The 1,058,772-nt window shown below is 46.5% G+C and overlaps 1 protein-coding gene across 3 annotated transcripts; it reads left to right on the top strand.

Annotated features, from left to right (window-relative positions):
* Window positions 1-244,176: 244,176 nt before the first annotated feature.
* Window positions 244,177-1,034,245, top strand: PAQR5 (progestin and adipoQ receptor family member 5). 3 transcript variants are annotated; one of them, XM_069624226.1, is made up of 10 exons: window positions 244,177-244,491; window positions 333,617-333,660; window positions 676,043-676,170; window positions 676,876-677,081; window positions 743,463-743,589; window positions 862,966-863,010; window positions 919,535-919,631; window positions 979,245-979,389; window positions 980,761-981,024; window positions 1,033,105-1,034,245. In XM_069624226.1, exons 2-9 carry the CDS (start codon window positions 333,625-333,627, stop codon window positions 981,000-981,002), a joined length of 1,026 nt encoding a protein of 341 aa, XP_069480327.1. In that variant the 5' UTR covers window positions 244,177-244,491; window positions 333,617-333,624; the 3' UTR covers window positions 981,003-981,024; window positions 1,033,105-1,034,245. The 3 variants fall into 3 exon arrangements, with proteins under 3 accessions (XP_069480327.1, XP_069480326.1, XP_069480328.1); XM_069624225.1 differs by lacking the exons at window positions 244,177-244,491; window positions 333,617-333,660 and adding an exon at window positions 648,670-649,468; XM_069624227.1 differs by lacking the exons at window positions 244,177-244,491; window positions 333,617-333,660; window positions 862,966-863,010 and adding an exon at window positions 648,671-649,468.
* The last annotated feature ends 24,527 nt before the right edge of the window (window positions 1,034,246-1,058,772 follow it).

The following is a 1,058,772-nucleotide window of genomic DNA, read 5'->3' as shown; positions in this document are numbered from 1 at the left end:
CAGATCACTGGAGCCTCCCTTTGACATTGTAAAGACAATATGTAAACAATTTAAACTATACAAATTAGTTTTGGGCAAATATCAGTGTAAAATACAAAAACAATATCTGACAGAATAAAGTTTAGCAGGAATATTCATTTTTGTATCAATAAAATGTGATGTTCCCGCTGTCACTAGGCGTTTTTGGGGGATGTGGTCTCCCCGTCTTCAGGTGAAAAATATCCTCTTTTTCTAAGAAAAATAGCAATATTTTAATACTCTGAATGAATATACTAATGGGAACTCATATGAACATCTATGGAATGTCTCATCATTATGCACCAACCTTATTCAGGATATATGCTTCATGGGAAATCTCTTTGAAGAAAGAAAACTGCCAGAAATAACCCTCATGTGTGATTGATGAAGAAAACTGACAAGAAATAAGGAAACTAATCTGTGTTACGATATATGTCATGTAGAACATAAGTCTTATCCATAATGTGTAATTGAACTGTGTATAGTGGGACGAATACTCACTGATGTATAACCACAAGGACATGAAGATGGGTCAGTAGTCTGCCTAAAAGTTAAACCATATCATGGCTTGAATTAGACTCCTAGAAAACCAAGGTGTATTGGTAATTACTCCATGGCTCCTTTAAAACCTTCTGTGTGCAGGATGAAATGGCTCATCCTCATCACTACTGCTCTCTGGAGGGGGCGGCAGATTGCCCTCTCCAACCCCAGGCTGTGTAGGCGAAGACCTCATCTTCCGTGCCTGGGGGCCAGGGTGCAGCTGTGATGACGTTGTGTGTGCAGACTTCATCAAGAAATGAAATTGGCATGCTGAAGCCAAAAAGCTTGAGCATGTTAATTTCACAGACCCGGTTTTGTGTGCTGCAAGGGCATTTTTCTTGCCCCATTTCCTTGAGTGACGGCTCGTTGGAAAGTGGAGACTCTCTTTCCAACGAGTCCTCACTCAAGGAGATTGCTGGTCATCGATCATTCGATCTTCGACCAGCAACGACCACTAGATCACCTTGGCATTCATTTTGGTGTCCCCCTCAACCCCCCCCCCCACCCACCAGGCCAACCAGCCCCCACAAAATAAATGTCATCATGTTTTGCCTTCTATGGGGGCAAATGGGTGCAAAAACAGCACCCAAGGAAGGCAAAACAACATTACACTCCACATATAGTGGAACGCTTAGGGGTATCGGAGGGCTGGCCCTGTGCCTGTGGACCAGCCCCCTTAGTATTCCCCTCCCCCGTCCCCCAAGGATTGGCAGACCCTTGCTGCTTCCCTGGGGCTGGGGGGGGGCAACATTGGGCTTCTGGACCCATTTTAACCATCCCTGGGATGCAGCAAGGATCACTAGGCCACCAGCGATATGATCTTGCCCCCCCCCCCAGCCAATCCGCCCCTCACCCTCAGAAAATGCCAACTAGATGTCATAATGATGTTTTGACATCTATGGGGGCAGATTAGTGCTGTTTTGCACCCATTTGCCCCCAAGGAAGGCAAAAAACCAGAAGGCAATTTTGCAGACAGAGGCATACTTGGGGCATTAGGGGGCTGGCCCTATGTCTGTTGGGGCCGGCCCCTCAGGAATCGCCCCATGGAGGGGCAGATGCTTTCTGCTTCCGTGAGGGGGGCAAAATTGAGGGTCCGGTCCCATTTTGCCACCCCTGGGAAGCAGTAAGGAGCACTAAGCCACCAGGGAAAAGATTTTGGGGTTGGAGCTGTTTTGTCTGTCACAGTACCCCGACCATCCTGGCTCTCTGGCGGGCCACGTTCAAGCTTTTCCCCCTGGTGGCTCCCTAGGACTGCCGCTGGGCTGTGGGTCGGTCGACCCACATGCAAAGTAAATGCCCAAGACCGGGGGCAGCACCCCTGGCCGTCCTGGAGCTATGGTTATGCTGTGTTGCAGCTTTTCCCTCCGGGGAGGGATGGTGACCCTACCAGGGCTCCCTGGAATTGCCGCTGGACTGTGGACAGTCGACCACATAGGGGGACAGGTGCCCAAGGCCAGGGGCCAGCACCTCCGGCCGTCCTGGAGCTCTGGCTGGGCTGCATTACAGCGTTTCCCTCCAGTGAGGACACTGCCGGGATCCCTGGGACTGCCGCTGGACTTGTGGAAGGTCGACCCACATGGGAGACATGTGCCCAAGGCCAGGGGCATAACCAATGGCCTTCCTGGCAGACCGGACCTCGAGAGTCTCAATTGGTAAAGAATCTGCCGACCCCATACCAGTTCCCCTTGGCGTCCCGCAAGGTGCATGCCTATCCCCAACACTATACAATGCCTATACCAAGTTGCTCTTCGCTCTGGATGCCATGGGTGTCATCTACACAAACTTTGCTGACGACACCCAGATCCTCATCCCACTATCAGGCAACCACGAGCAAGACTCACCGCTCATCAACCAAATGTATTAATTAATCCAAAACTGGATGGGCCATAATAGCCTATGCCTCAATGATGATAAAATAGAGCTACTCCTAATAGGGTCCTCCTCCAAACTTGGCTCACTACAGCCCGTCTATACATCATTCATCACTGATGGCACTATGATCCCAGTACTTAAACAAGTAAAAACACTTGGTGTCTACTTAGATGCCACCTTAACCATGTCTAAACAAGTAAACACCCTGTCCTCATCCACCTCCAAACTCATATCCCTAAGTCGCAAATTCCTCACACCCAACAATTGCATCACATTAGCAAGAGCACTAATAGTCTCAAAGCTCGACTACTGCAATGTTCTCTTCCTAGGAACCTCCAACACTAATATATCCAAACTCCAACTTATGCAGAACAAAGCCCTCCGAGCTGCACTAGGCATAAAAAAAAGTCTGAACACATCTCCAATATCTGGAGAAACAACCACTAGCTCCCTATCAAAGCAAGGATCCTATTCTAAACCCCAAGCATCACACACAAATGCATTGCCAACAAAGCCCCTAAATAGCTTAACACAGTCATGAAGAAATCCTCCACTAGACTCCTTAGATCCAACAACCACTCGCACCTCGAAATCCTACGCTACAAAAGAGAAGGCGGGAGGCAGTAGTTTCAAAGTCCTTGCCCCTAGACACTGGAATGCCCTACCAACAGACATTAAGAACTAAATATCCTACCTACAATTCAAAAAATCACTAAAAACCTGGTTATTCAACCAATTCTAACTTGAGCCAAGAACTCCTAGCCCATCCTGATCAGGTCTTTCCCTTTACCTGCCGCTGTATCTGTATATATAATGTATGTAATTTTATTTTATGTTTCTTATTTGTGTCCTCACTTATAAGTAAAGATTGTACTTACCCAAATGTCTGTAACTACGCCGTGATACCTCTGGGTCTGGGGGTATAACACATGTAATAAATAAATAAACATATATAAAAATCCTGGAGCCTGTAACTGTACTGTCACAGCTTTTCCTTCCAGTGAGGGGTGGGGACTCTGCTGGGGCTCCCAAGGACCGCTGCTTTGCTTTGAGTGGGCGGGGGGTCGACCCACATGAGGATCGACCCACATGGGGACACAGATGCCCAAGGCCGGGGCAGCACTCCCAGCCGCCCTGGAGCTCTGGCCATGCCTTGTTAAAGCTTTTCCCTCCAGAGAGGGATGGTGACCCTGCCGGGGCTCCCTGGGACTGGCGCTGGACTTTCATGACGGATGACCCTTTCTTTTCCACCCAGGTAAGCGCACCCACGCATGTGAGGTACCGTTTCCATCGGGACACCTGTGGGAAGGTAGGACATGTATTGTTGCTGGTGTGTTTCGGTGGTTTCTTGGTGGCAAATGTCTGAAAATTGTGGGGATTTTTTCCCCCTTGCATTTTGTCCTTTGCTGGGCCTTGTGGGTAATACATTCTAGAACGATTCGTGCAAGTCAGACCTCTTTGGATTGCCACGCCTGTCTTTTCAGAAATGAATGGTGTTCCCTGTTTTCCTTGTTGGCTGCGACACCCCAGGCCCAAATCTGTGGGTTGTCCACAAAGCCAACCCCAGTCTTCCCCAGGGCATTTGATGTACCATTGGTTTAGTCTTTTCCCTTTGCGCCCACGTCAGTGCACCCACATATGAGGTACTATTGTATCGGGACACCTGTGGGAAGGTAGGACATTTGTTGTTTTCTTAGTTTTGATACATTTACTACTGCACTTTTTTACACAACCCTTTCATGTCCCAAATGTGACCTACATGTAGTTGCTGCTTTAGGCACTGTATGCATTTGTAACCTATCCCCCAAAATTTCTGCCTGTTCTCTTTCAGGAAATGCATGCTTATTTTGAAATGCTAAGTACGTCTGTTTAGGCAGTCAGCATAAACATCCTGTGTACCATGGCTACATTTTTGGCTTGTGGTCTTGGTTGTTTTGTGAAACATTAGAAAAATGTGGGATTTCCTAACTAGAAGAGTCAGGGGAATGTAGCGCTGCATTGGTTTTCACAATATTCACAGCATCCATTGCCTTAAAAGTGCAAACCTGTCCAGTACATACTTTTATTTCTGTCACTTTCCCAATTATTTTCCCAAACTATACAAATTTTTAGGTACATAGTTGTTGCCTGACCTGCGTAAAGGACCCGTTCCTGAACTTGGAATTGTCTACTTTTCAGAAATGTATACCTTTTTGTGTTCCTATTGAGCTTTCCTACCCTCCACTTCCATTCCGTCCAAGTATGTCCTATAAAAAAAGAGAAAAATCGCCTACTTCTCACAAGACTGATCGTAAAATTCTGAAAATTGTTTTTGTTTCAACTCAGCCTGTTCTTGGAAAATGGCGAATTCAGAACTGCAAACCATTTGTTCCTAGGTCTTCCTTTGCTGGCTCGCATTTTTGTTTCTTGCTCTCATCCACCTACCACCTACAGCAAACGAACGCCAACATGTTGGAACAAAGGGGTGCTAATTTTGGCTGGGATATCACTTGTAACAAAAGGTTTTGAATGCGACATACCAAAATGTTCAAAAAAGGGCTTGGCACTTGAGCGATAACCGTCAGCAGTTAAGGTGTTAAACGAAAAGTGTTAATTTAATACTATCCAGTTAATTCTTCCCTGTTCAGTGATACTTCATATCTCATTCAGGTCTTAAAAAAGACCAAAGTTTTCACTAAATTCACCAAATTACGAACGCTTAGAAGATTAGACTAATTCTTGTTTGATTTGAAAATGCTGGGTGCTGGCACGGAGAGCAGCTGCAAAGCAGCCTACCTTCCAACACTCAGCTTATTACTGCAAGGTTCACTCACATGAGCCGGTGGGCACCAGTGAGTGCCATAACATGGCACGGGCTTGAATCAAGCAAGTAACCCACTGTTGTAACAGTAAAAACAATTTTGATCCCGGATACCTTTCGCTAGTTCATTAGATAGATGCATATCTACACAGAGGTTTTTCAAAACCGATTGTGGTTTTTATTGTTGTTTTTAAACAAATAGTGGTCAGCCGACACATGTTTCGACCACAACGGTCCTTTTCAAGGCTAGAGTATAAAAGGATGTGGTGTCCGTCTATTAGATCCTGAGTTGGAATTTATCCTGCTCTCCTGGTTAGGCTGGGTGCTGCTTCAGCCGTTGGTGTATGCGTATCCCTCTGTCGGTGTGTTCTCCATGACAGTGTTTGTAATGCAAATGCAAGTGTCAACATGTAGCATCTAATGCTCATTCGACCTGTGTGATTCGGGTAGTGCTTCCCTTCCCTCCTCCCACCCCCATATGTGTTATGTTGAGCCACATTAATTGTCATTACCTTTATTTAATTCATGTGTAGACTTAAATAAAAATAATTGAACATTTGTATGATTCTATATTTGCACAAGGATCTGTGAGTATCACTTGAAACTAAATTATTATTAAAATTAAGACACAAACTTAATGGGCCCCTGCACCTAAGCCTGGCTGTCTTTGTCAGTGGTGCAATGTGGTGGGGAAGGTTGGTCTCACTAGAGTATCTATCACCCTAAAGTGCTTTGATGTGCCAATGCGGTTGCTATCCTGGTGAGCACTGAACAGGGTGTCTCCTTTCTTTTTCTCACACCACTTGCTCACCATGACCACGTGATGAGTAACCTCTAGAAATCACTAAGAAATCTTTGGGCATTTGACAATGCATAAATGCCATAATGCATTGGAGCACCTGTTATTAACTATGGTGAACTAACGATTAAGAACCCCCCTGGACCATATTAAATGGAATGGCAGAAGGATCCTCTATCCCAGATTTTGTGAGAAAAAATCAATAGTGCAGGAATTTCATGGAGCGGTAAAGCTCTCGCCCTGAATAACAAACGGAGGAACCACTTGAAAATCGTAGTGTTTAGGGGGTCTGGAACCCTCGGAAAGCTTAATAAAACAGGGGGAATGCTTTAAGGGCTTTGAAACTGACTCCCGCTGAGAGGACAGAATTAGGAGTGAATGCTTGGAGAGCTGTGAAACACTTGTAGTTAGGCAGATTTAAAGTCGAACTCCACTACTTCTGGGTCACTTTTTGGCTTAAGAACACTGCGTTTAACCCAGTACTGGTCTATTGTCCTACCAGTCAGTAATTCCAGTTATCACTCCCAGCTGTCTGGCACAAAAACGCAACTCGGCTGATGCCTACATAATTTTCTTCTGAGGCTGAATGCCATACGTTCCAGAATGTCTTTATTGTATGTTCGGGGTGAGGGGTTCACTCACTCCCTGGGGGAGGAAGCTCCAGGAGCTTCCATGAGGTAGAATCCCTTAGTCGTGGGACATAAATCATTTCTCCAGCATTGGGTCTTTCATGGATTCACATGCTGTGAATATTCCCCGTCGTCAGGCTGGGAAACCCTGGTTACTTTGACTTAATACCTTGAGTGTCCCATCAATGTCGTTGTGGATGCTTTTTGTACCCAACAATGGGACGTCGAGTGTATAGCTCCGCCCCAGCAGCTTTCCCTCAGCTTTCAACCGTCTTCCGAGCTGTTGGGATTCCTTGTGTTTCTCTCCTGAGAGAAGATTGCATTTCTTCAAAAATGTACTTTCCCCTTTCCTCCATACTGTATGGGCGTCCTACGCGAGGGACGGGAGATGGAACCTTTTTCACATCAAAAACCTTCTTGTGCTTTAAATTTAGAGGCATACGGGGGCGCGGCCCAGGGAGCATGTGCTCGTCTGACTCCGCCCACCGATGCCACTCCTCGGGCCCCCTTTTCCGCATCGACGGAAACTGGCCGATTTCACCAGCGCCTCTGGGTTTGGCTTTGGCCATGTAATACCACGCGCTATTCCCTGGATATTCTTCTAGCTTGTCTTTTCTTTTTCTCCTAGATACTTGGTCCTCAGACGCCACACTCCTCCCCGGCGCATGTCGACTTCAACAGGCCTCAGCAGGTGTCCAGCCTGCGAGGGGCTATTCCCCACACGGACCCGACACAACCTTTGCCTCCGCTGCCTTGCCCCTGACCACGGCTGTGAAGGTTGCTCAGCGTGCAACGCCTTGACACCTTGGCATTGAAGAACAGGCTAGCTAGGCGGAGAGAGCTCTTCCAGACGTCACCTCTTAAGGTCCTGAAGGACTTTGTCAAACTTTGTTCAATGCCTAAGGTAAGGCCTCTATTCACCATCACACCCCGCAAGGGTGACTCTTTTCCGAAGAAGCGCCCAACCATGAGAGGCCTGTCACGCTCTAGTACCAGCACACGTACCGAGGCTAGTCGAGCTACCGGCCGTTCGGCCGAGGGGTCTCTGGAACCTCCTGCTATCATTGCTGAGGGACCGCAAGGTTCTTGTACCAGGGTTACTCCTGAGAGGCAACGCCCTAGTAACAGCATCATGTCCGAGGGGGCTCCTTCACACAACACTACCGGCCGTTCTGCCGAGGGCTCTACGCCTTCCAGGCCTCGGCCTGAGGTGTGTGATAGGCCTTACAATCCAACACCAGGCGTCTTGGACGGGGCTGGTTCCAGCAAGCAAAGGCACGACGGCTTCGGCACGTGGCAAGCAGCTCCACAAAATAGCCACCACGCCAGACAAAATGGCCACTCGTCCGATGCCTCCTCTAGCAGAGCGGATCGAGGAACGAGTCACAAGGTGGGACTGTGGTCAACCCGGAATGTGGCCTACAGCATATCCATTAGCTGCGCAGGGCAGGTTCACCATGCATCAGAGTGTGCCCTGGCACCAGCGCAGCCCGTGGCCACTCCATCAATATTTTCTGCCACCTCCTCAGCCTCTGAAGACGGGTTCTTCGAAAGGTTTCTGGCGCTGATGAGAACACCCCAGATGGGGTCTATCCTTCTGGATGCTATCAGGGACAAGTTCCCTCGGGTCACCCCACCAGTACCTTTAGTCATTCCTCCAATGGTTCTGGTGCCTCAGACCCCAATGCTTCCCATGCTGGCTCCTGCTCTGGCCCCCGCACCACCGGCAGTACAGGTGGTTCCACAGGCTCTGGTTCCCACACCACAGCCCATGGCACCCAGTACCCCTCCGGTTCTGGATCATCCGAGCACACAGGTGGACACAGACGAGGAGGCGATCCCAATGCAGAAGGATGTTGTTGCCCTGGCCAAGAAGGGGTGGCTCAAGTTGCACTCGGCCCAACCTGTCAATCAGTGCCTCGCCGCCAAGTACAGGCAGCTAGAGGGGGGGGATACACTCTTGCTTTCGGCTCATCCTCAGCCGCACTCCTCGGTGATTGCTGCAGCATCACCCTATTCTAAGCCTCCGTCATCCTCGGCCACCTCGTCCTCGGCGCTGCTAGGCAAGGAGATGATCTTGGAGGCGTACGAGAAAAAGCAGTACTCCCAACGCCACCCTGCACCTGCGTCAAGCCAAACATTGATGCCAGGCTGGCAGCTACTAACCAAAATCTCTGCCGGGAAATCGCAGACTTCTTCACCGAGACCTACTGCCCCAAAGCCAGGTTTGCTTCGAAGCAGGACTAGGAGAAGCCAGGCTGGTAGCATCCGACATCATGGAGTCCTCAGTGGCCCATATCGATACCTCTGGCCGGGCCATCTGCATCGCCACGGACATGAGAAAGATAGCCTGGCTCCGGGCTACGAAGTTCAACCCGGACGTCCAGGAACACATATTGGACCTTCCATTCGAGGATAGTGACCTCTTGCACTGCTCCACGGATGAAGAATTAGATAAAAAACAACAGCTCACAGACCGCTAAGTCTTTATTCTTACGAAGGCCACGGCCAAGGCGTACACCCAGTCCAACCCACGCTCCAACAAGGGGCGGGTGCCTGGAGGGTTCAGAGGCTTCCAGGAGCGGAGGTCCAGGCAACCTTACCATTCCCCGAGTCTGCATCAGAGGAAACAAGAAAAGGGGGGGGGCAAGGTTTTTTTCCAATCCCCCTCCTCCTCAGCAGCCTCAGAGAGAAAAAAGGCATGACACGCCCCTTTGTGGTCCCGCTGGGGGGGCAGGCTTTCCCTTCACGTGCAATTTTGGCGCCAACATTTTTCAGACCCCTGGATCATATCTATAATATCCACGGGGTACCCCCTACCGATCCCTCCCTCTCCTCCCACCTTCCCTCCTCTCCCACAGATTGGGACAGCAACTCTGTTGGCGGAAGTCAGGTCGCTCTTCGAGAGCCAGGCAGTGGAAGAAGTCCCAGCCTCCCAGAGAGGATTTGGGTTCTATTCCTGGATTTTTGCCGTACGGAAGAAGAAACAGGCTGGCCTGAGAGTTGTTGGACCTTTCCACCCTCAACCTCTCCCTATCTCTACAAAAATTCAAGATGGTTATGCCAGCTCCCATTGCGGAGACACTGAACAGGGGAGAGTGGATGTGCTCCCTGGATCTGAAGGACACTTATCTACATGTCCCGGTCTGGCAGCTTCATAGTTTCCTCCTGCGCTTCAGGATCATTGGCTGCCATTTCCAGGACAAGGTTCTACCCTTTGGCCTCCAGTCAGCCCCCAGGGTATTCACCAGGCTGATGAATATGGTGGTGGCTCTCCTCAGGGCCCAGGGCCACCACCTCTACCCATACCTCGATGACTGGCTCGTCAGGGCCTCATCTCCGGAGGCGGTTCTTCACACCTCTGCGCTTATGCGCACACTCCACGACCTGGGGTTTACTATCAATCTCAAGAAGTCTCGGCTGCAACCCACGCAGAAACTGACCTTCCTGGGCCTCATCTTGGACACTGCCTCTGAGATGGTGTTTGCCTCAGAGGACAAGATCACGGCCATCAAGAGAGCTACTACTCACTTCCTCTCCAGGACTGTGACTTCGGCCTGGTGGTACCAACACCTACTGGGCATTATGGTGGCAGTCCTTCTGGCCATCCCCCACACAAGAATCAGGATGAGGAGGCTACAGCTGTACTTCCTGGAATCAGGAGGGGAGCTCACAATTGGAGCCTGTGGACATTCCCATGTCTCTCCACCCAGACGGCCTCTAGTGGTCCGCGGACTTCATCATACGGTGGAGCAAGCCCTTCCGGCAGCCTCTTCCTCAGGTCACTGTCACGATGGACTCCTTCCTCGAGGGCTGGGGAGCCACTCTGGACAACCACAGCTTCCATCGAGTCCGGACACATCTGGAACAGGAGTCCCACATCAACTGGCTAGAATTGAAGGCCATATGGCTGGCGCTCAAAGCCTTCCTCCCTCTCATAGAGGGCAATACAGTACTTATCCAGACAGACAACTCCACCAGCATGTACTATGTGAACAAGCAGGGTGGTACCAGATCCCCTCCACTTTGCAACCTCGCGATCAGCATGTGGGTGTGAGCCCTGGAGAACATCTTCCTCATGGCTGTCCACCTCCCGGAGGAAGCCAACCTGGAGGCCGACAGACTCAGCAGACTGGGGGCGGACAATTACGAGTGGCAATTGAACAACCTGGTGCTGGAGGTAATCTTCTGCACATGGGGGCACCCCCAAGGGGATCTGTTTGCCTCCCATGTCAGCAAGAAATGCCAGCAGTTCTCCTCCTGGCAGGGGCAGGGCCCCGGGTCCCTGGGCGATGCCTTCCAGCTACAGTGGAACTACATGAAGGCTTGCGCCTTTTCCCCCACCCCACTGGTCCACAGGGTGAACTGCAGGATGAAGAAATTGTCACCTCAGCATCATTTTGATAGCTCCCTGGTGGCCGGCTAGACCATGGTTCGCTGAGTTGCTCAGCCCATCAGACAGGCCTCCCATTCACCTACTGCTGGGCCCAGCACTGCCCCTGACCCAGTGGGGTGGGGGAGGTAGGGTCCTCCACCCTGCTCCTCAACGCTAGCCCTGACAGCGTGGTTCCTGAACAGGTCACTCTGAAACGCTTGAACCTATCACAGGTTAACCTGGAGATCATACAGGGTGCCAGAAGCAAAGCTGCCTGGAGCCAATACAAAAGCGAATGCTCTAGATTCTGTCATTGGGCCAGCTCGAAGGATATTGACCCTCTCAAGTGCTCTTTGGGTTATGTCCTCTCCTTTTCGGCACACCTCGCACACTCTGGAGTAAAAGTCGACACATGCCACACTTACCTGGCAGCCATAGGTGCCTACAGGAATTCAGAGGAGGGTCTATTTCTCCTGCATTTTATCTTTCATAGATTCGGATGCTTGAATATTCCCCGTCATCAGAGTGGGAATCCTCTGTGATTTAAATAATTATTAAAAAATCAAATATACATTATTTCCATAGAAAAATAATGTAAATTGCCCCTATTGGCCTATGAGCCACTCAATTGTCTAGTCCCTCCACCTCACTTTGGTCCTTTATGGCCTCAACCAATGAGGTGGCAGGGTTTAAGCTCTGCCCCAGACAGCCATCTTCAGATTTTTCACTGCATTGTAACAGACAAGAGGGAATCCTCAGCTCTAACCTTTTCATTTTTTCTTAACTGTTAGATACAATATTTTTTCTCAAAAACAGCTTTATATTAATCTCCTGATCTAATACTAACTACACGGTGTTTCTGGGCTCAGAAAACAACTGTGTTCAGATTGGAGAAAGATTTGAAACACTTTCACTGCAGCTGAACGAAACGAACAACCAGATTTGCACAATACCTTAAAACGGAGAGGAAGCTGTAGCTGGCGCGGATGTTCCTGGTAGTTCCAGCAGGCTCACGGTTCCTGAAGCGACTGTAGGACTGACACGAAGGACTGGAGGGTCCTGCACCACCCAGGGAAGAAACCAGCAGCAGAACAAAGCAACAAATAAAAGATGTGCTCCTTAAAACCCAAGCAGGGTCCGACCTTCCTGGCTATCCGGCCCACTGTAGCTCTGTACAGCGAATTCGACCAGAGGAGGGGTCTTGGCTTGAAGTTTGGCCAAAGTTGTTGGTCCCACAAGCTCAAGGGAAGAGGTTTCCTGGAGGATCTTCTCTGTCGTTGGAGTTCGAGGATTCAGACTTGCAGCAGGGCTTCACCGGGCGGTTCAGTCGTGGTAGGAGTCCTCTTCCGGCAGCTCCTCGTCGCTTCTTTCGTTCCAGTGGCGACTCTGCCTTTCCAGTTCCAGAGACCTGCTTTTTATACAGTTTTCCCCCATTCACACAGCCTGGCTGTCAATCACACAGCAGGGTGGCTGTCCTGGCCATGACAAACAGGAGTGCGACTTGGGTTACCAAGGGAACCCATGGCAGGGGTCCTAAGACATCCTGCCTACCCAGACTTTCAGGCGCCTTAAAGAGGGTTTCTGTGCAGAAGCCCTCGAAAAGACGGTGAACAAAGGAACCAAACATGGTTTGGCGCGCAGAGTAAAACATGTAACTAAAGACTTGTAACAAAAAGAAATGGCGAATAAACCCAGCTGGAACCAAAATAAAATATATTTGGTCAAGCGGGTTTATGTTCGAGGCTACTAAAATAGCCTAAAACAATACCAGGGTTATATAAGATAACCGCGGTAAAAAAATTAGGGTAGTTACCACTGCCACCAGCCAAGTCTTGATGAAAAGGAAGCGAAACAGTGCTCCAAGAGAAACGGACAAAAAGGGATAAGAATTAACCCTTTCCAGTACTCCATGTAACATGGGGTGTACTGGGTCTGTAGTTTAAAGAGACTACATAAAGTTAATGGCAACTTTTACATGTTTCTGGGAGACAGTAGTCAGTCCCAGAAAAATGGAGTCAGTGGGAAGTCTAAAAGAGGTTCCATGTAATGTCGCCACAAAAATCTCACCATGCAAAAATATTGCAGAAAAATTGCCGTTTTTTGTGGCGACATTATTGCATGGAACATGCGGGGCACACCCCCGCAACCCCCAAACTTTTTTAAATTTTTGTTTTTAAAATTTTGTTTTTAAATACATTTTTTTTTTTTTTACCCCTGTCCCCTTATATATGGTCACCCATATAATATTGCCGCAACCTTTTCCCGGCGATATTATTTACGGCGACCATATATATTGGGATAATATTACCTGATTCCCTAAAAGACAACCCTGTGTCACAGCACTGAAGGTGCTATGTAACAAACACAAAAAAAATGATGCTCATGGAGTAGGTGAGGCTCCAGAGCCTGAGATCACACAAATGGTAAAACCACACACAGCAAAACACATGTAAGAGTGGAAAAAAGGCTTACACTCTTACCAGGTGAAAAAAGAAACCCTAGAAAACCAGCAAAGCTGCTGAGGGACTCCGTAGGTAAGGGTAATTAGCCATTCATGAGAATCCTCCTAACAATCGTCATCCATGAAATCTTTGTCCACTGCATCCTAGTCAACAAAGACACCCATACCACCGTCGACGAAAGCACCGTCGACGACAGTTGACTCCCCGTCGACTGAGAAGAATAAGTCCAAGGCACCGTCCATGGATGTTTTCAGCACGCCTTCCAAGAAAAGTGAATTGTTTAAACCAATGGAGGCTGACCTCCACACCCCGGAAGCCCTCAGTCTACCAATAGGGACCCCAATGTCTCCCTTAGGAGAGATTGCAGAACTGCCTGACATCATCCTTCAATACGATTTTTCGGATTCCGAACTCCTTTCTGAACAGCCCATCCTCACTTCCAAGGAAAACCGTCCTCCCTGGCACCCCACCTCGGAGGAACCTGCAGACCCATATGATCCAGAGCTCATGCTTTCAATGTAGAGGATCATTGAGGAATTTAATAGGCATCAAAGGCAAAGGCATCGTTCTTCTACACTGATGGAAATGTCTCCTACAAGGCGGGTGTCACTGCCTCATTATTCTCCAAGAAACTCTCTTAACGGGAGCAGACCTCGTAAGAGCACGCTCACCGGAACCTCCCTGCAGGTCCAGGAGCAGGACTCTGTGATTCGCAGACAAGAATCTCCCCTTCTAGATCATCGCCTACACTAAGACGACCTAAAATGGACTGCATAAAACCAGCCACAAGGGACCCCACAATAGTTCCATCCACTGTATCCGTTTCCGACTTGCAGGAAGATCCTTTCAGGGATTTTTCGGATCCTGAAGAAGGAGCGATTACCCAGGAACCTGATGCGCAGAGTGAGTGGGATGATTAAATTGTGGAAAAGCCTAAGGACTCCCCAGGAGACGCTTCACCACCCGACGATCTAGTGTCTTTCCATACCATAATTGGTAAAGCAGCGGACCTAGAAGGACAGTCACTAGGATTCCCCTTTTGGACACAATATGGGACACTGGAGTGAAGATTTTGGCCACACCATTGTCCACACCGGCACTCTTCTCAAGACCGGAGAAAAAGTATAAGGCCCCGGACACGGCACCATTATGTCTAAGGGGACTTACTAAACCAGATTCTGTCATAACGGTTGCAGCCAGAAAAAGGCTGGCTAACCCATCATCGTCCCTTTCAGCTCCACCTGACAAAGAAGGGTGTAAATTGGAAGCCATGGGGAGGAAGGTATCATCGTCAGCATCTCTCACCATTAGGGCTGGAAATGCTCTTGCCATGACTGCACGTGTGGACCGTGAGCTATGGCTTCGTATGTCCAAGCTGGCTAAGCACTTGCCTGCAGAACTGCAAGAAGAGTCCAAAGAAATCATATTGGATGACGAGGCTACCTCCGACCATATGATCTTCACAGCTGTGGACATAGCGGAGTTGGGTTTCAGACAGGTGGCCCACGGTACAGTCTTGAGGAGACAAGCCAGATGAATGCTACAAACCTTAGACCCGAGGTTCAGGCCCAGATACTGGATATGCCCTTTGATGGGCAAGACCTCTTTGGAGAAGAAGGTAGACGACCATCTCAAGGGTATAAAGTTAGACACTGATACGGCGTGAGCCATCAGTTCCCTTAAGGACAAGGACAAAGATCGCAGATCCTTTCGAAGTGCATCTGCAAAATATAGAGGATTCAGCCGGCCCTCCTACAATAAAAAAAATGCAAAGTACCTTTCATGACAGATAATATCAGTCGTCAAGCAGATATACCCAGAGGGGTAAATGTGGGTCGAACCACGCCAAGACCCAGAGCAAGCAAAATTGACAGTCCTCCCCTCTCACGATGCACCCCTGTGGGAGGGAGAGTGAGCAGTTTTTACCAACGTTGGCTAAAAAGAACATCAGACAAGTGGGTGCTACATGTGGTTTGCGAAGGGCACCCCATCGAATTTCTGGATCAACCTCTGTTTCTTGCCCCCGTTACACGCAAGGTATATCATTTGAAGCAGGTTATGCTGGAAGTTCACAAGCTACTCCTGAAAGCAGCAATAGAACCTGTACCAAACCAGCAAATGGGAAGAGGCTTCTACTCCCGTTTTGTCTGGTGAAGATGGAAAAATGGCCATTGGAGACCGATTCTGGATTTGAGAGCTCGCAACAAATTTATCAAGCACATCAAATTAAAGATGACATCCCTTCAGAACGTTCTCTCGTGGCTCAACCAACACAACTTCCTCGCCACCCTTGACTTGGAAGACGCCTATTTCCACATTCCCATTCATCCTGCCCACAGGCAATTCCTCAGATTCGCCATAGGGGAGTCAAATTTTCTATTCTGTGTCCTCCCATTTGGTCTAAAATCAGCACCAAGAGTGTTTACCAAGTGCCTTGCGCTGCTGGCAGCATACCACAGAATATCAAAAACAGAAGTCTTCCCGTATTTAGACGACTGGCTCATAAGGGCAAGCTCATTCCAACTGGCGAACTTCGCAGTGGAGAGAACAGTAAAATTCTTGAAAGAGTTAGGTTTCTCGATAAACGAGGAAAGGTCCTGCCATGTTCCCAGCAAGACAGTGCTTTTTCTGGGAGCAGAACTCAACACCAACATAATACTAATAATAATAATTTTAAAAGAAAGTCTTCCAAAAGCACATGAGTAATTTGTTGGCTTTACCCAGGGAAAGACTGTCAGCAGACACAATCTGCTTTAACTCAGCGGGCTTCATGGTTTCAAAGCAACGGGACAGATGGTCCGTTCCCTGAAATCTCTTTTGGGCATGATGACCTCATGCATATTCCTCATACCAAATTGCAGGCATCACATGAGGCCGATCGAAGAGACGCTGGCCGCCAATGGAAGTAGGCAGTCTAGTCATGGGAGGATATCGTACAACTACCAGCAGCCTTTCACAAGGCCCTCATATGGTGGGGCATATCTCAAAACCTGCTACAGGGAATGCATTTCCAGGCTCCAACTTCAACTCTTCTCCTCAGGATGGATGCTTCACTATCGGGCTGGGGAGCGCACTTGGCAGATCTACAAACAACAGCACTTGGTCCTCCCAAGAATCCCAACTGCACATCAATGTCCTGCAGCTCGGGGGCGATAGTGTGCACTGAAGGCTTTTCTACCAGTACTTGCAGGGCAGGCAGTGACCGTCCAAACGGACAACACGACATCAATGCACTACACAAACCAACAAGGGAGAGCAAGGTCAGAGTTGTTGTCTCAAGAGGCTCAAGAACTATGGATCTGGGCTTTACCTCACAAGATCCACATCAAGGCAGAACACCTACCGGGAATGGACAATGTTCTGGTAGACCGGTTAAGCAGAGAATATTCAGCATCTCACCAATGGGAGCTAAATGAAGCAGAAGTCCGAATTTTCCACAAGTGGCGGCATCCACAGATCGATCCTTTTGCCACCAAAACCAACAAAAAATGCTGCAGGTTCGCCTCCAGGTATCCAGAGCATCTCTTGATGGGGGACTCCTCTGTGGACTGGACAGGCAAGTTCCTTTATGCCTTCCCTCGGACCCTGCTCATACCGAGAGTGCTACGCAGACTGAAAAAACAGGCCTGCTCGATGATCCTGAGAGCACCGGATTGGGCTTGGCAGGTTTGGTACCCAACCCTGCATCACCTGTCTCTATGGCCTCCTATTCGCCTCAAAGTTCATCAGAGTCTCTTAATGCAACAGGTTTGGAAAGTGCTCCACTACGACCCAGCAATCTTGTCATTCCATGCGTGGTTCCTGAGCAGCGAAAATGTATTAACCTGAATCTTCCTGCAGAATGCTGGGACATAATCAAGGCCTCTAAGGCTCTTTCAACATGAACTTACATTCGGAAATGCACTAATTTTACCAAGTGTTGTGAAACAACCTCAGTGAACCCGCTCTCTGCTTCCATCGAACAGATGCTGCCATATCTGTTGCACCTAGCTAAGGCAGGACTCTCCCTTTCATCCATCAAGGTGCATTTGTCCGCCATATCAGCATACACAACTAACCCATTGCTCACCAAACCGGCTGTCAAAATATTTTTGAAATGTTTTATGCATACTTTCCTGCCAACTCCTACACCGGTTCCTGCATGGAGCCTGAACACGGTCCTGGCAGCGCTCATGGAGCCGCCATATGAACCGAGTCACAAGTGTGACATAAAGTTATTATCTTGGAAAGCAGCCTTTTTAGTGGCTATCACGTCGGCCAGGAGGATTAGCGAGCTGCAAGCTGTGTCTTCAGAACCTCCCTTCACCTTATTTCTTAAAGACTGCCTCATACTTATTATTATACTGAGGACGCATCTGAAATTCTTACCCGAAATACTGTTAGAAATGACGCTCACTGAGCACATCGTACTTCCAACCTTCATGAATCACTCATCAGATGCAGAGCGATCCTTATACTCCCTGGATGTGGCAAGGGTTCTAAAGTTCTACATTCAGAGGACTAAGGAATTCCGTTCCTCGAATAGACTTCATCGCATTTGCTGGCCGGACTAAAGGGCAGCACATTTCGAAGCACAGTTTGGCGCATTGGGTTTCCCAATGCATCAGTCACTGCTACCAGTCTAAAGGCGGGAGGGCAGCTTCGGTTGTTTTTTTACGCTAGAGTACCATTAAAAGACATCTGCAGAGCCGCAACCTGGAGCACCCTGCATACGTTCGCCAAACATTACTGCCTGGCAGAAGATACCAGCAAAGAGTCAGCAGTGGGTCAAGCGGTCCTCCACCATATCTTTGCTTAAGGTAGGAGCCGCCTTCTCTGGCAATGTAATATATTCAGTTGCTGTATAGTAAGCCGATCAGAAGGATCTGCAGAATGTACATAATGATAGGCATGCCTAACTGCTTGGTATTCTATTCAAGCATCTGAATCTATGAAAGATCCAATGCTGGAGAAGTTTGTTACTTACCCGTAACTGTATTTCTCCAGCATTGGTATCCTTCATAGATTCACATGAGCCCACCCGCCTCCCCTAAGAGGCTGCTCCCTCTCCCAGCAACCACCTATTCATGTCTTCTACGGCTCAAAATCTGAAGATGGCTGCCTGGGGCGGAGCTTTTGGTTGAGGCCATAAAGGACCAAAGTGAGGTGCAGGGACTACACAATTGAATGGCTCATTATGGGGGGGGGGGGTGTGTGTGTGTGTGTGTGTGTGTGTGTGTGTGTGTGTGATTTTTTTTATAATTATTTAAATCATCGAGGATTCATAGTCTGACGACGGGGAATATTCAAGCATCTGAATCTATGAAAGATACCAATGCTTGAGAAATGCAATTCCAGGTAAGTAACTAAAACTTTCCTCCTCTAACCTTGGTGGTCAAGCGGCTGCTGGCGGGCCTCCACAGACTCTACCTGCCCATAAAGAGGCCTCACCCAGCCTGGGGCCTCAACGTGGTATTGGGCGCTTTGGCCCACAAACCGTTTGAGCCAATGGCGTCAGTGAACATCAAGTGGGTAACCCTAAAGACAGCTTTGCTCGTGGGCGTCACCTCCACTCGCAGGGTCAGCGAGATCCAGGCCCTCGTGGCCTCAGAGCTCTACACCACTTTTCACAAGGACATGGTGGTCCTCTGGATGCACCCTTCCTTCCTACCCAAGCTCTCATTCGCCTTCCACCTTAACAAGGAGATTGTTCTACATACTTTCTTCTCCGATCCCAAGGATGAACCTCAGTGTTGCATTGCCTCAATGTCAGACACGCTCTGAAGTATTACGGACAGGACCAAGGATTTCGGCAAGTCAGTCGTCCTTTTTGTCACATTTGGAGGTGCAAAGCCAGGGTATCGGGCTTCCAAGGCCTCCATCTCTAGGTTGATGGTCACGGCCATCAAGGAGGCCTATGAGGGGCAGCACAAGCCAGTTCCGGCTAATGTGCATGCTCATGCTATCAGGGCCAAGAGCACGGCTTTTGCGTTCCAACGCCATGTTCCGTGGCAGGTCATCAGTAGGGCGGTCACCTGGGCCACCCCCTCAGCTTTTTGTAAGCACTACTGTCTGGACGTAGCCTCTAGGTCAGAAGCAGCTTTCGGTCAGGCATTTTTGAGAAACCGGTTTGCTTAAGGAGGGTCTCCTCTTTACCATAGGGCTACACTCCGTTGTAATCACCCATACAGTATGTAGGAAAGGGGATGGGACATAAGAGTAATTAATAGTTACTCACCGTAGTGACTAACGTACTCTTAGTCCATAGTCCCCTTTCCTCCATACGTCCCATGTTGTATGGTCTTACCTCTAATTCTCTCACACTGCATTCCAGTAGCACATTTATCAATGCACTACCTTAAAGGGCAACATTTGTTCGCTCTTCTCCAGCCTAGACCAATCTGGTATGGCTTAAGGTACGGCGTGACACTTTTGTCAAACTGTCCTTTTGCATTCCCTAGCACTCATTCTGCACACAGCCGATTCCTGGCTCTGACACCTCAGTCGCTGGGTTCTGCTTTAGCAGGAGGAATCCAAAATTGTCTGGTTAGTAGCCCTACCAGCTTCTAGGGATTCTTTCTGACACCACTAGGCCATCATGCATCCACAACACGACTTAACATAATAACACACTACACTAGTAAGGCCCTCCTGGCCAGTGGAGCAAGCTCTTGTCCCTACATTTTCTTCTAGTCAGAACCCTGAAAACTGAACATTCCTTACTCAATCACTAAACAAAGCCTGTTTTGTACAGCTCACTTCTCGAGCAGAAGGGATGTGTCTAAACAGTTTGAACTGGACTGCCCCTTTTTGCGGTGGGACCAAGCCTGATTTGCATATGGTCTTTCCCCTTTTGTAATGGCTTGGCAGGTGAAGAACGATGGCATGGAGGGTTGCCCAGAGCAATTCCAGAGGTTTAGATTCACTCTAAACCATCCAGCCTTCACCTTCTTTTGTTTTTCTTGGACATATCTGACAAATATGCATGTCCTTTGTGTGTTTATGCATTGTACACGTGTACTGCATGTTAAGTATAGCTGAGCCATCAAATTTAGACCGCTGCTTGTGGGAGCCTCGAATGTTTTGTTCATGTGGTAAGAGTAGCTCACTAGGCAGTATACGCCACGCCCGAACACTTGGCATACTACATACACTATTGCAATGTCACTGTACTAGTTCTCTGATAATTGAACAGTTGCCAGGAATTCTAATGATTAATGCATGCAATATAATGTTCTTTTACTTTCATGTCTGTTCAGAATAGTCTGCTGAAGGGGCAGTCGCCCCACTCTCCCTTGAACCCATAACCACGAAAGCTACAGTAGGCGCTGTGCAAATCCTAGCATATCATAACATGTTGGTGACTGTGTTTGCTGGCATAGGGATCTGATTTAGTATGAGCTCATGCAACTAAAATACATGGTGATGCTGCACTAAAATGTGGAATGTGCAGTGTATATACATCACTCCCACTCGTGCAACTAATTGCTCATTAAGGCTCACCAATTCATTAAATGCACAACACCTACACGTTTTTTATACATATGTTAAATATAACATTGCATGCATGTTTGATAGACCAAAATTTAGTCATACGTTGGAAGGAAAAGTATTTGTTAAACTAAGAAGACCTGCCAAACTGTACTGTTGCTTTGCTTGTATATTCGATAGACCAACCGGCAGGGCCAGAGGTAGAAGACCGTGTTCTGACCACACCTGACCCAACTGCACAATGCATTGCAGGAAAAGTACATTTTGTGAATTCAGGGTCCTTGCAGTCAATGCACATTTGGTGAACATTACATTATAAACACTAGGCGTACATGCATAAGCGTGCACTAAGTACTTACGAGGTTGAACACTTGAGGCTGTGTGATTTGTGTATATAATATGAGATAAAGAAGTACTCCTCTCTGGGTCTACTCTATTCGATAGTGATAAAGACCATGCCTTTGGTTGCAGGTGGAAGTGGTGTAATCACGCATAAAATGTGGATCCTTTTGTAGTACACCCTACAGCACTGATTTAGATTCCTTCAAAGTAATCCTAAAATTACTTCTGATAATTCTACCAACGTGCTTTCATTCGGGACCCTGCTATGCTTGGTGAATACCCTTAATCCTAAACCCTTGCAGAGGGCTCTGTTAATAGACCTCTATCCTAGGCCCAACAATGCAGTATACAGGCATCGCAATCGCGCACTGCTCCAGACGGATCTTCCTTTGCGTCTGTATTGGGAGTTCAATCAGAGCCCAGCCAATTCAGACGCACCCTAATCCCTTGTGGACAGGCTTACAAAGTCACCCACATTCCAACCCAGTAAAGCATTGCCATCCCAGAACTGCAGTAGAATAGGAGAAACCACACCATATCTGGGCCAAATTATAGGAAGTTTGCAGAACAACTGGAAGGGGGAACCTGCTGCTATCCAAAGGCAACTTACTGCCTGGCTATGCACACTCCAGACCTCCCTCCAAACCCAGAGATGCATAGTGGTGCTCCATTCCCTTGACTCAGCAGACGGAGCCGAGTAACTCGCCTCCACAACACCAGGCTCCAGGGAATCGAACTTGCAAGCCGCTTAACTGACTTATATTGGCCCAACAGTGAATAGAGTCTGACCTACTGCTGCATAAAAACGTTATCTTGGCCTGCTTGAACCACTGATCCAACGCCTGCAATGCTTTGCCCATCAAGGGTGCATTCTTGGCTACTAAAGTCGATGCACCGCTCCCCAGAATCAGGATCTTCATTCTTTAGTCAAGCAACATCGCTTGGGGTCATCGCGCTCTTGTACTCGGCCAAAGGGGTCACCACCTGCACCGTCACAGGTCGACAGCAAATTGTCACAGCACCTTTCACTTCATCCGAAGGTTTGCTGCTGCTCTTTGCTGCCATGAACATCGTTGGTCTGTGCCCTTATGAAAACATTTGGCAGGAGTTGAGCAGGACCGTAACTTGTGCTGATTCTTGCTATGAGTTTGACAGCAGTGCTTTACCATAACCAATAGATTTTAGACCACAGGAAACATTGGCTTTGATTCATTTTACAAAATCCTATACCCTGTTTTCATGAACTCAAAACGGAACCTTTGAACGCTCCAGTAAGTCAACATGCTGGTTTACTCATTCACTTGCACGTTCCCTTATTGCGTGTTAGTCTGCGTTACCTTGTACCTTTTCTCTATATTGCTCTCCAGTACACAGCCTTGACAGCATTCTAATATTTTCCTCTTGTAGAGTTAGGCAGCAGATCAAGAAGACCTGCCATTGATGTGTCCATTAATGCTCTGGAAATCTAAACCCAAGGTTTAGGAAAATCCTGCATGTGGTAGCAGCTGTGGGACATTGGAACGAGCACTTGGGTATTATCCGTAGTGGAGTTATGCACCCACCCGTAGGCAGGAAACAGCAAGTAGGTATCAATGCTGGAGGCTGATCAGAAAGTCCCCTGGCTGCCATGATGGTCAAAGAGATCAGACTTGTTCAAAGACTGTTTTGGTGAAAGGTGGACACAGAGGAAGATAATGGAGACTGAGAATGGCAGCATCCTCCCTCCCACTACCATCTCTAGTCCCACGTGTAATGTCTCAGAGGTCCTGTGACGAAGGGAAGTGGAAATGCATCAACAAAAAGCTGCGCTGTAAAAGACGTAGCTGGCTTGCTAACTAGAGGGAGTCTGTTTAGCCCTTAAAAAAAGTAATCTAGACATTGGCTGGGCAGAGAAGGAGAAAGAAAGAGTGCCCATGAGTTGGAGATTAGAAAACTTGAGTTGGAAGCTGACAAGAGGACGACTCCCAGCCCACCAAGTAAAAGTAACTGTGCACATACTCATTCCCAGTAATTCCTTCCGAAGGAGTTATTTCGTGTGTATGTGACTACGACAGATGTCTTGGCTTATTCCTTTGAGCTAGCATGCAAGATACACAAAGGGAGTCCCAAGTCTTTCAGTTTACTCATTTGTCTGCCTCATAGCGAAAGAAATGCAATACTTGAATTGAATGAGACAGATCACGGTGGCTTTAGTCACAGGGATGAGGCTCTTGTGAGAAGGTTTTGGAGGACTCTGACTCAGTATCTGAGAAGTGTCAAAGAACCCTGAAAGGAAGAGTCTACGTTGGGAGATCTATGGGAATGGTTTCACTAGGACTTGGAATGTCTGCATTAAGGGTAACACTGTGGATTCATATGAGAGGTCTTACAACCTAATATTGTTGGAAAACGTTTGGGTCAGCGTCGCTCTGATTCAAAGGTGTCCGACCCTAACCTGTGGGTATTGGCTGCTGCCACACCACTATCTCATTTGGTGGACTTCAAGGGTTGGGAGGGATTCATAGCCTGATATTCTTGCAATAACAGTGTCACTGCACCAATTTGTGATGCATCTATCTATAGCAGGAAAGGTTATCGGAAGTCCAACATAAGCATTGGTGTCAAGGTGTTCATATGGTGGTTTTTCAAGTGTTTAAATCCCCCCCCCCCCCCCCGTCTCCCCTACCAGCTCCCTCTGCTTGATTCCAAGTTGGGCGGAAAGGTTGATTCATCTTCAGTTTGTCCACTAGGGGCTGAGCTACTTTAGAGAAGTAGGCGAGGAATATCCAGTAATCTTCAACCAACTTAGAAATTATCATAGCTGCTTCTTTGAGAAGGGGAGAAGGATCTTTTAAATGGCTTCTACCTTCCCTACATGAGGTTGTCTAGTCCGTTCCCCCCCATAGAGAAGCCTAGGTATTTGACTTTTGCCTCTGCATGACCAGGTCGTTGTAAGGTCTGGCCGAGTAAGTAGAAGTGATGCATGTACTCCTATGATCTACTCTGGATCACAATGTTGCTGTAAGCCTTTGAGAGCTCCAGATGTGTTCTAAAAAAAAGTCAATGAGTCACTGAAATGTGGCCGAAGACCATGGAAATAAAATTGGAGAACCGAAATCTAAATAATCTTTCAGGGGTATAAAAGCCAGTCTTCTCATTATCTTCAAAGTACCACAGGGGCCTGCCAATACCCCTTTAGAAGGTCAAAGGTTGAGCTCTTGGTGGAGAATCTTATTTTTTCTATCGACTCATCAACCCTGGGCCTTGGATAAGCATCAAATTTTATAAGAGTGCTTTCCCTTTTCTTACAGAATCTCCAAATTCTATACAGGGTCCTCACAGACAATTGGCGATAACCACTAACTATCCTCTCTGGATAAACTTCCAATCCAGTATTTTATTTAGATCATCACTTACAATTTGGTGGTGGGACTAAGTGAGTCTATAGGGCCTGAGACGGAGACACGGTGGGGTGTTTGATTACAGAAACCCCGTATACAACAAGGAACCTCTGAAAGGATATCCATGAAGTGGATCAGGAAAACCTGTAATTCCATTTTCTGACCAGGGTCAAGTCTTCAAGTATTTAAGAGGTAACAGGGTTGCATGGTGGGTGGCTCAAGTCCATAGTTTCCTTTTCATTTGTTTAGTAGTCATGGGAGTGCGTTTGCTCATCTGGTTATCAGGTTTTTTTAACCTTCCATTGGAGATTACCAAGAACCTCTGTTACATTATAGGGGCCCTGCCATTGTGTTTGGGGTTTGTCTGTGGTAGGATGTAGGACTAATAACTGATTCCAAAGTCGAGACCTTCAGCCTGGTGTTTGGTTCAAATAATGCTTTTGCTAATCTTGGGCCTCGTATGTAGATGTGCCCTGACCAGAGTCCTCTTAACTCTTATTCTTTGTACGAACTGGGCAGCATTAAAGGCCTGGTCCTGGGAATTCTAGGATCTGATAATACACCAGCTCAAAGGGGTCTAGCATGTGGAAGCAATGTTTTCCAGATAGCACATCCTCAATAAGAATATTTTCAGGGTGTGGTTATGCTAACAGTAGGTCTTACCTGGACGCACTTGATTCTGGCCTTGACAAAATGTGTTAATCCCTCTATGGTCTATGGAAGCCACCTAGGTGGTAGAGATGAGACTGCCAGTCAGGTAACCCCTAACGAGAGGTGCCTTTAGGGGAAAAAGTTTCTCTCTGGTAACTAGTTCCTCTTGGCCACTCAATCATAAATGAGGTAAGGATTAAAACCAGTCAAACCGGTGAATTTGGGGGTCAAAGGTGAAGGGGTTTCCAAGAGAATCTTCTGGTTATATATTAATTGTAGTTGCCACTCCTGCAGTTCTATTTCGGCAGCTTTTTTCTTCATATCCACCCATTCCTTAATTTTCAGACACTTCATTAGATCCCTTTCTCTGATCTCCTCATCTTCCTCAGCTGTGTAATCCTCCAGTCTAGGGAGTCGAATTCGCGGCTTGTACCGGATCATTAATTCCACAGGAGTGTATCCCGTCATTTCATGGGGAGTGTTTCTGTAGCTCCTGAGCATTTGTGAAACCACTTGATTAAATGGTACATTATCCACAACCGCTCTTTGTCAGGCTCTCTTTAAATTACTCATAAACCTTTCCACCATTTCGTTTGCTTGGGGCCACAGTGGCGTAATCTTTTGATGACGGAATCCCATATGAGCGGCAAACTTGCCAAAATCATGTCCTTGAAATGGTGCTCCATTATCTGTTTTGATGAGTTGTGGGATTCCCCACTCACTGAACAACTCATCAAGTATGACCACTACATGATGGAATGCCGTGGATTGAACTTGTCTCACTAGCGGAAATCTCGAATATTCATCAATAGCCACTAGTAGATATCCACCTTCTTCTAGCGGACCAAAAAAATCTAATGCCACTCGTACCCAAGGCCCTTGAGGTAAAGGTACGATGTTCAGAGGTTCTGACTGATTCACAGGGGATGTCACTTGACAGGCGAAACAGTTCCGTATTACATCCTCCACAATCAAATCCATGTAAGGAAACCACACCTGATTCCTTAAAATTTTCTTAGTGTTCACTATGCCCCTATGTCCTTCGTGAGCAATCATCACCAACGTTTTCCTCAGGCTCTTGGGGGCTACTAGTCTACTACCTCTAAGAAGCATGCCATCACTGGTTGCGGATAACTCACTGCTTATCTTCTCCAACTTTTTTAAGTCCTTCATATCACTTTCCTCCAGACCTCTTATCTGAGCAGTGGATCGCCATTTTCCAGCCTTTGTGAGTTTCACTGCTGCCTTAATCATTGGATCATCTTGGCATCTATTTATGAACATTTCCTTTGTTATTGCTACCGGCAAAGCATTCAATGATAGATATGAAATATAATCTTCAGCTTCATTTTGCATCATTACATCTGTCCTCTCCATCGGGTGCCTTGATAAATAATCGGCTGGATTTGCATCCTTCCCTGGTCGGTGGACAATCTTATAGTCTTATTCTTGTAATCTCATGCCCCAACATTCAATTCTTGGGGGCATCTTTATTCGGGGATTTCCGAATAATGAGATTAAAGCTTGATGATCAGTCACCAACACAAACGATTTTCCTATTATGAAGTGATTACATTTTTCACAAGCCCAGACAGCGGCAAGGCTCTCCTTTTCTGCCTGCGCGAGTATGCCCGCTCGATATCATTTAAGGCTTTGCTTGCATAGGCAATGATTCTCATTCTCTTGTCTTCCACCTTCCCATCGGGATCTGTCTGTGCAAGGATTGCACCCAACCCCACTGGTCTGGCATCAGCAATCACTTCAGTGTTCCATTCCGGATTGAAATATGATAGCTGTCTGTCACTTGCCAATTCATCTTTTATCCTCCTGAAGCTCTCTTCACACTTTTCCGTCCACGCATACTCCACATCCTTCTTCAATAAACTCCTCAAAGGTTCCGTCAGCGTAGCATACTCTGGCATGTATCTTGCGCAGTATCCAGCCATTCCGAGAAAGGACCTCAGCTCAGTCACATTTCTTGGAGCTTGTATTTTCATTATTATTCCCACTTTCTCTGGATCTGCCTTTATGCCTCCCTCTGAGAATATATGTCCAAAAAATGTTAGGCTTCGCTTGTTTATTTCACATTTCTGTGCATTCAATGTCAGACCGCTATCTTGCAGCAGTGCACACACTTGTCTCAGGGCCTTGTCATGTTGACTTTGATCATTGCCATACACCAGAATGTCATCACTGTAATTGAACGCATTAGGTACTGGAGCTATTACTTTCCTGATGGCCTCCTGAAAAAATTCAGCTGCTGAAGAGATTCCAAAACTGAGTCTTTTGTACCTGAATAACCCTTCATGAGTGCTAAAAGTGGTTATTGTACGCGATTCCTGGTCAATTGCTAACTGATGGTACCCCTGATTCAAGTCCAACTTGCTGAATCTTTTATCCATGTTTAAACGGATGATCATGTCTTCTATGTTTGGTCCAGGATGCCTCTCTCTCAAGATTGCTGTATTTGGTATTGTCATATCGACACAGAGCCTAAGCCGTCCATCAGCTTTAGGAACTACTACAAGAGGAGAAACCCATGGCGTCGGCCCATGTTCTACTCTTTCTATGATGTCAGTATTTCTTAATTGTTCAAGTTCTTGTGAGACTCGCTTTTGCAAATGAAAACCCACACGCCTAGGGTGCTGTGGGACAGGCTGAATTGCATTATCAATATGCAAGTGTATGTTATTTGATTTCAATTTGCCCAGCCCTTGGAATAACTTAGGAAATTCCATCTTCAACCTCTCCAAATTCACTTCTTCATTTATCATGACTCCTATCAACTGAGATTCAGGTGGAGTTCCTCGTATTTTCTCAGATTGACTACAACGCACATCTATGAGACCAAGGTTCATTGCAGTTCTGCAGCTGATGAGGCATCGTCCAACTGCGGGGCTTTTAATGACATGTATCTTAGATGGAATACACCTTTCCATGTGGATTAGGTTGCAGTGAAACAGCCCTATGTTTAATAATGGTTCTTCCGCACCCCAGTGATATATAGTAGCCTTTGAGATTTTTAAGGGGTATTGTTTAGCTACTCTGCCATAAGCTTCCTCACTCATGACATTAACGGTGGCTCCGGTATCCACTAGAAATGGTATGTCTTCTCCATTTAGATTTATTATTGCATTCTTATTATCCTCATGGTCGCATATTAGCCTCACATATTCTTTACTGTATCGATCATATTCATAGTCTCTCAAATAATTAATTGAATCCACTTCTTCCTCATGGGACATTTCTTGTAGCGACGGATTTTCATACAGGTCGCCATACCCCATTATTTCCTGAGATTGTGAGTCATTAACTGTTCTTAATGTTAGTCCCGGATTCTGGATCATGTGTTGATTAACTCTCCCAATCTGCAATTCATCCATGGCACGTACAAATCCAGTTTGAGAAGGGTGTGAATTCACTCTGGTCCCTAGGTATGATTTAATGTCTCTCTCTCCCAAGTTACGTCCATCAATGCCTTTCTGTATATTATATCTTCTGTTTGACATGTTTTGCGAGTTGTTATTCATGCTAGGCACATTTGTCCTCTCTCTGCACATCGTTTGGAAGTGGTTTTCTTGCCCACACTTCAAACATAGTTGACCCATCGCAGGACATTGCCTCTTATGTGGAAATTCGAACCCACAACAATAGCATACCCTCTCATTGCTGCCTCTGCGCATCAGGTCAGGAGATCCCATACTCGGATATCTTCTCTGCCATTGTGCCTTTTTGTTCATGACCGCCACAGTCTCTATATTCTTGGGATTTTCCATGTTTGCTGCTTGCATATCTACTCTCTCATATACTCTGGCCAGTTCTAATACTTCTTTCATTGGGAGTGGTTTCTTTAATAGGTGTTTTCTGAATTGTGACGACAGGCACCCTTCTGTCACTCTAAGCCTTATTGCTTCATCATCATTAAAATTAGTGAACTCACAAAATGTACCTTTCTCTGCAGTCGCAACACAAACTGGGCTATTGTTTTGTGTGGACTTTGTTTGCATAAGTTAAGTGTATCTCTCATAATCTCTGTTTAGCGGCACCAGTATTTGTGTGTTGATTGCAGTCACCAGTTGTGGATGCGTGATTCTCTCTTGTATTGGAATTGTTTTGATGATACTTTTTATTTCCTTTCCAGCCAGGTTCATGAAAATGTCCATTTTATTTGGGGCATTTTGATCCCCCACAGCTCTTAAAAATTCTTCGAACTCCTCAACCCACTCTTGCCACCTATGACCTTGTGTTTCTTGTGGCTCCAACATGAATGGATTCGGTCTCCTGAGATAATTTAATGGATTTGTTGAAATTAATGTATTTGGTATTACTTGGGTTATATTATGTTGGCCATTTGCATCCCCTCCTGATTGTGCTTCTTCTAACGACATTGTTTTATTTGATTGTTATGTTGCAGTTTTACTACAATCCAATCATTCAAGTTTTCCTTTTAATGACGATTTTCTTATTGTGTTATAATATAACTCCAGTAGGTGGCGGTAGAGCCTCACATACCTTCCATCAAATATGGGCCTAAGTCAGAATGTCCATTCCATCAGTGTAATGAATTTCCTTGTGTTTTATAGTGGCGTCTTTTTTTTTTTTTTAACGATGCCACTTTATTTGTGTTCACGTTGTTTGCAAAATTGCTGTTATGTTTTTCCTCTTAGAAATACTGTCACTTTTCTTTTCCTCCATAACACGGTTCGCTCCACTGACCTCTGTTGCTATGCGACCTCTCGTTTGTTTGCTTTAAATATGGCTCCCACACGTCCTCTCACGCAGGATGGTTCCTTTTTCTAATGTTTATTGAGGCTTCCGCATTCATCACACAGTCTCGAGCTTTCCACCTCACATTAAGTGCCTGTGAGTACCGTTGCTCTCGTATTTAAACAATGCTTTTTTTTTTTTTTTTATAATAAATGCGCTTTCTATTTTCTTCCGGCCACACTATTCACTCCCAGTCTCTGTAAACGCTACCGATTGTTTGCATCTTACCGTCCTTTTTGTTTCCTTTTCGTTGTTTTTCTTTATGCCTTTGTATTGTATTTCACACCGCTTCTTCTTTGATCCTTCCTTTCAATTGCTGTCTTCAAATCTTCATCCTCATTCGTTTCGGTTTGTCTTCTTTTCTTTTATGATCCGTATATCCTCGTCGCCAATGTTATGTATTGTTTACATTATTAGATTAAGAATTAGCCAAAAATGCGGAATGTCTTGTCTATGCTTTATTCATCACCATACCGCCCAAAAACATCCCCCAATATTCTAGAGCCCCACATCAACATTCTTTATTCTTCAATCCATCTAATTAATAACATGTGACACACAACACACATCTTTTCCCGTTTTGGTCTACCTCAAAGGATTGAGTCAGACAGGAGTAGCCACTTCACCAGTGAAGTAATGACAAAGATGTGGGAGATACTGAGGGTCAAAAGGAAGTTACATATTGCTTACAGGCCAGCTTCTTCTGGAGTAGTAGAGAGATACAACCGAACCATTGTGAGCATATTAAAAAAGTTTGTGGCAGATTCTGGCCCAAGTTGGGATATCTGACTACCTCTGGTCCTAATGGCCATCAGATCTACCCCTTCATCTGCAACCAAAATGTCACCATTTGAGTTGATGACCGGGCGCAAGATGGTGCTTCCCCAGCATTTGCTCTACAGGACCCAAGAGCAGACACTGATTAATGCCTCCACAACTCATGAGTATGTGGAGAATTTAAGGAAACACCTTCAACATGCTTTTGCCTATGCTCAGCAGAATCTAGAAAGATCAGCCGAGAGCATGAAGACCCACTATGATTTGAAAAATACCCGAAAGGAATATAAGGTGAGTGATCGGGTCTATCTATACAATTTCCAAAGGAACCAGGCCAAACAGTGAAAATTCTTCCCCACATGGAAGGGACCGTTTGAAATTATAGACAAGATCTCCCCTATTGCCTATAAGATCTGCATCCCCAAAGGCAGTTTGGCAGAGGGGGAAGATAAGTGGGTCCATATAAATCAGCTAAAGTGTTGCCATCCCAGGCACACTCTGCAACAACTGGAGGAGTCCTCTGCAATACCAGAGGGGACCGCCCCAGAGTAATTCAATTCCAACCCTAAAATATCCCACATATAGTCTCTAAAATATTATGATTCGGGAAAAAAGAAATGTCTTATGATTGTATCTTGTTTTTTGTTAAAATAACAATGCAAATGTGTTGAATCAAAGCGCAGTCGGGCGGGGGGATTTGTCAAGGGTTTTGACCCATGTTGAATCAATAGACTGGGTAGATGTGGGGATGAGCTGTCGCCGCCCATTATTCTATCCGAGAACAAACTAAATCAATAGACTGGATGGATGTGGGGATGCGCTATCACCGCCCACATTCACGCCAGAATAGGAGAACTGCGCAGTTGGCACGAGACCACTCCGAAGATACAACCTTCTTGTGGAGGGTTCCACATCACCACTCTACTGTAAGGATGCCATCAAAACAATGTTAAGCAAGGGTCCTATACTATCAAGCAAAAGACCACTCTATTGAAATGCAGTAATTCAAGACAACTCAAAAATGGATGCAGTACCGACAAATTCCCCAAGGTGGCGGTGCGGTCTAAACTCTGACAGGGAAACTGTATTTAGGAGGTGCAAGAGGGGCAGGGACTTCAAAGCTTGTTGGTTAATTGGAAACCTTAGCCACCTGCTGTTCCCAGAGGCCAAGAGGCTGGGAAACCTTAACACCTCAGAGATTCCCACCCCAGGAGGCAGGATATCACATAACCCTGTTGATTGATTGAGGAGAGACTTCCAGGCAGCCTGCTGGAGCCCACACAAAAGGCTCTTTCTGTTGAAAGGGGTATGTTAATTTTGAGTGTTTCCTGTCAACAGCCCTCTGCCAGCAAGGAGAGACATATGATCACTGACCCACCCAGACTCCTGGAGGCGGACCCAAACACTTTGGGGAGTTGAATTGCAACAAATATATAGTTTATAGAAACAGTGATAATTTATTGTAACCAAATGACAGGAATGTACAACTTTGAGAGTCTTTGTTTGAAAAATGCCCTCACGATTTGAGTCCAAACTCCAATTTGTACCATGTTCTGGGGCAAAAGCCCGCTAATTATGATTATTGTAGACAGTGTGTTTAAGCTAGAGACATGGAAAGTTACTGGGATATATGTGGAAGGGAAATGTACCGTTGTATAATTTTTGATGAAAAACCAATGTTGCAAAACCCACTAAAATTGAAAATAAGTTGCCATTTTTGAATGCAAGCTCCTAGAAACGCCAGAGTCGGGACAGGGACTATCCTTAGTAATATATGATGTGTGTATGTGGTGTCAAACAAATGTGTACTTGGGAAATATGTATTTGGATCAGGAATAGATTTGTGTGCACATTGACCAGGGGAGTGTCATTTCTGCAGGTCATAAAAATGACATCACTCTGACACACTATCCCTTCCCAAATCAGGGACCAAAGAATCTATTGACCTATCAAATCAAAAGAGGGGCAGGCTTAGGGATGCTAGCCTCTCCACCCACTTCTTAAAACACATAAAAAGAGACTGCTGGGACAGGTAGAGACATTCAATTCCATTTTCTGCGTGACGCTGTGCCGGGAGACTCCAGACTTCACATCCATCAATCTTCAGAGACCAGAAATTTACTTCAGAACCTAAAGCAAGGGCCTAAACCCACAAACTGAGAACTCTTCTCAGCAGGCCTCAGCATCCTTAAAATCATTTGCAAACTATTCCACAGCCTGGCGAGCTGCTTGAATTCTTTGCCAAGAACTGTTGCCGGAACCGCAGACTAGACCCAGACCACGGTGAGCAGAACCGGTGCCTGATTGACCTGCTGTATCCAGAGAGCTGATCCAGACGCTGTGAGCAGAACCGCCCAGTCCAGTCCAGTTGACCAGATCCGTGACGAGGCCCATTCATTTCAAAATTAGGAGTGAGTATCCGCCAGAACTGTGCAGAACCCAATCTCTTAGTTAAAATAATCTAATCCAAACTATTTTAACCTAGTTAGAACAGCCTCCTAGAAATCGTGTCATCTGTCATATGTAAAGCTGCACAACTGTCACCTGTCAATTCTGCAGCTGCAAGCTGTCACCTGTCATTTTGAGTTTTACTTTAATTCCAAAAATCTACCTTTATTAAATCATCCGTATCTCCGGAACCGTTTGTGCTAGGAACTTTCACCTGAAAGCTTAGAATCCTCGCTTACCAACGAACCTAGAACCTACTCCCTATAGTTTTTCCGTAATCGCGAGACACGCACTCGCGAACTTTACAGCGATTTGGCCCGATTTCTTCATCTGTAGAAATCAGCAGCTTTTTGCTTCTCTTTGCTAAAATTCGCTTGCAATCTGCTAATCATTCATAGAGTATTGTTAAAGTGAGCCTGAACTAATATAAAGTAGCCATCACCTATCCTGAACCTCTAGAGGGAATTAAAAGCAATTTTAGCACCTTTTCACTTCTTGCAAACCACATTAAAGTAATTCGCCTGTGTTTAAAACTCATCCCTGCTTTCCCTAAGCTTGCTGGGAGAACTGGAACTGTGTATTGCATTATAAAGTGTGATTTGTTGGGATTCTTGAAGACTGTGTGCTCTCCTTCGTCCTTCCATTTCTTGTATTGCATAGGGGGGGGAGTGAATTGTCAAAAGAAAAAGTGATCATATTACCTCTTACTAAAATCTTAACAAGTTAATTCTGTACTGCATTTTATTCCACCTTGCGTTTCCTTGAACCATATAAAGCATTCTTTCCCACCTTATTCTTCTGTTCCTATTCATAAGTTACCTCTTGCTGACTACTGCTCATATTCACAAGTGTAATATCCATTATCAATTTATTTATAGAAGTGTGATATATATATTGTTTAAATTTTCAAATAAACCTTTTAATTTGCAAAACAACCCTACTTCTTGGCTCAGTGGGATCAGGGGGATTCTAAGAGGGGGGTGTTATACAAGGGTTGTCATCCAGAGTACTGAACTGGATATAAAAATACATCAATAAGGGTTTTCCTCAGCATCCCAGACTAGGCATTGACTTAGCTGTAGTGTTGATTTAATATCGCTTACACGGCCAATTAGTCCTTCACCAGTGAGACTGTCCACATTTTGGTGGGCCTCCCTCGACTCAAGATGACTTCTCTCCTTGGCTCTCCTCCACCTTTCTGATAACATTCCCTCAATTACGATTTCCATGGCCATGTCTTTTTCTGTCTCATGCGTGAAGTTCACTGGATCCATCCATTGTGGTATTGCTTGCTGTGCAATTTATCAGATATATCGATCAACCACAGAGCTCCGGCAAGTCAGCTTTTGTCAAATGGCGTGATAGAAAGTCAGCCAGATTCTCCTCTTTCCCTGGCCGGGGAATGATGTTGAATGCATAGTCCTGTAGCTGCAGGCCCCACCGAGCTATGCAGGGTGGCATTTTCCCTTGTGGATTGCCTTAAAGAAATAATAATGCTTGGTGATCTGTAACGATTGTAAACGGCTTCCCATAAAAGAACAAAAGAAAATGTTCACAGGCCCAGACAACGGCAAAAGGTTCTTTCTCCGCCGGCGAGTATGCTTGTTTCGTCTTCAACAGGCTACTGCTGGCATATGATATGATGGGTCTCTGTTGTGAATTGTCTTGTGCCTTTTGCACCAAGATGGCACCAAGGCCCATGGGGCTTGCATCAACTGTCAGTTCTGTATCTCTTGAGACATCAAAGTATGCCATATTTTCAGCCTCTGCAATGAGATCACGAATGCTGTCTGGCACGCTGTCGACCAGTGAAATGGTGCCTGTTGCTTTGTGAGTGCTCTCAGTGGTTCACTAATGGTGGCAAAGTCTTTGATGTACCTTGAGCAATAACTTTCCAATCCCAAGAATGATGGAAGCTCTGAGACACCCGTCGGAGGGGACATTTGTTGAGTGACGGCACCTTCTTGGGATCTGGTGTCATTCCCTTTTTGGAAAAGAAGTGCCTTAAAAAAATAAGGTGCCCTTCCTGAATTCACACTTCTCCCTATTTAAGGTGAGGATTGCTGCCTCTGGTAACCTGCATACCCTTGAGAGCGTGTCCCCATGCGTCTCCATGCTCGTGCTAAACACCAAAATGTCATCACTGTAGTTGATGCAATTGGGAATGTGGTTTATCTTGTTATGTGTCTCTGCCTGGAATATCTCCGCCACCGAAAAAAAGACAAAAGCACTCAACCATTTGTTTGTACCTATATATGTCATGCTATGTCACGAAGGTTGTGATGTAGTGGCTCTTGGGGCTTAGGATTAGCTACTGATAGCCCTTGTTGAGATCCAGCTTAGAAAAGACCATGGCACTGTTTAGAAGAAGTATCATGTCAGTGATACGGGGGGCAGATGACGTTCTCTCTTGATGGCTTTATTTGGCCGCCTGAGGTCCACACATAGCCTGATGGCATCTGAGCCCTTTTTTAGTTACTAGCACGTTGTGTGACACCCACGCAGTGAGTCCCATGGCTGGCACTATGATGTCCTGCTCTAACAGTTTGTGAAGCTCTTCCACCTGTCTTTGTATGTTGACAGGGATGCCTCTGTAATGTTGCGCCACCGGTGGGATGACTTCATCAATGTGGAGCTTGATCTGTTTGTTCTTTAATTTCCCAATTCCTTTGAATCGCATTGGGAACAGTTGGTTTATCTTGTCCACCATGTCTATGTATTTGTTGACCATCAATATGTATAGCACATGTATCAGACCCATGATGATGGCTGTTATAAAACTCGTTTTAAAAAAAATCAAAAGTCTTCAATTCAGTAGAACAGAAAGTCATGGGTTAAATCCCCCTCCGGCTTGTACTCAATCTCCTTTCGTCTGGGTTGGGAATTGAAGACTATATTTGGAATATAGACTTTTGATTTGGAATATAGTTTTTATCACCAGCCCTGATTTGAAAAAGACACTGGTGTGTCGAAACACGTGTTATAGACTTTTGATTTGAAATATAGTTTTTATCACCAGCCCTGATTTGAAAAAGTCACTGGTGTGTCGAAACACGTGTTCAAAAGGGCATTATAATCAATAAATTTCAGTTTCCACAAATATACGCTGTGGCGCACTTCTTCGAGTGTGGAGCATTTTTTCTTCAACTTTTTCCTCAAGGGTTAGGGGTCAAATGCCCCTTTGTTGCCCCACATCAACTGCGACATCTTTTTGAATTGTAATACTTAACCAGGCGCATGGAAACGTTTGCGTAGCTGGTACAAAGTAAAACCCCACCAGTGTGGCATAATCTGTCTCATTATGAGTATGCCGGTCCGGTAACAATGGTGCCGGTAAGCTACCGGCACCGTTGTTACCGGACCGGCATACTCCGAGTTCCGTGGGCGGGTGGCGTCCCTCCCACCAGGTCTGACCTGGCGGGCGGAACGGCACCCGCTCGCAGGGTTTGACGGAAGCACCGGTACCGTTATGAACGGTGCCATTGCTTTTGTCCTCCCCATTCCCATTGAGTCCTATGGGACTCGAATGGGAAGGGGGGAGTCATTTTTTCTGGCGCCTGGCTGTGGGGAATTACTGGGACCACCGGGGCTGAAATGCCCCAGTAACTCCCCATTGCCAGGTACCGGAATAAAACGACTCCAGCGGTAGCCGTGCCATTGTTACTGGCACGGCTACTGCCAGGGTCATAATGAGGCCCATTGTACCTTCTGACGTGTCCTCTGGTTATATGGCCTAATGATTAAGTGCTTGAATATATTAGTAGAACTAGCGTGGACATGTTTTCTTATAGTATCATTACTGGCATTATGCGCAAAGCAAACACTAGTCTGGCCAGTGGTGGAGGCGGAGAAGGCAAGGGACCACCTGAAGCTGCAGAGCCCTCCAGCATCCAACCATCTAGTGTTCGCAACAAGACCATCCGTGCCATCACTACGTTAAGCTTAACCACTTCAAGCCGTGTTTGTGCAGATAATGGCAAAGGGATTGCTGACAATGGCACCCACTTTGAATGGTTAAGAGAAAAGACGCCAACCCGGATGACCCTGAGGCAGTCACATGTGGATGGAGAGAGAGGACATGTTCTACATCTCTCTTGTAGACAAACACAATCCAGGCCACCATGCTCCTCCCAAATTCTGAATCTTCATCTGTCATCTAAGAATCTCCACCATCATGGACATTTGTGCATCTGTCTAGGTACTGCTAGAGAAGATGTTCGAATTGCTGACTTTTATCCCATTACTTCAACCCACCAAGGTCAAGATTTTGACTCCCGAAGGTGTCAACCCACCAATAGGTATGTATTGTCACCCCTCAACTATGCTACAAAGACCTCTAGAACAGGAAAAAGGCATTCATTACAAAGATGCTATAGGACACCCTGCTCATCTGCACAGTGGCAAAACACCTGGACCGCCTCATATTCACCTGTAGCGTCCACCCCCGGCCCCTTTATATGAACTGCTTGAAGAATTTCCAAGCACCTTCAAATGGATCTGTTGCATGCAATGCACGCTCTTCAAGAGTCACGTGACCAAGATGGTCCATCCCTGAGCTGTGAGGTATAGGCAAGAACGCTTTCATATGAGGGCCAAAGAACGTAAACCCTTAGAAGAAGTTGTTATTGCATACAAAGTGCAAAGCCCCACTGGATGAGGTTTGCCCATCGTGGTAACAAAGGCGGCCAAACAACCTGGACAACTCAGCAACTGTATTGATGAGCTCCTATCCATACAGGCTACCCATGCTCACACTCAATGACTTGATCACATTCCTCAAAAGTGTCACTGTCTTCTTGAAACTGGTTCTGAAAGCAGGCTACCACCAAATGAAACTGAGCAAGCAATCACGCGACATAACGGCTGTCACCACAAAGGTGTAGGGTTCAGAAGATGACGCCTGAATTTTGGCATCTCATCTGCCACAGACATAAAAAGCCACACACAGTGGCCTTGACGTGTCTTCAACATGAGTGATGACATCCTGGTGCACTCCCAAATGAGGTAGGAACTTTTGCCAAGACTGTGAGTACTATTATAGAGACTGAAGGACTCTGGCCTAACCATGCCCAGAGGGATTGCAAACTCACTAAAGACTTCATGAATGTATTTGGCTATATCTTCAGCCGTGAAAGCACCAGAGCTTATCCAAAGTAAATGAAAGACATTAAGGATATACCACCCTTTTAGTATACCCCAGAAGTGGGCAGCTGTGGCGGCATGGCTAACTACTGTGGACGATTCATCCCAGAGTTGGCAGTTCTCAATGAACTGACTTAACTAAGGCTTCCACTAAGTGAGATCGGTGTGAGCATTACCAATAGGCCTGTCAGTAGGCCGACGCTGCTAACACCACGATTGCTTCGTCATTCCTGGGATTGAAGAAGGCAATTGTATATGCATTTCTTTCAACCTCCCTGCTGCACTCACATAGGCAACCGACTTGGCAATGTAGCACAATAACATTAGTCATGGGTATTCACAGAGCCAGAAAGAGACCCCCGTTGGGAATCGAGCACGTCCACTTCCTGCTCATTTACAGAGGTTCAAGGCTGCAGTGGATTATGAACCATTAGTCCCCTTTGTTCATGTTGTGGCTCCCATCCAGGATCAAGAAGTGGATGCTTCAGCTACAAGGCTAGCAATTCGACCTAGAACACCAACAGGGTGCAGACGCCCTTGCGGACTTCCTATCCTGAAACCCGAGCCTGGCTACCCCGCTAGAAGTACAAGCAACTGGGGTACTCGTGCACATGGTGAAGGAAATCATGCTTTCCAAAGCATGACATAATGAGGAAATGTAAGCTGAAACTGACCAAGATAACTACATTCCAATTCCCGCCTGCAGACAGGAGAGACGAAGATGCTCTTGAACCAGCAACACCAGTAGACCTGGACATTAAAGCAGCACCCACTGCCATGATTGCTGCTCAAGAAGAACTGTCCATCTGAGGAAGGCTTGCAGGCCCAGATGCATAAGAACAGTAATCCCTGTATTGCTCTCTACATGGGCTGTGCTGATCAACTAAAGCGCACCAAGGAATCGTTAAGACCAAAGCTTGCCTGTGAGAAAAGGTATGGTTATTCTCAGAATACCCAGATAGATATACATTAGGCATAATGAAGTGTAATTTTAGGTTAGGTACATAGCTTTGGCAATGCTTGTGCTCTTATGGAATACCCAGGTCTTATTTTTCTTTTCTTGATCTGAGGTGCTTTTCAGTCCACACCCTGTTCTGTCTGCAAGAACATCATTGGCTTTTCTCCAGGACTGGTGTGGAATGCCCTCCCTCAGCACCTTGTGTGGGCAGCAGTCACCATAAGAGTTATATTGAAAAGGAGTGTGGGATCCCCTTGACTGAGAACGAACATGGGTCAAATACCCTGTTCTATGGAATTTCTTCCACTCAGGATTGTCTACAACCATGTTGTAGCTCACTTCACCCTTCACACAGAAGAAATACCCATTTGCATATCAGTCTTTTTCCCACACACAAGGGCAGTCCAGCAATGAAATGCTATGGCAATTCTCCTCTGAACAAGAGTTCCAACAGCAACCCCAGACACGTGTGTCAGCCTTGTAGGTCCTCTTCATGAGGTGGAGCTGAGCCCCTCTAAGGCACAGTGAGCAAGCAAGGGGTTTACGTCTGGATTTCTCTTGGTAACTTAGGGTGAAACTCCAAGTTTTACAAATTTAAAAAAGAGCGTGGCAGCCCCTATATTGAGAACGAACATGGGTCAAATACCCTGCTCTATGAAATGTCTTCCACTCAGGAGGGTCTACAACCATGTTTTAGCTCACTGCACCCTTCACAGAGGAAACATATCCATTTTCATATCAGTCTTTGTCCCACACACAAGAGCAGTCCATCACCGACCGAAATGTTAGGAAATTCTCCTCTGAACAATAGCACCATCAGCAACCCCAGCCTTGTTGGGCCTCATCAGTGAGGTGAAGCTGAGCCTCTCTAAGGCACAGTGAGCAAGGTGGTACATCTGGATTACTCCTGGTAACTTAGGTTTAAAGTGTATGTAAAGTAAAGTATAAGAAGTATATGTCTAACTTTGAGACATCAGCCTTGGGCAAAACTGAGAAGTGACTAGAGTCAGACAGAATCTTTTGTTCAGCCTATGAACACAAAGCCTGGGTTGGAGCTCTGCACTCACTAGGAGTGTCTATAATTCTATTGTTATGATTGTCTGAGCATGGAATTGATTTGTATCTGTGATGCTGGAAATGCATTGGAGGGACAGAGCCTCCATATCCTTGTCCTGTAGTCTGTTATTATGTGTGTTCTGTATGTTTTCTGCGCAGGAGTCCATGTAGGACCGCTGGCAGTGCAGATCTTCCTCTTTTTGGTTTGGTGGACAGACCCTTGGGACACCCTTATGGCACCCATGGATGGAGGTATAACCCTGTACCCCTAGTGTATGTTTTTGGGCACCTGTGTGTGGCCCACAGAGCAGGGTGCGGGCTAGTGGCAGCTCTGTATTGAATTGACAGGTACCCTGAGTATCCTCCATTTTGGGATACCCAGGCCCTGCCATTGGAATCAGTGGATTCCTGATAGGGGAAGATAGGATGGCCCCCGTGGCCTCTTCTTTCTATTGCCTGTTACCTTGTTTCCCGAAGTCCCAGGAAGCCCTGACTCTGTCCCTTCTCCTGACTGGCTGTTGGGTGGAAGTTCCATATATGGTATTGTGGGGAAGTCCAGGCCAGACTGCCTGGAGTCTTCCCAATGACTGTATGTTGTGGATACGTCTGTGGGGTGGGGCATGGGTGAATGGAGTGTGTGACGAATTCTCATTTCATGTTATGGATGTCTGGTTTCTGGTGTATGACACAATGACTGAGACAGCCCTGCCCGAAACTGGTATGAATGCAGTGGGGAGTGCTGAATGGCTGGGTGCTTGTCTGAATCCACATTCTGTGTTGTGAGTGTCTGGATGGAGAAGAATGGCCTGAATGCACTGTGAGCCTGATTGGCTGAATGCCCTTCTGAATGATTGTATATCTGGGGACCTCTCACTGATGGAAATTGTTCAGAAGCTGAAGTCGAAACTTGATGCTTACCTTAAAGCCCAGCTAGAAGAAGAAGGTCTTGCTGCTGTGTTCCTTCGACGCAATCCTAAAGCTGTCGTATCTCCAAGAACTGATCCAAGAGAGGACCTGGCTAGGAGACCTCTTCCTGAGCTACGAGGGACCATCGTGCACCAGCTAATCTTCACCAAGGCTCCCTGGAAGTCAGACCCTCGAAAGGCTGCCGAACAGAGAAGGGTACTGCCGAGGAATCTGAAGTGAAGCACCCAGACATTGAAGTCCATCGCCGTCGACCGAGGTAACGCTGTAACCTCGTTGACCGGAGCTGCAACACTCCATTGCCTAAGACACTTTGAATCAAGAACTTCCTTGCTCATCATCGTCGACTGCTTTCGTCCTGCCGGAGAAAAGTCAAGATCGTCGATGACCAAGGAGAAACCGCCGGTGGGTTTCCCGCCACAGAAGACCTCAAAGACGCAGACAAAGATCCAGAAGCCAGCATGGTTGAGTCCCGATCGCCGACGCCAGACGCTGATGACCCAACTCCCTTGCTGTACCTACAGTTCTTCATTGTCATCTCTTGGCACCAACGAACACTCATCAGCGAGCGAGCAAGGCCTTAGAAACGTAGTAACGGTGTAAGAGGACAAGAGGCCTGTGAAACATAGTAATGGTGGGAGAAGGCAGAAGGCCTGGAACACCTAGTTATGGTGTAAGACGCCAGAAGGCCTGGGAAACCTAGTAATGATGTAAAAGGACCGGAGGCCTGGGAAACCTAATGTTGGTGTGAGAGGTCAGCAGGCCTGGGAAACCTAGTTACGGTGTAAGAGGACAGGAGCCTGGGAGAACTGGTTATGAGGTAAGAGGACAGAGTCTGGGAAACCAAGTAATGTTATGACAGGATGGAAGGCCTGCAACCTAGTTATGGTGTAAGTGGTCAGGAACCCTAGGAAACCAAGTAACGGTGTGAGAGGAAAGGAGGCCTGAGAAACCTAGTAACAGTGTAAATGGTCAGGAAGCCAAGTAACAGTGTGAGAGGGTAGAAGGCCTTCCTGTGAAACCTAGTAATGGTGTGAGAGGTCAGGAGGCCTGGGAAACCTATTAATGGTGTGAGAGGTCAAGAGGCCTGGGAAACCTAGTAATGGTGTAAGTGGTCAGGAAGCCAAGTGTCAGTGTGAGAGGGTAGGAGGCGTTAGAAACCTAGTAACAGTGTTAGAGTACAGGAGGCCGGGGACACCTAGTTATGGTGTGAGAGGCCAGAAGGCCTAGGAAACCTAGTAATGGTGTAAAAGGACTGGAGGCCTGGGAAATCTAATGTTGGTGTGAGAGGTCAGCAGGCCTGGGAAACCTAGTTGCGGTGTAAGAGGACAGGAGCCTGGGAAAACTGGTTATGATGTAAGAGGACAGAAAGTCTGGGAAACCAAGTAACGTTATGACAGGATGGAAGGCTTGGGAAGCCTAGTAATAGTGTAAGTGGTCAGGAAACGTAGTAATGGTGTGAGAGTACAGGATGCTTGAGAAACCTAGAAAATGGTGTAAGAGAACAGCAGGCCTGGGAAGCCTAGTAATGTGTGAGAGAAAGGAGGCTCGAGAAACGTAGTAACTTTGAAAGAGGACAGAAGGCCTGGGAAACCTAGTAATGGTGTGAGAGGTCATGAGGCCTGGGAAAGCTAATAATTGGGTAAGAGGACAGAAGTTGCGGGAAACCTAGTAATGGTATAAGTCATCAGGAAGCCTGGAAAACCTAGAAATGGTGTAAGAGGACAGCAGGCCTTGGAAACCTAGTAATGGTGTAAGAGGACAGCAGGCCTAGGAAACCTAGTAATGGTGTAAGAGGACAGCAGGCCTAGTAAACCTAGTAATGGTGTAAGAGGATAGAAGGCCTGAGAAACCTAGTAATGGTGTGAGAGGACAGAAGGCGCGGGAAACCAATAATGGTGTAAGTGGTCAGGAGGCCTGGGAAACCTAGTAAATTTGTATGAGGACAGAAGGACTGCGAAACCTAGTAATGGTGTAACCCATGTCGAAAGAGTAAGGTATACTAGGGGTGGGGACCCAATATGTGTAAGGACGCCAGCTTAGTGTAGAACCCTGAGCCTATGTGGTCAAAACAGAACTCTTGTAAGTTATCTCCTGCCTAATAAAGCAGCTGCAGCCTTTTACTACCCACAAAATGTGTTCTGTTTGTTGATTAATAGTTGGATCACAGGAAGGGGGTGGCAGGCCGGGAATTGCTGGGGCGGGAGTTCAGATTTATGTTGTCTGGGGATCTTGGATAATCGATGGGGCTGCAGGGGCCAAGTGTGGGCTGTTGCTGCTATGTCGGGATAATTTCCTGGAAAGTACACAGCCATGTTTCTTTTGTTCGTGGGCAAATGAAGATGACGTAGAGATCCACAGAAGATCCGGGGTAGCAGGCTGCTGTCTACTACAGTGATGTTTGGGTAAACCAAACGTCGCGTGCATGTCTTGCCTAGGTGGCAATCCTACCCTCTGGGTTGGACTGAGAGGTACAATTGGCTCAGGCACTAAAGAAAAAGTGACCCACAGTTGGAAATTGCAATTTATTTATTTTGAGACTTTTTGACCAGTTTTCCACTGAAAGTAGTTGCTAATTGTGCATTTTAAAGATTATTTGTTCAGTAGACTGTTATGTTATCTTGCATTTGTAGATGTTCTGTTTCATTTGTATAGCACTTCCTGCCACAGTTTATGGCGTTGAAGCGCTTTTGCCTGCCAGAGAGGCAAAGGAGAATTATGATAGAACATTCAGTAGTGGTAGGGCACAGCAAAGTCAAGTAGATAGTTGGGATGAGGCTGAGGAGTAGATAAGATGCGCTGGAAGGCGAAACTACTCATTGTACAGTAAAGTAATTCAGTGTGGCCCATTTTGGCTAAAAACGGGCCCTCTTTGGACAAAACAACGGACTCAATTTTTGCCCAAAAATGGGCCCACACTTGAATGTAGGGGCTGCACTTCTGGCACTGCCCTATTGCCCTTAGCCAGGGCTTTATGTGGGCCAGGGCTCAAATATTGCCCTTGAGCCAGGTCTCTACCAGGGCCCTTTTAGTCCTCAGTGAAAATGGGTTTTTAATGGTATTTGTTGAGCAGGTGAAATTATGATGAATGGGGTTCAAAAGTGGGGGTCTCATGAAGATCAGGCTCAAAATGTGAACATGTATGAATATCAGCAAGAGATGCCGGGAACTCAATGCTTCTAGCCTGCCCTTACATTGTGTTGTGCTACACTGCCCTTGCTTAATTGCATCTGCATTGTGTTGTGCTACACTGCGTTTTGCCTAGTAGCACCTACATTCTAATGTTATGCTATGCTGTGCCCCATATATCTCGCTTCTAGCCTGCCCTTACATTGTGTTGTGCTACACTGCCCTTGCTTAGTTGCATCTGCATTGTGTTGTGCTACACTGCATTTTGCCTAGTAGCACCTACATTCTAATGTTATGCTATGTTGTGCCCCATATATCTCGCTTCTAGTCTGCCCTTACATTGTGTTGTGCTACACTGCCCTTGCTTAGTTGCATCTGCATCGTGTTGTGATACACTGCGTTTTGCCTAGTAGCACCTGCTTTCTAATGTTATGCCATGCTGTGCCTTTGATAATACATGCAGAGACTCTTGCCAGCTAAACACAGCCCCGTTCTCCCACTCCCATTAACTAACATTATACTCAACATAGTTATGCTAGGCGGAATACTCTTCACCATGTTCCCTATTTGCTTAGTTCTAGACAGCATCCCCTGCACAGGAAACCACTACCAGGTCTTCAAAAATGGACTGTCCAAACAGGCATTTCCAAGACACTACCCCACATCCTGTCCTACACCCTTCCTCCCACATACCGCTCCCTTTCCAACCAACACAGAACAAACCCTCAAAGTTAGCCTTTCTACTATGATTCCAGAGCAAGCCTTCACACACACTCATATCCCACCGCTATTATCAGGCTATCCTCTAACCCCTAAGGCCGCCTTAGTCCCCAAAACATATTCTATCACTGGAGACCATAGAGCTCATCGACTAAGATCACGCACTAAACCTAACCAATACAGCCACACTACTACACCTTTATCTACCAAATCAAGAAAATACGACTCCTGCCAAAAGAAAGAGCACAAGTCACTTACTAGTGCGTCTTCAATACCTACCCTTCCTACACCGTACCCCACTATGCCTAAGACCACTATCGTAGTTAAACCCAAGACACCTTCAAATATCAAATATGCCCTCATTAATGCCCGCTCACTTGGAGCACATGTCATCGAAATCCAGGATCTCATTATTGAACAGAACCTTGACTTACTGGTAGTCACAGAATCCTGTCAGGACCTCTACTATCTTTGGCCATCCCACCTCATTATTCTATCCTCGGAGTAGATAGAATCCACTCCATAGGAGGTGGTGTCGCCATCATAGCCAAGAATAATTTGAAATTCAGAACTATTACCACTGAAGAAGTCCTAGGATATGAAATACTGCTAGCTAAACTAGCCTGGAATGACAAAACGACAATTAACTTTCTGGTGATATATAGAACTCCTAGTACCAATAGTCACCCGGAAATGGACATCCCACTCCTCCTTGCCCCCTTCATTAAACCAAATACGAAATGTATAATACTTGGAGACTTAAATGTAGGCTTCAACGATGAACTAGACCCCAAAGCCACAGCGCTACACTTAGCACTCAAAGATCTTAACTTCACCCAATTGGTGAATTATCCTACTCATATCAAGGGCAGAACCCTCGACTGGATCCTCTCACTTAATACCAGAGTAACCATTGATTCCATTTCTCCGCTGAGCTGGTTTGACCACCACTGCATTAACTTCACTCTCCTTAGCGACGAACCCCAATCTCTCAAGGCAATAGTAAAGGAAACATTTGAAGCTAGAAATCCTAGAAAGCTCACCGCAGAGAATTTTGTTCCTACACTAAATAAAACTTTAGCAACCAACCCAGTTATCAGCAATGATCCTAGCACTATCGCTGACTATTAACATAAATGCCTAACCTGCACCATCAACGAAGTAGCACCCATTACAACCAAAACCTGACGTGGTGACAAAAAATGCAATTTCTGGTTTAATCAAGAACTAGCCACCCTAAACGTGCCCTGGAACACGCCCATAACAAACACCCCTCGCACGACTCAGCAAAAGCTTTTAAGGATGCCAACACATGCTATAAAAAAGCCACTATCTCCCATGAAGCCAATTCCTACAACGCACGCATCAGTAATGCTGCATCAGACTCCAAGGAATTGTTCTTAATCCTCAGAGAATTAGAAAATCCTATTCCCACTGCGCCTCCAAATAATGTAAGCAAAGATTGGTGCACCACTATTCAAGATGCCCTTGCTGCTAAAATTGCTGTGTTACAAAATAAAATAAGAAACAAAAGAATGATACTAGCAGGCAAAAATACCTTGACCTCCGACACCACTCACCCAGCCAATGACAATACCAACTCCCGATTCCACTTCTCACCGGTCTCCCAAGAACTAGTGCTGGACACCATTTCCAAATTAAAAGCATCCAACTAGAAAGGAGATGACGTCCCAGCCAAATTAGTCAAAGCTTTCGCACCCTCCCTCACCCCCACCATCACCAACTTTGTCAACTCCTCTTTCCGCACGAATACAGTCCCAACCAGCATTAAGGAAGCCTGGGTCACCCCACTTCTGAAAAAACCCTCGTTGGACCCCACTGTACCCACTAACTACCGACCAATAACAACAATCCCTTTCCTACTCAAACTTATAGACAAAATAGCCTACACACAAATACAAGCCCATCTCGAACAGAACCACTTACTTGGAACTAGACAATCCGGCTTCAGACCCAATCATAGCACGGAAACGGCCCTTCTGAACCTAAAAATCCAAATGGATACCATCAGAGACTCAGGGAAACTCTGCATCCTCATGCTGTTAGACTTATCTGCCGCCTTCGATCTTGTGGACCGTAACAAATTGTGTAAAACATCAGCCAAAGACTTCCACTTCTCCAATGATGCCACTATGTGGGTCAAATCATTTCTTGCTGATCGCACTTCTAGAGTGGCCATAGGTAAAGAAGCTGCCGATCCTATCCCAGTCCCCATTGGAGTGCCACAAGGATCATGCCTCTCTCCCACTCTTTATAATGCCTACACCAAACTACTATTCTCGGCACTAGATGACATGGGTATCATCTACACTAACTTCGCGGATGACACCTAGATTCTCATACCCATCTCAGGAAACTATGACCAAGATATCATGACTATTAACAAAATCTACACCATTATACAAAACTGGATGGCGTTAAATAGTCTTTGTCTCAACGATGAGAAGATGGAAATCCTCATCGTGGGCCCTCCGTCCAAGTTAGCGGCCCTCCACCCTGACTATTCCTCGATCAATATCGATGGCACTTCTATTCCAATACTCAGGCAAGTAAAAACATTAGGCGTATACCTCGACTCCAACCTCACCATGTCTAAACATATTAGTACGCTCTCTTCCACCTCAGCGTACACGTCTAAACTCATAGCTTCTAGTAGACAATTTCTGACTCCCACTAATTGCCTCACTTTTGCCAGGGCCCTAGTACTATCCAAGTTAGATTACTGCAATATCCTACTGCTAGGAATATCTAACAATAACCTCAACAAATTACAACTGATTCAAAACAGGGCCTTAAGAGCAGCACTTGGAATAAAAAAGTTCGAGCATATTTCCAAGATAAGGAAGGAAGCCCACTGGCTCCCCATCAAAGCTAGAATTATCTTTAAATCTCTCTGCATCACACACAAATGTCTGGCTAAAAAAGCCCTGATCTACCTCAACAATGCCCTTCAGAAAAAAGAAAACACCAGAACTTTAAGATCTAACGATAACTTACTCTTAATGACCCCACAATACAAAAATACTAGAGCGGGTGGTAGTAGCTTCCAGGTTTTAGCACCTAATCATTGGAACTCCCTCCCTATCAACATAAAAAAAGAGACTTCCTTCCCAGGTTTTAAAAAACTGTTAAAAACCTGGCTATTCAACCAATATTAGAATTAAGTACACCTACTCGCTTATGTAATTGGGTGGAGACAACTGTATATTCTGCCTTCTGTAATAATGTCTTGTAACTGTACAAATGTATAACTAAGTTGCCTCAAGCTGTCTGTAACCACGCCGTGATACCCCAGGGTCTGGGCGTGTAACAAATGAAAAAATAAATAAAAATAAAATAAAAAAAATTGGGACAAAACATTTTTTAATGACAGGTGTGAGAATTTGCAACGGCATCTTTTGAATTGGTTAACTTGCGGTCCATGGCGATCACCATCAGAGGTTTCAGAAGGATTAGATTGTGGACAGGGATCACGCACCGGCAGTCAGAATATGTGGGCGACAAAGTAGGAAAAGTCCATTGACTGACAGGAAGAGTTATGCGGAGCGCAATGTGTCTTACCATGTACTAGGACCGAACATTGTTCTTTGATAAGGTATCATTATACGTCATGTTAGTTTTGGTGGATGAGTAGGGGATCAATCAGAGACATTGGTCTCAATGAAAACAATATCTTCACAATCACGCTTCCTTTGCCATGCAATGGTTCAGCCTCGTACTGACTGTTGTGATGACAGCGGCCTCAACAAGTAATGGACGCGGGGCACCCGACCGGTTTTACCATAGTCCATGTTAGGAACTTGGAAATACAGCAGTAAGTGCTGTGTGGATGTTGTCTCTCTCGCTCATAAGCAGTCATCGTAGTAACACCACCAAGCAAACTGCTGGGATTGTTTGTCCCCTCAGGTTCGCCCACAGAGGGTGATCCAGTACCTTGGGGACCATGTAAAGATACAGCTTCAACCTACAAGAAGGTGGGTGAGAATGACGCGAAAATGACTAGTATATTATTCAACTCAATATATAGTAAATGCGTAGTCTTATTAGGGCTTTTTTTCTCCTTGGTTTGTATAGGCATACAAATACAGAGGGACAATGAGCAGGACTGGAGGTTAGTGCCTGAGTGATGTGTAAGTTTGAATATGCATTTCGACCTAGATTGATTATTAAATGACAAAAGGAATTGATGTTTTCCTGTTTCCTTTGTAGGCAACGATGTCAGTTGACATTGAGTTTGAAAGCAACATTTTAGCCTTTGAAGAAGGATACGACATGATATCCGAAACGCGTCAGCAAGAACACAGAGTCAGGGCGAATCGACTATGTGTGCTACAAATAATGTTGTCAGATGAATTATTGGAAATACTAGGGTGTTGGAAGAATTCGGGTGTATGAAAAAATACACAGTAAATGTATACCATACGTTTTGGTCAAGAGCGGCATTGACTTGAAATGTATTCATTGTAAAATAAACGAGTGCGGTTTTATTTGCATGAACTTTGTTTTCCTTGCATGAACTTTGCATTGCATGAACACTTATTTTCATAAGTATTGCTCTCTATGAATATATCATTTATTTTGGTAGCCTTTAGTTTAAATAGTAAGTAGCAGGGATCCCCTTTAGGAGTGCTCCAGGATTACCTGTTGGCACCAACAGGCTTTGGAGAGTACTCTACCAGGGCTCTCCAAACGGACATCCCTCACCAAATTTCTTTCAAAAGATGAGTGGCAATTGTGCTCCTTGCCAGTAGATGCCACCTTCAGTAATGTTTAGAATCAGACCACCAGTTAAAGATTTGTGAAATGAGTAACTTTTCAAACAGGAAAGGGACATTATAACAGAACACATTGTTTGAATTTTGCCAAACATTCAAATATTATGATTATAATGCCTTTAATTAGTATGGACGAATAATGTATTTCTTTCAGAAGAACTGTGGCACTGCATGGGGTACTGGCCCCTTTTATTTGATGTTCTGTTTCATATTTGAATATATTTATTTTGGTTAACATTTTCACACACCGTAGTTAAATACATCTTTTAAATCAGCATGTTTGCTCTTTCATTGCATATAGACAAAATCGATTGGGTCTGTTGGGTCACTGATTTAATTATAAAAAGCCACTCCACTACTTAGGATTTGAGGCTGGCTCCCAAATATTGCATCACAAGTCATTAGAGCCCACCCCCTCGATTTCCTATCCCACTTCAAGCAATGCATCGTGCCACCACTGGGGCCGGCAGGCACAGCGTGTATTCTGTGAGGGGATTCGTCTCGCTGCCCCGCGAGCTTCTAAGCTGAACTTATTGATTTCCTGTGCCGGGGGATTCGTTTATCCCGTCAAATGGAAACAGAAGTGAATTTAAAGATGTAGTCGTGCTGATGGATCGGGGTGCTAGCTGCTCGATTTGTGCTGAGGGGGCCTGCGTCTGTCGTCTGCGCGAGCTGATTGATCACCCCCAACAAGTCTCTATGGTCTCTGACTGCTAATGAGCGGCCGCTGTTAGCCATAGAGGGCTCCCAAAGCCCAGCGACCAAAACGTCACTCATTGCTTACCTTCTAAAGTCTACCGAGGGGGCAGTGGCCATGTAAAATGGCCCCTTTCAAAGTCGAACAAGCTGATCCCTTTGGTTAACAGAGTCATTTGGGTCACACGCGGATCACCATTGCTCGAGGAGTCCTTCCAAATGCTGCAATCCAAGTCCGAGGGTAAAATGGCTCCAGGTGGTAGAATTGGGGCAGAAGGTTGTCATTTTGGAGGGCAGGAAAGTCGAGACAATAAGTCATGAAAGGAGTTGTGAAATTGTCTCCCCTCTGTTGGAAACATTTGCAAAACTTTTGTCATCCAAAAGTAAAGGAGTTTCCAGTCTCAAAGACTTTTGCTGAGGGCTTTAGACGTGGACGGCCTGTAGCATACGTAAATGTTTCCTGACTGGCCAGTGGCTTTCAAAAGGGAAAGGGCTGAGTCACAGGCATGATTGACTCGTGACCGACTCTCCAGCCATTCTGTTTATATTGCCTTCTCTCAGTAGGTCTCCCCCAACCCCCTGTGATGTGTGACCCTCCCCTGTGTATTACCCTTTTAAGGGGATGTGTCCCTCCCACGTGTATTGGCCTTTTAAGTTGGGTCATGGCCCAAGCTAATAAAAGGAGCCCCTGCAGGCACGTGTAGGAGAATGGCTGCAGACTCAACTATGGGAACTCTTGTCTGTTTCTCATTCTGGGCATGCAGCCTACACTGTGTGATCACAGTCCTGAGGCCCTGGCCTGCAGGCCCTAGAGGTGCCTGCTGGTCTGCACCCCCCAGACCAGCCTGGTGCCCTGTGTTCAGCCCAGACACCCACCATCATCCAAGGTGCTCCGGCACCCAGGATGTGTTCCACAGCCTCACAGGGCCCAGCCCTGCAACTACCTATAAGTCCGGGTGACCCCGGCACACCAGCATGGTGCTGGGCCCCCCAGCATCAGTGAGGCCAGCTGCATGACCGCTGCCGGCCCCACAATACCCCCCAGTTTTACTTGCTTTGCATACTGTACTGCCTCAATCTTCCTGTCCTTTCAGAAGCAGCTAGCTGTCTGTTGGAAAAAACTTTATTTTTCACAGAGACAAGCCCACCTCCATCGCTTGGCTTTTCACTGAGTAACCAGCACGTACCTAGGCAGGAATTGCGGGAAATACAGTCGTTAGTCCTGAACTAAGCAAGTAGTTTAACTCAATTTACAGAACTTTGGTAAAACGTATTAAAACGTTACATCCAAACCTTTATCACCCAGACGCCCAAACCTGCAGGGGAATAGAGATGGGGGCAGCGGGGGTTACTCAGGCCATTTATTTCGATGTATTTTGTTCTTAACCTACACATGCACGTCCTGGTTGGATGGGCCTACTGCCTAGGCTTGACCTGCTTGTGATCGTATACATGGGCTACTGTCTTGTAATGTCTCCTGTCCCCTGTTCCACGAGGTTATTGGTATGTAGGCATGACATATGTGTAGTGTGAGGAGAGGATCTCTCAAGGTTCCCTTGCATAGAAGTGTTCATATAGTAATAATGTGGTGTGAAAATCGCCCTTGACAGAGGCGCTCTACAGCTTTGGCGTAATGATGGGCTACGTCAGGATGATGGAAGAAGTGTGTCTTTGCAAGGGAGCACTGGTACCTCAGAGCTACATTCTTTGTTACGCCGGTGAGGCAAAGGTCATCTTGGGATGACAGTTTGAAGGCCAGTCGTTACTGGCCTAGTGAAGGACAGTGTTAAGGCCAGTGGTTTTTATTTATTTTGTTTATTTATTTTGACATTTGTAAAGCGCACCTAACCCCGAAGGCAACTGGGCACTGGTTACCTAAGAGTGGTGGTTACAGTAGTTACATATTGCATTTGGTTACAGTAGTTACATGTTGCATCGGGTTGAAAAATCTGGAGGCAGATTTATAGTAAAATACATTACATTTAGCACATAGTAGATACAGTTCGTTACAGGTACAAGTAGATTGCTAATACATGGTTATGAGAGTAGCTGTAAGGTTGTAGTTTTTCTAGATAGTTTGGGGGAAGAGCCAGGTTTTGAGGCCTTTGCGGAAGGACCAAAGGAAGGGGTCTGATCTCAGTGCTAGGGGTAGGGAATTCCGTTGTTTAACCGCAATCACAGGGAAGCTGCACCATCCAGCTTTTTGGCGTCTGTATCTAGGTATAGCAAGGCGGCATTAGTATGCAGATTGGGTCGGTTTATTAGACTGGGCATTAGAGATCTGTCTAGCTAGGTAGATCGGGGCACTGTTTAACAGAAATTTGTGTGTCAGAGATAAGATTTTGAATGTGATGCGTTCCTGGACCGGGAGCCAGTGGGCGTTTTGTCTAGCTGAAGAGACAGGATCTTTTTTGGGGATGTCGAGTGCAGCTCTTACAGCATTTTTCTGGCTGATTTGTAGTTTGTTAATGTTTCGGGAGTTAGATCCTGAAAAGAGGGAGTTTTAGTAATCAATCCTAGACAGTATGAGGGCTCTAGCAAAGGTGGTGCAGTTGTCGGTGGTTAGGTCTACTGGCATTGATCAGTTTGGCAGTGTAGGCCGCTGCCGACGGAATTGCGTTAACGTGCCATGTTAGGGATAGCAAAGAGTCAAGGCATACTCCTAAAGTTTTTACCTCTTTTGCTACAGTGATAATGTTTCTGTCAATGGCAAAGGATTTATAGGAATCAGATAGGTTATTTAGCCAAGATTGACTGCCAACGAGGAGTAATTACATTTTTTCGTCATTAAGGCATAGCTCGTGTTGCGCCATCCAGGCTTGAATGGTTAGGTATATTTTGCTCAGTATGTTGGAATCTGTGTCATAGTTGCCAATGATGGGTAGGAGTATTTGGGTATCATCCGTGTAGTTAGTGTACGTGGCCCCCAGTTTGTCTGGAGGTCTAAAAGTGGCTTAGTGAATATATTTTACAGTGTTGGTGAGACACAGGTGCCTTGGGCACGCCACACGTTACTGTGGAGGGGGGGCTGCTGCAGTGGTTGAGAATACTCTCATAGTGCTGTTAGATAAGAAGAATTCAATCCATTTTATGGCATTGGCCGAGAAGTGGGCAGCTAGGGCAAGGTGTTGGCAGAGTATATTGTGATTTACCAAGTCAAAGGCTGCTGAAAGGTCAAGTAGGAGGAGGATGGCAAGATTGCCCTTGTCTTTAATCTCATCCATTTGGATATTGACCTCCAAGAGGGCGGTGTCCATCCGTGACCCGGGCGGAAGCCAGATTCACGGAGACAAAGGAGGTTGTGAGTTTCCAAATATTTTTGAATTTGCACATAAGCCACTCTGTCAATTATTTTCAGGAGGAAGGGTACCATTGTGATGGGGCAGTAGTTTCTGGGGACATTGGGGTCAACTGTAGGTTTTTTGAGCAGTGATATTACCCAGGCTTCTTTAAGATGTTCTGGTACATTGCTAGAGGAGAAGGAGTTGTTGATCAGGGCTGTGATGAAGGGGCAAGCTCTTCGGCGCAGTCCTTAATGAGAGAGGCTGGGCAGATGTCTCCGTGACATCTGGAGGGTTTCAGGCCATTGATGATTTTGGTGGTTTTGGTGATGGTTACGGGGTGAATTCAAACCTGGGCGTGGGTCTAGAAGGTGTAGGTCACAGGTCAAGGGTCTGGACGGCCGGGGCAAGTTTGGATTTCTTAGTATTGATTTTGTTATGGAGTTGGGAGATTTGGCTGAGGAGGGCTTTCTGAATGTTCGTGCACCAGGGTATATCTTTGTTCCAGTGGTCAGGCGAGGGAGCTGGTGATTCGGGTTTGCGTGGTATGGTAAACAGCACTCTCATGCCTGAGTTTGCTTTTGTGATTCCCTTGTTGTAGGAGTTGCCTTTTGATTGTAGAATGGCTTGTTTGTACTTTACGGTCAGGGTGTTGAAATGCAGTTTGTTCACTTGAGAGGGTGTTTTTTTTACAGACGCTCTCAGCAATCCTTTTTGCAGTGCATAAGGCTTTAAGGCTAGGGGTGTACCAGAAGTTTAGGTGGGCTTTTGGTTTGGATTTGCGGTTGCCCAGAGGAGCAACTTTGTTAATGGCATCAAGGAGCATTTGGTTGTAGAGCATAGTGTCCTACAACCAAACCAACCAGTTTGGTGGTAGAGCTTACTGTCCGAGTGATGTGACAGTGCTAAGGCCAGTCGTTACTGGCCTAGTGAAGGACTGAGTGTAGGGCTATGATGTGGATGTGCAATAGGGCTTAACAGGTTCTCTTCCTTGTTCCCTCATCAGTCTAAAAGCCTTTGTAGAAGCGCGCCTGTGTACGTACTTTTCATAAGATGCAATGGTGTAACCCGGGTTTCTTCCCAGGGTAGCCTTCATATTATACATGCGGGCCCAGGGCGTTGACTTGTCCCAGAGCTAAAGGAGATATATTTGTTAACAGGGTTTTTTCTTAAGCATGTCCCAATGGGTCAGGACATCGTTTGAACTATTCTGTATATTAGTATTGTGAAATCAGAATGTGAACTCCCTTGGAGACAGATATCTATCTCAATTATTGAAATGGGATGACCTGTTTGTATCAAATATGTTGCCAACTGGTCCACATTGTAACTGAGTAATCATTGGAAGTATGTGGCACTTTCATTCTCTAATAACTTGATATTAGTTGCCAATAACTGTTGAAATGTATGTCCATCTCATGATAGATAGATACCCAATTTTATTCTGAAAAGAGTGACCATTTGCTCTACTCACGTTGTTGTGGGTCTCTTAAATATGTCTTCCTTCACACACACATCCGGGCACACTCTGTCGCCTGACACCCCCCTCTTTCTATAGGGATGATCCACTCTTATACATCTTGTAGTTTAAGACCGTTTTTTACCTATTTGAAAACCATATTGAGGATTTGTACTTTGTTTCTACATATTTCTCATACTATCTAAGAAAACTTATGAATACCGTCCTATTTTCAAATGCGGCATCTTTTCATAACGACGCGCAAGCGCACAGTGCCGTCATAGTGTATACACTGTGACGTTGCACGCCTGATAACGGTTGTTATCTAATTTCTTTACTATTCGGACTGAGAATCAGATTCAAGACCTGTACACAGTGCAAGTACATGGCTCCTACATATCTACATTTAACCAACTTGTTCTTTTATTTATAATACGGCATCTTTTCATGTAACATTGCGCATGCGCGCAGTGATATCACAGTGTTTACATTGTGACGTTGTATGCCTTTTTACATCACATTTGCAGTATTTAAGGCAGTTGATGGCGCAGTACTACTATGACCAAACTTGTCTGAACCAAGTACGTTTAACAAGGCGTTATTTTTTATTACAAAGAGCTTATCTAGCTTTTTTCTTTTAAACTGACTATAGGAATTTCATTCTTGTTTAGGATCCTGATCTTATTTGCTGATATTGCTGTGACTACGGACATTCTAAGCCTTGAATACCCAGTTTAAGGATCTATTTTCTCCTACTCAAACCGTTCCTAAGCATTGGCAAACTACGATCTTATCAACAATTGTTGGTAAGTTCTCATCAACCTTCCATTTTATTTTTCTCTAATTCTATTTTTATCTACAAACAGATGTCATATCTTCCATTTTCTTAGGGATTGGCAGCCTTATTTGGTAAGAAATCACCCACTGAGGGTTCTACTCTTTTCTCTGAATTAAGAATATTTATCAGATGCCACATAAGAGTCAGAGATTATTCTTTAGGTAACCCTAAATTGTCAACTCATCGTGGTTCAATAGTACTAGTTCGAATTTGGCAAAAACAATGTGTTATACATGAATGTGAATATTTGTTTGTCTCAGTATACAAGATGCACCCAATCCTTGTGGTAATGATTAACAAAGTATTTTTTGTTGAACAAAACTGTAAATAGCGTCTTCTAAACATGTACTAATGTGTATTATTTAAAAAAAATCCTAGAAATTGTTATTGAAATATGCTCACTTGCCCCTGAAGAAGTGAATTCTCACGTAATGTGTTGGGCCACAAATAAAACTACCAAGTATGATAAAGAGATTCTAGTGTTTTAATTCTTTGGATATGCACTGAACTTTATAGATCCAATTGATGTTCTTAATATAAATGTGATTTTATATAAGAAAGCTAAACATAATACATCATTTTCAAATTACTAGGACTCATTTTTGAGCCATTTATAGTGTGCAGAGGATGGGAGTTCCCACACTTGGGAACTTTATTGTTTGTTTCAAAGTCACAACCCATATGCCAGGGTTGTTTATTATCTCCTCTGCACCTGAAGTCAATTAATTATTTGTTTAAAGGTCATATAATTCAATACTAATATAATTACTAAGGAGTGCAGGTCGATTTCCTTCTTTTCTGTTTTTATTCGACATTAGCCACAACATACAATTAATAATACACATGGTACATAGTCAATTTATAGGTGTTCATACAAGAAATTTGGTTAAAAAACAGTGTGAATTTAAGACTTCTTAGAAGTGATTGGTCAGTGAACGCATTGAAATCCAGTACATGTTGACAACAGAGCAGTACATCCAGCAGTATAAAAAAACGTTTTTCTTAATGAGTTCTATACATTTTAGCTTATACACAAACCTTGGTACGAAATAATTTTTACAGGGACATTTTGCCCAAATCAGCATAAAAGTGATTGTGTGCATTTCGGGGGTATGTGTTGAGCTCTCTGTTGATCAAGGTCAGTGTATTACTACCAGAGTACAAAGGGCCTGTTTTTTTGGCTGCGTCATAATATGTGCACGGCCAGTTGAGCCATCCATGTACTTGAAACCAGTTCATTATCTGGCCCCAGCACTGTTTAAAGCCTTTGACCTCACACGCCATCCCTGGGAAAGGTGGGACGCCACAAAGTATACAATATTGATAATCTGGGAGTGTCAAAATAATGATAAAGCATCCCTTGTTCTATGTATGCCATATTTATTGCAAAGTATTTTTAGGTATTTGTTCCTCATATCAGCATACTTCTTGCAGAAAAACAAGAAATGGCCTAGGGTCTCTTTAGCCTTAACCCAAGTCTGGCATGTGTCATTCCTCCCCACTTCCCATTTACCTGTGCGGTAAGCCAAATTAAGTTGGACCAGTCTGAACTGAGTATACTTCGTTCTTCGATTGCGAAAACAATGCAAAAGGGGAAAGACCATATGCAAATCAGACTTAGTCCCAACCCAGAAGGGGCAGTCCAGCCCGAACTGCTTGGTCACATCCCTTCTGCACGAGACCACAAGCATCCCCAAACAGGTTTATCTTGTTGGGCCTCATCAGTGAGGAGTAGCCTGGGTCTCTAGATCCAGCAGGCAATGGACCAACGTTTGGGCATACCCGTGCCACTCAGGGTGACTTATGCAAAACAAAAGAGGTGATGGCTGGAATAGATGCTAGGACATTGTAACCACCTGGGCTGCAAATTGAATTTAGGGGAAGGTCTCCCTCTAGAATACAAGTAAGTGGAGAGGTAGTAAATGCATCATCCACCCCTCCTTTATCTCTGGGGCAGCTCTCCTGCCACCATCTAATTCTCTTTGATATACTCTGCCCTCCCCACACTGTGATTTGAATATATGCAACAATGGAGGCGGGTAAGCACCCACCTTTAAAACAAGGTCAAAATGGCATCTTGGCATGTCACAGGTCTTTTGAAACATATGTTAGACCAGGGGTGGGTAAAATGCTTAAGAGACTATGGTGTCCTTTGCCTCCACTGGGCTATAGAAAGTACACGTTGGAGAGGTACTCCATACTTATCATTCCAGAAGTCAAACACAAGAGTGGGGCTGGGTGTCCACGTGGGGGACAGAGTTTCGATCAACACCGCTCTCTGCGTTCGGGTTTCGGTAATGGAAACTCAAACGTTGGAAATCCAGAGATTAATTGTTGCAGTCAGCCCAGGTTTGAGATTTTGTATCTTTGACATCATCCATATCAGGCCTTATGGTACACATAGCATGGATACTTTGAATGAACTAGAGGGGTTGAAGTTAGACCGAGACAAAAACTTGGAAGCGATCTGAAAACCATAGTATTGGGTGAACTAAATTTGCGATATGAACCCCGGGTAGAATTAGTAGAATTTATGTTGGAGGAGGAGGATGCCATCTGGGACATTCCAGATATCATTGCCCCTGTGAAACAAGTAGGTTATAAATATGCCTCCCAAATCGCAGAGCTATTTTTGTTAGACATGTCCTGCGTGTCTGTAATGGCAGGGTTTCTCCTGACGTGCCACCTTCTGTAACATTTAAGAATGGAGACAGGAGTAGCCCTATTGACTATGCTTTGGTAGATCTAGGCACCTGGGGTGTAGATAAATCCTTCGAGGTTCTAGCGAGAATGGACATCAACCATCATTTCCTGGTTTTAACTTTATCAACGTACCACATGGGTAGGGCAAAACCCAGTGTCACTCAGAAAATGTGTTTACGAAATAATAGATGCAGACTTAAATGGGATGACTCTGCTCTTTCAGATAATCTAGCTGAGGCATAATAAATTGGTGATGCCTGAACTGTCTAAAATATGTGACAATGCCTATGAGAGCGATAATGATATCATTGGATCCTTCTCTAGGCTTGCGTCCATCTTTAGTAAGTATTTGACAATCGCAGCGAGTGAAATAATGATTCGTCAATTACGGGAAGAGGGTTGGGGTAATTGTGAGTGTAGAGCAATGAAATCCTGAATTTTAAGTCTAGTGAAAAATAGAGACCTCAAGACCAGGAAGGAATTGTGCACCATACAAAAGGAATATAAGAGGACGATGATTAAGAAGGAGCTATTCAACCTGGGTATGTGGGACTCTAAACAATTCTCCAGAAAACAAAGATGCAAAGGAATTTTGAAGGATTGTGACAGTGGGTGGCAGCGATCACTTGAATACAGAGGAAGTAGCAATTACAGGAGGGGCATGGATCGAGCATTTCTCAAACCTTTACCAAGAAACCAGATCCGCTTTTGCCACAGAGCTGGATATACGGCACTGGAGTGGACACAGGTGTTTGGTAGTGCCCCCCACTTGTACTGAGCTTGAGTGAAGTGGCTTTGGCTTTGGCTGTGGAAAACCAAGTTCCTGGGAAAGCCCCAGGTCCTGATTATGTACCGGCAGATCTTTACAAGAGTGTGCTAGATATTTGGGTTCTCTATTTACATTAATTATTTTATACAATTTTGTGGAAACGGCTTGAAACCCCCCCCATCTCCATTTGGAACCTAGAGGAGGTGGTCCCTATATTCAAAAAGAGAGATCGTGGAAACCCCAGCAATTATAGGTCGATGCCCTTTTTGTGTGTCTGTAGTAAAACCTTTGGGAAAAGCCTCCAAACTAAGTTCAAAGATTGGGTGGTGGAACAGGAGCCCCTTAGTCACCTTCAGGTGGGCTTCATAAAGGAAACTGAGCATGATTGACCAGGTCCTAAGATTCAGTTTACTCATTGGCAAGTATGTGGAGCTAGACAGAGGCAGCCTGTATCTATTATTTTTCGACTTGAGGGCTGCCTTCGATAGCATTCCTAGGGCACCATTGTGGGAGGTACCTCTGGCCAATGGGGTCCCGCTGGAATTGCTGAAAGCATTCATTAAATTGTATGCTGATCCTTCAGCAAGAGTAAGATGGGGTCTCTGGGGCGAGACTAGTAATTTTCTGGGGGTGAAGAAGGGGTAAAACAAGGTTGTACAATTGCTCCCCTACTCTTTAATTTGTTTTATTGATGGAGTACGAGAGCATTTCCCAATGGGAACATCGGATGACCATTTGTTAGCTGGAGAGAAGATTGGAATTGTGTTCTTCGCTGGCGGCAATGTACTTTTCTTCCATACCCCAATGTGCCTAAAGAAGCAACTTGGCCATTTTTTAATTTCTGTGATGTAAGAGGCATGGAGGTGAGCATCACTAAGACAAAGTTTATGAGATGTACCAAACAGAGGGGCATCCGCATGGGCGTAGGACATGGGCAGATAGGGGGGACAAATCCCCCCCACAATTTTAAGTGGGGGGATATAATAGCATATATCCACCACAGAATCATTTGTTGTGCACGGATAGTGCACTGCCACTGTCTGCTGCTGCACATAATTCCTGGCTCAGCCAGGAATGGCTACCAGTGCCGGGCACAGGGCCGTGACGAGGGGGGGGTGCAGGAGGGGCAAACTGCCCCAGGCCTCGCACTTGGGGGGAGGGCTTGCGGCACATTCTAGGACTGACCTTCCTTCCACACCTATGGAATCCCAGGGAACACTGTCTCATGATATGATATGGCATTTATAACGCGCCTATACACAAGTGTTTCAAGGCGGGACGAGGCAGGGGAGGGGGAACAGAGGGAACACAGACAATGATCTTACTAGGCCCAGTGTCATTCGGATCGTGCAAGTGCATATGACGGGGGGAGGGGAAATGAGCAAGGGGGAATGGAGAGGGAACAGTGCAGTACATGGGATAAAAGAATAAATAGAGAAATACAAATACGGCCAACTGGGGCAAGTGCAAGATAAGTACAGACATAAGTGCTGGTAGGGGGACTGTAGGGATACAGAAACAGTCACCAAGTGCGGTGGATGCTAGGGAGGCAGTGCAGGTGTGCAACTGGCGGGGCCTGTGCCCGAGATCAGAAGGGTGGCCAGGTAACCAGTGCAATCTCAGTATCAACCAGGAATTCAGCAGGGGAGAGGGGGAGAGAAAGCAGAAGCAAAGAGCAAGGTTTTAAGGTGCTTCCGGAACCGGAGATGGTTCTCAAGTTTCAGGGAGGCGGGGAGGCTGTTCCAGAGGGAGGCTCAGGCTGAAGAGAGAGATCTACCACCAACTCGTTGCTTGGAGAAGCAGCAATGGAGCTCTGGCAAAGCTGAGAGAGCTTAGCCGCTATTGGACAGTGGCCCATCTTTTGGCTTGACAGCTTTAGATCCCTGATCACTAGGGCAGGAGCAAGTCAAAGACTCAGAGAGCTCGTATACTGTGAATGAGGGGGCACACAATGCACACAATCAGCTGTGGGAATTAGACCCATAGATTTTACAAACCGATTACGGAACGTCATTTTCAGAAGGAACAGTGACTCCTATTAAGCTAAAGAACCAGAAAAAAATGTACCTGCGGCTGGCCTCACACACCACACTCAGAATGAGTGTTGCCGACCTTTCAAAACTCTAATAGGGTGTGATGTACTCTTGCCAACCTTCCAAACCACAATCGGGTTTAAGGCGCATTTCTCCTCTTGTAAAGCACACTTGAAATGGGTAAAATATAAACTTTCCATCTTTGAATGCACTATAACATGGAAAAATTATATGTTCTGCATGAACCCACAATAACACGGAAGAGTGGTATGTACTGCATGAAACCACTACAAATGAGCATTGATAAATCCAACAGATTTAGCTTTTGTGTAGCCATGCGATAGGCATTTGGCATGCACTGCCTGAATAGTGATACTTGACCATGATACGACAGCGACTGCAAAATGGTTTGAACACCTGGGCAAATGATACCAGTACTTGGCAAACGCCTATCCTACATATACACAATCCAAAACTGTTGACTTTGAGAATGCTTGTTTTTCTTATGACTTCAAGAGAAGAGATGCAAGGACACACACACTACTTATAAATCAAGTGGCTGAAGCCACACTTGGTTAAGACACGTTCTATTACACCAGTAGCGCAATTACAGCTGCAATTATTATTTGTATTTCTATTATTATTATTAGGGTATTTATTGAGCACAGACCATGCTCCAGCAAGCAACAAAGCGCTTTACAAGTCTTAGGAGAAAGTACACACTGAGGAAATCAGAGATTCAACGGATTGGGGAGCGAAGAATGGGGGTGGAGGAGGTTAGGCAGTTTGGCAGCAATGGATATGCAAGCAAACACGGGAGGAAAGAGGAGGGAGCAGATCCCCCAATCTCAGGGTAGGTGGGGAGTTGAGCCAATAACTCTCAGAAGACTGCTTAGAAATAACACTGTAAGGCCCTCTACTGCACACACTTTGGTGTTACTGTTTGATAGAGATTGCTCAAAGAGTTCTAATGAGGATATGTTTTGGTTGGGAAGATGCAGGTAGTGGGTTGGTATGGCAATAGGGAATATTAGCATGTGGTAGTCAATGGATGAGTCAATAACCAAACAACACCCACAAGCTGTGTGCCTCTCCTGATATGCTATATCCCTCCTATATGTAATCCAGTGTAATAGTTTTGGCTCATAGGTGGCGCTTAGGCACCACCTAATAACCACAACTAATAAGGGGTGCCTCCTACCACTCTGAAACACTCTGAAACAGAGGGAAGAATCAACATATTGCATTAAGAACATTGATATTGAAATTAGCTATAGCCTTCCACCTTTGCAGCAAATCTGAAAATGTAAAATGTGCCTACTTCAAACCTCCTCGGCATCTCACCCTGTGATCCACACTGCAAACAATCAAACATGTACTGACCTAAGAATAACTATATTCACAGCCCAATATCTCTGAGATACGTATAGGGCTATTGCAGAGTCTGCCAGTGGTTAATCAGAACCTGATGTGAGACTGTGTCTATCCCAACCCTGCTGCCCTCTGAGAGGCATAGAACCTTTGAGAAATACCCTAATGTGTCCAGAGGTGGGAGAGCCAGCTTGCCCCCACACTGGGCACCACGGTGCAGAAAACCTCCCATGGCCATGCTAATCCATATGGCAATTCCCACCCAGTTCCTGCCTACCCCCACCCAAAACCCCTCCTCATTGGAACTCTTTGAGCTAGCTTCATTCAAGCCTTACTATCAAACTTTGCCCTCAAAGTGTCTGCGAGTGGTTTCTCAAATGAGTCTTGTGAGAGTTCATGTCTAATTGAAGTTGTAAACACGCTGCTGCTGCAATTAAAATGTCTTGACCAGGTCTGCCTTCAGCCACCTGATTTTAAATCACCAGATGTCTTTCACTGAAGACCTGTTAAAAACAAGCGTTGGCAAAGCCAACAGTTTTGGCTTGTGCATAAGTATTAGGCATTTGCCAGGCTCTGCTATTAGATGCTCAGGTACTCGAACCATTTTGCACCTGCTACCATCAACGGCCAGTTAATACCAATACAGCAGTGCCTTTCCCATGCCCACACAAAAGCCCAAACTGTTAGCATTGACAATGCTTGTTTTACTTTGCCCTTGATTTACAGGACCACCCATCAAGGGTAAAGCAAATATATAGGTAGGTTCTCATGCTGTGTAACATTCACTCTCTGTGGATTACCCTGCATTCCTTTTGAGGCTCTCCCTTTGTCTTCCTATATTACCTCTCACAGTTTTTGGGTGTTTATGCAGACTGGACTAAACAAGGCAGGACAGATCTGCCCTCCCACCCCCAAACCCCTGCCAAATGTGCTCTGGCTCTCTCTTCCAGATCCTCTGCCACCATTTGAATTTGCTTGTAAATATTAAAGCAGATAGTGGGGTGACCACGCATTTTAAGCGGTTGTTACTCTGCTATGAGACACAAAAGTATAGTATAGTGTATGTTTCTTGACCTTGATTCGAGCTTCAGCTTCGTTCCTGTATGTATGAGAAGTATGCTTGTGCCCGCACTCTACTGCGCCAAGATAGATAAGTAACAAAATGAAAAAGCCGTTGTATCTCAAATATAATTTTAATTTGTTTAGTTTCTTCTGTTTCTTAGCCCCTTTCGGATGACACGTGTTTCGGCGTATATGCGGCGCCTTTTTCAAATCCGGGCTATTCTTGTTAAAAAAAGAAAACAAATGGAGAAAAGAAAACACATTGCAAGAAATAAAAATCATATATATAAACCTATTCGGTTATTAAGCATGTATTGCTGAAAGTGACTTCTTTTGTGCGTAAAGCACTTCCCCCGTATTAAAAAGCATTTTTCAATCATATCTTAACATCTTAACACCTCATGCATTTTTCTGGTGAGTTTTATGTAGGGCTAAACTAGGACAGTTACAGGTTATGGTTCTTGGTATTAAATATTCTGTTATTTATGCACATTCATCCATAATTAAGTCACTTCTTACCCTTTATATGATGTTGTGGTTTCCCCTTACAGGGTACAATGTTTATCTTGTCCATTGGTTAAACAATTCCTGGGTTCAAACAGAACACACTAAACAAGGAACAAGTTACTTACCTGTAACTGTTGTTCTCCAGCATGGGTCTGGCATGGATTCACATGCTCATGAATATTCCCCGTCGTCAGGCTGGGAATCCTCGGTAAAGAAAAAACCAGTATCAGTTTCGTTTCTGATCTGTCTTTCGTAGTAATAACCAATCACTGGTCTCTGCGTCATACTGACCACAGCCAATGACTGCCCTCTACCTAAGCACCGCCTCTGGCAGCCATCTTCAGATTTGGAAGCACGTGAAGTGGCAGTATGACCAAGTGAAGAGCCGCAGAGGGGTAGGCGGGAGGGTTCGCATGTGAATCCATGCCAGACCCATGCTGGAGAACAACAGTTACAGGTAAGTAACTTGTTCCTTCTCCAGCATGGGGTCTGGCATGGATTCACATGCTCATGAATAAAGAATACATAGCAGTACACACATGCACAACCACGGGAGGTGGCAAAGGCTCAACATTAAGCATCACATCAACTCAACATTAAGCATCTTACCTCCTCACCAGGCTCACCTCAGGCGAACAGGTTGCGCAGCACTGCTTGGCCGACCCTGGACTCCTCCCTGGAATCCCGGTCGACGCAGTAGAATTTCGTGAAGGTGTGCGTCGACCTCCACGTAGCAGCCCTGCATATGTCCAGCAGGGGCACACCAGATAGGAACGCCGTGGTAGCTGCGATCGCTCTGGTGGAATGGGCTCTCGGACGGCCAGGCAGCGGTCGGTTTGCCAACCGGTGACAGTACATGATACAGCCGGAGAGCCATCTGGAGATGGAAGCCTTCGAGAGAGCCTTCCCCTGATTGACAGGTCCAAAGTTCACAAAGAGTTGTGACGTCTTCCGAAAACCTTTCGTGCGGTCCACGTAGAACTTCAGCGCTCTAGCTACATCCAGCGAGTGCAAAGTCCTCTCAGCCGGCGACGAAGGCGACGGGAAGAACACAGGTAACACCAAGGGTTCGTTGAGATGAAAGTCCGACGGTACCTTGGGCATGAAGGAGGGGTGCGTCCTGAGCACTACCCTCGTGTCGTGGAAAGTCAAGTACGGGGCCTTGCAGGAAAGGGCCTGGATCTCTCCCACTCGTCGTGCGGAGGTGATGGCCACGAGAAAAGCTGTTTTCCACGATAGAAACTTCAACGGGGCCGAGTGCAGAGGCTCGAACGGAGGTCCCATGAGCTTGGTCAGCACCACGTTGAGCTCCCACGCCGGGGCCGGAGCCTTCACCGGCGGGAACGATCTGAACAGTCCCTTCATGAACTCTTTCACCAGACGATGAGACCACAAGGACGTCCGGCCCGTGGTTCTGGTGTATCGGGAGATCGCAGCAAGATGAATCTTGATGGACGCGTGTGCCAGACCAGCTTTGGCCAGCGTCAGCAGGTACGGCAGTACTTGGGGAGCCGTAATCCGTAGAGGGTTAATCTTCTGTGCGTGGCACCAGACAGAGAACCTCTTCCATTTGTGTCCGTAGCATTTAAGAGTCGAGGACGCCCTGGCCTTTGCAAGAACCTCTCTGCAATCGGCCGGTATGTCGTATCCTCCAAACTCTAGCGCTGCAGGAGCCAGGCCTGCAAGTTCAGCGACTTCGGGTCGTGGTGGAGGATGGCGCCTCCTTCCCTGGAGAGTAGATCCACGTCCGCCGGCAGCTTGATTGGCGGGGACGCCGACAAGTCCAGAAGGTCCGGGAACCATATCTGCCTCAGCCACGCAGGTGCGACGAGGATCATCCTGCACCGTGACCTCTTGAGCTGGTTGACGAGCCGGATTAGCAGAGGCAAGGGAGGGAACGCGTAGAGGAACAGGCCCTCCCAGGGGAACGAGAAAGCATCGCCCATGCTCCTCGTCTGGGGAAACCTGCTGGCGAACCTCCGGCACTTGGTGTTCGTCGCCGTCGCGAACAGGTCGATCTGGGGTGTGCCCCACCGTCGGAAGAGGCGATCCACCAGATCCTGCCGTAGTTCCCACTCGTGGCACGAGCGCAGCTCCCTGCTGAGTGAGTCGGCGATGGTGTTTTTTATCCCTGCCAGATGAAACGGCACCAGAAGAATCCCTTGGGCGACGGCCCAATGCCACAGGTCCTGCGCCTCCTTGGACAGCGCTGGGGACCTGGTTCCGCCCTGTTTCCTGATGTAAAACATGGTGGTGGTGTTGTCGGTGAAGATCCTCACCACCTTGCCCTTGAGGGACGGAAGGAAGGACCTGAGGGCCCAAAACACTGCACGGAGCTCCAGGACGTTGATATGCAGGGACTTCTCCGTCGGGAGCCAGAGTCCCCTTGCGTGCAGATTTTCGGTGTGCGCTCCCCACCCTTCTAGGGAGGCATCCGTGGTCACAGTCACCTGGTGGGCTGGGGTCTGGAAGTCCATGCCCGCCGTCAGATGCGCGCGGGTGCCCCACCACCGTATCGCTCGTCGGAAACTCTCGTCGAGCTTGATCCTTTCCTCGAAGCTGCCCGTCGTCTGGATCCAGCGCGCATCCAGGAATTCTTGCAACGGGCGCATCCGGAGCCTGCACATGGGAATGAGGTAGATGCAGGAAGACATCATCCCGAGGAGGGACTTGATGGACCTCACCTTGGCCGCGTCGGCCACCAACATCCGTTGCACCTTGCCCAAGATGGTCCTGGTCCTCTCCTCCGACGGGGAGGCCAGAAGGGACACTGTGTAGAGCCTCGCTCCCAGAAACAGTGCGACTTGCGCGGGCACCAGGTGGGATTTGGCGTAGTTCACGGAGAATCCCAGGTCCGTGAGGAGTTGGACGGTCCTTGCCGTGTGGACCACGGCGAGCTCCCTCGTCTTGGCGCGGATGAGCCAGTCGTCCAGGTAGGGGTAGACGTGAATCCCCTCGCGGCGCAGCTGCGCCGCCACCGGTGCGAGGCACTTGGTGAAAACCCTGGGTGCCGACCGTAGTCCGAAGGGAAGGGCTTTGAACTGGTAATGACGCCATTGGACCACGAATCTGAGGAATTTTCGGTGCCCCTTTAGGATGGGAATGTGGAAGTAGGCATCCTCCAAATCCAACGACGATAGGAAGTCTCCTTCCTCCAGCTGACCCAGGACGTGCTGGAGGGTGACCATCCGGAACTTCTGCGCCTTGATGAACTTGTTCAGGCGTCGCAGGTCCAGGATGGGGCGCCATCCTCCCGTCTTCTTCTTCACGAGGAAGTATCGCGAGTAGACTCCGGAGCCCCGAAGCCTCTTTGGGACGAGTTCGATGGCGCCCTTTCTGAGCATCGCCTTTACCTCCAGGAGAAGTTGAGGGACGTGAAGTTCTTTCCTGGCCACGGGGGGGACGCGCGGGCACCTTCTTTGAAACTCGAGCGCGTGGCCCCGGGCCAGGGCGTCCAGCACCCAACGGTCGGTGGAGATGGACTCCCACACGCTGACGAAGCCCGCCAGCCGGCCTCCCACCGGGGTGCTTCGGTGGGGGCCCGACCCCACGGCCGGTTCAATCCTGCTTGGACGCGGCCTTGCCGCCTTGGCCTCCTTGGCGACGACGGCGGGGTCCGCCAGACTTGCCTCGTCCTCTGTAGGCCTCTTGCGACGACGAGCGGGCCGCTTGACGGTAGGAAGCGAAACCGCCGCCGGAACCTTTGGAGGCGCCCTTGCCTCCGCCGCTCCGAAAGGGCGTCCGCCGTTGCTGCAGTACTCCAAGGGCCCGGGCCGTCTCAGTATCCGCCTTGATGGCCTGAAGGGAATCGTCCACTGTCTTCCCAAACAGGTTGTTCCCGTCGAAGGGCATGTCCAGGACCCTGGTCTGGACGTCCTGCCGAAAGTCCGTAGCCTTGAGCCATCCACGACGTCGAAGGCAAACGCCGTTGCCCATCTGGCGGAACCCAGTGTCGGCGATGTCCGTCGCCACGGTGATGGCGTGGTCCGAGGCCACCTCACCTTCCTGCAGGATCTCAAGGGCCTCCGCCCTCTTGTCGTCCGGCAGAAAATCCAGCAAGGGAGCTATCTTGTACCAGAGTTCCCTGTCGTAGCGGGCCACGATAGCCAAGGCGTTGGCCGCTTTAATCGTCGTCGCCGCCGACGAGATGACTCTACGTCCCATGGCATCCAATTTCTTTCCCTCGCCGTCCGGCGGGGAAGTCGACGTGGAGGCCGCACCCCCCCCCGCTTTCTTCCTGGCTGCCGCGGAGACGACGGAGTCCGGGGTAGGCTGCGCCCGGAGGCATAGGGGGGCCGAGTCCGGGACCCGGTACTTTTTCTCGTACCGGTCTCTTTTCGCTGGCGTCGTGGAAGGGTTCTTGAGGAGGGAAAGGCCCTCATCCCAAATGTCGTCCAACAGAGGCACTGCGAGGACCGTCTTCCTCTTGGCCTCGCGCCGTTGGTAAAGGAAGCCTTCCTTTTTCTTCTCCTCAGGGCAGAGTTGGAAAAGCTCGGATGCCCTGGCGATCATTGAGTGGAACGATCCAATCTCGTCGGGCGGAGAAGCCCTGGTGGGAGGCGACGACGGAAAATCCTCGTCGTATGCCTCGTCGTCCGTACCCGTCGCTGCCGTGTCAGTCCCCGTATCATCCCCTCGGGTGGACGGGGAGGAGGGCTGGACGGGGCGCGACGGTTGAAAAGGAGGCGGTGGATGGATCCTTCTTTTCTTGGTAGGGGGAACACCAGAAGGTCCCGGTTCTGGATCCCCCGACGGGAGAGGTTCCTCCGTCGGTAACGGTAGTCTCGTCCTTATCTCGGAGCATAAGGACTGTATAGCCAACAAAATGGCCGCTGAGTTGTCTTGCGGCGCTGGCAGAGGGGAATCCGACGGGCGAGCAGGGGCCCCGTCGGTATCCTCGACGATGTCGTCGTCGTCACCTGCGTCGGGGCCCATTCCGACGGGCTGGTCTTGTTCCACGCCTAGGCCGTGGCTTAAGACCTCGATCAGCTCCTCTTCTGAGGTTGAGGCCGAATCTACGACGACGCCCTGCCCCCCCTTCTTCCCCACGGAGGGTTTCACGGGGGTCCTATCGATGGGCACAAAAGAAGACTCCCTCCGAGGAGGCAGGGAGATTCTGGGCCCCGAGGCCGCCACCACTGGTGCAGCCTCCACAGGCTGGGCCAGGGCCGCCGCGACCGTTTCGATAGAGGGCTTGGTCGAATGGATCAAGGCCTTCACCACCTTAGGTGCGCTCACCGCCTTATCCTTGAGGGAGGGGGCACTGCCACGCTCCTCCTCTGCCTTAGAGCTCGACCGGGGCCTCTCCAGGAGCTTCGCCGGGTGCTCGGCCTTCCTCTTACCCGACCCAGAGCGTTGGCTCGTGGTTGATGGTGCCGGGGAGGGTGCGCCCTGCCTGGCGCCCGTAGAGCCCGACCGTTCGGCGCTCCCGGTGCCAGCGGACTCGCGGTGCTTGGCCTTATGTTGGGCCCCCGTCGCCGGGGCGCCCTCAAAGGTCTTAGAAGACCGCTCAGATTTCTTCTTCTTCTCGCCAGACGGGCTCTTACCCTCCAGCCAGCTGGCGAGACGTTGATGGCGGTCCTTCATGGTCCGTTCCGACATGTTGCCGCAAAACGCACAGTCCTTCTCCACGTGCGTCTTGTCCCCATGAAGGCAGTAAAGGCAGAAAGAGTGTTCGTCCTCCTTGAAGACGTTCTGCAGCTGGCATCCAGGGCAGGCCCTGAACAGCTTTCCGGGCGTCGAGCTTCCCTTCTCCTGGGCCATCTCCGAGACCGGGCCTGAGAAGCTTCTGGAGTCCTCCGAAGTGTAGCTCGACGAAATCTTCACCCTTGAGGGGCACAGATGAATCCGACACGGGTCCCCGTTGATCGGATGTAGGATCGGTGGAGCTTGAGGCTCTTTTGACCGAAAGAATCGAAGTTTTTGTGAAAAAGCGCGAAAAAATAGCACTAACGCTAGAGAGCAATAGCACGAGGATCCCAACACATGAACGTGCGGTAAAAATCTGAAGATGGCTGCCAGAGGCGGTGCTTAGGTAGAGGGCAGTCATTGGCTGTGGTCAGTATGACGCAGAGACCAGTGATTGGTTATTACTACGAAAGACAGATCAGAAACGAAACTGATACTGGTTTTTTCTTTACCGAGGATTCCCAGCCTGACGACGGGGAATATTCATGAGCATGTGAATCCATGCCAGACCCCATGCTGGAGAAATGAAACTTCTATTTGAGATACAACGGCTTCTTCATTGTGTTACTTACCTATCTTGGCACAGTAGAGTGCGGGCACAAGCATACTTCTCATACTATTTACACACAGAGTTGAGGGACTCATTGTCTCCATCGTGGCCTTCACCCATGCGACAAACAACTGCCTAAAGTACTACAAATACATAAAGAAAGTACGATATTCACAAGGAATAAAACAATATAAGTCACGCAGGTACAAACACAAGATATCTTCACAAGAAAAATTCCTCAAGGTCTAAAAAAAAAAAAAACGTTCCTGTATGTGGTCATGGCTCTCCTTGGTCGGTGACAGAATATACTTTATCCATTGTGCAATTCGCATGTGCTCTGATTAAAAACACACCGCTGTTGCAAACGTGATTAACCTTTGGCACTCAAACCACCTGTGTTTCTGCATGTGGGTATTATCATGTTAAAACTCTCATTGGTCTGTCTTTCGTATTGCTATCATCCAAAGTTGCCAATGAGCTGGGTGTCTGTCTTGAGCCACCTTGCCAATATTCACATTACACATTAGACTCAATCATTTGTGTGTGTACAATATACACAAAGATATAATGGATCTGGTTGACATACAAACAATAGCAACCGAATGTATCATGCGTACAGAGCGTGCAAAAATGTTTTGTTTTTTTAACAAATGTGCGTGATCACTCACTACAAATAAATTGACAGATCATTTTACTCTGTGGTTTGTGTCTGTAGCAAAGACCCCAAGGTCCCCCCCCACCCCAGATTTTATGTGTCTCCTACGCCCCTGAGCAACCAATTCAATCTGGCTTTTGATATCAAGGGGGAGAGTATTTAAGAAGTGAATAGCTTTGAATATTTGGGCATAAGATGTGGCAATGATGGGAAATGGGTGGAACATCTGGACAGAGTCCATGCTAATATGGGGAGAAAATGGACTGATATCATACAACTGGCAAATAAAGCATAGTGTACCTCAGTGGCGCCAGCTGTGGACATGGCTAGAGCTCTGGTTTTAGCTGGGGCTCTGTATGGAGTAGAGTTGTGGTGCTGCTGTTACTGTAACATTCTTGCAATAACAGAAAATAACTCCTTGAAAAGGTTGCTACGTTTGCCGGGTAGCTCCCTGATATGCCTGTCCACATTGGAACTTGGTTTGCTTCGCATTCAAGATCTGATTGCCCTTAAACCATTGTTGCTATGGGTGTGTATATGGCCAGGTGTACGTCTCATAAATTCTGCTAAGCACTGCAGGACTTGGTATTGCACACAAATGTGTGTGTTCATTTGGACGGTTCTGCCATGTAAAGGGTCTTGCCTCCAAGCTCGTGCTGGAGGCCCTTTGGTCTGGTCCTGGGTGTATCAATGAATCAGGCAAAGTGATTATTACGGCTACTTAAGCCGAATTGGTTTGAGGCGATTATGTTCCAAAGTGCTTAAAATCGGTCATGGGCTATGAATACCTGATGTGCAAAGATACGTATATGTTGGAAGAGTACTTAACTCTAATAGTTGATATCGTAAAACGTTCCTTGTATGCAAAAATGCATTTTGGCAGTTTACCGCTAGCAAATGTGGTACAATGTTCTTTCCCCTATGTGCCCTACGGACCCATTCGCTAAGGAGACTCTGCCACCCTTCCTCTTTATCTGCCCTTTGGATGATTCTAGAAGCAAAGGAAATCTGAAATTCTGTATCAATAATTGGTGCGTGAGGTCGACGATCACTGCCGAATATCTTTGTAAACAGACAAAATCTGTTGATGTTATATTCACTGGCTCAACTTATTTGGCTGATGCTTGGAAGAAAAGGGACTTTTTCCTGAGATATTTATTTATTTATGCATGTATAAAGCGCACCTAGCCCATAGGCATCTGGGCGCTAACTTGGTACATTTTCATGGAGCTTACTAATATGGTTACAGGTTTACAAGGCTTCGGTACATAATATACATTGAACATTATATTTACATGGCAGTTAATCGCACAGTTTTATGTTCAATAATTGTTTGTATGTTGTTTATTATATTTCTGTGGGATTGTATTTCATTTTACTACGGTTCCAACTTGTTCTCGTTTACCTTTTTAAATGCAAATGCTGTTGTGTAACTTCTATGAAATAGTGCTTCCGAAATAAAGTTGGATTCATTGATTGAATCTGCTAATACTGGGAGTTACACCATGAAAATCCACCGGGTGCTGCGGGGACTGAGGGTGCTCTGGCTCAAGGATGGTTTTTGAAAACTGCCAGAGCTCCTCCCCAGATAGGCCGGCACACCTAAAGCCCTGGGTGGTGGGCGGCAACCTGCAGACCTCCAGGTGTTTTGCCCTATCGCTCCCATGAGTCTTCACCTTTGACTATACTGGGTATGGCCAGTATGGCCAACGGGGAATATATTGAATTCTGGCAGGGGGCTGGAGGCACATCTATAGTATTAAATCCATGGGTATTGTATTAACTCCATGGGTCATTAGTGGAACTAATTCATCGTCGCTCCCCCCTGAACTAAAACCAGATTACTGGGTCCTTCCTGTCCTCCACTCCACCTCTCAACCAAACTTTATTTTACAACAGTTGTAGCAAAACTGAAGAAAACAGTTAAAGGAAATGAATTTAAATGACCCCCATTAGTGTGTTATTGCCCCCCCCCCCCATAGAATGCAGCTTTATGCAGCCTCCTCTTCCAATCACCCACCATTCTCACCAGTGCCCCGGGCAGAAAAAGAACAATTTGGCGCCCTCCCATCGCACCCCTGGTCAATTGGCTGGAGGCGCCAAATGTCTCTTTTTGTGGTGGGAGAAATGTTATTTTAAAATTAAATGCGCTCGCGGGAGCCGGCGCATTTATCAACAATAGGGTTCTGCGGCACCCTATTTAGCTGATTATCGCCCCACTCCTGCGCCGGATCAAGGTGGTAATTATCTCAATAGGGTGTCCCAGCACCCTATTGTTGTTAAATGCGCCAGCTCCCGCAAGCACATTTAATTTCAAAATGACACTTCTCCAAGGACGCCAGCTCGGGGTAGCCCTTGAAAGGCTCCCTCAGCTGGCGGCCTAGGGCCTAATGGCGCCCTGCGCGGTCGCCTGGCCTGCCCTGCCCTAAGGCCAGCTCTGATTCTCAGCTCTTAAGGGACATGCCCAGGACTATAGCCACACACACACAACAAACACACACCTCCCATTACCTGCAAACACTGCTGGGCCCACAACAATTCATATGCAGATGCTGAGCTTTGCTTTTTGGCTGTTTGGGAATGGGTTTCATGTACCAAGCAGGCTATTGAGATAAACAGGAGATATCCCGCTCCTGCAAGATAGCACAATAAAACGTTACACTGGCTTTTGAAGGGCACTGCTCAGCTTCGAATCCCCAGTAGGGGAGAAGTTTAAAATACAACAAAAAAACAAAAGTTGCGTCCTTATTCTGCAACATTTAAGGTAAGAAAATGAAGACATATGGCTCTGAAAAGTAAGGAAACAGTCAACCCTTTAGTTCCCGCCCACTTTGACCTCTGGTTAAATCGGGCTCTGGAGGCTCGCCTTGGAGCAGTGTTTCCAGTCTGAATCCAAGTTAACAAAAAGAGGAAGGCGTTAAAATCTTAGAAGCAATACGGGCAGCCTTAGTTTGGGGACTAATATAGTGACGTGCTGCAGCGATGATACAGAGCCATCGCTGACAGAACAGAACCCCGGCATGTTAAAAGATGCAGCCCATCTGTGTCCCTCACGTAGGTAGGATGATGGCTTAAAACATGTCTTGTTTTATTTATTTTTTAAAAAGATGTTTCCTTTTTGGAGGGTGGTGGGTCTGTCTAATTTGGAAAAAAGGCCCAAACTGCATGTACCCGTTTCGTGGCTAACGTGCGTATCTCCGGATCCAGGACCTGGCGAGTCACATAAATGAGCAGTCCTAGGTTGCCACCTGCCGACCACGGAAAGAACTGCACTGAGACACATGCGTTGAATGTTGGCACTATCGTTAGTCCTTAATCAGGCCTGCATAGACATTGAGGGTGGTCTTCAGACCCAGCAAGGTTTCCAAGCGGGACTGAGGACCCAGAGCAAGGACAGGACCTACCAGTACCAGGGGCCTACAATATGGCACCGAGTGCACCGCTCTAGCCTTAAACAGGGCGTCTCGGAATAGGGCACACAGTGAGCTGCTCCGACTAGGTTCCCTCTGTGTTAAGAGAGGTTTTGTGACAGTAGAGGGCATGGGGTGTATTACTCTTGGCCACCGGATACCAGGCATACTTGTCAACATTCTGTGCCCAAAAAGATGTAGGATTTTTCAAGTTTCAAAAATAACACTTCGAATAACAATTACATCACAGGAAAATACAAAACATACATTGTTGGCACTACTCGAGCATTGTAAAATACACAACCCATCAAACAGCACAACATGGAAAGATGTTCAAATGTATAATTCTGAGTGGTAAGTTAACACCGAATTCAATTACCTAACTTCACAGAAGGTAATCACACAGAGCTGGTAGGCAACGTTTGCCACACCTCTGTAGCAGCAGCATGATAAATACATATGTAGTCCTGCAGTACAAGATGAATAACTGAACAACATGGAGACTGATACCCTCCTCAGTCTGATATGCAGATGCTGTGTGATGGTGCTACTCTCTGCCACTTGTCTTCACTGGTGGTTCACCTAAGGCCTGTCCCGGCCAGAGTGCAGGGCAGAGTCATGTAACTGTCAGCTCACTGGATTGGCTTGAGCCCATCACTCAAAGTAATCACTTACCCGCCCACTGCACAGACAGACTAACTAATGTTTTGAACGCTTTGTCCTGGGCCGGTCTCAAGCAGCCTGCCTTAGTCACATAAATCACCTGCCCCTGTAAAAAAAACGGTAGGATCTGTCACCCAAATCTGTCACCCAAATCTGTAGGCGGTAGTAGCCTACTGCCTAAATCAGTAGGGTTGGCAAGTATGATACCAGGGCCTTGAAGATGGGGCTGCACAATCTGTCACCCAAATCTGTAGGCGGTAGTAGCCTACTGCCTAAATCAGTAGGGTTGGCAAGTATGATACCAGGGCCTTGGAGATGGGGCTGCACAATAGGGCATCGAGTGTTCTACTGTTGGGAAAGAGGGGACACATATTGCAAGGAGGATTCTGAGCGCCAGAGCCATCCTCCAGGGACTAATTTTAATGAAAACCCCAGGGGATTTAAAGGAGGGCGGGGGGCATCGTCGGGCCAGTAACATGATCTCTGTAGAAAAGGGGCGAAGGTAGATGAAGAAGGCCGCGAGCAAAGGAGGGAGCATACCACACAGGGCATTTTGGAATAACCTGTTTAAGTACTGCATTTACAGGTCAAGGCCTTGAAGCTTTCTGCTGCCAGCTTGTGTTAGATCTACAATTATCTTTATTGTAATAAGACATCTCAATGGGTTGAGCAACTCCTGCACAAATCGGTATTAAATGCAGTTACAGTAATCAGTGGTGGACTGACCTGCAGAGAACTTTGGAGAGTTCCCTATGAGCCTCTGCCCCATGGGCCCCTTTTGTGCAGTTAACCTTTTGTTCTGCTCCTCTTTAGCGGTGTACCGAATAGTAAATTTAAGTAATCAGCCGGATACTGAAAAGTTGGACGAGTATTCGCCCGGAATCGACTACGGAGCCAAATAGTTGCCTTTTTAATAAATAAAGTTATGTAGACAAGAAAAACAATGTGTACATTTAAAACACACTTTAAAATGTGTATTGTATGTGAGTGCGGCTGACTGTTGATAAGAACACGGAACTGATGTGTGATTTTACCTTATTGCAGCTTGCACTATTGTTAAGTGATATCTTGTGGTACCTATCTCATTCCAAGAAGTAAGGATTGCTACTCACTTTTGTTGCTTAGTTGGTGTGCCATGCGGATTAGTATCTGCTTTATTAAATGTTACCTCCACATCCATTCTTCCTCGTCACAGTACTTACCTCATGAGGCCCCTGCCTCCGACACAGGACCTTCTTCTATGTCTTTAAATCCCCATAACTCCTCCCCCACATCCACGTCACTCAGTTTAATTTTTCCTGCCTCCGGCAGCTTGGACTTTTTCTTCCTGGTGCGGGGCACCAGGGAGCACCGATTGCTGGCCCACTGGGGGGGGGCTGTGTGGCGGGGCCTTCGGCTCCCTCGGGTGTGGCGCTGCTCCCGGGCCCCTTGCGGGGCTTGGGGTCGTGGTTGAGCGGGATTGCCTCGCTCGGTTCTTTGCTGGGCTCCGGACCGCAGCGTGGGCATTGTGTCCCGGGCCCAGATCCTGCTGGGCCTGGGGGAAGGTAAGGAGAGGGGAGGGGGCTCAGTGCTTGCTGTTTATCACCCTCTCCTGCTGGTATGGCCATCTTGGTGTCCCATTCATGCCAGCTCCTTGGTGTGCCTTACGGAGGCAGGTGCCTCGCCCGGTTGTGTTTTGCAAGTTTGTAGGCCGGCGCGAGGACATCGCAGCCGGGGTCCTGCAGGGCCCGGGATGCGGTAAAGAGTTGGGGGCTTTGTGAATGTTTGTGCCCTGATTCTCCTGCCGTTGGGGCCGTGCAACGACATGCCTCCTGTTTGATGCAGCGTTTCCTAGGGGATTGCTTTGTTTGGTTTTTCCCTCTTGGTTGGTGCCTTCTGGAGGGTTACCCATTGGCTCGACAGGTAGAGAATGGGGCTACCAGCTACATGATGCAGGGCTCAAGCCACCGCTCAGTCCTGTGCTGTGTATACAGGTGGCGAGTTAGTGGAGTGTTTGTGTCTGTGCTAGCCATGGACGCAGGCACCTTGTCCTGTCCTCTTCCTCTGAACTGTGCGGGGGACGGACGAAGGAGATGGATTTATGTTCCTTTGTCTGGCATGGAATTATGGAAACTGCTAATTCATCATGGAAGTAACGGCCATGGAAGGGGTTCCCAGTGTCTCTTCTTTTAGGGCCTAGGGGCTAGGTCCTCCAGTGCCGACGTGTTGCTTTCATGCCTCCACTCAGAAATGTGGAAGTAATATGGCAGATTGTGGAACATGTCTGTGCTTAAAGGGGTTCTCGGAGCCCATGGTGCCGGCGGAGCGGGCTGTCCCTTCTTTGTGTTTTCCGGTATAGGCATACCCCAGGTATGGGGTTGCCTTTGGTGTCTGCTAGCTGGAATGGCTTGCATTGCCCCGCTTGGTGACAGTACTCTGCCCATTGAGGACAGCCTGGTGGCTCCTCTGTCGGCTGAGGGGGCCATGATCTGCTGCACTACCGGTATCTCCTGTATCTTCCTATTGATAGGTCCGATCTTTATGTGGGCTGACAAGCATGCTGTTATATTGCAGTGCAGGCCTGCTTCAACGTCCTGTGATTTTCCTCTGGTGCAAATGCAGTGAGTGGCGGTTTTCTCTGGCTCCTCGTCTCTTATCTTCTCAGAGGTTTATAGGACCGGTGGGGTTCGGCTTCCTGGGTACTGGGCTCCTTCCGGAGGGGGTTATCGGTTGCCGTTCCTGTCTCCTCCTGTCCATGTTTGCATGGTTAGGACTTTGGTACCCAGCTCAGGGACCAAGTAGTTGGCCATGGGATCCGTTCTCTCCGAATTGTTGTTCTGGGTTACCGTCTTGCCTGTTCCTCTCCCTGTTCGAGGTCAAGTTTTCTACTCGTGGGAGTTCTTGGTTCCTATGCCTTCTAGGATGTGTCACCTGCTTATGTGTCTTGAGGCCCTGTACTGCTTCATCCGGACGGAACGCTTCAACATGGAGGCTTTGCAGAACGTACTCTGGATGTTGTGCAGGGGGGATTGGATGAGATCACAATGTTTTCGGTTCAGAGCTCTCCCGCCCGGGGTGTGATCGGCTCCCGGAGTGTTCTCCATGCTGGTGACTCCTCTGGTGGTGCATTTTGGTGGTGCATTTGCATCTGCAGGGAGTGCAGACTTTTTCCCAACCTGGACGATTGGTTGGTCGAGGAGTCCTGTCAGCAGGCTGTACTGCCTCATCTCCTTTAGTATGCCAGGCATTGCGGGACTGGGGTTTGATAGTGAACTGGCAGAAGTCTCAGCTGGATCCTTCTCAAGATCTAGTTTTCATTGGGGCACTGGATTGCCCCGGGATGGAGAGGGTGTTCCTGTCCCTAGAGAGGGTCCGTCGCTTGCTGGCTGTTCTGGGCAGGGTTCTCAGAAGGCAGTATGTCTCGGCTCGCCTGTTGCTGAAGTTTTGGGGCAAGTGGCATCTTACATGTTTTCTAGTTCCCTGGGCCCATCTTCAGTTACGTCCCCTGGTGTTTTATGGACGTAAAACACCAGGGGACTGAAGAATGGACGTGAAGGTAATGCTCTGATTACTCACTGGTAATCTTCATTACTCCTAGTCATATTCTTCTTCAGTACTGACGACCCTCTTCACCCTCCCTGGGCCGGAAGGTCCCATGCTCCGGGTTGGTAATATGAAACCGAGTGACGTGGATGTGGGGGAGGAGTTATAGGGATTTAAAGAAATAGAAAAAGGTCCTGTTTCAGAGGCAGGGGCCTCATGAGGTAAGTACTGTGAGAGGAAGAATAGGACTAGGAGTAATGAAGATTACCGGTAAGTAATCAGAGCAATTTCACTCCATCTAGATTCGACTCAGACGGCATTGCCGACTTTTGTATTTCTGTATTCTAAACAGCGCGCATTAATTCACGCGTCAGCTGCAAGCTCTCGACAGTCCTGTGCCTTCAGTAGTTCTTCTGAACTACATTTCCCAGGATAACTACACCTCAAAATGATATCGGCGGCGTGTTAGAGCTGGTGCGTTTGTAAGGCCAGTTATCCTCGGTTTGCTAAAGGTGTGCGCATTGTGCCAGACCCCTCTCCATCTTACATCGGTCACGGTACTGTGCTTGTGTTCTTTTTACTTTTCATCATGAGCACCATTACTGACCCTATTCAAAGATTGCGTGCCACAACTTCACTCCCTTCTGTCCACAATCTAGCTTCTTATCAGGCCACAAAAGCCAGCATTCTGCAACATTATCTAAACCTCTCAGAACACCATGATCCATCTTCTTCTATGACGGACTTGAGTATCTCTCAAACGCATCCGATCACATACCCATCTGCCTGCCCGCATGCTTGTGATGTCTGGATCTGTTCCAACCCTGTGTCTGTGCTTGAGGCAACCACCTTAAAGGCTCCTTCTCGGCCTCTTTGCCCCAGGATAAAGTGGCTTCTGTTCCCACGAGTCGGGAAGCAACACTGTTCCTTTTAGAGGATTCATCTCAGGAAAATACCAACCAAGTGACCTCTATCGACGAGTCATCGACTCACCTCTCATTTCCAACGAATGTCATACCACTCACAGGTTTGCATGGGGCTATGATGGACACATATCAGATAAACTATTACACGGCTTTGAGCACACCTGCTACCATTAATACTGAGGCACCACACACCTCGCGGACCCAGTTGCCTTAGGTAATATTAACCCTCTCGGGCCCACGCTGTCCCTCTCCCTCCTGAGCACACGTTCCTGCTAAAACATGGAGTGGGTATTGCCGACCACCTCTCTGAGTCCCTCCCCCGATTTGATGGCACTTACAGAAATGTGGCTCAACTGCTCCATCCCCATTGATACCACTGTATCTCTTCCACCGGACTACTCAATCTTTCGGGCTGATCGTGCAGGCCCATTGTTCAGACCTGGCAGCTCAATGGATTTCTTCGTTTCTCGGGCCACGCACTGTTAGAGTGCCATTTGGTGAGGCAAGCGTGTTACCTACTACAATAAAATGCGGTATCCCGCAGTGGTCATGTATTTCTCTGACACTTTTCAATATCTATATCAGGCCCCTGTTCAGTCCCTTGGACCACCTGGGTGTGCAATATACCAACTATGCAGGTGACGCCCAGGTCGTCCTCGAGTTTACAGGAGATCATGCACAGGACTCTGAGGCAATCAACATAGGTCATGATGCAGTACAGCTGTGGATGGCTGATAATTAACTAGCCTTAAATAGAGACAAAACTGAGCTCCTGATCATGGCATCAGGTCCGCAACTGAAGAAACTGGATTCAGCCTATGGCTGTTTCAGCATCGCTGGCACTTGCATCAGTGTCTCGAAGAGTGTGAAGACCCTTGGCGTATTTTTAGACGCCGACCTCACCATGAAAACCCAGGTCTCACACACATGCGCATCATGTGGCTACACAACAAAGCTTCTCAGTCATATCCATCCCTTGATCTCAGCCAGCAACTGCTCTCTACTAGCCACTGCGCTACTGAACTCAAAGTTAGACTATTGTAACAGTCTGTTGTGTGGTACAAGCTAATCTACACTCGCTCTAGGTCTCTCAAAACGGTGCAGTTCATGCCATCCACAGTCTGTCTACACGGAATCATGTCTCTGACGCTAGAAGGGAACTTCACTGGCTTCCCATAGGACACCGAATCACCCATAAGATCCTAACTTTGTCCTATAAATGTTGGACCGACCCTAGCCCTAAATACCTCAAGGATCGGTTAAAGGTGAACAAATCGGTACGCCATTTGTGTTCCCAGGACAATCTCAAATAGTTTCAACTCGGATACAAGCTTGTGTAGTTTGGCGGCCCAACCTTTGATGTCCAGGATCCCCTGGCATGGAATGCTCTACCAGGCTCTATAAGATCAGCAGGCACTCTAAGTCTCTTTAAAAAACTGGTTAAGCATCACCTTTTCAATCTGAAAACTGGCCAAATAGGCAGCCTTTTTTAGCACCTCCTTCCCCCAGCTATAACTCTCGTCTGTCATGTCATTGTTTCTCTGTTTTTTGTGCGCCCTGAGGCCCATGGGCATGTGACGCTCTATACAAATTAAATAATAATAATAATAATAATAATGTACATTCTTTATTGCATTTCTTTTCTTTATTGTCTACAGAAGATGTTTGTATAAACCCTGAAAGGAATACATTATTGGAAAATAAATTGTTCAATAAGAGCACAGTTTGTATGTTTGCGCCCTCATAGGTGTCGCTTGTTGGGCAGTGCCCAAGTAACTAAGACTAGCCCAGAAATATAATATGCATGTATGCAATCACTGTGAGGGGAGACTGGGATGTGACTACTTGTACTTTTAAATGTTCCTTTTGGCCCTGCCCATCTTTAGCTTTCTGGCTCCAGCAAGGCACTGAAACACAAAAGGATTGATTACATCAAGTAGCACCCTGCGGACTGCTGATGTGCTACTGAATACCTTTGAATAACCTTTGGGATACTAAAGACATGCTTTCTACCTGTTGTACTGAGTGGGGAGGAGGCATGTGAAAAATGTATTTTAAGTAATAGTTAGTATCTTTCTTTTTCTGGCGGGGTATGTTTGCAGTGTTTTGGGGCATAGTAAAAGACACCAGACAAAAATACATAGGGAATGCTGAGTCCTCCATGCCTCTTATCTGAGCTTATAGGGGAGGGGCTGTGCTGATTTTCAGAACTTTAATTGGCATGTTCATGTTTATTTTACTTATTTGTTTCACTTGTACATCCGTTTGGGCCAATGTTTCTAAATTGTAAACGTGTATCTCCTTGGGCCTCATTACAAGTATGCCGGTAAGTATTCCCAGTTACAATCATGCCGGCGCTACTGTTTCCGGAAACCCGTGATTCCGGAATCACCGGATGATTACGTGTTGTCGGGCACAGTGGTTAGCGGCATCACGGAAACACCATAAAAATACCCAAAAACTGACAACACTAGCACTGGTAACAGCGGTCCCACAATTACTGTGATCGCCGGAACAGGAAACTGCCCGGCGGCCATTACAAAAACACAATCCATTGCAATCCTCAAAGCACAGGCGACATCCACCCTTCCTAACCAGACAAACTCCACTGTCAGCATGTCATCTAGAGTCTGTGAGACCCGCAAGCGGAAGCCTTGCGTCTCTGAGCCTGAGCTCAACTTGCTAGAGGACACCATTGTCCGCCATGCATCAGAGCTCTTCCGCAATGACCAGGGCAGGCAAACCCAGCTGCGCAAGAAGAGCATCAGGGATGGGGTTGCCCAGAAGGGGTTGGCAGTCGGCACAACACCCCACACAGTGCAAAACTGCCACAAGCAATGGGACAACCTGCGCCTGAGGATACCCAACCTCCTCTCGGCCCAGCAGAGACAGGGCATGGCTACAGGTGGCAGGAGCGCATCCCCAATACACCTGATGCCCTGGGAGGAGACGTGCAGCACACTGCTGCACCTAGAGTCCATTGAACAGGTCAGTGCTGTGGAGGCTGGAGCCGGACACCCGTAGAGGCCGGTGAGTACACGTAACCCCAATGTAATATCAACCTCCCTGGCCACCCTGTCCACAACCACAAAAACACCCTGCATGCCCCCCCTAAGAGAACAATATCCTGGGTGCATACCTAGGCATACACCCTGGCGACCAAACTATGACCCATCCCAGTAATACACATAGAACACAGCACTGGCACCCTGTACTGCCAACTGAACATGCATCTGCTCCCACACAGACACACATCACCCTGCCACAGAGTACTGCATATGTGCCTGCCATGCTTCTCTGGCACCAAATCACAGCAGTGCTAAGCCCCATCTCCAGCCACAAATGACCACTGTTGCACACAAAGTCAACATCTGACCCTCTTGTCCCAGCCAGCCTGACCCAGGAGCATAAATGCAAAACTGTCCCCATAACTGGTACAGGAAGCAAGCCCATCCATACTACACCCCTCCACACCCCAACATCCCACATCGTGAACGTCTCCCCCTAACACCGTACCCAGCAAGTGGCAGTACACCACAGCAGTATCCCCAGCGCACTACTCTACCATGTACAAACACCACACATCCTGTAGCTCAGTACGCATAACACAAGCATGTGTGCACCATGCCATGTACCACGCCATGTGCCCGACACAGCACAGCCATGAGTAACATAATGCATGTATCTCTGCTTCATTAATCCACTGTTCACTGACAATGTGCCTTTCTGACTCCCTCAGGCACATCATCTGACAATTAAGTGGCCCATGCAAGCACCTCAAGGGGCACCAGCCAACGCTGCAGGTGGACACCACAGACCACCACCACCACCAGAAAGGACACCACAGCCTCCACTGGCACAACTGCCACAGTCACCACAGCTGCGGCCATCCCGCCTGCCCCAACCATCACTGTGAGCAAAGCTGCAGCCATCCCGCCAGCCCCAACCATCACTGTGCATACAGCTGCAGCTATCCCACCAGCCCCAGCTGCTGTAGTACCACCACCAGCAGTGCAGCCACAAGTAAGTGCCCATCTATCAAGTGCACAGGACATAGCTGACAATGGTGGAGTCAACACAGGGGAGCCCAGCGACCATAGAAGCTATGAGCCTTTAGTATACAGCCCGATGGACCCAATGAGCCCACAACGCCCAGATGGTAGACTCTGGTGCATCGAGGAACGTCAGGATGCCTTAACTGCCCCAGTGCAGCAGCACCTCCAGGAGGCGCAGTTGATGCGGGAGAGTGTACATCCCAGTGGGTGGCAAAATGCACGTGCCCTTGGATTTTGCACAACTGCCATCGTCCAGGTAGCCAGAAGAGTATGCAAGGGCAATAGTGTCCTGTCCTCCATTGCCGAGACAATGGCAATGTGCCTTCAGGCCTTCCTCGACAGATGGCCCACTGAGTAGGCCCACAGACCCTCCATAAGTTCCATGGCTGCAAGTTCTGTGCCCAGCAGCCCAAGGCGACGTTCGATGCGCCTGTCCTCCTCTTCACACAGTGGCACGCCAGATAGCAAGCAGGGATGCAAATAGGCCCACAATAGACATATGCCCTGTATATGTCTTCTGCAAGGACTACTTGGACAACTTGACAGGAGTTGTAGAGAGATAGTTGGGGAGGGCTGGTTGGGGAGGGATAGTTGTGAATGGAGAGTGGGGAGGGATAGTTTGGGTAGTTGGCTGCGTCCCTTCGGCTGTCTGTCTCGAGGCTTTACTTCAGGGTTCTCTCAGTTCATACGCGGTAGTGGCCATGTAGTTATGGTTAAGTTGCTAAACCCATAGGAAGAGCACTTTTTGGGCGGCTTATAACTTCGCTCCCCCTGGACGAATCCTCACCAAGCTTTGCAAAAATAGTATATGGCCCACTCTGCAAAGTTTGGAGAGGTTTGGTCAAGCAAGGGGGGGGTCCCAAAATTTTATTTTTTTCCATACACTGAATGGAGAAAAAACTTGCGTCTACAGCCCAAACCGCTGGACGGATTTTCACCAAATATGCGCAGGAGCAGCAGCTTGGTTGTAAATTTGGTGGAAATCCATCCAGTATTTTTTTTTAAAGAAATGACCAAAATGTAGGTGTCAAAAAAATGAGTGATATCTATGTCCACTCCACGGACACACTTCCCAAATCGCTCCGCGGACAGGACACCGATTGGCCAATTGGTTTATGTCATGTCCGCGGACAGACGACGTGTTCGCTGATTGGTTGGAGTGAAGCGTGAGGTGCGTCACATTCTCTCGATGCACCCGCCATTTTGGATCTGCGGACATCCGCAGACAGCGCAGCGTGGAACTAAGCATAAATCTAATTTTGGGGAGTGTTTGGTGTGTAGGAGTGGCTGGAGAGGGTAGGGGAGTGAGAGATGGGTCAAATGCTGTATTTGTTCAGGTGGGAGAAGGCCATGATGTGTTTGCAGTGTCCGCGGTCACCGCAGTTGTCTGCGGACATACCAAACACTGGGCGCACTACTGGGTATTTTACTATACTCTGATGTTGGTTTTGGGTAGTTAGTAGAGCATTGGGTGAAAAGGGTATGTATTGAAGAGTTTGTGCATCGGCTGTAATTATTTGTGAAGTGGATAGGTTTTGAGGTGGTTGTGTTTTGTTTTTGGGTTGTGGTCATTTAGCAGGTGTTTGCTTGCATGGGTGTGTTATGCTGTGGTGGTTGTGGCCAGGACCTAGCGTCTTGGGTGCATGGCCAAAGGCCACCCTTAGACCCTTAGACACCATGTGTGCTGCTTAGAGGATATGTTTTCAAAAGTTTGTGTACTGATTGGCAGTATTGTAATAGTGTTTATGGGATAGTGACATGATGTGTGGTAGTTGGTTTGTTGGATTGTGTTCAGAATGTTGGTACTCAAGAGTCTAGGCATTTTGGGTTGTATTTATTGGTCAGGTGTTCGTTTGCATGGGTGTGTTGTGTTGCAGTGTTTGTGAGTCCAATAATTATATACTTACTGGGCCTCATTTAGACCCTGGCGGAATGGGTTAACGGGTGCCGCAAATGGATGCGGACCCGTTAAACCCATTCTGCCTGATTACGAGGTCCCCTCGAGGGACCCGGTAAGGACGCCTGGTGAAACCAGGCATCGTTACTGGGTCCCGTGAGGGGACCAGGGAGCTAACAACGGGCTGGTCGTAATTGGCCCGTTGTTAGCTCCCTGCACCCATTCCCATTGAGCCCTATAGGGGCTCGAATGGGAATGGGGAAGGTCCAGTCCGGGTTCCCTGAGGGAGGAATTACCGGGCCCTCCAAACTCGGAATGGCCCGGTAATTCCCCATTCAGGGAACCCGGACCCAGACCCGGTTTTGGAGGCAGCCATGCCGCCAATAGCGGCATGGCTACCGCCAAAGCCGTAATGAGGCCCACTGTTTGCTTTGTTGAGGCTGTATGTAGAGTTTTGGCCAGACCATGCAGTCAAGAATGTAGGGTTTGGTTACAATCACTGCAGCATAAGATACCCATGCAATGAAACATTTTGGATTGTGGTCTATGGTCAGGTGTTTGCTTGAATGGGTGTGTTATGCTGCAATGTTTGTGAGTCCAATTATCAATATACTTACTGTTTGATTTGTTGTGGATGTATGTACCTTTTTCATGACATGGGTAATTGGAGCAGACATTGTTTCTTCAATCTTTGTGATAAAAGAAAACAACACATGTTAGTGTAGGTAGTTTGTAATGAGTTATTGCATTGCATAGTAGACATTTCTGTACTTTTCCAACCCTCATAGTTAGTACTTTACAAGTAATATGGTTCAAACCAGTGTACTGTGCAATTTGCTCAGTTCCTGTGTTTGTTCATGAAATCATTGGGTCTGTGGGAAAATAAATACATGCCGGATTAAAAAAAACGTTTCTACGTTATGGTACAATATCTTTCTGTGGTTGATTTCAATAGGAGGAATTGAATAGGTGTATGGTTTTTGGTTTGGAAGTGGTGGTAGTATTGTTGCAATTAGATACCTGTTGGCGTATTCTAACTGTTTATTTTTTGTTGCATTTTAGCAGTATTCATTGAGGGGAGGCACTGTTTTTTATTACAAATGAAGTGTAGCATAGCAATGAAGTGATGATGGAAATATCTTGATACATTTACAGGATCTAGAGAGCAGAGTTCTCCTGGTGTTTTCATATCTATATTTGTTTTATTTTTGTTGGCTGTGCGTAGGAAATCATGCAAATCTTCCCATGCACATTCTGCACAACTTCATGTCACAAACCAAGTGGTTGGACCAAGGTTTCTTATCATACAGCGTACATCTGCATGACGTCGGAACTAGTATTCTTTTGTACGACGCATATTTGCTAAAAGATTTGTAATGTTTGATTGTAAAACTTCGTCTTTTTCTTGCACTTTTTGTAGTAATTGCTGAGCTGACATATTTAGAAAATTGGTACCTGATTTCAATGTGTGTGCAACTGCCGTAGCATAGAGTTGCTAGTTCACTCTCAAAGAGAAGGTGGAATATGTATTCCACGTTTTGTATGAATCTGGGGTCTTCAGAATACATTCGTAACGAGTGGTATTCTGATGCTGTTATTTGTGTAGGTATTTCATCGTACCTTCCTCCTTTTCCAGTTGGAAAGAGTAGAGAAAAGGCTTGTGCTTCTACACTTCTTTCCCATATGCTGATTGGAGATCCTTTGGCTTGTCGCATTTGGTAAGTTTGCAGTGCATCATCTATGGTGTCTTTACAGTGTAATGGGTGAATTGTAATGGTCTAAAATATTGGATTCTGTAGTAGGATCTAGAAGTTGAAATTGGCCAGTTCCTGATGAGTCTTGAATTATTTTGGTGGTATCCCTCAGGTTTTCTTGGATGTTTATTTCTTTGTAGTAGTCATTGTTGTCTTTTAGATATTGCAGGGCTTCTCTAACTTTATGTAATTCCACTGGTTGCTGGCAAATTCTTTTGTCTTTTGTTGGTACGCCATTTACTAGGCTAATCAAAGATTTATCTATTGGACGTTGCACTCCCTGAGTGTGTACATTTTCTTTGATAACTAATGGCAAATAAACTACTTTGCCACAAATGCCTTTCAGTAATTCAGAGGGAGGTAGTTTTGCTGTTTTTGGTTCAAGGGATATTATTGCTTGAAATGTGTGCATTGTTTGAATTATGATGCTCTCATAGAAGTTAAGTTGTTGCAGTGGTGTTGGTAGTGGGAATAATTCCAAGTTATTAGTGATAGAACATCAAGGTATTTGGTTGTTGTCAAGTTTTGCAGTGCAGTAACTGCAAAGTATTAAGGGGTTAGTAATTTCATATTTGTTTTCTGCTATAAGATAGAGAGCTAATTGTAACCACTTGGAATCTCCATTGTCTTCTATTTTGTACATTATGTCTACAGTTTTTATGCTATTCTTAAAATAAGTCCTGCGGCAACACACACACACACACACACAGTTTGGTACTTCAGCAGATGTGCTTTTAAACTTTAGTATTTCTTTTTTGTATGTGTGTAGTAGAAGGTTGACATCTGTAAAGTTGTTGCTAGTTTGTTCTAAAGATATTGAATTTTGTAAGTGGCTTTCAATTTCAAAATATTTTTGCTGGATGTGGTCTATTTTTCTTTAGTAATTCTTTGGCTGTACCATGTAGAAGAATGTTATTTAAATTGGACTGTGCTAAAGAAGGACTTTTGGCATAGTAGAGTTTATGAACGAGATTTCTTACAGTTGAAGGCTGTGTTCCTATCATTTGGATTTTGTGGAAGGTGATTTTGCAAATAGGTCCAGAAATGCAGGCTAATGAATGTCCTTGTAGTCCTGTGTATTTTCGCACTGGACAGGAGTCCATAGTTTGTAATCGTTTTATTTTCATTTTGTCTTTGCCTTTCAAATGCTGATTGAGGAAGTGGCGTAAAGATGTGAAAGACTTTTTGCCTATGTTACACATTGATGTGCACGGCCATTTGTAGACTGGACGTATTGGTTCAGTGGAATGGAGAGTTTATACTAAGTTTCCTGGGGATATTTTTGTGAGCAGCATTTCTTGTTCCCTAATAGTATTATTACGTTTTTCATACCCTTGTCCACTGCTATGTATGGCAATTGGGTATCTTTGCTTTTGTTTGTATGCTTCTTCATTGAAATATGGTTCTGTGCTGGTGGTGTGACTCCACTCACCTCCACAGATGTTTGCAAAGCTATCTTTGTTGATATTCCATTTATTGAGAAGTCTTTTTGTAGTTTAGTAGTTAGTTTTGTTAGTGGTTTCATTCTGTTTAAAACTAAAATAAATAATTTCCTTTTGAGAAGGATTGTACTGTCTATGAAAGCTTCCAGTATTAATTTTCTACGGTAGGTTTTAAGGGTTGTGCATGATTTCTCTCGTTTTTATAAGGTTCTTAAGGACTCTGTGGGGGAACATTTTTTGTCAAATAATTCTTTTGGTATGCTTACTTGTGGCTACATCGAGATTTATAGGTGCAGTGTTTGCACTAGTGGCAGCTGCAGTCTTTTTAATAACTTTCTGTTTAGTTTTACATTTTGAAAGAGGAGGCAAAGTTTCTTTACTGGAAGCTGCTTTTGTTTTGCTTAGTGACTGTATTAGCTGTTTTGTTTGAACTTTTTATATACATTCTGTTAGAGGTGGATGCTTATTTTGTACACTTTTATTTTGATTTGCTCTATTTCTGCGTTGCTTTCTACGGAGTTGCTTTTTGGAGTCTGTTGGAGAAAAAAAGAAAGTGTGGGTTGGGACGTTGTGCAATGTATGTGTGCATTATGCATGAGTGTCTGAGTATGAGGGTAGGCATGTATGTAGAGGTGTGTGATTGTGGAATGAGCTGTTACTTCAGGTTGGGAAGGCTGTTCTCGTATTTGTCTTAATATACTGGTGTTCAGATCACAATACAAAGTGTGCACCTGCTAAGGTGTAATCAGCAATACCGAATCTAATGCTGCAGGGTTAATACAATTGTTTGTTTTACAATACTAGAATTCTACAGTGTTTGAGTAACAGTTACAACATTATGGCAGTATTGCACATACTTTTTTGGATGCAAACAGTAGGTTTCTTCTGAGTTCTGTTTTGTACTTCAGACGCTGTTGGTTTTCAGGAGAATGGTCTTCACTGCAATTGTGAAAGAAAGAAGTTAGTAAATATGTGTGTTAATAGCACTGTTGTTAATGTAGACATGTATTTGTTTTTGTAGTAATACTGCTTTCTGTTAATTGTGCATAGCATGTACATTCAGTTTCCTTTGTCTACGTGCATTCTGGATATTTTACTTAGAATCTGTCAGTTGAACTTGCCTTAGAAATGATTACAATAGTAAGCACACAGAGCACACTTGGCTTTTTAAGGCAGTAATTTGATGTTAGGAGATAGGAGAAATAACAGTATGTGAGTCTTGCTACTTATACAGGGTAAATGGCAGGAACTCTGGTGAAAAGCATGCAATGTATGTGTTTACAATGCAGGGTACCTGCTACTTACCTGGGTAAGTAGTACAAATGTCATGCTGTCATTTCTCTCATCTGCTATGATCAAGTGTCACTTTAATGGTGTGTGTTTTACAAGTTTTCATTTACCTATATCACAACACAGAATAAGAAACCTTATATTGCATGCATTTGCATATGGTTCTTGCCATTTACAATCATACTGTTATTTCTCACATCTTTTGAAATGAAATGACACTTTGTTAGATAGCTGTGTGTGTTGTGTCTGATTACTATTATAATAATTTTTAAAGGAAGTTCAAATGATAGATTCTATGTAAAATGTCCAGAATGTACACAAAGGAAATTGTATGTACATCCTACGCACTATAATGCATGAAATGCTACTATGATTGAAATGTGGATAAATAGGTGGCAGTGGTTACAAAAATGACAGGATCAATGAAGAGAATAACAGTTTACACATTACAATTAGTAATATGGGTAAATTAAAATATGGAAAGCACACAGCTTTGCAAGTGACACTTGATCATAGCAGATGGGAGAAATTACAGTAAGCTTTTCTGCAGGTTATACAGGGTAAGTGGTAGTTACCCTGTTCATATGCATTTATACAAGAGTTGTACATGTATTGTGCACAAAATATTCATACTTGTAGTTTGTGTTCAATCATGTGGATGTGCATGAATCTGCAAGCAGAAATCTTGGAGAGTTTTCGAGTAGTTATTGCTGTAGGTTCTTTGCAATCACAGCAGAATTGTACTCAGAGTGATCAACAGTGCATCTAAAGTGCTGAACTGTGATGATAGAGTTAGATGTAGAGTTCTTGGATGTGATTGGTGGATGGCTGTGTGACTGCTTAACAGTAGCCAATAAGGGAATGGTGCAGAGAGTGAAGTGGAAAGGGTAGAAGGGCTGCACCAGTGTTACATGTTCTGCGGACACTGCGGCTGTTCGCGGACAGGGCGTGACACATCCGGGGCTTCTCAGCATACTTGGCATGGAAATAGGACTAGGGAAATTAGCCAATCAGGTGCTGAGAGTGTCATTCATAGGGAGAGAGGGTAATCATTTTTTTCATTGCTGTATGCTGTGAAGATGGCTGTGGTTGCTGAGATGGACAGAGTTAAAGTGTGGATAGTGGGAGATAGTTATATCACTAATCTGCAGTGGTATGCAAACATGTGTGGCATTTCTGACAATCGTGGAATGCAGGGAGTGGAGGCTATGTGGTGTGATGTGCCAGGGAGAAATTTGCATGGTGTTTTTACACTTTGTAGAAATATGGCTTATTTTAACACTCCTGATATCCTGGTGGTAAATTGTGGCGGAATGTATTTGGGCTATCTGAGTGCAATAAGTTTGTAGGGTGCACTGAAGAAGTTGCTAAAGGAACTGATGCACCTATTTCCATCTGCAAATATATTTTTTTCCCATATATCACCTAGGACTGCATGGATGCTTTCTCATGTATTTAATCCTCAACAAGATATAGCAAGATGTCTTGTTAATAAAGGAATATCTTGTTTTATGTATTCTCTGGGCATGTCATCATTCCAAAATGAGAACCTTTTGGAAGATGTTGCAATTTTTTTTTTGGGATGGAATGACTTTCACAGATTTTGGTCATGCAATATTTCTTAGTAATATGCAGAACTCAATCAGGAAGTTGTTGTGAAGTCATGTAACAGACACAATCTGAAAATAGACTCAAAAAAGCTTTAAAATAAATAAATAAATAAATGCCCTTTTCAGAGCCAACCTCAAAGGGGAAGTGGGGTACACAAATTCTATTTTCATTCCCCACCCTCAGATTTTACGATTTGTCTGCGGACATTGCGGTGGTTCACGGACAGCGCGTATTACATACGGGGAATTTGAGGCTGAGAGGCATGCAAATGAGACTGTGCAGGGCGAGGGATTGGTCAATAAGGTTTACTGGGTTTGATGTGTAAGGAGAGACTTTGGCAGAAAGTCTGTTTCTGAGAGCAGAGCAGATAGCTGTGGCTGTGTCTTTCAGAAGGCAGATTGTCTGGATTTTGGGTGACTCGTGGATACATTGTTTGGAGGTGCATGCAGATCGCTGTGGAGTGGCTGCACATCTTGGATTGCCTCATGTGGATGTGCACTGGCATGAAGTGCGTGGAATGAAGTGACTGGATTTGGTTCCTCTTTGTGCTACTTAGGTGACACATTGTCATCCAGACATTATTATTATTCATTGTGGAGGGAACAGTTTAGGACATGTCTCTGGAATCTCTTTGCAATTTGCAGTGAAAGAAGGACTTGGGAAAGTCATGGACATGTTTCCAAACTCCCGAGTAATTCTTTCTCGTATTGCACAGAGATAAATGTGGCTGTGTTCTTCTTCATTCGGTCCACAAATGGAGAAAGCGAGGCGCAATGTCAACAAGGCTATTTGTGCCGATTTGAGAGATGTTGGCATGTCCTCTTTCCACAATGAAAATATTATGTTTCGTAGTACACACATTCTTCGCGGAGATGGAGTACATCTTACTTGTGCTGGCAATCAGATTTTTCTGTGAAATATACAAAATGCATTGCAACCCTTTTTGGAATTATAGCAATCCTTTTTCCAGTAGGTGTTGACCATTTAAAGTTTTTGAAACACAAAAAAACACCACAAAAAGGCTCTTTTCAGAGCCGCCCTTCCTCCCGGAGAAGAGTGCAATGGTTTTTATAGCACAGCACCCCAAAAATGTACATGTCCGCGGACTGTCCGCGGACATTTAAAAATGCACAGCGCCCTGCAGCTTTTCATTGGCACTTCTATTTTTAAACTGTGAAAGGCAGCTCTGAAAAGAGCCTTTTTTTTAAGTTTTTTTGTTTTGTATTTATTTTGATTTTTTTAACAAGACGCAAAAGGAAAGTAAAGGAAGGGAAGGGAGGGTAGGGAAGGGGCACCAACCACGGGGATAAGAAAGGGCAGGTGGAGAGAGGAAGATGTAGGGTGGGCCTTAATCAGGTAGTGAGCAGTCCTTCTCATGCTCCCAGACCACAGCCTCGAAAGCAATTCGAAGTGTCTCCCCCCTGCAGAGTACTGCGTCGCAGTACATACACAATACTGTGACCCTCGAAAGGTAAGGGTCTACTGTGTCGCGTATGGCCTGCGAGACAGCTTGAGGGATGCGCTACACCCACAGGAGTGCCTCTTGTGGTGGCAGGAGCAGAAACGGAGGATGCTGCAGAGGAACTCAACCTACTACGTCTATCGCAGGGGACAACCCTATGAATTACCCCAGTGTGGAACGCCCTTAGGTGTCGCTTCACAGAGGTAGTACCGTAACTGTACAAACCTGGTTTGCCACGATTGAGCACCATCTGACACTCAGTGCAGCACACCTTGTTTGCACAAGCCTTGGGTTCCTCTTCAGGAGTGGCAAACAACCTCCACACCCAAGATTCACTGGGGCTATGAGTAGTAGGGACTTCCACCACCTCAACCTCGTCATCCTCTACATCTGCCTCTGTATCCTCATGCCTGCTGCCCTCTCCAGGACCTTGGGAAGGTGGTAGCGGTGATGGAGGGGGTGGGGGTGGTACTGAAGTCGAGGCAGCCATGGTTGCAATCTGGAGGTCAGCAGCCAATGCAGTCAATGCAGGTTAGATAGCACAGCACACCAGTATTAAGCAATGCTCTCTCTGGTAGCCAGAAACAAAATGAGGAGCAGTTCTGGGGTGTGGCCTTTTATAGGGGTACTGGTGCGCTGTCTGCGAACACTTCGAAAACACCAAAAAGGGTTCAAAAAGTTCCCAAAAGTATCCAGATCACCAGGTGCCTGGTCTGGAACATGTGCAAGGGTGAAGTTTCACAGTTAAATAGTTTGAATTGCTCATAAAAGCACTTTTTCTGTGTCCGGGGGCCCGGATGTGTTCGCAAACAAGGACCCACGCTTAGCCTGGTTCTCAGTGTCTTTTTTATCAGCTCCTGTAGCTCCTGCCAACTACACATAGGTATGGTCTTCTAGCTGGCGGAATGCTTATTAGTATTCTCAGTACTTTCCTTAATGGTTTTCTTAAGATAGTCTCTTACAGTCCTTCCTCTGAGTTTGAGTATTTCACTCTATTTCCACTAGGCCCTTCTGGGGGTTGTATATCTTTATCATGGGTGAGGCACCACCACTCCTGGGGCCTCTCTATTAGACTCTTTCTATCAGCCCACGGCGCAATATGTAATCTTGACTCGCAGTACTTTTCAAAGTCTCTCATTAAGGGATTCCCCCCTCTTCAACAGCTAATTTTAGTAACTTCCTCCATCCTTCATAGGATACTCTTTTCCAACTTTCTCAAATGCATCATACTTGATATATCTGCACTGGCTTTCCTTGGTTTCTCTTGATATATGCGATGATGCTTTTTCAATGTCCCAACATCAATATCGTAGTTTTCACAACTTCCTTCACTTAAGGTATGCTCCTCAGGTGGCCTCCCCCTTTGCCATTCCACCCCTGTACCTTCATTCATCGTGGGCGGTGTTTCAGGGTTTGGTGCTCGCACAGGTATGCTTCTTCAGTACCTTGCCTCCTGCTCCGGGCTTCATAACGGCCCCGATCTGGGCATCTCCGTACGTTGCCACGCTTGGCGAATGCCTGCTGATGGGAGGTTTCAGGTCTCCCACTTTAACTGGTGCTGGCGTTGTTAGACAGGCCCCAGGCCCACCACGGTGCTTCCACGGCGATACCACGACGTTGGATGGTCCTCCCAGATCTGTCCTCTCAACAGCAAAGGAATACGAGCAGTGAAGATAAAGTTAAAAGAAGGGGCATTATTACCTTGCGCGAAACAATATCCACTGTACCGAGAAGCAGATGAGGGAATATACACAACCTTACATGCATTATGGCTACAGAGCATCATCCAGACATTCACATCACCAGGAAACATGATGTCTTGCTTTTCTAGTGTGGATTACCTTAGACACAACTTACCTTACCACACCTATTGAAAAGTTCACAGACTCAGAGGCAATGACTCACACAAACAACCAATAAATGGAATTTAATCGGCTCTTTACCAGCCCTTTATTTTATATTTGTCTAATAAAACATGCATATCCACACTATAAATGTATACAGTTAGAATATATATATATATATATATATATATATATATATATATATATATGAACATATGTAAAAAAGAATAGAAAAAATACAACCGTTAGTATTGATGAGGAAGAGAGCTTCATCTCGGCCACCACGACACTACCCATTCCCAAGGCAGGTAAGCAAAGAGTACACACACTAACGGGGTCTGGAGTGGAGAGTCCTCCCTCTCAGCGAGACTTCTTCACCCAGGTTTTCCAATCTGAATCTACTACCTGAATGCCCTCTGTCATATGGGGAGACAGGTCCCCGTCTCCCCTTGGTTGCTAACCCTCCCCGGCCAAAGGACGGACAACAAGCATGGGGGCATAGAGTGGAAAAATCCAGTTAATAGTGGAAAAACTCTGATCGCCTCTTCCGTGCTCGTTCCTAGCACCCCTTATCACTGCACCTGCATAGCTTCAACTCCCTTCTCGGTGTGTCCTTGGTCACACAATGCACCACCTATCCTCTATGGTGTGAATCTCAGCTTCCAAATATAAACATTACAACCATAGCAGAACTCGGATCTGCTAACTAAATTAGAAGGAGCACAGACCTCCATTGTGTACGAGAGAATGAATGTCCAACATGGCTGCCCGCCAGCGCCATGTTTTTTCTTAGCTCATTTTTCGCACACGCATAACACACGGCCTTATACCCGATAAAGAAATCTGAGGGTGGGTCGCACAGATTCATACAAGATGTACGTCCTCTCAACGACATAGTGGAGACAGAGGTCCCTCTAGTACCGAACCTCGCTACAGTACTATGCAATATTCCAACGAAGGCAAAGTACTTCACAGTCATCGATCTGAAGAATGCCTTCTTCTCCATCCCACTGCACCCAGACTCCGGGTATTTCATTGGATTTACGTATCGGGGAACCTGATTTGAACACAGTAGGCTGCCCCAAGGGTACTGTGATTCAACCAGCATTTTCAACAGACTGATCTAAGAAATGTACAGGTGACAAGCCCAGTCGTACAGTACGTTGATGCTGTCGGGTTGCCGGGTCTCCAGCATCGCGTTCTGGTATTTTCTGCTTTTCGAATTGCCATGGGCTCTGCGGCTTCACTCTGCCATGCCCCTCCAATGCATAGCTACGTCAGCGGGCTTCCCCTGCGTATCGCTCTCTGCTGTTCTCTGATCCACTCGTCCCTCTAACATACAGGTTCGCTCATAAAGGCATATTACGTTATCCTTCTGCCATCGCGGTTGATCATGCATTGCCTACAGCCAAACAAAACTAGAGCACACTCTTCATTACTGTAGGCAGTCCCATACATTCAGATAAGGTGTCTTGCATAGGGAGTTCCTTGTAGGAATGATAGTCCTTGTTCCCTAAGGGGGAGTTACTGCCAGTGAGGTCCCACTTGCCCAGACCCCTAGGGAGGTCCTTCGGGACCAGTCTCACCTCCCTACCCTGAAAGGGGGTGGCCCTCCTGGGGAGAAGGAGTTAATACTCTTGATTCGTCACAACAGATACAGGGGGGGTGGGGGCAAGAAAATGTTAGCACTCTCAGCAAGCCACCGTCCATCTCAGAGATACAACTGACTCTGGATTTCTCCTTGGTAGGTCTCCCACCCCCGGCTGAGAGAGGATACCACCCCCTCTTTAAAAGGCCATTGCAGTGGCCTGATCTCAAGTACTTTGGTTATCATGTTGGGGAAGGAGTCATTAAACTACAGGTCACCAAGGTTCGGGCCATACAAAGTGTCACATGATGTAATTTCTGGGATTAATAATCGATTTTAACACGTCAAAAAGAGACCAAAACGAACACAGTGATTACTCAAATATGTTTGTCTGTTACTAGCGGTTTATTGCTCATTCTATTACTAATTTCTCCACCTTTGCTCATCTTTTCACCGACATACACCCTGATTCATGGATTATTTGCGCCAAAAAAATGGGATTTGTGCGCCATTCTGCCCGCAAATCCCCATTTGTTAAACAGGGATTTGCGAGCAGAATGGCACACAAATCCTATTTGTTTCGGCGCAAATAATCCATGAATCAGGGCCATACTCTCTAACAACAGGTCAAACATTTTGAGATGAAGTGAGCACACCGTACAAACATTTCCAAATATACAAAGTGTGTTATGTCGTCCACCGGTAGTCCTCACTCCTGATTTGAGAGGGTAGGTCTAGGAGCTGTCTAGAGCCAGTAAAGAGAATCCTGTATGATACATCATCCGCAAACATTTTCAGAGAGTAATTCAATAATGTATGACTGAACAGGATGTCTAGCTATTAAGTAGGCAGCTGAGGCCCTTCAGTAGGGTCTTTCTGGAGGAGCCTTAGGCTTAACTATAATTATGCCATCTTGCTGTGGCTCTACCATAATAAGGATATAATGCTCATATACTAAAATGGCTACTAGTAATTCAGAACTTTTATTGTTTAGTTCAACATTTAACCCCTGAATGCAGACTTTCCCGGCTTGGAACAAAAGAGGAAATGCTGAAGTTAAGGGTGGATGTATGTGGTGAAGTGACCTCTGAGTCTGGAAACCACTGAAGACAAGGGTAGTATTTTTCCATCCCTGTCATTTTGTGGACCCACCCAAGGCCCTGCGAACGATTGAAAGAGGAGAAGAGACTGGCGAGAGGAGGTCTTCAACTGGAGGCAGTGGAGCGGAGAATGTGCCGACCAGAAGGAGAATGGAGGCAAAGAGTGGAGTTCCTGTTAAGAAGCACAATATGCGCAACAGCAGGAATGCCTGAATCTTCAAGGTCGTGCCCGGGCTGTGGTTCCCACTGCTCAGTAGTTAAGTTGGGACCTGTATCCACGTTTCTAGTCTGTGGTGATCTAGGGCGGCGACCGCTAGTTGCGTTGTGTTTTTGACAGCTCCGTAAGTGCAACAGCTGCTCATCGAATCAGGCAATGTTCTTGTTCATCAACTGGTCACCTCAATTGCATTTTCCCTTTAATTTCATTGCAAGGCTCCTTTTGAGGTGCATTACTTGAAACATTTGTTTCTGCAATGGATGTATTGATGGAAATAGTATAACGCTGATTCTATCTCCTTGATAGAATTCATGAATTCACCTTTCACATTGTTTCTAGAGCTTTCTTCTGATTTTAAGATTGGTTATATATTTACTTGATGTTACATCATTCTGCCTTGTTTGTTTGTCTTTAAATATCCAAAGAGAGAAAACCAAGTTTGGGCCAAAAGGTATAACGCTGACAAATCGAGGACATACTCATTTAAAATAGTCCTATTGTTGCATATCCACCATGCATATAGTGTATTGTTGCATATCCACCACGGAGGCAGCTGTAGCCCAACACGGCATTCCAAACGATTGAGCATCCTGCTATACAGGGCAATGAAGGACAAGGCCGTGCATTAGGTGTGCCATGGGCAAGCCTGTGTGTGTCTGTCCACACAAGATCAGTGCCTATGGCCAGAAACTCTTAAATCCTCTTCTCAGAGGAAGCTCATAAATCACCCAGAGCAGGCGATCGCTCCCCAAAAGTTTGCAAAATATTTTTTCAGCGACCTATAGGCTATCAGAAGAGGTGATTATCAAAAATAAAAAATTCAAATCTATACTACTCTAATGCACTATTAAAACATCTTATTTTTGGCACTGGCATTACTTTATTAAGGCCTTTAAATCTAAAAGAGAACTTGCTGGAGATCCCACCTTAAAAGGGACTTCAATGTAACGCTAGATCCTCTGTAAATAAACTGATCCGTCTGCACAATTTGACCTTGGATAAAGACTTAGATCTTTTTTCTTGGCTGAAACATGGTTTGCAATCCAAAATCCCTCCTCAAAATCCTGTTTCAAAATCAGACTGAGAAAATTGGAAGAGGAGTTGCAGTAATACGTGGGCATCTTCTTGCTATTACTAAGCTAAAATTGCCTTCCATCGCCCATTTTCGTATTCTGTTGTTAAAAACTTGCTCTATCCCATAATACAAATTTTGCAATGCTACTAATCTACAGACCAGCTGTCTCTAAATCCTGCTTCACTGATGCTACTGTGGAGGCTGTGGCTAAAGTTAGTTTAACAAACTCAAATGTTTTCACTGTAGGGTATTTTCACTTTTGGTTAGAGGACAAGCCAAATTCACACACGCCAAAACTAGACTGCTCATTACTAGAGCTGGGCCTAATGTTGGTAATCTCTTGTTCTGCACATAATACTGACCATGCTTGACATCAGATTTTTTGTCAGACCCAATGCTTACATTTGCCCCACCTCTGTCATGCACATAACATATCTGGGTATCCCTTTGTGGATTGTGAACACCCCCCACCCCATAGTGGTGGTTTGTGCGACCTTCATTCTAGAGGTTTGACAAATTCTGCACCCTTGAACCTTCTAAATCCAGTCACTATCTGGCAGACAATACATCGTATGGCCATGCCTAACTACAATATTTTTGACCCTGGAGATGTGGCTCCAAAGCTATCCAATAGCAAAACAAAAGAGTTGATGGCTGGAAGGTTTAGAATAAATCTTGACCTCTGGCATTGCTCTGGGCAACCCTCCAGACCATCATTCTTCGCCTGCCAAGCCATTACAAAAGGGGAAAGACCATATGCAAATCAGGCTTGGTCCCACCCCCAAAGGAGTAGTCCAGCCCGAACTGCTAGGTCACATCCCTTTTGCATGAGACCACAAGCATCCCCAGACATGTTTCAGCCTTGTTGGGCGTCATCAGTGAGGAGTAGCTTGGGTCTCTAGGCCCAGCAGGCAAGGGACCCACGTCTGGGCATACCCTTCCCACTCGGGGTGACAATAGCAAAACAAAAGAGTTGATGGCTGGAAGGTTTAGAATAAATCTTGACCTCTGGCATTGCTCTGGGCAACCCTCCAGACCATCATTCTTCGCCTGCCAAGCCATTACAAAAGGGGAAAGACCATATGCAAATCAGGCTTGGTCCCACCCCCAAAGGGGTAGTCCAGCCCGAACTGCTAGGTCACATCCCTTTTGCACGAGACCACAAGCATCCCCAGACATGTTTCAGCCAAAGCTATCCAGCCATTTAGTCATTTCAGAGATGCCATTGACAATGCAGCGCTCATAAAACAGGCCAGGCACACATCTAAGCTTCCCCGGAGATAGCTGAACTTTGAAAACTGGTAGGAAACTGGAGCATTTGTCGTGCTTTTCATATGACTCCGCTGATAAAAGTGCCCTCAACAATATGGTAAGACTATGTAAAACAATGCTACTTGGAGTGGAAATACAGTTCTAGAGGAATATCATTGATTCATCAACTAATATGCCAAAATAACTATTTCAAAGGCTCAGAGAAGTTGCACGCCCACTGGCTATATTTTCTGTCTTTCCCTCACAGAAACAAGAAAATTAAGCAAACTGCTCCACCCTACAGGGCAGATCTGAATACCCAGCTCCTCTCTTCACTGCTCCGCCCCGGGCAGAGGGGTACTTACACCTCCAGGCCACCTGGCATATGCGGCCAGGGAGGACCTTGCTTCAGGGCCTCCTCACCGGCCATGAGGCGGACCAACAAGGGGGCAGTTTGGGCTGGCCCCCACATGTGGCCCAGGGTGGGTGGCTCTTGATTCTTTGCCTGGGGCAGCATCATGCATGCTTCCCGGGGCCTTCAACAATGCCCATCCAGCCTGACCCCCAGGTGGGCTGATAACATCCAGGTTCCGAGGTAGTCTGTGTTGCTCTGTGCACACAGGTAAACCAGGTCACCCACATGTGCGGCCTGGCTCAGGATTTTCTTCAGGCCCTGGGGTGAGGGGGAACAGCTTGAGGTCGTGGCCCCCACCAGCGAGTTGTCTTTTATTTTTCTCTCTCCTGCTCTTCTTCTTTCTTTTTCTCTCCCGCATTTCTTATTTTTAACCTTTCTCCAGTGGTTCTTCTTTTGAATTCCTTAGAGTATTTTCTCCCCTGCCCAGCCCTTTCATGGGCAGAGGAATTATATTTTCTCTTTCTTTCTTTTTTCTCAACATTCCATCCATCCCCATAGTGGCTGGATGGATCAATCCACACGCACAACCAACACTAATAAACACATGCACACTAAATAAAGTATGTTATTTACAAACCCTGGTCTCAGTGTCTACATTTCTAAGTTTCCCTTAGGGGACAAGTAGGTAGCCCTATCTAGGTGGGCCATATTTGGGCCACAGGCTGCAAAGAGATTAGCGCTGGTGTGATGTGATAGCTGGGTTTGACGTCTAGGTTGAGCATAGCAGCTTTATTCTGGACAACAATTAGCTGTTGAAGGAGTTTAATAAGGAGAACTAACAGAAGACTATTGCGGTAGTCCAGGGGAGCGAGAACCATGACTGAGGTCACCTGATCTCTCTGGGACATGTTCAGGAGAGGGAGGATGCACCCTAGGACATGTAGCAGGACGTTGTGAGCTCCCGTGTCTGTAGGACAAAGGATAATAGAATGGCAACAAAGACTCCAGGGTTTTTAGAAAAGGAGACCAGTGTAGGAAAGCTCCCAAGGGATGGAGACCAAGCAAAGGAAGAGTTGGAGGGATGGAGTTATCAAAATAGATAATTTGTCCTTGTGGCAGTCGGGCAAAGAGAGTTATCTATCATCCAGTCCTAAATCTGAAGTAGGATTTCAAAATTGCGATGACGTGCCAGTGAAGATTCCTGTAGCCTAATGGCGGGCTGGTGCCACCTGCCTAGGTTTGAAAGATTATGGCCTGCAATGAGATGAGGTCATCAAGAGTTTCCAGTTAGGCAATTAGTAGTTATGGGCATACAATGGAGACTATCACACTCCCAATGTTGAATAGATGCCTCTGAAAGAAAAGGGCCAGGCTTTCCCTGAATTTCCCTGTCTTTAAGGAAGGAAGAGATCAGATTAAAGATAATACCAGAAATGCACAGGAAGGTATTCTGGTTCACAGTGGCAAATGCCATCGGGAGGTCAAGAAGAAAGAGAAGGGGAGGAAGTATGCATCCAGAGATTTTCATATTTCATCTCTTGCTTGTTTGTCTGTTTGTTTGTTTATTACTTGTATTGAGCTCCAGACCCGTGGGTATTCGGGCGCATGGCATAAGGATACACGCAGCTTGGTTACAACATGTAAAGTACAGGTAGGTGCAGGTGCCAGTTGGTTAAATGCAGGCACATTGAAATCAGGATATATACAAGCAGGTGCATTGAAATCAGAAGATATATACAAACATAATTTTGCATTATAGGTCAGTAGCCGTCCTAGTTCATGCAGTGTAAAATAGGTGCCGGGCACAGTCAATGCGGTGACTAGTGGATGACTATATACAGAAGAGTCAGTAGGTTTGACGAAAGTTTGGCTTAGAGTCAGTCCTAGATGTCGGCATTTTTGAGCCAACTAGTAATGGTCTGACTTAACTTTTGGTAGGTTTGATCTGTTCTTAAAGGGCATGGTAGCGAGTTCCACAAGAGGGCTGCCTTGCCCTGGAAGCTGCTGCCTCCGATTTTGGCTAGCTTATATATAGGGACCCAAAGGTAGTTAGTATTGGAAAGTCTAGTTATTCTTGTTGCAGGCTTCAGAGTGAATCTATCAGACAGGTAGCAGGGTGCTGCATTATCCAGGCATGTATGGGTAAAGGAGGCGACTTTTAGTTTTATTTTGTCATATGTGGAGAGCCAATTGTTGGCTCTTCTTGAATTAGAGATATGTTCTCTCTTAGCAATTCGTAGGGCTGCTCTCAGAGCATTATTTTGTAAGAGTTGGATTTTTTTGATAGTTGGTTTGTTGGCTCCTATATACAACGCATTGCAGTAGTCAAGCCTGGATAAGATGAGAGCTCTGGCCAGGGTAATGCAGCTAGAGTGTGACAGGAAAGCTTTGCCTGCTCTAATCAGCTTGCATGTATATGCCGTGGCCGAGGCCAAGGCATTGACCTGTTTGTTGAAGGGGAGAGTAGAATTTAAATAGAAACCCAGAGTTTTGACCTCCTTGGTGACAGTAATGATATTATGGTCTATGTTGAAGGCCGAGTATTCGGGGCTGAGTCGAGGGTGTGCCGAGGATGATGATCTCTGTTTTGTCATCATTCAGGCATAGACCATGGGTGGCCATCCATGCCTGCATGATGAGATATATCCTGTTTACCAAGGCAAATCCTTGTCGTAATCACCAGTAAGCGGTAGGAGAATCTGTGTGTCATCTACATAGTTAGTGTAGGTGACACCCAGAAGATCCAGATCATCGAAAAGGGGCTTGGTAAAGATTTTATAGAGGGTAGGTGAGACACAAGAACCCTGGGGCACTCCACATGTGATGGGGATGGGGTTAGCCACTGCCGTAGGCGAGAAAACTCTCATGGTCCTATTATTTAAGAAAGATTGTATTCACGCTATGGCTTCTGTTGAGAAGTGTGCTGCCGAGTCCAGGTGGCTACATAGGACCCTGTGGTCGACCAGGTCAAAGGCAGCTGATAAATCCAGGATTAAAAGGAGGGCTGATTTCCCTTTATCCCTAAGTTCGTCTATCTGTGACTTGAGGTCTATTAGAGCTGTTTCGGTCCCATGTTGGGGTCGAAAGCCTGATTGGCTAGTTCCTAGTAGGGAGTTTGTTTCCAAGTGTTTTTGAATTTGGGAATATGCCATTTTGTCTAGGATCTTCAAGAGAAAAGGCACTGTAGGAATTGGGCGGTAGTTAGTAGGTATCAGTGGGTCTAGAGTCTGCTTCTTCAATAAGAGGGAGCACCCATAATTCCTTGAGGTTGGATGGGATGGTATTGGTGGAAAAAGACGAGTTGATGAGTTTTGTGATAAAGGGGGACAGGTCTCTGGCTGCCTCCTTTATAAGTTGAGCGGGGCATAGATCACCTTGACAATTGGAAGGTTTAAGTGATAGTATAGTTTTTTCTGTTTCTTTTATGGTGACTTTAGAGAACTTAAATCTGGGGTGATTGGCAGAGTTACTTGGTTGCTCCAGGTTAGTGCTAGTAGGCTTATTGCCGGAAAGTGTAGCTTTTTTCCTGGCAATTTTTGCGTTCAGGGTTGTGACTTTGTTAACTAGCGCTTGCTGTATGTTGGAGCACCAAAGTTTGTCCTTGATACAGTTGTCTGGCACTGGGATGGGGGCTTCTAACTCTTTGAGGATGACAGAGTTCTTTCATGCTAGAATTGGCTTGAGATATTCTAGCATTATAGGTTACGCGTTTAGCTAGGAGGATTTCTTTTTTGTATAAGGCTGTGATGGCACTGAGATTGGATTTGTTTTCCTCGGACGGTTGTGCTTGCCAGGATGTCTCACATTGCCTTTTTTTGTTACGTAATGATTTTAGTTCTGGAGTGTTCCAGGAATTGAGATGGGCTTTGGGTTTGCTTTGTCTTAGTTTGAGTGGTGCGATAGAATCTAATGCGATGGTCATGATGTGGTTAAATTCCTTAACCAAAGCTTCAGGACCCAGGTTTTCAGGGATAGCGTTGAGTGTAGGGAGGATGAGGGGGAGTAGATTGTCCCAAGTGATATTCTTTTTATTCCGAGTAGGAATGGCCGGAGCTAGAGGTACAGGTGCCAAGGTGGGTTTGGCAGTAGTTAGGGTATGCGTACTGCGGCAGAACCCGGAAGAAATAACGTGTAAAGAAGATACTGGAGTCTGGAGCCTAGGTTCACCACTCGTCAACTGTGGCTTTCCATGCTTCTTCATCCCTGTCTACGTTTGCTCCCATTCATTAATGTGGTATTGCCTAAACTCCCGCTCACCACGAGGGCGGGGAGGATATTACAGGCCTCGTTAATACTGCCATTAAGAACCACGCTCACACTCATGTTGGGTATCTCACTGGCACCTCTCCGTTTACGGCGCGCATGCCTTCTTTATTCACCTTCACCCCTTCCCTTCCTCTCATCATGTGGGGTGTGCTCCCCCTCCCATCACGTGAAACAATAATGTAGTCACTCAGCAACTCAGGGGCGTAAGGCCTGATGCCTCAGTCATGTCCCTGGTGCTTCCTCTCTGTGGTTCACCCGATGGAATACGTAACCTCGCAGTCGGGATGAGGGTTGAAGTTGTTCTCTCAGCTCATTGCTAGATCCCCTCTTTCCTTCCGAGGGCTGCCATGTGTATGTCCCTCTCAGCCATTTCCTTTCTTCCCATGTCTTCCTCCCGATGGGGAGGCACCTCCTTGCCTCCTGATGTGTCTGTTGCTTGCCCCTTCCATAGTGTCAGGGGTACTTTGCAGAAGTGGGATATGTTTTGGGTGACCACCTCACGTCCCCTGGCCGCCGTCACCATGCTATGATCAGTCTCTATCACGGTCCAGGGTTGTGAATCGTATGATATTGTCATCTTCTTGGGTGGGGATTGATTCTTTACCAGTACGGTGTCTCCTGTCTGGAGTTCTCGGTGTTGTGCCTGACAGAACCGGCTTTCCTTCCCATTGTGCTGTATCCGTGTTTTCTCTACGTGTTCCATGTCCATATCTGACACCACCCAATTCAGGTGGAGGGGAAGTTCTACTTGAAATGGTACTCCAAACATCAGTGGTGCAGTGCTTATTCTGGTGGCTCTGTGGGGGGTCTGTCGGTAAGACCACAGGAACCCGATATACTACTGGCAGCCATGGCTTTTGTTGGTCCCTTGCGATTTGTATGATCTTGTTTATGGATCCCATGAACCTTTCCGCATCACTGTTGGCTTGTGGCCAGCATGGGGGGATTTTATGGTGAATGTTGAGGTTCTGCAGCTCTCGTCCGTTGTCGCTTTTCATTTTGCTCTGTAAGCCATGAACTGCAAACATCTTCTCCATGGCGGTTATGACCGACAAAGTGTCGGTGGACTTGATGGGTTCAACCTCAGAACCGGCTGAATTTGTCGCCTGGCACTAGTAGATAGCTCTTGTTCGCTACTGTGCAAAAATCCATGCTGATCGACTCCCATCGATTTTGGCTTCTGGAGGCACTAGCTATGGGTTCCGGTGCCATCTACTGTTGAGAGGATTGACACGATACACAGGCCTAAACAAGGTTCAGGACCCTATGTTGAATCTTGGGCATCCAGATGCAGGACCTTAGGTATGCCTGAGTCTTCACTATCTGTTTGTGCCCTTTGTGTACCAATCACAGTGTCTGTTCCTCCAGCACCTTGGCTAACACAATGTGGTGCCCTTTTAGGATGACTCCTTCTGTGGAGACGGTAAGTTCATTTCTGATCCTGAATAGGGCCTGCAGCTTTTCTTTTGCTGCCATATTGCGGTGTGTCATGGCTGACAGAAAGTTCTCCCAGTCCCCTGACTGTATCGTCTGCTTCGCTCATTGCAGACACGAGTCCTTCTCTGTTTCTTCCACTATCTCTGGTATAGTCATTGCTTTCAGGCAGGTGCACGCTACTACATGGCACATATGTTCTTCATTTTCTTGTGCGTGTCTTGCTCCTGTTGTGTTGCCGGTCATGGGTGCCAGGACAAGTAGTATGCATGGTTATCTTCACCCGCTCGGTGTCAAAAGGCTGCAGAAGATATACCTGGTAATGCTGGCAACCCCATAATATCGCAAGAGCTTCCTTCTCTATGTGAGCATAATTGTGTTCTGTTTTGGTGAACGCTCAGCTTCTGAACATGATGGGCAATATGGTGCCTTCTTTGTCTACTTGGGCCACGATCAGTTCATCAATGGTTGGTGTTTTGTGCCCTTTTGCCATGTTTGGTAGTCGCATATCTAAACATATGTGAACAGCATTGGGTTGTTTGGGCTTCTGTGTTACCACCATGGGGAATACTCAGGGGTTGGGACCCAACGTTTTCTCAATGATCCCTAAGCCTTCCAGCTTTTCTAGTTCAGCTTCAACAGCTTCTCATAGGTGGAAGGAGACACAGCAGTGCCTTACTGCTCTGTGTTCGATGGTCGGGTCAATGTTCAACTTGACTGTCCGCCCCTTCAGGTACCCGATTCCTTGGAACAATTTAGTGTGCTTCTCCAGCAGTCGTCAATGTACGGCTGGTTAATGCTGAATGTGAAATGGATCAGTTTGAGCTTTTCATCTTTCCTGCAGCTAATGAGGGTCTCCATTCCCACATCAAGTACATATATGCAGGTCCTGCAGGTGGTTCCATTGTGGGTTACGTCTGACCGGAAGGATCCTACTAGCGGCAGAGGCTTTTTGCAGCAATATGCAAATAGTTGTACTTTTTTGTTCTGGAGCTGGGACACTGGCATGACATTGACTGTGTCTATCACTACCTTCGCAGGCATTCCGTCAGCTAGGACCAGACAGGTTAGCTCAGTTTTCCTCTTATTTTGACTTCTCTTGCCTGGCTTAATGGGCAAGATCATATGAACCTGTTTGGTGCGCTTCTTGGGATGGTTTCTTGACCTTCCAAGGGATGACTCTTCCTCAGATGCATTGTCCTCCTCACTATCGCTCAATTGCCCTTGGTCCACTGCTACGGCTCTCAATTTCCCTTTTTCTCATCTTCGAGATGTGTTGGTGCTTAACTGCTCCGCTACGTTCCGGGAGCGGGGTTCAAGCAGACCGCTGCATGCAAAATGGTTAAGTCGTTTGCAAATGCAGCAGGTGGCGCCTGGCGCTGGACAGGGTTCTCCTCTGTGCCATGGGCCCCCATACCATTTACAGGATTCTTGTTGTCTGTTAGGCCGGCGTGGTGGGGATTTCGCAGATCTTCTCCCTTAAGGCCTCAACTTGATGGCTTCTATGTTCTCTTCATCCTTGAGGTGTTGATTGGGATTCTGCTCATGGCCACTTCCATCACTGCGACTTGCTCATCAGTGCGTTCTCTTTGTCAACCCATTGCCAGGATCCAGTCCAACAGAATGTTCTTTTCTGATAGGATGGCTCTCTGCAGTTTCTCAGAGGATATCCCATGGATGATCTGCTGACGTACCGCAAAGTCCTCATCTGGGAACTCACACCCCAGAGCCATCTCTCTGATGCGGGCGTGAAAATCATTGATCTTCTCATCTGGTCTTTGCCGGGCCATGCTCAACTGCAAACATTCATAGTCTGGGTTTATTTCAGGTTTGAATTTCCCATTCAGAGCCGTCTTCGCCGCTTCGTAATCATCAGCTGACCCTCTGTTAGGTAAGGCATAGAAGAGTCTCAGTGCTAGTGTGCCGAGGTTGAGCATTAGAAGCATTCTCAGTTCTTCGGTGTCTGTAATTTTTGTTAGGTAAGGCATAGAACAGTCTCAGTGCTAGTGTGCCGAGGTTCAGCATTAGAAGCGTTCTCAGTTCTTTGGCATCTGTAATTTTCTTGCCTTTACGTGGAGCTTGAAGTGTTGGAGATACAGTTCCCTCCGCAGTGCCGCTCCAGTGGTGTAGAGGTTAAACTGTCTCATGAAGGCGCCATGAGTAGCATCTAGTCCTGGAATGGGCCCTTCCTGTCCTGCTGCGTCCCTTCTCGTGTTTCTGGGGAATCCCCCTCCGGCTGAACTTCCTTGTGGGCTGTCCATCCTTCTGCCGTGACTTCAGCGCATCTACTTTTCTTTTGGGCGGTAGCGGTGCCTTGCAGGTGTTCTCTGCTCAGCACTCAGGGTGGGTGGAGGCTGCTTGTGTGTCTGACTAGTATTCCTTCTCCAGCCTGCACAGACCTTGCTATGATGGTCCTTGTCTGGGGCTCGAATCTGCACACCTTCAGTGGCATGCGGTGATGAGCTACAGGCCTGCCCGCTCTCCTTGTAGTAGCTCTCGTGCGTGTGCTGCCACGTACACCTCACACACCCCAACCCTCAGTGCTTGCAGTGCGGTTAATTATTAATGTTCTGCTGAGGCCACCTTGCTTGATTAAATGAATCACCGGCTGGCATCAACCCTTCTCTGGTGGGTGTGGGCGAGGCTCAACTCCAATCAGTGTGACATACTCCTCGCTCGCTGACCACTGTGCAGCATCTCCCTGATTCTGACGATGTTCAATTCACTGCCAGAGTCTCCTCCGCTCTGCTGTCTAGCGCAGTGACTGCAAGCACCGCCTGGAGCACACTAGCGGTCACGGCCAAACACTGCCATGCTACCGGGGTCTTGCTGGCACTCAACATGAATGAGTGGCTCAGCGGGCCGGAGCTGGGGCTGGAGTCATCGTGTGGGGACGTTTCTGGTCTTGTCACCATCAGATCTGCTTGCTTTATTGGATTGTCCCTCGAATAGCATATTTCGATTGGTCTCCTTCCGGTTTGACCTGTATTTGGTTTGGACTGTCTGGCCTTCTCCTGGTTTGGGCATTGGAACTTAGAACTGTCCTATTGAGGCTGTTGTGGAACGAATCATAGTACCTAAAAACAGTAAGCCTATCCTGGAGTGGTACAGTTCTGTCCACTCTATTTAGCTTTTATCCAAAACCCCCTAGTTGTGCCCTTGTGCTGCCAGGGTAGGTCCCTGCGGTTTCTTTCCTTTTTGTTGTTTTCTTTTTGGCCTGGTGCCGTTGGGCAGATATCCTTCTTCCACTTCACTGCCCAATCAACGAGCTCTTCTATAGTATGTACATTTGACTCCTCTTGTTTGTCTCTCTACGGCTGCTTATTTGCAATTTGCAATTTGCTTAGGATGGGGCGAGGGGGTTCTCTGCAGACATTCGGGTAGCCAGTGCTCCATCACAGAATCTCCTTGGTTATCTGACTGTGCCGCTAGTGTATGTTGGCAGTCCTCCCCCAGATCTCAAGTTTATACTGGAGTCTGATGGTGGATTGTGTAGTTGTTGTCAGGCTGGAGCTGGCCTACACTAAGGCTTGGAACCAAAGGTAGACAGGAGACCATCTACATTCTTTATAGGGTCCTCTCTAGGCTTTTTACCACCTCCCTCCTGGTTCTACGTCCTCCACCCAACCTTTTTTTCCCTCCTCCATGTGCTACCACCAGTGCGTAACTGGGATGCCTTCTTTAGTTTCTTCTTTCTGTCTGTATTTATCCACAGCACCTTCACATGGGCATGCCTGCCTCAGTCCTTCTCAGCATGGCCGTGATGGTTCTCTTTGGACTGTGCCAACCCAAGGGCCAGCATCTTCACCCGGGCCGCTCTTGTGGCTTTGGGCTTTGATCTTCTCTGGCCAACACTCACATAGCCCAGTCTGGGTGGCCCTGTCTTTCCCTGGACAGCCATCCCCATGCGACTTGGGGCTTCAATCTCTTCCAGCCCACCCTGGCTGGCCACAGGGCGAGCCACAACATCTCACAGGTCTTTCCCATTCCTGAGCCACCGTTCACGTGTGACCGGACATTGATGTTCTTAGCCTGCCTGCTCTGTTCCCTGAAGAGCCGACTTCCTCGTAGGCTGTGTTGGTGCCTGGACTGCTGGTGCCTGGGCTGCATTGGGCATGCAGCCCAGTACTGGCTCTTCACAACAGGTCTCTCTTGGCATGTACAGTCCAGCTCATTGAGTCCAAGGAGCCCAAGGGGCCACTCAAAGCCACCCAGGCAACTTTGTGCTGCCCCGGTTGCTCCTTTGCACTCTTCCTGACTGTTGCTTGTAATATTTTTTAGACATTCTGCCCAATTCACCTCAGGCCACACAGTGGCCCACCTCTTGCTATTGTCCTCAAACATTCCAAGCAGCCTCAAGGAGGGGATGGTTGATGCGGTCCCTGGCCCTTGATGGTAAACCAGGTACGTTTTTAAGGACTAAAACATTCATTTACACATTTTTAAAAAGTATTTTCTGTTTGCCTGGTGTCTGTGTCTTTATTGAGCAACATAGCTCTCCTAGTCGGGCCCTAATTGGGCTAGTGGTGACATGAGGAATTGGGGACATTGATGGGGACCTATTCACATTGGCTTGGCTCATTGGGGATATTTTGCCATTTACTATAAAAAGTTAATTGTGGTACAAAGGGAAAGCTCTGATGAGTAGTTTCTAGCCATCATGTTGGACCTACCTATGAAACTGCTTCCATTGGAGCGGCAGGAACTCACAAAGGAGTGACTGAAACAGAAACTGAGGTCATCATAGACCAAATGAAAGGTAAAAGAACCCCCAAGCCAAACAGGTTGTCAGTGGAATTATGGAAATAGCTGAGGAATTTAGGAGGATTGATGTGGGATATGTTTACTGAAAATAAAGGAAAGGTGATGCCCTGCCAAACTGAGGGAATCCATTACATCTCTGCAGATCATACAGGCTGATATACCGAATAAATTGGGATTCCAAGGCATTGGAATGGACCTGGGCTAGCAGATTGCTTAAAATCATCCAAAGTCTGATACACCAAGATCAGGTTGGTTTTATTCCAGGACATTCAATGAGTTTCAGTTTGGGGAGGCTACTTGTAGCACTTGGTCTGGCGGAAAGAATAGACGGCCAGCTCTATATTTTATCTTTCACATAAAGCCTTTGAATTCATGGGCTGAAATAACATTTTTGAATTTCTGGAACGGAATATCTTGGATTATGCAGCTTCTCTACAAGTGACCAGTAGCAAGGATAACATTCAACAGTGCAGTATCTGACAAATGTAAGCTAACAAGAGGTACTAGACAAGAGTTTCGATTGCAATGGAGTATCTTCGTGCAGATGCTCTTTTGCTGTACTAGGGAAACCCACGCATCTTGGCCGCAAAGGCTGTGGATATAATTGGGAAGTTTGGATGTAATGCAGGTCTAAGAGTGAATTGGGGGAAATTGATTACATTTCTAGTGCATGGTAGAACAAAGACGCAATGAGGGGGAGACCACTTAAAGTAGCGAGTCACTGTTTCAAATATCGGGGACTTGCAGATAGGATTAGACGAGAAGACATTCTGAGATACTGGCTGGCTCCTGGTGATAAAAAGATTCACTTCACTAGTAGCCCACTGGTGAAAGCCCCCCCCCCCTTTACACTGATCGGGAGAGTGCCTCGCTGCCAACATTCCTTACATTGTAGAAAACCCAACTGAGATACTGAGGAGGGAGCACTTTTGAAAGGTAGAGACCGACCTCGGAACATTCTTATGGCAGGATCAGACAGTGCATGTGTCCATCTGCACACCTTACGGCTCAGTTCGGGGGGGGGGGGAGAATTGGGCTTCCTTGCTGGCAGTGGTGATTGAATGGAAGTCTCAATGGGAGAGGAAACAAGTGATGAAACTTTAAATTAAGGGTCTAGGGCAGGGGGTGATGGACTGCCTACCGTATAGGACTATGGTCAAAAGTTACATCTCACAGGTAACGAAAGCAGTGGCTAAGGCATGGAACCACATGGTGAAGAGACTTGGGTGGGAAAAACAAAATAACTAGGGTCCGCGTTATAGGGAAATAGTGTGTTGAAGGAGGCATCTAAATTGACTGGGTTTAAAAGATGGCAGTGTAAAGGATTTATGAAACTGGGAGATGTTATAGTAATGTGGGACTAATAACATTTCAGACCTTAAAGCAGTAGTCTTCAAACTGTTTGGCTGCGCCCGCCCCCCAGGGGCTCCTGACGGACGTGCAGGCGGGGCACGAGTCTCTTGAAGAAATCAATACGTTGATTGCTTTTAATAGAAAATGTAAGTAGAAATAGTATCTAGGGGGTCAGGCAACAATGTTTTTACTCTGGGACGGCGGGCTGGACAACAATACCTTTACTAACCAGGGGGGCAGGGGGCAAAAAGTTTCAATACCACTTCCATAAAAGAAGTCTTCACCCTAAGTAAAGATTACCTTTTTTGATAAATAACAATTGCGACATGATATGATATGATAGTTTATTTATATAGCGCCTATAATCATCAGGGGGCGTGGCCAGCACGCATGCTGTAAAGACAGGTTCCCGTGGAGCTCCGTCCGAGATCCTGCTGAAAAGACCTATAAATGCTTAAATAGCCCTGCTACACCCGATCTAACTGCATAATCCAGCAGGGGAACCAACCCCCATCACTCGACCAGACTCCTGATCCAAGTCGCAAAGGAGAACTCGAAAAACGCGGAGCCTAAAGCCGAGCCCCAGGGGAAAGCAAGATGGCGCCGCCCGCAGCGAGATGAGACTGACGCGGCAGCCGACTCGAGGCCCCGTGGAGCCCACAGCAACAACCGACAGACTGGACCAGCTGAGCCGCGGCTCATCTCGGCGCCAAAGGCCGAAAGAGCAGAACGCTGCGAACCGCGGACCCTAAAAGGCGAGAGCGGACACGACTATCCGGGGCTCGCCACGCGGGGAGACCTTCGGCCCCGCGAGCAGCGTACACCTGCGTATTATTGCATGCCGCTGGGGGCGCCGGGCCTGCAACCCGAAGTATCACCCGGGCTCCAACCCAGGAGCACGTAGCGGAGGCCGAGAGTGAGCACTGAGCCACCCGGATGCACCCCCCGGCGAAAGCGACGGTGTGCAGACCTTCTGATTTGGGCCCACGGTGAGACACTGGGCCGCGCTGCAATCTGCGGAATCCGAAGACCATCAACGGAACGGCACCTGCGGAGCTGGCACGATTCAACGCGACCACATCTGAGGGACACACAGCGAGAGGGGAGAGACCCCCTAACACACGGTAGGCCACCCAGCCGAGGCAGGACAACAGACGGGCCGCGGAGCATCGCTCGAAGACCCCAACAAGTAACACCGAGACCGTGGTATTAACCGCAGGAGATATCCCAGCACCACATAACCTGCGAGTCAAGAGCAGGAACCGGAGGGACCCAGGGAAGGGGATGTCACCCCCCAAGAGCAAACCGAAACTGGTCACAATGGACTCATTTACGACGGCTAAACCCCAGAGACAACCCCAACAAGACCAGGAACCTGCGGGGGAACCCCCACAGAAGGAAGAAGACCTCAAACACGCACAGGTACTCCAGGCAATATCAGCCCTTCGCACATCGGTGGAGGGGAAGATAGAAGAGGTGAAATCGGACATACAGCTCATGTGACAAGATGCACGGAATCTCACGGAAAGGGTCAAGACGGCGGAAAGCACACTAAAAGACACGTTGGAGGACACCCAAGAACTGCAGTCGAAAGTACTGGAGCTTGAGCAGAGGGCGGTGAGGCTGGAGGCACGGTCAGAGGAAGCGGAGGGCCGAGCCCGCCGAAATAATGTTCGCATATTAGGGGTTCCTGAAGACATGGAAGGCCCGGACCCGACCGACTTCGTCGAGACGCTACTACTGCAAGAGGTAGGCCCAGGGAAGCTCACCCAAGGGTTCACAGTGGAAAGAGCCCACAGATCACTCCAAAAGCGCCCACCGCCAGGCTCGCACCCACGACCAATCATAGCTAAAATCCTGAATTTTCGAGACCGTGAAACCATACTACGATACTCAAGAGAAGGAGGAGAAATCAAACGAAACGGCTCAACGATAGTCATTTATCCAGACTACACGCCCACTGTGCAACGAGCAAGGAACTCTTTTATCCCAATAAAGGCGCAATTACGAAAACACAATTTAAAGTATATGCTGCTCTATCCGTCACGCCTCAAGGTCCTCTACAAAGGAAGAGCAACATTCCTGGAGACACCTGCTGCAGCAGGCCTATGGCTGGAACATAACAACCTGGCCGACGGCAAGGAAGATCCAGCGAAATCGGACAAGGGATAACATCACACCCACCAACACAATAAGCAAGGGGAGACCCCCCCGCACAGAGCCAACAAAGCAGTCACTGAGACCCCAGAGACATATCATTAAGCAGATAGCTGTACCGGACGGAAACTCGAAGGACCACACGAACACTGAAAAACGACCCACCCCTACGGAAACTGTGTGGGTAACCCACCTACACACACCCTGATCCGGAAGGCCAGGAACGGCCTCGAAGGCTCGGGACCCCCCGAGCGTTGCAAGTTGGAAGCAACTGCTGGGGACAGTTCAAAGTTACATGGTTTACTGTTCCCATTCAGAAGAATGGAAGTTACTACTTTTGGTAAGTCTCCGAGATCGATCAGAAGGGGTAGAGGAGCAGGATGGAGGGAAAAGGAAAATCGCCTCTTGTCACACACAGGGGAGGGGCCACCTACGCCTGCATTTAGCACGCGAATACCGGGGAAAAGGGAATTGAACGGACACTATGCCCACTCCAAACCACCATGACTACAACAGCAGTTAAAATAATGACTTGGAATGTGCGAGGTTTGGGGACATACATTCGCAGAAACAGAATTAAGACTTACCTGAATAGAAAAGGGGTGAAGATAGCACTACTACAGGAAACTCACTGCACGGCAGACTCACTAACCAAACTTCAAACGCACTGGGGGGGGCAGGGTTTTGGTACTACATACTCCAAATACGCCAGCGGAGTATATACCTGGATACACCCACAGCTCCCTTTCCGCCTGAGAAAATCAGTAGTTGACCCAGAGGGTAGATTTGTTATATTATGGGGACATATAGAGCAGACAGAAATATGCATAATCAACTCTTACTTCCCCAACAGCAACATACCGGCTCACCTGGACTCACTATACCCCAAAATTGTGCAACACAGAGATAGCTTACTCCTGTGGGGAGGCGACCTCAACTGTGTATGCGACCCGACAATTGACAGATCCATCCCCCACCCAAAGGGCCCATCGGCAGCGACAACGGCACTGACTACAATGATAGAGAGACTGGACCTAGCAGATGTGTGGCGTGAAATGCACCCATTGCAGAGAGGCTACTCATACTATTCATCCCCCCACAAAATATACACGAGAATAGACCACATCCTCATAGGTAGAGAACACCTGCCACGGATGGAAGGAGCGCAGTATTTGGGAAGAACCATATATGATCACTCCCCACTAATGGTGACATGGAACCACAGTGGCCCCAGGCCCCCAATCCCCATGTGGAAAATGCCAACAGAAGCACTCAAAGACCCAGGCTTTAGGGAGGAGCTACAAGAATCCATAGATAACTACATAGACAAAAATGTGGGAAGTGTGAAACACAGCAGCACGATATGGGATGCCCTGAAAACAGTAATAAGGGGAGAAATTATTGCTAAGGCCGGGGGAATGAGGAGACAGCTCAGGAAAGAACTGGACCAGTTGGAAAAAGAGATAGAAAGACTAGAGGCAGCCCAGGCAGGCAACCAGAACAGGGAAACGGAACTTCGAAAACTCAGGGGAGAAAATGATTTGGCGTGGAATAGGCTGGAGAAGCTCGACCACGTGACAAAAACAAATAGGGCACACACAGAGGCGGACAGACCGGGAAGGCTGCTGGCCTGGTTATGCAGAAGAGAGCACCCTAGACACTCCACCACGGCATTACAAGACGAGGAAGGGAACACACATCATACACAACAGGGCATAAATGATACCTTCAAACAATACTACACAAAACTCTACTCGCATGCAGAACAGGTCCCTCCAGAACAGATCTCAGACACACTTGAAGAGATAGGACTCCATAGGATATCACCCGAGCAGGCCCAAATGCTAGATGCTGAAATCACACTCGACGATATAACAGAATCTATCCGGTCTCTGGCAACGTGCAAAACACCCGGCACTGACGGCCTGCCCCCAGAATTCTATAAAGCATATGAACCCTCCCTCACACCCCTACTACATGAGGTATTCCAGGAAGCCTATGAAAGGGGAGAGCTGCCCGAAAGCATGAGGGAAACATTGGTGGTTCCGGTCCTTAAACCGGACAAACCTGCGGACCTGTGTGATTCTTACCGCCCACTAGCGATGCTAAATTACGACGCGAAAATACTAACATCAATACTGGCAAAGAGGCTATCCAGAATCATAGAGGACATAATACACATCGATCAATGTGGCTTCATACCGGGCAGGAACACATCAATGAACCTGCGTAGACTACAACACATTATGACTCAAACCAATGAGGACAGAAGCCCATATGCGCTGATGTCCTTAGACGCCATAAAGGCGTTCGACTCCATCTACTGGGAATGGCTGGTGGCGGTACTTAGAGAATTTGGATTCGGGCCCAGGTTCATCAGATGGGTACAGATATTGTACACCGGACCAAGGGCTAGAGTGAAATCTGGGAAACACATATCAGAAGCATGGGACATACAGAGAGGGACCAGGCAGGGCTGCCCCCTATCCCCAATGCTATACATACTTGGGCTAGAACCTATAGCGATCTATTTTCGGAAACAGTTTTTCGATGCCGGCATAAGACTGGGGGGGGGTAGATCACATCATTTCACTCTATGCGGACGATGTCCTCATATATGTTAGAGACCCACACCTCAACGTACCAGTTATGCTGGAGGTCTTGGACAACTACTCCAAGGTGTCCGGGATCCAATTCAGCAAGTCTAAATCCTGTCTGTTCCCCCTGGCGGCCTTGCAACATGTTGAGATAGAGACACTCCCAAAGGTAGGGATAAAATGGCAAACCACCAAATTTAGATATCTAGGGATCCAGATACTGCACACCCCCACACTGATGCACGAACATAACATGATGATGACGCTACGGGCCCTACGCAAATCCACAATCTTCTGGTCGCGGCTCCCCCTGTCAATGATGGGAAGGGCCTCCATAGTTAAGATGGTTGTCCTACCGCGCTTCCTGTATGGGTTCCAAAATATACAATGCTATATTAAAAAACCCTTCTTCAGACTGCTGGAGACACTGATAAAGGAATTCCTATGGGGAAAGCACAGACATAAAATAGCACTGTCAACATTAACCCTGCCATACACAAGGGGTGGCATTCAGCTCCCTAACTTAGAAAAATACTACCTAGCAGCACAGCTAAGCTTCACGACTAAATGGTTATCAGACGAACCGACTGAGGAAAACCCCCTATTACAGGCCATGAGCCTGCCACACCGCCTGAAAGAATTGGTATGGATACCACCGAAACTGATGGGAGAAACACCGCACATAGTCAACTTGGGGAGGGAGATCTGGCGCAGGGCGAGGACACTCACCAATACACAGAGGGCCTACTCACCGGAGATCCCACTGCTCGCAGACTTATACACAGTAGCCACAGACCTGAAACAAATCAGATTATGGGAAAGAGAAGGGGTCTACACCTGGGGAGACCTATACGAAGAAGGCACATTCAAGGACTTCGACACGCTGCGAGATAGAGAGGGCATACAATCGGGTCAGTTTCTCTGGTACCAGAGGACCCGTGCCACTGCGCGAAGCAAATGGGAGACATGGCCCGAAGAACCGGACACAGACCCACTACTAACACTGCTATATAACCTGGGGGAGGGTAGTAGACCAATATCCCAAATATATAGGCAACTGAACGACACACCTAATCCCCGAAGCGCAGACATGAAAAGGAAATGGGAAGTGGATATAGGCAGGGAGATGACAGAGGAGGAGTGGAACCGGGCGCTCACGTTCCCCAAGGAGGTGTCGAGAAATCACAGGTTTAGGCAAATACAGATGAACACGCTATACCGAACCTACCTAACACCGCAGCGGATAGCCAAATTTAACAAACAGACACAATCGAACTGCACTTGGTGCAAAAAGGAGGAAGCAGACCTAATACACATGATGTGGGAATGCACCAAAACAAAGACACTCTGGGGAAAGGTGAAACAAGCATGTGAGAAAGCAGGCATGACCAAGTATAAATGGACGCCAGAGGAGTGCTTACTGGGAACCTACCCTAGATTGGCCAAGATAAAACACTTAACCAGACTTATGGACATAACATGCATTTTAACCAAACGGTCCATAGCCATGTCCTGGAAAAAAACAGCCGGACCGCAATACAAAGCATGGCATGGAGAAATGATAAGATGGCTCCCGGCTGAGACCAAGGCCTGGGAAGAAAGCGTGGCCAGATCAACTGAAGAGTCCAGCGGAGCCTTGGAAGCATGGAAGGAACTCATTGGACATATGCTTCTCCCGTCGGATGACAAGCCCCCCTGAAACAGCGGCTAGCACGGATATGCCTGAGAGATATAAAGGATGGCTAGAGGAAAGCCACCAAGAGACACCACAGACCTCTGGGAAGCTTCCCCCTCACACCCTGTTAACAAAATGAATGCTTCCCCACAACACCCCTACCCCTCAGTGAAGTGATGAACCACACAAGAGGACACCATAAGGAGACGGTTGTTATCGTTAGTTAAAGTTGAAATTAAATCAAATATATCTTGGTTTGCATGAGAATAAGGCACAATATGGAAATATGTAAAAGACTTTATTAAAAATGCCAATAAACAAATTTTTAAACAAACATAGCATGCATACTGGCCAAAAGAACTATCGCAATGGCCTGGAAGAAACCTGCGGGTCCTCAATATAGACTATGGCAAAAAGAGACTGAGAGATGGGTTCTAGCTGAGACCAAGGCATGGGAGGACTGTGTGGCTGGGTCCACAGATGACTCCAGCATGACACTTGAGGCATGGAAGGAACTCACTAGAAATATGTTCCACCCTTCGGATGATATGCCCCCCTGAACTAAGCCCACTTTCGGCTACTACAAGAACTAGATGAGATGGAGGATTGATGGTCGAGATAATCACATGGGAACCGCTCCCCACTGAAGTTACCGAGCAGATCCCCCTCCCCCCACACCCACCTCCCCTTGAGACTGGCGACACCACAGGAAGAGAACTAAAGTAGGAGACAGTTATTGTTGTTTGAACAATGTTAATGTTATGTTAAACACATTGCTATCGCAAGAATTGTAAGGCAAATGATTCATGTGTATGAAAACTAAAGAAAATGCCAATAAACAAATTTAAAAATAAAATAGCGCCTATACACAATGGACCTCATTACGAGGTATGCCGGTAAGGGAAAAATGATGCCGGTATGTAAATACCGGCATCATTTAACGTTCCATAGCATTCTGACCCACAAACCCGGTATTAACGGCACCGTTATTTACTGTGCCGCAAATAGCGGCATAGGCGCGTACACGCGCCTCTTCAAGCAGGAAATACCGGCATGCCGGTAATAGGTGCCAATTACAACCCACGCAAACATGCAAATACCGGCATCGCGAACCCGGTAATAACGGGCTGCATGATGCCGGCAAAACAGGCATCGCGGACCACCCGCAAACAGCAACCAAGATACAAGGCAGCTGCCACAGGTGCACACAATCCCCACTGGTGGAGTCAAAGGAGGCTGTGCCAGTATGAACTGAGCACACCCGCACACCACAACCCCTCCCCACAGGTGTAGGCAATGTAGAGTGGCCCAGTACAAAAGGAGCACACCTACACACCACACCCCTTCCTACACCAAAATGCTACCACTAGCATTTGCAATCATGGCGCAGGAGGACATGCCTATTCTGTTACAACTACAGCAACAACAGCAACGACAGCAACAACAACAACAACTACAGCAGCAAGAACAGGCAGCACAGAGGAGACGCAGGAGGAGAAGGAGGGTGAGACAGGCCCAGCAATTACCACCAGCGCATCCACCAGCGCCTCGTAGGCAGCCACCAATCCCTCGCACCAGACCCAGCCCATTCAACCTAACCCCTGAGCAGATCCACACCCTGTACCGGTTGGACCGTGACACCATCACCACTATAGTGGACATGATACAGAACGACATTGCCAGCCACATACAAATACGCACTGCCATCCCCCCACTACTAAAGGTGGTGTCTGTGCTACACTTCCTGGCCACAGGCACCTACCAACACACAGTGGGCCAGCTGCATGGCATTTCACAACCACTATTCTCACGCATGCTGAACCAAGTGCTGGATGCCCTCCTGAAGCACGCAAGCACCCACATATCCCTACCACGGACTGCCCAGGAGATAGCCGAAACCAAAGTAGGCTTCCATGCACTGGCAGGCATGCCCAATTGTGTTGGTGCCATCGACTGCACCCATGTGGAATTGGTAGTCCCCCATGCCATAGAGGCGGTGTACCGCAATCGCAAGCAATACCACTCCATCAATGTGCAAATGGTATGTGACTCCAGCAAGATCATCACCCATTGCTGCGCCCGATTTCCTGGATCCACACATGATGCCATGGTACTGCGCAACTCCACGCTACCCCATCACATGGAGCGACATGCTGGACCACGTGCCTGGCTGCTCGGTGAGTTGAACAACAGGCCCATGGCCATGCTGTGGGGTACTCATGTGTGCGGATGCAGAAGGGGGGGCTACTGCACCCGGGTGGGAAAGGGGGGGATACTTCACCAGGGTGGGAAAGGGGGGGTAAATAGTACACCTGGGTGGCAATAGCCAGTGAGTGGAGAATGAATGCAGAGCTAAACACTCCTCACCTGACCCAGCTAAACGGAAAATGACACATCACTGGGCCACATATCACAAATAATGCATATGGATGACAACAAGTAAGAGGCACAACTGGGGCACCATGGTGATGGCAAGCAATGCATGACTGAATAGGATGTCAACTGTGGCAATGCGGCTAGTGTGACCATGCATAGTGAAGAGTATACAGCATGAATTGGAGGCTAAACATTGTCGCACTGCCACAGCACATCTGCCTCAGCATGCATGATTAAACCCTGCATCATCTATTCAACCCCATCCAGTGTTCCACACCTCTTTACAGTATACATTCCATATAGGTGACTATTTGGTACACGTACAGGGACATGTGCATGCCCACACCAAATAGCTGCTGCCATGACCGTGCTCCCTGAAGGTGGCAGTTCAGAGTGACACACACCTATTTGTATCTGCTTGCAGGTGATGGAGGATATCCCTTGAGGCCGTGGCTACTTACCCCTGTGCGGAACCCGCAGAACAGCCATGAAGAGGAGTACAATTGTGTGCACACTCGTACCCGTGTTGTGATTGAGCAGACCTTTGGCCTGTTGAAGGCGCGGTTCCGCTGCCTAAGCAGGTCTGGTGGGGCACTCCTATATAGGCCTGAGAAGGTGGCAAAGATCACCATGGCCTGTGTCATGTTGCACAACATGTGCGTCCGAAGGAATGTACCACTGCCACCTGACATTGACATGCATGGGCCGGGTGAGGATGAAGGGGATGGAGACGGAGGCAAAGGAGCCCCCCTGCCAGTACGTGATGCACGGGACGGCCATGCTGTACGTCAAGCACTAATTGACGAATACTTTTGAAACACAGGGACGATGAATGACTTGTGTCAGTCAGACACTGGGCCAATGTGAACATGCACAAAGGGAATGTTGGTAGTTGGGCACTGAACACCATAACACATTAAATGGATGAACACGAAAAATAACAATGTCCAGCCATGGATTTTTCTCATCACAACTTGTGTATTATTTGTAACAGCAAAACTGTGCCCACTCCCCCCTCCCAGAACGCCCCAACAAACTCCCTCACCCACCCCACATACACCAATGAATAGGCCAACAAACTCCCTCACCCACCCCACACATCCCAAATGTCCCCATGTGTGCAACAAACAGTGTTGCCTTCACCATTGTAGTTCCTCACATTTTGTCATTTCCCATAATGTCATTTCTTTGCGACTTTTGGGTGTGGGGGTGCCATGGCCGAGCGCTGTGCGCTCCTGCGCGTTAAGCGCACAGGGCTTGATTGCACCGAGGTGGAAGGGGTTGACGTGGTGGAGGTGTCTATTGTCAGTCCCCTGGCTGGGCCATGGTGTGGCTGCTGCACTTGCGTGATGTTCGCAAGAAGGGCCTGTGTCAGTGACCCCATGCACTCCCTGAATGCACACGTAGACGCCTCCACGGCAGCTGTATTGGCAGCAATGGCCGTGGCTATGGCCTTCATGGCCTCATCACCAGCGACGACCTGTTGTCGCATTATCTGGAGCATTTCTTCTTGGCGGGCTTCTACCCTTGCCAGACGGACCTCGAAGGGGGTTTCAGCCGCAGGTGTACTGGTGGCTGGCAGGGTGGTGGCTGGCGGGGTGGTGGAAGGCAGGGTGGTGGCTGGCGGGGTGGTGGAAGGCAGGGTGGTGGCTGGCGCGGTGGTGGAAGGCAGGGTGGTGGCTGGCGGGGTGGTGGAAGGCTGGGTGGTGGCTGGCGGGGTGGTGGAAGGCAGGGTGGTGGCTGGCGGGGTGGTGGAAGGCACCTGCGTGGGTTCCGCGTCCTGGGCACTGTCCTCCTCGAAGATGTCAATGTCCGAATCTCCAAGGTCGGAGTCATGCAGACATGGGTCATCCTGGCTCTCAGTCTCCGCAGGTGGGGGGGTGCTGGCAATGGGCGTTGGGCTGGGCGTTCCGGACATTACCTCTGCCTCTTCAGCCACCTCTGTGGACACGACGTCCGTGGTGGCCGGCGGAACAGCTACCACTGTCGCAGCAGGTGCCCCCTGCAGGGTTGATGCCTTGCGTGGCACACTGGGTGTGGCTGCAGGCAATTTCTTGGATGAGGGGGTGGCGGTGGCCCTGATCCCCTTGCGTGCACTGGATGTGCTCACACCCCTGTCCTGTGTTCCACCTTCCTCATCAGTGCCTGGGAGATAGAAGAGATGCAGGTCATCAGTGATGTTGCCAAATGGCAGCTGTGATGTTTTGCGGTGTGATATTTTCATACATTCAGGCACAATTTAATTTCTGTTGTGTGGCATTTGGTGTACTGAGGGGACATGTTGGCAATCATTGCATGGCTGGTGGCATTGGATTGTTTTGGTGTCTGTGGGGGGGCCATGGGCATGGTTGGGTCATGTTGCACCTCTGTTGGGATTGGAATTTTCACTCATCATGCATGTGGTGCAGGGGGTGGCACTCATTATTCTATTGATGTGTTGATGTCGTCTTGGGACATGCATTGGCGTGCCTAATCTGACTTCAACATCACTTGTGTCACATCATGTTTTGTTATACGTGGATGTGATGGTTCACTCACCTTCCTCTGTTGTAGTTGCTGCGCCAAACTCCTGGTCTCCTATCCCCTCTATGGATTCCGGGTCAATAAATCCACTTGCGGTCTCCTCCCATGCGGCGAGCTTTACAGGGGAGTGTGTGCCACCGCCTGTCGCCATTGCGGCCCTCCGGTTCTCTGCCAGGATCTTTTCCGGACCCGGAGGCGAAAGGTCGTCCCAGCGCTTTCGGCAATCCCGTACGCTCCTTGGGGTGCTCCCCACTGCCGACACCCTCGTAGCAACCTCCTGCCACACCTCTTTTTTTCGGGTTTGGGCCGCATGCTTAAGGTCTGTGCTTCTGATGATGTCAGCATGCTGTTCGAGGGTGTTTGCCAGCATTGTCAGTTCAGCATCACAAAAACGCTGCTTCCTCTTCCTTTGGGTGCTTTTTCTGGTGGCCTTCGACATCCTGATTGAGTTGTGGCACTCAATAACACGGGTGTAGTGGTGGTTATGGAGGATGGCAATGGATTGTGTTTTTAAAGATGGCCGGCGGCCCATTTCCCGTTCCTGCGCGATGACGTAATTTCCGGATCCGGTTTTTACGTACACGGTGATACCGTGCCGGTATCACCGTGCCGGTATTCAGGTGTTGGTATGAAGCGATAATGCTATGGGCGGGCCGCGCGATGCCGGTATAAGGGGGTTCGTGGCACTTTACCGGCATGGCGGGATTGCCACTACCGGCATGGGGGAATGCGCATGCTCGCGCACTCGTAATCACCCGCTGTTAGCGGGTTCATACGTGCACGGACACGCTCATTCCGGCATGCCGGAAATGGACCCGCTATTACCGGGTAACTCGTAATGAGGCCCAATGTGTTTCAAAGCGCTTCAAGGCAAGTGAGGGAACAAGGGAAAATACAATGCCATTCTTACAGGCCATGAACAGTAAGGATGTGAAATTAACTATTGTACTCGGCCTGGCGACATTTCAGATAGTGCAAGAGCTAAGACATAGAAAGGAAGGGAAGAGGAGAGTGGGAAGGAAATGGAAACAGACAGGCGACTATTGTACTAGGCCTGACAACATTTCTGGTAGAGCCGGAGAAAAACAAAAGGTGAGGGAGAGGGGTGCAGAAAGGGAGGGGAGGAACAAAACAAGCGACAATCTTACTAGGCATGATGACATTTGAGATATTGCTGGGGGGGGGCATCTAAGGGGAGGGGGAAGAGACAGACAAGGTTGCCATCATACTAGGTCCAGGGACAATTCTGATAGAGTAAGTGCATAGAAAAAAGTAAGGGGATGAGATAGGAAAAGGGAGAAAGGGACAGGAGGAGAGAACCGACAGTAAGCAGTCAAAAACAGTGGAGAAGAAAAAGTGGAGAGCGAATACAATTGCAGAAGTCAATAGTAACACATAATGTTGCAAGCCAGGATACAAGATGAAGATGGGAACAGCATGATTCAGGGCCACCATGAGTACAAGATGCAAAAGTCCAGCATGAGAGTTGAGAAAGGGTGACGCACCATGAATCAATTAAGTCCATAAAAGTCAAATCCAACATTGGCCACAAGACTGTGATGGTGAAACCAGAATGTATCAGGACAGACTCCTGCAGAAGTAGCCTGGAGGAGTGGGGAGGGGGAGCAGGGTAGAAGAATTAAGCAAAAAAGGCAACACATGTGTGCAAGAAGGGTGGGGGGCACAAGGGAACATCACGGGGGACCAGAGGGGGTGGAGATGGCCTGTGGGGACCTAGGGGGACCTAGGGGGTAAACACATGTTGGTGCATGCTTACCTACTGTCTGAGCAGGGGGTCGTTCCCTGGGTCCGAACAGGTCCAAATAGGAATTGCCCTTTTGTTTGTCTGCCCTTCACTTCAGACGCCCGGACGAGAGACGCCCTTGAACTAAGAGTTAAGAGCAGAAAGGAAGAGGCAGGGCTAAGAAGGTAGGCGGGGCTTAGGCCAGGTGACCTAGATCCACTTGCACCTGCTCCCCATCTGCAAAGGAAAAAAGGCTAGAGGGCTCCTTAAGTAGGGAAAAGAGCAGCAACCGGGAAGGCACCAGGTGGGCGGGGCTTGCTAAGTGGTGAAAAAGAGTGGCAACCAGAAAGGCACCAGGTGGGCGGGGCTTGCTAAGTGGTGAAAAAGAGCGGCAAACAGGAAGGCACCAGGTGGGCGGGACTTGCTAAGTGGTGAAAAAGAGCTGCAACCAGGAAGGCACCAGGTGGGCGGGGCTTAGGCCAGGTGACCTAGATCCACTTGCACCTGCTCCCCAGCTGCAAGGGAAAAGAGGCTAGAGGGTTCCTTAAGTAGGGAAAAGAGCGGCAAGCAGGAAGGCACCAGGTGGGCGGGGCTTGCTAAGTGGAGAAAAAGAGCGGCAAGCAGGAAGGCCCTAGGTGGGTGGGGCTTGCTAAGTGGTCAAAAAGAGCAGCAAGCAGGAAGGCACCAAGTGGGCGGGGCTTGCTAAGTGGTGAAAAAGAACGACAAGCAGGAAGGCACCAGGTGGGCGGGGCTTGCTAAGAGGTGAAAAAGAACGGCAAGCAGGAAGGCACCAGGTGGGCGGGACTTTCTAAGTGGTGAAAAAGAGCTGCAACCAGGAAGGCACCAGGTGGGCGGGGCTTAAGCCAGGTGACCTAGATCCACTTGCACCTGCTCCCCAGCTGCAAAGGAAAAGAGGCTGGAGGGCTCCTTAAGTAGGGAAAAGAGCGGCAAGCAGGAAGGCACCAGGTGGGCGGGGCTTGCTAAGTGGTGAAAAAGAACGGCAAGCAGGAAGGCACCAGGTGGGCGGGGCTTGCTAAGAGGTGAAAAAGAACGGCAAGCAGGAAGGCACCAGGTGGGCGGGGCTTGCTAAGTGGTGAAAAAGAGCTGCAACCAGGAAGGCACGAGGTGGGCAGGGCTTGCTAAGAGGTGAAAAAGAACGGCAAGCAGTAAGGCACCAGGTGGTCGGGACTTTCTAAGTGGTGAAAAAGAGCTGCAACCAGGAAGGCACCAGGTGGGCGGGGCTTAAGCCAGGTGACCTAGATCCACTTGCACCTGCTCCCCAGCTGCAAAGGAAAAGAGGCTAGATGGTTGCGTAAGTAGGGAAAAGAGCGGCAAGCAGGAAGGCACCAGGTAAGCGGGGCTTGCTAAGTGGAGAAAAAGAGCGGCAAGCAGGAAGGTCCTAGGTGGGTGGGGCTTGCTAAGTGGTGAAAAAGAGCGGCAACCAGGAAGGCACCAGGTGGGCGGGGCTTGTAAGTGGTGAAAAAGAGCGGCAACCAGGAAGGCACCAGGTGGGCGGGGCTTGCTAAGTGGTGAAAAAGAGCAGCAAGCAGGAAGGCACCAGGTGGGCGGGGCTTGTAAGTGATGAAAAAGAGCAGCAACCAGGAAGGTATCAGGTGGGCGGGGCTTAGAAGACCATGTGACCTAGATCCACTTGCACCTGCTCCCCAGCTGCAAAGGAAAAGAGGCTGGACGGCTCCTTAAGTAGGGAAAAGAGCGGCAAGCAGGAAGGCACCAGGTGGACAGGACTTACTAAGTGGTGAAAAAGAGCGGCAAGCAGGAAGGCACCAGGTGGGTGGGGCTTAGGCCATGTGACCTAGATCCACTTGCACCTGCTCCCCAGCTGCAAAGGAAAAGAGGCTGGAGGGCTCCTTAAGTATGGAAAAGAGCGGCAACCAGGAAGGCACCAGGTGGGCGGGGCTTGATAAGTGGTGAAAAAGAGCGGCAACCAGGAAGGAACCAGGTGGACGGGGCTTAGGCCAGGGGACCTAGATCCACTTGCACCTGCTCGAGAATGCTGGCTGAGCAGGCAGCAGGCTGAATCAAGAGCTCCTGCCCCCTGCTATGGATAATTCATTGATAATGAATTCAAAAAAGAAAATTCTCCAAGAAAACTAAAGCAGATATGGAAGACAGCCCCAGTGTCCAGAACGTTTACAAACTATTGTTCAAGGTCTCCTAGGATGTGGGGGTTTTGAAGACCTCCTTTGCTGATCTTTCTGGTAAGGTGACTAACCTGGATGGTAGAGTGTAACAGCTGGAAAAGGACTCAGCTGGGTTCGCCTCTGAGATTTCTGGAAGTTACAGAGCTTATAATGATTTGAAGAAAGAAATGGAAAATCTTAAGGTTAAAAATCAGATGTTGGATTTGAAATCTAGGAGTCACAACTTCAGACTAGTGTAAATTCCCGAAGATCTAACTACTGAAGGTCTGCTGGGTAGCAGTGTAACTAAGATCATTTCTGAAATTTATGGTCAAAATATTATCCTACCAAAAGATTTGGACTTTGCTTATAGGGTGGGAAAGTTGGAAAATACAAAGCCAAGACAGATGTTGATGGTGTTTAATAATATTTCTGCAAAGGAGAGAGTGATTAAAGCAGCCAGGGAAAAAGTGCAAGTAACCTACAACAAATCTAAAGTAGCAGTGTTCCCTGACTTCCCAAAGGATCTAGTAGAGAAAACAAAACTTTTCTTGGAGGTGAATAAACTGGCAAATGAAAAAGAAATGAAAGCAATTCTGGTTACCCCATCCATTTTTAAAATGTTCTTCCCAAGTGGTATTAGGTCGATTGAAGATCCAGAAGAGGCTAGGAGCTGGATCCTTAATTATAAATGCAGCCTAGGTACACTAAATCTGAATTTAGGTATGAATGTTGTAGAGGGTATGGTTGATTAGATTTTAAGATGCTGTTTTCCATTTTTAATTTGAATTTGCAAGTTTTCGTTTTTATAATTGCATTGGGCCTCATTCCGGGTTTGGAGCTAACCATGGAGTAATTAGCTCCATGGTTGCCTCCGAAACCGTCCCAAATTCGGCATGGTGAATGGAGTAATTACCGGTCCATTCCAGGGTTGGAGGGACCGGTAATTCCCCATTCACCTTTTGCCCTTCCCCATTCCCATTTCTGCCCCATAGGGCTCAATAGGAATGGGGAAGGAGGTAATTATGGCACCGTAAATTACGGTACCGTAATTACCTCCGAAGTACCTTTGCGGGTCCCGTACTTAACTCCTGCTAAAAGCAGGAGGTAAGGAAGGACCCGCAAAGGGACCTCGGAATACGGAGGTAAAGGATTACCGGCATCAGCACCCTTACCGGTGCCGGTAATTCCTTACCTCCAACCTCGGAATGACCCCCATTGACTTTAATGTACACAAAATAGTGGTCTATAACGTCTGCCTTTGAATGTGAGTTGTTTGAATTTATTGTTCAGAGCGTCCTTTCATTCATTCAAGGCTTGTTAGGTGCCTTTTTCTAATATTACAGTAGCCTCGTCTAGGGTGACGTCTTCCAGGACGTGCATCGGACTTGGAGGAAGGAGCGATAATGGAGTGGGGGTATGGCGCTTGTGCCAGGATGAGTGCCGGTATGGTAGGCCCGGATGCACGGGATGCGGCGGGGCGGGTGGTTATGGGATCTAGCCACTGCGCTACCGTCCCTTTCTTTTGCGTCTTTGGGCTTCCAAAAGGACAGAAAAGCTACATACGGAGAGGATGGGGAGATTACACAAGAATAATTATGAGGTAAGGAAAGGGGGTCAAGGACGAGTGTGCATGGAGTGTTACGTATTAATTTTGGACATCATATTACAGTGTGAATTTGAGACACTTGCACTTGGAAATGCTGATTCATGCTTCTCGATGCTGTGGGCTTTATGAGTTTTTTTGCCCAATGTTACGTTCCGCCCTGCGTCCCGCTGCGCGGTGACGCAGGGCGTCCTAATAAAAGCCCCGCCCCCGCGTTCGGGAGGCAGTTCCGGGGCAGACCCAACATCAGCGTGGGTGTGCATTCTTTCCAGCTCCTGCTGGAGCTGCGCCACAGGCCGCGCGGCCTCTTTGATCAACGCCAGCCCCCGCGCGTAGGCCGCGGCCCGCGAACATAACAATGGCGACGAGGAGAGACGAACCTCACGAAAGGCTCGGTGCTCGGAGAGCACAATAACGCCACACAGCCATCGGCTAAATTTTTGGACACCCGGTGGGGGTGCCATCACACACGTGACCCCCCCACCCAAAAAAAAAAAAAAAAAAAATTTTTTTTTTTTTTGTCTACCTCATCCATTCTTGCTCTCTGCCACCAAGTCCACTTTTCTTCACTCCAGAATCGAGAAAACCAGGTGGCATCGAACTTCCAACACAAGGGAGCAGCATCACGGCGGGTAGGGAAGGCCAGGCCCTGAGTCGTAACACGGTGCCTGGATACGGCGGCACCTCCAAGGTAGGCCCAACGTCGCTGCATGGGTGGCCGTCAGAGACAACTACGACAACACGGATCAGGTCCACGCCAACATGGCGGCCGGCGCATCCACGCCTGGGCCCTCCACGCCGTCCAGAATTGCAGCAAACCTGTCCATGACGCCACCTCCACCTCGAACACAAGGCACTTCGTCGACACTGGTCCAGCCGTTTGACCCTTTCACGGATCCGTCGTCATGCGGTCCCAGATGGCAGCTGTGGATCCAGAAGTTCGAGATGGCGATGGAGTGCAAAGAGATCACTGCGCCCAGGAAACTGAAGGCACACCTTCTACTCAGCGTGGGTGACGAGGTACTGCGCATTTTCAATTCCCTCAACGTTGATGATGGCCTGGATGGGTACCGAAGCGCGAAAGACGCCCTCACCGATCACTTCCTCCCTCAACTAAACCCAGACTATGAGACGTTTCTCTTCTGCACCACCTTACAGGCAGCGGAGGAAACCCTTGATGCATACCACACCCGCCTGAGAAAGTTAGCCATGTCCTGTGAATTCACGAACGTGGAGAAGGAAATCAGGAGGCAGATCATCAACGGGATTCATTCGGAAAAATTGAGGCGCCTGATACTTAGTGAGAAGGGTATTCCCCTACAGCGGATCCTTGAACTAGGACGTCAGAGGGAACTGGCACACACCAGAGCGGCCAACATGGAGGCCACACTACACAGGCTGCAACCTGCTCTGAACACAGCTATGGTGGCCCGCGTCACCAACAAACAACCCTCGAGAGATGACAACAGTGGTGGATACGGCCAAAACAGGTGGCAACCGCGCGGTCCGGGATCCACAGAGTGTGGCTGGTGCGGTGGCCCACGACATGGCCGTCGCAACTGTCCTGCTCAAGGCACCACATGTGGAGCATGTGGCCGGAAGGACCATTACGCGAAGGTATGCCGATCGACGGACACCCCCATACAGCCCCCGCAGAACCAGCCGGAGAAGGCTGCGACTAAGAAAAAGAAGCAAGCCAGTGCCAGAAGGGTCGCAGTGGCCAGCTCTTCCACGGAGGATGAAGGGGATGATATCTCGGCGATGCTGCAGGCCCCCTCCAAGGACACAGACAGGAAAGGAAGGAAGGTATACATGGTGTCTGCACTATGCCAAGACCGAGGACCTCGCAGAAAAGCCGCCCGAAGGCGCAAATGCATGGTATCCATCCAAAACCAGTGCATTCTGATGACCATCGACACAGGCGCTTCGGTGAACGTCATGCCTGAAAGCATTTTCCTGACCCTAAGTCCTACACCAGAGCTGAAAAGCACCGACACTCTGTTGTATGCATACGGCTGTCGAAAGCCCCTGCCGGTCATTGGCAGGTTCCGCACCACGCTGGAACACGGAAAAAACAGACTATGGTCCAAAGTCTATGTGGTGAAGGCAGGTGTTGAGAGCCTCCTGAGCGGGGACGCAGCGGAGGATCTGGGGGTGGTCCAATTCATCGGCCATGTCAACGATGAAAAGGAAGTGGAGCAGATGCTGAACCAGTACCCTGACCTGCAAGAAGGCATAGGCTGTCTGAAAGGCAAAACCATCAAACTTCATATTGATGAGACAGTGCAGCCGAAAGCCGTCCGGCACCGGAGAACGCCTTTCCACATGAGAGAACAAGTGGAGCAGGAACTCAAGGCCCTGGAAGAAGCAGGTATCATTGAGGAAGTCACAGGGCCCACACCCTGGGTCTCTCCCATGGTGGTAACACGGAAGCCCAAGCAGCCTGGAAAGGTACGGATCTGCATAGACATGCGCCTCCCCAACACCGCCATCAAAAGGGAACGCCACATAACCCCAACAATCGACGAGATTGTGGCTGACCTCACAGGGTCGAGCATATTTTCAAAGATTGATCTAAAGGCGGGGTATCACCAACTCAGACTCCACAGAGACTCTCGATACATAACAACGTTCTCTACACATTTGGGGCTACGGAGATACAAACGCCTGAGTTTTGGAATATCGTCTGCCGCGGAGGTGTTCCAGCAGACCATCCAAGAGGTCATCAGGGGCATCCCCGGTGTCCTCAACGTGAGCGATGATATTCTAATTCACGCCCCCGACAAAGAAACACACGTCAAGAGGCTTCACGCCCTACTGGGCCGACTACAAGAGGTTGGGCTCACAATACACCGGGAAAAGTGCGAGTTCCTCAAATCCGAGATCACTTTCTTCGGCTACAAGTTTGGCAGCACAGGCATCTCACCTGACCCGCAGAAGGTCGCAGACATCCAGGCGGCAAGCCCACCGATGACCCCCACGGAAGTGCGCAGTTTCTTAGGCATGGCCACCTACTGCGGGAGGTTCATCCGAAACCTGGCCACACTATCTGAGCCGCTGCGGGAACTCACGAAGGCCAACGTCAAGTGGGAATGGGGGCCAACATGCCAGGACGCGTTCGAGAGCATCAAGGACTCCCTCTCAGCTGACACCAAGATGGCCTACTACAACACTGAACTGCCCACAGAGCTATTCGTAGATGCCAGCCCCGTAGGGCTCGGAGCCATCTTAATGCAAGTCACGAGAGAAGGGGAGAAGAGACCGATTGCGTATGCGTCGAGAGCCCTCACAGAGACCGAACAAAGGTACTCACACATCGAAAAAGAGGCCATTGCCGTGCTGTGGGGGTGCCGACACTTTCACCTCTACCTCTATGGGCGTCATTTCACAACAATCACGGACCACAAGCCCCTGCTACCAATCTTCATGGGAACATCTGCACACCCTCCGGCCCGAATCACCAAGTGGTTACTGCACCTCCAGCAATATGACTTTAATCTCGTCTATCAACCAGGCAGTGGAAACCCAGCGGACTATCTCTCCAGGCATCCGCGAGAGGCCACTCAACAAGAGATCCAAGTGGCGGCAGAAACAGAGGAACACATATGCCAAGTAGTGCGCGCAATGAGACCCAAGGCGGTGAGCATCGAGGAGATCGAGGCGGAAACGCACCAGGACCCGTGTTGTGACTTAGTGAAAAATGCCATCCTTTCCGGTGATTGGAAGACTTTCATGAGACACACACACAACAGAACAGCGGAAGCAAAAGGGTTTCTGTCCGGCATATTCACAGTGCGGCAAGACTTGTCAGTCACGGAAGGTGGACTGTTGCTACGGGGAAACCGCATAGTGATACCTCTCAAACTACAGGACAGGATAGTGGCCCTAGCACATGAAGGACACCAAGGACTGGTGAGGACGAAAGCCCGCATTCGGCACCGAGTATGGTTTCCCCAGATCGAGGAGCGGGTCGAGACACTCGTTGCCACATGCCTACCCTGTCAGATCACGGGGGCCCCGCCAGACCCGGAACCTATCATATCAGCAGAACGGGGCCGCTCTCGCTGGGAGGCCATCAGCATTGACTTCTGCAAGCTCCGAGAAGGCCTCCACCTGTTGGTGGCAGTCGATGATCACTCTCGATACCCGGAAGTCGAGGTAGTTGAGTCCACAGCAGCGGAAGTGGTAATTCCGGCACTAGAGAAAATGTTCGCGACTCACGGACTACCTATCTCAATCAAAAGCGACAATGGGCCGCCGTTTACAGGGGAGGATTTCAAAAAGTATCTACAGGAACTCAATGTGAAGTATCATCACATCACTCCAAGACACCCCCAGGCAAACGGGGATGTAGAGCGATTTATGAGGACTATCAATAAGGTGCTCAGAGTATCTAAGGCCAACGCCAGCCCCTGGAAGGTTGACCTCTTCCGATTCCTCCGAAATTACCGGGTCACGCCTCACAGCACAACCGGCATTCCGCCAGCGGACCTCATGTTCGGCACCGTCATCAGATCCTCAATCCCGCATCACCCAAGCAGAACCCCGGACACGGTGAACGAGGAACGCACAGAGAGAAGGAGAAGGGATGCCAACGAACACATGAGTGGCAAGCGGAGAGCGAGGCCGTCCCATCATCAAGTGGGTGACCAGGTCATCATGCTACGAAACCCCTCCAAGTCTAAACTGGACACCAGGTACGAGGAACTTCCATGGACCGTCAGCAACCGGCATGGAACCATGGTGACGGTAACACGGGGAAGCCGCCAAGTGACGAGGAATGCGTCATGGTTCAAGGCCGTACCACGTACACTGTGGACCGACAAGGAGGGCCACTGTGAAGGCGAGGACACTCCTCCCAGTGAAGAAGAGCCGGAGGCCATCCCTGAGGACAACGGAGCGAGGGATGGAGACTGGGAGCCGGTGAATGAACCCGGCCTCGAGGACCCAAACCGCGAAGATGGAACAGAGCCGGAAGCAAGGGGGGGTGACCCCCGCGAAGGACGATACAGACTGAGAACAACAACAAGACCGCCAGCTAAGCTAAGTGACTATGTGTGGTAGATGGTACACTGGTGCCCTGAACCCTACTAGCGGGGCGGCTGAGTGTTGAAGACGGACAGTTGTTGTTGGACCTCGCAGTTGTTTGGCAGTTATAGTTATGTGTGTTGTTTTGTTTTATAATAAAGGAGGAATGTTACGTTCCGCCCTGCGTCCCGCTGCGCGGTGACGCAGGGCGTCCTAATAAAAGCCCCGCCCCCGCGTTCGGGAGGCAGTTCCGGGGCAGACCCAACATCAGCGTGGGTGTGCATTCTTTCCAGCTCCTGCTGGAGCTGCGCCACAGGCCGCGCGGCCTCTTTGATCAACGCCAGCCCCCGCGCGTAGGCCGCGGCCCGCGAACATAACACCCACTATGTACGCGCCCAGTTAAAGAGATAGGAAGGTGCACTTGTGGGTCACTAGTATAAACACATAGGTTGGATTTGGACAAATGCTCGATGATGGCAGAAATGGAGTACTACGTTGGTACTAAATGGTCTCTTTGGCAAAGGTATTAGCAGACGTTTGTTTTGTTTTGGTGTGCCATTTGCTACCATTCGTCATTTTCTATGCCAGGAGGGACATAACTACAAACGGGTACTGGGAAATGGAGCCTACATTTTTGAATAATAAATAATATTAATTGGGCTGCCAATCTGACAACAATATTATTTCAAGACGAACATTGCTGGGGTTAATTTGCAATGTGATAGATTATCCTGCAGGCACTGCCCGCATTGTCCTGATATAGAGGCTACATTTGGGACTTGCAGCATGTGTATATCCAAGGTGATGGAACCTTATCCTTGGTTGGCACTTAACTTAGCCACAGCACAGAGCATGGTACTCTTTCATGGACCCGACCATAATTATGTTTGAACATGCGGTTTTGTCAGGTTGGTTGGGAAGGGTGGAGTACCTATCTGGAAATCGCCTAAATATTGGTTAGTTGGTGTGTAAATTTGGATAGACCTGTCTTTACATTAAACCAGACTATGTGCAAGCTGTTTTGAACATTAATCGCTACTTAATTCATTTCAACTTATAGGTGGTTTGTAAATAATATTGGGCACAAAGTTCTTTAAAAAGGAATTCAGTCAGGGGTGTTGGGCAAATAGGAAATTACAGAGCTATTGGTTTTAGTTCCATAACTTCGGATATGTCTTATATAATTGAGTTAAGGACTCTGGGAACTTGGAGGAGGGTTTCCTTTTTTGAGAATTTAGATGGATACATTTAGTAAATATATGGGGGGGGCAAGCTCTGTCAGGGGTAGGTCAGTAAGGTTCTATTTCTTTCTACCTCTCAGTGTGGCTCTGTGTGGTGTTATGGTTTGTTTTGGGGTTTCTTTTTTGAGTAATTTGTTTTGTTTCGATTTTTCTAGATTACTTGTTATTTATGTATTATCATTTTTTTTGTTGAGATAAGTTATTGTGGATGGAGAATTGATCAAAGATTTTGCAATGGATAGAATGAACTCGAGTAGTCCTGTTAGAGATTCTCCGCGAGTGGTCTCATGGAATGTAAATGAGTTGAAGGACAACATTAAGAGGAAAAAAGTTATGGCACATCTAAAACATTACAAGGCTGATGTTATTTTCTTACAGGAGACTCATTTTACAGAGATTGAAGCAGTTGCATTTGAGAAAAGTTGTCTGGGTTTTGCATTGCATTCCTCGTACACATTGAGCTCTGGAGGGGCCTTGATTCTGTTTAAGAAAGATTTTCAAGGTAGTGTATTGGATTACAAGGCAGACAAGCTGGGACGGTGGTTATTTGTTAAGGTTCAGATACAGGAACAGGAGATGACTTTGTGTAGTATCTATGTGCCAAACGTCAATGGGGATGCATTCTTTAATGATTTAGGATGACAACTTTTGGATTTAGGAAATGGGAACATATTGTTGGGTGGTGATTTTAACCTGGCGGTGGACACCTATCTGGATAGGAATAGTCATATTGTCAGAGATGGTAGGAAAAAGGATAGAGAAGCTTTGAGATTGTTGATGGATGATTTTGCACCGTCTGACATATGGAGGTTGGAGAACCCCACAGGGAGGGAGTACACATTTTATTCAAATGCACACAATATATACTCTTGAATTGACAATGTTTTAACATCTGGGCTGATCACAAGAAGTGTTCAGAGTTGTGAAATAGGGAGTATAATTATGTGTGACCACGTTTCACTGAGTATGGTAGTTTCATTGGAGTATTCATCAGAAAAGGCCAAAGTATGGAGGTTTAACACAGGAATTATGAATGATGATGAGTCAAAGAAAAAGTTAGTGGATGAAACATCAGAGTATTTGATAACCAACTTAAATTGGGAGGTTGAGGTGGAGACCAGCCGGGAAGCGTTCAAGTGTGTGATGCGTGGAGTGGCTATGAATGTGTCAGGGATCAAGAAAAAGAAAAGAGATGCAGAGCTTAAAGAATTGGGTTCCACACTGACAGCTTTAGAAAAGAGCTCATGAGACATTTTGATAATGAGAAACATATTGAATGAACGAAAATGAAGTATAAGCTTAATAAGATCCTTAGTGAGAAGGCAGAATTTGCATTATTTAGATTGAAATGCAAGTACTATGAGGGTGGGGAAAATTGTGGTAGACTGCTAGCCCATAGATTAAGAAAGAGGGAATCTAATAGGGCAATAGGAGCGATAAGGTAAAACGGTGGGGTGACCAGGAATCCAGTTGAAATAAACAAAAGGTTTACAAACTTTTACAAGGAGCTATACAGTGAGAAGCACACATTGGATGTAGAAAAGACTTCAGAATTATTTGAGAGAATTATTTTAAAGAAAGTGAATGAAGAAGAAAAATTGTTTCTGGATGCAGATATCTCATTTGAGGAAGTTCAGAAAGCTGTATGGTCTCTGAATGTTGGGAGATGTCCTGGGCCAGACGGCTTACCATCGGAATTTTGTTGTGTGATGCCTGATGGGGTCCTGGAGTTAATGAGGGATATGTTCCTTGGAAGCAAAGCAAAAGATATTCTGCCTCCCACTCTACACCATGTATCAATTTAATTATTGCTCAAACCTGACCGTCCAGAGTTGGACCCAGGGAGTTACAGACCCATCAGCCTGATGGATACAGATAGTAAAGTCTTGTCTAAAATTCTGGCAGCCCGACTCGAGAAAATCCTCCCTAGGCTGATCCATCCGGACCAAGCCGGCTTTGTTAAAGGGAGAGTGTCAGCTATGAACATGAGGAGGTTGATGCTAACCATGGAGGAATGTCAAAAGTCACACATTGAGTCAGTTGCTATCTTCCTCGATGCCAAAAAGGCTTTTTGATAGGGTGAGCTGGAGGTTCTTGCAGTATACAATGGAGAGAATTAATTTTGGTATGGAGTTTTTGAGCTGGGTGAAAGTCTTATAAAATAGCACATCAACAGCGATCAACACCAACGGCAGGCTGTCTGGAGAATTTGAATTACAGCAGGGGACTCGTCAAGGATGTCCGCTGTCTCCATTGTTGTTTGTGATTTCGATTGAACCGTTGGCAGAGGCAATCAGATCCGCTCCAAGAATCAAAGGGGTTTGCTATGGTAAAACTTGCCAAAAGCTCTGGTTGTATGCAGATGATTTATTGGTGGTGTTGCAAGATCTATCTACCTCAATTGCAGAGCTGATGAGGGTCTTGGATGATTTTGGCGTAATTTCAAACTACAAGATCAATTGGCAGAAATCAGAGACTTTACCATGCTCAAACAACACAACTTGTGAGGTGATCAAAAGTTTTGGGTTCAGATGGTGTGCTAATAAAATGAAATATTGAGGTATCTGGATAACTAAGGATTTAATTGGCCTTATGAAAACTAACATTGACTTATGAATGCAGAAGATAAAACAGGAGATTGATCGCTGGTCTGCACATCAGCTGTCCTTAGGGGTCAGGGTTAATGCAATAATAATGACTTTAGCGCCGAAAAGTACCTACATTTTAGGAATGGTCCCAATGCAAGTACGAAAATCGGATTGGAAAAAAATAGATTGCATGCTGCAGACATTTGTTTGGAATGGGAAAATTCTGAGGTTAAAACTCTGGAAACTACAGCTCAAAAAAGAGAAAGGGGGCTTGAACATTCAGAATTTTGAGAGATACCACCAGGCGTTCACCTTGAGGCACATCCTTCCGTGCCTGACATCAGATGATGACTGGGCTCGTGCAGAGGTGGAGAGGGCAGAGCCGTGGATGTGTGGGCCATTCCATCAACCACCAATTACAAGAGTGTCCATAGCTCAGCTTTGACAGATTTCTTGAGGACAACTTGGTGGGCCTATGAACAAGCGGCCGGAATAGACTCTGCTACAAATGCAGATTCATCGATATGGCTGAATCCCAAAATTAAAGTTTGAAAAAAGTGATTTTCTGGAGAAATTGGTTCACAGCATGGGTTAAGAAAATTGGAGACTTGTTCAAGGGTCAGAGCTGGAAAACATTCAGGGAGCTGAAGGCAGAATACAACCTGGCGGACAATTTTTATGGTGATTACAGGAAATAGGAGAGCTGTGAGTCTGCAATCTGCAAAGGACTTTCAATGGATTTCTAGTATTAAGTGTTTATCCAGAAAGGCACACTGACAGGCCGATTCATGGAATTAATGTGCGCCGAAAATTTCGGCGAAAACGTGCGATTCGCAGTGAAAGAGCGAAAATCGCAGTACAAGTGCGAAAATCGCAGGGAAACCAGCGCACATCGATTCATGGAAGTCCGTGCGCGAGAAAAATATTGGATGTGTGCTGAAAAAGTGCGCGGCGCACGCCGGCGCACAGGTCATCTAACGGCATGCGCCACGGCCACAGCGAAATCGCACATAGCGCGGCGCACATAACAAAAGTAGGCGGAACACGGGGCGTAACACTCGGAATGGGGAACAACGCGTGAAAATATGGGCGTCACGGGGGAAGTACAGGAGGCAAGTGCGCGGAAAGCCCACACGCTCGCCTACAACACGTATTCATGGAATCGAATAGGGCAAACCAGCGCACAGACAAAGACGCTCACAGGCCCAAACACGTCCGCCAGAAGAATGCAGGCGGTAGCGTCCCTGCGCCTGAAATAAATGTGCGCCAAAATGTGCTCTAACAAAAATCACCTATATACAGCTATGATGAATGTCCCATACAGTGGGCCTCTAGGACAAATGACGTGCAAAGGGGTACGCGACAAACACGGACACCCGAAGCGTGAAAAATCGCGTGTGCGTGCATTTCGGGGTGCGCGGGAAGTACCACACGCGATTGGCCTGGGTACGTGTATTTCGGGGTGCGCGTGAAGTGTCACACGCAAATGCAGCAGGGTACGTGTATCTCAAGGTGCGCGTGAAGTGTCACACACGAATGCAGCAGGGTACGTGTATTTCAAGGTGCGCGGGAAGTTCCACACGCGAATTCAGCAGGGTACGTGTATTTCGTGGTGCGCGGGAAGTTCCACACGCGAATACAGCAGGCTACGTGTATTCCGGGGTGCGCGGGAAGTTCCACACGCGATTTCAGCAGGGTACTTGTATTCCGGGGTGCGCGGGAAGTTCCACACGCGATTTCAGCAGGGTACGTGTATTTCGGGGGTGCCGGGGAGTACTACATGTGAATTGGCCGTGTGGGTCCTCCCAGGTGTTCCCTCTACACCCTCCACGGCCCCTGAAGGCAGCCCACACCACAGGGGACTACCCTGCACCCCTGGTCATGTCCCACAGGCATCAAATCCACCATGGCCATGCCCCCCAGCCAAACCACATGTCACCTTGCACTACTGATCACCAACGCATGTCTCCCAGCACCCCCACCCCCCAGCATCCAGGGGCACCCTCCACCAGGCCCCCACTCATATCCCACACATGTCCCCCTGCACCCCCACCCCCCAGCAGTGCAGGGCACCCTCCACCAGGCCCCCACTCATGTCCCACACGTCTCCCAGCACTCCCACCCCCCAGCAGTGCAGGGCACCTGCCAGCAGGCCCCCACTCATGTCCCCCTGCACCCCCACCCCCCAGCAGTCAGGGGCACCCTCCACCAGGCCCCCACTCATGTCCCCCTACACCCCACCCCCCAGCAGTCAGGGGCACCCTCCACCAGGCCCCCACTCATCTCCCCCTGCACCCCCACCCCCTAGCAGTCAGGGGTACCCTCCACCAGGCCCCCACTCATGTCCCACACATGTTCCCCTGCACCCCCACCCCCCAGCAGTGCAGAGCACCTGCCAGCAGGCCCCCACTCATGTCCCACACATGTCCCCTTGCACCCCCACCCCCCAGCAGTGCAGGGCACCCTCCACCAGGCTCCCACCCATGTCTCCCAGCACCCCAAACCCCCAGCAGTCAGGGACACCTGCCAGCAGGCCCGCACTCATGTCCCCCTGCACCCCCACCCCCCAGCAGTCAGGGGCACCCTCCACTAGGCCCCCACTCATGTCCCACACACGTCCCCCTGCACCCCCACCCCCCAGCATCCAGGGGCACCCTCCACCAGACCCCCACTCATGTCTCCCAGCACCCCAACCCCCCAGCAGTCAGGGACACCTGCCAGCAGGCCCCCACTCATGTCCCCCTGCACCCCCACCCCCCAGCAGTCAGGGGCACCCTCCACCAGGCCCCACTCATGTCCCACACATGTCCCCCTGCACCCCCACGCCCCAGCAGTGCAGGGCACCTGCCACCAGGCCCTCACTCATGTCCCACACATGTCCCCCTGCACCCCCACACCCCAGCAGTGCAGGGCACCTGCCAGCAGGCCCCCACTCATGTCCCACACATGTCCCCCTGCACCCCCACCCCCCAGCAGTGCAGGGCACCTGCCAGCAGGCCCCCACTCATGTCCCACACATGTCCCCCTGCACCCCCACCCCCCAGCAGTGCAGAGCACCTGCCAGCAGGCCCCCACTCATGTCCCCCTGCACCCCACCCCCCAGCAGTGCAGGGCACCTGCCAGCAGGCCCCCACACATGTCCCCCCAACACCTCATGACGATCCACAATCATGGTCCCCATGCCCCCTCAATACACCCCCCACGCCACCCCAGTCCGAACACACTACCAGGTATGACATCCAACCCACCAAGAAATCACCACCACATGATGCATCCCAAATGGCTAGTCTGCACATCCACATATATCCGTCAAACCCACACAATGAGAGTATGTGAATGATAAAACACACATTGTGACATGCATGAAACCAAAGAGAGAATACCACACATTGAAGTACCAAATGATAATGTATTAAACAGAAAAACAAGGGAATGAAATGGAACAGAAGAAAATGGAAATAAGAAATTAAATCCTGCATGTCCAATAAATGAAAAAGACGCATGAAATCCAAATGAAAAGCAATCCAAAAGCAAGTCTCCATAGTGTTAGTCTGAGAAAATAAATCCAAGGTGCAAAAATAATAAAAAACCATTGATCCATGGACAAAAAAAAATTAATAATCCAAATCCATTGTCAAACTATTTACAAAGTGAACATCCAGGGTCCAGGTGCCCAATCCATAAAATGAAACCTATGAAATAAAACCCTACCTAATGAAGAACTATATACAAGAAGTTTGGGCATTCTCCAACCGCCCCAAAAAAAAAAACCAAAAGGAAACTTAACCCTAAAGAACTATTTACAAGGGCAGCGGGCTAGTCCGACGGCTCACTTCTGGATGTTCCGGGCCAGGGCATCATCGAACTCCTGCTCAATGTCCCGGAGGCGGTCCTCTTCCATGGCCCGAGGGTCCGCAGTGACGACGACATGTTCTCCTCCAACTCCCTGCAGATTGCCTCGAGGCACTCGGCCCGCCTCAGGGCCCTCCGCATGGAGTTCTCCGCCCTGACCATCGTGAGCTGTGCCTCTTCCGCCCGCTGCCGCTCTGCATCTATGGCGTGGCCCAACCGCTGCCACAAGGAAGACACTTCCCGTCATGGGTCCTCCTGCCCTCCGGCCGATGCCTGCCCCTCCGATGTCGAAGGCCCCGAGCCATCATGGCTCCCACCTCGTTGCTGCTGCTGCTGTGCCTGTGCCCGTGCCCGTGCTCCTGCTGCCTGCACATCCTCCTCCGGCTGGGGTGCAGTCAATGATGTGGCCACCCCTGCTGGACGTCCGATCTCCCGACTGCGGCAGGGATGTGTCCTCCACCAGCCTGGCCGCACGGTCAGAGGCAGCTCCACAGGGCACCCAGGTGACAAATGGGTGGAAATATGGCACGGAGGACGACTGGCGCATAGGGTGTTCAGTTGAGGAGGGGGTCGGAACAAGCTCCAGCAAACGGAGGAATCCGTCCTGGGTGACCCGTCCCAGTAGGCCAACGCGGTCAATGAGCCATTCGAGATGACGTGCAGTCTCCTCACGAAAAGACCGCAGGTCACCTCGCATGGCCCGTTGACGCAATGCCACACCAGTCAGGACAGGCTCAACCCGTACCTGGATAGCCACCTCCACAGGCAGAGGAAGGCCAGTTGTTGTAAGCTCATCCCCTGCCTGAAAACGGGTCTGAACGTAGGCATCCCTGCTGGTGCAAGATGATGCAGTGACAGGATCAGGGACAGGATTGCACACAGGCACCTCCGCCGCGGCCTGTGCTGCCTCCTGTCCCTGGTCCTGCACTGCACCACTAGCACCAGTGGAATCCCCACCTCCAGACCCCGTCTCTGTCGCTTGCACGGCCTCCTCCTCCACCAAACCCCCCACCAACCTGGATGACTCCGTGCCATCTTCCCCCGTCGGGCCCTGTGGGGTCCCAGCTGCCTCTTCTGCTGCTGAGGAGTCCAACTCCGACCTCCGCCTCTTGGACCTCCCCTCGGCAGCTATGGCCTGGGACGCGGCACCGGACTCCTCACTCCCCGACGAGATGACAACCTGGGAGGGGAGCCGGGCCTTGCGTCTCCGGCTGGCGGTGCGATCCCTGCCGCTGTGCTCCACAGCACCTTCTCCGCCCTCTTCATCAGTTGACGCTGCAGACAGGGAGAAATAAAACACAGGCATCAGGGCACTGTACAATGGACTCATACACACATGACAGTGGTACATGAGTGGCATTGGCAGACCTCAGACATGGCATCACAATCACCAACACACATGTCATTTCAACTCGCACACATGAGCTATACCACAGCCATATCGCAACAGCCAGCACCATCCATACACATACAACAGCATGAGCAGGCAAAGGTGAGCCAGACATCACATGCAACACAGGGAGTGGACTACACATGCACACACACCACCACACTTGCATGCATGTGTACACCTCCGCCAACTGTCGCAGTGTTGCGATCGGCATCCGTGTCACATCTGCCAATCAGTCTTCCACATCCCGGTGTCACATGCATCCATGTTGCATCACTGTTGCACCCTTGTCAAATACACACACATGCACATGTACACGGTGCAGATACATGCAGCTGAAACCAACATCCATGTGTGACATCATGACCATGCCTACTTACATACACATTCATTCAAACATGTGTGCACACACATCTGCATTTGGCATGCAAGCCTACACACACAAGCACCATCCATGTCTCACAAAAGAGAGCCCTCGCATGTGTTAGCCTCACGGCCCTGTACACACACCCCCATACTCGGCCCCATAAAACCACATGTGCAACCTGCACACTACTGGCACACCACCACACGCACAGCTTACAATCAGTATGCATGTACACTTACCACTCGACTCCAGACGGGTCTGCCTCTCAAGGACCTGGACGTGGAGCGCTGGGGATATGCGTTCGAGGACCCTCATCTGATCTTCCGACAAGTGGCCCCGGCGCCCCTTAGCATCCGCTGCCTTCAAGAGGCGCCGGGCCTTGTTCAGGGTCCTTGACCTGAAGTCCTCCCAGCGCTTCTTGGCATGATGGAATTGTCGGACTGCCACCCCCTCCGCGTTGATGGCAGTCACGATGTCCGTCCAGATCCGAGTCCGTCCTTCCTTGTCGGCGCGCAAACTTCCGAAGAGGGCACCATACTGCCCCAGGACTAGCTCCACCAGGACACCAACTTCGGTGGCAGTGAAGCTGATGCCCCTCTGCCTCTCTGGCTGGGGGTTGCCAGTGGTGCCAGATGGTGTAGTGCCCGACATGGCAACCCCAGAGGCAGGAGTGGGTGGGCAACTGGGTCCTGGGGCTGGGCTGTGGAGCGATGGAATCCCAGTCGTGAGTCTTTGGTTCCAGCAGGGGTGGTCACAGCAACAGCACCCCTGGCTGATGTGCAGGCAGCAAATGGCAGGGCACGTGGGCAGCAGGCAGTCAGGCAGCAGCAGATGGCAGGTGGGAGCGTGCTCGGGGCTCTGGGTGGCAGTGATTCGGCCTTCTGGGCAGGAGCGTGGTCTTCCGTGTGCTTACGCGTGGCCAGCTTGATACGGAGTGATTTGGCACGTGAAAATCTAGCACGTCTGCGTGTAATTCGAGGAAAGGCACTTAGCGCGTAAGCGCGTCAGCACACGTACGCGAATTCATTGGCCCAAAGGCCCCCAGCGTGTAGGCGCATCTATGACGTTACGCGCACGGGCGTTTTCCATGGCGTGTGAAAAAAATAAGCACGTCCGAGTGTCAAAGCGTGTAATTGGTAGAAAGGGCCTCAGCGCATATGCGCGTCTGTGACGTGCGTGCGCGGGCGTTACCCTGTACACGGGTGCATGTTACACGTCCAATGACTGCACGTCAGAGTGTCAGCTCGTGTAATTGGAGGATAGGGCCTTAGCGCGTACACGCGGAAGTGACGCTGGACGTGTGGGAATGTTTAAAAGGCACGTGTAGGACGCCATTTCCTTGTACGTGCTTTTCGTGGAGAGCGAGTGGGTGAAATCTGTACTTCTTGTCGGTTCACACGCGATTTACTTCACGGCGTTTCAAGTTCGTACTCCCTGTTACCTCTGACAGCTTTTTCTATTTTTGTCTTTTTTCTGGGCCTGTTTCCTCAAACAGCGTACACTTCTTCTGTTGTCCTGTCTCCTCAGACAGCGTACAATTCTTCTTTTGGCGGGGGTGTTGCCAGCACGCACACACGCGTCTTTTTCACGCTATCTTTCCAGGCAGACGGTGAGTCGCGCACGTATTTAACATATGTGCTTGCCCCGTGTGTCACGTACCCCTTCAGAGGTTATTCTATGCTGTGTGTGACACGCATACGTTCATTTTTGTGTTTCTGGGTGCCACAGCGTAGTGCAGGTTTATTTTTCCATGCACGTGGTCTAGGAGGGTTTGCGTGCACGTTATCTCCCTTTTTTGGGGTGCCTGTGCGTTGCGTGACCCGTCATCTTTCCCCAGGGGTCACATACAGCCTTGCTAGAGCACTGGGGTACGAATTCCATCTAGTACCCTACTCCTTTGACCCCCAATTGCCCAGGACAATAGTTTACTGCAACTCCCATACGCACAACAACATCAGTGTCATGGTTGGGAGGCGAGCACGTGGTAAGGGTGGCAAAGGTGGCCGAGCCTCAAGAGGTGGACGTGGTGGATACGGTAGGGGACGTGGCCGGGACTTGCAGGGTGCCCCTAGCCCCCCATGTGTGGAGGACCAGTCAGGGACACTCATGCCCCCATCCCCCGGTTGAGGGTAACGTGGCTGACACCATCCCTGATCAGCCCTTGGTGGACCAGCCCATTGTGGCACCAGACCTGGCACAGGGTGACTTCCAGGCTGACTTCCAGGTCAGCAGGTCTAGGCCACGTGTGGCGGTGCACGTTGGTGTCACCAGGCCACGTGGATCAGGGGCAGCTATGTCATCTGCTGCCCCAAGTAGGCAGGGTGTGGAGGCTGCAGGGGCAGCTGCGGCTCCATCCACCCCAGCTCTCACTCACCCAGCCAGGACAGTGTCGGTCCCAGTCCATCCTGCTGACGTTCCCCCTGACTACATCACACTCCAGCTAATGCCTGCACCAAGTCCCATGCTCAGTGTTCATTCCCACACTCCTAGTACACAGCCCACCGGGGCTCCTGCCCCTAGTGTCCAGAGCGGCGTAGGACACTCAGGATCCCCACCACCTTCCAAGCGGAAGAGGAAGAGTGCTTGTCCAGTACAGGCTGATGCCCCAGACACGGCTACACAGTCCGGCACCTCGAGGAAGCCTAGCTTCAGTGAGGCCGAACGTGATGCACTTGTGGATTATGTGTCCGCACATGACCGGGAAATGTTGATTACTGCAGAGTGCAAGACGACACCTGCTCAACGTCAGGCACACTGGCAGACGATCGCGGACATCATAAGTGCCCTTGGAATCGTGAGGCGCACAGCTAATGATTGCTACAAGCGCTGGAATGACCCGAAGCGCAGGGCAAAGAAAAAGCTGGCCTCAAGTCATGCCGCTACTCTAGTGACTGGAGGTGGGTCTCCAGGAGAGGACATTGAACTCACTCCACATGAGTATATTGCTGGGACCTACATCACGGAGGAACAGATCCAAGGCGTGGGAGACCTGCCAGATTACGAGGCATTGTCCGGTGAGTGCACATGCATGTGTGTGTCATCCATGTGCATGGTGTGTGTGTGAGGGCTTCTGATTGAGTGCCAGGTGAGGGTGTGTGTGCCTGACTGGTTTGGGTCACCCATGTGCTTCATCCAATACATTCTGCGCACCAGGATGTGGGGTATTGCAGTATCCCTTCTGGCAACAGTAGACATTTAGCCCAACATCACGCCAGTTGCCCTTGAAGTGTCATCTTGCCACAACATTGTTGCATATTTTTCTGTGTTCATTCAGGCTGATTGTTTGCATTCCACCACTTTCACTAGGCATTTCTCAGGCCTATTGTCACATGTGTGACATGGCTATGGTACATGCCATCTGTGTGATGGCATGTGTCATGTATGTGTATTGAACATGCCAATCACAGGCCAATGTGTGATGGCACTGCTAGCCAGCATGCAGCAAATGTGTTGATCTTCCATCTTGGTGTCATCAATGTGTGCCATTTGCCTCCCCTTCATACGCAGTGACGGTGCATGCATGGGAGGGTTATAGTCATGTGGGACATGTGTCAATGAAGTACTGGTTCTGTTGCTTCTCAGCCCTAATTGTGTGCCATGGTGCTAATGCCTGTTCCCATTTCTTTTCTTTCATGTCTTTGCAGGGGATGACGCACTTGATACTGCTGGGGTTGTGGAAATGGTGCAGACCCAGGAGGGGTCTCAGGGCTGACTGGGCACCAGTGAGGGACGTGGTGTGGTGGTGGGTGAGAACCCACACTTGCTGCAGACCATTCTCTCAAGGGGTGACTCTGGGTGCACCTCCCCCGAGCTCTATTCTGGTGTCGATTCAGATGATGAGACCTATGTGCGGTTGCAGGTAAGTGTTTCTGTGAGGGATTCTGTTCTGTCTGACCCACCTGCACCAGGGGTAGAACCCTCAATGGGGATGTCAGTGTTGGTAGGTCCGCCTTTGGTGGTTACGGATGCAGGGTCACACTCCGCAACATCTGATCCTGTTCCTGGGCCAGCAGATCAGAGGGGGAATGCAGTCCTGCAGTCTCAGGCAGTGCCGGCACAGCAAGGCGCAGTTCGCCTTGCCCCAGACAGGTGTGGTGCCCGCCGACGAGGTGACGGTACGCCACCTGGCAATACCGCATGGGAGCAATCCATATACGGTATGGCAAACCAACAGGCAGCATCAGCTGAGATGATGGCTCAGGCCATGGATAGGGTGGCCCCTTCCATTGTCCCCCAAGAAAGGCTGATGGAGCAACTACAGCAGGCAACAGACTCCATTTGCCAGTCACACAGGGAGGACATGTTGGCGTCCAACAGGGACAGACGGGCGGCACTGGAGACTCTGCGGGAAGCCATTTCTATAGAGTCCCAGGGCCACAGGGAAGCCCTGAGGGTGGCACTCCGTCACCTCAGGGTGACTCTTGTTGAGCTTGAGGCTTCAACTGACACGAGGACAGAACAGCAGCTGGGGTGTCCCACACGTACACTCTCAGCTGAGATGCAGGCAACTCGGGAGGAGGTCTGGGCATCCCGTGAGTTGTTGCATGGGGACCTCCGCACGATTATACTCCAGAACCAGACCTTCCACACCCGCATGCTTGCTGCCATGGAGGACCAGACTAGGGCTTTGCGTGGGCTGCCTCCCATAGTGCCACCACCTCCTGATGCAGCTGCAGAGGGTGGGGAGAGCGACAGCAGCGATTCTCCCACAATAGGGTAGCCGTGCAGGCCATGAGCCCATGGAGGTGTTTTTTTCCGCAGAATCCACACAGGTGGGTTTTGGTGTGCACCCTGTCCTCGGACCTCCTGGGTGCCCCCCCCTGGCCCATACATGGCCATTTTTGATTTTTGATTTTTGAATTTTGATTTTTGATTTTTGAATTTTGATTTTTTTTTTCAGTCTGTTGCCTTGTGTGGCTCCCATGGGCATCCGCTGTATTGTGGCTGGGCACATGCAGGCTTGTCCTGAATTTGGGTTAGATGCTTGGGTTTGTGAGACACACACCCCTCCTGCTTCCCGTTTCCATGGGCTTGCAAAGGGTGTGCCCAAGTGACATTGACTTACACAGTGACGTTGGACTCCCATGTGCTGTGTGGTCAGTCTGTAGTCAATACTGTGTATACATTCCTAGTGCATATTGTTGTTGTATTGTACACTGCATGGTGTATTGATATGTGCCTCTGCATCCATCTCATTCTCCTGATTTGCAGGTCCATTCCTCATTTCTTCACAAGGCCGTCTACTTTGGAGATGGAGTCCATGTTGTAAGCAGGCACCTACACTTTTGCGTGGCGCCAACACTGTACAGTTGGAAGTGGTCGAAGTGCTGGCATTATCAGGTAGTGAGACTACACATTTTTTGAAATTCATACTGTCATGTTTATGGTAGGCTTGAAGTTGTGTAGCTGATTTGTATTATTGCTAAATATTTGCTCATGTGTGACGTTGGTCCTGCATTACTGTGAGCCTTTCATGTGTGGCCAGTTTCCATTAGGGACACTGAACTTTCTGACACTTGTGTCATGTTGTGGGGATTACTTTGTTTGATCTCACATTGCATGACATGCCATGGTGTGTTGTGTGGCGGTGCCGGGTAGGGGTTGGGTGACATGGCACTGTTCTCATGTTGTATTTTGCAAGTGGGTATTCATTTTTGCTGCATAGAAGTGTGTCGTTTGATGACACTGCATTGGTGGTGTTTGTGTAGGTAGGGATGCACACATTGTAACACTTCCAGGTGAACAATCTCAGGCTGCTATGGTTGTGACAGTTGACTGTCCCTTCATTTATCATCATTGTCTGATTGAGGCATCATTGATTGTCAGATGGTATGTGCCAGGGCTGTGTGTACTCCACAGGGGGGTGATTTCTATGTGAAGTAATTAGCCACCAGCTGCGTACAGGCTGCCTCAACCCATGCCCTTTCCCCTCCCATGCGCATCGGGCGTGCATGTGGTTGGGGATGTGGGGGCACCACCATGTCCACAGCCAGGCCCCGGCATGTTGCAACATTGTGCAGGACACATGCTGCCACTATGATCCTGCACACTACTGGGGGAGCGTATAACAGCTGCCCACCAGAACGGTCAAGGGAGCGAAAGCGTGACTTGAGCACTCCGAATGTGCGCTCCACTATGCCCCGGGTTGCAATATGGGCTGTGTTGTATCTTACCTCGGGAGGCGTGATGGGGTACCGAATTGGCATCATCATGTGGGTGCTCAGAGGGTAGGCACTGTCCCCTGGGGAGGTGGTGATGGGTATCATTAGTGGGGTAGTGACATTACTCTGTATCTGACATGCATGCATGTGCAGTGGCATTTATACTCACCAAGCAGCCATGCATCACCATGCCACCCAGCTTCCATGTCCCGGTTTAGGGTTGACATTCTGTAAATTAAGCTGTCGTGGGTGGACCCTGGATAGTTGGCATATACTGAGGTGATGATTCCCTTGGCATCACATACTACCTGGACGTTGATGGAATGCCAGTGCTTGCGGTTTCTATAGATGTGCTCAGATGCCCTGGGGGGACGTAGAGCCACATGAGTGCAATCAATGGCACCTAGCACTTTGGGGAATTGTGCCACCCCATAGAAATCCTGGGCGGCAGCCTGCCTTTCTGCAGGTGTTCTGGGCAGGTATATGTGCCTGCGGACTGATGGGCGTGCAGTGATGATGGCCAACACCTGGTGTAGGCACCGTAACTGCATGGCCTGTGACACCCCCCCCCACTATGGCACTTGTCCGCTGAAATGATCCGGTAGCCAAGAAGTGCAGTACATTGAGGACCTTCTCCGGGGGGGTGAGGGCTTGGGAGCAGAGGGTGGGTGATGTGAGGTCATCCTCCCACTCACTGACCAGGTCGAGTATTATGTGAGGTGGAAACCTGTACCTCCCATACACCTGGTCATCAGGCATCCCAAAAAGGCTGGTTCTGGGTGTGAAGATTCTGGCTCTGACTATCCTCCTCCTCCTCCTGCGGTATCCCACGGCCACTGCTGCTAGGAACGGTATATTCATCCTGGCGTATGAGCTTGTTTGTTGTTTGCGTGCACTTTTATGCTGTGCGTGTCGACGTACGCCTGCTTCCTGCAAGTCGACGTACGCCGGCTTCATGCTGGCGTACGTGTTTCCGGATTGGATCGTCTTTTTTGGCGCGTTGTAGGCGACCGTGTAAATCTTCCCGCCCACCACAGGAATACACGTAGCCCGCTCTCTCAGGCCCAGTCGCGTGTGAAACTTCCCACGCACCCCTGAAATACACGTACCCAGCCCAATCGCGTGTGAAACTTCCCGCGCACCCCGAAATACACTTACCCTGCTGGAATCGCGTGTGAAACTTCCCGCGCACCCCGAAATACACTTACCCTGCTGGAATTGCGTGTGGCACTTCCCGCGCACCCCTGAAATACATGTACCCAGCACAATCGCATGTGAAACTTCCCGCGCACCCCGAAATACACTTACCCAGCTGGAATCGCGTGTGAAACTTCCCGCGCATCCCTGAAATACACGTACCCAGCACAATCGTGTGTGAAACTTCCCGTGCACCCCTGAAATACACGTACCCAGCCCAATCGCGTGTGGAACTTCCCGCGCACCCCGAAATGCACGTACCCTGCTGAAATTGCATGTGGCACTTCCCGCGCACCCCTGAAATACACGTACCCAGCATAATCGCATGTGAAACTTACCGCGCACCCCTGAAATACACGTACCCGGCACAATCGCGTGTGAAACTTCCCGCACACCCCTGAAATACACGTACCCAGCACAATCGCGTGTCAAACTTCCCGCGCACCCACTGAAATACACGTACCCAGCCCAATCACGTGTGGAACTTCCCGCGCACCCCGAAATGCACATACCCTGCTGAAATCGCGTGTGGCACTTCCCGCGCACCCCTGAAATACACGCACCCAGCACAATCGCATGTGAAACTTCCCGCGCACCCCTGAAATACACGTACCCAGCCAAATCTCATGTGGAACTTCCCGCGCACCACGAAATGCATGTACCCTGCGGAAATCGCGTGTGCCACTTCCCGCGCACCCCTGAAATACACGTACCCAGCACATTCGTGTGTGAAACTTCCCGCGCACCCATGAAATACACGTACCCGGCACATTCGCGTGTGAAACTTCCTGCGCACCCCTGAAATACATATACCCAGCACAATCGCGTGTGGAACTTCCCGCGCACCCCTGAAATACACGTTCCCCGCTTGGCGTTTGCTGTTTGGCAGCCCTGTAAACTCGTCCAGGGTTAGCGCAGCCCTTTGCGCTGAATTGGGACTTTTGATGGATTTTCCTTGCGCGAGGGCGTTCTTCGGGGCATAACTGGCGCTGCTGCAGGTTCGCTGCACCACTCTGCGCCACGGCTGGTTTTGGAGGCTAAAATCCATGAATACGCTGTGCGATGAAATGGATTTTATCGCACGCGGCTGGCGCAGTCTATCGCACGGGAACACTGTGCGCCAGCCGCGTGCGCCACTTTTGTGCGAAATTCCATGAATTACCCCCTTAGCCTCTAAAATGTACACTACGTTAAGTGACTTCTCAGAGCCAGACCACGGAATCCTGTTGACATGGGCAACAATTCTGAAAGAGGACATTAACTTCAGAAAGATGACTAATATCTGTGCAAACATTAATGGAGTTTCCCTGAACATTGGGGATCACGATCTCAAGATCGCAAAGTGTAGATACTCAGCAGAACATTCTGGACTCCAGTCCGTCTTTTCAAACATGGTCTTTTGAACTCAGACACTTGCTGGCTTTGTGCTCTGGGACAAGGTACTTTAGAGCATATGTTATGGGATTGTATTCAATTGAAGGCTTTCTGGACCGGGATCGTGGAGGTAATGAATGCTGTCCTAGGTGAAAAGCTGGAATACAACTTTGCAACACTCATCCTAGGTGAAATGGTCCTGTTGGAAGACTTGAATAATAACCAAATCACCTGGATTATAAGAGGAGCAGCAGTGGCAAAGAGATTGATTTTAAGTGCATGGAAGTCAGCTGACTATCTGAACTGGCGCAAATGGCTAGAAGAAATGTACAAAGTTTGCAATATTGAACGAGTCAATTATATGCTGCATAAGAAGGTTTCAAGTTTCCAGAAGATCTGGGGACCATTTTTGGACTTTAATCTGTCATAGATGGTGTTTGATTTGAGGGCTGCAAACAGATAAGTAATATTTGCAATTACCTTATGTTGTTGGGATGATGTGTATAAATACCCCCTCCCCTTTAATTTCCCCTACACTTTTCTTCTTCACATTCCAGTTTGATAACTCTTTCTTTTCACTGTAGTCAGTTAATATTATGTTTTGTTCATAAATTGAGATGTGATTAATATGCGGGATCCATTGTTTTGGATGCATTGTTTCTTATTTTAAGAAAATAATACATTTGTTCCAAAAAAAAAGAGAATGTCAGCAGGTGCCATAAGGGCCACCCATTTGAAAAGAATAAACATAAAATACAAAAAAAAAGAGAAGCAACGAGACACCAAGGTTGGCCTTCCCTGGGGCTCCTCGATAGAAGTGAATGTTCCAGAGACTGAAACATGTTCCGGCCAGATGTCCTACCTGTGCAGGGCGTTGCAGCCTTTGCAACATTCCTGCTGGGCAGGTTTAGGCAACACTGGGTCAAAGGCATAGATGGGCAAGCTTTCTGAAGATGATTAGAGGTAGTGCCTACAGCCTCCAAAGGAGGCTGCCATCAGCTCATGATCGCCCCTCATTCAAAATAAATACCTACTACTCCAAGGGCAGACTCCTTAAAATGGGCCGAAGCAGGGACGGCCGATGCCCCAGCTGTAGTAGGGAGAAAGGAGCATTTCTTCACAAGGTGTGGGATTCAAAACATATTAGGAGACGCTGGGGGAAGATCCTTGCTGTATTGTCACTAGTAACGGGATGGGCAGTGGAGGTACACCCCAGTTTTGCTCCGATAGGGGATATGAGGATATATGGAAGCTAACAGATATCTTCAATCATTTCTGAACACAGATTTTGTACTGGCCAAGACACACATCACCGTACAATGAAGCAAGTATATTGCTTTAAGAGGTCCACCTGAAAGAAGGCTATGGACAGTGGGGGAGCGATGGGACAAAGTGGAATAAAAATAGGGTGTGCACGGTCAGATAAGACAATGTGCAGGGTTTATGGGAAAACTAACTTTAATAAAAGGAATAGATTGGAAGGGTGTAAACAACAGAGGTGTATGAAAGCAGTTTGAAGATGTGTTCCCTATTTGTACATGGATGGAACTATTGATGTGCTGATTTATGTCAATTTTGAGAAGGCCTTCAGTCCGTTAACCTGGAGGGCAGAGGGTTGCTGGTGTAATTTAAGACAGTATAAGATTTTGCCGTGTTCTTGTTCTTTGTATGTTTACATTAATGAAATCTAAATAAGAAGGTGTTTTAAAAAAGAACGTTGTCTCGACGAAAAACCAAAAAGTGGAACTTATCCAACCCTCAAATAGTTGAATAAGTTCAACTTATGAAATAAAGCAAAATATTTCTGGAAAAATGGCAAAATATCGCAAAGTGTGGGCTCCACTGAAGAGAATGAGCGTACACTGAGCCAATGATGCCTAAATGTTGATAACAACATCAACGGCAGAGTCAAAGTTCTTAGGAGTGTGCGAAAGGTTTGGCTCCATTGATATTAGGATTGCATAATTTTGCACTTCACGGCACTGTGAAATGCTACATTTCTTTTTCAAGAAAACGTCAGGTGACATTGCTGAAATGTTTTGCAAAAAGACAATTTCTGAGCTTCGTCCCCACCGCCGCAAAATAAGTGGAAAAACCTACTAAAGGTTTCCACTTATATTTGGAGATCTTCTTCTTCATGGTCTTCAGCAGTGCTCTACTGTTGGCGAAAAAACACATTCACACATTTTCAGAAAATAGCAAAATTTTCACGATAAAGCAGGTCTTTGAAGTGCTTCAGCATCTCTGAAAACATGAGTTCACAAACAAAATATTGCCATAAATGCAGGTTGACAAAACATGTCAACTGGAGGCTTCAAGCCCTTCAAGATGAGTAGCAATACCGTGGAGATGGATGGGGATGCAGATTTTAATCAAACATCAATAATTCAGATGACACAAACAGCTTGGCAAAAGTTTGTCTGTTTTAATGCAAGTCATTAAAACAGGGAGTTCAACGAACATCAGCAATCGCTCGATACTCAACTCTCTCCACATTTCATAAATAAAAGCTGGGTTCTTAAACCCAAAATTGGTCATAGCTGACGGGCTGACCTGCGTCATTACCAACGTCATCCTACGTGGCAAACTACTAAAAACCTATCAGGAAGCGGGATTGGTTCTAAGGGAAGTATAGGTGTTATATCTGTATGGAGTAACGGAGAGAAATAATTGGATATTTAACATCAGGTGGGGTAACTAAGCCCTCCCTTCAAAATTTCCACTATGAACGTCACTAAATATATGACGTCCCATTGGCTACACAAACTATAGGACCCCCAACTACGTGGTCCCCTACAATTGGTTCACTTCTAACCCCCATCAGTAACTTTCCACCTACATGAGCAGCACGCAGACCTAACAACCAGGTGCGCGTAAGCTTGTCTTGATACCAGCTTCCCATAAATTAAAAATACACTCCATCATCACCTCAATGGTTCAGTGTCAATTAGTGTTTTGAAGTTGGCCTTGAGTCTGTACTGTTCTCTGGGAATTTTTAAGGAGTATGGGGACTGTCTGGCTTACGTGCGTAGGTGTGATGTTCTCATGCGTCAAACTTTCTTCCATCACGTGACTGGACACCACAAATTGAGCCTTTGTGTGTATTTGATTTTATTCTCCAATAGTCCTCTGATGTCTTTTGTTTTCACTTGACCTTCTTGAACAAGAGCTTCTGTTCTTTCACGTTAATTGTATCCAATGTCAGCAATTCCAGTTCTGATAAGACCTTGGCTATCTTGGCTCAGCCAACTCTTTAGCTGAAATATATTCTGTTTAATTCAATTGCTTTTCTAACTGCGACACTGAATTGAGGCTTTCCTCGTTGCTCGACTGCTTTATACGTAGTGGAACATTCATTGTTTTTTTAATCCATATGCACCTATGAGATATATATGTATATCTTGGAGCTTGCCGCACTCTATTCACTATAAGCATGTGGCTAGCTTCATGATTGCTTTTCTGCTTATACACGTTTAAACTAAGTATCTTCATCCGGTTTATGGCATAAGTCTCTTCATCTTGATCTCAAGATGTCACTTATCCTTGGTACTTCTTTGTTCCATGTAAATCGTCTGCCTCTCTGGTCTGGTTATCTTCTATATGGAGTCGATCCAGCTTTGTATGATGTCACCATTCATCCTGGTCATTCAGTTTCTTTGTTTCATCAGGAATCATGTTCAAATGGCCATCATATTGTCTTGGATGTAGGTATAGTTTCCTCAATGCGTACTTCATTTCCCATATTCTCTTAGGTATAGGTATTCTTATGGGTACTGCACAGAGCCGTTGCTCTTCTTCTTGCTTTCTTATTGGTGCAATATACGTCACATACTTTGGTTCATACTTTTCAGGTAACTTAGGCGGGGCTGGTGGAGTGGGGTACTTGGCTCCTCCTCTACACTGCCCCCTCTGGGTGATTTTTCGACCACTCTCATATCGTTTTCTATTCCTAGACATCCTGGTCTGAAGAAGTGCCTCTCAGGGACCCATATTTTTATGACTCCCTTCAGGCATCCGGCTGATTTCACATGCTCATCCTTGTTCCATGTCATGAGCACGCACTGTCCACTTGGACTGCAGTAGATCCATCTTCCCACACATTTCTTGCGGTCCTTTGGATTCAGGAACTTCGTTCCCTCGGGTGCATGGACACTAGACTTCACAAAGTCTCTGATTTCTTCATCAGTCAAGTCTTTAGGCTTCCATCCTTGTTCAACATAGATCATGATCTTCATCCCTATGGCTTTCTTTGCTGTCTTCTTGCATTGTGAGATTGTTATCTTTATCACACAGAATCCAAGCATCACTAATAATAGCAAAGCTCCAAGAATTTTGAACATATCTGCCATCCGTTGTGGAACCCATGAGAAGAATGATCCAATCCACCTGTCATCAGCAATATCTTTTACTTCCTCTATCATCTGGCCATGGAGTTTCATCAGCATGTCTATGGCCTCTGTCAAAGATCCATTCTCGTCATTGTGAGAAGGTATAAATGTGCAAAATGATTCTCCAATTTTGGCACAAACACCTTCATCCATAGCTGTAATCATGTCCAGGAAGTATCTGTTTTGGAGAGCCATTAGTCTTACAGTTCCCAGTTCTTCTCTGATTGCATTGAATCCTTTTATAGTTGTGTTAATTGTCTGCACCAAATCCCATCTGGTGATCTGTAACCACTTGGTATTTGCTCCAACCTGGATTCTTTGCATAAAGATCATTGTGAACACTGATGAGGTCTGGCTGAACAGCCTGTGTTCATACAGGTTATCATCAAAGGCTTCTATTGATTTAGCAGAGAAGTAGTTCTCTCTCTTTTTTCAATTTATCAGTTCTACAGATCTCTTCTTTCTTAGATGAGCATCTGCTTTTGGAAAACTATCAATGTCCAGGTCACCTTTAGGAATCAACAATGCAGGAACATGGACATTAACCAATGTGCAAAAATACTCCCCAATCTTTAGGCAGTCTGATGTAGGCTTTTGATTCACATGTCCACTAGTGATCCATTATTACTGCTGTTCCAATCTTCATTCCTGGTGCATCGAATATTCGTCCACAGTTCTGATTTTCCCCCATTTTTCTTGTACCAATGTTCCTGAAGCATAACTTAGAACTTTCTAATGGTACTATCTGCAAGGGTCCTCCTCTGTCTTCAACCCATGTCAGTAGTTTAGCAAGTCTTGGCCACAATGGCTTGCAGCCATTCTGCACTATGTCAATAGTAGGTTGATAACAGCCAATAACTACCCATGCTCTGCAAATCACCACTCCTTTCTCCCATCCATCTGGTGACAGTACTATTCCCCAAATTTGCATTTGTCCTCTATTCTTCCATCTTCGAGTGCCTTCTGCAGATTTTCCTTTGACATCAAGTTTTTTGTTCACTTCCTATGTAATGCCAGCTCCTTTCACTCCTGGTTTCTCACATCTGATCACATGATTTCTCGTATGGGCTCTGTTTCTTGTCTTTATATCTTGTATGTAGTCATCTTCATATGGATCTTTCTTTTCAGTTGCCCATTTAAGAGAAGCATCACTTCCCATAAATGGACCTCTTGTTTTTGAAAGTGTTGTGGGCGAAAGCCAATGAGCTGTCTGGACATCAATTTCAATTGCTATGAAGATCTTTGACTTCTCCATCCTGTATGGCAGCAGTTCACATACGAAGCATTCTTCATCTGACGTCCTTCTTCCAACTTCTTTCATGTGTTGGTACCATATCTTGTTTCCCAAGTGTGCTGGTTGTCTAGATAATCATTCAGTTCATAATTGTCTTCTTTGGTGCTTCTTTTAATTCTAAAAGTCTTCATGTAGTTTTCTATAAGCACATCTCTGAACACATTGGTCTAACTTCTGGCTGGTCGATTTGCAGGAACATCCATCCGGGTTCCCTGAGTAGAAGAAAGTTTGGCATGTCCTTCTTTATTTCTCTGTTTTTTCCTGGCAATAGCTAAAATCGGCCATATAGATTCTGCTATCATCTCTGCATGTGATTTCTCTGTGGGGCTTGTGCTTGGGCTTTGTGTCACTGGACCAGGTGTGTCTGCATGCATTATCTGTATGGGCCCAACCTTTGTCAACCCCTTATTTTGCCTGTTCTGCCGATCCTGTCTCCAGCATTCAAAAGTAGTGTTTGAAACAAGTGCTGGGTGTGATGTATTACTAATAACATCCATTCTGATCTCAGGTATCTGTCCATTTTTTCTAGGGACGGGAATGACTATGAATGGCCTGGGTTGCCTTGTAGTTGCCACGTTTACCTTTTTCTTTTGCTCAGAAACATATACAGGAATCTTTGCATCATATGCTCCTATATAAAAAGATGTTCTAACTGTCAGTGAAAGCAAAATGAGTATGAATACAATACATGTGTAAACAATGCAGTGGTAGGTGATCCTACAGCCTCTGCTTCTGGGACAATTTGCTCATCTGTCCTCTTGGGGCAACACAAAGTTGCTGCTTTGATTCCCCATGTCGATCATTTGATGCTAAGGAAGGAAAACACTTTTTAATGAGACTGCATTTTTAGATTGCTTCTGGAAACTTGTATTCTTCAGCATTCGTCCTCGATCAACTAGCTGCTTTCCGGAACCAATTCCTTCACCAGTCGTGTTACAAATGTTCCTTTATCGTGAAAAAAGTTAATTTCTGCAAGCTTCTATAAATTCTGCTTCATTAACCAGTTCCCAATTGATGCCTCGAATTTGCTTCAGTCCAGATGACATTGTAGCTTCCCTGTCAGCATGAACAACATTTTAGGTTTTATCACTTCCTCGATCTGTCCGTCGGAGGAAAGTTTCTACACAGCTCTGTGATTTCTTTCTGAAGAGATTAACACCTGGATGATGATTCCTTCCAGGATCACTTTCAAATTTGCAGTAGTTCTTGGTTCTCTAAGAAAGATTACCATAACAGTGTGTCTTCCAACGAGATGCGGGTAGTCTTCAATTAAATGAAAGAACACCACACTGACCAGTCTATGAGCTGCGTCGGGTGATAGGGGCATTTGTGTTTTCCTCACGGAACTCAGGCAACTTCAAAAACACTTCAGTGATGATTATGAGCAATCTTCTAGTGAGCTTTTCGTTATCAGAATTACCAATAAAATCTGGAATGCAGCAAGTTCTCCCCACCAGTGACGCATACAAACCTAACACCAACTCGAAATACGTAAGTACATGCCTAGAAAGGTTATCACAGGGTAACACCATGAGTAACACTGAACAAGAGCTCTGCATGGAAGGAATCAGGGTACTGTATCCTTTTCAAATTGCTGTGTCCACGATAAAAATAGGGCATATCCTTATTCTTATCAAGGCTTAAGTGTGCCTCAGTCCAAAGTTAATAACCCTTTCTCACTGTTCTTGTTATCGAGGCTTAAGCATGCCTTAGTCCAAAGTCAATAACCTACTGTGGCTTTCAAGAATGCAGATCTTCTGTTACTCTGCAACTAGGATGCACCGAGTGTTCGAATGTGTCCTTTTACCCTTGTATTTAGAGCTGAAAAAGGAGTGTCCAAATTAAGCCACAGTGCAACAAAAAAGTTCTTCACACTTTCCACTTGTCCGGTTATGCGTCCTTCTTCCTCGTCATGGATCTTGTCTGCACATGCTGTGGTTCTTCCCCAATGTTTGTAGCTTCTTCGCGGTGGGGTGTAAGCAGAGGAGTCTCTCCGGCATAGATTTTAGTGTCTCCCAGAAAGATCCAAGCTCGTCTACCCTGCACTTTGACAGCAGATGGTGTCACATCCTCTGCAACGAAAGGATTGTGGAATCTGGGCTCGTCCCAATTTTCCTTGTGTGATTACGAATCAGGACTTTATCTCCTGGGTAGATTCTTGGATGTAGAAATTCGGGAGTTTGGATTGTTGAAGCATCTCCTTCTGTGTTCTGTACTGCCTTACACCCTCGACTCTGCAACTGTCCTGAAATTACAGAAAAACTAGATGTTAAACCGTTCAAATAGTTTTGCAATTCAAGTCCTAATATTTCTGATGTTGGCTGAGCATCACTTCTAACTCAGATGGAGGCATTAAATGAGTCCTCTTTCGTCTGCCTGTCACAATTTCTTGTGGCGTAAAATGGTGGTCAGAACCTGGTTGGTTCCTTAATGCATACAATGCCAGTGTTAATGCATACAATGCCAGTGGTAGGCAGTGCAACCACCCTTTTTTCAAAGTATGCTTTAACTAAGCTATTCTTTCTTTCAACAGGCCGTTGAGCTTTTCACAGATCCGTTTCCTTGAGGATGATAAGCCGAAGAAAACTTGTGTTTTATACCAAGCAGCAGGGTGATCTGCTTGAAAACTGTATAAACAAAGTGAGGTCCATTGTCCGATCTCATTACTTCACACACTCCCCATCTAGGAAACACTTCACGCACCAAGAACGTGGCTGCACAGGTAGAGTCTGGGTACGTATATGGACCCGCCTCTATCCATCTGGAGAAAGGACATACTACAACTAATAAGCATCTATCACCATTACAAACTTGTATCATGTCAACATAGTCGATATGCAAGTGCTGAAAAGGGCCATTGGGTCTTGGGATGACTCCCCTCACTATGAGCAGTGTATGCCCACCTGTGAATTGCTGGCAAATAATACAATTTAACATAAAAAATGCAACATGCTCCTTTAGGTTCGATACAAACCAATCCTCAGCAATGGTTACAGAAAGATTCTCCCTAGTTGTATGCGCTGGGTAGTGTAACTGTTCTAGCGCTACCCTTAGTAAGGCTGTAGGCATCACTGGTTTATAAGTGCTGTCTTGTCACCACAATGCTTCAGAGGGGTTTAAAGAACACCCTCTTCGCTTCTATAAGCTCTTTTTCCCTTGCAGTGCCTCCCCTTGGAGCTCCACTTTTTGTGTTTTAAGCATATGATTATATCCCTCGTCCACACTTGTCATCACAGTTATTCGTTCATTCACATCAATGGTTTGAATATTCATCATTCCTATATCGGTATGTGCTATGCGCTTGGCTTCAGCGTCTGCTGCTTGATTTCTGCGCAAGATAAAATCTGTCCCTTTCGTGTGAGCTGCACATTTAACGACTGCTATGCCCACTGGGAGTTGTAGTGCCTTAATGAGCCTGTCCAATAAGGCTGCGTGCTGCACGGGCGTGCCGTCTGCTCAGAGGTAGCCCCTCCTTTTCCAACATGATAATCCTGCATGCACTGTCGACGTCACATAGGTGGAGTCGCTGTACACTGTCACTTCCTGGTCTGTGTGATTCTCGACTGCGAGTATCAATGGCAATAATTCTGCAGCTTGCGCTGATGGCATTCGAGTACTAACAAGCACTCGAAATTCTCCATTTGCCAGATGTTTCACTACCGTGGCGCCTGTATAGCTTTGCCTGTCATTTTGATCGATTCTTGAAGAACCGTCAATAAAGACAATCTCTCAAAGTTTGCACAATCAACTATGGGTTCTCCCTCGGTAATAGGCTCAGTTATAAACATAGCTGGATTCACTATTTTACACCGGACTAATTTAATCGCTGGAGTCAATATGATTACCTCATAGGCAGAAGCCCTTTGAGTAGTCAACGTGCCTTTTGGTTTTTCTAAAATTGTAAATAATGCATTTTCAACAAATAACGTCATGGAGCATCCCATCACTATGTTTATAGACTTTTCTAAAGGGAACGCGGCGGCTGCTAAACTTTGTTCGCATGGAAAGTTACCTCTCGTTACTGGGTCCAAAATTCCACTGTAATATGCAAGGGGTTTGTACCCCAATGTAGTTCTCTGTGTGAGTACTGCTGTCATAAAAGTACCATCTGTGTGTGAGAATAAAAAGAATTCCTCTGCATAATTGGGAATCCCTAAAACTGGAGTCGTGCAAATGACTTTTTTCAATTCATCAAACCCTTCTTCCATTGCCTCAGTCCACACGACTTTCTCTTGCGTTGCCTGTGCTTTCTTCAAGGCCTGTAAAAGTGGCCTAGTATACGATGTGTAGTCAAAGACCCATGCTCTGACATAATTACATAGACCTAGAAAACTCTGCATCTGTTTTATTGTGTGTGGCTTAGTTGTTTTCAAAATGGTCTCTGCTCTTTCAGGAGTAACTTTCTTTCCCTCATGTGAAATCAACTGGCCTATGTACAACACTTCTTGTTGACAATATTGTAACTTTTCCTTGTCAACCGTATATCCTTTGCCAGCAAGTATAATCATTAGCTGAACAGAATCACGTCTGCACTCTTCCTCTGTAGTGCTGCAAACTAAAATGTCATCTACGTATTGCAACACACCGCTTTCTAAAGCAATATTGCTCAAGTCCTTCTGGAGGACTTCATTGAATATTGATGGGGACTCACAGTACCCATGGGGCAGCCTCGTGCTTTTTAATCTCACTTGTCTGAAAGTGAAGATGTCAAATCTTGTGAGTCTTTCAATGGGATTGAGAAAAATGCATTTTTCAAGTAAATCACTGTGAAATATCGTGCATCAACAGGTATATTAAATAGAATTATAGACGAGTTCGGGACTAGAGGGAGCTCGGCCTCTACAATCTTGTTTATTGGGCAAAGGTCTTGGATTAGCCTCCACTTCCCCCTTTCCCTTTTTTCACTGGGTAAATGGAAGTATTACATGGTGGCTCTGACGTCACTAAGATACCTTGGTCTATCATGGTGGGAATCGTCTTGAAAATTCCTTCATCTGCCTCTCAAGACATGGGATATTGCCGTGCTCGAGGCAAAATTGCTCCTGGTTTCAATTTAATCTTCACTTCCCCAACTCCTTTCTGTAAGCATACGTCATAGGGGCCAGTGGTCCATAGTGAAATTGGCACTTTTGCCATATCTTCATCGAAATATTCAGGAGGTTTCTTTGCTAACATCATTCTCTGCTGGACCACTCTCTTAATCGCTTTGACCCAATAAGTAATGCACATTTCAAATATCACAAAATCGCCAGGTCTGTCATCTCCAAACAAATCTTCATCAGTAACATCAGTCACTCTGCAGCCTTCCTCAATGGAATTATTGTGCTCCATCGTCTACCCTTATCATCAGTTGCATCAAGCAAAGCCATATTTCCTTGGACTATAGCTGCTTCTAAGGTGAAGGGGAAAATGCGCCCCTCTTCTTCATCCATAGGTATCTGTGGTCTAAATTGAAACTCATCTGGTACTCTAATGGCTCTGCCTACTAGACCTGGCAGCCATGTTTGATTGATTGATTGATTGATATTTTATTTCTATCGCGCTCGTACACAAGTGTTTCAGAGCGCGACAAGGCAAGGGAGGGGAACAGGGGAGAACAAAACAGCGATCTTACTAGGCCCAGTGACATTGAGAACGCGCAAGTGTATGGGAGAGGGGGGAGGGGGGGAAAGTGCATGGAAGGGGGGGAGAGGTGGAAAGTGCGAAGCAGAGGAGAAACAGATAAATAACAATAAATAAATAATAAAGGCAACAAACAGTGGTAATGCAGCCAGCAATTTGCAAGTACTAGGTTTAAGGCAGCAGACAGGGTAGGTCTGATAAAGAAAAGGGGGGGCTGTATGGGTACAGATACAGACCCCAGTGCAAGGGGTGGCCCAGAGGCAGTGCAGGAGGATGGCAGGATGAGCAGGTACCTGGGCTCAAAAGACAGAGGGTGGCCAGGTGCATGGTGCCAAGAGAGAACAGATCATCAGGGGAGAGGGGGAGCGAAGGCAGAAGAAAAGAGGAAGGTCTTGAGGTGCTTCCGGAATGGGAGATGGTTCTCCTCAAGTTTTAGAGTGGCAGGGAGGCTGTTCCAGAGGGAGGCCTCAGCCGAAGACAGAGATCTACTCCCGGCTCGTTTCTTAGAAAAACGACTGCCCCTGAGTGAGTTGGAGGTAGAAGAGCGAAGAGCTCGAGAGGGGAGGTATTTGCGGAGGGATAGCTGAAGGTATTTTGTTAACAGAATGTTAACAGAATGCGTAACCCATAATGGAACACTTTGGGTTCCAATGGTATTGCTCTAGGCGTTATTTGTCCTGCGTATGCCCTGATTATTTCGCACACGTTTAAATAGTGCATTCCCGGTGTTGAGCATACTATACCATCGTCTGTAAACAAAATGGTCATATTCATTTTTGTCATTAAATCTCATCCTAATATATTGACAGGTGTTTGCCTGGAATAAAGCAGTGGCACCTTCATAACACATTCTCCGATAGAGACTGGTAATTCTTCTGTAAAAGGAACATGACTTATTGCTCCTGTAAAGCCCTGAGTATTCATTGCATCGCCAGACATTGAAAATGTGTCCATGCGTATACACAAGCATGTTGCACCCGTGTCCACTAAGAAGGAAAAAGCTTTGCCACCTACAATTACGTCTACCCTTGTCTCCTCATGAGGATTCGGCGTAATAGATAGGACTGAACACATCAGTTCTCCCAGTGAGCTGTCCTATTGCGGGTACAGCCTCACGCCATCACTCGTGAATGGATTTTCTCCATCAACAGTAACACCTCCTATTCTACGCGTCATAGGTTGCTCTGTGTTTGTGTTCTGCTGAAGTTGCATAGGAGATTGCTGCGATTGACCTTGTGGTTGATTACCTGTCACTTACTGTGGTTGCAAGCCTTGTTGCACTCTCGGCGCTTGCTGTTGCACTGTTTGATCTTGCACAACTCAATTTCCGTTCTGCTGTGAATATGCAGGTGGATTTGGCATTCCCTGTCTTGAAAACTGAGCATTCTGTACCATCCCTTGGCTTCTACACATACGAGATATGTGCCCTGTCATTCCACATGTCCAACATACAAGAGGTTGTCTTCCCATCTGCCCATATTGCATGTTTTGATTACCATTTTGCATATTCTGAAACCCTTGCTGATTATTCTGCCAATACCCTTGATTACCTTGCCAACCTCTTCCTCGATATCCCCTTCCTCTTAGAGCATATGCATTATTTGTCTGATGAAACTGTCTTTGGTCATTTACTTGTGGCATGTTCACTGCCTGCTGCAAGTTTGATCCACCCACGTTAGTTAACATTGCCCCTTCAATGGCATACGTGGATAATTTATTCTGAACTTACTTTGTTTCTTCACCTTTTCGTGCATCGTCTTTTTGCGATTCTTTTCCTGCAGGAGTCTGCAATAATGTGCAATGGTTAACTGAATTTCCGACCATGGTTTTGCTTCTATCGCCAATAATTTCTTGAGCTGTTTCTGCACCTGCTCTGGCAGCACTTGGGATAATATATGATAAAATACAGGTATAGACTTCCCCCAAGCCTCACATATTTCAAGCGCCCATGCGTCTTAAAATTTTTTAATATAAAGCAACGGGTCCTCTCCCTTTTTCATCTTTCTTGTCATTATAGCTCCCATATCGGAAGTATCTGGATATGGTACTAGAAGCGCTTTCCAAATCACTGCTCTACAATTGTTAAACTGTACTCCTACATGTGCGGTGTTGACTGTAGTCACACCAGGGTATCTTGCCCGTGTCCATATGTCATCAGCTCTTTCACCAAGTATGGTGATTAGAAGACATTTAATATCCCCTATAGCTAATGTATTCCCTCCCTTTATTTTTTCTACCTCATGTATCCATTTTCCAGCGTCGGAAGTTAAATTCGGGAGTTTACATTTTAAGTTTTCCCTGTCCATCTGGGGCCATGGTATATACTGTGGCCTGGCCCCTCCCTTTTCTAACAAGGGGAACTGTGATACTCCAAACCCATTCTCATCATTTGTCTATCTACTTCTGGAGTAATATTCCCACTTCGCCGTCTACCTGGCAATGACCGTAGCCTGCTTACATAGGGCGGGGACTCCCCCATATGACCATGGAGTTGCCCCTTATGTCGATCTGACTGTGTCAGTGGCTCTGATGCCTTGGACATAGGTATCTTTAAATCTGACCATCTTACTTCCTTATCCAAAGGCGGATGTTCTTCTAGATCACATATATCGCTCCTAACGTCCCTCGAGTAGGTTTCACTTTCTCCATCTGATACTTCTCATGCCCAACTCGTGCAACTCCTCTCATCATCATCTCTATTTAAGGTTAATCTGTCTAAAGACAGCTCCTTCTGTCTCATACTACCTGAGGCTTCCAACTGAGTACTCTCGAGACAATAATTGTTTTCCTTCCTTTGTTCTTCTTTCTGGGCTTGCATTTCGTGGTATACTTTATCTATCGTTTCCCCAACGCTTTGCAAGTCAAACTCGTCTTCTAGATTTATTCTAGACGTACCTGGTAATGGCTCGGACTCGGGAAAGAATTCTTCTATGTCTTCCCAGTCTACCCCTGGATTGGGATCTCTTACTTCCCTTTCCAGATACTCAAGATTGCATGCTCTCTGTCTCCTTTTGCGTTCCATTTCGTCATCAACTTCTCAGCGCTTTCTCGCCTCTTCTCTTATTCTATCTTCCTCTTTCTTTTTCATATCCCTTAATTCATATGCCCTTCATATTTCCTCATCTCTTCGCCTCTGTATTCTTTTCTCTCTTATCTTTTCTTGTTCATCAGCTTCTATTCTTCTCTCTTTCAGCCTTTCTTTTTCATCGGCTGTTCTTGTTTCATTATCACGCTTTCTTTGCTCTCTCTTGTTTTTTAGCTTGCTCATCTTGATATAACCGTTCTTGTTTTTGTCTATGTCTTCTTTTCGCTCCTTCATCTCTCAATTGTTCCTCCCTTTCTTTGTCTTTTCTATCTTGTTCGTCTTGATCTCCCCTTTGTCTTACATCTTCGATGCTTTTACCATCAAGTTTAAGTAAAATCTGACCTCCCAACCACTCGTTCTGTACGAACGCTGTCTCATCAGTTGTATCCTTATCTTCCTGCCATCTCTTTATTTCTCTCCTTATGTCTAGAGATGTGCTTGGTTGATCACTTCTCTCCTTGTCGCGTCTCTCCTTGTCCCTAGGGACTTTGGAGGTCATATCTTTCTCGGCATCTTTCTCTGGGCCCTCATCACTACTTTGTGTGGGTGACTCGTATGACAGATTGTTATATCCCGTTGCTGCATTAAGTTCTCTTAATGGGTATAACCGATCGTCTTTCTTAATCTTGTCTTTTGGGGGGCGTGGCCAGCAGGCTCAACATGGAGACATAATCTCTTTGAGCTCCCGGGCCGCCAGCAGAATCCTACAAAATCCTGAAGAAAACCGTGAGTAAGCAGGCGTAAAACTACATCAACCAAGAGCATACATCTACTGCTACAAACTGCTGGAGTTCGGAGGTGAACCAGTGGCCGGAGCTCGGCAAAGAATGTGACACACTATCCTTCCCGCGGCGCTTCACTTCGTCTCCGCTGAAGTGGCCGCCGGGCTCCAGGGGAGGGAACTTCCACACACTCTGACACTACTGAGGCAGACGAAGCGAGGGACAGGCGCCGGTGCCCGACCGGGGACCCATCAACCCCGAGGCGAAAGAAGACGCGTGCACACCGGTTCCCTGCTCTGCGCCTGGGGAGTGACGGCGGAGATTGAGCAGTGCTGCCCCGGAAGGCGAGCTGGGTTGCGACCTCCCAGCCCCCCACTCCAGACAAAGAACGAGCATTCGCTGGCGCTCCGTATAACGTCGAGCGCCCGCTGACATTCAACAAACTACTGCAGCAGGGAAGCACCCGACGCGGTATTAATAAGCCGGTAAGGAGAGAGTGAAGCGGGGTACAAACACCAGACATTGAACTAAGGGGATAAAATCACAAACAGGGAAGAAAGAGTCCCCCCCCACTGCCTGCCTCACTGACTATGCCGGCCTTACATACGAGCTGAACCATCAAGCAAACAAGACCTGTTGCAGTGGGGAGGGGAGATAAGGGTAAACCCATAACCAGATAGGCTGCAGCCAACAGACAACCTTTACAAAAACACTCCAATACTAATTGCCAGGAAAGCAAGAGGCAGCCTAGGTGAATGGACTATAACTGAGACACAGGAAGTGCAAAGTGGGACAAAGTGGGCCATACATGCCCTAGAGCCAGAAGGACAAGAAAAGGAGAAGTTTACATCCAACCCTAACGACTGGATAAGACGCCCCCAATTAACACCCACAATCAGTACACAGATTGAAGCAATCCCTATAAACAAGAAGGAGAGGAAAGCAAGGTCCTGTTAGTAGCCCAACAGACGGAGGCACCCACTCGGCGCGTAGTACACCAAACAAGACTAGCTGAGTACAACAAGGGGAGAACCCCACATAGATAGAAAAGCAGTTACACAGACGGACGACACGACTGGGATACCAATCTCTCCACAAAATACAAGCAACACAAAGTGAACCACCCTCACACTCTGAACCCTGACATTAAGCCCTGTACTCTACCAAACAGCAACGGGCCAACAGACATTTGCTGTAATGGGCCAAGAAAAGGCTAAAAAAGTAGCCAATCAAAGCACAATGGAACAATATACAACCACCACCCTGCCTCCGCCAATAGAACCAAACAGGTCTGATGACACACAAAATCCTGAAGAAAATCTTTCCCTAACAGATGTGATGAACGCCATCTCCAACTCGTGAATCTCCTTGGAAGTCAAAATGGACGGAGGTCTCCCTGCTGCGCCATGATCTTCAGAAGCTCTCGTCCCATACCGGAGAGGCTGAGACCCGTATATCTGTTGCAGAAGACAAACTGAGAGGTATGGGCCAGCAAATGAACCGGGCACTGGAACGCATCAAGGTACTGGAGGACAGGGTGGAAGAGGGAGAAAGCAGGTCAAGAAGAAATAACATCCGAATTCTTGGCCTGCCCGAAAAAAAGGCTGAAGGGGAGAGCATGGAACTTTTCCTGGAGCAATGGCTTGCCGACTTATTTGCTCCCAAAACCTTATCGAAACTTTTCTCAGTAGAACGGGCACATCGAGTCCCAACTGGCAAGCCGATACCTGGAGGACAACCGCGAAATGTGATAGCAAAGATCCTTAATTATACCCACTCCCTCCTTCCCTGCAGCTCTATGGACGGACTCTCTTGGCCCTCTTCCTGCTCCTACCTGCAAGGCAAAAAACCTCAGGGTCATCTTCGACTCCACACTCTCCTTCTCTCATCACATATCTGACGTCTCTAAGAAGTCACACTACCAGCTGCACCTCCTCAGAGGTATTCTTCCTTTCCTCTCCTTCCCCCAGAAGCTCACTGTCTCCAGAGCCCTGGTTCTCTCTAAGCTGGACTACTGTAACAGCCTCTATCTAAATCTGCCTGCCTCTACGCTCCGCCCTCTGCAACTCACCCAGAACAGGACTGCGAGACTTGTCCTTGGCCTCAAGCCCAGGGACCGTATCTCTACAGGACTGAAATCTCTACACTGGCTCCCAGTGGCTGCGAGGATTAAGTTCAAAACCCTCTGCATTGTACACAAGGCCTTCTGGGGCCTGGTGCCAAAATACCTTCAACTCTCTCTTCCTAAATATCTTCCTTCTCAAGCTCTTCGCTCATCCTCCTCCAACTCCCTCAGGGTCAGCCGCTTCTCCAAGCAACGAGTTGGGGGTAGATCTCTCTCCGCGGCAGGGGCCTCCCTCTGGAACAGCCTTCCTGCCGTCTCTGAAACTTGAGGAGAACTATCTCCGGTTCCGGAAGCACCTCAAAACCTTCCTCTTTGCTTCTGCTTTCTCTCCCCCTCTCCCCTGCTAAATTCCTGACTGAAATTTCACTGAATCTGCAACTGGGCCACTCTCACCAATCTCGGTCCTTGGCCCAGCCACTCTCCCCTTGCACTGCCTACCTGGCAACCCCTGCACTGCGGGACTGTCTCTGTATCCCTACAGCCCCCCTTCCCAGCACTTGTCTGCACTTACCTTGCACTTGCCACCAGCTGGCCCTTATTATTTATCTTGTTATTCTACTACCCCTGTACTGCACTTTCCCCTCTCCCTTTCTCCCTGCACTTTTCCCTTCCCCTCTACCCATGCACTTGCGCGATCTGAATGACACCTGGCCTAGTAGGATCATTGTCTGTCTTCCCTTTGTTCCCCCTCCCTTCCTCGTCGCGCCTTGAAACACTTGTGTATAGGCGCGCTACAAATATCATATCATATCATATAGAGATCGATATGCAGTGCTACAAATGGCCAGGACAAAGGGAGAGATAACATATAACGGCTCTAAGATAGGCTTCTTCCCAGACTTCACCAGAGAAGTGCAGAAAATGAGACAATCCTTCGACCCCCTCAAGAGGCGCCTCCAGACACTGAACGTGAAATATGGTCTACTGTTCCCAGCACAGCTAAAAATATACCATAATGGCACGATGATACACTTCACCGACCCTAAAGAAGCATGGACCTGGGAAGAGAGAACTCTGAAGGGAGACTAGGGTCCACGCAAACGGCAAGAAGCAAGAAGAAACAGGCCGCGACCAAATGGACCACCAGAAGAGCCACCCCGCCAAGAAATGGAAGCAATACCACAGAGAGAAGACGAATAGACGCAAAAGCGGATGAATGAAGAAATTACTCATGGTGCAGGATCAAGTGAAAACCACCTGGAACCTATAGCAACCGGAAAATGAATGCTGGCGGCCCACGGCTTAACACAGCACAACCCCCCACAGCACCAATTGCATACTGCAGTATTCCTAATACCAAAGGGACAAAAAGCAATTAACATTAGTTTGATTGGTTAAACGTTTTGTTCAATGGGTGACATATGCTTCAGTTGGGGATGGAGTAGAGGAGGGGGAGTTGGGTGTTACACAGGTATTCAGTTGGCACTTGGATCAGCACGGCTCGATCAAACACAGAATATATGAGGGGCAATAAGCGACGGCCACCGGCACATAGAACCTACCCAAAGATCAATGAGCACAACTGGAAATAATACTAAGAAACTCACCTTCATGACATGCAATGTGAACGGCCTAGGAAACAGCATAAAGCGAAGGCTAGTAATACAGTATATAAACCGACACGATCCAGATATAGTGTTACTCACCAAAACTCACCTGGCAGGCACAAACTGCTAATTTTTCAAGAGAACCAAATATAGGACGCCAATTCATGCAGGCTTCTCCATGGGCTCGAGGGGGGTGCTAATATTGATAAACAAAAGAACCCCGATCAACATATCTAATGTAACCCAAGACCCTGGAGGCAGATTTGTTTTCATACAAGGCACACTGTGGAACCAAACCATTGCCATATTGGCGGTCTACTCGCCCCCAGCACTCATGACAGCCTTAATTGAAGATATTACATCGATCATAGTTAACAACTCAGCAGATACTCTGGTAATGGGCGGAGGCTTCAACGAGGTGATGAACATTATTGAGGATCACACACATATAAGGGGAAGAAACCCAGCACTACCAACCAAACTCGCTACCTTTACGACAGCATTGGGCCTGAAGGATGCATGGAGAGATCTTCATCCAGCGGAGAGACAATACTCATTTCATTCAGGCGCACACGCGTCACTGTCTAGATTAGACTACTTCTTTCTCCCCGGCGAAAAAACATACACAAGGTAATGGATGCAACTTTACACCCCCGAGGGATATCAGACCACTCTCCACTCACGATGCTGCTTGAGACAGAGAGACCCCAGCCTCTGTCGAATTAGCGATTAAACGCAAACTACCTAGGATTTCCTGAACTGACAGAGAAGATCCAGGAAGCGACCGCAACATACTTAATTGAATCAAGACTCAGTTAGTGACGTAGGGATAGTATGGGAAGCATATAAGGCAACTCTGAGAGGCGAAATATTGAGCTGGACAGCTGCACATAAAAAAGCACATAGGCAAGAGGTTGAAGATGCGGAAGCAGAGGTGAAACGTGCCGAGGCGAAATACACAAGCACTGGAGTAGATGAAGACAACACATCCTTACAAGTGGCGCAAAACTACATAATGTTGCGCTGACCTGTGCGAAACAGGCGCACAGAACCATGCGCGCTAGACTTACGAGACAGGAGACAAGGCTAGCAAGATGCTAGCATGGTTGGAAAGGAGAGAGGAGGGTCACCTCCAAGTGCGTCTTATAGGCATCACAAACACAGAATGGGCCTCAACTGACTCAGGCATTGCGGAGGCCTTTCCAACATATTATGAGGTGCTATATGCCCCTCCGACGTCCCCGACGGATCCTAGTATACTGGATACGCTAAACATCCCATCACTAAATGAAACACAGAGAATAAATCTGGAAGCAGAAATAACAGAGGAAGAACTGACAACAGCCATTTCTCAGCCCCAAAATGGGAAGACCCCGCGACCCAACGGTTTCCCGGCGGAAACATGGAAGAAAGTTGGCACCGGAGAAATAGCGCCTCACATGCTAAAAATGTTGCTGCACTCAAAAGAGAAAGGAATTCTCCCGCCAGACCTGAGAAAGGCCAGTATAGTGGTAATACACAAGGAAGGCAAACCACCAGATGCATGCACTCCTACCAGCCGATCTCTCTCATAAATACAAAGGCCAAAGTACTGGCAAAAATACTGGCCAACAGGCTACAAACAGTGATAACCTCTCTCGTCCATCCGTACCAATGCGGCTTCATGCCACAGAGATCCACGCGAATGAACATTCACAGACTTCATGCCGCCATTGAAAGAGCACCATCCCTACAAGACCCACTGGCACTCCTCACTATTGACTTTGAGAAAGCCTTTGACTCGGTCCACTGGGAGGCCCTATGGCTCATAATGGGTAAAATGGGATTCGGGGACCATTTCACAAGCTGGGTCAAACTTCTATATAATGCCCCGACAGCAGAAATCAGAGTAAATGGCTGGTACTCACACAGCATTAAGCTGGGTAAAGGAACCAGATATGGTTGTCCCCTCTCTGCGATGCTATTCGCACTAGCAATTGAACCACTAGCGATAATGCTGAGAGAGTCACAGGCTTGGAGGGGGTTTCACTGGGTGCAGGACTGGGAGGATAGAGTGTTCCTGTACGCGGACAATCTACTGACCCAGCAGTCTCATGTCCCATCGTCACAAATATATTAAAGAACTATGGGATCTTTGGTGGGCTAAGGGTTAATTACAACAAATCCTTGTTATTCCCGATCAAGGGCCTTGACGTAGCGGCTCTAGACAATTGCCCATATAAAACCGAAAAAGAGCAGTTCCGGTATCTTGGGATACAGATCACGACAGACCTCACACAATATGTAGAAAAAAACCTGTATCCAATAAGAGATAGATTTGCGAATGATGTGAAGCACTGGATGACCCTTCCGCTCACCCTGCTGGGGCGGGCTGCCCTGTTCAAGATGCTGGCCCTACCCCGGTTTCTATACATCCTGCAGAACTTACCATTATATATACCAAAAATAGAATTCCGCAAATTAGACGAGACACTTAGGAAACTGTTATGGGCAGGAGGGCACCCTTGAATCGCACTTAAAACCCTACAGCGCTCAGTATGGGAGGGAGGAATTGGACTTCCCCACCTACAAACATACTATTGGGCAGCCCAAATGTCAGTAGTAAACAATATCCTACACAACGACCCAACACTACCGCACAACAGAGCAGATACTCAGGTAGAGCAGGGGATTACTCCAATAGAAAGTCTCTACCAAATGAAACAACACGCCCAGTCCCAAACACAATAACTGATCAAAGAACACAGATCTGGATAGACACACACAGACACCTAGGATGGGAAGGGAAGGTTACACTGAAAGAACCCCTGTGGCGTAACAGGCACCTTCCAGAACTTAGAGAACTCCCCAAATGGGCAGCCTGGGAAACAGCTGGGATAGAAAGACTAGAAGACATGATACGGGACGGAGAAATAGTAACATTCCAAACCCTAAGTGACAAATACAATCTGCCCGCACACAGAACACTTTCACTACAGGCAAATGAGACATGCACTCGCCACAAGTGAGGTAGACTTCCCTAGCGTACCAGAGTGCACTCCGATCGAGAGGAACATAGTGATGGAGCGTATTGACAACAAAATAACCTCTACGATGTATAATGCAATTGCTTCATTTGCTACAACAGAACTCACAGAGCTTAAAGAGAAATGGGAAAGGGACGTGGGCCCAATACAAACAGAGGACTGGACCACAGCCCTCATGTACCCCAGAGAGACCGCAATCTCGGCTAGAATCAGGCTGATCCAACTAAAAATCTTGCATGGGATATTTTATCCAAGAGAAGCCTTACACCAGTGGGGGAGAGCGACAGACCACAACTGCTTACAATAACACCAAACAAAAGGGACTTTCTTCCACATCCTATGGGAATGCCCACAAACCCAGGACTTGTGGCAGAAATGTTGCGACAGACTCTCAACAGTGATTGGCCGAGAGATACCAATGGACCCCAAACTTCTAATATTGGGGATAGTTGCAGATATAGAGATATCCCGATTTGAAAAACTCATGCTGGCAACATCCACAGGCCTTGCAAAAAGGAATCTTGCTCAACAGTGGGGCTCAGCTTCACCCCCACAATACGAGAAATGGGTAACAGATGTAGACATGTGCGTGCCAATGGAAACAAGAGTATATACCACCAAGGGATGCCCAGGGAAAGTGAGCAAGATATGGCAAAGGTGGGAGGACAACTGAAGGCATGAAGAAATGAGCCGGAAGCCTGATGAACTGCTGAAATCTAATTAATCCTGGCGACAGATAGGAGCCCAAAGACTTATTATGCGTAACAGTTTTTTACAGCATATCCGAGAGAGCCAAGCACCAAGAATAAGTGTATACCTGTGTGTTTGAAAGTGTTGATTAAGTATTAGTGTGTTTTTGTTTTGTTTGTACCTATAAAATAATAAAATATGTTATAAAAAAAATCTTGTCTTTCATTTCAAATGGGGTGGGGGGAGCAAAAGGCTCTTCACCCCCCTCTTTGCATATATTGAGTATCTAATCTAACAGAGGCTCCTCCTCCTTCTCATGCAGCATGCAAATATGTCGTCATATGCTGTAAAACTGCTCTCGATAACAATCCTCTTTGTGGCCAGGGCATGAACATTTTGTCTGCGGTCCCTTTAACCCATTAAGCACTGTATTGTTTAGGTTTAAGCGCGTGCTTTGATAACTGTTTGCAAAGATGCACTAATGGCGTAACTTCTTCCATTTCTAACTTTTACTTCTCTTTTTACAACCACTTCGCTTATGCTTTAGTTACAGTTTTCAATTTTATGTTTCAATCAACATACACTTATGAGCGAGCACCAATCATCGCAAGCTCCAATCCCAGAATGCCACTAAGTGGATCAAGTCATTTCTGTCGGACAGGTCGACTAGAGTCTTCGCCCCCACTGCAGTTGCGGACCCTATCCCAATCACATGTGGAGTGCCGCAAGGCTCTTGCATTTCTCCCACTCTTTACAACATTTTCACGAAGCCCCTATTTGACCGTCTTGACGATCTGGGTGTCAGCTACACCAATTATGCAGACGACACCCAGGTCCTCATCACGCTCACTGGTAGCTATGAAGAAGATGTGGCAAAGCTTAATGATATCTATTCAGAAATCCAAGCCTGGATGGCCACACACAGTCTGTGCCTCAACGACGATAAGACAGAATTACTTATCGTAGGCTCCCAGGCTCGCCACAAGAAACTAGACCAAAAATACCAATCCTTTACCATTGATGGCAACATCATAAAAGTCTCCAAGGAGGTTAAAACATTAGGTGTATACCTCGACTCTACCTTATCACTAAAGAAACAAATAAACTCGACCATTTCAGCTACCTCATACACCAATAAATTGATCAATGCCTGTAGGCCTTTCCTCTCCACCCCCAGCTGCCTCACCCTATCGAGAGCGCTGATATTGTCTAAATTAGACTATTGCAACACACTCTACCTAGGCACGACCTCTAACAACCTGAACAAACTCCAGATCCTGCAAAATAATGCATTAAGATGTGCCCTCAACCTCCCGTGCAAGGCACACATATCCACGGTTAGAAAAGAAGTCCACTGGCTCCCGATCCGTGATAGAATCAAGCTAAGAACACTGGTCACCCACAAGTGCCTATCACGTACTGCCCCACGCTATCTTTCTGACAAATTCTCTAGAAACTGCCCCATTAGACCCACTAGAACTCCTTACCTGCACCAACTAAAGATCCCCAAGTATAACCTAAAAACTGCAGGAGGCTCCAGCTTTCCAGTGCTCGCAGCACAATGTTGGAACACCCTCCCCACTACAATTAGATCAGGAACCGCATTCTGGCCATTCAGAACCATGGGAAAATCATGGCTACTAGCCTAAACACCCAGAATTTCACCGACATGACTGGCTAGCTGCCGCGCTCGACTTATAGCAATGTTTACTCTAGCCATAGCATTTTAGGACCAACCTGTAACCCGGTCCGCACCTGCCACTGTAACTTGCCCTCTGTACATTCTGTTCTCAGTATATTCTACTCCTGTATGTAAACTTTCAGAGCCTGAACTAATGTACGCTCTGTCTGTTGTATTTATGATGTTCGTGTAACGATATGTAACTCTGCTGTACACATGATTATGCGCCCAGTTACCTGAGGGTTTGGTTGCGCTTTACAAATAAACAAACTAAACTAAACTAAACTAAACTCTCCATTATTTACTATGCATGCATCCCTTTTGCCACACTCTTTGGTCTTATTCACTCACAGTTTGCATGTTTTTCATCTTTGGACTCTCGGGATTACCGCCTTCGTTACCGCCTCTTCGAGCCGCTTTCCGATCTGCTTCTTGTTGATGTGGGAGGGGTTTCTATTGAAACTAGGGGTCCCGTCACACCCTCCTTGCAAGGATTTTGTCCTGGTGTAACCACGATCTACGGGGAGCTTCACGTCCTGTCAGCCAAATGGCAAAGGTCGTGTGATATTGCTGAGACTCTAAAGTTACTTATGTCGACGGCCGATGGTATCTTATCTAACCATCAATCTCTGCTACCAAGTGAACTGGAGGCTTCCAGTCCTTCAAGATGAGTAGCAATACCCTGGAGATGGATGGGGATGCAGATTTAAATCAAACATCAATAATTCAGATGACACAAACAGCTTGGCAAAAGTTTGTCTGTTTTAATGCAAGTAATTAAAACAGGGAGTACAACGAACATCAGCAATCGCTCAATACTCAGCTCTCTCCACATTTCATGAAAAATCTGGGATTTTAAATTCAAAATTGGTCATAGCTGACGTGCTGACCTGCGTCATTACCAATGTCATCCTACATGGCAAACTACTAAAAACCTATCGGGAAGCGGGATTGGTTGTAAGTAAATAACTAAGTATAGGTGTTATATCTGTATGGAGTAACGGAGAGAAATAATTGGATATTTAACATCAGGTGGAGCAACTAAGCCCTCCCTTCAAAATGGCCACTATGAACGTCACTAAATGTACGACATCCCATTGGCTATACAAACACTTATCCTTGGTACTTCTTCGTTCCATGTAAATCGTCTGCCTCTCTGGTCTGGTTATCTTCTATATGGAGTCGATTCAGCTTTGTATGACGTCACCATTCAGCCTGGTCATTCAATTTCTTTGTTTCATCAGGAATCGCGTTCAAATGGCCATCATATTGGGGGTCATTACAAGGTTGGAGGTAACCATGGCGCTATTAGCGGCATGGCTGCCTCCAAATCCTTACCGACTCCGCCCTGGTGAATGGAGCTATTACCGCCCCATTCCAAGGTTGGCGGGGCGGTAATTCCCCATTCACCAGGGCCCTTCCCCAATCCCATTTGAGCCCCTTTAGGGCTCAATGGGAATGGGGAAGGCGCTAATAACGGTACCGCAAATTGCGGTAACGTTATTAGCACCAAAGTCCCTTTGCGGGTCCCGTCCTTAACGCCTGCTAAAAGCAGGCGTTAAGGAAGGACCCACAAAGGGAATTCGTAGTATGGCGGTAAGGGATTACGGGCACCGGTGCCCTTACCAGTGCCGGTAATCCCTTACCGCCCACCTCTTAATGAGGCCCATTGTCTTGGATGTAGGTATGGTTTCCTCAATGGGTACTTCACTAACTATATTCTCTTAGGTATAGGTATTCTTATGGGTACTGCACAGAGTCGTTGCTCTTCTTCTTGCTTTCTTATTGGTGCAGTATACGTCACATACTTTGGTTCATACTTTTCAGGTAATGTAGACAGGGCTGGTGGAGTGGGGGTACTTGGCTCCTCCTCTACACATGTACCCCAATACTATTACTATTAGGGGAAAGCGGGACTTGTATCTCACTGATTTTCGAGACAGACACACCCTGGACTTAAAATACCACAAAAACAACAAAAAGGCTGTCTCACAGAGTGTGGGTCTTAAGAAAAACACCAGCTGTGAATCTAAATTGTATTGCAAACACATATTTTGTAATTTACAGACACAATCCATCATACATACATCAAACCCACATGTTAAAACCCTTCAGGTGCTTATCTAAAGGAACGCCAGAAAAAAAATATTTGCCCAACAGAAATTCAACTAAAAATGTGCCTATCAGCTATATAAACATACCACACTTTCTTCTAAATTGCAGAAATATTCCACCCATAACCGATACAGCTCTGCCATCTTGTATGTCCGTTAGCCTATGATTACCCAATACGATCATGTTTCTCCCCCATCTTCCATAACAGGGGATGCATCAGGGGGCACGATCTATCTTAAATTGCAATTAAGGTCTCACCATCTAAGACATTTTCCTGTAACACTTTGCCAATGTGAGGACCTGCTCAATCATCAAACTAGAAAAATTTCTTTATTAACTGCCACCCAATGTTGTTAGCGCAAGAATCCACAGCCCTCACCCTTCCTCACTGGCAAAGAAGTAGTTCAGCTCACATCCACAAAGATTTGGGAAGCTGTAATGTGACGGTTCACAAAATAAGCACCACGTTGAAGGAAAAAACACAGCAAAAAACATGGGTTAGGTCTGTTTGACCTAAAACATTTGACCTAATCACATTTGAGCAAATTTATTTGACCTTTTATTGGTCTAAAATGCAGGGGAGACCCCTGCAGGCCCTCCCCCCCACTTTCCCTCAACATAATTGCACCCCCCTGATATATATTTAATTCAATTTGACCGAAAAAAAAGTCTAGAAAATTCAATCGAATGTTTTAGGTCAAATGTTTTAGGTCAATTATGCTAATACCAAAACCACAGGGGCTTGTTGCAGCAGCCACAGGTAAGGCGTATGGCCAGTGATGTAATGTAAATTGCACTTGTATATGGCACGTCTGCTTTTGGTAACTTTGTTGCGTGTGGCCAGTGGAGTAACTTTGCTGAAAATGTTGGGGGGTGGGGGAGCATGACACCTAAATGAAAGGGGCCCCAGCCAAATAAGTGGTACAAAATGGTGTGCCACAAAGGTTGGAGGGGACAAACACCCTTGTCCCCCTCCCCCTAAAATGAGGCCCATGCCTGTGGCCCTGCCAAAAAAGAGTTAAGGGGGATGTTAGTGGGGTAAAGGGAAAGGCACATGTGAATCCTATGGTGTTCTATGCTTATAGGCTGCAAGTCCCTGAGCACAGGTGTGATTCTAGTTAGATTGCGACCGAGTAAACTTGGGTGTGTGTTTCATCCAGAAGAGGAGCCCAAGGTTGATCAGTGGAAGTCAGTGCAGCAAGGATGTACTTAGCTGCAGGTGTATGGGCGTGGGGTGATAGGGCTGGAGAAGTGAGCAGTGGTGTTGTCCCATTAATGCAGAGTGTTTAAAGGAAGCTTGCTTCTGTTGCCAAGCGTTAATTGTGTATGATGGAGAGATGATGAACCGGGGCAAGGGGCGTGGTTAATAGAAGAGGGGATATTTGTTCCATATCTATTGAGTATTTGCTGTTATCTCTGTTGACAGGGGTTCTTGCTGATCCGATTTAGTTTAAAGGGCATGGTGCGATTGTACTGCGTGAGTCTAATTTCCTTGCCTGAGAAGTTGTACACATTTCTTTAACTAGGCAGAGGGGGTTCCGTCTGGTCGATGTTACAGAGAGTGGGTGTCTCTGCTGATCTCCTGTTGGTGTCAGTTGACTGGCCAGGCTCTAAAGGATTTTGTGACGGTCAAGTGGCTTTCCTCTCTGGGCAAATGTCTGAAGGAGAAGAAAAATCCTCTGAGGCATTTCTGATTGACTCTTGGAACTGTTAATAAGGCTGTTCATGAGGAGGACAGGGGTACATTTAATGGCTAAGTTGGTGTGACAGTGACCCACAGTATTCACTGCTTCGCCACCTGTGCCTCATGAAGAGGATGAAGGCTGGTGGAGTCACCAGGATGATGATGAAGGGGATGAAAAAGGCATTCTGCCTTTAGCTGTTCCAAAAATTTGTGGCAAAGGACAAATAGAATCAGCAGTCCCAGCCAAAATAGGCCTTCTCCTAGCTTCCACTCGACGTAGAAAACCCAAAATTGTGTCGATGCACTATTTGGGCATAACTCCGTGTAGATGTAGCTGTCAGCTACTAGAATATCCAAAAATTAGGCCTGGGGTCGCTTCAGGGCCCAAACCAGAGCCTCCTGAAGTCCCACAGCCCATTGTACAAAATGGCCGCCAGCCGCGTGGGCAACGCACTACCCGCGGCGTGAAACGAAGTCTGTCATCCGACCTCGTTTCGGTGAAAAATTGTTCCGATGATCACCGCCGGGCCCGGGCATCGTTTCCCCCACTCGTCGCCACTGTTGAGGGTGACTTGCGCCCCCCGCGTGCATCGCCGCAAGCCCCGGCACCAAGGACTGAGACGCACACGTCCGTCTTGGTTCGGGCTTCCCGGTCGCTCTCCTGCGGCCGGGAAACGCCCCGTTTATTTGTACTGCACGCGACAGCGTGCAACGTCACGCCGCCGGGTGCGCGCCCGTCATCGGGCGGCGCCACATGTTTTAAGGGTTTATTTACAATTAGGCTACAAATATACAGTGTCAGCTTGCTTCTCAAATTGAATACCAAAACTTGTTAGGATAATGGTGGTCTTACTGAATACTAAGAGTGTCATACAGTGACTCTCAGTTACGGGATGAACAATGCTTCAAAAGTCTTTCCTGGCATTGAGGATTTAGACCACAGGGTTTCCTCACCAAAAATCCTCTTACACCAAAGGGGTTTCTTCACATCAATGACCAAGGTACCAATAGTCCAACAAATGTTCCAAAATATAATAACCGAAATTCCCAACGTTCAACAGGTTTGACCAGTGTCCAAGTCAAAGTATGTTACATAAAATCTCTCATTGAGGCCATCTCCTCTCCTCTACTTGTAACCTGATGGTGGCTTTCTTTTCTGGCACTCTCCTAGTCCTGTGACTAGTTCTTTGCTGTGGTCCTCTGGCTCTCAGGCAGACAGGTGCTTCAATGGTTTTTCAGAACTATGCCTCCGAGGTCTCTTTGCCATCTCTCAGGCTCTCAATCATTGGGAGGTCTTGCTGGCCCCTGTGGGTTTGATGGAGAAACAGGGCCTTGTTCCTAACCGCTCCCATTTCCTCCTATTTTGCCTTTCTGAACTGCCTGTTTTCCTTTTTCTAGTCTGTCTTTCCTGTCCCCTGGTGTGGTATTACAGCCTCAAACCTACAGACTCTCTCGTGGGTCAATGTGGTCCTCTGGAACTTCCCTGTCCTGGTCTCTAGCTGTCTCTCCTGTTCCTCATTGGTATGACGCTATCCCCCTCTAAAGATGTTCCACTTCCTTCTTGCTATGGCAGCAACTGGCCTTACCTTCCTGGTCCCGAGTTCCCCTTCTTTCTAGGGGATCTCTCCCAGTTTGCTTGTACCACCACACCTTTCCCACTGACTGGATTCTCTTGATAGAATTCTCTCCTGGAATCTCCTATGTTTGTATCACCTTCTTAAACTCCACTCTGTCTTCATTAGTTGTTGCTCTTCTTCTCTCCCTGTTTGGAGTGAGCTTATTCTCTTCAATATTTCTTTATTCTTCTTCCCAGCTGGTAACCTTTGCTTCCTTCTCCAATGTGGTATCCTTCCCTCTCTCTTTATAAACAATGCCTTTCCTTCTCTCACCAAAAGCAATCACTTCCACTTTTTCAGAAAGGTTCAGACTCCCTTTATGTTTCATTCACTTTTCTACTTCCCAAATGGTATCCCTTAAGTCACTCTCCAAATTGGTATCCTTCTCCCTCTGCTCCAAAGTAATGTAACCACCTTTGTTTCCCCTGTGTGTTTCAGGCCTTCCTTCTGTTATGCCCTCTCCCTCATGTCCTGGGCAGTAGCCATTGTTTCCCTCACCAAGCTGGTACCCTGCTCCTCTAGTAACTCTCTTTCTAGTAAAGCCCCCTTCTAGACACTTTAATGCTTCTCAGGTCTTACCACTCACCAGGTCTTCACCGTTGCACTTTCAGGTGGTCCAGGCTCAGTGGTCCTCTCTTGTCCAGGCTTTCCAGAGTTTGCTGATCTTCAGTTGCCAGTTGATCTACCAGTTCACTTCCAAGTCCCCTAACTTGGGGTCTCCTAGGATCTGCCTTCCTCCAGGTGCTACCCATGACTAATAGTCAGCTGCCAAGTCCCCTATCTTGGGGTCTCCCATGATATGCCTTCCTCCAGGTTCTTCCTGTAAATGAGTTCTTGTGGCCAAGCCTCTCTGCTTGGAATCCCTCTAGCACTCCTGCTGGTTGTTCTTCCAGTGACTGACACAGTGTGCTTGGGCTGGCTGCCTTTTACCTAGTGACTGATCCTCACTTGGGTTGGCTATCTATGGAATACCTTGTAGTTGTGGGAAGGGTTGGTGCTGTTCCCTGATTGGGCCATTTGCTCCTGGTCAGTTGGTCTTCCAGGGGGCGGTCATAAACCTACATAAGGGCCAGCCACTATTTTGGATTTCATACTGGCATCTGTTGGCTGCATGTTTGATTTCACCCCAACCCCTATTATCACCTCTAGGCTGCCTGCTGCTTCTTGTGCACTCTGCTAAGCCCTGCATATGTTTACATGACATATAAGCCCTTCTATAAGCCTGGGGAAATGCATGTTACATATGTGTACTTTAGCAAGAGTTTGTGATGTGGAAATAGAAATATCTTATCTCCTGCAATATTTACTAAGGTGGGAGAACCAATGGTGATACATTCTAACTTCATGCAGGTTTCAAGCAGGAGATGCTCCTTTGTTCCCTTTCTCCCACCAGCGGGTTAAACTGATACAATGTATTAATTCAGGCTTTTAGATTGTTTTTGCTCTGCACAACTGTCTGTTATTGTTTTCCTTCCCTCTTTAGCTTTCAAATAGCTTTTCCTCAGCTGAGCTGTTGGTAAATACAAAATAGCAGAGCCACTGTTCAGGTTGCAGGAATGCTCCCTGATCTTGAGTTTATGGTGGCCCGTCTCTTTTCTGTGGTAAGAGGCTGAGTCTTTTTTGTTTTTTGGTTGAACTTTAACCTTTTACAGTCCACAAAACTTTTCCATTTTACAAAAACAATATTTCCAATTCATATTAAATATAAATAATTAACCTATACAATTCATAAAAAGCAACACTCATATCATAAAACTAACTACCAATTAGACATGAAATAAAAGAAAAAATATAAAAGGTAGATAGGTTAGGAATTGAGAGAAGGGTAGATTAGAAGCCAAAAAAAGGAAAGATTGCAGGATCAGATCAAATTTCACCAAACACTTGGAGGGGTACAGCAAAATGTCTTCTCAAGCTTAACAGACACTTTACTCTTTTAGAATACTATATTAAATATGTCCAACACCTGTAGTACTGCAATTGTGAGGGCCTGATTCTGCCCTGAGATTAACCAATCCCAAAACATGTTCGACCCATGCCCCTCAGAATTCACTCCAAATCTGGTGACTAACTGTCACGCCGCGGGGAAACTGGCGGCTTTGGAGGAGGTGGAAGCTGCGACCGCCATAGCGGATTCCATTACGTTGTGTGTTTTGAGCTTGCGGTGCAGGTCTAGTCGTCGTTGCGACGTACCTGAACCGGTATTTAATCCTTTCCACTTCCGGGTTCAGGTGCGTTGCAACGTACAGTGTTTCGTCCTGTTCCTGCGCCGCTGCTACTTTTCGAAGTTAATTCCTTTTCCCTTCCGCTTCGTTAGTTCTTTCCCTCTTCCAGTCCTTTCGCTCCTTACCTGCTTCGGTAAATTCTTCTCGCCTTCTTTCTCTCTCTCCCTTGTTCTATTCCGTTCCAATCTATTTCCTTCCCCCCCTTCCGCCTTGATCTTTTCCGTCTATTCTGTTCCCGTCTTTTCTTGTTTTCCTCCTGTGTTCTTTCTCCTCGCTGTTCCTCCAGTTACCCCCCTCTGGCCTCTCTGTGAATTCCCGGATTCCGACCTCTGTCTGTTTTCAAGGTTTGCCTCGTCCAGCCCTTTTCTGCTAGTCTGCTGATGATTACTGTGTACCGACCTCTGTCTGCCAATTGGATTGCCTCGCCTCATCCTCTACAGTCTACTATTTAAGAACTTCATCGTTCTGGTTCGTTCCCGATTCCTCTTTCTACTGCATCCTCAGGAGAGTCCATTACATCACTACGCTTGAAGATCTTTATCCTCCGGGGTTTTTTGTGCCTTTGGCTTTTTCCCCTTTGTACAGCGACTGAGGAGGGCTGCCACAGATCACCCAAAGGGTGTCACTGTGGCGTCCTACCTTGGTCGCCCCTCTCTTCAAAAAAAACAAGGAGGGAAGGCTCGAACTAAGGACAATCCAACGCTAACTCAACGTCGGAGACTTCAAGGTGAGGAGGAAGGGGAGGAAGGGGAGTCTCAGGAGGAAGAGGAGATTACCGACCTTCCTGACAGTTTGCAACGCCAAATCTAGACATGGCCACTCCACAGCAAGTTCAGGAACTTGTAGCAGCCGTCCAAAACTTGAGCCTAGAAGTCCAGAATTTAAAGGGCACTAATGCAGTTCTACAACAGAGGATGGCAGAGCGAGAACTACCGACAACCGATTTGCCTCCATTACCGTTAGTCTCTGGGAAGTTTGATGGGACGCCCAAAAGGCTAAAAGAGTTCTTAGATGCTTGTCACCTACATTTTTCATTTCGTCCACATGCCTTTACTTCTGGCCATACCAAGGTTGGGTTTATGATAACCCATATGTCTGGCAATGCCTTGGCTTGGGCCACCCCTCTGGTCAATAGAACAGATCCAGTGCTTCTGGATTATGAGGCTTTCAAGACCATGATGAAACAAACTTTCCTTCGAACAGAGAGCACTTTTTTAGCCTCCGAGGATCTATTGGACATCCGACAAGGGAATGCAGACTTAATGTCCTATATCACCTCCTTTAAACAGATCGCTGCGGAGGCTGGATGGCAAGAACAAGCTCAGTACGCCATCTTTCGGAGGGGTCTACGAGAAGAGCTAAAAGATGAACTAGCACGTATCGAACGCCCCTTAAATTTTGCCGATCTTATCACTGCAACACTTCGGATCGATTTCAGGCTGTCTGAACGGCGAGCTGAGCGACGTAAGATTAAGAGTGGTCTTCCGATGCCCCCAGCTACTTCTTCTTCAACACCCCTTCCTCCTACTCGTCTCTCGCGTGAAGAGCCTATGCAGATCGGCACTACCCGTTCTCCTCTCTCTGCAGAAGAACGAAAGAGGAGGCGTGAAGGAAACCTATGCATGTACTGCGGATCTTCTAATCACCTGCTTCGAGAATGTCCTGATGTGCCTCCTAGACGCTCGGGAAACGAGTACCCTCGGTAAATTTGGGGACATATTACCGAGGGAAGGTGTCCAGTCCCTTTGTTACCCTCTCAGTCACCTCTTTGGAATGCTCTGACGATGATCGTCTTATGGTAATGACAGTCACTCTTCTGTATGGCCAGACCTCAATCCAGACTCAGGCTCTTCTGGATTGTGGAGCCGCAGGAAATTTCATCGATACCCACTGGGCAGAGAGTCAAGGACTGACTCGGATAGCTAAGACCGAGGATCAGACGGTGGAGGGAGTTGATGGCGAACCTTTGAGCTCAGGCCTTATTACCCATTCTACAGAAGTCCTCACCATGCGTATCATGCAACATACTGAACGCCTTTCTTTTGATATCATCAGAGCTGCTCATTTCCCCTTGATTCTAGGCATTGGATGGTTGCGTCGTCATAACCCTACCATTGATTGGTCTAGGAACCTGTTGAGTTTTCATTCAACCTTCTGTAAAGCAAGCTGTTTGCCGAAACCAGATTTTACTACGATACAGACTTCCTGTGGGATGGAATCGAAGTCCATACATTGCTTACCATCCTATTTGAGCAGTTACGCTGAAGTGGTGGCAGAGAAGATTCCATTAGAGCTTCCTCCTCACAGACCTGAGGATTGTTGCATTGATTTGCACCCTGAGGCTTTAGTCCCTTTTGGTCGCATGTATCCCTTGACTTTGCAAGAAAGACATTATTTGAGAGATTACCTAGACAAGAACTTAGCCAATGAGTTAATCAGACCTTCTAAATCTCCTGCTGGTGCCTCCCTATTCTTCATTCCCAAGAAAGACACGCAAGAACTACGACCCTGTATCGATTACAGAGGATTAAACAAGGTAACCATCAAGGACAGATATCCTATGCCTCTCATCTCTGAAATTGTTCATGCCGTCCAGTCGGCCACAGTGTTTACTAAACTAGACTTACGCAATGCATACCATTTACTTAGGATCCAAACCGGAGATGAGTGGAAGACTGCCTTTAGGACACCTTTTGGCTTATATGAGTATCAAGTGATGCCCTTTGGCCTGGTAAATGCTCCATCTATCTTCCAACGTTTCATGGACAGACTTTTTTCAGATATTCTGGGACACTCTGTCATCATTTATCTTGATGACATATTAGTCTTTTCCCACTCTCCAGCAGAACATAACACTCATGTCAAGGAGGTATTTCACAGACTCAAAGAAAATCATCTCTCTGTCAAATTGGAAAAGTGTGTGTTTTCGGCCACGTCCATATCATATTTGGGATACATACTCTCCTCTGAGGGTATTGCCATGGACCCTCAGAAGGTCAATGCCATCCTAGATTGGCCGTCTCCTAAGTCCGTGAAAGACATCCAAAGATTCCTGGGATTATCGAATTTTTACCGGAAGTTTATACCCAACTTCTCTCAACAAGTACTCCCGATGACCTCACTCCTTAAAAAGTCTTCCTCTCCCTTCCGGTGGTCTTCGCATGCCGAAGAGAATTTTCAACAACTCAAGCAAGCCTTCTGTTCAGCTCCCATATTAAGACAACCTGACCAGCTCCATCCTTTTATCGTGGAAACTGATGCATCCTCTGCTGCAATCGGAGCAGTGTTACTACAAGAGCATGAAGGGAAGGAACATCCAGTGTCCTATTATTCCAAGACACTTAACCCCAGCCAACGTAACTACTCTGTGATAGAGAGAGAATTGCTGGCTATGAAATTAGCTTGCACAGAGTGGCGACACCTCCTCCAAGGTGGAGAACACCCTTTTACACTTCGAACGGATCACAAGAATTTGCAGGTATTGCGTCAATTCGAATGTTACAACACACGACAGGCAAGGTGGGCACATTTTTTTGCCCAATTTGATTTCAACATTACTTATATCCCGGGTGAACAAAACTTAGTGGCAGATGCCCTGTCTCGACGAGGTGATTACCTGTCAGAACAAGAAACTACTACTGAATTGATGTTTGCAAGATCTCGGATAATCGGAGCGGTGTCCACATTCCTGCAACAAGTTAAGGACGATTCTGGAGGGAGGTTTGAAGCAGAAAAGGACAACGTCAAGACCGATTATGTAATCAAGGAAGGTTTATATATGGTTAAGGACAAGTTGTATCTGCCAACTACGTCTTTAAGGAAGACAGCATTATCCTGGTGCCATGATACCAAGATTGCGGGCCACCGTGGAATTCGGAATACGCAAGAACTTTTATTGAGATATTTTTTCTGGCCTCGGATGAAGGAAGAGACTAGACAATACGTTCAGTCTTGTGTTACCTGTCTTCGTAACAAATATTCCACACAAAAGCCTTTGGGCTTGTTAGAATCCGACGCCATACCCACAGGTCCGTGGACCACAATCTCGACCGACTTCATTGTAGAGTTGCCAGTGTCTCAGGGTTGTACCTGTATAATGGTGGTAATCGATTCTTTCACCAAAATGGCACATTTTTCGCCTCTACCGGGTGTACCTTCAGCATCTCGCATGGCAGAAGTCTTCTTGAGCGACATATTTAAGCTACATGGAATGCCTACTAAGATCATCTCAGACCGTGGCAGCCAGTACACTTCTCATTTCTGGTCTGCTTTATGCAAGCGATTAGGCATTGAAAGGGCCTTGACCTCGGGATTTCATCCACAATCAAATGGACAAACTGAACGTCTTAATGGTACATTAGAGCAGTATCTCCGGTGTTTTGTCAACCAACAACAGGATGATTGGGTCCAATTGCTTCCTACGGCCGAATTTTCATATAACAACACCTGCCACTCTGCCTTGGGTTCTAGCCCTTTTTTCTGTATGTACGGGTATAATCCCCGTACCTTTCTTCCCTTGGTCAACATTGAGTCCTCGGTGCCCTCTGTGGAAGCTTCCCTATCTAATATTCGAGAAGCCCAAACCAAAGCTAGACAAGGACTCTTAGAGGCAAATGAAAGGAACCGATCCCAAGCAAATAGACACAGAAGACCAGTACCGAATTGGGAAGTTGGATCTAAGGTACTTCTGTCCACTAAATTTCTACCACGTTGGGTACACCCATCTAAACTGTCCCCTAGATTTATTGGACCTTACAAGATAACACAAATGATCAACCCTGTAGCATTTCGCTTACAGTTACCTGCACAACTAAGTCGAGTACATCCGGTGTTTCATGCCTCTCAATTGAAGACCTTCATAGAAGATAAGTGGTTCCGAAGAAGGAAGAACACTCAGATCCCCTCAGACCCCACTGGAGACGTTTATGAGGTATCCCAAATTTGTGACTCTAGATTTCATAAGGGTCGTCTAGAATACCTAGTACACTGGAAAGGTTACCCTAAGTCTGAAGATACCTGGGAACCCAAAGCCCATTTAAATACACCTCTCCTGTTGCGCAAGTTCCATTCCAGACATCCCAATAAACCCGGTGGGGAGACCCTTAGGAGGGGGCATACTGTCACGCCGCGGGGAAACTGGAGGCTTTGGAGGAGGTGGAAGCTGCGACCGCCATAGCGGATTCCATTACGTTGTGTGTTTTGAGCTTGCGGTGCAGGTCTAGTCGTCGTTGCGACGTACCTGAACCGGTATTTAATCCTTTCCACTTCCGGGTTCAGGTGCGTTGCAACGTACAGTGTTTCGTCCTGTTCCTGCGCCGCTGCTACTTTTCGAAGTTAATTCCTTTTCCCTTCCGCTTCGTTAGTTCTTTCCCTCTTCCAGTCCTTTCGCTCCTTACCTGCTTCGGTAAATTCTTCTCGCCTTCTTTCTCTCTCTCCCTTGTTCTATTCCGTTCCAATCTATTTCCTTCCCCCCCTTCCACCTTGATCTTTTCCGTCTATTCTGTTCCCGTCTTTTCTTGTTTTCCTCCTGTGTTCTTTCTCCTCGCTGTTCCTCCAGTTACCCCCCTCTGGCCTCTCTGTGAATTCCCGGATTCCGACCTCTGTCTGTTTTCAAGGTTTGCCTCGTCCAGCCCTTTTCTGCTAGTCTGCTGATGATTACTGTGTACCGACCTCTGTCTGCCAATTGGATTGCCTCGCCTCATCCTCTACAGTCTACTATTTAAGAACTTCATCGTTCTGGTTCGTTCCCGATTCCTCTTTCTACTGCATCCTCAGGAGAGTCCATTACATCACTACGCTTGAAGATCTTTATCCTCCGGGGTTTTTTGTGCCTTTGGCTTTTTCCCCTTTGTACAGCGACTGAGGAGGGCTGCCACAGATCACCCAAAGGGTGTCACTGTGGCGTCCTACCTTGGTCGCCCCTCTCTTCAAAAAAAACAAGGAGGGAAGGCTCGAACTAAGGACAATCCAACGCTAACTCAACGTCGGAGACTTCAAGGTGAGGAGGAAGGGGAGGAAGGGGAGTCTCAGGAGGAAGAGGAGATTACCGACCTTCCTGACACTAACACAGATCTCAACTGCCATGCTCCCTCACAATCCATTAACAGGTGCTGAAGTGTTTGTTCCTCAGGGGAATTACACCCATTACCGCAGTACTTAGTTCCCTCATTCCTCTTTTTGAAAGCACTACCCCCGTTTGGGCAATATTCATCCGCAGTCCCAGGAACATTTTCCTTATTTTCGAATCAGGAAACTTCTCAAGGTAATTTGCAATATACCCTAATTTTGTGTCCACTGTCAGAAATGAATTTGCACCATTCTTAGATCGCATATTCTCTATTGTGAGGATCCAGTCCATTGTATCCATGGCCTTTTTTGCTTTCACTGGGTTCAGGATGAATGTTTGGGTGTCTGTATCTGCTTTGATTAATGCCTCCACTACATAGGCCTCCAGGTTTGATAGCATTGTGGATGTCTTGTTCTGCATATGCAGTCTAATATCTTCATAGAGTGTCCCCTCATGGGCTGTCATAATCAACCGATAAAGAGAGGTTAGCTACCAATCTGCTTGCACCTTTAATGATGAACGCAGGCCCAATTGAAACCTGATACAGGAAACTGGACTTGCTGCAAGGCTGAGGGCCTTCTTCCAAATGAGACCTTCCCATCTTTGCCAGTCGACAAACCACAAATTGGCCCTTGCCTCTAGTCCATACAGCAATAATCTTAATTTGTACATCATGCTCTACCTTACAGTTGGCTGTGAGGCATATATTTTGTAGTCCAAATAGACCAAGTCTTCCACCCTTGTTATACGCTTCCCTCCTATCTCCCAATTGGAATAGTCAACCTTCTTTTGCCTCTGTCTGAAGACCATTATCCTAGATTTGATAGGATTTAGGGCGGGACCGTTTTCTCTAGCATAGCAGTCAAGTTTGTTCAAAAGGCGCTGTAACCCTACTGCTGTACAGTCTAACACAACCACATCATCAGCATAGGCCAGCCAATGCACCTTAGAGCCATAAAAAAATAAAATGGACCTAATATATCATCGTAAAAAACACATTCATGGTGTGATTTTCGAGAAAATGCTTCAATGGACGAGCAGATTTGGAGAATCCATATACATCCACCGACCTGCGAAAAGGGCCCTAAATCAGTTTACTACCATTTACCTTTAAAATGCTGGAATCAGACTTAGCAAGGCAAGAATCTCAACCCAGTAAACCATGCTACTTTTTTTTTCAAGAATGAGAATGTGTTTAATATCTGGAATTTGAGAGTCTGGGGAGCGGACACCTTAGTGCTGTGTAACAAGTTCATCAGTTTGTCACTACCTTGAGGGAGGCTGGCGACCTCTGTGAGCTAAGGTAAGTCACTCAATCCATGATGTGACCGCTGGAGAAGGTACATGGAGGATTCCTCAGAGACTCCCAAGCCTTCGCTTCAATTCCCCAAGAATGCAGATAACACCCAATAACCACCATACTGGCAAGAGAGAAACATGTCATGACAACTGAAGAAGGTGGTTTAGTGTGGGATAAAGAAGAAATGAAGTTTGTCTGAGGGTAAAAACACAAGGGAACCTATCACTTCACAGAGTTAGTACATGTGAGGTGTTTGCAAATGTTTTGACTTCTAGCTTAGTCTCATTTGTAATTCCATGCTCTGAGAACTGGATTGAACATTCTAGTCGTCAGACCTCAAGCAGCTTAAAGATGGAAGAAGGACAAACATAATGGTCAGTCCCTCCCCGAAGGTACCGCGGGTGAAGTCTCAACACCGCAGATGGCGAGGTTGGCAGAGAAACAGCTGACCGGGACATGGACGGTGGTAACCCGACGTCCCTGCCTGCTCTGCTGAGGACAGGCAGACCGACACAAGCAGGAGAAGGAAGTCCACGCGCAGGAGAACGTTGCGTGATGCTGACGAGCAGTGATGTGCATCCCGGCTCCGCGAAAGTGCGGCAGAGCGACCAGTGGCAGCACGATCACCGAAGGAGGCTGAGAAAATCCATTGGGAGACTCTGTGAAGCCTGACCTTGATAACATGGACCAGGAGACTGACAACAAGGTACAGGGACTCCCTTTGTTCGTCAAAGGGTCTGGGACCCGAGCACGAGAAACCATATAAACCGGGTCTGGGACACAAGCAAGAGAAACCATATTAACGGGGTCTGGGACCCAAGCAAGAGAAACGATATTGAAGGGGTCTGGGGCCCAAACATGAGAGACCAAATTGAAGGGGCCAGGGACCCAAATAACAGAAACCAAGTTGAAAGGGTCTAGGACCAAAGGCAGTACCTGGCAGGTGAGTATACCAGGACTGCCCATCGAGCCACGGAAAGGGCTCTGAAGAAAAGCCAAAGAAAGGCCACAGCAAGGGAGACATTCCCCCCACCTTTTTTGAACTGACAAGAATTGCCAAGAAAAGCCTGAGAAAGGGCAAGGGAAGGGAGACATTCCCCCACCTTTGTTGAACTGCTAAGAAAAGCCTGAGAAATGGCAGGGGAAGGGAGACATTCCCCCACCTTTGTTGAACTGCCAAGGAAAGCCTTAGAAAGGCCAGGGGAAGGGAGACATTCCCCCAGGTATAAGGAGCTGTGCCTGTGCAGAAAAAGAGGGTCATTCTTCTGGACACAGAGGACAGCAAACCATTTTAGTTTCCTTTCGAGTGTAAGGGATAGAAGTAGGATTTTGACACTGCACAGTTGTCGTGATTCGTAATCCCAGATGAACTTCTACCTGTGTTGCCAAGTACCAGCCAGGGAGATTACCAAAGCACTCCCTCGCCAATCATTGGGGCCAAAGGTGGACTGGTATGCAGAAGCGTTTGTCTCCAGCAGCTGTGAAAAGACAATATAGTGTTAGAACAATATCATCTTGTAAACCTTAGAAATAGTGTACTAAAAGAATATCTGTCCTACCTATTTCACAGAGGGCAATCGCAGCACGATGAAACCCAGTGAGAACAGTAAGAACCAGTCTCAAACAGGAGCTCATCCAGTAGGATGCTGAACAGGTGAGTAATTGTCCACCAGGAAAGTCCAAAATCCAAGAAAAAGCAAAGTTGCATTCAATAATCCAGGCGCAGTTCAAAACCAACCCAAAATCCAAGAAAACAGCAAAAGTTCCAGTTCACCAAATCCAAAGGGTATCCAGAAGGCAATCCAACAGGGAAACAAGACCAAGTTCAGCAAAACAGTTCAACTAATCCTTAGGGGAATCCAGTAGCAATCCAAAGGCAAAAAGCAGGGAGGTCAGAATTCCAGGAAACAGCAGTCCAAAAAACGAAGCAGATACCAGAACGAAATGCAGCAGCAGAGACGTTGAGAAGCACTGCTGTGTGTTGTCAGGATTCCATGGCATTTTTCCAGATTTTCAATGAGAAAATCTTCATTAAGAAGATTTAAGTAAACTTTTATTTTTAATCTTCCTTATTATATTTTTTATTAGGAGAACTGGTTGAGTGATGTTGGGTTTTAATTCAGTATTTCTCTTGCCAATATCTTAATAAGTTTCCTTAATGTTATATATATACAGGAAGTACCAAATTCCCCAAACCAAGATGGAGGTTCAATTCAACACTAATGATTGGAGGAGAAGTATTGTGATGTAGTTTGGAATGTTTACCAACATTCTAAACTGCCTTTCATTCCAGTTTCCTTAGAGGAAGGTTGCAGTTATATTAGCTCTGAAGAACATTAAACTTTAGTGAATTATAGAAAACTATATTTTAAAGAAATAACTACTGAGAAGAAACTTCAAGAAGAACTCATTCAGTGTTCAAAGAACAATTTCTTTACAGATGAAGCAAGCTAAGTCTTTCTGAGAAATCGTTATCAAGATATTAATATCTACTAATTGTGCCAAGAAGTTATTTTTGAAAAGAACTTTGAAAACTGTAATTTTATTAAGCTATGAACTTTCATGCGCTCATTTTCTCGTGTTGTTTACCGGCTGGTAAAAGTAACGTTCGTTTTGCTGAAATTGCGGTTGTATAAACTTTTAACAATACTAACCTTTCTGGATCTAGATTAATATAATTCGCGTGCGCGTGTATTCGTTATAGTTTACTTTAGAGTAAAGGATCTGTTGGCGTGTATCGTGCGTCCTTCAGTGTATTCCTTCTTCGTGGTTGTGACGAATTCACATCTCGTTTGGTGTGTATTTACCAAGGAAGTAATATGAGCGATTGAGTTTAGAGTTTTCAGTGGCATCGTGTAATCTTTAGTAGTGCGCAGTGTTTGTTTAGAGAGCGCGGTTCATCTGAAAGCAAGCGCGGTTCATCTATTGCGCGGTTCATCTTCTGTGTGCACGGATCTTCTGAGAGCGCGGTTCATCTAGTGCGCGGTTCATCAGAGTGAGATTCTTCAAGCACGCGGTTCATCTTAAAGTGAGTGCTGATCATCTGTAAGCGCGTTTTTTTTCTTTGTGCGCTGTTCTTCGTTTAGTGCGCGTATTTTTACTTCAGAGCCCGGCTCCGTTGGTGTCAAGTTTTGCTTTAATTCTTTTGAGCACATTTTAATTTAAGGATTTTTCGTATCATCTTTGGAGAAAAAAGTTGTGAATACGCTATTTTCTGAAAACATAAATAGCGTGTATCTTCAACTTCAGATTTTTCAACTATTAAACATAAAGAGTCATTCAAGAATTCAAGAACTCATTTTTGAAGTATTTTTGGACAATTAATTCTTTACAATAACTAAGATTCTTGTGGCAATAAGTTTAGTAAAAGAATTCCAAAAAGCAACTTAAAATTTCAGTAAGAAAGATACTTAGCAATAATTATTTTAGCCTATCAGCTATCAAGCATAGGCTGCAGGTATTTACCTTTCTTCAATTGAAAACATATAAAGAATTAGAAGTTTAATATTGTGTAGAGTTATAATTAAAGTATATATTATTTGTGTTTAGATTTTCACAGACAAGACACTGATGAATAACCATTCCAGTGATCCAGTTCCAGATGGAAACCAGTAGTCGAGAGGTCTACATAGACACCAGTGAAAATCTGCTTTTGTTTTGTTCTCCATTCCCCTTTCCCCTTGGGTTTGCCAATTTAGTAATTATATCTTTTGAGAGATTGTTGAGTTGGCACACTTGGGGGGTCTGGTGGGCCAGCATCACTCCTGCAGGAAGCTTTCAAGACTGGACCTTGACATGTGTGCAGCCACGGCTTCAATGGAGGCAGTTTCCTGATTTGCGGATCATGTCACTTTCCCAGGTCGCGTGAGCCTTGTGTCACGGGAAGTTAGCGGCCTGCACGCCAACGTGTCTCTGTGTTCTCCAATCGCCATGGCAACTTCCATGTGTGTTACAGGACCCTGCGCCAATGTGCAGGCGGCCTTGTTCTTTGATGTGCGAATCGCCGCCCGGGACCAGAAATGGAACGCTGCTGCCCGGCAGTAGGTGAGTCCATGACAACAGTGGACTCTTTCATTTCAGACATTCTAACATTTTCCTTAGTGTTTAGTTGAGGCAGAGAAACCCCTCTTAGAGTTAGGGAAATATAAGGATTCCTCTTGATTTCTTTGAGAATAAAAGTCTTTGCCCAAAACCATGCCACCTGTGTGTCCGTCTCTTCCTTCCGTCCCCATTACAGTGGACAGGCACTTTATCAGTTCGGACTGCTGGGACCAGGCCAATTTCAATTATTGACACATACGCTTTACCTCCTCCCATGTGAGCATAGAGCTGGGGAGAAGGTAGTATCAATAAGCCAGGACCAGGCATGAAACTAACGCAGTATGGGTTAGCTGCGTAAAAGCATACTTTGGAACAGATTGTCTTAGAGTACGCCCAGTAAGAGGTACACACCACCGGAACTTCATGGTGTTAGGGGGCATTCCAGAGAAAGGAATGAGAAGAGACTGAGATAGTGTGTTACAGAGTTTGAACCTGGGTTGGAAAAGAAGCATAGGCCAACTAGTTAGTAGATTGATGCATAGGGAGCCAAGTCAAGTGGGCCACAAACTAAACCAGGGAGAGGGTATATTCTAGATCATGCAGAGAACCTGGCCCCAAAGGCATGTTGGAGACAGGCCTTAACAGCAAAACTAGAGAAATGCCAGCTGAGGAGCTTAACTGAACCATCAGCACAACTAAAACACGTATATCTTGTTGTGAACCCAGGTGGTGTGGACACAATCCTACCCAGAAGTATCCAGATTGTGGTGGTGGGGATCCAATCCACAGCCAGTTGCCCCTTGAGCAAGAGGGGTCCTATATAGTGCTGGGCCCAGTAGTAGTGTCCAGTCTCTCCTTCCATCCAGGAGACACCTTGTGGAGAGGTTCAATTGGTCAAGGCAAAGACCACAACAAGGACAAAAGAAGTGTGCTGGCTGGTGCACTTTACACTCCCTCCTCGGGACTCGGTTAGGTCACTCATGGTGACAGAATACCAGAGCCGGGATTAGACTCAGTATAATAGGTCCTTTTAGAGTAAATCCATCCCTAAATTTCCGTTTTTACCATTAACATTCTTCTCTCACTGTGACCTTGGAGCTCACTTTAGTTTTCGTTCCCAACCCCAATAGGCCTTCTTGCACCCCAACATACTGATATTGAACACTCAGGGTCATACCAGGTTCAGGAAGGTCCACAACACTAAATCAAAAGTGCGGCTGACCCAAAGGTATCTATCCACACAGCCCAGTCGCTAATTCAGACGCCTGATAACTAGGGTTACCCCTCTTTAAATTACTCGGGGGCATATTTCATGTTGTCTATCCCAGTGACCAGGAGGCATGCCTGATCTGTCATGATTTCCTTATGCCTTCCACCCTTAACTGGTGCCCATGTTTTCTGAATAAACCTGGTTATTAATCCATTCTTGTGTGTTTTCTGGACTGCTTTCTTTTCCCCTCCTGGTGACAGCTATCTTGGCTAAAAGCAATATTGAAGATATATGTATAAGGTGCAGACTGGGGTATTTCACGTTTTTAAAACAATCATGAACATTTGTTTTACATCCTTTTTACAGATTTTGCAACATGCGGACAAACTGCAACTCGGCCGAGTGTTTCTGCGTTGCACAACTGCAGTATTTGGTGTTGTTTTAAATACATTTGGTGGGTCAAGGGGAACGCCCCTAAGCTTCCCCTCATCCTCCCCAGAATGTCAAGCTTTCCTTCGCCCCTGGTTGATTATTGGTTAAACAGTAAAACCTAACAGAAAAGTAAACAGATAACTGCGTAGCTGGCTCCCGTGAGATTATTCCAGCCACGCCAAAGCCCAAAGCGGAGCTGTCGCGGGCACTTGGCACAGAGAGGAGTTCACGCTCTTGGGTCCTGCCGCTGCGGGAGGAACCTGTCGTCTAACTCTTCAAGGGTAAACCAAGGCGACATTCTTGGCAGTATTAGTGTTTATATAACTTCATACGGCAAAAACACAACACTGCTCTTAAAGCACAAATGCTACCGAAAAAGACCTTCTGACTGAAGGTACACCAACTGGTTGCTTGTCTTGAGGTCATTTAAAAAAATCATCTTTCCTGGCCCTCTCTCTCCCTTTTCATTATTTGCTTAAGCTCGGCGGGTCCTTTTTTTACTTATTTTTTTTTTACATGATTTCCTGTTTCATTTAATATATGCATAATCTGTTTTGAATGAAAGAACATTTTATTGAAGTCGCATCTGCATTTAAAGCTGCCTCTTTCACAGTCTCTCCTGAGTTGGGAATGCTTTGAAAGTATCAAGCGGGTGTTGTCATCCAAGTGGGGGCACTCTCTCAATCTAAAGAGGTGCCTGTGCTCATCCCAAATTTCAGTTTTGACTGTTAGGTGGTGCTAAACTCCACCTACAAGCCGAAACTATTGCATTAAGTGTACAGCTAGGGAGAAATAGCCATGGGCGTAATTTTAGGGGGGACAGGGATGTTTGTCCCCCCCAATTTTCATGGCACACCATTTTTTTCCCAATTCATTTGGCTGGGGCACCTTTTCTTCAGATGTCATGTCCCCCCCAATATTTTCAGCAAACTTACTCCACTGGAAATAGCATACAACAAGGAGGAAAACACAGCTTGTAGGTGTTGGTTGGTTATTCCCCTCCCTCACCCCCCCATTGACTGCCCATGCTAATCCCTATGGCCATTCCCACCCACTTCATGCCACTCCCACCCACATCACATCCTCCACACTTCAAAGCAGTCTTCGGAGAGTTGACTTAATTGGGGCTATAAACACACTACTGATATCCTAAACATTTCTTAACCAGGGCTACCTTCAGCAACTCGATTTATAAGCCCTATGCATGACCTACACTGAAGTCCTGTTAAAAATAAGCATTGGTAAAGCCAACAGTTGTGTCTATGTATAAGTAGTAGGCATTTGACAGGCACTGCCATCATACGCTCAGACACTCGCACCATTTTGCTGCTGCCATTGATGGCCAGTTAATACTACCACGGCAGTGCCTGGCAAATATATTTCCCGTGCCTATTAAGAAGCCAAAAACGTTGGCATTGCCAATGCTTGTTTTGAAAGCACTCTGCTACCTTGCTTTTTTTTTATTACTACATTTGTTTTTTGAAAAGCTAACCACAGAAGCCGACAGTAAAAATACATTTTGCGCTGGGCCTCATTACGAGTTCAGCACCGCAGTAAAGAAGTGGTGGTAATTCCATTACTGCCACCTTCTTCGACAGTAAGGGAATTACCGCCATTTTTACCACACCAGCAAATTCAGAGTTAGATCTTGACTTTATGGCTTAAAATCAGCAGATTTACCACACGGAATTCCCACTGGAAGTAAATCAGATACAAATCTCCATGGAGTCCTATGGCGCCCAAAAATGGGAATTTACACTACCATACCACCACTTGTAATCCTGTGGTTATCCCAGTGGACTGAGTGGCGGTAATGGTCAATGATTTTGACAGGACGGTTTGTCGGAAAACTGGTAGTAAGGCCCATTGTACCCAACAACCCTGAGTTACTGCACAGGTCCATCAGAATATTTTTACTTTTAAGTCCCACAAACCCCTCGCCACATAAAATAGACAACTCAGTGACCCATCAAAGGTTTTGAGGTGGAGAGGGGCAAAAGACAGAAAGGGGGCAGATAGAAAGCTCTTCAGAAGGCTCCAAACAACTGTTAGAAAGTGCCCTTTTTGCTGTTTAAAACCTTAGAACCATTGGGGGGACGCTCGAGAGCCCGAACACGATGGCCACCGGGTGATTGAGCTCCTCACAAGACGTGCTTTCAAATGTAAAACTATCCCGGCCAGCGATACCAGATCAAAATACAGAGGGTCCCATGCAGTAGCGGAAGGAGAGGAGGATCGATGGCTGAAATCGGGGAGCTCCCGGTTTGTGGAGGCACTGGATCACTGAAATATTAACAAGGCGAGGCCGCAGAATTCTACGCCAAGGCAGGCCCCGCTTCCCGGATACCGGTCCCTGCAGTTAGACGGTACTGTGCCACTGTTGGTTCCAGGTCTGCCGGGGAGGAGATCAACAAACCAGCGCCGTACGACCAGCAAGACTGGGAAATGGTGACAAGCTGTCATGCTCATCGTCTGGATGGAGCAGTGGGCATGCAATGATCAGGCTCTGATGGAGGCTCATATGGGCTGCGACAGAGAGGCACTGCTCTGAGCTGAGAAGGAAGCAAGGAGGTGACCGCAGACCACACTACGCAGCTACGCTCCCACAATCCATGAATGTGACCCAGCCACAGACCAGAACCTCACGGGATCTGGCTTGAATTTCATAGGCTATATGCCGGGAGGCCCCACAATAGTGCACCAGCTCCTGCTCTTCATCGCACAGTGCCAAGGCTACACACGGATGCAAATCGCTGGAGGGCATTACCAAGCTGGTATATGTGCGGGTTATAGGTTAAAGGTGTGAATTAAAAGTTTCGAAATACAAAAGGTTCGAAACAAAAGGACCGAAAACAAAAGGTTCGAAAAAAAAGAATCTTTTTTTTGACAATTTTTTTTTTTTTTTGGAGGGGACCCCTCCCCCCAAACCCTGTTTTTGTGGTAAAAACCAAAAATAAATATATAATTGAAAAAAATCGAACCTTTTGTTTTCGGTCCTATGTACCCAAACCAATTGCATTCAAACCTTTTGTAATCTCACCTTTAACCGGACACCATGTGTGCGCTCCCATATACAGATAACTTGGAAGGTCAGTGATGGGCATGAAACTGGAGGCACATTTACGAAATGCAAATGAACATTGCTGCCACACGCAGTGTGGAGTGCCCTTCCAGGTACGATGCTGTCTCACTGGTAGTTGCAGAGGATAACATGCTAATGGGCGCTGTGCAAATTGCAGAATCTGCACCCTGTGCCACAGACAACAGACCGCGGCTGACTGGAGAGCAGAAGGCCACTGCCACCGGGATCCTAAGGGTGAGACTGCCGAGATTTCAATGCTCCACACGTGCTGAACATAGCAATGGAATACCACACCACGGACTGCGAGCTTGGGCCTTACCCTACTCCATGCTCTGAGGACACAGGGACATGCAACGCGCGCTAGGGAAGACAGCAGGCGTCCTCCAAAAATGGATATCCAGACACAACTGCAAGCGATCCTGAGTGAGATTAAACTTATCGACCAATGAACACAAGAGACCAACCAATGTACAGGACAGGACATTAAAAGGGAAATATAAGACATGAACACAGAGATGAAGGCACAAGAGGACAGAATCACTGACAAAAAGCATTGTATCAGTACCCTAGAGGACAACTACGAGAGAGCTCATACAGACCTGGATGGGCTCATCAGAGAAGTGCAGCACTTGGGGGCTAAGCTAGATGATCTAGAAAATAGATCCAGATCCAACAACCTCCGCCTAGTGGGTCTCCCAGAAAACATTAAGGGGACCGACCTAGAGGGCTACGTCTATGGCCTCCTACAGGACAATCTGTGTGTAGACAACCCTCACTGTTATGTTATTGAATGGGTTCACAGAGCCCACATCCCCAAGCTTGCTCCTGCCAACCACCCACACTCCAGAATGATGCGCTTACTAAATTTCCAGCACAAGCTTGCCATACTCAAGGTCTACCGGGCGGCGGGGGTCACCTGACTGGACAATAATACTATGTGCATCTTCAGTCATTACTCTCTAGAGGTGTCCAAACACAGGTGGGCCTTCATTCCGCTGTTCGAAGCACCAAAACGATCAGAACACAGACATTATCATAAATTTCCGGTAGTATGGTGCATCAAACTGAATCACCAATGGCACTCCTTTGAAGAACGCAAGGAGGCATGGTGCTTTTGTAAAGCTTTGGGATGTGGTCACCATGGAGTATACCACAGAGGAGGAAAAAATAGGTACTCGGACAGAACGCACCCATTGCCCAGCCCACAATGACAGGCCAGGTCTCGATACGGCTAGAAGAAGGCGGGGAGGAAACCACGGAGTCTGGAACACTGAGCAGAAAGCTCTTCGAAATGATGTACGTAAGGAGATCCAGCTGGGGGCATAGCCCCTTACTAAAATGCTATTGACCTCTTGCACGTACATGCCGGGCTCACAGATCTCTTGAGCTCTCGTACACAGCATTGGTGCATCGGTAGTGCCTTACTGCCTTGCTGATGCTTGAAACCAGAAATTCATATTGACATGCCCTCTCGATCAATGAAGACCCTGGGGGCTGGACTACAGGGATGGACTGCTATGCAGAGCTCGCCACCCGGGGATCATCACTGGTCCCTAGATACTTGCTCCTGTGCTTATGCGTTACCCAGGTAACATGGCTGGTATTTCCAGTTGGGGAGTATCGGAATGCGAGGATGGGGGCATTGGATATAAGGCCTCACCTGCGCACAACCTCGCATTGGCTCTAACTTTTCTCAAAGGTTGTATTGGAGTCAGGGTTATGGGCTCCAATGTTTTGATGTGTGGTTGGGTAGTAGGGAAAGATCAGTTAATAAATAGGTGGGAATCACTTGTCGAGACTTGTCAAAACACTTTCATACCTACCCGAACCTCCTGATGGGATACTAAAATGGTGGGGCTGCCTACTTCCCGTAGGTGACTCCGGTATTTGGCCCACTTTCCGCCATTAGATGATTGCACTTAATTGCATTACCCTCAATGTTCAGGGACTGGGGCATCCCATTAGGCGGCGCCACCTACTGAATATGATGCAAGACCTCCGCGGGGGACATCGTATTTTTACAGGAAACACATCTAGGTGCAGAAGAATCAGTGAAATTGTGCGGGGGATGGGTGGGAGTGGCTGCTCATGCTCCATCACATGGGAAGAGAGGAATGTCAATCCTTGTTCACTAGCAGGTTCCCCTCACGATACTGGCACGGGAGTGCACCAAACAAGGCCGTTTTGTTCTTGTACATGGTCTCATATACCACCATTGCATCACCCTCATTAATATCTATGGCCCCATTGCCGACACTCCTGGGTTCTTCATACATTTAATCACTACATGCGCTCCATTTATGGGCCACCTAACACTGATGGGATGGGATCTAAACGTAGCTCTTGAGCCCAATATGGATAGATTCAACCTTGCACAATCACAGAGTAGAACTACCCCGAAAAAGAGGCGAGCACTTCAATCCCATTGCATTTTCTATTCTTTTGCCCAATTTTTGTAATTCTATGGACATTCCTATTACAGATGTTAAGGATACACAGAGTAGACATGTTCAAAAAGCCCTCAGACTTCTTTTATCAGTCCCTGAAAATGCCCTAACGCTACGTAGACAATTATCATGAACTTGTTTTTGTGTTTGCTCATTTTATACACCACGCATGTTGATTTTAACTACTCTAATTCGTTTCCTTTTTTTTTTAGATTGTTTTGGTATTGAATTTTATTAACTTGTATAGTCTTTGATGGAAATGTATATTTTCCGAATAAAGATTTTATCTCTCTCTCTGGGCTTACTGGGCAGCTTCGGTGTTCCTCGTGTCTTCCCTTCTCAATCTTCACCAGTTTGCTGACTCAGTGTGCTTCCCATGAGCCAGTAAGCTTTTGCTTTGTCCTCCTCAGCTGCGCATGTCTCTCGCTGCTTTGAGCTCTCAAGCTGTAATCTTCCTTCGGTTCGCTTCTGATGGTCTGCTTGTTGGGTGTTGCATAGTGTGTGCAGTTTGTGGGGGTTTTAGGTTTTTAATGCAGTAGAGGTACAAGTGTTTTGTTCTGTGTTTGAGGTTATGCAGCATATTGGAACGTTTTGCTAAATTCATTACCGTGGATGTACTCAAAGATTCAGCAAAATTCACTACACTACAGTGGCTATTCGCAAATGTTCAACTAAATGCAGTATAGTGGCTATTCTCGAAATGGGGCTAAAATCAATACAGAGGCAGTACTAAAAAATCAGCTAATTCAATACAGTGGCTGTACTCAAAGATGCAGCTAAATTCACTATACTACAGTGGATATACTCAAATGTTAAGATAAATGCAGTATAGTGCCTATACTCGAAATTCAGCTAAATTCAATACAGTGGTTATACCAAAACAAATCAGCAAAATTCAATACAGTGGCAATACTGAAGAAATCAGCTAAATTCAGTACAGTAGATGTACTCAAAGATGCTGCTAAATTCACTACACTACAGTGGATATACTCAAAGGTTCCTCTAAAAGCAGTACTGTGGCTATGCTCAAAATTCAGCTAAATTCAATACAGGGACTATACTCAAGAAATCAGCTAAATTCAGTACAGTGGTTATACTAAAAAAAACAGCTAAATGAAATACACTGGCTACACTCAAAAATTCAGCTAAAATCAATACACTATTGTGGCTATACTCAAATTAAGTACCTAAAACGAACCCACTGGCTACACTTAACATGCACCTAATTCAATGCCATGGCTAACATTTGATAAAATATGGGCACAGCTAGATTCAACTCAATACTAAGAATCGAATGGTAGTAATAATGTAGTGGCAGGATTTCAGAAACACAGAATTGGCCATGCTCCCAGTTCCTACCACCTTACCTGGTTGTTTCAGTATATGGCATTTTAGGGCGCAAAACAGGCAATGGGCAGTGCCTAAGGGAGGTGCCCTTTGCCTATGGCCCTTGGCCGGATGCTAAAACAAGGCTGCCCTGGCACTCACTCTAAAGGTTGCTTCCTGGAGGTGGACTGTCCAATCAGGGAAGGGGTGGGTGGGAGTGGGGCAGGGAGAGGGCAGGGGAATGAAAATGGAAGGTTGAGGAAGCACAGATGGCGAGGGATAGCAGGAAGGAAACCAACACCCACATGTAGAGCTCCACAGAGCTGCTAGCCCCATGAAGTGAGCTCCGTGAAGGCACAGGAGCAGAGAGAGCAGCTCCCGAGCAGCGTTGTGATACAGCTCCTTCCTGGAGGTCGACTGTCCAATCAGGGAAGGGGTGGGTGGGAGTGGGACAGGGAGAGGGCAGGGGAAGGAAAATAGAGGATGCAGGAGGCCGAGGGAGCATGGATGACAAGGGTTAGCAGGAAAGAAACCAAAAAACTGCTTACCCACGTGTAGAGCTACACTGAGCTGTTATCCCGGTGAAGTGAGCTCTGTGTTTATCATGAAAAGATTATCCGGACCAAGATCCCTGAGTAAATGGGACATTTACCACCCACATTCAAGAGGATATTCTTCATAAATATATATTTAAATTCCAGCAGGCCTGAATTCATGGTGTTTGCAAAGATAAAGATCAGTAATGCACTTAGTGTCACCTTTTGACATCCGTCAAGGCAATAAAGCTGACCAGATGTGCACTAATAGCCAATAGAGAAAGGGGCCTTTGAGAGATATTCACATGACTCATGATGTGACCATGAGGGTTACACAATCCAAAGAAAAGAAAATGAAGGATGCTTTGGAAATATAATGAGACATTTGAATTAACACTATATGTTTTTACCCATAAAACCATGACCTAGAATACAAAGGGAAAGTGCATTACGACTATGAGTTCCTCCTCTATCATGAGTCCAAATGATAACTGCTTACATTTTTAAAATAATTGATCACATTTTGAATATTATTAACTTCATGAAATATTATTGCTGATATTTATTCTGTATGTCCCTACTGCTACCAGGGCCTGTAGATGCTAGAAATCCATATTTCATCAATGTGGCATATTAGTATGCAAAGATATGTAATAAACATTGGTTTGTATAATGTGAGAGCAGGTAACCCCACCTTTTTCACATGTATCAAAAATATGATCAACCCGGGGGCGCTGTTGTGTGCCGACAAAGATGGCCACTTAGGTGCAGAGCTGCGCTATTTCATAGATCCTTAAACTAATATCCTGCAGATTGAAACATCTCTCCAGTCAGACGTGAGCAGATTATGGTGTCTGAATATCTGAGGCATCAGGGGTGTCCATCCTGAAAGAAAACACTGAATGGAACGTTGGGTAATTCCAGCAGAAGCACATCCCGCCTCTAACGGCCCACATAATGTACACGAATACTCCCTGCAGCCCGCCTACCTCCAGCAGTAACACAGCCTGGTGTCTGCCATAACACGGCCAGACAATGAGCTGGGGTTCCCCATGCGCCGAGGGCTATGTGGGCGCTAAACCCGAACGAACATATCCCTACAGTAACACTGGTCGATGGCGAGGAGAGAAGGCGGAACCTGCCATCAGGCAAAACGAGAAGGTATGGGCTCAGCGAACCACGCAGAGGCGCGAAGCCGGCCGCCGAGGAAAGGTAACACACCACTAATGTAAAGGAGCAGTGAGAGACACACATCGGGTCATATGAGGCACATCGCGGAACGGAGGTGAGAGAGGGGGAGCAGCTACAGTGGAGGATCTCTGGGACAAGGCTCAGCCAACCCCCAAGGCAAAGGTAATTACAGGTCACAGATCATAACATTACAACATGACACAAATCAGGGCTGCAAGCCGAGGAATCAGCGGACCAAGCTGCTTCTCCCTCCCACCTTCCCCCCAGTAACGAACGGTGCGGCAGGGAAGGCCCCCTCACACACACCGAGCAAATACAAAGTAGACCCGGCAGCAGAGTGCAATCCTCACGATATTCAGGGTAAAGAAACCCGGACCTCAGAACTGAAGGTGAGGTGCTTCCCGCTACAAACTGGGGTTCGAACCGGGGTACCCGCCCCCCAGAGTTGTGGGCCAAATGTGCACACCCATATAAATTCCCCTAGGCACAGCATAGCCAAATCCCTTCTTACCCCTCAGACAATACTTGAAACTAACTGCGGACACAATGGAGCAAACCCCGACAGGGGCCCAAACCCCCCACAAGCAACATTAATGAGTAATCCGACCAATGCTGGGGTAGAAGAGTGGGCCACCATAGGAAACTACAGGCACGGCGTGCCAGAGAGAGAGCCTCACCTCTACAACACCATATATTACGGCAAAACCCCTCTCTCTACCTCGTACAAGACCCCGGACACAGCGAGAACAGTTACCTCACACGTGCTGCAAGAAGGTGCTATCACACGCGCCAGGCTGCATCACGAACAACCATTTTCACCAAGGGAAGCCATGACACATGGAGCTAAAGGACACAAAAATGTCCAATGGACGCCTACACAAGCACAAACATAGGGGAGGATGGAGCGAGGTCCTCATTATCAAGTCCATAACCCAGCCAAACACAGGTCGAGAACCAGGCAGATCCGTACATGACGGCACTACAGGCCGGCTTTGCGGAAGTCAACAGCAGATTAGACGACATTGGCAACAACATCTCTTCCATCAGAGCAGACCTGTAGAAAGTGAACACTAGAGTTACTGAGGCAGTGACAAGAGTGAGCTCACTAGAAGATACTCCCATAGCCCACGGCATAGTCATAGAGAGCATTAAGAAGAGCCTTAAAGATCCACCAGGGGGCGCCGAGATGCACTGACGCATCCGCACTGGTCTCCTCCAAAGGGCGCCGTAAGAGGGACTTGAGCCCCCCCCAGACCCCCAGGAGTACAGTGCCGACCCCCCCACGGATTGCTGTCGCAGCGGAGCCCCCGCGGACCCCAACTCCGATCTTCCGACGTGGAGAACTCGTCGAGTTCGGGCCCTTGGAGAGAGGAGGGAGAGGGAGCTCCGCCTCCCCCCGCGCCGCGGCTCCGCAGGAACTAACGGAGAGCCGCGTAGGGGTTGAGGCCTGCGGCTTCCTGGAATCCCGGAATTCCGACGGCTGCTAGGGGCCCAAAGAAGAGCCGGAGGAGTGAAACGACCGGGGCCTGTACCCTACCACATCTCCAGCCAGGAAGGCGGCCTGCGCAGTTGACTCCGTCGAGCGTGCAAATCTCATTGCCTGCACCTCGGCCTGGAGATCGCAGGGGAAGCAGAGTCTGTGGAGAGACGTGGGAACCCCCGACACAGCGAGAGCCCGGGCAAGACAGGCTGCGACCCCGGCGGCGTACGCGACCCGACAGGAAGAGCATTTTTACCAGGGCTGCGCTGGCAAAGAGGGCCGAAAATACCTGAGAAGTTTCAGCCGTCCACGGATAGTAACCCTCAATCCGCAGGTCTCCATCTTCCTCGGCACAGTAATTTGCAGCTGAAAACAACGGAAAGTGTAACAGAACAATTTCCTGGGCAACTTATATCGAATAAAGCAAGAGGGGCCCGCAGCGGTCCCTTAGTCCTCTCCGCGTTTGGCCTTCCACGGACTCTGCTTTTCACAGGTGGGGTGAGACGAAAGCTCGGTGAGTTCCACGTGGCACGAGAGCGCCCCAAGTCAACCTTCATGTTTTGCTTCGAGTAACCCCCCGCCTCAACGGAGAGTGTGAGGCTAAGGCCGTATACAGAGATATCCCCCCGGTGCGCGCACCCCAGTCCGGTGGGGGGGCCCAAAGGCGCAGCCCGCCTGGTCTGTGAAGCCCGGGGGGAGCCCTTGTGGAGATGATCGGGGAGAGCCTATGACCTGGAAAGAGGACCTACAGAAATTTCGGCGCCTGCCCCCAAGATCAACAACCTGCCCTGAGATGGCGGCCCCGGCACACCTGGATATGTTTGACACTAGCACAGTCACCAAAGGTATGGCTGCCCTCCTGGAGGAAATAAGAGGCTTCAGAGCAGACATAACGCTACGGCTGGATACCCTGGATAAAAAAGTGGACAATATAGACGACAGGGTCCAAGCGCTTGAAAACAACACAGCCTCGAATGACATATTCGAGACGCAATTCGACATGCGCCTATCGGAACTCGAGAGGAGAGAAGAGAAATGCTCCCTAAAGCTTGATGATTTAGAGAATAGGGAACGACGCTGTAATCTTTGCTTTTTGGATTTCCCGGAGCGGGAAGGTGAAACGCAAATGGACATAATCAAAGCTGTGAACGCGGTGGTGGGATCACTCTTTGAGGCGGCGAACACGAATGAACCCACTATTTATAGAGCTCACAGGGCGGGAGCGGTCAACAGAGGCCCCAGGTCCATTCTCGTACGTTTCCACTACTTCGCGCAGAAGAACAAAATACTGGAACTGGCACGTAAGAAGGGCCCGGTGGACTGGGAGGGGGCCCGGATTTCGGTGTACCAGGATCTGTCCGCCTTCACCCTGGCAAGACGTCGACTCTGCTCCCAGCTGACGAAAATGCTCCAAACCAAGGGGGTCCGATACAGGTGGGGATACCCTTTTTCACTTTCCTTTGAACTGGAAGGGTACAAATATGCCCTGGTCACGGAGGATGACATTCGTAGGGTGTCGGGCGAACTTCTCGGAGAACCAAACATGGAAGGGGTAGAGCAAGAGCGTGGAAGAGAGCCTGTTGGACCCGGGAGAATTAAGACTTCACAGGAGAGACGTAATGTCCGACGCCACAGGAAGTTCAGAAGAGTGGCTCCGACATCCCCTGGTCAACCTGACACTTGAGGAACCCCAAGAAGCTTCACGGTCTAGTTTGATTTTCATGCCATTGGGGGAAGCACTGTAATTATTTGTAAATTGAATATGACAGGGGGGAGGGGGGCCTCAAGTTGTGGTTATTGAAGAGCTCAAGAGCCCGGAGGAGGGAGACAATGGTGGCCTGGCTCAGCAACAGGATGAACCCGCTGGTCCACCAGACGTTCAGGAGGGAGGAGGGAGGGGGGAGGGAAAAGTTGGGGTTTGTTCAAGAGGATTTTAGTTGGGTCAAGCCAAGTTTTCTGGTCTGTTTTGTAACTGCAGGTTTGTTATTTGACTATAGCGGGGGGCGGAAGTACTGCGGGAGCACTGGAATTAGCTGTCCCGAGAAGGGAGACATAAGCTTTTACCATCGCTATGATGGATGATTCCTTGCAATATTTGACAGTGGGTTCGTTAAATGTGCGGGGGCTCAACTCTCCCACTAAAAGGTCGTTGCTGGTGAGGGAATTTTCAAGGCTCCGGCTCCAATTCTTATATGTACAAGAAACACATTGGGTTAGGGACAAGGAACCAAAGCTGAGAGCTAAAGCTATTGAACAAGTGTATGCAGCGTCCTTCCAAGCCAAGAAACGAGGAGTTGCCCTATTGGTTTCTCCTGGGGCACACTTCGTTCTCAAAGCCCAGAGGTCAGACCCGGAAGGACGATATATCATGGTTAAAGGGGAGGTGAGGGGTCGGTTGTTCTCCCTGGTCTGTATTTATGCTCCAAATGAGGCGCAAGATGGCTTCTGGATGGGGATGAGAGAGAAAATTGTAGCATTTTCTGAGGGTACTTTACTGGTCGGGGGGATTTTAACATGGTTCTTTGCCCTGACAGAGACAGGAGCTCGCCCAACCCATGCCCTAATCAACGCCTCCAAAAAAACTGTCTGAGGCATTTCAAACAGTAAACGAAGATCTGGGCTTGAGCGAACCACACCACACAAAACAAGATCGAGACCCCGACTTCACATTTTTCTCGAAACCCCATGCTACTTTTTCCCGTATCGATTATATCTTGGTTGACGCCACGCTCCAGGGCGAGGTCACAGAATCAGGGGTAGAGGTGGTTCCCTGGACAGACCATGACATGGTTAGAATAAAAATGGGTGTGCCCCCGGCCCCGCCACCTGGGTCCTTATGGAGGTGTAACAACCTCCTTCTGCACGACAAAGAGGTACGGCAATCCCTCCTTACAGCTATCACAGAATACTTCTCTATCAACGACAATGGGGAGGTCGGAGTTATGGGTGTCTAGGAGGCATTCAAGGCGACCATTAGAGGCATTCTCATCGAGACAGGTTCAAGAAAAAAGAGGGAGAGGGGCCAAGAGGAGAAATTATTGAGGAAAAAGATAGAGGCTATCCAACCGGGTGGGAAACTAAAAACACAAATGTTGTAACGCTCACCTGATTCCTGCAGAGGTGCCGGTCTTGACTGAGTGAATGCCGTATCTTCAAAGGTGATGTGTAACACACGGTTGGCTCTTTGGGCTGGACCTCTGTGCACTGTATGTCTGACTCGAAGAGTAAGATGTCTGCAGATAGAAAATATGGGATTAATGAACTGGGGTTATTGGGTGCCTCTCTCCTCTTCCCTTTCTCTTCTCCTGTAGAACCCCAAAGGTTAACGCCCTCACCTTAGGTAAGTGAACGCCGAGCTCTCCATCTGCCTCGGGGCAGGGCGCCGTAACCAGTTTCTTCACCGGATAAGGGTGCAGGCCTCTTGACCTCAGAGGACTGCTGTCCGTCGTTAACTGCACGAACGGTAAGTTCTGGGCACTTCAAATGTCTTAAAAGTCTTTTGTAATGATATCTCTTGTTTTGCAGGGTTCCGGCGATGGCGGATGGCGGGCTGATGAGAGTTGAGGATCGAACCCGCGTGAGGAATAGAAGCGCCTGGAAGCACGTAAGTAAGCACTTGTAGCCTGCTTCACGATGCGCACTAACTGTCCCTTTTATCTTGCAGGTACAAGTTCGGAGCTTTAGAGAAGCTGAAGGGTGCTGGAATACCCACTGGATTCGGCGTGGGCAGGAGTAATGGCACGTGAGTAATAAAGTAGCCCAATGTCTTTAAACGCACCTTCTTTTGTCTTTCAGATGCGGGATGCAGCGCCGAAGGCCTCCGGAGCGTGCGAAGAGCTGGTAAGCTTTTGTCTTTCAGATGCCGGAATGCAGTGCGAAGACCTCCGGAGCTGCTGAAGACTGGATTCCAGGATGGTAAGCCTTTTTTCCCTTAGGCCCAGGATCAGAAGCAGAAGACACGATGAGCGTTCTGCTGCAGAGAATGCAGAATAACGCAAAGCAAGATTCATCCATTGGGTGTGGTTTAAATAGCCTCCTGTAGTGCTTAGGTGTCTCCTTCCACAGCCACGCCTAGGTAAGAAAAGAGTTCCTGCTTTCCAGAAGAGTTCCAGTGTTCTGAACCTAGGGAGTGGCTCCTGCCCCACCCAACAGGAAAAGTAGTCCCAAACAGAAGAGGATCAGGGGTTCAACTGGCAGGTAAGTAAGCAGCATGGTCTGCTGCAGGTAAGTCCACCCAAGCATTATGAGCCCGGCGCTTCCAGCGCTGGGACTGGGCATCTTTATGAGCCTGGTGCCACTGGCGCCAGGACAGGGTCCAAAAGGTCCCAATTGGGACTGGCTGGCACTCGGAACCGGGGTTATGGGTCTGCTTCCAAGGGAGTCGGGCAAGTCCTGATCTTTTGGAAGCAGAGATCATGACAGCACCCCCCCTCAAGACCCCTCCCAAACCGGGCTTCTCCGGGGGTTTGGGCTTGTTAGGAAATGTTCGATGAAATCTTTTGATTAGACGAGGCGCGTGGACATATTCTGCAGGTTCCCAGGATCTTTCTTGGGGACCGTAGCCTTTCCAGTCAATCAGGTAAAATAGTTTAGATTTGGAGATCTTGGAATCCAGGATGCTTTTGACTTCAAACTCGAGTTCTCCATCAACTAGAATAGGTTTTGGAGATGTAGTTAGTCGGGTTTGAGGTTGCACGGGTTTTAATAGAGAGACGTGGAAGACCGGATGTATCTTCATGTGAGGGGGCAAGTCCAACTTGACCGCTACTGGATTTACTATGGTAGTGATGGAATAGGGACCAAGGTATCTTGGGTTGAATGTGCGTGGTCCTTTTAGAGGTGGATATTTGGTGGATAACCAGACTTGATCTCCTACTTGATATTGGGGGGCTTCCTTTCGATGTTGGTCTGCTCCTTTCTTGTATTGTTCTTTAGCCCTTTGAAGGTGAGAAACGGCTTCCTTAAAGGCTTGGGTGATTGTAGAATGCAGGTGGTCTACTGCTGGTGTTCCAAGATCTTGGAGTGGATCCAACTCCGAGGTTCGAGGGTGACTACCGTATAAAAGAAAAAACGGGGTCTTCCCAGTTCCCGAGTGGACAGAGTTATTGTAGGCATATTCGGCTATCCAAAGGATATCTTTCCAAGTTTTTTCAGTTTGTTGTAGCATGCAGCGCAAATACTGTTCCAGAGTTTGATTGGTCCTCTCAGTTTGTCCGTCGGTTTGAGGGTGGTGGCTGGTCGAAAGTCTCACATCAATTTGAGCCGACCGACAGCAACTTCGCCAAAAATGAGAAATAAATTGACTACCTCGATCCGAAATTAGAACTGAAGGAAAACCGTGCAGTCGGACGATGTTTTCGAGAAATTCTCGGGCCAGAGTTGCTGCTGTTGGTAAGCCTTTCAGTGGAATGAAATGCGCCATCTTGGAGAATGGGTCCACGATTACTAGGATCGTATTGTATCCGGAGCATGGAGGTAGATCGGTGATGAAGTCCATAGAAAGCGTATGCCAAGGGCGAGGCGGGATGTCAATAGGGCGTAAGAGGCCGGCTGGTTTTTCCTTTTGACTCTTGTTTTGGGCGCATACTCCACAGGACATTATTAAGTCTCTGATATATTTTTTCCAAGACGGCCACCAGAAGTAGCGCTTGATCTTTTCCGAGGTCTTGGTCATACCGAGATGTCCTTCCATTAAAGAATCGTGATAACAAGAGATTACCTTTTTCTGTAAATCTGTGCTGGGCAGGTATAACCGTTCTTGGAAATATAATAGGTTGTCCTTCACTCTAGAATTCTTTGTTCGGGAATGATAGGTACAGGTTTAGGATTGATCAAATGTTCTTCCACTCCCATCCGAGAAAGGGCATCAGCTTTACCGTTTTTTGTACCAGGTCGATAGGTAATTATGAAGTCAAACTCGGCAAAGAATAGTGCCCAACGGAGTTGCCTAGAGGATTGAGCTTTTGCGGTTTTCAAATATTGCAGGTTTCGGTGATCTGTAATCACAGTAACGGTGTGTCGGGCCCCCAGAAGATAATGCCGCCAAGCCTTAAAGGCGGACTTGATAGCTAGAAGTTCCTTATCAGTAATAGTGTAATTGATTTCAGGAGGCGAGAATTTGCGGGACCAAAATGCCACGGGATGCAACTGATTGGTTACTGGGTCCTTTTGTGATAGAACTGCCCCCATGGCAAGGCTCGAAGCATCAGTTTCAACGATGTAGGGGAGTTCTGGGCGAGGATGTTTTAGGATCGGTGCAGAGATAAATCTAGTCTTCAAATCCTGGAAAGCTTGTTCCGCCTCGGTAGACCATTCAAAACGTTTGTTTTTCTTTAACAAGGCGGTGATGGGCTGGACTATTCGAGAGAATTCGGGGATAAACCTGCGGTAAAAGTTAGCAAAGCCTAACATGCTTTGAACACCTTTTACGGAGGATGGCGATGGCCATTTGAGAATTGCATCGACCTTCTTTGAATCCATACGCACTCCGCTAGGTGATAATATGAATCCCAAGAATTCAACTTCAGTCATGTTGAAAACACATTTTTCCAACTTAGCGAAAAGTTTGTGTTGCCGCAATCTCTCGAGGACCATTTTCACGTGTTTCCGATGTTCAGTTTCCGATGAAGAATAAACGAGGATGTCGTCAATGTAAACAACAACACACACATCTATGAGCTCTCTGAGGACATCGTTCATAAAATATTGAAAGGCGGCCGGGGCATTGCAAAGTCCGAAGGGCATGACCTGATATTCAAATAGCCCATACTTGGTGCGGAAGGCCGTCTTCCATTCATCGCCCTCTTTTACTCGTACCAAGTGGTAGGCTCCTCTAAGATCCAGATTTGTATATATGCATGCTTTTCTGACTTGGTCCAGGAGTTCAGGGATCAAAGGTAACGGATATCTATTCTTAACGGTGATCTGGTTCAGGGCGCGATAATCTATACAAGTTCTAAGGTCCCCTTCTTTTTTTGGAACGAAGAACAAAGCTGAGGAAGCAGGGGACTTGGAAGGACGAATAAACCCATTCGCTAGGTATTGATCCAGGTATTGTCGGAGGTGAAGATTCTCAGGCTCGGTGAGGGCATAAATTCTACTACAAGCAGGAGTAGATCCAGGTATCAGGTCTATCTGGCAGTCATAAGACCTATGAGGAGGTAGAGAGTTAGCCTGATCCTTCCGGAAAACATCTTGGAATTCTAGGTATTCAGGAGGTAACTGGGGAGCCTCCGAGGAAATTGCTGCCAGTGCAACACCAGGTCGAGGGTGACAAGTAGAGACACATTCTGGAAACTGAACCGTTCTTGCTCGCCAATCGATCTGAGGATTGTGCTTCTCTAACCAAGGAATTCCTAGAATAATCTGGAACTGAGGGGCCTTGATCACATCGAACACGATCTTCTCATGGTGTCCATCTTGACTTACTAGCGTCACTTCTTGGGTGGTATGCGTTACTGGTCCGGAGGCTATCCCCGTACCATCCACCGTAGTAATGACGTCCTTTACAGCCTTTGAACAAAGAGTCAGATTCATCCTCAAAACCATTTCATGATCCACATAATTGCCGATGGCACCGCTGTCGACGTAAGCTTCAATCGCATGTAATCGATCCGGATGTTCAGGGCTAATGAGGACCCTAGGTATCACGAAATGCGAGGTCACGGAACTGGTTTTAACGCTCGGCAAGAGGACCTCTATTCTTGTCGGGCGAGGTCGTTTCTCTGCTCAGAGTTTGTGACCCTGGTAACTGCAGCTCCTACTGCCTTCTTGGCTGGTTTCACCGGACAGTCTCGAAGAAAGTGCCCCGAGTTTCCGCAATAGAGGCATAATTGCAGCTGTTTTCTCCTTTCCCGCTCCTTTTGTGTTAGTTAGTTAGTTAGTTAGGCCCCCTATTTGCATGGGTTCCCCGGAGTCTACTCCTTTGGTAGGAGTTGGTGGTTTGGAAAATATTCGAGCATCAAACTTGGAACGATCGGCCTTCCTGTTCTGCAGTCTGTGGTCAATTTGAACGACTAAGTCAATATAGTCCGAACAGTCTTGCGGGGGATTCACTACTTGGGCTAACACATCTTTGAGCTCTCCACGTAGACCTCTATAAAAAAGCGTAATCCTTTTGTCCTCAGGCCATCGAGTTTCCACTATCAGTCTGTTGAAAGACGCAATATAAGCCAAAAGGTCTTGATTACCCTGTCGCAATGAAAGGAGCTCATTGTCCAAGGCCTGCCCCTGTGAATGTCTTGCAAACAGTTTTTCCATACTGAGCTGAAAAGCTTGAAAATCATGGAGAACCGGATCATCTTGATTAACTAGAGGGATCGACCAGTCTGCCGCATTGCCACTAAGGTACGAAAGCACGAAAGCTACCTTAGCTTGATCAGTTGGAAAGGCTGCTGGCCGGCATAAGAAGTGCAACCGGCACTGATTAATAAATACTGCAAACCTCTTTGGGTCACCAGAAAATCGTTCGGGCGGAGCCAGAGGTACATTCCCAGGTAGGTTGATCTGCACTGGGTTCGTAGAGGATGTTGAAGGAAGATTTGCCCCTGATGCGGGTAACGGAGTTTGTCCGGCTTGTGACTGTAGCAATTGTCTAGCGAGATCGTCTGTTCGCTCCTTGGAAATAATCAGTTCCTTCTTAGAGCATTCGTTTCCTGACGGGCTGCATGCACTTCTGCTCTTAGTTCCCCAAGTAACTGGGCTAGCTGGTCGGTATCCGAGGTTTCCATAGCGCCTGGGTGGGAGTTTTGCGGTAGGCTTTGCGTTCTGTAACGCTCACCTGATTCCCGCAGAGGCGCTGGTCTTGACTGGGTGAATGCCGTATCTTCAAAGGTGATGTGTAACACACGGTTGGCTCTTTGGGCTGGACCTCTGTGCACTGTATGTCTGACTCGAAGAGTAAGATGTCTGCAGATAGAAAATATGGGATTAATGAACTGGGGTTATTGGGTGCCTCTCTCCTCTTCCCTTTCTCTTCTCCTGTAGAACCCCAAAGGTTAACGCCCTCACCTTAGGTAAGTGAACGCCGAGCTCTCCATCTGCCTCGGGGCAGGGTGCCGTAACCAGTTTCTTCACCCGATAAGGGTGTAGGCCTCTTGACCTCAGAGGACTGCTGTCCGTCGTTAACTGCACGAACGGTATGTTCTGGGCACTTCAAATGTCTTAAAAGTCTTTTGTAATGATATCTCTTGTTTTGCAGGGTTCCGGCGATGGCGGATGGCGGGCTGATGAGAGTTGAGGATCGAACCCGCGTGAGGAATAGAAGCGCCTGGAAGCACGTAAGTAAGCGCTTGTAGCCTGCTTCACGATGCGCACTAACTGTCCCTTTTATCTTGCAGGTACAAGTTCGGAGCTTTAGAGAAGCTGAAGGGTGCTGGAATAACCACTGGATTCGGCGTGGGAAGGAGTAATGGCACGTGAGTAATAAAGTTGCCCAATGTCTTTAAACGCACCTTCTTTTGTCTTTCAGATGCGGGATGCAGCGCCGAAGGCCTCCGGAGCGTGCGAAGAGCTGGTAAGCTTTTGTCTTTCAGATGCAGGAATGCAGTGCGAAGACCTCCGGAGCATGCGAAGAGTAGGTAAGCCTTTGCCTTTCAGATGCCGAAATGCAGCGCGAGGCGTTGGTGACAGCCGATGGACCAGGTAAGAGATGCGCTGCCACTGAAGACCGTAGTGCTTACCTGTTCTTTCTTTGTCTTTACAGGTGCTGCTGAAGACTGGATTCCAGGATGGTAAGACTTTGTTCCCTTAGGCCCAGGATCAGAAGCAGAAGACACGATGAGCGTTCTGCTGCAGAGAATGCAGAATAACGCAAAGCAAGATTCATCCATTGGGTGTGGTTTAAATAGCCTCCTGTAGTGCTTAGGTGTCTCCTTCCACAGCCACGCCTAGGTAAGAAAAGAGTTCCTGCTTTCCAGAAGAGTTCCAGTGTTCTGAACCTAGGGAGTGGCTCCTGCCCCACCCAACAGGAAAAGTAGTCCCAAACAGAAGAGGATCAGGGGTTCAACTGGCAGGTAAGTAAGCAGCATGGTCTGCTGCAGGTAGGTCCACCCAAGCATTATGAGCCCGGCGCTTCCAGCGCTGGGACTGGGCATCTTTATGAGCCTGGTGCCACTGGCGCCAGGACAGGGTCCAAAAGGTCCCAATTGGGACTGGCTGGCACTCGGAACCGGGGTTATGGGTCTGCTTCCAAGGGAGTCGGGCAAGTCCTGATCTTTTGGAAGCAGAGATCATGGCAAATGTTCCCCGGAAAGTGGGAGGAACTCCAAAGGCTGCGCTCAAGCCTGGCAGACCTCCAGGTGGGACAAACAGAAAAAAAGCTGTCCTTCCTGAAACAGAAGTACATGGAAAAAGGGGAAAAGGCAGATAAAATATTAGCTTGGAGGCTCTGGGAGCTCAGAAATAGAAGGAGGGTTAACTCCATCCGGCCACCGGGAGGGGAGTCAACTGTAAGAGATAATAAAATAGCTGAACACTTTCGGCACTATTATGAACGCCTGTACTGCTCGGAATACGCAGGGGACGGAACTAAGATCGACAACTTTTTGGACTCCCTCCCGATTCCCGGCCTCTCACCCGAAAAGGCAGATATACTGGATCTCCCCGTATCCCCAGAGGAGATAATAGATACCATATCCTCCCTGAAGAGTGGAACAGCCCCAGGCGACGATGGGTTCACAGTCAAGTTTTATAAGACCTATCGGTCAACGCTAGCCCCGTTTATGGCCAAAATGTTTAACTCAGCACTTGATCAGGGCACCCTCCCACCCTCGATGATGTCAGCACTGATAGTAGTAATCCCCGAAGAGGGGAAGGACCCTTCCCAGTGTCAATCATATCGCCCCATTTCCCTTCTTAACGTGGATGTTAAGATCCTGGCCAAACTTCTGGCGAACAGACTGGCGAAGCTCCTCCCCTCACTAATACATGGAGACCAGGTAGGGTTCATTCCAGGACGCCAGGGTTCCGATAACATACGGAAGACCCTAGGCCTCATGTGTGAGGCCTCGAGGCAGGGGGTAGAGGGCTACTTGCTTGCTTTAGACTCTGAAAAGGCCTTCGACCGAGTCGAGTGGCCTTATATGGGCAGAGTTCTCCAGAAAATGGGCCTCGGGGACAATTTTTGTGGGTGGGTCTCGACACTATATAATAGCCCCACGGCAAGAGTCTTGGTCAATGGTGGCACGTCGGAACCCCTGGCCCTATCTAGAGGAACCCGGCAAGGCTGCCCTCTTTCCCCCCTTCTATACGCTCTGGCAATGGAGCCCCTGGCCATAGCGATCAGAGCGGACCAGGAAATTACAGGGATACGTTGTGGCGACTGCGACTTTAAACGCTCTCTATTTGCCGACGATATTTTGGGGTATCTAGCCAACCTCCAGGTCTCACTAACTAGATTATTCGATCTTATAAACCTCTATGGGGCCTTCTCGGGGCTAAAGATAAACGCCTCCAAGTCTAGTATTATGCCTATGGGTCCCGGGGACCAAGACATTGGGGATCGCTCGGAATTATTGGGAGTGAGAATAGAACGAGTGTCCACTAGGTATTTAGGCACCTGCGTTCCTAGGAACCTTTCGCTACTATATCAGTGTAACTTCCCGGAGATTTTGGCCAAGATTAGCAGCGATCTCAAACGCTGGGCGCCTCTTACACTCTCTTGGTTTGGGCGTATGGTAACGGTTAAAATGAATATCTTACCTCGCTTATTGTATCTTTTTGCAGCCCTCCCTGTGGTCATTCCTGAATCCTTCTTCGAGGTTTTACATGCCCGAGTCCTCCAGTTTATATGGGACGGGAGGAGAGCAAGAGTCAAATTCTCCACCTTGACCCTTCCGAAGTCTCACGGTGGATTCGCCCTTCCCGACTTCAGACTATACTATAAAGCAGCTCAGCTCCGCGTGATGATGGAGCACATGAGAGAGGATATGAGGACATATTGGACATACATAGAGGATATCCATACCCACCCGAAAAAACTTAGAGATCTACTATGGGCCTCCCCTAAAACCATCCCCTCCCATCTTAGAGAGCACCCCACACTAGCAGTCTTATGGGCAGTCTGGAAACCGAATAAAGATAACAAAATGTTGTCATCCTGGCCGTCCCCTTTAACATCGTTATGGGGTCCTCCTATCAATCTAGACACCAGAGGCTTCCGCGACACTCAAGCTTGGTCAGACATGGGTTGGGAGAGGGTTTCCCAACTCTCCCGCGAGGAGGGCTTCATAGATTACGAACAATTGACCGAAGCACTGGGTGACAAACCACCCTCGTTCTTTGAGTATTTGCGTTTGAAGGGAATTCTGACTCACCCTCGGTGGGCTGACAACCTAAATCGCCTTCTCACCCCCTTTGAAGAAGTAATAGCTAAAAGTGTCTCTCGAAAGGGCTCTCTGTCCAAGTTTTATAGTACTCTGATAACGGCTAATTTGGAAGGTAGGCAACCTTTCAAACGAATATGGGAAGAAAGGCTGGGCATGACGTTGGATGACCACACATGGAGGGCAATTTTCAAAACTATATTTACCGGTACTCTGTACACCGCAGCCATGGAGCACAGCTTCAAGATTCTCCACTCCTGGCATCGCCCCACAGCCACCCTCTCCAAAAATGTTCGCAGAAGTATCCCCCTACTGTTCTAGGTTATGTCACCAAAGGGGCACATGGTTCCATATGTGGTGGGGATGTCCGGTTATTCAGGTGTACTGGTCGGAGCTTCTCAGCTGGATTAAGGATATAGAGGGGTTCAGTCCATCGCTACTCCCCTTAGAAATCCTCCTGGGTACTCCCATGCCGGAAACGGAACAGAGTGCATTCCCGAGGGTCATCGGGCCATGCTGAGGGCGGGGAGGCTAGCATTGGCCCAAAAATGGAAAAGCGCCTTAGCACCAACCAAGGAGGAATGGCTTTGTAAACTAAGGGTGATTTTTACATATGAAAAACTTACAGCAGTGAAAAATGACAAAGTCTCGGATTTCACACAGGAATGGACCGCAGTTCTCCTCCATGACGAATGTGTCTCAATGCGACTGTAAAGATATGTCTTATTATGTATCCTCTGGGCTTATCCCAGCACCGGCCCTAGAAATGGAGATTGACCCTCATTTTGCTCTGAACCGCGCTGTTCCCACGATGTCAAATTGTATAACAAATGCATACAACGATGTTCGAAAGTTCTCTCTGCAGCTTCTATAACCTCAAAACTTGGTATGTTGCAAAGTTGGGGGGGTGGGGGAATGGGATTAAAAGATAAAAACGTTGACATCCTTGTCTGTAAGCCTATTGTATGGTCGGTGAGGATTGCCGTTGCACCCTACCTTGTATGTACTATGTCAATAAAAATATAGTTAAAAAAAAAAGAAGAGCCTGAAAGCAGTACAAACCAAATGTGAGCTCACTAGAAGATACTCCCATAGCCCACGGCAAAGACATAGAGAGCATTAAGTAGAGCCTGAAAGCAGTACAAACCAAATGCGACGAGTTGGAATCCAGGTTGCGCCGTACTACCATCCGGGTTGCGGGATTGGCAGAAAAACCTCTAAACTCTACAATGGAAGTCTTCCTGGAGGAGGTAATCCGCACAATAATGCCAGATGCCCAATTTTCACAACAATTCCTCATCAAGCGAGCCCACAGATCCCTGGCACGCCACCTAAGACTGACGCCCCACCACGTACCGTCATAGCGCGCCTACTCAATTACCGGGAAAGAAACCTGATTCTCCGACTCTCCCGAGAGAAAGGCACATTAACTTATGACTCTGCAAGGATTCACATTTACCCAGATTTCTCTAACGGAGTACAGGCGGCTAGACTCACCTTTGACCAGGCAAAGGAGGCACTCAGAGCAAGGTCCATCCCATATGCCATGTCGTTCTCAGCAGAATTCACCTGCAACATGCCTGAAGAGCTCATTTCTTCGAGTTACCCAAAGAGGCCATGTCATACATACAACGCAACATCCCGGCTCCATCAAACCAAAATGGCCTCACTCCCGAAGATGACATTTGAACGGGGCCTGGTGGCCCGTGGCGCAAACACAGCTTAAAAAGTTTGTCCAATCCACAAAAAGCAAGCACAGTGACTCCTAAAGAGCAGCCCGAAGTGAAACTAAAAGTTCTGGTCACACAGTGCCACCCGAAGAGGCAGTTTTTGCGCATAAGTTATGGAATACACTGTCCAGTTGGGGGGATGGTGAGGGTGGGATGCTTGGGGAGGGGGAGGCCTGTTGCCTAATAAGAGAACAGATAGGGTTAAGGGGGGCTTTTGTTTAACAGAAAAAACTGACGGTTTCATAAGTCTCAAGACATGCGGAATGGATTATAGAATAGGAATGGAATTACACACAGACACGAAATGGCAACACATAGGCAGAACCAAGGGATCAGACTCCTAACATGGAACATTAGAGGTTTGGCAAATCCTATAAAAGCTAGAAAACTGCTGGCCTATGCCAAAAGACACAGGATCGGCATCCTACTATTGCAAGAGACGCACGCCATCACAAAGGTAACAGAGTAATTTGCTCGGGACTGGCAACCGATCCAAATTGGCACTGACTATTCATCTCAATCTAGAGGGGCCCTGACCATAAAACACTGTTGCACCGGTTTCCAGCTCACTAAATCGTTGGTGGATACTGAGGGTAGGCACGTAATTGTATGAGGGATAATGAATAACCAAGATCTGGTCCTGATCAACACTTACGGCCCAAACTTAGACACCCCAGAGTTCTATTTGCAGATTGTCTTACAGATCGCACCGCTAGGGGAGGCCAAGATAATCTGAAGGGGGGATCTAAACACAATCCTAGATCCACTAAAATATAGAACATCCAGGGGCCAAAGGACCCACACCAAAGCAGCGCTGACCATACTGCAAATCATGTCCACATTGCCCATAGCTGATGCATGGAGAGAGATACACCGCACCCACGAGGAATACACGTTTCATTCACATGAATACAACTCCAGCTCTCAAATAGATTACTTGCTATGCTCCGCTGAATATATCCCTTGGGTGAAGGAATGTGTCATACTCCTGTGCACAATGTCAGACCACTCACCACTCCTTTTAGAGATAACGACAGCAGAAATGGATCAAACCTCATGATATTGGCGTATGCCGCCAGCACTACTAAAAGACGACTAAGTGATCGAGCCACTAGGGGTAGATATAACTAACTTTGTTGACCGTAATGTGGGCACGGTGGGGTCGATGGCCTTGGTTTGGGAATCCTTTAAAGTCTGGCTGCAAGGACATCTGATGGCACTCTCGCTGGGGACATTGCGGGAAATAAGGAGGAATTTAAATCAAACTGAAGACATACTGAAGGCCCTAGAAAACGCATACTCACGGACACTGGGGATCAAAACGCTAAAGCCTTTGCAAGCCCAACTCACAAGGTTTAGAACCCTAGCATCCCGGGAAATACTGTACATAACACAGCAGACTTGTGCCAGGAGATATGGGTAGGGTAACAAAGCGAGTAGATCCCTGTCCAATCTCATCAAATCAGAACAAGGGGTAAGACCAATCACGGTGGTGATAGGAACAGATGGCATAGTATACACGGATGCCCATAAGGTAAACAAAGTGTTCACAAATTTCTACACAGCGTTATACGCAAACACTGTCCAGGTGTTTGGGGACAAACTCGATTAGTACTTGACTTCGTTCCTGCTGCCCCTTCTGGAAAGGGATGAGAGAGAGTTGCTGGATGCCTCCCTTACCCTGGAAGAGATCGGCCAGGCCATCAAAGAGCTAACATCTGGTAAAGCCCCCTGCCCGGATGGGATCCCGGCTGACCTATATAAATGCTTCCATACGGAACTGGCCCCCAAAATGCTGGAAGTATGGAAAGGGGCTATGGGGTCCGGAAAGCTCCCAGGGTCCATGAGGGAGGCCATCATTATGGTCCTGCTCATGCCACATAAACCCAAGCATGAGCCCACGTCATACCGCCCCCTGTCCTTGATAAACTCAGACACCAAAATCTTTGCTAAGGCTATCACCAACCGTCTCCTGCCATACATGAACAAACTGATACACCTGGACCAATCAGGTTTTGTCCCCTCACGGTCTATAGCCCTGAATCTCTGTAGATATTTTGCCATAACATCGCAACTAGATCCAAAAGCAAAAACGGTGGCGATTGCGCTCGATGCTGAGAAAGCATTTGACTCTGTCTCCTGGAGATACATGATTGCCATACTACGTAAGATGGGGTTTGGTCCCGGATTTATGCGTTTCATCCAAGTGTTATATAATAACCCGAAGGCCAGAATCAGAACGAATAAAACCCTGTCACCTGAATTCTCATTACACAGAGGTACACGGCAGGGATGCCCATTGTCACCCCTCATCTTCGCCCTTACCATAGAAGGCACGGCAGCAGGATTGCGATACAAACACTTGTGGCGAGGAATTCACATCAGAAGTCCCCCGCAGTTCATTTCACTCTATGCCGATGATACTATGTTATATATAAGGGATCCCAAAACCAACCTCCCCCCTGTGTTGCAAGAGATTTACGAATTCGCAAAATTCTCAGGCTACAAAATGAACCAAACCAGAACAGAGATTATCCCCCTAACACAGGGCACAGAAAGGTTGTCAGTCACAGCGCAATTTCGCTGGTCCCCAAACACAGCCTGCTACCTAGGCATTATAATGGGCATGGACAAACAACCCTATACTCCACAAATTACAAACCCTACATAACGTTACTGGAGACTAAATTGAGCATCTGGAACAAACTCCCGATATCCCTATGTGGCCGGGTTGCCCTGCTAAAAATGGATGTGGTGCCCAAATTACTGTACTTATTTGGCAATATCCCTATATGGCCAGGCCGCCAATTCTTTGATAAACTACAGAAACTGGCCTCTAACTTTGTGTGGGGCGGGGAGTAGCACAGTGAGGATTAACTGGCTCAAACGTTGTGAACAATATGACACAAGCGGGCTGGCCTCCCCAGACTTCCTGCTGTACTACCTTGCTGCACAAGCACACTTTGCAAAATACTGGACCGACAATACAGAACAATATGCCCATATACAAGCAGAAAAATGTGCAGCCACTCCTTTAACCTGCAATCTATGATCTATGCGAAGGCAAACCAAAATACCAAGGAGGTTGACCCCATATCCTGCGCAACGCGAGCTTTGTCGACACTCTTGCTTGCAGTAGGATGTACAGAACCATATTTGCCACACTCCCCCATACGGCACTACCCCGATATGGTGCCCACGTTGGACACGGCGCTACAGAAAACCGGGGACCCAGGTAAGGAAATGCACCTGGGAGATCTCTTCCCTGAGGGGAGGTTTGTCGGCTTGAAGGAGGCACAGGAGAGGGTAGGATCTGGGCTTATCACAACGCTACAATATCGCCGCCTGAGGGCGGTATGCAGAAACAAATGATCATCATACCCAGCAGCTCCTACCCAACACCCATTCCAGACCAGCATCATGATGCAGGAGGGGTTCAAGGGCAGTATCTCCACGTTATATATTCGGTGGCTCAAACATACACCCCCTCCAAGAACAAAATGAAGAATATGTGGGAAAGGGACCTGGACATAACAATAGAAGAAACACAATGGGCGAAATACTGCCACTACACCAAGTCTATCTATCTCTCTCTGTGCCAACTTTAGACTAATACAGTTCAAATGTTGAAACATTTGCACATAACCCCAGCAAGATAAACAAATTTGACAGATCCATGCGGGCAGTCTGTCCCAAATGCAACGCCCCTGAAGCTAACTAGATACATATGTACTGGGAATGCCCCCCGGTCAGGCAGTTCTGGGAGGAGGTGGCCACCATGCTCATCAACATATTGGACAAAGAAGTCCCTGCTACTTCATTGAAATACCTGCTGGGAGACATAGGTAAAGCATCAGTTAAAACTCACAGACTCTTCTCAGTAGCAGGGGCTGTTGCTAAGCGGAGTATACTTAAATGCTGGAAGTCAATGGGGGTCCCCACAATCCAGGCATGGCTCAGGGACCTCATCAACGTATACAAATGTGAGGAGAGCTATGTTAAAGGAGTGGCATCCACATGCAGGGCGAAAGACATTTGGGCACCGCTTCATCATTACCTATTCGACACCCAAGACAGGGCAGAGAATGGGTCGGCACTACCTAGCCCCAAGTGATATGATCTACTTAACCGCAGTTCTGCTTTGATGTCCTGTATTAATACACTTTGCTGAAACTAAACGTGTACAAAGCCATTGTAATGTAACCGTCAGTTGGAAAAATAAAGGTTTAAAAAAATATATATAATCAACCCCAGAAGATTGGATTGGAGGGTCTATTCTCTCAGAGTGTCTGACTATTAAGAAAGTAAATGGAAAGGTACGAGCAATCAAAAAGTGTGATATTATCATGACAAAATGTGGAACAAATTGCAAAAGCAGAGAAACCAGCAAATATTTAAAAAAAAAACTCTCTCTGAAATCAGAAGCTGCAGAGAAGGAGAACACCTATTCCAAATGGATTAGTGCAGATCTTGGATAATATCTGGGGATGAAAAACATTTTCCATGAGGGGGCCTGTAGCAGATTTACAAAAAGGGAGAGAGGGACCAGGCGAGGCCAGCTGACTCTGAGTTCCTTTGAAATCTCATGAGTGTCCATCCTGGCTCAGTGCCTTAAAGAATATTTCAGTGAGTGTAAAATAAATCCTCTATGCATTTAGATAGATCCCCTATAATCATTGTCCTGCTAGGTTCCTTGAGTAGGAGGGAACTGGGAAAAGGATGCACTAGGGGGAGCCCATTTCAAATATAATACTTTAATATTGCAATGGGAAATGCATTTTGCTTTCACTCTGTATTTGCCAAGCAAGATTTAATCGCAATAAGACACAATAGCATTTTTTGGTGCTGTGTGCGCATTGTAGAACTGATAGTATAGCTGTGCAGCTAAAGGGCATTACTTTGTAAGTTAAAACCAATCTAATTATTCCAAGAATGTTTCATAGGTGTATTCAACCATTTAGGCTGTGATTCGAATGGCCACGCGCAAAGCCTAACAGAGAATTGCTTGATAATTTGTGAAATGTGAAAGCCATAAATACTTAAAAAGACACATTGGGAGATGAAGGGTGTTTACCTGTGTCACTTCCATTCCTGTATAACAGGATGCAAATGTAAATCGCATTCTCTCTTCTCTCTTGACATTGCACATTAGCAGAAGAGCTTTGCACCTGTAGGACTCAATCTGCGAAGTGGAGTCAGAGGAATATTTATCCCTGTATTAGGAATCATAAAACCATTCTCTTATGTTAGGATGTGAACTTATACCTTGTGCATTCTAAATTGCTAGCACTCTTTCCCTATCCCACACCTGCATAATTAAATGCCACTCATTACAGCCTGCATTCCAAATGCATAAACATACTAGCCACCCACAGTACCTTATTTGCATAGGGTATTAATTTCCATTGAATCATAATAGTGTTGATATCTATGTACACTTTCTCTGGATCCAGTACATATTACTGATACTAGAGATATAAAATATTCTTGATTATAAGGAAATGCACGTGATGTATAAACTGATAAACTTATTTTAATACACAGGTCTGCAAGCGGGACGTAAGGAAATGGTATACAATTGTGTTATTTCGGAATAAATGTTTAGAGAAATATGTAGCTAATTTAAGGAGTCATTGTGTGTGTGCCACCTTTTAGTGGGATATCACAGGAAGGACAATTTTAATTGTGTAAACCAGCTAGCAACGTTCATGTATCTTATTGTGATCACTTCCCCGGCATAAAATAATGAGGCCACTTTTGATTTCCTGTTATTTAAATAAATATGAGTTTTAAATATAAATGTAGCCTGTTTGTTGTCCCAGAATTGTGGGGCGGGAGTGTTATATCAGGGATTACCACTTAGTGAAAAGAGCGACATATCAATAGATATCTCAACAACCTACAACCTCACCCAGACACAACTCATTGCAGATTGACTCTGCTGGCCTTGGATATCCGTCCCCTTCCTGTATGTAAACTTCTCTCCGCTTCCATTGACTGCTCGAGTCAGCTGCTTCCCATGGCCAACCTCTAGTTAAGCTACTCCCAACTCCTTCCTCCTCCTTCCCTTTTAGTTTAGTTTAGTTTCTTTATTTGTACCGCGCACCAAACCCTCGGGTAACTGGGTGCTTGAAGCTTAAACAATAGTTACAGACAATTTAGAGAAAAGCAGTACAGGAAAAATAGTAGGAAATAAGTGCTGGTCGACCGTGGTTACATAAGGGTCGAGAGGTGAGAAAGACAGTTACAATACCAATCAGTTAATGTTACAATAGGCAGAAGAGAGAATAAGCATGCAGGTGTGTAACGGGTAAGGTAGCTGATCACTACTGTTTCTTACTGAAGAGCCAGCCCTTTACTTTGGCTCTAAAGGTCCAGAACGATTGCTCCAGTCTGAGGCTAAGGGGTAGGGCATTCCACTGTTTGGCCGCTAACACTGGGAAACTTGCTCCCCTGCTCTTTTTAGAAGAAATTGGCAGGCTGAAAACCCATGGTCTGGAGGGTTGCCCAGAGCAGTGCCAGAGGTTAGGATCAATTCTGATGAACACAAATAAATTAGATACCAAGCACATTCTGGCCAGCCTCACCGACACATGCAACACTGAAATCAAGGACAACTAAGACTCAGTTTGGCCAACACTTTCTCCGAATCAAACATAAGACCCACTTACTATGACAGAATGCCATCTCTGATAGTAGAATAGCCTGAGCTTTTATGATTTTCAATATACAATTATACAGGTAGATCAATCTTTGAAAGTGAGGTCTGCTGATCAGAACCTACTTTCATAATGCTCTATACTGAAATGTATTGAAACCTCTCAGTGGCTGCCTTGTAGTTTGGCAACATGACAGTTACAAAGTGACATGAATTCCTGTCAACAGCCTGATGGAACCCAAAGTTCCAGCAGCCACAGTCTGCCTTTAACCGTGGTCGGACCTGCTCCAGAATTCTTTAATTGTGTTCTCCCAGAGCCTGCTGGCAGATTAAAATCTAAATATAATCCATGCCTGGTTTTGACATGCTGGCTTCTGGAAATCTGCAATCATACTTGCCAACATCTTTTGGTATTATTTTATTGGCAGCTGTGTTGCTAGTGACTCACCTCACAAGGCCTTATCTTATTAGGGTCTGGGACTAAGCTTCTTGAAAAACAAGTATTTAGGATCAGCCCAGGGAATTCACTTTTGATCTCTCTTTGAAGGTTTTGTATTTTCACCAGAGGACAGAATGTCATCCCCAAAGGATTAGCTGGGAAACACTGCTTCAATGTTGAAGCTCAACTGCCAGCACAATAGGAAGCTCAATACAAGAGTGGCAATTACAAGAGACTCTTGGTTGCAGTGCAGACAGGAGAGGGTGCAGAGTGAGAGCATTCTGGTGAGGTGTAGTAGTCCACAGACGCGTGGCACCATCTTGGGTTCCCCCAGGGCACCCACTCTTCATGTGCCCCTTCCCACCTTCTGCAGAGAAAGCACTCTGGGACTGGCATAATCTGGCAGAAGACTCAGAACACAGCAGTGCAGATTAGAACCCTTGCAGAAGGCTAGAAGGGGACCGATCCTCTGTATCAGATTGCTTATACATGGGGGGGGTGAGACCCCCCTTCTGTTGATTCATCTTTGGACTACGTAAGAAGGAGAAGGATTTGACCTCGAATTGTATTGGGAGTACAGTCTGCTCCTGAAGTCCTCTGCCATAGAGGTGAAGATAAAGGCTTCAAGAAAGGAGAAAGACACTTTACTCAGCGATCCCAGAGCAACATTTGTGTTGATCTGCTGGCTGGACAATGCCTACTCCAAACTGAGATCACTGGTCTCCGGAGAGCTGCTCACTGTCTGTGACAACACCTGCAAGCGCTCTCTGGAAACCTCCATGGCTGGAAAGTGAAGAACAAGAATCCACATTGCCATGGAATCCTCCCTGTGGAGAGAAGAGGAAGCCAATGGAACAGAAGGCAGCGAGACAGACAAGTGGCAGCCAATGAGGCAAGGAATCTGGTAACAGGGGAGGAGGAGGGCAGACAGTAGCAAGACAGGCAAGGGTAGGAGCCAGCAGGAGTGTGGAAACACAAACCGAACAGAACGTGATTTGTTCGTGTTGCGAGGGGTTTAAATCCCCTGCCGCAATGTGAAGGAGGCATGATCCTCCTACTGGCATTGGCATAGGCATGGCGACAGAGGACACTCTCCTCAAGACGCATGCACAAAACTCAACACCGTCCTCCTTTCCTGCGTACTAGGTCCAAGATCTGGAGACTTCTGTGGCTCCCTTGCCTCGGCACAGTTCCTGTAACCATCATATTGTCAGGACGAATTGCTGGTGCCCCCAAAGAGGAAGACATCCGGCCTATATTTTCCAAGAGGGTAAGTGCTTGCGGTAGTGGAGGGCACCACATGGGACAGCCCTCATGACCGCAACACCAATGACAAACTAGCATCGCACAAGTAGAGGAAATCCTTTAATAAAACTCCCCTTTTGTGTCCCCAAGCACTGTTTCTGCACAAATCCAATTCCTGGCTCTGACACTTCGGTGAGTGGGCATGGTTTTACCAGAACCTGTTTTGGCTATCAGACGGAGGGAATCCAGTATGATTCTCTGGTTAGTAGCTTTCACAACTCCTAGGCACTCTTGAACAAACCGCAAGGTCATCACGCCCCGACAGCATGACTTAACATAACGCCATCACCACACTAGTATTTCTTGTATGAAAGTTCTGCTGCCCAAGAAGCCAAGCTCTTGCCCCTTCTTTTGATGACATTTTCTTCTAGTCAAACCACTGAGATCTTTACATTCATCTTAATGATGACTATTTTGGAGTAAAACTGAGAATTTAAATTTGTCCAACTCCTCAGATACCCTGTAGCTCTGCGAGTTCTGATATGTACTTGCTAACTGTCATGTTTAACAGTGCCTTATTTCCATAACAGTGTTTGTCCTATGTTATAATGCACATGTCTTACACATTGAGGCGCTTTGCCTTCCACTACATAACTATGCCTGCTTCCATAGTTCTCGCTTCTGACGTATTTCCCGTTTGGCACATTGAAGTGTATTTTAGAGAATCACCTCACTAGGCAAGGCGGCTTTAGCAGGCAGAAGTAGCCATAGTAAGCGAAGCATCTCACCCTGAACCGTGTGAGAATCATGGAAGTAGCATGCACATCAGGAATTGTAATGTATCTTAAAATGTCTTCCACTAATATGTCACAATTCTGCCACTAGAGCACTAATTGGCACCCAGTGAGGACTGTTTGGGACATATTCGTCACCATAATCCTCTCCGGACAATACCTATTCATATTTCTGTCTTTACGTTCCGTTTGCAAGACTTTGGTACTTCATTATCTAATTTTACAAACTACATATCCCATAATGCTCCTTGTGGCAGTTCTCATTCCCTGGCTATTCCTATGCAGCAGTCTTAGAACCAATCCCCAGAAGCCTTAGAGATCAGTGCCGCTTCCCCTTTCCCAGGTCCAGAGAGGCAGGAGGCAGATTACCTTCAGGTGTAATACTCCACGTGCTGCGAATGAGTCTGCTTCAGCACAGGGCAGGATAGTATTTAAGCAGCTGCCTGCAGGACCACAGGGCTCTTGCATTGACTTCGCTGCCAGCTCCTCATGCTTTGATCCTTGGATTTCTGCTGTTTCTAGAACCTGCTCCTGTTCCAGTGCCATGTACTCCCTGCCTTGCAGCCCTGCTAATCTGCCTGCACTCACCTGACTTCTGCCCTGCACCTCTGTGCTTCCTGCACTGCAACCCTGCTCCCCTGCTTGCAGTACTCTGATCCCTGTCTGTGGCCCCTTGCTCTCTACCACCAATTATTTTGTTCCCTGCCTGCAATTCCTTATTCTGTGCCCATAGTCCTTGTTACCTGGCTTTAGCTCCCTGGATTCCAGTTCTGAGCTTCCTTGTTATTTGTCTGCAGTCCTGCCCTTGTTATTCCAGTCCGCAGTTACAGTTCTTTGTTACCAGTCAGCAGTACAGTCCTTGTTACCCTGGTCCAGAGTTTCGGTCCTGAATTATTTTGTTCCTGGTTTATAGTTCAGTTTGCTTTTCCTTGATTCTGGTCCTTAATTTCTAGTCTGCAGTTCCAGTCTCCTGTACCCTTGCACTTAGATTCTTGTCTTCTTGTTTTTCCTTTCTTCCCGTTCTCTGCCCTGAACCTTGCTCACATTGACTTCCTGGTCTTTCCTTGGATATTTATGTTACTGTTTTTGTCCTCACTTGTACTTCCTTTGTTCAGAATGTGGCTGCTGGGTTTCCAAGTGGGCAATCTCTGTCCCTTTCCTTTCTCACGTTTCAGTATTGTACCTCGTGCCATATTGTTAACAGTGTGCTTGTTCCTGATTCAGGAGGCAGTAAATGTTCAGTTCCTGCTGGACCTTTACAGGCTTCAGTCTTGTGAGTATGTCTCCTTGTTCGTGCCTGAGAGTCCAGACACAGACACCCACAACTGCTGCTACTTTCCATGAGCATTCCGAGTGGGGCCCGGTAATAGTAGCCATCTCAGAAGGCTCGCATTTCCCCAGACCCAGTCTGTGTGCACCATAATTGGGAACCTAATCTGTTTGTCTTGCTTGTACTCCCTGCCCCTTTCTAATCATTGCCGTTGTTGCCTGTTTTTATTTATTGCCTATCATTTCTTGACTGCAGGATTCCTTGCACTCCTGCCTCTTGTATCTTGTGCACTTTTCTCTACCTGGCTTTCTGGACAAGTCTCTGCCCTCAAGCCCCACACATAATATCAAGATTGTGCCTTCCCAGGTGTGAGAACGTAACATGTGTGTATGACTTGTATGCTGAGAAACTGTAAACAGCCTCCCGAAACACATAGTTGCTGGTCGATCTCATGCAATGCGTGAACTACTCCTTCCTTTGAAATGCATGTGTACTCTTCTGTATAAAAGCACTGTGCGCCGAGGGAGGGGGGATTGCTGCACTGAGTCTTGTTCTGCCATTGCGTTGCTGTTTGTCCTGTATATGCTGACTTTGCTGACTGCTATTAAAGACATTCACCAATCCACCTGAAGAGCTGCGGTTGTTTTTCCATGACAAGATTGGTGCCTGCAGTGTCGGATTCCCGCTGCCCTGTGGCATAAACCCAGGAGTCGCCAGACGTAACTCCATGTGATCCCCAAGGGCCCAGCTAAAACAACTTTGTCTGCAAAGTGGGGACTGCTTGCAGGTGCGACCAGGGATTTGCGGCAAGTAGACAAAGCAGATGTGGAAGAATAGCCAACCGAAAACCGTCGGTTGGTGAGCGAGTTAATTGCATTGCTATTTGTCATGTCTTGTTCACTGTTGTTGGAAATGGGTCAGGGTAATGTTTCTCTGGTAAATCAGTAATCTGGAATCAGGAAAATGTCTGGTTATAATAGGAGGGAAGGTACATTTCTACAATTGTACTGGTCTGATCAGAGAAAGAAAAAGTGGCTGGCCACCTCAGTAACAGTGAATGTGAAGCAGCGCAACCCTGCATCATACTGTCCTAGATGGTATGAGACCGAAAAACATTGCCAGTCATGGTGAAGTAGAATCGATCAGGATCATGGAGTGCATGTATCTTGTGCGAATGTGAAGAAAATATTTTTGGATGAGAGCCCTATACTTGTACTATCTGATCCCTGCCCAGTACCTGAAACCATACATGTGCAATGCAGTTGCAATCCACAGCTTTCATTACACTCTCTCACCTGTCCTAGAATGGGAGCTGTAACAGATTTTATTTCCTCTGTATATGTGTCTTGTCTGCAACAACTGCAACTTTGAAAAGATCACTGTGACCGCACATCCTAAATGCAAAGGCCATCCTTGGCCTTGAAGCTCACTATCCAGCAGAACAATTTCCATAAGCCCCAAACCGGGCACACTGGACATCATTTTTAGCTAATATACACATTGCCTTGATAAAGACTCTTGTTGGGTTGAAGCACATTTCGCCACCTTGAATGCTAATAAAATTAGCACTACAAACCCTTCTAAAACAAGACTGATAATTTCTCTCATTCCACATAAGTGAACCAACCAGGTTTAACTAGGAAACAAAACACCAAGCGCCTACGTATAATTGGTTCTCACAAACCTTTTTCCTCTTGTCTGCAACACTTCCGTATCCTGTGATGAATCCTATGCAGTCATCACTGATTCCGTGGCAGAGACCTGCTCCCACGTGGCCAGGAAACAGCAGCTGCTGCCTGATCCTGACCCTGGGGGTGGTACCATGAGGGAGGATCATGTGGGAGGGGAGATGCCTGTCGGGTAAGGTGGTGACTCCATCAAGAGAGGTGCAGTATTGTTTCCTTCCCAGAGAAGAAGACCTGAAAATTTCCAAATTCTTGATGGCTTATTGTCGCCATACGAATCCCTCCCCCTGTAAAATACAGAAACCCCTTCCTGCAAATCACTCTAGACAAAATATCATTTATACCTCATGCCCACATAAAAACACCTAACATCTCCTGATTCTCATGTTTTTCTAAGTGGAAGTCCTAAACAATATCACTTTAGAAAACCTGGGAATTCTATGGACTCCAATTCCCATAACGCCTCAAGTGCTGAGATGAGGAAGAAGAAGTTAATGCAGATGGAAAGGAACACAAAGTTGAATGTGCGGACATGTGGTTTTGCTGAAGCACCAGTGCATGGGACATTTAAAAATGATGTCCGCACTCAAGAAAGCAGCAGAGTGGGCGAACGAAGCAATAGGGGAACGCGCCTGTGTCAGAGAGAGCAGACACTTCCAGGCAGAGGCTCGCAGCTACCTGCCGGCGTTGCGTGAAACCAGGAGTTACTTAGCAGGCACAATGGGAGGACCGACAGTGAACCAGCAGCAAAAGCAGAGCTACCGGAAATGCAATCGTGCCAGGGAGTAGCAGTCTTACCGGTGGGTGAGCGCAGAGCTGCTGGGAGCGTTGGAGGAGCATCTTGAGTGCGATAAAGGATGCCCCAGAGAAGAAGCTTCACTGCAGCAATGGGCCACGGGTCAGGAACGCTACAAGACAACGGTGAGTCCACCTAGAGCCTTTGGGCAGCCCGGGGCATGCCGATAGGCATGTAAGCAGATAAGAATATCTGAATACCGACCAAATTAAATATCGAGCAAAAACTTGAACAAGTCCCAATGTATGAGATGGCAATGTGGGGAAATTTGGAACAAGTAGCACCTCAAGCCAATAAAGAGGAAACACAGTGAAGTAATACAACTGTGCTATTTTAAAGGACAGTGAAACAAAGAAGACGTCTTGGTGAAAGGAGCACATCAGGCAGTTAATATTTGAATATTTGTGGGAAGATACCTGGCAGAGAAGTATACCGGGGGATCTGCAAGACCCCAGATGGGGATTCCTGGCAAGGGAGTGTACCAAGTAATCCACTCAAAGTACATGGAAGTATAAGACATTGTAATAAGATACCTGGCAGGGGAGTATACCAGGGGATCTAAGAAGTTGATGAAAGGAAGCCCTGGCAATAAAAACACCAGGCACTTGGAAGTAAAATAAGAACTTTAAAATGCTGGGAAGATACCTGATAGAAGAGAATACCAGGGGATCTGAACAACCTACTAAAGGGTTCCTGGCAGGAGAGTATACCAGGAGGTCCACTAAACTCACAGAAAGAAACCTACTTACTTTGTAAAACACATGGTAGAAAGGTATACCAGAGCCTTTAGGAAAACAAACCTTTGAAGCCTGTGAAATTGAATGTAGACCTTTGCATGTTAAGTTAAGACCTAGCCAAGGGGTGTACCCGGGTACCCGGGTGTTAATACCTGGCCAAGGGGTGTACCCGGAGACCTGAAGAGCTCACAGTAGGATTCCTGACAGCAAGCGCCTTAGGTGATCTGCCACGATACCAAAGATGTTAAAGAGAACCTTATTTTAAATAGCTCATCTGAGCAAGATCCTTTTTTGTGAACTCAGTGCAAAGAAATCTAAGAAGAGCTAAATGATATGAGACATATTTTTTGCACCGGACCTTTCTGCTTGTATAAAAAACCAAACAAACTGTTGTTTGAAAGATATACTTTGCCATCAATAAGCAACTGTTGTTTGAAAGAGACACTTTTACCATGCATAAGAAACTGTTGTTTTGAAAGAGACATTTTTGACATCCTACCTAAATATCCAGGGGAAGGGAACCACCTTCTGTTTCCAAGGGGTTCTAGCCTGGAAGAGTCTGCTTCTGTTGGATTTATCTACTTGCTTTGATTGCGAACACTTTTTGCCAAATATAAACATTTCCTTACACCCTTAGAGGTTCATTTCCAGTGTGAGGATCAGATTAGTATGTTTTGGGCACAATGACAGTTTATACATTTGACGACTTGACAACTACTGATCTTTAGCTTTAGTTTCCTCAGTAGGGATCCTCTCTTTAGGATAGGGACAGAGAGACCTTTATCGAACTGGTTTATTTTAATAAAGATGTCTGACAATGAAAATATTACAACTTTGTATCCGCCTCTCATTTCTGACTCCTCATAAACACCATCTCTGGAAAAGCTGAACCACTCTGTATTTGGGTAGCGTAACAGGGGGCCATAGGCTGTGATGTAGCACAGTCATGTGAATATAGATTTGGCCAACACTAACAAGTGTTTCTGAAATTAATTGCTGTAACAGGGGAGGAACAGAGCTTGTGTGGCTGCACTCAAACCTCTGAATAGATGCTACAAAGCTGTCAGCTATGAGCCAAACCAACCCCACTAGCCTCTGAGCCCAGGAGTGCTATGTGCCAATGCATTGAGGCACAGACCTGGTTCCGCAATAAGCCATACCTTGTCTAACCCCTGCAAGAATGAGTTCAGGTCAGTGTAAAGAGGTGCCACTTCCTCCTTAAGGAGATTCTGCTCACTTTATCTGTATACACTACTCGCCCAAAGCGTGTAAATCCTGGATAAATAGCACAATTATACTCAGTACGATTCACCAAGACACTTTCATCAGGAAGGCACATTTGACCTAGATAGGATCACAGCATTACGAAACAAGCAAGCGCTGGAGAATCAAAGGTGCACACAAGCAAGAATGGAATAGCTATCTAGACTGGTTCCCGTGGGCAGCAAACACAGGAGCAAGTTAATATGTTAATAACGGAGTACTCCAACCTGCAGACACCCAAGCATAAACATGGTTATATCTGTCTATACCAGGTCACACCAGGGGCGCACAACCAAAGGAATCCCCTGAGGATATTCTTCACACTTACAATCCCACTATATGGAATCTCGCTGCCACTCTGCCACAGATTAGTCTGGATCTGGTAGCAAGCCCTGACTCCACCCAACATAAACCACGTTCCTTCAACCAGTCCACCCCAATATGCTCACAGATCAGCCTGACCCAGCTGCCCTCAGTCTCAAACGCACTACAAGCTCAGATGTCTTACCTCTTTAGATCTCCATCTTCAACCACTTCTCACACCTTCAAAGGGTTCCCAGGCTTCTCCACACATGGCAATGTCAGTGCGGTCCCTCTCAGGCAGCTCCCCGGAAGAGGACATACCATGGTCCCAGTGCATGCTCCATGGAGTGCCACAAATCCTTTTACTATTTTCCAAAAGTTCCCCTTAGTTTCGAGAGGAACCTGTTAAATTCCAAGAGGAGTTGCTGGTCATTACTGACTGTTACAGACCCACATGTGCTGATCTAAACCAACTGGTGAGAGCTGCTGCCCCTACTTGGAACTTTGAATTACTTTGGCAGCATTGTAACTGGCCAGAGGAAGATGCCCCCATCAATGGTTTAAAAGCATTTACTGATAGATTTGTAAAGACGACCATTGAGATATGCCCCCCAAAACATTATTGGGCCAATATTAGCGCTTGCTAAATCTGATAAGGTATGATGGGCCTCATTACGACCGAGGCGGTAAGTTACCGCCTGGGTCGTACCTTTACCACCATGGCGTAAACTACGTTTACGCCATGGTGGTTGGCGGACTTACCGCCCCATTCCGAGGTGAGTGGGGCGGTAAGTCCCCAATCCCCATTTACCCTTCCCCATTCCCATTTTTGCCCCATAGGGCATAATGGGAGTGGGGAAGGCGTTAATTACGCCACCGTAAATTACGGTGGCGTAATTAACAACAAGGTCCCTTAGCGCCATGGATTTTAACACCTGCTAAAAGCAGGTGTTAAAACCTCCATGGCGCTAAGGGACCTCGGAATCAGGCGGTAAGGGTCGGCGCTGTTTACGCCGCCGTAAACCCCTTACCGCCTGGGTCCTAATGAGGCCCGATGTAATTTACAAAGTCACCAACTTTAATACTTTGCATAAATTAGCAGCATGTGAGGGATAGTGCTTGCCGTGTCTTGGTTATATGTGATCTTATCGACCACAATTCCAGAGTGGTAAATTTAATCGTGGACAAAATATCGAAAACCCAAATGTGATTTTTTTTTAATTTGAGGGGTCCCTCCAATCCTCCTGTTTTTTTGTACCCTTCTAACGCTACCCGAACCCCATCCCGACCCATTTTAACCCCTTTACTGCACTACCCTTTATTTTAATTAATGTTTGTGGTGTTTTTCAGTGTTATGATCCACTCTGCAATTTACCACTCTGTAATGTTTTAGACAGAGTGGGGTCTGGGAAACTATCTACCAGCACGACTTGGTTGAGACTCTCCCAGGGGCCATTCACCCAAGAACAAGTCAATGGGCTGTGTTCGTGCTGGTAGAGAGTTTCCCAGATACCCTCCCTCCCCCCTCAGTTTTGCATACCAAGTAACTTTGGGTCTCACCCTAAGTTACCAGGGGAATCTAGACGTGGACCCCTTGCTCACTGCTCTTAGAGAGGCATAGCTTCACCTCACTGATGATGCCCAACTAGCCTACAACATGTGTATGGGGTTGCTGTGGTACTCTTGTTCAAAGGAGAATTGCCTAGCATTTTGGTGCTGGACTGCCCCTGGGCAGGACAAAGACTTATATGCGTCGAAATGTCTTCTCTGTGAAAAGAACAGTGAGCTAAAGACTTGGTTGAGACTCTCCCAGGGGCCACCCACCCAAGAACAAGTCAATGGGCTATGTTCGTGCTGGTAGAGAGTTTCCCAGATCCCCCCTCTGTTTTGCATACCAAGTAACTTTGGGTCTCACCCTAAGTTACCAGGGGAATCCAGACATGGCTTAAACACGTGTTCGGGTTGCTGCGGTACTCTTGTTCAAAGGAGAATTGCCTAGCATTTCAGTGCTGGACTGCCCCTGGGCAGGACAAAGACTGATATGCGGGGACATTTCTTCTCTGTGAAAAGAAAAGCGAGCTAAATACTTGGTTGAGATTCTCGCAGGAGCCATCCACCCAAGAACAAGTCAATGGGCTGTGTTTGTGCTGGTAGAGAGTTTCCCAGACCCCCCTCTGTTTTGCATAGAGAGTTTCCCAGACCCCCCTCTGTTTTGCATACTGATGAAAGCCAAAACGCAGAGGTAAGAAGAAATACACTTTATTGTGTGGACCCCCTAGGCAAACCGCCGCCTCCGGGAACTGCAAGACCAACTGACCTGTGTGGAATGTTGATGCATGAAGGCCATCAACATTCCACACGCGCCACACGAATACATTACAACATTACAACATATCCTCTTCCCTTACATAACAAAATCTAACCCTTAACAACAGAAAATGCAACATTCATGCAAAGACATGTCCATAAATATACGATACAGGGTTCAAGTGAACCGCAACATTTCTGCAAAGACATGTCCACAAAGATAAGATAATGGGTAATGAACTGTTAACTGTTAAAGAAATACCAAACCCAAAGTAAACTGTCAACGCACATAATGCCTGAGTTTCACAGGCGGCCCACAACACCTCATAGGGCGCCTCACACCAACCTCATGTGAAAAGAACAGTGTTCTTTTCTCTCATAAAGTGGGAGGATAAAATGTTCCCAATCAATTGCATTGGGGTTGGAATTATTTTAGGAGGGAGAAAGTCAAAATAGTCATATTTTTTATTTGAAAAATGAGGAGTCTCTCGCCTAAATCGGGAGGGTTGGCATGTATGAACTATAATGAAAATATGTGAAGAGTGGATGGTTTTAAATTAATCTTAACCACTAGCCAGGCTCTGACTGGCCTTTAGGGCAATAAGGCAATGTCATCCCAAACATGATATTGTGGGAAAGTTTTTGGGGAGAAAGTGGGCAAGGTTTTTGTTATGTTATGTTATTTCACATTTAAATAGTGCTCTATATATCATTGGTATGACTTCAAAGTGCTGTTTGGTTGAACGCCCTCGGGAACCGTAGTTCTGGTCAGTAGAGAGAGATATTGTCGTAGGGTGCTGGGTGCACCAGATAAGTGTACAGCTGGTGTAATTGCCGAGTGGTAGCTGTGTGCTAGCGTTTAGGCATGGTACTGGAGAAGTCAGTTGAATGTGTGCAGTCTGGTGGGGAGACATCCAGACTGGGGGTGTCTAGTCAAAGGATCGAATATAAAGGGTCGACAGGTCAAAGGATCGACACCAAAGGGTCGATAGGTCAAAGGATCGAGAAAAAAAAATTCGATCCTTTGACCTGTTGACCCTTTTACTGTCGATCCTTTGACCTAGAACCCAGACTGGGCTTTGGCTGCGTTAGGCCTGAAGGACTTGCATGTGAGCAACTATGACGGAATGTTCTCAGCTAGCTGCGTTTTATTAGGGTGATGAGGTGTTGATGAGGTCATATTCGGATGTGGACAGCTAGGCCAAATTACTCAGGGGTATAGCTGTGTTCTATTTGAGTGATGGTGTATAGTAGAGAGTAAGAGTACTGATTTGATATGGTGGTTATCTTTAGAACGCCTGTGACCAGGCACATGAGTAGGATGGGGGGAACGGTGGTCGGTCAAAATATCGAAAAAATAATCTCGAATGACGAAAAGGTCGAATAAAAAACGTCATAAAAAAAATTTGACTTTTTTTTTCGGCCTTTTTTTTCGAGATTTTTTTTTTCGAGATTTGTAAATTCGGTATTATGACCATAAACCGGTGGGAACATAGCAACAGACAGAGATTTAGAGGCAGTGGATAGGGTATAATGGGGATACAGATAACTAGCAACAGGATGAGGAACAGGGGGCAGGGTGCACAGCGATACACGTGTGGGTGATTTCCATTGAATTCTGTTAATTCCATCTGCCCCCTTCGTTCTGTCCGCACCGTCCATTTCATCTACTCCATACACTCTATCTATTCCATCCACTATATTGATACCATCGGTTCTACTTATTTCAGGCACTCTAACCATTCCGTCAACTCTGTCTATTCCATCCATTCTGACTATTCCATCCACTCTATCCATTCATCCATTCGACCTATTACATCCACTCCATCCATTCCTCTATTCCGTCTAATCTCTCCAATTAATCTGTTTCCTCTACTCTGTCCATTCCATCTGTTCCATCTACTCTATCCCTTCCGTCCATTCCATTCACTCTATCCATTCCATTTATTTCATCCACCTTATCTAATACATCCACCCTATCTAATTCGTCCACCCTATCTAATTCATCCACCCAGGCCAAAGTGGGCCAGTTTGGTGTGTTCATTTGCTGTGCAGCTAGCAGTTTTGACCATTTGTTACTGAACAAATGTTTTTTTAAATGCACAAATTGCAACACATTTTACAAAACACTCCCCCTCGAGTACTATTCAAGTATTCGGTCAAAAAAGGAAGAACTTGATATTTGAGATGGCGGCCACTTTTTTCATTGGTGCCCGAGCCAATTTTATGCAACAGTCTGACCCTGCCACTAACCATTCTGTTATGGCACAGACATGCTAAAAACATTGGTGTGGAAGGTTGCCCAGAGCTATGCCAGTGGTTAAGATGAATTAAAAACTTTCCACCATCAAATTTTATTTAGCTAAATAATTTTGTATAACGCAATTAGTGACCGTTAGCTACCTGCCACGGATGCATGAACTGTTTTGTGCTTCAGAACCTGCAATGCCTGAGTAGAGCTGGGCGAGTCTGGCGGGGCTCGGGCTGGACCGAGCCTCACCTTTGGCTCTGGCCTGACCCCCCCCTCTCGGGCCAGTGGCTGCCGAAAGCACGGGCCGGCCACGAGCCCCATCCATTGCTCGCCTGCTCCTTCTGAATACCAAGAAGAAGAAAAAAGACGCACTTGTGTCTGCCTGCCTTCCAGCCTAACAGCCAGCATCATGAGGGTCAAGGCGCGATGTAGAGCAGAGCAGGGCGTGCCTTGCCTCCAGCTTAGTGTCATGTAATTAAGTTTACATAACACTGAGCTGGAGGCAAGGTCTGGCACAGCGCCTTTTAAATACTCACACCGGGCGCAGCGCTTAAAAACTGCTTAAAAAACAGGAGGGTGCTCAGTTCTGTTGTTCGGCAGCCCCCTGCTGTTCTGCATTTCACACAGGGCTCTGGCAGACCTACCACGGAGTAAAACCCTTAAGAGGAAAGAAACATGTTGGGCTTGTTTTAAATTAATGTTGAAATTTATGATTTTTTCTGTGTGGATGAATGAACAACGTTTTCATGAGTGTGTATGACTGGTATGAAGAGTGGGTGAACAGTGAAAGAAACATTTTAGATTGTATGATTACTTATGTATAGGTCCTTAATTCTCTAGACCTTTTTTGTTGTGCTAATACTCCTTCTCGGCTCTGCACGGTGTGGTTTTTTCTATATTGTTGGTGTTTTAACAATTTTTTTTAATTAAAATCTTGTATAATGCTCCCTCTCTTTTGATCAAATTTAAGAGGGGTTATATGAACTGTCTATGTATCAAACTGATATAATGCACATGCGTTTGAAATAAATCTTGCTTCTTATGAAAAAGACATAGATTTCGGGTTCCGATTTACTGAGTTGCTTCCTCTTGCTGATGTGGTATCGGTGATCTGAGAATGAAGGTTGGTTCATAACTACCCTGTCAAGTTAGCAGTACTTGTTTGGAGTCACAAGCCTGTTGTCTTTTCGACAAGGGTTCTGCCCTTTATGTGAGGGTTTGCTTGTGACTTTCCCTATTCCCCTCAATCTCCTAGTGTTTTTTGTTTAGACCTAGTGCCAGCACTGGAGCAGAGTCACTGATTAGCTGAGAAGGGGTTTGATAATGGAAAATCATGTCTTAATATATGTAAACCAAGATGTCTGTGGCATTTACTTTAGAGACAGGTGTGGCAATATCGTTATAAGGTGACTGCACATTACCTCATTCAGGATTGTTTTGCACTGTGAGTTCAGGGTGGAAGAAGGAGGGCTCTTCCCAGTGCTGTTGTGTACGTTTTTTGTGTGTTGTGTTTGTTTTGGAGCACACCAACAACAAATGGTATGAATACAAAAAAGGTAGCAGACGCCCCTCTCTAGAAAGAACATGGCATGATAACCTGTTCTGTGTTTTTTCCCTCTCTTAGAGTTCGCAGCCATCGCTTTTTGCTCACTGTACTTTTCACAAAGGAGGAATATCCATTTGCATATCAGTCTTTGGTGCTGTGTGGTGGCTGATCATTTCTGTATGAGGAATGTTAGTAATATGTCAAATACGTACAAAATGCGTTTGTGCGCTTTATGTCCGAATGTCATCTGCACAAACACTGTGCATTTTTGAAGCCCTGATGAAAGGGTGTGTGTTAAGATGCGCAGTGCTTTCATGAAAGCAAATCTGAAAGCAATTTCCAATAAAAGGGAATTTGAGTGAAGGCAGCAGCTTCGTTCCCGGGCAGGTTAGGTGCTATCACCTGTTGGCACTGCTGCATGTTTGCCTCTCAGCACCCGTCACCACCAGTACATGTTTTGTGGGCTTTCATTGAGATTTTTACTTGGCTGTGATGATGCCAGGAGTGGATGTTGGGGAGGGCGGGGGCTTCCCAGCACCCTTCTCAGAGCCTTACATACGAGAAGTGTAACTCCGACTCTCGGTGTAATCAAATACATTACTCTGGCATGATCTTCTGGTGTTCACATGGCGAAAGCGTTTTGTGCAGCCATTGCCTGGGCTCGCAGTGGTGGGCTCCTAGCTCGAGCTATACATCTGATCCCCAGACTCGGCTCTACTCAGGAAATCTCTGCCTCTCCCCCCTCTATGCCTAAGCATGCAGCAGGTAATGAGTCAAACTCCAACAAACCTAAAGTTCCAACTAAGATTTCCAAGTATCAGTGGGAACATTCTGGAACCGCAGACAGAACGTCCTACGGTCACGTGGAAGCAAAAGACCGGAGCGAACGTGTACTCAACCAATAGCTCAAGACCTACCCGCGCACACGCAGGTGACGCCTTCCCACCTGCTGGTGTGTGATCTTTACTTTACGTCTCAATATATCCCTCGCAAAATGGTCTTGATTTCCCTGCAGTCCAAGTTTACTGTTTAACTCCGTGTTGTTCACATCGCGGCTAATCATTAACCCTCAACATAATTATTGGGCGCTTAAATTCTAGTCTGGATGGTACATCCAGGCAGCGAGGCATGTGAAGAAGTGCGTTACGTGACCATAATAAACACATGCACCACAGTCCGGGCGGCGAGGTGACGGAGGTCGAGGTATATTGTGTACGTTATCGCCCCGGAACAGCAGCGACGACAACAGGTAACACAAGAAACAAAAACAAAAAAAAAACAGACGTGAAATGACCACGTAGGCCGCCAGAGGGGTACCTCCAAAAAGACACCATAGGCCAGAGTCGGTGGCATGTCGGGCTGACTGACGCCCTGGCCGTGTCAGTCTTTGAAGGTAGGCAGCGGTGACACGCGCCGGTCCTGACACTGGCCCGGTTCTGCCTTTTTGAGGCAGAGTTCACCGAGGGTGGGGTGTGGTTCGAAGTTACTGGGACATCACATTTCGATGCCCGTGCTTCGTAAACACACCAATGCTGCCAGGGAGCAACAGCAACCCCCGATACCAATGATTTGCAAAAAGGAAAACTCTGGGCTGGAAGATTGTCATGCTGGTGGTATGCAGCTGCAGTCTTGAAGAAGGCCATCACCCTGCCCCGTCTCCTGTCTGTGTTATTACGTCTGCATTAAATTCATTTTTCATTTGCTGCCACTCCACTGCGCAATTCAAAGACATTAAACAGCCTTCCACTAGACGCACTAGCCTTTCAGAGATAGGCGCGAGTCTGACCTGTGTCTGCTTCTCCCCTAGCCACGACTGGTTTTTCACAGTTAAACATGAGAGGTGGGTGTCTTTGTCCCAGTCCTGCTGATTGTTAAGGAGACATGCCTGTAAAGTGCCATAATTCCTTCAGCTGGACCAACCTTCAGAGCTGGAATTCCTGACATCTGATTGTCTGTTCCACTTCCCAGTCCAGCTTGTGATGTGCCATACTTGCCAACCCCGCTGATTTAGGCCGTGGGGTACTGCTTTCTAAGCAGTTCTACCGTCTACAGAATTTGGTGTCGGAGGCTACTGCTTATTACAGGGGCAGGTAATTTATGTGACTCTAAGACATGCTGCTTCAGACCAGCCCAGGACAAAGCATTCAACACATTAGTCTGTCTGTGCAGTGGGCGGGTAAGTGATTACTTTGAGTGATGGGCTCAAACCAATCCACTGACCTCGCAGCTACATGACTCTGCCCTGCACTCTGGCCGGGACAGGCCTTAGGTGAACCACCAGTGGCAAGTGGTAGAGTTTAGCATCATCACAGCATCTGCCTATCAGACTGAGGGGGGTATCAGTCTCCATGTTGTTCAGTTATTTATCTTGCACTGTAGGAATAACTATGTACTGCCCGGTTGCTGATACAGAGCAGGGGCAATCGTTGCCTACCAGCTCTGTGTGATTGCCTTCTGTGAAGTTAGGTAATTGAATTCGGTGTTAACTTACCATTAAGAATTATACATTTTAAACATTTTAACATCTATCCAGGTTGTGCTTTTTGACGGGTTGTGTATTTTAGAATGCTCCAGTGGTGGCAACAATGTATGCTTTGTATTTCCCTGTGATGTAATTGTTATGCAAAGTATTATTTTTGAAACTTGAAAAATCCTACATCTTTTTGATCAAAGAATGTTGGCAAGTATGCCCAGCTCTACCAACATTGGTAGGTGTCAAACAGTTTAATAATTGGGAGATATTCTTGTATGTCTCCCAAAATCCTCCTCATAGTTTTTCTAGACCACAGTTTGTTTGTGAATAAATAACTGCTGGTTTATATTTTGACTGTTATGATATGCTAATATGCTTTTATACTATGCCAAGCTAGCAATAACATAAAAGACACATGCTAACTTCAAGCTTCGTCCCCTGTTTCAAAACATGTTGCCACTCTCAATGAGCTTCCTATGTTGCCTGTGTTTTGAGGAATAAGTGTGCTGCGGTAAGGGAAATTGAACCCCAAATGTATTCTCAGAAATGTACTTTAAAAAGTAAGACCAAAACTCTCGTAACCTGTATTTTAGAGTTTGTACAACTGTTCTTCCCTCCTGAACATAACATGCCATGTCAGTCACGAAATGTCATGGACAAGCATGGATAGGTCTGTTTTCTATTTTTTATTGTGATATGGTTTAAGTTTATCAAACTTTTCACAAATAGAATAAAAGCACAGGGATACACATAACATACAATTACATCAGTACATGGAAAAGTGCAAAAGTCTCACACAAAATCTATGTAATGCTAAAATTAAAGAATGCCATTTCTTTACATTAGGCAACACCACAACATTTCTGTTATCTGAACAGACAGCAAGGACAAATATAAATGAAAATGTAACATTCTTAAGTTGTTAGTTGCTGGACAGTAAGCAGACGTTTACACACTACAAGAAAGGGATAAATCCGTCTAAAAGTTCCATAAGCGTATATATACTCAAGAGTTGGCAGTTGATTAAGCCTAAAACGTAAATAAACATTTCATACCTTGTTACTTGGATAGAGATGGATATATTTGGGTAAAATCTCCCTTTTCCTGGGACATTGAGAATATACTGAATATGTTTTGTATACATTTAATTGGTCCACTGTTTCCCACCAGTCCAATGCATATCATTTGTACTTGACCTTACCAGGATTACCAAGAAGTTCCTCTTCACAAGATTGAATTCTTTAGAGCAGCATGGACATATGGCCTTTGTAAGAGTTAATCGAAGGTAAGGACTGGCTATGCAGAATTTCACCCAAATCGACGTACGCAGAATTTCCAGGGGGACAGATCATTTTAGCATAAGTTGTCAGCTGCCTCCATAAAACTTTACAGTGCTGAGAGGTCAACCCAAATGAACTGCATTGGGAATTGATAATGACAGTCGCAAAGTTTCTTTCCAAATAACTCCTTTCAAAGTATCTAAATTGGGGCCTATGTCGAGCAAAATCACAGCCAAACCATACAAAATCACTGGTTCAATTTTAGCCAAATAAAAAGGATGTATAGGAAGGAGAGAGTATTTGTTGAATCCTTTTCAGTTGAGCAATTAGCAGTTTAGATTTAGCTCTCAAATCCTCCTTTAAAGCAGATGTAGACAAGGTGTTCGATAGGTTAAATCCCAGATATTTAATAGAGGAAACTTTACCTAGTCTTTGATCCCCTACCGTCCACACCGTAGTGTTTGGCTTTGTTTTAGTGGTATAGATCATGATTTTTGATTTGGCGCCAGTAACCAGAAGATTATTTCTAATGGCGTAATTTGAAAACATATTTAGTTTCCTCTGAAGCCCAAAGGGCGTTTATCCAAGAAAACCAAATCATCAGCAAAGACTAACGAATTCAATTTAAGATGGCCTAACTTGATAAATAGACCACTAGTTGTCAATATCTGTCATGTACATATTGAAAAGGGTTGGGGAAAAGACACACAACCCTGCTTCAAACCGATAAAGGTCTCAATGGAATTCGACAGCATACCCTCCTTATGTGAGCCTAATCCTAATTGTGGCACCACTATGCAAAATAGCTAGTATTCTGACCAAGGAAGAAGGAATTCGCCATCCAAGTAATTTGTTCAACAGGATATTCCAGTTTACTCTATCAAAAGCACTATGAATGTCCATTGAAGCCATAAATGTTGTTCCGATGCTCCCTTTTTTAACTGCAGCCAAGATGTAGGCCATGATGGTGCCATTTAATAAAGTGCCCATAAGCAGCCTAAAGCACACCTGGTATCGAGAGAAAATACCTAGGCAAGTTGGCCAACTATATAGATCCCTGATAATTAAGGATGCCAAAATCATACTGGAAGCATCAAGGGGGGCTATGGATTAGTTGTGTCTCCTTTTTTATGGATGAGAATGATGATAGATTCAAGCCACGAAGGCAGAACTCAATAGGTATTCATAATCTCTCTAAATATACCCCCCCCCCCAGGAGGCTCAACCACAATAGTGGATCATCTTTAATGGTAACTAGAGAAAAACCACCCGGGGCCAGGAGCCCTACAGGGCCTAGTCTTGGATATTGCCCATAAAACGTCCTCAACAAGTTCACCATTGCCCTTGAGACTGCCGTCCTGGTAAGTAACTGAAGCATTTGTAATAGGTTCAGCGTACAAAGCAGAGTAATGTTCTATCCAAGTCAACTCTTGTATCAGGCACACCACAAGTGGCTCAAGTTTATCAATCGTAGAATTCATACGGGTCCAACATTTTCGAGAAATGTGCACTCTAAGGTTTCAAGAGTATGTTGATTGTTCTTATTGTACAGTTGGATTTAAACATTTTTAGTATAGTTTTATACCCATGAAGAATTTTCTTTTTATTCTTGAAAACCCCTAAAGTAGTCACATTTCAAAAAAGGTAGCAGGCGCTCCTCTCCAGAAAGAACATGGCACAGCTTCTCCTCAATGATGAGGCCCAACAAGGCTGAAACACGTGTATGGGGTTGCTGTTGGTACTCTTGTTCAGAAGGGAATTGTCATAGCATTTTGGTGCTGGACTGCCAATGTGGGCGGGACAAAGACTGATATGCAAATTAATATTTCCCATCTGTGAAAGGTACAGTGAGCGAAAAGCAGATGGCTGCGAACTCTCAAAGTGGTTAAAAACCACTGAACAGGTTATCATGCCGTGTTCTGTCGAGAGAGGGGTGCCTGCTACCTTTTTTGTATTTTTGGAAGGAACTTGGGGTTGGTTACACTAAGTTACCTGGGGGCAACCAGACATGGACTCCCTGCTAATTGTGCTCAGAGAGGCACAGCTTCACCTCACTGATGAGGCCCAACAAGGCTGAAACACGTGTATGGGTTTGCTGTCTTGTTCAGAAGGAAGTTGTCATATCATTTTGGTGCTGGACTGCCCATGTGGGCGGGACAAAGACTGATATGCAAATGAATATTTCCCATCTGTGAAAGGGACAGTGAGCAAAAAGCAGATGGCTGCAAACTCTCAAAGTGGTTAAAAACCACTGAACAGGTTATCATGCTGTGTTCTTTCGAGAGAGGGGCGCCTGTTGCCTTTTTTGTATCTTTTGAAGGAACTTGGGGTTGGTCACCCTAAGTTACGTGGGGGTAACCAGACGTGGACTCCACTGCTCAGAGAGGCACAGCTTCACCTCACTGATGAGGCCCAGCAAGGCTGAAACATGTGTATGGGGTTGCTGTTGGTACTTTTGTTCAGAAGGGAATTGTCATAGCATTTCGATGTGTGCGGGACAAAGACTGATATGCAAATTAATATTTTTCATCTGTGAAAGGTACAGTGAGCAAAAAGCAGATGGCTGCGAACTCTCAAAGCGGTTAAAAACCACTGAATAGGTTATCATGCCGTGTTCTTTCGAGAGAGGGGCGCCTGCTACCTTTTTTGTAAAGTAGTGACATGTTTGTGTGACAATTCTCTAAGTAATCTCCTTTAATTCGTTAGCACAAGCTATCCTAACATCATAGCAATGATTACACTCTTTTGGCACAGTCGGCTGTCCCTTCTCTGTGAGCTTCCTCAAACAAGACAGAATAGTTAAATTAAAATGGTCAACAGAAAAGGTGTAATCAAAATCATCCCATTTAGGAGTCGTCTAATCATGTCCGTACATTTGCGACAGGCGTGCACATTTCATCTCACCGTGTGACCACCTCTAGCAGGGGAGACCAAAGCTGCCATAGGTTGAAAATCGTGAAGAGCAACAGGAAAATATTAACAAAAAGACAGAATGAAATGGTCACTTAAGCCTATGACCCTCAAACTTAGTGGTGAGCAAAACTATTTAATTTCTGAGGACACATACACATGATTGATCCAAGAAGCGACAGTACCTCGGTGCTAGCTATACAAATTCCGAAAGCACCTCCTCCAGAGTACACAAAACCAAATCCCAACTGTGCATAAAGGAGTCCCAAATAAGGGCTCTATTTATAATACTCTAGAAAGCCCACTGCATGTCTGAAGAAAAATCCTTTAAGCTGGCCCTTTCAGCACATTCCACATTAAAATCCCCCTGATGATAATGTTGTTGCAGTGCCCTTGATCCAGCCAATCGTCAATGATCACATCTATAGCTGACTGCAAGGTACTGTGAGTCACATTGGCGGGATTCCAATACAGATTTATAATGAGTAGTTCAATTGCCAATCTTTCCAGGGACAGGCCCAGAGCTAAGAGACCCCCATTAGTGAAACAAATTTCATAGGAACGTGCTCTTACATTGAAATGAATTTCAACCGCCAGACCCCCGAAGGCCGACTGGAAGGCCCCCTGGTAGCTGCTTTAGAAAATCTTCTAAAACCATCAAGATCAAAATGATCTACTGCCATTGCTTCTTGCATTAGCAAGATATGATGATCTTGAAAGGTTTTGTATTTTATTGTATTGAAGTAATTATTTATATAGCGCCTTTTCCATTTGTATAGCTTCAAAGTTTTTTTTGGTAGGAACTCCCTCGGGGACCAAAGTCCAGGTATGGGAAAGTTCTCAGAGGAGGCTTAAGATGCGTATGAGCATTTGGCCAAGATTAGGATTTAGGAGGGCTGGCTAAGCTCTAGTAAGCAACACAAGGGGTCAAGCATGTGGACGGGTGCTGAGGGACATCACGACAGAGCGCTAGTGCAGGAAAACACTACATGCACCCAGCCAGACCGAAATTTGTCGTAGGTTGTCGCTGTATTCTAATGGCAGAGGTGTTGAGGCAAGTCTGGTGTTTCAGTGCGAAGCGTTTATGCAACCAGCTCAACTGAATCTGTTGTAGTCGTAGCTGCATTCTAAAGTGCGTGGATTGACAGCCTTGCCTGCGGCAGATGTCCACCGAAGTGGTGCGTTTATACATACCTTAAGCTCAGATGGAGATTATCTTTGATGTCGCTGTGTCATCCGATCTTCTTTGGGAAGAATATGCCAGCTACCTTCGTAGACTTTTCTAGGCACTATGGACAGGCCACCCTGACAGTGCAATAGACTGGTTGTCCTAGAACAGTTCACAAGGTCAACTCAAAGTGCCACCACAGACCACACGTTCTCCACACCTCTGCCTGTTTTATAAATAAGCAAACAAATAGGCAGATGGTATGGGCATGAACCTTCTCAAACCTACACTGCAATCCCTCCCCAACATCATTACATTATTGGGATTTAAAGTTGTATTCTACAGAGAGAGAGAAAGAAGATACGTGTACACTAAAACCCAGGATCTGCAAGTAGAGCATGATAAGTATGCAAATATATAAAAACAGATGTTGGGTAAGCACTTAGAAGCTCCTTATGATTACAAAGTAAGTTGGCGAGCTCCTCACCCACAATTGCTATTACAGGTACTGTCAGAGCTAAGCCCACATACAGGACAAGCAACGGCAGGATCTGTGAGCCAACACCCTTGATGGTATTGTATGAGGTATCTTAAAGACAATACTCACAAGGACAAGTAACACCACCTGGAATGTAAGTGAATCCCCCAAACCCTGATGATCAAACAGGGACTCAGAAAGGCTGTAACACCAAAGGGAGGATAACTGAATACATACGACTCCTGACAAGGGACACCTAGGTGTAGTGCTTACAGAGTAGTGAGGAAAGCATAGGCATTCACACAGGAGCTGGATACAACAGCACACCACACCTAACAATCAATTAGGATCAAAGAGAGAAGTGCAAGGGAAAACCAGGAACAGACTCCAAGACAAAGTAAAGAATCAGGAGCAGGGAAACAATATTACAAAGGCAAATCTCACCCACCAAGCCCCCCACAGGGAAGAAAGGCAACAAAGGACAAAATAGTAAATCTATACATGAGAGGTGTATAAAGGATCAAGGTTACACTGCAGAATAGGGCAAAGTCAAAGGACTAAAGAACACAGACAGACAGGGCTGCACAGGAAAAGGTAGGCACTGGAAAGTGCCGACTTCAAAACAGATGAAGACAGAAAGGGAATCCAGGAAGCAGAAAATCCTAGTAAGCACGCTAAATTCGAAATCCAGGAAAAAGAAATAAGGTAATAGGAACTAGACACTAAGCAAAGAACCAGGATCAAGGGCCGGTTAGGAACACTGCATAAATGACGAGCTCTGGACTGAAGCAAACAGACGCATTTAAGGCTGGCGCTCGCCTCAGGTGTGCTGTTTGCTAACACCTGCAGTCACAGGTGCTGCTTATCCTCCACCCAACCTTGTCCTGCACGGGTGGAGATAAAGCAGTGGGTCAGGCATTCTGGGAAGCGTAGTCTTTTGATCAAAGCATCATACTGGCTGCCAGAATCCTGGTATGTATCCGGAAGGGAAGTAACATGGAAAATAAGGATTTAGTACTCCCAAATCACCACAGAACTGTCGCGTAAGGTTTGGGAGGAAATTTCAATAGGTAATAAACCCCAAGTCAGGCCACCAAGTAGTGTGAATGAGAGCAAAGGCAGCAAACCATTACAGAGGGTGTATATTGGTCATTCACCATTAATTTGTGATGCAAAGATCTTGAATATTGTATTATCATTGTGGAATTCTTACATGTAATAAATAGAGCATATTGCTTCAATTCATTATGGGTCCATAGCAGTGTTTTCATAGTCCTTTGCCATAGAGCAATCTTCATCTTGGTGTTAATTTCACTTGCAGCAGATGTCAATTGTCAAAATGAAGGGAATTCGCACAGATTTGGCTGCTGCAAAAGCAGCTGTTGGGGCTGCGTTATCAATTTTTCCAAATCCATTTTTCTCACCACTCTCCCCATCTGTTGTACTCCCAACTTCTCCCAAACTTCATTATGATTTTCACTATTCTCTCTTCATCTCTGGCCTTACCACTACTTTCAACTCCATGTCCATTTAACTATGCATATTTTCTTCCCTTCACCTCTCCACTGCTTTGTCTACTGTATCCTTTTCCCTAGTCCCCTTCTCCTGCTCTTGGTTACATTCTAATAGTTGTATTTCTCTTTCTCCCTCTGGTATTTTTCTCCTCCCCATCTTTTCTTTTTAGTTTTTTGTTCTTTTTGCTTTCCCTCTGTTCTTCTTTTAACTTCTTACCTTTATCACCTTTTCTGTTCCATTTTCTTCTTTGTCCGTTTTTTTCACACTTTACATTTTCCTTCATTCAGCCTTTCTTTCGCTCTTCCCTTTCCCTGGCCATATTATGTTCCCCTGCTCTGTTGCCATTATGCCTTTCTTTCTTGCTTTCTGTTGCTAACCTCCCAACCCATGCCCTCTGTTTCCTTATTTCACATTTTTATTTCTCTTTCATTCTCACTGTCTGGCTCCTGTTCACCCAATCCTCGTCCGTGCACTTACTTGTGAGGTACCCACCTCAATCCTCAGGAACCCTTCTTGAATGTCTACCTCTTTTCTCCTCCTGCCCCTCCCACCGGGAGTACAGTACCCCCAGTGTCCCAGCTTGCCAAAGTTAGAATATTTCCTGTCTCAGGCATGGTGTAGTGAAGGCAACACAAGAAAAGGGTGTTTATTTTATTTATTCTTATCTGTATTGTTCAAATAAATTCAAAGTAACATGAGTAATTCACCTAAAACAAAACTTTACAATCATTATTAGCAATGCAAATTTGATACTGCTGGCCTACCATTTGTGAAACACACCTGCTGCTTTCACCACACACAAGCATGACATAACCAATCATAAGTAAAATGAACACACATTAAAATCATATAAAGTTGTACGTTACTAAACAAACTGGATACATAAAACTATTACGTTTTTCATGCAAATCCCTTACATTTTTTCAATGTTTTGGTGTTACTATATACGAGTTGTATATTATTTTTGCTTTCCCTCTGGTCTTCTTTTAACTTCTTACCTTTATCACCTTTTCTGTTCCATTTTCTTCTTTGTCCGTTTTTTACCACTTTACATTTTCCTTCATTCAGCCTTTCCTTCGCTCTTCCCTTTCCCTGGCCATATTTTGTTCCCTTACTCTGTTTCCATTATGCCTTTCTTTCTTGCTTTCTGTTGCTAACCTCCCAACCCATCCCCTCTGTTTCCTTATTTCACATTTTTATTTCTCTTTCATTCTCACTGTCTGGCTCCTGTTCACGCAATCCTCGGCATTATATGCATTTCCCCCTTCCTCGTCCGTGCACTTACTTGTGAGGTACCCACCTCAATCCTCAGGAACCCTTCTTGAATGTCTACCTCTTTTCTCCTCCTGCCCCTCCCACCGGGACTACAGTACCCCCAGTGTCCCAGCTTGCCAAAGTTAGAATATTTCCTGCCTCAGGCATGGTGTAGTGAAGGCAACACAAGAAAAGGGTGCAAGCGAAAAGCTTAACAGAGGCTAGGGCACTTAACAACCTAAACTAGGTCAATAATACACACAAAAGAAGTACACTGCCCTGTGGCCATGTGTATAACAAAGTTTTTTTATAAAACCAATCTTTCATTGGATATAAAACAAACCATTATTTATTCTTATCTGTATTGTTGTTCAAATAAATTCAAAGTAACATGAGTAATTCACCTAAAACAAAACTTTACAATCATGATTAGCAATGCAAATTTGACACTGCTGGCCTACCATTTGTCAAACACACCTGCTGCTTTCACCACACACAAGCATGACATAACCAATCATAAGTAAAATGAACACACATTAAAACCATATAAAGTTGTACGTTACTAAACAAACTGTATACATAAAACTATTACGTTTTTCATGCAAATCTACATTTTTTCAATGTTTTGGTGTTACTATATACGAGTTGTATATTATTTACAAACTCTCTACTTCTTAGAGATAGATATGTATCCAGGGTCTTTGTCGACTCAAGTTTCGGCTTTACCAAGGGTTGTCAAGATGATTTACGGACCAGCCTCATAAGGACGAAGTGTATGGAAGGTGGTGAAATTGGCTGAACTGTGCTGTGATGGAAAATTAACAAAATTTGAATTATTCGTACAAAGACAACTGCAAGGCGGGCTACTGTACACCCATCACATGCATGATGATTTCAAAGAAGGGAGAAGGGAGTGGAAATGGAAAAGGAGGAAGGGAAAAATCACTTCAAGGCCAAGATTACTAAATGAACAATTAACCAATAAAAATGATCCAACAGTCTGCCCTTACAGAACCCAAATGAAGCGGACTGCCTCGAGAAGGGCGTTTCGAGAGGCGGAGCAAAGAGCAAACCGGCCAATAGAATTACTGGCTTTTAGATAGACTATCCACCCCAACCAGATTAGAAGTAGGTGGCTGCATAATGGCTCAATCTGAATATCACTGGTGATCACCCAAGGTTAAAGGTGAAAGATTCCAGGAAGAGAGGAAAGCAGCCATGCATGAGTAGTGACAACTCGAGGGCCCGTGGGGCCATTAGTTTACCTGGAAGCAGATGCTGTAAGTATTGGATTGCTTTTGGCAATTCTTGCTAGATGACACTGTTGCAAAAAAAAAAATGGTCACATTAGTGTACACGGTTGTCCATGTTATAAAATACAGGAAAGTTGAATACTGTACATTGGAATTGCACCTGTTTCTAAGCTGTTAATTGGACAGACTGTGTCAACCACTGTGGAAACAAATGATCGGACACAGCACTAATAAATGCTACTATGGCTGTGATTGTGTTTGCTGAATGCTGTGACAAACTGAGCTTTCAATTAATCAAAATCTGCCCTTTAATTGTGAAAGATCAACTCAAACAGCTTGTCAATCGGTTAGATGACAACCCTGGGGGTGCATAGATCCTCTAATTCCGAAGGAGAGCATAGAAAAACATAGGCAGGGCAAACTTACCTATCGTCTTTTTCGCAAAACATGGATGTAGTTCTATCCCATTGGGCTGTGTGCAATGAATCACAGCAACGCCTGCTGAGTTGAAGTAAACTGTGTTACTGTAAAGGAACAAACACGGTTTAAACAACCAGTTGAAACTGTACCCACAGGAATGCGTTGTTTCTTAAAGGAAACCGCGAAGAAAAACATTGGGGAGCTGGAGCGAAGCACAAGAGGCTGATCCTTTACTTTGTGTTATTTCCGTTGCGTGTATATGTGTCAACTCAATTTGTATTCACAGAGACTCCAGTGGAATGTTCAAAATGTCCCATTCAGCTGTAGGCAATGATTCACAGCAGTTGAGGGAGAGTTAAAGTTTATTGCGTTGCTGTGAAAGAAGCAACACTGTTTGTTATTACCAATTGAAACAATATACCCATGGGACTACATCATTCTTCCAGGGGATATGCCCATGAGGGACAGCACTAAAGGAGACAGAACAGAGCACAAAAAAGGTTGAACCTTTACCTTATGGTATTGTCGCTGTCACGCTTGTATATGAAACGCCAATTTGTTTCTCCCAGGCTCCAGTTGAAAAGTTCAAACGTACTTTCAGCTGCCTCGTACTTGCAGTTAGTAGAATCTTAACGCTATATGGGGAAGATATATAATATATGCAACATGGGCATAGAAAGAGGGCTGGTGCATGAATGCAGTTGGATGCATGAATCATAGGTATAGAAAGGGAACTGGCACCATTTAGAGTCAGAATCACAACATACCTGATATGATTGAGATAGTGGATTCTGGATCTCGGTGTTTGTGGATTCAACAGATAAGACAACCAAACGCCATTACAGTGAAGGTTTTCTTTATGTTGCAATCGACATTTAGTTCAGAAGTAAAGACCACTGTAGTTCTTCATTAAGACCATTGGTATGGGTCTGTAACAAATATATCCATTTCTGCTCTAATTTTACTAGTCTATTGGCATTAGAAACATTTTATTTATCCTGTTTAATCTGATCTATTACGATCCAGATCATGTCGCCAGTCGAGTGTTGTGCTGTTAAGAAATGTGCCACTAAGGGTGCAGATTCAATTTTCATACGAATCCGGGATCGATGTTCATTAATTCTGATAAAAATGTTCCTGGGTGTCATGACTACATACGGTAAGTTGCATGGACATTTGATGCCATACACCATGTTGTGGCTCTGGCAGTTGGTAAATTTGCATAATTCCCATACAACGTTACCATGTGTAAAAGTCTTAGTTTGTGAGCTAAATTGACACACACTACAATTACTGCAAGGGTAATGAACCACTACAGGGGTTCATGTATGGTGCCAAGACGCCTCCCATGTCTTTTGCTGGAGGTGTGAAGTGGGAGACATGAATCTAGAATGAACTAGATTGTCACAGACATTTTGGTTGCGCTTTAAAGCAAACAACGGTAGACCTGTTGTGCATCCGGTGCTTGTCACCAAATTCCAATATTTTTTTATGAGACTTTTGATTTTATTGGTTTGTCTGGTAAAAGTAGTGACACAAACATTGTGTTGCTGCTCTACATCTTTGTTCTTAGGAATCAATAGAGTCTGTTAGCAAAGCGTGCTCTTTTAGCAGCTTGCTTAATGGCTTTCCGGGGATATCCTCGTTCTAGTAGCCTATCGGACAGGATTTGTGCCTGTTGTGTGTAATCATCAGTGAAAGTGCAATTCTGCTGCATTCTCAAAAATTGCCCATAAGGCAAATTGTCCCTCAGAGACACAGGGTGTTAACTAGAATACATCAGCAGTGTATTTCTTTCCATTTCCTTCCGATACCGGCTGGTGTATATTTTGCCTTGAGAGTGACTGATGTTCAAATCTAGGAATAGAAGAGATGTTGTGTCAGATTGACTAGTCAAGACTAAATTTGAATCTTGTATGTTTAGCCATTCAATAAAAGTATTATAGCTGTTAGTTCCCCTCGCCAGATAAAGAAAACGTCATCAATGTAGCGACGCCATGTCCTGATTTGCTGTGAAAAGGGATTGTTTTGCCAAATACATTGAGCCTCAAAGTCTGCCACATAGATGTTAGCCACTGAGGGAGCAAAGGAAGCACCCATGGTGACTCCATGTTTTTGCACATATAGTTCCTGGTTGAATTCAAAAAGTTATTGCAAAGTGCCATATGTAGCAATTCAAGGATGAAGCCAGTTGGTATCAAGTGTGGTGCTGGAAGAGTCTCTAACCGGGCTTGAATTATACTCATGGCTTTGTCCTAAGGGATATTTGTGTATAAGGCTGCAATATTTAATGAGACCAAAAGATCCTGGGTAATATCAAAGTCATGGCCCTCAAAGGCATTAATTGCAGATGTGGTATCCTTGAGAAACGATGGGGCATCTTCTGCTAAATCATGTAGAAAAAATTCTATATATTGCCCCATGGGTTCAAGAATTGATCCATCCACATAAGGATACTATGGGTCTTCCTGGTCGATTTTCCACATTTTTGTGGATTTTTGGTAGTGCATATATGGCCGGAATCCGACAGTCGTCTGGTGTCAAAAAGGCAACCTCCTCCGTAGTGAGGAAAACACATTCTAATCCCCTGTTGCAAAAGCTCTGAATTTCCAATCGCAGTTCTGTAGTGGGGTCAGATCTGATTTTCTCATAATGATTGGTATTTTCAATAAGACTTAGAACCATGTTGGTATAAAGTTCTTTGGCCATAATCACTATGCCTCCACCCTTATCGGCAGATTTGATGACAATGCGTTTGTTGGTGGACAGACTTGTCGGGCCTTTCTTTCCTCTTGAGTCAAATTATGATGCAATTTGAAATTTGGTTTTTCTTTCATCATGGTGGAAAGGTCCCGAAGTACCATTCGTTCAAATGTCTCGATTTTGGGCAGTTATATAAAGTATTGGGTAGGTATACTTTGTCCATGATAAAGGCTTTTAGGCGAATTAGACGAAAGAACTTTCCTAGCTCAATTTCTAGATTGCCCAATGAGTTAGCTTGAGTGAGTTAGTTTGTGTGGGTAGAAGCCCTTTGGTTAGAATTTGTTTTTCAGCGTGAGTCAAGACATGGTCTGATAAATTAAACACAGGAGATGTTATCGTGGGTAACCCCGTTGCCGGGTATGGAACGTCTGCAGGCGGCCTACATAGCGGTTGTTCATGTTGCGACCCGGTCGGCGGTTGCGACCTTGTCGCCGGCCTAAAAATCCACTCTGTCCAGTAGATAAGGAAGAACTAAATTATTTAAAGCACCTAACACTCGTGGGCTGTATAAAGGCAACACAAGAAAAAGGTGCAAGCGAAAAGTTTAACAGAGGCTAGGGCACTAAACAACTTAAACTAGGTCAATAATACACACAAAAGAATTACAATGCCCCTGGCCATGTATAAAAAAGTTTTAAAAAAAAAACAATCTTTCAATGGATATAAAACAAAAAATTATTCTTATATGTATTGTTGTTCAAAATAATTAAAAGGAACATGAGTAATTCACCTAAAACAACATTTTTACAATACTGATTAGCAATGCAAATTTGACACTGCTAGCCTACCATTTGTCAAACACACCTGCTGCTTTCACACCACTTTTACATACCACACACAAACATGACAATCATAAGTAAAAAAGAACATACATCAAAATCATATAAAGTTGTACGTTACTAAACAAACTGGATACATAGAACTTTTACGTTTTTCATGCAAATGTCCTAAATTTGATCAATGTTTTGATGTTACTATATACGAGTTGTATATTATTTACAAACTCTATACTTCTTAGAGATATATATGTATCCAGGGTCTTCGTCAACTCGAGTTTCGGCCGGCTTTACCAAGATGATTTACGGACCTTATAAGATCAAGTTTAGCACAATACACATTCCTTCAGGGATCACCTGTACCCCTTTGCCCAGATGATGGGACAGGAGGAATGCAATGCTACAGGCAGTCGAAGAACTGATATAGAAAAGGGCAATCCGGAAAGTTCACAAACAGGGGAAAGGGTGGGGCTCTATTCCACTGTGTTTCTTGTCCCAAAACCTATTTGAAAGTTCAGACTTATTTTGCACTTGAAGAGACTGTGACCACAAAGCATTTCATAATGAAATGCTTGCAGAGTGTGATTCCATTGATTGATGACAGGATTTTCTAGCATCCTTGGATTTTAGGGAAACTTATTTTCACATCCCAATTCGGAAGGGTCACCTACAGTACCTACGATTTACTGTGGACAAGGGTCACTTCCATTTCAGAGCACTTTCATTGGTCTCCAGTGGGCCCCTCCGATCTTCACCAATATCCTTGGCCTGGGAGTAAGTAGCTTGGCTTCACCAAAAGGATCCAAGTTTTTCCTTATGCTTTTAGTGCAGCATGTAAAGGTGACATGCTGGAGCAGTCACGTCAACTTCCCTCTCAAGCTCTCCAGTTCATCGGAGCAAGATTTTGAAAGTCAGCAGTGTAGGTGATTCTTACATAGGAAAGAACAGCCAACCTGCAAGCAGCCCTCCACTTTCTTCTATCTCAATCTGCAGTCGGCAGCCAGGACATTTCTACCAGAACTGGAGCACACAGCATGATGTGTCTATCCAGTTCCATGGTCACCCCTACACATAAGGCTACTTTTTTTATTCCATCTCCACAGGAGGGAACACGTTCAAGATTTCGAGTCTCTCATTCCAGTAGTATCTGGGTTGAAGTTCAGTCTACACTGGTCGGAAGGTCCGACTGTTGAGGGGATAAGAAGCCCTTGACGATCATTCCTACAACAGATGCCAGCGATATGGGATGGTGGGAATTGATCTAAGGACAGAAGGCATCCAGAAAAATGGTTGGCTCACATTCACCCAATTGGAGTGAGTTGGTGGCAACCCTCTGGGCCCTGAGTTATTCTCCCAGATTTTCGGAGGTAGACCAGTGAGTCTTCAAACTACACAATGACATTCAAATACATCAACGGGCAAGGACAAACTAGTTCTAGACTTCAGCAGCAGCTGGCTAGCGAACTTGAGAGAATGGGCATGGACGAATCGGCTGCCTGTCAAGGTAGTTTATACCAGGGGCAAGGACAATCTGGAGGTGGACAAACAAAACACAGTATTCCCGTCAGCAGTGTGGGAACTGCGTCAGGAGACATTCCTCAGCATTAAATTGCTTGGATCTCTAATTCCCCTGCTGTTCTCATTCTCCTCGATCTCTTCTCTGTCTTTGATAGGTCAACAATTCTATCCTCACTGAACGTCTGTGTTACCCTCGGCATCACGGACCGGGCATTGGACTGGCTGACCTCTTTCCTCACTAACCGCCCTTCCCAGCTTCAACTGAGCCCTTTCTCCTCCACCACCTCACTCTCTACCTGTGGCGTTCCCCAGGGTTCTATGCTTACGCTGGGGCTCTTCATTATCTATCTCGCCCCTCTGGCGCACCTGATCTCCACCTGCTCTCCTAATTTCCAGTGTTATGCTGATGACACTTATCTTTCCTTCAAACTTCCCTCTACTACTTCCTCCTCCCCTCTCTCATCCCTGATTGTCTGACCGCCATCCAAGCATGGTGTGCGACTAATGATCTCCGCCTCAATGCCAGTAAGACGGAGATCCTTCTTATTGGGACACCAGAGCCCTTGTTTCTCTCCTACCCTCTAGCCATCCTCCTTGGGCCCTCTACCCTCACCATCCTGTGAAGCCAAAAACCTTGGGGTCATCTTCGACTCCTTTCTCTCTCCTTCACTCATCACATTTTGGACCTTTCCAAGAAGGCCCACTTTAAGCTTCACCTCCTTGGAGGCATTCTTCTCTTCTTCACCTTCCCCCAGAAGCTCAACATCTCCAGAGCCCTGGTCCTCTCTACGCTGGACTCCTGCAACAACCTCTTCCTCAACCTCACCCTTTTTTCCATATGCCCCCCTTCAGCTAATCCAGAATTGGGTTGCAAGACTTATCCTTGGCTCAAGCCCAGGGACCGTATCTCTCCGGCCCTAAAAGCTCTACACTGGCTCCTAGTGGTCGCAAGGATCAAATTCAAGACCCTCTGCATCATCCACAAGTCCTTCCTGGTCCTGGGACCTCGCTATCTCCAACTTTCTATTTTATGATGGCAAAATTTGCATTTCGAATATCAGCCTTGGAGTTAAGCAAATTGTGACAATTAAAAGTTTCGGAAATCCAGGCCATACACCTATGACTTGAGCGTTTGGGGAAACAATCTAGAAAGCATAGGTGAGTCAATGCTATTGAATATGTCAACCCAACATATTATAAAAGGTTTTTGAAGTAGACAGAAGATTCCTAAACTCTAATAAATCGCTTTCTTTCCAGTTTGGTTTCCTTAGACAGGAAGATTTAAGCAGTAATCATTCGATTTAGTCAGGTAGGCGTCTAAAAATGTACTAGTGATACAACTGCTTGGGGTGGTCACCAAAGGTTATAGCCACGACACATGTAAAACTCATTTGGGTGACTCCTGGCCGGTGTAAGGAACTCATGGTGGCAACAGTAAAGACAGACACAAGTGATCACAATTCAGTGGTGTTTATTGAACTTTATAATGGGTGAGATAAAGGCCTAATCTAAACCTAAATCTAAGATGAGAGCAAGGTACGACGATTAAAAAATAATAAGGCAGTCCTAATGATTTGATTTGATTTAAAATGTGTATCGCGCATATACCCAGTGGAAAAAAATGGCGAGCCACATTTAGGCACATATCTTAAGTACAGTTTTTTTTTGTAAAATTTATTTTAATGATTTTATGCAAACAAAACGACAAAAACCAAACAAGCAGCATAATCATAATAGTTCCATTACACATCAAATTATCTTAATCACTGCTTCAACTACCCCTCCCTCCCCCCGTGAGCCTATTTGTCAATCTCGTTCAATGTTTGGCACATGCTGCTGGGTTTAGTTCTCTTCGGAGTCAGTTGGATCTGATATTACTCCAAACAATTCTGCTATTAGCGTTTTCCAAGCCAACAGGGTGCCCGCCTCCCCCTCATCAGCCCGGCCACTCGCTTCTTGCCATGCCACCGTTTCAGCCTCTGCCCATTTCTGCAAGTCCTTCCACCATACATCCACCCTGGGTTTGTGGCATTTCTTCCACCCCATGGCGATCCGACGTTTCGCCAGATTTCTCAGTTTCTCAATGTGCTTAAGTTTCCGTGGCCTAGGAAACCCGCCCAGTAAGCAGGCCCAGGCCGTATCTGTGACAAGAGTAACCCCTTTATCAGCCAGTTTCTGCGCCACTTCTCCCCAAAAACACCTAATGATCGGGCACGACCAAAGCCTATGTGTCATGTCAGCGTTCTCCAGGTTGCATTTAGGACACACTTGTCTTCCAGCGTTTCGGAACTTAGATATCCTCAAGGGGGTCATGTATGCCCTATGTGTAACATACAGCTGTATTTGTTTTAATCTGGCATTTCTAGACACTTTCTTGTGGTAGCCCAGGGCACGCTCCCACACCCCATCCTCTATCGCGGCCCCCACTTCCGCCTCCCAGTCAAGTCTCAGATGTGTCAAATCTTTCCCCGCCTTAGCCATCACCATCTCATACAGTCTCGAGATCTCATGACCCCCTTCGGATATGTCATATATTGCTCCCAAAACTGCATCTGGTTCTTCTATAAAAACTGTCTCTGGCCAGGTGTTCTTAATCATCCACCCGCTTCTTCGTTGAGTTCTATGAACTCCTTTATGGATCCCTCTTGCCAAACATCGCCTAGCGTTGCCAGCCCCACCGATTCCCAGTAGGTTCTAACAATCACCCTCAGTTGATTATCCCCTCCTGTCAAAGCAGCCAGCGGTATCTGCGGGAGGCACGCGCACGGGACTTCCATCAAACGACAAGCCCTACGCCAAATTTTCCATCCAAGCCTCAACATCGTAGGACGCCCCCTCATTTCGGTTTCAGACAGCCAAATCATCTCTTTCAAATAAAACGGGGCGCAGTCCTGTCCAAGCACCCTGTGCTCAGGGGTCACTTCATCAGAAAGCCACTTAGCCACATATTGTAACTGTCCCGCTAAATAATAAACCTCAAAATGAGGCAGTCTAATACCTCCTTTTTTATAAAAGTTCTGCAGTTTCCAAAACGCCACTCTATTTCGGGTACCATGCCACAGGAAATCCCTACACATGCTGTTCAATTTACTGAAAAACTTCTTGGGTATTATGTATGGGATATTACTAAAGTAATGCAGGAGCCTGGGCAGAACTACCATCTTGAGCATAGCCCCCCGCCCCATCATCGCCAAGGGCAATCTTGCCCAGAACTGCATGCTGTTCCTAATTTTCTCGACGGCTACTTCCGTATTATGTCTGTGTTCATCCTCCACCGTGTGATATACCTCTACACCCAAGTAACGAAAAGAGCTAGTTGCCCATGGCACCTGTAGCACTGGTAGTCTATCTACGGGGGTCCCCTTATAGCTACCTAGCGGGAATATGACAGACTTTTGGGGATTCACTGATATGCCCGACAACTCTGCATACCTTTCCATCACTTCAAGTATGTATAAAAGATTTTCTTCTGGGTATTGCAAGTACAGTAACAAATCATCTGCGTACAAGGATATCAAGTGTCGTTCCCCTCCTACCTCAATGCCTATCGCATCATACTGTGCCCTAAGGCATATTGCCAGAGGCTCCAGGGCTAGGATGTAAAGCATCGGGGACCAGGGGCATCCTTGTCTGGTGCCTCTACCAAGCTGCCATCTCTCGGATATCACCGCTCCAGTTCGGACCCTGGCAAGTGGCTCACTATATAACATCCTAGCCCACCTGATATAGCCCGGCCCCACTCCATACCCTTCCAGAGCAGCCAATAGCCATAACCACTTGACCGAATCAAAAGCTTTAACTGCATCTGGAGATACTATCGCCATCTCACCCTCGTTCTTATTACCCCATTCGATCACCCGGTGAAGTCGCCTATGGTTGTGTGTTATGTTCCTGTTCGGGACATAACCCGTTTGATCTGGATGTATGAGTCTACCAATCACTTTCTGCAATCGATTTGCTAGGACAGCCGTGAGAATCTTGCTGTCCTGATTTAGCATCGACAAAGGCCTGTAGGAACCACATCTATGTTCCGGCTTATTGGGCTTGAGCAGCGGTATTATGATCGCCTCTCTGAGTGACTCAGGCAACCGTCCTATCTCGAACGCTTCATTAAGCATGTCTAGCATTGGGGGAAGGATTTCCTCTCTGTATACTTTATAGAATTAGCTGGGGAACCCATCTGCTCCCGGGGTCTTACAGGTAGGCAACTGCTTCACAACCTCCTCTAACTCCTCCAACGTGACTGGCTCATCTAACTCCTCCCTCTCTTCTTCACTTACCTTGGGCAGCCCTATGTCTTCTAACGTTTCAATTATCTTGCGTTGGTCACCCATCTCATCATCTCCATACAGCACTCTGTAATATTCCACAAATTCTTTGTTAACCCCCTCTTGCGTGGCCACCTCCTCTCCGTCCTCCCTAATGATGGTCCTAATCGGAGGCCTAGGTGTCTCGCTTTTGTATAGCCAGGCCAAAAGGCGGCCTGTCTTATCTCCCCCCGCGTGTTGCCTCTCAACATATTTCCTATAATTGAGGTTGCAGAGTCTTTCCCAATGCCCTGCACATTGTTGCTGTAGTTGGAGTACCAGCTCCGTGTCTACGTCAACGCTCTTCAATGCTGTTTCTAGCTCAGTTTCCGTCCTCTGCAGGTCAGCCAAGACCCCACCCTGTAACCCTCTTGACTTAGCAATGGCTGCCCCCGCATCACCACTTTAAAAGCTTCCCATAACGTACCCGCGGAATCAACACTCCCAGTATTCTCCTCAAAGAAATTATTAATCTCTTCCCTTATATCTTCTCTAAAGACCGGATCTTTAAGCACCTCCGCTTGGAGGCGCCATGTAGGGATCTTTGCCCTCGGGGGGCAATATTGCCATCCGAGGATCAGGGACGAGTGAGCCGAGAGGACTCTAGCCTTATATTCGATTTGGGTAATCTCAGACATCACACCTGCTGTAGCAAAGATGTAATTGAGCCTAGTGTGCAGTTGATGCGGGGCTGAATAGTGCGAATATTGCCTCTCAATGGGATGTTTCATCCTCCACGCATCTGTAAAGCCAAAATCAGTTAGCAGTGTCTGCAACGCTCTCGCCGCTGGGCTAGGCTTACCCACCCCGCCATCAGATCTATCTACCACAGGATCCAACACACAATTAAAGTCCCCACCCCAGATCACTGCGCTCCCTATACACGTACTGAGATTGGTACACAGGGCTCTGAAGTATGCTGCTGTGTTTTGTTGGGGGCATATGTATTTACTATACATACTTACGTGCTCTCCACCAGCCCTCGCAATGTAGCCATCCTTCCATCAGTTTCAACTACCTCTTGTGTCTTTTTGAACGGGACATGCGGTGCCACCCAGATTAACACACCCCGGGTGTATGCCGAGTATGGCGAGCCCACTACAGTCCCTTTCCACTTTCTCTTAACCAGGTCCAACTCCTCTCGCGTCAAGTACGTCTCCTGTAGTAGTGCGATATCAATTTTCTGCCTTTTCAGATACATCATGATTTTGTTTCTTTTCAGATGACTGTTAAGGCCCCTGACGTTCCACGTTATTATCCTGAGGTCCACCATAGGTCGTTAGTAAGCACTCTCCCGATCCTCCGCCAATTCCGCCCCTTCATGCACCGCAAGTACAACATGCTGATTCCTTCAAATAGGCTCGAAACAAAACTCAAACTCCCCAAAACCACACACACACACCCAACTTCCCGTCCCTCCACCTTCTTCCCATCCACCCCTCCCCAACCGTTGCCCAGCTCCATTCCTGGATCTCAGGCACCCCCACATCTAGCCCTGCCTAGCACAAGCTTCTACTCAGGGCCCAGTAGGGTTAAGCCACCCTAATGGCCGCTGAAACTAATAATCTATTGGGGTAGGTCATCCACGTTTTGTTGCTCCTTTCAAAAAACATTACGCATACAGATGCCAAACAGTTACCAATTACAGTTACACTCACTATATTCCAGCCCAAGTCGAGCACCAGGCTCAGATTATGTTCAAAGTTCAGCCAGTTACAGTTTCTCTGTACAGTCAGGGTCCATCTCCCGCTCACCCTCACAATGTCTGTATAACAAAATCTTCATTCGGTATGATCCTGCCGATCACGATCCGCTTCTTGTTCCGGGCAGCCCTGCAGGTCCAGCCATGTGACAACATCCTCCGGGGTATCAAAAAACAGTGCTTTGTTCTTGTGTAGCACCTTCAATCGTGCCGGATACAGCAGCATATATTTGACTCCCGCCGCCCTCAGCCTTCTTTTGACGGCGACGTAACTATACCTCTGCCTTTGCACCAGTATCGTATAGTCCGGGTATGCTGTGATGTTGGTGGATGCTCTCTCTATCGTACCGCCCTTACGAAAATATTCGAGGATCTTCTCTCTGTCCCTGTAATTCAGGATCCTCGCGATGATCGGTCTTGGCGGGGCCCCCGGCCGGGGTTTCCTCATTAGGGCGTGGTGCGCTCTCTCCACCGTAAATCCCTGCAAAAGATTCCCTGCTCCGATCCCTTGCAGGATCATGTTTTCCACATAGTTTGTGGGGCTTGGCCTTCTTCGCCCTCCGGAAGGCCAACCACGCGAATGTTGTTCCTCCTCGCCCTTTCTTCAGCCTCTTCCACACGATTTTCCAGGTTGGCGACCTGTTGTTTTAAGACATGAATCTCTTTCGCATTGCTCGTGCTAACATCAGTGTTTATCTTCACCCCACTTTCCAGACCACTGGTCCTTTCTGCAAGCGCCCTGACATCTTGACGTAGCAGGGTGAGTTCCGTACCCACAGCATCAATCTTATTCTCTAGAGCTGTGCGTAGGTCCGCCATTGCCAAGTCCCATTTAGCACTCAGTCCCGTTATAGCCTCCAGGATCTGGTGCTTGTCCCCTTCGGGGGCGTCTTCCGCAGGGGTCACCACCATGCTCTGCGCCGATGTTGAGGGGGTCCGCTGCGTTTTCGCGAAAGCCTCCATCGTGGGTTGCTTAGTCTTGACTCTCAACCCTTTCGCCGACATGGTGCTGCCCTCTACTCCTGTACGACTCCACCTTAGTGCAACTTTTGCACTCTCCCTGGCCCGACAATGGTCTGGCTCTCAGGTCTCCTGACTCTCATTCGGGACGGCACTTCGGATTGTCTTACGGGTGGGCTATGGCCTCGCACTCCTCGTTCAACTTCCGTAGGCCTTGTCGCCCAAGCATCCAATGTTATCTCTTCCTGCAGTCAGATCGCCGGGGTTCCATTAGCGTTTGCCAGGTCGGGCGCTCTCATGGTGCTAGTTCGAACACTCCGCCATATTTCCTATCGTACTATTCCTCCAGGCAGTTTTCACAGCCAGATCCTGCAGTTCCAGGGAATCAGTTTCGTTTCTCCTCGGAGGCCTCTCCTTTGTTAGCCGCCATCTTGGTGGCGAAGCGGCCACACAGCCGTACCAACCAAAACATGTATATCTCGCGATTCCCCGGGACTATGAACTTCTCCAACGAACTTCACTTGGCGTGCGGCTTCCGACGCCTGATCCCCGAAGTTCTAGGCGCTCGTTGCAGTTTCAACGGGTAACTTTGGCAAAATTAAAGTCGGATCATCAGGAGCTCCTCACGCAGCACGTCCTATTCCATGGCCAGATAGCCACGCCCCCTATCTTAAGTACAGTTAATGAACACTCGTAACATTTGCAAGGCATTATTCAAACAGATATGTTTTCAGATGTTTTCTGAAGGCTGTCAGAGATTCTATCTTCCTTAGATGGTGTGGTAAACCATTCCATGTCCTGGCACAGCCACTGAAAACCTTCTGTCCCCCAAGTGGACAAATCTAGAGGTGCGAACTACCAATTGATTTGGAGCCATAGATCTCAAGGATCTGCTGGGGGTAAAGATTTGAATTTTTCACCCTAAGTAAGAAGGTTCAAGGTTGTGTAGGCACTTAAAGATCAAGCACAGTCATTTAAATTGGATTTGTCAGTGGACCGGAAGCCAATGTAGTTTCCTCCTGGATTCCGAAACTGATTTTTCCAGGGTAGTGCCAACACTACACGTACAGCAGCACTCTGTGCATCCAGCCAGGAGGCCATTACAATAGTGCAACCTGGCATTAACCAGTGAGCCCACCACCTTTGCTTGATCGCCTTCTGAAATGAGGGGCAGGAGTGGTTTCAGTAGTTTCAGCTGAAAATAAACTGATTTAACCAGTTGGCTCACCTGCCGATTGTAACTCATGTATGTCTGCCAAATGCACCCGAGATTCTTTACAAAATCTCTGTACACTTGGGTTTTGCCAAATATATGTGGGCAGGGTACCATCTGGACAGTGGTTCCGAAATTCTTTTTAGATTCAAAGATAATTATTTCGGTTTTATTGGGGTTTAGCTGGAGATTGTTGTTTATCATCCACCCTCGGACTGCCTATGCACATTTCAGAATATTGTCCACTACCTCCATTGGCAGTTTAAGGCTCAAATAGATCTGCGTATCATCCACATAGGAATGATGCTGCAGGTTAAACTGCGCCAAAATTAATAGGAGGGGGCGAATATAAAGATTTAAAAGAAACTGACATATAGAGGAGCCCTGAGGCACTCCACAGATTGTGGTCAGCATTTCAGATAAAAATGAGCCCATCTTAACCTGCTCTGTGCGATCGCTCAAAAAGGAGCCAAACCATCTCAGTGCCTCCTTAGAGACATGTGGTAGTTCACTCAGTCTATCAGTCAGGATTTTTGAGTCAACAGTGTTGAACGCTGCCGACAAGTCCAACATAATGAGCATGCTGACATTACCGCGGTCTACATTTTCCAGTATGCCATCCCATACTTTAATCAGAGCTGTCTCTGTTCCATGTCCAGGCCTAAACCCGGACTGGAATGGGTCAAGAATGTTGCTTGCTTCCATATGGTTTTGTAGTTGCAGAGTCACAACCCTTTCAAGAATTTTCATTGGCCACAACAACCAAGCAATTGGGCTATAGTTAGCCAATTCACGTGGATCAAGCTGAACTTCTTTAGAAGTGGCATCAGGTAAGACGTTTTAAAGTCCTGTGGCACCCATCCCTGTGCCAACAAGGCATTAACAAAGCTTTGCATAGGTTCACTCAGGGCTTCAGCATGTTTCTCCGCTAAGTACGCCGGAATTGGGTCGTAACTATGAATTGGCGTCAATATCCAGTTAGCCTGAATCATAAAATGATCAGACCAGCTGACTTGTTTGTTAGCCACCATACCTAACCTGAATCCTCTGGATATAATATTGTCTAAACAATGCCCATTTACATGGTTAGGTTGTTTTGACAAAGACTAAGATCATGCGAGTCCAAGATGCTCATTAAATGTGAGCAGTCCCCGTTTTCTGACTCATTACACAAAACATTAAGGTCTCCAACAATCGCTTTGTTTGGCTGGTTACTTGCCTCCACCCCTAGGTACGTATCCATCCCATTAAGAAACTTAGCAGCAGGGGCTGGGGGTCTGTAGCATAAAATGAGTCTAAAAGACTCATTGGATGAGCATTGAAAAGAGCATAGTAACACCGGTGAATTGTCATTCCAATTCAAGGTCTCAGTACTCCCAGTACTCAGTACTCCTAGTGGCGTCTTATCAATTAGTACCCGGCGAGGGTCAACCAGAATGCAACAAGCATTCTGATTGGCCCTCGCCGGGGAATTATCAGGCTGGGAATCCCTTGCACGCACTACGTGCCTTTTTGTTCCCGGCGGGGGGCGTGGCGAGCCCTTAGCCAATGAGGAGGTTTGAAACAGGACAATCCCCGCTCTGAGCCTCCCCATGGCTGGAAGCTGCCTTCGTCCCCCGCTGGGGACTCGGGTACGTTTTTTTTTTCCTCCATCCCCCTCCCCCGCAAACTATCCCCTCCCTGCACTCCCAAACCCACTTACCTTCTTTTTTCTTCTTTTCTTGAGAGCAAACGCGCTGGAAACACTTCTGTTCCCAGCGCATCCGCTCCCGATGGCCGCTATGGAAAAGGAAAACAGACTACGTTTTACCTTTCCTGGTGGCCATTGTTTTCACTTTTATTTCTTTTTCGCAACACAGCAGTGTTTCAAAGCAGAAACAAAATGCCATTATTACCCCGGTCTAACGGGCCTGGGTACTAATGGCTATAAGGCCTGCGGCAACGGGCCAATACCGCCCACAGTAATGCCCCTGGGGCTTCATCAAATAAATATGGAGGACACCAACATTGAATCTCTTTGCCTCGCATCAGAATGTGAAAACCCTCAGATAATACTTATGGTGCTCATGCCCGCGAGCTTGGTGGTGGATGGCATTGTCATTTAGTGAGCGGAGGGTCTATTATACTCCTTTCCCATTATTCTGCTGCTCCTGAAAGTTGAAATAAGGATTTGGGACTTGGCAGCAGAGGTCATCCTATTAGCTCCATTTTGGCTCCACAGGTCCTGGTTACCCTGAATTTTGGAGGTGACAGCTTCTCCAGAGTATCTCCTTCCGAACCATCCGTATCCTATCAACGGGTTCCAGGGAAGGGGCAGACTAACAAGAATCGTTGGGGCTGGAGGGCGGGGCTGGAAATTGAGAGGCAGAAGTTGCAGCTCCACGGGTTGTGTGCAGGATTAGCACAAGCAGTCGAGAACAAAAAACATTCTTTTCCATGCTCAGAAATTAAGATAGGCACTCCTAGCCATTTTCAAAAATGGTGCGAAAGGAAGGAGGCCTTGGCACCAGAATGTGGGATTTCAGATTTGCTCCAATTCCTTCAAAAAGTGTTTGACATGGGGCTAGCAGTTCCTGCTCTAGAAGCTCAGAGGGCAGTTCCAAAGGAATGGTTCGGTCAGAAAATATTATTGGCCAAAAAGATGGCCAATAATAAAACAAATATCTAAAATATATATTTTTTTAAGTCCCTATCGAAAGTTTCGAGCAAAAGAAGCTCAAAATTTAAAATTGCAAGCACTAGGGGGCATCCATTTTGTGAAATGGATGCCGCCTGTGCTTGTGTTTGCAGCACTAATGAAGCAAAAGCCTGTCAGCTGTAGTAAACAAAAGCTACCACTGGGTGCCTTTTGTTTCATTCTTGCCGGACTTGGAGGATGGGGACCAGAGACTACAGGCAGGAAAGCTGCAGCTGCATCTCGGTAAGTGCAATTCTTTTTTTAAATAAGCACTAGCTGCGTTTTTTTTCTACGTTTTCTGGGCTGGGGGAGCCCGGAAAACTTAGAAATAAAACCGCACCTTTTAAAATGTTGTATTTAGGGCTCCAAGCTGAAGCTTCCGCAAACATAAATACAACGTTGTTGTGTTTCAAAAACGCAGCGGTTTTTCTTTCTAAGTTTCTCGCGCTCCTCCAAGCCGGAGGAGCCTGAGAAACTTAGAAAGAAAAACCGCAGCGTTTTTGAAACACAACCGTGTCGTGTTTCTGCCTGCCGTGGCTATCACTTTGGGTCTCCGGTGCTCCCACGTGGGAGCACCGGAGACACAAAGTGAAAGCCAAGGCAGACAAACACAAAACGTGGTTGTGTTTCCATGCCGTGGTGTTTCTGCCTGCAGCGGCTTTCACTTTGGAGCTCTCGGGCTCCCCGTGGGGAGCCCGAGAGCTCCAAAGTGAAAGCCGCTGCAGGCAGAAACACAACGTGGGTGTTTAGAAATGCTGCAGTGTTTCTGCTTACAGCAGCTTTCACTTTGGGGCTCTCGGGCTCCCCCGGGGGAGCCCGAGAGCCCCAAAGTGAAAGCTACTGTAGGCAGAAACACAACGCGGGTGTTTGAAATTCCGCAGTGTTTCTGCCTAGAGCAGCTTTCACTTTGGGGCTCTCGGGCTCCTAGGGAGCCCGAGAGCTCCAAAGTGAAAGCTGCTCTAGGCAGAAACACAACGGAGTTGTGTTTCCATGCCGCAGTGTTTAGGAATACAACCTGTTTGATTTGTAAATGCTGCAGTATTTACAAATCCAAAAACGTTGTTATTCTGAATGCGGCAGCTTTCGCTGGGAGTCTCCTGGACTCCCTCGGTGTTGGGGGAGCCCAGGAGACTCCACGCGAAAGCTGCCGCTGTCAGAATAACAACGTTGTTGTATTTGTGATTGCCGTGGTTTTCCAACCACGGCAATCACAAATACAACAACGTTATATTTTTAATTGGTGCGCCTCGGCTTTTTGCGTTCATTTTACGCTTTCTGTGCTTCCCTGGGCTTGGGAAGCACAGAAAACGTAAAATGAAAGTGAAGGCATCCTCCTCAGCTCTGCTCAGGCTGCAGTAAGCAAAAGCTCCCAGTAGGGGACTTTTGCTGCTTGTTTAGGGCCGCAAAGGCAGAGCCGAGGAGGCTGCCTGAAATCACAAAATGGATACCCCCTAGTGCTTCCAATTTTAAATTTTGAGCTTCATTTGCTCGAAACTTTCCATAGGGACTTAAAAAATATATATATTTTAGATATTTGTTTTATTATTGTCCATTTTTTTGGCCAATAATATTTTCTGACCGAACCATTCCTTTAATACTGTCGGGATCCTTGGAGGAGTCTGGGAATATTAAGTTGGTGAACTGACTCATGAAAAGATTTTCTCTCTCTCTCGAGGCATATTTCTGGTGTTTGAGGTTTTTTCCTGGGATCTGCCATTGCTACTTAGAATCTTGCACAAAAGCCCATTTGAGCTACTCAGGGAGATTTCATTGTGTTCTTGGTAGCTATCACTTCTGCTAGGAGGTTGGTGGAAATTGGGGCTTTAACATACAAGGCTCCTTATCTAGTTGTCCAAGAGGATGCTTTGTTTTTTCAGCCTTTCTGTCTAAAGTGATATAAAAATTTCATCTATACCAGTTGATGGCTGTTCCTTCTTTCTTCCCGAAACCATCCACACATGAAGAAGTGGAGTGGAGTCTGTTGAATGTGAAAAGGGCAGTCCTTGCGTATCTGAAGACGTCAGTGTTCGAAATTGAGATTCGATGAGCAGGAGATAAAAGCCAGCTTCAGGGGGTTTGGCATCACCTTGTAGGCATGAGCCACCGCAGAGGAACCAGGAGCTATCAGAGATGCACCTTTCACTTTTTGTCCATTTTGAATGAACCATTGTGTTTAAATGTATTTTAGATGTGTTCTAATTTTTCTTTATTAACATTCTCAAATACTCAAAGTTAATGTCACATTTACATGTTTGGAAGGCACCAGTTGGCCCCAGGAGCAAACAATAGCTCCTGGTAACTGTTGGTTTCAAGCTAACTAGGCTCAACTATGCTAGAAGGAGGAGCTAAATAGCTCCCAGCTCCCCTCAATTTCATACCCTGCAGGGTCCTCGGAACAGCTTGTAACATTTGGAGGTCCAAGTCCGGGCAGAAAAGCCACAGTACATACAATATGTAGGTAGATTAGAGAAACAATTTCCATAGCTTGTATGGTTGCTGGAGCCCCTCGCCCACACAAGATTCAAGCAAGATTAATTACAGCGATGGTGGCCCCTTGGGCAGAGGTCCAAGGGGTACTTATCCAGGGCATTTGCTGAGCTACCACCTTGGTAGACCCAAGCACTTTCATTAGGCAGTATCGATTGAATCTGCACAATCAGAACTCTAGTGTCTTTGGTGTTGGGGTTTTAAGTGCCGGGGTGCACTGAGTTCACATTAGTCGGTGATTTACCAAGAAACTGGTAGTTGTAGGTGCGCATGGCACCTGGTGACCTAAGTGTTTCTTTAGGCCCATCCATCTCTGAAGTTTGTATTTCTCACAAGTAAGTATTGGGGCTAGGTAGGGGGATGTGAAGGTAATGCCAAGTTTATTTGCTGGTACTCTTTATAACTCCTAGTCCTAATCTTCCTCATCAAAGTACTTGCGTCCCGCCTTATCCTCATGGCATGGATAGTGGACCCAAGGAGTGGTCATTAGCTGAAGCATGCTGGGACACTGACGGTATTGTACTTCTGGTGGGAGGGGCAGGGCCAGGCATGAGGAGAAAAGAAGTAGAAATTTAAGTGTCCTGAGGATTTAGGTGGGTATCTCACAAGTAAGTACTGTGATGAGAAAAATCAGGAGCAGGAGCAATAAATATTACCAGTAAATAATCCAGGCAAGACACTCTTTCTTTGTTTTGTACCCACCCCCTCGGGCATTGGAGCCATTTATTTTGAATAAGTGCTATATTATGGGAGCTCTTAATCCCTCCCAAAACAATGAAATGGTAAAGATTTAACTGCAGGAAATGGCATTGACACGTGTACAGTCAGTATAAGGATGTCAGGCTTTTGTACTTTTTGAATCTGCATCGAGGAGTACTCAGTCATTCTTGCTAGCAGCTATGGACTAATTTCTCCTGTTGTGCCCCTTCCGGGGTTGTGCCATTGCATTGCCCCTTTGCCTACACCTAGAAACAACTCGGATTTCAGGATATCTGTTTTGGCTGTTGGAGTCCGCACTTATATGAATACATAGGATCCCAGAGCAAAAGCCCACTATGGCCAATCTTGGCATCGCTCTCATGCACCCATACATGGTAATAATATCGTGTTCTTGTCCTAGATTCCTGACACCCTAAAAAACAGAAAGCACCTGCTTCATTAATTACCAACTCTATGTAGGGGTTTTGATCAACAAAAGCAGCATGACGATGGATAAAGGAGGGGTTGATCTGTTGTGAAATCTCATGATTCATTGATGGGGTGGGACCTTGAAAAGAATAGTAAGTCTTCAGGATAATCCTACATGCTCAAGGCAGTTCTAAACCAGATTTACTGGGCTTTTGGTGTCTGACTCATTTAACGCATTACTGACTTTGCCCCCGCATTACAATTTAAGGTTGACATATTACTGTCACTGCCACATATATGCATGCAAGTGTTTTAGAGGCAACGGCCTATCAGCAAATGTCCCAGAAAATTAATACTCCCGGACCGGACAACATTTTTTGATGTCCTGTATACGGAAATGCTAGAGACAAAAAGGACAGCGTTTAAAGAATGGGCAGAGAAAAATAAGAGAAAAGCTGACAAAATAACATCAACAGAAGAAGAACTTAAAAACAATCCGAACAAAGTACAAATGAAACTGGAACGATGGGATTGGATAACAACACTAGACAAAGCAGCAGGAAACAAACTGACATCTCATCTTCCCCCGGAAACCAGAGGACTGAATGAAATAAGGACGTATATAGAAGAATTTCCCAACAAAGAGCTATGTAGAACATTCATGAGGGCCCGTCTCAATCTTCTAATGACTAATGAAATAAGGGCTGCTAGGGGAATTTCATCAAATAATCTTTGTGATTTACCAGAACAAATCGAAACTTTCAGACATTTACTTTTGTCGTGTAATGGTTTGACTAAAGAAAGAACTATCCACATGGCCCACCTGTATAAAGATCTTTCTCATTATAACGAAAAGGATTGGTGGACCCGCTTGATTAAAGGAGAGAGGACAAGAGATGTGTTCACAGTGACTCAGTTTCTGCAAAAAATCGACCTTCATAAGCAGGAAAAGATCGAAAAATAATGGACCCAGGGCACAAGCCCACACATGACAAATTGTAAGACAATGAATCAGACTGTCCTTAAATTGTAAGGATTTCCTTTGGTTTCTTTTGGAATCAGGATTTAAATGTATTTTAAGGATGTAAAAATTGCTTATGCGATGAAATCAATTAAAACTTTTTTTTTCCTATTTCCCAAATATACAAATGAATCTCTGCTATACTCAATGTAGAGTTATTTGTCCAATAAAAAGTATTATAACCCACACGTTATTAGAATCTGCACTACGTCCACCAATCTTTGGAACACCACAGTGTGTAGTCATTACAAGAAATGGACTGGTGCTGGTAAGCATACTTAGACAGTTAAGATAATTCCGTCCGTCTACAGGTTAAACCAAAATTAGAACTTCCGTTTTGCAATTCCACTGTAGAAAAGGTATCAATTGTCTACTCCTTCCAATTGTATGCCATTTACACCCATCACGTTTATAGCCGGGATGAGCAGGGGGCTCAACTCTGACTAAATCTCTATATGCCTGCCAGTATCCAGGACTGGATGATTGGCAATGACCTATGTCTTAACTCATGCAAGTCAATCCTTTTGGGCATCATGCTCGCAGTTTACTTATTATTCGTGTGGCCACAAACCTTTGACCCATTCCTGCGACGCACCGCAGTAACATGAGGATCAACTTTGAAGGCAATCTCTCCATCCACATGCACATTTGGGGCCCTACTAAAATCTCTCACTGCCAGCTGCATCTCTTAAGACTTGTACCCCCTGCTGAATATATGTTTCCCACAGTAGAAGTTATCAGATATGTAGTAGTTGCTATGTCAGACTATTGCAACAGCTACTACATGGGCCTCTGAAAATCATGCATAGATTATCCAACTCTAGAATAAGTCAGAACATTTTTCAAAACCTTCTGCCTTATCCATCAAACTGTAAGGAAAGCCTAATTTGTCTGCATTCAATCAGAGAAAAAACTCTTACACCCCACCAGCCACCTGTGCTCCTCTTGTTAATTTGGGTGTAAATCACCCAAAGTCGTTTCAGGAAGAAAAGGATAGAGGGCGGTTCACTGGTGCAGGCAGATTTATCCTCTTGGGGTCATCTCACTGTCTTTTTGATATCTGAGGAAAACCATCTGAGGTTCCATAGTTCTGTCAAGTCCTTGTTCAAACAAGCATTTGACTTCTAAGAAGACTCTTCCTCTTAAGCACCCACTTATGGCTACATGCAGACCCCTGCAGCTCTATTGGTGACTGTTGCCTACTTCTCATTGGACCTCGCCGGCTTAGTCACCTGTTGGAAACACACATACTGTTTGAACCTTGGCTGCTTTCCATTGCTACACTCGCTACCTGAAATCTAGTCCAGCCTCCACCAGTCTCACCAATATCGAATTGACAGCCGGGCTTCCATTCTTCTACTAATGACTGCATCCTCTGTTCAAATTGCTTTATATGGTCTGTACGCGTGGGTAAGAACTTCCACTTGCGAGGCATACATAATTACCTACCCCCCCAATTGTCCACATTCACAAAGCACATAATGTCTTACTCGCCTAGAATCGATTATCACTAGCCAATGGCTAATGACAAGTGCACATTTTATGTCCCGTGTATGCACTTTCTTATAGCCTTACTTGAGTCTTAACTATTTTTGTTGGACCTTGAGCTCCGCCTGTGTAATTATGCACCTCACACTTCTCCTATGCCCCCCACTTACCACATCTCAAGTATCAAGGAATGCCTTCCCTCTCACCCCTCCCCACCACCCGTTTACTTGGGTTGACAAAAAGTGAGCATGTTTGCAGTAGGCATAATAAAAATCAAATATAAAGAAATCCATTAGAACATATCCCCACAATCTCATTCTCAGGTGAAGATTTTCTTCAACTCTAGAACCATGGTAGGTCAAAATGGCTATATCCCACCCCTTTTCATGTTATGGATAATAGTGGTTCTGCATATGGTATATAACGATCAGCACTATTATTAATTTCTGTGGTTAAGAGATTTATATTTGTTACCTAGTAGGGCATAAAGCCGAAAACGAATAAACATTTTGAAATTGGAAGGGGAGTCATTTGTCAGCTTTCCTCACATTTCTTCTCCATAAAATCAGTCTCCTAGTCAAAATAAACACATGTTATGTAAACTGCTGGTGCCGTTTAACTTGACCAGCAAATAAATCAGTTTCTTTGTATCTAATTAAGAGGACATATCTTTTACGTTGGTTAGATAAATGTTTGTTACCAAGATACAAGGTAGACTTTTCATTCAATTTTCAACACCTCCTCTCCATTGCTCATTTGTCATTAGGATGGTAACGATAAATTGACAAAATAGTATTTGGTCATTTGGGTTTGCTTCTTGTATGCATGCTTTGACGAATCAGGCTATGGAGGTGAGTCTGCTCCGCAATATCCTCCCTAGGGGTAGAGGCCGGCATGACCTCACCGGGAGAGACTCCCCCCGTGGGGACATGGACTCTCGTTCCTGTGAAGAACTCCCTAAGGGATCTACTAAAATCACCTCTTCTACCAGTCCCCACAAGGACTTATATGAAGAGGGAACCATTGTGTGTTGTTGTGACACTGAAATTGAAAATATCCCTTTAAGGGAAGAACTTTATTTTACTCAGACGAAGAAGATGAATAACAAAGAATAAGAGCTTAAAGAGCTCACAAGAGAGAGGAAGTTGAGACAGGGAAGGACCACAGCTACATCAACTCTGTAAGGGGAGGAGACTGGAAACTCTGGAGAGCCCTCGAGTTTCAAACAGGATGTCGAGCCGGAATCAAGTAAGCAGACGCAATGTTTCCTAACGACTGGAGAGTAAGCTGAGCAGTAAGCAGTGGCATGGCCACAGAGAGCCAGTGGTTGACCGGAGGTCCGTACAAAGACACTGACACCGCTACCGGGATGAGACCAAGTAACAGAGCAGTACAAAAGATACTGAGAAGCCATTGGGAGGGAAACGACCGAGAATCGGAATAGAGAAAGGTTAAGCTTAGGAGAGGCGATCCCAAATGAAAACCGGCCAGCTTTTTTAACGAAAGAAGCAGGTAACGGGGGAAGCGGGAGACCAGGAGAAGTGAATCAAAATCGTTATATGAATATTCATATTTGTCTGTCACTGTAATGACACTATACCATTGAGAAGAAAAGAAGTGAATGAAAAATGTTATGAAGGTGTTCTTACTCGTCACAGTCAAGACAATGAGAACATTGTGGTAAGAACAGAAGTGATTCAGATTCATTATAAAAGTGTACTTATCACAGTCAATGAGAACATTACAGTAAGTAGAGGAGAAGTAAATGTGAATCATTATAAAAGTATTCCTACTCATCTCAGTAAAGACATTGACAGTATAATCAAAAGGAGAAAGAATTGAAAGATAATCCCTACAAGAGTGATCATACTTGTCCCAGTCAAAATAACAAAATATTATTCAAGGGAAGGAACCTGTAAGAGGACGAAAAGTCTAAAGAGAATCAGAGAGAACTTGGATAAAGCTACCCTGGGAAAACGGAAGATTAATCTTCGGAAACAAAATAAAGGAAGGAAGTAACCAAGAATTAATAGTCTCTAACAAGAGAAGAGATAGCAGTACAGAGCTAAGGATACCATTTGTTGAGAGGAATCAAAAGATTAAAGAAGTACTAAAAGAACTGTGTGAGCTAATCAAAGAAGTTACAAATAACTATTTGAAGATATGTTATTGAACATAACGTTGCCAAGAGCAAGAATCCAGGAGAAAGGGAGCCATTCTCCTGTCCTTAGTTGTTCATATAGTGGCAGGGGCAGTTAGGATTAGTTTGAGTGAGAGGATACAATCTTTTAGAGACATTCACTGACAAGCACCTTAGTTTGTTAGGTAGGAAAACCTCATAGCGGTAGGGTAAGGTAGGCGTTACAAACATCTATACAAAATGTCTTATAAGAGTCTGTGTACTTCTGACCCGCCACAATGCACAACAGCAAAGGGGGAGAATCAGTGGCCGGCATTGTGAAAAGCATACACTAGGAAAGGGGGTGAATGGCTGTGTACTCTTAAAGTCTGTAGAAATAAACATTGTTTTGCAAGATACAGTGGGAGGGGCCACCAAGGAGTGAAGACTCAGATGAGGTAACCATGAGCGGCAACCCTGCAAAGGAATTAATTTGACAGAGGCTGCAGGACCTTACTTTTACATGTTCACAGAATCTGGGGAAAAATCCAAAGACCACAGAAAAACTAAAGACCTGTCATAATGTACTTGTAGGGCAGAAAAAGACTGAATGTGCTTTTTCGGTTTAGATGTGATGATTGTTCCGGATTTCTTAAACAAGGACTTTAACACTTCATGAAAGTTAAGACAACTAAAAACCAACTGAACTGAAGCAGAATATCTTCTCCCAATGGTCGGTTTTCTCTTCCATTCCTAGACAAGTGTCCTCAAGTGACCACATCCCTCTTTTCCTCTTCGACTGGATTGTGTGTATGTTAAACACAGAAAATGTTCAAACACAAGAGCCCTAAATATCTTGGGCCAATGAAAAAAGGAATGCCTTTCATAATCCCTCTCCGGGTCACTCACCAGTCTCACTTTAGGCTGAAATCTAGTGTTCCAAATCTCAGTTTACTGTAGCTGTGGGGAACTGGGTCAGGTTGTCTTCTGAGTCGCTTCTCCCAGGGTTGTCGATAATGCAGAAAGTTCATGAAAATCTTAATTCAGTTGGTCATGCGGTTGCAAGATTTATTTCTAGCCAATATGTCTGCCTTTGGTTTTTCTTGACAGAGTAGCTGAGTCTGCACAAACGTAGTAGGGGCCGAGGGTTTAGAGGATGCTTGCTGCGGCCATGACCTTTCCTTGGCACCAGGAACCTCAACTTTAGGGACCTCTTTGTAGCTCTGACATCAGTTTGTACCCAAAAGGCCATCCTCACTCTGTTCTAGCTCCTGGCATACCTCGTCAATGCTTTGACATGTGCTTGTTCCTCCTCCCTACTCACTTACACAGAGCAGGCTGTGTGCTTCCCTCTGCACTCTCCTTGAGTCTCTTCTGGTCTTCCCCCATGCCACTTTCTTTCTAGCTCCACCTTTCGTTACCATATTTGTTGATCTAAGTTTGTCTTCATTCCCCTTTGGCTCTTCTCATTACCAGAAAGCTCTCTGAACTTCTCTTTCCCCATCACTTCCTCTATATTTATCTTCACCTCTACCTTGTCTCCTACTCTCGGTCTACTGCCTCCCCGGTTCCTCCTCTCACGTCTCCTCCTTCTTTGTTCCTAAACCTTCCACCACCTACGTTACTTCTCCCGTCATCTCGTTGTCCTTGGCTCTCACTCTCTCCGCTTCCTCCTTTTGGTCTTCCTTTCAGCTCATCTGTCTCATCTCTTACCTTTGCTTCTCCTGTCAGTAGGTGCTCAATCTGTGTTTCAATGTCAAACAACACAGTAATTGTAAAGTGTAGCAATTAAAGGTACCCAAAAGGAACTTCAAATCTAGGTGTCACAGATTACAGTGTTACAATTTAGAATTCTGCAAAAAAAAATCAAGATGGTAGGCGAAGCGACCAATCTCAGATAATAAACTAGGTCCTAATGTTGATTTCAAGGTAACGTGCTAACTTGCTCACAAATTTATAATTTGCCCCAATTTACCAGCAATTTCAGTCCTGACAACGTCCAAGAGCTAAAGTCATACAGTTAACAAAAGCCAACTTTGAATACTAGAAATTTCTATAAAACAAGCCATTGTTAATCAACATATAAAATTGAAAAAATAAAAAAAAGAATAGAAATAAAACAGACAAACTTAAAAGAAAACAGTCTTAATCCTGCAAGCAAAAGCTCACTAAAATTCTTCAGTTCTGCTGGCCAATTTTACAAGAAGCAACAACATGGTCAGCCAATCATCATGTCAGTATTGTCAAGTTGTTTACAATCTTTTTCCATAAAGAGGTAAGATATACAATGCACACATCATGACAGCCACCCAAAAAAATTATCCAAAGTTCTTCAGCAGTGATATGCCCCTCCGGACCTGCTTACCTGAAGGCCAGAAATCAGAGCTTCAGGAGTGATGGACAATTGGTCAAAAGATGTTTAGCGGACTCCAGTTGTAACTCGCTGCATAATCGGCAATTTCTAGCATTCCTTGGAATATTTTGCCATGCTCCAATTATTTCCAATGACTTTACAACGTTAAATTTAAAATAATTCCAGACTGAGGAATTTCCCAGAAATTGATTAATGTAACTCGGAAATTCTTCCCGGGTGCCTTAATATATTAGTTTTAGTAGCCAAGTTAACAGTCAGTCGTTCCCTGCCCTGCAAATGTATGGCCTTCATAGTGTTCCTATACTTGCTGAGTGACATTGCAAGAGCATATTCTGGAGCCAAACTAAGCCACCTACCAGCAATCGGCCTAATGTTCACTATACAACTAGAGGACATGTAACTGGCGCTAGATAGTAACACACCAGCCGTCAACCTGTTTAACGAATCTTCAGGAGCATTTACAAGCTTCTAGTACGTAATTAAGGCACACAAATGAAATCTAACATAGATAGTTACAATGTTGAATTCCAGGTTAATCGTGGCTGTGTGGGGAAGTAATCTCAGTAGTCACTTTAAAATATCCAGTTTAATCAGCTCTGTCATAATCCCAAAAACCCAAGTCTCTGCAAGAGAATTGGTAATATTTTGGCTTGGTACAATTTAGACAGAACTCCGACAGAATTCCGACAGAATAACCCCTGCACCTATGGGAGAAAGAGCTGATGGTTCCAGCTGTCTGATAAATCTTGGTCTTAGTGCATTGTAGGTTTATAACACCTCGCAACCTAAAGTCCAAGTTGTCCCAGGTATTTGCAATCAGAAACCTCCCCATCCATGTGCTAATTCATTCTTTTCACCTTCTTATTCGAGGAGCTAAAGATCATGATTTTAGTTTTGGCAATGTTCACTTTTAGGGAGTTTAGCTCTGAATATAATTTGAGAGAGCTTAATGAAGATTGCAACCCACCAGGAGTTAGATCAAAGAGAACAAGATCGTCCACGTAACCCATGCATTGTATTGGATTATCTCCTAGTTTCAGTGGTATAGTGGAGGGGTTAGCAATGGTCTAACCTAGATCTAACAAAAAGAGGTTGAACAGCATTGGTGCCAAGATGCACCCATGCCTAAGCCCCTTCTGGGTTGGTAGCCAGCTGGTCAGGCCACCAAGTTGGTCAAGGTGAACTTTAACCCTGGTTCGCTCATGTAGGGAGATTATCATTTTTACCCGGCCTAGAGGGATGTTGCTACTGCGCAGCTTCCTCCATAGCCTGCGCCTATCCACAATATCGAAAGCTGCGCTGAAGTCAATGTAAATCACGAACACAGGAGTGTTATGAATTGACCAAGCCTGCTGAGCTATGGTGGCCAGGGCTAAACCATTTCTGGTAGTGTCAAGGCCCTTCCGAAACACTGTTTGATTGAACGGAATGTTATTTCTCTCTGCCCAGGCTCCTAACTCTTCTAGCAAGACTGGCAAAGATCTTGGCCGGATCATCTAACATGGCCAGCAAGCGATAGTTGCCAGATTCCATAGAACTCCCTTTTTCGTGAACTAGAACAATAATACTGTCCCGCCATGAAGACTGGATGGTCTGTGTCACACTGATCCAACGAAAAAGCCAGTATAAAGCAATTGCCCATACTTACGAATCTGTCTTAATTAATACATTGCAAATGCGAGTCCTGGGAGCTCGGGACGATTTACTGGATCTATGTGAAAATTACGCTGCTGAAATGTTTGTGTTATAAAAAAAACAAAGCTTAAAAAAATTGAAAATAGAAAAAAACGCATTCTATACCATACGCAGTGCTTTCATGGAGCAACCGGTCCCGCCTTAAACCTACCCGCTACCCCTGGTACCCCACTTACCTGTTACTCTGCGTCTGCACTCCCAGTCCTCGATGCTCCCGTCTCCCTGCGGTGGAAGTTTCCCAAAGTCTAAAGTGGGTCGGGACTTCCGTCGAAGGGTTCTTTTTTTTTTCTTTCTTTTTTTGGGGGGTTTTGTTTTCTTTTGTAGTAACGGTGCCACACTCCTTCCGTCTGGAGTGGGGGGACACCTCCACAGCCCCCGAATCCCATTATACCAAACATGGGGAGCGGGGACACCCCTGCAGCTCCTGTTCGGTATAATGGGATTCAGCATTTTCTTGCATGCCGAAAACGGTTCCATGTGATTTCATCGTGGGATGAAATTTCGCGTTTTATTTTCTGCGGATATTATAACAAAAAAACCCATCCCCCCCAAGCCCCACATCCCCTTTAATTTTGTATCTATTTCCGAACACCCACACCCCATATATATATTTTTCATACCCCCTAAACATTTTGATGAGTTTTTTCATTATAAAAACCGCTGCAAAAAAAACAGCAACATTTTATCCCACGATGAAAGGACTTTGTACCGCCGAAAAAGTACAAAATGTGTATTCAGCATTTTAATTCAACATTTTGGGGCTTTTCCGATTTACTGGCCATGATCAGCCTATGTATGTCATTAGGGCTTTTAAAAAATGCCAATCGGAAGAGATGGTAACAGCCATGATGTTTTCAGTTACCCACCCACCAAGAGTTAATTCCACATAGGTATTCCACTCCTGTTCCGAAAAACCATTAATATCTCTAACAAAAGATTTATTTCCATTCATGATTTTCCAGTAAATAATATTGTTGGTAGTAAGTGATGCATGGACCAAGGCCCACCATTGAGTGCACTGCACTTGAAACCTATGCCGTTTAAGCCATCTACAATAGCTGTTTTTTTTAATATCTTTGGCCCTAGTAGCATACCTGGCCGGATGGGTTCCAAGTGTGCCAATCCACATAATTCTTTATGTACATCTCTTTTATTGTTCTTAATGTGTTTGTCAAAAGTGTGCCGATGAACTTTTTAAGGTTCAATCTCTACTCTCTAGTGAGTCACTAATTTAGCAGACGTGCTTAACATAACATTCTCAACACAAATTTCATATTTAGTCATTGCAAGGTGTGCTGCCTCTGATAATAAATTAGAATCAATAAGTATGCTAGCCAATGTATGGGGCCTCATTACGGGTCTGGCCGTAACCCTGACGGTACTACCGGCAGGTTGCCGCCGGACCCTAATAATTAACCAGCTAATTTACAAGTCTGGCACCCGGAAAGTCAGGTGCTGGTACATTTGTTAATCTGCATTACCATAGAGTCCTATGGAGCTCTATGGTAGTGGGGACACAGGAGAACCGGCACCGTTAGCAGCGGTGCCGGTGCTCCCGTGACAAGTCTGCCTACCGTGGGTGCTGCGCCCGGCAGGGTCGGACCGGTTGGGCACAGCAGCTCCGGCAGGCAGACTTGTAGTTTGCCGGTCTGGAAACAAGGTTGCCGGTGAGCTTACCGGCACTCTTGTTTCCATACCGGCAAACATGTAATGAGGCCCATAGTCCCAAGAAAATAGGCTGGGCTAAAAGAGAAGCAGCCACAATGTTACAATCGCTCCAAGAGAGGCAATTTAATGACTGGTTAACTCGTAACGACCCAGTTGGAACAATACTCTGAGGGTAACTCTGCAAATCGAGACTAGCAATTATGGGAAAATGATCACTTTCCTGTCATTGAAAGACACACATATCTGTAATCAAGGAAGAGGCATTAGCAACACAGATGACATCTATAATACTATAACTGTTATGCCCAATTCTAGTAAATTGGCAGGGGGCTGAGTCAGAAGGACGGACACCATTAGCCATGCTAAACCAAGCCAGATATAACAGATTTGCCCAGTAAGTCCCACGTTTTCAAACTTTGTCTAGCCTATCACCCAGTGTGGGGGAGGATGAGCAGTCCAGCTCTTGCTCCCATACACTAACATCTCGCAAGACCCTGGAATTGATGTCCCTGCAGATAATGGCAGGTGCCATGCCAATCTTAGTATTAATACGTTCTTCCACTTCCTTAATTATTGCCTCATGACAGCCCACACAAGGCAGATCATATATATTGATGATTATAGTTTCCCTCATTCTGGCCTCAGAGGACTCCCGCAAATGGAACAGTCTGCAAATTAAAACATTCTCGGATACACTAGGGATTTCTACCAACCCTAAAGGTTTCTTAACTACTGGAGCCAGGCAGCCTTTAAGGTGACCCCTAGGTCTCTGAGTTGCTAAAGAAGAACGTGTGTTCCACCCATTGATGATTAAAAGTTCGGTGAGCCAAGTATCTTGAAGTGCAATAACGTTAAAATTATCAATTTGTTTCAGTAATCCTTCATGTTCAAAAAGATGCAGGTGTTCCAGATTAAGAATAGGAAAGGGGAGCTAGAAGTGCTGCAACCTATGTTGTTTGACCAAATTGGCCAACCATTCTCAATGACACTCATCACCCTTGCCCCCGTCACCAGCCAACAACCCTCCTAAGTTGTGTAACTCACCAAAGGTAGAACATGTACCCATGGCATTCCTCCGTGGTGGGTTAAGCGGTACAGGCCCCCCCTACTTTCCTTGGACAGAGTGTTTTGACTACTAATCAACGGTAGGTCAGGAAGACGTGGGACACCAGCCTCTCCCCATGTAGTAGATTGCCTGCCAACTATTCGTCAACCTCCAAGACCATACATTCGTAACCGATAATGAAGAATAGTAAGCCATAGCATACTTAATGGTGTTTTCTAGCTGCAAATGCACAATCGAAGTGGCTTGTCTAACATTTTCACAAATGTCCACAATTCTTATATCATTGCTTCCAATGAAGCGTAGCAGTAAGATGGAGTGAAGCAATTCCAATAGCCTTGTTCGATTCAGATAAAAGTACTGCGATCACAAAAGAGGCTTTCAATTTGTAAAACCTTGACTTTGCCTGGACGCTCCTGTTTTGTGACTAGCTGATGCGATTCTGATGTAATTCTAGATAGAGCCATTTGAACCAAAGCATTATTTACTGAGCAACCTGTGTTAACAGCCATAGCCAGAGGAGTGGTGAAACTCCCTTCCAAATCGTAAACCGGCTCCTCCGCCACATTCTCTGCAAATATTTTTTTATTTTGTTTCCGCCGGGTAAGAACTTTATTGCTTTGTTTGACCTTAGACTGATCTGGCATCATAGTACTATCCTTTAGAGATTAGAGCAATCTGCCGATTAGGAATTCCTTTGAGAGAAAGTGAGGGGTTAGCTATTTTAGTCGCCAGCTCACAGTCCTCCTCCACTAATAATGGTGTCTCAGACACACATTTGTTTGAGTTACAACCCTCCTTCTGTTGACCCTTAGATTTAGTGGCAAACATAACATTGCTGTGACAAGTAATGGCACAATTCTTAGATACTCCTGTACAACAATTGGATATTGGCAATGTGTCCAAAAGTGCCTTTCTTTTCCTTTTGGTCGAAAGATCATCATACATGATAACTTGGTTGTAGACTCTTCTTGCGTTTGTACCATGCAGAGGAATTTGAGTCTGCCCCATCAGTAACAGGTGTCAAGGAACACTTTTGAATGAAGGCACTGCGACCGCGAACGAAGACTGCTGTGAGGAAGATGCTGCGGCTGCGACGGAACTTCTGACAGAAGATGCATAGACTACGAAATAAACTGCTGACTGAGGAAACGCTTCGGAAATACTTCAGTTCGGTAAGTCTTTACAACTACAACAATGCAATTCTGTTGATTTTCTGTGGAAACTAATATCTCTTAACTTCGTTTTTCCTTTCACAGGTTCTGTCAGGAGATTGCTGGTAGCGTTACCCGCTGTCAGCGGAGAAGACGCAAAGCGAACGCTCCCTTAAGTAGCTCCCTCTGCAACAGGTGTATGTGCTGTGAGTTAACAATGGACTTGGCAGTAACCATGTTGACTGTAGGAAAAAACAAATGTAAGCGCTATGTGAGCCTATGGGTGCAATGCTATGAATGAGACAAGTGCAGTTTGTGCCAGGCTTGAAGCCACTGTTGACCCACTGACTGATATGAAGTTCTTTGCTTCCCTGGTATTTCTGAATAAGAACTGTGCTCCTTTGCTGGGATCATGACAGTGTCGTTGAGCAGCTGGTTGAGTTCCCTCGACACGGCCTCCTGCAGGTGGAATTCCACCCTTCTGGGGTGTTGTGGGACAGGCTGGACATTCTCGTCGATATGTAGTTTGATGGGTGGTCCTTTGAGTTTCCCCAGTCCTTTGCATAAGCAGGGGAACTCTGCCAGGATTGTCTCCTGCGTGATGAGGTCCGGCCTGGCGATCATTGTGTTTACTCCTTCCTTCCGGTCCTCCGGTAGTGTGGTCGACTGGATCACGTCTCCCTCCTGAAAATGGATGTTGATGACGCCCAGACAGGATGCGGTATGATAACTAAGGAGGCATCGCCCTTTCGTCGAGCTTCGAATGACATGGATGATTACCGTCACCATTAGGCCTTTGTGCATGAGCCGTCTTTTGAACAAACCAATGGAGTGAAGGGGCAGTGTCGCCCCCATTGGAAAATTCTTGCGTTTGTCTTGGTTAGCGTGAGCTTCTCTGGAATCTGCAGGAACTCTTATTCGCGCATGATGGTGATGGTGGCGCCGGAATCAACTAGAAAACAGAATTGTTTGTTGCCAATGTTGACCACTATACTGGGTGCCTCTTTCGCCTCTCAGTCATCCAGGATGAGGGTGACGTATTCATCCTGGTATGCCTGGTCATAATCGTCTCTTCTGTATGAATGTGCAACCTGATACTGGTCACTGTAGTCCTGATGCGATTCGGTGGTCCGTCATATTCATCTTCGAGTTGTGGAGGCAGGTTGTAGTAGTTATAGGGTTCAGTATGGTCCAGCGGGTGATTTTCTTCCACAGCTCTAACATATCGTCATACCACCGTCTGGAAGGATCTGTTTTGATATGTCGGGCCTTGTGGGGCCTGCCCGTATATCCTGTTTTGTGGCTGTGGCGTCATACTCGGGGTAGGGAATGGTCTCCCCTCTCTGCAGAAAGACTTAAAATGTCACCCTCTCCCGCAGTTGGCGCATCATTGGGAGAGTGCAAGGCTCAGAAGTCCCAAGTAGTATTATATGGACAACAGACAGTAGATCCACAGAGGCTTCTGAAGAAGAGGTATCACCTCGAAACGCGTCAAGCCATTGAGAGTGGAATTTCCATCAACTTTTGATTATGTTGACATTATAATGTTGTTATGCAATTTCTCCTGTCTTCACTACATTTTTATGTATAAATAAATAGGTGCTCACTTCATCCCTGTACACCTAAAATACAGAAACCATTGTTCCTCTGTTTGATGTTATAAATTTTGTCAAATCAATTCTCTAAAGAGTGCTTAAAAACGAATATTGCTAACTATATCCTTAAGAATCTAAGCCCTTGTTGCGTAGTCCAAGAGTGTGCAGGGGACGGGAGGACTCGAACTTTGGGTCCTCTTCCCTTGCTCTTATTTGCTATAGGGTTTTTGTGCCAAAACCCTCTTTTCCTCCTCTGCACCTCATAAAAGTATCGACACCACTCCTTGTGGTTTTCAAAATAATATTTTCAAACATCTCCTCTATTTGGGTGTGCACTCACTCCACCACTATACCAGAGTGCAAGGCAGGTCCCTGAGTATGGGAATGCCATTCCACACCGATATCATTATCTTTGCGGTTTGGGTCCAGTTTGGTTGGGTCCTCTATAGTGTGCATAGCCTCTGTCTCCTGGTCGCTGGGGTGCTAGTTGGATTGCTGTGACAAGTTCGGACTTATCTTGCTTAGCGCTGGAAGTGCCTGTCATGGAGGCTGCCTGAGCATCTACTCTCTCAAAGATCCTCGCCAGTTCACTCACTTCATTAATCGAGAGTGGCTTTTTCAAGAGCAGTTTTTTGAGGGCAGGGGACAGGCTCCCCTACTGGTGCCAATGCAGGAGATTTTTTTTTTCTTCTGCCCTACTGGGGTAAGCCAGCTGTGGATGAGGCAGTTTATGGAGAAAAACAGGCCGTGGCGCTATCCCGCCAGGTAAAACAGAAGAGGATGAAGCAGCTTTGGGACACCAACCTGTCCGATGTGCGTGCGCACAGGTGTGCTGGTTCCAGAGCCTCTGAAGGTCGCTGGCGGACACATTTCTTTAATCAGTGGCAAGAGCTTGCAAAGCACCAGTTACCTTGCAAATCTGTGATAGTTAAAGTGAGCAATACAAAACGCCCATTTAAAAATGTGTTTATATCCATGATGACTTTCTTGACAAGTAAAAAAAGAAAGTTGCTTTAAGTCACTAATCAAATGTTTTCAACATTATGAATAACAACGTGTTGGAAGGTTGTGACAAAGAATCTGTATATCTATTTCATTTATTTTGTCATTTGTAAAGCGCACCTAACTCTGAGGCATCTGTAAAGACAGTACAGCATAAGGTATATGCATAGTAAAGTATACGGTTAACAGTTCTGGTGAGAATTGCATACGGTTAACAGTACTGGACATAGATATTTCAGACAGGGTGTGTTTTTTATTTTATTTATATTTATTTATTTTATTTTTTTATTATATTAGATGTCTTAAATCACTGAAAACACATGGGATCAACTAGATTTTCAGGTTGGCATTTTCTTGCGTTCTGGGACTTACAGTTTACCATTTAGGATGTGAAAATGTAAAGCCACAATGATATTCTTTTGGCTTAACAAGTTTGTGATCCTGGTCCCTCCCCCCATACCCACTGCCAGCCATCTGTCCGACCATCCCACTCCCTCCTTTTTGGATACAGCCAGAGTACCACTAGTTCCTTTTTTCCACTTGCACCCCTGTTTCTACCCAACAGTCACAGTGATCATTGCCCAAATGATTGCACACAGTCCACACGACCAATTCCTGTCCAGCATCTCTGCAGAGGCGCTTGCCTGGACTTCCTGAGTCTTCTAAAGTGGGTGATCTCCTTTAGTGCTCTGAAGTACCCTTAAGGTGATAACATGCTGGCAGAGTGCAAATCTTATTACTAAATAAATACCTTCCTTAGCGATTGACGGACAAGTGACGCATTTACAAACCGTTCCTTTGGCGCACTCCGCGATAAGGGAATTTGTCGTGCCTTTATTTATCGCTTTGGAAGAAGCAAATATATACTCATAGAAGCACATGCCAGCAGTGAAAGGAAAAAAACACAGCTGGCTGCACCCGCCGCATGGAGGTTTCCTGGCAACACTACAAAGCTGATTTGTTTGATTGCGCTCTCAAACTGCGCTACAGTTTTGTTTGGTCCCATCGCCACACAAAATACAGCAGTGATTGTCTGCTCCAAGCCGTATGCTTTGTCTATATCTGAAAACGTTAGTAGTACAGCCCCACCTTTGGCTGCATTTCACACAAAATGTATCGAGATCATGCGTGATACAGGTTTGTTGTGCTTAGTTAAAACTTTCAGCGCTTTTATCTTCAAACGACCTCCACTTTTATTTTTTAGTTTCCTTTTTTGTGGAAGAATTTTGAACCTACATAGTAAATAAATAACATTTATTTTATTTGTTAACATAATTAAATTAGAGTTAGTAATAACAATGAGAGGACTAACTTAATGTAGCCAACTGGCACGTGTGAACATTTTTACTACAGGCAAGCCTCTGCACAAAGACCACTATGGTGTTATGTGGTCAGTATAAAAGACTACCCACTTTTACCATACCTTACAGGACATGATGGCTAGAAGAACAATCCATGACCAGACAATATTGTTTTATGGCTGCTTCAGGGCTCCTTATGGACCGCAGTAACCTATTAGCATGACTTCTTTATATTTTTGCAAGTTCTTTTTGGATTTAAATTTTTATTAATACGACTTCAAGATTTGGTATTAAATTACTATTATTAATGTGGAGGACACTCGTAGTTTTTGGCAAATAGTTACAAAAGAGGAAGTAGGAGTGGAAGGGAAATTAGTGGACCACATCCCTGAGGAGGCATGGTGTGCGCATTTTCAAAATCTCTGCAATTAGAGCCCCAGTCTTACTTTACAATTAAAGAAAAGAGTTCAAAGTGTGAGCTCAAGAGTAAGACCACTTCATTGAAAAAATGGTACATTTAGCGATATTAAGTCAATACGGTGATAGCACTTATTTAACTTCAGGGGATCTGTTTATAAGTGAGACAGTTATTTGGGTATCTTTCCCCACAACATTTTTCAACAGTATTCATTTGTTTTCATTTTTGTCATTTGGATAGCGCTTTTCCCCATAATTATCGTTCCAACATGCTGGTTTTTGAACGCCCTCGGAGGGACCAACGTCCAAAGTGTGGGAAAATAGGGAGGTGCTATAATGTGTGTGCTCATTTCGGCCATTACATTTATGAGAGGGAGGCCAAGAACCTTCTAATCACCCATGTCTGAATGGCATGTGCCTGGGTGGAAGGAGGTATGCTTAGGAGCTAAGCATCACAGGGTGTGTAAGAGGATAGAACAGTTGTGTGTAGCTACATTTCTAATTTTTTCTCATGAACGGTAGCTTCATTCTATTGGCAGGAGTGTTGTGCAACAATGGTTGAGTTATATGTTAGAGCAGATATGTGTGGGAGTTAGGCCGTGCCTTTGGCTAAGTTCCCAAAGGTGCGGAGTGAAAAGGCATAAATAGTTGGCTATACATTCAGCATTACCCCTCTGGATTCCATCTAGGTACTGCGAGGGTTCAGAAAGGAAAGCAGGAAACCAAAGTTGTCATGTAGTTGGTTAAAGACATTTAATTTAAATGAATAAGGGTTGGGAAAATGCCTCTCTGGCTATATTCTAAAGAGGAATTTCCCTACCGAAAAGCCAAACACTAAAGCTCTGTCTGTGTCAGCATGGCAATAACTGAAAAGCCGTGCTTGTGTTCAAAATGACCTATCCTGACCCTCACACTACAAACAAAACAATAAAGTGAGCATGGAAATGTCTTCAACCTAATATTGGCAATAAAGTGTTCATAAATGAAATTAGAATAGCTCCAACAAAAATGTTCCCCAAGGTAAAAAGACCTTGGCTCCAGAGGGTGATTCCCTTCCTATGGTCTCTTAAGTGGGATGGTAGTGTCTTTTTACCAACAGTTCCTTTGTGTCTCTCCTCGATTCACAATCCTCCTGTTAGGCAACCCACCCTGTTAACAGTCTTTCTTTAACACAGGTTTCTCCTTTGTCTAGAAAGCACTGTCCATCTTTACCATTTCTTGTAGCTTTGCAAATCACCTGGTATACTCTCCTGCCAGGACTCTTTATGTATTTCCAACTGCCTGGGGTACTATCCTGCCAGGACTTCTCTTGTGGTTTCACTTGCCTGATATCCCTCCCTCACCAGGACTTCTCTTGTGTTTCAATTGCCTGGTATCCTTCACTTGCCAGGACTTCTCTTGTGTTTCTACAATTCCTCTGACTCACCAAAATTGCATATACCATTCTTGACTCTGTATATTTGTCTGCTTTAATGTCTGTTCAAACTTTGCCCCACACTTGCATCTCATGCACTTGAATCTCATTGGGGTCTGAATCTGTACTTTGTCTTTTCTGCTTTCAAACAATCTTCTTGTAGTTTCTGTATTAGCAATCTCATAACATTCAAATTGTCATCGGTGCAGTCGTCGGAACGCCCTGGGGTCCCCACCTGCTTTGGTTGGACTCACTGGTTCCCTCCAGCATCTTCGGTCTTGTTTGTGCTTCTGCAGCGTGGCTCTGCCGCTTGCTTCACTTTTTGGATTGTGTAGACATCCTTCTGGCTTCAATCACGGCTCTGCGGTCAAACGCCTGCTTCCCTTCAGGTCCCGGCTTGGAGAATGCTGTCTCTTCGAGCTGCCGTGTACCTAGGAACTTTGTTGTGTCTCCTGGTGTCTGCCCGGCACGTCCTGCTGACGCACTGTATCTCTCCTTCTGTCTCGGCGGACTCCACTGCTTCGCCACACCGGTACTTGTGTCTCAAGTTCATGAGCCTCTGCAGAGGAACTGACATTTTCTCCTGCACTGCCACACTTCCTAGTGCGGTTTAACTGTCCCGCGCACATGTGGTTTTGTAAAACAACTAGCGTGCACCTTAGGCTCGAGACTCTTGTTACTCGGTACCGTCTCCTTCATCCTCCTCGTCTCAGTACTCATGAGATTGTTGGAGTTGGAGTCCTTGGTTGTCATTGGACATACAGTATTTGAATAGTCACTTCTGACATGGTTGCAGTGGTAGGATTCCTGAGGGCTATGAATTTGTCAGAAGTGGGGCTTGAATTGTAATTGACTTGTATCTTGGCGAAAGAAAACATCTTGGTTTGCTTGCAATTTGGGGAGATTGTGTCTTTTGTAATAGGGAAAATATGTTTTTGAAAGTGTTTTAAGCCTATGTGGATTTGATGACTAACATATCTTTCTGAGGGATTTTTATTGAATGTGTTTGTATTCCAGAAAATTCTAATGTTTGTTACTAATTTTAATTGTTAAAGGTTAATTGTTTTAACCAAATGACAATACAAAAAAAGTATTTCTCAATGGTTTTACATGAAAGAACAGTCTCAGATAAAGGTGAACCAAAAGAAAAGAGGGTGTTGTTGGAGCTTATATGGCAATGGGCTATCATAAAGTGGCCGGCAGCTACCGGCTCTTTTCGGTTTAGCGGCACTTCACGGTTTCAGCACTTAGCAAACAGCACTGATGCGGAACAACAGGCAACAGTTGGACTTTCTTTGCTCCCTTGGTCCTGCACTCTGGTGAGGGGACTCTGGATCTGGAGGTCTTGCTTCTGCAGAGTCCCTTGGAGGCACCTGGAGCTTTTAGTCGGATTCGTTCTGCGTCAGACATTGCACTCAACTATGGGACACTCAACCTCTTGCCTTGGGCTTCTGCAGTAATGGAAAGGCACAGCAAGTCAGGGATGGCGTTCCAGTGGAGTTCGTCTCAGGGTTAGTTGGTCCCACTAATCCAATGGGAGAAGTCGTTCCATCTGAGCTTCTCTGTCGAGGTGAAAAAGGAGGTGAGCACAGCAGCAGGGCTTCTCCGGGCAATTCAAAGGTCCTGGAGTTTGCAGCAAGCTTTTTTCATGGTTTCTTTGTTGGATGTTTCTCCCAGTGGTCGACTCTGGATGTAGTACCAAAACCCTTGCCTTTTAAGCAGGATTCCCCCATTCATGCACAGCCTAGCCTGTCAATCACACAGCAAGGTGGCATTTCTCCCAGGACAGCCAGCCGGCCAATCAGGACTAGTTTCATTCAGGCATTCCTAGAGACAAAGGACAGGGGAGTTTCGGGACCCTCCCTCACACCCTGTCCTTCCAGACATACTGGAGCCAGTGGCGGGCTTTAGGGCTGAAACCTGCCAAAGGCAGAACAAACAAAGGGCTCAAACCTATCTCAACACACAGAGTAACACCCAAGAAAGACCTCACAAACAGAAAATGTCGAAAAGAGAAGACAGGGGCCATTTTGATAAAATGCTCACCAATGGGTGCTGTTCTGCAGCTGAGGGTTCAGCCTGTGGTAGAAAGGCACAAAGGTAGGAAAAAGTAAACCACTGCCAGCAGCAATTTGAAGTAGTGAGGGTAACAAATAATGTTACATGAGAAAGTAGGATAAGGGGCTATTAAGTAACCCCCAGCACTCCACATAAGATGGTGTGTGCTGGGCCTACATCGGCCTACAAAGAGAAAAGGTAAGTAAAGTCAATTTCACTTTACCATTCTTGGGAACTGTAGTTCACCCAAGAAAAGGTATTTAAACCTTAAGAGAAATCTAAAGGATTTCTCAGTGACACTGCACTGAAGGTGCTGTGTGTCACCACACAAAAAGCAGATGCCTATGGAGTTTGTCAGACTCCAAAAACAGTGAAAACACAAATTCCAAATAAGGTAAAAACACATGAGAGAGTGAGAAAAAGGTCTCACTCACTCCCGGGTTAAAATTAAAAAGTCCTAAATCCAGCAAAAAAGCTGGTGGTCTCTAAGGTGGGAGGAATTAAGCACTGAAATGAAAATTCTCCCTAACAGTGCTTTATCTCGCATATGATCTAAGTGCAATAAAATACCCACTCTGTGTGTGGATCTTAGAGTGATACGTTGCCCATCCCTAGGCCCTTCAAGTGCCAGAAGAAACCACATTAAATGTCTAGTTGCAGCGGCAATGCACATCCTCATATGCGTTAGATGTACGTCACGTTCCCAAAGCCAAATGATGGATCAAATGCAACTAATTATCCTCCTCCAAATTGATCCAATTGCTTGACGTAAAGGTGTGTTTAAGTGCAATATATTGCCCACCCTCAGGACCGGTTTGAGTGCAATACCCGGCGGTTGCTCAGAAGGGAGAGGGAGTGTTTGGGGGCAGAGCCCAGAAGATAAATGAGAAACGAGGCAAGGTAGCTGAATGGCATACAGGTGGGAGCAAACCATTACTTTGTTGCCAAACACCCATTGCCCCCTGCCCAGTAGATGCTGGCACTGCAGATGTTAAACCTTTTTTCCTTACCCCTGCAATAATTTCACAGTAATCATTTCTAGTAACAGAAATTCTTGAGGTAGAATAGCGGTTCACCGATTCCCACGATAACGGGAAAAATTGCTCAGAATTAAAATATCTTCCACATCCTCAAAGGCCCTCAACACGTGTCCCCCTTAATTTTTCCCGGTCCCTTCACTCCACTCAATTGATTTTTCCCCCTCCCGAACCCTCGCCCATTACTCCCTATCACTCATAGTTTTGTGTGGCACATATTGTTTTCTGCGTGCCGTTGCCGCTGCAATCTCATGAGATTCTTGCAATCTTCCCATGTAAACCAAAAATGTTCTATCCGTAACTGGCTCCCCAACCCACCCACAACTTCAAATGGTGTCTTCTTTCCCACTCCCAACCTCTAGCCTGATGCGATTGATATTGGTATTCGGCTAGGCCATCTAAGCGCTTTGGTTGAAAACAATCAGTGTTCCCATAGGAGTGACTACATAAACAGAAGAGTTTTTAACCTATTTCTGAAGTCAAGAACGTAATTAGACACTGTTCATTCCAAAGTTTGATGGCATCCCTTTTCCTCCTCCAAATAGCGTTTGTTCTTACATTTGCAGATTCTCCCGGTAATATTGCGGGAATAACTCGCATCGAGCAAAAAAAAATGATTTGTTTTTTATTTTTGAAAAGCCTCTCTGCTGCAAACCACCAAGGCACATTATAAATGTTTCAAGGAACTGGGGCACCCCCATGTCTGTTGAATATGTTAAAAACTACTGGATGGATTTACGCCAAACCAGTCAAGGAAATTAAGTCAATGGTTTGCGCCCACATTTTTCTTTATTTGGTCTAAATCTGCCCAGCAGTTTTCACACTGCGGATGTTCAAAAACTGCACTTTTTCTGTATCGGAAAATGTATGCGAGTAGGCTGAAAACAGTGTTTATATGTTTTCTTGATACATTTTTCATTTTCTAACAAATTGTCCCAATATATACAGCTTTGTGGGGCTCTTGGCAAATGTTTTCTTTGGAAAATGTCATCCAAATCCATCCAGAAAGTCATAAGTTATTAGCCTCGCTCAGCCTCTCACCTGTAAAAAACACCAAGGGCCTCATTACGAGAATGGAGGTAGCCATGGAGCTACTAGCTCCATGGCTGCCTCCGTTCCGGGCCCCATTACCGGGTTCCTGCAATGGGGACTTACCGGGTTACTCCGACATAGGAGGACCCGCTAATTCCTCCTTGAAGGAACCCATCCCCATTCCCATTTGAGCCCCCATAGGGCTCAATGGGAATGGGGAGGGAGGTAATAACGGGCAGATTACATCTGGCCCGTTATTGCCTCCCTCTTCCCCCTCACAGGACCCAGAAAGCACGCCTGGTTTTACCAGGCATGCAATCCGGGTCCCGCGATGGGAAGCTTGTAATCGGCGCTCCCGGAATCCTTCATTACTGGAGCGCCAGCCTTATAATGAGGCCCCTAGACTGATGAAAAGCGTTTAAGGAGCAGAGGGCCCTCCTTTCTCTGTCCAATATTTTGAAAACTACTGGATGGATTTACCCCAAACCAGTGAAGAAATAAGTTCACGCTTTGTGCCCAAGTTGTTTCTTATTTGGTCCAAATTGATGCGGACTGTGATGTTTCGAGCAGCTAGCATATGGCATAACTTATAGCTATTTTTAAAGAGAGTGATTGAGCCAACTATTGCCCGATATCCTTAATTGACAGTGGTTTGTGGCATGGGTTTTAGAGAATAATATCCCTTTGACGGCCCATGCTGGATTCAGAAAGGGAATTGGCACATTGAACCAGTTTTCTGTTCAGAAAGAAACATGTGATCCTAAAAGGACTTAACTGTATATTTTTTTTAATCAATTTATCAAGTTTGGGAAAGAAATAATGCATTTATAGAGCTAAAAAGGGTTGTTGTTTTGCAGGTGTGACCTGTATAAATCCAGCTCAGCCAGAGTAACTTTCCCAGTTCTCCAAGGTGTAATACAAGGGTGCGTTTTAGAACCACTTCTATTTTCACTTTACATAAATGGCATGGCTAGGGGGTTGAACAGATAAGAAGTAGATCTCCCTACACTTACAGGAGAGCAGCTAGGTATCCTCCTCTTCCCTGTAATGCACATTTCTGAAGCACCATCTAGTCTCCAAAAACAAATGGACTTATTTAATCTGATGTCTATCAGCAAAATATTACAAAATAATACTTAATAATTCACAGGTTGCTGTGCCAAAACAAGAAACAGAATTTGTAGATCATGCTTAATGGTGAAATATTAGATGATGTGTAATCCTTTGATTACCTGGGAACAGGCATAACCCAGAATGGGGTTGGATGGCTCATTTAGATGGACCCTCTGGCTCTTCCTAAACCAGGGAGAGCACCGCCATGGAGGTCTATTGGTCACAAGCAATGGCTGCCTTCTGTGGGACATGTTATAGTTACAATCGCTGAAACTGGAGGAAATATTATATTGAAATTGCTATTATGACTCTTGAATAACGCCCCTAATATTCCATAGATTGGCATTGGGACTTGTATGTTTAGGCGGACGCTAGACTTGAACTTCTAATGTACGGAAAGAAATTGTGGATCTTGTAAGAATTGCATCAGTATCGGTTATCCGTAAAAGATCCAATGGCTATTCCACGTCCAAGATCCCTGCCATCGTTCGCACATATCAGAGACCTGGCAATGTTAAATGTGGAACTAATCTCGACAAACCTGGACAATATTACACACCAAAGAACAAATGTTGTGAAGAGTGATTGACATCTGAGCAGTATGGTAAGAACAGGAACAAGCACATGGACTCTTCGCTTGAGTGCAGAAGCTCTTTAGGGCTTGAAAGGTATTTATTGAGAATGAGTGTTTCTCAGGTTGTTTTGTTCCTGAAGATAAGGATGGACATATTTCCCTTAGCAGCTTTTACTACAGAATGGTATGATAGTCACATGGCGGACAACTATTGTATGCTTTACCCCGGAACCATTGAGAATGAGGTTTATTTTTTTTATTTTGTGCCAAATACCTGGCCCTTTGGAGATTTTGGTTTGTTCCCATATTTAACGAATTTAACATTAGAAATGCTCAGGAAGCTTTATACATCTGTCATGATGGAAAATTAAGCTTGCTCATTTCCAGTGTTGCTAAATATTGTGTAGGGCCTGGTGGATAAAACACAAAACGCGTTCTTAACACTCATCATATAGCGAACAATGAATTGTTTACAGTGATATTAAAGTAGTGCAACAGTTACTGTGTAAAGGTAAAATATTGCAGACTTGATTTTACTTCTGGCTTTTATACTTCCAGCCTCTATTGAAGACAGAACTTGACGTATAGGAAATAGTTTACAATGGATTTTAAGTCATACCAAAATTAGGTGATTTTCCCCTATATCCTTTATTTTTGTGTGATAACCATGGAAGATTACTGGAACTGTGCAGTATGATTTCCAGATGTTACTTAAGTAAGGCACTGCATTAAGCACTAGCAATTTATAATGAAATGAAATAATTGAAATATAAGGCAGGAATGTAACTTTTAAATTGCTTGCTGTCTGGGAGCCCCTTGATTGAAGTCCCTTTTAAAGACGATGTGTGGCAAGGCCAAAGATTTGACCATGTCAGAAACGTGTATACCACTTTCCTTGGGGGGAGGGTGGTGATGTTGATCCTGAGCCAACATTAGGGCTGAGAACATCTTCACTAGAGCAGGCACCATCCCTATTTTCCCATGTGCCTATATGTTTGTATGGGGAACCATGTTGTTGTAATTGTTGTCATGTTATCTGTGTTTGTCATGCGCGTTTCTAAGTGGTTGGAATGTTGGTGTGGGGGGATGACGTGTGTGTGTTCGCCAGTTGACGGCTGGGGACTATGCCTGCCGGGTGCTGCCAGTATCTCTTCCACATAACATGCTTGACTTAAGAGACAATAAACCTACTTGAAGAACCATGTGAACTTACCTATTACGATTAGACATCGTTACACTGGCGACGAGGATCGAGCTACTGCGGAGGGGGTAGTGGAGAGGAAGGTGACATTGCCCTCCAAAGTTGTCATCCCACTCGGTGGGGCGCTGAGCCAGTGAGAAGGATTGCCAGTGAGAATGACTGCTGGTGGTCCGTGTCGCATCCCATGGTGACGTTGAGGACTCCGACACAAGCCCGGTGTGTGGGCTAATATCCAGTTTTTTTTTTGCCCCTGTGTTCGGACTGCAGGTTTACAGTGAGCAGTCCTGATCGGAGTGGCCTACTGACGGACTCCGGTGGTCCGCAGCGGGGGAGGTCCAGTGCCCCCGGGTCCGGAGCCGGAGAGTCCAGGGCCGGTGAGTGCAGGGCCGGAGAGCTCAGGCTCCATGTTCCGACTTTGGTTCTAGTGCGGCGGGAGGCTGGTGAGTTTCTGAGCCGTTGTCAGTGTTCCGTGACAGGGGTTCGGAGCAGCCTCCTACTGGGCTGGGTTGGCCTGGTCCTGGGTTCGCAGGCGTTGTTGCGGGCAGTATCAGCTTGTGCTCTGCGCTGGCGACAAGAGCGGGAGCATTTCGCCATAGGGCTGGCTGCCCAGAAGTCCAGTAGGTGGCACTGTGGTACGCGGCCGTTGGGAGGAGATTGGGATATCGTCGGAGTCGCATACGGATGTTGATGTGCACTTCCTGGTTCGTTTTAAGGAAGAGTTAACTTCCTGGTGCCTGGTGCTTCGCGTACTTGGGAATTGTTCATGGCAAGGCAGATGATGAAAGCGGAGGACGGTACAGGCTTGTCAAAGGAGCACAGCGATGTGAGTGCTCTGGCTTCCTCGGGGGTTTCCATGTGCGGCGAGGAACCTACGTCCCCAAGGTTGTTGGATAAGAGCTGCAGGGGCAATGACGTTGAGCATCTAGGGAACCTGAATGAACAAAATTATCATCAGCTTGGTGTCGTCATGGAGGGGACTGTCGGTGTCCATCACGCCTCACGGAAGAGGTGTTCAGAGGTGGACAGTGGCGGCAAGTACTTTGTGCGTCCTAAAAGGATATGTGAGCGTGGATGTGTGTCGTGTGGATCGGAAGGATGCAGCCATGGAGAATACTGCGACAGATGCTGTCCTTTCGAGCCATCCTGAAGGGATTTAATCCAGACTTACACGATTTCTATGTGGTAATGAATGCTCTCACATTGTGAGAAGATTAATTCAATAGGTGGTGTTCGAGGCCAGTGTGAGTGCGTATGAGTGGGTGACGTTGGTGGCCTCTGTTGTGTTTCCCTGTATGGGCCACATGGTGTGTATGGTGTGAATGTTGGTACGTGTTATGGCCCTGTCATGTGTGCATTTTGTTGCAAAGCGACCAATGTTTTATTTCCTGTCTTCCTTTGCAGGGGGATGGGGGGGTTCCTTTGAACTTTTGGAATTGTGAACTTTTGGAACTGTGAACATTCCCTTGCACTTCGTTTAGTTTTTCACAGAGGTTTTGGACTTCCTACGGTTGGGGGGTGTTATGGTCTTCCATATAATTTTTGGGTCATGTGTTATTGAACAATTATATGTGGTTTCCTCGTGTGTGGGAGAGAGGTTTTTGTTCAACCTGCAATTTGGGTTGTGCAAAGTTAGGGCCTTCAATGGAATATGCATAATACGTGTACATGAAATATTATAGTGTGTGTTCATTATGCGTATGGGTTTTGAACTGCGATCGTACCGCCTGGGTGAGTGGTATGTTTCCTTAGCTTTGTTTATTCTAGGACCTGGTCAGTTTGTTCCTCAGGTGGTTAAATGGGAACCTATGTATGGGTCTGTGTAGTGGTGGGCATTGTTGGCATTACTGGCGTTCAATATCAGGAAGCTCCAGGTTTTTACTGGCTGGATTTTCGTCACAGTGTGCTAAGATGTCGGTGGCAGTGGTCTAGAGCCATGGCGAGGTGAGCAGTAGGTGGCAGTGGCTTGGGGCCACAGTTGTGTTGGTGGCAGTGGCCTCGGGCCACAGAGAGCAGTAGGTGGCAGTGGCTTGGGGCCACAGTTGTATTGGTGGCAGTGGCCTGGGGCCACGGAGAGGTGTAGGTGACAGTGGTTTGGGGCCACAGTTGTGTTGGTGGCAGTGGCTTGGGGCCACATTTGTGTTGGTGGCAGTGGCCTGGGGCCACAATGAGTGGAGGTGTACCACAGTTAGTGGTGGTTCTGGTGGTGGTGGCCTGGGGCCACATTGGTGAGGATGAGTGAGTGTTAGCGTGTGTTGGTAAATTTCCAGTGGTTTGTATTCTGTTTTGTGGGTAATCTCGGGTGGTGTTGTGCTTGTTGTGGGTCGTGGACGGCTGGTTGGGTCCATTGGCCGGTTTGGTTAGTGCTCCAGCGTGGCAGGCTGGTGGCTGCGGGGGGCAGCCTGGGGCGGAAGGTGTTGGATGCACGGAGGGCTCTGGTTGGTTAGAGTGCATATTTAGGATTAGTCAGGTGTGGCAGGCCTGAGCCCCGAGGGGCAGCTCGGGGTCTGGTGGTAGAGCTTTCTTTTTGTTGTTTTTGTCCTCGAGGGTAGTTAGGTCCCGGATAGGTTGGTAGGGATTAGTTGGACTGGAATTCTGGTTTGGCGGGTTTTCAACTTTGTTGGGTTTTGGCATTGTGGGTGTTTGGTGATCAGACAATCAGTCTAGAATGTCTGATCACTGACAGAATGCCCATTGATGTTTCAAGCGCCAGAGGCGGCTGTGTTAGGCGGTACAGCCAGAAGCTGGGAAGTGCGTAGGGAGAGTAGGGTTCATTTCTCTAAGCAGTGACGCGTAGGGAATCAGGAAGTGTGGCAGAGGTTTGTGGAGCTTGTGGAGCTTGTCGGCGTGTCAACACAGTGCGCTGGTCCAAGGATGGTGTCCGCCTGGAAGTACGCGGATGTGGCCTCACCTGAGGTCCGTCTGGGCTGCATCGACTCCTGGCTCCCTCTGGCTTTCTCCACGCTACCGGCGGCTCCGGTCATCTGCAGGCTATCGGCTTGACTGCTGCACTCCGAGGGAGTCCTTGATAGCTGGCACCTCGTTCGGGGTTGAAGTCACGTCGGCCCAGCACCTATTAGGCAGTTAATTGTGCCTCTCTCCTTTCATTTCCTGTTACACTTTCGTATTGCTATTAATGTTTCGGCCATCTAGCCATGCCTAATACAAGGTCATATCCTAAGCTATGTATGGACAGGAATATATTCCGCTCTCTAGAAGCAGACTTAGTATCCACTTCCTCTCCTTTCCATAGCCAGTTGACTACAGGGCGAACCGAGAACCCCTCACTAACCCCTGTATTATGTCTACCCTGTACACCACAGGAATATCCGGGGAAAAGCAGTCGCTTTTCAGAGGTCTTAGCGCTTAGCGCCAAAAGGAGGCAGATGCTTCAGAAGGAACAGCATCTTCTTTCTGAACTCCTCTGTAACAATGTAAAACTCAACACTGACAACAAGAATGGAGCAGATGGGTTATGCTCCACCGTCACCATCTCGACGCATAACCAGTCCCCTATAGTAGAGTTTCTGCAAAAACATGGTGAGAGAAAAGGGATTTCCACTGAGAAGCCTGGGGTCTTGCTCAAGCTTCGAGGAGTTCCGATGCTGGGGGTTATCAGTGGGTCCCGAGGTTTTCAAGTTCCCCCCGCCTTTACTACAAGACTCAGTCATACCTAATTGAAAATAAATTATAAATCCTCTCAAACCCCACATGGCCAGTATGAGATTCACAAAGCCTGCCAAACTACTCCGACACCATCTACCAACCCTCTCCCAGCAGTACAAGATAAAATAGTGGCGCCTGTTGTTTGGCCTGAGGTTGAGGCTCCACAAGGGAGGTCCTCATCTTCTGCAAATGTCTTAATCCAATGTGGAGAAACCGGATCACTTTGAATCTAAGGAGACTCTAAAAAACAAAATTCTTGCTTGGTTAAATTTAAAAGTAGCCCCCAATTGTATTAGACCACAGGATTTTAGAGTGCTCCAAAAAACTCAAATTGTGAACTGGTGCACTTTATAAAACACTGATTGCATTGTGGTGGGATGTGGCTCTAGCAGTCTCCCCCAGTTCCTGCATCGATTAACCAACCTGAATCTAACATCAATGCATTCAAAGTTGAACATTGTCCTGAACCAATAGGACTTTCTTGTTTCTGATCTCCTTTTCTCTTCTGTTCCCAGTTCTAGAATTCTTATGTTTCCCCTTCCCCTTCCGATGCCCATTTTATGTCTTTGAACAGATTTCTACATGCAAATGTCTCTGCCACTAAGCTCAGCATTGCCCCGAACTAATGTACGTCTCCCCTCGGAAGAGAGCAATATAATGTATTGCATTACTGTACTCCCTTCTTTTTAGATGTCTCAATGTTTTTTTGTTTTTTTGTTGCATTATTGATGGTGTGCTCAGTTTTGAGCTATTGACTGCTGTGCATTTGTTTGTATGTCGGCGCCCTTAAGCCTTCGGGTCAGTGGAGCGCGATATAAATAAATGTCTTTCTTTCTTTCTTTCTTGGTTGTTCCGTATTTATGGGTGGCTGCTTTGTGACAGGTGGTGGTTTGTCTTTTGCATCTGTTGATGGTTAGTAGTCAGGAGGTTGTACCACCTGGGTTTGTGGATACACGGCAGGGGCGATTAAGCGCTCTGTTTTTCTTCTAAAAGTGGTGTTCAGTGCAGCGTTCTTTCTTGTGGGCCATTATTGGTGTAGGGGTTTTGAGTTTCTCTGCTAAAGGTTGAGTGTATGGCATGATGGCCACATGTTGTGCATTTTGGAATGTATGTCTCAAAGAAATTATCGGGTGGAGAAGTGTTGTAATTAGTGTCATGTTATCTCGGTGGGGAGTGCACGCGCGTTTCTAAGTGATTGGAATGTTGGTGTGGGGGATGACATGTGTGTGTTCGCTAGTTGACGGTTGGGGAATATGCCTGCCGGGTGGGGTGCTGCCAGTGTCTCTTCCACGTAACATGCTTGACTTAAGAGACAATAAACCTACTTGAAGAACCACGTTGTGAACTTACCTTATTACGATTAGACATCGTTACACATGTCTCCTACCATTCCTCTTACATGGGATGCTTGCCAGTGTTTCTTTTTTTTTTCCCGCAGATCCACTGAGACACCTGAGTATCAGAGTGGTAAAGCAGCCGCAACAACACCCGCGTCCAAAAAGAACCTTGAGTCCTGCTGAGCGACTCACGCAAACCCGAACAAGCCCAGAGCCACCCGGAGAATGGGCAAGAGAGAGCAAGCCGCAAGCAAGGACACAGTCCCAGTTGGGTGCCCCGGTGGGGGCTTATGCAAAACACCATTGAATTACCAATGACAAAAGCAGAGACTCATCAACATTGCGGACAGGTCCCCCCAATATGAACATTTACCAGAGACTCAATGTGCCTCCATTCGCATCGAGGGCCCACAGAACCAACAGGCAGGTATTGAGTACCTTTTGAAAGATTCCTTTTTTACACACGTCCCTGGGTGGGGAGAGCGAATTAGATTGGATAGGGAAAGCAAACCAATCCCTGAGGAGGGACAGATACTTATGGGGAGAAAGGAAACCAGAAGTTGCGTATGGCTCTGTATGAGGTCAGCAGTGGAGGTGGCGGACGATTAAGAAACTAGAAGGAGGAAGCAGTGGATCGTGGCATCGATTGCCGGAAAAGGTAATGTATTGGTTGAGGAGTGTTGGTGGTTCTGCAGTGTGTGTGTATGTTTGTGTTACATATGTGTAGTGAGGATAGAGTAAGAAGTGACTGTGAGAAGGCTGGAACTGGGTGAGAGGAGGGGCTGGGAGTAGTGGCGGTTGGAATGGGTGTAGTGCTGGGAAGGAAGAGGAGTAAGGAGCGAGGTAACATCAAATGATGAAGGAAGGAGACAGGAATAAAACATCAGAGGGAAACTAGACTTTTGGGGAGGAGTGAAGCGGGAAGGAGCACATAGAGTAGAAGGGAAGGTGAGGGTGGGTGTGAGTGGTAGAGAAGATTCTTAGAGAGCAATTTCAGGCACTGCTCCAATTTCCCTTTCGAAAAGGAATGCTTGGCGAGAGTAGGGAAAGTTATGAAGTCGGTAAACTCCCATTTAGGGGAACTATTATGGATCTAAGTAGTAGGGGTTACCATTCAATAGCACTAACTCAGAGTTAAGGATGTCTGGGCTAGCGTGGAAATCCCAGGGGTGGCAAGAGAAAGAAAGGGGCGGCCCTATGCCCCACAAATAAAACCATAAAAACCCTTGAACTGTACTGGAGACTTGGAGTAGTTTCTGTGCTGTATGTGAGAAATCCAGGGAAGGGGAATGGTTCTCTTTCTTACGTAAGTACGGGGGGGTATCGTTCTATCACAATAGCAGTGAGGATGTCGGGGTGATGGTTCAGGACACTTTTATTGAAAGGGAGTAGGGTAGGAGAGGTTTACTTCACCTCTGGGGACAGGTAAGTGAGCCCCTAGGGGGTTGCAATTGTGGAGGAGTTCACCACCTGGTTGGACAGGAAACTAACTAACTAACAGATTTTTTATATAGCGCAATCACTCACCCAAAGGTCTCAGGGTGCTCACGGAGACATATACAAAACAAATAACAAATAGACTCAGGTATGGAAAAAAGAGATAGACGTCATTTGTCATGGCGACTAGCAAGATCCTGAGGAATAGCCAGTTGTCCTAAGCTGGTGTGTAGGGTTAGACATCAAAGAGACAGAACAGCCCTACTGCATGAGATTAGGGATAAGAGGTAATCTCTACATACCACGCTAATAGGAGAAGTGATCGGGAAAACGAGATAGACTAAACAACAATACTACAGGAAGGGGGACCGGGTGTGGTTGATGCTGGCAAATAGGATCCAGGGATGTAGAGGGTATAGGCAGGTGGTGAAGATCAGAGACAGGGAAGGGAAACTGGTGGACGCTTTGCAGAGTACTACGAGGAGCTGTATAGAGAGGCACCAGGACCTGGGAAACAATGCGGTTAAAGCATATTTGGAAGGCCTGGCCATCCTGAAGCTTTCCACTGATGCATTAGAGGTCCTGGAAGCCAAAGTTATGCAGAAGAGATAGTGACAGCCATAGGGAAATTAAAGAGTGGGAAAGCCCCTGTGCACGATGGCTACACTGCAGATTGATACAAACAATTTCAAGAACTATTGGCTGGCCCACTGGCAAAGGTGTTCAACGCCATTAGCGGCAGTGGTAAGGCTCCCCCCTCCTTTCTGGAAGTGAAGATAGTAGTACTTCCAAAACCTGGTAAGAACCCCACCTATTGCCAGGCGTACAGACCCATATCACTCCTTAGCTTCGATGCTAACCTCTTCACATGGGTACTGGTGACGAGGTTGGAAAGGTATCTCCCGAGGCAGACCCACCCAGACCAGACGGGCATTATCAGAAACATGCAAAGGGCAGATAACCTTTGTAAAGCCCTTCTTGTACTTCACTCACCAGAGGCCAGAGAACAAGGAGCGCTAATATTATGGCTCCACGCCGAAAAAGCTTTCGACCAGTGAGCTGGTCACTTTTGCGGGGGGTCTTGGCAGAGGTGGGAATGGGAAAGAGATGGGCGAGCTGGGTATCGGCCCTATGAGACACCAGGCGAAGGTGGTGGTAAATGGGGAAGAGTCACAGCCTTTAAGGTTTGGAAGGGGAACAAGGCAGGCTTGCCCCCTGTCGCCTCTCCTATACGCCCTGCTAATGGAACCATGGGCGATAGATGTGAGGGCACAGAACCACATCCGAGGGGTCAGGGTGGGGGAGGTGGAATATAAACTCAGCCTTTTTGCGGACTTTGCTCTTTTATACATCACCCAACCCCAAGTCTCCCTCCCGATACTGCTGGAAAGGTTGGTAGTGTATGGACAACTATTTGAGTTCAAGGTAAATGGTAGCAAATCAGTGTTACACCCGATTGGGCCAGGCGGGGACTAGAGCCTAAATGAGTTAGCTGGGTTTCAATGTTGGGGAGATGGATTCTGCTACCTAGGAGTTGAGATCCCGAGGGACCTTAGCAACCTGTTTGACAAAAACTATCCTCCCTGTGGGAAAAGGTTAAGACAGACCTAAAACGCTGGACCAGGCTTAACTTTTCATGGATGTCCAGACTTAACTGTTTGAAGATGACAGTCCTCCCCAAATTTCTATTTTTGTTCCAGATGCTCCCGGTTATAGTCGCCACACACTTTATAGATACGGTCAAACGAAGATTCCTGAAATTTCTGTGTGCTGGGAAAAGACCCAGAATAGAGTTTAGAGCACTCACAGTTGTGAAGGAAGGGGGGGTCGGGCTCCCAGAACAAGAGGCCTATTATAAAGCAGCCCAGCTAAGTATACTTAAAGATCATCTAGAGCCGCAATCGGAGAAGCAATGGGTAGCCATGGACAATTCGATCTTCGACCCGGTCTCCCTGCGGGAATGGCTATGGGTACCCCAAAGAGAGATGTTAATGTTAAAGGATATTTGTACCGCACACTATCACCACCGGAGTGGTCCCCTGGTGCTCTGGTGGCTTTGCAAAAAAGGGAGGGGGGTGAGTTAGTGGGAATAAGCTGGAAAAGTGCAAAAGAGCAGTGATGTAGTGTTGGCAGCCTCAACCCGGTAACTCCTTTGGCTGGGCTTGGGGTGTTTTCCAGTCGGTAGTCAACATGTGCTGTTGTGCAAGTCTATGTGTGGTTTGTTTTGTTGTTGCAGTGTAGTGAAGTTTGTGCAAATTGTTGTGTTATAGGTTTGTGGTTGTGGTTGTGTTTGGTTAGAGTTTGAGAGGTGTATGCAGAGGGGTGAAATTGTTAGTGGGTTGGTTCATTGGGCAAATGCTAACTATCACAATTCTATCTAAGTCTGGCATATGCTGACATTTACGATCCATCTAGATGCAATGCCGGTCAATGTTCACGATTACGTCTAGGTGTGACATATGTTAATAATCACAGTTCCATCTGAGTGTGGCATATGCTAACAATCAGAATTATATTTAAGTGTGGTACATGCTGGCATTTGCAAATTCCATCTGAGTGTGGCATATGGTAACAATCACAATTCTATCTGAGTGTGTCACATGCTGACCTTCACGATCCCATCTAGATGCGGCACCGGCTACTGTTCACGATTACGTCTAGATGTGACGCATGCTAATATCTAAGATTCCATCTAGGTGTGGTGCTAGCATTCCAAAGTGGCATTGGTAATGTTCCTAATGCAGTCTACATGTGGCAATGGCTAGTATTCACTATTCTATCTAGATGTGGCATTGGCCGCCGTTCATACTCCTGTCTAGATGTAACGCAGGCTAACATTGATTATTCTATTTAAGTGTGGCACTTGCTATCATTCACAATTCTGTCTGGATCCAGTGCAGGCTAATGTTCATAATTCTATCTTAATGTGTTACTTGCTAATATGCACAATTCTATCTAGAAGCAATGCTGGCTAATGTTCACAATTTAACTAAATGTGGTATTTGCTATCATTCACAATTCTTTATGGGTCCGGCGCAGGCTAATTTCCACAAATCTATCTAAATGTGCTTTTGCCAACATGCAGAATCCTATCTAGAAGCAGTGCAGGCTAATGTTCAGAATTACATCTAGGTGTGGTGCATGCTGACATTTACAATTCCGTCTAAGTGTGGCATATGCTAGCATTCATAGTTCAGAGGTAGGTTAATGCAGAGTGGCAGGGCTTTCTGGAGTAGAGTAATTTCTCTACTCCCCACCCATGCCACACTTACTTTTGTGGTTGGTGATGGTTGACGGCTGGCTACTGGCTTCCCCTGCTGACACCTGCAGACACTTTCTGGAGCCGCCTCAGTTGGAGCTGCCCTTTGCCTCGGGGCCCTTAGCCGCAGGGGCTGCCGGGCAGTGGGCTGCCCTGGGGTGTCTTTTTGAGGCGTAGTGGGCCAATCAGGTCGGCAGGGACGTGCAGGAGGCGGGATGAGGGAACCAGGAAGCAGGGGCAGCCTTGAGGGAGAGCCGAGGGCCACTTTGTTTTTATTAAGCTTTTCAGCAAGCAACGTTTCCGCCAGACAACAACTGGCATAAACCAAAAACAATTACAACCATAAAGAACGAATCATATCCATTTTGCAACCACCCACCACCCCCACCCAACCGGCCCCCCACCACCACAGCAACCCCGGCTTCAGAGAACAATAGGCACACAAGGCTAAATGTTAGGGCTGAACACACAATAAAGCTTTTCAGAAGAACATCAATGTCAGTGAGGTCCCAGGTGACATTACAGGACATGGCGACAGAACCATTTACTGGCTATCCTCCCCGAGCTTCGAACAAAGCAACCCACCCTGGTCATTCACAGCTTCAAGGCTTCACAGTCCATACTTAACAGAACAACAGTCCAATCCTGTAGTAAAGAAGGCATGGTGTCATTAGCAATGGCAGACAATTTCTCATACGTAAAAATAGTAAATAACTTATTAAGCCACTCCGCCTTCGTGGGGGCGGCGGCTCCCCTCCATTTTTGGGCCAGTGCCAGTCTCCCCGCTCTCAACATGGCCCCGTCACCTTTGAGAAGGATAAAGACTCATCATCAGCAGGGGCGAACCCAGAAGGACCTCCAGGGGGTGAAGGGAGGGGCTCTTTCACATTATGTCTTTTATCCAACTAAGCAATTCTGACCAGTAAACCTGGATTACCGGACACCCCCACCACATGTGGAACCAGGTACCGCGGGAGGAACACCCCCTCGGGCACATTGGAGACACCCTGGAAAACATTCTAGAAAGGGAGACGGGAGATCGATGCCAGGAATGGAGAATCTTGAAATTGTGCTCCATGGCTGCCGTATACAACCCCCCAGAAAAGATTGACAAAGACAGACTGCCATGCACGATCTTCAAGTGTAAGGCCCAGCCTCACTTCCCAGATGCGCTTGAACGTCTGTCTGCCTTCTAAATTGGCTGTGATCAGGGCGTGGTAAATCTTGGACAGGGCCCCCTTCCCAGACCTGGCTTCCACAAAGATTCTTTCAAAGGGGATCAGGGGACGGGTAAGGTCAGATAGCCAAGCTGCCTGAGTGTGGATTCCCTTTAGCCGCAAGTATTCGAAAACAGAAAGCGCTTTGTCACACAGAGCCTCTAACAACTGGCCGTAGTCGACAAAAGCACCCTGGCGAAAGAGTTGGGCAGCCCTTTCCACCCCCTGATCCGACCATGACTGTGTCCCTCGAAACCCTCTAGATCCTAAGTTGATCGGAGGGCCCCAAAGAGAAGATAGGGGAGAGGGCCAGGATGAGAGGAGCTTGTTATCTTTATTAGGCTTCCAGGACGCCCACAAGGCCGCCAGGGTTGGGTGCGATCTGACCGCCACTGGGATGGAACTTGGTGGAGCCCAAAGTAGGTCCCTAACTTTTTTCGGGTGAACATGCACATCTTTCACATAGGTCCAATACGTTCTAAGATCGTCACTCAGATGTTCTAACATCACACGCAGCTGGGCTGCTTTATAGTACAATTTAAAATCCGGAAGACCAAAGCCCCCATAAGACTTAGGAAGGGTCAGGGTGGAATACTTCACTCTAGCCCTCTTGCCATCCCAAATGAAGCAGAGAAGACGAGATTGCAATAGCTCAAAAAAAGAATCCGGAACAATGCAGGGAAGTGCCGAAAAAAGATAGAGGAGCCTGGGGAGAATGTTCATCCTTACTGTGACCATACGCCCAAACCAGGAGAGAGTAAGGGGAGCCCATTTTGCCAGATCACTAAAGATCTTAACCTGTAGGGGGGGAGTTTAACTCAAACACTTTACCCAAGTCTCTGGGAATATTAGTACCAAGGTATCGAGATGACTCCCTCTCAACCCTCATACCCAGCAACTCAGTTCTGCCTCTGATCTCCTGGTCTGATCTACCCATCGGCATTATGCACGATTTGGAAACGTTGACCTTTAGCCCAGAGAACACCCCAAAGCACTTGATTAGGCCTAACTAATGCGGGAGGGACTCATGGAGATTCATCAAATACGCCAAAATATCGTCCGCAAATAAGGATAACTTGAACTCCCAATGCCCACACTGCACCCCGGGGACACCACCGTCTGCCCTAACCGCAATGGCAAAGGGCTCCATCGCCAGAGCATACAAAAGGGGGGCACCCCTGCCGAGTGCCTCTGGAAAGCGCAAAGCCCGCCGAGGTACAGCCGTTCACTAGTACCTTCACTGAGGGACCATTGTACAGGGCCGAGACCCACCCACAGAAACTGTCCCCCAGACCCATCATTCAGAGCACCTTCCCCAGAAAAGGCCATTCGACACAGTCAAAGGCCTTTTCCGAATCTAAAGAGAGGAGATAGGCCTCCGAATCCTGCCTGGACACCTCATGCATAAGGCCCAAAGTTTTCCTCACATTGTCAGACCCTTGGCGGCTGGGAATGAAACCCACTTGGTCTCCGTGAACCAGGCAAGGTAGAAATTTCGACAGCCTATTCACCAAGATTTTGGCTAAAATTTTAACATCAATGTTAAGAAGAAAAATAGGCCTATAGGACTGGCAAAGCGAGGGGTCTTTCCCTTCTTTCGGGAGAACCACAATAAGAGCAGACACCATGGAAACCGGGAGGTACCCTGTTTCTAGAGCAGAATTATACACCTTCGCCAGGAAAGGAGCTAACGTGGAGCGGAAGGTTTTATAGATGCGGACCGAAAAGCTGTCGTCCCCTGGCGCTGTACCGCTCCTCAGAGAAGCAATGGCATCAATTATCTCCTGGGGCGAAATTGGAAGCTCAAGAAGGTCCGAGTTCTCTCGGGTTAAGCGAGGAATAGGAAGGGGATCCAAGAACCGGTCCACATCTGCTCCGTCTCCCGAATACTCCGACGGATATAAACCTTCATAATACTGCCTGAACTGCTCCGCTATCTGATCATCCTGCAGAAATGTTTCACCCTCTCGGCCAGCGACACAGCTCACCCTTTTACTATTACAGAGCTCCCTCAGCCTCCAAGCTAGGATCCTATCTGCCTTTTCCCCCTTTCCATGTACCGTTGCTTTAAAAAGGCCAGCTTTCTTTCCGTCTGCCCCACTAGAAGAGCGGACAATTTTGCCCTTAGGTTCTGAAGCTTCTCCCACTTGCCAGGATACAACTGTGATTTCAGCTTCCCTGCCCACTGAATAGCTGCAATTTTCTCTCTCAGCTTCAACTTTTCCCGATTCCTTTCCCTCTTCTTCCTAGAACCCATTTCCATCAAAGAACCTTTGATCGTGGCCTTGAATGCATCCCAGACACCCCTGACGTCCACTTCCCCGGTATCATTAAAAGCAAAGAATTCCTTCATGGTGACTAACAGCGACTGCCTCAACTCCTTATCCTGCAGCAAGGAATCATTACAAATCCATTGAGACCTCGATGGACTAGGAGGAGGGACCTCCAACTTGACATTAACTGGCTCTCTGCATGCTTTTTAAAGCACCAAATGGGGTATTGTGGAGCAGCCTGTACAGGTGGGGGTCAGGAAACTCTCACCTCGCCTGGGTAATGTGCAGAAATGGTGCGGGTTCAGCGTCTGCAGCAACACCTTTGGGCCTGTGTTGTTTGTGAAGTCGAGGTCCAATCAGGTCGGCAGGCAGGTCCAAGAGGCGGGATGAGGGAACCAGGATGCGGGGGCAGCCTTGAGGCAGAGCCGAGCGCCGAGTGCACACTGCGTGCTTTTTAAAGCACCAAATGGGGTATTGTGGAGCAAGCTGTACAGGTGGGGGTCAGGGGACTCTCACCTCGCCTGGGGAATGCGCATAAATGGCGCAGGTTCAGCGTCTGCAGCACGTAGGATCCAGCGTAGGATCCTGCAACATCCCATCCTAGAAGTGTTATGGACGATCTAGAAAGAAGGGAACAGCATGAGGTGAATCGCGACATGGCCCTCCTCACTGAGTTGCATCTGGGCCCCCTCTGTGAGAAACTTGATAGCGGAACCCCTGCAGTTCCAAAAATGGTATGAGGTGGGCCTTAGCACAGCGGGGCAGCTGTGGGACAAGGGGGAATTTTTAATCTATGGGGAAATTGGAAGACCTTTTGCAGATTGGCCGACTCTCTCCATTCCGCTATTTGCAGTTGAAGGTAGCTCTCAATGACACACGATGGGGAAACAACTTGCGTAGGGATCACACCCCTTTTGAATCAGCACTCATAGAACACAGAGACACAAAGGGCCATTAGTGGGCCTGTATAAGGTGCTGCTGAGGACGGGACCTCTCCAAGGTCTGGTGACTAGGGAACGATGGGCAAAAGACCTGCAAAGGGAAATAACAGACGACTTATGGCTAACCATTTGCGGGGAGGAGGGGGCGTGGCTACAGGCCATGTAGGAAGACGTGATCACTGAAGTGCTCCTGCTGATCCTTATATGAGCCGGATTGTAAATATGCTAACTGTTACCTAAACTGGTTAAAACCTTAGGCATGGATGCTTGAATAGACACTGCCCAACTGGAGCCTTTCGTTGCGATCAGGAGACACAGGAATCCGAGCATACACAGCTCTGAGGAAAACACTGCGGCCAGAAGGAGGAGGAAATAAGATGGCGGCCCGAGCAGAACAAAGGACCGGGATGCAACACTACGTTCTCGGATGCGGGCAGCCGATTGCGAGTATGCCAGGAGCGGAACGTAGCAATCGGGAGGTCCGATTCAAAGAGGTGCGTTTCCCCACCATCGCACTGCAGCACACACCTGGGAAGAGCAGACGTGAGGCTGACCGAGGAGACGGCCGCTGCGAAATGCAGAGGTGGAGACAAAGGGCATTGATCAGGGTGGCGAGCGGAGCACGAGAAGTGCATCGGCGCACCTCTGTGGAGGTTGGCTGGTGACACCAACGGGCTGATAAGAAGCAGAATGCGGCCCGAGCAGACTATGCACTGCTAATAGCGCTTGAGCGCATCCAGACCACAAAACCCACACACACGGACAGACAAGCACCCATCTCCCTGCTGAAGCCTCTACACCCATTAAGCGTGAGGACCCGCGTTCGAGACAGGCAACGCTGCCCGGAGAGGAGTTCCAGGATGGGGGCATGCACACAATGAAAAGCGGGGACACGGAGCTAAGGACCCTGGTATAAGCGGCCTCACTCCACAGAACTAAAACCGGAGAGCGGAGATCGAGATTCCCAGCTTCTAGAAGGACAATCCTTGGCCAGCATGCAGAGTCACTGAAAGACATACCCGGGAACCAAGCGGAAAGTTGGGCTGCAGACACAGACTGCAGGGACAAGCAGCGGTTTACCGGAGGACACTGGCCATGGTGCCAAGCGAACCGCAAGAAAAGTAACAACATAGTGCCATGGAACCGGCGCGGGGCAACGGGAGACTGATGAGAATAGAACAACCCACGGAAGCAACGTACTGCCGGCTGAGCGCAGTGCATCCGGACAGGCGATGGAGCGAGAGGCTGGAAGGCGCGCTGAACCATCTGTAATCCTGCATTTCACAGTGGTAAGCAATAACAGCCACTGCTAGTGCAAGGTAGAGCTAAGCTGTGCAAGCAGCACAACAACTGACCCAGCCTACTTGGTCTCTTACACAAGTACAGGCAAAGTAAACATACATGTGGGGACCCATGAGAAATACTGCAGTCAGTGTTTATGAACCAGAGGCAGCCAAAGGCAATTGAGCGGCTGCTGCAGAATAAAACCGGAGCACAGCAACATACGGGCTAGATGACAGACATTGACAGAGGGCTACAGACGCAATGGGGAAAGGATAAACACCGGACCTTAACCAACTGCAAATAGGCCACCACTGGTGCAGCTCCCGCTGAGAACGCAGAAGGGCTCTGAGCTGCAAGATAGAAGCTGAGGAATTGCAACCACCCGAGGCCAAGCCACTATGTAACAACAAGAAGATACTAAGCAAGCAATACTAGGAACCCACATGTGGACCTAAGCACCAACCTCCCACCGCATTCAATTGCCAGAAAGCTGAACCTCAGGCATCCCAAAACAGAACACTCAGCTACACTGAAATGGCATCCAAGCTACCCAAGACGAAAGGGAAGCAACCCTCAATGGAGGAATGCACTAAGACACCACAGTTGGCGGAAGGGGCAAGGAACAGGGAAAGGAACCCACAAACGGACACAACCCCGACACGTAACGATCAGCAGATCTTGGACGCGATTGCTGATCTGAAAGTATCACGGGAAACCAAACTAGAGGCAGCCATGGCCGAACTCAAGACAACGCTGGAACTTAAAGTGGGTGCAGTGCAAGAGGATGTCAACCTACTTAGACAAGATGTATGGAAAATAGCTGATCGCACAGACGATCTGGAGAAGGAAATGGCCACAAACACAGTAGAAGGCGCATCACACGCCTCGGAAATCCATATACTGAAGCAACAAATAAGCAACTTGGAAACTAGAGCAGAAGAAGCCGAAGGGCACACCCGGAGAAATAATATACGCAGAGTGGGGCTTCCGGGGGGGGAGGAAGGACCCAACCCAAGGGACTACGTCGAGACCATGTTGCTGCAAGAAATAGGAGGTGGGGCGCTTAACCAGGGGTTTGCGGTGGAGAGAGCACACAGGGCCCTGACAAGGAAGCCTTTGAGGATGCGATGGAATGGCTGGATGCCCAGAATTGTCAGTTGGAAACAGATAGCCTCAAGGAGGGCAGAACAGATAAATGAGGCGGCGACTCCAGAAACCGAGGTGCTATATGAACTATGACATTGGGACTTCATTATAAGATAGGGCAATGATGACCTGGGAAATTACAGTTATAAGTTAAACATGTGTATTTGCGCATGTATAGCATAATGGTGCGCAATTGCAGGAAGCATAAAGGACTCACTCTTGCACCCCTAGAGTTAGTTTAGTCAGGTTACCTGTAGTGTGGCAACCCCCCGCTGTGTTCCTAGCCCCAGCGTTGCTGAGTAGGGACTAAATGCGGGAGGGCCTGAGATCCAGGGATGGAGCAGGGCAACAGTTGGATATGGGAAGGGAGGGGGGCGGGAGGGGAGTTGGGGAGGGTGTAGTGTTTTTGGGGGAGAAGGGAGTTTGAGGGTGTGCAGTGATTTTAGTTAGGGAACAAGCCTATGCCCACCCGCCGCGGCGCAAGCTACAGAAGACAAAAGAGGATAGCGGCGGGTCTGGGTACGGATGAATGATGGGAGATCTCAAAATAGTTACCTGGAATGTCAGGGGACTAAACAGTTACCTGAAGAGAAACAAGATCATGATGTACCTGAGAAGGCAGAAAGTAGACATTGCACTATTACAAGAAACCCACCTCACCAAGCAAAAGCTAGACCACAAATGGGGACCACAGTGGGGCCAACATATTCGGCATACGCCAGGGGGGTAATTACTTGGGTAGCACTGCATGTCACCTTTCAGTTATTAGAATCAGTGGTAGAGTTGGATGGGAGGATGGTAGCTGTACGGGGCTTGATTGAAAATAGGGAAGTGTGTATCATTAATACATATGCCCCAAACCAAGACACTGTCACCTACTTTAAGGCATTATATAGTAAGATAAACCCATATCTGGGGTGTGCGGTTATATGGGGAGGTGACTTCAACTGTACATTGCACCCCAAGGTAAATAGGTCATACAGGAAACTAGATAAACCCACCCCGGCAGCCAAAACCTTGAAAACACTGCTGAGAGACTTTAAATTAGAGGACATATGGAGACTACAACACCCATATGATAGACACTATTCATATTATTCAGCCCCACACAATCTGTATACACAGTTGGACTACCTGTTTGCCTCCCTGGTGATAATTAAAGAAATAGTGCAGCAGACGGTATATAGAGCGAGAGTCCTCTCAGACCACTCACCGTTAATCTTAATTTGGCAATACCAATCCCCCAGAGCTAGAATTCCAACAAGGCGGCTGCGAGCCGAAGCACTAAAAGATACAGTGTTTCGAGAGGGCCTGAGGGAAGAAATAATAGAATATTTTGAAAATAATACTGGGAGTGTAAAATCGTCCGGCACCCTATGGGAGGAGTTTAAAGTGGTGGTAGGGGGTGCAGCAATAGCAAAATCTAGAGGACTGCAGGGAGGTATAGTACAAGGGCTGCGGAAAGCAGAGTCTGAAATCGAGGCGGTCATGCAGAGAGGGGATAACACCTTGGAAGGGGCTGACACCATTAACAGACTACAACAGGTATGTGAGGAGCACTGGGTGAGGCTATGTAACGTAAATTACAGGAAATACATGGAGAAACAGCATGCTGGCGGGGACGAACCGGGAAGGTTGCTGGCATGGTTATACAAAAGCTAGACTCCAAGACCAGCGATTAGAGCAATACACGGGGTGAACGGACAGATACGAGACACCCAGGAGGGAGTTAATGAAGGGTTCCTTGAGTTTTACAAACAACTGTATGGGGATACAGAGGAGGGCAATTGGGACGAGAACGTGGAAACATTAGGGGACATTGGTCTGCCCAAATTAAACACAGAGGAGATAGAGAATCTAGACGCCCCAATCACACTCGCAGAACTAGAAGCAGCGATCTAGGCATTGCCCACTTGCAAAGCCCCGGGGGCAGATGGACTCCCTAGCAAATTCTACACAACATATAAGACAGAGGTGCTGCCCTCATTGCCAACTATGCTCAACGAAACCCTTGAAACAGGGACATTGCATGAATCCTTGTAACAGGCACACCTACACCATTACGTTGTTCATCCCACTCCTAACCTAATAAGCAATTGGGGCCTGAGAGACTGATCTGGGTTCATCCAGGAGATTGAGCCTTCACCCTGGTAGGGCTGTGCAAAAACCAAACAAACTGGTGAACCACACACTTTGTTTAATCGTGACTAAGTATTATCTTGCTTTGTTTGCAACGCCACTGACCTTAAAAGGTGTTCATCCAACCCCAACCAAAAGTGTTTGCCAAACAAAGGTGTTGAATTATGATTTGTTGTCTTGAGTCTTTTGTTAGTCTCACTTTGTCACAATGTTTACTAGTTAATTTGGTCATACTCTGCATTTGACATGCTTTGGCGATTTAATTTTTTCTAATTTACTTTTTTTGTTGTATATGTTTTATGATGGTGTTTTATTTAATGAGCTCTGTGAAGCTGGTCTAATTGTCATTCATTGCGAAATATATAAATAAAATAAACAGTGAGACTGCCGAGTTGTGTTGGACATGCAAAATGGTCAGTAATCCATGTCCTAATGTAAATTTAACATGGCTAAGTCTCAAGTCTTCCCTTCAAAGTGTAGATTGTTGAAGTTTGATTGATGGACAATAAGTGGCAGGATAAGCATTTGATATAGCTGGCTGATAGCGTTTGCCGCGTAGTTAGAAACTCAAGTAAGTTTAGCTAGGAATAGTATTCTCAGATGGATAACTTAGTTAATGGCCAATAGTTAATAATGAAGTGGAAGCTGGTGGGCTCTGAAAATGTATGAGGAGGATTTCCCCAATACTATATTGGTTGGCAATGCTTTTTCTACAATCCCCAGATAAGTTTTGTAAATGCCTCAATAAAGAAAAATCTTATTTTTTTCATCCATTATTACAAAGGTGAAGATTTCTTTATTCAGGTTGCAAAAGAGGGAAGGTTTGAGGGGCTTCTTACTAGGATTGTAGATCATGATGCCATATTATCTAGCAAACCTATTAAAAAGTGCATCAATAATATGCTTTATAGGCTAAGGTGGCTGTTAATCGAAGAAGGTATTTTATGCATCTGTTCTTGGTAATTGTAAAGTGCTAAACTGCCAGAGGTGTGGCTCATATCGCCGAATGACCATTGGAAGTGTCTGTCTGCACCTAACAGTGTTTCCTATAGACAGTTGTCTGAAACATACTGCATACATTACATTCACAGTGACAGAGTTGTTACAATATTAATGAACAGTCTTTTTGTAATGGTACTAGGAATGGGGTTTTTGTGGGAAAAAATATCACTTTCTGACATGTCTCTTATTAGAAAATACACTCCTGTATTTCCAGGACCTGTCCTGGGAAATGCATATGGCTCAATCCGAAGGTCATCTACAGGGAGAAAGTACTTAATTGGTTGTCCAAAATATGTAGGAGCTAACTGATGTCTACTTTTGTTCATGAGAATTCAAAAGCTGCTGAAGGTGAATAAAGAGTAGGTTATGGGACAAGGAGTTGCAGAGAAAACACATTCTGATAATCGACCTCATTCATATATTATAGAAGCAAAAGCCTGGAGATCCAGTAAGGTATGCAAAGAATGGATTGGAAAATAATACGAGTTTCCATTGTTCTCCACCTTCGCCCCTAACATCTACTTTAGAATGTATTGCTGATGAAATGAAAGATGCCAACGTAACTGTTAGAAAACACTAACCCCATTTAAGCAGAAAAATACATTACTGACTTGAGTAAGATGCAGCCCAAGGAAAGGCAAGACACTAAATGATTTGAGCAGAGAACCATGTCAGTCGCACCCAGTGAAGCACAAGTGTAACATATTGCATATAATGATAAACAAGAAATAGATCAAATGTATTGGAATGGGGACAGCAGGAAGGCAAACCATGGCTTGATAACTGTATTGGTTCTCTTGTTTGAAAATAAACAATTTCACCTCCACCATTCTCCTCCTTACCCTAAGGATCTCCTTATTTCACAGATGGAGGACAAAAATGATCTAGGAAAAGATGTAATGGGGAGTGTATGTAGGAAGTAGCAGAAGTATTCAGTAATGCAAAGAAAAGAGACTAGATCAAGTAATCTAAGAGCAAACTAGCACAAAGAGGAAGAGGTGAGGGGGAACAAGTGGATCCTGAAAGTTTCAGTAGGAAGGAAGATACCCAAAAAGAAGTTGAAGCAGAGTGTGAAGTGGAAGAGAAATGTGAAAAAAAGAAAGATGAAGAGGGAATAGAAGATGTTACAAAATAGTGAAATAAGCAAGTCCTACTGCAGTGCTGAAGAAAACATTGAAACAGTGATATACAAAAAGATACAGTGCCAAGGAAATGCTCTGTCCTAGAAATAACACAGGTCGGATCCAAATACTTAAGAGTAAAGCAAAAGATAGAAATAAAAGCATTATAAAAACATTATTGAACTGCATCCTCCATGCTCAAGGAGCTGCATATATACAAAGGGTGATGCAATATGGCAGAAGGAAACTGCAGAACATATTGGTGTCCTCCTACTCTTTAAAATAAGAAACACTAAAGATGGAAGAAGCTAAACAATAAAATGCAGAAGCAGAAAACTTTCAAGATATGACAAGACGACAGATATGTGATGCTACAGACCAAAAGAGGTGGGAGCTTAAACCCAGGAGCAACAGATGATGACTTACCTTGTTTCAAGTCTAGATTAAGAATGACCCAAACATCAAGAAGGCAGAATTGGTGGACTATGAAGCTGCAGAGTTTTTTTTCAGAGAAAGAGTTTGACAAGGGAGAACGAAAAACATCCTAAAAGGAGGAGGTGGGAAACATGGGAAAGAGGCTAAAAAGACGAACTGGAAAAAATTATTTAGCTGTTATAGAATATCACTGAGACCTGTATCGCACCCCTGAGAGAGGGCTGCTCAAATTGTAACTAACACCAAGATCACCGCAAGGCAAGGGGGCACCTCTAAGAGGGGTTTTCAGTAGAGCATCTGAAGTCAACCAAGATTAAAACTAAAAGGAAGTTATGGGACACACTTTGAATAAGAAATGGAAACCAAGACAGTTCGCAAATTTAATGGCTATGCTTCACCAACCTCACAATAGTAGGTCTGAATACTAATTGTGACGAATCCTGTGATGTTGCCCCTTCTCCCCGATGGGTAAGCCCTTTCAACGGGGCGAGGGTGGTGAGGCCACTACCCGATAGCGCCCTTGGTACTCAGCGGATTTATCTCATGGGGAGGGGTTCCCTCTTTTTGGATGCAGGGAGGACATCATGGTAAAATGCGGTAAAATGCACCATCACCCACCTTTCTTCCCTCACATTCATTTCCTTCCTCTAGTCACACAAGTTACCCCCATGTCTTTTTGCTACAGCAATAGTACCACTAGTACTGGGATGAGGAATTTCAGGACTGACTCCACTGAACTATTCCCTCAGTATGCTGAGACGAGGAAGAAGCTCTGCACTAGAAAGAGCTCACAAAACCATTGCATCAAGCAGTCTAGCTTTTGTGTTCCATGGAACTTAAAAAGAGAAGAGGGATTAATAACATTTTGTCAGTCCCTCCACGGAGGCACTGTGAGCATGGCAAGCGCCAAGCAGATGGAAGAGCTGGACCTACAGCTACTGACCGGGACATGGCGCGGGGAGAAACATCGCCCCTACCTGCTTGGAAGAGGACTGAACACTGAAGGCTGGTGGCGGCTCAGGCTCCCGATGCAGAAGAGTGCAGAGGAAGATGGTCCAGCAGGTATGTGCAGCCAGGCTCCCAGGAAGTGCTGGGGAGCGATTCCGGCAACGCGTGAACAAGAGGCAGCACAGAAGAACCGTTGGAAGACGCGAGGAGGCCTGAGACTGAGGTGAGAGACCGGGAGCCCATACAAAAGGTACGGGGGTGGGCCGGAGACCACGAGGGCACTGCAGAAACTAATACAAAGGGGTCTAGGACCAGAGAGAGAGAAAAACATAGAAACAGGGGTCTGGAGGAGAGAGAGTATTCCTTGCAGGGGAGTGTGCCAGGGATATTGTGAAGAATCAATCAAGTACACACAGAGAGACGGTATTCCTGGCAGGGGGGTGTACATGGGGTACTGTAGCAGTCAAGCACACCCATCCGTGCATGAGGACAAGGTCCTCCAACAAGCCCTCTTCTTCGGTGCAGTACCTGGTAAGGTTGAATACCTGGTCTGATCAACTGAGTCACTTGTGGGGCTCAGCAGGGGCGTGAGAAAGGCCAGCGGAAGGGGGATATTCCCCTACCTTGTGGAACTGTGTAAATATTATCCTGAGAAAGGCCAGGGGATGGAAGCCATTCCCCCTACTTTGTGGAACTATAAATATAAGCCTGAGAAAGGCCTGGGGAAGGGTGACATTCCCTCCTACATGTGAACAGTCTTCATCCAGAAGAAAGGGGGTCATTCTTCTGGACTCAGAAGAGACTGATTCAGTTTAGTTCATTTAAAGGTGTATGGGATAGAAGTAGGATTTGGGCACATGACTGTGGCTTTTTAGTTACAGACTTTCTGACAGCTCCATAGTTTTTGGTGAGGCAGGAAATCCTTCTTAGAGTTAGGGATTGTTAGGTTGCCTGCTTTCTTTTGGTATAAATCGAAGTCTTTGCCCAAAAGCATGCCACCTGGGTGTCAGTCTCCTCCTTCCACAGCCTTACATAATCCAAACACAAACCAACTTCAGAGTGGAATGATATGTAATAGACCTAGCAGAGAGATAGGCCATAAGGAAAATGAACCACTTAGGGAATGAGGGCACATGCCTAGTTATAGTTCAATATAGGCACAAGGTGAAAAAAAGCAACATTACGGAAGAAAAAACCCCATTTGGAAGGCCAATCATAAGGGGAGATTTTAACTAGGCACTGCTAGCTCACCATGACACCGCATCAAAAAAAGCCACCAACATGCAAAATTGTTGTTGTACTGCCCCTTTTGGGGTGGGGCCAAGCCTGATTTGCATATGGTCTTTCCCATTTTGTAATGGCTTGGCAGGTGAAGAACACTGGTCTGGAGGGTTGCCCAGAGCAATGCCAGAGGTTCCGATTAATTCAAAACCTTCCAGCCATCACCTCTTTTGTTTTGCAGTGATATATGGTGAACCAGTATCTGATAAGATGAAATGATAATTTACAAGGCTTTTATACTGTGCCAAATCACCACTGTAGTGGTCACGGAGTGCCTGGCATATCGGGCGAATTGGTGTTTTGTGCCCCTTTATTGGGGTATCAAGACCATCGTTTGCATAGTAGAAGAAGTTGGGAGAAGGAAAGAGGATGGGAAAAGTGTTTCACAAAACAAGGGGGGATGTTGTAAAATCGTACAAAGGAATGGTATGATGGCTTGGGACAGAGATACAATTTTCCAAGCTACCAGTCTGGGATTAAAAGGCACTTGGCCCCTCTTTTCTCCACATACACACAATGGGCCTCATTACGAGGTTGGAGGTAGCCTTGCCGGTTTTACTGAGACGAGGAAGAGGGACTCAGAGTTAATGAAGATTAAAAGTACCATGAAGCTTAATGAGCAGTCTAGTTGTTGTATGAAACACCTGAGCGGGGCACTTAAATGCCGGGATGAGTTTCAGGTGGTGGGAGAAGGAGTAGGAGATGCTGGTGGTGTCGCAAAGGCGGCAGTAGGACTGCATGCGGGAGACGCTGTGGAGGCAGAGAAAGCACCAGCTGAGGCCAACGCAGGAAAAGACGCTTGGCCATGCAGAGAAGGCGCAGCTCGAAGCGGTAAAGGGGCAAACTGCACTGTGTGGGAGATGCGCAGTGAATCGCTCCATTAGAGAAGCAGAACTGGTGATCTCCAGAGCTGTCAGAACTCCCTTGAAGAAGTCTACTTACTGCAGCAGTCCTCCTGGAGCTGGCAGCCGTGCAGACAGACCCAAAGTGATCCGTAGCAGTACCTGTGAGTCAAACGGAGATGCAAAAGCAAACCAGTGAGTTGGCCTGAGATGCCAGGTGACTATGGGGGGCTCTGAAAAAGTCTTATAATTTAAATGTTTTAATACTGACCCAATTAAATAAGGCATCCAGGGTGCAACTTCCATGATAAGGGATACGTCTGCTTAGAAATATGAATTGAACCGAGGACTAGTATGTTTGCTAATCGAATGCGATGAACATTTGGAGGGTGTAATTTGTACTGTATTTGAATATGTTTTGTATTTTGTACTGTTTTATTGAATGTTTTGTACATTTCCAAAAATAAACATGATGATGATGATGAGGGATACCAGTTGGGGGATAATTGTAACCCGCATTGCCAGCAGCCAAGAGGTTGCAGGAGAGTGCTACAGAGGCTGGAGGAGTATAAACCTCCTTGTATGAGACGCCAATGGAGAGGAACCTGTAACCTGTATAGTCAACAGCTAAGGGGCACATCAAGCGATGGTTTTTATAGAAGTGGTGAGATTCTTGACAGTTTCAGTTGAGATGGAGCTGAGCATTGCTCTAGGGAAAGGTTATCGAAACTTTTGATGAACTGGGCAAGGAAGGTGGCATTTACTTGTACCACACTTCCTGGGAGAACATAAACGAGATGGTTAGTTGGTTTCAAGGTTTTTAGAAGTGAGATAATAATTTCAGGGTTATGTAATGGTGCAGAAGTAAGACTCTGACAAAGAGGGGTCATGGTGATTTTTAGAAACCTTTATTCAGGTACAAAAAGGAAAAGAAAACCCTATCTTGACCTAACTCTAAGAGGGGTTTCCCTGCCTCAAATGGAATAACTAGTGTCAGAATGTCTGAAGCAAGAGTCCCAATGTCCAATGCCAGAATCCGAACTCTGTGCCTCTACGGTACCCAAAGGGAGTGGCACACTTCCTCAGAGTAAAAGTCAGTTCTGGAATCTTCAGACCTTGAAGTATTGGGGAATATCTCCCTTACCCAGCCTTGTTCAGGCTTCTTGTAAAGTTCAACAATTGTTGGGGAGAACTCCACTTCTTTTCTGTCTCTAGGTCCCCGACTCTGATTGGCAGACCTGGTTCCCCTTTACCAGGCACTGCAACGAGGAAGAACAGCCTGGATGCACTCCGAAGCTGCGGTTGGTCCCTGGCCCTGATTGGCAGACCTGGTTCCTCCTCACCAGGCACAGTTGCAAAAACAAAGGTGAAGTTCAATAATTGTTGGGGAGAACTCTGTTCCATAGTTGGCCCTTCTTTGGCTTCTTTTCTGTCTCTGGGTCCCTGACCCTGGTTGACAGACCTGATTTCCTCCCACCAGGCACTGCGACAAAGAACAACAGCCTGGATGCACTCCAAGCTGTGGTGGGTCCCTGACCCTGGTTGGCAGACCTGTGTCCTCCCACCAGGTACTGCGACGATTAACAGCCTGTTTGAACTCCCAAGCTGTGATATCGCATACAGACATGGATTACTCGCCTGCCATGTATTGTTTTTCACTCTTACAGTTATCTTTATATGGGTGCGGGTCCCAGACTTGCACTGCAGGCATCCGCTAGTACCCTGCTGAACTTAGTTCACAGTTCTGACAATTATTATCCTCTTTAGATGGGTGCGGGTCCCAGACTCGCACTGCGGGTTTCCACCAGTACCCTGCTAAACTTGGTCCAATGTTCTACCAGGGGTTCTTCACTTGATTAGGCTTTCTGAATGTCTTGTGATAGGGTTCCAAATCCATTTGTGTGGCTCCATGGGCTTATCTGCCCCCTAGGATGGACTCTGCCACTTTACAGGGCCTCAGGCGCCTCGCAGCTCATCAGCGTACCTGCTTATGTGGCCATGATGTTCTTGGGACGTGCCGTGCACCGGCCGTCGGCTGTGGGGCTTTCTCTGCTTCCTTCTCTCGTCTATGGAGGCCGGCGTCTCCTTCTTGTCTGCTTCTTCTTTGTCAGTGTAGGACTGTTCCTCCATAGCTGCCGACCTTCGGTGATGTCGGGAGAATCTTCCTTTCTACTCATCGCGCTGTCCCTGCACACTGGATCAGCTTGACAGCGACCTTCTCCTTGATCGGTTATCCGGTCTGCCTTTCTTCTTCCCTGAGCCTATACCATCTCTGGCTCTTCAAGGGTGGGCTTGACCCTGACCCTTTGTCAAGCCCTTCTTTGCTTTTAACCCTGCTCCTTCCAATTGGCTGTCGAGAACCACTAGAATGGCCAAAGTGGTTCTGGCAGGGACTCTGTACTTCTGCGCGCCTTCTCCTTATCCCAGTACTGATTGAGTTATGGTGTTGCAACTCACTAGAGATCTTCTCCATCCCAGTACTCTCTACTTCTGTTTTACTACAGAAAAACATGGCCCAGGAGGGTAGGGGTGGAGAGAGTGGAGGTGGGGGTGGTATAGGGATACTGTGTTCTCTCGATAAGGTTGACACTGGTCCCACAGGGGGATTTCCCCTCTCATGAGATCCACCTGCTGAGTACCATCCCAGGGGGACTATTGGGTAGCGGCTTCACCACCCTGGCCTCATGGGACGGGGCTCTCCCTTCAGAAGCAGTGACGACATCCAAGGATTCGTCACAGGTAACTGCAACTGTACATCAGTCTGTGGGGTTTACCCTGTTGTAGATTGAGGCTGGGCAGAAAACTGGCATTTTTTTCTTGAATGGATTTAATCTTTTTCAGGAAAAATGTGTTCAACGTTGGCTTATTGTGTTGAGGGTGTTATGTCCAAAGAGGTGCTTGTAGGATTTGAAATTTTGAGATGGTGGAGAAGGGTTCTGTAGGTTTATTCAGTGGTTAAAATCTTATTATGAAGAAATGTTGCTTTAGCCTCAAATATCGCTATCTTGTACTTTTCTATGGCACTTTTTGCACTTTCTCCTTGTGCTTGTGTTTTTGTATTACATCCATGCTCTTCCTGCTTTATGATACTGTTGATTCAACGTGGTAGAAGAATACCATGGGTTCTCTTGTTCTCTTGGTTGACACTGTATATTTTCCTAGTATTACTAAAGGAGAAAATAAAATCAAATGATCCGACCAGGAAATAGCTAGGGTACCTAGCATCAAAATTCCATAACCACTTACTAACACAAGATCAAGACAGTGGGCCTCATTACGACCCTGGCGCTAATGGGTTAATGGCGCCGTAAAGCTGTAAAAGGCTTCAGCGCCGTTAACCCATTAGCGCCTGATTACGAGGTCCCTTTCCGGGTCCCGACCTTAACGGCTGGTCTACACCAGCCGTTAAAGTAGGGACCCGCAAAGGGACCTTGGTGCTTAGTACGGTACCGCAATTTGCGATACCGTACTTAGCGCCTTCCCAATTCCCATAGAGCCCTATGGGGCGAAAATGGGGAAGGGCCATGGTTCAATGGGGAATTACCGCCCCGCCAACCTTGGAATGGGGTGGTAATTCTCCATTGAACCATGGCGGACCCGTTACAACTACCGGCACCAACCATGGTGCTAATAGCGCCATGGTTTAGCGCTGGTGTTGTAATGAGGGCCAGTGTTCCATGTTGTTCGAATGAAGAGGTAGTTGAAGGGTGGGGGTTCTCAGATCGTGACTATTTATAATCTCCCACTAGTCAGCTGAATCAGGAATCAATGGATTGTCTAGCCAAATGTTAAAATCCCCCAATCCTCATTAGATGGGTATATCTGAGCCCTGTAGTTATCAGAAATGGATTTAAATTGTCTAAAAAGGTATTTGCCCGGGCCTGCAGGTCTATAGCATAGAACAGTACTAAAGGATACTGACGAGCAAAGCGTTAAATTCAACAATGCAATTTGAGATGCCTCGTCCCACTTTAACGTATCAAAGTGCAAGATTTTCTAGATGTTCTTATGGATCACCGCAATGTCCCCTCCTCTATGCGTGGAGTGATTTATACATTTGATGGAATAGTCATGGGAGAACCAAAGATGAAACATAGCAGAAGAAGCGTCATTAAACCATGTTTCTGTTATAAACAGAAGATCAAAATTATGTTGTTCCACCAAATCATATAGTTCTGATGCGTGGGTTACTGCCGATCTGGCATCGATGAGGGCCACTTTTTATCTTGATTTATCATGTTATCAATGGCGGTGTATGTTTGTTTGGATACATAAACATATATATTATGGTCCCGGATCTTATTTAATGTCCATAGCAAAATAAAACTGTGTCTATGGAATAACTGAACATGATGTCTCGGCTAATGAACCCAGGCTGTGATAACGTGATGGGAAAGTTTCTTACCAGTAAAGAATGCAACAATTATGGAATTAGGGTGCCGTTGGTAGTCATCTATCGGAGGGGGGCATTGTAAGAAAGGGGTATCCTTCTAAAGAAAGGCAGCGTCGCACGCTGAGAACCGACCAGCGCGCTGATGCGAGTCATTTAAGGCCTGTGGTCGTGGAACAGTGATGTTGCCCGAATGTGCAGGGGTAATGGGAGATGTGGTTTCAAGCCCCAAGTGTAGGGGGAACCAAGAAGAGGGGTGCTGGAGTGAACCACTAGAAATAGGCAAAAAATATATCCGGTATCAAAATCAACACAGAGTTGTACCCACAGTATAATCAATTATAAAGTATAAAAAAGGATCAAAAGCTCGTAAAATCAATCGGAGCCTAGTCAACTCGTGTTATAATACATTCTAAAAAACATTTCAAAACATCAGTATTTAGGAGAGATAAGCCAATTGGCATAGACCATTAGTGTGCTAAAAACGGCAAAACCAGCAAAGCGCCCTACAAGGGTACAACTCTGCGAGGTCTATCTGTTTTGTTCTGTATTTTTGTTTGTTATTCTGATCTGTTCTGGTAGAGCGTGCTCGAAAACACATGTAAGATTGAATCCGTTAACAGTACTCAAAGCAGTGCATGCAGACACTACATAAAATAGTTTTTTTAGTGTAGGAAATTAGTTTTCTTTTCGCATGTCTTTTCGCATGTCTGGTTCACTGATTGAATGAGCTTGTTATTTGAAATATTTATTGTAATTAAATGTTTTTTTTAAACTTATGGTTCCTGCACAATGAAAAACTGGAAACTGTCGCACCTACCCTGCAAACCCCAAAAGGCGTTACAACTGGGGATACATTTTTGCATAGGATGGACAGCAGGAGTGCCAGAAAGTGACCAATACGAGTGCACACATTTATGTTGTTTATGTCCTTGATTCAGTATGTCTGTGGAGCCATAGCTCCGATGCTTAATGCATATGTGACCTTGGCGAAGTCTTTGCCACTCTTAATTTCCTAGTCTCCCTCGTACCAATTTCCTTTGCTGGGACACTGGTGACTTGACACTCTCCTGCTGCTCAACCATTATTTTCCTACAAACGTGTTCCCTTCTACCGGTTTCTATGTCTTTTTATCCTAGCAATAAGACTGCCTGTCGAAGACCCCCGGTGTGTGTGTGTGTGTGTGTGTGTGTGTACCCATATCTCTTTCCCTTATTCCCGTCTCTGGACCGCTCTTTGCGTATAAACTGCCATCATGCTGCTCACTATTTTGTCTAGAGACAAAGAGGTAAACCTTGAACCGTTGTCGGGTCTGAAATGCTGTCTTGGTGTGGTAGCTTGGGGCATTGTGGAGTAGTTGCACAGGCTCTTGTATAAGTAATTCCTTGTTTTGCATTTGTGAGAATAGGAAAAGGTCAATGAACGCAAGTATTATTTCCTCTTAAAGGGAGCACAGCTTATTTGTATGCACAAAATTTCCTTGCACAAAATGTGTATTGCACTTTTTTACGAGAGATTCCTAAGAGCTTTCCTGAAGCAGGGCATTTGATCTAGATAACATTCTCCATTTAAAGGGAGCTTTAGAGTCCTGTAGAGCATAAATCCATTAAACACAGTGTGGTAATTGTTTGATTGGTATACCTAAGCTACAAAATGACACGCCAAATCTAAAATTAGAGTCCTTCAAGATGCCATGAGGAAACTGCAAGATCAGCTAAGGAATTCAGATTATAGTGAATTGACTTTTCCAAGAAATAAAAAAAAGGCTAAAGCCTGCTCTTTCCAACACTTCAAGTCGTACCCCCATCTAAAGAATCTCCCAAATACATTCTTGAGTCCTTTAGTCTAGCTATACTGCACCCCCCTGCCTTCCATGACTGCAGGCGGTACAAAAGGGTACTTCTAGGCTGGGAAGGAAAGAATTTTTGACTGATATTCTGCTGGCCACCCAGCACTTTTTGCCAAATGAAAAAAAGAAGCAACCAAGATTAAATTAACAGCATTACCAATACAGCAACTGTAAAGCACTTAAGGGAAGAGTGGGTCACAGGCCAGGACCAGCACACATAATTACAGGGAGTTCTAGTGGAAAGGGTACATTTTGTTAACTTGACAGAGCCCAAAACCGCCAACCGACTACCTATGTGATGATGAAGGAGCTTGGCTGCTGGAAATGAGACTGCCAGAACTGACCAGCTCAGTCCTTTTTCTCCACTGCCACCCCCTGGTTGTTTCATTTCCCAATAGGACAGCCAAAGGGTAAGCAACATCTTTGCAATGCTAATTTACCTTGATCCCTATGCCCTATACTTTGTTAATGAAAACATTGTCTTGTAGACATTGGGACTTCTCGCTCCACACTGAAAGCATCTGAATTTCCACATGCTCAGTGTTCAGATGAAGTCATACATGTCGTGGGTATTGGCTGTCAGCCTGTGCCCACCCTGTTTCAAGACCTTTAACTGTTACACTGGGGAGAACCATGATTTTCTGGCAAGCCCATGGACGACTGAACGTTTTGTAATTAGATGCTATGCAAAATGGGTTGTATGGTTTACTGTTCATTTGATGGTATTTATTTGAATTTCCCCATACATAGGGAACTGAACATTTTGGCTGTGTTAAAGAACCAGGCTGACCTGACTGACGAACTGTGGACACAAAACTCCCTCGTTGCAACAGGGATTTTTTAACCAAGTTCCCCCACAGTTCTGGTCCTCTCATGCAAAGTAGGTCGAACACATACTGATCCCAGCCAAACCCCTTCCCTTCACCCCCTAATATTGCATTTGGAAAGCAGCAGAAGAAGGCATAACACCAGTCACAGAGTCTCTGCTTCAGCAAGGGATCACTGTACTCACTTATAGTCCGTGCAATACCCATATTCTGCCCATTAAGAAACCTGGTAAGTAGACCTATCAATGTGTTGTGACAGTACCTGCCCTGCCCATTATTCCATTGTTGCAAATCCCACAACCATTTTGTCTTGAATACCTACTGACGTGAATCATTTCAGAGTAGTAGTAAGGTTGTCCATTATGATCACCTACATTTTGCATTAGCTCCTGAACAGTTACTTCAAATTATCAGAGTAAATGAAAATATTTCTGGTATTCAAAAAGGGAAATCATTAGTTAAATTAAATCTATGCAGATGATCAATTAGTGTATTGTTCTAACCCTTCAACTTCTAAATCTATTCGATTAAATACAATGAATGATTTTTCTATAGTTTTGGGCTGTAAACCCTGCCATGATAAATCTGACTTTCTTTCTGCAACTAGTGTCTGTTTATCTGCAAATATCAAGACTCATGGCATGATGAAAATTGAAAATATATCAAATACTTGTATCTTGATTGCTAAGGATGTGGAATCGACTATTCACTCCAATGCTTCCTCCATTTTAGAGAGTGTGTGAGATCTCACTACGAAATGGTCTCTTATACTTATCCTGGTGTGGTTGTCTTGACTCCATGAAAATGACTTTAACTCTCATTGTTTTATACATTTTATTTATGATTCCTGCAACTTTTTCCATTTCTTTTTTTGAGAAGTTTGATAGTTTACTTCAATTTGTACGGAATAATAAGACCGCCTAAACTAGCTTTAAATAAACTTCCGAAGGTTTGTGGGGGATACTCCCGGCAAAGCATATTTAGCCTTTTCTCTCTCTGAGGTTGAGTACATACGTTTTGGTTATAGTAACACCTACTGTACTACAAAACGTTGCCTGCACTGGAAAATGCTAGTTGTAAAAACGAACATAGTGTCCGTATGGTGTAGGTCTAGAGCTTTGGCCCCTCCAAATGAGGTGTGTAAAAAGGGAAGAGAATAATGCGTTAGTCAGGTGAGGCGATTTGTTAGCCATATTAGAGACAGTGGAGCCGAAGATTTGATGCCCATATCCTGATTTTGCCAATGGACAATACTGTGATCATTGACAGATGAACATAACTTACTGAACAGAACTGTGCTGTCTTCAGTGAAAGGTTTTGCCTTCTTACATTCTGGTGCATTATTAACCCATTACCTCTTCTTTTTTTCATGTAGCCCCTTGAATGGACAGACGGAAGAGAGTAGACCAAATCTCACAGGTCTGTAGAAAGCTTATTTTAAGGTCTGCATACTTGATACAAAAAAGGTTGATTTTTCTACAATTTCAAATGTTCTTCACATCATGACCAGCAATCCGCAAGTCTATGTCAACCAATGTCTATGAGCAGGTGAACCTATTGCAAACATTCTTTTGCTTTGTGTATGTAAATACTTCAAACAAAGTAAACCGCATGGCTGACATCCTTTAACTTGACATCATTTAGTGTTCTGATACTTGCAGTCTTCTATTCATGATAGAAAAAAAGAAGCTACCACCATTCTCCTTTTGCACAGCCTACTTCTACAAAGATTTTGTAAAAAAACATTGTCATGTTGGTTGATCATGTGAATTCTGTACTGTCCAAGTCATTCTACAAAACAGAGCGGTATTTCTATTTCATGAAAGTCAAACTTTCAATATATCAATTGCTCCCAGCCTGTGGTGCAGAGTTGGGATTCTATTTATGTCACAAAGGCGATTATTAATTTCAAGCTTTATTCTCTGCTCCACAGATGTAAGAGTTTTAAATAACAAAAAAACCTTCTATAACCACAACCCATTCAATAATCTCATCATTCCTTCTTGTATAAAATCCCCTCATGTGAAGCAGTCCACTCTCTGTCCAGATGCGGCACAATCAACAGTCCATTTGTGGTCCTTAAGGGAGGCCATTAATAGAACCCCACTCTCCGTCACAAGCTATGGGAAATCCACATTCTGTGGCACGGTGTGTATGTTTCCACTTATGCACGTTTAAAGCCCTGCCAAAACAGCACAGGAAGCGTGAACAATAGGATCTGCAATAAAATCTGGGAAAAGTTCCCACAATAGACAAATCCACCTGCCTGATAATGTCCACAAACGTAGCCCCCGCACAAAACACCTTAGTTGCTTTAGCCCCCCCTACCAGGATAGGCACCAAAGAGTGAGACATCCACCCCAGCTTGTGCCACCCCCGCCATACCATAAAGCCAGAGGCCAGAGTTGGAGAAGATACAGTCAGAAACAGCATGTGATATGAAACGAAAAAGTGATCCGCCAGGCCCCTGGGATCCACGGTCCCGGACTCCTATTCTCAGAGGTCTAGAAACACACAAGGCTGCGAAAAATCAGAGAAAGAAGTAAAGTTGGTGACTGAAGAATCAGACCTAGTTCTATGATGAATGTGGAACCTGGCTTCCTCAGAGAAGGAAAAACCTCCCTGAGAGACCCAAAGCCCTGACGCCCACCACCCTACTGAAGGACACCTACCACATCAGCATCACCAGTTTGGCGGACAGAGTCTGCAAAGAAAGAACAGCTTTAGAAGGCTAGTTCCTGAACAAAGATAACACTAGGTGTACATCCCAAAGACAAGAATACTCGGGCATGGACGGAAGGCAAGATGCCCTAATCCCCTTCAGAAGCCTTCAGCCCAGTGTATGTTGCCTCAACGGAATCCCCCCAATCCTGACCAAATCATGTTTAGAAGAGATAGCAGAACAATACAAAGCAGCAGTTCCGAGATGGCAGTTTAACAAAAGGAGAAAGGTGGTGTGACCAGAAAGGGTTGCAAGAAGGGAATTGCCCTTGGCCTTTTCTGAGGATGAAAACCGCTACTTCCACAAGCCCTCGAGAATAAGAAACATAAGACCGGGAATTAAAGCTGAAGAAAGGTGTATTGTGTGTTGAAGGTACCCTGGGTTCTCCCGCATCGAGGCGGGGAGGAACAATTTCTGTATTAGTACTGTCCTTTGCTCCTGCAACAAAGCTGTTCCAGCAAAGTCAGCACAGCCGGTGATGCGGGGAGACTGATAGTAGACCGGTCTGTGTTAGAACCAAGGTTGCAAGCAGCAACATTGTATGGAGAAATCTGCAAAGAATAGAGTGTAAGGCGTATGTGATGAGCGGCGGGAATATAATTGAATATCCAATTAGTGACTCAACTTTTGAAACCAATGTAGATGCCCTATACAAAGTGGTCCAGCGCTACGTGGGTGCTCATTCGAAGGCCTCTGTTAGGCATCTGACTGAGAGTGTACAATACTGAACTGTGAAATTGAAGTGGTCCTGCAACGGGTCAAGCTAAACCCTTGCAAGTATTCGATAGCCTATACAAACTTTAATTGGTCCGAGCCCGGCTGAGGGAGGTTAATTGTGTAAAAGGGATCTGAGCCCGGCTGAGGGGGTTCCAGGGTGAAGAGTGAATCATCCGACTTGAATGTTTGCAAAGCAACTTTTCATTGTTTTGGTACATCAAGAGACTTTGATAACTTAAGCGACTTGGGCACAGAAGGCCCTGATGTTGGTGATGGAACTTTGTCCTCGTGCCGAAGAAGACCAAGAGTTTGATATACTCGAGTGAACCGCCTTGTCCCGTGCTGAAAACGTGGGGAAGGGAGGCCAACGGCCTGAACATCCTGATTTATCATTTTGTGAACACTTCTTTCTTTTTCATGAGCATTTCCCCACACTATTTGTAAATTAGCTGTAAGGATTGGCAATAGAATTTTTAGTATAGGCCCTTTTATTTTGATGAGACTCCACTAGGACTACGTTATTATTATTTGAGGGTCGTAGGTTGCTCCTATCTTTAAATTTAGGTTTAGATAGGCGTTTATCAAACCCTTGATAAAGTTCAATAAACACCCATGAATTGGGGTCACTTGTGTCTGTTTTACTCTGATACCATGCCTTCCATACACTTTCCCACCAAAGAAAATCCTCTTTTGCATTGGTGGAGGACAGGACCCAACCGATATAGCTGATGCTTTTGCGAAGGGCCTTCATTTTCACTCTTTGAAGAGCTCTGTAATGGAGGACTCCAGGAAAGAGCCTAATTGGGATTGGTCGGAAGGCCACTTAAATGTGCCAAATGTAGGAGCAAAAGGATGTATACCCCCCCGAGTTCCCTCTTGAGGAGTCAATGTCTGTGTAGACAGCCTAATGGCTGCTGCCTTTGAATCTGTTAAAAACCCTCGAAACTGCATCCTCTGGAACCAGATCTGATTTCTGAAAGGTGATAACAAATGCCAAGGCCTGACGTTTACTGTAAGGCAGGCCTGGTAACAGACATTATCCCTCAAATTGCTCGTAATACGAATATTGTCCAAAAATATCAACTGTACACCCCTAGCTCAGAGCTATTCTACTAAAGGTCTGAGTTCCTTTTGTAAAGCACCAAGGTGCGGATGAGAGCCCAAAGAGGAGGACAGAAAACTGATAGCACCTCCCTTCCTAGAGAAACTGCAAAAATCGCCTTTGAGATCTGTAGATGCGAACCGTGAGGTATGTATCCTTGCGATCCCGCCTCATGAACCAATCTCTTGGCCACAACACGTCTTTTTTTTAATATGGGCAGTTGTCGGTGTTGAAATGATGATATACCACCTACTGGTTTATTTCTGAGATTAATAACTGGTCAGAACCCCTTCCTAACCAACATAATATTGCAGAGGAAACCCCTGGCATAAATGGTCGACCTTTCCACCGCCCCTCTTGGCCAGCAAGTCCTGTATCTCCCAATGAATCGGACCCTGAGCCACTCCTGCTAGAAAAGCACTCGCCATGGACAACTCTGAATCGGGGACTGGTGAAATCCAAATTAAACCCCTCATTGGTCTGTAGGACCCACAGGTCTTGCGAAAACAAGAATCTCAACTGACCACCCCCTCCCCGCCCCTATACCTACACTATGGAAAGCCAGTTCTTCCTTGACCCCCTCTGTATCCACAACCTTTTCTTCCTTGGGACCTCTGTGGGAAGAAAGGCTGTCTGGCTCTCTATGGGCATTAAGATTCTGCCGATCTGGGGACCGCGGGGGCTGAGAAACAGGACCCTCGGCCGGCCACATGGCACCTGTGGAGGCCTGCTTGGAGAGAGACCCAGGTGTGGGGGTAGGGATATTTTCTTTAACGAGGATTGTGTTCTCTCCAGAGACATGAAGCTGCCCACATAGTGACCCACAAACTTGACCCCAAATAGTGACGGCCAGAGGGCTCAGTCTTTTTAGTATCTGCCAGCCTGCTGTGACGAATCCTACGGCTCCCTCACTGAAACCCTACGTAAAGTCTCCACGCAGGTGGCCAGGGAAAGGCAGACGCTTCCTGATCCTGACCTTTGGGGTGGTGTACTGTAGGGGGATCACCTGGCAATAGACCAGGCCTGGGGTAGTGAGGAGATCCGTGGGATGAGACACAGTATTTATCCTCTGAAAGGAAATGCCTTTCTGGGTTGCCAAAACAGGTGATGGCATATTGCCATTATAATGTCCCTAACCCACATATAATATCTATGACTTTGGGTACAAGTTCTGCTGAATCTGAGCAAGCCTTCTTTCTTCTTTACAGATCTTTTAAGGCATTTCAGGATGAGCACCCTCTTTACTTCCAAAGGTATAATTTAAAAGGATCTGGCAAAAGTGTCTTGAGTCAAATGCCTTCCTCTGTAACAACCAATTCTAACAGTCCATCTTTTAATGAGTTTAAGGGAAGTAAATCAACCCTTATAATGAACTCAATTGTTAAAAGAGCTAACTTTGCTGAAGGGGGCTACATGTCCCATAATCCCATAAGTACAGGGATGAGGAAGAGGGCTGAAGAGGCATGTTGTAGCAGTAGTCAGGTAATTAAGCTTAACAGCCCACACCTGAAGGAACCTGGGAGACATAAAAGGTCCCTTCGGGTGCAGGCAATTGGAAGGAGCTGGAACTGTGACTAGAGTGCGAGTTGTAGCAGTAGTAGCAGAAGGTAGAAGGCACGAAGCTGGCAAACCAAGCAGAGGTGGGCGAAGAAGAGGGATGCCGGAACATGGAGGCAGCATATTTCACCTGCTTGTTCTGAGAGGGTCCTGTTCCCCAAACTCTGAAGTGCGGAGGCTGTGCAGCGGAAGGCATGCAGGAGAGCTGTGTTTCCCCATGTGAGCCTATTGCTGTGGTGCTGTGCTGCAAACGTGTTGAGACCAAGGCGAGGAGCAGTTATCAAGCCGTGGCTCTCAAAAGAGAGAGGGGCTCCATAAATGTGTGGCCTGCCTGACCGGAGACACCTTCAGAGAGGAAGGGTGTGGGTCCGTAAGAAGCCAGAAGCAGTAGAAGTTGTGGAAGCAGTGCAACCCGCAGAGCAAGTGTTAAAGAAGCCAGTGAGTGAAGCCTGGCATTCTAATACCTAGCGCGAGAATCGCCAGCAACAGTATCCAGTTCCCTTTTCACTTGCGTGTGATTTAAAGCGAGCTGAAGTTGTTTGTTGAAGTTATAATACATGAATAATGGAAAAGTGGCACTCGCGTATGTTGGGAAAGTCCTTTTATTCGCGTGAAGAGCAAACGCTACTTAAACACATTGTTAAACCCTTAACAGGCTGTATCTACCGAAAGAAGTGCTTGCATGTCACTAATTAAGAAGAGTAAACGATGCAAAGGCCATTACCGAATACCTAGCCTTGATATAAAATTGTCGAAGTCTTTAACTTGTGAAAACTATATCAAAGAGTGGTCGCTTGTGCCTAATTGCGATTCCCAAAGGAAGACCGATCTCTATCCTTTACACAGGAATACAATCAACGTCTTTAACCTTTGAAAACTACCTTAACAAGTGGTCGCGTGTACTTAATTGTGATTCCTAAAGAAAGACTGAAATGTATTCTTTACTTAATGCGGCATACCTTTCATAAATAAGAAGTTAAAGTGCATCTACTATTGACGAAGAGAACAAGCATTACCCAAGCTAAGAGTGTCCCCATATTAGAAGTGAAACCGGCCTGTAGGAACTTGTAACTTGTAGAACTCCCCGCGTTCCAGTTTCACGAGCTATGTGATTCTTCTTGCGCGGCTTGTGGAACTGGAATACGGGGTTCAAATAGAGACTGTTGGCTGAGCCTTGCAGAGGTGGGCCCGCTTTGAATAAAGTTAATTACATTTTTTACCATAGTACGATCGTCTTTACAGTGGCGACAAGGATTTCAGCGGGCCCGCCGCACGCTACCTTTTACTAGAGGACCGGGGTGAGGAGCAGCAGTGAGCGGCACCACGCTGTGTGAGGAGGCACGCGTGCGCATTGCATGGGGCTTGCCAAAGGGCCGTTAACAGCCGTGACTGCTGTCACTGCATAAGCCGCTCCACCCTCCCCCTGGGCGTGGAAGCGGCCAACGAGGATTGCAGGAAGAACAGCTGGTATTGCTGTTCCTACTAAAGCTGCTCCACTCGTTCCCAAGTGTCGATGCGGCCAACGTAACACGGAAATGTTGCTCGCCTTGCCACTCCCAATTGTTTATTAGTCACTTTCCCAGTTACTGTATTGATTGTGAGAGGACCGCAGCTGTTGGACACCATGGTGAAAGCACGTTAGAGCTTTCCATTTACAGTTTACACTGTAAAAGAGGGGCAAGAACAAATGGGAACAGGTCACTGTAATGGATGTGACTGTGCAACAGGCACAATTGGACTTCCCAGATGCCATATGTACTGTAAGAGACTAGCAAGCAGAATTGGCTACCAGCACTGTGTGGCAGTGAACTCTTTTGGGGTGCACTTGGTGTACCTGAAGTGCTTGAATTGTCTTTCCTTACATTGAACAGTTGCCTTGCAAGTGGGTATACCATTTAGGAAAGAAAAGCATTGTGCATATACACAAAGCATTGTGGATTGACATAAAGGAATAGGAACTTGTCCTTATAGTGAACATGGTTGCTGCCAGTATGGCTCCTCCCCCACCTTTTCTGTCTGAAACAGGCACACCTCACATCAGATGGGACAGATGGAAGAAGTTGTTCGAGATTCACTTGATTGCCATTGGAGGGGACAAGTTTGCTCCGGCTAGGAAGGAGGTAGTGTTGCTGCACAATTTGGGGACAGAAGGACGCAGTGTCTTTGATGGTCTGGCAGAGCCTACAGAAATTGGACAAGGAGAGGAGGATCAGTTCTCTGTGGCAATCAGGAAACTGCAACTACATTTCGAACCAAGGAAAAATGTGACTTTCGAGAGACACAAGTTTTTTTCGTGGAACCAAGAACTTCATGAACCTGTAGAAACCTTTATTGCTGCACTTCGAACTCTTAGTCATTCCTGTGATTTTGGACATTTGACAGTCTCTCATTCGTGACCAACTGGTGCGCTGCACTAACAATAGCAGAGTGCAAGAAAAGCTGTTGTCAAAGGACCTACCTCTTGAGCAGGCAGTGGAAGTGGCCAGAGGTATGGAGGAGACGTCCAAATACATGGCTAGTATGAGGACGGACAAACAGACTAATGATGTGGCAGCGATTAGAAAGAACAAGAAGCCCAACAATCCGAGAAATATAAAGTGTTTCAAATGTGGCAGCAATAGACATGTTTCATCTAATCCATTCTGTCCGGCACGGAATGTGAATTGCCTCAAGTGTAAAAAGAAAGGGCACTTTGCCAGAGTCTGCAGAGAGAATTCTTTTGTGGAGAATATAGAGGCCAATGTCAGTACCAGATGTCCGGAACAAGAAGAGAATGATGGAGAGTATCAACAAGTTAACCATGTGTTGGAAATTGGAGAAATGTCCAATGAGGACAAGGGGCCGATTGATGTTTTCATGGTCAATGGCAGGATAGTCACCATGAAGGTGGACAGCTGTTCTAAATGGAGAATAATGTCCAGACAATCTTTTGAGAAGTGCGCTAATAGGGACATTAAGCAATTGAAGCAACCAGGTATAGAACCCTGCGCGTATGGAAATGTTAAAATAGAATTGCTAGGGAAGTTTCCAGCCACCATCAAATTCAAAGGGAGGAGCTGTGAGGCTGAGGTGTTTGTCACCAAGGAAGGATCCTCATTATTAGGCTGGAGTGAACAGAAAAAACTTGGGATAAGGATTCAAGCCAATGCTGAGAGTCCAGTCACAATTGCAGAGGTGAAAGACCAGTGGGAAAGGGAGTTTCCGAAGGTGTTCACTGAAGATCTAGGAAAACTAGAAGGTTTTGAACATCAAATTAGACTAAAGAAAGAAGCTGTTCCTAAAATACAGAAAGTTAGGCTGGTTCCACAGAATGTCAAACATAAGGTGAAGGAGGAGATTGAAGTACTACTTCAAAGTGGCATTATAGAGAGAATAGAAGGATCATCAGATCCCACTCTCAGAGGATTGCCAGCACCTAACTTCTTTCATCACCACTGAAGGAACATTCAAGTAATGCAGGATGCCATTCGGATTGGCTTCAGCAGCCACTGTCTTTCAGAGGGTTATGGAGATGGTGATGGAGGGTGTTCAGAATGTGATAATTTTTCAGGATGACATATTAGTCTATGCAGAGTCGAGTGAAGAGCATGACAGACTTTTGAGAGTTGTGTTGACAAAGTTGGGGGAAGCTGGTCTCACAGTGAAAAGGAGTAAATGTAGACTATCGGTGGATAGTGTTGAATAATTAGGTCATGTGGTGTCAAACCAAAGTATTAAACCAAAGTCGAGTCTAGTGGATGCCATCCGGAAAGCACCATGCCCCAGTGATAAAGATCAAGCCAGGTCTTTCTTGGGGTTAGCGGAATATTACCACAAGTTTGTGAGGGATTTTGCCTGTATTTCCACACCATTAAGGGCTTTATTGAAGAAAGGAGTAAGGTTCCAGTGGTCCACACAATGTGAGGAGGCTTTTAAGTTAATCAAACAGGAATTGTGCAAGCTCCTTCCATAGGAAAATTTGATGCTAATGACAATACAGTGCTTGTGGTTGATGCTAGTACATTAGGTTTGGGAGCTACACTTCTACAGTATGATGTTAGCAGAGTGGAGAGGGTGATAGTGTTTGCCTCCAGACCTCTCAGAGGGGCTGAAGGGAGGTATTCTGTAATAGAGCGGGAGGCATTGGCCATGTTCTGGGCAGTCAACCATTTAAAAAATGTTCTATGGTGTAGGAGGTTTACACTACGGTCAGATCACAAATCTTTAGTGCAATTATTTAATAGTGGCAGGTGGGCTACAGGATCACCAAGAATAAGCAGATGGGGTCTTGCTCTGCATCTGTACAATTTTGAAGTTTACTATTTGCCAGGGCAAAAGAATTTGGTTGCAGATTGTCTATTGAGATTGCCAGTGGATCAAGGTCAAACGGTCCAGGTACAGGATGAGGAGGAAGAGTATGTTGTATCTGAATTAGTGAGTGTAGACCGAGAGGAGTGGCAACAAGCAGAGCTGGCGGATCAGGATTTTAGTCTTATTAAGCAGTGGACGATTGAAGGGTGGCCTGATAAGGAGTTCCTTGAAAACAAATGTGAGATATGGTGGGAGATACAAGATGAGTTGAGCATATTGGGTGACAGGTTAAGGAGGGGGAGCTGCATAGTACCGCCTGAAGGTGTGAGAAGAAGTTTGTTGGAGTTAGCACACCAAGGTCACCTGGGTGAGGGGGCCACTAAAAGGAGAGTAAGACATTGTTACTGGTGGCCCAGAATAGACAGGATGGCGGAGGATCTAGTGAAAGAGTGCAATGCGTGTCAACTGAGTGACAAAAACAAGGCAGTGCGAGAAGTACCCTTGATACCCAATTGTGTGCCAAATCAACCCTGGCAAAAACTAGCAGTTGATATATTAGGACCTGTGGCAGGTTTAAAGGATGAGTTTAAATACATTTTTGTTCTGGTAGATTTCCATTCTAAATGGGTGGAGTGGGAAGTGGTAAGAGAAGTGTCGGCAACTGAATTAGTTTCCTTCTTGGAAAAAGTGTTCCTCAGGGAAGGTTGCCCTGCTGAATTAGTGTCAGACAATGTGTACAATTTGTCTCTCATTTCATGAGGAAGTTTTTGGAGGACTATGGCATCAAACATATCAGGACAGCTCTGTATCACCCGAGAGCTAATGGTTTGGTTGAAAGGGTAAATAGATACATCAATGGGGGGATTCAACTTGTGATGCGCAATGAACAACCTTGGAGGGAGGTAATGAACCATATGATGTGGAGTTATCGAACAACCCCTCATTCCACTACCAATATATCTCCTTTTGTTTCACTTAAGGGAAGGGAGCCTGGAACCAAGTTATGTCCTGGTTGGTTAGGCTTGGCAGGGACAGTGGCAGTGGATAGGGATGAGGTTGATTGCCAGAAGTCAAACCAAGAACAAAGAGTTTTTCGACAGGGGGGAGTGTGCCAAGAGTAGAGAGTGGAAAGTTGGGGATTGGGTGTGGGTAAAAGATCCCAGGTCTACACAAAAGTGTGTGAACAGTAAATGCTTGGGTCCTAAAATAATTGCCTCAGTGCGTGATAGTGTTGTCATTATGGATGGGGGAGAGGTCTGGTCGCAGGGCAGGTTGGCTAAAGCTGGAAATCTTGGAGATGCAATGGGTGAGGAAATGCAGAGTGAGAGTGAGGAGCGAATGACAAGAGAGAAAGGGGAAAATGATGATCATGCAACAATGCGTGTCCAATCCGGTAACGATTGTGATGGTAATAAGAGACCCACACATAGACCTAATTGGATGAAGGATTTTGTTCAGTGAAAGTATTCTGATTGCCTACATTAGAATTTTCTTTCATTGTATCCTGCGTGAATATCTATTTTTCTTAGTATAGTTGTTATGTTTTAGTTATTGCTATTTATAGCTTTTCTAGTTTGTCCTTGGCTACTATTAGGGTTTTATTGCATCGTTGTATTTTTTAAAATTTTTGTTTTATTGTAAGGGGGAAGATATGTAGGACCATGTAACTTGTAGAATGTGGGGTTCAAATAGAGACTGTTGGCTGAGCCTTGCGGAGGTGGGCCCGCTTTGAATAAAGTTAATTACATTTTTTACCGTAGTACGATCATCTTTACACAGCCTTTCTCAAAGTTAAAAAGCAATCTGTTACTGTGGAGTTAATAACAGTTCAACTGGCCTAGGATACATGTGTGCAAGCATTACCTGAAGCTAAGAGAGTGCCACCAAGGCTCCTGGGTAATTAGTTGGGATGTTATCTGGCAGAAAGGTAAAGGTAAAGTTGAGAAAGGGAAACTGGCTGCTTGTAAAGACTATTTTGAAGTTGACATAACCTGTAGTGCCAAAGACTGTGGAAGCCAGAGAGAAGTAAGTCTTAAAGAAAACCCCAGGTTGTTATTGTGGCAGACAGACAATAGAGGCAAAGAGGCTGCCCCTTTTGGAAGAGAGATATTCAGAGGAAGAGTGCCTTGCCTACTTGAAGGTGTTGAAGTAGTTTAAAGTGTATCTTGTCGAAGCCTGTCAAGAAGTACAAATCACTGAAGCTGTGGTAGTAGTATCCAAAGTACTGAAGCTGTGGTGGTATATCTGGTTGTCAGTGGATGCAAAATTGTAGTAGCCTAAACAAAGCGGAGTACTGTGAGACACAGGTGGATATTCAGAAACTGTGAATGCTGTTCATGTTATGTTATATTGCCATATATTTTCTTTGTCTATTTGTTGCTTAGTGTGAGGGCCAGATATCATGTGCTATAGTGTTTTCCCTTAGTTTTGGTTAGGCAGTGAAATCCTCAGCAGAGTAGGGATAGTGATGCATTTTTTCATATTTCTTTTGAGAATTAAATGGCATGTTTTGATAAAAACAGTTGTCCGACTCGCATTACTGACTCCTCACACTGCCTAGCTTAGTGCTGATTTTTCTCAAAATACTCTTCCACTTCTCCTATAGGATCAAAGCATTCCCTAAAAAGCAGTTAGCCCTCTGGCCCTAGTTGCTAACCTCCACAGGGTCCAGTCCCCCCATCCCCTCATCCGCCAGAGGCTTTTGCCTCTTCTACCAGATCTAGAATTCCAACAAATGGGCCTGAGATGTTCAACAGTCAGTCCTAGCAAGACTGCCAGGCCCTTTCTACCCCTTTTGAGATATCCTTGCCATATCTTGAGAATAGAGTTCATTTTAGGGTCAATAATTTGAGTGGCGCCCGCACTCTGTGGAAGGGATGGATAACCACATTCCATTTCTAACCGCAGGCTCCTTTTTCATCTCAGGAAAGCCCCAGCATAGTCCCCAGCTGATAGAGAAAGGAACCACTTCTGAGAATTGGGATAAGATAATAGTTCTTGGCAAAACATGGGTCTACCCACAGCATCTTGGGGACCAGATAGACCCTCCCCAGAGTCCTGTGGATAAATACCTCCACTGGGATTATCTGCTGTCATAATCTAGGGAGGAGCCAAGCCTGAGTTCCCTAGCAACGGGTCTAGAGCCATAACATTAGCTCTCTTGGCCTAATTCTGGACTTCCTTCAGGCCAAAGGGTCTTGTCCATGTTTGGAGCAACTCCACGATAGACTATTCTGCCTCTGTCCCAGCCCTGGGGTTGCCAGACTGAGGAAAATCACCACATGTTTCCTTTTTCAAGGGGCTTTAGACGGCCTTAACTCTATGCCGCCCTGCCCAGCCGCTGATGCCTGACTAAACTGAAAAGAACTTGAATTCCCCCAGCGTTTCTTAAACTGAAGCCTGAATGATCTGGGTTAGGGAGGAAGGTTTTTGCTCAAACGCTTTGTCAACAGCCTGAGGTAGGGAAGTGTTTACAGGAGAAACAAAATAGTCCTGTCATATATTTATCTGTAGGGACCTCCTCTTCTGAGAGTAAACCTGAGACATACCTACACCTCCTAGGACATTACTACACATTAAACCAAAGACGAAACACAAAACCACCCTCACACTTCACCACAAGTACCCACCTCAACTGCAAACTCAAAACTAATTAGCTGGTGAATATGGGCCGCACTCCCAGGTGCTTTACTCTAATCGCCAGTGCATTACACCTGCTTTACTCTCTCTCCCGCTGGGCAACAAGCTGTGCAATTAATTCTAATGCTGGAGCAAGCATCCTGCTTCTCACCAAGATGCATGCTGTGCTAGCCCTAGCACATTCAACCTCCCACATATTGGGAACATTGGAATCAAGCTCAAATGAAGCAGAGTAGACTCTCCCTGCCCCCTTGACACGGGAGAAGCATGTAGATACTTGGCTTGTGGAACAGAGGGAAAGATGATGACTGCTTAACATGAGGGGTTTTATACCAGGACTAATGGGTTTGGTGAAGAGGTTGTGGTTATGGTTGTTCCTTTTTGTTATGTAAAATCTACTTCTGTAGCGCAGAACAAAGATAATGATGCACAGAGATGGGAAGCCTACATGCCAGAGATTTTGTTGCACCTTGCTGTCTGACATTAATTTTGTAACAATGTGGTCAAGTTCCAAAACTGTAAACTGGCCCAAAGCTTGTGCTCCTGGGCAAGTCATTTAAACGTATAGTGCCTATCCTGTTAAAATTGCTAGTCTCCTATATTTCACAATTTTCATCCCCTAAAAGTAATTTAGTTCTCAGGGTGTACCCTTGAAAATATCCACACTCCAAGTTCAAGTGGCTATAGTCATATATAATAGCAACCATTGGTATACTCCACACCAGTTTGTTTCTTGGCACATTCGTGGCAACACCACTTAAAAAACCATGGCATCTTCTAATCTCATGTTCAGGTATGCACACCTTCCTGGTAACTTCTTATCTTTGTCTTCTATATATGATGTAGTATGTGTGCATTATTATTGTGGTATTTACTGAGGGCAGACCTAGCTTCGGGAAGCAACAGAGCTTTACAAGTCCTAGGGGGAAGGACACGGTGATGGACGCAGAGATAACAGCAGGGGAGGGGCAGGCAATTTCGCTGCATGGTATCTGCAAGCAACCAGGGAGGGGAGGGAAACTGGGGCGGAGATCAGAGTGTCATGTTAGGTGGGGAGCGTGAGGGTGTGTGGACCTAGGTGCTAGGGAGGAGATCTAGCTTCTAGGTCCACACCATTACTCGTTGTGTATGATCGGTCTCCTACATCTGTGCTTAAGCAGCTGTACGCAGGGCCGGTGCTATCACTAGGCAAGGTTAGGCGCTTGCCTATATGTTGGAAATATTAAGGCGGCAAAATGCTGCGTTAACACCTCCACACTAATTACTGCCTTGCCTGTAGTGATAGCATTGGCCCTGCTGTTGTTACACTTTCTGCTGGCTGGCTACAGGCCTGCAGCAGCAGCAGCCCAGGTGGCGCCCACGGTGAAGGTTGGGACTTGGGGTTGGGTCAGGGTCATGAGTGGCATGGGTGGGGCAGCAGCGACGCAGGACAGGTGGACCGAGGAATGTGCCGTGCCGACCACTTCTGAGTGCCGATCAAAGTAATGGTACCAGTGGTTCCAGACCAGTGGTTGCTGAAGATGCCAGTGATGAGTAGTGCCAGTCGCCAGTGACACCAGGCTCAACCCAGCGCCAGGCTCAGCGTCATCACCCATCCCCAGGGCTCCGTGGACGGGGCTGTGAGGGCTTCACAAGGGCCCTGGGGCTGAGCAGGGGTGGGGCTACTCTGTGTGGTGTGGCGGCAGCTAGTGTGGAGCCTGCGCCCCGGGAGCGTGGGGGGGTAAAGAGAACAATTGGGGTTATGGTTTAATAGCTCTGTTGCACTCATTAGAACAGAGTAGAAGAGGGGCGCTCTGCACAAGGGGCTGCACTCCCTGGAAGAGCAGGGTCCTGTGAGCTGGCTGCACTATGTGGCACTGATGCGAAGGGCAGACCGCAGTGTGTATCAAGAGTGTGTTAGGTGGCTAGTGCAGTCGTGGGGGCCGGCTGAACTCTGTGGTGCAGATGTATAGGACGGTCTGCACGCACAGTATATCACAGGTGTGAGAGGCACTGCCGACTGCACTTGTGAATGCCCACTGCGCCCTGTAGCAGAAGAGTGAGAAAGTGCACTGCAATCTGTGTGGGTGAGGTGTGGGGGTCAGACTGCACTCTATACTGTAGTTGCTAGAAAAAAACTGTACTCTCTAGAGCAGGTGTGAGGGCAGAGCAGAGTGCATGCTGCACAGTGGTATAAGGGGCAATCTGCATTCCGAGGAGCAGTTGTGAGGGGCAGAGTGTCACATTTAGCGCAGGGTTGAGGGGCAGATTACACTTTGTAGAGCAGTTGTAAGCACAACGGGTTTAGGGGATAGACTGCACTTGTAGTGCAGGTGTAGGTGTAGACTGCACCCTGCACAATGGGTTTTGGGCTAGACTGCACATTGTAGCAGGTGTGAGCCCCAGACCACACCACACAGCATTTGTAAGGGCAGGCTGCACTCAAGAGCAGAGGAGCAGATTTCGCCCCGTAGAATGGGCATACTGCACTCCGTAGAATAGGCGTGAGTGCAGATGGCTCAAAGAGCGAGTGCGAGAGGTACATGTACTCTGAAGAGCAGATGTGATTGGTAGACTACTCTGTAGAGCAGGTTTGGGGACATGCTGCACTCTAGAGTAGATGTGAGGGCAGATGCACTCTGAAGAGCAGGTGTGAGTAGTAGGCTGCACTCTGTAGAGCAGGGGACTGTGACACTTTGGACTGTAGAGCAGATGCAAGGTCTGTCTGCACTCTTTAGAGCAGGTGCAAGGGTGGACTGCAACCTGCAGAGTATGAGGGAGGATAGACCTTACTTTGTAGAGCAGGTTTGGGAACACATTGCACTCTGTAGAGCAAGTGCGGAGGCAGACTGCACGCTATAGAATATGTCTGAGAGATAAACTGCAATTTGTACTGCATATGTGAGGGGCAAGCTGACTTTTGTGTAGAAGCGTTGGATGACACACTACACTATATTGCGTGGGTGTGAGGGGCTGACCACACTGCAGAGCAAGAGAGAGAGAAAGAACGCATCAAATTCAGTGGAATGGGGGGAGAGCAGACAGCAATCTATAGGGTAAAAGATTGGGGTATACTGCACTATGTAAAGCCACTGTGAGAAGAGAAGAGAAAACTGCACTCACGAGAACATGTTTAAGAAGCACACTAGGCTGCAGAGTATTTGTGAGGGCAGACTGCACTGTGTGAAGCAGGTGTTTGGGAACACTGCACTCTGAAGGGAAAGTGTGTTGTTTGTTTATTTGTTTCAATAGCGCCTTACACCAAGGCACTTTATAAAATGAATGGGTTGGTACACTATAAAAGCTGATAGCACTAAACGAGATAGAGAGAGAGAGAGAGAGAGAGAGAGAGAGAGAGAGAGAGAGAGAGAGAGAGAGAGAGAGAGAAGAAAGAAATACCAACAAAGAATGACAAAATAATAATAAAAAGAAGCAACATGACGAGGAGTTGCAATTGTCGGGGACTGACTGCTCTGTGTACAACATGTGTAGGGGATAGACTGCACTGCAGTCCACACCCCATAGAGCACATTTGGGGTCTAGCCTGCCCTTTGTATTGCAGATGTGAGGGGGGAGACAGCTTCTGGGGATCAGGCGTGGGGGCAGGCTGAGCTCTGTAGAGCAGGTATGATGACAGACTGCACTGTGTAGAGTAGAGCGGGTATGAAGGGCTGATTATGCTCTGTAGAGCAGTTATGAGGGTAGGATGCACGTCATACAGCAGGTTTGAGTAACAGACTGGACTCTAAGCAGGCTTGGGGCAGACTGCACTATGTAGTGTAGGGTGGAGGATAGACTGCACTCTGTAGAACAGGTCTGCGGGATAGACTGCACTCAGCATCACTTTGTAGGTCAGAGGCGGGCCGCCGTAGTATGTAGAGCAGGTGTGAGGGTAGGCTGAACTAAGTAGTCTAGGCTGGGGGCAGGCTGGAATCTGTAGAAGAGTTCTGCTGGATAGACTGCACTTTGTAGAGCAGTTTGACTGACAGAGCCTACTCTGATGAGTATAAATTAACCCCTCATGGGCACGAGCATTTTGATCTTCACCTCAGCAGAAAGAGCAGGGCGGTTCGGAGTGGGTCTGCCCAAGTAGGGTTATTGGTCAAAGTTTCGACTCAAAAGGGTCGAATGACAAAAGGGTCGAGCCAATTTGACCGAAAAAAAGGATCACATTTTTGTTTTTTTGTTTTTTTTGGGAGGGGGGGGTTTGGGGGGGGTCCCCCCACCCAAACCCAAACCCCGGTTTTTGGTGTAAAAACACCTTTTTTTACCTATACTAAAGCAAAAAAAATATATACATTTAAAAAACAAATGTGATCCTTTTGTTTTCGGTCGAATTGACTCGACCCTTTTGTCATTCGACCCTTTTGATTCGAAACTTTGACCTATAACCCTACTCGGGCAGACCCACTCCTAACCGCCCTAATCTATCTGCTGAGGTGAAGGTCAAAATGCTTGTGCCCATGAGGGGTTAATTTATACTCATTTGACCGGACACCTCTGAGTAGCACTGGTGTGTTTGGGTAGCAACGCCTGGGAGATGAGGCAGACTGGGGGGGAGGGGGTGCGGAGGCTGTCACACCGGCTGGGCTGGATGTTCCTGTCCTCCAGGCTGCTGGGAGAAGGTCATCTGTGACTGCCGTTTCCTGAACTCCAGGCGGGGCCTCTCGTTACAGCATGGCAGGGGCAGGTACCGCTATGCTGCAGCCTGATACGTTTTTGGCATGTTCATGAGGCATCATTTATAATCAGGAGCAGGTGATGGCACGGTAGCGGCCAGGTTTATTGCTCTGAGTAGACAGGCCCCTGAGAAGCCATGACACCAGCATCTCCACCTGGGGTAACGTGTGTCATCAGATGTGGCTGGTGCCAGGGGCTGTGCAGGCAGGCTTGCCTCTCGCTCAACATGATCTGCATTTTTGTTGCACACTAAAGTGTTTGAAAAGTTGTGTTTCAGATTTCCAAACTAGCCCCTCCTTGTTTCCTCATTCTGGTGCAATGGAGGTAATGGGTTTAAGGCAATCGGTAAAAAAATGAGGACAGTTGGTTGACAACGGTTAGGATCTGGAGTGAGGGGGGGCACCAATCTGACAGTTTGCCTAGGGTGGCAAAATTCCTTGCATCGGCCCTGGCTGTACGTGATGTGAGGCTGCTAATCTGAGTTCTATACCTATTCTACCTGTGTTATGCGGCTACTGATCTGTGTCTTGCATATGTACTGCAAAGGTCACACCTTCCTTGTGGCTTCTATTGTTAAAATGGGTTCTGTATCTTTGCTAGATTAAAAGAACCCTTGTCATGGACAGCTAATGGTGCCCTTGAAATGCCACTTTATTATTCTCAGTCTGGCACGGAAGAAGGAGCTGACGGCATCTGAGGGAGGTTTCATGCTTATTTTATTTGCCACCAGGGCAATATCACGCTCTAGGTTGTGAATGTGAGACAGGGGTGAGACAGAAGTGGGAGAGGTTGGGGGATATGGGGGATGACCATAGTCATGGGTGTCAGTTCTTTTTTTGGGGTTAGGATTTCCCAAAGTTGTCTGTGCGCGTGCCCTAAAATATGTATAGAGGTCCCTGACATGTAGGGCTCAGGCACAATCTCACAGGGAACAGAACTCCACAGTAGAGAAATAAATGACGACTCTGTCTCCATTGTCTCCATTTCGGTTTACCCCATTAGAGAAAATAAAATAAATAGAGCTTGGGCACAGAAGTAAACACAATTCTTGCTGTGAAGTATTTCAGTTCACTTTCTGTAGGATGTTGAATGTTCATACTACAATGTTTAAGTGTGCATAGGAGCTGCACATCCATAATAAGAGCTATTTCCCACAGAGTCCTCAGCCACAGAGGAAAGCCCTGTTGCTAAATAAAGCCCAGAAATGTCTGAGGTTCGCAACCCCAGCCCAAGCAAGAGGCTTTGGTTACCTAGTGCAAGGGATTTAACACCTACTGCAGACTGACAAATAATATGCATATTGCACATGGCATCAAGATACTTACATGTCTTAAACAATGGCTACAAGGAGGTGGTGGCAACTCCATAGATGACTCCTGGGTCGTGTGTACTTCAGCATATATAGAGAAATGTCCAGAGATCAAAAGTTGTGCCAGATCAGGCGTGACTTAATCGAGTTCTGGCTTTTTATTTTTATTCATTTTGTTTTTTTATTGGCTTTATATGGTTAAACAATGCAATCAACCTTTTGCAATTTTCTCATCAAAATAAAAAATGAAAAGACTTTTCTTTACAGTTCCGTAATAAAAAGTGTTACTTTGTTCATTTCAATTTAGTTCTGGCTTTCAGGTTTCCCTCATATTACATTCTTTCTGGTGCATGTAGTCCTGCATTTCGAATATGTACATTAATAAAATAAATGGCACGTGTGATGACAAGGCCAGGACTTGTAGAACGTGATTTGAGAACTCTGTTCAAGCATATTTTTGAAAAACCACAGGGTGCATGAAGGAGTGATGTTAGGTGAGACAAGAGGATCCTGTTCTTTCTGTATTTCAACCTTTAGCAGTCTTATAACTTTTCGTATTCAGCAATTACTTTGCGTGCATTTTACTGTTCTGTGTTACAAGTGAAAACAAGCATATTCTTTGCTTTGCATATGCAAAGCTTCATTTTATCTTAACACGGATAGGATAAATACTGTTAATTTGGGTAAGCAGAACATGTATTTAAAATGTGCTGGAGCTACTGGTTCACACTGGCATGCAGTGAATTTTACTCATTTGCCTGTTAATCATATTATTATTATTTTTTTTTAAATCTTCAGTTACTTTATTCAGGTACTTCAGTTCATGAGGTCTCATCAGGTCCATTAGGAGATTAGGAAGTACAGACATAGGAACCTACCGGCACCCACCAGCCAGGCTCACATCTTTCAACAGCCTTGGGTGGCACTCCATTCACACACAAACATTCCAATCCTTCAGCTGACATTCCACACGTGACATCACACCTTGCATACACCTCATGCAAGCAGGATACAGGCAAAAGAAGTAAAGTCAATCACAACCCCTCCTTCTGCTACCACAACAAGCACACCTCACCACCAAAGAACATCTCATCACACTCCCAATGAAAGAATGCATCAACAACTCCTCCCTCTGTTACTGCAAAACAAACACACATCACAATCAGATGACACCACACTCACCTCTGGCACCAAAACTAGTTAAACCATGGGAATGGCTGACCAAACAGGCGTAACTAACCTCCTTGTAACGACAACACACCAACATTGCTACCAAACACTAACCTCACAACAAACCTTAGACAACTTCCACCTGTCACTGCCACTGGCGGGTCACCAGGCTGCCATGCCGGAGAACTAAACCTGCCCTTCTGGGCTACTAAACTACAAAACCCAAACCATCCTAGTAGACTAAACACCTCCCGTCCACCACTGGCGATCCTCAGGGCTGCCACACCCGAGCACACACAGCCTTCTATATGGGCTGGCACGTGAAACGTATTTCTGATAAGTGTGAATACTTGATTTATTCACACTGTAATGTGTGCAGCTGGTCTCAAAGTCCCCACACACCCCATTTGCCATTATAATCTTCCAAAACAGCAAATTAAAACACAGATCAAACCCCTTTTCCTTTTTTTTTATAGCACTTCACATTTTTCATAACATCACACACAACCTCCATGCCCTTGTCAAACAATGACTACAAGCCAGTACCTTTTATCGCACATTTTCTTTAGTTGTATGTCTTGAAAGCACAATCTTAAAACTCTGAGGAAATTATATTTTGAGCTCACAATACTTTGTTCTAGGACAATGAAACTGGGACTTTCTTTGAAATGTCTTTTTAAGTAGTTAAAAGTATTCAATGGCCTAGAGTAGTTGAAACTTTGACATGGTCTGCGGAAGCATTCGAATGAAAGTACAATATATCTCCTTTAGTTATGGTTACATCTATCTGGGTGCAAGTAATCCTGGCTACACCACCATTTGTAGGCCTCCTTTGAAAATATTTAGCGGGAAGTATGCATACTCCACCAAACACAATGAACTCCTATGCAATGACCATACAATCCTGACCCTTTCTCCCGCCATCCGACATATATATATATATATATTTCTGAGGCTTGTGGAATCTGCTTAGATCACATGCTGTGCATAGGCCGACATCTAGTGGAAGCTGCGGAGTATTACAGTTTGTTTTTCGAAACTCGAAAATGGGCGTCGACACAGGCGTGCCAGTAATACTATCCCTAGTGTGACGTCCACTGTACCCAAGATCCCTCACGCGTCTAGGATCCTCAGATTGTTTTTTTCCGCCATACTGGTCGGAAGCATCTTGCGGAGTCCCCTGGCCTTAGCCATACTTTTGCTAATTATTGAAGTTAAAATTATTTATTGACATCCTTCCCCACCCCAACGTCGACCCTCGACACTCGACGACGGCTGGAGAAGACATCGACCGTCGGCTGCTGCACGACGGATCTGGGCCTCGGAAGGCCGCTGGCCTCGGCCCGGGCCTAGTAGGCCGCTGGCCTCGGCCCTGCAAGTAGGGAGAGTGGGGGGTGGTACATACTCTTCACTCTTGGTATATAGGTACACCTTATATATTTCCTACACTTACCAGCCCGCTGCCTCAAGGTGCGTATGGAGGGTACCCCTTTCCAATTCTGCCCCAAGTGCAACCGCAAATACCCTTGGGTCGACAGGCACGCCACGTGCAATCTCTGCTTGCCGAGGGACCACCCCGAAGCGAACTGCAGAGCGTGTAGTAGGTTTAAGCCTAAGACACTTAAGGACCGTTCGACAAAGCGTTGGGCCCACCACGCCAGGCAGGCGGCCATGGCAGCGGAGGGCGCATTCAGCGATGGCAGCGACGCCGTACTTTCGGACGGCGAGGGCATTACGGCGTCGAAAGACTGCCGAGCGCAGGTCCCCGACCTCGGAAGGTTGTCCGGCAGGGCGGCTATGGGGAAGACCCCCGGCGACGCAAGCGCTACACACCCTACACACACTAAGCACACTAAGTCCAACCGAACCTCGACGACGTCGACTTCTCGGAAAGAGGCACAGATAGAACGGTCCGACTCGGTGTCCTCTGGGCGCTCTCGATCGAGATCGCCTCATGACGCAAGGCAATCATCCACTCTTGCCAAGAGTGCCTCGCTCCCTAGATTAACGGAAGTTCGATCGTCGGAAGACGAAGACGACTTCCACCCCCAGGCCGCGCTCCAGGAGACCGAGGCCGCAGTTAACACCAGCGAGGCCCCACGCTCGAAACACACAGATACCTCTCCCGACCCTCGACGCCAGGCGTCTAAAGTCTCTGGGGCCTCCAAGGGGCAGGGAAAACATTTTTCCACGCACGGGGAGGGGGGGAAACAGCGGAAAGCACAGCCTTCCACTCCTGTAAGACCATCCTTCCACCCTAAGCAGACAGACAAACACAAATCTACTGGGACATCAACATCCAGCAAGGGTACCCTTGATAAGTCCTCTAAGTTGCCTACTAAAGTCATACCCTGTTCCAAAGAATGGTCCAGTGAAGACATAGACAGGGTCATGTCAAGGATGTCTTCCTTAGCTGATTTTTATGACAAAAACCCAGAACATTTCCTTTCGTATGACCCTCAAGGGCCCACACCCTCAGGCTCCTCTGATCCTATCCCCCTAAGTAAAAAGGCCCGGTTCGAAAGACCTGAACCCTTCGAGGTGCAGCCTTACTCTACTCCATACTCTACTCCACACCCCAGATACCAAGGACAGCCTTTCCCTGAAGGGGACCAGGAGTTTAAAATTATGGAGGAACAAACCGGGACTGAATACTATGCGGATGATGAGGACCTGGAGGAGGTAGAAGATGAGCAGGAAATTTACAGAGTAGATTCCCCGGTAGAGAGCGAAGCCCCAGTTACCAACTCGCCAGTTGATAACCAGCCCCTCCTTAATGAAGTTCTCGCTCGCGCAGCAGAACATTTTCACATCGACACCCACGGTGTACAGGAGGAAAGGGACTTTGCAGAAGAGTTGGTGGGAGAGAGGAGGCCGGTCGCTCAGACCATCCCTATCCTTAAATCCATCCAACGTAGAATAGATCCATCCCTGGTGAATCCTAACCTCACCAGAGCCGTCAACCCCAGAGTCGAAAAACTTTTTCGGGCAGCCCAGTCTGACCCTCTTTATATAAGAGGACATCTTAAACCAGACTCCCTAGTGGTTACCAACACTCGGAAGAGGGCTGGGACACCCTTTTCGTCGTCAGAAGCTCCTCCCGACAAGGAGAGCAAAAAACTGTACGGGTTTGGCAGGAAGGTAGCCTCAACGTCCGCCTACCAAGCAAGGATTGCAAACTCCACCACCCTGTTGGCAAGTTACAACTGCCATCAATGGGAAGAGGTCGCGGCGCTCATAGCCTCTGCTCCTGAACCGTTAAAGGGCCAGTTGGCTCGGATCTCGGCAGAAGGGAGAGCCGTGTCTGGTTGCATATTAAAAGCAACTTTCGACGCCGCTGACAACGCAGGAAGATTGATAGCAGAAGGTACTGTTATCAAGAGACATGCGTGGTTACGGCAGTCGGGGTTCAAAACAGAAACCCAGGCTTCATTAATAGACAAGCCGGTGGAACCCGATCTATTGTTTGGGAAAGCGGTCGAAGACGCACTTAAGAATGCCAAGGACGAATACGAGACTCTCAAATCCCTTGGCCAGCTTACCAACAAACCCCCTAACCAGAGGGGGAACAGTAATTTTCGTCGCCCACGCGGCCAAAATTCACAAAGAGGCAACTATGCCCAAGGACAGGGTACACAATGGAACAACAACCAGCAGTCTACCCAAAGTTACGGCAGGGGTAACAAGAGAGGTCGTGGAAGAGGCAGAGGCAGCCCCAACAAGGGAGGTGGCACGCCTCCACCAAAGCAGTGACGCTCAGTTCAGGGTCCCTTCTCACGCAACCCCAGTAGGGGGACGCATTTCCAACTTCACCCAGGCTTGGGAAGGGATCACCTCAGACAGATGGGTGCTGTCAACAGTGTCCACAGGATATTGTATAGAATTACTGCAGCGTCCCCGGAACCACCCTCCACGACAAAAAATACACTCCTTAGAACATCAGAAGATCCTTCTCGAGGAGATCGCCATTCTGCTAGAAAAGGACGCGATAGAACTCGTCCCAGGACACCAGGTAAACAAGGGTATCTATTCAACTTACTTCCTTGTGCCAAAGAAAGATTTGACAATGCGCCCAGTATTGGACTTACGGCCTGCCAACAAGTATGTCAAGCCCCAAAAATTCCGTATGACCACGCTACAAGAGGTAATCCCCCTACTAAAAAAGGGGGATTACATGGCAACCTTGGATATGAAAGATGCTTATTTTCATATTTCCATGCTCCCAGCGCACAGAAAATACTTGCGCTTCAAGGTGGACAGTCGCCACTACCAATTCAAGGTACTGCCCTCCGGGATAGCTTCAGCACCAAGGGTATTCACCAAGGTACTGGCGGTGGCAGCTGCACACCTACGCAGGGAGGCAATCCCAGTGTACCCTTATCTGGACGACTGGCTCATAACGGGGGAAACCCCAGGAATTTGCAGGTCAAACATTCAGAGGACTATCGACCTCCTCCACAAATTAGGCTTCTCTATCAACGAGAAGAAGTCAAGTCTGGTGCCAAGCACCTCAAAACAGTTCCTAGGAGCAATCCTAGATACTCAGAAAGGGTTGACCTTCCCTTCGGAAGAGAGAATTCGGAATATACTACTGCAAATTCCACATTATCAGTCAGGTCAACAAATAACGGTATGCAAAGCAATGCGGTTACTGGGCATGATGGCGTCATGCATTTACCTGGTCCCCCACGCGCGTCTGAGCATGCGTCCCATGCAGGAATGGTTGGCGAAACAGTGGTCTCAGGCAAGTGGTCAGTGGGACGATCTAGTGGTCGTTTCGCCAACACTCGTACAGAGCTTACACTGGTGGACAAGAGAGAATCTCGCAAGGGGAAAACCCTTTTACGATCCCGAAGTACAGGCAGTGGTGACTACAGATGCATGCCTGACTGGGTGGGGAGCTCACCATCTCCACCACACAGCTCAGGGTCTCCGGTCTCACTCAGTAGCCAAGAACCACATCAACTTGCTAGAGCTTCTGGCAATATTCCGAGCGCTTCGGGCGTTCGAGCCCCATCTGCTAAACTTGTCGGTGCAAATCCGGACGGACAGCACGACAGCCATGTTCTATCTGAACAAACAAGGAGGGACTCGTTCGCCAAATCTGTCCAAGCTTGCCCAGAAAATCTGGATATGGGCACTCAGACGGAACATCTTCCTCTCATCACAACATGTTCCAGGGGAGCTCAATTCCCTAGCGGATGCCCTAAGCAGAGACTCCCTCCCAAAAGAACACGAATGGGTCCTTCACAGAGATATCGTAGAAGATCTCTTCTCTCAGTGGAGTTTCCCCACTATAGACCTATTCGCCACAAGCGAAAACAAACAATGCCCAGGATTTGCATCCAGGTTCCCCCAGCCAGACTCCCAAGGGAACGCCCTGTGGATGAACTGGTCAGGGATGTTTGCGTACACTTTTCCACCAACTCCTCTCATCAGGAAGGTGGTGTACAAGATGAACAAGGAATCGATGACGCTCATCCTAGTTGCTCCCATGTGGGCGAGACAACCATGGTTTCCACACCTACGCAGGATGGCGGTGTGCGAGCCCATCAAACTCCCAGCCTGGTACAACCTACTGTCCCAGCAACAAGGTCAAACAGTGCACCAGGAACCCAACTCAATGAACCTGGCAGCATGGCTCCTGAGGTCATAGAGTTTGGGCATCTCAATTTACCACAGAGGTGTATGGACATCCTAAAAGAATCCAGGAAACCAAACACAAGGCACTGTTACTTTGACAAGTGGAAGAGATTCGTTATTTGGTGCCAGAATAAACTAATCAACCCAGTTGATTGCACTCCTTCCAACGTTGTAACATACATGCTCCACCTGCTGGACGCAGGTTTGGTTTTTAACTCTCTGAAAGTACACCTGGCAGCCCTCTCGGCTTACACCACATCCCATAACAAAGTATCGTGGTGGAAAGTACCAGTAGTTAAAGCTTTCATGGAAGGAGTAAAGAGACTTCACCCTCCTATTTCGAACCCACCGCCAGGATGGGACCTCAATGTGGTGCTAGCTAAGCTCATGGGCCCCCCTTTCGAACCCATGCATAAAAGTAGTCTCAAACACCTGACTTATAAAACGGCCTTCTTAGTAGCCATTACCTCTATAAGAAGGGTCAGTGAAATTCAGGCTCTGTCAGTGCAGGATCCTTTCTTTACTATCCACAAAGACAAACTGGTTTTACGCACACACCCTAGGTTCTCACCTAAATTTATATCTAAGTTCCATGTAAACCAGTCCATCGAGCTTCCGGCTTTCTTCCAGAACCCGCAAAGCTCAGCTGAGGTGAAACTACACACCCTTGATGTGCGTAGGGCGGTCCTCTACTATGTAAATAAAACCAGACCGCTAAGGAAAACAGATCAACTGTTTGTCTCCATAGCTACAGGCAGAGAGGGGGATCGCGTCTCTAAAGGCGCGATCTCGAAGTGGATTATCAACTGTATACAGCTGTGTTACTATCTTTCTGAAAAAACTCTGCCTTTTACGCCAAGGGCCCATTCTACTAGAGGCATTGGGGCCACTCTGGCTTTCATTGCAAATGTTCCCCTCGACACCATTTGCAAAGCAGCTACTTGGAGCTCTATTCACACTTTTACTCAGCATTACTGCATTGACACTCATTCCAAGACAGATACACAAGTGGGACAAGCGGTTCTAAGACACCTGTTTGCTCATGACCCTTCTCACATCCCACCTCCTTCTTCTGGTACTGCTCGCTAATATATGCACAGCATGTGATCTAAGCAGATTCCACAAGCCTCAGAAGGGATACATTACTCACCGTAATCGTATTTCTGATGCTTGTATCTGCTTAGATTCACATGCGACCCACCCTTCCTCCCCTCCGAGAGAAGGCGCATGATTGCTTGTAGTCTTACCTTTCTGTCTATCTGCTTGGATTATCTGTACTCACGCTACTCCTCATGCTTCCTCATGTCAGAAAAAATACAATCTGAGGATCCTAGACGCGTGAGGGATCTTGGGTACAGTGGACGTCACACTAGGGATAGTATTACTGGCACGCATGTGTCGACGCCCATTTTCGAGTTTCGAAAAACAAACTGTAATACTCCGCAGCTTCCACTAGATGTCGGCCTATGCACAGCATGTGAATCTAAGCAGATACAAGCATCAGAAATACGATTACGGTGAGTAATGTATCCCATATATATATATCTATATCTGCAACCCTAAACAATACCAATATCTGCCTAGTTTTCTGTCTGCTAAAGTGGTTCTATTTGGGTTTCCAATGGTTTATCTGTTTTTGTATCGCTTTTGTCCAACAACTTTACTTAAAGACCTGACAGCCTGCAGAACAATCTCTACTCCTATACAAGAGCTCTGTGCCCAGATTACTGCATGCTTCAAACAAAACATACTTGACATCTAGGATGACATTGACAATAAAGGACGCTTCCACCTACATGCCACCAGGACCCTTCCAACACCTCACACTAACGCCTCTCTAGTGTTTATCTGCCTTCTCTCTGCAGAGGATCTACAAGCTACCATCATGCAACCCATCAGGATCTCTTGAGGATCCACGCCCCCAATCTTTACAAATCCATTGTGAAATCTCCAGACTTTGCACCCATCTTCCTATTCTTCCTCAACGACTCAATTGGCAAGTGTGCCAGTTTAGTTGAAATATGCATACATCAGACCTGTGCTTAAAAAGTCCAGTACTGACCCAAATGATCCAGCCAAATATCACCCCATGTCAAACACCCCTTTCATTCACTTCTGGAAAAATGTTTATATGGTTAACTCTAGATTTCATTGCAAGCAAACCAACACTTGGATGAGGCACATCATGAATTTAGACCTTTCCGTGGTACAGAATCGGCTCTGCTCCATCTGGGATGCACTTACGCAGTGCTGATGAAAAATTGAGTGCGCCCATCCTGCTGGACATCTCAACCGCTTTTGACACAATCATTCAAGAGATCCTCTTAAAAAAGACTGGAAGATATTGGTATTAAAAAAAACACTCTGCCCTGGATCACCACCTTCCTCACGGGTAGAACAGAAACCACTATCAAGTGCCTCTACAATTCCCAACCTTGTCCACCTGGGAGTACCCAAAGGATCCACATGTGCCTCTACTTTTCAACATCTGCATGATACCCCTAGACAATCTCAACGGATCTGGTATCTCCTGCAACTATGCAGATGGCACACAAATGATCTACAAATGTGTGACCCATAAGTCACCAAATGCGCCAGACATTTAAAATGGCATTGCACAGGTGGACGAATGGAAGGCGCAAACAGACTAAAACTCAATCCTAACAAAACAGAACTGATGCCAACTCTATGACAATCCCTTGCCCTAACGAGATGGTCCTTTGCCCAATTCCGTTGACCACGGCAAGAATTCTTGCATCCACAATGGACAATACCCTCACTCTTGATACACAGATCAGAGCCATTTCTTCCAGCTGTGCATGCTACGTTGCATCTTCCTTTATTTAACATTCACCCACAAGGCCATGGCCATAATTTCTCTAATAATATTCAAACTAGCCTCCGTCTCGGACTCCCAGATTACCTAAAGAGCTCAAAAAGCAGTAGAAACACTATTTCTCAGAATGAAGTGATTATAATATTGCATGTGGGCAGCATTACATATTCTCCACTGGCTGCCCATGAAAAAGGCCCCTTTCAAAACCTTTTGCATCGCTGATGGTTCTTACCCTGGAAGGAACCCTTCCCCTTAAGAAGTACGTTTCAACACTACACTCCATCCAGAACACACGAGTCCAGCAATGCTGCACTAGTACTGGTATCTAACTGCAACAATAAATGACAAGGAGGATCCTCTTTCTCAGTTCTAGCCAGTAACACCCTATCCAAACCTCTCCAACTGGATTGGAACCGCCCGACTTTCAGGAAACTGATCAAGATTTGTCTTTTCAAACAACCACTTGTAATTCATTATTTTGGCAACCGACTAAAAACTGTGCAGCAGAACTGGGGCTACTTTACGACAACCACTTAAACGCTTTGCACTATCATCTGTGAGAAATCAATGTTTTTTATGGACACGCTGTTCCGTGATGCTGGTCCATACCTGAATCTCAGTGAAATCTATAACCAGGCGTGGGGAAGCAATAACAGCCTTATCTCCTCCCCCTCTCCATCTTTCCCACTCGTCCCTGTGCAAACGCCTCACTACTAAAATCTTGCACTTCCTTGAGACCATGGACCAGGTCTACTGCACTTAACAGACTGGGACCCTATCCATCTTCTATGGACGCCCTTTCTGTCAATGTATGCTCTCCACAACCTGGATACTGCCATGCGAATAGCCTGCCTCTGTCCATATCAATCACAAATAGCATAGGGATTTTCATATTGGCGCACAGGTAACAGTACTTCTGACATGCATCCATCAACATCACAGGTTTCTGCCTTCCAGAAATCTGACTTACACACTCTGCCCCCCTTCTCTACAGAGCCACGCCAGTCAGATAGCACAGCGAGTAGAGCACTCACTTTAACATCTGTGCAGAATCTGCCAACGCAGGTTCGAATCCCGGCAGGGCTAAACTCAACCTTTCATCCTTCTGAGGTCATAAACGAACACCACACACCTTGGGTAAGCAGCGCTCAGATACCTGAGGGTTTATAGCTATAAAATGCAAAAAAATGCATGCTCAGCGAGGCCAACATGATTGGCAGAAGACGGGCTCTGCATGTGACCACAGTACATTACAATCTGCGTGGTTTGGTTCCACCTGCTTCAGACTGACATATTTTTCCTAGACAAGAGGAGGCCGGCAAGGGTAAAGTGTCAAACCTTAACGGTTCTCCCAAATTGTATATTGTGAGCGATTTCTTTGACTGTGCCATTGTTTTTTCGCAGCCTTTTCACGTCTCTGGTGTTTGTTTTACCATTGGTTGCCGGCCAACGCAAAGGGTTCTGGTATGTCTCACAGCAGTTAAACACGGCTAGCAAGAATGAGACCTGCCTCGGCGGGAAAGACTGGCCTAACCGGTATTACGTTGGGCAGGCCTCAAATGGCTCAAGCAAGCGGAGCACAATTTTACATTTTTGCCTCACGTGCTCAGTCAAACCCATCATGAAACCAGAATCGCAGGCGTGAAGCGGTTCTAGAAGGTATGTATGATATAAGCCTCGTGGGAGTGAGGTCTGCTTATGAGAAGGTAAGTGCGAGGTATAAGGAATGGGGCTGGTCTCACTGGTATGAGCACGATAGGGCGTGTAGTGGTTATCTCTAGCATGCAGTGGTGAAGCAGCCTTTGTTTTGGTTGAGGGTGTTTGTGTTGGGTGGTGCTGCCTCAGGGGTCGTTGCACTTTTATCCCTGTCCAGGGTTCACGTGCACGCCCCTAAACGCAAAGGGGAAGGAAGGTGCACGCGATTTCTGTTTGTAGAAGGCAGCGGGTATTTATAGAAATGGAAACATGCCGGGCGTGGGAGCGGCGAGCAATGCCGGGCGTGGAATCACGCCTCCCATTTATGTAATTTAGCAGGATTACTGTTAAACTGCACATGTTCCTGCAAGATTATGAATCAGTTATAGCGAAGGAGTTTGTTGGAGTTCTTACCGAAAGTAACGTACACAAAGTATGTTTTTCAAAGTTATGTAGATGAAAGGAACTCCCCTAAGTCTTCACGCCTGTGGTAGTGCTCAAACCAGCAAATTCCAAATTACACTAAAGGTAGACTGAGGATGTGTGTGTTGAACCCAGTGGTGCTGGAAAGGAGGAATCTCTATTCTAATGTATTGGAGTCCCCTGGATCAATGAGCCCAACTCCTTTTGGTTGTATGGATGCCTTCACGGTACTAATGCACCAATACCCGTGGAATCATTCTGCCCAGTTCCGAAAGTTCCAACTCAATGAGTTCAAAAGTATTTGCCCACATGTTTTTAAAAGGGACGCAGTGGGGGCTTGGAGCCATCATCCCTTAATGGCCCACCGACCTACCCAGGTTTTAAATTGAGTTGGCAATTTACTTTCTGTCTCTTTGTTGACTGATCATTTATTGAGAACTGCTCAGACTCCAAGCATGGCCAACAGTTTGGGCTCTTGTGTAGGCGTGATAAAAGGCACTTGCCAGGCACTGCCACAGTGGTATTAACTGGCCATTGATGGCAGCTGGGGCAAAATGGTGCGTGTACATGGGCATCTAATAGCAGTGCTTGGTAAATGTCTAATACTTATACACAAGCCAAACCTGTTGGCTTTGCCAATGCTTGTGTTTAACGACTTCAGTGAAGGGCACACATATAGAGCTCATAAATAGAGTGACTGGAGACAGGCCTGATTAAGACATTTTTAATACACCGATAGCGGGTTCACAGCTCCAAATAAGTCATAAACACTGGGAAGACTGCTTAGAAAAAACATTGGAAGGCACTTCGAGTGCATATTTTGATGGTAAGGATTGATTAAAGCTAACTGAAAGAGATACCACGAGGATTTTTCTGGGCAGTCAATGGGTGGGCAAATAGCCAAACAACATCTGTAAGCTGTGTGTCCCTCCTCCTATGCTACTTCTCCCTATTTGTAATTTAATGCAATCGTTTCATTTTATAGGTGGCACAGCCACCTAACAGCCCAAACTAAAAATGTCACTTTCATTTGAAGGAGCAGGTACTCTTTTTAAACTGATAATCCCTTTGTGACGCCCCAGCCATTTGCTCAATCGAAAAAAAAGTTTGAAAGGAATCGATTATATTGTCTGACTTAAATAGATGGTTTCATTATTATTTATTTATGCATTTATATAGCGCACTTAACCCTGAGGTATCTGGGTGCAATTCTTAACAGGTACTTAACGGGTTACAGCAGCATAGATTAGAAAGTACAGTTGCATCATAGATAAATGCAGATACAGCAGCAGAGATTATAAAGTACAGTTACATCATAGATAAGTGCAGTTACCTAATAGGTGCCGTATACGAATACAGGTGTGGTTGATGAAAGATAATTTTGCAGAGCAGTCTAACTATGCAAAAGAGGTTTTACCCGGTCATGTGTTCAGGGATTACCGTTCGTGTGCAAAGAGCCATGTTTTCAGCCTTATCTAAAGTGTATTAATTGAGTATCCATAAATTTAAATTTAATTTAATTGAGTTTCCATTTTTTTAAATTAACTTTGTGTGTATTAGGTACTGGTCATTATGGGGGAAATGTTCAACTCGTTCCCAATGTACCTTGAGCTCTAGAAAACGCACTGTCTCGGTCTGGTTATGTTTGGTGAAACACTACTGCGAGGAAACTGCTTTAACTAGCACAGGGCTCTGCAGTTTTTCTTCTGACTCTGAATCTACACGCAAGCTACAAGAAAGGGCTACCCACGCCCTGAACTCTAACCTAGACCTGCAAGGTCTTGCCTCTGCACGCGAGGGAGAGGGAGGCACGCAGGGTTTAGTAGGGAGCTTGTCTTAATTGCTCAATCGATAACTACTGCCAAATAAACAATTACAAAATAAAACCTTTTTTTTAAGTAACCAAAACTATGTAGTCTGTTTTTGTGGGGGGGGGGGGGGGGGTAGACTGCACATGTACTTAATGCATACCTGATTAAAACAGGTGGCTATCACACATGTCACAATTAGAGGAGAGTGTACTGTGATATGGTTTGACCTGATCTTATGCCTTGCCACTTGTTGATATGCTCCGTTAATCCCACAGTAGCGGCTGGTGATTTATTTTAATTGGAGGAGTGTACACATATCCCATAAATATGCAGGAGCACATGAGCATACTAAGGAGACCGAAATCAAGCAATGGGCAGCACCATGCGGGGTAGGGGTTCTCCCTGTGGTAACATGTTTAAGCGGTTAAAATGGTACATTTTACAGCACTCACTCATTCGAATAAATGAGTAAAAAAAACACACCGTTTACAATCAGTCTTGTAAGGTAAGCATGAAAAAATCCAACAAATGTCAATTCACCATTGGTGCACAGGAATATTTTAGAAGTTAATGTTCATTAATATATATATATGTATATAGTTCAGTTAGCTTGTACCGTGTTAGCCAAGGGTTGAATAGAATGTTGATCCAGAAGAAAATACCTTAATTAGGCTAAGGGCCTCATCACGAGTTGGGTGGTATCCCAGTGGTAAAACTATTAGCGTTACTGCCAATCCCCCCTGGCGCTATTAGCGCCGGATCAGGGGTTTGGTGGAACGGTAATTCACCATCGAGCCCATTCGGGAAGTCACCATTCCCCGTTGGGTCCAATGGGGAATTTTCGGCGCTACTACCGTCGGGGGTCTTAACGCAGGGTAATAGCGCCAAAAATCAGCAAAATTGTGGCAGATTTACCCCCAGCTCATAGCTGGGGGTAAATCCTGTCAAACCTGTGATTTGGCGGACCCTTACATGCAGCGGTATTAGCGTTACTGCCGCATTTAAGGGTTACCACCAAACTCGTGATGAGGCAGTAAGTCATTTATTTTGCATATTTGCGAGCTTTCGTGGAATGTCTCCACTTCCTCAGGCAGAGATGAAATGAGCATTCGAAAAACATCACAGCATTACAGCTTTTTTTTTTTTTTTATTTTTTTTTTATTGTTGTTTTTGATAATAAATCTTTACAACATCCAATTTACTTCAAACATAAAATTCAAGTTTCCAAATACATATGAAACCATGTTTCTTCAATGTGTAACACAGTTATTCTTAAAATATAAAATATTTCTACCAGTATAATAAAACAGCATTTATAAGTCTAATTCGAGCACTACAAGTCCAAACAGTATCCGATGAGGCTGTCAATATACTTGGGCGTACTTAAATAAAACATTTACAGATTTCACATCTTTTTCTATTCTTTGCTATAATTCTCAACCCAATCGAGTTTTTTTTCAATAATTTGTAGGACTTTTACTAGTGCAAGTATAAGTGATATCCTGTTTCCCCACATGCATTCTACCCATAGCGTTTCTGGGGGAATTCCCATGGTGCCAAATAGGAATTTGCCCAAATATTTTTGTCTATCTTCCTCAAAAGAAATACAGTATAATACTAGATGTTTCAAGGATTCGTTTACATCACTCATACAAAATCTACAATTCAAGTTATACCCCTCGTTTTTGTTATGTTTCCAACATTTCATACGGTCTTTCGTTAACAGTAAATTAAACTTGAATCGCATGTACGTTGCTCTTATCAGATTACTAGGTGCCTGCCTAATATATAGTAATATTGGTTTTTGGTTATGCCTAAATTTAGAATATTCTTCATACATTTTATATTGTCCAATTAAATCAGATGTATTTGCCCAATCATAAATATATAGTTTTTTTTTTACTATTTGAGGCAAGGTAGCTAGGTCTGTTGTACTTTGCGCAATCAAATCCAATACCTGTTGTATCTCTTTGTAAGACTTCTGTATAGAATCAGGTTTGCCCCTCTTAATCATAACTGCTAAATCTTCATATAGCGAGTTTTCCATTGGTTGGAGAACTTTAGCAAAGTTTGCCAGCCTGCGCCATATCATTTTTGACGCCAGAGATGTAAGCCCCAATTCATGGATTATTATGGGATTTGGCAACGAAAGGGGCAGAAGTAATACCTTTTTCCAAATCATTCCCTGTACGGAATTTAGAATATGCCCCATCGCCAATGTACATAAATCCAGTCCATATAATATAATTGCCTCTACTTTAAGCAGGTAAAACTCTATTAGTGGGATAAGAGAGAATCTACAGAGCTTACGATGGATAATCTTCATTTGTGCTACAAGTGGCAATGCTTTAATTGATATTGCTTTTTGCCATTTTTTCAATGAATCCAAGTTCGTTAAGTTATATCCCAAATAAATCACCCCTAGTGAGCGAGAAATTATGTTTCCATTGATTAGCCATTTAAATGATGTTATTTTCCTTTTGTTAGAGAAAATCATTATATTCGATTTTCCAGGGTTGACAGTCAAGTTGTGTTCTTCACAGTAGCCATAGAACAGATGTATTTTGTTTTGTAGTCCAAATGGCGTGCGATCTAAAAGGATGATATCATCGGCAAAAGCTAGCCAATTTATGCTTAGATGTCCCAATTTTACAGCAAAGCTGTTCGATTGTTCCCACAACTTATCTATATCTGCTAGATACAAATTAAACAGAGTGGCCGCGAGGTTACAGCCTTGTTTCACCCCAATAAACGTATTTATTGGGTCAGTTAGCCGACCCGTACCATCAATTCTTACACTATAACTGGTGTTAGTATGGAGCATGGCTATCATTGTTATTAAATGGGCTGGGATCTGCCATTTGTGCATTTTTGCCCACAATATTTCTCTAATCACACAGTCAAACGCTGAGGACAGGTCCACCAATGCCATATAAATTGGACCATTGAGTTCTCTTCTTGAGCTCTTTAATAAGTGCGCAAGAATAGTTGCATTCAATTGTGTTCCCATGCATTTTCTAAAGCCTGTTTGAAAGCGTGAGAGGATACGTAGAGACATTATACATGCATTCAGTTCTCTAAGAAGTAAACTGGCAAAATTTTTTGCAGGAGTATCTATCAAAGCTATGGGTCTAAAGTTTTTTGGGTCAGCTGTTCCTCCTTTTTTATGAAGGGGAATAATTAGAGCAGATGTCCAGGAAGCTGGTAGTTTCTTTGTTTTAAAAATGATATCAAAGCTACGCATTAAGTGAGCTGCCCAAAATTTTGGATCATCCTTCAACAGGCATGGAGGAATTCCATCCGGGCCCGCTGCTTTTGAAAACTTTGAATTCGTAATCACTGACTCAATTGTTTCGATGTCCCATGGACAAGTTTGGGGCAGTAGTGATACCTTTGCATCGTACTTAATTGAGCTGAACTTATCTGGTAATATATATTTGTTACTATAAAATTCAGTCCATAGGTCGCCACTCACTGTAGAGCATTTCTCTGCCTGGCTTCTTTCCATAGGATCTCTTAGTATAGCCCAGATTTCGCGTGTTTTCCTACCTATCATGAGATTAATCATGTTTTGATTTTTTCTCAGATATGCATTGAATTTAATAGTTTTGATATCCTGTTTATATTTAGTCATGATTAATTTTTTCCTATACGTTACTTGATCAAAATGAAGGGTATAGTCCCTAGCCAAATTTCTAATTTCAACATTTTTCTCTCTTTTTCTTTTCATTATCTCAAAATTATGACGTCCAACTAGATCAGTAGATGTATCTTGCTTGTTTCCAGTGACTATCTGACTGAGGTGGTAGTGAATCATATTCTCATTCATGAGATCTAATGATCTACATTCTTCCGTGGACAACTGCTTGGGATTATATTTTAATATATCACGACTGACTAGGCTGTTCAATGACCTGCACGTTTTCAAATTCCACTTTATTGATAGCATCTGTCTGTCGGATTCAGGTAACACCAATGGTTTGTAGATAGAATAAGTACCAAATTTACAACTCATTGTGCATGTCACAATCGAGTGATCACTCAGGGCAGATACTTCTATTGTACAGGGCAAAGCCATCGTGGCTAATGTTTTTGAGGTGACAATATAGTCAATCGAGGAATTATATATTCCCCTAGTCCAGGTGACTTTTGACCCATAACATGCAAAAGGAATAACTTGCATATCCCATTCTTTAAAAAAATCTGACCATAACTGGCCCCTCTCGCACGACAACTTTGCATACTGAACATTTTGACCTTCATCTTCCCGATTTTTTTGTATGAGAGTTGAATTGAAATCCCCACCCACAATAATTTCGATGTTGGGCATTTCATCCACCACCTCCAACAATAAAGCATTCAGTCTTTCAAGAATACCATCAATGTGTGTTCCATTTGGGTTCCAGTATAAGCCTATTATTAACAATGGAACATTCTGATTACTCCTTGACATAACAATAATTGCTAGTATCTCCTCGGAGGAATATAACTTCCTTATTTCCACATTATATACCAAGGAGACATAAATGGCAAGGCCGCCCTTTGGACGTCCAAATTGACCCTTTTGAGCATGACTAAAAAAACTTGTAAATCCCTCCATAGGAATATCTATGGTGGTCATGGTTTCTTGTAGGATAATGATTGCTGGGCGATTCTCGCAATCTAGCATCCGAAACCACGACTTTAAGTTTTTAAAGCCACAACAATTCCATGATTTTACTAAAAAGGAATTGTTTTATGATTTTTCATCTCCTGGGGTCTCTTTACGGATTGATTTCATCAAGGCTTCTAGCCATGCTAGACTTTTTATAATTTGTTCCACAGACTCTGCATGTGAATTTACCTTTGCCTGCAACATTGTCAACTGATTGTCATTATATTCACTTTTTATATTTTGCTGGCTTTCTATTTCTTGAAAGTCTAGGAACTCGGTTGCATCATTCATTGAGTAGAAGTCAAATAACTTATAACCCAGAAACTCCAAGTCCCCATAATGAGCCCGAATCAGCGAGGCAATTATAGGTGATTTGAACTTGCATATCATCCGGTAGTTACATGAGGAAGGTAATCTTATCCAGTCGATGTCATTTGATACCAAATTACGTAGAGCCGGGATTTGGCAAAAAATCTTCATTACTGCACCACGATTTAAACTAGGATTGTCAAGCACTACTTTATCAGCCCTCCAGCCTAGCACAGTTTTCATTTCCACAGGAAGATCTTTTGGGGAAACTACCTTTCCCAGCTTTTCTATCTCATTAAATTTTTCCTTTTCTGATAGTGCTGGAAGGGGTGCCTCTTGGGCCCCTTTCATGAGATAGGCGTCTTTCTCCAAGGTCGGCGAGGCGTTGCCATCGTCGTTTTTATCTTGAGCACACATCTCTATATTCTTTGTACAAAAAGCCTCCTTCTCTACTATGCCCTTTGATTCTTTAGAAACCTGGACAGACATGGTGGTAAGTTTTTTATCAATTTTTTCGAAGAAGCTTTGTAATTGTGTTTGAATTAACAGAGGCGAGTGATCCTGCAACCCACTCATATTAGATATCTTTAAGCCTGGTCTCACAGCATGTGGCGCTTCAGGTGCCTGGATCAAAGAGGGTAATATAGAATCTACTTCAACATCCTGTGAATTTTTCTCTTCCAAATATAGAATTTTTTCTTTGCCCAATTCCTTTATCTCAATGCCCATGTCATCTAGGTGCTTTTGACCAAGACATAAGTCAGAGGAATTAGGACTGCATAATATTATATTTTTTGTTTTTTTAGAATTTTTTTTTGTTTGTTTTCCTGTCGGCACTAGTGGGATGTTAGACGAACCCTTTCTTTTCTGAGCTCTTGCAAATGCTTTTTTTGCTTTCCTGGACATAAAAAATGTGGATTGTTGAAAATCACCTTTTTCCTCGTCCCTGATAGACTTATCCACGGTTGATACTTGATTCGCTATGTCAAGGTCAATCAAGTCTGTCAGAGCCGTGGGACTATCAGGTCGTTCCGGCAGTTCTTCTGCTGTTGTCAATTGAAATCCACCATCATTTCTCATTGACTCTGATGGTATTAGGTTTGCTGCTACTATGATATTTTCAAGTACTAGAATGCGGTCATGTTGAAGTTTTGCAATTTCAAGGTACTCGGGAGGAATAAGTGAAGTTTGTCTGGCACCTAATGAGTTCTGCAGATTTTTATCGTTCACCATTAAATCTATATTCACATCTGTTTGAGAGGATTGGTCATGCTGTATGGGATGGTTCTTCTCAATTCCCTTACCCCCCAGCTGATTTACAATCAGCAATTGAGATGCCCAGAAGTTGTTACACTTTTCTTGGGATATCATGAATCCTTCAATTCTACATAGTGTGTTCATAATTTCTGCATTAGAAGTACTCAACGCATGAATTGCGCCATGAGTGTACTCGTGACCCTTATCAAGCAGGTTCAGAATTCTTGTTAGAACAGGAAAATTCTGAAGCTCTGGATTGTTGAGATCCACAAGAGTATCCTCAAGTGGATAAAGAGGAAGAGATGAGTTTGGACGACGTGTGGGATTATCTCTTCCCTTTTGCTGATCAATGTCCCCACCCAAAACCGGAGAATGGATATAACTGATGTCCTCATGATTGTTTCCAGACTCATAAGCAGGGGAACTAGCCTTAGGTGTTGTATTTTTTGTTAGTATCTTCTCATCCTTTTTTCGATTCTCTTTTAACTCTTTCAGGTTTACTTCTATTGCAGCATGAAAGTGAACCTGATCCCTAAGGCCATGAGAGCTTGCCGCGGGTGTAGACGGCCCATTAGACAGTCTCATACGGCTGTGTAATTCGGCGAGTACTGCAGGGGCTACCAATGATGTATCAGATGCCGGCATCATAGCTATGTCTCCAACCGCACCCAAAATCGAATTATCATTAATGGGTATGTTACAGATCAAGTTCTTTGGGTGTGTGGTGACATCAGACACCTCAGGGCAGATGCTCTTTGAAGAAACCGGTATAACTAATGCTTCATCTGTCATCACTGTACCTCTATACGCCACAGAAACACCCAGGGGAATCCCAACTTGTGATTTCACATACCCAGGTTGTGACGTATCCACATTAGTGATTCCTATATTGGGCCCTTTTTTTTTTATTTGATTCACAGAGTCTTCATAATAATCATCCTCTGAAACTTTTCCCTCATTTGGGGCCGCTGAGGCGTTATTTAAGCACCGTTTCCCACTCCGTAGATTTTTTACCATAGTTGACTTTTTGTCCAAGTCGTAGTACACAATTAGTTCGACTTTACGGGAGTTCTCGTACAATCCTGCACCAGGTGTATAGCCACACAACACTGGAGATAGAACAGTCAAGACACAGAAATTAATAATATTTACAACTTTCCTCTAGTTCTGTGTTTGTTGCAAACTAAATTTTGCAATGTTGTAATTCCACACACTAGATGTCATATGAAAAGCAACTTTTTACCTGCAGATGTTCACAAGTATTCACACTTCCACACCTCCACGCATCCGAACAGCCCAACAGTCACTTGTAAAGCCCACTTCAAGTGCGCTTGGTCACCGGAACGGGATCAAAGAGGGAATACCTCCGCAGTCTCCCGTTCACGCCGTTAGCGCCAAACAGCCGCTCAACAGCCAACGCCCTCTACCCCTGCCGGGCTCAACGCCGCGAGGGTGATTGCAGGTGGGTTTTGCAGTCTGGTCAGGTCACGTGGTGCTTCTCCAAGCTCCGCCCCCTCCTGGGAACGAAGCTACGGGCAGTAAGAGTCCTGGGTGACTCGAGGTGCTGGGACTCACTGTTGATCCAGCTCTGGCAAAAACGAAGTGTCCCCGACTGCAAACGCAGCACTCGCCTGATTGCAGGTGGGTTTTGCAGTCTGGTCAGGTCACGTGGTGCTTCTCCAAGCTCCGCCCCCTCCTGGGAACGAAGCTACGGGCAGTAAGAGTCCTGGGTGACTCGAGGTGCTGGGACTCACTGTTGATCCAGCTCTGGCAAAAACGAAGTGTCCCCAACTGCAAACGCAGTGCTCGCCTGATTGCAGGTGGGTTTTGCAGTCTGGTCAGGTCACGTGGTGCTTCTCCAAGCTCCGCCCCCTCCTGGGAACGAAGCTACGGGCAGTAAGAGTCCTGGGTGACTCGAGGTGCTGGGACTCACTGTTGATCCAGCTCTGGCAAAAACGAAGTGTCCCCGACTGCAAACGCAGCGCTCGCCTGATTGCAGGTGGGTTTTGCAGTCTGGTCAGGTCACGTGGTGCTTCTCCAAGCTCCGCCCCCTCCTGGGAACGAAGCTACGGGCAGTAAGAGTCCTGGGTGACTCGAGGTGCTGGGACTCACTGTTGATCCAGCTCTGGCAAAAACGAAGTGTCCCCGACTGCAAACGCAGCGCTCGCCTGATTGCAGGTGGGTTTTGCAGTCTGGTCAGGTCACGTGGTGCTTCTCCAAGCTCCGCCCCCTCCTGGGAACGAAGCTACGGGCAGTAAGAGTCCTGGGTGACTCGAGGTGCTGGGACTCACTGTTGATCCAGCTCTGGCAAAAACGAAGTGTCCCCAACTGCAAACGCAGTGCTCGCCTGATTGCAGGTGGGTTTTGCAGTCTGGTCAGGTCACGTGGTGCTTCTCCAAGCTCCGCCCCCTCCTGGGAACGAAGCTACGGGCAGTAAGAGTCCTGGGTGACTCGAGGTGCTGGGACTCACTGTTGATCCAGCTCTGGCAAAAACGAAGTGTCCCCGACTGCAAACGCAGCGCTCGCCTGATTGCAGGTGGGTTTTGCAGTCTGGTCAGGTCACGTGGTGCTTCTCCAAGCTCCGCCCCCTCCTGGGAACGAAGCTACGGGCAGTAAGAGTCCTGGGTGACTCGAGGTGCTGGGACTCACTGTTGATCCAGCTCTGGCAAAAACGAAGTGTCCCCGACTGCAAACGCAGCGCTCGCCTGATTGCAGGTGGGTTTTGCAGTCTGGTCAGGTCACGTGGTGCTTCTCCAAGCTCCGCCCCCTCCTGGGAACGAAGCTACGGGCAGTAAGAGTCCTGGGTGACTCGAGGTGCTGGGACTCACTGTTGATCCAGCTCTGGCAAAAACGAAGTGTCCCCGACTGCATTACAGCTTTCATAGCCCATCCTGCAAATACCCCGTTATCTGTGCCTGTCTGTACCTGATTCGTAGTTTTGCTAAGAAAGACATGTGGATGTTCAACTCCTTCACTGTGTTAAATAGGGCAAAACGGAGAGCAGGGAAAAGAAATGAAAAAACAGCCCACCCTGTTAGTGTGCTTGCAGGCAGGAGGGGTTGGTTAGGTGTCAGTCATTGTATGTGCAGTCCAGTTGAAGCACGGTATGTCAGGCCAGTCCCTTTGTGGTAGCAAAATCATCAACATATTAGGCTTGGGCCTCTAGAGATCCAAAAGAGGGGAGATACAGCCCGTTTGTGTTAGGCCTGTGACCTGTGGAGCCCAGTCTGGTAACTTTGTGTCAAATACCGTATTGGGATTGTGTTACATCCCAATCAAGAGGAAAGGGTGGGGTTTGACTAGGGACAATGGCCATAGATAGCTTTTGGCATATGGGGCTGGGTTGGAGGGAGTTTGACAACAATGTATTGCCTTAGAGAGGCTGGTGGGGCTGGTGCAGTGCCAGATGAATGTCTGTGAATGGCTTTGGAAAAAATGATGGAAAGTGTCAGGTCTGGATGTTGTGATCGCTATATCGCTATGAGTGAAAAAGGTGAAAGTCTGTTAGTTGGAATAGTGACTCGTGAAACAGCGATGTCTGTTCAAGCCCCCCTGCCAGTGAAAATGTGCATGCATTTGAATTCATAGGTCTTTCTGGCTTTGTCAGTCCTGAAATTACCCCAGAGTACAGCAATCTTGATATCATCAAGGGTGTGATTAGCTTCTGAAAGATGCTCACCCACTGGACTCTCTTTAGTACATCGCTTCACACTTTGACGATGGAGGTTCACATAGAGGTTGACTAGTTTCCCCAAAATAGTAGCCACGTTCAGGACATTTCATGCACATAGTCAAGTAAACAATATTGCTGGATGCACAAGTAAACCCTCCCATCATTTTGTAGTCCTACCCCGTGTGGGGTATTTTGATTGTGTTTGAAATTTCTATATGTAGGCAGGTTAGGCATAATTTGTTTCTGCAAGGTACAGCTCCATAATCTCAGCTATTTGTCTGTGGTTTGCTTCTGACCATCATTCCCTTCAGATATAGCTCCTTTCTGCCAATAATGTTAGCTTTGTTGCGCATGGCTCTGTACGAAAGGAGGTTAGGTTGTGTTAGTTGGAAAGTAGGAAGGAAGGTGCAGAAAACTTGGGTGTTGATGGATGCAGATCGGAAGTACCTCTTACCTGTGTGCCGATATGAAAATATCTGTTTGTGGTTGCTATCGACTGGGCATGTTAGCCATATGGGAAGCCCTGTGATTGTAGAGTGCAACAATTGACAGCATGGTTGTTGATAGAAGATCGATAGATATATATCAGTATTCTGCCAGCGTAAAAAAACAATTTAATTCTGGCTGTACCCCACATGCCCATGCTGGCTTCACCATTATATACCAATACGCCCTCATAAGAACATACTCATGTGTTATTTGCCCATAAAGCCAGTAATGACACTATTAATACGTATCCATCCTAGGTCTGCCAATATATTTCAGTAGCCCCATGTAAGAACCTACTCCTTTTGGCTTTGCCCATAAATCCAGTAAAAAATGCCACACCAAAACATGCTCTTTCTGTCTGCCCCAATGTAGTTCATTATTGGCTTTGCCTCTAATGCCAGTACAAAACTTCATGCCACTGTAAGCAAACATGCCCGTTCCAGCTGCACCCATGTATGCCAAAATGAACACCTTATCGTATGTGGCCCACATACGAACACCTGTGCTGGCTTTGCTAAGATTGGCAGTAAAAATCCAGGTTATGTAGAAAGAGGCAGGCACACCTTAAAACTATTAAAAAGTCCTTAGTCTAAATGTAATATTAGGCGATAACCAAAAACCTGAATTGCACTATTCAGGGAACAATGTGCACATGAAACTGCGGGAACCACCACCCGTATTGGTTGCACCGTAGTAGTAAATACTACAGAAAATTCACATAAAGGTTAAAAAAATTCTTTCAGTCTTCATGTCTGCATACACCTGTTAGGGATAGTTTTTCTGAAGTCCAACTAAGGGCTTCATAAAACAATATCTGAGGCAGTACAGAAACTCCACTCTTAGTACAAGGCTGGGCCACCTGAGAATGTGTGTAGCATGGACACAGCAGCCAGCCTTATCTTAGGAGGGAGAGAGGGCTGCAGCTTGGTACAACGAAATTGTAGCGTACATATGCTCCAAAGAAACACAAACACTATGTATTGTAAAAATAAAGAGTTTATTTAAATACAAGTAGGCTAAGATAAATCTTGGGTTACCAACTCAGTACTTGTGGGATACAACCCAAAATATAACCTTATTGTGAATACAATCAGTAGTCAAGGTGAGTCAAACCTATAACACAGCAGAATGGCAGTCAGCTATTATTTGGGAGTAAAACCAGGTTAGATATACTTTTAGACTTTTAGAATACAGTCAGTAGGCATGGCTTGGAGCCGACGCGATGCAGTCGCTCCTCCAAAGCTGCCCGTGGACGGCCCGCTGCTTCAGCTAAAATTGCCAATGGGGCACTAGCGGCTCAAAGATGAAAGCTGGGAGAGGGAGCACTATGTCCGTACTCGTCGCCTGAATCCTGGCCCCCCCCTCTGCGGCTCGGAGAATCCAAGATGGCGGGCGCACGTATGATGGCGGCCACAGTCAGGAGCCGGAGGCGATCCTCCCCGTAGCACTCGAGCCAGAGGGGACGGACGGACATCCGGATATCCAGACAAACGGGGACTATTTCCATCGGCCAGCGAGGGCCCCCCCCCCCCTGGAACCGGCAAGGAGCCCCGCATACATCGGCCCTGTTTTGTGCACCCTCTCCCTTTTCTTCCTGGGGCGCCCCGGACCACGCTGCCCTACAGCTACACATCCAGCGAACGGAGATCTACGCAGCTGCGTTAGTGGCCCACCTGGATGCTCGGTGGGGCCTACCTTCCGGCTCATGGCCACAAGTAACGGCCCTAGAGGCGATTAAATTCCTGGAGCGAAGATGAGAGACCCTCCCCCCAAAGGTTGGCAACGGGAGCCTTCAGCGGGAGCCCCTTGAGAGATTTAAGGTAGGCCTAGCTTGCATACGCTTCTCCCTGAGCTCTTCCTGGGGCGTCCCGGCCCACGGTCCTGCTCCTCTTCACCACTACATTGCTCCCGGCGGCCTTTATCCTGCCTCTAACAACTAGAGCGATGTCCAAGCAACAAAAGACCACCAAGTCTTCGGACATAGCAACTCTGCTGACCACTTCCGACAAAGCTAAAAAACAAGATTCCTGCTCCTCTATCTCACGGGAATCCCTAGATAACAAGGGACCTTTGGCGACCAAAGAAGATATCAAATCGGAATTCCGCTCTTGTATGGCGGAACTCACAACTAAACTGGAAAGCACAGACAAAAAGGTCTGGGAGGTTGAACAAAGAGTAGGAGTTGTTGAGGATCATATACAAGACCATGCCTCCGCGCTAACGGAGGTCCAACGCTCAATCGGACTATTGCAGGACAGGTGCGACATCCTGGAATACAAGCAAGAAGACCTCGAAAATAGGGCCCGGCGCAACAACCTCTGCATTCGGGGGGTTCCCACCTCAATCCCAGACAAGGGGTTAGCTGAATATGTGGGCCTCTTTTTCCAATCTCTTCTCCCCGACCTCGAAGATTCACTACTTCTCCTAGATCGCACCCACTGGCTGAACCCCCGACGCGGAGTGGAATCGGATGGCCCCCCCGACGTCATTACTAGGGTGCACTTCTTTACTACGAAGGAAGCCATCTCGTCTATAAGCCGCTCCAGAGACGAAATTACTTTCCAAGGGACTTCTCTCCAGATATTCCAGGACCTTTCTCTGCTTACTATTCAAAAGAGGCGAGCCCTTCGTTCTTTTTTTTTTTTAAATTTAATTTTTATTGTTTTTAACAGTGAATATGAACATACAGGTGGTTATACAGTGTGCATATCGAACTACTGCATTAAAGACTCCGTGTCCACCTTAACAACAGTTATCAACCTTAACCCTCCATATTCCAGGAGAAGGCAGAAAGAAGAACGAAAAAGAGAATAAAGAAGAGAAAAGAAAAAGCCCCCCTTCCCTCCCTCCTTCCCACCCCCCTCCCTATCCCCATGTTCCATGTCCGCTTCCTTCGGGGCTTTGGCATTCTGAGTCGTAGTGGGCTATGTGACGCGCATTTTGGCACTTCCAACGATCATTGTTTTCCTGTGTAGTCTATGACATGCCAGGGTTGTCAGCATGGGGGCTTTTCAGTTTTCAGTGATTGGTGGCACGGATCGAGGGCAGTTTTCCTGCTGCGTCGAGTCTTCCTTGGTCGGGCGCGAAATGTATTCGGTTATGAAGTCGGACCAGAGTTCTTCTTGCCGCGCAGCTCTGTCATGTAATATTGCTGTCACTTTCTCCATGGTGTAGATATTTGTCGCAATCTGTATCCAGTCCCTCTTATCAGGCAGGCGAGGAGCTTTCCATTTTATCACAAGGGCAGCTCTCGCCGCAAGCAAGAGGGGGATATCAGACCTTTCACTCTTGTCATTTCGTCATCCTCTTCTTCGAGGCCAAACAGGATCAGGAGGGGTGACAGTTCTCTATTTATGCCTTCCAGCTGTTTGATCCATCCCAGGACCTCTTGCCAGTAGATGCGGACCTTGGGGCAGTTCCACCACATGTGCCAGTAGTCGGCGATCATCCCACAATGTCGCCAGCATCTCGGGCTGGAGGTCTGGAACATTTTGGACAGTCTTTGCGGGTCATATTGCCATCTGTGTAGTAATTTTATGGCGTGCAATTTGTACTGGGCCGCAATCGATATTTTGGCTGGTGTTTCGCATATTTTGTTCCAGGCTTGCTGATCGAACTCTCTGGCAAAGTCTCGTTCCCATTTTGCTTTTAGACGATGGTTGGGTGCATTGTCTTTGGTGATTAGGGCTCTGTACATTTTCGCTATGAGGCCTTTGGAGGTAGTATTTGTGTCCAGGATCGTCTCAAAGGGTGTCAATTCTCTCTGCGTGGTTTCCTTCCATTCTTTTCTAGATATGACGCCTTTCAGCCGTAGGTACAGGAGGACTGGTATCGGGCGGATTTGGAGGGCCTCCTCGAGTTCCGTTATCGAAATGAATTTCCCCTTTCTCCACAGCTGTCCGACCCTCTCAAGGCCGGCATCGAACCAAGATTGGTACCTGGCATGTTCCGGGATTTCCTCTCTGATTCCCGGGGACCAAAGATGGCTCAGTGGCGAAGGCCATGTGGTAACCCCTGACATTGCTCTTCCCTTTCTCCATATGTTCCACAGCGTGCTTAGTATCGGATGGTTGCGGAGCTTCCTCGATAATTTCGACCTGGGGACCCATAACCACTCTGCCAGCGTCACGTTGTATAGAACGTTGTTGTCAAGGTGGACCCATTGGAGGTCTTTTCTTTCTCGGAGGTGTGGGATTAAGATCCTGAGCTGTGTCGCTTGGTAGTAGCGTTCTATGTCTGGTAAGCCAACCCCGCCTAGCTCTTTTGGTAGTGTTAAGACTTCGTAGGAGATTCTGGGTTTTTTCCCGTTCCACAAGAAGTGTAGGATGGCCTTTTTGACTTGCTTGAAAAAGTGTTCCGGGATTGTGATAGGCAGGACCTGAAAGGGGTAGAGAAATCGTGGAAGGGACACCATTTTAATCGCGTTCAGGCGTCCCATCCAGGATATCGTGAGCGGTTTCCATTTCCTGAGATCATTCTTGAGAGCCTCGAGGAGGTGGGGAAAATTGGCTTCGTAGAGGTCATCTAGATGTCGCGTCAGGTTAATTCCCAAGTATCTCAATGTCGGGCCTCCGACGATCAGCCCGAGTTGTGCAAGGGTGTTCCGGTATTCCGATGATGGTTCGTGGAGTGGGAAAAGAGTAGATTTGGATTTGTTGATTTTAAATCCCGAGAGTGCACCGTACTCTTCTATTAGCTGGATCGCTCTCGGAACGGAGGACATTGGGTTCGACAGGTGAAGCAGAATGTCATCTGCATACAAGGCTAGCTTATATTCTTTACCGCTCACTTGGATTCCCTCCACTGCGGGGTCAGCTCGTAGCATTACGGCGAGAGGTTCCAAGGACAGTGCAAACAGTATCGCCGATAGGGGGCAACCCTGTCTTGTACCCCTGTTGAGGGGGAACCATCGGGAGAATTGAGCGTTTGCCGAGACCGATGCTCTTGGAGACTTATAGATTGCTTTGATTCCTCGTCGGAGTGTAGGGCCTATGCCTATCTTTTGTAGTGTGGCCTCAAGGAATTGCCAGTCGACTCTATCGAATGCCTTCTCAGCATCAATTGAGAGTAGCGTAGGATTGTTCTGTGAAGTTTGGGCCTCGTGAATTAAGTGTAGGGTTTTCCGGGTGGAGTCTGCTCCTTGCCTGCCCAAAATGAAGCCGACCTGGTCATTGTGGATTATTTTCGGCATATATGACTCCAGCCTTGCAGCCAGGATTCTCGTATAGATTTTGGCGTCAATGTTTAATAGAGATATAGGGCGGTAGGAAGCGCACAACTTAGGGTCTTTACCCTCCTTGGGGATGACTGTTATCAGCGCCTCGGAGAAGGAGTCGGGTGCCTCTCCGGAGTATAGGATGTTGTTGAATAGGAGAACCATGAATGGGAGAAGGGCGTCTTTAAAAGTTTTATAAAACCCTGCCGTGTATCCGTCGTTTCCGGGGGCTTTCCCTGCTGGGAGTCTTTTGATAGCTTCCTCAATTTCCTCTCCTGTTATGGGGGCTTCTAATGTGAGTGCACTATCCGTTGGGAGGGTGGGCAAGTGCGCTCGCTCAAGGTATTCATTTATGGCTCCTGTATGCAAGGGGGGGCGCGCTGAGTATAATTTTTCGTAAAATTCGGCAAAAGCCTCAGGAACACTGGGTGAAGTTGCCTCGTCAGAAGTCCTTTCTGTTTGATTCGTGGGGACCCATCTCTCTTGGCGTTGGCCTCGTAGCCTTGCGGCAAGGAGGGTGCCCGCTTTGTCCCCGTGTTCATAATGCTTCTGCTTCAGGTGTTGTAGCTTACGCGCTACGCTTCCCGCCTCTAGTTGTCTTAATTCCTCTCTCTTGTCGTTGGCTTCTTTAATCTTTTGTAGTCTATCCTGATCAGCCGTTTGTGCCATGTGGTCCAGTTGTGTGATTTCATTCCGGATCCTGTTCTCAATGAGTTGTCTTTCCCTTTTTTTGGCTGCTCCTTCTCGGATAAGTAGTCCTCTCCAGGTCACCTTGCCTGCCTCCCAAACTGTGTTCATAGAGACTTCCCCTGTGTTGTTGATCTCAAAGTATCGGGTAATGTCCTGTTCCAATTCCTCGCGAAAAGTGGGATCCTTAAAGAGGGTTTCATTACAGCGCCATTTAGAGGATCTTCGGGGCAGGGCTATTTGGTCGAGGGTGACCGTGACCATATCATGGTCCGACCAGGAGACTGGGTTTATGACAGCTTCAGTCATCGCCGCGATGAGGTCTGTGGTCAGATACACATAGTCTATTCTGGAGAAGGTTGCGTGTGGCGCCGAGAAAAAGGTAAAGCCAGTGCGGTTGGGATTGGCATGCCTCCATGCGTCGGTGAGGTTATAGGCGGTCATCATGTCTGCGGCCAGTGGGCGTCTGGGATCAACGAGTGGAGATGTAGAGGGGCGACCTGATTGCCTATCTTGGTCCGGGTTCATCCACATGTTCAGATCACCTCCGATAATTACTTCGCCTTCTGCTTCGCACATGATTTTAGGTATTATCCTCTGGAGGAATTGGTCTTGGCCAGTGTTAGGGGCGTATATTGCCACAAGGGTAACAACCGTGCCCTGTATGTTGCCCACCAGGGCTATTGCTCTACCACTGACGTCCATCCATGACTTTAAGAGTTCGAATTGGATCTTTCTGTTGATCAGTATGCCAACTCCAGCTTTTTTCAGCGGGCCAGAGCCCCAATATTCCGATCCCAGCTTGGCATAGAGAATCTTCCTCTCTTCCCCTCTGCTATATCGAGTTTCTTGTAAGAAAAGAATGTCCAGTTCAGCCCTCCTGAATTCTCTCAGCGCCAGTGACCTTTTGGTGGGAGAATTAAGGCCCTTAACATTGAGCGTGCCAATTTTGAGCTTACCCTGCATGTCATTTGGTTTATCATGTCTGTGTGTCATCAGTGCATCCGTGGAGTTTCTTCACCTTGTCGTGGAGCCCATTGTACGAAATTGCTATGATGGAAGTAGCTTTGTGTGTGGCACTATCTGACAGAGGCTTTGTCTGAGACTGTGCCATTCCCCGTTTCCCTCCCCCCTCCCGTTCCCGTAGGGTATCGGACTGCATACCCATCACCCTCTGGATTATCGTGTCGATTTTAAATTTTTCGATGAGGGTTTGTGTCTGTCCGTGGTGGCGTCCGAGTTGGACCGGATTGGGACAACCGGTCTTCAGTCGGACCACCAGTGAGAGTCGAAACCGTACGACCCCGTAAACTAATAGTATCAAGCTAATATTTTTGAGCCCCCACCCCCCTGCTCATGAAATCACTTATCAAACAACAGTGTGTCAAACACCAAGGATTCCCACTTCGCGGTAGCATATTGTATGATACATGTGGTCATTGGTTGTGATCAGGTGTGTCATTGGGTCTCCTGTATTTTCTGGAGCCTTTCACTCGTTTTCTTCTCGGGCCCTGCAGCTCCCAGCGTGATCCGTCCTGCGTTAGTGTTCCCTGGGTGCCGCCCTCCGGGGTCCGTTCGAGGAGGTCGGCTATACATTCTCTAATTTCCTCTTCAGAGCGTAGTAGGAACTTTCTGGTTCCGTGTTCAAACGCGAGGGAGAAGGGGTATCCCCACCTGTATCTCGTTCCCTGTTCTTTTAGCCATCTCGTGAGGGGGCCGCATAAGCGACGCAATGCCAGTGTCAGTGATGAGAGGTCCTGGAAGATAGTAATCTGGGCCCCTCCTAGGGTAAGAGTGCATCCAGATCTGGCCTTGGCGAGTATCTTCGTTTTGTCCTGGTACCTATGGAATCTGGCAAGGACCGATCTCGGGCCTCCTGGGGGGCCACCGGCTCTGTGAATTCTCTCGGTCCTGAGTTCATCGATGTCATCGTCCGCGGTCAGGATTTTGATGATGTCGTGTATAGTCTGCTTGAGGTCTTCCTCTGTCTCCCCTTCTTTTTCCGGGATTCCAAAAAACCGTAGGTTATTTCTCCTTTCTCTGTTTTCCAAATCGTCTATCTTCAGGCGAATCTCATCCTCCTTCTTTTCTATGTTTCGTATTCTGAGCTCCATTTGGGCCTCTAGAGTGTCTATAGAGGTTTGGTTCATCTCGACCCCTTCTAGTCTCTCCTCGATGTTGTCTATCCTTTGGGTCATCTTATCCATTTTGCCACCGAGGTTGGCGCCCATGTTTCGGATTTCGGCTAAAAGAGCGGCAATATCACCCTTGGTGGCAGCTGCACTCGTTTCGGTGGTTTCTACCGACATTGTTGATCCAGGGTCGGGAGCCTGAGCTGCTGGCTTGTAGGCGTATTTGGCAAGCTTGTTCGATATGTTCATGGATGGGTGTTCAACGAGGAGGCACACGCCCCTGGGTCGGGGGCCTTACCCTCGGAACCAGCGTGTTTAGGCGCTCGTGGGGGGTATCAAGGAGTGTCCGGGTGGTTGTCCTCGTGGCGTGTGTTCCTTTGGCGACGGTGGGAGGAGGCACTCGCCCTGTCTCCAGGGGCTCTACCCTCCACACTGGTTATGTCCTTCGTCGGCTTCAACGTCTTTTCGGAGGGTCTTTGGTGTCGATAGCGTCCCGTGGCTAGGCCCTGATGGAGTTGTGTGGGCGCAGGTCTCAGGGCAGGGATTTAAGGCGCAGATGCTTGGGGGGGGGCCTCGGGTCTCCGTGTAATGCAGTGTTGTCCAATTGCAGGGCCTTTTGTCCTGCCTCCGTTCTGTCGGTGGCCTTTTCGGAAGAGGGCACACGCCCCAAGAGTGGGGGCCCAACCTTCCGCCTCCTCTTTCGTGTGCTTGATTAGCTGGTTGCTTGGGGGGAGACCGTAGATAGCTGTTGTGGGCACCAAGAGCACCCGTTGGTTCCTTTCTCGCCTGGTGGTGTGTGGGTCCCCGCGTTGCAATCGGCGGGAGCGATGTTGGGGCTGCGGCACCCCTACCAAGCCAGAGCCTTCGGGCGATTTGCGCGCTTCAATTAGAGTGGGGCGCCGTGTGGGGGCAGGCTCTTGGCAGGTCTCCTGGAGTCCTGGTGGCGCGGTTATTCTAGGCCGGGGGGGTAGCGCGGTTATTCTGGGCCGCGGGGGCAGAGCAAGCTCCCGCCGAAGTGGCGTGGAGCCGGGCACCTACCTCCGCGGGAGCGATCCCTTGTGGCGTGGAGCCGGTCGCACGAGGAGTCCGCTCTTCGGGAGCTCGGGGGGGGGGCGACCCTCCACTTGATCCGGAGCGGGCAGTTGCCTCTCTCCCCGAAGCCCTATTTCCGCGCTGGCGTTTCCGCGCCGGCGTTCCTCGATGAAGGCAGAGGGCGGAGTCGCGGGCCGCGGCCTTCTCCCGTGTCTGTGTCTCCGCCGGCGGGGGGAGGTCGATTCCTTCCGTGGTTTTCTCGTGGACCCCGGGTCCGATTTTGGCCGGGTTTTCGCTCGGGGGGTGGGGGGGTGCTTCTTGCAAATCAGGCTGTCGTTGTTGGGTTCGGGGGGGGCCAAAGTGGGGGCTCAATTCACTTTTGGGGGCCCGTGGGTTAGGAGCTCACACGGAGGATGACATCGTCCGTGCGCCCCCTGGTGGCCTTTTGAGCCCTTCGTTCTTTAACCGCCCTTCTTCAAGCTCAAAAAAAATCCACTACAGATGGCTCTTTCCCACAGCTTTGCAATTTTCCTATAAGGGCTCGCTCAGGAAAATTAGCCACATGGAAGATGCTACCGATATCCTACGTCCAGATGCTTCCAAACCCTCGTCTCACCCGCCCTCCGAAGCAGCGGCTGATTCAAACCTGGTGGCCTCCTCTAATCCCACACAAGACTCTTGGTCGAGGGTTCCCAGATTCCGAAAGAGGAAATAGCCAGATGCGACCCCATGATGGAGCTTCCACCTCGATTCCGGTTCGCAGCCCGGCACCATGATCCGATCTGCACCCTCAGGAACACAGATAAGCTTTACTCTTTAAGCAGCGGGCATTATTCCACGGCCCATGCCCGGTTCCAAGGCACAATCCATCTACGAGTCCTTCGAACAAACCACTAAGATTCTTCATAAGGTTATCCATGTTGGCTACACACTGTTCGATGGCCCTGTTGGCCAAGGGAGGCATTAGACCCGCAAAAGGTCAGCCACCCTCAGTTAAAACTCGGTCCTCCCGTTGGCGGCCCGAGAAAAAACCCCACAGGCAGGTTGGGGAATGGCTACACACTCCGCGACATGATGGCTGATTCCTCTACATCTCCCCCTCTCCCCCAGGACTTGTCAACCTCCCCGGACCTGGCCCCGGAACATCGAACTCTAAGGTTCGTCTCCCTGAATGTCAAGGGACTAAATTCACCCGCCAAACGCAAGTCTATCCTACAGAAGCTTCAGATCGACGGTGCAGCTGTGGCTATGCTACAAAAAACCCATCTGCTGCTGGCAGACCACAGCCGCCTGCGCTCCCGAGACTTTCCGAAGAAACTTTTCGTGTCTGGGAACTCCAAGAGGGGTGGCACAGCTATGCTATTCTGGAGGGGCCTGAACCCTCAGATTCTGGACTCTATAAGCTGCCCGGAGGGGCGGTACATAGCGGTGAAATGCCTATTACTAGGACAACTCTATTCTATAATCTCTGTATACGCACCCAACTCAGGCCAGGCGATGTTCTATGAATCCCTGAGTACAACCTTCTCCCTGTTTTTGGAAGGCCAGATAGTGATTGGAGGGGACTTCAATGGGGTCCCGGACCCCTCGAAAGACAAGTCACACCCACCCAGTGCTGGAGACCTCACCATAGCCCTGGCTCTCCTACAACTATTTAGAACCTTGGGGGTGGTGGATTCATGGAGAGTACTTCACCCAATCGAAAGAGACTTTTCCTTCTATTCTTATGTCCACCGAACCTTCTCCAGGATGGATCTTCTCCTAGTGTCCCCTCAAATCTTTACGTTTACTAACAATGTGACAATTGGCTCCAGAATCTTGTCTGACCATGCTCCGGTGACCCTGGAAATCCGAGTGCAGGAACCAGCTAACCCCCAACAGCGTAGATGGACTCTATATGATCTGATTCTCAACGAGATGCCACTCAGGGACGCAATCGCAACCACGATCACCAACTTCTTCAAGGAGAACCCCAGTGAGGACACCTCTACCGCCAACACTTGGGACACAATGAAGGCAGTGGTGCGGGGTGAACTGATTGCGCAAGGAGCGGCCTATCATAGACACAAGCGTCAAACATGCCAGGGCCTTAAGGAAGACCTTAAAAATGCAGAAAGGACCCATAAGGAGAAGGGCTGGACCCCTAAAACCCAGCGGGCCATCCGGATAGCGCAGAAAAAGATTGAGGCCCACTATGCTGAACACACTGCCCACCAAATGGCAAAAGCAAAACAGTTTTTTTATGCTAAAAACAACAAAGCAAATAAGCTACTAGTGGCCAAACTTGCCAAGGCGAAGAGGAACAATACAATTGTGGGCCTGCGGGACCAACGAGGCAAGGTCCATTACGCTGACCAGGACAAACTGCAGCTCGCTGCGGCCCACCTGACTCAGGTGATGACCGCTCTGGCGCGGGACATGGAGGAACAGAAGGAATACTTACAGGGTGCAGCGCTTCCCCGGCTAAAAAGAACAGCCCGTGACTCTCTGGAGGCGCCGATTACTGACGAAGAAGTGGACGAGGCAATAAAAGCTCTTAAATCCCGAGCCCCTGGCCCTGATGGCTATACAACCAGGTTCTACAAGATTTTCAAACCCCAACTATTAGCACCTTTGGTACAGTTGTTTAACTCGTTCAGGACCACGGGCACTGTAACCCCGTCCATGCAGGAGTCAATTACGGTCCTACTACCTAAACCTGGGGGCGATCCGAAGAACCCTGCCTCATATAGACCCATTGCCCTGCTCAATATAGATGCCAATATTTACTCTAAAATCCTGGCGTCTCGTCTGTCTCAATTCTTGCCGGAGATAATCAGTGCGGATCAGAGTGGCTTCCTCAGACACCGCTCCACTGCCGACAACATTCGAAGAGCCTTGGATCTGGTGGAACTCGCCTCCCGGGATTCCCGGGAGTTGGTGCTCTTGGCCCTGGACGCGACTAAGGCGTTTGACAAAGTGGATTGGACTTTCATGAGGCTCACCCTGGAGGCTTTTGGATTTGGCCCGGAGTTCTGCGCCATGACGCTGGCAAATTACAAAGCCCCCAAAATCCTTCTTAGAGTTAACGGCACCCTCTCCTCCCCCATCAACCTAACTTGCGGAACCCGACAAGGATGCCCGCTGTCGCCACTTCTCTTCGCTTTAATTATGGAACTGTTTGCCCAGCGGATCAGGTTGAATCCTGCAGTCGAAGGCTTTCAATCAGGCCCGGCGCACCACAAGCTGGCCCTCTATGCAGATGATGTCCTCCTGACTATCACGAAACCCCGCTCCTCCCTCCCTCAAGCCTTGGCTGAGATAACGAACTATGGCAGGGTCACAGGCTTCACAGTCAACTACTGGAAATCAGTCGCCATGGGAGTGGGCTTGACCGGAGAAGCCCTGGTTCTGCTGTGCCCAATACAATGGTCGACCAAAGGAATTAGCTACTTGGGAGTTCAGATCCCGGCCAGTCCAAGCAAGACTTATCGGGCTAATTTTCCCCCATTATTTACAAACTTGGAGGCAGATTTGAGACGCTGGGCGACACAGGAGATATCGCTGATGGGCCTTATTACAGCCTGTAAGATGAACTTACTACCAAGATTTCTGTATGCATGCTCCACACTCCCGGTGCCGGTCCCGGCGCCAGCCCTTCAACGCTTACAGAAGAAAATGCTGCAGTTTATTTGGAGGGGGAAAAAGCCCAGGATCCCTAAATCCACGATGCTGGGCAACGCAAAATTGGGTGGGCTCGGGGTCCCTGACTTGGAGAAATACCAAATGGCGGCTCACCTGTCTTGTACCCAATCATGGCAAGTCCTCACCAACCGCCCTAGATGGGTAGACCTCGAACTAGCGCAGTTGCCCCTCCTGCTACGCTTTTTCCCACATGTCCCCCCTCCGGAACGGCGACAGTGGCGGAATCTCCTGGCATCCACCAAACACACCATTTCGGTGTGGGACAAGGCGTTGAAACAGAAGAGGATCCCGACGGGGCTCAGCCCCCTCTCCCCAGTGTTCATGAACCCGACCTTCTCTCCTGGTCTGTCTCCCCGGAATTTTAAGGCTTGGATTGCAGGAGGCCTAGAGACCCTGGGTCAACTTTTTGAAGGGGGGCAACCCTGCACCTTTGAGCGATGCAAAGAACTCTTTGGGATCCAGGAACGAGATAGGTTCACATACACCCAGCTACGCCACTGGTGCACTCATCCACAGACTCGCCAGGCGGCTACTCGTCCCCCCACGCAATCGAATTGACCCTTAAGGAGCTCCCGCCCCGAGGAAGAATCTCCACTCTATACAAGCGCCTCCAAACGGACTTCCTAACCTCCAAGACCCAGTACATGGCCCTATGGGAGGCGGACCTGGGCCATCCGATTGAAGACCAACAGTGGGTTGGCATCTGGTCCCGGGCTCGCACCTCCTCATCATGCATCGCGAATAGAGAGTGCGCCTATAAGATCCTCCTCCGGTGGTACTACCCTCCCCTAAGACTCCACCACATGAACTCCACGATCAACCCTCAATGCTGGAGGCAATGCGGCCAAATAGGCTCCTTCTTCCACATGTGGTGGTCCTGCCCCAAGGCCCAAGCCTTTTGGAAACAATGCCTGGCGACGATAGCGGACATCACTCAGGTGCGACTGCCCTTGGCCTCCGAACCTATCTTCCTTGGAGCACCGATCCCCGGGATCTACCCCAGGTCTGGCCCCAAGGCCAAACTATTGTCACAATGCCTACTTGCGGGTAGGAACGTGATAGCCCGCACCTGGAAAACGACGGAAGGCCCTCTCATGCCTTTCTGGTGGATGAAAGTCTGGGGCAACCTGATCGCCGAGAAGGTGACGGCTGCGGGAGCAGGCACCTTGCATCGCTTTCGCAACATCTGGGGTCTGGTATTGGAGTTTGACCAAAGGTTCCCAGCCCTGACTTTTAAGCCCCAACTGACCAGGAGAACTATTCAGGATGGAGACCCCCTACATGGAAGTGAAGAAGGAACTTGAGACCGAAGGGTGGGGTGGGAGGAGCGTCAAATGGTATTACTGTATGCTACATGTCACAAGTGATTAAGCTTTGTATTGCCATAACCTGCCTGTTTAAAATAAACACGTTTAAAAAAAAAAAAGAATACAGTCAGTAATTCAAGGGTAGTTGACCCTAGCGGTCATGCAGTGACATTCAGTTGTAGAAATCATTTAATAGACCAGCTCGGTTACAAGGATACACCTTGCAACAGCACTTCCTAGAACACAGTACAGAGCTAGTAAAGCAACCCATATACTTTCTGGAGGGGCCTTAAGCTACTCACTGATAAGTATGAAAGACACAATGGGCCTCATTCTAAGTTTGCCGGCCCGGAAACAACACTGCCAGTAAGCTTACTGGCACCGTTGTTTCAGGACCAGCAAAGTACGGGTTTGTCTGCTGGAGCCGCTGTGCCCGGCAGGTCTGACCCTGCCACACACAGGGGTCATGGCAGGCAAAGCCACCACGTAAGCACCAGCACCATTAACAATAGTGCCAGTGCTTTTATGTACCCTCTCCCAATTAGGACAGCCAGCTATTTATTTCCAGTGGGAACTGGTTCCTTACAGGCAAGGTGAAAGACAAAGGGCTGCAGAGATTTGGACGCCTCCCACACTTTCTGCCTTCTCAGATGCTCTGCAGGAATACAAAGAATTTCCACTAAAGACAAAACTTCAGCCGAGATCGTTCCCATCTAGAATGGCAGAATACGACCTAGGAAATAATAAGCAAATGAGAAATGGCGAAAGAAGGATCCCACCATTCTAGCAGAACGGTAACCCTCCTGTGCATTACCCTGGCTGATTTGACAGCCTGCAAGTAATAATTACTAAAAGTCATGAAAGTAGTTTCACTGCCACCAGCCATTCAAGTGAACCTGCAATTGTAACACTAAAGTTATCAGGTAAGTAAGAAAGGGGATGCATTGTATCCCCCAGCACTCCACATAGGGTGGGGTGTGCTGGCTCACTATATAAAATGTAAAGGGGATGTGAATCCAACTTTACCTCTTGGGAACAGTAGTTCAACCAAGATATTATAAGAGGAAATACAAAGGGAATCCCAGAGGTTCCACCTAGCCTAAGCTGAAAAGTTATAGTATACTCTAAGGCCAAGCACACACTATGGAGACACATAAAAAGGTCACCCATAACAAGAGTAAAAGACTAGGTGAGAGGGGAAAAAGATTCCCACTCGCCTAGGAATAAGGGAAAAATAACCACACAGTCCAGCAAAGGTCCTGGGGTTGACACAGTTCAGGGAGATGTATCACTGAAATACAAATCTTAACTAACACCATCTTTATTAATGTAGCTCCTTAGTAATAAGGTTTTGAATGGTAGAAACAATGGGCAATGCATTTCAGACTGTCCTTCTTCGGGACAATCGCTACAAACATAAAATATGCTCACTGTTAAAAACATGTTTTACAATCAATATATACAGGATTTTTAAAGGAATTGCACAAACAGGATTCATACTTGGCATCAGGTGCAGCTTATATTGTGTCAGTGTTTCCTATGAACATAAAAACGTATGTTGCATAATTTTATTGCAGTGTTCTGCTTTGCTTGTAGGATATGTAATCAGTTGCTTCACAAATTACATTAATTGTAAAAAATAAAATCGAATGAGAATGTTACTTGTAAGTAAAAAGGAAAATCGGTACTTTTTTTCCCAAAATGTACAATTGGGGCAACTTGTTGCAGGAAAAAAAAGCTTAATTGAATATATTGAGAAATTAAACCAAGTTTGTAACCATTGAAACTTATAATGCAAGTTGCTAGGCTTGCAAAGTGTATACATTCTGTCTTTTACACTTACCATCATGTTAAAACGAATTCCCAACATTGTGGATACTGTAAGGAAGGCATGGTAACAAAGTAAGACATACACAAGTGATTACAGTTCAAGGGTGTTTATTAAACTGTATAAATGGGTGAGATAAAGACTAATCTAAATCTAAGATGGGAGCAAGCTACGACCATTAAATAATAATAATACAGTCCTAGTACAGTCTAGTCAAATAAAAAGGCCTATACTAAAAAAAAAATGATTGCCAATCTTTACCACTATGCTACAAAATAGTGTGGGATAATGCTCACAAGAAACGAAAAAAATGTTCACAAAATGATAAGTGCGGATGTTATGGCCAGAGTCTCCCTTCGCCACGTTTTTAGCACGGGACAAGGCGGAACTTTTGAGCACAGCACAATTCTGGGCTTCACCAGCACAAGTTTACAGTGCCTTTCCAATATCAGAGCCTTCTCTGCCCAAGTCTCTATCATGCAAATGTCTCTTGCTTCAGAGGGTCTGATGTATCGTAAACAACAAACAAAAGTTCCTTTGGTTATTGTTCATGTTGGGCGTTTGCTCTTCGCCCTTGGATCCCCCTCAGCCGGGCTCCAATCCTTCTCTCAATAATAGCCTCACTCAGTCGGGCTCAGACCAACCATTCACTGTGGACATCCGTTAGTCAGGTTCACACTTGTCGACACAATGTTTACAGGTGTATTACTGTCCGCCCCAATTTGCAGGCATCCCTCAGTCGGGTTAACACTTGCTTAAAGGATACAGTTCACTATTTACCATTCTCATCAGAAAGCAGGGGTTCCCTTACCATGGCTTTCTCTCAGCATCCCTCCATCGGGTTCACCTTTGCCACAGTTCACAGTTCAACAGAAAGTCATTCTAGACCCCTTTGGTTCTTCCCTTTACCTAAGTTTGGGTCTCAGTCCCCAGTCAGGCTTTCTTTTAAGCCCCCAGTCACGCTCTCTCGTAAGCCCCAGTCAGGCTCTCTCTAAAGCCCCAGCCAGTCAGGCTTCGCACAATTCATTCATCCCAGTAACATAGTTCACTTTACTTCCACAACGTGTCAAAGACTTTCGACTGTGCAAGGGGTTTGGCTTGACCCTTGTATGACCACTTTCACACCTTACACCGGCCTCCCCTATGGCCTCTTGGTACTTGTAGTTTTTTCAGTTCAATACATTCTCCTTGTTCAGGAGCGGGGCATTCGTTAGAGTCTTTCTGTTGAGCGCCCATGTGGCGCCGGACCACTCAAACTCTGATACCCCGTTTGTTCACAAAAGATCTTTGCCTATTATCTTCTTTTCTTTACACAGATGTTGCCAATGCAACATTGAGCCTAACACAGTCCAGTCCACTATCAGTTTCCTTCGACTCACCAGCAGTGCTGAACTCATTGGCTTTTCTTCTGCTGGAGTCAAGCACAGTACCACAGCGGCAATCGCTTCTCCCTGCCCTGGCTATCAGTGCGGGAGGGCCCTGTGTACCGTTCACCCTTGCCACACCACTCGCCAGCTGCGATTCCCAGTCTTACATTTCTTTTATCAAAGGTTTTGCGGGTCCCGGCTGAAAAGGGCAATTCTCTCCCCGTTGTCCTTGTCCAGTTTCCACTGCTTTTCTCCTTGGTTTGAAATGCCGTCCTGGAATAGCTGCTTCCTCGTGCGTTCAGCCTTGCTCAAAGTGTGCTCCCGTGCTCTGCCTTTTATCCCTGTGGGGAAGAAAAAAGGTAGTCAGGTGTGTGTAGTTATCGGCAATTGCCTCACTCTGCCTGACCCTTGTGTTGGGACATGTCAGGTAAACGGCTCTGGTGTTAGTCCGTTATCTTTCACGGTATGAGAAAGTGTTCATGTTGGAAAAGGGGGGGAGGGTAGAGTTTCTAAATATCCTACGGGGTAGGATGGAGAAAAGTTGCCATAAGGAAGGGGATACCACATCTCACACTTCAGTGTCCCACTTCCACTCCCCGAAGACCCACCATCCAGGTGATCCTTCCGCACTGGTCCACCCCCATGAACTGGATCCACTAGCGATGGCCGTGTCCTGGCCACCGGGATGACAGATCCCTGGGGACTAGGGGGTGAGACACCTTCAGGTTTCTTACACTTCCTACCTTTTACCCACCACTGCATCCCTCAAAGGAGGAGAAACTGCATCGTCTTGATACTAAGAGAGCCTTGAGCTTTTACATCTGTAGGTTGGAGAAGCTTAGGCAAGACCACTATCAAACTTAAAGAGGACTGGGGTTTTTTGATATTGGATGTTAGGATTATGCCCCAAACAACACGCACTGTTTACAAAGAAATCCTAACACCTCTTGGACTGGCTCCCTAAAGGATCAGGGCTTGGATGCCCAAAAAACCTTTTAAACTGCCCTCCTCATTTGCAACAAATGGCACTCACAATTGTTTTTCATGAAAAACAGTGCTTAGACAAGACCACCAACATTTTGTGGGTTACACGGGTCATAAGCTAGGACTGGCATTAACCGAGCAAATCTTGCACCCGCTGGATTATACTTTGCATATCGTAATGCTATAGTGTAGCGGGGTAAAGACGTTCCAGTTGGCTTATCGGTGCATTCAACTAGGGGTGTGGTCACTTTAATAGCTTTACATAGGGGAGTAACAGTGCAGGACATCTGTGCTGCTGCTACTTTGTCCTCTCTGCATACATTTTCAAAATATTATTGCCTAGACTCTGCATCGGGACAGAAGACAAAATTTGGAAAAGCTGCTTTACATGACGTTACTGATAATAATTCCTGTTCCCACCACCTACATCAAAATGCTTTGGGAGTGTATCAAAAATGAGAAATATGTAGGAGGACACAATCCATTCAAAGAACAAATAACCTACTCCTGGTAATGTTCTTTCGATTACATGTTTCTCTCATGCATTCCTCATCACCCCACCTATCGTTCCCGTCAGAAGAATTTCTCTGTATTATACTTGACTCTCTTTTACCGTCTGGTCATTTTGACCGCGCAAATGTGTGTGCTTTTGAAGAGAGGAAAAACTAGAACTGAAGTAACAGGCGCAGTGCGTGTTATATATACAGTCACTGACGCCATGCTTGAGAGTGGACGGAGTCCGTCGGGGGGCATCAAGTCGACACACGGTGCCCTCTGCTGAGAAAAAATGTTTTCGAAGCAGCCGGCACTGGATGAACTATATCAAAGATGAGGCATACATGGGAGGAACATCCAATCGAAAGAACATTAACAGGGGTAAGAAATTTGTTCTTCTCTTTCATTTTTATTACACTGTATACTAAAATAATGCTCCCTTTTTCCATCTTTTGGCATTTCTTCCTTTTTATCTCAGTATATTGTACCTAATGTGAAGGAATTCATTTTATTTGCTACCAACTTATGCATAAACTATTACCAAGCTAAAATCTTTTTAATTTTCACATTGAGATGTTAAGCATGCCAGATTACATTTTATTCTGATTTTATCCATTTCAATTTTATGACCTAAGACAAACTATTTTTCTATTATTTTCCAGTTCAATTGAATGACTATAGCAAATTATGTTCATGCCTTCATTAATATTCTTTTTTTGTCTTTTTTCCTTTCCTTTTCACAATATGTTTTGGAGGGTGGATTCTACTTGCTCTTCCATATTTTGTTTCATCCACATGCCATCATTAATATTCTTTTTTCTTTTTTCCTTTCCTTTTCACAATATGGTTCATGTCAATTTGCCAACCACACAGAGAACTGAAGAAGCACATCATAGAATGGAGAATAGAACAGCAGGGTTCTAAATTGAGGGGAGCTGGGAGCTACTTAGCTCCTGCTTGTAGCCTAGAAGCGCCTGGTTAGCGCAACACCAACAGCTACCAGGAGCTACCTTTGGCTCCCCAGGCCAACTGATGCAGAGAAAACACAAATATGTACATTTTGGACAATCTCAATCTATAAATAAACATTAGGACACATACATATGCCATTTAAAGCACAAGGGATAATAAATAATGGATACAATTATATGTTTGCATTTTATGTAGAAGTTAGATTTGCGTAACACTATGTACTAGCTCCTCGTTCCCCAGTGGTACCTCCTGTTCACTGGTTAATTCTGGATATCCAGGAGCTGCTTTTTGCTCCTGTTTATCCAATCCCAATTTCGAGCCCTGGAACAGTGTATATAATTGGATCTTTTGTATGAATCCAATATGAGCTCAAATGACTAATGCAGACCCTAACCGGGAGCACAGCCTATCCCTGTCAGGGGGTGCTATCCCTAGGTCCACTATGCTGTGCCTCCTATCTAAAAGGGAAGTTAAGCTGTCCCTCCACTAAACAATGAATTCTGTCTGCTGTTAACAACACTGGCAAGCCCACAGTCAAAGATCAATAGTTCACTTGCTCACCAAGATCAGAACATTCCAAAGGGGAATGTATGTAATATAAATTCTTTTATTCACCTGCAATGTAGTGTGTTCGAAATAAGGTGAAGGCCAGGTGTGTCTACAGAGTAGAATACAAAGTATTATGAGCCCAGAGAGATAATGCTCTCCCTAAATAAATATAAGTAGGATTGTTCTGACGGCTGTCCCATTATGGGTGACACTGCATTAGAGGATAATGCAGGATTGCTAATACATAGAGAAATATACCCGCCCTACACAATCTGAGCCTTCACATATGTGCATGCCCTCAGCTAGGGTCACGACTGGTTGTGGTGCCCTGATTGGGTCCATATGTGATGCAGGTAAGCAGAGAGCACCCAGACATTAATGGAACACCGTTGTGGCTGAACACTTTGAAATATGGTGCCACCCATGTTTTTAGGACATCTGCATGGACCTGCTACCCAGACCCACAGCACATAGGACCACACTATACAGCATCCATAGTGCACTATCCACCACTGCTAGTATGCTTTGCCATCAACAGACAATGTAACTACAGGCACTCTATCGGGCCTCAATATCGGCCTGCAAGACGGGATCCCCAAACGAAAAATAAAATAAATAAAAAATAAAAATATAAGCAGAAGGGGCCGCTGACTTTTATGCCTGCATATGAACATGGAAATATCTTCATAGAAAGCCAATTGGATGGCAACATGTGAAGAGCCCACAAATGGAAAGGGCACAAGTTTGGCAATATGACACATTATGCACACCGTCATTATTAACCAGTCTGAAATGGCTGCCCCCGTAACCACTGTACCTGCCAAGTTACACAGGAGGAGCTTGGTGGTTCCATAAATACTGTGAGAAACCCGAAGGTACTCTCACATCTACTCCCCATGGATCTTCTGTTCAGGTGGCCAGCGAAGGGCCATTGCTTTTGGATCCCGAACCTAGGGGTGGACTAGCGAGTGAGGATCACATGGGCAAAGGGTCTGTGGGAACGGGAGAAAGGGTGCCAGATGACGAGACATAGTGTCCCCCGTTTCCTGACAGTGATTCACCTTACCCTCCCTCGGCCTTTGTAGGATATTGCTACCCAGGTCCTACTTTTCCCCCTGAAGTCAGACCAAGTACTGAGAAGATGAAACTAAGGTTCCATGTAATGATGTCCCCTCAAAAATATTGCTATGCGAAAAAATCGCTGACAATTGGCCATCTTTTGAGGGGACATTGTTACATGCAACATGCGGGAGACACCCTTGCAACCCCCAAACCTTTTCTTTTTTTTTTAAAGTGGAGGGGCGGACACTCCCGCAACCCCCATTCCCCTTGTCCTGTCCCTATATATATATATATATATATATATATATATATATATATGGTGCCCTATATTATGTTGCCACAACCTTTTCCCAGCGACATTATATTGTCACGACTCGCTCCCTTCGCTCCCGTTCCCGCCACTTGGGGGCATGTTTTGGGGCTTATTCCTTGCTGGACATTTCCTCCGAACCTAATGCCACAGTGCTGTAATGAATTGGGAGCGCTAAATCCCTATTTTCCAAACTACTTCCCTTCCGGATCCATTCCAGGTTTTTGGCAGCCAGCATGCTTCTTTAACCAAATGACTGTGCTTCCCAGAATGCCTGGCCCACTGCTCCACCTCCACCCTTGCAGGACAAGGTTGGGTGGAGGATAGGCAACACCTGTGGCTGCAGGTGCAGCAGTCAGCACACCTGAGGCGTGTGCTCGTTAAACAGCTTTAAAAGCCTCAGTCTCACTTCAGTCCAGCGCTGGTCATCGTTTGCAGTGTTCCTGTTTTTGACTAGTCCCTGGTCCCTTGCCTTTGTACCTACTTCCTTGTTCCTGTTTTCTTGTTTCCTCCGCCCTGAATTTCGGATTCATGCGCTAATTGATTTCTGCTCCCTTTATTTCCCTTTTTGTCTTCCCCTGTTTGCAGGCAGCAATTCTCAGTGCTTTCCCCTTTTAGATGCAGCCCAGTTTGTCTGTGTTCTATATTTCTTTGACTCTGTCCTTTGCTGCTGTTACCCATTTGCCTTAGCCTTCCTCTTAGTTTAGTTTTCCTGTCTTTTCCTTGGAGGGGTAGGGAGAAGTTTGCATAGGTTATTTCGTTTTTCCCTGCTCCTGATCCTTACTTTCTAGAGGATCCATTCCATGTTTTCCATTTCACTTCTGCATCCATTTCCCATTTGATCATTAGGTGTGGTGTGCGGTGGTAGCTAGCTCCTGTGTGAATGCTTATGTTTTCCCCACTAATTTGTAATCCCTATTCCAACTTAGGTATTTAGTTTTCTGCAGCGGATCACGCTCTGCTGCCTTCCAGTCTCCGCCCTTGCCCTGCCGGGCTCTCCACATTGCAGCGGGTCTCACTCTGCTGCCTTCCAGCCTCCGCCCTTGCCCTGCGGGCTCTCCACATAGCAGCGGATCACGCTCTGCTGCCTTCCAGTCTCCGCCCTTGCCCTGCGGGCTCTCCACATTGCAGCGGATCTCACTCTGCTGCCTTCCAGCCTCCGCCCTTGCCCTGCGGGCTCTCCACATAGCAGCGGATCACGCTCTGCTGCCTTCCAGTCTCCGCCCTTGCCCTGCGGGCTCTCCACATTGCAGCGGATCTCGCTCTGCTGATTCCAGCCTCAGCCCTTGTCCTCTGGGCTCCCTGCCCGGCAGCCTGCCTCATTCCGGCTGCCTTCAGCCCTTGTCCTCTGGACCTCCCTACTTCTCCCATTGCTGTTATAGCCTTTTCTGGGTCCCAGATTCATCAACAGGATTCGTGGGCTAGCTGACATTCAAGAGGTGTATCTCGTCCTCGTGAGTACAGTTCTTAAATTCCCTTATGTAATACCATCAAGAGTGTTAGTACACAGATCCTGTCATTGCTGGCCCTCCACGTGGGTTTAGCGCTGTCAGTACCTGTAACAGCAATTGGGGGTAAGGTGCTTGCCGACTTTCCTCGCGGTCAGGTGCTTACCCCACATCCCTTTTCATATATTGGTTTTGATGTCACACTCTATTTGCACTCCTGGGTTCTAGCATACCTGAGTCGGTGTTCCTGGGTGCACATTTCCCTTGCCATATTTGCTGCCTTTGTACTCGCCTGACTAATCCTGACATATATACAGCTACCATATATATAGGGATATTATTACCTGATACCGAAACTAACCCCAAGAATAATGAACATTACCTATAGGAGACACCACTATATTAATGAGACGAAGAAGATGGAACCTGAAGGCTAGAGAGCTGAAGGTCAGGCATGTCCTGTTTATTGGACTAATTGTTGTCAGGCAATTGAGCCTGGGACTTTGCACCTGCAGCCTGTTAGAGACTCACAGGTGTATCAAAAGTTGAGTCCACAAAGACAGAGGAACAGGAAGGCCAGCACAGCCAATGAGAACCCAGAGGAGAATGGAACGCTGAAATTCTATACCGGAGTCTCACTGCCTGGCGAATGAGCCGTGTCTCCAAGGAGCCAGGGAGCGCGAGTGAAGGGAGCTGTGGAAGCAGGCAGTGGCTGAGAATTGCATGTTCCCTGACTGGAAGCAACATTTGAAGGGTGTCTGCGGAGCAGGCAGTGAAATCCTGATCGTGAGAACCAAGAAACTGAGAAAGGACTGGTACATGACCGGTGAGTGCCATTGAATGACAGAAACCCGGTGCGTGTTTGAAAGTTAGCCAAGCTACACTGTATCAGAGTGGTCGCGTGTAGGCAGCACGTTCTCGAAAACCTCTGATGAAAACCAAATGATGAAATAGACGGATGCAAGACCAACAATGCGCTAATGAAAAACAATGTTTCCGAGAGGTCATGTTTAAGGAAGTATAAATGTTCAAAAGACTCTGAACAGTTAAAGGACAATTCTGAAGCAACGAGAGCTAGTGGAATCATGAGGGAGATTTGTCTGCAAGTAAACAGCCAAGGGGTGCAGCAAAGTGCGAGCAAAATGCCAAATTGAAAGTTTCAGTTTGATTTGAATCTTCCAAGTGTGAATTACCCAACAGTCCTAAGTTACGGGGATAATGTGTGTGGGAGGGTAACTGGTTGTGTGACCTGTAGTAGGTGGACAGTGTGATCTGTCAACTGCGCCTAGACCAGGGAGCTCCAACAAAATGAAAAGGAACTGTACAAGCAACCGAGAAACTAGAAAGAGTGAAATATTGATTTTGAATCAGTGCAACAAGCTTGGGGAAAGAGACATATGCTCCTACTGAACACTGTGATATTATTGGTGAAGCAAGACTGTAAGCTTGGGGAAGGAAGACCTAACCTTCTTAGGAGCATTATCTTTTTGGAACTTTGTTGTGTACCAAAACCTGGGGCTTAGGGAAAGTGTCCTGAGCTTTTTGTAGAACATTGTGTTGTGAACCAATGTTTGAAGCTTGGGAGAGGGAATCCTGAGCTTCTTGGGAACACTACCTTTTGAATATTGTGTGGTGAATCCATGTTTAAGCTTGGGGCAGTGACCCATGGCTTTTGGAACTTTGTTTGGTGAGCCAGTACCTGCAGCTTGGGGAAAGATTCCTGAGCTCCTTTTGAGAACATTGTCTTTGGAACTGTATCCTGAATGTGGGGAAGGGAGCGAGAGATTGCTCCAGTGTTTAATGTGGACACAATTTTGAGTTAGAATATCCCCACACTACATGTAGCTATAAGACGTGAGGGCAAGCATAGGGTTCAACATAGATTTTTGTTTTGGACTTCTCGACATAGACGTTCCTTACTTTCGTTAGGTAGGGCAATCCCCACCATAGCTTTAGGGCAAGTTAGGCGTTACACCCATCCTGACATTTTAATATAGGTTTTCAAAACTGTTACATATCTAGATACCATGTCTGTCTCACACTACCCTCTTGCAGACGTGGGCCGCCTAGAAGCCATTCCATCAACGAATAGACGCCTCTCAACAATACGGCCGCTACACAGATTCCCGTTGCGAGTACCTTTAAATAAGTCTGTAAGGTAAGCGCACGGCCCGCTTTCAGAGCGCTCTTGGAGAAATGTTATTTCTATCCCTGAGCTAGTCCACCTATAAAAACCAGGCGTGTTTGATACCACCCTGTAGCAACACTATGACCTTTTGTCCTCTCTTAGTGAGGCGAACCCTTAAACAAGAAATCTCTGACTGCTATCTCAGGTCCTTACTCCAATTCTGAAACAATTCTGTAACAGCAACCACTCAAGCCGGAAGGTATGTGGGGGGTTTCCGTGTGTTTTTTTGGAGGGGGGACTGCGGCCCCTAGGTTGTGTTTTGCCTACCATTATGGTGCCACTGAATCATTCACCTTTGCATTCATGCAAGTATTGCTGACCAATATTGCAATCCCTTGAAAACATGTTCCCCTTTTTCTACAGGTCACGGGATGGCTTCCAGATCCTTACCCAATTGAGAAATGGATCTTCCTGTAATAACACATTCATGAAATCCTCAGTCCTGAAGAAGAGGACACAGTTATTAGAGTCATCAAAACCGGTCGACCCCTTTTTTCTTGATTATTGGTAGAGGTTATTACATTTTAAAATTGCACTTCCCGCCTTTGGTTTGTGCACTGAGCATTGGAGTGACCCCATACCGCTCTTTTTTATTTTTTTGTTCTACTCTGTAGACACACCTGGCCCGCACCTTGTTTCGATCATACTACATTGCAGGTGAATAAAAGAATGTTCATTACATAAATTTCCCTTTGGAGTGTTCTGACCTTGGTGAACAAGTGAACTATTGATCTTAGACTGTGGGCTTGCCAGTGTTTTTAACAGCAGACAAAATTCATGGTTTAGTGGAGGAACAGCTCTTCCCTTTTCTTTTAGATAGGTGGCACAGCACTGTGTACGTAGGGATAGCACCCGTGGTCAGGGATAGGGTGTGCTTCTGTTTATATTGGATTAATACAAAAGATCCAATTATATGCACTGTTCTCTTCTCCATACATTTTGTGTGTGTTATCTGTTGATACTGTTTATAATGGTGGAGAACCTAGTTGTTCTAGAAATTGCTTTTCCCAGTCTGTTGTTTTTAAGCACATCATAGGTCACCGTATAACGTTGGTCCTAGCTTTGCATTACAATCTTGGTATTTGTTGGCAATCAACTTCTATTTGATATCCTTGGGGATCCAATATCTTGTAGCTATGTAACTATAGATGAGTGTTTCTGACCTGAAATAATATAAACCTTTCTCAAGTGGTGCACATTTCTCACCAATCTTCTTAGCTTATAATCTATCATTGTTTTACTATATTGTGCTCTGTTTCCATATGGCCCTCCAGGGTTCCAAATTAGAATTCGATGAGCAGGAACTAAAACCAGCTCCTGGTTGTCAGGCATCACCCAGTAGATAGGAGCTACTGCTGGGGATCCAAGAGTAAGTACCCAGCGCACCGCAAACCTAACTTCCACATGAATCCTAATTCTTCTTTATTAGCATTCTCAAATACTCAAAGTTAAGGTCACATATGCACGTTTTTAAGGCACCAATTGGCCTGCGGAGCCAAACGTAGCTCCTGGTAGCTGTCGTTTTCAAGCTAACTGGGCTCTTCTAGTTCCCAGTTCCCCCCAGGATTCGAACCCTGCCCTCTTACAATGACTCACTCCTAGATTCTGTCACATTCTTTTGCTCTGCAACTCATCTCGTTTCCATTTTCTTTCTAACTTTGAGTTTGCGACTGGGTAGTGCATATCTGTTTTCGTCTAGGGTACATCACACCACCGAGTGTGATTCAGTCTGTAAGTAGTGATCAACGTTTATTGCTCCCATGGGATTTTCTGCTAAATTCCTGGATCCACTTTATCCCATTCTCCTTTTGACGTCTCCTGTACTGTGGTTACTATTACTGATCTCTGATATAAGATTTGTCAGTTCACTCGATGTTGCAGTTATGCCAGTGACCTCACAAATATCTGCTTTTCAAATAGATACATCAAAATGACAGGCCATTCTCCCACATGCTCCTCATGTTGGCCCTCCCACATCTTGCATACGCCCTCTTGGAGCAGCCATGCACTTGTTCTTCCGTATTTTGTTTCACCCACTAGGGTGGGCTTCATTCAACTTTTTACACTGCCAATTATTGGCTCTTTCACTTCTGACAGTTGGCTTGGCAGTCCACAATTATTTCACCTGGGTGTGTAGGGCGTGCATAAAAATAATTAATATATCTTTCTAATCTGGCCTCCATATTACAAGGTTCACTCACCCAAGCACATCTAAGGTCCATCACATAACCATGCTTTCCCTAATTCTCGTAATTCCCACCAAGGTACCATAAACTGCCATGACTGGATAATGCTTGTTATAATGAGATGTCTTACTTTCCCTATTTTTATATCCGCTTTCTGTTGTTCTACTGCCTACCATTACACGCATACCTCTACTTGCACAATGACATTCCCTCTACCTCAATCCACCGTATCTTCCCAGTTTGTTAATCTGGATGTCCCTTTCTTGTTCCCGCTTCTCCTCCCACTCCCACTTTTGCCATTTTCTTTTTGTTCCTCCAGACTTTGGTCTGGTTACCCTGGGAGGGTGTGCAGTGCGCCAATTTCTCAATCACAGCTATATTTTTGAAATATGCCCTCTTTAGTCTCCAGTAAATGCTGCTATGTTGACCTACGAGCTCATAGATAGCAAACCTCTAATTTAAGGCTTGCAAATATCATTTTGAAAGTTGGAAGTCTTTTGCTTGTTTGAAAAATGGTAGATTGTAGGTTCTTAAAACTTAAAGGTAAGTCTAGTTTTATAAGCCTCTGGGGTGGATGCACATTTGAAGTGCTGATGTGCATGTCACTTGTCTTGCTGCTGAGGTGTGATGAACTCTGACCTTGGTTTGGAGAGGTCCTTTCTCCTTATCAATATCGCCACATACTTCCAGTACTTGGCTGTCCTCATTGGTTCTTCTTCCATGCTGGCTCTGCACTTGAGTCCAACATTTATCAATTTCTAACTCTGCAAGTAGCTATGAAGTTACTAACCATTTTATGACAATGGCCAAATGCCCCTCTAGTCCTCTTTGACATTTCTGCTTTCGCCAAATGCCCCTCTAGTCCGCCTTGATATCTCTGCTTTCGACACTAAGCATCCTGGGCCACAGAGTGAAACATTCTGGCGCTATACCCGAATGGTTTACCTCCTTCGTCACTGGCAGGACACACTTTGTTTCCATGCTCCCTTATCGACCAAATCCCACCCAGTCAATTACAGAATGCCTCAAGGATATTCCTTATCTCCCCTCCTGTTCACGCTATATGTTGAATCCCTTAGACAGACCATTAGAACCCACAACATACACAGACACACAAATTTACTTCCAAAGCACCTCTGCTTCAGAACTCTATGGTCCCTGTCTCTCCACCATCACCACCTGGAAGACTTGCCACTTCATAAAACTTAACCCATCCAAAAATGAATACCTTCTTATCTGGCCCCCAGACACAAACCCAACCTCACCCCATGGATTAAAGAACTCACTACGAACAAAGCACCCATATCCCTATCCACACCAGTCATGTCCGTATGTTTCACAATAAACCCCCCCCCCACTTGCCTGCGACACCACATTGCTGCCATCACCAAAACATTCAACCTACAGATACACCTCCTACATAAGATAAGGCACATCCTTCCCCTTGACGACTTTGGTACCGCAGTCCAGGCACTAATTCTCTCCCAGCTGGACTGCGAACATACAATCCTCACTGGATTCTCCAACAACTCGCTAGCCCCCTGCAAACCATACAGAGCACAGGAGCAAGAGCAAGATTCATTCCACACATCCTCAAACACTTGCACACCACCCCAGTTGTCTTCCAGCTCCATTGGCTACACATAGCCCTGCATCTCAGCTTGTATTCCCTGATGAGGGTGAGGGCATTAAACAATGTATTCTGCCTGAAGCACAAAAAGTGCTTTGAATGGGGGAGGCCATGGGTAGCAGAAGATGATTTACTTATTTCTAATTATTTCGGCCGTGGGATGGGGTCAGGTGAAGATACTGGAAGCATTGTGATTTCTGCAAGCCGAACAAGTAAAGGGTATTGGACAAGGCAGCAGGAGCCCTGGGCCTTGGTGAGGGGGCAAATAAGTAGGTGGGTATGGAGCAATTCTACCTCACACAGCTGCCATTTCAATGGTCCCTCGACACTCTGGAGGATCTGAAACAGAGGTGGGGTGGTTAGGGTATAGGAAGGAGAGGAAAATGCTAGAAGGCTTTGCTGTTTTGGTGATGCATGAATACCGGAAATATTCTAGGCTCTTTGTGCAGGTCACATGTTGGCTGTTATTTGTCCGTTGTCAAGTTTCGAGAGGGGAACCTTGTTTGTCCATGATGTAGGTTTATTGGCTTGGGCATGGTGCGTTATTTGGTTGTAGAGGTGTAGTATTGATGTCTAAAGTCTGATGTTGAGGGGGTATATGGCATGCCATGTGCAGGGGGCATAGTTGGTATGCATTCAGTATGTTGGGGGCAGAAGGGATTAGTGACCCAGCAGGTGGTTTGAGGGTTTGTCTAGTGTGTCAGTGGCCGCTTACTGAGGTGGTTCCATGGCTAGGTTAAGGTATTGAAAAGCCAGGTCTTCGAGGTCTCCTAAAAGTCAAGTTGTTCCTCTGTTGGCGGTTGCCCTTTGGAAGGGCGTTGTAGAGAGTTGTCACCATGTTAAAGAAAGCCAGCCTCCATATCTCTTATGTTTATTGAATGGTTTGTAAAACCATGTAGTTCCCTGATCTCAGTGTTCTCTGTGGTTAATAAGGGATGATCTTTCCATTTAGGAATAATGCTCAATGGCCCTGAAGAGCTCTAAAGGCGATGCAGAGTGCTTTGAAATAAATAGTTTTCGCCACCAGTCATTTTTAGCACAGACACAATTTGTTTCTTCCTGTCGACTCTAAAATGATGATAAACTGGTCCGTCATACCTAGGTTTGCCCCACACCAGCGAACCTGTGTACTTTAGCAAGCTTCTGAGATTGCCATGTCCCCCTGTGTACAAACACAAGGTAGCACACATGCATAAATTAGTTGGATCTTGATTCCCTAGGAATGGTGAGCAAGGGACCAACCTATTTGGGTACCTGTGCTGCAACATGTCTTTGTTGTTTGCTCGCTGCACATAAGATAATGTTGCTTGTCTTCATGTGCAGATGGGACGCGGCCTACCATTTTTAGCTGGGCTGCTGCTTTTGAGGTCAGGGTCCAGACTTGTTTGCCAGTGGTTGGTCACCTTCTCTAATGGCACAAAAGACAATTGAATATAAACCTGCCCTGTGGAATCGCCATTGATTGTGATAAACTAAAAAGGTTCCATCCAAAAACACAGGCCTCAACATAAGTAGGATAGCAGTCAATCAAGGCACCTGCTGCGGCACCCTTAAAGCAATTTTGTGTCACAGTTTCCAAATCCAGCTTTATATGCCTGTCCCAGGAACGTTTGCTGAGCCTACAGGTCATAGTTCATTTTTCACCCCTGTTTGACTTGAACAATCATCTAAAATCATGTGTTATATGGAAAGCTATTGTCTTTGGTCAAATAGTGTGATGTGTGCAAATCGCTCCCGCTCAATACCTCGGTTCCCTTTGCTCCCAAGATTGTAACAACCATTAGAAACTGGTCTTATGTTCAGAATAAGAGCTATCGGAAAGCTGAAGAGGATCACCAAAAGCTTGGCATTCGGTCTGGGTGGGAAGACCCAGGACCACTGTCCACCTCTCCGACTCCCAACCTTCCCCACTCCCAGATTTGATCTTCTGGGTACATTGGAAGATTCCCCATTTGTTCAAATTGTGTGATCTTGTCAGACTACATCGAAGAACAGCTAGAAGAGAAAGTATGCTAAGTAAAGGTTGTTTCAGATACTTTGGAAGCTGTGGTCCAAATGGAAGTGGAGGCAAGTATTTTGGAAAAGAGGAGGGAGCATTGGTATGAATTGGCAAACCATTCCATGTCATCCTGGTCAGACAGTGACGCAAGGGACTTTAATTTGAGACTTTTGATACGGAATGATTGTAAGGATAAGAACATAAGTCTTTGCTTGAAATGACTTTGTGGTGATCCTCTGTGCTGTGAGCTTCACTTGGGCTCCATTCCAAGCAGCCTCCTCCTCCATGTTTGGGTCTAGTTACTGTGACATAATGCCATCAGGGGAGGGTGGGATAACCTGAACCTTTTTTGATGTTTAGCAATAAATAGATGTGGTTAATTCTGTTTAGGAAAGGGAATCCTTCTAGTCCCTTTTCATAAGGCTCCATGCCAAAAACAAAGTGCACCCATGTGCACCTCCGGATTCAAATGTGTATAATTGTGTACCCAAGCAGCCTGGTGCTTTTGACATGGTGGCTACTGAGATTACACAATTTTAAACCCACAAGCATCTGGATGTCATCATTTTCAGCTTCATGAGGTGACTCATTCACAGGGCCGGGTGCACCCCCAACAACCATGTGAGACCCTGCCCAGGAAGCTTCTCTTTTATTCTGCTGAAGAGGGTCGACACCTTCCAGGAGTCTGGAACCCCCCACAGGAGGTCCCCTGGGAACCAATGCTTCAAAGACTGGACATGGCAAAGGCACTCTCACACTAGGGTGCTGATTACTGGAGTCCTTTTTTAAATTAGCAGACAGAGGAAATATATGTAGTTAGCATAGCCCAAAGGAGAGGTGTAGCCCAGAGAGGTGTTCCACCCTCTTGGATCCTGCTAGGGCTTCCAAACCTTCCTGCCCACTTCCTGCTGACCGAGCATTCTGGGTATGACAGCAGAAGCAAATGACACTTCTTACAGCAGCCTGGATTGAACACTTGACAACAGATCTGCTTTGGATCAATCCACTGCAGTGTTATGCCTTTATAATGGGAGGGCAACTCTACCCTTAGTTGATTCATCTTTGGACTTCAAGACAAAATATTCATCTGCAACTCTGTTGGGGATATAGTCTGTGCTATATACTGGAGATAAAGACCCTTGGAGTGGAAGTGTGTAACAAAAGACTCGCCTTGTCCCTGGAGATCCCAGCAACTCAGAAGTCCAGAAGCAGTTTGGAATGCTGTTTACCACCTCAAGACACTTTCAAGCAGGCTCAACTGCGCTAGACTCACTTCAAGTAGCTACTGGATCAGTGGTGCTGCTTTTAGCACTCTTATGTACTTTGAACCGCTTACCTGCTTCTTCAAGCTGTCTCTAAGCTGACTTAACCCAGTGATATGCATCGCCACTGCGACTCAACTGCTGGATCACGGCTGCGTAAGACCCTGACTCGCTGTATCCCGATAGGCAACTCGACCCATCAGAAACATTGGGCCTCGTTACGAGTCCGGCGGTAACCTGCCGGGTTTTCCGGCTCGGTTACCGCCGGACTCGTATTACCATTCCGCCTCCGTGATTCCCGAAATTACCGGGGCATTACAACCCCGGTGACCGGGGAATTCTGGAGGCGGAATTCGGTATATCCCCATTCCCATTGAGTCCCATAGGACTCAATGGGAATGCAGCCCCGGAAACACTGGCACCGTCTCGTGATGGTGCCGGTGTTTCCACCTCGGCCTGCAGGACTCGAGATCAGGCGATCCGGAAACAACGGTGGCGGCGGGTTTACCCCCACCGTTATTTCTGGACCGCCTGACTCGTAATGAGGCCCATTGTCTTGACCCGCTGGAAGTCATCAACTGACCATAATAACTTGTTATAATAACAATAACTTGTTATTTATATAGCGCTTTTATCCAAAGCACTTTACATATATTTATACAATTATTACCCAATCGGAATTGCGACAAATTTTATCGATCTCAGAAGGTTGATAGAGTGAGTGAGCAGAACGTGCGGCCTCAGATCACCCACAGATCACAGCAGTGAGAAATGAACCCACTGAGCTATCTTACCACCAGTCTTGAACACTGACTTGACCCAGCTGTAACATAGTCTCGACCCGATTTGACTTGTTGTGCGCCATCAACTAGACCATTCTCGAATTCTGGCACGATCCACAGCAAGCCTTGTTTCACCTCATTGTCGATTTTCCACCGAATCAGCACGGCTAGATTGCGTCTACACCGGTTTGACTGCAGGAAGGTGCCAAGAACCCAGTTTGACAGTGTTGAGCTCCCAAAACAAGCAATACAGGTATCTGAAATGTTTCTGACACCCGGGTCCGCCTTAACGGGTCCTAATGACTGATAAAACCACACTCTTTTTATTTTTAAGACTCTTACAAGTACTTTTGACATGTGCTGCTCATACCAATTGCATACACCCCTGTCTTTACCCAGAATGCCCCCTTTGCTCTCAATCTGCATTCTTTTTCTCCATTTCAGGGGTGGTTCCATCGTTTAAAAAAAAAAATTGTCTGCATTGTTACTTTTTATTCAGGTTCCTATTGTTATCGGACCATGGTTGGATATTCCGTTACTTTGATACCACCATGCTATTTTTGTTTGTGTGGCACCTGTATCAACTCACAGCCCTCCTGAAGAATATAGCCTGCCTTCTGCACACGTTATCAAAACAGGTGAAGGTGTTATAACTGTTGGGATGTGCCTGTTTCACCTTTATGATTGGGATAACTTCTGGTTTAGTAGTAGTGTGTAGCTGAATAAGGGTTTTAGACGCTGCTGTTACCTGTACTGCTGCACAGTGGCAGAGTCAGGGGGGTAGCCTCCCCCTCTGTTTTCCCCATGGTACCCAGTGCAATCCCCAGCCTCCTGCTGGCTCCCTATTAGCCTTCGCCCCCTGGCACCAAAAGCTGTCTCTGCTACTGCTCCTGCAGAACAGTAGTCATTTCGTCAGTTACCCTTTTGCTTCCTCCCTCATTCCAATGTCCGACCCTTATCCATGGCCATCCCCGTTCCCCCTTCCCGACATAGGTCCCTCACCTCACTTCCTCCTTCAAATGACCTCTTCGGTCCCCTACCTCTGTGGTCCTCTGTCTCCTGGACTAAGACTGTTGGGCATGACAGGACCTGGCTTTTTTTCCCCTTTCTCCGTCAGTTTTTTTTTGGTGCTTTGCCAGCCTAGTCATGCCCGCCCACTCTCTCGTTCCGTCAGTCCCACGTCAACATTGACTCACGGCCCCACCGTCTGGTGGCGCTCAGTGAAGGCCATTACTGCTGGTAGCCTTCTTTTTCCCTGTGAAGTTGGTTGTTGGAGATATTTTCCACAGTTCTGGAATTCCTGAGAGAGCAGAAGTTGATGTCTGGGCTGAATATAATTGTTCTAAATTGTGACAGATCCCCTTGGCCAAATCATTATCTTCCATCTTTTTCACATAAGCGAATTGCATGATCTTGGACAAATCTCTTCAAGTTAGAAGCTCTTACAAAGCAGCTAAATACAGGTGAACAAAGTGAAACGAGAGACGCTGCGATGGACAGACCATTTGCACCACCACGCCTCACCAGATAAGTCACACTTTTAACAAAGGTTTTACCTACTTTTCCATGCACAACCTTACAAAACAGAGTACAAAACCGATCATCATGTTTAGCAAACAAACACTTTTAAGTATATGAAACCCAAGCCCAGTTGCTTTGCGACTGATGGCTTTCGGTGGTGCCGTCTCTATCAACTCCAGTTAAAATATCTGCCAAGTTTACTTTCTGATTCTGAAAGACTATTGTGCAGTCAATGGGCCTCATCACGACTTGGGCGGTAAATGTGGCGGATTATCCGCTGGACCTAAATAGCGCTAACGCCAAGGTACCCGGCGAATAATCCGCCAGATCACGAGTCATCGTGCACGCGCCATGGTCCAAGGCGTTAGTGCGATAAGCGTGAACCCTTAAATCCGGCGTACCGTGCGCTACCGCCACCTCGCGCTTATAGCGCGCAGGAAACGCGTCACCGCCGGAACGGGAAATAAAGCGGCGGCCATCTTGGAAATCACAATCCGTCGGATATCACAGCCACTGGAAGCCATCCACGCGATCTGAACCCTGAAAATGAGTCAAGAGCGCACTAGAGGCAAGTCTGCACTGGACAGTGACCAGGAGCTTGAGGTACTTGTGGAGGAGGCACTGACGTACCATAATGAGCTGCAGCAGCGTAAAACCAGCACCCAGCGCAGAGGCCAAATATGGAGATCCGTTGCACAAAGGGTTAGTGCAGTGGGGGGCATGCCCCGGGATGGGGAGGACTGCCGCAAGCGGCTGAATGACCTGCGAGTGTGAGGCATCCTGTCCCAGCACAGGAGTGCAAACAGGGGCACAGGAGGAGGGCCACCACCCCCCACCCGACCTCAAACCATGGGAGGAGAAATTGACGGGCCTCATCGATGTCAGAACCATTGAGGGCATTGGTGGAGCGGAGGCAGGGAGCGGAGGCAGGGACTGGCATAAATCCAACGGCAGGTGAGTCCCATCCCCAAATACATGCATCTGAATAAGAGTGAAGACATGTGTCTGAGGCACTGCATACACCCGTAAGTGAGGGCCACATCCCTAGAACGGTAGTGCTGCCTAGACGACCCTGTACGTGCAGTGCATGAATGACAGGGGCAGGGGATAGACTCCCATACCCATAGGACAGCTACGTAGAGTGGTACTGTGCATCAACACACCCACAAAAGCCTGAGCGCAGTCCACCCCAACCACGCGTTCCCATGCAGTGTACCTCCATGCACATCCACAACAAGCACCACATGGTGGCTGAACGGAATGCAAGTTGACTGCGTCATTGTCACTGTCTTCATTCACACTTGTTTGCATGACCTGCATCACACAAATGTATGTAGCATTGTACTCAAACCACCCCCTATGTACCTCACAGGCACATGTCGATCCCAACAGCCTGGTGATGATGGAGATGAGGCCACACCGACAATGCGCCCACAACACCGTGCCTCCACCAGCACCCCCCAAAGACGCCGCACCCATGGGAGACAACACAGGGGAACACCCACCTCACCCCAACGCAGCCCCGCCAGACAGCAGCGGCAGCCACATGGCCGCAGGGAGGCGACCGGCAGCTCACCAGAAGCCACCATCCACAGCCCCGATGCCGAGGGAGAGAGGCCTGAACTGGAGCCCGACGTGGGAGCAACACCTCCACGTGGGCATCATGCCGCCGCACAACACTCGCAAAGCAGTAGTGATGGAGAAGGGGTGTCAACACCCCATGGAAGCCCAAGCCCAGGCAGACACCAGGCAGGGAGTCGGCATGTGCCTGTGCGTCGCTGCAGCACACCGCAGCCCGATGTGGACACTCCGTCCTATGGGAGTCCAGAGGGCCAGCGATCTGAGCCAGGCAGCCCAGTCCAGTCTGGTGGCATGTCGCCATGCAGCCCCCCCCACAGCACCCAATTCGCGGCCCACCACCTGACGCACCAGGAGAGGCCTTTGTCACTGGGGCAGCAGTCATGGGCCGACTGGATATCATTGAGGCAAAACAGGCCCGGGTAGAAGGAATGGCAAGGGTCCAGAGCCTGCACATAAAGGCCGTGAGTAAATCCATCCGGCATGGGTGCAGGTACATTGCGCGGGACAATGCGCGCACACGGCAAGTTGTGCAACAATGCACCGCTGCCCTGACAGGCTTTGGGCAACGAGTCCGCGAATTCACAGAGGCAGTGTCAGCACTGGCAGAACAGCTACGCGAGGCCAATAACCTCATGCGCCAGCACGTGGTGGCCAGCGCTTCCATACCCTCTACTTCCACAACACCCACAGAGGGTTCACTAGACCCATCTCTGAGGCGCCGGTCCATGCGCCACCTGAGGGTACGCACACCGGAGGGTCCTGGGAGAGGGAAGCGCCCGCGCCCATCCTAGTGGTGCATGGCAACATTGTTGTTGGCCTGATGAGGCAACTGCACAGTTGGGGGTTGTACACTGGGGGGAGGGGGGATTGTTGGGTGTACACTGGGGGGAGGGAAAACACAATGCATGGACAGTAGTGATTGTAACAAATGCAATTTGATGTTGAAGTGACATGTTCACAATTTACCTATTACCCATTTTTAATGGAATCCATCAATCAATCCCTGTCTGGCCAACCTCCCTTCCCTCTGCCCAACCCTTTGTGCATTTGCAACACCTTCTGGCACTTCATCGCCCTCACTACCATCATCAGGTGGCTGCACATGTGCATCAGGGGACAGTGGCACATTTCTGCGACAACAGATGTTGTGCAGCATGGCACATGTCAGTACAATTTTTCCAGCTTTTTCTGGTGCATACATCATTGCCCCTCACGTGCGGTCGAGGCACCGAAAGCGTGCCTTCAGCAGTCCAAATGCCCTCTCCACGCAGATCCGTGTACGGGCATGGCCAAGGTTGCATGCCCACTCCGCCGCCGTGTGTGGTGACGCACAGGGGTCATGAGCCACGTGTACTGGGGATATCCAGAATCACCTGCAGGGGAGAGGAAGCCGGTATGGGGACAAGGTAAGTCCAGTGGGTGTACAGAGCCCTGTCATCAGTGTGATTTTGCCATATTTGGCATTTGGCCTATAACATTGTGGAGTGTGCTGTCCTACGGGCACGATTGAATCAATGGGGTACTCTCCACTTGGTATGCCTATGTTTCTGTATGTAACAGTACTCATTCACTTGTCGCAGGATGAGGGGGCCCTTCCATCTACTTCTGCTTGACAGAAGTGGCTGCCTCATGTGTCATTGCAAATCCATTTGGCTGCAGTTGCATTTGCTGCTCTTCACTATTCTGTACTGTTCTCCATGCATTTCCATGGCCATTTTGGGGACAGTGTCTGTGGGATGTGCATTGTCATTACTCGGCCTACTTATGTGTGGAGCATTCGTGGATGTGCCAGCTCATGGTTTGGAATGACATTACTGTCGGGTGGCCAGGGTGGGATATCTGGACTGTGTCAGTGTTGTGAGCCATGGTGCTACTCACACAGGAGGCTTTGTTGTGGTGGGGATTCCATATGTCACTGTGCCGCCACATGTCTTACATCCTGCATGGGTGTGTTCTGCTGTGTAGGACATGTCCAAGGTTCATCGTGCAAGGTGCTTGAATGTGTATGCTGCTGTGATGCTGCTGACTATTGGGAATGATGGATTCTGTGACAGGCACCATCAGTTGTGGATTGACATGCTTTGTGGGATACATTTGTACTCACCCAGTGGCCATGTGTTTTGGCCTTGGTGCCTTTCCATGTACGCTGGCAGGGTACTGTTGTGTAGGACCATGGAGTCGTGGGTGGACCTGGGTAGCGGGCACAGCAGTGGCTGAAGGTGAGGTCAGGGCCACATGTCATCTGCACGTTGAGGGAATGGTACTGTTTACGGTTTCTGTAGGCAGCCTCATGTGCCTGGGGTGGTACAAGTGCCACATGTGTGCAGTCCAGGGCTGCTATTACATTCGGGACTTGGGCAATGGCATAGAATTGACCTTTAAGCTGGTGCACCTGCGCCTGTGTGGCTGGCAATGCAATGTGTTCGTTCACATGATTCAACAGTGCATCAGGCACCTGTCCCAGCATGGCACTGAATGTGGACTGGGCCATTCCATGCATCATGGCAACGGTATGTTGGTAGCTGCCAGTCCCAAGTAATTGAAGCACAGACACGAGCTTCACTAGAGGAGGCACTGCCGTGCTGGTGGCTATGCGGCTGCATATGTCAGCCTGGATTATGTCCAGCAACTGGGTGATGGTTGCCCTGTCCAGCCGATATTCTGTCACCATCTGATCATCAGTTAGGGCCCAGGGTGTTGGCCTGACCCTGGGGATGGCTGGCCACCTTGCTGGTGCTGCTCTCCTTCTTCTTCTCCACATCCCCACTGCCCCTGCACTCCCAGGCACCTGGCCTGGTTGACTGGCCTCTGTAGCTCCAGACGCAGCTGGTGGAAGTCGAAATCAAGGCTCCCAGCTCCAAATGGCATCATGTTGTTGGGGAGGGTGTGTTGTGCATGGGTGGGTCCTTTGTAGGCCTCTGATTTGCATTGCTTCCACCTGGGCCCTCATTGCTGTCTCCTCCCTGCTCCTGCTGGTGTAATGGGGTTGGGGAGGGTGTGTTGTGCATGGGTGGTTCCTTTGTAGGCCTCTAATTTGCATTGCTTCCACCTGGGCCCTCATTGCTGTCTCCTCCCTGCTCCTGCTGGTGTAATGGGGTTGGGGAGGGTGTGTTGTGCATGGGTGGGTCCTTTGTAGGCCTCTGATTTGCATTGCTTCCACCTGGGCCATTATTGCTGTGGCCTGTGTTCTGTTATTTTCGGCGGATTATCCGCCGCTTTTCTGGCACTAATAGCACTTACGCCGGACTCGTGATTGATGATGTTTTAGCGCGAATGGTTCCTGGTGCTGTTATGGCCGGCGCTTGTACAGCCGGCTGTCCTTGCGCCGGCTGTTATTGCGCCGGCGGTATTTGGAGTCGTGATCTGACGGACCCTTAAAATCGGCGCTAAGAGCGTTACCGCCGATTTTAGGGGTTACTGCCCAAGTCGTGATGAGGCCCAATATCTGAACCCACCCGAGTGATAGATTTTGGTAACAACAAGGATGATGCAAAGGCACTGCTGATAACAGTGGGCCTGATCACGAATTCGGCGGTAACCCTTAAATCCGGCGGTAGCGCTAATACCGCCGCATCTAAGGGTTCGCCGAATCAGGGCTTTGGCGGATTTCGCCCCAGCTCTGAGCTGGGGGGAAATCCGCCGAAAATTCGCGCTATTACCGCCGGCGGGAAATCCGCCGTCGGTAAGAGCGCGAAAATTCCCCATTGAGCCCAATGGGGAATGGGGCATTCCCAAATGGGCTCAATGGGGAATTACTTTACCGCCAAACTCGTGATCCGGCGCTATTAGCGCCGGGGAGTTCAGCGGTAGGGCTATTACCACCGACGGTAATACCGCCGGCGGTAACGGCCAAGTCGTGATCAGGCCCAGTATCTGGTAACTTTTCTACCACTCATATTAAACATTTGATGAGTAATGGAAATAGTATTGGTCTCTTTAAAACTATGATTCATCATATGATTTAGTGGTGTTTAAAAAGTAAAACATTTGCCACTTTAACTTTAGAAATTGCAGTTTATTTGCAGCAAGTTGGCTGCAGTTGCCACTTATTGTACCACATTTGAGGCCTGTTAGATGAAATACAGCGTTCTTTCAAGAGGGGGGGGGGAGCCAATAACAACCCGTCTCACTTTTAGGTGCGTATGCCAAGTATATGGCTATAGCTACAAGTTGGTAACAATGTGCCGCCGACGCAGGAGGGGCATCCCATAAAGACCTCCTCTCTCCTTTTGAAATTCAAGGCCTGAATAACCATTGATTTTATCTCCCATGCAAACTCAATATGCCGCTCTGAATAGCCATAACTGAACTCCACTGACTGTGCCAGTCTGATCCCAAAAAGGTCCACGCACTAAAGTTTGGCTACAAATCAAGGAATCTGGTTTCTGTCTTCTCCCCACTGTACGAGGCGGGCCCACTAATCTCACTGGACTGAGCATCACATTGCGCCTGTTAGCAGGGAACTCAAAATTACCTAGCACTGAGAATACAGCAGTTTTGTGCCTGGGGACCACTTGCTTCCGTGCCAAACTGGTAAACTTGATGAGTGTGTTTGTAATTGAAATCACAAGCAGGGACGTCATTTGGGGGTTGCCAGTGGTCGCACCCGCTGAGGTATCCCTTGCTACCCCTGTGGTCTCCCTTGCTACCCCTAAAAAAAGTTTACAAAAATTTAAATTGAAGCTCTTGGGCTGTTGCCAGCCCAATGTGGCTCTTTGTTTCTGGACTTGCTGGCTAGCTTGTTCAGGCCTCCTAAGAAAACAAGGGGTTCCACAAGTGTAACACTTTGAGCAGTGACCCTAAATAAGAAAGAATAGGAATAACAAATAATTTGTCGTTCTGGAATTCTATACAATAATTGCTAGACTCATTAAAGGTTTATTTCAGGCACACTTCAGGGCGGTGAGTCACTGATTTAGTCTGTTCTTAAACCCCTCTGTGAGTTGGGCGGAGTTGTACCCCAGTATCGAGAGGAGATACTGCTGTGTCCCTTTAACGCTACAAGACCACCTCAATCATAAAAACACTGCTGGGTGCATAGCGCTGGCGCATGAATTGGGCAGAGTTGAACCGGAGTGCCAAGGAGAGAGACTGCTGCTGCTGCTGCTCACGCTATGAGACCACATTGATCATAAAAAACACTGCCGGGCATGTAGGGCCGGCGCGTGAGTAGGGCGGAGCTGAACCAGAGTGTCGAGGAGAGAGAGAGAGACTGCTGCTGCTGTGTCCCTTTAATGCAGCGAGAATGCCTTGACCATAAAAACACTGCCGGGCTTATAGCGCCAGTGCATGAATTTGGCGGAGTTGAACCGGAGTAAGACCGGTGGGAGAGCGGTGCAAGACAGACGTATCCCTACACAATGTCAGCAGAGGGGAAAGGTCAAAGGACGAGACGCCAAACGAAGCAGACAGAGCCCCAGGAGATGAGTGAGCGGCCGGCAAGAGACATTACAGAGGTGAGTGAATCGGTCACCTCTAATACAACGGCCTTTGATAAGTCTATTTCGGCAAACACTACCGACTCGCAAAGTGAACTGCTCGCTTTTAAAACAATGGTCCCGGATAAGTCTACCCGGGCTAACATCGCTGACACGCTAAGTGACCAGCAGATAGAATTGGTGGCTATGAAAGTACAAGCTTTGTATGAGATCTTTAATGGAGGTTGGCCAGGCACTATCTGCCGAGGCGGATAGAGAGATGCTAAATAGGGAGACACTAAAAGAAAGCAGGGTGCAGGAAGCATCAGAATGCCTAGAAGAGAGAGAGCGAGCTGTAGATATTGAACAGCCCTGCACGGTTAATACACTTCTATGCCCAGCAACACTACAAAAAGGAGAACTAGAAGGTATGGAAACTTCAATCTCTCAAAGGGCAGGAAAGCCGCTAGCACACAAGGACCATAAAGCGGAATTAACTAAAGAATGTGGGGAGAAGAGGGTCCTTGTGAGCAGTGGCTTCAATAACAAAAGACTTGGAGGGGAAGGTGAGCGACAATACCTGGTGGGGATATCTGGAGAAGTAGATCCCCCATCATAGTAAACCAGAAGAAATTGTGGCTCGCCTAGCTAACAACATTATAGAAATACAGTGACTAATGGAGTGCAAAAAGAGAAGAAGTGAAGTTTTCCAAATAAATCAAAAAAGCAACAAACTATAGTTGTAGAAGAAAAAGAAAATTGTGAACGAGAACAAGAATATATAGACAAAGACCCAATAACAATCGACGATAATGGAACCCCCAAAAAAGCGAAGTAGCAGGCAGTGAAGACACTACAATGCGAGCAGGAAAAAGAACATGGAAAGCAAATGCTAGACAAACCCTATATTACACCAGAAAGGCGATCAATTGCACAGCATCTAAGAGAAAGACAGACATATACAACAGCCTCAAAGCTCTGAAAGTTCGGCAGTGGACCAAAGCCCATATTATGGAGGGAGCGAGAGGACATCTGCAAGAAGATCTTCAAAAGAGGAGATTTTGCCAAAACAGATGGTGTTACTCTAAAATACCATCATGTCATCACTGTCAATAGCTCTTGTCCCATTCATAAAACTATATGAGGCACTAAATGATACCTTGAGAGACCAAGCTACTCTTCTAGTGATGGCTCACTCCAAATTAATCTTTTTGGAGTCCTTCTCAAGTATGATACATGCAAGATTGGATGTAGGAGCGAAACAATCAGCGCAATGGCACGCACAACTGTGATTTGGCAAGAGGGGAAGATTTGGATAGAAAGATGATGATTGCTGGCATAATAGACACAATGAAATGGCTGCGGACAACAAATCCACCTAAGAAAATGATACCAAGAGAAGAATTGCCTAACATAGGACTAGTCTCGGAGTAGCCCCATTTGATAGAAACAGGCAGTATGGATATGAATCATAAGAGTACTAAAAGAACAGAGGCTGAAAGGCTAAAATAACAACCCATAGACATGGAAGATTGTGTAGAAGTAAAAGGGAAGAGGCTTTCGACATCACAGGTTAAAGAACCACAAATATTGCAAAGAATGGAGCTAGAGATAGAAATAGAAACTGAAAAAAGTAATTGCCCCATGGAAAAGTAAGATGTGGTAGTGGGGGAGACAATGGATAAAGATCAGACAAAAACCTTTGCAATGTATGGTAAAAAACAAAGGAACGCCACGAAACCATTTGGGAAATCAGATTAAAAAAACAAAAAATATAACTCATCAACAGAAGCGAAAACAAATGGTTCACAAGCTTTTATTCGTAATTTCAAAAAACCATCAGCTAAAATACAATCAGAAACTGAGGGTAAAAATAAGCATCAGGGCAAAATGAGAGAAATTAACAAAAAGAAAATATAAGAAATGAGGGAAGGAGAATATGATATAGACAAAAAACCTAAAATAGAGGGGGTGTAAGAAGACAGCTTTGTGGATACGTCACTGGTTAATCTCTCAACCTACACGATAGAAGATGATCAGGAGGAAGTTTTCGAGGAAAGGTTAACATGTGAGGGGCAGGAACCCACAGATGGGGAAAGTGAAGGGATGAAAAATAAAATTGGAGCGAGAGAGCAGAATTGGATCCATCCGAATGAAGAGTTAAGGGAAAGAGGAAAATTGAAGGAGAAGGAGGCAAAATTGCCAGAGAATACAGGGAAAGAGATGAAAAATGGGGAGCTGGCTAACAAAAAAAGTTAGGAGAACAATTTAGAAGCACACAAGAAACTGCAGAGTGGTCCTCGAGAGAATCTTGGGAGCCATGGATGAGTTTATTCAAAATCGGCTAATTTTTTGATTTTGCTGCATAACATACCCAAACTTAGAAACATCGTAACAGATGACTTAGGAATTGTCCGATTCATGGAAGAATCAAGAATGGATTGGGTAGTTTTGCACCTGAACTGAAATGATATGCTTCCCTTGGGATATGAGCTAACAGAGAGGTCACTAACAATGTTTCTGCAACAAATAAACAGGAGGGATGGAGAAAAAGGAGGAAGTAGGTGGCTGAACAACACACAAAGAAAAGATAAGGCGAGTAAAGAACAAATGAGCAATCCAAATATGGAAGAAATAAGTGGGAAGTTCTTAAAACCCAGCCTCCACGATGCAATTGGATCTTTGCTAAAATCAGCTTTTAATTCCCAAAAGCAGGAGTCAAGCGAGACAGAAGAGGCTTGTTTAAATCCTAGGAGGAAAGAAGGGAGAGAAGAATGGCAATGGCTCCTAAATACTCTACCAAACATTGACAGCAATGAACAGCCAACCCAAACGAACTGGAAAACCATGTGGTTTGGCTCTTGGAATACAAGAGGATTCATACATTTATTTTTAGGTGAAAAATAGAGATTGAAAGAGTATAACATCTTATGCCTACAGGAAACATGGATGAGGAAGACCCTGTTGTGTGAGGGATACACCGTACATCTAAATCCAGCAGAGAGGCAAGATGTGGCGGCCTCGATCGGGACTGATGATCCTGATCAAGAATGACTGTGGTCTCAAAGTGGTGAAAGAAGTGAACCTTAACCCTTATACCCAAGCACTAACAATAGAGTGGTGGGACACACAAAAACAAGCTAGGAAGCTAATGAAAATCATATATCTATATTGGAACCTGAGCAGAATCAAAGAAAATTCCTTTATAGATCAGATGTTACCAATAATAGATCAGATGGATGAACAAAGGTTAGCTACGCAAATAATAATATGCAGGTACCTCAGTCTTACTTTTGTAATACAAGGGGAGAACCCCTGACCAAGCTGGATCTTTCCAGAAGAGCAACAGCATGGCGGAAAGAATTATCCGACCAGAGTTTACTAATGCTCAACGGGGAAATAAAAGGTGATATGCCGGCGGGGGTGACTTGGTCAAGAGGGACACAAAAATCTTGTCTGGACTATATATTTGTGTCAGATAATATGCTCGACCAAGTAAGAGATTTCAGAGTGAGGCAAAGCGACAAAAGTGACCATCACTTGGTCTCGATTACATATGAGACTGACTTAAGTCGCGTGGCAATCTCAAAGGAGACGATATACATCTTGCAAGGAAGAAATCGGCTAAAGGTAGCCCCTAAAAGCAAGGGGACTAGCAAAAAGGCTAAATGACTGGGTGGAGGACTCTCCTCAGAGTTTGGATTGCTAATTGGCCCTAGTGGATTTCTTGGGGGGTGGAAGAAGGGTATTTCAAAAAATGAAATAAGGCCAAGACATGCCTGTAACCCAGAAGTTGAGGAATTGAAAAAAAAAATATCGAGCAGACATCAGGAAATTAGATAAATTACCTATGATGGAACTGTTAAAATGGAAGAAAAAAGGAAACAAAGGTACACAAATGATCTAATGGAAATGAGAGCGCAAAGATACCATATGGACGCTGAAAATATGCTGAGAGCAATTAGTGGACAGAACTGTTAGGCAAAGTTTGTATGCAGTACCCTCTGGGAACACTACAAACAACTCTGACTACAGGTATAGGAAATCCAACCTTTGGTATAAGCCTGTACTACAGTTTTGGTAGCGTGTTGAGCAGCCAGGCTTATCTCAAGAGATGTCAATGTGAGCTGTAGGGGAGTTACAGAGAGATTCACAGTGACAAGTATTCAAATAAAGTCTTACACCCAAGGTTTCTTGAATAAACAATTATTAATGTATTTATCAGTCAGTTAGAATAAGCCTTCTTCAGAAGGGAGCAATATAAAAGTAACACACAAATACACTTCAATACTGTACACTCTTAGTTTCTAAATCAGTAAAGACCCTTTTGGGATGGCCCCCGGCACAACCTACACTCTCAGGTGACTTCAATAGCTAGGGTGCTGGGGACATTAATATCTTACTGTTTGTATTTTGAATACTTTTAGAAGTTGGTAAAGGGAAAAGGTTATTAGAATAACAAGAGACCACAAATACTCTTAAGCAGGCAAATACTTTTGGATCCCCTAAGAAGAGTCACTCAGTACAATAGGCTAAGCCAAAGTCAATGGGCAAAAGTCTTATATAGGATGAACCACTTCTGGTAGGTAAGTAGAAAAGTCTTTGCACAATGTTTTAGAAGTATTTGAAGAAAAGAAGAATCAAATGTAGGGCCACAAGCTGATTAGACTTGTGAGCAGTAGAAGATGCAAGAAACTCTACAATGAGAGGTAAGTTCTCTCAGACTTTACATTACCTTTGTATTGAAGAAAAAGTGCAGCGGATGACTTCTGTTCCTGCGCAGCTCTGCAGATTTCACTGTTCCTGGGCCTCAGTCATGGGGACAAGAGGGAGGACTTCTGGGGACTCCTGCTCTGCAATGGGAAGGTCACCGCTCGCCAGTGGAGAAACTTTGCTGAAAATGTTGGGGGGGGGGCATGACCTCGGAAGAAAAGGTGCCCCACTCAAATGAATGGGGACAAAATAGTGTGCCATGAAAGTTGGGGGGGGACAAACATCCCCGGCCACCCTAAAATTACGCCCATGCCGCTCACAACCAGCAATCTTTCCAACAAGTGGCACTTCGGTGTTTCAGCTCCTCAGGACGACCGCAAACAGCAACACTGCAGTTTCTGGCTTTCGAAATGGACTTTCCTCACTTTTGGGGTCCTTCACTCTGTTGAGGGGGTTCAGGCTCGGTCAGTCCTGCTTCCTGGGAGTCCGCAGGATCTTCCTAGAGCTCTTGGCCAACTTAAAAGCAACACACACAATCTGATGTTCCTCACCCTGGCTATACGGTTTCCAGCAGCAACTCTGTGGAAATTCAACCAGCTCAGAGAAGGATATCCAGGTGGCTTACTTTGGAGTAGATTGGTCCCACCAACTCAAGGGGAGAAGTCGTCCTTGCAGGGGCTTCTCTGTCGATACGAATTTGGAGTTTCAGAACAGCAGCAGGGCTTCACCGGGCAAACCAACGGTCCAGGAGTTGCAGCAGGTGTCTTCTTCAAGTTCTTGTTCGGCTCCTTCATCCAGTGGTCGACTCTGGATAAAGTCAAGCCAAAAGCCTTGCCTTTTATTCAGTTCTCTCCCATTCATTACAGCATAGCTGTCAGTCACCCAGCAGGGTGGCTGTCCTTGCCGGACAGTCAGCCGGCCAATCACTACAGAGTGCATTTGGGTCTCCTGGGAGACTAAGCACAGGGAGTTTCGGGCATCACTTCCTGCCTACCCCAGACACCCTGGAACCAGAGGTGGCCTTCACTTGTGAATCCTGCCAAAGGCAAAGCAAACAATGGGACCAAACCTGGTTTGGTGCACAGAGTAAATCTCAAGAAGGACCTTTCCACAAAGAAATGGCTAAAAAAGAAGAACGGGCCATTTTGACAAAATGGCACCCTTGGGTGCTGTACTGCCGCTGCGAACGCAGCCCGCGATAAATGCACACCACAGTACTTCAAATGAAACCACTGCCACCAGCCATTCAGTGAGAAAAGGGTAACATAAAAAATGTTACATGAGAAGCTAGAAAAAGGGGATACTAGGTAACCCCTCCAGCACCCTATTGTAAGATAGTATGTGCTGGGTCTAGAAAGTTACAAATGTAAAGTCAATTTCACTTTGCTGCTCTTGGAAACAGTAGTTTATCCAACAGAAGGTATTTAAACCTTTGGGAAATCTGAAAGACTTCCCTGTGCCTCTGCACTGAAGGTGCTGTGTGACACCATGTAAAAGATGATGCCCGTGGAGTTTGTCAGACTCCACAACCAAAAGAAACACAGAGTTCAAAATCACATTAAAATACATGAGAGAGTTGGAAAAAGGGTCTCACTCTCTCCAGGTTAAAAAAAATCAAGTCCTCAAAATCCTGCAAAGTTGCTGGAGGTCTCTAAGGTGGAGGGAATTAGCACATTTTCGAGAATTCTCCCTAACACTGCCCTTTGCTGCTTGCTGTCTACTTTCCCTCTGTTGTACCTCCAAGTGTTATTGCTTGCAGTTCGCATGTCACATGGTATTTTACTTGTTGCATTGGACCTTGCTCTTACTTAAGTACTTGCTATTCGCATTCAGCTGGTCTCCTCTTTGCCCCCTCCCCTTACAGATCGGAATGCTTCCAAGTCCTGGGGGGGGGGGCTGGCGCTATTCTCCATGCCTCCTACTCTTCTTACCTTGGAGGTGCAACTAAGCAGCTGGGTCCATAATTTAGCGCCGCAGAAATCAATAAATCGATCACTTCAAATAAATAAATGTACTTCTTACGCCATCATTCCCCACAGGCGCTGAGGTGTGGAGGTAAGCTTAGCCAAACGTCCAGTGCACGTCTCCCATCATAGATGCCAGTTGCTTAATGAGCCATGTATCCTGCCGTCATGCAAACGCATACAAATACTAGAGTGTTGCAGTACAAGGAGACCCTTGAGGGCATAGTTTGGGTGGGTGTGGGCTTTGAGCGGCTTGGAATGCTCATAGCCTTAGCAGGGCCATTTGCTGAGTGGCTGCATAGCCAGCCATTGGGCACAGGCAGGCTGTGCGCCCTCCTCGCACACTGCGTTCTAGCTAGCACCGAAGTGCTCTGCAGTGGCCAGCTTACTTCCACTTGTGGTCGCTCACTGACTAAATCATATACACAGACCAAGTAGGGCTGGGTTACGTTATTCGGCTTGGTATTTAATGTTCCATATACCCCACAAACTCTGCTTGTGAGCAGATGTACTCCAGTGACTGAATTGTTGACTGTTGTCAGATGTTTCCTGAGGACTGTGTTGTTGGCCGTGGTGCCGCCAGGTAGCCTGGCTCTGTCTCCACCTGACAATGTGCAAACCTCCACCTTCCTGTCCTCTGTTCCTCCATCTGATAGAATTGGTAACATAGAAAGAGGCTAAATACATGCATAGAAGTATTACAAATTAACACAACCCACCAGAACAAACTGCTCTGTTGAATGCCATTTCTGTATGAATGTTGTGCATTGAGTATGTATGGGGCCAAGTGCAGAGCACTGGCATGACACTTGTATTTCAGGTGTTCCTTTGGCCCTGGTGTGTTTACGCAGAGATCGACTCAATGGTGTGGAAAGACTAGTAGAACTGGGGTAAGTCCAGCTACCTGGCAGGCGCAGGTGATTGACTCAGCCCCATATCTACCAACCTTCCAGAAGTAAAGGCCTGTTTGGACCTCCCTTCTATCTTTAGGAGCCTTGGGAGAAGGCACGGTTTAGTGTCCAAGTTAGTTACTATGACCATCTAAGCAAACTTACGAAGTATCAGTTTATACAATACAGACTTTACATCTATCTGAAACCACAGCTGTACTTCAATCTGAGTCCCTCTGATAAATTAAGACGCTTCCTTCTTCTGCTGCGTCTCGACTGCTTACCATTACTGGCAAATAAATGTATAGACAGTCATCTACCCTCGCAGGAAAGACACTGTTTAATCTGCAAGAAAGCCTCCATTAATGAAACAGCTATACACCTCTTAACAGCTTGCCCGGCCATGCTTAACACCTATGAACTATGCTATGGGGAAGTGGTCCATAATTTGGAGCACATAAAAGAACCATGGTTCTGGTATCACAGCCTGAACTCGACTTCCATAAAAACCCACATAGCTATATATAGCATATGGCTGAATATTGAGAAGTCTCTTGCTATTACCATCTAGCGTATCCAACACCTCTATCTTCTCACAGAACACTGGGTTAGCAGATTATGTCCTCCTTCCTATGATCGGAAGAGTTCATTATCATCCTTTAGGGCTTTTGGGCATGATACTGAACCTATGAAAACAACATAATTTATCTGCGGACATTTTGATTTGGGGAAGGGAAGGACTCAGATCCCAGAGGGAATAAACACATTGAATTGCATGTATGTGATCGTATAGGATTATCAAGGTCTCCTAATGCTTTTCTTTTGTTCTGTTTTTTCCTTTTGGATAATCTACTATTTTTGGAAATCACATATTAAGAACTGCAAGCTTTTAAGAGAGGTCTTTACCTTCCCAACCTAGTCTGATTCTTTTTGATTTTGTTTTTTAAATTTCTTCCTAATTGTATTGTTTTTTTATTGCTTGTTTAATATTTTTCTTTTATCCTTCTCTCTCATTTTATTGTATATATGTGTAAAGTTTAAATATAAACTGTCTCACATTATTAAATAAATCATAAATCACCAAGTTAGTTACCATGGCTTGTTGTTATTAAGGCCCGGCTCAAGATGTGTGGTGTCCCATTTCTTTTTGTTTTAATCTTTATTGTTTATGCTTAAATGGGTAGTGCACACTTGCCTTATGGCATACTTCATACTTGCGTCTCGACCAACAATAAGTCTCCAACCCACCAACTGAGATTACCTATTTGGTGACTCCCGTGAATACGTGCCGATTGCATTCATACATGGTGCACTGTATTACTGCCTATGTACTAGTGTGTTTTATACACGCATACCTTTCTCTATCTGCAGAAAGTAGGTATCTGAGGAACGAGCTACAACATAGTTCTTAACTACAACCACAAGCTCATGTTAGAGAACTTTAGACAACTTTACACTGCAGATAGGCCATCTCACAAAGTAATTTGAGGGATGTGGGGCCCATTTCAACATGATGGTTTGGGGCCACCCTTGCTTAGTGTGGAAAAGAGTCTGAGACACCTGTGTGGTGCATACATTATAATAGAGATAAATAAATACAGCCCGGGGCTAGTAGCTGCTGATTATCACGAGCCTGCCAGCTAGCAGGGAGCTAAAACACTAAATTCCCCCTGAAAAGCTACATACCCTTCTTTGTCAGCAAGTGGCTGATGTGGAGGTACCAGTGTTAAAAGGCAACGAGGTGAAACCACTTCTGTATACCCGAGGCAAGTGTTGGTGAGAAGGGCTCCAGCAAACACAGCTTGCAAGGCGAGCGCTGCAAAGCGCATAATAAACCCAAAGAACAAAATTAATATATTGCTATGTTATAAGACTGCTGACTGGCAACATGGGTGCAGTTGCTGGGGCCCTGTGGGCTCGTGCCTCTTTCAACTGAAAAGCTTGAAAGGCCCTTCCGTCCCTGCTGTTATTGGAATCATAGCTACTTAAGGCGTTTCATTGAGGTGCGCATATAGCATAAGATTATAACCTATATTTAACAGTCGGATTCTACATTTGGCAATGGCGCCATGTCAGACAAATAAGATTTGCCCACATAATGGTCCCGTCTTTCTAACTTGACTACAGTGTTATCGGAGGGCAAATCGGATTGCCTTATTGTGCCCCAGTTCATGGTTGCCTAACTAAACGTGAGTGGCTAAATCCTAGCTAAATGCCAGAATTAAAGAAATCTTTGAACTTCACACTCTACATCTCAGTTTTCACATCTTTTATCAAGAGTGGTCTTTTTATTGGCGCATTGTGAAGTAAGTGTGAACTGTTTGATCTCGGCATAGGCAATGGAAACATTGATGAAAATAAGTTGTCAGTCCCATGCGTGCTCTTACATTACATTCTACCCTTCATGAACATCTGCATCAGCTTTCCCTTAAGCATTAAATAAGGAATGCCCTTCCTACTGGAAACACTGCCTGTACTGCAGCAAATCTGTCTACTTGTTTGTGTCTTTTAATTTCGCACTGAACTCTTGACAATAGCAGTGATGGATTGCCTCTTCTCTTTTTGTCACATGCTGTGCTAAATTTGTGATTTCTTGAATCCATAGACCAGGAACTGGCAAATATATAGCTTCCTCTTTGCTAGCGATGCTAAACTGACACATGGTTTAGCCATACATAAATGTCTTGAGTTTTTAGCGAGGTGGCAACAGGTTATCGGTAGTACCTTAGTATCCTGTCGCGTTTTCATTTTTGTTTCTCAGTAGCTGGTACTAAAGCACATCTTTGAGCCAAAAAGAAATACCTTGAGCAATGCAACACTGGATTCTCAACTCTCACTCGGCAAACTCTGTTTAACCTTTCTGGAAAAGAAACCCACAACTAACCCATCACTACAAAACAGCTAAGACAAGGGAAGTTTTAGTATCTGAGGTGCTCGCTCCTTTAACAACAAAGCTCAATCTGTTTTGGAATTATTTTCTCGTTTTCACTTAGTTTTTCTGCTTCACCGAAAGTTGGGTTTCATCTTCTAACTTCTATCACAACTTCTCTACGGCTTAGTGAATTAGAACTCACTTATTCCTCCTTTCCAATCCAGCTTTTGCTCACGACGCTCAAATAATCTGCTCTACTCGCCATCTTTGATTCTATTCTATCCTCTTGTTACTCTAAATTATCCCTATTCTTAGTCTTGCTCGAACTGTCGGCCGCGTTTATCGCAGTCAACCACTCTATTCTTCTTTCCTCTCTTTCATCTTGGTTTTCTTGATTGTGTTCTTGACTGGTTCAGCTCTTATCTATCCAATCGTACTTTCTGTTTCTTGGGGCAGTCATTTTTCTCCCGTTCTGACTCTTCCACACAGTGTTCCCCCAAGGAACTGTCCTAGGCCCTCTATTGTTCTCTCTGTATACTACCCCTATTGCTCCTTTAATTTCTCACTTTGGTTTCACATATGTGAGGAGCCATCTGCCACAAAACCATACTGATAACGCCTGTCAGTCCAAGGGTGTTTTTACAGATGGAATTGGTTCAGGGATTCAAGGAATGTTTGGGTCTACTGGGGGTTGGGGAATTTGGTGCTAGGGCCGTCCCTCTCTCACTGGACTTCCCTGGCATTTCCCTGCCTCTCTAACCCAGGCATCCCTAATCACGGTTATTGCTACAAATCAGTGCCACCCGTTTGGTTCTTCCTTTTGCTACTGGTGGTTTCCCTGAGACAGTGGCATACTAACTCCCTAGGCATTTAGTGGTCATGGGGCATTCGGGAAGGTGCCTGCTTCCACAATGTGTCAATTATTCAGCACGCTCAGTCTTACCTCTACTCTGGTAACCCAAGATGTTCTCCTCTTCTCCACGCTACTATCCCGCTGGTCTCAGTCTGCCTTCGTGCCTCCACTCATTGTTGTTACTTCCCTTCCTGCTTCTCAGTTCCTCCACTCTTTACTACCACCACCTCCTTATTACTACCACCAATGTTGTTTTCTACTTCTGCCTTCCTACTACTCTGTCTCCTGTGAGAAACCTGACAGTGTCTCACCCACTAGTCCCCAGGGATCTATCATACAGGTGGCCAGGCCATCGCTTTTGGATCCAGTTCCTGGAGGTGGACCAGTGCGGGCGGATAACCTGGATGAGGGTCTTCTGGGAGTGGGACACCGGATGGTGCGATGCAGTATCTCCTTCCCTGTAACACAATTTCCCCATCCTACCAGGTAGGATACTTAGGAACTCAACCCCCACCCCCTTTCCCGACACGAACACTTTCTCATGGACAGCTCACCGTGACAAAAACAGACTAACACCAGAGCCGTATACCTGACATGCCCAATATAATGGTCAGGCAAGGTCAGGCAATTACAGATCATTACACACACCTTGCTTCTATCACACTTCCTCACACGGATAAAAGGTGGAGCATGAAAGCACACTCTGAGCAAGGCATATCAGACGAGGAAGCAGCAGTTCCAAGATGGCAGTTTATTACGAGGAGAAACATGGCAAGACCAGAAAGGGTTGCAAGGGGGAAGTACCCTTGACCTTTTCAGACCGTTACTTTCGTGAACCTTGGAAAGTAAGAAGCCTAAAACCTGGGATAAAAGCTGAAGAAACCTGCATTTTGTGTTGGAGGTAAGCAGGACGTTGTGTCGATAACCAAGGCAGGGAGGAGTGTTTGCTGCCTGGGTACTGTCCTTGGCTCCTACAACAAAGCAGCAGAGCCGGTGAGTAGGAGAGACTGATACCAGAGCAGCCTGTGTAAGAACCAAGGTTGCAAGTGGCAATATTGTATGAAGGAATCTAAAGAGAACAGTGTGTGAAACGTATGTGATGAGTGACGCAAATATAATTGAAACCCAGAGGAGTGATTGAACTTTGGAGAACAAGAAAGATACCATAGACAGAGTGGTCTAGCGCCACTTGGGTGCTCTTTCGAAGGTCGCTGTTAGGTATCCAAATGGTTGGCAACTGTGAGAAGAGAATTTGAGATCGAAGTGGTCCTACAACGGGTCAAGCTAAACCCTGTGCACATTTGAAAGTATTTGATAGTTTGATAAGAACTGAAATTGGTTCGAGCCTGGCTGAGGGAGACCAATTGTATAAGAGGAAGGATCTGAGCCCGGCTGAGGGGCATCCGGGGTGAACCGTGAGTCACCTGAGAAAGAATATTCTCTGAACATTGTAAAAAGGGGAAAAGGGATCTGAGCCCGGAGGAGGGGGATCCACAGTAACAATTGTGATATAAAAGGGATCTGAGCCCGGCTGAGGGGGATCCAGGGTGAATCACAAGAATTGAGTACTTATAAGAGGAAAGGAACTTTGTGTTTTGTTTTGATACATCAGGCCCTCTAAATCAAGAGACTTTGTTAAGTAAAGAGACTTGGGCACAGAAGGCCCTGGTGCTGGTAATGGAACTGTATCCTCGTGCCGAAGAAACCAGAGTGTGTGCTTTGCTCGAGTGAACTGCCTTGTCCCATACTGAAAACGTGGGGAAGGGAGGCCAACGGACAGAACATCCTGACATATCATTTTGTGAACACTTCTTTCTTTTTCATGAACACTACCCCACACTATTTGTATTTAGCGGTGAGGATTGGACTTCGTTTTTTTAGATTAGGCCCTTTTATTTTGATGAGACTCCACTAGGACTACATTACTATTATTTTGTGGTTGTAGCTTGCTCGCATCTGTAGATTTAGGAATTGATAGGCATTTACCACACCCTTGTTGATGTTCAATAAACTCTCTTGAACTGTGGTCACATGTGTCTGTCTAACTGTTGATACCATGCCTTCCTTACATTCCTTACCACCACTACCTCTCTGCTATCTCCCCCCTCTCTGCCTCACCATTACTCTTACTCCACTATCGCTTTCCACTACTCCCACCTCTCTACTACACTGCCTCCATACTATGATCTCTCACTACTACTGCTCCCCCTCTACTACTACTACCATGTCTCTATTACCTCTTCTCTCTCTAGTTTCTCGCTTTATGGCTGCTACAAATAATATTTTGTACCACTATAACTACCCCTCCCTCCTACTTCTTGTCCGCTACTCCTACTACCTTTAACTCCAATTACAACTACTACTACCTAATTCTCCTATTCTACTCCTACTACACCCACTCCTTACTACCACACACAAACACTTCAGAGAACCCTCTCACCATTGACCTCCACAGTCCTTCCATGCTTCCCCACCTCTGGTATCTTGAACGTCGTCCTCCACCTCCTGCCCCCACCAAACTACAATCTACACCAGACTGTTCCCACACTACCATTTAAATATCCCACCCCTCCAAGGATTGGCCAACTTACTCTAGTGAATCACTTACCTTGCTCCAGGGCAGGGAAGGGCTTGGTGGAGGGCTTGTAAGCCCCAACCCTTCTCCACTGCTGTGTTTCTAACATGGCCAATGAACAGGCCCATAGGGAACTACTGCTCCCTTTTTGCAGGCTCATCTTTATTTTAGATGTTCCAGGTGGGCTAGTGGGGTCCGGGGTATGGCCTTCCTGGAGGCCTTTGTTTATAAATACATTTCCGTTGTAGTGTAGTGGATCTACGTTACTACGACCTACATGGAGACCTTCCATTAATGAAAGTCCCTGGTGGCTTAGTGGGTTGGTCGGCTGCCTTCTTGGCGGCCTTCTATTAAATACATTCCCTGGTGTGTTAGTGACTGGTCCCCCTTCGCAGACTCTAGTAGACGGTCTGCTGGAACCGCACTCTGCTCATGAACTCCGGGCTGGCTTACGGTTCCCAGGCAGCGGCTCTTCCTCTTCTGGCTCTGCCCCATCCTTCCTGCCACTGAGTTTGCTTGTCTCTGTTGTGGTGTCCGCTGCATCCCACAGGTGGCCGTTGTGCTGGGTCGGTGTGTGCGGCCTGGCCTCTCTTCTCAGGCTTCTCCTTGCAGCACCTCCTTGCTCTTCTCCCGGCGGTCTGGGTACACTGCCATGCCTGCTACTCTTGCGGAGCTGCCGGCATCGCCCCTATGGGTAAGGATGAGTGGCAGAGGGTTCGGCCACCGGCACTCTGGGACCTTGAGGATGTTTGAACTCCCTCCCACCCCTGACAAGGCTGAAACCACAATCCTGTCACAACTTTACGCTGATGACTCTTTCTGATTCTCTTGCCTTTTTCGTCTTTATCTGGCTCTTAATTCTTTAGTTACACCTCAATCCATCCAGGACCAATGTCCTCTTCTTCCGTGCTTCTGCTAGTCCTTCTCCTCTTTCCCCTCCCTCTATTTCTTTTCCTCCTGCTTCGCTTCCCATCTTTACTTCTGCCTGCAATATGGATGTCACCTTCGAGTTCTCTCTCCTTTACTACTTATATTTCTTTCATTTTTCTGTCTTGCCATTTTTAACTTTTCAATATCTGCAAGGCCTGTTGGTTTCTAACTTTTAATGCCTCTGAGCTTCTCATCCCTTTCTTTTCACGTTCTGTTATACTGCGCTAATCTACTTCTTGGTCTCTCTGCCTACCAGCTTGCCCACTTTGGCCTATCTATCACTCTTCAATCCATGTCCTCTGTACTTCTGCCCTCATGACTCCATCTCAGCAACTTTACATTCACTTCCGTGGCTATCCTTCAAAGCTAATCCTCTCTTTAACTTTCTTTGTATCATTTTTAAATGCATTCATGGTTTAGCATTTCCTTACTTGTCTCCCCTTGTTTCGTTCTATTCTCCACCTCGTACTCTCTGCTCTCAATTCCTTTTTCTCCTAGTTGTTCCTCGCCCTCCTTGTGCTCTTCTCGTTTCCGTTCTTTTGCCCTATTTGCTCCCAACCACTGGAATGCTCTCCCTCTTTCTCTGCAGTCTTTCCTCTTTTCCTCACTTTAAATCTGGTCTGAAAGATCATCTTTTTTTTCTCCCTGGTTTGTTCATATGATGTTCACATATTGATTGTCACGCATTGATTTCTTTTTAAAGCGCTAAGGCGTTGGGCGCTATATAAGTACAATAAAATACAAATGTCCCCTTCCTCCTCAACCCTAATCACAGAGTGACAGACTTCGTAGAATGTCACGTACTTCATTGCTCTCCGTATCTATATACATTTTTAGGATCGAGCTTAAATCAAGAGCAGGTTCGAGGTTTCAAATAATACAAAACATTAAACAGTACTCCTCAAAGCAGGAACAATACAGCACAAGATATGAGAGACACCAATTACCATAGCACTTGAAAAATAAACGGGTGTTGATTAGATACTGTGGGCCAAGTAGGAGTGTGGAACATAGCGTTTCCATGCAGCTCCTTCTATATAGATCATTGAATGAGTACCACATGTCCAGGTCCATATCACTCACCTGCTGCTTCTCATACATAACCTTCTAATGGGTTTGTGTTGTAGTAATGCGGTTTCAAGAGTACCGCCACATAAAGCTGTCACCATATGGTCACCTCCCCCATTTTCCCACCTCGTCCCTCTCTCTATTTCACCCCCAGTTACCCTTATTTTACGCTTTGTACCCACTTACTTGCTCTCTGCCTCCCACAAACTCATCGTAGGTTCAGAGACAGCCCTGCGAGGAGCCTTGTGGCGCCCGCCAGGGACGTTATATGTGATGACGTGGCGGCCTTTGTGCGTGTCTCACCAATGCAGGCGGTTTCTACACCTATAAGGTATCAGGTAATATTATCCCCATATATATGGGCGCCGTAAATAATATTGCCGGGAAAAGGTTGTGGCGATATTATATGGGTGACCATAAATATGGGGACAGGGGCAAACAAAAAAAAAAATAATAAATTTGGCGGTTGCGGGGGTCCCCCCCGCATGTTCCATGCAATAATGTCGCCACAAAAAACGGCCATTTTTCGGCGATATTTTTGCATGGCGAGATTTTTGTGGCGACATTATTACATGGAACCACCTGTAATACCTCCTCATATCAGCATAATAATTGGAGGCCTTACAATCCAGTCCTCTACCGTGGATATCTTCCTAGTTTCCCACACCCTCAGAATCCGTCTCTTTACTACAATCAGCCCCCTTTAAATCTATCCCTTCATACCGTCATACAAAGGATGGTTTTTCACATCATGACAAAAATGGCCAACCCAGAATCCATCAATTTGCAACCACTCACAAAATCTATCCTGCTGATCACGGCTGAACAGAAACCACTTCACCTTTCACAGTCCCACACTTCCAAATTGTATGGTCTTTTAAAGGCAAGTAGGACTGTCAGTTGGGAGTCATTCACATGTCGGGTGCATCTAGCTCGTAACTGACTCACCTTGGCTCTTCTTTGAGAGAAGCAGCACTACTGGAAATCATTCTATTTCTCTATAAGCCAGTTTGTCATTGTCGTGCCTGCCGTGTGCAGCTCTTGTGGAGAAGGTGCACTTTATTTTTAATACCTACTCTCTGTTACGTTGGCATGCAACCAAGTGACTTTTCTACACTGAGTCAATCTGTTGGGCATCAAAGGCCGGGCTTGTCCACATCCTTTTTCCTTTATTAGTTCAATTGCAGGCTCCCTAAGTAATCTTACGACCATTGTGAGTAGCAGAAAAAGGCTTGTGAAATAGTAACTGTGTTCAAGACAGCCTGCATCATCTACAAAGCAATAGCAATCAAAATATCACTTTACCTGACTGAGACTCGCCATCTTTGGGAGTCAATACACCACCAAAAGCCATGGCATCGTCAGAATGGAAATTAAGCACTGCAGGAGGGAAACAAAACTAGGACATTGACCTGTTCATGCTAGTCATCCGATCTCCAGAGCAATTTACTAACACAGATCAGATTAGCCCCCCTCCATCATACACTTGAGATAGGACCTGAGGGCACTAATCTTCAAAGAATATCCTGCTGATCACTCCACTAAACCATATTCTCCATCATTCACTACATATCCTTTCCAGCTACCCCTCCATACTCTCTGTAACTCCTGTACAGCGCTCATTTGCTTTGCATCTAGGTTCACACTTTCTAAATATTAGGCACATACATATGTGGAGATGTGCAATGTGTAATATACATAATCTGTTGATGTGCAGGATGTGGGAAAGATTTGGTAGATGGATGAAAGAATAAACCCATATCACAGCTCTGTGAAAATGTGCCTTAAGGTGTGCCAGGAATTATTTCTACTAGTTAAGACAATTGCTATCAAAACGCGGTATACTTCTCTGAGATTATCCCCATACAACCCTAATAACGAACAAATCATATGCAACACATTTGTCATTAAATCAGTCAAATGTACAATAGAACCTTGCTTTTATATATGTACTAGCTGACATATTGCCCAGGCTTTCATTCCCTCATAAGCACAGGTAACTCTGCAAAATGTGGTGCAGACTGGTGAAATGGTTTGGAAACCACAAACAAAGGCTGACTTTTGCTGAAATCCAGAGAAAGGGGTGGGGTATCCAAATGTCATGTAGCCAGTAATGTCTGCAGGGTCCTAACAGGTGACTGTGCAATATTTGGTGCAGACTAGTGAAACAGTGTGGAATTGTATCAGGCGCATACACAAAGTCACAAACCCACAACACCAGAGACTTTTGCTGAAATACAGGGAAAGGGGTGGGGTGTCCAAATGTCATGTCACCAGTAATGTCTGGAGGGTCCTAACAGGTGACTGTGCAAAATATGGTGCAGATTGGTTAAACGATGTGCAATTGTATAGGGGGCATACGCGAAGCCACAGACCCACACCCACATTATTACTTTTGCTGAAATTCAGGGAAAGGGATGGGATGTCCAGATGTCATGTAGCCAGTAATGTCTGGAGGGTCCTAAAAGGTGACTGTACCCAATTTGGTGCAGATTGGTGAAACGGTGTGGAATTGTAATGGGAACATGCACTTTGCCACAAACCAACACATTTTCACTTTTATATAAATCGGTTGTCTCCTGTGTAAATCAAAATCAACACAATTTATGTAATATATTATGATTGGTACATAAGAACTTTTCACATTTAAATTTACACAAATATACTAAACATATTTACAAACACATACACTTAACACTCAAAATGACTAAAATCCCTAAAACCATACTCTTTTTCAATTCTTTTACTTAGAAAAAACATAATTAATACATTATCATCATACCTTACCATCATGAGTTTTCACTCATGATGGTAAGGTATCATGTTCATCGTTCCGATATTTTGTTTTTCTAATTCATTAATTCTTTTGACTTCCTCCAAATATTATAAAGTGCTATGTCCGTAGATTTACTTTCAGTATTAAAACAATAACACCAAAAAGCGTCTCTTTATCCCTTCTTAATGTGAACTAAGCAACCCAGCATGTTCCTATACAAAGGGCCACATTCGCAACACTCAGTCAGAACATGTCGATCACTTTCCTCTATCCCCTTCACTTTGCATATACAACATGTTTGTTCGTCTGGCCCCACCTCAAGTTCAGGGCCAAAATTCGTTTGTTAATTCTCAATAACAAAATGTACTGCGGCAGGGTGGTTGCCGGGCACAATGTCAGATAGCTCTGTGGAGTTCTATATTTATGGGTTAGCTTTACTATTTCTGGATACCATTCTAATTTCATCAGGTGTATAGAATTTGTAGCCTAGTGCCATCTTTCTATGTTTGGTCACAAATTTGTTTTGGTGTGTTTGATAGTCAAGTTTCCAGTCCGGATTCCAGTCCACCATGTCTAACGTTTGATTCGCCAGCTGTGCAAATTTGTTAGTTGTTCTTATATCGGCTCCCTCTCCCAGGAGATTCAATAGAGGGCACTTAAGTTTTGTTTGTGATTTAATGCATATCAAACACATTCTTTTTAATGTCAGAGGGGAGTGAGGTGAGGCCTAATTCCAGTCCTAGCAATTCTATTGGTACACTGGGACCCAAACCTAATATTTGCCTCCAGAACTTTCCCTCCAAGACCTTCAGCCATTTCAGATCTTTTGTACACAATGCGTCCAGTCCATATAGCACATTTGAGCAGAAACATTGCTTATACAGCATCAAGATTCAAATCATGCTGTACCCTGCAGATTTATTCAGAAGTCTTGCTTTCATGGCTGTTGGTGCTACCGCCTTTCTTCTCGTGTCATCAATGAGCCCCTGGTGATCACCCTTGGTCGTGAGCTCAATGTTGAGCTAATGACCACACCTGCAGGGCTTATTGGTTGGTTTATTAGCATGAATCAAGACACACATTTAAGACCCCCAACTCTTACAGCAGCTCCAGTCAACTGATATACTTTGAGCAACAACAACATAGAGGTTCTAATGTAAGAATGCTCTGACCTCATAGACACAGCAACCTAGCCCATAACATTCTACAGTGAATAACAAGTAGCACAGTACATACATTAAGCATTCAAATAACACACCCCCTCCCTTACAAAAAAAAAGAATACATACTACATAAACTTTTAAACCTTTTCAATATCATTTCTAGATAAGCTGCAAAATAACGTCACATTATATATACACTTTTTACTTCTTCAATTTTGCTACTCTGGACATGTTCCACACTTGCCCACTCTCCAATCTTACAGCATTTTCCAAAACCTGAGTGACCCTTACCGGATCTGAATATAACGGATCCCCCTTTTTGGGTATCACAGCTCTCCTTATCCTAACAAGATCTCCCACCTCAACTATTGTTCTTTTTCTTGGCAATTTTTCGTTCACTCTTCTCACCCACTTATCCTTTCGGTCATTCATCCTCTTTCTTACATCATCCACAACAATATCAGATTCTCTCGCCCTCCCTAACCAGGCGGGTGACAACAATTTATTGCCTTTGCTACCTCTCATAAGTTCAAAGGGGCTAGCGCCAGTTTCAGCACACGGCGCCATTCACAACACATATAGTCACTCCTTCACTGCCACTTTCTTATCAAGGCCACAAGCATTTGCCCCTCTGATAGCCTCCATTATGGATCGGTTTACTCTTTCAATCATACCATTACCCTGTGGATAATATAGACAGACCTTTTGTGTTTTATACCACACTTGCCAAATATTCTTCAAACAATTTCCCAGCAAATTGTGGGCCATTATCCGTGAGTACACTCCTGGGCAATCCCTCTCTCTCTAATATCCCAGACAAAAACTCCACAACATGCTGACAAGTAACATCTCTCAATATTTTGAATTCCGTCCATCTAGAGAATGTGTCTACTAAAGCCAGGATAAATCTTCCTCGCCCCGCTCCCATATGGACCGGTCCCAAAACATCAATGGCAACATCTTGCCACACTCCCATGGGTGCTTGAACCTTTCTCATCGGCTGTGACACAGCCATCAAATTCTTCCCCGATTTGATACAATCAGCACAGCCTCCCACCATTTTCTCAATATCACGCTCCAAACCTGGCCACCAGCAATCAGCTTTGATTATTTCTTTAGTTTTGTACATACCTATATGTCCCTGATGTGCAGTTTTTACAAGTCTTTCCCTCAGACATTGTGGAACCACTAATTTATCCCACCGATAGACCTAACCCTCCTTCACCGACAACTCATGCCTTACCTCCCATAAGGCTCTTTCCTCACCAGACAACAGTCTTTTTTCCGGCCACTCCTCTGTGACAAAACTCACAATCCTGTTCCACATCTCGTCTGACTCTAATATCCGTGTCCATTCTTCCTTTTGTATGATTCCCTCTACAGTCGCAAAAACAATATTTCCCATCTCAACACATTTCACTCTATCCTCTTCATTGCTCTCTTCAGTTCTTACTCTCGATACATGATCAGCCTGTACATTGTTTTTACCTGAAACAGCTTCTATCACAAACTTGTGACATTGAAACCTAGTCGCCCAACAGGCAACTCGCCTTGACACTTTATCAAGGCCCTTTGTTTCAAATATGGCTTTCAATGGTTTATGGTCAGTTCTTAGAGTAAACTCTTGTCCCCACACAACATTTTTGAGTTTTTCTATACTCCAATGACATGCCAGTGCTTCTTTCTCCAAGACAGAGTAATTAAGTTCTGCACCTTTCAACATGCGGGAAGCATGTAAAATAATTTCTTCACTTCCATCTGCCACCAATTGTGACATCACCACACCTATGCCAGTATCACTGGCGTCTACAGCTAAAATTGTTCTCCTTCTAATGTCATACATGCCCAATGGCTTTGCCATGTCAATCTTTTGTTTAATAACATTGAATTCCCGCTCACATTCCTTACTCCACAAGAACTCCGCTCCCTTCTTCAAAATAGCCCTCAATGTGGTCACACTATCAGCATAATTTTCCACAAACCTATGGTAAAATTCAGTTGTTCCCAGGAACGATCTCAATTCCGCTTTATTTTTGGGTGGTTGCATCCTCACGATACCATCTACTAGATTTCTTTTGAGCTTCAAACCTTCCTCTGAAATCTCATGGCCTAGATACTCTACCACACGAGTAGAGAAAACACATTTTTCTCCTCTCAATGTTACACCTCTCACTCTAAGGATCTCCAAAACTATTTCCATTCTCTTTTTCAACTCTTCCTCGCTTTGTCCACAAATCAAAACATCATCCTGGAAACACCACACACCATTTACGTCCTTTAACAATTTATCCATTACCTTTTGGAACACCGAGGACGCAGAAATTAATCCAAAGGGCATGCGGCGAAACTGGTGTACTCCCTCATAAGTAATGAAAGCAGTACGTTTTCTAGACTCCACATCCAAATGTGTACTTTCCATATCTAATTTGGCGAAAAATTTTGCATTCACTATGCGACTCAAGAGTTCTCCCATATTGGGAAGTGGATGTCGGTCAGCGACCACACAACGATTAAGTTCTCTTAAGTCCACACAAACCCTCAAATCTCCATTGGCTTTTTTCACTACCTCCACTGGAGATATCCATTCAACAGCTTTGGCAGGTTCTATTATTCCCTCTTCTAATTTCTTCAGTTCTTCATGCACAGCAGCACGCATAGATAATGGCAAAGGCCTAAGCTTAGCAGCTACCGGTATGCTACCCTCTTTCACCACTATCTTATCTATCATCCCTTTGAGACAACCTACTCCCTTGCCAAAGACGTCAGGGTATTTGGCAATGATATCTTGCCCGTTGTTGGCAATTTTGTCAATGTTGGATACATTTAAGACTTGTTCCTTGCTGTTGGGATCGAGTTTGATACTAAACCCCCTCTGCTCCCTCCACCCGAGCAGAGTCTCACCCTTTTCAGTAACATATATCTTTCCATAGGTCATTCTACCCTTGAATTTAAATTGTGCTTTACAACAACCTAGTATATCAATTCTACTTCCATTATATCCCCCAGGACTTTTATCTGAGGGACTCAAATCCTCCATAGATCCTCCAACTATATTTTCCTAGACCATCCTGGACATTAGGGTAATTTTCGAGCAAGAATCAGCTAACATTTTCACCTGATGACCATTTACTTCAACCCATGCAGATGGATGTTCACAATCATCATGCTCCAAACAATGAACCATATTCACTGTAACAATCTCATTTTCTGAGATATCACCTTCTTCCAACAAATTCACATAATTTTCATCAATCAACATTATGCCTTTCCCACCACCTATGCGATAGTTTTTGCAGCAGTTTTCAAAAGGCGCCCACCTCTTGCAAATGCTACAATTGTTCCTTCTCCCAGAGCATATGGGGGAAGTGGACAAAGGGCACGCACTCCCGCACCGGTAACACAATCTGTCATCTCTCTTAATTCCTCCTTGCATGCCTCCTTGCATATTATCTTTTTGAGACCATTTATTGCCCAGATCACTCGCACCCCCTTTGTTTTGCCCATACTGCTTAGATGATTTGACTTTATTTTTCTTTTTCTCCCTCATCACATCCTTCTTCTTATCACTCACTCTCAGAACTTCTACACCTTGAGCTACCTTAGGTACATTTACAGATAACTTAGCTACACACTGCAAAGTATGTTCAATTCTTTTGGCCATCCCAATTACTTCCTCTAAACTGGGATCATCTTTGAGCCACACTTCTTCACGAATTTTGTCATTTGAACAATGCAGCATAAATTGATCTCTTATGTGTTCGTCCAACGCTGCACCAAATTTACAGTTTAAAGACAAGTGTCTCAGGGCGGTAACATAATCTTCCACCGACTCTCCTTCATGCTGGTATCTCATACCAAAATGATACCTCTCTAGAACAGTGCTTATTCTGGCTTCAAAGTGCTTATCTAATTTGGCCAGTGCCACATCAAATTCTGTCGCTCCGTCTTCCAATTCTAACTCTGAAGCATTAGGAAGGGTATCATAGATCCTTTGCCCTTCATATCCAAGAAAGTGCATCAGCATGGCAACTCTGCGTTCCACCGACATACCATTTCCACATGTAGCCTTAACATAATGTAAAAATCCCTTTTTCCAGGGAGCCCACTTGATCCTAGGTGCTCCCGGTGTGGGCATGAACACTTGTGGGCCAGGTACTCCTGACAAGGCCATCTCACTAGCTTTCAGGTGTTATATAGTTTATGCTTGTCCCCTGAGTACCTGGGTGCAATATCCAAAGATGCAAACAATATCAGACCACACCAAAACTTCTCCTTTCACACCAAATGAGATGGGCACTTCTCTCACCTGTGGATTGTCCAACGTTTCACACCAAACGTTAATTAAATATATTAGGCTGAGGTCCAGACTTCCTTCCCATTAGGGCCCTGGGCAGCTGTGAGACTCCGTTGCCTCATGGAGCTTGGAATCAGTAAACTGCGATCCCGCAGCATCGCGTATTGTCTGCAGGGGCGCTGCTCTCAGCGCAGGAGCGATCACGCGACCTTTCGCATGACATCCAGGAAGGGGGGCGGGGAGAAGTGAGGCTTTCGCCTGATCCTGATTCTCCCTCCCTTCTCTGCGCGTACAGCAGGCTACGCCCCTACAAGAGTGTAGTGCACTCACCCGCAGGGACTTCAATCCGCTTCCTCTCCTGCACGCGCAGCGGCCTCAGTCCACGTCCTCTACTGGACACCCGGCTGCCTCAATCCGCGTCCTCTCCCGGACACTCGGCGGCCTCCGCTCCGCCGGTCGTCGCAACCACCAGCGAAAACGAGGAACTCTGCTCCGCCTCTCTCAGGCTCCTGGGGAGTCCAGCAGTCTCCCGGGTCTCCCGTCGCCAGCTCCACACGGGATCCTCCGTCTATCAGGAGCACCGCCTTTCTGTCGAGGAAAACTTTCCCCCTGCTAGGGCCGTCTCCCAGCCTTCCAAAGCGCCTGGGAATCGCGGGTTGATCCGCGGGACACCTGGCAGCCCACGGCAGCTTCACCAAGAGGACAGCAGGTCCGCTCCTTACTCCGGCGAGGTGTCAACACGGGAGGAATCTGCTGGGAAGGTAGGAGCCACCCTGCTGTAGTATGCTGGTTGGGGGTCTTGTCTTTGCCCTGCAGGGCTTATTGGTTGGTTTATTAGCATGAATCAAGACACACATTTAAGACCCCCAACTCTTACAGCAGCTCCAGTCAACTGATATACTTTGAGCAACAACAACATAGAGGTTCTAATGTAAGAATGCTCTGACCTCATAGACACAGCAACCTAGCCCATAACAAGTAGCACAGTACATACATTAAGCATTCATATAACACTCAAGGCCCAGATATTTAAATGTAACCACCCTTTCGATTACATTTCCGGAGATTATCACCTTAGCTATGGTCATTTCTCTATATAAGAAATGCATCCCCTTTGTTTTTTCGTAGTTAATTACCAAGGCATTTTTCTTGGCATACCTATGTAATCCCACTAGGGACCTCTTGGTTGCAGAGAAGGTGCGATCGCATAGCACCAAGTCCTCTGCGTATGATACGCACAGCACCCTTTCTCTGTTCAGTCTGGGCGGGGAGTTGTGCACTAGTGCTATTTCAGCTGGTCTGAAATGTAGATATTGAACAGCAGGAGCGTCAGCATGCGGCCCTGTTTTACTCCCCTGTTTGTTAATATGGCGGCGTGATGGCGCCCCTGCTATTCAATATGACCTGTTCCGTGGTGTTCTCATAAAACCCCTTCAACTGCACACAGTAGTTGGTCCGGACAACTAAGTCCTTGGATTTTAGACCATAGCCTGTCACTAGCCACAGTGTCAAAGGCGGCTTTAATGCCCAGCAAGGCAGCATATAAATATGAATTTCCTTTAATCTTTGTTTCCAGTTTCAGGGAGTCCATTACAGAGGAAGGCAATTTAATGTCCCCGAACCAGGTCGAAACCCCTTTTGGGATTGGTTTAGTATCTTATACGAAGTCGCCCAATTTGTCAGTTCTCCCAATACCAAGCATGCAAAAACAAAATCCAGTGACATCCAGCATTGCAAGCTATCTGAAATTTGCTGCGTCACTTCGAACTCCTTTCTTAAAAATAGGGACAAGCAAGGGCTTTTCCCAGGAAGCTGGTATTTTACCCTCAGCGCAGACTTTAGAAAAAAGCACAAACAGAATCTCTGACCAGGATTCTGGGTCCTTTTTTAGGACCACGTTAGCAAGGCCGTTTGGTCCCGGCGCTGTGGAGTATTAAAGTTTTTGGATCTGCTTTAGGATTACGTCTGTCGATATCAATACCACTATGCTTATTGATGGAACCCTTGTGGGGAACGCTGTGAGGGTTATTGAAGGAACGTCCATTATAATTAGCCCATTCTTGGGCCCCAATGGTATTCGTAACCTGTGTTACTTTAGCTCTTTTCTGTGCTGCGTAAGATTTGCCACATCTTTCCAGTATCTTTAGCTGGCATAGCAGATAGTACATTTTGTGGGAATTGTGCCACCATCTAACCCACCTTCGATAATTATTTTTAAGGGCCCTTACTTCTCTGCAATAACTCTGGGGATCCGGAGTTGTACCCTGAATCCTCGTCATAGTCCCCTTCGCATTTCTCTTTTTTCATTTCTTATTTCTCCATCATAGTGGTGTTTGTGATTGCTGTCTGCCCTAAGAAAATAATAGCCTGTTTGGAATGATAGGTCTGTTGTAAGATTTCTCAGCCATAGCTCAATTTCGTCTGCAGGCATAGCCTGCAGTTGGTTCAATGGACAGACTTTATTCAATAGTATGTACCTTCCAACCTTGTGTATGTTCTTCTGCGTCCATTGGATCCTGTTCCCACTTAGATTAACCTCTAGGTCACCTACTGCCCTCGGTTCATCCCAGGCCTCAAGATCTCCCATCTTTAATGTCAAAGCAGCGTGGTCGCTAAATGCTATGTCTAAAACTCCAAGTTCTCTGACATTTGCAATGGATGAAGTGCTTAAAAAAAACAATTGAGAGTAGCAGTCTTGGGGCCACTTTTGCAAGTTTATTTACCTGGGCATACACCCATTCATCATTACACAGCCCCAGTTCAACCAAAAATCGCATCATTGCATTCCTTTCTCATTTATTTTCAATCTTCAGCTCCATGCTACAGGTACTGCTAACGTAATCTGTCACCAAACATTCATCCTGACACCTACATCTCGCATTAAAATCTCACCGATAAGAATATGGTTGATGGGCTCAACCGCACGTATCTTACCAAGTGTGTTGGATACATTTTCTATTATATTAATAATAATAATTAAGCGTTTGCTTGTTCCCCAGGGCATCATACACGTGAATAACAACCCATGTCAAATTACGTATAGGAAAGCTGACTTTTAATACTATGAAGTGCAGGGATGCATTACTATTATCAATTCTGGTTGCCTTTATTCTACATTTTGCGCCTATCATCAGGCCCCCCAGATCTTACCTGGCGGGCTGTGCAGCACCCACGAGCAGAACTCGTGATTGCACCGGCACCGTTATCAACTGTGGCAGTGCAACCATGCTCCCCACCCCCATTCTGCCCTGTGGGGCAGAATGGGGATCGGGAGCCCGGCAATACCGCCACCCGCGAATGGGCAATTAGTGGCTCATTCATCTCGTAATGGGCGGTTATTGCCCAATCACGGGTGGTGAAGCCAGTAGCGAGCATGGCAGGCACGGCTACCGCCTTGCTCGTAATGAGGCCCTTTGTCATTTTGTAATAGAGCTTTAAGTGAACCCTCCTCGCTTAGTAAGTGTGAGAACCCCTGGGTATTCCACATAAGAATGAACCATTTTCAATTCTTTCTTTTGTTGCTCGTTGCAGTGGAGCCTATCAGCCATTTTAAGATATAAACCGCCTTCTCTTGCATTGACCCCATACCATCTTTATTTATTGGTATTGCTCTGGCTGTTTAAGCTAAGTCCAGAAAATTGTCCAGGGTCGCTGTTGAACTAGAAGTTGGTACCTCTAGCTGTTCAATTGGGTCTTATTAGAACCCCAGGATTAGAAACCTACTACATTGTCCTTGAATCATATCAGCCACCTTACTTATACCACAATGCACTCTGCTCATTTGAAAGTTTGTTTGTGTAACTGGCTCAATGTATTCCAAGTCTCTAGAAACAAGAATACGCAAGGGGTATATTCTTTGCAGAATTCCCATAGAATCAGATCTATTAATATGGGTATGTCTCTTTGTAATCCCCTGTGCCAAACATTTTACGTTAAAGGATAGTTCCGGGACTTTTTTTTTATTGTCCCTACGGTTCGGCCATGTGTTTTTAAGCATAACTCGGTAGATCGTAGAAAACTTTCCTATGGACCTTACCCGACTTTTCGTCCATTAACGCACTCGAAATCAGCCGCCATTTTCTGATAATCCTATCATTTCCCCCCATCGACCTGGCTCACCTGCTTTTGCGGCACTAAATCAAATCCCCCGCCCCTGAGCCTGACATCAGCAGACGCGTACCGCCCATTTCCCAACGCCAAAGCACGTTTCGTGTCAACAATCACTGCGCCTCAGCTAATGAAGTGTCGCCATGGAAATGGCAGGACGCCTCTTTCCTCAATAAGTATAAACACACCGTTTCACAACACACAGCAGCAGATTTTCGATTCCATTACTCTCTCTGTGTTACTTTGAGTATTCTGTGACTCGTTTCTGTGCTCTGGTCAGCTACATTCGCTGCTTCTAGGCCTTGTGAACACCTGTACCATCTCTGTAAATTATTTTACTTTCTTTACCACACAATGGCTACAATAATGCCGTATATGTGCGAGCCCGAGTACACCGAGGAAGAACTACTGGAAAGGCAAGCACGCGAAAACGATGGGGATTCAGACGGCAGTTGGGAGGACCAGTCAACGGATGAAGAGCCTGGACCATGTCGCATGGACGGCGTCTCCACCTGGTGCACGTGCAATCGGTGCGAGCTAATGCCAACTGAGGAGGAGAACTGCTGCTGCCGTGAAAATTCCGGGTGCTTGGCCTACATTTCGGAAGGCGAGCCAAGTCCGCAATGCATCACCGAGCTGCCAGAGTTCAGGGAAGCCTGCCTATCACGGACCGTGTTGAGGATGATGATGGTGCTTATGCACGAACTTCGCGGCACTGTTCGTCCGCGAAATCCGAGTAAGTATACTCTGGTTGTGATGTCAGTGATGCCACTACTATTTCATGGTCGTCTCCCACATATAAAATTACATCTACATATCATTCGAATGCATGTAAATTGGTTCCATATTGTGCATTTTCTAGATAGAATTTTTTTCAAAGCAGAATGACATTTTTTACCTGAATCGACAGTGATAAGAAAGTTTTGTCATTTTAATACAGTTTGCATCTTTCATTTTCACAGGTGGTACAGGCTGGTGGCCTATCGTTGCTTCACTTGGTGGCTTCACGGGAGGCTCGGACACCGCGTTCGGAGAGTAATACCTGCCTGTGCGGTACTTGCCATTAGACAACATTTCCCCAGCGACAGTGGACAATACCGCGGATTTTCCCTGGATGTGCTGCAACCGGAACTTTACAATGTGTAATGTTTATTATTTATGTTCAATTGAAATTAAGATCTAAAATAAAACCCAACATATATTTTAACAATGGTTGTTTTGATTTTTTAAATGAATCTAGTGTGTCTCCATTGAATAGTCTTCCTGTGCCTTGTCTTGTCACACCACATGTCTCCGGCCAGCATCCTCCCTCATGCTGGCCGCCCACCTTCAATTCACATAACCGTTGAACCCATATGCAGCAGACATACATATGTTATTTTGCGGGTTGGCATCAAGCCTCCCGGCCTTGCCTCCGACCCCAAAAATACTTACCACACCACTTTGTTCAAGCGTTGGCAATAAAAGGCCGTTGGATTTTATTGATACAAAACATGGTTATAGGTAAATAATCAATATGGTTGATCATAATAAATCATCCTTTTGGGCACCGGGTACAGAGATGACCCCCTCTGGCCCGTGCCGCCTTGCCACCACAGGCCAGCCTGCTGCTGACTAACTGCCTAGGCATCCAGGGTCTCCAGGGTGAACTGCACCCATATATTCTCCTGGGAGGGTGAGGTATTTATAAACTCACCCCCCTGCCTTCCATGTACTAGATCCTGCAGCTTGCCTCTTACATGCAGTTAGATGGCCTCTCCTTGGTGAGGCCCTGCGGCAAACGAGTCTTGTCTGCACGACCACTGCCCTAATCCACCCCCCCGCCCTATCAAAGGCAGTTCGCACCGGGGTACTTGTGCTGCCAAGTGGAGCTGTCAGGGAGCGATAAAGGCCAAGAGGTGCCAAAAACCATGTACACTTCAAAGTGGTCTATAGAGCATGAGTTGTTGTTCCCATGTCTACCTCCAGACCCCGTGTCTCCTGCCAAGCATCCCCCTCACGCTAGACGGCCCCCTGCAATCCACATAAGTGTGTCTCCATTCACGAGTCTTCCTGTGTCTTGTCTGCACGACCACCGCCCCAATCCACCCCCCGCCCTATCAAAGGCAGTTCGCACCGGGGTACTTGTGCTGCCAAGTGGAGCTGTCAGGGAGCGATAAAGGCCAAGAGGTGCCAAAGACCATGTACACTTCAAAGTGGTCTATAGAGCATGGGTTGTTGTTCCCATGTCTACCTCCAGACCCCGTGTCTCCTGCCAAGCATCCCCCCTCACGCTGGACGGCCCCCTGCAAACCGCATAATGCCACGACATATACACGTCATTCATTCACAAACACACCCCTGTTTCGAATTCTTTATAACCCACTTCATATTTCTAATGAGAACTTCTTCGCGCTTTGCTAGTCAACCCGTGAAGGTGCTGGTTATCTGCTCTTCGTCTCTGTGAACTTCCGTGACCACTTCGAGGAAACTCGTCAGTTTGCAACCTGTGAACTGCTCCCTGTTCTACGACAAGAAACTACTCTGATCCCTGCATCTAACTGTTTGTTCGTCAAGGTAAGGCCATGTACCATAATCATTTTGCGTCCAATTTCTTTTAGTTCAAGACAGTACATGCAAGGAACTAGTCACATGTTCTGAGTTTAGTCAAATTATTTTTCTATTTTTTTAAAGTTATTCAAATACTTATCCGCATGTGAATAACGTGTATAGTTCCAAGAACCAAAGCGAACCTTGCATTGAACCTTTTATGTGTCATTTAATTTTTTAACACATTGGTATTCATAGAGAATTGTTGATCTTTACTTTTCAGAACTTTCCACAATGCCTGCCTGTTCCATTGGCGGTTGCCCTTCGAAGACCCATAATAAATCTGAAGGTACTATAATGCATGTTTTCCCTAAGACAATAGATCAGATAAGAGAATGGGTCCGATATTGCGGATATCCACTGTCTGAGCTTGAAAGTAGAGTCCTAGAAGTCTTTGCGGACAAGAGGGGTGATCGATACCGCATCTGCAGCAGGCACTTTAGCTCAGACATGTACTCCACATCATTGCTAATAAAGAAGAACACACCGCGAGCGAGGCGAAAATTGCTCTCAACCGCTATTCCCACTCTATTCGTCCACATCCCTCCACTGGTGAGTCAAGTTTACGTATTTATCTCTCGGCCTTGCGGTAGTGTGTAGCATTAGCTAACAATAATTTCCCCATTATGTATCCACTCAATATGAAGGCGGAAGATTCTCCATCCGTGTCGTTATTGCAGTCATCAGCCACTTCAAGCGCCTATCGGGTAATCTTACTTGGCTATTCTGCAACTGACTTGTTTTAGGCATGTAAATCAATAGTTTTAATTTATCGTGTAATTATTTTACCTAATGGTACACCCTTGTACTCGTCCTCTAGTCTTTGTTTTCAGTTATAATTATTGTTATCCAAAATAATGCAAGTACTGTCTTTCAGGGAGATGCTGAGGAGTCCAACGCATTGACGACAACCGTTGATGTCACTCAGATGCTCGAGGTACGTTTCCGGACAGTTCCATCGATGGAGATCATCAGATCTTGCATTCTTGTAGCGTGATTGTTACACACAATGTTTCTTTCGTTTTTAGCCATTGATATGTCCTTCTGTCGTCGCCCTCCTAGGTGTCTTCTTTTTTCAATATTGTGTTCATTACTAATGAAAGTCCTATGTTTCAGGGAGTCGATGGAGCATTAGTCCAAGAAGAAGGGGGAGCATGCAGTTACGGGTCGGCGCAACAGCTTGCAGAAGTGTGCACCGCAGTTACATCGTCCCTTGATGTTCTTATGCATTTCGAGGTATGGATACTGACAGTTCGATCAAGCGAAATCATATGACGTGATTACATCCGCTATACTTCCTTCTTTATTAACGCAAGTACTATGTTTCAGGGAGATGACGGAGCTTCTTCTACAAGAACATCACCCCTAGTAGTTGATGCAGATTTCTGGGTGGTGACACTTCCAACGATCGAGCAAATCGAATCATATTTAGATATCCATTATTTATTTTAGACAACTGATCATTTGTGCAGGTCTATTTAGATGAGCCGTTGACGCCTGCACAAAGTGTATGTTCTTTTTAACAAAATAGAAAACCATACTAATGCAATTACTGTGTTTCAGGGAGTTACTGAAGCATCATCTTCAATAATATCATCAATGGAAGTCTATGATGAGCCCGAGGTATTGATCTTGACAGTTCCATCTAACTAGATCAACAATGCGTGAATAATTGTCGTTTGAATGTTCTACACAAAGCGTTCATTCGTGTTTTGCTATTGAGATGTACTTGGGTATTGGTCCCCAAGTACATTTTGTGTTTTCAATATTATTATACATACTAATGAAAGTTCTATGTTTCAGAGAGTCGATGGAGCGTCAGTGCGTGATGGATGTGCTTATCATGAAAATATAGTCGTTGCAGCGCAAGAGGAAGTGGAGACATGCACACACGAGTCGGAGCAACAGCGTCCTGATGTTGAAGTTCGAGGCAAGAAAGTTTCAAAGAAAAGAAAGCAAAAGAAGGTTAGTGTCCTGGTCACTATATTATGTTGTTTTTCACTGTTAATAGTTCAATACTGTAAGTTGTGTTTAAACTGAACATCCCTTTTCCAATCTGTCCTCTAGTTGCGAGTGGGTGTACGAACTAGATCTACACAGACAGTGAAGCGAACGAGAGATGTTGCTTGTCAAACCTTTTGGCAGGGACTTGAGACTGGAGATGCATCGTGCCAATGGGAAGAATATGAAGTGATTGACAACGGAGCTATACCACATCCAGCCATCGATAGTGAATGTCCTCCTGGTAGTTAGGATGCAGTCGGAGATCAATTCACAGAATCCACACCCGCAAAAACTAAGACCGCGAGAAAGTTAAAGAAATTGTTTTATTCACCCATCACCGGAGAAGGAACAGATGTTGCAATGGAAGAGAATGAAGTGGACGACAATGAAACACCATCAATATCACTGAACATAGCGGAAGACGATATCAGAGATTCTACCTTTCATGTGAGTGACATGTCCTCAACGTTACAGGCCGAACCAGCTGGGATGCAGAGTGACAGTATAAGGAAAGAGGCCAAATTCATTGTATTCGATAGTTGTTTGATTGATATTATTATTCGGATGAAATGTGGGCATTCGGTTGGTGGGGAAGTATGTGGGGAGCCATTGATTAATGTGACTCGTGCAATTCGAGGCACTAACCTTAAAATACATGCCACCTGTACAAAATATCCTTTCTCATGGTCTGCACAACCCATGCTGGGGCAACTGCCAGCAGGCAATCTACTTTGTGCAGCGGCTGCACTTTTTAGTGGTTCAAGTTTTAAAAAGTTAGAGTCTTTCTTTCAGTTTGTGGGAATCCATTTCATTGCGAAAACTCAGTTCTACAAATAGCAAACCGATTATCTATTTCCAGCCATTAGCGACGCTTGGAGAATGGAAAAAATGTCTATTGATAGTACATTCGCGGGCAAACGGTTCAGGCTAGCCGGTGATGGACAGTGCGACAGCCCAGGATTTTCAGCCAAGTACTGCACCTACCACTTTCAGGACATGGAAAGTAAGAAAATTGTGAGTTCGGTGGTCGTGCAGGTGTCACAAAGCACATCCTCAGTGGCCATGGAGAAAGTTGGCTTTGTAGCATCATTGCAAGAACTACAATCGCGGGGAATGGTGATCGACCTGATAGCCACGGACAGACACGTTTCAATTGCCAAGACAATGAGAGAAGAGTACAAAAATATAAATCACCAATTTGACGTTTGGCATCTTGCAAAAACAATCAATAAAAAAATGTCGGCTGCAGGTAAAAAAAAAGATATGCAAGGTATTTCACAGTGGTCCAAGTCAATCAGCAACCATCTTTGGTGGAGCTCAAAAACATGTGGAGGGTCGTTGGAAATTCTACTGGAAAAATGGCGGTCAGTAATGCTACACTGTAGCAACGTTCACCGCTGGACCACAAACCAACATTTCCACAATTCTGAACATGGCCATTTGTCCACAGAGGAGGCACGGAAGAAGAAGTGGTTGATTCCTTCATCACCCACTCACAAAGCCATTGAAAAGATTGTATTTGATAAAACTATAACAAGAGATTTGAGGGGACTCACGGAATTCTGCCACACAGGAGATTTGGAGGTGTTCCACAATATGTGCCTAAAGTACAGGCCAAAACGATTGCATTTTGGCATGGAGGGCATGATAAATCGGACTCTTCTAGCGGTCTTGGCACATAACCATAATGTTGGCCGTCAACAAAGTAGGACGACCGGAACTTTAGGGACGCTTTGCTACAATAAGGCCTTCACTAAAAGAAGTAAACAATGGGTGATCAAACCAGTGTTTGAGGATATGCAATATGAGTTTATTGAGAGACTTATTGTTGATGTCCTAGATAGGCACATACATGGAGTTGTGAACGAACCTGTGCAGGGGACAACTGCATTGCCACCCAACATTGCCTCTGTTCCATGTCCACCTAAAGCAGAGCTCATTGAGAAATACACATCACGGTTTAAATGATTGTAATTTGATTGTCTGTTCTCTCGAGTCTCCTCATGTTGCAGGCCCATTGAATATGTGTATCTATGTAATGTGTAAATAAAAGTGATTGCTCAGTGTACATGCAATGTGTCTCTCCACCCTTGCCCCTCCCTTCACCGTGCAGTAGTGCGAACCACCCGGGTGTCACCTGTGACTTTGCTCTCAAGTCTCCTCATGTCGCAGGCCCATTGAATATGTGTAGCTATGTATTGTGTAAATAAAAGTGATTGCTCAGTGTACATGCAATGTGTCTATCCAACCTTGTTCATTTGCGCATTAAATTAAACCAAGCAGTAATATAAATCATTTTTCAAAAAATATAGAATGTCTCCGTATTTATGGTTCTCTGGGGCTGCAAAGCACGCAGACAAAATGCAAAGATGGAGTGTAAATTTCAAGTCCTGTGAGATGGCCTTACACTGAATGTAGCTAACTAGGAAGGTGTGCTCGTTCAAAGTGAAGGTCAGCTGCTTTGATTTTTTGCTCGGGTGCCGGAATGGCCCACGACTCAGTATAAGGTTCTATTGTTATTTGACCTTGACAGGCCGGGACCATCCCGAAAGACGTCTTTTTGGGGGTGTGGTGCAATAACGTAAGAAACGATAAAGAATAAAATTTCAGAAACGATAGCCATTTAATGTTCGTTCATTAGAAGAAATAACGTCGGCATAGAAGGAGTGGTATTTCGGGGCTGCCCTACGCACAGACACAATGGAAAATGCAAATATAATGTAAGTAACTCTTTAGATGAGTTTATACCGCAATTTTATTACTATACAGTAGCTTTAAAGACGGGTTAAGTTGTACTTGTTCGTTCTATGTGGCATATTGTTTTGTACCGCGCACTATCTTGAGGAGAACCATCTCCTTTTACGGAAGCACCTCAAAACCTTCCTCTTTGCTTCTGCTTTCTCTCTCCCTCTCCCCTGCTACAACTGGTCCACTGTCTGCGACCTCGGTCCTGGGCCCTTCCACTCTCCACCTGCACTGCCTCCCTGTCAACCCCTGCACTGGGGGACTGTCTCAGTATCCTACAGCCCCCCCTTCCCAGCACTTGTTCTGCACTTACCTTGCACTCGCCACCAGCTGGCCCTATGTATTTATTATTTTATGCTACTTACCTTGTACTCCACTTCCCCCCTCCCCTTCCCCTTGCACTTTTACCTTCCCCCTACCCCTGCACTTGCGCGATCTGAATGACACCTGGCCTAGTAGGATCGTTGTCTGTCTTCTCCTTGTTCCCCCCCCTCCCTGCCTCGCCACGCCTTGAAACACTTGTGTATAGGCGCGTTGCAAATGCCATATTATATCATATCAGTGATGAAGTGGTCCACTGGCGCTCAGGCGGCTCTGAAAAAGGCAGAGGAGAGGGGGTGGGTTACTGGAAATGACGTATAATACCCAGTTGCACTGTCCTAGCTATGAAATAATTTCCCGACCTAATATATAAAATGAATAATTTTAATAAAGATCTGATGGTGAGACTAATTTCATTTTTTATGTTTTTAAAACAGATACATCCTTCATTATTGTATGTGTCACGAGTACCAGACACCGGCGGATGGCTTTTTCAACCGCCAGCTGCTTCTCCGCGTGAACAACGTTACCACCCTGACCATTTTATGGGACGATCGCTAAGTACAAGTATGCCCTTACGCGGTACTAACGGCTAGATGCAACATACAGACCGTTGTGGTGGCCTAGTGCCTCGTTGTTGGAACAGCCATGCGATTATCGGTGCGACCGAAGAGCTTATTTTATCGTAAACCAACACCCTGTGTACTGCACACGAACATCGCTTGCCTCAAGACGAACTATTTTGGATCGAGAGCAAAGAAAAATGCAAATCGCTGAATATTCTCTAAACATTTGATGTCCAATAAATGTACTTTGCCAAATGTACAATCTTGCCGTTTGCTTTTAAACCACAGTTTCATATTCCGAATTGTGGCGCTGTATTGTGAGATGATCTAAGACCCTGTGTACAGCAAAGGAACATCGCGTGCCTCAAAACGAACTTTTTGGAACGTGAGCAAATAAAAATGAAAATCGCTGAATATTCTCAAAACATTTGATGTCAAATAAATGTACTTTACCAAATTTACAATCTTGCGGTTTGATTTAAAAGTACAGTTTCATATTCCCAATTGTGGCGCGCTGTGTTGTGAGCTGATCTGTGTTGATTTCCGGGTTCTGTGTGGAGTCGCGTAGAAGACGCCTGGGCGCGTTTGCCTACGCAGCACAGTCACGTCACGGATAGAGGCGGGGAATATGAATGTTTTGATAAAGTCTGTTTCAAGGGCGGGGGATTTGATTTAGTGCCGCAAAAGCAGGTGAGCCAGGTCGATGGGGGGAAATGATAGGATTATCAGAAAATGGCGGCTGATTTCGAGTGCGTTAATGGACGAAAAGTCGGGTAAGGTCCATAGGAAAGTTTTCTACGATCTACCGAGTTATACTTAAAAACACATGGCCGAACCGTAGGGACAATAAAAAAAAAGTCCCGGAACTATCCTTTAATAACCAGTTGGCTGGGCTTTGTTTCCTCTTTCGTTGTGATGACTGGCTCAGCTTTATTGTTACCAGGCTCTCGCTGGGTGTTACTCTCTATTTGCACTACTGCTGGATTGCCAGTTGTTACTTCGTCAATGGATGAGCATCCTGAAGAGTCATGGGGGCCTCATTATGACCCAGGCGTTAACCATGGCACTATTAGCGCCATGGTTGACGCCGGATTCCGCCATGGTGAATGGCGGAATTACCCATCCATTACAAGGTTGGCGGGGCGGTAATTCCCCATTCACCATTGGCCCGTCCCCATTCGCATTCTTGCCCCCATAGGGCTCAATGGGAATGGGGAAGGCGGTAATTACAGCACCACAAATTGCGGTACCGTAATTACCTCCACGGTCCCTTTGCGGGTCTCTTCCTTAACAGCTGGTAAAACCCGCAAAGGGACCTCGTAATTGGGCGGTCAGGGATTACCGGCAACAGTGCCCTTACCGCTACTGGTAATCCCTTACTGCCCGGGTCATAATGAGGCCCATGGTCGTGTTGCTTACCACTACTCAATGTAGAATCGTCAAGGGCGGCTTTGTTCGCATTTTCATGTATTAGCCAGCTTGTTAACACAAACCCCTGCCTGCCTCTCTTTTTTCCCTTTTTCCTTGCGTTTTTGCTGGGCTTCCTAATGTCAGTGCTCACTACTACAGCTTTATTAATTTAAGATTTGATTAGGCTTCCTCTCTTTTACTTAGGGGGGGCTTTTTGGCATTTTTTTTTATTATTTAACCGCTTCATTTGTCGTCTTTGCTTTCTGGTAAGGAATATCAAAGAAGTATCATTCATATCCACATTGTAGACACTAACATTCAACTCTTCTCCCACTAGGTTACCTTCAGGGGACTTGGGTGCCTCCTTCTTACCTTTAGTTGACTGCAGCTTCCAAATTGACTTGTTCGACTTTTAGACAAGTAACTTCTTCCAAAATCTTCCCACTCATTTTAAGCAGTACTTTCATTGCAAACTGCATAGCAGTGAGTTGGACATATACCTCATTATGGGAGATTGTGGTGTCTGCCGCGGCACTAGCTTCTTCTTTACCTTCGTCCTCTTTATACAGCATTGGGGATACAGATAACCTTTGGGTGCTAGTGGGAGGGTTGCAATTTTCGTACTGTATTTTCCATTTCCATTACAATACTTTCTTTACTTCTGTCTCCTCCACCTCGATTACTGCTCAATCCCATTTCATTAGCTATTGATTTCTGTATGGAATAACATAACTCTAACCAAGAGTTATTGTTATCAATCATAATCAGTGGGGGGCCTGAGTGTTCCTCAGTATTTTTATTTTCTGGCTCGTACTGTTGAGGTTGAGGCTTCTCTTATACTATTGGCAATTCTGCTTCTATTGTCTAAATTGCCACCCCCCGTCAACAAAATGCGGTGATTTTCGGAGGCACTTTGCTGTGTACAACTTCGTTACGTGGAGAGCTTGTCACTGGGTAATCTTTGTTTGGTACTTTCCCCTTTCTATCACTCCCAGTCTTAGTCTTTTTGTATGGAGCATTATTGCATAGCTTATAGTCGGAACTTCTGGTTCTGAGCTTGCCAGGCCTTTTTATTTGAATTGAGCACCACCCACTTGCCGCCCTCACTGTTTTGATGAGGACTATGTAGCGGGCTGATCACACATACACAGATGGTTTATTGCAAGCCTATATTCTACAAAAGACGCAGGCTTTCACTCCAGGAAGGCTATAAAATAGTATTGTAGTTTAGCATTTCTCGCTAAGATGGCAGGCGCTTAAGCTCTCAGACTGCGATACTCTTGCAATGCTCTTACGCGCCCACTGTTTTGTTAAAGCGATTGCTAGATCAGCTGTATCCCAACAGCAACGGAACTATGTTTCTCAAGTGTTCGCACAAGGAGAAACACCTTATTCTCTATATAGTAGCATCGCTTACCGTCCTAATACTGAAGTTTCTCACTTTATGCCTCGAGTATCGCAGCCAGCCACAGTCTACCGTGGGCTGCCGCAGACTAAACTCTGACAGAACTTTGCGCCAGTGCTTGGCGACCTAGGCGTTTTTTATATGCTTCTCCTCTTCAACGATCTCGTTGAAATCTTTAAAGTGACCACTTCCAAATTGCTGCAATGTCGATATAATGCGGCTGCACACACCAGCAGCCTGCCGCAGACTGAACTGTGCAAGAACTTTGCACCAGCTCTTTTAATAGACTCCTCCTCTTCAACAATCTCATTGAAATCTTTAAAGTGACCGCTTCCAAATTGCTGCAATGTTGAAATAGGTCGACTCCACACACCAGCAGCTGGGCTGCAGACTGAACTTTGCCAGAATTTCGCACCACAACACAATAATGCCATCACAAAAATGTACAGACTTGTGCAAAGAAGGATACATTAATGTATACTAAGCTAAACAATGGAATGCACATCAAAAAAGGGGTGTGGTGTGCTAGCTAAAACACAGGTAATAAAAAGAAACAAAGCAGCCAAAATGTGTAGTAGTCGTACATATGAAAAGCGGGACAACCAATAGGTTGTTCCCTGTAATAAATAACAGAGACCAACTAATCCTATTCTAAAGGAGCCCCTACAAACAGGGTCTACATATGTCTAAATACTATGATTAGTGCATAGTGACAAGAAATAGGTCCACAGATGGTTAGACCAATCATATATTTCGGCAGATATATTTGAGGTCTCCACCTACTTCAGGACCAAGAAAGGATAACTCTGCATGACAGAAAGTGAAATGACACATGCAAGACATATCTACAAATAAAATAAGAGCTGCAAGGAAAAATAGTGTATATCTTAAAAAGCTGCTCAACTAAAGTTAAAAACATAACCTACCAAGGAGTGGACAAAACTTGTGCCTACAATGACGTGAAAATTGAACATGGAATTTAAAAAGAGCTAAATCAAGTAAGGTCCCCCCCTGTGGGGGAAATCATCAAACTAGAGAGAGAAAGAGAAACAAAATGTATTCGGTACACAACCATTACAAACTAAATATAGAACCACACTACATTAAACTAATAAAACAGTAAGTAGACCTAATTTACCCTAACCCCTGGCTAGCAGAGAGGGGAAGTTGTTGCACAAAATGTCTCCAACCAAGAGGTAAATGACTGACATATCCAGAGAAACAAGTGACACTGAAACATAGAGCACGGAGGATCACAGTTATATTTCTACTAAACAGACCAAAGCCAGATAAAGATGTATAGTATATTAAGAATAACATGTCTACCTCACCTAAGCGGTTGGAAAAAGGGGCTGAATGATATAATATGATACGATACGGCATTTATAACGGGCCAGTACACAATGCCCTTAGATGTACCGCTCAAATCTACGATGAAGGTGTGCTTCATTACCAAATGACCTCATGCTGTCTAGAGGCAAAATCAGATTAGCATTAAGAATCTGAAAACGTGCCATTAAATAAAAATGAAATAGAAGTACTATAGTTGCATGGCACTTGACTAAGGTGTACCTGAGCTAAACTGGAGTTGTTGATCACGCTGGCTCAGAGGCAATTACAGCAACAAAGGCTGCTACTCTGTGCGGGTAGTCTCGCGCTGCCGAGCCTTGCTATCCAAACTCCTAATGCCCCATGGGAACGTGGCCAGGTTCACATGACTACGTGCAACTAGAATGTGCAGATATCAAGGACCGAGCACCATTATAAGCTGGACCGTCAGGTGGAGACCTGCTCATCGTAATGCAGTACCTGTGGCCGCAACAGAAACACTGATGTGGTAAATAGAACAATACAAAGGGTGTGCAGTCAAAACCTCAGAAAGAAAAGAAAAAAGCAGTTAGAAGCAAACCGCTGGGACAGTATGAAAGAAACTAGACCCCGAGTACACTATTGCATAGGTGGAATTAAAGAATCGTTGAGGCCCCTGATATGTGTATTCATACAGTGTATCCAGCGTGCTTCCTTAATCAGTAGAGCACGCTGCACATTGGGCACATTTTTCACTCCATGTGAAATTATCTTCTGAGTGTTGGAACTCTAGGAAATGGGACGCCAATAGGGCTGTGCTGTTTTTACAGTGAATTCTCGATGTGTGGTCTGATATGCGGACATGAACTGCCTTCATTGTCTGTCCCATATATCATGGCTTACAAGGGCAATCGATACAGTCGATCACCTTTGTAGTCTTAAGATTTGTTAGAGTTCTCCACTCTCATTGTCTCTCTCCCACCAGAAAGGACTTTGTTTTTTTTAATGAGTTTGAACACAGTGCAATTCTCACACAGTGCAGACTTGTTTCTCTGCCCCCCCCCTCCTACCACTTTCACAGCCTAGCGAACCTGTGTGCACTCCGCAGCCATCTCTCCCCTGCTGCCTGGAACCAGAACCTTGGTGTGAATCTTTTCTCTCCGGGTCCATTGGCCTCTCCTGCCGAGTGATTGCTCCTCTTGCTTCGCCTGTGGGTAAGAAGGAATATTTATAACGTTTCCCTTTAACTTTGGCAGGCCTATTGGGTTTATGTCGTTGATCACTGTGGGAGAAACATTTGGAAACTGTATAAACTCATCGAAAGTGCCTCAAAACAGGTACTTCCCTGGACTTTGTGACATTTTCCCCTGATTTATACCCCCTCTCCCTCCGTCCCTTGGAGAACTGGACTTTCCTGAACAATTAATATAATTTTAGAAGGGATCGGTGATTTTATGCTTTTAGCATAGTAAATCACTGCAGTTCACTCTTTGTACAATGCCTATAATAGTGTTATGGTAACAAACTGGTTACATGCTTTCTATGATTTTGTTAGGTGATCTGGGCCGCCTTGCTATTTGTTGCCCCTTCTGGGCCTTTTTTAAACTATAGGTCAAGTACTCCCCCCTTCAGTGTTTAGTCATCTGTTTTGGGTTTCAGTGAGTACGGACCAACGTTGGTCCATTATTGTTTTTCCTATACACGTATGTGATTGTATTTCTTTCCCAAAGTACTTATTTGCTTATGTTTTTAGATTTCATGCAACACTAAAAGATTGGTACATATATCACTACTTTATATTGTGTGGTGTTGTGACAGACTGCTATCTGATAGGGTACAATCTTGATTCGTTTTTTTTTTCATACAAAGTGAAGGTGGACTCTTTGCAGGTAAGTGATACTGCTGAACAGTCAACATGTCCACATATGCTCTACTACTAAAAAGGTACTGTCAGCGATTATGCCTCTGCTGGTTTCATGCATTGTGTGTAACATGATCAATGCCAGTCATATAGTGGACACATGTATACTTATGCTGTGCACAGTTTCCAAACATCCCAGCAGCTGAAAGGTGAATTGGCCACCTTTCAGAGAAAGTATCATGTACATCAGATGTGCACATGCAGGAGCTGAGTAGCAGACCCTCATGTGGGTTTTCTTTTAAAAGCTCAATCGGTGCAAAGGAAACACTTTTCTATCATGTAGTTGTCTATTGATGCAATTTACCCTTTTAAACAAATATTAGAAGATAAGAGAAAGTATTCTATGGAATTACAAACAGATGACTAAAGTTAAATTCATCTTTAGCAGCGTTTTGGTGACGCTTCAAAAAGTACCCCACTCAATTTTTTTATGTTCATTTCATGAATATTGTGGCAAAGCAACTGTCCCGTTTAAACCTAGGGATAGAGCTAAAGTAAAGATACACCTATATCTTATTAAAATATAATTATTTTGATTATTGAAGGGATTACATTAAACGGGTAAACTCAAAGTTACTGAGATGCCCTATCTGGCTTTACAGTTTCCCTACAGATGAGACATCTGCTGCATGCTAATGCCTTCTCAAACTGCTCCGATGATACACAAGGGGGTTGTCCTGATCACTGTGTTTTCCGGTCTACTTTCTAATTACTGTAAACCTATTCTGTCATATAACACACATTTGAATTTCTTCAGTATGTAATAGTACTTCAACCAATCAATTGATAGTGCAGACAAAATTAGAAACTTGGTACAGCTTTTATTTAATTAGCTGTTCATGCATTCTATAGTCATGCATTTGAATTTTTTAGCATGTTTTTTTTTTTTATAAAAAAGGGTTCAGTTACCCAAATACAGTTAGTTTCTTTGAAAACAATTACAAAGTCTTTTTGGCAACTGAAAAGGTAATACAATTTTGTTTATACATCACTAGAGCGGATTTGTGCTTAAAACTGCTCCGACAGCAGATGGGCCAAGGAAACCTTTTGTACTCTTGGTCAGAATTCTGTCACCGCCCCCAGGTGGGAGACTGTCTTCCTGGAGGAGAACATTGGAATACTTAAAGGGGGATAATTTGCATAGAAAACCATTTGATGTAGGACAGACCAGTGTGAGGGGAGGTCCAGCACAGCTGAAAAGCTAGACGGCTGCAGGAAGACTACTTTGGCTTTCTTGGTTCTTACAGTACATCACTTCCTTCCTCATTGCACTGACTGAAAATCAAGGACTTTGGGTATGACCTTACGTAGGAGGTCAAATCTGTAACAGAGACACAAATAGGCTTTTAACAGAAGGCCTGGTACATGACAAATCCCCTGCTAAAATTGGACTAAGTTGAAACCCCCACCATTTTGTGAATCATTTGGATTCCTCTTGGAACAAAAGAAGAATTAAGCAGAATTCTTGTTGGAGCTACAGCTGCTCAAAGTCCCTTGCATAGGGTGAGGACATATTTTTTTTAGGAGAGCTTGCAGCTTTCTTCCTAATCTCTTCTGGAGGAAAATAAAGGTTATTTGCTGGAAGGAAACCCTGGCTGCCACTAAAGGTTGCTGGTATGCAGGGAGCATTGTCCAAGACCCTGCAAACATCTCTGAATATTTTCCAGGAAATCAAGGAAGGCATCATTTACCAACCGGGTGCCATGTTAAAGGACCCACAGCATTCTGGAACCCCAAAGGTGCCGCCTTTGGCATTGTTGATTGAAGAACCCACCATTTGCATTGAAGCTACATTGAGCCGATTCTGCCAAAATAGAACATCTGACGAGCTGCTGATGCAAATAGACAACTCTGTTGCTTGTGATTCGAGCTACGCTTTGCCACATCAGCTACCTGAAGTATCTAGTTGAGCCGTGAAGTGGACTCCACTCACCATTGATCCTGTACGTGTACAACTGACTCGCTGCATCAAACCATCAACAAATTGCCTGCTTTTTCAACTTTGAGTCTTCTTCTGAGTACTAACTGTGGAACTCCTGCTGCCTCAAACTCATCACTGTCTAGCCCTTTAAGCCACCTGTGGTGTGCCTACGTGCAAGGGTGCTCGAATCCAGTGGAAGTACTCACCAAACTGAAACACAACTCATGCCATTGAAAAAGGTCCAATAAGGCTAGCTCGATGCAGTCAAAATGCTACAAAAGGTAGTGTTTGAATGAACTAGAGGCCCCTGTGACGAATCTGAGGTTGTCGTCCCTTCTCCCCTAGGGGTAATCTTTCCCATGTGGCCAGGGCGGTGTGTCCTCAGTACAATAATCCCACCGGGGGAGGATTGCATGGGAGAGGGACCCCCTTATGGGATTAGGGACGGCCCTCCCCAGAGAACAAAGTATCCCTGCTAATCACTTGACCTTAGACCCCCTTTCTACAACCCTAAGAACAACCCCTTCCCTAATAAGTTCATGAGTTGTCATCTTCCCCTTCCCCTAGAAAGTACTGGGATGAGGAAGTATAGGAGTTACCTAAGTGAAGATCCCTTTTCCAGTACTGTGACGAAGAAGATTCCCAGTGACTCACAAGGGAGTCAGAAGATCAGTAATGTGATGAGGGAGAAGTGCAGAGGCATGATGGTTACCTGATTGAGCAGTTTAACGTTTCCTAAAATCCTATTGGCCAGAGTGAGTATAAAAGGGAAGAAAGACTCAAGAAGTGTGAGAGGAGCCCTCCGTGGGTAAACCATGTGGAAGGAGTGAAGCCAGTCCAGAGAAGCCAGGAACGGGAAGACCGGAACGCTAACCTAGAGGCAGCGGGTTCTCTGGAAAATACATGGAGGAGAGACTGGCCCAGCAGAGGGAGAGAGAGCAATCCAGCTGAGAAGGAAAGCTGGGGCTCACAGTCTGCTGAGTTCAGCTGTGACTGAGACCAGAGAGAGTGGTCGTCTGAGAATGAAGGTGCCCGAATGCTACCAGAGCCTTGAGAAGGGATGCAGCTGCCCAGGAACTGCTGGTACCTACGAGAAAGTCTCAGACAGATACACTGGTTGCCTGGGAGGTGCTAGAGGTCCCGGGAAACAGCTGGATGAACCCATAAACTGGGGAAGAGGGTGTGAGACCCTGAAGCAAATAATAAGTAGAGAATAATAGGGCCTGGGGCCCTACTTTTTGAAAGTCAGAGGGAGACAAAAGAGAGACAGTTGTACACGTAGCAAGAAAGTGAACCAAGCACATACAACGCAACAGTGCAAGTCTGGGACCCGCACCCATATGAGAAACCAAAGATCAAAGCAAAGAGAGTCTGCTGTGAGGAGAAAAGAGTCAGTCCATGCAAATACATTGGCTTGGCGGGAGAGTGCACCAAGCCACTTGCGAGTCTGGGACCCGCACCCACATGAGAGGTTGAAAATAAAGAGGGCAAAAACCCTAAGACTGATAAGAGGAATCCTATGCTTGGTAGCGGAGCATGCCAAGTTGGTAGGATACAAGATCTGTGAAGCCAAGAAACACAGTTCCTTGTGAATTATCAAGGGACTTAAAACTGAGAAGTCTAATGAAAAGGAGAACAACCTTAGCATGGGAAACCTGCATTCATGAACACTGTTTATTTCATCACCTTTTATTACCAGAGACTGGGAACCTTTCTGTTTCAAAGCACAAGAAACACTTTTTGCTTTAAGAAGAGACCATCCTTGCACAGTTTTCTTAGATCTTTAGTGTTAGGGACAGAAGTAGGTTTTGGGACACAACAGTGACAGACGTTTCAGTTTGAGACTTCCTGACCGTTTCAGGTAGGGTAACCCCTCTTAGCTTTAGAGATAGAGAGGCATTTTCCCAACCTTTTCTTATTTAATAAAGATTTATACCCAGAAACATGCCACCATTGTATCTGAGCATTACTTCTGCTTCCTTACACCCTAAAAAAGAATTTGATGGATCTGGCCCGCATCACCTACTGCCTTTTATACATTGCGCCTTAGAGACAGTTAGGAGCATTCCCTACCTTTAAAAGGAATTCTTAAAGTAATTATTTTGCAGAAACGTGCAGAAACGTTGACCCAAACACAACACTCCTATCCACCAATACCCCACAGATACTAGCAGCATTCGCAGAGGCAGACCGTAAAAAACTATCATCCTCCCCTCAACAACTGCCCTGTCCCTCTGGGCCCTCTGCCACTGCTCAGGCCATTGTTCCAGAAAGAACAAGAATAGCAAGACCAGCCATGTGCATTGGACCAAGAAAAGAAATACTACAGTCGAACTCCATCGAAGCATACAGTACGTATACTTTACACCACGTCTGTGGATACAGGCCAAAGACACGGCCACCCATCCATTCAGCCTTGAATGCAGCTATGGCCATGCTATTCCGGTCTAGCAGCACACATAGCGGTCCACACTGAAACCCCTGACGTACCTCAACACCTCGGCTACTAGTATACAGAAACAACCAACGAAAATAAATTGGGTCAAGCTGGACACACATCACATCTTCAGCACTAGCATTCTATCCCAAACCAACAACAGCACCCACCCAAGTGCCTGACCTACAGGCTGCTTACTGGAGCCTAGCCAGCCCTCCCAAGTCCTAACCTGGCAAAAATGTATTTATTTAAACTCTTAGAACGTCCTACAGATGGACTGCAGTCACTGAGGGCATTCCAACCACAAAACACATTGAGGCCATAAAAATGGGACAGGGCGCTATATAAATGATGATTACAATACAATACATTTCACTTGGTTTTTCTGCATTTCTGCTTTCTTTTCCGCCCTCCTGTCATTTATATCTAGTCATCACCTCATATGTTTGCTTTATATGTGTCTGGGCCCAATTGTATTTGGATGCTAGCCCCTCCCAAGAGTAAGCCTTACTGCTCAGTTATGTTTATCAGTGGGAGTTTTGTCTGTCTTTTGCAGAAATCCTGCATGTCCTCTAAAAGTTGATCTCTCTAAACCCCACACCAGTGTTGGCTTATAAAAACCCTTTTAACAAGGTGCTTCCTGGTATATCATGAAGTACTTTAATTCAGCTCTGGCTTTATAGCTAACTACACTTCACATGTTGGGATTTGTGGGATCATACCTATAACCTATTAAAAGCAATTCACTCTTAACCAGGGACTCCAGCAGGCTATCAGAGTCTAAAGATAATGATTACATGCTTCAACACATTACTTATTGTTTAGTAAAGGCATTCATCTCCAAGACCTCTGTGATGTTAAAAAGGAGCTCTTACTCCAGTCCTAAGAGAAAAAACAAGCTTGTTTTTATTTATTTGTATGATCAGATTGTTGTAGCATCTCACACCTTGCGGTCATTGTGACTGGTTGTCTTTGCTGTGTCTGATTGATGGGGTGGACAGTAATAGAAGAGGAAGAGTAGATATTGATGAGGTATTTTTCTGCTCTGGGGACTGGAGGAAGGAGTGCATCCACTCTATTGTCCAGTATGCCAGGTAAATGCCTGGAGCATTTTTTGTATATGTGTGTTTCTTAGACTGGAACAGGCACACACACACACCACCCTCCTTATTTTTGTGTATACTTCCTATCGTCTCTCTTTGAACGCGTTTGTTCACATTTTCATACGCTAAATTGACACATTTCTAACTAATTTACTTCTTTATCCCCCCAAAATATATTATGCATGATGCTTTTTAATTAGGAGTTTAAACAGCCCGGTTTCTTCAACTTTGCTAATGAACCTATTTTCCTGCTTCGTGCTGTTGGATAGTTGAGTAAAGCTGAGGATAAAAATACATAAGCTCTGGACTTCCAGTTGCAGTTGAAAAGCTGTTTTGGGTAAAAAATAATAGCTTTGGCTTTTGCAAATCACGCAAACCATGGGTATCCACATTCTAAGTCACAGTTATTGCTCATTACCAATTAGGAACTCCTTTTGATGAAATTAGACATTAGTGTAGTTTTAACATCTGATATGTAGGTTTGTTTCTATTACAGCGACCCTGGAAAGCTAGAGCGACAAGTACCTGCAGCAGGACCTTTCCTTGAATCCTTTTTAATTTTGGGGATTTTTGTTGACCTCTACTGCTTCCTCACCAACCAAACTTCCCCAACATCCTACCGAGGCCCTGATAGGAGTGGAGGGTCATGTGACCCAGACATCCTTATACTTATCCAACTTCTCCTTGGCAGCCTTTCCTGGGCAACCGGCAAAGGGTGATGCCTGTTTGCCTGGTGCCCATGCCATGTCCCTGCGAATCCCCTGTCCCAGCGGAAGAAACATGGCAGGTAAGAGACAAATACCCATTGTTCTTGTTTTTTCTGCAGAGCTGGATCACAAGATTATTTTGTACAGATAGATTATTGCTGTAGATAGATTCATTTTTGTGGCTGGCTTACTTGTGTATGCCTGGTGTATTTGTTTCAGCTAGAATTGTCTTGCATCTAGATTAGCTCTGCAGATAGATTGATTTTGTAGGTAGATTATCACATCTCGAAAATCCCTCTGGAACAAACGTCCTCCCCACCTAAAAACAGAACCAAGTTGTAAAACACTAAAAAAAATCATTGAACACTTGGCTCTCAGAGTAGACATTAGCCTAACAGTATTTTTCTGCTTCCCTACTGTTTCTGCTCAGACCTCTAGACCCCTGAAGATAGCACCTGTATCCTTTAAAGCACTCCTATCAGAGTCGCCATTAGCTTTGAATCAGTCTCCACTGGTTGTGCTATAGTTTACCTGAAATGTCCCTGGTCCTTCTCATTTACTATAAAGTTACTTCTGATCGCCAGGCGCCTCTGTAAAGCCTATAACAATCACACCTGTAACCCTACCACAACCTGTTCTTCATATACTTGGCGCTCACTTTTCAATAAAGCTGCATAATGTCTTGTGATACCTACTGCTAGTTTACCCTGTAATCAAACAATTGCTCCCCACTAACCTCGTGGACCATTCTATCTTTGTGTATTGTTAACTAATCGTTGCACAGCTTGTTTAATTGTTGAACATCTAGATCAATTGTGTTCTTGCTGCTAGATTAAGTTGTACACAGCTAGGTAAACTGTTGCACATCTAGATTAATGTTCGATCTAGATTCATTTTGCACAACTAATTTATATGTAGCAGCTACATTAAATTTCTCCAGCTGTTTATTGTTGCAACTAAATAATTCTCAGGTGGATTCAATTTACAGTTAGATTATTTTTGCAAACGCAGACTATTCGTTGCAGCTACATTGTTACACCTAGATTAATCAGGGCACACCTAGACACATTGTTGCAGCTACATTAATTGCCACATCTAGACTGAGTGTGGCAGCTAGATGTATTTCGGACAGCTAGGTTATTGCTGCAGTCATAACACTGTTGTAACCAGTGTAATCTGTGCATAGATAAATAGCTGAAACTAGATTACTTCTGCCCTTAAACTGCTGAATCATCTGTTGCCCAACATCAGTTGATGCTTTAGGTATGAGTCCTTGGCATTCTAGAATCTCTGTATTTTTTACATCAACAGGTCCCTAAAAATTATGATTACGGTTATATAGTTGTTTGCTCATAGGCACCCTAATCTGATATCACTACGGTGGGTCATTCCAAAAACATTATGGCAATAACTGATACAAATGGGCACTGAAAAAAAATTGTCCTGGTGCACCTGTAAAGCGCCAGCAATCACACTGCCTTTGTTCAGAACATTTCATTGTCACAAGGACCAGGCTGCACCACAACCAGAGTTCCCATGTGAGACAATTCTGACGTCTTCACTTGCGCAGGGTGCAGACGTCCATTCCCCCACACTCCAGCTGGGTCATTAAACCTTTCACACGTAGTGACTGAATTAACAGTACTGCCTGGTTCTGGTGACCACCCACGCACTACCTAGTTCTGATGGGAGGTGAGGATGTATGGCCCAGGCGATTTCCTCGAACGAAACCTGGATAGTATTGCAGCACGTGGCTTGCCCAACTGTAGTGGGTTCCAGCGCAGTACAGGGTTGAAATTGAGTGGATGTGGGTGCTTTTTCACTCCTCCTTGTAGAGCTTGGTTAGCTTCACACCAACCACTACCAGAAGGTACTTTTCTTCTCCCAAGCCAACTGATGCCAAAAACAAACACTATAAGAACACATCTATATGCCATTCGAAGCATACAGGATCATAAATAATGGAATAAAAATAAAATATAAGTTTGCATGTTATGTGGAAGTTAGATTTGCAGAACACTATCTACTAGCCCCTTGTTCTCCAGTCACAGCTCTTGGTCACTGGTCAATGATGTATACTGAGAAGCTGCTTTTAGCTCCTGCGTTTCCAAACTTAATTTCGATCCCTGCAGTATATGCAGCTCGCAGAACTGTCTGCCTTTGTACTTCCCCAACTGTTGGGCAATAGGAACCCAGTGAATGTCACCCTTCATCTCTGCAAGCCGCCATCTTCCTCTTCCTGGTGGCTCAGCTGTATGCTGCGCTGCACTGATGCACCTGACGTCAAAGAGGAGAACTCTGGTGAATGCTACCTCACTTGCAAATTCCGAATGAGTTCCATTATAATAGAAACAATGGGGCTGTTACAAATCAAGCCTCTCAAAATTGTATGTCACCAACCTAAAGCTGCCATTTTATCATTTCCAAGGCCTCGTCCCCACACAATCCCTGCACCCAAATCCACCCGTAGCATTCTCACATTGTTAACTGAATATTGGGCAAAAGGGCCAACAGAGAAAAACACTACATACAATACACAAGAAATACAAGATTTGACAAAATAAGAAAGTTGTGTAATCAACATTTACAATCTATATCCTCACTGGCTAATGCTGCTTTGGGTTCAGGTAATCTGCCCAACGCCTTTAATAAACTGTTCTGCCTTTACGTGGTCCATGAAGATGTAAGGCTGACCAACAACTACCAGCTTACATAAGGCTGAATTAACCCTACAGTATTTATGGCCCTGTTCCCTGGACGATATTGTGGATGCTACAAAGGGTTCCTTGAATCCATCTTGGCTTTACTAAAGTCATTGGAGAACATTACTTAAACATCTCCCCATCTGACCTCCTTTAACTCTTACTTTCTTGAGCACCATCCCTTCACAGGGAACCTAATAGAAGGCCCAATAAAGGATCTTGAGTGCTGCCCAGCTAAAGGCTTACCCCCAGGGTGTGCTGTGGATTCTCTCAATGTCCAGTGTTTCACCTAAGATTCAGCTAAACATTTTCATCTACAGAAACTCTTTCAGGCCCCCTTTTCGAATTCAGGAAAGCCAGGTATGCAACGGTTACTGCGCCTGAAGTAGCTCTCCTGCTTTGTTATCTTATTAGCTGCCTCAAGCTACAGAGATGGGGACTCTGCAGCCCACTCTAGAGAAGACACCCTAACCTCCTCTGAGAAGGATCTGGACTCCAAGGCCAGGATTTATTTGATCATCTACTGCTACTCAGTCTTCATTTGCACGATAGTCACTCTGAAATCATTAATAGAGCCTTGAACAACACTATCCATGATCTTTATTAGCCTGTCTTCTGAGGCAAGGGACTTCTCTTTATCCACCTTTGCTCTGGATCTTTTGGCTGGATCAGTCTGGGTCGCCCCATAGGTAATTCCTTCTCTGCTATATCCCTAAGCAAGCCAATATCTACTTACAGGATATGTTCAGGATAGAAGGAGCTGGAGCTAGGTAGGTAAGCTGCTGCCTCCACTACTGCCAGTTCCGGAATTCGTTAAAGTACTCTTAACAACCATTGGGGCTGGCATGGTAAAGTGACACGTGTGGGTGCGTTGTACCATTCCCTGTTGTCAATTACCCTCCTTTATGCCCAGCACGCTGTCCACTGGACCCACTGGCCAGCTGTTCATTTTAAACCCTTCAACTATCCAGTATGTGGCAACTTTATAATAATATAACCATTCTGCTTTTTGGATACAGCCTAATATGGGGAATTCCTCTTAGATCAACTCTGGACTCTCACCCAGGTCTATTTTGCCCTCAACCAGTGTGCAGGACTGGATGTCTGCTTTTATAGTTAGCTTCCCTATCACATGTTCTACTGAACATTCCAATCTCTGTAGAAATGATACCTATATGACTATGCAGAGCAAAATGCTATTTATTCCCTTGCCGACACTAATGGTTTGTGATCCGTCTTGACCGTGAACTCTTCAACAGAAAACACCACAGTACTTTGAGAGTGTCTTTCTCATTGACAGAATAGTGTGTGCCTGTTGCTGCTTAGTGTCTGGACATGTTTATTTTCTGCACTACAGAACCAACAGCTAGACTGGTCTCGCTTGTATCAGTGAACACCACCGTCTGGCTACTGTGTTGCGCTCCAGCGTATATCCAGCTCAGTGATAGAAACTTGATTTTCATTAGACTTTTTGGCCATTATGCTCAGAAGGCACATCTTCAGCTCAGACTGAAGCCCCCACCCTTTATTTGTTCCCAGATATCCTACCACTTTTTCCCAAAATGCCACGCTAACTGCGTATCACCACCACACATGGATGAATTCTGCCTCCACTCCACATCTCAGCAGTCTGCACAGCTCTCTGGGCTGAACGTGTGAATATTATGCAGTGTCAAATAGACCTTGTATCAATATTACACCATGTTCAGTATCCTCAATATTCTTCAACACACATAGTGTAGATTATAATGGATGAGTCTAATAAGACCAGAAGAATGGGTGTGCTAGTATCACACTCTGTTTTAATGACAAAGCTCCTACTTATTGTTATAGTCATAGTATAAGGTTGTCATATAATAATCACTATTTCAAATGGTTCCCTATTAATCATATATACAATCAGATATTGTGGAATGTGTAGAATTACAACTAACCTAGAGTCTGCCAGACACGTCCTTACGAAGGTCCTCGTATGGGTCCATTATATATGGTTATGTTAGGGCACCTGGTCCATGAGCTTGACTCAATAAAATCTGTAGAGTTCTGGACCGTTTGCCTAAACACTGATTTGAATATGACCCACTTGGCATTATGTAGGATGTGGAGAAGGTTTGTTATATATCTCAATGACTAAAGAAAGAAAATGAGTATTGCAGCATCAAGGAGATGGTATGGGGAAATGTTATGTGTGTATATGTTATGTGCCGAGGAAATGAATGTATTGTTTGATTTGAATCATGATTGGGATAGATGTTAAAACTGTTAAATTGTATGAATTGTGCAATTGTAATGGTAAAATTGTGTATTTATATGTATGATATATCTGAATGAAGAAATAATGATTGTAAAAGTTTGTGTTAGGACTAAATACAATTACATTAAATTATATGCAATTCTAGGATGCCCTTTGTTTGAGTCACAAGGTTCCCATTGTTTTGTTATAGTCTCAGCAGGGCACACAATACTCATATCAGATTTACCATCAAAAACAATGTACATTCTTGGTTACTCCTTGTTCTAATCACAAAATATCTAATGATCACAATAGCAGGCACAGGTTCATATCATATTGTGCATCAACATAATATACATTCTTTGTTACACTTTGTTCTGGTCACAACATATGTGAAATGTCTCATAAGAAATCCTTTAGGCAATTCATTTGGCTTCAGTTCATGCCTTAAACCATATTGTTCCGTTTAACTTTTTGTCCCAACATTAATTTGACTTAATTGTTGGACCCCAGAATCGCCCTTACCCCAACAAGTGTTTCGATCTTTTTTTGGTCTTTTCAATGCAATTTAAAATGGAAAGATTGCCTAGTTAACTTTGCTATTAATTAGCAAGATTCTGTACCCCTCACAGAAAAGAAGCACAACGCATACACCTGCCATCACCAATGGCATGCAAGCTTTATGTTTTTGCCTTTAATTAAATGTGTTTCTTGGTTAAAAGCAATTTTGACATTATTTTTCCAAAAGTATGAGAATGTCTCCACTACACTGTATGTTCGCCGGACATTCCAGGTTAACGCCTCACAGACAGCTATAATCTGTTCCAAACCAAATTATTGGCATGGGTAGTGTAGGTCAGTGGCAACAGGCTCATCTCGGAAGCAAAATGACGCAGAGCAACACAGATTCAAATCTCGGGTCCGTGCGTAGAAACCTTTTGTATTAAGTGCGTTATAAAAAAACAATTATGTTATGAACTCGAGAATTTCATCCTTAACTTAAAACCCCCTTCACCGTTCCCCTTCTGAGCCTTCTTAACCTTACCACTGGAAGGCTAATGATAGTGCCCATTGAATTTCTGCTGACACCCACAACACTACTCCAAAACTCGCAATCACCAAAATCACAATAAATGAAGGTGCCAAAAATAATTAGGCAGAAAATTGGCCAGACAACAGCTACCTCTTTTTGCACTCAAGTTGAGAGTTTGGGCATGGCAAACCCTCATGTAGATGAACAGGAAACTTAGCCTTTCCCAATTGCTCTCCTCAATAGACTCCACATCATATCTTACCTTCCCTCCTGCTTATCTAAAGCAAGGGCTAAGTGTGTTCTTAAAAATAAGCCAAAGATATAATCGCCCTGTTCTGCCTGCCATCAATAGCCTATTCCAGGAACATAAAGCTTTTGTCAGGTCGAAGTCTTGATATAAGGCATTGGAGCCTTGAGGTCAGTGAAGAAATGTCTGTTCCCATTAACATCAATTCTGAAACTAGGAGACAGAAGAAGGGCGTATTTAATTATGCTTTTCTCAGGCAACCTTCTCTTCAATTCATTTATTAATTGTCTTGTCTTTCTGTGATGTACTCTGAATGGAAGAAACGTCTAGTCTCTTGGAAGTGAATGTCTCCTGTGTTAGTGAAGGAGTCTGATCATCACCATCCACTGAAGGGCCCCCAGGACTGGCTTCTGTGCTGTGGTCCTGGGGGCTCGATCCACCGCTATAGAGCAGTGAGTGCCTTCCTCCTCCAGCAATACTGCATTTCATTTTTCCAAGTAGACTTCCCTGGGGCAAGCCTCCACTCCCTCTGGCAGGCGCAGTAGGCAGATGTTGTTCCACTGTGTGCAGTCCTCGGAATCCTTGTATTTGGACGCAAAACTCCTACAGTCTGACTTTAATTGGTTGACCGATTGGGATTGTTTAACCGCAGCCTCCAATGAGGATACTGTTTTGCACTTCACTTGTCCTACACCTGAACTTGTCCATATACTGCTGAATAATATTCATGCTGTGTGCAATTGAGTCTTTCTTATCGCTTAGTTGTTTCCATAGCAAAATTAGCATTAATTGAAGGGGCAGCATCCATTGAGCTTGACCTTTTCCCTCTGGGGCCGGTTACAAACGAAACCTGAACAATGGCCCTCATTACGGGTCCAGTGGTAACCCTGCCGGTGATACCGGCTGGTTGCCGCCTGACCCGTAAAAAATGACCAGTGCCTGACTTTCCAGTGCCACCGGGCTAGTCCAAGTCCAGCGGCCCGGAAGTCCAGCCCCGGCAATTTCGTTAATCCCCATTCCCATAGAGTTCTATGGGACTTCGTTGACAACAGTGCCGGTGCTCCCGTGACAAGTCTGCCTAGCGTGGCTGCTGCGCCCTGCAGGGTCAGACCTATCGGGCACAGCGGCTCTGGCAGCCAGACTTGTAGTTTGACAGTCTGGAAACAACGGTGCTGGTACACTTACCGGCACCATTGTTTCCGGACCAGCAAATTTATAATGAGGCCCAATGTCTTAAAATCATTCCTGATTAGGCAGCTTTTAAAAGGGTGATGCTTCCTTTTCACTGGGCCTTTTAACGAAAGGGATAGCCCCTACTGTGAAAGGAAAAAGGGCTGTAGTACAATGGGGAACAGAAAAGGCTCCATCCACAGATACACTTACAGACACTGTCCTAATGCCGGGGTGTCTAAATAATTCTATTATAAAAACTTTCAGGGTAGTGCTTCAAAATAGTAAGCCAAATATCCTTTACATGCATTAATAGGTCATCAAGCGTGATAGAAGAAGGCACAAATCCCTCGTTCTTACTTGTAATTGAATTCAATTTATTGATTTTTTATATTAACGAAGAAATCATAAGCCATAGCTGGCTAGTTACTAAACAGAAAAAGAAACATAAGTCCAATAGTTGGAAAAACAATTACACAATGGATACTCTCACTGTTCAGAAATCACACAGTGAGCGAGTTAGTATAATTTAGTGGTGCAAAAAAACATATTTGTGCAGAGTGAACAGGAAAAAAACAGGGTTTTTTTCAGTTGTATCAACAAGTTGTACAATTGTTCTGTAGCACAAAATAGCCCAATTTGTTAGTCCACTAGTATGGCCAGGTACTCAGGTTACCCAGCTGTATTTGGGGGGACAGAACAAACAATCAAATCAGGGTGTCAATTGAATTGCAAGAGCAGAGGACCAAAACCATCGGTCTTTTCACCGGGATGCACCTACTTGCTAGGTTTGCACTTTTTTTCCGGTACTGGTAGCACACCTAAGGACTAGCTGCCATTACCAGCAGTGCTCTAGTAAGCTCACCAGGCGAGCCCTCCAATATCTGGACACTTTTTCAGTGTCTTTTTTTTTGTGGTAGCGAAATTATTTGTAATTTTCATAGCTGTACTTCTTTTCATTTGCCATTCTGAGTAAGATGAAATTTCTGTCTAAAAGTGTACTCCGCCACAAGATTTAAATACAATATTTACACACCTAAGATGTCCCCAGCCAGAGACAGACTGTCATAATCTTGCTTTTGTTTCAGTGACTCTCTTGTTCAACCAGTCACTGACTGAGGAGATGACAGGTGCTATACCGGGTGTCCTACAGCAGTTGCCACCTCAGTGGTAGTTAATGGGAGTAGGAGATACTCCCCACTCTGGGGCCCTCTCTGATACTTAACGGGTGAAGTAGGCTGAAGGCCACTTCTGCACGAGGCCAGGAGAGGTCACTGCCGGGCTTCTGCCCCCGCTTCCTGGTGAACTCCTGTACAGCCTTCAGGGCATCAAGGGTGGTGTCCACTCGCTCCCCTGCAAGCGCCACTATCCAACCCCCTGTCTCAGCATGATCTTTCCCGGGTCCCACTGTACACCATCACAGCACCTGCCTGATTCAGCTGAATCACTCCTCTGGAACCACTCATAAGAAAAGGGACGAGCACAAATGGGACTCCGTGGTGGCTACAGCACCCCAAGATCCTTGCTCTGCAATTTTACATGGTAAGTGGTGACATGGGTTTGTTGAAAGGATTTAGGCAGGATGTAGCTCAGGAGGATCCATGCAACTAGATTGCTGCATAAACAGGACCTACACCTCAGGAGATCATAAAAACTCTGGAGTATGTTGCCAATCCCATATCTGGGCCTTTTTCTTAATTTCTTTTTCTAATGTGGTAGAGCTTGCGACCACTCGACTTTAATACCGATCACATAGAAAAATTCCATGCAGTGGTTCTCAAGTTGGTTCGTTATAGGACAACCCATGGCCAAAGCTTCTTTAGGAATAGCAAGGGGCATACCATGTTCATCCTGACAGATTTTTATGTAAAGGCTTCCTTTTCTCAATGACATGTGTAGGTAAAGAGACCCCATTTAGTTCTGAGGGTAGAGTGTCGTAGATCTGGATAAACCCAGACTCCATATGCATACCGCTCTCTAGCTTTTAGAGCCAGCATATGAAAGATTCAGTTCAGCGTTCTAGCCCACACAATAGCAGAGGGACTTCTTCTTGTGTATATGCTTTTATTATAGGATTTGAAGAAAAGCCCCCATGCTCAAGACCATAGAGCCTAGGCAAGGCCACTACTGGCAAAATTGTATTTAATATTGTGTTTGTTTCTTCTGTCAAAGTATTTGTAACATGAAACCCTAAGTAGGAACATTCTTCTACTTCCTCCAGTTTATGCTGACCCAAATACCCTTTGAAGCATTCGTACTTTCTTCTATTAGTAAAACACATAGGGCCTCATTCTAACCTTGCCGGTCCGTAAACAATGGTGCCGGTAAGCTTACCGGCACCGTTGTTTCTGGACCGGCAAAGTACAACTCTGCCGGGTGGGTGCCCTCCTGCCCAGCAGGTCTCACCTGCCGGGCGGACCGGCACCCGCCCACAGAGTTTCACGGAAGCACCGGCACCGTTATTACCGGTGCCAGTGTTTCTGTGGTCCCCATTCCCATAGAGACCTATGGAACTCTATTGGAATGGGGAACAACATTTTACTGGCACCTGACTTTCCGCCCGCCGGGGTTGTAATCCCCCGGTGTTCCTGGCAAGTCAGGCGGCCGTAACAGTTTACGGGTCCGGCGGGTACCTCCCGGTTTTACCGGCACGGTTACCGCCAGACCCGTAATGAGGCCCACAATCTTAGTTTCTGTGTTCATTTTGAGAGCATATTTATAGAATATTCAACTAGCACATTTAGGCTTTGTTGTAATCTCTGTTGCATTTCAGTACATCAAGCTAAATCGTTGGTGAACTATCCTACCATAGTTCCACCAACCTTGGGTGGATCTTTTTTTGCCAATCTCAATGAATCAGCCTTCTCGGCGTTACATAGGATAAGGCGCGAGTATGGAGTCTTGCTTGAGTTTTCTGTCTGTTAACATATCTTTTAAAAAAGACCCCTAATTATAACTACTGTGTTTGTGTGAAATAGGATAATTGGAATCTATGTGATCAATGCGTCGCCAGTAATTCTGCTGACAAAAATGTCGACTGCAATGACAGCGCAGCACAGTGATTAGATAGATCACTTCTGCCCGCCTGCCCCGGCCTGCAGTCCCGACAACTGCAAACCACCCCCCACTTACCTTCACTGTGGCACACTCCTGTGTGCGCCACCGACATCCTTGTACCCCTGTGGCATCAGCTCCTCCCACCACTCCTTTTTTTTTTTCTTTTCCCCGCTTACCCCTGAACCCCATTGCTGCCTACAAGGAGCAACCCCTGTTCTGCTTGGGCACAACAATGGGGTCAGGATTTTTGTACAGCACTCGGGCACAATTTTAGTAATGTCGCAGTGGCAACATTATGGTACGATTCCGGATAATGTATCTTATATTAACCCTTTACCAGGTCCCCAGCTATGTAATTTGCCCTGAAAGCAACCCCTATCAACCCAAATGCTATATCGTACATTTTTCGGGGCAGGGCTCGGGCTAGAATTTAAAAACATTTGCTATCCGGTCGGATCTTGGATCTCTTGAGTTTTTCAAAGTTTTCAATGCCCCTGGTGAGAAATTACCTCCTGCAATTCGGCAGAAAAGCCAATGAGTTTATCTCCTCAGTATATTTTAAAGCCATATTTCTTTCTATGTGCATTTTCCAGGACATCTCTGAAATCTGCTTAATTTGTTTTTGATCTAGTTGTTCCTTTGAATTCATCAATTGCCAAACTGTTTTAAAGGTTTTTTTTGCCAGGACATATAACATGTATTTCCATTTGGTATTGATTCATATTTTTTAGTGCTTTTCTTCTAAACCCATTTTTCTTAATGTTCAGTAATCCTTTTATGTTTCCGACGTGTAAACTTTTTTCTTGAACAATTTTCTTTAATTAATGTTGATTTTATCATTTTTTTTTACCACTCAACACTGGATCATAACCCTTAACTCTGAGTTAAGGCTCCCCTCCTCTGCATTGTTATCCTCCCACCCCCCATGATTGTATTATCACAGTAAATGCACTAGAAACTTGTTATATCCCGTAGCTGTCACGATACATGCCCCTGACCCCCTCAGGTATAACAGCCCCCTGGCAGCAGTGGGGTTAAAGCCCTTCACAGTGACCCCAAGGGCCTTAAAACTCCATCAGAAACATACATGGAGTAAGTCCTGGCTCATTATCAGGAATAAGGCAATACCAGTTTTGGACCTTAATCCAACATGGAGGCCTGTTACATAGCTCAGTTCATAGAACTGAGCTATGCAGACTAGTGTTTTGGATGTCGTCGGGCCTTCAGGTGTGGCTGGCTATATAAGCCACGCCCAAACTGGAATACACGCTTCGCATTATTCTGCACTCGTGCAGCGTAACGCTCACCGTGTCCAGCTCCTGCTCATCTGCTTCTCCGACGGCCCGATCTTGAAGCCCTTGATCCGGATTCCGTTTCTAAGCTGGAAGAACAAGAACAGCATTAGCAAGCAAGAAAACTTACCTGTGAGTAACCGGTCCTGAAACCAGCCTGCGCTCCGCTTACCTGGCCCATCTCCGGATTTCACCACAATCTGCAAAGGTAAAGAAACAAGGATAGCATTAATTACAATTCTTACCTGGGCAAGCAGCGAGTCCTGGCAGCACCCTGTGCTTCTCTTACCTCGTCCACCTCTGGGTTTCACCGCAACCTGCAAGGGTGAAGGAACAAGGACAGCATTAACAAAGCACTTACCTGGGCAAGCAACACTTCGATCGCTCATCACTTCGGAACATCGCTGCAACCTGTACAAAGAAGGGAAGAGAACACAGGTTAGCAATTAACACTAATCAACAGCGCAGCACTCTGCGCATCAATAACTCACTGTGGTCTTCACCATCCAGCGCAGCAACTCCGAAATCGCAACCATCCCTGTGAAAACAAAAAGAGACATTGCTAGGGAACAGCGTAGTGAAGCAAAGACGTCAAGAAGACAGAGAAAACAAAGGGAGAGAAAGAGACAGAATTAAGACTGAAAAGACATTATAACTCACCTGGAACACAGCAAGCAGAGTCGGAGTCGCAGCCGGTCTGGTCCCGACATAAGGGCATACAGACCAGTGAAGCAACTGGGTCCACAGAATGCCCGAGTCGACCACGCGCCCCTGCACAGAGACGCAAGACAGAGTTCAACACACAAAAACCTGAAGTGAGCAATAACCCCAAGGAAGGGGATTTGGACCAGAGGGAGGTGGGAGTCCACCCATCACAGAACCAGTAACTTAACCCTCCATTCTCCTGTTGTAGGCGAAACCCAACGTCTGACATATAACCAAGCAGAGAGAGGTCCGGGATATCGCTTAGTCTTCCATCCAGTGTGTGGCGCCCCCGTGGATACCAGGTGAGCGTAACAGAACATGAAGCTTCAATTAAACATCCACCTGCGTGTTATGGAAACATCTGAGACTGACCAACTAGCCCAGTTACTGGGCGAATTACAGGCCGAGGTACACTCCACTCGGTAAGAAACCAACGCCCTTAGGAGGGAGTTGATTGTCACCAAGGACGGCACCAATGAATTAGCCAGACAATTACTCCAAACACAAGCTGGGCAGGCTCCGTTGCCAGGAAGTATTCTCTCTGTTTCAGCCACATCCGTCAATCCAATGCATATGGTCCTCCCTGGGGCAGTTCCTTTGGCCCCACCGGAACGTTTTACGGGGGACCCAAGAAGATATGAAGTGTTCATGAACCAGTGCCGCCTCCATTTTCTTTGCAGACCCGGAGCCTTTCCTAACGATCAATCGCGGGTTGGCTTCGTTCTGTCATATTTGAGTGGCAGTGCTGCAGATCGGTCCATAACGTTAGTTAGCCAAGATGACCCACTCCTACGGGATTTCGGGTGGTTTCAACAGGAGATGGAGAAGCTGTTCGCCCGACACACCCTGGACCAAGCTCTGGATAACAAACTTCTGTCCCTCCGCCAAGGCAGCCAAGATTTGTTAACATATATCGCCACTTTTAACAGACTTGTCGTTGAAACTGGGTGGTCTTAGGAGAAACAAACAATGTTATTCCATCACGGATTATGGGGGGAATTGAAAGACACCTTAGCCCAGGTGGTAAACCCACCAAAAGATTGTGCAGAGTTCATCAACCTAGTGGTGCAGTTGACCACAGGCTGCAAGATCGAAGGACAGATCGAGCCAGAACAGATAATCGGACTGTGTATGTACGCTCAAAGGAGAATATTCCACGTTCATCGGAAAACACTTCGGAACCCATGCAAATTGGGGGGGTACGGAGCCCATTAACCAAGGTCGAAAGAGACAAAAGGAGACAGCAGCAATTATCCTGTACTGCGGGAAATCAGGTCACTTTCTAAAAGAATGTCCAGTAAAGCCCCCTAGGAGAACAGTTGGAGCTACAGAGAAAGAAGGAGGAGAACATGAGTCGGAAAACTTCCAGGCCCGGCAAGCGTAGAGGTCCGTTTGTCGAGTGAAGGAAAAGAGCCACAGACCTTGCCCTGCCTGTGATTTTGATTAGTCACCAACAACCGTCTCGGAAGCATGCTGTGGAGGCATACATAGACAGCGGAGCCGTTGGTAACTACATAGACCAAGGCCTGGCAACAAGGATGGGGCTTCCCCTCTGTCAGAAAACGACAACTGAGAAGGTCACCACTGTCGACGGTACAGAGATAGCTTCTGGTCCTGTAACTCAACGCACAGCAGAATTGACCCTTCTGTGCCAAGACGGACATCGGGAAGCCATTGCCTTTGACCTTTTCAAGGCCCCTCAGTTCCGGGTGATTCGAGTGATGCTATGGTTGGTGGCTCACAATCCTAACATCGACTGGCGAGCAAATAAATTGGCCTTCTCCAATAAGTGTGCTCAGGCGTGCTACCAAGTGGAAATGCCATTGTTTGACCCAAAGACACCTGTCCAAGATAAAGAGGCGTTGGTACTAGGTGGAACAAGTACACTACCAAGCGAATACCACAATTTCCAAGACGTTTTCTAAAAAGAACAGGCTAATACCTTACGCCCTCACAGGCCATATGACTGTCAGATCGACCTTGTACCTGGTGCACAAATCTCATGTAGTCGAATTTACTCACTCGCCGAACCTGAAAATCTCCATTTGAAATCATATCTGGACCAATACCTGGCAAACGGCTTTATCCGCCCGTCCAAATCCCCAGCAGCCTCGCCCCTATTATTCGTATCCAAGAAGGAGGGGGACTTTAGAACGTGCATCGACTAACGCGCACTAAACCAGGTAACAGTTAAAAACCGTTATCCTCTACCCCTTATCCCAGAACTGCTGGACCAAGTCAAGGATGCCCAAATTTACACCAAATTGGACCTCAGGGGGGGCATACCATCTCATGCTTGTAAAGAAAGGAGACGAATGGAAGACCGCCTTCGTACTAAGTATGGGCTCTACAAATATCAGGTGAAGCCCTTTGGGCTTTGCAATGCTCCCGCCGTGTTCCAGTACTTCATGAACAACGTACTACGGGAATTGACCGACTTATGTGCCCTAGTTTACATCAACATCATCTTGGTGTACTCCGCTTCTAAACAGGACCTTGTCAGGCACGTTTGCTCCGTCCTTGCAAAACTCTGACAGCACCAACTATACGCCAAACTTGAAAAATGTTCCTTCCATGTCACCGAAGTCGAGTTCCTTGGCTTTGTCCTCACTCCCAGAGGCATCTGGGTGGATATGCACAAAGTAGATACCATCCTTAACTGGCCATCACTGTCTTCGGTCAAAGGTGTCCAAAGTATGCTCGGCTTTGCAAACTTTTATCGCCGATTCATCCCGGGTTTTTCTCAGATTGTGCACCCAATCACTTCTTTATTATGAAAAAACAACAAACATTTCCAATGGACAGAAGAGGCGGAAAAGGCCTTCCAGGAACTCAAGAAAAGGTTTACCTCAGCCCCGGTGCTGTTACACCCCTGCCCAGATCGCCCATATGTAGTGGAAACAGACGCCTCCAGCATGGCAATGGGGGCTGTTGTTTCCCAAAGCGATCCCGAAACCGGCCAGTTACATCCTGTGGCCTTTTGGTCGCGTACATTTTCTACACCTGAATTTAACTATGCAATAACATACAAGGAACTCCTAGTGATCAAGGCATCCTTTAAGGCTTGGCGGCATTACCTCCTAGCCGCCAGACATACCATCACAGTAATCACCGACCATCGCAACCTACAGTACCTCAAGACGGCAAAGGCTCAATCATCCCGTCAACTCTGATGGGCCTTATTCTTCGCAGAATATGATTACGTAATCACATACCGACCTGGAGTCCAGAACAGAAAAGCAGACGCCCTATCCCGCATTGGTATTGATGAGAATGCATATTCAACCCCAGACCCGGTAGCCATTAATCCAGGTGACAAACTACTAGGGCTTACAACAACGTTATCTCTGGACGAACTCTAAAAGGAAATTCAGATCCTAATGAACACCGAGGCACAAAAAAGACAGTACCACTCAAGGTGAACATTACACAACAAAGAACCAACTCTCATATTTCAGAGGGCGTTTATATCTACTGAATAAGGCGCTACAAGAACAAGTTATTTCTGGTTATCACGACCCCCTGATAGAAGGACATCCAGGAATTGCCAAGACCCTAGCCAAGGTGAAAAGAAATTATTGGTGGCCGACCTGGCGAAAGGACATTACGCAGTGTACTCTGGAGACCCCCAGCTGGCCCATAGAACCGAGGTTTGCCCCGAAGTACTTTAAGACAAGATAGCTGCACCCTTGAGATGGATGAGGGTGCAGATGTATAACTCCAACACCAATAAATAGGGACAGCTCAATGGTTTGGCAAAGGGAGTCCGTTTAATGACAAGTACAAAAAACGGGGAGTCGTAGAAATCAGCAGTGATGCGATAGTCCGTCTCGCTTCAACTCCAGTGAACTTCATAAAAATCATAGTATTTATACTGAAAACTCGTCATAATTGACGTATAACACTCAAAAGCTAATATGCAATTCTATTGGTCGGAAAAGGTAACTTTAATATAGGTACCATATCTGTATATGGTAACGGAGTGAGGGGATTGGATAAACACTGTCAGGTGGGCGTCCAAGCCCTTCCTTCAAAATGACTACTGTAGACATCACTAAAAGTACAACATCCCATTGGTTCTAACTATAGGACCCTATATTATTTGATCCAATGTGATTGGGTTGGCACCAACCCCATGCATACATTTCCACTTTGCTTAGCAGCACGCAGAATGGTCAGCCAGGTGCAGGGTGCCTCCTAATTACCCAGCCTTCCTCCAATTAAGGATACAATCAATCATCACTTCAGCAACTATGTGTCAATTATTTTACTGTGGTTGGCCTCGAAACTGCATCTTCTGTCTGGAAAAGTTCTGCTATCTCTTCCTGGGCGGATGCAAAGTGTTTCAATTCAGCCGTCTCTTCTCGTTTGGTAGAATATGAATCTCTGCTCATGCGGCCTTTAGTAACCTGGGTTGATTCTGCTTTTTGTGCAAAGTGGAATCACACTTATAATACTGTGCTTCGTTTTGAGGTAGATTATGTATAATGGCCCTTGCCGCACTATTCTTCTACTTAGCATAGCAAGCCGTACTATTTTCTTAGCCTTCTTCTGGTTCCAAGCGTATGTACAGGTGTTAGCTGGTTGAATATTTTCATCCTTTTTACAGCTTAAGCTTCTTGGTATTTCAACATTGTTCTCCCTTTTAGGTTCACGATATCCTTATTCATGGAGTTTCGTCTCGTTGTTTCCTTTTTGGGTCGTTATTTCTTCTATCTGTATGCCTGTCCGGGTCCCCGTGACGTCACACTTCGTCTTCCATTAAGACCTTTTTGGTTTCTTCCGTTACTGCACTTAGGCGATCTTCATTTCGTCTCATTTGCTGGTACGGTTTTCTTAATGTATACCTTACTGTCCATGGTTTTCTGGGTATCGATACTTCACTAGGTGTTGCTTTTCTGATAGGTACTGGGCAGAGCCCTACTGCGGCTCTCTGCTGATTTATTTACTCATCATACGTCACATATCTTGCAGTTGGAAATCATCAGGGATACCCTCAACATGCCCAAGGCATTGTAAAAACCACCGACCGGCAGTGGAAAGAAACATTCTTCTCAGAGGAGCTTATCATGCTGACCCAGACCCTAGCTGACAATGCCGCCGTGGTCTTTGCGTGCGACATGTGGTGGGAGACCCTCATGAAAAGAAAAGGCAATCTGGGCTGAGGTTGCATCAAAAGTCAGTGCTGTGGGCACCACCACCCGCAATGTGCGTGAGTGCCGAAAGAGGTGGGATGACCTGAGACTCGGGTGAGAAGCATCCTTGCCGAAAACCACCAAATTGCCACAGCAGGTGGATCTGGGTCGCCCATAAAACTTAAAGGATGGGAGGAGACATGCGCCAACCTCATTGACGTGGAATGCATAGAGGGAGTCGGCACGATGGAGCATGGCGTGGCAACCACTTCAGATGGAGGTATGCAATGTGAATCTACTGGTCCCCTCAAATGTGAGCCCAGAATCACCTCATGGATGGGCAAACATCCACACATGCATGCCCATGTCAGTGTCAGACCCGAACACACACACATGCACACATCACCAGAGACAAGTGCCACTCACAACCATGCATGGATGAGCCACTGCACTGACACATCACCTGTATCCTTTACAATGTAGTCCAAATGCCCACAACTGCATCATTGATGTATACTGCATTAAGTACATTGAACCGTAACCAGTAACATCCCCCTTCTTGTCCCCTACAGGCTCACATACAGACAGTGAGGATGCTGGCAATGCATCACTAAGCACCCCCTGCGCATAAGAAGCAAAGGCCTTTGGACACAGAGGACACCCCCACAACCTCAAGTGGCAAAGGCAGAAGGGTCCAGAAACTGAGTGCGAAACATCGTTGGAGCGCCACTTCCAAGCCACAAGTTGCCACACCACCAACAACTGCCCCACCTCCGGTGGTTAACCCACCACCACCGATCCCGGCCACAGAGGGCCCACCCTCAGCTCCAGCTAGTTCAGCAGGAGAGGCTGCAGCCACTGCCCCACTATCAGATGTGGAGGACCCCACCAACTTCCACATGGAGATGCACACCCCAACCCCCCCTGGATCCCCCGAGCCATCACCTGAGCACACACCTGGGTCCAATGTCACTGGCGATGAGAACATGGGAGCTTTTAGTAGCCCCCCCGGTGGCTTCATCTGTTGACCTGGTCCCATCACAGGCCACAGCAGCCACACCACCAGGACCCAACACTGCCCTCGACCTGGCCAGCATAAGTTAGCAGCAACAAGAAATAACTGTGCTGGTTGGGCAGCATGTTGAGGAGGCTGCCTGTCTCAGGGCAGACATCACGGAGACAGCAAGGCACTCCAGGGAGGGGATGGAGGCATGTACAGACAGGCTCTGTGGGGAGATCATCCGAGTCAGGGAGGTCCTCACACGGATAGCGGAAGCATTGGACCGCCAATTCCCACCACCACCACCACCAGGACAGTCTGCCACATCCTCATCTGCCGCTCCTCACGCACTACCAGGCGCACCTCTAGTCAGCCTCCCAATGCTGGTGTTAGCAATGGCCAATTCGGAGTGCATGTTGAAGCCTCCGCGTGCATGGCTGGAGGGAAACATTGTGCAAGACACATGTGGAACTGTTTTGGGGGGTGGGGGAAGGGTGTTATGGGACTGTTGTGGGGGGTGCGGGGAAGGGTGTTATGGGACTGTTGTGGGGGGTGGGGGCAAGGGTGTTATGGGACTGTTGTGGGGGAGGGGAAGGGTGGTGGGATGTTTGGGGACATGCACATTTTCTGCTTTACGTTCCTTAATACACTGGTGTTTGAACAAAACACAGGCTTGTACTTCTTCATTGTGTATGTGTACTTTATTGACACCATGGTCCATTGTGCGCTTCCAAACAGACACCAGTGCACTACTACCCATATCCATGTGACAGCACGAAACCATGTTACTCAGAATATTTGGTTGATCAGATGCTGTCTCACAGCACGTCCCTCCTGGTCATCCCCCCTTGCATGACCTGCATCCCCTTCACCTCCGTCCTCATCAACACCATCATCCTCATCAGGTGCTTCTATTTCAACGTCAGGGGGCAGTGGCGCATTCCGTCTGATATTGTGCAGCATGACACATGCCATGGTGATCTTGGCCACCTTCTCATGGCCATACAACAGAGCGCCACCAGACCTGCTAATGCACCTAAACCGTGTCTTCAAAAAGGCCAAAAGTCTGCTCGATCACGATGCGGGTACGGGTATGTGCACAATTGTATTCCTCTTTGTGCCTGTTCTGTGGGTTCCGTACAGGGGTGAGGAGCCACCTCTTCAGGGGATAGCCGGCATCACCTGTATGGGGGGACGAATGGAGTCCTGTTACTGTTCAACTCAAGAGCGGCCTGTTCATATCACACAAATGGACTTTGCATTGTGATTGAAGTACACAATTAACAGCATACATACAGATGGTCTGTGTGACTGCAATGTGCAAAGGTGAGCTCGACCATGCAAGTAGACATGCCCCATGAATGCCTCCAACAGTAATTGACATGTCCTGGGTGAGGCCAGGTCTCAGGTGTCCCTGGGCCCAGGCAGATTTGGTACCACACTGCTGGTGTGATGCCATTCCAACATTGATGTTCTCATTCTGAGAGGCATCACTTCAGTGGTGCTATAGGTGTGTGGTGCTATGCTATGGCTAAGGGTGATCCCTTTGCATGCTTTCAAGGGCACATTGCATTATTGTTGTTGTGCTGGACTAATTCTGTATGACTATCTTGACGGCATGTATGACATTTGTGTATTTTGTGGCATGGAATGTTGTGCAATGTGGATGGATGTATAAGGTTTGTAGACCTGGATTGTCATCTATGTTGTGTAGCTTATACTTGCATGTCCGTTCATCTGAAGTACGTTGCGGGCTTCCCAGATGGACATTGGCGTACATCTGTATGTGCATTTGTCCGACGGACGACAAGCTACACCCATTTCGAGTATGTATCTACCCCCCCAATCACACCCAGTTGGAGTATGTATCTCCCCCCCCCCCATCACACTGACATGTGCTTGTCCTGCAACTCACCAAGTAGCCACAAACGTTGTCCGGCTTGTCACTCCATGTAGCGTGGGATGGTTGAGTTCCGCAGGACCATGGAATCATCAATGTGTGATTACCTTGTTGGCATCACTACCATTTGGACATTGATGGAGTGAAATTGCTTCCTATTTCGGTAGACTACTTCATTGTGATGTGGTACAACCAATTCCACATGGGTACAGTCGATGGCCCCGATGCAACTTGGGATGCCTGCCACTGAATAGAAGCCAACTTTGGTGTTTGCAATCTCCTGGGCAGTCCGTGGCATGAATATGTGTTCAGGTGCATGCTTCAGGAGGGCATCGAGTACCTGGTTCAGCGTGCGCGAGAATACTGGTTGTGAGATGCCATGCATCTGGCCCACTGTATGCTGGTAGGTGCCTGTGGCCAGGAAGTGGAGCACAGTCACCACCTTCAGTAGAGGGGGGAAGGCAGTTCTGATGTCTATGAGGCTCACAATGTCGTTGTGTATCATGTCCACGATGCTGGTGAAGGTATCCCGGTCCAGACGGTACAGGGTGTGTATCTGCTCTGGGGTTAGATTGAATGGACTGGCTCTGATCCTGGGGATTGGTGGGTGCCTCTGTGGTATGATTAGGTGCAGTGGTGGTGCTTGCTGTGGCTGTCTTGCCCTCATCCTCCTCCTCCTCCTGCGTCTCCTCTGTGCTGCCTGTTATTGTTGCTGCTGCGCTGCAATCATGTCCTCCAGCCCATGTAATGCTGCAAGTATTGGAACCATCTTGGTGTGGGAAGGGGTGTGGTGTGCTCCTTTTGGGCTGCCACAGTCTCCATTGCCTCCACCTGTGCTGATTGTGTCCACCTGTGGCAGGTGGGAACACTGCTCAGTTCTCTTAACGGGTGGTTCGCCATGGCGGTATTAGCGCCATGGCGGTAAGTGGTTTTGGGGGCTTTACCATGCCGCTATTGGCATGTCCGCTCGCCTTGTGATGCAGTGCTATTAGCGGCATGGCATTATTTACGGGATGGAGGGTCGCGCGCACGCGGACTGCCCGCTATTAGTGGCACCGTACTTAGCGGTCAAGCTAATAGCGGTGAGCCGGGTCGTAATTAGCATGGGGATTTAACGTTACCGGTATTCCATTACCGGTAACGTTAAATCCCTACCGCCTACCGTGTAAGGAGGCCCAGTGTCTAATCGCACTTACATTCTCCTTTGCTACATTTTCAACTATGATCCTTGATTTCATTGAGGATTCTAATTCCATCTGCATATCTGTTATAAGATAATAATCAACACTATCCACACCCTCGTAATTATCTTTTTTTGTGTTGGCTATATCCGTATTTCCATGCATAATGCACTGCTTCTTGACAGTTTTAGCCCAACAGGCTCGAATGTTGTGAGATTTTAAGCCTGCTCTGGATTGCTTTTTGCCCTGAAGGCCAAGGGGCCCTGGAACCAGTTCACACAAGTCTTCATCATTCTAAGTTACTGAGTAGCTTTCTTAGCCGCTGATAATTAGCTCCTTGCTCTTCCCCTTGCAGTGACGTATATTTAACCATCCTTGGGCCTCATTCCGAGTTGGGGTGATAGGGGATACCGGGCACCGGTAAGGAAACCAGTGCCGGTAATCCCCTACCGCCCAATTCCGAGGTCCCTTAGCGGGAACCGTAAGGGACCAGCGCGCAAATAACGGGCTTGCCATTCGCGAGCCCGTTATTTGCGCCCTCCCCATTCCCATTGAGCCCTATGGGGGCTCAATGGGAATGGGGAATGGTTTGTTCAATGGGGACTTACCGGTCCCTCCCGGGTCGGAATGGACTGGTAAGTCCCCATTGAACAACACTGGAGGCGGTACCGGTATGGGAGGCAGCCATGGAGCTAATTGCTCCATGGCTACCACCATACTCGGAATGTGGGCCCTTGTCTGTTTTTCTTGTTGTACTTGTGAATACGCCCAAACAGATTCTCAGAGTTGGCCGCCTGGGATTTAAGCAGTGATGTTTAAGCAGTGATGTTTGTTACAGGAGTGTGGCTAAAGTCACCTGTTCTTCATACCCCATATGTGCAACCTTGTCGGAAGATTATTGGCTTCCATTGCTATTTGTCAGGACTAATAAAACGTTTACATTGTCACTCTGGTCAACTTGCACACTTAACTCTCTGTGTAATGAGAGGATAACATTTTCTCGAGTGCATGTTATATGTTCCATTTTGTTGTACTTCTAGGCATGAGCAGTTTGACACGCTTGATAACATGCTCTAAACCTAATTTGTGTCAGGGGTGCAACGTTAATGGAAAGCGTAAAAAAGCCTTGTGCAAGGCTTTTACACCTTCCATTAACATTACACCCCATTGTTCGTCCCTTTTTATGGCGGGGATGAGAGGCGGAACGCAACCCTGGTATTCTTCTCCGCCATCAAATGCCCCAGCATTTGCGGCGGCATTCATTTTCTTGCCTAAAGCCGGCAGTCTCCATAGGAATCCCTTGTACACGCTGCCTGCCATGCTCACGTTATTAGGCAACGTGTCCAATTAAACTCTGCCTACTGTGCACGCATGGTAAGCAGAGTTTAATTGCAATTGTGTACGCTGTCTGGCATGGGAGCATGGTAGGCAGCTTTTATTCTTCTGCACAGGGGAGTACAAATGTGCAGGGCAAAAGGCAGTGTACACATGAGTACGCTGTCTTTTGCCCATTCACATTTGCGCACTGCTGTGCAAATGACCAAAATTTGACGGCCGGGAGATACCAACGTGTATGTCTGTGTAACGGCTCCCCACCACTTAATTAGGTGCAGGAGCAAAATTAGCTTCTCTGGGTTTTAACTTATCCCACTATATTTCTGTAGAGCTGAACACAGTATTGCAATACCAGGTGAAGTGCTTACAATGATGCTTGAGCATTTGTCCTGTTGCAGGAGGATTCTTGTTCAGACTTTGTACGTCTTCCATGCTTTCAAAAAATAACCTAGGCTCCTAATTAAAGAGAATACTTCAGAGGTGTTGTGGTGTTGAAATTCTCGTCAACCCTATCAAAAGTTTGTACTGAAAGCATTGTGATCACCATTGTGTTCAATCATTAAGGACTCATTCTACAAACTAATGTATGCATGCAAAAATAAGCCATCACCTGTAGTATCAAGTGCAGCTTTTGGGAGACTTAGGGGGTCATGCCCATCCTGGCGGTAGGGGGTTAACGGCACAGGTAAGGATGCCAGTGCCGTTAACCCCCTACCGTCCTATTACGAGGTCCCTTAGCGGGTGCCACCAGGGCCGGCTGGTTTTACAAGCTGGCCTTAGCGGGACCCGTTAAGGGACCATGGCTCCTTCCCCATTCCCATTCAGCCCTATGGGGGCTCAAATGGGAATGGGGAATGGTTTTCGAAATGGGGACTTACCGGGTCCGCATAGGTCAGAATGTCCCGGTAAATCCCCATTCCGACACCACGGACCCGGACCCGAGTTTGGAGGCAGCCATGTTGCTATTAGCACCATGGCTGCCTCCAAACTCGGAATGACCCCCTTAGTTTCACTCGGAGATCCACAGCAGGAAGTGACAGTGTTGGATCTGTACTTACTCACTGTGGTAAGTGTAGTGAAATTCAAATTCTTGCCTTGGAAGAAAACAAGGCTTAAAATTATATTTTATTTTCCTAGTGGGTGTCAAAACCAAGCAGTCTGCCTCCTGTAAAGTCAAGTCTCTGGTATTTTTGGGCACTACAGTAAGGGGACCTGTGTTAACGCTCTATACCATAAGCCACTAAAGAACATCCCTCTTGGATCAACACTTTGCAGCGTAAGGCATAGTGCATTATGTACCTTCAAGTTCAAAGCAGCAAGGCAGGCATACTAATTAAAATAGAAAGAAAATGCCCATGCCCACTCACTTCATTTATTCGATTCATTGCCCCTGCGCCTACAGCACCACTGTACACTTCGAGTGTCACTTTGCGCACCTGCTTCTCTCAAACAATAGCATTTTGTAGTCGAGAGCTGGCAACATTCCTTTACTTCCACTCAGGTAGACTCCAGTGCGTCCTGATATCTGCCGGCAGGGCACTCACTGGATGTTGTAATAATCAGCATCGCACTTGGCATCAACTTTACATTACATTTAGTGTGTTGCCTTAAATGAAAGTGCATTTAGCAGCGTGGCAAGGTGGCAGATGGCCACCTGTTGCCTTACTCAATGACTGTCACCTAACTTTTGCCTTTCGTGTTTGAGTCAGCTCCCTGCATCCCTGATCCTAACCACGACCCCCCAAAACCTAGCAGTTGTCGGGTGTCCAGTGTGAATTGCTCATTCATTCAGTCCTGTGTTTTGTTGGTGTTCTGGTACCTGAATTTACCATTTAAAAACATTGACTACCAGTAGCAGAATTCAAAGAACAAGCAAGACCTGTATTTGTTTTCAGACCAGACACGAGAACTTGTGACCTCATTCACCATACATAGAAATGCACGGATGTTTTATAATTCTAATGTCCAACTGTGTAAAGTTTTTAAAAACTTCTTCATTGTTATCCCTTTTGTTATGCCAAAATGACATGTACATCATCTTCACAAATAACGTCAACGACAGGTTGAGTTAAAAAGAATTTGAAAGAGAGCTACTGTAGCATGATCATCTATATATGCATTATGGAATCCCTACCCACCAGCAACCAAATGATCTTGTTGTGTTTCCCAGTCTTGTGTATTTGGCTTTTGCTAGCTTGTCACATCTCAGAGAAGTGGGCAAAAAACTCCCTTGAGTTTACTCTGTTTCTAGACTTCGTCCTGTTTGGGATGTTGGTTGTAGTTTGCAGGCCATTAGCTAGGCTTAAGCCATTCCCTGCTTGGCATAAAGGCCAGTTCGCCACATGCATACAGCACACTATTTCTTACTCCCCAAGAGTAAATTATACTCACCAATGGCTAGTGGCTAGTGCACCGTTTGTGGCCTCTCCGCTGTATAGGTTCTTGGCTTGGGGCCAGTCACCTGGCCTACGGGAAAACCAAGGAACTAGTTCCATTTGTGAACCAACGCCAGAAAGAAACCAATAACAACTGCCCCTAAAGTGATTGTTCCTCTTCCTATTAAATGAAGCTACATAATTAGATATAGATTCTGACTCAAGTAAAGACATTGGCAACAGTGGTACTTTTCATAAAGGGAACACTCCTATAAGTGCTCACGAGCAGAGGTACATTTCAGGCAAGATGGAGTCAGTACCTGATGTGAAGGCATCATGAAGTAAGACACAGGCAAAAGACTTAGGCCCTCATTACAAGTTATGCCGGTAGCCATGCCGCAATTTGCGGCATGGCTGCCGGCAAAACCGTGTACTTGTCCTCCGAATGAGGACTTACCGGACCATTCCGAGTTCGGATGGCCCGGTAATTCCTCACTCGAGGACACGGACACGGTTCATTCCCATTTCAGCCCCCATAGGGCTGAAATGGGAATGGGAGAGGGAGGAAACAATGGGCCATTATGAGATGGCCCGTTGTTTGCTCCCTCTTCCCCTAGCGGGACCCGGTATGCACGCCTGGTTTTCCCAGGCGTGCTTAACGTGTCCCGCGAGGGGACCTCGTAATGTGGCAGAACGGGTTGAACGGCGCCGCAGCCTTTTACAGCGCCGTTTAACCCGTTCTGCCAGGGTCGTAATGAGGCCCTTAAAGTTCAAAGAATAGATACGTATTAACTTAAATGTCAGGATGGTTGAAGGCCTACCTTGCCCTATGCTAAGGTGGGATTTCCCTACCTGAACAAAACTCAGGAAAGCCTGAGTCAAAGACCTCACCTTAAAAATCTGCCTGTGTCCAAAACCTATACTTGCTCTCACAACTAAAGCTAAACAGTGTGTAGGGATGTCAATAATTAAAGAAATGGTGATCAACATATTGTTCAGCTCTTAGCTTCCCTTTCAGCTCCCCTTTTCCAAGTGCAAGAAAGTTCCACAAAAGTCTCAAGATTACCTTTTCCACATTCAAGACAATACAGTTCCAAACAATCCTCAGGGTTCCCTTCCCCAAGTTCCAAGCAACACAGTTCAAAAGCAAAGAGGTCTTGAGGCTTCGTTATCAAGACAGCACATGCAGTTCCTCAAGTCAGGGTTCCCTTCCCTAAGACTTTAACTCTGCCACTTCTACTTGTTTCTTTCTTTTCAAAGGTTTAACATAACTCAAAGTCAACTTGACCCTCTTTCTGGCTTGCCTCACCACTTCACTTACAGTGCTCCTCCTTGGTTGGTTTCACAATGTCTTTGATTTTCCTCATTCAGGACTCACAGGTCTAGGCGCAGGTGTCGGACCACATGATCCACCCATCACAGGTCGAGCAACCAGGATCGCTAGGCTCTCCAGCCCACACAGGTTCTTCAGCACTTGCCCCTGTGTACCAAGTCACCTTCACTTAGTTCCTCTTTGTCGGCCTCTTGACTTTATGTGCAGTTTTACACTTCTCTGGCTTCTCCTTGGCTAGCCTCTTGGTTCTACTATCACGTGTCACACACCTCTTGCCAGTCTTTGTCCACGCTGCCCTGCATTCACTCATAAAAGTTCACTTTGTGGGGGCTTTGCTCATTACCCCCCCTTTCTATGACACTCTTTCACACTTGCACCCTTTTCCATTGTTTGCTTTGACATGGCTACTTTGGAAGTCCTGTGATATTTGCTTTGCCCATAAGGTTTTATTCCATTCCGAATATAATGTTTAACTTCAAAATGTCATTCAATTCAGTGTTCAATATGCATTCAACGTGTTTAGTTTCAAGTTTCGATTCATTTCAGTATTCAACATGCATCCGTTATGCTTAATTTTAAATTTCCCTTCAGTTCAGTATTTAAGATGCATTTGTTATGCTTACTTTCAAGTTTCTATTCAGTTCAGTATTCAATATGCATTTGTTGTGCTTACTTTCAAGTACCGCTACTTATCTGCGGTTTGGTAAGAGTGCCCCAGTGCTTAAGTGCTCCCCTGACACTCACTGGCTCTCTGCGTCTCCTTCCGCGGGCTCCTGTTGCTTCCTCTCTGCTCGCGAGGCTGGTGGGCCAAACTTTGCGAACCCAGCTCGCATGCCCAGTGTTTCCTTCTGCACACCAGCAATTCAAAATGCTTCTCCCCGGACCGGACGGCATCCTCTTTTCCTAGCTTGATCGCAGCTCCTGCTGCTTGTTCTCTGTCGCAGAGGCTCCCATACATGCGGCAATGGCACGACCCATTTGTCTTGGGCCCCACAAGTTCTCTGGGATGTCTGCCAGCATCCTGGCTCCTTCTCTGGTCCCACCACGGCCGCCCCCACATAAAAAGGGTCCCCTGCTGGTCTCTCCCACAGAGGCCTCCCTGTTGCGCTCTCCCTTGTGGTTCTCTGGCCCGCTTTTTATAAACCTGCAACCACTTGACAGGTTGCAAGTGTAGATCTGAATTGGGCTTGCCTGACTACAATTAAAGGGACATGCCAGACCCTCACAGCACTTTGCAGGCCTCGTCCTCATCCCAGTATTAGAGTGGGGAAATGGTAGTGTTCATCACTCTTAGTCACCTCTTCCTCGTCCCAGTACTGTCAGGTTTCACTTGTGGGGACATGATGGGAGCTGGCTTACAATAGTCTATAAAGGTTGGGGAAGGATGAGGTTGGTCTTCAATAGGGAAAGGGGTTACCATGTCTCACCTGTTTTATCCTTAACCACTCTCTTCTTCACCCTTTCTGGTGCTTCTAGAGTGGTAACATCTTTGGGCATTTTCTGGGTCAGTGGGACAGGGATGGCAATACCCCATATCTGTCTCTGGGATATAGGGTTCTATCTGAAAGGAAAATGTGGAATACCGCATCTCACCTGAGGACATCTCATCCCCAAGCACCCTCCTCCCAGGTGATCCTCCCTCGCTTCTCCACCCCCAGGGTCAGGATCCAAGAGCGATGGATTTTCACTGGCCACTTGAGAGGAGGACCCAAGCGGAGTAGACTTGAGGAGGCCCTCAGGGTTCTTACACTGAACACCAAAAAATAAGCTAAGAAATGTCAATCATAAGGGGCAATAGCAAGCCACCCTTGAATAAATACGATCACTCTTTTAACTTTGAACATATTTATTTCACTTAAAACAATACGTTTTCTTGCATTTTCTAAACTTGGGGTTTTAAAGTAATATGTGTGGATTGACCATTTAACTTTAACATTAACGATTTCTCAAATACAGAAAACAAAAACAAGCAGTTCAACTCCCCAATCTTGGCATGGCTTTACTGGCCTTTCTATTACTAGAGTCTCTCTCGCTGTCCCAAAAAACAGTTATGTCTTCCGATTGGATGCTCCTCCATGGTTGCAGGTGTACAGGATCCTAAACCCTCTTGCTGATGGAGCCAGTTGTGATTTTACAGGGATCCCACACAACAACGAAATATCAGTCTGCTTGGAGCAAACTCAAAATAGGGAGGGAGAGCCCATGTCTTCTGGTTATAATAGGTTGTCTTTGATATTTGGCCCTCCCCCACTGCTGCAATCTTTGTCCCACTCTTGTTCCTCTTCCCACTGTCTGTGCCTCCATAGCCCTAACCTGGCCCTCTTGTACCTTCCTGTGTGGACTAATACGTACTTCAATCTTCCTTCTGTTAAGTCTGCATTCTTTTCCTCCTCACCTTTTCCTTCCCTTTATGCTGTTACAACCCCTGCCTTATCTTCACTTCTACTTCTGCTGTTAACACATTTCACCTGTGTGCTTCTTTTAGAACCTTTTGTTAACATCACCACTTCCTTAAAATGTCCATTGCAACCTGTTGTCACCAACTCCTCCGCACCATGCATAGCCACTGCTGCCACCTTCTCCAGCCCGCTACCACTCTTCCTTCCTCCTGCCTCCTTCACAGTAGACTCCTTCACAATAGTATACTCCACTGCTGAACTTTTGCACCTCCTTCTAAATCACTTTTGCCACATGATATTACCACCTCTTGCTTTTACTACCTCTTCCTCTTTCCAAACCTATACACATATCTGCTATTACCTCCTCTTTCCTCACAATGCCATATTCTCTCCCCCAACTCTTTCACTTTTCTGATATGAATAGCGTCTTCCTCAGAATACCACCCTCACTATCCAAACACTTCCCCTTTAAGGCTTCACTCACCAGCCTCCTTCTCCCCAACTTCAGCTTCTCTCTCCGAACAGCTCCAACTCCTTCCCCTTCCACCATGAGCACCTGGGGAGATGCACGTTTATGCTGCTCTCTTCTCCCTCCGGGTGGGAGTTCCAGGCAGTGTCTACACTGGTAGCTTGTAACTGGACTTTGGGGTGGGGCCAAGTCTATTACAGGCCTGCCCACCATCTTAAAAGCTAGTATTCTCTTCTGTGATGTTACCCTTTACTGCTGGTACTTTGCTGAGCTCTCTGGCTATTCCAGAATGTGAATTTATTACTGTAAACTTTGAGGAATCTGGGAAATTCGTCCCTTCTCCCCAAGGGGGAGCCACCCCTATTGAGGCTAGGGAGGTGAGCCTGCTCCGCAAGACCCTCCCTAGGTGTTTGGGCAAGCAGGACCTCACTGGGAGTGACTCCCCCTTTGGGGACGAGGACTCCCAGGGTAGACTAGGAAGCCCTATGACTCTGTACTCTCTGCCTATATAGGGACCACAGAAGTTGTAAAGGTGATAAAGCCTTTCTATTTGTCTAATTCCCATGCTGAACCCTCCATCGACTCAACACAAAATAATCAGAAGCACGTTACCTATCGGGACCGAGACTCCCATAAGAACACCAAAGTCCTTGGTTAGTGGAGATTCTCAGATGCAAGGCCAAACAGCAGGGAGCCTGGAGGCGAAACCTTGCAGAAGACGTGATGAGCTCAGCGCCCGCAGAACTTCGCTTAGTCCAGGAACTCCAGGGGTGAAAGCTTCTGAGCCCCTTTGCATAGAATCCGTGAAGGAGAGAGAGCCAGGAGCACCAATGAGGCCCGAGAAGGCCGCCACAATGAGAGACAACCGAACAACAGGTCGTAGATGAACGCCGCAGACAGAGGCATCACTGACCCTCCCTGGCCGAAGTGCCTTGATGAACCAGGTATGTGGACAGCGCAGGAAGAAGGGCAACAGGCGGTTGATTACTACGAGGGGGAATCCAAACCCCAAATCCTTTACAGGTTAAGAAACCGAGGAGTCCTGAGTGATACAGAACAAGCCAAGAGTAGAGCAAGTCAAGAGAATCATATTGCCAAGTCCTGAGAGGAGAAACGGGAGCAAATGCAGCTGAAAGCTACAAGGAGAGTCCTGGGTCTAGAGAGCCACACAAATAGCCTAAGGCAGAGCCGAGGGATCCCGAGAGACATATGATTTGCTAATACTAAGAGTCAAGAGAACATTGCATTGAAAAGTGTAATGTGCACGCTACCCAGGAGTGGGAAGGCTCGAGGGAGCGAGGTGGGCCACAGAATATGACAGTCTTGGAGAGAGATAAGTCAAATAAACCACTGGGTGCAAGCAATGAAAGCTTTGGTGAATTGAATGAACAAGAACTCCATAGAGGAACATTTATTTGATCTGGATTTTCTTTGTGAGAACTGCTGTGTAAACCATAGCCAGAAACCATGTACTGGGAGGAACATTTTTGTTGAAGATGATCTGAAGCAAGGGGATCAGCCAAGTGTTCACCAACCCCATTGTTATAACCTGTTTCTTTGTTTTGTTTCCTTTTATCTGGTGGTAGGGCCAGGTAGTTGTGGTATTTCTGACATTCTGACGAGCACCTTTGTTTCAGTTTCTTAGAGTCAAGGGCGGCGTGCAGCTGAAGCTGCCTACCTGGTCTTGCCAGTTTGTCTGTTCTGACTGGGCTGCACGAGATACGACGTAATTCAGTGCGAGGAACCAGCTTGACACCCCAGGAAAGTGAAGACCTGGTGTTGTCGCCCCGACTCCCCACATCAAGTAAGCGCCTCCCCTGTATTTTTGTGGCATGGGAACAGTGCGAACACTGACAGGGGAGGCGATGCTTTGGTTTGGCCATATGGTCCAGAGGCGTCCTGTAGCTAACAAGCAGGAGCATGCCGGTAGAGGCATCAGAAGGATGTCAGATAAGGCAAGCAGAAGCAGGCTGACAAGATGACAGAGATGACATAGGAGGACCAAACAGACAGGAAGTTCAGGCAGGGCAACATCAAGGAGGAAGGAACAGCAAAACAGACCAGTGCAGGGTAAGGGCATCAGACAAGGGACACAGGACAAGAGGAAGGACATGCTATGCTGCAGGTCAAGGCAAAAAGAGACTGAGACAGGAAAGCAGCAAACTAAGTTGCAGCTGGAGTGCTATAAGATGCGCCAGGGATTAGCATTAGGGAGTTTAAATACTCTTGTGGTGCAAGAGCGAGGCTCCCGAGTAGTTGGTTGGCGTTCTCCCACCTCTCAGCATATATTCTGCCTTACTGTGCATGCCCGGAACCGGTAGCTAGGCCACCGCGCATGCGTGGTGAGGGCAACATGGCGGCGCCCACCAGACGATAGCCTCCCAAGCCAGGATGTGTTCTCCATCATCCGGTGTGCAGACTCCACAGAGGATACAGGTGCCAGGTGTTGGTAAGTGTTGTAGTGTGTGAAGGCGCCGTATGAGAGGATGGGTGTATGGAGCAAGGGTGTGTGGCACGGAACGTGGGGCTCGCGTGGGCGCTTGACCCTTGGGAAGGGAATCTCCTTTTAGCAGTAGGGCAAGTGAGTAATTTTCTTTTTATTTAAATAAATTAGTTGAATCATGGCCTCTGGTCCGAGTCTTATGTCTGGTTCGCGACAAAACACTAGAAGTATAAGCTTTATACACTCCTCTGTTATCTGAATAAAGTGGATGTTTAGGGGAAATTGCAACATTGTTCTCTCTGCAGAGAAATTCTCACCTGAGAGGCAATGCTTCTGTAACTTCATTTTTTTTAAAATTATTTTTATTTGCATTTCTTAAACATTAACATTGGGACTTCCAATTCGTCCCTTATCCCTGCCCTCCCTTCCCTCCCCCTTCCCCATCGGCCAGTTCTCAATAGTGCATATAGATTCCCACCGAGTTCATCTTGTCCTAAGTAAACATATCTAGTATTCTTATTTTATGCTGACACCTTTGTAGCATAAAGTCACTTTGTAAGTATTCCAGCGTCATCCCCCAGTCTGTTATGAAGCCCTGGCGTGCACCTTGGATGTTATATGTTATACGTTCCATTGCAATATACTGCCATACCCTCTGTAGCCATTCTAGGTTGGATGGAGGTATTTTCTGTTTCCATTTTTGGGCTATGGCTACCCATGCAGCCACCAATAGTCCCATAAAGTTTCTTTTTTGGGTCTTTGACAATATTATGTCCCTGTGGTCCCAGATCCCACCCATCCACACCTCTTCTCCTAGGTTTTCTGTATTCTTAAACATTTTCTGCATATGTACTCTTACCTCTGACCAGAAGCCTTGTAGTTTTGGGCAGTCCCATCAAATGTGTCTCCAATTACCTTCCGCATCGCAGCCTCTCCAGCATTTATTTTGCGTGGTGTTGTGCATTCTATGCAGTCTTTCCGGTGTATAATGCCATTGTAGCATTATTTTTGTCCATGCTTCCCTTGTCTGGATCGCCCGTGTCCATCTAGGGATTATTTGCCATACATATATCCATTGTTCTCTTGAGATTTCCCTTCCCAATGTTTTCTCCCATTTCTTCATATATTGCCATGTCGTTTCTTCCGGCTGGGTATTTCGAAATCTGTACATTGTAGAGACAAACTTTCTATCCCATGGTTGTGTCATGATATATGTTTCGAATGGGGTTAGTGCTCTTGTTGCTGCATGTATTATTCTTGGGGAAGATAGCCAGTGATGAAGTTGTTCATACTTATATGTATACGTTTCCGTGAGGCCTAGGATATCCCTGCATTCTGCGAACTTTCTGATTTGTTGGTTTTCAAACATGCCCCCCACCTTTGTACACTCTGCGTTTATCCATTTCTTATATGCTCCTTTTTCTGTGCCCGGGTGGAATTCGGGATTCTCAAATAACGGTATAAAGGGGGCCGGATCTATAGTTAATGTTCCTTTTTTTGTTGCCCTATTCCAAATTTCTAGAGTTGTGTTCATGACCTCGCATATGCAGACATTTGGATGTCTATATTCCGGTCTTAGCCATAGCAGATGCTGCATGTTTGTCTTTGCCACTGCCCTATCTTGTGCGACCCATAGCTTCTCGGATCGGTTTGGGATCCATTCTCTCAGGACCCACAGCTGCGCCGCCTCGTAGTAGTTTCTGAAATGTGGTAATACCATTCCTCCCATTAGCTTTGGAGCTGTGAGTGCGATATTGGAAAGTCTCAGAGTTTTGTTTTTTGCCAGATGTATTTGGATATTATTTTGGATAGTAAATTAAAAAAGGAAGGTGCGATTCGTATGGGATGTGCCTGAAAATAATATAGCAGTCTGGGTGAGATCGTAATTTTTATGACTGTTATCCTTCCCCACCATGTTATTGAGAGTGGATTGCATCTTTCCAAGTCTCTTTTCACTTGGTCTAGGAGAGTCGGGAAGATCCTTCCATATAGGCCTTTTGATGGTATCTGTCAGAGTAACCCCCAGGTACTTTACCCCTTCTTTCGCTACTTGCAGGTGGAGTTCTCTTGCTATCTTGTGTATTTCTTGTTTGTCTCCGTATAAAGCCATCACCTCCGATTTTTGTTTGTTGATCATTAATCCGGAAATCGTTCCATATTCATCTATTGTTTGTATGATGAGAGGCAGTGTATCCTCTGGGTCCGCCAGTGCCACCATCATGTCATCTGTGTATGCCACTGTTTTGTGGGCTATGCCGCCCATTGTTATGCCTCTGATTTCGGGTGGTTCTCTTATTTTTTCCAGCAGTGGCTCAAAAAAAACTGCATACAGTAGTGGGGAGAGTGGACATCCCTGTTTTGTGCCCCTTTCTATCTTGATAGTATCTGAAAGTTCTCTGTTCACTGCGATTCTGGCTGAGGGTGTTTTGTAGTTGGCCCGTATAATTTTTAAGTATATGTCGCCCATGCCCATTTTCTCCATGATACGAAACAACAGGGACCACTCTACTCGGTCAAACGCTTTTTCCGCGTCTAGTGCTAACACTGCTGCTGGAGTTTTGGTCATTCCCACTTTCTATATCAGATGAACGATCCATCTAATATTATCGTGAGTTGTTCTGTCAGTAACGAATCCTGATTGGTCCTGATGTATCAGTTTAGGGAGTAGCGGTGTGAGTCTTTTAGCCAGAATTTTCGTGTATAGTTTGGCGTCCACATTTATTAGGGCTATGGGGCGATACGAGCTCGGATTCTCCGGGTCTTTCCCTTTTTTATGCAACACTAGGATTTTGGCTTCATTCGTGGTGTTTCGAGCAGCTGTTTCTCCTCTGTTGATATGGTTGTAAGCGTTAGATTCTTCAGATATCTCTCCTAGTCCTCCTCGTTCGGTGTGTCTGTTGTGTATAGATTTTGATAGTATTCTCTAAATATTTATTTTATGTCTTTCGATTGCGTTTTCCTCTGATCGTTGTCATCCCTCAGTGCCTTCACCATCTGGTTTTGTTGTTTGCCTTTTAGTTGTCTTGCCAGGAGTTTATCCGCCTTGTTTGCTTTCATTGCGTACCAGTGCTTCAGGTGTATTAGTTGGTTCTCTGTTCTTTTTGTTCGAATGGCGTCTAACTGGCCCTGTGTGTGTCTATAGACTCTCTTCAGTTTCGGGGGGTGGTTGTTTGACATTTCCTGTCTGATTTTCGCTAAGTTGTCTTCCAATTCTTCTTCCCATTTCCAGGATTGTTTGTCCTTCTGCGCCTTAAGTGCGATCATCTGTCCTCGCATCACTGCTTTGAATGCTTCCCATATTGTAGATTTTGTCACTTCTGGCGTGTCGTTTTGTTCGAAGTATTCTGTTATTTGTTGTCTGATCGTCTCTCGCATTACCGGATCTTGTATGACTTCCCGTGGAAGTGTCCATCGCCATAAGCCTGATTGTTTGCGGCATGTGGGTAGTGTTATGCTGAGCGGTCCTTGGTCAGATAATGAAATTGGTCCTTTCTCTACCTCCTTTATCTCTCCTACCAGACTCGCCGAAGCCCACACGTAGTCGATCCTTGAGCTTGTGCCATGTACATAGGAGTGCCATGTGAAACCCGGGATCGTGCCCCTGATTCACTGCCATACATCTTTTAGCGCCAGTTTCCTCATGGTGTCCTTCAGCGCTTGCTTTGAGGTTCCCTGATATGACTGTTTTGGGTTTGATCAATCTACTTTGGGGTCCCATGCTAGGTTGAAATCTCCTGTTAGGATAATCTCCCCCTTTGCGAAGTTCTCCAGTTTGTTCAGTGTCTTTTATGAATCCATCCTGGCCCATGTTTGGAGCATATAGCCAGCAAATGTCAGCTTGCGGGTCTCAATCTGGATGTTTACGAACAGGTATCTTCCTTGTTTATCCGCTTGTGTTTCTTGGATTTGCAGATTGAGAGAGTTGGCAAATGCTATCAGGACCCCCTTCTTTTTCTCCCCATCGTTTGCTTGTATTATTTGTGTTTAATTTTTCAAGTGGATTTTACTTTTGTCTTTCTTCCTTACATGCGTTTCTTGAGACATTATAACGTAGTACTTCTTTGTGTAGGTAGTGTTCCACTTTTCTCCTCTTCACTGGGGAGTTAATTCCTCTAATGTTATATGTTAAGATTTTCAGTCCCATCGTGTTATTCGTGGCTCCTTGCTCTCTTGGCTCCGTTGGGTGGTTTCTGTGTGGTTGCTGTCTGTGTCGATGGTTTCCCTTCATCCCCTTTGTCGCTGTCCCCTTTCTAAGCCCCCAACTGGCCCTCCCTCCCAGGTTCCCTTTTCCCCGTTGTGTCTCTGGGGCGGGCTCCGGATTCTCCAGTGCAGCGTGGGCCCACTCTGTGTATCCCATCGATCTGGATTACTGTTTCTTCTTCCTCTTCTAAAATATCTCGGAATACCTGTTGTACTGCTTGTTTGAGGTCCTTGTCTTCTACTGTCTTTGCCATATTTTTGATTCGTATATTGGATCTGCGGGAGCGATTTTCCAAGTCCTCGCATTGGGTTTCCAGCTCTTGGGACAGTCTTGCCAGTCTCTCCTGCACTTCCGCATACTGTTGTGTTTCTTCGTCTAAATTCTGTACCGTCTTTTCCAGGATATCTGTGCGTTCCTCTCGATTCCCCATTTCTGTTTTCAGTTCCTGGACCGCCTGTTTCAGTTCTCCTTTCATAGTCTCAAATTGGGTGTGCCTGGACGTCATGAATTGTTATTGAAATTCTTTGAACCATTCTTTCATGTCTTCTTTAGTGGTCATGTCTGCGTTGTCCTCTTCCCCTCGGTCTCCTTCCCCTTTCTCGTTTTGCACTGATATCTCTGGCTTGCCAACGTATTTGTACCCCAGAAGCGCTCCAAATTATGGTCTTGTTTCTGCTTGGTGGACGTGGCTTGTGCTCGTTTTTCCTGGATTTGGACATGTGTACTTTCCTGGTGTGTTCTTGCCTATTAGTTTGTTGTTTCTCGTCGTGTAGGTGCGGGGCTCTTTCTGTTTTATGGTGGGTATGCCGTGCTCCTGGCCCCCCTGTGTTACTACTAGGGTGCAGTTCTTGTTGCTCCTTTACTGGGAAGCTTGGATCTGTTGCTGGCTTAATGGTTCTGGAGGTGTTGTGCCTTCTGTCTCTTGTCCGCCCTTTTCTTTTTGGTCCGTGTGGGGGGTTTTATGCGTCTGGTGGTGGCTTCTTGTCCCTGGTGAGGGTTTGTTTGTTTGCTTTAGCGTACCTCCCTGAGTTCTTCCTGAGGTCTATGCTGTGTTGGGGGGGCGGACCCTCACCCCTTGTCTGTTAGGTTCCGATCTGTTAGTTGGTGGGGGTCATATTGCACCTTTTGAATGGCCCGTACCTCTCTGCGTGTCCCCCTTGCAAGTTCTTACTGTCTCTGGGGGGCAGGGAGTCCGAGGCAGGCAGGCCCTTTTTCCTGCCGCTGGCGGGGCTTTTATATTGTCCTTTTTGTTTCCTGTGGGTCTCGCTCATTTATCCCTCTATCCCGTGTCTCGGGCCCCGCTGAGTTTTGTTTTTCTTTTTTTTTTTGCTGGGGGGCGGGCCCTCCGTGGATGGCTCTGAGGGTGTTGACTTTTTATTATTTATTTAAATTTTATTTTTTGTTTTAAAAATCGCCCTTCTGGTCCCTTCCTGTGCCTTCTCCTCACCTCTCCTGCCTTGGTGTGGTTTCTTGTGGGATCCGGCGAAGGCTTTGGCCGGCGCTTTCTCTCGCTATCTCCCTGGTACTCCGATTGCGGGCCAGCCCCCAATCCCCTCCTCCGTTTGCACACTGCCTCTTTCGTATCCCTCGTAGTTTCTCCCTCTGGGGCCTGCAGCCACTTCGCGTGTTGCGTAGTCCGATGGGGTCCCCCCTTCTTCTCCGGTATTGCGCGCTTCTCCTGGGGGGCACACTTCGGTCCGGAGGTCCAATCCTTCTCTGCGCTTGCCCTCTTATTGGGGTCCACGGGTGCTCTGCTGGGTTTCTCTTCGCCGTGGTCGCTCTCTGTCTTCTCGTGCGCAGCTGATGAGATGCTGGCTTTCCCTGGATGGAGCGTGACACGTATCTCTCCTTTTCTGGAGGGGTCCGTCCTCTTTCCGCTCCTCTGTCCGGGCAGTCCGTTCGCGGGGCCATACGTAGGGGATTTCTCCTCAGTCGCAGTGTGAACGGGGTCCGCGATGTGATTGCGACAGCTCCCGGTCTCCTCGACTACTCCGGCTGAAGTCCTCCAGGTTCTGCTCCCCTTTCTTGACCACGGCAGTGCTTTATTGTTTCGCCTATGTTGCGGCCTCGGGCTGGCAGACGGAGCTCCGCTCACGCACGTCTGCTCAGCACTGCCACCATTTTGGAATCCCCTGTAACTTTATTTTACCTCTGATACAATCCGACTTGGAAAGACACAGATTTTCAACATTGTATCAGCTGGACTGCCTTGTTCATTTGAAATGATTTCTCTGATGTTCTGGACAGAGTTTAACCATGTTGAAACATATGCTACTGATTATTGATCAAGGAAAATGTTTTCCCCTCAAAACTGCTCCTTTTCCTACACTGAAGTGGACATTCTTTATTGGTTTTTATATTAAGAAACATAAACATTAAAACGTCACCACCCCAACCACACCCGCCACCCCCCACCTATGTTTACTCATGCATTGTATTCCTAAAGCGGTCACATAATATCCAAAATGTGTATTTTGTGTGGGCACCATTGTAACATAAAACTGAGTTGAGGAGTGCCGTATATAGGAGGCGCTGGGAATTAAGGTTGGTTGAAAAAGAAAATGCTAATTTTAAAGTCAAAAGCCAAGAGAGAAACTAGGGTTGTGCATGTGCGAGGGACTAGCAGTTACCTCAAAACTGCTAATTTGAGACAATGGCAAACACAAGACTGTAACCTCTATTTCGTTGCGCAGCCCAAACAGAAGTACGTGGATACAAAGATAGATCAATGTCAAAATCAGAGAACATTGTAACGAATCATGCTGTACAAGAAAAACATCATCATCCAGCGGACTTTATGAAAAAGATTTTTTATGGTCCAATATGACACAGAACTGCCAACATGTGTTTCGACCCTAAACAACGGGTCCTTTACAAGGCAAAACGTGTTATTGAGGCAAAGCAAATGGTCAAGGATGCAAATTGCTCCATTGGGTGGTTTCTGTGTGGTCGCTGGAAACTTCAGATTCTGAAATATCGGGAGAAACATGGAAGGGGATGTAGATAATGTGCCTCTTTTGATGACAGTGTCCCACACGTCTGTCACTAGGCCCACAACTTTGCTTATTTTAACATTGGGGGGGTCTATGATCCCAACCTAGCCACAATAATCCAGAGAGAGGGTGCCTACAAGCAGACCCATATCTTCCAACCCTCGCCTTCAAACCACTCCTTAATGACCTGCAGCTGTGCCACTTCGTAATATTGATGGAAATGAGGGAGGCCCATACCGCCCCAATCTCTTGGCGCTGTCAGAATGGTCATAGCTATTTTAGCTGGTTTGTTTTGCCATATGTAGGCCGATATTAGCTTTGTGAGTGAGCTAAAGAATAACTTACACACATGAATTGGAAGGGCTTGGAAATAGTACAGTATTCAGGGAAAAAGCACCATCCTAATAACCTTCATTCCCCCCAAACGGGATATTTCAGGTGGATTCTTTTTAAGCAGGTCCTTTTTTTACCTTTGCTAATAATTGCAGATAGTTTGCCCCGTACAATTGTTCCGGCGTTTTTGTGAGCACAACTCCCAAATACTTTATGCCCTTCTCCGCCAATGATAATTGGGATGGAGCCGTATAATTATCACTACTTCAGGGTTAACCAAAAAATTCTGAATTTCCGACTTTGACCTGTTGATTTTTAAGCCAGAGACTGCACCGAATTCATCCAACTCATCCATCATTGCTGGCATAGAGGTTTCCGGATCATTAGTCGCTATAAGCATGTTGTCTGCAAATGTCTTGTGTTCTAGCCTAGCCATGTCGATGCCACGAATCTGTTCAGAGTCGCAAAGTCTAGCTAAAAGGGGTTCAAAATATATGGCATAAAGTAATGGGGATAAGGGACACCCTTTTATAGTTCCCTGTTTTATTAGTATACTGCCCGAGAGGGTCCCATTTACCGATATTCTCATCTTCGCAGAGTGATAATTAGCCTACACCATAAGAAGGAATCGCCCCAAACTCCATATGTTCCATGGTTCTAAAGAGGAAGGGCCATTCAACCCTGTCAAATTCCTTCTCAGCATCTAACAATAACAAAAGCGCTGGTATAAGAGTTATTGATATCTTCTCCAATTGAAGGAATACCCTATGAGTGTTGTCGTGTGTCTGACTTTGTGAGATGAATCCGGGCTGATCTAACCCTATCAATTTCAGTAAGAGGTCCACCATTTTAGCCACCAAGATTTTGGTGTATATTTTGGCATCAGTGTTGATCAACGCTATGGGTCTATAGGAGCTCGGGATGACGGATCTTTACCTGTTTTAAGGAACACCACCAATTTTGCTTCATTCATTGTGTCCATTATCGTATCTTTTGTTCTAAATTAATTGAACAATCTAGTGAGACGTGGTGCGATGGTGGCCCGATACCTTTTACAGAAGCTCGCAGGGTATCCATCTGGACCCAGAGCTTTATTGCGTGGTAGAGATTGTAACACCTTAATCACCTCTTCCTCTTGTATTTCCTCCTCCAACCTATCTCTCCCTTCTTGTGTGATAGTCGATAAGGAAGCCCTGTGCAAATATGCCTCCACTTTACCCCCGATCTGTATCATTAGTGGTATATAGTGCTGTGTAGTAATCACTAAGAACCCCCAAGATAGCTTCATTTGTTGTTGCATAGCCCCCACAATTGTTTTTTTTGTTTCAATATTGTATGGGATCTTAATTTGTCTTTTAATTGCTTTACAAGCAATTTATCAGCTGTTTGCTTTTACGTGATCGAGTTGTTTTTGTGAAAAGTAGCGCTTTTTCCGCTTATTTAGTGTAATGCGTTTCGAGCTGGCCCGGCGTATGTTACAATGCCCTTTGTAAACTCTGTGAGGAAACTTTTGTTACTTCTACCAAAATATCTCGTATTTTAGCTTCTAGCTCCTCTTCCCAACATCTCCGTTGCCTAGCTCTATTCGCCTTCATGCCTATTAATTCTCCCCTTAACACTGCTTTGAAGGCATCCAACACCAATTCGGGTGCCATATCTTGGGTGTAAAATAGGTGTTTATTTTATCCTGAATGTTAATGGCCATTATCGGGTCTTGCATCTGTGTTTCCGGAAATTGCCACTTCCAATCTCCCTCAGGTATACCCCCCACCTCTATCTGCATTGTTAATGGGGCATGATCCAAAAGGGAGATCATTCCCAATTCTACATCCTTCACCTTTCCCACTAAACGAGTCGAGACCCATATACAATCTATCCTTGACATAGATAGGAGTACATGAGAGTAATGTGTGAAGCCTTTGTTCTGAACCTTTATCGCTCGTCAAACATCGTGGAAGGCCAGCATGGTGATGTTTTGTTTGAGTCGTTTGGAAGGCGCCAGTGTGTGTTGCATTGACCGTGAGCTCCTATCTATTTGGGGAAACCATTAATATTGATCGAGCCTGATGTTCTTGCTGCTCTTAATATAGTCTCCTTCTGGGTGTAGGAAGTAATTGCCACCAGAACATCCCTTGGTCGCGCTGCCAGTTTTACGTGCTTCAGATCCACTCTGTGAATACAATCTATATCGACCATTTCCTCTTCCTCCCCCCGGGAGGATATCTGCAAACATGTGTAGTACTGTGGTTTTCAAGTCCTTGCCCTCCACAGACTCTACCACATTTTTGATCCGTATATTGGATCTGCGGGAGTGATTCTCGAGGTCCATGCATTGAATTTCTAAATTATGTGATAGTCTGGAGAGATGTTCTAGCGCCTCATTGTTCTTCCTTGTATGATATGATATGGCAATTATAAGGCGTCTATACACAAGTGTTTCAAGGCGCGACGAGGCAGATCGCGCAAGTGCAGGGGAGGTGGGGAAGGGGAAAAGTGTGAGTGGGAAGGGGAAGGCAAAGTGCAGTACATAGGATAACAGTAATAATTAGAAAGATAAACAGGAACAATAAATAAGAAGTGCGGCCAGCTGGTGGCAGGTGCAAGGATAATTGCAGACATCAGGTGTCAAGTGTTGGTAGGGGGCTGTGGGATACAGACACAGCCCCAGAGTGCAAGGGTTACCAGGGGGAGCAGTTCAGGTGGGTGTGCAACTGGCAGGGAAGGGACCTGGGCCTGAGAACAGAGGGTAGCCAGGTGACCAGTGCCGTTTTAGTTTCAGCCAGGAGTTCAGCAGGGAGAGGAGGAGAGAAAGCAGAGGCAAAGAGGAAGGTCTTGAGGTGCTTCTGGAACTGGAGGTGTCACTCCTCAAGTTTCAGGGAGGCAGGGAGGCTGTTCCAGATGGAGGCCCCAGCCAAAGAAAGATCTACCACCAACTCGTTGCTTAGAGTAGCGACTGACCCTGAGGGAGTTGGAGGAGGATGAGCGAAGAGCTCGAGAGGGAAGATATTTAGGAAGAGAGAGTTGAAGGTATTGATGCCACAGAAGGCTTGTGGACAATGCAGAGGGTTTTGGACTTAATCCCTGCAGCCACTAGGAGCCTGTACAGAGATTTCAGTCCTGGAGAGATACGGTCCCTGGGCTTGAGGCCAAGGACAAGTCTCGCAGCCCTGTTCTGGATGAGTTGTAGAGGTCCGAGAGTAGAGGCAGGCAGATTTAGAAAGAGGCTGTTGCAGTAGTCCCGCCTAGAGAGAACCAGAGTTCTGGAGACAGTGAGCTTCTGGGGGAAGGAGAGGAAAAGAAGAATACCTCTGATGAGGTGCAGCTGATACTGTGACTTCTTAGAGACTTCAGAGATGTGAGAAGAGAAGGAGAGTGTGGAGTTGAAGATGACCCCAAGGTTTTTAGGAGCAGGAAGAGGGCCAAGAGAGGCCGGCCAAAGAGAAACAGGAAAGGAGGGAGCGGGTGTACCGATGAGGAGAATCTCAGTCTTACTGGCATTAAGGCAGAGATCATTGGTGGCACACCACTCATGGATAGCAAACAGACAGTCAGAGATGAGAGAAGGAGAAGAGGTGGCTGAAGTGAGCCTGAAAATTAGCTGAGTGTCATCCGCATAGCACTGAACGTTGGGGCAGAGAGCGGCAATGCAGTGGGCAAGAAGTGCCAGGTATTGGTTGAACAGCAAGGTAGATAGGTTACACCCCTGGGGAACACCACAGGTAGAGATTGACATAGAGGAGAGGAAGAACCCAAGTTGGATCTGGGAGGGTCGATCGGAGAGGAAAGAATTCAAACAAGTCAGGGCTTGATCGGTTATACCCAGGTTATCACTGAGACGGGTGAGCAAGATGGTGTCATGATCTCTGCTTCCAAAAGGTCAGGGTTTTCCCAACTCCCTTGGAAGCAGATCCATAACCCAGGTTCCGAGGGCCAACCAGTCCCAATTGGGACCTTTTGGACCCAGTCCTGGCGCCAGTGGCACCAGGCTCATAAATGTGCCCAGTCCCAGCGCTGGAAGCGCCGGGCTCATGATGCTTGGGTGGACTTACCTGCAGCAGACCATGCTGCTTACTTGCCTGCCAGCTGAGCCTCTGATCCTCTTCTGTTTGGAACTACTTTTCCTGTTGGGTGGGGCAGGAGCCACTCCCTAGATTCAGAACACTGGAACTCTTCTGGAAAGCAGGAACTCTTTTCTTACCTAGGCGTGGCTGTGGAAGGAGACACCTAAGCACTACAGGAGGCTATTTAAACCACACCCGGTGGATGAATCTTGCTTTGCGTTATTCTGCATCCTCTGCAGCAGAACGCTCATCGTGTCTTCTGCATCGGATCCTGGGCCTAAGGAAAAAGGCTTACCATCCTGAATCCAGTCTTCAGCAACACCTATAAAGACAAGAAAGAACAGGTTAGCATTCCGGCATCTGAAAGACAAAGGCTTACCTACTCTTCGTGCGCTCCGGAGGTCTTCACACTGCATTCCGGCATCTGAAAGACAAAAGCTTACCGACTCTTCGCACGCTCCGGAGGCCTTCGGCGCTGCATCCTGCATCTGAAAGACAAAACAAGGTGCGTTTAAAGACATTGGGGAACTTTGATACTCACGTGCCATTACTCCTTTCCACATCAACCCCAGTGGGTATTCCGGCACCCTGCAGCCGCTCCGAACTCGTACCTGCAAAATAAAAGACAGTTAGAGCGCATCGTGAAGCAGGCAACAAGCGCTTACTTACGTGCTTCCAAGCGCTTCTATTCATCATACGGACTCCATCTTCAACTCACTTCAGCCCGTAATCCGCCATCGCCGGAACCTGCAAAACAAGAGACATCATTGCTAAAGACTTTAAAGACAATAGAATTACTCGAAACTTACCGTTCGTGCAGTAAACGACGGACAGCAGTCCTCTGAAGTCAAGAGGCCTGCGCTACCGATCCAGTGAAGAAACTGGTTACAGCACCCTGCCCCGAGGCAGATGGAGAGCTCGGCATTCACTTACCTAAGGTGAGAGCGTTAACCTTTGGGGGTCTACAGGAGAGCAAAAAAGGGAAGAGATAGGGACACCCCAATAACCCCAGTTCATTAATCCCATATTTTCTGTCTGCAGACATCTTACTCTTGAAGTCAGGCATACAGTGCACAGAGGTCCAGCCCAAAGAGCCAACCGGGTGCTACACATCACCTTTGAAGATACGGTAGTCGCCCAGTCAAGACCGGCGCCTCTGCGAGAATCAGGTGAGCGTTACAGATGGAATGGTTGACTCTGTCAAAGGCAGAAGAGAGATCAAGTAATAGGACACAGGGGGTGTTGGAATCGAGGTTGGAGAGCAAGTCTTCATGGATGTTCAGGAGAGCAGTATCCGTGCTTCTGGCAGCTCTGAAGCCAGACTGATGGTCTTGGAGACAACCAACAGATTCAGTCTGAAGATTAAGCTGGGAGATGGCCAGCTTTTCCAGGAGTTTGCCCAGGTAAGGAGTGATGGAGATTGGGCGATAGTTTGCCGGGCAGGTATCTTCCGACATGTCCTGTATTGCTCTTTCCCCGGTATCCACCCTCTCTTCTAGTTTAGCTACATCAAGCTTCACTTCTTTTAATGACTGTTTCAGTTCCAGTTTTAATAGAGAGAATTGTGCCTGGAATGTTTCCATAAATTGTTCCTTGAACTCTTTGAAGCAGGATTGAAAGTCCTCCTTCTGCATTGCCATTTTCAGAGTGTCCCCGCTAACATGCCGGTGCATGTTAGAGGCGTTCTCACCTTCCGCCGCCTGTGGTGGCCTACCAGGGGCCCACAATTTCTTAATACTATTATCTGTATTTTTTTTCTTCGGGTTCCTCTCACCCACTGTTCGTGCCTTCCCTTTGCTTTTGGACATGGGGGTGATGTGTTTAGATTCTTGCCATAGTCTGATTGGCAGGCCACTTCCTTTCTCGTATGGACCAAAAGTTAGTTCCTGGATGGAGTGGTTGTAAATTAGGTTGTAGCAGCTTTCTTATGTCCCCACTCCCCACAAGGCTTTATGTGACAGTCCCTTTTAGAACGTCTTATCGTGGGTTCTGATGTTCCGTGCTCCTGCTATGTATGTGTTCACCTCCCTGGGGTTCACTGTATTTGGAGGCCGTCTCTCGGCGTCACTCTACAAGCCCTTTGTGGCCACCTATCCACTCCACTTAAGCGTGTTCCCAGTAATGCTAAGTCCGAGTTGCAGTCTTTCTTTTCTTGTAGGGCAGTATTGGTTCCCCTCCCAGGGGCTCTCATACACATTCTCCTGCCTTCTCATCAACAATACAACAACCGCCTTACCCCTCCCCGACTGAGTAAGGGGGATGGGGTTCTACCTGGCCACTTCTACCTTGGGGGGGGTCTCTCTCCGGACACTGGGTCCTCTTCCTGTCTCTTGCCACTGAGCCACCACTCCTTACCACCTCGCTGTTGCTAATGTTGGTCGAGTGACCCCACCTTCACTCTGACTGTGGGGGGTGTAGGCCACGGTTCGTCTTTCAGGTCTGGATGTCGTCCTGCTTCATGGAATCGGCAATGTGTTGTCCAAGGTAGTTGTTTTCCCCCTGCAGTGGCTCTGCGGGAGTGTTCTTCCAGCCGCTGCCCCCTTCCTTCAGGGGGACGGTCGCTCAAAACAACATTCTCCTCCTCCTCGGGCATGAGATCTGCCCACCGCTTCCAGGAACTGTCCCACTCTGTTCCGCAGCACGCCCAGATGGGTGGATGGCCGACTAACAGCACTGAAGTCCCCTGCAGTCTTCGGCTAACTCTGAACGTCTCCCTACAGCAACGTGTCTGGGGTTGCTGTTGGTACTCTTGTTCAGAGGAGAATTGCCTAGCATTTCGGTGCTGGACTGCCCCAGGTCAGGACAAAGACTGATATGTTTGGGATATTTCTTCTCTGTGAAAGATAGTGAGCTAAAGACTCTGGGTAAGTCTCTCATAACCAGGACTAATGTCTGGCAGAGGGACTCCCAGGACCCCCCTTGTTAATTTGCATGGCTTTTTGGTTACCATTAATAAGTGTAAAGGACAATGAAGAAGTAAGAAAAGTGACATTATTTTATAGGTTTCTTCATATAATGTCTAAAATATAGTTATTTACAATCTATGTTAATGCAAATCACATAAGAGATGGCTTTGTTTTTTCTAAAAAAGTCAGCAGGATAAAACGGTTATGCAATTTTGAGATATTCTGACCAGACAACTTTGTTTGACTGTACTTGTGTCATCAGGATATCAATGTGAATGTAGATAACCATCCGGAAGGGCTCTACTACTTTAAATACCAGACAGTTCAAATTTTTGTAGTGAGCGATCCAATGTGGCCCACCAAATGGCAGAAATTATTGGAGGAAGGTGCCTAGAAGCAAAGGCAGTGAGGTGACCAAAAGGCAAATCTACAGTGGAGCAGACATCACTGGGCAAACTTCTGAGCAGAAATAGGGGTGGAATTACGATTGTGAACACCTAGGTGCATGAATCCTGGTATAGCCGTGATACCGTAGGCAATAATTATGGTGAACAGCGGGGAACACAATCACAGTGGACCTCTATCGAGCTAGGTTGTGGTGTGGACATCTTGAAGCCGAATTTCAGGGAATCAGGTGGAGGAGAGGGGGGCCGAAAGCAAAACCCTAATAAGGCAAGAATGACAGTGGGACACCAAAGAGCAAAGTCACCAAAGGGTAAGTATTATAATGGGGCACCTAGAAGTAAGGTCACCGTGGGACAACTGGGAGCAAGATAACAGTAGGGTGTGATTTACCGTTGGAAATCGCGGAGTAAAATCAGTGGGACAGCTAGCAGCAAAACCACAGTAGAGCAAGGGATACATTTGGGCACCTGGGAGTGAATTCACTGTAAGGAAATGATTGTGGTAGTCACCACGTGGAACAAAATCACAGTAGGTTAAGGATTAGTGTGCACCTGGCTGTCAAATCAGAGTGGGGCACCTGAAAGCAAAATCATTATGACATCTGGGAACACATTTCTAGACCAAAATCATAGTTGGGGTAAGGATCACAGTGTGGCACCTGGGAGTAAAATCACAGTGGGGCCCATAGGAACAAAATTGCAGTAGAGCAGGTATTAAATTGGGGCACCTGGGAGTAAAATCAGTGTGGTGGAGTTCCTTAGCTGGTCAATGAGTGGTCTGCGGCAGGACATGGAAGGCGTCATGGAAAACGGATGACATCTTTTGTCCTCCACCAGCTGCATGGGAAAGGCTGCTCGCTGATTTCAGACTGCAGAGCCAGGCACATCTCATGTGACCCGCTGAGGCAATGAGTAATGTGAGGCAGGCCAAAGGGATGTTGCGAAAGGGTAAGGGGGAGTAAGGTGCAAAAGGATATGATCATCACAAAGCAAGGCCCAAAACTGCTGAAAAGCTGCTGCTAGCCCAGAGTCTAACCGGGGGCTAGCCTTCCCGTTCCTCTTGTTCACACTCAGAGTAATGCCTGTTGAACATGTGCACATTCTTCAAAGCAAACCTCTGGAGTGGAGGGACAATCCTGGCAAACAAGTTGCAGGTCGTTGTGTTGCCTTTCATTTAATGCATGTCCCCTTCATGGCAACGGCTTGATGTGCCCTATGATCAGCTGGGAAATGCCCTATTTTGATACAGCATGCCCTTTGTTCTGAATAGAATAGGATATTAACAACTCTGATTGCCAGAATTACTGACAAGAGAGCCCTGAAGTTGTATTTGTACAGATTAGTGTGTGCACTGGCCTATCCACTAGACTGTATTGTCAATGATTTTGAAGAACATTGACTGGGAAATACCTTAATGTACATGGAAACCTGGCATGATCCTTGGCACAGAATTACAGTTCATTCTCAAAACTACCTTCCCCCTTAAGAAATTCAAGAAAGGTAACTGTGATAAGAAGGAAACACCTTACACTAACATGATGGACAGAATAAATGCTACTTTCTACAAAAGTAACTTCAGGTCGGAAGAGTAGATTGCATGAATGGTTCATTCATCACTGTGGAGAGAGCCACTTTGGGCCCCCACAGAAGAGATGATCAGTGCACCAGCAGACAATTGCAAAGAGGCCCTCTCAGGCACTACTTTACCAAAGGAATAGAGACTTGTGTACTGACCTCTTCCCGTATGTATTGATGGCTAAAAGGTGAATCATGACAATTATTGTTGCAATTCAAAGTGATGTATTCTTACCCAGTAGGGCAGAATCGCATGAGGCTAACACAGAATCTGATGCAGGTATAAACATGCACAACAGCCACAGAACCCCTTCCACTTCTCTGAATAGGTGTCCCTGTTAGACACTGCTCTTGGCTCTGCATTGCCCTCCATCCACATCTCTTGTTCAGATGGCCAAACCCAAAGTCTTGAAGATGAGGAAAAGGATGAAAACAAATGTCTCAGAGTTCAATCAAAAATGCTTCTCATCAAACTTTCAGACGATGGAAATGGATGGCAAAGTCTCTTCTTTTCTGAGGCAGATGGAGCCATCTCTGGCTGACCCCTCGCCCCGACCAACCAAAGGCCCTTTCCAGCTAAATGGAAGCATGTTACCCTTGTTGCATTCTTTTAGTTTTCTGCATAGGATGTCTGGTGTGATATTCTCTTTTTTCATCCAAATGAACTGTCAATAACTGGATCTACTGATTGTGGGCCCACCACCACAAGATTGCACATCCTAGGAAAACAGCAGGGATCTGGTGCCCGCTGCTTGCTGCTATGGAATATTGCAATTGTGTTCTATCTGAATCCGGCCACCCTTTTCCCCACACCAGGGGGAGCAGGGATACAAGCTCTGAGTGACAATTTGATCGCTCTTAACGGCAACATATTGATATGAGGCTTCACTTCCTTTTGTAACCATCAGCCTTGGAATCAATCCAGGTGGGGTCCGCTGTCTGATATTGACATGCCTGACATCAGTGACCTGGTGCAACCGCCTTCGAAACAAGCCGCTGATCAAACTGGGTATGAGGGTCTTCCAAGCCAGACTCTGTTTCATTGCAGTAACTAGTAACATCCTGTCTTCCCATTTTATGTCGAACTGCTGCTACCATCGATCATAGTACCCGTTTTTATGCAAGAGGATATGAGGCCCATCATTCTCTTGTGCACCCTGACCGAAATGTTGCACTCCTGATGTCAGAGGTGTGCCTAATCTAGTAGTGCCTACACCCTGAACTTTGCCAGTCTGACCAACCTTTCTCTGAGTTGAGCTCTCTGGAACTCTGTGTGCTTGCTTGAAGGGCTTCTACATGTTGATCGGGGATCTCAGACAATGCTGCAAATTTATCATAACCTGCACAGACTCACTTGCCCCTTCTCTGGTCACCAAGTGAGTCAGCCATCCATCCAGACAGGGCTAGACAGCAACCCTACTTCTCAGTAAGCGAACCACCAGCAGAGTGAGGCACTTTGTGGACACCCTTGAAAAACCTTGAAACCCCTTGAAATCTGGGAATCCTTAGGGTTTATTAGGCATTGAAAGATGGAATTAGGTGTCCTTCAGGTCCAAAGCACATAGGAAATACCCTCTTGAATTCAAGGCAGGATGTTTTGTTGAGTCACCATTTTGAAATTGTTTTTTGACCATGAACCTCTTTAGAAGTTATATTTCTGTTTTGAGTCAATGTCGCTTGCCTCTTCCATTTATCAGACAGTACACTATTTGGCCCCTATGTTTTCTGGGGGTCACCTCATTGGCACTATTCTGTTGCATATGCTCAATCTGCTTCAACCATCGAGATGGTATTCTGCGGCAAGGCCTACTCTGAAATTCCAGGGATCATGGCAATCATTCTATTTGAGAAGGCACCCTGACTGGCAGAATGTTTTTAACAGTTTTAACTGTCAGATAAAAAGTTGTATGATAGGCGTAAAGAGGATGGATGGGTGTGCTTCGACTACCAGCAATTGGGGTTAATTATACCCTTGTACAAACTAGATATAGTGAATAACCTCATGTACAGGTTTTACACTTGTCATTCTACCAGACTTTTCGAGTTGGCCATTGACCTGAGGGGTGGAGATTAAGGTCCAAAACAAAAGTAACAGTCTAGCACTGCAAGACCTGAAATATATTAATCTACATAATCCAAATGTGGAGAAGGATGGAACGCTCATTTAGAACACAACCACATTTTTTCAAAAAGTTTCATCATTAAAACATCATCAAATGCAAAACACTTTTTTTATTCAACTGATATTTTTTTTAAGAACTTTATTTAAAGTCAGTTGCAAACAGAGAACAAAAACTCACAATAGGACTCAGATAAGTGACATTGTATGAAATGCTGCCATCTCTGTCCAATTCCCCCCCTACCCTCACCCCACAATGATCGCGCAAGAATAATCTTGCTAGGGCTGGTTTGTATGTCTGCTCTGGAAAGTTTTGATCATACTCCAGGATCGGGTACCAAATGTCTGCGAACCAGTGCATCACCCCTCGTTGGTTGCTGTGACCTTTTCTGTCACTAGGATGTCCCAGACCTTGATCCACCATAGGGACAGCAGCGGGGCCCTGGGGGATTTCCAAGTCCGGGCGATCATAATCATTGCTGCTAGAAGAAGTTGAGTTATTAGCTTGGCCTTTATTCCTGACCTCCGGTACACCCCTGGGACTGAGACCCCCAACAAGGCCACATTGGCCTCAACCGGGAGATGAACCCCGACAACCGCCTCAATGGAGTCTATCTCTTTTTCCCAAAATGTTCGGGCCAGTAGGCACTCCCACCACATATGCATATATGTATGTTTGTTTATACATTTGTAATTCACGCCAAACCCAGAGGTATCAGGACGCGGAATGCAGGAGGATACAAGAATACTTTCAATTTAGGGTTACAAGAGTTACAAAGTAAATGTACAATGTTGAATATACAACAGTTCCCCGGTGAGATGCCACTAGAGAGCTGGAAACAAATCATGCATACATTAAGATCATGGCGGTCAGTGATTACAAAATTTACATTGTTAATGTACAACATATTGAAATGATTGCAGATGTTTCATACAGTTAGAGCTATATAGGAACATGGTATAGGTTCATGCTGAGATACATGTTAATGAGGGACCATCAAATGGATTGGTTAGTTGTCATTTTCCCTGATCCATTTAATGGTGTTAAATATGAAGTTGAGAAAGGTTTGATGCGCTCTCAAGGTGGAGGGGAAGGAGTTCCATAACTGCCCTGCTTTGACTGGGAAGCTGTAATGCTCACCTGGTTCCCACGGAGGCGCGGCGTCGAAGGCGCAGAACTCTGAAGATGGACAGGAAGGGCCCCTCTATTCTGGCTTCCCTGGCTCGTTGGATACCCTCCTGTGCATGAAAAGGGAGTATTACCAACTGTGGAACAATGCTCAAGCCTCCCACTCCCTTCCAACCCTCCACGATACCTCCTCCACGATTCGCCGTGAAGCCTCACCTTAGGGTTTGGAAGGAAGAGCTCTCCATCCTGCTTCTGATGCAGGGGCGCGTTGAAACCCAGTTACTTCACTGGATTGAGGATTGATGGGAGTTCAGGTAAGCTTGACTGTTCAGGTAAGGCGCTGTAAAAGTTCTGTTCAAAAGTTCAAGCTTAATAATAATGTTCGTTGTCTAATTGCAGCAAGCGCTAATGCTTATGTCTTTTTCCCCTTAGGGGCCGGGGTTCGGAGTGCCGGAGATATGGCGCCGACCCGAAGTGAAACAGTTCTGGATGAGCGCTCAGGTAATGTCTTTGCATTCGCTCATTCAATGTCTTTGTCTTTTTTCCCCATAGGGGCCGGGGTCCGGAGATGCCAGGAAGCGGCAGGACCCGAAATGCAGTGGGAATAATCCAACAGGTAAGACTTAAAAGGAAACTGAGCTTTCCTTATTCCTTTTCTCCCTCTCACCTTTGTTCTTGTCTTTTTTCCTCTAGGCGCCGAGGCGTAGCTGAATCCGGAAGATCGCTGAAGATGGAAGCGCCTTGCAAAGGTGAGTAAAATGCAGCGCTGCAGCGATCGAAACGAAATGCCTTTAAAATGATGTCTTCCTTTTCAGGGCCGTTGGAGAAATGACTCTGGGATGCAGATTTAGCAGGTAAGGGCTTTTCTTCTCCTATTCTCTTCCTTTCTCCCCTTGCAGGTGTTCCAGGGTGCTGGCAGGCGTGGCTGAAGTCAGGATGCAGGAGCTGACACGGTGAGCGTCCAGCTGCTAGGTGCAGAACAACGGGAAGCATGTGTGGCTGTTCGGGTGGGGTTTAAATAGCCTTGGAAGAAGTTCCTGGTATGTATCCTTCCACCAATCAGGTATGTATCCTTTCCCGACCACACCGGGGTGGTGAAGTAGTCCTACAGGTTAAGTAGTCCCATTCAGGCCTCAAGAGGGCCTGGATGAAGCAGCAAGGTCTGCATCAGGTAAGTGTGCACCCAAGCACTTAAACAAACACATATCCTCTTCTATGAGCCTGGCGCCTAAGGCGCCAGGACTGGGGTCCGCTATAAGCCTGGCGCCTAAGGCGCCAGGACTGAGTCCAAAGGGCCCCGACTTGGGGCCGCTGAGACTTCCCTGGGGAAAATGATGTCTGCCTCTGGGGTTGCTGGGCCCGGCCTGGCTCCTTAGAGGTAGGCATCATGACAGTACCCCCCCCTCAAGGCCCCTCCCAAGGTCTTTTCCTCCGGGGGTTTTGGTTTGTGCGGGAATCTTCGATGGAATCTTTGAATTAATCGTGGTGCGTGAACATAGTTACTGGGTTCCCAAGATCTTTCCTGAGGTCCATATCCTTTCCAATCAACAAGATAGAAGAGTTTCAACTTAACTATCTTGGAATCTAAAATGTCTTTCACTTCGAATTCTAATTCTCCATCAATTTGGACAGGGCCTGGGGGCTCAGACAGTCTGGTTCCAGGTTGTACTGGTTTTAGAAGAGATGCGTGAAAAACGGGATGAATCCGCATGTTGGATGGTAAATCGAGTTTAAAGGCCACTGGGTTGATAATAGCTTTGATGGGGTAAGGCCCAATGAATCTGGGATTAAAAGTTCGCTGACCCTTGAGGGGTAGATGTTTAGTTGCTAGCCATACCTGATCTCCTACTTGGTAAGGAGGAGTTTTACTTCGGTGCAAATCAGCGTTTTCTTTATACTTTTTCTTGGCTTGCTGTAAGTGGGTTGTAGCTTCTTTGAAGGCTTGGGTTATTGTGGAATGTAGGTGATTTACTGCAGGCATCTCCAGGGTCAGAGGTGGATCTAGGTCAGAGGTCCGAGGATGGTGACCATACAGGGTATAGAAAGGAGTCTGTCCGGTTCCAGAATGCACTGAATTGTTGTATGCATATTCTGCAATCCAAAGGATGTCCTTCCAATTCAACTCGGATTGGTGTAACATGCACCGCAGATATTGCTCGAGAGTCTGATTCGTTCTCTCGGTTTGTCCGTCGGTCTGGGGGTGGTGGCTGGTGGATAACCGCACGTCTATTTGTGCTAGTTGGCAACATTTCTTCCAAAAGTGGGAGATAAATTGACTTCCACGGTCTGAGACTAATATGGAAGGGAAACCATGTAACCGCACTATATTTTCCATAAATTCCTTGGCCAAGGTGGAAGCTGACGGCAATCCTTTTAAAGGGATAAAATGGGCCATTTTGGAGAATAGATCCACTATTACGAGAATCGTGTTGTAACCAGGAGGCAGGTCAGTTATAAAGTCCATTGACAAGGTGTGCCAAGGTGCTGGTGGAATGTCCAAAAGGTTGAAGTAGGCCGGCTGGCCTTTTCTTTTGACTCTTATTTTGGGCACAGATTCCGCAAGACAACACAAATGACTTTGTCTTTTCTCCAAGAAGGCCACCAGAAGTGGCGTTTGATCTTTTCTTCTGTTTTCGCGATACCGGGGTGTCCTTCCATTAATGATTCATGATGACGGGTAATGACAAGTTCCTGCAATTCTTTACTTGGCAGAAATAACCGCTCTTGGAAGTAGGGTAAATCATCCTTAACGGTGTAGTGAGGACCCTTTTGACTCCATTCCAGTAAGGCAGAAGAGTCAAAAAGCTGTTTTACTTGAGCTTGGATGTCCTCAATGGTTTGCAATGAAGTCAAGCCCAGAATTCTTTGTTCCTGTATGATTGGCACAGGTTCTAAACTCGAATTGGGTTCTTCCATGCCTATCCGGGATAAGGCATCTGCCTTACCATTCTTGCAGCCAGGGCGATAGGTAATTACAAAATCAAATTCCGATGGGCTTTATTCTTTGCGGAGTTGTCACGAAGATTGAGCTTTGGCCGTCTTTAAATACTGCAAATTTCTGTGGTCCGTAATTACGGTGATGGTGTGTCTTGCACCGAGAAGATAGTGTCGGCAAGCCTTGAGAGCTGATTTAATAGCCAGTAGTTCTTTGTCGGTAATTGCGTAATTGAGTTCAGGTGGAGAGAATTTTCTGGACCAAAAGGCTACAGGGTGTAGTTGGTTAGTTTCTGGGTCTCTTTGCGACAGGACAGCTCCAATGGCCGAACTGGATGCATCGGTTTCCACAATGTAAGGGAGATCTGGGCGCGGGTGCTTCAATACAGGTGCAGAGGTGAATTTGGTTTTCAGGTCCTGAAAGGCTTGTTCAGCCTCAAGAGTCCATTCAAAGCGTTTATTTTTCTTTAGGAGAGCTGTGATGGGTTGAACAGTTCGAGAAAATTCCGAGATGAACCTTCGATAGAAATTGGCAAAGCCAAGCATGCTTTGCACTCCCTTCACAGAGCTAGGAGATGGCCATTTGAGAATGGCATCCACTTTCCGCGAGTCCATTCGGATTCCTTGAGGTGTCAGGATGAATCCGAGAAACTCCACTTCTGTGGTATGAAAAACGCATTTTTCGAGCTTGGCAAATAATTTGTGCTGGCGCAATTTCTCAAGAACTGCCCTAACATGGTTTCTGTGATCAGATTCTGAGGAGGAATACACCAGGATGTCGTCAATATAAACGATGACACAAACATCGATAAGTTCCCAAAGAACATCATTCATGAAGTACTGAAAGGCGGCAGGTGCGTTGCACAAACCGAAGGGCATTACTTGATATTCGAAGAGCCCAAATTTGGTGCGGAATGCAGTCTTCCACTCGTCGCCCTCTTTTATACGTACCAGGTGGTAAGCTCCTCAGAGATCTAGCTTGGTGTACACACAAGCATCTTTTACTTGGTCGATAAGCTCAGGTATCAGGGGCAAAGGGTAACGATTCTTAATCGTTATCTGATTTAGGGCGCGGTAGTCAATACAGGCCCTAAGGTCTCCTTCCTTTTTAGGTACGAAGAACAAAGCGGAAGAGACTGGTGACTTTGATGGGCGAATGAAACCATTGGCCAGGTATTGATCCAAATACTGTCGCAAATGCAGGTTCTCAGGTTCAGTAAGAGCATAAATCCTACTACAAGGTAGTTGTGCATTGGGTACCAAGTCGATTTGGCAAATGATGTCTGCCTCTGGGGTTGCTGGACCCGGCCTGGCTCCTTAGAGGTAGGCATCATGACAGAAGCTGATCCCCCCCCCAGCTTTTGTCAGTTTAAACCTGGGTACTACAAAGCTGTCTGAGTTAGCAATCTTACTGGGTCGGCTGGTAGTTCTTCTGTTAATTCTCTCCACAAGATAGTGGGGGTCAGCATTGTTAAGGCATTTGTGAGACAACTAAGCAGTTTTAAGCAAGATTTTGTCGTTGATAGACAACCATTTGTTCTGCCTCCTTACCTCAGAGATTTGATCTCTTCTAGCAATGCCCTGCGCAGTTCTCAGGGCATTGTTTTGTAGAATTTGGATCTTATTAATAGTGTATTTACTGGCACCCAAATGCATTGAGTTACAGTCGTCCAACTTGGATAGAATAAGGGCTCTGGCAACTATGGTGCAGCTGTCTTTGGATAGAAAATGTTTACCGGCTCTGATCAGTTTACAGGTGTATGCTGAGGCTGAAGCCATAGCATTGACCTGTTTAGCAAAAGTAAGGGTGGAGTCGAGGTAAAAACCAATAGTTTTTACCTCTTTAACAATTTTGATAAGGTTGCCAGCGATGTTAAGGGAAGCATATTTTGGGCCGAGTTTGTTGAGGTTGAGAGCTGTCTCTAGAATGAGGAGCTCAGTTTTGTCATCATTCAAGCATAGACCGTGGGCGGCCATTTATGCTTGGATGAGGAGGTATATTTTATATACTAAGACAACCTCCTTGTCAAAATCCCCAGAAAGTGGTAAGAGGATCTGGGTGTCATATACATAATTAGTGTAGGTGACACCCAGACGGTCCAGATCGTCAAATAGGGACTTAGTAAACATATTGTACATTGTAGGTGAGACACAGGAGCAGTGCCGGCTGGTGATTTTGAAAGGTGGTGGGGCGTAAATTTCTCCGGGTGAATTTGGGAGCGAGCGCAACGCGCAAGACCAACCCACATTAAGGTGGATGTGGGGGGTTATCGCCACGCAAACATTTATGAAAAAAGGCTTCCAAAATGTGCAAAAAAGCATTAGGTTTTACATACTAAAGGCGGTACATTATTCTTATGTTTGCAAGTGTGATGCTGTATTTTACAGCAGCTTGTGTTGAGAATAGCTGATACTATGGTGTATGCATAACGAAATGGTTCCAGATATAAAAGAGAGCATTAACTTTAACTGCTTGTAACATTGAAACTGCACCAGAAGGGTCTCATTAGAATGTGTTAAGAAGTTAGATGCCCCCACACAAGTAAGTTTGCCCTTCCCCCGAAGTCTCTGTAGTTACCTCACCTCCCGACATTTACAGTAAGACATGTTCAAAGCATTTTCTAGCAGTACTCGGCAATCAAGCTTTGGCTCAAATACGGCATTTTATGGGGTGAGCAGTGAGTCCTAACACATCAGCCAGACAAGTGAGGCGTAAGGAGGCCCTGCTCAGCCAGCAGAAAGGCTATGCTAAATGCATACTCCCTAGCAGGCGATGTTTACTAGAGAGAGCGACAAGCAATATCAGGTGCTAAACCATCTTCCCAAACTCTGCGATAAATACCGAATCATGTATACAGCTTCGACATTATTTTAATGTTGCCCCAAACCAAAGGCCAGGCATAATTGATTTTGATGATGATTGCCTACAAGGGACAGTCGTTTAACAGTGACAAATTGTGATGGCAGTGGGACTCCGCTAATTTATGGGCAGTAGCTTAGAGTATAGGAGTGAACAGAACAGTTGGATCTAGAACTTCAGCGTGCGGGAAAGATATAGCTTCAAAAATGGAAGCAGTCTGCTGAAACATTTGACATTGTCACACCCTTGCACCTATTAATAAAGGTTTTATGAGCTGGATCTAAAAGTAGCCACCAAGTATCAAGCTGCACCCTGTGAACAGAAGGAGCTACTTAGGAGCAACACAGGACGTGGAGACTCAAAAATACAGTTGACTAATTTAATTATGAAAACAATGAATGCTGAACTCTGGTCCAAGAGCAGCGTTCAGCATTTTCCCTCGGAGATAGTGTTTTGTGATGTCTTAAATTCATGTAATTGCTGGCAATCTTATTTCCATTCCACCTACTGCCCGGTCGCCATTTAGATGTAGGCAGTTTCCCAGGAAAGGGTTTGTCACTGTGTACACATTCTTCCAAAATATTGGGGGGTGAGGGGATAAGAAAGCTACAGCGCACTACGCAAAGGCTTTTGTATCTAGCAATCTGTGGTCACTGTTAGGGATGGCCCCTTTGATAATTGGATGGGGTGTGTTCGCCAAAAGAACTGCGTGCGTATTTGTTATCAGAAGCGTTTGGAAGCTGGGAATCGGACACCACTGGATTTGCAAACTTGAATAGCATCTCACACACATTTGGGAGTTACCATATGTCATTCATAGTAAATATTTCGCCGTCCTTAAGGAAGAACACTGCACAGACCTGGCAAATAAAACGCTACTCTCCAGGTAGCAAAACGCCATCAAAACACTTGCCAGTAAAAATGCATGACATCTTGAACATTTCAAAACGCGAGGGAGCATGATGCTCTAAATTTGACAGTGGTCTCAGGCACAATTTAGTGAGGCGAAAATCAGTACAGCTGCAGTACAGGCATTTGCGAATGCAGCCCAGAGGGAGGAGGTAAATTGGGATACTGGTTGCATCTATGCATGCACAGTGTATAGATTTGTGCCGGTCCACTAGCTAAAATAAAGATATATGTAAACCTCAAAGCAGCCGACCCCAGGCCCAGTTTTGCCCTGGAAGACTCAGTGCTGGGAAGACTCAGCGCTGTGAAGACTCAGCGCTGGGTGACCTGGGTGCCACACTGGCAGTCTGACTGCACCGACTCATTGCTCTAGGGCCGCCTATGGCTGCTTAAAGTAGCTGATATTCCACTTTACAACTTGAAAAGTGGAATATCAGCTACTTTAAGCAGCTAAGGCCCTAGAAAAGCCGCGAGACTAGCTCGATTTATTTTCAGGCCAAGGGAAGGCCAAATACTATAGTTGGGTGGCACTGGTCACATCCACCCAACTATTTGGACTTCCCTTGATATAAAAATAATTGAGTTAGTGGTTCGGACGTTCCAAACGGATGGCTAGCACTTGGGTGCGGCTCATGAGAGCCGCCCAAGAGTTGCATTCCCCAAAGCATGGCTCCAGGAGGACGGTCCTGCCTGCAGCACTGTCCTAGGGAATGAAGGGACAGGCAGGCATAAAGATTAACTTAATTAACGTTCGTTACTTACCTAGTTGCTGGCAACACACCGTGGACGTGGTAGGCCTGTGTTCTCTCGGCTGCTCTTCCCAGTCCACACAACCAAACCCAGCCAGCAGTAATGTTTACTGAGAAGGAGGGGGCACGCAGGCACTGTAGCCACACGTGGGTCCAATGCCCATTACCACACCCACACTCAGTGTAATTGGCTGGAAAACAACCAATGACATTGAATATTCTGTTGTTCCTAGGGGCCTAACTGTGTTCAGATATCATCAGATTTCTGGTGCGCTGTCTGCGCACAGATTATATACTGGTGGGGCCACCCCTCTAGTGCCCCGCCAGCAATCCAAATTGTGAGGATTTACGTAGAATGCAGTGGAGCTACGAGCTCCATTTATTCTACAATAGAACAAAAGCTCTGTAAAATGGGAAGCGCCCCTCTGTTGCAGATGGCCCGAGCCCAGCCATTATACGTAGAGTGGCACATAATTTTTTATTTATAGTGATATTATATTCATAGGTATTGCCGCCACGCCACGCTCCTGCATGCAAATTCAAAACTTCAGAACCTGTTCTTCTGCAGTCGTTCACAGCTTGCACACTCCATGAGGCACACTGGCTGGGGGGGCGGCGCCCCCCCCCGCCCTTTGAAAGCAGCCGCCACTGCGCAGGAGCCCTGCGGCACACCACATGTAATAAGAATAGGATCTGCAGCCGCGGATGGCGAGAAGACTATCATAGCCCTGGTGCTCAAGAATGATTGAATCCATAGTATGGCATCCTGAGCGAAGTGAGCCGCTGAATCAAGGTGATTGCATAGTACTTTATGGTCCACCAGATTGAAGGTGGCCAAAAGGTCAAGGAGGAGTAGCAGGGCTGTTTTCCCCTTGTCCTTGAGTTCGTCGATCTGGGTTTTAAGATCTGTCAGTGCCGTTTCAGTGCTGTGTTGGGGCCTGAAACCAGATTGTCGGATTCCCAGGAGCAGATTAGACTCCAAGTACTGCTGTATCTGCAGCTTTGCCACCCAGTCTAATATTTTAAGTAGGAATGGCACTGTTGTGATGGGTCTGTAGTTGGTGGGTATGGATGGGTCCAGTGATTGTTTTTTAAGGAGTGGAAGGACCCAGGACTATTTTAAGTTACTGGGGATAGTGCCTGATAGAAAAGCGACATTAATTAGTTTGGTTATGAAAGATGAGAGGTCTCTTGTCGCATCTTTGATGATTTGGGCTGGGCGTTTGTCTCCCTGACAGTTTGAAGGTGTTAGTGAAAGGATGATTTTTTCAACCTCGAGGATTGAAACTCTAAAGAAAAGAAAACATTGAAACGGTTTAGTGGTATGCGTAGGGGTATTGGCAAGTGTGTCTGAGTTAGGAATATTTGCTTTTTTTTTAGCATTCTTATTCTGAAGGAGGGTGAATTTATTAGTTAAGGCGTTCTGTATGTTGGAACACCAAAGTTTGTCCTTCGAGCAGTTGTCTGTGGGGGGAATGAGGGCTTCCATCTCTTTTAAAATTGCAAAAAGTTCCTTAGTGCTTGAGTTTGCTTGGAGAATCCTGTTATACGTGTCTTGTTTGGTATGTATTATTTCTTTCTTATATAAGGCTGAGATCTTAAGGATGTTAGTTTTATTTTCCTCGTTAGGTAAGTGTCTCCAGGTGACTTTGCATTTTCTTTTTTCAGCTCTCAAGGTTTTGAGGTGCAGAGAAAAGCAGGAGTTCAAGTGAGCTCTGGGTTTGCTTCTCCTCATTTTTAATGGGGCGATCATGTCTAAAGCTTTGGTCATCGTGTTATTGTATTAATCTACTAACGTTGCAGTGTCATTAGTGTCAGGAAGTGAGTTAGGGATAGGTATAAGTTTATCTACCATAATGTTCTTTTTGTTCCTGGTAAGGGTGGATGAAGCTACTAAATTGTTTTTAGGGGTGCAATTCTTGACAGCAAGAGTGAAGGATAGGAGGTAATGGTCTGCCCAAAGTTTGGGAGTTATGGAGGTGATTGAGGCATTGCAATTAAGTTCTGCCAACCAATCTAGCGTTCTACCTTTATTGTGAGTGGGCATAGTTGCCTTTTGGGTGAAGCCAAGTTCGGTAAGCACATTGGAGATTGCTGTGGCTTGCGGGTCACCAGGGTCATTGAAGCCTAGGTCGAGATGTCCCAGTAATAGTTTTCATGTTATCTGATAATATTAGAGATGTCCCCCTCAAATGCACCGATGTGGCCCAGAGTTCTATAGATAAGATGGATAGTAAGCGTTTGGGAGTCACAGATGGGAAGTTTAGCAGTATGTAATTCACATGATTCACATGATTTGATGTCTAATGCAGGGGCTAGTCTTATAGCTAGGTTAGATTTAGCTATAAGAGCTATTACTCCTCCTCTGGAGTCAATCATATCTGCTCCAAGTATAGTGTAGTTGTCTGGGACTGCCAGCATGAGGGCAGGGCCAGCAGCTGCATGAAGCCAAGACTCTGTTATGGCTAGAAAGTCATAGGGCCTCATTACGAGGTTGGATGTAGCCATGGCGCTAGTAGCGCCATGGCTGCCTCCAAACTCGTTCCGACTCCACCCTGGTGAATGGAGCAATTACTGGTCCATTCCAAGGTTGGCGGGACCGGTAATTCCTCATTCACCAGGGCCATTCCCCATTCCCATTTGAGCCCCCATAGGGTACCGTTATTAGCTCTAGAAGAAAGCAGGCGTTAAGGATGGACCCGCAAAGGGAACTCATAGTAGGGTGGTAAGGGATTACCTGCACCGGTGCCCTTACCGGTGCCGGTAATCCCTTACCGCCCACCTCGTAATGAGGCCCATAATCTTCGGCTCTTATTAAGTCGGCTATCTCAATAGCATGAGCTACAAGAGATCTAGCATCAATTAATGCGTCTTTGATGTCTGAGATGTTGTTGCTAGGCATGGGTTCAAAGGTTTGCACTGGCTTGCCACTTTGGCAGGTAGCAAAGTAGAGGGTTCACTCAATGGTTGTTTTTTATATGAGCGCCCATCGGTCTTTGGCGATAGTGGGGTAGTAGAATTATTATTTGTTGCCCTAGTGTTTTGTTTATTAGATAGGTGTTCTCTCAGGGGGTTTAATTTAATGGTAATTCTCATGGAGTCTGGTCAGTCTTGAGCCGAGCCTGATATTTCTTAGATGCATATGGCATGGAAGAAAGGTTTTGCTTAAGCCCGGGTTCTGTTATGATGTATGTAGGTGGAGAATGGTCAGGAATGGGCAAGTAATGTTGGACAGGTCGAGATTTAATACCTATCGTGGTCCCTATGGGATGTTCGATAGGTGTGCTGTATTGACTGTTGATGTTCATCTGGGTTGAGGCCGTAGTGGGTATGGACCCCATTGTGGGTATACTAGTGCTTCTCCTGGTTGAGAGAGGTAATGTAGTGTCCTTGTAACCTACTACACTGGTCAATTGTCCCTGTGCCAGTAGGGCGGGCAATAGGAGTAGGTGTAGACAAGTGGTATAGTACATAGTGCTCTTAGATGTAATTTATGGCACAATCAAGCCGGTGAGCACTGTGGTAGGCTAATTCAGATAAAGGCAGTAGACTGAGTACAGCAGTAGGCTAGAGTACAACACTGAGTGAATACAGCAGTGGGCTAGAGCAGGGTACAATTAGGCTGGTAAGGCTAATAGATATAGCAATAGGCTATAACAGAGTACAATTAAGCAGGTGAAATCAGCAGTAGGAGCACAACAGTGGGCTAGTTCAGGTGCAAGTCGTAAGGCTAGTAGGTACAGCAATAGGCTAGAACAAGATGCAGCTGGGCCGATGAAGCCACACAATAGGCTGGTTCAGTTCAAACAATAGGGCTGGTGAGTACAGTAATAGGCTAGAGCCTGGTGCAATTATGTCCCTTGAGCCCCGCATTTCCTCCAGCAAGTCGGGTCCAGCAAGCTCTTGAAGCAGTGCAGGTGGACCGGGGGAGTAATACCACCGGTAAGTAAGCTTCAAAGCATGTTCCCTGTTCATTATACATGTGGAGGCAGAGTAATTTCTAGTCCATATGTCACCCAAGTGCGGTCCTCTAAGGGATGGCCCAAGTCTGCCTCCCACCGGCCCGTATACGGGGGTCAGAGCTCCCACATGTCCCTCTACAAAAGCTTGTATAATCTGGAAATATTCCCTACACAAGTGCCCTCTAGTAAAGTCAGCTCTATGGGGATTGGGGCGCGTGTGGCCCCCTGCCTTATCAGATGGGTGGACAATCCAATGCCGGATGTGACCATAAGTGTACCTTCCTGCCTTGGTCAGGGGGAACCGTATCTCACAACTTTCAAAGGACCGGAGGGATCCGTTCTCAGATTGTTGCGAGAGAGACTGTAGCCCCCGTCGCGTCCATTGCCTGAATTAGTCAGGCCGCAGACCAGGAGCAAAGTCTGGGTTGTGGAAAATAGGGGTGCTAGGACCCACCCACTTTGGAATTCCTGCTCTTCCCAACGCCCAATCCCAAACCTTTGCCGTTGTTTTTGTGGAGGATAATAGGGCAGGCCAGAACCTCAGTGCTGAGGGGGAGATATATGGTAAGGAGGCTAGAGGTAGGAGTACCCTGGATTGTTCAATGTCAACCCATGTTGGGGGGTCACTGGGCATATTCCAAGCAAGGAAGTGTGTTAGATGTACCGCTGCATGATAATGGTTCAAATCTGGGACCCCCATCCCACCTTATCAGGCGTTCCCCACCATCACTTTCCACTGGATCCGAGGCTTTATTCAACTGATAACTTAATGCTCAACAAAGTTTTGAAAAGAGAATTTTCCTCAGCAAACCAAATTAAGAAAATCCCATATGTTCCGGTTAAAAGTCCAGTAGAAACCATCTTGTACCAAAAATATGAATTTGTTTGAAGGCAACAAGGTATTCTTAAAGAATGCCATTTTGCAATCGACCAACAAAGGAAAACAAATGAAGGAGAAACCTTATTTCCAAAATTAAAAATGAGTTGCGCAATGCTTTTTTGGGATCGATCAATCCCTTTTTGAGGGCCATAGTACCAATTCCAGATAATAAAAGATTTCCCATGGAGTGTGCAGGGTTTGAAAACAAGTTCATAGAAAGAAAGGGTCTCAGAGGGAGGACTTTTCCCTCTGTTGCAGTTCCCATTTCAATCTAACAAACAGTCCTGTGTCACTGCAATGTTGATCCTTGTAGATTACAAAGTGTTGTAGGTATTTATACGTTTGCGTAGGCTCAGTAAACCAACATGTTGGCTGATGCTGCCCCAATTCTGATTGGGAATCATTCTTGGTATGTATCCTTAATTAGCTGGCTAGGATGTCACCAAATTATTTATTTTTCATTGATCATTGAACGATCTGCTTTCATATTGCAATCTGTAAGTATTGGTGTAGTCTTTCAGTTATTGCTGCGTGTGATGTGTCGTTCCCAATCTAGACATCTGATGTACTGTGAGGTTCTACTAATTCTTAAGTGATCTTCTGTTTGTCATCTATATGTACTAGTCAATTGTATAGACCGTCCTATGCTTTTTGTTGTAATGCCCATGGTCATATAGTAAAACATAGAAATCACCATTCAGAGTTTACAGCGGCTTAATCTAGGAAGACATATTCAATTAGTTATTTTCCTCTCTTTATAGAGCAGCAATGAAGATTATCCTGGTAACTCTTCTCTATGGTAATGCAGGATTTCAAGTCTTTCTATAAGTATCGGTTAGTAACTCTTAAAATCTAAGCAATAATGTATATAAATTAAAGACTATGTTCCAACTATTGTGCATGTGGCTCCTTTCTTTTCCCCTTTTTGTATACACTCATAAAGTACCAGCATGCACATTTGTACATATATCTTTTTTTTTAAGTCTGGTGAGTCATCCGTAATTTGACACTATTTTGGCTCTAATGGACCTGTAATACTTGTCATAAGCGTAAGAAGCCTGTCAAGATGCTGTTTATCATTTAACCACTAGCAACTTCATGCGCTGGTCTGCCCAGCGACATGCAATGTAGGCATCTTGTCAAGCACATATGAATTCAGCCAGCCCTTCACTCTCACAAGCATTGCTTGCCACCAGCTTAAACGCCTGTCTGGTGCACCCCTAATAGATTTGCGACCGAAATGTGAGATTCATCAACTGGGTGGTATTTAACCAACTTCGACTCAGGAATAGATCTGCACATCTGTTCTATTTTTTTTATATTCTCAGTAAATCGATACGTTTACACCTGTTGCATTTAGTTAGTAGTATTGTTTAACCCACTGTGTTTAATTTACCCTGATTTTGAGGTGCAAGAAATAAGCACTGGCAAATGTGTGCAGTGTTCTTGTTACCTGTTAATATATGTATACCTTCTGCTTTTCCAGTACTTATTGAATATATAGGGTATATTTGGATGCACTACATTCAGCACAAACATAAACAGTTTACTGTGCAGTGTACTTCTCAATGACATCCCCAATCTACCACCTTGTTCAAAGGCTGTCCTCCCCTCACTCTCATTACCTCCCCATTCCCTTTGTTCAATCACAGATATCAATCCTAAAAAAGTGACAAGCACTTCATGTAAACATTAAGAAATACTCTGAGGCACTCACATATTGTGTCCTGGGGCTTCAATTTACTTCTCTGAATCCTGCGTTGTAAATCCTCCCCACAGTCTATACTGCTGACTCAGCAAAAAACAAATCTCTAGCTATCCCTTATCACACTATATTAATTCCCACAACATCTAGAGCGAGGGTGCGGGGGAGAATGAATCCTCTGTTTGCAATGAAGGAGCTGAGGAGCAGATAGCGGAGGGGGAAATATATATATGTATATATGAATAAGGGTTACGGGAGCGCAAGAAACACGAAGATTGTGATCAGCCAAACGGCTCACAGAAACTACCAAGAGAGGCATATGTACAGGCTCAGACAGGTCTATAGGGCAATGCCCGGACCAAAAATGCTAGTGTAGTCCAGTTTTTTGGTTCAAAGTGGGACCGTTTTTTTGGCCACTGTGGGCAAGTTTGGTAAGTTACTTCACCATGCGGCTAGTAGTTTTGACCAGTGTAACTGAATAAATATTCTTTAAAATGCACAATTTTCATCACATTTTATCAAAAACCTCCCCCTTGGGTACTACTCAAACAGTCTGTCACAAAAGGAATGACTTTGCAACTGCAGGCCACATTTTAATTGGTACACAAGACCATTTTATGCCCCAGTCCGAACCAGCATATGTAAAGATGGGGTTACCAATACCCCTGGAACATAAGTGAGACATTGGGAGAGAGAAACCCAAGGGAGACAGGTGGGCCCAATGAAACAAGTGAAAAACATATTCAAGGGGAACACAGAAACAACCAAGATGGCAACCTAATGGGGAGAAAATCACCCACGTGGTTGAGGTCATTCACGAGATATCCCTCCACCGACAACAACTTGTACATTGGTTCTTTTCAGGAACTTGAGACTTTATTTTGTAAACTTGAGAAACTTTTGGAACTTTGACAAGATGGAAATGACATGTTAAACCAGGGACAATTGTTTTCTACGGATAAGCATTGGATCTGAAACCAGGTGATTTTCTGGAAGCCCTGAGAGAGATCGAGGTGAACTCTGAAGGCAGACACTGTACCTAAGTGGTGGAGCCAGTTTAGAGGATAGGTTTGGACAGAGAACCATTTTTGGTATTTTTACTTTTGACAAGCACTTAGTATAAGTTGTTAGGAAGGGAACACCCCTTTTAGCAATTGGGCTATAAAGTAATTTTCTTTTCAGTTAAATAAAACCCTTTGATAACTTGTCTTGTGGTCCAAGTCCTTGTTCTGGCTTGCCTCATATGGTGTCAGAAGTGGCAATCTGGTGACACGACACAGAGTCAGACCCTCGTCCCAGCTCGCATTGCAAAACCCATCTACCAACTTCCATCAATAGGATACTGGGGGATAAAACCATCTTTGGGAGCAATCCCTAAGAATCTAAAGTTAGAAATACCAGCAATCACTTTCTGCAAAACTCCCAATTGATTCAGAGGACAAGGAAGAGTGTGAGTCCCCTCTTTCAGAAAAATAAATGTGTACTGAAATCCTGGATCAAGGTGATAACATCCAAATGACCTTGCTCGAGAAGCTCCTAGAAAAGATAATTGAAAACCAAGCCTGTGCCGATCATCAGCAGCATAAGAGCCTTGACCGACCAGGAATCGGACAAAACCATCAGGTCCTCCCACATGGGTTCTTACAACCATACTAAGAGGGAGAAGACCTAGGTGCCTCCTTTACTAATTTAGAAAAGTAAGTCACCCAATTCCAATGGGACAAGACCCTAAAGGCTTGCTATTTGGGCCCTCTACTGAGGGAGGAATTGCAATTATCTCCAGGAACCACCTTCTTTCAAGGAATAAAAACTACTCTATTAGAAATGGTGGGGCAGACCAAACGTTTTCGGCCAAAGGTTTGAAATACCCAACTTCTCCTGAATGAAAGCCCATTGGAGTTGGCCAACCAAATTCAAAACGCCCTTAATCAATGGTTGGTGAAGAAAGCCCTACTGGAAATATTAACGGCTATAGCCCTAGAGCAATTAATCAATGCTCTATCTCCCTCCAGGGGGCAGTGCTCCAGAAAACTCAACCTACCCTAGATGCAGCTTTTCAAATAGCCCAGGACCATTCCAAGGCATTTAAACATTTGAAAAATGTAGGGAAGTCAGTGGAACTAAGGAGAGAAGTTAAACCATCCCCAGTCTCTTCTGGGGCAGCATATAAAAGGCCTGGGGGAAAAAAACTTTTCTATCAGGAGCATGAAGGAAGAGACTACCTGGAGACCCTTGTCTCTCACAGTCATAAAACCAAAGGGGACTCCAGGCGAAGACATTGGGAGGACGAAATCTTTTCTACATTGTACCCACTGGTTTCTCCTGCAGAGAAAAGGGACAGGTCCCAATAACCTAATTGAATAACCCATGATGGATAGGGGCAGAAGAATGGACAGAAGAAGAAACGGAGGATGTAGAAGTTTGCTATTGCAACCCCAGCCCTTCCAAACTCAAGAGACCATCCGGGTTAAAATATATCTGGGCTAAAGCTCTGACTGAATCTGGAAACAAACAGACCACTATATGGTCAGGCCTAATCTACGCGGAAGATATAAAGAATGTGGGAGCTGTAAAAAATCACTTGCATTCATGAGGATGTCGAGACATATCTAAAAATTCCTCTCACCCTAAAAGTTAGGGATCACTCCACCAGGGTAAGAGCAGCAGTGGTGCCAGCCCTACCGGAGGAAGTCATAATAGGTACAGACTTTCGTACCTTTTTCCTCTCTACCAATTTCTCCCCTCCTACTAGAGAACTTTCAAAGAAATATTCCCCTTTTCCCTCTGGGAAACCTTTGCCGAAAACGACAATCCATCTATATGGATCTGAACAAATTGCAATATTAAGGGCACCACAGCCTCGTAACAGGGAAGCTCCACTTTAACAGGAGGGTTATGTGACAAATCCGAAGGATTCATCAATTCTTTCCCTGGGAGGAGCCACCCCCTTTGAGGCTAGGAAGGTGAGCCTGCCAAGAAAACCTACCCTAGGGGGTTGGGAAAGTGGGACCTCACTGGGAGTATGGGAGTAACTCCCCTCAAGGGGACAAGAACTTCCATTCCCATGGGGAACTCCCTGTAACGAAAGCATTATCTGCATGCATAGGAATCCAAGAAACTGATGTTACATTCAGCTGTGGGACTCAAAATAATACTGAAAGTGTCTTTGGATGTTTGGCTCGAGACAATTCTGGTCTCTCCATGAGCCTGATAGCGGAACATAAACAACATGCCGTCACATAGCAAGATTAAAAGCGTGATCACCCTTGAATGGAGAGCAAGCTATATGCAGAGCCCAGCCTCCGATGTGAGCATGTCATTGAGGGGCAGAGCCATGATGAAGTAGGTTAAGGAGAGAGACACCTCCGACCATGCACACAGCCCTGCAGGCTCAGCAATGCCAAGATCGAGCAGAGCCGGCTCTATCTGGAGGCGCAACCACATGGAGGATGTGGTGGACCCAGGGCCTGAGAAACTATGCCGAACCTGGAACGCGAGGAAGGAATGAATCCTCTGTTCTCAACAAAGGAGCAGAGGAGCAGCAAAATGCTGAGATGAGTGGAACACAAAACTCACTTGTGTCCAGACTGGAGCACCAGAAAGCTGTGGAGAATTCCACTGCTACTGAGTAGGTGCCTCCACACTGGAGCAAATCCTGTGACATAGAAGGTACCTGGGATGCTCTTAGTGGAGGGGGATAGAGAGACCAGAGTGTGAAAGGGGAAGAAGGAAGGATTACCCTAATGCCATACCAGAGAGCGAGAGAGAGAAAAAAAACTTGAACCAAGTAACAAGGGTTACTGGAGCTCAAGAAACCTGAATATTGTGATCAGGCAAACGGCTCACAGAAACTACTGAGAACCAAGAGGGGTTACCAATACCCTTGGGAGATAAGTGAGACATTGGGACAGAGAAACACAAGGGAGCCAGAGGGGCCCAATAAGACAAGTAAAGTACCTATTCTAGGGGAACACAGACGACCAAGACGTGAACCTATTCGGGGAAAAGGAGAGTGAGGAGTCAGGAATGAAACTCAGACACAAGTGAGTCATGGTTTTGGTCAAAGACCTTTATTAAAATAAAAGGGGGTGGGGAAATGCCTGTCTCTGCTCTAGAGGTGTTTCCATGCCTAAAACCAAAACTAAGGGTCTGTTGATGTCAGAATGTCTAAAGCAGAACTGTCCTGTGTCCAAAGTTCTATTATGACCCTCACATTCGAATAAATTAACTCTTGAATTGGAAAGGGTCTTTGGCCTCGAGCTGCGTATAAGTGGCCAAAAGAAAATATGGAACTCCAAAGCAAACGGTCCATAAAGTCAGAGTTCCTTGTTTCAGAGTGTGGCTCCTATAGTAAAGCTAATGACTAAACACGTTGAAGATGATACAAAAAAGGTAAGCTTATTCTTAAGTAAGCATCATAAGACTGCAGCCAGTCCTTCCAGCTCTCCTTGCTAACTGATTCTATCAACATTCTTCCAAGTCAAATCACAATAATTCCAAACCGTGGAAAGTAGTGAGCTCAACACATTCTAAACCAGGCAGGAATGCAGCAAGGTGACAGAATTATGTACAAGAACATTATGTACACTGTAATGCAGATATGAAGATAACATTACAACACACCGCTTTTCCTCAGTAATGTCATTTCAATTAAAATTAACAACCCTGAATTGGATGAATAAACAGTAGCAAAGCAATTAAAGTAAATAACAATCATTTAAACGATGCCACTCTTTCCTTATTCCAGACCTCTGCAACAAACAGAATTACTGTAATCTTTCTCCACCACTTTCTCCATAGAAAATCTTGCATCACACTTCCTTCCATTTCTCAGCAACAACACTTTCACTTTGTCACCCCTCGCAAATCTCATGCGTGAACAACCATGTCTCTTGTCATACCTCTCCTTCGCCAACTCCCCACACCTGACAATGCAAATGCAATCTCTTACCAGACTCGACCTCTCAAGGCCAACCAGGGGCTTACGGCATGTGCAGAGGAGAGTGTTTACTGGTGCCAGAAGGCATGAGGGGTGCCGTGGTAGAGTTGGAGCACAGAATTCACATGGGTATTTCGAAAACTAAATCGGTCATTAGGAGGTGATTTTTGGTGGTTGCAGATGGATGTTGACATTGAACGGCAAGTCAGAGACTGTGGGAGTTTTAAGAACATAGTGACAAGGTGTTGAAACCGAGGGTGCTCCTATGGTGGCGTCAACTGTACCACGTGTTCCTTGGGAAGCCATTGCCGTAGACTTGTTAGGTCCCTTGAATCAAGAGTGAGACTCAGTTATGCTATTGTGGTTGATGACATGCTATCCTTATGGCCCAAAGTAGGTGTTTTAAAGCAGAGCGCCAATGTGATTACATTTTTGGAGGGTGCATTCTTGAAGGAAGGGTTTCCCTCTACTATTGTTGGTGACAGTGGGACTCAATTCACGTCTTGGAGTTTGAAAAGTGGTTGAAGACTTTGGGGATTGAGCATAGGAGAACCGCTTTGTATCGTCCCCAAAGCAATGGATGTGTTGAGAGGTTCAACAGAACCATCATGGATGGGGTCAGGATTGCTGTTGCCAATAATGAGATGGAAGGATGCTTTGTCCCAGCGGGTGTTCCAGTATCGGGTCACCCTAAATGGTGGAGAAAGATTACAGTAATGCTGTTAGTGTTCGAAACCCAACACACTGTAAACCGCCGGTTGACTTTGGAGGTCGAGTCTGGTGCAGTTGGACTCTGTGAAAATCGCATTGTCAAGTGTGAGGAGTTGGCGAAAGAGAGGTATGACAGGAAACGTGGAGAAAGTGGTGGAAAACAATTACGGTAATGTTATTAGTGTTCAGTGGGGAGGTCTGGAATAAGAAAAGAGTGGCATAGTTTAAATTGTTATTTAGTTTAATTGCTTTGCTACTGTTTATTCATCCAATTCATTGTTTTTCTTCTTTTGTTTTTCTCTACTGGCACTCAAGTGCTCCTAAACGAGCACATCCTTAAATATTGGAGTAAAAGAGAGCAGGAGCGCCTCACCGTACTCTCACAATGCTCCTGTAACAGCGCTGAGTGCCAGTGTTGTTTATAGGTTGCCACAGCAACCAAACTGCATCTCCAAAATAGCTGCACGTATTGCGATATAGCAGGTCCCATTCCTCTGCAGGCCCGAAGGCAACAAGTGCTTGCATGGTCTTACGGCCACTCCCCTGAAGGCAATGAGTGTTGCGCGGTCTTGCGCATAAATCGCTTGCCTTTTGCTGCTTCTACTGGCCTTCCTCCAGTCCACATGGGTGGGATTCACGTGCACCCCACCCCTTCCATCCTCACCAGGGGTGCATAAAGCCCTGCAGGCGTGCTCCTCACTTGCCGCAGCAGGAAAAAGGATCACGGCCCGCCAGATCCGCCAATGCCACAGCAGCATGCGGCTCTTCTCAGATGTGCCAGCAGCATCTGAAGTCCTTAAAAAATAGACTGCCCCTCCATGGACTGTCACGGACTGTGCCCTTCCAGCTGACCACCAGCTGAACATGGACAGCACTCTGGGGAAAGCAGGAATATCAAAGGACAGCTGCCACACTGGATTTGCTCCTCCGTCCTACTCCACTGCAGCCGGTAGAGCTCATCGCCAGTATAGTAAAGCTGAGGACTGAACCCTTTGAAGATAATGCATGAAAATGTAAGCTTTATTCTTAGGTAAGCATCAAGGTAAGGCTTCAGCCACTCCGTCCAGCTCTTCCTGCTAACATCAACATTCTTCCAAGCCAAATCACAAAAGCTTCCAGCAATGCAAAGTAGTGGGGTCAACACATTCTAAGCCGGCAGGAATGAATAATGCAGCAAGGATAACAGAACTATGTACAAGAACATTATATGCACTGTGAAGCTGAAATGAAGATCACATTACAACAGCTCCCTTATCCTGGATTTCTCTGCACTCTGCTTTATGTTCAAGGATATCATTTCCTTAGGTTTCTCTTGTCTAACAACACAACTGTTACAAACAATGCTTTGTCAGCTGTTCTTTGTCTTGTCTGAATACCTGTTGTACTCTCCTTCCAGGTTTTCTTTCTCTCTCACTATAGTTGCACAGTCTTGATAATCCTGATATATATCCTTCTTAGGAACTCCTTGGTTTCTTGTATAATATACACTGTTTAACTTAACAGTACCTGGTATGCTTTCCTGCTAGGGTTTTCTGGTAATCTTCTAGTAATTTGCATTCACCTGGTATACTCTACTGCCAAGGTTTTTCTCATGTGTACTTCTGTCTCTCAATCTGTCTGGTATATTCTCCTGCAAGGGCTTTTCCCATGTGTGCTCAGCACACACCCTCAAACTTGTCAGTCTTTTATACTGGTGTCAGTATCCTTAACTTGCCTGGTGCACTATCCTGCCAGGGCATCTCTCACAAATGCAAGACATACATTCACAAACTTGGTAGCTTCTTTTGCATACTTCGTTATGTTTTCTCACAAATGTTTCCCTTGATCGTCCTTTCTCATTTGCTTTAATTATGTTGGTTGTACTTTGACAGGCTTACCACCACGCCTGGGGGTTCTGTGTCACTTAGTTGGACTTGCTGGCTTTGGTTGGCTTGTGTCGGTTCTCCTGTTGCCAGCCTGTGGGGGTGATGTGGCGATTTGCCTTCTCTAGTCACCTCTGTGCTGTTTCACAGCTTCTCGTGGCTCCCGCCTTTCGGTTACACGTTTCTCCGGGCTTCAGTGTAGTGGAGGCTGCTTTGCAGGACCATCTGCTTCTGGCATCATTGCCGCGTAATTTCACCTGCAACCTGCTTTCCGTTGCTTTTTTCGGAAAGCCTTTTTTCGATCCACAGATGCTGTTTCGGCGGTCTCTCGCTCCGCATCAGGTCAAGTCACGTTCTCCAGCCAGCGAAGTTGACTCCTTCTCCGCTGTTTCACCGGTTTAAATCTCCCGGCTTCGGGTTGACTTTCCCAAACACTAGAGGGCAGCGTGTGCTTTGGTTTCTCAGTAATTCTCATTACTCGATCATCTACGTCCCAGTATTTTGGGGTTTATGGTACTGGTTGTTTGGATTTGACAATTTGGATTCACAGTCTGGCACAGTTTTTCTAATGGTGGTAAAAGGCCCATCCACATTTGATAAATGCACAGAAAGAGAATGCTCTCAGTGTCTTTCCTAGGTGGGTGGGCGGAGATATGACAACAAGCCATCAATACATGGGGAGTGGCTAGGGTATTCTCAAAAGAGACAGGGGATACCATGTATCATCCGATGAAGTCATGATACCCTCCCGAGGGCTGACTTCCCCCATATGATCCTCCCTCATATAGCAACCACCATGGTCAGAATCAGGTAGTGGCTGCCGTCCCTGGCCACATCACAGAAGTGATGAACCCATCAGATTAATCACAGGAGGTATCCCTTCATCTACAACAACTTGGACATTTGATCCTATAAGGAACTTGAGACTTTATTTTGTAAACTTGGAGATTTTTGAATCTTTGACAGATGAACAAGGTTAAACCAAATTGTTTTCTACGGATAAGCATTGGATCCAAAACCAGGAGGGATTCCTGGAAGCCCTGAGAAAGATTGGGTGAGACAGGACACTGCCTAATTGTCTTTCATATTTGTTCTAAGTGTTAGGGCCAGTTTAGAGGATATGTTTGGACAGAGGACCATTTGTGTTATTTTGACTAGTGACACACACCTTAGTATAGTTTGTTAGGAAGGGAACTTCCCTTTTAGCACTAGGGCTAGAATGGTGTTTTCTTTTCAGTTAAATATGAACCTTTGATAAGATGTCTTCTGATTCAAGTCCTCCTACTGGCTTGCCACAGCTCTCTGACTGCTACGCATCAGTCAATTCATCTTCGTTTTTGTCACAGTCCCTTTGCCAACTTCAACTGAGGACAAATCATTTGTATATCCTTATCTTCCTTTCCTGCTCTGAAAACATGTTAACTTCTTGACTTCCTCCCTTTTGAATATTGTAAGGCACTCCGGGACCCTCCACGTATGGTCTGTGCTATATAACAGTTAAAATTAACAGTGAATACAATGAATACATAATCTCTCATGGTCGTCTGTGTGTGGTCTAAAGTCAGTATTTCATATGTGTATACCATCTTCAGGCTTGGCCCCCAGATCCTAGTTATCCGGTTCAAGATCATGCTATGGACTGATAAGGACATTTTGATTTGTGGCAGAAAGATTGGGCATGCCACATGCAGTCAGAAAATGTGAGGGGACTGTCTTTTTTTCAGTATTTGTTGGCAACCCAACCTGTGGGTATCATTGTACTTTCTCAAATTATGCATAATTTGTTCCATTGTCCTTTCTCAATTGGTGCATTTCTTCTAGTGCCATGTTTCCAGTGGCAAAGGTTGAAACATCCTGTGCAATAGCTGAATCCTATCTTTTTTTTTAATTTTAATGATTTTTATTGTTAAAATATTGATTTTGATACAGATATCAACAGGTTACAGACTTTGAATAAAACAAGAACAACAGAGAAATGACATAGTAATTGATTTTGATCCTTTGTAATAGTATTTCTATAAGGCTAAATCATTTGTTAAATTCACTTGCGAATGTAATATGAACTATAATAGATATAAACCGCATTAATATAACATGTAGTTTAGAATTAATTATATCACAGGTCTGCAACGAGTGATTTATATATAGTGAAAATAGAGATTTGGGGGGAGACGTACAGGGAGACAGACTAGAGACATATAAGGATAAGGAGGGAAGAGGATAGGGGGGGGAATGGGTATATTGGATTATTTCATCAAAATAATCTAATCATTTCAAACATTATCAAGTTCTAGCATTTTTGAATAAGTATGGCAATATGAATAATGATGCTAATATAAGAATGTAAATTTATGTACCATGAGCAGTTGCATTAAAACAGTTAAGATACCTGGTGAAAAAATACCATTTAGCATTATATTTAGGAATTGTGTTGTGATTATTGGCCATGCACATCTCTAGTTTATGAGTGTTACAAATGGTGTTCCACCAGATTTTGGTGGAAAGTGAACTAGAGTCTTTCCAGTTAGCCGTAATACATTTTAAAGCTACACAGATGAATAAGTCATAAAGTCTTGCAGAGTCAGATGGGAAATAAGTTGTAATGGCTATACTTCCTAAAAATATGTTAACAAAGGAAAAGGGCACATCAACACAGAAGATACATTTAAGAAGCTTCCAGATTTCCTGCCAAAATTTAACAGTAAATGAACATTCAAAAAACATATGCATATACGTGGCGGGAGATATGCCACATGACCAACATTTAGCATTATAATTCGGATTAGACTTAGCCAATTTGGTTGGAGTAATAAATGCTCTGTGCATGAAGAAATAATAGTGTTGTGATATATTTGCTGATACCGATATTTGTTTAATTTTAGCAAACAGACGATGCCATATTTCATCTTCAAACATGAAGCCCAAATCAAGTTCCCATTTCAGACGTATAGGGCAAATCTTAAAATTTGAGGTGAGCATATTGTAAATTTTTGAGGCTCGAACTTCACCACCTGTGGTAAGGTGCATTAGTCTAAGGGCATCAGGAGTAAGAATTTCATTGGAAAATTGGGCAAGTGCATCAAGGCAGGAATTAATTAAGTTGTTATAAAATTGAAAGTCTTTCTTAGTAATGTTAAAAGTGGTGGAGAATTGCTGAAAGGAAAGGACATACGTGTCATCTATAATATGTTGGATGAATCTGATACCCTTTTGAATCCATGTTTTGCGGTTAAGGATCTTGTTATTAATTACTATGTTCTTATTATGCCATAATAGTGGGGAAAGATGCTTACTAGGAGTTATAGTGTGAGGAAAAAGAAAGGTTAGTAGAGCAGATATTGAAGCTTTAATAGGGTCTGAAATCTTTTTAGTTGAATGTTTGAAAATGTATATGTAGTCCGTGATTTTGTGTGGTAAAACTACTTGTTTTTCTAATATACACCAGGTTGGGATATCAGCGGATATAGGATCAATGAACCATTGACGAGATTGTTTTATAAGAAATGCATGATGATATGATTTAAAGTCAGGAAATCTAACTCCCCCCATATCATAGGGGGCTTTCAGTTTTGTCAGGGCAATTCTCTTACTTTTTCCTTTTCCCCATAGAAAATTAAGTAGTATAGAGTAAATGGATTTGAAAAAGGAAAGGGATAATGGGACGGAGAGAAGTTGCAGATAGTATAGTATTATGGGAGTAAGCATCATCTTGATAGTATCTAAGCGCCCCCACCAGGAGAGGTATAGTGGAGACCATTTGGATGTTAGATCCTTGAGGGTGCCCAGTAGTGTTTCAGTGTTGAGTTTGATCGTATTTGGGATAGTTGGGGCAAAACGAAGACCTAAGTATTTGACTGAGCTATTGCACCATTTGAGGCCAAAAGTGACGATATCATGTTTAAGGCAGTATGGATTTAAGGGCATAATTTCTGATTTCTGTGTATTTAATTTATATCCTGATACTTGACCGAATTGTGATAAAATACTCAAGAGGTTGGGAATGTGAAGTTTGGGGTTTTTAATTAATATAAGAATATCATCTGCATATGCAGCTATTTTATTTATTGAAGCACCGACTTGAATTCCTGTCATTACTTCCTTCTCCCTTACAGATATGAAAAAGGGTTCTCCTAGATGGAAACTTAACAATTTTCTTTTAAATGATCCTAAATCTATTCAATCCATCAACGCTTTCATTCAACAATACTTTAACGAAAACCAAGATCAAGATACCTCCACTGTCAATAATTGGGATGCTTTCAAAGCGGCCCTTCGTGGCCACATAATGGCCCTATCAGGCAAGAATAAAAAAATCAGGAAAAAACATCTCGACGATCTTTACTCTAAACTCACTATTGCAGAACAACATTATTATACTGACACTAACTCAGCCAATCTACGACAAGTCATTAAGATACGCTTTGAAATCAATAAAGAAATTACCGAGTTGGCGGCAGGAACCATTCTTAAGTATAAAACTAAGATCTATCATACTTCTAATAAAGCAGGTCAAATGTTAGCCTCTTATCTAAAAACCAAAAAAGAAAAAGTTCAAGTCTCTCACATTCAAGATAAGCTGGGCAAGATGCATCATAGGCCTGATGAAATATTGGAATGCTTTAGAAGATTTTATACGGAACTATATACTCCAGAATGCGCTATTCCCAGAGAAAACATTGATTCCTTTTTGAACAACATCAGTAGAACCACCTACCCTGACATTGATCTATCTCATCTAGAAAAAGACATCACGTCTATCGAGATTACCAAAGCCATCCATGGCCTCGGAAAAGGAAAAGCACCAGGCCCTGATGGACTATCCACAGAATTCTATAACACATTCTCTCAATCCTTAACACCTAAGCTCAAAAACCTTTTTTCATATTTTATCTCGCAAAAATGTTCGTCGGGATCATTTTCTGAAGCTTTACTTATCATTTTTCCAAAACCTAACAAGGACCCTACTCTTCCTAGTAACTATCGACCCATTTCCCTTATCAATATTGAAAGCAAAATGTTTGCCAAAATACTTGCCAATAGAATCGAATCCTCACTCCCAAGTCTAGTTAAACCAGACCAAACAGGATATGTAAAGGGACGTAATATATCCTCTAATGCAAGACTCCTATTAAACGCCATCAACCTTGCTGCCAATGACAAAAAAGACACACAAGGCTATGCGGCCATTGCATTAGATGCGGAAAAAGCTTTCGATCGTGTCGACTGGAATTTTATGTTTCAAACTCTACGGTGGCATGGTTGTGGTGAAAAATTTATTTCACTGGTCAAACTGCTTTACTCTGCCCCCAATTCGGCTATTTACTTAAATGGTCAAACTTCCTCCTCCTTTCACTTACTAAGAGGAACGCGTCAAGGTTGCCCCTTCTCACCATTACTATATATCCTCTCTCTTGAACCACTTCTAGAATCAATAAGATCTACCACAAACATCCCATGAATCCTATCTTTTAAGTGAACAGTTTCTACTGGTGCAACCAAAATCACTCCTTGGATAGCATAGCTTCACTATGAGGTTGATTCAACAGGGAATGTATGCTCCTAAAGTGACTGATCAGATCTGCAATTGGACTTACACACACACACGCATCGTTTTACCAAACTAAACATAAAGGTCAAGCCGAATCTGAGACTAGAGAGTGTGTTTGGGAATAATTTAGTGGATGATCTATGTTGATAGGACTTCCCGAGTAGTGAGGCTTCAGAGCTCTTTGCAGACATTTCTAGTAGTTTAGGCTTTGAGGGCATTTTGGGAAAATGCTGTCTTGGGGAAGAGTGGTAGATTGGCTAGAAGGCGAGTGCCTTTAGAGAAGAACTTTCTCAGTGTTGTTTTAAAACTATTAGTATTGAAGATTTGGGAAGGCCAATTGACAAATAGGTTTGAATCAGACAGCTACTCCAGGAGCTCAACAATAACGCCCTGATGTTTGATTGTACTGATTTTGAAGTATAGGAGTATTTTAAATGGAACATTTCTTCTAGTCCCAAGTTTGTTCAGGGTTGGAAAATTAAATAGTGGGCACCCTTTTCATTCCAAATGGTATGTGTTCAGCAGACAAGTAGCTAACGCAGAAGGCAAGACAATATTTTTCCCAGGAAACCTTTGAGACATTGGGCTGCCCAGCAGCTGAATGTGCTAGTGTTAAGTTCCATCATAAAGACCACTGTGTGTAAGTTTGAAGTTGATATTGTAACAGAGTCAGGGATGTGATTTTATGGTGGACATCGTAGGGAACCTAATCCCTAACCCCTCTCTCTCCCCCAAACCTCCCCTCACCCAAATGCTTGAACCTGTGCAGGGATCTTGTTACCACTGTAATTGCTTCAATGTCTATCTGCCTCTGTCCTGGGCAGTTTGATTTTTTTGTCTTTTCCAGAACATAACTCCCATAATGCATCTGGGCAAAACCAGGAAACACTTATTTCTTTTCTGACGAAACAGTATTCCACACTTTTTGTAACTAGTGGTAATGATTGGCAATAGTTTTTTTTAGTATAGGCCCTTTTTATTTGACAAGACGCTACTAGGACTGCCTTATTATTATTTGATGGTCGTAGATTGCTCCCATCTTAGATTTAGGTGTTTTTCTCACCCATTATACAGTTTAATAAACACCCTCGAACTGTGATCACTTGTGTCTGTCTTTACTGTTGCCACCATATGTTCCTTACAGTGGTGACAGATATCCCATGGTGGACCAGGGTCACCCAAACTGCGCCAAGACCACTAAGCAAATCCATCCGCCTAGTATCCGGTTACCAGCATAGTTGGCAATCCATACCGAGAGAGAATATGGTGCTCGGGACGCCAGAGTGAACCAGAAGGCGAGAAAGCGAGGAAAGCAAGGAACTTAGACAAAATGAAGGCCCCTGTGACGTTATTCCAGACGAGCCCAGGTAACAGGGAAAATGGGGGACCTGGTAGGCCTAAGGGTAATCATTATAGGACTTTTCATACGCGTCCCATTGATATACACAAGAATAATGCTGACAAGAGGAACTTGAATGCAATTAGAATTGTGAGAAACATTGAGAGTGAGAGAACAAAGCCTGAGGAGAAGGGCAATGTGGAATATCTGTCAAAAGCCAGAGAAACTAAAAATAGTAAGAAACAAACAAAAAAGCATAGTGTTTGATGAGAGAAATACAAATGTATTAAGTATTGTGAGAAACGTTAAGAGTAAGGGAGCATCGCCTGATGAGAAGGGCAAAGTGAAAGATCTGTCAAAAGACAGAAACCCTAAAGAGAAAGAGTGTTATGAGCTGAGAAGGGGAGAGGAGAATTTAAAGAGAGAATTGCACAGACTGTGTATCGCTACCCTGGGAAAAGGGGAAAACACCATACATGATCCACGTTTTTGTTCAAGGATCCAACCTCTGAGGAGTAGGCACAAAAGTATCAAAGTTTTGAAGGGACTACATGGACCGATTTAAAGAAGTCACAAGAAACTATTTAAAAATATCATATGAAGCAGAGGAAACTTGCAAACGGCAAGCTCCAGGAGAAGAGAGCCATTCTTCTGTCTTTAGTTACATCAGTGGTAGGGTCAGTTAGGGTTAGTTTGGACTGTGGGCACTTCTTTTGAACTTTCACAGACTACTGGCGAGCACCTCAGTTTGTTTGATATTATAGGAAACACACCATAGAGAGAGGGAAGGTCAGACATTACATGTATTCTTTAATGAAACCATTCTTGAAATGTATTTATTTATTGGTCACTTATTAGGCGCTTGTACAATTAGAAAATCAGTTTCAAAGCGCCCACGGGGCATACAGGGTGGGGACAGGGGAGGTAGACAATGAATTAAAGCAAGGATAAATAATTGCATTAATGTACAAACAAATATTGAGAATTGAGGGAAGGGGAGAAGAACCTACTATGCCTTGTGAGTGTTCAGAACGTGCATGTGCAGAGGGGGATAGGGGTAAGGGATAAGGTGCTTTGATGTTCATGGAGAAGTGATCAGGGTAAGTGCTGAGAGGAGGAGAACGTAAGCAAGGACGTCATTTCACCAAAATGCCATGGGTAGCAGAAGTGACATCACAATGTCACGCCCCCATGTGACATCACAGGAAGTTGTCATTTGACCACGCCCCCAGGTATCATCACAGGAAATGGCATCATAAAGCATTATCCCTCGGTACACTAAGAAAAATATGGTTATGATATCGCGGTATTGTGACATTTCATACAAGAATGGATCATTATACGTAGCAGTGTGTCAAGGCCCATGTTCCAAAATCCCCTCTTTATGTGGATCCGCCCTGTTATTTCAACAGGACTACAGAGCGAAATCACATTCTGGGGGGACAGAGGCGGTTAGGCGGGTATAGGGATAGGGGAAAACCAGGATAAAAGGGGAGAGGGAGAATATTTCACCAGAGAACATGTATTCTTCTATTAGATGGCATCCACGGTCTTCAAAGATTTTGGCACTTACCCCGTTTTCTTCTGATTCGACAAGTTACCTTCAGTGTTGTGTTGTACTGTTTGCAGTTGTTTCATGGACTCAATTACTCCTGCACAAAACAGCCAGACGTCGCCGATTTTCATCTGCTTCAGAACCAAGAGCTAAGTTTAAAATGGGTTTGCTTAGTGCTTTGGTAAATACTGCCACCTGATCATCTTCCTGTATCGCTTCAAAGTGCTTGCATAACTCAAGAGGAAAAAACGTTTTTTCAACCACGACAAATCTACCAACCACGAATCTACAACCACGTTTTAACTCACTGTACCTTTCACAGAGGAGAAATATGCATTTGCACATCAGTATGGTCCCACCCACTCCGGTAGTCCAGCCCCGAAATGTTAGGCTATTCTCCTCTGAACTAAAGTACTAAAGTACCAACAGCAAACCCAGACACATGTTTTGGCCTAGTTAGTATTCATCAATGAGAGGAAGCTGTGTCTCTCTTAGCACAGTGAGCATGGGGGTCCCCGTCTGCATTTACCTGGGTAACTTAGGGTGAAACTCCAAGTCCCTAAACATATATGCAAATGTCTGGGAGTCTCTGAAACGTGCAGTGAGCTGAAAGGTGGTTGTAGACTCTCCTGAGTGTGAGAAATTCCATAGAGCAGGGTATTTGACCAATGTTTGTTCTCAGTAGAGGGGCTCCCACACCCTTGTTTAACACACCATGATACCTTGCAAATATGTACTTTGGCATTGTCTTAGATGGTATATTTGGCATCCATTATGCATTGAAAATGTTATTCTCTGAGGTTTCGATGATATGATAGTTTTATAAATGTTGGTGGAGTGAGGAAAAGTGTCAGCAGTACAATCTGAAGTCTGCTGTAGGCTGATGCTGGAAGAGGAGATTGCAAAACAATTAACGCTGGTGAAGGACCTGTGGGAATCTGCCTATCCTTACATTGTAATGAGAGCTCTAGAAAGCAACTAAGCTAGCTCATGTAATGTATGATTTGTACAGCAATAGAATAATGCATTCTGCAGTGCAAAAGAAGGTGGTCGAATGGTTTGAAAAAGCCTGAGCACTCCCAATCCCTGTGTCCCCTCCTACGTGCTTAGCTCTATTTGACAGTCCTTATGTAGGCATTGGGTTCTGTGAAATCCCTGGTGACTTTGAAGGCAGAGTAATAGACGATGGGATCCCCTCAATAAGTGGCCTAACCAGGGGTCAAGCCCTAAAAATTAAAGTGGGGGACTCATCAACAAATGCAATGTTGACGGAAATTAGCATATTGAGGTGAAATATGCACATTTCATTAAATTGGCACCCCCTTTCTCAAGATTATGTAGGTCTTCATAGCTGGCAGGCAGGAATGCACAATTTCGCATAGAAGAAATGCTGCATTTTACAACTGAAGATAGTGTTAGTTTGCGGGCCCACTGCTCCTCGAGGTAAGGTTCCAAACACACCTGAATGTGACCGTCCATCCTACCAAACTATCTGACCCGGATACCACTGCGAGTCCTGGTGTTAATAATGGGTTGCAGCACAGTTAAGATAAACAAGCAGAGGCCATATAAATCAATAAACAATACGTGGGGAGCCAGCTCTTTTTGCAGTTAACTGCCTGCGCCCACCTACTCCATCCCCAGCCGAGATCACACTCCCAATGCTTTTTTTGGTGCACTTGTACCACTGGTCACACAGTCATTATTAATGAAGTAAGCCAATGTCCGAGAATTCACGGTGTGAATATCCCTCCACCGACAACAACTTGTACATTGGTTCTTTTCAGGAACTTGAGACTTTATTTTGTAAACTTGAGAAACTTTTGGAACTTTGACAAGATGGAAATGACATGTTAAACCAGGGACAATTGTTTTCTACGGATAAGCATTGGATCTGAAACCAGGTGATTTTCTGGAAGCCCTGAGAGAGATCGAGGTGAACTCTGAAGGCAGGACACTGTACCTAATTTTCTAAGTGGTGGGGCCAGTTTAGAGGATAGGTTTGGACAGAGAACCATTTTTGGTATTTTTACTTTTGACAAGCACTTAGTATAAGTTGTTAGGAAGGGAACACCCCTTTTAGCAAAATACAGCCTGTGACTAAGAAGCTGGCTGTTTCAATAACAAAGTTCCTCCACTAAGCAAGAAGCTGTTGAGTTGTAATTTTCCTGACACTTTAATAGCTAATGAACATCTTTATATCTTTCGGGCTTCTTTTGCTTGGTGGTTGATGCTGTTTTTCACAGCCACACCCGATTGTGCTGGTCATGACGTTTTAAATCTGGAATGGGAAAAGCCACGAAATAGAAGTGCTATAGCTCGGACTGTAGTACTAACTAAGGATATCCGTCTGCACAACGGAAGCAAAGGCCTGTACACGCACCATTTCACGGAAAGCATGTTATGTTATGTTATGTTACTTTGCATTTATATAGCGCCTTATATACCATTGGTATGGTCTGAAGGCGCTGGTAGGTTGAACGCCCTTGGGAACCGAAGTTCAGGTCAGTAGAGAGTCAAATGTGCGTGTGAGCACCAGATATGTGTGCAGCTGGTGCAGTATTCGTGTAATAGCTGCTCCTTAGCGGTAGGTGCGGTGGTTGAGAGGTCGAGTATGTGTTAGTTCTGGCAGGATTTATCCAGACCGATTGTGGCTGCATTTAGGCCTGAAGAGAACGCCTGGCTGGGGGGTGGGTAACCAGCAGTGTTTAGTTAGAGTGATGGGGAGTATGAGGCAGATGTTGGTATGAGAACAGTTATACCGAATGGTGTCATAGTATCTCTGTGTTCTAGTTGAATGGTGGTGTAAAGAAGAGAGTAAGCGTGGTGATGTGAGATGGTGGGTTACATGCTCATCAAACGTTCCATCCATTCCAAACCATTCCATGTAAGTCGTGCAATTCTATGCACTCCAGTTAGCTCCATGCCCTCAAGTCCACTCCACGCACTCCAGTCCGTTCCACGCACTCCAGTCCGCTCCACTCCAGTTGTTTCATGCACTCGATCCTTGTTTGTCATCTGTACCATCCACATACTCACGGTTCCTTTTAGATTTTACACCAGTACCTTCCACCTACTTAATTTGTTCTATCCACATATTTCACCCTTCCATACACATATTTCACCCTTCCATACACATATTTCACCCGTTTCACCCGCATACGCTACTTGTATCTTCCACATACGTCACCCATTCCATCCACATACGTCACCCATTCCATCAACTTACATCACTCGTTCTGTCTACATACGTCACCCATTTCTTCTACAAACTTCATCCGTTCCGTCGTTCTAGGCATTCAGCGGCCCTAAGTAGTCATCCGCTCTACGCACTCATCCGCTCTATGCACTCATCCGCTCTTCGCACTCACCCGCTCTACGCACTCATCCGCTGTCATATACCCCTCCGCTCTCAGGCACCCCTCCGCTCTCACGCATTTATTCGCTCTTACGCACTTGTCTGCTCCATACATTCGTCTGCTCTACCCACTAGTCTGTTCAATGCATTCATCCACTCTACACACTCCTCTGTTCTTACTCACTACTTCGTTCTACACACTCCTTTTCTCTGCGCACTCTTCTGCTCTGCGCACCTATCATTCTCTGCGCACCTATCATTCTCTGCGCACCTATCACGTTCTGCGCATACATCCGTTCTCCAGCATTGGATCTTTCATGGATTCACATGCTTCGAATATTCCCCGTCGACAGACTGGGAACCCTCGGTAAGCTTATATAGCCTTTTCCTATAGGAAAACTTTCGACACTTTAGTGTCCTATCTACGTCGTTTTGGGCCACGCACGCCCTACCAAGACGTAGCGGTATAAATGCCCCGCCCCCGCGGCTCCTTCCAGATTTCGACCGTCTCCAAAGTGGGAACACCTCGTGTTTTTTCTACTTGGTTAGGTTACACTCTTCTCCTGATGTCAGGAAAAGCTCTTTTCCGCCCGTGCGCTACGTGCGGCCTAAAGAAGGTCTACGAGGGGGATGCGCATATGGACTGCATTTACTGCCACTCACCACTCGGCTGACGACTGCGACATTTGTAAGGGCTTCTCCCAGAAAATCCTTAAGGATCGGAGTCGCAGACTTGTCGCATGGTTGAACGATGGAGCAGGGGCATACCCGCCTTCAGAGGTGGGCTCAACACGCAGCGTGGCCTCGAAATCTTCAGGGGCCCCGCGCCGCTCGTCGTCATCGGAGCCCCCGGTGAAGAAGCCTAGACCGGTGGTCAAGGAGTCGTCGGAAGGCCGCTCCAAGGACTCGGCGTCGAAAGGTGCCTCTTCGTCCTTATCTTTGACGAGAAAAGATAAAGACAAATCCAAATCCTCCTCAGGCGATCGTCATGGATCGACCTTGAGTCGAGAAAAGGAAAAACGCAGGTCGAGTTCAGAGAAGGCGGGAGCAACGCATAAACCTGCACGACCACCACCGTCGTCGACGGTTGGGCGGTCGGCGGCGATTTCTCTGCCATTGACGAAGTTAACATCTACTGCACCTGCTTTGCAGACATCAACAACGACGCCGACAGGAACAACTATGGCTTCGTCGACGGATATCCCTCAAAAGGCCTGGTGCCCAGAGGTCTACGACCCAGTTTTACCGGACACACTCCTACAGCAAGAGGCCTTGTCGGTGTCTTCGGGGGACGAGGTCGAAAGGGTAGCTCTCCCGGCAGACCTGGGGTTGCAACTTACCAAGCCGGTCTCCGAAAGCTGTCCGGGTTCTGCCCCCCTGCTGGATCCACAATCGATTCTATCGTTGGAAGTCTTAGCCACGCTGCAATCTCTGCTGCGGACACTGGACGATAGACTGCCTCGAACAGCCCTGGCCGGGTTGGTCGTTGACGACCCTGGCCCGTCTCCCCGTCCTCCTCCTGCAACCCCCACCGCAGAACCTCCGGAAGCAAGCCTCTCGGTTCCACGCCGCAAGGAAGGGGAGCTGTTGGATTCGGAATCAGGCAGCAGGGCGTTGTCAATAGTCTCACTTTCCCCCTCCAGGGATCCGACCTGGGAGTCCGATATGGAGTTGGAAACGCTGAGGAGCCCGGCCCAGCCGTCTCCTCCAGACGATATCGGGTCATTCCATGACATGATGGCTAAAGCCTGCAAGGAATTTGGGCTGGCACAAGAAGAGGAACAGAAAGATTGCTTTCTTTTCGACCACATGGGTCAAAGGAGAAAGTCAGTGTTTTCAATGCCCATCCTAGAACACGTGTGGAAGGAAGGTCTGCAGACCATGAGTCACCCTTTCTCAGAGCCAGCGGTTAAAGGTCGTCTGGAAAAGAAATTCAAGGCCGCGGACTCTACTCCCAAGTGCCTTTCCTCACAACCGACACCTGACTCTGTGGTATCGGCGGCGGCGAGAAAGGCGAGAAAGGCGAGGGCTCAACACAAGTGTACGACCCCCCCCGGAAAGTGATGCTAGATGCCAAGATGCGTTCGGCAAGAAGATCCTGAAGGTAGGTGTTACCACGATTAAGGCGGCCAATTCTCTTGCCATAGTCGCTAGATACGACAGGGAAATGTGGCACTGGCTGGCACCCATACTCGAACACCTTCCGGATGAACATCGAAAAGCGGCTATGCTACTAGTCAGGGAAGGTGAGGAAGCTTCAAATCATGCAATTAACATCGCAGTAGATCTTGCAGAGTCGGGTTTCAAGCAGGTGAACAACGGTGTGGTCCTCCGACGGCAGGCGTGGCTGAAATGCACCAACTTCCGACCCAAAGTGCAGTACAAGGTATTGGATATGCCTTTCGAAGGGGACCTCCTCTCTGGTGAGAAGGTCGACGAAGCCCTGAAGGGCATGAAGGAGGACTCGGACACTGCGTGTTCTTTGGGAGCTCTCCAGAGTGGTCGGGGTTCCCGGTCTTTTCGTCCCTTCAGAGGAGCTTCGGGGGAACTCCAGGTTCTCTTCCAGGGACCGTTCCTTCTGTAGATCAACATATTCCTCTCAAGGATACAGCAGAACTTCACAGGCAGCTAGACAGCGCCGGGACTACCAAGCCCCTAAGAAAAGGGCAGGTTTCTCGTCGTCGACGAGGGATAAGCGAGCTAAGAGTCAGCAATGACGGGCATCAGAACGTTCTGGGGGGCAGAGTATCACGTTACATCAAGGAATGGAAGCTGATAATCACAGATCAATGGGTGTTGGACACTGTAGAATATGGACATTCCCTGCAGTTCAAAAGCAACCCTCCGCATATTCCACCGGTGCGTGTAGCTCATTCCCATCTGAGCGTGTTGCTGCAGGAAGTAGCACTTATGCTACAAAAAGGGGCTATAGAACACGTCCCGTCGTCGCAAAGGGGTCAAGGGGTTTACTCCCGGTACTTTGTGGTGAAAAAGCCAAATGGAAAATGGCGTCCCATCCTAGATCTGCGAGAACTGAACAAGTCGTTGAAGGACATAAAGTTCAAGATGTTCACGCTCCAAGAGGTAATAAGGTCAGTTCAAAAAGGGGATTTTCTAGCGTCTCTGGACCTGCAGGACGCGTACTTTCACATACCGGTGTGTCCGCGACACAAGAAATACCTCAGGTTTGTGGTGGAACACAATCACTACCAGTTCACAGTTCTCCCTTTTGGGCTAAAATCTTCCCCCAGAATGTTCACCAAATGCTTGGCTCCGGTGGCAGCCTGGCTGAGGAGGCAGGGCCACCATGTATACCCGTATCTCAACGACTGGTTGGTGAGGGGTTCTTCCCCGTCGTCGACGCACGACAGTCTACAGGACACATTTAACCTATTGGAACGATTGGGTTTGCGATAAACTTCGACAACTCCTCATTAACGCCGTCCAGAAGCTTACTGTTTCTGGGTGCCCAGTTCGACACCCAGCTGGGATTAGTCAAACCATCCCTCGACAGGATCACCAGGCTCAGTCGTTTGGCAGGCCAGCTGAAGATCAATTCCAGGTTGTCGGTGAGAAAATATATGTCAATCCTGGGAGCTATGGCGTCCTGCATTCATCTAGTGCCCAACTGTCGCCTTTTCATGAGGCCAGTTCAACAGTTTTTGGCAGATCGTTGGACGCAGTCTCAGGGCCTTTGGTCAGACAAGTTGACCATCGACGACGTCAAGCTCATGTCAACCCTACGGTGGTGGAGGAATCGTCTGAATATTTCCAAGGGAGTGCCTCTACAGGAACCGGAATTCCAGTTCACAGTGGTAACGGACGCGTCCCTAACCGGCTGGGGAGCGCATATGGGCACTCTGCAGACACAAGGCCGCTGGTCTCAGGAAGAATCTCTCCTACACATCAACATTCTGGAATTGAGAGCAGTCCGCTGGGCCCTGAGAGCGTTCCTGCCTCACATCAGGGAATACACAGTGAGAGTTCTGACGGACAACACCACGACAATGTTTTATTTACGAAAGTAAGGCGGTACGCAGGCCAGGACCCTCTCCATCAAAGCTCAGAAGGTGTGGCACTGGGCGCTGAAGCACGATGTATCCATCATAGCCCATCATCTGCCAGGAGTGAAAAACGAGCAGGCGGACTTGCTCAGCAGACAGATGGACCAGATTCACGAGTGGGAAATAAACGACGATCATTTGGCGAAGGTCTTCCAGAAATGGGGGCAACCGACGCTGGACCTCTTTGCCACGAAGGCAAACAAGAAGTGCAAAATGTACACCAGCAGATGACCAGAGGAAAATTCAGTGGGAGAGGCTTTTTCCTTACCGTGGACGGACAAGTTCCTCTATGCCTTACCTCTGTTTCCCCTGATACGGAGGACTCTGCAGTGGATACGCAAGTACAGGTGCCAAGTCATCCTGTTAGCGCCGTGTTGGCCGAGACAACCATGGTTTTGCAACCTCCTTCATCTGTCAGCGGACCACCCGATAACGTTCCCAAAAAAGCCCAACCTCTTGTCTCGGAACGAAGGAACGGTGTGGCATCACAACCCGAACAGTCTCAACCTCACGGCTTGGCTCCTGACTTTTCGGAGTTTGGGGCCTTGACCATTCCATCGGACTGTCGATAAATATTACAGGCTGCGCGGGCCCCGTCCACCAACAAGTCTTACAGGTATAAGTGGAAAAGATTCTGTGTGTGGTGCCAAGGGCAGGCGGAAGTGGAGCCCCTGAGAGTTACTCCGGAACAGATCCTCCCGTATCTGTTGCATTTGGCGAGGAGTGGCTTTTCTTTTTCATCTCTAAAGGTTCACCTGGCGGCCATCTCTAGGTTCACAAGAAGGAGGAACTCTACGCCTTTGTTTAGTGACAGATTGGTTAAACATTTCATGAGAGGTTTGTTTCGGACGTGTCCCCCGGTTAAGCGTTTTCCACCAACGTGGAGCCTTAACTTGGTACTTGCAGGTTTGATGAAATCACCTTTTGAGCCAATGGCTACAGCGTCCATGAAGTTACTATCTTGGAAAGTGGCTTTTCTAATAGCCATAACGTCGGCAAGACGAATCTCAGAGTTACAAGCATTGGTCATAGACCCTCCGTATCTCAGATTCTTCAAGGACAAGGTGATTCTGTCGACGAGCCCTCGTTTCATCCCGAAAGTTCCTACGATTTTTCATAAAACACTCTACCATGGTCCTACCCACCTTCTTTGCAACGCCATCGTCGGCAGCGGAAAAGGTTCTGCATACTCTCGATGTCAAGAGGGCTCTAAAATTCTACCTGCATCGTACCCAGCAACTTCGATCGACACAGCAGCTCTTCGTTGAGTATGGCCCTTCAGCAAAGGGGAAAGCAATTTCGAAACAAGGTCTGGCTCGATGGGTCTCGTCGACGATTGCTTTCTGTCACTCGAAAGCGGGAAAGCCGCTACAAGGACGTCCGAGAGCCCATTTGACCAGAGCGACCTCGTCGTCGACGGCATTATGGGCGGGGATCCCGCTGGCAGACATTTGCAGAGCAGCAGCATGGTCAGTGCCCCATACATTCACCCGCCACTACTGCTTAGAACGACAGCATGCAGACGAGGTTCAAATGGGCCGAGCATTCTTACGGCATCTCTTTCAATAAGGTAAGCCCTCTCTCTTCGAGTGGGTTCTATGCTGATTGGATATGTGTATATATATATATATATATATATATATATATATATATATATATATATACGCTTTTAATTATATGCACGAACATGCGTATGTGGTTCCAATGCGTGCTTTATGTATCCTGTTTTTTAACTTATGTATATTGCGGTATGCAGTACGGTGACAGGTGGTTGATTTCGAATCTTATGTGATCATGGTTCGTTTTCTTTGGCAGAATGGGGTGATTGCTCGATTGCACTTACACCTCCTTCATTGTTTTTTTACGTTCACTGCTGTGCATTCTATTCTACGCATGTGAATCCATGAAAGATCCAATGCTGGAGAAGGGAATAGTTTCTTACCTGTAACTCCATTTCTCCGGCATTGGTATCTTTCATGGATTCAGAAGCGCCCTTCGGCCTCCCCGAAATGCAATCTTCGCATTTTTTCTGGTTTCACCCCGTTCCACTTGGAGGGGTCGAAATCTGGAAGGAGCCGCGGGGGCGGGGCATTTATACCGCTACGTCTTGGTAGGGCGTGCGTGCGTGGCCCAAAATGACGTAGATAGGACACTAAAGTGTTGAAAGTTTTCCTATAGGAAAAGGCTATATAAGCTTACCGAGGGTTCCCAGTCTGTCGACGGGGAATATTCTAAGCATGTGAATCCATGAAAGATACCAATGCTGGAGAAATGGAGTTACAGGTAAGAAACTATTCCCTTCTGCGCACCCATCCGCTCCACACACTCATACGTTCCTGGCACTCATTCGCTCTATGCACTCATTCTTTTCACGCTCTCATCCGCTCTATACACTCGTCCGCTCTATACACTCGTCCGCTCTATACACTCGTCCACTCTGCACATTCATCTGTTCTATGCACGCCTGCGTTCTCCACACTCCTCCGCACTTACGCACTCATCCGCCCTACACACTCGTCTGCTCTACACACTCATCCGCTCTATACTCGTCCCCTCTGCACATTCATCTGCTCTATGCACTCCTGCGTTCTGCACACTCCTCCGCACTTAAGCACTCATCCGCTCGACACACTCGTCCGCTCTACACATTCATCTGTTCTACACCCTATCCGCTCAACACACTCATCCACACAACATACTCATGCGTTCTACACTCTCATCTGGTCAACACACTCATCTGCTCAATGGATTCATCTGCTCAGCGCACTCATCTCTTCCACACGCTTCATTCATTCTAACGATTTCATCCGCTCCATTAACTTCAGTCATGCATCCGTGCATTATTGATTTCAGGCCATGTCACTCGTCATACGCACCGGATCTGTTCCGTGCTCTCTATCTTTTTCATGCACCACACTTGTCTCATGTACTTGAATCGTCTATTCTGTATTTTCCATTTATGCCATGCATTCATACAGTCGGTGTCATCTGTCTGTGTACTCATTAGTCTCTTGTATTCATCTGTCCATCTTCTTCTCTTTATTCGTTTCTCCCATTTTGTTCATTGCACTCATTACAGTCACTTGTATTCATTTTTCCATCCTCTTCTCTTTATTCATTTCGCCCATTTTGTTCATTTTGCACTCATTACATCCATTTCATTAATGTAAACCTCATTACTGTTTTCGTACGATTTATTCTTTTTATCCACTTTGCTGCTTTGATCTACTTCCCTCGTTCTATTCTGTTTGTCCTTTTAGTTTACATTAGCGGTTATTAGTTGTCACTTTCCCGCATGGATCTTGATGTTGTATTGTTATTTGGCTAACTATTGTTCAAGATCTAGTAGTTTGTTGGGTTGGTGTCATTGAGATGCTGTTCAGTTTGGGTTAGTTTGCGTACGGGTTGGTTTTAGGAGAAGAGCCAAGTTTCCAGTAGTTTGCAGAAAGACATTAGATCTTCAGTTAGGCGGATGTGGGGTGGGAGTGCGTTCCACAGCGTGGGGCTAAGGCTGAGAATGATGATCCGCCTAACATGACTAAGTTTGTTTTAGGTATGACTAGGAGGCCGGCTGAGCTTGATCTAAGAGTATGTGGAGGGTGGTAGGGTTTAAGCTTGTCTTGAAGATATTGAGGTCCGGTTTTATGCACTGCTCGATGAGAAACGCATAAGGTTTAGAAAATCACCCTTACGGGACTCTGGAAGCCAGTGCAGAGTTTTAAGGGCTGGGGAAATGTGGTCTCTTGGGCCGAGCACTAGTAGCAGTTTGGCTGCAGCATTTTGTGCTCTTTGAAGTTTATTCAGTTGGTAAGCGTGGACTCCGAGGTAGAGGGGGTTAGCGTAGTCCATTCTTGATATAACAATTGATAGGACCGTGGAGAGTCTGTTGGGAAAGAAGAGATATCGAAAGATGCGCCTAAGAGTTTTAAGGTGGTAGTGGCAGGACTTTGAGACGTTGTTGACTTGACGCAAGAGTGTTAGGTCAGAGTCAAGGGTGCATCCAAGGTTTTTTACTGAGTTAGAGGGAGTCGGTGAGTTGCCCATGGCAGATGGCCAGGGTAGTGGGTGTGGAAGAAGTTCGGAGTTGCCACATACCATGATTTCGGTTTTGGAGGGGTTTAACAAGAGGTGGCTTTGGGTTATCCAGAGCTCTATGTCCAGGAGGCGAGGTCAGGTCGGTGGTTGGGTTTTGAGTTCAGGAGTTTTAGAATCAGTTGAGTGTCATCAGCGTAGTTGTAACACAGGATGTTGTGAGAACGAATTATTGGTGGGAGGGTGATCAAGTACAGATTGAACAGGAGGGCAGATAGGCATGCTCCTTGTGGAACTCCCGTGTCGACTGGTCGGGCTTGGGAGGAATAGGTGGAGAGTATCGTTATTTGGTACCTATCTTTGAGGAATGAGGCTATCCATTTGAGAGCGGTTCCACGAATTCCTATGGAGTGGAGGCGGTCAAGGAGGATTGAGTGATTGATTGTGTCTAAGGCAGCGGATAGGTCAAGGACGATTAATGCGGCGCATCCCGCGGAGTCTGCCGTGATTTTAAGGTCATCCCAGATTGAGGTTAGGGTGGTTTCAGTTCCGTGCCGGGCTCTGAAACCTGATTTGCGGGGTCAAGGAGATTGTTGGCTTTGACAAAGGTATTTAGTTGGGTGTAGGCGGTTCGGTCGATGAGTTTGGCAAGGAACCTGGTGTTTGAGATGGGGCGGTAGTTTTTGGGCTCTAGGGGGTCGAGGGAAGGTTTTTTTATTAGAGGTTTGACATGAACCGTTTTGAATGCATTGGGAAAAATACCCGAGGAAAGGGAGTCATTTATGATGGATCTTCTTTGTTCTCCTGTGCAGGTAGAAGCAAATATTTCTTTGAGGGTTGTGGCCGGGCAAGGGTCTAGCGGAGAGCCGGATGGTTTGCGGGCAGAGAGAAACTTGAGAAATTGGTCGGGTGATACTGGACTAAAGGAGTTGAACATTGGTTGGGTAGTGGTTGCAGGCGGTGGATTTGCCGGTATGGGGGGGGAGGGTTGCCTGGTGGATGTAAGAGAGCCTGTTTGGTGGTTAGCGCATTTGTTCTTTCGAGAGCTGTGGCGTAAAAGTGGAGAGAGAATGAGTCGCACAGTGATTGTGAGGGGGTCGGGATGGTGGTAGTGCATGCTGGTTTGGTGAATTCGTTGACGATTTTGTGGAGTTCTTTGCTGGGGTTTTTGCAGTTTAGGATTCGTGAGTTGTAGTGGGCTTTTTTTGCTTTCCGGATTTCGGCCTTGTACTGATGAAGGTGTCGGGCTAAGGTGGCTCTGCTCTCTTGGGTTTTGTCTTTCTGCCATTTGCGTTATAGGTATTTATATAGTTGTTTAGTGGTTTTCAAATCAGGTGTGCACCATCTAGGGAAGAGGCCACGGCGGGCAGATGGTTTACAAGAGGGTGTGAGTCGCATTAGTGAGGCGTTGAGCCACGAGTTGAAGGCGTCGGGGTTAGTTGTTTATTGAGTTGGCAGATAGGTGGAGGAGACTGGAGGAGTGCGTCAGCTAGGTCAGGAACGATTATTCATTTTTTTCCTGCATTTGCGTAGATTCGGAGGTCTGGTTTGGGTAAGGGGAGCGGGTTGGGTGAGCGGATGGCGAAAGAGACAACAAAGTGATCCGACCAGATGATGGAGGTTGGGGGGTTTAGATGCATCTGGTTGTGAGAGCTAAAGATGGCATAAAGAGTTTGTCCTTTATAGCATTTGTATTTGTATTTTGTTCATTTGTATTGCGCACCCTGCCCAGGGGCATCAGGGCGCATGTTTGAAAAGGCAGTTACAGATAAGTGTTACATAGATAGGTACATGTTAAATTATATATACATATTTACAGCATGAACAAGAACAAGGATAAGAAAATTACATGAAAATTACTACATATACAGTATATACAATGAGTAGCCTGTTGGCGGGTAACAGCTGCATGAATTACAGTGAAGTGGCCAGGGCATCCTGATCGTGAATCCATCGTTTGGTTTTATTTTTGAAGAATTGGATGGATGGAACATTGGGAGCATTGGGTAGGGAGTTCCAGAGCTTCGCTGGGTGGACTGGGAAGGTCGAGCCTCTGGCTGTCTGAAGCTTGAAGCTTGGAATGGTTAGTGTGTGCGCCTGTGCAGATCTCAGGGGTCTGGAAGCTGTATGCTTTGTGAAGCGCGTGGACAAGTAGACATGTGCGGCATTGTTCTGTGACTTGTGGGTTAGAACAAGTGCTTTGAGGGAGATGCGAAGTGTAATGGGTAGCCAATGTAGGTTGCGCCTGGTAGAGGAGATGTGGGAGCGCCTAGGAACTTTGAGAGCAGCCCTAATGGCATTGTTCTGGGAGACCTGAAGTTTATCAAGGTTTCTTTGACTAGTCCCTAAGTAAAGGGCGTTGCAATAGTCAATTTTGGACATGATGAGGGTTCCGGCAAGGATCAGGCAATTGTCTGATGTCAAGAAGGGGCGGCAAGCTGTGATAAGTTTACACGTATATGATGAAGCTGAAACTACTGAATTGGTTTGTCTATTGAGGGAGAGAGTGGAATCTAGTTAAATTCCAAGTGTTTTGGTGACGTTAGTGACTTTGATAACGTTTCCATCAATAATGAAGGAACTGTATTTGGGGTCATGGTTCGTGAGTTTGGACTGAGTGCCTAGGATGAGTAACTCTGTTTTCTCATCATTAAGGCAGAGCCCATGGTGTGCCATCCAGGCCTGGATGACAGTGTAGACTGCATTGAGAGTTTGATATCGGTTACATAGTCGCCAGTGATAGGGATGAGTATCTGGGTGTCGTCCGCATAATTAGTGTAGGAGACACCCAGTTAGTCAAGAATATCAAAGAGCGGTTTAGTAAACACGTTGTAAAGCGTGGGTGATACACAGGAGCCTTGAGGGACTCCGCAGGGGACATGAGCTGGGTCAGCAGCGGCTAAGGGAGAGAAAACCCTCATGGATCTATTTGCCAAGAAAGAGCTGATCCAGGAAGTAGCTGCGTCAGAGAAGTGAGCGGCAATCTTAAGGTGATGGCAGAGGATTTGATGATCGACCAAATTGAATGCAGCTTAAAGGTCGAGGAGGAGCAGGGGTGCTTGTTTGCCCTTATCTTTCAGGTCCTCGATTTGGGTTTTCAGATCGATCAGGGCTGTCTCCGTGCCGTGTCTTGGGCGGAAGCCGGATTGTCTGAGCCCTAATAGGTTGTTAGTATCAAGGTAATCCTGTATTTGGAGATAAGCTGCACGATCCAGAATTTTTAGTAGGTAAGGCACCGTGGTGATGGGCCTGTAGTTAGTGGGATTGCTGGGGTTGAGATTAGGTTTTTTAATTAGAGGGATGACCCACGCGTCATTAAGGTTGTCGGGTATTGTGCCCGATTTGAATGAGGAATTGATAAAGAAGGTAATGAATGGGGCGAGATCATATGCTGCTTCCTTTACGACTGGCGCCGGACAGGCGTCACCTTGGCAATTGGAAGGCTGAAGCATCATGATGATGTTTTCAACTTCCTTAATGGTAAGGGGTGAGAAGCTGAAAGGTTTGAAGGAGTGCTTAGGAGAGGGGGTATTGTAGGACTGGAGGTTACCCGCTGAGTCCGAGAGATTACTTTTTTTGATATTGATTTTGGCTTGGAGCAAGGCAATTTTGTCTAATAGTGCTTTTTGTATATTGGAACACCATTCAGCATCAGGGGTGCACGTATCAAGTGGGGCGACTGGAGACTCTAGTTCCTTAAGGATCCTAAAGAGTTCCTTGGTGTTTGATTGTGCTTGCGTGATCCTTTTGTTGTACACTTCTTTTTTGGCCGCTAGGATAGCTTCTTTGTAAGTAAGGGAAGCGGTTGTAAGGTTATTTCTGTTGACTATTGTCGGTGAGCTTTTCCAGTGGGACTCAGCTTTTCTTTTTTCGTTACGAAGTTCACGTAAGTGTGGGGTGAACCAAGAATTAAGGTGGTTGCAAGGTTTGTGTTTGCGCAGTTTGAGCGGGGCAATGGTGTTGAGAGCTTTTAACATGGCACGGTTGTAAGTATCAACTAAGACAGTAGGGTCTGGCCAAGTGGGGGAGGCCGTGTTCAGTAAAGGGAGGATAAGTGGGAGTAGTTTCTCAGCCATAATATCCTTCTTGTTGCGTGTATAAGTGGGCGGGGCAAGGTTGGGTTTGTCTGTGGGTGGACTAGAGTTAATGGAGAATATTATTTTATGATGATCAGACCTTGCACATGGGGACACAGAGGTTACATTTAGTTCACAATTCATGTCTGAGACCCAGTCAAGGGTACGACCCTTGATATGGGTAGGTTCTCTAACATGTTGGGTGAGGCCGAAAGTCAGCCAGAACACTGGCTAAGTCACTAGCTTTGGTATCATTCGTGTCCTGGTATCCCAGGTTGAGGTCGCCAAGTACGATGATTTGAGATTTGGGCTTGGTGCTGGAGGTTAGGATGGATGAGATATCCTGCACAAATGAAGAGGTAGGGCCAGGTGGTCTGTAGATGAGATGCACTGAGGCGGTGTGATTGGGTGAGATTGGCAGTTTAATAGAAAGTAATTCAGCTGATGGCAGCTTTAGGGTGTTGGCAGCTCTAAGATTAAGCAAGCTCTTAAATATGAAGGCTAATCCACCCCCCTTGGTTTGATTAGTGTCCCTGTCGCACCTGATGATGGAATAGTTGTCGGAGATGGCTAGAGTCAGGGCAGGACCCGAGGACGCATATAGCCAACTTTCCGTGATTGCAAGAAAGTCAAGGTTTTCTGTAGCGATGAAATCTGCAATGTCTAAAGCATGTGCGGGGACAAAGCGTGCATTAATAAGTCCACCTTTGAGTTTGGTAACAATGTTGGAGTTATTAACTGTGGGGGCTTCGTCAGTTATCAGAACCGCAGGGGCAATGGTGTTTTTCTTATTAGGGTTGGTGATTTTCTCCATACTGGAGTTGTTCATGTGATAGGACCAGTGGAGACATCTAGATTATAATCTTTGGTTTCTGACTGATGTGACACATGGGTGACTGGGTAGGTTAGGAGATGTCAATCTAGTCAGGAGAGACAGTGGGGATTTATTCGCAGCGGGATTCAGTGTGCCTATGTCATACATAGTGTGGCAACAGGAGGGTGAAGTTATGATGTTGAGTGATGTAGTTTGGAGGCCTGGTGGGTGGTACAAGCGAGAGCCGAGCCTAGCATTCCTGATGCGAGTAGGGCATGGTTGGTTAGGGGTCGGTTTGGTGGTGAAGTGTTGTAACCAGAGGGCTGGCGCATTTAGATATGGATTGAGAGCTGTAATGTCTTTGCATTCGCTCATTCAATGTCTTTGTCTTTTTTCCCCATAGGGGCCGGGGTCCGGAGATGCCAGGAAGCGGCAGGACCCGAAATGCAGTGGGAATAATCCAACAGATAAGACTTAAAAGGAAACTGAGCTTTCCTTATTCCTTTTCTCCCTCTCACCTTTGTTCTTGTCTTTTTTCCTCTAGGCGCCGGGGCGTAGCTGAATCCGGAAGATCGCTGCTGAAGATGGAAGCGCCTTGCAAAGGTGAGTAAAATGCAGCGCTGCAGCGATCGAAACAAAATGCCTTTAAAATGATGTCTTCCTTTTCAGGGCCGTTGGAGAAATGACTCCGGGATGCAGATTTAGCAGGTAAGGGCTTTTCTTCTCCTATTCTCTTCCTTTCTCCCCTTGCAGGTGTTCCAGGGTGCTGGCAGGCGTGGCTGAAGTCAGGATGCAGGAGCTGACACGGTGAGCGTCCAGCTGCTAGGTGCAGAACAACGCGAAGCACGTGTGGCTGTTCGGGTGGGGTTTAAATAGCCTTGGAAGAAGTTCCTGGTATGTATCCTTCCACCAATCAGGTATGTATCCTTCCCCGACCACACCCGGGTGGTGAAGTAGTCCTACAGGTAAAGTAGTCCCATTCAGGCCTCAAGAGGGCCTGGATGAAGCAGCAAGGTCTGCATCAGGTAAGTGTGCACCCAAGCACTTAAACACATATCCTCTTCTATGAGCCTGGCGCCTAAGGCGCCAGGACTGGGGTCCGCTATGAGCCTGGCGCCTAAGGCGCCAGGACTGAGTCCAAAGGGCCCCGACTTGGGCCCGCTGAGACTTCCCTGGGGAAAATGATGTCTGCCTCTGGGGTTGCTGGGCCCGGCCTGGCTCCTTGGAGGTAGGCATCATGACATCACCCAGATATGGCCAAAAAGGTGAGCAATACATAGGGGGCGAGATGTAAGGTAGGCAGATGTGCGTGCATTAAGGTACTTGCATACAAGGCTAAGTAGTGCGGGTGTCTACTAGAGGCACAATACATTTTAGTAGATAAGGTGGGCTATGTACTTCAATAGGCTAGCAGCGAAGAAATTCAACAGGCATCGACTGCCAGCCTGCAGTGGCACAATGAGTGGGCAGAGCGCTACAAATGACTAGCACGTGAACATATGCAGCATACCAGGAAGGCAGCAGCCGTAGCATGGCAGGCAACCTGTGGTGGAACCGTGTGTGGGCAGTGCACTGTGAATCTGCAGCATACATAATAGGGCAACCTGAAGAGGCACAATGAGAGTGCAATGCAATACAGATGACTAGCCGGAACCATGTGTGGCATTCATAAAAAGGGTGACCTAAGGAGGCACAAGGAGGGGGCAATGCAATACAGATGACTAGCCGGGACCATGTGTGGCAGTCATATGGTGATGGCCTGAGGAGGCACAATGAGCGAGCAGTACAGTAAACATGCCTAGCAATGACCATATGTATCAGACATATAGTGACATAAGGAGGCACAAGGAATACACATGCCTAGCAATGACCAGTGAGTCGGGCCGTTTATGTGGGGTTGGAGGTTAATCGTGTCTAGACTGTCAACCAGAGAGTGAGTCATAGGGTTGGTGGGGATGTCGAGCCATATGTTGAAGTCTCCAAGAAGGGTGAGGTTGGGATGGTTTAGTTGAATGGTGGCAATAGAGTCGCAGAGGTTGTTTGAGAATTGTCCATCGTAGCCAGGGAGTCTGTAGATTATTAGGAAACTGTGCGAACGACGGGGAGAGGGATAGTTTAACGAGGAGTGATTTGCAGGAAGGAATGGAAGGTTGATTGTCGATGATTGAGGCGTGGAAATAAGACTTGAAGACGAATGCTATTCCCCCTCCTCTAGAGGGTCAGTTCAGTGGGATGAGGGAGTAGTCAGGGGGAAAGGCTTCATTGGCGCTTGGTGCAAAGTCGTCGGAGAGCCAGATTTCGGTGATGAAAACCAGGTCTGGTTTGTCAGAGGCGAGGAGGTGAAAGATGCTGTGTCTGTTTTTTGCTACGGAGCGGGCATTGAATAGGATGCAAGTCACTTCGGTAGATGAGGTTGGTGTCGGAGCTGCAGCCGAGGTGGGTTGGGGGGGCGATGGTGGAAACTGGAGAGGGAGAGGGATGGGGTGGTTGATGATCGGTGGGAAAAATGGGCGAGCAGCAAGGTTGGCAGGTTTCGGGTGGGAGTGGATGGATGCGTGTGTTAGGGAGATTGGGTTTGGCCCGGGGGACTTGAAGTTGGGGTGTGGGCGGTTAGGAGTTTCAGTTGCAGATGGTGACAAGTCGAGGGAGAGGGGTTTCAGGAAGGGTGAGGCGGGGGGATGGTGGTGATTGGGGGAAAGAGGTGGTGGGTCGAGACAGGGGAGGCGATGAGTGCTGAGAGATTGAGGGAGACCAGATACGTTTCCTCTTTAGTGTCTTTGATGCGATTGGTATGTGCGAGACAGTCGGGGGTCAGCGGGGGTGAGGGATGAGGCTTCTGTTCTTGCTAGTGCAAGCCGTGCGGTTTTTAGAGAGGGGAAGGGGTGTGGTCGGAAGGGGATGATGGCAGGGGTTATTGGGAGAGGAGGGAGGTGCATGATTGCAGAGCCGGTTGTGCCTGGTATGATAGTGAGGGGAGCAGGCATGATCAGCGTAGGCTGGTCGTTGGCGGGGTTCAGGGGAGAGGCAGTCTTAGGGTGGTTGGCTCACCATCTTGCCCCTCTGGCTTGGTGTTTGGACAGGGGATTGGTAGAGGATGTGAAGGACGGTGGAGTGATTTGGGAAGGGTGGAGCGGGAGTTAAGGCAGACCGGAGAGTGGAGGCAGTTCTCTGTGGACGTTTCCGGCCAATCCTGGTGGATTGGGTGCACTCATGGTTAGTATGTGCTATTAGGCGAAGTTTCAGGTGCAACTTAAACTTTATGTTGGACTTTATAAATTTGGCAATATCACTGGGTGAGATTAGTCTTGGTTTCTGGGATCCACTAAGCAGGGTGATTTTAGTTAGGACTTTCTAATTGTAGTTCTAGATTCAATCAGGGCATGCTATTGGGCAAGCTTCTAGATTCGAGCAGGGGCCATTCTAGGCTATTAGGGATACCTTCTGAATTCAACTAAGGTGCATTATTAGGCGTACTTCTAAATTAGGGTAAGCTGCGCTATTATGTCTACTTCTAAGTTTAGCTTTGCACAGAGAGGAAATTAGGGGCACTTCTAAATTCAAGTTTGGACGGCGGGGATATTTAGGTACACTTCTAAATTTAATTTTGCATAGAGGGGATATTGGGCACACTTCTAAATTAAACTTTGCACAGAAGGGATATTTGGACACGCTTGAGACTTCAAGTTTTGCACAAAAGAGGCTGTTAGGTGTACTTTTAAATTCAACTTTACACAGAGCGGAAATTAGGCCCGGTTCTAGATTAGGCGCACTTCTAGATTCAGCTTTACACAGAGGCTATTAGGCACAATTCAAAAGTCAACTTTGCACAGAGAGGTTATTAGGTACACTAGTCAGTTCAGCCAGGATACACTATTGGGTACACTTCTAAATTCAACTCTGCACAGAGAGGCTATTGGGGACACTAGTCAGTTCGATCCGGGCACGCTACCAGGCACAATTCTAAAATAATTTTTAAATTTTTTTTACACAGAGAGGATATTAGGTACAGTTCTAAGTTCAGGTCTTGCACAGAGAGGCCATTAGGCACAGTTCCACTTCAACTTTGCACGGAGAGGAAATTAGGCACAGTTCTAAATTCAACCGGGCATGCTATTAGGCGCACTTCTATATGCAATTAAACTAAAGATGGACAAGATAATTCAACTTTGCACAGCGAGGGAGTTTGACACAATTCTAAATTCGACTTTGCACTGAGATGTTACAGGGCACACTTCTAAATTCAGCTTTGCACGGAGAGCCTACTGGGCACACTTCTAAATTCGACTTTGCACAGAGATGTTACAGGGCACACTTCTAAATTCAGCTTTGCATAGAGCGGCTACTGGGCACACTTCTAAATTCAACTTTGCAATGAAAGGTAGAGAAAGCAACACCAAAGAGGCCCTTAACAGAGGGTCTAGCAGTAAGTGAAATCACCCAATGTCTCTATTCTGCAATTACAAATTAATAGTTTGTGGGGAATACAATTGAGGAAAACGCCAGTCAAATCATCCTGTTTAACAGAAAGTGAGTGTGTGACATCGAGGTCCCATAAGTAGTTAGGAATGATTACTATTTGTGTACATTCATCAGCCTTTTTATGTGGGCGTTGGTGTCCTTTGACCGTATTTTAGATATCTGTTATTTTAGATTGATCCTGGGTAATTTGGCTGCAAAGACCCACATTATATGTGGTGCTAGACTTTATTAAAACCTTCTACCCCGCCACAGCCTTTAAATGAGACAATCCCTTAGTCCAGACTTTCGGCCGCGGCCAGCGCCACAGTCCTTCAGGCCGCAGGCAGGCGCAGTGGCTCATGACCAGTAGCACGCCACACGAGTCGACGGGGAGAGGAGGACCCACCCCACCCAGCAGAGCACACTACTCCCTGCTAGTCTGCTCTCACTTACCTTCTTTGCTTCTTATGGAGATAGCAGTAGCAACCTGGCTTGCAGCGCTCATCAGCACAAGAGAGAACCAGCAGTGAAGCACGTGACACACGCTGCTGCTGTGCGAGGCGAGCCACAAAATGGAGGAACCCACACTCGGCACCGTGCTTGGCCACTTCCCCTCAGAGGTCGCAAGAGATTGGCAGAGGTAGCTAGCCAATCGGCAGAGGTCAATCTAGCGACCTCTGGCCACCCCTAAATGACATCCCTGCATATAACCCACTAACCCAAAACACACATACTTAACTCACACAAAAACCCACACAACCATTTCTCGCACAGCAAATCGCACGCACTTCACTCCACCGCAACAACAAACAATCAACACATAAATCGCACCAACAGCACAGGAGGACTTGCATCGATATTCACACCCAAGCTCAGTGCACACTGAAGACCGAACTGAAGCTGCCAACAGGACACTACCTTCTCACGTTCCTACGCCCTCTTCACCCCACTAACCCACCACCATCTCCTTATTTGCAGATCGGCCTGAGTGCCTGGGGACCAATTCGGTTGGTGACGGTGCGCTATATAAATACCTTTAACATTAACATTCTGCCCAGAGTTTTGTGATGGGGTGAAAAGTCTGCTCTGCTTCCAAAGGCTCCAAACCATCCTCTGTGCAGAAAATATACATGCATATCCACCCATGTTTAATTTTCATTTGGGTTGATATGCTTGGATCCCTGTGGACTATAAAAACATGCACAATCCATAGTGATTGATTGTAATGTCCGTCACCATACACTTACATGAAGCCAGCATTACTGCTTGATGTTTGTTAAAAGTGATCAGAAGACCCAAGGATCCAGGGGATCAGTTTTCCATGGCTTTATTGTACACCCTAAATGTAAAACAATCAAAATTGCACAGAGAGGGCATTGGGCAAGCAAATCCTAGGAGCTGCAGTCCTCTCCATGCAGTTTACCCAGTGAACTGTGTTGCCCCAGCCCTTTAAGATGAGTAGCAATACCCTGGAGATGGATGGGGATTTTATTCTAATCAAGACAACTCAGGTAGTTTGGCAAAAGGGAATCCGTTTTAATATCAAAGGTTTAAAACAGGGAGTACAACGAACATCAGCATTCACTCGATCCTCTTACTTAACAAAACGTACAAAAAAACAGAGGTTTTATTAGGCAAATTGGCCATCAATGACGTGTCGACCTGCGTCACTACCTACGTGGCAAACTACAAAACCTATCGGAGGGAGTGATTGGCTTTAAGTGAGTAGCTAAGTATAAGTTCCATATCAGTATAGAACCATGAAGGAAAGTGATAGGGTACTTAACATGAGGTGGGGCAACTAAGCCCTTCACTTAAAATGGGCACTATGAACATCACTAAATACACGACGTTCCATTGACTGCTCAAACTATAGGACCCCTGATTACACGGTCTTCTACAATTGGTTGGCTTCTAACCACGTCACTACTTTTCCAGCTCCATCTAACAGCATGCAGACTGAACGTCCAGGTGCTAGCGGACTCATCTTAACACTAGCTTCCCACCAATTTAGTATATCAATCCATCATCACCTCAATGGTCCAGTGTCAATTAGTGCTTTGAAGTTTGGCCTTGAGTTTTTACTGTGCTCTGAGAATTTTTAAGGAGTGTAGGCACAGCCTGCCTTCGTGCATTTGTGTGACCACCTCGATCGGCCAACTTCCTCCTTCCATGTGACTGGACACCATGAAATCAAGCCTTTTCGTGTATTGAATATTATTTTTTAATATTCCTCTGACGTCTTTTGTTTTGCTCAAGCCTTCTGAACGGGAGTCTCTGTTCTTTCACATAATTTGTATCCAATGTCAGCCAATTCTTGGTTGATAAGACCTTGGTTTCTTGGCTCATTCAACTCCTTCTGCTGAGATTCACTTGTAAATTCAATTAGCTTTTTAACTGCGACACCTTGAAATGAGGCCTTCTTGTTTAACGTTCAGCACTGCTTTATAATGTGTAGTGGAAACGACCATCTTTTACTTGTCCATATACATCTATATATATTAGCGCTTGCTGCAAACTATTTTCTATAAAGCTTGAAGCTAGCTTTTAAGATTACTTTGCTGCTTGCGTATCTGTTGCATCTGTACATGTTTAAACTAACTTAATATCTTCATCTGTTTCTGTGGCATACGTTTCTTCACCTTGATCCCAAGATGTCAGTTATCCTTGGTACCTTCTTGATGCCTTATAGAATATCTGCATTCTCTGGTCTCTGCATCTCTTCTACGTGCGTCATCTCTCTCTGTGTGACGTCACCATTCATCTTTGCCCTTCATCTGCTCTGCTTCTTCAGCAATCTCATTTAAATGGCCATCATATTGTCTTGCATGCAGGTACGTTTGTCTCAATGGGTATGTTGCCTCCCAGATGATCTTCGGTATAGGTACTCTCACTGGTACTGCACAGAGTCCATGCTGTGCTCTTTGCTGGTTCAATTGTTCTGTGCATGTCACATACTTTGGTCTCCACTCTATAAGTAATAAGGGAGGGGCAGTTAGAGGGGGGTACTTGGCTCCTCCTCTACACTTCCTCCTCTGGGCGATTCATCAACCACTTTCTCATCCTTCTTCACATTTAGACATCCTTGTGTGAAGAAATGTTTCTTGGGGATCCAAAGCTTTATGACTCCTTTCAGACAACCTGCTGATTTCATATGATCATCCTTGTTCCATGTCATGAGCATGCACTGTCCACTTGGACTACAATAGATCCATCTTCCCACATATTTTTTATGATTCTTTGGGTACAGTAACTTCGTTCCTTCAGGTGCATGGATACTGGCCTTCACAAAGTCTCTGATTTCTTCATCCGTCAGATCTCTGGGCTTCCATCCTGGTTCAACATCAATCATAATCTTCATCCATATGGCTTTCTTTGCTGTCTTTCTGCGCTGCAAGATTATTATCTTGATTACACAAAATCCAAGCAATACCAACACGATCAGGGCTCCAAGAAACTTGAACATGTCTGCCATCCATTGTGGAACCCAAGAGAAGAACGATCCAAACCAGCTGTCATCAGCAATGTCTTCTAATTCGTCTATCATCTGGCCATGGAGGTTCGTCAGCATGTCTATGGCCTCTGTCAAGGTTCCATTCTCGTCATCATGAGAAGGTATGAATGTGCAACATGATTCTCCAATTTTTGCACAAACACCTCCATCCATAGCTGTGATCATGTCCAAGACGTATCTGTTCCGGAGAGTCATCAGTCTTATGGCTCTAATCTCTTCTCTGATTTCATTGAATCCCTTTATAGTAGTGTTGATTGTCTGCAGCAATTCCCATCTCGTTATATGAAGCCACTTGGTATTTGCTCCAACTTGGATTCTTGGCATGAAGATCAACGTGAACACTGAAGAAGTCTGGCTGAACAGTCTGTGCTCATATGGGATAGAGTCAAAAGCTTGTACTGATTTGGCTGAAAAGTAGTTCTCTCTCTTCATCCTCTTTATCGGCTCCACAGATCTTTTCTTCCTCAGGTGAGCATCTGCTTCTGGAAAACTGTCGAGATTCAGATAACGTTTTGGAATCACTAATGCTGGAACATGGACATTCACCAATGTGCATATTCCTCCCCAGTCTTAGGTAGCCTTATGTAGGCCTTGGATCCACAAGCCCAATAATGATCCATGATTACTGCCTGTTCCATGCACCATTCCTAATGTATCAAAGATACGATCGCATTTCTGATTCTCGCCAACTTTTCTTGTACCATTATTTCTGAAGCACAGCTTTGAGCTCTCCAAAGGCACTATTTGCAGGGGTCCTCCTCTGTCTTCGATCCATGTCAGTAGTTTAGAAAGTTTTGGCCACAACGGTTTGCACACCTCTTGTGCATTCAAAATAGTTGATTCAGGACGATTGGTCACCATCCAGGCTCTTCAGATCATCCCCCTTTTTCCCATCCGTCTGATGATAACACTGATCCCCAGATCTGCATTTGACCTCTGTTCTTCCAAATTCGAATATCATCTGCAGATGTTCCTGTGACTTCAAGTTTCTTCACTTCCCTTCTGATTTCAGCTCCTTTTACTCTAGGTTTTTCATATCTGATCACAAGACTCCTTGTCTTTGCATTGTTTCTTTTATTTTATTTTTAATTTGTTTATTAGTTCATTACAAACTTTTAAAAGGAAACGCAAAGATTCCAGAATCCTCTGAGAGGCGAAAAAACGAGAGTATGCCATCAGACTACAGTGTCGTTATCCTCAGGTTTTTTTGACAATTCTCTCAAATATGCAGTTAGAGTAAATAACAACTGTTTGTCGGATTCTTCGTGCATCAAACTCCACACGTCCTCCATGTTTTGGCATGTCTTTATAATGTTCACTTTTTCCAGGTGAATTCTTCGTAGTTACTGTAAATTTGTGTAAATCAGGACCAGATGTTTTAAAGTTTTGTCTTCTTTTGTACAAAAACGACAACTTATCATTTCCATCCGTCTTCTTCCAGAAATGTAGGACTTCTTTGGTGGGAAACAAATTTAGGCGGAACATAATGAAGCTTTTTCTTCTTATGGAGCAGGGAAATCTCTCTCGGTATTTCAGGAGCTTATTAAGCGCCCTTGCTTCCGGTGGAGCATTTATCATCCGCCTGTAGTTCACCCTCTGATCTACAGTTTTGCACCAATCTAGTTCCCATAGTTTTTCTTCTCTACTTTATTTGTATTTTGAAGGAGTGTCTTGGCATTCGTTTAGAGTTGTGGAGCAGATTTTCGATGTTTGCCTTCCACTGAGTAAATATAGTGTCCGTTGGTATTTGGACTAAAGTGCTTAGAATTTTAAATTGGGGTAGCTCATCTGCCCCCAGATTTTTTCTGTATAGTGTTAGAGTGTTCCACTGCACTCTGGCAGTAAATGATAATAAGTCCAACTTATAGCGCAGACAGACCACTGGCGCTCCTCTAGGGAGTTCAAGTGCCTTTGACCAGAAGAAGTTCTCGCACCATGTCCAAGTATTGAGAGAGCATCCCAGCATTGTTTCCACGCCAAAAATCAGAGCCGGGATTGCCTTCGCTCTGTAAAATTCTACTACTGGCTTTAGGCTGAATTTACCATACTTTCGATTTACTGTCACGGCTTGAGCTCCCAGCATCTTACATTTTCTCTTTATTTTTAGTACCATCGGTCCATCGGTTATGTTCGTATTTATAGGTATTTTACTTGATTCACACATGCAATCGGTGTGCCTCCGATTGACCGTTTTATTTATGTTTTTAAACCCCTAAGATTTTGTAACGCCAAAATCTCGTTTTTTTTTTGCGTTTATCACTAAACCGTTTCTGTCCGTGTAACCTTTCAGCGCAGTCATTTTTCTTTGCAGCCCGATTGGTGTTTGATCTAAAATGACCATATCATCAGCCTATGTCATGTGTCCCAGTTCTTGCCCATTTATCCTAGGAGGAAAGGATCTGACTCCATTCAGGTCGTTTCTGGCATCTGCTGTAAATAGGTTAAATAAGGTAGCTCCTAAGGGGCAGCCCTGCTTTACCCCCCTTTCAGTTTTTATTGGGGCAGATAGGGTACCTGCATCGTTCAGCCTGATTTTTATGGTTGTTTCAGAATATAATTCCTGTATTGCCTTCAACAAATGGTGAGGGCAATTAATGTCCATCATCTTAGCCCAGAGCAGCTCCCGGTCCACGCTATCAAAGGCGTAAGCCAAGTCTACAAACGCCACATACACTTTTGTCCTGTTCTTAATCGCATCCATCTTTATCAGTTTGAGCAGTAATAGATTTAGAGAGCAGCCAGCTCCTTTGACAAAACCTGTTTGCCGAATGTCAAATTGTTCAGTTGACATAATCCAAATTCCTAGCTGTTTGAGTAATTGGGTAGCAAAAAGCTTTCCAATAACGTCGAGCAGTGCGATAGGTCTAACGTTTTTTGGTTCAGCTCGATCGCCTTTTTTAAACACCGGCACAACCACTGCTGTCTTCCAGGACTTAGGCACTCTCATGTCTGATTGGATGTTCGTAAAAAGGTTGTAGCAAAAATCTGCACAAGCTTCTGGGTTCTGTTTTAGAAGTATGTTTGTAAGGCAGTCCGGGCCAGGTGCTGTTGAGGAACTCAGCGTTTTGATGTTACTCAGAATGTCCTCTTTAGTGATGTTAAGAGTCCATTCGGCCAATTCAGGTACTTTCTCTTTTGGTGTTTAGATCTGTTTTTTGAAGAGTTCCGTAAAATGGTCTATCCACTTTTGTTCAGTAACAAAGCTTGTCAGGAGCGCTCTTTGGGGTGCTTCCATATTGTTTATTATAGCCCAGAATCTGCTCACTTCCCTTGAAGTTATCAAGCTCATAATTTTTTCACCATCTTGTTGCCAAATTTCATGTTTATGTGAAGCTAGCCAGGCTGTATAGTATTTCTTGCTTTTTTTTTTTTATTTCCGCCCCAACATCAGCATTTTTGTTTTTCTTTAGACCCCTGATCTTTTTATGTAGCTCTCGTTTTTTTGGGACTATTTTCGCATCATAAATGTGCTGATGTTTTAATGACGGCTTCTTATTTGTAGTTTGATGTTCAATGTACTCCTCAAGCAAGGCGCCATACTCAATCTGCTCATGGATCACGCAAGATCCGACTTTGCCGAGTACGTTTGTAATTTTATAGATTTTTCTCTCTTCCATTTCTCCCTGGTCCGATTTTTATTCGGTTTCTCCAAGAGTTGAGGATCTCTATATGGGCCATCTTCAGGGCCAGTGTAACCAATTTATGGTCACGTTGTTTCATCTATGTTACCTTTAGTGAAGTCACTGCACTCCGTATGTTTGCGGAGATGTAAAAGTAATCCAAAATCAATCTACTGTTGCCTCTTTCCCAGGTGTAATTTGCAGGGATATCTCTAGACACGTTTACATTCAATAGCATCATATTCCGTGTTTCAATCTCTTCTGACCAAGCAGTGTTTATTTGGTAATGGGTATTATTTTTTTGCCTTGCTATTTTATTCTTGGCCATTTGATCATTTACGAGGCAGTCCATGTTCAGATCGCCACATACAATGATTGCTGCGTTTTCTTCCTCCTCATTGATTTGATCAAATATTTCGCATATCATGTCAAGGAAATCAGATTCGTCCAAGGGTCTGTGCTGCCAGTAGATGTTGATTATGTGCAGATTGTTAGGTGGATTGTCACCATTGGGTTTTACAGTTATCTGTGTCACCTGAACATAAGGGTTCGGGTTTCTCGAGGTGACTAACTTTATGTTTCTCCTGGTATTTATTAACGTTAATAGTGCCGCCTTTGGTCTTCCTTTGCGTTGTTTTATTGCCGGATTATGGGCTATCTCATAATTTACTGCACTGGTTTGGTGAATACCCATGTCTCTTGTAGACAAATTATGTCTACATATATGAGTACTTTTGGTTGTGCATTGCACAAATGAAAAAATCCTCGTATGTTCCATGATCCCAGTGTTAGAACTTCAATCTTTGATCCTTTCTGGCGTTAACTTTTAACATTACACTTTAATGTCTCAGCTAGCGAATTCCAGCTTGCCCTTTCGCCTTTACATGTTCCTCGATCTCGCACAGAGTCCTCCTCGCCTGGTTTTTCTGATTGGATAATTGTTATTTCAATATCCTCTTTTCTGGCACTATTGGATGTATTTTCTTCCAGTGCTTGATCACTTGTTTTGTTCGGTCTTGTATCAGATGATTCTCTCCTTCGTCTAACGTCAGTCCATTCCTCTTTGGGAATGTGAGCTCGGACTATGGAGTTCGGTTGTCCTTGGCAGATGTTTCTTCTCATTTTCCTTTTGTGGTGACTTTTCGTCTGTTGCTTCCCAGACATCAAAACCTAAGGAGTTTAGGTCAGATTTGTTATTCAAAATCAAGTCTCTCACTATCCTTGAGTGTATATGTAATATCACATGATCCATTATTCCTTCTTTTAAAAACTCAACTGTTTTGATGTCTTCGGTATCAATTGAGCGAAGTTGGGGTATATGTTTAAACAACTGTAAGACATTTCGCCTGTTTAGTATCCTTTCCACAAAGAACTCTTTCTAACGTCAAACTATAATTTGCACTTGCTTTTGTTCTATTAAGCGACATCCTCATTGTTGACGTTGACGGTTGTATTTGATCACGTCTTTTTTCTCTCTCAGACCTCCATTTAATGGGGTCCAGTTTAGAATTGTTTGCCCCTTCTGCGCTGTTAGTTTGTCTGCATTCTCTCCCTGTCCAGTCTTTTTCTCCCTTGTTCTTCGTAACGAGCAATTCTTTACTTGCAGTTAACTGTTGTTTTGATTTTTCCAGGTGAGGCCAACGTTCGCCTATCGTAGTAAATCGTCTCAGGGGCAATTGTAAAGGCACAACACTTGGGACCTGAAGTGAGGCCTTTTTCTCTTGCTCGATTATCTTACAAATACTTCCAACTGATGGACCGGTATGGATTTCAACCTTTTCACCTATTGCCAGTTGGATTGTATTTTTTGCTTGTACATCTTCAACCTCTTCTTCTTCAATAAAATCATGATCAGAGCCATCTTCACTCGCAATGGGCTCTTCGTGTGTGGATAGATTCATCAACAGTTCGATCACGGCTGCGTCTTCTCGTTTCTTTTCTGTATATCTTGAATATAGTCGTCTTCATCTGGATCTGTCCATTCAGTTGCCCATTTGAGAGACGCATCACTACCCATGAACTGCCCTCTGGTCTTACAAAATGCTACGTGTGAAAGACAATGTGCTGTTTGGACATCTATTTCAACAGCTATGAAGATCTTCGAGTTCCCCATGCTGTATGGCAGGAGTGCACATACAAAGCATTCCTCCTTTGAAGTTCGTCTCCCAACTTCCTTCATGTGTTGGTAGCATATGTTATTTCCCAAGTGTGCAGTGCTGTCCAGGTAATCATTTAATTCATAATTATCTTCCTGTGTGCTTCTTTTAGGTTTCATTCTTTTCATTTGAGCTTCCATAATCATATCACGAAGTGTACCAACAAAGCTTCTTCTAACTGAATTAATCACAGGAACGTCTATCCGTGGACGGGCTACACCTTCATGTGTTCCTTGAGTTGGAGAAAGTTCAGAACGTCTCATCTGCCCAGCAGCCCATTTAGGCATGAAAATGTATCTCATAATCTCCATCTGGGATCTTCCTTTTGAAACTGCTTTTGGGTCAATTGCCACTGGACCAGGTGTATTTGCAAGTGTTACTTGTGTAGGCTCACCTTTTATCAACCCTTTCCCTTGCCTGAGAGACGTTTTGCATGTGTATTATTGCTAATGACATCCATCTCAAGCGTAGGCAATTTGCCATCTTTCTTTGGAACAGGAATGACTACATAGGGTCAAGGCTGCCTAGTAGTTGCCACGCGTACATTTTCCCTCTGCTCAGAAACATGCACAGGAGTATTAGCTTCATTTGCACTAATATAGAACGCTGTTCTCACAGTCAATTAAAGCAGTACAATTATGGTATGAACACAATGCAAGTATAGATAACACAATGGTATGTCATCTTACAACATTTACTTCTTGTACAACGTCAGCGTCTCTCTTCATGTGGTAATACAATGTTGCTGCTGAGATTCCCCATCTTGATTACATAAGGAAGGAAAAACTCAACTTTAATACATCAGCATTGTGAAATGCTTCTGGAAACTGCTGTCTTGACTCAGCAACTCATCCTCGATCGGTTGTCTGCTCACTGGATGATGAAAACAACTTTCTCTGTATCTCTGGAATCAGGCTTTCATCATTTGCTGCAGGCACGGCCAAGCATCCATGCACGATAGAACACACCTACGGCTAAGCACATCCGGTCTAGTGCACACATAGCCGTCCAGACTGAAACATCTGACGTACCTCAACACCTCAGCCACTAGCATACAGCGACCACCACCCTAAAGGAACTTGGTATAGCTGGCCTCACATAGACTCTCTCAACAATAGCAAGCTATCTCTAACCCTCACCAGCACCCACCCAAGTGTTTGACCTCTCTTGGGCTGCTTAGTCACGTCTTGCCAGCCACCCAAGTCCTAGAACGGCAACATGCACACACGCATCTCGTAAACTAAAGCCCCTAGAACTTTACAACCACATCGACTTCGGTCACCAAAGGCGTTCAACCAAGGAAAAAGCGCGGTATATAAATATACAATACAATACAATTTGAAATGTAGATGCCTCTCGAGTATGAAGAAAAACAAACTCAGTAGGTCTAAACTATCTCAATGACATAGATTATCTCCAAATATATGCCTTGAATCTGCCTCAGCCCAGACTAGATGTCGAATTTCTTTCAGCACGAATCAAGAGTTATTTTTATCCGCAACCTTTCGATCTGTCCCTCGAAGGAAAGTTTCTACACTGACCTGTGATTTCGCGCAGAATATATGCTCAATTGGATTATAATGCCTTCCAAGATCACATTCAGATTTGCAGTGTTTCTCGCATCCCTTAGAAAGGTGAGCACATCAGTGTGCCTCCCAACAAGGTGCGGATACTCTTCAATCAGACGAAAGAACACCACACTGACTAGTCTATGAGCTGCTTCGTTTGATAGGAGCATTTGTACTCTCCTCACTGTACTCAGGTAGCTGCAAGAATAGTTTAGTGATGACTATGAGTAATCTTCTTATAACTTCTTCATTCTTAGGATTTTGTAAGAAAATTGGAATGCGAGTGGTTCTCCCCACCAGCGAAGGGTAAACGTGCAACACCAACTCGAAATAAGTAAGAATGTGCCTAGAAAGGTCATCACTGGGTAACACCATAGGTAGATCCAAACAGGAACTCAGTGTCAAATGAATCTGGGTATTGTACCCTTTTCCAATTGCTTTGTCCACAATCAAAATCTGGCATAATCCTCTTCTTATCAAGGCTTAATCATGCCTCAGTCCAAAGTTTATAACCTCTGATAACATTCTTCTTATCAAGGCTTTAAGCATGCCTCAGTCCAAAGTCAAATAAGCTACTGTGGCTTTATGAGCAAAAGATCTTCTTTCACCCTGAAATGACAGCACAGGGTGTTTGAACTAGTTTTCCTTAACCCTTTTATAAATGGCTTAAAAGGAGTGTCCCGAACCAAGCCACAGTCCAATGAACTCTTTGTCTTTCCACTTGTCAGCTTCTGCCACCTTCTTCCTCGTCATAGATCTCGTCTGCACGTGCTGTGGTTCTTCCCCGATGCTTGTACTTGCATTGTCGTGTAGGGGTGCAGGCAGAGGAGTTTCTCCAGCAAAGATTTTAACATCCCCCAGGAAGATCCAAGCACGCCTGCCCTGCGCTTTGACAGCAGACGGCGTGATGTCTTCCACAATGAACGGACCGCAAAAACAGGGTTCGTCCCACTTTTTCCTAACGTGGTTGCGGATCAAGACCGCATCCCCAGAGAATAGTTGGGGAACACGAAATTCTTGAGATTGGTTTGTTGCAGCATCTCCTTCTGTGTTCTGTACTGCTCTACACCCTTGTCTCTACAACTGTCCTGAAATATCAGAAATACTGGAAGTCATATAGTTCAAATAATCACATAATTCCAATCCTAATAGTTCTGCAGTTGGCTGAGCATCACTTCTAACTCTGGATGGAGACATTAGGGGAGTTCTCATTCGTCTCCCTGTCACTATTTTGTGAGGTGTGAGGTGGTGGTCAGAACCCAGTTGGTTCCTTAAAGCATATAATGCCAGTGGTAGGCAATGCAACCACTCTTTCTTCAAGGTAAGCTTCAACTTGCCTATTCTTTATTTTAGCAGGCCGTTGAGCCTCTCAAAGTTCCCATTTCCTTGCGGATGATAAGCCGAAGAAAACTTGTGTTTTATACCAAGCAACAAGCTGATCTGTTCAAATACCTGATTTACAAAATGCGGGCCATTATATCTGGCATCATAACTTCATATACTCACCATCTAGGAAATACTTCCCACACCAGAAATGTCGCTGCACAAGTGGAATCTGGGTGTGTAGATGGACCTGCCTCTAACCATCTATCTCGAAAAAGGACACACCACTACGATCAGGTATCTATATCCATTACATACTTGTATCATGTCGACATAGTTAATATGCAAGTGCTGAAAAGGGTCATTACGTCTCGGAATGACTCCCCTAACTGTGTGCAGTGTATGCCCAGCCCTGAATTATTGACACACAATACAGTTCACCATAAAAAATGCAACAAGCTCCATTAAATTTGGCACAACCATTCCTCAGCAGTAGTTACAGCGAGATTCTCCCTGGTTGTATGTGCATTGTAGTGTAGCTGTTCTAGCGCCACCCTTAATAAGTCTATAGGCATCACCGGTTTACCAGTGCTGTCCTGTCGCCACAATGCTTCAGAGTGGTTTAAAGAACACCTTCTTCGCGTCCACACATAGTCATCATAATAATCATTTTTTCATTCACATCACAAGTTTCAACATTCATCATCTCTTTATCTGTAATTGCTATGTGCTTGGCCTCAGCGTCTGCTGCTTGATTTCCATGTGAGATCAAATCTGCCCCTTTAGTATGGGCTGCGCATTTAACGACTGCAATGCCTACTGGGAGTTGTAGTGCCTTAATGAGCATATCCAATAAGGCGGCATGCTGCACTGGCATGCCGTCCACTCTGAGGTAGCCCCTCCTTTTCCAACATGCTAACCCTGTGTGCACCGTTGACGTCACATAAGCGGAGTCGCTGTACACTGTTACTTATTGGTCTGCATGATTCTCAATCGCGAGTATCAAAGCCAATAATTCTGCAGCCTGTGCTGAATAATGAGACGGCAATCGAGTACTGATAAGAACCCAAAATTCAATTAGCTGTGTGCTTCACCACAGCGGCACTTGTATATCTCTGTCCATCATTTTGATCGTTCCTTGAAGAACCATCAATAAAAACAATCTCTCCTCCTGCTAATGCATTCTCCTTTATTCTGGAGAGCTCATCACAGAACTCTCCATAGTTTGCGCAATCATGTACAGGCTCTCCCTCTGTCATTGGCTCAGCTATAAACATGGCAGGATTCACTATTTTACATCAACTATTTTGATTGCTGGATTTGATATGACTACCTCATAGGCAGATGCCCTTTGAGAAGTCAACGTGCCTTTTGGTTTTTCTAAAATGGCAAATAGTGCGTGCTCAACAAATAATGTCATGGAACATCCCATTACTATGCTTGCAGCCTTCTCTATGGCGACCACAGCAGCTGCTAAACTTTGTTCGCACAGAAAATGACCGCTCATCACTGGGTCTAAGATTCCACTGTAATATGCAAGGGGCTTGTACCCCAACGTGGTTCTCTTTGTAAGGACTGCTGTTATGACAGTGCCGTCTGTATGTGAAAACAAAATAAATTCCTCTGCATAATTGGGAATCCCTGAAACTGGAGCTCTGCAAATTGCTTTTTTCAATTCATCAAACCCTTCTTCCATTTCCTCAGTCCAAACGATTTTTTCCTGTGTTGCCTGTGCCTTCTTTAGGGCCTGCAATAGGGGCCTTATATATGAGCTGTAGTCAAAGACCCATGCTCTGACATAATTACATAATCCCAAAAACCTCTGCATGTGTTTTATTGTGTGTGACTTTGCTGTTTTTAAAATAGCCTCAGCTCTTTCAGGGGTAACCTTTTTTCCTTCATGTGAAATCAATTGGCCTATGTACAACACTTCTTGTTGACAATATTGTAACTTTTCTTTGTCAACTGTATATCCTTCGTCAGCGAATATAATCATCAGCTGGACAGAATCGCGTCTGCACTCTTCCTCTGAGGTGCTGCAAACTAAAATGGAGTCTACGTATTGCAACACAACACTTTCTAAAGCGATATTGCTTAAGTCCATCTGAAGGACTCTATTGAAAATCGATGGGGACTCACAGGACCCCTAGGGTGAACGAGTGATTTTCAGGCGAGTCTGTCGAACAGTAAATGACGTCAGATCCTGCAAGTCTGTATGCATTGGGATTGATAAAAATGCATTTTTCAAGTCAATCACCGTGAAATATCGAGCGTCGGGGCGTGGCTAAGAGGCCATGGGATAAGCTGTGTCTCACCAGAGCTCCTGCTGATCCAACACTATCCTTTGCTGCAAGTTTGCTGAAACTGACACACTTGGGATGGAAAACGCACATCTGCTGTATGAAGGCGCGAGGCACATGATGACGGTCCTGGCAGGGAAGATCGTGAAGCAAGTGTTGAAATATCAAGGATCGAAAATGTAAGAGAACCCTTGGACGCGGAAACAAGATGGCACCTGTTAATGAACAATAGGAGAGGGCAAGGAGCTGGAGCGAAGAACAACGAAACTATACTCCCTGTGGTTTATGGTGGACCGGAGATACGGCAAAACAGAAAAACACATATCATTGCAGAGCAGGCGCCTTCCCCTTTGGTCCGTAGACGAGGAGGCTGCCGGAACTTAATACCCGTCAACGCAAACTGCGCTTAGTTGGGAACGCGGTCGCGGTTCCAGGAATGGTGCCCAATGCTGCAAAGTAGCGAAGACTGAGATCCAAAAGCAGCTGCTGGAACAGTGAGCTTGGTAGGAACGTGCGGTCCTCCCACAGTACAAGTGAAGGGGGATGACAACATGGGAAGCTGTGACCGGCACGAAAGAAGACATGTTAATAGAGCTAAACAAAATAAAGAGGAAGGAGGCGTCCGACACAGTGCACGAGTGATGAGAAGCGGCGCCGTACTGCATGGGATTGAGGGCACACAGCCGATGGAATGGACCCAAACGGCACGCGTGGCACAGTATACACAGTAATGGCTGAGGTACCGGTGCAGGTACGGCAGCGGATATGGTCGGCTGCGGTGTCTGCAAATAACTAAGCGCTGCTTGTGCCCTAAGCCACGTTTGCCGTGACGGAACGATGCTCCCCCCTGGGGCAGGGTGAGCCAGCACACCGACATAACGCAGTGGGGAGGGGCTGCACAGACGCGAGAATCCCCGGCCGCAGGACATGTAGGAGCACACATAGGAGAAGGCTGACAATTGTTAGGACATCCATTAGGGAGACCACACCGGACAGATTGGGTGAACAAAGAGGGCACGCCCACGGTGCGGGACGAGCAGAGGAATCTGCTCATAAAAACGTGCTCGGAAGCAACTAACAACCAATACAGACTGTCAGAGCCTGTCAGTACCTCTGACAGTGGAAAGGGGCACAAACCTAGCACGACAGCCCGGGCACAAACAAGCAGCACAGTCCAGACACAGCAGGTGGAGGAGAGGGCATAAATAATCAATGCACAGCAAGTGACTGGAGCACATACACAGGGCACGGACCGGAAGGAGGCCCATCTGATGCTTGAATTGTGGAAATTGAGCTGGATTGCGGCTGCTACGGTGTGCCACATCAGAGATGTGCATTGGAACTGCTGTGTTGCGGTAGTCTGAGCCCGGGGGAGGGTTTAACAGATGGGAAATACTGAAGTAATAACACTGAGGGAACAGTGGCCTCATACAAAGCATATGCCTTAACCATTGACTCTGCGGGCACGGACATTGAGCTGATACGGAACATTGTTACTGAGGCCGCCACTGACATAGCGCTGGTCACTGGCGGCAGAGGGGAGCCATACTGACACTGAGGCAAACAACTCAACTGGAACTATAACTGTGGCGTTGCGCCAGTAAGCCACACTAAAGAATTGTCGCAGAAGGAGATGTGGCCACCGGAAGACCTCACGCCCCTAGTCCACAGCAAGCTAAAGTCTGGTGCGCAATAACGAACGGGACACGGCCCGAACGATACCTCCTTTAGGCGAGATCCCCCGCCCCAACAGACAAGCAGACACTGGGGAGGCTGAAGCGAGAGTAACACCAACAGGAGCAAAGGCGAGCCCCACATCAGAGAGCCACGGGACGGAAACAACAGGGATTGCCGCATGAGACCGGACTGTGGGTCAAAGAGACCTGAGCAAGATGTTGCTGGTTAAGATGATTGATCAGGGCCAAGCAACTAAAGGAACGGCAGACAGGGCGCTGCACCACCACAGTACTGGTCACGAGGCCGGACTGGGACGCAGCCCCAGAGACAGGACACCTAACCTGTGAATCGACAGTATAAACGAGCTGCGGTACACCATCCAAAGTGGAAGAAACGCCTCCTGTAATCGAAAGGGCCTCAAAGTTGCCCAAAGCCAAAGGGAAGCAGCCAACAATTGAGGAGTTTGCTAAATCACCACAAACCACGGAGGTTAGAACGAAGGGACAAAGCATGCAGGGGGAAGTAACCCCGACACGGAATGACCAACAGATCCTGGAAGCTATTGCGGAATTGAAGGCATCCTAGGAGAGCAAGATTGACACCGCTATCGCCGAACTGAAGACCTGGCTTGAATTTAAGATAGACGCTGTAAGTGTAGACGTTAATTTGCTGCGGCAAGATGTGAGAGCGCTAGCTGAACGCACAGGCGGACTGGAAAAAGAGGTGAAACCTAACACAACCACCTGCGCGGCTAACACCAAAGACGTTTATACACTGCAACAGCAAGTGTGCAACCTGGAGTTCAGGGCAGAAGAAGCAGAAGGGCGCGCGCGCAAGAATAATGTATGAATTGTGCGAGCTTCCGGCGGGAGAAGAAGGATCGGACCCGAATAACTATGTCAAGAATATTTTACTACAGGAGATAAAAGGAGGAGCACTCACCCAGGGGTTTGCAGTGGAGAGAGCGCACAGGGATCTGGTCAGGAGGCCACTACCGGGAGCCCCCCCAAGGCCGATCATTGACAAGATATTAAACTATAAAGACAGAGAGAAGACCAGGAGCATTTTCGGAAGGGGGGAATGATGAGTAGAGCGTCAGAGACCATCACTGCGTACCCGGATTACACCTTCCTGGTACAGAAGCAGCGACTATGTTATGTATCGATCAAGAGGAGGCTGAGAGAAGCGAGCTACACATATATGCTGATATACCCGGTGAAACTGAAGGTGTTTCATAAGAACAAAGCCCTGTTTTTTGAGACTCCAGAGGATGTGACAGCATGGTTAGATGGACGGACCAGACGGAGAGCGGAACGGATAAGTGAATCTGGGGTTTCCCTGGCCGTACTGTTGCATAAGTAGATGTTATGAAGCAATGAACAATACACAGAGGTGGACTGTGGGACTACACTATAATGCAGACTGTGTCGTGATTGATAGGAAAGGTTGTATGGGGGATTAAGTATATGAACACGGGGATAAGGGAATCAACGATCTTTTCTGAGCAATAACGCTAGCCAAGTGGACGACGTGGTAATGAGCACTGCAGAGACATTGGGCCTCATTACGAGTCCGGCGGTAACCGTGGCGGTAAAACCGCCTGGTTACCGCCGGACTCGTATTACCATTCCGCCTCTGTGATTCCCGGAATTACCGGGGCATTACAACCCCGGTTTTCCAGGAATCACGGAGGCGGAATGGTGTTAATCCCCATTCCCATTGAGTCCTGTGGGACTCGATGGGAATGGGGATCATGGAAACACCGGCAGCATCTCATAATGCTGCCGGTGTTTCCTCGTCCGCCTGCAGTCGGGCGGTGTTAAACCCGCCATGTCAGACCTGGCGGGAACATCACCTCCCGCCTGCAGGAGTTGTGATCGCCCAGCATGGAAACAATGGTGGCGGCGGGTTTACCGCCACCGTTGTTTCCATACCGGGCGATTTGTAATGAGGCCCATTGACTTTGGGACCCGAATATAACGCAGTGGCTCAGGTATGTGTAAATAGTGCAGCATATTGATCGTCTAATGCAGGAGACACAGGTGCCGCTTTAGATCAGCAGCACCAGGAGACACACCATCACCCCAATAGGTAGTTTAGTTGGGATACAGTTAGTACGGTATCCCCCTTCTGAGCTCCGAGTATTGGTATTACCGGGAAAGGGACTAGATGCGGGGTAGCCTGAGATCCAGGGATGGAGCTGGGCATCAGTTGGGGAGGAGGGTGGGGTGGGAGTTGAGGTAGTTACTGGTGTCGGGGTGATTTCCTGGGGTCGGCAGGGCTGTCCGCGGACCTCCGGGGTTTGGGAGGCCCCAACTCCTCCCGCAATCCCCAATGAGTATGAGATACATGCAAGAGCAAGGCGTTACTGCTGTTTTATTAGAAAACGGCAGGGACAGGTTCTGGGGTCATAGCTCATCCGGGAACACATCTCACAAGAGTGGGCTTGAATGCCCTTTTTCATCATGTGACGCCTCATCACGCGTCACCTGGGAAACTTCCCCCAAAACCTAACGCCACCTCGGGTTGGCTCCCCGAGTAATAGTGTTAGTATAGAAACATATAGGTGAGTTAGTGGTTGGCGGAGAAGAGGTCAGGTGGTACGCTTGGGTCGTCCCTAGAAATGCTAACACCAAAAATGATACATGAGAAAGGTTAGTGATTGGCTAGGTTATGATGCCATCAGTAGTTAGCCCCCTGTGCCCTGAATGGTTCATCCGCAAGCCCCCAAGCCTAGGACCATCGTCGTTCCCAGCTCGCAGTGTACCTGATGTTAGAAACAATGTATGACTATGTGTCAGTGGAGGACAATGGACAGGTCTGCCATTTGCTGTAGGAGCACTTCTTTCTCACCGCAGCCAGTGTCCAGTTTGTCACTTCATTGTTGCAGGCTGTGTCCCAAGCGTGAGACACCAGAGCTTCCCTGGTCCGTGGTACTTGGCACCGCCTCAAGTCGGCTTGGTCACGTTTGGTGAGACCATGGCTGGAGCAGAATTATGAGCATTTCATTTGTATTTCGGCTCTGAGGGGCGGTTAGCCGTAGCAGGTGTAATCTTGGTTCCAAGCGCGCGGCGTGTAAGTTGCAACGTCGTGGCCTTGGCGGTGGGGCTCTCGTCAGGGTTTGTTTTGCATGATCAGCACCTTGCATCTCCGTCCGAGCTGCTCGGGGCCTGCCGCTTGAGTTTGCGGCCTACTCTGGTTCTGAGGCCTACGTGCCCTGATCCATGACAGGCGGCATATGGTTCGCATCACAGGGGTCGCGGTGAGCAGCAGGGGTCCTTGTACATAAGTGCCTTATTTTCTCGTAGTAGCTATAGTAGCGATGAAGCATTTGCAAGCATGTACACAAGCTCGTCTTGCGTCTTGCGTTTCTGCAGTGCTGTAGTTTAGCCCATATGAAAAATAAAAATGCATCGGTGTATGTAAACAGTCCATTACGTCATGGCAGTAAGTATGTTCTTTGTGTGGAATTTGTGTGGGTCTGACCAGCTGTGCATGGTGGCACGTTTGTTACTGTCCGTTGGCTATGTCGTCATGGCATCTCTAACGATAGTGGCTTTGATTGCTGCTGTGTTACTCGAGTTGATCCATATGGTCTATGTCAGTTTCGCCAGAGGTCCCAGCATGTGGCTTGACTGACGGGCAGTTTCCCTGGCTGTGTGCGGTGTGGGCATAGTAGATGTTGATGTCTGCGGCATCTGGGAGCGGATCAAATTCCTCTCGTGGTGGGTGCTTAGGCCGTGATGATCTAGGCCATGGTCTGGCTGAGAATCGGGGGAAGGGAGCTTCCCATTTTCCCTCTTCACTGGTTTGGGAAGCGCGGGTGGGAGGTGATAAGACACAGGGTCTGATTCATGGAAGTATTGTATAATGGCCCAATCCCATAAGAAAACGTTCCATGAATCAGGCCCACAGTGTTTACAGAAGACCTGAGGAAGGAAATACAAGAGTACTTTGAACACAACATTCGTAGTGTAGGATCGGCTGGTACACTGTGGGAGGCATTCAAGGTGGTGGTGAGGGGGGCGGCAATATCAAAATCAAAAGGGTTTCAAGGTGGCATAATACAGGAATTGCATGACGCAGAAAGTAAAGTGGAAACCAAAATGCGGAAGGGTGGGTGTTCCCCAGAGGAGGCTGAGACCATATGCCAACTACAACTAGATTGCAAGGATCAATGGGAAAGACTATGCAACCTCAACTACAAAAAATACGTAGAAAGGCAGCACGCAGAAGGAGATAAGCTGGGCAGATTACTAGCCTGGTTATATAAAAGCGAGACACCCAGACAAACAATCAGAGCAACGCAGGGGATGGATGGGCAGACACAAGATACCCAAGAAGGTGTGAACAAATGTTTTTTTTAGTACTATCAGAGATTGTACACAGACAGAACAGAGAGGGAGGAAATTGATGTACTGGAAGCATTGACAGAGATTAATCTTCCCAAATTTGAGGCAGTGGAAAGAGAGAACTTGGAGGCTCCAATTACGTTAGAAGAATTAGAACGAGTGATTAAGCTACTACCACTAATAAAGCCCCAGGGGCGGATGGACTCCCAAGTGAATTTTACAAAACATACAGGTCAGAATTGCTCCCCTCGATGCTATTAATGTTAAACGTGGCTTTGACAGGCACACGTTGCCAGAGTCCCTTAGGGAAGCGATCATCATTCCGCTCCTTAAGCCCAATAAACCGAGCACGGTCTGCGGATCATACAGACCACTATCAATGCTCAACCAGGACAGTAAGATACTCACAGCAGTGATGGCCAATAGGTTGAGACAAGTTATAAATAAACTCATACATCCTGACCAGACGTGGTATGTCCTGCGCAGGAGTATATCCTACAACCTTAAGAGGCTCCATCACGTTATAAAGCAAACGGAGGGGGGCTCCCAAGAGGTGGCAATAATCTCATTGGATGCAGTGAAAGCCTTCGACTCAGTCAAATGGCCCTGGTAAATGGCTGTTTTAAAGGAATATGGTATTGGGCCTGCATATTTGAAGTGGGTCCAATTGCTATACAGCAAACCATTGGCTTGAGTCAGAACGGGAGCGACCATATCAGAACAGTGGCAACTTAGCAGAGGTACCAGACAGGAATGCCCGTAGTCCCTGATGCTTTTTATTTTAGCACTTGAACCCCTAGCGATATACATGAGGCAGCAATATGGAGAAGTAGGGATCAGCACGAAGGGAGGGAAACATCCGATATCGATGTACACGGATGATATGCTGCTGTACTTGAAGTATCCTGAGGAAAACCTACAGTATACTTTGGAGGTTATGGAGCGATACGCGATGCTGTCTGGCATAAAAATTAACCCCAAAAAGTCTAGCATATTACCCGTAGGTAGATATGTAGGAATACCACGACATAAACTGCCGCTATTACAGTTAAGGTGGGAAACTGAGAGGTTCAGATACCTGGGAATAGATGTATACCACAATCTTGAAGTTGAATACAAGCAAAACACAGAGAAGGCAGTGTCTAAGATTGAAAATAGCATGACATTTTGGGCCAAGCTACCTTTGACCATGTTGGGAGAGTGGCACTGTTAAAAATGGTGGTACTGCCCAGGCGATTACACTACTTTGCGAACATTCCATATATGGTACCCAAACGATTCTTCGCTAAAGTTCAGAGTATACGTAGGGGGTTCATATGGCACAACTCCAGGAATAGAATAGCTTTGTGGAAGCTACAAAACCCATATGAACAAGGGGGCATTCGATTGCCCAATTTTGAAGTATACTATTTGGCTAGCCAACTTCAGTATGTGGCAAGGTGGCTATCGGAGGTTCCTAAACTAGAGTCCAAACTGTTGAGAGCCGAGTGCACTCCCTATTTTCTGAATGAATGGAAGTGGCTGCCAAAATTGCAGCGGGAAAAGGGGACAAGACTGTTGGATCTGGGTGGGAAGATGTGGCGGAGAGCCTGCCAGGTAATGGAGAACCCGTTCCCGTGCTCCCCACAGATGCCGCTAATGGCACTGGATGGGATGGATGGGCAAATGAGGAGGATTATCAGAAGGCAATGGGAACCGACGGGTATAGCGACCCTCGGGATGTGTGGAAAGACGAGAAGGCGATAGAGTTTGATGCTGTGGTGGAAGACACAGGATTACATCGAGGACAATACATCACAATACATCATCATCACAGCTAGGCTGGTGAAGATGATAAAAGGTCCATGGTCAGAGGCAGTGATGACCCGAAAGCCTGACACCACCATAGAAACATTTTATGATGTGTCAGAGGGAGGCCATGAAGTCTCCCGAATATACGAACTGTTGATGTCTAAGGTGGGGAAGGTAGTGATCCACCCGAGACGAAATTGGGAGGAGGAGGCTGGGGAATCAATGGGAGACGGGTTGTGGGCCAAGGTGCAGGGATACCACAAGAAAGTATCAAGGAACGTGAGGTTGCAACAGATTCAGTTATATGTCACCCACAGAGCATACAAGACCTCTAAGAAGATAGCCAAGTTTAAAAACGCGGGAACACAGACATGTTCAAAATGTGGGGAGGTGAACGCAGGAATGGTACATATGTTCTGGGCATGCCCTGAAATAAGGAGATTCTGGAGGGATGTGGCCCACCACATGGCGGGGAAAGAGATACATTTGGATGTGAACTCCCTGTGGGCATGCATGTTTGGGGGTTCCCCATGCCGCGTAAACTTAAACACGTGAGTAAACTCAAAGACCTGGTGTACATACTTGCCAAACGTAGGATTGCAATGAGTTGGAAAGCAAGTAGAAGACCCAAAGTAGAAGCCTGGTGGCACAATCTCCAGAAATGGGTCAAATGCTGAAACAGTGGTGTGGAATGAAGCAGCAAACAGAGGTGGGGAGGAAGAAGCGGACACGTTGATAGCATGGAAGCAAATAGTAGCTACACTGTCTGGGTCTGACCGGGCAAGCCCAGAGGAAGACAGCCCTTCAGAGGGAGAGGAGGGGGGTATGCCCATAGAAGGGGTTGTGGAAGGCTGAGCGTGTGGTAGGCTTGGGATGGGGGAGGAGAGGGGGGAAAAACAACAGGAAACTGTACATGAGAATTGAAATGCATACTTGCTGCTTCACTGTATGGTTACTGAGTTGGAATCAATAAAAATTGTTTAAAAAATAAAAATAAATAAATTATATATTGTGTGTCAACAGGTATATAACATAGGATCGTAGACGGGTTAGGAACTAGAGGGAACTCAGCCTCTACAATTTGGTTTATTGGGCGAAGGTCCTGCACTAAACGCGCTGACCCCCCCCTTACTTTTTTTCACAGGGTACACTGACTTATTACACTGCAAATCTGACGTCACTAAGATACCCTAATCCATCATGATGGAAATCATCTTAAAAATACCTTCATCTGCCTCTCTGGACATAGGATATTGTCGTGCTCGAGGTAAAATTGCTCCTGGTTTCAATTTAATCTTTACTTCTCCAGCCCGCTTTAGTAGGCCTACTTCATAGGGGCTTGTGGTTCATAATGAAACTGGCACTTTCGCCAAGTCTTCATCAAAATACTCAGGATGTTTTTGTGCCATCATCATTTTCTGAGGAACGTCTCTTTCAGTTACTCTTACACAATAAGTAATGCACATCTCGAATATTACTTCGTCATCAGATGGATGATCTCCAAACACATCTTCATCAGTGATGTCAGTCAATCTGTAACCCTCCCCGATGGAGATTAATGCGCGCCATTGTTTTCCTTCATCATCATGTCCATCAAGCAAAGTAATTTCCCCTCGTACTATAGCTGCTTGTATCTCTAAGGGAAAAACTTGTCCCCTTTCTTCTAGCATAGGTATTCTTGGTCTGAACAAAAAATCATCTGGAGTTCTCATTGGTCTGCCTGCTAGGCCTAGTAACCATGACAACAGAATGCATACTTCATACTGAAAAACCTCTGGTTCTAATGGAATTGCTCTCATAGCTGGTTGTCCTGCATATGCCATAATCATTTCGCACACGTTTACATAATGCATTCCTGGTGTTGAACACACTGTACCTTCATCAGTGAACAAGATTATCATATTCAAATTAGTCATTAAATCTTGTCCCAATATATTGACAGGTGTTTGCCTTGAATATATCAGTGGCATCTTCATGTCACATTCTCCTATAGAAACTGGTAATTCTTCAGTGAAAGGAACTCTGCATGTAGCTCCTGTGAACCCCTGAGTATTCATGGCATTGCCAGACATTGAAAACTTTTCCTCTCGTATACATGAGCGCATTGCACCCGTGTCTACTAAAAATGAAAAACGTTTGGCCCCTATACTGATGTCCATCCTTTCTTCCTCATGAGGGTTTGGCGTCACGGATAGTATCGAACACATCAGGTCTCCCAGTGAGCTGTCCTGTTGCGGGTACAGCCTCATCCCATTACTTGTGAAAGTATTCCCTCCATTGGTTGTGACATCCCCATTAACTGACCTGTGTTTGTGGTTTGCTGAAGCTGCATAGGTGATTACTGCGATTGTCCTTGTGGCAGAATAACTGCTACCTGCTGTGGTTGCAAGCCTTGCTGCACTCTCAGCGCTGGCTGCTGCACTGTTTGATGCTGCGCAAATCCATCTCTATTCTGCTGCGAATATGCAGGTGGATTTGACATCCCCCCTCTTGAAAACTGGCCATTTTGCACCATCCCTTGACTTCTACACGTCCGAAAAGGTGCTCTGTCATTTTACACGTCCAACATATAGGCGGTGGTATCCTAACCTGCCCATTTTGCATACTCTGATTATCATTCTGCATATTTTGAAACCCACCTTGGTTATTCTGAAAGCTTCCCTGATTATTCGGCCAATTCTCTTGATAACCTCGCCAACCTCGTCCTCGAAATCCCCTTGCTCGTGGACCATATCCACTATTATTTTGATCAAATTGTCTTTGATTATTTCCCTGCGACATGTTCACTGTTTGCTGTGACTTTGATCGGTCTACGCTGGTCAACATTGCCCCCTCAATAGCGTATTTGGATAGTTTTTTCTGCACTAACTTTGCCTCCTCGCCTTTGCGAGCATCGTCCTTTTTGCGATTCTTTTCTTGCAAGAGTCTGCAGTAATGTGCAATTGAAATCTGAATTTCTGACCACGGTTTAGCATCTATCCCCACTAACATCTTGAGATACTTCTGTACTGGATCTGGCAGCCCTTGCCATAATATATGATAGAATCCTGGTATAGATTTTCTGCAAGATTCGCACGTTTCCAAAGCCCAAGATTCCTGAAAATGTTGAATATAAACCAACGGATTATCTCCTTCCTTCATCTTTTTCGTCATTATAGATCCCATATCGGACATGTCCAGATATAGTACTCGAAGCGCTTTCCAGACTGCCGCCCTACAGTTATTGAATGGTGCTCCGTCGTGAGCAGTGCTGACTGTAGTCACACCAGGGTACTCTGCCCTTGTCCACACTTCATCAGCTCTGTCACCAAGTATGGCGATTAAAAGACCCTTAATGTCCCCTATGGCCAACGTGTTTCCTCCCGTTATTTTCTCTAATTCATGTATCCATTTCCCAGCGCCAGAAGTTAAAATTGGGTGTTTACACCTAAAGTTATCCTTGTCCATCTGGGGCCACAGCATATACTGTGGTCTGGCCCCTCCTTTTTCTAACAAAGGAAACTCTGACGCCCCAAACTCATTCTCATCTCTCATCATTTGTCTGTCCACTGCAGGGACAATATTGCCACATCGCCGTCTACCTGGCAATGATCTTAACCTGCTTACATAGGGCGGCGATTCCCCCCTCTGACCATGGAGTTGCCCTCTAGGACGGTCTGACTGTGTCAATGGCTCCATCACCTTAGATACAGGCACGTTTAAATCTGACCATCTTACTTCCTTATCCATAGAAAAGCATCCCTCAGAACCACATGCGTTATCTCTCTCTTCCCTATGGAAGGCTTCCCTTTCTTCGTCTGACATTTCTTGTGCCCAACTCGTGCAATTTCTCTCTTTGTCATCTCCATTTAGAGTCAGTCGGTCTAAAGACAGCTCCTTATGTCTCACACTACATGAGGCTTCCTCTGTGTCATACAATAGAGTGCTTACGAGACGGTCATTTTTTCCCTTCCCCCTTGGCTCTTTCTGAGCTCTCATTTCATGGTATACTTTAAAAATCGCTTCCCCAATGCTCCTTGAATCAAACTTGTTGTCTAGAATTGCTCTAGATGGGCCTGGTAATGACTTGTATTCTGGAAAAAATTCCTCTATATCCTCCCATGCTACTTTTGGATTAGGATCCCTTACTTCTTTCTATTTTTACGTTCCATATCATCAAATTCTTCTCTCACTCTGTCTTCCTTTTTCTTTTTCATATCCCTTCTTTCATTTGCCCTTCGTATCTCTCATCCCTCTTTGCATTTTTTCATCCCTTAATTTCTGTTTCTCTTCTTCTATTCTTTTTCTTTCTAGCCTCTCTTGCTCATCAACTGTTCTTTGTTTATTCTCGCGTTTTCTTCACTCTTCTGCTCTCGCTTGTGTTTTTCAGCTTGCTCGTCTTGATAGAACTTCTCTCGTCTCTGCCTATCTTTTATTTTCGCTCCTTCGTCTTTCAATCGTTCTTCCCTTTGTCTTTTTTATCTTGCTCGTCTTGATCTTCTCTTTGTTTTACGTCCTCAATGCCTTTACCATCGAGTTTAAGCAGAATCTGACTTCCCATCCATTAGTTCTGTAAGAGCGCTATGTCATCAGTTTTATCTTTCTCCCTGCCATCTCTATTTCTCTTCCCATAGCTAGAGATGTACTTGGTCGATCGATTCTTTCCTGATCGCGTCTCCTTGTCTCTCTGGACTTTAGAGATTACATCTTTCTCAGTATTTTTCTCTGGGCCCTCGTCACTACTTTGCATAGGTGACTCATATGCCGGGTTGCTATACCCTGTTGCTGCTTTAAGCTCCCTTAGTGGGTATAACCCATCGTCTTTCTTATTCTCATCTTCTATTTCAGACAGGGCGGGTGGAGCAGAGGGCTCTTCACCCACCTCTTTGCATATATTAAGTATCCAATCTAAAGGAGGCTCCTCATCTTTCTCTTGTTGGTACATTTTCCAAAGCTCTAAGCTCGCTAGTCGCTTTTCTAGCTTCTTCCCAGTATATGCTGCATGCATGTATGTTGTGATCTGCTGCAGGACTGCCTTCTATAGTTACCCGCCTTGTGGCCACGGCATAAACATTTGGCTGCGGTTCCTTTAACCCATTCTGCACTGTACTGTCTAAGTTTAGGTGCATGTTTTGGCAATTGCTTGCAGAGATGCACTAACGTAGTAACATCCTCCATTCTTGCTTCGTCTACCATTAGCTTGTTAACGCTAGCTTGCTTTAATCACAGATTTAAAAACACGTTAAAAAAAACTATACAGTATCCAAGCTGCAATCCCGTCAATCACAGTTTTACTTTAATCTTGCTAAAAAACAACCATCAAATACAATTTAAAAAAAATTCAATTTCTTTTTCAACTTCACGCTTCTCTATTGATCATACATTTTTTCTTTAACTATCAAAACCACCCAACATATTACCTATTCCAGAATCAGACAGGTGCTAGAAAGGTGGCCTGCGGTAGTGCTAGCGGAACAACCTGAGGCTACCATCGAGACGATGTATGACATCTCGGAGGGTGGGCATGAAATATCCTGCATATATGAGCTACTGGGAACCAGGATGGGGAAGGAGTTGTTCCAACTGAGGCGAGATTGGGAAGAGGAGGTGGGGAACCCATGTCAGATGGGCAATGGGACAGAGCCCAAAAGTATCATAAGAAGGTGTCCCGAAACGCGAGGCTCCAGCAGATCCAATTATATATCACTCATAGAGCATATTTGACCCCCAGCAAAATTGCCAGGTTTGGTGGCCCGGTGATTCAGCAATGCCCTAAGTGTGGGGAGGAGGAGGCGGGGATGCTACATATGTTTTGGGCTTGCCCAGAGGTGGGAACGTTTTGGACAGAACTGAAAATGCGCTTGGCAGAGGAAGGGATCATGCTGAAGGTGGAGTCAGCTTGGGCATGCATGCTTGGGGGCTTTCCCAGACCACGCAACCTGAGGCCCATTAGCAAGGTGAAGGACCTGGCCTACATCCTGGCCAAAAGGAGGATTGCAATGGGCTGGAAAGCAGCCTACAGGCCTAGAATCGAGATGTGGTGGGCTGACCTTATGAAGTGGGCAGAGGCAGAAACGTCCGCCTGGTACGAGGCGGTCAGCAGAGGGGGGGGAGGAGGTGGGACCCCTGATAGCATGGAGACAATTGGTGGCCTTGGTGGCGGGTCCCTCCCAGGCTGACCATAGTGATGATGACATGGAAGAGACAAAGGCAGCGGATACGTCTGAAGATGAACAGGCTGATGATATGGACACAGGGGCTCGAGTTAATGGGGTGGGAGGCGGAAGGACAGAAGAGTGTACTCTGTAATGTAATGTTGTCAAACTTAAACATTGAAGTCCTAATTGTTTGTAATGTTTGGTGAGTTGTTTAAAATAATTAACATTTTTTTTTTAAAACTAGCAAAACCACATAAAACAAACAGACAAACTTGACCGGTCAAATAAATCTCCGACAATCTTTTCTCTAAGGCTCATCTTGCCCTCTAAAAAATACTTCATGCGAAGTGTAAATTAACCTTTAATGAGATCCGTTTTTATACGTTGTTCCACTATGAGACTCTGGTTAAAATGTCTTCTAACAGTCTTTAAACTTAGGTATAGGGCGTATCCTCTTTATCGTGGCCTCTAACACAATATTACTTATTATATTGCTCAGCCACACTCAAGTCAATATCTCATTCCCCATATATATCAAGAAAAGGTTTTGAGCCCAACCGCATATTTCAATTACGTTCAAACCTGCATCGACTTTGACCACTTTGTACGCAAGTTACGCTTAAAAAAGTTTTTTGCAACCACTGAGTGCATCAATAGGCGCATACCAAAAGAAAAACAGAAATAACCATCAAGGATATGGAAGCTCTAACAGACCTAGCTGATTTAGAGAGAGAAGCACATTTAGATGTTACAAAGGTGACAAGTGCAATGGATCTTGGAGATGACATCAGAACTGATTGGACAACCAAAAGTAAACTTAAATTCAAGTCTAAATTCAATCCTGTCAGCAATCTAGGGAACAATATTGAAGCCTTCCAGACATTGGTCATCGAGGACCTCAAGCAGTATCGAAAGAAAAAGAAATCCAGATACATATATAACTTGACAGTTATGGAAAGAATGGCAGTAAAAGAATTACAGACCCTCAGCAATTGCATAATTAAGCCTTCGGATAAGGGGCTTGAAATATTGTCTTGATGAATAGAGAAGACTACATCAAGGGTCCTTACAAACAATTGCATGACAAAAAATACTATGAGAAAATTGTGGGTAATCCAACCAAAACCCTAGAAAGCAAAGTGAGGGACTTCCTTGCAATATGGGAAGAAAGAGGTATTCTAACTGACGATAACTGCAAGTTTCTGAAAACAACAAATTCTGTGATTCCGACAATATACTTTCTTCCAAAAATTCATAAGGATATCAAGAAACCTCCAGGTAGACCAATAGTCTCTTTGATGGGCTCAGCCCTTGAAAATATGTCAAGTACATAGATGAAACACTTTTTCCCTTTGTGTCTTCTCTCCCATCTTATATTAAAGACACAACGGATTTCCTGACACACATTGAAAGTATGCCCTGGCAAACTAATTACATCATGGCCACTATGGATGTTGTTTCTTTGTACACATCCATAGGGCACGAATACGGGAAAAAGGCATGTGAAAGTTTTCTGAACACAAGATCTCTAAACTTCTTAGAACACACAAAGATGATTCTTGAGATGATCGATTTGTGTCCGACGAATAATGTTTTCATTTTTAACAATGAATATTTTAGACAAGTGCAAGGCACAGCGATGGGCACAACTTTTGCCCCATCCTATGCTAATCTCACCATGGGAGCATGGGAAGCTTCGGTTGTCTGGACAGAACAAAATCATGCAGCTACTGAAAACATCGTATTGTGGCTCAGGTACATTGACAACCTGTTTATAATATGGAAAGCATCGGAAAAAGAATGGATAATGTGTGTTAAGCTTTTGAATGACAATGACCACAATCTGAGATTCACGGAAACACAAGGTAAAACTTTTTTAACTTTTTTAGATGTGAATCTTCGAATTGTGGATGAGACATTGACTACGGAATTACACAGGAAACCAACTGGTACCAATACACCTTTGCATGCAACAAGTAGCCATTCAAAAAATCTGATATGGAGCATCCCGTATGGCGAGTTCATAAGAATCAGGAGGAATTGCTCAACTCTGAAGGCCTATGACTCTCACAGCAAAATTGCAGCAAAAGGATTTCTGAATCAATGCTACCCAAAGAAGGTCATTGCAAAAGCATACATCAAAGCGAGGAAAAAAGAAAGATCTTGCCTTTTGATAGGACCTTGCCTGTCAAATGAATTCACCAATGATAACGATGCAACCAGATTAATTCTGACCTACAACAATGAAACATCCGAAATCAAACATATACTACAGAGAAACTGGAAGATTTTGCAAGCCGACAAAGACCTTGCACCCATTCTGAAAACGTACCCAGAAATCGGCCTCAATCGCAACTGTTCTCTCAAAGACACTCTGGTTCAAAGCTTTCTAGCACAAGATCTAATGCCTGGACAAGAAACATGGCTGATGAAACAGAGGCCAGGCTTTCGGAAGTGCACAAGATGCAACATTTGTAAATATGCCAAGAATTGTTTAAACTATATACACCCGATTTTAGGTGATTAAATTATGATCACAGACAAAATCACATGTGAGACTGAATACGTGGTGAATGTACTGTCATGTACATGCCAGAAATGGTATATAGGCAGCACCAAATGGAAACTGAAAATAAGAATTCAGCAACATGTGAGGGCCATTCTAAATCAGGATCCGAACTATCCAATGGCTAAACACTTTCATGACTGTCATCAATGCAACCTGGAGGGTTTTCAATTCTTTGGCATTCACAAAATTGAACAAAATCCCAGAGGCGGAGATAGAGAAAAGAAACTCTGCCAGAAAGAGAAATGTTGCATCTTGGACTTCGAGAGCAAGTACCCAAAAGTCCATAATATAGACGAAGAGATGTATACCTTTCTGGGCTAACATTTCAAAGGAATCCATGTGTTGAGAATGTTCCCAATTTATCTTAATTTTTAATCGCCTTTTTTCTGTGTTTTTTTCTTTCTCTTTCTGCCCCTTTTCCCCCCCCCTCGACCTCTTTTTCTTGGGGCTTTTTCTGTTTATAAGAATTTTTGTTCTCCCCTCTTTGTTTGGGAGTTTATTGAACAATATTATTATTGCATATGGATAATTTGATTGTGGTACCTATAACCCATCTGATCCTCTAAGGCCAGTTCCTCTAGAGTGTATTTCGGTCAGAGCTTGTCAAGTCTTCGTAAGGGTAAAAAAATATGGTGCTGATTTTGATGTTTGTAGGACCCTGGTTGGGGGGTTCATCTTTTATAGTGTTACACTTATGGTGATTTTTAACTATTTCTGGTGAATTTTATATGTGTATGGTGAGAGTAGGCAGCAACGATGAAGTGTAGATACAAACTATTCCTTTTTTCTTATGTATTTTAACAAGCAAATCAAATATGGCCACAGAGACTTTTAATTGTGGATCCTCCGTTTTAAACCCATTGTTGCAGGCTGTTATCATCATGTATATTACTTTGTGTAAATGGTGCATATATTGGGTAGCTATAACCCAGTGTCTACCAACCAGTATATGATTGTGTGCCTTATGGCTGCTAGCACTAGGCACTTTAATGTATGGACATAGGAATATCTGGAGCACTATGCACTTTAATGTATGGACATAGGAATGTCTGGAAGCAGAAGAGTATGTTGCACTTTTAATGCACTATGCACTTTATTGGAATTGCACTATGCACTTTATTTTGCAAATTAAGTTATAGGCATGATAATGACAACGACATAAAATGATATATACGATATCGTCAATAGATATAAGTATGAAACAACATTGTAAGTTACATATTGTTGCTCACTTATTCCTGCACAACCTTATCAGCAAAATGCGTAAGCACTTAGCAATTTTGTAATTGGCTTACGACAATAATTAAAGATCACTACTATATTTTAAAACAGAGGTTTCACAGTGAACGATGGTGGTCATTTGGTCAAATAGATGCAATTGCAAGTAATTAGTCCCTCTTTCAGGTTTGGTTTTGCCCATTTTGAGATGGCCGACAGCTAACCACACACAAGAATTAGTCCTCTTTCTATGCCTAAAACCATGCCACATGAGGTATTTTTAAATGTTTGGAAGCATGGATCACCTGTTGTGATCAAGCGGTGAGGAAACCGCGAAACGCGTAAACTCTGCTATGCGAGGGCCGTATGTTTTGGGAGAACCACGATGCTAGTGGATTTCATGAGCCATATGTTGCACGCTTTTATTTAATAAAGACTACTTTTTGACTTTTTGGTTTCCTGAGTTAACATTTATTGACTGGGGGAGTGCTTTTCAACGGACTGCAGAAGAAACAGTCATTTGGACATATATATATGTATATATATATATATATATATATATATATATATATATATATATATATTACACTCTTACTCTTAATTTTATCACGCCTCCCTTCCATTACCCTCCTTTATTTTACTATGCATGCATCAATTTGCCACACTCCTTAGTTTCTACTCACCATTTGCATATTTTCATCTTCGGAACCTCGGGATTGTACGCCTCAGTTTACCGACTCTTCAAACTGTTTTCCGTTCTGCTCTTGGTAGACATGGGAGGGGATTTTTATGGAAACTAAGGGGACCCGTCACACCCTCCTTGCAAGGATTTTTTCAATTTACACTAACCACTATCTCCGGGGAGCTTCACGTCCTGTCAGCCCAATGGCAAAGGTTGTGCGATATTGCAGAGACTGTAAAGTTTACTTATGTCGACAGTTGATGAATTTTTTAAAGAACCATCCTCTCTCTGCTACCAAGTGAACTGGGTCGCCCTAGCCCTTTAAGATGAGTAGCAATACCCTGGAGTTGGATGGGGATGCAGATTTTATTCCTACATCAATAATCAAGACGACTCAGTAGTTTGGCAAAAGGCAGTCAGTTTTAATATCAAAGGTCTAAAACAGGGAGTAAAACGAACATCAGCATTTGCTCAATCCTCTTACTCAACAAACCTTACAAAAAACAGAGGTTTTTTTAGGCAAATTGCTCATCGGTGACGTGGCGACCTGCATCACTACCTACGTGGCAAACTACAAAACCTATCGGAGGGAGTGATTGGCTCTAAGTGAGTAGCTAAGTATAAGTTCCATATCTGTATAGAATCTTGAAGGAAAGTGATAGGGTACTTATCAGGTGGGGCAACTAAGCCGTCGCCTTAAAATGGCCATTATGAACGTCACTAATTGCACAACTTTCCATTGGCTACACAAACTACAGAACCCCCGATTACACGGTCCTCTACAATTGGTTGGCTTCTAACCCCTGTCAGTACTTTTCCACCTACGTCTAGCAGCATGCAGACTGAACGTCCAGGTACTAGTGGGCTCATCTGAACACTAGCTTCCCACCAATTAATATATCAATCCATCATCACCTCAATGGTCCAGTGTCAATTAGTGCTTTGAAGTTTGGCCTTGAGTTTGTACTGTGCTCTGAGAATTTTTAAGGATTGTAGGCGCAGCCTGCCCTCGTGCGTAGGTGTGACCACCTTGATCGCCAACTTCCTCCTTCCACGTGACTGCACACCATGTAATCGAGCCTTTTTCGTGTATTTAATATTATTTTTTCATATTCCTCTGACGTCTTTTGTTTTGCTCAAACCTTCTGAACAGGAGTCTCTGTTCTTTCACATAATTTATATCCAATGTCAGCAAATTCCTGTTTGATAAGACCTTGGCTTCTTGGCTCATTCAACTCCTGCGAAGATTCACTTGTAAATTCAATTAGCTTTTTAACTGCGACATCTTGAAATGCGGCATTCTTATGTAACGTTCAGCATTGCTTTATAATGTGTAGTTGAAACGTCCATCTGTTACTTGTCCATATGCTTCTATATGTATTGGCGCTTACCGTAATCTATTTGCTATAAAGCTTGAAGCTAGCTTTTAAGATTACTTTGCTGCTTCCATTTCTGTTGCATCTGTACACGTTTAAACTAACTTAATATCTTCGTCTGTTTCTGTGGCATAAGTTTCTTCACCGTGATCCCAAGATGTCACTTATTCTTGATACCTTCTTGATGCCTTATAGAATATCTGCATTCTCTGGTCTCTGCATCTCTTCTATGTGCGTCATCTCTCTCTGTGTGACGTCACCATTCATCTTTGCCCTTCATCTGCTCTGCTTCTTCAGGAATCTCATTTAAATGGCCATCATATTGTCTCGCATGCAGGTATGTTTTTCTCAATGGCTATCTTGCCTCCCAGATCGTCTTAGCTATAGGTACTCTCACTGGTACTGCAGAGTCCACACTCTGCTTTTTGCTGGTTCAATTGTTCTGTGTACGTCACATACTTTGGTTCACACTCTATAGGTAATAAGGGCGGGCCAGCTGGAGGGGGGTACTTGGCTCCTCCTCTACACCATCATTCAGAATGAGGGAGTTATCCAGGGTTATCCCTCTCCCAATATAACCTTGCCTGCAACATTTATTGAATTCTGGGTATCCGGTAAAAGCCCTTTGTGTTCAGTCTAGATGTTAAGATGCTTCAATATTATTTTACCAGAGATAGAATTCATTGCTTTCTGTTCACATGTCAACATTTCCTTTAAATACTGGTTCTAGGATATCACCATGCCCTATACGTTTGCATGCAATCCCTGAGGTGCGTCCCCTATGTACTTCACTCCATTTCTTGCCACCTTGATTCCCGCTTTACAAGTACCATACTTTTATACCTACATGCCAATACCTAGGTGCCAATGCTTTTTAAAGTTAATAGTTCTAGTGAATACTGGAGATAGTATCTACCCTGTTTTCTGAAGGTCCATCGGTACAACATCCATACCTCCTGCCCTTGAGTTTTTAACCTCCACAATCAACCTTTACTTCTGTATATGTGAACTATTTAGCTCCTGAAGAATTCAGCACAACTAATTGAACCATCAGATTATTCATTTATTTATTAGTGACTTCAACCTGCATTGAAATGATCCTTTAGACCCCCTTACATCTAGCCTTTAAACCTTTCAATATTGCACTGATCTAACCACGCTCTATACCAAAACCACATTTTCTAAACGGCCCATACAGGACCATAGAATTTCTAGGCCAGACCTCTTCTTGATCCAGGACCTTATAAAAAGATATTGGCCTTCACCATCAAGTACTGTTCACGTTCAAAAGACGAGACCACAAGTCAACCCTGAAAATGTTAGAAATTTGGTGCTGTGAATGCATCATGCAATAGACACAGACAACTGAAATCAAGTTTGAGCTAATAACTTTTATTAAACCAAAAAGAGGGCTGGAAAAAGGCCTATCTTGTCCTAGACTAAAGTGGGATTTCCCAACCTAAATAAAACTAAGAATAGTCTGTCAGGAAGTTCAAGATAAATGTCTGAAAAAGGGTTTCTGCGCCCATCTATTACTGCGCCACAGTGAAGTTCAGGTATCAACCAAAAGCAGTTTTTCTTAATTCATCTTATATTTATTGATAGCCCATAAGGATGACACGTGTTTTGGCACCCTAAGTGTGCCTTTTTCAAATCTGGGAATTAAGGGTCGCTTGATATACTATATACACGATAGCAGAATTTAAATAACATTTAAAGTTAAAAGGCACATTTTTGTGATGTATAGATAAAACAGATTCCCAGGGGTTCCCAAAAGACCAAATGCATATCAATCATATTATCCAGCATATGACCCGAACAGATCAGCATTTTTGTCCTTTCAATATTGCAATGATCTAACCTCACTCTATGCCAAAACCACATTTTCTAAACGGCCCATACAGGACCATAGAATTTCTAGGCCAGACCTCTTCTTGATTCAGGACCATATAAAATTATATTGGCCTTACCACCATCAGGTACCCTTCACGGTTCACGTTCAAAAGACAAAACCACAAGTCAACCCCGAATATGTTAGAAATTGGGTCCTGCGAAGGCATCATGAAGTAAACACAGACAACTGAACTCAAGTTTGAGCTATTAACTTTTATTTAAACCAAAATGAGGGCTAGAAAAAGGCCTAATTTGTCCTAGGCTGAGGTGGGATTTCCCTATCTAAATAAAACTAAGGATAGTCTGTCAGCAAGTCCAAAATAAATGTCTGTCTGTTTCCAAAACCTATGCTTGCCCTCACATCTATTTGTATACAATGTGTAGGGATGTGAGCATCAAAATAATAATTGTTCAAATAACAGTTCAGAGCTTCTTCCAGCTCTTGGTTGTAAAGGGTTTCCCTTCAGCAAGGTTTGCAAAAGCAACTTCTTCATCAGTTCTTCAATTTGCAATCCTAGGCTTGTCCTTTTTGAGGTTACAGGATTAATTCTTAACGCAGGCCGTCGTCCCTTTTCTTCCAATGGCCGTCCTAAACATTGCATGTATACCTCTTTTTAGCAAACTTCTATGTATCTTTTCTACCTTGTGTTACAGTGTATTTACAGTTATTGGTCAGCATGTTTTTTCATCTTCTTCCATTCACGATTACTTTGTCTTTAGGTACATGTTTCTCTTTGTGCTTCGTTACATTGCTCATTATCAGTATTTTCATATCATTTCAGCATATGTTCATAAATCTCCTTTATGACAGCATTCTGTCATCTTCATTTCGAGTTCATTCATATTACTCATAATCACATCCTGACATTTTGGTAGTGGGGACCTTTCCTGGTAGCATCCTTCAACTGTCTCAGCTTGAGGGTATGTTCTGAATGGCTGTCTGAGTGCATATCATCTTTCATAAAATAGACGTGTTATGGGACATGTCGCATAAACTCGTGCACAGGTTCTCAATTGTAGCTTCTCTACAAGATCAAGGAGTTTTTTCCCCCTCAATTCAGGTACTGTAGAAAGCGCTAGGACCCTGTGGGAATCCTTCAAGGTCGTGATAAGAGGAGAGGTGATTGGAAAAATGGTGGGCATACGGAGGGAACTGCTGCATAGTATTTCTAGGAGGGAGTCTGAAATTGAGGAGATGGAGAATGGGGCGCGGCTTGGACTGGGGAATACGAGGGGAAACTCACAGAGCTTTGACAGGCCTGCATAGCGGACTGGGAGAAGTTGGGCAAGCATGACTATGCTAAGTATGTCGGGAAATTACACAAAAGTGATGACAAGCTAGGGAGGGTGCTGCCCTGGTTGTGCAAAGCTGAGGAGAGGCAGAAAATGATAACCTACATCAAAGATGACTGTGTGGAGAAATGGTGGATCCAGAGCGAGATTAACTCAGTCTTCAGCAGGTTTTAACAACAGTTGTATGGCACTGATACAGAGGGCTGAAGCAGGGATATAGAGGAAGCCCTGTCACAGATTACACTGCCCCGTTTGAAACCGGAGCAGGTCAAAATGCTTGACGCCCTGCTTGATATAGGGCGAACTAAAGGCTGTTATGTTTTTGCTGCCCTCAGGGAAGACGCTGTGGGCTGACGGCTTCCCTGTGGAATTTTACAAAGAGTACACCTGCGAGCTCATGCCTAAAATGCTGCCAATGCTGGATGAGGCATTGAAGCGTGGGCGGCTGCCTGCCAGCCTTAAGAAATCCATCAAAGTGCCTATACTCAAGCCCGACAAACCACCACAAGAGTGTGGTTCCTATAGACCACTCTCGATGGTCAATCAAGACTGCAAGCTTCTCACTGCACTCCTGACGAACAGATTGAGGAATGAGATAGGGGACCTCATGCACCCGGACCAAATGGGATATGTCCCGGGCAAGAACACATCCTTGAATCTGCGAAGATTGCTCCACGTGATAGATAAGACCAGTAGTACTGAATCTGAGTCTGCTGCAGAGTCTTTTGGATACTGATAATGCAGGACTCTATTTTGCTTTGTTCCAGGAATCAGAAGGAATTCAGAAGACTTTTTTAGTCCTCTTTCTATCTGCCAATTCCATTCATAATCCCCAGGAAGCCGCGCAGTCTGCTGCAGAGTCTTTTGGATACTGATACTGCAGGACTCTATTTTGCTTTGTTCCAGGAACTCAGAAGAAATTCAGAAGACTTTTTTAGTCCTCTTTCTATCTCTGCCAATTCCATTCATAATCCCCAGGAAGCCGCGGAGCGGCCGCAGAGTCTTCTGGATACTGATACTGCAAGACTCTATTTTGCTTTGTTCCAGGAACTCAGAAGGAATTCAGAAGACTTTTTTAGTCCTCTTTCTATCTCTGCCAATTCCATTCATAATCCCCAGGAAGCCACGGAACATGCAGAGCCTAGAGTCTGCTGCAGAGTCTTTTGGTCTTTAGGCTCTGCAGGCTCCGCAGCGCCGCTCCGCTCCTAACAAAGAACAAGAGACTTCCATCAAGAGAAATCCCTGAGCCTGGCTTCAATAACTGACGAAACCTCTGATCCGCGGTGAGTGCCAACACCTCCCCCTCCCACCTGCCTGCCTTCTTCCTTGTCTCCCCCTCATCTCCCCCCCTTACAGAAACACACGTATTGAACTACAAAATCTGTCCTGCCTGCCCCCCCGCTGCCTCCCTTCGACTGATTCCATACCCCGACGTAAACAAGGTCAAACTTCACCGCAAGTCTTTGTCTCTCCCTGCTTGAATTCTCCCGCTTCCACAACAAACGAACGGGAAACCCGCGCTCGCCCACCAACTCTCACCTGTGTCTCTTCTTCGGAGCCCGGCCTTCTGCCCTCTGCCCACACACGCCGACTCCTCCGATTTAGCTGCGCGCAGACCAGCGACGAGCCTGTTCGCTCGCTGCTGCCTGATCCGTGCTGGTGGACACTGCACTCCGACAATCCAATTGCGGGCAAACGAGCCGTGGGCCTGTCGGCTTGCCGCTGCGCGCTTGATACCAGCAAGCCCTGCACACCCGTATGCCTACTCCCCGGGATCCCCGCATAGCCTGCAGCGTCTGATCTCCTGCGAGCTGCACAGGACGCGTAACTGATTGCATCTCAGCTCCTTACTGAGGCACCCCGTGAGCTGCTCTCCGCCATCCTGCATTCACGAGAAAGGCTCCATCTAGTGGCAATTCCTTGCCACTGACCAGCTGAAAGACCTCAATCCGATACACTGCTTAGTGTCCACCCAAGCACCGCTGCATTCTGCCTCAAGATATTTCCACACAAGCAGAGAGAAAAAAAAAAAGAAAAAATAGAAAAGAAATAGAAAAAAAAGCTAGAATCTTGTGCAATAAAGATCCTTCCAGGACATCTCATTTAAAAATCCACCTCCTTCAAAAATCAAAGTGCCACACAAAGAGCCTCGCCTCATAATCAAAGAAGCAGCCTTTTTTTTTTTTTTACATTTTTTTAGAACCTAAGAGACTGCCTGGACTTTTTTACCCCCTTTGTGCCACAATAAGAATATCCTAAGCTCTCACAAGACAAGAGAATACAGGGAGCAACCTCCTCTCTGCCTTGCATCACGCGCTTCCCTCGCCGCAAGAACATCATAAATATTAACAGCTCAGGAGATCTCCTTGCCTCAACAACACCATAAACATCAGCAGCACAAGTGATCTCCTCAGGGTGCCGAACTAAGAACAACTAATACAAGGCAGGAGACTGCAGGGGCTTTCTCCCCTTTGATCCTGCCCACTCTACCCCGTACTAACGGACAGACGACCATCGAAAGTACACTACAATAACAACGATACTAACAAAAACAGGAGACTGCAGGGGCTCTCCCCCCTTTGATCCTGACCAGACCTCTGTGCTGCAACAGACACCCTCCAGCGACCACCTGAACTAACCGCAACACAGGAGAGTGCAGGGGCTTGCTCCCCTTTGATCCTGTCCTAGGCGCTACATCAAAGCAACTCCGACGACCCAGCTCATCACCCTGATCTGCACTGTTTTCATCTAAAGTGCTCACTCGCTCTTGAACCTACCGGAGCACAGGAGACTGCGGGGGCCCACACCCCTTTGATCCTGTCCCTTGTGCTGTAACAAGGAAACCTCGACCATCAACAAACCTTCTAGCATCGCATTAAGAGACTCACTCACCTTGAAATGCAAACTGGGACATTTCCAACATCAAAACTTGCAAAAGCACTGGAGACGACAGGAAACCACCTGTCTCCCTCAATGCAAAAAAACCAGACCATGCAGCCTAATACAAGGCTTAGAGGAAAGCTGCACGCGGACCCCTCACAAACAACAATGGAACAGGCATTCCAAAAGAAGAACTCTAACAAACCTCTCACCGAAAATCGACCAATCCAAAACACCTCAGAACCACAAACCCTGGAGAACGAAATACACAAACAGTCTGAAGATATGGAACAGACCCTCTCAGAAAGTCTAAGCGAACCTTCACCACAACCAGAATGTGGACAAACCAAAGACCTGATTCAAACAAATCAAGGAAACCAAAGCATTCAAGACCATCAAATCCCAACTACCTGGGACCAAATTGAAAATCAGCAATAACAGAACAAAACAACCAATCCAACCAACCAACTTGCAAAACCCACACAGAGGATAACGGGACTGTCCGAGCTAATAAACAAACAGACATGCAATTTGAAATAAAAGACCCAAACAAACGGAGCGAGATAACTGCAGAACCAATCCTCGAAAAAATCCAGCCCAATCCGCCAATGATCCAAATAGAGACACATGCCCAAACAAAATGCCAAATCTCCCATCAGCTGAAATATCAACGACTACCCAGAACCAAACTGACAATGAAGAATCATCTAAACAACATAGCCAAATGAAAACCCCGGGAGTGCCAATGGCAGGGATGACAAAAAAAGAAAAAGCAAAACAGGTAAAACTACAGTGGCTACAACCCCACACTGCTCAAAAACTAGTAAATGAACATGTCAAACACCCCCTGAATCCAGCGACAGGAAAAGCAGCTTGTCTATCCTTAGACATCACTGAAATAGAATCTATCATAAACAGTGCAGAAAGAAGGAAAGAAATCTTTGGCGAGCCAACTCATTTGACAACTCCATCCTGCACTTCGACGCCGCTACCAAAACATTCTAACCAACAGAATTGCGAATCCAATGGAAAACAAAGCCCACGCAGAGAACTACATCCTCTACATCTCAAAATAAAAAAGGAACAAAAAACAACCCAATTTGAGTACGACGTTGAGGAATCCTTTCACACGCCAGCGCAAGGAAACGCCACAAACTACCCAACCCCAATATCAGGCGGCACAGGAAACCACTTTTCTCCAAATGACGGCAATCAAAACCAGAGACTTCCGACATCAATGTTAGTACTACAAAACATGCTGCTGGCAGTGGTATCCCAATCCATGGTACCCTTCCTCAAACTTCATGAAGCAATAAAAGATAATATATGAGACCTAGCCACTCTCCTGGCAATGATCCACACCAAGCAAATACACACAGAAGACCTCATAAACACAATTAGAATATGTCTGGACTCTGAAGCAGAACGATCTCGCACCTGGCAACAAAGACTCTTTGAGATAGCACGATGCGACAAGGAAGAAAAGATTCAACTTGCAAAAGAACTTATGATTTTACTCAAAAACCAACAACAGCAAGTGCCATTACCGCAGAACACACCAAAAGAAAACACACCATCTTGCATGATACCAGAAAAACTGAACCTTGATCAAGCTAGATCTACACCAAACAAACCCTCAACGTCTTCATTGACCCAAATAACAAACCCATCAAATGCGTGTAAAGAGAAAATAAAACCGACAAATGACTCACAAACCATGATCGGCAATGACATTTTCGGAATCTTTGGTCCAGCAAAGAAAACCGACAAAGAACCAGCAAAGAAACCCACCAAACACACTCAAAAGAAAACTGGGTCACGAGCATTCCTCCGAAACCTGTCAATACCAAAGCTGGTCCCAGAAAAAACATAAAAAAATGTAACCATAGAAAAAACACCCAAAAATCGACCAAAGAAGTCCATAATGAAACATCCGGACCCACCAGCACAAAATCTAAATAAAAAATCACTAGCTGCGCCTAAGCAAACACACAAGGACCAAAGCTCGGAATCAGATGATCTACTCAACCTAACAACGCATGAGGACCTACCTACACAAGAAAAAATGAAAACAAAAAGTCAATTAAATTACTCAAGTCTAACAGTCATCGACGAATACCAACCAAATCACTCTGTTAGCTACACAATTTCGTGCGAAGAAATTTCAGACAGATCAATGACCAATTTAATCGACGCTCCAAGTAAACAGTCAACCTATGATGAAATCTCCTCAACCTCACTTCTCAACGAAACAAGCAGTAGCACCAGCTCATTTTTTTGGGAGGTGGGGGGGTTACCCCCTCAAACCCCCCTTTATTTTTAAAAATGATTCCCTTTCACCCATAAATATTTATTTAATTTTTAACCCCCCCCCCCAAAAAAAAAAGATTTTTTTTTCGATAAAAACGTCAGTATGCATCGGAAGACAGCCTAATCTACTCAGACACTACAGAGCTGAGCAACATCTCATAACCATCAACCGACACATCAAACAGTTGGACCCTGTGCTCATGGAATACACGGGGGAACTCCCACTTGTTTAATGACCCATCCCCCGAATTTGACTCATACCAGATCATTTGTTTTCAAGAAACCTGGCTCTCCAACACTCCATGCTGTGACGGCTTTCTAGCCTTCCTCAACCCAGCCCTGACAAGAACCAAAGGAAGACCCTCATCAGGTCTACTAACGTTAATCAAGATTGACCCTGCATGGTCTATACTGTACACAACAAACATCAACCCGTGGGTACAAAACACAGTCATAAAAATAACCACAAAGGAAGGCCTAGATCCTGCTACATCGACACCAAAGCACGAAAGAATAATTGCAATCATGAATCTGTACTGGAATCAACAACGGAGCATTCTTGGACGCTGTCTTTCTAACAGTCGACAACCTCATTCTCAAACACACAAGAATCGAATTCATATTATGCGGAGACTTAAATCTACACTTATGGCAAAAAGACGGTTATTCAACTCCTAACGAAAAACTAACAATCCGTGCAAAAAAATGGATCAAAGAAACCATCATCCGTAACCTCCTATCTATTGATTATCCTAAAGACGAAACAGGCAAGCCCCTTTCTACCTAGTCCCGAGGCAAATCATCTGCCATAATTGACTATATTTATCTTTCCAAAGAACTAAGAGCGGCAGTAGAAATAACAAGCATAATTGCAACAACAAAGAGCGACCATAATCAACTTGTCGTACATGGACAAGGCATACCGTGTCAATCTCTGCCTAATCGTCCTTCCCCGCTAGAAGTCTGTACAGCTGGGAAAAACTTTGCATAACCCAACAAGCGACAAGCTCACTCACAAGACAATTTATGCAAACTACTCTACCTGACGATCAGAAATTAAACTATCAATGGTTACTTCAACCTCACTACAAACCAGCCAAACAGCAAACTTTACAGACTCACCGACACTCCTATAACAAGGAGCTTGCTGAAAGGAAAAGGGCACTGAGAAACACAGTGCAGCAACTGACAAAAAAAAAGATAAGGAATCGTTCGCCATAATAAAAGCGGTTAAACAAACCTACAAAAACTGGATCAAAACGCACAACATGATGCTACTACAAGCAGACGCAGAAGCAATCTTAGGAACTTACAAAACACACAATCTCAGAGACTTATGGAATCTTCTGAACAACAACGCAGCGCATCAACAAAAACTCACAGGAAACGTGACTGATCAGCGATGGATTGAACACTACACAAAAATATACAAAGCCGGCCATCAGAAACTGGAAAAAATTCACAAAGACAGAACATTAAGTGGACAGTAAACTGCAGCTATCAAGAAATCAGATGATTCAAAAACTCTATATATCTCGTGTTCCAGGCCCTGACGGGACATCGAACGCAATGATAAAGAAAGATCTGCACTCTTGGGCCAATCTCATGAGAAACATCATGACACTCATAAACAAACTCAATCAGATACCTACATCATCGGAAAACTGCGACCATTGTACCTATTCACAAACAAGGCACGAGGGACGACCCGACAAATTTCCGCCCAATTGCATTACTGGATCCGTTAGGAAAGCTGTTCGCATCGATTCTTTTGAAAAAACTCAATCAGTGGGCAACGGAAACAAAGCAATTGGCAACAAGACAAATTGGCTTCACCCCAAATGTCGGGACAAATGTCAACTTACTATTGCTAAATCTGATAAAACACGAAGCAATCCATAGACCTTCACATGGCCTTTGATGGGATATCCCGGCAAAAACTCTGGAATAAACTTGAAAAATGGGAATGCCCTAACGACATACTAGGCCCAATCAAACAACTTTATTCAAACACCTCCATAGCAATAAGACTTACAAGAGAAGGTCACACAACACCAAAAATTAAAGCTGAAAACGGACTAAAACAAGGATGCCCTATAGCAGCTACATTGTACAATCTTTTTACTGCAGACATCGAGACTCATCTACAGTCCGACACCCTCAACCCTCCAAAGATCAACTCAACACCCGTAAAAATCATGACATATGCGGACGAGCTCATCCTCCTGGACAAAACACCATCAGGCCTACAATATAGCCTCAGTCAACTAAGCCTCTGCATGAACCACAACGAACTCACCATCAATACAAAAAAGACAAAAATCATGCAATTGTCCAGACCGACCAATAACAACGGAAAACAACTAAAAATCTATCTAAATGACAACCAGCTTGAAGAAGTAACAACTTTCAAAAACTTGGGCATCCATATCAACCAATCCAAATCTGAAAAAGAGTGGACTCTGAAACTGGAACAACGGATCCAATCTTTGCCAAGACAAGGATGTGATCCAGTGCAAATTTGGCAAATACTCTTTCAAATCAATAAAAACATATTACAAGCAAAAGGTGATTTCGACAATAGTCTCTGGAACAGAAGCCATAATACACGCAACGGACTATGGCTGGACAAAGCTAGAAGCCTTCTTCTGGCGTAAGATCCTGCAGCTGCCACCTTCCTTCCCAATGCCTAGGATCAGACACGAAATAGCAGTACAGTCCATCAGCTCAATTGTCTTATGGAAACAACTAGACCTATATCGCAAGCTCCTCAACGATGACAAAACACCAGCAATTCAAATCTTGAAGGCAATGAACAACACAATCCTCGCCAAGTGGAAAGACAATTTGGACCAACTCATGCAAATAGAAGAAATCTCACATGAAATGCTTACGCTGCGCCCTCAACATGCAAAAATAAAAATAATGGAAAATGACTGGATAAAAACCCTTGAGGAAAAAACAAAATACACCCTCAACAATGTGAGACAGACATCAGATCCAATAACGAACAACCAGCCTACTTGACCATCTTTCCTGATGCCAAAATGCGTGCAATATATCTGAAAGTCTGAACAAACACTATACCAACACGCTTCTACCTAGCCAAAACCAGACAAAATCGCTCCAACAGAACATTTTTGTCGCTTCTGCTCAGACACTCAAAAATCTGAATCACTGTTCCACCTGCTAATGGAATGCAACGATCTCTCAGAACAAAGATCTAGATTTGGCAGCTACTATAAGATCGGAGAACAAACGATCGAGACTGAAGAAAGATGGATGGAGATGCTTAACGGCAGATCGCAAAAACTCATCTTGACAATATGCCAATTTCTACAGGAAATTCTAAGTCTTGGCAAACCTGTAATAAGTTAAAAAGAAACCTTGGAAAACTGGAGACAAATGAAAAGTTACAAAAATTAAACTATAATATTTAAAAAAAGAAAGAATCTGATAGTGCACTGGCTTTGCTTGATGTGATTAAAGCATTTAACTCAGTGCAGTTGGACTGGCAATAACCCATCTTGCAATTTTTTTAAGTTTGCCAGCGATCCTTAAAATGGGTCAAACTGATATAGACAAAGCCAACAGCTAAAGTTAGAACTGTAAAGCATATCTCGGAAGGGTGGCACCTGCACAAGGGAACCAAACAGGGGTTTCTCCTCTCCCTCATGCTGTTCATTCTGACTCTGGAGCCCCTTGCAGCTTTTTTTCAAGCTGAATCCGCTGATGCAGGTATACGGGTTTGTATTGCTCTCCCCCAAAAGTGCACGGAACAACCATAAATCATCAATGCAATTATAGAGCAAATACTTTGAACGTAGACAGACACAATAACTCACAGCCACGCACTCTTAGAAGATAATCAGCTCTTATACGGCTATTTATTCAAATCTTAGGAATACATAGAAATAACTCACAAGAATAATATGGACATAGATCACAGAAGAAGTAAAGAAGTCAAAAGGAAATACATCAGCGTGAGCGTAACAGGATTCCTTATCTCGTCCAGAAGCGGCTGGAAGACCCCGGGAACAGCCAGGCCAAGAGCACCACATCTCACAGGAGGGCCGGACGTAAGCGTCCTTCTCTGGCTGAAGTCTCACCTGACCACCTCCAGGCTTCCGCATATATACACACTCCACAAAGGGGAGTTAATTCTCTAACCTTCTGGAAATTGCACTTTGCAGTTGAGGAACAGCCGTCGGTTGCCAGCTGGGTCAATCGAGAGCTGCCCCCAAGAAGCGCAGGGCCTCCCTTCTCTAAAAACACGCTCCACAGAGAACAGTAGCAAACCATAACAAAGTTAGCTTTCCCAGCAGAAATGTCCTTGACCGCATACCAGGTTTGGAAAGCATGTTTTTCTCAGCACCGTGAATCTAACACTCTGCAAAATGTGTGCAGCGTTTCACTGCGGTATGAAGTAAATATCCATCATGGCTCCGAGCGCTCCCAGAATGCATTGCGCACCAGCGCCATTTTAGATCAAGCATAACAGGGTTGGGGCCAACTTGCATGTGGTTTCGCTGCACGCGGACAACATGATGCTTTATTTGAATATCTCTGAGGTCAATTTGCTGCCCATACTTTTATTTATTTATGTATTGGTCAATTGTATAGAGCCTATACACTTAGAACAAGCCTTTCAAAGCACGCCAATGCCGGGAGGGTGTAAGCAAGATGAATAAACATTCTTAATAAGCATCTGTAAATTCAGAATGGGCAAGTGTTGTGTGTATAGTGGTAAAACATAGGACAGGAGAAAATACAGACTGTTACAGAAAACATGACAGAAATATAGCATGTGCCTGATGGTCGTTACAATAATGCAAGAGCTTTACATGGAGTGAGGAGAGAGGGGAGGGAGGGGGCTAAGGGATAAGACGAACTGATCAATAAGTGCAAGAACACAGAAGGAGGGAAGGGGAAAGGAGGGGGGAGGAGAGTAACACTATCCAAGTCCTGCCCTATGGCCGCAAAGGAAAGACGCTTAAGTGCAATTAAGGGGTATGACATCACAAGTGTCCAGTTGCTCACATATCTTCTAGTGATTAGGATACTGAAGGCCAGGGATGGGGGAGGGCGGATGGGGACCTGGTATTGGACACTCTACATGATGTATCAGAGGAAGGAAATGCTCAGTCCGCCAGATAAGGCTCGTACCAGGCTTTTTTACGCATGAAAATCTTTTAAATATGACAGCTTTATTTTTTTCCTGTGTACATTAACGCACAAGTTTAGAGCAGAGGGCAGTGCAAATGTCAGGTTACTTGACGCAAACTACAATGCTTCTTTTGACTTTTATCTGCCCGGATGTAATTGCAAGCCATGGAAAAAAGCTTTTGAGGCAGAATATATTTCTCTGAAGCCTTTCCAAAAAAGAAACTGCACACTGTGATAAAAGGAATGGTTTCTTTCCATTCAGCTTCTGCTGTGTTGTGTGTAGATGCTCATGGAGCAAACAGAATCACTGTACATATTTATTTTCCTAGCATATTAGGATTGTATAATTTATAATATTTTGTTACTTACTGCTAATATCTTGTATGAACCCTGTGTACCTGAGCCTACTGCTGATATTCTGTATGAGCCCTGTCTACTTGAGCCTACTGCTAATATCTTGTATGAGCACGGTCTACCTGAGCCTATTGCTAATATTTTGTATGAACCCTGTCTACCTGAGCCTACTGCTGATATTCTGTATGAGATATCTCTACTTGAACCTACTGCTAATATCTTGTATGAGCCCTGTCTACCTGAGCCTGCTGCTAATATCTTGTATGAGCCCTGTCTACCTGAGCCTGCTGCTGATATTCTGTATGAGACAGGTCTACCTGAGCCTACTGGTGATATTCTGTATGAGCCAGGTCTACTTGAGCCTACTGCTAATATCTTGTATGAGCCCTGTCTACCTGAGCCTACTGCTAATATTCTGTATGAGCCTGATCTACCTGAGCCTACTGCTGGTATTCTGTATGACCCCTGTCTACCTGAGCCTACTGCTAATATCTTGTATGAGCCCTGTCTACCTGAGCCTACTGCCGATATTCTGTATGAGCCATGTCTACCTGAGTCTACTGATAAGATCTTGTAGGAGCCCTGTCTACCTGAGCCTACTGCTGATATTCTGTATCAGCCATGTCTACCTGAGCCTACTGATAAGATCTTGTATGGGCCCTGTCTACTTGAGCTTATGTCTGATATTCTGTAAGAGCCCTGTCTACCCGAGCCTGCTACCATTACTTGTATTACCCCTGTACCTCAGAACCTGCCACTTGATATAATATATGATAGGTTAGGTGTTACGCGCTTAATACCCAGAGGTTTCTAAGCGCGGACCCGGGATTCGAACCTGTGTTGCTCCGTGTCGTCTCGCTTCCATGACGAGCACGTTGCCATGGAGCTATCCTCCCTCTAGGACACATACCTCCTGTATCGAAGCCTGATTCCACAAGCACCTCAGAGCCTGTTGCCACTGCCATGCATGTCCTAGGCACCTCAAAACCCACTGTTGCCTTAGGTATTCCAGAGCCTGCTTCTGCACTCCATCAGGAACCTACTCCTGGCGCCACCCATACCACGACCACCAGAGGCACAGATCTAATACCTCTCCACACTTTCACCGCCCCTCCTCCAACATGTCTGACTCCCAAGACTTACCCTTTAACCCACTAACCCCTGGACCTACCAACTGCACCACCAGCCGCGCAACCGATAATAGTCCCACAGTAGAAAACATCCAAGGAGCACTGATCAGTGCTAGGTCCCTTTCAGCTCATGCCCTCGACATCTCTGATCTCATCACCTATAACCAACTGGATATACTAGCTATCACGGAAACGTGGCTGCACGCTGCCGCTGGCCCATCCCTCTCCCTAGCCATCCATGATGGCTATACCATCTACAGGAGAGAAAGACCACTTGCCAAAGGAGGAGGTGTGGCCCTTATCGTCAAAATGCACCTGTCTGTTTGAGAACTTCCCAGCCAAACTCTCCACTTGGGAGAACTGCTCTTGATCAAACTTTCTTTTTCAAATACTGCCTCACTAACCATCCATATCATCTACAGGCCACCGGGCCCATTACTATCCTTCGATGAGGACATCGCTCTTCTCCTTGCTAACAACGCCAAACCCTCCTCCAGAATCATCCTTATGGGTGACTTTAATCTAGGCTTCAATGAGTCCTGTCTACCTGAGCCCACTGCTGATATTCTGTATGAGCCAGGTCTACCTGAGCCTACTGGTGATATTCTGTATGAACCCTGTCTACCTGAGCCTACTGCTGATATCCTGTATGAGCCAGGTCTACTTGAGCCTACTGCTAATATCTTGTATGAGCCCTGTCTACCTGAGCCTACTGCTAATATCTTTTATGAACCCTGTCTACCTGAGCTTACTGCTGATATTCTGTATGAGCCCTGTCTACTTGAGCCTACTGCTAGTATCTTGTATGAGCTTGGTCTACCTGAGCCTGCTGCTAATATCTTCTATGGGCCCTGTCTGCCTGAGCCTACTGCTGATTTTCTGTATGAACCAGGTCTACCTGAGCCTACTGCTGATATTCTGTATGAGCCAGGTCTACTTGAGCCTACTGCTAACATCTTGTATGAGCCCTGTCTGCCTGAGCCTACTGCTGATATTCCATATGAGCCCTTTCTACCCGAGCCTACTGCCAATGTCTTGTATGAGCTCTGTCTACCTAAGCCTGCTGCAAATATTCTGTATGAGCCCAATCTACCTGAGCCTACTTCTGATATTCTGTATAAGCCCTGTCTACCTGCGCCTACTGCTGATAGTCTGTATGAGCCCTGTCTACTTGAGCCTACTGCTAATATCTTGTATGAGCCCTGTCTACCTGAGCCTGCTGCTAATATCTTGTATGAGCCCTGTCTACCTGAGCCTACCAGTGATATTCTGTATGAACCCTGTCTAACTGAGCCTACTGCTGATATTTTGTATGAGCCAGGTCTACCTGAGGCTACTGCTAATATCTTGTATGAGTGTCATGACTCGCTCCCATTCCCGCCACTTGGGGGGCATGATTTGGGGTTTATTCCCTACTGGACCTTTCCTCTGAACCATATGCTACAGTGCTGTGATGAATTGGAAGCGCTAAATCCTTATTTTCCAAGCTACTTCCTTTCCGGATCCATTCCAGGTTTTTGGCAGCCAGCATGCGTCTTTAATCAAATGACTATGCTTCCCGAATGCCTGGCCCACTGCCTCATCTCCACCCTTACAGGACAAAGTTGGGTGGAGGATAGGCAACACCTGTGGCTGCAGGTGCAGCAAGCAGCACACCTGAGGCGTGTGCTCGTTAAGCAGCTTCAAAAGCCTCAGTTTGCTTCTGTCCAGCGCTGGTCATTGATGCAGTGTTCCCGTTTGTGACTGGTCCCTTGTTCTTGGTTCTTAGCTTTGTGCCTAGTTCTGAGTTTCTATTCCTTGTTCCTTATCCCTGGATTTCGAATTTATGTGCTTAATTGATTTCTGCTTCCTAGATTCCCTTTCTGTATTCCTATGTTTACAGGCAGCATTTCTCAGTGCTTTTCCTTTTGGTTCAGCCCAGTTTGCCTGTGTTCTATTTTTCATTGACTTTGTCCTTTGCTGCTGTAAACCTTGATGATTTAGTCTTCCCTCTTTATAGATTTAGTTCCTGTCTTTTTCTTTGGATGGGTGGGGGAAGTTTGCCTTTGTAATTTTGATTTCCTTGCTCCTGCTACCTTACTTTCTCTTGGAATCCATTCCATGTTTTCCCTTGCACTTCTTCATTTATTTCCCATTGATTATAATGTGTGCTCTGCTGTTGTAGCTAGCTCCTGTGTAAATGCCTATTTTTCCTCACTATTCTGTAATCACTATTCCTACTTGCCCCTTGTCTCGAGTCTTATGTATTTAGTTATCCTCCCATTGCTGTTATAGCCTTTCTGGGTCCGTTTGATCAACAGGGTTCGTGGGCTTGCTGATATTCAAGTGGTATTTCTCGTCCTCGTGAGTACTGTTTTTAAGTTCCCTTATTCAATACCATCAAGAGTGTTAGCTCACAGATCCTGTTGTTGCTTGCCCTCTACGTGGGTTTAGCGCTGTCAGTACCTATAACAGCAATAGTGGGTAAGGAGCTTGCCAACTTTCCTTGCAGTCATAAGGAGTTTCTAAGTGCTTACCCCAAATCCCTTTTCATATATTTGTGTTGTTGTCACACTCTATTGCACTCCTGGGTTTTAGTATACATGAGTCTTAGTTCCTGTGTGCACGTTGTTTGATTCAAAGCTATTCACTGTGTGATTTTGTGCACATTTCCCTTGCTATATTCACTGCCTTTGTCCTCATCTGACAATGAGCCCTGTCTACCTGAGCCTACTGCTGATATTCTGTATGAGCCCTGCCTACCCGAGCCTACTGCCAATATCTTGTATGAGCCCTGTCTACCTGAGCCCGCTGCTAATATTCTGTATGACCCCTGTCTACCATAGCCTACTGCTAATATCTTGTATGAGCCTGGTCTACCTGAGCCTACTGCCGATATTCTGTATGAGCCCTGTCTACCTGAGCCTGCTACCATTACTTGTATTACCCCTGCACCTCAGAACCTGCCACTTGATATGATATGATAGGTTATTTATTACGCGCTTAATACCCAGAGGTTTCTAAGCGCCGACCCGGGATTCAAACCTGTGTTGCTCCGTGTCGTCTTGCTTCCAATGCGAGCACGTTGCCACTGAGCTATCCTCCCTCTACGACACATACCTCCTGTATCGAAGCCTGATTCCACAAGCACCTCAGAGCCTGTTGGCACTGCCATGCATGTCCTAGGCACCTCAAAACCCACTGTCGCTTTAGGTATCCCAGAGCCCGCTGCTGCACTCCATCAGGAGCCTACTCCTGGCGCCACCCATACCACGACCACCAGAGGCGCAGATCTAATACCTCTCCTCACTTTCACTGCCCCCTTCTCCAACGTGTCTGACTCCCAAGACTTACCCTACAACCCACTAACCCCTGGACCTACCAACTGCACCACCAGCCGCGCAACCGATAATAGTCCCACAATAGCAAACATCCAAGGAGCAGTGATCAGGGCTAGATCCCTTCCAGCTCATGCCCTCGACATCCCTGATCTCATCACCTATTACCAACTGGATCTACTAGCTATCACGGAAACGTGGCTGCACGCAGCCGCTGCCCCATCCCTCTCCCTAGCCATCCATGATGGATATACAATCTACAGGAGAGAAAGACCACTTGCCAAAGGAGGAGGTGTGGCTCTTATTGCCAAAATGCACCTGTCTGTTTGAGAACTTCCCAACCAAACTCTCCACTCGGGAGAACTGCTCTTGATCAAACTTTCTTTTTCAAATACTACCTCACTAACCATCCATATCATCTACAGGCCACCAGGCCCATTACTATCCTTCGATGAAAACATTGCCCTTCTCCTCGCTAACAACGCCAAACCCTCCTCCAGAATCATACTTATGGGTGACTTTAATCTAGGCTCCAATAACCCCACAGATGTTGATGCCCAGGCCATAACCAACATGATCCAATTGGTAGGATTAACACAGCACATCACCTGCCCCACGCACAACAAAGGTTGCACATTAGACTGCTTTGCAGATATGAATGTCAAGACCAAAATCATCTCCAATACCCCTTACCCCTTGCCCCTGGTCCCAACACAATGTCATCACCTTTTCCATCCCTACATGCATTCCATCCAAAGCCTTACTGCAACTGGCCTCAGCCTCACAGTCAAGAACTACTTGCAACATCACACCAGAGAATATGCTCCCATTTCTACACCCTATCATAGACCATCAACCCTCAGTCTTCGATCCCAACCACATGTTAGAGCTCTACAACCAAACGCTCTTCCTAGCCATAGACAAAGTAGCTCTGCTGAGCATACGCAAACCTAAACCAATACTCACCTGAATTCCTGGTACACACTGAATCTCAAAGCTCTATGGTCCACCAAGCGAGCTGCAGAGGTCATGTGGAAAATGACGCTGTCAAAGGCCAATAAAGACCAATTCGCCTCAGCGGCTAAAAACGTATAAACAAGCCATTGTTCAAGCAAAGAGTCTTACCTACATCGAGCGAATAGCTAAAGCAAAAACAGGCATCTTACGAGAACTCAAATCCCTGTCACTCCCCCAGATAGTTGCCTCAAGGATACCACATGGTGCACTAATATCCAAAAGGCACTCCTGGACAAAATCATCCAACTCCAAAACAAAACTATCTCCAAAAAAAAAAAAAAACATTCTTATCAGATACTCCAGCTGCCACCAACCCACCGCCCAAACCTATCAAACTATTTGAATTCAGAAAAGCCTTGAAACTAGAAGTCATTAAAATCATCAAAGGCCTGAAGCCTTTGAGATGCCAAGTAGACATCTGCCCTGCTTTCTTTATCAAAGACTGTGTGGCAGAACTCGCCCCTTTCATCACATCGCTCATTAACAACTCCTTTGCACGGGGTACCGTCCCTAACAGCCTGGGTCCTCCTGCTCCTAAAAAACCCACACTAGACCCAAATATCCCCACCAACTACCGTCTCATCTCCACCGTCCCATTCCTTCTCAAAATTCTAGACAGAGCAGCATACCTGCAAATACAGAAAGATCTTGAATCCAATAACTTCCTCGGCCTACGCCAATCCAGCTTCCGCCCAGGACACATTACTGAGTCAGCGCTCTTAACTTTGAAAATCCAAAGGGACGAGATAATAGATAATGTGAACCTAGCCATCCCACTCCTGCTTGACCTCTCCACTCCGTTCAACCTAGTGAACAACAAAATCCTATGCCAAAACCTCTTAATTGCTGCTCACTTCTCCACAAAAGCCATAGCGTGGATTGATTCCTTCCTATCCAATCGCACAATGAGGGTCTTCTCCAACCTAGCCGCTGCCACTCCAGCCCCAGTCCTATGTGGTGTGCCTCAAGGCTCCTGTGTTTCACTGACACTTTATAAAATGTTTACAAAGCCCCTGTTTGACCTCTTGGATGAGCACAGCATCTCCTACGCCAATTATGTGGCCGATACGCAGATCCTTTTGCCAATCTCCGGTAACTATAACAATGACACCAATGCCCTCAACAAAATATATCAAATCATCCACGCATGGATGGCGCAACACGAACTCTGCTTTAAGGAACTCATGGTGGAAACAGTAAGGACAGACACAAGTGATCACAGTTCAAGGGTGTTTATTAATCTGTATATGCTGGTTGAAAAGACACCTAATCAAAACCTAAATCTAACATGGGAGCAAGCTACGACCATCAAATTATTATAAGGCAGTCCTAGTGGCGTCTTGTCAAATGAAAGGGCCTATACTAAGAAAAACCTATTGCCAATCCTTAAGCTAAATACAAACAAAGAGTGTGGCATAGGGTCCACAGAAAAGAAAGAAGTGTTCACAATAAAAGGTCTGGATGCAGTAGTCAGGCTCACCCTTCCCCGTGTTTTGAGCACAGAACAAGGTAGGACCCCAGAGCACAGCACACGCTTGAGCTTTCCCAGCATGAGCTAACAGTCCCTCTCTCAACTATCAGAGCCTTAAGTGGTTAAGTCTCTTTCTACAAAAAGTCTCTTGCCTCCGAGGATGTGATGCGTTTCAAAATAACAAAGTTCCTTTCTACTTGCACGTTGGGTGATGCCTTTTCACCGCTGGATCCCCCCATTCCGGGCTCAGATCCCTCTCGAATGTAAGCCTCCTTCCGTAAGGTTCACCATGGCTTTTTTTCAACTTTATTTAACTTGCACAGGAATACTGCAATACCGTATACATTTGCTCATTGGGCACAAGAAATATATAAATTGAAGGTATGCTGTGATGTACCAGCGCATCTTTGACATATACATTCATTTACATGGTAGTAGTCATGGTACAGTTTCATTTCCCTCCACCTCTGCACTTTGCCATGCCAGGTATTGCCGAAAGCCGCCCCATATATCTCTTGTGTGGTTTGTCAGTGGCATCAAGCCTGCATACACTTCCTCCTTATCATTCGCCCATATCATGTCACCAAGCCAGGTGCCATATGTGGGTGCTTCCCTACTCTTCCCTCACATTAAAATAGCTCTCTTCGCCAATAGCAGACTGAAATTCACCAATTTGCGCTTCAGTGGATTCAGCCTATTCACATACCCTAGTAAGCATGTTGAGGGTTCCCATGTTATGGGTTGATCCACATTCTCCTCTAATGCTTGACATACACTCTCCCAGTACTCCAGTAAAGCTCGGCATGACCTCAAAATATGTGTTATATTGGCATCTGACATTCCACATCTAGGACACTTCTCTTCCGCTGTTGGGTGCATTTTCTTGAGGCGAGCCGGGGTGAGGTGCATTCTATTCAAAATCTTTAAATGGATTAATCTGTATGGCACAAATGACCCCTCAAAGAACAGTTCTCCCAGGGTCAATATACCAGCCCAGCGCCAGTGCGTTGCCAGAAATGTGTCCCTTGCCGGACTTTAAAAGGGCGTACCCTAGATTGGCATAGCTCGATTATACTACAGTGTTTTTGGGGAGTTTAGTTAATGTAGTCCATACCTCTTACGTTACTGCCACTGGGTCTAGAAGTTTAGTGGTACTTCGTATTCCCCCAGCCAGATTATGTATCAATGCCGACAGTGCCACCCCCTGTTTTTCCAATTCTATATAAGATGTGTGCTGTCCTCCCTCCACCCAATACACTGCATAATATGCCTGGACAGCGAGGTAATACAGCTCAAAGTCAGGTGCTGACAATCCTCCTACTTCGTACGGCAGCATAAGGCGTCTCCAGCTAATCCGTATCTGACCCTTCTACAAAAATGAAGAGCAAGCTCTAGCCACTGTGGTAAAAAAAGGATCTGCCCGGCCATAGCAAAACATTGCTAAATAAATAAAACAGCTTGTGCAGAATAATCATTTTTATCAGTGCGACCCGTCCCATCAATGAAATAGTGAGATGATTCCACCGTTCCAATTTGGTACACATCTTGGTAACAAGGGTGTCATAGTTATGGGATTTAACAAGCGCGGATGATCGGGCAATTACAACACCCAGATATTTTATGTGTGATTGCACCTATTTTAGCCCAAACATGTTTCCCGGCTCCAAGGTTGCATCCGTTAATGGGAAGACCTCATTGGTATTGAAGTGTAAGCCAGAGTATTTCCCGAACTCATGGACATCCACCAATACCCTTTGCAGGTATTTCCAAGGGTCTCTAATATACATCAATATATCGTCTGTATATAGTGTTAGAAGTTCCACCCGCCCGGCGATGGTAATGCCTGCTCGAGTATGTTGTGCCCGCATGAGGTCCGCCAAGGGTTCTATAACTAATGCAAACAGCAAGGTTGACAATGGGCAACCCTGTCTGGTGCCACCTGCTAGTGTTATTATCAGAGAGAGGGTCCCGTTTACACTTACCCTGACGTATAGCTACATGTATAGAATGTTTACTCACTTAACAAAGTTCGGCCCAAACCCATAATGGTGTAAAACCCAGAATAAAAAAGGACAATACACTGTATCAAATGTTTTCTGCATGTCCAGTGACACCGCAACCCTGTCAACGTCCCGCGGCATCCGTGCCATTACATCATACATCTGGCGGATATTGGATGCCGTTGATCTCCCCAATACAAACCCGGCCTGATGCTAATGTACCATGTGGGGCATTAATGGGTTAAGCCTAGTTGCCAACATTTTTGGAAATACTTTTGCATCAGTGATAATTAGGGATAATGGACGCTACGACTCACAATCATCCGAAGGTTTACCAGGCTTTAACAGTGAAATAATGACCGCTTTGTGCAATCACTGTGGTAGGGTCCCAAGCTCTAGCGCCTCCGACCATACCACTAATAATCTGAGCGCAAGCACATTTATTAATGATTTATAATACTCTGCCCTCAGCCCATCCGACCCTGGGGGCCTTCCCACTTGGAAGATCCCTAATCGCTTTTTTAATTTCACTCATCAGTATCGGTTCTTCAAGTGCGCTGCACGTTTCTGTCGACTTTTGCTAGATAGTCATCTATTTCGGCAGTTGTGGCTACACTCTGGGAGAATACAGGTTTCTGTAGAAATCATAAAATACCTTGCTGAGCTCCTCCACTTTATTGGCCACCGCATCATCTGCCCTTATTATACTTGGGATGTTAGCACTCCCCCGCTCGCCGTGCACCATCCGTGCCAGTAGTTTCCCGGGTCTAGCCTGCTCCCCATATCGGCACGCTGCTGCTGGCCTATCGAAATAGCGCAACTCTGTCTGCTGCTTCCTGGTACTTATCTAGGTGTGTCTCTATGTCTTTGCTAATCTGCAGTGACGGGTGCTTGGCACTCTCCTCCTGTAAACTTCCCAGAGCTTCCTCACCTCTCCTTAGCTCCCTCCTAAAATCTCTCAGTACCCCAAATTCAGTTGACATTGCTATACCGCCAAGGTAAACTTTAAACGCCTGCCAAAGGATGGGGTGCGTATTGACCGATCTCTCATTATTTTCAAAGTAAATGTGTATGTGCTGTGCCATACTAGCGCGGAAAACCGGATCTCCCAAGGCTGCAGCCTTGAAGCGCCACTGTGGCAGTGGGGACATGCTCCCAGGAATATCTAGCGAAAGCAGCACCAGGGAATGGTCAGACAGGTTTCTGGGCAATATACAAAACTCTGCCACCCAATTTAGAAGTGAGTAAAACGTAAAAGCATGCTGAGTATTGTTAAGCATGCGCCACACATCTCTCAACCCCAGGTCTTCAATATGTTTGTGTATAGTGCTTGCCGCATTTGTCACAGGCCTGGGTGCAGTAATTGTGCGGTCTAGGTGTACATCTAATATTGTATTAAAATCTCCTCCGCAGATGACAGACGCTGTAGGATACCTAGCACATCTCTGAAACAGGGTGTCATAAAATTCAAGGTCGTCAATATTGGGTCCATAAACATTTATCAAAAGTACTTCAGCACTCCCCAATTTCCCAAGGGCCAGCACAAACCTGCTGCAATCACCCCATTCAGTTGTAAAGTGGATGAATGGTAGTGAACGATGCACTAAATCATGACCCCTCATGCCCTCCTGGAGAAAGTCGTATAATTCCGTTGAGCTCCCCACCCCCGGGCCACCTTGCGTGCCTGATATTCAAGCAGGTGCGTTTCTTGCAGAAATAGGAGCTTGACCCCTAATCTATTGACATAAGCCATTCTCTTCTGCATCTTCATCGGTACACCTAGGCCCCGAACATTCCAATTTAGGAACTTTACATTAGTTGGGTCATCGCCCGCCATATTCCCTTGTATGCATCAGATCGCTCCACTCTACCTTGCCCTTTTCCATGTCCAAACCATTAATGTTACTTGCATTTCCTGTGCAGTTTTTTAACATTTTCAACCCAACATTCCCTCAGCCCCCCGCCCCCACCCTCATAGCACCTCGAACTTCGGCTATGCCTGTCCCCTCCCCCTTAACCTCACCCCATCTACCCTGCCCAACAGTAACATACACTCGCATTGGGGCCGACTGCAGTCGTGGCGAACAGAGTTCCCCGCTTAGTATTGTTGCATCGACACATGAATGAAACAAACCAAAATTTAAAAAATCGTTGCCATCAACACTTCTATGCTGCCTAGTCACGGGTGTAACACTCTAATGTTGGCACACTTTACTTCGCCCCTGGGGTTTGCCCTGTCAGAAGCAGGATGTTGGCCTCTGCAAATGACACGGCTTCCTAGGGAAATGTGAAGAAATAGGTCTTGTTATTTTATTGAAGTCTCAGTCGGGCGGGATAGAGCATAGCATAGGGTATTCCCCCTTCCCTTGGTAGCTTCTTCACACCAACAAAAGTATGCCTCTCCTGTTGCACTGCCAGCGTATAGTGAGGGAAAATATGGACCACATTGGAACCCATCCTCAATTCCTGTTTCTCTCGCGGAGCCCTCAAAGCCAAATCTCTATCCCTGTAGTTCATTAGGCGTGCAATTATTGGTCTGGGGCGTGTGGGCACAAACACTTGCTGCCTTGCACGCGGATGCCTATAGGAGTGGGATGCCAGGACAGATGAACGCCTGGAGGCAGAGGTGAGCGCATATGCTCGAGACCCGCACCTAAATGCAGGAACTGCAGCAAATACACGAAGGCAAGATTGGCCCTGCACGCATTCTTAGAACAGTGTTGGTCGTGTGCTGGACATAGAACCAACAGTGATGAGCTCAGAAGAAACAGATTGTTGTAGATGCATGTAAAGCTGCTGGGACGGGGCTCCAGGTTTGGGGGCCCAGAATAGCCCGTATTACCACGTGGGATGACAAAGCCTGCTTCAAGGACTGGTCGGGGGGCTCGCTGGCACTTACAACACGGCTGGTCGGTGAAACGTGACCACCATTGGACTAGAGGCTGCAGTACCTTTGGGGTCCTGGGAGGACGCATGCTGGACTGGTAAAATGCTGAGTGGGCTCCACAGGCCCTGGAGGGAAGCCTGAAGGCCCGGACCAACTGCGGCTGGAGCTTAAGGTTTGAGAGGTTTAAATAAACGTACATTATTACGTGGGAGGACATGACCCACTCCTGTAGCAAATAAGTAGCTTCAAGACACCCCTTGCATAGCCTGTCTGGGCCCAGACGCCAATAGCAGTTTAACCCCGCTGGGGCTGGTAGCCACAAGTGGTGGGGCTCGCCTACATGTTTCCGGCACAACGCCATGTCCAACAAACCACTAAGAACGAAGGGCAAGCAACCCACGCTGGACGAATATGCCAGAACATCACCGGGCCCGGAAGGAGCCAAGAGTAAAGACAAAACCCCCATTGGGAGCGCAGTCGCCATGGGCACAAACCAGGAGATCTTTGCTGCGATAGCTGACCTGAAAGTGGCCTGGGAGACCAAACTGGGACTGGCTATGGCCGAATTGAAAGCAGCACTAGAGCTCAAAGTTGGGGCAGTACAAGAGGAAGTGAATCTTCTCCGGCAAGATGTCAGGTCGCTGGCAGAACGCATAGAGAACTTAGAGAAAGAGGTGGACTGAACACAGCGGACTGTGCAACACATAAATCGGAATGTCACGCCCTAGTGCAACGCGTGGGTAACCTAGAAAGCAGGGCGGAGGGACGTGCCCGGAGGAATAACATTTGCATTGTTGGTTTGCTGGAGGGAGCTGAGGGACCCAACTCTACGGAGTTCATTGAATCTATGCTGCTGCAGGAGATAACCGGAGGGGTGTTGTCCCAGGGGTTTGCGGTGGAAAGAGCGCATAGGGCCCTAATGAGGAGGCCGCCGCCAGGAACCCCCTAAGCCGGTGATCGCCAAGATCCTGAACTATTGAGATTGTGAAAGAATCCTTGAACACTTCCGGAAGGGTGGAACAATACAAAGGGGGACAGCAAACATAACCACATACCCAGATTACACCCCGTTGGTACAACGTAGTCGTATGAACTTTGGGACCGTGAAGAGAAGATTGCGTGTAGCAGGCCACAAGTATATGCTGCTCTACCTGGCGAAGCTGAAGGTATTCCACAAAAACAGAACCTTGTTTTTCGAAACCCCGGAAGAAGCTATGGGGTGGCTCGACACGCAGAGCTGCCCCCAGGTGTCGGGCATCCAGACGGGAGAAGGAGAAGGAGGAGATAAGTAATCTGTGTCTGTGGCACCAAGGGGTGTCGCAGCCTAAGACAATGGGACTTGACTATTGTATAAGATGTGGCCTATGGGCATGCATGGTCAGGGATATAAGTGGGCATGATCCGTGAGCATTGAAACCTTTGATACGAGCACGGGCGCCTTGCAGAGCTAGTCCTCATACCCCCATTAGGAGAAGAGTTAGGTCACCGGTTATCCGGTGACACCCTGCCGGGTCCCTGTCCATGGCATTTCGAGGCAGGACCAAACGCGGGGTCGCCTGAGATCCAGGGATGGAGCTGGACACTTGTTGGGGTTCGGAGGGGTGGGGGGAGGGAAGGGGCAGTATGTTGGGATTTGTTGTTGGGAAAGGGGGGGGGGGGAGTTTGTTGGGAGAGGCTGGGGAACGAGCCAAACTGAGAATTATGGCGTCGGGTTGCCTTAGAGTGGTTACCCGGAATGTCAGGGGCCTCAATAGTTACTTGAAGCGTAATAAAGTAATGATGTACCTGAGAAGGATGAGGATCGACATATCATTATTGCAGGAGACACACCTTACCAGGGAGAAATTGGAGGTGGTCAAGAGAAAGTGGAGGGGGGAGGATTGCGGGAGCCACATATTCGGCCTACGCAAGAGGAGTTATCACATGGGTAGCACCTCATGTACCATTTCAATTGCTTCAGTCTACGGAAGACCCAGAAGGCAGAATGATAGTAGTGCAGGGGATGTTGGAAAACCGGGAAGTGAGTATTATAAACGTATACGCCCCTAACCAGGATACAGCACCCTACGTTCAGACCCTGTATGGCCTATTAGGTGGTATGATCCTATGGGGCGGGGACTTTAATTGTGTACTGAATCCTAAGATGGAAAGATCAGATGGTAAACTAGATAAACCCACCCCGGCCGCAAAGGTGCTACAGGCCCTCCTGAGAGATTTTGGACTCGTAGATGTCTGGAGGCAGTTGCACCCAGCAGACAGGCAGTACTCACACTATGCGGCACCACGTGACCTGCACACGAGGCTGGACTACGTGTTTGCCGCTGTCGAGTTGGTAGGCGAGATGAGAGACGCGGAATATAAGGCCAGAGTGCTCTCAGATCACTCCCCCCTGGTCCTAGAGTGGCGACACCAACCCCCTAGAGCGCGGATTCTGACGTGGAAACTCAGAGCTGAGGCTCTGCAGGACTCGGGATTCCGGGAAGATCTGAGGGAAGTGATCATGGAGTACTTTGAGATGAACACCGGTAGTGTTCGAACTATGGGAACTGTGTGGGAGGCGTTTAGGGTGGTGGCTATATCAAAATCCAGAGGGCTCTAGAGGGGCATTGAACGTGAGCTGCAGGAAACTGAGAAGGAGTTGGAAGACATTATGCGTAGGGGAGGCACCTTGTTAGGCAGAAACCTGTGCAGTTCCCTTAGGGACCACTGCAAAAGATTTAAGACTACAGGTGTTTGGCAGTAAACCCACTTGGTAGCAGTCTGTACCACACAGATTCACTTGGTAGCTGTGGCTGAGCAGTCAGACAGAGTTAGGCAGTATACAGAGCATACAAAATAGGTAAAGAAATACAGTAGTACAAGCAAACACTGACCAGAGCTTGGGTGTAAAAGTATATAATAATTTATTTAACACTTATAAAACACACTAGCACTAAATTGGTAAGATAAGTTCAAAACACAATCACTATTATCATATGTACATCCCTGATTACTTGTTGGACAAGTCTTAGTTAACACCACTTATTTCCAGACAGAGGTGAGCGCTTAACGTTCGATGGCACTCCAACAAGTTAAATAAAAAGGGAGGGAAAAGCAGAATTATGGAAGCCTACACACTAAACACTTTTTAAAGAACCACAACAAGTTAGGAAGGCACAGACTACTGGTGAGTAAGGAAGTTTAGGTGCCAGGCCCACTTTCAAGGGAGCCAGGCGGAAGATGCCCAAGATCAGACAGTTACACAGAGTCTTCAAAGTTTGTGGAGGTAGTTCGAAAAAGGTTTAGTTCAGTGCAGGAAAGTTAGCTAAGGTGTTCCAGGCTAACCCAGGTTCGAGAGACGAGGATTTAATACACCCCGTTCAAACGGTTGCAAGGGAAGCCAGGCGGAACACGGTACCTTAAATGGAGAGGAACCTCCAGCGGGGGCAGTTGTTCCTGGCAGCGGTTGCAAGTCGCAGCGTTGTCCAGAGGAAGAGAAGATCTCGTTGTGGAGGAAGGATGAAGGTCGTTGCACTGCCAGGGAAGAAACCAGCCGCGGAGTTCTCCGGTACAAAGGTACTACCCTTTCGGTTCGCGGTAGTGGTGAAAACGTGGTATCCCGGTTGCCGGGGTGCTTCGCACAGGCAAGGCGGCCACGAGATGCTCCAGGAAGGCGAAAAGAAGGTAGACTGGTTATCCACACCAGTCGAAGGACGAAGACTCTCCGGGCTGGAGATCTCCTCCGTCGTTGGGAAAAGTGGTGAGACGGTTCAGCAGGGCTCCACCGGTGGTGTCGTCGTTGCAGGCCGGCTCAGCTTCTCCCTCCTCGGATTCTTAGGTCCTGTGGCGACTTCTGCAGTTCCAGTCCCCAAAGCCCTGCTTTTATGCAGCATACCCCCATTCACTCAGCCTAGCCTCAATCAAACATGCTACGTGGTGAGCCGGCTGGCTCACCACTTGGGCCAATCACACAAGAGTGCGTCCAGGGTGCCTAAACCCCCTCTCACACCCCCTGTGGTACCCAGACAGAGTGGCACCACTTTTGGAGGCTTCTGTGGAGAAGCCCGCCAAAAAGTGGAATAAAGGGTTCGACTTGGGTTGGAGTCACAGAAGAGAACACCAATGCCATTTTAGAATAGAGTGCTTGCGAAAAATACCAACCGGCGAATTAATATTAAATAAATAAACCGGCAGTATGTTCGAGGCTATAAGAATTAAATAATTAAAGTTGGTAGCCTCGAACAATGGGAAAATCCCATAGAGATATATTCGCGGTCGAATATAAAAATTAGTATCCACTGCCACCAGCCAAAACTCGATCAGGGGGGACGGAGCGTGCCCCCTCGAACAACAGACCGCGGGGCAATCGAATTGCCCCGACCAGTGTGTCCACAATATGATGGTTTGTACTGGTTTCTGTTCATAATTTGGGACTAGCAAAGCCAATGGTGACTTTACATGCCCTGGGAGACAGTAGTCAGTCCCAGGGTATGGAGTCTATGTTGGGGGGTCGCTACGACACCCCTGGGTTAGGGCACGGAGGGTGCTGTGTAACCCACATAAAAAAAAACACATGAGACCCTATGGAGTAAAAGACCCCGTAGCCCATAAAACACATGGAAAGTTAAAGGAACACCTCAAATCATGTCTAAGAGTGGGAGCAAAAGAATCTCACTCTTAGCAGGAGAGAAAAAAATAACCCCAAGAAATCCAGCAAATCTGCTGGGGGACTCACTAGGTTTGGGAAATTAGCCTTACAGAGAATTCTCCCTAACACACCTCTCGGGAAGATGGGGTCAGGCTGAGACTGCTACAACAAGCTAGCGGTGAGCACTGGGACAGGTTATGTAAATTAAGCTATAAGAAATATGTGGAGAGACAGCTTGCGGGGGGGTGGAGGGACAAGCCGGGCAGATTGCAGGCCTGGCTATATAAGAGCGAAGTATCACAGCCGATGATTAGGGAAATCAGAGGGGAGGGAGGCCAGATCCTGGATACCCAAGAGGGAGTGAATGAAGAGTTCCTTAGATATTACAAACGTCTCTATGAGGACCCAGGCAAAGAGAGGGACCAAGAAATCCAGGAAATGCTAGAAGATATAGGTCTGCCCACCTTAGACCATTTAGAACGGGCAGACCTGGATGCCCCAATCACATTAGAAGAACTAGAGTTAGTGATTCAGTACCTGCCCACTTGTAAAACTCTGGGGTCAGATGGGCTACCAAGCGAATTCTACAAAACCTACAAACAAGAGCTGCTTCCCCCGTTGCTGGCTATGCTTAATGAGGTGTTTGAGCATGGCAGGTTGCCAGAGTCCCTACGTGAGGCGGTGATCATCCCGCTTTTAAAGCCGGGTAAGCCTAGCACAGACTGCGGGTCATATAGACCATTATCGATGCTTAATCAGGACAGCAAAATCCTTTCGGCAGTGCTAGCAAACAGGCTTAAGCGAGTCATCTGCAAACTGATACACTCCACCCAAACAGGCTACGTCCCTGGCAGGAATATAACTGATAACCATAGAAGACTGCACCATATTATTGATCAGGCAGAGGAGGACCCGGGTGAACTGGCGATCGTCTCGCTTGATGCGGTTAAGGCTTTCGACTCAGTAAGATGGCCCTGGCTGTTAGCGACTTTAAGAGAATACGGAATGGGGCCGGGGTACCTTAGGTGGGTCAAAATGTTAGACAGCTCCCCAATTGCAAGGGTTAAAAAGGGTGCCATTATCTCAGACAAATAACAACTTAGCAGGGGCACTAGACAGGGCTGCCCCTGGTCGCCCATGTTGTATATACTAGCGTTGGAACCATTGGCAGTCTGTCTTAGATAACAATATGGGGAGATAGGGATCCGCATGCGAGTGGTCCGCATCTTATTTCATTATATGCGGACGATTTACTCTTGTTTCTGCGCTTCCCAGAGGAGAACATACAATACATCCTCGAGGTGATGGAACGATACGCTACCCTCTCCGGCATAGGGGTAAACCCCAAGAAATCTAGCATGTTCCCCCTGGGGACATATAGACGTGCTTTACCAAGGAGCTTACCGGTATTGCCAATACCCTGGCGAAACGAGACGTTCCGATATCTTGGAATTGACATATACCACACGACAGGAGAAGAACACAAACACAACAAGGAAAAGGCAGTGGAAAGCATTAAAAATAGCATGGGATTCTAGTCCAGACTACCCCTGCTGGATCACATTCAGGGAGACGATGAATTTTACTTCATAGTTTGATCCGAAGTGTTATTTAAAGGAATGTTTTTAACACACATGAACACTTCTTGGGGTCCACTTTTTCAGTATGGAGACTGATTGTTGTTCTGGTACCATTTAATGGGTGACCTCAAAGAACTTTTCACAAAAGGCTCCTCATAATATATGTGAGCTTCTGTCCTTAGGCGTGGGGTGTATGGATCTGCCACCTATTTAGGGGTTTTGTGTTTCAGAGGAGCTTGAGGCCACATTTCAGAGAGGAACTGTTTGCATGGGTCGTTGGACCTTTTTTTTCTTTTATTGACCTTGGTAAGAAGTGGTGTGTGGTCCCCGAGACATAAGACACTTGATGATTGTTAAAAAAGCAGAAATTTTTAAAAACAAGGAACTTCTTTCACAACACAATGTTGTATGGTCTCGTTCACGGGGTATCCCTGGTTGGTTTCTTGGGATATCCATGTTAAAAGGTGGTCGACGGTTTCGATGATTGCTTGTTTATCATCTTCTTCAGGATCATGATTTTTGTGCTTGTCTCAGTGAGATCAAGGGATGAGGTGGATCAGGGAGGCCATCATCCCATCTACCTAAGAGAAAGAAAACCATAATAGGTTTTAAATCTGGAGGTCGCTGTAAGTCATTTTCTCTATCTCATTCGAAAGTGGTTTCTGATTATTTACAGAACAGACTAAGTTAGTTAACATTAAGAATATCTGAACAGTCTAATTATGGCCGCTAGAGACTATTTTGGCATTCACTGCTTGTTATTACCTTATTACAGCTCTGACATTTGGATGCTGTCAGTCGAGTTTCTGATATTGTGGGTGTGGTAGTGCGTCTCTAAGATCCTGTAAGACACCAAAGGGGAATGCGTCAGGACATGTCCGCTTAGAGCTCTGTTATATAGTATTCAAATGCCGCTCGGAATATTTCTGCTATATGGCCTGCGCGTGCCGAGGAGAATCTAGGTTTGACACCATACTCGGTCTTGCACACTCTCTTTTGTTAAGAGTAGCAGCCCTGCAGCGGGTCGCCGACAGTCAGAGCACTGGTGTGTGCCCGACTGCCCGCCCCATAACTGATTGGTGACTACGAGATGGCCCGATAAGACATGTGGCAGTCGCGATCGCGTGAGCCGCAGCTGGAGTGGCTTGCCGCAGCTCACGATCTTGCGCGGGGTTGGGGAGATAAGGTGCATCGTTACGGGCGCATAATTGTTTGTAAAAGCAGGGACACCACTCACCATGTATCTTGAGCGGCCTCTGCTTGCATCTAGCAGTGGGACGCCAAGGCTGTTGCTCTGTGTTTAGCAACGGTTGCCCAGCAACGAGGACGCTTTTAAGTGGTCCGTCGCTGCTGTTGGTGATCATCTTTTTTGGCGGCCATTTTGAAGTGTCTAGAGTCACATACAATTGATATGGGCGCTACATAGTATGGTGTTATTTTGGGGTTACTGAATTCAATGCACGAGAATTGCTAAAGAGATAAATATGCATGGGTCCTGGTCTAGTCATTCTGTTCGTTCCAGTTATTCAGTATGCCGAAAGTTCATACGTGCAGTTTGGTATTCTTTTAACACGGTATACAGGCCTTGTTGCCGTATCATAGAATCATATCAATAAGTTAATTATATATAATATACTTGTATGCGCCTTCTTCCGTCGTAATTGGTGCTCTGCTGATTTCCATAAATTCTAAATTGTTTAAATTTCAGATAATTTTGATGGAGACGAAGGCGCCAGATTGTGTCTATGTGGGGGTGGTGTTTCACAGCACTTGCACCAATTAACTTCGGGGAGGAGGTTCCACATGTGTAGGACATACACATTGTCCTGCGTAAGAGGTTCCAACACGCTTCATCTCTGGTGAACAGTGTTGTGGCGTATTGAATGTTCTTCATGCACTGACTTTTAGCATCATGGTTATGTGTCCATTTCATTAGGGCCAGGTTATTCCATTGAATTTCTTCATTCTGTCCATTTTTTACTGTCTTGAGTCTAAAAATCCACAGTTGTTCTCGTTTGAGAAGCATTTGTCCAAAATCCCCGGCTCTTCTTGGTGGAGTTAGTTTTTCAAGAATAGTCCACGTAAAGTCGTCCTGTGTATGTCCTTTTTTAACAAAATGATTCAAAAGAGGGCTCGTCAATTTTCTAGTGCGGATGCATGATTTATGTTCAATTTGTCTTTTTTTCACCTCCCTCGTTGTCATGCCCACATACCGGAGGGTACATGGGCATGTGATGAGGTAGACTAACCCTTTGGATTTGCAATTGGTGAAGCTTCTTTATTGCCACGTTGTGTGGCATCCTATCTCGATGGTCTTACTTCTGGAGGTTTGTGCACACATGGAGCATCCCCCACACCGAGTATGTCCCATTGGTTTATTTGCTCCCCAAATGGTGTTCTCCGCCTCATTGTCAACTTGTTCTTTCATGGTATGTACCAAGCCGTCTCTTAAGTTTCTGCGTCTTTTGATGGCAAAGGATGGGAAGGCCAAGGAGCTGGAGCCTGTGTTCAGGATAGGCCAACGTTTTTTTATTTCTCTTTTGATGGCTTTGAACATGGGAGAGTAGCTCATTACTGCCGTCATTTCTTCTCTTTTTTGGTATTTTGCATGTTGTTGGAGCGTGATTTCCCTTGGTATATTTCTTGCCCGTTTACATGTATCGTTGATAATTCTTTTTGGGTAAACTATTTTTTTCAGTTGTTTCTTGAGTGCCCCGGATTGTTCTTTAAATTCTTCTAATCTCGTGCATGTTCTGCGGTACCGGAGAAATTGGCCGAAAGGAAGGTTGTCCCTCAGGGCTTTTGGGTGATAACTATTGTATTGCAATAGTGAGTTTCTGTCAGTGTCCTTTTTTATAGACCTGCGCCAGTAGTTCATTTCCTTGATTGGTAATCTGGAGGTCTAGGAAGTGTTTCTCTGTCCTATTGGCCTCAATGGTGAATTTAAGATGGCCATTTCAGTTGTTCAGCCACTGATGGAATAATGTTAGTTCTTCTTTTGTCCCTTGATATATCATGAGAACATCGTCGATATATCTTTTCCACACCTTTATTTTATCCCGATGGGGGTTTATGATTACATATACAAATTCCTTTTTAAAATGTTCAACATACAGATTTTCTAGACTGGCCGCAAAGGTTGCGCCCATTGCTGTTCCGGAGATCTGCTGGAAATGTGTTGTCAAGAATGAAGAAGTTTCTGGTTAGAGCTATTTCAGCAAGTTCAGTGATGAAACCTGCATGTCCTGGTTTTATGCTTGGGTTGTTAATCAAGGTTCTTCTTATCATTTCTACTGTCTCCCGCTGGGGGATAATGGTATAGAGAGCCTCAGACTGCCCCTGGCCATGATGGGGAGAGCTGCTCTGGTCAAAATGGTAGTCCTGCCCAGACTGTTAGATTTCTTTGTAAATATCCTGTATGTGATCCCTAGGCGCTTCTTCGCTAGTCTCCACAGTTTGTGCAGGGGCTTTATATGGCATAACTCCAGGAACAGGGTGGCTCTCTGTAAATTACAGAATTTGTGTGACAGGGGGGGAATAAACCTGCCGAATTTTGAGTTATATTACTTTGCGGGACAACTGCAATATGTGGCCAGGTGGCTGCCTGAAGAAGAAATGGCTGAAACCAGGCTGTTGTGCATTGATCCTGCTCCCTACTTCCTTAGAGAGATAGAGCCTCATCACGAGTTGGGCTGTAGCCCTTAAATGCGGTGGTAACGGTATTACCGCCGCATTTAAGGGCTGGCCCTATCACAAGTTAGGCGCTAAATCGGCTTTTTTACCTCCACCTTTTTTCTGGAGGTGAAAATCCCTGTTTTCGGCGGTATTACAGCCAGCTGTTTTAGCCCGCAGTATTAGCACCGAATATTCCCCATTGAATCCAATGGACCCAATCAGGAATGGGGATTTACCGTTAAGGCTTAACCCATGATCCGGTGGTAATACCACCGGGCCGGTCGGTGCTAGGGCTATTACACTCGGCGGTATTACAGCCGGGAATACAGCCCAACTCGTGATGAGGCCCATAGCCTGGTTATCAACAGGTACTAGAGATGGCGAGGCTGTTGGTGCTTGGATGGGAGGTGTGGCACAGGACATGGCAGATTGTGGGATACCCGGCTCCATTTTCCATGCAGGTGCCGCTGGTGGCGCTATGCAGAGAAGACCCCCAACTGATAAAAGGGGTCCATAGATACTGGGAACCGATGGGTCTGGCTACCCTGGGAGACATGGCAGGAGGGGAAGGCACTGGAATTCCAGAAACTAATAGAGGACACCGGGGTGCATAAAGGGCAACACATTACCTACTCCAGAATCGTTAAACAAGTACAAGAAAAGTGGCTGGCGGCAGTCCTTGCAGAACAACCTGATGCCACCATAGAGATGATATATGACATCTCGGAGGGTGGGCATGTGATATCCCGCATATATGAGCTACTGGGGTCCAGAGGGGGGAGGAATTGCTCCAACTGAGGCAAGTCTGGGAAGAAGAGGTGGGAGAACCCATGTCGGATGGGCTATGGGACAGAGCCCAAAGATATCATAAGAAAGTGTCCCGGAACGCAAGGCTCCAACAGATCCAACTCTATGTCACACATAGAGCATATCTGACCCCCAGTAAGATTGCCAGGTTTGGTGGCCAGTTGACTCAGAGATGCCCCGGGTGCGGGGAGGCGGAAGCTGGGATGTTACACATGTTCTGGGCTTGCCCAGAGGTGGGAAAGTTTTGGACAGAACTGAAGATACGCTTGGCAGGAAAAGGCATTACGCTGGAGGTGGAGTCGGCTTGGGCATGCATGCTTGGGAGCTTTCCTAGACCACGAAATCTGAGGCACATTAGTAAGATGAAAGACCTGGCCTACATCCTGGCCAAACGGAGGATTGTAATGTGCTGGAAGGCAGCCCATAGGCCTAGGATAGAGTTGTGGTGGGCTGACCTCATGAAGTGGGCAGAGGCAGAAACGGCTGCTTGGTTCGAAGCGGTCAGCAGGGGAGGGGAGGAGGAGGTGGGACCCCTAATCGAATGGAGGAAACTGGTGGCCACAATGGCGGGCCCCTCCCAGACTGATTACAGTGATGATGATACGGAAAAGATAATGACAACAGACCCGCCTGAAGAAGAATAGGCTGCTGACACGGATACAGGGGCTCGAGTTAATGGGGCAGGAAGCAGGTAGGACAGAAGAGTGTATTCTGTAATCTTATGTTGTTAAACTTAAACATGGAAGTCCTAATTATTTGTAATGTTTGGTGTGTTGTTATAAAATAATTTTAAAAAATTCTAAAAAAATAAAAAATAAAACCCTCTGTCGTGTTCACTCTTGTCAACATTGTACAATGGGACTTCAGTCTTTGCCCCCTGTTCATCGGCATCCCTCCATCGGGTTAACTCTTGCCAGCTTTTGTAATTCACACAGCTCTTATGATGCGGGATTCACTTCCCTTAGCTTTACCTTCATTTGTCGGTCAAAGTCTTTCGACTGTACGGCAGATTTACTAGACCCCAGTATGACCACTTTGAGCTTCTTCTCGCGCCGTTCCCAAGGCCTTCTGGTAACGGTAGTTTTAACCTTAGGGTAATCGCCCAGAGTATCTCAAGTGAACACCCACGTGGTGTCTGACTCCCCTGTTGCTGGTTTTGCCCTCTCGTATTTAACAAACATTTCTTTGTACTTGCTTCAATTAGCCGTATTGTTACTTTTGTTCAAACACAGTTTGTTTCTTATCGGCTTTCTCCTCGACTCACCAGCTGTGATGAACTGCTTGGCTTTTTCTTGTCTCGGGATTCAAGGCTGGTACCACGGTGGCAAGCGCCTCCCCTTGGCTTGGTTATCGGCAGTGGAGGGCCTTGTGTACTGTTGACATCTGCTGCAACACACGCTGGCTATTGTTCGCAGTTTTACGATTCCTTCTGTGGAGGTTTCATGGGCCTGGCTCGGAAAGGGCAAGGTCGCTTCTCTTCTTGTCACCCTCTCGGTTCGCGCCTTCTTTCTCCTCCTCTTGAACTGCCGTGCTGAGATAGCTCTCTGGTCGTGCGGTCTGCCTTGTTCGGATTGTGCTTTCGTGCTCCACCTTTTATCCCTGTAGGGAAGGGAAAGGGCCGTCAAGGTGTGTGCGATTCTGGTCAATTGCCTGACTTTGCCTGACCCTGGCGTTGGGACATGTCAGGTAAATGGCTTTGGTATTTGTCCGTCGTCTTTCGAGGTGAGGGAAAGTGTTTGTGTTGGAAAGGGGGGAAGGGTAGAGTGTTTGAGTATCCTATGGTGTAGGATAAGGAAAATGTATAAGAAGGGGGATACCGCATCTCACCCGTCGTTGTCCCACTTCCACTCCCTGAGGACCCACCATCCAGGTGGTCCACCCCTAGGAACTGGATCCAATAGCGATGGCCGTGTCCTGGCCACCTGGATGACAGATCCCGGGGAGTAGTCATGGAGACACCTTCAGGTTTCTCTCACTGCCTAAATGATGATAAACTGAACTACTCTTAGTAGGAACCCAACCCCTACTAAATAAACTGGATGGCGACTACAAGTCTTTCACCATAGACGGGAACCCCATCATCGTCCTGAGGGAATTAAAAACCGTAGGGGTCTATCTGGACTCCTCGATCTCTCTAACCAGACAAGTTAATGGAACAGCTTCAGCGGCAGCCTACACAGCTAAACTCATTATAGCCTGCTGACCTTTCTTAACTCCAGAAAGCTGCATCAGACTAGCTAGAGCCCTTATATTGTCTAGACTAGATTACTGCAACGCCCTCTTTGCAGGCTCTGCCACTGGCAATATCAAAACATGACAAGTCATCCAAAATAATGCACTAAGAGCAGCACTGAATATCCCAAGAAAGAGCACATCGCGTCAGCCAGACGAAATGCCCACTGGCTGCCTGCCAAGACTGCATCATGTTCAAAACTCTCTCCATCACTCAGAAGTGCTTAGCAAACACTGCCCCTAAATATCTCTCTAACAAATTTGCCAAACCTCAATCCAACAGACCCACCCAGGCCACCACCTTGCACCTACTCAACTTTCCTAGATTCAAACGAGCAAAGGCAGGGGGGCGCAGCTTCCCAGGCGTGGCTGCCAAACAGTGGAATGCCCCCTCTGTCCCTTAGATCAGAATCCTCCCTCTGGTCCTTCTGCAAAAGATTCAAAACTTGGCTCTTTACGCTAAACTTATAGATCACACCGCACTACACTCAGGCTAGCCCTGCCACCTGGACTACCTCTGCCATTATTGTATTCTCTGCTTCATGTATGTACTGTAACCAGCGCCCAGATGCCCCCGGGTTCGGCAAGCTCTACAAATGTCAAATAAATAAATAAAAAGGAAAACTAAGTTGCAATTGATAATTAATCTTTTGTAACAAATTAGACTTTTTTTCCAGTGAAAGCAAATCAGTATTGCACAATTGTATATTTCAGAGTTCCTGTGCTGTGTCAATAATCATGCAGAGGCAGATCATTTTTACACTTATATTTAATGTACACTCTAATTATAAAAACAGTGTGAAAAATGATGAGTATGCACAATCTAATTTACATCCATTCAACCTTGCAGTCAATGGGGTACATTACTATAAATCGTCAGTTGCAGCAGAGTCTTTGCTCATGGGTGAGTGATTGTCGTTACACCATTCACAGGTGGTATAGCCTCTCAAATCTTCAAGACTACAATTAAAACATCCAAAACCTGACTCTCCAGGTAGTGCAAGCGCTGTTCAAAAACAAACAAATGAAAATTACATTTGTAATGGAAATAGAAACTCAGCAAAACATGTCATTGTGATAATCCACATAGGTGGTTCGTCCAACATCTAGGCACTGTGATTATTAAACATCAGTCGATACTCAGTTTACCGACCTCCGAAGGATGCTGCCCAATAAGATAACTCAGCCGGTTGAGCGCTCATTGCTGCGATTTGTGCATGATCTGTAGGTTGCAGGTTCGAATCATGACAAGGCCAACTCAGTCTTTCATCCTTTCGAGGTCGATAAAGGAGTACTAACTTTAGTTTGGTGATAATTGTGATAAATATGTTCTATGTACAGCGCTTTGCCAAAAGCGCTATATAAATAACCATTTGACCATGAGATTAGGAATAGAAATTAGCATGGAGCCCCTGCCTCTCTGCACTGTTGTATCATAACATTGGCATACTATTAGGTAGTAATAGCTCCAGGAAATGAGGACTTATTAAACATCAAAAGACAATTCTTCTATCGAACCTCAAAACACACAATACAATTCATGGTTGCTTTACTATGCATTTGGCTAGGTTTGTGTGTCTTCATCATTTAATTATATACAGGAGAGATCAAATGGCCAGATCTTAGAGAAATAATGAAAGGTGTATTCTGTCACAATGCAGAAAGCTACCGCATAGAAATGATTTCCATACAGTTTTTGCGCACGTCGGCTGGATGTCACATACATTTTACTCTCTTGTAAAAGAGAAAAGTCATTTTTACTCTCTTGAAATGACATTTACTATCAAAGTTTAAAAATAGGCAGTAAAATACTCCCACCTCAAAATCTTATCTGGATGCTGGCATGTTACACATATTTTGGTCCTGCCCAGTGATTAAGGCCTTCTGGTATGACATTTCTGGGGGGCGGCGAGGCAGGGGCAGGGTATCTCCATGCCCGATTGGCCACCACCTCAGGTATGCTTGTTAGGAATGTTCCCGCACAGACACGCTGAGGCGCACCTCAATAAGATGAAGGATCTCGTATGCATATTGGTTAAACGCAGGATTGCATTAGCGTGGAAGTCCCAGGGAGGCCTGCCAAAATGGGCGGTAGCTGAAACAGTAGTATGGCATCCGTGGTATATAAGGGACAGAGGGAGGCCAGTAATAATGTAATGGCCTGGAACGCACTACTTCAAACAATGTTTGCCACCTCAGATGACATGCCGCCTTGAAGGCCTGTACGGTTGCTTGGCAGTGTGAACACTAAGGGATGGCGTGGGACCAGGTGGTGGGATAGGGTAAACAGGGCGGGAGAGGGTCCCAGTGGGAGATAGGGTAGGCGGTCAAGCGCATGCACTGGTTTGGTTTGTATGTTGTTTATAAGTAGGTTCTTACGGTCAGGATTTGCCATATATCTGCGGGTTCACAGGAACAGAGGCAGACCCAGATTTACACTCTAGATGTGTGACGTGTGAAATTGATTACAAGCTGGAAATGATGCAATTGCTGGTGTGACACTGCGCGGGACGTATTGCTTGTTATGATTCGCTTGATTAAATAAAAAGAAATGCTCTTCGCTCTCTCTCTGGACTTCGCCTCTCCGTGGCCTGTGTTCTGTCTACAGTATACTCGTCTAAGTTATATGGAGGTCTCTCCTTAAAGAGCCAGATCTTTCTTGTTCGCAAATGTATATTTTATGTATATTTTTGTTCTGTCTTCTGCCAAGTCCCTGGCTATAGTGTTCTTCATATCTGACCATCCCATATATGCCAATATGGGAAATGTCTTAGGGTGTACTTCCCGGAACGGGAGTCCTTGTCCCGTAAGGAGGAGTCTTTGTGTGGTTGCACTTGCCAAGACCCGTAGAAGGGTCTTGTGAAGCGGGCTCACCTCCCTAGCCTCAAAGGGGGATGCTCCCCTTTGGGAAGAAGAGGCGAATCCCCTCGATTAGTCACACTTATTATTGCTTAAACCATCTTTATTTCATAGCCCACGGAAAATTAGACAATAGTGATCCCGTATGTGACCAATAGCCCTATAAAAAGTCGAAATGGTGAAGGGGGAGGAGTTTTTCCAGGGCGAGTTGTTTTATTGTATGCAAACAAAGGACCATACAAAGGCTGTAACAAGCCCAGGGTTTTGTATACGCGATAACAGACTGACCAGAAAGAAAAGTGCAATGTTGCCAAACTCAGTGCACAACAATAAGAAAGACCCAATTAAACACAACTTTCGAAGAATCCGAAGACTAAGAAAATTTGAAACACAATAGCGGTGCCCACCCCTATCTTGCATTTTTGTTTTTTTCCCTGAACTCCTGAGGCGTTGCGCTATATTCTTGTTTGCGTTTTTGCAGTTATTTTTGTTTTGGTTGTCTGCTATTGTTGCATTTCTTGTATTCCCAATTTGGTGAGGATGTTTCATAAATTTCAGAAACCATCTTTTGTTTCATTTGGGTATGGCAGTTGATTGTCCAAAGGGTGGAGAGTAATGCGTGTGCGAAAGTGAGCTAAAATATGGTGCTAGTTCCCGGCCATTTTGGACATTCATTTCCAAACCGCAATGAAAGTCTACGTTTCTGTGAGCTCAGTTAGAAGGCAGACATGAATTATGCAATGGTTGCAAAATTATATAATGAAACAGAGGAGGTCACTGTAAATGAGATAGTTGTATTGTTCGCTCAGGAACGAACCGAGAAGGCAGTTGGAGATGTGCAGGTGCATTGATAAGGGGTGCTGGGAACGAGTGTGCGGCAGAAAAGCTGGGTTTTACTACTACTATCTGGATTTTTCTGCTCTTTGCCTCCCATGCTTGCTGTCTGTCCTTCGGCCGAGGACGGTTGGCAACCTAGGAGGGGCGGGATTTTTCCCCATAAGAGGAGAGGTATCCTGATGGTAGACAGAGAAGTGGAACCCTGGGCGATGAAGTCTTGCTGAGAGGGAGGATGCTCCGCTCCAGACCCTGTTAGTATGTGTGATCTCCCTGCTACCTGCCTCAGGACTGGGTAGTGTTGTCGTGGCTGAGATGAAGTCTTCTCCTGCAACTGCACCAACGTTGATGTAGACCTTTTAATAACCATCCTTGCTTGTGTGTTTATGTATAACCGATTGCATTTATTCCAGTAGTTATCTGTATGCTTATTGAGTGTGAATAAAGGGCCTGTAAAGAGCCAATTATATTCCAATTGTTGGTCTAAGTGTGTATTATTGAGACCAAGAACTTTTGGTCCGTGTAATAGGGCGAGTAGTTCTGAAGTCATTACACGGGTCAGAAAGACAAAACAGGCACTACTAACATTTCTGAAAAGAGCTATGCACCGAAGAAAGGGGCTGCTTATGTAAATGCATTGAGAATAGGCTATTCTTTGAAGAATTTGAAAGTACTGCCCAAACTGCACTGGGAGCATCCTGTGGGTTTTTCTCTCCTTTTCATTAATTATTCACTACTGATATATGCGACAACTTGTTAAATTGTATGGATCAAATCTGCACTGGTTTTGTGTCTTTTATGTTTTTTGTATGCTATGTGATTTTATCTCTTTACAGAGCGCCGTGTTTTGATTGGTCTCCATCTTTGGGAAATAGGCATTATAGGTAATTATGAGCAGTCATTTTCAGTCACCATGTATTGTATTATTGTATGTTGATGGATCCTTTTTTTGATCCGAATAAACATGTTGACTGACTGTATTATATTTTTAAGAAATGTGTTGTAATTTTATATTGGGGAACCAGGAATGCACTATAAAATAAATAAAATGTTGCCTGTAAACAGTGTATAAAATCACCAATTGAAGACAGTTAATTTTGTTTTTTGTCAAATATGTTTATTAAAAGGTTTCCAATAATTCAGATCATGAAAACATTCAAATCCACCCCCACAGACCGTTCATTATAGTGTCCAATGCCTGTGCATTATGGGATTTGCACAGGGATCATGCCCATATTGCCAAATTAAAAACTTTGCCAGAATATTCTAAAAACCTTGGTACATGCGTCCACAGAAATATCTGATGACACCTTCTCTGCTGCTCAGGGGGTTTATACTCTTGATGAGACCGAATCAGCTGCTGACTTTATTGGTTTATGAACCTAGAATGGGTATTATACGGTCGAAAAGGACGTGCAGATTATGTAAATTCACCCACAAATTAGAAACGAATAGACATGTCTTGACAAGCTGTCCCACTTAAGGGAACGCGTATATTTGCTATCTGCAAAAATGTGTGCAAGATTCTGAGTAAAGAAGGAAAACCTTTGGCAACAATGCATTGGTGAGAGGACTACTTCACTAAATATTACACTGTTTAAAGTTGAACCTAAATTGACAGCTTCCTCTTAAGGTAGTGGTGGAATTTTGACAACAGGTGCAATAATCTTAAAAGCTTATTTAACAGTGTAAATTGGTATTATAAACAAGTGTTTGACACAAAACTGATGAGACATTTGGATTACCGACAAATATTGTGAGACATGATAATGAACGGTAGCACGATCCATGACTAGGTTTAGGTAAATATGAAATATATTGTCATATATGATTAATTGGAGGGTATCAAATGAAGGAGTACGAGTGCATTTTAATGTAAAGGATAAAGAGATGTGTAAAGTACACATTAAAGATAAATAAAATAAATTTTCCTGATTAACCGGGGACAAAGATATTTGAAGATAATTATGAAAATCTGTTTTGATACCAATAATGAAAGATAAATGTATTCTATTTTTAAGAAATGTGTTGTAATTGTATACTCTGCAAGATTGTACTACATTTAAGTGTATAAGGGTTCGTTTGTACACCAAGAATACTGTATACAAAAAATAAAATGTCAGTCTCCTGTAAACAGTGAACCACATTTTTTTTTTTAAAGACCAAATGGAGACAGTTAATTTTGATTTTTCTGTCAAATAAGTTTATTAAAGGGTTTCCAAGAATTCCGATCATGACAACATTCAAACCAATTCCTACAGACAGGTCATTATAGTCTTACTGTGATCCAGCCTAGTACTGCACGATAGTGTTTCTGGAAGCGGTCACAGAAAATGTCCGGTAGAAACGCTGGTGCCCAGATAAAGCGCAGCAAGTAATGTTGCTGAATAGGTGACGTACGGCGAGGAATGCTGCCACACAGGTGTGACGCATCAAAAAATAAACTGCCGCAACAAGTCACGCGACCATTGCGTGGGATGGGGGGGTATGCCAGGTTAAATTCAGTTCATCGCTGTGCTTGCCGTTTGAGTGAATGGAGGGCCGTGATTTTAGAAACATGTTACACAGATATACAATGTGCTGACAAATAAGGCTGCGCCAGGCCACACCTGCTTAATTCCCGCCTGCTGTTAACTCGCAGAACATACATGGTCTCACCACCTAGACCAGTTTTTCATTAATTGCTCCACTGTTTGTCTCAGGACTTTTTCATGGATTCGCTGTCTTTTCTTATCGTGGAGTGTTTGCCGTGCATTCCTCTGTTAACCATAATTTTGTAATGTTACTCCTGAACTCGGCATTCACAAACTCATGTTAAGTCAGTTATAAACATTTTTTCGCTGAACAATGCTTGCTCTTCTACTGTTTTCTTTCTCTGTAGGAATTCCAAAGTATATCCCGCGTCCTCCTGCCCTCCGCTGTGAAAATACAATGTACACACACGCCTGCTGGACAGCCCTTTTGATAACCTTAGTCTGGAGAGTTTGGTCGTTGACGAATTTAAAATACGGCTGAACCGGTTTCCTGAAGCCCTTCCCTTGATTGGGGCGGTCGCTATAGCAACGACGCCAGAGTGTCACTCCTGTTGAGCCCTGCACAGTATGCACTTGGTCCGGAGCCAGTCGCTGTTCTGGGCTCCCGCGTCCCGCTGTATGTCGGTATGGGACAGGCTGCTCTAAGGAAAGTCAGGAAGTTGTGTAAGTCTGAAAAGAAGCCGTGAAGCTTAGGCGCAGTAGTGCGCCCAACAGCGTGCGCGAGTCAGCGAGGGCCCCCATAAAGGAACCTATTGGTATAAAGACTAGTGCAACTCATATGATCGCCGATAGGAGCGCGGTATCGCCAACTGAAAAGGCTATGCAGAAGAGTGATCGAGCCGTGAGAATCCAGCAGGATTGACACATTTCATAGAAGAGCCACGTGTGGAATAACAAATTCAATTTAGAAGTCTTCTTGTGCGTAACAAGTCAAAGGAACCAACCGGATGAGTCTTGGGGGATCCGACGTACAACATCTACCAGCGGAGGAAGGATCGCCAAGCTGTGCCATTCTTGGGAGAAGTGTGTCCAGTGGTGTAGAAACTCCACTGGGCGTGGACCCCGGAGGTGAGCATGGCGCACCCACGTGACACTGCGGAACCATGTGCAGTTTAGTGCAGCCTGTCAGCAGCGACACGCCCTACATTGGAGCGATACACGCAGGGGAGGAGCCTGTCATTGGCACGTGCAGCAAAAGATCTCAGAAAGATAAGCACAGCTCATTAAACTTTTGACACCCCACAGGAGGAGTGGAGCGACCAAGGTGAATTTATGAAAGAGTGTGGCGTCTGTGATTTTTGTGAACAATGCTGACCTGGAAGTTACCCAAGTTGCTCACTATCCAACAGGTGCCTAAGGTAAGTGCGATGTGGGTCTGGCCTTTGTACATCCTAGGTCACTCTTGGGATCAGCCGCCATGCATCTAGTCTTCATCACTATTCCATTTATTTCGACCGTGGGTTTAATCTTGGTTCGCTAGTTGCCTGCTATGATCACTAGATCACCTACGGCACCAGCGCTTCAGTTCTCGAGCTTCAATGCGGTCTTTGCTTCCAGCCCGTTTGAGCTGCCCTCTTTGTAGCTTTCTTTGTCATGTTCTTTACCCTAGTTTACCCCTCGGTCACTCTCTAGACCTGCTCTCTTGTTTTCGGTTTGTTTCTTGATGTTTTCATGCCTTTTGTGCTGATCTATTCCAAAATCGCCTGCACATTCTTTGAGCACCGAAAACTGCTCTCTACCACTCTTCTCTGAACTTGCTGCTAGATTGGGTGTTCAGATTGACTCCTTTCTACTGAGCGGTTCTCTGCACTAACTAGTGATTTCTCTACTGGCCTTTGTTTTTTCCACCATGGGCACGAAACCACGCTCTCTGCACTTAATATAGCAGCCCACACTGACCACTGCACTTTGTAATGACCACTACTTTAGTCACAGGCACAGAACTCTGCACTGATCCGTGTGCACTGCACTATTTATGCCAAGTAGTGTCCTTTTAGTTTAGTTTATTGATTTGTAAAGTGCACCTAACCCTCGGGTAACTGGGCGCATAGACTTGATACATGGTTACAAAAGCAATCAGTAATGACATAGAGGAGAGGTACAAGGACAAGCTGACTCAGAGTTACAGACTGGGTGGCGTATATGGTTACAGAGGCAATCAGGAATGACATACAGGTAGAGTACAAAGACAAGCCGACTCAGAGTTACAGATTAGGCTGCGTACATGTGAGTTGCAGGTAAGTGCTGGAAGTTGCTGGCAACTGTTAATGAGCCTTGTCTGTAAGCCAGTTTTTTACTTTAGTTTTGAAAGGCCAGAAAGATTGTTCGCGTCTGATCGAGAGAGGGAGCAAGCTCCAGCATTTGGCAGCTTGAACTGGGAAGCTGGCTCCTCCAGCGGTTTTGAGGTTAAACCTTGGGATGCTGAGGCAATGTGAATAGAAGGATCTGGTAGGTCTGGCTGGTTGTTTTCTGTTGAATTTGTCTGAGCGATATTTCGGTGCAGTATTTGCAAGACATTTGTGCGTGATAACAAGCGTGCGGAAGAGGATCCTATTGCGAATCAGGAGACAGTGGGTGTCCCGTCTGAGGCTTGATATGTGTTTGAGATCTGGGAGTGTTTAACGCTGCCCTCAAAGCGTTATTCTGAAGGACCTGCAGTCTATTAAGGTTGCGTTCTGAGGAACCTAGGAATAGAGAGTTGCAGTAATCCAATTTACATAGGACTAGTGCCCTGGCTAGCGTGATGCAGCTGTTAGGAGACAAATAGGATTTGCATGCATTGATGAGCTTATTAGTGTAAGCAGTTGTGGAGGCAGTAGCACTCACTTGTCTCTTGAGTAAAAGAGTGGAGTCTAGATAGACTTCCAGGGTCTTGACCTCTTTGGCTACCTTAATAATGTTGCCGTCAATGTTGAAAGACGAGTAGCAGGGGTCAAGTTTGTTTAGGCAGACTTGAGTCCCAATTATCAAGAGATCTGACTTGTCATCATTGAGACAGAAGCTGTGGGAGGCCATCCTGGCATGTATTTCCTGGAAGATTTCATTTATCAAGTAGGAATAATTCTCGTAGCAACCAGTGAGCATAATGAGAACCTGGGTGTCATCGGCATAATTCGTATAGGTGACACCCAGGTTGTCAAGGCGGTCAAAGAGAAGCTTAGTGACTATGTTATAGAACGTGAGGGAGACGCAGGAACCCTGGGGTACAATTGATGGGGACTGGCTCAGCTGAGGCCGAAGGTGCGAAGACTCTGGTGGTTCGGTTTGATAAGAAGGATTGGATCCAATTCGATGCTTTTGGGGAGAAGGCAGCAACTGTAGTAAGATGTTCTGTTAGGATCTTGTGATCAACAAGATCAAATTCTGCAGAAAGATCCAGCAACAGGAGTATAGCCAGCTTGCCTTTATCTTTGGACTCATCCATTTGGATTTTGAAATCCAAGAGGGCCGTTTCTGTGCCGTGTCTTGGTCTGAAGCCGGATTGACGGAGGACGAGAAGGTTGTTATCCTCCAGGTGTTTTTGAATTTGTATATAGGCCACTCTGTCCAGTAGTTTTAGGAGGAACGGGACAGTAGTGATGGGCCTACTTAAGGTATTCACTTAACACTTTGCATCACTGCTACACTAAAAATCTAACTATGCAGGGACCCCCTACATCTACACTGACCCCACTCTCATAGATTTGAGGTATTATCAGTGTTGCCACTACTTTACCTCCCACTATGTTCTGTAAAACCCTATTCCTTGACCAATATGTAATGGACTGGTTCTGGCTTTCTGCAAAGTTTGCTGACTTCATGAAATAATCAATAAGATCTCACTCAAGCACTCTGCTGATTCTAACACTTGCAACTGCTAGCCTCTCCACATGGAATTCTGTGATCTACACCTACACTATGGACTGAAAACGCTGCTCTGCAGCGACCACTGCATTTTGCTGTGCTAATTTTCACATTAACTAGTCCCATATAAACGGTCTCGACTCATGTTAGTATGTCAGTTTCAACAGTACCATCATCGATTTGTACCAGTTGAACTTCCACATCTTTAAAACATGATTACTCAGGTGGTTTAATACAGTGTGCAAAATTGTAGTCTTCCTTGTTAAGAACCTTGAAGAACCCCTTGTCTGCAAAGCTTATATTATGGCTCGAGCTGGCTATATGAGCTATACTTTTGATAATAGTTACTCCTTCAACTTTTAGAGTTGGTACAGTTATTAGAAGAGAAAATGTAATTCTCTGGTACAGCTATCTCCGTAATGGGGGCGCAAGGATCTTGCAGCCAGGTTTCTGTAAGGAAAATCATGTCAAGTTCATGTTCCAGAACAAGATCATGTATATCTATTGAATGAGCTTTGAGATCTTGTATTAAGTAGTGCGGCTTTAAGCAAGCACAAGTTTTGATTCTTATTGGTCTCCGCCAAGGTCTCAGGCTTTGCTAATCACTTGTTCCAAATTACTTTGTGTTATCATACATGTCCAAATTAATAAAGGGGAGGGTTGTTGTCAGCATAATACATGGTATTAAGGAACTGCTGCACAGTTACTGTATTTTCCATTGCCTATGTAGAGGGCATACACATTTAGCACATCAGTATTTGACCTATGTGTATCAATTTCATAGGCGGGAACATCAAGTGTTGGCGATATATCGCTCGACCGAAATTCCTGTAGGTGCTTTAGCACAATGGCCTCCCGTGCTATTTCTCGAGCTGCCAGGGCTGAAAAAGTTGAAGGGTTGGCCATGGTGATAATTCCCTCTACTAAATGAGAGAAGATCTAAGAAAGCAGGGGGGAAGTCCTGGGAGAAAAGGTACAGCAGGAAAATCACTCACCTAGAGAGAAGAGCATCCAACACCCCAACGCGTCTCCAACCGGCACTAACCAGCTTCTTGCAGTCGCACCAGTGCTGTCACGCTTGCCGGCAAGAAAAACAGAACTACAGTAAAGGCTGGGAACTGTAGTTGTTAAGCCAATCGAAGTGCGCAGAGTTTTAAAAGTAAAACCCTGCTGGCAATGTGCCAAGCAAATGAAAAATATTCAATTTAGGAACAAGTATAGAAGTTGCTGGGTGCAAAGAGCAAATTTAAAAGCAAACTTTTGTAATTTACCTAAAACAATACATTTTACTAAACTACAAGTAAAATGAATACAAGAACACGCTGGTGCAAAATAAAGCATCTGTTAAACCTGGGGACAAGGTAGATCAAGGCATCTGAAAAAAGGCCCAGTTCCCCAGAATAGTAGAGAAAGGGAACAAAGAGAAACTGAAAGAGGAACCAAAGGTTTTGGGGAGGCTGACATAGAACCAGCAGTTGACCATGGGTTGAAAAAGACCCATTAGCCTTTGCCCAGCGTAATGACTCAGTACTAGCGGAGGCCCCTCCCCCTGAGGAAGAGGGAAGAACCAGAGAGGGATAGTTTTTTTTCCTTAGGCATGGATTACCCTGTCGGACGGGATGGGATCCCTTGCTCCCAAATTGTAGTACCATGCAGCCATAGGAGAATGCTTCTAGAAATTGTCCTGGCCTAACTTACAGCTGGACATTTAGGGGACACCAAGACACAGGCTCAAATATTGAATCATTTAGATTGGCCAGGGCTGTATGCAGAGATCAAAAACCTTATTCTCACTTGTCCACTATGTCAAAAAACCACCACTCCTACTGCCATGCTAGTTCCTTTACAACCACTTCCCGTTATTGATGTCACTTTTTCAAGAATAGGAATGTTCATTGTTAGTCCTTTGGAACCTTCCAAACTAGGGAACCGATATATCTTAGTGATAGTAGATTATGCCACCAGACACCCAGTGGCTTTCCCTATGAGGTCCAAAACTACACAGCAAATCCTAAAACACCTCCTTCCCTTCTTGTCCCGAGTAGGTTTTCTTAAAGAAATCCTGACTGACCAGGGAACCACTTTCATGAGTCGGCTTATGGCTGAGGTGAAATGTTCTACAGATCAAGACCATAAAAACGTTGGTCTATCACCCACAAACTGATGGGCCGTAGAACGATTTATTAAAACCTTGAAAAGGGGTCCTTAAAAAGTTGATTGAAGCAGATGGAAGAAATTGGGACACTATGGTGCCCTGGGCCTTGTTTGATATTCGAAAGACCTTGCCAGCCTCCATAGACCTTTCCTTATTCAAGCTTCTATATGGGCGAAACCCCAGGAATGTTCTCGATATGCTTAGAGAAACACGGGGAGAGGTCATATCTCAGATCGCCCAACGTCTAAAAGAACATAGGGCTGTAGTTATATCTACATAGTTCACACACTTCTGAATAGATTCCAAGAACAACAAAAGGCCAACTATGACAGGAACACCATTGCCCGTTCCTTTTTTATTTATAAAATGCTCTTCCGTTGGCATGTTCCCTATGAAGTTCTGGAACAAACGGGACCCTGTACTTATTGGGTGTCACAACCAGATAGACGGACCAACACACACATTTATCACATCAATCTGTTAAAGGACTCGAAGGATGACCCAGTTGGAACCACAGCCATGCCTCTAACCAAGTTCACCATGTTAAGTAAATTCTCTTGTAACAGCGCCACGAGGCCCGAGGGCAGCTGCTGCGCTTTAAAAATGCAAATAAATAAATAAAAATTTCTGTAGTGACGGCCAGTCTCCTGGCTGATGAAGTAGATGGAATTAGTCTAGTCCCTATTAATCTACTACCCAGTAGGAAACAGGACATACAAACCCTATTAGACCAGTTCCCAGAGGTTTTTGACAGCGAACTAGGAAGAGTAGAAGGTTTCTTTCATTACCTGCGTACTTCTGATAAAGTTGTCAATCTAAAACCCTATCGAATCCTGGGTGCCCCTACAGAAATAGTCGGACAGGAAATGGAAAAAATGCTGGCTTACGATATTATAGAACCATGACAAAGTCCCTGTTGCTCGCCAATAGTCTTAGTAGCAAAACCAGATCAGTCTTGGAGATTTTGTTTTCACTTTAGAAAGTTAAATGCATCCCAGTTTGACAGCTATCCTATGCCTAGGATAGACTAACTTTATTCATCGACTGGGATCTGCAAATTTCCTCTCCACAATTGATCTAATTAAGGGCTATTGGCAAGTACCAATGAATCCATCTGACACGAAAAAGACAGCCTTGCCTTCTCCACTCCTGTGGGACTGTTCCAGTTTAAAGTTCTGCCATTTGATCTCCACGGCACACCCGCAGGCTTTCAGAGATTAATGGATCAAGTTCTATGACCATTCTCTGGGTTTTGTGGGGCCTACTTGGACGACATAGTTATTTGCAGTAACGCTGGGAAGGAACACTTGAGGCATCTCTATGAGATTACCAGAGCTCTGAGGAAACGTGGTTTTACTACCAACCCCAAAAAGGGCCATTTGGCGCATCTGCTGTTAAGTATTTGTTTCTTTTTATCAGCAATGGACTTCTGTAACCCCAAACCGAGAAAGTAAGAGCAGTACAGGAGATAGCAGTACCCAAAACCAAACAATATCTAAGAGCCTATCTTGGCTTGGTGGGATATTACAGACGTTTCATTCCGAACTATTCTTCCATCACTGCTTGTCCTACAGACAAATTAGGAAATGCAGAACCCCAAAACCTTAAATGGGATAAAACCGACCAGGCCTGTTTCAACACTTTAAAATGTTTCCTTTGTAGTGCCCCGATATTGAAAGTACCCAACTTTACCAAATAATGTATCCTTCAAACAGGCACCTGAAAGTAGGAGCCGTTTTGTCCCACGAATATGAGGGAATGGAGCATCTAATACTGTACATCAGCAGGAAGCTCTTCCCTAGGGAAAACAATTATGCAACAATTGAACTGGAGGCTCTGGGCATAAAATGGGCAGTGGGGTATTTGATGTACCATCTCACCGGTAGGAATTTCCAGTTAGTAACAGATCACTCACCCCTCATTTGGTTGAGTCTCCATAAAGACACAAACCCCAGAATTATGCGCTGGTTTCTTGATCTCCAACTTATTGCTTTGTGTAAACACCAAGAAACTGGGCAATGTAGACATTTTGTCCCTGTTCCCGCTTGGAGATGAGGAAACCAGTGGCATAAGGGGTAAGGTGTGTGACGAATCTGAGGATGTCCTCATTTCTCCCCTAGGGGGAGACATTTTACATGTAGCCAGGGTGGTGCATCGAACACACATTGGGTGTTGCCAACCGATAGCCCTATGCTGCTCTCCTAATGGGATTCAATCCCCAATATGTTTTAGTAGCCAGTTGTGAAATGGAGTCTCCAAACAAACGGAATACACCTTTCGCAGTGGTGTATGTGAGACTCTTAGAGAAAAGGGGTAATACAATGTTAATTTGCGTTCATTATGTACACTAGCCATGTCCTTAAATAAAGGGATGTCCACCTGGTACAGTATAATCCAGAGCCACCAAGATCAATTACAATACAGGTGCACAACATATATTCTTTATATAGCAAAAGATGTTCAAACAACTTACAAAAATAGATGAATGGTAAATCAATTCAAATCCAAGTCTCATAAATACAGTTGGATAAGGTATCGTAATCAAAGCTATAGAATCACATCAAAAAACAACTTAAGGATCACTTAGATTCATATATTCAGCAAAACCCTTAGTTCGATGCAAATGTACAAAACATACAACAATTCAGATACAGAATTCACACACAATGTGTATGTGCTACAGCAGTATGGGTAGTCGAATCCCTTCTGCTCTGTCTTTTATCCTAAACACTCCTAGATGTAATAAAGTGCCAACGCGTTTCGGATTCCGATGAATCCATCTTCAGGGCAGGATATGTAAAGTTCCTTCAGGCGAATAAGGATTTTCCTAGGGAAATGTAAATAGACTAATTAGCTCTTGGAGGATTGTAGATAATTTGGGATGGTTTGGGATGGTGCTTAACAATCAAAGGCACTAACCTTGGAGTTGAAGTTATGGGTCAATCGCTTCAACCTGTATAGCAAGCGAGAAAAGGACATTTCAGCTAAAATGAATCATCCCAAATTATCTACAATCCTCCAAGAGCTAATGTGTTCTGTGTTCTTCTATTTTGGATCTCGAGTGGCCTCGAGGTTTACCCTGCTGCACCCGAAATTTAATTAATTAATTACCGAATTGAATCTGTTCGAGCGAGAATCCAATTTTGTATTTACCACATGAAGTATTACTTTCATTACCTTTTGTTGTGCCTCCCACACCATGCTTTCTTGCCTTTCTAACAGGGTGGTGCATCCACAGTACAAGAGTTCTCCTGGGAGTGGGGACGACCATCGCCAGAGAACGCAGTATCACCCCGCTTTAATACCGCAACCCCTTCTCCAACTCTAAATTCCCCCCACCCCCTTCCTGGGTACAGCTGATATGTTTTGTTGTCAACCCAGTCCACCTAACTTACATGACAACACTGAAAAGCCACGAAGTACAAAGTATCAAGTAAATACCTTTAAGGCTGGCACTGGGATGAAGAAGATGTTATGTCCATTAGGTTTATATAGCACTTTAATCCAAAGCTCTTTACAATATAGCAACAAGGTACAATAATGAAAGAAGCATATTTACAATAATGAAACAACCAGTGAAACAATATGTAGAACAATTTACTTAGGTGGAGGAGGTGAGGAGAAGGGAGAGGAGGTAGTCAAGGGAAGGGGAACAATAATTCAGTTATCGGGTTCAAATTCAAGTAGGTGTGAGAAGGGAGGGGAAGGTATGAAGGGGATAGGAGGGGGACAGGATCCCAAGAATCACCTGTGAGAAGCAGAGCGAGCAGTCTAGCTTCATAATGCTAGTGACTGGCCCAAAGCAGTACGTCAATCCGATGCAGTAGTTTCGAAGGAGAAGCTCAAGCTCCAACTTGAGCACAGCCGAGACGCGAGAAAGAGCCGTCCACCCGAAGAGGAATTGCGGGAGCAATGAACGGGAGCAGCCAACGCAAGCCGCAAGGGAAGCTCGAATCGGAGGAAAAAGCAAACCCGAGCGCGGTCCGTTTCTAGAGGACTACTCTGATTGTTGAAAAGGGAATCCTCTCTGCCTCCCAGTACCCAGCGAAGCACCGAAGAGACAGAGCGTTCAGCTGGGAAAAGGCATTAGACTGCAGAGCCTCTGCAGACCCTGCCGGAGGCCCGAATGCTACCGGAGCCTCCAGAAGGGACAGAGCTGCCTGGGAACCGCCGGTACCTCAGAGAAGGAATCAAACGGGTATGCAAGTTGCCTGTGAGATGGAGAGGTCCAGAGGAGCAACAGAGTCAGCTCAGGAACTGGAAAGAGAGGGTCTAGGACCCTGAACCAAGTGAAAGAGAGTTGTATACTTGGCAGGAGAGTGAACCAAGCCGATACAATTCAACACAGCGAGTCAAGGGCCCGCAACCTTATGAGAAACCAAAATTTAAAGCAAACAGGTTCTGGGACCCTGTGAGAGAAAATCCATGAGAATCCACTGGCATGGCACGAGAGAGAACCAAGCCACTTTTGCGAGTGTGAGTCCTGCACCAATATGGTGGACTGGAAACAAGAGGGACAATAACCCTGGAACTGATAAATGGAATCCTACGCTTGGTAGTGGAGCATGCCAAGCCGGTAGGACATAAGAGCTGTGAAATCAATAAACAGTTCTTCGTGAACTATCCAATAACTTAAAAAGTCTAGGGGAAAGGAGCACAACCCTAGCATTGGAATGCTGTATTTTGGAACATTATTTTGCATCACTTTATTACCAGCAAAACTAGGAATTTTTGTGTTGATTGAAAAGATGTTTTTGACAAGAGATCATCCTTTCCTTGCCCAGTTACCTTAGATTATTAGTGTTGGGGACAGAAGCAGGTTTTTGGGACACGACAGGGACAGACTTTTTAGTTTCGGACTTCCTGACAATTTCACTAGTTTCCTTTGAGTTGAGAAACCCCTCTTTGCTTTAGGGCTAGCGATGCCTTTTCCAACGCTTTTTTTAATTGAATAATTCTTTACCCAAAACATGCCACCATTGTGTCCAAGCCTAACCTCTGCACCTTTACAATTCCTATTGTTAGAGCAGTTGTGATCTTATTTTGTAAGGTGTACTGTGACATGGTTGATATAACCTGTCGGGGGCATAGGGATACCTCAATGCCTGGGGTAAGTAGCCTATCCAGGCATAGCCAGAGCCAGTCCTGGCTCATGGGTGGCATGGTGAGTTGAGAGGGACTCCCAGTTTATGGCTCCCCAAAGTGCTTGGAAATGCACTGGGCCATTGGTACTACTTACTATCCCTGCCGCTATACCATATCAGCCTCAGTCCAGGCCAGGTTTCTTTTCACCTTCTTTTTCAGAGCATGCAAGGGCCTGTAACCACTTAGCCTCAAATCCCAGAGCCAGTGAAAGAAGACCAAGTAGCGGGAGACCAGATCTACAATTCACCGAATGCACCTAGGTGCAACCTGGAAAACCTGACTCGGCCAGGTGAATGGAGTCTTTAGCAAAAGTGGAATGGACTGGAATTTTCCCTTTCCAAAAGGAATGACATCCACTCCATAAACCGTAGATGGACCCAGGGAAACAGGGGGGTGGAGGGATAACCGTAGGAGGACTGGAAATGGAAAGCGACTGCAGGGGAGACCTTTGAATCCTCCCAACCCCAGTTGGAAGCAAAACTCGCCAAAGCTTGCAGAGAATCACCGGAAAAATTAGATGTTTGAGCAGATAGCTGCCTGCACAAGAATGAAAACTGACAAGGAGACAGGGCCAGAAACCTTCTTAAAGATAGGGGAATAGCTCAGCTAGTAGTTGGCCAAGGGGAATGGCTGACATGAAGGGGCAAAGCAAGCCAGGAGGAATTTCACAACCAGGTCGGCTGGGCTACAAAAAGCCAGTAAGTGCAGAAGAGGGAGAGAGGAGTTCAGTTGAGGTCCGGAGCAGCGGAGGTGGACCAAGGTACCAGGTGTTTTCGTATGAGAGGCTGGTAACAATTGAATTGTTTGCGAGGGAAGGAGAGATTGGGTGGAGGAAAGATAGAGAGAAGTGTGGGAGTTAAGAGTAGGTGTGAGCTAGGCTGTGCCTGTGTGTGTATGGAAAAGAGAGGAAGTTGGGGGCAGGAGGGCCACAGTGAATAGAGGCCAGGTGTAAGGGTGGACGTGAGGAATGTTGCAAAGACCCGAAGGTAGTTGGCAGGCAGAGACAGAAGAGTGGGGAAAGCGAGAGTGAGACCTGCAAGAACAGAAGACTGCGGCTGAGGGGCCCGGGGGAAGAGGTAAAAGATCAGGAAGAAGAGCATAGGGAAAGGGGATAGACCAGTTGAGAGTGTAGAGATGTAGGCAAGAAAACTACCAGGGAAGTAGGGCGTCCCAATGAAAAAGCTGGTAGGTACTCTGACAATGTGTTCCAAGAAGCTGACAGCAATTACTACTTGTTTACTTTCAAACTTACGGAAAGTAACGAGACCCCACTATAAATAGCTTATTTGAAGGCATAGCAATGTGACAAATATCTAGATCGGACTAGAATGTGGATTAACAAACACATTGTCTATTCACTACAAAACTCCACCCACAGAGCCAAAATCGAAAGCACCAGCTTGACACACTTTTTCAGAGGTGACAACAACTGGACAGCAATACCAGAGAGCCACAATCCTGGGAAGGAAAAAAGAAAGCAAACGACAAAGGAAAAGAAACATAAAACCATCAAATTTCACAATCGCAAACCATTTTCTAAACTAACAAATTATGTCTACCCTAAAAAAAGACTTGCCGCTAAATCATGATAAGTGAATTTCATAAGTAGAAAATGTTTACTGTCTTAACAGAAAACTTTACCAGTGAATGTGAGCGTCCCCCAAAAACGCACCCCCCTTAGTGAGAGGCAATAAAGGACACACCCCAGGAGGGGAATGAGACCAGGACCAAGTGCGGGTGAGATCAAAAAGGTTTTATCTAAATCAATATAGGGCATGCAAAGGACTCTGAAAACTCTGAGAGCGCTCTGTCTGACAATAGTAAAGACAGTCCTACTTATTACAAAACTAACGTCACGCATGACACAAGCTATAGGGGGCACATAGTCTTAGGGTGGTGAAGGCTAGGTGGTATACATTGTATACAGTTGCTGTTCCAGGATTGGCGGATGTCCGTGCGGTGCCACGCGGGGTAGACGGGTCAGCTGGGCTCGTCAGGTGGATCTGCCGGCCGGACATAACTTGTATTGATGATTGGTGGCTGCTCTAACGCTTGCCCTTGTGGCCACGCACTCGCAATCAATCCTGCAATACATTCACCTTAGCTCAAGGAGAAGACAGGGACATGGATATGTGATAGGGGGTATCCCTATCCATCTGTTGTAGTGACATTTGGGTTCAAGTATGGTAGTCCCATGAGTCCATGTGCAGGGCCAGGGGTACAGGGGGGGGGGTTATTTGATCGCCCTGTCATGGTGGCTATAATGAAGGACGGTATTACGATCTGTTAGTACAAGGGTGGGCGCCTCCCTTGAGGGCCATTAACCTGGGGTGAACGGGGATACCAATGGGCCGTGGGGGGCATGTAACCAGTGCCCTGAAGATGGTGGGATTTAGGACCAGGTAGTTCGTAATTCATAGAGTCAGGCGTTGGCGGCCTCTTGACATGATGGTGGATGCTTGAAGCGGGTCCAGCAAGATTGGGAAGAGAGGCGAGGCTGTGCTGTTCGAACACCAGCTATCCCTGGCGGGCCTTGTGGGAGGAGGGGGGAGACGACCTTGCAGCTCTGGGCCTGTTTCCCTGCACAGGGCAGCTCCCCGTACTTTTGGCAATGGTGGGTGGCAACACTTGGAGCTTCTGGTATTATACACATATGTTTACATTAATATGGGAACACAGGCTGGAGAGGGTTTTGCCATTTAACACAGTATTTCACATCAGTAGTTGACATACGAACATGAGGTCGCGTTGGGTTGTGTGTAAGAGGGAGCACTGCATATTACATCACAGTACAATCTGGCTCCACTGCCTCGGCTGATCATCGTGCATTACAAATGCGCTTTGTTACATCATGTACAGGAGCGATCACATATTACTCTTAAATCACACGTCTCCAGAATAGCAGCAAACGTTAGTCAACACGACATATATTACACAAGTGCTTATTTTGTTATGCAAGGTGCCTCGGGGGGGGTTGGTGGGGGTGTGGGGCGCCACACCGTCCAACTTAGAGGGCTTGGTACAGGGTCAGGGCATGCAGGATTGGGCTGGTTTCAGTTACCTTCTAACAAGCCTGGTCACGGCTGGGGCAAATGATGTACTGCGGAAGGCCAAGTGATACAGTGTTTATTTTGTTGTTTGTTCGTGTCTGGTTGCTCGTGAGAACAGGCCTTCAGCGGATCTACCATGAGGTGGAGGCTGGGGGGAGTGTATACTCCTGTGTGCGCAGTCAAGCAGGGGTCAGGCTGCATCTTTCTGTGTGTGCGAGTGTGCGAGCAACTTTGCATGGACTGGATTTTAGCGCCTTTTTACACAAAATGGAGTTGTCTTACTACAAAATGGGGTCTATGCTATGTCTTATACTGTAGTCATGCAGCCTCACGTGTCGATCCGCAGCCCCCCCGCCTCTTGGGCCCTTAGGGCGAGGGGGCCGCCGACGAGTCATGAGTCTCCACCTGGGTCGGAGATGTATGTGAGGGGGCTCCTAATGACCTATCCTCCCCTACACAAGTTAGCAATAAACCATAACAAAGCACTAGCTACCTCTCTGAAATAGATTAACTGCACTATAATAGTCCTCTCCACCACACTAAAAATGTACTATACATGTTATAGCTGTTTACAGAAGCATCAAAGTACTTGCCAAAGTACTTTGTTAATTTATGTTCTAGTCCTATCCTGATGTTTGTCACATTGTTTTTCCTTCACATTAGCAAGTTCTAGTGGGCTCTAGTTATTTTCCGTCCACGGCCTGTGTCATAGATCATTAATTCACTGGAAACTCCTTGTCTTGATAGTAGGCTGAATATTTTTTCAGCATTTGTTACAACAAAGGGCCAACATAATAAACCAGGGTGAAGAATGCAAATGCATAGAACAATCGGGATAGATGCTTCTTTAACGCGAAAGTTCTTCTTATTGCTGGTCATTCAGGTATACCAAAGAAAGTTTCTGGATGTCAACAGTCCCAAAGCTCGGTCCACCTTCCTGGCAATTATCCTGAATATAAGTCACGGTATGGAAAGACTTAAGTGTCTCCTGCATTTAAATCCCACAGGTGTTATCTTCTCTTTGTTCACCTCTTTAATAGGATGTGGTTCCAGGGGTTGTAGGATGTCATTGCCAAAATATGTTAAAAAAAAGCATAGCCCCCAAGGTCTCTGACTTGTCTTTGGCTGGTTAGCTTGGGACTTGAGGGTGAGACTATATGCATGGCCTCCGCAATGTTTTGTTTCCTTGGATTCGTTGTCTCTTGCTTTCTCCTAGATGTTATTCTTGTTATGAACTCCTATCTTGGCCTTGCCACATACTCCTACTTCCTCCACTACACATTTGATGGGCAAGAGTGAAGTGGATCTGTATTGCATTCCCTCTCTGGCTCAGCCAGGTTTTTCTCCTCTCTATTCTTTTCTCCAATGATTCCACCACCGTACATCAGCTCTTGTAGAACCCTCTCCTTCTTACTATATCCCTCTTCTTGGGTACTTCACTATGTACCCCATTCTCTTTTCTCCCTCATTCTTTCTGATCTCCTACTGCCTCCTGATATCTCTCCTTCTGCTCTTGAAATGTTTCTAGTCATCTTTCTTCTTTTCTTCTTGTAGGTGTTTTACCACATCTTTCCATTCTCTCCCCACGTGTTCCTGCCATTTCACCACCCCGCCTTCTGTTCTCTCACCCTTTCCTCCTGTTTTCTCATCGCCTCCTTCTGTTCTGTCACAAACACCTCATGTTTCTGATCTCTTTCTATCTCACCACATCCACTGGGTCTTTCACTATCACCCCCCTCTATTGCATCTCGTCCTTAGCTTGTGGTTTCCCCCTTCTCTGCTCTCTTCCATAGACAACTTCTCTGCCCTCCTCCAAATCGCCTCTTCCTGCACGTTGTCACCTCTCCACCCACTCCATAATATTCTCCTCATTTCCTCTCCTTCTCTCCATCTCTGCTCTCTAGTCACCAGCACCTTACTATCAAAACCAGCCACCTCTTTCTTTGGGGCCCTCCGCTTCAGCCTCAATAGTTTGTTTTATTGGGTTGGTGGATTTGAACTTGTGCCCTGCAAATGACTCGCCCTGTAGGCCCTCACCTTCCTTTGTAGCTGTGTGATGCAAGCCTGTATATGGGGTGGCCGCTATCCTGCCTGTGGTATTCACATATGTGTCCTTTGGGTTTAGCAGTGCAGCATGCTTTGCTGGGTTTCATTGTGAGCCCCTGCGCCCACTTACAACTTGTCTGAGCAAGGGCCCGCAAACTATACCATAATGTGATCTGATCCCCTCAGGGCCTGTCTACCCATGGTAGTGGTTCTAGGGACTCTTGGATTCTTTAAATTTTGGGCATGACTGGTTGTTGAGAAAATCTAACAAAACCCTCCCAAGCTCTTGAGAGAGTATAGGGAGCTTCCCCACACCACCACCGGGGATATGCATCACATAGCCTGTGCCGTTACCGGCTCCTGTGGTTGGTTACCCCATCTTTAACTGTTAGCGCAAGGTAGGGCACTGCAGACCAGGCTATCCATTTTTGTCACATTATAATTTGATTAACCAAACTCCCCAAGGTATAGGAGCTTTCATTATCAAAAATGTCTGCAAGAACGAAAATATTGCGGCACAAATATGTAAATTGATCAGCATTTATGCTCCATTCAAATAGATGTAGTTCGCTACTAAGCTTAAAGAATTGTATTTGCAATGTCCTTATTGTGCGTCTGTGTTGAAAGTAATCTCACACAAAGGAAGTTCCTTCATACAAATGATTTCTGGTGCTTTAAGCCACTGGTGCTATGAGCAGCAGATATCAGAAATGGACATGGATTTGTGAATCTGAATAATTATAATCACTGATATATTGGCGAAATACTGCTTTGGCGCCTTTAGCTGCAATTCAAATATTTTGTGGCATATTTAAAAATGTCAAATTGTGTGCTTTGTGCCAATCACAAAATCGTTATAACCGGGATGTTCTGATTAACAGATTGCTGCGTTCGAAATTGATGTGAGCTGGGAGCGATTTAGCTCCTGCTTTTAACCTAGAGGAGCCTGGTTAGCTTGACACCAACCTCTACCAGCAGCTACGTTTGTGTTCCCGGGCCAACTAATACTGGATGACCAAGAGCTTCTTTTACCTCCTGCTTATCCAATCTTAATTTCGATCGCTGCATTGCATGTGGGTGTACTTGGCACACATCTCAGCTTGTGTTTACCTTTGATAACAGTGGTAGTGCTTTGAAAGTGTCCTGGGGAAGTGGGTTTGGGATGATCTGGCCACTGGTGCGGTGGCAGGGCATCTCTGTTCGTTGTGTGTGTGGCAGCCTTTCTGTAATGAATAGAGAATGTATTGTTTGTTTAACTGCGTTTTAGTTGTGTGGCTATTTGTCACATTTTCATGCCTTCAACTAAGCAAGTTCTGGTTACATCTAGTAGTTTAAGGTCAGTAGCTCGGCTTCACTTGTGACATTGTCAATGGGGTTCACTTACCGCAAATCACAGCTTGTGTTTTCTTTATTTCTGGTGCTAGTGCTAGAGTCTTGCATGGATATGGGTCTGCGATGGTGTAGGCAAGTTGTTTTGTATTTTCTGCCATGGAATAACACCTTTCTCCATTTCTGCTGCGATGAGTAGAGGCTATGAATGCATTATATTAACATTATTAGGGCATTTATTGTGTGCAGCCTAGCTTCAGGAAGCAACAGAGTGCTTTATAAGTCATTGGGAGACGTTCACAGCGATGGAAGCAGATCACAGGGGATCAATACAAGGGAGCGGGAGCCCCGGTGGGCGGGCAATTTGGCAGCAAGGGGTCTACAAGCAACTAGGGAAGGGTGTGGGGGGAGGAGCAGATTTCCAAGTCTCAGGTTAGATGGGGAGAAGAGATGATGGAGACCTAGGTGTTAAGGAGGAGCCATTAATTAGAAGAGGTTCTTGGGCTCCTTCTTGAATTATAGAAGTGAGGGGGCGTGTCTGGTGTTGACGGAGAGGTTTCAAAGTCTTGGTGCATCAAACATATAATTGATTTTCTAGTTGAATATTGCATTTTTCTTGCTTGTATTAATGCCAGTTTTTCCTTGTACTAATGTAATGAGATGGAATTACTAACCTGGTGCTACTGTTTGCTTTGGGATTTATTTGTAAACATTTTTATTTACACTGTTTATTACAGGGCTCGGCAACCGTTTGCATGATGATCTCCCCTTGAGTAAAGAGAATGTTGAAGTACCAACAAATGCTGGGCAAATTATTTTCCCTCGCAAAAGCAGTCCTCACTTTTTAAAGGGCCTCATGCCCACCCTCTCGGCATCATTCGTGCCCCTTTAGCGCGGTAATGTCACCGTTTACAATCCACTATTTTAGTGAAAGCAAGCACCCACCCTTTTTAAAAGAGCCTTCTGGGCACCCACTGGAACTTTTGTGTCCCTTAAAGTATCTTGTTCCAGGAATCATTCATTAGCTTTTGTAAACGTGAAGTGTTTGGGTGAAGTTGTGCTGTTGTACAGTCCGTACATTGTTCCTTGTGTGTTGGGGATGGCTGTATGCGTTGCACAGTTTACTCTGAATTCATTATGCCCTGTACAAACTTTATGGGGGCTGGTGGCGGGTGGTTTGAGCTGTGTTATACTTTGTTCCATGTGTGGTGGCCTATGGATGATTCTGCGTTGCGCAATTTAGTCTGGACTTACTGACAAACTAACTGCACACCTGTTACATGTTAGCTGTTCTGTTTGTGGATGTGTGCATGGTATGCAGTGTAACCCTCATTTCATTCATTCCTCCTCACGTACGTATGTTTAGGCATTATACATTTTCATGCTTGACCCAACAGTCCTATTGCGTACCCTCAAGAACACAGAAGTACTGTTTACTGTTGCTGAGTGCTGCTGAAGCCCTTTGGAGCGCCATGGACTCCAGCATAATTGCCACGCGCCGACAACTTCCAACGACGCGTGTCTGAACGCACGCTGTCAGGGCGTCTTAGTGTGTTACACAATCTTGCCTGGACTTGACAAAGAAGGTGTGTCTTCAAAACGGTACCTCCGCCTTCTTGGGTTGTTTCAAATACCCAGGACCCAGCGCACCCTCAAGTACACAGAAGTACTGTTTACTGTTGCTGAGTGCCGCTGAAGCACTTTGGAGCGCCGTGGACTCCAGCATAATTGCAGCACCCCGACAACTTCCAACGCCGCGTGTCTGAATGCACGCTGTCAGGACGTCTTAGTGTGTTACACCATCTTGCCTGGACTTGACAAAGAAGGTGACTGTTTATACACTTTGTGCTACCTTGCCTCTACACGTTGTGCTCTCCTTGATTGTACACATTGGACCACTTGAAAACAGTGTGATTAAATATGCACTTTATCTTGATTTAAAGGTGTGTCTTCAAAACGGTGGCTCCGCTCCCCTGTGTGGTGACGCCCTCCTGGGTTGTTTCAAATACCCAGAACCCAGCGCACCCGAGCGCGCACCCTCAAGTACACAGAAGTACTGTTTACTGTTCACGGTGCGCGGCGCGGGGTGCAGGGCCAACATTTAATGGAAAATTGAAACTTTCCTTGCTTTAAAAAGCCTCTGACCAGATTGCCCCTTTGTGAATGTGTTTACTACCAATAGGTATTTCCTAGCGTACCACTGTCTGAGGGTGACTGTGGGCATTAGGCCTTTGAACCCGTGGGGGCTGGTCTGTTTATGCGCACTTGAGCACACATATTATTGCTTGCGGGTTAGTTGTCGCATTGTGACAGGTGACTGGGTGATTTGAAGTCCCTGACCTCATTGCGGACCATTGTTCCAGAAAAATGAGATGGTCGATGAATGTTTTCTAAGCACGGTGACAATTGCCTAAGCATCGCTATAAATGGTGTCAAGAGGTGAACTGGAGGTCAACAAGTTACTTACAATTTATAACTTATACAGACTTATTCTGTGGTAGTGACTGCCACATGTCGTGTTGTTCCCTTGCTTGTGCCTAGTCCTCATAAATTTGAGAGTGGGAACGTTGAGGTTGTGCACCATTCTTAATAGCTACCCTGTGACATTATGTGCTGACGGGCGGTATCCTTAATCCACATAGCATTAATGTGCTGACTCAACCACGTTGGATATTGCAGGTAACGCTTTATTGGACACTGCTTACTGTAACACTATAAGGGCGAGGTTGCAGGGATACATATGCTTCTAGTAACAAATGGTTTATTCTTTACGCAGTGGTCGACCGCCCCGCAAACCAGCGGCCAAGAGCATTCACTCTAAAAAACTAAACAAAGGCGCAAGTACTACCTTATCTCCCATCGTGGAAATCGCAAATATGGAGCAATCACAGGGGGAGCGAAGTGTTGTGCCTAGCTCAAATATAGCTTCCGCAAATGAAACAATTTGCCACAAAGTAGCTTTTGCTTATGCACGAGCACAAGCTGAACTAGCGTTGTCAACTTTGGCTGTGTTCGACTGTGCTCCCTCTTATAGAGTGCCTGGCTCGCACGTCCTCTTTTTTTCTGAGTATGAGGATGGACGAGCCATGCTCATCTGGGGAGAGCAACAGTGATGCACTGCATACTTCTCCCTCTGATAACTCTATGCTAGCCCCGGCAGTTCTTGCTGCCTTAGAGAAACGAGTACATCTTTCTGATGGCCCCTCGACTCTGGTAACTGTTCCCAGCGGTAGAAGGGTGGATGTGCACTTACACTGCAAAGAAAGTGTCACATTAGACATATCTCATTTATCCTTAAATTCTATGATTCACAAAAATCTATCTCCAAACACGGCACCTGCCAAAATCAATCTGGATGCATCTCTTCCGGCAAAGATAGATCTTAATGCCCCGACTTCAGGAGCTGCCTCCTCACCTACTCCAAGCGCTCCCGCCCTTCCCCTGGGCTTTGATCTACTGGATCCATCGGATGACATGCGGACTCTAGAGGCATTTTATCCGGTATTGTCTTGGATACTAAATCTATTGGACAGAGGACACGACTTGTACTCACTACGAACTAAGAGATTGTAAGTCTTCCTTGAACCAAATCATCTTTAAAATAAATAAACTAGAAGGATTTATCTTTGCTGACTCCCTTCGATCTGAGGGTGTAGTGCCTCTATCCGGGAAGGGTGCACCTGCTGACCCTGGGAGATCTGCACTTGTTGGTTCAATGAGCGAAGCCACACAAACTGACTACACAGAACAGGAGGTGCCCATCGACCTGACGCGTCCAGCACCAACAACTGCCTATTCTTTTGTACAATCTTTCGCACAAACTGTTGCCGCCCCATCGGTCGCCCCCCAACATCAGATACTCACTCATGTCCAATTGGGCCAAAAGGTCATCATCAATCCCGAAAAGATATAACAACTACTCTTTTTTTTTGTTCAGGAGAAGCCTATTGAGGTACCGACGGACCATGTAGATCCAGATGAAGACATGGAGGTGGGTGAAACCTTCCATCCTGATAGCCCAGTCAGCTCTTACGAACCTCGTTTTGGAGTCCCATAGCGAGATCGCTTCTCCAGTAGGCAAAGGCAAAGCCAAAAAGGGATATTCAGCCAGCGCTGGCCAACTTTTTGCCTCTTGTAAGGAGAAGCGCCTTTTCTTTAGAGCACTAAAAAGAAAGGCTGACAGAAAACCCCCTCAGGTATCTGCAAAAACAATGGAATCAAAACCTAACAAAAAAAACAAAAATGAAAATCAAAAAAATCCCACAACCGGAATACCTGTTAACTTGGATCAGGCAGAACAGATGGGTGTAGAGTCTGAGCAAGGCTTCTCCCTCGGGGAATTATCGACTGAAAGCAAAAAAGCATTGCAGCTAGTCCCTAAAGTTGAGGGTTCGGGCATTGCACGAACGAACAGGAAAGGGAAGAATAATTCGGCGCAGGCAAAAGGCACCGTAGCACTCCTGCCTGGCGCTCCGCCTTCCTCACTTGATAAAACTCCAACCATCGTGCAAACTCAGCTGTCAGCTTTCTATAAGCCCATAGCTACTAAAGCTGTTCATGCGGGGAAAGCGGCACGCCAAGTCCCTAATTCTTGCGAAGCTCCACAAGCCTCTAACCTACCTTTGAATGACCAACCAATAGGCCGTTCCCAGCTAAATCTACCCTCTGGACAGACCTCCAGCCCAAACTGTGAAAAGTATGAAAATTCTTGTGAATCGCCATACATGGTAGATTCTTTAGCTGTCGAGCATACACAAGAGCACTCAATATCCACCAGATGCAATGAAAAAGGTGTAATACCATCCTCCACTATATTGGGGTGGGAGTCTGATCCTGGCATTTACGGCAACAAACGCCTCAATCGCTCTGCTCTGTTGAAGGCTTTCAAGCAAATTCCGGCACTACGAACTTTGCACTCGGACGATATAGAATGGATCACTCTTCCCCAAACTCATAATCATCGGATGGTGTGTAAAGTTCAAACTAACATCATTACTGACTTAGTGTGGCAGTATAAGCGCGAACTGCAATTGATTGGACTTTCTCCTGTACCTTTTGAATCCCTAGATGACGCAATCTCTTTCAATGAAACTCCACTGGCCCAGCCTTCCCAAACCGCACCGCCTGTTGCTGCTCCAAATGTTCAGGGTGGGCTCAAATTGGAAATAATAGCACTGTTGGTTTCCCTCTCCAACGGCAGCAAGGATTGGTCATGGTTGACATCACTGGCTTCCACATTGAATCCCGCCATGGATAACGTGCCCATTTAATAAATTACACCACCTGAGTATTCTCTCGTGGAACTCATGTGGATTCAAAAACTTGCATAAATGGTTGAATAAACTGAGCGATGTTGATAATTGCGACATACTTTTCTGCCAAGAAACTATGGCTACACAAAAAACACACTGCCAGGCTTCACTGTCCACCAAGTATTCGCTGAACAGGGTCAGAGAGGACGACCACATGGCGGTGTAGCTATTTGCATAAATACAAAACTGGGCATAACTACCCATGAAGTTCACGAATCAATTTCCTTTTTAGCTGTTTTAATTTAATTCCCTGTGTCCTCCTTGGATCACTATTTGTGTGTATCCGTATACCACAACCCCGCTCTACTAAAAATTACCACTGTATTTGATGCACTCGACAGGCTGTTCGACGAAGTATTAACAAAGTATCCAGCATGCCGAATAATAATGGGCAGTGATTTTAATGCTGTACGATTTTGCTTCTTCAACTGCTGGTAGAGGCAGTCTGTGGAATAAACATCTAGCATTATGGGACCTAGTCTTTCTGCCTTTCCAGAAGCAGGGACCTGGGTTTACTTGGAAGAGGGGACCCCTGACATTGCATTGGTCATTTTGCTGTTTCAACAAATCTACAGGATCGGTGTAAATATATTGTGACATTAGACCCAGAGCTCCGTGATCACATGATAATTCAGCTGAGCATTAATATCACTATCTCTGTCCTCATTCAAGATCCAAACCAAGCCCATCTGGAAGGAGATCGTCCAGGGATCTCCATCAGATGGAACAACAGATTATGCTACAAAATTAATGCTCATATTGATGGCTGGTTTGGTCGGCTCCATGGTAGACCTAAATTTTAATTACAAAACAAAATAGAACCAAGGAAATACTTGGAAATGACAGCAGCCGTAATGGCTACGATATGTAATGAAAATAACAGCTTATATCACACAAATCCTCAAACTGGTTGCCCTGAAGTCCTTCTTGCCAAACGTTTAAAAAATGCTGAATAACGTAAACTTAAAAACAAATCTTGGTCACCGGAAGAATACGTGAAGCAGAAAAAAAAAGATCTGTAATGTCTTTCGTAATAAATGCATGAATCTAAAACGTCATCTTCACAATCTGGCCAATCAAAAGATATTAATCTCACTATGCCGTAATGATCGACGTACAACCTGGCCAATTCTCAGGTCAGACTCAGGCACTTTAAGTACTAATCAGGCTTCTACGATAGCTGCTGCATCATGGGTTAAGTTCTATGTGATGAACAAATTTGCGCATCCCCTGGCATTTCATAACATCAATGCAAAAGAACCAACCATTCCCAAGTCACTGATGTATGGTCCCTGCAAGACATTGAATGTGCAATTAATGCACTAAAATATTCCGAGGCAGCTGGCCTAGATGGTACCTCCCCCCCTGCGTCTTAAAACGCAATCCCTTGCTTTGGGGCAAATTATTGAAATCACAATTTGGTAACGTTTTAACAACTTTAGTCATCCCTTCTTCTTGGCTGGGCTCAATAATTGTACCAATCCACAAAAAGGGTACTAGGGACAACCCAGCAAATTATCAGCCTATCGCCTTGATAGATGCCGCGGCCAAAGTATTTGCAATCCTATTACTCAGAGAACTTCATGTTTTCCTGAAAAAACACAATATTCGATTGCGCTTTCAAATTGGTTTTCGGGCCCAGACGGGGACAGCACTAAATGCAACGCTTATGGCACACTTGCTTGCTAAAACAAAGATTCCCGGTTCAGGGCCCTTGTATATGGCCTCTACAGACTTGACAGCCGCTTTTGATTGCGTGGTGCGGGGAATGCTCTGGCAAAAAATGCGCACAATGGGTATTCCATCGCATATCATCTATCTAATAGCAAAATGGCACACAAACACTGTTTACTATGTCAGAGTAAACCAGGCAGGAGCAACCACTAATCCCATCCCTATTGGGGTAGGGGTCAAGCAGGGCTGCAACCTGGCGGCCACATTGTTTAATTTGTACCTATGTGGCATTAATGACACTTGGGTGCAACAAATCAGCTTCCCTGCAAGACTAGGTCATCTAAAAATTCAGTGGCTTGCTTTCGCTGACGATATTGTGATTTTTGACCGTACTCCTTCAGGCCAGCAAACACAGTTGTCTCTATTTGCTGAATATTGTTGTTCTCACGATCTATCATTCAATGCAGGCAAATCTTACATATTTATATTCAAGAATCTCAAGAGACGTATCTGCTCGTGGAAGTGGACCATCGGCAGCACCCTCATCCCTAGGGCAACCACAATTCGATATCTGGGCTATATAATATCTGACTGTAATGCACGCATAATGTGGAAGAACGTCCTGAATGAAAAGGCCAAAATTCTCACTACTCAAATGCGTATGCTACTTAACAAATACTGCAAGTTTTCTTTGCTTCCTCCCTTTGAGTTTTACACTCTCAAAGTTGAGTCGATTTTACTTTACGCACTCGATATGTGTTTGGCGGATATAGATCAATTCCTGGATCAACTACAAGGACGCCTATTGAAGGGTGTGCTGCGCTTGGCCAACTCCCTGCCCAATGTGGTTCTAAGGCAGGAATTGGGATTAACGTCCTTGTCTGCCCGCTATAACTGGCGGCAATTATCAAACCTGGGAAAAATGCTATTCGCCCCGAAAAATTCTTTATACAAAGATTTGGGGTTGATGTTAAATGCTGTCAACCCTCCATCTATTGAAAATTTCTACAGGAAAATGGAAGCATTATTGGCCGATCTAGCACTAACTCCGGCCGACCGAGAATTCCGGCAAGCGCATGTCAAACTTTGTTTATTTGCGTACGACTGGTGCAAAACAATAAATGCTATTGACAAATTTAAAACCTATAAAGAAGCAGCCAAATTTGCCACGTGCCGCTCACCGCATAAGCCATACCTGTTGCAATTTCCATGCCCTAGAGCAAGAGACTTATACTTGAGGTTTAAATTAAATCAACTGCTAACATTAGAAAGAACAAAACATTGGCCAACGCTTATTGAAGCTTCATCTGGGGATAGTTGCAGATTCTGTAAAAAGCTCAATATGCAGGAGTCTCTAAAGCACTTGACTATTGATTGTGTTTACTTTGAAATAGAACGCAAAGAAATATTTGGAATCAAGCTAGGGAGTGCTTTGGCTGCTACAAGAGAATGGCTTTGGCTTGCATGCATGTGGGGTAGTACCACCAAAGCCATTTTATGGTTTACGAGATTCCTGTCTATCTTAAATATTGAATTGGAAAAAAAACACACAAACTCAGAAATAAGTTGTATTTCTATAAATAAATACGGTCTGACACTATCTCTCTAAATTAGTGGGTAACCGCTTTTTCTTTAGCTTAACAGTGATGGGCTCTTCCTCATGGAAGCGACACAAAGCCATACAGCAAATGAGTTAACGAGAGGCATTAATCTAACAGTTCAAATATTTGATTGGTAAATGGTGAAATCATGACATTCCAGAACCTTCTGACGTTAATATGATGCTGTCAAAATGAAAAATCTATCTGCATGCTTGTGGCTCCTAAAAGCCCCCTTTAAATGTAGATAATTGATGAAAATGAATGAAACTTCACATGGGAACATTTCTTAGTTGTTTTAGATGTCTATATTGTTTTATTGTTGGAAATTGTATGTAAACTCTATGTAAAAATGACACCAATGGAAAACTTATGTAAATTGTATGTAAAAAGGATATATGAACATGAAATTAAATGAAAGTTGTAAAAGTTTGTTAATCAAACTATAAACAAAGTTTTGAATTTAAAAAAAAATGGATACATTTATGGCCCTTAAAATCTGAATATCTTGAGTTTGGCTCATGCAATTTTTACCTTTTTTGCAGCATACCCTCCTCAGCCTAGGAATGAGGTGTGTGCCAAAAATCGTAGTGGGCAATTTTCAGATGCAGTGGGCTAAATAGGGTATTTTACAGCCTGTGTGATAAGCCCTGTGCAAAAAATAGTGTCTTCAGCAGTCTGCATCTTGATATGAAAACATTGATGGAACATCACCCAACTTGGTATAAAGTGTCTCAATTTGTCCAGATAAATGGACTGCTAAATTTGGTGAGGTGCCTGGACTGGAACAAAAGCATTTTTACGTATTCCTATGTAAAGTTCACTGTAACCTTACCTATAGAGTTGCGACCGCAATATATACAGGGTGCAATGTTTGCACTAGACATTGGCTGGTGATATTTGTTTTTTACGTACTAAGAAATGGTGTGCTGTATGTATAGTGTTGACATGGAGAGCGTTTTTTTTATGGCTGGCTAGTAGCTTGCAACTTGTATTTTTGCCCTTCTAACAGGAGCACAAATTCAAGTTGCTAGCCAGCCATAAAAAATCAATCATCAAATATACTTTTCTGGCTATGTTAGGAACTTGCAATGCTGTAAAACGAAGGCGGTCATCACAACTATTACTATATACATCGGAAATGTAGTAATCTACCCCGCTTAGGGGGGTGCACACAGGGCTGGTAACAGCCCGCCATCCCAATCCTAGGCAGGCCCAGGAAATCAGAGTTCTCTGCGAGGGCTCAGAGTTCTTACCGGCCCTGTACGCCTCCCTAAGTAGGGGTGATTGCTTCTCGCATCCTACGTTGCGTCCATGGCACAAATAGATGCATTTCGTTTTTTTAACTGCAGGCTGGTTTCGCACACGTTGCTTGAGCCCAATATCCAGTAAAAGAAACATATTGCTGCCACCATAGTAAATGGAAGAGACCGAGTCCCTTTTCTGTTACAATGGTGGCTGCGGGTGGGACGGAGCAGCGGGACCAGAGCACCAAGCTTGATCCCGCGGGTAAGTAAGGAGGCAAGGTGCGGCTGAGGATTGGCGAGGCAAGGGGTGAAGCTCCCTGTAGTATCCCTACAATTAAGATTGCAACAACTGATGAATGGCATCAGGTGGCTGTGGAAACGTGGACGGTCCATTGTGTTCTTGCTCACGTGTCTAGCAACCTGTTTGGCTTAGCGGCCTTCCCCAGTTGCAAATGTAATATCAACAATAATGTTCAGTGTTGACGGAAGCTTGCATTCAGCACTGACCATTGCTCTCACATTCTCTCCTTTAGGTATTCCATGAGGACAGCATCCTTTTTGGTTATCGCCATCCGAGATGTTCCGCCAAAGACTGCATCATCAGCGTCTTTCAATTGACTAATGAAACTTTGAACATCTGGACCCATTTCCTTCCCACCTGGTGAGATTTCAGCTGAATCTTTCACTTGGAAAGTCGGAAAGGAAATCCTCTCCCTGTGCATCTATACGTTTGGATTGGTGGCTGAGATTCGTCAATTCTGATTCATCTCTTTAGGGATTAATTCCGTGAGACCTATTTCCAGCAAGCTCCAAATTTCCATTTCGTGCTCACTAATGGTTCCATAATTTTAGCGCATTACCTCCAAAGAGTTCCATTATCTCATGATCCAATTTCCTCTGTTACCCAACCCCATAGGTGCCCTGTCCATAGGGTAATATTACTTCAAGATAACACCCATTCACGAATCAACCCCTTGGGCGCCTCTCCTCCTCTTTGAGCCATCTCTCCACAAATCCATTAATGGGGCTTTATTTCAATGGCCACCACTGAACTCGTCACTTTCATTCAGTATGCCCACAGAGCCCCCCCAGAGCATCACCTCTGTTGGCCCAGGATTAATGCCCTTGACTAATATTTCCATGACTGCACTGCAAGTACTTAACACTAAAGTTGTTGGAAGTGCTAAAGGCTCCCTAATCTGTCTTGCCAGTGCTTGTTCTATGCACGCTGACTACTGTGCAATAAGATTTCCTAGTTTACCCTGCCAATAGTTTTGCTCTTGTGCCATTCTTTTCTAGTTTCCCCTTTTAGGTACTTATGTTGAAGTCGTTTGCTTGATCAAAACTCTCCTTGTATGCCCTGCAGGTACTTCCTGTGGAAGTTGCTGGCCTTGCTTTTTGCTCTTGACATCTGGACGGATCGCTATGCGTGGCCCTTGCTGCTATTCATGGCCACCTGCTGCCTGTACCCTTTCACCTCCAGCTGTGCCCACACCTTCAGTGTCATGTCTGTGCGAGCACGACATATTTGCTTCTTCTTTGATTATGGCGCACTCAGCTTGTACAGCCTGGGTAAGTTGACCTCCTGATCAGCATGGGTAAGTCAGTGCAATGTTAGCAGTCTGGGTTGGTTGCAAAATACCTGGGCTGCCTGGGTAAGTCTGGGTCGTTTGGACAGTATAAGTCCTTTGTAGTTTGGGCTCTGTATGTTCAGTTTACGTTCTATCTGTACATCAGCTTACAACAGTAATCACTTTATAAAATGGACAAGTTATGTTTGCCCTTACAGACTGAGGACATTTTAAATGTTGGCTGCCAAGCAGAGCAAGTTGTGTGTAATCCATGACCAATGACTGCTTGTTTTCAAAAAAGCATTACCATTTACCTTGTAAGACATACCTTCATGTCTGTCTGCTGTAGAAAAATGCAGAATGAGGGATGCGCTAGTGTCAAGACCTGTTTTCAAGAAGTCCAAATTCTTTAATATTGACTGCAACGTTAAGCTAGCTCTTCTCTATGGTGGTGAAGGCTGGGCACCTTCTCAAAAGAAAGAAGATCTTGTTATGTGAGATAAATACCATTAGAAACATGTATGTCCTGTTCTGTAAACATGCTCTTACTCCACAGAAATGCATCCAGTAATGGATGCAGATAAGGTGTAGTGAGACGCCCTTTGCACCTGACATGGGGAAAATTATCCTGAGAAATCTAAGCCCACCTGTGTCAAAGCAGCATAAGGGTTTATAACTTGAAAGCCAAAAACCACCCATTCTTTCTCTGTATCTGGGCTGTAAATAATGTCAACGTTATAAAACATTAGGAAACTGAATGAATGGCACTGGACAATATAAAGTGCAACAGATTACTAAAGCTGGACCACAGACTTGCACATGATCTACTGAAAGTCAAAAGCACTTAACACTGGCAAATAATGACTAAATACAGTGTGGGTGACCATAGACTAGAAATGAAGACCAGTAGACCTAGACACTGGACAAGGGCAGGTTCTACAATTAGTGCAACATAGACCTCTTTGCCGACAATACATTATCCTATATTGCTTAGCAAGTATGACAATACAGATTAGTGCCATTTTAAATCTTTTTCTGTGACAATTGGGCCATCTAAAATAGAGTGAGGAACAAAGGATAAAGATCTGACTGTTAAAACTGAGACCTGAGGTACTGTTGGGATGGCGGTACTTGTTGGTGGATGGTGTCCTTTGTCTTTTCTCGTCCGCTCTCCAAGAGGGTTCCACCCGGTCAAGCAGACCAGCAGCAGCCCACTTGAAGAGCAAGAGTGGTAGGGGACGCTAGTAAGACCTAGAAGACAATAGGACAAAGTTAGAAAAGGAACCAATAACCTACGGTAAGTGCACAATCCCTAGATAGTTGTCAGCGTTTCACGTGGGGCATATGAGTGATGGAAATACTTCCCATTGCCATGGCAATGCTGGAAGTTAGTGGGCCAATCCAAGATGGCCGCCTTACGCAATGCGTGTTGTGCACGTTACGTGGCAACATGTGGGAACAACAAATACAGAGTTTAGGACGCCGGACCGTAAGCATTCTTTCCTGGCTCCCTTGTCTTCTGTCTTGCCGTGCTCTCCTCTTGCTGTGATTTCTCACATCTTCCTTTCAAGTACCTATGTCGGATTCTCTATCCACGGCTCCTATCCAAGCCCCCACATTCTATCTGTGTTCCTTGAGGCTGTGCAATTCTATTCTGTCAGATTCACTGTTACTCCTTCTTGGGGATCGGGCACTCATCATGACTGGAAGTCCTGCCTCTGCTTCATCACGTCTATTTTCCGTCATTTGGATTTCCTGGAAATGTGCCGGTGACTACAGCCTCACAGGACGAGAGGAGTTTTTTTACGTCTCTTGATTGGAGCTTTTTCCTCCTTCCATTGGACCCATCTTCCCGTGTGGCCATTCCTTGCGCCTGTGCATTGTTTCCAGGTTGGCAGGGTGGCTTCAAAAGAAGACAGGCCTTACCTCTACTCGTCACTGCCAAAGAAACCATCGCAGGTACGGCCTATCGTTGACAGGTTGAGACTCCAACGTGAAGAGCAGAAGATGGAGCAAGTCCAGGAGCTGATCGTGACAGTGCAAAGTTTGACAATGAAAGTCCAGAATCTCAAGACTGAGAATGCGGTCCTCGGGGAAAACAATGTCTACACAAGAGATTGTAATAGAAAACCCACAGGCTCGTGCAGCCACCATTGAGAGATGTCAAGGAGATCCTAAGAAATACAGTGAGTTCATTGATGCCTGTACGGTGACATTTGCATTTCGACAAACAGCCTTCCCTAATGATCGTGCCAAAGTGGGGTTTCTGGTGTTGCATTTATTGGGGAGTCCCATAACTTGGGCCACACCACTAGTTACTGCAGAAAATCTTGCCCTGAACGATAATCGGGTGTTCTTGACTGCTTTTGCCGAGATCTTCGCTAGGCCTGAATTAACCTATACAAAACAGGATACCCTGTTGGACTTTGTTCAAGGGAGTCAAGATGTTCTGACTTGTACTACTTGCTTTTGACAACTGGCGCAACAGACTGCCTGGACAGAGGAGGCCTGCTTTACCTTGTATCGCCGAGGTCGGAGGAACTGAAGCACGAACTATCCAGGGTTCTGCGTCCTGCATCTTTCAGTGATTTGGTGAGGCTTGTTATCCAGATGGATTACTCCATACAAGAACGCAAGCAGGAACAACGGAAGACCAGAACCTTGGTTCCGGTACCAGTCCATCCTGAATCGGCGCAGAAGTTGGGCCTGACCGAAGAACCTATGCAGATTGGTGCTACCCGAGGGCCCTTGACTGAGGAGGAGAGAAAGGGGAGACGTCAAGGGGGCCTCTGTATGTATTGTGAGTCTTCAGGACATTTAGTTCGCTCTTGCCCTCTGACACCCCCTAGGCGGGTGGGAAACGGCAGCTCCCGTTCTTAGGAGGGACAAGAGTCCAGGAGATTGTAGGCAGTAGTCCCAAAGTTTTGGGGATGACTCCCCAAGGAGAGAAGAATGGACCTCCATTGTTTTTGTTGGAAATCACGCTTCAATATTCTTCTAACCACGTCCTCGAAACCATGGACAAAGCCTGGGCAAAAAGTATGGGAATACTGTGTGTTCATAAGGAGCTACCCACACCGATAGAAGGCGTAGATGGGAGACCATTGAGTAGCGGTTTGATCACTGAAGCCACTGCAAAAGGGGTTATGAGAGTTCAACAACTTACTGAATCATCTAATTAGATCTTATATTGCCAGCCCATTCTCCTGTGATATTGGGGCTACCATGGCTAGCGAACCACAACCCTTAACTCAATTGGAGAACCAGGACCCTGATCTTTAGTTCAGAATATTGTTCATCAGAGGCCTATCTTCACAACCAGGAAGAGTGCACTGTATTTACCTTAGGAACTAACGGAATATGCTCTTCGGTTTCAGTCCTTGCAAATCTGGTTTCCAGGAAAATACATGGTCTACGAGGAGGTATTCCAGAACGAGGCTGTGAAAATGTTACCCCTGCATAGACCCAATGATTGTTTAATCAATCTTTTGCCCGGGTCTATGGTTCCATTTAGCAGGATGTTTATGCTGTCCCCAGTTGGGAAGGACACTCTGAAGAAGTACTTGGATGAGAACTTAAAGAACGGCTTCATCACAGAATCTAAGTCCCCGGGAGGGGTATCTGTTTTTCATCCCCAAGAAAGAGACAACAGAGCTACGCCCTTGTGTTTTCTATAGGAGCCTAAAACAGAATACGGTCAAAGATAAATACCCGTTACCTTAAATCCGGGACATTTTGGAAGCTGTACAATCTGCACATATTTATACCAAGTTTGATTTGCATAGGGCTTATCATTTGGTAAGAATGCGTGTGTGGGATGAATGGAAAACCACCTTTCGGACTCCTTAGGGGTATGTCCTATATCGGGTTATGCCCTTTTGGCTTGGCAAACCCCCCAGCGGTGTTTCAATGATTTATGGACTGCATTTTCTTAGATTTATTGCTCCACTCAGTGGTGGTTTACCTCGATGAAATCCTTATTTTCTCAAAGAACATCGAAGACAGTTACCAACCCGTATGTGAGGTGCTTTTTCGTCTTCAAGAAAACCATTTAAAAGTCAAACCGCAAAAGTGTTTGTTTGACGTGTCTTCTGTGTCCTACTTGGAAGATATTTCATTTCGGACCAGGGTATTCCGATGGATCCAAAAAAAGATTGTGGCCTTGCATCTCATGTCGTCCCCAAAATCCATCAGAGTTGCAAAGATTATAGGAAATTCATCCAAGGTTTTTCCTCCCTGGTTCTGCCTTTGACAAGGCTCCTGTAAAAGGGGGGTGCCGTTCCAATGGACTCCGGAGGCCAATCAGGCTTTTAAGCATCTCAAAGTCTGTTTTACATCTGCACCTTTCCTAAGACAGCCTGATATCTTGCTGCCTTTTGTGCTGGAGATCGACGCTTTTGGAATACGCGGTGGGGGGAGTCCTGAAACAATTCTCTGCGAGAGGACCAGAACATCCCATTGCTTATTTCTCCAAGACCTTGCCAGCGGTATAGCAGAACTATTCGGTATTGGAAAGGTAACTTGTCAGGAGTGGAGACATTTACTATTGGGAGCCATCTGGCCTGTGGAAATCCAGACTGACCACAGTAATCTTCAGAGCCTGACAAACTTCGAGTGCACCAACAGCAGACAGGCCCGTTGGGCTCACTTCTTTTCACATTACCGATTTACTATCACCTACATCCCTGGATCTAGCAATCTCCTGGCGGATATGTTATCCAGGAATGGACTGTCACCAGAGCAGGAAGTGGCCTCTAGGACTCCAATTTTGCCTCAAGCCACGTTCATTTCTCTGGTGGACACATTTGTTCACCAACTACAAAGGGCTACTTTGACTGATCCTCCGGACGGTCCACGGAAGACATGCCTAATCTGTAAAGATAGGTTATGGTATCATCAGGGGAAGATATACGTGCCTACAGAGGCCCTTAGAGCCAAGGTGTTGTATTTTGCACATGATTCAGTCGTGGCCAGCCATAAGAGGACAGCATACCACCCCAACTCTTAAACGTCAATATTGTTGGTGGCCTGGATTGAAGGAGAGTGTCCAAAGATATGTGACCATGTGCAATATATGTGCCCAAAATAAGACCCCATGATTACGACCCTTCGGAAAGATCCAACAAAGATTGCCGGCCAATAAGCCCTGGCAAAGGATTTCTACTGTTTTCATTGTGGAACTCCCCGAGTCCCACGGGTGTAATGTGATAATGGTGACGGTGGATTCATTCCCTAAGTTGGCTCATTTCTCTGCGTTATCGAAGCTACCTACTGCCAGCGAAATGAGTACTATCTTAGTTAGAGACATCGCCCGTCTCCATGGACTGCCTGAGACCATCTCAGACAGAGGGGTATATATCCCAGATTTGGAGTGCCCTGTGCAGACAACTTTGTGTGGAGCATCCTCTTTCCTCGAGTTAGCATCCTGAAACTAATGGGCAAACGTAGTGTCTAAATCAGACTCTAGAGCAATACCTCTGTGGTTTCATAAATGAAGTACAGGACAATTGTGTTTCCTTGTTACCATTGTCGGAGTCTTATTACAATAATACTCAACACTCAGCTATACGTCAAACACCTTTATTTTCCACCTATGGTTTTCACCCGAGATGGTTGACCATGATCCCCTCTGTATGTTCTAACGTACGTTGGTGAAAGCTCTACTTCAGGAGCTTTCTGCTATACATCAAAGCACCTAGTGAATACTGAAACGTACTGAAGCCTTAAACCAGGAACTTGCAGGCAAAAAACATACACAAGCACCCTCCTTCAAGCAAGGGGATAGGGTCTGGCTTTCTACAAGATATCTACCTCAGAGACTGGTTCCTGGTAAATTCTCTCATAAGTTCCTAAGCCCCTTTTTAATCCAGAAAGCGATCAATCCAGTGGCCTTTCGTATAAAGCTGCCTCCTTCATGTCGTTGCATGCATCCAGTGTTTCATGTCTTCCCTCCTTAAACCATGCCTTGGAAAGATGCATACAGCGATTGTTGACCTCTCGTCTGACGAATACGAAGTGCAGACTATCTGTGATTCTAGGTTTCATAGGGGAGTTTTGCAGTACCTCGTGCATTGGAAAGGGTACCTCATCTCGCAACAATGTTGAGGGCCCTTGCGGAACATACATGCCCCTTGCTTACTTTTGCAGTTCCATCGCCTGGACCCCCAAAAGCAGGTGGATCGCCTGCACCCATGGAAGCCGGTGGGTTTCCGGGCGGAAACACGGCATACTGTCAGCATTTCACGTGGGGCATACAAGCAATGGAAACGTTTCCCATTGCTATGGCAAACCCCCGAAGTTAGTGGCCCAATCCCAGATGGCCGCCTTAAACAATGTGCGTTGTGCACGTTACGTGGCAACACGTAGGAACAAAAAATACAGAATTTAGGACGCCAGACGGTGCGTCGCAACTCTGTTCTCTCCTCTTGCAGTGACACTAGTTTCCTTGCTGTCCTTGTTCTTGGTAAGCATTCCCTCCTGGCTCGCTTGTCTTCTGTCTTGCTGTGCTGGGAAGCATAGTCCTGTTTTGCGGGTGCCACGTAAGCTGCCATTGCCCCAGAACCGTCTCTGTGCCTGCACAGTGTTGCGGCCTGGAACCATTGCAGGTACATTTGCAGAGAAGTGGCATTATACTCAACCCTACAGATAAGAGGTGTACCAGCCACTTGTACTCCCTAAAAATAGACAAATACTCCCAAAAAAGAAAAATGGGGAGTAAAAATACTCCCAACAAAAAATGGGAAACTGACATGTAGAACATTGTTTCCCTGAATTCACCAACACTGCTCCATGCATATGTTTGGATCAATAGTGTTCATAATACCACAGGAGGAAACTACTATTATTACTGCCTGATCAGAAGAAGTAAACCGGTTTCTTTTAATGTCCATGAATTAAATAGGTGCAAAAAATAATTACAAAAATCTTTTCATTTTTCAAGTTAAAACCTATTTGTACTGGCTTATAAAATACTCCCACTGGGAATTGGACCTACATTTTTTTCCCATTGATTTTTATTGAACATTTTCATAAGAAAAACATTGTGATACAATTTCTAAACACCAATTTACTCAATACCTGTATACCCCCATCACACACCCCTTCCATCTCCCTGCACTTAACTACCAAGCCCAACAACCGTTGGGGAACTGTGAAGCAATATTATTATTGAGTCGATCACTATAGGTCTTGACTGGCGCAATGGGTTCTACGTACGGTGCTTAAGTATCAAGCGGAATCCAGTTGGTTTCTACGGCTCAATGGGCAATCCGGGGCTTACGGAGAACACCTGTCAGTCTAAGGGCCTCGGGCCTCACAATCTTCATTTGACAAGACCGTACCCCAATCCAACACAAATGAATCAATTTTGCCATTAAAGATTGCAGCAGGGTTTTCCTATATGTAAAAATGCCCTATAATTTAATTAACCACTCCTTTTTGGTTATGGCGGACGTTTGGTTAGGGCGGACGTTTGTTTCCATTTTTGAGCCAAAGCTATCCTTCCCACCCTTAACATGGCCTCAACCACTTTTGGAAAGCTAGTTACTTTACAGTCAGGAGAAGGGATACCAAGGAGGAGTTCAGTTAGGCACAATTCTGGGGAGACACCCAATATGTCCCTGATCCAGCTCAAGAGTTCGGCCCAGTAGGTTTGGATGGACGGACATTCCCACCACATATGGTACCACATTCCCTGCTGGCCGCATTCCCTTGGGCAAAGGAGGGAGATGCCCACAAACATTTTGGAGAGTCTAACAGGGGGCAATTGCCATGCATGAAGAATCTTAAAATTATGTTCCATAGCTGCCGTGTAGAGAGAGCCAGAGAGCATTACCCTATAAACTGAACACCAGGTTTCATCATATATTACCATTCCCAGCTTTCCCTCCCAGAAGGGCTTAAAGGGTTGTCCCCCCCTCCAGTGCCGCATACAAAAGGAGGGAGAGGGGGGGGCGTGGCTATGAGGGCCATGTAGGAGGACGTGTTCTGGAGGAGCTCCTGTAATCCTGCAACGATCCTGTCAAATAGTGCATTAATAGATGCCTATGATCGTTGAAAATCCACATGCCGGCTTCTGAACGGGGCGGCCGTGCCCGCTGAACTTTTGGTGCGTATGAGATGAGCCGCGACGGAGTTCTTCATGGCAAGAGATTGTGAGAGCTGTGGAAGAAGGAGGAGATAAAATGGCCGACTGAGCGTCAGGACAAAGGAATCAGCCGGCCGCAGGATGGCGAGGCGGCTGTATCGGACTGGAAGCAAAATTGCATAGCGCAACGAACGGGGCTCCCTGTGACGAGATGCGAGCCTATATGAGCCCGAATGCCCGAAGTGCGGTGGATGGTGATGTGTGGGGAGCCCGGCACATGTGAAGGAGATTCCCCGGCATACAGCAGCAGAGGCTCGCGGGCCGCTGGGAAAGCTGCAAACCACAGTGGTAGCACCCGCTCGCACGAGCTGGATGGTGGTGGGGGCTGCCTGGGAGCAGGACTATAGCTGCAGAACTGGTGAATAGCTGGTAGGATACAATGTTTCCAATGGGCGCGTAGCCCAAGGAAACTAAACTAGGCCCATGATCAGGAGGACACGGGACAGAAGCTGCGATCCGAACTGAAGATGCAGAGTAGAACTGCGGTGAAGGATAGAAGGCAGCGAAGCAAACATGACCACCAGCTGTGACCAGAGCAATTTGGACAGTCACGCAACGGCAGCGCAGGGAGTGAGCGCGAGGCGGTAAACCGTAGAATCGTGCCCCGTGGGAGTGCACACTGCAACAAAAGGCAGAAGCACAATAAGGAACACTGGTCGCTCGATTGTACAAGAGACACAAGATACGTGGGCCACCCATATGAAGGAAGGCCCGCAGCCCTGGAGCTGACGGGAGGCGCATTGGTTACTCAGTCAGCTGATGCGGATGTTCGGCGGCGGCCCCCAGGCGAGAAGTGAAGCGCCGGGGTCGTGCCACAATATAAAAAAGCAATAGGACATTGCGAATAAAATGCTTTGTGTGGAATCCTAACAGCATACTGCACCGTATCATAATACCTCCTGGCACAACCACAGTACATTCAATGGCGCAAATGCTTTGGCCAAATGCATGACCATCAATAGCATCCTGGCACTGCCCCAACATCAGTGAAAAAGGGAGAGAGCAGACCGGCAGGCCACTGCAGGCCGCCCAAGACGGGTTGAGGGGGAGGCTGGATGAGCCTTTGTGGTGCTGGTGTCCCCGTGCCTGGGAGGCGCTGGCGACATTGGGACTACGTGTGCGTCCCCCCACCCCGAGGTGAAGCGAAGCGTGCTGGCCGCTTGCAAGCCCAGTGGATGGTAGACTCGGGATGCAAATGGAGGCTGCAAGGCCCATGGGTATGGCCTGACAACTGAAATCGGGGACCTTCAATTGCAGTAGTCACCCGCTGGTGATCCGGACACGAATTATAGGGCATCCCCTGGGATGCACAGAGGAGTTGAAGAGGGGATCATACGGTTACGTGGGAGAGCACAATCCATTGCGGCGAACAAGAGCTAGGCTTGGGACACTTCTGAGGTGGCCCTCTTGAGCGCGGGCGACTACAGCGGGTTGCCCCCGCTGGAACTGCAGACCACAAGTGGTGGGGATGACCTACGACCTATAGCTGTAGCGCCATGTCCAACAAACCTCCAAGACAGAAGGGCAAGCAGCCTACGCTTGACGAATACGCCAGGACGTCGCCTGGCCCGGAAAGTGCCAAGAGCAAGGACAGGCCCCCCGCTGGGAGCCTGGCTGTCATGGGCACGAACCACGAGGTCCTAGCTGCGATTGCAGACCTGAAGGTGGCTTGGGAGGCCAAGCTTGAACTGGCTGTGACTGAACTGAAAACAGCGTTGGACCTCAAGGTCAGAGAGGTGCAGGAAGAGGTGAATCTTTTCCGGCAGGATGTCAGTTCACTGGCGGAGCGCACTGAGAACCTCGAGAAAGAGGTGAGCCCGAACACAGCGGACTGTGCTTCACAAAAGTCGGAACTACACGCCCTGGTGCAGCGGGTGGGCAATTTGGAGAATAGGGCGGAGGAAGCGGAAGGACGCGCCCGGAGGAATAATATCCACATTGTTGGCTTGCCGGAGGGAGTTTATTGAATCCATGTTGTTGCAGGAGATACCTGGAGGAGCTCTGTCTCAGGGGTTCGCGGTGGAAAGGGCGCATAGGGCTCTAATGAGGAAGCCACCGCCGGGCAATCCACCTAGGCCAGTGATCGCCAAGATCCTTAACTACCGGGATCGAGAAAGGATACTGGAACACTTCCGCAAAGGTGGAACAATTCAAAGGGGGACGGCAAACATAACGGCCTACCCGGTCTATACCCTGATGGTACAGCGGAGTCGAATGAACTTTGGGGCTGTCAAGAGGAGATTGCGGGAAGCGGGCCATAAGTATATGTTGCTTTACCCGGCGAAATTAAAGGTTTTTCACAAAAACAGAACTTTGTTTTTTGAAACTCCGGAGGATGCCATGGGATGGCTCGACACGCAAGGCTGCCCCCAGGAGTCGGACATCCAGACGAGAGGAGGAGATGGAGGAGATAAGTAATGTGCAGTGGGGGCACCTGAAGGTAGTGCGGCTTAGGACTATGGGACTTGACTATAGTCATTGATGCGGCCCGTGGACCGGTAGGACCAGATTGGAAAAGAAAATGATCCGCAAGCACTGTGACTATTGCTTCATTAAGGAGCCTTGCAGAGCTAGTCTTTACACCCCCATCTAGAGTTTAGTTAGGTCACCAATAGTGTGGTGACACCCTGCTGGGGTCTTGGCCTGGGGTTCCAGGGTAGGTCCAAATGCGGGGGAGCCTGAGATCCTGGGATGGAGCTGGGCATTTCTTGGGGTAGGGTGAGGGGGGGGGGGAAGGGGTTGTGTGCAGTGGTTTGTTGTAGTTGAGCAAAGGGAAGCGGGAGGGAGAGGGGAATGGGTGTTTGGAGTGTTTGTAGTTATAGGAAGTTTGAAGTGGGGAACGAGCCTAGGTAGACTGAGACGGAAGTGGGATCTGGACTGCACCGGTGGGAGGGGAAAGGGAACTCTTATGGACCATGGGGGATCTTAAAATAATCACATGGAATGTCAGGGGACTTAATAGTTATCTGAAAAGGAACAAGGTTATGTTGTACCTGCGCAGGCAAAAGATAGATATTGCACTGTTGCAGGAGACTCATCTGACACGGGAAAAGATGGATATGATTGCGAAGAAATGGAAAGTGGTTATGGGGGGCTCAACATACTCTGCTTACACTAGAGGGGTACTCATCTGGGTGGGACCGCACGTCCCGTTCCAACTATGGAAGGAAGTGGCGGAAACGGATGGGAGGTTGGTAATATTGCGGGGATTATTGGAGAATAAGGAGATAAGTATTGTAAATACACATGCCCCCATATACGGCAGCATATTTCAGAACTCTATGCAACAACCTTAGCATGTCCATGGGTAGTGCAGTGATTTGGGGAGGGGATTTTAACTGTGTACTAAGCCCCAGGGTAGATAGATTGGATGGCAAATTTGATAGACCCGCCCCAGCGGCAAAGGCACTGCAGACACTGCTAGACGACTTTGGTCTGGTAGATGTATGGGGAACGAAACACCCCCAAGAAAGGCAATATTCACACTACTCCGCCCCGCAGCAGTTACATACGAGGCTGGACTATGTCTTTGCCATGTCGGAGGTAATAACAGAGATTACTCCGGCAGAATATAAGGTGAGGGACCTCTCGGACCACTTGCCCCTGGTTCTCCGGTGGCAATATTGCCCTCCGAGAGCAAGGATTCCGACATGGCGCCTCTGGGCAGAGGCGCTTAAGGATCCTGTTTTAGGGAGGATATAAGGGAGGAGATTATAAATTACTTTGAGATGAATATGGGTAGCGTTGACTCGACGAGCACATTATGGGAAGCCTTCAAGGTAGTGATGCGAGGGGTAGCCATAGCTAAGTCAAAAGGCCTGCAAGGGGGGATTGTGACTGACCTACAAGAAACAGAAAGGGAACTAGAAAAGGCATTAAATAAAGGGGGTGAAGACATGGAGCTGATACTCAAACTGCAACAGAAATGTGCGGAACAATGGGAAAGACTGCAACCTCAACTATAAAAAATATATAGAGAGACAGCATGCGGGAGGGGATAAAACAGGAAGGCTTTTGGCATGGCTATACAAGAGTGAAACTCCCAGACCCACGATCAGAACAATAATTAGAGAAGATGGTAGTGTAGCGGACACCCAAGAGGGAGTTAACCAGGAGTTCGCAGATTATTATAAATTGCTATATGGGGATGAGGAGGGAAGTAGTCATGTGGAAATAACGGAAACACTAGAAGACGTAGGACTGCCTAGGATAAGTGTTGAGGAAAGAGGAGAGCTGGATGCACCGATTACCTTGGAAGAGTTAGAAAAAGTGGTGAGGCAGCTGCCTACGAGTAAGACTCCGGGGGCGGATGGGTTCCCTAGCAAATTCTACAAAGTTTATAGGGAGGAAGTGCCCCCCCAATGTTAGAACTGTTAAATGTGGCGTTTGAGGTGGGACGGTTGGCGGAGTCACTTAGAGAAGCGATCATAATACCGCTTCCCAAACCCAACAAGCCGGAGCATAGCTGTGGCTCTTACAGACCGTTGTCGATGTTGAACCAAGACAGCAAGATATTGACGGCTGTCTTGGCAAACAGACTGCGTAGAGTTATTGACAAACTTATACACCCCGATCAGACGGGCTATATCCCGAACAGAAATATAACACATAACCATAGACGACTCCATCGGGTTGTCGAATGGGGAAGTAAGAACGAAGGCGAAATGGCGATCGTGTCCCTTGACGCGGTAAAGGCTTTCGATTCGGTCAAGTGGCCATGGCTGCTGGCAGCCCTGGCGGGGTTACGGAATGGGGCCTGGATACGTGATACAGCTGGCTAGAGTTAGAACAGGATCAGTGATATCCGAAAGATGGCAACTCAGTAGAGGCACCAGACAGGGATGCCCATGGTCCCCAATGCTTTATATACTAGCTCTAGTGCCCCTAGCAATACACCTTAGACAGCAATACGACACTATATGTATCGAGGTGGGAGGGGAACGACACTTGATCTCCTTATATGCGGATGACTTGTTGCTGTACTTGAGGCACCCGGAAGAAAATCTCCAATATATCCTGGAGGTGATGGAGAGATATGCGGGGCTGTCTGGGATAGCGGTGAATCCTCAAAAATCTAGTATTTTCCCGTTAGGCAGTTATAAGGGAACCACTGGGGGGCGGCTGCCGGTGTTACAAATACCATGGGCGCTTAGTACTTTTCGGTAACTTGGGTTAGACGTGTACCATACGGTTGAGGAAGAACATAAGCACAATACTGAGGTAGCCATTGCGAAAATCGAGAAGTGTATGAAATTCTGGGTGAAGTTGCCTCTAGCAATGATGGGACGAGGGGCGATGCTGAAGATAGTGGTCCTACCTAGGCTCCTGCATTATTTTGGGAACATTACATACCTGATACCCAAGAAGTTTTTCACTAAACTGAACAGCATGTGTAGGGATTTCCTGTGGCATGGTACCCAGAATAGGGTGGCGCTATGGAAGCTGCAGAACTTTTACGAAAAAGGGGGGATAACATTGCCTAATTATGAGGTCTATTATGTAGCGAGCCAGCTGCAATATATTGCCAAATAGCTCCCGGATGAAGTGACCCCCGAATCTAGGCTGTTTGGACATGATTGTGCCCCATTTTATTTAAGAGAAATGATCTGGCTGCCCAAGACAGAAATGGGAGAGCGCCCTAAGATGATGATGCTTGGGTGGAAGATGTGGCGCCGGGCATGCCGGATGATGGAGAACTCATTCCCATGCTCCCCGCAGATACCGCTAGCTACACTGGCAGGGAGAGATAAGCAATTAAGGATGATAATTAGGACACATTGGGAATCAGTGGGGTTGGTAACGATGGGAGATATCTGGCGAGAGGGTACTATTATGGATTTTGAAGTGCTAGGGGAGGAGACAGGGTTACATACGGGCCAGTATATCACATATCACAGAATGGTGCAGGGAATTAGGAAAACATGGCCTGAAACAGTACTGGAAGAAGAACCAGATGCTATCATAGATGTAATATATGATATAACGGAAGGGGGACATGAGATTTCTAGACTGTACGAGATGATGATGTCTAAGGTCGGGAAAGAATTAACACAATTGAGACTAGACTGGGAAGCGGAAGTAGGGGCCTCGATAGAGGATGGGATGTGGGGGCGTGCCCTGGGATACCACAAGAAGGTGTCAAGGAATGCCAGACTGAAGCAGATACATCTGTATATTATATATAGGGCATATATGACACCTCAGAATATTTCTAGGTTTGATAACGCTGGACGACAGGCATGTCCCAAATGTGACGAAGAAAATGCTGACATGGTACACATGTTTTGGTCGTGCCCAGTAATTGAGCGTTTCTGGGGTGAAGTAGCACCGAAACTAGCGGAAAAGGGGGTCACGGTGATCATAGCTACAGCCGGGGCCTGCTTGCTAGGGGGGTTCCCCAGAGCACAGAAACTTAAGCATGTTAGTAAACTGAAGGATCTAGCATATGTGCTTGCAAAAAGAAGGATTGCCATGGGATGGAAGACATGTCACAGGCCACAAGTGGAAGTGTGGTGGAAGGAGCTTGAGAAATGGGCGCAGGCAGAAACCATTGTCTGGCAAGAGGCAAGAAATGTAGGGGGAGATGAAGAGGCGGGAACCCTGATGGCGTGGAAATCATTAATAGCGGAATTGTTTGGAACGATACAAGATCTGACAGAATCCACGGAAAGTGTGACCCAACCACGTGTGGCAGATATAGAGATTGTGGAATAAACGGGCTCGTAAAGGGGGCTGGGATATGGGGAGCAGTGACCGGAATTAAACAATGAACAATTGAACTGTTGATATATGCACTGTGTGTTTGGTTTGTATTGTTGTTGGTTTGAATAAATTAATAAAACATTTTTTTAAAAAGGGGGGGATGGGGCAGCCCTGTCTGGTACCTCTAGAGGGGCTGAGGGGGGAGGAGATAGAGCCGTTGACTGCTACTCTTGCAGAGAAGCCGTTGTAGAGAGATGCGATCCACCCTCTAAAATGTTCCCCTAGGCCCATCCTTTGCAAGACCGTGGCCATATAGCGCCACTCGACCCGGTCGAAAGCCTTTTCTGAGTGTAGGGATACGAGATAGGCCTTCAAACCCTTGCTTGTGGATTCATGCATTAAGTCTAAGGTCTTTCTAATATTATCCGCCCCCTGTCTGCCCGGGATGAACCCTAACTGGTCCCCATGGACCATTGGAGGGAGGTGTTGGGCCAGCCTATTGGCCAGGTGCTTCGCCAGGACTTTTACGTCGGTTTTTAGGAAGCAGATGGGCCTGTAGGACTGGCACTGAGCGGGGTCTTTTCCCTCTTTAGGTATAACTACGATTAGGGCTGATGGCATGGACTGGGGCAGGGTTCCCGCCTCCAGGACTGCGTTGACTAGCTTGGCCATGAAATGGGCTAGGGTGGAGCGAAAGGATTTATAAAAGGATACAGTGAACCCATCATCTCCCGGTGTGGTGCCCCCTTTCATTCCGCCAATGGTGTCTATCACTTCCTTGGCGGAGATAGGAACTTCCAGGGGGTCGTCTTTCTCCGGAGGGAGGCATGGGATTGGGAGGGAGTCAAGGAATCGGTCGGTGTGCCCCAGTCCCCCTCGTATTCAGACTTGTATAGCTCCTCGTAGTATCTGCAGAATTCCTCTGCTATCAAGCAATTGTCGAGGAGTTTGGTGCCCTTGTGGGAGTGCAATGTGTCTACTCTCTGACTGTTCCTAAGTTCCCTCAACCTCCAAGCCAAGATCTTATCAGCCTTTTTCCCCTTTCTCCATATACCTTTGGTTTCAGGAAGGTCAGCTTCCATTCAGTTTGGTCGACCAGGAAGGCTTCCAATTTCACTTTGTATTGCTGGAGCTCCGCCCACCTGCCTGGGAACATTTGGTATTTCATCTTGCCCCACCCACCCCCCCAGGCTGGATAACTTCAAGTTTTTCCTCTTTCTCACTTTCTTTTTTTTCTCTTTGCTCCCATCCCAATAAGAACTCTCCTTATCGTAGGTAAAAATGGCTCCCAGCCACCCCCACCTCCTCGTTGTCTTCAATTGGAAAGTATTCCTTTATGGCTGAGAGGAGGGACTGGGACAGCTCTTAATCTCACAACAGCAAGTTGTTATATGACCACCTTGGACTATCGGAGGGTTTTCGGGGGGGACCCCCTATTCGGACCTTGACTAGATCATGGTCTGACCACAGTATAACCTCCACCATGAAATCCGCTATTTGCTTCTGCAAGGAGGAGTCGACCAAAATATAGTCGATTCTTGAAAATGTGGCGTGCGATCTAGAAAAGAATGTAAAAAGGGGGTTGTGGCCCTGTTGTGTCGTGTCTGAGTCCAAAAGCCCCATTTCTTCATTGACCCTTTGGAAGCAGGCGGCCATCGATCGCTGCGCCTGCGTGTCTGAGTAGGTACCCTCTGTCTTTCTGGCAATTTCGGAATGCAAGACCATATTAAAATCCCGCCTACAATCAAAGCTCCCTCCGCAAGTAACATAATTTTGTCTTTAATCCCTTTCCAATAGTGGTCTTGGCTCTCACTCGGACAGTAGATGGCAATAACTGTAACCGTAGTTCCCTTAATCTCCCCCTTAACCATCAGGTAGCGGCCCTCCGGATCTTTCCGCTGTGCCCTTGACGTAAAATGCGGCCTCGGAGACACCAAGAGCGCAACTCCTCTTTTTTTTTTTTTTTTTTTTTTTTTTTTTTTTTTAAAGCAAGGCTCGATGCATGGAACACTACTTTTATGGATTTGGCTCTAAGGGAGGCTCATTTCCCCTCAGCCATTGGGTCTCCTGTAGAAATAAGAAATGCAATTTCAGTCTATTGAATTCCCTAACTAGTAGAGATCTTTTATGGGGGGGATTCAGACCGCGTACGTTTAGCAAACCCAATGCCAGAGCTTGATTTGTGTCATCCATCGGTGGGGCTCAACCTTCTCATGCTCCCACCTGGGTCACATGTATAACATTTGCCACCACCAAGGCGTGGTAGGCTCAGACTCGGCTCAAGCAGGACCCTGTGTAGGCCAGTTTACGGCCTGCTAGTTTGTGAAGAATGAGAAATGGAACAAACTCTCCAACTGCCTGCGACATAGGAGTTGCCGCTGGGCCAGGCCACCAGTTTCTACCACCTCCGGGCTTGTCATGAAGTCAATACCTCCTCTGAGGGCCCCACCCTTCAATTTGCTCGAAAAACAGCTACGGACAGTCGCCCATAACCCCCCCCCCCAATATATCCGAGATCGAACCAAATTTACTCCCACTTTAGTGACCAAGGCATTTCCAAGACCTCCGCCCTGATTCCGGGGCCTCAGATTCGACCTCCGACAACATTCCATTCCAGAACAGCACGTGGACACCAGCTATGTGGGAGGCATATTCAATCGTTCGAAGCTAACGGGGATGCGGGAGTCACCTTTCTAAGTTTTCTGTTGCTGTGGACAAAGCGTCTTTTAGTAAAACCATTGGCTCAGTCAGCTCTCTCCCTCGGCTCTCAGAGTTGCCTTCCGGGGCTGCTTCGTCCAATAGTTCCTGGATTACCCTCTGAATGTCTTCTTCCGTGAGTAAGGCGTATTTGTAACCTTCATACTCAAAAGAGAGGGAAAACGTCTTGTCAGGGTAAATGCTGAGAGATCTTGAGAAATCGTGACTTGTGCGTATGTTTTCCCACTCTATCGGGCATTTCTTCCGTGCTAATTCCAGAATTTTGTTCTTCTCTGAAAAATAGTGGAATCTCACCAGTACTAATCTCGGACCCCTGGTGCTTGCTCCCGCCATGTGAGCTCTATCAATGGTAGGCTCATTGGTGTTGCCTTCATCGAAAAGTTTTCTAACCACTGCGTTGACAGTTATTATGATGTCAGCTTGCGTCTCGCACTCCTGCTCAGGGAAGCCCAAGAACCTCAGGTTATTGCGGCACTCTTTGTTTTCTCATGTCGTCTAACTTGAGGGCACACTTCTCTTCCCTCCTCTCTAGTTCAGAGAGGCGCATAACAATTTTTGGGTCCCTCCAGTAGGTCGACAGAGGTTCTATTTGCCTCCAGGGCTTGGACCTGGTCGTCCATGGTATCCACCTTTTTGTATAGGCTATCCAGTCTTTTGCCAGTGTCTGCCCGAAAGCCTCTAATTTCATCCAGAAGGCTGCCATGCCTTTACTCACTGATTGGGCTTCCTCTACGTAGGCCTGTGAGGAGCTTCCTCTACGTAGGCCTGTGAGGAGGAGGGCATGTTGGCGATATTCGGTGGGGGAGGGGTTGTGGCCAAATGTTTTCAAAGATTCAGCCCAGTCCATTAGTGGATATCAGATACGCAGACTTTCCCCAACAAACGTGTGAGCCCTACCCGGGAGAGGTCCTTGTAGCCTGCTGGGAGGAAAACAGAAAACGCCTTGAGAAGGCTCTGGGGGGGGCGGGGGGAGGCTCCACCACAATGACTAGAGTGCTGGAGTCGCCGATGGCTGCTTGAGTCTCCTTAGAAGCTAGGCGGTGAAGCTTTTTTTTGGGGAGCCGTTGCTTGCTGTCGATCCTGAGGGAATCTAGAGCCATCTCCTCCCCCTCTTTCCGAAAGGGGATAGGACCTGGAGGTTTATTTCAGGCAGGGTTCCAACTAGATTCCTGCTCCGGAGATGTGGGGGGGAAGGCCCCGCCAACCCCAGTGTGTGTCTGGTGGCCGAGGACAATCTACCCCCTGTTGGAAAGAGGGCTGCGTCCGGGCCCTCGATGTACCATTGGGGGAGGGAAGGGTCTCTTGGTCGGTGGGAACTCGGTCCCTCCCGGTCCCCCCAAACCCACCCCCTCACCCCCGCTGTCTCGGAGTTCCTTTCAAAATTCAATCCAGATAAACAAAAGTCGAAACATTCTCCAAAACCTCTCTATTCAGACACCAGCAGAAATTCTTGTGTTTTTGTCTCAAGCCTGGCCGAAGAACCAGAATCTTTGATTTCTCCAAATTGATGGTTAGTTTGTTCAGACTTGCATGTGCTGCCAATGCATCCAACTTCCACTGGAGGCCGATTGGAGTGTAGTCAAACAGTACCAAATTGTCGGCATAAAATAAGTAGTCTAAATAATGTAGGTAAGTGAGGCGAGAAACTACGAATATTTTCAAAAATATTTTCAAAAATGTGTCGGAGGTGAAGAGAATAAACAGAAGAGGGGTCAAGCCGCTGGTGGTTTCAAAGGCTGCTGAGATTTTGCCCCGAGCATTCAACCGGACCCTAATGGTCGAGGCGAAATGAAAGGCCAGGATCATATTCAGAAGTGCTTCAGGGCAACCCCATTTCCGCAATTTGCTCCATAACAGGTATCCACGCTATTGAAGGCCATGGAGAAATCGATAAAAGCAGCGTTTACCGGTTTAGATCTCGCCATGGCCTCCCTTTTTAGCAGTCCCAATAGAAAAAGATTGCCATTTGTCCCCACCCCCTTGCGGAAGCCAGTCTGTAGAGGATCCAAACTGCCAGCCCCTTTTGCCCAGCCTGATAAGTCCCTCAGCCACAGAGTTCCAAAGATTTTAGACGGAATGTCCAGCAGTGAAATCGGCCTGTAGATGGTAGGGAGCGCCGTAGGGCCCTTTTTATGGATCAGAACAATAATCGACTCCTTCCAGCTCTCTGATAGGTGAGCTTTAGCAAGAATGTCTTTAAAGAGGGTACTCAATAAATGAGCCCATAGTTTAGGATGAAATTTTAGGACCACGTTTGATAGGTCGTCAGGGCCTGGTGCCCGTGATTTGTAACTATGCAGAATAACTGACTCAATTTCCTCTTCTGTAAATTCCAAATGCCAGGGTCCTTCTGGGCACACCTACCTCTGAGTTACAGCAACAGAGGCCTCCCTGTAAACCTATGAATAATGGGTTACCCAGTCCTGTTCGCTAATAGGATTTATTAGGTGGTGTGAGGGAGAGCATCCCACACCAGTTATTGCTTGTCAAAGGGCGCCTATATCCCTAGACCTAATTAGTGATAGCATTTTTGCTGCATCACTTAACGCAAACTGCTGTTTATAGATGCGCAGCCACTTCCTATAATCATTTTTCAGAGCTCTGCGATCCTCATATTAGTTTTTTTTTTTTTTTTACAGTTTTCAAGGATCTACGCAGCTCCATCTTCTTCTGTTGGGGTATTGGTCAAATGAATGATTTCTAACCTCCTTTGCATATCTTTTGCTATATAGGTGGTACGCATAGATTCTAGTCAGTGCCGCCTGATAAGTAGTCAAAAAAGGCCAAAGCTCAAATTTTCCCCTTTTTAAGAAGACTCTCCAAGATGGCATGACGCCTCTGCACGTTCTTAGGGTTCCAGGTAATTCTATTTTTCCCAACATTAATATTTACTGCAGCTCTCCACAGTAGTTATGGTTGCTAAGGTCAGAGTGTATGATTGATAAAGTACTGACATTTTTGGAAAATGTTGTCTGATAAAAAAAGTAGTAAATTATGCTGCTGCTGTCCCCCCTGTGCCAAGTCGAATTTGGCAGAGAATTGCCTTAAGCATTGCCATTTAATATGCAAAGGCCCCATGCATCCATGAGCGCCACTCATGCTATGGCTCTGTCTAACTGGGCAATATTTTGCAGATTTGCATCCCCCAAACTGAGAGGGGTGATGGAAAATGCATTTAAATCCCCACAGATCAAGATGGAATTTGAATTCCGCCGAGTTTGCTACGAGTATATAATCTCTTCTATGGAGTCCAGGAAGAGGTCTTGCTTAATTTCTCCTGGGTTCCCGTAAAGATTTAGAACCAGAGTAAAGCCATTATCCGGGTAGATAAGACTATCCCACTCTAACTAGACAGCCTGTGCAAAGGCATTTGGTGTCGTTTAGTCGGATGCTGAGATCTTCAGGTCATTCAGGACACCAAAGAGCAGCCCGAAGCCGGCCTCCCCTTCTCGCCCTTGTAGGCAGGATTTAACAAACGCTCATACCCGTCAACTGAAGGAGGCATTCTCAGCCACATTTCTTGCAGACAGAACATGGCTTTTTCGAATATTAGCGAGCCTCCGGGAGCAAACAAATGGACAAAGCCCCTAGAATTCCATGATACGCATGTTATATCATGCCACGAGGCCCTGTCTGTGGCAGGGGCCAGCTACCTTTTACGTTCATTTAAACAAGCAGCTACCCAATTCCACTCAGACCCTCTGCATAAATCAATGCCAGCACCTAGATCATTAGTAACTAATCATCCCCCATTCCCACTAGTTGAGCATTTTACAGACACAATTGGTGAGAAATCAGAGTCTGAGGACATACTGAAGGGAGAGTTTTTGTGAGCCTTGTGATTCCAAAATCTATTTGACGAAACGGAAGCTGCAACCAAGAAACCCCAAGCGTTCAGCTGTTCAGAGGCCAACAAAACCTGATTTAATACCAGGCAGGATCCAAAGTGCAAAATAACCTTGTCCAGTCTGATGTTGTTCCAAAACTCCACTTGAACAATGTCTGCTGAGGTTAAGTGCTCTAAGGATGGTATTCTAGTCAACCGCTTAATTTCTCGGGATCTGTTTTAAAGTTAGCTGAACACTGTCCCCCAGGGACCATGCAACGACCAATGACAGAGGTAAGAGCCAATCTTTAGGAAGTAATGCAGCAGGCTGCGTGTTCATAAGGCTTTTACTGCGCCAGGTCTTCTAATGTAATAAAGCCTTCTGCTTCCTCTGGGCCTACCGTAAGAGGCACCCTAATTGAACCAGTGGAAGGCATTGCCTCAAGCTCCTGTGCGAGAGGGTGGGTGGACAGAGTCGTCCGAACTACGGAGGCGGCCTGAAGGGAAGAAAGACCAGCTCACAAGGCCTGGGCACCACAACTTCCCTCGGTGGAGTGACCTGGGGCGAGCAACTGGTTCACCAAAGCCTCAGAGCCAGTCCCAGCCGACAGGTGCTCCGGAGATAGAGACACACAAACCCTGTCAGGGGCACTCTCTTGAACAAAAAAACAAAAGGTTCCACCGTGATAAAAAGAGGTTTCAATAAATCTTAAGAGGTTTTTGTTGTTACAGTGTTATGGGTATTTCACTGAAGTTCTGATGTGAGCCAAATCTAAAATTCTGTAAGCCATCTATATCGTAAAGTGTGTAGATTTATTCAATTACAAATGAAGAAAAAAATATTATGGAGATACAGATTGGTTGGAAAAAACATATATCAAAAAGATATGTGTAGGTAAGTACTCAAGAAAAAACATTTAGAAACAGTTTGACAAAATCACACTAAGCAGATAAATAATATTAGATTGATAAGTAAATTTAGAATAAGAAGAAGTGTGAGACAAACAGTTGATGAAGAAAAGCAGGGAGTCAGAAAAGAGTTTATTCTTTCTCTTTCTAAACTTCAAAATTCTTAGTTTAGTTGTCCTTCATCATTCTTTATTCATTATTCTCTTGGCAGGTCTGCCTACATGCTGGTGTCCAGTGGGATATCTACCACACGTTTTGGCAACATTGCCACCTGCCGGGCAGTGGTTTCAAAGGATGCCTTCCTCAGGGCGAGTTGTCCCTATGGGGAAGCAGACACAAGAAAAAGAAAATGAATTGGACTTGTGGCTTACTGAATTAGTTTGGCTAGTCATTTTATAGTTAATTTCTAATTATTAGACTGCTTAGTGACTTAGGGTCCCTAACAGACATCTTACCCAGCCAATGGGGTACGATCTGTAGGGAGCAGGCCAGGTGAGACCAAGGAGGTACATATGCTGCAGTTCGGGTAGATAAGCTGCTAACAACTCATAGGTGGTAGTCTAGGCGGATGCTGCTGTTTCAGGTGCAGTAAATCAAATTACTGAAGGTTGTAAAGAGGGCTCGATCCTGTAAATGAACAAACATTGAAGATGTCTGTTTTTGGCTTGGGCGTTATGTGGGGAGAAAAAGCTAAAAGTGCTGATTATCTCGCTTCATAGGCACGAGGGAAAAAGGAGCCTACCTGCGTGCTGTGGAGTGGCTGGTCTGTCCATTAAGCTTAAGCTTGTGTTTGCAATGTGCTGCTTTGCTTCAAATAGTGCATCTGTACTTCAAAGTATTAATGCTGACTTCTCGGCATTTGACTGTGGAGAAAGCACAGTTGAAAAATGTGTTTGGGAAGAACAATTCTACATCATTGAAGGTTATTTGAAACAGGAGACACACTTGCTGCTTACTTGCGTTTGCGCGGCATCAGTGTGAGACTTCGGTTTGCGGCAGCCAGGCGCACAGTAGCCTGAAGGTAGGGCCGTGAGAGCGAAGACGGGATTGGTTCAGAAATACCAACCCATTGTGACATGGACGAATGGTCAGATTCGTAGGGCGGAAGTATCGCGCTGATTGGTGGTTGGCAGACAAGCCCTCTTTGAGAAGTAGGAAGTGGATGTTTGTTTGCTGTAAAATGATACGTGCAATTTGCAAGTGCGTGCAAGTTGCAAGAACCTATGTGGGCGAATGATTGCTGCAGTGTCGGCTGGATCTGAGACTTTGTAACGCACCGCGGTGCACCATTGGTATGTTCTAAGATGCGCCGCGGCCTCTGGCTGGTAGTCTAAAAAGAATGTAGTTCATGTTTAAAGGACCCTGATTGGATAGAAGGCGCTAGCCCTTAATGACGTGGGCGAGCGTTCAGTTGGAAAATTTATGAAAAAATGTGTGTATATATATATATATATATACACGCATGTCGGATGCTTTCGAAGTCAAAAGAGAATTGCTTCAAAAGTTCTGAAAGAGTGCTTTATCAACCTAGAGCTACCATCAAACAAATAAATGTATTGTTTTACCATATGTCATGTTTTGAACATGATGTAAGGGATGGTATATAAAGGTGTACACTTGAATTGCCATATAATGGTTTGCGGAGGACTGGATGCTTAGAGTAGCCTGCTGGAGTCAGTAGTTCTTAAGACATTTTTGGTATGTTCATACTGAAGGCGATAATTCTTCGTTCAGTACATTGATATGATTTATATGTAAATCCATCTAGCCTCTTTTTGAAGTAGACTCCTTGACATATTAGTTGAGTTCTTTACCGCATCTACAACCCACTATTTGATGTCATCAGCGGTATGGTGTGCATCTAGGAAGTGGTTGACTAAAGGTGCAGATAGTGTTTTACTCCTAATTTGAGAGCGTTGCTCCGAGATTCTAATATGCAGTTTGGCCAACAAATATATATATATATATATCACATTTCTGAGGCTTGTGAATCGGTTTGCTCACAAGCGTTCCCTAGGCTGCCATTTAGTGGTTGGTATAGAGTATAAAAAGTGGTTTACTTCAAAAGTAAGAGGTGTCGGCATGGGCAGTGCTGCCACACTATCCCTACCCTGAGTGTCTACCAACTGGCTCCCTTCATCACAATACTAATTAACGCCTCATTCAAATCGAGTATAGTACCAACCAATTTGAAAGACACCTGGGTTCTTCCCCTTCTGAAAAAACCCACCTTAGACCCCAACATCCCAACAAATTATAGACCCATTACAATAGTGCCATTCCTCTTAAAAATGTTGAACAGAGCAGCCTACCTGCAGATCCAGAACCATTTAGAAAACCACAAACTTCTGGGCCTCAGGCAATGGAGTTTCCGACCAAAACACAGCACGAAAACTGCCTTGATCGACCTCAAGACACAAATGGACACCTTAAAAGACAATGGCAAACTCACCCTCTTACTACTATTAGACCTCTCGGCTGCCTTTGACTTGGTAAACCATGAAGTCTTATGCAATCACCTCTCATCAGCAGCCCACTTTTCCGATAAAGCTAACGCCAGCATCCAGTCCTTCATAAACAATAGATCTATGAGGATATTTGCACCCTCATCTGCCGCTGAGCAAGCACCAGTCACTTGCAATGTGCCTCAGGGTTCTTGTGTATCCCCTACATTATATAATGTGTTCACAAAACCCCTGTTTGATGACCTCGATCATTTGGGTGTCATCTACACGAATTTCGCAGATGACACCCAAATACTCATTCCTTAAAACGGAGACTACATCAAAGACACTAAAGTCCTCAATGGCATCTGTATTATCATATAAGCCTGGATGGCAAATCATGGACTTTGCCTCAACAATGACAAGACTGAGTTACTCTTATTAGGCTCCCAATCCAGACTTAACAAACTTGACAGACAATACTCTTTTAACATCGACTGTAACAATATAATGCTATCAAAGGATGTCAAAATACTAGGAATTTACCTACTCTTCACTTACCCTGACCAGATAAATCAACGCAATATCTTCCTCCACCGCCTACAGCTGTGAGCTAATTAACGCATGCAGACCATTTCAATCCATAGCTAACTGCATCTCCATAGCCAGAGCGTTAGTACTCTCCAAAATTGACTGCTGTAATGCACTCTACCTGGGCACAAGTCAACGCAACCTCAAAAAGTTGCAAGTAATTGAAAACAGTGCCCTTAGAAATTAGACAAAACACCCAGTGACTTTCCATCACCCAGAGGATGCAGTACAAAACTCTTATCACTCACTCATAAGTGCCTTGCCAACTTGGCACCTACCTACCTGGCCAACTTTACCCGAAACACCGCTGCACGTTCCATCAGATTGGCTCAAGCTCACTGGCTGAAGGTCCCCAGGTTCAAGCTTCAAAAAGCTGGAGGTAGCAGCTTCCCTGTCTGGCCGCTAAACTGTGGAACACACTACCACTGACCCTGGGAACATAACCTTCTGTCCACCAATTCAGAAAAAAATCATCTAAAAAATGGCTTCTCTCGAAAGAAGACTAAGAGCCCTCAGATACACTTAACACAGCAGCTGTGGAGGTTCTGAAGGAGGATGCAGATTCTTTGAGGACATTTTGAAGGAAGGTTTATTAAATAATAATTAAAGGCCTAACTATGGCTATGGGGGTATTCCATACCTATATAAATAACTAAGGTTCTAGTCAGTCGTTTCTGAATGTCCAAGAAGAATACGTCCACTGTCCAAAACAAACAAAAATGATACGACCTATCACTTGTAGTAACAAAATAAGTTCAGGAGAATGACTCCCTTCTCCTGCTGGGTGCTTTCCACATTTGTCTCCTTATTTGCAAAGAAATTCTTAATATACGATTGTTCAATAGACTCTAATGACTCTTATCAGTTTGTGTAACTCTTTCCTAAGGTTGGTATATTTGCTTTCCACTTTCGCAGGGCCTCTCCTTGACTCGGATTGATTTATCATAAAGGCTACCTTGGGCTTCAGTTCCTCATACTCTTTCTTATCTCCCACTCTTCTGCCTTTGACTAAGGATTTGATTTCCCCTCTTCCCAGGGCAGAGATATATCCACTTTAATATTCACTCTTTTGGTTATCTCTATTTTTCACTTTCTCTAATTGCAAGTGTTCAGATTCATTAATGTTGGTTCTAATCTCTTCTCACTTTCATCAAGATCATTCTTCATTGTTATTTCACTTTCATTCACCACCCTTCGAGGAAGCATTATTGTTCTCTTTCTCGCGTTATCACAGTTCAGATTTGGCAAGGATATTCCACTTCCATTCACCTCCCTTCCAGAGAACGATATTATTCTCTCGCTCACGTTATCACAGTTCAGATTTATCAAGTTTACTTTCATGTTTCTCTCATTCGTACTGAGATGAGTTTCCTGGTTGATATGATTGTCGGTTGACTTTCTGTGCCTCCCATGTCACCTGTTACCTTATTGTCAGGGAACGTCTTTAGGGTTTTCATGGGCCTTGACTTTTTTTCATTCCTGTATTGCACTGGCCAGCCATTCTCCTTAGCTTCCTGGTTAGGCAGTCTTCGCACTTCCTCTCTGTTTCTCTGTATTTCAAAGGGGAGCCGTGCTGCTTTCTGCGGCTTCCCTATGGCGCTATTGGCACTGTTAAAAGTGCAGGCTGCCCGCCACGACTCACCTGGGGTCGCACTGCCACCAATTTTTGGGTTGTGTAAGGTTCTCGGCTACGCTGGTCTCTGTGTCCAATTTGTTGTGTCCCACCAACGTTGGATTGTGCGGGTTGCGCATCCTGCTGAGGCTCTGCCTCCTCCCAGGTTCAAGTTCTCAGAGGACCGCCCCTGCATCAGCAGATGCTCCTCTCTTTCCTCTTGTCCCTCTTCTCTCTCTCTCTACTTGACAAGTGCTTGTCTTTTAATCTACTTGTCACGGTGAATTGGTTACTTTTGTTTAAAGATAGTTTCTCTTTCTGGATAGTAGCATCTGTTAGCTTCCTCTTCAGCCCAGTCTTGCTACTTAACCTTTTTTATAGGTTTGACAGTCCCATATATGCCATCACATTTCCAGGGAGTGCCTCACAGGAACGGGAATGCTTGTCTCAAGAGAGCGAGTCTCTCCCAATGAGGACCCACTTGCCTTGACCCCTAGGCAGAGTGTTGCAGAGCTGGCTCACCTCCCTAGCCTTACAGGGGTGTCCCCCTTGGGGAGAAGAGACAAATTCCCTCGATTGGTCGTACAGCCCATTGTCAAAAACAGGCAATTACAGTATCTCCATAATAGGAATCGCTTATAACAGGAATCTGTGGCAAATGAACACTAGGGAAGTCAAGTCTTCTACCCAGCTAAAAACAAGGTTTCTGAGAGCACAATTAAACAGTTAGCCATTGCCTTCTCTTCATAGGAAAGGATACAAGCTCTTCTTGCACAAGCTCCTAATTATCATCCTCAGTAGTCCAAATCAGTTGGCAAGGTCATGAAGCTGTTAGCAATGATGGAATTTTGCATTGTCCTCCTTCCTGCACAACTACAAATGAGCCTTTTCCAGGAGTGGTTTGCGGAGAATTAGTCATTTGCAACAGGTGACTGAGACAACCTAATGGTCCTATCACAAAAGATTGTAAAATCTCTGCATTGATGGACACCAACTAATAGTTGTTTAAAGGCCACTCATTTTTAAATCTGTACAAGCATGAGAGATGCGTCCTTAACATCTTCCTTGCCGTATACTCTCTCTCATCCCTTCCTCTGCCTATCCAATTCCCACCTGACACTCTCCTCTACTCTTCTTCAGCTTGACATCTCAGCGTCATCTATGACACCTCTCACACCTTCTCTACTTTCATCCCCAAACCTGCAACGGCGGCTCCCCTCAACCTCCTAAATATTAGGAAAATCAGGCACCTCTTTCCTTTCAACACCAGTCATCTCTTTACCACTCTTGTCTTCTCTAAACTGAACAGCTGGGCCATCATCCTTGCTGGTCTCCCCAACTATGCTTTCTGCCCTTTCAACAAGATCATTAACTTCGCTACCAGGATTGTCTTTGAACTCATCACATCACACCTACATTCTTGTACCGTCACCAGCTCTTGGTTCACTAATCTATCCATGGTAAGGAGCCACTATCCTCCTCTATCCAACCTCGACTATCCTTGTGGCACCTTGCCATCCCTATGCTTCCTCTCTCTTCCAATCTTTATCTCTTCTTGCTCCACTTGCATGGAATTCTCTCCCCCCAGCCATCTGAGAAAAGGGCCGCTCTGATTAGAAACCTACCCCCTTGCCTCCAAATTATCCTCTTAACCTACCTATCATCTGCCGCCTTCTTTCTCTCGCCTCTAACGTGCCTCTGTCCCTCACTTTCTCTGCCTCCACTCTAGCACTTCATCCCATCCCTAGCTCAGCTAGCCGTACCACCTACATGCATTTAAAACTGTCTAACATTTGTTGTCCTTAATGTATGTTTCTGATGCTTGTTAATCTGCTTAGAATCACATGCTGTGCATATAGCCCAACATTTAGTGGTAATCGCAGAGTATTGCATCTTTCTTTCGAGGAGCGAAAGGGGATGTTGACATGGGCGTGACTGTAACACTATCCCTAATGTGAAGTGTAGTGTACCCAAAACTCCTCGCACGTCGAGGTCCCTCAGATAGTTTTTACCACCCAAGTAGGTGGTTGCCTTATGCGGCGCTCGCAAGAGTTTATATTGCTCAATATGGATTTCATTGTCCGACGACCGATGGTCGCGTAGTCTTCGACCTTTCTCTTTGACGACTGCTTCATGGACCCCTATGACGAAGATATCCACTGCTGTTCGGTGACTGGTGCATCGTTCAACATCTGTCGACCGCGTGGCCCGGCCTTCCGGCCAGGCCTGTACAGTAGGGAGAGTGGGGCCCTGGGTTTATTCTTTCTGAGAATCTATTTCCTTTTCCCCTCTCTTTCCTTTTCTGGTCTGGCTGCCTTTCACATTTGCTATGGAGAGGAATCCATTTAAATTTTGTCCGTCTTGCAATGGAAAATACCCTTCGCGGGACACCCATCGCAAATGCAATAGGTGCTTACCTCGTGAGCATGTCGAGCGATCCTGTAAATCCTGCAAACTCTTTTGCCGTAAGATGTTAAAAGATAGGCGGACAAAGCGGTGGTCCATACGCAATGCAGGCCGAAAGTCATTCCCCCGTTGGTGCCGTTGCTTCGAGTGACAGGGACTCAACCTGGAGGCCATAGACCTTTCAGCAGAACCCTCCGGTTCCCAGATGCCAGTCCACGGCCCGACATCGATATTGTTATGGGGAGTTCAAACCCTGGCAACAGGGGTACTCGCGCCCCACCCAAGGAAAAGCACAAAACCCCCAAGGCCTCCTCGACGGATATGACCAAACGCAAAAAGGCCCGTCGAAAACTTAGGTGCCTGCCGAACCTCACGGTCCGGCGCCCGCCCCACAACCAGCTTCTCGGCATGCGACTGGGCATTCTACTCATAAAGGCGTTCACACTAAAAAACACATGAGTCCCGACACGCCGTCCAAGAGCGCGTCAGCTCCTAAGGCTCCGGCGGAGTAAACTACTCCGGTGATGCCTACAGGCATGTCGAAATCCATTTTACAGCTGCTGAAATTACGCAAGCGTCTTGTGGTTATTGTTTCGGCAGCTGAACGGCCCAGAAGCACCCCCTCTCATCGAGAGGAGTACTCAGAAGGAGCCCAGCCCCTCTCTAAGGCTTTAGCTTGTAAATCCTGCACCCCTCTGAAAAGCCTTTCCCTCCTCCAGACCCCTCTGCTTCATCCCTGTGGACTAGGCAGAGGTTTGAAAATGATATGGATAGGATGTCTAAGTTCAGAAACTTTTCTGAAAGATTAATTACTCCTAAGAGACCTAGGGAGGAGGACTCCTGCCCATTTTACCAAAGATGCAGGAGCTGCCTGTTCAGACACAAACTCATCAGGAGGAGGTATTTGAGTTCTCTGAGCCAGAAGAAACTCATGAGGATCCTTTTTTCATGAGGACACAACTGACCAAGGCCCAGACTGGGGACAAGATCAACCAGCAGATGAAGTGCTTCGGCTCTCACCCACTCTTACCCTAGACCCTAACATTATTTGTCTGGACCTGCCTTCCTCACCTCACCAAAGGCAACCATCGCCAATAGATGATCAGATGGTATTTAATGCCATCCTGAAGTGGGCAGCAGACAACTTTCAGATTGCCACACAGGAGGCGGTTCAGGTCTCTGATTTTGTTCAGGACATTCTTAAAGAAAATCCTCCTACAAGTCAAGGTATTCCTCTGCTGAACTCTATAAAGAAACGCCTTGCTCCTTCCTTACAAGGGCTGTCACCCCTCGAATTGAGAAACTGTTTCGCCCCTCTCCATCTGACCCTATGTACATTCAAGGCCATGCCACACAAGACTCTCTGGTTGTTACAACGACCAGAAAAAGGGCTGCAGTAGCACTGTCTATTGCAGAGGCTCCCCCCGACAAGGACAGCAAGAAACTATGCCCTTAGTACAAGCATTACCACATCCGCAGCCTACTCTACCAGAATTGCGAACAATACCACCCTTGTCGTTAGTTACAGTGACATGCAATGGGCCTTGCTCCAAGAAGGCCTCCAAGAGGTCCCTGAACCCATGCGATCATGCCTGCTTGCGATCATCTCTGAGGGTAGACAGGTGACCCACAACATCCTCAAAAACACTCTATATGCTGCTGAAATGGCAGGACGCACTCTAGTACAGGGAACTCTCCTCAAGAGAGACGCCTGGATAAAATATTCAGGTTTCAAACTGGAGACCCAGGCCTCCTTGATATATAAGCTAGTAGAAGAGTCTAACTTGTTTGGTATAGCTGTGGACGACACCTTGGAAACGGCTAAGAAGGACCATGAGACATTAAAATCCCTCAATCAGATCATGGTCAAACCTTTTCAACAGCGGGGAGGTGCAAACTCTCGCCGTTCCTTTCGGGGTCAGTCCTTCTCCTGATCTCCACATGGGCAATATGGTGCAGGGGGTACCCCATGGTCCTCTGGACAAGGTTCATCTGGCAACAGCCAATATCAACAAAGGGGACAGCGCAGAGGGAAGGGTAGAGACAGAAACTTCGACCTCTGGTCCCCCCCCATACTTCCCCCCGTCGGGGCACGGCTGTCATCATTCATTCATGCATGGGAGGGGATCGCATCAGACCAGGGAGTGCTCAAGACTGTCACACACAGTTATTGTATCGAGTTCCAACAGCCACCTCAATATCATCGACCAAAGAGCAGACGCCTATCACGAGCACACCTGCAAATCTTGCTGGAAGAGGTGCAGATCCTTGAGGAAAAGGGCGCCATAGAAGTCGTCCCCATTCATCAGGTAAACAAGGGTATTTATTTAGTGTACTTCCTTGTACCCAAAAAGGATCTCACCATGCGCCCTCTGTTAGACTTGAGCACAGCAAACAAATGTGTCAAACCGCAAAAGTTCTGAATGACAATATTGCAGGAAGTAATCCTGCTGCTGGTGCAGGGAGATTACATGGCAACATTCGATATGAAAGATGCATACTTCCATATTTCAATGTTGCCAGCGCACAGAAAGTACCTAAGGTTCATGATAGAGGACGCACAATATCAGTTCAAAGTTCTTCCCTTTGGCATTGCCTCAGCTCCCTGGGTATTCACAAAGGTACTGGCTGTAGTAGCTGCTTCCCTGCGCAGGCAGTCCATCCCAGTCTACCTTTACCTCGACGACTGGCTAATAACATGGGATTTGTATGGAACATGCCTAACAAACACCCAGAAGACGATAGATCTCCTCTTCAGTCTAGGGTTCTCGATCAACGGCAAAAAGTCCAGCCTAGACCCCAGCCAAGTCAAACAGTTTCAGGGCGCTCTGATTGGGACCAAAGACAGCCTCGTCTTTCCCTCCAAAAGAGAGGGTTGAAAACATGCTGTTCCAGATCCCTCACTATCTAGCTGGTCGCGAGATGACCGTACGCAAAGCCATGCGACTGTTGGGGATGATAGCCTGCATTTATCTAGATCCACACGCACGTCTGCGCAAGCGCCCCCTGCAAGAGTGGCTCTCGAGCCAGTGGTGTCCGTGTGATGCTGGAAATGCATTGGAGGGACAGGGCCTCCATATCCTTGTCCTTTTTTGCTTTATAATGTATTTTCTGTCTTGTTTTCCACGCAGGAGTTCATGTGGGACTCCTGGCAGTGCTGCTCTTCCTGTATTTGGTTTGGTGAACTGACCCTTGGGATACCCTTATGGCACCCATGGGTGGGAGTACGACCCTGTACTACTAGTGTATGTTTTTGGGCATCTGTGTGTGGCCTACAGAGCAGGGTACGGGCTGGTAGCAGCTCTGTGCTGAATTGACAGATGCCCTGAGCGTCCTCCATTTTGGGATGCCCAGGCCCTGTCATTGGAATCAGTGGATTCCTGATAAGAAACAAGATGGCCCCTGTGGCCTCTTGCTTTCTTTTGCCTGTTACCTTACTTTTCCTGAAGTCCCGGGAAGCCCTGACTCTGTCCCTTCCCCATGACTGGCTGTTGGGTGGAAGTTCCATACATGGTGTTGTGGGGAAGTCCAAGCCAGACTGGCTGGAGCCTTACCAATGACTGTATGTTGTGGGTACGCCCGTGGGGTGGGACATGGGTGAATGGAGTGTGTGACGAATATGCATTCCGTGTTATGGGTGTCTGGTATTTGGTTTTTGACACAATGACTGAGACAGCCCTGCCCGATATGAATGCAGTGTGTGGTGCTAAATGGCGGAGTGCTTGTCCAAATCCACATCCCGTGTTGTGAGTGTCTGGATGGAGAAGAATGTCCTGAATGCACTGTGAGACGATTGGCTGCCTGAATACCCTTCTGAATGATTGGTTGCCTGAGTGTGACCCAGCAGAGTGAATGGGAGATCAACAGTATATCTGGTGGCCTCTCACTGCTAGAAATCGTTCAGAAGCTGAAGTTGAAACGGATGCTTAACTTTGAAGCCCATTGGAAGAAGAACTGCTGCTACTGTCCTTTGCTAATCTGAAAGCTGCTGTGCCTTCAAGGAACTGATCCAAGAGAGGACCTGGCTAGGAGACCTCTTCCTGAGCTACCACCGTGCACCAGCTGATCTTTGCCAAAGCTTCCTGGTAGACAGACCTACGAAAGGCTGCCGACCGGTGAAGGGGACCACCGAGGAGATCGGAGAGAAGCACCGGACAGCTGTCCACCGTCGCCGACCGCCGTCGCTGACCTGATCTGCAGTGCTCCCTTTTCCTAAGAACATTTGATCCAAGGACGCCCTTGTTCAATCTCGTCGACCGCTTTCATCCTGCTGGAGAAATTCAAGGCCGCCGACGACCGAGGAGAATCCGCCGGTGGGTTTGCCGCCACCCGAAGACCTCAGAGACGCTGATGAAGCTACTGAAGCCAGCAGTGGTCACGTCCCGTTCGCCGATGACCCGACGCCCATGCTGGGCCAACATTCTTCATTGACTCTTTGCGGCAACAAACACTTGTCGTCGAGGTGGACTGCACGCCCCTGCTTGCAGGACATTTTCGACCGATCGTCAACGAACCCCGCAAGAACCGAAGTTGCTACCTCAACAACAGTGTTCACCCTTTTTCTTCGTGGGATCTCAAGAAGGATTTGTCGCCGACCCGACGTTGAACTCTGATATTCCAGGTACATTGGGTTTATAGAACTATTTAGAAGGAAATAAGACTCTTGTGAACAATATATGGACTGGGTTTGTACAATATATCTCTATTTACAGGTTGCCCGGGTGCGGGGATCCTCATACAGAACTTTGCCTGATGGTAGGGGCTCAGTATTCTGCCAGTTGTCCTAACCATCTGCTTTCCTCCTATGTCTATTGTTAGTTCTCTTTATTACTTGATTTGTGTGACATTGAAACTAAGTCCAGTTAATGCACTTTAATTAAATCTGATAGTAATTGTGGTACCACATACAACAGTGTATATTTTTGCCATTGTAGATTTACTACGCGCAAAGTGAGTTATTGTGATTGTGTATATAACCATGTACCTTAATTATATAAAGACTGTTTTAACTAATACAGTGTGTGGACATTCCTTTGTGGGTGCTTGCGGACTACACTGTACTTAAGAACCAGCCTGCATCACCTCCGAAGAAGCTAGGCCGCGATTGCTCAACCAAAGCTACCCTATAGAGAATCTTGGCTGAGGTATTCTGTGCCTTTCCTCTGCCATATAGAGAGCAGGAGTACAGACACCCCTTCCAGTCTTTATAGTCAGGCCAGCGGACAATGGGACTATCTAGTGGTTGTCTCAGCAACTCTCGTTCAGTCTCTGTAGTAGTGGTGGTCAAGAGAAAACCTTATGCAGGGGAAGACCTTTACCAACCCCACAGTAGAAGCCACTCTCACCACGAACACATCTCTGACGGCGTGGGGGCCCACCTACTTCGCAGACGGCGCACAGCGTGTGGTCCCCAGCGGTATCAACCAACCACATAAACTTATTGGAACTGCTAGCAGTGTTCAAGGCCCTGAAGGCATTGCAGAAACACCTCCAGGGGAAGATGGTCCTAGTCCTCACAGACAGTACTACGGCCATGTATTACCTAAACAAACAAGGGGTCACTCACTCTCCAGGACTATCTAAACTGTCACAGAACATATGGAAATGGGCCCTCAAACACAAGATGTTCTTTCTCTCACAACACGTTCCAGGGGAACGCAGTCTTCTTGCGGACGTACTCAGCAGAGACTTCCCACTACCCTTAGAGTACAATGACGATTACACAAAGACATTGTTTTCAACGTATTCGCAGACTGGGGCTTCCCAGAGATCGACTTGTTAGCAACTCTGAAGAATGCACAATGCTTAGTTAACGGCTCTAGGTACCCGCAGAACCGCTCCAAGGGGAAAGGTCTCTGGATAACATGGTCAGGGAAATTTGTCTACGTTCCCCGACTCCCCTGCTCAACAAGATAGTGCACAAGATGCACCAGGAACCAGTCAGGATGATTCTGGTGGCCCCGATGTGGGCCCGCCGACCTTTCTTCTCCCATCTCATGGCAATGTCCGTCTCCCCTCCCAGGAAGCTGCCATGCCCTTACACCATGCTGTCACAAGACAAGGGGAGAGACACTACATCCATGCCCTCAAACTCTCAATTTAGCAGCCTGGCTCCTGAGGTCATAGAGTTCGGGCACCTCCAACTCCTCAAAGATGTATGGACATACTTAGGGAAGCACGAAAACCCAACACCAGACATTGCGACAGCAAATGGAATCGCTTTGTCATCTGGTGTAATGGCAAAAGTATCAATCCAATTGAATGTACACCAGCATATATTGTCCTGTACCTAACTCGCCTGCTAGATTCAGGCCTAGTTTTCAGTTCCTTAAAGGTCCACCTGGCTGCACTTTCAGCTGACACGACGTCCAAGAAGAAAGTTTTGTGGTGGAAAATTCCAGTAATAAAGGCATTTATGAAGGGGGTAAGGAGAATTCATCCCCCTATTTCCAACACAGCTCCCAGATGGGACCTGAACATTGTAATCACTAGACTAATGGGGCCTCCCTTTGAACCTATGCAGGAGGCTAGCCTTCGAGCACTCACCTACAAGACCGCCTCCTTGGTGGCGATCACATCAATAAGGAGAGTTAGGGAACTGCAAGCCTTTTCAGTTCAAGACCCATTCGTCACAATTCACAAGGATAAGGTGGTCCTGCGCACTCACCCACGATTTGCGCATGCATTTATTTCAAAGTTCCATGTTAACCAGTCCATAGAACTACACAACTTTTTCCGGACCCCACTAATGTGGCAGAAAGAAGCTTCCACACACTAGATGTGAGGATAGCGGTAATCTATTACCTGGAAAAGACTGCCATACTATAATATATATTTCTGAGGCTTGTGGAATCTCCCTAGTGTGACGTCCACTGTACCCATGATCCTGTGTAGGACCCTCAGATTGTTTTTTTCCGCCATACTTGTCGGAAGCATTGCGCGGAGTTCCCTGGCTTTAAGCCATTTTAACAAAAATCAATATTAATTTCCCTATTCTTTCACTCCCACGTCGAGACATCGAAGATCGACACTGGTCCGAAGAACAAACCACTGTCGAGAGCTGCACGACGGACTTTGGGCCTCGGAAGGCCTCTGGCCTTGGCCCGGGCCTTGGAAGGCCTCTGGCCTCGGCCCTGCAAGTAGGGAGAGTGGGGGTGGAAACTTACTCTACGCTCTTTATTTTCCTACACACACTAGCCAGCTGCCATAAGGTGACATATGAAGAGTACTCCATTTAAATTTTGCCCCAAGTGCAACCGCAAGTACCTTTGGGTTGACAAACACGGCACCTGTAATCTCTGCTTGCCGAGGGACCACCCCAAAGCTAGCTGCAGAGCGTGTAAGCTTTTTTTTTGGAAATTTGGTTTTATTAGTTTTACAGATACAAGTCATGCAAAGAAAGGATACATTAAGTACACAATTAACTATCTCATAATGGAGAAGCAAACCCTTAAATTTTGGTGTATTTAGTGTCTGTCCTGCAAACACATTCTTCATACATAGGGTTCGTGCAAAAACATGACCTTGCCCCCCTCCCTTTTCCTGCCCCCATCCCCCCTGGTCAGAACCTGTATTGCAGGTCAAGCAGCATTCATCGTGTGGCGAGCAGAGTCTGTGTACAATGCCGAGATTGCGTTGGTTATGAGAGTGTCTGTTGTAAAGCTCAACTTATATGTTGCCTAGGTCAATTCTTGTCCCTCTATCGCCGTGGTAGGAACATTGTTACGAGATAAGCCGGTGGGCAGGTATATACTTTTATATTCCATCCATAAGACTTCGGTCTGAGACAACTTTCCATGTAGCGATGTCGTTATATGTTCCCTTATGCATATGTTAGTGGAAACATGGATCCATTCGTTTTTCGTGGGAGTTGTAGGCGCTTTCCACCTCATTACTAGTGTTGCCCTAGCGGCTAATAGCAGTTGTGGTGCTAGATCCTTGATCTTGACCCAGTCATCCTCATCTTTCTCGAGGCCAAACAATATGAGGTAGGGAGTAGGTGTTCTGTCAATACCATCGACTTCTTTGATCCAGCCCAGGACCTCTGACCAGAACACTTGTATTCTGGGACATCCCCACCACATGTGCCAGTAGTCTGCTCTGTTTCCGCATCCACGCCAGCATTCCGGGCTTGTAGTCTAAAACATTTTAGATAATCTGACTGGATCATATTGCCATCTATGCAATAATTTGATTGCATGGAGTTTGTATTGGTTCGAAATGGATATCCGTGTGGCTGCCTGGCATATGGTATCCCATAGGTCTGGAGTGAACTGTTCGGCAAAATCTGTTTCCCATCTGCTTTTTAATGAGTCTGTGGTCACCCCCTCTCCTTCTATCAGTGTTTTGTACATATCAGATACTAGGCCTTTCATTACAGTTCTTGAGTCCAGTATGTTCTCAAAAGGGGTGAGTTCTCTCATTAATTTGGGTTTCCACATGGCTCTTGTCAAAACCCCTTTTATCTGCAAGTATTGAAAGGTGGATAATGGGCCTATTCCGAGGGCTTCGGTTAGTTCAGGGAGCGAGATGAAGGAGTCTTTCTGTTGCAGTTGCCCTACTATCTCCAATCCAGCCTCATACCACGATTGAAACCTTCCGACTTCTGGGATATGGTCGTTGATTCCTGGGGACCATAAGTGGCTGAGGGGAGCCAGCCAGGTAGTAATGTTTTGCATGTTCTTGCCATGTGTCCAGATATCCCAGATAGTCATTAGTATCGGGTGGTCTTTGAGTTTTCTACAGATTCTTTTTTTAGGTGCCCATAACCATTCAGATACTGTGGCTGGTGTAAAATAATGGTTGTCCATATTGAACCACTGGGTGTCTGTTTGATTACGCAGGTGTGGGATCAATACTCTAAGTTGGGAGGCTTCGTGATATTTTTAAAAATTGGGAAGCCCAACTCCACCTTTATCTTTTGGGAGCGTTAGGGTCTTATATGGAATTCTTGCTTTTTTCCCTTGCCATAGGAATTGGAGCATGGCCCTTTTGATCTCAGTAAAAAAGCTTTTTGGAATCCTAATGGATATCGCTTGGAAAGGATATAGGAAGGGATATCATCTTAATTGCATTGAGCCGGCCTAGCCAGGATATTGTGAGCTTATCCCATCTTGTCAAGTCTAACCTAAATTGCTTCAATAGGGGAGGAAAGTTTGCTTCAAATAAGTCACTTAGATGCTTCGTTATTTGTATCCCCAGGTGTTGTAGTTGTGAGTGTTCGATATTGAGACCGAATGGGGAGAATCTGATGGTATTTTTGTCTTTTTGACCTTGGAGGGGAAAGAGTGTGGACTTTCTTATTTATTTTGAACCCTGAGAGTTAACCATATTCTTCTATCATGCAGAGTGCTCGGGGGATGGAGACGGAGGGGTTTGTGTTGTGGAGGAGGATGTCGTCTGCGTAGAGGGCAATTTTGTATTCTGTTGTCCCCAGTCGAATACCTTCTAGTGTAGGGTCTGCCCTTATTGCGATTGCCAGGGGTTCTAAGGAGAGGGCAAAGAGAATCGCAGAGAGGGGGCATCCTTGTCGGGTTCCACGCTGCAGGTTGAACCACCGTGAGTATTCCCCGTTCACACATATAGATGCCTTGGGGTCTGTATAAACTGCGTGTATCGCTCTCCTAAATCTAGTGCCCATTCCCACCTTTCGCAGTACTGCCTCAAGGAAATGCAAATAAATAAACCCCCATTCCACCCTATCAAAGGCCTTTTCCACGTCGATGGAAAGTAGGGACGGGTCAATCTCCATGGTCTGGGATGCGTGGATCAGGTGTAAGGTTTTGCGGATTGTGTCTGCCCCTTGTCTGCCCAGTATGAACCCGACCTGATCGGAGTGTATAAGTTGAGGAATGAGGGTTTCGATCCTCGCTGCCAAGATTCTGGTGTATATCTTTGCGTCAAGGTTGAGTAGTGAGATGGGGCGGTAAGAGGAACATTTCGTAGGATCCCTCCCAGCCTTTGGGATAACAGTGATCAATGCCTTGGTAGAGGAGTCTGGGGGCTTCCCCGTGTTCATTATTTCATTGAAGAGGAGTGTCAGGAAGGGGGCCAGCGTGATGATGAAGGTTTTATAAAATCCGGCGGTGTAGCCATCTTTGCCTGGGGACTTGCCCAATGTTAACCTTTTTATGGCGGCTTGGACCTCTAGTTCTGTAATAGGGGATTCTAGTGATTCCACCTCTAGGTCGGGAATACGGGGTACATCTATTGAGGACAGATAGGACTCTGTCTGTGATCGCTCAGGGTCTACCTCAGAGGAATGTAAAGTTTCATAAAAGTCGGCAAAATGTTCTGGGATGGTGGTGTGGGCGTGTGATGTAGGGGATGAATCGTCTTTAATTTCTAATACTTTTCGCTCAGCTCTTTGTTCTCGCAGCCTGGCGGCGAGAAGTGCGTCGGCCTTATCGCCCTTCTCGTAGAATTTTTGTTTTAAAAATCTCAGTTTACGCACGACCTGTTCATGCTCCAGTAGTTTCAGTTCATTTCTTTTCTCTCTGGCTTTGTTCATTTTCTGGGGATCTACTTCTTCGCCTATTTTGGATGTGCTTTATAATTGGCGAATCTCAGTTCGGAGCCTCTGTTCAATAAGATTATGTTCTCTCTTCTTTGATGAGCCTTCCCTTATCAAAATCCCCCTCCAGGTGGCCTTCCCGGCCTCCCACACTGTTTGTTTGGATACCTCTCCATTGTCGTTTGTTTTGAAGAATTCAAAGATTTCTGTCTCCATTTCAGTTCTGAAAACGTCATCCCTCCAAAGTCTCTCATTGCAGCGCCATTTCCCACTATTTTTAGATAGGTCGGCCCACTGAATGTCTGTGAGGACCATGTCGTGGTCGGACCAAGTGATCGGGGTTATCTTTGCCTGTGATGTTACCTCAGCGAGCTCTCTAGAGAGATGCATGTAATCTATGTGGGTGTACGTATTATGGGGAGCAGAAAAGAAAGTGTAGCCTTGTTCTTCCGGGTGAAGAGCTCTCCATGCGTCCACCATGTTATACAGTTCCATCATATGAGCTAGCTCAGTCGGTTCAGGTCTATTCTGATGAGCCGTGGTAGGGTTCCCAGGATTCCGGTCTGTGGCCTGGTTCGCCCATTGATTAAAATCCCCCCCAAGATGATGTGCCCAGTGGCTTCCAGTAGTATCTTAGGGATTGTTCTGGAGAGAAATCTAGACTGGCCTGTGTTCGGAGAGTACAAGGTGGCAATTGTGACGCTCAGGTTACCTAGTTGCCCATTTACTAACATTGCTCGTCCTTCAACATCTGCCCATGTCTTGGTTAGCTCAAACTCTATGCCTTTTCTAATGAGGATTCCCACCCATGCCTTTCTGAGTGGGCCAGAACCCCAAAATTCAGTTCCCACTCGATTCCCAAGGATCCGTCGTTCATCTCCTTTTTATGTATTTTGTTTCCTGGAGTAGGAGAATATCTAATCCGCTTCTACGAAATTCTCTGGCTACAAGGGACCGTTTCATCGGTGAATTGAGCCCTTTAACATTGAGTGTTCCAACTCTTAAGGAGACCGGTTCCCTTACAATAATGTTCGTAGCCATAGTTCTTTCTCGCTGGGAGTTGTCTCTTTGTATACACTCGACGATGCTCTATGTTCACAAGTCGCACGCTGCATTGACTGTTGTGGTTCATTATGATTGCTGCTCCGACCTCATTTGTTTCCTTAACTCCCCCCCTTCCTTCTTCCTAATTGATGGCGTCCGATCGAACCCGGTGTGTTGTTCCAGGTCGACATCGGACCACTTCCGGGGGTCATTACTTCACGCCCCTTGACCAGAGTAAGTCATCTCAGTCCAGAATGAGCCCCCTCGTGGTTCCCCCCTATTATCTTCATTAGAGTCCAGGGAATGTGTGTGCGTTAGTGCATCCATATCACACTATTTACATACTTTGATTGGAATTGTCTTACCGGTATCACCTCGTGTCAGTTGTCCGTTTCTGGGGAGAGATTGCCTCTCCTGAATTTTCACGACCCCTTCACTCTCCTTCTCCGGGGCCTTGGAGTCGCCATTCTCTTCCTTCCTTATTTGTCGCTTCTTGATTAGCGTCTTCTCCTTGTGTTCCTAAGAGGTCAGATATGCATGATTTTCTTTCTTTCTCTGATCGCAGTCTGAATCTGGTCCCCTCGTATTGGAACGTGAGGGAGAAGGGATAACCCCATCTATATCGAACGTTCTTTTCCTTGAGCATCTTCGTCAGAGGACCGCACATTTTTCTGAGGGCTAGGGTCAAGGAGGAGAGATCTTGGTAAATGGAGATTTGTGCTCCGCATAGCGTAATCATCTCGCTCATCCTGGCTTTCTCAAGAATTCTAGCTTTGTCCCTGAATCGGTGAAATCGGGCGAGGACTGAGCGTGGTCCACTTGCTGGGCCTCCTGCTCTATGAATTCGTTCTGTTACCGGTTCATCCACCTCATCATCTGTTGTCAGAAGTTTGATGATGTTGTGAAGTGTCTCCTTAAGGTCCGCTTCCGTTTCCCCCTCTCTCTCAGGAATACCAAAAATGTGTGTATTATTCCTCCTTTCTCTATTTTCCAAATCATTGAGTTTAAGTTTAAACTCGTATTCACGTTGTTCCAGTTCCGTCATTCTTTGGTCGAGTTGCCCTTCCAGTGTGTCAATGGAGGCCTGATTGTTTTCAACTCCCTCGAGTCAGCATGGAGGACAATCCGTTGAGTGATCCTATCTTTTTTGCCACCTATATTTGTTCCCAGGTTCTTAATCTCCCCCAGTAGGGCAGCTATGTCTCCTTTCGTAGCTGCAGCCAGGTCGTCTCCTGTAGTGGCGCAGTTTGCCATCTTGGCGTCAGAGGTTGTAAGCAAGGTGGGGGTGTAGGCGAAGTGAGCTAGCTTATGCTTAGTACTCATACAGATCACAGATGGTGGGCCTGAGTAGAAACTGCGTGCGCTGTGATAATCCACGCCTCACTCGTTCTAAAGGTGGATTATGATGGCCTACTCCCTCGAGTTGCGCTGCGGGTAGATTGCGGATGAGGCGGCGCAGGTTCTTGTGTGGGCCTGGGGTGGTGCTGTGGGCGGGCGGAGAGTCGTGCTGGGCAACCGGCCCCTAGGGGGGGTAGGCGCTGTCCCCTGTCGGGTCCGATTATGAATTCTGCCTCTGGTGGGGTTCGCGCACCATTTTCGGCCCAGGCAACTCCGCCGTTGGGTTCACCTGGGAAGTCGCGGGTCTGTGAGGGCTCCACTCGGCGGCTTTCCCCAACGTCACTCTGGCATAAGTTGGTATGTTCGTGATCCGCAGTTCGCTTCTTCGTGCTGCACTTATTCATGCTTACCAGGTCGGCTGGCTGATCTCACGTCCTCGTGTGAGGGTGTTTCACTTCGGGAGCCGAGCACACGCCTTCCGGGCCTTCTAACGGCGAGAGACACGTAGTTGGTTTCGATTTCCACGTGTCTCGGTGGCCCCAATTTTCCCTTGCGTTTTCTGAGGCCGTGTCGGGCCGATTTACATCGGGATTTTTTCTCAGGGTGGGGGGGACGTTCACATGGCGAAATCCCATATTTGTTCGCCGGGGGGTTCCAAAAGACGGGGGCTCATTCCATCTTCCGGGGTGCTGGTTACGGAGCTGACAGAGGGAGCATGCTGATCTCTGCGCCCCCTGGTGGCCGTCCCCGCGTGTAAGCTTTTTAAAGCTAAAACACTCAAGGACTGCTCCACTAAATGTTGGGCCCACCACGCCAGGCAGCTCGAGGCCATGGAAGCAGTGGGTGCCTTCAGTGATGGCAGCGACACCGCCCATTCGGACCGCGAGGGCACAGGGGCGTCGAAAGACACCCAAGCGCTAGTCCCCGACCTCGGAGTATTGTCCGGCAGGGCAGTTATGGGGAGCACACCCAGCGACACGAGCGCTACCCTTTCTTCTTCTACATCTAAACACACTAAGTCCAACTGAGACTCGACACTTGTGACGAGTTCTCGGAAGAAAGAGGCACGTAGAGAGCGGTCCACCGAATTGGTGCCCTCTGGGCGCTCCAGGTCGAGATCGCCGCATGACACACGGCAGCCGTCCACAGTTGCCAAGAATGCCTCGCTCCCTAAAGTAACAGAGGTTCGTTCATCAGGAGACGAATCCGACCTCCATCCCCAATCCGCACACCCAAAGTCGGCTCCGGCAGCCCGTTCGGCGTCTGCCTCCGAGTCCCGACGTGAGCACTCTAAAGAGAGAGAAAGTACCTCCGAATCTCGACGCCAGGCATCCAAAGATTCTGAGAAGGCCAAACCGTCAGGAAAACACTCTTCCACTCACGGGAAAGGGGACAAACAGCAGAAAAGGTCTACACTTAAAACTTCTGCACCCCAGGTACACAAGGACAAACACAAATTGTCAGACTGGGACAAATATAAGACCCCTGTCCCTGTGACTTCACCCAGGTTCACCCCTCCCACTTCTTACGATGTGAGATTAGAAGAGGAACCTCATCAGGAGGTTGTCATCCCCAGTTCCAGTGAATGGAGCACTGAGGACACAGAGAGGGTGATAAGGAGAATGTCTTCATTAGCTAAGTTTTATGAAAAATATCCACAGCATTTTCTTAGCTATACCCCTGACAATGCTACTCCTTCAGGATCCAAGGACGCCCAGCCTCCTAATAAGAGATCTCGGCTTGATACTCCAGCTCAGGGACTGTCTTCAGACCCTTACCATATTCAGCCTTACCAGCAATATGAGGATGACCCAGACGTTATGGTGCTGGACGACCAAACTGGGGTCGAGTATTATGGAGATGACGAGGGCCAGGATGAGGAGGAGGAAGACGAGGCAGAGGTCTACGATATGGACTCCCCGGTTAACAAGGAACCTCAGGTTTCTGACTCACCTATAGATAACCAGCCCCTTCTAAATCAGGTCTTGGCTAAAGCTGCAGAGCACTTCCACATAGATACGCAGGGCGCACAGGAAGAGAGAGACTTTGCAGAGGAGCTAGTGGGAGACAAAAGACCCATTGCTTAAGCCATTCCTATTCTCAAATCAATCCAACGTAGAATTGATCCTTCCCTTCTCAATCCTAATCTCATTAAGGCTGTGAACCCCAGAATTGAGAAGATGTTCAGGGCCGCCCAGTCAGACCCACTTTACATAAGGGGTCAACTCAAGCCCGACTCCTTGGTAATCACTAACACCAGAAAGAGAGCGGGGACACCTCTATCATCATCAGAGGCTCCACCAGGAGAGCAAAAGAATCTACGGTTTAGGGAGAAAAGTAGCCTCCACTTCCGCCTACCAAGCAAGGATCGCCAACACCACCGCTCTGCTGGCAAGCTATAATTGCCACCAGTGGGAGCGGGTAGCTGCTCTCATTGACTCAGCACCGGAACCACTAAAGGGTCAGTTGGCCCAGATTGTGTCGGAGGGTAGAGCCGTGTCCGGTTGCATTCTGAAGACACCCTTTGACGCCACGGATAACGCAGGACGGCTCATTGCAGAAAGCACTGTCATTAAGAGGCACGCTTGGCTAAGACAGTCAGGGTTTAAACCTGAGACCCAGGCAACCCTTATTGACATGCCGGTGGAACCGAATGTCTTGTTTGGCAAAGCGGTAGAGGACGCACTAAAAACTGCCAAAGACGAGTATGATACTCTAAAGTCCCTAGGACAGTTGACTAATAAGCCCACTAATCAGAGAGGGAATAGTAATTTTCGTTCCCAGAGGGGCTCCAATTATTCACAGGGACAGGGTACATCATGGGGTTGCAACCAGCAGACTACCCAAAGTTATGGCAGAGGTAAAAAAGAGGGCCTGTGGTAGAGGTAGAGGCAGCCCCGGCAGAGGCGGCCGTACGCGTCCCCCAAAGCAGTGATGTTCCGCTCAGGGTCCCTTCCCATGCATCCCCAGTAGGGGGGCGCATTTCCAACTTCACCCAAGCATGGGAAGGGATCACATCGGACAGATGGGTGCTGTCCGCAGGATACTGCATCGAACTGCTAGATCGCCCCCGCAACCACCCTCCACGTCAAAAGATACATTTACTGGACCACCAGAAGATCCTCCTCGGGGAAATCATCAAATCTTCTCGCAAAGGACGCGATAGAACTCACCCCGGGCAACCAGGTAAACAAGGGTATCCATTCAAATTACTTCCTTGTGCCAAAAAAAGATTTGACAATGCGCCCAGTATTAGACTTATGCCCTGCAAACAAGTATGTCAAGCCCCAAAAATTTCGCATGACTACTCTCCAAGAAGTAATCCCCCTCCTAAAAAGGGGGGTTACATGGCAATATTGGACATGAAAGATGCCTATTTTCATATTTCTATGTTCCCAGCGCACAGAAGATTCTTGCGTTTCAAGGTGGACAGTCAGCACTGCCAGTTCAAGGTGCTGCCCTTCGGTATAGCCTCGGCTCCAAGGGTATTCACCAAGGTCCTGGCGGTGGCGGCAGCACACCTACGCAAGGGAGGCAATCCCAGTGTACTCTTACCTGTACGACTGGCTCATCATGGGGGAGACCCCAGTAATTTGCAGATCAAACATCCAAAGAACGATCGACCTCCTCTTCGAATTGGGTTTCTCTATCATCGAGAAAAAATCAAGCCTGGTGCCAAGCACCTCCAAGCAGTTCCTAGGAGATGTACTAAACACTCAAGAGGGGTTGGCCTTTCCATCCAGGAAAGAATTTGGAATCTACTACTCCAAATTCCTCTATATCAGCCCGGTCGCCAGATAAGGGTGCGCAAAGCGATGCGTTTGATAGGCATGATGGCGTCATGTATTTACCTGGTCCCCCACGCGCGCCTGCGCATGCGACGCATACAAGAATGGTTGGCGAAACAGTGGTCTCAGGCAAGTGGTCAGTGGGACGATCTAGTTGTCGTTTCGCCAACACTTGTACAAAGTCTTCACTGGTGGATAAGAGAGAACCTGTCAAAGGGGAAACCCTTTTATGATCCAAAGGTACAAGCTGTAGACACTACAGACGCGTCCCTGTCAGGATGGGGAGCACACCTCCTCCACCACACAGCTCAGGGTCTCTGGTCTCACTCAGTGGCCAAGAATCATATCAATCTGCTAGAACTCCTGGCAGTCTTTAGAGCGCTTCGAGCGTTCAAACCCCACCTGTTGAACCTGTCAGTACAGATCCTAAAAGACAGTACGACAGCGATGTTTTACATAAACAAACAGGGAGGGACTCGTTTGCCAAATCTTTCCAGGCTTGCCCAGAAAATTTGGACATGGGCACTCAGATGGAACATTTACCTGTCATCTCAACATGTTCCAGGGGATCTCAATTCACTAGCAGACGCTTTAAGCAGAGATCCCCTCCCAGAAGAGCATGAATGGTGTCTACACAGAGAAGTCGTAGAAGACATCTTCTTACAGTGGGGTTTCCCCACTATAGACCTATTCGCCACAAGCGAAAACAGGCAATCCCCAGGATTCTCACCCATGTTCCCTCAGCCAGACTCCAGGGAGAAAACGCCCTGTGGATGAACTGGTCAGGGATGTTTGCCTACGCTTTTCCACCAACCCCTCTCATGAGGAAGGTGGTCAACAAGGTGCACAGGGAATCGATGACGCTCATCCTAGTTGCTCCCATGTGGGCGAGGCAACCGTGGTTCCCACACCTACGCAGACTAGCAGTGTGCGAACCCATCAGACTCCCGTGCTGGCACAACCTACTATCCCAGCACCATGGTCAAACAGTGCATCCTCAACCCAGCTCAATTAACTTAGCAGCATGGCTCCTGAAGTCATAGAGTTTGGACATCTCAACCTACCACAGAGATGCATGGACATAAAGGAATCTAGGAAACCAAACACGAGGCACTGTTACTTCGATAAATGGAAAAGATTCATTATCTGGTGCCAGAATAAGCAAATCAACCCGGTTGATTGGACTCCTTCCAATATTGTCACCTACATGCTCCACCTGCTGGATGCAGGGTTGGTATTTAATTCACTCAAGGTACACCTGGCGGCACTGTCAGCCTACACCACCTCCCACAGCAAAGTTTTGTGGTGGAAAGTACCAGTGGTTAAAGCCTTCATGGAAGGGGTAAAGAGACTCCACCCTCCAATTTCTAACCCACCACCAGGATGGGACCTTAATGTGGTGCTTGCTAAGCTCATGGGCCCACCATTCAAACCCATGCATGAAGCCAGTCTAAAACCCCTGACCTATAAAACTGCCTTCTTAGTAGCCATTACATCCATAAGAAGAGTCAGTGAAATTCAGGCTCTGTCGGTGCAGGATCCTTTCTTTACTGTTCATAAGGATAGACTGGTTCTATGAACACACCCTAGGTTCTCACCGAAGTTCATTTCAAAATTCCATGTTAACCAGTCCTTTGAGCTTCCGGCCTTCTTCCAAGAACCCAAAAGCTCTGCTGAGGTGAAACTACACACTCTAGATGTGCGAAGAGCGGTCCTCTACTATGTAGACAAGACCAGACCGCTAAGGAAAACAGACCAACTGTTTGTCTCGGTAGTTACAGGCAGAGAGGGAGATTGCGTCTCTAAAGGTGCCATCTCGAAGTGGATAGTCAATTGTATCAAGCTATGTTACTCACTTTCTGAAAGAACTCTGCCTTTTACGCCAAGAGCCCACTCTACAAGAGGCTTGGGGGCCACTCTGGCTTTCATTGCAAATGTACCCCTTGAGACCATTTGCAAAGCAGCTACTTGGAGCTCTGTTCACACTTTTACTCAGCACTACTGCATTGACAATCATTCCAAGACAGATACTGAAGTGGGACAAGCAGTTCTAAGACACCTGTTTGCTCATTACCCTTCTCACATCCCACCTCCTTCTTCTAACACTGCTCGCTAATCTATGCACAGCATGTGATCTAAGCAGATTCCACAAGCCTCAGAAGGGATACATTACTCACCGTAATCGTATTTCTGATGCTTGTACCTGCTTAGATTCACATGCGCCCGCCCTTCCTCCCCTCTGAGAGAAGGCGCATGGATGCTTGTAGTCTTATCTATCTATCTGCTTGGATAATCTGTACTCGCGCTACTCCTCATGCTACCTCATGTCAGAAAAAATACAATCTGAGGGTCCTACACGCGTGAGGGATCATGGGTACAGTGGACGTCACACTAGGGATAGTATTACTGGCACGCCCTGTGGAGACGCCCCTTTTCGAGTTTCGAAAAACAAACTGTAATACAGCATGTGAATCTTAAGCAGATACAAGCATCAGAAATACGATTACGGTGAGTAATGTATCCCATATATTTCTGAGGCTTGTGGAATCTGCTTATATCACAAGCTATGCATAGGCTGACATCTAGTGGAAGCTGCATAGCATTACAGTTGTTGTTTTTGAAACTCAAAAAGGGACATCAACAGGGCGTGCCAGTAATACTATCCCTAGTGCGATGTACAGTACCCATGGTCCTTAACACGTCGAGTTCCCTCAGATTGTTTTTTTACGCCATCATCGTCGGACGCTATAACGCAGAGTTCCGTTTCGGCTAACACCATTGATTATTAACATTACTAGAGCTAGTTACTCTTTCTATCCTTTATATTGCTGACCTTCGGCGACCATCTTCAATGGCGGCATTAAGGACGAACGTCATCGGACAAAGAACTTTGACTCAGCAACAATCCTTCGGCCTTGGAAGGCCGCACCGGGCCTCGGCCCAGACAGTAGGGAAGAGTAGGTGGTGGAACTTATTTAGGCCGCTAGGAGAATGCATATTCCCTTTTCCCTCTCTATTTTGTCTATTTTCACCTAGCTGCCTTCCCATCCAGTTATGGAAAACGCACCATTTAAATGTTGCCCCATTTACAACAACAAATTCACCTGGAAGGACAAGCACTGGTGTGTAACCTCTGTCTCCTGAGGGACATAGACGAGGGCCACTGTAGAGCTTGTCAGCTCTTCAAACCAAAGACCCGAAAAGGCCGAAAGACCAAACGTTGGGCCCACCATGCCATGCAGGCTTTGGCCTCCATGGGCGTTGAGGTTGCATCCAGCGACAGCAGCATCAGTGTTTTATCGGACGACGAAGGTGATGGGGATCCTACCGATTCCCATGTGCTAGCCCCAGACCCGGTGGCGCTGTTATGGGGATGACACCCGGTGGCAGTAGCACACACAAAACAGCCCACACAAAGCACATACCCCAAGGCCGAAAGTCGACAGACACGGCCGCACACAGCATCGCGGGATAGGTCCACTAGTTCCCTGCCCTCGGCGCACTCGAGATCACAAATGCCACGCAACAGGCCCCCCAAGTCGCGAGACAAAGGCGATGCGCACGCCGTGTCCATTACAGCAGCCGGGTGTCGGAAAACGCAGCTTCGGACCTCCCGTCAGCCGAAATTCGACATTCCTCGTTAACGTCAAAATCGGCAAAAAACACCAAGACCTCCAAAATAGCCCATCTGGTGCAAAAGCATGTCCCGGAGACTCTCCTTAAACACTCTGCAAAGAGTCATCATTCCCATAGGGAGAAAGTGAGTGCACCACACAAGGAGAAAGAGAGTGTTTCCCAAGGGGAGAGTACTATAACAGGTGCTATGAAACACAAGGTGCTGCCTACTCCAGAAATACCCAAACTCCTCTAACTATACCAAGTTCCTCTCAATGGTCCTCAGAGGACATTGATAGAGTAATGTGACACATGACCTTTATGGCAGATTTCTTTGAAAAAATCCACAAGCAATACAAAGCTTACAAAATAATCCACCAACTACTGGTGCATCATCCTCACAACCCCCAACAAAAAGGGCACGTCCAGACATCCTTTGTTACCCCTCAGCAAGACCCAGACCAATTTGGTCTTTATGATCACAATAGAAACTCAGAGGAGCAAGATACGCTAGGGGAAGTAGACCATTATTATTATGATGAAGATGAGGAGGACATATACATCCTACACTCTCCCGATCACATAGACACCCCAGTGGCAGACTCACCGGTGGACAACCAACTTCAATATAATGACATGCTCTTAAAAGCAGCAGAGCATTTTCAAATCCAAACTCAAGAGACGCAATTGGTCAAGGATTTTGTAGAGGATATATTGGGGGACAGGAAGGCTGTAACACAGTTCATACCCATCCTACAGTGAATACAAAGAAGGATTCAACCCTCTCTATAAACCCCAAGTTAAACGCATGCTGTACATTAGGGGCCAATTGAAACCAGATTCATTAGTAGTGACCATGACACGGAAAAGGGCAGGAACACCTCTAGCTTCATCCAAAGCACCCCCTGATAAAGAAAGCAAGAAGCTGTACACTCTCGGGAGGAAAGGAGCCACCACAGCGGCTTTCCAAATAAGAATTGCCAACAACACCACTTTGCTGCCAAGTTACAACTGCCACAAGTGGGAGCAGATTGCAACTTTAATGGCCTCAGCCCCCGAACCTCTAAAGTCACAACTGTGCCTCACAGTAGCGGAGGGAAAGGGGGTGTCCAACTGCATCCCAAAAAATAACTTGGATGCCTCAGATAATGCGGGTAGAATCATCGCTGAAGGGACACTCATAAAACGCGATGCGTGATTTAACTAATCCGGTTTTAAGTAGGAAGCGTAGGCAACACTCCTCAACATGCCTATCAAACCGAATGTCCTGTTCTAAAAAGCGGTTGAGGATGCATTAAAGTCAGCCAAGGAAGAGTATGACAATCTTAAGTCTTTAGGTCAGCTCACAAATAAACCATCAGGCCAAAGAGGCGGAAACCATTTTTGTCGTTTTCGAGGACAAAACTTGCAGAAGCGTTCCGGATAAAGCCAGAATCAAAGCTCGTCCTGGGGATCCTTTCAAGGACAAGCCTCTCAAGGCTTCCAAAGAGACCAGCATAGATCTTGTGGCCAGGGGAGGTCCTCCACTTCCAGAGGTGGAGTAACACCTCCAAAACATTGACCACCCGCTTCAGGTCCCCTCCTGTACCTCGCCAGTAAGAGTGCGTATTACACACTTCACCGATGCATGGGCGGAAATCCCCTCGGACGAGTGGGTGCTATCAACTGTGGCGGGTGGTTATTGCGTGGAGTTACTTCAGCGACACTCAGAATATCCCCTGTGTCAAAAAACCACCACGAAAGAGGAGCAACGCATCCTTTTAGAAGAGGTTGCAACGCTTCTGCTCAAAGACGCCATCGAAATCGTCCCGGCGAACCAGATGAACAAGGGTATCTATTCAACCTACTTGATTGTGCCAAAGAGAGATCTAGCAATGCGCCCAGTACTAGATCTGCGCCCTGCAAACACCTATGTCAAGCCACAAAAATTCTGCATTACAACGCTACAAGAAGTAATCCCACTGCTAAAGCAGCGGGACTACATGGCAACCTTGTATTTGAAAGAGGCCTATTTTCATATTTCAATGTTCCAGCGCACAGTAAATTCTTGTGTTTCAAGATAGCAAACCAGCACTACCCAAAGTGCCACCCTTCAGAATAGCATCCACTCCAAGGGTTTTCACCAAGGTACTGGGAGTCGTGGCAGCGCACTTGCGCAGGCAGGCAACCCCAGTATACCCCTACCTGGCCGACTGGCTGATCACAGGGGAGTCACCCCAAATTTGCAGTCAAAATACTCAAAGAACAATAAACCTTCTTTTCCAATTTCCAAACAATCAAGCCTCGTACCAAAGAAGACAAAACAGTTCCTAGGAGCTGTTATAAACACAGAAGAAGGACTAGTCTTTGCATCAAAGGAAAGAATCCAAAACATGCTACTGCAAATACCTCAGTATCAAGCCAGTCACCAGATAAGCGTACGCAAAGCTATGCGTTTGCTCGGTATGATGGCATCTTGCATTTACCTGGTCCCACACGTTTGCGCATGCGCCCGATGCAGGAGTGGTTGGAACAGTGGTCTCAGGCAAGCAGTCAGTGGGACAATCTAGTGGTCGTTTCGCCAACACTAGGACAAGCCCTTCGTTGGTGGAGAATCTGTTAAAGGGAAAATCCTTCGGCGATCCGGCGGCGCAAGCGGTAGTTACAACAGATGCATCACTCTCCGGGTGGGGGCACATCACCTTCATCTCACAGAACATGGTCTGTGGACTCACATCATTGCACAGAACCATATCAACCTGCTGGAACTTCTAGCGGTATTCAAAGCGCTCCAAGCATTCGAAGCACAGCTGACAAATCATTCGGTACAGATCCTAACCAACAGCACCACTGCAATGTTCTACATCAACAAGCAGGGGGGCACACATTCTCCAAAGCTGTCCAAACTAGCACAGAAAATATGGAAATGGGGACTCAGACGGGGGATGTTTCCTAACTTCCCAACATGTTTCAGGGGAACTCAACACCCTAGCATACTCGCTAAGCAGAGATCCCCTTCCAGAAGAACACAAATGGAAACTCGACACAAGCGTCATATATCACATTTTCTCTCTGTGGGGTTACCCCACCCTAGACTTGTTCGCTACAAGGGAAAACAAGCAATGCCCAGACTTTGCGTCAAGTTTCCCCAAGCAGACTCCAAGGTTAGCACCCTATGGATGAGTTGGTCTGGGAAATATGCCTACACTTCCCACCCACCCCTCCAACTCCTCTAATGAACAGGGTGGTGAACAAGATTCACAGAGAACAGATGACGCTCATCCTAGTTGCTCCCATGTGGGCAAGACAACCATGGTAGCCACATCTGCGCAAACTGGCGATGTGCGATCCCATCAAACTCCCGTGCCAGACCAATCTGCTGACCTAGCACAGCGGAATAACATTACACCCTCAACCTCACTCAATGACCTTAGCAGCGGTCATAGAGTTTGGACATCTAAATCTACCACAAAGGTGTATGGATATACTCAAGGAGGCACGTAAACCAAACACCAGCCACTGTTATTTCGACAAGTGGAGGAGATTTGTAATTTGGTGCCACTCTAACAAATAAACCCCATATAATGTACCCCATCCCACATTCTTCATTATATGCTCCACTTGCTAGACTCAGGGTTAGTATTTAACTCTATAAAGGTTCACCTGGTGGCTTTTTCAGCCTACGCCACCTCTCACAATAAGGTATCATGGTGGAAGGTTCCCGGCATTAAAGCATTTATGGAGGGAGTAAAGAGACTTCACCCTTCTATTTCAAACCGACCCCCAGGCTGGGATCTCAGTGTAGTACTTGCATAGCTCATGGGACCTCCCTTTGAAGCCTATGCATGAGTCAAGTCTTAGTAAGACTGCCTTCTTGGTGGCTATTACACCCATAAGAAGAGTTAATGAACTTCAAGCATTGTCAGTGCAAGACCCATTCTTTGTCAACCACAAGGACAAACTGGTTTTACGAACACATCCCAGGTTTTTACCTAAATTAATTTCCAAATTTCACGTAAACCAATCCATTGAGCTACCGACCTTCTCTCAGAACCCAACAAGCACAGCTGAGAGAATTCCATACACTAGATGTAAGGAGGGCGGTCCTTTACTATGTAAACATGACCAGACCGCTCAGGAAAACAGATCAACTGTTTGTCTCCATAGCACCAGGCAGAGAAGGAGACCGCATTTCCAAGAATGCCATCTCAAGATAGTGCGATGGATACAGCGCTGTTACTCTTTACCAAGCAAAACACTGCCTTTCACACCCAGAGCTCACTCCACAAGGGGTACAGGAGCTACTTTGACCTTTATCGCAAACGTCCCGCTGGACTCCATTTGCAAAGCAGCTACATGGAGCTCAGTACACACTTTTACTCACTCACTGATAAAGGTCCCTGTTACTATCCCCTGGGTAAAACCGCATATCTGTTGGAGCAATGAGGGGGGGGGGGTAAACATTCCTCTGCTCGGACTGCCTGAGGGTAGGAACAGAGCTTGGGTGGTCTGTGGATCCCCCATATCTTCCCCTGGTATAGCATCCACTTGCCTGGGTGGCAGCAGGCCAAGTTGACCTCACCGCTGAGTTAGGCAGGGGAATATGTGGCCGGTGTTACAGGGGAGAGGAGGTTTGGTTTGGGGTGAATGTAGTTTCTGTGGAAACGTTTTGAAGCATGTTCTGTGCAAACCGATTGACTTTAATCTTAGAGACTGTGTCTCTGATGGATCCTAAATATATCTAGCTGTTCTATTGAGGGTGTGTAATCTATGTATTCTATATAGTTTTTAAAAAAAAATCCTATTTAATTGTCAGGATTTCATTTTATTAACAAAGTCAGCAATTATGTTTGCAAAGACCTCTTTTACTTTGTTTCCCTCTGCATTCTATTGCTTGGTGGTAACTAACTGATAATCTTGCATGCTAATAAGGCTTCACAGGAGTCTAATTTTCCACATGTTTCCTTTGCAGCCTTCTGCCTTCCCTCTTAAACCACTTATTAATGAGTTTCTCAACATTACTAGGTTTTTTTCTTCTTCTGTGTGGTGAAAATATCAAGGGCTCTTGGAATTTCAGCAGTTACTGTGGACCGAAGAAGGCTTGTAGTTGCTGCTCAGAGAGGGAACCTTCAGGGCGGCAACACCTTTTTCTGCTTAGAGTTGCACTAAACCATTCTCCACCAAAAACCCTTTGTACTGTACAATGGATTGTGCCAGGTGACGCTTTGTTGGGTTGGCCATTAGCCCAATTTGATCTAATTGGTCACCCACCAGATATAGATGTCATATTTACTCCTCCCAAATGTGGCTGTGAATGACACTGTCATCTGTAGAAGCCCCTCCAAAAGACCAATGTTTATTTTATTTATTTAATTTATTGACATCACCTAGACCAAGAGGTATCACAGCGCTGGTACAACTTAAGAGGGTAAACAAGCAAATGGACAATAGAACAGTCTCGGTAGGGAGAGTCTACGATCACACAGGTGTACAGTCTTGGTCATATTTGTTGAACAGCCATGTTTTTAGTCTTTTACTGAAGGCTAAGTAGGATGGTTCTTTCTGAATGCAGAGGGGAAACGCATTCCACAGCGTGGGTGCTGTGACAGGAAAGCTGGTTCCCCCTGCTCTCTTTCTGGTATATCTAGGTGTGGCTAAGGTCATAGTGGCAGAGGAGCGCAGGCATCGTGTTTTAGAACGTTTGGTGATGCGCTGGTTGAGGAATGCTGGTGCAGCGTTGTGGACGCAACAGTGAATTATTGACAGGATCTTGAACTGAATGCATGCTTTAACTGACAGCCAGTGGGCCTCCCGTCTCGTTTGAGAGATGTGGTCAGATCACTTTATGCCCCAGGCCGCCAAAGGGCATTGTTTTGAATCAGTTGGCGTTTGGATATTGTTTTGGTGGAAGTGCTCGAGAGGATGGCGTTGCAATAAACCAATTTACTGCCAATGATGGCCCTTGTCGAGGTTGAGGCAATTGTCGGAGGACAGACATTTTATGCTGATGGTCATGAGCTTAGTGGAATACGCTGCTGCTGATGCAACAGACTTTACGTGTTTATGTATGATAGTTCCGCATATAGGTAAATGCCCAGAGCTTTACGTGGTTGGAGACAGTGATGGTGTTTCCATTGATAGAGAAGGATGCAAACGCTGAGTCTAGGTGCTTCAGCCTGTGAGGAGATCCTACAATGAGGAGCTTGGTTTTGTCGTCATTTAGGCAGAGATGGTGTTCAGCCATCCAGGCCTGGATGATGCTGTAGGCCTGGTTGATATTGGCGGAGTCTAAAGTGTGATTTCCAGTGAGTTTAAGCAAGATTTGAGTGTCATCAGCAAAGTTTGGGCAGGAAATCTCCAGGATGTCAAGGTGGTAAAAAAGGGGTTTAGTGTGCATATTGCAGAGGGTGGGTGAAATGCAAGACCCCTGTGGGACATTCTATGGCACAGGGATGGCATTGCCAGCTTCAGAACCAGCAAAGACCCATATGGTTTCAAAACCAAATACATTAGCCACTGTAAGGTGTCCGGAGTGCTGTGATCCCAAATTTTAAGACTGCAGTTTGGAATAATCTCTCAGTTATAGAAAAGGCTGTATTCTCTTAATCCTTGGGAGCTGGCAAACCTTCCAGTAACCCTTTGTAAGGGTTTCATGCAATTTGTCTACATGGGCATGTCGTACAAATCCAATTGTGACAGCTTGTTGACTTTGTGATAGTCAATGCAGAATTGGCAACTCTGATTGCACTTGCCTACCAAAACGATCGGGGAGTACCATTGATTATGGGAGTGTTCTATGCCCCGTAGATCTAACATATTATTGATTTTTCAGCTAACCAGTAGCATATAAACCAAATTGACTTCATTGGGGTGTATGTACATGAAGGAAAATCCCCTGAAACCTGCTAGATAACTCCAAAGACACATTGGAGACGTACTTAAGTAAAACATTTAGGTCCTTTGTGGGAGACAGTATGCAGGTTCTCTGATATCAAGGTGGAGGCAAAATCTCGGAAAAGTATCTTTAATCTGAGCAACCTTTGTGAAGACCTTGCAAATTAAGCTGCAATTATCCTTCTATGACTTAAGTTATGAACATGAACTGATATTTCTTCGACCTTTTTGTTGCTGTTCTCATGAATTGAGGTCCCCATTGCCAATGTTATTATATAAGGTCTGTCCCACGGAACTAATACATTCTCTATACTGGGTAACAATATCATAACTACTTGAAATTTCTGTAGTCTAGACTTTGATTTTACAGGCATCGACATTGATTTTACAGGCCTTTCTGCTTCTCTTGGGCCTGTTGCAGATGTTGCTGCACCAGTTCCCTAACTAGAGTCATCCTTTTCCTTGTCCTTCGATAAACGTGGCGGTCTTAGTCTCTTGCTCTCCCTGTTACTATCACCCCGTCTCAACATATCAAGTACGTCTAAAGGTTGTCTACCATACACCAACTAGAAGAGAATAGATCCCGTGGAAGCCTGTGAGGCTATTTGTACTACAGAGCTCAAAGGAGCAACTCATCCCAATTTTCTTCATCTGCAATTAACTTCCTCAGTTATTAAGGGTCTGATTACACTTCTATCCAGAGCCATCTCTTTGAGGTTTATATATGGATGTGCATATTGTTTTAATATGTAGTATGTCTTTATTAAATTTCACCCACCTTCCCCAAACCAACTTGAAGGTTATAGTTCAAGGACCTCTTAGACATCCTTGAGAAAAAACACATCATTTGTGTGATGCCCCTCCCCCCTTAACTATGAGGTATGATCCATGGTTCATTGTTAAGCAGGACCATAACATCACCCCTGTAATTTGGATACACTTCCTTTGGTCTTGGTTCTTCGAACTTTGCGTTTACGTTGGTCTTTGTCCTAGACTTTAGGCCTACATGACAGATTGCCTCAGCAGCTTGGCGACCCTCTGATAGGGGCCCCTCTTGCCCTAGATTTTTCTTTGTCTGTGGATCTGAATTCTCCAACCTACTTGAGTGCATCTGGTTGGGACTTTGTGTAGCTGTGATTTGCTTGTTCTGCAGATGATGATCCTGTTTTATTTACTGGAATTGCTGTGTGTCCCAGCTGTAGTCTCCCTCTCCGTCTATATAATGCTGCACAGGGAATTGGCACCCGGCTTCCCTGTGCCCTGCTTTTTTTTCCCTGCCTCTGCGCTGAACGGGAGTGCTCTCTAAATGCGTTTCTTCTTACTTCAGTGCACTTTGTTCGGTCCTGGGCACTGGTCCATGCCAGAGTTTGGGCATCAGACATGCACTGCTGATTCAGAACGACTCTGGGCACAGTCCACAGCAAGGTGCCAAGTAAAATGCCAAAGCACCTGCTTGCTTTGGGAATTTTAAACGATTTCTAACAGGTGATGATGCTAATAATGGCTGCACTTCCGGATTACCCAAGGAAGGACTGGGGGAGGTCTGGTGGTCGTATCCCGGGCCACCGGAGTTCCCCAGGCTTCTTCTATATAGGTGAAAAATAGGTACGCTTGTCACAATGGTTTATATATCTACGACTTGTCCATCTTTTGTGGGACCATTAATGAGGTGGATTAAGCCCAGGATAACCTTGTTTGCTAGATATTCTTGAGCTGGTTAAATGGTCTTGTCTTCTGGCAAAAACTAAGGTCAACTAGTATCACCAGTTTGTCTAGCTTAGATTGTAAATTAATAACTAAGTTAAGTCAATTCCCCAAAAGTTGGTGCACTAACCTGGAGACTAGGAACACAGTGATTGTATTGACATCTATTGCACATTAGATTGTGAGGTCCTGTAAGACATTAATGCTTGACTCATACCAGCGTCATATTTTTTTGAATACAGGAATTAAAACAACTTGATTTTGTTCTGTATTCATCCATTCAAAGTGGAAATCGAGAGGGTTAAATAACTGTTACAGTGAGCATTTTTAGTTGCGGAGTTCGTGAGCAGAGTTCAGTCTGCAGCAGTTGGTACTGGTGAGAGGAGCTGCAGCTACAGTGTGGCAGACTTTGGCTTTGTGCTTATGCTTGCTGTGCCTTTAAGCAATACAAGCCCAACTCGCCTTTAAAAACTCCAGGAAAGCGCGGAGTTCGTGAACAGAGTTCAGTCTGCAGCAGTCCACAGCTGACAGCAGGTAAGCAGTAATCTATGGCCGAAAATGGGCCGTGGACTCGTTTTGAAGTCAAAACAAGCCCTGAAATGTCAGGCTGGCCATGTGCATGAAAATACTTTGACAATGGACACAGAAGCGGCTGCCTCATTATGTGACCTGAGAGGGTATGACTGGTCGAGTGACCGGCCCGAGGAATCTCTCCCTGCTGCCATATCAGACTCAGCTACAGTCATGTGTCTGTCGCTGAAGCAATTAGTAACAGACAGAATTTCACTTTGGCAGTGCTTGGCACGGCAAAAATGTTCTGTGGATTTGAATCATTTATTTATAATATATATAGTATATACAACACATCAGCAACAGTGGATTTGAAAGCGACTGTTAATGCTTCAGCCGTGTGCAAACCCAATATTGAAAGTCAGAACGCACGGCCTGATGTTGTAAGGGCTGGAGATATAAGCGGAGATGCATGTCGCTGCAGTGAAGGTGACAGGACTTTAACAATGCCTTCTATCCACAGTGAAGGGCCCGGTGTGATAGAAGTTAACGCCAGCGTATTTCATTCCCCCTTTGATGTGACTGACACCGAGTTGCTCGAACTCGACGTGCCAAGCAGGTTGCTCCACACTAATTTACTTACATTTACTTTTCCTCAGGTGTCTGATGGCGGCATAAATCCCAACACAGAGAGTAACATCAATAGAAATGCTGTGCGGGAAAATAATGTTGCTTGCACATCGCCGTCGGAAAACTCCATGCTTGTCAAGGCAATAGAAAAACATGGAAAAAGTGACTCATTACCCGTCATAAGGCCCTGCAATCCCCGCAATGAAAATATCAGCTTGCAGTCTCCGCTGATATCAGCAGTCAATTCGAACTTGGGATTGGATTTAGCGGGGAGAGAGGCCAGACTGACCGAAAGACTGAAGGCGGACTTTGAAATGGTGAAAGGAAAGCTGTCGGGACAGTTTTATTAAATTGAATGATGGCAAAAATAAACGCCTGATTGGCAATATAAGCACAGCTCACTGATTAACACGTGAAACAGGCGTACGTCTACCAACCGTTCATTTGGGCTTTCCCTCGCTGAGTTCTGACGATGGCCGTCTGAGTGTGGCAGATCCTGGCGCTGTCTTGACACACTTGCGTCGAGTCGTTGTGGGCTCACGGGCTGTCCGGGCTGAGGCTCCTTGAAAATGATGTAGCAAGCGTTGGCAAGGAGGAGAGAGGTCGTCAAACTGCTCTACGCCCAAGACGCCAAGCATACTAGGTGTCTCCACCCAGATGCCTCGGGGGCCAAGCAGTCCACCAGTCAGTGGAACCCAGGAACCGAAAAATATGAATAATTAAAGCCCTTGCAGCTCCACCGTGAATGAAGCGGACATAAAATTCAATCTGTCCGTTGCAGCGGCGATACAGATACATACCGTGTTGGCTGCCACCTCATTGGCACTAATACCATTCATAAAATTGTATGAAAATTTAAATGAGGCAACACAAAACAATGGAGCGGTTCTTGGACATATGAATGAAAAAATAATCAAAATGGAAAGTTTATTTACGGCACTGCAATTATGATTGGAAGCGGAAACCGAACAGCATGAAGCTCGTTTCAACGAAATACATGACTCAATTGTGAAAGAAAATAGGGAAAAAACCCTTTTCTTGGGGTCAGTATCTGGTCTTCTGAAACTTATGAGAACAATTGGACACCAACAAGGTTAAAACAGAGTTCGATGCTTAGTGGAAAACATGTTGGCTGAAATTGCGGCAGTGAAGCAGATGTGATGAAATCGAGGGATGCAAATGGCTTGATTGTTCCTCCGAATCTGCTGGTAGAAAAGTCTCGACTGCTGAACACCGTTGATGCTATGAGTAGCGATGTGCCTGTGAACAGAAAGTCTCTTGGCCTGGATTCGGCTGTGCCTACCAGGACATCAATGGAAAATGCAAGAAGCCCTGAAGAGTTACCTGAAATAATAAACAGAGAGCACAAGATTGCTACTTCTGAAGAAATAGTGTCTGATATTCCACTGTGCTCTTCTTCAAAAGTGTCTTAAGGGATATTCAGTGGTTCCGCAAAGACCTTAAATCCGAAAGTAACCACATTGAAAACACTAATTGTGGCGAGCTCCTCTAGTAAAAAAACGGGAAAAAAAAACATTGCTAAACCTACCAAACAGACTAGCAGCTCAAGAAAATTCATAAGAAACTTGACGGCACCCTCCAAAACAAGGCTATTCTCAAGAGAGCGAATTGATTTAACTAAGAAAGATAAACACATGGAAAGTGCTTCAAAACTGGCTGAAGTCCTCACAAAAGTTAGTGCAGGAAACCCAAGAAAGAGAATGAGAATCGATTCTGATATGAACTCCACCCTCTCCGCAGCTTCATCTGTGGACCTCTGCAATCTGTCGACGTATTCAGATGACGTCGTCCATGACTGCAGTTCAGAGCCTCAACTGGTGCCCCACAATGAACAAGTCGGTCCCTTGGGGACCTTGAGACAGAGTCCTGTTGGGGACCAGCATTTGTTTAAACTTCAACCGAAGAACAATCCGAAAGAAGCTGCGTCCGTAGGAATTACAGCATCGGCTGAGTCACAGAAAGAAACCTCAGTAAAACCAGCAAATCGTGACCCTGACGCCAAGTAAATCTCTAGCGTCATTGAATCCGAAATATACAGCAGCCCATCAAATGAAAAAAACACACCCAGCTGTTGACATCTTACAGGGTTGCCCGAATCCCCTCATAAGGAAATTCAGGATCGAAAATGTGATCACTGATGATAACGATGTCAATCTGAATAGAGGAAATGTTATTCGGAAAATCAGGATCGAAAATGTGATCACTGATGATAACGATGTCAATCTGAATAGAGGAAATGTTATTTGGCTGTTGCACTCTGTGCCGACGTTAAGGACCATTAGGTCCCAAGACATCTCTATAGTTGAATATATGTTTGAATCCCGGGTTGATTGTGTCCTGTTACATATAAAATCACAGGCAGTACGGAAAACCATGATAGTCGCGAAAGAAGAACTACTGTGTTTGGGCTTTGAGATTTCTGAACATGTGTCAACTGCATATGAAACCGAAGCCAATGGCAATGTGAAATTCAGTACCAAGGAATCTATTGAGCACCGACATGAGGAGATAAGGAAACATCTGACTACTGAAACATTCCTGCACTTGCAAACCGAAAACATCAAACATGGGATGAGAAATCACTAGCTAGCTAAAACTGGACACAAGGTGCCTTCCACATTGATATCCTGGAACACCCGCGGATTCAGTCGACTTCCCAGTAGATCTCACCAACAATTTTGCCATTTGTTTGCAGGAAACATGGAAGCGAATTCCGCCTGTAAAGGACGGCTATTTAACTTTGATAAATCCTGCTGAGAAAAATGCTCAAGGTCGTCCTTTTTCTGGACTAATAACACTGTTGAAAATTGGCACAAACTGGGAAGTCATCGAAGAAAATAACCCAAACAGCTATGTGCAATCAACCTTGGTTCGCCATCCCGCTGGCCCTGGCAAGAAAAATGCAAAATCTGCTCCTGATGAACGTTTATTGGAACCCCTCGAAGATTGCCTCTGCAACGTTTATTTCTTCAGTGATGACGATAATCGTTAACAATCAAATATGTCATCAAGATTTATCGATCATCGTGTGTGGGGATATGAACATCACCTGGTTTGATGCAAATAAGGAGCCAATATTAGATCATACTAAGGACAATCAGCCCCGGAGCTCTAGAAGATCTAGATGGGATGCCGAAATGGAAGCACGCGACTGTACCATGGTAAACAGTAATGTTATCAGCGACATTTTACCTGGCACAACATGGAGCATGAAAAGACTCTAGATTATATCTGACATCTCAAAACATGTGGACCAAAATTAACAATCTGAGTATTGTGCCGACTGATAACAACGATAATGATGTGCTGGTCATGTCGTGGTCGAAATGTCGACAATCTGAGGCCGCAAATTCGAATCAAGCCTTGGAAGTAAACTGTGGGAGAGATAGGCTTAGGCTAAAAGCGAACCAAATAACTAAACTGACTACAGGCCTCCTGATAGTCGCTAAAGAAACCTGTGATCCAACAAACTATTCTGCATTATTACCATGTATAAGCCCTGGAGCCTCACAGAATGTAAAAAAGGCAAAACCTCACCTTCATACTTGGAGTAAGAACCTAAATATGGAAAAAAACAACTTACGAAGGATATACGAGAAATAAAAGCACGTTTTGGTGTATCTGCCTGTGAAAGGATTAAACGGAGAAAGCAGAAATATCGAAATCGGTCAAAAGCTTTCAAGTACCAACGAGACCAAGAACGCGCGGAGGAAATGTTGGCACTAATTAAAACAAACAATACAAGAGAGATTTGGCAGATCTTGAATAGAGGTTCTGTAAATCAACCCACAAGGCTTGCAAATGGGGTCGCAGAGGGTGACTGGCTAAAACACTTCCAAAAGGTCTTCTCGACGACACAAACGCCGATATCGAAGAACACAGAGCCCGACGAGACTTGCTGGGAAATACGAGAGACCATGAAGACATCGGCAATGCCATTGTGAAGCTAAAAAATTTGAGAGCCGCAGGGCCAGATGGCATCATGAACGTGATGCTGAAAGCAAACAAACATGAGTGGTCCATATTCATGGAGAAACTGTTTTCTGTAATTGCTGACCAACGGTCCTTGCCTCCTTCGTGGTCAGAGGCGATAATCGTGCCAATCTTTAAAAAGGGCAATCAGGCTGATCCAGCCAATAACTTCCGATTACCCTCGTGGACACGATTGGCAAAGTATTCGCCACGTTTCTCCAGAAAAAAAATATCAGCCTGGGCAATCAAGACCGAAATGTCAGACGACCAGCAAACTGGCTTTACCAAGGTTGTCGGGACAGAGATAAATCTGGCACTAGTAAACCTGTTGAAACTGGATGCGATAAAGAAGTCAAATCTTTTTTGGGCATTTATTGACATGCAACAAGCATTTGATACCATAAACCCGCGAGAAGCTATGGAAGAAATTAGCTAAATGGAACTGTCGGAAATCCCTGCTTGCTGCACCCAATAAAAGCATTATATTCAAAAACTTAATTCCAGATCAGAATAAATGAACAAGGTGACCTTTCCGAACTAATTGTCACAAATAAAGGGGTGAAACAAGGTTGTCCTTTGGCGGCAGCACTATTTAAGTTGTTCATTGCTGATGTGCCCAATGCCCTAGCAAAAGCAAAGTGTTTCACGCCAAAAGTTAATGGTAATCACTTAAGCTGTGCAACATATGCCGATGACCTGGCCTTGGTTTACTTCACACAGATAGGGTTGCGACGACTCTTTCAAGAATTGCAAAGATATATGGATGGAAACGATTTAACGATAAACGTGGAAAAAACTAAAATCATGAAGTTTGGCCCTGCCAAAGGAAGCAAAAACAAGAATTTCAAGTGGCAAATATATAACGAAGTGATTGATGAAGTGGCTGAAATCCGATATTTGGGGATAACGGTCAACACTTCGATACGGGAATGGAGTTGGGTTCAAGATCTTTTCCAACGTATGCAGACGTTTGCCTTACAAGGAGCAAGAATTCAGACTTTATTTGGTAAATTTTCCTTGTTCCCAATATGCACGTTCTACTTGCAGAAAGCAGTACCTGCCATAACATTTGGGGTAGAAGCCGGGTAGAACATTGATTATAAGATCTGGCCACAGCTTGAAGGCATCTTTTGGCGGCGTGTTTTGAGGCTGCCAACTTATATATCCATGACCATAATAAGACATGAGCTAGCATTGGACGGAGTCTATGGTCTTGTCATATGGAAATCAATGACGAAAGATGACTATACCAAATCCTGAACCAGCATACAGAATACTTGCACCATCGGATAATCATTTGTATACTAGTTTACTCCTGACATGGTCTCAAAGGGTGAAAGCGATCGTGTATGAAGCGAATATTACGATGGACACATTGCTGGCTCACCCACATATTGCGAGAAAAAAAACTGAAACATTGGTCGTGGATTCAAAATGTGTCCAAGTATGAAAATGTACCTACAGCTTTAGACCTTGGAGCCACGATGAATAAATTGGAGAAAATGCCTAATTATTTGCAACAATTTCCTTCTCGACATCACCGTGATGGCTTTCTTCGCTTACACCTAAATGCATATAAATCAAAATAAATGTTGTTTATGAGACATATGGATGAAACAAAGGACGATGTTTGCAGATATTGTTTAGCAAATATAGAATCCATAAAACATTTATTAATGGAATGTCCATCACTTAGAGACCTGAGATTATTACATCTGAGTAAATTTGCACCTAAAACTGAGAATATGGATGACTTGTGGATCTGTATTTTGAGTGGGAGCTCGGTGCATTTAACTTGCTCAGTAGTAAATTTTTTAGATAGAATTATGGTTTGATATGAGAATAGTTGAGCAATCAATGGAAGATTTTCTACTGGTATGTTGTAATAAAAGTTTGTTATAAACTATATGTTACAATCATTTTTTATTTTTTTTATAGTTGCATCCCACCATTAAGAGATCGATAAATGCGTGTATATAGTAGCTCCATCACTGGACTCCATTATGTTTTTCATCCATTAGGAAGGGGATTATGTGACACAAGCCACACTTTCTTAAAGTCTGTTACATTGATTCCCCCATACCATTATGTGGATTGTAGCCGAAGTGCCTTATACAGGGACTTTGGCTCCACCGATGCAGGGCCTTTTTTATTATCAAACTCAGAGAGGTCAAAGGCTCATTTGACCCAGCCAAATATGAAAGCCATGTGATATATGCTAATTGCTAATATGTAAATAACTAATTCCAATGTCAATGCTAAGATGTCTGTAACCACGCCGTGATACCTTAGGGTCTGGCCGTGTAATAAATGTAATAAATAAATATAGATTTCCTGGTCCATTTCAACCAAACAATCTAATTGGCAATATTCCTGACCTCTGGCAGAGAACCGAATTGACTGGGTGCCTCTTGGGTTGATTGGAGTTGCCATGGCAGCAGCCATAGGAATGGGTACGTAGGTAGACGAAGGTTTGCTGTAAGTGGAACATAGGAATAACCTGGAGCCCTTAAGAAACTCTTAACCAGTTGGGTGAAGGTCGCAGGGCATTGGCAAGAGGATACTCTGTAAGGTGCAGACTTCTTGGAGTGGGTTGGGGACTCCAGGATTTTAGTTACTGCCAACTTTTGTATAACTGGAAGCCTCTTTCATTTTCTGTAGCCGCTTTGAGCAAGAAGGAGCAGGCTGAGAGCACCTGAGGCTCTGGGGGAGGGATTTAAGCAGCGTGAAGGAGAAGGTTGGAGGGTCTTTTCAGCGAGGCAGTGGATGCACCAAGGGGAGGTTGCAGTCCACTGGCAGCAGAGAGCTTTGAGTCGTATGTGAGTTGCATGGTGGCACCTGGCAGAATGACTGAAGGCATCTGAAGCAGATGACTCCCTGCAGCTGGAGGGGGGAGTTTGGTGGGAGACTACGATTTTTGGGGTGGAGGCATCTTTTTGGGGTGGTGAGGTGGGGGGTTCTCTTGGTGGGTGGACTGGGTTATTCATTGCACCCCTGTCTGAAATAATCTCTCCCTACAGGCTCCGCTATCGCCTATTCTGCCTACGTATTTCCAGACCGATGGCTGAACACCAGCTTCCACCAGTACTATGTGCACTTGGCTGTGGGGAACAGTATTGTTTGCACCGGTCTCTCCTGCTATTCCAGGTACGTAGTTGAAGCTACAATCCTCTCCATGTTTTAGAAGATCTGCAGTGATTTAGTGCTATTGCACTAGCAAATGTAACTCCAGTCAATGCCCCTAGTATGCATGCTTCTGGAGTTCTAAACATTTATATCAATATCCCTACTCTAGAAAACCTAGACCCTTTCCTAGACGATCTAGACTATGGTCCTTCTCTAGAAATTCCAAACCTTCTGACTGTACTGTACTCTGGAAAACCCTGATTCTATCTGGACCTTTGCTCTGGAACATCTCTGATTTGCTTCTGCGCTCTAGATCAGTACTCTGCATGCTGCCTATTTGACAGGGCTTGTGCCAGGGTGGGTTGCCACATTTAGATCAGGTATTTCTGCAAAACTCATGGGAACACTGGAACCTTAATGTGCAGTGGTACAAACAACACTCCCCTGAACACTGTCACTTGGGACTTGTGCTACACTGACTCGCGGAATGGGTATCTGCTGTGATCAATGCCCTCGTAGTCTCCTCTTAGCACTTCTAGGCAGGCAGATATTAATTGTGAGGAAGACATAACCGGTGCAGACAAGCAATGTTTGATATCACTGCAAGGTCACAGAGTAACTGAATTTAAACTAACCATGACCTGAAGTAGAACAGAATGTGCAGGTTATTGCCAAGTAGGACAGTGCAGGCACCTCCAGGTGGAGATAAAAAAAACACACAATGTGCTTCACAAACCATGTAGGACAAGAGTGAAGGTTTCAGGACAGTACAAGATAGTGCTGAATAGAGAAGCGGAGTAGGCAGTGTCGAAATGTAGTGGCATAGGCTTGCATTCAGGGGCTGCGATAGGTCAGCAAACAAAATATGTTGTCAGTTGGGGACTCACTCGCCCCCTTCTCCATCATTTTGTATGAGAGGGATGAGCCACAGAGGACTGGATTAGTGTGACGGCTATCCAATATGCCTTCCAAAGGGTGGATGGAGTGGGATTCCTTGAGCGCTCCTTCCCTCAGACAAAGTATTTCTTGAAATCAGAAGGAATCCTCTCTCTATGAAAAGAGGATTTGTGACTACAGGCAATATGCACAGAAAGAGTCACTCTATAATAGAAAATCTGGAATTCGCAAATGCTTCATAACTAACACCAGAATGAGATTGAACTCCTATAGTGTAGACAATGGGTGTTTTGAATCTAAACCCTGCCGTAATACTGCAACCGGCTTGCACCCCGAAGAAATGGCGAACTGTCGGAGTTCGCGGAACGATGAGTACATAGGGACAATAACCTGTGAGAAATACATTCATACACTTTACATTCTGATTGGTAAACAGTTCCAGGCTTACTTGATTATTGGATGGGACTTGGAAGAGTGGTTTCTTTGTGAGCCTGGAAGACAATGCCAGTGGTCCTCTCCTTCGAAACACAGAATCAGGTTAGCGATCATAAAACACTACTCTGATGATGTTCCCTCGGTTAGAGGTGGCGTAATAAGCACTTCTTGTGTGGAACTTGAAAACCCAGACTTGGAGCTGTATGGGGTGAGAGAAGAGCACTGTTAGGTGCAAGAGAAATGTCTAGAGTTTTTGCAGAATTTCCTTAGCCCCAATGTATTACTTGTCAGTCCCAAGTCTGTACTTGAACCATCAAGTCCCTTTAGGACAAGACACATGAAGCTGGTGGCATAAGAATAGGTCGTGAACAAGAATAGTTCCGCTAAAGAAATAAACTAAATACCTAGTTTTCAGGGTCTGCAGGTCATCACAGGAGGACCGAAGTTTCAAAAACACTGAACTGGCTTGATTAGGTGTTCTTATGCTATCAGATGCGGGATTGGATTTAAGAAATGTTGTTTCCTTGTATGGCGGTCATCTTGGTTGGGGACTCGTATCCCATTATGGTGGCCATCTTGAAATGGTCAACACAGACCGTTTCCGTGTAATCGGGGGTTGGATGATATCGGCCCTCTTCTCCTGAAGTCTCTGCTGACTCCTCTGGTCCGGCCCACCGCCAACCAAATACCAGTGGGTCCATTAAGGCTGCCAGAGATGTCCCGAAAGGTGCTGTGAACCCGGTGAGTGCCTCTGGTTCCTAACATCACGTCTCCTTCTAGGGTGGTGATTGTGGTATAGGCATAACAATCTGGGAGCATGTAGTACATCACTAAGTGGGACCCAGAATCCTTCTTCTGGACCATAACCCTTCAAATCCACTAAGTATTCTTTTCTGTTTCTTTGTTATCTAGAGTCCAACAACCGGGTCATTTCATATTCCTCCTCGGGTCCCACCCGGGAAGGAATTGTCTTCAGACGATCAGGGAATCTGAGAGAGTGAGCGACCAGCTTTGAAAGGGATACATGGACAAGAGGATGGATCTTGTACTTCTGGGGGAGCCTGAGTGTCATGGCTACTGGATTGATCACCTTGGCTATGACGAAGGGTCCTATATACCTGGGTTTTAGTTTGTGAGGACAGTGAGGTATGTGTAGGTTTGTCGTGGATAACCAGAGTCCCCTACTTGATACATCGGACTGGGACTTCATTTCTGGTCGGCGTATGTCTTGGCTGTCATTTGTGCTTGGTGCAAGTGTTGTTGTGCTCTTTGAAACCTTTCTTTGAGAATCTTGACCCTGTCTTGGACAGCTGGTACAGGGGAAATATAGGAACTGTTACTTGGTAAGGATACAGGGGGATCCCCATAGGTAATGAAGAAAGGAGTGTCCTGTAAGGAAACATGATGTGTATCGCAATAAGTAAATTCTGCTATGGGTATTAGTGAAACCCATTTGTCTGGGTAGTCTGTGAAATAGCAATGCAAGTATTGGCCTATGGTTTGGTTCACTCGTTCTGTTTGTCAGTCGCTTTGGGGCTGCTAAGCCATGGACAAATGAATCTTTACCCCAGGAGATTTGGTAATAGATTTCCAAAATGCAGTCTTGAATTGAGAACCTCTGTCTGAAATCAGGACCTGAGGTAATCCATGGAGCCGAAATATATGTTTAACAAAAGGATCTGCTAACTGAACAGACGTCCGGACTTGGAGTAAAGCAATGAAGCGGCTTAACTTGGACAGAGAATCTACTACAGTCCAGATTGCCATGCAGTTGTTGTTCTTCAGTAAATCTGTGGGGAAATCCATTGTACAAGTTTGCCAAGGTGTATTCGGGACGGGTATTGGATGTAGAAGGCCCATGGTAGGTCGTTGGGGAGTCTTTGCTCTGGCACAGACTCCACAGCCTTGGATATAGTCTGCCATGTCTTTTTTTTCATGGATTTTCACCATACAAGACAGTTTTATATGTATCTTGAATACATGAAATGACTGGCACTTGGTACATCATGTCCCCATTGTAATGCCAGGAGCTGGTACTTTCGAAAAAGCAAGCCATAAAGATCGGCCTCTAAGACATAGCCCATGCATGACCTGATTGGGGCGGGTTGGGGATGCAGGGACAAGAATTCCTGTGTCAACTTTTGTGTGTAACTAGCTATTAGTTCTTGTTCCCAACCTGAAATAACGATGGTTGATGCCATGATTAATCTTTCAGGCGCAATGAACGGGATTCCCTGGGTTTCTACCCTTTCAAACGTGCTTCTCCTAGAGAGGGCATCGGCTTTGGTGTTATTTGCTCCAGGTTTGCAGGTCTCTATAAAATAAAATCTAGAAAAGAAATGTATCCAACGATTCTGTCTCTGGCTGAGAACTTTGGCTGTTTTTAAGAATTCAAGGTTCCTATGGTCTGTTAAAACCCTAATTGGATGTTTCACTCCTTAAAGAAGATGGCGCCATGTTAGGAAAGCATCTCAAATGACAAGCAGTTCTTTCTCAAATATACTGTAATTATGTTCTGCTGGATTGAGGGTACGTGAATGATAGCCACTGGATGCATGAAACCTGATTCTTCATTCTTTTGTAGCAACAAGGCCCCATTCTTTTGTAGCAACAAGGCCCCTAAGGCATGGAAAGAAGCATCTGCTTCACCCATGAAATGCGGTTTGGTGTCTGGGAGTCAAAGATTAGGAGCAGTGTTGAAGTTCTGTTGGATATTCTCTAATGCTTCGTGAGCCATTGAGTTCCATTCAATGGGTGTATTCTTCTTTAATAGTTTAGTGAGTCTAGTGAATGGGAGCAGTATCTTCGAATATGCAGGAATAAAACGTCAGTAAAAATGTGTGAACCCCCAAAACGCTGTAGTTCCTTGATATTGGAAGGAGGCGGCCAGGTAAGAATAGCTTCGATCTTTATGGGGTCCATCTCTATCCCTTTGGGTGAAAGGATATATCCCAACTATGAAATACAAACACACACTTGGATATCTTTGCATACAGGTGGCGAACCTGAAGGCGATGGAGTACTTCTCTCACATGTTTCACATGTTCCAGGTAGCTGTCTGAAAAAATAAGTATGTCATCTAAATAGATCACAACATAGACCTCCAGCATGTCACAGAAAATATCATTCAGACAATGATGGAATGCTGCAGGGGCGTTACATAGGCCACAACCATTTCTAAATATTCATAATGCCCGAAACATGTCCGGAAGGCCGTCTTCCACTCGTCCACGGTGTAGATCCGAACCAAGATGTCTGCTCCTTTAAAGTCCAACTTGGTGTAGATACTGCTTTCTTTTGCTTGATCCAATAAGACTTGAATTAAAGGCAGTGTGTATCTGTTCTTAACCGTGATAGTGTTAAGTTGCCTGTAATCAACACAGGGCCTTAATTCTATCTCGTTCTTCTTTGCGATGAAAAATAAAAAAATAAGTGTGCCAGCAGGGGAAGAGGAGTGTCTGATGATCAGGTTTTCTTTTTCAGAGAGAGCGTAGGTTCTCCCATAGGGGATACTGGCTCAAGGTATCAGGTCTATCTGAGAATCATAGGGTCTTTGAGGAGAGTTTATTGGCTTCCACTGGATCAAACACTATTGTGAAATTTTGGTATTCCTTGGGAACTTCACTGATGAAAATAGTCCTGATGCACAGGGATTTCAACGGGGAATAGTATGTAGGGAGTGTCTTGTAGGAGAACCCTTGAACCGAATTACATGAATTCTGATACACAAAAGATCCTAACAACAATGTTCTTTTTTTCCCCAATTAATAAGAGGATTGGGGTACCTTAGCCAAGGTATTCCCAATATAAGATTGGTAGTTGGGTGCAGAGATGGCTTGGAATACAGTGTTTGTGATGGGTTTCATTACAAATCATAAGTAGGTCTTGGGTCTGGTGGGCAATGGGGAAATAATCCCGACACACAGGGATTTCGATGGTGAATAGTTTATAGGGGTTGTCTTGTAGGAGAACCCTTGAACCGAATTACATGAATTCTGACACACAAAAGATCCTAACAACAATGTTCTTTTTTCCCAATTAATAAGAGGATTGTGTTAAGTTATCCAAGGTATTCCCAATATAAGTTGGTAGTTGGGTGCAGAGATAGCATCGAATACAATATGTTTGTGATGGGTTTCATTACAAATCACAATTAGGTCTTGGTTCTGGTGGGCAATGGATACAATGAGCCTCATTAAGGTTCGGCGGTAACCTTGCCAAGTTTACCGGTACCGTTGTTACCGGACCAGCAAACTTATAATGATGCCCAATGAGTTTAGTAGGCTTTGTTTCGATCAAATTTATGCATGGTCTATTGGTAAAAGACAAATCGATAACATTTCCATTAGCTCCGGAATCTAAGAGTGCAGTCATTGGAGGCCATTGACGGGTAGAATCCGAAAGAAGGACAGAGATAAAGAAATGTGGTGCTTGGGAGAGGGTAGTGGGATTTCCTAGATGGGAAAGGGCTATGGTTCTGCTTGTTAGAATTTTCCCGGGATTTAAAGAGCTGATTCGTTTGCCGATTTGGAGAGGGTTTTCTATTTTCATTGATGCACAGTATGTCCTGCATCCCCACAATAGAAGCAATGATTCAACCTTTGCCTTCTGGATCTCTCCTTAGAAGAAATAGGGCCTCAGATACTACCCAAACGCATGGGTTCTATATTCCCAGGAATTGGTGGGGAGGGATAGAGTCTGGTCTGTCTTGATACCTTCTGCATTCAAGGGTTTGTCTATCGCCCTTTCTTTCTCCCATTCTTTGGTCTAACCGTACTAGCAAAGAAATACACTCAGATAGGTGTTCTGGTGGTGCCATAACCTGACTCAAGGCATCTTTAAGATCATCCTTGAGCCCTCTCTGGAATAGAGTGAGTTGTACGTCTTCAGACCATAATGTCTGGGGGCCACATTTCTAAACTTTGCTACGTAAGTCAATAGATCTCTATTGCCTTGATGAATGTCTATGAAATCATTTCGAAAGGCCTGGCTGGCATATTGCCTGTCAAACATGTCTTGCAAGGCGGCGAAAAATGCTGTGTAGTTTTGTAGAATAGGATCATTATTGTTTATGAAAGGAGTAGCCCAGGATAATGCTGTTTTATCAATGTTCTAAAGGATCAACACTATTTTGGCTCGATCTGTCGCCATGGATCGCAGGTCTGTTCAAGAAATGTATGCAGCATTGCGTTATAAATTGGAATTGTCGAGGGTCACCAGTAAATCGATGAGGCATAGGGGGGGTGGTATATTTGAGACTTGTCCCAGTGGTTGCAAGGTTGTTTGAGCTAGTAAATGACGTGCGTGTGTCCTAGGGGGAGTTGGGTTCAGGGGCCCTAGCACCCCATTGTTTTCCTACGACTGGTGTCTTGGAAGTTAAGGACTCTACCTTGTTCTGCAACACTGTTAGAGATTGGTATAACATTGCATTCTCTTGGCGAGAAGCTGTAACCTCAGTTTGGAGTTTCTGTATGGTAGAGGTGAGGTCTTTCATACCATCTTCCATGTCTCCGAGAGAAGGGGTAAGGTCTTGCAATCTGTCAGTTCAAGACTTACTTGATTATTGGATAGGTCTTGGAAGACTGGTTTCTCGAGGAGCTGGGCGGACAATGCCAATGGACCTCTCCCTAGAAAGACAGAATAGAATTAGCCATCACAAAACACTACTCTGATGATGTCCGCCAGGTTAAAGTTGGTGTAATAAGCACCCGTTGCGTGGAACTTGAAAACCCAGTCCTGAAGCTCTATGTGGTGATAGAAGAGCACTGTTAGTTTCAAGAGAAACGTCTATAGTTTTTGTAGAATTCCCTTAGCCGCAATGTATTACCTGTCAGCCCAAGTCTGCATTTGAACCATCACGTCCCTTCAGGACAAAACAGATGAAGCTTGTGGCATAATAGGTCATGAGCAAGATAGGAGCTTTAGCAGAGCTCTGCTAAAGAAATAAACTAAATTCTTACTTTTGAGGAGTCTGCAGGTCATCACAGAAGGAACGAAGTTGCAAGAAACCGAACTGGCTTGGTTACAGTATTCTTATGCTATCAGATGCAGAATTGGATGTAATAAACGTTCTTTCCACGTACGCACCCATCTTGGTATGCGACTTGTATCCCATTATGGCAACCATCTTGAAATGGTCAACACGGACCTTTCTGTTAGTGAGGGTCAAGTGCTATCGGCCCCTTCTCCTAATGTCTCTGCCTCTGGCCCGGACACTGCTGTCAAGTACCGGCCGGTCCATTGAGGCTGCCAGAGACGGCCTGGGAGGAGCTGTGAACCCGGTGAGTGTCTTGGGTTCCTAACAGAAAGAGAGCACATATGTTGATTTGAAATAGCAACCACTGCTCTCTAAGAGTTTGCTGGACACTACAGAATACTGCATGGGCACACCGACTCACGTATGCCTGGATAACCGTTTCAGTCCTTGGCCCTCATTACGACCCTGGCGGAAATCGAAAAACGATGGCGGAAATGCAATACCGCCATCGAATAGCGCTCGGTGCGACTATGACCCGTCACCGCAAAGTACGAAGCCATTAGCGACACCGTAGTGAACGCCAACGCTAACTGCACCAAGCACGCGCGCGCGCGCCATGCCAAACCGCAAACACCACCATGGTGCAACGGTACGCCAATTCCGACCCTAGCGGACATGTACCTAACGCCATCAGGCATGGCGGAATGTACCATTCCGCCATGGCGAGAAGTACGGCATCGCGAATCAACCGTAAACGGCCCCACTGAGTGCCTGTACACCTCTCCCTGCCCACAAAGTACAACTCCCGGTAGGTGCAATGAAGTCACAATGCAACCATTGAAATGTACAAAGCACCCATGCATGCCAACGAACAAAAGCAACACAAGAGGGGCCAATGGGAGCTGCAGGTCACAGATGGCACGAATACAGAAGCCATCCCAATGGACATGACCACAGTCCCCCACCAAGAAACGCACGCAAACACAGGCACCTGTGCCCAGCAACATTCCGAAAATCACATCATTCCACCAGTCCACCTGGCTGACCGGCATCTGTTACACAAAACCCAATCCCCCGCCCCTGAGCATGACAACATCCAAACAGTCATATAGGCAGCCCCCATCCCTGACCTCACGGGCTTAGTAGGCAAACGCGCCCAGTACAGTACCACGCAACTAAACCCCGAAGCTGGAACCCAATGCAGATCCCCTCACAATACATCGCCCCCCAAATAGGCATATGCCACATCACTTGCAAAGAAAAACGCTACACGGGCCAAATCAGAATAGCAATGTATGCACATCAAAGACACCAAGCCCATACAGCCATCAGGCCATGAACTCCAAAACACTAATCACCATTGTGGGCTGCATCCGCAAGAAATGACCAGCCACTACTTGTGTGTCGCCCTGTACCCCCATGGTACACAGAGCCACATTCACGTACGAAAAGGCAACATGGAAGCGCACAGAACCGCAGGGCTGTCCCAATGGGGAGGCACTAGTCCAGCTGAAAGGCCGAAATGTTGCTCCGAGACACCAGTACTGCGTAAGGGCATGTGGGCCATTGGCGATCGTCCCATAAGATCGTAATGCTGCTCCACCGATTAACACGAAGCAGCAGGTGTCGGGAGTAAAATCCATCTGCAGGAGTGGCATACAGATGGCAGTGGCAAAAGGGGAGGAGATACCTGTCAACCAAAAGAAAAGAAAAAGAACAGAATGGCCATCAGAACTACATTCCAACAACTCACTTCAATGATCACACGAAATCCACAGCCATATGCATGCTAGCCCACTCAAAAGGATCATCACCACCCCAAAACCACTTGCGACTCATAACCATCTATATCGAGGTGCAAACACCATCACAAACGAGTGTACCTGTGCATGCGTCTGTCAAAACAGAATCCATCAGATGGGAATGTCAACGTGCATGGACACAAGTGTCTGAGGGCGCCTCGAGACAGGGAGGGCTCAACAAGGCCAGATAGACGATGGTCCCACTATGGCAGCCCTGCATCACATAGCGTAGGGGAGGCGGATAGATCCCAAGAAGCCCTGTACATGGCAAACTCTGTATCAAATCACCTGCCCATGCATCCATTCATCATTCCCTCATCCCGGGATCAAAACGCCTGAATATTTACTCACATGACATTAGAAACATCCATTGAGTCTGTGCGTTATGCAGCCTGCAAAATCCACAGTGCCCCAGCCCGTAATTCAAGTGTTGTGAAGTAACATGTATTTGGGAACGGCCGGCCTCATCGGCCACGTAGCTAATGCGCATCCCAAACTATTCATATCAGTCATTGCTCCCTCGCCATGGGCCCTGTCTCAAGGACATTGAACAATAGAACGTTATATTTGCAGTCAGACCTGTGGGCATCTCCTCGCCGCCAGCTGATAACCGAAAGCGCCGCCCTTCGAATTCCTCATTTGCAACATCACGTCGAAAAGGCATCTGTGGCCGTTTGAAATCACTAATTATTCCATCGAGTGCGGCTGTGTGTGAAAATGGCAACTGCCTTCACCCACGAATGGGACGCCCCGCCCGTCGTTGCAACTCGGTACAGTGATGCATGAGGGCCCACCGTTACTCGAGTACTACGTTCCACTGACCCTTCACAAGTCTGTTCGCGACTGCACAGATAGAATGGGAAACAATGGGACCATAGCCGAATGAACATAACAACCAATCCAACACGCCCATCGGGTACAAATACATGATAGCAATAGCAAGATACCATTCCCCGAATTGCAGCGTTGTGCGCGTGACGTGCTCGGCCAAAGGGGAGAGCAGTTTGCACAGGTGGAATGAATCACCACAGGTGGAGGCCATACAGCCTGAAAACACATGAATTGCACAGCCAGTCTCCTCCCACAACCACACCGAAATGCTACCGGCAGGACTCGCGATGTTGGCCCTGGGGGACCTGATAGCACTGCAAGTGCTCCGACTCCAAGAGGAAGACGAACACCAACTACAACCGGCCGCACGGAGGAGACGCAGGAGGAGGAGGAGGGCAAGGCAGGGCCAGCAAGGCCCACCAGCACAGCCACTACCACCACGCAGGCAGCCCGCAATCCCACGCCTCCGAGCACATCCGTTCAACCTCACTGATGAGCAGATCCACACCCTCTACCGTTTGGACCGGGACACCATAGCCGCCATTGTGGACATGACACAGGCTGACCTTGTCAGCATGATAGATAGCCCAACCGCCATCCCACCCCTACTGAAGGTGGTGTCTGTACTCCACTTCCTGGCCACAGGCACCTACCAGCACACAGTCGGACAGTTGCATGGCATTTCTCAGCCACTGTTCTCACGGACACTATTGCAAGTGCTCGATGCCCTCCTGCAGCACGCAGACGACTACATCTCCCTACCACGCTCGGAGCAGGAAATTACAAACACGAAAGTGGGATTCCATGCACTTGGCGGCATACCGGGTTGCATTGGTGCCATCGACTGCACCCATGTGGAATTGGTCGTTCCACATGCCATGGAGGCCCAGTACCGCAACCGAAAACAATTTCATTCCCTGAATGTACAAATGGTGTGTGACTCCAACAGGATCATTACACATTGTTGTGCCCGATTCCCTGGATCAACCCATGATTCTATGGTCTTGAGGAACTCTACAATACCACGCTACATGGAGCGACACGCAGGGAACAGATCCTGGCTACTCGGTGAGTCTCATTACATGCATGATGATGTGGGGTATGTGAATTGGCAATGACCTGGCAGGAAGGGGGGGGTGTGCGTACGTATCAATGGCATTCCACATCATACGTTTCTCGTCCACATACAGGTGATGCTGGATATCCACTGAAGAGATGGCTCCTCACACCAGTCCGGAACCCACGGGACCAGCATGAGGAGGACTACAACCATGCCCACTCACGTACCCGTGTAGTCATAGAACAGGCATTCGGCCTACTGAAGGGCCGTTTCCGCTGCCTCAGCAGGTCTGGCGGGGCACTCCTGTACCGCCATGAGAAGGTTGCAAAGATGGTGATGGCATGTGTCATGCTCCACAACATGTGCGTACGTAGAAATGTGCCCATGCCCCCTGACGCAGAACTGCAAGCACCTGATGATGGTCATGATGAGGGTGGGGATGTGGCAGCACCTCATGGAGTCTGCGAGGCACCGGAGGCCCGTGACATTCGTCAGCATCTCATTGATGTATGCTTCTAGCACTCACGCCTGGTGGCTGATACATGGACACGGGACTCGTGGCACTGCGTGTGTCTGGGACATGCACAATATGGACTGTACGCCTATGATGGCCTAGTACACAAAGATCAATGTCCACACATCTCATTGGTTGATCGTGCACTTTTTATGGCATATGTGATGTCATGTTGAACACCCTATCGACCCGCCACCCAAGTGAGCCCAACACACCCCCTCCACCCCCCTACCTCCCCCCCGAACACCAGTGTCCAAAGATGCTCATTGTCAGTGGGCTGTCGCTATTGCAAGCCCCCTCTGCGGGTATCAGGGGCACCCCTGCCTGTGGAGCGCAGGTTCCTTCCAGATCTACGTTGGGGGCTGCCCTGGACGGAGCTTGCAACGGATGATGTGTCTGCCTGCTCACGTCCATGCATGTCCCTAAGGGTTTGCGAGAGCTCAGTGAGCACACGGCGCAGTGCGGCAAGTTCGGCACATACGTCCTTGGCCGTCGCATGCAGTTCCCCCCTGAGGCTCTCGGTGCTTCTCTCCATTTGGACTCTCAGGCTCTCGGTGCTACTCTCGATTTGGACTCTCAGGCTCTCGGTGCTACTCTCGATTTGTGCCCTAAGTGTCTCAGTTGATGTTTCTATGTCTGCCTTAGTGCCCCCACATTCATCAGCATGGTCCTTGAGGAGCGTGGCCAGTTGCTGCTGTTGTTCGATCAACTGGTCGAGGGACTGTTGCCTCTGCTGGGCCAAGGCCATTTGCGGGGGTGTCACAGAGGGGCTGTTGTCCTCATGTTGCATTGCCACAGGGCTTGTGGGGGATGGCCAGTCGTCTTGTGGGTGCCCCTGCGTGGTATCCTCATGTTGTACGGGATGGGACAGACAGGGGGATTGGGACAGGTCATGGATGGATCTGACTTCGGCATCCCCGTTTTCTGTGTCGGAGCATGCTGCCATCAATGGGGTGTCACCTATGGTGCTGCTGCCACCGGAGGCAGTGCCTTCTGTGGCATCCATTGGGGGGACCTGTGGTGGTGGTGTTGTGGGCATGCTGGCTGCTGGGGTGCCTGTTGATGTTCCCTCCTCTGTGCTGCCACCTGATTTGTGCTGCTGGCGTGTCTTGATGCGTGCAGCTGAGGTGGAGGGTCTCTGGCCGTTGGTCTTGGCCCTCTTTGCAGGTGTGCTGGTAGGGGTGTCCTGTAGCTCGTCGTTTGGATCGGACCCTGTGGTGGAGTAGAGGAGGGCGAGGGTTATTGGTGGGTCTGTGGGAATTGGAATGGCATTGTATCACATGCATTGGGGTGGTACCTGAGGGTGATTTGGGCCGGGCCCTTGGAGGTGCTTTGATTTGTGTGTGGAGTGAGGGTGCAGTTGTTTGGCAGCCTGCAGTTAGGGTGTGCCTGCTGCACGTGTAGTGCGTGTATTGGGGGTTTTTAATTATTTATGTATTTATTGTGGGTTTTAACGTGCGCTATCAGGCCGATGTGTGTGGACGTTCTCCTGGACATGTGTTTCTGTTGCACTATGTGGACGCATGGTACTTCACATGGATGGACTGTGTGGATTTGGCATTGTTTTTCCTGGCCCACCTACCTGTGTCTTCGGATGTCTGCACTCCTTTCTCCATCCCTCCGACTCCCTCTATGCTCTCCATTCCGATGGTGGAGGCACAGATTTCTTCCCAGGGGGTCAACTTGATGGGTGATTCAGGACCTCCCCCGGTGGCTGTGGCAATGTTGCGGTTGGCAGAGAGTATGCTGCGGACGCGTATCCGCAGGTCGTCCCATCGCTTGCGGCATTGCTGTGGGGTGCGGGGTGCGGTCCCCACCGCACTTACCCGCTGTGCCACCAGAGCCCATATGGCCTTCTTGTTTACAAGTGCCGTCCTGGTCATTTGCGTGCAGAAGACGACGGCAGCATTCTCCTGGAGGGTCTATGTTAGCACGGTGAGTTCCTCACGGGAGAAGTGGACCTGCCGCTTGCGGTCGCACGCTTTCTTCGCTGCTTTTCCCATTATTCGTGGTTTCGCTAGGGTGGTTGACGGGTTGGGGTGTGTTTCACGGTAGTGATTTTAGTGGTTGTGTGGTTTTAGTGTATTTATAGGTGTACGCCGGGTTGTTTCCCGTTCCGGGCCCATGTTTTAACTTCCGTTTCCGTATATTTCCGGCCACCGTACTTTCCGGTAGGCGCACACTGCGGTGACCGCTAAGAGGGGTGGCGGTATTGTACCTGGGGCGACGTACGGCGGCGGTGTGGGCCGTTTTGGGGTCATTTCCGCCATCGCGGACTTTGCACTTCCGCCATGCCGTGGTGCTCGTGCCCGATGGGTCGGAATGGGCCGCAATTTGCTCCTTCGTGCAATGGCGGAAACGCTATTTACGCTGTGGCGCTCCGGTCAGTCGCTTTCCGCCAGGGTCGTAATGAGGGCCCTTGGCTGTTAAGCATTTTAAACCTCAGTTAAACCACAACCATTACCGCATGGGAGGTAATGATAAGCCCCAGGTTCAAATGCAACGTCATTGGAGATCAGACTAGTGAAGACAGGTAAAACAAGACCCACAATACACACTATGGAAGAACGAATCCAGGGTCACCGTAGGACGTCTCCCACCGACCCAGCCTCATAAAATAATGTGAAACATGCTAGTCAAACGAGAAGATTGGAAGGGTTGTAGGTGTACTTTCATTAGCTTCTTGGATAGACTGGGAGAACACTACCTGGGAAAAGGTAGTACATTTGCTAAGAGCTGGAGCTGTGTTTAAAAGAGGACCTAGTGACAGACCCTATCCACCAAACTTGATAGCCAAGGGAAGGCCTGATGGTGAGGCTCTTCACTTAGGAATCACAGAAGAAACCCTGGCAGAACAGTGAGGATATTGGTGCTGAAAGGGATTCTAAATGAGGGGAGTTGAAATACCCATGGCTGTCAGTAATGTTGTGTTGAGCTAATTCAAGGTCACGGGCACACCTGCAAGGTTTGAGAGTGCCAAAGGTGATGGAGAGAACTCTGAGATGTCCAAGAGGTCCTGGAGAAACATAAGAAGGTTGATGTGTTAAAGAAACAAGAGGCAAAGGTAGGCCTAAAGAATTTGTATTGACCAGAGATCCTGTTGGCCAGTGAATAACATCAGGAGCGGACTGCCCAGAAAAGTATTTGCTGTATATGTGCTCCTAGAATAAGGATGCCCTTTCAAAGGTTACGTTTATGAACACTGTTATGGCGGTATCCGGTCATTCCATCTAAACCCAAACCATTGAATGTCAAACCATCCCATCGACATGTAATGGTAAGTATTAGCGTTGGGGGTTGGGGCTTGGGTTAGTTTAAGGGTTAAATTAGGGTTGGGGTTGGGGTTAGGGTTGGGGCTAGGGTTAGTTTAAGGGTTAAATTAGGGTTAGGGTTGGGGCTTGGGTTAGTTTAAAGGTTACATTAGGGTTAGGGTTGGGGCCAGGGTTAAGGTTGGGGCTTGGGTTAGGTTTGGGGGGGTAGGCGTGGGGGTTGGGGGAGCCTGGGGGGAACCTCCCCAATATAAAATAAATGAAAACGTTACAAGGGGCCGGCCAGTGCTGGAATTTCAGCACTGGACAGCGCCATGTAACGTTTTAAAGTTACACAAAAATGCATGGAAATATTATTTTTTACATGTAAAAGTGCATTTCCATTGAAACCAGTCCATATTGTATATTGTCGAAGGACTGCTTTCGATGGAATTGCACTTTTACATATAAAATATAGGTTGTCGATGCTTTGGCATTCGACTATTTGTATTCATTGCTTTAGCATGTCGACCATTTTTTCTCGAGGGAATCACTATAAACCGTTTTGGCCATACATGGCTAGCCCTGAGCTCATATCTATTTTGTTTCATAGGTTAGGGTTAGCCTGGAGGCTAAAAAGCTTATAGTAGGTTTGAACTTTATATTAGCCATCCCCTTTTGAACTTTGGGTATTAAAACAGAGCTTCCCTCCCTAGAGGGTCAGACACTTATAAGAATAGGTAAGTCTTTGATATCACACAATCTGACCAACCCACGGTAGAGGGAACATATAGAAAACCTTACTTTGTTATCCCATTGTGAGAAATCTGGAGGTTTTGTCCCTTTTTCCTTGGGGGGGAGCCACTCCATTGAAGCTAGGGAGGTGAGCCTGCTAAGCAAAACACTCCCTAGAGGTTTTGGAATGAGGGAGTGTCTCCGCACTAGGTTACAGGCTGTCCCATTCTGGTAAGGAACTTCCTACAACTGAGATATTGGGGGTCATTACAAGTTTGGAGGTAGCCATGCCGCTATTAGAATCCTGAGAGAACGAGGGATGGGCCGATGAGGCAAACGGATGTGGCGAGTCATGGAGGCAGTGTCGAGCCAGCCCAGAGGGATGGTGTGACCACACAGAGGGAGGCACACCGATCAGACCGTGAGGACGAGAGAGAAAACAGAGGGAGTTGGCCATACATAGCCATAGGGGTTACAGGAGCCCTATAAACCCAGACCTTGAAATCAGCCAAACGGCTCAATGCCGAATACAATAATCAAGAGAAAGATATATAAGTGTGGGGTGGGCGGGACGGGAAATAGCCCAAGTGAGAAACTGCGACTAATGGAGCCTGGAGGGCCCTATAAAACAAGTAAGGAATCATCCCAAAGGAAATCCAGAACCAAACAAGTGTGGAATCTTGTGGGAAAGACCCCCAAAGTTGGTGGAAGAGGACTAAAGAAATATCCCTTCACCTACGATCACTAAGAGAATTGGCTTTTGTTGTAACATCAAAGTTGGATGGATATATATATTTCTGATGTTTGTTAATCTGCTTAGAATCACATGCTGTGCATAGGTCCGACATCCAGTGGTCACTGCGGAGTATTGCATTTTGTTTTTCGTAGTCGAAAAGGGGACGTCGACAAGGCGTGTCTGTAACACTATCCCTATAGTGACGTGCGTTGTACCCACAATCTCTCACGCGTCAAGGTCCCTCAGATTGTTTTTTTCCGCCCAGTTACTGGTCGCCTTTATGCCGAGCTCCTCGAGAGACATTGCCAAATCATTCCTTCGACCTCTGGTCGTTTATTATTAATATTAATAACATAGATCCCTCCCTCGACGCAGAGCTGTTTCTCCGCCGAGCAAGATCTTCGACGGAAGGACGAGCAGAGGAGATCCTTCGGCGCTGCCGAACACGTGGCCTGGCCTCGCCGGCCTTACACAGTAGGGAGAGTGGGGTTGTGTGGTCTTTCTTTTCTCTTTGAGAATGCCTTTCTCTTTCCCCTCCCTCTCTTCCGAGGTCGTAATCACACTTCTGGCCCTCAGCTATGGAGAGGACGCCCTTTAGTTTTTGCCCGCTTTGCAAAGGTAAATATACCTGGAAGGACAAGCACAAACGGTGCAACCGTTGCTTGCCCCTCGATCACAGGGAGGATGGCTGTGCGGCCTGTAAGTTACTGAAGCCCAAAACGTTAAAGGACCGCAAGGTCAAAAGGTGGGCGTCCTATGCCATGTCTAGGCCTGACTCCTCGCCCGCTGCCGCCGAATGTGATGAGGACAGTGATTACACGGCCCCCGTAACGGAGGTTGTAGACCTCTCAAAGGAGCGTTCACGCTCCTCGTTGTCCGTCCCCGACAAGCCCGGCTCACGCCCAGCTTATGGGGATGATCACCCCGGCGACAAGGACGCACACAAAAAAGCACAAAATCACATACCCCCTCCCCAGCACGCATTCGTCGAAGACGAAGGCAGCCATAGCGCCAACGGGGGCGTCTGGTCCACAGACGTCTTCCGCCGACCGTAAGGGTCCTCAGCCCTCCCGCCACTGCTTCTGCAACAGGCGTCCGGGCATTCTAAAGATAAGGGCGCTAACACCAAATCCTCCGGCGACGCGCCTTGTAAGAGTGCTCACGTTACGAGTAAGGACTCAACGTTACCTAGAGCGACGGCGACCGATCCCTCGGCAGAGAGAATGATCGCTGAAAGCCTTGCGCGTATATCCACTAAAGACGCCCAGAGATGGACGGCGAGCCGAAAACCGCGCACAAGGCCAAAGAAACACCGAAGGCGCAGGAAAACAGGCCAGGACAGCTCCCGCCGTCGACGGAAAGCCCAAGCCTGCCAGAAGGCGAAGGTTCGCTTCCTTCGACGTTATGGAACAGAACCAGACAACTACAGGGAGAAGAAAATCCTTTTTCATTCCCAGACCGCTCTGGCCTACCTTAGTGGACCTTAGAGAAGTTCCAGTCCTGTATGGAGAAAATAGACAGGTTCATGGCCATCCCAGAAAATAGGGCACCCTAGAGACCAAGGGAGGCACCCCTGGAGAGTTCAATGCTTAAATACCCAAGGTTCTATAACCCCATACACAAAGACATGGACTCTTACGACCTCACTGAGGAGGACACTCACTTCCAGCAGGAAGATGAGTTTATTAATGATGAAGTCCAGCAAGAAGAAGAAGGGTTTCATGAGGACACTAACATAGGTGAGGAGGGGTACGAGGAGGACACAGGCGAGGGTGACCCAAATCCCTGGCAGTCACCAGCTAGGTCTACAGACACAGACGATATAGTCATCAGGTCTACTGAAACTACACCAGTCAGGAACCCTTCGCCTGTTGATGATCAGCCCACCTTCAATGCGCTACTGAAGAAGGCAGCAGCACATTTCGAACTCGAAACTGGGGAGGTCATCCCAGATACTGACTTCGTGGAAAGGATTATCAAGGAAAAACCTCCCACTAGCCAAACAATTCCCATCCTCGCCTCAGTTAAAAGACATATTAACCCCTCACTGTCCACTCCGGCACTGGTGAGAGGGGTCAATCCGAGAATTGAGACATTGTTTTCACCCTCTCAGTCAGACCCACTATATATTAGGGGTCATTCAATCCCGGACTCCTTAGTGGTGACCAACACTAGGAAGAGGGCTGGGGTCCCACTGTCTACCAGCGAGGCACCCCCAGATAAAGAGGGGAAGAAGCTTTATGCCCTGGCCAAGAGAATCACTACCTCTGCAGCATTCTCAACCAGAATTGACAATAATAATACATTATTGGCAAGCTAAGCAGATGCTCAATGGGGAAAGCTTAAGCAGGACATCGAAGAGGCCCCTGAACCCCTTAAAACTCGATTATTGGCTACAATTAATGAAGGCTCTCTGGTCAACCAAAGCATCGTTAAGAATACACTCGATGAAGCAGAGACTGCTGGCCGTACTTTGGTACAGGGAATTTTGCTGAAGCGTCACGTCTGGCTTCGCAATTCCGGATTTAAGGCAGAAACGCAAGCGTCCCTCATTAATAAGCCCATTGAAGAGTCTAAGCTCTTTGGTAAAGCAGTTGACGACGCTGTGGAGAATGCGAAAAAATAATTTGACACCATAAAGACCTTGGACCAAATCTCAAAGCCCCCTAACAGGCGGGGATTTGGTAACAAGCGCTTTTTTCGTGGCCAACGGCAGCAACAAAACCAGCAACAACAGTATTCTGCCAACAACTACCAAGGTAATAGTGGCCAGTACAATCAGAGAGGCCAACGCCGTGGCAAGGGGAGAGGCCGGGGTTCCACCCCTAGAGGCTCCCAAGCCACCAACAACACCAAGTGACGCAAAGATTCGGGTCCCCTCCCATGCATCGCCGGTCGGGGGCCGGTTAATATCCTTTCTTCCAGCATGGGAGGGAATAACTTCAGACCGCTAGGTACTATCCACCGAAGCCCGCGGCTACTGTATAGAGTTCAACAGTTCCCCAACATACAGACCCCCGAGGGGACGACGCATGACACCAGAACACCTCGCCATCCTTCTCCAAGAAGTGGATCAGCTACTAGAAAAGGGAGCTATAGAGGTCGTGCCTCTATCTCAGGTAACGGAAGGTATTTATTCAGTGTACTTCCTTGTACCCAAAAAGAATCTAACCATGCGCCCTGTATTAGATCTGCGCCCAGCGAACAAGTTTGTCAAACCCCAAAAGTTTTGTATGGTGACCTTACAGGAAGTGATCCCACTGCTATCACAGGGAGATTACATGACAACACTGGACATGAAAGATGCATACTTTCATATTGTAATGTTGCCAGCGCACAGAAAATACCTCAGGTTCATGATAGAGGGCAAACACTACCAGTTCAGAGTGCTACCCTTCGGCATAGCATCTGCACCAAGGGTATTCACGAAAGTAGTGGCAGCGGCCCACCTGCGCAGGTTATCCATCCCAGTATACCCTTACCTCGACGACTGGCTCATAACAGAGGATTCTTACGAGACATGCTTCTCAAACACCCAAAAGACTGTAGACCTTTTGTTCCAACTGGGCTTCTCCATCAACGAGAAGAAGTCCAGCTTAGACCCCAGCCAAGTCAAACAATTCCTAGGGGCTCTAATTCGAACAAGGGACGGCCTCGTCTTCCCCTCCGAGAGGGTCCAAAACATGCTGTTTCAGATCCCCCAATATGTGGCAGGTCGAGAGGTGACGGTGCGCAAAGTGATGCGCTTGCTAGGAATGATGGCGTCGTGTATTTATTTGGTACCTCACGCGCACCTGCGCATGCGCCCAATGCAAGAGTGGCTCAACAGCCGGTGGTGTTAGGCCAGCGGACAATGGGACGATCTAGTGGGGGTCTCGCAGGCCTTGGTTCTCTCGCTACGGTGGTGGACAAAGGAAAACCTGGTAATAGGGAAACCTTTTGCCACACCTGCAGTGGAAGCCACTCTAACCACAGACGCATCCCTCACAGGATGGAGGGCTCACCTATCCCATCAGACTGCTCACGGAGTGTGGACTCCGAGCATAGCATCCAAGCACATAAACCTACTGGAGCTAATGGCGGTGTTCAAAGCACTAAAAGCCTTCCAAGAACACCTACAAGGGAAGACAGTGATGGTCCTTACGGACAGCACCACAGCCATGTACTACATCAACAAGCAGGGGGGCACCCACTCTCCAGGACTGTCCAAGCTGTCCCAGAATATATGGAAGTGGGCTCTCAGACACAACATGTTCCTACTGTCACGACATGTACCAGGGGAACTCAATCTGCTAGCAGACGAGCTCAGCAGAGACTTCCCTCTGCCCTCAGAGTACGAATGGCAGTTGCAAGAAGAAATCGTTTTCGACGTCTTCACACAATGGGGATTCCCAGAAATAGACCTGTTCGCAACTCTGGAGAACTCACAATGCCAAAGTTACGCCTTCAGATACCCCCAGAACCAGTCCAAGGGGAACGGTCTGTTGATTCCATGGTCTGGGAGATTTGTTTACGCTTTTCCCCCGACTCCCCTTCTCAACAAGATCGTGCACAAGATGCACCAGGAACAAGTCACCATGATACTAGTGGCCCCTATGTGGGCCCGGCAGCCATGGTTCGCTCACTTGATGGAAATGTCCCTATCTCCCCCAGTGAAGCTTCCCTACCGTACAACATGCTGTCACAAAACAAGGGCAGGACATTGCATCCATGCCCTCAGAACATGAATTTAGCAGCCTGGCTCCTGAGATCATAGAGTTTGGACATCTAGAACTCCCGCAGAGATGCATGGACATCCTCAGGGAAGCTAGAAAGCCTAACACTCATCACTGCTATTCTAGTAAGTGGAAAAGATTTGTCATCTGGTGTAGAGGGAAAAGCATCAACCCGGTTGACTGCTCACCCACACAAATTGTTCTGTACCTGACCCACCTATTGGACTCAGGTCTGGTGTTCAATTCTATTAAAGTCCACCTAGCGGCACTTTCTGCATACACCACTTCCCAACTTAAAGTGTTGTGGTGGAAAATCCCAGTTATCAAAGCCTTCATGGAGGGGGTAAAGAGAATACACCCTCCGATAGCTAACCCAGCTCCCGGATGGGACCTAAATGTGGTACTTACCAGACTCATGGGCTCGCCCTTTGAACCCATGCACAAGGCAACTCTTAAGCACCTCACTCTTAAGACTGCTTTCCTAATAGCTATCACCTCCATTAGGAGAGTAAGTGAACTACAGGCTCTTTCAGTTCTAGACCCCTTCGTAACAGTTCACAAAGACAAGGTGGTTCTACGCACACACCCAAGGTTTGCACCGAAATTCATCTCGAAATTCCATGTGAACCAGTCAATAGAACTACCAACGTTCTTTCAAAACCCTTCAAATCTGGGAGAAAAAAGTCTGCATACACTCGATGTGCACAGAGCTGTCATGTTTTACATGGAAAGAATCAGACCACTGAGAAAGACTAATCAGTTCTTCGTCTCGGTGGCAGAAGGAAGAGAAGGAGATGCAGTTTCACAGTCCACTATATCTAGATGGATTGTTCAATGCATCACTCTCTGTTACACTCTTGCTAAGAGAGAACTACCCTTCAAGCCAAGAGCACATTCTACTCGAGGCACGGGGGCATCCAGAGCTTTCATTGCAAATGTTCCCCTTCAGTCCATCTGCAAGGCGGCAACCTGGAGTTTGGTGCACACCTCTACAAAACACTACTGTTTTGACGCACACTCTAGATCTGACTCCCAGGTGGGACAGGCAGTATTAAGACATCTTTTCTCTACTGTTCCTTCTCATAACCCACCGCCAACTCGTGAGTACTGCTCGCTAGTCTATGCACAGCATGTGATTCTAAGCAGATTAACAAACATCAGAAGACAATGCATTACTTACCGTAAAAGCATTTCTGATGGTTGTATCTGCTTAGATTCACATGCGCCCACCCTTCCTCCCCGCTCGGATGGAAGGAACATAGACATCTTTCTACATCTCTCTCTTTACTGTACTCACTCACAAATAGAAGGCTCCCTCAGGGCAGAAAAAATACAAACAGAGGGACCTCGACACGTGAGTGATTGTGGGTACAACGCACGTCACTATAGGGATAGTGTTACAGACACGCCTTGTCGACGTCCCCTTTTCGACTACGAAAAACAAAATGCGATACTCCGCAGTGACCACTGGATGTCGGACCTATGCACAGCATGTGAATCTAAGCAGATACAACCATCAGAAATGCTTTTACGGTAAGTAATGCATTGTCATATATATATATATATACACATTGGAGGAAAAACATTTTGTTTATTTGAAAATCTAGCAAGATGGACACAAACTGATAAAGTCGGGAGACATGTAAATAATTGTGGCTATTCCTGTAAATACTGGGAGACGGCAGGATAAAGAACATTGAGGGCAGCCCATATTGCCCTCTTCCCTTGTTAATTGGTTTTCTCAAAGTGGTAGGGCTAGTTTTTAGATTAATATTTTTGACTAATATTGACAAGCACCCTTAGTTTATTTTGTTAGGTAGGGAACTTCCCTATTAGCAAAAGGGTCAGTAAGGCGTTTTCTTTTATTTAAATGAGGTGTTTTCTTTGATTTAAATGAATTTCCTGTACTAAAGTAGGTCTCCTGGTCCTAGTCTTTCTTCTGCCGTGCCACACTATCCTTGGCAGTAGTTTATAAAGGATTTCCTTATTTCTAGAACAGTCCCCTAGTACATATAAGTGTTTAACCAATTTAAGACATGGTTTTGTGAATTCTAAAAAAATATTTAACAAAGGTTTTGTTGACGTTGTGCCATTGCTTGAAATTCTTACAATATACACTAGGGTGCAGTCATTTCTGACCTAGACAAAGACCAGGAACATACATTACTAGGGAGTTAGAGTGAAGGACCCTGGAAACTAGAATGTAAAGTATGCACCCATAAAAAATGTTGAAGTTCATTGGGGTCATCGGTGCTGTATGGTACTACACAGAAGAATGGACTTGGTGGAACACAAGTACATGCAAACGAGAGGAGGTGATTTGACCTAACATCAGGAAGGAAAGCACAGCTTCAGATGGGAACTTCCCAAACCACTGTTTTTGCCAAGCCTTTCTATTGTGAGCAACAGGATTGACAAGAAGACCTGCGATGAATCTGATGGAGTAATCACTAATCCTCCAGCGGTAACCACCTCCCATGTGGCCACGGAACAGCAGCCGCTACCTGATCCTGACACTGAGGGCGGCTATGGGGGAGGATCATATGGGAGGAGACAGCCTCCAAGGAGATGTTGTGGCTCCATCAGGTGAGACCTGGTATCCCCCATCTTTCCTTGAAAATAACCACGTCAGGTCTGAAAACCTCATGCCCTATTGTGATGCATCTGCTCCTTTTCCTATGAAGAACAGGGAAACCCCTCATATAAAATCAATAAACCAACTTTGCAAATCTGATTGAATCACCTTTGATAACTCCATTTATCCATCACCTTTTTATGCATAGTCAAAGTCCGTAAATCAATTGTCACTAATGGCCTACAGTTACCAGAATCCTTGAAATACTGTGACGAAGAAGAGAGAATGGTGCAAAAGAGATCATAAGCTCGACTAGCGTTCAAATGTTTCCCGGCACACACCTGTACCTGGGAAATGTAAGCAGCTGAAACAGAGATACATTGACAGCTGCTGTTTGTGTTGGGAGTCCTCTGAATTGCTCTCTGAGCATTTTGTAGTTTTTTTGAACTTTTTGGGATTAACTTGTTGTTTTTACTCTCCGATTCTTTAGATCGCCGACTTTTGTTCTACTGCCGGTAGCGGGGATCCGTTGCCGGCAAAGATCTAGATTCATCACTGAAGTTTCAGAAGGCCCAGGCTTTGGCCTACTTCACGCCCTCGACCAAGTCTGAGGAGTCTTTTCAAGCTTTGAGAGAAATGCGGACTCCGTAACGTCTACTTTGGGGATTGGCACCTCAAGTGCTTGTGCTGCCTGCATCCGGACCACAATGAGGATGGATGCAAGATCTTTCGTCGATTCCCGGTGAAGACGAAGTGGGACCGATATCGAAGGTTGGTGGTGTGGCTGAAGGAGGGAAAGGCCTCTGGCTCGGCCTCCGGGCGCAGCCATGCCTTGTCCTGGACTGGCCAGTCCCATGAGCATGCTACATCTGAAAACAGGTTGAGGTCCTTTGAGGATGCCCATTACCAGGGGATCCAAAAGAAGGCTAAACACCACGCTGCTGAGACTGCAAGGGTCGCCGCTGCTGCAGGGCCTGGTTCGGGGAGAACCCATTCACAATCACTACTGTGGTTTCGACGGTCAAGACAACAGCATCGCCACGGGTGGTCCTGCATTCGCAGCCTGCCGCGGCGGCAGCTATTCTGCCCATGACCACGGAGGAGGTTCTTGCCAGGGCATAGGCGCCTATCGTCTACACGTTCCCGCAGGATTCTGGCAGGACCAGGGAGATGCTACCGCCTGCAGAGTTTCTCCCCAGGTCAGCCAGGATGTCTCCAAACGTCTATACAAGCTCCGACAACCACTTGCCCGAGGACTATTACTTGTACCACGAGGGAGGCCTCGGCCCCATGTCCCACAGGGGAAGCAGGATATGCCATTTGACCCTCCAAGGCATGCTAGCCCGAGGCCGTGGCCGGATGCTCCTTTTACACTTGAGCCATCTCATACAGACATGTCGCTGCACATTCTTATTACCCTCCACACCTTGGTGTCGGAGATATAGTAGAGGCTGCCGGCTTCCCCAGTACAGGGCCCAGTTCGCAGTCCTCATAGACCACCAGCTGGAGGTACTCTCATCCCTAGTCCACCAAGGCCACAGCGACCACCGAGCCCTGCCAGGCCGATGCGACAGCCTAGCCCTTCAAAGCCAAAACACCAACCGGCACCTCTGCAACCAACACCGCCGCACTGAGGCCTTTAACCCCGGTGGTGGAGGAGCTGGAAAACACTGGCACAGGTACTGATAAGGGATCTGTTGGGTGCCGATGAGACAGTCAGAGCATCGCCACTGGATGAGGTTGGCTCATTCCATGCCATGATGCTCTCTTCAGTTTGTTGCCGGAGCAGAAGACGGAAGAAGAGTTTATTTTCCAACGCAGGGAGTTCTCCGATGCCTGCCATGTCGGTCCCTTTGCTGGCCGATGTCTGGAAGGAAGGCTTGGCCCTGATGAAAACGTCCTGTAGCTCTCCCCCCGAAAGAGACCGGCTAGAAAAGAAGTACAGATTCCTGGACAAGGCCCACCGGTGCATGAGATTGCAGCCTTCTCCAGACTCTGTGGTGTCTTCCGCAGCCAGGAAGTGCTCGTCAAACCCATTGTCCTTGTCCATGGTACCTCCGGACCAGGAGGGGAAGAAGCTTGATGCAGTGGGCAGTGGAGAAGAGATAGCATAGAAGTGACGGAATCCTGTTTTCGAGGAAGAAGTGACCAAATAGTTTATTTTGTTTTTTTACTTAAAAAATCTTTTAAAATAAAATATATGTGGGGGTGGAGTAAGAGATATTGATAAAGGTAGGGGGAAGGAGAGGGGATACGGGGGGGTCTCCCCCGCAGTAAAAAAAAATAAAAAAATTTGGTGAATTCACTCTTTTCGAAAACATGGATTCGGTCAAACATCCGTGGAGAAGCGCATCATTTACTTTGCGGCCTCCATAGTCAAGGCGGTGAATGCCCTGGCCATCCTGTCCCAGTACAACCGGGAGCTCTGGTATAAGCTTGGGCCGAAGGCCAATGCCCTGGCCCTGTTCCAGGAGGGCGAGATGGCCTTGGATATTACGGACTGTGGCGTCTGCCAGATGGGCAATGGCGTGGGCCTATAGTGCCAAGGTTGGCTGAAGGCCACGGACTTCAGCGCGGATGTACAGTCCAAGGTGGTGGACATGCCTTTCAATGGGGACAATTTGTTTGTAAAGGCTGTGGAAGGGACGCTCCAATCGATTAAGACTGACACGGAGACAGCACGTTCTCTTGGGACACAGGGACAAATTAGATCATCGTCCTTTTGTTCTTCAAGAGAGAAGTCGGGCAGGTTCTTCAAGGGGTACTCTGCACCCTATCACCAGCCCTCCCGCTCTACCACCCAGGAAGCCTACAGGGGCTGCTCGCAATCCTTCGGCAGCAGAGGTCTGTGTTGTCGTCACCCTCACACAAGGGGATTTCCTGGCGACTTTAGACCTGGAGGATACCTACTTTCCCGTCCCCATTCACCCAAAACATTTGAAGTTCCTGAGGTTTGTGGTCCAGGGACGACACGATCAGTTCAAGGCCCTGCCCTTTGGCCTGAAATCAGTGCCGAGGGTGTCCACAAAGTGCTTAACCATGGTGGCAGCGCATCTACGTCTCAAAGGCATTCACGTCTACCCTTATCTGGACGACTGGCTCATCCTTTCACGCTCTCACGCACTAGCAAACCAGCACACAGCGGAGACCATTTGTCTTTAACACTTTAACATAGCTCGGATTCTCCATCTCAACACAGTCCCATGCCTGGCTACCCCCTCGAAGGAGAGGGTGACGGCCATCCTGGGGAAGGTGCAGCGCCTGTCGTCGGTGCAATCCACAGCAGTGTGAGCCATCAATTCACTGTTGGGCATAATGTCCTCCTGCATCGAAATCATACCCATTTGCAGGCTGCAGATGAGGCCTCTTCATGAGTTTCTGGGCGCATGGTGGCGGCAGGTCACGGGCGCTTAGACAGACCAGATTGCCCTCACCCAGGAGTTCCGAAAAGCTCTACGATGGTGGGGAGTGCACACGCATTTCATGCAAGGAGCTCCCTTTCAGATCCTACCGTACCAAGCAACGGTCACCACATATGCCTCCATGGGGGGCCCACACTGGACAGTCATACGTCACCGGCCTCTGACTCCCAGAGAAAAAAGACCTTCATGTCAGTGTCCTGGACCTTTGGCAGTCTTTTGGCCCTGAAGCAAGACAGACAACAGGTTCAAAGTTCAAACAAAAGATCTTTATTAATTCAAATGTCAATATGGTGTAAGGCCTAACTTGCCCTATACTAAGGTGGGATTTCCCTACCTAAATAAAATAAGGATAGTCTGAGTCAGAACGTTCTACTGTCTGTGTCCAAAACGTATACTTAACCTCACAACTAAAGCTAACCAATGTGCAGGGATATCAGCAACCAAAGAAACAGTCTTGAAATGAAAGTTCTAAGCTTCTTCCAGCTCCTTGCTTACTCTTGACTCCCTTCCCCAAGTTCAAGACAGTTCCAAAAATTGGTCTCTGGGTTCCCTTCCCCAGGTTTAACACAGTTCCACAGAAAAGGTCTCCGGGTTCCTTTCCCCAAGTAGGCAGCTCTTCTGGCTTCAAATTTGCAGTCAAAGCAACTTGCTTAATTTGCCTTTTCTTTCTGTCACTTGAACAATCTTAGGCCGACCACCCTCAGCTCTTGACTTCTCTTGGTTTAGTCCAAGTAAGGGTTCCTTGGTCTAGGGGCAGTTGTCTGACCACACTGTCCACCCAGCACAGGTCGTGCAACCGATAAGCCATGGCACTTTGCAACAGTTCATTCTTTCTCGTTGGACTTCCTTGACACCGCAGATCTCCTTTCAGTATCTGTGTCATAAGTGGTGAGAAACCTGAAGGTGTCTCACCCACTAGTCCACAGGGATCTGTCATCCAGGTGGCCAGGTCACGGCCATTGCTATTGGATCCAGTTTCTGGGGGTGGACCAGTGCGGGAAGATCACCTGGATGGGGGGGGGTCTTCGGGAGTGGAAATGGGACACCGAAGGGTGAGACGCGGTATTCCCTTCCTTATGACACCTTTCCTCAACCTGCCCAGTAGGATACTTAAACTCTACCTCCCACCCCCTTTTCCAACACAAACACTTTCTCACACTGCGAGTGACAAGGGACTGACACCAGAGCCGTTTACCTGACATGTCCCAACACAAGAGTCAGGCAGAGTCAGGCAATTGCTGACTACACACACACCTGACTGCCCTTTCCCTTCCCCACTGGGATAAAAGGCAGAGCACAAGAGCACACACTGAGCAAGGCCGAATGCACGAGGAAGCAGCTGTCCCAGGACGGCAGTTGAAACTGAGGAGAATGGCGGTGAGACCTGAAAGGATGTCAAGGAAGGAGTTGCCCTTGCCCTTTTCAACTCAGACGTGTGCAACCCTCGATGAAAGAAACAGAAGACCGGGAATCAAAGCTGGCGAGTGGTGTGATGGATGTCATCAGTACATGGAACTCTCCCGCACTGATTGCCAGGGCGGGGAGACGTGGTTGCCATCGTGGTACCGTCATTGACTCCAGTGGCAAAATAAACACCAACGAGTTCAGGACAGCCGGTGAGTAGGCAGAACCTGATAGTGGGCAGGACTGTGTTAGACTTAAGGTTCAGTGGCAATATTAAGAAGATTAACAAACGGAGGTTTTTTTGTGAATGAACTTGGTACCAGAGATAGAGTGGTCCAGCACCACGTGGGCGCTCATTCGAAGGATTCTCTGGCTGGTACCCCTATCCTGAACAAGGGAAGTATTGAACACGAAAATATTGACTACAAGAACCAAGAGGCCACAGAGAAGGCCGACGTAAGTTGTCAAGGTGGTCATACAAGAGTCAAGCCAAACCCCTTATACAATCGAAAGCCCTTGACACGTTGTAAAATTTGTGAACTGTGGAAAGTGTGAACCCGACTGAGGGAATTGTGAAACTGCTGTTTGCACCCAGCTGAGGGGGAACGCCGTACCAACTGTGATGATGTGAAAGCAAGCACTTGCCGTAGAATAACAGAGCGTCCCAGCGAGACGTGACTGCCCATCAGACGTCTTTGTTTCAATTGGGAAGTGCTTTGCGAGGCTAACACTGAAAGAATGATCGGAGCCCGGCTGAGGGTAATCCTATGGTGAAGAGTAACCACCAAAAGTCAAGGTTACCAGAAGGAACTATTTTTTATTTTGTTGGTTTTGGAATATCCGGCTTCTCTGAAGAAAGAGACTTTGCATGAGTAGAGCCTTGGGCACAGAAGGCCCAGATATAGAGAAAAGGAACTGTAAACTCTTGCCAGAAGCCCAGCAGTATGCTAGCAAAAGTGGGGAAGGGAGACCCCGGCCATAACATCCTGGCTTATCATTTTATGAACACTTCTTGCTTTTCTTGTGAACATTGTCCCTCACTATTTTATAGCATAGCGGTAAGGATTGCAATAGGTTTTCCAGTATAAGCTCTTTTTATTTGACTAGCCACTACTAGGACTGTATTGTTCTTCTTTGATGGCCATAGCTTGCTCCCATCTTAGCTTTAGGCTTAGATTAGGCATTTATGTCACCCATTTTACAGTTTAATGAACACCCTTGAAATGTGATCACCTGTGTCTGTCTTGCTTTGATACTATGCCTTCCTTACAAAGTCCACATATACTTCTGGTTCTCTTTAATGGTTTATTGCCTTTACCAACATGTGACTCTCACACACTTTCCTTTGTGGAATTTCTTCTGGTTACCACTTTGCTTTCACACTATCCATAGTTTTTTACTTTTTACTTGTTTTGCTTTGTTCGCAAATGCTGTCTCTTTAAATTCATCTTGTTCACAAATGCACATCACTTGCTGTCTCATTCGTATGATATTCTTATATCTTTTCCAGTTCAGCATTCAAAACTCATTACGTGCTTGCCATCTTGTTCGGTATTAAATAGTTCATGTTTGGTCTCCAGACCCGGTTGTCTTGTATTTTCACTTGACCGGCAGCCGCCGGTACACACACTAAGCCCCCCTGCCTGAGTGATCCTTCCCTGCACTCAACGGTTTGCGGCACCTCCTCTGGGTGCTCGGGTTTCGCTCTCAGGTTCTCGCTGACTCCTCTCACTCCTGGGGAGCTCCGGCTAGCAGCACTCGCTTCTTCCAGACTCTCCTGCAGTGGTCGGCGGCATCAGGAAGGTGTTAAGCTCACCTGGCTCCCACAGGGGCGTCGGTCGGACCGGACAGCTGCGGTCTCCACCCACGTGATGCGTAGTGCAGCGATGACCGACTGGATCTGCCCTCCTAATCTTGTCTGCTTAACCCGTAGAAATATTATCCTGCAAGTGGAGAGATGGATTTAGCCACTTGTGGATTCAAGTGATGGCACCCCCACAGTCCTCCCCAACTAATCATCTCCAAAATGCCCTCACAGCAATCTCACCTTATATTCTTGAAAGATGAGCTCTCCATCCTGTGTGGATTTGCAGGGGCGCGTCGATTCCAGTTACTTCACTGGTTTGAAGGCTCGGAAGAGTTCCGGAGAGTATTGACTCTGAGGTTCCTGGTGAGGACCAGTAAGTATTTGAGTTCAATATGTCCGATGTTCACTCTTGTTCCCCTCTTCCTTTCTTGTCTTGCAGCTGGCTTGTGAAAAGATGCTCTTGTGGCAGCTGGTGGCGCTCAGGTAAGAGTCTGTATTACCCGGCGCTGTCCGGTAAATGTTGCATGAGGAAAACGTGTTGTTTTGTCTCTCTTTACAGATGCGGCACGTGAAAATATGGAGAGTCACAAAAGGATGCCTCAGGTGGTAAATCGGGTAAGTCTATGGTGGTAAGAATTATATTTGTTGGTTCCCTCGGCTCACCTTGTGGTTTTCTTTTGTCTCCTAGGTGCCGAAGTTCGGCGAAGAAATGATGGAGGCAGCGCCGACCCGAAGGATGCTGTGAAGTCTGGTGAGTATGGCGCAGCGCTGCAGCTGGAGGTGCGGCACGTGCAGAAATGTTCTTTACAGGTCCGTAGACAAGATGGATCCAGAATCAAGTGTGGAATAGAAATAAGTTTGTTTTCTAACCTTGTCCCTTTCTTTCCTCTTTGTTTTAGGAGCTCTGGATTTGAGGCGGGCGTGGCAGAAGACTGGATGCAGGCTGCAGGCACGGTGAGTGTTACGCTGCTGGATGCAGAATAACGTGAAGCGTGTGTTGCTGGTCGGGCGTGGTTTAAATAGCCTCAAAAGTAGTCCCAGGTAAGAAGTCCCTAGAACCACACCCGATTAAAAAATAGTCCCTGTAGAAAAATAGTCCCTTTCAGGCTTCATGTTGGATTGGAGTCATTTGCAGCATAGTCTGCCTGAGGTAAGTAATGTCTATGAGCCTGGCGCCTTAGGCGCCAGGACTGAACCCAGATAGCCCCTAGCTGGGGCTGCTGAGGTTTTACTAAATGTCTAGATGCCTGCTCCCGGGGCTGATGGGCTTGGTCTGGATGCCTGGGGGTAGGCATCATGACAGAAGGTCTCTATTTTCGTCACTCCCAATGGGGAACACACAGCATAGGGCTCTGTACTGCTCCTGACCCTCTTGCGGCCTGCTCTGGCCTCCGCGTTTTCTTGCTTCTCTGCAGTAGTCTGCATCCTTTTCACTGGCCCATATTCTGCCTGCTCCATCTCGGATTGCCGTGGTCTCAAGCCCAGCTGGATCTCGGTCACGACCTGGATCTCCTCCTTTCCTCTGCTTCTGATTTCTCCTTTTATACACCTGCAACCATTTAACAGATTGCCGGTCTGGGCTCTTAGCTTCAATTGCCTGACCATAGTTATTGGGACATGACTGCTCCTCACAACAGTCCTCGAGCCTCTTCCTCATCTCAGTACCATAGTGGTGAAATGACAAGTTAGCGTGTACTGTTCGTAGTCGCAAATTCCTCGTCCCAGTACTATAGTGATAGGAAGGTGGGGAAATGAGGGAATGGGATTGGTAACAATCTATAAAGGCAGGGAGAGGGTAAGATTGGTTCTCATCAGAAAGGGGGGGTACTATGTCTTACCTGCGGATATCTGCTCCCCAAGAACCCTCCACCAGGGGTGATCCTCCCTCACAGCTCCGCCCCCAGGGTCATGATCCAAAAGCAATGGCCTTTCCCTGGCCACCTGAGAGGAGGAAATTGGGGAGAAGGACGTGAGTACGCCATCTTGAAGCACAGGCCCTGTGGCACTGGGCCATTCTTCAGGGCATGTTCCTCATCTCATTTCACCTGGCAGGCACTAAGAACGAATGGGAGCTTCGTCAGGATCAAGGATTCCTTCTCTTCCGCAAGTGAGGTGAACCCTAGATCGACCTCTTTGCTACGGCCGCCATCTCCAGGTGCCAGAGGTTCATCAGCAGGTTTCCTCAGCCGAGGAGCCTGGGGGGATGCCTGCTAGTTACCATGGGAGAGGCTTTTCCTGTACACCTTCCTGCCGATTCCGCTCCTGCGACTTGTGATCAACACACTCAAACAATGTCATTGTAGGATGATGTGCATTGCTTTGGTGTGGCCTCGGCAGCTCTGGTAACCGAACCTGCTCAGTCTGTCGGTGGCCCCGTCCATCCGGCTGCTTCCACTTCCCGATCTTCTCTCCAGAGAAGACGGGACAGTACTGTACCACGACCTGGTGTCGCTGAGCCTCACAGCCTTGCTCCTGCAGCCCTAGAGTTTGGATATTATTCCCTGCATCTGGAGTGAAGAAGATCCTGGTCCAAAGCCAGAGCTTCCTTAGCGTTGTTGTTGTGCTACAGCCACAAATGGGAACGCTTTACAGTGTGGTGCAGGACTTGGAAGATCACTCCGCTTCGATCACAGCTCCTTCCGTATCTGCTTTCCCTGGCCAAGGCTGGCCTGGCTCACGCTTCCATCAAGGTGCACATGGCTGCCATATCGTAAGCCCTCCCTGTGGTCGCACAGGCTCATCAAGGAGCTCCTTAAAGACCTCCTCAGGACTTTTCCACCAATCAAGGCTCCTGCTCCAGCTTGGGAGCTCATAATATGTTTAAATAGGTATAAAGAATCCCTATTAACATGAAAACATCCTACTCCACCAACGGGGATATAGATATATGTAATACAATAAAGAGCAAGATGATACGTGTTGTTTACTTGCCTCCAACCCCCTCACACAGGAACTCTATAAGGTTTTCCAGCATCACTAGTCCTGATAAAATGGACCGTCTGCTATAGCTGATTTACACAAATGTATAACAAGTTTATTATTCAAATAATTCAAACTGAATTTAAACAAAAAACACTACCCTCACCTAACACAGTGTACTAAACATTAAAAAACATATAAAACAATTATAAAACATCAGATAACTTATTTATACGACACAGAAGATATCACTGTCATGATCTCTGCTTCCAAAAGGTCAGGGTTTTCCCAACTCCCTTGGAAGCAGATCCATAACCCAGGTTCCGAGTGCCAATTGGGACCTTTTGGACCCAGTCCTGGCGCCAGTGGCACCAGGCTCATAAATATGCCCAGTCCCAGCGCTGGAAGCGCCGGGCTCATAATGCTTGGGTGGACTTACCTGCAGCAGACCATGCTGCTTACTTGCCTGCCAGTTGAGCCTCTGATCCTCTTCTGTTTGGAACTACTTTTCCTGTTGGGTGGGGCTGGAGCCACTGCCTAGATTTAGAACACTGGAACTCTTCTGGAAGGCAGGAACTCTTTTCTTACCAGGAACTCTTTTCTTACTTAGGCGTGGCTGTGGAAGGAGACACCTAAGCACTACAGGAGGCTATTTAAACCACACCCGGTGGATGAATCTTGCTTTGCGTTATTCTGCACCCTCTGCAGCAGGACGCTCATCGTGTCTTCTGCATCCAGTCCTGGGCCTAAGGAAAAAGGCTTACCATCCTGAATCCAGTCTTCAGCAATACCTATAAAGACAAGAAAGAACAGGTTAGCATTCCGGCATCTGAAAGGCAAAGGCTTACCTACTCTTCGTGCGCTCCGGAGGTCTTCACACTGCATTCCGGCATCTGAAAGGCAAAGGCTTACCTACTCTTCGTGCGCTCCGGAGGTCTTCATACTGCATTCCGGCATCTGAAAGACAAAAGCTTACCAACTCTTCGCACGCTCCGGAGGCCTTCGGCGCTGCATCCGCATCTGAAAGACAAAACAAGGTGCGTTTAAAGACATTGGGGAACTTTAATACTCACGTGCCATTACTCCTTTCCGCATCTAATCCAGTGGGTATTCCGGCACCCTGCAGCTGCTCCGAACTCGTACCTGCAAAATAAAAAGACAGTTAGAGCGCATCGTGAAGCAGGCAACAAGCGCTTACTCACGTGCTTCCAGGCGCTTCTATTCATCACACGGGCTCCATCTTCAACTCACTTCAGCCCGTCATCCGCCATCGCCCGAACCCTGCAAAACAAGAGACATCATTACTAAAGACTTTAAAAAGACATTTGAATGACTCGAAACTTACCGTTCGTGCAGTAAACGACGGACAGCAGTCCTCTGAAGTCAAGAGGCCTGCGCTACCTATCCAGTGAAGAAACTGGCTACAGCACCCTGCCCCGAGGCAGATGGAGAGCTCGGCATTCACTTACCTAAGGTGAGAGCGTTAACCTTTGGGGGTCTACAGGAGAGGAGAAGAGGAAAGAGATAGGGACACCCCAATAACCCCAGTTCATTAACCCCATATTTTCTATCTGCAGACATCTTACTCTACACGTCAGGCATACAGTGCACAGAGGTCCAGCCCAAAGAGCCAACCGGGTGCTACACATCACCTTTGAAGATACGGTAGTCGCCCAGTCAAGAGCGGCGCCTCTGCGAGAATCAGGTGAGCGTTACAGAACGCAAAGCCTACCGCAAAACTCTCGCCCAGGCGCTATGGAAACCTCGGATACTGACCCCCTAGCCCGGTTACTTGGGGAACTAAGGGCAGAAGTGCATGCAACTCGTCAGGAAACGAATGCTCTAAGAAGGGAACTAATTATTTCCAAGGAGAGAACAGACAATCTTGCTAGACAAGTGCTACAGTCACAAGCCGGGCAGACCCCGTTACCCGCATCAGGGGCAAATCTTCCTTCAACATCCTCTATGAATCCAGTGCAGATCAACCTACCTGGGAATGTACCTCTGGCTCCGCCCGAGCGATTTTCTGGTGACCCAAAGAGGTTTGCAGTATTTATCAATCAGTGCCGGTTGCACTTCTTATGCCGGCCAGCAGCCTTTCCAACTGATCAAGCTAAAGTAGCTTTTGTACTTTCGTACCTTAGTGGCAATGCGGCAGACTGGTCGATCCCTCTAGTTCATCAAGATGATCCGGTTCTCCATGATTTTCAAGCCTTTCAGCTTAGTATGGAAAAACTGTTCGCAAGACATTCACAGGGGCAGGCCTTGGACAATGAGCTTCTTTCGTTGCGACAGGGTAATCAAGACCTTTTGGCTTATTTTGCATCTTTCAATAGACTAATAGTGGAAACTCAATGGCCTGAGGACAAAAGGATTACGCTGTTTTATAGAGGTCTACGTGGAGAGCTCAAAGACGTTTTAGCCCAAGTAGTGAATCCCCCACAGGACTGTTCGGATTACATAGACTTGGTCGTTCAAATAGATCACAGGCTGCAGAACAGGAAGGCCGATCGTTCCAAGTTTGATGCTCGAGTATTTTCCAAACCGCCAACTCCTTCCAAAGGAGTAGACTCCGGGGAACCCCTGCAAATAGGGGGTCTGAAAGGTCCTCTAACACAACGGGAGCGGGAAAGGAGGAAACAGTTGCAATTATGCCTATATTGCGGAAACTCAGGGCACTTTCTTCGAGACTGTCCGGTGAAACCTGCCGAGAAGGCAGTAGGAGCTGCAGTTACCAAAGTTACAAACTCTGAGCAGGGAAACGACCTCGCCCGACAAGAATAGAGGTCCTCTTGCCGAGCGTAAAAACCAGTTCCGTGACCTCGCATTTCGTGATACCTATGGTCCTCATTAGCCCTGATAATCCGGATCGATTACATGCAATTGAAGCTTACGTCGACAGCGGTGCCATCGGCAATTATGTGGATCATGAAATGGTTTTGAGGATGAATCTAACTCTTTGTCCCAAGGCTGTAAAGGACGTCATTACTACGGTGGATGGTACGGAGATAGCCTCCGGGCCAGTAACGCATACCACTCAAGAAGTGACGCTAGTAAGTCAAGATGGACACCATGAGAAGATCGTGTTCGATGTGATCAAGGCCCCTCAGTTTCAGATTATTCTAGGAATACCTTGGTTAGAGAAACACAATCCTCTGATCGATTGGCGAGCAAGAACGGTCCAGTTTCCAGAATGTGTCTCTACTTGTCACCCTCCACCTGGTGTTGCACTGGCCGCAATTTCTTCAGAGACTCCCCAGTTACCTCCCGAATACCTAGAATACCAAGATGTTTTCCGGAAGGATCAGGCTAACTCTCTACCTCCTCATAGGTCTTATGACTGCCAGATAGACCTGATACCTGGATCTACTCCTCCTTGTAGTAGAATTTATGCCCTCACCGAGTCTGAGAACCTTCACCTTCGACAATACCTGGATCAATACCTGGCAAATGGGTTTATTCGTCCTTCCAAGTCCCCTTCTTCTTCAGCTTTGTTCTTCGTTCCAAAAAAGGAAGGAGACCTTACAACTTGTATCGATTATCGCTCCCTGAACCAGATCACCGTTAAGAATAGATATCCGTTACCTTTGATCCCTGAACTCCTGGACCAAGTCAGAAAAGCATGCATATATACAAAGCTGGATCTTAGAGGAGCTTACCACTTGGTACGAGTAAAAGAGGGCGATGAATGGAAGACGGCCTTCCGCACCAAGTATGGGCTATTTGAATATCAGGTCATGCCCTTCGGACTTTGCAATGCCCCGGCCGCCTTTCAATATTTTATGAACGATGTCCTCAGAGAGCTCATAGATGTATGTGTTGTTGTTTACATTGACGACATCCTCGTTTATTCTTCATCGGAATCTGAACATCGGAAACACGTGAAAATGGTCCTCGAAAGATTGCGTCAACACAAACTTTTCGCTAAGTTGGAAAAATGTGTTTTCAACGTGACTGAAGTTGAATTCTTGGGATTCATATTATCACCTGGCGGAGTGCGTATGGATTCAAAGAAGGTCGATGCAGTTCTCAAATGGCCATCACCATCCTCCGTAAAAGGTGTGCAAAGCATGTTAGGCTTCGCTAACTTTTACCGCAGGTTTATCCCCGAGTTCTCTCGAATAGTCCAGCCCATCACTGCCTTGTTAAAGAAAAACAAACGTTTTGAATGGTCTACCGAGGCGGAACAAGCTTTCCAGGATTTGAAGACTAAATTTATCTCTGCACCAATCTTAAAACACCCTCGTCCCGAACTCCTCTACATTGTGGAAACTGATGCTTCAAGCCTTGCCATGGGGGCAGTTCTATCACAAAAGGACCCGGTAACCAATCAGTTGCATCCCGTGGCATTTTGGTCCCGCAAATTCTCGCCTCCTGAAGTCAATTACACGATTACTGACAAGGAACTTCTGGCTATCAAGTCTGCCTTTAAGGCTTGGCGGCATTATCTGCTGGGGGCCCGACACACCGTTACTGTGATTACGGATCACCGAAACCTGCAATATTTTAAAACCGCAAAAGCCCAATCCTCTAGACAACTCCGTTGGGCATTATTCTTTGCCGAGTTTGACTTCATAATTACCTATCGACCTGGTACAAAGAACGGTAAAGCCGATGCCCTTTCTCGGATGGGAGTGGAAGAACACTTGATCAACCCTAAACCGGTACCAATCATTCCCGAACAAAGAATTCTGGGTGTGATCGCCACAGAATCCATAGAGGAAGTTAAGGATAAAGCCAGGCAACTTGTAACTCCAGCAGATATACAGAATTGGCATCTGCAGGGAAAGGACTTTGCAGTAAAGGACAACTTATTGTATTTCCAAGAACGATTATACCTACCCAGCACAGATTTACAGAAAAAAGTAATCTCTTGTTATCACGACTCTTTAATGGAAGGTCATCCCGGTATAGCCAAGACCTCAGAAAAGATCAAGCGCTACTTCTGGTGGCCGTCTTGGAAAAAAGATATCAGAGACTTTATAATGTCCTGTGGAGTATGCGCCCAAAACAAGAGTCAAAAGGAAAGACCAGCAGGCCTCTTACGCCCTATTGACATCCCACCTCGCCCTTGGCATACGCTTTCTATGGACTTCATCACCGATCTACCTCCATGCTCCGGATACAATACGATTCTAGTAATCGTGGACTTATTCTCCAAGATGGCGCATTTCATTCCGCTCAAAGGCTTGCCAACAGCAGCAACTCTGGCCCGAGAATTTCTCGAAAACATCGTCCGACTGCACGGTTTTCCTTCGGTTCTAATTTCGGATCGAGGTAGTCAATTTATTTCTCATTTTTGGCGAAGTTGCTGTCGGTCAGCTCAAATTGATGTGAGACTATCGACCAGTCACCACCCTCAGACCGACGGACAAACCGAGAGGACCAATCAAACTCTGGAACAGTATTTACGCTGCATGCTGCAACAAACTGAAAAAACTTGGAAAGATATCCTTTGGATAGCCGAGTATGCCTACAATAACTCTGTCCATTCGGGAACTGGGAAAACCCCGTTTTTTCTTTTGTATGGCAGTCACCCTCGAACCTCGGAGTTGGATCCCCTCCAAGATCTTGAAACACCTGCAGTAGACTACCTGCATTCTACAATCACCCAAGCCTTTAAGGAAGCTGTTTCTCACCTTCAAAGGGCTAAAGAACAATACAAGAAGGGAGCAGATCAACATCGGAAGGAAGCCCCTCTCTATCAAGTAGGGGATCAAGTCTGGTTATCCACCAAATACCTATCTCTAAAAGGGCCACGCACATTCAACCCAAGATACCTTGGTCCTTATTCCATCACTACCATAGTAAACCCAGTAGCGGTCAAGTTGGACTTGCCCCCGCACATGAAGATACATCCGGTCTTCCACGTCTCTCTATTAAAACCCGTGCAACCTCAAACCCGACTAACCAAATCTCCAAAACCTATCCTAGTGGATGGAGAACTCGAGTTTGAAGTCAAAAGCATTCTGGACTCCAAGATCTCCAAATCTAAACTATTCTACCTAATTGACTGGAAAGGCTACGGCCCCCAGAAGAGATCCTGGGAACCTGCTGAATATGTCCACGCTCCTCGCCTAATCAAAAGATTTCACCGAACATTTCCTGACAAGCCAAAACCCCCGGAGAAGCCCGGTTTGGGAGGGGCCTTGAGGGGGGGTACTGTCATGATCTCTGCTTCCAAAAGGTCAGGGTTTTCCCAACTCCCTTGGAAGCAGATCCATAACCCAGGTTCCGAGTGCCAACCAGTCCCAATTGGGACCTTTTGGACCCAGTCCTGGCGCCAGTGGCACCAGGCTCATAAATAAGCCCAGTCCCAGCGCTGGAAGCGCCGGGCTCATAATGCTTGGGTGGACTTACCTGCAGCAGACCATGCTGCTTACTTGCCTGCCAGTTGAGCCTCTGATCCTCTTCTGTTTGGAACTACTTTTCCTGTTGGGTGGGGCTGGAGCCACTCCCTAGATTTAGAACACTGGAACTCTTCTGGAAGGCAGGAACTCTTTTCTTACCAGGAACTCTTTTCTTACTTAGGCGTGGCTGTGGAAGGAGACACCTAAGCACTACAGGAGGCTATTTAAACCACACCCGGTGGATGAATCTTGCTTTGCGTTATTCTGCACCCTCTGCAGCAGGACGCTCATCGTGTCTTCTGCATCCAGTCCTGGGCCTAAGGAAAAAGACTTACCATCCTGAATCCAGTCTTCAGCAATACCTATAAAGACAAGAAAGAACAGGTTAGCATTCCGGCATCTGAAAGGCAAAGGCTTACCTACTCTTCGTGCGCTCCGGAGGTCTTCACACTGCATTCCGGCATCTGAAAGGCAAAGGCTTACCTACTCTTCGTGCGCTCCGGAGGTCTTCATACTGCATTCCGGCATCTGAAAGACAAAAGCTTACCAACTCTTCGCACGCTCCGGAGGCCTTCGGCGCTGCATCCGCATCTGAAAGACAAAACAAGGTGCGTTTAAAGACATTGGGGAACTTTAATACTCACGTGCCATTACTCCTTTCCGCATCTAATCCAGTGGGTATTCCGGCACCCTGCAGCCGCTCCGAACTCGTACCTGCAAAATAAAAAGACAGTTAGAGCGCATCGTGAAGCAGGCAACAAGCGCTTACTCACGTGCTTCCAGGCGCTTCTATTCATCACACGGGCTCCATCTTCAACTCACTTCAGCCCGTCATCCGCCATCGCCGGAACCCTGCAAAACAAGAGACATCATTACTAAAGACTTTAAAAAGACATTTGAATGACTCGAAATTTACCGTTCGTGCAGTAAACGACGGACAGCAGTCCTCTGAAGTCAAGAGGCCTGCGCTACCTATCCAGTGAAGAAACTGGCTACAGCACCCTGCCCCGAGGCAGATGGAGAGCTCGGCATTCACTTACCTAAGGTGAGAGCGTTAACCTTTGGGGGTCTACAGGAGAGGAGAAGAGGAAAGAGATAGGGACACCCCAATAACCCCAGTTCATTAACCCCATATTTTCTATCTGCAGACATCTTACTCTACACGTCAGGCATACAGTGCACAGAGGTCCAGCCCAAAGAGCCAACCGGGTGCTACACATCACCTTTGAAGATACGGTAGTCGCCCAGTCAAGAGCGGCGCCTCTGCGAGAATCAGGTGAGCGTTACAATCACATAACACACAAAAAAATCTCAATGTGTCACTAAAACAACAAGTATCCCAACATGTTTCTGTTCTTAACTGCCCAGTTCAGGCGAACATTCTTCAGGGGATAAATTTAAAAGCATCCACTAATCTCTTCCACGCCGTGTTGAAAGGGTAGATTCAGGCACCCAAGAGGGTAAAAGGAAAACAACCTCCAAGCCTGTAAAAATAAAGGAAAGGAGAAACCTAATGAGTTCCAAAGAGGGAAGCAAGTACTACAAAATGTAAATGGAGGCATGGCACAGGGATTATGCCACACTCACAAGGGTCCCAAAGGGCACCCGCAGATTTACCTTTAAATGGTGAAACTTCAAAGCACGTCACAGGATGACAAATTTGCTGGTTTCCCTCCAAATGAGAAATCAATACTTCAACAAAGCGTCACAGTCCGCTAGAGAGTTCAACATGGTTTTAGTGTTGCGGACCCATCCCACCTTTATGCCGAAGATTCCTTCAGAATTCCACCTCAACTGCCAGTCTTCTTCCCGAATCCTTCTACACAGGCGGAAATGATGTTGCATTTGCTTGACGTTGCTCGTGACTTGACGTTTTTTGTGGCACGCACAAAGGACTTACAGAAGGCATCTCATCTCTTTGTGGATTTTGGACCTGTGAATCACGGGAAGGCCCTGTCAAAGGCTTCCAAATCCAGGTGGCTCTCCGTCTACATCATGCACTGTCAGTCTCTGGTCAACAGACCTCTTCCAGGCCGGCCAAGAGCATGTTCAACCAGAGCAATTGCAGTGATGACTGTGCTTCTTTCTGGTGTTTCCCTGCTCGACATGTGCAAGGCTGCTACATGGAGGTCCACTCACACCTTCATGAGATTCTGCTGCGTCGACAGGTATTCCAGGGAGGAGTCCAGAGTCGGCCAAGTGGTGCTGCGCAAACTGTTTGTAGTGATTCTGTTCCAGGGTTCCATGGGTCTGGCATGGATTCAGATGCGAACCCTCCCTCCTTCCCGTCTCTGGCTCTTCTTGGTCCATACTGCCACTTTACATGCTCTACCAAATCTGAAGATGGCCACCAGGGGTGGAGCTTAGAGAGACAACTTTCATTGGATTGGGTCAGTATGACCCAGAGGACAGTGATTGGTTAAAGAGGAGACGAGCAGTTTTCAGGCTAAACTGAAACTGCTTTTCCTTTTCACTGAGAATTCCCAGCCTGACGACAGGGAACATTCATGAGCATGTGAATCCATGCTGGAAAACAGGAGTTGCAGGTAAGTAACTTGTTCTTTCTGTATGCTACCTCTGACTTTATTTTATGTACTGAGAAGAAGATGATGACCAGAAGTCCAAGGATCACTCTGGAGGAGCAGAGTGAGCGCTCTATATTCTCAACAAATGTGATTGGCCCAAATCAATTCCCTTTTCCAACGCAGCAGTTTCAATATACCACAGCTGAGATACAAGGAGAGTCCTGTCCTCCAACGAGGAAGCTGGTGAGCTGTGCAGCAGGCAAGCAAACGAGAGTCAGCAGGAGGAATGCCACGAGCAGAGGAGGGGAACCCGAAGGTGGTGCAGGAAGCAAGGACTGCTCTGACTGCTGCCGAGAAGAACCTCTGGGTATCCTGAGTACCAGCAAAGTATCCATGAGAAAGGACGCACTGCTGGCAAGAAGCAGACGTCCGCGACTGCGACAGAGCCCGAACGCTACAGAAGCCCCAAGAGACGCAACAGCTGCTCGGGAAGAATCGGTACCTGCCAGGAAGAAGCAAACAGGTATGCAGGTTACCTGAGAGGGGCTTGTGGAGAGGGGGAGCAAAAGGGTAAAGGCGGAAGCTGGAACAAGATGGTCTGGGAACCTGGGAACAAAGGGCGAGTCTGGGACCCGAACCCATATGAGAAACACAAGCAAAGTCAATCGGAACCTAACAAGTCTGGGACTAGCACCCAAAGAGAGACAGTCCATGCGAGGATGAAGTCTTGGTAGGAGAGTATACCAAGCCGGTTTCAATATTGCGAGTCTGGGACCCACACCCAACTGAGAAGTTCATGAAAGGCTAACTGCTTGGCGGGAGAGTGAACCACACAGTTATCAGTATTGAGAGTCTGAGACTCGCACCCAAAAGAGGGACAGTCTATGAGAGGACAATTGCTTGTCAGCGGAGTAAACAAATCCATCCTGAATACTGCGAGTCTGGGAACCGCATCCAAATAAGAAAAGAATATATAATGAAACAAATCCTATGCTTGGTAAAGGGAGTATGCCAAGTTGGTGAGATAAACAGTAGAAATACTAGAAACATATTCTTGTGTACTGCCTAAGAAAATACAGGCCTGAGAGGCGCCAGAAGGGGAGAAACACTACAAATTCGGTCTAGGGGAAAGTGTTACGACCCTAACCGTGAGTCTTACAGTTTTGAACATTTCTTTATTTTGATCACTTTTGATTACCCAAGAAACTGGGAACTTTTCTGTTGGTTGGATCTACAAAGAACACTTTACTTTGGGAAGAGACCATCCTTGCACAGTTGGTTTAAGTTATTAGTGTTCAGGACAGTAGGCTTTTTGAGACACAACAGTGACAGACTTTATAGTTTTGGACATTCTGACAATTTCCTTAGTTTATTTGGAGGCAGGGAAACGCCTCTTATTTTTAGGGACAGAGAGTCATTTTTCCAACCCTTTATCATATAATAAAGGTTTCTGCCCAGAAACTTGTCACTGTTGTGTCCGAGCCTTATTTTGGAACCCTCATATAAAGGGTTAGAAGTGGGATCAGACCTGGTTGATACAAACTGGTGGACCCTTACTTTTACCAATTTTGGTGAGCGGGCTAGTTCTCTCTCAGTCCCCACTAAGAAGTCAATAGGATTTGACCTCTCCAGTACTAGGGAAGCAGTCCTAGAACCCAGCGACAATTAATACCAACAGACTTAGTATTGATCCCCCCTCTGGGACTTACATCAGGTTGGCCGAAAAGTCTGGTCTGTCTTGGAAGTAGGGCCTAGATGTAATGGCAGGGTTGATGAATTCAGACTTTAGAGGGGATGTCAAAATACTACTACAAAATAATGGTAAATAACCCTATCACATCATGCTCGTGGACAAAATAGTTCAAGGTATTTTGGAGAAGGCCCTATTCTCCAAGATGGTAGAAAAGATCGAACTAGAAGATACTGAGAGAGGAACCACGTGTTTCGAGGAGGCAGATCTAGAACCAGACAATACCCCTGAGCCGAGAAAGATTCCCCCTAGCGAAGATGACACGTAAATCATTCCGGACATGGCCTTTGTACAGCGTAATGACCCAGTGTCAGCAGAGGCCTTCCTCAAAGTAATTCCTGAGAGAGAGGGGAGAAATAAAGAGGGTGTATTTTTCCTTAAATATGGCTTACTGTATAGGGGTGATGTTGAACCATATGAGAACCCCTACTCCCAAATTGTTGTTAAACGTTGCCATAGGGGAGGGGTGTTAGACATTGTACACACTCATCTCACAGCTGGACACCTAGGAGCGGCTAAGACCTAAGCGCAAACACTAAACCGCTTTTACCCGCCAGTGGTATATGCTGAATTAAAAATTCTTTCTGACTTGTCCACTCTGTCAGAAGACCAGTTCATACTGCCCCACCAGTTCCCTTACAGTCACTTCCTATTATTGACATACCCTTTTCAAAAATAGGAGTGGTCATTGTTGGCCCTCTGTAACCTTCCAAACTGGGAAACCGGTATATCTTAGTCATATTGAACTATGCTGCTAGATAGCCAGAGGCTTTCCCAATTTGATCTAACCCTACACAACACATTATCTAACACCTGCTTCCCTTCCTGTCCTGAGTAGGCTTCCCAAAAGGAATCCTAACTGACCAGGGAACAACTTTCATGAGCCGTCTTATGGCCGAAGTCGAAGAAATTCTACTGATAAAAATCCTCAGAACTTTAGTGTATCACCCACAAACTGACAGGTTGCCAGAACGATTGAATAAAGCCTTAAAAACTGTACGTAAGAAGCTGGTATACTATGATACCATGGGCCCTCTTTGCTGTTTGGAAAAAAAACAAGCCTCCCTAGATTTCTACCCATTCAAATTTCTCTATGGTTGAGACCCTAGGGATGTTCTCGATATGCTAAGAGAAACATGGGACTAACAGGAAGAGCCCATATTACCCCTTTCCCAGACTCCAGACTGCTCAATGCTTAATCCCTTAAGTGCCAAGGACGAGCATGCTCGTCCTTTTTGCATAGACTTGCATAATAGCCTGGCACTTGAAGGGTTAAAGGAACATATGGCTGTGGTTAGATCTATAGTACACTCACATCTTAGTAAAACCCAAGAACATCAAAAGGCCAACTATGGCCAAGATACAGTCACTCGTTCCTTTTCTGTCAGAAAGCATTGGTACTTCCAACCTCGGATCATAAAATGCTTTCCCGTTGGCATGGTCCCTATGAAATTCTTGAACAAACAAGACCCTATAATTATCGGATGTCACAGCCAGATAGAAGGGCCAAAACCCAGATTTATCACATCAATCTGTTAAGATTGGAGGGAGGATCCAGTTGAAACCAATTCTGTATTGATGGCCAGTCTCCTGGTAGAGTAAGCAGATGTGATTAACCTAATTCCTGCTGATCTATCGCCCAATAAGAAACGCACATTCAGACTCGGTTAAACCAGTTCCCTGACATTTTTTACAGCGAACCAGGGAGAGTAAAAGGGCTTTTCCACTACATCCATTCTCCTCCTGATAAAGTTGTAAATGTAAAACACTATCGAATTCTAGAAGCCTGTGGAGAAAATGCTAGCTTCTGATATAATAGGACCATCACACAGCCCCGGGTCTTCGCCAATAGTCCAAGTAGCGAAACCACATCAATCATGGAGATTTGTGTGGACTTTAGAAAGTTAAACGCATGATCCCAGTTTGGCAACTATCCTATGCCCAGGATCGACAACCTTATTGATCGAATGAGATCTGCAGTTTTTCTTTCCACGATTGATCGAACTAAGGGTTATTGACAGGCACCAGTGAATCCAACGGACTGGGAGAAGACTGCTTTCTCAACTCCTGTCGGGACTATTTCAATTTAGGTTCTACCGTTTGGTCTCCATTGGGCACCCGCGACCTGTCAGAGATTAATGGATCGGGTCTTCTGCCCATTCTCATCGTTTTGCGGGTCCTACTTGGATGACATAGTCATTCATAGTAGAACTTGGGAAGAACATCTGAGGCACCTTTACGAGGTTACCAGTGCCCTGAGGAAAGCTGGTCTTACTGCTAACCCAAAAAATGCCATCTGGCTCAAATTGCTTTCAAGTATTTTTGTTGTTGTTGTTGGCAATGGGCTTCTGCAACCCCAAACCGAAAAAGTGAGAACAGTACTGGAGACCCGGTAGTAAAAAAAACACAGGACCTAATAGCCTTTCTTGGCCTGGTAGGATATTATAGGCGGTTCATACCGAACTACTCCTCCATCGCTTCCTGTCTGTCATGATGCCTACCTCCAAGGAGCCAGGTCCGACCCAGCAACCCCAGAGGCAGGCATCATTCCCCCCAGGAAAGTGCCAGCGGGCCCAAGCTGGGGCCCTTTGGACACAGTCCTGGCGCCTTAGGCGCCAGGCTCATGTTAGACCCCTGTCCTGGCGCCTTAGGCGCCAGGCTCATAAAGCTAGACATGTGTTCAAGTGTTTTAATGTGCACTTACCTGATGCAGACCATGCTGCTACATCCAGGCCCTCTTGAGGCCTGAATGGAACTACTTTACCTGTGGGACTACTTTCCACCTGGGTGTGGTCAGGGAAGGATACATTCCTGATCGGTGGAAGGATACATATCTGGAACTTCTTCCAAAGCTATTTAAACCACGCCCGATCAGCAACTCACGCTTCGTGTTGTTCTGCTCCTCGCAGCTGGACGCTCACCATGTCAGCACCTGCTGGACACGGACTTCAGCCACGCCTGTCAGCATCCTGGGTCGCCTGCAAGGGGAGATAAGAGAGAATTGGTGAGAAAGAAGACCTTACCTGCTAAAGCTGCATCACGGAGACATCACACCGACGATCCTGAAAGGGAAGACATCATTTTAAAAGCATTTCGCTTCGATCGCTGCAGCGCTGCATTTCACTCACCTTTCCTGGGCGCCCCCATCTTCAGCAGCGATCATCCGATCCGCAACCACTTCCCTGAGCCTAGAGAGAAAAAGACAAGAAAACAAGGTGAGAGAAGGAAGGGAATAGGAAAGGCTCAGTTCCTTCTAAGACTTACTTGTTGGGTCATTCCCATTTCATTTCGGGTCCTGCCGCTTCCTGGCATTCCGGACCCCGGCCCCTATGGGGAAAAAAGACAAAGACATTGAATGAGCGAATGCAAAGACATTACCTGAACGCTCATCCAGAACTTACCTGTTATTTACTGGAACTGCACGTTTCACTTCGGGTCGGCGCCATATCTCCGGCATTCCGAACCCCGGCCCCTAAGGGGAAAAAGACATAAGCATTAGCGCTTGCTGCAAAAAGACAATGAACATTATTATTAGGCTTGAACTTTTGAACTTGCAACAGAACTCTTACAACGCCTCACCTGAATAGTCAAGCTTATTTTGAACTCCCATCAAACCTCAATCCAGTGAAGTAACTGGGTTTCAACGCGCCCCTGCATCAGAAGCAGGATGGAGAACTCATCCTTCCAGACCCTAAGGTGAGACTTCACGGGGAATCGTGGAAGGGTATCGTGGAGGGTTGGAAGGGAGTGGGAGGCTTGAGCATTATTCCGTCAATAGATAATACGATTACCAGACATTTGGTCGAAAAAAATTGGTCGACCAGACAAATGGTCGAACCAATTTGGTCGAAAACCAAATGGTCGAATTTTTTTATTTTTTATTTTCACCTCTTTTTTTGGGGGGGGGGTCCCCCCCAACCCCCTTTTTTTTCTAAAAACCCATGTTTGTAAAAAAAGAAAACCCAAAAAATAAATATATAATTAAAAAAAATTCGAATATTTGGTTTTCGACCAAATTGCGTCGACCAAATGTCATTCGACCAGTTTTAGGTCGACCAAATGTCTGGACACCGGTAATACTCCCTTTTCACGCACAGGGGAATATTCCTGCGAGCCAGGAAAGCCAGAGTAGAGGGGCCCTTCCTGTCCATCTTCAGAGTCCTGCGCTTCACCATTGAAGAAGCATCAGCACTCGAAGCCAGACCTGCGCCTCCGTGGGAATCAGGTGAGCGTGACACTGTCCTACTGATTCAAAGAACGCAGAACCTCAAAAACTGAAGGGGGACAGAACTGATCAAGTCTATCCTTTGTAGTGCCCCAGGTATTGAAAGTACCTAATTTCACCAAATAATTTATTATTCAAACCAACGTTTTGAAGACTGATCTAAGAGCCGTCTCATCCCAGGAATACAAGGGAATAGGGCATCTGGTGTTATACATCAGTAGGAAACTCTTTTCCTGAGAGAAAAAAGATGCAACCATCGAACTGGAGCCTCTAGCTATCAATTGGGTGATGGGGTAATTGAAGTATTATCTTACCGATAGAAAGTTTTGACTAGTTACTGACCACTCACCTGGATGAGTCTACATAAAGACACAAACCCAATAATTATGCGGTAGTTTCTTGATCTCCAATCTTATTGCTTTCGTGTGGTAATGTGCACTTTTTGTCTTGTTTTAAGGGGAAAGGTATGTGACGAATCTGAGGATGTCGTCCCTTCTCCCCTAGGGGGAGAACTTTCCATGGGGTTAGTGCGGTGCGTCCAGAGTACAATAGTCCACCTGGGGGTGGTGCATCGAGGAAAGGTCACATAGGGTAGGAACCCCATTATTGCATTAGGGATGACCATGTTCAGCAAACTCGGTATTCCCCAGTGTTAGTACATCTAAACCCTTACCCAATGCTAAATCCTCCTAACCCTTCTTTTGATAGTACCAATATCTGCCATTGTCAAGTTAGCCAACCTAATATACTTGACAGGATTAAAACATCAAGGTATGCTGCATATAACTCTATTTCAAGTATTGGGAAACGTAATCTACTTTACGAGACTGAAACAGTAGAGAATGCAAAATATACTACATCAGACTTTATTTTATGTACTGAGAAGGAAATGACGACCCAGAGTCCAAGTATCACTATGTAGAAGCAGAGTGAGCGCTCTAACTTCTCAACGAATATGATTGGCCCAAAGCAATGCCATTTTCCAATGCAGGAATTTAATAATTCCACAGCTGAGAAACGAGGAGAGAACTGTCCTTCCAGGAGGAAGCTGGTGAGCTGTGCAGCAGGCAAAAAGACAAGAGCCAGCAGGAGGGACGCAACGAGCAGTGGAGGAGAACCCGAAGGTGAGGCAGGAAGCAAGGACTGCTCTGGCTGCTGCCGAGAACCACCTCTGGGCATCCAGAGCACCGGCGAAGCATTCATGAAAGAGGACACATTGCCGGGGAGAAGCAGACATCCACAGAGCTGCTGCAGACCGCGACGGAGCCCCGAATGCTACCGCAACCTCAAGAGATGCATCGGCTGCTCGGGAAATGCCGATACCTACCAGGAAGAAACAAACCAGTGCTTTGGTTAACCGAGAGGTGCTGGAGGTCCGGGGGAGCAAAGGGGTAAAGGCAGATGACGGAACACGAGGGTATGGGACTCAGTGAGTGAAGGGTTAGTCTGTGACCCGCACCCACATGAGAAACAGAAACAAAGTCAATCAGAATATTACAAGTCTGGGACTTGCACCCAACGAGGGACAGTCCATGAGAGGATGAAGGCTTGGCAGAGGAGTATACCAAGAAGGTTTGACTGTTGCGCGTTTGGGACCCGCACCTAAATGAGAAGTTCATGAAAGGATAACTGCTTGGCAGGAGAGTGAACCAAGCAGTTATAAATATTGCGACTCTGGAACTTGCACCCAAAAGAGGGACAGTTTATGAGAGGACAATTGCTTGGTATGGGAGTAAACCGAGCCATCCTGAATACTACAAGTCTGGGACCTGCATCCAGAATAAGTATAGTGAAACAAATCCCACATTTGGTAAAGGGAGTATGTTAAGCTGGTGGGATAAATGGCAGAAATGCAAGAAACATATTCTTGTGAACTGTCTACTGGCTGTATAAGAAAATGCAGGTCTTAGAGGCCCCAGAAGGAAAGAAACACTACAAGAAGGAAGCTAGGGGAAAGGATTATGACCCTAACCATGGAGTATTACTGTTTAGAACATTTCCTTATTTTTATCACTTTTGATTACCCAAGAGACTGGGAACTTTTCTATTGCTTGGATCTACAAAAAACACTTTACTTTGGGAAGAGATCATCCTTGCACAGTTGGTTTTAGGTTATTAGTGTTGGGGACAGAGGTAGGCTCTTTGAGACACGACAGTGATGGACTTGATAGTTTTGGACATTCTGACAATTTCCTTAAGTTTCCCTTTTTCATATAATAAAAGGTTCTGCCCAAAAATATGCCAGTATTGTATCTGAGCCTTACTTCTGCACCCTCACAGTAAGTAAGGCCTTATTTTCACAGGCACCCTAACAGTGACAAGTTCCTTGGATCCCTTCCAACGCTAAAAGGCGGTTGGCCCCGGGGGATGCCTTTAGGTGCCCTCTATTTCTTACACTTACCTCAGGACCAGTCTTCCACCGGCCAACTTTGCATCCTTTACTCGGCCACAAGGCCAGGACATGCTTTCCAAACCCTGCTATTCCAGGTACTCTTGGCCCCTCCAGTGGCTGAGGTCTAGGTAGTCTTTGCCAAGTCCAGTAAGTAAATCAATGCTGGAAATGCAAATTATTTACTATGGATCTCATCAGCAATCAGGATAGTGAGTAGTTCTGTTGGTGGGGGCAGGGGGTGTTTGTTACCACCCTCTAAACATTTGTCTCTAAGAAGATTTATCATGATCACCTTAAAAATAACCCAAGAGAGGCGCATTACAAGTAATGTTGCTAGCAATGTATAAAAGGTGCACACCTTTTCAACTTAAACAGCTGTATTGCAATCTTACCTGCAGAGTACAGTCCTAAAAAGATTTCACAGGAATCATAATCGGATGTTCAAGTTTTCATGTGGATAAGTGTTAGGTTAGGTTATGTTATTTTTAGAGTGCACACCACCCAAGTACAGTATCCAGACACTCTAAGTGTATCGCCCCTTACCCTGAAGACATGCGTAAGAATCCTGGCTGCTGCACTGGTTAAAGCAGTCAGAATACACTAAGCCATTTGAAGTGCGCAAATAGATTTTTCAGGATCCAAGATCCAGGCAGAAGTTTTTACGGATATTTGAAAATTCAGCCCAGTGGCAGCATTGAAGTACACCCGGTCCTGTCTGTGATTCGGAGGACGCGTCTTAGTCTTTTGCCAGGAACTTCGGTTACTCTTAGGAGTCGGGCTTTCCTGACAGGGTCCACAGCAGCATTGTCATGGCAATTATCCAAAAAAGTGTGCAACACCCTTCCTTTCAGAAGGTGGAAACCTATCACACAAACAGGTGAAAATTTGCAAAAAGGATAGGAACCCTAAAGAAAAGGAGGCAGAGAAGCATGTAAAGATTGGCTGCATTGGTTAAAACCGTAAGCCCACATTCCTCTCAGCACAAAGCTGTCGGAGGTTTTTGCTGATTTGGATTTGGGGGATTGTCAACTTTCCCCATTAGGGGAAATTCCACTTCCAGTGAGTATGTATGTTTCGAATGGATTGTGTCCTCCCACGTATTCCTCATCTTGTGATAATTCGTTCGCCAGCTCCGCTGCTTCGGAAAACATTTTCGGCAGAGGGCGCTGTGCTCGAGGTTGTGGCGTGAATGTCCCTCGACGGGCTCCGTACCGTGTCGACGTCACTGATGGTATAAGTAGCACGAGCCGCACCCGTTGGCTTCAGTTCCGTTTTTCCGATTGCTTCGCTCTCGTGAACAGCGTGCTTCGAGATTTTCTGTCTTTGGTGTCTGGGCTCAGACCATCGAACCGGCGACTATGGCTCCTGTCAGTCAATGGCGGAGAAGGCCCTCCGTGAGAGGAAAAGTAAGTTAGCAGTGGGACAGAAGGCGTCGAAGGGCTCTTCGAAAGCCTTTTCTAAAAAACATAAGAAATCGTCCGATTCAAAGGAATCGGAACATCATAAAAAAACATTCAAAGAGATCCCGGTCTCGTAGCAGGTCGAGGCGATTTTCTTCGTCTTCTAAAAAGCTCAAAAGGAGACATAGATCTCCATCGTCATCATCCGATTCATTGACGGAATTGGTTCGATGCCCCACTAGATCGGATTCCCCTTCAAAATCGGAGTGCTTTAGAAGAAAAATGATGCAGGTCTTTGAGAACGCAGCCTCGACCCCCCTCAAAGAAACCTCAGAAAAGCCAGACCCCGGATGCTCCACTGGATGACGCAGGGAAGTCTGGAACTACGACGTTAAAGCCTGGTAGTACCCATAAATCTCGAGTCGACAAATTGTCGAGAGATCCTCGAGGATTGAGTGTTTTTCCGAGCCCTCATAGGAAACGAAAGTTGTCGAAGTCGAGCGCAACTTCGTCAACGCCATCGGCGCCGACAATTTCAACGACGAAGCCTATATTATCCTCGACACCTTTGTCAAAGGCTTCATTGAGTGCGTCGAAGGTTCCTTCGACCCCCTCGAAGAAAACACTGATTCCTTCGACAACAAATCAAGAGGAAGAGAGAAGATTTACACCTTTACCGAAATCAGATTTTTTTAGGTCCATGTCTTCAATTTTTGAAGAATCTGGCCCAGATGATGAAGTTGTCACTCCTTTTGGAGTAAAATATGGCATTAGACAAGTTCCAGAGGAACTGATAAACCCTGAGACAAAAATGAGAGACCTATCTGAGACTCTGCATTCTGCTAGTGGTGTGGACACATCACACGAATTGGAGTTTGCAGCACCTGATCCTGCAGAACATGCAGACTCAGGGTATAGGAATTTGATGAGTAGGGTGATTGAATATATGGGTTGGGGAAGAGCTTCCCCTACGTTTGAGGAAGAGGATATGACGGCCATTATAGTCCGGGGACCCCAGAAAGACCCAGTTCTCCCTTTCCATAGGGCGCTCCAAAGAACAGTTGAAAAGAACTGGGAAAAACCTGAAAGCATTGCTCCAGTAGACAGCAATCTCCCAAAGAAGTACAGAACTTCTACTTCTGATCCAGAATACCTGAGTAGACACCCTACGCCAGAAAGTCTGGTTATTCAGGCCGCTACTATTTCCAGGCAGACAGCATACCCAACCATACCTCTGGACAGGGAGGACAAAAAGGTTGATGCCTGGGCTCGTAAAGTTTTTACTTCGGGTAGCATGGCCTTGAAATCGACCATCATCACCTGTACCCTGGCCAGGTTCACACATACCCTGTGGGAATGCACTTTGGCGGCGGCTGAACATATTCAGGAAGGCGAGGAAAGGGAAGGCTTCCTGAATATAGTCAATGACGGGAAGGAGGAAATGGGGGAATGCCTCCAGTCTGGACTGGATACTGCTGATAGTATTAGCAGATCCATGGCTTCAAGCACAGTGCTACGCAGATTTGCGTGGTTGAGAAAGTCAGGGTTTCCATAAGATGTGCAGACCAGACTTCTCAACATGCCCATTGATGGCTCGAGGCTGTTTGATAGTAAGGCTGATGAGAGCCTCGAAAAACTACAGACCTCGAAAGCGGCAGCTAAATCTCTTAGTGTCTCCATGAGACAGCCTCAGAAACCCTGTTCGGGCTCATTTTCCTTGAGGGGTCGTCCTTTTCGATACTACTCCTCTGTTGGTAGAGGAAGAGGACAGGCTTTTCAAAGGGGCAAAAGGAATGTCACTCGTGGTGGACAAGCAAAGACTACAAAGCCATCTTCAGGAACGGCATCTATGCCCTCAGCCGCTCCTGCAGCCGCCTCCAAATCTCTCTGTGGTCTTATCATGCAAAACACCAGTGGGAGGCAGAATCTCTCAGCATCTGAAAGAATGGCGGGGCATTACTTCAGATGCTTGGGCACTGGAAACAGTAGCTCAAGGTCACTGCCTTCCCTTCCTAAAAAGACCTCGCGATCATCCACCAGGAGCCAGCTCCACCAAAATTTCAGATCCGCTCCTTTGGCAGGAAATTATAACCCTGCTAGAGAAAAGTGCAATGTAACATGTACCTCATCCCCAAAAAGGACGGAGGATTGAGACCCATCTTGGACTTGAGAAAACTAAACAAATTCCTCAGGAAAAACAAGTTCAAGATGGTAAGTAACCCTTTCTCAGATCCTTCAGGCTCTCCAACTCCAAGACTGGTTGGTATCATTGGACCTTCAGGATGCTTATTTTCATGTGGTAATCCATCCCAAGCACAGAAAATACCTGAGGTTCGCAGTTGGCGGTTCTCACTATCAGTTTCGAGTTCTGCCATTCGGGCTGACCTCCGCTCTGAGGGTTTTCACCAAACTGATGGCGGTAGTGGCAGCGAGTCTCCGGAGAGGGGGGATTCACGTCTACCTCTACCTGGACGACTGGCTAATCAGAGCATGTTCTCCACAACAAGCTCAGGAACACCTGTCGACCACCTGCCACTTCCTCCACAACCTGGGCTTCTCCCTCAATTTCAAGAAGTCCCACATGATACCATCCCAATAACTCAATTTATCGGAGCAGTCTTGGACACTTCCTCGAGCAAAGCCTCGCCGCCCGAGGTGAGGGCTCTCCACATCCAGCAGATGGTAACAAAATTCCAGAAAGCCCAGCATCTGCCGGCCTTCGATTTCCTGAGGTTGTTAGGCCTCATGGCATCCTGCATTTTTCTGGTGCCAGAGGCCAGACTGAGAATGAGATCCCTCCAATGGGCCCTCAGAACTCAGTGGTCCCAATTCTCAGGGAATATGTTGGATCTTCTGCAAGACCCGAGCGCAGTTGCTCAGGATCTATCATGGTGGGCTTGCAACAACAACATCCTCAAGGGAGAATCTTTTTGGCAGCCATGGCCGGAGATAACAGTAGTGACGGACGCCTCACTCACGGGGTGGGGAGCTCACACCAACGATCTGACAATCAGCGGACGTTGGTCTCCATCGGAGTCCAAACTATACATCAACCTATTGGAGCTGAGGGCAATCAGACTAGCGCTGAAGGCCTTCCTGCCCTCCGTACAGAGAAAGAATGTCCAGATAATGACGGACAACACAGTGGCCATGTACTTACTACCTCAACAAAAGAGGGGGCGTAGGATCACTTCCTCTGTGCAGAGAGGCAATGCAGCTCTGGTTCTGGGCAATACAAGAAGGAATCTCTCTGTCAGCAGTTCACCTAGCCATAGAGCAGAACACGGCGGCAGACGCTCTGAGCAGGCAGAGCACAATCTCCCACGAGTGGATCTGTTCGCAACCACGGTAAACCGGAAGTGCGATCAGTTTTGCTCAAGGGAATTTCCCCCGAGAGGAGCTCTAGGGGACGTGTTCGTCGTGGATTGGGATTTTCCCCTGCTGTACTTGTTTCCTCCAGTCCCCGTGTTTCCTCAAGTAATCAGGAGGTTGAGAAAGTTCAGGAAACCCATGATCCTAATTGCCCCGGACTGGGCCAGGAGAACATGGTACCCGGACCTTCTAGACATGTCCATCTGCCCTCTAGTACGTCTTCCACAAAGAGAGGATCTTCTCTCGCAAGCGGAAGGTCGGGTTCTCCATCCAGAGGTCAACATACTCAACCTTCATGCATGTTCTTCTTGTGGCTTTAACATCAGCCCGCAGAGTTAGTGAACTACAGGCTCTCTCATGTAAACCTCCATACACCACATTTTACAAGGACAAAGTAGTTCTGAAAGTTAAACCATCTTTCTTACCGAAAGTAGTTTCTAACTTCAATTTGTCGCAGAAAATTGTTTTACCAACATTCTATCCTCCTCATTAGGGAAAAGAAGAGTAGAGATTACATAGGCTGGACCCCAAGAGGGCCCTCAGCTTCTACATTGCAAGAATGACAAAATTACGTCAAGACGACCAACTCTTTGTGGGCTACACTGGTCGTAAATTGGGGTTAGCAGTGACAAAACAAACTATATCCCGCTGGATTATTCTAGCTATACTGGAATGCTACAGATTAGCAGGAAAAGACCCACTGGATGGGCTACGCGCTCACTCCACAAGGGGAATGGCTACTTCTGCGGCTTTGAAGAGGGGAGTCCCTGCAAAAGATATTTGCTAGGCTGCAACATGGGCATCAATGCATACTTTTATCAAGCATTACTGCTTAGATGCCTCCTCTTCCAATGAGGGGCTATTTGCCAGAGCGGTACTTCACTCTGTACATGAAAACAAGAACTAGCACTCCCACCTCCAAATTGGTTAGTGCTAAGGGAGTCTATCACAAGATGAGGAATATGTGGGAGGACACAATCCATTCGAAGAACAAGTTACTTAGCAACTGTAGCGTTCTTTCGACTGGATGTTCCTCACACATATTCCTCATCTACCCTCCCAACCTACCCTGCAGTACAGTTCATGTTCTCTTACAGTTTCCTCTCACAATGGGCCTATCAGTCACAGCATACGCCTGGATGTTCCACGAGTATTTCCTCGAAAAAACAGAACTGAAGCCAAAGGCCGCGGCTCGAGCTACTTATACCATCAGTGACGTCGACACGGTACGGAGCCCGTCAAGGGACATTCAACGCCACAACCTCGAGCACAGCACCCTCTGCCGAAATTTGTATCCGAAGCAGCAAAGCTGGCGAACAAATTATCACAAGATGAGGAATACGTGGGAGGAACATCCAGTCGAAAGAACGTTACAGTTGGTAAGTAACTTGTTCTTCTCACCATAGAATTCTGTATGCCCCCTCAGAGTTCATAGTTGATTCCTGTCAATCATAATTGGCCTAGTCAATTCCATGCATAGTAGGTTTGGCCAACAGGGTAGACTGGTCCTTACCTCTACTAAGAGACCCGTCTTGCTCCTCTTTCCTGCATTCTCCATTATCCAGGTTTCTGAAAACACCAACTTCCATGAGACCCTTTTCAGTCTTGTTTATTCAGTCTGCCTCCAGGTCCTATGCTAACCACAGGGACTTGACCTACTCCACTTGGCAAGATTTCACACGTTTCATGCCCCCTCACATAAGGGATTTTCAAAGGTATCATGAAGGAAATGTTGACCTACGTTTCTGCGGTTTTCCCAACGCCTATACTTCACCTCCTCATACACCGACTCCAATCCCGTCTCCTCCTCCTCCAGTGACAAGGGTAAAGGGTTCAGATTGGTGACACGGCCGTCAGGTCATGAAGGTGACCCTAGCTTCCTCTTCATATTCTAGGGAGGGGTTTGAGTTATAGACATTAAGATGAGATTAAGATGAGGGTGATGAACAACTTCTGTGGTCATTCAGTGTAGATCATTTCCTGAAACTGTTGTGGTCCCAGTTGTGCTTCCATTGGCAACCGGAGTGTTGGCGGCGATCTTGTTAGCTAGAAAGACTATACAAGTGCAACCAGACCTCTCCAGAGTCCAGCCTCTCTAGTGGTAGAAGTAAAATTGTGCCTTTCTTCAAAGCAATTGCCTCACTTGTCTGTGGTCCTGGTTATATTGGCTCAAGGTAGCCTCCCCTCCACCTGCCATCGTCCTCTACCTCATGGGCTCATTGTACGCCTCGTTGACTCTCTTGTGCAAAGGTTTGCTTGGGATTGGACATGAAAAATGTGACATAGCTTCAAGGAACACAACACATCCAACAGGACCAGGATAAAATGCATAGCCTTCTTTTTATGTGGGCTTTTACTTTTCTACCTGTCTACAGATGAGAAATGAACTCAGTAAAACATGAATACAATACCTGAAAGGTCTGTATCAGTGATTATTAAACCATTTCCTCGGCCGTACTCTTTCTCTCACGAATAACAGTGCTAGGCAAGATCATGGTTTCCTCTTCTGAATCCTCATACTAGGAAAAAGCAGAGAATGGCTTTTTTTTAACCCCATTTCCCCTTTACTTACCAAAAGAATTGTGTATTTGTCCCAGTGTAATTTCTCCCTCATTGGGGGGAAGATTTTCCCTGTGAGCTGAAGCTTTGATGTCCATCTCTTATGACAGGTGGGTTTTCTAGTGGTCTGGGCAAGCTAGACAGCTACAAGTTTCCTTGTCCTCCCGCATTCCCTTGCCCACGTCCCCAACATCTTGCATAGAATGTAAGCAAGAAGATCCTCAAGTTGCTTTTGTTAAGCGCTATAATGTAAGTGCCTCTCCCTGGGGCTCAGAGAGATTTAAATCCTACTTTTTTGCGTTTCCGAAAGGAAGGAGAAAGTGCAGTTGTGAATGATCATCTTGCAGAGAAATTCAAGATTGAAATTCTACTGCAGATTTTGTTAACGCTGTAGGAGGGGGTGTGGGTGTGTGCTCTGGATGTAAAGAATGCATATTCAAATTTGGCCAACTCCACAGAAATTCTTAAGGTTTTCTACAGATCACCAGTCGTTTTTTTTCAAGCACCTCGGCCTCAATTCAGCACCTTTGTCGTTCACAAAGGTAATAGCGCCTATCACAGCATTGCTCAGATGCAGGGGATTCACATTTGTCCTTAACTGGTGGATAGGATCATTTGAACCCCTTCCTCCCAACCCCCAAAAGAGAGTTCTCTACTTGCAGTGGATTTGCTCTTTTGAGTGGGCTTGTCAATAAACCTCAAATGACCCAGACTCAAAGCCTTCAGTACCCAGGGTTTGTTTGGGACACAAACATAGGGAGACTGTTCCCTACACAGGAGAGGATTCAGGATTTACAGAGAGCTTGCGCTATGATTCCCTTAGCTTCATAAGAACAAACCTTTAGCACTTCACAGTATTGTGCATTTAGTGGTCCCTCTATCATTGAGGAGCATGAGACAGCCAGCTTCAGCTATCATCCTACTGGGACCTAGAATCTTATTCCAGACATTTCTAGTGCTTGTTTCATCAAGGGTCAAGCTGGACTTGCAGTGGTGTATGGATTCCCACAGTCCAGTGGGATTCACATCTAAATACCGGAACACACCATCATGACAGACTCCTCCCTCTCAGATAGGAAGCTACTTTGGACAGTTTGAGTTCACAATTTGAGACTCGCAGGGTCAGAGTTCTCCTCGGTGTTATGGAGCGCATACATTTTTCTGGCCCTCTATCGAAGGCTGCAGAGTTTTGAGTCTAGGATGGCACTTTTGCCATGTCTTACCTAAAAAAAAAAAAAAAAATCAGGGGGCACCAGATCAGCAATTCATTGTCGACGTGCAATCAAGATCTGGGACTGGTGTGTAGCTGAGTGGATAAACCCATTGACATCACACTTGGCAGCAGAGTTCAATGATCAGGCAGCCAAGCTCAGCGGGTGTTCTTAGCCTCCTCGTTATTACCCTTTGTCACTACAACAAGAAGTGTCTGCTGGTTGTTTCCAGGCGAGTGGTGGCATTGATTTCACTGCGGGGATTGATTCTGGTTATCTAATCGATTTTTATGTGCATTTCACTCAGTCTATTGTACAAGTTGCTACACAAACTTCATCAGAGTCTTACCCGTCCCCTCATTTCTAGTTGCCTCTCTGTGGCCCTTCTGAGTCTCTTCGCTCATCTGTTGGCAGAGCCTCATCTTGTCCTTCCTCTGATGGAGTATATTTTATCACAGGAGGGGGATACAGTGCTTTACTCTTCCAAAGTCTCTTGAAGTCTCAAAGCAGCTTGGAACCTGAGGACTTGGTGTTCATATCACTGGGCTTCTTTCACGAGAATGTAAATCGGGGCTGCTAGGAAGGCTTCCACTAGATCACAACACGCTAGTTAGTGCCCACTTTTGTTTCTAATTAATGGAAAGGGATGTCCAGTCACACAGAGCCTTTCTAGACTAGGTGCATTTGTTTATTACCTATCTGGCAAGTTCAGGTATGAAGCCAAAATCATGCAGCGCTTACTTGTCAGCCACCCTGCATGGGTTCTTTCGATTTTTCCAATAAGGTAGCAGACGCCCCTCTCTAGAAAGAACATGGCATGATAACCTTTTCTGTGGTTTTTTCCCTCTTTGAGAGTTCACAGCCATTGCTTTTTGCTCACTGTACCTTTCACAGATGGGAAATAACCATTTGCATATCAGTCTTTGTCCCGCCCACATGGGCAGTCCAGCACTGAAATGCTATGGCCATTCCTTTCTGAACAAGAGTACCAACAGCAACCCCATACATAATTGTTTACTTTCTAATATAGTGCCTAAGAGGCACTTCAACTGCTTCATGAGATTCCTCCTGCCATTTGGCGTTAACAGTTTGAGGCTATGGAATTAGCGGATATTGGGCTGGTGCCCTGGAAAACTACTACCTTTGCTCGTCGGGTGCGCCAACTACAGACCCCTGTGTGCTTCATATTCCTTTCTAAACTTTCACAAGGACAAAGTAGTGCTCTTTATGCCTTCTTCCTTTTGAGCCAATGGTGGTTGACCTATATGTAGCTGGGGCTCTTAAGATTTTTTTAGAATTAACTATGGACTATAGATCTTCTGATAATCTATTTCTGACCTATGGTGGTACATTTCCATGGGGCAGAACTTAAAGGCATTCATAGCTAGAAGGATTGTTTCCTGCACATTGGAATCTTGTAAACTCTGCAACCTACTGCCCCTGCACTGCACCCCAAAGTATTAATACTCCTCTTGTAAGAGCTAAGGCAACATTGTTTGCCTACCACATGCACTTTCCATGGGAAGACATCGGTGGAAGGTAGCTACATGGATTACCCCAATCTTTCTGCAATCATTATTCACTTGAGACTGTGTTAGGGGCCAGCGCCCTTTTTGGACAAGGAATACTCCGAAATATGTTCGGATAAATCATTCTGTGGGTTCTTTCATTTTGGGTTCTGTTTTAAACTATCCGTCAGTTGGTTTAGGTGTTTAAATAAACTCCCATACGTATGGAAGAAAGGGGACCAGTCATAGCAGTAAATAAAAAAATGCTGACAGCATTCACTACAACTTCTAGCCCATAGGCCCCTTTCCTCCATATGACATCTGTGAGAAACCAAAGGGTGTCTCACCCGCTAGTCCTCTGGGACTGGTCATCCAGATGGCCAGGACACAGCCATCGCTTTTGGATCCAGTTCCTGGGGGTGGACCAGTGCAGGAGGATCACCTGGGTCAGGGGTCTTCAGGGAGTGGGGGTGGGGCAGCCGATGGTGAGACGCAGTAGTCTCCCCTTTTCTGTTCATTTAACCCATCCTATTTTTTAGGATTCTCTGAGGTCCTAACTTCCCTCCCCCTTTTTATACAAACACTGGGCTGAGGAAGAGGATGACTGAGAGTAACAAGACTAACTCTCATACATCATACTAGACATGTCCCGTTAATCGGGTAAGGCAAAGTCAGGCACTTGACTTTAGGTGCATACACCTGATACCAATTGGCTCTCCTCACACAGATAAAAGGCAGAACCTAGAGACACACTCTGACCAAGGCGTAACACGAGTACAAGCAGAACTTCTGGGGCAAAGGCAAACCTACTGGAGCAGAGCGACGGACCAAGGGCCGAGAGCAGTGGGTCCAAAACCCCAAGAGTTGCCTACGGGATGTTGTTGCCTCTGACAGGCCACGAAAGAAGGGCAGATCCCACATCAGAAGGATGCATTGGGCCTCATTACAAGTTTGCTGGTCCGGTAACTATGGTACCAGTAGGATTGCCGGTACCGTAGTTACCGGACCGGAAAACTAGGAGTTCTGTTCTTGGGTGCCTTTTCTCCCGCCAGGTCTGACCTGGCGGACAGAACGGCACCCGCAAGCAGAGCTTGTCGGATGCACCGGCACCATTCTCAATGGTGCCGGTGCATCCAACCTCCCCATTCCCATTGAGCCCTATGGGAATGGGGATTAATGCATTCCGGCGCCCGCAAATGGGCAATTACCCGGTCTGGCTGGGCCGTAATGACCCTGTAATTGCCCATTCGCGGGTTTTTTACCGGCAATGCTACTGCCAAAGTTGTAATGAGGCCCATTGTGGTTCAAGGACGCCAGCGCCCTCCCGTGTGAACGGCAGAGTTGGAGGCAGGGGGAGGCCAAGCATGTGGTACTAACCTTGACTCGTGAACTGGAAATCTCAAAACCAAGAAAGAAACGGACAAAGTTGGTGAGTTTGCAAGCGACCTGAGAGACCAGTGTCTGTTAAAGAAAGTTTGAAGGGGCAACATTATATTGCAAGTGAAGGCTGCATGCGTGTGAATGAGACGCGAAGAAAGGCAGACCTGTGAATGAACTTTGAAGTAAGTATATCTGTGAAATCAGCGATATTGAGTAATGGAGTGGTCCGGCGAAAGGAAGTAGACCACTCAAAAGTCTCTGTGAAAGGTGCATTGTTTGTAACGATAAAGCGAATAAACTGCAAAAGCGAAGTAAACAAAATAAACTCCTAGAGAAGGGGAGAGTGAAAGTTGAACCTTGAAGTGAGTGAAGTGGTCCTGCAGAGGTCTGTAAAGTAAGCCACGCACATTCGAAAGTCTTCGACAACCGGAATCGGTTTGAGCCAGACTGAGGGAGACCCGGAGTGTAAGAAGATTGGGGAAGGGAGCCCCCTTGCAAGTTTTGTTGAACTTTGTTCTGAAGAGGTCTGAGCCCGACAAAGGGGGCTTATGTGAACTGTGTTTTGAAGAGGTCTGAGCCTGACAGAGCAGGGCCTACATGAGGTCTGAGCCCGACAGAGGGAGACCTATGTGAACTGTGTTTTGAAGAAGTCTGTGCCCGACAGCGGAGGGCCTATGTGAAAACATTTTTTAAACATTATTTGGAAGTCTGGTAAGAGAGACTTTAACGTGGAAGGCCCGGCAGGCCTCGATCCACGTTTTGCAACTGTTTATTGTGTTGAAAACCCGAACCAGAGTGGGTCATCCTGACTACCCGGACCGCCTTACTCTCTGTGATCTAACGTGGGGAGGCGAGCTGATTCAGCTACATTTATTCTTTTGAACACTGATTTTTCCTTTACATACATTGCTCTTTTATACACTTTTTGTACAATTGATAGGGCAGGTGTTAGGTTTAGTAGCATAGGCCATTTTGATTTGACGGACTCCACTAGGAGTGTTTTGTTGATTATTTGATGGTCGAGACTACTCCCATTTTAATTATAGGGCAAGTAGGAGTTTTCCCAACCCCAGAAACTTTATTGAAGGTTTTACAAATTGTGCCTGTTGTGTCAGTGTCCTACTTGACACCATGCCTCCCCTTATACCCCCCACTGTCCCTGCTAATAAGATATAGAGCTGCGCTCTGGTTATAGGACTGGCAGTTGGAGCGAAATCCCATGTGTGCCGCTTATATCGGTGTATATGCATCCCATGTTTTTTAAATTACTTTGCTGGTCCGCCTCAAGCTCTAGTCTGGCCTCCTTCCCGGGGACGACATGTCTTACATAGGAAGGAAAGGGGGACAATGCATTAGGAGCTCAGTAGTCATTAAGGTAAGTGACATTTACTTTTCAGCTCACTTTTTATGCTATATAATACTCAGTATAATATGTCCTAAAGATAATGCAAGACACATACAGCCATTAACAATAAAGACTAGAGGAGGGTTCAGGTGTAAGATCACAGAACTCTGAGGCAATATGCAAAATGCTGTTTACTTGTTAATTTGTACTGAACAAGGTGACCATTTGATGCCTTCTCCCCTTAATATTTAATATTTTATCCCTCAAAGTATCATAAATATTGTATGTGGCATAAAAATTGTATTTACAATCACCTACTATATGACTACATGTAGTGTACGATTCTTGTGTCAGCTATTTCATCCTGCCTAATGTTTTTAAATTCTTCTGGATTTCCCAATGAAAGTCTTTTTATGAAGAGCAGATGCCATTGGCACATTTTAGATGAAGCCTAAGAACCTTCCTGGTCTATGACCTCGAAGCAAACTTAAGACTTCCCCACCTCAGGCAATGCCTGGATGCCCCTAAAATTATTCAGCAACTTTGCTTTAAAGCTAGTTTTACAGCTCTAGCTCTACAGAAATGGCAGTGCATAAATTGTGACCCCAGCAATCTTACCAACCTGCAATCTTTTTGCACCAACTGCAGGATTCTGATCACCCAGGCCAACCCTGCTTACTATTTCACCACCATTGCGGCAACCTCTGACTAACAGGAGCCCTCTTCAAAGTAGTAACGCATTGTATGAAGCCCTCACTCAACCTTGAGGTCCAGTAGCTTGGGGAAAATGTGCCGGAATCAACAACCTTTTCAGTGAAAAAATAGACAAAATCAGATGGATCATCAAATCAACCTCCCCAGCATTAGCGCACTCCAGCACACACATTGCCCCTCTGGTCAAATTCCACCCTCATCCCTGACCCCCTAAAAAGGCTTGCCTTCCTCACACCTACCTCCTACTCTGATCATATGATCCAGCCTCCCATCATTACACAATTGAAAGACCCATCGCGCAATGCACTTCTCAGCACAATTAACACCTTCCTCACTGAAGGGTCATCCCCAGACACCCTTAAGACTGGTCTCATATGACCACTTTTGAAGAAAAAAACAACCCTAGAGCCAGACAAACTGGCCAACTAAAAGCGCATTACGAACCTCCCATTCATTGGCCAAATCCTGGAAAAATGCGCTTCACAACTACTTGCCAGAATTGAACTACTACACCTCCTACACAACTATCAGTCTGGGTCACGCGCCATGTGCAGCATCGAAACAGCCACCCAGGTGATGAAGGACACCATCCAAATCACGGATATGGGCGACTCATGTCTTTTCATCCTCTTGGCCGTATTGAAGACCATTTAGCACAACATCCTTCTCTGCGTCTTTGCCGACAAGATGGGAATCAATGGCACAGTTCTAAATTGGTTAACCTACTTCTCGGGCAGAAACTATGCCATCCAGATTAATCCTATTGCATTCTAACGGACCCTCCCCTCTGCCCACCTCCCTCCAGTCTTCTGTGGAGTCCCCAAGGCTCCATCTTCTCACAGATCCTCTTTAACCTTCCCATGGAGCCTCTGAGCACCCTGCTCAAAGATCCTAATATAGCAATCTACCAATACACAGATGATACTGTTATACATTAGTAAAAGGCCCATAGGACATCAGTCATTCCTGCGATTGCCTCGCTGTCATTCAGTCCTGGTTGTCGAATTCCTACCTCAAATGTAGCCTCCCTGGGACCAAATTTGTCCTCATCGGTCCACCCACTAAACAACAACTCTTCCAGCAATGTCTCAATGGTGTATGCCTAGAAGGATGTGATCCACATTCTTGGATTCAGAAAAAAACGTTGGCTTCACCACCACCACCATCAACAGCAGTCTGTCCTTACAGAAACAGTTAGACAAGAAGGCCCAAATGGCTTCTATCCAAATCGACACCCTTTTGTAAAATCAAACTCTTCATGCAGCCGCAGGACTTCAGGACCATAGTGCAGGCCCTTGTGGTCTCGTACATCAATGGGGGAAACATGTCACTAACCTGACTCCCCTAAAAGCAGCCAATTGCGCCCCATTATGGGGCACAACCATGTGACTTAATCTCCCTACGTCCTACACCAACTACACTGTCTTACTCTCCAGGCCAATATACCGTTCAAGACTGCATGTATCATCTACCGAGCAGTCAACAGTAGAACACCAGCTTATCTGATGACTGAGCTGCACATATCTGGCAGCACTCACTCCTCATCTAGCAAATCGACCACCACCCGGCTCTAAAATCGCAACTCCGTGCAAAGAGACAGGACCTACAAACAATCCTTCTCTTGTCACATGCTCACCTTTTGGAACTCAATCCTTGTATCGGCTCAGAATGCCCCCACAATTCTCCAATTTCACAAGGCTCTCAAAATGAACCTGAGAAAAGACTAATCCCGATGGATGCCCAGATTGCATCTCCAAGTACTACGCTACTGTTAATTCCCAGCCCAATCGTTGGCTACCCACACCCTGTACAGCAGTCCACTACTCTTGTGCAGTGACTGCATTTTAAACAATGAAATAAAATCCTTCCTCGCATCAACATTCTGAAGCATATTTCTTTCATCAGATAAAGATCACTGAAACAATCCAGACACACAACACTCATAGTCAATATAAAAATATGCAGGTAACTACAATAAATAATACCATTGTCTAGGGCATCCATTGCAAGTTGCTGGATGACAGTTTCACCAAAAGCGTTCTCATCCAGAGCAGCTAAAATCATGTTCAAATCACAAACAGGATTGGTCTTCCAAACAGGGGGAAATAAATTGAGCAGTCCTTCAAAAGAACTCTTTACAAAAAATATGGTTAAGAAAAATACTCCAGGGGGCGCTGTTGAGCGCCGAACAAGATGGCCGCCTGAGCGTAGCTCTCCGTGGTCTGCAGATCCCACGATCCTTTTTTGGGCACCTTCCCGATCTGGCACCCTGCCCTGGAGGGCACGACTGATCCTCTGAGGGGACCTGGCACCACTTGGCCTTGCTCCTGTTCGAATCAGAGCTGGGGATCCTGAGATCCGGGCGCCCCTTCGCCCTTCCCCCTCCGTCGGCGCGGCTTCGCGCCAATACCCGGCCTGAGGGAGATGTGCCTACCTTCCTGCGTTCCAGGGACTTCTGGCTGCTCTGGAGAGGGGCCGCGGTGTGCCCCGGGGCCCTGTCCCTCATCGCCTGCTCCTGCTTGGTCCCACCGTGTGGAATTGTGTCTCTGGGGGCCGCGGACCCCTCGTTTGCCCCGGGGCCACCTTCTACCGCTGCAGAGGCCCCGCGGCTGTGGCCGCTGCTGCTGGGCGGCTCCTCGCCTCCCCTGGACTGGAGATCCTCCCCACATCGACTGCCGACCGCTCCGGGGGGGACCTGTGTTGTGCCCGTAATCCCGGCCCCGCCGCCCGCTTCCACCTGGGCCCGTCTCGCGCAGGAGGTCCCCCTGGAGCCGCGTGGACCCCGGAGGGTCTTCCTCGGCGCTGCCGCGGCCGGGCCTCCTCTGCTCTTGGCCCGCACCCTGCTGGTGCCCTTCCCCCCCCCCCATGGCAGACCCCGGTGCCCTTGGACGCAGAGCCGGGAGTGATAAAGGTACGTCAAGGGGGGGTGCTGCTACGCACCCCCCCCCCCTGCTTGATTCTGTGCCTCTGGGGCAACCACGGACGCTGATCCCCTCCTGTGCTAGCTGTGCTCGGGCTTCGGGCCCTCCTGCTTTGTGATTCTATCTTCACCTGCCCGCCCTACTGGGGGAGCCCTAATCTTCGCTGGCCACCCGCATCCCTGCACTGGGGGGCCCCCTTATCTCCTGAGTGGGCCGCGGAGCTCCTGTTGCCACTACTTCTTGCTGGATCTGTTGTTTACCTGGGGCCCGCCTTTCCCCACATTGCTGACTTCGAGCCCGAGATCAGCCCGCCCTACTGCCAGGTCATTGAGCCAGGGAGCGCTCCCCCCAACTCACCGTACTCAGTCATCTATGCCTGGGCCCCTGCTTTTACAGTGACCGCTGGACATCGCTACCTCCCGCCCCCGTGGTCTCCTGCATCTGTGCTCCCCTGGCGTTGTCCCCCAGGTCTCCCTGGGCTAGCTAAGCTCTCACATTTTGCCCTGGCTGCCGCAATATCTTATTCTCATTGATCCACGGCCTCTGGTTGCTTCCTGTTCCTAACCATATTTTGTACACTGTGTTACGAGGTGCGGGGTCCGTGCCCCCCCTGCCTTCTCCTCGACCTCCGATATTGCCAGGATGACCAAGGGGGGCACGAGGAAACAGAGCTCCATCAACATGTTTGCGAAGGCGGCGGTGAGATCGTCGGAAGAGGCTGCCGAGCAGGCCCCTGCTGCCTCGTCTGACGCAGCCCCGGAATCCCAAAATATGATGGACTTTATTCGCGAGGGCTTCACCGCACTTCACTCAAAATTAGACGACATGAACGGCACCATATCCTCTATTAAGGCTCACATTGAGAGGACTGATAGCTGGGTGTCGGAGGTCGAGACGTGGGTCGGCTCCGCTGAGGATGTGCTGGGTGCCCTGCGCTCTGAGGTCGTCGCCCTCTCCAACCGAGTCCTCGAGGTGGAAAAGAAAAACGAGGACTTGGAATCCCGCTCAAGGCGCAACAACCTCCGCATCATCGGGGTTCCCGAGGATGAAGTCCACGAGTCAATGGAAGATTTTGTTCAGCGCACACTGCTGTCGCTCCTCGACAAGCCCAAGCTTTCTCCACACTTCGCTATTGAACGGGCACACTGCGCTCTGACGGCTAAACCTAGGCCCGGTGCTCCGCCTCGGCCCATCATAGCTCATGTGCTGAACTATCGTGACCGTGACGCCCTCCTCAGGGCCGCAAGGCTCAAAGGTGAGCTACTACTGGGCGGCGCAAGGATTCACCTTTACCCGGACTTTTCAACAGCCGTCCAACGGGAACGCAAGACTTTCCAAGCAGTGAAACGAAGGCTGCAAGACCACTCAATCAAATACGCTATGCTCTATCCCACCAAACTTCGCATAGAACACGCTAACCAGGTGTTCTTCTTTACGATCCCAGAGGAGGCCTCCAAGTTCATTGACTAACATTTCCCTGGCTGATCCCACTCCTCTGACTACGGTTCTGCAGTTTGGCTGAGGGGGGTTGGGATTGTCATCCCTCTGTTTGGGGGGGGATGTGGGTGGGGGTGGGACATGTTTGGGGTTTTGTTATTAAAAAGTTGGCGCTGGCAGCGAAGACGGACTGTGGTGTGGCACTCAGGAACTGTTGCCGCAGGGCTGTGAATCTGGCCCATTGGTTATTGACATTTTCTCTGTTTCAAACGCCACCACATCTGTGATCGAGAGTGACCTGACCTTTATGAGCTGGAACGTACGGGGGTTGGGTAATTATAAAAAGATGAGGCAGCTCCAGTTGCAGGCCGAGCGCCACGGATCCAAGATTCTCTTTTTACAAGAGACACATGCCCGCTCGGAACAGTGCATGCGCTTCACCAAAACCTGGGGCCCCCATAGGTTTTTCACTGACTTCTCCACTCAAAGCTGTGGGGTCATGACCCTCATCCATAAGAGTCTCAAGTTCACCCTCATTTCCTCGTTAATTGACCGCCAAGGCAGATATGTACTGCTCCATGCCATTCTTCATCACAAGGAAGTGGTTCTGCTGAACATCTATGGCCCTAATCTAGATGACCCGGATTTTTATGTGCAGGTCACCTCCCTCCTCGATGGCTTCCCCCTTGTTCCTATCCTCTGGGGGGGTGACTTCAACACAATCTTTGATGCAGCTCTCGATAGATCTGGCTCCAAGCCCCGTCACCTCTCCAGGGCAGCTTACGCTGCACTGTCATCCCTACCCCGTCTGGCCATGGTGGATGCATGGAGGTTCTTCTACCCGGATTCCTGCATCTACTCTTTCTACTCCTCAGTCCACGATTCCTATTCCCGCATTGACAGATGGGTGATCTCCAACGAATTGGTTAAGAATGTTATACAGTTAATGATCCTTCCCAGAACCCTGTCTGACCATTCTCCAGTCACTGTTACGATCGGTTGGGGTCCTGATCCCGGCCGGACTCGCAACTGGAGGTTGAAACCCCTCTCCTTACTGGACCCGGAGTTCTGTTTCGAGCTGTCGATTGAAGAGTTCTTCCAGACTAATACGGGCTCGGTAGCGTCTCAGGCCACTTTATGGGAGTCCTTTAAGGTTTATATTAGAGGGATTGCGTTGTCCAAGGAGAATGGGGTCCTTAAGTCGATCCGGAGAGATCTTGCCGCTAGTCAATCCAGACTCTCGACCCTGGAAGCTACATGCTCACTTCACTCTACCCCGGGCAACCTGGCTGACATCGGGATGGAGTTGGACACGTTCCGATCCCTTGCGGATCGTGAACAAAGGTTTTTGGATAGTCCTGGCATGACAAGGAGATACGGGGAGGGTGAGCGCCCCGGTCGATTTCTGGCGCGACTGATCCGTCACGAGACGGGGTCCCCACACATACTTGGAATTGAGAGGCCTGACGTCTCCATGGCTGTCTCTTTCCAAGACATCAACAGGGAATTTTTCACATTCTACGAAACCCTATATTCTAACTCAGATGAGGTGTCAGTGGCAGAGATCGACTCCTTTCTCGATGCCCTTCCTCTGTCAACCCTGTCTCCGGAGACCGTGGGTTCCCTTGACTCCCCACTCACACTGGAGGAGCTGTCAGACGCTATTGACTCCTTATCCTCGGGGCGAGCCCCTGGCTCGGAGGGTATCCCAGTTGAATTTTACAAGCATTTTAAGTCACAGCTGCTCCCTCACTTGCTGGCTCTTTGGGAGGAGTCTGTGGAGGCCGGTGTAATCCCCCTTCACTCTGTGAGGCCACAATCACAGTACTACTTAAATCTGGTAAATCCCCTTCGCAATGTGGCTCATATCGCCCACTCTCACTTATAAATTGTGATTTCAAAATATACGCCAAGGCTCTGGCGCTCCGGTTAGCTCCCTTCCTGCCATCTATCATCCATCCGGATCAGGTGGGTTTCATCCCAGGTCGCTCTACCTCCCTGAACCTGAGGCGTCTATTTAACATAATTAACAGAATCAGTCCCGAGACGCACGCAGTGGCTGTCACTCTTGACATGCAAAAGGCGTTTGACTCAGTTTCATGGAGGTATCTATGGCGGGTTCTCGAGAGTTGCAAATTCGGCCCCTCCTTTCTCTCCTGGGTCAGATTGCTTTACTCTACTCCTGTGGCCAGGGTCCGCACCGACGACCGTTGCTCCCCCCTCTTTGAGATCGCCAGGGGGACGAGACAGGGGTGCCCCTTCTCTCCCTTGATCTTCGCTATAGCAATAGAGCCCTTTGCTGATATGCTCCGCCAATTCCACGCTCATAGAGGCCTCCGCACTGCGGGCCAGACGGACATAGTGTCCCTGTATGCGGATGACGCATTGTTGTTTGTTCGTTCTCCCTCCATCAACTTACCCCCAATACTGGAGGACATCATTCAGTTTGGTCGAATCTCGGGCCTTAAAGTGAATTGCTCGAAATCCACTCTTTTCCCACTCACGGAATGCACTCTCCCTCCTCCTGACACCCTTGGTTTCACATGGGCTCAATCCACATTTACCTACTTGGGGATAGTGGTAACGCGCCAGCAGGCGCTGACCTTCCAGGAAAACTATCAGAAGTACCTCACACACCTGACGGCTAAGGTCCGGGTCTGGGACAAACTCCCGATTTCCCTGGCAGGCAGGATAGGGCTGTTGAAGATGGTGGTGTTGCCCCAGTTGCTTTACAGGTTTACTAACGTACCCTTGTGGCCAGGGGGGGGCTTCTTCCGTGATTTGACCCGTACTGTGAATTCCTTTCTTTGGCACTCGGGTGCGGTCCGCCTAAAAATCGATACCCTGTCTACCCCCATGTCTAACGGGGGCTTCGGTGCCCCTGACTTTCTTAAATACTGGCTAGTATCCCAAATCCAATATACTTCTTACTGGTTTAATACAACGGACCCTCCCCCGCATGTCCGACTTGAGAAGCTTGCGGTCTGTGACCGGGACATCCGCTCCTTGGTGATACAACCCGCTCCCTTGGCACTGGACTCACAGAGCCCGTTGCCTGCACATCCATCGCATTAGCGAAAATGTGGAAGCTGGCCGGAACTGCTTACGCCTTCCACGGCAACCTCCCTCTTTGGAATTTCCTCCCGGGGGTCCCGCGGGTTCCACCAGGCACGGTTAGTCGCTGGGCAGACGCGGGCTACGTGCTGTTACGTGATGTGTTTGACCAGGGTATATTTGTTGAATGTCCCAATCTCCCTTTGCCCTTGAGGAGCGGCCAGAGTGTATGGCTCCATTATATACATCCCTCCGCAGGACCCTCAAGCGTAATTACCAAACGTTCCTCGCGTTGCCACCGGACGACCCTGCCATTGAGGAGCTCACCTCCCCCGGGCCCACGAGGGGTAACATTTCCAGGTTATATACTATGTTACAATCCAGATCTGTCCCAGACTTTGCCAAACTGAAGCGTGCTTGGGAGGCAGACCTTGGTGTTGAAATGTCGGATGAGCGCTGGGCACACCTATGCGAGCGCACACATCGAGTGTCCTTCAACTCCCGGTTTAAACTCATTCAGTTCAAAGTACTACATAGGTTTCACTACACCCCGATCAGACTACATCGCATGTCGAGTGATCACCCTGCCAGCCCCCCCAGATGCGGCCAGGACGATGCCGACTACATTCACATGATTTGGTCCTGCCCCCGCCTCTCACAGTTTTGGGAAGCAGTTTGCTCGACAGTGTCTGCTGTGCTCGACCATCCCATTTTTCCTTCCCCGGTGTTATGCCTCTTTCATGACCTCCCAGGCCTCTCCCGTGATTCCAAAAAACTAGCTGGCCTCTGCCTGCTTCTCGTGGTGCGCTCCATCATGCTCTGCTGGCTTCGCCCCTCACCTCCCACACACGCCCAATGGCTGAGAGCGGTCACATGGGCCTCGGACTCTGAGGAAGCCTGGTCCCATATGCAACCCACCCACTCCAGGCCTAGGAATATCTGGCTCAGGTTCCGCTCTTACATGTCCGATCTTATCGCGACACCGGATGCCTCCACCCACTTCCCCCCACCAGCTTGGGTCCTCACCCCTATCATAGTCTTCTGTTGCCCTCTCCATGCTGTGACTGTGCCCATTGATTGTGTTATGTGTAGTAACCTCTGCGCACCTACATTATGTATACTGTATTCATACTGTAATTGCCTGACGCTGTTCGCCTGTGTTTTGCTGCCACGCTGAATAATAAAAAGAAGTTTAAAAAAAAAAAGAAAAATACTCTAAATGACTTTTCTAAACGTGACAAATTTGGTGGGGAACAAAATAAGGTAACTAATCAAAGAAGCCACTAAAATGGTTATTCGGTTTTCCCAGAGAGACGTTTCTGAATGCTATCCATTCTCTTAAACTGTTTTTGTGTAAAGGATTTCAATATTTTACTGAGATTAGAGTAATGTTTGACCAGTGTAGACGTTTAAATCACCATTCTCTTCTGCTTTAATAGAAGATCCTCCACCAACCCCCCGCCCCACTTTGAAGTAGAAGAGAAAATAGTGGTTTAACAACAGGTGGTCTCAGCACCAGGACTAGTTCGGCTGCATTGACGTCACCAGGATTATTATAAACCCCTTTAGTTTTTGGACCTTGTGGGGAGAAGGTGAGACCTTGTGCCCCTGTCCGTTCAATGACACTTTTATTTGCAGAGGTAAACAAATTCACAGATGTCTTCTTCTAAAGAAGGTAAGCCATTTCTGGGTGCAGTTGCCATTTGCGTGGGGGAGTGAGCAAGTCTGTAATGAGGGCTCAGAGCCAACTAAGGAGAGACCGTTGGAATCCTTGTACAACAACCAGGTTTCCTGACTGATGTCCCTAAAGCATGCAAGAACGGAGACATAGTGCCACCCATTAGAAAGAAATGTTTCTTTGGATCAGGGGAGTCACTTTTGTTTCTTCTTCATCCTGGGATGTTCATTGATATTCATAAAACTGAATATCTCTGCCAATGGTATCCCGAACACTTTTAAACCTAAGAGAGAACTTTCCAACATGGACAACATTAAATAATGTCTCATAAATAATATGTAGAAATATATTGAGTGTGAAAACGCTAGTTAAGTGAGAGTTAAGAAGACCAATGTATCACAACACAAACCCTGAAATTGTGCACTTGTGGGAAGGGATGACAACCTTTACTTGGAACCTGTCCCTTCGATGTCATACACAAAGTCATTGGTCACCATATTATTGACCGTTGCTGTGATCTTATGTACGTGCTCATGGGACGAGCAACTGGGGTGATAGAAGTTAAGATTGTCGTCACTTACACACCTGTTGAATTTCATGGGGTTCAGCTGAACTCTCTCCTAACTAAAGTTTTTTTCTCTGAATTTCAAGGGTGTTGTTTTTCTATATCTTTTTTCAGGGCCCACTGTCAATATTGCAGCAATTCCTAAATGTCTGTAAACTGGCCATGGCTTTCAGCTGTGTCCAATGTCCACATTGCAGAACTTAGGCCAAAGGCTGTGGCACCATGGATAAAGTTCCCACAAGGCAGCAGGGAAAAGGGATTTAGTCTTGTTATTTCTTACTTCAAAAGAAGGATTCAGATCAGATGAGGTGTATCTTGGATCTTACAGTTGCAAACTAATGTATAAAGTAAGAAATATTCAGAATGGTCTCTCCACTAGATTTTCCTGCATCACTGGAAAGGAGATTGGATGTTCTCAACAGATCTTCAAGACGGGTACTTTTTAACATTCCTTTAGCAGAAAAGCATCAGAATTTTGAGATTCCTTGAAGGGAACTGCCACTACCAATGCAAGGTTCTACCATTTGCCCTGATTTACGCCCAAATCGCATTTTCAAAATGTATGGCAGTAGAAGCGGCATATCTAAGTAGGAAAAAAAAGATCTTAATCTATCCTTATCTGAATGGTTGGTTGATGAAAGCGGATTCACAAGAAACGATGTCCTTAGATGTAATCATCACAGCTTGAATCCAGACTAAACTGGGTCTTCTTGTCAACCTCCAGAAGTCCACATCGCACCCAGTTCAAAAGATCCACTTTGTCAGCACCACCTTGGACAATGTTGAGGAATAAGTGTTTTCTTTGGAGGAGAACATATCCTCGATCAAATATGACTGCTTAGTCACCGGCTATTCCATTCACAGTCAGGGTGGTATATTTTTTTCTAGGGTCAATAGCCCCATCGCCGCATAAGAACCCTACTGGAATGTCTGGAAAATCCTTGGTCACTAAGATCCAATGATTGGAAGGAACAGGTAGTAATTCTTCTGTCAAGGAATCTCTGAGCCGCTGGTGCAGAGCAAGCACCCTGAATCAAGGTGTTACCTTTCAGAAGCCTTCTTTGATTTTAACAGTTGTCACAGAGCGCATCAATAGAGGGTTGGAGGGCCCACACTGGTCCCTTCATGAAACAGGGACTTTGGTCCGGAAAGGAAAGTTTGTAAAGTAGTTCATCTGTCTCTAAAAGGTTTTCTCCCATCCCTGGGGAGGACCATTGCGATTCTCTTATGGTCTCTTGAGTTCCCCCAATTCTCTAGCTTCCAAAAGTGATTGTCAAACTCAAACTATTCAGAAGACGATAATTCTTATAGCGGTAACATGGCCGGTAACATGGCCCTACCAGTGTTGATGATCGCACCTGTTGGACCTGTCCATTGCAACCCAGTGGATGCTCCTGTACAGACCAGATCTCCTGAAGAGAATAAACAGTGGCCTTTCATCACAACCTTCAATCATTGAAGCTGGCAGCTTGGCTTCTGAGCACAGCTGATATGATCAAATTAAATTACCTGATGACTACATGGAGGTCTTAAGAGAAGTGAGACGATCTTCCACTCTGTCATTTTATACCTTAAGTGAAAAATATAAATTTAAATTCATTTTCTGATGTCGAGCAGGGGAGAGGATCCAATGACATGTCAGCAGAACACAGTATATATTTGGATAGGCCTAGTCTGCAATTTTTATTTACAACACCTTTACTGGAAGCAGTGCTCCAGATAGGATTTTGGAGTGAGAGTATTTTACTCCCAATTTTTACAATTAGAGAGTAAATCCAATTTCAAGAGAGTAAAAATGAGTTTCCTGTTTCGCAAGAGAATAAAGTGTCTGACAACTATCCAATATGTGCGTAAAATTAAAACTGTTCAAAAATATTTGTGACAAAACAGCTGTATTTCAAAGTGGTTCTAAATAATGTATTGCACCTGTGGAAAAGATTTTCCCCACACAAGAACCTTGTAGATGTATAATACCCAGCTTCATCTTCATGATACTTGGGCACAAACTCCTTTAAGAGCTACTACAGATGCCAGCTAGTTAAATCTGGTGATTTATGAATCAAGTCCCTCGCTCTACCAGCATCACTTCTCTGCCCCTCGGGCCCACTGTTGCTGCCTGGCACTACCTGCTTGACAGCTACTCCATGTTTTGACTCCATCTCTCCTTCCCTTTGCTACTCTATTTTCCCGTCTCTCACTTTCTGACGCTCTGCCTCTCACCCTTAATTGTTGCGATGCCAAGTTTTGTGGTCTGTTTCTCTGTCACTCTGCCTTTTCCATCTATGCATTCTATTGTTGGCTGTTTCCCTCCTGTATCTCTCTGTATCGGTTGATATAACTCCTCTTCCTCTCTCAGGTCATTACTCTGGCTATATCTGTTTTTTTTCATGTTCTCGGTTGTGGTTGCTACTCTTTTTGATTATCTTTCTTGCACTGTCCCTTATTCTATTGCCATGCCCTTCTCTAGTCATGCTTTTCTATTTCCATCTCTCCCCACCTGTCGTTGATCTGTGTTTTATTTTACTGTCTCTAAATGCCTCTTTTGCTCTGTTTCTATCCCTCACTCCTATTGTGTGTTTGTACTATTGTTTCCCTTCTCGCTTTCTTTGTGAACCTATCATGTACCTCATTGCTCTCTCTTCCTGTTGCTCGAATTCCTGTTTTGGATTGTCTAGTATGTTCTCTGTCCCTTCACCCCCGCCACACTTTTGTTCTCCTGTATTGCTTAGGTTCATAGTTGCTCTTCCTCTCCCGTTTTTCTGTTTCTTTTAACATAGCACCAATACATATCCAAAAAGCTGAAAATGCCTTTTCTATTTAAAAATCTAGTGCAGCTTTACCATTGGGTGCTCCTTTTTAGATGTGTGCACACCTTCTTTTGGCCATTATGCTGTGAATTATATAGTTAGAAGTGTGTCTGACTAGATGCAATACTTGCTTAAATGCATATGCTTTACCAACACTGTATGCCATTGTGATGCTGGAAATGCATCGGAGGGACAGGGCCTCCGTATCCTTGTCCTTTACTGCTTTTTATTGTGTGTTCTGTCGTGTTTTCCGCTCAGGAGTTCATGTGGAACTCCTGGCGGTGCAGCTCTCTCTTTTGGTTTGGTGAACAGACCCATGGGATATCCTCATGGCACCCATGGGTAGGGGTGCAACCCTGTACCCCTAGGGTATGTTTTTGGGCACCTGTGTGTGACCCACAGAGCAGGGTACGGACTGGTGGCAGCTCTGTGCTGAATTGACTGGTGCCCTGAGCGTCCTCCATTTTGGGATGCCCAGGCCCTGTCATTGGAATCGGTAGATTCCTGATGGAGACAAAATGGCCATCGCCTGTTACCTTGATCTTCCTGAAGTCCCGGGAAGCCCTGACTCTGTCCCTTCACCCCGACTGGCTTTTGGGTGGAAGTTCCATATATGGTAGTGTGGGGAAGTGCTGACCAGACTGGCTGGAGCCTTCCCAACGACCGTATGGTGTGGGTACGCCTGTGGGTGGGACCTGGGTGAATGGAGTGTGTGACGAATATGCATTCTATGTTGTGGGTGTCTAGTATCTGGTGGTTGACACAATGACTGAGACAGCCCTGCCCGAAACCGGTATGAATGCAGTGTGGAGTGTTGAATGACTGGGTACAACTTGTTGTGAGTGTCTGGAGAGAAGTGAATGGCCTGAATGCACTGTGTGCCTGATAGGCTGCCTGCCTGCATGAATGCCCTTAGTCGTGATTGGATGCTTGAGTATGACCGAGCAGAATGAATGGGAGATCAACAGTATATCTGGGGACCTCTCACTGCTAGGAATAGTGTTCAGAAGCTGAAGTCCACTACGACGAGTAACTGGAGTAACTGAAGCTTGACCTTGAAGCCCTGCTGGACAAGAAGAATTTCTGTTGCTCCTTCACAATCTGAAAGCTGCTGTGCTTCCAAGGACTGACCCAGAGAGGACCTGGTAAGACGCCCTCTTCCCGAGCTACGAGGGACCATCGTGCTCCAGCAGATCTTTGCCAAAGCTCCCTGGTAGACAGACCTTCGACAGGCTGCCGACCCGAAAGGGGGCCGCCGCGGAATCACAAAGCGAAGAGCCCGGACTGTTGTCTGCCACTGTTGACGCCAACCGGAGCCGCCGTGCTCCCGTTTGCCTAAGAACTTCATTTGATCCAAGGACGCTCTCGCCCGCATCGTCGCCGATGTATCCTACTGGAGAAGGCCTGACCCTCGACGCGCCGAGGAGCATCCACCAGTGGGTTTCCCGCCACCCAAAGACCACAGAGACGCCGACGACTCGATGCCCTTGCTGGGCCACAGTTCTTCAAACTCTTTGCGGTCCAGAACTATCGACACCGAGGTACCGCGCACGCCTCTTCCTTGCAGGAGGTTTACGTTTCCCCTCAACGAGCACCGCTAGGAACGAAGCTGCCACTTCACCGTCGTAGCTCACCCTTTTCTCCGTCGGACGTTTGACGACCCGTGACTCCTGCCTTAAAGGGAGGGCACTCCAGAAGGGCCGTCGATTCGCCGGCGAGGAAAGCTACAACGCCAGGTACTTTGGGGTTGCAGAACTATTGGGAAGTCTCTTGTGAACATTATATGGACTGGGCTTGTATCTTTATTCTACAGTTTGCCCAGGTGGGGGGGATCTCCACACAGAGTTGTGTTTAACGGTAGTGACCAGTATTTCTGCCAACTGTTCTGATCAACTGCTTCCCTCTTTTCTCTACTGTTGGTTTCCTTTACGACTTGATTTGTGCGCCATTTAACCGTACAGTTGATGCACTTTAAAGAGATCTAATAGTAATTGTGGTACCACATAGAATTGTATATATTTGCCATTATAGATAACCAAGTACAAAATCGTGATATTGTATGTAACCTTGAATATTATATAAAGACTGTGTTTTAACCTATACAGTGTGTGGACATTCCTTTATGGGTGCTTGGGGACTACACTGTACTTAAGAACCAACCCGCATCACCTTCCTGAGAAGCTAGGCCTTGATTGCTCGTCCATTGCTACCACAATAGAGAATCTTGGCTGGGGTCCTCTGTGCCTCTCCTCTGCCATATAGAGAGCGGAAGTACATACCCCTCCCCCCAGTCTTTACAGCCATTGCAAGTAAAAGAGCCCATATGTGATGTCTGTTCTGAGTCATTACAAGTATGGTGGTCCTCATGTGATGTGCGTGTTCTACTTCAGAGCCATTACAGGTATAGCAGCCCGATGAGGTATGTATTCTGAGCCATTACGAGCATAGCAGCCCTGATGAGGTGTGTGTTCTGAGCCATTACACATATAGCAGTCATCATGGGATGTGCTTCTTCTGAGCCATCGCAGGTATAGCAGCCCCGATGAGGTGTGTTCTCTGAGCAATTACAAGCATAGCAGCCCTGAAGAGTTGTGTTCTGAGCAATCACAGGTATTGCAGCCCTGATGAGTTGTGTGTTCTGAGCGAATCCGAGTGATTTGCAGCGGCTGAAAGTACCGCGGCCAAATCGTTCGCATGAGAAAGGTGCAAACTACCAAAGGTTTGCACCTTTCTCATGCGAACACACATACATTCTCACACCCACACACACCCACAACACACCCATTACACAGCCCCCACCCACACCCTCAGCACACCCCCACCCACACCCATACCATAAACAAACCCCACTTACCTTCATCTTCACGCTGGTTCATGCAGCGCCAGTTCCCTTTCAATTCCGTGATCAGGAACTGGCGCTGCAGGGTCCTTTTTTTTTTTTTTTTTTTTTTTTTAACTGAAGGCTGCAGGGGTGTCCCCCGCTCACTATACCATAAAGTATAGTGAGCAGGGCAATGCAGCGGACACACCCGCAGCCCCTGTTTTTTTTTTTTTTTCAATGCTACCACCAAACGTTCAAACTTTTGTTTCATGCGGCCTTTGGATGCGGGAAAATCGTCCTAAACCGTTCTGAGCTATTACAAGTAGAGCTTCCTGGATGAATTGTGTGTATTCTGAATCACTGAACATTTAGTAGTCTTTTTGATGTGTCAAAAGTTAAGTCAACTCTGTTACAATTGAATGTTACCTGCATCTTAAATGCATATCTCTGATGCAGACTCATTAACTCGCCTATCAACAGGATTTGAATTAACAGGTTATACAATAATCTCTGCAGCCGGGTTATTGACTCACTGAGATGCCTTTCCCAACAGGCTGTTCACACTGGAAGGCACATAGCGTTAGGGCACTGGCAGTTCCATTTGAAGCTTGCCTGACATAAATTGCTTGTCAAAAGCTCTAAGCCGGTTTGGACTATCCTACATTAGTCAGGAGATTCATAGTGAGGCTTTCAAATGTGCTAGATTGTTGGCAGTGGTACTCGTAATCGGACATGGGAGAAGGAGAAGCTTTGAAAAGCGCAAGACCGTGAAGAAGGGATTGAAGTATATGACAGCAATGCCATCTTCTCACACTGCCGGAGGTTGGAGGGAAGAGGTCAGGCACTGTTTTTGCTCAGTGCTTTAGCTCGCTGTCGAAAATGCCAAAACATGTTTGGGCTTTCTAAACAGCAGCTCTGTTAAGAAATTCAGGTACTGTAACAAACATAGCAGTCCTGCTAAGAAATGTGGGCATGATGCTATTAACCCTGCTGTGAATATTTGGCATTGTGCCATGACATGCATATAGCAGCTCTGTTGATAAATTAGGCTACTTTGCCGGAATATATAGCAGTCCTGTTGAGGGGTACTGGTACAATCTACGGCACTGAAAATATTTAAAGCACTGCTTCTACATGTATCCATTATTCCTGCTTGCGCTGGGTGGTCAGAAAGGGAGGTAAAGTTCTTCACAATAGCTTGGTAGCACAGTCTACCTCGATAAAGAAGAGTGACCCTCAGGGGACACTGGTGCGTAAAAAAGGATGGATGCGCAAGGGGCCACCGGTAAGGGTTGAAAGTACTCAAAGACTCTTAGGGAGAATCCTCTTATAAGGCTAATTTCCCATACCTAGTGAGTCCCCCAGCAGCTTTGCTGGATTTTTGGGGTTTGTTTTTTCTCCTGCTAAGAGTGAGACTCTTTTACTCCCACTCTTAGGCATGATTTGAGGTATGTCTCTGACTGTTTGTGTGATTTTGGGCTATGGGGTCATTTACTCCATAGGGTATCATCTGTTTTTTGTGTATGTGTTACACAGCACCCTCAGTGCAGTAACACAGGGGTGTCATAGTGACCCCCAAACACAGACTCCATACCCTGGGACTGACTACTGTCTCCCAGGGCATGTAAAGTCACCATTGACTTTACTAATCTTAAATTGTGAACAGAACCAGTACAAACCATCATATTGTGGAAGTACTGGAAGGGGTTAATTATATTGCCCCTGGGTCTGTTTTCAAGGGGCACTGTCCAGTCCCCCCTTGGCGAGTTTCTGGCTGGTGGCAGTGGTTACCATGCAAAATATTCCACCAGAATATTCTCTATGGGATTTTCCCATTGATTTTAAACGCACCACTTTTAGGTGCAATGTTAGATACCGCTGATTTATTTATTTAATATTAAATTCACGGTTGGGTCTTTTTTCCAGAATTCTTTTAAAAAATGGCATTCGTGTCCGTCTCTGTAACTCTGACCAAGGTCGAGCCCTTTGTTCCACTTTTTGGCGGGCTTCTCCACAGAAACCCTCCAAATGGTGCCACTCTGGGTTCCACAGGATGGGTGGGCAGGGTAATTGGCACCCTGGACTGTGTTGCCTTAGCAACTCAAGTCGCACTCTGTTCTGATTGGGCCAGTGGTGAGCCGCCCGGCTCACCACTTAGCATGTTTGAGTGACAGCTAGGCTGTTGAATGGGGGTTTTTCTGCATAAAAGCAGGGCCTTTGGGACTGGAACTTCAGAAGTCGCCACAGGACCTAAGAATCCGAAGAGGGAAGAAGCTGAGCCATCTGCAACGACGACGCCACCGGTGGAGCCCTGCTGCAACGAACTCGCCTCTTTCCCAACGACAAGAGAAGATCTTCTGCTGGACGAGTCGTCTTCTTCTGAGCTGGTGGGACCAACCAGTTTGCCCTTTTCGCGGTGCTCTCTGGACCAAGCTTCAGCAGTCGAGTCCACTTCGGTCACAGGTTCAAATCCTGCAATTGCGCGGCTCTGTGGCTTTCAGGGGCTGCTTTCCAGGGAGGATTCTGTGGGGGGGCAGCTAGGCGACACAGTGACCATGTATGCTCGATTTCAGGCGTACTCTCCTAATTCCATACCTACGAATGCTAGGTGTACAAAACTCAGCGGCAGACTGCCTTATACCCAGAGCTTACAGTCTCCAAATGCTCAGGTGTCAACTCGAGATGGTGGCGCTTCCAGGGCAAAAGTCTTGTGCAAGCTGGTCAGTTCACTGGGTGGTCCAGGAACACTTCTGAGAAGGCTTGCTTTCAGGTTAAATTGGAGGTGCCGAGAATAGTTAGTCCCGCTATTCCAATGGGTCAAAGCGGCATTGCAGACCTTCTAGGTTCGATCAGAAACAGGGGGTCCAACAGGACGACAGCGGGCTCAGGGTGCCAAACCTTCCAGCGGGTCACCAGCGGTTCCTCGGCTCTGCTTCTTGGTTTCAGGATACTTGGCTCCTTTCCTAAGTTAGAAATCGAACTGGAATGGGTGTAAGATGCCTTCTCTTAGCCAGAATCTCCTTCGCGCCAAAACAAAAAGGACGCAATGAGAGATCTGCTCACATACAGCTATCCCAGTGAGGACCAATCATGGTCCCAGTCATTCCGAGCACACCAGACATCCTGGCACCCAGGATGTGTATTGGAACTAGACCGTCCAGCCCACATCCTGGAGGGGAACACACAAGGCATACAGAATCCTGTGAAAGCTTCGGTTTGCGCTGGGGTCTGTATGACCTAATAAGGAATTTCCCGGGTCTGCTCGACCTGGGGAAAGCAAAGGGCAGAACAAAGGACCACGTGACATGGCCATTTTAGGCACTGGCCATTGTCCTGAGCCAAGCGCAGTAAACGCGGTATTAACCATACAAAAGGGTTAAAAATGCATGAAAAGTAACTGCTGCCACCAGCTCTGTCCAAGGCACATTTGTACATTCACTTTGAGGATGTCTAGGGCCTTGAAAATGAAAAGGGGGACCCCAGCGCACTGTACTGGAAGGTACTTTGTGCACTGTTAAAATGTTGCTAAGGAATAGCAACAAAGTGAAAGACTAAGGGAAACAAAGTCTCTCAGTACGGACTCTCTTAAGGGCATGTCAGTTTCCTCATAACAAAATGAGCAGAAGCCCAGTGGAGAACAGCAGAAGGCTGGGCTCCACAGGAAAGAGTCAGGCTAGAATGGTCAGACAACAGCTAAACGTTGGGGTGTTCACAACTGGAGGGAAAATGACACATAAATGGAAATCTTTCCCAACACTGACATCCCTCTGCCTCACCAAAAGAGACTCTGGGCCTCATTACGAGTGTATGGTCCGGAAACAAGGGTGCCGGTAAGCACCCTTGTTTCCCGACCGCCACACTACAAGTCTGCCTGCCGGGCCCCGGTAGGCAGAGTTGTCATGGAAGCGCTTCCCAGTCCCCATTCCCCCACCTGACTACCCACTCAGCCAGGACTTTTAATGTCCCGGTGGCACCGGGAAGTCAGGCGGTGGATCTGGTGTTACGGGTACGCCAGCAACCCACCGGCAGCACCGGGTTACCGCTGTACTCATAATGAGACTCTTCATCTTCTGCATTCTAAAAATGTGGGTTGATGACCTCATCAACACTTGTAGTTAGGGAATCCTACAGAACATGAACAACTTAGGTCCATGTTGGTTGACACATTCTCATATTTCTTTTAGCTGATTGCTGAACTCTCAATACACAATTACTAGCCTCTCTCATGGTCCGACTACTCGCTAATACATTTTGCCATAAGAGATGATAGATTTCCTACATCAAAAGGATCACCCCCAAACCAATGAAGGAACTCGAACAATAGAAGATCACATAATCTAAATTCTTGCCCACTTTGACCCCCAACTGGACCCGACATTCTGTATATTGGCTCATGTCCAAGTGCATAAAGACAATTGAGTAATGAAACATTATTTTCTATTACTCCATCCAACTTTTACTTTTTTTACTCTGTCTAGTTTAGGTCATCAGGATCCAAGAGATGGATAACGCCTCTGTGAATCTCCTGTTGACTCTCTGGTTTCCCATGTGTGGTCTTTCATCAGGGTCCAAGAGATCTAGCGGCCTTCTTCAATCTCCCAATATTTCCACACTTTGTTTGACTTTTGCTAGGCTTTTGCCTTCAAGCATAAATGATTAAATGATTCTTCAAATCTTTGAATATTTTTACACAGTTGATGGGGTGTTGGACCACACTTCTATGTCCCTGAGATGACTGTACACTCATTCCTTCCTTCTTAGATTGTTGTTAGATCTTTGTAAGATAACTGCAAACATGTCATGATAAACATGTGAACAACTAGTCACTCGTTCAGCCTTTCTGTAAACTACCTTCCACTAGCTAACAGTTCTTATGACTTTTTACTCTGTTTTAGATTTTCTCTCGACTTTTAAACCCTATTTCCCGGTATGTAAGATAAGCTTGTTCGGTGCTTCTTAATTTGTTATTGATTGTCAGGACAAGATTTCTCAGAATTCACTTTCTATTGCTCCCACCTCACCCTCTTTTATATTGTTGCAGGGTAATAAGACCACCTTTCTGGGTGTTCAATTAAAATGCTTAAATAACTGCCCTCTTTGATTGACTAAATATTCCTGCTGTAACATCCACAGTATGGGGTTTACTTTAGTTGACACTATATATTGCACAGAGAGGGCATGTGGGCTAATGTTTAGGCCTTGATTTGCATGCAGTATTGTTTGCATATGCAGGTGTACATCATGGACTGAATCCAAATGGTCCCAGGTTTCCATACATGTTACACATAACCTTGCAGTTCATCAGTGCTACCCGCCATTTCCTTGCTAGACAGAAACCATTGACCTATATTCCATAGGAACACAATGCATCTCCGCTTGCATCAAAATCGGATGCAGGCAGAAATGCTGTCTGCTTTGTGACAAGAAGCAGTTTGGGTGGTGAAATTTCGTTCCATGTCCCGGCTCTGTTATACATTCAGGAATATCGCATTGAGTTAAAACCATGCATAAAACGCTCTGCACTTGTATTTTATGCACAATGCACATCCTCTTCTGTCACTAAAGACACCTTGGGGGTCATTACGACCCTGGCGTTAAGGGTTTAACGGCGCCGTAAAAGGTGTCGGTGCCGTTAAACCCTTAACGCCTGATTACGAGGTCCCTTTGCGGGACCCGACCTTAACGGCTGGTTTTACCAGCTGTTAAAGTAGGGTGCCGCAAAGGGACCTTGGTGCTAAGTACGGTGCCGCAATTTGCGGCACCATACTTAGCGCCTTCCCCATTCCCATTGTGCCCTATGGGGCAAAAATGGGAATGGGGAAGGGTGAATGGGGAATTACCGCCCCGCCACCCTTGGAATGGGGCGGTAATACCGCCAATCACCATGGCGGACCCCAGCATAGACCATGGTGCTAATAGCACCATGGTTTAGCGCCGGGGTCGTAATGAGGCTCCTTGTGTACTTCAAACATGTTGCATGCCGGCCGAAGTCTTAGGGAAAAGGAAGCTCAGTACTGTCTGTTGGCTCAGGGTAAAACTGTTTTTACCATGCACTCTGTCTCCAATTATGACAGGGAGATAATTCGCCTGGCAATAGCGAAGAGGCTGTGCTAACTCTTTGAGAGAGCCAGAGAGGTGACAGGGAAGCCTGATTTGTTTTAGAATCTGGCTAGGTTTGCCAAGCCACAGAGTGTCATAATAAGGGAGCCCATACAGGCTTGAGCTCAGATAGTGTGGCAGGTTGATTCTAGAGAGAGCTTTTAATATCCAGATTAATTTCCATGTCAAGGCATACCTGGATAGACTATCACATAGAGGTCTGGGCTGGAGGGGTGCACTCTGCTTCCTATCTGATAAAGCAGACAGTTGTCCGCTATCATGCTGTGACTGGCATCAGAAAGCATGACTTTGAATTCCCTTGTGTAGCCACCCCGGGTGAGACTGGCAGAACCTATGGTGGGATTCTGGCACCGTAGAGAACCGTAGAACCGGGACAGAAAATGGCAGAACTCCAAAACAGCTTCAGGAAGCAAAGGATATGCCCCAAAGCCCTATAGCCTTGTCAAACTCCTGCCCTCTATTATATTAAAATGTGTCTGCTGCTAGATCTTCCCATTGTTTATCTTCTATATGTGGCTTTCTAGGGTTATTCCACACAGTCCTCCCGTACAGTTGTGCATGACGCTGCTCTAAAGATGATGCTGCTTTGGATATGTCCACCACGGAGCTGCCTAAACTAAAGTATCCTGAAGAAATCTTATTGAAGATGGATTTTTTAAATTGCGTACTTATATTTTCCCAGCTGCAGTATACTCTTAAATATATAAGCCCACAAGGTATGTATAGGTTCCTGATAGCATGTTTAATCAAAAGTAGTGAGTTGGAACAGAAGTGTTAAGACATTTATTAGGACAAGATGACTTTGCTGTTCTCTCAGGCTTTTTAAAACCCCATTCAGAAAGACAATAATTTGAGAGTGATATTTCAGATTGTACTCTACTTTGGTGCCCTGGCCAACCTTATTTTGGGATATAATCCCTGCTAATTTAAGGCATCTGTGACTTTCCTCAGCTCACACATTAAATGTCCCTAGCCCTAGCAATTGTCACCTACCCACAGAACTCATGTAACAGCATTTAGATTGATCTTCTAAAGAGGTCACTAGAGTAGCTGCAGAGAGTCCAAATCACACTGCTTGCCTGATTTATGCCCTCTGTTGTTGCAAACACATGAAAGTATTACATTGGCCAGCAGAAAAGGAGCCATACCAACCTTCCAATGCTTGAGAAAAGGTGATTCTACTTAACATTTGCCTGCACAGGCACAACAGATTTGGTGGCAGCAACCTGCATTCTCCCAGTGTCCCATTTTCTGGAAGACTGATTCTTTGAAATTCCAGAGGGGTGTGAAGAATTTATTATACTCCTATAATGTCTGTCCCCCTGCCTACATATTATTCGGATGTCTTCACAGTGTGCCCTATTGTGTTGCATATAACACAAAAACATAGGTGCATGCGTGGGACACACCCATGCACACACTTCATTCTTGATCATGTCACAGAAGGTCTGTTCTTTTCTCCTCCTTGACGGGACTGGAGTGCTCTGTGTGCTTCCAAATATTGTATACTTCAAATGGATTCTGTCCTCCCACGTATTCCTCATCTTAGATATATCCTTACCTTCAGCTTTGCTGCTTCGGAAATTTTTTCTCTCTCCACCAGAGGGCGCTCCACTCTAGGCGACGGCGTCGATGTCCCTCGGCGACATCCGTTGAGTGTCGACGTCATCCGTAGTATAAATGCTTCGAGCGCGCCCTTTGGCTTCAGTTCCGTTTTTCCGTTAGCTTCGCTTCGGATTGAAATAAAACGGCGCTTCAGTCTTAAGCGATTATGTCGTCTTCCTCAAACCCATCTACTACGAAAACGGGGTTTAAGAAGTGTCTAAGGTGCGGCAGGAAAATGTCACTGACCGACCCTCACCGTAACTGCCTCTGGTGTATCGGGTCCAAACATCGGATCGATGACTGCGGTTCGTGCCAATCCATGACCCACAAGGCCTTGAAAAAAAGACGAGGTAAACTGGCGTTGGGGGAGGAATCCTCAAAGTTTTCTTCGAGAGGGAAGAAAGACTCGGCTGAGTCTTCGACAAAACACCATAAAAAATCACGATCGAGGAGTAGATCAAGGAAGTCCTCTTCTTCTTCGTCCAAAAAGGCGAAAAAGAGACGACACCGATCTCCCTCTTCTTCTTCTTCCTCGACTTCGGAGGAAGTTATTACTTGTCCAACTAAACACGACTCCCCTAAGACGTGGGAAGCATTTAGAGAGTCCATGATGAATTTTTTTGAGAACGCTGCCCAGACCCCCTCAAAAATGTCTGTTGAAGGTCATGCCTCTAGTCACAAAAGTGACAGAGCAAGGTCTAAAACTAAGAAATACGACAAGAAATTGTTGAGGGTGTCTTATAGGGACTCTTTCCAGACACCTAAAAAGACAGACTCTATGAAAAAGACTTTTGACGTCGATAAGTCATTAAAGACTTCGATGAAAACATCTTCGAAGCCTCTTTCGAAGGCTGTCGAGTATAAAGGGTCGACGACCCAACAGAAAAAAGTCACGTCGAATATTTTATCGACGACCTCAAAGATTTCTTCAACGGCGTCCAGTGTTTCGAAGACTACTTCGACAACATCGACTGCCTCGAAGATTCCTTCGACGCCATTGGTAGTGCCTTCGAAAACATCGAAGAATACCTCGACAACATCGAAGGTAACGGCCACGACTTCGACACCATCGACGCTTCTGTCGACGTCGACACCAGGGTTGAAACATATTCCTGAAAAAATATTTCACCCTGAAAACAGACATGATTTTTTCCATACTATGTCATCTGTATATGGATAAATATCATCAGAAAATGAAGAATATGAAGAACAAGATGAACCTGAGGTTACATCAGCAGGGGTAAAATATGGGACAAGAGATGTTCCAGAGGAATTAATAAATCCTCAGTCAAAAATGCAGGATTTGTATGAATGTTTACAGTCTGCAAGTGGAAGAGACACATCTCCTGAATATGAATTTGAGAGACCAGATCCAGCAGAACATGCTGATCTGGGTTACAGAAAACTCATGAATAGAGTAACGGAGTTTATGGGGTGGGGTAATAATGCACCTGTATACCAGGATGATGACATGACAGATATTTTGTCAGGAGGTCCTCAACCAGACCCCATACTTCCTTTTCATATTGCCTTGCAAAGGAGAGTAAATGCTGCTTGGGAAAGACCAGAATCTAGTCCAGCAGTAAATAAAAAATATGTGGCAAAATACAGACCTTGTAACTCTGACCCAGAGTATTTGAGTAAACATCCTTCTCCTGAGAGTCTGGTAGTTCAGGCAGCCACATCAACAAAAAATGCTGCATACCCCACTATTCCTCCTGATAGGGATGACAAGAAAATAGATACTTGGTCGAAAAAGATCTTTACATCAGGGAGCATGGCTCTGAAGTCTACCAATGTATCTTGTACATTGGCTAGATTTAATTATACTCTGTGGGACTGCATGTCAGCGGCAGCTCAACACATCCCGGAAGGAGAGGAACGTGATGGTTTCCTATCCATATTAAGGATGGTAAGGAGGCTTCGGGAGAATGCCTTCAAGCAGGTTTGGACACTGCTGACAGTATCAGCAGGTCCATGGCGTCTAGCGCAGTGCTACGCAGATTTGCGTGGTTAAGGAAGTCAGGTTTTGCACCAGATGTTCAATCTAGACTCCTTAACATGCCATTTGATGGCTCGAGGTTGTTTGGCAGCAAGGCGGATGAAGGTTTGGAGAAGCTGCAGACCTCCAAGGTAGCAGCAAAGTCACTTAGTGCCGCTATACGACAACCTCAGCAACGCCCCTACACAGGCTCATCTTCCTGGAGGCGCCGTCCCTTTCGTTTTTACTCCTCATTTGGGAGAGGAAGGGGACAGGCCAATCAAAGGGGGCAAAGAAAATTTCCTCGGGGGCGAGGAAGAGGCGCTAGATCTGCCCCAGCAGCAGCATCTGTCCCTTCAGCCGCTGCTGGAGCTGCTGCAAAACCACTCTGAGGTTTTGACTCACAAGACCCCAGTGGAAGGCAGGATCTCACAGCATCTGAAAGAATGGCGGGGCATTACTACAGATGTTTGGGCACTGGAAACAGTATCCCAAGGTTACTGCCTTCCTTTTCTAAAGAAACCTCAGAATCACCCACCGGAATACAACTCTACCAAAAATCCAGACCCGCTCCTGTTGCAGGAAGTTTTAACCCTGCTACAGAAAGCTGCAATAGAACATGTACCTGTAGCGGAGAGGAACAAGGGTTGGTATTCCCCATATTTCCTCATTCCAAAGAAGGACGGAGGACTGAGACCCATCTTGGACTTGAGAAACTTGAACAAGTTCCTCAGGAAGGACAAGTTCAAGATGGTCACTCTTTCTCAGATCGTTCAGGCTCTCCAACTTCAAGACTGGTTGGTATCATTGGACCTTCAGGATGCTTACTTTCATGTGCCAATCCATCTCAAGCACAGAAAGTACCTGAGGTTCGCGATTGGCAATTCTCACTATCAGTTTCGAGTTTTGTCTTTCAGGTTGACCTCCGCCCCAAGAGTTTTCATCAAGTTGATGGCGGTAGTGGCAGCGAGTCTCAGAAGAGGGGGGATTCATGTCTACCCCTATTTGGACGATTGGATGATCAGGGCACGTTAAGTCCAGGATCATCTATCCAAGACTTGCCACCTCCTTCACAAACTAGGGTTTTCTCCGAATTTAAAAAAGTCAAACATGATACCATCACAGAAGCTCCAGTTTATAGGAGCAGTCTTGGATACTCGTTCGGGCAAAGCCTCGCCTCCCGAAGCGAGTGCGCACCACTTTCTGCACATGGTGATAAAATTCCAGAATGCCCAGTATGTACCGGCCTTCAATTTTCTCAGGTTGCTCGGCCTCATGGCATCCTGCATTTTTCTGGTGCCAGAGGCCAGATTGAGGATGAGATCCCTTCAATGGGCCCTCAGGACTCAATGGTCCCAATTTTCAGGGGAAATGACAGATCTCTTACAGGTTCCAACCAGAGTAGCTCAGGACCTACAATGGTGGGTTTGCAAAGAACACATCCTCAAGGGACAATCTTTTTGGCAGCCATGGCCGGAGATCACTGTAGTGACGGACGACTCACTCACGGCGTGGGGAGCCCACACCAACGATCTGACAATCAGCGGTCGTTGGTCTCCATAGGAGTCCAGACTACACATCAACCTTTTGGAGCTGAGGGCCATCAGACTAGCGCTGAAGGCCTTCCTGCCCTCTGTACGGGGAAAGAATGTCCTGATCATGATGGACAACACAGTGGCCATGTACTACCTCAACAAGAGAGGAGGAGTAGGGTCACTGCCACTGTGCAGAGAGGCAATGCAGCTCTGGTTCTGGGCAATACAAGAAGGGATCTCTCTATCTGCCATTCACCTAGCAGGAGAGCAAAACACAGCGGCGGACGCTCTGAGCAGGCAGAGCACAGTCTCTCACGAGTGGGAGATAGCTCAGGAAGTCCTTATGGAGATCTTCGCCCTTTGGGGAACCCCTCAAGTGGATCTGTTCGCGACCATTGTCTACAGGAAGTGCGAACTGTACTGCTCAAGGGAATTTCCCCCGAGAGGAGCTCTAGGAGACGCATTTGTAGTAGAGTGGGAATTTTCTCTTCTATATGCGTTCCCTCCAGTCCCTTTGATCCCTCGGGTAATCAGGAGGTTCAGAAAGTTCAGGAAAACCATGATCCTATTTGCCCCGTATTGGGCCAGGAGAACGTGGTACCCGGACCTTCTCGACATGTCCATCTGCCCTCCAATACGTCTTCCAAAAAGAGAGGATCTTCTCTCGCAAGAGGGAGGTCACGTTCTCCATCCAGAGGTCAACATACTCAACCTTCACGCATGGCTTCTGAGAGGTTGAGATACAAGGATTGGGACCTTCCGGATGATGTTATGGAGGTGTTGCTTTCGGCCAGAAGGCCAGCAACAAAATCTTTGTACCGGTGTCGTTGGAATAAATTCAGTAACTGGTGCAGGGATAAGAATATGGATCCTTTTGAATGTGACATTCCAATGGTATTATCCTTTCTGTTACATTTGGCTAATCTGCGGCTCCAGGTTAAGACAATAAACGGATATGTAGCAGCGCTATCTATCTTCAAGCGCTCATCAGAAGAAAGATCTTATTTTAAGCTACCCTTATTAATACAATTTCTAAAAGGTTTAAACAATGTTTTTCCACCAGTACCTTTTCAAGTTCCTGTGTGGGATCTAAATTTGGCACTTAAATTTCTGACATGTGCACCCTTTGAGCCTTTACATTCTTGTCGGTTAAGGCTTCTTACATTAAAAACTATACTTTTAATTGCATTGACATCAGCCCGCAGAGTAAGTGAGTTGCAGGCAATTTTGAGTGGTCCTCCTCACACCATCTTTCATAAAGATAAAGTTGTCCTTTGAGTTAAACCATCTTTTCTGCCAAAAATAGTTTCAGACTTTCATCTGTCACAGAAAATAGTTCCACCTGCGTTCTACCCTCCTCACACATGTAAGGAAGAGGAAAGACTGCATAGGCTAGATCCCAGAAGGGCTCTAAGCTTTTACATCTCAAGATTGTCAAAGATACCTCAGTGTGATCAACTTTTTGTGGGATACACTGGCCGTAAATTGGGACTAGCCGTAACCAAACAAACATTATCAAGATGGATCATTTTAGCCATAACAGAGTGTTTTAGGCTAGCCGGAAAAGATCCCCCTGAGGGCTTAAGAGCCATTCAACTAGGGGCATAGCAACTTCAACAGTACTTAAGAGGGGTGTCCCTGTGCAAGATATTTGTGCAGCAGCTACATGGTCATCCATGCATACTTTCATCAAACATTATGCCTTGGACTCAACTACATCTCAAGGAGGTTTATTTGCCAAATCTGTACTACATTCGGTACATGACTAAAAGGCATCTGTACTCCCGCCTCCAATACAATACTGCTTTGAGAGTCTATCTAAGATGAGGAATACGTGGGAGGACACAATCCATTCAAAGAACAAGTTACTTACCAACTGTATCGTTCTTTCGATTGGATGTTCCTCCCATCGACCCTCCCATCCTACCCCACATTACAGTTTACGTGGTTTACACTCTAAATTCTTTCAAGGCTTGGGTCAATAAGAGGCACGCCTTTGTTTATAATACATGGGCTCTGATACGAAAAAACAGAACTGAGGCCAACGGGCGCGCTCGAGGCATTTATACTACGGATGACGTCGACACTCGACGGATGCCGCCGAGGGACATCGACGCCGTCGCCTCGAGTGGAGCGCCCTCTGGTGGAGAGAGAAAACATTTCCGAAGCAGCAAAGCTGAAGGTAAGGATATATCTAAGATGAGGAATACGTGGGAGGAACATCCAATCGAAAGAACGTTACAGTTGGTAAGTAACTTGTTCTTTTGGAGTATACATTTATTTTGTTCAATATATCGAACATCAAACCAAACATAGCGGCATGCACTTCCTTCTTTGGGAGTGCATTACATAGGATACCAGAGAAGAAAAAACCTTTAGAGGCACACCATTAACATCATAGACCTATATAATTAACAGACCATAATTATAGTGACAAGTAAACCAAAGCAGGTCCAACATGAACCAAAACAAACCAAGTTTCTGATGCTTGTGAATCTGCTTAGAATCACATGCTGTGCATATAGTCCGACATCTAGTGGTAATCGCAGAGTATTGCATCTTTCCTTTGAAGATCGAAAGGGGACGTCGACATGGGCGTGACTGTAACACTATCCCTAAGGTGATGTGTAGTGCACCCAAAATCCCTCGCGTGCCAAGGTCTTTCAGAGTTGGTCGCATTATGCAGAGCTCGCAAGAGTTAACATTGCTCAATATTGTTACTTTGTTCCACGACTTACGGTCGTCTACTCTTCTGACTACTTTTCGAGGACTGCCTTGTAGACTTCCTGCTGCCGAAGACATCCTCTGCTGCTCAGCGACTGGTGTAATGATCGACGTCTGTCGCCCGTGTGGCCTCGGCCCTCCACCAGGCCCTCACAGTAGGAAGAGTGGGGCCCTGGGTTTATTCTTTTTCAAGAATGGATATCCTTTTCCCTTCTCTTTCCCTATTTGGTCTGTCTGCCGTCTACCTCTGCTAGGGAGAGGACACCCTTTACATTTTGTCCGTCGTGTAACAGAAAATTCCTGTGGAAAGACACCCATCCCTATTGCAATAGTTGTCTACCTCGAGACCACGACAAGCGTTCTTGTAAGCGGACAAAACGGCAGGCGGCCTATGTAATGCAGGCTGAAAGTGATTCCCCTGTTGGAACCGTCACTTCGGATGACGGGGACTCCGGCGGCAGCCATGGCCCGACAGACAGGCCACCAGCTCTGTTATGGGGAGGTCACACCACGGCGACAAGGGAACACACGCACCACCTAAGCCCAAACACACAACCCCCTAAGGCCTCCTTGGCAGACTCGTCAAATAAGTGTGTAACGCCCAACAAGCCCGCCGAAAACTTCAACAGTGTCTTCCGAACCTTACGGTTCAGCGCCCTCCGTGCAACCATCTTCTCTGCATTTCCTCTAACAGGGGTGTACCCCCCCCACCAAAAAACACACGGTCACCGACACGATGTCCAAGGGCACGCCAGCACCTAAGGCTTTGACTGAGTCGTCAACCGCGACTGCGCCAGCCGGCGCATCGAGACCTAGCACTCAGCCGCCGAAAATACACGAGAGTCTTGTGGCTATTATTTCGCTGGCGGGAGAACACAGGGGCACCCCCTCTCATCGAGAGGAGTATTATGAAACCCTCCAGCCTCTCTCAAAGGCTTCATCTCCCCCTTCTGTCAAGACTTTTCCACCTCCAGACCCATCTGCATCTTGCGTGTGGACTAGACAAAGACAAAGATTTGAGAATTATATGGACAAGATGGCCCAATGTATAGATTTCTCAGGTAAATATATTACTCCCAAGAGGCCTAGGGCAGAGGATTCCTGTCCCATTCCACAAAAATTCCAAAAGCTTCCCATTCCTACACAAGTCCACCAAGAGGAGGTCTTTGATTACTCAGAATAGGAGGATACATAGGAGGACAATCCTTTTGATCAGGACACAGCTGATCAGGACCCGGACTGGGAACAGGATCAACCAGTAGATCAGGGACATTGGATTTCACCCACAAATACCCCGGACCCAGACATTATTTGTCTGGATCCACCTTCTTCACCTCAACAAAGGCAGTCATCACCTGTGGGTGACCAAATGCTTTTTAATGCCAATCGAAAGAAAGCCGCAGATCAATTTGAAATCGCTACTCACGAGGCAGCCCCTGATGCTGGCTTTGTTGAAAATATTCTCAAGGAGAAGCCTCCCACTAGTCAGGCTAACCCATTACTTAATTCAATAAAGAAATGTCTAGCTCCTTCTTTATTTTCACCATCCCTCGCACGGGCAGTCAAACCTCAGGTGGAAAAATAGTTTCGCCCCTCTCCATCTGACCCTATGTATATACGAGGTCACGCCACACCAGACTCACTGGTTGTTAAAACCACTAGAAAGAGGACAGGGGTTCCACTGTCCACAGCGAAAGCTCCCAGGATAAAGAGTGCAAAAACGTTATGCCCTAAGGAAGCGTATTACTACTTCTGCGGCCTATTCTATTCCAGAATAGCTAACAATACGACTCTCCTCACTACTTACAGCGACGTCCAATGGGGCCTGCTCCAGGAAGGCCTTCAAGAGGTCCCAGAGCCCACGCGATCACGCCTGCTGGCGGTCGTAACTGAAGAAGGTCATCCATAATATATTAACGAACACTCTAGACGCTGCTGAGACTGCTGGACGTAGTCTGAGACACACCTGGCTAAAGAACGCAGGCTTTAAGCCAGAGATTCAGGCCTTTCTAATTAACAAACCTCTCATGAACGCCAAATTATTTGGCAAGGCTGTCGATAACGCCCTGGAGACCGCTAAGAAAGAGCATTAGACGCTGAAGTCACTCAGCCAGATCACGGCCAAGCACTTCCACCAGCGAGGAGGCTCAAATTCTTGATGTTCCTTTCATGCTCAATCTTTCTCCCGGTCTCCCCATGGTCAATATGGCTCTGGAAGTACCCCATGGTCCTCTGGCCAAGGATCATCTGGAAACAGTCAATATCATCAGAAGTCAACGTAGAGGCAGGAACTCTACTACAAGAGGCTCCCCGGCCTCCACCGCAAAATGAATCGCCGGTTCAGGTCCCCTCCCATTTATTTATTTATTTGTATTGCGCCGGTAGCTCTCGAGCTTTGGGGCGCAGAGACAAGAACACAAAGACAAAAAGTAAGACAATACAACATGTAACACAAAACATTAGGGGTGCATAGGTAGGTGGGCAGGTTGTAGTATATGTATTACTTGAAGATGTGGGTTTTCAGTTGTTTGCGAAAGCGTTGGTAATTGGCTTCCATCCTTAACTGGCCAGGGAGGTTGTTCCAAAGGCCTGCTGCGGTTATAGGGAAGGATTTACCTGCCCTGTTTTTAAGTCTGAAGGGAGCTAACACTATCAGACCTTGTTCGGCTGATCTTAGCTCTCTCGTAGGTTTGTATGGAATGATTTTAGTTTTCAGGTATGCAGGGGCTTTGCCAAAAATACATCTATGCATGAGCATGAGGGATTTAAATTGGACTCGCTCTTCAATTTTTAGCCAGTGAAGTTCCTTCCTGGCTTCGCTGATGTGCTGATTCCTGGTTTTTTGCTTAATGAATCTCACTGCATTGTTTTGCAGAACTTGGTAGCTGTGGTAGCAGTTTTTATTAGCTCCTAGAATTAGGGCATTGCCATAGTCTAGGCGAGATAAGATGGTAGCTCTTGCGACCGTGGCGCTATTTTCCTCAAATAAGTAGGGTCTTATGGCTTTTAGTAGGCGCAGGTGGTATGAGCACGTTTTTTTAACGTAGAGGGTTTGGGCATCTGATCCCAGGGATGCTTCTAGCATCATCCCCAAGGTTTTAACCTTGTTTAGGACCTTCATTTGGGTGTTTTTGAGGGTGAATTTGTTGTATGCAGGATGGAGCTTAGATCTGACAAGATTGGAGCCAAAGACCATAAGCTCTGCTTTGTTGCCGTTTAGGCACATCCAATTTTGGTCCATCCATTGCTCTACTGCGTTGTAAACTAGGCTTAGCTTTTTGTTGTCCTTTTGATGGTCTCCACTTTGTTCAATTACCAGCTGAGTGTCGTCAGCGTAATTGGTAAAGAACGTGTTGATATTGTCGAGGACTATGCATAGAAACCTAAGGTAGAGGTTAAACAGGAGTGGGGACATGCTGGCACCTTGTGGGACTCCACGGGTGATTTCTTTTTCTATTGAGAATAGATTTCCCCAATGAACTCTAGATGTTCTGTTTTGTAGGAAAGACATGATCCAGCTTATTGCTTCATCTGAGCAGTTGCTGTTTTTTTTAGCGCTGTCTTGAGTAGGTTGTGATCTAATAGGTCGAAAGCAGCGCTCAGGTCCAAGAGAACGAGCAAGCCAGCTTTCCCCTGATCAATGATGTTGAGCATCTTGGTCTGTAGATCCAGCATAGCTGTTTCTGTGCTATGCGCTGCCATGCCTCCCCCGGTGGGGGGGACGCTTGGCATCGTTCATTCACACATGGGAGGGGATCACATTAGACCAGTGAGTGTTAAAGACCGTCACCCATGGTTACTGCATCAAGTTCCACCACCCACCTCGATACCACCCAACTATCACCAGCACACCTGCAAATCCTGCTGGAAGAGGTGCAGATCCTTCTGGAAAAGGGCACCGTAGAAGTCGTCCCCATTCACCAGGTAAATAAGGGTATTTATTTAGTCTACTTCCTTGTACTTAAAAAGGATTTCACCATGTGCCCTGTATTAGACTTGCGCCCAGCAAACAAGTATGTCAAACCGCAAAAATTCAGAATGACAACACTGCAGGAGGTAATCCTGCTGTTGCTGTAGGGGGGATTACATGGCCACATTGGATATGAAAGATGCATACTTTCATATTTCAATCTTGCTAGCGCACAGAAAATACCTAAGGTTCATGATAGAAAACACCACTAACGGTTCAAGAGTCTTCCCTTCGGCATCGCCTCAGCTCCACGGGTGTTCACAAAGGTACTGGCGGTAGTAACTGCTCACCTGCGCAGGCAGTCCATCCCAGTCTATCCTTACCTCGATGACTGGCTAATAACAGGGGATTCATATGGAACATACCTAGCAAATACCCAGAAGACGGTAGAGCTCCTCTTCAGCCAACGGTTCCGAACAATAAGAAAAAGTCCAGCCTAGACCCCAGCCAAGTCAGACAGTTTTTGGGTGCTCTAATTCGGACCAAAGATGGCCTAGTCTTTCCCTCCAAGGAGAGGGTTCAAAACATGATGTTCCAGTTCCCTTACTATGTAGCCAGTCACAAGGTGCATCTACCTAGTTCCACACGCAGGTCTGTGCATGCGCCAGAGTGGCTCCCGAGCCAATGGTGTCAGGCCAGCGGACAATGGGACGATCTAGTGGTTGTCTCGGCAGCCCTCATTCAGTCTCTGCAGTGGTGGTCAAGGGAAAACCTCCTGCAAGGGAAGACCTTCACCACTGCTGCAGTATTTATATTTGTATTTTGTTTATTTGTAGTGCACACCTGGCCCTGGGGCATCGGGGCGCATTTCTTGAGTTTACATAGGTTACAGATAAAGAACATTTACATGGTGCAAAACATAGTAGTAGCAAATAATACACACAAGTATCACCATACAATGACAAGGGTGATGAGCGATACAATCAGCGTGAGATTACAAGCAGGTGTAAAGTGTTCAAAGACTACATATGACAACAGGTAATGCAGTAGATTTACAAGAAGAAACAGGTTATCAGATGTGACCGGGTTTGGGCCACTGCCAACTTAACATTGTTTATCATAGTCTGATGGCGGTTTGATCCTGCTCGTGGAGCCAGATTTTGGTTTTACTCTTGAATAAGTGATGAAGAAGGTTCAGCTCTGAATGAGTTGGGGAGTGTGTTCCAGAGTTTATCTGCTAAGACTGGGAATCTAGATTCCCCTGCTTTCTGCAGCTTAAATTTAGGCATGGTAAGAGATTGGGCTTGGGCAGATCTTGAAGGGCGGGACGAAGTGTGTGCAGTGAATCGATTGGCTAGATAATCAGGGGCGAGGTTAGCCCAACACTTGTGCGTAAGTGCAAGGGTTTTGAGTGATATTCTGTGAGCTACCGGGAGCCAGTTCAGACTGTGCCTTGTGTCAGATATATGTATTTTCCTGGGAATATTAAGAGCAGCCATTATGGCATTATTTTGAGTTACCTGGTGCTTGTTAATATTCCTTTGACTAGTCCCCAAGTACAGGGCATTAAAGTAATCAATTTTAGCCATAATGAGTGTTCTAGCAAAGATGATACAGTTGGCCTTAGAGAGGAAAGGTCTGCATGCTGTAATAAGTTTGCAGGTATAGGCTGATGCCGAGACCACCACATTGATTTGTCTCGTAAAGGATAAGGTGGAATTGAGGTAGATACCTAATGTTTTTGTGTCGTTAGATACCTTGATGTTGTTACCGTCAATGGCGAATGATTTGAAGGCTGAATCCAGTTTATTAAGTCTGAGGTTGTATCCAAGAATGAGTAATTCAGTCTTTTCGTCATTTAAACAGAGCCCGTGATGCGTCATCCAGGCCTGAATGACTGTGTAGACGTTGTTGAGGGCTTTCGAGTCGGTCACATATTCACCAGTGATAGGGATGAGTATCTGGGTATCGTCCGCATAATTTGTGTATGTGACACCCAGATAGTCAAGAATATCAAAGAGTGGCTTCGTGAACACATTATAGAGTGTCGGAGAGACACAGGACCCCTGTGGGACCCTGCACAGGACTGGCAACGGTTCAGCAGAAGCGGAAGGGGAGAAGACCCTCATGGTTCTGTTTGCTAAAAAGGAACTAATCCAGGAGGTGGCTTCATGAGAGAAGTGGGCAGCAATTTTGAGGTGGCGGCAGAGAGTTTGGTGGTTGACCAAATCAAATGCTGCCGAGAGGTCAAGCAGCAGTAACAGTACCAGCTTGCCTTTGTCTTTTAGGTCTACGATTTGCTTTTTTAGATCAATGAGGGCAGTTTCTGTCACGTGCCTGGGAGGGAAGCCCGATTGTCGGAAACCAAGAGGTTTGTTGGATTCTAGATAGTCCCGTATTTGCAAATAGGCGGCGCGGTACAGACGTTTCAGTAGAGAGGGAACCGTGGTGATGGGTCTGTAGTTCGAGGAGTGTTTTTTTTTATTAGAGGGCTGACCCACGCATCCTTCAGATTATCAGGGCTGGTGGCGTTTTTAAAGGAAGCATTAATAAAAGTGGTTATAAAGGGGGCTAGGTCGTGGGCAGCCTCTTTGAATTTCATGGGCTGGGCACGAGTCACACTGACAGTTGGAAGGTTTGAATTTTTTAATGATGTTTTCCACTTCTGTGATGGAAAGTGGTGACAAGCTAAATGGTTTGAAGGAGTAGAAACCACTCTCGCCACAGACGCATCTCTGACAGGGTGCGGGGGGTACTCGCCTTGTTCATTAGACAGCGCACAGCGTGTGGTCCCCAGCAGTAGCTTCCAACCACATAAACTTGTTGGAACTGCTAGCAGTTTTCAAGGCCCTAAAGGGTTTCCAAAGTCACCTCCAGGGGAAGACCGTTCTAGTCCTCACGGACAGTACTTCGGCCATGTATTACTTAAACAAACAATGGGGCACTCACTCTCTAGGGCTGTCCAAACTGTCACAGAACATATGCAAATGGGCTCTTAAACACAAAATGTTCCTCCTTTCACAGCACGTTTAAGGGGAACGCAATCTCGCGGGGAACGGTATTTCACGGTTTAGCTTTACCCAAGCTGGCAGGGGTAGGATGGTTTTAGTGTTACTTGGACCGCGGGTACACCACAGCCTTCTCGTGGTCATGCTACACTTCTCTGATCCACTATCTTTGTTTTGGTATGCCACGCATTCAGCTCTGCTTCAGCTGCGTTCTTTATTACCGATGGTAACATGTCTGGTCTCTCTCAGTCTCTCGTATGTGCAGGACGCTGCGTCTCTTTTTCCCTTCCCAGCCCAGGTCTCTACCTTTTGAAATTCATGGGCACTTCCTTCATTTGCCCAGGCTCTTCATTCTCCCTGACTGACATAGCCGTGGGGCTTCCCCTTCACAATGGGGTTGTTCCTTTTTCTCTTTCTCTGGTTGGTTCTCTCTTCCTCCATACGTCCTCTTCCTCATCCCAGTGGACTGGAAGTTAAGAGAGGTCTTCCATTTTGCGCTCGCAATAACACATTTTTACCTTCTCTTCATAGATCTCATCCTCAAACGTTTACAGGTGTTCTTTTTCCTTGTCCTCTATGGAGTTCTGCCTGGGAACGGGAGTACTTGTCCCGAAAGGGGAGTCTCTCCTGGTGAGGTTCCACTTGCCTGTACCCCTGGGGAGGGTATTGCGGAGAGGGCTCACCTCCCTAGCCTCATAATGTGTGTGGGGGAGACCCCTTGGGGAGAAGGGACGAAAATCTGCGATACGTTACAGGAGCCAGATTTCCTTATGCTTTTGGACTTGTCCAGAGCCGTTGATACATTGACACGATTAAGATGCTTTGGTCCAAACAGGTGGCTAATGTGTCTGAGAATTCTGCCAAGTAGCTCACTTCCTTTATAGCATGTAGATTTTGTAGAATTAAAATTGGACCTTATCTATCTCAAGAAGAGATTGTTGATTGTGTGTGTTTGTCAAGTCTACCACCATTGCCATTTAACATATATCTAAAACTACTACATGATTTATTAATGAACTTTGACATCACTTTCCAAAACTTTGCTGACGGTGCCCACCTTGCCTTAAGACTTGGGAAGGACTAAGCTGCTAGCATCACAGGAATGAAGCACATCTTAACACTGTACCAAAAGGGATGTCAGATAATTGCTTTGAGCTAATGCCTAATGAGACGGAACTGCTCATGTTACTTCCGAAAAAAACAAGATCACTGCCCAGACTGAATTCTATGGTCCCATAGATCAATTTAGTGGGCATGTATACAAATGATCTTTTAATGCTTTTGGGACTTTGTCCATTGCTTTCTGAACATCACTCTGCTGCGACTATTGCAATGCCCTCTATGCAGGGTCTTCGAATTATGCTAGTCAATCTCTTCAGGTCTTAAAGAATACTGCACTTTTCACTATTACCAATCCTCCATGACACCAACATAGAACTTCCTTCAAGCATAAGCTTCACTGACGACCCATCAAAGCCAGGATTCGTTTTTAAAGTGCTCACGATTGCATGTAAAACATACTATGGCAATTATTCTGGGTATGTAAAAAATGTATGGGAAATAAACTCCATCAAGTGCACTTAGATCAGGTTCCTCTCTGCTGTTTCATACTCCCCAGTATAAACCGATCTTTGGTCTGGGACAGGCTTGTTTTATCCATGCTTTTCATCATTGGCATTCCATGTCTCCTGACCTGGGGCTATGACAGATTTATAAGCTTTATGTAAGAAGATTAAAACCTTATTTTAACTTGTCTTGGGCCCATTTAATCATATGCTGGACAGTCCGCTTTGATGGGTCGTAGCGCCTCGTAAGCAAACAAACCCCTGAGGAACATCTCTTTTCACTGGAAATCTTATGGTACACTTTCCCTCCCAAACCAAGATGTGCATATCTGTTTGGTTTGCAATGAAGCAATTGGATCATATTTAGAAAATTAGATTGACCCTTCAATTCTCTAAGCATTTCCCATGCCCTCAGCCTCCTGACCATGTCAAAGGCCGAGCGTAGGTCTGTAAGTGCCAGACAAACTGGTGAGCCAGCATATAAATATTTGACAATGTGAAGCTAAAAATGAAGTGTCTGTTCTTATGTGTCAGAGCCCTCCTAAAACTGTGAGAATACTAGAATGTTATTGGCTTCCACCCAATCTGCCAATCTATTCTATAGCAGCTTTCCAAAATGTTTGGACTTTGGAATCTAATAGTGTGATGAGATGCTATGATATACGGGTACACTTATCCCCTTTCTTAATATACAACACAATAAGCATATTTCACCAAGAAGCACCTCATCATCCAAGAGCATTGTCAGGCGCGGACTCCATAAATCTTTCTCACATTTAAACCCGTCCATGGGATTTTCCTCTGGACCTGAACCTTTATTGGATTCTTTTGTTATTAAGTGCCTTTCTCAACTATTCCAGTGTAAACCGTAGGCCTTTCCCTGCGAAATCGACCATTGTGTTTGCTTTCTGATTTGGCACTGAGATACTAGATGACAAATTATATATATTAAAGTATTTAACCTGTTGTGAGGGTAATACATATGTTTCCTACATCCCATTGATTCGGTTTTTTGTCCATGATTAGTGTGAGAAACCTGAGGGTATGCTCAATCCTACTCCCCTTGGATCATCTATGCAGGTGGCCAGGGAAAGGCTATAGCTTTTGGATCCTGACCCTGGGGCCGGAGAAGCAAGGGAGGATCAGTTGGGTGGAGGGTCTTTGAGGATTAGGAGTGAGGTGCCCTTGGACGAGACAAGGTATCCCCTTTTTGTATTGATGATCAACCTAACCCTCCCCGACCTTTATGGGTTATTGTAAGCCAGCGCCCTTCATTTTTCCTATTGTCACACTTGACAATACTGAGATGAGGAAGAGGCAACTGAGAATAATGAAGACTATACAATTTCCCCCACTTTAGTACTGGGACAAAGAAGATGCCTGCAATGTGTTGTGAAGCTCAGGCATGTCTCCTTAATCATGGTCGGGCAAAACCAATTGAGGAAACACACCTACAACTTGTTAGAGGGCTGCAGATGTATAAAAGGAGGGGGGAAAAGCAACACGGAGAGGAGCAGCAGCGACGCCTGTGTGGTCAGCAGGGATGCCTGTATGGTCAGCAGGGAACATTGTTGGAAAAGAAGCGAGCCGCTGGAGGGAACTGCTGTGAGACAGTCCATTGTATTCAGCATGCCAAGACACTGGGGACTACAAGGAAGAGTGATCGAAGAAAGCGTGGCATTGGAGCTGGGGCTCCATGCTGCGGACTGAAAGCCGAGAAGGGAGATGTGCAGAGATGCTGTCCCTTTCCCTTTCATCAGAAGTGCTCCTTCCCTTGTGTCAATGAGCTGACACAGGAGTGCCTAAAGGACAGGAATTGGACCCCTGAGAATAAAAGCAGAAGTTTGTGTGCTTCGCACTGCTGCAAGAACTATTGTCGGTGAGTTTCTACCTGATGAGAAAACCGTGCGCGAATAATTGAACTTTGCTATTGTTGCAGAATACTTTGCATCTGAGTGGTTGCGTTTCTTAAGAACGTTTTCGAAAGCCTGTTCCACAGTCCATTCCATTGTTGAATGTTGGAGCGTGAGGAAATTATTGCATCAGAGTGGTTGCTTATCTTGTAAAGAAAGTTTTTGAAAGGGTGAGTGCTGAGCATTTCAGTTCAAGTGAAACGAACAAATATTAAACCGCAGGCTGAATGAAACTGAACTTTAAGCTAAAGCAATACCTAGTGAATACCGAACTATGCTTGCTGAATGTCTAAGTGAATGCAACTTTATAATCTAAGCAAAACCATTACATCTTGAATTCTGAATTTAATGGAACTTTCAAACTTAAGGAAGATTGAATTAACAGAAGTTTACAACCGAGTAATTATGGACCAAGGAAATAGAGAAAGTAGCCAAGAGGCCCATTAATTTGAGAATAAGATTATAGACTTAGGTAAGGGAATCCTAAGACTTAAGGAGCTACATTTGTTGTCTTGAGCACAGAGCCTCAAGACCCTTTTGCGTTTGAATTGTGTTGCCTAAAACATGGGGAAGGGAACTGCAAGTATTGTTTAGAACTATTTAACATTGAACATAAGAAAGGTAACCATGAGACTTTTTCTGGAAATGGTTTATACTTGGGGAAGGGAGCTGAAAGTGAGCTGGAAGATGCTCAGAGCGTTAATTTTGAACACTGTATATTTCGTTGCTGACATCTCTATACATTGTTTAGCTTAGTTGTGAGGGCAAGGATAGGTTGTGGACACAGACAGATTCTTAAGTTGAACTTTTGGACTTAGACGTACCTTCGTTTTGTTGAGGTAGGGAAATCCCACCTTAGCATAAGGCCAGTTAGGCTTTTTACCGTCCTCACATTTCATTTAATAAAACAGTTTATTTTGAACTTTGAATCTGTTGTCTGTGTCTTGTGTTCACAATAGTCAGTTCCTTACTGAATTTCTTATGGTCTTTGCTCTAGCACCTTGAAGCGTCCGTTTATTCTAGATGGAATTACAGTAATGATCGCAAACCAAATAATAGGACAAACTCAAAGAATATGGCAAAGTACTACTTTATTGTCAATTAATAAAGTAGGGAGTTCTCGCAGACATGGGACTGATTCATGTACACTTGCATAGACGCTAGCTTACATGGCGGTCTTATGAACCAATATGCGTCATCTATGACGTCATTCTACGTGGTGAAATACGAAACCTATCAAGGGAAGGGATTGATTATGGAAACATATAGACTTATAGAACATATAAGGATTAGAACATCATTGACTACCTGTTATCTGTAGGGCACACTTTGAACTACCTATAAATAAGTATAGTACTGATTAAAGCGGACCAAACAGTGGATTGGTCTATGCTACATTGCATGTTAGGTTGCCCCTCAAATCCACTGATTGGTTGGCATACTATCCCAACCTTGGACTTTTGGCTCTTTAGCAGCACGTACGTGAAACAAAACTTAGGTGTTTGAATCCCGTCAGACTACTCCCCGTTTTCCCAATTAGTCCCATCATCTCACATTGATAGGCCATCAGCCAAAGTCGTCTGTAGTTAATCCTATTACCTGTTCACTGTCCTGGAACATTCGAGAGAGTGTGAGCACACCACTATCTTAGCTTGAGGCTCTAATGAATAGCGTGTATTTGCTATTTGAGTCACGTGTGAAGAGACCACAAATGTGTCAATTTAAGCCTTCTGTTTACTGCTATTTGATTTAATTATGCAGGGTGCTTTTGCTCCTTTTTGCCTATAGTGACTTGCTCACTCTGTCTCATATGACCTTTGTATACCTTTTCATTGATCAACAGTTGGCTCTCACAGATGTTTTTCTTGGTCTTTCATCTATGAAGAATGTTCCACATGTGCTCTATGCTTATCCTTTAAAAATAGCATCCTTAACTCTGGGCCAACCTTGACTCATCATCGGCTCTCAACATGGAGCGGTTTTTCCGCGTCTTCTGAGTCTACATCCTCGGCCTGTCTCTGAAGTAGCTTGGTTAAGTTCAACGTGAGCCAGCGTCCATTCTCTCAGTATGGCCGTCCTTGCCACGTTATATATTCCCTATAGCAAGCTTCTATACGTTTTCTTTCTACCTTGCGTTACTGCATATTTACAGTTATTGGTAAGTAAGTTAATTCATCTTCTTTAGATCCATGATTACTTTAGCTTTAGGTACATGTTACTATTGGTGCTTCAGTTGTATTGCTACTCCGAAGTATTTTCATATAGTTTCAGCATAGGTTCATATATCTTTTTATGACATCACTTTGTCCTTGTCAGATTTCACTTTAACGACCGCCATAATATTCATTGATGCATTCTGACATCTTGGCAGGCGACATCCTTCCATGTAGCATTCTTCCATGCGACATCCTTCCACACTTTCAATGCAACGGTACATTCTGTATGGCTGTCTTGAGTGCACACTGTCTCTAATACACTCAATGCAGTATGGGAACAATGCAGGGGGTCCCATTTATTGCACTTCTCCAACTGTTCCAGTATGACGGTGGTGAGGGGGCGGGAACTGGTGAGATAGCCTCTACCTGCTCCTCTACAGGTCATTTACTTTAGCTGCTGCTTCTACTGCTAACCATGCTTGAGTGCATAATGTCTCTAATACACTCAATGCAGTATGGGAATAATGCAGGGGGTCCCATTTATTGCACTTCTCTGACTGTTCCAGTATGACGGCGGTGAGGGGGCGTAAACTGGCAAGATAGCTTCTACCTGCTCCTCTACAGGTCATTTACTTTAGCTGCTGCTTCTACTGCTAACCATGCTTTATGTACTGTGACAAATCAAGGGATTCATCCCTTCTCCCCTTTGAGGCTAGGGAGGGGAGGCTGCTCTGCAATACCCTCCCTAGTGGAATATGCAAGTGGGACCTCATCTGGAGAGCCTCCCCATTAGGGGACAAGGACTCCCGTTCCTGTGAGGAACTCCCTAAAGCTCTGTACACCATGGCTTACATGGGATGCTCTAAAATATCAAAGACCTTTAACCATCAAGACTCGGACGTAGAAACACTTAAGAAATGTTGTTATCGCATAGTAAAAGAACATGTCCCTTTAAATCTAGATATCAAATACACTGGGACGAGTATGTTAAATAACGTCTACACGAGTATAAGAGAGAGTAGAGTGAATATGCAAGTACGGGACAGCCCGAGCTGCACAACACCTGAAGAGAGAGAGGAAAGCATACGCCTGCATGGGTAGGCCCCGATCGGCGTACCACCTGCCAAGAGAGAAGGCGGAGTAAGCAGAAGACAGGAAGCCCGCGAGTTGGAAACTCACGTGAAAGTACAGAAAGGGACTCCAGAGCCACAGCTAGTTCCCCTAGTGAGAACAGAATGGGCAGGAGCCAGGAGGAAGGAAGGAAGGAGGTGGCGATACCACAAGAGATCCGTGGTGGACAGCCACTCCACAAACCATCAACACCATCAGCAGGGTGTACAGTCGGGCATTGAGAGACCAAGAAGCTGCGAAGAGGAGGGAAATGCTGACAAAGAGAAACAGACGGCGGTGTTGGACAAGAAAGAAGGTCCCCGAGGAACAGGGTTCCGGAAGAGGTTCTTCTTCATGGTTGAAGGTAACAGGGAGAATGGGAATAACGGGAGGCCCAGAGGGAATCATTATAACACACAAACCACCCATCTCAGTAGAAGTCGGGAGGAGAAGTGAAACCTGAATTTGATCAACTTAAATAACACAGTGACACAGAAGAACGATTTGCTAAAAGTCTAAGTACTGAAAGAAAAGTGCAGTGGATAGCATTATCATGGGAAAAGAGGAAAGAAACTCTATATTCTGTTCAAGAACAACATTATCTAAAAGAAAGTAAGTATTATGAGCCATAGTTCAGTGAAACTATTCAAGTGAACTATCTACAAAGTCAAGTAGACCAGAACAAGCTGGACTATAAATGCCCAGGAGGGAAAGCCCATCAGGGAAATAATAATTTCTAAGGACACGTTAAAACGAGCGACCAAGAATATAGAGGTTACAAAAGTTCTCCAAAAGAAGTACCCTCAGGAGATGGGAGTCCATTTGAAGATTTACAGAGACTGATACAAGAGATCACGAGAGACTATTTGAAGATGAGGTATTAGGGAAGAATCCTACAGACTGGTACTAGAAGTATCCTCAGGAGAAGGGAGTCATTCTCCTGACCTAAGTTGGCTTTCATAGTGGTAGGGGCAGTTCAGTTTTGAACAGCAGACCTATTTATTTGGGCATCAAGGAGTTACTTTAATAAAACGCTATGAAAAATGTCCTCTGAGTGTCCGCATCCTCCTTCTGACTCACCACAGTACTCGTTGTCAATAGCCTACAACCAGCATAGTTTCCTGGGGATGGACGTCACATACATGGGTGCTTACAATGCACACCTCTGTCCTAGTAACCATATGGGCTTCTACAGAACAGCACATAGAGACTTGTAAAAGTAGCTTGCCGCGCCTGTTGGCTTCAGTTCCGTTTTTACAATAGTTTCACTTCGAGTAATAACGGTGAGCTTCGTTTTTCTTGTGAAAAATTTCTTCTTCAACTACTTCTACTCCTAAGTTGGGATTTAAAAAATATCACGACTGCAGGGGTTGTAGTTAACAGACCCTCAACGCATCTGCCTTTGGTGCTTGGGTTCCGGCCATCGGACCGACGACTGCGGGACCTGTCAGTCGATGATTGAAAAAGCTCTCCGGGAATGCAGAGGTAAATTGACGGTGGGGAGGAAAGCTTCAAAGGCTACTTTGAAGAAGTATAGAAAGTCTGGTGAGTCTAAGGACTCCACTCGGCATAAACATTCAAAGAGGTCCCGGTCCAGAAGTCAGTCGAGACAATCTTCGTCTTCTTCGAAGAAGGCGAAGAATAGACACCATAGGTCTCCCTCTTCGTCATCGGAAACCTCTACAGAGGTTATAAGATGCCCGACTAGGTTGGATTCCTCTAGCAAATGGAATGCTTTTAGGGAAGAGATGATGCAGATCTTTGAGAATGCGGCCTCGGCCCCCTCCTCAAAAGAGTCACGCAAGAGCCAGACCCCGGCAGCTCCTTTCGGCGACGCGGGAAGGTCAAAAACTACTTTGGCAAAGACCAGTAGTAAATCGGAGACTCAAAATGCTCAACCTGACAAAAAGGTATTGACTCGTGAGTCAAGTCCGTCTCCGATACGCTGTGCACAATGTCGTGGCGTTGATGTCCCGCTACGACGGCCTTCGAGGGACATCGACACCACGACATTGTGCACAGCGCCTTCTGCCGAGAATTTTGTTTTCCGAAGCAGCGAAGCTGGCGAGATATGAATATCAAAGATGAGGAATACATGGGAGGAACATCTAGTCGAAAGAATGTTAACAGTTGGTAAGTAACTTGTTCTTCTCTTGCTTTCAAAGTCTCTTAGCACAGCAGGCACTTTTTCTCTCTGTGCGCCTTTGGGAAGTGTCTAGACTGCTGCCTGCAGCCTTCACCTTTCCTGCAGTCTCCTGGCTCTTAAACCACTCCCCCCCCTCCTGCTCGCTCTCCGTCTTCCTCGCTCTCACACTCGCTCTTTCTCGCCCGCTCTGTGCCTTGGACTCCTTTGTGAAGTGTCTGGACTGCAATTACTAGAATTCACTTCTTCACTTGCTTTCCACCTCTCTGCACTGCTCAAGTGTCACTCAAATTCCTACTTTACTTTTTTCAGATCCCTGCATGAGCTTTCAACCCCCTACCTAGCGAACACTATTCACCGGTAAATTAATCACTTTCCTGCTAATGTAAGGCATCTGATTCAGGTTTGTCCTTTTGACTGTTTGCTTTTTTAAGTGTTTCCAGGCGAAGCACCATTTACCCTGTCTAAATACATAAAAATAAACAAGTATTGCCTAGTGGTAATTGACTCTTGGCGATCAAGAAATGGTGTGCTGTGTGTCTGTGTAGAATTGAGGTGACAAGAGACTTTTTGTGGCTGGCTAGTAGATTACAACTTTTACACCTGAAGTCTGTCCTCACACCTGGGCCTGGGCTTTTTTCTTGCTGGATTTCTACTGGCCTTCATGTGCCCATTCAGTGTTCTTCATTTGCTTTTGAAAATAGTGAAGAGCATTCTTTCCCTTCCCAAACTGCTGTTTAGGTGTAGAAGTAAGTGTTAACATTTCACGTTGTGTTTCATATTGTGACACATGTGGATTCTCTTACATTGTCGATTGTGGTTCTGTTTCATTTGTATAGTTGGTTTGGTTTCTGTGGTTTTCAACTTTTCTGTCATTAAATGTTGCCAAGTATGCTTTTGAGATATATTTCTTCCAAAGCTTCGCATAATCCTGATCTGTGCAGGCTCATTATGTTCAAGCCAATGGCTACATTTACTATATCATGGGTATGTTCAAACTCCATCTTTAGACTTGTTACTGAGAAAGAGATTTTGGGCCAAATTCTCCAAACCTTTGTTGGCGAAAGTGAAGAGATGCTGTGGTGCATCTCCTCACTTCAGCCAAAAAAAGTATCGGACTCATTCACAAAGGGCATTTGAATGACCGCATCTTACATGCACTCATTCAGATGCCCTTTTCCCCAAAACAATGGCCTGCTGCTAGGCATTTTAAGGCACATCCTGAATTCCCAAACGGGAATGCACTTTAAAATGCTCAGAAACTAGTGTCTTACCCGTGTGCCTGTTTATGCCAATTTAATTTCTGAACCTTTTACAATTTGTTTTGATATGTGACAGCCACAGCTTAAACACTAGCATTTCCATCTCAACCCAACAGGGATGGAAATACATTTTTACATGGTTGCTGGGAACCTGTCATACATTCGTGTCCATAGTGCACTCCCAACAGTAATCTATGTAAGGGGGATAGACAACGCATCTTCATGCTATTGTCCAACCCCTCCTGAAATGCTCAGGTCACCCTTCACAATTGGGTGACCTGAGCATTTCAGCAACAAGCACAAATGAAAAGAGCGCCTTCTATGCGCTCTTCATTTGTGCTCAGATTTGACAATCTGGCTCTTTATTGTTATATATTCTTATAGGGAGGTCTCGACCCAGGAGCAACAGATCACTGTGTACAGATCTTGGAGACTAACATTGGTAGCAAGAATTTAAAAAATAAAGTAAACATCAGTAATCTATATCAGAGCGCAATATACTGATGGGGGTGTGCACAAAATTACCAGAATTTTAAAGTACACCACAGTGTTGTTCGGAAGAGCCAGGTCTTCAGTTCTTCACTCAACTGATGGAGACCCTGAGCAGTCCGGATTGCCACCAGGATGGAGTTCCTGAGGACAGGAGTGTAGCATGGAGAGGAGTGTTTCATAGTGTTCTCTTTACACAACAGCTTAGTTTCCACTCTGGTGCTGCTCTTACTTTGAGATCACCATGTGCTGCCTGATTTGTTTGTGTTTGGCCATCAGGATGTCTGGTGCACCAACAGTGGTTGCTTTGTAGCTGATGCACATGCTTTTGAGATGGGAAGCCACTGTAATTCAGTCAGGGTGGGGTGATGTGGATGGATAGTTAAAATTAGAAGAATCAATTCACCTCTCATTGATGTCAGATTGTGTTTCCTGCAGTATAAAACGATGGCTTAGACAACAGGCAAAGGTGGCACCCATATTCACAATCCCTACCCACTCATGCTGTTGATTGTCACCGACTGGGTTTGTTTCCTTCTTTCTACAATACGTTTCCAGGGGGCATTGAAAGATGGATCAATTGCATATACTTGGATGCTCTCTCCCTCGCCTCATCTCCCACTACCAGTGCTCTTCCATTTCATCCCTGCTGCCTCTTCCTTGGATACATGCTCTACGTCATCATTTTTTCTCTTCTCATTCCTCTCAATCCTATGCAGTACCTTTCCCATATGCTGCAAGTGGTGATTGTGAGTTCCTCCCCCTGGGTCATGCCTCTTTCCTCCTCCGTATCAGCATCTTTTTCACTGCGTATTGGACACCCCAAAGGCATTTCATTATAACTGATCTTTCTAATGGATTGTGTCCTCCCACGTATTCCTCATCTTGTGATAAATCGTTATCTCCAGCTTCGCTGCTTTGGAAAAAAAAATTCTCGGCAGAGGGCGCTGTGCTCGAGGTCATGGCGTCGATTGTCCCTCGACGTACTCCGTACTCTGTCGACGTCACCGATGGTATAAATAGCTCGAGCCGCGCCCGTTGCTTCAGTTCCGTTTTTCCGATCGCTTCGCTATCGAGAACGGCGCGCTTCTATTTTCTGTGAAGAAAATGTCGTCATCTTCGACACCCAGAACTAGGTTTAAAAAGTGTGCAGATTGTGGATCTTAGATGTCGATCACCGATCCCCACCGGATTTGTCTCTGGTGTCTCGGTTCCAGTCACCGAACCGACGACTGCGGGTCCTGCCAATCGATGACCGAAAAAGCTCTTCGTGAGAGGAGAGGTAAACTGTCGGTGGGGAGGGAGGCCTCAAAAAAGGTTTCGTCAAAAAGACACAAGAAAGCGACTGATTCTAAGGAATCGGATCGCCATAGGCACTCGAAGAGATCTCGATCTAGGAGTAGATCGAGACACTCTTCGTCGTCATCGAAAAAAATGAAGAGGAGACATAGATCTCCCTCATCATCTTCTTCTTCAGAGTCGACCGAAGAAATTTGTTGTCCGACTAAATCGGATTCTCCCAGTAAGTGGGAAGAATTCCTCAAAAAGATGATGGAGGTTTTCGAGAATACGGCCCCGACCCCCTCGAAAGACCCTCGAAAAAGCCATACCCCTAAAGTCGCTCCATTGGACGACAAAAGGAAGTCCAAGGCTACTATGGCCAAGACCAGTAGCATCGAGGAATACAAAAAACCTCGAGTCGACGTAAAACCGTCGAAGAATCTTCGAGAGTCGAGCACCTCTCCAGTGCCGTGCAAGAAACACAAGTCGTCGAAGACTTCGACAACTTCGTCGACTCCCTCGACGTCGATAATTTCGATGCCAAAGCCAAATGCGTCATCGACGACATTATCGAAGTCATCTTCGAAAAAACTTCGAAGACACCCTTGAAAACTTCAAAGGATTTGCCATTTCCTTCGAAGCAGATGGAAGAGGAAGAAAGGAGATTCACTCCTTTGCCCAGGTTAGACTTTTTCAAATCTATGTCAGCAATCTATGAAGAGTCTGCTTCAGAAGAAGACGAGGTTACTCCTTTGGGAGTTACTTATGGTACAAGACAAGTTCCTGAGGAACTTATTGACCAGGAATCTAGAATGAGAGACCTGAGTGAAACTCTACATTCTGCCAGTGGAGTTGACACATCCCCAGAATTAGAGTTCGCCAAACCTGATCCTGCAGAGCATGCAGATGCTGGGTACAGGGGTCTTATGACGAGGGTAGTTGAATATATGGGTTGGGGTAATACTTCACCCATTTTTTAATAAGATGACATGACGGATATAATCGTCAAGGGACCTCAGAAAGATCCTGTTCTCCCTTTTCACAGGGCCCTTCAAAGGACTGTGGAGAAAAACTGGGAGAAACCAGAAACTATTGCTGCTGCAGGTAGCACTTTTCCAAGAAAATATAGAACAGCTGGAACGGATCCTGAATATTTGAATAAACATCCGACTCCAGAGAGTTTAGTCATTCAGGCAGCATCTACTTCAAAACAAACTGCTTATCCAACTATCCCTCCTATAGAGAGGACAAAAAAATTGATGCCTGGGTACGTAAAGTTTTCACGTCAGGCAGTATGGCACTTAAATCGGCAAATGTCACCTGTACCCTAGCCAGGTTTACCCATACCCTGTGGGACTGTATTTCGGCGGCGGCTGATCATATTCCGGAAGGCGAGGAAAGGGAAGGCTTCCTGAATATAGTCAAAGACAGGAAGGAGGCAATGGGGGAATGTCTCCAGTCTGGAATGGATACTGCTAATAGTATCAGCAGATCCATGGCTGCAAGCGTTGTGCTACGCAGATTTGCATGGTTGAGGAAGTCGGGATTTGCACCGGACGTGCAAGCTAGACTCCTCAACATGCCCTTTGATGGCTCGAGGCTCTTTGGCAGAAAGGCTGATGAAAGCCTAGAAAAACTTCAGACCTTGAAAGCGGCAGCTAAATCATTTAGCGCCTCTTTGGGCCAACCTCTAAAACCCTATTCCGGCTCATCTTCCTGGAGGGGTCGTTCTTTTTGATACTACTCCTCTTTTAGTAGAGGAAGAGGACAGGCTTCTCAAAGGGGCAAAAGAAACTTCCCTCGTGGAGCACGAGGAAGAGGTGCAAAATCAGCCTCAGGAGCGGCATCTGTACCCTCAGCCACTCCTGCAGCCGCCTCCAAATCCCTCTGAGACCTTGTTACACAAAACACCAGTGGGAGGCAGGATTTCTCAACATCTGAAGGAATGGCGGGGCATTACCTCAGATGCTTGGGCACTGGAAACAGTAGCCCAAGGTTACTGTCTCCCCTTTCTAAAAAGGCCTCAATCATCCACCGGGAGCCAATTCCGCCAAAATTCAGAATCTGCTCCTGTTGCAGGAAATTTTAACCCTGCTAGAGAAAGGTGCCATAGAACTGGTTCCTGTAGCGGAGAGGAACAGGGGTTGGTACTCCCCATATTTTCTCATCCCAAAAAAGGACGGAAGACTGAGACCCATCTTGGACTTGAGAAACTTGAACAAGTTCCTCAGGAAGGACAAGTTCAAGATGGTGACTCTTTCTCAGATCCTTCAGGCTCTCCAACTCCAAGATTGGTTGGTATCATTGGACCTTCAGGATGCTTACTTTCATGTGCCAATCCATCCAAAGCACAGAAAGTACCTGAGGTTCGCGATTGGCAATTCTTATGATCAGTTTCGAGTTCTGCCATTCGGGTTGACCTCTGCCCCGAGGGTTTTCACCAAACTGTTGGCGGTTGTGGCAGCAAGTCTCAGGAGAGGAGGTATTAACATATATCGCTACCGGGACGATTGGTTGATCAGAGCAAGTTCTCCAGAACAAGCTCAGGAACATCTTTCGATCACCTGCCACTTCCTCCACAAACTGGGCTTCTCCCTCAATTTCAAGAAGTCCCACATGATACCAACCCAGAAACTCCAGTTTATCGGAGCAGTCTTGGACACTTCATCGGGAAAAGCCTCGACTCCCGAAGTGAGAGCTCTCCACATCCAGCAGATGGTAACAAAGTTTCAGAATGCCCAACATCTACTGGCCTTCGATTTTCTCAGGTTGCTCAGCCTCATGGCATCCTGCATTTTCCTAGTAGCAGAGGCCAGGTTGAGAATGAGATCCCTTCAATGGGCACTCAGAACTCAGTGGTCCCAGTTCTCAGGGAATATGTCGGATCTTCTGCAAGTCCCAAGCGCAGTTATTCAGGAGCTTCTATGGTGGGCTTGCAACAACAACATTCTCAAGGGAGAGTCTTTTTGGCAACCACTGCCGGAGATAACGGTAGTGACGGACGCCTCACTCACGGGGTGGGGAGCCACACACCAACGATCTGACAATCAGCGGTCGTTGGTCTCCATCGGAGTCCAAGCTACACATCAACCTATTAGAGCTGAGGGCAATCAGACTAGCTCTGAAGGCCTTTCTGCCCTCTGTACAGGGAAAGAATGTCCTGATAATGACGGACAATACAGTGGCCATGTACTATCTCAACAAGAGAGGAGGTGTAGGGTCACTGCCACTGTGCAGAGAAGCAATGCAGCTCTGGTTCTGGGCAATACGAGAAGGAATCTCTCTGTCAGCAATTCACTTAGCCGGAGAGAAGAACACGGCGGCAGAGCTCCGAGCAGGCAGAGCACGGTCTCTCACGAGTGGGAGCTGGCTCAGGAAGTCCTTATGGAGATCTTCGCCCTTTGGGGAACCCCTCAAGTGGATCTGTTTGCCACCGCGATCAACCGGAAGTGCGATCAGTACTGCTCAAGGGAATTTCCTCAAAGAGGAGCTCTGGGAGACGCATTTGTAGTGGAGTGGAAGTTTCCACTGCTGTACGCGTTTCCCCCAGTCCCCGTGATTCCTCAAGTAATCAGGAGGTTGAGAAAGTTCAGGAAAACCATGATCCTAATTGCCCCGGATTGGGCCAGGAGAACGTGGTACCCGGACCTTCTAGACATGTCCATCTGCCCACCAATACGTCTTCCGCAAAGAGAGGATCTTCTTTCGCAAGAGGAAGGTCGGGTTCTCCATCCAGAGGTCAAGACACTCAACCTTCACGCATGGTTTCTGAGAGGTTGAGATACAAGGATTGGGATCTTCCGGATGACGTAATGGAAATCTTGCTTTCGGCCAGAAGACCAGCAACAAAGTCTTTGTACCGATGTTGCTGGAAAAGGTTTAGTAACTGGTGCAAAGACAAGGATGTGGACCCTTTTCAGTGTGGCACCCCAATGGTGCTTTCTTTCCTGTTACATCTAGCCAATCTGGGGCTCCAGATAGGAACAATCAAAGGATACCTTGCTGCGCTGTCCATTTTTAAGCGCTCCTCTGAAGAGGTTTCATATTTCAAAATACCGTTAATAATTCGATTCTTAAAGGGGCTTACTAATGTATACCCTCCAGTACCTTTTCATGTACCAACCTGGGACTTAAATTTAGTATTAAAATTCTTGACTTGCATACCTTTTGAGCCTCTGCATTCATGTCCATTGAGGCTTTTGACTCTAAAAACTATCCTCCTTGTGGCCCTATCATCAGCCCGCAGGGTTAGCGAACTTCAGGCTCTCTCATGCAAACCACCATATACTATTTTTTATAAAGATAAGGTAGTCCTTAAAGTTAAACCTTCGTTCTTGCCAAAAGTAGTCTCGGACTTCCATTTGTCACAAAAAATAGTACTACCAACTTTTTATCCTCCTCCTCATTTAGGCAAAGAAGAGGAGAGATTACACAGATTAGATCCCAAGAGGGATCTTTTTACAGCTCTAGGATGGCTAAATTGAGACAGGATGACCAACTGTTTGTGGGTTATACTGGTCAAAAATTAGGCTTATCTGTAACAAAACAGACCATTTCCCGCTGGATCATATTAGCCATGGTTGAATGCTACAGATTAGCGGGAAAAGAACCACCAGATGGCCTTCGTGCCCATTCTACAAGGGGAATGGCTACTTCTGCGGCTCTAAAGAGGGGAGTACCGGCAGCAGATATTTGTGCAGCTGCAACCTGGAAAACAATGCATACTTTTGTTAAACATTATTGTTTGGACACTGCCTCCTCTAGCAAGGGTTTATTTGCAAAGGCAGTTCTGCATTCTGTCCACAAACTGAAATTAGTACTCCCACCTCCAAAAATTGATACTGCTATGGGAGCCTATCACAAGAGGAGGAATACGTGGGAGGACACAATCCATTCGAAGAACAAGTTACTTACCAACTGTAACGTTCTTTCGACTGGATGTTCCTCCCACGTATTCCTCATCGACCCTCCCATCCTACCCCACAGTACAGTTTACGTTTTTCTGACACTTTCCTCTCACGAAGAATGTATCGGTCATGGGACACGCCTGGGTGTTCCTCCTATATATATATATATATATATATATATTTCATCGAAAAAACAGAACTGAAGCAACGGGTGCGGCTCGAGCTATTTATACCATCGGTGACGTCGACAGAGTACAGAGTACATCGAGGGACAATCGACGCCACGCCCTCGAGCACAGCGCCCTCTGCCGAGAATTTTTTTTTCCTAAGCAGCGAAGCTGGAGATAATGATTTATCACAAGATGAGGAATATATGGGGGGACACAATCCATTCGAAAGATCAGTTATAATGAAATGCCTTTGGGGTGTCCAATGCGCAGTGAAAAAGATGCTGACACTGAGGAGGAAAGAGGCATGACCCAGGGGGAGGAACTCACAATCACCACTTGCAGCATATGGGAAAGGTACTGCATAGGATTGAGAGGAATGACTAGAGAAAAAATGATGACTCGGAGCATGTATCCAAGGAAGAGGCAGCAGGGAGGAAATGGAAGAGCACTGGTAGTGGGGGATGAGGCGAGGGAGAGAGCATCCAAGTATATGCTCTGATATACATTACTGATGTTTACTCTATTTTTTAAATTCTTGCTACCAATGTTAGTCTGCAAGATCTGTACACAGTGATCTGTTGCTCCTGGGTCGAGCGAAGCTGGAGATAACGATTTATCACAAGATGAGGAATACGTGGGAGGAACATCCAGTCGAATGAACGTTACAGTTGGTAAGTAACTTGTTCAATTGTCCACATGGATTACAGAAGATGTTAATTGCCCCTGAAAATGTGCTTGAACTCTGAAACTGGACAAAAAGTAATTGACTGTCGCAATTCATTACCACAAGAACTTTTGGCGGAATTGTCCTTACAACAAGCAAGTGTTTTGCTCCCATAATTTTTAACTTTATTTTTTTATGGTATACAATTTGTGTGTAGACTGTCAATGTTCCTGTTAAAGTTTTATGTATACTGACCTCTTGTCTAAATAGCAATAGAAATGCAGAGCACCATGTGCACACTGTACACATACACCACTAAATCTATCGTTAAAACCAAAACAATGGAAATGAAATGTATAATGAAATCAACCTTGAAAATATAATGCTTGTTATCATTCATGGAAAGGCTAAGTGCTAGTGATTAACAGCTATTGATTAGCAGTGAAATTAGAAGTACTGGTTGCAATGATGCACTTTCTTTATTGCATCATATTTTTTAACTGAAAAATCTGACACACTTCCGTAGCCTGTCTATAAGAGCTAGTCAATCAGCATGCCTATTACTCTTGCCTGCCTGTTGCGCCCTGGGAGCAGTGTCTCACTAAAGTGCTAAAAGGCAGTGGGAGGTAGAAGAATAATTTGGAAACAAACTGAAGTTGTGTGTGCACCAGCACATCTCTGCTCAAAACCCATTGACTTTGGGGTACATGGGAAGGATTACAAATCCCACTTAGAACTAAGCATCAGTAGTAGAGGTAAATGAAGTTTCAGGACTGCAACAATATGCCTGTGTGAGTAATGATTTCGACACCTGTTAATGAACCTTTTCAAAATTGAAGTTTATGCTCATCCTTGCCATACTGCAGGTAGGATTTCATCAGTCTAGTTTGGGTTGGAGGACAGAAGATAAATTGTGCAGAAGTTGGGCCTATACTCACTTCCCGCCTGTATGGAGAAACATGGCACACATAGATCTTCCCTCGGAAATTCCAAAGTGTTCAGGCTTCTCATGAACATTTCATTTTAAGATTTCTTTTTTGGACTGTATTACAAGAAATGCTATTAGGGTATTTACTTGCAGTGTGGACCTTTTTGATGCTGATGATGTTTTATACACTTGACATTTTTTTTAAAAGTTTTTCTTCATATTTGATTTAAGATATGTTTGTTTCAATTAACGGGGCTTGAGATGTGCACTCACTATCAGCCATTGACTAGTGACAATTGACTCTTGCGAGTAAGAAATAGTGTGTATGTGTAGAATTGTATATATTTTTCTAATGCTCTTGTTTTGTGCATTAGCCTTCCGATTATTAACGGATATGCAATGTGAAGTGCTTAAACATGCACTCCTTAGCACCGTTATTGAATTGTAACAATGTTTATCCTGGCTTACTTAACGCATCCAAGATGAAAGCATACTTGGTATCGCGATACTACTTTGCCTGCGTTTGCAAACCCCTGGATAGAACAGAGCTCAGTTAGAGAAAGCTCATTATAGATCTCTTGCATGCCAGGTTTCCTACATGTATTCAATTATAAAATGCTTTTAAAAGTGCATGGCCTGCATGTCTGGCTCTTGCTGCCTTTCCATACTTCTGGTCTTCTGCTCTTAGTTTTTGGCAATATCCGTAAATATGATGCTTGGGCATAAGTGAATGTTTTTTTTCGGTGCCTGGTTATTATCTGACTGCATATGTCTGTCTACCTTTGTCGCTCCTTTTGCTAACGTTTTCTTTCTCTACTCGGCTAACCCCATACAGGCTTGGCTTCCCGTTCCTGTGCTATAACCGGGACACCATTGACAGGTACATGGGGGTTTTAAGAGTGTATTTTGCTGTCGCCTTTACCCCGCTTCAGTGGTACTATTTATCCTTCTAAAGAGTTGCTCTTTTCTTTGAAGCATATCAGTTTTTTGGTGGACACAGCCTTGGTTTCAGACTTTCAGAAAGTAAAGTAGGTTGATGGGGAAACAGCTTGATTATCCAACAGGCTCCTGCCTTTGAAAGGTTGCAAACAGTGGGACAGACTCAGTAAGATGCCTGGACTGTGCCTTTAAAAGTCAGTCGGGCAAAGGGTGGAATGGCAGTGTCACCTTTCTGTAATACGAGAGTATCAACAAAATATACTTGAAACTTTAAAAGCATGAGTCATGTGCTTGGTGTCGAGTTAATGAGTTTTAGCTTCTGCACTAGCATGGTAACAATAATATCAGTATAATGAGTGTCATCTTCCTGTGTCTGGTGCACCGGGAACATGTGGTGAAATGAACATGGGAGCAGGGAGAGAATAAGAGGCAAAGGAGTGGCAGGAAAAGGATCAGATCAATTTAAGAAGATAGCGCTGATGCGCATGGCATCAAGCTTCTACAAATTAGAGTAATAAGGGTATGTCTGTATGTATGTACGTGCGTGTGTGTATATGTATCCAATATCTTTATTTCAGCAGAAACACCATAAAACCTTAATACAATACAGGTCAATTGGTACAAACAAATATAAAACTGCTAAAAAGATGGCTGTTGCTTCTGAAATAAACCCATAATCAACACTTACGACAAACAGCCCCCCTCCATAAAGTGATTAAAAGATAATAGTCTCTTTTTAAAAACGAAAGTTACAAAAACAAACGGCCATCAGAGATGAAAAAGAAGAGCAACATTTTAGTGCATCAAGCCATTGCAACTCTCTACAAGATAAAATGGGCAACAAAAAAAAGTGCACTTTGTCTTCGTCTTCAGTTGGTTCAAAGCACAGTGGGCAAACAGATGATGTACGACTTTTGCTCCATTTGGCAGTAAAATGGGCCAGTGGAAGGATGCCCAAACGAAACCTTGCATACTAACTTTTAAGGCTGTGGTCAATTGATAATCGAAACGAAAATACGCTTCATAACCACAATCCTTTTTGAGCTGCAAAAAGACCTCTGACTTTTTCCGTGCCAGGCAGCTGTCGATCATCTTGCTCCAAGCCCACTCAGTAAATCGTCCCGAGGTTTGTGAAAAGAAACACACTGGTCCAACCTTCCCCGAGACACTCACACATTTGCAGGTGATTATTGGGCACCCACACACTTTCTCCCACTAATTCCCTCCCGTCCCTTCCTTCCAGAAGCTATCCAGCAATTTATCTAAGGACCACCCAGTCCTATACTCTTCCGGTAAGAACCACCATCTCCATTAATCTATTCAGCGGTCCTTTAGGCGCTTGCCCACATTCAATTTACGGCATCTTCCGTTTTTTTGTTGTTTTGTTATCTGACCCTTGGTGCAACTTTCTCCCTTGTCAATCATACCACCCGTGTTGGCACTGCCTTACTAAACTAAATGTGTATAATTGGATGTGTGTAATTGTCACCTGAAAGTACCCCATACGTCTTAAATGAGATAATATGGCTACCCAAAAAACAAGGATTCGTAGAGGGACGGTTGTTGAAACTGGGAAGGGTGATTTGGTGTGGGGCTTGTCAGTTGATAAACAATCCTACCCCATGCTCCCAGCAGATATCATTGGTGGCGCTGGAAGGAGTGGATCTACAGGTCAGGCTGAATGTTAGGAGGTGGTGGGAACAGGTTGGGATAGCGACGATGGGTGATGTATTGGCAGACGGGAAGCCCTGGGACTTTGAGGGGTTGGTGGAGGACAAGGGATTAAATTGGGAGACAGCACATCACGTACTCTCGATTACTACATATCATTAAGAGCATGTGGTCTGAGGCCACACTGGCCCTACAGAGCAGGCGGTGATAGAGACATTTTACGATGTGTCAGAAAGGGGACATCAGGTCTCCCGTGTGTGTGTATATATATATATATTTCTGAGGCTTGTGGAATCTGCTTAGATCACATGCTGTGCATAGGCCGACATCTAGTGGAAGCTGCGGAGTATTACAGTTTGTTTTTCGAAAGTCGAAAAAGGGCGTCGACACAGGGCGTGCCAGTAATACTATCCCTAGTGTGACGTCCACTGTACCCATGATCCCTCACGCGTCTAGGATCCCCAGATTGTTTTTTTCCGCCATTCTGGTCGGAAGCACTTCATCGGAGTTCCCTGGCTTTGCCATATTTACACTTAAAACTAATTCTAATTTGCCCCATTTTCTCACCCCTACGTCGACCAGCATCTCGACGCCGAACCGGGGAGGAGATCAACGTCGAAACCCGACGGATTGGGCCTTGAGGCTCCGCCTCGGCTCGGGCCTGGGCCGCTGGCCTCGGCCCTACAGTAGGGAGAGTGGGGGGTGGTACACTCCCACACTCGGTTAGAAACACCTTCTTACCTACACACACTTGCCCGCTGCCCACAGGCGCGTATGGAGGGTACGCCCTTTCAGTTTTGCCCCAAGTGTAATAAAAAATACCCTTGGGTAGATAAGCACGCTACGTGCAACCTTTGCCTGCCCAGAGACCACCCCGAGGCGGGTTGCAGGGCCTGTAGCAGGTTTAAGACAAAGACTCTTAAGGACCGCTCCACCAAGCGTTGGGCCCACCACGCCAAGCTAGCAGCTATGGAGGCGGAGGGTACCTTCAGCGACGGCAGCGACGCCGGACTTTCGGACGGCGAGGGCACCAAGGCGTCGAAAGACAGCCTAACGCACGTCCCCGGCCTCGGAAGGTCGTCCGTCCCGGCGACTATGGGGAAGTCCCCCGGCGACAAGAGCGTTACACATACACACACTAAACACAAAAAACCCACCCGAGATTCGACGTCGTCGAAACCTCGGAAAGAGGCACAAAAGGAGCGGTCCGAAAGGACGTCCTCTGGGCGGTCCCGGTCGAGGTCGCCGCACGACGTCAGGCAAGCCTCCACACTTGCACAGAGTGCCTCGCCCATTAACATCACGGAAGATCACTCGTCGGGAGACGAACACGGCTTCCATCCCCAGCCCACACCCCAGGGAAAGGGTACATCTCTTGGGAGTGAGGAGGGCCCAGTTTCGGAGCCTAGTTCGAAACACAGGGATTCCACATCCGATCCTCGACGCCAGGCGTCGAAAGATAGGGGAAAGGGTAAACACACTTCCACCCACGGGGAAGCGGGTAAGCAACAAAGGAAACAACCTTTGCAATCCCCCACAACAATAGAACTGACTTCCCCGTCCAAGTCTTCTCAGGGACAGTCCTTAGAGAGTTCCAGCAGGGTCACCCCAAGCTCTAAACTCTGGTCATGCGAGGACATTGACAGAGTAATGTCAAGGATGTCCTCCTTAGCAAATTTCTTCGAAAGACACCCTGACCAACTACTAGCTTTAAACCCTCAGGAATCTTCTCCCTCAGGTTCAAGGGACCCTATCCCTTCAAATAAAAGGCCCCGGGTCGAGACACCAGTAAAGGCTTCAGAACCCTTCGAGGTCCAACCCTATTCTTGCCTTTTCCCTACAGGCCAAGGAGACTCTTCCCTTATAGAGGGCCAGGATTTCGAGACACCAGAAGATCTCGCAGTGTCAGACTATTACGGGGAGGACGAAGATGAGGATGAGCCAGAAAATAGCCCAGATATTTTCAGAATGGACTCACCAGTCGAAAGGGAAGCCCCGGTGTCTGATTCCCCAATAGATAATCAGCCCCTCCTAAATGAACTGCTCTCTCGGGCAGCTAACCACTTCCACATAGACACACAAGGTGTCCAAGAAGAGAGGGACTTCGCGGAGGAACTAATAGGGGAAAGGAAGACAGTAGCCCAGACCATTCCCATCCTGAAATCTATTCAACGCAGAATAGCACCATCCCTTGTCAACCCAAACTTGACAAGACCTGTAAACCCGAGAGTAGAGAAGCTGTTTAAAGCAGCCCAGTCGGACCCTCTATATATTAGAGGCCAACTTAAGCCAGACTCTCTAGTCGTAACTAACACCCGCAAGAGAGCTGGAACCCCATTATCTTCCTCGGAGGCTCCCCCCGACAAGGAAAGTAAGAAACTCTATGGTTTTGGTAGAAAAGTAGCTTCCACGGCAGCCTACCAAACCAGAATCGCGAATTCCACCACACTGTTGGCCAGCTACAACTGCCATCAGTGGGAAGAAGTGGCAGCACTAATAGATTCCGCTCCCGAACCCCTTAAAGGCCAGCTAGCTCGCATTTGTGCAGAGGGAAGAAACGTCTCAGGCTGCATTTTAAAAGCAACTTTAGACGCCGCAGACAATGCGGGTAGAATTATAGCAGAGGGGACTGTCATCAAAAGACATGCTTGGTTGAGGCAGTCGGGATTCAGAGCAGAAACACAAGCTGCACTCTTAGACAAACCAGTGGAAAGTGATCTCCTGTTTGGAAAGGCAGTCGAGGACGCACTAAAAAACGCTAAGGAGGAATTCGACACCCTCAAATCCCTTGGCCAGTTAACTACAAAACCACCTAACCAAAGAGGGAACGGCAATTTTCGTCGCCCCCGCGGCCAAAATTCCAATAGAGGTAATAGCTATTCCCACACCCAGGGTACACAGTGGAACACCAACTTACAACAGTCTACCCAGGGGTATGGTAGGGCTAGTAGAAGAGGACGTGGTAGAGGCAGAGGCAGCCCCAGTAAAGGAGGCGGCACGCCTCCACCAAAGCAGTGACGCTCATTTCAGGGTCCCTTCCCATGCAACCCCAGTAGGGAGACGAATATCCAGCTTCACCCAGGCATGGGAAGGGATAACATCCGACAGATGGGTGCTGTCGACAGTATCCAAGGGGTACTGTATAGAATTACTGCAACGTCCCCGAAACCACCCTCCAAGACAAAAAGTCCACTCTTTGGAACATCAAAAGATCCTCCTCGAGGAAGTCTACAATCTGCTCCTAAAGGACGCGATAGAACTCGTCCCAGGACACCAGGTAAACAAGGGTATCTATTCAACTTACTTCCTTGTGCCAAAGAAAGATTTAACAATGCGCCCAGTATTGGACTTACGGCCTGCCAACAAGTATGTCAAGCCCCAAAAATTCCGTATGACCACGCTACAAGAGGTAATCCCACTCCTAAAAAGGGGGGATTACATGGCAACCTTGGATATGAAAGATGCCTATTTTCATATTTCCATGCTCCCGGCGCACAGAAAATACTTGCGCTTCAAGGTGGACAGTCGCCACTACCAATTCAAGGTACTGCCCTTCGGGATAGCTTCAGCACCAAGGGTATTCACCAAGGTACTGGCGGTGGCAGCTGCACACCTACGCAGGGAGGCAATCCCAGTGTACCCTTATCTAGACGACTGGCTCATAACGGGGGAAACCCCAGGAATCTGCAGATCAAACATTCAGAGGACTATCGACCTCCTCCACGAATTAGGCTTCTCTATCAACGAGAAGAAGTCAAGTCTGGTGCCAAGCACCTCAAAACAGTTTCTAGGAGCGATCCTAGATACTCAGAGAGAATTGACCTTCCCTTCGGAAGAAAGAATTCGGAATATACTTCTGCAAATTCCGCATTATCAGTCAGGTCAACAGATAACAGTACGCAAAGCTATGCGGTTACTGGGCATGATGGCGTCATGCATTTACCTGGTCCCCCACGCGCGTCTGCGCATGCGTCCCATGCAGGAATGGTTGGCGAAACAGTGGTCTCAGGCAAGTGGTCAGTGGGACGATCTAGTGGTCGTTTCGCCAACACTCGTACAAAGCCTACACTGGTGGACAAGAGAGAATATCGCAAAGGGGAAACCCTTTTACGATCCCGAAGTACAGGCAGTGGTTACTACAGACGCATGCCTAACTGGTTGGGGAGCTCACCATCTCCACCACACAGCGCAGGGTCTCTGGTCTCACTCAGTAGCCAAGAACCACATCAATCTGCTAGAGCTTCTGGCAGTATTCCGAGCGCTGCAGGCGTTCGAGCCCCATCTACTGAACTTGTCGGTGCAAATCAGGACGGACAGCACGACAGCCATGTTCTATCTGAACAAGCAAGGAGGGACTTGTTCGCCAAATCTGTCCAAGCTTGCCCAGAAAATATGGATATGGGCACTCAGACGGAACATCTTCCTGTCATCGCAACATGTTCCAGGGGAGCTCAATTCCCTAGCGGATGCTCTAAGCAGAGACCCCCTCCCAGAAGAACACGAATGGGTCCTTCACAGAGACGTAGTAGAAGATCTCTTCTCTCAGTGGGGTTTCCCCACTATAGACCTATTCGCCACAAGCGAAAACAAACAATGCCCAGGATTTGCATCCAGGTTCCCCCAAACGGACTCCCAGGGGAATGCCCTGTGGATGAACTGGTCAGGGAGGTTTGCGTACGCTTTTCCACCAACTCCTCTCATCAGGAAGGTGGTGTGCAAGATGAACAAGGAATCAATGACGCTCATCCTAGTTGCTCCCATGTGGGCGAGACAACCATGGTTTCCACACCTACGCAGGATGGCGGTGTGCGACCCCATCAGACTCCCAGCCTGGTACAACCTTCTGTCCCAGCAACAAGGTCAAACACTGCATCAGGAACCCAACTCTATGAACCTAGCAGCATGGCTCCTGAAGTCATAGAGTTTGGACATCTCAAATTACCACAGAGGTGTATGGACATTCTAAAAGAGTCCAGGAAACCAAATACAAGACACTGTTACTTTGACAAGTGGAAAAGATTCGTTATCTGGTGCCAGAATAAACAAATCAACCCGGTTGATTGCACTCCTTCCAACGTTGTAACATAAATGCTCCACCTGCTGGATGCAGGGTTGGTCTTTAACTCTCTGAAAGTACACCTGGCAGCCCTCTCGGCTTACACCACATCCCATAACAGGGTCTCGTGGTGGAAAGTACCAGTGGTTAAAGCCTTCATGGAAGGAGTAAAGAGACTTCACCCTCCTATTTCGAACCCACCGCCAGGATGGGACCTCAACGTGGTGCTAGCTAAGCTCATGGGGCCCCCCTTCGAACCCATGCATAAAAGTAGTCTCAAACACCTGACTTATAAAACGGCCTTCTTAGTAGCCATTACCTCCATAAGAAGGGTCAGTGAAATTCAGGCTCTGTCAGTGCAAGATCCTTTCTTTACTATCCACAAGGACAAACTGGTTTTACGCACACACCCTAGGTTCTCACCTAAATTCATATCCAAGTTCCATGTAAACCAGTCCATCGAGCTTCCGGCTTTCTTCCAAAACCCACAAAGCTCGGCTGAGGTGAAACTACACACCCTAGATGTGCGTAGGGCGGTCTTATACTATGTAAATAAAACCAGACCGCTAAGGAAAACAGATCAACTGTTTGTCTCCGTAGCTACAGGCAGAGAGGGGGATCGCGTCTCTAAGGGCGCTATCTCTAAGTGGATTATCAACTGTATACAGCTGTGTTACTCTCTTTCTGAAAAGACTCTGCCGTTTACACCAAGGGCCCACTCTACTAGAGGCATTGGGGCCACTCTGGCTTTCATTGCAAATGTTCCCCTCGACACCATTTGCAAAGCAGCTACTTGGAGCTCTATTCACACTTTTACTCAGCATTACTGCATTGACACTCATTCCAAGACAGATACACAAGTGGGACAAGCGGTTCTAAGACACCTGTTTGCTCATGACCCTTCTCACATCCCACCTCCTTCTTCTGGTACTGCTCGCTAATCTATGCACAGCATGTGATCTAAGCAGATTCCACAAGCCTCAGAAGGGATACATTACTCACCGTAATCGTATTTCTGATGCTTGTATCTGCTTAGATTCACATGCGACCCACCCTTCCTCCCCTCCGAGAGAAGGCGCATGGTTGCTTGTAGTCTTACCTTTCTGTCTATCTGCTTGGACTATCTGTACTCACGCTACTCCTCATGCTACCTCATGTCAGGAAAAACACAATCTGGGGATCCTAGACGCGTGAGGGATCATGGGTACAGTGGACGTCACACTAGGGATAGTATTACTGGCACGCCCTGTGTCGACGCCCTTTTTCGACTTTCGAAAAACAAACTGTAATACTCCGCAGCTTCCACTAGATGTCGGCCTATGCACAGCATGTGAATCTAAGCAGATACAAGCATCAGAAATACGATTACGGTGAGTAATGTATCCCATATACGTTTTTGATGTCTAAGGTGAGTAAAGAGGTAGTCTGCATGAGACATAATTGGGGGGTGGATATATGAGAACCAGTGTCAGATGGGTTATGGGGCAGAGTGCAAGGGTACCACAAGAAGGTGTCAACGAATGTGCGGTTGCAACAAATTCAACTATATGTGACTGACAGAGAATACCTAACCCCAGACAGAGAACATTTCTAAGTTCAATCATGCGGGAACACAAATGTGCCCGAAGTGTGAGGTGGAGAATGCGGGGTTGGTACATATGTTCTGGTCCTGTGCCGGGATAGGCAGATTTTGGGGAGAAGTGGCCCGAATCATGGCTAAAGTGGAGATTAACCTGGATGTAGTTTCCCCCTGGGTCTGTTGTGGGCTTCCCAAGGCCTTGTAGAGCTAAGCATACGAGTAAGCTAAAGGACCTACCGTACATACTGGCTAAACGCAGAATATCGATGAGTTGAAAAGCGCAGATAAGATTGTCTGCACAAGTATGGTAGCGGGATCTAACGAAATGGGCGAATGCGGAAACAGTGGTGTGGCAAGAGGCTAGAGGGAGAAATGAGGATCCAGAGGATGGTGGACTAGATGCTTGGAGACAATTGGTAGCCGCTCTGTCTGTATCAGACCAAGCCGGTCGGGACGGAAACTAGCCCAGAAACTAGTGACAACAGTCCGATCCAACGCCATTACCGCCAGGGATCCAACAACAGCTAGTATTTTTTCATAAACCTCAGGACTTCGGGAGCTCTGTCCCACAGGAACCCTGGAACTGCTGCAGGAAGTACCACACACACACACAATTTACTAAGCATATCGGCGCAGGGATCCGACATTTCCTATAAGCTGCTACCTTCCCTGGACCACACCATGGAACAGGTTCGCTACTGCTAGAGATCTAAAAATGGCGGACTACCTACTATCCAGGAAAGACGACGACATTCCCTAGAGGATCAACTGACCACGCTTTCCCCACCAAGTCTTAATACACCGGAGAATCTTCACCAAACATTCATCAAATTAGAGCAATGTTCCACCAAGGAGATAAACACATTTTGGGAGATATTTACTCTCCAAACCTACTCGGAACAAGATAAAATACGTCGAGCCCTCAGAATAGTCATCTTCCCTTACTTCAATAACCCTGAGGATGCAGACTTAGCCCTAAATGGGAGGAAAACCTAACCAATGGCTCCAAAATCATGTTACAACTCCTTATTCAGTCAGTCAAAAAAGTTTATTCGAATGCAAAAATCCATTAAACATACAACTTCTTATTGAACACGCCGACTGGGAGCATATGAGACTAGTAACAGAAATGGCCACTCTCATATTAGAGATCAAAGCCAGCAATGCGCCAGCAAGTACTAAGGAAAAAAACATCAAGATAATGTACGAAATCCTAAAGAATCACCAAGACGATGTTAAGCTCAGGAAATGGAGGAAATTTGCAAGAGACGAACAAGATTACCTAGATGATCGCGTAGACACATTCCAACCCAAATTCGATGACCATTACAGGAATACCTCATGAGAGAGCACACCCAACAGCTTACCGGCAAGTTAAGAGATTGACAGCGACACAGAACCAGCCCCAAGATCAATAGCTCCTCCTAAGAAAACTGGTGAAGCCTCAGCAAGTACCAACATCAATAGAGACAAAGGTTATAATGTTTTGGACTAGATCAAATGTTACAAAAAAGGCACAAGATCTACAAACTCTTCCAAAATAGTACGCTTCCAGGACCCACTAGAGGATGTATCACCAAGAAGAGAAACAACAAGAGAGGCACGGGAGAATTGGATGTCAGAAACATGACCACAGAATATAAAAGCGCCTTAAGGCTTACAAGGTCTCAAACACAACTGCAACAGAAGGACCCTCAATGCTAAATCTGGTTCTTCACTTATCCAGTTACCCTCTCAATCCCACCATGCTAAATAAGGGACTATCCTTTGCTCCAACAGCACCAGCTGATCTTGTCCAAGAACATATAGACCTGTTCAAATAAACCAGGAAATTAAAACTCAAAAACATTTTTGCCAAGGAGGTTGACTGGCATCCAACAAGAAAAACGAAACCCACAATCAGTGAAATTGACATGCCAAATCTGGATCTCACCCATCTCCAAGTGAACTTGGAAGAAGATGCAGCTGGCATCACCCACACTAAAGGAGACATCCTCAAGGACCTCAATATTGATATACCTAAACTCCATTTCATGGGGATAACACGATAGACATTTTCCAGCAAGCGGTCACTCGTGATCTACACTAACTCGAGGACAAGATGAGACACAGTAAAAACAATAGAAGCAGTAACCTGAATGCAGGAGAGCAAGAACCCTTCAAAATAATGAGGGCATCATTATCAAGGAAGCAGACAAGGGTGGAAACATGGTCATACTCGACAGAACAGACTATATTGAAATGGCCAACACAAATATGTCAACTCCAGGCTGCTATGCACAGTTAGCAAACAGCCCGACTGGCAGCATTGTAAGACAAGCAAAGGAGCTACTTACAAAATGGCACATCACTGATGAAGAACACAAGTATCTAAAACCTAAACATCCAAGGATGCTGACAATATATTTTCTCCCAAAGGTGCATAAAACCTTTGAAACAATACCAGAAGCGAGACCTATCCTCAGTGCCATAGGTTGGGTCACGGAGACCTTTGTTAAGTATATTAATAACATACTGGCTCCTGAGGATCCTAAAATATCAATGTACCTACGTGACACGATGCATACCCTACTCCTTCCTAAAGAGACCTGGGAATCCACGGTCTGCTGGTGACCTTAAATGTTAAGGCACTATATAAAGCAATAGATCACACACTAGCACTGACAGCAGTTGATTACACGTATGCTAAGGCTTTAGCATCGTTTTATTCACATCTTGAATTAACAAAATAATTTTTATAATTCTCTCTGACAAACACCATTTTCCTTTTCAACCGGGTTTATTGCAAAAAAAAATCAAAGGAATTGCAATGGGAACCACATATGCTCCTGCCATGGCTAACCTTTTCATCAACCAATACAAACAGGTTCATGCCTTCGCCAACTGTGACTTTAACTATCGATCCACAAATGGTATCGTTATGTTGATGACATGCTCATGATTTGGTCAGGAACCCCTGAAGAAACCTCTCCTCCTTCAAAGAATACCTGAATACCAATCAGTTTGGCATTGAACTCACTTGGACACAAAGCAACAAAACAATTGACTTTCTAGACATAAATTTCACTGTGGACAACCAAATCCTGAAAACAACCACCTACAGGAAACCCACAGAAGTTAACTCTGTATTATTTGCAACTAGTTGCCACTGCAGATCTGTAATTGACAACATTCCTAAAGGCGAATTTATTGTAGGAACAAGTGAATACAACACGCAATACATGACAGTGAATCTAAACCAGAAAACAGTACAAAGAACAATTTACATGAATGATGAAGTTAAGTACAAATAGAGAGCGACAGAAATGAGAGAGTGGGGTAGGAGAGTTGGTGGAGGTGGGTTCAGTAGTGAGAGAGGAAACAATGGGTGGTAGGGGGAGAGTGGAAGAGATAGGATTTTAGAAAAGTGCAAAAGGAGGGGTAGGAGGTGATGGAGCGGACGGGGAGAGGAAAGCGGTTCCAATGGAAGGGAGCAATAAGTTGGAAGCAGCGGAAACGGGAGGGAGTAAGGGGGGAGGAGGAGTAGAGAGGAGGAAGTGATCCTCAGAACGGAGAGAACGAGAAGGAGTATGAAAAGTGAGAAGAGCGGATAGATAAGGAGGACCCAAGACCATAGAGGGCTTTGAAGACTAGACAGAGGAAGTTAAATTTGAGCTGGGAATGAAATGGGAACCAGTTTAGTGAGTTAAGAGAAGAGGAGATGGAGTTGTGAGGTGAGAGGAGGCAGAGGGAGCGAATGGCAGAGTGGTATACAGATTTGAGGGGGGAGAGGTGAGAGGAGGGGAGTCCGAAGAGAAGAGTACAGCAGTAGAAAAGTCTGGAGAAGAGGAGGGAGGAGATGAGGAGTTTGGTAGCTTGGAAGGTTAGGAAAGGACGAATTTTGCAGATGTTGTATAGGTGGAAACTGTAAGATCTGGCAGTGAGGGAAATGTGATGAGACAGAGGGAGGTGGGGGTCAATGTGGAGACCAAAGTTGCGGGTATGGGGAGAGAAGAGTTGGGAAGGAGGAAAGAAAATTAAAAGAGGAGGGGGGGAGAAGGAAGAGTGTTGGCAGGGAAGAAAAGAAGTTCAGTTGCGCATTAATAGTAAGGAAGTGAGAGGACATCCAAGATTTAATAGCAGAGAGTCAAGAAGAAAGTTTATGGTGGATGTCAGGAGAGAAGGAGGAGAAAGAGAGGAAGAGCTGGGTATCATCAGCATAGAAATGATGTGAGACATCAAAGGAGGAGATTATGGTAGAAAGGAGGGAAGTATAGAGTGAAAAGAGAAAGGGGCCAAGGACCTTGGGGAACGGCTTGGTTGAGTGGAGAGATTGGGGAGGTGCAGCCACCCCAGGAGACTGAGAAGGTGCGGTTAGAGAGATAGGAGGAGAACCAATTAAGAACTGAGTCTTTAAGGCCAAATGAAGAGTGATTACTAAGGAGTAGAGGGTGGTCGATGGTGTCAAAGGCAGCAGAGAGGTCCAGTAGGACCAGAATAGAGAAATGCTTAGAGTAGCGGGCAGAGAGGAGAGAGTTGAAAACAGAGGTGAGAGCAGTTTCAGTAGAGTGAAGAGGGCGGAAACCAGACTGGGTAGGGGGGAGGAGAGAATGGTTAGAGATGAAGGCAGAGAGTTAAGAGTAGACAATGTGTTCTAGGAGTTTAGAAAGGAAAGGTAGCAGAGAGATGGGGCGATAGTTAGAAGCGAGATGGGGATTAGCAGTGGGTATTTTGAGAATGGGGATGATAGTAGTATGCTTAAAAAAATGGGTGGGGAAGGTGGAAGTGGAAAGAGAGGTATTGTAAAGGGAGGTGAGATAAGGAATGAAGAGGGGGTAGATTTGGGGGGTGAGGGAGGTAGGTGTGGGGTCAGAGGAAGAGGCAGTGGGATGGGTTTTAGAAAGGAGGAGGGCAACTTCGGATTCAGTGATAGGGGTTAATGAGGACACGGAAAAGGGAGGGGGAGGTGGAGAGGAGAATTAGAAGGGGAGGAGAGGATAGTTTGTCGGAGATTGAGGACTTTGTTGGAAAAGAAGGTGGCAAGATCAGAGGCAGAGAGAGGAGAGGCAATGGAATGATCGAGGGTAGGTGGAGAGAGAAGTTGAGTTAAGGTTTGGAAGATACAGGGAGGGTGAGAGGACCGAGAGTGGAGAAGGTTGGTGAAGAAAGTGTGCTTACCAGAGTTAAGACAAGAGTCATAGAGGGAGTGATAGTAGAAGTAAGCAGATTGGTTGGAGGTAGTGGGGTGTTTGAGCCAGGAATGTTCAAGGCGCCTAAGAAGACGGCGCATGGAGGAAGGATGAGCTGATAGCCAGGGTTGAGCAGGTCGGAATGAGGAGAGAGGGTAAAGATGATCAAGAGTAGAGGAGAGGGAGGAAGTTAAGGTGGATGAGACTTCAGTGGCTGAAAGAGAAGAGAAGTGGGAGAGAGAGGGGAGGGAAGAGGAGAGGAGCAGAATGCTTTATCAAAGCACAAAGAGATTGCAGCACCTCTGGGGCATTCGAAGCAGAATGTGACCTCCTATGTAACAGATTCTCGGAAAGAGGGTACACCAAAGCAGCAATTGGATCAGCTGTCAGCTTAGCAAAACGTACAGCACGTGAAACATTACTTACCCCAAAGATCATAGTGGGAGCCAAGGACAATGCCATCAGATATGTAACAAGATTTCACCAGGACAGCCATCAGGTTAAAAAAAATCTCAGGCAAACACTAGCTCTTGCTCAGCATTTATCAGGACATACAGCATTGGATACCAGACAAACCTCAAATGTCATATAGCAAAGCACCCACCCCGCGGACGATGCTGAGCCCTTCTTACATGTCATCGGATGCGATTCCAAGAGACAATTGGCTGTCATCAACCAAATTAGCGGGCTTTTACAGATGTGGCACCTGCTCCATGTGCCCACATGCAAAGAATGCCAACTTGATCGACTTCATGGGCACTCACAATCACAAAGTCACTGATTTCATTATCTGCCAATCAAAATTTGTCATATATGTTATTATCTACACTTGCCATCTCAAATACATTGGCAGCACTATTAGAGAACTCAGAACCTGGATAAGAGAACACCTGGGACTGTTGAAATCACAGGACGCAAGATACCCCTTGGCCCTGCACTGGCAGGAGAAACATCAGATGGAGAGGAAAGAGGACATTCGATTCATCGGGATAGAACTCTTAAAATTCGATGCAAGAGGAGGAGACAGAGAATTGAGACCAGGACAATGCAAGGCCAAACTGATCTGCAAATATAGGAGTGTCAGCCTAGGCCTCAACACCGACCATGAGCTTAATGTCTTCCTCTGACTTATCACCCTCTCTGTGTCTACCCATGAACAATTAAATGTCTACAATCGCTGTGGTCCTCCCGACAGCACGGGAACTGCCACTTTAGCACCTGGCCTCCCCTTGGGCCCCCACCCCTGTCGATGTACCCACATATGTGGCAATTGTCAAGCATCACAGGCATCTTTCAGCTGCTGTGAAACACACTCCATCAGTTTCGCACAACAGACACCTGCCATTTCGGTAACTTCGACGCGTGACAAACTTCGCCGGTACTAGACTTCCTGAACCTTAAGGTATCTATATTACCTCAGCCACCACATAGTGGCTCACCTGGCATTGACAGTTGCCCCCTTATTACTTTATACTGTCTCCACTCACTAACACAAAGCATTGTCGATGCCTCATGGAGTAACATTACGACATGCGCATTACCCAAACGCTAGCCACCCACCCGGATGTCAAATCAGAACACAACTATGTCCAATAAGCCAACCTTTGCATGCCCTTATATAGCTTCCAGAATTCTCCTTAATGCAGCACGTAGAGCGTGCACAATGTTGGCACTTTGCCCTATCAAACTGCTGTGCACACAAGCAGCCGATGTAATCATTAGTACATCGTTATGGGATCACCTCCCACATGCCCCACTGGGCAATTATCATTATCAGGTTATTGATATACCTATTTGCATTTTACTTAATGCAGCACGCTCAGCATGCACACTATTGGAACATTTTGCCTACAAAACTGCTGTGCACACAAGCAGCCTCTCCAGTCATCAGTTACAGCGTTCTGGGATTTCATTCCTTCTGCCCCTTTGTGCAATTATCATTATCAAGGTCCCCCATTCCGTTGTGTACATAGGCAGCCCATCCAACTTGACGCTACCAATTTTGACATGCCTGCTGGGCTAGTCCGATCATCACTGTGCACATTAGCAGCCCCTACAGCGAGAAATTAGTGTAGGACGTTACCACCTCTTACATGCCTAATTGGCCTTCTTACATCCTTAGACACTCATCTTGCCTTGCCGCTTTTACTTTCGTATTGCGCCAACGTTGGACCGGCCAGTCGGAGCACGCGTCTCACCGGGACCCCGTGAACCAATTCGAGAGACGCTTCTATATCAATACACGCCTCTTGGCAAACAGGATCTAACAGTCGTCGTGAGCCGCAACAAGTGTACACTGAGGCCCCGCCGGGCCCATCAGGTAAGCTAGATCACTAGCAATTCACCAATGCGAGCACCCCTTCCATGGGGACCCCAATGTTAGAACCCTGAGCCCGATTCCCATTTCACATCGCGCACACCTGTCCTTCCCCCGCGAATAGCCCTCACTGCAATCCATGCCCCCTGCAACGGGTCCCTTACTTCCTTCTCACCTCTTACTTGGCGTCAGCACAGCTACACACCCTGGCAAGCGAGCCTGCATTCTTTCCCCACAGTGTTCCGACGTGATCAACCACAGGATACACGGGCTATTGCCCTTTCCTTCGCACTCACCTACATGTCACACTAGTGGCAGCCGCTACTGAACTCTAGCGTCCTCTGAGCAATTGGGTATATGCGCAGTTGTAACCAACTCTTGAGCTACCCTCTTATTATTGCTCCTGATCTAACAATAAGATTCCATGCAGGAGTAACTAGCACCTTACCAGTTTGGTCACTCGACCCCCCCCCCCCCTCTCAACAACAGGACCTTGCGCCACCTTGCTGGGCGCTCTTGCTGCAACCACCTATGTAGATGACACCGGAGCCCATGCCCCCCGCAAACATGCTCATAGCACCCAGAGAGGCACTCGGTGCCCCTCATGTGCCACGCCTCCGCCAGACAATATGACTGCCAGCCTGCATATGACACTGCAGCGTACGCCCCACTAGGGTATAAAATACCCGCACCATGGTTATATGCCTGTGATCGCTCCTTCCTCGCCCCCACCTCTGCCACTACCACGCCATGCCATCCACCACCGTCTAAGCAACCTCCCTGAGAACACCACTTCCGCTCAGGCCTTCACAAAGACTCAGACACCCATAGGCCACTGGTCCCCTGGCACACACTGGTCCAACCTTCCCCTCGCCACACATACATTTGCAGGTGATTATTGTGCACACACTCAAGACCTTCCCCCACTAATTACCTCCTGTTCTTTCCTTCCAGAAGCTATCCAGCAATTTATCTAAGGACCACCCAGTCTTAGACTCTTCCGGTAAGAACCACCATCCCCATTAACCTATTTAGCAGTCATTTAGGCGCTTGCCCACATTCATCCAACGCCATCTTCCATTTTTTTTCTCTCACTCTTGGTCAACTTTCTCCCTTGTCATTCATACTGCTTGTGTTGATACTGCCTTTACCATACTAAATGTGTATAATTGGATGTGTGTAATTGTGTCACCTCACAACCACCACACACCACCTTAATGTCAACTGTATGTGCACCTATGAAATGTGAAATGTATACAACTTAATGTCTACCATATGTCTAACCAACAACTGGCAACTCATGGCAATTCACCTCATAACCACCACGCCCTGTCGCGCTTACAACGTATCACAGCCTTGATAAAGACCCCTGGTCGAAACACGTGTTGGCTTTCTTTCGTCATGCAAATGTACAAATACTTGCTTGCAAGACCAAGGCAACCAATTGTCCGTTAAACATTAAAAACAAACAACATGAAAACCTAACTGTTTCCAGCAGTGGTTCCGTGAGCAAACACTCAGGCATCACTGTAACAAGTGACAACAGTCTGATCCAGCGCCATTACCACCAGGGATCCAACAACAGGTAGAATTTTTTCACATACGTCTAACATGTCTAAACTATGGGAGCTGTCTTCCATGTATGTGTATATATCTTTCTGAGGCTTGTAAATATGCTTGGAATCACATGCTCTGCATAGGCCGATATCTAGTGAAAGCTGCTGAGTATTGCACATAAAGTTTTTTGAAGTTCAAAAAGGGACATCAACAGGGCGTGGCTGTAATACTATCCCTAGTGTGACGTACCCTGTACCCATGATTCCTCACGCATCGAGGTCCCTCCGATTATTTTTTTCCACCATCGTGGCACGTTATTTTCACAGCGTCCATAGCTTGAGCTACTTTTAAGAGTTAAACTCATTCAAACCTCTTCTGTCGTTGGCGTTCGACGCACTCATTCGAACGCTGCTTCCCTGGAACACCTTGACGACTGATCCTGGTTTAACAGACATTCTGTTGCAACGACAGACTTTGGCGTACACTGGGATTCAGCCTAACCAGTAGGGAGAGTGAGGGGACTGATCGTTCTTTGTTAACACATACATACCCCCATTTTCTGACCCCACTGCCTTTGTCCTACTGCCTCTGTGTCCGCTTTCCACTATAGAGCGCACCCCCTTTAAGTTCTGTCCCAAGTGCAACAGAAAATTCCTGTGGGTCGACAAAGTGTTTTCAACCACTGCCTTCCACGTGACCACCTCGAATCCCGTTGCGCGGTGTGCAAGCTCTTTAGGCCCAAGACCCTCACGGAGCGCCAAACCAAGAGGTGGGCGGCATATGCCATGTCGGCTGAGTCGGAAACAGCCGTCGGGATATTCAAGTCAGACCACGAAGGCCGAGGCAGCTGAAACTCCGATTCGTTGCTCGAGGACACTACTGTGGAACAATCTAGATCCTGCATGCCCGTGCCCAGCCTCAAGAGGCAGTCGCAGAGTGCTGCTGTGAGGAAGGTCTCTGGCAACGCCGGCGTACACGCACACACTTCCTCTCATAAACATATACCCCCTAGCCCAACCTCATGCCGTCGGTTTGCGCCTCACGCCCCACCGACTTAATACCGAATGTGCCTGCTGTGGTTCCCCCTACGGGCTTACCACAAGGTGAACATGCAGACACTCCGGCGAAGGGCATGCATAAACACCAGCTGATGCAGAGACACCAAAACAGCCGTAGAAGAAGCACACATCAAATTCTCGCCCAGAAAAACACCACAAGGAGTCTTCTGTTCAGGGTAAACAAGCCTCTCAGGCCTCTGGACACTACGAGGATGAATCCTCATCTCAAAAAAGTGCCCTTGGGAGAGCCCCAAAGAAACCCTGGAGCGGATTTCCTGGTAGTAGCACCTCTTGTGGCCCCAAAGGTGACTCCGGAGCCGCCAAGATCCACCCTGTCTGCTGCCCCTTGGAACCAATCTCAGTTTGAGGACACCATGGGTAAGATTTCATTCTCTTTGGACTTCATGAGTAAGCCTCCCACTCCCTCATGGCCTGCTGAGAAGCCCCCTATAACTCCACCAGTGTTGGCAACACCCTCTCTCCCTGCCCCAGCCTTGCCACCCGGGGAGCCTTCACAAGGATCTCTTTATGGGGACATACAGTCCACACAAGCTAACCAGGACAAGTGGGTGGCTATTCATAATGACCACGGCCAAGAGGGTAAGGACACCTACTTTCAGGACAAGGACGAGCCAGACCTCATTTACATCGACCCTGTTCACCCCTCTGTAGTTGAGGGCGGTCACTCCTCTACTATTGCAGACCAATCTCTCTACAATGAGCTGCTAAAAAAGTCGGCTCACCATTTTGGCCTCCACACCACGGAATCCAGTCCATTAGTGACCGACTTTGTTGAAGATATTCTCAATGGGAAAAAGCCTGTTAGCCTGGCTATTCCACTCCTTGAGTCCATCAAGAAGAGGGTCTCTCTGTCCCTGCCTACCCCTCTCTTACTAGGCCGGTTAACCCACGGATGAAAAAATCTTTCAGGCACTCTCCTTCAGATCTTTACATTAGGGGTCACGTCAAGCCAGATTCTCTGGTGGTGACCACTACCACAAAGAGAGCTGGTGTTCACTCTCCACCTCTGAGGCACCTCCCAGCAAGGAGTACAAGGGACTTTATACGCTAGGTAAGCATATCTCGACCTCTGCTGCATACCTCACCAGAACAGCAAACACCAAGACCTTGCTTTCCAGCTACAGCAGCACTCAGTGGGATGAGGTCTCGCGGCACATGGACTCAATACCAGAACAGGCTCACTCCCAACTTTTAAAATCACCACCGAGGATAAACAGGTCTCCCAAAACATCCTACAAAATGTCTCGGATTCCGCAAACACCTCAGGAAGGGTCATTGCATAGGGCAATCTCCTGAAAAGACATTCCTGTCTTGGAGATTCAGGATTTAAGCCAGAGACGCAGGCAACCTTGTTAAACATGCCCATTGAGGAGAGTCTCCTCTTTGGCAAAGCTGTCGACAACCAGCTGGAGACAGCGAAAAAGAAGCTTGAAACAATCAAGACATGCGGTCAGATTTCTAGCAAGCCCTTCGTTCCGAGGGGAGTGTTCAACACGCGCCGAAACATTCGGGCACAAGGCTCAGGAAAACAAGGCCAAGCCTGGGCAAGCACGTCTGGTGCCTCCTTTTACAGCCCGCATGTTCAGACGCCCTACCAGTAGCATGGGTTCCGCTGCGCGAAAGGACGAGGCAGAGCTGCAGCCTCTACAGGCGCAACAACCCTGCCTCCAAATGACAGACCGATCCACGTTCCCTCCCATGCGTCCCCATTCAGGGGTCGCATAACACTCTTCGCCTAGCAAGGGGAGGGAATAACGTCAGGCCGCTGGGTCCTCAATACAGTGGCCAAAGGATACTCGGTAGAGTTTCTTAAAACACCTCACCACCATCACCTCATGTAGGATGAATGTCCTCTGACCACCTCCACATCCTCAAGGAGGAGATCCAAATCCTACTACAGAAAGGAGCCATCAAGCTGGTGCCCTTCATGGAACAAAATCAAGGTATATATTCAATGTACTTCCTATTACCAAAGATATATCAAACTATGCGCCGAGTGCTGGAACCTGCACCCTGCAAACACATATGTCAAACACCTAAAATTCAGGATGACAACGCTGCAGGAAGTCATCCCACTATTAGAAATAGGGGATTGCATGGCAACCTTGGACATGAAAGATGCATACTTTCATATTTCAATGTTGCCAGTGCACAAAAAAATACCTGAGATTCAAATTGGGAAGCAAGCATTGCCAATTCAAGGTGCTACCCTTCGGCATTGCATCAGCCCCTAGGGTATTCACAAAGGTCCTAGCAGTGGTGGCTACCCACTTGCAAAAACAGTCAATTTCAGTGTACCCTTACTTAGACGACTGGCTAATTACTGGGGACTCTCCTCACAGGTGTCTTCAAAACACTCAGCAAACAATCAGTCTGCTGTTTCAATTGGGCTTCTCCAAAAATGAAAAGTTGCGTCTGGTGCCCAGCCAAGTAAAGCAATTTCTGGGGGCACTAATCAAAACAGACCTCGGTCCAGTCTACCCCTCCGAAGAGAGTGTCCCAAACATGTGGTTTCAAACACCTCAGTATGTAGCCGGTCATCAGGTGATGGTACGAAATGCGATGCCCCTGATGGGAATTATGGCAGCCTGCATTTACCTAGTGCCGGACGCACAATTGCGCATGCGCCCGATGCAAGAGTGCTTGGTGAAACAGTGGTCTCAGGCAAGTGGTCAGTGGGACAATCTAGTGGTTGTTTCGCCAACCCTAGTACAAACTCTGTGCTGGTGGACAAAGGAGAACCTGTTAAAGGGGGAAACCCTTTCACAATCCTTCAGTGCAAGCGGTTGTCACAACAGACGCAGCCTTCACCGGGTTGGGCGCCCATTACCTTCATCACACAGCGCATGGTCTGTGGACTCGGATCACAGCCCAGAATCACATCACCCTACTGGAACTTCTAGCAGTGCTCAAGGCTCTACAAGCCTTCCATGCACAGCTGTCATATCAGACAGTACAAATACTCACAGACAGCACCAAAGCTATGTTTTACATAAACAAGCAGGGGGCCCACACTCTCCCAGTCTGTCCAGGATAGCACACAAAATCTGGAATTGGGCACCCAAGCGGGGCATGTTCCTAACATCACAACATGCTCCAGGGGAACTCAATTCTCTAGCAGACTCACTAAGCAGAGATCTTCTACAAGAAGAGCACGAGTGGCAACTCGACAAAGATATTGTAGATGGGATCTTGACACAATGGGGCTTAACCCCCAGACAAAACACGCAATGCCCAGACTTCGCATCTAGGTTTCCCCAACACCACTGCAAGGGGAACGCCCTGTGGATGAACTAGTCAGGTAAATGTGGCTACGTTTTTCCCCCAACTCCTCTGATGAGCAAAGTGGTGAACAAGATGCACAAGGAACGAGTGACATTAATCCTAGTTGCTATGTGGGCGAGGCAAACTTGGTATCCACATCTGCCCAAACCGACGATGTGCGACCCAATCAAACTCCAGTGGCCGTTCAGCATGCTCACACATCACGGGTGGGACAACATTATACCCTCAACCTCAGTATATGAACTTGGCAGCTTGGCTCCTGAAGTCAGAGTTTGGCCATTTAAATCTACCTCCAAAGGTGTGTATAGAAATCCTCAATGAGGCACATACACCAAACACTAGACACTGTTACTTTAACAAGTGGAAAAGATCTGTATTATGGTGCCAGTCAAAACCAATAAACCCAATAGAATGCACTGCAACACACATTCTTCATGACATGCTTCACTTACTAGACTCAGGGCTAGTATTTAACTCAATCAAAGTTCACCTGGCGACTCTATATGCGTACACCACTTCTCAAAGTAAGGTCTCTTCGTGGAAAATCCCAGTCATTAAGACGTTCATGGAGGGAGTAAAAAGACTTCACCCTCCCATTTCAAACCCGCCACCACAGTGGGACCTAAATGTAGTACTTGCAAAGCTCATAGGACCCCCATTTGAGCCTATGCATAAGTCCATCCTTAAACACCTCACATATAAAATTCCTTTTCTGATGGCTATCACCTCCATAAGGAGAGTCAGTGAACTGCAAGCTTTGTCAGTGCAAAACCCTTTCTTTGTTATCCACAAAGACAAATTGGTATTAAGAACATACGCTAGGTTTTCACCTAAATTCATTTCAAAGTTCCATGACAATCAGGCCATCGAACTACCAGCTTTCTTACAAAATCCACCAAGCTCGGCTGAGAGAAAACTCCATACACTAGATGTAAGGAGGGGGGTCCTTTACTATGTAAACAAGACCAGACCGCTAAGGAAAACAGACCAACTGTTTGTCTCCATAGCTCCAGGCAGGGAGGGAGACTGCGTTTCCAAAAACGCCATCTCCAAATGGATAGGCAGATGCATACTACTCGGTCAAATAAAACACTACCTTTCACACCACGAGCTCACTCCACCAGATGTACAGGAGCAATCTTGGCCTTTATTGCAAATATCCCGCTGGACGCCATTTGCAAAGCAGCTACATGGCGCTCTATCCACACTTTTATTCCTCACTACTGCATTGACATTCACTCTAAAGCAGATTTCCAGGTGGGACAAGCGGTGCTAAAACATCTATTTGCCGCTGTACCTTCTCACAACCCACCACCTTCTCCAAACACTCGCTAATCTATGCATAGCATGTGATCTAAGCAGATTCCACAAGCCTCAGAAGGGATACATTACTCACGTAATCGTATTTCTGATGCTTGTGAATCTGCTTAGAATCACATGCTGTGCATATAGTCTGCCATCTAGTGGAAATCGCGGCATATTGCATCTTTCTTTCGAAGATCGAAAGGGGATGTCGATATGGGTGTGACTGTAACACTATCCCTAACGTGATGTGTAGTGTACCCAAAATCCCACATGCGTCGTGGTCCCTCAGATTGTTTTTTTCCACCCACCTAGTTGGTCGCCTATGCGGAGCTCGCAAGAGTTTTATATTGCTTACATTGTCCCCATGATCTTCGGTCATCTAGTCTCCCGAGTGATCTTCTCGACGATTGCCTCATGGGTTTCCTGCCGCCTATGACATCTACACCTGCTCGGGGACTGTTTGACGACTGACGACCGAGTGGCCTCGGCCTTCTGGCCAGGCCCTTACAGTAGGGAGAGTGGAGCCCTGGGTTTATTCTTCTCTAAGAATGTATTTCCATTACCCCTCTCTTTCTCTTCTTGGTTTGGCTACTGCTACCCTTTGCTATGGAGAGGATGCCCCTTAAATTTGCCCCTCGTGTAACAGCAAGATTCCTTTGAAGGACACCCATCGCCGTACAATCAGTGTCTTCCTCGAGACCACCACGAGCGCTCATACAAGCCCTGTAAGCTCTTTCGACCGAAAACGTTGAAAGACTGGCGTACTAATCGGTGGGCGGCCTACGCTAAACAAGCTGAAATCCATTCCCTGTGGGCACCATCGCTTCGGACATGGCTCCAAATTGGAAGCAATCGACCTCTCAGCAGAGCCTACAGGCTCCCAAATGCCTGTTATGGGAGTTCACACCCCGGCGACAAGGCCACCCACGCACCACGAATACCAAAACACACAACCCCTAAGGCCTCGTCTGAGTCGTGGAAGAATCGCACAAAGGCAACCCGGACGCCGAAAATTTCGATGGTGCCTTTCCGAATCTCGCGGTTAGGCAACCTCCACGCAATCGCCTTTGCGGCATGCAACTGGGCATCCCTCTGGAATGGGCGTTCACCCTAAAAAGCATACATTCGTCGACACACCATCCAAAGGCGCACAAGCACCAAAGGCCTCGGTGGACTCCTGGACTGCAACGACGCCGTCAGGCGCATCGAGACCTTCGATTCAACCGCTGAAAATCTGCAAAAGCCTTGTGGCTATCATTTCAGCAGCCACAGAGCACAAGGGCACCACCTCTTGTCGAGAGGAGTATCCTGAAGTCCCCCAACTCCACACCCCACCCAGCCTCTCTCTAAGGCCTTATTAGGTAAATCTCCCACTTCTGGGCAACCTTTTTCACCTCCAGACCCTTCTGCATCTTCCCTGTGGGCTAGGGAGAGATTTGAACAGTACATGGACAAAATGGCGCAATTTATTAACTTTTCTGACTGGTACATTACACCCAAAAGACCCAGGGAAGAGGACTCCTGCCCATTCCTTACAAACTTTTTTTTTCGCGCCTTGAAACACTTGTGTATAGGCGCGTTACAAATGCCATATCATATCATAAACTGCAGAAATGTCCTGTCTCTACACAGGGACACCAAGAAGATATCTCCGATATCCCAGAGGACCCTATACAGGACGATACCTAGGAGTATATTAATTTCTTTGCACAAGACCCAACTGATCAGGACCCAGACTGGGATCAAGATCAGGTGGGGGATCAGAGCCCTTGGCTATCACCAATGCATACCCCTGACCTGTACATAATTTGTCTAGATCCCCCTTCTTCGCCTCTACAGAGGGATTTGTCACCTGTTGACGACCAGATGTTTTTCAATGCTATTTTGAAAAGAGCAGCCGATCATTTACAGATTGCAACACATGAGGCAGCTCCAGACTCACTTTGTTGAGGCTATCCTCAAGGAGAAGCCTCCGAATAGTCAAGCCATCCCCTTACTGAACTCTATAAATTATTCCACCCATCACCATCAGACCCACTCTACATATGATATGGCATTTATAACACGCCTATACACAAGTGTTTTAAGGCACGACGAGGCAAGGGAGGGGAAACAGAGGGAAGACTGAGACAGCGATCCTACTAGGCCAGGTGACATTGAGATTGCACAAGTGCAGGGGAAAGGGGAGGAGAAAAGTGCAGGGGGGAAAGGGTGGGGGCAGTGCAGTACATAAGATGACTGTGAAATTAATATGGAACATAAATGGAATAAATAGAAGCAAAGCCAGCTGGTGGCAAGTGCAAGGGTAAGTGCAGACATCAGGTGTCAAGTGCTAGTAGGGGCTGTAGGGATACAGAACAGTCCCTGAGTGCAGGGGGTCATGCTACACCGGACTCCCTGGTGGTTACTACCACTCGGAAAAGGACGGGTTCCACTGTGAAGCACCTCTGTAAAAAGATGTATGCCCTGGGTAAACGGGTCACTGCCTCTGCGGCGTATTCTAATAGAATCGCAAACAATTCCACTCTCCTGGCAGGTTACAGCAATGTCCAATGGGGCCTAGTCCAGGATGGCCTTCAAGATGTCCCAGAACCCACCCAATCACGCCTGCTGGCGGTCGTGGCTGAGTGCAGACAGCTTACCCATAACATATTGAAGAACATTATGGACTCTTCTGAGACCACTGGACGCACCCTAGCCCAGGGGACCCTACTTAAGACATGCCCGGCTAAAGAACTCCGGCTTTAAACCAGAAACTCGGGCATCTCTAATCAACAAACCAGTTGAAGACTCCAACCTTTTTGGGAAGGCTTTTGATGGTGCCCTGGAGACTGCGAAAAAAGAACACGAAACACTAAAGTCGCTCAGCCAGATCACAGCTAAGCCATTCCGCCAGCGTGGAGGCTCTAACTTACGCCAGTCCTTTCGTGGGCAATTTTTTCCCCGCTCTCCTCCCCATGGACAATATGGCTCAGCGGGTACCCCCTGGTCCTCTGGCCATGGCTCCTCTAGTAACAACCAATATCAACAAAGAGGCCCTCGTAGGGGCAAGGGTAGAGGCAGGAACTCTACTCCCAGAGGCTCCTCAGCCTCCACCTCAAAGTGACTCGCCGTTTTGGGTCCCCTCCCACACTTCCCTGGTCTTGTCATCATTCATCGACGCCTGAGAGGGGATCACATCAGACCAGTGGGTACTAAAGACCGTTGCCCACGGCTACTGCATCGAGTTTGACTGGCCACCTCGATAGCACCCACTGAAAAGCAGACACCTGTCGCCAGAACACCTGCGCATCCTGCTGGAAGAAGTTCACGTCCTGCTGGAAAAGGACGCCATAGAAGTCGTCCTCATTCTCCAGGTAAACAAGGGTATTTATTCAGTGTACTTCCTTGTTCTCAAAAAGGATCTCACCATGTGCCCTGTTTTAGACCTTTGCCCGGTGAACAAGTATGTCAAACCTCAAAAATTCAGGATGACAACACTGCAGGAGGTAATCCCACTGCTGCAACAGGGGAATTGCATGGCCACGTTGGATATGAAAGATGCATACTTTCATATTTCAATGTACCAGCACACAGAAAGTACCTCAGGTTCATGATAGAGGGCACCAACTATCAGTTCAAGGTTCTACTTTTCAGTATTGCCTCAGCGCCACAGGTATTTACAAAGGTACTGGCACTAGTAGCTGCTCACTTGCGCAGGCAGTCTATCCCAGTCTATCCTTACCTGGACGACTGGCTCACAAAAGGGCATTTGCACGGATCATGCCAAACAAATACCCAGAAAACGGTAGATCTTCTCTTCAGCTTAGGTTTCTCTATTAACGAGAAAAAAATCAAGTCTAAACCCCAATCAAGTCAAACAGTTTCTGGGGGCTCTAATTCTGACCAAAGACGGCCTTGTCTTTCCCTCAAACTAGAGGGTTCAAAACATGCTGTTCCAGATCCCTCACTATGTAGCCACTCACCAGGTGACCGTACGCAAAGGCATGCGACTGTTGGAGATGATGGCTTCCTGCGTCTACCTAGTTCCTCATGCTCATCTGCAAATGCGCCCCATGCAAGAGTGGCTCTCAAGCCAGTGGTGTCAGGCCAGCGGCCAGTGGGACAATCTAGTGGTTGTCTCGGCAGCTCTCGTTCAGTCTCTGCAGTGGTGATCAAGGGAAAACCTTCTGTAGGGGAAAACCTTCACCACCCCCACAGTAGAAGCCACTCTCACCACAGATGCATCTCTGGCATGGTCGGGGGCTCACCTCCTTCAATATACGGGGGCACAGCGTGTGGTCCCCAGCAGTAGCATCCAATCACATCAACCTGTTGGAACTGCTAGCAGTGTTCTAGGACCTGCAGACCTTCCAGTCACGCCTCTAGAGGAAAGCAGTTCTAGTCCTCACGGACAGTACTACGGCCAAGTATTACTTAAACAAACAAGGAGGCACTCACTCTGTAGGGTTGTCCAAACTGTCCCAGAACATATGGAAGTGAGCACAAAATGTTCCTCCTTTCACAACATGTTCCAGGGGAACTCAATCATCTGGCAAACGTACTTAGCAGAGACTTCCCCCTACCCGTAGAGCCCGAGTGGCGGCTACAGGAGAACATTGTACTCGTCTTTGTCGAATGGGGCTTCCCAGAGATCGACTTGTTTGCTACTCTGGAGAACGCCCAATGCCCAGATTACGCCTCCCGGTACCCTCAGAACCGCTCCAAGGTGAACAGTCTTTGGATAACATGGTCCAGGAAATTTGTCTACGCTTTTTCCCCCGATTCCCCTGCTCAACAGCATAGTGCACAAGATTCACCATGAGCCAGTCAGGATGATTCTGGTGGGCCCACCCGCCTTGGTTCTCCACTCCCAGGAAGCTTCCGTGCCTGTACAACATGCTGTCTCAAGACCAGGGGGAAACACTGCATACATGCCCTCAAAATCTCAATTTAGCAGCCTGGCTCCTGAGGGCATAGAGTTCGGGCACCTCCAGCTCCCTCAAAGATGCATGAACATACTCAGAGAAGCACGGAAACCTAACACCAGGCATTGCTACTCCAGAAAATGGAAGTGCTTTGTCATCTGGTGTAATGGCAAGGGCATCAATCCTATTGAAGGCTCACCTAAAGATATGGTCCTCTACCTAACTAGGACTGTTTTTCAATTCTCTAAGGTCCACTTAGCCATGCTTTCAGCATAAACCACGTCCCAGAGCAAGGTTTCTTGGTGGAAAATTCCTGTAATTAAAGCCTTTATGGAAGGGGTAAAGAGACTTAATCCCCCTATTTCCAACCCAGCTCCCGCATGGGACCTGAATGTTGTTCTTACCAGACTAATGGGGCCACCCTTTGAACCAATGCACAAGGCTAGCCTTCACGCACTCACCTACAAGACTGCCTTCCTGGTGGCGATCACCTCTGAGGAGAGTTAGTGAACTGCAGGCCCTTTCAGTTCAGGACCCATTTGTCACGATTCACAAAGATAAGGTGGTTTTATGCACACACCTTGGCTTTGCGCCTAAATTTATCTCGAAGTTCCATGTAAACCAGTCCATAGAACTACCCACCTTTTCCCAGAACGCTACTAATGTGGTAGAAAGAAGCCTCCACACACTGGATGTAAGGAGAGCGGTTATATACGATCTGGAAAAAACAAAGCCACTAATAAAAACAAACCAGTTCTTCGTTTCAGTGGCAGCTGGTAGAGAAGGGGACCCTGTCTCTAAATCAGCTATCTCCAAGTGGATCGTAAACTGCATCACAGTGTGTTACACCCTTGCCAATAGAGATTTACCCTTCACACCTAGAGCACACTCTGCTCGGGGCACAGGGGCTACCATAGCATTCATTGCAAATGTTCCTCTTGATTCCGTTTGCAAAGCAGCATTCTGTAGTTCTGTACACACCTTTACAGAACTCTACTGCCTAGATAAACACTCTAGGTCTGATTCTCAGGTGGGAGAAGTGGTGCTAAGACATCTCTTTGCTATTGTTCCTTCTCGCATCTCCACCACCATCTCTGGGTATTGCTCGCTAGTCTATGCACAGCATGTGATTCTAAGCAGATTCGCAAGCATCAAAAGACATGCATTACTCACCGTAATATGCTTTCTGATGATTATATCTGCTTAGATTCACATGCACCCACCCTTCCTCCCCTCGTGGAGTAGAAGGAACATAGACCTCTTACACCTTCTCTCTTCTGTACTGGCTCACTCTGACTATAAGGCTCCCTCACAGCAGAAAAAACGCAACCAGAGGGACCTCGACACGAGAGGGATTTTGGGTACACTACATGTCACGTTGGGGATAGCGTTACAGTCACGCCCCTGTCGACGTCCCCTTTCGATCTTCGAAAGAAAGATGTAATACTCAGCGATTTCCACTAGATGTCGGACTATATGCACAGCATGTAAATCTAAACAGATACAATCATCAGAAATGCTATTACGGTGAGTAATGCATGTCTTCTGATGCTTGTCTCTGCTTAGATTCACATGCGCCCACCCTTCCTCCCCTAGGAGTAGAAGGTGCATAGATGTTTTCTGGCCTTTATCTGATACATAATCTGCTTTACTACACCTGTACTCATGCTACACTTCATGCAACCTCATGTCAGCAACAAAACAATCTGAGGGACCTCGACGCGTGAAGCACCAGGGGTACTGTAGACGTCATACTAGGGATAGTACTGACATTCCTTTTCGAGTTTCGAAAACAAAAACTGGAATACTCTGCAGCTTCCACTAGATGTCGGCCTATGCATAGCATGTGTGTGAATCTAAGCAGATACAAGCATCAGAAATATGATTACGGTGAGTAATGTATCATTATTTCTGAGGCTTGTGGAATCTGCTTAGATCACGTGCTGTGCATAGGCCGACATCTAGTGGAAGCTGCGGAGTATTACAGTTTGTTTTTCGAAACTCGAAAATGGGCGTCGACACAGGGCGTGCCAGTAATACTATCCCTAGTGTGACATCCACTGTACCCAAGATCCCTGTTCTTTTTGGTCTTTTACAGAATCACATCAGTAGAAGGGAGCCAAAATTGCATGAAGACTGTTTTGAAACCTGCAAATCAGGGGAGGAAGTCATCCCCCCTGGTGTTTGTTTGAAGGAACATTTTGGTTAAGTAACAAGCCAGAAACGGGAGAAAGGAGCAACTCTCCTAAAAGAAGGAACTTGGTGTTGGTTTACTCTTTAGGTATAGCGTGAGGTATAGAAGTAGGTTCTGAAACAGGACGGTGGTTTATTATTTGACGCACATCCTGACAGACCCTTTTAGTATTAGGTTTGAGGCAGGGAAACCCCTCTAAATAGATACGGATAGTAAGAACTTCTTTTCTAATTTCTCTATTAAAAGTCTATGACCAAAAACATGCCACCTTTGTGTCAATCTCCTCCTTCCACACCCATACACTAAACAGTAGAGAAGGACTTTGTTCTGTTCTGAGTCCGGTAGGAGAACACTGCGCACGAGGATGCTGTTGAGAATCCCTCGAGATTGGAACTGGGCTTTGGGAGCGAGGCAGACATAAGCAACGGGACACCAGGGCTGCATGTGAGTCAGTTGGGAGCCGGCACACCTGAAGGAGAGACATTGGGAGGTGGTGGTGTGACCGGTCGTGGGTGGACCGTGTGGTCGGAGAACTGCACCGAGACCACCTACTCTGGCCTACTGCGGAGCTGCGTAGACAAATGTATGGGCAGCAAGAGAAACTTGTGGTGGCATGACCTGTAACCGGTGGACTGTCCTGTCTGGAATTTGCACCGAGACCGCCAGCAGTACCTGGCTGCGAAGTCAGACGGCCTACGAAGAGAAGTAGAAGGCGGAAGAACAAAGCCACAACCCCTGGCGAAACCGGTGAAGCATTCCCTGAGAGAAGGTAACGGGAATAAGGATAAGTCTGGGACGGGGTTGGGAAAGGTTGATACTGTGAGTCAAGTAACAGAAGAAGTAGAAGAGAAACTAGTAAAGCATGTTTTAAGGCAATTCATTGGCCAGTTCCACAAGAGTGTGGTACTGGAGAATTAAAGAGGATTCAGGGAAAATTTTCATCGTCCCAGTGGGGGCAAGTTAAGCAAGAAAGAAAGAATAGAGAGTGGAAGATGCCCTTTGAGGGAGCTACAAGAATTGTTAAAGAAGTTGAAGATCAAATAGCCAGTAAAAGGCTTACAAGGCTCTGGGGAGTACGCTAGGAAAAGGGAGTCATTCTCCTAGCTCCACCTTGAAATATGGGAGTTTGAAAAGGATGCATCATAAGAGACTTGCCTCCAGGAGAAGGGAGTCATTTTCGTGGGTTTTAAAAATAACTATTTTTCTTAGATTAGGATTAGGTTTTTTGCTTAAGATGTAGGGATAGGAATTTGGACTAGGATGGTGCTAGTACGGTGAACTTTTGATTTGGACTACATAGACTTCCTGACTACCGAGGCCTTTTTGTTTGAGGTAGGGAAACCACCTCTTGTTAGGGATAGATAGGTTTATTCACTAAAAATAAAAGTCTTTACCAGCCACTATGCCACAGTTTGGTCAGACTCCTCATTCCATGCCGCCACAGTACACACTGACATTTGAAGGGCAGCCAAGCAGGCTAAACTTCATGCTTTTTGTATCTTTTGGTGCAGCTTCCAGTATAGTCTGTTTTTGGCAGGGAAGTCTTATATCCCTTTCTGCATGAATCCAGCTCGGCCTCTGCTATCTCCTCCACCTAACTTATTTGGCCTGCACAGTCAGATTCCTGACCAGTTCGAGGGAGAAGAGAACATGAGTGAAGAAAATTACTTGCATGGTGATTCTTGTACTCTGTTTGTTCTCTCCCTCTTTCACAACACCATCCCTTCTCAGCATATGCTGTGTTCCAACCTTCATACTGGAAAAACATTTAATTTTCATTTCGTCATTTGTATAGTGCCTTTCACCACAAGTATGGCCCCAACGGGCTGTAGGTTGAAAGCCCTCATAGAGTCCGAAGTATGGGAATTTTAGCAGGTGCAAGTATGCATGCATGCATAATGGCTATTAAAGGTTATGAGGGCTTTGCTGAGTCCCTGCTAGCCACCCATGTCTAATTAGCATGTGTGTTGGGTGGAGAGATGTACACTAGGGACATACGCTGGGGGCTGTGTGTAAGAGCGAGAGGAAAAATGCATTGGTTATAATCAAATGAAAGCCTAGAATTGGTACATTCGGCAAATTCTAAAAAATCTGGCTTGATAAATTATGGTGGATATATTCTGCATGCTTCCAGCTAACATTAAGTGGCTACATTCAGGACCCCAGATAACCGTAAAGGCAGCATTCTGCCAACACCTGCATTCCCTTTAGTTGAACACATTCTACAATTGCCTTGAATCCGTAACTGGGTCACCCTCATGGACTGAAACTAACTGCTGCACCATGGTCAACTGCAAAATCCTCCAAGTGCTCTACAATGGCTAGCACAAGAGCATCATTGGACATGGTCAATAATTCAGTGGGCAACTTCTTTGTTTACGTGGGCTATATTTAATCAGGCTCTGCAACAAGTGAAAAACTCTTGGATCCAGGATAAAGAGTGGAGAGGAAGGGGAAGACAGGCCAACACCCACATGCAGAGGTTAATGCCTGTTCCTAGAGAATGCTACATGTCCTAGGCCGCTACCCTGTATTCATACCCCCTAGGAATGGGGAGTGGTGAACGCCCTGCATCATATTCACCACCCGCCTCTGTAGGCTCATTTGTGCTAGCTTTTCACAGTATGGCTGCCACCCTTACTCCCATCATTATGTCTGCCCTTTCTCCTATCCCGTTTTTGGCAGGGTTTTGGAGGAATGTCCTGGCCCCCGCATTATTTTTGAGGGACCCAATTTTTTGCCTCCTCTGCCCTTCGGTCCGGTCTATATCTGCTTGCCCTTTGGCTTGTTCCCTACCAGAGACCACGTCTTAACGTTTTGCACAGGTGCCAGATTCCACAGATTTTGAAGGATTTTGAAGGAGCATGTGGGTTAGGCATTGCCCTGTTTCAGGTATATGCTGGTTCCGCCCCTCTTTGAAGGGGGTCACGCTGTCCCATCGAGGGACTGTCCACATGCATGCTCCTTTGGCTCAACATAAGAATATATAAAATGCAACAGTTTACAATTTGACCTCAAGTTTCTTTCTACTACGCAGAGGAGAAAGCACCCATGCCTTGTATTCTAGATATTGAGTGATCAGTGTTACTCTGCTCGGCCTTCCTCAGTGCTAGCCTCGCGTCATCTGCCCCAACTACTTTTATGCTCTCTTCTTCCCTGGATCTGACGGTTGTGATTAGTGCATTTTAAAAGCTTATTTTGTGCAGCCTTCAGAAGGCGGAAGTATCACATCTCGGGGAGGTCCCACACCCTCACAGGAACCTCTTTCCTTTAAACAGTTTACCCGCTCGAAACAACGCCCTCTGTCTGAGTGCGACGCGGTACAGTTCAGTCCTTACCAGGATGTCTGGATTGACGCAAGTGAATCACCATACCTATGTCACAGATGATTTTGTTGTGAGTGTTGGGTTAATCATTAGGAAGTCAGTACATATCTAGGAATACTGCTAGGGTATCGTGTATGTCGTTCTAGTGCATTCCGTCTTCTACTTACTAGCTTGGGTGTGGGTTTCTTAGTGTGGTGATAGTGGTCTCATTTGGCTGGCGGGTTACTGTATATGGAGGGGTTGGTTTGAGGATGGTTGTCTTGTGAGGTAGTAGTTGGATAGTGTGGATGCATAATTGTGTTGGGATTGGGGTTTACACAAGGTTCATGTAGTCATGTCTGTCAGGGAGATGCTTGGTAGTGGGTAAGGTTGACGGTTGTGCCTGTTGTTTGTGTGAGCCTCATTAGCTTATTGTTCTGTCCTGATTGGGTTGTTGCTCGTGGTCGGTTCCACCTAGCATTGTCTCTTGTTCTTATGGGTGTTCCTCCTCTCTGTCGGTTCTAGGTGTTATCTGTACAGTCATGGGTTCTGTCAACTGATTCTCTTTGCATTTTCGGTTTTATTGTTTCAGTTGTTTCCGTCTGGTTCTGAGGTGTTGAAGAGCCAGATTTTTAGACGTTTTCTGAATTTTAGGTGGTCTTTGGTGTTTCTTATTACTTTCGGGAGGGTGCTCCAGGTTTTTGCCGCCAGGTGGGAGAAAGAGGAGCCACCAAGTTTTTTCCTGGATTACATTGCTTGATCTAAGGAATCTCGTTGGCTTGTAGATGGTTATTTTCTTTTGTAGGAATTGTGCTGCTTGGATGCTGATTGCCCTGTGTGTTATGCACATTGTTTTGAATGTGATACGTTGTTTGATTGGAAGCCAATGTAGCATTTTTAGTGCTGGTGTAATGTGATCTCTTGTAAACAGTTTGAGGAGGAGTCTAGCCGCTGCACGAGACAGAGCAATGAGTGAGACGAATGGGTGAAGACTGAAGTAGTGCTTAAGGTGACCCAGTAAGGGGCTGAAAACAAGTCAATAGCCAGAAGCCAAACTGCCTAGAACAGAATGCAGGATTACTTGATTCAGTTTACATTCCCCGCCACCCAATGTAAAAGCAGGTAAGAGACATCTTTGCTAAAAACATGTTGAAACTGAGGACCTACCTTGATAGCGCACGGGAGGTGGGACTGCACGTGGAGGTGAGACTAAGTGTGCAGAGGGATGCTCGTGCAAGGAACCCTTTATCTAAAACATTTACAGTGACATAGTTCTTTTATCAAAGATTTTTCTGTATCCGATGTACCCAACCAGTTGTGAAGGAGGAAGAGTAAGGACTAAGAGTACCAGAATGTGCATCAAGGTAGCGTTTCTGTGCTTCTCGCACAAAATACCATAGATGGGTCACAAGTTAGGTAAGGTCACTGGGTCATCCAAAGATTTTTCTTTTTTTAGTAGAGGCGCGATAGTCACCTGTTTGAGTTTTCCATGAATGACACCCAGATCTAAAAATGTATTAATGATATTGATGATGAGGGGCAATAGAGGAGATGTCCAGCTTCACTGCACAAGAATTACAAATGTCGAAATTGGGGACTGCTACTTTAAATGACATTAAAGTTTTAATTACTGAATTGGCAGACAATAGGTTAACTCCAGCAAGGTGGGTAGTTAAGGGCATGAGATGTTTGTGAGTGAGTTAGTAAGGGTCATGAAGCGGTTCTTTGTCTTAGTTCTGCAATATTTGTCTGCAAAGGGAATCAAGATGGCCTTGTAGAGATTTTAGGAGAGACCTGGGGATGTTGGTGCTCGTTGGGATTGTGTTTTTTGGAGGTGCCGTAGGATCATTTATCCTTCTTTAGAAATATGCAAATTTGGTTCTGTCCAATTCCTTTTTATAACCTCTGAACGCATGGCATCTAGGATACACTGCAAAGGAGTTTGTTTTTTTGCCAGAGTCTTTCCATGCTCTGTCAGATTGTTTTTCATTGCACAGTTTATTTGATGATGTTTGATTTTGTTTCCATATGGTGACAGGAGCTACCCATACCTAGGCCTTGATAACATTTTCTAGAGAGTCTAAAAGACTGTGCAGCTAACTTTCTGCTGCACATAACCGTAATCAACAGTGTAAAGCTTTTGCGCTGCTGATTCCCATCATAGCTCATTTCCTTCCATTTGTTTTATGGAGAGATGGGGCATGACGCAACTGACATTTCTTCCACCTCCCTGCCACTCTACCATACAAATGTTCCAGCATTTTTTCATGCCGGCGGAAATGCTGGGGATCCCTGTGTGGTCTGCCTGCTTTATGCGCCATCAAAAAGCAGGCAAACCCAATAGGGATTACTTGTTAAGGCTTTATGCATGCATATATCGCAGTGTGATGAATCAGTGATTTCCCCAGAAAACCTGGCCTGCGACCCTTCTCGTGTGACCAGGTAAAGGCAGACACTTTCTGATCCTGACCCTGGGGGTAGTGTTTTGTGGGAGGATCACATACGGAGGAACAGGTCGGGGGGGAATAGGAAAACCCCTTGTTCAACTTCTGCCCGTGACCCCAACCTTCTAATGGCTTATTGCAAAACAGAAGACATTGGAAAAACGAATTTTTTCATTAAGGACTTTAAGTCCCATAATCCCGAAGTACTGGGACGAGGAAGAGGGTTGACGAGGAGCAGAACTGCAAAGTGCAGCTTATTAATGGGAATGACCCATACCTGAGGGAGACTGAGAGGCTTAAAAGGCCCCCTCAGGTAAAGGCCATTAGAAAGCAGGGAGAGCATTGTAAGCAGCCGAAGCAAAAACTGGAGGTGGGATAAGACGCCAGGACCACTGTTGAGCAACGAACAGTAGCCGGTCCTGAGAGGGTCTTTGCCTCCAGAACCATTCATTTCAGAGGTCGCGCAGCTGGAAGTGTGAGAGAGGGAAGCTTGCCTTCTGAAGACCTGTTTTGCAGAGGCTGCACGGCAAAAAGTGAAAGTATGGAAACTTTTCTTCACCACAAGGCTGTCTCTGGTGGCCAGCGAGCATCAGAGAGCATCTGGAGCAAACAAAGCTCTGTGTACAAGTGGCGCGGGCGATAGCAGACCGAAACCAGCAGATTGCCGGGTTGCAAGGAGCCGCTGAAGTGAAGTAACTGTGAGCTGTGAGGGAATGGGAGGTGCATGTCCTATCCAGTGAGTTCACCAGCTGATAGACACCCCGGAACGCTCCAAGACCGCTCTCATACTCGATACAGGTTTAAAACCAGAGAAAACATTATTTGGCTAAACAAAATGACTGTGTCGTTAAGCATGCAAGTCTATTTAGAACCCAGCAACAAGATGGGGAAATACTCCTAAAACATAATGCAGGCCACCGTTACCCAAGCAAAAAGAAAACAAAAGCAAGGCAATTTAAAACCAACAGATATTGCCAAAGTCAGAAGGGTTCTAAAGAAAGTTCCAAAGGTTGTAAAGATTATATTTGAAGATGTACATAACAAAAGCTGGTGTAAACCCACATTGCCAAAGCCAAGGAAAAGGCAGAATAAAACCATATCCTTGTCAGTGTTTGGTTAATAACGCAGCAGGGAAACAAAAGTCGCATGAAGGCTGCCCTTCTGGGAAATGTTGTTCTGAAGGAGAGGAGCATAACTTGCAGAGGTTTTGGAAAGTACAAAAGAGTACCATTATGAATCTTGCCTTCCCTGAAGAATTCTTTAAAGCCAGATGTAAATGCTGCAAAGCTGTTGTAAGCTGATCTTAACCACAGAGGCACTTGTTGTTTGTGAATTACTGTTCGGGCAGGAGAGTATAGCCGAACAGCGAACTTTGAAGTAGAAGGCCTGGCATGGAAGTAAACCAGGTAGAAGTGCTGTGAAGTTGTGTTAACAAATTATCCTGACAAACTTACATTGCTGAAGCAGGAACTGTATAAAACTACTGCAGAAGTATTAGGTTCTTCAGGGTTCGAAATTGAAGGGAGCTGGGGGGTTATTTAGTGCCTGCTTGTGGCCTAAAAGACCCTGTTAGCTTGACTCAAACAGCTACCACGAGCTACTTTTGGCTCTCCAGGCCAACTGATGCCAAGCACACCTATATGAATATTACTCTGTGCATTTGGGACAATCTAAAAATATACATTAGGCGCAGGTAGTATAGCACAGTGGCAACGCACTAATCTTGGAAGCAAGACGACGCAGAGCAACAGGTTTGAAACCCGGGTCCACACTTAGAAACCTCTTTGGTATTAATGGTGTTATAAATAAACAATTATACATACATTATACATATACACATCCACACAACATTTAAAGCATAAGGGGTCATAAATTATGGACAAAATGATAGGTTTGCATCTTAGATTTGCATAACGCTACGTACTAGCTCCTCCTTTCTCAGGGGAAGCTCCTGGTCACTGGTTAATGCTGGATACCCATGAGCTGCTTTTAGCTTCTGCTTATCCAATCTTTATTTCGATCCCTGGTTCTTGCAAAAGCAACCTGACAAAGACAATTTATGTTACTACTGATTAACTAAGGAGATATTCTTTGTTTATGTGAAGATTACTTTGAATCTATCTATTACAAGAGGATAGGAAATAACCTTTTGTTGAACCACTTGAGTATTGGAACTCTTTCTTGTCAAGTTGGAGTCACAAAGAACTGTGTTAGAACTGTGTTACAAACCAGGATTTTCCTATTCCTTTTTGGAACCGTGGAACAGAATCCTGCTTGAATATGGGGGAGGGGAATTCACACAGATTATAAGGAGATACTGTTGTCCTATTGGGAATTTAACTGTGAATGTAACTGTTCTAATTGTGTTACCTTTTGAACCACAATGCATTACCTTATTGAGTTACTGTATGTATGAGTGTGAGTTACAGAGTACCTTTGTTAGAGTTTTTCCTTTAGTTTATTTTAGGCAGGGAAATCCTCGTTGGGATAGGGATACTGAGGTGTTTATCCAACCTTTTGAGTTATTAAAATGGAATCTTTTAAAAAATTATCACAAAGTTTTCTGCCTCACATTTCTGACCCTTCACAGCCAGATAGCGTTTATTTAATTGTCAAGGTGGTGTGCAAAAGTGCAGGGAAACAGGTGGTGTACAGCGTTGAACGCCACCTTTTGTCCTGTACTTTTACACACTGCCATGCAAATGACCATGATTTGGGGTCAGAGAGCCGTTTACGTAGCACTGCTAACGTAACAGCTCCCTGACGCCAAATGACAAGCTCATTTAAAATTAACTTAGGCTTTGTGTTTTTTTTTTTTTTTTTGGTAACGCCTAGGTCAATGAATCTGGTCAAATGTTAATGACATTCCTCAAAAGCAGAAGAGGACCCATTGGACACTCTGAGTGACTGATTTGATCTGACCTGTTGAACACAACCAAAATATGGTCAGCCCATGTTGGAGGGGTGATATCAGAGATATTAATAACAATATTTAAGTAAACATTCTAGAATGTGACTATGGATCTGAATTAGGAGTAGACAATACAGTCAGTCTTGCTCTGCAATCAAGCCTTGCAATGGTATTTTCTTGGGATTGTCAACCCACTTAAAGAAATTGCATGGAGTGATGCAAGAGTGGTTAGATATTGACATATATAGGTTCAGATCCATTCAGTCAGTTAGTAGAGGGCTAAAGAAGTTGGGCCAGTGGCACTTCATAACTATATTATCAAACGAGTTGTAGTGGACTGCGATCTCCTTGCACAAGTGGCTTCTCGTAAATCAATGCCACTCCTTCACCTTTACCTTAATTTTGTTTTTTAAGCAAGATCTTGTAAACCGAGGGCAGAACATATATTAAAGAAGACTCATTTCTCTAAGAGAACCACGTTTTCATTATGGCCAGCATGTGAAGGGCATGGTAATTTAAGGAACCATGAATGAGTTTTGTTTTATTGACAGCCGCACAAGCATAAAGTAGATTCCCTGTTAAAGTGATGTCTGGTAACTTTGCAGTCAATTTGATAGACATGTAGAGGAATCAAATGATGGAATGGTAGTGTGTGTTTCATAGGGCTTTCGTTCATCCAAACGGCCATAGGTCCATGTACATGCGTTGACCAGGGTGTGAAGACCTGGATGAGATTTCTGAGAACTTTGATTGATCTCAGACCGCTTTGACAGTATTGTATGTGATGGTAGAGGTTGTGTAGGAAACGTGTATGTACGGAACAAAAGAACAATAGGGTTGCTCGGGCGCATGAGCTTTGTGGATGGCAAATCTGTAGCTCCGTTTAGCCATAGGTATGTTTTTTTGAGGAGCCAAGAAGAGTGCAAGCCATCTCCGACAGTACACTGAATAAGGAAGAAAAATGGTGGCTAGAGTAGGGTTTGTTTATAATGCAGCATTCTTGAGCTTCTTCAATATGCAATTGAAGACCACATTACGCTGTTCTCCCTGAATAGCGATCTTTTCTTTTTGGCATATGTTGATGGTGAATACAGACTGTGTAGTACATAACCTCCAAGCATTCCAGTGATGGTGATGGAATATAGTATAAAAGAGATGCAAAAGGTTCATGCTATGGTGTTGTGCATAAAAAAGATATGGTCGGTTGAATGGTCGGGTTTCTTGCATTTAAGTATCAGACAAAGAAAAATGTTTGTTTGTTTCTTTCTTTATTTATACCGCCTGCCGAACCCTGAGGTAACTCGGCGCCAGAGACTTAAAGCAGGTTACAACAAATTATAGGCATACATGATAATAACAATACGTGCAAGTGACCGGGTTACAAAGTGGTCAGAGGGCAGACAACAGAAAAATGCAATGTTGAGGCAATGGTTTATAAGTGAGACAGTGGAGAAGTTCTTGTTGGCGAGCCAGGACTTAGTTTTGGCTCTGACGGTCCAGAAGGATGGTTCTGCTCTAATGTTCACAGGTATAGCGTTCCATTGTTTGGCGGCTAGGACCGGAAGCTAGAACCGCCTGCTTTTTTTAGGGTGAATTTGGGGATGGCTAGGCAGTGAGAATACAAAGTTCTGGTTGGTCTGGCTGATATGTGTTTGTTAAACCTATCTGCCAGACACTCGGGGGCGTCGTTAGAGAGGCATTTGTGGACGATGACGGGAGATCTAAGGGCGATTCTGTCTCGTACTGGGAGCCAATGGGCATCTTGTCTAAAGCTGGAGATGTGAGAGTGCCGCTGGATACTCAGAGCCGCTCTGAGGACATTATTCTGCAGCACCTGCAGTTTGTTCAGGTTGCGCTCTGAAGTGCCAAGGAAGAGTGTATTGCAGTAGTCGATTTTTGAGAGCACTAGCGCTATGGCTAGGGTAATGCAGCTAGACGGCGAAAGGAAAGCTTTACCGGCATTGATGAGCTTATTTGTGTAAGCCGTGGAGGAGGCTGTGGCGTTTACCTGTTTTTTGAGCAAGGGTGTGGAATCCAGGTAAACCCCTAGGGTTTTGATTTCTTTGGCCGCTGTGATTAGGTTACCATCTATGTTGATAGAAGCGTAACAGGGGTCCAGTTTGTTTAGCCGTGGTTGGGAGCCGACGAGAAGAAGCTCAGTTTTCTTGTCGTTAAGCCATAAGCCGTGTTCTGCCATCCAGGCTTGGATCTCTAGGTAGAGATTGTTAATCCGTATGGAGTCCTCTTCATAGCAACCAGAGAGGGTGATGAGAACCTGGGTGTCATCGGCATAGTTTGTGTGTGTGACACCCAGATTATCTAGGCGGTCGAACAATAGCTTTGTGAAGATATTGTATAAGGTTGGCGAAACGCACAAACCTTGGGGGACGCCAGGCTAGGAAGGGTTGGACCTAGGCGATCACCTGACTGGAGAATGCATCTGAAGCCGTCAGATGTTCCATAAGGCTCTGGTGGTCAACGAGGTCAAAGGCTGCTGAGAGGTCGAGCAACATGAGAATGGCTAGATTGCCCTTGTCCTTCGCCTCATCCATCTGAATTTTTAAGTCCAGAAGGGCTGTCTCTGTTCTGTGCCTTGGCCTGAAGCCAGATTGCCTGAGGCCCAAGAGGTTGTTCTCTTCCAGATGCTTCTGGATTTCCAAGTAGGCCACTCTGTCTAAGATCTTTAGGATGTAGGGGACAGTGGTGATTGGCCTATAATTAGTGGGGTTGTTAGGGTTTCCTTTTTTTTTTTTTAGGAGGGTCAAGACCCACGCCTCCTTGAGGCTGCTAGGTACTGAGCTTGTTTTGAAGAGGAGTTGATTAGGGCTGTTATGAAGGGGGCCAGATTGTTGGCGCCTTCCTGAATGGTGGAGGCTGGGCAGGAATCCCCTTGGCATCTGGAAGGCTTGAGGCCTTTGATGATGCTTTACACTTCTTTTGTTGAGACAGAGGCGAAAGAAAAGGGCGGGCAAGTTGGGGTTTTAGAGTGGATGGTGGTGGAGAGTTTGCTTTTTTGGCTAGGCTGTTCTTTTTCTGTTTGATTTTCGATTGTAGCATGGCAATTTTGTCTGTCAGAGCTTTTTTGGATTCTCTCGCACCAGTCTGCATCTTTCACGCAGGTTTGTGTGGGTGTGGAAGGGGACTCAAGTTCCCTGAGGATAATGAAGAGCTCTTTTGTTCTTGATTTGGCATTGTCAATTCTGTTGTCATAGGTCTCTTTTTTTTGCCCATGAGGATAGCTGTTTTGTAAGTGGTGGCTACTACCGTTAATAGTGTTTTGTTAGCCGGTTTAAGTGTTTTTTTCCAGGCGGATTCCGTCGTCCCTTTGGCATTCCGAAGGATTTTAAGCTCGGGAGTGAACCATTTGTTCAGGTGGGCTGCCGGGTTGGCTTCGGTAAGTTTGATGGGAGTGATGATATCTACTGCTGATTCAAGTGTTTTGTTATAGAGGTCAGCAAGTTTATCCACACCTAGGTTAGTGTAGTTTTCTGGGGTAAGGATATTGTGGATTAGAAGGCGAAGGCTTTGCAAAGTGATGTTACGGTTATTCCTAGAGAGGGTTTGCGGCATGGTGTTCGGCTTCACCTTCCCTTGGATGGAGAAGGAGATGATGTGGTGGTCCGACCAAGCAATTGGTTCATTTTTAAGGATGGTGGTGTTGCAGTTGTGGTCCGCCAACCAATCCAAGGTTCTGCCTTTATGTGTTGGGGCTGTGACCCTGTGCTTGAACCCTAGTTGGGAGATATTATTTTCCAAGGATAGCGCATTAGCGTAATTGGGATCGCCGAGGACTAAGTTAAAATCCCCGAGTAGGATGATTTGTGATCCGGTTTTGGTATTGTTAGTAAGGAGGTCGGATATCTCTGAGATGAGGAGGTGAGGCCTTGTGGTCTATAAATGAGGTGCATAAGGATAGTTTGTGCTGCAGAGAGTTGGAACTTGACTGACAGAAGTTCAGCGGACCGAAAGCTGGACAGTGGGGTTGCTCTAAGGCCAAGGGATGTTTTGGTGATAAAGGCTACTCCGCCTCCTTTACCTGAATCCCGGTCGTTCCTTAATATTGAGTAGCTCTCTGGGATGGCAAGGGACAGAGCTGGGCCTGCTGCCTGATGCAGCCAGGTTTCAGTAATCGCCAGAAAGTGAAGGTTGTTAGCGGAGATAAGGTCTGCAATGTCGAGCGTGTGGGCGACCAGTGACCGAGCATTGATGAGAGCACCTCTGATCAGAGGGTGTTCAACTATGCTGATGGGAGTTTTTAGGGTATTGTCCAGGATGTGCTTAGTGGTGGCTTGTGGTTGGTTAGGACAAGCGTGATGGGGTGTTTTTTGTTGGATGTCCTGAAGGGTGGGAGCCAGGAGCCAAGTCTCAGGTTTCTTTCCTTCACTAGGCATGGGTTCCAAGGAGTGGCTGGTGCAGCAAATCGGCAAATCCATTCTAATGGGCTGAGTGGCTGGCTGAGCATGAGTGCCTGATTAGGGTCTTCATGGGCCATAGTCCTGGTGAGTATGAGGGTTGGATGAAATAGCGGTGGTGGGAAGTAGGAAAATGAGTCTGAGTTTAGTAGAAATAGTATAGTAGCTACAGTTGGTGTGGATCTGCAAGCGGTTGCCATGTACTCAATAAGAGTTTGTTAGGAGGCAGTGCCTTTAAATACAGGGGTCTAGGGTATGGTAGGAAGGGAGCAAATAAAGATCAGTGGACACATTCATTAGTGGTGCAGTCTGCTACACAAATTCAATGCAATTAAAAACAGATGGCTCGTTCATTAGGGAGGAATAGGCTAATTCCAATCAATACATTGCAGTGCAGTAGGCTTGTCTGAACAGAAGGCACATTTAGAAGTGAGCAATAGGCTAGTCCTAATCCGTACATTACGGCGTGATAGGCACATTAGCTAGGGGGGGTACAGTCAGCTATTAGCAGGTAGTATTCCTCCTCTCATTACTCAAGCAAACAGGTGTAGCAATAGTACAACTATTGATTGTACTCCCATATTTTGCAGCTCTGGCTGGGTCCTATGGTGTTTGAGTATAGTTCTGCGGGTAGCAGGTACTTTCCAAAGGATGGAGCAGATCGAGGGTCGCCGATGCAGGGGTAGCGGTAAGTGAGTGCCCCCGGTGTGAACAGGGGCAAACAGGGCTTAGGCCTTATAGTGGCCTTGGACATGGCCGCCGGCTCTTCCACCTGCCGGCGGATGTTTGGGTTTAAATGAAACGAAGAACGCGTTGCCTAGCAACGCCAATGAAGCTGAGCCTCGTTCTCAGCCCGCATCGCGCCTGCCATTTTGGATGCAAATTAAGTCGGAGCATGCGGTTCAGCGCTAGTTTTGGCCTCGCTGGGGTGAATACAAAGCAGGTAGCGGTGCAGGCTGTAGCCCGGCCAGGGCTAGGGGCTAATCCTCACCGGAGGACTTGGATTCAGCACGAAGGTCGATTAGATGTGGAATACGCTGCAGATGATCAGCTGGGCACTGGGCAGTTGTGGGGGCTCCTGCCCTCTCCACGCAGGATGCCTCGGCGCTGTGTGTGGGGCAAACGGGGCTTAGGCCTTATAGTGGCCTTGGACGTGGCCGCCGTCAGATGTTTGGGTTTAAATTAAACGAAGAAAGTGTTCCTGGCAACGCCAACGGAGCTGAGCCTCGTTCTCAGCCCGCATCCCGCCCGCCATTTTGGATGCAAATTAAGTATGAGCGTGCGGTTCAGCGCTGGTTTTGGCCTCGTTGAGGTGAATACAAAGCAGGTAGGGGTGCAGGCTGTAGCCCAGCCAGGGCTATGAGCTAATCCTGACTGGAGGACTTGGATTCAGCACAATGGTTGCGTAGATATGGAACACGCTGCAGATGATCAGCTGGGCACTAGGCAGTTGTGGGGGCTCCTGCCCTCTCCACTCAGGATGCCTGGGTGCTGTGTCAGGGGCAAATGGGGCTTAGGCCTTAAAGTGGCCTTGGACGTGGCTGCCTGCTCTTCCGCCCTGCCGGCGGATGTTTGGGTTTAAATGAAAGAAGAATGCGTTGCCTAGCAACGCCAATGAAGCTGAGCCTCGTTCTCACCCCGCATCGCGCCTGCCATTTTGGATGCAAATTAATTCGGAGCGTGTGCTTCAGAGCTGGTTTTGGCCTCACTGGAGTGAATACAAAGCAGCTAAGGGTGCAGGCTGTAGCCCGGCCAGGGTCAACACATTGAATTTTCCTTCCGTGCATAGTCTCCTTTTCAAATGTGTGACAATGTAGGACAAACCGAACCCCTGATACAATAGAATATGGTACAACACTTTCATTTGACATTTTAAAAAGTTATGGGTTAGATAAGTGCCAAGTAGGATAGATATAGGTCTATGAAACAGAAAAGGTGGCCTATCTGGCTCAGGCTCTTCAGTGTCCAGTAAGGGAATACATGAGCAATTGGGGTGTTTTATTATGATAGGGCCACAGAGGCCTTCCTGTCTCTAATTGCCATTCTCTTCATTGGGAGCAAGTACTTAGCTTGTCCTTTGGCTCCTGTTCTACGTGGTAGTAAGGGTATGAACACCTAAAGACCTTGTTTGGCTAACCTAACCTAATGTACAGAATCTCAGAGGTATAGATTGCTCATCATGCTTCTTGATATCAGTTCAGGTTTGTTCTTGCTATGTGTATTGCCCCACTGGACACAGATTACACTCCTAGGTTTCCAGGTGTGAATGCCACTCACTCCTACCAGTAAGTATTACTTTACCTGCTTGAATTAGGCGCCACCTTGATGGCAAAGATCTGTCTCCCTCCCCTGTGCCCCCTTAACATGGTATCAGGGTTTGTTAGGTTAGCTTACCATCAAGTGTTTCTCCCCCTTGCAAGGGTTGTCAGGTTGTGTTAACAGCTCCGGCCCTGGGGATGCTCCCTTGGGCTTGAGTATTCAGCATGCTCTGGGTTTTCCTCTAAGGCTCTTACCAGGGTCTTAGATGTAGCCATTCAATGGCTTGAACCAAATTGGTCTTGTTTTGTTCTGGTGTCCACCATTGTTTGAGATGTAGCCCCCAGAAGGCTTTGAGGTTTCTATCCATAGTGCAGCCTGTTTTCCCCAGGTCCTGGCGCTCTCTGGGATTCTGGTTCTCCCCCTGAGTCAGTCTGTATCTCTCTCTTAGGGTCTGGCCTTCTCCTTGGAGCTTTCCATCATCATCACTTATGCCTTTATTCGACTTTGATTATTCGGCACAAATACACAAACAATGTTAAAAACACTAATAACAAATTGTTTAAAATGTGTGCATCAATATCATTATGCTTAATGGGATCTATGAATCTGTTGCAGAATGCCTAGTCATAAAAAATATAGAGGAGAACCAAGCAAACATAATTTGCTCAAAATCAACCATGGATATTAAATGTACAAGAAGATATAGTCTTGCAACACAAGTACAAAATGCTGTTTACAGTACATACAAACCTTAGAACAGGTACTTTTTGTGAGTTAATAGCACTGGTTCTATATAGCCTAGCGCGATAAACATATTTGGCAACGGAATAAACTGTCTTCATGTCTGTTGTCTGCTTGATTTACAGCAAATGTTCTCTGCATTAAACAGTGGTTCTGAATATTTTACTCTTGATGCCTTATAGCCATTCCAAAGTAGCATAAAATGAGCCACTGTTTTGGCTTCAAAACCATGTACAAGGCAGGTACTATCGCCTACCGCGCCCCAGCAACTAGTAAAAGTGAATACATTAAGGATGTTAAATCTTAGTCACATAAAGCGTACGTGCCAATTGACGATTAATCACATCTATATTTCTCAAAGCCAAGTTCCGCTTTTCGTAGTAGGTATTCCGGGTCTGTTTGCAATGATTTACAGGTCTCCACTAATTTCCTTCGTGATTGGCCCAAAGTCACTCTTTTGACCCTAGCAGCACCTGATAGGCCACAGCATACTTAAGTTCAGGTCATGGAGAACATCCTTCACATGCCCCAGCCATGGCAGCAATCTCCCGCTTCCAAACTCATAGTATGGGACAGCGCTTCCTAGTTTTTTGAAAGGGCAGCAGAGCTCCAGATCCTCACCCACTATAGTGAAGGTCTTAAACTCACCTTGTCCCCCATAGGTCGAAGAACAAGCTCGAGATGAATTGGAGCATTCGAATAATTAGATGGGAGCATAAGTATTTTTTTTAAACTTGATTTTTGGCTTTTCCTCTCAAGGGTTTGGTTCGCCCCTGGAGTCTTTGCCTCTTTCAGGTCTCTAATTCTGCAAGAGATAGGGTGTTCCTCTCAGTATATGCAGAGTATGGTTGCCTAGTCACCGCAGTCCAGTCTGGGAGAATGGAAGCAGGAGTAGAGAGTACTTTATATTGCATAGACCAGGTTCCCAACTGCCTGACTGATTGGGATTGCTGCTGCCTAGTTCAAAATGCGGCAGCATGTTTCCCTTTCTCCCTGATTTGCAGCATGTTTCCCTTTCTCCCTGATATGTTTCATTCTTAATATTTTTTTTTTTATAACTCTGTTTATTGAATTTTAACAACATAACATAGAGAAACGTACATGAATAAGACATGAATCAGCGGTATAGATGTTGAAGGCAATTATCCATAGCAACAGGGCCCGTAGGGCCGAGGACCGTAAGACATCAATAGGACAAGGCAGGCAAACAATGCTAGCAGATTTACCGGTGTACCCCCACCCGCGGGGCTCATTGAGCGTCTAGCCATTTACCCCATATTTTTTCGAATTTGCGGGGACAGCCCCTCGCATTATAGATCCGGCGCTCTAAGGTTGCGCACCTGTCCAACTCATTACTCCAACGGTTCAGGCTCAGTGGTTCGGCAGATCCCCAATTGGCCGCAATAAGTCTTTTGCCTGCCCCCAATGCAATTGCCAAAAACATTTTCTCATATTTGGACAGGTCTACTTCACCCCCAATGCCCAAGAGTATCATCTTGGGGTGCCTAGGGATTGGTGTCGCCAGAGCGGCTGAGATTGTGTTGACACAGCCCACCCAGAAGGCCTGTATCGCCTGACAGTCCCATATCATATGGTAGAAGGTGGCGGGTTCAGTTTTGCATCGGACACATGTCCCGTCTTCTATTCCACCCCATCTGGCCATCGCAGTGCGTGAGTGGTATGAACGATGGAGAATCCTCAACTGTATTAGTCTGAGCTTGGATTCTATTCCAATTTCTCTGGGGGACATTAACGCCTCCACCCAATCTTCAGGTTCCAGGGTGCCCAGATCCCTTTCCCACTTTTGACTTTAGCCCGTCGAGTTGTGTAGCCCCGAATGAGTTAAGGGCCTGATAGAGAGTGGAAGTGACCCTAGAGGAGATGTGCTGTGGAAGGATATTGGTCTCGATGGGAGAGCAGGGAGGTACGACCGTAGTGTCGGGGAATTGAGTGCGGATGGCGTGGGACAGTTGCGCATGCCGAAACCGGTCCATGGGTGCCAGGTCGAATTGTTCGCGCATGGTCTCAAAGCTCAGGAGGCGACCCTCTTGTATCACGTGTGCTAATGTGTGTATTCCTTTTGCCAGCCAGTGACCGAAGGAGCCCATTTTCACTAGCTCCGGGAGGAGCGCATTGTGCCAAATGGGTTGCGACAGTGTTGGCTGTTCTTCCCAGCCGATTAGTTTATGTGCGGCCCGCCCTGCGCGCCGGATGTGGTGGGTCATTTTGGGCAGCACCGGGAGTTGATCGTGGGTGGCGTAGAGGATTTGGAGCGGTGTTAGCGGGGACATGGTCTCCAGCTCTATACGGGTGTGTGGGAGTGTGGGATCCACGTGGATCCAGTCATTCACCACCCCTATCTGTGTGGCCAGGTAATAGGTGCGTATGCAGGGTAAACCGATGCCACCCTCCCACACCGATCTCTGGAGCGTATCAAGGGAAATCCTGGATTGTTTCCCGCCCCATAGCAGTGTGCGCAGGGTCTTGTCAATGAGTGTGAATGTTTCTCGGGGGATGGGGAATGGGGCATTTTGGAGGACATACAATAGTCTTGGAAGGGTCATCATTTTGAATAATGCAGCCCGGCCCATTAGCGATAGGGGAAGAGATTGCCAATGGGGGGTGTCTCTGTTGAACCGCTCTATGACTGGTTGTATATTAAGCCGGGGGAACCCATCAAGCGTCGGGTCGAGCCGTATACCCAGGTATTTGAGTTCCCTGATAGAGACGTGATATGGGCAGATCTCCGGGATTGCCGACTCGCCACCCTGAATCGGGAAGAAGATGGTTTTGGCATCATTAACCTTCAGGCCTGCAAAGTACTGATATTCCCTGAGTATGAGGGAGAGCACCGGGCAGGAGATACTCGGGTTACTGAGGTATAAGAGCAGGTCATCCGCATAGAGCGAAAGGCGGTCTTCTCCCCCTCCCGGCCAGACGAAACCAGTCCAGTTGGTGTTAACTCTAAGCTCAATCGCTAGCGGCTCGATGGCAAGGAGGAAGAGGAGTGGAGACAGCGGGCATCCCTGTCTCGTGCCCCGACCCAGGGGGAATGGTTTGGAGGACCTGCCGTTCACCCTCACCGTGGCCTCCGGGGATGCATATAAAAGTTTTACCCAGGATATAAATGTCTGCCCCGGGTTCATCCTAGCCATGATCTCCCACAAAGCATCCCACCCCACAGAGTCAAAGGCTTTTTCGAAGTCCACCGCCAGGAGGGCGAGTGGGGCTGGTATTTCCTTTGCCCTGGACAGCGCCAATTGGACTCTGCGTAAGTTCATCCGAGTTGATTTATTGGGCATAAAACCACATTAGTCTGGGTGGACGAGGGTCTCCATCACTTGCAGCAGTCTGTTAGCGAGTGTTTTGGCGAGAACCTTCGCTTCGCCATTGATCAAGGATATCGGACGATAGGAGGCGCATTCCTCCGGGGGTTTCCCAGGCTTATGTATGACAACTATGCATGCCTTCCTGAGGTCTGGGGGAAGTGCTCCTAGTTCCTTGCTGCATAGAAACATGCGGTGCATGTGGGCAGGTAGCATGCCACCGAGGCACTTCCACGTTTCAGTTGGGAACCCATTGGGGCCCAGAGGTTTCCCGGGTTGGAGTTGCGCCAGTGCATCTTGTACCTCGGTGTCAGTGATGTCAGCTCATTCTTAATATTTAAAGGGGTTTATTCATAAGGAATGTCGACTCTCTGCTTGCTTCCCTTTTCAATGGGAATTTCAAAATGGTTTTTCCATTGTTGTTTTAGGGTCAAACCAGTGTTATCAAGCCCTACTCTTAATACGGAAGGGGGAGGAATTTCGACTGTAGTGTTCTACCCGAGCGAGGTAGAGGAACTATTAGCGTGTAAGGAAAGTACTAGAGTGTGTTTTCCTTCCCCCTGATTGGTGTTTGGTGTACCTCCTGTCTCCTGGGCTGGTGATTCCATTTAAAGTAATGGAGGGAGTAATGGAAATAGTTGCATCTGGATGTTGTGGGGAGGGGGCTTCTTTTACCACTTGGTAGGGTTTTGTGAAGTCCTATATCAAGTCAGTTGCTGATAAAGGGGCGCTGTGTTTTGAAAGGCTATTGATGGGGGTTAGGTTAAGAGGAATTTCCTTCTTGTCCTATATGGGGGCCCAAACTATTAATCTACTATCTGGTCTACTGATCAGGAGGCATTGAGAAAAGGGGCCGGTGGAGGGGCTGTGGGGGAATTTTCTGCATGTCACATCCACGGATCTCATCACTTAGCGCACAAGTACATCCTTAGAGCCTCCCTACTGCCTAATGAAGGAAGGTTGCCAAATTGGACTTCATCACATATGGCAATATTGCACTGATAGACTATTCATATACATACACACCGCTGTAGCAGAAATGTTCCATAGGGTACCAAAATTATTAAGAGTTGGGTGCAAGGCAGGTAAACAACCCCAGACACATAGCGCCAGATTCTCAAAGCTTTTTGGGGCGCAATCGAATCTCCTCACTTGCGCCCCAAAAAGTGGATGCCCAATTGAGAAAAGGGTATCTGAATGAGCAGCGAGAATGGGGGATTTTCTGCTCATTTTAAAGCCATCCCGAATTCTCAAACGGGTTGTGCTTTAAAATGCGCACAAACGAGGTTCTTTCCCCTGCGCCTGTTAAGAACAGGCACAGGGGGAGGCGCAAATCATGACCGGGTCACTTCTGACTTGTTTTTCAAGTGTGACAGCCACGTGTTAAACCTCGGCTGTCACAGTAGTCTTTCACAGAGACAGGACCCTTCATGGGCAATCTCTGTGAAATGCCCCCCTAGAAACCACATTGTTGCAGGCAGCCTAGCATACATTAGTATTGCGAGCACGTTCCTAATACTAATGTGTGCAAAGGGGTGGTACGGTGCATCTTTGTGCCACTGTCCAGCCCCTCCTGAAATTAGTAGGTCACCTTTTTGCTTTATTTTTTATGAATCTAGCACATCGGGGGTAAATATCCTAAAGGACGGTAATAGTATCTAAAAATAAAAAACAAGCCTAGCCTCTGCACCCATTATTACTGGATAAAACAAGTCAGTATTTAAGGGTTACAATTAAATCCATATACTGACGACAATGGTGAAAACAAATGTATTTATTCATGCAAACTACTACTTTTCCCCTAGATTGTTTTTCTGCTCTCTTGATTTATTTTGACAATATAAAGAGGTATTTTATATTGGATTTTATATATATAATTTCCACGAGGTCCACTATTTCTGGAATGCTTTAAGATTTGATACATTACTACAAACAAGTTACTCAATATTAAATGCTTGTTAGTTCATAGTAATTCTTCCATATTAATGAGTCAGTTAATGATATTAAATCTTTAATTAGTTTTGATAGTGTATATCATTTTAAACAGATGTGGGTATATGATATTAGGCTATTGAACTCTACTAGTCATATATCAGTATATACATTGTCAACAGATAAGAGATTGCTCCTGATGCCTGTTCCCGAAATGCGTAGAGCTCAACAATCTTCATTTGGATGAATAAATAAATGTTTACATCGTTTTCAACACGCTCTTCAGAATATCATTTAATTACAATACTGACTTTTTAATACCTGCGTACTTTCTGCATAAGGATTGTTGTTTTTTTTTATAGTTTTTAATGTAAGCCTTAAATAGGGACTGGGTGTATCCATTGATAAGATGTGTTGGGGCTAAGGGTATCTTTAATTTTTAGATGCTATTACCGCCTTTTAATATTGCCCCTTTAATAATGCACTGTCAGCAGTACTCAAATACTGCCAGCAATATTAATTACATTCTTTCAAGTGGGGTATTTTACTATAAACTGATGATGCTGTTTTAATTTCCAAGACCCCCATGGGCCTACAGAAACAATTGACTGCTTTTTCAATTTACTGCCAGGATAAAGACTTAAAAATTAACATGTTTAACTCTAAACCATGATCTTTACCCCTAAGAACTATCATATGGGCAAATCCTTTTCATTCTATATGGGTAGCCTTAATTCGGAACAGGTGGAGGGTTTTGTCCATCTGGGGCTATTGATTCACTAAAATTGCAGTTGGAATAGCCAGGTAGAGAAGTTTTAATACCGTGTCCAGGTGGGGATTGGCGGTGATTCACTTCAACAATCCGTACGGAGGGAGAAGTATTTCCCCCGCTATGGACATTTATAGAATGCTGGCTGTGCCTGCTACATTATTTGGAGCGGAATTGTGGGGGTATTCAAATACCTGCAGCTTGGTTTGGGAGGAAAATAAATTACTAAAGCGGCTCCTCCTTAACCTTCCCAAAAGTGCTCAGAATTTACCAATGAAACTTGAGTTGGACTGGTATGGGATGGAGTAACTGATAAAGCTGAGACCCTTACTATACTGGTTGAAAATATGGCATAGTAGTGAACTTAGAGTACATCGGGAGGGAATGGTTCAACAGGTCTTCCATGGTTACAATTTATCAAAAAATATGGCCATATTGCTGGACCTTCCTCAACTGTGGAATTAACCCTCTTCGGTTGGGACATAATTTCAAACCTGTTTTAAGGGCGGCATATCATACATGGTTTTTAAATGATATGCAAACAATCGTCGGGGAAAGGGGTGGTGCTAGAATTTCTAGAGTTGAAACGTGTTTTTGTATAGGAATCCTATCTAGATATCCCTTGCAAAAGGATCGAGAAGACTTTGATTATATAGTTTAGATTAAGAATTCTTCTGGTTCATTATTTTGTTGCACGATGGAATAAAGATTCTCTAGATAAATGTCAATTTTGTACCATCTTGGTGGAAGATGTTTTGCATTTTATTTGTATTTGCCCTTTATATATCTTCATAAGGAGACAATATTTAAGACTGTTATTTGTTTAGTGGCGACCGAGGACTTTTGTGGCCTATAGGCTGCTGAAAATAGTAGCACCTAATCGATTCTTAGGATCAGTAGGAAATATTTAGCGGATTGTAATTAAAAAAGAAAAGCCAATGGCGCCTGTTGGCCACGTTCTATAATCTGTTTTCGGAGGCATGGCATGATTGACGCATTATGAAAAATAAGACCGAAAATGCCCCTATGGTCAAACAATTTTGTGAGCTGAAACATGGACATGATGATTTCACCTGGACAGTACTTCTAGCTCTAACCCTCAAACATTGGCGAAAAGACTATTTAGAAAAGAACAACAAATGATTTATATGTTACAAAGTGATTCCAGGGGGATGAATGACTCTGTGGAGTGGCACAAAATTAAGCACTAAAGCTCAAGAGATTTCACATCCAAACTATTTCTTTCTTTATATAAGGCCAAGCTCACTACCATTATCTAAGACATGGGGGACATCTTGTGATAACATTTAGAGATGTATTAACCTTTGTCTCCTTTTCAGATGGCACACTACCTAATGACATTTTTATCTAAGAGATAACAGTCTTTGTGCATTGAATTATGCGAACTTTGTAATGGATGTACTAGACAATTTAATGTGGCTTCACACATATATATATATTTTTTTGAGATGTCACAACCTAATAATAATATGACTAAGGACACAAGGTTTATATGCATGTGCATGTATTTTTACACTCCATGTATTTTTACATTCCAGAGCTTAAGATTGACAGGTGGCTCTAATTGCCCTCTAAATTCCCGCAGTGTCCCTCTGGTCCCCTAAATAAATGTAACCTCCATCTCTAGATAAAGTTTGACATCCTACTTGTATACCCAGGCACCATTCTTGGTGTCCAGTAGTTTATAGATAGCCTCTCGGAGTATGCCGGGACAGAAGGCCCTATTGAGACTTTCTCCCACTCTCTGTTTACAGTGCACCTTCTTAGGAGCCATCTGCTTATGTCGCAGAGGCCAGCTACCCTGTAGGTCCCTGCCCTGAGCCTAGTTTTAGGCTTATGTGTGCGCCGCAGTGAAATCATTGAATTGGATACTTTTGCACTTATTTAAAATGCAATGTGTTCTTTAAATTTAAATATATTTTTCTGATGAGAGATCCGTATCTGAGGAGTTTTATGGCAGTCACTTGTTCACCGTTATACGGCTCGAGCACACGTATTTTTGAGTTCTCCTGTGGATCTTTTGCCTATGTTATGTAAAATTTACTATTCTAAAATGGCGGATATGCTTCAGCCACATCAGAACGTTTGGTCAACAGAAAGGGAGGACTAGGTTACCAAGGTAATCCACATATACAGACTGAGAGGCGCGCGCGCACGATGGAGACACGAATCTGGCAAGACTTGCACTTTCACTGATCGTGACAGACACGGCCGCATCTGTGCGAATCCTCTCCAGCCACTTTTCTTTACCAAACAAGCACCTGGCAAGTGCAGCCTCCTGCCTCCTCTTTATGACACATCACGCTGCCTAAATAGTAGATTATATCGATTAGGCGAGCGACGATGAGTAATACTTTCCATTCTATTTACAGAACGCTCAGACTCCGAAAACGAGTCGCTGTGGAAACACTACGAATTTTTGAATAGTGTTATCTAAATTAAAGACAACTTCAGTGTCTATATCCCAGTAAAGGACCTTTATAATATCTTTGTTTATTTTACCTTTCATATTTTATTTTACACTATGTGAGCAACACGGTGCGGGGCGTCATGCTGGTATCCGAATTCTATTAAGATTTGGATTTATTTCCATTTTTTAACAGTTTTGAGAACAGCTCCAGCCTACAGACCTTGCTTAATTACTACAGGGACTGTGTTCTAAAAAGAAGGCCACCTCTACCTCTACTCTGCAATTTAAGAAGGTATTTGCCTGATTCTACCCGGGAGTTCCTTATTTTGACAGCCTTAATAGCCTTAATAGTATTGCCTCGATGGCCCAGTTTATATCTGACTAGGCTCTTGACCATTCTTCCTTTTTAGGGCTGCCCAAGTGACCTCTATTTTTGGCAGGAGTCATTATACAACAACTAGGAATTCTAGGGACCTGCCTCCTCCCCATTGGCAGACCACGGTTCTGCTATTTTGGCTGCACCCAAGTACAGGTGAGAGCTACAGTACACACGCAGCCTTCCGCTTATTGATAATACTTTACCCTATGATAATGCTGTCCACGGTTTTTTGTTCTTTTATAAAGGGCTATAATTAGCTTTTTTTGTATGAGATACACAGCAGGCTCGGCTCACCGGCCAACTACAACTTAATTGACGAAGTTGAGAGCCCCCACTAGCACCAATTAAAGTATATTTTTGGCCTTTTCTGGTCCTTTTGTTTGCATTCATGCAACTACAACAAAGATATCTAGCTATTAAGAGCTGACACTTTGTCTCTTCTTTTATTGATACCCTACAGGTTGCACCCTATCCAGCTTTCTTTTATCGAACTCTTGTTGAGTGTACTAGGATCTTCAGAATTTTTCTTCTCCTGATGAATGTTCAAGAATAGGCTGCTTAAGAACAGAAACATGTTGAGATAATCCACTGGATTGAAACACGGATTAAAAATGTAATTTTTGTATCAGATTAAGAACTAATTAAGAAAATAGTATACAAGGGACTTGTCTTGTGTACTCCTATATCAACTTGTAATGATTATACATTGTATGTAATTGAAGATGTCCTATGTTTTATGCATCTTACTTTGATGTATATGTTGGTTTTTGTAAACCAGTGCATTTAATAACTTTTTAATGAGTATATTTGATTAAAATGGATTGTTTGTTTTTTATGATGGTTTGTAGTTACTGTCAGTAAGTTTGTTGGTGCACTCTGTGGGTTTGAGCTCTGTCTTCTATATATTGAATCGATTGACACTATTCCAGCCCATCTGCCCTTGAGAAGGGACCCTGACAAGTGACTGATTCTGCCACAGTACTACTGGCTTTACAGAATCACTTCCTTGTGTTGCATCTGCCAACATTGTTGAGTTTCTCAGCATCACAGTACAAGATATGTGCTATTCTCACTGGTCATAGTCTACGAACAAGGTCTGTTTTCTCAGTTGATTGTGCTGTCACCGTTCGATGGCTGTGATGTCAGTTTGTGTGTCATATCACAATTCAGTGTCCGTTGTAAAGTCACAGTTCAGTTTTAGTTGCATAGTACTGTCTCTGATGATAATGGATGCATGAGGTTGCCATGTGGTTCTAGTAAATATAAGGCATGGCAATGGAACTGTCCTTAAAATCTCTTCTTGTAGTTAAATCATTCAATGGATGAGAAATATCCTCCAGTAAACTTGAGGTTTTGGGGTTTTGCTGGGAAATGCATTTCATAATTATATTGACATATTATCATTTTAATGACACTGAATTTTGTTTGTTTTCTTTAGGTTTCTTGAAGTTGAACAGGCCAAGCTCTGTAAGGTGATGCGGGTACTGGCATTTGCGTATCCATACCTGTTCGTGAGCATTCCCCTCTTCTACCGGGTATGGGACATTGTACAGGAAAGCACTAAACAAATCTGTTATTACCTAACCAACAATAACTGAGTAACTACACACATAATTAATGTACTATCACAAATGATAGCTGTGCTGTCATAGGTGTGAGTCTTATACTGGGATCATCTGAGCAATAAAACCTTGTTTGTTTTTCTTTTTCTGGTCTGGATCTGCACTAGCAACACCACATCAACAGAGAACCTGAGGACTGAGTCATCAAAAAACATTATTAGTGTATACCATAAAAGCTTTGCATGTTCAATTCACTTAGATACAAATCTAACAAAATGTTATTTGAGTGACAGTATCTACATTTGTATCAAATTGATCTTCGATCTTCAAAAGTCACCTTAAAATATACTGAAGTTCATTGTGGAGTTTAGTAGGCTGTACCCACTGGATCTAGACTTTACACATGAACATTGTTCTTAAAAATATAAGCTATTCAAATTAATTCATGGTCATCAACTTCTTGTCTGCATTATGATCAGAGTCTAGTCCAGTCCTTAGCGAACACAAAATGTTCATTGCTATATGCGACGGGGTCCACCACAAATAACTACTCTTAAGATCTAAGGGTGTTTATTTTTTATAACATAAACCTCTTGGTTGAGGGATTCTCAGGCAATCTTTAGGGCTATCGAGTTCCTAGGCAAGTTTGGTGCTAGGGCTGTCCCTCTCTCAGTAGCTCCTGCCGGTTTCCCCCTCCCTAGCCCAGGCATACTTAGCAGGGGTTAGTGGTACTGGCAGGTGACACCTATCTGTCTCTTTCTTACTAAATGCTGCAGTGGTTTCCCTAATTCAGTGGCTGATTTACTCTCTATGGGCGTTCTAGCTTTCTCTCTCCTAGGCCCACTTAATGTCCTAAGGGAGTGAGGGATGGTGCCTCCTTCCACACAGTTCCACCAGCTTGCCACACACGGAAGCCATCACCTAACCCTGTCCTACACTGGGTTCTCAAGATGTTCTCATTGCACCATGCATCTATCCCTCTGATCTTACACTCCGCCTTCCTTTGATGTTGCTGCTCCGCCTGCTTCCTAACTCCTCCACTCACTACTACCACCACTCGACTCTTACCACTCCTCCACTACCGCCTCTCCCTACTCCTCCCCTACTACTAGTCATACTTCAACTACCTCTCTGCTGTTACCACTACTACTGTTTCTCTTCTACTGCTACTTCCTCTGTCACTACCACATTCTACTACTGCTACTACCACTGACGACTACTACTTCTCTCTCCCAGTACTACTCCACTGCCCCCACTAGTACTATTACCAACTCCTCACTACTCCTACTCTACCTCTACTACACTCCATCCTCGCACCCATGCACAAACACCTCAAAGACCCCTCCACTACCTCCACCTCTGGTCTCTCAGACGTCCTCCACCACTGCCTATTGTGAGGGGTCAGAAATGTGCGGCGGACAACTTTCAGGTGATTTATCAACCAATGCCATATTATTAAATTAAGAATGTCAACCAAACTCCTCACTTCCCTGCCTAAACAAACTAAGGGGAATATTCTAACAAGACATTTCTGGCCCTCACACTTATACATAAACAAGAAAATATATGGCAATTCACAATATCAATAGTTATTTTCACACCTGAGCGAATTCCTCTTCCCCAGGTTTGAAGTCATAGGGCCTCATTACAAGTCAGCCGGTCCAGAAACAACAGTGGCGGGAAATCCATCGCCACTGTTGTTTCCGGACCAGCTGATTCCGAGTCCTGCAGGCGGGAGGTGTCGCTCCCGCCAGGTCTGACCTGGCGGGAGTAACACCACCCGCCTGCAGGCGGACATGGAATCACTGGCTCTGTCATAGACAGAACCAGTGTTTCCATGGTCCCCATCCCCATGGAGTCCTATGCAACTCCATGGGAATTTACAGAATTTCGCCCCCAGAATTACCGGGTCACCGGGGTTGTAATGCCCCGGTGATTCCGAAAATCACGGAGGCGGACTGGTATTACGGATTCAGCGGCAGCCTGCCGTTTTTTCCGGCACGGCTACCGCCGGACTCGTAATGAGGCCCCATAGTCAATTCTGTGGGTGAACACAAAACGGCAAGGAAATCCGGGGTTGAAACAGTGTTCCAACACAATTCTTGTCAAAATCGGGATGTTAAAGTAAAACCCCTCAATACTCCACAGTTCAACATAGATAGAATTCATCTCTCTAAGAAATATAGGTAGTTCAAAGTTCCTTAAACAGTACCAAAGTAATGCTTGGTCAGAATGACCTCAGTTGAAACTTAAATGCTTCAAAAAATATAAATGGGTTGAAATAGGCTTCTCTTCAAAGTGCGTCTCTCTCAGCACCATGAAACAAAAACAACTTCTTCTGTTTCTGAAAGGCCACAGTGCTTCTTTCTTATCACCATAAACAGCAATTGCTCTCTTGACAGTGCTTCCCTCTCAGCACCATCAGATAAAGAACCTTGACAGTATATTCAACTTCAAAGGGATTGTGTCATCCGATGTATTGCTTATCTTTGATAATTCGTCTCTAGCTTGCTGGCCTCGGAAATTTTTTCTCTGTAGAGGGCGCTGCGCGTCGACGTCCACCGAGTCAATGTCCCTTGACAGCCACAGTATCGGTGCCGAAGTCACCATGCCCATAAATAGCCACGCGCGGCGTCAGTTGCTCCCTTCCGTTTTTCCGCGCTCCGTGGGGCCTCGGAATATCGTTGCTCAGTTCAGTCAGATAAAACCTCTTATATTTACTCGAAAATACCAGCTCGTTCTCGATGGCTTCTTCATCGGAACCAACGACTCCGCGGTCGGGCTTTAAAAAATGTCGAGACTGTGTTAAAAAAATGTCGATAACAGATCCACACAGGATCTGCTTGTGGTGCTTGGGAGTCGAGCAGCATTGTTCGGAGTGTGAGGACTGCGTGTCCATGACGGCGAAAGCCTTGAAGGAGCGGAAGGGGAAGCTCGAGAGAGGTAAGTCAGTCAAAACCTCCTTGAAAGTTTATTCGGTCGAGGCATTTGTCTCCTCGCCGTCGAAAGCATTCCCATTCTAGGTCTCGAAGTAGCTCCCACCATTCGTCGATATCTAGACACTCGAAGAAGAGACGTCGAAGATCCCCTTCCTCGTCATCTTCTGTTTCCCCAGAAAGGGTCTCCTGCCCCACAAAACACAGCTCTCAGGCTGAGTGGGAGGAATTCAGGAATAAAATGCTAAGCGTCTTCGAGGAGGCGGCCTCGACCCCCTCGAAGACAGCTGAGGGTGATACCCCGGGTGAAAAACCCAAAAAATCGAAATGCCGCGAGTCGCTGCATCGGGTAAGAAGGCACCATCTTCGACGCCGTCGTCGAAGATCCCTTCGATGCATGGATCGACCCCGTTGTCGAAGGGTTCTTCGACGCATCGGTCAATCGAATCGACGCCATCGTCGACGCCGACATCAACGCCGATGAAAGAGAAAACTACGGCTACTTCACAGCCAACGGTGATACCAAGAGCCTCCGGCACGACGTCGAGACCGTCGTCGACATCGTCGAGTAGGATCCCGATCCTCTCGAGTTCTTCGAGGCCTCTTCCAGTTTTCTCGATGCCTTTCTCTGCGCCTTCGAAGCCTGTCACATCGGTGTCGACGACATCAACGTTTTCTCGCCAAATAATGACGAGTTTATCTCCTTCTGCTTTAGAAATGGGTTTTACACCATTTCCGAGGTCAGAGTACCCCGGATTATCTTGAATCTATGAAGAAGGGGAGGATTCTGACCAGGAAACCTTCGGGTTGCAGAGGACCACACTACCTGTTTCAGAGGAATTTACCTCTGAGGAAAGAGGGTTGAAAGACCTACAGGAATCATTACATGATGCAAGTGGGCTGGACACTTCCCCAGAAGTGGAATTTGTCAAACCAGACCCAGGGGCACATGCCGAAACACCCTATAGAACTCTGATGGCAAGGATTATTGAATTTATGGGTTGGTCTGCGCCTTCACCTGTTTTTCAACAGGATGACCTGACAGACATACTAGACAAAGGTCCACAGGAGGATCCTGTGGTCCCCTTCATGCAGCCTTGCAAAGGATGATTTCATCTAATTGGGAAACTCCTGAGGTTATCCCTGCAGTCAATAAAAGATTGTCAGCCAAGTATAGGGTAGCTGCGGCTGACCCTGAATACTTATCAAAACACACGATTCCAGAGAGCCTGGTGGTTCAAGCGGCAACTTCATCAAGCAGCAGATCCGCTTACCCTGCTGTCCCACAGGATAGAGATGACAAAAGGTACGATTCTATGGCAAAAAAAGTATTTTCTGCTTGTACTATGGCGTTGAAGTCCATCAACGCCACTCGTACGCTCGCTAGGTTCAGTCACACCCTGTGGGAGTGTGCTTCATCAGCGGCTGACTGCATACCGGAAGGAGAGGAAAGGGAAGCCTTCCTTAACATCATTAAAGATGGCAAGGATGCCATGTGCGAGTCACTTCAAACTGGCATCGATTTCGCTGACAGTATCAGCAGGGCCATGGCGGCAAGTACGACAATCCGCAGGCATGCGTGGTTGCGAAAGTCTGGCTTTGCTCCAGATGTACAGGCCAGACTTTTGAATATGCCCTTTGACGGCTCTTCTTTATTCGGTAAAAAGGCTGATGACAGTCTGGAAAAGTTGCAGACATCTAAAGCAGCGGCAAAATCTTTAGGAGCTGCAATCCGCCAAGCTCCTTTTCGCCCCTCTGGAACCTCTGGGAGAGGAAAGTCCTTTCGCTATTATTCCGCATTCGGGAAAGGCAGAGGACAGCCGGCTCAAAGAGGCCAAAGGAGATCCACCCGAGGTGGACGGGTCAAAAGTACAAATGCCGCAGCAGCAGCAGGTGCCTCTTTACCCTCGGCATCTGCATCAGCCGCCCCCAAACCACTCTGAGGTCTTTCCACACAAAACACCTGTAGGGGGCAGGTTAACTCACCATCTGACGGAATGGCAGGCTATTACGTCAGATGCTTGGGCATTGCAGACAGTTGCCCAGGGTTACTGCCTACCCTTTCTACACATCCCTCAGAGTCATCCACCGGGGCACAGCTCTCTAAAAGTTCCAGATCCGCTCCTCTTGCAGGAAATTATAGACCTGCTAGAGAAAGGTGCCATAGAACCGGTACCTGTAGCGGACAGGAACAAGGGCTGGTATTCCCCCTACTTTCTCCTACCAAAGAAGGACGGAGGACTGAGACCCACCCTGGACTTACGAGAATTGAACAAGTTCCTCAGGATGGACAAGTTCAAGATGGTAACTCTCTCTCAGATCCTTCAGGCCCTCCAGCTCCAGGACTGGCTGGTATCTCTGGACCTTCAGGATACTTATTTCAATGTGCCAATCCATCTCAAACACAGGAAATACCTGAGGTTCGCAATTGGCGACTCTCAATATCAATTTCGAGTTCTGCCATTTGGGCTGACCTCCGCCCTGAGGGTCTTCACCAAGCTAATGTGGCTAGTGGCTGCGAGTCTAAGGAGGGAAGGGATCCACGTCTACCCCTACCTGGACGATTGCCTGATCAGGGCTGTATCTTCGGAACAAGCTCAGATCCAACTAGATTATGTCTGCCACTTCCTTCACAAACTGGGCTTCTCCCTCAATTTAAAGAATTCACAGATGATACCATCACAGAGACTCCAGTTCATTAAAGCGGTCCTGGACACTTCCCTGGGAAAAGCCTCGCCACCAGAGGTGAGGGCTCAAGATATTCTGCAGATGGTCAACAAGTTTAAAAATGCCCAACGTCTCCCAGCCTTTGACTTTTTGAGGTTAGTAGCCCTCATGGCATCCTGCATCTTCCTTGTGCCAGAGGCTCGCTTGAGAATGAGATCTCTTCAGTGGGCACTGAGAACTCAGTGGTCGCAATTGTCAGGGAGAATGACAGATCTCCTCCGGGTTCCGGACAAGGTAACCCACGACCTTCAATGGTGGGCCTATCCAGAGAACATCTTGAAAGGAGAACTGTTTTGGCAACCATGGCCGGAGATAACAGTAGTCACAGACGCCTCACTCACGGGGTGGGGAGCCCATGCCAACGACTTGACCATCAGCGGTCGTTGGTCTCCATCAGAGTCCAGACTACACATCAACCTATTAGAGCTGAGAGCGATCAGACTAGCGCTGAAAGCTTTCCTGCCATCAGTACAGGGGAGAAATGTCCTGATAATGACGGACAACACGGTGGCCATGCACTACCTCAACAAAAGAGGAGGCGTAGGGTCACTGCCACTGTGTAGAGAGGCAATTCAGGAAGGAATCTCTATCGGCAGTCCACCTAGCTGGAGAGAAGAACTTGACAGCGGACGCTCTGAGCAGGCAGAGCACAGTCTCCCACGAGTGGGAGCTAGATCAGGAAGTCCTTCAAGAGATCTTCGCCCTTTGGGGAACCCCTCAGGTGGATCTGTTCGCCAACAGGAAGCGCGATCTGTTCGGTTCAAGGGAATTTCCCCTGAGAGGAGCTCTAGGGGACGCGTTCGTAGTGGACTGGAAGTTCCCACTCCTTTACGCGTTTCCACCAGTCCCTGTTATTCCTCAAATGATCAGGAGGTTGAGAAGATTCTGGAAAACCATGATCCTAATTGCCCCGGACTGGGCCAGGAGAACGTGGTACCCGGACCTTCTAGATATGTCCATCTGTCCTCCAATCCGTCTTCCACTCAAAGTGAATCTTCTCTCACAGAAGGGAAGTCAGGTTCTCCATCCAGACATCAGAACCCTCAACCTTCACGCTTGGCTTCTGAAAGGGTGAGGTGCAAGGATTGGGACCTCCCTGATGACGTCATGGAGGTGTTGCTTTCGGCCAGAAGGCCAGCAACAAAGTCTTTATACCACTGCCGTTGGGACAAATTTTGCAGCTGGTGTAGAGAAGGGAATATCGACCCTTTTTCATGTGGTACACCAATGGTGTTATCGTTTCTGTTCTACTTGGCAAACTCAGGCCTTCAAGTTGGCACTGTAAAAGGCTATCTCGCAGCGCTTTCAATCTTCAAGCGCACTGCGGAGGAACCATCGTATTTCAAACTACCTCTAGTAATACAATTTCTCAAGGGATTAACTAATGTTTATCCTCCAAGACCATTCCAAGTTCCCTTATGGGACTTAAATTTAGTCTTAAATTTCCTAATGGGTACTCCATTCAAACCACTCCACTCTTGTTCGCTGAGATTTCTCACTCTTAAAACTGTCCTATTGGTAGCACTAACATCTGCTAGGAGGGTGAGCGAATTACAAGCTCTCTCTTGTAAACCCCCTGGCCCCCATACAATTTTCCATAAGGACAAAGTTGTCCTACAGGTGAAGCCTAATTTCCTCCCAAAGGTGGTTTCTGAATTTCATATCACTCAGAAAATTACCTTACCTTCGTTCTACCCTCCTCCCCATCCAGGGAAAGAGGAAGAAAGGCTACATAGGCTAGACCCAAGGCAAGCTCTGAGCTTTTACATCAGCAGACTGGCTAGGATTAGGCAAGCAGACCAACTGTTTGTAGGATACTCAGGTCACAAGTTGGGACTACCCATAACAAAACAGACCATTTCCAGGAGGATTATTTTGGCCATTCTGGAATGTTACAAACTGGCAGGGAAAGAGCCACCCCAAAATCTTAGGGCTCATTCAACCAGGGGTATCGCAGCCTCTTCGGCCCTCCAAAGAGGGGTACCAGTCCGAGACATATGTGCGGCTGCAACATGGTCGTCCGCACATACATTCACAAAATTTTACAACCTGGATTCCTCCACTAGTCAAGAGACCAGATTTGGCAAAGCTGTATTACATTCGGTTCATTCCTAAAAGGGATACATGACATTATTACTCCCACCTCCAATTACATGCCACTGCTATGGGAGTCTATCAAAGATAAGGAATACGTCGGAGGACACAATCCCTTCAAAGAACAGGTTACTTCTTACCTTGTAACGTTCTTTCGATGGGATGTTCCTCCGACGTATTCCTTATCGCCCATCCCATCCATCCCCGCAGTAATACTTCCATTGTGGTTGCAGTTTACGCTCCTTCAAGGTCAATAACCAATTCAGGCATGACTTATCTTATGCTACAAAACGGAACTGAGCAACGGACGCCACACGTGGCTATTTATGGGCATGGTGATGTCGGCGCCGATACGGTGGCTGTCGAGAGACATCGACTCGGCGGACGTCGACGCGCAGCGCCCTCTACAGAGAAATCATTTCCAAGGCCAGCAAGCTGGAGACGAATTATCAAAGATATGGAATACGTCGGAGGAACATCCCATCGAAAGAACGTTACAAGGTAAGAAGTAACTTGTTCTTCTGCCGGAGTGGTCCACACCCAGTCCACTGCATCCACGTCTGTCTGGTCCATTCTCCTTCCAGACCTATCTCCTGCAATGACACATCATGTAATTTCACTGTGCTTCAACTGTACTGCTTCTGAAGTCTCAATACCACTGATACTTCTAAAGTTGACCACTTCTTCAATTTTAAACCACTTCAAACAACTCTCCACAATTCTGCAGCAAAGACAAGATGCATACCAATGCCCTTTTAATTCTGTCAGATTGGAAATAGTTTTTTTCTCTTCTTAATCCCAGCTCTCTTCTAGGGCCATTCTTCAACCACTCGTATCTTTTGTCAAGCCACCAGCCAAGTACTTTCAATTCAAAAACCTCTATTGGCTTCAGCAATGTGAATTCATGACTTACTGTTGATTCTTTAAAATCATAGTCATTCATTTACAAGCTTGACCTTCAGAGATATTATATTAGCCCCTTTTCGTCTAGTAGTAACTTTTATTTTCACAGAAACCTTTTCGTTAACCTCTTTTGTCTGAGGGCAATACTTGTTCAATTCTGGGCTTAAGGTAATGCTTGTGTGTTCTCTTGGATTCGCAATATTGAGGTTTAACACTTGGTTTCACAGGCTACAATGTTATTGCGGCTTAGCTTAGGCTCTATCTTCGTGTTACAATCTCGTTTGTGTACACCTAGCCATTATTAACGTTGTTAAAGCTGTTTCTGTAATTTATAAAGTTTAAAAACCTTCTTCAAATGCATATCCCTCTATATGGTGTGGGGGGGGGGTTGCTCAGGGGCAACTCGTTTGTCTTGGAAGCAAGACAGTGCAGCACAATACATGTTTGAATCTTGATCCCGCGCTTAGAATCCAATCTCTGGTATTAAGTTAAGCGCGTTATATAAGAACATTTATTCACAAGTGCTACAAATGTTACACTCCATTGTCTGACACGCTCCGGTCAGCTTCAGTCAGTTTCTCTCCTTCGCAGGAGAAAAGCAACTGGTTACAGTTGCCCGCCTGCTATGCCTGAAGGCTTGAGAATGCGCAGAAACACTCAAAGGTTCATATGTGGAATAGCGTTAAAACGTTATGCTTCCTGCTGCGCAACCTCTGCAATCCAGACTTTGGGGGAATAGGACCAATTTGGGATTGATAACTGGAATAAGCTGATGGAAAATCCTGTCGTCCTTCCGTTCCTCCCACTTTCGTGGTTTCTACCAGCAACGTGCTTTCTTCTGCCACTTTCTCTTGCCCCAGCTACTTTTGCTGCTGCTACAACTGTTACTACTCCGCCAACCACAACTAATGGCCTGCACCTGAGGGAGCTTTCTAAGCTTCTCAACCTCACTCAGATGTGAGCTATTAAGTTTAATAGTTTAAGTTTAAGATAGGACCCTGGGGCCTATCTCTTCCCAGGAGATCCTCCCACAGTAAATCCAAGGATCGGAAAGCATCTGCCTTTCCATAGCCACCTGGGAGGAGACATTAGGCAGGGGTACAGTGAGGGATCCGTAGGATCCATCACACTGTCCTCACCCAACTATAACCTATACTAGACGGTTTCCAGTTTACCTTTTTAAATAGCCCACCCTCTCCCAGGCTTGGTGAGGGATTATATGGCCCAGCTAATCTGAACCCTTCACACCAGGCCGAATATAAAATCCAGCACAGCTGAGGAAGGAAGTTCATGAGAGCAGAGCTGGTGACGTGCAGAGTGGGAGTTTGGAGGCAGAGAAGATGCATTGGAGAGTGCTGGAGGTGGAAGGTGTTTGTGGCAAAGCAGGCCGAAGAAGGCTGAAGCGAAGGTGAAGGAGTATAAGGAGGAAGTGAGGAGGAATATCGGGAGAGAGGAGGTTTGAAGAATAAGGAGGTGTTGAGGAGGAACAGGAGGATTGCTGTGATTGGAGGTAGAGAGATTGACATTTGCAAAAAAAAGGGGGCAAGTATATTAAGAAGAGTGGTTGCAGGTGACTTCAAAGGAGAGGAGGAGAAGTGCATTCCGGTGGTGGTTGGAAGTGACAACCAAGGAGAAGGGAGTAAAGTGGTTGGAGAATACATTAGATGAGACAGATTCGTTTTTCAAGTAGAAGGTTGGAATTGGTTGCAGCAAAGAAGAGTCCTAGGCCACTGGAAGTGAAGCGCAGATGAAGGTCAGTGACGAGGCATATGCACCCTAAGTCTGAGGGGTGTGGGTGGAGGTGCAAGTATGGGGCAAAGTCTCTAGAAGAGAGGAGTTGTAAAAGAGGTCACCTTAGGAACAAGACTATTGAGCCTCGTCAAGAAGGTAGACTAGAACAGTGTTTTGAGGACTAGAGCCAAGACCCAAAGGTAAGGATAATACAAGGAGAATCAGACCGAGACTGCAGATAAGTTGAAGTGGTCAGCCTTCTGGTGGAAAACTTTGTTACACCTCCTGCTTCTGTCTTTGCCAAGACCTAACATGCAAATGGGCCCAATACCCATTTGCATGTGAGGGGGTGTGTTGACGGGTACAGGAGCTGAGTCGAAAGACCAAGAAAGAAAAAACTGTGGGAAATGAGCATTGCAGGAGGAAGACTATATCAATTGACAGTATCCCTGGATTGAGGAGTATAAACACCAGAGACCGTTTGTTTTAGTCCAGAGACATTTACTTAAATTTAGAGATTATCGCTGAACCAAGAAGCAGCCACACTGTACAATGTAGGTGAGGCCGCTTGAAAACTCTCTTGTGATCCTGGCGGGAAAATAAACAACTTGAAACATGTTGCATGTTACAAAACTGAGGGGATTACACAAAGGACTATCCAACAATTTTCTAAGTCAAAGGGGTTTATTATAGTAATTATCAAACATAACCATACTTTTCTCACTCTTAGGGTTGAAGGTATCCCTTCTGTCTTGGTTTTTCTTGAAACTTCAGTTATTTTGGTCTCAATCGTTTGTAGCTTGCATACAGTGATGGGAGACAGCTGTCTATGGTCACAGGTCCAGAAAGCAGTTGCTGTAACGCTCACCTGGCTCCCACGGAGGCGCTGGTCTGGTCTGGGTTGCTGTGGCCTCTTCAAGCGTGATGCGCAGAATTCAGACCCCTGATTGAACAGGACCCCCAAATCTTGCTTGTCTGGCCCGTAGGATTATCCTTCTGCAGATGAGAAAGGGGATTAACTGTCTGCCGAATAGTGTGCTTGCTCCCCCCTACCCCCCCTTCGTTCTTCTCTGATTCCTCCAAAACCCCCGGTTTAAGCTCACCTTATGGTTTGGAAGGATGAACTCTCCATCCTGCTTCTGGTGCAGGGGCGCGCGTTCGTCCAGTTACTTCACTGGTTTTCAGAATGGCGCTGGCACATCCACTTGCCTTTTCTGAGTGATAGGCCGTAAGTATGAAGATGCAAAAGTTCAAGTGTGAGCCTCCTTTTATGTTGTCTTTTCTGTCCTTTATTTCAGGTGCAGAACAAAGGCGATGCGTTGAGGGGTTAAATTGCCGGTGGTAAAATCAGGTGAGTTAGTGATGAGGGCGACCCCTCTAAATGTCTTTATAATTCCCCAGTAATGTCTTTTGTCCTTTCCCCATAGGGGCCGGGGTGTGGTACCTGCCAAAGATGCGGCGCCGACCCGAGATGTGGAATGGTTCACCAAGAAAAGCCGGTAAGTAATATGGCTGAAAATGTCCTTTCCCCATAGGGGCCGGGGTGCGGTACCTGCCAAAGATGCGCCGCCGACCCGAGATGTGGAATGGTTCACCAAGAAAAGCCGGTAAGTAATATGGCTGAAAATTCGGCTTTCCTCTTGTGTTCCCTTGTTCACCTTTTGTCTCTTCTTCTCTCCCCTAGGTGCAGAGATGTGGCGACCGGTGCTGAGAGCCGCGATGGAGCCGGGCGGCGTCTCGGGAACAGGTGAGTGAAGCGCGGCGCTGCAGCGAGCAACGCAGTGCTTTTAAATAGAAGTCTTCCTTCAGGAATGCTGGCGTGAAGATTCCGGATGCAGGTAAGAAGGTTGAATAAGTTCTTGGTTTTCACCTTTCTCTTCTCTTATTCCCTTACAGGTGTTCCAGGTTCGAGGCGGGCGTGGCTGGAGTCCAGGTGCAGGAGCAGACACGGTGAGCGTTCAGCTGCTGGGTTTGCAGAACAACGCGAAGCACGTGTGGCTGTCAGGGCGTGGCTTAAATAGCTTTGGAAGAAGTTCCAGGTGAGTATTCTTCCACAGCCCCACTCAAGTAACAAAATAGTTCCTTCAGAAAAATAGTCCCTCCTAAGCCTCATTTGGCTTGGTTCTTCATGCAGCATGGTCTGCATCAGGTGAGTGTGCAGCATGGTCTGCTTCAGGTAAGTGCACCAAACACTTCCCCTTATGAGCCTGGCACCTATGGCGCCAGGACTGATGTCCAACATGAGCCTGGCGCCAAGGGCGCCAGGACAGAGTCCAAAGAGCCCCTATAAAGGGCCGCTGGGCTTTTACTCGGGGGCGTGATGCCAGCTCCCGGGGGTGCTGGGCCTGGCCTGGTGCTCCGGGGGTAGGCATCATGACAGTTGCCAACTAATTTTGTGGAAGTATGCAGATCAGAGATTAGGTTTTCCAGAGGCCTAGGCAAGAAGCAGTCTTCGATAATCAACTGATTTAATGTCTGTCTCTGGTCCTCGCTTTCTGACCCTCCATCCCTTTCACTGCTCAATGTTGTTTCACCACATGCTCGTTCCTAGGGAGACCTGACCTAGCCCTGCCCTTCCCTTGTCTCCAGCCCTTTCATTCACATACACCTCTTCAGCCCACGTCCACAGGCTTGTTCCTCCAAATGTCCCGGGTTCACCTCTTTGTGACCCAGGGTCACTGCTAGGCTTTTCTTTCCAATCAGGGTCAGGACTGCCCATCTCTGCAATCTTTGTTCCCACTTTATCTTGTCTGTCTCACCCTCTCCTATATCCTTCTGACATTCTGCACCCGTTACTTAAAATCTCTGCTCCCTCCTCCTGTTATTCTACCTCCTCTTTTTCTGTCGGTCTTTAAACCTTCTCTCTCTTATTAGTCTACACCACCTACTTTCTCTGTTTCTCTCCACTTCCAACGCCCCTCTTCCACGTAGTCACCTCTGTCCTCTCCTGCCATCTCATCTAACTCACACTGCCCTCCTCCAGGATAATCCAAAGTCTCTCCTGATTTGTCTCTGAACACATACCTATTCACTCTCGGTTACCCTGCCTAAATAGTACTTTGTCCCTCCCCCAGGAACGGGTTCCTACCAAGGATTTTCACTTGATGTTCATAATTGCTCCTGGTTTGTGTATGAAGAATTACAGGCATGCTAGTTATTGTACTTGTTGAGTGTGCAGAGTCGCAAAGGCCCACATCACTTGCAGACCAACCATCTAAAATGCTGTTCCACCATCTTGGAAGTGATATGCCACTCGTACATGTTTCCTAATACCAACCTTTGCTCTGTGTCACTACCGTGGGCCCTTACTGCTCTCTTCTCTCTGCTGGCTTTCTGCTGCTACTCCACAAATAAACAGCGATTCCTGTAAAATGGTGGGATTGTTCCAGTATGAATCTTTACTTCTGCTTTACCATTTGGGAATTGTTAGGCACATTTTGAAGGACATTTGGATTGTCGACCATATCAGTTATTCTCTTTGGCTTCTATCACAGAGTACATTAAAGGGACCGTAGCTGCAAGCAGACCAAAGTGATGAGATGCTTTCTGCCTCGTAGGATGGCAGGGTTGGCCAGTGGATCCTCGCCAAACTGCCCTAGGCCCACCATCATGCCGCCGGTCATGGCACCCCACCCGGATGGTCACCTCACCCATCAACTCAAGGAGATGGCAGTGGACTTTATAACAGTCCTTTTTGAAAAATTGCTTCCGATAGTATTTTAGGATGTGTAACATAGGCTTGGCGATGTTTGGGTAAAGTACCTGGGTATGCAAACTGGAAGGAAGATGTATTTAATTTTGAGCAATACCTTAAAGAAACTTTTAGCAAATGCAAAGAGAGATCTTTCCAGGTGGAATCAGTTGCAGTTGTCCCTGTGTGACGCAATTGGAACTATAAAGATGGCAATTGTACCTATACATGTACAAATTATATCATATAATTAAGAGCCCATCTTCTCCTAACATTCTCAAGTCTCAAATCTACATTTCAAATCTAAATACGAAGTAATGAGATAATTCCTATGGGGCCAGGGGAAAGTATCAACATTGAAAAGGAACATTCTTTTTAGGGAGATGAGCAAGGATGAGTTCTGAGAATAAAATGTAGTCAGTCCCCTCTTCCACAATGCACCCTCAGCAGGGCTCCTCCAGAATTCCCTCAACAAAGAAAACGTAGCCTGAACATAGAGGCAGACTCAGCCTTCATGTTGGAGCCCCTAGTGTGGTGCAGGGAAGGGAGAAGTTCAGAGCTCTATGATGTACACTTGCAGGGACCCCAGATCGGTTGCGGAGCAAAGCTCTGATGGAAGCGCGACTTCCACCTCCAAGTGGCACCCCATGACCGGCATATCTCCATGCCCCAGAAGCATCCAGGACACCTAGTGTGGAGATTGAGCCGGATCTGCCTAGTAACACAGCCATCCTAACCGCCTGCAAACCCTCCCCCGCCAACCCCCCCCCCACCCCCGTTTCTACTTTTGCATACTCACAAGTGGGCCTAAATGAGAAGAGGTCTGGCCACATGATTTCACAGATAGTATTCTGGTATTCTGACAGGAAAAGGTTCTTGAGGCCCGTTGCTTGGTGGCCCGTTGTTTCTCTTTAACTGTTTTTTAACGTCTTTCGACCAGACCTTCCGTCTGCCCTAGGTAAAGCTAATGCTTTTCTCCCAAATTGCATAACTTGCATATACATCTCATACCGTATGCAGATGTTATAGTACTTGTAGAACAGGCTTCCATCTACATCTACAGATTCCAGGATGAGATTGTAGGAAACTACACTGCGGGCAATTTAAACATAAAGATGAAACAAATTCTATTTTTTAGTACATAAGGCATGGCAGAATGTTGATCTATTGAAGGGTGGTGATTGGATGGGATATAAGAATGAAGAGAATTAAATTATGTTGCCTTAAGGTCGATAAAAAAGTGATATGGCAAAGTCATAAAATGGCGTAGAAACATGGTAAAAAGGAAATGGTTGCAATAGGATTGCTTGGCTCAAGGAAGGGAAGTCATTTTTTCCTATAAAACAAGTGTATTGTGTAAGGCCGAACAAGGGCACTTGACAACAAGTGGTTTGTGGCATTGGCAAGTGGATTTATTGGTATACTGTCCAGTGTAGCTTTGGACCATGCCTATTGGAACTTGGGGTTTGTCTACAAACAATAAGGAAACTCCTAAAACAAACTGAGGGATGGGGCACAACACAAAGTGGGACTTTCCTCGTGTATAATGGAGGATGGCACAGGGGCAACGCGCTTGTCTTCGAAGCAAGACCACGCAGAGCAACAGAGGTTCGAATCTCGGATGCGTGCTTAGAAACTGAACTCTGGTATTAAGCACATTATAAAGAAATTAATAATAAAAAAAAATAATCGGGGTTGAATTTCAGAATCATAATATCATAACCTAGTCTTATGAGTTCTTGTTTCTTCAGGTACAACCTAGGCTACAAAATAGTGTTCAAAGGTATGGTCAGAAAATATTCCAGATCCTAATCTTCACAAGTCCTTAGCCTCCTGGCCACCCTAAGCTCTAACACAAATGTTCAAAGAACTGGCCAACAAAAGAGTTCATAAATCCTATTTGTAAATGCCCAGCCGTAGTGTAAACACAACCAATGGTCAAGTTCTCCTGGAAAGGTCTTCCCAGGTTTATTCAGTCTGGACTCACCTTCGATCTTCCTGCTTTCAAAAGGCATTTCAAGACATCTCCCACAGATTTAGGGTTTCTGTGGTTCCTCTCGACGTCGGCACCGATTCACTCGACGCCTTTCGGGGCTGTGTCGACGGGGGTACCCCGTGGCTCGGGGGAACCACCTAGGAAGGCTCTGGCCAAGGTCAAGCATGGCTTTGGTTCCAGTTCTGTGCCTTCTTACCGCCATCTGGAATTCATTTCAGCGGTGGATGAGGGCTCTGATGATGGCACGGTGCCTGACGAGATTCTCTCGGGCCATAGCCAGTTTGAGGACCTGCAGCAGTCCCTACATGATGCTAGTAGGCTGGACACCTCTCCGGAGGTGGAGTTTTGTAGGCCTGAGCCTGGCACTCATGCCGATTCTTCGTACCGGCGACTTATGTCACGGGTCTCCGAGTACTTAGGATGGTCTGCTCCCCCAGGGGAGTTTGTTCAGGATGACCTTGCGGATATCCTCGACATTGGTCCACCAACTGACCCGGTACTGCCATTCCATATGGGTCTGCAAAGAAGGGTGGCAGCGGCTTGGACTGCTCCGGAGAGTCTCCCGGCAGTGAGCAAGTCTTTGCCGCGAAAATACCGCCCAGCCAGTAGTGACCCCTGCTACTTGTCCAAGCACCCTACTCCGGAGAGTTTGGTGGTGCAGGCGGCTATGGCCCCGGGAAAGCAGGCGTCGTACCCTACCATCCCTCCTGATAGGGACGACAAGCGTTTTGACGGCTGGGCGAAGTGTTTTCTGCAGGGGGTATGGCACTTCAGGCGGCCAACTCCATTTGTGCCTTGTCTCGTTTCACGCACACTCTGTGGAACTGTGTTTCCTTGGCGGCTGAACATATTCCCGAAGGGGATGAACGGGATGGTTTCCTTGCCATGGTTCAGGATGGCAAGGATGCTATGTGTGAGGCCGTCCAGTCGGGTTTGGACATGGCAGATTGCGTCAGCCGGTCCATGGCGGCGAGCACCGTGATACGCAGGTTTGCTCCTGATGTGCAGGCCCGGCTCCTCAACATGCCCTTTGACGGGGAACATCTTTTTGGCAGCAAGGCTGACGAGAGCCTTGAGAGGTTGCAGACCTCCAAAGCTGCAGCGAAGTCATTGGGCGCTGCAGTTCGACAACCTCCGCTTTTTCGTCCTAGGGGACCTCAATGGAGGGGAGGTTCCTTTCGTTATTACTCCTCCTTTGGTAAAGAGAGAGGAGCTGCCAGTCAAAGGGGCCACCGTAGGAGTGCCAGAGGTGGAAAACAAGGTACTCGAGGTGCCAAGGCCGCTCGGGCTGTTGTCTCTTTGCCCTTAGGCACCGCCGCAGCTGCTTCAGCTCATTCTTGAGGCCATGTCCCATGGTTCGCCGGTTGGGGTAAGGCTGGCACGGCATCTTGCAGAGTGGCGCGCCATTACTTCAGATGTGTGGGTTCTGGAGATCATAACCCACGGCTACTGTCTTCCTTTCCGGCAGAGGCCTCAAGACAATCCACCGGGGAATCTCTCTTTGAAGAGTCCGGATCCGCTCCTTGCGCAGGAAATTCAATCCCTGCTGGAGAAAGGCGCCATAGAACTGGTGCCTGTAGCGGAGAGGAACAAGGGATGGTATTCCCCTTATTTTTTGATTTCCAAGAAAGACGGGGATTGAGACCCATCATGGACTTGCACGGTTTGAACAAACTCCTCAGGAAGGACAAGTTCAAGATGGTTACTCTTTCTCAAGTCCTCCAGGCCCTTCACCTTCAGGACTGGTTGGTGTCTCTCGACCTCAAGGATGGTTATTTTCATGTGCCTATCCATCCAAAGCACAAGAAGTACCTGAGGTTTGCGGTTGGCGACTCGCACTTTCAGTTTCAGGTCCTGCCGTTCGGCTTGACCTCCGCCCCGAGGATCTTCACCAAGCTCATGGTAGTGGTGGCAGCGCACCTCTGGAAAGGGGGGATTCACGTCTACCCCTACCTGGACGATTGGTTGATCAGGGCGCGCTCTCCCGAGCAAGTCCTGGATCATCTGTCAGTCACCTGCCACTCCCTCCACAAGCTGAGCTTCTCCCTCAACTTAAAGAAGTCCCATTTGACACCATCTCAGAGGCTCCAGTACATCGGAGCAGTGCTCAACACGTCACTGGGGCAGTGTTTTCCTCCCCAGGTGAGGGCTCATCACATTCAGCAGATGGTGCACAAGTTTCAACTTGCACAGACTCTCCCAGTGTTCGAGTTCTTGAGACTGCTCGGCCTCATGGCATCCTGTATTCTTCTAGTGCCAGAGGCCAGGTTGGCCAGGCTCCATTTTGGCTGCCCTGGCCGGAGGTGACGATCGTGACGGACGCATCCCTCACGGGATGGGGAGCTCATGCCAACGAGTTGACAGTCAGCTGTCGTTGGTCTCCGTCGGAGTCCAGACTCCATATCAGTCTGTTGGAGCTGAGGTCCGTCAGGCTAGCCCTGAAGGCTTTTCTACCGACTCTGCGAGGAAAGAATGTCCTGATCCTGACAGACAACACAGTGGCCATGCACTACCTCAACAAAAAGGGGGGGGCAGGGTCACTTCCTCTGTGCAGGGAGGCGATGCAGCTCTGGTCTGGGCAATCCAGCAGGAAGTTTCAATCTCGGCAGTTCATCTGGCAGGAGACGGAAACGAGACGGCGGACGCTCTGAGCAGGCAGAGCGTGATCTCTCACGAGTGGGAGTTGGCTCAGGAGATTCTCCTGGAGATCTTCACCCTTTGGGGGACCCCTCAAGTGGATCTCTTCGCCTCCAGTGTCAACCGGCAGTGCGAGAGGTTCTGCTTGCGGGAATTTCCTTCAAACTGAGCATTAGGAGACGCGGTCGTGGTGGAGTGGTCATCCCCACTGCTGTACACGTTTCCTCCAGTCCCCGTCATCCCGCAAGTACTGCGGAGGTTACGGAGGTTCGGTTCCCGGATGATCCTCATTGCTCCGGCGTGGGCCCGGAGGACGTGGTACCCGGACCTTCTGGACTTGTCCATCTGTCCACCACGTCGTCTTCCCTACCGAGACGATCTGCTCTCACGGGAGAGGGGTCAGGTTCTCCATCCAGAGGTCAGGTCCCTCAACCTTGACGCTTGGTTTCTGAAAGGTTGAGGTATGAGGATTGGGACCTCCCTGAAGACGTGATGGAGGTGTTGCTTTCGGCCAGTAGGCCCGCAACAAAGTCCCTGTATCGTTGCCGTTGGAGTAAGTTCTGCGACTGGTGCAGGGTTAAGAATATGGATCCTTTTGCATGTGAAATTCCCATGGTTCTGTCTTTTTTGCTTTCTTTGGCCCACAGGGGCCTTCAAGTGGGTACCATTAAAGGTTACCTGGCGGCGCTGTCCATATTTAAGCGCTGGTCTGAAGAGTGTTCCTATTTTAAAATTCCTTTAATTTCTCAGTTTCTGAAAGGGCTCACTAATGTGTTCCCTCCGTCACCTTTCCAGGTGCCCGGTTGGGATTTGAACCTTGTTCTCAAGTTTCTGATGGGTGCTCCATTTGAGCCTTTGCATTCATGCCCTTTGAGACTGTTAACTCTGAAAACTGTATTTTTAGTTGCGGTCACTTCCGCTCGCAGAGTGAGTGAGTTACAGGCACTTTCAGTTAAACCACCCTTCACTGTGTTTCATAAGGACAGGGTTGTCCTTAGAGTTCGTCCTTCTTTTCTTCCGAAGGTGGTGTCAGAATTTCATTTAGGCCAGAAGGTTGTTCTTCCGGCATTTTATCCTCCTCCACATCCTGGTAAGGAAGAGGAGAGGCTCCATAGGCTTGATCCTAGGAGAGCGTTAAGCTTTTATATTTCACGCATGTCCCGGGTCAGAGTGGACGATCAGCTCTTTATTGGTTACGCTGGAAAGCGTTTGGGACAGGCTGTGACGAAACAGACTTTGTCTCGCTGGATTATTTTGGCTATCTCGGAGTGTTACCGCTTGCAGGTAAGCACCCCCCGGTCGGCTTGCAGGCCCATTCTACCAGGGGAATGGCTGCCTCTACTGCCCTGCAGAGGGGTGTTCCTATTCGCAACATCTGTGATGCAGCCACCTGGGCTTCGGTACATACTTTTGTACGTCACTATTCCCTCGATTCCATCCGGGGGCAGGATCTGGCCTTTGGCAAGGCGGTCCTTTACTCCGCAATTTGATTGGGCATGCTAAATTTCTGTTTTCTAAATTCTTTTCCCACCTCCTTGCATTGGTACTGCTTTGGGAGTCTGTCATAGATATGGAATACGTCGGAGGACCCAATCCCCTCGAAGAACAAGTTACTCTCTTACCTGGTAACGTTCTTTCGATGGTATGGTCCGACGACGTATTCCATATCGCTCCCTCCCTACCTTCCCCGCTACAGAATTTCTTATGCGATTGCAGCTTACGTTTTCGCAAGGCTTTGTGTGACAGACTGGCCGAAGACTGGTGGCACACGTTCTGGGAAAAAACTACAACTGAGGCTACGGGCGTCGTGCGTCCTGCTTATCACATTGGGTGACGTCGGCCGTCGGAGAAGGTCCTCGAGGACGGCGCATCGACGTCATCGACGCAGGACGCAAACGCCGAAGATTTTCCAAAGCAGCACAGCTGTGGTGATTACTGTCATAGATATGGAATACGTCATCAGACCATCCCATCGAAAGAACGTTACCAGGTAAGAGAGTAACTTGTTCTTCTCCAGCATTGGATCTTTCATGGATTCACATGCTGTGAATATTCCCTGTCGTCAGGCTGGAAATCCCTGGTTACATTGACTTAGTATTTTTCCTATGGAAAACAATTGACACCTTGAGTGTTCCATCATCATCATTGTGGTTGCCTTTTGGTGCCCATCAGTAGGACGTCAAGTGTTAGCTCTGCCCCAGCAGCTTCCCTAAGATTTCAACCGTCTTCAGAGCTGTTGGGATTCCTCGTGTTTCTCTCCTGAGGGAAAATTACATTCTTCAGAAAATGTATATTTCTTCAACTTCCTCCATCCGGAGCAACTGACGTCTACGTACACTGTTCCATTTACAACCATGGAGACCTCGGGACCAAAGAAGTCCTTATTTAGGCCTTCTGACACTTGCGGCCTTTACTGTCTACCCCAACCATTCCGTGGACTGATGTGACATCTTCCAGGGTTTCTCCCAAAAAACATTAAGGACAGAAACCATCGCCTGATCTGTTGGCTCAATGAGGGAGCATACCCGGCATCAGAAGTGGGGTCGGCATGAAGTGGGAGAGCCAACACTCCCTCTGACAAGCGGTCACCATCATAACAAAGGTCCAGGTCTGGAAGAGCTGGTGTTGAAAAAACCAAAAACAGGTGAGACAAAATCGTCCACAGGTCACGATAAGGCCAAACATTCTTTTCCTGTTAAAAAACCACCAGCTAGTGGTGAGGGAACCCATACGGGGTCTAAGCACTCAGCAAAGGCCCCTTTGACGAAGACAACATTGGAAAAACCGAGGGATAAAGGCTTAAGCCTGTCACAAAACCCACGTCTGACCCGAGATCTCCTCCGTCGACGGACAAACACAGCTCCAAATCAGCTACGAGGACCTCCTCTTCATCTTAGATGAAAAAGAAACACTACTCGTCATTGTAATCTCGCAGATCCTCCACTGGACATGAATCGTCATCGAGGCACCTGTCGACGACCAAATCGTTGTCGAAATCCACTGACTACAGAGCATTCGACGACAATGCCATGGACGACAACTTCATCAGTGTCAGCGGCTCATCCCTCGTCGACGAGCAAAAATGTAAACTGTCGGGAGAAAAACCCACGCAACCGTAGACCACCATTACGACGGAGACTTCGGATTTCCTATGCAGGGCAGTATATTGTCTCCCAAAAGTATTTTGAAAACCCCAACTGATGTCACGGTAGAGCATGACCAGGCTCCTCTAGGAATGTTTCCTACAGATTACCCAGATATCATGCCAGAAGAAATTTAGCAACATGAAATCACCTCAGATTTTGAGCCTCCACCAGAAGAATCTCCAAGTGTCACTGACTCTGATCCAGAAGAAGGAACTTCCCATCCTCCTATCCAAGAACCACCTAGAGAGGAAGTGTCAAGCCTTGAGGTTCGTGTGAAGATTGGAAGCCTCAGTCCCTAAGCAACCAACAGCGAGATAGAACCAACTCACTGTTCGAGGATTAGGGCCACAGGTGATGGGAACAGGAACACCGGACCCTCCAGATGGCTGCTGTGGAAATAATAGACAGGTAAGGAATAATCAATACAACAATATTGCAATAGCCTAAGGATGGGCAATAAGTACTAACTTACCAATGGGCAATGTGCAGGGAGCCTTTAAGAAAAGGAAGGGTCTGGAGATGTCAAACCTGTTTCCCCAGCAGTATGGCAGCAGGAAACCAGAGGTAAGTACTGCAGCATGGATTACTGCCAATCCACTGGAAGCACCTGAAGATGAATACTCGTGCGGCGTGGGGCACGGAAAGGAAGGAGAGCCTTCACAATGTCCGGATGCAAGGTAATAGATGGGATAGAGAGTTGCAATTTGTGAAGTCCGAGGTTGAGGAGGCAAGCAGTCCGTGGGGGTGCGAAGTACCTGTGGGGCGAGAGCGTTGCAATCCGTGAAGTCCGAGGTCGAGGAGGCAAGCAATCGCGAGAAAAGCCAAATCAGGTAAGTAGCAAGCAAAGAGCAGTCCGAGGTCACAAGACGGGAAACACAAGAGCCAGGTATCCTAACGCCAATCGCTGGTAGAAAACAGCTCAGAAGCCATGCGTAGCTCTACCAGAGCTGATTTAAACTTCCCAGTTGATCACGTGACCGCAAATCGGATGTACAACGTTGACTCAGGACAAGGTCACGTGATCCTTTCAAGGGTCTGTGCAGAGGATTGGCCCAGCGTTTTGAATCACTCGCACCTTTATCACGTGACCGCAGCACGAATCTGCCATGCCGAGGCGCCAGGCAAACGCGCGATAGTGTTTTGTCAATGAGGCGCCAGGGAAGGCGTCATTTCCATTGGTGAGCCAGGCGCCCGGCAAATCGACGTGCAATGGCTCTTCGTGACTGCTGATGGGTAACAGGCTGGACATCTCGAACCCTAGTGAGTGTTCTAAGGGGGCTATGCATGACAGAACCCGCCACCCAAAAGGCCCACGACCCCGTGGGCATGAAGGGTTTTCCCTATGAAAGCGGGACACTAGGAGCGGGACATGGATAGCAGAGGCGGGTTCCCAGGATCTCTCTTCCAGGCCGTAACCCACCCAATCAACAAGTTGTATAAACTGCCCCTAGTCATACGGGAACCCATGATAGAGTTGACCTCATATTCCCTAGACCCATTCTGTAACACAGGAGACGGGGGTGCTGTCAGTCGGGTGGAAGCGGGACAGGGCTTAAGGAGAGAAGAGTGAAACACAGGATGAATCCGCCAAGCAGATGGAAGGGCCAAACGAAAGGCTACTGCATTAATTACACCAGTGATTTTATAAGGCCCAGTGAATCGGGGGAGGAGTTTGCGGGAACCAGATAAATGGAGGTGTCTAGTGGATAACCACACCTTGTCACCTATTGTTACTCATCAACTAGGATGAGAATAGGTAGGCGACCGGGTCTGGTATTCAGAGTTTTGATTGTAGAGCTTGGATGGGGCCTCCAACCAAGCCTCCTCTGTGTGAGGGTATAGATCTTTAAAATGATATGACCCTCTACTGAGTTAAACAGTACAAAGAGCCTGATCACTCAAAAGAGCGGGGAGAACACACCGCCACGAAATACCAGCTGCAAAATAAAGAAGAAGGGATGAGTTTTATGTGACAGATATACAGATAGGAATAGTCAAACTGCTATGGATTATACCTGATTTTCTATCTTGCTACAGGGGCACAGATATTCCTACCTAAAAAAAAAAGATATCAATATCAGGACTGTTCAGGGAAGATGGATTGGAATAGAAAATAAACACTCCTTACCACTAGTAGTATTGGGATTAATCCAAGGGTGAACAAAACAACAGTATAAAATAACAAACCGGAAGGTTAGTGAGGGTTCTAACCCGATGCACGAGGAGCGCACTAGGTCCAGGTTGGTGCACACCCTGCGCAGCGTCCACTTGTGCACTTGTTGGAGATAGGTAAAGGATGTCCCAATATCTTATAGTTCAGATGTGGTAGTAATATCAGTGAATCCCCAGATGGCTAATTCCACAAAAGTCTGGTAAACGAGCTATCAGGTTAAATACTTAACAGTATCTCCCAAGGAGGGTTAACTCGCAGTGCTACAGTCTCTTACAGCATTCAATAAACCTCTGCACTCACCGTTTGAGACACTGTTAGGTGTGCTGTCCGGGACTAGGCGGCAGGGTCCAGTGTAGTGACAAAGTGCTGTTGTGATAAGATGGAATGCCTGAAAGCAGCTGAGGAGTATCCAAGACAAACCGTGCAGAGGAGAGAGCAATCCGAAAAAACACGGGCAAGTTCTTATTACGGGCTGACAATAGCCGGGACAAAATGTTAGGCAAATCAATCAAGGAGGCCGAAAAAAGGTCCCGTTAACGGGCGGGGGGCAGAAGTACAAAATCGTGAAGCAAGGCAATCCGTGAATGCAAGATAATAGTCCTGGTACACTAACTTCGCAGCGGAGATAAGAGCAGCAAACAAGACGGTTTGTTAGGCAGGCAAAGGACAGGAAAACCAAGAGATCCAAAGTATGATGAAGACGTAACTTCAAAGGTGATCGCAACTTCAATCAGAAGCGGCGAGCTGAATGAAAACGCTGCTTTTACCAAAACCGAAAGCAAGACGTCAGAGCACGCTGATTGTAGGAGCAGGGCACATGATGTTGCAGTGGAGCGGCATGGGAATTGTAGTTTGTTAAATTCCCTGCCACAATCTCCATCGTGAAATGAAAGGGGGAATGAAGCGCCACACACCAAAAGAAAGGGAAACAGGTTTGCGCGTGCCCTTTGATAAACAACCCCGTCTTCTGGAATGACGTGCACAGCGAGATGTAACAGTATCCACCCCCAAAAATGGTGCTAACCGTCTACGGGCATGGAACTGGCGCAAAAGGGCAGGCGCATGTATATTGCGCAAAGGCTCCCAAGACCGGTCCTCGGGACCATAGCCCTTCCAATCAACAAGATGGAAGGGACGACCTCTGCGCATACGGTAATCCAGTATTCCAGCCACTACATATTCCAGATCACCATCCACATGCACCAGAGATGGACGAGCCGGCAGCCTGGTGGAGGCAATACAAGGTTTTAGCAGGCTCACATGAAACACGGGATGCACTTTCCACGAAGAAGGCAAAGAAAGACGCACCGCTGCAGGGTTGATCACGGCCGCAACCGTAAAAGGACCCACAAATCTCGGAAGGAGCATTCGCTAGCCAGGTATGTTCAAATTGCGCGTGGAGAGCCAAACCTTCATGCCCACCATGTAGTCGGGTGCAGGGATCCGATGCCTATCGGCATAGAGCTTGGCCCATTTCTGAGCCTTTAGCAGGTGTCCACAAACTGAGTCATGCACCATCCGCATATTCCTGACACAATCCAGAGCTGCCGGATTATCAATTGGAAGAGCCGGATCCAGAGGCAAGCGATGAGGGTGTTGCCCATATAGAGCAAAGAAGGGAGAAACACCAGAAGATGAGTGCAAGGAATTATTGTATGCGAATACAGCAGGCTGGAGCATCACCAACCAATCCGACTGGAACTGAAGACAGAGACACCTAAAATACTGCTCCATGGTGGCATTAACCCTCTCCATCTGGCCATCCGTTTGTGGATGAAAGGCCGAACTGAGACTGTCTTCGATCTGAAGGGATGCCATTAGGGCTCTCCAGAAACATGGCGTGAACTGAGTCCCACGGTCTGAAATCATGATAGAGGGAAGGCCAAAGAACCTAAAAACGTTCTCAAGAGGGACGCCAATACTGGGGCAGACGGGAGACCAATACAGGAAACAAATAAAGCCAGCTTTGTGAAATAATCGACTACAACCCAGATGGTGTTGAAGCCATTCACAGGAGGTAAGTCCACTACAAAGTCCATGGATACCATATACCACGGCTTATGCGGCACAGGAAGCAGTTGTAGGAGACCCATGGGCTTGGATCAAGTAGTTTTGCATTGGGAGCAGACTGAACAGGAGGCAAGGTAGTCGATGACCTCTTTAGACATCGAAGGCCACCGAGCCCAATGGCGAATAGCCTCCAGAGTCTTCTGTTGACCGGGATGAGCTGCCGAAATCGAGTCGTGGGACCAGGCTAAAGCACAAAGACGTGCCTCTCCGGGAGGTAAGTATAGTCGACCCTGGATGTAAGGCAACTCCTGAACAATGTCAAGATTAAGGTCGAGGCATTTCTTTGCATGAGTGGCAACCCATTCCGTAACTAGGGAACGCAAAGACGGATGTGGTGTACATCCGCAGACCACCCTGCAGGGTAAGACCAAAGGTCGGTCAGAAACGGCACACTGAGGATCATGAGGCAGGCGAGACAAGGCATCAGCACATGTATTGAGACGTGCCGGACGATAGGTGATAGTGAAGTTGAACTGTGAAAAGAAGAGGTGCCAGCGGGCCTGACGAGCAGTGAGACATTTCATAGATTTGAAAGCCAAAAGACTGCGATGATCTGAGAAGACCGTTACAGGATGCCGTGTGCCCAGCAAATGATGTCTCCATTCTGAAAAAGCATCCTTGATGGCCAACACTTCCCTTTCTTTAATGGGATATTTTTTTTCATAAGGAGTGAGTTTCATAGAGAAGAAAGCGATAGGATGTGTTTCACCAGAATCAGGACGACGCTGGGATAGTACGGCCCCAGCAGCGGATCCCGATGCATCCCTTTCCACCAAGAATGTTAACAGTGGATGAGGGTGCTGTAGTACCGGGGCAGAGGAAAAGGCCTCCTTCAGAGCATCAAAGGCCCCTTGCGCCTCGGGAGTCCAGTGGAAGGGTTGCTTGGAACTAATCTAAAGCTGTTAAAGGAGCTGAGATGGAGGAGAAGGAGTGTATGAAACGTCTATAGAAATTTGAGAAGCCCAAGAATGACTGAAGTGCTTTGACTGAGGTGGGAACAGACCATTCCAAGACCGCCTTGACTTTTGAACGACTCATTCTGATACCCTGATTAGTGAGATCATAGCCAAAGAATTCCACCTCAGTCGTATTGAAGACACATTTCTCGGCTTTAACAAATAAATGGTTCTCTCGCAGTCTCTGTAGAACAAAAAGCACATGTTCCGTCCGTGCCTGTCTGGATGAAGAGTATATCAGGATGTCATCCAGATAAACTACTACGAACTGGCCCAAACAGTCACAGTTGCCGAAGCATTGCATAGCCCGAAGGGCATGACAAGATACTCTAATAATCCATACCGGGTCTTGAATGCCGTCTTCCATTCGTCCCCCTTGCATATACGCACAAGATTGTACGCACCCGTCAGATCCCGTTTGGTAAAAACAACAGAAGTACCTAATTGATCCAGAAGAATGGAGATTAGCGGAAGGGGATACTGGTTTTTTACTGTAACTGAGTTTAACGCTCTATTGTCAATACAAGGGCGAAGATCACCCTCCTTCTTCTGAACGAAGAAGAGTGGAGAAGCTGCAGGGGATCTGGACGGCCTGATGAACCCGGTGCTCAAGGCTTTATCAATATAGTCCTTTAATATCTTGTCCTCTGGTAATGTAAGGGAGAACACTCTTTCAACTGGAATTTTGGCCCCAGGTATTAAGTCAATAGGGCAATCATATGGACGATGTGGTGGTAAGTGGTCAGCTCCAACTTTATCAAAGACATCGCGGAACGCCTGATACTCCAATGGAATAGTGATATCATGAGCAGTGGTAACAGCCCCGATAAGGGCTGTGGATGTGACTCATGCCTGGCAGGAAGAATCGGGTGACACATTAGTACTCTGAAAGCATTATTCATTATAGACAGGAGAGGGAAACTGAACGACCCCATTAGCCCAGTCAATGGCAGGGTTGTGTTGTTGAAGCCACAGAACCCCTAAGATGACCCGGAACTGGGGGGCCTTGATCGAATGTTATGTTCTCTGCATGTCCTTCCTCGGTTTGCATTTGAACCACAGAAGTGTTTTGGGTGACCAACCCAGATACCAGGCAGGTACCGTCCACTGAATGAACGGTTTCTGGACGTGCCTTAGAAACCACAGGCACATTGTGAGAAATGGCATATTCATAGTCCATGTAGCTCCCTGTGGCGCCAGAGTCAATAATGGCTAAAGGAGAAAAAGAGATGTCAGGAGTCGCTGTAAAGACCACAGGCAAACTAACAGGGGCAGAGGTGACCCCGTGTGAGTCCAAAGAATGTACCCCAGCGTAGGGACTCTGACTAGCGCCGGGTTCTGGCTTTTCCCACCTTCCTGACAGGTTTCTTTGGACAATCTTTAAGTTGATGATCTGCCGAACCGCAATACATACAAAGATTGTTGGATCTGCGGTGTTCCCTTTGGGCAGGAGTAAGGGGTCCCCGTATAGCCCCCACTTGCATGGGTTCAGGGGCGGACGAGGAAGGACTGGTGGTTTCCAGAAGCGGAGGGGTCAAGCCTGCTGGCTTGCGTTCCCCTTTTCTTTCTGCTCTTCTGGCATCGATCTGCAAAACCAAATCCAGGAGTTCGCCAAAAGCCGTGGGAACTATAGGCACGGTTGCTAGTATGTCTTTTAACTCCTCCGATAGCCCTTTGTAAAAGACTGCCGATTTTTTCTCTTCTGGCCAGTCTGTTTCGGCTGCCAGTTGATTAAACCTAGTAAGATAGGTAAACAGAGAGGATGTCCCTGGGGGTAACTTCAGAAACTCAAGGTCCGTGGCCTGGGATTTGTAACGGGTTCAAAAACCCTGTGCAGATGAGGGCATCGCAGTCATATAGCAGAAAACTGTTTGACTCAAGTAGAGGATTTTCCCAGGCTGCCGCGGTTCCACCAAGATTGGAAAGGACAAAGGCATCTTTAGTCGTTGAATTAGGGAAGGCAGTGGGACGATAAAGAAAGTGCAGCTTGCACTGATTAATAAAGGTCCTGTAATTGTTTGGATCTCCAAGAAATATCTCAGGAGGAGCTAACAGGAATTGGGAAGCCATCAGTACTGGGGCCGCAGCAAACCTCGAAGCTGAGGGAGTAGAAACCCCTGAAGTCAATGCAGAAGCGTTTGAGGCGTCTATCCCCAAAGACTGCGACGGCGGAAATCTCTGTAAATTATCAATCCTGTGATTCAGAGCATCAGGAGCTACTGAAATCTCAGCCCGGAGTTCTGCCACCAGACGTACCATGGCGGCTAAGGGAGCATCTCCTTCCATGTTTTTTTATTTTTTGTAAGGCTTCTGATTCTGTTACTCACCAACTAGGATGAGAATAGGTAGGCGACTGGGTCTGGTATTCACAGGGTTTTGATTGAAGAGCTCGGATGGGGCCTCCAACCAAGCCTCCTCTCTGTGAGGGTATAGATCTTTAAAATGATATGACCCTCTACTGAGTTAAACAGTACAAAGAGCCTGATCATTCAAAAGAGCGGGGAGAACACACCGCCACGAAATACCAGCCGCAAAATTAGGAAGAAGGGATGAGTTTTATGTGACAGATATACAGATAGGAATAGTCAAACTGCTATGGATTATACCTGATTTTCTATCTTGCTACCGGGACACAGATATTCCTACCTAAAAAAAAAAAAGATATCAATATCAGGACTGTTCAGGGAACTCTAAGATGGATTGGAAAAGAAAATAAACACTCCTTACCGCTAGTAGTATTGGGATTAATCCAAGGGTGAACAAAACGACAGTATAAAATAACAAACAGGAAGGTTAGTGAGGGGTCTAACCCGATCGGCACGAGGCGCACACTAGGTCCGGGTTGGTGCACACTCTGCGCAGCGTCCACTTGTGCACTTGTTGGAGATAGGTAAAGGATGTCCCAATATCTTATAGTTCAGATGTGGTAGTAATATCAGTGAATCCCCAGATGGCTAATTCCACAAAAGTCTGGTAAACAGGGTATCAGGTTAAATACTTAGCAGTATCTCCCAAGCAGTGTTAACTCGCAGTGCTACAGTCTCTTACAGCATTCAATAAACCTCTGCACTCACCGTTTGAGACACTGTTAGTGTTCTGTCCGGGGCTAGGCGGCAGGGTCCAGTGTAGTGACAAAGCGCTGTTGTGATAAGATGGAATGCCTGAAATAGCTGAGCAGTATCCGAGACAAACCTTGCAGAGGAGAGAGCGATCCGAAAAAAACACGGACAAGTTCTTATTACGGGGTGACAATAGCCGGGACAAAACATTAGGCAAATCAATCAAGAAAGGTAGAAAAAAGGTCCTGTTAACTTCAAAGGTGATCGCAACTTCAATCAGAAGCGGCGAGCTGAATGAAAACGCTGCTTTTACCAAAACTGAAAGCAAGACGTCAGAGCACGTTGATTGGAGGAGCAGGGCACATGATAGTGCAGTGGAGCGGCATGGGAATTGTCGTTTGTTAAATTCCCTGCCACAATCTCCACCATGAAATGAACGGGGGAATGAAGCACTGCACACCATAAGGAAGGGAAACAGGTTTTCTGTGATGATGCCTACCCCCGGGGACCCAGACCAAGTCCACCAACCCCGGAAGCAGGCATCAAGTTATCCTAAGCAAGCCCAACAACCCCTGCTAGGGGCTATTTGGGTCCAGTCCTGGCGCCTATGGCGCCAGGCTCATATGGAGAGTCAGTCCTGGCTCCATAGGCACCAGGCTCATAGATTAAAACTTACCTGATGCAGACCATGCTGCAAACTTACCTGATGCAGACAATGCTGCAAGAGCTCCAAGCCAAAGGAGGCTTGGAAGGGACTACTTTACTTGGGGACTATTTTTTACTCGGGCGGAGCTGGGGAGGAATACTTACCTGGGACTACTTTGGAGGCTATTTAAACCACGCCCGAAGAGCAGCACACGCTTCGCGTTATTCTGCATCCAGCAGCGTAACGCTCACCGTGCCTGCAAGTCTGCATCCAGCCTTCTGCCACGCCCGCCTCGAGTTTGGAGCTCCTAGAAAAAGGGAGAAAGAAGGAGAAAAGGTTAGAACAAGAGCAATACCTTTGATCCTTACCTGAATTCCTGATCCATCGCGCCTTCGAGCTGGAAGAAAGAAGTTATTTTATGCGCGTCGCCTCGCCTGCTGCAGCGCCGCGCTGAACTCACCGGCCTGCGCCGCATCTTCACATTCCACCGCATGCTCCTGCATGTTCCCGCCGCACTCCGGCACCTAAGGAGAAGACAAGAACAGCAAGGTGAGCCAAGGGAATACACATGGGTTACCCCCCCCATAGACTTACCTGATTTTACCACCGAGGGTACTATTCCTCTTCACTGGTCGGCGCAGCTTCCACTGCAGGATGGAACCCCGACCCCTAAGGGGAAACAAAAGGACAGCAAGGTGAAACAAAGGGACTAACAAGGGGAACCCTCCTCACCACAATAGACTTACCTGATTTTACCACCGGAGGTATTATTCCCTAAGACTTCCTACTTTCTCTCAGCGCCTGAATAAGGAAGAAAGCAACAGGTACATATTGACATTATTTTATCGAACTGTGTTGGAAAATACAAATCCTTACCAGAATACTACCGGTTGCCTCGAGGAACTCTTCATTAGGGTCAAGCTGCAACCTGCAAGGAATCGGACAAGAGTGAAAGTCAGGCATTTGAACTCTTACGAACTTTATATTTACGGCGTTTTGCCGGGAATCTCTGAGTCAATATTGTTCTGGAACTCACCAATTCCTTCGAGCCAGTGAAGCAACTGGTTATCAACGCGCCCCTGCGCTCAAAGCAGGATGGAGAGCTCATCTTTTCAAACCATCAGGTGAGACTATAAGAGGGGACATCAAAGGTGATCTGTGGTAAGAACAGCGGGGGTGGGGGGATTTACGCTCAACTCCACGGGTGGTTAATTCCCTTTCTCCATTTGCAGAAGAATATTCCTACGGGCCAAGCAAATGAAGCTAGGTGGGCCAGTCCAGTCCGTCATCTCAGCCCTACACGTCACATTGGTGGAGACCGCAGCTGTCCAGTTCCGATCGACGCCTCTGTGGGAGCCAGGTGAGCGTAACATTTGCACGTGCCCTTTGATAAACAACCCTGTCTTCTGGAATGACGTGCACAGCGAGATGTAACACATATTGCATATGATGGGGCCAGAGAACGTCTGCGATTGGCCACCGCACGCATACGTTTTTGTGTCTCATGCAGATGGGTAAGGGTCTGTGAATGAACCTGTTAGAGATCTCTCACACATGTTGAGCCTGCGGGTGCATGGGAAGTAGACAGATCTGGGATGGGGAGAGTGCGTGGATGCTGTCCATACAGGGAATAAAACGGCGAAAAGCCAGTGGACGAATGGGTTGCATTATTATAGGCGAATCGGGCCAGGTGCGATAACTGATACCAGGACTGTTGGTTCTGAAGGGATAGACAACGTAAGTATTGCTCCAATGACTGGTTGACTCGCTCGGTTTGCCCGTCTGTCTCCGGATGATACGAAGAAGAGAAACGGGCCTCGATACCTAATATAGCTTGGTAAGGGCCCTCCAAAATTTTGAGGTGAACTGGGAACCCCTATCGGATATTATGACCGTGGGTAGGCCGAAAAGACAAAACACCTCCTGAAAAAAAAAGTGTCAACGATGACCCAAACAGTATCAAACAATTTTACCTGTGGTAGGTCTGTAACGAATTCCGTAGTCAGTGTGTGCCATGGTCTTGTTGGTATGGGCAAAGATTGGATGAGACCTAAGGGGATTCCTTTCCTATTTTTGCACTGTGCGCATATCGAACAATTGGTGACATAAGCGATGACGTCCCTCCGCATGGAAAGCCACCAGCACCATCGTTGAAGCAGGGCCATGGTGCGTTTTTGGCCAGGATGACCATTGATTGGGGCGTCATGGGACCACTCAAGGGCTATGGTGCGAAAATCAGGAGTTGGTAGATATAATCTGTCCTAGAAATATGGCCGTCCGTCCCTTAGGACTAAATCCCAATCCGAAAAAATTTCGGGATGGGTAGAAGTCCAGGAGCGGACTGTCTCTAACATGTTGGGTGTGGGTGTGCATATACAGACGAGGTGTGACTTGTCAAGAACTGTTTTGGGGTATATTGGCAAGGACACTCCTCCTGGTGAGCGTGATAAGGCGTCGGCCTTCCTGTGTACCACTCCTGGTCTATGCTTGATAACAGTCATATGCTGCAAAGAAAAGATGCCACCTGACTTGCTTACTGTTCACACACTTCAGGGATGCTAAATCCTGTCATGATCTCTGCTTCCAAAAGGTCAGGGTTTTCCCAACTCCCTTGGAAGCAGATCCATAACCCAGGTTCCGAGTGCCAACCAGTCCCAATTGGGACCTTTTGGACCCAGTCCTGGCGCCAGTGGCACCAGGCTCATAAATATGCCCAGTCCCAGCGCTGGAAGCGCCGGGCTCATAATGCTTGGGTGGACTTACCTGCAGCAGACCATGCTGCTTACTTGACTGCCAGTTGAGCCTCTGATCCTCTTCTGTTTGGAACTACTTTTCCTGTTGGGTGGGGCAGGAGCCACTCCCTAGATTCAGAACACTGGAACTCTTCTGGAAAGCAGGAACTCTTTTCTTACCTAGGCGTGGCTGTGGAAGGAGACACCTAAGCACTACAGGAGGCTATTTAAACCACACCCGATGGATGAATCTTGCTTTGCGTTATTCTGCATCCTCTGCAGCAGAACGCTCATCGTGTCTTCTGCATCTGATCCTGGGCCTAAGGAAAAAGGCTTACCATCCTGAATCCAGTCTTCAGCAACACCTATAAAGACAAGAAAGAACAGGTTAGCATTACGGTCTTCAGTGACAGCTCTTCAATTACCTGGTCCATCGGCTGTCACCAACGCCTCGCGCTGCATTCCGGCATCTTAAAGACAAAGGCTTACCTACTCTTCGTGCGCTCCGGAGGTCTTCACACTGCATTCCGGCATCTGAAAGACAAAAGCTTACCAACTCTTCGCACGCTCCGGAGGCCTTCGGCGCTGCATCCCGCATCTGAAAGACAAAACAAGGTGCGTTTAAAGACATTGGGGAACTTTAATACTCACGTGCCATTACTCCTTTCCACATCTAACCCAGTGGGTATTCCGGCACCCTGCAGCCGCTCCGAACTTGTACCTGCAAAATAAAAAGACAGTTAGAGCGCATCGTGAAGCAGGCAACAAGCGCTTACTTACGTGCTTCCAGGCGCTTCTATTCATCACACGGGCTCCATCTTCAACTCAATTCAGCCCGTCATCCGCCATCGCCGGAACCCTGCAAAACAAGAGACATCATTACTAAAGACTTTAAAGACATTAGAATTACTCGAAACTTACCGTTCGTGCAGTAAACGACGGACAGCAGTCCTCTGAAGTCAAGAGGCCTGCTCCCCTTATCCAGTGAAGAAACTGGTTACAGCACCCTGCCCCGAGGCAGATGGAGAGCACAGCGTTCACTTACCTAAGGTGAGAGCGTTAACCTTTGGGGTTCTACAGGAAAAGAGAAAGGGAAGAAGAGAGAGACATTCAATAACCCAGTTCCTTAATCCCATATTTTCTATCTGCAGACATCTTACCCTTCGAGTCAGACATACAGTGCACAGAGGTCCAGCCCAAAGAGCCAGCCGTGTGTTACACATCACCTTTGAAGATACGGTATACGCCCAGTCAAGACCGGCGCCTCTACGGGAATCAGGTGAGCGTTACAGAACGCAAAGCCTACCACAAATCTCCCGTCCAGGCGCTATGGAAACCTCGGATACCGACCAGCTAGCCCAGTTACTTGGGGAACTAAGGGCAGAAGTGCATGCAGCCCGTCAGGAAACGAACGCTCTAAGAAGGGAACTGATTATTTCCAAGGAGCAAACAGATGATCTCGCTAGACAATTGCTACAGTCACAAGCCGGACAGACCCCGTTACCCGCATCTGGGGGAAATCTTCCTTCTACATCCTCTATGAATCCAGTGCAGATCAACCTACCTGGGAATGTACCTCTGGCTCCGCCCAAACGATTTTCTGGTGACCCAAAGAGGTTTGCAGTATTTATCAATCAGTGCCGGTTGCATTTCTTATGCCGGCCAGCAGCCTTTCCAACTGATCAAGCTAAAGTAGCTTTCGTGCTTTCGTACCTTAGTGGCAATGCGGCAGACTGGTCGATCCCTCTAGTAAATCAAGATGATCCGGTCCTCCATGATTTTCAAACTTTTCAGCTCAGTATGGAAAAACTGTTCGCAAGACATTCACAGGGGCAGGCCTTGGACAATGAGCTTCTTTCGTTGCGACAAGGTAATCAAGACCTTTTGGCTTATATTGCATCTTTCAACAGACTGATAGTGGAAACTCAATGGCCTGAGGACAAAAGGATTACGCTGTTTTATAGAGGTCTACGTGGAGAGCTCAAAGATGTGTTAGCCCAAGTAGTGAATCCCCCACAAGATTGTTCGGACTATATAGACTTAGTCGTTCAAATAGATCACAGACTGCAGAACAGGAAGGCCGATCGTTCCAAGTTTGATGCTCGAGTATTTTCCAAACCGCCAACTCCTTCCAAAGGAGTAGACTCCGGGGAACCCATGCAAATAGGGGGTCTGAAAGGTCCTCTAACACAAAAGGAGCGGGAAAGGAGAAAACAGTTGCAATTATGCCTCTATTGCGGAAACTCAGGGCACTTTCTTCGAGACTGTCCGGTGAAACCTGCCAAGAAGGCAGTAGGAGCTGCAGTTACCAAAGTTACAAACTCTGAGCAGGGAAACGACCTCGCCCGACAAGAATAGAGGTCCTCTTGCCGAGCGTGAAAACCAGTTCCGTGACCTCGCATTTCGTGATACCTATGGTCCTCATTAGCCCTGATAATCCGGATCGATTACATGCAATTGAAGCTTACGTCGACAGCGGTGCCATCGGCAATTATGTGGATCATGAAATGGTTTTGAGGATGAATCTAACTCTTTGTCCCAAGGCTGTAAAGGACGTCATTACTACGGTGGATGGTACGGAGATAGCCTCCGGGCCAGTAACGCATACCACTCAAGAGGTGACGCTAGTAAGTCAAGATGGACACCATGAGAAGATTGTGTTCGATGTGATCAAGGCCCCTCAGTTTCAGATTATTCTAGGAATACCTTGGTTAGAGAAACACAATCCTCTGATCGATTGGCGAGCAAGAACGGTCCAGTTTCCAGAATGTGTCTCTACTTGTCACCCTCCACCTGGTGTTGCACTGGCAGCAATTTCTTCAGAGACTCCCCAGTTACCTCCCGAATACCTAGAATACCAAGATGTTTTCCGGAAGGATCAGGCTAACTCTCTACCTCCTCATAGGTCTTATGACTGCCAGATAGACCTGATACCTGGATCTACTCCTCCTTGTAGTAGAATTTATGCCCTCACCGAGCCTGAGAACCTTCACCTTCGACAATACCTGGATCAATACCTGGCAAATGGGTTTATTCGTCCTTCCAAGTCCACTGCTTCTTCAGCTTTGTTCTTCGTTCCAAAAAAGGAAGGAGACCTTAGAACTTGTATAGATTATCGCTCCCTGAACCAGATCCCCGTTAAGAATAGATATCCGTTACCTTTGATCCCTGAACTCCTGGACCAAGTCAGAAAAGCATGCATATATACAAAGCTGGATCTTAGAGGAGCTTACCACTTGGTACGAGTAAAAGAGGGCGATGAATGGAAGACGGCATTCCGCACCAAGTATGGGCTATTTGAATATCAGGTCATGCCCTTCGGACTTTGCAATGCCCCGGCCGCCTTTCAATATTTTATGAACGATGTCCTCAGAGAGCTCATAGATGTGTGTGTTGTTGTTTACATTGACGACATCCTCGTTTATTCTTCATCGGAATCTGAACATCGGAAACACGTGAAAATGGTCCTCGAAAGATTGCGTCAACACAAACTTTTCGCTAAATTGGAAAAATGTGTTTTCAACGTGACTGAAGTTGAATTCTTGGGATTCATATTATCACCTGGCGGAGTGCGTATGGATTCAAAGAAGGTCGATGCAGTTCTCAAATGGCCATCACCATCCTCCGTAAAAGGTGTGCAAAGCATGTTAGGCTTCGCTAACTTTTACCGCAGGTTTATCCCCGAATTCTCTCGAATAGTCCAGCCCATCACTGCCTTGTTAAAGAAAAACAAACGTTTTGAATGGTCTACCGAGGCGGAACAAGCTTTCCAGGATTTGAAGACTAAATTTATCTCTGCACCAATCTTAAAACACCCTCGCCCCGAACTCCCCTACATCGTGGAAACTGATGCTTCAAGCCTTGTCATGGGGGCAGTTCTATCACAAAAGGACCCGGTAACCAATCAGTTGCATCCCGAGGCATTTTGGTCCCGCAAATTCTCTCCTCCTGAAATCAATTACACGATTACTGACAAGGAACTTCTGGCTATCAAGTCTGCCTTTAAGGCTTGGCGGCATTATCTGCTGGGGGCCCGACACACCGTTACTGTGATTACGGATCACCGAAACCTGCAATATTTGAAAACCGCAAAAGCCCAATCCTCTAGACAACTCCGTTGGGCATTATTCTTTGCCGCGTTTGACTTCATAATTACCTATCGACCTGGTACAAAGAACGGTAAAGCTGATGCCCTTTCTCGGATGGGAGTGGAAGAACACTTGATCAACCCTAAACCTGTACCAATCATTCCCGAACAAAGAATTCTGGGTGTAATCGCCACAGAATCCATAGAGGAAGTTAAGGATAAAGCCAGGCAACTTGTAACTCCAGCAGACATACAGAATTGGCATCTGCAGGGAAAGGACTTTGCAGTAAAGGACAACTTATTGTATTTCCAAGAACGATTATACCTACCCAGCACAGATTTACAGAAAAAAGTAATCTCTTGTTATCACGATTCTTTAATGGAAGGACATCCCGGTATAGCCAAGACCTCAGAAAAGATCAAGCGCTACTTCTGGTGGCCGTCTTGGAAAAAAGATATCAGAGACTTTATAATGTCCTGTGGAGTATGCGCCCAAAACAAGAGTCAAAAGGAAAGACCAGCAGGCCTCTTACGCCCTATTGACATCCCACCTCGCCCTTGGCATACGCTTTCTATGGACTTCATCACCGATCTACCTCCATGCTCCGGATACAATACGATTCTAGTAATCGTGGACTTATTCTCCAGGATGGCGCATTTCATTCCGCTCAAAGGCTTGCCAACAGCAGCAACTCTGGCCCGAGAATTTCTCGAAAACATCGTCCGACTGCACGGTTTTCCTTCGGTTCTAATTTCGGATCGAGGTAGTCAATTTATTTCTCATTTTTGGCGAAGTTGCTGTCGGTCGGCTCAAATTGATGTGAGACTATCGACCAGTCACCACCCTCAGACCGACGGACAAACCGAGAGGACCAATCAAACTTTGGAACAGTATTTACGCTGCATGCTGCAACAAACTGAAAAAACTTGGAAAGACATCCTTTGGATAGCCGAATATGCCTACAATAACTCTGTCCATTCGGGAACTGGGAAAACCCCGTTTTTTCTTTTGTACGGCAGTCACCCTCGAACCTCGGAGTTGGATCCCCTCCAAGATCTTGAAACACCAGCAGTAGACTACCTGCATTCTACAATCAACCAAGCCTTTAAGGAAGCTGTTTCTCACCTTCAAAGGGCTAAAGAACAATACAAGAAAGGAGCAGATCAACATCGGAAGGAAGCCCCTCAATATCAAGTAGGGGATCAAGTCTGGTTATCCACCAAATATCTACCTCTAAAAGGGCCACGCACATTCAACCCAAGATACCTTGGTCCCTATTCCATCACTACCATAGTAAACCCAGTAGCGGTCAAGTTGGACTTGCCCCCGCACATGAAGATACATCCGGTCTTCCACGTCTCTCTATTAAAACCCGTGCAACCTCAAACCCGACTAACTAAATCTCCAAAACCTATCCTAGTTGATGGAGAACTCGAGTTTGAAGTCAAAAGCATTCTGGACTCCAAGATCTCCAAATCTAAACTATTTTACCTAATTGACTGGAAAGGCTACGGCCCCCAAGAGAGATCCTGGGAACCTGCTGAATATGTCCACGCTCCTCGCCTAATCAAAAGATTTCACCGAACATTTCCTGACAAGCCAAAACCCCCGGAGAAGCCCGGTTTGGGAGGGGCCTTGAGGGGGGGTACTGTCATGATCTCTGCTTCCAAAAGGTCAGGGTTTTCCCAACTCCCTTGGAAGCAGATCCATAACCCAGGTTCCGAGTGCCAACCAGTCCCAATTGGGACCTTTTGGACCCAGTCCTGGCGCCAGTGGCACCAGGCTCATAAATATGCCCAGTCCCAGCGCTGGAAGCGCCGGGCTCATAATGCTTGGGTGGACTTACCTGCAGCAGACCATGCTGCTTACTTGCCTGCCAGTTGAGCCTCTGATCCTCTTCTGTTTGGAACTACTTTTCCTGTTGGGTGGGGCAGGAGCCACTCCCTAGATTCAGAACACTGGAACTCTTCTGGAAAGCAGGAACTCTTTTCTTACCTAGGCGTGGCTGTGGAAGGAGACACCTAAGCACTACAGGAGGCTATTTAAACCACACCCGATGGATGAATCTTGCTTTGCGTTATTCTGCATCCTCTGCAGCAGAACGCTCATCGTGTCTTCTGCATCTGATCCTGGGCCTAAGGAAAAAGGCTTACCATCCTGAATCCAGTCTTCAGCAACACCTATAAAGACAAGAAAGAACAGGTTAGCATTACGGTCTTCAGTGACAGCTCTTCACTTACCTGGTCCATCGGCTGTCACCAACGCCTCGCGCTGCATTCCGGCATCTGAAAGACAAAGGCTTACCTACTCTTCGTGCACTCCGGAGGTCTTCACACTGCATTCCGGCATCTGAAAGACAAAAGCTTACCAACTCTTCGCACGCTCCGGAGGCCTTCGGCGCTGCATCCCGCATCTGAAAGACAAAACAAGGTGCGTTTAAAGACATTGGGGAACTTTAATACTCACGTGCCATTACTCCTTTCCACATCTAACCCAGTGGGTATTCCGGCACCCTGCAGCCGCTCCGAACTTGTACCTGCAAAATAAAAAGACAGTTAGAGCGCATCGTGAAGCAGGCAACAAGCGCTTACTTACGTGCTTCCAGGCGCTTCTATTCATCACACGGGCTCCATCTTCAACTCACTTCAGCCCGTCATCCGCCATCGCCGGAACCCTGCAAAACAAGAGACATCATTACTAAAGACTTTAAAGACATTAGAATTACTCGAAACTTACCGTTCGTGCAGTAAACGACGGACAGCAGTCCTCTGAAGTCAAGGGGCCTGCTCCCCTTATCCATTGAAGAAACTGGTTACAGCACCCTGCCCCGAGGCAGATGGAGAGCACAGCGTTCACTTACCTAAGGTGAGAGTGTTAACCTTTGGGGTTCTACAGGAAAAGAGAAAGGGAAGAAGAGAGAGACATTCAATAACCCAGTTCCTTAATCCCATATTTTCTATCTGCAGACATCTTACCCTTCGAGTCAGACATACAGTGCACAGAGGTCCAGCCCAAAGAGCCAGCCGTGTGTTACACATCACCTTTGAAGATACGGTATACGCCCAGTCAAGACCGGCGCCTCTACGGGAATCAGGTGAGCGTTACAATCCTGTAGGTTTCGATGATCAGTGTAAACCATGATTGGCTGGTTTACCCCTAGAAGATGGTGTCTCCAGATCTGGAAGGCTTCTTTGATGGCCAGTAATTCCTTTTCTGTGACAGTGTAATGTATGTCTGTGGTAGTACATTTTCGTGAATGGAATGCTACTGTATGCAAACGACTAGTTGACGGACAAGGTTGTGACAGAACCACCCTTAGCGCAAATGAGGATGCATCTGCTTCCACTATAAACGGGAGATTCAGATTTGTATGTTGTAGTACCGGTGCAGAAGTGAAAGCAGATTTCAATTTATCAAAGGCTTCCTGTTGTACAGTAGTCCAGAGAAACTGAACCCTACGGCTGGTAAGAGAAGTGAGGGGTGCCGTGATGGAGGAGAACCCTGTAATGAAGCGTCGGTAAAAGTTGGCAAAACCAAGGAATGACAGCAATGTCTTAACCGAGGTTGGCGTTGGCCAATCTAGAATGGCTCAGATTTTAGATTCATTCATAGACAAACCCCCTGGGGACAGATGAAAACCCAAGAAGTCTACTTGGTCCACATGGAAAAGGCATTTTTTGGGTTTTGCATACAAAGCATGAGTACGTAAGCGGGACAACACTTGCCGTACGTGGGTTTTGTGTTCCTCCATGGACTGGGAGAATACCAAGATGTCCTCTAAGTAAATAATAACGAATATGTCCAGAACATCAGAAAAGATATCATTCATGAATCTCTGGAACGTGGCTGGAGCGTTGCAAAGCCCGAACGGCATGACCAGGTATTCATAGAGTCCATGCCGAGTACAGAAGGCCGTTTTCCATTTGTCCCCCTCCCGGACTCTGACGAGGTTGTAGGCCCCCCTGAGATCCAATTTGGTGTAAACCGAGGCATGTGTAAGGCAGTCAAGTAAAGGACCGATAAGGGGTATTGGGTAGCGGTTTTTTACAGTAACCACATTCAGACGCCTGTAATCAATACAAGGACGTAAATCCCCCTCCCGTTTAGAGACAAAGAAAATGGGACTGGCGGTGGGTGAGGTGTAAGGCCTAATATGACCCATCCGTAGAGCGTTCTGTAGGTACTCCTTAAGAACCAAATCCTCTGACGCAGATAATGAATACAATCTCCCTGAAGGTATGCGGGCATTGGGTAGCAAATCAATGGGACAATCGTACTGTCTATGTGGAGGAAGAGATTCTGCACAACCTTTGTCAAACAGGTCAAGGTAGTCTTGGAATTCCCTCGGGATACCAGAGGTTATACTGCCCACTAAGTGTTGAGTTGGATCAAGTTCCATAGGTGAAGAGTCTTGGATTCTGAGCTGGGCGACCCCCCACCCCCACCCCCCAGTAGCTGAGATAGAGAATCAGGTATAGCTTTCTGGAGAAGACACAAGACAAAAAAGGTGACTCAAACTGCAAGTGCCCAGAGGCCCAATCCACTACAGTTTTATGGAGCGTAACCAGGGAATACCCAGGATAATCCCATACTCAGGTGTTGTGATCAGGTCGAAAGTAATGGTCTCTTTATGTGTGTCTTGGAGTAGTAATGTTAGAGGTGACGTTTGCTGTTTGATAGGACCTGATATCAAGGAGGTCCCATGAACTGCTTGTACTGGTTCGGGCCTACTCTTATTCTGTAAAGGCAGGTTTAGGGAGGCTGCGAGAGAAATGTCAATGTAGTTGCCAGTGGCACCGGAATCTATGACTGGATGAACAACAGGACTGTTGCCTGTATAGAGTCGGGTTTCATACCTAAGCAGGCGGGTGTGACTAAGGGGGGATTCAATCCGTGGCTCGTCTGTGTCGCCGTATCTAGGGACGAGCCTTCTGAAAACCCAGACTTTTCAACTTGGGTCTGCGAGGGTACTCCTTAACATAATAGCCGTTAAGGCCGCAATAGAAGCAGCATTGGCTGACCTTCTTCGTTCCCTTTCCGTAGCCGTGATCGGGCTGTGCACTCCCCCGATTTGCATGGGTTCAGCCGGAGACTCCGTAGTGGATGGTGATCTGACAGAAGTGAAACCAGAGTTGGATTTGCGTTCCGTACGTCTAGCATCGACCTGAAGAGCCAGGTCTACCAGGTTGTGGTAGTGAACGGGTAATGAAGGAACCACTGCCAAGGCACCCTTCATGGCCTCGTTTAATCCTTTGTAAAATACCACAGCCTTCTTGTTTTCGGGCCAGGATGTTTCTACAGCCAATTGGTTGAATCGAGTGATGAATTCTATGAGGGAGGATTTGCCCTATGTAAGATTAAGCAGCTCGAGGTCTCGGGACTGGGCCTTGTGACGGATGTCAAAGACTTTGGTCATTTCGGTCACTAATAGGTCGAAATCGTACAGTGCTGGCCTGTCGCTCTCGAGCAAAGGGTTAGCCCAAGTAGGGGCAATTCCCCCCAGGTGAGACGAGGTAAATGCGGCCTTGGTAGTAGCGTCAGGAAAGGCTTAGGGTCTACACAAAAAGTTAAATTTACACTGGTTCAGGAAAGTGTGGAATTTCCGGGGGTCTCCTTGGAACCTCTCTGGGGCTGCTAGAGGAAAGGGGGTTGGAACAATAACCTGGGTAGGAGCAGGGGGAGGAGAGGCTATGTCGCTTGGTTGTGGGATTGGGTCTCCAAATTCCGGATCTGCAGGCAAGGCATGACGCTCGCTTTGTATAGTGTCAAGGGGTTGATGGATAGCTGCTGTGGCAGCCGCCATGTCAGAACGCAGAACGGTAATGGCCTGCACCGGAGCAGCCACCGGGTCCGTGGTGGAGGGGTCCATGCTACACACGAAGAGGGCTTCTCAGTCTGTCAAGCCTTGAGGTTCGTGTGAAGATTGGAAGCCTCTGACGCTAAGCAACCAACAGCGAGATACAACCAACTCACTGTTCGAGGATTAGGGCCACAGGTGATAGGAACAGGAATACCGGTCCCTCCAGATGGCTGCTGTGGAAAAAATAGGCAGGTAAGGAATAATCAATATAACAATATTGCAATGACCTAAGGATGGGCAATAAGTACTAACTTACCAATGGGCAATGTGCAGGGAGCCTTTAAGAAAAGGAAGGGTCTGGAGATGACACACCTGTTTTCCCAGCAGTATGGCGGCAGGAAACCAGAGGTAAGTACTGCAGCATGGATTACTGCCAATCCACTGGAAGCACCTGAAGATGAATACTTGTGCGGTGTGGGGCACGGAAAGGAAGGAGAGCCTTCACAATGTCCGGATGCAAGGTAATAGATGGGAAAGAGAGCTCCAATCCATAAAGTAATCTGAGGTCGAGGAGGCAAGCAGTCCGTGGGGGTGTGAAGTACCTGTGGGGTGAGAGCGTTGCAATCCGTGAAGAAGTCCGAGGTCGAGGAGGCAAGCAGTCCGTGGGGATGCAAAGTAACTGTGGGGTGAGAGCGTTGCAATCTGTGAAGAAGTCTGAGGTCGAGGAGGCAAGCAATCCGCGGGAAAAGCCAAATCAGGTAAGTAGCAAGCAAAGAGCAATCCGAAAGCAGTCCGAGGTCACAAGACTGGAAACACAAGAGCCAGGTATCCTAACACCAATCGCTGATAGAAAACAGCTGAGAAGCAATGCGTAGCTCTATCACAGCATATTTAAACTTCCCGGTTGATCACGTGACCGCAAAGCGGGCGTACAACGTTGACTCAGGACCAGGTCACGTGATCCTTTCAAGGGTCTGTGCAGAGGTATGGCCCAGCGTTTTGAATCACTCGCACCTGTATCACGTGACCGCAGCACAGATCTGCCATGCCGAGGCGCCAGGGAAACGCGCAATAGCGTTTTGTCAATGAGGCGCCAGGGAAGGCGCCATTTCTATCGGTGAGCCAGGCGCGCGGCAAATCGACTTGCAATGGCTCTTCGTGACTGCTGATGGGTAACAGGCTGGACATCTCGAACCCTAGTGAGTGTTCTAAGGGGGCTATGCATGACAGGAAGGCACACCTCTATGGTTTCAGACACCTACTCTACCATCAACACATGCTGGAATGGGAGGTATGAATTCACAATACCCCCTTATAAACCTGCAATCCTTGCTTTCCCTGCAAGTTCTTACAACACTACAGTCACTTTTGGGGCAGCTTGATGCCAGGCTTCTGCTCCTGCAGGCTCAGACAATTTGGGCATACAGAGAAGGCCAAGTTACGCAGCAACATCAAAGGGCTTCAACCCTTCCCTTTAGAGACCAGGACAAACTTCCTAGAGTTGAAACACCTCCTAGACCTCCACCTCCACTAGGATTTAGTCCACATAGAAGAGAGCAAGAGGAGGGAGAATTAGTTGACACAGACCAGGACACTGGTCCGAGGGATACAAGCTCCACCACCTTCTCGTCTCCATGCAGAGCCGTCACGTGGGACACGGATGATCCTGACCAAGATGCGCAGGGTAGCCCTGCTTAACCTTTGCCTCCAGATGACATTAGGGCTTTTCACTCCATCATGTCTAAAGCATGCCAGAAGTTTGGTTTGATTCTGGAAAAGGACTGTTTCCTCTTCGACCACATGGGTACATGCAGGAAGGCAGTGTTCTCCATACCCATCCTGGATCACGTTTGTCAGGAGGGCCTCTGTACTCTGAAGCATCCATTTACAGAACCAGCAATTAAATATAGACTGGATAAAAAGTTTAAGGCGCTAGACACAACACCAAAATGCTGCACCTCGCAAACCGCTCCGGAGTCAGTCGTATCAGCGGCAGCAAGCCGCAAAGCTTGTACGCAGCATAAGTGCTCCACTCCTCCAGACCATAATAACAAAAAAAGGATGCCTTCAGAAAAAAGGTACTGAGCATTGGGACAGCAACTTGCAATGCAGAAAATGCCCTTGAAATCTTTATTCGATACGATCGAGAGATGTGGCACCGGCTGGCTCCTGTATTGGAACACTTGCCGGAACAGCAGAGGAAGGAAGCCATGACGCTGGTGCGTGAAGGGGAGGAAGCCTCGAATCACAGCATTAATATCGCTGTAGACCGTGCTAAAACGGAGTTCAAACAGATTGACAATGGGTTAGTCCTCAGACAGCAAGCATGGTTATGTTACACCGAAGTTCGGCACGAAGTACAGCTCAAAGTCATTGATATGCCATGTGAAGGGGAAAATATGTTTGGGGACAAGATTGATGAGGCCCTTAAAGCAATTAAGGCAGATTCGGACACTGCTAGATCTCTTACAGCCCTGCACGGCCGTCGATCCTTTCGATCCTTTCAAGGAGCCTCGGATAATTCAAGATTCTCATGCTCTAGAGACAAGAACTACAGTAGACCCGGATACTATTCTTAGGGATCCATGAGAAATTACCAAGTCTCCCATTGCAACAGGGAATATCATCAAGGGCAGCAAAAGCACAGATCAGCCACCTCCCAAAGAGGTAGGCAAAATAAGGTACAACAATGACTGCCTCAGGGAGGATTGGGTTGGAAGGCCGTGGCTGAAATGTTCGAGGGAGAAAAGACCGAAAGTAATTTTTCCAAAAATAACTTTCGGTCTTCTCCCCTGAACATTTCAGACTTTGCCCCCACCCGCCTACTTACCTTGTAACTGCCAACTCGCTGTTTACTTGCTATGCCTGTTCCCTTTCACTTCTGTGATCGGGAACAGGCGCTGCAGGGTCCTTTCCTTTTTAACATTTTCTTTTTTTTCTTTTACTTTTTACGGGATTGGCTGCGGGGGTCACGCCCGCAACTCCCACTCACAGTATAGTGAACAAGGGCGCGGGGGACACCCCCCCGCAGCCCTTGCCACGGAATGGGGGATTTGGTCAAACTTTTCGGCTGTTAGGAATTTTCGAACGGACGAAATTCAGCCAAATCTCCCATTCGGGATTTTAAATACCGTCTTTTTGGGTGATTCCCCTCAGGGGCAGACCGGTGGGGGGGAAATGTGGCGTTCTACCTCGACGAGTGTCAACCAATAACAATAACAAAGGACCGGTGTGTGCTAGACGCAATCCAGTACGATTACTTGTCAGAGTTCAGTTGCGCACAAATCACGATACCTCCCTTAAAGGTATCTCACCCGCACCTTCAGGTTTTACAGGAGGAGGTACGTCAAATGCTAAGAAACCGAGCCATCGAGGGTTCCTCCTTCAGCAAGAGGAAAAGAAGTATACTCCAGGTACTTGTCGGCAAAAAACCAAACAGAAAGTGGCGCCCTATCCTGAACCTGCAAAGGCTGAACAAAAACATCAAAAAGCAGAAGTTCAAGATGGTAACACTCCAGGAGGTCATAAAAGCCATACAACCCCACAAATACCTCTTAGTGTTACATCTCAAAGATGTATATTTCCACATGCCAATACACACAAGGCACCGAAAGTACCTCAGATTTGTGATCGGTGAAAGCTATTAGCAGTTTTGGGTACTTCCATTCGGCCTGAAATCAGTACCCAGGACGTTCACGAAGTACCTGGCACCAATAGCAGCCTTTCTCCGAAAACAGGGCCACCACATCTACCCGTACTTGGACGATTGGTTGGTTCCAGGTTCAACATATCAACAAGACTTGTGTTCTCTCAAACCAACAGACGCTGTGCTCCAGCAATTGGGATTTGAAATACATTACACAAAATCTTGCACAGTTCCCTCAAAAAATGTGTTTTTCCTGGGCACTCGATTCCTTACAGACCGTCAGACCCTCGCGAGACAGGATGAAGAAATTGATAATCCTAGCAAACTCTTTCACGCCAAACAAGCTATTCACCGTCCACACATACATGGCTCTCCTAGGGACCATGTCCTCCTGCATCCCTCTAATTCCCCACTGCAGGCTGCACATGCGGCCAGTGCAAAGGTTTCTGGCTACCAGATGGTCCCAAATCCGGGGTTCCTGGTCAGACAAAGTTACCATCACTCGGACTCTATCAAGCACACTAAAATGGTGGACATACCCCTGCAACATTGCAAAAAGAATGCCTCTGGTGGAACCCAATTACCATCTCACTATTGTGACCAATGCCTCCCTGGCGGGATGGGGAGCTGATTTGGACAAGCACCAAGTCAAAGGCCTTTGGACCCCCCAAGAAGCCATCCGCCACATAAATGTGCTGGAACTGCGGGCAGTACATTGGGCTCTAAAATCCTTCCTCCCACTAATCAAGAATTCGGTGGTTCGAGTCCTCACGGACAACACAACCATGATGTTTTTTATCTGCGGAAACAAGGCGGTACATGGTAAAACGCCCTGTCTCAAGAAGCTCAGACCATCTGGCATTGGGCCATCCAACACAACATTCTACTTCAAATCTTCCACCTGCCGGGGATACAGAACAAGCAAGCAGACACTCTCAGCAGGGATTCATTGCAGTCACACGAATGGCAACTGCACAACGTCCAGATATCCACAAGAAGTGCAAGAAATTTGCAAGCAGGATACCGTATCCCGACTACCAAGGGGTCACGTTCTCGTTCCCATGGAACGACATGTTTGCATATGCGTTTTCCCCCATTTCCTCTCATCAGGAAAATGATACAGATGATACGCAAAGGTCACTGCAAAATAATCATGGTGGCACCTTACTGGCCCAGACAGACCTGGTTCTCGGTCCGGCTGTAGCCGGCAGCGGATGATCCAATCGATCTAGGATCACCTGCCAATCTTCTATCCCAGAACACTGGGATGATTCTTCATCACGATCCGGGCTCCCTCAAGTTAACAGTGTGGCTCCTGACCATGCCGAATTTGGTCATTTGAACATCTCTCAAGACTGTCGGTGCATTTTAGCAGCTACTAGGGCTCCTTCTACTAACGTTTCCAATAACCACAAATGGAAAAGATTCTGTGCATGGTGTGCACAACAGCCCAACCTGCATCCACTGGCCGTAACACCTCATCAGATCCTTCCTTACCTGCTAAAATTAGCAAAAGAAGGTCTACCGATCTCTTCTATTAAGGTACACTTATCAGCAATTTCTAGATTTACAAGGAAAAGAAGATCTTCCCCTCTCTACAGTGACAGACTAATCAAGCACTTATTAAAATGGCTTTTTCATACCTTTGTGCCAAAGAAAAGGATTCCACCTGTTTGGAGCCTAAACCTGTTCATGGCAGGGGTTTTGAAGCCCCCGTTCGAACCTCTGTCTACAACACACATCACATTTCTCACATGGAAGGTGGCTTTCTTAGTTGCCATTACGTCCTCCAGACGCGTTTTGGAGCTACAAGCTTTGGTTGTAGACCCTCTGTATCTATGATTCATGAAAGACGAGGTGGTACTCTACACCAATCCTCATTTCATCCCATTAGTTCCATTGGAGTTAGATGAAAATGCAACCATAACTCTGCCTACATTCTTTTAAAAGCCACTTCACCAGCAGAAGCCCTACACTCTCTGGACGTGAAAAGGGCATTGAAATATTATTTAGACCGGACAAAATCTTTTAGATTGACTAAACAGCTTTTTCTCGTCTTTGGACCATCCAACAAGGGAAAATCCATCTCAAAACAGGGCATCACAAGATGGATTTCATCTACAATCTCCTTCTGCCACTCGAAGGCCAATAGGCCATTGCAAACTGTGCCTAGATCGCACTCTACAAGAGCCACAGCGGTTCTCTAGTCTGGAGTACCCATCAGAGACATTTGCCAGGTGGCAACATGGGCAGTGCCCCACACATTTATCAGGCACTACTGTTTACATCAGCAGAACGCTGAGGACATGCAGATCAACGGCTGTTCCAGTAAGGTAAGCTCTACAGCTTCCGGGGTTTTTTCCGTTGACTACTTGCATATGTATTCTTCTCGCATGAATGCGGAAAATGCGAAAGTATCTAATCTGTGTTTGCCTGGTTTATCTCCTCCTAACATGTATGTTGCTATGAAATCTATTCACAGCATGTGAATCCATGAAAGATCCAATGCTGGAGAAGAGAGTTGTTTCTTACCTGTAACTCCATTTCTTCAGCGTTGGTATCTTTCATGGATTCACATGCTCCCTCCAGCCTACCCCGACAGGCAAACATCCTCTATTAGCGGATATCCTCCAGCTGGAGTGGTTAAAAAAAGCACCCACAACGTCGTTGATGCGACACTCCAGTTGTCAAATTTTTTCCATAGGAAAATTACTAAGTCAAAGTAACCGGGGATTCCCAGCTTGACGACGGGGAATATTCACAGCATGTGAATCCATGAAAGATACCAAGGCTGGAGAAATGGAGTTACAGGTAAGAAAATAATCCCTTCTGAGGCTGAATCACTCCTGGTCCAGGGAGAATTAGGACATGGTGTCCTAATACAAAGAGATTTGCAACAGCTGCCCCTGGCCAGGCACCAGTGTGGACGTGCTTGGTTGTAAGATAAAGAACAGAGGAAAGCTATACAAGACAATGAAAGAAGCTCTGCCAAACAGGTTTCAAAGGGGGGAAGAAGTGGTGCCTTTTTTTTCGAAAATGTTCAGTAAGGAAAGGAAGCCATTGTAATAGTTAATAAAGGGTGGCACACATTTAATCTGCACTTATTTGATCCTTTACATAAAGCAATTTGAACACATAATCAATCTAGCAATTATGGTGTTCTCCAGCATTGGATCTTTCATGAATTCCCATGCTGTGAATATTTCCCCGTCGTCAGGCTGGGAAACCTCGGTAACTTTAGTATAGTAGTTTTCCTCTGGAAAAAACTTCGACACCTTGGGTGTATTATTGACGTTGTTATGGGTGCTTTAGGCAGCACCAATGGGACGTCCAGTATATAGCTCCACTCCCGCGGCTTCCCCTCAGATTTCAACCGTCTTCCAAACTGTTGGGATCACCTTGTGTTCTCTCCTGAGCATTCTTCTTTGTGTGAAAACACTTCGCTGTTCCGAGTCTTTTTTGGCTGTGAGGTCCCGGTCCTGTTATGTCATCTTCGGGGCATAAGAAATCGTTATTTCGGCCGTGTGTGATGTGCAGCCTCAAGAATGTACACGAGGGGGATGGGCATGTGGATTGCCTGTACTGCTTACACCCCTATCACTCGGCCGAGAGCTTTGACATCTGTCGGGGATTCTCCCAGAAGGCCCTCAAGGACCGCAACAGGTGCTTGAATTGCTGGCTGAACGAAGGGGCCTAGATTGGCTCTTCCCACGGGGCAGGTCTGCCATTCCCTCGACTAAGAGGTCGCCATCGCACCAGAGGACTTGGTCAGAGAAACCGCTACCGAAGAAACAGCGGCCTTGTGACCCAAAGGCTTCGTCTGATCCGGGAAATAGCAAGAATTCTTCTGCTGCAAGGCCTTTGTCAAGTGCGGTTCCCGCTTCTCCAGCACCATGCTCGGATATACCGATGGTGAAGGGTTCACACCCGCAGACGTCCGTAGGCCTGACGCACAAGGCTTTGTCATCAGATAAGGTGAAGTCAAGGTCTCATACTTCCTCCTCATCGACTAAGAGCTCTTCATCCAAGGAGGAGCATCACTCCTCGTCTGGTCGTGAGTCGTCGAAGTGCAGGTCCAAGTCATCGTCGAAGCGATCTCAGTTGGTGAGGGTGCCAGTGTCTGAGACAACGTCGACGCCTCGGCCCTCGTCATCTGATCGCCTGACGGCGTCTACTTTGTCGACAATGGCTCTGTTATCGGCTCTCCCGTCGATGACCATACTGACAGGGACTCAGTCGGCGGCTACTCCTGCTACGACTGCTCTGGCGACAGTGGAAAGGGATACGGAGAAGGTGAAGCAGATACCAGCTGAAAGGCAAGTGCAGCTCCAGTCGGTGACGGGAGCCCAGTCTGGGAAACATTGTGGCTTTCTAGGGTGTCTACAGGGCAGCCTCTTCTGGAGAGGTTTCCGTCCTCACTCCCCGATGACATTCTCCAACAGGAGGCTCTGGCCTACGATGAGCATGTGATTTTGGATTTGAATCCTGAAGGAGAGTCAGGACAACCGTTACTGCATCGTCTGTTTTGGGCCTGCAACCTGCGCTTCCCTCCATTTCAGCAGGCCTAGGGGCTATACCGCCTCAATATCCTCTTGTCAACCCGCACTCCTTGCTCTCGATGCAAGTGCTCTCTACGTTGCAAATGCTCTTGGGGCAATTAGATGCCAGACTTCCGGTGCCATACGCTCCAGCCGTTCCATTGCCGCACAGCCCACCTGACGTTTTTCGTATGAAGGATGGCGCGGATGCCTCCCTGCGTCGCCCTCGGCTGAGGGCCTCGTCCCAAGATGTCTTCCCCATCTAGGCATCCTCTGCCGTCGCCTAGGGTGTTCAGTCCTCCTCGAAGGGATCAGGAGGAAGGGGAACTGGTGGATTCGGAGCAGGATGGGGCTCCGTAGGACACATTATCTATGGTCTCGTCTTCTCCAAGAAGAGCAGATACCTGGGATACAGACCCAGGCTTCGATGCTTCGAGTAGTCGGGCACAAGAATCACTGCCGGATGACATTGGAGCTTTCCTTCCGTGATGGCTAAAGCTTGTCAAGAATTTGGGCTCATGCGGGAGGAGGAAAAGGACTGCTTCTTGTTCGACCATATGGGGAAGCGGAGGAAGGCAGTTTTCGCAATCCCTATATTGGATCACCTTTGGCAGGAGGGTCTCAATACAATGAGGCACCCGTTTACGGAGCCAGCGGTCAAGGGCTGCTTGGAGAAGCAGTTCAAGGCACCGGAGTCCACGTCGTCGCAGCCTACCCCGGAGTCAGTTGTGTCTGCAGCGGCTAGTAAAAAGGCTTGCACCCAGCACAAGTGTGCTACTACTCCTGATAATGATAAGATGGATGCTTTTCGTCAAAAGATTCTCACTGTCAGAGCCACTACAGTTAAGGCTTCCAATGTGTTGGCTATCATGGCATGACCGCTGTGGCACCGCCTGGAACCTCAGTTAGACCATCTGTCAGAGCAGCAGAGGATGGAAGCGATGCTCTTCGTTCGCGAGGGGGAAGAGGCATTGAACCATAGTATTAACATTGTGGTCGACTTGCCAGAGACCGGTTTCAAGCAGATTAATAATGGGGTGGTTCTCCGGTATAAAGCCTGGTTTCGATGTACTGACTTCAGGCAAGAATGTCATGATCACCACAAAGACCCCTAGGTTGGGACATTCACAACAGTGCAGCAGGTCTACCATGAGTAACCATGTAGGTGCCAGATGGGTACTGGCCTGGCGTGCCAGGTATTCACTTTTCACACACACATTAGTGGAACTCATAGAAATACACAGGTTTAGTGTTCCCTCAAGATGGCGGCATTTTGAGCCGCTGGCTGAATTGCATGTAAGTCCAGTAGTTGTGCGTACGGCCTATTTAAGCCCCGCCCGCACGTTCGAACGTGCTTTGCGTTGTTTCCGCTGACAGCGGCTCAACGCTTACCAGCGCTCCTGTTCACAGACCTGTAACGAGAAATAGAAGATACGTTTAAAGACTTCTGAATTCACTAGAAAATCCACAGACTACAGAACTACACTTACCTGATACCATTCTGCGGTAGTTGCTTCTTGACCGTCTAATTCTTTCCTGAGTTCTGCGCCTGAGTTCTGCAACATTTCCTCTGCTCCCTGTGTCAAAACACCGGAGCAAACTCTGAATCCTGTGAAAACCTGAAAAGACAAGGTACAGACAGTAATTTTCAAGCAACTAGCAACGCGCTTATACATACCTCAGCCTTCCACACACTTTTCCAGCTTCTTGGAGTCTTGGTTGCTCGTTGCCACCTGGGCGAAGAAGACCCGAGACTCCACGTGAGTTTGGGGACTAATCTGTTTAATTTTCAGTAACACGCTCAGACTTACCTCAGTTTCTCTCAGACTCTGCTAGTGTTCCCCAACACTCGCTTCGCTCCAAAAATTCTTGTTTTCGTCACCTGCAAATAAAGAACATACAAGGCATCCAATTAACCATTACAGAGTCAAGTAGCTTTCCACAGCTCACATTCCAAATACAACAAGACTCAAGTTTTCACAACGAATCCAACAAAGAACTAAGATACTCACCCAGACGAGGCCGCACCTCACACCGCAGTTAAGGCAGTCCAATTCCTCAGCACCAAGAACTGAAGCTGCCTCACCAACGACTTGCGCCCCTGTTAAGAAGCAGGACAGAGAGCTACTAATTATCACCCACAGGTGAGAGTAATGTTAAACTTCAGTACAGGGGAAAAAACACTATAGAGCGGGAAGGGGTTGAAGGTTCTGGCCCATAGATATTTATTCCTTGCTCTTTTCTCTCCACTACCACAGGATTCCTACCACTCGCAGCAAGACAATAGCAGTACCCATAGGATCGGTGAAGTCCAACGCTCCTGCAGAGATAAGGTAAGCGTTACAAAGAGGTTCAGCATAAAGTTGTGGACATGCCTTGTGGGCGGATAATCTTTTTGGCGAAAAGATTGATGACACATTGAAGAACAACGGCGGACTCGGACACGGCGAGGTCCCTCACGGCCCTGCAGGGCAGAAGTTATTTTCGCCCCTTTTGCTCCTTCCATGGTGTCTCTGGGAACGCACGGATTTTGGGGTTTCTAGACTAGGGATATGAATGGTCCACTTAACACTCGCAGGGCTACAGGCGTTTCTTTCAGGTCACTCAGCAGAATAAGGAGTACCGAGAACAGAGGAAGAGGGGACTCTCCTCTTTGCAAAGAGGCCGGCAAAGCAAGCATCAGGAATGACTGCCACAAGGGCAGTCGTCTAGAGGGGGTGGTGGTGCACCACCTCAGCAAGTGGTGTTCTATCGCAACAGACAGATGGCTGCTGGAAGCAGTCCAATACGGCCACTCGTTGGAGTTTCAGTGTCCTCAACTCTCCATTCCTCTGTTAAATACATCTCAGGGTCACCTGCAGGTCTTGCGTCAGGAGGTTCAGCTCATGCTCCTAAAAGCAGCCATCGAGAGGGTTCCTACAGTGGAAAGAGGACCTATTCCAGGTTTTTTGTGATCAATAAGCCAAACTGAAAATGGCGCCCCATTCTGGACCTAGGGCCGCTCAACAAAAATATAAAAGGCAAAAGTTCAGGATGCTAACGTTGCAAGACGTCATTCGGACGGTTCAACCCAATGAGTTTTTGGCGTCTCTGGATCTCAAAGACGCTTACTTTCACATCCCTATGCACTCCAGGCATCGGACATTTCTCAGGTTTGTGGTGGGAACAGCCATTACCAGTTTCGGGTTCTCCCCTTTGACCTGAAGTCAGCTCCCAGGACTTTCACCAAGTGCCTAGCTCCGGTGGCATCTTACCTTTGCAAAAACGGACACCATATTTATCCGTACATGGATGACTGGTCAGTGAGGGGGTCGACTTGCCAGCGGACGTTGGAGTCTCTCAACGCGCTATGCTCCTTTTGCAACATCTGGGCTTCGCAATCAACTTAAGAAAATCCTCTGACGCCCTCCAAGGATTTGGTCTTTCTGGGAGCTCATTTCTGGACGGCTCTCAATCAAGTCAAGCCATCGAAGGAGACGGTGGAAAGACTTTTGTCTATGGCGGACTCGTTTGTGCCAGGAAGGTCGGTCACGGTCCGCTCGTACATGTCTCTCCTCAGCACCATGTCGTCCCGCATGCCACTCATTCCAAATTGTCATCTGTTTATGCGCCCAGCACAGGAATTTCTTGCTTCCCTGTGGTCCCAGATCCAGGCTTCCTGGTCGGACAAGGTACGCATTTCCCAGACTCTGGCAGACGCTCTTCGGTGGTGGTCTCATCCCGTCGACATCGAGCAGGCATGCCCCTGGTGGAACCAGATTATCGTTACACTATCGTGACCGCCGCTGCACAGGCGGGATGGGGGTGTCACCTGGACCCGTTCCAGGTGAAAGACCTTTGGTCTCCCACAGAGGTTCCTCTGCATATCAACGTCCTGTAGTTGAAAGCGGTGCACTGGGCACTCAAGTCTTTCCTTTCCCCTCATCCAGGGCACTGTGGTAAGGGTTCTCATGGACAACATCACGTCTATGCTCTATCTGCGCAAGCAGGGAGGGACACATTCACAGCTCCTGTCCCGGGAAGCCCAGACCATCTGGCATTGGGCCATACAGCACAGGATTCCCATCCTAGCTTTCTACCTGCCAGGGCTTCCCTCAGCAGGGATTAATATCAGATGCACGAATGGTGACTGCACGGGGACCAGGTAGCGAGGATCTTCCACAAATGGGGCATTCCTCCTCTAGACTTGCCCCGAGAACAAGCAGTGCCTTTACTTAAGAGTTCCTCATCTGGAATCCAAGGGGGACGCGTTCTCTTTTCCATGGACGGGGATGTTCGCTTACGCATTCCCTCTGTTTCCCCTGATAAGGAAAACAGTTCAGATGATTCGCAAGGTTCCCTGCACGATCATCCTGGTTACTCCATTATCAGACCTTCTTCAACTGGCAAGGGATGAACCTCTACACCTCGGTTTGCAGCTGGATCTCCTCTCTTAGAACAAAGGGATGGTGTGGCATCACAGCCCAGGCTCCCTCAACCTGGCATTACTCCTAACCAATCTGAGTTCGGAGGCCTGAATATTCCTCAGGATTGTCTGAGCCCGCCAGGTGACATGGCATGCATGCTCAGGCCGTCGCCATACGATGGAGTGGAGGACGTCTGCTGGAGGCAGCAGGTGGGGCAGAGATGGTGGCTGGGGAGGGAGGGGCTACAACACGGAAGACCGCAGCCCGGTGCAAGCCCCTTTAAGCGGGTGTGATCCTTGCAGATGGCGCCATCAGGGACCCTGCGGTCAGGAAAGGGGCAATGATGAAGAGAGTGACCAATCTATGACGCCACAGCCCTTCTGTGAAGGGGCTGCCTGGAGCAAGAGGGTGGGTCTTAGGCCCCTTTTTCCTTTTTTTTCCTTCACGTCCATACCCTTTGGGAAAAAATAGGTGGACCAGATTGGCTTGGGGTAGCTGACCAATCCAAGGAAAAAGGGGGAGAATTTGGTCAGAGAACCGAAAACAGGCAGAGGAGGTTATCCTGGTGAGAGAGGAGGACCAAGAGACGAGCAGGAGGAACGGGGGAGCCAGTGGAGTGCAGAGGAAGTTATTCGAGAAGAGCATGGTATTAATAGTAAATGCAAAAGGGTGTTGCAGAGTGAGTGTGTGTGTTTGGGAGGCAGGTGGGTAGGGGTTACAGCAGAGGCGTTGCTGGGGGGCAGGGGGGCTACAGCCCGGGTCTTTTGGTTTTCGCCCCGGATAGAGCTCATGGTCTACAACCAAAAGGCTAGCTAGTCCCGACATTAGTGTAGCCCTGGATCCTTTCCAGACCTAGCAACACCCCATGGTTACTGTAAGGAGTGAATGAGAGGCGATTGTTATTTAGTGAATGGAGGATGTTTGTGTGGTGGAGTGGGAGAAGTGTAGGGGTAGCAGGAGGAAGAGGTAATGGGAGTAGAAGTAGCAGTGGTAAGAGGAGAAATGGCAGAAGTAGTAAGGAGAATAGTGATTGTGGGAAGAGAAGTGATTGTGAGAGGAGAAGTAGTAGCAATTAGTGGAGAAATAGCAATGAGAAGAGAGGTATTAGTAGTAAGGAGGAGAGTGGTGGTATTGGGAAGAAAAGTGGTAGTGGTGAGAGAAGTAGTAGGGTTGAGGCATAGTTAACAGTGAAAGGGAGTCGCAGTAGTAAGAGGATAGTAGTCATTAGTAGTGAGAAAAGATCAGTAATAGTGTTGGGAAGAGAACAGTACCTGTAGAAAGGGGACGAGCAGGCTTCAAAATTGCTGGGAGCTGTTTAGCGTCTGTTTCTACCCCAGCGGAGCCTGGTTAGCTTGAAACTAGCAGCTACCAGGAGCTACATTTTGCTCCAAAGGCAAACTGGTACCTTACAAACATGCATATGTGACATTAACTTTGGGTATTTGAGAACGTTAATCAAGAACAACTAGGACACATTTAAACATATTGCATCATACATAATGGGCAAAAGGTTAAGGTTTGCCTCTGCTGTGGAAGTTAGATTTGTGGTATGTTGTGTACTCACTTCTGGTTCCCCCAATGGTAGCTCCTGCCTTCTGAGTGATTCTGACACCCAGGATCTGGTTTTATCTACTGCTCATCGAATCTAAATTTCGATCCCTCGAGGACTACTAGTAGCAAAATAGGTCTATTGAGAGAGAGTGGGAGGAGGAAAGCAGTTGAATTCAAAGGTTGGACTCAGGAAGGTGGCTTGAAATATCGGAGGGACAGAAGTTTGGAGGGGCAGGGAAGGGAATATGTAGAAAAGAAGGGTGAGGTGAGACTGAGCCTTACTGGCCTGGACGTTCGCAAAAGAGAAAGTGCACTGCACTCGCCCCCACTCCTGGGGCTTGAGTAGGGACCGCTATGAAGTCCCTGAAGGAGTCAGTGAGCCTTCACTTAGGGTGTCATCTATAGCCTGTAACAAGAACTCGGACAGTAAGGGTAACTCAGAAGAACAAACCAGAGAGTAAGGATGCCTGGGCTAGGGTGGGTATCCGAAAGGAGACGAGAGAGAGAGAGGGAGGGACAACCCGAGCGCCAACTTTCCCAAAGCCCTTGGCCAGTCTGTACCCTGAATCAACTAAACTGTCGACCTCTCATCACTGTGATAAGAACAGACCATGTGCCTGTTAGACCTCTGTATTAAAAACCCATGAATCATCTCAATATTTTGGAGTTTTTTTGTGGTGCTGTCACCATCTTGTTGCATATGTTAACTATGCTAGCAAAGCATCCACTCACACAGCAAGGAATTAGATGTCCCTTTTGGAAATACAGATTAGGTCCTGTCAGAAGCGTGAAGGGACCAGACTGCCGAGGAATAACACTTGTTTGAAGCAGAGTTTTGGGGTTCTATACTTGGTTGCAGATTTGAAATGAGTAAATGGGTATACAAGTGATCTTGGAGTTGGGAATTTATACACCACTTTATTTCATGCTGATGTTTCAGCCACCTGGGCATAGGGTTCCACCCCGCCAACCTTAAGGAGGATTACCAATTATGTCCCAGTTTTATCATGTGATATTGTATTGTTGTGAATTTATATTACATTGGGGCTTCACATGTTGAGAGCTCTACTCTTGTTATGGCTGGCTAATAAGTAAAACTATAATAAAAATAAATAAAACAAATAATATATTTTAGATATATATTGTATTGAATGAGGTTTCTGTAATTATATGGTTTATTTAAACCGTTAACTTGAAAAAGAAATTGAAATTGACCAAGTCATCTTTACTGCAGCCTTCATTGTCTAACAAATTATTGCGGGTCCTAACATCTGGGTCAAAATGTGAAATCTATTCGTTAAGACATCACTTACCAGTAGACGACCCCTCCAAGTGCTCATAGCAGTAACATCTGAGCTGTAATCAGTTTTGACAAAAAGGGACAGCATGACACAGTCCCGGATGACCTCCTGATTTTGTCCCTCCTGCACCTGCTTGGCTGTCTAGTACCCACCTGCTCACTCCTCACTGCAGGTGGTCCCCCTTCCAGCCCCTACTATCAGTTTCACAGTAATGATACGTTTTTGTTATTTTAGTTCCTGGACCTCCTGTTAGTCTGAAGTGGACCTCCCTACTCATCCTCACTGGCCTTTCGGCGGCACCTGTATGTAGACTTTGACATCTTATTGATTCTGCCCTCAATCCTACCAGCCTTTCCCTTTATGGCTGCTTGCTCCTAGAAAAGCAGTATCTATGTGCCTGTAACCCTATGCAGTGCCCAAATGAATGTATGTAATATGATACTAAGTGTAAACTGTCTACATGTAATCATATTATGTGGTAGTTTCAATAGTTTCAATTGTGTACCTGCTACCATTAATGTGCTGAACACGTGCAGAGTTCTGTAAAATTGTTGAGTTATGTATTACTGCTCAGTGTTGATAATTGCTCAGTTCTGTACTTCCACTCATGGGTGTACTTGTGTTCAGTGGTGTAGAATAAACACATCAAGTAAGTCCATTGACATACCTGTGATGTCTCTGACCAAAGTGAGAGCATCATTCTGATACATTAGACACCTCTCACAGACCAAACATGAGTTTCCCATCTTTTATTTGCAGCTGTACCTCTGCACTGGTGATGGCTGCACTGAGAACGATGCATGTTCGACCCACAGCTGGCACATCAGCTTGGCTTTCCTCACTGGCTTCCTTTTTGCCACACACTTACCTGAGAGGTTGGCGCCTGGCTGCTTTGACTACATTGGTGAGTAGAGCTGACCACAGAGACCAGTGGCATTGATGTAAAAGGTGCAGATGATGCAGCAACACCAAGACCAAGTAGCACAGTAGTATAGAAGCAAACCCAGTTTAGCGGTGTGCTAGATCTCAGCAGTGCAACAGCACTAAGACTCAGAAGAAGAGGGGTGCTGGGGCATAGGAGCACCAGGGCAGATGGATACAGGAAAATAGCTAGTATCTTGCAACTTGTTAATGTGAGAGAATGGCATTCGTGTTACAGTAAAGAAAAAGAAAGGCCAACTTTGAGCAACTTCACCACACTCCTCCTCAGGCCAGATTACCTTCACTACACTTTTCTTCTGTCCAGGTTAACATAAGCACACTTCTCTAATATGCCATGTTAGGCTCACCACTTGTTTGCAGGCTAGGCTTGCTTCACCGCAGTTCTCTTTTCCCCACGTAAGTGTCCCCACTCATCAGCAGGCCATTATAGCTTCACAACCCCTCTTCAGCCAGGGCTTAACTGTAGCTTTCTTCTAAAGGATTTTTTTCTTTTGCACTATGTATACCAATAAATTATAGCAGAGCACGTATGCATTTTGAAAAAGTGAAATTATGTTCAAGTAATTTAGCTACATTGATTTAAAACTTGCATATAAATGCAGTCGCCTCCACGCTGTAATTCTTGTATCCATAGCAGTAGTCTTAGAAATATTCCCCCCTAATCTCCTTTCTCTTTAGCAGAAAGAGTTCCCATTGCTTTATACATCACAATACCACAAGTTGATATCTAAAATTGTAATATTTTTCGATTTTTATTTTAGCAAGCTACCAACCTTTAATGGTTTGGTTTTTTTCTCCATCTGTTGTTCAATTATCAATGTATCCGCTGTTTCCTCAACACACTTCTCTTCCACCCAGACTACATTTTCTTTACTTTAATCACTATGGCCCGCTTTGGACTGCCCATACAGAATAACCTTTATCTAAGGCTAGCCTTAATCTATTCAGTGTCCACCCTCTGCCTCACTCTCACATGGCCACTCACTCACTTCCTCTGATGCTCTCTAAATTATTCTCATTTACTCATGTGCTCCCCAGAACAGTCTGATGCACACTATTTAGATAGCCGCTCATGTGGTCACTTAGACAATAGTCCACTCACCATTTCTATGTGATGCATATCACACACTAACTAAAGTCATAACCTGTCCATGCTGGCCCATCACTGGGTTCTCACAATGTTCACTATCCTCCTTCCTCCAAGCTGACACACCCTCATTCTTACTCAGATACCCACCAGCCTTCTCACATGCTCACTCACCTTCCCCATCATGTTCATTTATCTTGCAGGGATTCCACCTGTCTCACCTCAATGATGCCTTTCTCGTTACAGGTCACAGCCACCAGCTCTTCCACGTGTGTGCCATCATTGGCACTCACTTCCAGATGGAGGGGCTGATCGTTGATATGAGTCAGCGGCAGGCCGTGCTCCACGTTGCAGCAGCCCTGCCATCCTTCGTCCACACAGTGGGGGCCATTTGTATGTGTGTGGGTGTGAACCTGGCCCTCATCACAACGTTTTCTGTGGGACTCTACTGGACACCCAAGACACAAACCAAGGATAAGCGATTGTAGCTTCTCTTCCGCCGAACTCCAGGTACAGTGGGTCATACAGTGAAGGATAGTAAAAGCACAACTAAGGGGACATCTAGAAGGGGTTACTATGAATACATTTTCCAGTAAGGCCATGTTAGTGGATATGCTTCCATTAGAAGATCTAGGCAGTCTCCTTTAGTATGGCCAGTGGGCTGCGCCATTGCATCCTCTTCTTTCTAGAATGGCTGCCTGTCTAGAACATCTTTTCTGGAAGCAAGCACTGTGCATGAGGACAAAGGCTGCTGAGTTCAACAGTTGCTCAACGCTCTTAATCATTATGTGTTGCTCTCTTGATACTCCCTTAAAGGTCACTTTTCACTGATCGTTGCAAGCCTCTGTTGCAGTAGAGGTATGGGAGTCTTTGGTTATGTCACTTGACTTAAGACTCAAGGGGCAGATCAAGATTTGCAGAATCGGGCCCCATTATGACCAGACCAAGACCAGTCCTTTGAAGGTATCGATTAAGTTTATTACAGACTAGCAGTTGTACCCGTCACAGTAATTCCTACTAAAGAAAAAATAATTAGACAAAGGTATATTTATCTTTTATACTTTTTACATTGTCAGGTTTGTAGCATGTTGGGAAGTGTGCTGAACATTTCAACCAGGCACACACACACATCCACAACCCCCCTTCCCCCACAAAACCCACAGTAAAAAATCAGGTGAAAATGAATTTCACAGTAAAAGAAATGTAATCTGTGATAATGAAGAAAGTGAAAAATATAAAACTGTGTCCTGATATTTCAGTTTTGAAATTGCATATCTATGCAAAACTCTAGATTTAAAAAGGTGAATGAATCCAATGTGAATGGACATTGTAAAACAGAGGCGAGGTCTTCTATCCCCAGCACCCTAAAGCTGTGCCTTAGAGAACCCAAATACAAACAATATAATGTTACTATGCAATCATGGGCAACCCCTTTTATTTATTGCACCATTATCTCCACATCAAGAGCAGGGCATTTACATTGTTTAATCCCCTTCTAAAAGTACTCCGCTTCTCTTGTCTCAAGAAAGTAAATGGATGTCTTTACCTTCTTGCCTTCCTATGGTTTATGATTCTTACATTTAAATATTTATTTTTTAATATTGTGATTAGCCCTTCATTGTTTCTTTCCACTTCCTTAAGGTATCATTATTTTAACAAAAAAGCACCAGGTAAAAGCTGCATTCTTCATTTGTTTTGTCTTTGTTTGAAGAGTGTTCAATTCAGTTTGGTTTGTTTTCTTCAAAGGTATTTGTCATGCACTATTCTGTGTACCAGCACAGCCTTGTGTTAAGGCTGGTACTGGTTTGACTAAACCTAGAGCTCAAGAAAGCCCTGGTACTGGCACCACCGAGGGCTAGAAGAAGGATCGGGGTTGAAAGCCTGCGATCCAAATGTTTGAGGGAGAAAAGACTGAAGATTATTTTTCTGAAATAATCTTCGGTCTTTTCTCCCCTGAACATTTACAAATTGGCCCTACCCACATCCACACCACACCCCTAGCCCCTACTTTTCTTGTGTCTCTGCAACGCCTGTTCCCTTTCACTTCCGTGATCGGGAACCGGCGCCACAAGCTCCTTTTCTTTTTTTTTCGGGGGACTCCCCCGCTCACAATATAGTGAGCAAGGGTGCGGGGTACAGCCCCCAGCTACAAATGCGTGATCCTGTCGAACCTTTCGGCCATTCGGAATTTTCGAACAGCTAAATCACGCATTCAGACATTTTTTATCAGTCATTTTGGCCTAAACATAGAAGAAGCCCTAAGCCTGATGGATACTCATGTGAAATCTTGAAAAGAACACCATCACTTAGTCTGTGCTGTCACGGGGCAATGATGGAGAGGTCAGAGTGCCAGGTGTTCTGAGGCATTCATATCATGAGAGAAAGTAGGACAGGAATTGGGGTTATTTCAAGGTCCTATGTTTCCCAACCAGAAGTCGAAGTGAGCAAGAATCAACAGGAAAAGGTTTCTACTACTTTACTGTTAATAGGTGAACTTTTTACAACAGTTTGTACAATTTTCAAATAGCTCTTTTTACTGTTAGAGGCATGCCTCTCATTTCAATTGATAGCCTCTTAGAAGCTAACCACTTCCTCGGGGCTCCTGTTTATGTGGTAAGCAGCAACATAATGTGTAAGACCATGATAACCTATGCTTATACACATTTTGGGAAGTATGGAGAAGCATCTGCTCATCACATGAGGCATGTATTTTCTTACAGAACCTACATAGGCCAAACCGATGGCTTACGTCTTAGACATGTGTATCCTTTTGTTATGAATGTTTGCCCATTTACATTTTGTGCTAGTTTTATTTTTCACTTAAACACCGCTGCTCCTGTGCCATGTTGAGATCATTCTCAACATCTGGAGCTTTTATAAAGGACAGATTTGACAAACTCTTAAGTGCTAAATTAAGTAGTGGGTCTTCTGCACAATCAAAATGTAGCTTTTGGGAAAGGATAGAGGTCACTGTGCCGTCAGTGTTTGTACACACTAAATATTAAGACTGTGGAATTGGTGAAATGAAATCAACAAAGTTCCAACTGAATATCAAGTTTCCAAAGTAACTTTAGAGGAGTAATTATATATACCAATCAAATAATCCAGTTTAGTGATTTGTTCATTCTAATTTGTGTAGAAAAGGCAACATAAGCTGTGATAAATATTCCTTTATTCAAAGTTTACATTTAATAAACCACTACAAGCAAACACTTTTCACACATGTATGCCAAATTATGAAATAATGCCATCTAAACTAAATGTTCAGAATACTCCTTCATGGACATGAATCACTATAATAAAAGATCGTTTGTAGGTCAATGTATGTTTGTTTGATATATTATTCAGACAATAAGATACGTTTCTTCCAATCAATATATTGAGTTCAGTTTCATTTGCCATACGTTCATACACAAAGTGTGGATGATAAATTAGTCAATTCAATTTACAGAACATTTCAAACCATGTGTTCCACTCTAGTGGCCATCCTTCGCTCCACGAGTCTCTTTCTGGAGGCGTATATGTTTTGTAAAAATCGTCTGGGACTATAAAATCTAAACACTGAATGGATTGTGTCCTCTCACGTATTCCTCATCTTATGAAATTCGTATTCGTATCCTGCCAGCTTCGATGTTTCGTAAAAAAAAATTCTCGGCAGAGGACGCTGTGCACGAGGTTGTGGCATCGATGTCCCTCGACGGGCTCCGTACTGTGTCGACATCACCATCAGTATAAATAGCTTGTGCCGCGCCTGTTTTCTTCAGAAAATGTCGTCTTCTTCCACCCCTTCTGCTCCCAAGACGGGGTTCAAAAAATGTATTGATTGCGGATCGAAGATTTTGATTACAGATCCTCACCGCATTTGTCTTTGGTGCCTAGGTTCAGACCATCGAACCAGCGACTGTGGCTCCTGTCAGTCAATGATAGAGAAAACCCTTCGTTTGAGGAAAGGTAAACTGGCGGTGGGGTGGGAAGCTTCCAAGGCCTCTTCGAAGGCCTCGTCAAAAAGACATAGGAATTCAAGCAATTCGAAGGAATCGGATCGCTGTAAACATCCTAAGAGGTCTCGATTACGCAGTAGATCAAGAGGCTCTTCATCTTCCTCTTCAAAAAAGGTTAAGAGGATACATAGATCTCCCTCTTCTTCCTCGGATACGTCTACTGAATTGGTACGATGCCCGACTAAGTCGGATTCCCCAGGAAAATTGGATGAATTTAGAAGGAAGATGATGGAGCTCTTTGAGAATGAGGCCTCGACCCCCTCAAAGAAGCCTCAAAAGAGCCAGATCCTGGTCGCTCTGTCGGACGGCACAGGGAAGTCAGGAACTACTGTGGAAAGATCCAGTAGTAAAGGTGAACCTCAAAAGACTCAAGTCGACGTCAAATCATCGAAGATTCCTCGAGCCACCGTCTAAAAAACATAAGTCGTTCAAGCACTCGACGACTTTGTCGACGCCATCGGCGCCGACAGCTTCAACATCGAAGCCAAAAGCGTTTTCGATGCCTTTGTCAAAGACATCATCGGTGTCTTCGAAGACTCGTTCGATACCATTGAAGGTTCCTTCGATCCAAACTCATGGACAGGAAAGGAGATTTACTCCTTTACCTAAGTCAGACTTCTTTAAGTCTATGGGCCTCATTACAAGTTTGGAGGCAGCTATGCCGCTATTTGCGGCATGGCTGCCTCCAAACTCGGGTCCGGGTTCCTTGAATGAGGAATTACCGGGCCATTCTAACCTTGGAGGACCCGGTAATTCCTCATTCAATTTACCCATCCCCCATTCCCATTTGAGCCCCCATAGGGCCCGTTGTTAGCTCCCTGGTCCCCTCGTGGGACCCGCAAAGGACGTCTGGTCTGACCAGATATCCAGAGCGGGTCCCGCGAGGGAACCTCGTAATAGGGCGGAATGGGTTTAACGGCACCGTTACTGGCACCGTTAAACCCGTTCTGCCAGGGTCATAATGAGGCCCAATGTCTTCTATATTTGAAGAAAGTGTCTCTGAAGAAGTTTCTCATTTTGGAGTACAATATGGTACAAGAGAGGTCCCAGAAGAATAAATCGATCCAGAATCGAAAATGAGACCTGTGTGATACTCGCCACTCTTCTAGTGGCATTGATACGTCACTTGAGCTAGTGTTTGCAAAACCTGACCCTGCAGAACATGCAGATTCAGGGTACAGGAGTCTAATGAATAGGGTGGTTGAATACATGGGCTAGGGTGAAGCCTCACCCACTTTTGATCAGGATGATATGACTGATATACTTCATCGGGGCCCTCAGAAGGATCCAGTTCTCCCCTTCCATAGGGCACTTCAAAGAACGGTAGAAAAAAACTGTGACATTCCTGATACAATTGCTGCAGTCAACAATAATATCTAGTTCTGATGCTGATTATTTAAGTAGACATCCCACTCCAGAAAGCTTTGTTATTCAGGCTGTAACTTCCTCAAGACAAACAGCATATCCATCTATCCCCCCCGGATAGAGAGGATAAGAAGGTGCATGCTTGGGCCCGTAAGGTCTTTACCTCGGGTAGCATGGCTCTCAAGTCAACTAATGTCAACTGTACCCTGGCCAGGTTCACCCATACCCTGTGGGACTGCATTTCGGCGGCTGCTGAACATATTCTGGAAGGCGAGGAAAGGGAAGGCTTCCTGAATATTGTCAAAAAACAGAGAGGAGGCAATGGGGGAATGTCTCCAGTCTGGACTGGATACTGCAGATATATCAACAGATCCATAGCTGCAAGCACAGTGCTACGCAGATTTGCGTGGTTGAGGAAGTCGGGGTTTGCACCAGATGTGCAGGCCGGACTACTCGACATGCCTTTTGATGGCTTGAGGCTGTTTGGTAGTAAAGCTGATGGAAGCTTAGAAAAACTACAGACCTCAAAAGCGGTGACTAAATCTCTTAGCGCCTCCATGCGACAGCCTCAGAAACCTTATTCGGGCTCATCTTCCACGAGAGGTCGTTCTTTTCAGTACTACTCCTCTTTTGGTAGAGGAAGACGACAGGCCATTCAAAGAGGCAAGAGAAATGTCGCTCGATGTGGACGAGGAAAAAGTGCAAAACCAGCCTCCGGAACGGCATCTTTGCCCTCAGCCGCTCCTGCAGCCGCCTCCAAATCACTCTGAGGCCTTATCACACAAAACCCTGGTGGGAGGCAGAATCCCTCAGCATCTGAAAGAATGTCGGGTTATTACTTCAGATGTTTGGGCACTGGAGACAGTAGCTCAAGGTTACCGCCTTCCCTTCCTAAAAAGAATATTGTCAAAAAACAGAGAGGAGGCAATGGGGGAATGTCTCCAGTCTGGACTGGATACTGCAGATATATCAACAGATCCATAGCTGCAAGCACAGTGCTACGCAGATTTGCGTGGTTGAGGAAGTCGGGGTTTGCACCAGATGTGCAGGCCGGACTACTCGACATGCCTTTTGATGGCTTGAGGCCGTTTGGTAGTAAAGCTGATGGAAGCTTAGAAAAACTACAGACCTCAAAAGCGGTGACTAAATCTCTTAGCGCCTCCATGCGACAGCCTCAGAAACCTTATTCGGGCTCATCTTCCACGAGAGGTCGTTCTTTTCAGTACTACTCCTCTTTTGGTAGAGGAAGACGACAGGCCATTCAAAGAGGCAAGAGAAATGTCGCTCGATGTGGACGAGGAAAAAGTGCAAAACCAGCCTCCGGAACGGCATCTTTGCCCTCAGCCGCTCCTGCAGCCGCCTCCACATCACTCTGAGGCCTTATCACACAAAACCCTGGTGGGAGGCAGAATCTCTCAGCATCTGAAAGAATGTCAGGTTATTACTTCAGATGCTTGGGCACTGGAGACAGTAGCTCAAGGTTACCGCCTTCCCTTCCTAAAAAGGCCTCAGGACCATCCACCTGGAACCAACTCTGTCAATATTCCAGATCCGCTCCTGTTGCAAGGCATTTTAACCCTGCTAGAGAAAGGTGCAATAGAACATGTACCTGTAGCGGAGAGGAACAAGGGTTGCTACTCCCCTTACTTTCTCATTCCAAAGAAGGACGGAGGATTGAGACCCATCTTGGACTTAAGAAACTTGAACAAGTTCCCCAGGAAGGACAAGTTCAAGATGGTAACCCTTTCTCAGAGCCTTCAGGCTCTCCAACTCCAAGACTGGTTGCCATCATTGGACCTTCAGGATGCTTACTTTCATGTGGCAATCTATCCCAAGCACAGAAAGTACCTGAGGTTTGCGGTTGGCGGTTCTCACTTTCAGTTTCGAGTTCTGCCATTCGGGATGACCTCCGCCCGAGGGTTTTCACCAAACTGATAGCGGTTGTGGCAGTGAGTCTCTGGAGAGGGGGGATTCACGTCTACCCCTATCTGGACGATTGGTTGATCAGAGCTCGTTCTCCCGAACAAACTCGGGAAAATCTGTCGATCACCTATCACTTCCTTCACAAACTGGACTTCTCCCTCAGTTTCAAGAAGTCTCACATGATACCATCCCAAGAGCTCCAGTTTATCAGAGCAGTCTTGGATACTTCCTTGGGCAAACCCTCTCCTCCCTAGGTGACAGCTCTCCACATTCTGCAGATGGTAAAGTTCCAGAATGCCCAGCATCTGCCGGCCTTCAATTTTCTGTGGTTGCTCTGCCTCATGGCATCCTGCATTTTTCTGGTGCCACAGGCTCGACTGAGGATGAGATCCCTCCAGTGGGCCCTCAGAACTCAGTGGTCCCAATTCTCTGGAAGTATGTCGGATCTTCTGCAAGTCCCAAGCGCAGTTGCTCAAGATCTACTATGGTGGGCTTGCAACGACAACATCCTCAAGGGAGAATCTTTTTGGCAACCATGGCCGGAGATAACAGTAGTAACGGACGCCTCACTCACGGGGTGGGGAGCCCACACCAGCGATCTGACAATCAGTGGTTGTTGGTCTCCATCGGACTCCAAACTACACATCAACCTATTGGAGCTGAGGGCAATCAAACTAGCGCTGAAGGCCTTCCCGCCCTCTGTACAGGGAAAGAATGTCCTGATAATGACGGACAACACGGTGGCCATGTACTACTTCAACAAGAGAGGAGGCTTAGGATCACTACCACTGTGCAGAGAGGCAATGCAGCTCTGGTTCTGGGCAATACGAGAGGGAATCTCTCTATCAGCAGTTCATCTAGCCGGAGAGCAGAACATGGCGGCAGACGCTCTGAGCAGGCAGATCAGTCTCCCACGAGTGGAAGCTTGCTCAGGAAGTCCTTCTGGAGATCTTCGTCCTTTGGGGAACCCCTCAAGTGTATCTGTTCGCAACCGCGGTCAACCGGAAGTGCGAACAGTTCTGTTCAAGGGAATTTCCCCCAAGAGGAGCTCTAGGAGATGCGTTTGTGGTGGATTGGAAGTTCCCACTTCTGTACGCGTTTTCTCCAGCCCCTGTGATTCCTCAAGTAATCAGGAGGTTGAGAAAGTTCAGGAAAACCATGATCCTAATTGCCCCGGATTGGGCTAGGAGGACGTGGTACCCTGATCTTCTGGACATGTCCATCTGCCCTCCAATACGTCTTCCGCAAAGAGAGGATCTGCTCTCGCAACAGGAAGGTCAGGTTCTCCATCCAGAGGTCAAAACACTCAACCTTCACATATGGTTTCTGAGAGGTTGAGATACAAGGATTGGGATCTTCCGAATGACGTAATGGAGATTTCGAGGGGATTGGGTCCTCTGACGTATTCCATATCTATGACAGTAATTACCACAGCTGTGCTGCTTTGGAAAATCTTTCTGCGTCCTGCATCGATGACGTCAATACGCTGACCTCGAGGGCCTCCGTCGAGCCGACGTCAGCGGATGTTATAAGTAGGATGCACGACGCCCGCAGCCTCAGTTCCGTTTTTTCTGCGAATGTGTTCACTTCGGAGATCTTGGCGCGCCTCGATTCTACTGAATCCTGTTCTTTCAGTTCTTCAAACCTGTTTCTTTGTTGCTACTTGTAAGCATGATGTCTTCAGCTTCTTCCACCCCGTGGTCCGGGTTTAAGAAGTGTCGGGTGTGCGGGTCCAAGGTGTCGCTAACGGATACGCACGATGCTTGCCTCTGGTGCCTCGGGGAGGACCATGATACGGACGACTGTCTCGACTGCCAATCGCTCACATCGAAGGCCTTGCAGGAGCATAAAAAGAAGCTGTCGTGTCGGTCGGTAAGGTGTCCAAGCCTCGGAAGTCGCGTTCCACTGGTCTTTCGACGGACGATTCGAGGGGCGACTCTCCGCATCGTAGTCGTGAGTCCGAGGGTTCTCGGTCTGGGAGTTGGTCCTGCCATTCCTCTGCCTCGTCGAGGCACTCCAGGAAGCGCCGTCACAGGTTGCCTTCCCCGTCCTCCTCCGAGGACTCCACCCATCGGGGGGTTGCTTGTCCCAACAAGCATTCCACTCCTGAGGAATGGGATTCCTTCCGAATTGAGATGTTGGCGATTTTTCAATCGCTGGGCTCTGGTCCGTCCTCGCCGCCTGAGGACGCCGGTAGTGGCCGTGCTAGAGACACCGCTCGTCCGCCTTCGGGCTCGAGCAGTCGTCGTGACCACCAGGCGCCTTCGAGGTCCCGGTCGGACAAGGATGGTCGCTCTAGGCATGCCCATTCCAGGTCCCGGTCCTCGACGCCCTTGAGACCGCGGGAACCTGTGCAGTCTTCGAGGAAGATTTCGATGCCATCGGCGCCCAGGCTGTCGAGAGACACGCTCAGGGCTCTGCCCTCGAGGCCTGTGTCGACGCTGTCGAAGCTGTCGGCGCCGAGCTCAATGTCGACGCCGATTCCATCGATGCCTTTTGAGGCGGCTTTGTCAGGGATGCCTCGTGGTACGGGGGAACCCCCCAGAAAGGCTTTGGCTAAGGCAAAACATGTCTTTGTTCCTTTTTCAGTTCCCTCTTTCCAGCCTCTGGGTTATATTTCTGAGGTGGATGAGGGGTCTGAGGAAGGTGAGTTTCCTGCTGGCCTCCTTTCTGGTCATACCCAGCTTGAGGACCTGCGCCAGTCATTGCATGACGCCAGTGGGCTCAACACCTCTCCGGAGGTGGAATTTGGTAGGCCTGAGCCTGGCACGCATGCCGACTCCTCATCAGCGCCTGATGTCGAGGGTCACGGATTACCTGTGGTGGTCTGCCCCCCCCTGGGGATTTTCAGCAGGCTGATCTGACCGATATCCTTGACCAAGGTCCCCCAACTGACCCGGTACTGCCATTCCATATGGCCTTGCAGAGAAGGGTGGCTGCGGCTTGGACTTCTCCGGAGAGTCTCCCGGCAATGAGCAAGTCCTTGCCGAAGAAATATCGCCCTGCAAGTGGCGACCCCTGCTACTTGACCAGGCACCCTACTCCGGAGAAATTGGTGGTGCAGGCGGCTACGGCCCCAGCAAAGCAGGCGTCGTACCCTACCATCCCTCCTCATAGGGGACGACAAACGTTTTGACGGCTGGGCGAAGAAGGTATTTTCTTCTGGGGGTATGGCGCTTCAGGCTGCCAAATCCTTTTGTTCCTTGTCTCGTTTCACGCACACTCTGTGGAGCTGTATTTCCCTAGCTGCTGATCATATTCCCGAAGGGGAGGAACGGGATGGTTTCCTTGCTATTGTGCAGGATGGCAAGGATGCCATGTGTGAATCCGTTCAGTCGGGTCTGGACATGGTTGATTGCGTCAGCCGGTCCATGGTGGCGAGCACCGTAATACGCAGGTTTGCGTGGTTGCGGAAGTCGGGGTTTGCTCCTGATGTGCAAGCCCGGCTCCTCAACATGCCCCTTGATGGTGACCATCTTTTTGGCAGCAAGGCTGACGAGAGCCTTGAGAGGTTGCAGACCTCCAAAGCTGCAGCAAAGTCGTTGGGCGCTGCAGTTCGCCAACCTCTGCCTTTTCGTCCTAGGGGACAGCAATGGAGGGGAGGTTCCTTTCCATATTACTCGTCCTTTAGTAAGTTGAGAGGAGCTGCAAGTCAAAGGGGCAACCGTAGGAGTGCCAGAGGTGGAAAACACAGTACTCGAGGTGCCAAGGCCGCGCAAGCAGTTGCCTTTTTGCCCTCAGGCACTGCCGCAGCCGCTTCAGCTCAGTCATGAGGCCCATACTTCTCCGATTGGGGGAAGGCTGGCGCAGCATCTTGTGGAATGGTGTGCCATTACTTCAGATGTGTGGGTTCTGGAGATCATAGCCCACGGCTACTGTCTTCATTTCCAGCAGAGGCCTCACGACAATCCACCAGGGAATCTCTCTTTGAAGAGTCCGGATCCGCTCCTTGCGCAGGAAATTCAATCCCTGATTGAGAAAGGCGCCATAGAACTGGTGCCTGTAGCAGAGAGAAACAAGGGATGGTATTCCCCTTATTTTTTTATTTCGAAGAAAGACGGGGGATTGAAACCCATCATGGACTTGCGCGGTTAAGATGGTTACTCTTTCTCAAGTCCTCCAGGCCCTTCAACTTCAGGACTGGTTGGTGTCTCTCGACCACAAGGACGCTTATTTTCATGTGCCGATCCATCCAAAGCACGAGAAGTACCTGAGGTTCGCGGTTGGTGACTCGCACTTTCAGTTTCGGGTCCTGTCGTTCGGATTGACCTCCGCCACGAGGGTCTTCACCAAGCTCATGGTGGTGGTGGCAGCGCATCTCAGGAAAGGGGGGAGTCACGTCTACCCCTACCTGGACGATTGGTTGATCAGGGCGTGCTCTCCCGAGCAAGTCCTGGATCATCTGTCCGTCACCTGCCACTCCCTCCACAAGCTGGGCTTCACCCTTAACTTAAGTCCCATTTGACACCAACTCAGAGGCTCCAGTACATCGGAGGGGTGCTCGACACATCCCTGTGGCAGTGTTTCCCTCCCCAGGTAAGGGCTCTTCACATTCAGCAGATGATGCACAAGTTTCAACTTGCCCAGACACTCCTGGCGTTTGAGTTCTTGAGGTTGCTCGGCCTCATGGCATCCTGCGTTCTTCTGGTGCCAGAGGCCAGGTTGCGGATGAGATCTCTGCAATGGGCCCTCAAGCTTCAGTGGTCACAGTCCTCTGGCAGGTTGTCGGACCCCGTTCAGGTGCCGCCCTCAGTCGCCCAGGACCTTCTGTGGTGGGCCGTTGAAGGCAATCTAATGAGGGGGGCTACATTTTGGCTGCCCTGGCCGGAGGTGACGATCAGGACGGATGCATCCCTCACGGGATGGGGAGCTCATGCCAACGAGCTGACAGTCAGCGGTTGTTGGTCTCCGTCGGAGTCCAGACTCCATATCAATCTGTTGGAGCTGAGGGCCGTCAGGATTGCCCTGAAGGCTTTTCTGCCGACTGTGCGAGGAAAGAATGTCCTGATTCTGACGGACAACACAGTGGCCACGCACTACCTCAATAAAAAGGGGGGGGCAGGGTCACTTCCTCTGTGCAGGGAGGCGATACAGCTGTGGTTCTGGGCCATCCAGCAGGACATTTCAATCTCGGCAGTTCATCTGGCCGGAGACGAAAACGAGACGGCGGACGCTCTGAGCAGGCAGAGCGCGATCTCTCACGAGTGGGAGTTGGCTCAGGAGATTCTCCTGGAGATCTTCGCCCTTTGGGGGACCCCCTCAAATGGATCTCTTTGCCTCAAGTGTCAACCGGAAGTGCGAAAGGTTCTGCTCACAGGAATTTCCTCCATGAGGAGCCTTAGGAGACGCGTTCATAGTGGATTGGTCCTTCCCACTGCTGTATGCGTTTCCTCCAATCCCCGTCATCCCGCAAGTGATGCGGAGGGTACGGAGGTTCGGTTCCCGGACGATCCTCATTGCTCCGGCATGGGCCCGGAGGACGTGGTACCCGGACCTTCTCGACTTGTCCATCTGCCCTCCACGTCGTCTTCCCTACCGAGACGATCTGCTCTCACGGGAGGGGGGTCAGGTTCTCCATCCAGAGGTAAGATCCCTCAACCTTCACGCTTGGCTTCTGAAAGGTTGAGGTATAAGGATTGGGACCTCCCTGAAGACGTGATGGAGGTGTTGCTTTCGGCCAGACGGCTGGCAACAAAGTCCCTGTACCGTTGCCGTTGGATAAAGTTCTGCGACTGGTGCAGGGTTAAGAATGTGGATACTTTTTCATGTGACATTCCTGTGGTTCTGTCTTTTTTGCTTTCTTTAGGCCACAGGGGCTTGCAAGTGGGTACCATTAAAGGTTACCTGGCAGCGCTGTCCATATTTAAGCGCTCGTCTGAGGAGTGTTCTTATTTTAAAATCCCTTTAATTTATCAGTTTCTGAAAGGGCTCACTAATGTGTTCCCTCTGTCACCTTTCCAGGTGCCCGGTTGGGATTTGAACCTTGTTCTGAAATTCCTTATGGGTGCTCCGTTTGAGCCTTTGCATTCTTGTCCTTTGCGACTGTTGACCCTGAAAACTGTATTTTTAGTTGCGGTCACTTCCACTCGCAGAGTGAGTGAGTTACAGGCACTTTCAGTTAAGCCACCCTTCACTGTGTTTCAGAAGGACAGGGTTGTCCTTAGAGTTCCTCCTCCCTTTCTTCCGAAGGTGGTGTCGGAATTTCATTTAAGCCAGAAGGTTATTCTTCCGGCATTTTATCCTCCTCCGCATCCTGGTAAGGAAGAGGAGAGGCTCCATGGGCTGGATCCTAGGAGAGCTTTGAGTTTCTACATTTCACGCATGTCCCGGGTCAGAGTGGACGATCAGCTCTTTATTGGTTACGCTGGAAGGTATTTGGGACAAGCTGTGACTAAGCAGACTTTGTCAAGATGGATTATCTTGTCAATTTCTGAATGTTACCGTCTGGTGGGTAAGGACCCTCCGGTGGGCTTACGGGCCCATTCTACTAGGGGTATGGCTGCCTCTACCGCCCTGCAGAGGGGTGTTCCTATTCGTAACATCTGTGATGCAGCCCCATGGGCTTCGGTCCATACTTTTTTACGACACTACTCCCTAGATTCTATCCATGGGCAGGATCTGGCCTTTGGCAAGGCGGCCCTTTACGCTGCAATTTGATTGGGCATTCTAAATTTGTATATTCTAAATTCTTTTCCCTCCCCCTGATGTTGGTACTGCTTTGGGAGTCTGTCATAGAAATGGAATACGTCGGAAGACCCAATACCCACGAAGAACAAGTTACTCTCTTACCTGGTAACGTTTTTTCGATGGGATGGTCCGATGACGTATTCCATATCGCTCCCTCCCTGCCTACCCCGCTACAGAATTTCTTATGCGATTGCAGCTTACGTTTCCGCAAGGCTTTCTGTGGTCATACTGGCAGACGATTGGTGCCACATGTTCTGGAACAAACTACAACTGAGGCTACGGGCGTCATGCGTCCTACTTATAACATCCGGTGACGTCGGCTTGACGGAGGCCCTCGAGGACAGCGTATCGACGCAGGACGCAAACGCCGAAAGAATTTCCGAAGCAGCACAGCTGTGGTGATTACTGTCATAGATATGGAATACGTCGTCGGACCATCCCGTCGAAAGAACGTTACCAGGAAAGAGAGTAACTTGTTCTTTGCTTTCGGCCAGAAGACCAGCAACAAAATCTTTATACCGGTGTCATTGGAACAAGTTCAGTAACTGGTGCAAAGATAAGGATGTGGATCCTTTTCAATGTGGCACCCCAATGGTGCTCTCATTCCTATTGCATCGAGCCAATCTGGGGGTCCAGATTGGGACAATTAAAGGACATCTAGCTGCGCTGTCCATTTTCAAGCGCTCCTTGGAAGAGGTTTCTTACTTCAAAATTCCATTAATAATTCAATTCCTGAAAGGGCTTACTAATGTGTACCCTCCAGTCCCCTTTCGTGTCCCAACTTGGGATTTAAATCTAGTACTTAAGTTTCTAACTTGTATACCTTTTGAGCCTCTGCACTCCTGTCCATTGAGGCTTCTAACATTAAAGACTGTCCTTCTTGTGGCCTTAACATCAGCCCGCAGGGTTAGTGAACTACAGGCTCTCTCATGTAAACCTCTGTATACTACTTTTTACAAGGACAAAGTGGTTCTTAAGGTTAAACCCTCTTTCTTACCAAAAATAGTTTCTGACTTCCACTTGTCATAAAAAATCATATTACCAACATGCTATCCTCCTCCGCATTTGGGCAAAGAAGACGAGAGACTGCATAGACTGGACTCTAAAAGGTCTCTCAGTTTTTACATTTCAAGAATGTCAAAATTGCGTCAAGATGACCAACTTTTTGTAGGTTATACAGGCCATAAATTGGGATTAGCGGTGACAAAACAGACTATATCCTGGCTATAATTGAGTGCTACAGATTGGCAGGAAAGGACCCACCGGATGGGCTTCGAGCCCATTCCACTAGGGGGTTGGCTACTTCCGCGGCTCTGAAGAGGGGAGTCCCTGCAGCAGATATTTGTTCAGCTGCAACATGGGCATCAATGCATACCTTCATCAAGCATTATTGCTTAGCTGCCTCTTCTTCCAATGAAGGTTTATTTGCCAAGGCAGTACTTCATTCCGTCCATGAGAAGAATAATTACATTCCGTCCATGAGAAGAATAATTAGTACTCCCATCTACAAAATTACCACTGCTATGGGAGTCTATCATAAGATGAGGAATACGTGGGAGGACACAATCCATTCGAAGAACAAGTTGCTTACCAACTGTAACGTTCTTTCGACTGGATGTATCTCCCACGTATTCCTCATCGCTCCACCGATCCTAGCCCGCAGTACAGTTTACGTTACTTACACTTTCCTCTCACGAAGAGTCTCAGTCATGAGGCACGATGGGTGTTCCTCGAATATTTCCTCGAAAAAACAGAACTGAAGCCAACGGGCACGGCACAAGCTATTTATACTGATGGTGATGTCGACACGGTACGGAGCCTGTCGAGGGACATCGACGCCACAACCTCGTGCACAGCGCCCTCCCCCGAGACGTTTTTTTTCCGAAGCAGCAAAGCTGCCAGGATATGAATATCATAAGATGAGGAATACGTGGGAGGAACATCCAGTCGAAAGAACGTTACAGTTGGTAAGTAACTTGTTCTTCTCCAGCATGGGGTCTGGCATGAATTCACATGCTCATGGATATTCCTGGTCGTCAGGCTGGCAATCCTCAGTAAAAGAAAAAACGGTTTCACTTTCACTTACAAACTATATTTCTCCTCTAAACCAATCACTGAGCTCTGCGTCATAATGCCCTTAGCCATTGACTGCCCTCTACCTAAGCCCACCGCACCGAACCCCCCCCCCCACCCTCTGGCAGCCATCTTCAGATTTTTACTGCACATTCAAGTGTTGGGAGTCCTCGTGTTTTTCTCTGTGAGCTGATCTACCTTTTTTTGTGCTTTTTCGGTAAAAAGTTAGATTTTTGGCAAACAGAGCCAGTGTGCGTTGTCTGTGAATTTCAATGACCCCCAAGGGCATTACTCGTTGAAGTTTCATCGAAGATTCCAAAAGGCCATCTGGCCTACTCCACACTCCGGACCATGTCGGAGGAGAAGAAGGAGGGGGAGTTCCCTTTTCAAGCTCTCCTAGAGCTGCAGACTGCGTTTGTAGAGGACAAACACCTCCAGTGCCTCTACTGTCTCCATCCGGATCACAAGGAAGCGGATTGCAAAATCTGCCTCGGCTTCCCCAAGCGAACCGTGAAGGATCGTCACAGTAGGCTGGCGGCGTGGCTCAGCGCCAAGGCCTCTGCCCCATGCGGGAAGCAGAGGCATGCCTCACCTAAGACCGGCTGATCCGAAGAGCGGGCTTCAAAGTCCTTTGAGGGCGCTCCAACTGTGGGGGCCAAACACTGCAAGTCCCTTTCCCTCGGGATGCCAACGGAACTGGTGGCCCCAGATCAACCTCCAACGAAAAAGAGGAAGCAGCACCCTACGCCGCCCCACCGCATCAACCTCCACACGTGCCCTCCTCCACCCAAGGGACATGGGGACGGACACGACAACAGATGCAGACGACATAGGCACGCTGGGCGATTCACCGCAGCCAAGGGCCTCTTCCCCCGTACAAGGTGGGGCCGTTCCATGCCATGGTCACCAGAGGAACCCTTCCAACTGACACGGGAGGAGACCAGAAAGGAAGGTTTCTTATATCAATGACGCAAGGCCAAGAGGAAGACCATTTTAGCAGTGTCTCCCCTGGGCGACATTTGGGAGGAAGGTCTGGCTTTGATGAGGAACCCTGCCACGTCCCCGGATCGGCAGGAGAAGAAATGCCGGGTGCCTGAGTCTGCACCCAAGTGCCTACATTTACAGCCTTCCCCGGACTGAGTTGTTTCGGCAGCGGCAAGGAAGAAGTCATCTAACCCCTTGTCTTCATCCTCCGTCCCGGATAGTGGGGGGGAAGAAGTTGGATGCCATGGGAAGAAAAGTAATCTACTTGGCGGCGTAAACGGTCAAGGCGGCCAACGCCCTTGCAATCTTGGCCAGATACGATAGGGAGCGGTGGCCCCACTGCTGGAGCTCCTACCCGACGACAAGCAGGTTGAAGCACTTTCCATCCTCCAGGAGTGGGAGGTGGCATCGGAACTTGCCATCACGGTGGCCCTGGCCATTGTGGACACAGGGTTTCAACAGATGGGGAACAGTGTCTGCCTCTGTCGTTGTGACTGGTTGAAGGCCACCAACTTTCGTCAGGAAGTCCAGACAAGGGTTCTGGATATGCTCTTCGACAGAGTCATCGTGAGGAGAGGGCAGGAGCCCCTCCTCATGCACAGCAGCATCCAGCAACACACCACGTGCATCGGCCCTTATACCCACGGCACCGTGCAGCATCGAGAGCCACAGAAGAGCTGCTCTGCTTGGGGTAAGGTCTAAATCCCCCAACTTCACGCTGCCTCCACCTGCAACCCCGAAATGTTCATGCCAACAGGTAGGCTTCCTCGATCCCGTACTGCCTGACCCTTCCCGCCTGACCTCACAATGCCGGGCGCAGCGTGGCATGAAACCGAGGCTGAGGCCTCGTTGCTAGGATACTAGCAGCAACTTGTTCCCCTCACATCCGCCGGCAGGCGGAAGCGCCGGCCACACGAAGGCCCACATAAAGGCTCCTGTTTGCACCCTGGAGCCCAGTCATCTTCGCCAGGAGTCATCGTGAGGAGAGGGCAGGAGCCCCTCCTCATGCCCAGCAGCATCCAGCAACACACCACGTGCATCGGCCCTTATACCCACGGCACCGTGCAGCATCGAGAGCCACAGAAGAGCTGCTCTACTTGGGGTAAGGTCTAAATCCCCCAACTTCACGCTGCCTCCACCTGCAACCCCGAAATTTTCGTGCCAACGGGTAGGCTTCCTCGATCCCGTACTGCCTGACCCTTCCCGCCTGGCCTCACAATGCCAGGCGCAGCGCGGCAGGAAACCGAGGCTGAGGCCTCGTTGCTAGGATACTAGCAGCAACTTGTTCCCCTCACATCCGCTGGCAGGCGGAAGTGCCGGCCACACGAAGGCCCACATAAAGGCTCCTGTTTGCACCCTGGAGCCCAGTCATCTTTGCCAGGAGTCATCGTGAGGAGAGGGCAGGAGCCCCTCCTCATGCACAGCAGCATCCAGCAACACACCACGTGCATCGGCCCTTATACCCACGGCACTGTGCAGCATCGAGAGCCACAGAAGAGCTGCTCTGCTTGGGGTAAGGTCTAAATCCCCCAACTTCACGCTGCCTCCACCTGCAACCCCGACATTTTCGTGCCAACGGGTAGGCTTCCTCGATCCCGTACTGCCTGACCCTTCCCGCCTGACCTCACAATGCCGGGCGCAGCGCGGCATGAAACCGAGGCTGAGGCCTCGTTGCTAGGATACTAGCAGCAACTTGTTCCCCTCACATCCGCCGGCAGGCGGAAGCGCCGGCCACACGAAGGCCAACATAAAGACTCCTGTTTGGAGCCCAGTCATCTTCGCCAGGAGTCATCGTGAGGAGAGGGCAGGAGCCCCTCCTCATGCACAGCAGCATCCAGCAACACACCACGTGCATCGGCCCTTATACCCACGGCACCTTGCAGCATCGAGAGCCACAGAAGAGCTGCTCTGCTTGGGGTAAGGTCTAAATCCCCCAACTTCACGCTGCCTCCACCTGCAACCCCGAAATTTTCGTGCCAACGGGTAGGCTTCCTCGATCCCGTACTGCCTGACCCTTCCCGTCTGACCTCACAATGCCGGGCGCAGCGCAGCATGAAACCGAGGCTGAGGCCTCGTTGCTACGATACTGGCAGCAACTTGTTCCCCTCACATCCGCCGGCAGGCGGAAGCGCCGGCCACACGAAGGCCCACATAAAGGCTCCTGTTTGCACCCTGTTCGCGTCCTGGGGCGCGACGGAGTGCCTTACTCTGCTCTTCTTTACACAAAGTATGTTCACTGGACCAACATCTCCACCTGAATCCTGGAGGAGCAGGAGCTCCCTCCATCCACTGCAGGAGCAGCAGGCTACAGGATCGAAGCCTGCGTGCCTTGCAAGATGCAAGGTAGGCCATATGCCTCTCCCAGCTGCACTCTAGATTTCGGCAGCATGATTGTTTTGTCCGCCACATTTGGTAATTGTACCCTAGCATTCTAACCCACCAGCTTGTGCCTTCTAGATTTGCGCTCTGACACACTACTGCTGTTTTCGCACACAACACTTTAGCTTTGTAGCTTTAGGCACGACTTGGAACTCAGTTGCTGCCCTACTGCATTATTAGCTTAAGTGTCCTACCCGAACCCAGGCGATGCCTAACTCCTCTTCATTTTATGTAGTATTCTGTACTTAGTTGCTGCCACACTGCATCAGGTGTTGTGCCTTATGGTCGCCTACAGACTACATTTGATTGATTAGTGTTGTGCCTTATGGTCACCTACAGACCACATTTGATTGATTTGTGTTGTGCCTTATGGTCGCCTACAGACCACATTTGATTGATTTGTGTTGTGCCTTATGGTCGCCTACAAACCACATTTGATTGATTTGTGTTGTGCCTTATGGTCGCCTACAGACCACATTTGATTGATTTGTGCTGTGCCTTATGGTCGCCTACAGACCACATTTGATTGATTTGTGTTGTGCCTTATGGTCGCCTACAGACCACATTTGATTGATTTGTGTTGTGCCTTATGGTCGCCTACAAGACCACATTTGATTGATTTGTGTTGTGCCTTATGGTCGCCTACAGACTACATTTGATTGATTAGTGTTGTGCCTTATGGTCGCCTACAGACCACATTTGATTGATTTGTGTCGTGCCTTATGGTCGCCTACAGTCTACATTTGATTGATTAGTGTTGTGCCTTATGGTCGCCTACAGACCACATTTGATTGATTTGTGTTGTGCCTATGGTCGCTAATAGACCACATTTGCAACCCCTGCTTACTAGCAACACTGCCCACATCATGTATTGGTGCCTATCTACTCTCATCCACCTACTGTATATCTATACTAGACGTTGGACTAGTCAACCTAATCCATTTCCTAGTCAAGACACTTACACCTGCACACGCATGTTAACCACCACCCATGACACCTGCTAACCCGTATTTGGATGATCCAGCACTCTGGATACGCCACTTCGCTACCAGACCAACACCTAACCAACCTTCCGGACCATCTCTGGCCCTTGCTATACCTAATGATTATGCTATTATTAGATGCGACAGAAACACCACTCAAACGAAGGTAGGTGGACTCGCCATCATATTCAGAAATACATTCGACATCAAAGTCATCCAGGACGCTCAAATCCCCTCTGCTGAATCCTTGTCTATTAAGCTACCTCTATCACCTAACAACACGGCAACTTTGCACCTTATTTACCGACCACCAGGTCCCATCTCCTCCTTTATAGAGGACATTGCATCACTCATAACCACAGATACCAAACCCAACTCTCAAACGATCTTACTTGGAGACTTTAATCTTGGTTTTAACGACCCTAAGAACACTAACGCCCATGACCTAGCTAACACCTTATCGGATTTGGGTCACACGCACATTATTCACGAGCCCACTCATATCAAAGGCAGAACACTGGACTGGATCACTCACCTCAATTGCTCTATTGACCTTCTATCCAATGACCCATGCATTTGGTTGGATCATCACAAAATAACCTTCTCTATCAAAGCCAATACACCTCACCTGGCGCCTATCATCGCCCCAGCCACCAGCATGAGAAATAAGAAAGATATTACACCTGACAAACTCTTACCCATACTACTCCCCATCCTGAACAATATCGACTCAGAGGCTGACCCCACAGTCTCAGTGGATATCTACAACCAGGCTATACTTAAAGCACTGAACACCATTGCCCCCCTAAAATTGCGGAAACCCAAACCACAGCGTCACCTTAACACTTGGTTCACGCCGCAGCTAAGGGAATTACGCAAAGCTAAGAGAACTGCAGAATCACATTGGAAAAAACATCCCACAGCATCCAATAAGACTGAGCTAACCCTAGCCTCCTCTAGTTACAAAGAAGCCATCTTTCTTGCTAAAAAGGACACATATAACAAAAGGATCACCAAGCGGAATCCAACACAAAGGAACTCTTTAAGATTTTGAAAGAACTAGAATCCCCCATTGCCCCCATAGACAAATGTGTTACAGATGCACTATGGTGTAGTAATATTCAGAAGGCTTTATTAGATAAAATAGCTCGCCTACAATCTAAAATCAATGCAAAAAAATCCCTGCTACTTGCTGACCCGGACTACAAACAATTACCTGACAAATCACCTACCTTTAAGTCAACTTGTAAAACTTTCAGCTTCTCACCCCTCTCAATCTGGGAAGTAGAAAACATCATCAGGAAACTTAAACCTTCAAATTGCCAAGGTGATGCCTGCCCTGCCCCGATCATCAAAGCTGCTGCGCACGACCTGGCACCATTCATAACCAACCTCATCAATGCCTCCTTCAAAACTGGAGTAGTACCTGATAACCTAAAAGATGCGTGGGTCATCCCACTCCTTAACAAACCTACTCTTGACCCAGCCAACCCATCTAACTATAGACCGATAACAACTGTACCTTTCTTATTAAAAATACTGGATAGAGCAGCCTATTTACAAATACAGGCCTACTTAGAATCAAACAATCTCCTAGGACTTAGCCAGTCAGGTTTCCGACCGAGACACGGTACGGAAACTGCATTAATAGATCTCACTACCCAGATCCAAATCCTGAAAGACAATGGTAAACTTGCACTCCTCTTATTGCTTGATCTGTCAGCAGCTTTTGACCTGGTCAACCATCAAACACTCTGTCACCACTTGAAAACTGCAGCACACTTCTCAGACGCAGCCACGGCCTGGATCAGTTCCTTCTTGGCGAACAGAACCATGAGGGTCTTCTCTCCCACTGATTGTGCTGAACCTTCACCAGTACCCTGTGGAGTCCCGCAAGGCTCTTGCGTGTCCCCGACACTCTATAATATATTCACAAAGCCCCTCTTTGATATCCTTGACTATCTGGGTGTCACGTATACCAATTACGCGGACGACACCCAGATACTCATTCCTATCTCGGGGAACTATGAAACAGACAGCAAAACCCTTAATGAAATCTACTCAGTAATTCAAGCATGGATGGCACATCATGGACTCTGTCTCAATGACGAAAAAAACGAGTTGATCATCCTTGGCACTCACGCCAAACTCAAAAATCTCAATCCCGCATTTAAATCCTTCACCATAGATGGCAATCTCATCCCCGTGTCAAATACCACCAAAACCCTTGGGGTTTACATCGATGCCACCTTATCCTTCTCCAAACAAACTAATGCAGTAGCATCATCAGCCGCTTACACCTGTAAGCTGATCACTGCATGTAGGCCGTTCATCTCCTCACCCAATTGCATTACTCTTGCTAGAGCATTAGTCCTATCCAAGATAGACTATTGTAATGCCCTTTACTTAGGCACTAGCTACAAAAATATTAACAAACTGCAAGTAATTCAAAATAATGCCGTCAGAGCTGCCCTCAACATCCCCAAAAAGATGCACATCTCGGAGACCAGACGCAAACTACGTTGGCTTCCAGTCAAGCACAGAATATCCCTTAAAACTCTGGCCCTTACACATAAAGCCAGGGCCAACCTTGCACCAGCCTACCTCACCAACCTACTTACACCTCACACTCCTTCAAGACCACTTAGAGCAGCACAAGCTAACACTATGTCCATACCGAGATTTAAACTCGGGTGGTGCAAGCTTCCCTGTACAAGCCTCTAAATTATGGAACACAGTACCTGCGCTTTTGCGAGCAGAACCTTCATTTAACCTATTTAAACATAACACGAAGTGTTGGCTTCAAAACATGGACTCTATGACAGCCTAACCGCCTGATCCCAGCATGATCGACTGTCACTGGCACCTTTTGTAATTAATGTACTTATACTAGACTATGTATATATGCATTTGCATGACTAAGTTTGTACCCACCTGTAACTGCAATGTAACGTAACCCTTATTGACTGCTTTCAATTGCAACTGTAACCAGATTTAACTTATGCGCCTGTATGCCCCTGGGCCTGGCTGCGCTTTATAAATAAATAAATACAAATATATACAATATACAACCTCTTTGGGAAGGCCGTTGATGAGTCGTTGCAGGCCATTAAGACTGACACTGAGACGGCCAGTGCCTTTGGCACTCTTCAACACCGATCGTCCTTTCGTGCCTCTGGTGGAAAATTTTGCGGATCGTCAAAGGGTTTCGGCAGAGGGTCCTCTTCATACCGTCAACCCTCCCGATTCACGATCCAGTAGGCTTTCGGTGGACGTGGTCGATGTAGTTGTCACTCCCAAGGTGGCAGGCAGGTCCTGAAGCAGTATTGAACTGGCCAGGGCATCTGAAAAACAATGAATGGGATCAAAAGCAAACAGATACAAATTCTGTGTAATGGAAATGTCAACAACACTTCCAGTGTTCAATGATAATGGTTCATTCCAGACAAAAGTTGATAACTTTAATTGTTTTTTTAGAAAGCGTAATTTTTATCCTAACAATGGAACAGTTGTTGCACTTTCTTCACATTTCCCTTTAAAAAATGTAAATGTACTATTTTTAGAGCTGTATTGAGCTGTATTAGTATGAATGAATGTATGAATGTCTATTATATAGGATGTGTTTTACAAAATGAATTAATTAAAGACTTTTTTACAATCTATAACAAAATAAAATGAATTTTTGATGTAATATGTTCTTCAGTTGCTCTCGTGTTTCCGGCACCACCACCTGTTTCATATGTATTGTTTTACCTCTAGGTGCCGGGTTTGGAGGTTCCCACCATTGTTTGTTAGTTCTCAAAGCTCTACATACTTTTCAGCAACAGCCTACAGGTCAAACAGTGCAAGACCTCACATACAGCAGCACCACTGCCATGTTCTACATAAACAAGCAGGGCGATGTACACACTCCAAGTCTGTTCAAACTATCAAGTGGACACTAAAGCGGAACATGTTCCTAACCTCTCAACATGTTCCAGGGGAACTCAATGCTCTGGCAGATACTCTGTGGTACTAAGGGTACTCCGATGGGAACTAGAGACAATGGGCCTCATTACGAGGTAGGAGGTAAGGGATTACTGGTACCGGTAAGGGTGCCGGTAATCCCTTACCTCCATATTCCGAGGTCCTTTAGCAAGTCCCTTCCTTAATGCCTGGTCTGACCAGGTGTTAAGGACGGGACCTGCTAAGGGACTTCAGCGCTAATAACGGTACCGCAAATTGCAGGACCGTTATTAGCTACTTCCCCATTCCCATTGAGCACTATGGAGGCTCAAATGGGAATGGGGAATGGTTCTCAGAATGGGGTTGGAATGACCCGGTAAATACCCATTCCGAGAACCCGGACCCGGTATGCGGTAAGGGGGTAGCCATGGTGCTAATCGCACCATGGCTACATACTACCTCGTAATGAGGCCCAATATGTAGCACAACAGAGTGTTCCCAACAGGAATTAATTATATCATTCACATAGTTTATTATGGATACTCTAAGCAGATACTCTCTACTAGAGGAACACAAGTGGCAACTCAACAGAGATTCTAGATGGAATCGTCTCTCATTGGGGTCATCCCCCATTAGTTCTGTTTGCCAGAGGCCTAAATGCGCAATGCCCCGACTTCGCGTCCAGGTTTCCCCAACCAGGGTCCAAGGGAAACGGCCTGTGGATGAACTGGTCAGGGAAATTTCTTTACGCTTTTCCCCCAACACCACTCCTGAGCAGGATAGTGCAGTAGATGGACCAGGAACATGCTACTGTAATCCTGGTGGCTCCCATGTGGGCAAGACAACCCCGGTTTCCACATCTGCTCAAACTTAGGATGCGCAACCCAATCAAGCTTCCATGCCCCTACAATATGTTATCACAACACAAGGGGGCATCTCTCCATCCTCTGCCTCAATCTGTGAACTTGGTAGCTTGGCTCCTGAAGTCATAGAGTTCGGTCACTTTCACAACGGTGTATGGATATCCTAAAAGAAGCACGGAAACCCAACACCAGGCATTGTTACTTCAACAAGTGGAAAGGGTTTGTGATCTGGTGCAGGTCACAATCCATAAATCCAATTGAATGTTCTCCGGACAACATTCTGCATTACATGCTTTACCCACTACACTCTGGCCTAGTATTTATCTCCATCAAGGTACACTTGGCGGCTCTGTCTGCCTACACCATGTCACATAACAAGGAGTCCTGGTGGAAAGTTCTAGTCATGAAGGCCATTATGGAAAGGTTAAAGAGGATATATCCCTCCCATTTCTAACCCTCCACCAGGTTGGTATCTAAATGTCATGCATGCCAAAATCATGGGTCTGCCATTTGAACCTATGCACAAGGCCAGCCTAAAACACCTGACCTACAAAACAACATGCCTGGTAGCCGTCACTTCCATAAGACGAGTCAGTGAGCTACTTTGTCCGTACAAGACCCGTTCTTTGTAATCCACAAAGACACAGCCGTCCTTAGAACACACTGTAGGTTTTCACCTAAATTCATTTCAGCGTTGTACATTAATCTATCGAACTTCCTACCTTTTTTCAAAATCCATCCAACTCAGCAAAAAGGAGCCTCCATACACTAGACGTACGGAGGGCAGTCTTGTACTATGAACAAAACAAAACCCCTAAGGAAAACAGACCAGCTCTTTGTTTCCATAGCACCTACTAGAGAAAACGATCATATCTCAAAAAGCGCCATCTCCAGATGGATAGTCAAATGCATAGAACTCTATTCTTTATCCAAGAGAGTTTTACCTTTTTACTCTACCCGAGGTACAAGAGCTACCTTGGCCTTCATTGCAAACATCCCCCAAGACACCATTTGCAAGGCTGTTACCTGTGGTTCCATTCATACCTTCACACACCATTAATGTGTTGACACTCCCTCTAAAGCAAATGCACAGGTGGGACAAGCGGTACTAAAACATGTATTCACTGCTCTACCTTCCTACTTCCCACCTCCTTCTCCAGATACTGCTCGCTAATCTATGCAGAGCATGTGATCCAAGCAGATCCACGAGCCTCAGAAAGGATACATTATTCACCATAATCTTATTTCTGATGCTTGTATATGGTTAGATTCACATGCGCCCACCCTTCCTCCCCTCTCGAGTCAAAGGCGCATAGAGGTTTTTTCTGGTCTATCACTGCTTCTGATGGGTACAATAGATGTCACACTAGGGATATTATCACTAATGTGCCCAGTCGATGTCCTTTTTTCGAGTTTTGAAAACAAATCTTGTAATACTCCGCGACTACCACTAGATGTCGGACTTTGCAGAGCATGTGAATCTAAGCAGATACAAGCATCAGAAATATGATTACGGTGAGTAATGTATCGCATATTTCTGAGGCTTGTGGATCTGCTTAGAATGGTATGCTTTGCATCGGCCTAGTGGCTGGTGCGGAGTAGTACATCTTTTGTTTTTGAAATCGAAAACGGAAGCCAATGGGGCGTGTCTGTAATACTATCTCTACTGTGATGTCTACTGTACCCATGGTCTTTCACACATCGAGGTGCTCTGATTGTTTGTTTATTTCCCGCCATTGTGTTGGTTGCATTTCAAAGAGCTCCAGTTTCAGAGTTACTGCTAGTCACTGAGCCTTTCAATTTATATTACTTAATTATAATAACTCTTCAGATTACCATCTTCCGAGAACAGGCTCAACGCAACCAGCAGCTTTCGACAATGTCTTTGCAACGCCTAGGATTCCAGAGCCTCATAGATGGCCTGCAGCTCTTCAGGCTTCGGCCTACACATTAGGGTGAGTGGGGGGAAACATTTAGTAAAAGTTTAGAGAATGTCTCCACACATTTCCTACTGTCACCCAGCGCTATTTTGCCCATCATACAATCGAAAATTTCCCTGGAAGGATACACATAGCATGTGTAATCGTCGTCTTCCTGGAGACAGCAAGGAGACTAAATGTCAAGCGTGTAAGCTCTTCAAGCCAGGAAGCTCAGCGGTTGAAGCGCTGGGCTGCTTGCGCAATGCAGACTGAGGCATCCACTAAATACCCCGTCTCTGTGGAGGAATCTGAGGCAGAACAGGACAGTCGCGGCACCTTTAGTGGCGCCAGGCAGACATATGATCACGAAACAGAGGATTCCTGAGTGCCAGTCCCCAGCTCTGAACAGCAGGTGTCCTGCACTGCTATGGAGGCTTGCAGTGGTGACAAAGGTAAGCATTTAAAAATCCATGGTAGGGTCGGGCGGTGCATGAGGCGCCAACACATAATAAACACTGCTGTACACAAACAAACCTGTCCCTCACCATACATTTCGATGCACTTGTCGAAAGGTTTAAAGGTAGCAGCGGAACTCGTCCCCTCAGCTGGTGGCTAGTAAAACCTCTGCACCCAGTGCTTTGCTTTCAGCGCATGTCCCAAAGTCCAAACATATGCCGACTAAAAGTGGTTCAGTGTCTAAAATACCTTTCCAGTCACCAATAATCCACAGCAGGAACCGAAACAGACTGTTTTGGCACCTGTTCAGACACCAAGGTCAGGATACACAAGGGCCCTTTAGCTGAATTCCATGGTGGTAACTACCTCCTGCAAAAGGGCCTTTATCACCCGTAGCTACTTCAGAGGCCCGCCAGATAAAGAAAGCAAGAAAATGAACACTCTGGGGACAAAGGTAGTGACATCAGCTGAGTTTCAGATGCATGTTATGTTATGTTAATGTTTTTCGTACCAAGGTACAGCGCAACCAACACCAAAAAGGCAACCTGATGCTATGTCTGAAAACAAAGATTCCGCAGAAGCAAGGGACTAGAAGAGTAGAGTTTTCAAAGCTTACCTTAAGTGTGTATAAATCGGACAGGCACGAAGGGCAATCGGAAGGGCATTCCACAACATGGCAGCTCACACCGAGAAAGAGCGGCCTCCCATTCTAGCACAACTGACTCTAGGGACATACTTGGGAAGGCTCCCCTCTTATTGCGAGGAGCTACATCCGGTACATAAAGCAAATACATGGAGCCTACTCCATGTTGCAGGGCGGCAGAAACACAAAAATGCGGAAAAGTCCAGTTAGGCAAATACAAGGTGCCTGGCCCACATTGCAAGGCAGCAGCAGCACACAAATGCGGAAAGTCCAGTGAGGCAAATAAATGGTGCCTACCCCATGTTGCAAGGCAGCAGCAGCGTACAAATGCAGAAAGTCCAGTGATGCAAATACATGGTGCCTGCCCCATGTTGCAGGGCAGCAGCAGCACACAAATGCGGAAGCCTACCCCATGTTGCATTGCAGCAGCAGCACGCAAATACGAGAACACCAGCAAGGCAGATACATGGACCCTAACGCATGTTGATGGACGGCTGCAACACACAAATGCGGAAAGTCCAGTGAGGCAAATACATGGGGACTACCCCATGTTGCAAGGCAGCAGCACACAGATGCAGAAAGTCCAGTGAGGCAAATACATGGTGCCTACCCCATGTTACAAGGCAGCAGCATCACACAGATGCGGAAAGTCCAGTAAAGCAAATACATGGTGCCTACCCCATGTTGCAAGGCAGCAGCAGCACACAGATGCAGAAAGTCCAGTGAGGCAAATACATGGTGCCTACCCCATGTTGCAAGGCAGCAGCAGCACACAGATGCGGAAAGTCCAGTGAGGCAAATACATGGTGCCTGCACAGATGCGGAAAGTCCAGTGAGGCAAATACATGGTGCCTACCCCATGTAGAAGGGCGGCAATAACGCACAAATGCAAAAAAAGTCCAGTGAGGCAAATACATGGTGCCTATCCCATGTAGCAGGGCGGCAGCAACACATAGAATACAAAATTTCCAGTAAGGCAAACATCATGATAGGTAAAAAGAGTATATACATGAGCAGCTAGCCTTTAGTAGCAGGGAACATAGGAGAGCATATGCATTGAGCACTAGCTAATGAGATACATCAGTAGTTATAGAGAGTTGTATCTGAGGAACAGAGATGAAATAACATAACTATAGAGAGTATTAATCTCTAACTAACGAAGCAGAGTAGTAAACGAGGCTACGTGAGGCACACATACAATCCCAGGGTGAGAATAGAGAATCTAGAAGCAGGATATTCAGGTCTTAACGTGACACCCGACTAAAGTGGTTGCGGCAGGGGAAGGTCTGAAGGGGCTGCAGGGAAAAAGCAGCTGTGTAGAATCCATTGCGTAGTGACTTCCAAGGTGCAGCTACGGCGTACTTAAAGGGCAAAAATCCTGCAAACCTAAACAATAATCCTGCAAACCTGTCCTCATTCTCTTTGACTTATCCTCTGCTTTCGACACGGTCAACCACACCATCCTGCTCAATCGTCTCTGTGACAACCAAGGTATCTCTGGTCAGGCCCTTGCCTGGTTGACCTCCTTTCTCACTGATCGACCCTCCCAGGTCCAACTTGGGTCTTTCCTCTCTTCTATCTCGCTCTACTTGTGGTGTTCTCCAGGGGTCTAACCTCTCTCCCTGGCTATTTAACCACTACCTCGCACCTCTGGCCCACCGCATCTTTACCTTCTGCTCTAACTTTCAGTGTAATGCGGATGACACCCAGCTCTCCTTCAGGCTCCCCTCAGCCTCTACTTCTCCTTCTCTCATACCAGACTGTCTGCCCGCTATTCAAGAATGGTGTGCCTCCAACGATCTCTGCCTTAATGCCAGTAAGACTGAGATCCTCCTCATTGGGACTCCTGCACCCACCTTCCCTCTCACTCTTGCCACCCACCCTGGGCCCTCTACCATCTCCTTCCAATGAGGCTAAGAACCTTGGGGTCATCTTTGATTCTACCCTCTCCTTCTCTCCTTACATCTCTGATGTCTCTAAGAAGTCACACTATCAGCTGCACCTCCTAAGAGGTATTCTTCCTTTTCTCACTTTCCCCCAGAATCTCACTGTCTCTGGAGCCCAGGTCCTCTCTAGGCTGGACTACTGCAACAGCCTCTTTCTAAATCTGCTTGCCTCTACTCTTCGGCCTCTACAACCTATCCTGAACAGGACTGGAAGTCTTGCCCTTGGCCGCAGCCCAGGAATTGTATCTCTCCAGCCCTGAAATCTCGCCACTGGCTTTGTGTGGCTGCGATTATCAAGTTCAAGACCCTCTGCATCATCCACAAGGCTTTATGGGGCTGGGGACCACGCTGCATCCAACTTTCTGTACCTGAGCATCTTCCTTCTCGAGCCCTCTGCTCATTCACCTCCAACTCTCTGAGGGTCAGATGCTTCTTCAACAGAGTGGGGTTGGGGTAGATCTCTGTCCTCGGCTGGGGCCTCCCTCTGGAACAGCCTCCCTGCCTCTCTCAAACTTCAGCAGGACCACACAAGGTTCCAGAAGTAACTCATGACCTTCCTTTTCGATTCCGCTTTCTCGCTCCCTCTCCCTTGCTGATGTCCCTGTCTGCTGTGCATACTGGTTACTTGGCCACCCACTGAAATTACAGGTCTAGGCTCCTGTATGACTAGTTGCCCTTGCACTGCCCCCAGGCCTTCCAACCACTTAAGGGACTGTATCTGCAACCCTACAGTCCTCTGACTCTCTGCACTTATGAGCCATTTCCCGGCCACACTCACCAGTTACTTGCACTCTCCCCTCCCCGCTCCTAACCTTCCCTCCCCCAGCACTTGCGCAATCTGAATGAAACAAGGCCTAGTAGGATCATTGGTGTGTCCTCCTTTTGACCTCCCTTCTTTGTTTTGTCACGCCTAGAAACACTTGTGTACAGGCGCGTTATAAATGACTTATCATAATATAACCCTGAGAGGCCTAAAAGCTGAACTTGTATTTGAACTTGTAAGAGGCCTAAGCTTCGGGAAGGGAACCCCAAGGCATTAAGAACATCGACATTGCTTGAACTATGAAGGTCCTGTGAACAGTCCCTTTTGAGCTTGCTCATTCTTTTGAAGCTGACCAACCTACAACTGGTGAAAGGACCACCTGAAACCAATACTGGTCACCTATTTTTCTTGAACCACCATATTTCCCTTTTATAAGACTTCCTAACACTTTTTTGTCAAAGAATGATAGCAAGCATAGGCTTAGACATAGACAGATTTTTATATTGGACTTGGACTTCCAGACTTCGACGGCCCTTCGAAACATCAGTTAAGGGAACCATCCCTTTAGTGTTAGGGCCAGTTAGGCATTACACCAACCCAGGAATTTTAGTAAAATAAAGGTTTTGAAACCACTATCTTTGAGTCTTTGTCTCTCTTGATGCCATGCCTGTCTCACAACACACAAGCAAGGAGTGACTCAAGTGTGACAGACGGTGTTAAAAACATTTGTTTGTCTCTGTTTATCTAACAACCCACCTCCTTCTTGTGGTACTGCTTGCTAATCTATGCAAAGCATGTGATTCTAAGCAGATGCATAAGCATCAGAAGACAAACATTACATACCTGTCATCGTCTTTCTGATGCTTGTATCTGCTTAGATTCACAAGAATAGAAGGTACATAGACAAAGTACACCTGTTCACATTTTAAAAAAAATATGTTTACTACACGCTTCATGCAAACTCAGGTTAGAAATAAAATAATTGTTGTGTGAAGGACCAAGGGTGTAGTAGTACACAACACAGTACGTATAGTATTACAAACACACCCCGTCAACATCCCTTTTCGATTTAGAAAACAAGTTATGTAATACTCTGCACCAACAACTAGATGTCGGCCTGTGCAAATCATGTGAATCCAAGCAGCTACAAGCATCACAAAGACTATTACAGGGTATGTAATTTTTGTCATATATATTACGCCAGGTAACTGGTAGATTATAGAAATTGTAAACATCTTTACTACCAGAATGGATACCTGGGAATTGCAGCATGCTAACAATAAGGAGTAGCGGCAGAGTAGCAGTCTCCGCTACTTTCTTCCTTTTTCTGGCTTTGAGTCTTTTTCCAGTGCCGGTCCAAGTGCTGGGGGAGGAGCACCATTCAGAAACCCCCTGTTCTCGTGGAGTGGCCGCGGAGTAGCAGTCTCGCTACTTTCTTCTGCTTTGTGGCTTTGAGTCTGTTTCCAGTGCCAGTCCAAGTGCCGGGGGAGGAGCACCATTCAAAAAACCCCTGTTCAAGCAGAGCGGGCGTGGAGTAGCAGCAGAGTAGCAGTCTCTGCGGTCTATGGCCGCAATGGACACCAGAGACGCTACTCCGCCTAGCACTCCTACAAAAGGGGAGCGCCGGCGCCTGAGAAGCTCACGTAACCGTCGTGAGGAGAAACTGGGCAAGATGGATAAAACCGCACTTGACCATCAATCGAAGCGTTTCCCTAAAGTGACCAAGAAACTGCACCTTGAAGCTTCCACTTCTAACTTCTTTCCAGCCTCTGCGAAGCGCTCACCTCTCCGTGAATCAATCCTACCGGAGAGAGGTGCCTTGCTATGTTCCCTACCACAAAGCTTGATCCAAGGACTGACAACCTGCTTGCGGCTCACCCAGGAAGAGAGCCGAGAACGTAGGGCGACCATGAATGTCTCAGCGGGACGTCCCTTGCCAGAGCAAGCTGGATGCCACGCGACCACAATGAAGCCCTTACCTCGCTTGAGATCTCGCCTGCGACGGACGACTCCACCGGATCCCCCTCCCGCCCCGTAGGCAGTGAGCCTTCCCCGCCTGGCGAGGCGAGATAGGGCTGGCTGCCGGGGGCGTAGCGAGTCCAGCTTGTGAAGAAGGACGCGAGACGGGTGCCGGGGGCCCTGCGAAGGACCGGACTGTTTCCAGTGATAGACCCTCAGGCTCTCCGGCCACCATGAGGGGCCTCAGAGCTCATCGGCGAGTATGATGGTGTGTGGGCGGGTCCTCGCAGCCCCTGTGGAAAAACGAGAGAAAACCCCAGCGAAGGACTCTGGTGCGGACCTAGAACTTGGAACTGAAATGAGCGAAGAGAGGGAGGGCCGCCCAGACCCTGAACTCCTTGGAAGGAATAGCATGGTAGGTCCTATCCAAGTGCACGCACCATCTTCAAATTCAGTCACGTTCCTAACTTCCGATTGCGAAGACAAAGTTGTCGGGGCACAGGCAATGCGCCCAAATCGTTCCACAAACAATTCCGACACTTCCAGTAGCTGCTAAGATTGCTCTTTCCTTACAGCTACTAAAACAACAAAAGGCTCACTTACCCAAAAGACCTCGACAAAAGGCTTCCCCAAAAAACGACCTCGGAAAGCCATAGCCCAACCGTCCGCGCATCTAAAACCTCTTGCAATGAAGAAAGTGGTTGCAACTGCTTCTCAAACCAAGAGTGTAATGCAGACTAGCTCTTGGACCAAAAAGAACACAGACAAACTTAAAGATCGCATGAAGTCAGCCTTGGAAAACACTTTTTCTGCAAATGTTCTAAAAGCCTTCCTCACCAAACAATGGAAAAGAAAGTTTGATAAACTTACCGAAATTTCAGATACCGAAATGCTATAAGCCGTTCAAGACCCCCATGTTTCAATAAAACTCTGAAAAACTGATTTAACTCCAAAAGCCTTTTCACCAGCAGCAAGATGGCACTTTGGGGCACCAAAAACAAATTGATGGATAAAACACTAAGACAAGTGGACACCAGTACTAACCATGACGGAGGTGAGACGATTGCAAAGAACAAGTCGACCCTCCAGCAGCCAGGACTACTGGCCCTTCAACCTCAGTTAATACAACAGGACGACCCCCTTAAAAACCAAGATGATCCCAAGAGCCTGCTGCACGCGGGCAAACCGGGAGATTGGGAAAACCATCCTCCAACTGATAAGCTTAATCTTGGGGAAACAACGTACCCCTGTGCTTACAACTTAGAATCAGAACCTACAAACGGTTCTAATGCAGGATCTGCGAAGAGAGATCATTCTACACAAACCCGATCTCTGATCTCACCGTTACCAAGAGACAAATCACTTCCACGTCCATCGCCTGCAAGACACCAATCTTTGCCCCAGCAGGTGCTAACACCCTTCAGAAGTAGAAGAACAAGCAACCTTCCTCTAACTTCATCTTCAGAGACGCCGTCAAAAAAATCTGACATATTCTCTGTAATGTCGGCTGTGATAATAGCCTTTGCACCCTTCAGCAAAATCAACGATACGCTGAAGGACCATAGCACAATCTCAGCTATGATGCATTCCAAACTACTATACCTTGAAGGCTACATCACCACAACGGAACTGAGACACAAAGAATACTGCATCCTAAACCCAGCTCAATCTAGTGCGAGCAGTCGGGTGGAACAAGATTCACCACATAAGTCAACACCAAAAACCTTCCTTGAGACGAGTTCTCAAACAGAAATGGCCCAACCAGGCGAGAAACAAAAAGCCCATAGACGCCTCGCAACAAATCAGCGGGGCACTCTTATCCCTCAAAATTTTGATCAATGCAAAGAGAAAGGAAAAAAACAAAACTACAAAAACTCAAACTATTTCAAAAGCCACAGCTCTATTACCATCAAACAGAGCAAGACCTGGATGTAGAAACAGTGAAATTGAGGACGACGTGATCTTACTCTCAGTGGAATCTGAAAACAGCATCACTACAGGCCCTCGCATCAAAGAAATGTACATCAAAGATTACGAAATCTTCGAGCATACAAAGCCTAAAACTAGGGTAAATGCGACTGACAAAAAACAACTTGTTTTCTGCATACATCCCTCGTAGAAGACCTGACCGCCCTACAAGCTCCCCTGAGACCACCATCTGTCCCGAGTATTACCCAAAATAAACAGGGTCACAAGACCGAGAAAACTGCAATTTCGAGACCTCAAACAGTTTCAAAGACCCCTCAACATCCACCTACCTTTCCAAAAACAGTAGAGGACTTCATGGTAGTCGAAGACCTTATGAATTTAAATCAACACCTAGATGAAGCAGCGTCAGCTCAAACAGATGAAAACACCCTGCTTCACAACCTCTTTAGACCAACAAAGGACTCAGCAACAAATAAAACCCCTAAGGATTGGGCGATTTCCTTACGCTGGAAGATCGGTGTAAAAACAAAGTACGAAAATAAATTGGGGTCCCCTTCAAGACGCAAGACCCCCAACAGCACAGAAGGTATAAGAACTTGCACGCAATACCATAGCAGGGTGAGAGCATCGCCAACCCAAAGACCTCTATGGCAAGGAGAAAAAAAGAGAGTTCCAAACACGACAATCGACCAACGACCCAGAGGGACCCAGAAAGGCTGACAAGAGAGGGTAAACTAGACTCTTACTGGTTGGACAACGTAAAAAGAATACCATAGTTTAAATTGAAACAACTTGAGGTTCGCAGAGACTACATCGTCCTCAATAGAAGCACAGTTTTAAATCTATTCCACCGTGTTTCTAATCTTCGATCCTTGAGAACAGAAGACCTAAAAATTGTAGAGCTATTTCATGAGGGGGGAGGAGTCACAACATACCTGTATACAACGTCTTCAAGATTGTACAAAATGATTTGTGATTCAGCCAAAAATCTACTAAAGCTGGGATTTGATCTTGGAGACAAAACCGGAAAACTAGATGTCCATCATCCTCACGACAACTCTAAAGGCCTCCCTCATCCCTTAATATCTCCCAAGCGTAAAACAAGCCACAGGGATAAAAGAGAAGACCATCTCGGAAAACAAGATCTTAAAGACTACACAAGCCTGCTTTGATTCGACAAAACCTGCCCAGCAACCAAAAACTAGACAAAGAGAAAAGGAAGCATACTTGCGTTCCCCTACAGATCTGGGCAGATCACGCCCCAGCCTGGAACAACCCCACTCGGCAAAACTTAAAGATTTCCACGAGATGGGAAGATTTCCATCCGGCCCAGTGACAGCAATAAAAAGGACAATTGTACAGGAATCTGGGAAAGAAATTCTATAACCAGAGCAATAAGACAAAATGGTACCTTTACAACAACTGTGGGCATGGATTCCGAAAGCCCTTTCAGTACACCGAAATAAATAGCAACTTGCGAGTCTGTACACCTCAGTAGAAACAACAGACAACACACTTCGCCAAACGCCAGCAGTAGCAACACTGAGGCTGGGCTCTTGGAACACGCAAGGCTTTTCCCACCTGACGGTGCCGCGCGATGTTGACTTGGGATCCTTTGACATACTATGTCTACAGGAAACGTGGTTAGTGGAAAAAACAACTTTAGATGGCTTCGCCTTGGCATTTGCACAAGCTAGAAAAGGCGAACGAGGACGTCCATCACCAGGCCTTTTATTCGCAATTCGTTCTGGCAGTGGGATACATCTGAACCAGATTTTGAAAGCAAACCTCTCCCTACTGGCCGCCCAGGTGCCTTGGTTCACCACAACGAAGCAACAGGGAAAAGATTGGCCACTCCAGTCATAATTTTGAACATATACTGGAATCCCGAGACAACATCGAACAGCACCTTTATCAATATGCTGGAAAAAGAAATCGACAGTGCACATGTTGACCATCAAGTCTCGCACTTAATTATTTGTGGAAACTTAAACGCTACCTGCACAAAGAAGTCAGCGAGTGCCCCAAGAACCACGGCAGAAGAAAGAGGCCTTGCTTGGTCAAATCTTATGACTTCATAAGAACTCCTTGACTTGGCCACTGTATTCAGATGTCCACACCGTATTCCGATCAGGGAAAGTAATAATTCTGAGGGACTATTGACTACATCTTTGCATCACGGCCAGTAATGGCAGCAATCACATCTTTTGAAGTGATAAAAACACGCTCAAGAGACCATAATCTTCTGACTACTGTCTGGACCTCTATCCACATGGAAAAGCAGAAAACATCCACAGAATTGGAGGTAAATAGGAAAGGCAACCGCCTAAACTTGAGCGCTGAAAACATTGCAGCCCTAACAGACGCATGCAGTGGCTTTGAAAGAGCCAGAACTACAAACGCCAAACTGCTACAAACCGATTATCGACCACTACTGAATCCATATAGAAAAACGATGAACTAAGGGTGAAATCAGACTTAACCACAAATTTGACAAAAACTTGGTAATAAGAAAAAGAACCTTGCGAAGATTAAAAAGAGCTGCAACTCGTAACACCACACAACAAAATAGAGAATGCTTCCTAGTTGCTTCCAAGAAGTACAACTCATGGCTTAAAGGCTATCGGCTGTCTCTTTACCAACAAGACTCAGAGGCAATGCTGAAGCAGGTGTGTGGTCACAATCCAAGGGAATGTTGGTCCTTGATTAGGTCAACCGAGCGACCAACAAACGATGCGCTTCTAAACAGCATCGGAGAAGGCCCTTTGGTGAACCACTACACGTCTCTATTCCAGTCACCGCAAACAACCACAAGTCCAATAAAGAAAGAAGACAAAACATGTTGGGCAGACGTCCATAACAGAGAGGACATTGTCGACGCTATCCACAAGTTAAAAAAATTCCAGAACACCCGGCCCAGATGGGATCAGCAACATCGACCTGAAAAACCACCCAGAGGAATGGGCTACTTTTATTAGCCTGATATTTAAAAGATGTACAGAAGCCAAGAAAATCCCATCCTCCTGGACTTCTTCAATAGTGGTCCCCATCTTTAAAAAGGCAATAAAGATGATCCCAGAAACTTCCGTCCCATTGCTCTGTTGGACGTCATTGGGAAGGTCTACGGCTCTCTCCTTCTAAGACGATTTCACACGTGGGCCACTTAAGCGCCCTGCGCTGACCCCCCTACAGGCGGGCTTAAAAAAACACAGGAACCAACATAAATATTTTTATATTGAGCATCCTCAAGAGCAAAATAATGGCAGGGGGCCCTCAGGTTTTCCTCGTGTCCATCGACCTAACCCAAGCTTTTAGCCAAGTCAAACTGCGGCACAAACTTCAAGCTTGGAAATGCCCAGAAGACATCTTGAGCCCCATAATGGCCCTGCATACTAACACCAGAATACAAGTTTGCCTAAGCCATCAAAAGAAATACCAACCACCCGTGGGGTAAATCAAGGCTGCCCGTTGGCGCAAGCTCTTTCTTGCATACCTGGGAGATTACAAAAATGTAGAGGATAGGGTAAGATCATTCCCTCCTACACGACAATCTCTCGCAATATATCGCTGCCAACGACCTAGAAATTAACAAGAGCAAGACAAAAATCATGTCCCTAGAAAAAAGCTGCGTGAAAGAGGAAAAGCTAAAATGGTATCTTGAAGGTGCAGAAATTGAAAAGGTGGCCGAATTTAAATATCTTGGAGTGACTTTGGACAGTTCGAAAGCTGATCAATCTATGCAGTGTGCCCTACAGGAGAAAAGGAGAAAATTAACATCACAGGCACAAGCTGTTGACAAAAAGTTTGGCTGCTACACTCTAGTCTCCGTCATAAACTTCTATAGAGCGAAGGTGGTACCAGCTGTAACCTACGCAGTGGAAGCAATGCCAGACCTCCCAAAACAAAAGTGGCAGAAACTAGAGAGTGATTTCTGGAGATCGGTTCTCACCCATAGTGCTGATTAGGCTTGAACTAAGCCAACTATCTCTGCAATTGTCAAGAGAAACAGCATGATGCTGTACAGGAAAACACTTCTGGAAGACTGTCCTTGGCTACTTGCTCTGATAAAAGTGGAACAAACAGGAGGTCGCTGTAAACTTCTCACTGATTGGGAAAGAGAGTAAGAGCAGAAACTGTCGGAGATTTCAAGTTAAAAAAAAGAACTGATTGAAAACCCCACAAAGGTCCAAAAGAAAATGAACGAACTAGATTGGATCCAGACACTAGACAAAGCCCTAAAATACAAACTGGTTTCTCATTTACCACCACAGGCAATGAAACAAAACGAGCCACAAGATTTCTTGAAAATGTATCCAAACAGTGTGCTTAGGACCATTTTTCTAAAGACACGCTTGAACCTCCTGCCGACTAACGAAATCCTTGAGATTATAGGGCTGTCAGCTACAAACAATTGTAGATTCTGCGTAAACGCGGACCTTGTCGAGACTACGAGGCACCTTCTGCTGTCATGCCCAGAAATCGACAACATAAGAGCACCGTATCTGAAAAACCTGCTTGCTTCTTCGTACACTTTTGACGAAAACCTTTGGTGGGCGCGTTTGATTGGAGGTGAAAAGACTACTTGGGTGACAGCGACAGCAAAAATTCTGGAACTCGCACTTCTAACCAAGGACGTCCGGAGCACCAAAGTCTCCCTGACGAGACTTATCTCTTAGAAGAAGCTTCAAAATTGGAAAGTGAAAAAGACATTAGACCTCAAAGCCATACTTTGTTACTGAACAATTTAACAACCTTCTTTTTCTTTTACCAATTCATCATCTAGTAAAAATGATTTAACCAAGAACAATAAAAATAAAAAAATAAGTAGTAACTGTGGGATAGTTTAATGTCAAATGGTCCTACACACAGTGTTGAGAAATATTCAGAATGGGAGTTCTTGGACCTATTTATGTTACTTGTTAATTGTGTAGCATGTACTGCCATTGTTATGGCATCAGATTGCTGTGTGGCGAGTGAATCTTTGACAGACCGTGGTCTGAACAGGCACGAAATCAAAGCATTATATTGTATGCAAGTAAGTTGTACTAACTGTTCAATGTAAAGTCATCGGACACTAAGTGGAATGCTATGTGTGTGTTCATGTGACAACTGGACAGTGTTTCACAGGAATCCGCTGTATTCAATGTGTTGCAGCGCTAAAGGTGCAAAAGGGCTATTAGCATTGGTCTATATACTTTGAGGGCATCTGACTTATGTCCCTTATATTGAAGATACAGTCAATATGAGTCAAATTGCAAGTGACATCAATTAATGCTGTAAATGTTGCATTGGTGAACACAGTAATGCAGTGAAAGGTATTATATTGGAACTAATTACACTGAAGAACGTAATGTGTGTGTAAAATTGAGAGGAAGCAGACACAGAGGTTCCTTGACAAATCAGTTGAATTTGTATTGCGTATAATCTCATCTGGATAATTTTTAGAGGCTAAAACTGGTGTTCGGTGTGCATGTAGTTTTCAAGTGGGTCATCATGTTAAGGGAATACTTCTTTCAAGGTGCTCTGGGAGTGACACTCATGATGAGAGGTGCGAGAAAGGCTTTGGGAGCAAGAACGTCTGAAGTTATTAGCCAATTGAAGGAGGAGGTTAAGTGGAAATTTGGGGGAGCAGAAGGGAAGAGAACGTGAAGCAAAAGAGGAAGTGGAGTTGCAACTACAAAACTGTACAAAGGAGGAAAAGGGACATCCTAATTACCATGTACGCAATTCTAGATTGTAAAATAACAAGGTAAAGACCAATTATAAGCAAAGGTGACCAGTGTGGTGATATTATAATAGCAGTATAATGGATTGCTAGGTGAGAGAATGTGACAGCTGGACAACATGTTCTCAAGCTACAACGCCACATTATATGGTGTGCAATGCTAAAGGAGCAGTGCAGCAAAAATAAATATATTAGTCTCAAGAGCAAATGTCTACAATTGCCATCTATACAATACTATTGCTGCAAATCACAAGCATAATAAGTAACATGTGATCATATGCAATTGGTAGACATGTCAAGATCAGAAAATGCAACTATAAACGGACGGTAATATAAACTGCAGTGTAGATGTAAAATACCATATTTGCAGGGTTGCCTGTACCAGACATGGAGAAGTAATTATGAAAGTTAACTAATTCAAAAAGGATTTCATTCCCTCCCGCCTCTTGTCGTCAGACCCAAAAGTCACTTTAGATTTTGTGAGGTTGGCATCATGGAAGGAGGCACAGACAACAGATTCAAAGTTGAACACATCTTCATTAAAGAAAATGTCAGGATGGAATAAGGCCTAACTTGCCCTATACTAAAGTGGGATTTCCCAACCTAAAGAAACTAAGGAAAGTCTGTGTCAGAATGTTCAACTGAAAAGCCTGTCTGTGTCCAAAGCCTATGCTTGCCTTCACAACTAATACCAAAACAGTTTGTAGGGATATCAACCATAACCTAAGCAGTGATTCAAACCTAACATTCTGTGCTGTTTTCCAACTCTGGCTTAATCTTCAGCTTATTTTCCCCCCAAGGTTGATACGTTCAATTTACCTTTGTGTAGACTTGCAGAAATAGAGTTACACACTTTTATAAGGATCAGGGTGCCCTTTTCCAAGTTGAATACAGTTCCAGGGTAACATGGTTCCAAGACACCAATACGTAGGATTCCCCTTTCCAAGTTCAATGTTCAAATATAACACAAAAAGAAGTATCTTGAAGCTTTATTACAAGCCTTTTTAACCCGGGGCTCCCTTCACCAAGTCTGATATTCACAATTTGTTGTTGTCCTTCTTTCACCAAAGCAAACTTCCTTGTTATCTTTTAGGGGTTCCCTGGTCTTGGTGCAGTTTTAAACCACACGGTCCACCCATTACAGGTCACGCAACCAGGAACCTAGCCTTTGCTTTCAGTATTTCTTGATTCACTATGTAGTAGTTCTCTAGTCTTGGCGCAGATCAGACATACGGTCCACCCACTTGCAGGTCACACAACCAGGATTTTCCAGGTTTCTTCGATCAAATGGCAATTTCTTAAGTCATAGCTTCACAACTTTCTCACATGTGTTGTTTGTTAATTTGCATTCTGCTTTATTCAACGTTTCTTGCATTCAGATAAGTAGTTCAGTTTGCCAAAGATGATGTTTTTGCTCATAAATGTGACTTTCATTTAGGTAAGTTACTTGAACTTGTTTCTTTCACTTCAGTATTCAATAAGGGTTACTGTTGATTTAATAAATGCCTCCTTGTTTCATTTAATGCGGTAATTAGATAAAGACACGTTCTTGTTTTTTTCATTCATTTGTTCAATAAGGAGTGTTGTGTTTTTTTCATTCAGTTCGATATTCAATAAAGTTAGTATTGGTTGGGTGAGTTTACACTTGTCGGTGCGCCGCAAAGTTAGGAAATGAAAACATCTTGAGATAGTATTTGAAATTCCTTTAATTGAAGGTTTTTAGTGTTGTAGCCTTAGTGGATGACACGTGTTTCGGCAAAGATAGATTGCCTTTTTCAAATCCAGGCTAAATGTACATAAAACATAAACAGAAAAAGAAGATGAAAAAAACGTAAGTCACTCATGGAAATCACTTGCAATGATCAGTTATCATGTCGTCACTGACTGCGTGTGTGGTGCTCAAATCATTGAAAAAATGATGTGAATATAAATGGAGCTCCGTGATTAGTTAGCCCATGCTTGTCACAAAGTCATAAAGAGATGGGGAAAAGTTGGGAGGGGAAAGGGGGGACACTGGATTCAAAGGTCTTATCTCGTACGAAAATGTCCTCTGTTTGCCGAGTGGTCCGCGTTTGAGGGTGCCGGCCTGTGGAGGATAAGTCCTCCTTAGTGTTTTACATGTCTGCCATGTTTGGGAAGTTAGAATCGTACGTCCAATAGTTTAGGTAGAAAATATGCCCAATTAAAGATGTGAGCATGAGTTTAGTACAGGAAACTCAAGTCTTTTTCCTCGTTTTAAGTGTGTTTTATGATTTAACATTCGCACATGATTTTAAACAAGTGTGAACTTCAAAAAAGAGCAGCATTTACAATTAAGAAGACATTGTCTGTCTGTATGGTCTGGAAAGAAAATAGTAAAACCACATGAATGGCATTGTGGTTGATGTAGTTGTGGTCAGATATGGAAACAAGGAAAGAAGGAGAGAATAGACCAAGAATAAGAATGTAATAGGTTTACATGAGGGTTAAGGGTTTTAGCTTATCCAATTAGCTCAAATGATGTGTAAGTCGTGATGCCAGCCGTTTGAAAGTAAACTCGTATATATACAAATATATTCAAAAATGCATAGGGGAACAGAGAGAAAACATAATATATATAAAAAGGTACCAATGCAGGATATACAAAAGAAATATGATAGCAGTAAGTACATTATAGGAAATGTGCCATTCCATTATCAGAATTCAGACCATATTCTACAGTTCGATAGCGCCAGATTAATTTGGCTTGAGCTCTTCTGAGATATAGTTCCTGGTTACCACCTCTTTTGTTCCTCTGGATTTTTTGTAGGCCAATAAATGTAATGTCTTGTTTATTGTCCATCTAATGAGCCATTTGCCATTGGTTGTGACAAAGGCAGGATGCTGTCTTGACTGCTAATTGCTGAGATATGTTCTCTTATGCGTGCTCTTAATTTGCATATTGTACTTCCAATGTAGATGAGTTGACATATGCATTGAATTGCATAAACCACGTATTTAGAGCGGCAGTTGATTTGTTGTTTGATTGTTGTTTTGATCCCATTTTTGTCTGTAAAGGTGGTAGTTTCAGGTAAGGCATGTTTGCACATAGTACAGAATCCACATTTTCTAAAGCCAGTTGCTGGTTGTTGAAGCCAGTTCGTTTGTGTTTTCTCATCATGATCCGGTAGTAAAGACGGACTAATGCTAATTTTTAAAGTTTTAGCTCTTTTGAAAATCAAGGTTGAGATGAAGCTGAGCACTTTTATAATGGCCTGTAAGGGTCGGAGGAGGTTAGCTTGGTTATCATGAGGATAAGGGGTACCTCACACCCAATCCTCAAGGACCCTCCACCCAGGTAATCTTCCCTCGCTTGTCCAGCTCCAGGGTCAGGATCCAACGTTGATGGTCTTTCCCTGACCACCTCCATAGGGGATCCAAGGAGAATAGGAGTGAGACTACCCTTGGGTTTCTCACATAACCTTCCCCAATGCAAGATGGACCGAAGTGCTTCACAAGGGAAACGGGAGAGAAAATCTACATTACCCTGTTCTCTACCTTTCCGGTGTTCCACAATATGGTTGTGGGTCCAAAACCATCCCAATACCCGAAGATTGGATTCCTTTCTTTGGCTGATCCAAACTAGAGGCCTGTATTAAACGGAATCTGGGACCTAGAAGATAGTTTTTCAGATGTAACACTACCCATTTAATATCTTATACCTCCAGCTCAATAACTGCGTAGATTTGCTCTCTGGGAAAGAGCTTTCTACTAGCATACAGAATGGGATGTTCTAAACTATCACGATTTTGGGATAATACAGCTCCTAATCCCATTAAAGAAGCATCAGTCTAGAGGATGAATTACTGCGAGAAATCTTCTGCCCTCAAAATAGGGTTTTGACATGGGGCTTGTTTCAGAGTCTTATAAAACATCTCATCCTCTTTCCCACTTGATCTGTTGGGGGTCTGCGTTTTTCAGTTTGTCTATCAATCTAGATGTCTAACTGGAAAAGTTGGGAATGAATCTGCAATAGTATCCAATGAATCCGAAAAAGGCTCATAGATCTTTCTTAGTTTTTGGAAAAGGTATATTCATACAGGTTTCACTTTTCCTGTTGTGGTTGGACTGTACCATTTCCCACAAAAAATCCCATTTACTTTACCGCAGATTGGGCCAATTTGCACTTCTTGGTTTTAGCAGTTAACCCTGCAGCTCTTAACACTCTCATGACGGTGTAGAGGTGGTACAAATGATCTTCCCAAGTCTTGCTATGGATAACAATATCTGAAACATATAGGTGGCGTCCTACCACAACAACATTCAATATACCTCTGCATTCATTATTTTTAAAGCAAAGATTGTACCATTTAACAAGCCAAGTATCAATGGAGCTGTATATTCATTCTTAGTAGAAATTTGAGCTAGAGAACACATATATAGTGACTGTTGACATATTTATTTAGTTAATGTTCAGCCAACTTGGGTATAATTCCCCTTAATATTTTGTAGGTTTTTTTTAAAGACACCTGCCTAGAAAGTGGCAGACTTATTGTAGAAACAAGGGAACAGAAAAAACAAACATAACAGTTGATTCAAATTTCTTATACAGGAACATTGATGTGCCTATATACAGACATGGATGTAAGGCACTAGGTCAGCAATGAATCCTGCCAGGGTTTACTCTCTATAGATATGACATTTAGATCATGTTCCTTATCGAGTAACCCTTATACAATCACAAAAACAGAACTGGCTTCAACTAATTTCCGGAGTATGGTTTTAAGGGTCTTATTAAATCTTTCTACCAGGCCATTTGTTTGGGGGTGATACACTGATGTTCTAAGGGAAGCGATGTATAACAATTCGTTGACCTCTCCCATAAGTTTACTCATAAAGGTAGATCCCTGGTCAGTTAAGATTTATTTTGCAACCCTACTCGAGGTAAAAAAAGAATAAGATTGGTTGAGTGGTATTGTTTCTTAAAGGGAAAGCTCCAGGATAATGACTAGCATAATCTACCATGACAAGAGTGAATCTGTTCCCTAACCTGGAGGTTTCCAGAGGACTGACAATATCCATGCCAATGTGGGAAAATGGGATCTCGATTATTGGTAACGAATTGAAGGGGACCGGGGGTGGTATATGTCTGCTGGTTTTCTGACACACCTCGCATGCTGGAACAAAGGTCTTAATATCTGTGTGGATTCCAGGCCAATAACATGTTTCTGTTACATGTGCGCAAGTTTTATATTGGCCCAGATGACCTCCAGTTAAGTGAGAATGTGTTATCTCTAAAGCAATCCATTTGTGACTTTTAGGAACTACCAACTGGGTTCTTGTTAGTCCCTCTGAAGTGGCATCTCCTCTATAGAGAAGCCTGTGTTTAAAAAAGAAAAATGGCCCTTCTTTCTCACAACCCTCTGTCTCTGCTATGCTTTTTATAAAGGCTTCTGTTAACAAAGGTTCATTCCTTTGGGCAAAGGCTTCTGTTAACAAAGGTTCATTCCTTTGGGCAAAGGCTAAGTCAAGAAGGGCCTCAGGTGCTTCTTCTATGGGTTTTCCAAGTTCTGATTTGGGAGGATCTTCAGATGGTACATCAGCCTCTCCAAAACCTCTATTTCCCCTATTGTACTACCTCCCTAATTTTCTTCAACAGGTGTAGGGAACATAGCTCTATCCAGCACCCCTTGAGCGATCTTATCCCCTTGATGAATTGAAATTGATCCATTCCATGGTTCTGTAACAGAACTTTAACATACCCCCTAAAATCTGGATCTATCACCCCAGCCAATTCACTGGGAGCCAACCTAATGTAGGTACCTGCAGGTGGGATTAACACTAAATCTGTGGGGATTTCACCTGGAGGGAAAATTTTTTGTCCCTACTGCTATCAATGTCAAATCCAACCGAACCCTTTGTGGCCACTGAGGGATCCGATGCTCTGGCACTTAGGTTTTCACATTTTAGGGTCCCCAAACCTGTATCCGTTTAACCGTATCCCCCTTCTGGATCATTTGTGAGGTTGGCATCATGGAAGGAGACACATTCAACAGACTGAAAGTTAAACACATCTTTATTAAAGAAAATGTCAGGATGGAATAAGGTCTAATTTGTCCTATGCTAAGGTGGGATTTCCATACCTAAAGAAACAAAGGAAAGTTTATGTCAGAATGTTCAACTGAAAAGTCGCTCTGTGTCCAAAACCTATGCTTGCCCTCACAACTAATACCAAAACAATGTGTAGGGATGTCAACCATAAACTAAGCAGTGATTCAAACATAAAGTTCTGAGCTGTTTTCCAGCTCCGTCTTACTCTTCAGCTTTTTTTCCCCCCCAAGATCAGTAAGTTCACCACAATGTTCAATTTACCTTTGTGTAGACTTGCAGAAATACAGTTCCACACTTTTACAAGGATTAGTGTGCCCATCCCCAAGTTCAATACACTTCCAAATAGCACAGTTCCAAGGCACCAATAAGATATACAGTTCCACACTTTGACAAGGATCAGGGTGCCCTTCCCCAAGTTGAATAGAGTTCCAGGGTAGCACAGTTCGAAGGCACCAATACATAGGATTTCCTTTCCCAAGTTCAATGTTCAAATATAGCACAAAAAGAAAGTATTTGTAGAATGCTTTTACATAAGATGTTTTAACTCGGGACTCCCTTCCCCAAGTCTGATATTCACCATCTGTTGTTTTCCTTCTTTCACCAGAGCAAACTTCTGCCTTATCTTTTAGGGGTTCCCTGGCCCTGGCCTTGGCGCAGTTTTAGACCACACGGTCCACCCATTACATGTCACGCAACCAGGAATTTACAGGTTTCTTTCAGAGTTCAATCGTTTGATCAACAGGCACTTTCTTAAACCACAGCTTCACAACTTTGTCACGTATGTTGTTTCTTAATCTGGATTCTGCTTTATTCAAAGTTTATTGCATCCATACAAGTAGTTAGGTTTGCCAAAAATTGTGTTTTCACTCATAAATGTGGCTTTCATTTAGGTAAGTTACTTTCACTTGTTTCTTTCACTTTAGCATTCAATAAGGGTTACTGTTGCTTAAATAAATGCCTCCTGTGAGAAACCTGAAGGTGTCTCCCTGACTAGTCCCTGGGGACCTGCCATCCAGGTGGCCAGGACACGGCCATTGCTATTGGTTCCAGTTTCTGGGGATGGACCAGTGGGGGTAGGAGCACCTGGATGGGGGGTCCTCGAGGAGTTTAAGTGGGACACCAACAGGTGAGACGCAGTATCCCCCTTCTTCTAACACCTTTCACCCATCCTGCTAAGTAGGTTACTCAGAAACTCTCAGCCTCCCCACACACCCTTTCTGACACAAACACTTCCGCGCAGTACAAAAGACAACAGACTAACATCAGAGCCATTTACCTTACATGTCCCAACACAAGGGTCAGGCAATTGACCAGAACCGCACACACCTGACGGCCCTTTGCCTTCCCCATAGGGATAAAAGGTGGAGCATGCGAGCACAAGACGAGCAAGGCAGACCACACAATGACAGAGCTATCCAAGTATGGCAGTTCAAGAGGAGGAGAAAGACGGCAAGAACCGAGGGAGCGACAAGCATAGCATAGAAGCGACCATGCCCTTTCCAACCCAGACCCAGGAAGCCTCCCTGAAACTAATCATAAGACTGCGAACAATAGCCAAAGTGTGTTGCAGCAGATGTCAATGGTACACAGAGCATGCCTACGCTGATAAGCAGGACAGAGGGAGATGCCTGCTACCGTGGTACTAGTCTTAACTCCAGATACTGAATAACCAAGCGGTTCATCACAGCCAACAAGTCGAGGGGGTGAATCGATAAAGAAACCCAACTGTGTTGAATGAAAGTTGTGAAGTGGAAAATTCAAAGAACTATTAACATGAAGGGAAAACCAGCCGCAGAGGGTCCGGCACCACGTGGGTGCTCATTCAAGAGACTATGGTTAATTCCACGTTTTGTTGAAACTACTGATACCAGAAGGCCATAGGAGACCCTCAAAGAAAGGTCAAAGTGGTCATTCAGGGGTCTTGCAAAATCCACTGTAAAGTCAGAAGTCTTTGACCAGCAAACGATTAAAACCAAAGGAAGCAAAGGAACTATACAATTGGCAAGAGTGAACCCGACAGAGGGATGCCTACAGAACGGGGCGAAGCTTAAAGCCCCAGTGAACAGTGTGTTGACAAAGGTGAACCCGACAGAGGGATGTCCACAGTGAACTGTTAAAAAGACATTAAGATTTGTGAATACGGAAGGTAAAAATACCGTTGCATACAAGCCACGGTGAACCCGATAAAGGGAGGCTGAAATTCGAGAAGGGTCTGAGCCCGGAAGAGGGGGGCCGTGGGGAAGAAGCATCACCCAAAGAGAGTCAAACAGTTGAGAAGGGTCTGAGCCTGGAAGAGAGGGACCCAGGGGTGAAGGCATCACCCATTGTACATTGGAAAGAACTTTTTGTTTGTTATTGTTGGAACCCTTCAGGTCCTCAGAGGCAAGAGACTTTTTGTAGAAAAGAGACTTAACCACCGAAGGTCCTGATACCTGAAGCGGAAATGTCATCTCAAGCTGGGAAAGCTCGAGCGTGTGCTGTTCTCCGGAGTCTCGCCTTGTCCCGTGCTAAAAATGTGGGGATGGGAGACACCTGGCTACCACATCCTGACTTATCATTTGTGAACACTTCTTTCTTTCTTGTGAACCCTATCCCACACTCTTTTTGGTATTTAGCTGTAAGGATTGGCAATAGTTTTTTTTTTTTAGTATAGGCCCTTTTATTTTGACAAGACGCCACTAGGACTGCCTTATTATTTGATGGTCGTAGCTTGCTCCCATCTTAGATTTAGGTTTATATTGGCTGTTTTTCCAACCTACCTATACAGTTTAATAAACACCCTTGAACTGTGATCACTTGTGTCTGTCTATTCTTGATACCATGTATTCCCTACACTCCTTACTTGTTTCATTCAATGTGGTAAATAAATGAAGGCACTTGTTCTTGTTTACTTCATTCATTTGTTCAATAAGGAGAGTTTTGTATGTTTCATTCAGTTCAGAACTCAATAAAGTTGTGTTGATTTCATTCAGCTCAGTATTCAGTAAAGATAACTTTCATTCATTTCGTTGTCCATGTGTTGTAAGTTCATTATCCTGCTACTGTATTCACAGGTTTTCAGAGCTCCCTAGTAAGTTAAGTGTCCCTGACACTTTGCCAGGCATTGCCGCTCCTCCACAAGGCGTATCCCCTTCTGCAGAAAAGGCTAGTTGCCGGGTGCTTCTCGCTGCACTCTCCAATGATCGTGCAAAATCCTCGCCGATGCAGTCTGACAGCCCCGGCTGTTCTCCTTTTCTCCATGGGCTTCTCTGACCTTCACTATTCCTCTGGCTGCCTCCCCAGGGACTCAGCAGGCGTTCCGGCATCTTGGTTTCTCCTGCTCTCGCACAGCTCCTTCTTACACTGCTCTCGTCTTCCAATGCTCTTCTTGTAGAATAAGGGGGGATACAGTGTCTCGCCTAAAGGTACCTCACTCCCAGTCCCCAAGGACACTCCACCCAGGTGATACTCCCTTGCTTGTCCACCCCCAGGGTCAGGATCCAACAGCGATTGCCTTTCCCTGGCCGCCTGCATAGGGCATCCAGGCGCAATAGGAGTGAGAATATCCTAAAAATTCTCACAATATGTATTTCAATACATGTGTTACATGAGCAAATCACAAAGAATGGATCTTGGGACTCAAGCAACCTTGAGGCCTATGCACTGGACGCATGTGTGAATAAAATAAATGATGCAATACAATGCATTGGTTCATTTTAAAAATACATATTTCAGCTATGTGTTCCAAAAAAGTGTCGGATCTTGGCAGGTCCAGGACAAAATCCTCCTTTGAGCCACTTGCCTTGCAGTGGTTCAGTTAAGAAGAGAGTCGGATTTTAGTAAAGAGTATCAAAGTGAGTGGGGCTTGTAGGGGTGCAATATATGTCAAACAAGTGAGAAAGTAAATGTAATTGTCGGGCTTTGGTGACAATAATTATGAGCAGAGTAGCCAATATGCTTAATGTGATTCTCATTAAAATAGGGTAAGTGAGAGGTGTGCACTGGAACTCGTGGAGGATCTCAAAAAGGGTACAGAACAAATGGTATTAGCTTGCCACAAGCCGGGCGTGAAGACTGTCATCTTTTTGTAAAAACCAACCAATACTCTAGGAAGGTAAGCGTGGGGCGGATAAAGGGCAAAAAGTTAAGTGCAGAGCCTTACAGCCGGTGTCTGATTTGTTGTGCAACACTATTCTGGTCTAAAGGAGGGAGAGGAGTGGCCCAAGAGTGGCAGCAGTCTTAACAATGTTAGGAAGCAAAAGAAAACATAGACAACTTATGGTGTGTGAATATTGCACCATGTCTCAGTACCATTGTGGCCCATTAAAAATAAACAAGATGACAGAACCTTTTAAAGGGTAATTTTGTCAACAGTTCTTTGTTTATGTAAACATTAGGAAACCCCACTGTATCTAAATAATCTTTGTGCTTTCTTGTACCTTATGCCACTCAATGATGGCGAAACATTTTTTATGAGCAGTCATACCATAAGTGTTTCCTTTATGCCACTTTCAATACTCCATATAACCATGCATTTATCTAGCTCTGCAAACATCAGAAAATGTGCCACCAGCAAATAGTTAATAATTGCCAATAATGGGTACTTGCTGAAGCTGTAAACTTCAGATGTTCAGTTTTTCATATTGAATTGCTGCGCGTGGCTTGACATGTAAAGTTTTGTATATTAACCTGACGTTTTTTTCAATACTTTGTGTAAGAACGTATAATGAGCTGAACTCGTAATTTAATGTTTTGAGGAAATGTAATTTCTCTTATTGTCTAAATAATTAAACTTCTACATTGATGTATGATGGTATCAATCATCACACTGATTCAATTGAACCAGGCGGTTCACTAAATGATATTTTTCAGATGGCATTCAATGACAACCTTTCTGGTGGGTTGTGTAGTAGTAACCCCCAGCAGCAGACATTTCATTTGTTAATCTAGATTGTACGGATTACGTGGGACTGCGCAACGTGCATAGTCACCTGTACCCTGTCTAAAAGTTGTCAAAGAATTCTGACAAAATCGTGCACAATAAACTGAGTGCTATCATGCAAAGTGAATTAGTCTTGGAGTGGAATACACCCAAACATTAATTGCAGTAACAGACAATGTAACCACGTTAACCAAATTAATCTAAACCAAAAATTAGAGAATCGAGAAAAGGACTGGAGTACAAACTTGGTCCATAAAAGTGCAGTATACATTTTGCCCATATTTCACAACTATTACATACTGTCAAGCCTAATGCATTGATCACGATTAAAGGTCCATTTGGATTAAGGTCAAACAGTGATATGCATGTTTCAGATTCATCAGGAAATATTTCACTGCCTCACCTTCTTAGGGATCAAGCGAGTTGCCTGTAGCTAACTTATTCCACAGCTTGTCCTTGACTAACCAGGGATATCACATCACTTTGGGTTAGGTATTTAGCAGAAAAGAAGCTGAAGATTCCACAAGTGTTCAAAATAATCCCAACGTCTGAATGCTTTTGCGATAGGCTATATAATTTTCGAGAACTTCCTTTGTTCCCAGGGGTGAGGGCTCTTCTGGGGAGTATCGATTTTATAGTTAAGTCGGACAATCCCTTAAGGGAGCCCTTTTAGAGCATATATTGCGATCCAAATCCTGCAAGTATCTAAATTCATAACAATATGCAGGTATCAGGGTTCAGTGACAGACATAAAATATCCGGGTTTCGATTTTTCAAGAATTTCGAACGTTTGAAGAAGGAAAATGGACCAAAGGCCCCATTGCAGTTATATCTAAACTGAAATGTTTTGGCTGAAGAGAACAAAACTAACAATCCAGACGTAACCCTTAAATCTGCCCATTCCACCCCTTTGGCAGTCTGCCCCCATTCCTTTAATATTTGTATTGCTCTATAATTCTTCCCGCACCCATGCCCTCCCTCTATGGTCACAGTTAAAGTACTGTTTTTTTGTTGTACTTCTACCTCTGATCTTAACCATCTCTATTTGATATTACAGTTTCCACCGGACCTGTTGATCATGGCGCATTTTCTTTCTGGCCTGAGCTACATCATCTTCCGAAGCCTCTTCACATTCATCCCTCAAGGCTATTCGCAGTGCCGATTCGACACCTTTAGGCCCAAGGCAGTTTTTACTGCTGGACTATTGTAGCTGTTGGGAAACAGTGTGTGTGTGTGTGTTATTGGAGAGGAAGAGTGTTTCTCCATCCTTGGAGTGTGGGTTTTGTGCCTGCCGCTGAAAGTTATTCCAGGCTCCATCTTCAGGTCTTTAACTTCTTCCAAAGAGTTCCCTTTATTTGCCTTGACCCTCAGACCTTCTGATGAAGACTAATGAGGGGAAGAATACTAATTTTGTTTTATGTACAAAAGAAGGAAATCCATTGATACTTCATTGTGGAGCAACAAAGGAAACTATCACAGACTCTTTCTTGTGGACCAAAGAATGTAAACTCACAGATTCTGCCCAATCAACAAAAGAATGAAAACCCATTGATTCTGCCTCATGGACCAAAGAATGAAATCCATTCAAATACTTAATGCTCGTTCCCAATGTTTTCCTTTTAGCACTGAACTATCCTTGCCTATGTCACAATGGTGCACACTTTACATTGCAGTTTTCTCTGGCTGTAACATACTTGTAAGTGTAAACCGTAAGCTTGTACGGATGCAGATTTAACCCCACGTTTATGGTACCTTGTCATTGTGATGGCAAACTTACCTCAGCTTACCCTTTTTGTATTTTCTGTATGCATGGACAGAGTAATCTGCCCTATTTGGAGAAAGTGTCCCAGAAAGGCAGATCGGACTAGAGGACAGTCAGTCAAATGTCTGGCGTTGCCCAGTGTGACTGGCTACCCCTACAGTAGTGATATTTCTGAGGCATTATTATGTCATGAAACCTCCTGATTCTCCTATAACCCTGTGTGCCAGCTGCCACAGATGTCTTGGGGTCGGGGTGCACGGAAGAGTCCCCAGGAGATTAAAACCAGTGAATTCAGCACTTCAGTTTTGATGGAAGAGATGAAGAAATTCTGTTGACCTTGTGCTATGTAAATCATGTTCTGTTCTTAATGAACTGCTAGAAAGACAATGCTGATATTTATCCATTAATATAATTAATATATTTTGTCTTTATATAAGCTCCAGAACTCCTTTTGTGTTGTTTTCGACTTGTTGAGCTTGCAGACATTCCCTGCTATTGGCTTGGACAGCAGAAAAATTGTCACCAACTCCTCAATCTCCTATCAGAACGTTTTCTGCCACCTGATCCAGACCGCTAGTTATGTCTGTGGGCCCAAAAAATGTGAATACAAGCAGCTGTAATAGAGATTTCCTCTTCCCTGTGGTCAAATGTGGCTTTGTGGAGAGGGGGTTTAGAGTGGGGTGGGGTGGGTTTAGATGGTTGTTGTTTTTTTTTTTTTATTATTTTTTACAACATCTTCACATGTCCTGCAAGCTTCTGCAAAACAGTCAAAAGTCATTTCTTTTTTTAGAAAAAGGCTTTAAACCAAGATCTGTAACCAGAGTAGCATACCTGATAAAGGGTGAGCCTTGTCATGTTGCAGGTGCAGGGATGCCTAGTATCTATATGTCCACACACTTGTGGAACACTCCTGTCCCCCGCACACCTGTTTATATTGTAAGCCAAACAATATTTTATCTCTTTAATTTTTTTGTATTCAATAAATAACAGGATTTCTGTTCATTTTAGAAAAAACTGAAGTTTCTTTATATGTGTGTATTTTCAAACAAATTCATTTGTAATCATACAGATTTCACACATTTTACAACAATTTCTCAAGCATCCAGAACAGCACTAATCAACTTAATCTTGGAAGAGATATTCTTAATACATATAGAATTGGTGTTTCTTCATTTGCTGTGTTTTCCTCTACATGTTTCGGGGAAACAAACTTCCCTTCATCGGGAGCTATCAATTCAGTATCACTTTTTTCTGTCAGTTCCGTCTTTAGGAAACATAATTGAAAGTGTTTCTATCAATTCTCGCTTTTATATACAATTCTTATTACTTCCGTCATGTTTCTCACATTGATAATCACCTGGATGTGTTCTGTGTTTACTTTTTGTGTTTTCAAAATAATCTCTTGTACGGCGAGCATCTCCCTAGGAATAAGAATAATAGCATCACTTAAATCATATTTAAATCTCCCCCTTTGACTGTAGCATGCTACCTAGGAATAAGAATAATAGCATCACTTAATTCATATTTAAATCGCCCCCTTTGACTGTTGCATATCGCGGAAATATATCAAGGAAGTAAGTGTCTACTGCTAAGCACCTGATGCCGCCAACATTCTCCCTCTGTTGCTCCAAAGCCCCAAGTCAGTCTCCTATGGATGAAACATTTGTATGGTTTACTATGCCCCTGGCAAAATTCTAGTGAGCACGTAAGTGTCACAGAGATCAACCCCCTTCTCCTTTCCTATCTGAGCCTATTTACCAGCGTTGAGTCCTTTGGTCTGTATCTCATTTCATTTTGGCAGAGAACAGGCATACAATAGCCCAACTAAAATTGATAATACTGGAAATAGTGAAAAAACCTCAAAGAGGCGGAAACCTTAGCAAACGTATGGACCAGAGAGAACTCTTCTGGATTTAGAAATTGGGGAGCTTAGTCTCCGATGGAATGAATGAGGAATTCAATTTGGGAGCTTTCCTATACATTTTACAAATTGCTTTTTTATTGGCTCTCTGTAGTCATATGGAGATTTACTGATCTAATGGCAAGGATAATGTCTGAGTGAACATGCACTTTGAATATTGACTATTGAATCACTACAAATCATAATGTTCTGTCAATACATACTTTATCATGCTGCCTAACAGAATATAGAAGATAGGTGATTCATGTCAAAACTACCATAAGGGCATTGGATAAAGTGCAAAGAAGTTACTATACCGGTTTAAAAACGTTCCTATATAAACAAGTAAGAACTAAATGTACCATAACAATGTAAGACATGATAGAAACAATAGGTAAGGAAACTGGTTGAAAAGGAACATGTTAGCATACACAATGATTTGTAGAATGCGAACATGATTCCGTTGATAAACATATGGATGGTGTAATGGGGTCACCTGACCCTCACATTATCATAAATATCACTTTATCACAAAGGACAACAAGAGCAACAGTTGCTTAAAACCCTTTAATGTATAAATCCACCACAAAATCAAATACATAGTGGAACCACATAATGACAGTCAATAGAATGACATTAGGTAAACAAAACGTCACAATGATGTCATCACGCTAGAACGTGATGATGCAGCAACATAAATGGCAGCCATTTTAGAACATCCGCTGCTGGACGCAGTAGAAAAACGTGATATAGACCAAAGGACTCAAGCGCTGGTAAGTCGACTCAGATAGGAAGAAGAAGCGGGTTGAACTCTGACACTTATGTGCTCACTAGAATTTTAGAATAGTAAGCCTTACAAATATTTCATCCATAGGAGACTGACTCAGGGCTTTGGAGCAGCAGAGGGAGCACGTTAGCGCCATCAGGTGCTACTAGCGCCCTATTGCCACCAATACACAGGTAGCAGTAGACACTTCTTTTACTTCCTTGATATATTCCTGTGATATGGTACAGTCAAAGGGGGTGATTTAAATATGAATTAAGTGAGGCTATTGTTTTAATTCCTATGGAGATTCCTGGCATACAAGAGATTATTTTGAAACCACAAAAAGCAAAAACAGAACACATACAGGTGATTATCAATGTGAGAATCATGACAGAAGTAGTAAGAATTGTATATAAAAGCGAGAATTGATAGAAACACTTTCCATTATCTTTCCTATAGATGGAACTGACATAAAGATGGAATAGAAAGAAGTGATGCTGAATAGATAGCTCCTGATGAAGTGAAGTTTGTTTTCCCGAAACGGGTAGAGCAAAACACAGCAAATGAAGAAACAAATATCTCTGTTCCAAGATTAATTTGATTAGTGCTATTCTGGATGCTTGAGAAATTGTTGTAAAATGTGTGAAATCTGTATGATCACAAATGAATTTTTTTGAAAATACACACATATAAAGAAACTTCTGTTAATTTTAGAAAAAAATGAATTTCTGTTATTTATTGAATACAAAAAAAGTAAGAGATAAAATATTGTTTGTCTTACAATATAGGAAGTGTTCCACAAGTGTGTGGACATCTGCTGATTCTCTAGTTGACTGTACAACCCAGTGTCAAGGTTGTTTTTCTCCCTTGCATCCTACTACAACCCCTAAATTAATAGGGAATAAAAATAAGAAATAAGGTGTGCATCTGGGCAAACTAAAAATCAAGCCTAGTATCTAGTACATACGCTGTAAAACTAAGCATCTCATATTGCTACCAGAGGTCACATGATGCCTTAAAAGTAAAATAAAATAGGTGACTATAAAGATGGGTTGATAAGAAATGTATGACTGAGGGAAGAAGAATTAGAAGGTAAATTAAATCAAGGCCGTCTTGAAGAAGAGGTATAGAAGTGATAGTCTAAATATTTAACACATGCCACGAGAAAATTGCCATTTTTGTTCCAAAGCAGTCTCTGGTCTTTGTGTGCCAAACCTAAAGGCCAGATTAAAGATCCACAGCCACTGTGGATCCATAACCCTGAGCCTTAGGAGTGCCAGCTGACTTTAGGCAGCCAGAAACTGGCGGTTCTTTAACGCACTGTAGACGTTTAGTCCAAGTCTGATATAGAGTCTGTTACAGAGAATGTATGCGTGCTGTAAGGATTGCATGGTATCAAGAATAGACAGACACAAGTGATCACAGTTTAAGGGTGTTTATTTAACTGTATAGGTAGGGTGGAGAAATGCCCGATCTAAATCTAAGATGGGAGCAAACTATGACCATCAAATCAGAAAAAGACAGTCCCAGTGGCACCCCGTCAAATAAAAAGGGCCTATACTAAGAAAAACCTATTGCCAATCCTTATACTAAATACAAAAGATTGTGGGATAGGGCTCATAAGAAATAAAGAGATGTTCCCAAACAATATGTCAGGATGTAGAAGTCATGGTCTCCCTTCCCTATGTTTTGAGCACGGGATAAGGCGGGACTCTGGAGCACAGCACATACTTGAGCTTTCCCAGCACAAAACGACAGTTCCATTTTCAGCTATCAGGATCCTCGATGGCCAAGTCTCTGTTGCTCTATAAAAAAGTCTCTTGCCTTCGAGGGCCTGATGCCTTCAAAATAACAACAAAGGTTCCTTTCTAACGGATTGTGTCCTCCTACATGTTCCTCATTTTATGATATTCGTATCTCGCCAGCTTCGCTGCTTCGGAAAACATTTTCTCGGCAGAAGGCGCTGTGCACAAGGTTGTGGCGTCGATGTCCCTCGATGGGCTCCGTACCGTGTCGACATCCCCATCAGTATAAGTAGCTCGTGCCACGCCTGTTGGCTTCAGTTCCATTTTTCTGATTGCTTTGTTCTCGAGTTAACGGCACGCTTCGAAATTTTCTTCGAGAAAATGTCATCGTCTTCTACCCGTTCTACTCGCAAGACGGGATTCAAAAAATGTATTGACTGTTGATCGAAAATGTGGATTACAGACCCTCACTCAATGACAGAGAAGGCTCTTTGTGTGAGAAAAGGTAAACTGGTGGTGGGGCGGGAAGCTTCCAAGGCCTCTTCGAAGGCCTCATCAAAAAAACATAGAAAGTCGGGCGAATCGAAGGATTCGGATCGTCGTTAACATTCCAAGCGATCTCGATCACGTAGTAGATTAAAGAAGATGAAGAGGAGACATAGATCTCCCTCCTCTTCCTCGGATACCTACTGAATTAGTAAGATGTCTGACTAAGTCGGATTCCCCAAGGAAATGGGATGAATTTAGAAGGAAGATGATGAAGGTCTTTGAGAATGCGGCCTCGACCCCCTCAAAGAAACCTCAAAAGAGCCAGACCCCGGTTGCTCCTTTGGACGACGCAGAAGAGTCAGAAACTCCAGTAGTAAGGGTGAACCTCGAAAATCTCGACCTGACGTCAAATCGTCGAAGGTTCTTCGATAATCGAGTGATTCCCAGACACTGACGAAGAAGCCCTCAACGACTTTGTCAGCGCCGATGGCTTCGACATCGAAGCCGTCTGTCTTCTATCTTTGAAGAGGAAAGTGCCTTAAAAGAAGAAGTAGTTTCTCCTTTTGGAGTACAGTTTGGTACCAGAGAGGTGCCAGAGGAATTACTCGATCCAGAATTGAAAATGAGAGACCTGTGTGACACCCTTCACTTTGCTAGTGGCATTGATATGTCACCAGAGCTAGAATTTACAAAACCTGACCTTGCAGAACATGCAGATTCAGGCTACAGAAGTTTGATGAATAGGGTTGTTGAATACATGGGCTGGGGTAGATCCTCACCCACTTTTGATCAGGATGATATGACTGATATCCTGGACCGGGACCCCCAGAAGGAAGATATGACTGATATCCTGGACCGGGACCCCCAGAAGGACCCAGTTCTCCCCTTTCATAGGGCACTTCAGAGGACAGTGGAAAAAAACTGGGAGGCTCCTGGGACTGCTTCTGCAGTTAACAGTAATTTTCCTAAAAAATACAGAGTTTCTAGTAGTGACCCTGATTACTTAAAGAGGCATCCCACGGCTGAAAGTCTGGTTATTCAGGCAGCAACTTCGTCAGGACAAACAGCCTATGCATCTATCCCCCCGGATAGAGAGGATGAGAAGCTGGATGCTTGGGCCCGTAAGGTCTTTACCTCAGGTAGCATGGCTAACAAATCAGCAAATGTCACCTGTACCCTGGTCAGGATTACCCATACCCTGTGGGACTGCATCACGGGGCGGCTGATCATATTCCGGAAGGCGAGGAAAGGGAAGGTTTCCTGAATATTATAAAAGGAGGCAATGAGGGAATGTCTCCAATCTGGACTGGATACTGCTGATAGCATCAGCAGATCCATGGCTGCAAGCACAGTGCTACGCAGATTTGCGTGGTTGAGGGAGTCGGGGTTTGCACCTGATGTGCAGGCCAGGCTACCCAACATGCCTTTAGATGGCTTGAGGCTGTTTGGCAGTAAAGCTGATGAAAGCTTAGAAAAACTGCAGACCTCAAAAGCAGCGGCTAAATCTCTTAGCGCTTCTATGTGACAGCCTCAGAAACCTTATTCGGGCACATCTTCTTGGAGAGGTCGTTCTTTTCAATACTACTCCTCTTTTGGTAGAGGAAGAGGACAGGCCATTCAAAGAGGTAAAAGAAATATCCCTCGTGGTGGACGAGGAAAAGGTGCAAAACCAGCCTCAGGAACGGCATCTTTGCCCTCAGCCGCTCCTACAGCCGCCTCCAATTCACTCTGAGGCCTTATCACACAAGATCCCAGTGGGAGGCAGAATCTCACAGCATCTGAAAGAATGGCGGGGTATTACTTCAGATGCTTGGGCACTGGAGCCAGCAGCTCAGGGTTACTGCCTTCCCTTCCTAAAAAGGCCTCGGGACCATCCACCGGGAACCGACTCTGTCAAAATTCCAGATCCGCTCCTTGTGCAGGAAATTGTAACCCTGCTAGAGAAAGGGACAATAGAACAGGTACCTGTAGCGGAGAGGAACAAGTGTTGGTACTCCTCTTACTTTCTCATTCCAATGAAGGACAGAGGATTGAGACCCATCTTGGACTTAAGAAACTTGAACAAGTTTCTCAGGAAGGACAAGTTCAAGGTGGTAACCCTTTCTCAGATCCTTCAGTCTCTACACCTCGAAGACTGGTTGGTATCATTGGACCTTCAGGATGCTTACTTTCATGTGCCAATCCATCTCAAGCACAGAAAGTACCTGAGGTTGGCGGTTCTCACTATCAGTTTCAAGTTCTGCCATTCGGGCTGACCTCTGCCTCGAGGGTTTTCACCAGACTGATGGTGGTTGTGGCAGTGAGTCTCAGGAGAGTGGGGATTATCACGTCTACCCCTACTTGGACGATTGGTTGATCAGAACACATTCTCCTGAACAAGCTCAAGAACATCTGTCAATCACCTCTCACTCCCTTCACAGACTGGGCTTCTCCCTCAATTTAAAAAAGGTCCACATGATACCATCCCAAAAGCTCCAGTTTATCAGAGAAGTCCTGCATACTTCCTTTGGCAAAGCCTCGCCTCCGAAGGTGAGAGCTCTCCACATTCTGCAGATGGTAACAAAGTTCCAAAATGCCTAACATCTTCCGGCCTTCGATTTTCTGAGGTTGCTCGGTCTCATGGCATCCTGCATCTTTCTAGTGCCAAAGGCCCGATTGAGGATGAGATCCCGTCAATGCGTTCTCTGACTCAGTGGTCCCAATTCTCGGGGAATATGTCGGATCTTCTGCAAGTTCCAAGCACAGTTGCTCAAGACCTTCTTTGGTGGGCTTGCAATGACAACATTCTCAAGGGAGAATCTTTTTGGCAACCATGACCGGAGATAACTGTAGTGACGGACACCTCATTCATGGGGTGGGGAGCCCACACCAACGATCTGACTATAAGCGGTCGTTGGTCTCCATCGGAGTCCAAACTACACATCAACCTGTTGGAGCTGATGGAAATCAGACTAGCGCTGAAGGCCTTCCTGCCCTGTGTAAAGGGAAAGAATGTCTTGATAATGACAGACAACACGGTGGCCATGTACTAACTCAACAAGAGAGGAGGAGTAGGGTGACTACCACTGTGCAGAGAGGCAATGCAGCTCTGGTTCTGGGCAATACGAGAAGGAATCTCTCTATCGGCAGTTCACCTAGCCGGAGAGCAGTACACGGCGGCAGACACTCTGAGCAGGCAGAACACAGTGTCCCACGAGTGGGAACTAGCTCAGTAAGTCCTTTGGGGTACCCCTCAAGTGGATCTGTTCGCGACCAGGGTCAATCGGAAGTGCGAACAGTACTGCTCAAGGGAATTTCCTCCGAGAGGAGCTCTAGGAGACGCGTTTGTGGTGGGCTGGGAGTTTCCACTTCTGTACGCGTTTCCGCTAGTCCCCGTGATTCCTCACATAATCAGGAGGTTGAGAAAGTTCAGGAGAACCATGATCCTAATTGCCCTGGATTGGGCCAGGAGGACGTGGTACCCAGACCTTCTGGACATGTCCATCTGCCCTCCAATACGTCTTCTGCAAAGAGAGGATCTTCTCTCGCAAGAGGAAGGTTCTCCATCCAGAGGTCAAGCCACTCAACCTTCACGCATGGTTTCTGAGAGGTTGAGATACAAGGATTGGGATCTTCCGAATGACGTAATGGAAGTATTGCTTTCGGCCAGAAGGCCAGCAACTAAATCTTTGTATGGGTGTCATTGGAATAAATTCAGTTTCTGGTGCAGGGATAAGGATGTGGACCCTTTTCAATGTGCAACTCCAATGGTGCTTTCTTTCCTATTGCATCTAGCCAATCTGTGGCTCCAGATCGGAACAATTAAAGGATATCTGGCTGCGCTGTCCATTTTCAAGAGCTCCTCGGAAGAGGTTTCCTACTTTAAAATTCCATTAATCATTCAATTCCTGAAAGGGCTCACTAATGTGTACCCTACAGTCCCTTTTCATGTCCTGTCTTGGGATTTAAATCTTGTACTTAAGTTTCTAACTTGCATACCTTTTGAGCCTCTGCATTCCTATCCCTTGAGGCTTCTAACATTTAAAACTGTCCTTCTTCTGGCCTTAACATCAGCCAGCAGGGTTAGTGAGTTGCAGGCTCTCTCATGCAAACCTCTGTACATTACTTCAGGTTAAACCTTCTTTCGAATGGATTGTGCCCTCCAATGCATTCCACATCTTTGACATGTAATGTCCACAGCTGTGCACTTAGGACGCTTTTCGGCAGAGGGCGTCCTGCGTCGATGGCGTCGGGTCCATGTCCCTCGAAAGCCTCCGTCGAGGGCGACGTCACAGGATGTTATAAATAGGACGCACAGCGCCCGTAGGCTCAGTTCCGTATTTTCCGCGAACATGTAAACTTCGTGAGACTCAGTGCGCCTCGTGTGTTTTCTTCATTGAAGATGTCTTTCTCTTCGACCCCTCCGACTCTGCGGTCCGGTTTCAAGACCTGCCAGGACTGCAAGTCTAAGATGTCGCTCACTGACCCCCAACGCATTTGTTTGTGGTGCCTCGGTGAGTCGCACAACACCGACGACTGCTCGAAATGCCAGTTGCGGGAGCGGAAGGGTAAGCTCCAGGTAGGTAGGCGCTCGAAGCCTGTTAAATCCTGTGCGTCCAAGTCCAAGGGGGTTTCCACTGACGACTCGAGGGGCGACACTCCGCGCCGGAAGGATTCCCGGGTATCTCGGTCCCGTAGTGGTTCCCGCCACTCGTCTTCCTCGTCCCGGCACTCAAGGAAACGTTGTCACTGGTCGCCTTGCCTGTCCTCCTCGGAGAATGGTGCCTCGAGGAAGGTTACGTGCCCTACGAAGTCCTCGACTCCGGAGGAATGGGCAACGTTTAAGAAATCCATGATGGTGATTTTTCAATCGCAGGACACGGGTCCAGTCGCGCTTTCTGACGAAGCTGGCCAGGATCGGTTTCGTTCCGTGGCTCGCACGCCTTCGGGCTTGGGTTCGCGACGCGAAACACATCGGGAGCTGTCAAGGTCCCTTACGGACAAGGAATCGAAAGGTCGCAAGAGACATGTCTCTAGGTCTCGGTCCTCGTCTCTAGCGAGACCGCAACAACCTATTGAGGGTTTGGGGCCGGCGTCGACTCATTCGGCGCCGTGTCTGTCCGATTCGGACATTGATGCCTTGCCGTTGTATCAGCCCACGGCGCCGTCGGCACCTGTGTCGACACGAAGCCTTCGGCGATCACAACATCGAGGTTGTCGACGCTTTCGACATCGAAGCCTTCAACGCTATCAGCGCCTTTCGGGGATTTATTCTCAAAATTTGCTGTTGGAGTACCCAGACATCGTGGATCCTCCAAGGAAGGCTCTGTCAAAGTCTGTAAGGTCGGTTTTGGCCTCCAGGCCCTTTTCTGTCCCCAGACCTGGGTTTCAACCCCCTCGGGATGATATTTATGAAGAGGAGGAAAGGTCTGAGGTTGAGGAACCTAGTGACCTTGATGATGATCCACTTTTCTCTGGAGACAGTCAGTTGGAGGAGTTGAGGCAGTTGAGTATCTGGGCTGGTCTAGTACTCCGGAAGTCTTTGTGAAGGATGAACTGACGGACATCTTGGATCAAGGTCCGTCCTCTGATCCTGTTTTGCCATTTCATCTTACCTTACAGAAAAGGGTGGCAGCTGCTTGGCAGTCCCCGGAATCTCTTCCGGCTGTTAATAAGTCTTTGACCAAGAAATACTGCCCTTCGTTAGTGACCCCAGCTATCTATCTACTCACCCAACTCCCGAGAGTTTGGTGGTTCAGGTGGCTACGGCCACCTCGAGGCAGGCGGCGTACCCTACCATCCCTCAGGATAGGGACGACAAGCGCTTCGACGTTTGGGCCCGGAAGGTATTTTCTGCTGGGAGCATTGCCCTGAAATCGGCCAACTCCACGTGTGCGTTGGCACGGTTTTCACACACTCTGTGGAACTGTTTCTTTGGCGGCTGAACATATTACTGAGGGGAAGAAAGGGATGGGTCCCTTGCTCTTGTGCAGGACGGCAAGGATGCCATGTGTGAATCCCTTCAGTCGGGTTTGGATACGGCCGACAGTGTTAGCCGATCCATGGCTGCAAGCACGGTTATCCACAGATTTGCGTGGTTGCGGAAGTCGGGGTTTGCTCCGGATGTGAAGGCCCGTCTTCTCAACATGCCCTTTGATGGCACACATTTGTTTGGCAGCAAGGCTGACGAGAGCCTTGAGAGGTTGCATTTTCGTTTACTTTTTTACTGACTTCTACCAACCATCCCATGCTTAAAGGCCGAAGGCTTCTGGAGGCCAACACAGGTGCACAACACTTCATGGCGGCAATCCCGAGGCACTCTGTTTAGTGTCTTTTTACCATCCTTCTCTCATAAATATGTACACCCTATCATGCACTTTCTTTGAGGGTGCTGACTATGCATCCTCAGATCTGGGAGAACACCTTTCCAGCATCTCCACCAGCAGCATTAAATGACTTTGTAGTGTTAAAGGGTAGGAGTTCTCCCATTTTTTGCTCGGGACCTCATTATGGCTTTTTTGTGTCTTCCTAAAAGTTTTGACAAGCTTGCCTGTGCTTTCAGGGCTGTCCCTGCACTGAGCACAGAGGGTCTTGAGGTTTTTCTAACGATGGAAACCTTGAGGTGGAAAGACAGGGGCTACCAACGTGGCTTGCCCTGAGGGCTCACATCCGTCTTGGAAATCTCCCAAAGATACCTTATTTCCTTATGCCAGTTCAATAAAACATAAGGCTTTAAGAAACTGAAAATGGCGAAAAGGATGATATGCAGCTCCTCCATACACCAAACGTATTCTGTTATTTATAGTGTCTGAGTGGCACAGAAGATGCAGGCTAGATCTGTTGATGGGGCTCTGGCTCCTATACACAGTGAGCTGTCCTTCACACTTAGAGGCCCAGAAGACCATGATCGATTGGAAGGGCCCTCTGTGGACCCTTCCATCCAGAGATCAGGGAAGAGGCCAGCAATGTCTGCTCCTCGCATACGTTTCCACTGTCCCCCAGATTGTTTAAACAAATTTGGTAGCGTTTAACACAAAACGCAAAGTATTATAATGGTTATGTATGTATGCCTTTTTGTGCATTCCTTATCTCTTCATTATAAAGATACTGGGTGTTTCACTCCAAAAATTGGAACTCAGTAGTCATTGGTAATTTCACATGCTATCAAAACAAATCTTTTCTCTATAGCACTATAGACAGGTGATGCACACTTGAACTAAGTCTTGTGTGTTCATACAGTGTGGTCCATTGTTTCCAATTTATATTTTGATTTTCGTATCCAGATTTCAGCACCACACTCTGAATGTTGTTGCTGCACTGAAAGTCTTTTTTTTTTTAAGGCATGTCAACCAAGTTAAGGGCTCTCAGCCGAGTTGAGCATGTTAAAGCATTGAAGTGTCTATGTACATAGCTCAAGAAAAGCGCCCAAACTGCCATGAATGCCATAAGAGGTTTCCTCATGTTGTTAGTGAGTTTTCTCATGGCTGGGATGTTCCAGACTTTGTCCAACCACAGATTAATGGTGGGAGATCTGGAGGTCCTCCAAAGCTGTAAAATAGAAAGTTTGGCTGCCAGCAGCAGTTATGCCACCAACTTTAATTCACCAAATGTACACAGCTGTTTCAGCGGATCGTAAAGGCCCAGAATACTAAATGGGGTCTCCCGGGATCTCTGACCTAATCACATCCTTTAGCTTGGACCAGACTTCCAGCCAGAAGTCCTGTATTACTGGGCAGCACCACTGGGTATGAAGCAACGTACCTTCCTCCCTGCAACTCCTTCAGCACAGCTCTGAGTCTTCAGGGCACCCCCGGTGCAGCTGGGATGGGGTCCTGTACCATCTCATCAAGATTTTTGCCTGCATCTCCACCAGGCATGGGGATAGTGTGGTACAAGCTCCTGTCTTTGGTAGCCACGGCTGAGTCCAGAGGTGCTGTCATGTCACTGCCTGCTCCATGGACACCCAGATCTTCCCTGGGTCCCTCTGCAGTCAATCAGCGGTCAAACTTGCGCCACCTGGTAGTAGTCGAGAAGCCTCAGAAATGATAAGCTGCTCTGTGACTTGGGGGTGTATAATGTGCACTTATTTACCCTGGGGGAACCACCCCCTCATAAGAAATGTAATAGTAGGGCGACCCACTCTTGCAGCGCGCTCCTAAAATCAGGGCTAGGGACTGATTGGAAGAGGTACAGGAAACACAGGAAAACATTCATCTTAATGATGGCCATTTTGCAAAACTAGGAACGGCTCTGGGGATGTCATCTATCGGTCTTTTTTCAACCCATGTACCAGTGAGAGGTAATTAAGTCTGTGTAAGTGGGTTAAATTGCTCACAGTATTGACCCCCAGGTAGCGCACTGAGCCGTCAGCCCATGCATGTGGAAATCGTCGCTCCAGTTCAGCCCTTAGGAGGGGTGGGGGGGTGTTGAGCCCCAGCATTTCGGAATTGGAGCAGTTGATTTTAAAGCCTGACACCAATCCATATAGTCGTAGTTCTTCCTCAACATGGGCCAGGGATTGGATGGGGTCGGCGAGGGACAGTACAACCTCATTTGCGAAAAAATTAATCTTGTGATGGGTCCCCCCAAATGATACCCATAATTTGTGCGTTGGCCGTTATGCGTGCCACCAACCATAGCGAACAAGAAGGGGCATCCCTGTCTTCGTCCCCTTTTCAAGCACATTTCTGAGGTAAGGGTTCCATCAAGCGAGCCGACTGATCAATGTAGTTTGATAATATCATGAACTGCATTTAAGGACCTATATTAAGCCTGTCGAGCCCCTCCCTTAGGAATCCCCATTATACCCTGTTGAATGCTTTCTCAGCATCTAATGTCCACAAGAGTTAGTATGCCTGGTTCCCGCTCAATTTATCCACTAAGTGGAGTACCCTTCTAATGTTGTCTGTGGTACTTTCCCCCTAAATAAATCCTGGTTGGTCCGGATGTATTAAGACAGGCATGAGGTTCTCAAATTGGGTCGTGAGTAAAGATTTTGGAATCTAGTTTCAAAAGTGCTATTGGCCTGTATGATGAGCATAATTCAGGGTATTTAGATGGCTTGGGAATTAGGACCACCTGGGCCTCCCTCATGGATTCTGGAAGCAATCTCCCTCCCTTATATCATTACTTGGGCTAGTGCCTTGTAAAAATGGGCAGTGAATCCATCAGGCCCAGGGGCCTTGTTTGGTTTCAGGGATCGGATAGCACGTATAACCTCTAGTGGGTCTATCAGCGCTTCCAAGCTTTCCTTATAGAACAGAGATATTTGTGTTAGCTCCACCCCATTCAGGTACATTCTCTGCTCCTGGGCAGAGGGCTCACTAGAGGAGTACAATGCATTATAATAATCATTAAAAAAAAATCCCTGGGGCGTGGCCTGGAGCGCGGACTATGCAGTCGCCTCCTTGATGGCCTCCGTGGGAAGCCCGCTGCATCTCAGCTTTCCAAGGCTCCCAGGCAGCGTTTTCGAACCCAACTCGGTGAGGGGATGTAAGAAGGTCCGGAGCCCCGCCGCTGCGCTGCTGGGACCCAGATTCGCCGAAACGAAGATAATCGGGCCGCCTGAATCTCACGGCCCCTCCGCCACGTAATCCAAGATGGCGGACGGGACCCAGCGACGACAGCCGAGACGCGGCCCTGCCATCGGAGCTCCTCCTATGGACGCCTGAGCTGCTCTGGACCCAGAAGCCTCCCGCCCCACATGACCGGAGGGACCCAGACCGCACTCCGGCGACCCGGCTGATATTCCGGGCGGCGGGGAGCGAGGTAGGTGCTTCGGGCCCCGGGCCCCCTCTGCTTTCGCCCCTGTCCCGGATGCCCCCAGGAGGAGAAGACCTTGCAGCCGCCCCAAAAGCACCAGGGGCGCGCCACACCACGTAGCTGTGGTCCCCCTGCTCTCGCCCTCCGTTACGCCCCTCCGCCTCCAATCGAGGGGGCTGGGGGCCGGAGAGTCCTTGAGGGCGCAACACGGACCGACTCTCCCTCCATCTGTGGGGCGACTGCGACACCTCCTCGCCTCCAGACTCGGCACCCCCTGTCGATCTCCTAGCTCGTGGTCCCGGTCAGCGGCGCCACGTTCTACTGCCCTCCTAACTGAGGAATAAACCCTCTACTGCCACCAGGAATCTTGCTGGCACCCGTGGCGATCTGGATCCGCGCCCTCTACTCCGTGAGCCCACCCTGGACTGGCGTGCTCCGGCACCTAAGCTGCCCCCGCTCGTCCCTCTGTTTGCTTCCTGGGGCGCCCCGGCCCACGTTCTCCATCCCCCCTGCCCAACTTGGTACCAGAGAGACAGCACTGCAATTCTCCTCCCCCTCGCACTGAAATCTCTCGCGTGCAATTAGGATTTCGGAATACTCATCCCAGCCCCCTGAGTGGCTCAGGCTACCCTCAAGTTATCGCCACTATTGGCCCTTGACCCACTCCTGCTGGGCCACATTATGTCCAGGCAACCGAAATCCACCAAGTCCTCAGACATAGCAACAATGCTAATGTCGTCCGACAAAGCAAAGAAACTGGACACTCTTCCCCCCGCCTCACGAGAATCCCTAGACAATAAGGGAACGCTAGCAACTAAGGAGGACATCCGTGATTTCATGGCTGACATTAAAACCGAATTTCGATCATGTATGTCTGAGCTCACCGCCAAGCTGGAGAATACTGATAAAAGGGTCTCGGAGATGGAACAGAGAGTGGGAGAGATTGAGGATCAAGCCCGGGACCACGCCTCCTCCCTAACTGAGATCCAGCGCTCCGTGGGGCTTTTGCAGGACAAATGCGACATCCTGGAGTATAAGCAGGAAAACCTGGAGAACAGAGCCCGGCGCAACAACCTCCGCATCCGGGGGGTTCCTATGTCAGTCCCAGACCAGGAGCTTGCCGGATACGTGGGCCTCTTCTTTCAATCTCTCCTCCCAGATATGGAGGACTCACTACTGCTACTGGATCGCACTCACAGATTAAACCCCCGCCGTGGAGTGGAGTCAGACGGCCCTCCTGATGTGATCACCAGGGTGCATTTCTTTACAACAAAGGAAGCCATATCAGCAATAAGTCGCTCCGAGAACGAAATCACCTTCCAAGGGGTTCCTCTTCAGATTTATCAAGACCTATCTCCGCTGACCCTCCAGAAAAGGCGAGTCCTTCGCCCACTAACCACCTTTCTTCAAGCCCAAAAAATTCGCTACAAATGGCTCTTTCCTACAGCCTTGCAATTCTCCTATAAGGGTACCATACGCAGGATCAATCATCTAGACGACGCTGGAAGTATATTGCATCCGGTCCCCGCTAACTCCTCGCCCCCACAGGCCACCGAAGCGGCGACTGACTCGGACCTCATGGCCTCCCCTAGGTCCAAACAAAACACATGGTCGAAGGTTCCGAGATTTAGGAGGAGAAGATAACCTGGAACGACCCCACAAAGGACTCTTCCGACTCCTATGAACCAGTTTAGCAATCCTGGCGCTGCGGAGCCGACCGCTACTCTTGAAAACACGGTGAATTCCATCCCCGATGCAGCGGGCCCCCCCCCACGGCCCATGCCCAGCTTCAAGGTACATTCCACCTATGAGTCCTTGGAGCATATCACTCACATTCTCAGCCATGTTGGCTATTCTCTGTTCCACGGCCCCGTTGGCCAGGGGAGGGTCCAACCCCATAACGGGTCCCCCTTCCCCAGTTAAATCTTGGGCTTCCCGTTGGCGGTCCGAGCAAAAACCTCAGAAGCAGGATAACAGATGGTCACATCTCCCACGACATAATGGCTGATTCCTCAGTAGCTCCCCCCCTCGCACAAGCCTCCTCAGCGACCCCAGGTCCCGCTCCGGAACAGCAAACCTGGAAGTTTGTCTCTCTAAACGTCAGGGGACTGAACTCGCCGGCTAAACGCAAATCAATTCTACAAAAACTCCAAAATGATACCGCCGCTGTGGCCATGCTACAGGAAACTCACCTGCTACCGGCAGACTTCAGCCGTCTACACTCTCGTGACTTTCCAAAGCAACTCTTCGCATCCGGCAACTCCAAGCGAGGTGGCACAGCAATCCTGTTCCGGAAGGGGCTGAATCCCCAGATTCTGGACACCATAAGCTGCCCGGAAGGACGCTACATAGCAGTGAAATGCCTGCTAGCGGGACAGCTGTTCTCCCTGGTCTCCGTATACGCGCCGAACCTGGGCCAAGCGCCCTTCTATGATTCGCTAACTACAACTCTTTCTCCCTTCCTAGAGGGCCAGATAGTGATCGGTGGGGACTTTAATGGGGTCCCGGACCCCGTAAAAGACAAATCGCATCCACCCTCCGCCGGAGACTTCACCACGGCCTTAGCCCTCCTCCGATTATTCAGGTCTCTAGGGGTGGTGGACTCATGGAGGGTGCTCCACCCATCTGAAAAAGACTTCTCCTTCTATTCTTATGTTCACCGGACATTCTCCAGGATAGATCTTCTTCTAATATCCCCGCAAATCTTCGCCTTCACTGAGGAGGTGACTATAGGCTCCAGAATCCTGTCCGATCACGCCCCGGTAACCTTGGAAATCCGAGTCCAGGGACCTCCTGATCCCCAGCGACGCAGATGGATTCTATACGACCCCATCCTTAACGAGATGCCACTCAGAGATGCAATCGCAACCACGATCGACAACTTCTTTAAGGAAAACCCTAGCGGAGATACTTCCCTAGCCAACACCTGGGATGCAATGAAGGCAGTGGTGCGGGGAGAACTGATTGCCAAAGGGGCAGCCTATCACAGACATAAACAACAAATTCGTCAGGGCCTCGAAGAAGAACTGGAGAAGGCAGAGAGGATCCATAAGGAGAAGGGCTGGACCCCTAAAACGCAGCGAGCTCTTCGAATAGCAAGAAAGAAAATTGAAGCCCACTATGCTGAATATACCGCCCATCAAATGACGAAAGCCAAACAGTTCTATTATGCCAAAAATAATAAAGCAAACAAACTACTGGTGGCTAAACTTGCCAAGATAAGAAGAAATAACACAATCGTGGGCCTACGGGATCAGCAGGGCAAGACGCAATACTCAGATCACGACAAGCTTCAAATTGCATCGTCCCACCTGACCCAGGTAATGGCCGCCCCGCATCGGAATGTCAAAGAACAGAGGGAATACCTGCAAAGGGCGGCGCTCCCCCGACTGGAGAACGCAGCCCGGGACTCACTGGAAGCCCCAATCACCGGCGAGGAAGTCGATGAAGCAATAAAATCCCTTAAGTCTCGAGCCCCTGGCCCGGATGGCTACACGGCGAAATTTTATAAAGTTTTCAAACCCCAACTCCTCCCACCCCTGGTACAGCTGTTCAACTCATTCAGAACCACAGGCACTATAACTCCGTCAATGCAAGAATCAATCACAGTCTTGCTGCCCAAACCTGGCGGCGACCCGAAGAATCCTGCGTCTTACAGACCGATTGCTCTGCTCAATATAGATGCCAACATATACTCCAAAATTTTAGCAACCCGCCTGTCCCGGATCCTGCCAGAGATAATCGACGCCGACCAGAGTGGCTTCATCACACACCGCTCTACCGCTGATAACATTCGTAGAGCTTTGAATCTGGTGGAACTTGCCGCCCGAGACTCCCGAGAGCTGGTGCTTCTGGCCCTGGATGCAGTTAAGGCCTTTGACAAAGTGGACTGGAACTTCATGAGGCTTACTCTCGAGGCCTTTGGCTTTGGTCCAGAGTTCTGCGCCATGACTCTGGCTAACTATACTGCGCCCAAGACCTTTCTCAGAGTCAATGGCATCCTCTCTCCCCCTGTTGACCTGACCTGTGGAACCAGACAGGGCTGCCCGCTATCCCCACTGCTCTTTGCATTAATCATGGAACCATTCGCCCAACGGATCAGGCGAAACCCGGAGATCAAGGGCTTCCAAACGAACACAACACACCATAAACTGGCCCTATATGCAGACGACGTCTTACTAACCATCACAGAACCCCGCACCTCCTTCCCTCAGGCCCTAGCTGAGATAGAGAGCTATGGAAAGGTTACCGGCTTTGCCATCAACTTCCAGAAGTCAGCTGCCATGGGGGTGGCCCTTCCCCGAGAAGTCCGGGAGGTGCTGGCCCCACTATGTCCGATACAATGGACAACCAAGAGCATCAGTTATCTGGGTGTCCAGATCCCAGCTGACCCAGGGGAAGTCTATCGGGCAAACTTTCTCCCACTGTTCACGGACCTCGAGGCGGACTTAAAACGGTGGGCGGCGCAAGAAATCTCACTGATGGGTCGTATCACGGCCTGTAAAATGAACTTGCTACCAAGGTTCCTATATGCTTGCTCCTCGCTTCCAGTACCAATCCCGGCACCGGCCCTTCAAAATCTACAAAAGAAAATGTCACGGTTCATTTGCTGGGAAATGCTAGACTGGGTGGCCTCGGAGTTCCAGACCTACAAAAATATCAGATGGCGGCCCAACTTGCCTGCATCCGAACATGGCAGATACTCACCAACCGCCCGAGATGGGTGGACCTCGAACAGGCACAACTGCCGCTCCCACTACGTTTTCTCCCGCATATCAATCCCTCTGAGCGCCGCCAGTGGCGGAACCTCCTAAGGTCCACCAAACACTCTATTGCTACCTGGGATAAAGCACTGAAACAAAAGAAAACCCCAGTGGGACTCAGCCCCTCCTCACCGGTGTTCCTGAACCCGGCCTTCTCACCTGGCTGGTCCACCCGGAACTTCAGATCCTGGATAGCGGGAGGCCTGGAGACCCTGGGGCAACTTTTCGAAGGGGGACAGCCCTGCACCTTTAGGCGATGTAAAGAACTCTTCCAACTTCAGGAACAGGACAGATTCACGTACATTCAGCTGCGCCACTGGTGCTCCCATCCACAGACCCGTCAAGCCGCCACCCGTCCCCCCACGGCCATTGAACTGACCCTAAATGATCTCCCAGCCAGGGGGAGCATCTCCACCCTATACAAACGCCTCCAAAATGACTTCCTAATCTCTAAAACCCGGTACATGGCCCAATGGGAGGCGGACCTGGGCCACCCGATCGAAGACCAGCTATGGGTCGACATTTGGTCGCGGGCTCACACTTCTTCATCCTGCATTACGAACAGAGAAGGCGCCTACAAAATCCTCCTTCGATGGTATTATCCTCCCCTGAGACTACACCATATGAACCCCACACTCAACCCGAACTGCTGGAGGCAATGCGGCCAAGTAGGGACTTTCTTTCATATGTGGTGGTCCTGCCCGAGGGCCCAGACCTTCTGGAAACAATGCCTAGCAACAATCACAGACATCACCCAGGTGCGACTTCCCCTGGAGCCCGAACCCATCCTGCTGGGAGCCCCAGTCCCCGGGATCTACCCTAGATCTGGCCCTACGGCCAAACTACTGTCCCAATGCCTACTGGCGGGCAGAAACGTAATAGCTCGCACTTGGAAAACCGCAGAAGGACCGCTAATGCCTTTTTGGTGGGCAAAAATCTGGGACATCTTAATCGCAGAGAAGGTTACGGCTGCCGGGGCAGGCCACCTACATCGCTTCGAGAACATTTGGGGCCCAATCTTAGACTTTGATCAGAATTATCCAGCCCTGACATACAAGCCCCAATTAGCCAGGAGAACGTTACGGAACGATGACTCTCAGAGGGGACAGGAAGAAGAAAGTTAAGACCCGGGGGAGGGAAGGGAAGAGCAACCAACTGTATCTCCTTTATGCCATTTGTCGTGAATGATCATATTTTGTACTGTTTTATCCTGCCTGTTTAAAATAAATATTTTGAAAAAAAAAAAAAATCCCTGTTTTTTTGCTTTGTCCCCCCATTTCCTATTCTGGGCATCTCTTAGAGCTTGGATAAAAGAGGACCCATTCTGCTGCCTAATGAGCTGGGCCAATACCCTCCCTGGTATAGTGCCCTGCTCATAGCAGTAGCGGTGCCGCAGGCAGTGCAATGTGCGCTCTGTTTTCTGAGTCCTAAGCAGTTAACTGGTTCTTCACCGTAGTTGTTGCTTTAAAGTTCTTTCTACATGGGGCATCGCTATACCCTTTCTCTGCATTCCGCACCGCTTGCAGAAGGCGCTGTTCCTCCTGCCTCCACAACCTCTTCATTGCCACTGCGTTTGAGATTATGTCCACCCTGGCCAATGTTTAAGGGCATCCCAGTAGTTCCTGTATGAGGTGTCGGCAGGAGAGTTAGTCTGGAGATAGCTTATAACTGCGTCTTTCAGCCCCTGAAAGCAAACTGGATCCCTCAAGGCCCTCTGGGGCATTTACCACTGGGATTCCGTGCACCCTCCCGCCCAGTCCCACTGTGACTGCGTTATGGTCGGCAGGCATCATTGGATCAATGTCTGCAGAGCAGGCCCATTTGGCCAAGCCCGCCGATAGGAAAATACAGTAAATTCTTGACACAGATAGATGGACATGGTGTGTGTGTATGCCCGGTTGTGGGGTATCTATTGCACCTGATGTCCACAAGGCCCAGCTCTTGGAGTTGGACCAGCAAATTGCTGGCGGCTGCTCCTGCTGTGGGATAGGTCATCTGTGTGGACCTATCCGTCCTCCCATCATAGCCATATTTATATTCCCCTAGGAGCAGAAGTTCACCTTGCCCATGCTTCTCCACAAGGTCCAGCAGTTGCTGCATAAAGTGTTCCTGGGATGTATTCAGGGCGTAGAATGCTAGTATTGTTACCGGTTCCCTGTGCAATGTACCCACCACCATCACTAACCTACCTCCCTTCCCCCTCTTCATATTGGTGTGCACAAAGCCCAAGTCACTATGTATAAAAATTGCCACCCCCACCCCTTGGTGTGGTGTAAAATGAGGCATGGAGTTGAAGTAATAGAGGCTGTTGTGGGTCCTGAATTGGTCTTTGACTAGGAGGTGTGTCTCTTGTAGCGTGGCTAGGTGTACCCGAAGGCATCTGAGCTCACAGAATAGTTATGTGTGCTTGGTCGGGGTGTTGAGGCCCCGGACGTTTAGTGTGCATGCTGTCCTAAGGGATCAATTGATCACTGACACCTGCCCTCTTCTACACTCGACCACCCTTATGTCTCTCTGCCCTGCTCTCCTATTCTTATCGGCTACAAATCGTACATGTCTCCGGGTTTTTGCAACACAATTAACCAGCAACCACCCCAACAAAGCCTCCCTGTATGCTCACATTTTCCCTCCAAGGGCTTCCCCTCGCCCAAATACTTATAGTGAAAGATCTGTTTCCCTCCACCGGCCATTCCATATAAGTTTATTAACAGATAATAACTCAGCCCTGGCGGTGACCATCCATCAAATGTTCCATCTGTCAGCAAGGGCCCTCCCACCCTCAGTCACTGCGGCAAGCGCTGGAGCGTCAAATCTGACGTCTATCCCCTTCGCTCTGTCGCCTTCATCAATACATCAAACAATAGCAACATCGGGACTCATCTAGGTGTCGCAACATCGGGACTCATCTAGGTGTCGTTGGTCGGGTCTCTTCTTACCATGCTGAACTGTATTCCACACCCTTCCCCCACACCTGGGGCTTTGGATGAGCCTCTCGGTGCTCCGATGTATGCGATCACTACGACCCCCAGAATTCCGACGGCCGAAAATGCCAGCCTTTTTTTAAACCCCCCCCTTTACACCACATACATATGTTAATGTTAAAGGTATTTATATAGTGCATCGTCACCAACGGAGTTGTTCTCGAGGCGCTCAGGTGGATATGCAAACAAAGAGGTGGGGTTGGGTTAGTGGGGTGAAGAGGGCATAGGAAAGTGAGAAGGTGGTGTCCTGTTGGGAGATTCAGTTTTGTTTTCACTGTGCTCTGAGCTTGGATGTGAATATAGGATCGATGCGAGTACTCGTGTGCTGTTGGTGCGAGTTATGTGTTGATGTTGTTGCGGTGTGGCGAAGTGTGTGCGGTTTGCTGGGAGAGAAGTGGTTGTGTGGGTTTTTGTGTGAGTTAAGTATGCCGAAATTTGAGCGTTTGGTTAGTGGGTTATATGTCTCTTAATCCTTGTAGTTCTTGTTTCATGTATCCGGTTGTCATACGGGGTAGGTATATTATATCTCTTTCCTTTTCTGACTGTCTAGTTTCTAGGGCGATGGCGTGGCTGGTTCCCAGCTAAGTTATTCAAGCTTATTACACCCGGTTGGGCGAGCATTATCCCCTACTTAGCATTTCCTGCTCTTTCCTATCTATTTGCTATCAATAGTCCATTGCTGCCTGTGATTGCAATGTGGGCCAGGGTGTTATTGATAGGTCTTCCTTGCCTTCCTTCCCGATTGATCTGTGGTCGTTCTTGGTATGATTCTAGGTGGTCTATCTTTCAATTGGTAAGTGGATATGTTGTAGATAGGTATATCCCTTATTTCTATTAAGGGTCGAAGGCTTAGGGATAGGTTTCCTCTCTCCGCATAATTCCGCTGTGTATGCCCCTATGGGCATTCTTTGTAGTTATGGGGTAAAGAGCCAGGATTTGAGGCGTTTCCTGAATTGTAGGTGATCACTTGTGTTCTATTAATTTTTTGGTAGTTCGTTCCAGGTTTTTGGTGCGAGGTGAGAGAAAGAGGATCCTCAGAGTTTTCTTTTGATGCATGGTTTGGGTTCCAAACGGATGTCGCTACTGGATCTCAGTGGCCTTGTTGTGTGATGTACGTTTATTTTTCTTCTAAGGAACTCTGCGCCTTGGTCGTGGATTGCTCTGTGCGTTAAGCACATTGATTTGTACTTGATCCGCTGTTTGATGGGGAGCCAGTGTACCGTTTTCAGCGCTGGTGTGATGTTTTCTCTTCAAGGTCCTGCATGCCTAGACATAAGCTATTGGCGTAGTCTAATCTGGACATGATGAGAGAGATGACAGTAGTTGTTTTGTTGGTGAATGGTAGGATCCTTTTAGCCGCTCGCAGGAGAAAGAAGCATTTCTTGATACGGGCGTTTACTTGTGGCTCTAGAGTGAGTTTGTTGTCCATCAGGACTCCCAGGTTTTTTACAATCAATGATGGGTCTGGGGTTTCACCAAGTTCTGTTGGCCATGGGGTGTAGAGGTTGTCTTCTGCGTTTTTTGTGATGATCATTATTTCAGTTTTGCCTGGGTTGAGTTTGAGTTCATCTAGTTGTATATTTCACAAAGGCAGTTCTCTAGTGTTGAGTTTTCTTCTTGTGAATCTTGTCTTTTATAGACTATTTGTGTGTCGTCGGCATAGTTGTAACCGGTGAGGTCATGTTTTTCGATGTTTTTAATTAGTTGAGACAGGTAGATGTTGAATAGTAGTGGTTAGAAGGATGATCCTTGTGGGATTCCGCATGACGATTCTCTTGGGCTTGATTTGAAATGTTTCATCCATATCATTTCTGTTCTGTTTGTTAGGAAGGATTTGATCCATAGTAAGGCGTTGTCGGTGATTCCGAATTCTTCCAGTCTCATGATGAGAATGTTGTGGTTAACTTTGTCGAATGTTGCGGAGAGGTCTAGAAGTATTAGAGCGGAGCTGTTGTTTGAGTCTGCGTTTGCCTTTAGATCATCCCAGATTGAGAGAAGTGCTGTTTCTGTTACTCTCATCGGTCTGAAACCTACTTGTGCCTGGTTTAATAGGCAATGTTCTTCTATGAATTCTTGTGTTGTTCTATATATGTGTGTTTCCAGGAGTTTAGCTGGGTAGGGGATGTTTCAGATGGGTGTGTAATTGGAGAGATACTCTGTTTCCTGCTTTATCCTTGAGGATTGGTTTAATGTATGCTGACTTGAAGGTTGTGGCACTTTCCCTGTTGAGATTGATTGGTTGAGGACGTTCCTGTAATATTCCATTGGTTTTCCTTGTGAGAGGATTGATTTGTAAATGTCAAGGGGCAGGGATCTGCAGGGGAACCTGATTTGTTGCTTTGATTAACCAGTTTGACAAATGTCTCCACTGATATGTGCGGGAAGTTTTGGCGTTTGTTCTGGTGTTCCTTGTAGCAGTGGTTGTCTTCAGTGCTATGGTCGCATGGTCTGTTTTGTATGGTCTGTTGGATGGTCATGATTTTGTTTTTGAAATGGTCTGCAAGGTCACTGCATAGTTTCTTCAATGGTATTGGAGTGTTGTTGCAGCAGGGTGGGTTTTTTATTTTGTTTATGATTT

The sequence above is a fragment of the Ambystoma mexicanum genome, chromosome 11 (assembly GCF_040938575.1).
Source record: "Ambystoma mexicanum isolate Mex_15411 chromosome 11, UKY_AmexF1_1, whole genome shotgun sequence".
NCBI classification, from domain to species: domain Eukaryota; kingdom Metazoa; phylum Chordata; class Amphibia; order Caudata; family Ambystomatidae; genus Ambystoma; species Ambystoma mexicanum.
The sequence above is the reverse complement of the archived record's forward strand: the minus strand, read 5'-3'. Positions and strand labels throughout refer to the sequence as shown.

Bases quoted from the DNA above. Each gene is read 5' to 3' on its own strand.
- PAQR5 (XM_069624225.1), top strand. From the start codon at position 649,418: ATGCTGACCTGGAAGTTACCCAAGTTGCTCACTATCCAACAGGTGCCT. The intron at 677,082-743,462 runs GTAAGTTGACCT...CTCTCCCTACAG, and splicing joins ACTCAGCTTGTACAGCCTGG to GCTCCGCTATCGCCTATTCT. The intron at 979,390-980,760 runs GTGAGTAGAGCT...TTCTCGTTACAG, and splicing joins TGGCTGCTTTGACTACATTG to GTCACAGCCACCAGCTCTTC.